Source organism: Larus michahellis, chromosome 10, assembly GCF_964199755.1.
Source record: "Larus michahellis chromosome 10, bLarMic1.1, whole genome shotgun sequence".
Taxonomy (NCBI): Eukaryota; Metazoa; Chordata; class Aves; order Charadriiformes; family Laridae; genus Larus; species Larus michahellis.
The window spans coordinates 6426977-7299085 of NC_133905.1; the positions used below are offsets into that span (position 1 = coordinate 6426977).

An 872109-nucleotide genomic window follows, 5' to 3' on the forward strand; every position below is an offset into this window, starting at 1 on the left:
TGGCTTCAAAATCCTCTGGGAAGAAGGTCACAGGGAAGCAATATGATCCTAGTTTTTATTATGAGATACTAATCAAAGAAGATCTTTCCTTGAAGTGACAGCTTTTTTGATCACAGCATTTCTTCATGAAACTTTGTAGCCCTTTCACAAGAAAATAATTGAATACTTCTTTCTTCCTCAAAGCGCGTCTTAATGTTTCTACAAAGGACAATTATTAAGAACCCTGTAACCCATCACAGCGTGATGGAATACATGAACTGAAAGTGCTGAGCCACTGGTGGGTCCTGCCCTGTCTCAGCCCACCACCGCCCTCTTCACCTTCCTTGCTTTTGCTCCTGAAAGGTACTGTCCTGGTTTTGCCAAGAAGGGAATGAGTTAAATCAATTGTAAGATTTATTTAGCTTTCTTATTTTACCTTGGGATTTTCAAAGAAATCACATCCAGTGCAGTTTTATCATACACTGGATTACACTGATTAGTGGTCTTGGGTACTGGAGATAAGGAAAACAATAAAACTGAGCTACAGGTTATTAAATAAAAACAGTTAATAGAACAAGGACAAAAGAGAGATGATGATGGCAAAAGAAAGGTTAAAAAGCCATTGAGGAGTTCTGTAGCCAACAGAAACTACGTAGTTCATTAAATATGGTTTAACCTGAAGTCATCTTGAAATTTGTTACACATGACTCTGTATCTAAAAAGCCCGAATCCTTTGTGACAAGGAGTTATGCTAAGGCCTGAGGAGTTAAGAAATTCCAGTTAAATACTGAGATTCAGGCTGAAGAGCCTAAAGTTATAAAGGTGTGTGAAGCATCCAGCTGTGTGTGTAAGGTGTGGAAGCAGCTACCTGTCTGCTCGGGGCAAAACTGGGCTGCACAACTCCCCTTTGCCAGCTGCCGGAGAAAACTGGTTTTAGACGTACCGTGAGGGGAAAATTTTTCCTCTGTTTCTTCCAGTTTTACAGAAAAAACCCATATCATTTATTGTAGATACTATGACTCAAAATTGGCAGGTAATGTAAAACTAGCAAGGAACTTTGCATTACTGAATTTGTCCCTTCTATGGCCAGAGCCCATCATAGTTCCAAGGTTTGTTTTGGAATTATGGTAATGTGTGAAACAATGTAAAAGTAATGATCAGACAATCATTTGTTTGTTATACTGACTTCTTTCAGGTTTTATCTGTAGATCAGCTGCTGTTGGTACCTGAGCTGCTGGGTTATGTAGTTTTCTTTGGCTAAACATTTTAGGCTGCTGTGCAGTGCACATTTAATAAAGCCCTGGAAAGATATGATGAGTGTTCAGCAAGTGTTTGGGTAATAGTTTGGGGAAAACAGTGAGAAGTCATATACATTTATCTTCTAATACAACCCTTCTATGTTCTGACCTTAACCTCTTACATGGTGCAGTGGGTTTCAGTGAAGAGATTTTTACTGCGTCTTGGAGTAGGAAATTGGAACAGACGGACATCCCTTCTTGTAAATGCCCTAAGCACAAGGTGTGGTTAGGTCTCCTGTCTTAAGTTAAAATACCAAGATGTTACTAGTGTCATGCTGGGAACTCGATTTAATTTAGGACAGTATTCAATGTGCACTAGATATTTGATGTGTCATATTAAACCCAGACATTTTTAAAGGACCCCCACTGCCATAGGTTGGGTTTATATCCATAGGAAGAGTACTGTACTTTTCTTCATCCATTCCTGACTTATTGCACACCATTGGTCACACTTGGAGCAGCCTGCCAGCTGATACATGGCAAGTGGCCTCCCTTCTCTCCTGTGTAAAGCTCCCTTTCAGGTCTAATGACCATTTGCCAGTCTGTTCTGTATTGTATTGTTCTGAACTGGTATGGTTTATGCTTTTTTAGACTGTCGGTTCATGTAGTCTGGAAATCTCTTGTCTTTCTAGTTCATACTGTATTTCATAAAATGCCATGTTTTGAGAGCGATATGAATTATAAATACTAGTTAAGCTAAGAAAGAAGATACACAGGCATCTTGTGAAATTTTCTGTAGAAACTTCTTGCCATTATTGACTTACAGGGAAGGGAGACATAGTGTGCCTTGCTGCCTGCTTAGCCTTCGCTTGGTAACAGCTGCCATGGAGCTGAGGCATATTTGGCCCGGTGCCAGGCCGATCTTCATTTCCTTTGAGCATTCCTTCTCAGCCAGTGACCTTCCTAGGAACGTGTTTGCCAAGATTTACGTCATGCAGGGTAATTTATCTGCATGGTCACCATTGTATCCACTACCATTTGTGGATCTCTGAAAATTTTCCAGTGGTATTCTTCCTCCTTCAGCCATGTACATGAACTCTGAATTTTGTCTCATTTTTATTTGTACCTTGGTCTGATACAAACACTGTTCAAATAAATAAAATAGTGGAATTCATTAGTTATCCTAACTATCTCTATTTGAACTTCTATAACAGAGGAATTTCTCTGAAACACGCATCTATATAATCTCTCCATAAGCTTAATGTTTTTCTTTCAGAAGAATGGAGTAACATGTTTGATTCAGAAAACACAGCATTTTCAAGAAGGTCGTTCTTCATAAATATTTTAAAATTGAGAATGAGTTCACAACCTATTTTCCTAAGCCCCACAAATACTTCATCAACAGAGGTTGTGTAGAATCCTTATTTGAGGACTGTGGATAGTTATGAAAAAATGTATTTGAGCCGATTTCTGTGGTGTGTACTTCCAAGATTCCTCTTGTGCATCAAGTTTCCTCTCACTGCTATGCAGTCTTGTTGCTCAAGCTTGGAAGGGGACTCCAGGGAGGGCCATGGTCAAGGGGACTGTTAAGGGGCTGGATGCAGCTGCAGCAGGGATGGGAAAGCTGCAGAGGCATTCCTTCCGCGTCTGTCTTTTCTTTACACCACATTGGACAGTGCTGAGATGAGAGCAAAGAGATTAGTATCCTGCTATCACCAGACTAATTCTGTTCATGAAGCGTACAAAAATATCATATTCTTTCTGTGAAATAAATGCACTGCACCACTCCAGGAAGCACCGAGTGCTCAGACAGTAATACTTGAAACTGGAAAATTGGCTACTTATGTCTTGTCAGGCTTTATAGGAATCCACCCATATGATCAGTTGGCCAAATTTCAGCCCTGAAAATTATAAGACATATTTATTGAGAATGCCTAAGTAGTTAGCCAGTATTCTTGGACGTAGAAAGAAAACCAGCACAGAGCTGAAAAGAATGTCAATTTGTTCTTCTTTTAAGCTTTGCTTGTTTTAAAACGGGGCCACTGGTATCTGTTAACAGATAAAATAAATGTGATAACATCTGAAAAAAGGCAATAAATTTCTTTAACTGAAAGACCCATCAACTTCATGCAGTGTGTCTGCTCATGACCTTCATTCCTTCAGAGTAGTTCATGAAAGTTACATAATAACAATGAAAGTGTACAGGAAAAGTGAAAACCTGCCATGGTTTGCTATAGTATTGAAGCAATTTGTGCTTTGGCATATTATATTAAAATGAAAAAGTTCTCTTTGCACCTGCTAGTGTGCTTTATAGTAGTTATAGTCTTCAAACACTCTGAATTATACTGTCTATTGGTTGTTTTGTTTCAGCTTTACAGTGTAGAAGGAGATTTTTGTCTAATGTTTCTTATAGTTTGTTCATGCATCTGATTCAGATAATTTTGAAAAGATTAAAGAAAAACAGCCTCTGGATGACCAGTGGGAACTTTAAATAGTGTAGCCACTCTTCTCTGTCCAGTAAAGCCATTAAATGATAAACTATTGATTTTTATAATACAATTAAGTTGCCAATGATTTCTTAAGAACTCATTTTACATTTTCTGTACTATGCACTCAGCACATTATCTATTGTAAATCGGATTATAGAGTTCTTAGTCTGGAATGAAAACATCTTCACGATATTCTCGGAATTAAAACATCTTCACACTAGTTGCAGTATTGCAGAGGATTTCACCTCTGAAATGAACCGGTGGCCTTTATCAGTTTAATCATGATGTGTATGTATACAATTAAATTTTTAACCACTGTAATTTGCTATTATTGGGACATTCTTAAGGTAGATCATTTATCATGCCTAAAAAGTTTTAGTCACTTGCATAGACAAGAATAAAAACTGGAATTTCACAAGGAGCCTCATGATTCAGGGTTAAAATGGATGACTATCTGGACTCACAGAAGATTTTCTTCATCTCTCCATCACACAGATTGTACAATGAAGGAGAATGACATAAAGTCTTTCCACTGAAGTAGCATGAAGTATTAGAAGGCAAGATATTGGTTGCGATGGGTAAAATTGTCTCTTCTATTCTGACATTTCCTGGGTTCTTTTGTGCTGAGGCAGGATAAAGAGAGCCTTTATTCGTTCTGATTACTGTGTTGGTTTTTTTCTTTTTTTCCACTTTTTATTTTATTTTTACAGATGAGGTAGAAAAAGAAGTCAATATATATTTTGACATTACTCATCCAACTTGTCAGATTTTTGTTCAGTGTTTTCATATTGTTTTTTTCATTTATTTATTGTTCTATATTGTCAGGCTTTAACGTTTCTCCCAGTGTGCACCGCATATAAATGCCTCTGTCGTGATATCTCTTAAATTAAGCTTTTTTTAAGTAATATTGGTTTTTTCAGAAATACAAGTACTTTCAAATAAACTTCTTTGCGCGTTTGGAATACAGATAAACCTACAACCCCAAATACAAATTTCAAGAAACGAAGAGCATCTGCAGTTTTCAATGATTTCCTTTGGGCTGAGGCACTGGATTCCATACGGTGTTCTCCATTTTGGCTTTATGAAATTGCTCTGTGGGCAAAAGTCTTCACAAAGACAGATTTCATGCAGATTTGTGCCTAAGTTCCCCTAGTCTAACAACCTCAACTTCCTCCGTCTCTTGTGACTCCCTTAAAGTAACAACCCCACTTGTCTTTCCTTTTCCTTCTATAATACTTTCACATTCTTACATCTCTTTTCACTAATCCTATATCTCAGCTGGTTTTTGTTTTCCTAAAACTCTTCTTCCCCCAGTGCAGGGCTTCCAGATGTCCTAAGTCCTCTATGTGCTTCTTCTGCTCAGCAGCCAGGAAAGAAAGTATGTGCTGTGGTTTGTCCAACGCAGTAGATGTGCCGAGTGGACAGCAGTTAAGTGTGTATTAGGCTGGCCACTGACAAAGAAAATTATTCAGCCTTAATTCTTCCTACCTTTCACTAACGGCAGCATTAGTAACACCTGTTCTCCGCCCTGCTGTTGATTTTCATAAAACTTGCAGGAACTAAATATCTTAGGATACTCCATATGAAATAAGGCTAAAAAATGTCACAAATTTGGAGAGGAAGATTTTGAGTACTTGCATGGAGTACTTGACCTAATGTCTTACATTTCTATGTTATACAGTGTATTCTGGAAGTTGACTGGCTATGGCCTTTTGTTCATATGTTTGACCTGAGATATAAATCAATATATACGGTGTTATGACTGAGTAGCTGGTTATCCAAATTCCCAACATGGGTAAGATTAAAGTTGTGTTCCTCTTTCAGACATAGTCAGCTCTATTTTCTGTTGTGAGCAGAGAGGACAGGGGCCATGTCTTAGATAATTTCTTACTAGACTGGTTTTAAACAAGTTAAAACAAATGTTTCTATATATTTCTAAGAGGGAGCTGACAAATTCTTTTGTCACAAGGAGAGCATGAACAAACCCAAACCTACTGGAATGAATGTGACACGCCTTTTATAAGTTCATATGTTCGCTTACAGAGACTTTGTAGTAGGCAATGTGTCATAAATACATTGCTCCCTTCCGAGGCGTGAATTCTGTATGACTTTAACTGATTGCCCTTAAAGAAAAAAAAAAGCAGCATAACCTGAATTACTCTAGCTTTCATTTTAAATTGATGAACTAAGTGCTGTGGGTTACCTGTGGGGGAGCAGCCACCCTCACAGAGGATAGTTTGTGGAGAGATAGATTTATTTACTTCTTACCATTATCATTACTAAGGTGAAAGCACACCATGCTTTTGTGTGCACTGATGATTTGAGCTTTCACAGAGTTTTAGGAGAACTCTGCTAATACAGTTTGTATGCTTTCATCATTAGGTGTTATGAATAAAGCCAAGTGCATGGTACCTGGAAAGAAACAGGCTTTAGGGAATTGCTAAAATAGGAAAAGTTTTTCAGTCTCTTCAACTCCTGTTGTGTTACCCCCAGCTTGTGTAGAATCTTGGGATACAGACCAGAGTGATTTCAGAGACAGCGCACCTTCTCAGCTCAGGGGCTGTGCCACAGGGTAGAAGAATTTGAGATACCAGTCACTGTATACAGTAATACTACATTACCTCCTCCTTCCTCCATATTTCCAAATTCTTCCCAAGAAGATATATCCTGAAGAAACAACTGTACTGAGGCATAGTTCAGGAGATAACTGTTCACAGGAGTCCTGCATATCAGGGACATCATGATGATGTGAAACTCCGTTTATTGGCTCAATTCTTCATGAATGTCGTTATGAACCTGGGAAAAGAGATGATGTTTTTACCTTGTCCTTTCCCTGACTGAACTTTTTGTTCGTTTTGGAGCTTACTGCTAAAGGTGTAATTTTCTGACTGCTACACAGTATGTTGCACCTTGATATAATGTGAATCTAAAACCCGGGAAGATGGGGAGGTTCTCTGCCCCTGGGTAGCTGCTGAGATAAATAGGCTTACTCAGGTCCAAGTGGTGATGGAATTTGGTTTAGCTCGGCAGTTGCAAGCATTGGCACTGATGTCGTATTTGCCACTAATAGAGGTTTGGATTATGAGCAATGAAAGTGAACTGGGCTGGATGAAAAATATAGCACCTGGCATTTTCACAAACAGTCTTTCAGCAACTTGTCTTTTTGGCCACTGCTCAGCACTGATTTGATGGAATACATTGAGGATAAATCCGTGGGGACATCTTTGATAAGATAACTCATTTTCTATATAACAAAATGCAATTGGACTCCTCTAGCTGGACTGCAGTTGTGTATGTGATTTGGCATCTCTTAGGGAGATTAGAGATAATGCTCATCAGAAAGAAAGTTGCAAAGTGAGTAAAGAATGATGTGAAGGTCTGAAAACTGCAGGAGACACTGGACAGTTTTAGTTGAAGGGTGCTGACTAATCTTTTTTGGTATTTTTGTTAATATCATTGTCCCAAAAGAGACGTGTACTCGTGAAATATACAGATGACTGAACTCTGAATAGGAGCAGCCTGTCAGATAGGAAGAACTGGATGAACTTAGGGCCTGGAGGAGTAGAAATCAAATGAAATTCACTACTATGTGGTGCAAGGTCATGGATTTGGAGACTAATAAGAAAGCTCATGTATGGGAAATGACTGAGGAAGCAAAAGAAGTGATGAAGCTAAAGAGCAATGTTGGCAAAAGGACAAATGAGTATAAAGCAATCATGAATACAATTAAATTTAGAAACTAGAAAGACATTTTTAGTTGTTGATGAAGTAAAATTCTGGAATAGCTTTCCTGTGAAAGATGTGGGGGCAAAGAAAATTCTAATGCCTTTTAAGACAAGACTATGTAAGAGTTATTATGACATGGTAGCTTGAATGAGGAGCCGACTAGACTCCAAGAGGTTCTGTCTTCTTTTTTCCTAAGAATAAAGTTGTATATCAATTTAATTTCTTGCATATTTTTCCCTTCATTTCTTGGGATTAAGACCCCAAGACCTGATAAACACCTCATCTTGGATAGATATAAAAAAAATGGGAAAGTATTAACCCATATATAAATCTTTCTGTTAAAGTTATTAAAGATGCCTGGTAAATTATTTTTACCTAAAGGTACCAAGTCCTCCTTATTCCTCAAACCTTACAAGTATTTTCTACTGCTAATTCTTCATTTAATATAAGTAAAAACAACTAAACAACTTTTTTTGCAAAGACATCCTGCCAAGTTTGTGGGACATCTGTTTGCTCTGAGGCAGAGTTGGATATTTGAGAGTAATTGATTAATACTTTCACAGTGTTTCTTGTAGTGTGTACCACCACTGCAAAATGAGAGTGAAGGAACAAAGAATGCTTTGCATCTGTCAAGGCCAGCATGCCAATGTGCAGGGATCACTGTGGGGAGAACAGCACAAGCCAGTACAAAATGCTTCTTTGCTCTTGTATCCTTTTAAAGCATTCTTTTTATGTTTCAGCCCTGTGCAAAGAGCCAGACCCTCATTTGTGGCTGTGTGTGAAGGTGGCATAAAGGCTGTCTTTTATGCCACAAGTACCCTGAAGCCATCTAACTTCTGCTGTGGTTCCTAGTGAAAGCTCACCTCCCATGATTTGTCTACCAGTGTCTGTAGAGGCTGTGCCGATGGCTAGGGACTGTAGCACATTCAGGATGCACTGGAAATGTCCAGTTTCCTGGGGTAATGTAAAACCTGCAAGGAAGGCTGCTCGCCAGTGCCCGGCAAACAGGCTTTAAGGCTGCCTGAAGCCACTAGAATAGTGAATGGCAGCTGGCGTGCAAAGCGAGATCAGGCTCAGTGGACGTGAGAAAGGGTTTTCTGGATATAGTCTTAGGTGACTGAGAGGAGAATGAGGCCTCTGTCTTCTATGGCTTCTGTGCAAGATGCCGCAAATCATGTCAGTATTTTCCCCTAAGGATGCGTAGGAATGCTTTGGGGGAATACTCTGAGGGTCAGTCAACAAAGTCAATTGCCTTTCAGGCCATATTTTGAATGGTTATTTGGGGCCATTGGCACTGAACTGAAATGTGAGAGAGATCTCTGTAAAGAGCTACAAAACTAAGAGACGTTTTGGACTGGCTTTTTGTGCTTCTCCTGCTGTGGTGCTATACACTGGCACTCCAGCCATGGCAGATGCAAGGCATTTTTGTTCCCTCATTTTCAGTCTGTGGCTGTGATATCAGACGCTGAGCACCTATTACACACTCTCTCTGAAGTCCACTCAGTTCCTTCTCTAAGTAAATATGTTGCACAGATTCTGGCTTGTTTGGCATTTATTTTTTTTTCTTATAAAATTTTATTCAGGATATCTAGCTTTCCATCATTTAAATTACTGACAATTAAGCTAATCCACAAATTTATATGCTACTTTATTTGCTTCTGTGGTGTATGTCATATGTTCCACGTCTTCAGTCATCCTCACATCAAGATTGTGTATCTGCCCAGAAGAAATCAGTCTTTCAGACTCCATTTTGAAATATAATGTTTCATATTGTATTTGTGCCACTGTGCGTCTGATTGTTTCTGGATACAGCTTTTCCACATTCAGCCCTGGTGATGTTGCCACTGAGGAGCTACTAGAGCCTACAGGACAAGACACGTTCTCCTTTGGGGCTGGTCCCAAAGCCCAGCTCCAATTCTACTTCCAGCTTCTCAGCTCCTAGGGTTGTGGATGCCAATCATTCAGTCTCACGGTCAGAGTGAAGCACTTGCTATGAATAATAAGGAGGAGACCTTGAGGAGGTCTTGAGGAGACCTTAACAGTACTCAGGATTAGGAGAGTTGTACAAATTGAAATAAATAAGAAAAACTTGGAGGGGCTGGGGCAAATGACTTAAATATATGAGATTTGAATATTCTACCAGAAGAAATATTTGAATATCTGGGATAAAGTTCTGTAAAACTTCTTTCCGAGAAGGAAAGGTTGTAATACTGAATAATTTTAACCAACAAGTGGAATTCAGCAAGGATCTTTTTTTTTTGACACTTTGTCTAGAACAGTAGCAATCTGACCATCAGCAGCCCTTAGGATATATAATCAAGGTTCTTTTGTGTTTAAAATTTCTTTTTTAAACTTATAATTCTTCACAATGCGTAATTAAGTATTCCTCGTACAGAACAATAATTAAAATCATAGATACTTGGATGAAAATTCTTACAATGATGTATTGTAAACGCATGGGGCTGATTCAAATAAATACATTTGGCGTGTGGTAGCAATGTTACTCAAATTTCTATCTAGCAGGTGCCCACAACACAGTAATCCTCATCCTACGAGACACTAAGGAAAGCATACGTCAGCAGTTTTAGAAAAGAAGCTAAGGATCTAAGCTGGCAGCAAACGTGAAGTGCCCCCCCAACTCTGCCCTTGAAATTGTCAATGTAGGTGAAGTCTGAAAAACTTGAGAAGAAAAGAGTGTAATGGCGATATTCCTGCTCCTGCTGCTGCTTTGTATCTGTCCAACAGATCACCCTTCTCCCACCCATTCAGTCTGCCCTTGATGACCCTATCTATGATCCATCACCTCTCTAACATGCAGGGGGAGGATCCTTCACCCTCTGTACTCTCGTCCACAACAAAGAAAGACTCAAAGTAAATGTGAATTTCTGAGGGTCTGCCTATATTGTGTCTCACTAGCTCCTGATTTGCTCACTGTAGATTTCCCAAATTCTGCTCTCAGCAACACTTACAAGCTATATCATTGTTTCAATATATGCCCCTACTATTCTCCAAGAGATAGTGCCATAATTATATTCATGGTATATAGCTGTTTGTTTTCTAGAGTTTGTAACAACTCATTTGTTTCCTATTTATACATGATAATGATTTTGTTGGCTGTTCTCAAAGAAATTTTATAGCTTATTTTCTAAGTATTACCTCAATTTTTAAATTTTACTTTGCAAAGGAAACAGGTAGATGCAGTGAAAAACTTTTACTTTTTTAAAAAACCAAACATATTCCACTTGTATGAGATTGTTGACTTGTTTTCCAGATGTATGCTGATGATTTGCAGATGCCTCAGTTTTCATGGCTGCTACATCTGACTGGGTATCAGTTCATGAATTATACATTTTAGGTAGTGGTGATGTATTAATTTCACACTAGAATCTGTAAAGATATTATATTTACAGATAAAGCATAATTTCTCACACTTCCAGAAATGAACATTAATTCTTTTTACCTCAGAAGGAATCTGAAAGGACTTGTTGCATTTTGTAAGAGGAAATATAAATCTGGCACCTATTTGGAAGATGAAGTCCATTAACATACCAGTAAAATTTTACAATTTTTTTCATGATTTTATATTAATATAGAACTCTGAAATGTGAGGTAATTCTCTACAGAAATATGGGATGTATTTACTTAAAGAAACCCTGTCCCAGAGCCCTCCACTACTCCGTATCATCCCTTTAGATTGGGTTCTTCCAGGTGAAAGTAATTGCATAACTATAAAATATTCTGATATTTTATCATTTGTCTCCAGTTGAGAATGAACCATAATTCATCTTCTTTGTTGAGAAGTTTGATGAGAAGGATGCATTTGCATAAATATACCATTACCATTTCACCACATCACACTAGGTTTTTTTTTCCTTTTTGTAAATAATGAGCTCTGAGGTAATAAAAGCGATATGTATATTAAATAGCGTACCATGATAACACATGACACATTTCTGACACTTGAATCATTCCATATATGGAATGAACACTAGTCATATAACCTGAGTTTATAAATGAGTGCCGGTCAAATGGCTTCCCCAATGTTCTGCATCTTTAAATCCGAGAGGTTTTGATTTCGGCTTTAGGCAGCTCTGCTCTCCAGTGTAATAAGCAGTACTGAGTTGCAACTGTTTAGCTGGTATGGCTAATCAACTGTTAAGGTTCAAGTTATTTTGGTAAGTAGAAACTTTGGATTTGATTTATATTAATTTTGGGGACATAAAATTCCCAATGTGTACACTCTGAATAGCTCCCAGAAGTCTGTGAATCCTCACTTTAATTGCAAATCTTAAAATATAATTTATTTCGTTACAAATTGAAAGCATCCGAATGTTGAGAATGGACATGCTTGTTTGCTATTTATCGCTTTCTAGTTTCAATAATCCAGTTAGGGATCAGAACAGTGGCAGTATCTTGTGATTTAAGTGATCAGTGATCCTCTGTGAATATCCAGTACACGATTCTTGAAGTGGGCAAGTTGCAATGATCAGGACAAAAGATGGGTTATTTTTTTTTACAACTGGTGAATATGGTAATTGGGATGGGTTTGTCAAAGAGAAGAGTTCATACTCATGACCAAAATTACTTGTAAAAATATCTCACTTGCAAACAGGTAAATTAATCTCTGTCCCTGCTAGTTGTGATACTCCGTTGTGATACTCCATTGTAGAAAGCATCCATCGTATCTTTGCTACAATGGGAAATGTGTGGTTTTTTGAATGGTAGACTAAGCCCATTAGACCTTCCTACTTTTCTTTGGGTAATTTAACCAGCAAATTTCATTATCCAATATGCATTGCGCTAATACCTGTTAGAAACCCTTGCCTCCTTGTCTTTTGTTGACACATTTATACGTACATAAAGACCTCAGTAAGTCTGAGTCTTTTCAGGGAAATGGAATTTACTTAATGTGACCATTACAGAAGCGTAAAAATAGAGAGCTCTATGTATTAATCAGTTCATTACTGCTGTTGCTTCAAAAATAATTAATCTGTCAGATGAATGTTTTCTACTTACGTTATCAAATGCTACCTTTTTTGCTGAGAGGTATCTGCCCCTAATATAAACACAGCTATTATTTTGTACAGTACTTGACAAGGAAACCCTCTTTCTTATCATGTACTTGGGGTGTATCACTTGCTAGATAGTTGCACTCACCTTCTCGGTTAGAGAAACCATATTTCTTAATCTTCCTTTCTCTTAGCAAAACCTTTAAGATAAAGGGCTGTTCTAGCTCCACCTCTTACAAAGATGCTGCAGTTTATGCATAAAGCTATTTCAAATATGTAACAATTTTGATTTTGGTGTAACAGTTTGTGATTTTCCACACCAGTAAATCTGTCCATAGATATTTCTGGAAGCATCAGTGGTGATTTTATAGTTAGGGTCTGCACTTGAGTTTAAATGAAGAATTCAGCCCTTACCTTATGCAGAAAATGCAGTAAATCTTTGAGTGTGATAAATTGTCTGAAAACCCATTAAAATCAATCCATTATTATTTTAGGAATTAACATGAAATGAAAATGGATTTTGAATAAAATTTAGTGCCCAGTTTGATACTTTTTGCCAGACAGAATGGAATAACACTTTGAGCTTCTCCAGCTGCATAACCAGTGATTTCTTACTTCTTGGATACATTTGAAATTTTATTTAGGGTAAACGGTCATTTTCCACATTGTTCCTTGTGCTTGCTGAAGTTGAAAGTGTCGGAGGATATTATTCTGTGCTATAAAGAAGCTTCATCTTTCCTCATGGCTACTGACTGTTACTGCCTGTGCTGGTATTGAAGTGGGAGGTGGCCCCCAGCTGGTCTTTTGGAGAAGGAAAGGTCTATATGATTGGGAATTGGAAGGACAGGTGGTGGAGGCATGATTGTCCCTTAAAAATGAGGAAAAAAATCTGGATAAAAATAATTTGTCTTTGTAGACATCTGATATAGAGGCACTGGAAAAGTGGGTACAACTCAACTGAAAAAGAACTCAACAGTCTGTGACTTGAGTAGGTATAAGCTACAGTAGAGAACAGATACTTCTTATCACACTGTGGTGTTTCTAATGACACAGAGGCAGAGTGATCTGCTGGCGGTCTCTGTCGCAGTAGTAAAAACGTACACTAGGCTCTATCAGAAAAGGTAGTGGCTGAGTGGAGACGTGCAGGTGTATAGATAGGTGAAGGAAGTGAAACTTACGTCTGTTGTTAAGGATTTTCATTTTCACTTGGGGGGGATTTAACAACATGATATTTTATAAACTGTTCTATATGTGTATTTAAGCATGTGGAAATAAAAACTTACTTATACGTAATGAAATAAAAAGAAACTAAATTTTTTTTACATCAACAAATTCTCTCTGGACATATACTTTTCAAACAACTGTGACCTATACCAGATTTAATATTCAAAGATATTTTGAACAGTTCTAGTGCTCTCTGGCTTTAATTATTCTATCACTATTCTGTGTAATATAAATGGTAGGGTTCTCATTTAATTTATATTAATAATATCAATTATACTAGCATAAATGTATGTATTAAAATGATACATGAGTCCATGTTGGGACGAGTAGGGTTTTGTTGGATTAAGTTAAAAAGGGCTATAGAATTAATTTCATTGGAGTCAGGTCATGGCAGCAGTCATCATAAAGCTGCTTAACAAAACTAATTCCTGGGTGATGCCAAGGTGAAGTACCGAACAGTTTTGAGGGAAATAGTGTCCTGGAAATCTTACTGAAGGTCCAAGATATTTACAGAAGATAAGCCCTGTGAGGGTATGTTGCTTCTGATGGAGGGCAAAGCACTGCTCACATTTTAGATTGATGAATTACACGTGTGTGAATCCAGTTCCCCTGGCTCAGAAATGCTATTACGTACACTGCACATGCAGTTGTCTGTGGACCTTTCATTCTTCAATGCTTAAAACACTGTCCTTTTGGGTGGTTCTTGCCTCAATACATCTTGACTTTGGTACATGACAGCTGTTTTATGTAGCTAAAAATCTGGTTCCAGAGATCTTTTATTCAAGTGGCTTGGCTTACCAGCCTGTTTTCCCTTCCTGAGTATTTAAGAAGATTTTTTCCTTTTGAGGAGAAGAGTAAGGAGTCTGAAGTAACTGGCAGTTTCCCTGGCTGTGTAGTATAGTAATGTCAATCTTGTATGATGTGCCAGTCTTCCCTGGCATCAGTTCTGTTTGGTCACCACATTCTCATGGCTGTTTGTCGGCACTTAGCCAAACAGATGAACTTTGCCCAATTACTAAAATGAAGAATGCAAATGTTCTGTATGATTCAGGATCCAGTCTTGCTTCCATGGCTATCAATGGGAAATTTCCTACTGAAAGGAGTCTGCATGATTGTACATGAAACATTTCCTGTACTCTGGAAATGTAGACCTTGAATGGAAAGCATTTTTATAAATCCTGTTTTTTTCTACTAATTTGGTTTTGTCCCAAATAGATATTTTTGTTACACATAGTCCAAAGAAGTGTGAGGATGTGGAGAAATATTCCAAAACATACTTTCCACCACTTGCATTTACCGCTATTAGGAATTCATAATGAGTTGTATTTTGGCATTTTTACTCAATGTATTTTTACCTATATTTTTAAAAATCTGGAAGTGAATACATGAATTAATTGGATCCTGTAACTCATTCATGTGCAGCTACTAAGTTCAGTGAAGGCTCTGTGGCAAAATGGAATCACATGCTGCAGCATTCACTCCTACCTTAGACATCAGCAATTCCAGAATGTTATACTGTCTTAAATTGTCCTCTTAGCAAGGTGTGTTTGCCATTGTCACACTTTCTTGCTGTCACCAAAGCATGCACATTGACGGTCCCCTGTTTGAGAACAGTAGCTGACATAAAATGTATAAAGGATTGTTTCTGTCAGTCAGTGTTTTTGCAGATTGAGTTGTCTGCAAAGGTTTGCAAAAGAACTTTATGATTTGTCTCCTAAAATTCTGCTCTTTGAGCAATCCAACACAGAATCTCCTTTTTTCTTAGATATGGGATGACTTGTAGATTGCTTTATGAGCCACCTTCCTGGCTGCTTCATTGGCTCCCAACTGATCCTCAAGTTGTCCAAACCTTTCCCCCCGAAAGATGGAACCGAGTTCCAGCGCGTCTAGCAGGAAATCCTATCACATCGTGCCAGGAGCAGGGCAGTTCTCATAGCAAAAATTTGGCATTTTGGCATGTTGGATAATTGACGCATAGTGCAGCTGCAGAGTTGTGGGGTCTGCCTGGCTGTCATGGAGAAGAAGAGTAGAGCAGCTGACATCTCTAGAACTTTATTCAAATTGTCTACATATGCTGACAGGTAACTGTGACATATGCTTTGTCACTGTCTAGATTTACGCTTAGCTCTACAATCATAATGCTAAAAAAATAGGTATTTTACATTCAGATTCTGGATGCCAATTGTATGATCCAGTGTGGTAAACATAAGGTGAAGACCAATAAAATCCTGTCTTTTGTTTAGTATCACTTCTACAAGAGAAAATTATTTATTTAGATGTCATATCTAAATTCTGCATCCACAGATAATTTACCCATGTCTTTACAGATGAAAAATGGAATGAATCTACATGTCCTCTTTGCTCTACTAGAAATTGATGAAATAAAATTACAAAATAGCCCTCATCACCAGCAGAGAAATTATTAATAACTGGTTAGGCCAAGAGCAGAGTTGTGATTGGATGGCAAAGAATTCAAATTTTGTTCTCAGGCTCCAGGGTTAATATTAATTCATTAAGTTTGCATATTTTTACTGAAATTTGGGAGTTCTGACACTGGTAAAGGTTTCAATAGTTTTTAACTCATCACTGCTATAATTTTAATATTCTTTTATTAATTGAATTGCTAAATGCAATCATATTAATTCCTCATGACACCTGTGCTGTAGAAACTGAAATTAAAGTTAACATCAGAGAAGTGTTAGTAGGTTTAATTCTTATTAAAGTGCCAGCCATAGAAATAGGGATGGATGAGGGTGTAATAAGAAGGTATGGAGCTGAAACTGAAGGACTGTAACACAAGATGACGTTCATAGCTGCTGTGGGGGAGCAGGAGGTTCGGGCTGAAGGTTTGCAAAAAGAGCATAAAGTTATTCCTTGCAGAGCCCACAGCAGCACGCAGGGAGCCCACCAGCCACCCAGAGACCCCAGGGCTGTTCCAACACGCAGCTGCTAGCACTCCCAAGCAGCCAAGGAAACTCTACCGCACTGGTGCTTTTCCTGTTTTCCTCTAGTCACGTGTTTTCTGGTTACAACGCAGAGATGAAAATCTTACTATATTTTCTCTAATTTAGTAACTGGGGTGGCCTTCTAGGGAACGTCCCGTGGCTTTTGGAGGTACTGGAGCAGGATAGGCTGCACCCAGTCCAAAGTTCTAGTACTGTTTTTTTCATAATAATAATTGTTATGATTATTAATCACAATAAATTTATAATAGTGCCACTGCTTGTTAATATCGCAGCACTTAGCACCTGGCATCCCTTAAACTCAAAGTGCTTTACAAAGGAGACGGAACATTTTCTTTCCCAGTGTACTAGGGGGCCAAGTGGGGCAAAGGAAGGTTAAAAAGGCTATGTTTGGTTTATAAAATGTTTTCAAACCAGTTTGCCCTGCTTGGTTATAAGCATTTAGGACAATTTAATATCTCCCATGAGTATGAGTTCTTAACACCCAAGTGCACACTTAAGTTGGTGTCACTGTGGTGCATTGGCAAACCCTGCTTGACTCACTGTGAGCTGCACCTGCGTACAGCAACAGAAGAAGGGTTTATCTAGTTGCAATAAAAGTAACAGCTTGTTTCATAGCATAAATAAGGATTGTACAGTTTCATTACCTGCACATCACGGTTCAGAGCTTGTAATGTCATACATATGGGCATTTGTTCAGTTATAAATTATAATCATGGCCTTCAGCTATGTTAGCAGAGGGATCATCCTGTATATCTTTGTTTAGAAGGCACTGCTTCGATTGCATTTAATTGCTTTCCCCTGCAGCTTTGCTTAAAGGTGTTTGTGATAAAGGAACAAATATTGTACTAAACAACAGCAGCTAATGAATGAAGGCAAAGTCTATTATAAACTGTGCGGTAAGTAGGCAGCTACTAAATTGAAATGGCTACTAATCAAGGCTGTTTCTGTGCATAGCATTGTAGTCTGTAAATCAGATATGCTTACCCCAAATCTGCCTGTGCCACTTTATTTATGAGTCAGTTCTAAATTCAAGTGGTCATGGATTGTAATAAATACTTCAGCAACATGGCCCTGTTTCTTTACGCCAGTGGGAGAATGAAGTCAGAAAGGAAATCAAGAGCGGAAAGGGAGAGGTGGCTCTAGGCCATATTTGCACTGGTTTTTATTGAGAAACCTCAATACTTATGAGACTTGCGATGAGTCAGAGAGATTTCAAGACTGCTCTGGCTTGCATTCAGGATTCCTGTAACTTCCATGAAATTTTCCAGGGGTAAAAAATACAGTAAGCAGTGTACCTCAGTCTTTTCCTAGTCTCTAGCAAGCCCTTAGCCATCATCCAGTGCCAGAACTTGAAAGGGAGCTAGGAAAAGGGCAGGCAATAAATCTGTTATTTCCTTTGCTAGCCAAAATAAGTTTCTTGCAATGAAAACATGTCTCAGAGGCCTGTGAGTCACCACAACAGTGTAAAAGATGCAGGTTACCTTCCAGAGCTAAAAGATGTATAACTTTTTTAGCACCGAGTTATACCTAAGCTAACTGGAGCAAGAAATGTGCTGTAAAGTTGCTATGGGGTAAGGATGCTGGGCAAAATAGTCTGGGAATGGCAATGACAAGTCAGTTCCTAAGAAGGTAGTCCTAGGATCCAAATTTCCAGTATCTTCAAGTACTCACTTTGCCCATAGCAGGAGTATTTTGTGACCTATTTGACACAAATCTGCAAAATTCAAGCATACTTACTTCTGTCTGTCATAGATGAACTTGTGCATATTCTCTCCCCCACCTGCTGTAAACCTATTTCAGCCTTCACAGCTCATAAGTGTAAGTGCTCTCTCATTGCCACAGAAAAAGCTTGCACTCCATTTATATCAATGTGTAGTTGGGACTAGTGAATATTGATTGGTGGGTCAAAGGTTTTGTGAACAGAAACTTGCCCTCTTAATGGGCATCTATTAATACAGTTTAATTCCCCAGTTCTTACAAAAGCAAAAGACGTACAAAGCATATACAAGTTAACTAAACAGGAGTTAACGTTTCTCTTCCCCAACCAATGTACCATTAATAAATCTCTCATTTTTCCGACAGAGCTACACAAACCTTGACTGTTTTCATTATTGACTTAATTGCTTTTCATTTACAGTTACATGGCCTTTTCCTGTTGAAGGCTAATGCACATTTCCTTGACAGGTAGAATAACCAGAAAGGTTTGAAAAATGATGGAATAGCCAATGCAAAGTGAAATGTGAAACCAAGGTAATACAGGAGAAGGACAAACCTTGAAAGATCCAGAATTCTGGTTCAATGTCCTTTGGGCCAGGGTGAGCTGCTTACAAATGTGTGTGGAGGCTAGCACAGCACGGCTCAGTTCGAATGTAGCCCGTAAATGTTACCAGGGCATCAGAATTTAATAGTGATAGGCAATAATAATAACAAAAAAATTAATAACAATGACAACATCTGCATATAAATACTACTACTACTACTACTACTACTACTACTACTACTACTACTACTACTACTAATGCACACTAGGAAACTTAACTAAAAATTTAGTAAGCTACCTAACTTGCCAAGCCTGACTGTCTGTTGCCTTGTACCTTTTGAATTCATTTATGAAATGTGCTGGAAACTGTGGGTATGCATGGATGTGACTGCACAAAATCAACCTGAGAGTCACCTGGAGCCTGTGAACTTGAAATTGTCTTGTAGGAATGGTATAAAATTAAGATTTGCCATAGGACTTCCTTCTTTGACTCCTCTTGAATATACCATGGCAATGGTTCTATGGTAACATTATAGCTACAGTGAGGACAATTAAAGAATTGGCAAGCAATGTTAAAAACTATATTTGCAGAAGGGTGCCAAATTCAAAACTGGCCAGTAAGAGGTATAGTTTGAATTTTGAATTGGTCCTTATCTTAAGGGCTGATTTCAATTATTTGTAGTTGAATCTCTCTTCTGCTACCTGTTTTTCATTTAGAATTGCTTTTCTAGATGTTCAGCATCATTGAATACCCTTTCTCACATTCCTGGTGTATACAGTCATACTATATTCATGACACTGATTAGGGCATGTGATACTAAATTAACAGATAACTTTCTATTTGACTTGGTAGCCTGATATGTGCAATCCATGTTGCTGGAATACTACATATAAATGTCAGAATCCTTGTTTCTCCCATTTGGTGAGTATAGTTCTAGGGAATAGGAACAGTTCAGCAAGAGGGAACTGTGGGCCCTGACAAAGTCATCACCATTGCCATGAAAAGCATCTATGGAAATAACAATTGCCAATTCATTTTAATAATGAAATTCCTACTCACACAGAACTCAAAAGTATTTGAGAAGATTCTCATTCTAGACCTGCTGTAGGTGCAGTGTTTAGCATTGGTAACATCATTATATATGATTACCTTATCCCAGCTGTGCTTCTTAATTTAGATTATAAACTGCTATCGTCTAAAATTTGAATGTACAAAGACTCTCACAAGTGCAGGCCCACAAGGACCAGATTCTAAGAGACATAATACTACTTACTAAGTAAACTGTGATTTTTGTTTTCTAAATTTTGGGGGAACAGCAACTGGCTCTGCAGCCCAATGTGGCAGTTGTGTAGAACTGAAAAGGAAGAAGCGTGTTCGCAGTTGCTGCTGGTTAACAGAACTGACAGCTGAGACAAAGGAATAGATTCCTAAACTGAGAATGCAGCCCTCCATCAATTCCTGTATCTTGGTTATGGTGTGTGGTAGCTAAACTGTAGGTTTCACAAATCAACTGTTTTTCTTCTCTAAATCAAGTTTACAATTAATAAAAAATTATATATAGGTACGCAGCAGTACATAGGGTATCTGGGAATATTTTTTTGTGTTCTGGGATGCCAGGTCAGTGTCTGTCTGGGAAAAATAAAAGCTTGATGATGAGGATGTACTTTAGAATTGTTGTGGGAGCTTGTCAGCCACAGACATGCTGAGAGAACATTTGGGGTTTTTTTTCATCAGTTTCGTGCACCATATCCACACATAGTACAATACTCTTAAAGTTCTAATCTAAATTGTATCTTTAACAACATAGGGGCTATCTGTAAGCTTCTTCAAAGCATTTCTTTGGTTAGCACGGCTCATTATTTAAGCCATTCTGGTTTTGATGCTGTGTGTCTTTTATTTTACATCTTTTTTTCTGTCCAAGGACATGTCCTTTCTGGTCAAACATCCTATGCCTTTCCTCATATTGCCACTCCATTGCTACCTATTTGTAGTTAAGATTTTGAGAGGGTTAGTCAGTAAGTGGCACTTGCACAAACATTCCTTTGGTATGTATTTGCTGCGCTTTCTTAGGAAAACATGCTTCCTCTTTCCATGCTAAATACGATCTATAGAAGAGGTAGTAAGGCATTCACAGCTGGAAAGTGTGCCTGACCCATCATTTATATCTTCATTATTACTGCTTTTGTGAGCATAGAATCAACATGTTGCAAGAAATCGTCACTTAGTCTTACCACTGTATTCAGAAAAGTATCTGAATATTCCTTTAGCTGGAGTAGAATTTCTCCAGCTGATAAATTTAGCTCTAAAACAACAACACATCTTACAACGTGGCAGGCAAAACAGCTTTGTACACCTCCATTCTAGTGTAAAACTTCATCTGGATGCAATAGACTTTCAGAATTGGCACAGTTGTTCAAAACTCTCACAAGAAAAGTGAACAGTTAAGCAGGCAGATGTTTAGATCTGCGTATGGGAATGATAGAAAAGAGGATTGCTGCATGACAAGTATTGAGCGTCAGTTCTCCATTGGTTGAGCATTGTGTTAACCCGATAGGTTAAACAAACTTACGGCAGTTCAAAAGCAAATCGTGAAATTCATGATTAGGTCACTTTGATCCAGCTCTGCCATGTAAAATAATACAAATAGGACAGGGCCCAAATGACACATCCTCATTAGACCTTGCTTGTCAGAGGGAGAAGGTGAGACACATTTTCTGCTGTGCAATATATTTGATTGCTAGATTTATCTTAAAACTGATTTAAATTTTCTTGCATAGTCATAGAAGTATAGCTTAGCTCCCCATTTTAGATTAATTAAAACTTGAACACTTATTCATTTGCTGATCGGCAAAATACATGTAAAATGTTTTGTGGTTTCCTTAGAGCTACCCTGCAGTCCATAACTTTCCTTGATGTCAGATGGAATGACAAATGATTAGGGAGAATCTGAGAAAGATAGTGCCTGGGGAAGGCCGCTATTGAGACTGATCTCTGTGAGGTTTCTCTTCTTGCGTCTCTAGATGATGTATCTATCTTTGAACTATTGTGGAGTGATACCTGCATCCCAAATCTGGCAAAAAAAAGATGGTACAATCATTTGGGCAGAGCCTAGCAGCTCACATTCTGTGTTTCAAGAAATTATGTAATTTGCCATCTTGCATTGATACTATTGTATTGCTAATTTGGCTAGAACTGGTAGCTCAACCAAGCCTCCTCCAACACATTCCTACTGGTGGTTTTGCTTTTGCTAAATAAATACTGAAAGTGTTGGGCCCTTATGCCTTGGCAATCTGTGATCGGTGCATTTTTTTTCCTGGTTATGATCAGCATTGTCATGTTCTGTCTTGGCCCATAAACTCCCTTGAGCCTATCATAAAACAAGTGTATATGGTGTTTGTCAGCATTCGTCTGCCATTCGTCAGCCTTGGCTTTCCACCACTGACCCTGTATCTGACATAACTGATCTGGACTTCATGGTGAATCTTCCTGGAAACCAGATTGTCCATAATTGAATCTGGGTGAGCCAGCACAATCTGACAAGTGCTCTGAGCAGAAGCTAAATTGCGGTATGATAGCCATTCATCCTGTTTTGGTGTTCCCCACATAGAAAGTCAACAGTTTGCTTGAAATGCAACACATGTCCTATGTGGTCTACCATACCTTCTGGAGAGGCTTTCCGCGGAAGAGAGAGCAGTAATCGGCTCATACACAGCATTTCACATTTGGCCTTTCCATTTTGTTTTTCCACATTAACCTGAATAGCTGCTTAGCTGCTATGGTACAACATCTAGGAGGCTCTTTGTGGAGTCGTTTTGTACTGTATGGTTGACCATCTGTCAGTCAGAAGCATATATTGATTCAAGCCCTTCCAGTGCTCGGTGATGTACCTGCCAGTCTGTCATAAACAAAATTGTAGATGCATGCAAGAGAACTTGAACTTAGTTCTTGAGACATGGGTCTGGTGATTTTTAATTTCATGCCTGATACACAGAGTAAAAAGCAAACTGTTTTGGCTGAAAATCACTTCTTCTATGTCTGCTCTCCATGCAAGGTCAAAAAGTGTTGTTCCATCTCATGTGTGCATTTACATCTCTCAGATTAAGAATGTCAGAATCGGGGAATATACAGGGCGTGCTGGTTGACATTGAGTCAGCTTGCTATACAATTCCAGCAATAAACTAGCCCTCGTGTTTGCTTCAGACATGTCCATCGTGCAATATAAAACTGTGGTAACTAGAAAGGAGGCGGACTTGAAATAAAACTCAAATGGAGAGCAGATAAAGGAGCGTTTGTAAGATGGAGAACACAAGCAATGATCTTTTGTGATGCGAAGTAAGTGCTGTGTTGGCTACAATTAAACTGGTATATACATACATGCATACTATATATATGTATGTACGTATATATGTGTATGTTTATATAGTAATAGAAGGAGAAAGATAATGTGGAGCTTCCAAGTGAGTAAATAGATGGATGCATGGATTTCAGGTTGTGTTTTAGGAAAGGACATGGTGTGCATGTAAACAGAGAACTGGGAAAATCTAGATGGTGAGATCCTAGAGGGTATAGACAAGATTCTGCTGACCTGATACAAATTTCCTTCTAGCCAGTAGTACCATGCCCCTGCACACTTAATCTGACTTATAAAAATGGTGACTATTTTTTTTTTCCTGGGTAGTTCTCTGTTCTCTTCCCTCTTTGGCATTTGGCAGAACTGGCGCACTAATATTTCACAGACTCACAGACTCACAGAATTGTAGGGGTTGGCTTCCTTCGGAGATCATCTAGTCCAACCCCCCTGCCAAAGCAGATTCTCTAGGTGAGAGCAGGCTGGATAGGAACGCATCCAGGTGGGTTTTGAATATCTCTAGAGAAGGAGATATTCCCATAGTTGCATTGTGTCCTCATGGATTCAGAAGGTGCATACGCATTAAACAGTCAACCATGTCCCTGAAGGCTGTCCATTTTGGTCAAACCCCCTTGTCCTGCAAAGCCAGCTTTAGCAAGATGGTGTTCCTCAGCCAAGACCTTTTGCCATTAGTAGGTTAACCCTACAAAAAGATCACGTAGCTGTTTTCCTCAGCCAACTGAGTTTCACTCGTTGCTGCTACGCTGAGTCCATAGGTAGTCGCTTCCCTGCTCCTAGCACTACTCTGCTCTGGGCAGCTGGTGTTGGTGATATAGTGGTGTCTGGGTATTTGCAGGTAATCCCTGCAATACAGGTAATACTCCCATTGGATGGGAGTTAAAAGTAGCAACAGTGATCAACTCTAAAACTTACTTTTGCTGTCGTTAAGGAGTAACTATGGTAACTTTTTGCTACAGTGATTTTGTCTGGATGATAAAGACAGACAATTTTTGTGCACCTCATCCCTTCCATTTTAGCGATGATTTGCAGAGTCCAACACAGGACCACTGAGTCATTAAAAAATCATTGAGAGGGTGTTGTAGTTTTGCATCAGCAGCTGCCTTTCAGGCTGTGCACATTCAAACTTGTCACTCCAGCTTCTAGTGCTATAACTGATTGCTCCCTGTATCGTTTCTCCCTGTAGTTTGTGATTCACTCTTTAGTTACAGAGGAGATTTTATTAAAGGCTGTTTTTCTTGCTGAGAAGTTTTTATTAAAGGTTGTTTTTATTGCCCCCTCTACAGGAAAGTCTTTCCAAAGACAGAATTGTCCCCTTCCCAATAAATGTTTTGGCACATATGAATTGGCTAATGCTGAACTGATAGATGAGCTGTCATCAGGGTACAAACCTGTGACTGTTAGAACAAAGGTTGGCAAATTCAAATGGGAAATAAAGTGCAAATTTTTTAAGAGCAAAGGAAATTAATAATTGAAACAACTCACCTATGGATCCAGTCAGGAACAGATGTCTTCCTAAAAGACATGCCCCAGTTCAACAAGAAGTTATTGAGCTCTGTGCAGGAATCAACTGGTGAAATTCTCTGGGCTACGTTTGGCAGAAGCCCAGAGCAGAGGATCCAACGGTATCTGCTGAATCACTAAAGCAAAACCAAACTGCCTCGGAAGGAACAGCAGCTTTCCTCTGTAGATCAGACATCAAAGCAGGGAAATGTAGCATTTGACAAGTGTGCTGTATATGGTAATTAAATTGCTTCTATGCTCATTTACAGCTTTCTCTTTCCTCCTCTCAACTGCATTTTTCATCCTATATTTCCCCAGTCTTTTTTCTCTGCTCTTTTATCACTTTCTACTCCAAAGCATTCAAATTGTAGCTGAACTTTTGAACCACACATGGAGTTTGTTTGTCTTTAATCACCAACATATACCGTAGTATTCCACCACATGGCATTTTTAGAGTAGGCACCCCAAAATTGCAATATAAGGAGGGAAGGGACAAGTTTTAGGATTAAAACTGTTTAAAAATGTCTCAGAAAAAGAAATCATTGCAACAAATCATAATGACATAATTCACTGGTGGCAGCCAAGGGCCTGTGCTAGCAATTGCGCATATGTGTCAAAGGTAGGTTGAATTCCCACCATGAGCTGTGGTAATGTTGCACACAAGTTTACATCACAGAATTGGACTTTTAGTACAAGTAAATGGCAAACAGTTGAGGGAAGATATGAAATTACAATGAATCCTCTGCATCTCGGCACACATACAGCATGGCTTTGGGCCCTAACCAAGACTTAGAGACAACGTTGGTAGGATTTTTTGGGAAGAAGGAACATTCAAAGGAAATTCAGCTTTTCTGGCTTAATTGTGAACAAATGACAGGCTGTAATAACACAGATATACTACGTAGGAGAAAAGCTGGCCAGGCTTGCCTGATTTGAGTTCCTCTTGGTCCCTATGATGTAGTCAAATTAGGTAGGTTTTCTATATTACTGCAGGCCTCCTCCATATCTTTCAGTCACTCAAGAGACTTCAGGTTGCCCAGTTATAAAGCTTGCTCTTTATTTTTCTGTATCTCATCATTACCTCTTTTTATTTTTTATGGCAATCACAGCACCATAGACGTCATCTCATTATACAGCCCTTTTTCCTATGGCTTGTTGTCCTGGTTTCAGCTAGGACAGAGTTAATTTTCATTCTAGTGGCTTCTATGTTTCAGATTTGGTATGAAAGGAATGTCAATAATGCATATTGTTTCAGTTGCTAGGTGATATTTATAGTATTCAAGGACTCTTTTCAGCTTCCCATAGAAGCTGGGAAGGAGCACAGACAGAGCAATGGAATGGCCAAAGGAATACTCTGTACCGTGAACATGATGTTCAGTGTATAAATGGGGGTTTGCCGAGGAGGGAATCTGCGGTCACTGCTTCGGTCGGGCTGGGCAACCAATTCACCAGGTGGTCAGAGTGGCTTGTGTCTTGTATATTCTTTTACTATTATTATTATTATTATTATTATTATTATTATTATTATTATTATTATTATTATTATTGTTATTATTTATATTCCTTTTCCATTATTGTTCTAGCAAAACGTCTTTGTGTCAACCCATGAGGGTTTTTTTTCCCCTTTCCTTCCTTTTCTCCCTCTTTTCCCTACCCTTCTAGGGTAGGGAGGAGAGAGTGAACAAGTGGCTGCATGGTTCTAGTTGCTGGTTGGGGTTAAAGCATAACAGTCCTGGGACAGGACTATGCCCCCTGCGCACACAGGATGTGCATGGTTCTGAGATTGAGACAGCCATTGCTGTCAGTTAGTCTGAGGCAATAAGAAGAGACTTCTGTCCTTGAGTCTGTCTATCTCCATATCCCTCCCATACTGTCCCACTTACTACATGTGCTTTCCCACATCAAGACAGCAGTCAAATATTCCTTAGCTGTCTTAACAAGGGTAGTGGTATCCTTGTGTGGTACCCATGACTTTGAGGTATACACTTTTATGATGCTCCATTGCAGGGACTGAGATGCCATTTCTGCAGAAGAGGCTGTGTTTCCATCTGGGTGCCCAGTAAGTTGTGACCTCCCCAGCCATAGAGCTGTTACTGACACCACTCCAGTACTGCCAGTGTCTGCCACCTCGTGGGTGCGTCCTGTTTATGTGGCAGCAATAAACTGAGTGGAATGGGAAGGAAAAATTCTTTTGGAAATATCATCAGTGACCACATAATAGTGATGTCCAAGAAATGCATTCATAATTTTTTCAGAGGCTGGATTTAAATGTATATTCAAAGGTACTGTTGTGTGGCACTTGGTCTCTTGGAATTTTAATTCCCATATCTTTATTTAAAGCTCTGAAAAAGAATAAACTCTGTTCTGTACTTCAGCAGAGAAGGCTGTTCGGCTATTGGAAAAAGGGCAGCAAGTTGGATTTCTGCATAGTATTCCCTCTGCTCCGTTAAATCTATTACAGTAACATCAAAGTCCTACTTTTAATCCTCTAAATCTGGTCATCATTCTGTTACTTTGACCAGACATGATAAATCAAAAGGAGTGCTATACTTGCATGTTGGAAGGACCTTGAAAAATCTTTAAGTTAAAAAGAAGTGGTATGGGATTTTTTGTGCAGTCTTCAGCTGCACAAAGAATCAGAATAGTTGTCTAGATCTTAGCTTACATGTGTCAGTGTTGACTATACTTCTTGCAGTTTTTATGTGCAAAAGACTGTCTTTCCTTCAAAAAGACTGAAGACTGGATAAGCAGAGATTTTTCTGGATGAAAAAAGGTTACAGGAGTATTTTGATTTTGCTGGGTAGCAATGGACAAAACTCAACGTGAGTTACTGTTCACCGGCCAAGAAGCCATTTTTCTGTTCTGATTTACTGACAATGTTCTCCTTACTTCATCACTTACCTTTCACCTGCATAATTCCATCTATACTGGTCTTCTGTAAAAAAAACCCTAGACCGTATTATAACACAACTGTGAGGAATAGTTTAACTAATAGTTTATTAAGTGTGGCTTTGTGGGGCAAGGCTTTTGTGAAAGTAAGACTGTCTGTCAGTAGAGCTCTGATTCTTGTAGGGTTTACCTGTGGTCAGCTGGCCCATTGTTAAACACAATTTTGTCTGCCTATGTTAAAGTCTAAGTTTTATTAAACATTGTTCTTCAGGGCTAAGTTCTTTTTCCACAGTATCTGAGCGTACTTAATAATTTTAGGAGGCTCTGACAGCATCGTCTCTCTTGCCTGCGTGCTAATAATGTGCACAATGGAAATGTCAGCACTTACCAACTGCTCCACGAGAGCTACTGCAGAGTTGGTCCTGGTCATGATTCAGCAAAGTCATGTAGGTACGTAACTCTGGCATGGGAATGGATCTGTTAAAGCCATTAGACTAGAGATGTAGCTTAGTGGGTGTAAGTGTTTGCTAAAGAAACTGTTCTTGGTGTGGATGAACAAAAGTCCTATGATTTGGCCAATGGCCAGCACCCAGAGACCAGGGAGCCACAAGAGTTTGCCCCCAGCATCTGTTTCCAGTGTGTCTATCCGACTCTGGTTTAATCAACCCTTCACAATGAGAAGTAAAAAAAGGCATCAAATAATTGGATTAAGACTTTTGAGAGAGTCACTTATTGACCTTCTTCTACTCCAGTGAACTTAGCTGTGAAAAATTGGGTAAGAAGCAGGGCCTTGCTGAAAGCGAGACATTACATCTGAGCAGTGCACTCTTGGATAAACAGAAATTACTGAGTAAATAACAAAATGTGAAGAAATAAGATCCAACTTGAAGTGTGGAAATTGTGGACTGTAGAAGTGATTGCTTTTATAAATACTTTTAAATGTCTATTTGCTCTCTGAGTTTCACTATAAATTGTAATGAAGTGCCTCTAGGTTCAGATGTGAATAGGGCCAAATCTTGCAGTTGTTATTTGGGCAAACAAAAAGCTCTGAAAAAACAATTTTCCAACTGAAAACAACTGTGTTTGGACTCACTAAAAATATCAGGATTGGGTCTGAATATCATAGTATTCTGCTGTCCATTTATTGTGCTAAGCATTTGCTATAACCTTTCAGACCTTCCTTGTCATTCATGCTTGATATAAACTAAAACTACACGAAAAATAGTGGATTTTAAAAATCTCATACATTCTGTCTGTAATTATTCTGGTGTTATGGTGTGACCTGCTGATTCAATTCTTATTGAGATAAATATAAGCTGTTAGTAGACCAAGGTTCAGTGAATACATTAATTCTTGAGGCCCCAATCAATTACCCTTCTCCTCATGGCTGTGTCTGGGACGTCTGGAAAATAAGAAGTATCAGAGGTGATTAGAAGAGGCCTTTTTGGATGCAAAAAGTCTCCAAAAAGTTGAATATCGATTTTGGATTCACTTTTCCTAGTGACTTGCTAAGTTTGGCTTTTGTTTTTTGCTATTACAGAGACACAAGAGAAAGCAGAGTGTTTTGCTCACTGTTTTCCATTGAGGCAGTGCGCTAAGCAGGGACTGGCTAAGATGTGACACTTTGGTACAGCCTGCCTTGGCTGCCGTACGGGGTTACCAGCACACAGCAGCCTTGTCCAAATAGGACCTGAGCACCTTTATTTCCTGCCAGAATCCACTTTGCAAGTGGGGCTCAGGATGAGGGTGAGGAAGCTGTCGCATCCCAGTAAGCAAAGGAAGAGCAGCAGTCACTTCGGACTAAATTTTAAAAGCAATGCTTTTACTCTTCCCAGGGAATTGGTCGAGCGGCTCTTGTGCTATTTTCTCTCTCAGGTGTCTTACCCACTGGTGGAAGGGGTTTTCTTAATATCTAAAGATATTGTTTCCAGTGTATACACTCCAGTGACCATCGTGATTGATGCTACTAGGGAGCAGAGGGACACACAGTAACATATGAATGATAGTGTAGTCCTTCTTGTCTTGTTTCAGTCATTTTACTCATTTTTTTTTCATGAACTTCTTCCCTTTTGTTTTTCTGTGTGTGTATAGTACATGCAGAATTTCTCACTCACAACCACTTTTCCTTCTGTCCTAGCGGGCAGCGCGCCGCTAATGATACAGTCAGGGAGTGCTGCAGAGACAAAGGGTGAAATTTGCCTTGTCTCTCTAAATGTCCCATTTCATTAAATCTGTATGGCTGCACTGAAAGACCAAAGGACTGTTCCCATCCCTAGGGTTATACTCACCTCCTGCTAAAGTCTACAGTAGGCATATATTGGGAAATTTCCATTGCTAATGGGGATGCCAGCCTACAGAGGCACACAGAGGTAGACAAATTTGGACTGAGAGCTGGGTTTTTTTTTTGTTTGTGAGAATTTGTGTGTTCTGTTAACTACGGTGGGTAATTATATGTAATTATTTTGGCAATTCACTAATGATTTGATGTTAGAACAAGTCCAAGGTCCCTTTTATTTTGTGATCTCACTAAACTCAGCAGATTTTTCACGTCTTATAGATTTTTAAAGTCATAGAAGTCTATTGTTACGGTGTGAAGACCATAGCATTTTAACAGGACAAATGTCTTGGCTGGGATCACTTGGCAAAATTGGGAACAGAACTTGTCTTCTGACTTTCATCATGGTGCTCCATCCATCACTGCCCACGAAAGACCAGTGAGCTGGATAGATGAGACCAGAATTCATGCTTCTCAGGCCCATACCTCAGTGCACCTTCCCCTACTCTAATGGGAATTTTGATAATCAGTCAAATAATAGTTTTCTGCTTTTATGGGAAAAATAATCAGTATCTACTTTATGCAATAAGGTAGGAGACGCTACTCTGATACCCAGTGCTTTCATTAGAAATATTTACATTTTGAAAGTGATTGCTTGTTCAGTTTTCAGAGTGTAATTTACAAAGATGCAACTAAACTGCCTTTCTTCTGGAAAACATTTTGTCTGGCTGTACTATGTTAAACTGATCAGTCATATGCTGTACATCTCTTCTCCATCTCTTCCTACCTATAAATTATTCAGAACTATTATAGCTAAAACTGTGAGTAGATGATTTTATTTCTGTCTTCTGAAATGCTAAAAAGGATTTGGTTTGGAATGAAGGGGATGACGTCCTTATGAGGCACTGGGAAATCAGGAATCAGCTGTGACTGGCAGGGTTGCTCCAGGAGAAAGGGAAACATAGTTAAAAATATCTCATTTAGTTAAAAATATTAGAAGACTTGATATAAAATATTTAGGCCTACGCAGCTCAGTCTGTAGAACTTCCTATCAAATAAAACAATAAGCACATCAAAGTTTATGAAGCCATTTGCTAAGATAACTCTATCTCAACTCCCTTACCTGAGGTGAGGTTAATTTGACTTTGAGAGAAATTTAACCTCTTGCAATAATCCAACGATTTAAGTTTTTTCACCTGAAAACACTCGATTTAATCTTGTATAACAGAAGCCATCGAGTGATTCATGACTTCTCTTGCATACAAATAAATAATCCTGTGAAATCGCATTCTGTAATTGACTCTGATTCACAGACCTTGTCACTTAACTACCTTGAACTACACTTCCCAGGGGTGCATGGGCTGAAGGTCAGAGGTTAAACTTGCTTTATCAACTTAATGCCTTCAGGTGTTTTGCAGCCTAGAGAGGGGTAGGGGGGGGTGGTTTGTGTTACAGGATGAAATTTGAAGTTATTGCTGTTGGGCTGTTTTGTGCAAACTTTCATCTTTGTTCTAGTGCAACACAAGGTTAAGGTAGGGTTATCTTTTTATTTCTATTTTCTTCCAAGCAAACTATAACAAGCTTTACCTTTTTTTTATGTGGAGAAACAGCCCTTTTTTTCTACACAAGTTGAAATGCGCACCTTGCAGCCCTCACATAGAGCTTGTTTTCTGGAGTTCTTTGCCCAGTGAAAGAGTACAGCTCTGCAGCGGTATGGGCCATTTTGTCTTGATTCACCTGCATGGTCTGGACTGCAAAACATGTAACTTTTTGTTCTAGTGATCCTGAGGAAGTATACTAACTGTAAAATGCTTGTGTGATTATTGTTTTGTCCCTGAGGTATAAGCTTCGTCCTCTGTGAGGAGTTACATGCTGTTCATGTGATCTGTGGTGATGTGGCCAGTGGTGTTATTCCCAATTCCTACTCTAAATACCACATACTTAATATTTTCTAGATAAATTTTAAAAATTTGTGGAAATTCATCTCTCAGTGTTAGCAATCCTGCCTGGAAGGCACCGAGTGCAATATAAATATGGTACAGTAGTAACATAGCTGGTATTAAAGTGATAATATAAACTTTGAATAATCCAAAACTGCATCGCTGCAGTCTTGGGATATGTGTTATATATTTAATTTGCGTCTAGGATCTCTTATTACTGGTTTGCCGTATTGTTTTGATTTAGTTAATGGTTTTTCAGATACATGGCCAATTCTGTAGCCTGTTCTTTCGCCAAAGCATAGAGAGTTTCCTCTACCTGCAACTAGCGTTAATGGCAGCAAGCCAGTCTGGCGCCTGGCTGATGAGCTTATAAAATAAGGTATGTGATAGCATGTCGTTACACTGTAGTAACACTCAAGTACCTCGATATTGGGCCAAAGTCCCGCTGTGGTAGATACTGAAATGCAAAGGAACTGGTTTGAAAGGTAATAGGAATGGAAGAGAGGAGGCAGCAGCCGGATGAGGGCGGATGGGGAGCCCCTGCGATTAACGACAAGAGTCCTGGTTAGTGTGATGGGCAGCTGTCAGACCGCGCCAGCAGCCTGCTTGTTGTTAAATGCTTTGTGTGCGTCACAGCAAAGGGAAGGTGGGTTGTTCACTGGCACTGTCTGAGCTTTATGGGACACTAGGATAGAAAATAAAAAAATACTCTGAGGTGATGGAATCCAGTAGTGTTGGCTGGACAGATATCCGTAGCATTATTAGAGACACTGTGGGCGTTGGCTGTGGCAAGCCCCGTGGGAGAGAGAAGGTTTTGTGCCTGATGTAAAGTGGATTACAGAAAGTGATGGTGATACAGTCAGAGAAAAATGAGACAGGGACATTGTTTTGCCATGCTGATTTGAATGACTGTGACTTGACATTTGTGAAGCCAGCAGAGTGGCCTATGAAGTATAGGAAGAGGATTCAATAAAATCTAATAGCTCAAGCCGATGATCTGTTATACAATGACAATCCTAACTAGCGATGGTCCCGGTCATAAAAATTTGTGTTTGGATCCAGTGCACCCTGAGCTTCAGAGGTGCTTCATTTTCATGTGAATCCATATCTTTGTGACAACGTGGGGCACTTGCAAAATCACGTGTAGGTGTGAATTTGCATTCCTTTGTATTCTTTCTCTTCAAAGTCTGGATGTGTTTGAATCCAAATCTTCTAGTGCTGAAAAGAGAAGTGCTGTTTCTAGCAAAAATCATGACAAGTTTTCACGAAGTTGTATCTGCAAGAAGTTTCTTCCTGTTATTTTGTTTAGTGCAAAGAAAGAAATTAATCCCGTGGTGACATATAATTTGTCCTCATTAGCAGGAAACAGAATTTATATAGGCTCAAAAGCTATTTGTTAGTCTAACATACCAGCCTAAAATTTTAGCCACCACTGATTGTGCATTGTTGACTTGACAGCAGAAGTAACCATAACATAGACTTAATGAATGCTTTCATGCAGTATGCACAGTCCTCCAAGAGTCCTTATTTCATACTATTTAATGCTGTGCTGAACAGTTGAGTTTGATAAAGGCTGAAACAGTCAGAATTATGCTTTCATTTGAATTTTAATTTTTAAAGGGGGAAGGCAGATGGTATTGTTTTACAGAGAGAATAGCCCAGCATGTCCTGCCATACTAAAAGCCTCTTTGAGCCCATCTGATACTGGTCTCTGAGTTTTCTCTGCTGGTTTCATACTGCCTTGAAATTGCATATTTTAGTTTCCTATCAGAATAACTCGCAGGCATGGAAATCAGCCATGTCCTGTGAAGGTCACTGGAATCTTGGTGATGGAGAATTCATTCCCAAATAGGCAGCTTCTGAATAGCATCAATGCTTTTCTTGGTGCCAAAGACTTAACTTTACAAATGGACATGAGTTCAGAAGGCAAATGCTAACTCAAAGCAATAGGCATGTTTTTGGAAGTACAGCCTCCTTATCTAATATCCAGGAAGAAATTATATTTAAATTGTTCCTGCTGGAGGTTGATAACTTGTCCCTACAGTTTATACATAGAAGCCTGAGTTCCTCTCGGTTCCATTTATTCTGGTATGAAAATTAATAAGCGTGCCCCCCCAATAAAACAGTACAATCCAATAATTCCTTTTTTCTTTGATAACTTTCCTCAAACTCTTCTCACAGGGAACCTGCCAAAGATGTCCTTTGCTTCAGTGTTTGCGATGGGTACCAGTCTGCCTTTTATAGATTTTTCTCTTCTGGTTTCCTTTACCCTTCGTAGGAGGATGTCATCTGACATCCTTTTTTTTAAAAGCTAATTTGTTTCATGTTTGGTGAATTTTATACAAGTAGATAGAAAAAACCCCAAACAGATCTGATTCAAAAGTGTTGGCTACAATCGCTGGCTCTGCAGCAAGACTGCATGGATTCAAAATCTCATTCCTTGCAATACTAGCAACAGCAATAAAGAATCAGTTCTTTGAAACTGAAGTCCCATTTAAAAAATTTTTGGAAAGAGTTGATGGACAGTCAATAGTAGACTCAGCTCTGCTGGGAAGAGAGCATACAAGTGGAAAGTGGATTGGGAGCAGGCCAGTAACTAATTCTGTCATGACCGACAGTAGGAGTGGGTGAGTGACAAAGATCTAGGAAAACAAGGCTGGAGCCTAGAGACCAGTTTTCCACCTGCAAGACTAATTCAAACACTGCTGTGCACATTGCTGGGAGGTGTTTGACCATCTTATAGAGTAGGCTTGAGAGTGATGGATATGCCAAAACAGTAGACACTTTGTTTTCCTTGCTGTTAGAAGGCTTTTCCTAATGCTTAACTCTTCCTTGGTGAGGAATTACAAATCACTGGATCTCCTCTTGGGGGATCTAGTGGTGGGAGTAGTTATGAGCAAGGACCAGCAATAATGAGAGGAAATCATTTCTGACATCTATGGGACCTGGACTGCACTTAACCCAGAAAAAATACAAGGGCAGGAGAAAAGGATAGAGTTCAACTAGTATCCCCAAATTTCTTATGGCATAAACCCCAATAGACCTGCTGGTGCTCACATGCCAATTTCAGTACAATAAAGTAACATTCAGCATAAGAAATAGCATTAAGTACTCAACAATTTTTTTTTTTTTTATAACTGCTATTGAATGTTGTGAGCATCAATGATGTGAAGGTTTTGTCACTCAGGAATTTTTGTGAGTTGACTCCCTGTTGGAAGCTGAGTAACTCAAATGTTGACTGTATTCAAAGTGATGTGAGTTTTACTTAAATGTACACCTTGTTCCTGAAACAGAAAGGGTCTTAAAGTTAAATGTGTCAGGTCTCCAATGTAAACCTCGACTTCTGCTTCAGCAGCTGACTCCTGTGAGAAAGATTAAAGTGGAGAGAGAACCTCCTACACTTTGGAAGAGCTGTCCTTCTTTCTTTCTTGCTTTCCAGAAAGAAACTTCACTGGAAAAGCTAACAAATGTATAACCCGTCTCCAAATCAAAAAGTATACCTATCCTGTAAAAAAGTGTTAAATTATGTGTAATAGTGCCACCTGCTGAATTCCATCCTAACACCTTTCTTCTCAAAGGGAACGTGTGTCTTAATGGAATGGAGTTGGTCTTGATTAAGGCATAGGCAGACACTGTGGCTATTTCTCGTGTAGAACACACGGTATAACAGGGTTTAAGATACTACGTTAAATAGTCATCTTTGGAGCATAAGATTGATTTGATTAAGAGCATCATTGTGCAAATGCAAAATAAAGCCCTTGGAAACCATACCAAAATGACTTTGTCTGCTGTTAAGTAGGCCTGGTGCATTTTCCGCTGTTATTAATACTGAGATGTACAAAAATAAATTTGAATTGCACTTCTAGTAGTAACTTGTCTAGAAGGTGCTGATGTTCTAAAGTTGCAAACAGAGCGAGATTCCCTGCTGAATTTCTGAATGTAGAAAAATTTGATTCTACCAAGAACACTGTCAGATAGGTCTAAAATGACTGAGACAGGCAGTTGTTTTGTGGAAGTGAGTGAGCGAATGCCTTTATTGCATTCAGCAGCTTGATAAAACAGCCCCTGTGCTGCCTAAAAATAATTGACCTTTTTTTGAAGCCATTATGGGCTGAATTCTGAATGCCTCATTAATATTTATTCCTGTCTTTAAATGATCCTGTTCATTTTAATGGAACACCGATGCAGGACAATGCTGTTGAGGGTCTGTGTAGCTGAACTGGGCTCCTACGCGGAAGGACCATCCTGTGTGATGGCAGATATTGATGAACCAGCAGATAGTGGTTTGCGTAACCTCAATGACACCACCGGGGTTAAGCTGATGCGGTCCTGCATCACTTACATGTTATCAAGACTGTTTTCTGCATCATATCATATATGGAAAAACCTTTCTGTTGTGTTTAAATCCTATATATGCCTTCGCCTTACCCATTTTCTACCTGATGCAATGTTACCCTGAAGTGGCTGGTTTGCTTGATTTCAGGTGACCATCCTCTGCTATATGCACAGTTTTGCACATACTGAGACCGGTGTCCACTCTGGTCACAGGTATAGCTCTGACATCCTTGGGAACTAAAACCAACCTGTAAAACTGTAACATACTGTGTGTTTCTGACATCAGTTGGTGGGAAATTTTATGCCAAAGGGGGCTCGCTGTGAAGCTGTCTTTCTTAATAAAGTAGAAGAGAACAGAATGAAGTGGATAGGACTCATGTAATAGATCCGTCAGTAAAATGCAGGATGCATACCTCCACTTTTCCATATCCCTGTATCCCTCTAAAGATCAAAAAAAAAAAAAAGCTCTCAGTGCATGGCAGAGACTGCTTTGTTTATTTAGAAAACTAAATCTACATATTTTTGGCACCAAATTGAGAAAAGCTGGTCCTTAAGTGTCTGTCATAACTAAAATGCACGGGTATTTTTCTTCTGGCTGCCCCCTGGCACTGACATTAGGGCTGTGAGCGTATAAAGAGAGAGAAGCATTCTTGTGTTTCCATTTCCAGTGTGAGCTCTGTGGTATCAGCCTCAGTGTTTCCAAGCAAGGGAAAAGGGATGTTGACAGGCATGTAAATGAAGCTGGACACATGCTTAACAAAAAGCGACAGCAAAGTAAAACCAGTGACTTTGTTCCATCAAAAGATACAAATTTCCCATCCTCCAGCATAACACTCAAAGCGCCAGCATTCTCTGAGCTGTTTTCACAGAGGATGTTCTCTAATGGTCAATTTGTTTAAAGGGAAAAAGGATGGCATTGCAAATGCAGCAAATAAAATCTAGCAATGCTGCAGCATGAAATTCTAGCAGATATCCTACTGCTGGAGTCAGACTTTTGAAAAACAGCCATTCGTACTGGCTCTGGATGGCAGCAGTGGCACAGAACAGAGGACCTGTTTTCTTCCATCAAGGAGTGCAGACGGAGATGGAAGCACTCTTGTATTTTGGCACCTGTGCTCAATAACTGTGTGCTGAAATATCTGATAAGAGCTTCAGAGGCATCCTAAGAACCCTGTACCGTGAAAAAGATACCATTGGCTTCAGCTTGGGCTCAGCTCAAAGCCCTAGATGAATGCAAAAAATTTTCATATCTTTATTATAACAAAGATTGTCCCTAGCATCTCTGGATTCACACCTGCATTAAAGTCATAAGCTTCTCTGAATTTAATAGTCACACTAGCATGTTAAACTATTTTTTAAACCCAGACTGATTCCAGTGGGTTCATCAAACAAACCTTTCACCTACACGTCTCTCAAGGAGCTCTGGAGTCTGTACTGAGCAGTAACCACGTTAATCAAACTGCTGACAGCAATACAGGGATCATTGCTTATCTAAAGAATAGAGCAACATGGTTTCTAGACCCCTTTTTTCCTTACAAAATAGTCAGCCTGAGTGAGAATTAGGGAGCAGGACTGAGCGGTAGATCAGCATAGCATCCTCTAGATTCAATTGCAAGACGAATTGTGTAAGGGTACATTGATGAATATGTGGGGGGCATTGTACTGCTGCGTGAGAGACCTGGTTGATTTCTTGCCTGGGATGATAAGACAGGCCAGGGTATGCTGTAAGAGAGAAGGAAGGGTCCTGTGTGTTCTGAACATGATGATTCCCAGCACCTGTTGAGCAGGAGAGTACCACTGTCCTGTTGTTAACCCTTGGCAGCTTCTGCCTATTTGCTGTGAGTGAGGTTGAGGGAGCAGTTCCCTTGGCAGGAGAAGCAAGTGCTGAGAAGACCTCAGGTGAAGCCCAGGGAACAGCCAACCAAAGGCTGAGGCCCAAAAGCTCTTGTTTTTGAGATACCAATAAACCACACTCTGGGAAAATGGTGAGCACTGATGTGTATTAAGAGGTCCATGACCTGAGGTAGAAGATCTAAACAAACTATTTAGAATGAGGAAGCCTGTCCTCATCCTATAAGCAAAAACATTTTGTGTATTGCTGTTGCTTGGCAATCTCCATTGGAACCAGGAGGAGCAAACCAGTCCTGTTTGAATTTGAAATGCGCGTGGTGAAGAATGGATGGTTGGAATCCACCGTAATCCTTCAGTAGTGCTGGCATGAGTCCAAAGGCACGGGGCTCGGCGGGAGTGTATAACCCTTTAAAAAATGACTTCAAATCTTTTCTATAGGCACGCTTTTCTCGGGAATACGTATTGAAGAAGCAAATGCTATACTTAGAATAAAAAGTTGAAGTTCTTCCCTTTCTGCTGCTGAACAGCTCCTTCTTCTGCCTCTGCTAAATCATTAGGTGTTGGGTCTTAAATCTACCCTGTCTCCTAAGGGGAAAAATTCCATGTTCTACAGAGCGAAGGACTTATTTCTTTGTCAGATTTACTAGGGATGAGGGAGAGACTTCCAACAGATTTGAGGTGTTAAAACTAGCTGTGGACAGGACGTAGGTGATGTCAGTTATGTGCCTTTTAATACTGGTACTGAGCAAAGATGGATGAGGTGGCGCAGGAGCAAGACGCTGTGGAGGGGATCTTGAGGTTAAGAGTGTGTTTTCAACCCTTGCCATTTATTGAGCTATTTGACCTCTGGCTTGACCTTGAGTACTTTGCAAAGCTGGTATCACGTTTGGAACTGGACAATATTTCATGCACTTGGTAGGTATATTTGGTGAGAATAGAACTTACCGTGACAAAGACTAATTGCAAATCCATCAGTTTTCATTGAAAATATTTTTTGAGAGGAAAATTAAATGAAATTTTGTGTGTTTGTGAATATTTCTCTTATATTTAGCAAAATCTAAGCAAACTGCCAAGAAAATTAGTGGAAAATTACTTTACTGCAGTGTAGAGAAAATTTCTTGATTTTGTTTGGATTAATTGCATGAGAATGGGGAACAGAGGTCCCAGCTGAGCCCATGACACCCTGGGATGGAGTACTGGGGATGTGTACTGGGAGACTGTTCCTTCCTGGAGGAACTCCTGATGAAGCCAGGAAGAGATGGGGAAGGGAATGGCACTGGCTGGGGAGATTGGCCCTGTGTCACAGAGCTGGTTGGTGTTAAGATTAGGAAGAAATGTATGTTGTTATTTTTAAAGGCTGTTAGCTCACCCCTCTGTGTATAAGGCCAAACTGCTTTACACTCTTGTGTTAATGCCCATCTCTATTTTCAGTTTTCCTCTCCCAGCTAGGTGAAAAGCCTTCTTTGTAGCTTTTGCTCTCTGGACCAGTCTGATCTACTTGCTCCCTGGGATTTCCCAGGTCTCCTTATATTTTGCTTCATCAGTCTCCGCTCTGCGTTTACAAGCTGTGCGCCCAGTTTGGTAAAGCACTTGAAGGGCCAGTGCCTTATGAACTAAGCCCGGATTCCAGCCAGACTCCCGTGGGAGCGCTGCTAAAGTTGGAGGCTGTTAAGATCACACAGAGTGCAGAGGTCTGGTGTGCAGGGCTGCATTTTGGGTTATCATCTAACTGGAAAAAGGATAGCTTTGTGTCTTGTGCTGGGACAGCTGGTTATCTCAAGTATTGGGGGCTACACCTTGGGCAGGCCCCTCTTGCCCATCAGTAACAAGGGAGGAATGAATTCTGCTTTCCTTCTGTTCTTGTCCTCAGCTATTAGCCATTGTGGTGCAGGGACTGGTCCTTTTCGGCTGTGCAGACCCAGAGTTAGGGGGGCAGAGTTATTGAACAGGCAAGACAAACACTTCAGAAGAACGGCTGGGCATGTTGTTGCTGCCTTGGGGTAGGGAATGGGTTTGATGACCCTGGAGCCTCTTCTTTATGTGATTTTTTTAGGTAGGAGTTTCCAGGGCTATCATAACACAGACTCTGATAACAGTCACGGTAGCTTGGGGCTGAAATTTACAGTTGGTTTGTTGTTCTCTTATGTTGTCTAGCAGTATCTAGGATTTTCATTATTGTGTGAAAAGCTTTCTAAAGGCACCAGCAGTGCTGTCCGTGAGTTATTCTTGACTTTTGCACGTAGACCGTGATTTGTATTTGTTCTCTTTATCAGCAATGAGGGTAACCCACAGTAGCCATGGGGATGTACTGGTCATTCACCTTTCTGATCTTTTGTCAAAATATATTTAGTGAGAACAGTGGGGTGAGAGGAGGACATTAGGGGCCTTCCAGCAGGTTAGTGTCAAAGGGGACAGAGACCATTGCTAAAGTCCTTTATCATAGTCAGTGTAAAAGGGAGGAAGAACAGCCTACCAAGAAACTGTTGTGTTAGACCTCAAGAGCTGAGCTCTGAGACTCTGCAAAATTCTCTTACTGAATTGATGAAATAGTAAATGAAAAGGGAAGCAAAATTTTATTGAAATTAACATAAAGTCCCTTTAATCATCAAGCTTAATCCTCAGTAGAAAAAGACTCCAAAATTGATTTAAAATCTTGGTACAGCCATCCTCTCTAATGTGAAGCAGGGATCCAAGTAAATGAATGATTTGCTTAAAAAATTCTGACTAATCTTGAGAACATTAAAATTAATATAAATGTGTGATCTCAAGTTCTATCCATTTTTGGATCCCATTTCAGTAAGTACATATAATTTGGAATGGGACCTAAGCCATTTTGTGTGTAAGTGTACAGGGAATGCATTCCAGTATCTTTAATCAGAATGTAAAAGAGAGATCAGCTTTGCTGTTTCACATAAGGTATGGAGATATAATCCTAGATGAACTGGAATAGAAACAAAACATACGGTACCGTGGAAAATGCAGCAATTTTATTTGAGGGTATGGAATCATTTAATCAGCCGTTTTCATGGGGAGAAAATGCTTATGGTTGTAAGAGCTTCTGGCCCCATGTGTTTGCGTTGCAACGCTTACAATTTGCCATGTCTGAAGTTTCATCAAGGAACTGTGCTATGAATTCCAGGATCTGGTGGGATAAGAGAGGTCACCTCCCTACATTCTTGGCTTTGTGGAGGTCTGTTTTCTGCCTTCCTCCTCCAGTGTGGGGCTTTTTGGACAATTCATCACTTTTGCTAAGAAATTTTGAGGGAAACGATCAGAGCCATAATCTTTGAGTGCTATATAGCATTCAAAGTTCAATTTATTTTATATTCCACAGGAAAAGGCGAGTTAACCGCTCAGTTTAGAGATGCAGTGGTATGTTTTTTCTGAACCTCAAGTTTAATCTGCTATGTATACTTATTAAGTCATCTAGGGTTAAAGGTGATATGAGGGCACTGTCTCTTCTTAAATATTAAGTAAATTCTGTATTAACAGAGATCATTACCTTTCACTGACACGTCTGTGCTTTCAGCGCAGTGATTTTGGTAAGACTGAAGTGGTTAGCCTTTGGAAAAAGCAGATGTGTTGCAGGCAGGGAGAGAGGGCTGTGCCTCCCACCGATGCCTGCAGCACCCAGGAACACATGGGTGCCTGAGGAAGACAATTCTCTTCACCACCTCCTACATATTACAGCTGATCTCTGGTGCTTCAGGGCTGGAGATAGAAGAATCTTAAGAACTCAAGTACATCTGCTCAATTGGGAAGGAAATAAATTCTTCGTTAGCTCCGGTAGGTGATCAGATCAGCCCCTGAAACAAAAGAACTGATTACAGCCATTTTTCAAATGCTGAGCTGCGTGCTGAGGAAAATAAAGGGCTGCTCTTGCTTCCTGTGCCTTCTGGATGAAGGACCTGCCCAGAACCATTCACAGATTTGCTCCTATTCCTCCCTCCCGTTTCCAGGCTGAGAAGTGGGTTCAAGCCATGTTCTTTGCTAAGACCTCTGGCGTTTTATGACACCCAGAAATGGTGACTTCATTGCTTCCCCAGATGCTGGAGCTATACTGGTCCTGCCAAAGCTTCTCCCCTCTGCATACAATTTGCTAGCCTTCTGAGGCCAGAACTGCTATATTACCTAGGAACTCATGTTATACTATGTATTTTTTCTGTAAATGACGTTCTCTTGTGTATTACTCTGCTTCTGGAGGTGGCTGGGAAGCACGGTAAATAAAGCAGGAAGTGCTGCTTTTTTTGTAATTAACTCTTTCACTTTGCATGTGTACTTTTTTTAAAACCATGTACATATTAACATAGACTGCTGTTGCTTGCTGAAGTTTGTAGGGAAGTTTGCATGGATTAAGTTGAGAGAGACGGCAATACTAGCTACTGGGGAATCTTGCAGCATTTGGGGAAAGCCTGGAAGATTATGCTGGGGGCCTTCGACTCCTGAGGTTGCTCAGAGTCAGAGGAGCAGAGAGGGTATTTAAAATTGTTGTTGTCCCTTTGTCTGTCCAGGCTGCAAGCTGTGGACAGGTTCGATCAAAGAATGTGAGTGATAGTGTTTGTCGCAAACTTTTCAGGGGAATCATGCAAGTTGTAGTAAGTGAATATGCCATACCCGGAAAAGATACTAGGCCAACTATCTGGGGGGATGGAGCATCCTTTCTTTGCAGCACAGATACAGCTGAGCTGTTGCGATGCCAGCTGCCCCATAATACCCAGTGACCAATTATATTGCTGCTAAACCAAGCTACAGTAAAATCAGTGTCACGCGTAAATTGCTGTAACAAAAATGTGCGGTCAACTGTATCAGAAACCTTTGGTAGATCAATAAATAAGGCTCCATAAATGTGGCTGATATCCAGAGAAATCATAGTATCATTCCCAATGCATACAGCTATACTGCAGTAGTTAGCCTGAGCGTGGTCCTGCATCCAGAACGAACCGCAGTTGCTGAACTGGTGTATAAATCTGCTGTGCACACGTGGCTGTGTGGGTGACTCTTAAAGGAAGAATGGCCAGGGTATACTTGAGCTTTTGTGCAATTTTGTGAACCTGGAAGATGTGTAGCTCGCTGTGTAGCTTCTACCTGGTGCAGACTGAGGACAGCATGTGTGCTTCTATGACTGATGAGATACCGAGTGCGAGTAACTGTCACGTAGGAAGGGCTCATACGCAGCAGCTCCCTCGGTGTTACAGCACCAACTCGCCTGTGCCAGACCAGCAGGGTTTTCTGAGTATTGTTTCTTTTCTGAAATGTTACTTCCTGCCCCATAAATTACTTAACGCTAATACTTAAGATGGTTTTGACTGACGCTAATGTAGAGATTGAAGTTAAGTAATGTGTTACGAACTCATAATCACTGGCAGTTAGGCTGAATTGTTTATCAGACACATTTATAATCCTGTTCTCATGACATTTTTTCATTACTGGATAACTTTTGAGGGGGGAGAGTTTAGTGATTCATCATTATTATGAAGAAATTAGGAGAGATGTGTACCAGTTGCAATTCTGACTTTGTAAAATCAGTTAGGAGTGCCAGACTATCTTAAGATAGACTCCTGCTGTAGTTAATGACAGTTGCAGATCTCCTGTTGATTTAGTGAAGCCGGGGCTCTGCTGAAGGGATTCCGTCCAGTATTTTCTGTATCTATGAGTTTGCAGCAGTATGTTCCCTCCCTGTCCTCGTGCCTGGTTCACATTGTGTAGGCATCGGTCACAACTGCAGTTATAGTATCAATTTTTTTTATCAGAGTCCATGGACATGTATACTCTGACCTAGTACTTTTATTGGCCTGAATGATACATGCCATTTATTGAACTGGGGGGTTCTGGACCTCCCTTATCCTGACTTTTGTATCCTTTTTAGGGTGTGCAAGGGTAAATTCTTGGTCCCTGCATACCCGGTGTAAGCTGCAGCTATCTGGGCATTGTGAAACCACAAGGGATGTAGGTAAGTTCCACAAAATATAAATTTGACATAATGTAAATTTTATGGCATCTATCTTTTTAATGCTGACACTTCCCACCTAATGTAATATAGGTTTAGATCTGGGCAGAACAGTGTCTCGCCTAGCATATTCTGGCTCCAGAACATGGGGCGAAGGACAGGCAGAGTCTGAGATCAGCAGCTGGAGCCAAGCTTGTACATGTGATATTTAACCTTCCAGCGAGTGGCAAGGACTGGGGCGTAAGGTGACAGAAAATGGGTAAGTGGTAAATCCAGTAAATGGATTTAGTATGTATGTGGAAAATGTTTGCATGGGTCATTTAACACTACAGTTACCCAAATTTGTCCTGGCCAGGGGCCTGCCACTGAAGCAATTAATTGAATGAGATAGGCATGGTAACGGGGATCCTTGCGGTTCTTAGCTAGGGCTGAGTATGTACATGTGACAAATAAATTGCTGGTGACTGGCAGGGATTGTAGTAAAAGGTGGCGTGCCCCCTAGCCAGAGGCATGCTTTGGAGGCAATTAATCAAATGAGTTGGGCAAAGATATGTGACAACACCTGTCGCAGATAGCACTGGAAGTACACATGCAATTAATGATCTTGATGTAAGGAAGAAGAGATAATTTAAAGGAAGGTATTCTCTAAAGAGCTAGTAACTCTGAGTAGAACGTTTCTGCCTTAGCTACAAAGGAGTCCCAGCATTTTCAAAGCTGTGGTGCCTGTGCGTTTCCAGGGAGTGTAGTATATGCAAGTATGAAGAAGGAAAAGGGAGAGAACTTTCAGTGTCCTAAAATCCCCTCGACTTGAAAGCCCTTTGCACAAACATTGTGCGTGCACATGCTCAAGTGTTGCACCTCATCAGCCTAATTTATTATAAAGATAGGAGAAGTACCCAAACATTGTAGATTGCTCTTATAAACATCTTTACTATAAGGTACTAATAACATAACCTAAGAGTCTGCAAATGGACATTCCTCTGTTGACAGCAGTTGTAATTTTAGAGCTTTCTAGGCCATGACACCTTTTTACAATCTAAATGAATATTGATCTGGGCATACTTTCACCAAATTTATGCTGGATTGCACCTTTGCATAGGAAGCATGCATTTCTAATGGTGGTCTTGAGATTAAAAAAAAATAATATTGTAGCAATAAATTTGTCTTCCACAGAGACATCTAGCTCATCAACTGTTTTTTCTCTTGTTCCCTCTCCCCTCTGCCCCTTTCCTGCAGAAAATCACACTTATTGTTCCACCCTGAAACTACTTCACCATCCTAAGCATTTCCTTGAGTCACTACTGGCTTAACCAAAGACTTCAAATGCCAACACTTAACTATTATGGCTGATGATGTGTTGAGTCTTGCCTGCATGCCCTAATGCAAGATCAGGACTCCATTATTTTAGGATTTTCTTCTAAAGATGACAACCCTCACACAGAACATGGACAGTCTTGATTTGTGTTATTTGTCTGCTGCTTTTTCATTCTGTCCCTCTCGTGTAACTTCTTTCTGCGGTGGATGCATCATAAGTTTGTTTTTGTCCTATCTGTGAAAATTAGTTATTTGTGAATGTTGTCCTTATGTTTGTCTTCTACTGCAGTAGCACTGCAGGTATTGCTCACTAATGAGAGTATCTCTGATACAAACTTCTGAAGGCTTTCTTAGCCAGATTTTGTCTGAGTTCTGCAGAGTTCTTTTCCCAAGTGTCCTTACCTTGCTGACTTGAGATGGACAGGAATTGGTACTTAGCCTTTATAGACACAAGTTTAACATGTCATCATTTATCTTTCTCCAGATGAAGTAGCATTTAAGATCTCTTTTTTTTTTTTTTTTTTTTCCAGACGTGTCATGGTAACTTGCAGACTTTTAGGATAAAGCAAAAAGATAATGTTAGCTTAAATGATTGGCAAACTGGTTGACAAGCACAATGGGAGATGATCTTTAGTATGTACATTAACAGCTTGCCATTTCAGAGAACTCCTTTTAGTTGAATTGAGTGGCACTTTTGTTCTCTTTGCAGAGTTTCATTCCCACAGCAGGGAGAGTGCAAGAAAAGGAAGAGCAGGACCCTGCAGATGACAGAGTCTGATCAGTTAATTTCAACAGCAACTTAAAAGGAATCTTTTCATCTCCTCATAATCCTCTGGCCATTGCTTACAGGGTCCCGAAGAAAGGAAGTGAGCACGAGAGTATGGTACCCTGAGGCCCCCATCACTCCCACAAGGTCAAACATATTATCTGCTCTGTTGCCACATCTGAACTATGCCTATAGAGAAACAGATGAAGAGAAATCTGTTAATTTTTTCTCCCCACCCTAAGTGAAACATAAAAGCATCAGCAGAAAAGTCTTAAGGAGAAACAGGATGATAATACAGAGATTCGTTTGCACAGAATGCAAACACCCTGTCTTTAATGTGTTCACAGGCATAGAAATGATTGTGGGCTGGTTATCAGTCCTTCCACTAGTCTGCTGGAACCTGGAGATACGAGGTAGCTGCTTGAGCTATGTCAGTGTTTTGAGTTTAAAAAGAATGAATGCATTGCTGTCAGATGAAACTTCTTTATTTTTTTTAACCCTGCTATATTATTAATCCGCAAACAAAAAAAGAAGACAACTGGATGTGAATGAGAAACTAATTCCAAAATAAAATAATCTGGCTGAACATAGAGAACATACCTGCGAAACTATGAACAAAGATGGAGAGATGACACCTTAAGTGTAGAACTGAAGCAGTGTCACATGAGCAAGGATGTGGGCTTGATGGCTTGAGATCTCTTCATCATGTTGTAACTTCTATTAGAACCTTTGTGTGGCTTGTCTTGGGGTCTGCAGCTCTTACAGCGTTCAGGCTGCTATAACGTTGGATGCAAGATAGGACTACAATAGAATTTAGTGATATCTACTTGTTTCTATTATGACCCCATAAAGAGGGGGAAGGATTTAAAATAAATAAATAATAATAAAAAATTCTTCAAACTTTGACTCTGTTCCACAGAGCCTGCGCAGTAGTCAGTAGACCAAACTGTACCAAAGTTGCATGGTGTCATGTGAGACTGATCCGACTGTCTGTGTTTCCGTGTTACTTCTCTGCCTCCTCTGACTGTCTGCTTGGAAATAGCAGAGCACAGCAAAGGGGTGCTTCTTCATGGTCTGGCATCTGCAAAGCCTCCCAGGCTGCCCCCATCAAGGGGAGTTGCAGATCAAAATAACGGGACAGAGACTGGAGTCAAGAGAGCAGGGCTGGTTTTTTCCAGAGAGCAGCTTGAGGAGAAGGTTCAGATTGGGATCGCATGTCTTGTAGATTCCTGGCCTGGCTTGTTCAGTGTGTCTTTCAATATGCAGGTGTTAAATCAGTTTAATTCCAATCATTACATCTCTATCAGAATTGGTCCAATATACTCTAATAACACTCAACCCACTAATTATTTTCCACTGAAAATAGATATGGGTCAGTCTGAACCTACAGGACTTTATTATTGATTACCTGGAAGCTAGATTGATGGTCTTTGCTTAGTTCTTAATGAATTAATCTGCATTGGTGATGAGGAAAACTAGAAATAGTTTTGATTTTAGTCTTGCTGAAGCTGGGCACGTGTCTTAAATACTGCAAACCAGCAACAGATAAATGAGAAGTCTCCATCTCAGTAGAGTTCACCACAGGCTTCAGAATACTAATTTTGTTGTTCTTCATTTTGCTTTTGCTTAGAATTGAGCCTGAGTCTACAAGCACATCTCTAACCCCAAAATGGCTCAATTTCAGTTTTACAGTGAAGGAGAAATCAAAGCTGGAATTTGGCCTTCCTACTTGTAAGCCATATTTGAGTTTGCTGTAAATCGACATGACTACTAGTTGGCAAAGAGGTAGGATTTTGTACCAACTTAATGTGCCCTGTTAGAAAATGACATAAATAAGCCAGAGTTCTTAGAGGAGTACTTCTAGAGCCACAAATAATCTCACTAACATTTGGAAAACCCCTAATTTAACAATGCTGCTATGTTCCGTTAAAAAGCGATAATTCTTCTCACTTTGTGCAGTTCTCTACCAGTAATTATAAGCACTCATCTTAAAAGACATTTCATAGAGTATACATGTATGTGTACATGCACACAGATGTATACCTTTGTGCACAAACAGCTAGATTTTGAATTTAGGTTTTAGAGGCTTATTGAAGTGATGTGTGGTGTTGCCTACTGCTTTATAGGAGCCCTTGGTAAAAAAGACATGAGGATACTGATTGTAAAACCATCATGTTACAAACATTAGTTAATGCTTCTGTCAGTTAGTTCTCTCTGGTGTGCAGTAGTCTCACATCAGAGGGCATTAATCTTACAGTGGCTGATATACAGAAATGCAGCATTGCTCTTCTGTTAAATCAAAGTGGTGCTCAGTCCTTTGCAGAAATGCATTCCAGCCATGGCAGTTAGCAGCTCTGCTTTTTTTTTTTTTTTTTTTTTTGGCAACATGCTGTGCTGTTGCCTTCCTGTGAAAGACTTTGACTTTTTACTAATGTACATAAGTCTTTGGCTTTCAACACTGGAAAATAGTGCAGGTGCCTAGCACCTACTGGTGACCAAAAATCTCCTGTAATAGTCCCCCAAACCAAAAGGACTTGAGGGACTCTAGCTGTATTAAATAGTAAAAAACAACAGTAAAAGCCACAACTCTGTGCTGAAAGTCCGGTTCTGTTCTTGCTCCCCTAGTTCACTGCATTGTAAAGCTGAACTAGTCAGAATATTAGTGAGACGTATTGGAGAAATGCCAGGTAATCATTAAGGTCTGGCAGATTCTGATCCACAGCTTTGCTGCAATGGTGGAAGTTCTCAGGACATCGGTCTTCTATTGCTTTAATCATCCCAGCTCGTGTATTTAGTGGAGATGACAATGTCTGTAGCAACCACCTCCACAATGTTCCTTTCTGAGAGGGACAATTTGGGTATCAAAATCCTGGTGCAGGTTCAAGGCCATGAGACCTAAGGTGTTGTAAATGCGTCTGGCAACCCAGAGTGAGGTGTCTAATCCCTCAGGAGGTACAGGATTAAGTCATGTCAGTTCTGTCAGTGCTGCTTGGTGGGCTGGTGCGTAGTTTCCTGCCTAACAGACTGGCAGCTCTGAATCCCATTCTTAAATGCTTCTCCCCACCCAGGGAAGAGGAAGATCTGGCTGTGGTTGCTTGTGTGGGAATTTAGGTCCCTTTCTCAATATAGTTCCAAGTCCTAGCAAATTGTAAGAAAGCTATTGTATGAGAGAAGGTTGAAGCGTATCAGGAGTAGATGGAAGATAATTTGAATGACTTATATGTTGCAGAAAGTGATCCTAGAAGAGCAATGTGATTCCTTATGGCTTTAACATGATAGTGGCATGTTTGTCACAGGTGCCATGACTTCAGTGGCCTTACAACAAGGTGTATTTTTGGGACTCTGAACATTCATCTAACATCACAATAGCAACAGTCACATGAAGACTTGTTTACTGCATCTCATTTATTTTCACCAGGGAGTCCTTCATACTCACTATGTGTCATTTCTTGTTGTAGCTATGAGGTGAACATGGGGCAAGGGATATAAAACTAACTTCTGCCATCAGCTCTGTGCCTTGTGCCATGAACCCAGCTGCAAACCTCAAGCCTATCTTGTTTCTCTGGATAGGTCACTGGGTCTTTCTAATGCCTCTCTAGGAAGAGGTGGTGGCTTTGTATGAAAGGTGAAGCTGCATAAGTATATAGGTGTCCAGCGCATTTAAGGCAAACCCTTCTTGCCAGAATTACAGCTGGTGCCATGCTCTGTGCCTTGCAATCTTAGTGAATACCATGCAAAGGTAAGCAGCGTTGCAGCATGCCACTAACGGGCAATTCAGAATAAAGACACAAGGGGTGTTACTGGATGTGCCGTTAAGTCCCTCTGCATCCACCCTCCTGGGAGCATTGCAACTGATTAAAAAATCAAAAAAGCAAAACCCAAGTAAACTTCCAATGAGTGAACAAAACTCCTTTAATTCCCTTTTTTGGGGGAGAACCCAGAACTGATCCTGCAGAGGGAAGATTTGTCACTTTGCTCTTCAGAGCTTCAGTTTCACTAAGATTGGCATATAAAACTACATATTCTGTGTAGTAGTGGATTTTTTTTATGGACCACTTTTTTAAGACCAAAAAATAGATTTTTTTTTTTTTTAAATTTTTTTTTTGTGAAAATGATCAGGTTTTGACCTGAGACATTTTGCATTTGTGTTTCCTACATGGTGCCTACTGGACAAGTTGTGTCTTTCCACTAGATCAGATGCATTTGACAGAAAAGACAAGTAGAGCGTATGTGGAGAAAGGGAGAGAGAGCTGGCAGAAGGGTGGGAGAGATGCCATCAGCTATGGAAGGCCATGGCTTTCAGCATGTGCTTGCACAGACCCCGGCTGAGGTGAGTGGTTCCATGCAGCAAACTGTGGGGCAGTTTGTGAGAGTTCAGCTTCTCAGGAGTCAGCTAAAGGATCACGTATAGAATTGCTCTTCCTTGTCCTGCCCCACGGCCTCTGCGAGCTCGCAGCTCTGCTTCAGTATCCAGGGCAGTCTAATCCTTTGTATCTATATGTGCCTGTGTACATATCCATATCTACCTGCATCTACGTTTCCTCTCGTGGTTCTAGCTCCTTTCTGCCAGAACCCCCTGAGGAGGTTTCCTTGGCTTGCTCATGTGCAGTTGCGTTTTGATCTCAAGCTTGGTTGCTTCCATAATTTCTAACTGCCAGACCCTTGTTGTTTGGTTTTCAGTTTTTGTTTGCCTTTGTTCTCTGGACCGTTTTCGCTGTGGTATCTTTAGCATGCTTGCTATTAGGCTTTTATCTTCTTGAAATGTCGATCCCACTGTGTCATGTATTTTCTGTTTTGTCTCACAGTTGTAAGGCCTTTGGAGCAGCTGATGATATTTATTCTGTTTACATGGTACCTTGCACAAAGGGTTATTAACTTGATTAGCCTCTAAGTAGTATTATGTTCTCTGTGATATTTAATGTTAATTTATCATTGTGTATAAGGCACTGGCTTGCCAGTTACTTCTTTTTTTTTGAAAATACGTAGCTGCTTTTTTGTCTGCTGTTCCAGGACTGATAAATGCTTCAGCCAACTATGAATGTATAGGCAGAAAGTAAACTCCGCTCGCTCCTCCAATGTGCTGTCGTGCCCTATTTATTAATTGGGCTCTACACAAAGCCGGGTTGCAACACAAGTCACTTCTTTCTCTCCTTTCCAAATTGAACCCATCTATTACTAATCACTGACCTTAGATGTAGTACTGAGCTCATTGTCGTGTCTATGAACTGTGCTATCCTTGCCATACTAATTCATCTTCATATACTAGTGTTATATAGTATCATATAAAAAGCGTTCCTGCAGTCAACTACCTTGCATTTCTAGCTGTGGTGCTGACAGCTTTTCATTGTTGTGCTCACAACAGCTTTGCTGAGCATGACCTCCCCTTCAGAAATCCTCTTGGACCATTCACTGTGCAGCCTGTCTGAATAGTCTTCTGTTCCTTGCCTTATCGACGGGTTTAGCTACAGCTAAACTACAGCTCTGTAGTTTTCTAGTTTGGCCCTTAATTCCTTTATAAGCGTGGATGCCATGTAAGCTTTCCTCAATTGCTTAGCCCCATTGAAAAATAATTGCAGTTTTCTAGGGTGGTATACAAACCGTTGTTGTTAACAATGGTGAATACTACAAAGGCTTTGAGCTATATAATGCTATGGATTTTTTTCAGAGAAGTTCTTTTCACTGAGGATCCCACCCCAAGCTGAGTTTTCTGCAATTCATTGTGAGAGAAGACCTAATGATTCTGTAAAATTCAGAGGGATTTGAGCTACTGCCAGTTTTGAAGGAGAAGGTACCAAAAAGGGGTGCAATAGAAACCCTAAAGGACATAAAGCTGTTTCCACAGTATTTTTCTTAATCTCTCCTTGCTGTGCAGTTCCGGATACAGAATGTCCTCTATTACTTCTCACTGAATTTGTCCTCTTTGGCTGCTGTGATACTGTTCTCAATTACAAAAAGCTGATATGTTGCCCCCCTAGTAGATACATATTTTGTTCCTGTGCAGTTTTCTCTTCCTCACTGCTGTTCTTGAGCATAAAGGAATACATTTTTTACTATAGAAGGACTAATTCTTTCTCCTGAACTTCTTTTTAAAACCTACAATCCTTCTCAAGGACAGTCCTACCCATTGGCAACCTCATATATTGATGCTTCTATGTTGGGACTTGGTTTTCATCTCCTGATGCTCTTCAGACTTACCTGAGCTTTCTCTTGATATCTTGGGGGGAAAAAACCACAAACCATTTGTATTGCCTTTGCACGTTTGGCACATCTCTTGTTGCTTTAGATCTCCTGGGTATCTAGTGTCCCACTAGCTGAAGGGCATGGAAAGCACTGCTTTGGGCTTTCTGTGGAAGGCTGGTATAGGAATGTGGGGCAGGACAATACTGAGAAAAATCCTTTGTTAAATTCCCACCAAGCGTTAACTGTCTCTCATCGATTTGGTGCTGGTGGTGCTCCCCTTTCCTGCTGTGTTCTCTTGCTGCTTGTCCTCTGTGAGGTGGAATTTATCACCTCATAGGCAGATGGGGCATTTGGCAGAAGCGGGATCCAGATGTAAAGCTTTGGAAAGTTCCCAATAGCAGCATCTGGGCTTAGCTCTGGCTTATTGCCTGAATTCTTTGTGAACTCCGAACAGCTGGTCGTGGAACTGCCTCTGGGGTTATCTCCAGGGTGGTTGTTACAGATCTGGCTGTGAAATCATATTCTCCTGACATACCTCTCCACTCGGAGGAAATGTACCCATACGTTTACATGCAGGAATCTTTTTGTAGCTCAAACTTCAAATGTACTGTATAAAATATGAGCATGTATCTTTTTGTACCCACACGACGACTAATCTGGAAACTGTGTGAGGAGTAATCTTGTGTGTGTGTGCATGCGTATTCATGGCAATGTATTTCTATGTGTTAATTGTTAGCAGATTCTGTAGTGCTACGACTCCTTTGACTTCAAGTCGGTGGACATATGCCAGCAGAATATTTGGCTAAATATCTCCCATCTCATGTAGCAGCAGAACACTGTAGGTTTTGGGCATGTTGCCTTCTGTCCATTTTACTTAAAACACAGCCTTGCGCAGTTGAATCGTGTTGCCTTCATTACGTGAAACTTACTCCTGTGCACAGGCCTGATTAAAAACTAATTTTTGAGGCTTAAATGGCTCCTAATCCAGTATGAGGCCCTCTTTCCGGTGGAGGTACTCGCTACTAGATAGATTTCAGTGCAGTCAAAAGAAAACAAATGTATATTGAGTCAGTATTTTATAATGTTCAGCACAGCTGTCTATATCATGAATGGAAAATAGTCTGTCTTCTATATATGATAAGTCATTGATTAGGGTACACTTGAAATACTGGGTAGGAAATACATATATTTTATATATGCACATATATATATTTCAAATATTTATTTATCCTTCTGTGTGTCTGTATTGTGGTATGTATTTCTCTATAATTAAATGGTTAGACTTCTGAATTCTGGTGCTTCAGGATATAAAAAAATAATCTTAATTGACATACATTGTCTTGTTTTTTAAATTGCTATAAACCCTGATTTGGACAGACTTCCATTGGAGTGAGTACTAATAAATATGTAACTAAAAAAGCATATCTTTTGACCATACTGACTTCAAGATAGTAGTTTCTTTTTTCTTTCCCGAAAATGCTATTGGAGTTTCTATAGTTGAGGATAACCCTTCATCTGTAGGTATTTTTGAATTTAATCCGGCATAAGGCTGGTCTGGGATGGCTGGTATAGGTGCATGTTGGAGCAGAGGTTGTGTTTACAGTGCCCAACATATACAAAAAAAACTTTCAGAAACAGTTTTTTTGGTGAAAACAGCAAATAAGACTTTGGGTGAATGTTTCTGCTGAAATATGGTAGCGTAGTTAGCACGTAGCTCACCAACTTCACCCTTATTCACATGATTTACACAAGACTCTGCCTCCATGTTGGGAATAGTCCAGCGTAGCTAAAATCATGTGTGGGATAAACACGACTTGGTGTGGTTAATATGTGTGGGAGTTTAAAACTGACTGACCACAGTGTTTCAGGCAAATAAAGCAAGAAGCCTTAGGATTTGTTCTGTGTTTTGTGTCTCCACTTTTCCCATGGGCACTGTGAAAGGACACTCTCTCTGTGGAAGAAAGGCTGAATGTTAAATTTGACTACTGCACTACGTATCTTGGGGTGCATCCATGCTCCTTTTATACATACATGGAAAACTAGAAGAATGGCGTAACTGGGGTGAAAAGCATTTGAAAACGATAGGATTTTTACCACTAATTTCTACTAAGTCATTGGTAAATGTTTTTCATTGGTATCTCTACTGAAAGTTTACTTGAATCAAGACTGGATGAGTCTTACAAGGGGAACTGATCCTTCCGACTTCACTCGGTACTCATAAGCCACCAGGAATTTTGTTGTTGTTTTTCTTTATTATAAATTGAAATATAGAAATGTTAAAGACAAGATAAGAAATGCTTTTTGGCATGTTTCTCTTATTTCCTTAGATCAAAGGTGATTTTGAATACAAGAATGGGAAGCAACTCAATTTCTTGAGGTCGTCTCTGCTGTTGTACATGTCTCAATGTTTTAGTACTGTGCATGCTGGATAAGTGCTGTCCCCTGAGATATTTTGTCTTCAACATCATAGGAGTAAGTAGTCTGTACAGTTGCTTGTAGTGCAGGTTCCCTGCCATCATCTCCTTTTGACAGCTCAGCTGTTATCAGAGACTTTTCTCAATCCAGGGGGAACACATCTGTTCTTCTCTCTCCTTTTAACATTGAAGATGCTGTTCTGACTAGCTCTCGGTTATCCGGGGGAGTTTGGTGCTTAAAGTCAGAGGCATCAGACAGCACTGGGAATCATACCTTCTGCCTGACCTCTGCCAGTCAGGTCAGGTTAGCGATTGCTGCATTACACACAGCAAGCACAGATTCTCCTGTTGTGGCTTCTCTCTCTTCGTAATTACTGAGATCCATCTCTTTCCATTACCTAGTACAGAAAGTGAAGTGCACAAGGAAAGGAAGGGTATTTATACCACGTGGAGCCGAGATAATGGGAAATCATAAAGGAGAATGGTATTTTCTCTATTTCAGAATACTTTTCTGCAACTTTTATATTCCTTTAGGTATAAAAAAAGCAATAGGATTTACTTTTTTTAATTTTAGAACTGTGGCAGGTGGTGGGGAATGACAGGATGATATAAAAGCATTTTCCTTCTCATGATGTAGTTTGGGGTTGTACTGTATTCACTGCTGTCAAGTCTGTACGACGTGATTTACGTGCACAGAACCAGCGTCCCTGAAAGGGTGATTCCTGCACTGATAGACCCAAATCTATCCATAACAGCTGGTTGGTATAGTTTAGGACAGCTGCTGAGTAGTAAGTCCTGCTGATGTGCTAATCACCAATAACTTCCTAAAATCACTCGGTAGTTGGGATAACATGTTAAAGAAAGTTTTAGGAGCGGTAACCTTACACGCGTATCTAAGTAGTGTTGTTTCATCAGATACAAAGTCTAAAAAGCACAGAGAAATCTCTTGTATACCTTTAAAACCCACAGCACTATCTGGACCTGCTTGGATTCTCACCCTCTATTGCGAGAAAGGCGGGTTTTCTGGCAGCCTCTTATGATGTTTTCCAGAGAAACTCTTAAAAGCTATAGCAAAACCCTCGGCTCCTTCAGCTCAAGCAGTAACTGTTAGTGAGTGTGGTGTCTATCAGATAGCAGCTCAGACCTGCAACCACAACTGAATATAAGCCCAAAACTATAATTTGCTTATTATAATGCCATTTAGTCTGTTACTTGCAATCTGCCTTTTAAGAGCAGTTCTAAGTCACTGACCTGTTCATAACTTAAAATTTCAGAACAACCATGGAATTTTGCACAAAATCCTCTTGAATAAGGAAAGATCTGCCTGTTCAGTTTCCTGGAGGCAGCAGGAACATCTGCTTATTTTTTTTTCCCCCCATCGTTTTCTTAATACCTTTTTAATAATGTCTGCTTTCTCTCATAGAGTGCAGCAGTGCATTTATAAAGAACTTTTTCCTTTAACAGCCATTGTGTTTTTGACAGTATTCTGAATAATAGAAATTCACTTTTCCAGTGTCCCAAATGACAGGGCAAACTGTTCCATCAGTGATATATCTTCAAAATTGGATTTAGCAAATTAAAGTGTGGTGAACTTTAAATATAAATAAGACCCATCCCTTGAATCTTCTTTTAACTGCAAACCTTCAAAGAAATTATATTTTTACTCCCAGCAAATTACCTAGGAGAAAAAAATGACAAGAGTAATCTATTTTTTTCACAGCTGGTCGGTTGGCCAGAGTTTCTCATCAAGGACTACATGCTGTTTGCTCCCCAGATGGACAGGCTGGATGAGTAACAAATCCACAGAGCCTGGGACACAAGGTAGAAATTATACTGCCTGTGCTTTTAATCTTGCACAGCTCTGCTCATTGGTAATTGCAGGTGGCCCATATCCAAATGAGGCTCTACTGGGACAATATCCTATATCTTGTCAGAATGAGTCCCATTAAAGCCTGCGCTGGAATTAGGCCAAAAACTTGAAATAATTATGGGAAACTTATTTTAAAAAAAGTTGAAGCTGTATAATGGTGACAATTAGACATTTAAGCAACATCAGCTGTTAAGTGCAATTTTAGCTGCTTCTGCTCGGTCCCTGTTTTGTCTGTCTGGCTCATCGACAATAAGAGGGACTGAGCAAAAAGTCCGTAAAGTTATAACCAAGATCATTATCTGTGTCTCTTGTTCTGAGGCCTCTGCATAGCGCTGGAGCAGCGGTGCATATTTGAACAGTGCCTGGCAAATTCCCTGAGGCTTGGACAAGAAATGCTGCCTGTACACTGCCACCCAGCTATTTGGGTCACATCTTGCTCAGCTTGCTTTCCCTTTAATTTAAAGCATGTTTGCTGTTGTCCTCATTCTGCCCAGGGATACTCCTACTTTATCAATCAAAAGGCATGGAGATTTAGGAGCCTTTATTGTAAGAGTCTTAGTAGAAAGTCTGAATTCAAGTGACCCCACGCACTAACCCCAGACCATTTTCTTGGGGACACCAACCTCCCCCTCTCCTCCTACAGTCTAGATGTTGAAAACCTGCATTTTCCTCCTCTTGTGCTATTGAGATGCCATACTGGAGCAGAGACATCTCAAAGGTACGCTAAAATACTAGTGGGCATATTTAGAAATGATATGTCTAATTTCTAAAGAAAGCCTGGAGGCAAAATGCTTCTCTTTTACTCTGGTGTAATGCTGTCGACTCCTAAATCATTATACTTTTAAAGTAAGCATATAAACATCAGACTCCAAAATCATTAGTGTAAGACTTGGAGGGCTGCAGTTGAGGATGCCATGGTAACTGGAGTGCTCTGCTTCCCTCCCTCATTTTCATGGGAGCTGTGGGGTTGGAGCAGCGCAGCGGTCCATCCAGCCTAGTGGCCATCTCCTCCAGGGATGGTGCTGGGAGGGCCCTGATCTTTCAGCACAGCTCAGCGTGCCTTTTGGAAGCAGAGCCGCTCTTTCTTTCTCCCTCTTATCGGGCTGGTGTGTGACTCAGTCCTGACTGCATGGATTAAAAGCGAGACGCTTGTGGATGTTTTCTCCCTGTGTGCTTCTCACCCTCTGTTGTGATGCAGTGTTGTGCTGGGCCCCCCTTCCATCAGTCCCTGTCTGTTTGGACTCATCATACTGCTGATGGCACCACTGAGGGCTTGTCGTGATATCTACTTTTTAAGGGTAGATGAAACCTCCTCACAGCTCTTTGCCTCTTCTCTTCCTCTTTGGCTGCTCTGGCCTTGATGTATATGTGAGACAAGGTGTACAGACATGGGTAGGAAAATGTAAGATTAGGAAAAAAGTAATCAAATTTATTTAGTTTTTAACTCTTCTACTGAATGGTGCTGTTGCGGTGTCTCCCTGTTTTATCTGGTGCCTGGCAATCCCCTGGTATGGATGCATGACCCAGCAGGTAATGTCCTTCCGTCAGATAAATAGGCCTGGCAGGAATCTCTGCTGCCTTTTATTTCTCCACATAAAGAGCAAAGCTGAATTTCTGCTGTGTGGTATTACTTCAGGATCCCATGTCCACTCCTGTCCTCTCTGCTCTTTCTAGCAGTCTTAGAGAACTGAGTGGAGTGAGGTGGATGCAGCCCTTTTTTTTTTTGGTGCAAATAACAGTACATTGGTAGTGTTCCTTGGTAATGTATCTCAACGTGTATTTCAATAGACCAGTTATGAAGTACATAAGTCCTGGGCCATAAGACTGCAATCTGTCTTGGAAGGGTTTTGCTGATAGCTCCGCAGCAGATGAGTGTGGGGGGGCTGATTTCATGCAAGTCCTATAGACAACTTTATCTTCAGCAACCTCCTCAAACCAGCTGATCAAAGGTAATTTAGATTAAGCATTTGAGCCCTTGCTCAACTTCATGTTCAATATTTGACTGCTTAGCTATAATAAAGATACCTTGATAATCAGCGCACACAATACGCAGTCATAGATTTGATGCTGTACCCTAACGGTAATTTTTCTCCTCCATAAGAAAGTAACATAAGACTGCATACAAACATACAAACTTTTTTCCCCTCTTACTGTAGAGCAGGAAACTTAATATTTCCTGGATTCCAAGTCTGGAAGGTTCTACTTGTTCTTCTGCATCACGTTGTCCAGGAAGTTCCTTCAAGCAATTTCCTGTGCATCTCTTTTAGATATTTTTGCTGTTTGTGTTTATGAAATTGAGTTGAAGGGACAAATCTAATACTTAGAGTATTTAAATGCAGTGTCTAAGAAAAGCATGCATCTATTCAAGAACCTGTCAATGCTGCTGTAGCTCGTGTTTTGATGTCTTTCACAGCACAAGGGACAAAGAAGTCCCTTTGCATGGCTGTTATTCACATGGTTATGTTCTGGGTCTACTCTGGTGGAAGAAAAGAAAAATCTCCCTAAACAAATGCCGTTCCCTGAAATAATATACTCCCTCCCCTTACCTGTGCTGCAGACTTCACAGCTGTATAATTAAACTTTTAGTCTGGAAAATAGTTGCTGAAGACTGACGTCTTCTTGTTTGTTTTGTGGCTGCTCTGTCCTGCCTTTGGTGGCAACAAGCGTAAACACTGCTAGTCCTACAGAGCCTAAGAAGGGCAAGGCCAGCTGAAGCTTTGTAATGCCAGGTAAGTCTCCCATATTGCTGGTTTGTCAGAAGGAAACTGAGTGTCAAGTGTTTGGGCAGTAACAATTCAAGCTCCGTTATGCTGTAAGCAGGAGGTGACAAGAAGCAAAATGTGGTTTCCTGAAGGGACAGGTTGGGTGCTGACCCCAGTGAGCTCAGAGTAAAGTATGTTCCAAAATAGGTCGACTGCTATTTTTACTGTCATTCTCCTGAGCATGGGCAAAGCTCAACTGAAGCGTGGAGAGCTCGGTTTAATGAGCACTGAGGCAGCTCAGTGTTCCCCAGGGCTGTGCATGAATGACTTTAGCGGTCTGATGTTCTGCCTGCCATTAAAAAAAAAAAATAAAAAAAAATCTGCATTTGGCCATATATATGTCCATTCTCTTCTTCCAGGACAACTTTCAGCAGCAGGTTCTTGTGGCTGTCCCAGCAGCCCTGAATGCTGGCCCACTCGCAGTGTACCCAGTAGTCAGTCAGCTCCTATAGAAAACTGTTCACAACGAACAGGTTTCAGAGCAGTTGTGCCTTGAAGAGGAGGTGCCTCATGGGTATGTGGCACCTACCACACAGATATCCCGATGAACCTACAGTGTATCAGCTTTTTCCCATTGTTCAGGACCACATGCCAACAAGTGCCTGGAGAGTGATTTCTTCTTCCACTGGGTCATTTCTTTTGTCATCCTGGGCTCCGGTAATCAGGTCAGACCAGCCTGAACTTTGTGCATTTGAATGAGAGAGAGACCATTACTGTGTTGTTTCAGTATCAAGAGTTGATTTAATTATCCCTTCTCATTTTCAGCTCATGCAGGAAGCATTCTTTTTTTCTTGCCCATTTAGCCAGAAACATCACAGGCATTTTTATGGGCTTGCTGCAAAAAATGTCTTAGCAGCGGCCTTGAATATTCCATGACAGCAGTGTCTGTGGCGCTTCTATCTCACTACACAGGCCAAGGCAGCCGGCTGCCTCCCAAGAGAATTAGGGTCAGACATTGCCCCTTCATAATGGTGAGCAAATAGGGTTTTTAATGTGAGCATATTTGGACTGAGATATGAAGCAAGGAAACAAGCCGTTCACGTATCAGTTGTAGAATATTCCGAAGGTGGGAGAAAAGTAAGTGCAGCTTAATTCATTGGGATATTAATACATCTGGTGGGGACAATGAATTTTCACTGATGTATTATCAGCCACACTAGAGGCCAAATGCTGGTAGGCTCAAGGAAAATGTGATGGAATCTATAGCTGCATCTTGTATCCCATGGCAAAAACATTGCCTGATCCAAAACTCAATGCCAAACTTCCTTTGGCTTCAAGGAAGCCAGAATTTGAAGGCCAGAACTTAACAGAACACTTAAAGGCTGGCCTTCAGTTTTCCAGCAAAAATGCAGCACAAGGGAATTATGAATCATCTTCTGAAGTGCAACATTTGGGTAGCACCTTGGTCATGGCAAAAGTATTTTAAATCTGTGCATGCATACACTTGGAAAAATATATTGCGCTTATCTCCAAAGGCAGGAGAGGACCAGTAATTGCAACATATTTATGTAAATGCCATTACTTGTTGGGCAGTGATGCATTTAATCATGAGCAAATCTTTGGTCTTTTAAGCCACTTTTAGCAAGGAAGGAATGTTGATTTGTCTGTCAAAAAGCTATAGGAAGAACCATTTCAGGACACATTAAGATTCCTTAAACACAAAGCTTTTCTTTTCAGCTCAGTTTCTCCTGAGCTTACATTATAGTTTTATTTCAAGAGCCTAGGCTTCCTTGAAGGCTTGTTCCACCTGAGGAGATATGTTCCTGTCTTACTTAGTGTCAGCTTTGATTCAGAAGGCATGGATCCAGGAAGCTGTGGCCTTTCCCACCAGTTGGTCATCTATCATTTCATTACAGTAAGGTTACCAAATTGATGTGTCCTGGCTAATTCTTCTAATGCAGCTATATAGCTATCTAGTGTCTCATCAGGCAACTGCGACTGCTGTCTCAATTGATAATGCTCTGTGATACTATTAGCAGATGGCAGAACATGACCTACCTGTGAAATCTGACCCACAGTGATCTTCTACCAGTGCCTGTTTTCTCAGGGAAGGTCTTGAGACATACATTTATCCTCCTGGTCCAGCATTGCAACTGTGTTTTCATTTTCCATAAACATAAAGGAAGGTATTACGCTGCTGGTATTTGGCCTTGTAACTGCTGGCGACGAGCTAAGAAATGAAGATTTGCTGCTAATATTAATTCTTACCATTTTTTCAAATGAGGCTGTAATGAAATTTGATATATAATTTTTTAAATAGTGGCACAGGAGCTATTTTAAATTTAACAACTGTGGTATCTTTTCTTCTTATATTTTTCATTAATCTTCATGTGCTTAATTAGTTGCTGTTCCTCAGTGGGAATGTTTGACGAGAGTAGAATGAGACTAATGAAATCTCTCTGGTTGCTACTGCTGAAAAGGAAAAGGACTAAGCGCTAGAAGGACATCAAGCCTGGCTAAATACAGTGTTTGTTCATAGGTTAGCCCCGTGCGGCAATGTTGCATAAGTTAAAAAAAATAAATAAAAAAAATGGTCAAAGATAAAAACATAGAATATCATGCTTTCAAAATTTTCCAGTGTCCCATTCCACAGGAAATGGTTCTTTAATTGTGACCCTTAGTTTGCAGGGCAGGTATAGTAAATGTACATCTGGACTGGAAGTCTGTGCATAAAAGGAGCTAATGGGACCAGTTCGTCTCCTTTTTGAAAGCCTGGCGTGCAGCTTCGCACATATCAGCAAATGAAGATAAAAAAGTGTTAAATCCCAACCCTAGAATAGGCAAAATAGGCTACAGTTCTGAAATTAGAAGCAAAAAAAGAAAAAGAATTATGTATGAGGCGTCATCACATACCTGGCCCGACTCTGAACTGTGGGGAAAAAAATCCATTGCTAGCAGTGAGATTGTGCACGTGTGCAGTGGGATTTGGACCTAGGTCCTGCGTTTCCTTACTTTTGCCTGATAACAGAATTTAAAATCTTTAATTTGCTTGTTCAGAAGACTGCATCCATGGCTTGCTTCATATTTAGCCAGAGTATGTCAGTTATCACAGTGTAGTATGAGGGTTTACATTGAATATTAGCTTATGTGAGACCAGATACAATCTCCCTGTTCGTTGTTTGGAAGCAAGAAATAGTGTTTTATCTTTTCCCCAGCATAGAGTGGTCACTATAACAGAGCTCCTTCCGTGCTGTGATAACAGTATAACAGATACTATCGTCTGTATGTCTTCGAAGAATAGGAAATAATGAGCCAGATTCACTTCTGTTCCGCTTCCATTGAAGTTGGAGAAATTATATCAGCAGGAAGTTTGGCCTCATGCATGTTAATTGAGCTCTTTTCAGTTCAGTGCTTTGTATTACTTTAATTTTAAAATTATAGCCATAAATTGTGCCTAGCAATGCTGTGTCGAGACCTGCACCTATTGCCAAGCACAGCCTCTCGGGCCCAGCTCTTGCTGCAGCAGACGGCTGCTTGTAAGGTACCCTTGGACTTGTTCTTGAAAACCCTGTTGTTAAAACGACACCATTTGCAACTGGCGCAGTTCCCTGCTAACGCTGATGTGTACCACATTTCAGTGCCTGACAAGACCCGTACCGCTTAATTTAAGAGTAATGTGGCAGGGGAACGGGAAGCATATGTCCGTCTAAGGAGACCCAGGCCTTGTCACAGCATGAAGGCTCCATGTCATCAGGCAGGTATTTTCAAGTGAGATTCGTTGCCCCAAGGGACCTGGTAAACAGATGCCAGGAGGCTTTGATTTGGATTGGTTTCTCCAGAGATGGCTGCCAACCTGGGCTGATCTGTCTGTCTTGCTCTGTTTTCTTTTTCTCCTACGCAAGTAAAACAGCGGGGAAGGAAAAAGGGGTGGTGGCATTGCTAGAAGCTGGAAGTTACCAAGCAGCTGGCTGTGAGACATCGGCGGTAACAGGGAAAAAGTGACTTGCTGAATTAAGTATGAGCTTCAGTGGCAGTTGTTCAACCCAATGCTTATGAAATACTCCACGGTTCCTAGACTATAAAAGGCCTCATTTTTGGGGGGTGGAAGTGTCTGTTTATTTAATTTATCTGACTTTAATTTTACCTAATTTTATCTAATCAATCTTACATTATCGTATTCTCTGTTTGTAAGTGATCTATTTTCTACTAGATTGCTCACTGTTTTTACTGTATGTACATTTACAGTAATGAACCTGAACCTGAAACAGATGATAACACAGTAATTGTTTTTTAGGTCTGTAATAATTCATGAGTATTGCCTACAAAAGCAGGTTTCGAAGGGTCTTCAGGGGTAAACACATTAAAGCCAGGTACTTGTAAGCTCTTTTACAGTCTATTAGCATAACAACATCCTGTAAAATAAGCATCTTCATGATCTAAGAACATCTGATGTTGGTCCATTAACTGCCTTCATCTTCAGTTGGAACTGCCAATGGTCTCCATATCGGGGCATCATTTAGTAATATATCTGAGGAATCTCTTGCTGTTTTATGAAAGTGACCAAGTTCAAATAAGATACTAGAGTTTTAGATTCTTTTCCTTTAAAATTATATTATGCCCCGTGTGAATGGGAAATCACCTTGACACATGTTGCTATGTGCCAAGTTACATTCTGATATGCTCCCAGCCTAATAAAATTACATCTTGAAACCCTTAATTTTGTCATTAGCAGTTGTTATTTCCTCTTCATACCAAGTAATTACGTAGCACATGAGGAAAATACAATTTTTCCTTCATTTATTTATTGAAGTACCAAGGGTTACATTTGACAACGGTATTATGATACACATCTGTTAGGAAGGTTTTAATGATACCTCAAGAATTAGAAAAACAATTGCTTAACTAAACTGAGGGAATTCCCTACAAATGAGTGCGTTATGTTTATACAAGATTTCTTTAATTTAGGAATTGTTGTATAATTAGCTCCATTATGTAGATGAAAATTAGATATCCTTGTTTCCAACTCTTTGTCATCATACTGTAAAGCTACAAAGAGCTCTGGGCTTCTTCACTGAACATCATAATTATTCTTTTGTAGGTAATGTCCAGCTCTGACAGTGTGCAAAGGGAGAGATACTGAAAATGTCTTGAGAGATACTGAAAGTTTAAAAGGTGCCTGTGTTAAAAAGAAGTTCAAAGAAAATATTCATTTGAAACAGAGAGGTATTAAGGCTTCACTTCCCTATTCTGCAATTTTAAGTAGTGATACATAAACTCTATTAATTAACGTGGAGGGAGCAGTCTGAAAGTTCCTGGCTGTGTCTCTCTTTTTTTTTTTTTTTTTTTTTTTTTCTTGGTACAATCTTAACCTCATTGGGTTTACTATATGCAAATATAATCATTACTTTATAGAGGCAATGGTTTTCCATGCTGGCCCACTTCTCTGTGTGTGGCAATTGGTATTACATTTTAAGGATATCATCTCATGTTTACTTAGAAAAGTGAAGTAAAGGTTTCAGAAGATGTCACTGTCTTCAGTGATGGTCTATCCCTATGTTTGCCAGTCTGGCTGAAGGAGAAAACCACCACATTTTACGATTGTATTTCATCTGCATGCCAGAACTACAGTTCAGAAAAATCTAAGGCAAAAATACATCTGTTTCCAAAGCTGTATGTTGGGAAATGTTTGGATATCAGCCATCAGAATAAATTCAGTCAAAACCATTGAAAAGTCAACAGCGTTTGCTTAGCCCATGGGAGCTTCCTGGTTTTAGATCAGCTGCTGCAATTGGGTCCTTGTCCAGGATTTTGACAACAAAACCAAAAATGGTGTACGAATGTGGATCCACATTTTGGCTTTTTAAACCCTCTTCCACCTCAAAGACAGCAGGGAGATGTTTGAAGGTTTGTTTTTTTTTTTGACACCTGTGTGCAATTTTAGGGAAAAATGTTCAATCTCAACTTTAAAGAGAGCAAAACTGCCCTGAGAATTAGTGATGAGAGAGTCCAGGAAATCTGATTGCTGGGCAGAGAGCTGACCTGTTGAAGATGGCTGCTCACAAGAGGCTGCTGCTTTTCAAGTATGTTGACATCAGTGAATGTCTGGGTTCTTGGCAATGTAGACTCTTTGCCTTTAAGTATATGTATTTGAGAATAGATTAGTTTGCAAGCACTTGAATTGATTTAATGTGTGTTTACTCTTCAGATATTCACTGTGGCTGTTTACCTCTGCAAGATAAATATTTAAAATTGCATTTGAACCTCACGTTAACATTTATGTTCTTGTCATTATCGTTTCCTTTTGTGAATGAGATTTACCTATCAGTCTTAAAGCTGTAATAAGAATGAGTCTATTTTTGTAACTCTCAGCTTCTCATGATAATCTGCCATAGGGTTGAATTAATTTTGTGGCATGTTTACCGCTCATTCATCATCAGAGTCACAGCAATGAAGCAGTCATCAGGATAGAAAAGCACTGATATCTTGCGAACAGTGCCAGGCTGACAGGTCTTGCAATGGAAATCCACATATAACACAGTGCAGCTCCCTGTTCCTGGGCAGGGAACACGTATCAGGGGAACTGAACTAAGGGTCTCCAGGGCCAAAAGCATGACAGCTAAACAAGAAACTGGATACAGGCATTTATTTCATTCTGGAGCTTGTCACTAGAAGGGAAAGGGCTCACATCATAGCTGTAGTTTTCGGATTCCAGCAGCTCATTTGCTAGGAGCAGAGTGCAGACTTCCTCTTTGTTTCACCCATGGCTGCCCAAGTAGTGACTTTGTCACGGCTCTTACATGTGCCAGGTTTGTGCCAGTGACTTAGGAGTGAGGGGGGCTCCCCCACCACCTCTCTGCTTGCTGATGTATGAAAATATGCCCAGTAACTAGAGTAGTAGAACAGGTTATCTTTCCAAGAAGGGATTATCCTCCAGTCGCTGCTTTTTCATCTTTGAATTGTGTTCGGAAGTGCATCTGACAGTAGCTGTGTCACTGCAGAGTCTAGTTTCTTCCAGGTTCTCCCTTACTCAAGAAATTGGAAATTTCCATCTGTCCAAACTGGATTTTCCTTTCCCCATTCTCTAAGGACTGATCTAAACTTGTATTTGGACATCAGAGCTTATGGTGAAATGCATAAGTATAAATCTCAGTTTCTGCACTTCATGGAGAGTTTTGGCAAATGTTTCAGAGCTTTTCTGCTGAATAGTCAGTTTATAGCATTGTGAAAATTTGAAATTTTGCAGTTCACGTGGTGCTAAATTGTATCAAGTGAAGTAGCATGGTTATGTAATGTTATATGTTTTATTAGTTGGAGCAATAATGCTTATATAGAAGTCAAACACCAAGGTAGGCAGTCAAGGTCCTTCTGGTTTTGTAAAGGGTAAAGGCTTTCATCTTTCTTCCTGAGTTGCCATTTACCTGTTCAATAATTTTCAATTGTTAACTGCAAATACTTTTTTTTTTTTCTCTAAGAGTTAAGAATGTAATTATGTAGCTGAAAAAATCTGAGCCTATAAGGAGGCAGATTCAGATGAAGTTATAAGAATGCCATGAGTATAGTCTTTTTTAAACCATTTTTTTGTGCGCTTTGAATAATTTAGTATTTGTGTGTTTTATTTTTGTGCAGAGGAATGTGTGCTCAATAAATCTGGAAATTATTTCCCAATACTTTACTTAAAAACAAACAAAAGAATTTAGATCCACTGAAATGTCTAATGTATTGGTTATATAGGAAAGAAACATCTGGTCCATGGGGGAAATGTTACAGGAAATGAAAAGAACTGAGAGTCCAGCCTTGCACAGGACTCTGCCAAGGGATGATTATTACTCCCTCCTCTTTTGGTAGGAGACTACAGTTGACCACATTATGTTTTAGAAAAGGCTATGGTTAAAAGTAATTTTGGGTAAACAGATCTGAACTACATGGCATTGAAGGGGACCTATCAAATTTGTTGTTCACTATTTAGGATGTTAAAGAAACAACACTTCTTTTTGTTGTGGAGTTCATGGAAACAGAGATGTCAAGATGTGCTGTGCTGTTACCTTCCTGCTCTATACGTGGTAGCAGCCAGCTGTGCATGAATCTTTGCATTTGGTTTGGCTTGACTCTAGCTAGAACGTGTTAAATGGTAGTCAGTGTCCTGGTGTGGCTGGAAACCAATGCAGGATGCGATCAACCTTCTTAATTTGACTCTTTACGCCTTGATACACAAACAAAATCGTAATCTATGTTCTCTACAGCACAGAGAATATCTCTGGTATCTCATAAAGGATAGCTAACGGTGACGGTAGAGACTTCTGTGGAAAGTACTTTTCATGTTAAGCTTTGTATCGTCTCTGTGATACAATCTAAATATGCTATTGTGCCTCTTTGCAACACAGATCAAAGGCCGTATCTTGAGTAGGGACAGATAATTGTTGCTTTTTCTTGAGAAGCAGATGGAGATGTTTTAAGGCTGGACTTTTGGCATCAGAGAGATCACTCGTGTAACCAGGTTTTATCTTTTATTACTCTTTTTCTGAAAGGCTATGGAAGCTAGACATCTCAATCAAAAAGCTGATTGCCACCCAGATCTTTTAGGTACAAGATAAGCCTTCATTTGCTGCATGCTTCTTATTTCATAAAAGGAATAAGATAATATATTCAGAACAATAGATAAAGATGCATTTAGAAGAATAGATACTGCTTGGAGTGAGTAATAAGAGCTTGTCTATTCTTTATCTTGGAGTGTGCAATGAAGCTGTTGGGTGCGTCTGCCTTTTCCAGCACTGATTGCAGGGCAGAACTGTTACTCTTCCCCACGCTGCTGCTTGTGTGGGATGGGACTGCTTGCACGAGAAGGAACTTGTTGTTGCAATTAGGGTTGGTAGAGTCAGGCTGTGTGGCTGTCAGAAGTATAGGAATGGTCCGTTAGCATGCAGATGTCTCGGGTGACCGTTTCCCTCCATTGACATTAGTGAGAAAGGAGTCTGGAGTTGGTCCATTAAATCTGTGTGTATAAATCTTAACGACTGACATAAAGACATTATCCTGGAAAGCATCTGCAGCCAGGCAGCAATTAAGTCCAGGATGGGAACAATGACATGATTAAAGTTAAGCACGTGCTTATGATATTACTGTGAACAAAGACAGAGCTGAATGCTACTACATTGCTTTCCCGGGTCTGAGCTAGAGTAAATAAATGGTAGATGAATTGTCAGCCACACATCCACTTCTGGGGTTTAAGTGGATCATTAAATCCTACTTGTCCATGCTGTACTGCTTTACAGATACAATTGTACTGGTAGGATGGTAATAAAGGAATAACCAAAGCTCTGAAGAGGGCTGTTACATCCTGTGACTAATTTGCCTCCCAGCTCAGGATGTTGTTTTGGTGTTTGATATTTTGGTGATATTTGGAAACTGATGGGCAGAGTTTTGCAGCCACGGAACTGGCCAAGAGCAGCCTTGTCTTCCATAGGTCAGTAATAAGCCTAGTCAGATCAAAATCCATAGCAGTGGATAGAAATGCAGCAAATATCACTATATCTATACCATTTGCACAGTAATGGATAATGTCGTTCACAAATTCTGCATTATTTTTCATCCTCGGTTTCTTGCAAAACTAAGGAAAAAATCAGTAAGAAACACTAATCTCTTGCAATGAATAAGCACTAGATTTCAATTCTCTGCAGAGAATATTTGTTAAAGCGTTCTGCAAGTCAAGTACTTTGTAAAACAATTTATTTATTTATTTATTTTTCCCTAGATGTAGAAAGTTTTGGCTGTCTCCAAAACATGTTCAGAAGAGGTTACTGTGTCTGAACTAAACTGTATTTATATTCTTTGCTCAACTGCCTTGCAGTAAAATGCACATAAAGGTTAATTTTAGAATAATACTATAATATTCTTGGGGTTGCTGTAGGAGCCATGAATAATAAAAACTATGTACGCTCTAGTTACGGAAGTATAGAAACTTCATGCAGAATATAAAAGTAACTTTGAATATTGATTTCAACAACAAAGACCAGTAATGTAATAATATGGTAGATCATTGTGAAAATTAATATAAAATCTAGCCCAATTATTCAGATATACAGCAACGAAGGAACTGGTTATAGGGCTAAGAGAACAAATGGTAAAATTTATCTTACAGTGTACCAATATAACATTAAAGAAGATATCTGTGTCAAATGGAGAAAGGCACTGACAAGTAAAATATTTCCATGGCAGTGTATATTTGAAAAGAATGCCAAATTAGATTGTGTTCTGACTCCACCGGTAACACATTTTTATACTTTGTAGACCTTTGATTCCCAGTTGGTATACCACGTCCAGCGAGATGCTCTCAGTACTGACCTTTCAGCAAATACAATTCTGCTGTAATTCACATTTTATGCAATACAAACATGCATTTATTGCTATTAATTCCTAAAACAGTGTATAGAGAATATGAAAAAGATGAACTGTATTCTGGGTAAGATGAGAGAAACCGCATAGATATGGTTGGGAGACGTTCTTGCTTTATATCACAAGATTTGTTGTACAGTTCTCCACACAGTGTATGTTAAACAAAATTAGTATTAGTGAATCAGTGGTGGCAGACAAATGTGGCATAATTATGAACTGCAAATGGTAGCACAGTCCTTTGTTACATATGCATTTAATTCATTAATAATAAAAGTCATACACTGAGATGTGGGCGCTGAAAGTACTTTAGGAAATTATAGTACATAATTACATCTTTTCTCCTTTTGGGTATTTTTTCCCCACCTGTTTCGAATGTTTTATTAGTTTTAGCTCTTTACAGATACTAAATATTAGTAGTGCTTTGATCTTTAGCCAACTCTCATTAAGTACAGTGTTCTAGGTCTTCCACTGGTGAAAACTGGTACAACTTCATGGATTTTCACCACCTTTCCCATCCTACAGGAGTGTGTTGCTTGGCACCCACTGAGAATCTGCCAGGGCAGAAGACTTGCCATTGAACTGGAGCTGGAGAAAAGACTGGACTTTGTGGGGTTTGTCGTTTTACGAAGTCTAGGGTAGAACTGATAGTCTGTGTGGGAAATGCTGACCCTCTGGGGAAGACACCACAGGGCAAAGGTTTGTCATTTTGCATTTTCATTCCTGAGCTGGAGTTAGCAGGCAGTAGCCTGGAGGGCTGCCTGGGGGAAAATGTCCCTTGATGTGAGTCAACGTGACAGACTGGGGTTACTCAGGCATGCTCTGCTGCCTGTCCGGGCTCTAATTTTCTGTTGGATTGTGCCCTTATAGGGCAGGTAACAACCTTCCACACTGGCACAGGCACCTCTGCTTTTCTTATCCGGGGGACCATCCAACGCAAGAGGGGTTTTGAACTCTCATTTAACTACAGATTGGGGAAGGGACACTCAGCTGTGTGGGAGAAGACAGAAAGCAGCAGAGAGCAGCCTGAGTGAATGGCAGGGTGTGTAAATACAGTGCCGGCCAGCTGTGAAAGGCAGTGACTTCTGAGAGCGACGCTGCAGTGCCACTCCGTGCGTTATTCAGGAGGCAGAACTGGTAACCAAATGCCCTCTTACTGTACATGACAGCTGAGCATAGAGGTAAAAGGGGAGTGAGGAGTTGAATATAGAAAACACGTTGTGCTAAACGTGTCAGAACGTTACAAGGGCCAAAAGTACTTGGATGAGATACAGATTGCATAAAATAATGACAACCGTTAGATGCATTTGTTGCTGAGTTGACGTGCAGCACTGCAGAGTAGTTACCGCAGGGCCAGTTCAGCATAAGCAATGTGTTAAGTGGGGGATGATCTTGATGATAGTCAGAGAAAAGAACTTTAGGCATCAGTTCTCTGCTGGAGCCACGAGTTAATTTCTGCTTGGCACTGATATTTTCTTCCTCCACCTGACGTGCCCTTAGAGTCCAGAGCTTGCTAAAGAGAAGCTGCTTGAGGTGCTGTGCGAAGTTCAGCTGATTTTGGGCTGGTGATGCTGAGCATTAAGAACACAAGATGCCTTGATTTTTGGTTGAGTATTCCTAGCACATCCATTCCATCCTGCACGTGCTCAGTTGCACAGCTGAAATGCGGCTTTAGGAGGAACACTGTGAGGGATAGTTGCTGTGTGAGAAAAGCAGTAACGCTGATACCCACATGGTTTTAATACATTTAAATTTTCAAATGAAGAAACGTCCACAAACAGCAATGACTTAAGACTCAATTTCTTGTAGCTCTTCTCCTTTGTTCCATGGACTTTTCAGTTGTCTTTCTCCGAAGAAAGGTTTATTTTGTACCAGTGAACATTTCCTTAGTAATTAGTTGACACAATTTTATTAACCTACTTTGACTGGGTTTTAAATGCAAATTGAACACCTTAGCAAAATTACCAAACAACCAAATTGCAGCAAAATTAGGCCAGATAAACGAGAACAGCAAATTGATGGGAAGATCATCACCTGCAAGATCATAAAGTAACAGAGCATCAAAAGCCAACTTGATTATTCTGTAACAATTAGATAGCAACAGTTTATCGTTTGGGTAAAAACAGCTCACTCCAAAGGGCTTCCGCATACTCTCCAGTACAGTAAGTGTGTTGCTAGCGCAAGTAGCGGAGGACAGCACATGAATCTGGCAGGATACACGCCTGTGACAGAAAGCTAATCTGCGCACAAACGGATTATTTGCTGAGTACTTTCTTGCTGTCAATTTTTAAAACAGGCTAATTTTCCATGAGCTCCCAACTAGAACGGTGTCCAGAATCTTCAAATGTTTGAGCTGACCTTGGAAACTGGTACAAAATCCTGCATGTCTAGACCTTGATCCTGCTTCCATGTCTCTTTTAATTTGGATTATTGTCCAAGTATAGAGGTCACTTGAAACTACAGGTCCCTTATGGCCATGAGGATTGAAACTAATATATCTCATCACAGGGCATAATTAGACATGAAAGGCTAATTTAACTATGTGGAGGTTAATCTAGGTTAACCATTGTGGTGTTAGGGGAATACTCTGTATAATGGGGAGATGCTTATGTCAAATAACACTTTTCAGATAACCTTAACACTGAAAAGTAATAATAAAGTATAACTCGTAGGTAATTTTAAGGAAGAACGCTGTAACTGTACTGTAAAATATGTACTGCGTGATGCGGTCCCTCTGTGCAAAGAGATAAAGCAATACAGGTATTGACTACAGGCTGTAGACAAAACCCGAGGTAGCGGTGCTCTTGCTGTAACAATGTCCATATGTAAATAAGACATCGAATATGTCCAAAATGACCTAAATCTGCACTGAAGAAAAAATCTCTTACCTTTGAGCCAGAGATAACAGAGCAGAGAGCTTTGAAGTAGCATTAAAAAAAATCCTAAAGCCCCAGCATAGATGGAAGTTCTTTTTTACTGATTGGGATGTCCACCTGATGGGACTGCATAGGCTGAGGATTAGCATAGTCATGTCCTGTTACAATAACTGGACATACTGTGTATGCGTACATGTATATAAATATATGTATATGCAGATTTTCCACATGTTGCTAGGAGGACATATCTTTAGAACTCTGGAATTACTCAGGAAAGCTGAAATATCCAAGAGTTTTAAAGGGACTTGGTCTGAGAACTTGTTGATGTGTGGTATCTGAGACACAAGACTGGAAAAAAAAAAAACAAACCTCAAAAACAAAGTCCACTCATTAAGCTTTGGACTTCTGAAAACTGGGGCAATACTGGTCTAGTTTCAGTCATAACAGGCCATATAGGGAGGATTGCTATGATGAAGTGTAATGACGAGATTAATATTTTGCTACATTTTACTTCATTTGAAGATACTGTATAATAAAAGTTGGTTCCTGTGAAAGAAGAATGCAAATGGGTTTGGAGTGCATTAGCACACTGTTTTGCATGTAAGGGGACTATATTATTTATATGGATTGAATTCACCCAAAGATTTTTTTGATGTACATAGTACTTGAACTACAGCACAGCCCAATTAAATTGAAGCCTAGGAGGGCAGTAACCCTGTTGGAAGATTACATTACCCTTCACTAAACCTCAAAGACTAAGACAAAGAAGCTCTTCCACAGATATGCCGGTCACAGGGATAAAGTGCTTAAGCAAGGCATCCAATGTGCAAGTTTATGAGATTAACAGGTCTTTATCTTTATCTGAAATTATTTCATAAAGGGAACCCCAGTCCAGGGTGAGCGTTGGAAGTGCCGTGTGCCAGCCTCAGGGCAGGATCGTCATTAGCTGTGGTCCTTATCTGCGTTCTGCCAGTACTGGCTGAGTCCTGAAGTCAGCCTGCCCCTTGGAACTGAAAGCTTCCATTTTAATTATGTTTAATCTTTTGCTACTGTAGATCCAGCTGTATAAATTATTTAAAAGGCAGAAATCTTTTCCTCGGTAATTACCGACAGGTTTGTTAGCTACTGTAACAGCCCAAGGCTTCACTTTCCTTGCATAGGTCTGTAACAGTCTCATGATTACCTAATATAACAACCAGCCTCTATGGCTTTATAAAATTATAATCGATGGTTTGTACCAGCAGCACTTGAAGGGCTGATGCAGCAGTAGAGTTGGATGTATCTACTATCACTGAGAAAATAGCCTGGGGAGGAGGGAGCAGCAGCCTGTCAACAGTTTTCAACTACTCAGGAAATGCTGCGAGTTACTACGATCACTGAGGCTAACCAATTTCATGTCCAGCATTAGCCAGTGTTTCACCACACCTAAGAGATCATAGAGATATTTTGAGTAGGCAGAACACCCAGGTGGCAGTGATAATAACAAAAAGTCTTATATAAAAGCCTTTCACCTTCTTTCTTCCATTGTCTGCTTGGGAAGGGAATGCACTTCTTCCATTAAGTGTCCTGTGGATGTTCCTGTGCAGTACTCATCTTCCTCCTATATCATTATAATACCAGAGGTCAGATTCTTAACTGCAGCCTTCTCCTCCATCGGGTGTTAGAGAGTCACTCTTGCAGGGTCTCATCGAAGGATCTCAGGTTTTCAGATGACAGGGAAACACAGTTCACCTGTCAAAGCTCAGCAGAGAAAGCAGTACTACAGTAGCCCGTGTGTCTTTGAATATCGTACCAGGTATTTGGTATTTTTACACCTTGGTCTTAGCTTTTTGATTGCAACCGAACTGGAGGCAGTTTCCTAGAGGTTGAAGCCTCTGCCCTCTGGACTCACTGGCCATACTAAAGTGATGTCCAGAGTTCCAGAAGCCTGAGCTATCTAAAATGATCTAAATAAATGATAACAAATTATTGCATTTGAATTTCTGACTTTGCATAGTATGTAGGAAAATATCACAACTCACGGCAAAGCCCTGTTGTGCTTTTGTTCAGGGATACCATGATAGAGATCATGGAAGGGCACTTTGTGATTATGTACCCTGGAGTTTCTTTGCAACCATTTGCATTGAAGGGCTAAAGATTAAGGTTGCCTTAGTGCTTTCTGGGAACCCTAAGGCAGGGTAGGAGCTGGCATCCATAGAGATTAGAGATGGAGTATCAGGAAAGGGAAGGAAGAAGAACGAAGCTACCATCTACAGAGGTTAATATAAAAAAAGCCCAGCCTGACATAATGTGATTGAATTGTCATGGTTTTTTTTTTTTTTTTTTTTTGCTGTGGTGTTGCTCCTCATCCCATGTTGCACCAGAAGCTTTGGGAGGAAGGTGGGGAGGACTTTACCAAGATACTATGTTGTGTGGTGACAAAATGACACCATTTCTGCTGGTCTTGTGGGGCCTTTGGTGATGACTTTTCTTCCTTTTTATTTATTTTTTTTTTTAAATAAAAAAGTCTGCCAAGACACCTCCTATAAATAGCTCTTTTAAGCCTGAAAATTCCTTTTTTTTTTTTTTTTAAATATTCTCACTAGCAGTAAAAAGTATCTGATCTTATGTTTGTAAATGTTTCATAAATGTGGAAAAGATGCATAAACAAGAGAAAGCTAAAAGTGAAAACAGTGTCAATACTGTGATTCTGCGGTGCACTGTGAATGTGTTTTAAGTGTCTATTCCCATAAAGTTGTAAAATTAGGCTTTTAAGGGTCTGGTCTTAGAGATCATCAAAGCTGTCATGTAATTTTCCACTGTACGTGAAGATCTGATGCATCTGCTCTACATTGAAAAGCCATTGGAGAGTTAAGAATGCGTGGAATCCATGATACGCTGTGGTCTGCTGGTAACAATGGCAGAAGTTACTGGTTTGGCAGGCCTGCTTCCTGACTCACGAAGCACTGAGGAAGTGGTATATCTGCATATGATTTCTTCATGGCATTAAATGAATTAGCAGATTTGAAAAGGTGAAAATCCTGAGCCTTGGGAGACTTTGCCATCTGCATTTTCTTCCCACTGGCAATGTGTGCTGGGACGCAGGTACATGGGCACAGCCGGTGGCCTGACCTCCCTTTTCTTATGCGCTCTGGAAATGAATGTCTGTGACTCTGTGAGAGAATGAATCCCGCTCACACGGTTTCAGCTGGAAGTTATGCTTTTAAAAACTTGATGGCCCTTAAAGAGCAACTCCTTTCACATTTAAATTTTGCCACCCCATGCGTCTTACTTTCAAGATGATTCAGGCTGCTTCAGGAATAAATGAGGGGTGTGTGAGAACAAGCCATAAGAATTATGTTATCCTGATCTTTTGCTCCTGACAACCTTGCTGATGTGCAGTGAAATATAAAGGTTTTAGAGCATGATTCACTATTAAACATTAAAGAGAAAAAGTTCAGCTATTCATAAATTAATGTTAAATCTGTTTTCTGCAGCCAGTGTAAGGCTGGTGATAGCTCACTTGTCTGTACTTAGTAAAGAGCAACGCTCTCTAAAGAATCACATCCCATCGTTTCTGCTGACAGCTATTAAGAAAAATATTTAAAATACCTCTTAAAATTGTATATGTAATTCTTGGTGAAGTGACATTGCATTCTTTTCATTCAGTCATCACCCTGTGCTAGGACTGGAGTTTGTGACACACTAATTAACTCTGATTTAGCGCAACCATTATTTTTGGAGTTAACGGTTAGTGAACATTGTCTAATATTATTACATAACCATTAATATGACTAAGGTAAAAAAAATGAGTTAAGTAAAAGGGGAGGAAAGTTAACGTGGCAGTTTGGAAATACAAATAGGGTTTTGAGTTTCCCAGCATTAAGTCAAATAAAACATCTGTTCCATCCATCTTTAGAAAAATAAGGTATGAGGAGGGACGCTTCCTGACACATTAAAAGATTCAGTTTAGGGGGAAATTAATTCCTTCGCAGAAGGACAGCTCCAGCTCCACGCATGATGGTAGCCTCATGCTGCCCTAGTCCTAGGTATTAATGTAGTGAGTAAAAGTGAATTTTTCCCAAAGAGTTTGAGCCCTGGAGTGGGTCTGACGTGGACCCTTCTGTCTTGGGCCAGTGTAAGCAGTACTGGGCATTGGATGAACAGTTTCTCCAGCCTTTAGATGGCCATGGAGACACGCTGTACCAAGTCATGCCGTGGCTCCTGGGGGAAACAAAAGCCTGTTTAAAGTCATGACTTTGCTTTGCTTTCCTTTTTCTTTTTACTGCTGTGCCAGCCCTGCGCTCCTGACAGCTGCTGTGGCAGTGTACTATCACTGCACCTTCTGCCTGCCTTCCCCCTGGGACTGGAGGAAGGGGAGGCAGAGGGTGACATATACTGGTTAGGAGATGGTCCATATACACTGGATCGCTATGGGCAGAACCGCCTACGGAGCCCAGGGGAAAGGTCCTTACAGTGGGGCAAGAGACTGGTGTTGAGCAATGAGGGAGTAGAGAAAATACTAAGAGCAATCTTGACGCATAAAAGCTGAGCCAAGATGCCCAAAATTATCTTTCTTATTTTGCTTTATATGCAGTGAATAGTCTGAGACCTGATACTGAGACATGGAAAGTTGTCTCTCTCCTATTTCCCTCACCTACACAAGCTGCAACTTAAAGAGCAGAAAAAAGCAGCCAGTCTGGGCCGTTAAACCAAACACCCCCCTGCCTCTCACAGATCAGCACAGCAAAGTAGGACAGCGTGGAATAAAGGTGATGCTCCCACCAGAAAGATCCAATAATGCTTTGGGGGGAAAAGACTTAAAATGTTCTTTTAATAATAAGTCTCGTTGATTGGTATTTTTCTCTATTTATAAGGGATATTCTGCCTGCAGGGAAGCTCTTTGCTTGTCTGAGTTCATCTAAGAAGATTAAGCTCCAAAAGTTCATGACTAAAAAGCTCATCTGCTTTCATCTTTATTCCTCACCTTGAACATGTAATCTGATGAGTGATTTCTGTATAAATATATAGATGGGTTTTGACTTTGGCTGAACTAAGCTCAGGACTTATCTCCAGCTAGCAGGAGGTGGAAACACTGCTGAGGTGTTTGTCGGCAGGAGCTATAAACTGTTTGTGTGCCAGCACACTGATGTTCTGGAGGGTTTGTCCCCGTAATCTATGCAAAGGGAGAAAAAAACGCTGCTAGGGTAACAGGATCTACTGCAGGAAGATCTTTGACCTATACACCAACAGTTCAGCTCAAGACGAACATTGCAAAGGGATTTCTGAGAGCAGTTGAATGAGTTACATGTGTGGTGTCAGTTCCCTGACCCACCGTTCGTGAGTTGTCCTGGCGTGGAAGGGGGGCATAAGGTGTCATTTGAGAGGAGACGTCTGCGTTTGATGGTTTGACAGTGCACGCTGGGGTGTGCCTCTGGAAGCGGCTGCATGATTGTCCTTGTAGCTTGTCGGTTCAGTTGTGTCCCCCAGAAACCAAAAGAAGCAGGCGGGAGGGTTAATCCAGGGCTGGCCACCTACCTCTGCCAGGGCCAGCCGCTTTACTTGAGGGGATCCCTGTGGAATCCCCTTATTCCTGATCACCGAGTGCTCTGTTGTTACCTTTTTCCTATTCCTGCCTTTTGATGACTAGCAAGAACTAGAAAAGGGGAGGAGGAGAGAGGAAGGAGTTCACTTCTAAAGTGTTACCATACCGCCATGCGGGTTCCTCAATATGCAACGGTACAAATTTGGAAACCTGGGAGGCACATTTAATTGCATTTAAAAAGGTACCCGGCATCAATTCCTAAAAGGTTTTATTATCTAAGAGGAATACGTGTTTATTGTGTTCCAACAGTGGTCTAATTTTCTGTGTAAATATTCAAACAGGCTTGTTACAAAAAATTATCTCTAAAAATACTGGTAAAATTTTGATTACCATGAAGCTTTACAAGGGATTTTGAGTTAACCACCCAAACTAATTAAGTGAAATTATCCTAATTTGTTTATTATGTTAATGATCTGAATTAATTTATAGTAATTTAGCATGTATTACTAAAGATTTATTATGTTTCCTACCAAATGACTTAAGAGCTATAAATCCCATGGTTAAATGTAATTAGCGGAGACATATTTATCGAAAGGGATAATTACATCTGATAAAAGTTCTTCAGTTAGGCTTAATTAAAACAGATTATTCCCCCATAAATGAAAAGTAAATATGGTAATTACTGGATAGATATTCATTGCAAAAATGAATATCTCAGCATTTTAATTTTCTAAAGGGGTGGGAAAAATCAACTATATAACTGATTGCTTCTCAATAAACTACGATTAATAATCCCTAGGAAACAGATATTTTTATCGGAGTAAACATTTTGCTAGCTAATGACTAAAAAGTAGATGCTAGTCAGAAAAATCAACCATTAACTCTTTTTTTTTTTTTTTTTTTTTTTTTTTTGGGTGGACTGTTGCTGCTTTGAACTAATGAAGAGCATGCTAGGAAAATTACATTTTCTTCCAGTAAGACTGTCCCTAGCTCATCTAAGTAGCAGAACTGAGGAAAAACCACACAACTTCTGCTGGTGATAATATGGACTGTAGTTTCCTAGGCATACACCAAATTTACAGTGGTTTCTGATGCTAACAGAATTTATTTAATACGTAGCACTGCACATGAAGAGATTAGATTGTAAATCTGTTTTTTCATAATTTATAAGTACATTGTGTTAAAAGCACTTTCTGTGGGGCTGTCACTTGTAAATCACGTTAAAAGAGGGGGCAGAGCTGAGAGTAACAAAAATATAAACATGCAAACCCAGATTCTTTTCTTGGCTGGAATTACTTAATAAAAATACTTGGAGACACGGGGGAATAAGTGGGCTCTAACTCCTTGATTCACAGCTGCCTGGGTAGAAATGAGTGGAAACACAGACATTTAAACTCAGATCTTTGCCACAGAACATGGCTTTCTACTGGAAGAATTAGGACAGAGTTGTTTTAGCTGGAGGAAGGGATGGTTTGTCCTGCAGTACTTACATTTTCTAACTTTACAAATGCGCTACATGAATTGGCTGCTCTTTGGTGTGTCAGTGGGAACTGCTGCCGTGTCTCCTGGGCTTTGTAACTGTGGTGGATAATCAATGGATAATCGAGGAAGGATATAAAATTTTGGGACTGCGTCTATGACGCGCTTCAGGTCGTTGCAGCTTGCAAAAGGTCTTGTGGATGGAAATACAGGTGTACACTCAGACAGCTGACATCTGACATCTGTGGTTGCCTGTGTCTTCTGGCGACATGCTCTGAGGTCTAGCAGGGAAGTGTCCCAGGGAAATGCCAATGAGCAGAGTGGCTGGGGAGCAGGGGTTCTTCATTGGGATGCAACACTGCAGAATTTGAGAGTCGTTTCAGGTGTGTCACTGCCTCTCTTGTTCTTGTGGCCAGAAGGTTTGGAAGGAACTGGGTGGTGTTTTGGTGAAGAGTGTCTCTAAAAAATGAGATTTTTGTGGTAGGATGCACACTATTTACAAATTTAGATTCAGTTCTGGCAGTAGTTCATACTAAAACATGGACCAACATTTAGAATATGTTGAAACCCTTTTCCATAGGTGGCCGAAGCCCTCTCTCCTCCTGTGGGCAGCAGCCTCACCCAGTGCAGTGTCCCCATCCGCTTTTCTTCCCCACATTATCCAAACGAAACACTTCACTTTGGGGTTTTTCCGGTGTTGCACAGCCACACAGCATCCAACCTTTTGTTTCAGTCCAGCCTTTTGTTTCAAAGTAGCATTTTTCATGGAAAGCTGTGACCTGAATTTGAAGGTTAAACAAACAAACAAAAAAAGGTAAATAATCCATACAGTGAAGCCAAGATTTCATTTTTTGGGGGGTCAAATGAAATGTTCTGGATCAATCCAAAATGAATTTTCCAGAAATCCTCCAACAAATATTTCAGTTGGAGCAAGACAAGTCCCTTCCATCTCCCTAACTGGTTTTTCATTGATCACTTCCATACAGACAGCGTAGGCTAAAAGTCAGGACTGGGATCAAGAGGTGCACCTGGGAAGGAAGACCACAGACAGGTTAGCCTCCTTACTGAGAGGAGCTGACTTCTGTAGCTGCTATTTAAGAGCAGATTTTGCTTTGTGCTAACTACTCTGGTTAAGGGCTGATAATGAGAGAGCTCAAGAGAGCAGTGGAGGTGAGGCAGCGATGGATTTACTGGAGGGGAGAATTCAGGGACTGCATCTGGGGCAAAGAACTATTAAAAATCTGTAGAAAGTAGCCTTTCAGGCTTTAAAAAGAAAGGGAATTGGGCGAGGATCTTGGGAACTGAGCTGTGCAGAGCTGGGAGACAGAAGAAGAGGAGAGGCTTTGAGGTGACGCGCAGACTTTCAGCACAGGGGGCTTCTAAGGGTGCCCAGTTGACTAATTCACCACAACCCTGTACACAGGAGGAAAGTGGAAATCCAAAATCTCAGAACAATAACAGGTTTCTTTCCATTCTGAAATGAAATTGACTGAGGCAAAATATTAAATTAGATAAATATGCCATACTCTTGGCAAACATAATTACCCAGACCTTGTGTTTATATGCTTTTCAGATAATTCGTGAGGTTCATACCTATAACAATTTTACATAGAGCTGAAAGTAAATGATAAACATTCTTTATTAGCAGTAAAAGATGCAGAGGCATTTAATCCAGAGTGAGTAAAAACTCCAGCATACACTCAGTACGTTTTGGTAATCAAGTTAGGAGCATTTCAGCAGGTTTGTGTAATATCGGTGATAGTACAACTTGCATAGCTTGAAAACCATGAAAATGCAAATGAGAAAGGTTTGTGCTTCTGCTCTTGCATCTAGAAGAGAGTAAAAGAAAACAGTTTGCGTAGACTGCCCCTCATCTTTCCTCACTTCTGGGGAATTACACAAAGGGATGTTTTTAAAGTAATATATGTTGGTTTTGCTATGGTCTACAGACCATTGCAAGGAACTCAGCCATGCATAGGACCTTTTTATATGCTGTTTCTGGTGTAGTTCCCTTTAGTGAATTGAGCTAGGGCACCCAAAATAACACTTAAACTCCAGTGCTGTTGGAAAGGCTGTGATATGAATCTCAGGACTGAGTTATGCTTGCGTATTTTGGGTTCGCTATGCAATTTGATCACTGTCCTTAAAAGCTTTTCCAGCAAGGATGCATTGTCCCCCTGCCCCTCCACTCACACCAGTCCTGGTTCTTAGGAGCACAGCAGACCTTGTTATGTATTATTTGACTCCCTGGTCGTGTGAGAGCGCGTTACTCTTGAAGTGCTTTGTACAAAGTGAAGGGAAAATCACAGGTGCAAGACACCAAACCTGACTGTGCTTCATAGACAAGACTGGTGATACAACACAGAACAGAGCCTGGGTTGAGACTGGAAGAGGCTGTTAAATGGCAGCTGTGACCTTCAGAGGAGACAGAGCGCTGGTGCGTATTGTACGAAGCAGCTAAAGAAGCTGGTTGTTGTGTTTCAGCGTTGGTGGATGCTTGAAGTTTAATTTGGACTAAACCACAGTGGGTTCTGGTTCACTTTAAACTGCAAGAAGAGTTTGTGTCTTCACCTTGATAGGCTGTTTTCCATGTTTTCTGCTGCTGTGTGACCTGAGTGATGAACACACATACCCATGAAAAACCCATGGAGTTGAAGAACCAGAGCAACAATGCCAAAGTGTATCTGGGGAAGGCGACCTATTTACTAGAGAGGGTGGATGGTATTTCTTTTTCCTTTTTTTTTTTTTTTTTTTTTAATTTGGAACAGATTTTTTTGCTGAAAAGGGCTGCTGTAATTACAACTCTTTCCCTACAAATAGGACTCCTGGAAAAAAATGTGTGGTTTTCGTTGGGTTTTTTTTTTGTTGTTGTTGTTAAAAATCTCAAATTAAAATTTATCATTCTGGCGTATTTCCCAAACTGAATGGCGAAGACATTTCAGAATGGTAACAGTTTCTGTAAAAGTGGAAACTGCATTTAACTTATTATCAAGGCCGCTTGCTGTGAAGATATCTAATTGAAGCATTCCTATTTAAATACCTATACAACAAAAACACATTGTACATTAAAGTTCCATTAACTTTAAAGATTTTACCAGAGTCTTAAAAAAAAATAATCACCAAAGATAGCTATTGTGTCCAGTTAATCACAGTTCCATATAATCATATCTTACAACCATAGATAACATTTGCTGTATTGATGGGAACACAGTAGCAGCCATAGTCAGTGTAATCCAAGTCTTTTCAGTCTCATATTCTGTTTTTGGCAGTTGTCAATAGCAGACATTCAAGGAAAGAGCAGAAAAAGGGAGCAATTAAAGTGTGAATTTTCTCCCTAGATATTTTCGTAGATTCTGGCAGTTGTGGCTTAGGGAATTTTGTAAGTTGGATGGTATGTTCACATAATCACATATAATATCTTTCTTTTGTGAACTCGTTTGAAGACTTGATGCACACAATATCTTGTGACAAGGAGATTTAACAAATAATTCTAGCATTTGTGAAAAGGACCTTCCTTTTGTGTGTTTTGTTTTTTTTTTTTTTCAGACTAGTTTCTGGCATTTTAATTTTGCCGCCTCCATCTTGTATTTTGAGAAATAAAGCAAAATTACATTTGGTAGAGTTTTTCATACATATTTGATCCTATTAGTTACCCTTTCCATTGTGTCCTCTAGTTCTGCTCCACCTCTTTTGAAAATGTAACTGGTGTTATCTACAGAGGTGGCAGATGTTGACTCATGTAGTGACAAAAGGTTGTTTCTCTCATACATTTTTAAATTGACTATTGTGTTCCTATTAGGCCCTAGCATTGTATTTACCTTTTTGACCACCACTTAAAGTAAGAGCATATTTCTAGAGTGCTGTTCACAGTGACTGAGGTCTTTCCTAAATGGTCATAGTTAATTTGGAGATAATCAATATGTGCGTATAGATATGCATGTGTTTCCTCTTCATGACTTTCATTTCTTGACATTGAGTTTCATCTGCCATTCTATCACCTCATTGTTTTATGTGCAAGATACCTCACAGCCAGTTTTGGTTTTGAGTGTCTGGAACGGTTTTGTATATTCAATAAAATTTGTCACCTGAGGATTCACATCAGATTTCCTGTTACCTATGAATGCAATGAACAGATCCCATGGGGCAGATTCTTCCTTCCTGTGCTGGGTTTGCTGCCTCTGACCCTGTTAGTGGGCTCAGCAATACCATCTTGTCTTATCCCAGGACACCTGAAGCTCTTTAAGAGCTTTTCATGAAGAACATGACCCAAAACTTTTCTGAAGTGGAAGTACAATATTTCACCTAGGTCATTCCTCCAGTACGTTTGTGAGGCAAGATTTCTTTCAACAATAGCCATGTTGGTGCGTTCTCATAGTATCATATTTATTTAAGTGTCTGCTAATTCTTTTCTTTATTGTACTTTCATCCAACCAGTCAGATTTAATGGACCTAGCTCTTCTCGTCTTCTGGAAAGCCTTCTAAAAATTGCTGTCATTTTTTCATTTTTTTCTGTCTTTAGTACTGAGCTGAACATAAGCGATAGGGTACATGCCACGGTAAGTACTTTGGCAATTTCATATCCAATACTATCTCGGTGCTGGTGACTTGTTACCAGTAATTTTATTCATTTATTCTGAAACTTCTCATACTGACATTTCAGTTTGACACAATTCCTCAGACATATTTCCTGTGTAGAAAAGGGAAAAAAAAAAACCCCCACAAAAAAACTCTCTGATATCTGAACATCCTTAATCTCTTCCATCAAGAAAGCTGATGTAAAGAATGCAGTTACTGCTGGATTTTTTTTTTTTGCCTTTTTTTTTGATTTTTGCAATGGTTTTATCTTCCTTCAATCTTTCTTTAATAGCTCAATTTCTTATCAGCCCTGCAGACTCTTTGGTAGGATTCCTTTTTGAGTTGTGGATTGAAAAAGTTTTTGCTATTTAGTTTTTGTGTCTTTGGCATGTTGATTGTTCAAAATCCTTTTCTTTTTTTTTTTTTTTTGGCCTACTTTCTTAAACTTCCTAACTAATGTGTCTGAGTTTCAACTCTTCTGTTCTTCTGTTTTACCTGTTTGGACTTGCTTTCTACTTTTAAAGAAGGACCTCTTATTAGACACCATTCCCCGCCCCCCCTTTTTTTTTTTACTGCTTGACTACATCAGCATTTATTTGATCCTTTTGAAAGGATAAGTGTCAAATGTTTCTTCTGAACATCTATGGTTTTCTAAATAGTCCCCATGCCACTCATAAATGTCTTGCCCTTTTATCTGCAATTTCTTAGTTTCCTAGTAACAATAATTTTTAGGTAGCTCTTCTTCTAGAGTTAAGTGTTACTGTAGATCTAATCTTCCTTATCACATCACTGTCTGAGTTATGTAGTCAAGAATATTGCTGCTGTTCCTCTTATGCGTGTTTGTCACTTCAGCTCATAGGAATCCTTTAGAGTAAATACTTTCATTGTAAGTAATTTCTCAACTAGATCTTAGCTGTTTGCTCTCTCCGATCTCACAAGCAGCTTTTCTAGCGTCTGTAGCATCCTGTCTGCCTGTAGGTTTAGTTTTGCCTCCTGGACTTTCTTCCTGCCTCTCTTGGTCTTGCTGATACCCCAGCTGGCCATCACTGGAAGCTCTTCTCCAAGAGCTCCCATGGCCAAGTTTAAGATGTATTTATTACAATTTATTATTTTTTTATATATTTATATATATATGTAATGTATAGCATGTGTACGCCATTAACCCTTTACAAAACAGTAGGGAATGTTTGAAATACAGTTTAGAGGAGAGCCAAAGGTGTACTGACCTCTTGCGTGGAGAAATCTGGGAGGTGTTAGGAATAGTGTTTTCTTTAGAATTCTATTTAAAAGCACACAAAGCTAGGGCTTTTATCTAAGAAAAGGAAAGAAAGCTCCTCTTTTCCTGAGCAACCCTACTTGTAAATGAAAAGAGCTTACCCTAATCCCTGCAGCAAGTGGTGATGAAAACCAAGAAATCCAACAAGAAAAGGCCTTTTTCTGCAGCAGCACAAGAATCCTTGGGCCAGTTAACTATTCCTTTCTTCACCAGCTTAAATTACAAAATCTCTTTAATATTCTTGACCTGTAGTAGAAGAATACTCATCCTCAGTATTACAGTTCCTTATGGGATGCCCCATCATCCAACAGCAAACGGGTCCTTGTAAGAGACTTAATAGTGCCTGAAGGTTTAATAACCTCTGAGGGGAAAAATAGCTTGAAGACAATGATCGTTAAAAGCTGGAGCATTTTCTTTGACATATTACACCAGACAAGACTGGACTATGGCCGTTATTGAATTACTACTATATAGGAAGTAGCAATGAATTGACCTTGTGAATTTATTTTTTAGGATTTTTTTTCATTTCAGTGTGTATTTTCATAGAATCATAGAATCATAGAATCATAGAATCATAGAATTGTTGAGGTTGGAAGGGACCTTTAAGATCATCGAGTCCAACCTTTAGCCTACCCTGACAAGAGCCACTTCTAAACCATGTCCCTCAGTGCCCCATCTACCCTTTTTTTAAACACCTCCAGAGATGGTGAATCCACCACCTCCCTGGGCAACCTATTCCAATGTTTAATAACCCTTTCAGTGAAAAAATGTCTCCTAATATCTAATCTAAACCTCCCCTGACGTAACTTGAACCCGTTTCCCCTCGTCCTATCACTTGTCACCAGGGAGAAGAGGTCAGCCCCCATCTCTCTACAACCTCCTTTCAGGTAGTTGTAGAGGGTGATAAGGTCTCCCCTCAGCCTCCTCTTCTCCAGGCTAAACAACCCCAGCTCCCTCAGTCGCTCCTCATAAGGTTTGTCCTCCAGGCCCCTCACCAGCTTTGTAGCCCTTCTCTGGACACGCTCCAACACCTCAATGTACCTCTTGTAGCGAGGGGCCCAAAACTGAACGCAGTACTCGAGGTGGGGCCTCACCAGTGCCGAGTACAGGGGGATGATCACTTCCCTAGTCCGGCTCACCACACTATTCCTGATACAGGCTAGGATGCTGTTGGCCTTCTTGGCCACCTGGGCACACTGCTGGCTCATATTCAGCCGGCTGTCCACCAACACCCCCAGGTCCTTTTCTGCCGGGCTGCTTTCAAGCCACTCTGCCCCAATCCTGTAGCGCTGCATGGGGTTGTTGTGTCCCAAGTGCAGGACCCGGCATTTGGCCTTGTTGAACCTCATACCATTGGTCTCAGCCCATCGGTCCAGCCTGTCCAGATCCCTCTGCAGAGCCAACCTACCCTCAAGCAGATCAACACGCCCGCCCAGTTTAGTGTCATCTGCGAACTTACTGAGGGTGCATTCAATCCCTTCATCCAGATCATTGATAAAGATATTAAAGAGAACCGGCCCCAGCACCGAACCCTGGGGGACACCACTTGTGACTGGACACCAACTGGATTTAACTCCATTTACCACCACTCTCTGGGCACGGCCATCCAGCCAGTTTTTTACCCAGCGAAGAGTACACCTGTCCAGGCCATGAGCAGCCAGTTTCTCCAGGAGAATGCTGTGGGAAACAGTGTCAAAAGCTTTGCAAAAATCCAAGTAGATAACATCCACAGCTTTTCCCTCATCCACTAAGTGGGTCACCTTATCATAGAAGGATATTAGGTTAGATAGGCATGACCTGCCCTTCACAAACCCATGTTGACTGGGCCTGATCACCCTGTTCTCCTGCATGTGCCGTGTAATGGCACTGAGGAGGATCTGTTCCATGACCTTCCCAGGCACCGAGGTCAGACTGACTGGCCTGTAGTTCCCCGGATCCTCCTTCCGGCCCTTCTTGTGGATGGGTGTCACATTTGCTAACCTCCAGTCGCTGGGACCTCCCCGGTTGTCCAGGACTGCTCATAAATGATACCAAGTGGCCTGGCGAGCACCTCCGCCAGCTCTTTCAATACCCTTGGGTGGATCCCATCCGGCCCCATAGATTTGTGCACCTCCAGGTGCTGAAGCAGGTCCCTCACCATTTCCCTTTGGATTAGAGGGGCTTCATTCTGCTCCCCATCCCTGTCTTCTAGTTCAGGGGTCTGGGTGCTCAGGGAACAACTGGTCCTACTGCTGAAGACTGAGGCAAAGACTTCATTAAGTACCTCAGCCTTTTCCTCATCCTTGGTCACTATGTTGCCAGCCCCATCTACTAGAGGACAGAGATAATCCTTAGTCCTCTTCCTATTGCTAATATATTTATAGAAGCTTTTTTTGTTGTCCTTGACAACAGAAGCCAGGTTTAGCTCCAGCTGGGCTTTAGCCCTCCTGATTTTTTCCCTACATAGCTTAACTACCTCTTTGTAGTCGTCTTGAGTGGCCTGCCCTTCCTTCCAGAGGCCATAGATCCTCTTTTTTTCCCTAAGTTGTAACACTAGCTCCCTGTTTAGCCAGGCCGGCCTTTTTCCCCGACGGCTTGTCTTCTGGCACATGGGGACAGCCTGCTCCTGCGCCTTTAAGACTTCCTTCTTGAAAATCATCCAGGCTTCCTGGGCTCCTTTGCCCTGGAGGACTGCCTCCCAGGGGACTTTGTCAACCAGGCTCCTGAAAAGCCCAAAGTCCGCCCTCCGGAAGTCCAAGGTAGCAGTTCTGCTGACCCCTCTCCTTGCTTCTCGCAGAATTGAAAACTCTATCATTTCATGGTCACTGTTCCCAAGACAGCCTCCAACCTTCACATCCCCCACAAGACCTTCCCTATTTACAAACAACAGATCCAGCAGGGCACCTTCCCTAGTTGGCTCTCTCACTAGCTGTGTCAGGAAGTTATCCCCAGCACATTCCAGGAACCTTCTAGACTGTTCCCTCCCTGCTGTATTGTATTCCCAGCAGATGTCCGGCAAGTTGAAGTCCCCCACGAGGACAAGAGCTCGCGATCTTGAGACTTCTCCCAGCCGTTTATAGAATATTTCATCTGCCTCCTCATCCTGATTGGGCGGTCTATAACAGACTCCTACTACGATATCCGCCTTGTTAGCCCTGCCCCTGATTCTTACCCATAAACACTCAACCCCATTATCACCATCATTAAGTTCAAAGCATTCGTAACACTCCTTAACATACAGGGCCACACCCCCGCCTCTCCTTGCTTGCCTATCCTTCCTGAAGAGCCTATAGGCATCCATGGCAGCACTATAGCTATGTGAGTCATCCCACCATGTTTCTGTGATGGCGACTACATCATAGTTTCCTCCCTGTTTGGTACGAAGAAAAGCTTTCTGAAACTTTCTAGGAAGTGTAATTTAAATATCATTTTAGAAACTGGGTAGGTGGTGTTAGAATTTTTGTTTCTTTTGTGATGTGTCAATAATACAGCATAATATGGCATGCATAATGTCATCTCATAAAATACCCTATTCATCTTAATTAGGAAGGTTTAATTCTTGAACTTCTCTGTGAGAGATCAGAACTGATGTCATTTCGGAAAAGCAAAACCCTAAGACTGTCCAGACCTGCCTGATCAGCATGACCGGTTCTCTCCTTTCAAGGAAAGGCTTTGTGTTTGCAAGGTGTAGATACGCGTTCCAGTGTTTGTGATGCTGTTCTTCCCACACTTCATAAACCGTGCTACCGACAAGTCTGAGTGATGGCTTTTGAACAGAGTGTTTTGGGTAGATCAGGCTTGGAATGCCAAAACTCTAGTATTTTTTATAGCTTATTTTTTGTAGTGGTTGTGAAAAGTAAAGCCTTTGGAATTGTCTCAGATCGTGTGCCCAACCTCATGAGGCACTGCTGGCAACCTTTGTCTCACGCAAGTACATTAACCTGGCCTCAGGACAGAAATCAATCTAAATGCAAAACTGACTTCTTTAAGCTGTGTTTCCCTCAGTAATTTCCTTCTTTCTCTTGCACACATACCTGCTCGTTTGCACACACGCGGACAACAGCCTAGTACATCGAGCTAAAGTATAAGCCAATCAATCTATGTGTCTGAAGGAAAATAGAGAGATTGTTTATTTCCATACCTAATTACTCCTTATTAAAGAGCAACAGAACTTCTGACAGGACAAATTATTTTCTTACATAAGTAATGACAGAAAGTGACAGGCACTCATAGGGAATGAATGGGGAGCATGGGACAATAATGAGCTCTTTAGTAAAAAGGATATGTAGTTTTTGTGGATTTGTTTTTCCTACAGAAATATAGGTGATGCTGCCAATGTTCAAAAGATAGAAAAGGGATACAACATAAGCCCTTATATGCAAGAAAACTGTTCTCTGTCATGGTGATAATACCATGGGGAAATCCTGCAGAACAAAATGAACAGAACAATCAGTTAATACCCACTCCAGGCTGCTAGATCCTGGGAAGAAAGGGACATTAAAATCCGTGGTTTATGGCACTGAGAGGCACCAAGTTGAACGAGATCAAAGACACAGTATATATATTCACAGTAGTAGAAAGTCCTACTGTAAAGAGCTAATACTCTCCCTGGATGGGCAGTGGCTGAAATACTGAGTGGCTGAACACAGAGAAATACCTTCTCTGCTCAATGGCTGTGGTCTGAGGGGAGGGAGAGAGAGTCTGTGCCTTTCCCAAAAAAACGAGCAGTAGAGCCAGGGGCTGTGCAATGCTTCTTGTATGTTAGGCACAGGGCCACTGAGCCGTTCCCCTCTTCTAACCCAGAGATCCAGTGATGCCCACCTGTTCTTAATGTAAGAAAATGACTAACCAAACTCCGAGAAATTGCAACCAGATGAATGAAGACTTGAAAGAATGAACCACTTTTCCTTCCCTTTTCTAAGAATCAAGAGGACTGAAAATGTCAGAGTTTTGCTAAGTTGATTTAGGAGAAATCTTGAATTCTTTGTCTGACAAATAAGAAGCAAACTGAAATAAAGCCAGATGGCAGGTGGGGAATGCATAACAACTTACAGAAACACGGGAACAGTGATTTACTGTGGGCTGTTATAAGAAAGTGACTTACCAATTCATAAATTCACAGTAAGCTTGCTTTTGTGTTATCATCTCTGCTATCTCCAGTCCTAAGGACTGATAACGCACAGCACAAGTAATCTCCAGTCCTTTCAGTCTCTGTCACCTGAGTCGCAGAGTTCCCTTCTTTATGCTTGTGCTTCACTTTTCCCCTTCTGCCGACGTTTGCTGACTGTTCCTGCGTTTCTTTCCATCAGCGGAGGAGCTGAGCGTAGGAGAAAGAGGAAAGACCCGTAAGCTGCTCTTGAGGCTCAGCACAGCCCTCAGCACCTTCCTGCCTCACCCTGTGGCCCTGGCTGAGGTCCAGACAGCACCCAGGCTGCCGGGGGGACGGGCACGTCTGCCCTCCAGGCCACTGTGGAAGAGAAGTGCTGCAAAGATCACACCTTCCCTCTGATTTTTACATCCCGGGCCTTGCCCGCACCCCTGAGCCACAAAGTGCAGTGTGGTACTTCCTTCGCTTTTTCACATGAAATCAATTCTTAAAGCAGACCAATTACAGGAAATGTTTACAGCGTTTCTCCGCTGCAGCTAACGTTAAACATTTAACAGCTCTCCTCACGAGCCATACTGGAATCCAGTCCTGTACTGCGCTGGAAGGGGTCACTCTGACACGTGCCAAAATGGTCCTTTAGGAATCAGCGTAGAGCAAGCAGGGGGGAACGCCACAGGGCTGGCAGCCCTGCCAGGAACTGCAGCCGGCCTGAGCAAGGGAACCTCGGCATCCCACAGACACGGCCCCTTGAGGCTGCACAAGAACTGGGGCAGCGTGGAGTGCACCTGGCTTGCCCCGCCGCTGCCAGGACTGGGACAATTCATCATCCCTGGCTGCAGACCCAAGAAACCGTGTTCTGGCTTTCCACATCCTCCCTGCCTGGCAGGAGCTGGGGAGAAAGGCGTGTTCAATTGCTCAGGCCTCCAGTCAGCCCGCCATCATGTGAACTGCGTTGCTTGTGCGTTCCTGTTGTGTAACTGGGGGAATTTGTGACGTGATGAGGACTTTTTAATGTGATGGAAATGCACCTGGTCATGGCAGAGAGCAGCTGCAACATGAGGCTTAAAAGCACTGCAAAACGTATGTGCTGTATTATTTCCTAGATATCTTATAGAAACAGGAGGCAATGCTGATTGTTGTGACCAGCAGAACCTGGAGAGAAGCTGTGCTTGCCCAGCACCCCCTGAAACCTAGACCTTTCTTCGGTATAGTACCTGAACGCTGAGTGACCTGAGAAGGGAATTAATTTTGGCCAAAGAAACAAAGGTCACATCTGCGTTGCTGTCCTTGGTGTGACCATGATCCTGCAGGCTAATTTATCTTTAAGCTTGTTAAGTGGCTTGGAAAATACTCACCGTGCAACGGTACTGACAAAGAGCTTGGTAGCCAAGGAGAAAAGGAGCTGGGTAAATACTGCGTGAGTGCGCCCCTGCTCAGCTCTGGAGTGCTGCGGCTCCGCAGGGCTACCTGGCGGAAAGCAGGCTGAGGGACTCGAGGTGGGCTGGTGCCAGTGGTGCTGGGACAAAGGTCTGAGTCGGAGCTCTACAAGGTATTTAGCTGATTCCACTTGAGCATCAACATCAATGAGTGAGGCTACATTTGGGAAGATAATTACTGAGGCACGGTTTGGCCTTTTCTTGGTAGCAAACCCAAATCTGAGAGGGATGAGCACAGGACAGCGTTCAGTCCCTGCCTATGTGCAAAGTGTTAAACCGCTTCAGCCTCACCCCAACACTGAAATAATTGCTACAATTATAAATTGTCCCTTTTATAACAGCATGCTGATTATTTACACTGTGCGGAGATGAGCCTTTCTCTTAAATTCACATGCTGGTTTAGAGTAAGCTGAATCTTTCCTGCTGTTTGCATGAGACAGCAAAAGCAAACACAACATCACCTTTAATTCACAACAGAGTCCTGATTCTTTAGTCATAGTTGAGTTTTACACCAATGCAATTTTATAAATTTCCATCAATTTATTCCAGAGTTGTACCAGCTGAAATGGAAAACGCCTGCTTGATGTGCAGATTAAGGCTTGGGAGCAAGGAGCACAGAAACGTGAAGCAGAAGCTGGTCTGTGGGAAAGGAATAGAAATGAGAAAGAAGAAGAATTATCCTGCTTTAACCTAATGTTGTTAATCTATATTGCCCATTATAATCTCGAGTGTCCTGCTTAGTGAAGTATGCAATCTGTAGTGCTGGTTCCTGCACAAGCAGTGTATCTAATACAGAGGACTGGCTCAACATCCATCATAATAATTACTGTGTCATAATTTTCTGCCCTTCCTACCTCTGCTGCAAAGAGATAGAAGAGGCCTTTCAAGTGTTTGGGAATTTTTGCTAAAAATTTCTCTGAGTTTTCTTTATGTGGAAACCTGTATTTCTGCCCTATTTATTTTGCAGGTTTGAACTGACATAATGAAATGTACTTTATTGGGGGGTGTAGAAATTTAATTTGAATATCTGAAAACGTGCCTATTTCATTTAATGTCTGAATTTGCTCGGCTGCACTGAAAGGGAGCAATAGGCATATTAGAACTTTCATTTGAAAAATGCTCCCCAAAATCCCCTTAATTCAATGACCCACAGATTCAGAGACTGCTCGACTCTGAAGTCAAATATGAAGCAGTTATATAGGGTCATTGCAGCTCAGAGTGGTTAAAATTTGGTCTCTGTTTAAGTCTTTTCTATTGAAGGAGATGTAAGCAATTTCAACACAAAGAAATGCGAGCTCTCACAGATCTGTGAGATGGCATCATTTTGGGCCCAAACTCATGCATATGTGCTTGCAGCACCTTCTTGGCTTTGTACTTTAGTTTACACTGTTAATTCTCATGGCTGTGGAGTCCAGGTTGAAAGTGTGATGTGCATGAAACCAGCCTAATCAACATCCCCAGGACCTCTGAGCTGCACATCTCGACGGCAGGCTGTCCCCAGCTGCACCCCAGCGGGCGACTTAGCCTCTGCGGGAAGGATTGTGCAGCAGCTCCTTCCGAGCATATCCACCCTTATTACATTGCACCCAGGCAAGACATGTCCGTTTAGGCAGCAGAATGGTAGTGCTGTCCCTGTTCCTGCAGGAGTAATTGATGCCTGGGGCTCCGTGACGCATTGGACCCTCAGTGCCTTGGTTCTTTGTTGTCTATGTGTTTTCCTGCAACAACAGCCCCAATCACGTTTTTAATGTCACTGATCAGTGATACTTCGGCTCTGGTTTCTCTGCTGTTGAAGGGCTGTCATCACAATTAATGAGCTTTGTTACAGGAAAGATGCTACAGACTGCAAAGCAGTGATTTATGTCCGCATTGGGGATGCGTTGGTGAAGCCTGGAAACCAGCTGATGGGACCTTCGCCACAGGACACAGGGCAATCCATTCAAAGACCCTAAACTGGAGCAAAATCGAGTGATAGCTTTTGGAGATTAAGGCGGCTTGCATTTTTACATTAATACTTCACTAAGGGAAGTCCACATAAAGGGTTTTATTACACAAAAATATAATTCAGTCACGGAAAAGCAATAAAGATTTCTTCCTAAATGTACCGTGGTAAGTGCTACTGAAGAAAATATGAAGTCTCAGTTCCACAAAGGGATCCACTTGACAGAAAATGTAATTGGGATCAAGACCTGAACTGACCTGATTCTGCACTCTAGTTGTGTGGTTGTTTTTGTTTATATATCTTGTTTTTACTTTTAATTATAGAAACATTTATTTTCTGTCTCTAGATGTTTTTAAAATTCCATCTTTTTGATGTATGAGTGCAGAAAGAAACAAAGAATAGCTTTGGACTCTGCTTAGGAAACACAGCTAATGTGCTCAGTTGTCAAAAGAAAAGAAAAAAATAGCAGAGAGTGATATAAGCGTGAGATCTTTCCATTAAGTCTGTGCAGTTTACTGATAATTTCTTTGGCTTTAAGAATTGGCATCTTTATCTTGTTGTGCCTCTTTTCTTCCCCCCCCCCCTCCCCCCCCCCCCGTATGCTGTTGTATGCAGGGGCTTCGGAAACATATGCCCGTGTGCCTACCTACACATACGTGAGTTGTCCTAATAAGAGGTGAGACCTGTCTGGGTAGAGCCATTGCACTTTTCTCTCAGCTCTATAAATGTTTGCAGGATGGCTGGGGGGGAGCCCTGTTCTTGCCTGGACAGCATTCTGTCACTGCTCAAACTGTACATTCTGCAAAATACAGAAAAATAACATTATCTGCCACCTCTTTCAGCTACAGTAACCTTACCACGTACAAAAAATAAAATAACGATCAAACAGGAATGTGATGTTTAAGTTGATGATGTCTCTCTTAAAGACATAAAAACTGATTAGATTGAATACGAGCCCCGAGGATCCCCGCTGTGGGATGAGCTTCCATCCCGCAATACAACCTGGGAGAGATTTTTCTACCGCAGAGGAAAATTCAGCAGCCTCAGTAGCAAACGTTGAGCTCAGCTGCAGCTGGCATTAAGACTAAATTTTTGAACATCTGAATATTGAAAGCCTTTTAAACTCACCTAATATTATTCTATTACTGGAACAAATCTAACAGTAAATTGAAAAAAAAAAATAGGAACCTTCTAAAAAATATGCCTTCCCCATCCATTTTCAGCTTCAGTATTATGTAAAGATGACAGTTATCAGCTATGTAGAAGAGCAGCTATATTAAATGTTAAATAACCTTTAACAGCACCAAATATTTAATCATAAAAAATTAAATTGACAGTGGTGTGGTTCACATAGTATCCCCTCGAAAGCCTGACAGCATCATTTCTCATATATATTGATAAGTACAAGACATCCATAAAATCGTAGGCTCTGTAGCCTTCTATTTATGAGAGGCTATCTAAAACTCATTCATTGCAGGTAATATCAGTAAGTCAATTCAGCTTAGTCTGATAGCTCATAACTTTTCAGACTGTTGTATTTACTGAGCCATAGACTATCCTTTCTTCAAGTGTACTTGAGAAAATGACTTGTACTGTAAGACTATTTCTTTTCAAAGTATAATCAAGTGCTTTAAAACGAACTCCATAACTGCAAATTCAAAACAGTATTAGACCTTGGTAATAATATAAAAAATATTGCTTTAATAATGCTTTGACAGTTGCACGGAGTATTGGCAGTATTTTTCTAACTGTAGTAACTCACCCAGAAACCCATCAGTGGGAGCTTGGTGCCAGGCTTAGGCACGTTTGACAGGGTGGCAGAAGCCCCTGTAACGCAGCTAATAAAGCTTCGTTTATAAACGGCAGAAATTCCTCGGTATGTGACGTGGGTGACTGTGGGCGGAGGATCAGCTCTGCGGGGAGCAGCGGGGAGGGCAGACCGCTCCGATTGGGGATGTGCTAACGCCTGGCCAAATTCAGGCCTCCTAAGCAGGGAGAGCAAGTCTGTTGGCTTTGATGGTGTTGACTCTCTGTATCTGTTGCTGACTTGTGGGGCTTACTGTAGAGTTTCGTCCTGCTCCTGCTAACGTAGTAGTAATTAACACAAGTTAATTGTGTTTCTAGAGTGATCCCTTACTGAGGGGGACTCTTCTTTCATGTTTGATGTTCTGGCAGCACAGCAGAGATGAAGGCAATAGAAATTCACAGGTAAAACTGTCCTGTAAATGTTCTAGTTGTGCTTTATTTAAATTGGCTTGGACAGATTGTTTCTATTTGCGATTAGGGAATGGAGTCAAAAACCCGTAGGAAAAACTCCTGTTGACTTTAACGGTCTTCTCACTGAGGATCAGAGCTATGTATAGAATTTCCTTGTAAATAAACTGAATTTACAGGAGACTTGTAAATATTAGCCATTACGAAAGTGAGTCAAATAAAGTCACAACTTGCCAGGACTGAAGCTTAATACTGAAACAGTTCGGGCAATGATGTTCCCAGCTAGGGGACTTTGCCTTCCTGAATTGCTTATTCCTCTCATTCACCCGCATTTTCTGGTACTGGCTGGGGCTGGAGCTAAAACCAGAGCGAGAAGCTGCATTTCCCTTTCTGTTAGCAACGGCCAGATTTGCTCAGCAATCACTTCTGTCCATAATTCAAGCCATGAATTGCCGTTTTTGAAGACTTCAGGGTGGAGAATTGTGTTACCAAGCTGTTTCATTATTTTTAAATTTCTGTTTCACTGCCTTCTGGCTTCTGATGTTTAGACAACATCAGCTTTCAGTGTTGAAAACATTTTCCCTGGAGCCTGAGCTGCGAAGGGGAAGCTGCGTGTCCCCGATCCATGGGCAGGGAGAGGGGGCGCCTCCAGCTACAGGGGGCCAGACTGTCTCTTTGGGGCTGTGTGAGCGAATGGCAGAGGCTTTGACATGGGTGTCTGTGACAACCGAAGGGCTGCTAAGTTCCCTGGCACCAAGGGATGGAGAGCTGGGGCTGAGGGCAAAGGTTGTTTACAAACATGGGAAGGATAGCAGGAGGTACGCTGGGGGAATAGAGAGAGAAACAGGGAGAAGAATGGCAGAGGGATACTTGTGGGGATTCTGGCCAGAGCAGGATGGGTGTGAAAGCTGGGAGAGGGGTACTAGTCTGTCCAGGAAACTTAAAATAACTTAATTCAGATGTGAGAGCAACACTGAGAAGATGAAGCAGTGCTTTGAGCCGTGAAACCACAGCCCAGCAGACTCCATCAGAGACGTCTCGGACTGCACAGGAATGACTCCTTCTCTTACATAAAGGAAAGGATTTGGGGTGCGGATGGGTTTTCAGTTTTTCCTGTTCATGGGCTAGAAGTGCTGGCGGTAGCAAACTTGTTACCTGAGAGCCAAGGTATTTACAGCAGCGCGTCAACCTCGGCTGGCCCAGCCGTGTCTGGAGCCGCAGCGCGCAGCCTCGCCCACCACGCGGAACCGGCATCTGACAGATGAGCGTGAGCAGTAGTTGACCTGTAAGAGCAGCAGGTCAGTGGTGGGTGCTCAGATATTAGGCCTTTGTCAGCCTGAATAAGTACCAGGACTGAAGGGTCGTCTGCCTGATGCCATAAAATTCCAGCAGGAGTAATTGCCACCCCAACAAGCAGGGGAAAAAAAGACATGTCCTGGACTCGAAGGTTAGAGAAAGGCAGAGGGTTAAAGTAAGACAAATACATGAGATTTGGATGCCCAGAAGTGCACAGGGGTTGTGACAGCCTGGATGGAAGCGGTCAGAGGGGAATATAGAATCAAAGAATATGAGGTTTTCTGCTGGGGAAGTTCAATTTGTTTCGGTTTCAAGTTGGGAAAATTTGACAAAGACATTCTGTTTTTTTCTGTTGGTCACACCAGGGGCCGTCACAGGGTCCCACAGATGCTGTAGCTGTAGATGTTGTAGTAGAGGCTCCGTGGGTGTCCCTTTGCCCGGCTAGGTTATCACTCCTGTGACTGCCTGAGGGACCTGCTGTTGTGTGTTACGGGAGTCCATAGGATGTGCCTGTGCTATGGAGTCCAAGAGGGGAAGGGAATTCCAACATTTTATACATTTTTTTGTGTGTCTTAATTTAGTACAAAAATGCAAATTTTGAATTTTTTCACGGCACCACTGCCTTAATTTGGAATTTGAGTGGTGGCATAACATAACTGCATGTGGTAACTGTATAATAAACCTGAGTTCTTGTATCATGCTCGTCATGATCCTAAAATATTTTGCCAAAGAGAAAGGCTGCTGACTCCATCCCCACTTTATAGATGTAGAAATGAAGGCAAAGAGAGATGAATCGATTTAACCTGCAGATAAATTGATTTACTGAGACTGAGCTAAAAATGGTCACAGTCCAATCATCTCTGCAAACTTGGTAGCGCAATACACCAGACAAGAAAGAACCAGGTCTTTGCCTCACAAGTCCACCGAACACATTGAGATGTTTGTCTTTCTCTGGGGCAGGGATGTCACTTGCTGACACTGCTGGTAACACATGCAGGTGTCTCTCACAGCTCTGCCCTGAGTCTGCGGCAGCTTGTACTGGATATTACCATGCAACAGCCTCCCCTCCTCCTAGTTTGATAGTTCTTATGCTTTGTACACAGGCTTTGTCTTTCAAAGCAAGCTGTCTTTTGGGTTGCAGGTGCCCTCTGTGCTGTGTGGCTGGTAAGCGGCCAGTTTTCTGACAGTAGTGTGGAGCTCAGCCAGGGCACGCTGCTAATGTTGCTGCCTAAGTGCAAAGCGTTTGGGGGTCTCTCCTGGCCACAGGGGTTGAAATCTTGTTTTATATCCTCTGAAAGGCTGTAGCTGTGGCAGCACCAACATCCTTGGTCAGAGGGATCCCAGGCAGACCTGTGTCATCCAAGTTGGCACGCTGAGATCGGGCTTCATCTCCACATACAGCACAACCTTTTTCTGTTAACAGGTCAGTGGAAGTGTGAGATGCTTGGATTAGAGATGACTGATTTTAGGAAACAACAACTGCAGATGTATTAGAATGAGAATGGGTAGCAGGAGCGTGATGGGTTCAGTGAGGGCTTCGCCAGGGGGAGCATGCACAGAGCTCCCACTCCCAGCCAGTGACCTGGCGGGTGAGTGCAACCCAAATCTGTCATGTTTCAGGTAAACACCAAACTTTGGGAAGTCAAGGTATCTGCAGCAGTTTTCTGATAAACTTAATAAACTGCAAAATGTCTCCAGATTTTATTGCTGGAAATCATCCTGACAATAGGAGTAGCTAGAGAATGTAGAGAAACGTCCTTTGTGCTGGGCATGAGCTCAAGTATTTCCACATCCTGGAACAAACCTTTCCATTTGACCTCAGTCCTTATGGGCAGTTAACCTTGGTGCCGTTCCTGCTTTTGCAGCATCCGTGTTCCAAGCAATAATAGGATTAATTGTTTTCTAAGCTGGTAGTACATCTTTTAACATATGCAGTATGCAGGAGGCAGGCAATAAATAACAGAGAAGCCTACGGAGCAGTGGCTCCCACTGAGGATTTTACTGAGCATATAGAGAAATTGATTCTGTTAAACTTTGCTTGCTGGAGTGGAAAGTTAAAGAGAGAAAAAATGCTAAGAAATAGAGTGGTGCACGGGACTGTCATCTTCATTTCAGGATTCTCTCTATAAAATGTGCACATCAGAGGCTTGGAAAGGCTTCCTAAGGAAAAGGAGCTTTGGTACAATGTCTCAGGGGCAGAGGGAATCACAGCACTCGACATGCTGTTTAAAAGGCTGAGAGAAATGCTTTAAAAAAGAATCTCTGTCTGTTACATATCCTGGTTCAGGGTCCACGTGCAGTCTTTTCTCAGTCAGCGTTTCTGATGGAATCAGCAGGATGCCAAACTGAGAATGAAATGTCTGCAGGCTGTGAAATTTGGCCCTCGCTAGACTGAGGCTCTGATCTGGAGACTGGCACCGTTTGGGCAGATGGTTGTCCCCACGGACACCTCATCATCTCCAGCAGAGCCCTGGCAGTCTCTGGGAAAATCCCCTGACTTCTCACACAGCGAGAGGACCAGAAAGGTCCTTAATGGCATGGAAATCAATTAATCAAAGAACCAATCTTTTAATTACTTCTTTTCAAGGGAGCTCCCTCCTTCTTCCTTAATGAGAGCTGCTGTAAACAGGCTTTTTCCAATATGTAGTTCATGCCAATGCTCTCCATGTGCCCCTTGCAGCCCTAAAGAGGGACCCCTGCAAGGTAGAAAGTTTGATGCACATTTGAGGACTAGGTGCCAAACTAGTGGCTGGCCGCTTGCAAGTATATGTTAAGGACATATACCCAACTAATTTCAACCTTAAGCCATTCTAAATAGAGAAAACTACTTTTTTGTTGTTTGTTTATTTTTATTGTGCTTTTAAAGTGGGCAATAATAGCAGTCACACACAGCTATGATATGCTCCTGGAGATGCCAGAAGGGCTTTTCTTCTAAAATAAAAAGCAGTGAAATGGAAGGTCCCCGGCTGCAAACATGTCCAAAATTCGCTGTGCTCACATGGCTGATCCCCGTCGTTTCCTGGGCCCTGTTCCCATCCCTGGGATGGAAGGTGCACCCTTTAAAAGTTCTCTCTTCCTCCTCATCTTCCCTGAGGTACTGGCTTATGGTCACTATGCTTAATTTGTAGCTTGTCAGACGAGGGATAGGAACAATGATCTAGTGAATTGGCTACTCAGGCTTTGGTCTAGTTCACCCCTCCGTTACTAACTTTCTGGATGCCCTGGATCAGGCCATGCAGGGGTTGTCCCTGCAAACCTGTCTCCACGGCTGCAGATGGGCCTGTGCCCCTCTGCACACCGACTAGCCACACATGACCTGTCTGGGAGCCATGAGCATGGTGCTGCACCGAGGAGAAGGGCTCTGCTGAGCGGCGGAGCATGGCCCAAGCACAGCAGCGTGTTCCCAGCTTCCAGACCCAAACAGATCCACATCCAGCCAGTACAGGCAGAGGAGCGTGCGTCTGCCTGCACCTATTGATGCAGACTATACCCTTAATCTCCCCGTGACTTGGTTCTGTCAAAGGGGTCTAATAGCCCACTGCATCACGGAGGTAGCATGGGATAAAAACCTATTAATCATTGCGCAGGGCTGAGGCAGATGGATTTCATTCCCAGAATAAGTATATACATAGACCATGATCATCTAAAGCTAACAATAGCACATCGGTATCTGTGATTTACATAAACTAGTCCCTGTAACCACAGTTGGATGGTGCTAAAGAAGAGTTTATGGGCTATTAAGTGTTTAATTTAGCAGATACAATTCAGTCATGAAATGATCTGCTCTCCTGAAGTGACAAATGCGAAGGGTTTTCATCGCTTGGTTTGTAATACAAGAATAAGAAAGGTTACTGTTAAAAATAAACAGGCTCCCTGAATGGACAGGGGTTAGGGAGATCTCCTCAAATACAGAAAGGTTTGGCTACTTTAATCTGCAATCTGGCTACTGTCTAGGAAGACCTTCCCCTAGCTACAGAACTTACTGGCAAATTGTGTCTCGCATTGTGGAGGAAGAGACTTATCTTGAAAAGGTATTAAAACTTCTGTTCCACCGTTGTCATCTGGGAAGATACAGCGTTGATTGATCCTGGAGTTTCGTTTGATCGGTTGCATTGGTGATTACAATATTGATTTGTTTCACATGCTGTTTGTTCCGTGCACTGCTCTGTTGCAGCAAGAATTAGTCCGACTTGCCGCTTGCTGCATGTTTTTCAGGAGAGGAATCGGGCAAAATTCATTTTTCACCAGACAGTCTTACAAAGTAATTAACTGAAAGGAGGCTGGCGAGAATTACTGAATTACCCAGGGAACACAGCGGAGTCAGTGTTTTTTTCAGGCATGTGTAAATAAAGGAATTTGCATTCTCCAAATATTTAAAGCAAATACTGTATTCAAAGGGAAGTGTGTAATTTGAAAGAGTGCAGAAATATAATAATAGCTGCAAGCAGTTTCAAAAACTTGCTGCCACAGCTAAGGCAGAAAGAAAATCTGCAGAGTAGCTGCTGAGGTGCTCCTTGGAACACTGCGGCGAGGGAGGAAGAGGAGGTCGACTGCAGCCTCCCGTGTCGATTCACGCCCTGGCCTATTAGCTAAACGGCTTGTTCTTGCCTTGTCTTCGTCTGCCTTTAGCAGCGCTATTGCCTTGGGCCTGAAGAGCTGATGTCCAGATGCGGGGATGTACAAAGGAGTTGGTCTGAAACCAGAAGTCATTCTGTTCAAATTGTGCAATGCCACACTGAATGCAGCATCCAAGTGAAGCTGCCACTGCTGGGAAGGTCTTGAGTGTTGCCGTGACATCACGTGAATTGTTTCACTAACGACCACTTATGTCCCCAAAAGGGAGGGTCTGCTGTCCCGTGATTGGAGAGGGGCACGTGTCATTAGAGACCGTCTTCTTCCTGCGGGAGAAAAGTTTTGAACATGAATTTTAAACACTCGCTCTTAGTCATCCCATCTGGTATGATACTCTAATTTAAAAAGTGAGACATTTCTAGGCCTACGTATGTAATTTGGGAAGAAATAAATGTACTTGGAATGTGAGACAATGTCGCGTGGTGCTGCTGTTGCACTGAACCAAATTTTCATCGGTACTGGGTACCGTAATTAATTGCTATGCTAATTTATATACTCCGGAGCACATCTAGAATCCTTGGGTTTTTTCCCCACTGGTAAAACTAAAGAAAGGTGAAAATGACTTATCCTCGTTTGCTTGACTTTTTCCCGACTGGAAAGAATTAAGAAAGAGTAAAACAATGAGAGCCTCAGAGGTGAAAGTCACACTTTGAATAAACCTATTTCCAGTAACGTAGAAAAAGGTAAACAAAGTAGTAAGAGAAAGTGCTGCTTTTCAGTGCTAAAAGTGTGTGTGTGTGTGTGCGCATGCGTATATGGGCGTATGCTGGGGAGCAGGAAGGTGTTAAAAAATGCCTAAAGTTTAGCAAAATGAAGAAAAAACCCTTCAATTTTAAAGCACTTTCTCCCCTTTAAGAGTTGATGAGATGAATGGGACAGGATAACAATTCAGTTGCTGGTTTTCTTCACAAATATTTTTGTGGGGAAAATCCCTACATTCTAACAATTGTGCCTTTTGCACAAGGATTAATCTTAAATATAACACGTAATTTATAATTATGAATCCCAAGGTAATTTTTTATGTCTTGAGTGTTCAAAATATAACGCTTTCTGTGAATTTTTGAAGTAGTCATAATATAAATTCATAATGAAGATTGTTAACATCAATAAAAGGCCGCTTACCTCTCTGTTTTACTAATTATGGTTAGGAGAGGACTGGGATTAAAAAGTCCCCGAATGTTGAAGGCACTGCCAGAGGGTCATGAGCAATTTGCCGCTGTGTGCCAGATGGATCTGTATATGCTGGGAAATGGAACTCATTAGTGGTGTCTAGTTTCTCCTTTTGAAATTTCTTTTTTCTTTTTTTTTTTTTCCAACAAATCTTTGGCATTTTACTGAAAAAGTAAAACTGAAAACTGACATCTGAAATCTGGAGGTTTGTTTAGTTGGTTTTTTTTCCTGAAAAGATTAAGCATCCTCAGATTAGTCGGGGGAAATAAAAAAAAGAAAAACTGGGTTGTGATTGGATCCCTGAGAAAAATAAAACAGAAAAGTTTAAAGAAGCAGGAACCATTAGTTGGAATTTTACTTGTCAAAAGCCCTACTTTTTTTCTGAAAAATATCCACCGAACTTGTTGTTGACCCTGTGCTGGAAACGCAGCGTGGCACTGAGTGGGGTCTGAGGTGGGCAACGTTGCCTCATCGCAGGGAGCTCAGCATTGGAGTGATGGCTGTGCTGGTGCTGGTGCCCCACGGGGACGTGCATGGAGGTCATGTCCACTCTTCTACAGAGATTGTCCGCTTTCCTGGGGCCATCAAAGCATCCTGCTCCTAAGATCCAAATGCTCACAATGCAGGAGGGGTCTTCCTATACAGACCTATACAGATTGTTTTCCTGTACAGAACTTGTGTAGAAGAAGGGAAATGGCTTGTGATCTTTACATAAACCTATTTGCCGCAGCAGGCCATTTGGGTACCTCAATGCATGTCTCCTTTGCTTGCAATATAATCGTCATCCACAGTTACATGTCCAGTTACCCAACTGCCAGGACAAATGCCCAATTTATGGACCGACAGAGGTATTGTATCTGGCTACCCATGAAAATATGCTTCGTAAGAGAGAGCTTTTATTGTTCTGAGAAAGCAATTGTATTTTAATGAAGGTCACCCCTATGCAAGGTGAAACGGCTGTGCGGCATCTCTCCAACCCAGAAATCAATTCATATTGCTGCTTTCCAGGGCAAGTGCAACTTTGGCTTGAAATTTGTTCTCCAAATCTTTCAATCAAGCTTTCCTGATGATTATAATACGTAGAGATCTGCCGTGCCATGGCTGTATGATCATTAAATTGGGGGAAAAACTGCTACTGTGCATATGTTGACAACCAATTTATTCATTGCAAAATAGTGAAGCATTGAGTATCCATTCCGTGTCAGTTGGAGGGCACTGTGCTATATTTGTTGCCATCATCATTATAAGGGTTACAAATGATCTACCTGGAGCTCAGCATATATCTTCCAGGATGAAGTGTCAACACAAAGATAATAGGGGTGAATTTAGAGTACAGCTTTAGGTACGCTTGCTGCTTTGCACTGTAAGTCAATAGATGCTGGCTGGAAACTGTGCAAAAAAGAAAGTATTGGAAGAAAAGTCTGATTCAGTAACCTCACTTTAGGCATTTTTCTTTGGAAGCTGATTGTTTACCCTGCCCAACACTGACAGCAGCTAAGTACAGTAAAAGTGATCTTCTTTTGAAGATAATTTTTTGTCCTAATCTTCTTTTGTGTCATTGTCATGAGGAAGCACATGGAAGGAATAATCAGGAGACCAGATGGCATTTTGAATAGTGGGTCTATTCAGACATTTTCAAATCTCTAATTGGTCATTGGTTTTAAATGTTAATATGCTTCACTAGTGAATCATTTCTATTCTTTCTTCTTGATGTTTGCAAAGAATTATGAACGAAATAGATGTATTACTAAGAGTGGTACCAGAAAATCAGCATTCAAGCAACGGTGCTAAGTAGTGACTATGGACTCCGGCAAATACGAATAGGATGACTGCCACTCAAACGGATTAACAAGTGACAGGCTGAAGAGGAAAGCAGGGACGTGTTTTTTGTTGTTATAAACTGGCAAAACTAGAATGAATTGGGTGGAACTATGCTGATTAACACCAGCAGAGAATGCAGTTTGAAGTCTGCCGTTATATCCTTGCTTCATACAGCATTTCTTGCCCGGAGGAGGATGCATCGGGAACGTCTCCTGCAGTACAGCAGGAGGGAGCTGGTACAAATGGGTTTAGGTCAAAACAAATAGATCTGAACTTTCAAAGGATGTGCGTGGTATTAGATTGTGGATGAAATGCTGTGATTTTTTTCTCACTTAACATGCTGACTTAGGTAGGAAGTCGTGGTGAGAAGCATGTCTAGAGAGGGCAAGTCAGGATATATTCCTAAAAAGCGCTCCCTCGGTACGTTATTTGATGCTATGATGATAGGTTATGTGATGGTAGCCATCTGGTTCATCCTCATTTAAAATGAGACGGGTGCTGGAGAAGGAGAGGGTATCTACAGAGCAGGGCACTGGCCTTGCTGAGATACAGCATTTCTGCTAGAGAGAAAGTTGCAGACATGAAGCTGTGCTCCACTGGAAAGATAAAATTGAGGAAGCAAAAGGAAGCCAATGAAAGGATGACAAGGGAACTCAGGCTGACATTACTGAAGGAAATTGCTCAAAGTTGCTGTTTCTTTCTAAGAATACATTCTTGGAGAACTTTCTGGTGAATGCTGTCTCTGTGCCCTGTTGTGACCCAGATTCTCTCTTACAATATCTTTTTCTTTCAACTGGAAGCCTTCTGTAAAGACGCATTTGGAAATGTTTCTGCCTACAGACGCAGAGGCGCAAAAGAAGGAATTAAAGAAAGTGAGAGAAGAAAGGGCTTGTAAAAGGAGCAGGCACAGGTACTATACCAAGATACGGAGTGGTGATGGTCTATAGAGTGGTTTTCTGACCATATGATGGCTTCTGAGTCAAATCAAATACCAAACATCAAAATTGGTAGGTGTACATTTAAAGTGGATACCCATGCCCACACTGCCGGCATTTGAGTATGGTGAGAGACACCTGCAGTACCTCTGGGAAGGATGGTGGGCGCTGACATTGCCTTGAATAGAGCAGGTTAATGGAACAGCATTAACATAGCTCTGAGGGGAGGCAACAGGTCCAGGGTTAAGTTACAGTTTACAGCAGAGGAAAAGTGAGGGAGGGGAAAACCAGGCAGGAGTCTGTCAAACTGACCTTGCCAGGTCTCTCTCTTTGAATTTGGTATCCAATCCATCACCGAGCCCTCTGACTGCTGGCTGTTCAAGACACCTTGGAACAGCAAGGTCCTCAGTGGACTTTAGAGAAGCTTTGACACTGGTGAGGGTACAGAGAGCAATACTTGGGGGCGGACTTTCTTGAAGGGGGTGTTAGTGATGGATATGTAGTAAAGGGGAGATGGCCAGCTGGGAGATGCTGCCCGCACAGCAAGGAAAATAAAGCTTTGGAAGCGCTTGCCTTTTTCAGATTCTTTTCTTCAGCAAGCAATCCTTGCTTTGTGCCGGCCACGGCAATCTCCAGTCAATCACTGCAAAGGTGTGTGGAACATTTCAGTGCCTGGGTTGAACATTTCTACAATTTAAAATGTTACTGTGTATGTGAGTCAACAATAGTGCCTTAAAGAAGCAGAAAGATGTCATATGCACTTGTTAAAGCATCTTGTTTTAGAGACGTTTGGATCCACAGGGGTTCTTTGCACTTTTCATGATGCGGTTGACAAAATAGGATCAAGCTATACCAAGAAACAGCATCAACTCTGAAAAAAACATCATCACTATAAGTGAAGCACAGATGGTGCTTTTGCTACTTGGTATTATAGCTGTTTTTAAGTTTATTGGAGAAAAATATGGATTTTTAAATCTTACACCTGCATGCTGAGAGGAAGCATATGTAGAGACTCAGTGACTCCCTTGGTGTATTCTGAGTGGATCGTTACACACTCGGAGCTGGAGTTTGCCTTTCTCACTCACCATGAGCAGTATTTTATTCAAGAATGGTTCTGCTGAAGTCACACACAGGCACAGCGGAAGATGAAAAGGACATATGGTTTCTGTCCTGTGTATTAATGGTCTGGTTGCAAAGATAAAAAGCATATACAATTTTTTCTTTCATGTACCCTGTGCATATGCTTGTGCACGCATGGACACACCTGCCCCCAAATGTGCATGACTGTATTTGATGCATTTTTGTACAGAGGTGTCAGCAGGGTAAACAGAGCAGCTTACAGGGATTAGATCAGAAAGGCTCCTACGAACAGCTTCTTTGCGAGAGTAACAGATCAAAGCTAGCTGGATGTTTAAATACAACTTCATGCAAATATCTGTGAGTTAGTGTCCCATCACTGCCGCTGTGCCTGCTGTCAGTACTTTCCACGCTGCTGAGCCTGACTGGTACCTTACCTCATTTTCTGCCATCATGGCATATATGTTTTCCTTTGATATTGCTAAGGAGGCTGTGCCCCCAATTTGTTGCCGGTCCTCTCAAGACACTTTTGGAATTGTAATGTTGCTTTTATGTCATCCTTTCAGTTACATTTCCTTGCCTGTTTCTATGTTTCTTCCCCAATCCTGCACTTTCTGGAAAGTCCTTATGTTTCATAGAAAGGAAGCTCAGAGTTACACTCAGCACCCCAAAAGTTAGAACTTCTCAGGCATGGCCTCACTTCCTGCATGCAGAGAGGTGTGTACTTTTGCACTGTAATTAATATGTGAAATTATCCCTTGGTCCAAGTGGATGGATAGGAGTGTATGCCTGTCTGTGTACTCTCTTCTCTCTTTCTACTCCCACCAGACTTGCTCTGGGATGCGCAGATAGCTCAGCTACCTTAGAGCCGGGTTCAGCTTTCTGATCCACCACAAGCTTCTTGGGAATCTCTCTCTGCCTTTGCTCCCAGCTGGAGAATAAGGTTACTTCTCTAACTTATTGGTGTGCTGTCAGAATAAACTCACTGAAGCTTGTGACCCTGTATTGGGGAGAGCCACGTGAGTAGAGAGTCATACACACAGATTGCTCACTGGAGTCCTGTCTGCGTGGAAGCTTCTTTCCCGTTCCTTGATATTCTTGCTGTGATCTTGCCACAGCCTGTGAAGAACATTGTTCTTTCTCACAGCTGGTCCTCCTCAGCCATGCTCGTAATGTGAAGGATGCGTTTTGGAAACTTGCTTTTTATCTGCAGTAAGGAAAAAAATTCTTATTCTGAGGTGCAGCAAATACACTGGCTTCACCCACCAATGAGATAATGCAAGAGAACTGAAGATCCTCCTTCTACCCTTAAGCGTCTGCTCCTTGTGAGAAATACAGTTTTAAGGTTTGCCCTTTCAAGAATGCAGCGTGAGGCCAAAGCAGATTTTTCTTGTTAAGTTTTTAACTGTTTTGTGAGCTTTTAGATGTCCTTTTGACACCAGGAGCTAAAGGGCAGAAATACCAAACAGTAGCTCTTCCCCCACGCTAGAATGTCACATTCTTTCCTCCTTGGGCTGTCCGATCTGCAGGCAGGGTGTTTGCATAGTAAGCGCCATGCCAAGTCAAGGTTAAAACAGGATTATTTATTCCTTTTTTCAACTCAGGATCAAAGTACAGTGCACATTGTATGGAAATCACATTTGAAACAGCTGAGTTCGATTACCTTCTCAAATAATTGTCAGGAACATGCAGTTGCTGTTGAGGTGGAGGGTATTACTTACAGGAAAACCTGACCTTGGACATACTCACACGGCCCTCTGATTTCGATGCATGGCTCTTCAGGCAGAATGTAAATCCTGCTGAGGGTCAAATCCAAGCTGCTGAATAGCAGCATCAGTCAGTCAGGGGCCAGATACTGCCAACTAATCAGACACCCTGCCATTGGGATCTCAGAAACAGGACTTGCGCCAAGCATGCCTGAGTGTAGTTTGCCGCTGTATTTTGGCTTGTATGTCCTGGCCGTCATGTATCCTGAGGGAGTTGCAGTCCACCTCTGCTTATCCCCAAACCCAAGCTCCTTGTCAGGGCAGTGAATGTTTTCAAGCATTGGGTGGCCATGCGAGAAACCTGCTGCAAGTGCCTGCCGGCTTCAGCCGCGCCACCTGCGTGGAGGGGAGCAGCCCTGCGGGACCGCCTGTTAGCACAACTGCAGGGGCATCGCTGTTGCCTGTGACTTTATATCCCGGTTCCAGAATTGCACTTCTGTATTTGTTCCTCCCAAGGACAACTTTTAAACTTCCCTGATGCCAGTTCCAAGTGGGTGGAGCGGTGGCAAAGAAGCTGCTTTGATTTAAGCGAGTGAGGGGGCAGTGCTACTCTGTCTGCCTGATTATTTATCTCCCTAGTTACATACAGCACTTGCTTTCTCTGGAGTGATTCAAGCATATCATAACCTCTTGCTTTAGCTCTTTTATCATGCTGCTTTGCTGCTACAGTTCAGTCAGAAATCTGTTCTGGCCTCTGCAGAGCAGAGGATATCATCTCATTTTATTGGGATGCGATGCGCCTCACCCATGTTTTTTCAAGTTTCCCATCTATCATGCAGAAGGCTCTGAGAACTGTATTGGATGCTTTTTGGCTGGGCAGAATAGGGTCTAACAGTATTAAAAGCCTCCCTCCAATGTCATCTAGAGATAAACGGGTGCGAGGACAGGTGCTCAGCAAGGCTTGCTGTGTCCTGAAACATGCCGTCTCCTGGAATGCAAGCACTATCTCACTGTGCTCAGGGATTCTCAGAGAGGTTTTAACCAAAACATCCATTGATTTCAGGATGAGCAAGCAGACGACTCTTGGTTTTTCTCGATCCCCATGCTCTGCTATGGATGCATTCACATATACAAACACTAGAAGTGATGTATGTGAGATCTGAGCTCAGATTTTGAGTCACTGGAAATCATGAAGTCAGTACGCAATCTGAATTTTGCATTATTACTGTGAAGCCCATTTACTTCTCCCCTTCTCAGGTGCAATTACATCTCCCGCACCTGGTACCACTCATTACTCCCCAACATTTTTTGCCATGGGTAGAATATTACCTCCTCATCACCTGCTCTGGGTAAATTTGGAATTGCCTGGAGAAATGCGGGATACGGTATCTCCTGGACAGTCCTTTCAGAGATGGTGCCTAATGAGACTGTGTGATGTGCAATGCAGAAGAAAGACCATATGGACTAGACTGTGGTTGAGTTTTTGGGAATAAGTGAATGATATAAAGAGGGGAGGATCATCTAATAGTGTAGTCCCTCATATGTGTCCCATGAATTCTTGTGTGTTGCACATGAAATCCATGCATATGAAGTCCATGGAGGTGGACAGAGTGTGTACTTTTCATATTGCTAGATGTCTCTGACAGACCTTCCTTCTCACATGCTTCCCCTCCTCCAGCGTGGTGTCCCTCCGACGGGATACAGTCCTTCACAAACTTCTCCAACATGGGTCCTTCCCACAGGCTGCAGTTCTTCAAGAACTGCTCCAGCATGGGAACTCTCCATGGGATGCAGTCCTTCAGGAACAGGCTGCTCCAGAGTGGGTCCCTCAAGGGCCACGGGTCCTGCCAGACAACCAGCTCATGTATGGCTTCCTTTCCATGGACCGCAGATCCTGCCAGCAGCCTGCTCCAGTGTGGGCTTTCCATGGGCTGCAGGGTGGATATGTGCTCCACCGTGGTCCTTTATGGCTGCAGGGGGACAACCTGCTTCACCGTGGTCTTCTCCACGGGCTGCAGGGAAATTTCTGCTCTGGTGCCTGGAGCACCTCCTCCCCTCCTTCTTCTGGCCTTGGTGTCTGCAGGGCTCTTTCGCTCACATATTCTCACTCCTCTCTCAGCTGCTGTTATGTAGGGTTTTTTACCCTTTTTTATATATGTTATTTCAGAGGCATTACCAACATTGCTGACAGGCTCAGCTTTGGGCAGCGGTGGGTCCATCTTGGAGCTGGCTGGAGCTGGCTCTGCCCTTTGCAGGGGCAGCTGTTGGTGTCTTCTCACCGAAGCCACCCCTGCAGCCCCCCCACTAACAAAACTTTGCCAGCTAAACCCGATATACCAGATTAGAGAATCTTGATTAGAGTGTCTTGTAGTTTTGGATTTGCCAAGAACATTTTGATTCTCTTGCTGGCACGTGTCCAGCCAGCAGGAGTTTTGGAAGCTTGGTTTGCATAAAAGAGCACGCGTGTGTGGAGGGGGACAGGCGACAGGGAGGTGGTAAGTTGCTGGTGCCTACTTGTTGGGGCAATTCCTTCCAGAGACAACGTACCCAGAGCTGGGGTTTCACTTTACAGCTCCTGAACTGAGGTTTGAGAAGAGTTGGTTTCTCCCTCTTTGTGCATCTCAAACTTTAAGGAGAAGAATTGATTTAATTTCATCTCGTCTGATCCTGATTAATGAAAAGTCATTTCTGCTAGTTCTGGGCAGAAAAAATAATCTTTGACTGTTTTGTAACTTTGCAAATATATGTAGGTGCATGGCAGGAAGTTCTATAATCCTAGAAATTATGACAAGGCATCCATAAAGATGAGGCTGAAACCCTATGCAGCAGCATTGTAGCTTAAAGGAGCATTATTTAATACCTATTAATGGAACTGCTGAAGCATAAACACTCTCAGCTCAAACAGATTTTGTTAACTCCTTTGTGCTGGCAGTTTCGGAGTGGGATGGCAGATCATTTACAGCTGTCTGTCAGGATGCTCTTCCCTCCGTTCAGTACAAGAGTTTGTGTCATGGGGGCGAGAGCTGGCCTGGAAGGCGGGAGGAGGAATTGCGGGAGAACGTGGGCGGGCAGCAGCCCTGCCAGAAGCAGGAACCCTTTTACAGGCTTAGTCCTGGCGTCCCCTGGGCCACAGGGAAACTGCACGTGCAGCTGTGATTGCAACACAGATGGCCCCGGAATAGATTTTGTTCATCACATTTATTAGGGAGGGACCTCGGCCTCCCCGTGAGGAATGCTGGATGTTCGGGCACTGCAGTCCCTGCCTTGGTAGCGCTGCCCGCTTTGGTAGAGGGGAGCAGTGCAGGGTCACCTCTGGGCATGTACAGAGGCTGAACGTCCCGCTTCAAGGCGAGCCTTTAGCACAGCGCTCCTGGGCTTTTCAAGTAGACACCGGAGAGAGAGGTACCACCAAGGGGTGATCCAGTACCGCCAAGATCAGGACCTTGGGGTTCCTGAATCTTTGCAGGGATTTAAAAGATCCTAGAGCTAACACTCCAATAACACAGCTGTCTCAGTTAAGTGTCTCTGAAGTCCCTTTCCTGTTCTGGTTTCATACTGTTTACTCATAGATTCAAAGATCCTGAGTACAGCTCCTGCACATCTTGGGACTGGTATACAAATAATTACTATTTAAAAGGAAGAACAATGCATGTTGGATAATTTGCATGCAAATTTTTGGGTCGTTATGGGACGCAGGCTATCTTTTCATGCCACTATTTGAAACACGGGATTAAAAGAAATATAGAAGTTGAATTTCCCAGGCAATAACGTGACTCCAGAAGTTAAAGCTTAAGAAAGAACAATTGTTAACATGAAATTGATAAAAAATGAGAGTGAGCAATTTTATAATCCATTTGCTTCTGGGGCATGCCTACACAAGAAATGTAGTCAAATTGTTCTGGAGACTGATTTAATTAAAATTGGTAAAAACTCCCTGTGTGGACTGTAAGGATAGGTTAGGTTTACATTGTGCTGCGAAGTGTGATTCTTGGCATGTGTAGACAGGCCACAGATTGCTAATTATAATAAGTGATGAAGCTGCACCAGGTCAGGTTTCCGCCGTGCAGTATTTAAGCACAAGCTTATACGGCGTGCACCAAAACCTGTGCTGTGTCCTCTGCCTGCCAAACCAGTCATTTGAATGTAAGAGTCACACTTCAGCGATCTTTAAGAAACACTGAAATAAAACAGTGACAAAGAGCAGCAAAAATATGTTGATCATGGAGTCGGGGCTTGTTGTAGGACCAGACCCTCAGCTCTGTCCGTGGCAGCTCAGGCTGAGTTTTCACATCATGCTGCAGCCGAAGAGGAACCTTGTTTTTCTTCAGGGTGCAACTTTTTAAAACTAAAAAGGTGCTTTGACTTCCTCCCATTTCAGCTTATGCCTGATGAGCTCCTCTGGAGCACTGCTCAGCAAAGCAGAGTGCTGGCTCCAGTAACACTCTATCCCCAAATTTTCCATTTGAAGGCTGGGAAAGGCTTTTTTGCATCCCTAGGGTGTCATCAGAGGAGTCACGAGCTTGTGGGCAAGACGAGGGACTGTATCTGAGTGTTGTGTGCTTGCCTTCCCCGGAGATGAACTGCCTCTGTCTAGTACTGGAGCACTCGGGATCAAAAGCTTCCCCTACGCAGCCTGCTGCCTGAGCCTGTTCAGCAAAGCGCGAGGATGGTTTCTGGCTCGTCTGTTCATTCAGGCTTTTAATTAGCTACCAGCTATTCTCATGGTGAGGAGTTGCTGCCTGATGTTATTGAGGTACTTATTCGAGCGTTCACGTTTATGTGAATGCATTCTTTTTATATTGGATTTCAGGCAGTCACAAGCCGTAGTAAGGAATTAAGTGTCATGTAAAGAAGAAATGTGACCCGTTGATCAAAATGCGCTGCCCCACCAGTCTATCCTGGCTGTGAATTGGCTATTGTCTCAGCTACGGAGCCTGGTTTTTAAGTTGAAGCTACAACAGCTCATGCTCTTGGGTCTGGAGGTCCCCAGAGCGGCCCATTCAAAGAGGACCCGATATTTGCCTTTTCAAGCATCCGTATTCAGAATTACAGAGGTTTATACAATGCACACACATAAGCTGCAGACACACATTAGTGCAGCCCTTGCACTGATCCTGTCATCGCGATGCTGCAAAACGTTTCCTGGGTGGGTTTATGCATTGCTTGACTACTTCCAAAGAACGGGGCTGTGGGCCTGGACCCCACACAGGTGGGGACATGTCCTGCTATACTGAAAACCAAATCCTCAGGAAAACCACAATATATAGAGGCGCTCAGCAGCTTCTTACCTGCTCCCACAGTGCAGCAGTGCCGCAGCTGGGTCTGCTATCACTCCACATCCATGTCAGAGGACAGGGCATGACCAAATAACCACAAACTCCAAAGTCATCTAGACATAATCAAGGAACGTACTTTTAACTGGAGAGTTGAAACAGAGATAAGGAGCAAGGAAGATGCAATCTATTTCCCCCTTTAAACTTGTCGCACACAAAGGAGCAGATCTTCCCATGATGTAAATCAGCATAGCTCCACTGACTGGAGAGAACAATTGTAATTTATCCTGCCTGAAGGGCTGCACAGAAGGTGCTTGAGGTTTCTTGCAATTCATTGGAAACTTGTGACATTGAGAGCCCGCGTTTGAGCTCCACTGTCCTCTGGAGCGATTTGCAGCACAGGCAACTTATAATTACAAACACTTGATAAATCTCCTTCAGAGAAACTGAGGAGTTTGGTAAGATGCTTGAGTCAGTGACGGCTGATTTCACTTCTTGTAAGAAAGCTGTATTTCTGCGATTTTGATCTCAGCACAAAGGCACTGTGCAGCAATACTGTGGAAGAGGTTCTGAGGGTTCAGCCAAGCTTTAAAGTATTTCAAGGATCTTCTTTGTCTTCTGGAAATCAGTGGGTTCCTTTCCAGCCGAGCTGAAAAGCCTGGGGCAAACAAAAGGAACCTATTTCAAGCCATTTTTGTGAGAACAATATCTCTCTGCAACACCTGACACCTTATGCAGCTGGTAAATACCATTCCCTATCAGCTACCTAATCTTTTTAGCCCTGTTGGGCCACCTGCACCTGACCACCAAATTTCCACTCTGTTTGCCTCTGCTGACATTTATATAACAAAGAGCCGCTAACTGCTCTTTTATCAGCACAAGAAAGTTGTGCACAGGAGGAGACAAATATGATGGGCACCATAGAGCAGCACTCAGAGGTCTGCTGCTACCTCTGTATCCAGCCTCTGTAATGGTTATATTGAGCTCAGGAAGGAAGGCTGCTGGGTATTTGGAATGATTTAACTCTCTTTTTCCTGGGACAAGGATGGGTGCTGTTATATACGAACTCCTTTCTCTGCTGGCTGTCTTAGTATTGTTAAAGATTTCAAAATACTGTGATATAAAGGAAAAACAGGGCTTTGGGCATGGCTGTTTTGCCAGGCATATCTAGATATCGTTTGTGTTGCCCTGCAATTAGCAACCAGTGAGCACAGGAATGGAGCTGATACTCTCTTCTTTCCTGTCTTGCTATCGCCAGTCATGGGTGAGGAATTCTGTGTCTGAACAAGAACAGGAGAGAGGACAAGGAGAAGGTCCTGCCTGCAGAGCTCAGCATGTGAGTGGAGCTTTCTGGACTTCCTCTGTTCTTCCCTTATGCTCTTCAGAGTCTGGATTTCCTGGGCAGCTCCACGTCTCGCTGGTTGGCGCACACCACTGGGAATGGCATCTGACTGTGGCCTTCAGTTGTTCTGCTGGTTGGCCTGGGCGAAGCCTGGCATTAACACAGAGCCTTGCCCTGCTGTGTACCTGAGAGTCACACTGTGGAAAAGAATCATGGCCATTTCTCACTTGATGTCTGGTAGCGCTGGAATGTGTCCTTAGAGTTCCTGTGATCTGCCAGCTTCAAGAAGCTGAAGAATTTAAAGCAGTTTAACAAAGACGGCGATTACCTGGGGACAGAGCCGCCCCGAGAGCCAGTTGACAGTGAAGGCTTTGACCTTGATCTCAATATCTACAGAAACATGGGGGTCTTCTGAGTTTATAAGTGTGGAATGGAAAGCGGTCAACAGGATTACCTTACCACGTCCATTTGTGATGGAGAGCAAGGCTTTATAAAGATACATCCGTGCCTAGTTAGAGCTGATGTTTATTAAAGACGAGTACAGTTTTGCTAAGAGGTTGGTAGAGTAAAATGCATAAGGAAAAACATTATACTGCAAACAATAGCAAGGTCCCAGAGTTGCCTTGAACTGTGCAATTGAGATTCTCAAGTACTGTCAGATCATCTCTGCATAAGACTGAACTGCTGACCTTTGTTTAATTACAATATATTTAGGAAACTGAGCGGCTTTACTAATTGCTGGTGTGTGCTTGCATTACGTCTTTTGTGCAATAACTTTATTCAATTTGAATACATTTTCATTAAAATTATGAGAAAATGATTTATTTTGCAACTGTTGGACACAGGGGTCACGCTGTCCTTACAGCTTATATAGGATTTTGGAGTACTCACTGCTCACCTTTTTGTAGTAAAAAAACATTGCTGAGCAAAAGCAGCCCTTCTGGGAAGGGGAGCCCTGCAGAAATACAATGAAATTGTGGGTCAGCTAAGATAATTCCATTTCAGTGAGCTCAAGACTTTCCTCACAGTAACAAGTAAACCTCTCCGGGCATCGATGTTTGAAGGTTGTGTTAGGATTTCCTGTATTGTTTTCAGAGTATTTTTCTGGATATCCATGATTAAAAATTTAGCAGGCTTGCCTAGCTGCAGGTTAGTGAAGTATGAACTTTTTCTGAAGCTTTTTAGAAGCTGAAGGATACTAAAAATTCCCTCTAGTTGCTCTGCACTCCTGAAGCAGGAGTACGGAACAGCAAAAAGCCGTGTTATATTTGGATTTTTTGGAGAATGCCATTTCGCTAAGGGTTTGGGCACTGTGTCTCTGGTATGGGAGGCAAAGTGAGACAGGTGTAAATGAAGTCGTTTCAGCATCATTGCAGTCATTGATTGCTCTGCAAACCCCGTGCTGTTGGAAACTGCAAGCACAGAGGAAAGATGGGGAATGCGATGTGGATTCTGCTGGTGAGTGAGTGGCAGAGTGTGGCGGAGCCGCTGTCGGAATCAAAGATCAGAACAAGCACTGAAAGCTAATCCATAAGATGATTCATGTGATAAGAGTTTATCAGGATGATGAAGTATGTGCAGTCTGTGTGGTCTGTTGCAATTAACGCACTATGAATAAGCAAGGCAGCTTAGGGGTGTTGGTATTCACAGCCATGCTGTGCGGTACGTGCCGGTCAGTGCTACGGACAGTGGGGAGAATTCAGCAATAATCAATAACTAACAATTGTTTTGGCTCTAATCATTGGCATTTAGTGACCCAGAGTAGCCTTCTTCTAAATAATGAAAAGATTTTGAAAACATGCATCGTGGAACTACAAGGTTTGCTCTTCGGGGCCACATTAAATTCCCTGTCTAGATTGTCAGGTTGTGGACACTGGTGTTTTATGTACCTGTACCATCCTTCACATTCCCTACTGGGAAGTCTTGCAGATTTTAACAAATTTGCAACCAGACTAGAAGGAACAAATGCAAAGCCATTCCAGGCAGATCTTTGAGACGCTATAATCCGAAAATGCAGCTCAGAGCTAGGAAAGGGCAGAGTTTTGCAGTAAAATACTGATTCTCCAGAGAATTCTAAAAGGAGGGTTTGGAAACTGCAGCAGCTAAGAGAGGGTTTTTTTCAAATGGCAATAAAGCACTTGGAGTATCCATGTAACTTCTGTGAAGAAAATTTGTCTCTGGAAGCTGCTGCACTTGTCTCTGAATGAGTTATTGTCTCTTAGAGAGCTTTAGGGTGTTGGAGAAACCCTGCCTTGCGAGGCTCGAGGGATGAAGACAACAGTTTTGAGGATCGCACTGCAATCATCCCCATGAGACCTGGCACCAGGGAACAGGAGAGCAATGACAGCCAGTGTTTCCTAGGTCCAGAACTGCTGTCCTTGTTCCCCATAATTTCCAACATAATGAGCGTCTTAGGTAAGTTTTAAAAAAAGATGCTCTCTTAAAAACAAATAGTCACTGCCAGCAGGGTTGCAAGCTGGGACTACTAAAAGATGATCTGATGAGGATAGTTAACTGCAAATGGGATGTGGATTTCACTCTAATAGTTTATCAACAGGAGCTTTCTGAAAAGCTCTTAAGTGTGCTGCCAAATCCAGTTTCCAAAGCAGGGAAAGTAATACAAGTCCAATATTGTTAATGTCAGTGGTTTCTAGTTAATTATCTATTACCTGAAAAAAATCACTGAAAAGCACAGAGCATTGTTTAAGCCTTGGCTTTGTGTCTCTTCATTCAGATCCTACACTCTTTTGTTATAAATATATTCTCCTCCTCAAAGTCCTCTAGCTCTTGAAGTGGACTCTATAGGATATATCGTTCTTTCGATATATCCAGAAGACACTTCTGCAGTTAAAAGGGAAATATAATTTTAAAAATGTATATATGTGTGCCCAGGTTAGTGCTTCCTGAAAGAAGAGAAAACCTATAAGGAAAACAATGATGACTTACGTTGCTCAAACAATTATTTTATCTGCCTTCTATTTTATTTTGAACTCCCATTTAAGCGACGCTATAAGTCTTCTAATGCTGATATCTACTCTTCAGTCATAATGTTTCCCTGCTGCCTAGTTAAAGTAAGGAGAAAAGAAGCCTCGTGTTCCATATGTTTATTGAGGGAATTTTTTGTGTGTGCAGTTCACATAAAATTGCATCCATTCGGCTCATGATCCATAGTGCAATTCCATTAACAAAGCAGCACTCTACCTTTTGTGTGTGCTGTTATGCTTAAAGCCCATTGCTATCATCGTTTCTCCCATAAAAATAGAAGTTTTGCAGGTGATTTAGTGTAGTTCATTTCCAGTTCGGTTCTATTTTCTTTGTTTGTAGCCCAAATAACTTTTTTAGAAAATATCTGATAGAATCATTTTCATTTTTCCATTCAAGATAAAACTTGTACTGAAAGTAGAATGCATTTATTTGGTCAAAATTTTAAGTTATATAAAAAGGGAAGTTGATTTTTTTTTCCCCCACTTTCTTTCACTCTGTTTTCCTCCCTGCACCTTGAGAGCGGAGATACTCTTTTCTGTAAAATATGGAGAGCACACATGGCATTATGTGCCATTTCTGTATAGCACCGAGGGCTACCTGTGCATACAGGGTTTATAAAGCTCTTGATTCAACCTGCAGCTGTGTATTCTTCCAAAACAAGGACAAACAATGGCCTAGCTCAAAACTTGCTAAGACAGGAGCACAGTTTTCATAGGTGCCTCAGAACCAACAGTTCCTCTAAAGCCAGTGGCCGCTGTTTCTGACTGAGCTTGTTGAGTTTAATGTGGTGCTGGTGTTGTTGCTTCACAAGGACATCCCTGAGGAAGCCCTCCATAATTTGTGATATCTAGAAATTATGCATTCCACGTAGCGCGTTCTGCCTTGGCAGACCTACCCCAGCAAGTGTCCAGCAAGGACACTCTACAGGATTGTTGAGGTTTAATAAATGGAACCAAGTTCTCCATTGTGATACAACGGCTGGACCAGAGACCAGAAACTCGTTTGCCATCTGGTTTACATAAAGTCTGTCAGTTGCTAGGCTGCTTATTGCCTGAGGTACTGACAAACATGGCCTCGTGGCCTCCACATACTCCCCAGCCATCCGCCTGCAACCCTCTGGCATTCTCTGATGGCAGGGGCCATCCTTTCTTCTTGTGCTTTCCACAGCACCTCGCGCGGTGAAGTCTTGAGGCGTGGAGAAGCAAGAGTTATATAAATGATAGAAATAAGGTATCTCGCTGAGCCTGCCTGTTTGTGCCTTTGTGTCATAAAGCCTGTGTTTTTTAAGGGGTAAAGGAGGAAACTGGAGGAAAACAAAGGCAGCAAAAAAACCCAGGAAGATTTTCCTGCCCTGAAGTGTGGGCTGAGAATCTACCTGAAATGTGAGAATATATGCATGGAAGCATGCAGCGGAAAGACATCTAAATGAGACTCCTCAGTGTGATGAGAGCAGCTTACCAGCCCTCACGTGTCACATGTACAGTTGTTTTGTCAAATGAAACTGGAAATCAGCGGCTGCTCTTTCCCCTCCCAGTTAGACAGAGTGACAGGCTTGTGCTTCGCTGCTGGCCTGGGAAGGTCGTCGGGGACTTTCTTCACCCTTTCCATACGTTTCTGTATTAGTCACTCTGGCATGCGGAGAGAGCGCCCCTTTTTAGAAACAACATCACTGGACATGCACTAAGGCAGGTTGCCGGATGTAATAACTGATGGGCGGGAGAAAATCCTGCGTCGCTGTCTTCTGACCTCAAGAAACATTGAAATATGGCTCATACAATGCACACATGACCCCTTAGAGGTGACTGTTCGGTACCGTTTTCCATTATCTCTCCCCCTCTTCCTCTTTTTCTAACCTTTCCCTTCCTATTTCTTCTGTTCAGCCTGTTTGTGTATCTCTTCACCTGGCGTTTTGAATATATTACCTGAGTTTTGGGATATATTGCTATTTCCAGGTACAAAATTAAGATATTACTAAGTGTTGTCATAGTTAATAATATAACAGTAGATCCCTTTGTCTGAAATGTGCTTTTAGGTATTACCTTGGTCAGTAATTTAATTGAATTGGATAGTGACAACACACTGACATTGTTAAGGTTAATGACCCAATGATTTACAAGACAAGGCACATTTACCGGCAAATGGATTTTAGTAATTGTTCTACTGAACAATGAGAATAACAATTTGTACATTGATCCACAAAGTCCTACGGCAAAGCCGCTGTTCTTACTTCACCAATGCCCCTGTCCATAAATTCAGTGTCACTCACAGAATGTTTTCGCGGCCCTGCTGTATTTTAACTGCATTGCACTGAATTTCAAATTATTTCCTTCAATGTGATGCACGGCTTTTGCTGCCTGTGTGGAGCGTGGCTGGGTACAGAGATGGCAAGAGAGACTGGGGGAAGACTGGACGATGTGACCTGTCCGGGTAGGGCAACGTTTGCCTTTTCTAGATTGGTCTAAGAGTTTCTCCAGTTGGTGGTTGCATCTCTTTGACACATTTAGTGTCTGTTTCAGTAGATTTGGATTGTTCTGTTTTCTTTGGCAAAATGCTGTGGGAGGCCATGCCGAATGGGGTGGGAGAATTCTTTTTTAGTTAGGGCTATTATCCTTATTAATTAACTTTGTAATCTTATACCACACAAAGCAAAAGTGTCTGTTTTTCTTGAATTAATGTTCATTGCCATTGCTTAGAGCTTGCTTGAAGTATGTTAATTCTTTATCAGTTAAATCCCAGATCATCTATTCTTTTTTTTTTTTTTTTGACAGTTTGGATTCTTGCTTTGAAGCCCCTAATCAATTAATTCATTTTGCTTAAATCTTTTAAATACTGTCAGAAAAGTAACTTTACTGGAGCCTGGAATATTATGACTGTTCACGACTGACTGAAAAAGAGCACAAGAAATCTTCAGCCAGAGCCTTTAAACTCCTGGATATAAATTGCTTGAATTGCTGGTTAAAGATTCTGATTGTAAGAGATGGTGTTTAACATCCTTATCAATTAATTATTACGGGAAAATGAAGTATTTAATCACCATTGATCTGTTGTAAGGCTACATTGCTGGCATTAGCTGAAACAGAGAACAGAAGCGTTTATTGAACATGGTTGTCTTTCTTGCAGTATTATTGACAATGTTATCATTTCCATAGTGGTAATGGACCAGTAGCTGTTGGTTAGATAGTCTTTGTTACAACACGCTTTATAAACTTCATTTTATTGTCCTTAGCTTTATTGACCATTGATTTCTTCAGTTGTCCTTTTGCTTCCCTTATTAATTTTGTGTCATTCGTGGCTTCTAGTGTGTTGCTGCCAACTTTCTCTCTTTTACGTTTGATATTTATTGGCATTTCTTCCCGTTTATAACTACTTTCACTCCCCCATCATGCCACGATGAGATTGCTTGCTCAAGGTTTTATTGCAATTATAAGCCATGTGTTCTTCATTACACGGCACGTGATATACCCAAGAAAGATTGCAAGACTTCCGACCTTCAGCACTGTATTCAATATAGCATTGTGCTTAGGCATCTGTTGGATCTTAGATAGCAATATTTTTTAATAAATAAATGCCTCTCTTTTTATTGTCAAAAGTAAAAAGTGAAAATGAAGAAGAAAATTACATTTAAAAATTATTCTTTGCTAAAATGACGTAAGTATGAACTAAATGGAAATATTTGGGTTCTTTCGGTTTAAAGAAGAATGTTCTAGCTGTAGTTATGCAGTACAACGATAGCGGTGGTACGTTGGTGAGTTTTTTGACAGGTACATAGGTTATTTATTTCTCTCCGTGGGCCAACAGCCTGCCATTCAGGAAGATACTGGGGTTGCAAAGGTTGGATAGGGATTAGTTCCCTGGTTTGCTAAACCGCTGTCTGTAATTTCAGCCAGATCTCAGGGACCCTTAGAGGTACCCAAAGGAGTGGGAAGAACACAACAGTGGAAAATACATCCTCTCCCTTGTCAAACTGATACTCTTGGGTTTAGTCCTTAGTAAAATAAAGAAGCAAATAGTAGGAAAGAACAAGCTGTAGACATTAAGAGAGTAACAGAGTGATGAATAAGGACTTTGGCATTTTAAAGAAACAGTCATAGCAGAGAGCTGAATGAAGATTTTGAAACAAATTAAAAACCTTGAAACTGTGTTTAAAAATTAGGAAAGGAAGAGAAATGATACAAAGATTAAGAAGAGAGAAAAACTGTGCAAAGAGATGCTGGAAGGATATCCTAACCAGTGTGTCAAGTGTTTGTCTTACTGTGCAATAAGAGGCTGTGCTTTATGTAAAAATCCTACATTTTTCCTCATTTTCTGTGGCACAGGCTTTTTCAGGAGAAATATTCAACAAACCCATCTATAACTTTTCTGATTGCTTTTTAAACATTTATGTTGCCAGCCTCTACATCTAATAAACCTGAGACTTTAAATGGACTGTGGCTTATTAAATCGTATCTTTTCTGTCAGTCTCATCAGTGGAGGGTACTAATAATGTTAACATTGAATGGGAACAAAACAGCATTTCATTGCCTTTTGTTCCTGAAAAGATCTGAACCCCAGTCCTTCTACCTTGTCGGGTGGTTATTTGTGATCTCCTGTCTCCAGTTATTTTTGTATGGCATTGTATGGCCATTAATTTTCACTCTTGTTTTTCCAATTCAACGGTCTTCCTGAAAAGCATGGGTTAAAGGCTTTATCCAGGGGTGCAAGCAATTAGCTGCCCATATGTTCATTGTTATAATTACTTGCCCAAGCTATTATAAAAGGATGGGTTGCCATCTGAATGTTAGGTTGAAGGGTACGGTTAGTGTAATGGAAACAAAACAATTGGGGAAAAAATTACAAATGCTATAAACTTAAGGAAATTATAACAGGTATATAATTTCATAAAAACATTAATATCTGATGGGCATTTAAAAACTTTAAGGAACACAATCAGGAGTAAGTTTACAGATGCTCATCAATTCAAAGTCTTCATATTAGTTATCAGATCACTATAAACAAACCTTTGTCTTCCTCACAGTCACAGGGAAATGAAAACTGGGCTAAGTTTTACAGCAAAAAGTGCTTATGGCAATTATACAAAAGAGGAATCCAATCAACGATGCCCGTTTATTTCCAGCTGGGATGTTTACATTTCCCAATTTCAGGATATCTTAATGTGGGATTAGGCACAGCATAACAAGGTACTGCAAAAATTCAGCTTGGTCCCAGGTCCAGATGGTGAGCAATCCTGCCATTTTGCCATGGTCCATCCTGGAGAGACAAACAAAGTCATCCCTTTGCTTCATATGATTTTTTTGCATAAAATTTTTAGCCAATATGGAGTGTCTTGTGAGGATTTGATACAAAGACATACATGACATCATGGTTTTGCTCAAACTATATTCATATTCCTTTTAGGTTCAGTAACAGTGTGTTGCTTTGTTCCTCCCCGGAGCATCATTGTCAAAGAGAACACCGCACATCCCTGGGGATTGTTCTGAGCAGGTGGGACGCGGCAGATATAGGGCATTTGGATCTACATTTCCTTGCGGACTTTTTACAAACTGTCAGGAAGGACAAAGTGACGAGGTCTCAACACAGTCTGAACAGAGCTGGATCAGGGGCTAATGCCTAAATAGGTAGGTAGAATATTTATGTATAAGCGACTGTAGGCAATAGCATCAAAGCAGCAGAATGCTTAAGGAAACTGAGGATGGAGGATAAATCCCCAGGCCTGGTCAGCAGAGAGTTCCGGGAGAGTGATTTCAGGGGAGTTCGTATGAGGTTTGAATAAGGAGAGGAAGGAGCCAGAGAAGAAAGATAAGGTCAAACCAAGAGAGAGCACGGAGGCGGTCCCTGAGGAAGAAAGCAGAAAGGTTAGAGAGCAGCACTGCCGTTCACTCTGCTTAGCAGGAAATGTTGTGCCCATGGGATAACCCAGACAGAGGTGCCGTAGGAAGGGTGGGATGCGGAGAAGGAAATGGCGTTGACATTTTTTGCCCTTTCTCCCCGAAGACATCGGTCAGCAAGAGCAGGTGAGCTGCATGCGGTGCGTGGGCTGGAGCCGAGCAAGGCGAGGTTGCTGTTAACACAGCTGTATGTGCCGGTAGGAAACAGGTTAGAGAAGGACGCAGAAGCAGCTATAGCAGGTTTTGTGGACTCAGAAATACCCAGTGACCAGATATTGTTCCCGAGCGTTCAGGAGCAGGCCTGGATTTTGTGCAAGTCTTGCAAAACCCAAGTGCAATGGGTGGGTTGCTGCTGTTGTTCCTGGAGTCTGGCGAGTTCTCCCCTCACAGGCGCAAGCCAGCTTGATCCTTCCTGCTTGATAATTTTCTCTCTTTGCCCAATAATCAGTTCACTGTTTCCATTGCTGCTTTCCCAGCCTTGGCGGCAAGCGGTGCAAATCAAGAGATCTGCACTAGGTCGATTTTGAATTAGCGAGTTTGACAAATGTTTTCATTTGAGAAGGCAAGTTGCCTCATTGTGCTTGGTTTAACACGAACACATCAGAGTGACAATGCCGGATTTAACTTTAGTTACCAACACTTTCAGCCTACATTGGTCTAAGTAATTGTCCTGTTTATACTCTGACAGGTTAAAATAATGTATTCTAGAATAAGAGCGCTTCTACGGAAGATGAAAAGCAGCCCAAGAGGGTTATCAGCTCTTACTAACTGTGACAAGCAGAGTGAACTAGATGTATGGATAAATTGCTGTTGCTCCAGAGGTTATTCCTATTAGCAGGAGACATATACGAACCCCTAACAAGGCATTAATACAGTACAGCTACTAAAAAAGCTCATCTGTCCTACCAATGCTCAGGACTAATGGCACATTCCAGCGTTTTCTTGATGCTGCACTGACAGGTGGTGATAGACCTTTAAATAAAACAAAAGCTCTACTAGACTGTTGGGAAAAGTCAGGCAACTGTGAGGATTTACAAGCTAATCTTTAAGAAAATAAATAAATAAACATATTTATCTGAGACCCGAACACTGTTAGGAATGGTGCTTCTGCATTCCTTTTTACACAGAATAAAATAAAGTTGTGCAGATGGGATCTCGGCAAAGTTGGTAATTTCTGATAAAATTTTCTGTCCACAGAAAAGGGATTTGTTTGTTTGTGGTTTTTTTTTTCCTTCAGTAAATGTTCTTGGGATCAAAATAAAATGATTGTTTAAACATGAAGCGCTCAGTTTCCTTTCCATCTGGAAAAGGGTACTGGAAATACTGACAAATGGACCTCAATGGCTGAACACTTTCAATGTTTTTAAATAACAGAATTGAGCTCCTGCCGTGGGCTCGGTGCGAGTGGGCTGCCATGGGCTTCGGGAGCGTGTTCCTCTTCATGCGGTTCAGTGGGTTACTTAACTCGTGCCAATGCAGTTTGCAGGGAAATATTTAGGAGCTGGCTCACACATAGGCTGGTTCATCTATAAAAGAAAGAGTAGAAATTTCTTTAGCAGCAGAAACATGCTTCTCTGGAGTCACACAGAGGAATTGTAATTGCTCGTGCAGAAAAGATGGGAAATTTTTGCGTTATTTTCCAGGAGAAGCTATGTAGAACTTTGTTTACCTTACTTAGGCTCCTGCTTGTTACCCGACATCATAGGAATCATTTCCAGAGGCGCTCAGTGGGAGCAAGCAAACAAGGGACGGGAGTGTGCATTTTCCACACCAGATGTAATGATCGAAGTTAAATATTGATGGGCTAATTTCAAATGGGAGTTGCGTGTGATAATAAGAGGGCTAAAGCTGAAGGAAAGATTGCTGCAGGCTGCTCGGTTCTTCCAGAGGGAACTGGGTTTTGAGGATTGAGAAGCCCTGCGAAGGAGGAGAGGGCAGTGCTGTACTAACGGCAGACACAGAAGCTGGGAACTTTACGGAGGCTCGTGATGGGCACACAGTAATTGGAGGTTTGAGAAGGAAAAGATAAAGAGGAGATGATGGAAATATGACAACAACTACAGCTGCCTAAGCAAAAGGGAAAATCATCCTAAATTGTGGAAAAATACTGAATAGCCATACGAGTAGAGAGTGTGGGACTGCTGCTTTTGGGAGCAGTGCTGTAGTTTTTAGCCAATTGTCTAACCAGTCCCTTAATGTGACAAAAAATCTCCACGTCAGCTCATACACTCACCTCCCAGAAGAGAAAATCTAGTTAGTTTGATTATTGCTTGAGTGCTACTTTGCAGTAATTAGAATACAAAGCTCTTCTGTTGTAAATTGGCTGCCTTTCTGATACTCTTTACAGCAACGGAACCTTATACATGTAATTGTATGATTATTTTGACATCTTTGTAAATGGCCTTGCTGTAGGTGGAGTACCGGGGAGACAGAGGGTTTGGACAGCAGCGGAGCTGATGCACCTGTTTCCCGGTGCATGAGGTAATCCTAAACTGCAGAAAAACTAAAATGGTAAATGGTGAAAATAACATCAGCAGCTATTACAATTTTGTTTTCTTCCTGTGTTCCTTCTTTTAATCTTGAAATAAAAATGTAGAAGAGAGTAAAAGCTTTGCTCTGGGGAGGAAGGCTCCCAGCTGGCCGGGGCTGCTCGGCAGCTTTGCCTCACGGGAAGCTGAGCAGCTCCCAGCCCAGCCCAGCTCTGGGGAAAAAACACCCGGAAAGCCGAGAGTTGCAGGGGTTTGAACACACGTTCCCCAAACACGAGGCCTTTCCATCGGCAGCCATGGGCTGTCTGCTGGATCGGGCCCTGGTGGTGAAGAGGGGAACCTTCCCCTTCAAATTAGAGCCTCGCTGCTAAAGAGGTCAACCCGCAAAGACCAGGGGAGTAAAGAGGAACGCCACGCCAATACTTGCGCACACAATGAAAGGGAAGCTGTCAGAAATGGGGTGTGTTTACCAAGGCTTACCAATGACACATTCTTTTTTTTTTCTGCATTTTTAATATGTGGCTTGAGTTGTAGCATTTTACAATGCAAGGCTTAGGCTTGTTTGTTACATACTGCCAAGATGGGCCTATTTAAGTATGTTTTCTGGCAAACACAAAAAACTCGGGTCAGGTATCAGGATCAGTGTTGATTTTAAATGGCTGTCATGGGGAACCTGGTATTTAAAATGGGGAAGGAGTGTGAATAGGTCAGCTGCACCCTGCGTCCTTCTTGGAAGCTGCTCGTTGTTAGCCTGGTGTTTATTCATGAGGAGACTAGCATTTCTAGGAGGCACAGGATATAAATATTTAGCACTGCCAGTGGAGAAGGAAAATATTGTTGGAACAATGTCTTCATTTGTCAGAGGAAAAATAGGGACTAATTTTTTTGAGAGAGATCACAATTAACTGCTCCCTATGAACTGTTTCTCTAAAGATTTCGGGCAGACGGATGCTCTTGCAGCAAGAGGAGTGAATGCCAATTGAGAGGAACACGGATCCATTTATAAAGCCAGAGAAATCATTCTGTCAGGCAGGATATAGGTACACAAATTAAGCAGGTATCAAAATTATATTGTCTCTTCAACAGCAGCTGCCTCTCAAGAATAGACTACGGACAGGAATAGCTAAAGATCTCAGCAGGCTGTAATTTAACTCTGACAGCACATGACTACAATAGTAGTCACCTGCTGATAATAATGACAGGCAGTTTTGCCCCACCGCCCTCAAAATTCCCCTCCCTCCTGCCACTGGAAAATTTCATCCTGCAATTCCCGCGCACAGAAACCGCCCCCGGAATCCCTGAACCATCTCCACGGTGGCACGGGAGCGGCTGTGGGGTTCTGCCACACGGAAGGGGCTTCTGGGCCCACAAAGAATTACCTTATTTCAAAGTAAACACTAAGATGGGCTCTTCCATGTGAAGTTTTAAATTGCCAAAAGAAATTCTGTCGTGTGGATGCCGGAGCCCTCAGTAGCTACTGTGTCCTGGGGACTAAATCTGGGTGCGTTCACTGTCTGCGTGGGACCCGGCAGTCCGCGGCGGCAGCTCTGCAAGCCACGGTCTCATGCCATGAAGAACATATGGCATAAGTATGTAAGATGGATGAACCAGGCAGGGGAAGGGAGGCAGTGATGAGCACAGGGTCACGCTTGCTCTGGAGCAAATGCGGGAGAAGGTGCTGTTTGGTCCTCAGCCTGGTGCCTTGCTCGCTGTGTCACACAGACTTCACCCAGGGGTGGCACAGTGCGGCCCCGGGCTACTGAGTCTCCTGCTTTGCTCTGCAAGATTTATGCCGCCCTCTATAATCGAAGAGGTTGTGTTATTTCCAAAGGAAATGGAATTGGACTTGAAGGCATAATTAATGGAAAATTACCCCTCAAAATATTTTTTAAGTCAAAAGCTTGATGTTGAGTATCAAAAATTGTGATTTCTTTCAAAATGCTCAGTTTCACACTGGAAGATGAAAAGTATGTGCTCAAAAAAACGTTCAGTATTTAGTATTCTTAGCCATGGATTTTGGCTTTTGACACTTGGAAGTAAAGTTGAAAGTTGCTGACGAAAATTTCAGTTATTGCCTTCTAACTTTTGACAGCATTTTCCACAGACCCTGCTATGCCCAAACTATTTTCTGCGTGGCCCATTCTTTGAAATTCAGTCACTTTTGCTTTTTCCTCATAAACATGTATGAGTCTATGCCTGGCCTTTGGTAAAATAAGAATAAGACCTATTCCCAGTTTAAATCTTCCTAACATCCAAATTTCTTTCTAAGCCTCTACTGCTGCTGAATTTAATCTACTGTGAATTATCAGAGTTCAGCCCCTAGTATAAAGTATGTCTGACCTCTGGCTGTGCAGTTTTCTTTATTATCATTTTTGTGTGTTTGTTCATGGACATGTTATTGTCCAAAAATTCTTGATGACTGGATCAGGATCTCTCACCTTGTAAGCAATGTTTGCTGGCAATTGAGAAGTCTGAATAGCTTGTTACTTTGACATTAAAAGAAATAAAATAAGTTTCATTTTAATCCTTGTTATTTTCCTCGTTATGAATTGTTCATCTTCCTGGAAAATACTGGAGCTGTAAGCAGTTTTGGAAATGGGTTGAAAGTTTGTGTTCTGGCGTTGTCCTTTCTCTAACCTCTGCTGAACTGCTGTTTGGTAACTTTTAACAAGTACAGCAAATGACAAATGATATCCCTCGAGGTTTATTCATTCCTATTCTCATATACCACCACTTAACTTGATTGATTTCAGCACAGTCTCCAGCTCCTGGAAATGCTCCCCAACCCATTCCTCGAGGGAAATAAAAAACCTGTGGGATTTTTTTAGGGCCACAGTGGACAAGATGGGCCCTATTGCCAGGGCTTCAGGCACAGGTCAAGCGGGCAGTTGCCTAAGGCTGGGACCTGCCCTGGAAGTAAAATGCAAACCAGGTGGTGGCTGTGGCCATGCATCTTTATGCTCAGCCTGGTTTCTGTGCCTGTCCCCGCCTTGTCCCTTGTACCTGCTTGGTGAGTGCAGATGTCCCCTCTCGCAGCCCCTTTCGCAGATGCCTCCTTACTCCTTCCCCTCTGTAGCAGAACCATCCCTTGGAGGGTGATTTCTAGTGGTGCAGCTTTGGTAACACAGAGAATAGGGAATAATGGAGCAGGAACTGGATTTTCCATGGGAAGGTGTAGAGCGGGGCAGTTTTCCATCAAGACCAGACCTATCAGGCTCCCAGACCCACAGTGTCTCCTGTGTTCCTGCAGGAGACCTGCCCTTCTTGCCATTCCCCCGGGTCCTGAGAAGCAGCGCAGGTGCTGCTGCAGCTCTCGGCTGCCCCCAGAGAGCTGGAACTGTCTCTGATTAAGATGATGGTGGTAAAATTGCCCATGGGATGCAAAAAAAAAAAAAGGGTTGAGTTTGATAGCATCTCTTTTGTAGCTGTGGTGTCCTGGACTGCAATAGGAGAATGTTTTACGGACACTGCTTATGCGGGTTGTATGACTGTAGGACAGGAATGGTGCTTTTGAAGAGGGGTGAGCCTTGGACTCCCGTCTGTTTATGGACTGATGTACTGGTTTGAAAAAAACAGTTAAATCTTCAATGGGATACAATAAGCAAATGTGAGCTTTTTAACTTAGGGCTATATATATATTGCACAATACACCTTCTATGACTTCTCATTCTGCCACTCTTCGATCCCACTGTTTGTAGTATTTCTGCAGTCACCCTGAGCATTTTATAGGGAGGATGTGGAGGGAGCTGCTGGAGGGGTAATGTTTGCTTTGGAAGAAACATACATTTTCAAAATAAGTTTCCCTCCCAGATTTTAAGCCATCTAAATAATTATTTTCTTAGAGATGGATTTTTCCCCCCCGTAGCATTCCTGCTTAAATTTATTTTCTGTGAAAGAGAGAGAGACTTTTCAGGTCTAAGAATATTGCCTTGGAAATTGGTTCATTTGCAGTTAGGGCTAAAGAGATTATTTTGACTTTTCAATCCCTCATTCTGGGGGGGATTTCTCTCCTCCACAGAGATGGAGCACTGCACCTTATACACCATTTCATTTATGTCTACACAAGCTGCTATGGCCGATTGTGCCACTGCCATGAATCTGCTACCCACCTTTATAGGGAAGCCTTTAGCTTTTGGGACCCATCCAGCCTAACCTTTGAAGCTTGGATGTGAGGTGAAGACCAGAGCACGAGGTTAACCCCTGTCTCCAGGCAGCTTTCAGCCCGTACTCTCTGCAGTAGTCGCAATTTTCCTGGTGCACTGTGGATCTGAGTGCAGGGAATCTGCTGACAGCAATGCCACAACCAGCTCTCCGTCTCCCTGCCTTTCTGAACATAAATTCTTCTCTTTTGGCACTAAGAAGGAAAGAATTTAAAAAAGGAGATAGGAAACCTGAAAACAGATTCGTGGGAGGTGTCTCATCGGATGATAACCAAACTGTAGTGAGGTGTTTTTAATGCAAGCTTGGAAACACTTCGAAAATGCTTTATTAAGCATCACCCTGTTTTCTCTGAATGCAGGGATTAGTGTGGAGACTGGTGGTGAGAATTTGCCAAGAAGTGACTATCCTTCACCACGGCCCACCATGTAGTCCTGACAGGACCCCTGGATAACCCAAGGACTTGAGGGAAATGTAAGACACTTGGGATGTTCCAGAAGCTTTGGAAAGCTGTGCAAATGAGCAATGCCCTTCCATACCTTCCTAAGAGTATGTGATGTAATATATATATGTATATATTTTCTCATCATGTATAGAACTGTATTGAATTAATGTAAACTGTGACCATTATTCTGATACTCATTCTTTAAAAAATGTTCAGAAAGCATTTTTAAAAAATAATTTGTGGCTTAAAGAATTAACCTACCCAGTTAGTAGACTGAGTCTCAATTCAAACCAGAAAATAGAAAAAGTCAGCAAAGTTTATACTGGAAATACAATTCAGTTTTTTAACTATGAGTGTAATAATTGAAACGCCTTAAAGGAAGAAGTGGCAGATTTGCCACCAGTGGGGTGTTTAAATCAATGGAGGATGTCTCCTAAAGACTCACAAAGTGACATTTCAGTTGTTCTATATGAGAGCAAATCAGAAAAAAAAATTAAGTATCTCTTTTGTCCTTGATCTTCTATAAGGTCTGTAAACATCTGCTTCCTCGATCTGCAGAAATTTGCAGGATTCTGAAAATTTTTTGTAAAACAAAATATTGCAAAATATTATAGTTCTGTGATAAACCCAAAGATTTTGGAGTTTTGAAAGCATTTTCTTTAGCTCTCTGCATCTTCCCTATTTATGTGTATTTTCCCCTTACACGAAATTCTTTTTATAACTCAGTCTTTTATATTGTTCTTTTGTGCCCTTTCTACACTGTAATCATTTCTTCATCATAATTCTCTCGTTGCTATGTGATGTTCTACTACTTGTGTTTTTCTTTGATTTAGCTGTTAGTATTGTTTTAACTCTTCATTGTCTGTGCTTGCCAGTACTTTTCAGTAAGTATATAAAAAAGAGAATAGACTGCATTTTCTCAAATAACAAGAAGGGTTCATTGTTAAATACTGACTGAATTGCAATTGCACTTAGAGCTGCAAAGAACTGAGCTCACCTGCACAGTCTAACTTGGCTTAACTTAGTCAATTCTTCCTGAAATAGCCCATTTCCTCTCAGCCGACAGAAGCGCCCTGCTTCAGCAGATACTTGCGCCAGTTTAGACAAGGCTGTTGACAGCACACTAGCAGCGGGGCTTTGACTTTGCATCTCAGAATTCACTCTGTGAAATGCATTCCGTAAAATATGACGACATCTGAAACTTATTTCTTCGACAGGCCAATGAAGCGGTAGATTTTCAGCCACATGACTTGATCTGTGAGTTGCAGCTGGGCTAAACCCCTTATCCCTGTGAAAGTTTCTGAGACACTCAATTTGACTGAATTTTCTGACCATGGCGGAGTTTGTGGTGGGAAGCAGCCTTCCGAGCAGGCCCTGCCAAGGGTCTGCAGCCCTGGGGTACTCTCTGCAGGTACCCTGCAGTTCTTACCATGGCTGGGATTGCTATTGCCCTACAGCTGATCACAGGCTTTCTTCACGTCTCTTGCTGATCACACTGGTGGTTAGCAGCAATCCAACTATTACTGACTTAACAGCCACAATGTACATGCAGTAGCCCGCATGGATGTTGGCATATTCCTTCCCTATTTGTCTCCCTGGAACAGTCTCACTGGTTTCTACACCAGTTGGGAGCATCAAGCAGGGCAAGAAGGAATCACTGGCCCCTCTAGACTTTCCTCCTCCCTTGTTTGGAAGAGAATGCCACCATAGAGCCCCACAGTTTTATTCCTCTGCTAAACACTCTTGCCGATGACTTCCAACAGTGTGTTCAATTTGCAAAGGTGTCCTGGTTTGGGATGGATCAGAGCCAACTTTCTGTTCGGTGAGAGAGGCTCTTGCTCAGACCTGTTGCTGTGACTTGGGTGTTTACCCCATGGAGGGGTCACACCTGTGGGGAGGAGGGGACAGGGCAGGTGACACAAACTGAAGAATAGTCCCCTCTGCCATGCTCAGTATAAAAGCTGAGGGACCAAAGGTTCTGGGCTGCTTCTTCAATGACTGACATCTGAGGAAGACCCCTAGAAGTTCATCTACCTTTCATCCAGATCTGTGGGTTCCTGAATCAAGATCTGGAATACAGTTCCCATTCATTCCTGAGTTGAGTCTGGAACTTCCCCAGTGCCTGCTGGTGACATCTTCCTGGGAGCTTGATACGGTTTTGTATATATTGTATCGTTTTCATTATTTCCATTTTATTTCATTAAAGTAGTTTAGTTTTTTTCTGTACTCATAACTCTCTTTATCTCTTTTTCCTCTCTTTGGAGCGAGAGGTAGGGGAGAGCATTTGTTGTCTTGTCATCGGCCAACTTGGCCCAAACTACACCAAGAGGCCAAGCAGAAGCTCTGATGCAGAATCAAACCTGCTTGCCCTGCAGTCAGAGAAGCCTGCAAAGGACTATCATACAAAATGCGGGGGCTACTCAAGATACAGTTGAATTCCTGGAGGAGAAATCAAAAAACACATCAGATATTAGCCTATGCAGTTCTGAAAGCCTGCTCACCACATGCCTTTTTTTGGTAGATTTGCCAGCTCAGAAAACTCCCCTGAATTTCCAGTTGAAATTGTGGCAGACAAACTCGTGTCCTCGAGAGCAGCCCCCAAACCACTGCTGTATCAGCTTCACGCTAATTGCTTTACTGGTGCTCGCTTAGGCTAATGAATGCTAAATATTGCAGAGCGTTCCTGTTGCACTCAGAAGATTGGTTTGAAACCTGTGCTTTGGAAACCGAGTGCGGCACCCACCGGCCTTGCCTACAGGAGCAGAGCCCTGGCTGCGCTCAGGAGGTACCTGAGGCTTCCCATGCCCCACCGAGGCACAGGAGGCAGTAGTAGGAGAATTTTAGAAACCCTGAAACATAGCCTGGCAACTAGTGGCACTGCACTCCATTGGAAACACAGGTTAGAAAAGGTAGTGCTGAGGACATAAAAAAATAGAGCACTCAAGGCTGTCCCCCCAAAGGGCTCTGCACTGAGCAGCAGCTTTGTGACCTGTGAGCCCATAAGGAAACAAATGGTCTCTAATACCGAGAGCCATTTTATCAGCTAATTAGCAGCTGCTTATTTAACAGCTGTGTTCAGGGAAGGGTAGATCACACCCAGCTCACCTGTATCCAATATTTTATTGTGATAAACAGCCCCGTGCTCAGCTCCTGCTGGGTCAGGGGGGCTCTTTTCAGGGTACTAGCCATTTCACTTAGCTGCTTAAAAGGGACCCTACGCTATTCTAACAGCATGGGTCACCCCTATTCAAACAGCACCTCTTTGAGTTGCTAGTCCTTTTTTAACTTTCCCACCGCAGGGCTCCCTTTTTCTTGGAGCCTTTTTTCCTCATTTGCTTTTCCAGGGCTTGCTCTTTATACGTGGGAGGGCCGCCTGGCAGACGCTGGTTTGTAACTGGCTGGGGTCTCTGTCTCTTCAGCTGGTGAGTACTGCTGAGCTTCATTCTTACTATTACAGAGGGTTAATGTAAGCTTTGAGCAGTTCCTTTTGCTTGGGAAACAGGGTACCGTGTTACTTCTGCTAGCAGTAAGCACACTTCAATTTTCCTCTGTAATCCCATCATCTTCTTGTACCTCGCTTCTGCGTCCAGAGACGGCTTGCTCCTTACCGGAGTAGGTGACCTCGGACCTGTGCGTCTGCTTCTGATAATGTACCTTCGGTTTGCTTGCTTAGTGTGAATTATCTTAGAATAATTGGGCTGACAGTTGCTTGGTGGGGAAAGTGCCTGTTGCTGCAGGACTTCTTCTTTTGTAAACCCTGGCAGCATCAGAGCTGCAGCGCGCACCCTGGAGCAGACAAATGATTCGACTGTTACTGAATGTCTTCCCATAAGTAAAATGTATGAATGCTCTGTGCATGGCGTTGCTCTGGCCAGTTAAAGTAGCTGCAGAAGTGTGCCCTGCCTTTGTCCGTCTCTCCCTAGCTTCGCTCTTTCCATGCGTTCATTCACAGAGAGGATTCTGAACATGCTGGGTGTTAGGCTGGCAATTTGGGCCATGGATCCCAGAAAATTGCTTCTTGCTCAGCATACAAAAGTCACGTTAGCTCTGAGTATTTCTAAACAACCAAATCAATGTATGCATGAGCTTGTATGGAAATCATTTTGCATTTAATTGATGAGCAGGTTCTGGCAAGTCACACTTGGCTCTAATTGTTATTTCTTTTGTAAGTTAATTTTCATTGTTTAAAAAATGGTTTTAAATTTCAAGTTCCTGGAAATGTTTGTTTGCAGCAATTTCCTTCAAATACATATTGTCCCAGCTGCGTTTGTGTTTCTTTTGTTTGGTCACAGAATCTAAAAGTGAGGACTTGGCGGCTGCAGTACAGCAGGGCAGCGTGGAGGGATGGCTCAGGCTAACGGAGGGTCCCCCTGCATAGTCACAGCTAATGTACCAGAACGGGTCAAATTAGGCCTTCTCTGCTGTGTTTAAATACAACTTGCAATATTTCCCCATCGTTTTCAGGCATTATTAGCACTTGCTGTATAAAGTATTAAACAGGCACTCTCCGTTTATCCACATTAATGATTCAGTGCAAATTCCTGCCTTCCCATTAATATCCGCTAACCTCATTCAGTGATAAAACTTGATTTAGTCTCCAAATTACCTCAGCAGAAAATTTCTTGGAGCAGCACTGCCTAATAGTTCAGGGCTACGTGAGCTGTTATGATAGCCAAATAACAACAGTGGCAGCATCTTTTTTTGAGACTCAGTGGAAAAAAGAATCAATCCAGCGCATAAAGAGAGACACAAATAAATTGCTAAACAGTATAATCCAATGATACCGTACATCTCAGAAACGAGTGCCTCAAAAATCAATAAAAATTGAAATTGGAAAGGGAAGAACCATAGTTGTCCAGATGCAGGTATGCCGAAGGAGTTTCAGGTGAAGGTGCCAGCCAGCCGAGTGCCAGGCTCTGGGAATGGGAAGGGAGACTGGCTCTGGATAAGGGGTACCGTGCTGCCAGGGCATAGTACAGTAAGGAAAAAGTGAAGCTATCTGCACTAGTAGGGGGAATAAGAGAGGGAATAATGCTCCCTGGGATTTCAGGGGCTGCTGCACCATTCCTTTTGTGTCTCGACAGCTTTCTTCCATTTGGAGGCAGAGCAGACTGCCCAGAGCCTGGGCTCTTACCAGGGCTTTGCTTGAGTGGGAGGCTGAGCTACTGGTTTGGGGGCATCTATGGCTGCAAAAATCCATATTGCTGTGCCCAGGCTGTGTTTGTGGCGTTGTGGATCCCTAGCCTCCAGAGATACTGTGTTTTACGCCCCTTCGTTGTGCCTGCGCTGGGGTTTGTGTGGGGCGCTGCGGCTCGGTGTGTGCTCTAGATGAAGTGTGTTGTGCTGGGGGCCGCCGCTCTGTGGGTTTGTTGTGAAAGAGCCCAACTTTCCTGCCTTGCACCGTGCACTGACCCATCTCCCCCAGGACAGGTTTGAAGCTCGTATAATGTGGATTTTGTTGCTTTGTTTTTCTGCCTTCATTGTTCTTCCCTTGACTTTCTTCTGGGCTGGTGGGTGCAGGTTTTGGTGCTAAGACTGCTGAGTGGTGGGTGCTCAGGAACCCACCGGGCTTCTTTATTTTTTGTTCTGATTTTGCATTTTAAAAAAATGCCATTAAAATCCCTGTCTTCCTACACAGCGTGAGCAGACCCAAGCCACACTGCTTGCTAGCTCAGATCTGTTTTCTACCCTGCCTGCTGTCCTTATTGCTCCCTTTGGAGTCTGCTGGCAGCAGATCAAGCACGGCTTGTCCTTCTTGGTTTGCAGCAGCCTGCTGTCTCCAAAGGTTTGCGAGAACAGTAGGGCCATTGCCGCACTCTGGGAGCAGTTCCTCTATGTATCCTGTTAGAGCTGCATGCGTTTTAAAACAAACGTGGGGAAAAAAAAAAAGAAGAAAGAGAAAAAAGAAGAAAAGAAAAAGGCAGAAATAAGTAGAGAAAGAAAGGGAAGGTAGGCACCTGCCAGTTACCTGGCAAGGGAAGGAAGAACCAAATAATCTAGAGAGCGACTTGGACACCCTGAGCCCAGTGATGCTGTTGAATTGAGTCTGCTGTCTCCCAAATGGTATAATTTAAAATCATTTGCTGCAGTTTTAGGCAAGAATTATTAAATGAATATTAATCAGTCATTAAATTCTGTAAAACTGCTTCTTCATTCTGGGCTGAATGAGGCCATTTAGCTGTGGTGCATTCAGCATGTTAATGTCTCCGAGTTGTTTCTTCCCTGCCAGAGCCACGCGACACGCTCAGCCCCAGTAGCGATGGCAGCCATTTGGACCAGGAGGATGCTTTTGGGGCTGGCCGTTTGCATTCTTTTCAATTCCTACAAGCAAAGACTGACTGCAGTTTGATGAAATATCAGCCCGACCTCAACTCCAAGTCCCTCTCTACCTGCACTGAAGCCAGGACGTTTCTTTCCAGTTAGGAAAGATTAGGTTGAAATGCTTTCCTTCTTCCCTTTCCATATGTCCCAGGCCAGTGTTTATCTTGCCTTGCTCCTGGTACATTCAGCTCCCAATCTTGATTCCTGTGGCAGGAAAAAACCTTGCCCAGCTCCTGAGTGATGCAGAAGCTGAAATATTGAGGGGGAAACTTCAGATGTCTTAATGGTGGGTGTAGTTTTGCTGCCAAGGCACCAAAGATGTTGCTCATGAAGGAACAGATGTTGACGGTTGTTTGGAAATCAATCCCTTTAGAAGAAGAACATCTCTCTGGCTTGACCTGTGCCCTGTGTGTTTGTGCTGTGTAGCACCATGTCTGCTCTCTCCAGCTGTAGGAGGCACCAGGTCGCTTGTGGGGGGTGCTGGGTGGGGGGTGCTGGCTGTGGCCCAACGCTTACCCAGGTCCCCGTGGGGACAGGCCGCCCACCCAAAGCCCTCTGAACTCTCCCCCTGCAACTTCTGGTGCTTTCTTGGCCATAGAGAAATGTGAGAGGCCTGAGCTGTTTACAGGAGAGTATTGGCTAGTGCTAACTTAGAACCAAATTCATTATCTTTCCAGAGTTGCTGCAGTCCTCTACTTCTTCATTATGTGAATACTTCCTTCTCTTCCCATATGTAACAGCAAAGATGGGGGAGAAGGGAAAAAAAGAAAATAATAAAAACAAAATTCATCTCTGGATGAATTCTTCCAGCCCTCTTTTCCTCTCCAGGCTCGGTCAGTTGCGGATAAGCAGTAAATACTAGTTAAATTCCGGTGTGTATATAGTGAAATCCTGGAACAGGTGCCTGGCCCTGTGTTAGGACTATGTGCCAGCGAAATCATCACTGAAAATTGTAAGAAGGAAGAAACCCTTTTTCTTCTCCCCCCCCCCCTTTTATTTGTGAGGATGATTTGTGGCAGGGGATCTGTAAACAATATTTGTCAGAGGGTATTCAGAAAGCAGCTCTTTCCTGCTCACGCTTGAAAAGATTAGCCCACGTGAAGCAGGCTCCCATGGCTGTGGCTGCTCTGTGCTCGCAGACCCGGGGGCACGATACCCCGGGAGCCCGGCTGGCCGCGGGGCAGCCCACGCTGCCTACAACGGAGATCCTGTTTCTGTGCGCTTTGTCCCCTGTGTGACACATCTGTCATGTCCTTGCGCTTATCAAACCTGGCATGTCTGATAAGCGAGGTGGCTCGGTGTTTGCTGCTCCTATGGAGTACATGGAAAGGAATGCACGAAGGTCCCTGATGCTCCACTGGTGACTTTGATGCCACAGAAAATGCCTCTGGGTGTAAAACAAACTCCAGTGAGATGTGCGGATCTTGAAGAAGCTGTGGAAGAGCTTTCTGGACATGTAGGACAGTTAGCATTCGTGACATTGCCTAGGCTGTGGCTAAAAGCATTCCGTAGGCAAATTATTTTATTACAGGGCTCACCCAGAGCAATACAGATTGCTGACTAATTATCTCAGAAGATGGTGTCCTGGTGGTTTGGTTTTGTGTGTGGTGGTTCTTTTTCATCCACACACCCCCCCTCCCCCCCACCCCCGCCCCCCGATTTTTCACCGGAAAGATGACTTTCTGGCATCTGTCAAATATGTATGTGTGCATGTGAATTTTATCGAATGGTAGAGTGGTGAGTTTTCACTTAGCCTAATATTCCTGGAAAGAACGTTTTGCGTGGAGAACCATTACCCTTCTAATAGTTCTGCAGGTTATAAAAGGTAGAGGGCTTAAAATAGTTTATTTTAAACTGAAGAAGTCTATTTTATGTGTGTTTCACTGAGATTATTTTTTTTTTCCTTATCAACCCTTCTTTTTAATGATACATAGAGGGAATAAACCAGAAGGAAACCGCTAAGCCCATGCAGGAAAAAAAATTAACACGTTCTCTTGCTCTCAGGTCTGAAAAATAATGAATCATTAAACCTTGAAGTCACATTGACATTACCAAATGGGTTTGAAATCAGCTTGGGCCTGAGAAGCCATAGAAAACCTGCCAAGTGAGTAAAACAGATACTGATGGTGATGTAAGAAATTGGAAACATCTATTAAACAGACGCAGCTTTCCATTTCCTAAAAGTTATTGGTTGGGGTAGTGCAGCACTTCCCCCGGTGCGCATGTGCTGCGGGGGGACGGCCACAGGCAAAACCTAGTTAACTGAAAACATCACAATCAATAAAAAGCACTATGTTTTCCATTTACTCCTGGTTTTTCGGGGTTTATTTTGTTGCAGCAGCAGAAGGCATCAGTTCAATATCAATTCACCTTCTGGGTGGGGAGAAGGATACAGATAGTGGCTTTTAATGCGTGATGAAGCTTGTGACAAGACTAAGCTTACGAAAATTCTGACCAAGTGCTGTTTGGCACAACGTGGGGCACCGGCTAATCCTGTGTTCAGTAAACAGGCAAAGCAGAGATCTGTTTTGATATTGTGCTTTGTAGCCAGGAACAAGGAAGGGGTTCTTTTCCATTTAATCCTTTCTCTTGTCAAATTGCCGAATACCAGCGTTTCTTACTTAGTGGCCGAATTCGAGCTCGGCCTCTGGTACAAGGGTGTCTCACTCATCGGTGCGTTGAGCAGAGAGAGGAATATTGTATCCGTGGGGGTTTTTGTGTAGATGAGGCGGAGCCGTTACCTATCTCGAGTATCCCCATACACCGCTGTGGTTCATGGCTGGTGTTTGGTGCCATCGAGTGCTGTTGTGTGCGGTTCTCTGCATCCCTTCGGCTTCGGGATTGTCCTGCAGCCGGGGTCAAGAGAAGCTGGCCTCGGCGCCCGCTGAACAGGCGTCTGTGTGTAGCTGTTCCGCACTGTGGTGTGCTTTTAAGAAAAACAACACCAGAAATTCTGTCGTTTGGCCTTCGTTCGCTTGAGATTCTGTGTGTCACTTAGCCAGCAATGCAGAACTGAGCTGGGGCCGGGTCTGCTGGGGGACGTCTTCATTGACGTGCTTTCCATGCTCAGAGCCCTGGGATGGGGCTGCCTAGGTGCAAGCTCCTCCAGCGAGCACGTTAAACGTACTGCTCTGCTGGCTGCAGCTGCCACGGCCTGCTCAGGACAGCCGACAGCTCTTCGTGTGAGACAGTCTGTTTCTGACCTTCTCTTTTCGGAAGCTGATTGCCAGTTTAGTTGTCCTTTTCTGCCCATTTGAGATGGTAATGCGAGGAATGAGAACTGACAATGCATTTTAAGCGCAAGCCCTGACAGAAATTGGGTATCTACACATCTTTGTGGAACAGTTCCAGCTCGGAGCAGGAAGAGGAGCGCTGCCGTAATACTGACCTGGCTCTCGGGCTCTGTTTTTCAGTGGAAAATATACTGCACCAGAAAGTTAAGTCAGCAAAGCTTCTGGTGACCCAAATTCTAAAGGGAAAACCTGAGGCAAATGATTGCTGGGAAAAGAGGTTCATCAAAGGCAGAGAAATACAATATTCTCTGTCTCTTTCTCCGTAAGAAAACGTATGTAAAATATAATGGAGGAAACATTTTGCTGATCCTGATCCCTGGGCGGCGGAGCGTTAGCTGTCTGACTGCAGCTCGCTTACCCCTGTTGTGTGTGAAGAATATTCCCCTGAGTAAAGCAGTAAATGATCCCTTTTCAGGAGAGTGCTGGCTGGCCACATCTTGCTGGATTCTGGTCTCCAGGTACTAAGCTGTGTTAAAAGGTATTAGAAATACATGAAATACTCTCCTTCATGCTATTTTGCTCCGCTTAAGTAACTACAATGGCTGTTGCAGCGAGGCTATGCGATAATGAATGTACTGAGAAGTGGGAGGGGGTACATCTGTGTATTTTCTTTTTTTATGTTGGAATTTAAAATTAACTCCATTGCAAAATGGATTGACTAGGAAAACATATGAGCAATAACCTCGTAATTCACGAGCACAAGGTGTAATCTTATTTTAGAAAACATCTCTTGCTGAAAGGCCTTTGCTGAAGGCTGCTGAAACTTCTTTCCACCGATCTAGATGAGATTCCGCTGATTTTCTTCCCTGATCTCTGCTGGCTGCCATTCCAATAATCAATCATTGTTTTCCTTTCTTTGTCACTAAGGCAATATCAGGCATGATATTGTCCTGCTGGTTGGTTGCATCCTGTTTAAGTAGCTTAAGTACCATGTGTTGTACTTGTCCTAATTGTTTTGTGCTCGTCACTGAACTCGGCTGATGGCGTTTTTCCCATCTGGTCCAAGCTGTGACTTCAGATTTCTCTTCCCGTCCCTTTTGTTGTGCTAGAGAAAAGAAACAGGTGAATTACGGACTAAATTTGAAGACATCCAAATTCTTTTCATGAAAAAACCCCACACTTCTAAAAAGAAAATCAGGTGCTCTCCTTTAGGAGAGCAGATAGCATTTTGGCACCTCTTAAGGTATTTTCCTTTTTTGATGAAACGATGCTGTCTACAGATATGGAACATGTCTTATGGAAAACTGTTTTTCTTAAAAAAGCCACCCTGTTGTATTTGTGGAGTACTTAGGACTGACCACTGTGTTTTGCGAGGGCATTTTGTTATGCCTGCACTGGAAACACAGGAGGGTGAAGGACGGAAGCATTTAGCATGTTTTTCCTTAAAACTTTGCAAGATTTATCGATTTCATACAGAACTAGGCTTTGATCATTATCTTTCTAAAGCAATTGGATTTCCTTTATTCCATCTTGGGAATATGGTTTAAATTTACTTGTCTTTCTCGTATCATACTCTGTATGTCTTCTGGTGCATGCTTTCAAGTTTTAAAGTTTGATTTATTGTAATTTATTACCTAGAAGGTGTTCTTAAATTACTTCTTCAATAATACAATCTACTAAAAACTCTGAGGTTTTATCACATCACACCTGTATTTGACAGCAAATTGATCTGACAGTATTATTACATGTTTTTGACAGGCTTATTTGAAATCCTTAAATCCCAGTCCCCTCTTTGTTTCATTACTGTAACATCACTGGCGTAGCCTTGTGATCAATTATCCACTTAGGAAGACCCAAACGTCTGCCAGTTAAGTTTCCAGAGAGGTATTCACTTCAGCATCTGTTAAATATGTTCATTTTATCACCGTTTTTAAAAAGTTGCCTTGCCCTGTCCTTGCTGGAGAGTTGCACACCGACGCTCAGACGTGCTTTTGCTAGGAGTCACCTTCTGGGCCAGTCTGGTGGCGGTGGGAACCCTGTGAGTGGCACAGACGTCTCTCATCCTGACAGAATATTACGTTTCTTCATGGAAACTGCAAAAAGGGCGAGCCGCCCGGCACTGCTATGGCTTCTGGGGAAAGCGGCGCAGGTTTGCTTGCGTTTGGTTCTGACTAGGTTCAGTTTGGGGGATGGAGTTAGCCCTCCCACCAAACTGGGTGTTGCGGTTGGGCCCATGTCCCTGGAAGAAGGGGCTGACCTTTGTGCCAGCCAGACATCTCTGTCCCAGGACTGAGGGGTGCCTCCAGCTATCTGTAGGGCGCCCCGGCTGTGTTATTGGGATTGGAGCTTGAATTAAAACCTGTCAGCTCTGGGGTGCCTGTTTCAGTAAAGCACTTGAAGCACACGTGTGGCTTCAGGTACGAGCGCTGCCGTGTTGCTGTCGGTGCTTACACCGGGCTGGAGCACCTTGCGGAGTTGCTTCTCCACATGGATTACACAGGCAGGACTTCGTTGGCAAAGATGTGCTTGTTGTTATTAATAATTCATTTTCAGGGAATGAAAAATGCAAATTTTTCACAAACAGGTATCCTACAAAAGGGATAATAAGCTATTTTATCGCTGCTAGGTAGTCTCAGGGGCTATATATAACTGTTCTTACAGTTGAACTTATCTCCTGGTGTTTCTGCCTATGCCAATAATTTGCACAGATAGCGTGTGTAAAGGGTTATGCTCTTGTTTGTGATGCTCATGTTACTGGATCATTATTATACACTTTTATTGTAATAAGGAAAAATCTCTCAGCCGTAAAAGAAAAAAAATCTTGCAAAATGAGTTTGCCTTCCAGAGAAAAACATGCTGTTGGCAACATGCATAACACCTAGAGAGTTCGATAGTCACTGTGTATCTGTGATATTAGCATTCATGTTGCTTATGGCATTTGCATCAACAACAGGGAAAAACTAGCTTTTCTCAGAACAAAAGTTAAAGCTAAAGTTTTACTTGAAAACAACCAAGTTGGGTTCCTCTTGTTATGTTGCAGCATCCTTTGAGTTGCGATTGTTGAGCTCCATCTTAGCATTTTAGCTTCTGAAGCAGCATGCCGTGTTATGTTTTGAGCTATACGGCACAGATAAGTTGGGCAAATGGCCATGTGGATTAAGAAATGGAGGAGCAAAGAGGAGGAGTGCAACCAGTGTATTATGTAAAGAGGAGACGGTATAATTTAACGAACATGGATGCTTCTCCGCCTGTGCAATTTTAGCGTCAAGATCTAGCTCTTGGCTGTGAAATCTGATACGGATCAACTGAATCCAGAGTAATTTTGCTGTTTTAAATAAAATGAGGATTTGACCCAAGAGACACGGTCATAATTTTTCACCCGCCTCTCTAATGCGGAAGGTGAAACAGGTTTTTATTTCAGTTTGAAACCAAAAACCAGCTTTGCATCCTAAGGATGCTCCCATCAGATTTCATTCTCCAGCAGAGTCTGGCTTAAAGGTTAGTGCGAAGATAGTTGTGAGCACCATATGCCTGACAACTTGGCATAATGACATGTGACTTCAGCTTGTGTTTCTCTTTAGAAGATGACTAATGAATCTTAGTCTCATAGAAGACATCAAAATACAATTACGTTATGTTAGATCAGCTCTCACAACTGCTAAATTACAGAGTGGTAGGCATAATATAGTTCTCGAGATGTGTGTTTTGGTGTTCTTTGGTTGCTTTTTTTTTTTTTCCCCCTGCAGTGTATTGCAGTCAAACTCCTCCTGATGCAAATGTATGTGATTATTCACCATGTGGACAGAAATGTATGCGCTCCTGTATTTTACAAGGCAGATTTTGTCTTATGTTTTTACAGGTTTTTCTAGCTCTGTTAAAATCTCTAATGAAATTCCAATCCTGTAGTTGACTCATTAAGCTTTCCCTGAATCCATCACTGTAAAACTGATTATCAAGATGTTGTCTTTTGGTGTTATCAATCTTGAGTGACTTTTTTGGAGATTGATGCACGTTCGTTCTTATGACCGGCTCAGATGATATCTGCTATTTATCTTGATCTCCTTTTATTTAAAGTTTTAACTTAGAAGGTTCTACTGCCTTTCTTGATTGAATTTTAATGATGAGGTCTTGACTACAAGACAGACCTTCCACAGCTTTCAGACACATTTTACAAAATAGTGTCCTCGGGCTTTCCTTGCTGACACATTTCCAGATTGTCTTTTTCACGCAGTCCCGGAGGGGGTTTGCTGTGCCCCGGTAGACGGGCTGCAGAAGTACAGCCAGCTCAAAAGCAGACTGGGGATAGGGAATTACTCCGTGGTATAAGACAATTATTTGCCAGTTCCCCAGCAGGTGCTAATGGGCCTGCAAGGGGCAAGCTCAGATGTAAAGGCAAGTAAAAGAAGCAATACGTGGTTCTGTCAGCAGTAAAATCACAGACAGACCAACATGTCAGTGAAATGCCAGGTCAGTTGTGACCAACAAAGTCGTACTCGGGCTAACCACAGACAAAACCAAGCAAAGCAAACTGGGTAAGAAGAGAAATAAAGCGGGAAAAAAAAAGCCTCAGAAGGGTGGTGTCAGCATCGTAGTCCAGTGATGGGATAGTTCAGGGCACAGCTGAAGCCAGACCAGGTTGGGAGTATTTTTGAGGGTGGTCTTTGAAAACTCTTTGAAAGGCTGGAGAGTGAAGCTTTGAACGATTGTGGCAGATTTGTGGCATCAAGGGATGCAAGTGGCTGCCACTTAGTGCTTCCTTTACCATGTATATCTGACACATGTATATCTGGTACATCTTTCAAGTCCATTTATTTTTAGGACCTACACTTTTCTTATTTGAGAGGGCTGTTACACAGTCTCTGGGTTACAGGACATCAGGACAGCTTTTTCATTGGAATAACTAAAATTTTACTTTCTTTTTTTTTCCCCCTCTTCCTCAGCATCCTCTGGTACCTGGCAAGAAAACTGCCAGCAGGTGCCTAGGATGTTAACAGCACCTTGCGGATAGCTTTTGCCAAGGATGCTGCTGTGAAGCCCAGTCCTGGGGTAAAGCTCCCAGTCTCTTTAAGGGGAAACATACTGACACAGTCCTGGACTTCACGCTGGTTGTCTTCCATGAGACACAGCTATTCCGGCCAGTATGGGGCAAGGTAACCATTTGCCCTCGATAACGGTGGAGCTGTGTCTAGCATATAGGAATCTCAGGATGTGATACCTTTGTCTCCATCATTTAGTCTCTTGCTGGGGGTTTCTGTTCGTCCCCAGGGAGTCAGGCTGCTGTATCGAGAGCTTGGGAACCGCTCGCTGGGAGTTTGTGCTGCAGGACACCATGAGGGTTACATCTTCAAAAAGTGACCCTTCTGTATTTATTCAGGCGCGTGTCAGAGCTCTTCTAATAGGCAGAAAACGAGGTGTGTTTAGGTCAGTATGTGACAAGCACTTAAAGTATGCACCCGTACCCCGCCACACCAGATGGACGCAGATACGCACGCAGTCATTTGTAACACGCTTTCATGGTGCTGTATTCTGGGCTCACAGCTTCTGCCTGCTCCCAGCTGTACTTTAGTATCCAACAGGGATTGTAAATCAGCTGATGCATTGTAATGTAGAATAACAGATTTCTGGTGAAGAGTTTTCTTCTCTGTGCCTCCTCTGTGGAGTTATTTGCATCTTCCCACTGTGTCTGCATGTGCGCCAGTAGTTCTGGAGATTAACCTTAATCTCTGATTGAAAGCAAAGCAAAGTGACATTGGCTTGTAAAATGGATTCTGAGAGAGAGAGGTTTAATGATTTTTATTTTTTTGTCTTCAGTTGTCAAAGGTAAATTGCTACTACCAATGTTGTGGTTTGTGCTTGTTTTTTTTTTTTTCCTTCCCTCTTAAAAGCTTTACCAACGAAAACCGTGAAGTTTCAGAGAGCTTTTGGATCAAATTCATAGATGGTACATAGTTCCCAAGTGCACCCTTCCTGATAAGGAATCAGTTGTTTCTTTGAAAGTATTTTCTCAATAAACAGGTTCAATTGATTCTCTGTGGCTGCTGCCTGAGCCGAACATCTATTTCTTCTTGGGGATGAAGAAGAAGAAAACGTGTAATAGAGAGGTGTGTACTTTGTGACATCGGTTTGTTCAGAGATAGTAAGTGGCTTGGAAAGCCTCATATCTTGGCAGGTCACGCAAGTGTGTAGCTGTTCTCGGTGATTCATATAGTTCTTAAATATGTCTTTAGCTCTCAAAACAAGAACCATAATGTTTCGCCGGCTTTTTTTCTTTCAATTAGTATGTGGGTGGACATACAGCATCTGTGCCCTCTGCTATTCTCTGTCCTTGGGGACGACTCCATCAGACCTCTAGGACAAACTCCAATTGTGCTGTAATATTTAATTACAGAACATCAAAACCGTCCTCTGTATCACACAAACTGCCTGTCCTTGGCACCTCTCTGGAGCCTGCCCTGTTCTCAGGGATGGTCATCCCTGAAGGGCAGCTGGAGCACTAGGTCTCTGCTTCTGGTTTGCAGTGCTGTGAGAACAGGAGCTGGTGGGTGGAGCGGCATCACTTGCCGAGCGCAGACACATTCCAAAGTGGAGCCTCGACAGGCAGGCAGTCACTCTGCAAGCTATCACGAAATGCAAATGCCAGTGGAAGTTATTTTTCATAACTCTGCTGAAGAACTAAAGCTCAAGGCAATGTTTAATCTGTCAAATACTTATCGCAGAGCTGCGGCTCCGCGTGTGCGGTATACTCCGGCAGTGCCCAGCTACTGGGAAAAGGCATCGACGTGAGCAGAGGTGGATCTGGACATGCTCGTTGTGGAAATGGGCAGGAGGGAAGTGTTTAAAGAAAAATTGGGATGTGAGAGCAGCCCTGGGAAGGGGCATGAGAAGCAGCTGTGCAGAAAGGAGGTAGAGCTGAACACTGAGGAAAGCCTGGACTTGGCGTTACCCTTCTGTGGCAGCACCAGTGGGATGGGGATGATGTCCCCAGGGGACTGTCCCCTGCTGTCTGTTGCATGTTACCAGAGCACTAAAGAGGAGCATTTGCTGGTTTTAGTGTACGTGAAAGGCCCTACCAAAATGTCTTGGCAGCAGGATTATCACTGCCTAGTGGGGAGCTCCTTCTCCTTGAAGGCTACTGGCAGTGCCTGGTCCCAAGAGGCACCTCAGCCATAAAGCCTCTGGAGCGATTTAATGAAATTTGTGTTTTTCAGTTGCCTCACGATACTGTCACCGTGGTTTGGGTGAATGCTTTCGGTGGCTGGAGTCAGTAGAGACTGTGCTGTGCCGTAGTGGTGCCCAGTGCTGGTCTCTCTGGGATGTTCCTGTTTGTTGTCAGCCGTGGCTCAGACTGCAGCACACGCCACGACGATGGCATTATCCTCTTACACTCGCTTTGCACTCTATATCTCATTTTTCCAGCTGTTTTTCAGAAGGCAGCTAAATTTTTCTCCATGGCTTGCAACGATATTCAGAACACGAGGAAATACCACCTTTAAGTTTTGCAGCCTGTCTGGCACCTGTGTTTTATAATTTCCTCTCTTTATTGCTGCCTACTTCCAAATGCCTTAAAGTCATTGGGAACAGCCTTTAGTGCCTCTTTCTATAGCCTGTCCACATAAAGATCTCCCATTAATTTTTGTGTCAATTCAGTGGGAGGAAGGAACATGGCCTTTCCTTAGCCATGTACTATAATTTGCCTTTTTATGTGCCTGCTGCAGTTCACCTCCTTGGCCAGCATGTGCTTTCTTTGGCTTTCTAGTTATTTAAAGGAGTGTGGTTTGTGGACCTCGCGCTGCCCTGTGTCAGTTAATGTCACGCTGAATTACACTGTCTACTTGTACGCTATCGATGACAGCCTCTGACAGCTATCCTGGAGGCACCATTTGTCAGATGTTACGGTGATGCATCTGAGGAACGGGCCTTGCACTTGACAAAACGGTTACCTCCGTCTCTTCCCCCAGCATGAACGCTTTGGAGCCGCAGAGCTGACTGCAGCACTGCCAGCTCCTGCCTGCTTTGGGGGATCTCTTCACTGCTGGAATAAACATTTCTAGTAGCATTCCTTGTAAGGATCTTCAGCTTTTTACAGCAAACCCACATCTCTTAAGTTCTTTGATGATGGTACTTTCGTTATATTAACATCACTCTTTTCTTCCTTCTATCCTGTCTTCCCCCCCCCCCCAGCATCACTATATCTAAAGAAATTCAAAGAGAAAATTGCGTCAACTCTTTAATATTGCTTACAAGCTGACGGCATTAGAAAGCCCTTTTCCCTCTGCTCACCCCGATGCCTTTCAGGAGCCCCTGCACCCATGGGGTGTCACCTCTGTGCACCCATGGGGTGTCACCTCTGCCACCCAGTGTCACCTCTGCTCCGCAGAGGAGATGTTCCAATGCTCCATGTGCACGGTCTGAGCTTCTTCCTGCTCAGTCTCCGAGCGCAGCGAGCATGAGGATTTGCTAGACTTGTGTGCAAACTACCTTCAAGTGCTCCAACTTGCCCTGGACGTGAAGTTTCGAGAGCAGTCTCGAAACTTCCCAATGCGGGTCTGTTTGATCTTGGAGGAGAGAGGCAAATGCTGCTCGTACAGGTTCACTTCCTCTAACGAATGGTTCATTGATCCATGCTGGAAACAGCCAGCCTTGTTGACTACAGGGAGCAGAGTACAGATGGGGAACTGTGTTTCCTTTTCTCTGCAAGCCGAATGGCATTGATTGCCTTAGAACCAATACATTTTCATTAGGCTCATTTTATTTTCCAGATTTTCATCGTTCACAGTGTTTATGAAAGGAAGAAATTAATGGCCCTTGCTAAATAGTGCAGAGAAGAACTGGGAAAGCTTCCCAGGGCTTTGGTTTGATCCTTACTTTCCTGTACTATATCCTTGGGCTTTTGCAGGGGTTGTTCTGGTAGCAAAGGCTGGGGACTGGTGTCACTTGCTGTCTGCCGGCCTCCCGCGCTCCCTCACTGTGTTGCCCCATCTGCTCCTGCATGTGCTGGAGGTGGGGAAGGTCTTCAGGGGACAAAAATACACAAATTGTCCCCTCTCTTTGCAGACACTAACGATAAGCATCCTGGAGGGTACAGGGATGTGCGCGGTGTTAACGCGAGTGGTCTCAGAGGGGATCACAAGGCAGTGCTGCCCTTTCCTCCTTGGATGCTGTGCTCTGCAAAGCGAGGAGCTGAGACGTTTGAGTTCAAGGGGTGCTGCTGCTTCTGGCTAGAGTGGAAAGGCTGCCCAGGTCCTGGCCTGTCCCACAGGGGGCTCGGTTCTGTCCCGAGGGGGCAGGAGACTTGAAAGATGCAGAGAGAGGGAAGGGGCTGGCCAGGGTCTGTCTGTGGGGTGTTTAATATCAAAGCCTGCAGATGTGCCAGGGCACTAGTGTTTGGGTATGTCCAGGTCCTGTCCGAGCGCTCAGCTGGTCTTGTGAGGATTAAAAACCGGGGAAACCAAAACAAAACCCAAACAAGGCAACTCCTGTGTCCGTGGGCTGGGGACGGGAGGCTGTCCTGGCTGCTGCCCGCTGTGCCCAGGTGTGACTGCCGCAGGCTGGGCAATGCCCTGGTCCTACGCCATGGTAATCCCCGCCTGCCTCAGTTTCTTTCCTATTGCATTTCACTCGCTGTTTGTCAGCAACGACCTCTCCTCAGCAGCCCTTTGCCATCCCACCTCTTGCACTCGGGAGCCCCAGAGGGAACCCAGCACCCAGCGTGTGGGGCTGCCCCCGCGGCGGGGTGCACTGTCAGTGGCTGCCGCCAGATCCAACCCTTCTGCCCTCTGGGTCTGCAGCTGAGCAGAGGCTTGAAAACAGAAAACAAAACAAAGCTGTCAGAAAATCTGGTATTTGTGTTGTTTCCCTGAAGGCAGAGTGGCAGAGCGGGCAGCTGGGCAGCAGCGGTCGCTTTGGAGCGCTGAAGAAAGGCTGTTTCTCTTGGAGGGGTCTGGATTTTATCACGTACTTCTTATTCTGCAGGTTTCCTAGTCTAGATATATTTACTACATGGTTTCTTGGCTAATTATTTCTAGCGTGGCACTGATTGAGCTGTTAATAAAGTGTGAAGGTGCCTCGCAGGCACTTTTTGAGTCTTAAAGAAATGATCTACATCTAAATTGCAAATAGTAAAACTTCCTTACCCACCAATATTAAGGTGATAGCATCTCCACTATTGTAAAATTAATCAAACTTCTCTTGGTGACAGAAACGTTAATTTAAATTTTTCGTCACAATTACAGAGAGAGTTATTGCAGCCTCTGACTTGTAATTAATTTCTCTTTCTTTTCATCACTGTGTTACAGCCCTTTGTAATAGTGATAAATGGAGTATCTACCTGACCTTTTTTCTTATATAATATAAATTACTTTTAGGTTTTAAAAAAAAAAAATTACTTCTGGTTAATCAGTGCTTTTCCATAAACAGGAGGATAGGAGAGAATAGCTTGGGGTGGTTGTTGTTTCAAATAAGCATTGCTGCAGTTAAGATGATAGGCAGCAGGGGACCAGAGTTGAGTAGCAGGGACCAAATACAACACTAGTCACTGTCCCTGTGCTTTGATTGTCCCCGTGGAACCGCGTGCGCTGGAAACAGACAGTGAGGAGAGACTTGCTGCTGCCGAGGAAGGCTTTAAAATAGGATTGGCAGAGGATGGTGGTGCATCAAACCACTGGCAGGAGCGAGAACTGGGAGAGGTTGAGGGATAACTGTCACAAGAGGAAAATTAAGGGGTCCATCGGTCAAATATTTTAGATATGTCAGCACAAGGAATAAAAAGGAGGAACTTCAGGTCTTGTGTATAATCAATGCTGTAATTTAAATGCCATAGCAGAGGCTTGGTGGGAACGGCCATGGCTAGGGTCCTGACAGAAGAGCACACAGCTTGTTCAGGGAGGACTTGGCTGTGGGGAAGATGCTCAGACTGAAGCCGCGGTGTGTCTGCTGCAGGGCTCCCGGTGCCGGTTGTTGGGAACAGGCGGTCTGTCAGAGACAGTCAGCTATGGACCACCAAAGAGATGGGGTGAATGAGCCTGCTGCTGAGATCAGCAGCAGATCAGATCACTGGTAGCGCAAGGCAGGATTTGGAAAGAGAAACACAGCCGGGCGCAATACCCAGCAGCTTCACAGCTGGCTGGGCAGGAACAGATCTGAAGAGACAGGCTCATGATGGTGGAGTGGGAAGAGGTGAAAAGCAATGCAGGTGAAGGCAGTGTGCTTTAGGATTGACATATAAGGTCTATGAGACAGCAAGAGAGATTGATAGGGCTGAACCCCTGAGCTTGACAGAGCCCTGGGGAGAAAACATCTCCGTTTTGCTCTCTGGAATTGAGTGAACCAGAAGACCCTATAGATTTCCAAATTTCTGCACCTTTTAGGATACTGGGGAAAAACTGAATGCTCCCAGCTCTTGGAGTGTTTTGAGAAGAGGCTGGACCAATTTTCAGGGCCAATTAGCTCTTCAAGAGCATGAGGAAGTCTGGGGAGGCTCCGGGGGAAGAGAAGAGATGTGGGCAGCACCTGCCTCAGAGAGAGGGACAAGAAGAACTGGGCAGGTCTAGACTGGTCTGTTTGAATTCACTGCTGGGGCAAATGATCCCGTGATCTGTCCATACACACTCAGAGCGTCACAGGTGATAAAGAACAGCCAGCACAACAGTGAGAGACACACCACATCAACCCCACCTAGTTCCCCTCTGTAACAGCATGACAGGGTGGAAGGAGGGGTGTCGGAGAGCTTGACTGCGGTGAGGCTTTTCATGCCACCTCTCACATCAGCCTCCAAAGCAATCGAAGAAAACTGAGTCTCTAGGACAGGTTGTGAATGATTGGCAAATTGTGTGCGGGGAGAAGTTATCAGTGGTTTGTTGTCAAACTGGGGAGAGCTTTAGGTGAGGTACCTCATGGTGCCTGTCAGGGGTCTGGGACTGTTTGATATTGCGCTTGTGAGTTGGGCAGTGGAGTTCAGAGTCTACCTGCAGGGCTTAGAGGTGGCACCAACCTGAGAAAGGTGGCATCCCTTTGGAGATCAGCATTAGAATTCAGCGCCACTGGAAACACCGAGAAATTATCAGAAAGCAGTTCAGTTTAAAAAAAAAAAAAAATTATGTAAAAATACATATGTACATGCACGCACTACATCTAGCTTTGAGTTTGCAGAAGCACAAGCTGACAGCGGCGGACTAAGCATGGCCAAAAAGGACATGAGGGCTTATCAGGGATCAGAAAGCGAATGGGCGAATAAGTGTGTTCTTGCAGAAAAAAGAAACCAGCCATCACTGGCAGATTGATAACCCGAGGTGGTGTATGGGAGAGGGGCAGTCGCCTTTCGCTCGCCCATGCCAGCGGGATGGGGGCTTGAGCAGAGCGTGCTCAAGGCGGGGGTGATGAGGAGCTGGAGGGGTCTGAAGGAGAACTGCCAGGGAGCCTCAAAGGGCTGTGTGGAAAGGCGGGGGGAGATGGGCTTGTTTGATTGAGGTTAGGGGAAACGGTGGGGTGAGGTAAGTAGCTTTTTAACTTGGCAAATGATTGTGGCAAGAGAGAAAAGGAACGAACTATTCCCAAAGCCCAGTGTGGCTTGGAAAAGGGGGGTTGGCCGTTCAAATGGATTTGTTTGAGGCTTATGCAGGGATGTGGTATACTGTTTTAGTAAAATCACTTGGGCGTCATATGTCAGAAGTAGCTGTGCGTCCAGCAGAGTTGATATCATTAGCCCCTAATTACAGACTATCTTATCTGAATTACTTTATGACATTCAGTGATCTGTGTTACAGGGGAGAATAGGATAAATTATGAGAATGCTGCCTCGGGCGGTACAATCTCATAAATCAGTAAATATCAAATTTTGTCTATATCTCTGATAAGTGTCCCCTTGTTTGGATGCTTGTTTGAAACGTGTTTTCTTTATGGTTAAGTTTCCAACCTGTAAAATTTGTGTCTCTGTGTTGCAGTCTTTGGTCTTAACCCAGAAGAGCCTCCTGTTGGAAGCATTTGGCCACCAACCAATTTGCTAGGCAAACTACATTTTTCACTCAAATGTAGTTAATGACCCAAACTAAATGAAATGCTTGTTAGGGGTTGATTTAAACAATGTGGTCTAATGACAATGTTCTCTCCTTTCTGCCCACTCTCACTAACAATTCCACTTTATTTCAACTAGGCAAAAAGGAAGCAAGCTTTTTAAGCAAGGCTCAGAAACGTGTCTATTGGCTGGAGGGAAGGGGGGAGGGGGCACATGTAGCTGGAGATTTTTACTTTGAAATTTCCAGACAAAAATTAATTAGAAGAATCATGTAATTGCAATAAATGTATCTCATTGGTCCCCAATGGCTTGTTTCTAAACACAGAAGGATTATTTAAGCATTCATGACAGCAACAAAAAGTACGAAATAAATGTAATGGGTTCTTTTTATATACACTAAAAATGACATACAGTAGCTGCATGTTTTACTAATTTGCCAATGGGATCTTAAAGAGGTGGGTATGGTTGTGCTTTTAACGGTTGTGCTTTTAATCTTTGCTGTGGGTGCAGAAGCTGGACTTGTACTTGCACGGGACAAGATGCTGACTGGTTTTTCTGCCTGTGTCCCACAGGATACTGGGGAAGAGGGTTGTCCCAGCTCCCAGAAATGTGTCTATCTCCACTTGCTGTGTCACCTGCATTGCATGTTCCTCCCGTGAGAAGGGAGATGTAAATGTTCCTGAAAGGCAGAGAAAGGCTGCTAAATAACCCGAGGGGCTGTATTGAGCAGCCAGTGCCAGCAGAGGCTAAAACCTGCGGTCAGGCCATCCTGAGCCCATGCTGGGAAGGGGCAGATGCTTCTTTCACTACCTGGTGTTCTGCACTGACATAACAGCTCTGTTCTGGTATCTTTAAAGTGGCTTTTTGAGCATGCTTTTGAGATGCCTTTGAGGCTGCCGTGGCACACAGGCTTCTGCATCCCTCAGCTCCAGATAATGCAAAGATCCCTGTTGAGTCCTCCAAGGGAGGAATTGTAATGTGGGTGTTACTGTACTGCTGTAGATGCTGCTGTGCATCCTTCCCCTTCCCACCAGTCGTGTGGCCAGGCCAGCGGTTTGGGCCACGGAAGGCAGCGGTGTCTGTGCAGCTGCCCTCTGCAGGGCTCCACCAGCACGGGGCCGTGAAGGCAGAGGCGCTTCACCGCACGATGAAGCGGAGCTCAGCGCCTGTCGCGGGACACAGTGGCTTGGGTTTCATCGTGCCTGTCATGAGCTCTGTGTTGCTGCGTGAAAATGGATAAACCCTTCCTGGGGCACTTCAGCCCTAAAGCTCGGTGGGGCAGGAACGGTACAAATGTGGTGTCGGGGAAGGATTGGGATTAATCTGCCTCCACTCCTCCTCTCTGTTTGGGTGATTTATCCCCACAAGTGCCTTGAGCTCAGGTCTTTTCACTTATTTTTGTTTCACTGGGTTTCCAGGATAAGTGAAGTTGCAAGGGGAGAAGGGGGTGGAGGGAAATCTCATTAATCTATGGTACAAATTGGACTAAACCAGTTATAAACATACACAAAGGTGGACACATGCCATCTTAATACACTGCCTTTCCCTCCGCCCCCTGTGTTGCTTACAGGGCAGAGAGGTCTTGCTGCTCTATAGCATGGGTAAGTCTGTCCTGTGGTACAGAACATACATAGGAACATCAAATAAGTATGCAACTTCATTTTGGCTTGGATTCATCAAGTAGATAGTTAAGCTAGATGGGAAGACTTGTGATCTGATACCTTTTCCTTTTTTGTTTTATATTGAAAAAGCTTGGATATAGCAAAGCAGACTGACTGCCTGACTTTGGATTGTTGGGTAGGTGAGGTGAATCCCACTCTCTGTATTCGGATCTTAAAGGTGCATCAGAACCAGTGGTGGAGACATATGAACACTGTAAATCTTTTTACTGCATGTACCAACCATAAAGAGAAGTGATCTTCAAATGACATCATCAACACAAAGGGCACTAGGAGAAGTTCCAACTTATGACACAATAAATCATCAAGTAGTCTAGTAATGGACATTGAGCCTACACAGTTTTGCAAAGTGAGTTCTTATATAAAATGGTATTCTGCATTGAAATGTGGGCTCCAAACCTGCTTAGCTAGTACCACTTAGGCTGCTTCAGTGAGATCATTTTGGATTTCCACAGTCGACCAATCTTCCCAAATTGCTCAGTGTCTAATGTAATCCCAGATGTATTTACCATACCTCATTGTATTTATAGAGGTGACTAGGCCATGAAGGCATGGCTTATTTCCAGGGACAAGAAGTCCAGGTTCTTCAGTGCATTTTCTTCTTCTAAAAGCAATGCTATGGCGCTCTCGGAGTTTGCGGTGAACACATTTGTCTTTGCTCAGTGACGATGGTTGATCGTTAGCAAAATGTATTTCAGTATTTATGGTTACAGGCATATTGACCTTAATGCTACATACAGCAGTGATCGGATCACAGCCAGCCGCCACTAGGAGAAGGTGCAAGAGTTACTATGCACAGCTTTTTCTGAGCAAAGAAAATGCCTCCAAGGCATGGCAGCTGTGAAGGGCAATGTATAAGAGGAGGAAGTCCTTGGTTCAAGTATGATAAACTGGTGGCTACAGACTTACTCCTTTTCCTCTCTGTTGTTTCTTGTCCGAACTTAGCACATAGGCACTGTTAAACCGCACGTTCATCTGGTGCTTTTATGTAGAGCTGCCCTGCAGTAAAGAGAATTACACTAATTGGTGTGAGTGTGAGGATGTGGCCCGTAGGCATGTCTACTGGTGAGGGTGCCAGAACTTGTGCTTGAGAGATGCTCTGCTCCAGTACACTGCTTTGTAGAGTCCAGCTGTAGTTCCGTCAGTTTACTGTCGGTGTATGTACGTTGGCATCGCACATTGCTTTATTCTCAGGAGTGTCTCAAGTCAAGCTACACTTGCAAGGCAAACGTGTGATATCCTGAAGCACAATTCATATTTTGCCATGGGTTTAGCGTGATTCCCAGCAACAAAAGGGCCTCATTTAAGCCAGGCAAAAGGCATGTTTTTCTGTTGAGCAACATGATGGTCTTGTGACATAATGAATTACGCACAGCTGGTTTTTCTCTGGCTTAGGAATTTTGTTTCATTATTACTGTATCTGTGCAATTTCTTAATATTCTTGAATCTGGGCTCTGCTTACAGGCATATTAGATTATTCATATGCTAGAGTGAAATATTATGTGGAGAGGAGCGCAGAATGTGCTGTATTTGTGGGCAACTGGGTATGTAATGGTGTATAAAGAGTCAGGAGCTGGTACTTAGCTCTGCAGTATCTCTTCTGCTTTCTCATTCAGCCCCGAGCCTAAGTGTATGAGAGACTTATCGTTTGTAAGCCTCTCCTCCATCTCGCCTTCCTAAAATTCTTTCTTAGCTAGCAGCCTTTTAGACGGTTGGCAGAGGTAATTAAATAAAATAGACTTCAAGGGGGTGGCTGACAGGCCTTGTGTTCAGCTACACGGTGTTAACAAGGCTGGGCCTTTGGGCTTGGAGCTATGGTCTCCTAGGGTGACTGTGGGATGTACTGGGTGTACTGTGCTCTCACTGGCTTCAGAAGAAATTCAGGAGGACGTTTAATGTAGGGAAGAGTTGGGGGGAGTGCTTCTCCTGGCCTGCACTGGGATGAAACGGAGGCTCTTGGGAAGGAAATCTCAGCGGACGGGAGCACTGGGTCTTACTCCCCAAACCAGCCAGGGGCACAGGAGTTAGGGGTCTGACTGGCAACACGGGGGACAGATCTAACGTCTTGCTCTGTGCCTCAAATGTCAGGTTTTTTTACACACGAGGCTGGGGTACTCATAACTAGAATATTAGGCTAATGGAAACACTGGAAAGTCTCGTTTATCTGTTGTGAAGTTGGTACGTATGATGTTATGAAATACTCTGTCAGAAAGTGTAAGTTTGTCTAGCAGACAGTTTTGCGAGTGTATTATTACTGATCGCTTCTGACTCCCCATCTTCTTGATGAGGAACATGAGAAGTGACTTTGCTCTTTGTGTGCTTCTATTGGTCAATGGCATTCCCTAATTGCATACCCAACTGTATTAAATGCCATTAATACCTGATCGCCTGTGCCTTTGAGTTGTCTATGTCATATTTTATTGAGGCAACTGCATCTTGCTTTACTTTAAGATTTCACTACATCTTCACCAAAAGTGATGAGAAACTTTCTTTTGCGTTTTGTTTGTGCTTCTGTCCACCTCCAATGAAATATATCTTAATATAATCAAGTACTGTGCGGTTTACTACGGAATCCACCGTGCTTACGGGTTTCCATTTAGGTAATAGGGTATGCCCGACTTGGCTGCTTATAGCTGGAGCACTTGACTGCTCTTGCTGTTACGGGCTCAGAGTCTGGGTTAGATTTCTCTGGAGAGCAGCGTTCTGATTTAATAGCTGGTCCCCAGTTCCATGAATTACATCCAGAGAATTGTTCAAGATGGATGATAACATAAATGGGTTACTTGGGCTAATTGAAGCACTTTCTTGAGCATACTAGGTCAATTTTCTAATAGATCAAAGTGGGTGTGTTTCAGAAAACTGCTGGCACACACGTATGTACACTCCCACGCTGCATCACGTAGATCAAGGCAATTCCAAATTCTGTTCTATTTCAGTCTATTCACATTTCATCACTACTCGAGTCTTTTGAAACTGAGTGGAGCCCTGGAGATTGTGCTATAGGGAGTGACCTGGCACTGGTGAGTGAGTGGTCTAAATGTTCCCTTTCCATCTCTTCGATTTTGTGAAATTATAATTGCAGGACAGGGAATATTGGTGAAGCAGAGAGCCCCTAAGCTGAATTTGCAACCTTTGCAACCCCTGAGCTTGATGATTATACCGAGCAATGGAAATGCATGCAGTCAGATGTGCGGATGTTTGCCCTAAGCCTTTCTACTTTGGGGTCCTTTTCCACTACTTGATGAATCAAAGTCGGGGAAAAAGCCACAGCATGAGCCCATAGTTTGCAATCAAATTAAGCTAAAGCAAAGCCTCTCCTTGTTGCATAGTTTGGCAAATTTTCCATCCCTCTCCTAAGAATCTGTACAAATGCATCTTGCCTGTGTAAGCTCAAACGTGCGGCTGAGGCCTGTGGACACCCTGACATCTAGGAGATGGAGTGTAGTAAAACCTATGGAGGGACATGGATTTCACAGACATGTGTTCACCCATTTAAGTGCACAAGAATCTGGTTGGTATTTCGTGCCCAAACCATTGCTGGTGAACGGAAAGGGAGGCGTTAACCTGGAAGGCATTAGCTAAGAGCTTGCCCCTTCCACGTTAAGGCAGTTGTTCCTAAGTAATTAACCGGCAGCCCTCATCATCCCTCTTCAGTAACTGAACGTGCTATGCCTAATCTTCTGCTGATACTCAGTAGAGCAGCAGACCTACACATTGATTTGTTTTCGTCTAGTTTTATATAAATGTGCAAGGGTTATACGGTTTCCATGAAAGATACCAAGAGAGATTTTATCAGGATGCAGACTGTTGATGTGTTGAAACTTTCCTGTGGCAAACACATAGCAATTGTCTTTCCTGTACAGTCTGTAGACGTAAATGGATTTTGTTGCCTGACGATGAAGTTGCTTTCCTATTTTGTATCCTGTAATAGGAAAGCTGGAAGGGACAGACTCTGCTTGGAACTCTATTTTCAATTAATAACAGCTTAAGAGGACAGAAGGAGATGTAAGAAGAAGTTTTTATGGCACCTCAGTTAAACATAAATTCTTTATTTTCATTCTGACTTTTGGTACTGAATTTTCTCCGGTTTTGGTGTTTTTGTGAATATGAATAGCTTCCTGAATTAATGTGAGGTGGTTTTTTTTTTGTTTCCAGTACTGGGATTTTTTGGTCAGGTGACATGGGTTTATTAATGAGTGCAATATAAATTTAAAGTTGCTTAAGGTGGCCAAAACCTGTAGTCTTATGTGTCAAGTGGTTTGTGAGAATGAGTGTGGGTCATAGCCAAGTACACTGCTCCTCTGTCCAGTTTCTGGTCGTCATGCAGACGAGAACCACTCTGACTCGGGGTGTGTGCTCTGGTTTTTGGTAGGACCCTCACTCACCACCTCACATCAAGGAGAGGGTAAGCCATAAAAAGGTAACCCGTCTCTGGTTATTTTGATGTCAAGGGAAGATACCTGTCAAAGTCTATTCCTCCTTGAGAAGCCAAGCATCAAAGGAAGCAGGAACTTTGATAAAATTTATCTTTGATAAAGATAAAGTTCTCGGTGAAGGCTTCCTAGTCTTTTGGTGCAATCATTGGAACGGAGGCGACACAAAGGAGGCAATGTATCGGGGGCACTCATGTTTCGGGTGAAGTCTGGGGATGCAAGAGTGTCCTGGGTTGACTTTTGTGCAACTTTAGGAGTGTTGAGTGAAGCTGCCTTACACATTTGATATGGCATGCTAATTTTTTTTTCTTCTTATTTTGCATAACTGGTTTAGTTGACAGCGTACTGGTTTTGCTCCTTTTGATCTCTGCTCAGTTTGACTGTATTTTCAATAACTACTTAGTATAAAAATAAAATGTGCAGGCCGCATCAAATAAACTAATTAAGGATTAGAATGAAAAAGTGTCAAAATCCGAGACCTCGCCGAGGCAGATTAGTCACTGCATACGAGACACGATCTAATAACTAATGGGTTGCTGTAGTAACGGGGGAATCAATACCCCTCGGCTGGTCAGGGAGCTGACAGTAATTTCTGCTGGGTCATAGATTCTGGAAAATGAAGTGCCACCTACTACAACACAAGTAATCCCTGTGGACTTTTTGACAACAGAGCATCCTACGAAGTTTATATTAAAGAAAATATTAATCTCCCAAGTCTGCTTGTTTATCTCTGCAGGGGTTATCTGATATTGTTACAGCCACAGACAATTAAGTTCAGGCTCCTGTGTGAACTCTCAATGGGTTAGCTTTGGAAATAAGCCTTTGGTTCTGCTTACTTAAGTGATGGGTTTGTAGGAGATACCAATACCAGGGTGTTGGAGTATAGGAACGGAAAGCTGGAAGAGTCCAGTCTGCTATCCCAAATCAGCTGGTCTTACTCGAGGAAAACTCCTACTGAAGTCAAAAGAAGTTCAGCTTGGGTGGAGGGGAGGAGATATGCCTGGGCACTTAAAAGAAAAAGGTGGTTTGCAACTGAGCTGTAAAGGCAGGCTTGCTGTAGGCTCTGTGTGTTTCTGCCTCAGAACCCAAAACTTCCTTGGGGATGGTCATCCTTCCTTGTCTTCTCTGTATGGATTGCAAGCCCTCTGGGATGGGGATGCTCTTAAGTGTATGAGCAGCGCCTAGAACAGTGTGAGCTGTGTACTTTGATGACAAAAAGGGACTTAACTCTAAGCTGGGACAGGCAGCACAGCTCTTCATCCGTGACTGGGAGCTAAAACCACCCAGTGTGGAAACTTCAGAATGAAACCCACAAGCGAAGGGGACTCTGGCAGGTGTTTCCCACCTGCAGGCAGGGAGAGGAGAGCCCTGTGAAGCACAAGGAGTTAATGTTAGTCAAACAGCTACAGGGGGATAATAAGGACTTTTTCAAAACATCTAAGGGGATGGTAGTGCTGGAGAGAAAGTAGGCCACACACTAATGAGGGGAGTGGTGGTGTTAATTACGTCTTGAAATTGCCTGAGATACTGAGCTCCTGAAATTCATCTTCAGCAGAAAACCATCAGGAAAATAAGTTCGGGCAATTAGGAGATGGGGGGAGAAAGAGTGTAAAAATAGCCTTGGATAATTAAGAGCGGATAAGGGAACATCTAAGAACAGGCAAGAAGTGCAAAGAGAGCCTCTTGCCTTTGCTGAGCTCCGCTGCGCTGATCGGGCAGGCGCAGGGCCAGGAGCACTCGCCAGCGCGGGCGATGAGGAGGGCAGGTCCGGGCCCCGCTGGTGTGTGTGCGGGTGGCTCAGCTGCGCGAGGGCTGCTGGGCGGCAGGGACACGTCTCCTTCCTCGTACCGCGCTGGTGGCGGTGCCGCTGACACCGCTGTGCCGCAAATCCCTGCAAAGTCCATGGGAAGGAGGTTAGGGCAGGTCTCAGCCGCGGGTGCAAGAGGGGGACTGACACAGAGCCACCGGCAATTACAGCCACAGACCCGTGCGAGTGGCAACCCGCTACAGGGTCAGCGGGGAGCAAATGTAGCTCCGAATCTTTCAGATGGGCTGTGCTGTGGAAAGGCATGGCTGCTTTCCGCAGCCTCCTGCTGTGATATCGGTTGTGAGAGCGCATGTCCCCTGCTCGGCACAGGGAGGGAATGGGGGGCTGCTTCCCCTTCGGCTGCTCCCCCATTTTAGGGGAGCAGTGTATGGCGGGGAAAAGCCTGGCACTAACTAACTCTGATGCTCAGTGACAGCTCTGCAGCTGCTGCTGGCGTCCGTGCTGGTTGGTACATAATGTTGGTGAATAATAATACCTGACCTAGTAGAACAAGAACTCTTTTATCAAACACATTTAAAGAAAAATGACAGTCCGTGTAGCATGTAATGGAATGGATGATAAATCGCAAAATGGGGAAAAACTATTGTGTTACTCCTGCTGGTATGAGTTCCTGTTCATAAGGTCCATATGTTATGTTTTTTGATGACATAAATTTAATGAAATTCTCTGGAAATGCTGACCAGAAGTCAATATACAGCTCAGTCCCAAGAAGTTTCCTAATATCTTTGTTTGTTTTAGGTAATAGATCTGTTGATGTGTATCTCTCCTATTAAGTGCTGTGATAGGATGCTATAATGAAATTACAATATGGAATGGTAGCTCGACTAAAGCGGCATTATCAGAAATGTCACCTCCTAACAAATTAGCAGTTGCAATGTTTGCCCTCTGGTTACAAAACCTTGTTCCTTTTGTCTTTTACTATAACTTATAATAACAAAGCCTGTGATGTAAATGTCTGCAGGGTATGTTTCCAGTAGCTAAGTGTGAAACATGTTTCAGTGGGATATGGGGGGGAAAAAAAGAGACATTTTTTCTAAAAATTCAAGGCAAAGGATTTTTGGCCTTGGGCATTCCAGCTACAGATGCTGTCAATACAGGGGAGGTGGGACCGTTTTTTCTATCCATTTATTTTTTCTTTTTACAGAAAATAAAGATACCCGCATATCTTGTTATGTAATCCCCAATCTTTAAAAGAGACAAACAAAACAAAAAATCCTTCCCGAGAAAAAGTAGTAGTTAATTTCTCTGTAGATTCATTTATGATGGAGAGGTTGCAGATTTCAAATGAGTGAAGTGCAGTTTATATTTACAACTTCAGAGCCTGGGCATCAAGCAAAGAAATAGAATCTGATTTATTTTTTTTTTATAATTTTTTTTTTTTTTAAGCTGAAACTAGAAATTCACAGGGCTCACTCCAAAGGCAGTGCAAAGACCTCTGTTGTGCCCTATGTTTTTCCTTCAACAGGGCATAGGAAGAATTTCAAAATTTAAAAGAAATTTAGAATAACCGCAACCCTCAAAGCCATGACGAACCCCAGTCCTGCATGTGTTGGAGCAGGTCGAGGGCGACCCCCCGTCTCCGGCCCAGCTTGGGAGGGCAGATTTCTGAAGTTGTGCCCAAAGCTCGGCCAGTGAGAGCAGGACACGCAGCACCTCGCTGGAAAGCCCACCTGGCTCTCGGCTCTCCTGCCCTTGTTGGGCTGCTCCGTGCAGGTGGGAGAAGATCTTGATGGGAACTTCTCCTCCCTGTCCCTTGCCAGTGGCAGTGGTCCCCAAAGTGGTCAGTAAAGTGTCACGAGCTGGCCCTGGGGGTGGGTGTGCAGGGCTTTGGGCAGCTCGGGGCTGCCTCCAGGGAGGCTGCAGTGCACGCAGGACACGAGAGGGAATGAGAACTGGATATCCAGGAGCAGAGGAAAAAGAGATGATGGATTTGGTCAGCATGATGAGCCATGATCAACACACGCATGGGTTAGCGTGTGCGGTTGTGCAAGCCAACTGCGTGCAAGGGTCCAGAGCTGCCAGTGGGTTTTTGTTTTAGCAAGACGGCATGTTCATGGTTAATGATCTTTGCCATCACCCTTCCTGGGAATCAAAGAATGGGCTACTTTGTGCTCCTCAGGAGCGGTACCTGTCTTCGTTTCAACAAAGGAGTTGGAGCCAGTCTTCAGTTAGATATAACTAAGCGTTGGTTTTTATTTTTAAGATGCAACAGAGAAAACTTAGAGTATAGAAGCTTAATCCATAACAGTGACATTTCACTTATCCAAGCAACTGGGAAGTGCTTAAATACTGAAGCCTGTGGCTTAATTATTTACCTGTGGCTTAATTGGGTGTAATTTTACTGAAGAGACTGTTTATTTTCCTATGGAGAGTCTCTAAGATGCCTCTAAATGAAAATGTTACTGGTCCCTGCCTGTGGCCCCTGACATGGGTAGCAAAGAGCTCATTTAGACCTGCAGAAACCTGGAAAAAACATGTTTTCTCTGGTGCCATCAGCCTGTGGTTTCCTACTGCTCCGCAGCTGGGAATGCGTATCAGGGGGGCGAGAACGACCCTCCCGTATTTCTGCACACATTGCAGTGCTCGCGTCTGGCCTGGGAGCGCTCAGCGGAGCAGGGCGAGACGTGAGCTATCGCGGATGCTGTGCCGGGAGCAGAGCCGTCTCTGGGGTGATCCCACAGCAGCCCCCTTCAGCGGCGCCCGGAGGGCGTAGGAGAAAAAGTCTAGATGGGCTTAGGGAGGCTCGTGCTCCTCTGTTGTTTGTTGGGACCTCGCTTGGTTTTCATCCTCCGCAAATGCAATGTTGGTGATTGTTTCTTTCCCAGAGCTGGGAAGGCTCATTTATGCAGGATCAGATATTTCAAGTTATGCTCATATCAGCGTGTCTGGGGGTATTTGCCGTTTATATTCCAGGCACAAATCCCTGGTGAATAGAGACAGAGCAGGGGCTGTACCCTGGCCAGTCATCCTTATTTAGATGACCCTTTTGACTTCAATGTGTTATTCTTGCATGCCTAAGAATAGTTTTCTTGCCTGAGAGGTTAGAGGATTGAATATCGGGGCTTTCCATTTGCATGCCCCGGTTAGAGGCTAAACCAGTGACTGTATCCAAGTGTGTGGAAAAGCTCTTTCTACTGTTTTGCCAGTGTAAAGTGCTATGAAAAGATTTTTATCTTGAATATCCATTTAATTCAAACCAAATGTGCTCAGACATTTGTGCTGGCTAGGTTTTCAATTCGGAAAGCTCTGATTTTTCTTCTCCCTGTTCCCCCTCCCACCCTCCCCAGCACAGAGGCTCAAACCAGGAACCGCCTTTTGAATCTCTGTAGGCAATTTCCTTATAGTACTTGGATCTCCAAGCTTCATTGGACTTCTACAACAACAGAACCTTTATATCATTGGTTTTTCACCCCAAAATGCTTAGTTTCTATTAACAACCTTACAAAAAGGGCAGTGTATTACTACTTGGTGATCCCGATGATAAATGAAGCACATTATATGTGAAGTAAAGGCTCTATTTATCCTTGCTCTTTTTTTTTTTTTAAAGTCCCAGCAGGTTTAATGTGAGTAGCTTTCGATGACCTTCATAACAAATCAAGAATAAACCTCAGTGCATTCTCACAAAGGTGGACAGCATTGCAGACTTTTTTTTTTAATTGAAACAACAATAATAGCAATGGGCAGTATTAGTAGTATTTGATAATGCAAAAAAATTAATGTTCACTGAAAGCCAGGTGCCAGCGCTATTTGATTGTTTACCAACATAGTCATAAAGAAACAGAGTTATTAAAGGATCTGAAATCACTCAGTAATTCAGCTGCTGACGTTGATGGATGGAACTTGGCTGTTCCTCTTTGCTAAAGCTGCTGACTGGATAAATGTTTTATTCATGAAGCCCAGGGCAGGAAGGGATGCCAAAGGTTTAAGAATATTTTAAGAAACTCTTTGAGATGTCAAGCAAGTTATCAGGCGTTGTTAAGCAAAGGAGCTGAAGTACTACATTTAAACATAACCGAGCTCTCAACATATACAACAACAATACATCAAAAGCCGGGATGCGATTCTCGTCTCCAGCAGTAAATGGAATGATGAGTTGGGAATACAAGTCCTTTTATTTCCTGCACCTTTGTACCTTCAGTCATCTCACAGCCTTGTCTCTTTGAGCATTGTTACACCAAAGGGAATTTTCATACATCATATTGTGAATTTAGGCTTGGAAACAAATAAATACTCAGATACCGAACCCTACAAGGTCACAGGTTTATATCAAAGACAAAGTAAATGATATGATGACAATGTTCAGGGAAATTGCAGCCGGGAATGAACAATTTGGATCAGAGCAAGTGGATTCTGCCTGACCGCTCAGTGGGAGAAGTTGTTCAAGCTGGTAATTATTGAAAGAGGTTATTATCAAAATACAGGATAATGACAAATTTCCCTCTGTCCTCTTCACCCTGCTCCTGAGTCCTCTTTGTCCGAGGGCAACGTCTGCCAAAAGCAAGCCTATAGCTCCTCGCCTATTTGGCAGTGCTGCTTTGCAGCAGTGACGGACCTGGTTGTAATTTCAGCGATTCTTTCAAATGCCTTGTTTCTGTTCTATGAGAATTCAGATCTGGACCCTTTGTTGAATTATTGTTATTAATTTTTCTTTTATGGAAAGGTGTGTTTTGTGTAAGAATTCTAATGAAGAGATCCTTAGCCCCACAAGCTCCTGCATGGACAAGTGTTTGAATATTTCATAATCTATATTAATAACTTCTTTTAAGTTTCTGCAGTCTTGCAAGAGCAGAACAGATGAGCTCTTGATGAAACTGAACTGTCAATCCAAACACAGTGACATTAGAAAATAGCTCTGTTTCCAAGTCGAGCTGTCTGAAATGTCCCTTCTTGCCAAGGGAGCAGCAAAGTATAGTTTAAGTGTGCCTTATTATGACATCTCAAGAGTATAAAAATTGGGAAAGGTATTAAAAATGAGTAATTAAAATTGAAGACTGATAGATAATGGCAAATAAAAAGCAGGTAAGTACTGCGCTCCTACTGCCCTTTTGGTTTGCAGAGATTCAGTGCGAAAGACCAAAAGCATATTTCTCAGGGGCCCCAGTTAAAATTCAAACCCAATAGAGTGACAGTGCAAACTACTGTCAAAAAAAGCTGTCAAGTTGTATCAAAATAAGTCACTATATTACCTCTCTTTATCTGTCAAAGGCATTGATTATTTTCAATAGAGGAGCCCTCTGACAGTTGCTGAAACTGAAGAATCTTGTGTTGAAACGATTTGGTTGACACATGTCACTATTTCCTAAACAGATAAGTCAAATGTGTTATTTTTGACTCTTTCTGTAGGAGAAAGCATGTTTATGTGGCATTTTATGAAAGATAAATAAGGCAGAAAGAAAGAAACATCTATTAGCGCTTCACTTTCTCAGCTATTTGTATCAGTGGGTTTTTTGTAGCATGTTTTTAAAATGTTCTTTGCATAAAATCACGTGTTCCTTTGGTGGCTGCGATACATTGCAGGGATTTGCTGAGATACCCTGGAGTAATTCAGATAATCAGTGAACCATATTGCTGCTATTCTTGATCACAGCTGACAGTTTACTGTTGACTACACTAAACTTCTGTTTCCTACCAGCCACACGTCCGTGGCAGCGATAGAGACATTAATGTTCTGCAAAATGCCCCTTTATGTTGCAGATGGACAAACTGAGAAGGGCGAAATGAGGACCGCATCTCGGGCTTGCTGCCAGTTTTTGGAGTGAAGCCGGGGCCAAGCCTCTGCCCAAACTCTTCGTGTAACGGCTGGATTGTCACGTGGCGGACGTGGGCGCCCCGGTTTTTATAGGCGCTGGCTTTGCAGTCCTGCAGAGGGGAAAGTCTAGCTGTCCTCCACCTCTGCTCTGTCATGTCTGGAAGGATGTGCCTCTTTCCAGCTGAAACCGCACAAAATGGAGGGTGTTTCCAATATGCTCCCTTGGGAGGAGGCTGCTGAGCGGCAGAGCCATCGTGAGTTACTAACGCTATTAAGAAGGTGAGAACTGGCTCAAGCAGCAGCAGTCACAGCCAGGCTAATACCCTTGTACACAGCCTTTATTATTCATTAGCACATATTGTGCTTCCTCCTAAATATAATTCAGGCTACACTTGTATCGCATTAAGATAGCACTAAATCTTTCTGTAATTTGAAGGAAATATTGCTCCCAGCTGTTGTTGCAGAAGTGAACTAAACAAAATCCAAAGAGGTGCTAAAAGAACAACCGTAAAACTCCAACTGCATTTGGCACAGATCCCCTTTGGTGCCGTTTGTCACAGAAGTGGTTGCGAGTGGGCTTCTGTGCTGGTGAACGTTACAGCTACGTGCTCGTAGCATCTCACGTTGGGAGGGCTCTGCCAAAACGGAACGAGCTCCCAAATCCCTCAAGTACTCGAGCACTTTGCTGCTTTAAGGGGAAGTTGGGTACCTCGGTGACTGATGAACTGGGCTACCAAGATCCTGGTGCAGGGTGTCGTGAGGGTGCCCTGAAACGAGGCACCGCTGTGCAGAGCGCTGCACTACCGCTGTCGAGGTGCTGCTGCTCCGGGAATTGTTCCTTGACCGTTACTGAAAATGAGGTGCACAGGGACCGCGAGGTGTTGCTTCAAGGACACCCAGGTGCCTACTTCTGGCTCACTGTGACAGAAGTGGTGCCCTAAATTCCTGTGATGACCTGGCCTACGCCGCACGCCTCTTTACACTGAATCAACCTGAATGAAGTCCAGCATTTAAACATCTGCTCTGTTACAAACCTCTCCCGAGGCTGGAAGCTCTTTGGAGAGATGTCACTTTGGTTTGTGTTTGTACAGTGTTTAGCGGACAGGGTCCTTGCCCATGTGGCTGCTCAGGAACTGCCAAGATGAGTTAATATTAATAATAATACTAAAAATAAACATGTGTAAATAGGGATAGCGACAGGCTCGGAGTTCTGACAGGTCTGGAAAGCTTTGATCTTGCATCACTAGAGATCAGGATGTGCCGCCTCCCCAGATGACAGGCTTGGATGGAGAAAAGAAAAGAGCTATAAACATAGTCTGTGAAGTATGCTTCAGTCGTCCTCCTCAGGCTCCCTTCCCCATTAGCTCCGATGATTTACTAAGAGAGTGTGTCTAAGTACCAGCAAAAAAGCAACTCGGAAATTAACCCCAGCAAACTTACAATCTCACACCTGACCCCAGAAGCGTGTAGCGTTGGTCATCCAAGTAGTAATGGCTCAGCATAAAGCAGAGGAGAAGTGTGCCATTAAAAGAGAAGCACGGAGTGAGCTGCTGAGTGGTGACAGCCGTTAAAAGATAGAAACCAACGCGTGGTTCTGACAGTGTATTATATTCAGAAGATAGGCAGAGAGAGGAAAAAGCAAAACAAATGGGGTTGCTCTGTACATACGGTCAAAGGGAATCGCAGCATAAACACCACCAGCCAGAAATTACGGCATGTGGATGGACTGCTTGTCGGGGAGAGAAGCACCAGCCCTTTGGGGCTGCCGCTGGCCAAAAGCCTCATGGCGAAAGGGAAAATGCTGGAGGAGATTTGGGGGAGCGTTGGTCCGGCAGCGGGACGGCGGGTGCTGAGGGTCGTCGGTGGTAATGAACTGAAGACAAGGAAGGAGCGTGATTTAGGGGGAAGTGGCAGACTGTGATTTTTGTCTAACTGCAGATTTGGTTTCTGAGCAAATCAGATTTATGCTTCTCTCAGACAATTCTGCTAATAAGCCGATGACTCAGAGCCCGCAGCAGATGGGATTCTTTAGCTGAGGTAGAAACTATTGTTTTTGTCCTAAAAGGAAAGTAACAATTTTTCTTTTCTAGAAAGCTGATCTCTGGAAAATGTGATGATTTTTCCTTCCAAGCAGAAACACAGCTTTTTCAAATAAACACCCAGCTATGCTTCTGGACTCTCTTATGTAATATGCTGAAATTCTCCTTAGAAATAAGTAACGTGTGACTATTTAGTATGTCGTATGCTGAGGCAGGCTATTTTTTCTTTATATCAACTCCTGTAATTAATAACATCCCAGAACCGTTACCAAAAGCCACAGCACTAAGTAGTGATTTGAGGTGAGCTCTTCAGCTACCTGAAGGGCAGAATGCCTCCTGTCCATAGCTGCAGGAAGCTGCTGCCAAGAACTTGGAAATATTTCTCTAGTAGGAACATATCTATCTAGATCCTTGGAAAGGGACTTTTATCTAGATGTGAAACTGCTTGAAGATTCCCTTCATCTCTCTTCTTCCTCCTGTGGATGTTCAGAAACTTGATTCCTACTAAAGCAATTCAACACTTTTTTTTTGAGGAGAAAAGCATCCACTCTATAGGAAGTCTCTGAAGATTGGCAGTGAGCATGAATATATCATTATAAAAAGACATTCTGCATTCAGACACCGCATGTGGCCTGAATTTCACTGAGAGGGGTGTTTCTCCTCACAGGCTATAGAAGTGTGTGGTACATAGGGTGACGAAGCCTTTCCTGACATTTGTTTTGTTTAAAATCCCTTTGAAGACTGTCATGTTCACCTTCCTTGAAAATTGTGTTACAGCAGGTAGAGAAGGTGGGTTTGTTTGGCTTGGCGCTGTGTGTGTGAACGTATCCTGGGAAGCGACAGAGGCTGCTTCCCTCCTTCCCTCTTTGTCGGCTTCTGGTCCAGGTGGAGAAAGATGAGGTTTGAGATTTGAAAATGCTTTAAAAGTAAATTAGGCTTTTATTTATGTTATAATACGTGCATTCTTTAAAAATCGTATCTCCGTGGAGAGCTTCAGTAATTACATATGCAGCCATTTGTATGGTAGGCACTCCTTGAGCCCATACCTGGTATTTCATGATAATCGGAAAAAGACAGTAAGTAACAAATTGGTGAAAGTCGATGCTCTAAAATTAAATCAAATCTAAACATGATTAAGAGTTTACTTTGAATCTACCAAAGCTGTGTTATTCATGCAAATACTGATTAAAAAATGCAATGGGACTAAAAGGAAATTGCTATTAATCGGATGGAACAGTTGATCTTATAATGGGGTAAGCTTCAAAACAGAAAAAGATCTTGAAGAGCTCCATGGAAAACACCTGCTCAGGTCTGAGCAGTGATCAGGAAAGCATAAATATGAAATGGCATGACATTAATTTGCTGAATAGAGGACAACACTGAAAATATGACAGTGTTGTTCTAGAGATGGTGATGTGGCCTCACCTTGAGAGGCATGTTTGGTTTGGTTACCCTAATTAAAAAATGATAGAGCAGGAAATAGAAGAAGTTCAGTGAAGGGCAACAAACCTAATCAGAGGCATGGAAAATACTTTAGTGGGAAGATTTGCATGCAAGCAGAGACCGCAAAGGTTAGGCCTGTTTATTTTATGGAGAACAATACATGGGATGTGCCACTGAGAGACAGGCTATGATGGATATAAATAAAACAACAATGCCATGAGGTTTTTTTTCCTCTCTTGGCGAAGAAAAAGAGACATCAAATTAAATTTGAAGACAATGCATTGAACAGCTTTAATAGGAAGCACTTTTAACCTACATTTTAATTAGCCTATGGGACCCATTGCCACAAGGTAGGATATTGAGACCGACAGATTGGCATCGTTTGTATGATTAGCAATATCATCTACAGTTAGGCGGGCTGGAATTTCATCCTTTGTACTTCTGGACATATGCTAAACGCAACTTCTCCCTCAGGCATACTGGTGCGTAATCCTTCATTATGGGATTTTACAATGCCTTTTGAAGCATCTGGCACAGGTTGGTCTCTAGGCCATTGCTTGACTCTAGCACTTTGAATCCTGTGCTGGTGACAAGGGCTGAGCTATAATTCCTGGATAAAGAAATAGGTGTAGAAGTTTGGATTGTTGGGCTTTTTTCCCCCTCCCCACTTTTGTTGGCTTCCCCGTGAGTCGACTCTGAATACCTCAGCTTGGAGGAGGAGAGATTTTTGCTTCCCATGGAAGGTGTCTATTTGCCCATTCTAGACTGGTTTGGTTTACTTTCTTTGTTCTTTTAACAGCTTGCATCCTTTACAGTCTTTAATTATTGCACATTTTGGACTTTTTCACTCCAAACCAGCTGCCATCAATAAACTGGTCTAGTAATTATTTCTCTGGCTTCAGAAAATGGCTATCGTGAAGTCAACGGCACTAGGAACAGGTGGACTGCAGAATGCCTGTTTGATTTGGTAAACAGCATTAAAAAATTGGCACTTTCACTTAGTCCCTGTAACAGACTAGTTCTACAGCTTTTGTTAATAAGATGCTGCATGTTTTCCAATGTCACAGCATACGTTATTTGTCATTGCAAGACATTTATTGCTTTTTTTTGTTTTCCCCTTTTGAAAATGTGGAAAGTTAAAAACACAAATGAAATATCCATAGGGTGGAAATCCTTCCAAAATGTGCAGTAGTGTCTGGTTGGGGAGAGCCCTTTGGGAAAAGGGCAGGGTACAGATGGACAGGCAAAGTCAGAGCAGGCTGAGCCTGGGGTACAGCACCGGCACAGATGCTCTGCTCTGTGCAGTTCCTGCTCCGTGCCCAAAAATTGTGCTCTGAGGCGCTTTATGCTTGTAGGACAGTTTAGCCTAATGGAGAGCTGGTAACTTGGCACGCAGGAAACCTGCGGTCTGTTCTTGGCTCTGCTCAGACCTCCAGGGTGAGCTTAGGGAAGTCACTGCAGCAACCTCAGCCCTCTGCAAAATGGGGATTGTGATCCTCCAGTCCCACAAACAGGCTTTGTCGAGCTACTGGGGAACAGCGTTACTAAACAGGGGGCGAGATGGTTACTGCCCCTCTGGAGGACGGGGCTGGGCACGGGGCCAGGTCGGGGCGCAGTCGCCGCGCAGCAGAGTGCCCCAGTGCTGTGAGCTGCCGGCTTTCCTGCCCCACATGGCATCATAACGCAGCTTCAATACCCAACAATACATCTGGGTTTCTCTGTTCGTCTCTTCTTGTAGTCTCGGGTTTTATTCCACGTTCCCCTCAACGGTCGCTGGCACTTGGAAGTGCTGTTTTCCGCTGAGACTCTCGGTAACTAGGTCCTGCAGGAAGGGCATGGTAAGGCAGACAGCCGTTACTGAGGGCCTTGGATGAGGCCATGGCTAACGAGAGAAGCAGTCCTGCCCCTTCCACCTCCCTGAGAATAAACAGTGCCGAAAAAGATCTATGGGACTTCAGTTCTCTTGCTGTCCTCTCCGTGTTGCCTGGCAGAGCAAGGCTGAAATCGAGGGAGAGCAAACTCCATCGCTTTGGGAGGGGAGTCAGCGGCTGCTCCTCCTGAGAGCACTGTGCAAAACTCATTCTTCAGTGCAGGTCACAAAGGAGCAAGTAAATAGATTCTTCTCTTATTCCCTGCACCCCAAGGAGTTGCTGCAAAATGGTGACAGGGGATTTGTTCCTTCTGCCGCTGCTCAGCATCAACGCACGTACGTGGGGACCCTGTACCACGGAGGATAAAGAAGGTAGAGACACAAACTGAGGGGTTTTTGGGGGGTTTCTACCACCCCACAAACTAGAGATTCACTTCTTTCATGTTAGTAGCTCTTCCCAACACACAATCTGGTGATTCTTCATCTTAAGGGCAAGCTGGGTGACAAAAGTGTGCTGATACCAGCTTTGTCTGAAGCCTAGTGGATTTTAAACTGGAGAGAGCGATGTCCCTGCACACAATGACATCTGAGAAGCCTGTTCTTCTGCTTCCCGTGCTAGCAGTGCAGCTGTTAAAGCTCTGGAACATTTTTGGACAAAGAGTGCTATGTTCCTGTGAGACTTTAAAAATGAATTAATAGAACATTGATTTAACTTACTGGCTTTCTGCAATGGCTTTGTTTCCAGGCAGTAAAAGTCTGCTTGCCAGTTGTCCAGACAGAAGCCAGTACCTATAAAAACCTGCCCCAGGCAGTTTGTGGAGGGCCTTAGTTAATTAAGATATGCATTATCATCCCTGCTTTGGGCTGCTTGTGAGAGAATGTAAAAAGCACAACTAGACAACTGTCTCTTCCTCCTGTTTTGAGACTCATTCTTGATCCCACTGTGATTGCCAGCAGTAGACAAGGAACAGAGCCAGAAGAGTGAAAATTAATAGTGGTGGCATCTGAAATCTCCATCCGTGAGCTTAAAAACATGCCTGCTTTAGACTGGGAGTTTATTTGCAGGGGCGAACAGCTCATTCCCCCAGGCTGAGTCCTGGAAAATTTAAAAATAGTGTGTAAAGACCCCTGCTGCCATTCTGCAGAAGGCTTCAGAGCCACGGACGACTTTGTGATCAAATGGAATATGCCTTGTTGTCTACGTAACTGTCTCTATTCAGGCATATACCTTTTATGAAGTGACTGTTTTCTTAATCGTCAAGGGTAAAATGGTTATCCTGAAGAGTTTCTCCTCAAGTATTAAGGGCTTTTGGTTCTTGACACACGGTCTTGGTGAATGAGAAAGCAGCAGTGCTTTGTTCTCAGGGTCTCCATCTCACCCTTTGCCACATTGCTTCTCACACGGGTTCTTGGATTCTCTCCCTCTAGTTGATTTACTCTGGGGCATGGACAGTCCTTGTTCTTCCCACATGGACCTTCCCTCCCTGCACACCTTTCCCGCAGCCTGCTCAAAAGCACAGAGTGCCTAGGAAAGCCCAAATGTGCAAATTTTACGTTCTTAAATGTTGTGTCTTGGCTTGAGGTTCTGGCAAGGGATGTGCTACAAATGGATAGCTGGTGAAAGAAGCAGGACTTTGCATTAGGGCAGGGTGCGTAATGGTGGTACATATCCTCCCCAGTGCCAAAGCAACTGGGTACCACCTGCCCTGGGAGCGCAGCAAGCTCCAGGCTTCAGCACTTCAAGTGTATCTTTTTCCTTGAGGATGGATGAATCGGGAAAGACCCCTTCTTGGATGTGGGCATATGGCTGCACTGAAATGCCCGCTACTTTCCTAGACCATCAAAAGCTTGTCTGGTGGCAGGTTCTTCAGGCTGCTGTGGTTGAGTTGGGTTTGACCTAAAAGGACGTGGCGGGGAGGGCTCTGGAGGCAGTCAGCAGCTTCCAGAGCCATCTATTCCCCCAAGGAATAAGGTAAGCTCCTAAGCCCTAGATAAAACGCTCGTCACTTAGACAAATGCGCCGAGATCCTCAAATCCTCCCTAGAAATAGGGGATTGCAATATTAAACATAATTATGAAATGTCTATAGAGCTGCAGCTACAGATGGAGCTTTACGACTGGTTTGAAGTAATGCTGCACCAGCATCAATTATCCCCAGCAACTGCAGGGAGATATTTTTGGGGTGATATTTTCATTTTACAGCAGCATTTGGTCACTCGCAGACACCAGCCAGGTGTCTCCCCGTTTGCACCCCCAGCATGCAGCGATGGCTCAGCAATGCATGGCCTGCCGTGTCCTGTTGCCTCAATAATCAACATCTCAGATGAACGTTTTACCCTGCCTTGGTACCTATGCTGTCAAAATTTCTGTGAACGAGGGAGCCTGCCTCTCTGGTACTGCAGCTGTGAATATTAGCCACAGAGTAGCACTAAATCTTGTTTAAGCTACAGTCATTCCACCCAGTGATGAATGTCACTACCTGAATAATTTGGGTAATTTCCTGCAGCTCTAGTGTACTAGCAGAGAAATGAATGTTAATTTACTGCTAATTTAGTATACTAACCCTTAATTAGCAACGAGCAAGCTCTGAAATATTGGATTCTGAAAGCTCATCAAACTTAACCAAAGAAAAGAAAAAAAAAATAAAAATCACCCCTCCCAGCTGAACTCTTCACTCTATTTGAGGTTATTAGCAAAATGCTCTGGGAGTGCTGTTCATTACCTCTCACTAGGATAGATGTAGCTGGGAACACCCCCGTTTACCGCTCTTGCTGCAGAAGTCCATTAAGAAGATTCTTGCTCTTATGCAGTATATTCAGCCGATGTACAGTATCGCAGCGTGCAGGTAGGCTGTAGTGTTAGTGACAGGCAGGATTAATGGCACAGATTATCAATGACTGGTGGCTAAAAAGGTGAAAGAAAGGCTGAGAGGGTCTAATGGCTGGGTCATTGCTACAGGAGGCAGTACATGGCTATGTAAAAAAGCTGGATGTGACACGACTACATCATCTCCCACTTTCTTCTCTGAGCTGTTTTGCCCTTTCCAGTCAGGTCTAGTGTATCCTACTCAATAGCCCTATTGATTTTTTTTTTTTCTATTTTTTGTATGCGTGATGACTTGCACAGTAAGGCACAATGCAGCCTGGACAGGGGTCTGTGTGACAGGAGTAGGGCATCACATGCAGCCCTGCCTGTGACTGGAGAGCGTGTGCAGTGGGCTGAGTGGTGATGGAAAGCGGTGGGGCAGGAGGAGAAGGGACACTGGGGAAATTGAAGACTGGGGAAAGGAAATCAAAGAAAGATGTGTGTGTCAGCTGAACTGCTGAAGCCAAGCCAAGCACTAAGCTGGGCAATGGGCCAGCACATGACTTATCCATGCCTCTGTGTTGGTACTAGAGTATTTTTGCAGAGAAAAGACCAAACTGTCAGGTAAAACTTCATATTGTTGGAGAAGAAGTTAGGCAAAGCCCCATAATGCTGGAGAGCTCTGCTAATTGTCCAGCGGCAATTTCCCCTGCTGTGCGGGGTTATTCAGGTATCATCTGGCCCAACAGCTCAGCAATGAGTAGAAGAGCTCTCAAGGGTGAAGAAAGACTTTGAACGTCTTTCCTGTCCCCATGAAAGATGGATCTGTCTCAGAGGGGAGAGAAGGTGGGAGCCGCTCATGGTGCATGGTCATGCCCTGACTATGGGGACAGGTTAGCCAGCACCCATCATTGCAACTTGATTTCCCACATCAAAAAAAAAAAAACCCAAACAACGCCAAACATTCCTGTTTCAATCTATGCAGACTTGTCCTTCCTAAGTGCACTCTGAGTGTGGGCTTCTTTGATGTTTCTGCCTAGTATTTACCTAATATCTGCCAGTCCCCCTTATCCTACTTTCTTTCTGCCTCTTAAAGTCCCCTCGTAGTGTACTGTCTGTCACCTGCTTGAGTGACAAGGACTCAATTGCTAGTGCTAGGGATTACCAGAATGTCCTCTGTAATACAGGATTCGCTGCACAGCTTCAGTCAAATCTTGCAAAAAGTTAATGCATTGGTCTTCTGGAAATAATCAATGGCTGGACATTCAGAGAAGTGGCTGTTGCAGATAAGCTACAGTGTGCCCAGGCTTGCTTGCTGTGGGTGTGGGTGGGTGCAAATCGAAGCCTGTCCAGCTGTGCCAGGATTGCTGCAGCTCCAGAGGGGCCAAAGACACCAAACTGAAGTGTTGCACAGCCTTGTCCTGCCACCAGTGCCTGGACGGTCCCTGGCAACAGGCAGCTCCCTGGCCCTGCATCCGTATTGGTTCCTGGTTCTCCCACTGCCCTGAAACCAGCTCCGGCTTAGAGGGTTTCCTTGAGAGGATTTCACAGTCAGACCAGTAGGAAAGAGCTGTGCTGAGAAAGGAGTCCTTTCTAAGGTGAGTGGAGCAGCAGGATGACAACCCATCTCAAATGCAGGTGATTCCTCTAGAGGTCATGTCGTTCTTCCCTTCTCTCCCTCTGTTCCCCACTCCCTCCACACTGCGTCTCTTGTCCCTCCTCGGGTCTCACCAAATTTTTCTGCGGTTGATGGAGGTTCTGTTGTGTTGTCCAAAACTTCCCTCCTTACCTAAATGCCCGTATTCAGCACCAGAGGACCCATTTCACACCAAACCTGGCACCAGTGCACAGAGGACTATCTTGCTCTCAATCCTGCGTGGAAGTGCATGTTCAGGGGCTGAGACGTGCAGGGATTTCTGCAAAACCTTCCTCTCTTCCACAACAGCTATTACCACTTTCCTTGTAGCTTCTCTAGTGCACCGGGCAGGGTAAGCAACCAGTTACCTGGCGTAAGGTGTGAGCATGGCAGGCAGGCTGCAGCAGCTTTGCCATTTAATTTTTCTGAGAAGTTGTCTGGTTTTGGAAGATCGGTACTCTTCTCCTGCCAGGAGGAGTGGGGAACTGTTGAATTTGTATATTAGAAAAGGCCAGTGAAAAATGCCTATGTGTACTTTCCGTTCAGCTTTCTTTTTGAGACTTCTTGAGGGTTTGCTAAGCCCTTCTTCCATGGAATATAGTTTTCTCAAGGAAAATTTTGCCATTGTCAAATGAGCTATTTCATGAAATAAAGAAAAAACCATTGCTATGCTGTGATCTTCTCTTGCCCCTCTAGGCAGAAAGGGACTGAGATGTTAATATACAGGTGAGATGGTTGTGTTCTCCACCCTCATTCTGTGGTGTTGACCATGTTGGAGAAGGGAACAACTATCTCTGTGTGCCCCTTTTTGGAAGGGGCTGATTCTACTCAGCTATTCTTTACAGGGACTGAGCTGGGAGAACCCCTTTCTCCCTCTTGTCTTGTTACACTCCTGTAAGAGCAGAACCTGACATCAAAATTAGCACTTTAAATCCATTATTTAAAGAAGTATGCACTTCCATATTTATGTGATGGATGTTTTACTACTGGAGCACTTTAATACGGTCATGCATGTTATGCTATATTTATCTGCAGTGTATTATTTAGACTCAATGATGATATTCATGGAACCTGATGTAGATGTGTTCATCTTAGTTTGGACACATGCAGCTTCTAGTAGTCAGTGGGAGGAAGCTGGTACTTTACAGGTGTCATTCATTGTCCAAAAATACATGTGAAATGAACCCTAAAAGCCCCTGTTTCTCCCCACTGGTGATAGAGGATATTTTGGGTGGCAGGCCTTGATGGGTCGAATCTGCAATAGGGCGAGTACCGTCCCACAGCTCAGCCTTCTGCAGAGCTCAAGGAAAGGAAGGGCCCTGGTGAATGCAGAAAGAGAAGAGTTACGTTCAGGATGTGAAAACTTTTCTGTGTGTGCTTTCATAGTCACCGCTTCATGTAACAGGTAACTTTAAGAGCTGTTTTACTACAGCCGAACAGAGATCAGTAATCAAGTTTAGAGTGGGAATTGCTGTCCCCGGAAATGGTGGTTAAAGGAAGACTCGGAGCACAGGTTGGATAATCTGTGGGATGGGAGGAAGTCTAATGTGATGTTGTGGTCAGACGTTACAGAGCAGATAACTGTGTATATTAACATGACTCTCAAGAAGATGCTGCTGCCCTAATATCTGGCACTGCGTGCGGCTATGCCCCGAGCTTGAGAAGTATGCTAAGAACTGGGGTAGCCTCAGAGGACCAGGAGAAAGCTCAGGGCCTGTTTCATGCACATTTAATTGAGAAAGTCTGGAAGATCGCAGCCCTGGTAACGAAGAATCAGTCACCATCTGTAAGTGCTTTTACAGGGAGCAAGGGCTTGCCAAACTGCCCTTCGTGCTAGCAGAAGGGAAGACCAGCGCTGGGTGGAGTACAGAACTGAACAAATCGGTGGTGGAAAGAAGCAGGGGTTTCAGTGGGAGCCAGCCCCTGGTACAGCACACCGCGGTGATGCTGGCTTCTGCTTCGCTGCTGTTTGGTTTTTTTTTTTTTGGGGGGGTGTTTTTCTAACAGAGCTGCTATAGTTCAAAGAGGGATTAATCCAGGGAAGTTGTGCTGTGCAGTAGGTCAATATAGCTGATCGTGACAGACTCTATGGGAAAAAAGACTGTGTTTCCATAAATCACGGCTGTGGTTTTGTCCAACTGGTTTGGAAGCAGGTTCTTGTTTACTAATCTGTAAAGTCTTTAAGCAGAAATTTAAATTTTCTTTCTGGAAGCTCTTTAAAATTGATTCCCACAGTAAACCCAGCTTCAGGAAATCCAGGACAATGCCAGTTAATTAATTAAGGCGATTAACAAATAAACTGGTGCTTCCTTTCACTGTGGGCGAGCAGTTGGCATTTTAGCAAACTTTGCCTCATAATAATAGTAATACTTCTTGGGGCTGTCACACTGTCCTCCCCCACCTCCGCCCTTTCCCAATTATAATTCTCTTCTTTTGATCTTGGAAATGTTTTTTTGGTTTTTTTTTTTTTCTAAAATATGCTGCTTGGAGATGACATTTTATGAAATGTTCGTTTTAATTATACAGGGATGGTTATCACTGCAGGGATGTTGGCACTGGCTTTCAATGCAAAATCCTTCTTTTCTGCTGATTATATCTAGGAAAGCTCTCTGAGCCTTAGGCACCTGAAAATTGTAATGCATCTTTTTTCACTGCTGCGAACGGCAGGGAACAGAAATTAAAGAAGAAGTGGGAGGGCAATGGTGGTGGCATCCAAATCAGCAGTCCATGAGGACAGCAGGGAGGCTGGCATGCAGGCGTGCTGCTCCTGGCCCCAAGCAGGGGACCGGGGTCATGGCTGTGCCTTGTGTGCATACCGAGGGGCCCAGGTGACGGCAGTGCCTACCCGGGCAGGCCAGAGCCGCGTGTCCTCCCTCCTTTGTTGGCTGCTAAAAGGGATTGAGGAGGGGAATCATGAAGGTTTTCCAGCTGGAGGAGCATGGACACCAACCAGTGGACTAACCAGCAGAGACCGTGGCTGTCAGTGTCTTGTTGGCTGGCCAAGCCTTCAACCTGGGGTCTACCAAAGCCTCAGGGGGTAGGACTGGCTCCCTGCGCAGCTGCCATGCACGTCCCTGCTCCCCCAGACCTGTGTGAGGATGGCAGGGCTCCGTCATCTCCTTGGTGCTGACACCAGTGACGCTGATACGCCCTGGTAGAGTTTTGCCTTGCCGGCACCAGATTAGTACAGGTCAGGAGTCAAGGGCTGGTGCCAGCTAATGGAGTTACTCTTTCAGGTCCAGCAATAGAGGTTCCTGGTTCAAAAGACCCACATACGACAGTGGCATTTACTTTGGGCTGAACTGCTCCCTCCTGCATATCTAATGTGTCTTTTATCTATCTCAGTGGGACTGCCTGAACAGTAAAGTGCTCCTTGATACAGGTAGGGATGGTGCAATCTAAGGACATGGTAATGACACTCCTCAGCTTCAGTGCTTTCATGAGGAGATACGAAAAACCTGTTACAAAAGAGGCTGGAGCTGTTTTTCATATGAGGAGAGGCTGAGGGAGCTGGGCATATTTAGTCTGGAGAAGAGGAGGCTGAGGGGAGACCTCCTTGCCCTCTACAACTACCTGAAAGGAGGGTGTAGAGAGGTGGTGTTGGCCTCTTCTCCCAGGTGAATAATGACAGGACCAGAGGAAATGGTCTGAAGTTGTGGCAGGGGAGGTTTAGATTTTATACCTACCTGTACGGGCTGTCTAAGGAATCCCCGGCCATAAGGCATTCTTGTTACACGTATTGCAATGTGGTCTTGCAGTGAACTAAGGTTTGAACTTTATGCTGAACAAACATGTGACTAATGGCAAGTTGTTCCCTAAGGACCTCATGTTAAATAGAGTCCTCTTCAGATTATTAAAACTTCTGGTTTGCCGCTTAGGTGAAGATAGAGCTGAGTAAATCGGGGATATTTTGAATCACTAGGAAAACTGAAAAATTGGCTAGGTGGAATGAGCAGTCATAGTTTAGTGGCCAAAAAGAAATACTCTACACTCTGAAAAATGACTTAGTTTAGTTCTCTGTTCTTTAATTTTTAAGAATGTCCTGTCTCTTAAAAACCTAGCTCAATATTTAATTTCAAAATGGCATTTTAAAAATTAATGGTGTTGACAGTTTGTTTCCTTTTTGGGGCTAGAGGAAAGGGAGGGGATTGACAGAAACAACTCATTACAAGTCATTTTGGTCCTTTCACTTCTGCTTTTCAAGAAATTTCATATTCAGAAAAATTAATAGATCTCCACTGAAATAATAACATAAAATGAGGCCTGTCTGTCTAATGCTACCCAGCTGTTTTGCCACCATGGAAAAGAAATAATGAATTTCATTCATAAATGCAAAAAGTGAATGTAAGAGCTGGGTATGAGCCACTGCTGTTGCATCAGGCAACACAGGCAAATTCAGCTATTAACTGAGCCAAATCTGCTCTAAAGAAAGTGATCATTAAAAGATTAGCTAAGATTTTATTATTAATGAAAACTAGTTCCAGGTGTTAAATGACTCCAAACATCTTTAAAAACCATGGTGTGTGTCGCTTGGAGAAGAAAGCTCAGAAGTGAAAAGATCAACTTTAAAACCTTTTTGTCTTAACACAAAAGCGCGCTTTAAAGAAACAAACAAAAAACCCTCAATTTTTTATGTGATAGCACGTTTTGCCTAATTTGATATATTCAAAGCGTGGGAGGGAGGCGGGTAGCGAGGAAATCGCATGCGGACCTGAAAGAGGTGGATGCGGAGAAGCAGGAGGCGAGGAGCTCGCAGCGCTGCTGCAGGCTGGCGGCCGCCCCTGGGCAGAGAGTGGCACCCGGCCACCCCCCGCTCCCCCCAGCTGTCCCCTGCCCCATGGCTTTGCCCTTCCCCACTGCACCAACCGGGCTGGCACAAGAAATCGGTTTGCCAAGAGGTTGGGCACGGCAGAGCGCAGCTCCCCAGGTCTGAGCGCGAAGGGCAGGGGAGGAGGATGCCTCCGGCCCGAGCAGGATCCTATAGGATCCTTTCATGGTGTCGGGGCAGCACAAGGGGCTCGCGTGGGAAGAAGGGCTGTTGCAGTTCAGGGCCTCGTCCCAAAGCCCCTTGGAGTCAGTGGGAAGCTGGGACAGAAGAGCACAGCTGCCCAACAGCCCTTTCCACGCGCAGCGCGCCCTTCCCTGCAGCTCCACGGCTCATACCCCTCTGGTTTGTTATAAAATTGAAAAGAGCTATTAGCTAACTACCTAGAAAACTAATTAACCCTATTGTAGCACAAATCCTGGCTTTACTGTTAATCTCATTCAAGGAGTCCTCCTGTCCTGGTTTGTCCCGGAGCTTAACGCGGGGAGCAGCGTGAGCTGGAAGTGTTCAGCACCGTTGAAAAAGAGACCACATGCAGGTAGCCTGCATTAAAGGATGCTGGAAAATAATCCCCTGGCACATTAGCTCATGGGTGTGTATGTTGGCAGAGATCAAGTCAGCAATTCATGCTGAGCATCTGAGGTCACAACAGAAACCCAAGTTCTGTAAAATAGTGCTGGCTTCTTTAATCCATATTTATTTCCTGCTTTCAGGCGCTTTCGTAGGTATTGATCTGATCAACCTGAGTAACTTTTTTGACAAACAGGCTTCTTAAAATGGCTTAAAAGCTTCATTATTAGGATAATGGAACCAAAGTTAAAAACAAATCAAACAATGCACGTGTAAAAGGTTTCCCCCAGACAGCTTGGAAATAAATTGAAAACAAATTCAATTAAAATAACAATCAACCTTTTTGTTCCTTCAGTGGTATGATTTCTCTGAGGCAGGTACACAATGATAAGAGATTTCTTTGAAATGCTCGGGATAGCACACCCATAGGCAGAGCTATGACAGATCAAAGCAGTATTTTTGCTAAAGAACAGCCTGCTACTATTAAGTTTCTACTTTAAGGTCTGAAATGTTTCTTTTTTTTTTTTTCCTTTTGGTGTTTTTTTGTTGTTGTTTTTGGTCCCAGATGCTTTTGCATCTGTTACTATTCTTTCCTTGTGCTTTTTACCTCACTAAGCCAGGCATTAGATATTGACCCAAAGGAAATGTCTCATTAAAATTTCTTTTTACATGTAGCATTGTTCTCTCCTTCCCCTATATAACCAGCAGTTTTCTATTTCTCTCCTTACTCCGATACCCATATGCCTGAAATTTCTTTATGCCCTTAATCTTTTACACCCCAGCTGTGATGGAAACAGGGCCGTGCTTGGAGCAGTGCAGGGAAGCGGCGCGGTCAGAGGTGGATCTGTACAACGGCGCTGGTCCTGCCTGGCCGAGGAGCGGTGTGCCAGCGGCACTGGGGCACTGAAACCAGCTGCCAGCTCCCGTCATGGTCCCCTTGAGGGTTTTTTGCCGTTACGAATAGAATTACAAATGGGTTGAGGATTTGCTTCTCCGTTATTTGGCGCGGTGCCGGCAGCCCCACGTCTGCAGCGTTGTGTGCCAAGGTAAAAGTAATGACGGCAACTGCTGATGAGCAGTTGTTTGCAAATGGTTGCGCTGTATTGGCTCATGGTGGTAAAGACGTCCAGTTACTTACGGAGCGTTTTGTATATGGTACAAAGCACCTCGGCTTTGCGGCCACTCTGAAAAAGACACATTTTCTGGCTTAACCAAGATCTGGCACTGCGAGGACCATCCTTGTATTTTCCATTGATCAGGTGCCTCTCAGGGTTGCCTGTGCAATGTGCCCTGGTGAAATAGGAGCCTCTCAGCCGGGCTAGTGATGCTTTGGGTAAATTGCAGTGCTATCTACCGAGAGCAGTGATGTTGTTTGCAGAAGAAACTTGCTGGTTTTTTCCCACCCCTTTTCTTGCAAACTTGCTTGATGGCCACTCTTCTCTGCCAAAGTACCTTTTAGTCTTGAAGTTGATGGGCTTTCTGTTTTGAAGATCCACTAAAATGAGGTATGAAATACTCCCCTGTGTGTCTGGACATCGTCTAGTGGCTGGGTTTGGAGCTACTTCTTGTTTGTTTTGAAAAGATGGTGTCGCGTAAGTGTGGTTGTGGTCAAAGGAGGAGTTGGTCTTGTTCTGAATGCAAAGTGTATTCCTTGTTATTCCAGGCACTGTCACTTCTGCAATCACAGATTGTCTTTTGAGTCATCAGAATTGATTTTCATGCCCCACTAATTACTGCCACGTCTGTTCCTTGGAAACCATGGGCAGTAAAGGCGTAGTTCATGGGCATTGAACTAGTACAGTTTATTCTGGGATGAGTTAATATCTGGAGGAATATTTGATGTTAAATAGCTGGAGTGGTCCTGCAAGGTTTCTTGCTGCTTTGGAAAATAATATGCTTACAGTTACCGTTCTGCAATTTTTTTGTTTGCTTTTTCTCTTCACTACATGATCCAGTCAAACTGCAGATCAGCTGGCATCGTTTGAATTTCATGCAAGCTCTGGGTTTAACTAGTTTTATTAAGGACTTCCAATAAAATGGTAATTTTAAGATAATTTTGGAAGACGTTTCCTTTCTGTCAGCTATTGTCAGCAGGCCTGCCAGAATGAAAATAAGAATTTGGGCTGGTTATGGATTTAGGGCTGTTCTTGGATACATTGAAGAGCCAGAATATGACACTGGCAGGGGTAAAAGAGGTCATCAGTGTGCTGCATTTTCTGTAAAAGCAGCCACCTCGGCAGAATATTCTAATCTGGGAGTATCTTGTTACCAGAGCAAGTTCTGATAATAAGATTTTGGGAATTAAAGTTGTTGTACCAGGTAAGAATCCAATGGGGATATCGTCTGGGTTAGATAGGTGGTGTTAACATCTGTTTCACAGCAGCAAGGCAAAGGGAAACAATACACTTCTTGGGTTTATTTCTCTTTCAAAAAAATGCGCTTTTTAGTAAGACTCTATTTACAAGTTTTTCTGGAACGTTGTGCTACTTCCAGCAATTATCAGGCCTTGCTTTGTGAACACGCAGAACAGAAGCTTATATGAAATTGATGGGAGCTACAATCTTGAGCAACTGTGATTAAGAAATAAACCAGAGCAAGCCAGCTCTTACCAAGCTCTTCTTGCTGGATAACCCAAATCTTTGGACAAGTCTGAAAGCTGAACCTGAATCTAAATTTTACAAATAACCTTACTTTTTCAAGTGGCTGAACCAATCTTCCAGGTCCTGCAAGCGCTGGCTCTGAATATTACCGCTTGACCCCATCTATGATGGTATAAAAGAATCAGTTTATCTGTCGAGAGAGGGTAGTCATTGCTGGCTGAAATGGCTGTAAGCTCTTTTTTTGGCAGCATAAAGCACAATTGTAGGTAGGAGAGTAAATGATTTTGCAGCCTACTCTGAAAGTAATTAACAGAAACAGGGTGTAAACACCGGCTTCTGTGCTCTCTGAAGTAAACAAAATAAGAATTTATGCTATTGACCTTGTTAAGTAACTAACATTTTTCCTCCTCTGCAATAGCTTTTGCTTTCTCCCACAGTTCAACCCCTCCTGAGCCTGAGGCCACACGCTACACTGAAATGTTCAATCCCGCATTTGAATAAGCTGAATAAATCCAGCCATACTGCTAAACATATGGTAAGTAATAGCATCATTAACAATAGCATAGTGCACGCTTGACAACTGAAGGGATTTGGCCGCTTTGTGCCAGGGGAGCGACAGCAGAGAAGCGGCCCTGGCTGCTCCTGCCAGGCTGTCCCGTCTTCCGCCCTCCCCCCGGCCCTGCCTCGACCTTCTTGAAAATCTGAAAGGCTGACCATCTTCCTACCTGTGACTTGGGCTCTTATCTTACGCTGCCAGCTCCAGGGCTAGGTAACACCGGCTCTGCGTGACTCCGTTTCACCTTTAAACGCTGCTGTTTATTCTGCTTGGGGATGAGAGCGTAGGGCAACGAGTGCCCTCCGCATCTGGTGAAGGCCATTGCCCTGGGGCACACCTGCACCCTGAGTGTGTCCTTCCATGGCTGAGCGCTTTTTGTGGCATTTAAAGCAGGCTGTGTGACACGTTGGGGACACGCACACTGTCCCAGCCTCTGCAGTCCGGTCAGGAGCATAGAAAACTGGCACATGGTGTGTTCACCACGCTGAAACTTAGAGGCCAGACGACTGGGGCACATGGAGGTAGTTGGTGGAGTGATGCATATTAATTTTGCTCTTGTCCAGAGGAAAGCACACTGCTCTTTTTCTGTACCCTGACCTATCCTGATGACACACGGGCTGTTGTTGCAGTCCAGCCCCAGAGGACGTGCGCAAGATCCTGCCCCTCCTCTGCCAGAAGTGCTCCTGGTGCCACGCTGCTGCAGGATGCAGCCATGCTCCAGGGTTCTTGGGGACCTTGGCCCCCAACACCTCATTCCTCAGACGCCAGTATGGGTTGGCAGCCACTGTTTGGTTGGCTTCTTGCTGCTCCTGCTGTAGTCGCTGGCAGCACCGCGTAACCCCTGTCCCCTGCCTTCCCTGCTGCCCTTCTTTCCTGCCCTGCTCCATTTTCCTTCCCCCCTCAAGCTGTCGTTGACTTGCTGTCTCTCCTTTCCCCCTCCCTCCTTACCAGATTTGAAATCCATAAATCCAGCAAGCCCAACCCCTGCCCCTCTCGGAGCTGGAAACACCAGGAGTTATCCCAGTTCTTCCAGAAAGACCAGACCTTTGCCTTCCGCACCTCAAAGGGTAGCTAACACGAGCAAGCGTCACCCGCCATCACTCTGGGGCCTTGGCAGCAGGATGCCTCGTGCACTCTGATTTGTTTTCAGAAACAGATTTATTTTGCATCTCGGTGTTGTTGCTGGTCTGGTGCCTCATGAAAACACCCACAGCCAAATGAAACTTTCCCCGTTTTGATCGCCAGCTTTGCAAATTCTTTTAGACTCTTACCCACGGAAACAGCAGATGGCTTCTGACCAAAAAGTCACTCCATCAATATAATGCTTAATGCTAGGGGATAAGTATTAAGACTGCTGCTTTCCTATGCATCCTGGATACGTAAAAACAGTTCACTTCATCATCTCTGAGCTCCCTTCACTTGCCACCTGTTATTCTCCTCCTGTGGATCATTGAGCTCCCAGATAATCTCTGTTTCCCCGGCGGTGTGATGGGCAGCGCTCGCCCGCAGCCCGAGCTGGCTGAACGTGAGCAGCAGAGGCTTCTGCAAATGCTCCCTGCTGCAAGAGGTTCTCCCCCAACAATTTGCCTGGCAATATTCATATCCCAAACTTTGGGGTTGAAAAACCATCCGTGAGTGTTACAGATAGGTCACGCTATCCATCAGTTTAGATATTGTTCTCAACCTCTGCTAGCTGCTGGGTTAATAAAAACACACCCATAAATGAATTTCTTTTGTTTCTTTATTTTCAGTAGGAACGTTTTTTACATAAATGAACGTTGCCCTGCAGCGTTTGCAATCCAGATATTACCACTTTATGCTAATGAAAAAGGACCCTGAAGTGAATTGACTATAAGGTGATGATATCTTAAAAAGTAAAAACAAAGCCAGGAAGTCAGTTCCTACATTTTGCATTGGCTGAGCTCTTAGAAATGCAGGAAGAGAATAAAGCATAATAAAAAGAGACATTAAATGCAAATGTTTAATTTTTTTTTTTTCTTGAATCATTGAATATGCTTTGAATAATAACCAACACAAGGACTTTTTCTTTTTCTTTTTCTTTTTTTTTTTTTAAATCGGGGATTTTAAACCGATTGTTTCAACGCAAAGCCATGTTACGTTGCTGGAGAAAGACACCATTTTATTCATCTAACTCGTACTTGTTTTTAAAGGAGTATGAGCGTGTAGGGGATGGGAAGACATGCTACCGGCCTGCACTGGAAAGACCAAGTGCTCAAAGACGTGTTTGGCTGTGCCTCAGGTCTGTTTTGACCATGCAATCCACCGTGTATAAATATGAGAAGCTAGAAAAGAGTGGAGGTAGTGGAAGAGAGTCACTAGTAATAGCTGAGACCTATCGGGGCTGTGGGCTGAAAATAAGAATAAGATTTATCTGCAAACGGGCAATAATGCTTTAACCCAAGGGGATGGCTGGAAAACGGGTTGTTGCAGAGGGGTTGTGATTTTCAGCAAGTGAGGGAACCGGTAATGCGTTATTGTACCTTGGAAGCGTCATTGTAGGTGTGTGCGCGCCTGCCCGGAGCATCGAGTAGGAGTTGCGAATGATAAATGTGTGTAAGGGCTGTTTAGGTGTGCAGTCGCTTCTATTTGCGAAGCCGTGGTTTGCATCCCAACGCTTGCCAGGAGGATGGTGCGTGTCTGTGGGACCGTGCACTCGCCGCGTTTGACTTTGGCTGACTTGACAGATTTAATGCCCTAGTGCCAGGCGTCAATATGCCTCGAATTTATCGCTGGCGCTGATGAATATCACTCCGGCCCTCACCCTTCCCCTGTCCCTTGTGCGGGAGCCCAGCAGATGGAGCAGTGTTCCTGTTGAAGAGGGCTGCTGGCGGAGGGGGAGGAATTTCATTGCCTTGGGAGCGGGGCCGGATCCAGAGCAGCGCTATGAAAGTCAATAGAGTTAAGCCGATCGGCCCCCTGTGCATCTATAAAATACAGAATAAAAGGTTCAGTATAAAAAATATATGTGAGATTCCCGGTTTCGGGGAAGGGGGTGTTCTGTAATATATATATATATATATGTAAGATTAACTGAACAGTTTATACAGAAATATATCAGCTTTTCAAAACCCTGTATGCTCTACAGTAGATTGTTTTTATCTGAGCTCTAATTTACAGTTAAAACTCAGACAAGGGCATAAGAGAATAATCCTTTTGATCACATCGCTATTTTATGATAACGATATACTTTATTATTTTTAATAAAAGACTAGTAGCTGCTGTTAGCAATATTCCCCCAGCAGCAGCCATGAGCAGTGGCACAAACAAGAACAGAGAACCCTTCTCCATCTCTATTGTTTTTTCTTAATAAATAATTGAAGGAGAAAACGAGAAAAATATGGTGTAGGATCCAAACAATAAACAAAAACCAGGGTCAGAAAGCAGGGCACACGCTTTCCTCTCCTTTAAACCGAGCTACTCATATTTTTTTATTTCTTGCTGTGACAGAGAAATGTACTCAACTCTTTTTGTAGTGAATTGTATCTTGGAAAAACATTTTTATATATGGCAGTGCTGAGCTGAGAACCATATTTAATGGCACATTTTTGTCTGCGTTACAGCGGCGGAGCTGAGACAGCTCTGCTGTGCACAGCACAGCCCCGCTCCAAGTTACGTACTCGTGGCTGTGCCTGCCCTTAACCACCTGCTGCCATCTGGAACAGTCACTGCGCCCAGGTAAGTCGGGAATAAAAGAGGTCAGCATTTAGCACCTTGCAAGCTAATGGCAATTTAGCTCCTCATAGGTTTTCTCATCTCTCTTCACTGGTGGGGCAATGGCATCATCTTCCAGCTGTCTGTGGACACTGTGCCTTGCCGGTGTCTGTGCATCTCTGCTTACGTCCCAAAATTCCTCGCTCCGGTATGTCCTTTTGCACATCTAATTCTACCTTCCGAGACTGCACTGCTGTGACCTCCCTCTACGGCATTCTGCTGTCCATTTGTCTGTCTCTGTGTCCAAGATACCCGGTGCTCGACGATAATGCTGCATTTCAACAGCTTTAGAAGTTTTTAATTGCAAAGCAGACCTAACAGGAATGTAAATAGCTTCCTCTGAATAGAGGTATTTGACATTAGTGAGGCATGTCTGTTTGGCAGGCTTCCCTCCATTTCAAGAGGGCTAAATTTGGCTTCAGTTCAACCAGTTCAGTCCCACCTGGTTGCAAAACATAAGCAGTAGGAGCGAGCTTTGGGTTGCTGTGTTAACCATCCTGTATGTGTTTCATTCAGCTGGTGTCTATATTTCTAGTTTTGTGCCTGTAGCAGGGGAAAAAAAAGTGGCCACTATCACATCGTTTTAGCTCTATTTAAAAACTAATGGAAACTACTACAAAGTCTTAGCTAACAAATAGATTTAAACTTCAGCTTGACCTCCTTAGCCAAGAAAAACAAAAGCCGAAGGGATTAGTTTGCTTCCTTTGAGCACATCAGGGGCAAAAGCCCAAGCGGGTGGGGAAGAGCTGTTTCAGCCGAGGATAATGCTAGCAGGAGAACAAAGGGGGCTAGATTTGTCACGAATTAATTTAGGATGCTGGAGGCTTCTTCGTGTCTGGTCAGGGCAATTCTGGGACAACCGCTTAGTAGGAGCAGTCAGGGAAAAAAAGAGCTGGCTTTTCAATGGAGCATCCTCGGGGCGTGGAAGGGATTATGGGGGTGAGTCCTGGGGCCCTTCTCGGTCCACTGCTACTTATTCCTGTGTTAAAACCATTTAATGCTCTAGTTGGAATTACTCCGAGGCATGGAAAGAAGCATTTCTTGTGGTTGCATTGCTCAGGAAGAGCTACTGCTCAGCTGGGAGGAGTAACCAGCACAGGCTCGCTGCCTGTCTGCTCTTTCAGAGCTGCTGTTTGGCAGCTAGGTTGAGCTTGTGCCTCTGTTGCTTCTGGTTCAACCCACTGCCTGCTCTGAACCCTTTTTGTCTTTCCATGGGGTCTGTGTCCTGACTTTGAAAGCCACTCCATAACCTGTCCTAGCCTCCCTCTCTGGAAACATTACCCCATGTCCTCCTCCTTCCCCAGCCCCTTCGCCTCATCCGTGCCCCCACCTGCCATTCACCTTCCCAGGGAGCAATGATCTCTATCTTTCATCTTCAGGTATCTCATTCGGACCCGGTGCTCCATTCTTTACCTGCTCTTCTTCGGAGTCTCACCTGAGTCTGACCACACGCCATGCACCGTGAGTGAATGGGTTTGCCTTGCTCCTCCTGTGCTCTGTGCCCAAGTCTCTGCATCTGCCTTCTCAGTGCTGGAACAGCTTACACCTGCTCTCAGTAGGATTTTGTGGAGGCTAGAGCCAAATTTCCAAACATGGCTGGTGTATTGTAACATTTTGACATGGTAGACGCTTGGGTCAGTGTTGATGACGCTTGCTCAGGACTGCTTTTGTGTCTTGCCGAGTAAGCTGCAGAACTCAGTTTTATTAGTAAGAGCTCTGGTTAAGGTTGGGTGCAGGGAAGAAACTTAAGTTAGTGGAATGCTGGGTGTGATTGATGCATTTTCCGGTAGAGATGATCCAATTATAGTATCAGTTGTTTCTATGAGGATCTGTCTTGGATGTTTTATCAACGTTGTCAACGGGTGGAAGCCACGAGAGTGGAAGAGGCTTTGTTCAGAGGCAGTTCTCTGCAGTCTGCTGTTGGGTTATAGTTTGGTGCTTAGATGAAAGTGACAGTTCTTACTGATTTCCCATGACTCCCGTGCTGTGCATGGCTCCCTGCAGAGCATGGCTGTCGTGCCCATCAGGATGAATACGTCTGTGAGAGCCTGTGGCTCTGCAGTACCCTGGGACAGATCCTCACCAGCCCATGGAGCAGTGGTGCCAGTAGCCAGGGCAAACAGGGGCTGTTATGCTGTAAATCAGGTACTACAGCCATTCGGCATGCACCATGGCAATGTATTCCAGCTTTGTACTGCTAGAATGGGGGTCCAATCTTTCTGATCCATCTGCTGTCAAATTAATGTCCAAAGCTGGCTTTTGGATTCAGGTCTTTCACAAGGAGCAGCCTGAGTGACAGCTAGGGGAAAGAATAGAGAGATGTGAATTTCCTGCACTGTAGCTCTTGAAGACTAAAATAGTTGGTATTCATAGTTCAGCTCGGCGTTGGCAGGGCGTTCTGAAATCGTAAGTTACACAAAGGAGAAACCATGTAACCATGTGTGCTCAGATACGTTAGATCTTTTTTTTATTGTTATTGTGCTAACTCTTCATTTCTAAGTAGCTACATGCCAGATGCATGCTATTTCCCATCCCGCCTTACAACAGAATTTTAAATTATGAAAACACCTTTTGTCTGAACTTTGGCAAAAAGACATCCAAAGCTCTGTGAGCATCGCAAGTGTCCCAGAGATGTAGCCCATAAACTTCTGGCACTTTGCAAGTACCACAAGATAATATTTTACTTGATTATGAAGTTTGTGCACTTTGCATTAGTAGTACTAATACCTCAGAGGAACAAAAGAACATTTTTAGCATTTCATTTACATAATGGCTGAAGTGAGAATTTGTTCCTTGTTGAATAGGTACCCTGGGGGTCCTTTGATTTGCTGTAGTGCTCTGTACGCATGGAAATAACACAGGAGTTAGTAGCACCAATGGAGCTTGGGTACTTTCTGGCTTGTCACTGTCTTGCTACTCAAACCCCATTAACTTGCCACCTGCAGATTAGGTAGCTTTGTGCATTTGCTTACAGTCATGCTGATTAGCCAACCACTAAGCACAGTGAGAAACCCCTGATTTCAAGGCAAGTGTGAAGGAAGGCTGTGGATAGAAGTGCATTTGGGAGAAGTGAGCCCCGATGCACCCCGCCTTTCCCCGGGGGCTGAGGGGCCGGGGGATGGCTGGCACGACTTTCCTGTGCAAGCCCAGTGTTCACGTGGGGACGCGCTGCATCACGGCCCATGTTCCTGCTGTTCTCCATGTTGTACGTGACCATGCTGTAGGGTCCAAATGACTTGGACAAGTGGTGAGCAGGAGGAAACAAGTTGTTCCTGGCCCCACCTTAGAGAAGAAGCTGAGGACCAGGGAACTGGAGGGTGTTTGTCCATCACGCAAGGCAACACAGCAAGGGAGTGAGCCCGGGAGCCAGAAGCCGTTTAGCACAGCAGCTGTCAGTGCAAGATCCATCGAGGTTGATGCTGATGGCCCGGGCACGTTCTTCAGCTGTCACATACCCACTGGTTTTGTCCAGTGTGGCAGAGAGAGCTTTTGTTGGAAATGCAAATCTCAAAACACCGTGTTCTGTTACTTGGTGCAATAAGCTCATCTCAAAACTCTAAAACGTGCATTGACAACTACTTCCAGCGCGGAAATAGCGGGCCCGATTTGTTAACCCTTATGCAAAAAACAATTCACATGAGCTTATTCAAGAACTTCTACTCCATCGAGGAATGCATTATCTGACTCATTATTTTTTAGTTTTTCACTTACGGTTTGGCACTTGCAAGCCCAAAGAAGGAGAAATGTGTTGTGGTAACATAAAGGCAAAGTAATGAAAGTTAAGTAGATACATCCATTTAAAGAGAATTAGTTAAACTGCATTTAACCTAAGTGTGAACAATCATTCAGAATTAGTGAAGTCTTCATTTGCTATAATTTACTTTGAAAGTGGATTAAGGTAAATTGAATTTAGGCCTCTCTAATTCTAAATAGAAGCATCTACATAGTGATGCAATTAAACTAATCTGTTCTGAGAGTTAATTTGAATAATGTATCCAGACCCATGAAAAGGGCTATGGGGCAGTGCCTCAGATTGAAGAATCACGTTTGCTCTTAAGACGGGCACTGGAAAGAATTAGCTCATTTCAGAGATCCATGACAATATCGTTGGAGCAGGTTCCCCCTGTCCTGAGCCGTGTGGGGGCTCTCTGGACATTGCCTGCAAAACTCTTCCGAGCAACTTGTCTTCAAGCTGTGGATCCTCTGCTGCAGCCTTCTGAGCTGCTTGGCTCAGGGCTTGGTGAGGAGTGTTATGGCAATGGCTGTTCACCTATGGGACTGTAACTTGAAAAGCGGATAGTAACTCGGAGAAGAAGGCTGGCAAGCATTATTTAAAAAATCCACCAGATTTTTAATGAACGAAAACGTAAACTGATTATTGTTAACCCTCTCTTGTTCCAGAGCATAGGGTAAATGTTTGCTGTTTTTAGCTAAAACTTTCTCCGTACTCCAGCCCAAGAAGGAACGTACAGGTGCAGTGTCTATACTGCTGTAGACTGATATATTCTTTTGTTCCCCCCCCGCCAAAGACTACACTTGTCTTAATTTCCTCTCAATTACACTCATGCATTAACTAATACTGACTAACTACAGCCCAAAATAATTATTGCTATCTGTTCCCTTTGTAAATATAACTCCAGCACTGAGCTAGAAGAATAATGGCATATTTACAGAAGGCAGCTAATTAAATTGAGCTTCAATTGCTTTCAGTTTGCCAGAAGGAGCCATTTTCACAGCAAAAAATGTGTGCAAGCCTGCATGCTTACCAGGAACAACTCGGTATAACATAATTCAGAGTTCCCAAGACAAAAATTCAGTTCAAGACAAATTTACACTAGCAATAAAAATCTCATTAAGGAAGATATGAAGATCTCTCTACTACACCACGACAGTTAAAAGAGGTTATCATTTTTTCAGTTTATTTAAGGAACAGTATATATTTCATTGTTCCAGAGCAGCTGTAATTGCAAGTGTCTTTCAAACACTGCTTGCAGTAATGCATTTGTCTTACGACTGTAACTTCAGAATCAGCCTGTTGATGCGTCTTCATTAGGACGGGAGAAGACGCTGGAGTTTTAAAGCTCTTCAATGTTTAGTTCGGCTTTTCCCTACTTTTCCAAGCCTGGCTCCTGCACTTTGGAAAGTCTCTTTCCCCCCCATTATTCAGCCACCTGCAAAGATTTCCTGTGGTCACAATTTGTCTCCAAATGTTTGCACCCTCTTTTGTTCCTTTGAGATGTTTAGCTAAAACCATTCATGATAATTACAGAGCAGCAGTCCTTTGACAAATCAAAGTTTGAAAGAACCATTCTTGTTGAAGCCTGTTGTTACCAGTCCCCAGGGCCTTTTCTGTTTTGCAAAAACAAAACAAGGGGATTGTTTCAGAGTTGGTTTTTTTCCTCCATAACAAAGAACGTGTCTGTCTTGTCCCAGTGTTCCGATAGAGAAGCCTGGCGCGCTGATTGTTATTTACAGTCTTCGTTGCAATAGTTCACTGAGTTGCTGGATGGAAAACTGATTTTCTTCTCCTGTCTGCATATCATTCCTGAATTTGTTTTTATCTGTTGGAAGTAACAATTTGGCAGACATCAGCACTTTTCCCATGTTTAATTAATTCCTTTAATTTTGTGGTAAATGAGAATAATGGGGCTTAATTTTGCTATTTATGTAAAATTGATTGGTAATTATGGAGATCGCAGGAGATTTGGCTTTACAAACCAAAATTAAGTGACCTCTCCATGAAGATGGCTTGGCACGTCTCCTTCACTTGTTGTATGAAAGTGGAGATGGCACAGAAGCAGATGTCGCTAAGCTACGTTTAGGTTACGGGACGACAAAATGTGGAAATTTGTCATTTAAAAATATATTACGTGAATGGAAACTAGTACCGAGAGTGAAACATGACACGCTGTACAAAGACTGTTCCTACCAGCCCCTCTTCTGATGCGCTGCCGCTTTCCTTTATTTCCTAGAAGACGTGTCACTGTTGTGCCTCTGAGGGCTGAGGAGCACGGGGGAAATCAGATAAATCGGATTGCAAGGATTGTCTGAGCTTGACACCCAGCTGAGGAAACCTGGCTTTTGTTTCTGTTTCTGCTACAGAAGACTTCTGTGCACTTTAACAAGTTCCTTATTGTTTTTTCCTGCTGTGTGATTGGGTTTATAACACTTTCGGTCTACTTTGGCTAGTTTGAGTGCCAGTGCTTCGTGGAAAGGTTTACCATGAAAAGGGCGTAAGAGAGGCAGGTGTGGCTCCTGTTGGAGACCTCTGTGTCCTACTGAAACAGAGATGGTGAATAACACCACAGGGTGGGCACCAGCATCCGGTGGCTCATGGCTGTTGCTAGTGATCCAGGACCTGGTGGGACTGAGATGCCGTAGGTGAGCTCTTCCCATCGTGGCTGTGCCGTTGAGTTTGCTTTGAAGAAACCTGGGCTTCAGTTCGCACATTGAGCGAACTGCTGGCACTGCTGTGAGTTTGCAGTGCTGGCTTGGCCTCCCCTGGCTGATGCTGGTGCAGGTCCAGTGCTGATGCCAACCACCATGCGGCCCGTCGGTTGGGTGCTTTTGGTTGGGCCAAGGCTCTGTGATGAGACGTGGTGGTCTGGACCCAGCAAGAGACAAGAGCTTTTGTTTAGCCTCTGTCAGAAGTGCCACATGTGTTTGCAGGGAGTGGGACAAGCTGCAGGGGTTTCTTTGAATTCAGCCTCAAAATCTAATTTCAAAGTCAACCACTTGCAAATTTCCAACTGTCTTTTAGTCTTAATGTTGAAAGCCCCTTGCATTCCCCCAGTGGCAATGTTCAGCAGCCCTTGAAATTATTTCCAGCATGTATTTTAAGTTTCAAAAAGAGGAAGGATGGGGGAAAAAAAAACCAATCTAGATTCTTCTCAGTGATGCTGCATCAATACTTGGCTGATCTGTATAATGCTAAGCACAGCGGAGCAGAGCTGAGCTACCAGTTGCTAGCTAATGAGAGGATTAGCTATGCCTGCAGATGGGCTGGCATAACTTAAGCAGGAGGGCAAATGTGTAGAAAAGTCACACTCGGACTCTGGGTGAAGGTGGTACAGTTTTTCCTCCAAAGAGCATCCACTGCACAAACGGTGGGCGGGCAAGCCAAAGGGAAAGCATTTGTTTGGCTGGGGCTTGAAGAGGGTGTTGCACTGACTCAGCGCAGCTTTGCTTAATGTTTGTTACTGCTAATAATTGTATTTATATTCCTGGCCAGCCCAAGTACTCTGAGGTTTGTATGCGATAATCAAATTTAATCAAAATATATTCACACTCAGGTAGGATCCATTTAACAAATAGCGTCCTCCAAGGTGGGCTGGAGAGCAGGGAAATCAAACAAATTGACGGCAAAGGGTTTTCAAAGCCAAGAAATAACGTAGCAGTGCCTTTTCCTGCTGATCTGGGGAGGACTGGGGATGAGAACCCAGCCTGTGGGTGCAGGGGGGAACGTGCTGCGGTCACCCTGTGAAACCTTCTCAGTATTGGGGTGATCCTGAATTTCTTGAGGTTCCTTTGAAGAGTCCTCATTGAAAAGGAATGTGGCCATTTCAGAGAATTCTTTATCAGTTGTCTTAATAGTCTTGGGGAGCAAATTATTTGACCTCCCACTTAAATGTTCACATTTTATGGCTGTTTAAAATCTGTTACTGTTGGAATAGAAGGTATTGCTATGTTGCTGTAAAAGATGCACAAATTTTCCATCATTTTAAATACAGAACAGAAACGTTAGCTGTTTATTTCTGCATTTTCTGCATGACGTTTGACAGCTTTTCCATCCTCATCTATTATGAAATCTTCAACCTTGCTAGGATTTAATGTCATGCTATTATATTAAATTTCCATATTTTTATTATTCTACAAGTCATAGAATTTCCATTGATACCTTTAGGTTCTTTTTTCAAGTTATCTGCTCTTCCTTGTTTCTGACTTATGCTTCTTGAGATCATAGCCATAATTTTTCCATTTGTGATTGAATTTTTAAATAATTTTTCCAGCTTATGTTTTAACTGGATATTCTTTCTTTTTAACTGAAGAAACCTTCTTTTGTGGTTGTAGGGTGTTTGTAGGGGTGTTTTTTGGGTGGTTTTTTTTGTTTTTTTTTTCTCCTTACCTCCTGGATATTACTCACTCACACTTTATTTGCCTTGAAAGTATTTTCAGAGTTTCTGGTTTGTGTTGTCATTTTTTTAGAGTACCGGCAGCCAGCATTATTGGTCAAGCTAGAATCTGCAGAGAGAAATGAAATGTGGTCCTGATTACTAGTAGTGAAGCCCTGATGAATATTTAGGTTGGTGATTTGTTCTCTTTATCTATTTTTTCATCGAGGGAAATTGACTGTTGAACCACCTCAATGTAACTGCTATATTTTTTTGTGTTAGAAAAATATCAGTTTCTAAAGTGTTTCCTGAAGTTGAGTCCCTGTGGTAATGTAACTTCTTCCACATATTATGGTAGATGTATTTCAGTAGGTCTGGAGGGGTCTCAGAGTGACAGCTCTTAATGCACTGTGGTAGCATCCTATACTAACTGGGTCTTAAATTTATAGACAAGCCTCTAATTCTGTTTTCTTTGTGTTTAGGAAGCGAATCCAGCAGTTTGAGTCAGGACAGAGCAGGAATTACAGTGATGGGTGACTCAATAAGGAGGTAGAAGGTGCAAATTCAGTGAAGGACCAAAGAAAGCTGCTGACTTTGGAAGGGGTCGGGTCTAAAGGCACGCTAAGGCACTTCACCTAATTTCTAATATGTGGGCAAATCACCCTCAGGGGTTGGCAGGTGGAAGATGGACCCCTCAGAGAGACAACCAGCCCTCCCGGAGGAACAAGCAGAGGGTGAAGCTTCAAGTAGTCAAACGCATTAAGCTGGGACTACGGACATGGCTACTTGGGGGAGTCAGATTTTGGCTGTGGGGAGCACGGCTGACGGGTCAGCGATGCTGTCTCGCAGCACGGGGAGCAGTGAGGAGGTCATGATTTAAGGACCTGCTTCATGGGGGCAGTGCAAGCTGGATAAAGCAGGGATGGACTGGTCAACTGTAACTCGTGGCGGCAGAAATGAAAGAGAAAATCATAATTGCAAATAGCAGGTGAAAGCAGCTGAAATTAATTAGGACTGCAGCATGAGGTGAAGTTGCGGAAAGCTGTGCACCGTGCTGTATGTAACTACCTGCTGATTATCACAATCTCTTTGTTCGTCCACAATTCCTTGAGGCAAATCTTAGCCCCTTAGCTTGAGGAGTCAGAGGAACAATTGGATTTTAGCCTCAGAGAGAAATCCTTGTTAGCTTGAACAAGTAAAACATTCGTGCTGCTTATTCTATGCTTTTCATATGCTTGTTGGCTGTTAGTTTAGCATTTTACAAGTGAGGCCAAAAAGAGATGATATTATTTTATCTTTTCACATTTTTTTTTAAATTTATTCTTCATGTCCCTGCAGAAACCAAGTTTCCCCCCTATTGTTCTTGTCATTGGCATTATACATAGATAAAACAATTTAAGAGAGTATTTTTCCTAGTTAGGCAGAGCTTAGACACAATATACCATAGGCACATCTGTCAACATGATGCCCCTGCCTGTCTTTATTTTCTCAGTTTGCTTGTGGTCCATTTAAAATTAGATTACGACTGATTGGTTCCTGCATTCAAACTACTTTGCACGATGCTCCATCCACTGGCGTATAAAACAAAACTGAGGCGACTGGAAAGCCTAAGGGATCAATTCCGAGTATCACTGTGTAATAAAAACTGTATTTCCTTAATTTTTTATTGATTCAGCACTCATCCTCCTGTAATGCTGCTGTGGTAATATTAAAACTCAGTGACTGACAGCGGCGTCCCATAGAAGTGATTTAAATAGCAGTACCGGGGAAGAAAGCAGGCTTTACTTCTGCAACAGTTTTGCTCGAACTGGCCCAGAGCATCTCCCTTGCAGGGAGGGAATAGAGACTGTCCCCCCCTTTCCCCTTTGAAATATATCATCCATGTTTCTTCCAGCCCTGCACTACGCCTGTGTATCCAACAGGATGCCCACCGCTGGGGGCAGCCTGCAGCCTTTAAAAACAAGTATGGATATTTGGGTTGTACACGGGTACCCGTTGTTGGTGTAGGGTAGGGAACTGATGTTTGTTCAAATGTAAACCCCAGACTATTTTTCATGTGATCCACTACAAAACAAATGAGCATTTCTGTGAAATGGAAGGAATTTGGCTAATTAATAGTCACGAGATGTGTGCCACTTACAGGTGGGAATTTCAAAGGACCTTATGAGGTTTGGATTCACAGAGCCAGTCAGTGAAGTGGGAGCTGGGCATCAGTGTCCCTCAAAGTGCCCAGGAGTCCCTGCCGGCCCATGGAAAGTGGGATGGAGATTTTGTTATGTGCTGTGAACCTCCAGAGTCTGCAACACTGTGCTGATGAGAGGTGTTTCTCAGCCTCTGCTGCTCATGAGGCATTTGCTTGGGGAAGCCGGGTATTCTCGGCACTCTGGCATGGGTTTCTGCGCCCTGAGGGCATGCACAAATAAAGGAGAATGCTAAAAATGAAATAAAACTTGAAAGTAGATATATGGGAGCTCCAGAGGCTGCTGGATGGTAACTGGTTTCTCTGTCAAGACAGGTTAATCTGTGTTCCAGAACCATAAAAAAAGCCATGGCCCAGAGTCCATTTCTGGACTGGGGAAACGTTAATGGAAATAGTCTCCCGCACGAGTCCCCCGGGGTCTGGCAGAGACAATATTTCATGTTGGGGGTAGGTACAAATCTCCAAGATGTTTGTGCTCCAAAACTTGAAACAAAAGCCAGGGAGAGTTTGATCAAAACTGTCCCAGTTGTGATGTGCTAACCAGAAAGTAAACTGTGATGAATGGGCACGTCTGAAGTAACCCAAAACTTTTCAGTGCCAATTTGTGGAAGAGAACTGTGGTGGAGCCTCTGTAGGGGCTGGGTGCTAGGAGCAAAGCTGAAGGCCTTCCCCCTTGGCTCAGTCTGATCAAAAAGCAAATCAAACCCACCCCTGAATAAAACAAGAAGCTGAGATCTGGTCCAAACCCAGCATCTCTGCACCCGAGACGGGAGCTGACACCCGCTTAGACACTAAGTGGCCATTTCATTTACTCTGCAAACCCTGTGCTTGTAGTTGGTATCAGATGGTAATTAAATGAGCGGGGAAAAAAGGTGGCTCTGACCTCGTCTGAGTGGCATGAACCGCCCCTTGAGCTCTGCAGGCACACGGGCATCTTTGCCTTGATGCAGGGTGGTGGGAGCTAACGGTGCTTCAAGCTCAGCCAGGAGGAGCAGATGGAGGGGAGCACAGCCCACACCACCCGCCGCCACGCCAGGGAGGTCTCTCGCCCTGGGTCCTGGTGAGGGATGAAGTGTTCTGTCCTATCATTTCTTCCCAAAGCAGAGGGCTGGTTTCCGAGCTGTAGCTCTGGACTTGTTTTCTGTTGACTGAAGTCAGGCAGTGGTATTGTTTGGGTGTGATACTGAATGAATATTGAGTGTGCCTCTAAGATAAAGTCATTATTTAGGAGCTCATTAAAGTACTGGCCTTGAAAAAATTTCCTGCTGCTAATATCCTCTTCCATCACTGTGTCAGGGATCGGAGCTGGTTTAGAGAAAGAGCTGCGTGCTCCGCAGCTGCCTCCCTCCTCATACCGGGGGGCTGCTGGGACCAGGCTGGGATAAAACTTTAGGCCTTGAGCTAAGAAAGCGCCAGGTGTTAACACGAGCTGTAAATGCTAAGTAACTCTGGCAAAGCCCCTCAGTACCTTGTTTCCAGAAAGGAGCCTGAGGCTATTTTCCCTCTTCTCCTTCCTTTATTGAGCTGGGGTGTTGCTCCCTGCCATGAAAGCTCGCTGCTCCCTCTCGGTTTCCCACCCTCTTTCCCCTTTCTCTCCTCATGCTCCTGAGATTCACCTCTTGCTGTGCCTGCAGGATTTGCAAAGGGAAGGGAGAGAGCAGCCACTGCCATTCCACCCTCCACTATTCCATGTGCCGGGAGGCAGATGGAGCCCCAGGAGACACTGTGGACCTCTAGCCCGTGGGGACACCTCTGAACCTGCAACTTGGGGAGCAGCACAGGGCTGCCTGCTTTCAGCTGCTTGAAGGTAACTTGAAAAAGGTCAAAAAAATGTCCAAAACGTTGGACTTCATTGGCATGAAGAGCTTCCTTGCAGTGCTGTTGCGTTTTTCGAGGTGAACACTGTCAGCATTATCGCTGTGCTGGCAGATAGCAAGGTTCTCAACTCATCACGGCAGGATCCAGGAGGACAGCAAGTGTCCGTGCTGGAGAGCCTGTCTGCAGCCCACCTTTCCTCCAGACGGTGTGCAAAGGCCTGCTGGAGCTTAAATAAATACTAATTTGCAGTAGTGGTATTTAATCGTCTTCAAACCATAATTTACAGTATCAGATTATTATCATAATATCTGATCTACAGTTCGTAATGCTTTATTGTTATCCCATTACAGGGAGTTCTGCTGGCACTGCATATTGTCTATTTCTCTTACAAATGTTCTACCGAAACCTTATTAATTATTAGTCTCATAAAACACCTGTTAATGTTACCATTTTAATAAATCTCCTCCTTAATTAAATTAGGTGGTTCTGATAGTAATCCTCTAATGTCCACTGCCTTTCTGTTCTCATCACAGTCTGATTGTAGAGTGGGAAGCAGTGTTCAATTATAATTGATGTAGGCCATAATTCAGAACCAAATTATAACGTATAAAGCCATATGATCGTTGAGGAATATAATAGATCTCTACAGTAAAGTGTCATTTGGATTGATTAGTGCTGTTTCTAGAGCCTTGTTAGAGGTGAGAAAAGGCTTAATTCAAAAAGAATCTTTTTTTGCCTTTTTTCCCCTCTCTCTTTTTGTCTTAAATTCATGTATTCTATTTCCTCCTTGATATGCAGTATCTAGTTCTGCTACTTTGGTGTCGTGTTCATAACACCTACTTTCCCACTTGTATTTCAGTTCTAAAGCTGACCTTTTTTTTAATTTTGTAAAGGCAGACTACATGATGATTTTATTTAATGATTTAATAAAACTTTTCCTCCTGAGATAGGTGCAAGAAATCTTGCTGATCTATTACTGCTGCTAACCAAGCATGAAAGTACAGTTATATATGATACAGCATTACAAAAGCTATAAGCAAAAAAATTAAAAGTATATCAGAATGAAGACCTTACCCTAGCTGTAAAGCTGATTAGGCTCCAGGAAGGCTTCCCACACTGGAGCAAACATGCTGCTCGCTTGGGTCCAGGTCAGTTCCTCTCTGCTAGGGAACTTCTCATGTCCTAGAGACCACGCTGGTGCTCACCCAGGTCCTGTTTCCGTGTGGGGTCTGAGCATCTCTCAGCCTTGACTGCTTCTTTTCAGCTTTATGAGTAGAGATGTGACATGTTTTATGGGATTAGTGATGATCTCTTATCTTGCAGGAAACCCTAGAGCAAAGAGCGGAGCTTTCCCGGGACCATGGTGAGAACCTGATTCTCAGCTCTTCAGACCTTTTCTGCTACTGGGGAAAGCCTCTGTTTTACATCACTTCACTGCCTGCCTCCCCTCTCATCATACTCATTTCCCTTCCCCATGACAGTTATGGTCATTTATTGCTCAGGGAAGCAATGTAGCAAAATGTTAGGTGTGGTTTTAATTGATTTTAATGTAACTTAGAAGCTCAAGTTGTAGCAGTTTCTCTTCAGGGTCTCCCCCTTCCCCTGTGCATGCCTGCTTTGTGCCCTCCCAGTCCTCCCTCTTGCCTGTGGGCTTTGGTATCCCGCCCCTGGGAACCTTGTTGAATGTTCTCTACGGTAGGCTGTAGACTTCCTCTGGCCCCCTTTCATTAGGGCACCCCATTTCTCCCCAGTAATCCTCATTTCTCAAAGGGGATCTCATCACTGCAATTTCTGAATCATTTGTGAATCAAGCGAAAGGATGCTGTGGATATTTTGTAGGTGATCTGACCCTTTTTAAAAAAAAAAAACCACAAAAAAAAACAAACCAAAAAAACAAACAAACAAAAACCAAACAAAAAAAACAAAAAAAACCCAACCCCCCAAAAAAACCCCCCAAAAAGCCAAAAAAATCCGCAAACCCCAAAATCTTTGCTTTCTTCCTTTTAAGACTGAATTACACACCAAAAATCTTCGGAAGAGAAAAAGCTGCAAGCTTCGTTTAGAAAACATTGAAATGAAATATTTTGACTTTTTAAAAATGAAGCATTTTGGTGTGTTTGGATTATTTGCCTCATGTTTTCCCGCAGTGGAAATATTTTATCAATTCTTTTTCCTACGTTCGCTCATAACTCACCGAAACTGTGTTGGTTTGATGCCTTCCGCAGTAGCAGCTTTGGTTGCTCGTTTGCACAGCCCCAGATCCATTGGTCTTGGGGTTCCCATTCCTGCCCCGTGCTTACCCAGACTGTATGCCCTTTCTGGGAGGGACTGGATAGGGACAGAAGATGAGGACTTTAATCGCAAGTCATTGGAAACAAGAAATAAGTGGAAATCCATGGAAAGCAGCTGTGGAATTAGGACTGCCAAGGGGGAAAGGTGTGGCATAGGTAACTTATTAGTGATGGAATAGCCCCGTGAAAAAAATGAGGGGCTGGTTCAATATGCCTAACCAAGTTCCAAGTCATCCTCTAGCGTTTTTCTACCACCTGAACTGTAGCTGTAGCTTGTTGTAGGCCTGCAGGAGTTTGTGAGGAGCAGATTCTACAGCTGAGGCTTGCAATGAGGCGTCAGCTCCTGCTGCACGCAGTGGATCTTCCTGTGGGAAAGAGACGATGCCTGTTTCTCTGTCCCCTCCCGGCACCGAGCGGAAGATCCCCCATTCACTGGCACACAATGTGACAATTGACAGTGAGTTTCCTGGAGCTGAATACTGCCTGCCCAAGGTCAGCGCCTGCTCTTCCATCTTACCTTCCTTTGACGTCCCATATGAACGCCCAGCATCAGGCAATCGAGGGAGTCCTTCAAGCTGATGAGCCTTTTTGTTGCTAAGAGACGACTTCTGGAGGAGCAACAGTCATTAACTTGTTGGGAGTGGGTAAGGAACCACGAATTAAAGTAATTTGAAAACACTTCTACCTTCATACGTTAATTGCAAACAGAGGGAAATTATCCTGAAATCTAGGGGTATTCTAGTTACTCTTGGAGCACGGTCGTTCTAATGGATTGTGTGTAAGTATTGCTGTTCTCTCTCTCTCTCTCTTTTGACATACATTTATCCCATGTAAAGTGTGGCAGTGCCCAGCGTCTGCTCAGTCGTGTCCCTGCTCTCCACTCATCACGCAGAGACACTATTAACTGGTTCAACGTGGCGATGCTCAGAAGCAGTGTGTGGCCCGGCTTTACCCAACTTTGGTAGATGAAGCGTGTCTGTTGAGCTATATTCCTACTAGGGAGAGATGATGTAGTGGGAGATAATGCATTAATTATCTTGGTTTCAGGGCATTTTTTGGGACGTCACACATCTCTGCTGGGAGAGGGGAGGCAGGGCATGGAGCCACTCTCATCCCGAGTGCACTGCACTTTGTGCCTCACCCTCCCCACATAATTCTTTGGACCATTTAACATCAACAAAATCACGCCTGTGGCCCTTCGCAAGAAGCAGCGTGTGGCTTCTGCCTCGGGAGGCCTGATCCTGCCCAGCAACACATTCCTGGCTAGGAGAGAGCCCCTTGGTCGGTACAGCTTGTTCCCTCTGCCTTCCTCCCCGCCGTGTTTTAGCGATCGACTTGGCTCCCCGTTGCTGGGGTGAAGGCCCTGGGGGGGCTGTCTCCAGCTTGCCGGCGTGGCTGTGTTAGCATCCTTTCTGCTCTGGCCCAGGGCAGCGCGGAGCACAGCTGTGCCGTACAGTGAAACGCCTTTCCCCCGCCCTGCACAGACAATCGCTTACTGCACGTTAGCGGGATGTCGCGGAAAATTTATGTATGATTTCTCTCCGTTCAGATTGAACAGAAATACCATTCTGCGAGAGAAGTGGGCCTCAACAGAGCTGAATGGCTCGAAGAATGGGTCCTATCAAGGCTGATAATCTTCCCTAGCGATAACGCAGTGGATTATACAGCGATTGGATGTTGAGAGTATGCTGACCTTAATCTCCCTTAACTTTGGTTTTCTCTCCCATCTGATAATAATGGAGAAAGTACAACATGTGCCATAGAAGATTACACACATCCTGCCACACTTCGCAGATGGCTGATACAAAAATCAGACACAATGCTAAAATAATTAAAAAGCCCACAAAAATAAACCAGTGTATTCAGCTCCTTTTGTGAGGCTGTGGCTAAGGAAACTGAGCCAGCCGGCCTCAAATGCACAATATAAATGTGAGCAGATCTTATTAAGATTCTGTGTGGCTGTTAAAGCATCCTCAGACGTCGCTTCCAGCTTAGCATCACTGCTAATGGGGAAGAGAGGGAGAGATTAGTTTAGGCTAGTTTGAGACACCACAGATATACGTGGGAGGCATCCTCTGTTGCTTGAACTTGTATTTCACTGACCTGCTCTGTGACGAATGGAGTGCCAAAAATACAGAAGAGTTGGCACATAAAATCCATGTCTACTCTATCTATTCTGTCAAGGCTAAAAAAAAAAGTCCTGAATGAGCCTTGGAGAGTCAACAAATCACTAAAACAGCGGCTAAAGGAGGAAGTTCAGCACGAGTTCAAGTCATTAAAATTCCCTCTAATGTATGCTCTCGCAGACCAGTGGGTTGAGCGTGATCCTGGCGAGCGGAAGGATGCGTGTGAGCTTGTATGCATGTAGAAAACGGACAAGGTTGATGTGACTGACCTTCAGCATTGAAGCCTGATCGTTCCTGTCATTTGAGATGACTATGCGGGAAGAAAAGGTCAGTGGTGCACTTCTGAGCTGGAGATGGTGAGAAATCAGCTTTCTGCGCAGATTTCTTGGGCAAATCCCCACCTGTGTGCAGAGGAGTGTGGCATATTTATGTCTTGGACTTTTGCTGGTACTAGTATGGGGTCCCAAAGGGGAAGGCAACTAGGTAAAGAAGTAGCCGTGGCAGGGTATGAACATAGATCATGCATTTAGAAAACACCCTTTCTTAATCATAATATTTGACTGAAAGGCAGACAAGGCCTATGTGAATATGTTCCTCTTGTGTCCTTCCACGTAGGCAACATGCAAAAAGGAAAACTTAAACCTGAATTGTGTGCCTTACCCACATTTCTCATCACTTCCAATGGGAGTTTTGCTCAGGAAGTGCAAAATAGAGCTGGTAACTGTATTTCCATTTATTCAATAGTTCTGAGATTGAAAATGATAGAGACTGGGCAAAAGAAATAACAGGGGCATCTCATATCCATGTGTCGCTTCATTAAACATCTGAAAATGGCAATGAAAAAGCAGAGATTGCAGAATGAGATTTCCAGACAGCAGGATGATAACATAAAAGACTCTGTCCTCTGCTTGTACAATACACATGTGGTCAGAAAAATAAAGGCACCAAACTATCTTACTGTATAATAGACGAGGATTTTCATAGCTGTTATTTTGGATGCACGGGAAGTAGAAAACTGCTTTACACAAGAGAGTCACTTGTTAACTTTGGACATATGATATGTGAATGTATAACTGAGATAAAAAAATCATTTGGTTTCACGCTTCTGCTTGTCAGGAAATGTTTGCATTCAGAAGCTCCACAAGTAACAGTGAGTAGCTAAGGAATATATGACAAAATATTGTAAAGCTAACTGACATTGCATGCAAGAAAATTAGTCTTTACTAAACAGGTTGTTTGCTTTTATTGCTGTTTTAAATAGAAAAGATTTGATCAATCTTTGCCCACTCAGTATGGGGGGGGAAAAAAAAAGTGACTACACCACGAATTCCTGCAAAGCTTCCTGAAGGTGCGATGGTTGCTGAAGGAAGGGTTGCTCTCTTCATACGTGCAGAGGTGTCAAGTGGGCAGCAGAACAGTCCTCCTGTTTTTCAGATCCATTTTTTGGAAGTTGTACAATCCAACATCTCATCCTCTCCTTTTGAAGCCCCATCAAAGAGATGAGGATAAAGCAGGCCCATGATTTAGTAAGCTTGAAATGCCCAGGTCTGAGGGCTTTCTCAGGTCCTTCTTGTTCTTTTTGTGAATGAAGGTCTTGATGCTAAAAGCGTCCCACAGCTGAAGTGGGTGGATGATCTTCATATCAAGGATGATCTTTGAATGACCGAGGTCAGCTTGAGTAGAGAAAACACCATTGGGTGACTCTGGCATGGGCCCAAAGTCTTTGAGGAGCCCAGCAGAAACTCCTGGGCCTGGAATTGTTCTTGCTGGACCTAAATATGCAGGCTTCTGCTCCCAAACTCTCTGTGTTTCTCCCTTGCTGTTTCTGAGGAGTGCTTCAGTTTGTATTCCCATCAGAAAGGAAAAAGGAGTGAAAATATTTTGCTCCGGACAAAATTCGGATGACTGATTCCAACCTGGCGTGGAGGGGACCAGCCCAAGCCCTGCCTACGTGGGGGTGACTTGTCTTTTGGCTTAGCTCAGCCTCCCAGCCCCTGGCACTGCCCCGATGGCTGCTAAACCAGCCCTGCTACAGTGGAGATGCTCCAAAGGCCTTTTCTGACAATAGGAAATTTGTAACGTAAATTCCTACTTGAGGACTTTTTTTTTTTTTTTTTTTTTTTTTTTTTTTTAAGGTTTGTCTCTCTTTTTAGGAAAAAAGGGATATAAGGTTTGGCTTGCGCTAGCTTGTGCCGTTAGGTCCTGAGGCAGGCAATGAAAGCTGTGATTCCAGCTGTGTCTGCACATCAGGCCAGCTGCTGTACGCCTGCCCCACAGCCCTCTGTGCCGCTGCCATCTGCCGCCCTCCGCCTTGTCACCCTGGCGCAAATCTCCCGAGGCAAATCACCTACTTAACCGAATTCAAACCCAGCTCCATCACTGGGGAAGGGCTGCCCCTGAGCTCCTGCCGTCCTTCTGCGTCCCCCGGAGTGGCTGAGCTCCCAAACCAAAGGTGTCAGATGGGCCAGGAGGAGCCCAGCCAGCGCCAGCAGGTCAGGGTTTTGTCACTCAAATCTCACCTGCTGTCCAGGTGGGCTGCTGCTAATGTTGGGGCTTGTCCTTGTTAGGTCCCTAGTGCTCTCCAGTTGTTGTCAAGGGCTTTGCCTCTACACTTTGACTGTTAAAAGGGACTTTTCATTCATGTTTTTGATGTGTCTGTGTCTCTACAGCATTTCACAAGTTATGTGGTTCCCTGCACACCTTTGGCTTGTGTTGGCTCTGTAATTAGAGTGATGGAGAGGGATTCCCCAGGGGCTCCCAGCCTTGCCAGTGGGTCTCTGCTGGGGCACCCAGGCTGTGGGCTCCGGGCACACGGTGGCACAGGAGGTGAGGCCATGGGGGTGAGAAAGAACGTCTCAATCCCTGCACCAGCATCCATCCTAACAGCCCAGCACTGTCTCTGGCAAGTAGCACGTGTCACAGTGACAGGAAAGCCTGCAGCCTCCGGAGTCCAGATGTATTCGAGCCTAAAGAGAGAGCTGTGCTCCCTAATGGACACATGCCGTGTTTTCGAGCATCTGTGCATCTTGTCCTGATTATCTGCTGTTGAGCCCTCCTTTCGAGGAGCGCTGGGCTCTCCGCTGTACGCCAGCAACAGCTCTTCCAAACTTCCTTCATTGTGTCTGTGCCTGTTGCTCGGTGCTTGCGTGGTGAAATGGAAGGCAGCAAGAGTGACGGAGATTAAATGAGCAGCGAGAGGAACCTGAGGTGAATTTTGGGAGGGTAATTAGTGATGCTGGTGGCTCCGAGCAGAGTACGGGGTTTTGCTTTCTTCTATTATCCGCGTGGCACTGGGGGAATGCCGGGCAACTCCCTCCTGATCCTTCTCTAATTAAAAGGTTTTTCTGGGTAAGGGCTGGAATGTATGAAGAGGTGATAAATTAAATGCTGTGAGTTCCCCGCTCTGCGCTCGCGCTGCAGCAGGAAAGAGATTCTGCACCTCGCAGCCAGGCCAGCGAAGAAACTGCTCCTTTCCCATCGCAAACAGGAGCTTGTGGCGCTTTCAGCAGCAGCCGGCTTCCCTCAGCAGGCGAGGAGGCCGGCGGCCGGGTTTTCTCTACCTGCACACCAGTGACAGTGCCCAGCGTTAGCGAGCTGGCCGCGGGATGTAGAAGCTCTCCCCTGAGCAAAGGCGAAATGAACACGCCGAGTGTGGTAGGGCTCCGCTGGCATTAGTCCAGGGTAGGAAAAGAAAGCAATTGCCTTCTTCCAGCAATCAAGAAGCAATAGTAGAGCTGCCTGAAGCAGTTGCCGCAGCCCCTGGGCTGCACTGGTCTCTTTCCCGGGAGGCAGGGTGGAAAATGCAGCTTTTCTTGCCTAACTGCAACAGCTCAGGCTTCCACCTGACATCTTCCCCGCGCATCCCTCACGGCGGGCTGGAGACAAGCCGGGTGGGTAGCAGGGAGGAGACTGGCAGCTCCAGCATCCAGAAGGATGGAGCAGAAAGAAATTGCAGCCCTCAGAGCCCCGAGGTACCGCGACCCCCCTGGGACAGCCTCGGGGGACCGTCCAGGGGGTGTAATCCAGAGACGTAACCCTCTGCTCCCAGCCGACCTCCTCAGCGCCGGGCAAATAACTAATGCACTATGGCAAATCATGCACAGACAAAAAAGGAAATGCTTCGGGTTGGTCCTAAGGGATTTTTTTTTAAGTTTTTGCTGAAATATTAATATTTTATTTTATTTTTTTTTTTAAAGGCTTGGTTAGAATGAAACGGAAAAGGGAGGCTGTTTTCCCGTGGCCTGGAGTCAGTGTTTAAAAAATGTAGTTGTAAGTGAAAAATAATTTCAAAAGAAAACTAAAAACTGCCCTCAATGCTGAAAGAATGTCATAATGGAATTTTTTAGATTTAAAGATCAGGTTTTTAGCCTGACTGAAACAACTCAACGGTTCAATAGCATTTCAAAATACTGAGTGAATCCAAATTTGTGTGCTCTAGAGGAAAAGCTTTCTTTCCAAATAAATTCAGTAAGCTCCCCGTAGGCATCACCTCCTGGCCTGTCCTTGCAGTAGGAGGGATGGTTTGTTCCTGTCCTCCTTCTGATAGACTTTTTTTTTTTATTTCATTATTTTTATTTTTTTTATTTTAATAAGTAAAACACATGCATAGTGTAAACACACCAAAAAGCACACGCCCTATTGAATTTTCAGAGATAAGTATTTTAAATCCAGCCTCTCCCAAAGCTCCAGACATGCATTATTTACAATGGAGAATAGTAATGTAACAAAGCTGTATTATATTAAAATTGTTCCATAAAAAATTATGATTATCATTTTTTGTAGCTTGACTTAAGGTGCACAATTTATATAGAACAATATGAATTATTTTCTGTTACAAAAAATTATTCAATATGGGCTCTGTGTATTACAGTTATTAATCTTTCTATTTAAATGCAAATTTTTCCTTTCAACTGAGAGCTAAAGATACTTTTTATACAACTAATAAACCACAACTTTGATCTTCTGATCCCTCATCAGGGAGATGGCTTTCTCAGTTGTGTTTGGGATATCTCTGCCAGAACATGGTGTTCCTTTACAGCAAGGATGCTTTCTTCATAAATACATTGAAAACTATTCCCTGTTAAAAATGAAATATTCATTTGTACAGCAAGGTGTGACTTGGGCGATCCTTAGTTGCTTTGGTTTTGTGATAAGAGAAAAGAGCTAAAGCGAGTAGTGTCCTTTGTGTGGGCATACGCTGTGCCTGCGGTGTAGGGGGGTAATTTATCCTCAGAAAAATCTTTCTTTGTTTTCTAGTGGGTTTGCTGCTATGAGAAACTTTAAATCAAGATTTCTTTGAGCAGGGTGGTGTCAGCTCAGGTGGGAGCTGGCAGGGTGGCTCTGTCGGGGGAGCAATGGTTGAAGAAATGTCAGGCTTCCCCATCACCAAAGTGTCTGAGCTGTTAAGAAACTTCAGAAAGCTTCATGTCAGCCCCAAAATACCGTATCACCAGAAACTCAAGGGATGTGGGAGCAGTTTGCTCTGCATAAGCCTCAGAGAGTCTGTCTAAACCCTCACGCTCTTCCCATCTGCAGAAGGGAGTGGAAGTGGTCCCGTTGGACTAGGAGGAGACTTCCAGTGTCTGGGAGCTGCCATCAGACGGTGTTTTTGCAGGTCTCGCCACACGTGGAAGAATGTGACAGCGCTCAAGGAGAGAGGTAACTCCTAGCTATCTGGCAGCTCGTATCCTGAAGCAGAAATCAAAGTTGCTTATGTGATTTCAGGCTAATTTCTGACAATTCTTGTTCTGACAAATACTGCTATTACCCTGAGCAACTCCCAGGACAGCTTCCTTAATAATGTTTACAACGTTGGACTTTTAGTAACCAGTATTAGCAAAGGAAGCTGAAAACCACACTGCACTTCCGTCTTTCATCCTTGCGTGAACACAGACTTTCCCCTTCCACCTTCTGAGAAATGCCATCTCCTGCTGGTGGAGAGCTTTCTGGTGGTTTTCCAGGTCCTGTGTTGGCCAGCAGAGCATGTTGTCCTCTGCTTGCTGGCCACCTCTTGGTCTCCCTTGTTAGTTTTGGTCTGACTAACCCTAGGTGGGAGCTTGGCTGCTTCAGCCAGTGGAAACGCGGGTAATTGAAAAGGCTAAAGCAGTGAGCGGTGTTATAATTAACTGGCCATATTAGGCATTTTACAATTCTGACACCTCGCAAGAGTGGAAGTTTAATGAGAACGGAGAGAGGCTCAAAAGCAATCCATTTTCCCGGTAAAGATTGTAATGAAGGTGTGAAATGATGCACAGCTAACTAAACCTGTCTGTAATAGCCTCTCTGTTATAATGTAATGATCTGACAGGCTTTAGAAAAAACAATACAGCGGTCATGTATGTGTGTATATATATAAGATATACACATATACCTGTATAATATAAGACACATAATATACCTTTCCTTACGGTGCTTATGTAATGTATAATAGAGCTTACCTGGAGGTGCCGCGTGTAGGTCAGGTGCCAAAATGCGTAAAGAACTGATCTTTGAAAGAAAACGCTCATTAGCAATGTAAAGATGAGTGCCATCCAGGGAATGCCCCATAGAAACGTGTCCCAGAAAGGACGTCCAAGTGGAGCGCAGGGGCTGTGACTGCCCACGCCGCGGCCAGCTTCGATACAGCTCGCTCCTGCGACCCGCGTGCACCGGCACGGCCTGCTCACTACAGTCCGAACAGAAAACTGCCATGAATTCCTTGCAGATCTGCCACAGAGGGGCAGAAAGTTAGCGTAAAGGTATTTTCTTACTGTTTTCTTCAGAAGAGGCCGCGTCTCTGATTATTAATTTAAAATTCAGCAGCAAGCAGCTGTAAACAGTGTGTACTTTGCACCGCGGAACCCTGTAGTCTGTCACTGCGATTGCCTCTCTTTGCCTTCGTTTGCAAGTAACGCACCGGACTGGGGGGGGTGCAGAGGGAACTGGAATGAAGACGGCACATGCCAGGCGGTGGCACTTGCCAGTGAGCAGCCCTCTGAGGGTGTTTTTGGAAACAGATGCCTTCCTGTGGGATTTTGTGCCCTCAGACTTCACCTTCACAGGGTCTTATCTTCCAGCCCTGCAGTGTTTTACCGTCAGCTGGCGAGGGGCTGGGTACCCGTTTAACCCCGTGCCCCGCAGGAGCAGATACGCTGTGCCTCTCTGCAGCAGCCAGCTGGTGCGGAGCGTGGTCGGGGGGGTCATTTCTGGCCTCAAAATGTCCCAGAGCCATCCACAGCACAGAGCACTGGGGGCTGCTCCAGGTGTACTGCGCTCAAAGGGGCAGGTTTCGTTTTGAGAGGGTGAATTTGTCTACCTAGGAGCCCTTTGCCACCCGACGTCACCTTTGCTGTGCAGCGTGAGCTCCTCCTCGCCTGTCAGCATCCTCACGTGGTGGGAACACAAGTCTGCTGCCAGCTCCGCGTTTCCAGGCGGGCCGAGCAGGGGCTGAGGGCCAGACCTCCGGGTGCTCAGGGGTCTAATGATTCCCGTGCTGGAGCCTAAATGCATCAGCGTGGTTTATGGCAGATGCACGTGGAGGACAGTTTCCATCCTGTGCAGCTCTTGTTCCAGTTTGATCCCAAAGAGAACTTTTCCTGGCTGACCTGAATTACCTTTTCCCTTTTTAAATGTGTAATTTGTGTGACTGATATAAATGTCAAGCGCATAGATGAAGAATAAAAATGGAGATAAACACATTGTTGATTGTAATCATTATGTAAATACCTGAGCCCATAAATTCCAACTCACGTAATTAATTTTACAGTTTCCTTTACTTGCCAGGACTTGCATGAATATGGCTGAGCTTTCGCATAGCTGCTTGCAGGATAGAGCTTTGATTTCTAAACTACATGTGTTTTGCGTGCGGCATATGGCGAGGGCTCATGAAGCATAATTGTGGAGCATTAACGCTCAGCTCTCCTGCGGGGAGTATCGCATCCTGAAGGGTGACTCCTTTCAGTAACATCAAGATCCCATAGGAAAGGAGCTTCTTTTAAAGATCTCAGCCATATGATTTATGGTAAATAACACTTGTATTTCCATACTATGTGTTTCCGTTCTAGAGGTTTGCCCTTGTTGGTGCTCAAATTTGTTTTTGTTTAGCGTGTCACAGGTCTTGGAGTAACACAGTTTTGGCAAAATGTGTGGGAAGACAGTGTAAACACTGTGCAAGCGTTGTATATACTCTGCGTGTCCTCTCCAGTATTTAAATGATCCAGCTATGCAGTTAAAGTGCACCCATTAATACAAGTTAATACAAAGACGTGGTTATTTTATGGCACCACTTAAGTTACATTTTTATAAGGAGAACAAGAGGATCCCCTGAGACACTGTTGCACAAATAACAAAGAACAGAAGCTCAATTAGTGAAAGCACGGAAGAGAAAAGTGAGACAAGAATCATGTACAGTATAATTCAATAGCTATATTAGCTTGTGTAATATATTGTTTCTTATACATGGAAAGGCTGCATTGAGGAATGAATTAGCTGCTTTTCCTATGGCAGACGTTTGTTCTGACTCGAGACAGGAAAAGTCGATTCCTTAATTCTAAATTGATGGAGGTGTCACTTTAATACTTGCATTTACTTTTTTCATTACAGGAAGAGCAGAAATTGTCCAGAATTATTTTTTTCATTTTGTACTCCCTTGAGACTCCAACAACAACCAGTGATATTTTTTTTTTTTCTGTATTATTTTAGATGAATCTTTTCCAAGCGGCAATGTAGAGAAGCATGAGCCTCAACAGTTGGCCAGAATGCAAAGAAAGAAAGAATTGAGTTTATGGAAATAAACCCAATCCCTATTCTTTTTCCTTAGAAGCCATCGGCGTGTTTCCAGCAAGGTGAGACTACATAACAAAATGCTGCACTCTGGCCCGTGCCTGCAGAGCTCTTTGGTAATGTGACTTCTGAAGCCCTTTATGACTTTCCTAGAACAAAGCCGTGGTTTCCTTTCTGATCTCCTGAGAGAGCCCAAGGGCTGGCAGGGCCGTGTGCGGGCTGTGCTATACGGGGTTTGCACTGAGTTCAGAGACTCGAGAGCTGGATTTCCTGCAGCTTCACATGCTTTAATCCTGCTCTGGCGGCAGTTCTCTCTCCGGGACTGCCAAGTGTCTGTGCCGGCCAGTGGTCTCACGGGGAAAGTGCATCCATACAGAATCCTGGGAATAATCCCAGGGAAAAGGGTTGCTGAGAAAAAATGACATTATCGGCGTGTATGTCATTTCCATCAAAAGCGCTTCCTAATTAATTGGTTGAAAGTGGTTGTTGTTGGTAACCTCCTTCTGTCAATCATTGTGCCCATGTATTTATATAGGGCTTAGTGATGAAACCGCTTTGAAACAAGTGCGAAAATATGTATTTTGCAAATTAAATTACTCTTCAGCAGCTAAAAAGGAAAACCAAGGAGAATAGTGACTCTGGCAGAAATAGGGTCTGTAAAGGAAGTTTTCCAGGGCGGAGCTGGAGCTGTCAGCCCCAGCTCTGGGGATGGGGGAACGCGGGGGGCCGTGAGATTCAATTCCATTCTGTGGAGTTTGGCTGCAGCCTCCGCCTCAGCGCGCTGCCACCCCGGCAAGAGAAAAGATCCTTTCAGAGCAGAGGTTGCCTTTACAAAGCATCTTGGAAGAATGCGTGGATGTGTCCTTTTCTGAAACAGCAGTTTGTTTCTCAATTACTTTTATGTTCTTCTCTGGAATTGGAAATTATGCAATTCCTTTGACCCCTTAAGCCGTTACTGCATTACTAAATGTTTCAGAACTTGAGTCGCTATTTTTTTCTGTCAACAAAAACTGACAGCACATTTCCCCCTCTACAAAGATGCGGGGTTTGGTACGGGCTTGTTTTGATTAGGGTTGGTACACAATTTTAGCGTTTTTATCAGTATTTTGCCAATGTTACCACTGGGTTTGCAGGCAGGAGAACACCCGCTACGATGGGTCCCTGTGCAGGCAAACCCAGAAAGCAGGCAAAGCCTGAAACTTCCTTTCAAAACGTTATATACCGCCTGTCTGACAACAGCACCCAGCAGTGAAGCAATACGTGCAGTGTTGCTTCATTTAATAGCGCAAGGCCCCCACAATGTGTTTCAGTTTATATTATTCTAGAGATAAGAATCTTTAAATACTGAGGGAGCATACAGTGTACAAGCATTGTATTGACATTTCTCTATGCTATCATAACCATGGATTCATCTGCTTGCCCTTATGTTAGCAATTTAATTTTAATCCAGGGCAATAATGAAAAAGTGCATTACCGGTGAAAAACAAACTCTTCATACCCCCTGTTCCTGATATTTTTAGGGAATTGAATTGCATTTTGTGTTGACAATAACAGACTATCTTTAGGTCTTCCGTGAACATCTATGAACAGCAAAAATAGGTTTGCTAATGTACTGTCAGCCAGAGGAAAATAAACTATTTGTAGCTCTTGTATTTGGAGGTGGATCTGGACCCCCCCCGTGGCACCTTTACTCTCTAATTTCCCGCTAGAAGTTGAGCAGCTGCTGGGGGGCAGAAAGGCACTTCTGCATGTGCTTACCTTCTGCTGGGAGCCCTGCTCCGCTCGTGGAATTGAAGCAGCCAGGCAGCTGGACTAAGTGATCGTTGTAGGTCCCTTCCAACGGAAAATATCCCATCCCATCCCATCCCATCCCATCCTAAATATTTTTGCCAGCTTATAGAGATTGGTGGGGGTGCAGGGCTGGGCTGAGCTGCCCTCCAGGCTCAGGGCACGGCTGAGCGAAGCCGTGGGTCGGTGATGGAGTGCCCTGCGGAGAGAGATCTTAACTAACAACAGCGAGAGCCCCTTCAGGTGCTGAAAACCCACCTTGATTTTTTTTTTTTTTATTTTTTTTTTGGGGAACAGGTTGGTGGTGCAGGCATTTGCTACGCTGTACAGGTGACTGTTGCTGATTGCAGCAGGTACCGGAGCGGTGGCTCCCAGCCAGAGCACTCCCGGTACGGCGGGGAGGCTGATTTCGATGCCGTGCAGGGAAGGCGCAGCCTGCGTGGCTGCAGAACATGGTGTAGCATGTATTCATCATGAAAGAGTATTCAGCAAAGGTGCCCTGGGAAATTCTCCTCAAACGGGGCTCCTCGCGCTTGCCCTCATGGGAGACCTGGCTTCTCACAGGGCTCTGGGTGCGAATGCTCTGGGATGATGGGTCCTGCCCGGCTTCGGTCCCCTCCAAGGAATGGAGGTACAGTCCACAGGCTGGTCACTTGCAGATGTTCATGGCCACAACACAACTGTAGCCACAGATTTGTTCAAAACTGGGAACAATCCAAAATCTAAAGATATTCGGATCAGCGAGCAGGCTTGAGTAAGTGCTCAAGAGTGTTCTAAAAGCAGAATAATTTGGATTCCATTTTTTAATAATTTAATCTCTCTCTCTCTATATATATATATACACACACAGAGTACTCAAAATCTTCCAAGATGGAGCACAGTATGAGATTTATTTCCCTCAGTTATTTTTTTCTAAATTCTTGCAAAGAGCCTTCTCTTACAATTTTGAGCTTTATTAAAAGAAAAATCCTAGGGGAAATGTGTACTATTCTTTATTAAACTGCATAGGACTTATTCCTAAGAGTTGATCGCACTCCTCCCACACGCACCTTCCCACATGTGAGGTAAATTAAGAATGTCACTATCTTTAATGCCAGAAGTATTCCCATCTTCCACTGCAAATATGCAGTGATGCATCTAGAATAGCACTGTCAGGGGAAGAAATCTTCACATGAACAGAATTTAGCTATTTGTGTTCCATTTCTACATGCACTTACTATTTTATCCACAGGGGATATTTACTTCAGTGGGATCATGTCGGCTGCAGGTAAATAGAGAAAGAAAACTCCTGTTTCTTTATGTCTGAATTTGTTCTGAGTCCTGCCCTTTGGCCAGTCTCTCCCTGCCAGCCAGCGCCCGGTTCGGAGCCTTGCAGAGCTGTAGGAGATGTGGACTGAAGGGCATTGCGCTTCCTAATGGCCTGGTGGGTGCTGGGTATGGGTGCCACGCGTGATGGTGGTGCTGAGCGTAGCCTCCGCCTCCTGGGTCTGAGCAAAACTGCTGGCGAAGTTTTGCTCAGGAATGTGGGGAAGCAGGCGAGAGCACAGACTTGAGAACTAATCTTGCGTCTGTGCTTCCGCCTCTGTGACTAATTGCTCTGAAATTTTGCGCATGTAATAGCTTTCGCTTTTCCTAATACCTCTTACTAGGTTAACGTTTAAAAAGGATGTATTTTCTTGTCGTTAAAGGCGCTAGATGCAAATGGGAAAGCAGATAGATATGCATGGCTTAATAATTAAAATAGAACTACAAATTTCAGGGAGTGCGGTCAGGCTCCAAAGAGTACCTGATCCCACATCCAATGCGCAGTACAGTAGCAAGAAATGCACCCGCTGCACCACTCCTCTATGGGAACATCCAAATTAGAAATTTCAAGGGCTGTTGAACACTCTGAATTTCCACCAAGGATCAGCACAAAGTTATTCGGCACAGGAGGTTCCGTAACTGTGATACATTGGGGAAGTTCATATTGTGCAATGGCCCTAAAACTCACCCTTCCTCCTCTGGTATGCAGAGATCCAGTACTAAGACATGTTTAATAGAAAGCAGGTAGGATACTAGCTGACTGGAGCAGGTTTTTTTGTCTCCTGCTGCCTTTTCATTATTCATCTTAGGATCATCTCCTTCGCTATTTATATTCAGCATAAATAATAATTAAACCAGGGGACAGAGGTGCGACGGTGTGAATGTGAAGAAAAACTCCCCGTCCCTGATGTGGTAAAGTTGCAAAGCCAGGCAGAGTCCTTAGTCTGAGGAAATGCGGTCCATTGCAAACGCTTGCTGGAGAGCAGGAAAGCATTAACATGCAAGCGCTACTCTTAAGTGGCTAAAATGTCATGATTAAAGTGCTCTTGCTGTGTGATCTTGGGCCTCTTGCCCTTTCTGTTCCTTAATTAATTTCCTCTATCATTTAAGTATTAATAAAAACAAATTACCTGCTTCATGGGAGGTGAGAGGTTTTATTCATTTATGTTTGCAAACAGCTTGGAGATCCGAGGATGGAAGGAAGAGGCTACGGAAGTGTGAAGCCTGTATGTAGTGCATGAATGATATATGACAAGGTTTTATTCCTTGGCAGTCTGATAATTTGGCATAGGAGTAAGTCTTTTTCCTTTTCTGCTGTCTAAGTTTCTTTTTCTGACATTGTCAAATGAGGCACAGCTTTTGCCTCTAGTGTAATATGTAAAAGAACGGGTGTACGATACTTTGATTTGGGACTGGTCAGTACCTTTGTTTCAGCCTTCTTTCTTTTGTGAGCATTTATGGAGAAGGGCATTGCTCGGTGGCTGTGGAGTCAGCTGCCAGCACGTCATCCATTTGAAACCGGTGCTGGGATTTAAAATTGGTACCGTGTCCCATCTTTATGGAATGAACATGGATTGATCTCCTGGACTGATGCTCTGCTTTCTGCTATTACCAATAGGGTGGCAGCTGCAGAGGTTATCGTCTGTGGACAGAGGTGTACAGAAAGGAAGTTTCCACGTAGGGATGTGAAGTTGTTTGTTCTCTGCTGTCACAACTTGCATCTTGCACTGGAATTCAGATTTTTAATGTCTTCCTCTGAAAACGAACTTGATCAAGGTCTTGCAGTCTAGCAAACCACCGTGCAGTTGCACTGGCCTGAGGCTGCCTATATGTTGTCGGTAGCTTTGTCGGTGGAGTCCAGCACAGGCTGATGCGTGCCTGTGGAAGGCAGAAATGTGCTACCAGTGGATGCTCTTGATGTCTTTTCTCCTGGTGAGTAACGCAAACAAACACGGCATTCCTTCCTACCTGTGCAATCCAGTCTCAGGGTGGCAGCAACATTAAAAGCCAGCATCTCTTCTCTTGTAATGTCTAATAGCAACGTCTAATTCTGGATTTTCAAAGCTGTTCGCCTTAAGGTTATCCTGTGATACGGAGGATGTTTGTGCACAGGCAGCGCCGCGAGAGCAGCTCAGTGTACTTCAGTATGCAGCGAGTTCCTTGGCTGGGGTTCCCCTTGGAGTTCCTCAGCAGGCACTAAGGATGTGTCATCCTTTGAGTCATCTCTGACTTTTAAAGCAGCTTTGCTCCATGAAAGCTGTTTTGGTTTTGACTCCAAAAACTTTACACAGAACACCGCGTTTCACAGTCCTTTGACGCAGATTTTTGCAGGGGGAGCAAGGAGGGGGTGAGAAGATGAGAGCTGCCTTTGGGACCACGCATGCCTTCACCCCTTATGTATGTCATGCCTTTTTCATCGGCAGCTTTCTTTGCGCCCCTTCCCAGTTTGCTTCTCCCAGGGATATTTAGAAAGGGTTGACGCCCTCTTGGGCTGAGCTGTGTGGGATGAGGAGCTTAAATGGGTGTTTGCAGTTTGTCTCTTTTAAATCCCTCCTCGAAGGATGTCTCCCGCCCCATCTCAAATCGAAGCTCAGGTGTCCTGTTCCCTTCTTTCTCTTGAATGCTCAGGGTTTGTGTTTCTCTTGTGCTTATGACCTAGATTCACACTGGGCCAGAAACCTTATGGGGCGGGAAGAAGGGGGAATTTCTGCCTTTGCAATGTGAGAGTGGCCCTGGCCCTCCCACAGCAGCCTCCCCTCATTTTGGGGGGCGATTTCCATGCTGCAAGGCGCCCTGTCAGCAGCTGGCATTGAAACCCTCCTGGAGGCTCCTGCTGACGTACAGCCCGACTCCCCACAGGCACTGGGACCTTGCCCTCCTCCCCTGAGCTCCTGGGGCCAGGTCCCCAGGCAGCCCAAAGTGGTGGGCTCCCGTCACCCAGCCCCTCAGAGCCGAGGTCTGGTTAATGGTGTGTGTAAAGCCCTCCCACTGACGAGGCCATCCGTGCTGTTCCAGAAATGTTGAGCTAATTGCACAAAAGGTGAAGCTCCGATTGATTCAGCAACGATTGATTCAGCCTCAGGCCCCACGCAGCAGAGCACAGCTCATGAAAACCAAAGATGAGGCGTGTGACTGCAGACCCTTAATCCAGCTAAAATACCGTGATGCCTGACCTCACTAGAAAAAAGCCACAAAACACATCTCCCTGGATTGTTCCCTGCTGTGTCCAGTGAAATACTGGGAGCTTGGCCAACCAGCCAGGTATTCCTCCCTCTCCTGCAGAGTGCCGTGGTTTCCCCTTGGCCTTGGAAACACTCATAGACCCAGAATGAACTCTTGTAAGCTCATGGGGAGGAAAACTTATGACTTACACTTTAATTAATACATAGATATAATGTGATCGTAGCCACAATAATAAAAGCTGATACAGGGCTTGTAGGGTGAGGGACTCAGGCAAACAAGCAAGGCACGTGTAGGGTCCTGCCAGGGGCCAGGAGAATTTGTAAGCTGATCGTCAAGTGTATCCCTTAGATACTAATTATATGGGGAAGTTAATGCACAGCCACTGCACAGCTGCAGGGCTGCCAGCCCATAGTCTGGGGTAGCCCTCAGCACGGCCCTCCCTCCCCCGGCCAGTCTGGACCATTTCAGAGCATAAGTTTAGGTTAAACCCAGAGTGGGATGGACTGTGCATGTGGCGGTGTCGTTGCCTTTGCTTTCAGCGCCTATCAGCTTCCCTAGTGCAGACACGTTTCCGCGTCTAACCACAGACAGCTCTTGCTCCAGGCCTGACTATGTGGATGCTGAGGTCGCTGCCCTGGTGTTTGAAATTCACGTATGGGGAAGGTGGAGGAGTACCGGCATTCCCATGCATGTGGCTTAGTTCTTTCCAGCGGAAGCCTGCAACGCATGGGTCATGGATGAAGAGGTCCTACAAGGTGGCTTGGTCTCTACAGAGGTACCTCTTCGGTGGAGGGAGCAGGGTGCTGTGTCCTGGCACCTTCTTCTTTCTGTCGCCCCTCTCAGTTCAGCACGGGTGGGTGGTCCAGGCAGCGCAGAACAAACTTCCCTTTCACGGCTGCACTGCAGGCAGGGCATCGCGGGGGGGGAACACGAGAGATTTGGTTGGCATTTGTGGACTGGGGATGACTAATGTTTCCCTGTCACTAACTCATCGGTGCCTGTATCAACCGGGAGCATCAGAGCAGCTTGGTGCGAACCGGCTGAGCGTCGTCAGCGATTTGTCGTGGTCATTAGCGCGGCGTGAGGCGCTGCGTCTGCAGGCTCCGGCTGGCGCGCGGCGCCGGGGGGTGCTGTCTGCAGGGCCTGCCGACCCCTCTGGGGCACCCGCGTGCGGCGGCTCCCATCTGTACCGTTCACTGTTAAATGTCAATATGAGCCTATTAAGAGAGAGGCCAGGGGAAGCGGGAATGGCAGCTCAGCGGGCAGTGACGGATCGTACGCTGGAGAATGATTGATTTAGTTATTTAGGGCTCCGTTCAGCAAAGATTCAGTTCCATGGGGCTTGGCCTTAGTACGAGTTGGGGAGATGAGGCTGTTTCGGCAGCAGAGGAAACCACCAGTACTTCAGGCCTTTCACAGCACGGCGCTTATGCTTTTGTTTAACCCATCGCACAGCGTTAGGGACAGCCCCACTGCCAGCAGGGAGACCTTTGCGCTGCCACCAGTCTCAGCCACCATGAGAGTTTCAGGTGCTGCGGGAGTTTTGGAAATGTAGATTTTGGGGGGGGTCTGGTCCCATCCCAAGCTTTGCGGCAGCAGCACTGGGCGCATGCAGCCCCTCGTTGCAGGGGATGCTCAGTTACTTTCCAGCTTTTGCTGAAACTGAAGGAAGGAGAGTCGCAGCGTTGGCTCTGTGAACAAGAAGGACCATCCTGGAGCAGCAAGGCCCTGGGTCAGGGTGGTTCTGGGGCCATTCTGCCAGTGACTGTAACCATCTTACTGATTTGGGAGACCTCTCTTGTGAAATGCCTGTTGGTGTGCCCCACCACTTACTGGAACAGACTCAAGCTGACGCTGCACCTTGCAAACCTCTGGTGTGATGTAGCCCAAACTCTATGCCCAGACTTTGCTATGCACCTTCCGGATCCAAAGCACGTGTCTTGCCGTGGTCCAACTTGGTAGGAATTGCCAGGCTTAATCAAACCAGTGATTCATCGGCTCTGGGAGCCCATCTCAGGGCGTGGGCAGCACCGGCTGCTTCCGAGGGAGGTGTGAAAGGGCCCTGACAAACAGCTATGCAATATCCCCCGGGAGGTGTCGCTTCCTGGCAGCAGTGTTTGGCCTGGAGCATCAGCCTCGTCTCAAGTGAAAATACAGCAAAGCACAGTCGTAGAACACAGAGACTGTAAGAAAAAGGTCTTCCTAATTAAAATGCTACCTGAGGAGGGCAGCCACTCTTCCTTACAGCTGCATGCGGCTTTCCTGCAAAAGAGCTGTCTCCCTCCGCCTCCGGACAGGTCGTTGGCTGACAGCAGCAGGTTTGATGGGGCTGCCTAGTTCTCCTGCATGTCTCCATTCTATCAGGACTCCCTTCAGGGGAGTCAGGAATTATTTCCTCTGTGCTCATTTACCACTAAACTTTCTGGGAGGGTTTCTTGGCTGCAGCCGCCAATCTGAATACCCTATCACTTGGCGGGGGTGGGGGAAATAAAAATCAAACATCTATTAAAAGTAGGCAAGTTGTTAATGGAGACAGATCAAGCGTGATGTGCATCACCTGAGGGCTGAGCACTCAGGAGAGAGACCAGGAGGAAGCACTCAGCTACTTGAGAGAAGGATGCAGAGACCTTCCCTGGAGGATGCTCTAGCTACCTGTGAGAGGTGTCTGCGGCTCTGCCTGGTGCCTGCTAACATCCATTCACTGGGCGGGTAGTACAGTAGAAAAATTAACGTGAATAAGTCAGAAAAGCTGGAAATTTAGGGTGTTATCTGCAAAACGCAGGTGGAAGAAATGCGTTCTCTCTTAAAGGCTTCCCACAGATTTAAGTCCCTGGTGTCTTCTCTCTTAATGCCAGTGCTTAAAAATAGGATGGGAGAAGGAATATAGCATTTTTGTTGGTGTTAGGCTGGCAGCTAGTTAGTGCTGGCTAGTTATTGTATAGGCCAAATAGCTCAGAAGAGATCTATTTTATGGATGTGCAAAATGTCTTGCTTCTCTCAGGAAGCAGGAAATTTGGGAATCTCTTGTCTTTTTTACTTCTTCGGAGGCACAGCCTTAGCTTAGGGTAATGAGTGTCTCGTACCTGTGCTTACCTGCCAGGTAACAGCAGGTCAACTGGGCTCCTGGCAGAGTTGGGGAGGCTTAAATAAGGACAAGCAAGTTCTCTAATGATCCCTGCTTCACTCCTGGAAGAGGCTCACCTAGGATAATGCTGTCTCCTGATGAGTGGCCACCATCATCCTTTATTTCCATATCCGCTTCTTGTACTTCTGTGATTAAGAGGGATTTAAGGCTGTTAGTGAAAGTCAGTGTGCTGTTTGGGAAAAGTTTGTTTCTGCGTTGTTCTTCGTTCCGGGTGCTGGTCTGAGCTCTGTGATGCTGAAACATCCAAACACCTTTTTTTTTTTTTTTTTTTTTTTAATGACGTTTATAAGTATGGCAGTTTGTAGTCCACATTACCGTTACCAAACCTGTATGCAGTTGTACTAGGATGCTCTCCCTTCTGCTCCCAATATCTAGGAGGTGAGGAGCAGAATGCAGGACCAGGCGGGGACCCGCCCTGCAATGTGTAAGGCAGTGCCGGAAGATGGACGTCAAGCTCTTCAGACCCACAGGCATCCCCTGTAACGGTGTGCCTCAAATACAAAGCTACGTATTTTAATCAAATGTTTGAGACCATCTGTGGGAAGGGTCTCTGCATTTGGTGGCTGCTTGGGTTTGCTGTCTCCTGGAGCCGAGTCTGCTCATCACCTATGAAGTGCCACGCTGTGGTGGCTGTTCTGAACGTGCTGCTGCTTTTGCCATGCATCTGATTTTATGTTGAAGAGTTACCGGTTTGGGGGAGTGGTGTGGCTGACTGGGTGGTTTTGTGACGGGCAGGGGAGCAGGAGGGCAGGCTGGGGTCTAGCAGTGGGAGTGCAGTGAGACAAGCCTGGGTTTGGACTCACTGGCTGAGCTGCGGGCTAGACCTTGCAGGGGTGAGTTAAAGGTAAGGGAAATGGTGACATGGGGACACTGCTGTCTCTTGCAGATTCCCGCCTCTTCCTCCACCAGCGTCTACTTGGTAAACTGTTTCTTCCAGTGTGGTACCTTCCTTAGTGTGATGAGGAACACTGTGGACTGAACTGCTCTTCTGTGCAAGCGTGCTCTCTGAAGCTCTCCGTGGAGCTCAGTGACCCAAGGAACTAGGTAACTGAAGAAGGCGGTGCTTCCCTGCAAAGCCATATGGTCCCCTCCCGTTGACACCTTTGGAGAGTTAGCTTGGTTTTCAGTTCAAATACATTTAGGAACGTCAGTCTGGTGAAACAGGGCTCCTCTTCTCAGCTATCTGCAAACCAGCTCTTTCTATCATGTCCTGCTGCTTTCACACCAAGTGCTGTGCTCATCAGCACAGGTTTGCTGCAGAGCACGAATCGCCATGGCTGTGGGAGAGGCCGGCAGAGCCCACTACTTGGTCCTTGCTTTCTCCACAGGCTCCTCAGGCCTGATCCAGACCAGCTGAGCTGCTCTTTTTACTGGTAGCATCAGTGGGTGCCCATTGTCTCCTGCTGGTGAGGCACTGGGGAGAGGTGGTGGGACCCCACTGGCACAAGCAACTGTTGGTGTTACCAACTCAGGGGTCCACAAAGTACATTTGCTGTGCCCCAAGAAAATATATCCCTCTTTCTGAAAACTATATGAGATGGAACAGCACTTTCTGTTTATGGTCCCTCTCACGAGGCTCTTTATTTATTTATCAGCTTGAGAGGAGCTCACCTGCTGGCAGCACCTTCCCTCTGAGCCATGGTCCATGCTGTCCCTCGCTGTGTGTGTTTTGCTTGCCGCTCAGCTGTTTTAAGGACCTGCTCACCAGTTAGGCTTTGGAGAGATTAGTAACGTCTCTTTTCCATACAATGTCCTTGACAAGCCAGAAATCCTCCCATTCAGTGTTTCGAGCAATTAAAATGATGACATGGCCATCAACCTCCACGCAACTAGCTGGCGAAAGTGCTCTGCGATGGAAACTCCGGTCCTCGGTGAGTGCATTTGTGTGTAGTTTGGCAGAGAACAGCCCTGCTGACTTCCCAGGCCAACACGGCTTTGTTACTCAAATACAAACATCTAAAACCGGCATTAAGCACTGCGAGCTGCGCCAAAGCCGACTGCTGCCATCGTATAATAAAACAGCATGTTCAGGTTTGCTATTCTAATTGGGCAGCCAGGAACCCCGGCGGACGGCAGAGCTTATTTATTGATTGCTCTTCAGATCAGAAACTGGACGGCACCACAGGGAGCTAGTAAAGGAGGAAAACCATTTTAAATACACTGTAAATGCTCCTTTGCAGGATTAATGAGCGGGAAACTGTAATGTGTGTTAACAGGATGCATAGAAAAGTAAAAGCTGGTAAACTTGCATGGCTTTTCCTTCCACAGGAGAATTCTGCTTCAGCAGAGATGGGGAAATACAGGCTATAATAAATGTTGCTTTATTGCTGGGGCCTTATAGTGGAAAATAATCTATTTTCTTACGCTGAAGTTCTGGCAAAATTGGAAATTGTAGAAATACGGGGGGAAAACACTAGGAAAAAAAAAAAGAATTCCCTCAGGGCTAGCTTGCAAAAAGGTGTGAAATGTGTGCTATGCTCTGTCTCCTGCAGAGATGGGGGGGATTCACCAAGCAAAAAAGCAAAATAGCTGAAGTTGTCCAGCAGGGACAGGTTCCCCAGCTCTGTAACGGCCACGGTGCCACGAAGCATCCCCCTGAGTCACCTCTCACCGTGTAACATGTTCCCATCCTTAGCAGCTGGTCTAGTTGGTGCGAAAGAGCAGAGCGGGTTGTGATCCCATTTATCGCTTTGCTGAGTGTTTGGATCTTCACCCAAAGGCTTTGCGTGGCCCTGGTGTACTTTCAAAATGCCTGGGAGGGGGGCTGAGACACTCATGCACAGATGTGCAATGAAAGTATAAAAGCCTGTGCTGTCGTTTTAGGAGCGTGTGCTGTTCCCATGGTTTGCCAAACTCTTGTAATTACCATAACACCTGCAGCTCTCCTGCAATTCAATCCTGGACGCTTTTTTCCTGCTTGATCAGCTCATTTCTAGCTGCCTGTCGTATGGGAGATGCCCTCTCCAGCACAGAGGTTATCGTTACTGAAGCAACTCCTGCGAGCAGGGTGGTCGGCAGGAGGGGAGGTGTGATTGATCCGTGCCTTCCTCAGGCATTTTGTGATCTTGGCCTGTCTTTTTTTTAATGTGATATCACCCCTTTGGCTTGGTTCCCCTTTGTGTTTGTCCACCTGACGCATCCAGTCTGAAATGTGAGCGGCTTGCGACAGGGGATGTTTTTCTTGTGTTTGCAAAGCCTGGAGATCTTGGGCTGTGATGTCCATAGGGGCCCGGGTAATCTCTGGTGGAGCTAGACCTGATCCGGAACTGTGGGACCATCACCAAGATCAGTGCATTAGATGCGTAGACTTCCGCAGCCTCAGCCACTTGCCACCCAGTGACTTTTAAGACTGGGTTGGCAGCGTGCTCTGGGAGACCTGTTGGTCCACCCACGCATGGGTGTCTCCTGGGCCCATCCGCCCGGGAAGCAGCTGCCCCAAAACCACGGTGTGCTCAGAGATGTTCTTTCAGAACACCTTGGCAGACTTGAGTGCAATGGGCCGGGCTGTCCCACAGGGCTCGAATGCTTTGGCTGTGACACGGCTGCTTCATTGCTGGAGGTTCAGCGCTGCTTGGGAGATCTCCACTCGTGCTTAGACTACCAAACGCTTTTGCAAGTGAGAGGGCTCTGTGTGTGTTATCCAGTCCTTCCTGGCGGAGGGTGAGTGACTTCTGGAGCACACAGAGGTTTGTGATGCAAGTACTCATTATCCACCCCAGTTTGTTACAAATGAATCATAAAAATAAACTTAATGAAACAAAGCACACAAAAGTAGATTGATATTTGACTTGGCTTGGCTTGATGTTTTCTTTTCTGATTTTTGAGGGGTTTTTTGTTTTGTGGTGGTTTTTTTTGGTTTTGGTTTGTGTTGGTTTTTTTTTTTTTGTCAGTTTGGCGAGTACTCTAGGTTTTTATCCAGCTTTGTTCCCTCCATGTCATCCCTTTAGAGGTTTTGACAGATCACACCAAATTAAGGAAGAACCATTCAAAATGAAGGACAAACAGCCAAACCAGAGGTAAAAGCAGAACAATCATATCAGGGTGTGTTCTTCATTTGACCAAGGTCTTTTGGATCCATTTGGGGCATCTTGACAAAGAAGTTTTAGTTTCTATAGTTGTGGATATTATTTTCAGGGGACCCCCTTCTGCAAAATGCTTTGCTGTAACTGAAGAAGTAAAGATTTGCATTCCTATGGGGTAACTTCATGTGATGGGTGGAAAAGGAAGCTAAAACTTGCAGAATAACTGTGGAAAAATGTCATGTCATGTCAAAGAGTATAGCCAAGTCCCAGGGCACATTTCGACTTGTTGGTTTTGGGAGGGACCTTTTTGTTAGCATCTGTCCTTGGCCTTCAGTGCCTCTGGCCGTGAAGAGCTATTCCCAGAAGGAATCACCTTAGCGGCAGTTTGTAATCTACGGAGCCTGACTTCTAGATTGTATTGTTTGTGGACTTCCATGGGCGCAGGTTGGGAGCAGGGAGGTGGCCTAAGGAGGATGTAAGAGAGACCTTATTTTTGATATTTTTTTTCTCCTCCCTTCTCACTAAAGAATTATAATGGTTTCTGTGTTGGAGGATGAACGGTGAAGATGGGACGTAACGGATGGTGGTGAGCAATGTCCCTGGCTGAGCTGAAGGCTGTCTCTGCCTTTGAGAGCAGCTGCCAGCATCTGTTTGCAGCAAATTTTAGGCCACCAGCTGTGGAAGACACTGACACAGAAGGGTCTCCTAGGGCACATTTAGAGCTTCCTCTGGTGCAGCCAAGCTTTTATTTTCCTTGTTGAGAAGCGTCCCGGGGGGCACAAGAGTGGTCTGTCTTACTGTGTGGAGAGAAGCACAAATAAAAGCACCCAGGAAAGGGAATGAAGGGTTATTTTCAGGTTGAGTCTGCACTAGCCAACAGTTTCATGTTCTCTTAAAAATCAAAACCTCACTGGAGTCAGTCCTCTGGCAGCAGAGAGCCTGCTTTGGGGAGGCTTTCATCTGGTTGCTTCAGCAAAACAAACATACTCAGGGCATATCTCCCTCTATGGGCAGGGTAACAAGCAAATAAAACCAATCAGCCCATCTCCAGGTGGCTTTTGATGCCTTTTAATGGCAACCTACCTGCCAGGAGCATCTCTGCCGCCCTGCAGAGAGCCGAAGTGCTGACCGACTGGTGCAGGCGCAGCCCTGCGCTAATGGTGGTGTGTGCCCGCCTGTCCTCCGGGCGGTACGATGGCGTGAAATAATGTAGTAATTCAGTTCGGCGGCGGTGCCGAGGGCTCTCAGCTTTCTTGAGGTTTCAGGAGGTCAGTACCATTCCGAAGCACTGACCGCCTTGGAAACCTGAGTGTTTGGAGGCCAAGCCCACCACCCTTGAAATGGGTGGCGAAGCCAGCATCAATGTCAGAGGACAAACGTGGTTATGTTTGCTGCTGACTTGGGTGCATTAGGGATCCAGGTGATAAAGGCTGGCTCAGCGTGTCCTACATGGCTATTTTGCAGGCAGAGCGTTGGTCTGGTGGAGCCAAACCTTGAGGGTCAAATCCTCCACAGACAGAAGCAGATGCAGTTGTTAGTGCTTTTGGAAAAGGCAGACCATTAATTATGAATGGAGCACGTGTACTTGCCTACTTCCAGGGGACAGGGAGCATAAGGCTGCCTGCCTTTATACAAGACGTGTACAGGCGCACAGTGAAATACAGCGATAGTTAAACGTTAATGTTCATGATGTGATTTTTGGCTGTCTTCCTGAATGACTGTTTGCAGATGCGAGATTTTTGTGGGGGTTTTTTGTGTTTGTTGTTTTTGTTTTTTAAAAAAAGACAAGTCTTGAAGAACAAAGAGCCTGAGAGCCCTCTGTGTGAGATCTTAACTCTCCTCATCGGAAAGGAGGAGGGAATCATTTAGAAACCAGCCAAATAAAACTCGGGTGCCAATGAAAACCAAAACAACCTTCCACTGACATTTGGAGCGGCCTCTCACTCCTGGAGAGGGAATGGCACCTGTGGAAGCCTTCCAATTCATGTATTTGAGAGTCATGTTTACTGGCATTGACCTAATGGCTCGGGTCATTGGGATTTCTTATAATTATAATGGGACTACGGTGATTCCTTCTCTGCGCACCATAGCAAAGCCGTGAGACTTCTGCACAGACTACAGTGTTCTTTGGCTGCAATACTGTGGTGATTTGATGGTTAATAGCAGCACCACCCATTTAGAGTTGCTCAAAGAAAAACAAAGCCTGGGCAATCAGTGAAATAAGGCTTTTACGTAGCCAGAGCAAGGCAATATTTTTTTTGCTATTTGATCACAAAAAATACACCAAAATATGTGGAAAGGTCAGATTGTTTTACTGCTCGGACAGTCGTTTGACCCCTTGTGAAGCAGCACTGGGGTCACATCATCCTGTTGTCTGAGGATGAGCAAGAAAAAATTTCGACAGGTGGCTGTGGCTGTAGGAGAGCAAGGCTGGGAAAATCCCGGCTCCTGGTGATGCTGCTGGAGCCCACGGAGGCTGTGCGTGCCCCGAGGAGGAGCCTGCGATGCTGTGCAGCATCCCGGCACGGAGACAGGGGGGGTCTCAGCATCCAGAGCTGGGGGTCAGATAGGGCTCAGAGTTGCTCAGCGCAGGATGTGGATGTACTGCCTGGACGAATTGGGGTTTTCTACTTGCTTTTGTGGAGATGGGAATCCTCCAGGCGGGATCATTAATTGTGGTTTAAGCAGAAAGTTAGTTTTCCAGAGCTTGGTTTTCTCAGTTCTTTTGCCCCCTGGTTTGGTGAGGCTGTGATTGATAGATCACTTAGGGAAAGACGTGGGGATGGTGTGCCTTTGCAGCCAGGTTTTCATCCTTCCTGTCTTTTTTGTATGTATGTGATATGTTTGTTTCTGATATTTTTTTTAATTATTTTACTTTGTATTGCTGCATTGATGTATTTATATCATTTTATAATCAGAAGTGCCTAGAGTACTAATTACTAGAAAACCACATAAGAAAATTGGGCTTTTCTGCCAACATTCCTATGCTAGTGTACCAAAAATAGTTGTATTTAAACATCACTAACTCTAAAATACATTTAAATTGGAACCATTGAAATTCACCTCTTATTTCTGTCAAAGGCTCCAAAACATGCTTTTTCTAAAATACAAAAAGTAACAGAAAAGGCTTCTAAAATGACATCTCTTAAAAAATAATCTGGATTTCAGCTGGAGGTTGGTAGAGATGCAGCAAACCTTTTAGTGACTGACCTAAGCAACCTTAAAAATCAGGTTTATAATGCTTGTATCAACAGATTGGCCATAGAAATTCAACTTCATTATCGTGGCAACTTGCTACGAATAAGTGGCGGCACAGTACTGAGAAGCTGAGGTTGTGCAATGGGCTGCCTTGAGAAGCTGTAGAAAGTGAGAACGTGGGCGCACGTAATCTGAAATGCATTACATTTCTGTGTGGAAAACCGGGGCGATTTATTAACATGCATTTCTAATCTGGACTCTTGCGTTCAGTCTGTCTTTTTAAGGATAAAGGACTTTTTGCTGAAGGTAGTCGCATGCTGCTGTGTGTTGCTTTGCTGCCAAATTGAACGGTTCCTCAGGAGAGCACTTGCCTCAGAGGCGAGACCAAAGCGATGCGCTGCAGTCCCCTGCCTGAGCTGGAAGTGGCTGGTGAGCACCCGGCGTGTGGAAACCACAGCCTGGCACGACAGGCTGTATGGTGGGTAGTTCATAGCCCTCCTTGGGAACGACAGGACTGGGACACGGAGGGGCCGTGCTCAGCCTCCATCCGTGAGCCGATGGCTTTTTTTCTGCTCTGCTCTTTTCTGAGCAGCAAAGCGGCAGAGAGGAGGGGCTGGGCACAGCCCTGGGCTGCCTGTAAGGCTGGGGGACATTTGATGAGATGCGTTATGTTTTCCAAATCATTCTTACTTCTCTGTGCATTTAATTCCCCTCTGTATTTGTATTTCAGACAGCAGCAGCTGACTACTGTCACTGTCTGACTCCCAAAGATCTCCAGTTCTGGACTGGCTATGCAGAAGAAGCCCCCAGTAGTGCACAGCAGTGATTTTTCCTGCGTGACCCCCCCTTCCCTCCCCAGACTTTAAACCCAGATGCTCTGGTGGAGTTCAGATGTCCCGCAGAGGTCCAACCTAAAAAGCTGAAGTGACAGAGAATCTGTCACATCCTCAGGTAAATTGTTCCAGTGGTTAATTAATTACTTTAACTGTTCTGCACCAAGAACAATTTTATTTCTCTGTAGAAATGCCTTTAGTTTCCAGCCACTGGATCTCAAGATGCTTTCCTCTGTCAGATTAAAAAGCCTCATCTTATTACTCCTCTCCCTGCGCAGGCACTTGCTGACCACTCTGAAGTCACCTCTTAACCTTCCCAGGGACAAACTAAATGGAATGAATGTCTCTAGTTCGCTGCTGTAAGGGAGGTTTATCAGCCTCCCATTCTTCTTGCTTCTGCCTGCTGAAACCCCTCCAATTTGTTCATGTCCGCTTTTCCATCCGGATGCAGCAGGGTTTTGTGCAGTCTTTCATGTCTTCTACCGTGGCTAAAGAGCTTCTGGCCACCTACTGATCCTTGCCCTGCTCTGGACATCCCAGGGCTTAATTTGTCCTCAGCTGCTGTCGTGTCCGGGTTCAGGCTGAGCCCTTAGTCCTGCTGCAGTGTCCTCATGAGAATGGGATGGGGAGCGTGGAAAGGCCAGCCCCAAGCTCAGGATCAGCCTGTCGTAGCCTGAGGGGCTTCTGTGCCTCTATTTTGGCATCTGTCCTGGCTACACAAGAAGAAATAGAAGGGCCTGAGACATGCTGCTGGGCTGGGAAGGGACGACAGGGGAGCTCGGCTGTGTTTGGAGTCTGCTCACACAAAAGTTCACCAGCTCCAAGTGAGTGTAATTGCGGAGACAAAGTGGGAGCAGCCTGGAAATCACCGGGACGGCATAACTTCCAGCCGAGGAGAAAGGGGCCTTTACGAGGTCTTGAACCAGTGTCCTTACACGCGTTGTGCTGCAGTGTGATGTGTGAGCGCTCAGCCACTCCACGGCCGGTTAGAAATGAGAAATTTCAAGGGCTATTGAGCACTCTGTGAATTTTCACAGTGGCTCAGCGCAAAGTTATTTAGCACAGGTGTTTTGGTAATTGTGATGCATTGGGAAAATTCACAGTGCTCAATGGCCCTCAAACTTCCACCTGCTTGGTGTGGTGGTTAAGTATTAGTGCAGTGGATTATAAGATAAAATATGCAGGAGCGACTTGCTGGCTGCAGGACTTTTTCTGGCACTGGTTATATTTCTTTGTTATTCTACGATCGGTTTGTTTATCTGTTGTATATTAGAAGGACGGAAAGTTGACTTCGGTGGCTTTAAAGCTGAGTGTTTTGCATCTAGTAAACCTCATGGGTCCACGTCCCCTCGCGGCCTGGGCCAGAGCACTGCGGAGAGGAACGGGGTCTCCAGACCACATCCCTGGCTGTGCTCAGTGGCATCTCCGGAGCTCCCCTTCTGAGGCTGTGTCGCGTCTGAAAATGCCCAGCTGTGAGGCCTGGGAAGGGGGAGAGGGAAGCAGAGGGACCTCTGCCCACTCTTCTCTGAATGTGTGCGACTGTAGAGGGCCCATGAGTCCTGGGTAGAGTTTTCTTCTAATTAGCACTTTCCAAGTCACCTCTGCTCCCACGCTGACTGCGCCAGGAGGGGCCCTTCGGGAAGGACGCTCTATCTGTCCTTTCATGCACAAATGAATTGATTAGGCGTCTTTGCAAGGATGCGATGTGGCCAAGTACAAAGAGTCAGAAGAAAGCTTTAATTTTACTTTTACTTCAGCCCTGACAGTGGAACGTCGTGGCAAACACAAACACTGAACTGATGACACGGGCCATTATTACAAAGTAATTAAATACAGAAAATACTGTTTTCTGCTATCTCCTAAGCTGAATTGTTGGACTGATCCTGCAAGCTTTACTGATTTTGCTGTGCTAAGGATGGGCAGCTAAAGAAAAAGGACCTGCGACAAAGTGGGATGGCTGAGCTTGTTGGCTGCTGCCATTTGTGGAGCAAGCTGATTTTTCATTTTTTACTTTTTGGTGCTGAATGGGTATTAGCAATGTGATTTCCCCCCTTCCCCAGATTTCCTCCCAGATAAACACATGTAGCTGAACGTGTAGCTGCCTGGCTTTGTTCCACCCAGTTCTCTCCATATATTCGCCCCAAGCCAGTTATCATGGGAATGAGCCCGCACACAACCACTGAATCGAAGTTTTCAAAGAAGGGAGAGTTCGGCATCTGAGAGCAAAAGGTGATAAACAAGAATGCACTGAAAATCCCAGATCCGCGCTGGGAAAGGGGAAGGGTGGTTGGATTGGCCGAGAGCCCATCGCTGTATTCACGCACAGAGGTGTAAGTGCAGGTGAGGAGGAGGAAAGCGGTGGTTGTGGTGGGGATGGGAATACTCAAATTGGGAGCTGCCAGTGTGTCCGTGTGCGGCTGCTGCACTGCGGGAGCTGTCTGTCACTGGGGGGTTGACAGGACCCCACCAGCCTAAAGGCAACCCAGCTTCATCCATGGGGGCTGGAAACCCCTCGGTGGGGCTGGGGAAGTTCAGACCAGAGTTTCTTTTCCATTTGTGGCCCCTGGTCCCCTGCCACAAGCTCCTCCACAGCCCTGCTGACCCGAGTGGGACAGCAGTGATGCTTTTTGGCCCTCAGCTCCCGCAGCTGGAGAACAGCATTTCTGCTTTTTCCTTTCTCCCCACTGCATTTAGACACCGACCTTCTAATAGCGACCAGCCGCCTCCTCCACGCTGGGACACAAGCGTGTCCCCTGCGAATCCTGGCGAGGCTGCGGGTTGCCTCGCTGCGTGTCGTGCTGCAGGTTTTTGGCAGGGCAAAGTGCTGACTCCACGGCGTGTTTGGCTCTTGCAGGCACAGGTGGGACGTCGGCGATGAAAAAACAAAACCAAAACAGTCAAGGTTTGTCATCAGCACAATGCACCCACCTGCAAGCATCTCCAGAAGATGAAAAGCCAGTGCATGACTAAAGGGTCCTGCCATGAAATGCAAGTAAAATTCATGGGTGGATTTTATTTTGAGCTTATTGAAACATTTCAGAATTCCCAATTCTGGCAAAATTTCAAATGGAAGTATCAGATGTCTCCTCCTCATTTCACTTTCTCCTCAGTCTCCTCTCTCCCTCTCACACCATGGTTTTTGGTGTTATTAGCATGTAAATTAGTCTCATTTATAGAAAGTAACATCTTGACACGTTGACAAGTGTTGTATATAACAAGAGTTTGGGCTGGGAGGCGTTTCTGTTTCCACAACTGCTATTGTTCCCTGGGATGGAAGCGTAGCCGTGCACAGCGGTGGTCCGGGTGCTCACGCTGCATTTAGCCCCAGTTCACTTGGAAATACACAGCTGGGACAACGTGCTGGGTGCAGTCATCAGGGTCTGTGCAGGGTCTCTCCAGGTCCTACCAAAGCCAGCAGACGATTTGCTTTGTTGCTGCTACTGGGATCAGGTTTGGACCTGTGTGTTGCATAGCAACCCTAAATTATTATAAGAACCCTCAAAAGGGTATTAATGCTACTCATGAATAAATACAGTTTGTCTCATGCCTGTTTATGAATTGTTTTTATGCCGTTCCCCAGCCGAGTGAAGGCTTTCATCTTCCCAAACAATGAAATCCAAGTTACTGCCAGAAGACTGGTAGCTCTCGCTCAGCGGCACAGCGGCTGCAATTAGTCTTTTCCAGTGCGTTCTTTTTGGATTTCATTTTAAGGGGGACTCTACTTCAACTTGCTGCTTGTTACTCACGGCTGACCAGGGTCAGGTCCCACTAGTGAAATGGGTTTCCTGGTGAGCGTTAGGAGAGGTCGAGTTTCAGGTGTGGGTGCTTCCTGCGTGGCACCTTGTTCCCAGGTAGAAAGCGCTTACAGCTCGTCTGTCTTCTCTTCTAGGAAAAATCACCCCTGAAAGCAAGGAATATATTTTGCCTTTTTCTCCTACTCTTTGAAAGCTGTCGGTACTAATTTAATTAGTTGGTGCATAATCACAGTTTATCATTTCCAAGTCTAATGTATTATAATGTTGTTTATACTGATTTGATGATTAAAGGCCTTGTCAGAGTCTTTGTTTCTTTTCAAAAAGAAAATGTATTTATCACCCTTAAAAAAAAAAAAAAGCCTTTGTTGTTATGCAAATGACAAACGCCAGATTAAGGAGGTTTATTTTACCTGAGCAGATATTTACAATAATTTTCTGTACTCTTGCTGTCATTTTTATTGTCTACGGTGCCCTTGTCTTGCTCTGCAAGATACCTCCTCACCACGACCAGCTCTGCCCAGCCTTGGCCCACGCTCACGTCCACCCGCACCCTCTTCTCCTTTACCTGTGAGCCCCATCCACCCTCAAAAGGCCCTCCCCGGCCCTGTGCCTGCCCACAGCGGGTCTTGCGGACCTTCTGCAGCATGAGCCTCTTGCACAGGGCGGTTTCTCAGAGATACTCCCAGTCCTGGGGTCCAGCTGCAGGTCCTCAGGATGGCCGGTGCAGGCACTGGAGTGGCTGTAGGACTCGCTGTCAGCTGGGGAGCCCATGCCTGGGGGGAAATTACAGTGTGTCCAGGGGCAAAAAGCCCGCTTGGGAGGTTGAGGGAGCTCCTTGCCTGTGCTTTGCTGATTCAGACAGTGTTGGTGGGTATGACCCGGCCCGGCAGAGAGGGGCCCCTGTCCTCGAGTGGATGGGTCTTCCCCCAGTGCCCTTCCCACGGAGCCGCCACCAGGATTTTACCAAATCCCACTCTGTTTCCCCATTCTCCCTGCATGAAGGAACGTCACTTTGCAGCAGCGTTGGACTGAAGATCCAGTCAGGTGAGTAAATGGGAGAAGGCTCCTCGTCTCGGAGCAGGATACTGTATAACCCCTTCTGCTTTGGGGATCACTGTGTTCTGCTTTATTTTGGATGCATAAATACGTGATGGCCATGGCTGCAGGCTGCGTTTCCAGTCCTTGAAGAAAGCAATATGTTTCTTTCTCCCTCCTGCTTGGAGCCTTAGCTGCAGTTTTCTGCAGCTGGGTGAATGACCGTGTTTGTGTCTGTCATCAATTCCACAGTCTGTTATTTAAATTACAAAGCTCATTCTTTGCATCAGTGTATGCACAGCAAGTTAGCAATCTATGCATAAAGTCCCAGCAGGCGATGATTGTCTCCTAAGGAAGGCAGAAGTAAAGACAGCCCACTGGATTGACAGAAATATCGCTGAATTCAGATGCGTTCCTGGAACAATTGGTTTTCTTTCGAAGAAAGTTGCCGTTAACACTGTTGCGACTGAGCATAGGTGAGCAGGGTGTTGAAATTAGGCTGCCAGCGTAATTACGTGGTGTAAACAACCCCCAGTGTCATCAGCTTGTTTATGACCTCAGTAAAAACAAACCCCAGACCTGAACAATTATGCTAATTCTGCTTTGATTTACAGCAATGATAACCGGCAAATGCGCTGCCGGCGCTGCCTGATGTGTGTGCCAGAGGAGCAGGCAGGGATCTCATGGGGCTTTCAGCAATGTTTTTCCTTAATGGTTCATTAAGGTTTGGGTTCTAGTTAGCATCATTCCCCCTTTGGGCATCTCCTCTGGCAGCGGGTATGGGCGATGTGAGCCCACCGACTCGTCTTCATTACTGGGGGGCGAATGTGGGTGTGGGGAGCTGCACCCCATGAAATGGGGTATCAGTGATCCGGGCGAGCTGGCAAAGGAGACAGGAAAAATAATGGGGTTTGTTTATTATTTTATTTTTTTCTTTAATTGCAGACCATAGTAGGGCTGCTCTCTCCTTGGCCTGGGCAGTCAGGGAGGCAGAAGAGACTGTTTCAGCCCTGGTTTGCCTCTGCGGTGTGGTCTCTCCAGGACACTGGCAGCAGGTACTGCAGTCTCTCAAATGTGCAAGACTGAGCTGTGCTGGCCCTTCCTCAAACCCTGGAGCCGCTCCGAGAGCGATGCCCTGCCGCACCAACGCCTGCTGGGGCCAGCGGAGCTGGTCCTCTTGGTCCTGTGGAGACAGCGAGAGCACCTTCTGTTCTCCAAAGGTACTGAGCCACTTGGATTTTTTTGAGTTTGTTGTGGATGAAAAGTCTATTTTCACACAGATCTCTGGTTAAACTTTCAGTGCATAAAAAAAAAGGAGCTAGAATTTAAAAGTAACCGAGCCTTCCCAGACCATTTCCAGATATCCTTGCAAGGGAAAATTTCAGGGTCTTGCTGTTTGGCTGGCAGGGACAGAGGAGGGTGTACGTACGTGTGTGTGTGTGTGTGTGTGTTTGTGTCTATTTTATATCTATACACACATGGGCAGGAGGGATGCCATGGAGGCTCAGAGCTCTTTCTGTGCGCCCCAGCCGGGCTGGCCGAGGCAGGCAGCACGGGGCTCCTACACGTGGCAGGCTGGGGACCCCGGCGGTGTCACCTCCTCGGGGCACTCCGGGTAAAGCCTCCGCGGCTGCAGGCACCCTTGAGCAGTGCTCGTTTGGCAGCGCTGCCCCAACCGGAGTTCATGGCCGCTGACCTCCACCAGGTTTGGATGTAATCGGTCTTGCTCAAATAAATGGGAGGAAGCGGCTCCCGCCCCGTGGAGCCCACAGATGATGGGGGGCATCATCCCCCGGCCACGCTGCTGCAGCAGCTGAGCCCGCTTGCCCGTCTCCCCATGCCGGGTAGTGCCGAGCATGTGGATGAGCCCCCGTAATATTCCGTGAGTAATTTTAACCCGTGGGTACAATTTCTGGGTCCCTGGTAATGGTCTTTCTTCTTGCAGCAAAGCAAGCAGGGAAAGGTACCCTTCACTCTCAGGCTTTAAAGTCACCTTTTTTTTTTCTTTTTTCTTTTTTCCTTTGACATAAGGATAAAAATCACAAAAATGAATGTGATAGCTTTTGTTGTTTGGGGTTTTATAATGCAATATATTTTGGCTAGTGTGAAAGTTAACATTTGCGGGATGTAGCGCCTGCATGATTCACCAATAGTGATAGGGTTACAATGGCACGTCTTAGTCTAATGAGTTTAAGCACAAACTGTTATTATTTCCAAATAAAAACGTGCTATTAAGTGCTATCAAACGTCTAAAGAAATTACAAAAACACTGGATGAAAAACATTATGAAAGGCTGAACTCTCACCTGGGAAGCGGCACACAACGCAAATCAATAGAACTGCATTTCTTTACTACTTTATTGACTCACAAACATGCAGCTTGTGAGAGCCCTTCAGGATCCTCCCCCCTTCACAACTCTGTTTTATTTCCAAATACCACTAAAGGAACGGTTTTTTTCCTCGAGATAATTGCCTAACTTCCTTCTGTTTCACACTCAAAAAGCACCCGTGCAAGTCCATAGACCGCAGAGCATGTTTAGCTATCTCTTACCCTTCGCTAATGATGTTCAGTAGATCAATCAGGGAGAGAGAGTAATTTCTTTTTTTTTTTTTTTCCCTCTTATAGAGGATCTTGATCTTTCTCTGAGGGGAATGACCTTGACTTGGAAATGCAGCTAAACTGGGAAAGCTGTTTTGCTATTCAAACTGAATTTAGACTAGCTAAATAAATAGAAAGCAAAAGAACAAGTCTTCTCCGTTAAATAAATGTAAGATATTAAGACCTGGCTTTGTAATGATTATGGTCTAATACGCAGCTTGCTGAGAGGCGGTATTTTTTTCTTTTTTGCCTGTGTCTCTAACCTTGAATGTTCCATTCATCTCTGTGGAAATGCTTCCTTTTTGCTATACATTTTGTGCACACAAAGAACAATTTAAAACGTACATGGCATGGTCAATCAGAGATACCTAACTGGCTCTTTAGAAAACATGAATTGTGCTTTTTTTTTTTCTTTTTTAATACAAACACAAAACAAGTCAGTGGCACCACATTAATCATTCAAGCCGATTGGAAAGCCTCCAAGCACCAGCTGAGTTTAAAATAAAAATAAAAAAACAAACAAACAAAAAACCAAATGAAAACCCCACACACTTTGATAAGAACCAACTGGGAATGAGATTTTCCACCCCCGCCCCCCAAGTTTCAAAAAGAACAACAACAAAAAAAACAATCCGAAGAACTGGCAAGAAAACAAATTGAACTATCATGGCCGGTTGTAAGGGCCATGCTTTGGCTCTGGAGAAACGATTCATAAATATTCATTAGCCTGGGGAAACATGAAAAACAGGATTAGACTTATTCATGGGAGTTCATCTTTAGGGTCAGTGCTAGGGTGAGAGAGCCAAGACAGGCAAATTGCAGTTTTATAACGTATTTCCTGGGATAGACAAGATCTGCAGTCCTCTCTCTTAAAAACAAAAGAAAAGAAAACCTCAAAAGACAACAAAAAAGCATTTTCATTTCTTTATACAGCAGCGATGCTGTCTCAGCTCAGGCCTGACCCACGGGTGATGTACCCCGCGTCCCCAGGCACCGTGCCATGGGGCAGCGATGGCTCTGGCTGTGTGTCCCCCGGGCTCTGTGTGGCATGTCCCCGCAGACCGTGGCACCGCTCCCATGCTGCGTTTGCCGCATCTGGAGTTGCCTTGGCCCGTTCACCCCCGGGATGCCTGAGGGTCCCCTGCGCTCCTCGGCACTCAGTGCTGAGAGCCACATCCAGGCAGCTCCGTGCTGGTGGGGGTTTAGCATCCGTAGCACGACGTAGCCCTGTGCAGCAACAGGGGTGTTACTGTAGGAAAATATCCTGTGGTTTTGCACCTGGCAGCGTTGCTCCTGAAGTCCTTCCATGCAAAGTCGGTGCACAGCGGAGAGCTAGTGAGCTCAAAAGGCAGATGGGATGGGAAGAGTCCACGATGCTTCCAGGAATCACCCCCAACTTACCAGGGGAAAAGAAAAGGACTGTGACCTCTGGCAAGATGGCCAGGAGCATGAAGACATCCATATGTCACCTATCCGCTACAGGCTGAGATGAAGAGAAGTGGGTCTCAGGGAAATGCAGCCGGGTCCAGATGATAACTCAGTATTGCAGGACTTGGAGTCCTTCCTCTGCTTCCAGGGGAATGGCTGTTCCTCTGTTTACTCCTGCATCCCTTGGTTGCCTGTTTAGAAGGTGACATTGGTATTGCCTGTTGCCAAATGTATGTGTAATTTCTTAGCGTGATTGCTCTCCACTGCTGGGATGGATGGCTGTGTGCTGCAATGAGACACAGAGCGGTGCTAGCAGCAGAACTGTGTGATCTCTGAGTGAGCCCCTGTGCTCATATTAAAGGAAAAATACGGCACGAGCATATGCAACATGCATTAGGAAATCCAGCAGCCTGATGACAACTAGAACCAACTGAAAAATCAGATTTCCACTTATCCACCCTCCGCAGCACACAAAAGTTAATCGTTCTCTATTGCCACTACAGTGTGTGGATAAGTGATTTTAGTGACTTTATCCATCATCAGTTCAGGACAGATGCACCATTTGTGATTCCTACGCTTGCGCAAAGGGATAGGATCCTCACAATCTGGTAACTGGGACAAGATGTTGGCGCCTCACTGCCCCTGCAGGTGCGCACTGGGACTGGGAAATGCAATATACTTTGCGAAGTGTGCATGGGGAAGCACTTCCAAAGAGTCTTGCCAGAAATTACAGAGGTTTTGTAGGCAAATCGGGCGAGGATTAAACTGAATTTAGGAAAACAATAGCTATAAATATGTTCTGCTTTGCTATAAGCAACAAAACCATAGAAGTAAATTGGTTAGGCTGCAGGATCCAGCTGTTAAATATCAGCTTTCCCAGCACCAGTGGGAAACGCTTTGCCTCGTGTAATCAGGATACTGCAATATTGCCTTGCATTTTCGTCTCCACTATGTCTGCAGAGTCATTCCCTCCATCTTTTCAGTTACTGCTGTCATCTCTGGTGCCTTTTGATATGCCAAAGTAACTCTTAGCAGAAGCACCAGCGGCTGAGGGGAAACTGGGCTTTCTCTGCGGTTTTCTGTTTGCTGATTATTATCTTGAACGAGCAGGATCCTGACAAACGATGCGGGAGGGAAGGGGCACTTGCGTTACTTGAGCTTTCGTCCCTTCCCCAGGTTGTTTTCCTCTGCTAGCTGGGTTACAGAGACACAACCACGGTGCTTTCATACGCTTGCTCTGGAGCGAGGGACTTCCAGCTCCCCAAGGTGGATGTCACTGAACGACTCGGAGCTCGAGGATGCGGGAAGGCCGAGGCTGCGGGACAGGCTGTGCTATGCTATGGCTTTTCTCTCTTTCGGTTAGAGCTCATCGTGTGCTGCGGATAACTTGCTGTAAGGGGTAACCAGCCCGCAGCGAGGCAGCACCAAACAACCCTTTGCCCTTTTGTTATAAGAGGACTTAAAATGCTCCTCCGCATTGGGTCACCAGGCTCTTATCCCAGCCCAGGTGTCCCACGGCTGTTTGGGTACAAGAGCTGTGGAAGCCGCATCCCGACTCAGCCTGACGGGGAGCTGCCGGCTTTTGAAGGGCACATCGCTGCCATTTTCTCCTCCGGCATGCTCAGGCGTTTCAGGCACTACCAGCTGCAAGCAGGGAGTCTGGGGTCCCATCCCTCCCCGCTCTGCCCTCGCTCCAGTCTCTTGCTATTTTCTTTTTCTTGCCCTGCATTGATACTTCCTTCGCACTTCTGCTAGTCCTCGATCACCGGCAGCCAGGGCATTGCAGCTGTCTATATTTTAACTTAAAGTGAGTGGCATCTTTTCTCCTGGCAACAGGCTGCCTCGCTTTCTTCCCCGCTCCTTCGATAAAAAGTGACAAGTGCTCCTTCACAGAGCGGCGCAATCAAAGGAGCCGCTCAAAGAGAGCTGACAGTAAGTTGTGCGCTGGCTGCAAGCTGTTTTACCACGGGACCGCTTAAATAGAGTTCACATCCTTCCCATCTCTCTCCCTCCTGTGACAGTGCCTACCACCCTTTCTGATCATATCAGAGCTTATCGCGTCGTGGTTTATCTGAATAATCAGCTCTGGCTTTCTAAACCGTCTCAGCGGGGTTTCTGAGGTTCTGCAAAGCTTTCCAAAATGTGGTAGGATGCAGCCGAGAGCCGTGCCAGAGGGCTTTGCCCCCTGCTCTGCCCCTCAGCACCCTGCTAATGGCTGGGTCAATTCATAAGGAGCTTTTCTAGCCATCTCGGGATGCACTGATGTGTGTCTTCAGCACCGGTTCAGGCAATCTCAGGCGCTCCTTGGAGGGAGGATCGCACCTTACTGAGTGCCAGCCCTGCCTAGCAGCAAGGGAGCCTGTCAGCGGTGCTGCGAAACGATAACGTCCGTAGTTCTCCAGATTCCCCGGAGCAGGGAGTTTACCTCTCTCCTGTTTTCATCTTCAGCAGTCTCCCTCAGCATCTCTTGCCCACTGCCTCGGTGCCAAGCATTTGCCAAGCCTACGTTGGAGGCACCTTGATTGAAACCACTGCCACTACTGGTAGCAAGCTGATGATGAGCATCTGTGTTACCCAGCATCGCTCCGCTCTCAAAGGTGGCATTTGTCAGGCTCCTTTTGGTCTGTAATGGCTGCTTTGACCGCACGGCAGCCGACTCAGCAGACATCCGTGTAAGTGCTGATGCTGGGTGTGGTGGCTCCCCTCTGCCCGCCACTGTGGATGTGGGGAGGGCAAAGTCAGGGTGATAAGAGCACAAGCTTTACATTAAAGGCATGCTTAAATCCCACCCAAGGCTGCTTTCTGTAACAGGACCTTGCAGTTAGGAAGGGGAATGACTGCCATGGCCACGTGTGCTGGGACAAACCCACCGCTGGTGTGGAGATGTCACCAGGAGGGTCGTCACTGTTGCTGCCAAAGGGATGGAAGGGTGGAGGGTTCAGAGAAAGCTCTTTGCCTCAAGCCTAAATCTGAGTATGCCAAAATTCACTAAATTTAGTTTTTGGACCAAGTGCATTTTAAGCAGAAGTTTTGAGTTCAAAAGAAGTCCCCAAGTCTTCCAGCCTGGCCTGCTTTATATCACCGGCCATCTCATTTTGGCCTGTTTTCCTAGAGAGGAGCCCAGTAACATGCACTGGACTACAGCATATTTCCAGGAGGGTATGGTTTTCAAAATCTTTCGTATTTTGCTTTTTTTTTCTCCTTAGTTGTATCTACAGGATGTTTCAGTCAGTTATCATTTTCGCTGTTAAATATATTTTTATCCCCTTCTAATTTAAATGATTGTGGCTTTAGCTAACAGATGTACGTTGGTAAGAGCATTAGGAAGTGGAGAAAACTACTTTGCAAGGATTCTCCTTCTGCTGCTGTGCTAATGAAACCGAAACACTCTTCCTTGCAGTGGTCTGTGTGAAATAGCTGGACTTTTTACATTTCATAATTAGTTTCTGGATGATTATCTATTAATAGTTTCGTGCTTGATTCCATGCCAATGGCTGCTCTTGGCCAAGGTCTCCTTTGGCCGTCTTATTTTGCATATTTGGACTAAGCTGCTGAAGAAAACACTGCCTGTGCTGAAATCAGGGAGACTGCATTTGCTAAGCAGACTGGGATAGCAATTTGGGAACTTCAATAATTAGTCATTCGTTTCCAGAATCTGCTTCATACGGCACATAAGTGTGAACTAACCTTTAGGAATCCTCTGCAGCTCTGACACCTCATATCAAACTTACACTTCGCAACAGGATGGAGAATGTATAATTTATGAGCTAGCGAAGTATCTTTAATTAAACCAGTATTTTCTAAATTTTGACTTAATTTAATTTTAATCTAACAGAAAGAAGCAATCTGAGTCCAGCCGAGGTTTTCCTTAAATACCATCCTTGTTATCTGGGAGGCTTTGAATCAAGTAAGATAGATGATTTTAATTTCCATGTTCTCAGTGTAACACTTGGGGTCAATGTTTGCATACTTATCATAGGCAGTTTACCATTGACAACCACTGTGATTGTTCAACTTTTCCTTGGTGAAGACCTGATTGACTATTATGCACTGTATTTATTATGTCTCACACTAAAATATAGGTGATTGATTATTCCATTATTCTGTTGACCAAGGCTGTAACAAGGTGTGACAAATATGTGCCGTTACAGCCCATAACCAACTGAGGAAGGTGGTGCAGTCAGGTAGGAGAATTCTAATGCGCGCGACTCTCTGGAAAGCTTTAGCAAACTTTCAGGACACTGTATTTAAAAGACTTTATCTGAATGAATGGTCTTCATTTCTGCCAGGTACTTTCTGAGGATGAAAAAAAAAAAAAAAAGGAAAAGATAACAGGCCCTGATCTGAAAAGCTTAGAATATGATTGAGAGCCCACTGGAGCCAAGGGAAATTCTTCCAGTGACTTGCTGGGCTTTGGCAGGGTCCTGAGGGTAATCTCTCTGTTTACTTCACTGAAGAGTTGTGTCAGCCCCTGAAAAAATCACCATTTGTTAACTGCATTAAAATGTGCAGGGAAAAAAGCGTCTTCTGTCACTGATGTGGCACATTAATGTGAATTATGTGCACATATCAAGGGGACTTACAGTTGGAAAGAGAAAAAATCCTGTATTTTAAAGCTCTTTATCTGCAGCTTGGTATTTGAAATGCATAATTTAATTATCTTTGAACTCCTTTGTTCCTCCTTAAAATAAATCATGTTTAATTTTCCTTTTAAATATCATGCATTGATGGACGCAGCACTGGGGATCATGGTAACAAAATGGTGTTGAACCAGCTACTGGAAATTAGTAGTAATAAACAATGTATTTGCTACCAGTCTGTCATATTAATTAGTCTTCACAATGTGTCAGTGCTTTTCATTTGTATTTAACGTTGCCTGAGCTTACTGCCAATTAAATACGATGTTGTTATCAAATCAGCTCGCACGTGATTACACTGGATTAATGCGGTTATTTTCTTTGATCCACTATAATTAAAAATCACAGTTGTGATTTTAAACAAGTGTAAAAATGTAATCAGCTTGCGTACGCAGCCGACTTTTTCTTCTAATTTACTTTATTAACATTCGCCTCTCGTTAACAATTGTGGAAGTCCTGGGCCCTGTTTAGCACCTCAGAGGAGACAGCAGCATTCTGCAAGTGCTGGAAGCCGCCCCTCGTGCCTGCACCCCGTCCTCGCCCTCTGCCCACCCACCATGGGCGATGTTTTCCAGTGAGATCTGTGGCAGTTCAGACCCCAAATCCTCGAGGAGAGCTCATCAGCTTCAAGCCAAAAGAAAATACCACCTTAAAACTCAATACTGTTTCCCTTGAAGCCTGACGGCTGAGTCTAACTAGCCGTCTGCACCGTGCTTCATTCCCAGGGAGGCTTTAATCGCTGCGAGCGCCGCGTCGGGCTGTGCCGTGCAGCCTCCTTGTCCCCACAGCACCGTCACCCCAGCAGTTGCGCAGCCAAGAGGCGTACGGAGGCACGGGCTCCTGCAAAATGGGCAACCGCAACACGCTGAGAAGATGCCAATGCCCGCACGCCAGCCCTGAAACATCCAGCCTACCCAGCCCCGGTTTTTCAGGCTTCGGCTTCTCAGTGAGTGGGAGCTCTTCCTTTTGGGACCTGCCACCCAGCAGGGGAACGGAACCGGCGAAATGCCACCGCCCAAGCCAGAAGGACGTTGTTTCCCATCACTACCCACTTCTCTGCGGCTGACAGACAGGACCCAGACAGCAGAAAGGCTGGAGGAGGCTGCTCTTCTGCTGGAGCAGATAGAAGTAATTAGTCAAATCACTGCGGCGCAGAGAGAGACTCTGGCCCATCTCCCGTCAGGCAGCCAATGACTCACTGCGTAACAACTTCAGTAAACGGGTATTTTTTTTTATTTTTTTTCTTTTTAGTTCTTCTTCCTCATCTACTTTCAGCTGGGAAACAAAGAGCTGAATTTTTCAAAAGGCCACCAAGGCTCTTGTTCGGGACCTTCACCTCCCAGGTCTCCTGAGGCCACTGAGAAAGTCACCCCCTGAATAAATGTCATTAGCTGTCACCCAGGTAGGGATGGAGACAAAAAGCATTGCTGCATCTTCAAGAGGCACAGACATGGTGAGCAGCTGGTGGGTAGCTGGTGGGCGAGTTGTTATTCACCAGCCTGATTGACCCATTTGTGGGTCCATGTGGACCACATGTGGGCCAAACGGCGCTGGATCCTGCAGGAATAAGGCAGCCCTGGATGCTCACCACCTCTGACCACCCAACCCCTTGTATCCCCCTTGTCCATGCCAGCTATGGCGGTAGCACGCAGCAAGGACATCACCGCTGTGCAGCCCCCCCAGAGCACGGCTGGCTGGAAGAGCATTTTCCTAACAAGAAGAAACAAACAGAAAAGTGCCCTCGCGCTTTCTGCGTCATTTCCAAGTGAGTGACGAGTCGTGAGCACCATGTTTGCAGAAGATTGGCCGCTCCTGCTGAGCTTCGCCCGCTGCCGTACTTCATCAGCTGCCGTTGCACGGGTCTTCTGGGCTACAAGAGGCAGAGTTTGCCTGTCCCACTGTGTGTCCTTCCTCACCAGTTCACAAAGTAGGTGAGAAATAACTAATCAAAGAATAAAGCTGGAATGAGTGGAAGTTAGTGAAACATGAGCCATGCCTTGCTGGCCCTCCGGTAAGTAATGCGCAGTGTTCTGCTGAGGTAGGGCTCTTTGTGCACATAATAAGTAATGTTCCAGTGAAATGAAACCTCAGGCTCCTGATTCAGCTGATATTTCTGGCAAATTGTTGACCTATTGCAGTTTATTCAGGATTTTTCTAGTCTTGGTAGAGCGGCTCCAACAGCGACAGATTTGTCATGCTGTTTCTAACAAATATGCAGCTTTTGTAACTCTGAAACTTATAATATCTCGAAGCACCCCAGATAATAATTGCCCCTGTGCTCCGCAGTAGCACTTCGTGTTTATAGGCAAGGAAAAGGATTAATTAAATATTAATTAATAGGATTTAATATAGCCGGTGCTAGCTTGTGTCGTAGAATAACTCATAGGGACAATTTTAATTTCCCCTGACATATGTATATTGATGATTTCCCTCCTGTGCGGGGAGAAGGGCCGCCCGGCTAATGACGGGTGGCTGTGGGGAGAGCGGAGCCACTGGCCACCTGGAAAAGATGTGAAGGGGAAAGCAGGAAAACGGCCCTTATTTCTGTTCATCTTGGGAAGGAACAAATGCGGAAACGGTCTCCTTGCCTGCCTTTGATGCAGGGGGCTTGATGGAGAAAATACTTCTCTTCTAAAGCTGTTTTCCCTGCTTTTTGGTAGCCCAAGCAAAATTTTAGTCCAATTTTGGATCTGTTTAAAATCTGAGGAATTTTGGGGGGGTCCCTGTGAAGCTAACAAAACATAAGGGCATTGTTTATGTCAGTTCAAAGAGGAGATGTGTCAAACGGAGTGACAAAACCAAATGCTAGCTCGTGCCTCGCCAGCTATTAAACCCAGCGAGAGGCTGTGATCAACCCCCTTCGCGGAGCGCTGCTAAAAGGCTTTTATCAGCAGAGCGCTGCAGCCTGTGGGGACCTGTCACACTGATGTTTCCCTGACAGGGGTCAGAGATCAGACAAACTACTACAACGCCGTGTGTGCAAGTTGTCTTTCAATATCCTTTGGCCTCGCATTTCACGTCACGTTAAGGCTTTTCTCCAAAAATACTTGTGTTTAAGGTGAATCTCGGGCCGGAGCTTGCACCCTTAATTGCTCTTTTGATGATCTTGCGGATTGCAGCCCGGACTTTGGGAAGTGCGTGGCTCACCCTTAACTGCCCTGGGGTGGATCTCCAGCGCAGCTCGTCCTGCGCGGGTGAGGATGCCTGCAGACGGCCGAGGTCTTGGGAATTGCTAATGAAACCAACTGCTCTGCCAGCAAACTCTCCTGGGTCCCCCACTGGCCGTGTAATTAAAACGGGGACTGTATGGGTGTGAAGTTAATGCTGTATACGTAATGTATCTGTCCCAAGGTAAGCCTTCACATCTGTTCTCTGTAAAACTGGAAGTGCAGGATATAATTAAGCGAGTGAGAAATAGTTTGGAGCAGAACGCAGCGTTGTCCACCAGCAGCTCAAGCCGCCTCTCGCTGCAGCAGCGCAGTGAGCCTAACTAGCCAGAGAGAGAGATGGCATAAAAGCAGGTCCGAGGTGCTGGTGGTTAAAAACATGCGTGGGTTTGGCTTTTTTTTTTTTCCTTTCTTTTTTCCCCTTTATTCTGTCATTGAGTACAAGGAGAAACTTCAGTCTGTAAATGCCACTGGTTCTTCATTTCACACTGACGTTCCCAGGGACAGCAGAACTGCCTGTAAAGTGTCTGTCACCCAATGAAAACTGGGGAGAAAAAAAAAAAAAAAAATTAAAAAAAATAAAAATCTTCCAGGCTTCTGCACACCCTTGTCACTTGTAAATAAGCTGTCGCTTAACCCTTGCCTGCCCTCCTCCTGCTGCTGCCTGAGCTGAAGAAGTGAAAGGTTTGCCTCAACACTGCCGGTCTTCTGGGTGTGGGCAGTTCTGGGAGAGCTGCTAAGGAGATGGAGAAGAGAGGGAAAATACTTTTCCTGGCATTTTAGGAATGTGCCTGGAAGCGCTTTTATGTTGGGAAGGCAGAAAGGCTCATCCTAAAGCTTTGCAACTGTAGCCTAACACACAGCTTCCCACCCAGGCTTTCCTTCCCACCTCACCTATTTTTGTTTTGGTTTGGGTTTTTTTTTTTTTTTTTGTGTTAAATGTCAGTTTGCTTGTCAGCCTCCGGCTGGGGTTTTGATGTTATTTCCTCACTTCTTTCAGCAGGATCTCTTTGCTGGAGAAGCTGAGAAATGCCACAGCGTGACAGATCTCCCTCCCGGCTGGGGCTGTGTGTGTGTGAGCGGGGCTCTGGCTGACGCAGGTGCACTGGGGCTGGACGGACGGACAGCACGGCTCTGGGTGGAAAGGAAAGGTGTCAGGGCACCTGTCGAGCCCCAAAACAGCGGTCAGGTGATTTAAAAGTAAAATGTGCCAAGGGGTGCCTGCACACGGCGGGGGGGGTTTCTCCTGGGGCAAGGGCTGCCCCATAGGGCAGAGCAGGAGGATGCCCCACGCAGCCCGGCCACGCTTCTCGCCCCCCAGCGCACCCCAGCGCTGGCTCCTCGGCTCCCGGCGAGATGGGGCTTCTCGTGAGTCAATGGCACGTGTCTTGGATACATAGTGCAGGAGTTTTAGCCCGTTCCACCTGACTTCGTTTACAAATACACATACCCACACGCTATTTCCACGTATAAAACGCTGCAGAGCTACAGGGAGCAACATCATTTCTCTTCTCCTACAGTTTAGGTAATCTTTGGTGACGGATTGCTGATTTTCTGCCCTAAGTATTTGTGCCAGCCCAGCCTCACACAGCCCCACCTGAGCAGCTTTTCCCGCTGATGGTCCCAGAGAGACGTGTCGAACGCACTCGTGTGTGTGTGTGTGTGTGTGTGTGTGTACACAAACACATGTCTATGTGTCTATATATACACACACATATATACCTGCATGTGGGCGCGTATATAGATAGATAGATATAGTGTCTAGGATCGTTACAGGATATTACCTACACCTTTTCACATTTATATCTGCCAGGCAATAAGCTGGTATTATTAAAACAGGTCTGCTTAAATGCAAGCAGTTGGAGAATAGTTTAGTTTTTCATTACAAGGCTGCCAAATTACTTGCGTGATCTCGTCACCGTACCTCAGGCCTACCCAGGGGCTGCAATTGAGACGCCGTAAACTTGTTTCTGTATTTTTACTTATTTATTTTTTCATTCATTCATTCATATGCACAAACAGATATACATAAAAATGTATGTGTATTTATATATGCATATATATATATATGCGCTGATTATACTTATATATAAAGACCTCTTAAAACACCTTTAAAACCATATATTCAAAATATAGAAAGAAAATTATAACAATATAAATTTATATAATGAATAGCATAAAAATATAATATATTATTATAGAATTATAGTTAGTATATTATAAAAATATGCATCATAATGCGTATATAATTTAATACATATGGTATATGTATATTTATTAACTATATTCATTTTATGTAGTATACACATACATATTCATATGAATATACATATATATGCGCGCACATCCATATATATAGTCTGAAAAGACCTTGAGATATGTAAATGTATATATGTGTACATGTATATCTAGGAAGGTCTTATATATGTATATATACATATATGTGTAAATATGCGTGTAAAGGTCTTTTAAAAGGTCTTTACTTATACATATACAATGAGCATATATGTATATATGTGCATGTAAATAGACATATATACACACATTTTAAACATTAAAAAAAAAATATTTTTTTTTAGATATATGAAGACCTTTACATATAAATATCTGAAAGCTTTCTCTATCTATATCACTATCTATAGCTACATATCTGTATCTATCCCTATGTGACCGCTGTGTTTCGCCGGGCGGGCTGTGGCGCGGGTGCCTGGCTGAGCTCTGCTCCGCAGTGGCCGCATCCCTGGCCCAGAAGGTCTGGGGGAAGCCCCCAGTCCGTGGGCTCTGCAGGTCCCCTGCCGCTGCTGGTGACCCTCCTGGCCAGCAAAGTGCGACCGAGTGCCTGTAGCAGCTTGGTTTGAGCTTGTGCCTCATCAGCTGTGCCTTTGGCCCTCCACGCCACTCTATAGGGAAAGGATGGGATTTCTATCCCCCCCCGCCCTCAGCATTCCCGGCATCTCTCTGTGTTTAGACCGGATAAACATGACGTGTGCTGCACACACCCAGGGCTCGCTGTCCTGCAACCGTCAATTTTCCTTTCATGTTTTACTTTTACAATCGTTGCCTCAACCTAATCAAAATGTCCCTGCAGCGAGCGGCTGGGTACGGCGGGGAGCCGGAGCCCCACTCTGCGGCCAGCCCTGACAGCGAGGTCTTTGGAGAGGCGACCGAGGGATGGAAAGGGCTTTTCTTCTCAGCTGCTGGATTTGACTAGAAACCCTCTGTTTAGTGTTTATAGCACAGATATGTACTGATGGTTTGCTCCTGATCTGCAGCCTGGTTTATGGCAGGAGAGGTTTGGGATTCAGCGTTCCCTTCCCTTCTGGTTACAGGGCTCGGGGGGGGCTCACAGGAGCTGCTGGAGGAGCCTGAGCCTGCGGGCAGTACCTGGAAAACTCAGTTTAGCTGGGGCACAAACATCTGTGCAGACTTAAGGCAGTGCAACATTTATCCCTGCATGCAGTTGGATAGTTGTTGTGTTGATTTTGTGCTCCCTGGAAAGACTTCTCTTTTTTTTTTTTTTTTTTTTGCCATTTTTTTCTTGTACATCTCTGGCTTGGAATTTATAAAGCGCTTGATCACCCAAGGAGCTGCACAACTCTGCCATCTGCACCATCGCACTGCGAGCAGGCAGGGACAGGCCACCTGCTTCAGATCTGGAAAATGCCTCTCAGTTTGAGGGGAAAAAACTTTTAGGAAGGAGCTGGAGGCAGAATTGGATGAAAAACGTCTTCTTAGAAAAGACACCAAGATTTAGCAGCGCCTAAAAGTGGCATGAGGAAGGAAGACCTGGCAACAAAGCTGTGTGTAACAGGTCAGGAAGGGAAAGGATGAAGAGAGACATGCCAAAAAGCATGCTTAGGTAGACTTAGGAGAGACTATTCAAATGCACAACTTCTACAACCACAGGGCAAGAGAAAGACCAAGGAGAGAAGCCCGGAGGGCTGCTGGCTGGCAGCACAGGGCAGGAGTATATGGGTAACTGTGCTGTTGTGCGTCCTCTTCCTCAAAGCGGGAGAAGTGCCTGGCTTTTGCATGAGGAGGAAGATTTGGAGCACGGGCTGAAGGCAGCACGGCAAAGGGCCTGAACGCAAAACTGGAGGTTAAGGAAGATGTGCAGAAATGAAGCCCCAAATCCAACAGCCCGGGTCGATTCAGGGTTTTATGGGTCCCGATTGCTTAGTGGGAACTTGCGACAGGATGTTTTTTAGGTATTTACGTACTCGTTGGGTTTGTTAGGCACCTAAGGAGCGGGCTTGGGTGCCCAACAGCAGCAAGTGGGCAGTCTCTGTCCCACGGCTTTGAAGGATCTGGCCCATGGACCCACAGGTGGGTGCTTAACAAGTGCATCAGCTCAGGGTGGCACTGTGTACGTGGAGTGTGGCAAATGTAGTGCAACTATTTAAGAAGGGCTTGCCAAGGGAACAGGGTCCAATACTCAGAGCCTGGTGACCTTTTTCTGAGAGAAAGACCATTTATAGAGACATGAAGGCAAATGAGATAAAATGCAACATGATTTACCAAGCAAGATTAACTTGAAATCCCTACCTGATCTTGCAGATAACGGAAAACCAACAGTTCTCCTCCTGTGGGATTTCAGTGAATCCCCGGCCTTAGTGCTCTATCTAACATTCTAAGCCATGCTGGAGAAGATGGAGATTAATTGAATGCCTCAGAAATGGGTGGGGAACTGGCTAATAGGGCCCCATAATGGTGAAGGGAGAGGTTTTTCAAGGACTGGGATGAAGCTTTCTTTGATCGCTATCTGTCTTCATTAAGGCTCTCAGCAGAGGAACGTGGGTGTTTGCTGATGGTACCTGGTGAGGAGGATGGCACAAACTCACAAGGAGCTTCAGGACAATTAAGCGAAAGGACCTGGAAGACTGTCAGCGCACAGGAGATGGAAACCAGCTGGCACAGCATGGTAGGGGGCACCGTACTGTCCCCCAAAAGCCCTATGGCAAGAGGGAGCACACTCAGCTCGTCACACATGGCCTGCTGTCCCGCGGCCGTGCCCCGAGGTGCTGGGCTTCCTTGTGCCCTGCTCCAGCCCTGTGTCTGGAGGCAGCCGGAGCTGCACGTTGGATGCCATCAGCTGCAAAGAGCTGTGATATAATCGAGCAATGCTGGGGTTATCCATTACTGCACCACCATTACCTGTGCAGGGAACCCCCCCTTTGTGGGGCACGTGCTGCCGGTGCTCCAGAGCCTCCTGGGGAAATGCTGCATTTTAGCATGCGGGAAGGTACACACAGGCGACTAAACTGGCTGATGGGTACATCGCTCCTGGGACAAGCACGTGCCGCTCAGCCCTGAAAGGTCTCTGGGGAAAAGCCGTGGAGCTGGTGGCATCACGCCTGGCTCAGCTCCCCGCTCCTCGCAGCTACCGGGGAAACCCCTCACGACTGCGCGCTGGGTTGTCTCCGCTACGCTTCTCCTTCCTGTCACCCATCTCTCTGCATGCCTGATTTCTGACTAATGTAAATACCCACCCCCTTCCTCAGCATAATGAATACTAATTCCTTAATATGTGTTATTTTCTACTGTATCTCCATTTCCCTGCTATCCATCTTAAGAGCACCAACAATTGCCATCACCGTTTGTCTGCTGTGTGTATATAATTAGAACAGTTGGCTCAGGTAATTACTTTTTGCTTCCTTCAGTTCCTTACTCTGCTTTGCACTACTCTGCCTTGTTGGGGTTTTTCTTCATTTCAGGCTCTTTAGAGGGAGTTTTCAAAGCAGGGTGCGTGGCTTTTAACTCTACCACCCATTGAATTGGAGGCCACCAGCTGCTAAACCCTCTAAAACCTCTGAGTTTTTGCTAAAAACTCCTGAGCTGCCGACTCTCTCTCATTCTCCATTTCTTATCCCTGAGGCTCTAAGTGGAGCTTGGTAAATGATATTTCTGTAAGTGAGTTGCCTGGTTGAGAAAATTGCCTGGCTGGTTTTGTTCCCCCAGCACTGCCAAGCATCCGGCACTGCTGGCGCTCGGCTCACCCTCCGCGTGCCCAGGGAAGGGCTGGGCAGGAGCTGGATCCGGCCAGTCCCTCGCCTTCTGATGACTTGTCCTACCTCCATGGAAATCAGTGGCTGTCAGTGGGACATGAAGACATCCTCGCTCCAGCTGCCGGGAAAGGAAAATGCCCCGCAGTTGAGGAATTCATGGGGAGACCCAAACCAAAGCCGTGTCAGAGACCTGGGAAGTTCCCGCTCTCCTCAGCCACGTCAGAGTTTGTCTTGAAAGATTTCCTTTCACAGGTAAGTATCTGTTTAATTACAACTATTGCAAAAACAGTTAACAGCTGATGAACACGCCAGTATGTTTTAATTGAATATATTGAGCACACTGAACAAACCCACAGCTCTTGACCTTTCCCTTAAGTGAAATATTAGGACAAGCTTTTCTGCATTCAGAGCCCAGGGGAAGCGTGGAGGGGACCACCCGCCGCTGTTAATGGGAGCCACCCATGTCAATCCCTTTCGTGCCAGCCCAATAATGGGCTGTTAGTGTCCAATTATTTTAATTTCGTACAGTCATTGTTCATGTTGGAGGGGAAAAAACGGGAGGAACAATCTGGCTAAAGCAGAGTGCTCCAGGTTGCACTGTCTCCTCCGGCCACTCCAACCTCAGTCATCCCGCAATAACACTTTTGTTACCGCCTTGAAGGTCTCGGGTGATTTAATGCCGGTGGCTACAGTTTGTCATTGCGATGGGACAGATCAGTGAACTAACCACCCTCTCCTGCCCTCCAGCATCATGACAGGACAAAGCCAGATTTATTCTGGATGCCGGGAACCGCTGGCCCTCCGCCCGCCCGGGCGCAGGCGCTGCAGGGATGCGGGACCCACAGCCCTAACCACCCCCTGGCCCCAGCCGGCTTCTGCCTTTATTGATTTCTAAGGAGCACGAGCCTGTGATTAAAGTTTGCTTGTGCTTAGGTACTTCCCTGAATTGGCGCTTGGGTCCTTACTCCAGCAAAAACTCTCATTGATTTGCGCTGGAGCACAGGCTGAGTAAGCCCTCGGGGACCGGCTGTATATTTGCAGCATGATGCTCTTCAGACACATGACAATATCAGGGCAATTTTGTAACATTAAAACAGCATTACCGGTGTGTCTTTAACTGGCCATAAATAGAAACCTTGACTTGTCTATAGTGGCTTGATATTCCAAGCTAGGCAGGAACATTCAGTCCTGTCTCCCAATCCGTTTTATCACCAAAAAGAAATTTTGTAGGTTAGATAAGTCAAGAGCTTACTCTTGCAAAACTTCAGCCTGTGTCTGGGAGCTGCGGTGAGGCTGCATCTAATATTCAAGTGTGGGAAGAAAAGGCAAGGCTCTTTTTAAGGCTCATTAGAGATGGCAAAAAGATACAAAAAGACCAACACCATTTTACACTTGTAAAAATACCCCTAGTAGATTCATATTTTTTAATCTTGAGTACAAAGGCTCCGTAACTACAGCAAGGCATTAGTTTCCGATGACTAGCTACCTTTTTTTCCATAGCCTCTGGCATTAAAGCTCTCAGTGAAAAGACACTTTAGAGCTAGTTCAGGCAGTTCATTTTCTGTCAATCAACTCTCAGGCTGGAAGTATAAAGGCAGTAACATGACAAGATTTCTATTTTAATATCTTTACTCTTGATAAGATAATCCTAGAGGAACGGTGGTGATCAAATATTTACAGGCAGCGCTCGCTGGCACAGCCTATTGTAAAATTAAATACACAAAATTATGTGGGGATAATGTTAATGTTGTGATATGAGGACAAAAGGCAGCGCGCTTGAAATGAAGGTTGACTCTTCTTAATATATCCTCCTCTGTGGCAGGGACCGGCGCTGCTGGAGCGGAGAACAGAAGAGCAGCTTTCATTTCGCATTTTGTGACCTTTCTCTGCTTTTCAATACCTTGTTTGTTATTTAAACGTATTTGCGTACTTAATGATCTTGATTTTTCAAGTATGCATTTGCGTTTCTGTGTCCTGTGTGTCTCTCTGAGATGCACTAAATGACTGATGAAGCCTTGGCAAGAGGAGCTGCCCCCTTACCCCAGTGTGAGCCCGGGTTTGGTCCCAGCCCTGGTTCGGGCTCCCTGGGGGCGGCAGGGGCTGCAGAGTCGGGGGGGCACAGGCTGGGGGTACATGTGGGGCCTTTGCCAACTCGCTGTATGGGGCGGCGTGGGTTTATGCACCCTGCAGACATGCCCGTGCCGCAAAACAGAAGTGCACAAATCCCTGGTTTTACAGAGCGTGAGACTTGCGGCAAATGCACCCAGGGAAAAACCTTTGTAAAGTGGATTTTTCTTCCCCTTTTCTCTGTGCATCCCCGGCGTGCAGAGGTGGGACACGCGGTGAACCTGAAGGCCCTGTCCCTGCCCAGGCTGTCCCGGAGGAGCGCTGGCAGCACCGCGACGCGCCGAGGCCCCTGTGCCATCACTTTCTACCGCCGCTCTGCTGAGGCTCAGCCCCAGCCCGGGGAAAACGAAGCGCTGATTTAGGCTGAAAGGCCAGCGCTAGCTAATATGGGAAATTACTCCAGCAATCATCACTCTTTTCCTGTCACTATGGTGACAAAAGGAACGACAAAAGCCTGAGCAGAAAGAGAGAGGGTGACACAAGTAAAGAGGGACAGAGCAAACGCTCGGCAGCCGCTGCCCGGTGGTGGGCAGAGCCCAGGAGGGGACAGGCAGCGCTCGAAAACTGCGCTGGAGCCACCCCGCACTGATGGACGCCAATGTGTCCCGCCTGCGCTTACAGGGGTTTGCAAAGCGATACAGGTACTAAGACCACGTTACACCAAGTGCCATACTCAATGCGACTGTCACAGGCCTAAAAAAATAGCAATCCTGGCCGTATAGGGCTTTCATGCCGCAGCTTTAATCCTAATGCACTCGCCATTGATTTTTGCACCCCCTGCCTCAGCAGCACTTGTCATTTGCCGCCTGCCTTAAGGAGAGGGTCTGCAACCAGCCTGGCCTGCCTCCCGTGCTTCAGCTCCGAGCATCGTTAGAGGACACAGCGAGGAAGTCTGCTCTTTCCAGCCAAAGCACCGATCACCTGTGACTGAGAAACGCGTGTCTAAAAGGCAGGGGAAAGCACAGGGAGACGTGCCGGGAGGCAACCCAGGACTGAGCAGCAGCTGAAGGCAGGCCAGTGACTCTTGCTGCTCGGCCCCTTGTCTCCGCAGCACCGCTAGTTGGGTTTACCTCAAGGCCTTTCCAGCACCCAACATCTCCCCATGAACAGAGACACAGACCCCAGCTCCCAGATGCCTAAAGAGCAGGTTTTTGAGCTGCTTGAGGAGGGGAACACCTTGAAGAAACTCCAAGGAAGAAACTGGGCAGTGGCAATAAAAAGTGCAGGTCCAAGGACGACTTGCCCAGGAGTCCCACCTGGAAAAAGTGCCAGCAGGTTGGTGCCCATCCTCAGAGAGGCTCCTAGCCCTGGGGGTGGGAAGGAGGTCACCAGCAGATTGAACAGAATCCAATGACTCTGCCACTTTAAGCGGGCTTTTTATTTTCTTGGAGTCAACTCCTTAAAAAAATGGGGTTGGGCGGAAAAAGAGTGGGGTGCAGGGGGGAGCAGAAGAGGGTGCTGGAGGGAGCAGTGGAGAAAACTTTCATCCTGAAATGCCAAGCCAAACAGCCCCCCTGCCCTACCAAATCTTTTTTTTTTTTTTCAGGAAGAAAAATTGTATTTTCCAGCCAGCTCTATTCATGAGTGATTGTGCAGAGCTCTGCTAATGGGCTATGCCAAGCTGTGGTCACCCTACAGAGCTATTGGCAGGAGAGGTGGCAAGTTGGAGAGGACTACAAGGGAACTCGGCATGATACTTTTTGATGAGCTGATTATTCAGAAATTTCACAAGAGCTGAAATACATCACTCTGTTCTGAAACTCACAGCCCTGCCAACGCACAGGACAGCTTACATGAGCAGCAGCGTTTTCTCCTTCACAGCGCTGCTGGCCTGTACGTTAGGAACCAGATGCAGGAATCAGACAAGGCTTTTCGGCAGCCATCGACCGCAGTGACGGCGAGAGGTGGGGAGTGGATAGGAGGACGCAGAAAGCTGAGATAGAAATGATTTAGGTACTTTCATGGCTGTCACTATGCATGTATTCGGGTTTGAAAGTTTTTCATTAGCTCTGTGGGTACTGGGGCATTATGATTTTTGTTGCTTTACAGCCCGCGTGTGAGATCACCCCCAGAATCCTGCATGTATTCAGGTATTTTTATTTCAGGAGGTGCTTAGTCCCCAGTCACGTTTCAGGGTTCTGTCACACGTCAGGAGGTGACCTTGACTCCCCCCATTGCAATCAAGAGCTTCCGTCTTAGATGTTGTCCTGAGCCTGCAGCCAAGTCAGGCTCCCACAGAGAGCAAACGGTCATTTTCCCCTCGCTGCAACATTAATTAAAACCAAAACACCGTGTTATTTGAGCACAGGATCAAATGAGGGCCTGATATCTGGCAGGTGGGGTGCATGTGTGCTGGGGGAGGTCAGAAGCAGCACGGAGCCAATTTCTGAAATACCAACTTCAAGGAGTCGATGTGGCACGTCCCCAGCCCATCGATCTGTCAACACACAAGCCCCTTTGAGCTACCTGAGGTTGCACAGGCTGTCCCACGGAGGATCAGGGGCTGGTGCATCTGCATCTGGAGCAAGAATGATGCTGAACTGCTGAAAGGCAATTAAAAAATATCCTCATGCTGTACTCACGGCCTTCGCACCGTAGAACACCTGCCTGCCTTAGCACAAGCAGAATTGCTGCAGGCCAATTAGCCATCTAAGCTGCCTTTCTGCACAAAGAAACCTAACTGTGGTCCAGATGAGCATTCACACACTGGAAAACCAAGCAGGGATGCGCAGAAGGCGGGTGCCTGGGGTCTCGCACAGCACAACATGGGCCCATGCTGCTGCCACGGCAAAGCCTTTGGAGCCCATCCCTAATGGTTTTGCCCAGCCGTGAAAATGTACATCCATGAGCATATGGCTGCCAGGTGACCTCCAAATGCAACCATACACCTGGGCTGCCTGGCACGGCAGGGACCAGGTGCATAGGCGGAGGGTGTCCCCATCAGTTATGTGCTCCCAATAACCTGGCTGTTCTCCTGTCCATGGGACTTAACATGCCCGAGAAAGCTCTTCTGCAATTTCTGTCTCAAGGTAGGCAGCGGGGGAAGAGGGGACATGGAGCCTCGTCCTACAGAAGTCAACGAAGAGCACAGCAGCTGAACCACAGCTGTTTTGCCAATGAAAATAGAGGCACACAGGCATGGCCACCACAGCCTCTTGGAGGGACTGCTCACTTCAGCAAAATAAACTTTTAGTGATCAAAAAAGCCTGGGAAACTTGCCTGTGTATAAAGACAGAGAGTGAAGGTCTGAGCCGTGTAACAGAGAGCGTAATTAGCTCTGTCCTGTTATGAAGCCACCCCATCGGGACCACTCCACTTGCACCATGTCCATTTGAGCCCCTACATGGCTGATTTTTCCCTGTGTTTTCTGCTTTTGGTGGAGGAGCTCAGCGCTCTGCAGCATCCCCCAGCCCGAAGGCAAGCCCTGGGCATGACCCCAGCGAGGGCAAGCAACTGAGGTTGGAAAGGACAAAGTAGGTTGCAAAGACCATCAATGCTTTCAGCACAGCAGATCCTCACATTTCCAGAAACTGCATCTTTGTATGCAGGGCCCTGCCTGCAGAAAATTAAGTCTATAGGAAGTGTATGAATGATCCAGACACCATCGTCAAGGCTCAGGTCTTAAAAAAGGGGGAGGGGGGTGTGTTACTCCACATACTGCTGCAGGATGTCATGTACTTCATGATCTGTCTTTTCTAATCTCTCCTTATCTCTCACTCCAATCCTTTCTCATGTCCCTCATCTATTGCAAATTCCCTTTTTAAACTGGAGCGAAGCACATAAATATTTTCATGCTGCATAAATAGGTTGTTTTGTGCATAATGCCACAGGAGGCTTTTTTTTAAAAAAAAACCAGGACCTTTAGTGCTGTGATAACGGCCGCCTCGTTTACACAAATGAAATCTTCCATACAGCTCGGCACTCATCTGCTCAGCAGCCCCCATGCAAAATGGTTGGCGCAGCTCCCGCTCATCACAGGCTACAGAATTAATACGGAATATTCCATACTTAATAGGAAGCCGCTGAGCATCAGGTTTGGAAGTACCTTGCAAATGTAACTGATGCTCAGGTTTTCCTTTCAGCGCTTCCCCAGCAGCACAACCATTGTCTTCTTTCTTGTGAAATCACAGCTGCTTTGAATATTAAAGCGCAAAAGGACAACCCTTTGTGTTGGCTCATTTTCCAGCATCTTTGACCACCCTGACTACTCACCTTTTCTTCTCTGTCACTTCTTGCACCCTGACCTTCATTTCCTGTTTATTCAGCCCTTGTTCAGGGTCTAAAAAGTGCAGACTCCATCAAAATGTACTTTTCATTTACTCTGCATGGAAAAAGAAATAGCGTTAAAATCTCTACAGTTTTTAAAAGGACTAATGGAAGATATTGGTAGTGACATTGGGTCACGGTAATTCTTTGAATTTAACCGGCTTTTCAGGAGCGATATTTTAACAGCAGCACAGTAAAACCCGGAATCAAACATCAGTAATTTTGCTCTAGTGTTTCTATTTATATTTGACCAGCACAAAGACTTGAAAACCAAGGGACTGAATTCCTCTGCAGTATGCAGCGGCGAGAGACTTGGGGAAAATTATATGAGTTCGCACATTGAGCATTTCCGTACTTCTCGGGCCAGGTTGCAACCATTTAGGACAGCCTATCTTGAAGCAGTTTTATTTGCTCAGGGCAGTGATGACACTGCGCCACCAGGCAGGTGAAGTACTGCCAGGCTCCGGTTTGGACCCGGCCCTGACCTCCTCAAGCCTTCAGGTAGACTCTGCACCCTGCAGCCCCCTCAGCGTGGCTCTTATTGAAAGACTTGGCCTATTTTGTTTTCCATCCTGAGGGCGGGGGACACAGAAAGCTTCAGTTGTCACTTCCCTGCAATTGAAGAGCAAGATAACGGGTGCTCTTTTTGTGCATATCTTGCAGACTCATTTCTTCTCTCTTCCATCTGTTGTTTGACTCTTTTCTCTTTATTATGTTAGCAATCAACAGCCAACCCATGGCGGGGCTCTGAACATGGCATTTCTGGCCAAGGGAGTGTTCCACACAGGTGGCTCCCACTCCGGTTGGTTGCTGCAAGCAGGACATTCGTGCCAGTCTAACCCTAACGGCGTTACTATCCCATTAGCAGCTTTACACGTTCATTGATTTGCAGAAGTGCTTTGTATCACCTTAAGTTCCAGAAGCATTCTGACAATGCATTAAAAGGAAGAGAAAAAGGAAAGGTCTTACAAAGTGTTGTATTTCCTGTTATACTACCTTACCTGACAAAACGGTCGCTCTCCAAGTTTATCTTGGCTAGTCTGTAACAAAGCCTTGGTTTTTATGAATTGTCATACTGCTCAAAGATCTAATTTTTCTATGATGTAACAGCCCACATACAATAACCGAATCTCAAAAAGCACAACATGGAGTAAACACTTTGTAATGTACTGAAACACAGTAGCTACCTGATTTCACTAGCACTTTATTTCAATTTAGGCCAAGGGACAATTCAAAAAGATTTGTTGCCAAGTACACGATTCAGAAAAATATGAGTTTCTACTCAGAGCAATATTTTGAATCAGTGCTGTTAGTTGTCTTAGCTGAAATTCAACCTTGATGATAATCCGAAGGTCCAATAAAATTTTTCATGAAAGAATCCCATATTTGTAGAACATAATAAAATTGTTCAGCTGCAGCTCCAGGGCCACTGAGAACCGGAGAATGAAGTCTTTCTTTCTGGGGAGTTTCTTGTGTCACAGGATGTTTTTCAAACACTTTGTTACCTGAGAAACATCAAACATAACAGATAGTTACATATAATAGCGTATTTGATCTTTGTTAGTAAGACAAAATGTAAGGCTCTTTATTGCTAACGAGTTAGGTGCTCATTAGTGTGTTCCAACAGGAAATGCTAAGACCGATAGGCAAAAGAAAACGTTCAGTCTTAAATCCACACACAGCACATTTCAGCTCCTATTATAGCTTGTGTGATAGAGAAAGGAGAAAATCCTTGCACACAACTATTTTAAAATTATGTATCAGAGGAAGAAAGAAGAGCATTTGTTTGATTTATTATATACTTTTTCAATAAAGTTCACTTCCAAATAGTACTAATGCCTGCCTTTCACATTGTGCTTTTCATTCCTAACTCACAAAGCACCCTCCAAAGGAGGTCAGGATCGTTTTACAAAAAACAAACATGAAGTGAAGCCACCTCTCTGATGTCCCTGAGTAAGACAGCACAGTCCCCAGCTCTGTTGACCGTTAGTCATAGGAACAAAGGATTAGAAAGGGCATCTTGTGTCATCAAATCCAGCTTCTTACTCTTCAAACCATTTTTGCTATAATAATCTCATGCAGGAGTCTTTGGGGTGCACGATCTCTTACGTAAGCTCCTGCAAATGCTCTTTCAAAATCATCATCTCTTGTATATCCTCATCCATCCTGACCCTGCGGTGAGAGTCCACCTAATGCCAAGGTATTACACAGCAGTGATTTGGGACCATCACCCTGAAAATGCCCCCAGCCTCAGACAATGGAGAATGAATGGGGTATTTCTTCCCACGTCTGCTCCAGTTTTATGTACCTCTTGGCGGTTCATCCTAGTAAAAGACCTGTAATAGGTGCTATGACAGACTTGGAAGGTGTTCTGGAGGCAGAGCAATATAAACGCTGAGAGTCTGACAACTGCATCTGTGAAAACGCTGTGCGAAATCCCTACACAAACTCATAGCGCAATCGTTATTGCAGCGTTAACTGGAGGCTTGCAGCAGCCCCAGGTGTTAACACAACCCAGGCATTTGGGTTTACCCCTGCACATGCCCGTCCTTTCGCGGGGAGACTGACACCCTGGCAAACAACTGAGCCTCAAGTACGCTCAGCCCAATACGTTTCCAATGTCCATCGCCCCCCTCCTTTTTCAAATAACTACTACTGGAGGAGTTATTAATGTCTTTCCACCTACACAGCCTAGATACTGAAACTCACACAAAGGCGTCTTTTAAGCTTTGAGGTCACGTTCGAGTTGCTGCTTAGAGTGTCTCCATGGGCAGTTCTATTATGCAGCAGCTACAGCAATAGGATAACACGATACAAACCTTTGCTAATAATTGAGCGTGAAGTGGGCTTTTTGCTTGGTATCTTCAGTTTTGTACCTTCACTTCAGAGCATGTTTAGAGCTGGCTTCAATACTCAGAAAATTATTTCAGCTTATTAAACACAAAGCTGTTAGACGAGGGCACAGCCCCCGAACTTGTTTCCCGGGGCTGGATCCTTGGATCCTTGCTGCTGTTGCGGCTGCAGCTCCCCAACCGCCCACTTCTTTGTTTGATTGTCTTTTCTCACTGAAACATATGTTTCCCCTTCTGATGGCATTTTGAGCAACGGTTTCCATTGTATGCCCGTCTTGACTGACAGTTTGATGGCAGCCTGTAAATGACTTGGCACGTGTTTTGTGAATCTGCCTGAAGGAGGGTCTGGCCACTCAGTAAGTGCATCCTTTCGCAGCTTTCGGGGCAAAAGATTAATGCCATTTTAGCATAGATTTGGGTATAAAAGTCCTCGACCACAGTTGCTATCATCCTTATTTGAAGCTCAGCATTATCCTGTACCTTGACTCTTTTATCCCAGGTCCTGGGACACAGTATCCGTCAGTTATGCTCGGCTTTCCCCATTTTCCTCTCATACAACGCGACACGCATAAATCTTAATGATGAATCAAGAATGGATCAGACTGAAAACACTTGGTATTTGACAGAGAGCCCAGGTAACCATTTGGGCTGCTGGATGTGCAAGTTAAGAGAACACCTGGCTCTCCGTCAGCTTTCTTTGCTAACAGTAACACTTTTGGTGCTTTGCCTTTATGAGGTACAATCTTGTCTGTGTCTCTGGCCATGACGTTTCTACTGCAGCTATAATTACAGGATCCAAGCAGTGCTGTATGGAATTCATGTACTCTTTACAGGTGAATTAAATGGCCACCTACAGGGAAATGGAAGTCCAGAGAATAAGGTGTATAACTTTCAGCACAGTACTACTTACAGCCTCAAAATAGAGCCCTGGAATAGTTGCGAGGGGGACATTATGTTTAGCCTGGCCTCCTACAAGAGGAAGACATTTCAGTTATAACTGTAGCTAACTCTATTGCAGCTTTGTTTTCATAAGAATAATGATATGCTTCAACCAGAAAAACAATCATCCTCGGTTCCGAGGCTGCTGTGCATTAGCACACCGCATTTATTTGGGGAAGTCTTTTGCCCTAAGCCTTCTAGGGTAGGTTTTACTGCTGTACACAGTCGCTGCACCACTTCTGGCTGTTTACATCTTCCCTTGAAGAGATAATTTAACTCCTGTGCATAAACCTTCTCCCTGCTGCAGAGGTGGTGCGTCTGGATGTTTTGCACTTCAAAAATACCAACAAGGGCCAGATTATGTTTGTCTATTGGATTTCTGTTGATATTAACTTTGCTTGCATCCCATTGAAATGTCAAAAAGATTACTTTATATATACTTACTGCAAAAAAACCAGAATTTTGGGTGAAAAAGCATAGACCCTATGATCTGATCCATCTTCTCTTTGCTATTTCCAACTACTTAAAGCATAATGTCACACTGAAACGCTCACTTGGAGTGCTGCATTCTCTTCTCCTGACAGATTGCTATGATGTTTTCCAAGGTGACCTTCATAAAACACGTTTCCTTTGAAGCTTATATTTCACTCTCAGGTCATAATAGTTTCACACAGTCAAGCAAACCGTCCGCTCCTGCTTTCTAATTAATGGTTCTTGGAGGCTTTTGAGTGGGGGATATAATTAATAGCACTTAAGTCTGGAGTGCAGAGAAATCTATAGCTGATTACTAGGATGTGTATTTACTTAGGGATTATATGCAAACAGCTCCTAAGTGCAGCCATGAACAGCTCTCCACAATGCTCTCTGGGAAGTCCCCAGGACCAGGCACCACCTTGAGTCTTATTATTCCAGCGTAAGCACTCAAAAACCCACCCTTCTTATAAAGCAAGGCTCCCGCCATTGGGTGGTCCCTGCCTGTTGTACCCCTCTCCCCCGCTCCCACTCCCTATACCAGCGTCCACAACACGTTGTGTTTTCTATGACTGCGTGGTGATTCTGCTTGCCAACGGGCTGCCTACAGCAGAGGGGCCTCTATTACAGAAAACATCTCTGGCCATATCTCCATCGTCAGTGTGGCACCCACCCAGGAGACAACCCGCTCTGTCGTCCATACTGCCCAGGTACAGCACCTTCAGGGGCAGAGTGGCCGCGCTCTCACTGCACAGCGTGTGTGCCAAATCCACTCCAAGGCATAATCGTTTTGTGTTTTACTTAAAGCACCAGAAATAATGGGAGGGCTTTTCTTACAGTAAAGCAACCAAAGGAGGGTGTTGCAAGCCATCTTGTCATACTTGCTTAAATTATAGGAAAGACATGGGATTGCTCTGGTGCTCACTCTCATGCTTGCAGCATGAATCGTCAGAGGTGCTGGAGGAAAACCAGATGCCAGCCAAATTGCCAGCTTAAATTCCCTCTGGTCAGCTGCTCCTAACAGTGGTAATTTCCCTTCTAAGGTCAATAGAACTGCATCTTTTCACACGTGCTGAGATCTTGGTGCAGAAGACGCAGCTGTGAGGCGTGATGAGTGCTCTTAAAGAATAAGATCGTCTCTCTTTCCCAGTGGGTTGAAAAAAAGGAGTAAAATTCATATTCTTTAACGAAGTTGAAAAGACTGTGTTCTCCAGAAACATTGCTAGACTGGGGATGAAGGGGTGAATTGACACCAGAAACCCTGCACCCCCGTGCAGACCACTTTATCTGCAGAGATTTTAAAATTAATTTTGCATGTTGAATGACATGAAATATTCAGATGGTTAAGCAATTAAAAGCTATTGAATATTTGTAACTCAGAAAGCACTAGGCAACAGAATATCACTGTCAACGCCTTTATGCAAAGGGACATTTTGAAATCGTACTTAAGACTGACTATTTTTCTAATGGCATAAAAGTATTACTTCAGTTATGCATAAACCAGGAAAACTTCTACTGAAACTTGTGCAGCCTGGTTCTTTCTTCAAAACAACAACACAGAGTGAAACTGCCTTTGAAGAGAAACATTTTTCATATACTATCTGAAGGTTAGTAACTCTTTTAATCTTTAGCCTTTTTGCTGGCATGTGTAATTTAAAATGCACAAAACAGACTAGCAAAACACTTACCCAGCTATAGATAGTTAGAAAATGTAAAAGGTGCATCTGAAAATAGGTTTGGAAATTAAGATGCTGCTTCAAATCTTGCTCTTTGAGTTCCCTGTGGATCCACCTCAAACAGGGACCAGTTATCTAACACAACTGACCATGTGACAGCCAACAGGAACGGCTCCTAAAGACATCAAACCTTGGTGCTACTAAGCAAGAGAGTGACTAACTGGGGCAGTTATATATTAAATATCCTTTCCACAGAAAGTTTTTGTTTTCCTTTTCTTGTCCTCCTCCAGAACCACATGAAGTTCTGCCAAACTTCAGCTCTGCAGCCACAGCACCGTGAGCTGCAGAGCCCGCACGAGCTCAGGGTGTTCAGGAAGTGATAAGATGGGACACAGTGGTGTGGGGACTTGAGGTAAAGACTAGAAACACGTGCAAAACACAAATTCACTCACCGATTTCCCTTTCGTCCACTCTAGGCAATTGTACACACAGATACATTATTTTAAGCCAAGTGTCTTCTTAAGGGTGTTAACTTAGCGAGGCTAAATGGGGTTCATTTCCTTAAGCAAGTGGCTGGATGTTTCTGGTCATCTGGGGACTGGTGTGGAAGCACTCACCTGTGGCCACCCAAGCAGCTAAGAGGGATCAGCACCTGCAAGTCCTTCTTGATCAGATAGCCTATAAGTACAGGCAAAAGGTGCTAGTGTACATAGGCAAGTCATATAGGAGTTGTCGCAGTTGGTGAAGGACTTGTGATAAATGTGAGCATAGCTGGGAAAGCTCTGAAACACAGCTCAGTCTGTCCAGGCTAATCTAGCTGAGCTGGGCTTCTTTGAACAAAACACTTAAGTAGAAAAATAATGCATGAGGCCTTAAAAATTGCCATTTATTGGCTCCAGAACACCTACTTTCAGCTCTTTCTGACTTTCCCTGTGCCGCATGAAAAAAATCAAGTCAAATAGCATCCAGGTAAACTTCTAAATGGCGACATAAATCCTTTGTAGGTGAAAAACAAAAATAGCTTTGAAGAAGGATGCATATAACCTTGTTAATTTGCCAAAAGTTTTCAATCTTCATCACTTTAGAAGCAAGGTTAAGAGAGCAGATAAAGGTTGAGAAATTCAGAAGGTGCTCAGATATACCTTTATCTCAGGTTCAGAGCATTAAACCTCAGAAACAAAACAATGTCAGGGAGAAGAGACTGACAGTGATGCCTTGTGTTGGGAATCATGGGTTGGAAGGACTGCCTGTACTAGGTAAAATACTCTCATGATAATGATGCCAGTAAGATTTAATTTACCAGTCTGTTCTAGGAAAGGTAATGACCTTAATATCACGGGGAACTTATCAAGAGGTCATCCCTGCAGACATACAGTGATTTATTTTCATAACAAATGGAAATAAAAGTCCATGAATTTGCTTGCAGGAATGAATTTATACCATCTATCTAGCTTTGTGCTTCCTACCAGAAGAGCCTAAGAACATTTAATTGATATGTGGGGACTTAATTCCAACCCCTTTGAGAACCTCCACAGGAAAGCATTTCAAATTCATTTCTAACCAGACCAAAAAAACCAAACAACCCTCCAAAACCCCACCAAATATATAATGGGGAACAACAACATCACATCGGAATAGGGATGCGACGTTTTATCCTAAGTACTGTTCATTTCCTGCCATGCCATAGATGAAGTACTACGTAATGCCTCTGTTAGTGGGGAAGAGTGCTTACATATGCATTACCCAAGGATACGATCTTTCTGGCTGAGTAATTCATTTTTGACATGCGTATCTCTGAGAAGGTGAAAAGTGAGTGTCTAAATACAAATCCAGCAGCCACTGTGGAAACTTGACTATGCATTCCAAACCCTGCTGCTCCAAGACCCGGAGGATCCCTGGGTTCCAGATGCTGAGGACAAGTTTCCTTCACAAATGGGAGCTACGTGCGTTACACAGCTTTCTCCGTGTCGCTCCACAGAAGCATTCATACAGGTCATTTGACTGGAGAGGACAAGAGCATGGTCATCATGCAGAAAAAAAGAAAAAAAAATGGAAAGGAAAGAGTTCGATGAACCAGCCCAAACGGGGATGACGGAATTGCATGGGACACAAGAGCTGCCACGTAAGCGTGCCACATGCACATGGGGTAGTTTCGCTCAAGATTTCTCAAGCTGGGCTGCAAGCAGTGAGTCACAGGCAGAGAGGAGGGATATTTAAGGGATTTTCGTTCTTCAGAGGAAAAAATATGAAACAGTCAGAAATGACAGAGAAACGAGAGCGCTAGGTGATGGCAAACAACATATGGGGAGCAGGGGAGAGGGAGCTTTTGGCATCATCGCAGCAGCGTACATCCCAGTGTAACTCATATTGATCTCTGGGGGACAGTTCATTTCTGCTGCAACAATCTGGCTTCTGGGACTCCAGGTACAAAATGAAAAACTCTCAATCTCTAGAGCACCAGTGTTAGTGTTTGCCAAGTGTTTTGTCTTTTCTGTTCCTCCCTGCAAATCTTTTTTTTAAGGGCCAGTGGAAAATTTAGCAGAACGGGCAGTTTTCCAGCAGGTTTAATTTTGAAAGTTGAACTGATCAGATGATTTAAGATTTTCCAAATGAAATTAGCATTTGCTTATCCACTCTATAGTCTGAATTCTGCCGTGATTTCGTACATCTAGGTGCATATACATACCCGTGTGCACACAGACACAGCGGTTTTTAACCCCTCATAGAGGTACCAAGGCTATTTTCTGTTCTAAAAACACAGGGAGGATACGTTAGGTTAGACATTCCTCTTAAGTAACTGCTGATGATTCTGATTTCCAGATATCTTCTTTTTTGCTGTCTGGAAACTAAGTGCTCTAGGATGGTGCCGATTTGTTCAAGAGGGAGCATGTTATTTCAGCCACTGTTGGAGTGCTATGTCCCTTTGGAAACAACACGAACGTAAGAGCTTTCATTTCTTTTGTTCCATTCTACATATTCTCCCCTCCGTCCTTAAGAATCTTATGGAAGACTGAACATTTTTGGGTGTTGTAGGAGTAAGTTAATGTGTAAATCATTACCTTTAATTTTCCTGAAAATACCTCTTCAGAATTGCTGCTTCAGCTGCCATTTCTTCTTCCGTCCTCCACTTGTCAGAGGAATCCTCTTTGTCATGTTGTTGCAACTTTTTTGAGGAAGGAAGAAGAAAAAAAAACAAACCAGTTTGTCAATATTGTTTTACAGTTTCATTGTCAAATTTAGGGCATGCCTGTATGCAACTAATCTAACTATTCCGTGTGTCTGCGGGACAGAGGGACCTGGTGATGAAGGGTGAAGGTTACTGGTTTGGAGTGGTAACAGTGGTTAACTGGCTCTGATGGATTTACGACGATAACGCAAGGTGCCAGGGTGATTGGTAGGCAGTGACAGAGTTCACCTTTGCAAGTTGATGGTCAGACACCTTGTCAGTCTTTGATGCAAAGCTGGTAGGTAATAGGATAACAAACACAGGTGTTTTGAAGTGTCCATTACATCCATGGAGTGAGCGGGGAAGAAGCTGCCTGGACACCTTGTCAGTAATTCATGTAAAACTCTCTCTCTGGCTTTTCCTCTGCCCATGGGGCCACCTTTCCCACCAAAGGCCTGTTGTGATAACAAGGCCCTGTTGCAGCTGTTTCCCACCGGCAGTTTGTACCAGTAGTTTTCAGAAGAGATACATTCCCCCCCTGCATGCAAGTTATTAGTCCTTCCTTGCCCTTGTTGAAAGTGAGACACGTCCCTGGTCTAGAAACAAAACCTGTTATTTTAAGCATAATTATATTTCATTGATGATTTACTGGCAAATAGAATGTGCCAGCACTTGAGTACATTTGTACGCATGTCCACTCAAAGAACGCCTGCCAGTCCTCAAGGGAAGATAACATTTACAACAGACTGCAGAAATATTTGAAATAACCGCTTAGATATTGAGATTTCCAGTGTATCTCTAGGTACTGAGCACAGCAGAGATTGTATTAACAGCATCAGTGCTTCTGAGGAATATTAAAATATCGACTTTCTGTTAATGTCACAAAGTTGGAAACGAACAAATTTACACCTTTTATTCCTGGACAAGTTTTAGAACAGAAGATGAGGCAGTGAAAAAACAAAGATGAAGCAATATTGAACCTGCCAAGCAAACTGCTTTACTGTATATGGCACGTTTAGCAATAAACTAGGATTGTTAGCATACGTCCAACTCACAAATACTTTTATATTTGTGTTGTGTTTCTTCTACTCTGAATTTTGCTGCCAGCTATAGTCCTATGTAGTTTTACATTCTGCAGCACAGATTTCTTCTTCCTCAGCAGATGAAGCTGTATTAGAAAGCTATTTCCTTTCATGCCAATACAATCCAGTAGCTGTAGGCAAATTAAAGTGTATTACTGTTCGACTAGTAGAGGACTAATCTTCATTGTTGCATTAGCTCTAGGTGTGTTATAAATCCATCTTGTAATAACGCTACAGAATTATAGAGAAAGATTTAAAAGCCAGGAACTGGTACAGTGTACAGACGCATTCTGTGTGTCCAAGCGCCTGCTCTCCCCCACTGTGCACACCTATACGGTGTACAGGTACCACAGCTGAGCTGGCAATGAGAGGGAGTTATAGGAAACAGCACACATCATCCTGTACTTTCCATGGACTGCGAGCACTTACACTTCACGAGAGGATGCACCAGGACAAGCCAAGTGGTGGTAAATCAATTGTCTGTCTGAGGTGTGAGCTGTTTTTCTAAAAAAGCAATGTCTTGCTCATTCGACCTGGCATCAGCAGGAGATACAGCAGGCAACAGCCAGAAGGCAAGGGAGGGCAGCCCCTGTTCCTCAAGGTCTCCTTGTTTAACCTGCAAGAAGTGCTTTTAGCAACGTGATCTGGCTGCTCTTCTCCCTTGCTATCCTGGTTCTGCGCAACCCCGGTGAGAGCTAACTCCAGGAGGAGACTAGGAGAGTGAGGATTTGACTTGTAGTTTTTATTTCTATTTTCCCTGCTCAAAGAAACTGAAGTGAACAGTAATAAGGAGGCATATACTGAAGTGGCTGTTGTTGTTGTCTAAATTAAAATTGTGTGAAATCGCAGCCCATGGTAACTTCTCAAAGCCAGCAAAGGAGAGGGTTTCTTTTGCTACATAACTGCTAACCTTTAAAAATAATCAATCTTTGACTTAAGGTTAAAACAGATATATGGGGAGCAGCGATGAATTCTGAAACTTGCCTGGAAACCCAACCGACTCCGGCAGCCCCGGCTCCCGGTACCACGCACCAGCCCCAGCCTGGCACAGAAGCGCTCACCGCAGCCGTACCGGGCTCTGCTGCGGCAGGCGGTCACGCAGCGCTCAGACTGAAAAGACGTACCCACGTTTTGTGCACACACTGGGTATGACGAACAACAGACTGTGGTGCTACATCACTGCCACAGCCAATGCATTCATTGTTCAACTGACTATACGTGATTTAAGTGTTAAATTGCTACGTCTACCCACACAGGATCCCAGGACTGTTCTGCATTCAAACCTCTTGCTGTGTCAGTAATTTCTGAAGGGCAATATGCAATTATCACCCCAATGCCACCTAGTTTCTGGTATTACCTAACCACCACTGTGGAGATTTGGGAAGCTGTCTCTGGCAGCTGCCTGCCCTTCTCTGCTGTGCCATTCTGCAGCTCCAGTACAAGCCAAACCGTATTGATAGTCACTTTGAAGCACAACACTTAAATTATGGATAACCTTGCTGGAGGATGTTCTGGGTGCAAAACACGCAGGTTCAAGATCAAGAGTACCAATAAGTGGAACACAAATAAGTTAAGGGCTGCTGATACCACCTCTGTTTCATGGATTCTGCGTGCCACAAATTAATGGAGCCTGGGGAGCACAATGGAGAGCACTCCGGGAGCACATGTGCACCTGTCCTGTTCTTTAAATCTTCTCGTAACATCCGTTAGTGGTCTCCAATGATGACAAGATATTGGGGTCATGGGTGGGTTTGGTCTCACCTGGTTATTTCACGTGTTCTTATGTGAGGCACTTTTCAACCAGATTCAGATATTCATGTGAGGGCCTCAGTAAGGAAGAGCTACTTTATTTTTTTAAAAAAAGAGGCTAAGACAGTCTCCATAGTATTTTGGCTGAGTTGGAAAGCTACTTTAAGGGAAGAAGTACATACATATTTCAGTATTAAATTGTATTGATTTAGAATTCAGGTGGGAAACAATCCTAACACTGGATACATGTTTCTAAGGGGCTTCTGTGTCTTGGAGCGTGTTCATATTCACACACACATGCAAGTCCCAACCGTGCATATGTTTACAAACATCTGACACGCTATTGAAAGTTTGGATTACACAGGGGAAGCAATGCTCTCCTGCACCTGGAGAACACTCCAAGATTCTGCTCACAGCAAAGGGAAAAAATACCTCTATTTGCCAGCTATCCATCTGTAGAAACTAGTGATTTCCCCTTGTTTTTTCCCCATTCAGACAGAAAAAGCCGGAGAACTTGAGCTGACATCCTTACTCAGATAGAGACATTCAAACACAGACAAGCTTGAAGTCCGTGATACTTTCTGTAGAACAATTCTACTTCTGTAAACTCTGAAAAATATATAAAAAAACCTTATCCAGAGGTTTGCCTGACATGATTTTCTGAGAGATATTTGCCCCAGATTTCCCTGGAGAATCTCAATAGAGGTGGAGACTGACTGATCCACATTCTTTCCAAAATACTTTTGCTACCTTCTCTCCGGTTTCTGGGACAGGGCTTCCATATCACCCAAAGGCCCCTAAACAATGACTGCTGCCCTTCTTGCAGTGAACACTTCTAGAAGACGCCGCTCACCTTCAGAATCCCTTCCCTAGCAATGTGTGTGGTTCCAGTTGTGATAAGCAGCTGCTATTTCAAGTGAGATTAAAATAGCACATGGCGAGGTTACAAGAGTCACTTCCGTACAAAACCCTGAAGTAAAGGGGATACGTTTTGCTCAGGGTCTTCCAGGGACACCCATGGTGTGACGAGGCCACTGCCGGAGGAAGCAGCAATGTTACGATAATGTTGGCAAAAGTTGCTCACATACAGACTAAAATATACAATACATTAAGTGAAAGAAAGAAGAATTAGGAAGCTAGCGCAGGTGGCAGTCTATAAAACCTTTTCCATAGAGCTCCAAGCTACTTATAATTTTAAAACCGCCGGTACTTCGCCTGTTTTCGTGAGAGAAAGGGGATGCGAAAGCACCACACCAGATACTGCAAAACTCAGAAAGCCCCAAGTTCTCTGAAGCCAAATGCAAACCTGTTGTTGTATTACAGGAGTGTCTCAGAAGTGCAAGCATTAACAAAAAGGTAAACAACCAGATTAGTGTAGCTCAGATAATCCCGAAAGGAGAGGATAGGATGGGAGAGCATGAACATTTCTTTTAGACAATCTCTATTATGCTAACTTTTTCTTTTAATATTCTGAACAAGCACCGAGACACACATTAGTCAATTCTCTAATCGCAGTTGCCCAGCAAATTACACACTGTATCTGCTCAACATTCTTCAAGCACTAAGACTCTGGTTTATAACTTAGTGCATCTTCTTGCCTTGCAGTACAAATAAAAGCACTATTTCTAAGATATGCCCTTCTTCAAGCAGATCATTACTGATGTCTGACTTCTTGGGCTTCCTGATAAATTATCCTCTTCTTTCACCTCAAGCAGAAAATGCTCTTCCACCAATAATCTATGACTGTCAGTCTTGATTACTTGTAAACAGTGGAGCTCTTTGAATATTTCTGCTTGTGAAAAGCGTTCATTTTCTCACTCATGTCTCCCAGCGCGAGATGCTGACAGACCTGACAGCTGTGCTTTATGTTATTTTATTGAAGTTGTTAGTGCTGCAGAATGGTCTACGTTTTTATCACTGCAATTCTTAAGGGAAACACAATATTGTTTTATGACACTTTCGCATTGGGGAACCTCTCCTTCTTGCCCTTTGTGGAGGAGCCCAGAATTCTCAATGCAGCAGACTAGAGGGGACCTAGGTTTAGGACTGGCTGTTGTTTGAAGTAACATCTATGTTATGGCCCGTTCTACTTATGCCATAACACCAACAGAAAAGCAACCCGTGTTAATACAGAGCACTAGCCAAAGTTACGGGAAAAAAAAGCTTTTACAGTAGTTAGCACTACTCTCACTCTCCATGAATATTTACTGTTGATAGTTAAGAGTTTATAACCTCCGATGCATTTAACTAAAAAAAAAAATCACAGTGATGGAGAGTAATTATGCCAAACTGCTGCAACACAACAAAACTCAACTGCTTAAGTGATTATAAGATATATTATCAAAATCAACAGCTAGCAAAAAAGCCCAAACCAAATTTTTGCCAGCAGTTTGGATCAGATATTAGGCATTACTCAGCTGGTGGTGCTTGTTATTACCAATACACCTTGGGATACCCAGGCATCTTTTCCATACTGAATTCCCACACTTGGGTGCAATCTGCGGAGTGGTATTTCAGCATCAGATTAACAGGTGAACCATGCAGAGGCTGAAAGTCTTGTCTCCTCTCTCCAGCAGCAACGCTTTTCCAGAGACTGGAGACAAAAATAATCCCAGTACTGCTACATGTACCTCCTCCCCCAACTCCCTTACGAACCCAGAGTGGCGTGATGAACACAAACTCACAGCACTTCCCTGCCCGCATTCTTGCACTGCAACAAGCAGATGTGGTGGGGCTTCATCCTGAGCATCCCACCATGACGGGGGGGGAATCTCAAGGACTGAGCTGGCTATGGCTCCTCAGCACTTTGGTGATACTGAAGACCTCCTCCTGGTCCTGGCGGTGACTTCCAGCCATCTGTGCCTCCTTTGCCCTCTTCTCCCTGGTCTTGTCCTCCTTGCTCTTTTCCCCCAGTGCTTTCTTTCCTTTCATTTCTCTTTATATTTAGCCTATATCCTCATAGTGAGACTTCATTTCCACCCCACCCCCCCTTAATGTAATTAAACGTGACATTTACTGCTATTATCTGTAGCTCCTGCTACACTCTATCTTTTCCTCACCCTCTGCTGTCTTGCTGAAGGGAGTGTGAGCTTTTTGGTGGGCAGCCTCCTCTGCCAGTCCTGTCTCCATCCCATTTGCCTTCAGTTGTGGTTTGAACCTCAACTTGACTAGCAATGTGAAACGAAAGGGTAATGGATGAAACACAGTGCAGCTTCTTGGGGATGCTGCGATTGCTTTGCATTGTTGCGTGGACACAACGTGGCCCTAAATCCTGTCTTACCTACCTGGAAGTAACCACCACAGGAGCTCCCAGCCCTGGGTGCGCCCCAGCTGGGTATCCCTCCCTGCAACTGGTCCAGGCAGGGCCTCAGGAAAGGCAAAAACCAGGCAAGGAACAAGCACGACATTCTCCCCCTTTGACCACCCACAAGATATTGTGTTAACACGGTGCAAGAGGCCTGGCTGCCCCCCATCAGCTGCGGCGGGATCAGGACCCATTTCTGAGCTGCCTTTACCATTGCTCCCGCACCAGGCGGTTCAGTGCTTTCCGCATCTCTGGGCCCATCTCCATATTTAATTATAGCTAGAAGACCGCTGTAATTTAATTGCTCTAACTTACAGTGAACACCGCAAAAACCCCCACACCTGCCGACTTTGCTTAAGATTCTATATCATACCAATATCTGCATCTGCAGGAATCAGAAATCCCCGATTTGGGGGTGTTTTTTACTTGCTGCATTAAATCTAGTTATTTAAGGGGATGAAGAAGCAGCCCAAGTTGCTCTCATTCTATATGCAACAGAATTTATTAACTATCTTCTGGAAAAAAAAAATTATTTTACCGCTTTCACATAAAATACACTGCTACCTCACAGCTGCTGCTATTATCCTACAAAGCATAAAATCCATTAGAAATCTCAGTTTATCAAAGCTGTGTTTTAGAGAGTGGTGGGGTTTTTTCTCCTGTTGACTCTGTCTTAGTGACTACAAATACGTTTTTCAGTTTTATTGTTGTGCTTTGGGGAAAGACTTGAACCTCACACTTCACATGGACATACGAGTAACCGCACCCTTTTTAGCAAAGCACTTAGACAAAGAGAATTTTGTGGAAACACACGTAAAGGTTAAGTAAAACCCTTAGGCATACACGTTTAAGTGCTTTGCTAAAATAAACTCTACAAACGCTACTTTCCAACGATTCTGCATACAAGAATAAGAAAAAGAATAAATATAAAAGGCATCCTAAGAAATTTGCTTTTGAAGGTATAAAGACAAGTAAGCCCACAAGCAGAACAACAGTTGTATAGAAATCACATTTGCTATTCGGTGAAATATGTAGATTGCACTCTGAAGAACTCAAATCTTGACAGACTTCCAGTTTGGCTCCAACTGAGATAAAATTCTTGGAAAGTGAGCACATTACAAAGGAGATACTTGAAGGGATATCCACCAGGGAAAGAAGTCCTGCCAAAGACTTGGAGAGCTGCTATTTACAATCTGATACCAGTCAAGGCAAGAATCTATAAAGGTGTTTGGATACATTTTCGTCATGCCCATTATCCTCCTAGTTAGCAGATAATGTTATAAACACCTCTGCAGTCTTCCTCACCTGGGAAGAAAAGGCAGATGATTGTGGGGAGCTTCCTAACGGCGTTTGCTAGAGAGGGCTGCCTACACGAGAGAAATGTGTGGCATCGAGACCTGGGTAAGAAATGGCAATGTCATCAACGTGATAATGTTGGAGGAAACGTTATCCTGTGTGCACAGCCTGCCATGCAACATTACTCATTTGGAAAAAGGCTATTTTTAATCAAGGAAAAGCACTTTAATCAAGGATAGAGTCAGTGATTCAAAAATTTCATGCAAGTGCATGTATTACTTGACTGAAAGCCTTTTCCCAAAAGGTCAGAGCTGCAGAGCGATGTGCATGTCCCGCTCCCAGCGCAGAGATAACCTCCAGGTGCCTGTATCAGGCTGATGTATTCTGGCTCCTGACGCGGGGAGTTTCAGAGTCAGAACTTTCCCTGCTAATCTCCTTAACTTTAAATATTTGCCGTACCCTGAGCACACTCAATAAGATTCATGACATGCCAAGGAAGACACACGTGTGTTAGGGAGGCTGATTTGGTTTATTTGTTTTCTTTGTATTTTTCTGCCAGCACAAAGGAAATCAGCTGCAGGTCCCACGGCATCGTCACAGAGCTGGTTCAGTGCGCAGGGGGACGTGAGTGCGTCCCCATTTCCTGGGGGGAGCTTCACCCTCCTCATCATGACTCTGGGAGCTGCAACAAGAGCCCAGAACGGCCAGAGCAGAAAGCAGATTTCTTCTCTGGGGAATTAGTTTATTCCTATTGAACAAATCCCGCCCCCCCCAACACTGAAATCAAGAAGAAAACATTCAGCCAATGCATCCTGGAGTAACTCATGCTCTGAGTCACTCTCTCCACTGACTGTAGGAGGATTTTAAGGAGACTTCAGATGTCTAGAATGACACATACCGTGTGCTTGAGGCAAACCACTGGGGCTTCAAGCCTGCTTTTGTGTGTGCTTCTCAGGGGACCCCTCACCTGCCAACAGACTTCCCTAGGATGGTCCTGTCTGCTTTCCCTGCGGCACTCAGGATCACGGGACTCCTGGATAAAGCTATATCCCCAGGACGGCCTTTTCCCCCAGGCATCCCTCAAATACTTCTTTAGGTTTCAGCCTTGCATGCTCAAGAGTACCTTGCCTCCGAGACTGCCTCCCCAGGATTTAAGCAGCCAATACCCTCTTGGTAAGTAGGTACTAAAATAGGTTGAGGAGTAAATTGCTCTCATTTAACATTCACTCCAAAAAATACAGCTGCATTTATTATGCAGCATATTGTTTTATATACTGTTTTGTTATAATAAGTCATGTTTAAAATGTCATGACATTTAAATCAACAGCAGTAAGAGGGAAATGCTGAAAAAGAGCAAGATGATCAAAAAGGATTTGAAAAATCCTGGTGAAACCTTATGGGCCAAACACTTTTATTACAGTAAATATAAAGTTCCAAGGGAGCCTAAAACTCATCTATGAGAAACCCACTGTAGAGAAACCTCCTCTAAGATGTTCTCCGTGTTGGGTCTCTGTGTTGTCCCCAGGTCCAGTGGCAGAGGAGTGGTGGGTGGTTGGGGCTGGCAGTGGCCCAGGGACCGGGGCACCTGCAGCAAAGCCCTCCTCCTGCTCTCCATCCCCTTGCAGGTTAAGCCTTTCTCTGTGCTGCCCTTTGCCACTGAGCCACCACAATACTCTGGAAAACTCTACTGAATACGTCCTTGGAACTTATTAATGCCGTTTGTCTCAGTGAGGAGCTTTATTTCAATGCCTGTGCTATGTTATATGAATGAACTTTACATATAATATAAAAGCTTACTTTAATGTGGCTTCATAGCCTTTGAGGAGACACAGAGACTATCTACCACTGATGATCTACATGCATAATGGCAGATTTTTCACCAGGAAGACTTTTAACTTTAAAAAGAAAATAGCTCAGATCAGAGGAGCTGCTCCATTCCTGCAGATGCAGTGCTTATCTTTTATATCAGGTCTGGACCCATATGCCAGCATCCCTCACCGCTGCCTCCGTGCTCCCTCACCCCCCACCAAGGGAAAAAACAACAACAACTGCAACAACAAAACAGATGGCGATGCAACGAAACATTAAACCTAATCCCAATACCTGAGCCATACCATGAATATTTCACTGAGGCATGGGGTAGAAAAGACAACAAAATGACCTTTTCTAGCATCTTAAGGGATATCTAACCTTGTAATTGCTATAGACACACTGAAGACACACAAGAGGGAGACCAAGGCTATTTAAAAGAAGCTGTGTATATTTTTAAAAATTAGTATCTCAATGTTCCCATTATAACCTGCCAATATGAATGACATTTACTCTTGCTCTGAGAAATGAAAGAAACTCTAAAAGACAGACTGCATTAAGGATCTATTGATATTCCACTGACCTAGTGGCATAAGAACCAGACAAGCTTTGTCAAGGGCAAATGCCCCAGAGTCTGCAAATTCATCTCTTAAAGTAGCAGTAAGGGGAAAAAAAAATATCTTCAATGTCTAGAATATTTATAAAACCCAGCAGAGGCTTGCACTTCTTGATGCTATAATGGCAGTGGATGGCTCTAGACCCAGATATGGGAGAAGAATTGGAAATCTCAGGCAGTCAATCACCTCTTCCAGTTTTTCCAGTCAATTAATATTGCCATAAAACTTATGCAGGAAGTTCCCTTAAGGGACATCACACGGGGGTTTGACGAATTTATTTTTTTCCTATTGTATAAACTTCACAAAGTTTTGTTACCCATAGCAGAATATGGGTAACATATAATAATATATATATATAAAAAACAACATGGGTCTAAGATTCTGGTTGGGAAGGATGGACCCAAGTGGTGTAAGCTGTGCAAGAGGTCCCTGCTGCATTGCCTTCCCAGCATTAGTGGAAATACCCAGACGAAGGAAGAGCAGGAAAAGTGAGGAACAGTTTGGTATCGTTCAAGCAGGCTCCTTCATCCCTCAGATGAGCCTCTTAGCTCATACACTAAACCAAACGAGAACACAAAGTCACAGACAAGGGGCCCAGTATAGGAGCCCTTATTTACTCGGTGAAACTCAGACTGGGATAACAGCGGCTTTTTCAGAGGGCAGAGGGGCACAGGCTGCCTTCATTCGGAGGAGGAAGAATCTATTTGCTCCTCTTCCAATGTGCAGCGTCGGCCTTCTGTTCAAATTCTTTTTTTCTAGGAAACAAGACCACAGTTGTACCCACATAATGCCCCGGCTGAAGAACAGGGATGGCATAATAGCCTGGGAATACAATATTCTGCAATTAATTTCACTGAAGGGAATGTGAATTTGGGGAGAATTAATTTTAGCTGGATAGATTTTGCAGTTAATTAAGGCTGATACCTTCTACTAGCAGGAAACTGTTTTTGATGAAAATACGTTGAAAACCTTATTAAACTGCCTAGGAAAAAAACAGTTGCCATTGCCTATGCTGCAGCCTCCCAGCCATCCCCATGTTTCTATACAGGAATCATGAGTTGATAGCATTTGCATAACAATTATTAATACGTAGACTTCAGTATCATTGCTTTTGGACAGAATTAATATTCAAACCTTTGAGCACAGACATTTTGGAAACATTCATCTGGTAAAGTCACAGGAACTTTTTTTGTTTGCAATATTTTTGCAAGTTCTGTTCCTGTGATGATGCCCCGGCAGCAGATCACCACCTTCCTCTCGCCATATCTCAGAGAACATGCTTCAGAGCTCCAGAAAATCCTACACTGGATGGATGGGGCGATCACATGAACATGGAGGGACGGAGGGTAGGAAGGGTACAAAGATGGGAAAAGCAACCCAAACGTTCCCAGTTTTCAGAGACAAAAAGTCATTTTGTTTGCAATTTTGTTTGCTTTCATTTCATTCAGTTTGTTCATGCCTTACGAAACAATGAGATCAACAGAAATGAAGGCAATTTTCAGCAGATATGAATAAAATACGTGGCTCGGCTGAGCGGAGGTTGCACATTACTCCAGAAGCTCAGTCAAATACTTGTGGATTAACTGCTGTGAGAATGGATCTAGCACGGACTTGCTTCATCTCGATTTGCCAGACTGGGAATTTGCAGGTTTCCCACTCATTCTTCAGGAGGGGACTAACTGGGGAATAAGTTGTACACACACACACTTTATGGAGGACTTGCAAAATAATTTTATTTATTTAGACACAATTCAAAATCAGAGCAGGATACCTCGCAACCAGAACTTCTTCCACAGGTCTGTTGCTAGATTTTTCTCTCCTCTCTTTAGCAGTTTTTTTTTGTTTTGGTTTTTTTTTTTAACTAGCCTTCAAGCAAAATCCACAAAAAATATCATGTTCTCGGTCTGTGTTTCCAGGGTTTAGCTGGTGCATGTACTGAAGTGCACAAGGGCGCACACACTCTTCTCATTCATTCTGACCCGTAAGCATTATTACATTACATTTAATTGCAGAAGACACTGTCTTCACAGCTTTCTTTCTCATATGACATCTTGTGAATTGCTTTCAAGAAAAGCCATTTACACAACTTCTCTATATATGTAAACTAGTACTCTAAAGTCACATTCTTGTTTGCACATATCCTTGTATTCATGTCAGCTAATCCTAATGCAAAAAGCAAGTGGCCCTTCATATATTTCAGTTAGGAAACAGTAGCATGGATTTTCATAAAACAAAAGTTTAACCGATACTATGTAAAATCTGTTTCACTGGAAAACTGGCATCTTGCCCATCATCTTCCACAAAGTTCAGTATCTTTGTCAGTGCTCAGCTACTTGACTTCTTAATTGTCTACGTTCACTGGCTGTATCAAATGGAGTTTTCTTTTTGCCTTTGCTCACTGTATATTACATCTTTTAATCGGTATATATAATTACTTACCACAATCTGCCATGCCAGATTTTCTAAGCATTAGTCTAATTAACTTAAGCTTGATAATTGTGTCTCAGATATCATAACAGTATGCACAGAACTTGCAGATTATGCTGTTGGCTTAGCTGTTTCTGATAACATTTTTCTCCTATTCTTACTTTTCACTTTTTCCTTTTGCTTTTTCTCTCTCTGTACAGGGTGGGAGCGCCAGAAGAAAGAGACGCTGCTGTTCTCTTTAAATCACTGGAAGTTTCTCTAAAAGCAAGACGGCTGTTTCTAATAACAAGTCATCAAGTAAGTCAATACAAATGAGAACAGATCCAAAATGCAAGGATTTCCTCTTTTTATAAGAATAAAAGATAAATACATCACTGAAGAAAGAAACTTGAGCTTCCGATAGTGGAAATCGTAGAGGATTCAAGACCAAACCTACAGCATTCACTGGCCAATTATCCAAGTACTCAAGACTTTCCACAGGTCTCCAGCCTGAGCTATTCTAATTATACGCCTGTTGGCGACAGCACGCCGCCAGGGAGGCAATAAATAAGTCATAACATGCATAGGACCTGGCACACATACCTTTTCAGCACAGAAAGATCATCCTTCACAAAGTGATGCAGGCCATCTGGACAAATGAAATATGCAAGCCTGAGACCCCAAGTAAGAGTAAATAGATGCAGAGGACTCTTATGTCACAGTAACAAATAAAGGAAAGCAAAAGAAATCCGTAACAGGCTACAGATTTTTATTTGGCTTTCTTATGCAAAACAACGTTTCTTTTCACTTCTGTCCAACTCACTTTGGTATTCTGCTTTTACGATGGAGAACGTGTGCTGTTTTGTTTGGTTTGCCTTTCTCCTGGATGAGGGCAGGGATATCGTGTCCAACCACACTAAACGACCTCCGCCCGGTGGGAGATGAGGCAGAGCCAGGAAGACCAGACCTCCTTTCCTTCCCACCCCCAAGAACCATGGATCAGTCTTGCTGACTGGAGTAAGCATCGTCAAGTCCACTCAGAGAACGACACCAAAGACTTTGCATTTACTCTAGAGTTACTGGTGAGGATTTAATCAGCTATGAAACTCTGAAAGACTATTCAACTGCTCCTATTTTTAACACAGACTTTACGGATAAGGAGACAAGGACAGGAACAGGCAGTTTCTCTTGCTGAAGTTCCCCTTATTCAAGCCCTTATTTTCAGGTGACTGAAGGGCTGTCACCCTTGGCAGAAAAGATTATCAGCCGTCAAGAAAGTAATCAGGGTGGCCAGTACATAAATAAGCATAACATAAATCTGAATATTAGTAATTAGCATTTGATTCAACCAAACTAAAAGTGTTAGACCACTGTAGCAGCAATTCCTTATAGGAAACTATTTAACATTGCAATTATCTTTAATGAATTAACCTCAAAGTATGGCTGAGGTGCAACATCCTAAGAATCCCTTTGCTCATCTACAGTCCACTTGCAACTAATTTCACTTCACAAGCCTACCTCAATTAACATTTTTCTGTATTTCACACATGAGTAACTGCATTACTGAAATATGCACTCCTTTCCCAATTTTAATAGCTGAGATACCTTAATTTTTTTTTTTATTCTACAAATGAAGGAAAATTATTTTCTGCTACTATCTCAAACCAATTAAAAATCTTTTTATATTGGTTTTGCATCTCTTCAATATATGTATGAACCAAAAAGGTCCTACATTTTTCACATAATAATTACTTGGAAATGATCTGCTATAAGGCGCTCCAAAGACAAAGGGGTTTACAATTAGCAATTTTTAAAATTTGCTTTACATTTTCCATCACTAGGGTTTTTAAAGAATGTTTTTTGGTTGAATGTTTTATATTAGGAAAGAAAAACTTCAATCGGTGTAACTCTAAACTATCTGAACTAAAACAAACAAACCTGGAAAACGTGCAAGTTTATTGATAGGGCTGGAAGGAAAGGAGAACGCACTGCCTTATTGGCCACTATACAATTACAGTTACACAAATAGCCATTGTAAAATAACAAACGCTTTTGTATAATACACCTTATGCATTACGTAGCATGTGTAGAATGACAGATTTCTAACTGCACAATCTCAATGAGTTATCAAACGCCTCCAAGATCAATTGAGACTCATCAATGGCTTCTCTATCCGCATAGCGGGGCAACGGCTGGACCTCACGACTCTTTCCTTTTGCTTTCCTTGGTTTTTCTTTATCAGGGAGTGTAGGGATAGGACGAGGGGGTTGAAAGAGGGGAGATTTAGATTAGATATTAGGAAGAAATTCTTTACTGTCAGGCTGGTGAGGCACTGGAACAGGTTGTCCACAAAATTGTGGCTGCCCCATCCCTGGAGGTGTTCAAGGCCAGGCTGGACGGGGCTTTGAGTAACCTGCTCTAGTGGAAAGTGTCCCTCCCACAGCAGGGGGGTTGGAACTAGGTGATCTTTTAAGGTTGCTTCCAACCCAAACCATTCTATGATTCTCTGTGAACTGACAAAGAGACATTATGCCATTTAACATCATTCTTGCTTTAATGGAGAAACATGGTGAGGAAGCTCCCGCTTTGCACCGTGATTGCGGTAAAAGGAGCAACATTCTTGAACAGACTATAAATCTGACGATATTTTCCTTTTCACTGCTTGTTTGCAGCATTATTTTAGCATTAAGAAAAACGAACACATACGTAGATAACAGCATCCACGCAGCAATATGGCATAGCTGTTTTTCTTCTTACAAGCATCCAATTTAATTTTATCATCAAATACCACAAAGTACAAATTCCTATGTTCTAGTCTTTACTGATTTTAACCTCAGTTTAAAGCTAAGCATTTTGTGCTGTACATATCACCTGCAGTTTACTGTGGAGGAAAGCATTACCAATGGAAAGATGTGTGGGGATACAGTACACGAGCCCTTCTCGTATCAGGACTGTTGGATTTTCTTCTCCATATGAAGCACCCACCACAGAGCTTCACTGTCATTTCTTCTCTGAGCTACTGAGTAACGTTATAATGAAGTTACATGGACAGGGACACAGACATAATATAACTTAGCCATACAGCTACATAAATAGAGTTTAGTTTGTATATTAATTTTTATAACAGATAGGGATATGCATGGCCTATTTGGTTACATGAGCAAATCCGTGCCCTGAAAGATGATGTTCTCATTAAGCAAAGCTGCAAGCCCAAATCTTATCTAAAGTGCTGTGTACTTTGCTGGCAGAACAGCCAGCATACTACAGAGCATAAACCTTTCACTGTTGCCACTCAAATTGAGGGCACCCCATAGCAAGTTCTGAAAGCTTAAAAAAATTAGATAAGCCAGTAAAGTGAGAACATATTAATAATAAATAACTGCTTAATTTAGCTAATATTATAAACTAACATTTCTAGATAGAATAAGTTTTTTCTTATCACACCATTTCTCTCTAGTATTTTATCTACTCTCAGAGAATACTGAGTATTGTAACATTTCACCCTTACCTGAATTTTTACCAGCCCTTGGTTTTTATAGTGTACTACACTTTAGAAAAATCTAAATAGTAGTTAAAAATAAACTCTTTGCTATCATCTATTTCCACTACTTCCATTTATAACCAATACCACACTGCATTTATGCATGGATCTGTTCTTATTTCAAAACCTGTTTCGGGTCTGATTTTACTCATTCTCTTTGTCAAATGCCACTTGGGGTCCTGGAATGGCTTTGGTCCATTCTGTCATAGAATCATAGAATCTTCATGGTTGGAAAGGACCTTTGAGATCATCAAGTCCAACCATACATGCACACACAAAAAACCCCTACAATCTCTGTCCTTAGAGCATGCCCTGAAGCGCCCCACCTAGACGTTTCTTAAACACCTCTAGGGATGGTGACTCGACCACCTCCCTGGGCAGGCTGTTCCAGTGCCTGACCACTCTTTCAGTAAAGTCATTCTTCCTAATATCTAATCTAAACCTCCCCTGCCGCAACTTCAGACCATTTCCTCTGGTCCTGTCATTATTCACCTGGGAGAAGAGGCCAACCCCCACCTCTCTCCACCCTCCTTTCAGGTAGTTGTAGAGGGCAATGAGGTCTCCCCTCAGCCTCCTCTTCTCCAAGCTAAACATGCCCAGCTCCCTCAGCCTCTCCTCATACGACCTGGTCTCCAGACCCCTCACCAGCCTGGTAGCTCTCCTCTGGACACGCTTCAGCGCCTCAATGTCCCTCTTGTACAGAGGGGCCCAGAACTGAACACAGCACTCGAGGTGGGGCCTCACCAGTGCCAAGTACAGAGGCACCATCACTTCCCTACTCCTGCTGGCCACGCTATTCCTGATACAAGCCAGAATGCTGTTGGCCTTCTTGGCCACCTGGGCACACTGCTGGCTTTTGTCAAGCTGGCCGTCCACCAGCACCCCCAGGTCCTTTTCTGCCGGGCAGCTTTCCAGCCGCTCCTCCCCAAGCCTGTAGCGTTGCTTGGGGTTGTTGTGACCAAAATGCAGGACCCGGCACTTGGCCTTATTAAACCTCATACTTATTAACCTCATACCTTATTAAACCTGACAAGTCAGAGAGAAAATCTTTACATCAAGTGGGCACTTTTATCCCTAGGCAAACATCCAGGGCCAAACCGTGGTGTGGTGCTCCACCTGAGTAATACACCCTTCGACCTTTCTCTACACCTTCTCATGACACAGGAGCCAAGCTGGGGCCAAACTACTTCCAGGAGAGCCGTGGTAGGACTCTATCAGCTGCCTTACAGGCAGACCGAGCTCGCAGGGTAGCAGTTCACTGCCTCCTATCACAGCTTACTGGCATTGCTATCTTCACTGGTGCCTTCCCCCCCCCCCCCCCCCCACTTTGTTTTAAAGTTTGCTTGAGATGACAGTGCCAAGCATATGGAGACGTTTCAGGAGATAGCCTTGAGAACATTAGGAAAGCTATAAATACTGTGTTAGGGATTATTTCTGTGACACAGGTCAAGTTGAGAGTTTCCATGCTTCCAATTCATCCCTGGGGTTTTAGGGCATCAGTGAAAATTTGGATAAATACTGCAAAATATGTTAAGAAAAAAAAAAATTGTCACAGTTCACAACTAAAAAGGCTCCTAAAAATTAACACTGTGAAGCATTTCATGTTCATTCATTATTAATGGGAGAAGGAAAGGCTAAGAATAACCTAAAGAAAGCAAAATAGTTTATACCAGCTTGCTGCATTAAGCCTTTGCTTACCACATGAAGACAGATCTTGTGCTGATTTTGGCACCAGTAGGAAAAGGCTATTATCTCCAACTCATCTAATAAGATTCTAGGAAGGAAGGACATTTTCTCTAGATAGCAATTTTGTCAGTAAATCAGAAGCTGATTCATGTCCCCATTCAGCAGGGCATTTAAGTTCTCTCTTAATACCGAGCATATGCTTAAGATCTGTTTGAACTCACTTAAGCTGATCACTTGCTTAAATGCTAAAACGAGGTTGCACTGAATACCAGTAGGCACATATATAATTAAAAAAACCTTCTGAGCCTAACAAGCATAGCTGACTGTGTGTTACTCATTGTCCGCATTTGAGGGTAAGGACTCCTGCTTTAATTAAAGTGATTGAGTGAAGACATCTGAATGCTCACATATTATGGCAGGGAGCGCAGTACAGAACAAGAAATTAAGTCATAGTGTGAGTCAGAAAACCGCATGCAGAGCAGGATTAAAACTAGAGAAAGATTATGACAAATTAGTTTAAATTCTTCAGGAAAATGTTATCTGCCAGTTAAAAATCAAACATTCTGGCAAATCTTAGGAAAACAACACTTCCTTCATTCTTAGCATCCCTTCTCTTGCATCTTCAGAAGCTTCTTCTGTTATTAAAATTTTCCACTGTCACGTTGCAATTATGGCTAATGAACACTTAATACTATTCTAGCATTCTTGTGCCTCAACATAGAAAATATGCATAGTACTTAAGGGGTAAAAGGAGGTCCAGCAAAGGAGGACCACATCTTGCAGTGTTTACTCATAAGTCTTGTTCTTATTCACAAGCATGTCCCTTGACCCACTGTGATAACTGGGATCTGCAGGTCTTCCATAATTGTGAGCTCAGCACAGGAAAATGTGAGGTTACACACAATAGCCTGGAAACCTGTAACAAACGCTGTTGATAAAAACAGGACAGAAAGGGAGGAGCCTGCATTCACCCAAACCAGACAGCTTTGTATGTAAACTCCAAATTGCGATTAACACAGAATAAATTAGGAGTCGATCATAACTGGCACATTCACAATTACACTGAATTTGTGAAAAAAATAGCGTGAATAATACTGACTCTAATATTTCCACCTCACTTTGGAGCTTCAAACAGAGGCAGTGTGAGAACAAAAGGGGTCAAACACGCTCCAGGGAAAGCGGGGAGAGTGCTCCTTTTTTGCTCGAGATACTGAGTTTCAGTCACAACCGTAGCGAGGCCAGTGAACTTATCAGGACTATGATCTGCTGCTCTTGAAGGAGATACATCACCATCCTGGCCATCCTTCCCCGCCTTTGTGTGTTTCTCCATTCTCCATTGTGTTGTCCTCTTTCTCTCACTTTCAACTCAATCTGATGCCCAACCAGATGCCGTGCAGCACCCGAAGGAGGTACCTCACCCGACAATGGTGAGAGGACAACAGAGAGGGGTGCGTGCAGGAGGCTTGAATGGAGAAGAACCAATTCACAATCAAGTGATGGTCTCCACAGTGCTGTTTCTTCTAACACAGCGTGTCAAAAGCATATTCAAATTAAAAACTCATACACCATTTAACACTGATGTCAGAAATGACACGTGGAGCTAATTAGATGCATTTGTCTGTGAGAAGAGGTGTACTGCTGCCATTTCTATCTGCCACTATAAAGCTGCCACGCAAACTGAGATGAAAAACTCCTGCTGCTTCTGCATGCCTACAAAGGAAGTATCCAATATCCATAGGTCTTTTCTTTAAGGACACATTTTTAGTACAGATTGAATGAAAAGAAAAATGATACATTTGCCTATTTCCCTCAGCAACCACTTGTGCATTACATCAGCCCTTGGCTGCCTCGGCAAAGAGCAAAATCATAACGGGGCTTGTTGCGGAGCTGCAGATAAAGCAAACAAACCCTGTCCTGCCAGGCAGCTGCCGCTGTTCACATCTGAGCCGCTGGTAACAGAGGACCAGGGCACATCTTGCTGTTGGTTATTCCGCATTATCTGGGATAAGCCCTGGAGTCAGCATGGTAACTCCGGATTTGCAGAGCTGTAATGGGGCTTTGATCTAATGTCACAACGGGCGCAGGCAGCGAGTCAGGCCCCATCAGCGGCAGAATTCAACCCAGCCGGGGTCTGCTAAAGTCAGTGGAAAAACACCCATTGGCTTCAGTGGAAGAGAGTTCAGCATCTCAGTGCCAGCAGGGAAAAAAGCTCAAAAGGTCACCCAGAGACAGCATAAAGGGGAAATTGTTCCAAGGCACAAGGAGCTGTTTCAAATTTTTCTCCAGGCTGGCCTATCAGTTTGATTTTCAGCAGAGCAATGCATCTTACCATGCAGCCTCCCCTAACTAATTAGGCAGGCGCATGATCAGTTCTAGAGAAAATCATGGGTTTGTCTGCAGACAACTCAATATTTCATTGCATCAGGCCCTGTTCTCTCATACTATTTTTTATTGATCAGAATACCTCAGGCTATTAAGTTTATTAATTAAATGATAATTTTTTTTTTCCTGGTGAGTATACAAGGAGATAAATGTCTTACAAATAAACTCAGAGCTTGCAGGCTGAGTCATGTGGTGATTTAGAAGTCATTTATCTTTTTCTCTCCCCCTCAGCAAAAAGTAATCATTGCCACAATGCTCTGCAAGTCTAATGTGGCTGTGAAATGTGCAACATAAAGAGATATTTTTCACTTCCAGCACAATTATACCAAGCTTTTATGTTATACTGATTTGTAATTGCAATGCTAACAAGAGGATACGGATAGCTGCTAATCCATTTAAGCGCAAACTGCCACCCTTCTGAAGTAGGGAGCGGTCTGACCCCATGGGCTGACGCCAACCTTTGTAGAGGCTGTATTTAGATTCAAAAGTCTGTATTCTTCAGAGACATACAAGTTTGCATATGCCTGAATTCTCCAGCACTTCATTGCTGTTCTGAGCCAGGCCTGGGGTTGACAGGTGATCCTTTAAAGCTGAGAGACAGTAGCTCTTTGAAGAGCTTTCCCCCAGTCCTGTTTTTCCTGGGCTGAGCCACTGGAGGCCATGCCACGGGGGAACAAGTGCCTTTTACCCCACCACCCACTCCAGAGCAAGCAGAGAAGGGGGTCAGGCGCCTGCTAAGCATGTAGCGAAGATATCATGGTTCTTTGATCAAAGCCCCAGTCAAACTGTGGGTGCCAGCTGACACCAGGTAGAAGGGCTGAGTAACAGCAGAAACTCAAAAAAATATCTAGGAGGACTCAAATGAAGAAAATGGTGTAGGTCCACCCTGGAAGGGAGAGAAGGGTTGCCAGGATCACGTAAGACCTGTTTGGATAGAGCAGTGGATGTAGTTCAACAACGAGGACAGTTCAATCTAAACAAAGCCTCTAGACTGCGAAGAGGCTGCATGAAGCTCCCACCTACATGTAGTTTTAACACATGGTGGCATGGCTATTGCTTTAAGTGTTTGTAACACTGAATGCACAGTGAAGCTGAACCCATTCCAGAATCCCTTATTTTCTCCTTGCTTCATCAACAGTACTTTGATTTAAATAGACCATCATCAGGACAAGCACACAGTGTGCAGGGTAACAGCCAAAAGCCTGGGCAATCAGAAAAACATCGTAAGAGGGGAAAATAGTATGAACTGAGAGCAGCATAAACAATCTGAAACTGGACTTGTGCTCTGCAACACAACAAATCAGCAGCAGTTGACATCACCTATAAGAATCTCTTCATTAACTCCAGCAGCCCACAGGGTTTGCAGCCCACAGGGTGGTAGAAGAGCTGGAGGGGTGATATGGGTTCCCTCCTGTGCTGAAGCCCCCAAAGGTGTGCTTTGTTATTCTCGGTGAAGTTAGGTGAAAATGCAAATAACAGACCTTAATTTGTGCTCTTTGTCCTGAAAATGGCAGCTTTTTGTTTCCTCAGGAAGAATATGTTACAATATTCTTAGAAAGCAAGGTGTATTGTACAGCACAGAAAGGGACACTGCAGCATATGGGAAAAGAACGGCAACCTCTTGTGTGAAAACCAACTCCAGCCTGGACCTCTTTTCCCAGGCCTTTTCCTCTGATAGGGTTTTGCCCAAGTCAAGACAGACTAAAAAGCCTTCAAGATTTGCCCACACATTTCTCATCCTTAGATCACACAGGAAGTTCCATCTCAACGTGAGGAAAAATTTGTTTACTTTGAGGGTGGCAGAGCACTGGCACAGGCTGCCCAGAGAGGTGGTGGAGTCTCTGGAGACATTCGAAACCTGCCTGGATGCGTTCCTGTCCAGCCTGCTCTGGGTGAGCCTGCTCTGGCAGGGAGGTTGAACTAGAAGATCTCCAAAAGTCCCTTCCAACCCCTACAATTCTGCCAAGACCTGAACTCTGAATACGAAATACCAAATATTAGTTTATTTTCTTTAGCATTTACTAATCTATTAAAAATCACAGCATTATTACCCATTGATGGTACCCACGGTTTCAGGCAGGCTGAGAAGTTTGGTCTAAGAGAGGCTGATTTGCAACGTCTCATTCGGAACTAACATAAGAGTCACATCCTCCTGTGTTTGCAGTGTTGCTCTGCCGGTTTGGAACCGGGAGAGGGGCTTAGCAGAAAGAATCACAAAGCCGCAATGACAGCAGTGTTCGCAGGAACATATTTTAAAATAAATGATGGCACAAGAATACAGACTAAGGCCTCTAATTTTTCATCCTCCTTTCTGCAAGCAAGCCGCTGCCACAGAACTGGCCAACAGGTGGTTAAGGGACATCTGCAAATCCTTGGGGGGGCACTGTTGATGTTGTTCCAATAACACATTTGACAGTAAGCTCAAGAGACCTCACTGACATCTTCCCGCTGGAAAGTAGGGCATGGTGTGTGTAGTGTACACGTGCATGCTAACAAGTCCTTTAGCCGTAAGCACAGACCCCATATTCTCCACAAACCCACAACCATCATGCCTCTGCCGGCAACAGGCAGGTCAGACAGCTCCACGCACTCTAAACCAGGCTGCTTCCATCGAAGCACCTCAGGGGTATTTCTGCAATATCCCATCCTGCTCTCCAGAGCTGTGTCCTTACCGTTCCAAATCAACATCTGATACAGATTAAAAGAACCATAAAGTGTTTAAAGAAACCAAGACCACGAATGTCCTGTGACAGCTACGCTAAGAAACAGCGATGCTGCACCGAGTGCTAGTTTGTCAACCTTTGCTACTTACGCAATTCACAGCCAATTTAATTAAAAATATAACAGATCTGAAAGCTGCTAAAATGCTTGCAATGACTATCAGTCATTTGATAATGGTATGAAAGAGCCATTAGAAGTGAACTGTAAGCAAACTTTTTCAAGATTGAATAACAGGGGCATTACAGTTCCAGCCATTAATGTCACGGTTTTTTAAAAAAATTAGCCGTCCATCTTGACCTAAAAACTAGGCATTTTTATCTCACACGCACATTTACCATCAAAATATGTTTATAAAAGGTACAGTAAATTTCATGGTTATGGGCTGCACATTCACATTCTGAATACTAAAACAGCCTCTGCTGACTCACTTCGTCATTTAGTTGATTTAATACAAAACTTTTTTCCTCCCCTTTTCCGCCTGTTGCTAAGATGAATACTCTGTATTCATTAGTAATCAAATACGATAGCAAATGTAATATTGTTGCATAGATGAACTCTTTTTATTACCAACACCCTCATTTTTAAATTATTTCCTTTAAATAGTTGCCTCTTGTTATTCTAGTTCAGCTCATGAAGGAAGTTCTGACAGCAACAGCCAGCTTGGACAAAGAATGCCAAATTAAATAACAAAAAAAACCCCCCAGAATCAACAGATACTGTTTTCACCACTAAAAGAGAGTCATGTTTAGCCATAGCCACAAGCCTTTGGGACTGCCATTGTGGGATAGTGCCGGGAGAGAATCCTACTGCTGGTCCTGAGCAGAAACCATGCTCAGCAGCTTTTGTCAGCTGAACGCTTAAATACTGATTGCCCCAGCTTTGGAGCTCGGCTTGGACCCACAAAGTCTGCAGAGCCCTGCAGGTCTCCCTGCTAGCAGAAGGTACCTGCTAGATCAGAGTCAAGCATTCACAAGTTGTGCAACCCTGTGGGTGTTGGAAGACCTCTGAGCCTTCAGGGCTTTGAAAAGGTGGAGACTTTCAGGCCCAGGGTACGTCTGGGAGATCAGAACAGCGTTAGCAGCGTTATTTGACTGATCAGAATTCCGCAAATCAAATTCTGAATTTAATTCTGACTTGAACAAACAAAGCCACAGGTATTTGTTTTATGAGACACATTTCTCAAATCCGTCTTCTAACTTGAGGACTTTGGATTACCTGCAAAGAGAGGCAAGCAGCTGGGGTTCAGGGCAGCCCCGGTGGTGTGCCCACGGCAAACTGCGGAGGTAAAAGGGAGCCTGTGCCCCTGTGAGCCGGGACAGCCTGGTGCAGAGCTCTCCTGCCGAGAGCTCACAGTTTCAAAATTGTCAGACACACGAACCAAAGGAAGACAAAAGAAAGCACTGACTTCCTTTGATCACGTAGCTCCAAGAACAGAGATTTTTAACAATACTGCATTACATACAAAGTATATACATACACACAGACACACGCACAAATATATATTTATATGAGGAACAAGAGTTAATAAACCTTGTGCTGGAGATTAACTCCCATTCATCTAGGTCCTAAGCTCTGATTTGAAATTAATTTTATACATCTTATCACAGAATATTATTTTTTGTTTAAAATTAGCCCTTTATTGAAGTGTTGCAAATTTATAATATTTATACATGTAGCAGCAGATGCTGCTGTATCTCTGTACAATATAATACAACTTTATATCATATACTGCCTTTCGTACCAACTGTATTCCCAAACACTGAACAGAATTAAACACAACGAAGCAGTGGATGCAGGCAGTACACAGTATAAATTATAGAAACCAGTGGTGTAAAGACACTGTATGATGAATAAATTAAGGCACTGAGCCATAAGGCCAATAAAGGAGTGAGAAAAAAATTAGGAGGCATATGCAGATGAGAAAATCTACTTAAAAAAAAAAAGACAAAAGTTGAAGAGATAGAGAGTTGATGAGGCAGAAAGATACACGGAGGCTGCTCCAGATGGTAGAAACAACAGCAAAGGTTCCTATACTGGAGTGGCAAGACTATGTACAAAGCAGCACGCGGTGGTTGCAGAGCCTGCAAAAAGACAGCAAGCAGAAAAAAGGGTCTGCACGCATTGCTGAGATGAGTCACTGTTTTTGGACATAAGGAGGGACCCTGAGAAGGCCAAAGAACTGTTCCGAGTTCGGTCATATTGCTCACAGTACATACGAAGGCACCTGAGAACTAGGGCTGTGAAATGGTCCTTCAGCTCTGGTGCTTGAGAAGCCTCTATTGCCCTGGCAGGGCCATTTACAGACACAAGGGTCAGAAGGGAACATATTACCATGTAGTCTGATAACTACTGATTTAACGACTGGGACAGACAGACATCTACATGAACCCATGCAATGAGTACACATGCGCACAAGGAATTTCTTACCTACATCACAAACATTGCATCAAAAGCATCTGCCCAAATGCATGCTTGACCTGACATCCCCATAGCACACACGAGAAAGATGCTACCACATATATGTTAGATATATAACATATATCTATGGGCTCCACATATTTTAGGTATAGTGTATAGAAGCTGATCCCTAAAAATATCCTGCTACCTGAGTAGTTTTTAGCACAGACTGAAGCGATACACAAGTATCACCACATTGTTTACTATTTTGAAAAGTCAAAGATGACTGCACTGTGCCATACTGTTTTTAAAAATATTAATAAACAAATAAACAAACATAAAACAACCTCAAATTTAGCTCACGGGCCTGAAGCTACAATGCATGAGTGGCAAACTGGCATAGATGTGTTGGCCAGAATTTACTCAGCTCTGAACTAAATGGCAAAAGTGATGATAGCGCTACTTGAAATCACCAAGCATACATATTTGTGGATCCATTTCACTCCGAAGTTGTCAGTGCGAGAGCAGTGCTGAAAATAAACATCCCTCTGTCGACCTCCACTAACAAGCCTGCACAACCTTTAGGCTTTCAGACTAGCAAGGTCTAGTGCTCACATAGAGCTTCCACAGTGACATTTTCAAGTCAAGAATGACAGCAATGACTCATTTAAATCTTGTTCATCTCCTTTCCATATCTAGCTTTATTTCCTTTCCCGTCATTTGTAGTCTCTGCCAGCTCACTCCCAAGATGATCCTGGTATATCAAACCAGGATTTAGCTACAATGCTTGTACGTGTGGTCTTGCTCACCTCAGAAGACCCAAACATATAAATGCTGTGCTTCGCATTCATCAGACAGATCCAATAAAGCTGTAAACGAAAAGAAACTGAAGGGACTATGTGCCTAGGAATAAAGCTAAATTAAGTAGCAAGTGTTTACAAGATCAAGACCTAAAGCACTAGCTCCTACGACGTGGAAACAGTCACTCCGGCACATCTGGGCATTCAGTAGCCAGAAATGAGCTCGATTCTTATGCAGAAAGCCAATAAATAACCTACAGGCAATTTAAAAGCCCTCAAGAGGGCACACAGAAAAAGCCCAAGTCACTTACTGAATTAGTGGTGGGACTGCGTATGGTGGGTAAACATCTGTCTCTCGGGTGTCAGCTATGGAAGGCAGTAAATGCACACTATCCCATGCGCCCAAACAAAACAGCATGCCAAAAATCGGTAGCAACGTAGAGTCACTTTCCTGGATACTCCCTTCTAGCTTTTGAACTTGGGCATTTCGTTTTAACAACTGATGCTTCAACATCTTGGCATTATCACCTATGGGTAGCCAACTCAGATAAACAAGTAAATAACTCTTAAACATTTTAGGTCAGATACTTATTTTATGCTCAGTTTTGAGGATGACGGGTCATCACAAAGAGCTTGCATTACACAAATGCTGTATGATGTGCTACTGGGTCACATTCCTATCAACATGACAGTCCAGAATATGAAACGCAATACGAATGGATGCACTAAACAACAAATCAAACATAAATAATTGCTCTTCAGGTTGAAAACAGGACAGCGCTGGTTTATATGAAATAGCCCTTGGAAAAAAGTTACATTATTCATCTATAATCCAACTTGGCATTTAAATATTAACACACATATCGTTAATTTGTTTTGCTTTTACTTTTCAAATAAAATTCTCGTTAGAGAAAAACAGATTGACTATTTAGCAGCAGAGTGCTTTAAAGAGCACGCGAGCATCATGCGTGTCCAATGCCTATGGAACATAAACACAGAACAACCCCATGACCAGAAGAATTGTATGTTTTCATAAAGAATTTAGGATACCGTCAGTCACAATCCTTCGCTTGGAACAGCACGCTGAGAAGCCAGCTGAGAGCCCCAGACTGAGCAGGAACTGGGGCTGTCAGAGCAGTGCAGATGTGAGCTCTTTGAAAAGGATAAGGACTTCCTCTGGGTCATGGGCAAGAACGCAATGCAGTTCTTTCTAAACCTCAGAGTAATCTCTGTCCAAAACTACAGAAAAAGCATAATATTTATCAAATCTAGAAGCAAGATACAAACAATCATGGCTAGGTGCGTGCATAATTTGGAAAAAATAAATCAACCACAAATAATCCACTGTAGGTAACCAAGCTGCATTTATTCAATCTGATTGAGCAGAAAAAGCATTATTAAAAGAATTAACACATCCCATCCTGAGATCTATTGGTATGGAACCAACTGGTGGGTGAGATCATGTAAGAATTGATTTTTCTGCCTTACTTAAAAAATAAGGTTATGTAGAGACTAAAAATCATTATCTGAGGTGTCCAGAAAGGCTTAAGCAAAACTAAATCATACCTACAATTCACTCAGTGCACATCCACATCTGATCAAGGGGTGCTAAAAGTTGCTGTAAGAGAGAAATTACTAACTACTTTTTTTAAATTTTAATTTCTAAGGTATATCACATATTTTGAAGACACTGGGTCTAACATTAATTCATTTACTAACTGGGTCAATAAAAATTGCTGTAGCCAAGAGCTCTATTAAAAGTCCATAATGGTACCTTAATGGAGGAAAACTAATAGAGTTCTTCTGGAAGTTCTCCATAAAATTAATATTGTAGAATTTCAGTGGATGTCTTAAATAGTTTAAATAGACGTTTCTATTAACAGACCTAATAATAGAATTAAAACAAATTAAAATAATTACTTTCTCCAAGAGGAAGTATTTACAGTCCAAATATCTTAATGGAGTTTATTCTTAAAAGAATTTAGAAACAATGCTCATTATTCAACATTGTGAAGTGGGAATTGGCTATCTGGCATCCACGCGCAGAAGATCTGCCAATTTCCAGCTACTGTAGCACTTACTCGGAGCCTCTCTGTCTAAACCACTTTGCATGGCAGCCATCCAGAAGCTCGACCTGCAATACAATCCACCTCCTTGTCAAGAGCCCTCCTTGTTGGAAAGCATTAAACTCACCCAGCAACCAAGTAACACAAAAAAAAAAAAAATATCTGGGTAATCCACAAGGCAGATAACTGGAAGAAAAGTATTGTATCAGGTATCAGGTCACACCGTGTTTCCCTGGGCATTTCACCACTTACAATTATGCCCCTTGGTTTATCCCAGGTTATGCCATATTCCTTATTTCTGTGGCTAATGTCTTAATGCTGGTCTACACACATTTGCAGCTGAATGAAATCTTTACATTTCAACTGGAGTGATTATTTGCTTGTAGGGTTAAAACATCCACGGGGCAATGCAGATGAGCTCAGTGTGAGCCTTAGAGGATTGTCAGGGTTTAAGACACAGACGGCGTTCAAGGTGCTGGAAGTGGCACATCCTGCAAAACCAAGCACAGCACTAGAGGCAAGTTTTTGGCAAACTCGTCTGGCTCACAGGAGAGTAAGGGATGGTGCACGAAGTGCTGCGCACCTTGCACAGCTGGACGAAACCCAGACTCAGAGGCAAACTTGATGGGGTCACAATCCCTTACCTCTGCTGGTGGGCAGAAAGCAAATGACGATACAGTTACTTTGACCAAAAGCAGCCATGGAGCCTATGCCTGGAACTAAACCCCACAGAACCACAGACAAATTTTCTTTGAGCTGACAGGGGCTTTTCTCATGGGATTTATGGAGAAAAGGGAAGCCCTGACCTGACCGAAGGGTACTGAAGCAAGTTTGCCTTCTTACTGAACTCCTTAGGCTTCCGATTCATAAATGAACAGGGTGATGAATTTCTGATAAAACCGCTGTATATTTAATAGCCAATTACTGTACATGGGCAATTGAAATTAATGCATTTGGAGTTTTATTGCCCTATGAACGTTATCACTGGTCTTAGGTGAGAAGAGTGCATTTTTTTGACAGGTGAGAAGGGATTACAAAAAGCGTTACCAACACTGGTTTTGTACACCAGGGTAATGCGTGAGCGTGCCTTCCGTAGTGATCGAAAATCCTTGTCACACCCACACCTTCCTTACCCCCACCGCAGAGGGGCGAGGGGAAGGCTGCTGAGAGCGCCCTGGCCGTGCGAGCGCAACCGGCCACGAGACCCAGCGCAGCTCCCAGGCTGGGCACCTTCATTAAAAGTTTGTACCAAGACGACGGCTCCTCTGTGCAAGTCAGGCCACCCAAACACCGACTTACTGCAGTGAAAACAGCGGATTATACAGAAGTTATTCGTCATTGTGCAATCAATAGTGATAACCAGATTTTGCTTCTTGTTATCGAAGTTAGGTTGGAATAGATATTGGCAGAGGTATAATATCACATAATAATTGCTGCCAACACTGGAAGGTGGTTCCCCCCCCGCCCAGAAATGGCTTGCCAGGGAGTTAAAGCCCTTCCACAAAAACTGGCAGTGTTGCAGCCTTCAGAGAGCAGACCGCAGCACTAGAAACTATTTCAGCCATTACCTTACCAGACACATTAAAAGACCGGATCCAAAGGCCATAAAAGCTCCAGGAAACTTTTTGTAGTCTATAATGAGGTTTGTACCAGGCTCCAGGTCCCAAACGACCATCCCTAGTTTTGGTATTCATGTTTGCTAAAATTACAAAATGTCCCTTCATTCCAGAGAATCTTATCAGAAAATTGATCTCTTTATATATAAAGTCTTCAGCCAAGGTAAAGTCCTTTCAGGAGTTTTATGGTTTCCTATCATTCTTTTCAAAACCCTCTGGAAACTGGAAAATATGCTGATACTGTTTCTACGTTAAAAAGAATGGTTAAATAAAAGAAAAATATAGTTCTCAAGTGTTTGTAAACATGCAGCCTTTTCTAGTTTCTTTGGCAAAAATGGCAAAGTTTAATAGCAAACAGGTAACAAAATAATTCAGCATGACACAATTATTTACAGAAGTACCTATCCGAACATTATCTCTCTCAGTTTCTTATTTATAAGACCTACAACTGTGCTCTCTCTATGTATTTAAATTAAATTATCTAATGCAAATGTTATATATGAGCAGCTCAGCAAGACACAAAAACACACCTTATTCCATGTAAAAGCAGATTGCTCGTCCTGGGATTGTAAATGTGTCAGACAATAATTTTATTGCTTTGCAGGTAGCAGAACACCCAATGTTTGTGTTCCCAAATGGTGATTGAGTGATAGCTTTTAATATTGTCTAATGATCACAAACATGTGGGGTCTTGCGTTAACATCTGCTTTATGGGTAAAGTCGCACACAGAAACCACTCACAAAACAAATAACCCCCTGCCCTCCAAGAGCTAGAATTAATAGAACACGCACATGCTCTTTTATTACTGAATAAAAAAGCAGGGCATGCCACAAACATTTCTAGGTATGCTTTATGTAGCATAACTAACTGAACAGATCATTTTGTTCAAAAAGTTCTTCAAAGTCACAAGGTCCAAAGAGGGGAAGACAGTTTGTCAGGAACATTGGAGGAAGCAAACAACCACAAAACTAAATCCTGTAACTCTGAGCATGGCAAAACTTTCACTGCAGACAAGGAGAGCTTTGCCTAAGGACAGCCTTAGCCAGTAATATGTGATGTCCAGGTAAAGTCAAGAACTACCTAAAAATAAAAATAAAAACCATTGTGTTCGTTATCCCATCCTTATGGCTCATTTTTCATCCAAGAGCACCACATAACAAATAAAGCCTCAAGGACTATTAGAAATTTCCTTACTTGGTCAGAGCTGCATTTTACTTATAGATCTGCTACAAAATCGTATTAAACAGGCTCCTCTGCGGGTTTTCCAGCCTTTTCACATTTATTCCAGTATCGCAGATATTGCGCTACCATACAATTTTCCTTTAAACTATTTTTCTTTGTTCCATCCCTGTTTTTTCTGTGGTGCTGGACTTTTTCCTAGATGTCTAGATCTTTCCAGATGTGCGTTCACAGCCGAGAGCCCCGTTACTGGTATGACTTAGACAGAAGTCACTTGCAAGGCAGAGCAGCAGCTCTGCTCAGGGCTGAGAGCGCAGGAAGACAAGTCCCCCAACAGACCTGGCGTATGCCATCGCATACCTTAGGCCAGCTTGCCCCTTTTGCGGGGCCACCCTGGAAGGGATGGGAAACATCAAAGCCCTGGGGCTGCAGGAACTGCTTCACTGCAGATACGCAGAGGATGGAGAGGAATTTTTCATCACTATTTAACAGAGCACCAGGGGCATTGTGGCCATTTTGCGGGCAGTTAGAGGGGAATCATCTTGTGCCCAAGAAGCTTGTGAAATCCAGACGAAGGAGGAGACTGCAAATCTACTATTCTATAGCACTGAGATACAGAAAAGGAAATTCTCCTCCAAGCGGCAGGTCTACACAAGGCCTGTGTACCTGTACCCCATATGCACTAAAGATCTCAACTCAGCAACACTCTTGCACCTGGGCCACAGGTGCCTTATAAAGACCTACCAAAGCAAGCAAGTTTAAGCACACCAGTAAGAGACTTGGCTTAGCACTGTAGAGAGCTACTGGCTCTGTGAGCCTCTCCCGGTTCTCGAAACAGATCTTTCAGACAAGTTTCAGAAGAGAAACAAAGTGCGATTAATGCTAGGAATAATACAGAGAACAACCTTCATCATCGTTAAAACTATCACAAGTCTACCTCTTTACCTGAAACTGTAGGGCACGACTGTTCAACAGCAAATAGCCCTTACTGCTTTCCATGGAGAGCAGATTTCTCAAAATCCCAAAATGCCATAGCTGAGATTTGGATGAGACTCAGCATCTCTGTCCTCTGGACCCTAACATATGCATATATTCCCTTTCACACTCTCACCCCTGCAATTAAATGAAGTTACATGTATTTTAACAAACTGGTTAATTGAACAGAGCTAAGTTGCAAAATTCGAGAAACTCACCACATTTATATACATAGTAATGAGATCAATTACTTCGAGCTCATGTAGACGTATTGAGAACTAATGAGGTACTTAAAACGTGCATGGAGAAAGTCTACTTTCTATTTCCATGCTGTAACTTAGAGCTTGTTAGAGATTTAGCTCTTTATCAGTTTGAGCTATGGCACTTACATTGATAGAAGGCCTGTTAGCTGTGGCTCCCGACTGCATTAAAAAGTCTTTTAATGCAGTTTTGTAGTGGCATACATCTCATTATAGCGCAGAAATGGGCAAACATTGAAGACCACATTGTTGGAAAATACTTTGTCTGAGAACACAGCAAGCAGAAAGCTTGTCCTTTGAAGGATAACATCCACCTCACTCATAATTTAGATAAGTAATCCAGAGACCCCTATGATAAGAAAACCTTTATCAATTTTTAAAGCTATTAAAAAAGACCTGCAAAGGTAAAGTGCCAAATTCTAGAACCGTTATCTTTATGGGTCACTTTTAACAACAAAACACTCTTTCTCCCAATACAAAACACAGTGGTAATTTATTTCTTCAAAGAAATTGCACTGAGAGAACATCTACAACACGCTACACTTCATACACTGAGCTCTGGGTTATTACCTGGGAAGCCAATTTTCAGGCAGCGATTTCAACATCTGAGCACAGCCTTGGATACAGCTCCAGGCACATCCCAAATTTCTCATTAAGTTAGACATGCAATGAAAATGTTGGAAGTTGTTTAAGGGTGAGGAAAAAAAGGGATACAGATATTGCAAAGGGACAAGAAAGGACAGGAAGAAGTGGAGAAACCTTTGGGTCCGGCATGGAGAGTTACAGGTGAAGTCAGCCCAAGACAGTCTCACCATATAGCAGGTCCCCATGCCTGCTTTCTGCACAAGCGTGCTGGCCAAGCCACAGCAAAGCTTTAAATCTTGCTATTTAGCAGATAAAACCAGTCTTTTTAAAACTATGGTTCTGACCATGCTTTCTGTCCATTGGACCCTCTGGACATTTTATTTTCCTGGCCCAGATGTTAAATGGCACCCTTATGTATGTGATAGCCCTCAGCCATGAGGCTGTCTTCCAGGTCAGTACAACACCTTTCTCCGAGGAACAGGGACTCCATATCCATGGGTGGAATACCACTACATGGATATCTCACCTTGGCTCCCTGGGACCATTCAGGTTATAAGGGACACCTCCACAGCATGACCAGGAGCTTCCGGTTTCCAAGATGCACAAAATATCCTTTTGCAGATCTATCAGTCTAAAGCCCCCACTTTCCCTCCTTCAGTTAAAATGACTCAACAACTTAATGTTACTCGTGCACTTACTGCTCTCTTTTGCAGTGTTCACTTACAACAAGACAACATCCCCCAGAACAGCACACCTTCCAAAGCCAAATCAATCCTAGATGTAAGGCTCAAGGCAGGAGCCACAAGAACCACCTCCACTTGGAGCAGAGACTTTCAGATCTGATCTTCAGCTACGAAGGGAAGGGAATGGAAGGAGAAAACCCACTTACCCAGCCATGGCTTCGTGAAGCAACACCCAGGCAGCTGGAGAGCAGCGTCAAAACTGAGGCTGCTAAAGGAGGATTTAAATAGCTGGCATGGGACCCAGCTGTGATCCTACTGGGTTCACCTGCCTCCAGCACAGCCTTTATTATCCAGCCTGGGTGAAAACACGACCCGATGGTGGGGTCTGTTGTCAGGAGGCAGTAAAGCAGCTTATCCCCTGATTCGCTCCAGCTGTGGGCACACCCCAACCTGTGCCAGAATTGCCCTCGGGTTTCGTCAGTCACCTGGAAGAGGAACAGACTTTGTCCCTAACCATCAGACAAAATCAGCTCTGTGGGGTTTTGTGGGCTTAGAGATGGGTATTGGGGCTCCCAGTTTACAGTGAGAACTGGGATCAGGTATGTGGGCCCACCGGCTCCTCCTCCCTGCAGATGACAGCCTGCAGAACCGGGGAGAAGGAGACAGCTATGGCCTATGCCTGGCTTTGGTCTTCCTTACACTCAGTATGCGTATGCTCGTATGCAATATGTTCAGCCTGAATATACTGCTTTCTGTAGCACTGGTCATACATTTGCTTGTCATTACAGTGCCTATAAGTAAATACAGAGAAATAAATAAGAATACTTAGCACTTTAAGCCCATTAAAGCATTGGCAAAGTTTCACATGAGATGGTCTTTAAAGCTTGATGTATGGCAATAAAATTAGTTCAGAAAGAGACAGCTGCATAAAAACAATGTATGCCTTCACATAAAACTGTGAAAAATATTTTGACTGGCACAGATTTTAAGGTAGGCTTATTTATTGGAGCTATGCTTCAGTAATTTACAAAATACAGAATCTGATAAACAGGAGCGTCAGATGCTCGCGAGGGGAAGACCAATGTGCACCGATTTCAGCTGATGAGTTCGAAATCACATTAGGCTCATATCAAAGATTTATACCCAATGTTGACGAATGATCACACTTTACAGAAACTGACAGCTAACAAAGTAAAATTAAAAATAAGTGGAGTAGTGGGCTGAAAAGATTATCTAAAAATATAATATGAAACTAATATCTAATAACTAAAGATTAATTCTTTTAAAAAATCTAGGAGCATGAAGTTTGAATTAAAACTAATATATATTTTTAAAATTGTGCTTCTGGACTACGTATGTCAGAAAAAAACATCCAATCTGTGTCTTTGATTCAGTTAGCAGTAATAGAAAACACTTTCCCAGAGAGCGATGCAAAAGAAAAACAGATTCATGAGAGCCTCCACTCCTTATTTATAGCTTTATGCAATTTTTATCTCGTATCCTTCTTCCTGTCCTTTAATTGAAAAGCAAAATTTATACCTAAGAGCAACAGTGCAATGAGAGATGGTGCCTGTAGATTGGATTTGAGTCTCTAAAGTGAACTGAGTCACATGAATGATGCGGTGTTCTAGTTTTGGTGTGCTCTTTGCTATCTGGTTAATGATCTCGTGAGACAAAGGCAGAGGACCAGCAGCGGTAGGCTTTAGCTAGCTCCTTCTTACCCTGTTTTAAAGTGGTGACTGGAGCGGACTCAATTCATACAGGCCAAAGAAAAATAGGGCAACTTACTCTCCGGAAATTTTAAAATGAGACAGAAAATTCATATTTTTAAACAAATATTAAAAATGCATATCTTTTTACAAGATCTTGGCCTTAAGAAAATAGATTGCTGTACCTTTTCGTATCAGATAAAAGGTTTCAAATGGTCAATAACAATTTGTACTGGTTCTCTACGTATGCCTGAGCTACCACGGAGCCTGTCTTGCACGAGGAAGGTGCTATTCACGCGTTCCCAAATCCTTCGATTTGAATTCTCATTACAAATCGAAGCCTGTGCAGTCACATTAAAGCCCATTTATGTTCTGATATGTACATACACTTTAATTCAGATTACATTCCTCTAATTGCACAAATTAATTGCTCTCTGATGAATTTTACAGCACCTCATTTCTAAGGGTCTCTCTTCAAAGTACACTGAAAAGGTCAACAACACGATCAAACGCCACCCCGTTCAACACGCTTTGAAGATTATAATACTATCTAATTAGAAGTTTTTTCAATTAGCACGTATTGTAATTTTTCCATTCTATGAATTAATAAGATCCCTTTGTATTTATTTACCCTGCCAAATATGCGTGCACGTACCACCCGACCGCTACTCTTAATTTTGTTATTATTAGTTATTTTTAATAGTTATTGGGACTAACTATTTCAGCTCACTGAGAACAACGGGATGTCACCATTATTTGGTATTTTTCTCAGGCGAAGATCTCCTGCCTGAAAGTTTACTCCCAGTGTCTGCAGCCTGATGAGGACTCTTGGGACAGGAAAAGAATACCAATGAGCTGATATTTAATGTCACAGATATTAGTAGTACTCTATGCCTTTGTGCGATTTTTTTCATTAAAAAATGCTAATATGTGGAGAAACTACCGAGGTATTGGGTACTCTGTGGTGACCGCTGTACATCGCCACTAAGCAAAGGAGAGGCACGAAACCAATGCATTCCTGAGTCTGCCAGAAGGCACATTTTTCTCATTCAGAAGGGTACAGATAACAAATTAGTATTCCAGGTGTTGGTTGATTTTCATCTCTTCTCTGAAAGCTACACATGCACTTGTACCCCAGAGAGCAATATAAGAGCAAGACTGTCAAGCTTCATCTTTGCTGTAGACTAATTACAAAACCTAGGAGCCTAGTTTGCAAAACTGGGCTTCCTTTGCTGCCTATCCATGCTATTTTATGTATCTTAACAACACGGGGGATATTTTGTTATGGTAGCAGATATGCTCAGTTTCTGCGTCTCTTTGAAACAGCAAAACAGGACAGTGACAGTATTTGCAGCACCGTCAGGAGGAATAGCTGGCAATGTGCTAAGTTTGCCTCAAATTAATTACCTGCTGAAATCACAACAACAACAATTAGCTTGTTGATTTGAATTTTACCTAGGATACAAACGTAAAAAGAAGGAAAGATTAAAAAAAGCGAAAAGCAGTAATGGTGAAATGAAGGTTTGGTTGTCATCTCCTGGGACAGGATCTCTCTCTAACACTCCAACACAAACATACACGGCTTTGATTGAAAGCCCATTGCTCTCAGGAAGATTTGATTACTTTCCAAACAGAAGGAGGAAGCATCATTCCTCAAAAACCTGTCTTCCAGAGTATACCTGGGGCTTTCACATCACCATTCATTTAGGGTAGCAACTCACAACATAGTCTCTCCCACGGCAACATCATATCAAACTTCATTTAGAGAATGGCTCATCTGTAAGTCTGTCTGTCTGAGCATGCCCAAAACTGCCCGGAGAGGTAATGACTAGTTTAATGATCAGATTTTAATATTCCTGAACTGCCACCACATCGACCCTTTCACTGGATTGGATTTGCACGTACCCTACAGAGCCATTTGTGTATCTACTTGTACATCCTCAGGCATGTTCTGTGCTGATTTGCTCCCTGTCTTGGATGTAGTATCTCTTTGGAACAGAAAGAGCTAATTACAAATATAAATAACAATAAAAAGCCTTCTATCCCTCAAGGCAAATTTTCTTTGAACATACATACATTTAGCATGTATGTGGCTTCTATATCTCAGCTTGAAAACTCACAAATGTATTACTGAGGAAAACTCTTTAGATTTGTTTATATTTCTTACCTTCACATCCAAATAAACAAATTTCCTTTTGTAGGATCTGTCTTCCTCCCTCAGTCATGCCAATATAACAATCCCTCACCATCAAGGGAAACAGGAGTCAGGTCTCTCATTAGAATTGTTTAATTAAATGTTTTTCTATTGTCCCAGAAAATTCAGGAAAAAGTGAAATTTCATTCATTGCTCAGCTACAACCAGCTGTGACACAACTTCTAATTGACCTTGACATTTGAGAACTTCACAAGATGGCAAATTACTAAGAGGACCTATAAGTCCGCCAGGTTAAGAGAAGTCAAATAGTAAATAGCAAGAAGGGCAACACAGCCAACAGTATGCAAATTAGGAATTGTATTTAAGCCAACACGTTGCATTATGCATGAAAAGGTGAGCAATAGCAAATAGTTTAAGAAATCAGTCTACAATTAATGAATCCTAAATAGCTTTATTAATGTAGGTCAAATTCCATCTTCTGTTGGGAATTTGACATTTACTAACATGCTCCTGTATGAATTATTCAAAGAAGACATATTTTATATATATACAAAATTGTATTGAGTATGCTCTTCGCAAAGGCTGCATTATACTTGTATTACAAAATCTGCAGGGGCTACTTAATTTCTAATCCAATAATCATTAATTAAATAATATTTAAATCATACTGTAATATATCTAAATCCAAATGTTATGCAGAAGTCTGCAAAACATTATTTATTTTTGCCTGTAGCACAATGTCATCACCCATCACAGAACAGGTATTCCAATTCCGTCTTTTGTTCTTGTAAAACAGAAACCTAGTATCAATTCCCCCTGTGAAGAAAAACTATGATTAGTAATTAAATTACAGTGCATTAAACTTACTTAACTTAAGTTCACCAGCTGGGAAAATTCTATGCCCTTGGGTTTAACAATAACTCCTAATCTTGCTGTTGCCTGTACCTATTTTTTTAAGTTGTATTAAAATTTTCTTTATTAGAATTTCATTAAAAATGGTAATGTCATTACTCCTGTTAACGCTTAAAACCAACACCATAATCCTGAATTTTAATTAGTAATTATAATTAATCATTATGTCATTAATGAAATGTTTAGTTGCTAATTGTCTTTGAGCACCCCAGTCCCTAGGCTTATAAGCATTCACAACATTTAATTTCTCAGTTTCTGATTAAGTGGAAACATCGAACTTACTCACACTTAACACTTTCATGTGGTGGAGTACTTTAGGCCTTTTATTGACTATTTACACCTGTTCAAATGGATGGCTTCAAGTCCTGATTAGTGTTTCACTAATGGAGAAACAAATGCCTCGGGTACGCAGCAGACAAGACAAAGACATCTGGGAGGTAAAATTAGTTCATCCAGGGTTCTTTCCACTCGCTCGGTTGTAACTGTAGATCTTAATTTTCCACTATCCAAACATCACACAGGTCTGGGTTCATCCACCTGACACTCGGCAAGACAAGGAACGGCTGCAACTAGCACCTGTGCTCCCTTCAGAGGGAGAGTGGGCACAGGAGGGTCCCATGGTCTTCATGCGCATGGACAACTGTGCCCTTGCCTATGACAGCTGGGGTGTTTGCAGTCAGGTAGGATGATCTTGGGCCGGTCTGGTTAGATGCAAAGCCACGTAGCCACGGTGAACATGTAATCTGCTTTTAGAAAACCTGCATCAACCCTAGGAATACTGCAAGGGGGAACGTGCCGGTGTGACATTTGGGATCTGCATACCATGAATTTTGAAAGACGGAATACAATGTGCAAAATTCTGCAACACGTAACTCATTGAAGTATTCTTATAAAAATATCTACCAGGTCTCTCTTGGGATTAATTAAAAACAGATGCTGGCTAGCCAACGGCTGGGATAACAAACTGCCTTTTGCTGTTGTCAGGGGGTTGGAGGGTACAACAACCAAAGGATTCAAATTAAATGGCTTAGTTTATGTGTGTGCTCTAAGAGAACTAACCTCTCGCTGGCTGCCCTGAACTTGGGCAAAACCGCAGAGGAATGAGTTGAACTACAAATCCCCCTAGCCCAGGACCCGTCCCCGTCAGTGACCAGCAGCGGGTCCCAAGGAAAGCACAGAAGAAAAGGTTGAGCATACGTTGACGCTTCCCCAGAGTCTCGTCCCACTCTGGATTTCCTGAACCTGGCTCCTTTTACAAGTTACGCATAAAAGTCTAAAAGTGATTAATAGTTATTATACATATACTACAGACAGGAGCATTATGCATTAGACTCGGTCCTAAATACAACAAAAGAAAGCTTTAGAGATGATCGCAAGTCACGGTGATAATTGTTTTTTTAAGTTGTGGGGCTATATAACAATTGGCTCACTGATGAACAAATACATTCACTGCTAACACAAATATATTAACCTTTAATTTATAAATGGAACTCAGTATGGAGCGTAGCCAGTTTGATCTGCAAAAGGGGCTGTGAATCTCACGAGGAATGACTGATATTCTGTGTCACCATTTCCTGAGTTGAGGTTCAGAGGTTACTGACAGCCTGTGCAGCCCTTGCTGGGAACCTTATCTAGTCCACAGAGACATAACGCCCTTTGGGTATTTTTAATTTAATGCTCCTTGATAAGGCTGCATGCTATCCGTAAGACATTATGAGGACTAACAAATGGATGCTGGCCCAAAAGGCTGGAAAGCTGGAGTTCTGGGTTTATGCTGGCATCACCGTTATGCCGAGCCAACATTCACTGTTTAAAATCTTGGAAATTCAAAATAAGAATTAACCTGAGGTTTTGGTGAAAATCTATTATTTTTGCTCCTGCACAGATCATCTTATACCAGGAGAAGTAAACCAACAGAAATGCATAGCATTTTTAAACACATGTAATTTTTGGTACAACAATAGCATACTGTTCCTTTAAGTTACACAACTTAAGTGTCTACTTATCTTGTGAATACACACACACAGAGCATTCTTGGGGCGAGGGGAAACACTTTCGTAAATTATTGTCTGCTAATTTTACACTGGCTATTCTTTAACGTGCCTAATCGTATGCAGTCCGCTACAACGAAGCACAAAAGACATATTTTCTCCCTTTCAGAACATGATGCTGGATATTTGATGGCTACCCAAGACAGTGTCAGCAAAAATGTCTAGAAATATGGTGGGATTTACATATAAAGAAGGGCTGGATTTTGAAAGAAGGTGCGTTGTGCTCAGGGAGGCTCCTCGCTCAGTCAGTGCTCGAGTCCGTTGGACAAGTTGAAGTTGGAGCATTTGTCTTATGGCTGAAGGTTCAGAATACAAATCTTGGCCCCAATGCACTCAGGGACAAGAACTGCATGAAATACAGTAATGGAAAACAGACTTCCTCAGGGTTCACCATCTGGATATTATCTAATTATTAATTAGAAGACAGAAGATACGAAGGAAGCTACCTTTCCGTAAGGTGTAGTCTACCCCTAGGAATATCTGACAACGCATACATCCAAAACTACGGTATTGGGAGACAAGGGCATTTAATTGAGATTTATACCATATTTTCTTGGCTGCACAGGAAATAAACATGCAGAAAGCCAAGGGCATTTTTCTGTGTTACGGTGGCTGAAGGATGAGAGAAGTACACTTCTACTTACTGCACCTCTAAGAGCAGCTGGGATGCTGTGCTCCGTATAATGTTATGTTACTAATGTAGTACTTGATTCAGTGAGAGAAATTCTTAAAAGATCATTTTGAAGCAGATGGGGGATCAATAGTTTCCTGTACAGTCTGTACTCTCTGTAGACCAAATAGTATTCATACATCTGAAGTTTAGCAGATGGTGTTTTTGCATTAATTTTCTAAACTACCAACTGTAGGATACTCTGTTTTCAGAAAACCAGTTGCCTTAAGGCTTGAATATTTAAAAGTATTTCAAATGTTTCATGTGTTGTAAGCACACCTCTTTCTCAGGTTTTCTCTCCCAAAGGTGCCGTTCTGATTTTGGATCTCCAAAAAATGAATTGGCAACAGGCTCAGATGTGCGGATTCATACTACATTTATAACAGAAGGGTGGAATACAGCAGCAGCATTTCACCAAAGGGCATTTGCTGCACTCTGGCCACGGAGCCATCCCCCCTGCCATCGCACTACTTCGCTGCTTAGAAGGAAACCAAACTGGTGGGTGGAAAGTACAATAAAACCGTTCCACCTGCTCACAAGATGCCATTTGCTTCTGTTTCACATCAGTCTCCAAAGCCCACTCCACACTTGGACCACCTGTCTTCTATCTATCTGCACTTCTCTTCTGAATTAAATTATTTATGTAAACAAAAGAAAACCTGAGGAATTATGAGAAGGCATAGCACCTTCAAATATTTTAAAGGTACTGGATTCTTCTTTTTTGGCCAGCTATTGCAAGCAACACTTTTGAAAATTTGACTATAACCAGGGAAGAAAAAGTTGAATGAAGGTCACTGTCTCAGATTTTATTCGAGTTCCTAAAGAATCCCCCCAAAACTGAGAAGGCTTTGATCCACACCAAAGGGGGAGAAAAAGAAAACTTCAAAGAAGAATAAAAATCCTCCTACTTTGCACCTGCCTTAACTGCAGTCAGCGTGTATTATTTATCATCCTCGCCTCACTTCTGCATTGCTCTAAGCACGCCGAAGTCATTCAATTTAGCTTTTCAGTTTGGTCAGCCTGCCAGGAAGGAGTAATCTTGCCTTCACCTTCCCTAGCCCTCTTCTGAGCGTAAATATAGTGTGACTGCTAATTTGTTGATTTATACAAGGTTTAATCCACTAGAGTCATAAAATATTAAAGGAATCTTTCTTCAGTAAATTTACAGCTAAATAAAATCGTAGCTCTCAAGACTTGCAAGAAACTAGAGTGACATTTTATTTGATTGAAATGCATTTTCTGATTCAGTGAGGTAGACGGACATTGGGCAGCTTGCTTATTTAAACCACAGCGTGGGCAGTCTGCTTGGGTGGTGTCTTCCTGAGAGAGAAAATTTGTTTCCTCATTTCACAGAATAATGCAGCTAATGCCTTCATCTCATCTTTTATTGTTACTGCTAAATAATTGTAATGAAAGAGCGGATAGTTTCTGTTATAATTAATCTGAAATAATTAAGAGGAAACCCTGAATTAGTGCAAGATGGAAGCTTAGCTGAGTTTGGTTGAAAATACATCCCCAAGCACTCCGGAAAATCTTGAAATAAGATCTCTCCTTCCTCCTCCCAGTTAAGAACTAATGGAGTTGGTATCCCTGTCTACTGCAAAGTGAAGACTACGGTGTAAGTACCCAAAAGACTACGTAACGGAGATTAAGTTTCCTACAGCACATCTCCAAACACTGTTTCTATCAGTGTATAATTTTGTAACCACCAACCACACATCATGAAGAAAAAAAAAATCCCCCTGTATATTTCAGATCGGAAGTCAGACAAGGCATAGGAAAAATAATTTGATTTTAAAACCATTAATTTCATCCCAAGTGTGATCCTGTCCATTTTTATTTCCATGCTTTATTTTATTTTTCATCAAGTGTCAGGCTATTCCATTTTGCTTTCCTGAGTACGTTACAGGGGTCAAACAGAACACTTTTAGCTGCGTACACCTAGCATTGTACAGGGTTATAAGAAACCACTGTTTGAAAAGAAAGAAAATAAACATGGGCTACATTTTTTTTGAGCAAGAGAGGATGGGAAACGGCGTATAGATTTAACTTCCCGCTAACAAGAATGGACCATAGGACATCATTTGTGAACACCAGAAATTCTCTTATATAAGTGCCGTGCATATTTTTGTCAATTTCTCTACTGGAAATGTTAGGTTTGATGCTTGGTGTGAGTTCTACAAGGCAACAGAACTTCTGGGTATGTGGCATTTTTTAAGATTCAGTCCCTTACTTAAATGCCTAAAAATAAGAATAAAGAACGAGTCAAGTACCTGTATCAGTTTTGTTGCAACAGATTATTCAAGTGTATTGGAAAAATACACTTGAGAGCGTGAGCTCAAGGAACATTAAAATATGCAGATTATCAATGGGAAAACTAACAGCTTCCATTTTTAAATATATTTATTAAAGTCCACTTTTAAAAATGGTTATTTTCAATAAAATATGCAATGTCTATCAGAAAAAAATCTTTTTATAGTAAGTATGTTTTAGCTTGAAATCAGAGTTTTTCCTTAGCATGGTTTGGAGTCCCTGACTGACAAAGTTAAAAATGATTAAAGATTTTAAATCTGCATGTATGGTTTTCTAGATATAATCATAGCATGGCTTTGCTGATTTTCAACCTACAAGGCAGAACACCCAGTCCTTGATGAAGACCAATTAACAACCAATTCTACAAATCCTATATTTCCTACGCAATTTTCAGAATCTGGCAGTTTCTGAATCGCCAAACTTTGCAGTATTGCAGAGAATCTATTCAAAGTACGTCTGTGTTGCTCAAGATAATCTCTTTGATGGAACAAAACTAAACCACAAAACAAAAGAAAGGTCTGCTCTCTCTGAGGTTTTTTTAAAAAGAGGATTAAAAAATTACCATCTTTAGCTGCTCTTCTAATAGCAAGCCTGCATCAAAAGGAATAATCTGCCCTGCCTCTTCAGCACAGAAACAAGAGCGTTTCCTTAAAGATACAGCTCTGTGGATATAATCTGATTTACAACTGAGATCACTCAAAACTTTACCATAAGCTTTAAAAACTTGCTGCAGATGAAGAACAAAGTGCATTGCCGCACTCCTGCAGGCACTGAAAGCCTCCTGCAACTCAGCTTCAGCCGCTCCCAGGAGTCCCCCAGCCATGAACCCCACAGCCCCGCTGACAACACTCTCAGCCGCACTGCCGTGGCACACTGGTATTTCCCAAAATGCTGGGCACCGGGAAATATTTAACCACTCTCTCATCTCTACATCAGGATTGGCATTGTCTAATTGTCATAGTTTCGGCTGGGATAGAGTTGGCTTTCTTACCGGTGGTTGGTATAGTGCTGTGTTTTGGATTTGGGATGAGAATGGTGTTGATAATGCACAAATATTTTCAGGTGTTGCTAAGCAGTCAAGGCCTTTTCTGCTCCTCATATCCCGCTCCTCATATCCCACCTTGCCGTGACGAGTTGCTGCAGCCTGCTGCAACTCCGAGTGACCTCAATTCCACCCTTACATGATCCCATACTCCCAAATTTAAGTTTTTCACTAGCCATAAACTCATCTTCATTTAACTAAACGCAGATTCCTACTGTGGGAGACTCCAGCCATAGGTCTACATACAGGGGATGCTAACTTGTTATATCAGACGCTGCAGCTATCTACAGGGGTCTGCTACGAGGCAATGAAATTGCCAATACACACTTTACAATCCAGTTCTCAGCTGTTGAGGATCCTGAAACTCTGAAAATTTCAGGAATTCAGTTGCAAAATGACATGTGCTCCAAGCACTAGCTTCTGCTATCAGTGCTTTCATTGTACTTTTCATTCAACCAGTGATTTATTTTTCCTCTCAAAGTCTTCCTTTCCTACTCCTACTGCCACCGAGCCACAGCTTGGTCTGACACTGTTTCCATCACTTTGCCCATCACCTATTTACATACAATATTGCAGCAGCAAAGATGGTTGGAATACCAGCTTTTGGGGGTTCTTGCAATGGGACTTATCCACCAAGAGACAAACTTGATTTATATGTTGCAGACTTTACACCTTCAGTTCTGTTTTGGCATGCCCCTTATACAGTCAATATTCATTCCCTTCACTCTTATCCTTGCAGTTGTTGAGTTTATAGATCCTAATCAGTCTCCCTGGGATGGTGAGGTTATATTGCGCGTTGCGTGCTTCTCTGGCTCTCTCGAGATTCACATCATTTATTAACTCTTTGCAAAAATATGAGATTGGAAAAAAGCCTTAATGCAGGGCCATGGATTAATCATAGTTATCAAAGCTCCTTTTTAAAATGGATAGCAACAAAGCATATACACACACTGCAGTTAAAATTTAAACCGCATTACTAAATTACTTTTTCCATTTATATATAAATTATGCATCTAAACAGAAGTGTTAATAATTTAAGTTATTAAGTTGCTCAGCTAACATCAGATCTTAATTAGTCTTTAGTATATCTGTAAAGTATAAATAGGTTGATTACAACATGTAAATTTATTATATGTCTTTTCAGCTCTTAGTACAAAGTGAAAATTTGTTTTTTGTTTATTTGGGGAGTTTAGGTATCCCAGTCACTGCGTATACTTGAAATTTTGTCGTTATTTTCTCTTATAGGCAACAAACAGGAAAGAAGGGAAAGAAATATTTAAATAAATTCAGAATTTTACCAGTTACAGGTTTTGGACATACTTGGGACTTTCAGTGTGAAACATGCTCTAAGTGAAAGAAGTGAAGGTTCACTGCCATGGAACTAGCTGCAAGGAAATATTCCGGGCAAACCAGCATATCACAGTTGAGTCAGAAGCAGGACCTCAGGTTCAACAACCGTGGGGAAATGATGACTATGGAAAAAAAGCCACTGATCTAAAAAGTGGGAAAGTGTTTTGAACGTTACCTCCTTTGCCTTCACAAACACAGTTAACCCAATAGTCACATGTTCCCTCTTTGCTTCCTGACGAGCAAGAGAGACCACCTGCTCGGCTGCTCGCAGTGGACCTTTTTTTACTTACATATCGCATATTTCTAATTGGTCCTTTATTCAGCTTTGAGTTTTATTTGGGGGTGGAGAGGACATTAATTTAAATACTAATGCACAAATACCATGCTTTGAAAAAAACCCAACAAGCATGGGTCGACAAGAAAAGTTGAGAGCAGGCATGCTCTTCTTACGGTTAGAAAGTTGAACTCGGGCCTAGTACACATGAGTATGTAGGGACATGTGCGCCTCGTCATTGCCATACCCCATCCTTGACACCTCCAGCCACGTGCTCTGCAGAACGGTGATTTGCCATTCAAAGGGACCAGTGAGGTCTGGAGACACTTGAAAATGATGAAGAACATCAACGGTGTCATGGATGGGCACTACTGGTGCTGCCATCTTCCAAAAAGACCACCAGCTCCTGGGAATGTACCCCCTAAGCTGTGATAAAGGTGACTCTGAACAGTCTCTAATGTAAATGGCTCAGCCAGATGAGGCACTTGAGCCTGGTCCTGTGTCCCTGCAGACAAGGCACAGTCCCAGAACTCAGTTTGGATTTTTGTATTTGCCAGGACCAGGTCCTTTTCCGCTCCCCCTCAAGGCAGGACTGTCGCTCTGGGAGTCTCGGGCCCATTTTCTGTTTTCCTCTCTGCAGTCAGTCCTGCAGGTTTTCCCCCCTTGGAAGCAGCTTTTCTCATAGCGTCCAGAAATATACATGGGGTTTTTTGTGTTCATACATCTAAGGCATTTCCTTGGACTTGTGAGTTGTATTCTTCAGTACAGAGTCCTCCTCGGTGAACTGTAAGAGCCTTTGTCTCCCAGCCCCGCTTCACTCGCTACTGGTACTGCAATTTCAGAGATTCATTTTTCATCCTCTGCTTTCAATACTTTTTTTCCCAGCAGTTTTGAAAAGACATGACTATGGAAGGTTTCTAGATACTGCTCTGCCAGTTTAAAAGTATATTTCATCTCTTTAGTGCTTGATTTTCTTTCCAAGATGTGAGAATTACAGAAAAAAACCCACCCCAATAACCAACTGTGTTCCTCTGTTGAAGAATATGTATGTGTACACACAGAAATACATCTGTAAGTGAGGAAATGAACTGCACTCACAGCGTGTGAGGATGATGTTGTCTAAACTAAATTCTCTTTGACAGAAGAAGTCCTGCTTCAAGGGAAAAAAAATAACAGTAACTTTTAACACAAGTCCCTCAGCATTTCCATGTGAATTGTGAAGAGGAAGAGCAACTAGTACCACCCAAATAAAGGTGTCTGCCTTCATCATATATAGATAAATGTTTTCATTTGAAAATTTTGCTAGGAAGCCTCCAAAACCCAAATATTTCCCTTTATCAATGTCCACCTTCATTCATAAAGTCCAGCTTCACAAATAAACTTTCTGAAGCCACGAGATACCAATCATCCAGTGAGCAGAGTCCTGCGACTTTGCTGAGCTCGCGCATTACAGTGAAATTCGGATGCAGTCTAATGCAAGAGGATCTCAGCCCTCAGATAAAAATGATGTACATATCTCCTGCTAAATTACAGGAAAGATGTGGTATCTGCCTCATCAAACAGTAAGGAGATCCTAGATGCTGAGCTATTGCAGTTAATGAGGCAGCTCCAGACCAAGCACCCTAACCTAAGAGGTCACAAACTGAAAACGTGCCCATCATTTGCAAATTTTTTAATTTAAGATTTCAATTAACGCCCCCCCCCCCCCCCAGATCTCTTGCAGATCAGGGCACTTTGATCCAATCGGGGAACGTAAGCGAGGCACCTCTGTCGTACACGAGCAGGTCCCTCACGCGACATTGCTGAGCAGAAGGCACAGCCCCCCGGCCTGGCTCGCGACGGCGGCGCTGTGGCAAAGAGCAGCGTGGAAACTCGGATCTGGGGAAAACCTCAACTACAGACATGTTCTTGAAAAAAGAGTGAAACCGTCCTTGCCAGTGTTGACAAACGTCTGACTCTAAAGTTCCTCTGGGAGACTGCTTTGCTTCCTCTCTGAGGCTTAATGGGGGTTATTAAGGAAAAGTGCTTTTTGTTGCTTTTGTTCCCACATCTAACCCTTTGCTTCCCAGACAGCACTCATTATCCAAAGGTCAGGGATTTCCCCTTCAGCCCAGTCACAAAGTCTCTGCTACGGAACAATCCTAAACCAGCAGACCCTAATTTGGGGGTCAGTCTGTGATTCAGGGGGGCCCATTTTCCCACCCCCCAGCGCAGAAGGACAGCGAGACGCTGTCACGGCTGCTCCCAGCGCTCTGCTGAAGCTGCTCAGCGCAGGGCAGCAGCTCCACGGGGCGAGAGACGTGAGCCCTCACCAACACGCGAGCCACAGCCCTCCACCACCACCATTTCCAAAGGCCAGGAGAGCCAACGCAGCTCCAAAACCGCTTCCAACCTCCACCGTTCAATTATGCACCACCTCATTCTATTGCTTATCTCAAATGTATTGCTTCAAAGTGTCACTACATGTCCCCTCCTGCCTTTTCTGTGGAGGAGCAGTGAATAACCACCTCCTAGTCATCGTCTCCGTGTTATCCTATGATTTGTAGAGATCTCCGTATTTCCTACCATCTTTGCCTCTTTCCCAACTGGAGAACCTGAACCTGTTCCGTCTGCCTTCCTGGGGAAGTGACGTGGATTTTCCTGAAGCTGTTTGGCCGAATGGATTTCACTGAAATTTCCTTACATTCCAAAAATCCCCTTCTGTACGGAACCCAAATAAAACAGACGCAATATGCCCAAGAGGAGGTTTTGTTTATAGAAAGCTGTGAGTTCTGGGAAGAAAAAGGAAGGTAGATTATAACGTGTGCCGCATTTCAACGTTAATTATACCCAAAAAGTTTCTGGTTTCTTCTGCAATTTCCCATCTTTGTTGTGTGTCCCAACCGCAACATAGTAATTTTCGTTTATTCTCCCGTTCAAATGCACATATCTCTCCACAGGCCTTTTTGAACTAGCAAGAATATTTTATAAAAAATTATTACATCTCACAAAGTTATAGGAAAATTTAACAATTGTGCAACTACCATCTCACCAAAAAAAATGCTCATAGAGAAGAAACTATGCTTTAGCTACAACACAATCTCATTTGCAATCCCGGTTTGGGACAGAGCAGTTGTATTTTAAACCACTTCAGATTAAAATTTCTTCCTAGTCTTGGATGACGAGAAAATCATGCATATTTAAAACTAATTTGGAGGGATGGAAACAGCTCAAAGATTCAAATTCAGGGTTACGCAGCAGACACCTACCTGTATGACTGATTGCAATTTACACCTCCAAATTGTTTTAATAAATATGTAATGCTAAAAGAGGGATATTTTTGATAGGCATTTAATATTTTATACATTGGATAAGTTATTTAAATTATTTACTCAAATTTCTAGGGATTGTGCTATGTCTTGTTCACACATGCTTTCAAAACCCAATCTTTTACAAGGGTGTGCTGGTTTTGGCTGGGATAGAGTTAATTTTCTTCATAGTCGCTAGCATGGGGCTAGGTTTTGGGTTTGTGCTGAAAACAGTGTTGATAACGCAGAGATGTTTTCGTTATTGCTAAGCGCCACTTACTCAGCGTCAAGGCCTTTTCTGTTTCTCACACCACCCTGCCTGCGAGTAGGCTGGGGGCGCACAAGAGGTTGGGAGGGGACGCAGCCGGGACAGCTGATCCCAACTGACCGAAGGGATACTCCATACCACATGACATCCTGCTCAGTATATAAAGCTGGGGGAAGAAGAAGGAAAGGGGCGGGGGGGGATGTTCAGAGTTATGGCATTTGTCTTCCCGAGTAACCATCACGCGTGATGGAGCCCTGCTTTCCTGGAGATGGCTGAGCACCTGCCTGCCGATGGGAAGTGGTGAATGAATTCCTTATTTTGCTTTCTTTCCATGCGCGGCTTTTGCTTTACTTATTAAATTGTCTTCATCTCAACCCACGAGTTTTCTCACTTTTACCTTTCCAATTCTCTCCCTCATCCCACCGGGGGGAGTGAGCGAGTGGCTATGTGGGCTTTGTTGCCGGCTGGGGTTAAATCACGACAAAGGGAAACTGGGTCTAAAGATCCTGGAGCCTTCCACATAAAAATTGGAGGCTAGGAGGGGAGGAGGTCTGAGGACAGCGAATGAGACGTCTGATTTTAGGCATCTAATTCAAGTGCCATGGCCCGGCACCCCTCCCCCTGCAATCAGCCCAGCCAAGGTCCCTGCCATCAAGGAGGGCACTTACCTGCCTTGAACAGATCTGCACGGATTAATATCAGTATAACACATCACTCAGCCCCACGAAACGCTCAGAGGCAAATAAATGAGAAAAAAGTCTTAGGATGAAACCGAGTCCCTTGCTTATTTGTCCCTCATTTTGTTAACTAAACTTTTTCTTTGCAGTCATGCTGGCTATTCCTTCCCACAGAAAGCGTGAGAGCTCGGCGTGATGGTGAGCACGTCCCATGCCGTGCTCCAGCGAAACCGCACGGAGCAAACCGCACAGCCGGATCCTCTGGGCAGGTTCCCTCCACCGCTTCCACAGGACTTACTGCAGCTTCAAAATGATTTCAGAAGTGCATTAATGGAGCTCATTTTACCTTGGAGCACTATTAGGAGGTTACCATGCCATTGACTTCGTTTGCTGGGGAGAGTGGATTAATTGCCTTTGTTAAGTTATCATTACTGAGGAAAAAAAATTACTTTCACTGGGAATATCTCCCCCAGGCAGACCAAGTTTTCTTACAATCTCCTAACTTGTTCATTTAGTGGTAGAAACTTCATCATTTTCTCCTAATATATATACACTCATATATATTATATATATATTCCAGACCAGTGACAGATATCTTGTCCAATATCTTGCAGCCCATCAGGGTTAGTAACAGGAGCTTTAAGTCACGGAAAACTACAAATCTCATTTTCCCAGTGGAATATGTCTTTATTTCTAGCCTTGAAAGGCCATGAAATGATAGGCTATAAATTGCAAGTTTTAATATCTATTTATAGGCACTTCTATGGTGCACATCTATGTATAAAAAAACTTTCTGATCTCTAAAGTTCCAAAATATATTACTGTCCTCTACTTCCAAGGTCTTTTTGGTGGAAGTCTCAGATCTAAAGGTTTGCAAATGGCAGGGATCCGTAAGACATGGAAAAATTCATGCCAAAGTACCAAACTGCTGCCTCCCTGGACACCGCGCTCTGTTAGAGACATTGTCCACACCAGCATAATTTTCAGACTATCCATCCCATTAGTATCTAACGAGCAGTGAAAAGGAAACACAAGGCAGGTGGCCAGGAGAGCTGATGCAATGAGCATCTGGAGCAGACATGGGTTCCTTCATGCCCCCTGTCTCCCATGACCCACTCTTTCGTATGTTCTGTCACTCGTAATTAATGCCATAAGAAACGGCAAAGTGTTTCCTGCCACCACTTTCTTCTACGCAAGAGCACACACATGTTAACATGTGAAGGACAGTTATTCTGAAAGCTATTTGCAGGAAGCATTTACTGGCAGGTTGTGCCTCTGCATCTCCAGCAAAACCCCATCTGCTCTGGCTTTGCTCACACACCAGTGACCCACGGTGGTGAACGCTCCAGGGATGGCAACAGCAAACTCCAGATGTCTACCAGAACACCGAAAGAACTTTCTTCCTGAAACCAACACTCGTGCTAAGCCTCAGGAGCTTTTCTTGGAGTGGGGACCATGCAAGCCAAAGTGAAACTGAAAAAGCAGAAATTGGGTAGGTACCGTCAGACATGTTAGGAGCTGGCAGCTCTTTCTGGCAGGAACTGCCTCCAAGCACCTTCTCGGCTGGCCTGGAGTCCTGCAGCCCACAAAGACGGCTTTTCCCAAGTCCCAAGGCTGATGTATCAGGGATGAGCGATGTGGAGCCATGGTGCAAGAGTCTGGAGCATCACTCCAGCTGATCTACTGCTCCATCCTGCACATTTCCACCTCCGTTCCCCTTGCGCAGCACCACCGAAAGGAACCCCATCACAGAAACCATGGCATTACCCAGAAGCAGGGGTTTCAACGGGCACTTCAGCCTTTGCAGGAAGGCCAAAACGCATCAGAAACGAGACCTGACTTTAATAGCAGCTAATGGGACCTGTGGACTGGGCTTATCCCTCTCTGCCTCATGGAAACCAAGGCAGTTGTTCCAGATTTGTGTCTGGGCACCAAAGCGAGGGGCCAGCCGGCAGCGCTCGTCGGCAGGACCTGCCGCAGCAGCGCACAGAAGACAACAACAGCTGCAGAGTTGATTTGAGAACTTCAAATTACTTTTTTTTCCCCCTTTTTTTTTTTAATGTTGACACAGGCCTGAGCAGAATGCTTAATGCTGGTGCACGCAGCTACCACAGCGTAAGATTTATGATTATTTTCATAACATAGGCCTTGCCAGGGATTTTTGATTTGATTTTGGTTGGATTATCTATTGCAATGCCAATAACATGTTCCACAGTTTTTTTAGGATGCAATGCAGTCAAGGCTGGCGGAAAGCAGGGAGAGACCCACTTAAACACGGTTTGTTGGCGTCCTCGGTTCTATGAGCTACTCCCTAGGGGCAGCAAAGTTTGCAACGCTCTACAAAAGAATTTCTTAATATCTTTTTCTTTTTTTTTTTTCCCCTAGAAAACTACTTCCATTAATTATTTGAATAAGATTTAACTGAGATGAAAGGCTCTGGTCGGCCTTTGATGTGAACGCATAACTATCATTAACATTTTATTATTAATGGGAGTTGGGCACATAAGAGGGAAGAATAAATCCCTTCTTATTTTAAACTAAAGCTTTGCCTCTTTTTTTCCCCCCTGTTCCTTTTACCTCTAATGACTAAAACAAGGGATGAACAGCTGGACACATGCCATAGTCGCGTTAACAGCCCGCGATACGTTCTCTCTGTGATGGGAAGCGTTTGCCTCCAATACAAAGGTGGCAGAGACACTTCCACTGAAGTTTCAGCTCTTGAGTAACGTTCTCATGTGCTCACTGCGGGGATGACATTTTGCGTGGCTGACTACCGCCCCCTCCCCCCCCCCCCCAGCTACCTTTTGCTGGGAAGTTTAAGCGTTGATTCGCTTGGGGTTTTTGCATTCCAGAACAACAAAAAAAACCCCAGAATTCTTCTCCCCTGGAAACCTCTTTGTTAGAGTTAGGTACAAGCTGCCACCTGAACCTTAGAAAGCATTTATGCCCTGAGAAGACCTTACCTACACAAGGAAACCGGACTATAACCGTGACAGTGAAATTCTCTGCATGAGAAAACTACTTCAGAAAAAATATTTAGTCCAGGAAGAGCTACATTTTAATGGTATGACTATAGAAATGAAGTATTTTACTACGCTATTGCCAACCTACCTACAGACGCGGGCAGACACCTTTGTATCTGAGACATTCATTGAAAAATTTAAAAGGTACTGGAAAAATTATACTGCAGCATAAGGAGGGTTGACACTTCTTAGGAGTTTGGTGAAGCCTGAAGCAAGATCCAGCTTCCTCCTAACAAAAATGCATATTTTCACTACACATCTATTTTCCTGGTTTAGATAAGGAGATTGTGCTTCTTTCACAGAAATACCATGTGAGCAAATTAATGAAGCTAACAGAAACTTAACTTTTTCATTTCCAGACTATATCATTTTAACTGCGCTGGTTTTATGGTGCATTAATGTTGCTGTTGGCATTTATATGGCATATTAATTACAATGCACTCAGTTATTTTCTCTGCTAAACTTAAAAGGTCATATCCTTTGTGTATACTTTTCTATATGGAAATCTGATTTCTTTAGCATACCAAATAGAAGCTAAATCAACGAAATAATGCATTTTCTATGAAATGAGTAAACAGTATTCAGCGAAAGGACAGTTAATCTACAGGCTCGTTGTGAATGTCTGAGCCACAGAATGAATGCTTTCTTCCATTTCCTGCAGCAGAGGAGCCGTGCTGCTCCCGTACAGCGCTGTGCACGTTCTGCCAGTGCCACGAATGCCTACACCTCAGAAAGAAAAAAAAATGAGGGAGCGTATATAGCTTTCTATGTGCATGGTTTTATACATGGTACAGAAATACTTTCCCCAAGAAGATGGCAGCACGGAAGACATCTGATATACTACAAGCTATTAAGTTGTCGCTAAGTCTACACTGTATATCTTCCCTCGAGTGCAATTCTTGGATGTTTACCTTTTTAAAAAAAACTGGTTATATTTTACCCCCAAAAAATTCCCTGCAAAAATGAAGATCAATGGGGTGAGTGGAGAAGTGTAAATATTGTCTAGTGGAAAAAGCAGTCAATGCATAAAAGTTATTGACAACAGCTGGGGCAATACGATGATTTTCCACAGAGCTGAGACCATTCCATCATGAAAAATTCGTATAACAGGAAAATATTCACTCTGCGAGGGACCTGCTGTACAATATTTTTCACAGATTTCCTTTGTACCACAAGCTGACATGCAGGACAGCAGTATGAATTGCAACGATAATGGGCTTTTTGATTCTTAAATTTCAGTAGTATGCACGATCAACAGCACCCTGCTCCTGCGCTCGGGTTTATGTAGGGAGCTCTCAGGAGCACAGAGGCCCCATGGTCTGGGTACTTGGTCCTTGGAGGAATGACCCCCTGAAATCTACAGAAATTGTGTCCAAGGGAAGCAGCGGGATGCTCAAAGCCAGCAGTTGCTGGCAGCTCCTATGAGATGTCAGACCCATGAGCACAGACGTTCTGTCCAGGGTCAGGGGATGTGTGTCCTCTCCCGCTTTCTTAGCGAGAGAAATGGCTCTGATCTAACGCAGGGAGACATTACGTCTGAGCCCTGAAATGGCAAAGAACATGAGAGAAATGCACAGGACAGCAGCAGCACAGACAGGGGACTGCGTGCAGAGACGCGATGGGACGCTGCCGACGCCTCCCGCGGAGCCAGGCTGCCTCTGCCTCCCTGCTCTTCAGATAGACACCAACACCCTCATCCCCTCCAGGATGCGCGGGCTGCCCTACTGCAAATAAACACTAACGCCATACGTAATGATTACGTTACAGTGTAATAACGCTATTGATGTTCTACTGGAAACCAGGCTTAATAGCTAAAGAAATGTACTTTTTTAAAGTACATTTAAATACATAAAGTATTAAAGAAAAGTAATCCACCAACCACAACAAGTCTTTGCACCATTTAGGTGTCTGACTTGAGACAACCACGTCTGAAAAACATTTACTTTGGCCTCTCAGCGGCTGAATTCCCACCAGCTATAAAATATTACACTACTGCCTGGTGTTTCGTAAAAGGCATTATACAGCTGCAGAATACAACTACCGTTCCAGTACGGTCGGTTGTGCACCGTCCAACCCAGCTGCTGGGTCTCACTGGGATGTGCTCAGCACAAAAGCCATGCAAAGAGGTGCACCAGGGCTGTCCGTCTGATGGCCATTCCCCACCATATGCTAACGTATTTTTCAGGCAGCTTCGACTAAGTGCCCCCAGTGCCGTTGCATCATGTGGGGCAGGCACCCACAGAGGGATGTCTAAGGTAGTTGGCACCTTAGCTCTTAACTACTTGAGTTTCCCTTAAGCAAAGGAAATTACGCCTAAGCGTTCTTGGGCTCACAAGACAAAGGACCGGCGAATTAAAGTATTTAAGTTTTAGCATTTTAACTTCTTTTTGGAGAGAAGGCAAATTATTTTCTGTCAAAATAGCACCCATCCTACAAGGCAGCAAATCGCATCTTTCACCCCAAAATGCAGAAAAGAATAGATGGACATAACAACCATGTGGTTTCCTCAGGCCATATCTGTTTTCCTTTTTATAACAGGATGAGTAGAGTGATTTTTTTCTATTTCTGCTAAAATGCAGAGGGAGTTAAGGCTGCAATTAAAACACAAATATGAATCAGAAAAACGAATAGAAAATAATGACATATATACAAAAACCCAGGCAAGCACACTGAGCTCCAGCATTCCTTCAGCAGCTTGGGCTTTTAAAATATATTTCCTTTGGAGAGGGTGGTTCCCCACTATCACAACAAATATCTTGAAGGGCAGGAAACTGCCAGCAGTGGCAACAGCAATATATGAAATTGCTTCTCAATTCTTCATATCTCCAGTATGCCAGCAACTGTAAATCTAGCAATGTAAAAGCAGTCTGAACCCGCTGGGCTCCAGTTGTGCTTATTGTAGTGTAGAATGGCCACAAACTAGAAATGAATATGTAACCTAGTGACCATGCTCGTGCCAGACTCCCCCACTCCAAGTAACTGGTGCACTCAAAAAATTTTACGAAAATATCATTACCTGTAATGGAGCTGTTTGCTCCTTTTCATTCATTTTGCACTAGGAATTTATGTTTTGCTGTGGGGCTGCCTGTTACTCCATGATGAAGTGAGGGGGGAGGAGAGCTCCAAGGCCTCCTGACCCTAAGGGTGGGGGTGCATAATGGGGCTCTTGAGGAGGCAGCACTCCCTCTCTGGCAATGCGCTACCTGTTACTGCGTTGATTTAGCTTTTACCCCAGGTTTTGGCCATGGGGCAGGGATGTGAGAGCTGTCTCACCCATCTGCTGCATGGAAACAGCCACCAGAAGCAACTCCCCTTCCCCTCCATCTCACCCAGTTCTCATACATCCCCTGAGGAGGCTCTGGGGGATTCTTCCTCCAGCTGAGGAAGAGGAGAAGCAGATGGCAGAAGAAGACAGGGCGAGAACTCTTTTTTCCCAGCTGCTAAAACGGGGCTGCGACATTTAGAGAAAAAGGAAGATGGGAAGGAGGGCAACTCTCCCAGCACGTAGCGCTCCCTACCTCCCTCCCTCCTCCCTGGCGCACAGCGGCGGTGCAGCCCGTGCTTCGGGGGCCGCAAGCTTCGCTGGGGATTAATATCCCAATCTGCCTGGAGCAAGCAAAGCCAGGCTCTAAACACACAGGGACTAGGTCAGCAAGGTGCATGCTCTTGCTCACACACATTTAGGAATGGGCTGAAACCCCGTTGGAAGCAATGAGACCAGCACAGAGCTAAAAGCTTTGCTGCATCAGCAAAGAAAGGCAGGCTTAGGATGGGGGGCTCACCCAGACCCCCACTCTGCCCCCAGGCAGCTCCGTCCAGAGCCATCAAGCACCACTCCCTGCTCTGAACCCAGCTGTTATCCTGTCACAGCTTCCCAGAATTTCAACTTTCCTAAAGAAATAAAGAAGAGGCCCTGAAATTAGAAAGGACGTTTCTCTTCAAGCGTCTGGTGGGTTATCGAGATTAGAAACTTAAAATAAATTAATAACACCAGATTGGTACTACAATGGAAAATTAATTCTCTCTTTATTTTTTTAAATAAAATTCCCTTTATGTTGTCAGTGTCACTGTGATATTAACAGTGTTGAAACGTAAATCCGTCCCCCCATGAAGCCAGCATAATTGTGCGCGGCATGCTAGCTATTTTATTCACATCGGAAATGCATCCTTAAAACATTTCGGCTTAAGCCTTGTCAGTACTAATCCTAATGCCTGATGCTGAGATGTGTATTTTATTACTGTGTATAAATGAAATCCGAAAACCTTCATGGAGGATTACAGGGTGTAGTAATGACCTCCACAGCATTATGGCATGAAGATGTTCCCAGGCACCAAATGGGATTCTGGGATAAAAGTGACATGTATCTATATAACCTTGGCACCCGCTCCCGCTACACATGTACCTACCAGCTGTGGGAGTGTAAACATATGTCCCTTCTAGTGAACTGAATTTTCATTTATGAGGAGGCTAAAAAACGAGGAGGAAGCAGGGGAGATGGATTTTGTCTGAGGCAGCTAATGGGCTCTCGCTTGCCCCTAGCTGGGAAAAAGACCGCAGTTGTTTCGTGCTGTCACAAGTGCATGGACTGAGGGATGGCAGTAAAAACAAGAAGAAATGGCAGGAGAATGAGAAAACAGAGGAGAACAGAGCTGGAGGGGGAGGACAGAGGAGGGGGAATGAAGGGAAGAGAAGGAAGAGGCAGGAGGAGGGGGATGTGTCTCCCTGTTTTCATGTCCCCTCCCTCCGAGAGGACTGTCCCTGCTGAGCATTTTTGGGGATGCTTCAGAGAGGAGCTGTGACTGATCCACGCTGCACGGGGTTGCTCCAGCCGGAGTGATGGCCGTGCTTGGGATTTCTCCAAAATAAGAGGGGGAAGCACGCGTGGGGAAGAGGGGGAAAGCAAAGTGGGGAAAGAGGCCAGGATTTATGTCATCTGTGCTCCCTAAAAACAGCCCTTGCTGCCTTTTCCAATAGCAACGAAAGGAAGTGAGATGCTTTGAAGCCTCATTTTATTTGGCCCAGGTTTACTCTAATCTACCCCGGGCCCAGAAACACAGCTTTTCAATCTGCCAGAAAGTTGTTCTGCTGACCCTGAAATGTCAAACTGTTATAGGGGGCTGAATCTAAAATTGATTACTTCAGAGGTCAGACAATAGCCAGTTTTATAGTGATTTTTCAAAAAGTCTTTCCTATGAACTTAAAAAAAAAAAAAAGAAAGAAAGAAAGAAACACTTTTGAAATAAGAGCAAGTAACCACGAGCACAGAGCTTTCTGAGACACCAGCAGTGGCTCTTTGCAGAGGAGAGGACTTGGCGTCTGCTGCCCCAGGGCAAGGGCGAGATCCCAGGGATAGAGCGCACAGGGCATGTTTGTAGCCCAGTACTAGTACACAAACAGAGATTTGGGTCCAGTTGGCTGCCTTGACTGACTCCCTGTTCATGAGCTCAAAACTCATCGTGAGCTTACCCCTTGCAGATTGCAAAGCACCGTGTGCCTTTTCCCTCCACCCCACAGCAATTCCCAGCGACTTTGGGATTCATCCTGCAAGATGCAAAGCTGCAGCAGCCGCTGCAGAGCTCACCGGGGAGAGCCCCCTCCTACCTGCATCCGACAAAACTCCCTCTGCCAAAGCCCCGTATTCAAGTTCCCCTCAAGCAATGAGAAATGCCCACAGGAAGCGTTTGGATTACTGTCTCCAGCCATTAGACCGTCGCAAATGCTGTAATCTGTATGTTCATTCTCTGTAGTAAATATGTGCTCTTGCTAAATTTCAGCAATTACAAGTGCTTCATCCTTTTCTTTAGCCAGCCAGCAATATAAATACATTTAATTAGTTAACACCCCCTGCCAATTACAACATCTGAGGAAAGTATTGCTGAGATTGTTGGTCCTAATTATTTTAATATTCAGGAGAACCACTTTAACATAACAAGATAATTACTCACGGATAAGGGTTTATGAGAGCTGCAATCCTTTTCTTTATTTTCTACAGTACAAGCCTGGGCCTAGTTAAATTTCTGGACACATTTTCAATTTAAGATTAAAAATTGTAATTTGTGAGAAATCATCAAAGCACCACGTGTTGGAAGAAAAGTAACGATATGCAATCTCTGTTAACACTATAGCAAAATAAATTCACTGTGTATTACATGTGATTAAGAGTGGAATCTAAGGGAATCAGTTTATTTCTTTTTAAAAATATCATTTTACATGTACTGAATTGATCAGTTATGAGAAAAACCCTGACTTTTCCTCATTTTAGATGGAATGCAAGTTGCCCTTTATTAATCTAGCCTGCATCCTTTTGTAACTATGTAAATACTCCCTCCCTGCTAACAGTCAAAGGAAAACCTGAGCTACCTTCTCTACTGCATAACTGAGAAATCTTTGACTCAAAGTTCTCTTGTTTGCAGCGTGACCATCTATGGAAGAGTTATTCAGCTGAGAAAAGGCTGGTCTCGGTATTTGTTATATGTTAATACCATAGCATACCCAAAGAGATATCCCACACGGGCTTTTCACATGCCAAATCTCAGAAATATATGCATGTATTCATTTAAAAAGAGTTTGGCCAGGGCTGTCGAACAATAAATTCTGTGCTGTTCCCTTCACGCACATTCAGAAGGAAGCCTTTCGTTCATGTCCCTAAAGACAGCTTTAATGTATACCCAGTGAAATATTTCAATGCTTCTGTTTCTCTTTCTGTATTTGTGCTTATGGAAGTACAGCCTGTTTACAGTGGAAGCCCGTTTTCAAAGGAAATTTTCCTTTAAGAAAGTAATTTGCCCATAACTCCCATGCTATGTATTTGCTTGGTCTCTGTACAATGCACTAGTGGGAAAACAGGAAGACGAGAGATCTCACCACCGTTAAATATCTCCATTTGCTGTGTGTAAAGAAGGCACCTGATGACGCAGCTCTTGCTCGGGAGGACAGACCGTACTGGCCTGTGGGTTGTCCCTACCCAACCATTTGACTTTAGACTTGGGAAACGAACAGGCCAGGCACCAACTAGAAATACGAGCTAATCATCAGTTCTACTCCTGTCGCTGCTGCCACCACCAAATATTAGAGCTAACCTCAGGTGACAGAGGTTGGCTGCTAATCAGGTGTTTTAACTATTGAGGAATAATTTAGAGTTCGGTAAAAAAATGAAAACGCCAACATTACCCATTACTTTTACTCCACAATCAAAATAATTTGAATTTATTTATCAGAATATTTGCCATTTTTACAGCAGGCTACCAGAGCACGCAGGAAAAAACCTGAGTAAATATATAGTAACAGAGAGGGAAAAGAAAGCTGCTTGATTTAGTGAAGCAAACTTTGCCTTTAGCCCAACAAGCGTGCTTTAGCTCAGTTGCAAGTTTTATAAAAACAATGCGTATCTAAACAGTGGTGATAAATTAGTGAAATTAATCCAAATAATAGGCAAATGTTAAGAGCAACATATGTAGAATGACTGCAAAGTTAGATTAATTTAAAATAAAACCCTGGAGTTATGTAACCAATTACAAAAATTGCATTTAGCAGTAAAAGGTCAATTAAAAACAAAAAAGAATGCCCTAACCCCAGACATTATGTGCTGGGGACAGGGACAGGGCTCATAGAGAACTCGGAGATGAGCTGGAAAAGCAGTTGAACAGAAAGTTTGTCTGGTTTTACTGCGTTATGGAATCAAAGTGCTCAGATATGGCCTCATAATACACAGATGAAAGGCTCGTTTCTCCCCAGATGGGGCTCAGTAATCAGATATAGAAACAGCTATTTTTAATGAAGACCTGCAAAATCATCAAGGCTTAGATGTTGCTGGCTGGGATAAAGCAACGGGAGGCAGACGAAGCAATTTGCTAATCTGCCTGGTGGCACAAAGTCAAGCCCGATCAACACATTTTTCATAGCAAATCACATTCCTTCAGTAGGGCTGGCCCAGAAAGGCAGCCATGCCAAGCACGGGGGGAGCCCCGTGCCAACTGGCACGCGTGCCCCTCAGGTGGGAGAGCCCAAGCTGCATTACACAGCCTTATATGTTAAAAGACAGTAAATAACTGCTGTATTTTTCAGCCCATCATCCTGATAAAATGTTCCCATCAGGTCATCTTTTTTTTTTTATGTCTCCAGTCCAGTCTATTTAAAATATTTTCAATTGGGGGTATTCATTTGGTATGCAGGCAGACATCCTGGTAACTACAGCACGAGTGAACACTTTCGCCTTAACCCCTTATTTTCCATTGTACACACAACATATCCTTTGAATTCAACATGCTCTGATATGCAAAGCCAACACCATTTTTGAAAATGAAGTACTATCTTCTAGAGGTAAATATTTTGGAAAGCGGTGGCAGAGAGATTTACTTATCTTTGTAGTACACTAGATTGCTAACCCTGAAGCGTAAAGACACCAAAGAAACAAGCACCAAATCCCTAATAAAAATCTTAGTGACATAAACACAGTCTCAAGCAAGTCAAAGAAATAATTTCTAACGGGACAAATTTGTGTATTTTCAAACTAAGCAAATGCACGCCTAAGTTGCTGTCCAAGCTAAGCTGAAGTTTTATATGAGAAGACCTGCAATGTGCAGGTTCTCTGTGGCACCCACAGACACAGTCTATGCACCGGGGCACCTGAGATTCACCATCATTCCCTACCTATCGTAAAAAACCCCAAACACTTAGATAACAACTCTGCAAGAAAGAAGTGCTGTCAGATTCCTGGCGGAAGCGACATATATTATTCTTGGCAAAACTAAGTCAGGCTGGTCCTGCCAGAACAGAAACGGAAGAATGAGATTCTGGCAAAGCAAAGATAGTAGTAGATCTCCTATTCTGGGAAAAAAAAAAAAAAAAAAAAAACAAAGCAAAAAGAACTTTACATAATTCTTGGCAATGAACCTATATCATGTGGGTTTGATTTCCTGACAAGGCAATCTGGCATTTGCAGACAAATAATGCCACACAGACACGGGCAACCACTCAGCTCATGCTACAGAGTTGTCAGCCTACCACAAAAGCAAAAAAGCAAACATAAAACCCACTGTAGTTTCACAAAACCATTTTCATTTCTTTGTGAATCCTGGCCAAGTTATATATCTCGTGCCCACAACAAAGTCAGTCCATCCTTCCCATGAGTAGATTTTCCTAGGAGTGGAAAATGGGGAGGGGGAGGGGGGTAATGCATTACATCCTCACTTCAGCAGTACCATGACTGTAATATTCCCATAATAAAGAAATTAGGAAACACAGTTAAGTTCCATAGAAATGTTAAGCATTATTAGCAAGAAGTCAATGTATGGACTTCTCAGCCACAGGAACCTCAAATCCATTAAAGAATAAAGTCATGGCTATTAGAGATATAGGACGTTACCAAATGTCCGTCAGCAAAGGCCACTGAACTGCTGTAAGTGGGCTGTCAAGCTCGCAATGAGCAAAACTCAGTATTTGTCTATAACCACGTTTGAGCTCAGTGTTCTTCTGACTCACCTGGGTAAAAGTCTGGCTTTCGGACACCCAGTTCAGGCTTTTTCTGCTTCAGATTAAAATCTCCCTACTGACATTGGATGCCAGAAATAAAAAATAAACAGCACATCACACAGGCTGATAATACACTCTTTTGCCAAGAAATAGCAAAACCCATGGTCTGATAAAACAGGATGCACAAGAGGGTCAAGAGTCAGACCCAGAAAATTCCTCAGTACCAATGACAGCAAAAGAGAGATGCCAACAGCCCAAGAGGAGGAGCTCCATCACTTAGATAAAGAGGAAAGAGTGGGTTCAGCTATGTCATGTGTACTCACCGGAGGGTTTTTAATTCCGAGAGCCTAGTTTAATGCCAATCAAGCTTAATATATCTTCTCACTGGCTTAAATAGGAACAGGACTGGACTCCAAGGAGCCCGTGTGAGCACAGATGTCCTCAGCTCCCAATGCACTGAACAGAAGCCGGTGGTCTGCATTCCCACGGTCGGGCACTAACCACCTCCATATGCTATCTCAGTCAAAAGTGTTAACCACCTTCAGAGTTTAACATTAACTCCTGATACAGCCATAAATGAGTTCCCAGCAATAATCTGCTCTGCTTTTTTTTTTTTTTTTTTTCAATCTTCCTCTAATTATTAAGGAGCAAAACACTGATGAACAACACTGATTGCATATTCTAAAAAAAGTACCACCCTCCAGCTGCTCTGCTGGTGAATCCCCTGCTTGCTGCTTGTTGGGATTTGCTCTTAGCCCGTTGCATCTGAAACTAATTACTGCAACACTATCCTCAACATTAATTCCCTTCTCCTCTCTGGAATCGGAAGCAATATGGTACATTCAGAAGATAATTTTTCATCTCTCTTCCTAAAGGGAAGATCTCAGCAGTTCAATGGAGATAATGGTAAATGAGTCACCAATTTCAGAAGGTGAAGCTTCCCGATGTCCCTTTATCAGAAACCATTGTCCGAAATTTCAGCTGGTGATTTAGGAAACTTTTTTTATATGAATGTCACCAAGACCTAGAGAAATCTGTCAGTTTTCTGTGTGATCTTAAAGACAAATTGCAGCAATATCTTGTCAACCAGCTCTCTTAAACTTACTTCACTCCCTATTCTCATTGCACCTGTTTCACTGTTAGTTTTTCTCCCAGAAAACATTTTGCCCAGCTTCCTTCAGCTACATACCTTCTGGAAATTAACTATTTTTCTTCCTTTTTAATTAAGTCCCTTTGTTTTCAGTGAGAAGAAGCACTTATTAAATGACCAGAATTATCAGGCAGTTGTATGTATGGTGCGGTCCTGTTAAAAAGAAAGATTGTGCCATCAGGCCCCGAAACATCAGCGAGGTGCCCTGTCGCAGTTGGCTTCAGGAAGGAAAGTCGCCTGCCTGAGCTCACTCCTGTCTCCTCTTACCTTGTCAGTCCTGTTCCTGCATCTTGTCTGGTCTCTGCACTCTGGTGCACCTAAATGTCCCTCCCATTAGAGATCTTTGGCTCACACTGCAGCAAGCAGCAAACGCGCTGCCACCAACCTGTCCCCTTGGACCAGGCACCTGAAGAGTGGCATTTTAAGAGGCAGAGCCTTTAATCCAAGTGACATTGCTATAGCAGATATGTACTCGTACATTTTCTGCTATTCAACAGGATGCTAAAAATAAAAGGAAATGAAAAATCAGTAATTCATTCATTTCAGCAAGCAGATGTAACCTGTGCCCTTCCACATAGACTTCCCTATGCTAAATATTAATTGCAACAATTAGACCTTCTAGTGGATGACATTGTGCTTTCTCAAATTGCTGCAGAGCATTAAGACTCACTGTTTGAGTTCTCTGGTGCCTGAACTATTGCATTGTTATTCATAACATTAGGAGAATTAAACAATTCAAAGCTGTACCGTTATGACCGTTATGACACAACTGAAGCAGTTTTCAGTTTCCATGTGCGTTCTCTGAATACAGTCTAGGCCTTTCGAATAATACATTCAAAACATTTACATCCTGACAATGCATTATAAAGAAAGCAATTCTATGTTTTCATGATTCTATGAAAGTTAGAAAAGCACCAATGAGATAAAACCGCACCCAGCTGAAGATCAGATCTCCCTGGTCACTTAGGTGAAGATGAGAATGAAAAGCTGTATCATTTCAATAAAACTCTAGCCCAAGCACTCTTAAGATCTACTTCTCCGCCTGTATATATAACCTGTATTTTTTTAAGCTATCAGGCTAAAATGAAGAACTGTTTGTTTGGCCCCTGGTTTTTCCATTCTGTTGACTGAGAGGTTACATTTGGCACTTGCCATTTGTGCCTCACTGATATTTGAAATGTGCAGCCAAGAAGTTTTCAATGGATGAAACTGAAAGAGAATAATTGAATGAAAGCAACTACCAGCCACTGAAATTATGCAAGTCCTGGAAGAAGGGCTATTTCTGTTGGGTTTAGTCTGGTTTGGTCCTGACCCGACACTCGAGTCATGCACGCATCCTCTGCCCAGGGTGGTTTTGTCTCAGTGTTGCCCTACACAACCCCTCATGTGGACAGGCCCTTATTAACGCCACGCACAGAGATGGCGAAGAGCTGTATTGCTCCAAGAAGCAACATCCCACTCTTTGTGTTGCCCCCTTCCCTAAGCCAGTGGGCTGTGCGGGTGAGTCACTGGCACCTTGAGACGACTCTGTTACATTAGGGGCTGCATTTCCCCCTTTGTAGCCCACTTGTGCTTTGAGCATAGTTTTCATGCCCACGCTTTGGAGCAGGCGAGCTGCAGAGCCGGCAGCTAGCTGAGAGCAAGCTTTGACTGTGAGGATTAGGAGAAATTTGCAACATCATATTTGCAGTATTTTGTAGTCCGTTGTTCCCAGAGATAATGCCTTCACGTTTACTTGCAAGATCTTTGTGTTCCCCACTACAATCAAGGAGAGGAAATCTGACTGTAAACCTTTTTGTTCTATATATTATCATTTCATGTTGGTTTGGTGTGTTAATCAAAGTGTCAGTAATGGCTGCAAAAAGAACTCCTTCAATCCTCAAATGAAGAGAAATCTGAGCTTTCTAACACTGGTGCATTTTCCAGTGGATAAGCTTTTTCACAAAGTAATTATTTCATTTTCCAGAAAGATTACTGATTACATCACACTGGGAAAAACTAAGAGAGGGGCCCTTTATCTTCCCCATGTTTCTGCAATTCTTGTACAAACTTATACTTGTTACCATGAAAAATGAAAAATTTGCCATCTGATCAAAATGTTAACAAGGTAAGTGTCAGTGAGATGGATCACTGACTGTCACTGCAAGCCAGAACATGAGGATACATTGATATTTCTCAATATATTCACTGCTTCCCCAATGTTCGCTAACAACATTTCTACTGCGAGTGTAATAAATCACACAGAAATAACAAGCTGCATAGGATCTCTAGGATATGATAGATTTGTCGTAATAGCAGTATCTGCAAGGTAGAAAACAATTGGTAATGATCTATAGAAAGACCTAATCAACTGTCATTTGCTATAATGTGGCAGATGAAGCAAAGATATGAAATCCCTAACGCTTCTTTAGCCACTGCCCTCCCCCTATACATACACATGCGTCAAGTGGGGAATAGTAAAAAGAATGAATGAGCTCTGGGGTCATGGAAGTAGAAAAGAAAGTTAATAGCATGCCCTGCATGCAATCATTAAATTATGCACTGCTGAACAAGGCAAGGGATAATCACAGAAGCCGCACAGTCCTGTAACGATGATAAAGGTTTTTACCAAGCCCGCTCCTCCCCCTTTGCTTTATTTCTTTTTCATTGATTTCAGTATTTTAAAAACTACTTATGTTGAAGTGGAACCAAATGCAAGTGGGAAGTTCACAGGGTATCTCAGAGGACTGAAGGCAAGATGTGACAAGGCTCTCTAGGTATTTTGTGCAGCGCTAGAGATCAAAACCAAACAGCTGTTTTGCATTGGCTTGTGCCAGGTCCCAAACTGGCTGCTGAGCTTTTAGTGCTCCTTTGCTTGCTCCCAGGTGGGAGAGAAAGAGCCACCTTCCAGCAAACACACACAAGATGTGCAGTTTCAGTTTATGGAAACACAAAAGTTTATCAGAACTACTTTCCAAAGAGCTCAAGCGCAGCATAGGTTTAAGGTTTAAAATCTAAAATCTTGCATTTTTATACACTGTAATACCCTCTCCCCATCACGCTCTCCATTGCCACCTGCCTGCAATAACTTCCAGGTCAAGAACTAACATTCACCTATTAACCCATAAGCTTCCCAGGTTACACAGACTGTTCTGCACACATTTTTCTTGCTAGCTGCACCAGGGAAGCCTCTCTGGAGAACACGGCGGTGTAGTGCAGGCAAGGGGAATCTTGGTTTCAAAAGTTCAAAAGGAAAATTCAACCTAGTTTTATAAGGTGCAAATGAAGCTTTTCTTTTTCTTCTCCCCTCCCCTCCCCTCCCCTCCCCTTCCCTTCCCTTCTTTTCCCCCGGGAAGGATGGTGGAAGAATAATGGCTGCTTTGTGCTACTTTGCTTGCAAATCACATTTTGCTAAGTGAATGCATTTTTGGGAACACAGGAATTGCCATGCTGCCTCAGCACAGCGGTGCTCTGCCCCAGCATCCTGCCTGGCAGCTGCTGCAGGGGAATGTGCAGGAAACCTCCTAGTGGGCAATTATGGGAAAACCTGTTCAGATTCAAAATTTTCTCCCAACCGCTTTATCAGTCAATAAAAATTGGCACGTCTTGAAACACAGAGGTTTGTCTTTTCTCAAACACTTGTTTCAAGTCCTTCCCGATGTTTGTAACTTAGTATTTTCCATATCAGAGAGTTTGCTGAAAGACATTCTTTTCAAAAGTCCTCATCTTCCAGCTCGGTGATAAGTAAAGCTGGACAGATTTTGGGACGGACTCAGGTCCTTGGTGAAAGGGGACTGCTGAGTTCTTTCACAAATCTGTCCTTAAAGGGTCACAACAGGAGCTGCTCTGTGTTGAGCAGTTTGGAAAATCTGTCCTCAGTGGGAGGCGCTAAGCCTTTGGAAAGCTGGTGCTCTACACTTTTGAGAATCTGGCCCCAAGTTAAGTAACAGGGGCCAAATTATGTGAGTTAGAGGCAGAAATTCCCTACTGACAGCAGTGGAGATTTCCACTCAGCAATGAATGGCTCAATAGGATTCTGAAATAATAGAGCCATGAAAAGTGGATAATGCAGCAAATAAACATCAAAGGGTAGGACTTTCCTTTTCAATCATGTCCCCTTGCACTCTACATAAAAGGACTGAAATATTCTGACATGAAAGAGGAAGAAGGAATGGCTAACTACATGGCCCTGCATTTCCTTCTAAGATGAAAACAGAGCATTTTTTAGGAACAGTGTATTCGTGTAACATATAATTGGTAGTTTACACGATATGTGAGACACTGGTGGTACCTGGACTAGCCTCCTCTTCACATGCACGGACACGCACCAAAGAGAGACGCAGCCTTACATTTCTCCAGTTCTTTTCCACACTGGGAGCAAAGTTTTCTCAGTTGAGCTCATCTCCCTTTTGCTTATGAACCAATGACCTCCCTCTCTCCCCCTTCAATATTTTCAACGTTCAGTCACTTCCATCCACAATTCTGATCAGAGCCAGGTTTGCACACCTCACTTGCTTGTGGCATTTTGACTGAGAATTTCAGGGCAACTTACTGGTACTCAGATGACCTTGGCCATCACAGAGCTTGAACCTCAGGCAATTTCCTCACATTCTGATGACGGTTTTGGCCCTACTTACCACCACAATTAAGACTTCCGTCCTTCACTTCTGCTGGAATATCCAGTTAATGGGTAGCCTGTGCATTTAGAGCGGTTGGCTTGAGCACGGAGCTAAGGAGGGTAAGCATGTTGTGGGCTGGATGGGAGTACATCATGTTTCATTCATGGCTTCTTCAGGGCTCTTCCAAAGCCCTCAACAGAAGACCGCTATTCACAGGTCCCTGTCAGACAGCCCGACACATGGGCACACAGGTTTGCTGGGGCCATGGGAACAGCTTGTTCCCAGGAGCTGAAGACACCATATTAGGAGGACAGCGGGAAGATACTAAGGTTGCGCACTCAGGAGAAGAGTTGGGCACTGGACTAGTTATTGGAACAAGGTTATTTAGCAAGTGTTAACACCATCTTTCTGTTGCGGAAGTTATTTGTCTTGGTGAAACCATGAGTAAGGCAGAAGAGACTGAGACATGGAAGACACTGCACACTCCCTTCATGCCCCAAAGGAGGGGAGCAAGGCAGAGGATGAACATTTTCATTTCGCCAGAGGAAAACTGATTATCAAGATGTAATTTGCTAATAAATGCTGTTCCATGTAATTAAAAGAAACCAACAACAAACAAAAATGACTGTGGACCAGCAGGAAACAAGAAACTCTCCATGGAGAGTGGCAATTCAGAGAACACCCACCATGCGGCCCACCTTCCCCATTCTCCCTCTAGAAATAGACCCATTTTATACATGGTGATTAAGGCACTAAAGAAAAAAGTATTAACATGATTCATATGTAGAAAACAAGGTTATTAGGAGTAGGGATCATTTCAGCACATTGTTCTCCCTAATAAGCATAGCAAGGAGTAATTGAGTTTCAGGCAATCTCCAAGGTGGCGCTTTGTAGAGAAAACGGAACTTGGCATGATGTCTACTTTTCCTTTAATTACATTGCCCTAATGAGCAACTTTCTTTACTCTCAGCAAATTTATTTTTTGAAAAGAAGCAACTGTAATAAATGCATAAAAAGGATCACCAGGTAGTACCAAAGAAGAAACATCAGCAGCTTAAAATGACAAGAGTTTGCTAAAGTGGTGGGAAAACACCAGATTGTTCTCAGCTTCATTATGTTTAGCACACTTAAAAGCAGAGTAATGGATGTTAATCAATGGAGCATACTATCTAACCTGGGAACTATCCTTATTCTACCATTATTTTCCTTCTGCACATGTTCACGAGGGCAACCCAGAAACACAGAGTGCTGATTCATCAATCCAGAGCTCCTCTGCTCAAATGCAGCAGAGGGCAATCCTCTCTCATGCCCTTGTGCAAGGTCAGAGGAGAAAATCACATGCCAATAACGTCCTACTGAGTGTCAATACTGCTCACCGCAACCTAATGCAGAAGGATAAAGGGCTGGCTTTTCAAAAGTCTTTAAGGCATTTAGACGTCCGACTCCTGTTGAAAGTCAACGTCAGGCAAGGCCCTGGATGTTTTGCTTGTCTTTTTTCAGAAAACTCCACCTGAGAATTCCCTTATGGCCAAGGACTCCCTGAATGTGCCTTTCTGGAGCAAACAAAGCTGGGACACTCCATACATGTGTTCATTCTTACAACGTTTTCCTGAGCATTTACTAGGAGACACCACAGCAGAGAAGGCAGACCCCCAGCCCTACCTAGTAAAACCACTGTTATCTACAGGTGGGTGAATACGTCACCTCTGAAACGTCTGAAGTGTCCACCTTCAGAGGACAGCAATTGCTACAGCTCAGAGGCCTTAGCTGAATGTAGCCAGCGTACTCCCGGGTGACAGTCTGACTTTGTAAATGCCAGCAGAATTATTCTCCAGAAAAAAACGGAAGCAAAGTTCTTTAGAGTCATCCAAGTTTTCAATGTTGCTCAAAGCTGGGGAGCACATCCCAGCATATCTATTGGCTGCCTTAGGGCCACAGTTTCCTACAAGGAAGCATGAACTTCACGTGTTGGATTACTCCACGTAGCTGCAGATGGGTGACCAAACTACCTCCCTCCTTTTGCTTATTCAGATCCACGGATGTATTCTGCACTCAGCAGCTGTATCCTGACTTGCTCCATAACCTCACAATGTCCCTTCACCTCTCTGCATCACACCTGCAAGTACTATTACTTAACGCAGTCACAGAGCTGGTAAGAAAATTAATATATTTTTCAAAAAATACTCTGAGGTCTCCAAAAACAGGGACTTCAGATGTAAAAGTGTGAAATGAAATTATCTTCAAATACAAAATTTGAAAGTGCCAGTGGAAGCAGACACCTAAGACCTGAAGTGTTTATGCAGCTTTATGTATTGTTATTTCTTCAGTAAGCCTGCCATGGAAATGGCAGGGGTATGGGAAGAAAGTATGTTAGCACTTAGAGTCTACTCGGAAATGCATTAAGTGCAACTATTTCACCAAGAAAAGAATCGGGAGGAGAGCAAAGTCCCTTCTCCCGGGGAGCTAATCTCAATTACTGCTCACAATCATGGTTCAGCTGAAGAAACCCTGCACAACTCCCGTGCTGTATGTGATCTGGCAGTTGTATGCATTTGCCACTTCAAAGACACTAATGTAATGAATTAGAACAGATTTCTTCCTTACAAAAAGGTAGAAAAAAGTGATTGTTCAAGAAAAAAAAATATTCTAAAAATACGCCTTCCATTAAAAACTCTATTTATTGCAATACCTTCCCACTTCCACAGAGGTTACAATCCCTAGAAGCAAATTGCCAGGACACAGAGGTAATTTACACAGGGAAAAGGGAGATACAAATGTTTAGTTGGATTTGCTTATACGTTTAGCACAAACCCATGACCATTAAATGCAGGAAGGGGTTCTTTGCCAGCCCCATGCACAATGCTGCAACTGTCCAGGCAATATGGGACAAAGGCCACTTTATTTCCCTGCTTTTCCTGGTTATTGGAATACCTGTGCCTGGATAGCTATAATTAGGTTGCAACTCAGTCAAGGGGGATTTTAAAGCTTGCTTTTTCTTGAAGCAGTAAATGCCACTGCTCAGTGTGGGCACCATTAAACACTTTCTCCATTTTGCAGAATGTAAAAGCTGAAATTTGGGAAAAATGCTGCACTGCGCTACTTCAAACCCTTTCAGTGGCTCCCTGCAACACGGGGAAGCATTTTCAGCCAAAAGAAGTTGTTAGCACACAAGTTGGTTGTCAGAAAGATAAAAGTTTCCTATACACAGAAAATGGCAATACGAGCTGTTTTTGAAAAAATGTTTCGAGTAACTAATTAAATTTGGAGACGTTTCATTTTTGTCCCCCCCCCCTCACCGGAAACACTGCTCCTCTCTTCTTTTGGACATCCTGCGTGTTTTAAAACACCCACTTTCAAGAGAATTAACAATTCTGAAGACTTTGCAGAGATATGGGCATTTTAAAGCTCCCTGCAACAAGATATTGCCCAGTGTGGGAATTAAAGCTCTTCACTCCCCCCACCCCAACGAGTGCCTTGTGGTCCAAAGCTGGGAAGTGCCGTCGCCGTGGTCTGCTCGTGGCACTGCTGAAGCCCACCTGCCCCTGCAGTACCACGTAAACCCCGTGCAGAGTTATAAACGCTATCTAATAAATTTGAGGGCTGGAGAACAGTAGGAGAAAAGGGGAGCAGATTCTCACATCATCAGGAGGAAAATAGACTTTTAAAAAGCCAGTTGTGTCTGTGCACAACAATGAAGCTTTATGTCTATATAAACTGACAAGTCAAATTGTACTCCTGGGCCCAATTCTCAACATCAGCGCCATTTGACGGTGATAGCTCGCCTCCTGCCTCTGCAGCCTAATGGCTGTGTCTGCCAGGAAGGGCAGGCAGGATGAGTAAAATAAGCATTAACAGAATGGTTTGGTGATTAGCTTCTCCATCTCTCTTTTTTCTCTCTTTGCTTGCCTTTTTTTTTTCTCTTTTTTTTTTTTTTTAATGTACAGTTTTGGTCTGCCAAAGATTGCTAAAGCCTTTTCTTCATTAGCAGTGTACTTAACAAGTGTAAATTTAAAGTATTCATTTTCTTAAGGCCAAGGATTAAAGCAATTAAGGAAAACTGCTGCAACCTAGCACTCAAGTCAATCCTTAACATGGAAAAGAAACAATGGTACTTAACATATTTAAACAAAACCAAATTGCGTATAATTATGCTGACACTCTGTCAAACTAAATTTTCACTCTGCTGCAATGATTTGTTAAAAATCTCCTTTCTGAAACTGAAATAAACATTTTCTCTCCCAGTACGGGAACAGGTCTGCGGTCTCTTTGGACTACCTTCACCACAAAAACATTACAATAAAAGCTAACGTCCACGCTCAATCTGTCCTCATTTTACCATGACCCTTCTTCCTGATACCCTATGGGCTTAATCCCTCGCCAGGTCTGCCCACAGGAGACCTGAGCCCTTCCCATCCCAGCGCCTGGCCTCTGTACTTGCACCATCGGGGCCTAAAAGAGAAGAAAATAATTTTGACCAAACGCCTCTAGAAAGGGAAGCCATGTTCCTGCAGTATTTAGCCAAAAATAATTTTGTACCTTTGCCTTTTATGCACATTAAATCCTTCTTAACATATGGCAATGATGGTATAGAACAGGGCCGGATCTATCTTTGGCAACGAATTTTTTAGCTACTGTTTTAAATGCATGAAACTGAGACTTGCCTACGATAAACTCGGTAGCATTTTTGCCAGACCACAAGCTGTAATGTAAAGTGTTGTCTTCTACAGAAAGAGGTGAGGCGTTAACTGTGAAACCACAGCGAGCTGGTAACAGAAAGGTGTTAGCTCCGGAGCCTCAAGGATGGCAATTCATATTTCAACGTTGTTAACTCTTTCAGTGGTGATGGTTGTGGCAGAAATACTGAGCAAAGGCATGACACGATCAGATCTTGCTCAGAGATGTAGATGCTCAAATCCCATTAATTTCCGGGGAAAACAGAAGGTCCACAAGTTCCCACAAACACTGAGTTTATGGACAAAATGCAAACACACAGCTATAGCATGCTATAATAGAAAATGTAAAAATGCAGCATTTTTCCTAATCTTAGAGGGGACCAAAACAAATACTCCATGCGCTTCTGAGCCCTCCGCTCTGTCCATACGGGTATGCCTGTAAGTGTATGTCCACAAAGTGTATGCCCATAAATATACATATGCAAATGTATAAATACCTATTTATTAAATAAGAAGTATTTTTCTTCAGACTTTATAATTTTCACTACTAGTTTAATAAAAAAAAATCATACTTCAGAGAGCCTAAGTAAGAGGTTTGGTGATTTTTGTTTCAACTTGATCTCTCAGCATGTCATTTTGGTTTCTGAAAACCACAAACATTCAGTTCTCCATCTTCCGTTTTAGCATTATTGGTAGTTTTTTCTAACTGTCTTTCTGTTCAGCTTCCTTCTACGCTTTTATTTCCCCAGAAGAAAAAAAAATTTTAAAAAAAAGAAGGAAAACAGTGGGCAAATATATAATGGAAAAAGAAAGCATGCTCTTTTTTTCCCCCACAAAACGAACAAAACCAGAATACAAGCACATATCTGGAAAGCTTATTTCTCATATCTATATATTTTTTTCACTCTTTGACTCAAAAAATAAATTAACTTGACCTTGCAGATACTGGCAAACCCATCCCATCAGACTTTTATTTACTTCCCAACCAGGAAGAACACTTGGCTCCATTAATTTACCTCCGCCTTCATTCACAAAAGTCATATTTAGAAAGTGACAGATAGCATCGCGTCTGAATCACTGAAGCTGCTGATTCAGTGCCAGGTGAGCAAACGAAACTGCCAGCAACAACCAGTTCAGATGGTGTCTTCTATGAGATGATCGCTTCCCAGGTACCCGGTACTTGAACCTCCACTGGACAAAGCTGATCCCCCAAAACAGTGTGATCCACATTTGCAAGACAGCAGCTAAAGGAACTGCCCCAAATTACAGGGTAAAAAGAGCTCTCTCCTTGTGGGATCACAAGCTAAAACCATAACATCTTTACAGAGCTGCACGTGGGTCACAGGGTTGGATCACTGTTGTGGTTTGTGCCGGACTGGCCACTGAAAACGAGCTACTGGTCATACCAGAACCAGTCCTGCGGATCGAGAAGGGAGTCTCCAAATTCTGGCTATTGGCAGAACAACTTGCTGAAGTCATCTGTTGCACAGTGCATTGGGATTCACTGTGATTTGCTTTGGGGGATACCAACTAACGGCTCCCATATCCTGAACCTTAAACAGAACGCAAGGGAGCATTTCATTTTAAATTTATGGCAACATTTCAGTTCAAAGAAGAAAAAAATCATTTTTGGAAAAGACCAACTCCCTGGTAGCTTTATTTACTTTCCATCTCGTCAATTCCAAAAAGCTGAGTATTTAGGATTCTAATGGGGCGTGTTCTCCCCACCAGCACGAATTCAGCTTACGCTGTGCATCAAAGGATAAGCAGAGGTCTGGAGACAGTTTTACCTCGGGGACTGGGAATACACAAGAAGCACCTGAGCAGCTAAGCAAGTCCAAGCACTGACAGAGTAAACAGGCCTGAGAGACCATGTTCACTCTAATCCCCTTACCAGCAACTTGTCATTGGTTGGAGGCTCTTTATCACTGAGTCACTCGCCAATGAGCGACCATCAAAGACATAAAAGAGCAAATACACCATGAGCCAAACACAGCAAGCATCCTCCAGAAGGCGCCGAGAGATTTTTTTTAATGGTCACAATAATTCGTCCCTGCTATATTATAGACTAAATGCAAGTGATTTCTTGAAGCCGATATTTTTTACCTATCAGGAAAATGATTTAGAAACCTTGAGGCAGGAAAGGGTAAGAAGCAGCAAGAGCAGTGATGGAATGCAGAGAGACAGCCAGGCTAGAGGGCAATGAGACTACATGACGATATGTAAAATGCCAAATGTACATTACCTTCCAGACAAAGTCTAGGTGTAAAGGGCATGGGTGTGATTATGAGGGATGACTGCCTTAATGGGAACCCTTCTAGCCACTTCTAATTCATCCCTATAGTTGAGCTGATTCCACCTCTCTAGATCCTATGGAAGATACCAGTGAATATGGCTCTTAATCAGATCTGGTTTTGATATCCTGCTATCTTAAAATATGTGCAGCAATGTATGCAGCTTCCAGAAAGGTCTCAGGGATTTCAGGTATCAAATTCACAGGGTTGGAAAGGGCAGAAAATACCACAAACTGTGGAGTCTCCATCTAGGGGAATACACACGACAATAGGATGTCTCTGAGTATTCCTGCTAGGCCCTACTGACAAATTTGTCAGTTTTGCCTCATGGAAGCTGGGTGCATGCAAGAAGCTTGCACAGGGTTCCAGCAGTCTCCACGGGGTTTCAAATCATAATCAGATAAAATATCAGGGTCCAGAAAACAAATCATCCTGTTTGACTCAAAAAGGAAATTTGTTTGATGGGAAAAAAAAATTTGGTTCAGGTCAACTCAAACTGACTTTTTGCCCATTCAGCTACCAAATCCAAAACATAATTATTTGCACAGTTTTAGCTTCTACTGCAATACTCTCAGTTGGAAATATTCCTGCACAGTTCATCTGTCTCGCCCTGCTGGAGTCGCTATAATATCACAAGACTCATGAAACAACAGGGAAAGGCTTACGCTCCTTGGCTAACAGAAACCTCCTCTGATGCTCTGTCAGTCAGAAAGAGCAACACTGGCAAGACCAGGATAAAATCCACAGCCTACTGGGAAGAATTTATTTGCTGCCGCATCAGAAGAAGATAGGGAAATAGACATGTACCTGGGGAAAACAGAGCTTCTTTAAAAAAATCTATACCAATTTAGATTCTGGGCAGCTTCCCTCCCTTTCCATGGGTTCACCCATGCAGGGTGCAAAGAAAGCAGAGTCTGGCCCCAAGGGAGTTCCGATGCAGCAGACTGATCTACCAGCAGGCTACAATATGTTCCCAGAAGGTGCAATATAATTCTGAGGCCAAGGAACAGCCTATTAGCTCTGCATGCCATTAATTTTCACGAATAGTTCGATCCAATACTCACAGAAGCTGTTGGGCATCTTTCCATTTTGTCTAGCAGGACCTGGCTTCGGGCTTATTTATCTTTTCATTATATACCTGATACCAGCCCAAACAGTTCGGTACAGCTGTGCACGTTTCAAGCCCTCCACCAGGCTCTGCGCCCAGCAGCAGGCACGAAGCTGTCTTCAGGTCGGAGCGAAGGCATGTCACAGTCAAAGCCACTCATGGAGAATTAAACTTCAGGCTCGTTTGACTAAACTTCTGAATTCACCGTGGTTCCCCTGTTTCGCCAGCCTGAAGAAGCAGCCCATCAGGTTCTTGAGTCACATGCCAAAATGCCTCCTTCATCCTCCCTGGGACTGGAAATGATTACTAATAGGTACTCTTGCTGAAATGATTTAACATAATGTGCTGAATGAGATCACTAAGTTAAAATATCTTTCCCTAAGTGACTCTCTCGCTGCATGCCTGAATGCCAGAGGGGAAGGAGGACAGCATGAACCAAATTCTTTTGCTGGCTTCTGCATTTTACAAAATCTCTACACTACTGAAGAATTCACATTAGGAAGTTTCACCCAGGCTCATTACAAGAGGTCTGTGACGCAGGTCTGGCAGGCAGCCGGGGGGCAGAGACACAGGGGTTGGCGTTAACTTCTCTCATTCACACTTTCCCCTTTTATAGGATTTTCAGTGCTGCCCAGCCTGGGTTAGGAACTGGAGACAGTCGAGAAAATGAGGCGGGCATGAAAGCAAGGCTGGCAAGTGGATGGACACTTTTTGCTCTGCATGCACAGCCCTGGACATGCGTCACCGCTGCAATTCCAGCCGTTACGGCAGGCTGCAACCACCACGTGAAAGAGGAGTTTGGGGAGGAAGAGGGGCTGCACCACAAAACACATCACTGCGTACCAGGGATGCTCTGGGGTTTGCTGAGAGGCCAGGCTGCCCTCGCCCATCCGAGTCTGTCAGCCTCAAAATTAACTTGTTGAGGTCAGTACTCATAACAGCGGTATTGCGGAGTTTTGATTCACTCTTCCTTTCTGAGAAAGCCCCACACTTTCTGGCCCAGAACGGCTATTACCTGCCAACCTAAAGGATGACGAATGTTATTTATATTGCAGTAATGGCTAACCACTCAGTGGAGACCAGGGACAGGCTGTGCTATGGGCTTTTCAAACACAAGCTGAATGAGGACTGCCCACAGATGGCCGAGTGTATGAAACTGCTGAGACATTTCAAGATAATGTTCTTGAACGCCTTGGACACGATGACCTCCAACAACTCTGCAGCACTTGCGCTGACTGCAACAACACAGGGTGCCACTCTACAGTAAAGACGTTCATCAATACCAAATTCTTATCAGTTACTGTGAACACGCCCTTATAACAGCAACAAAATCGTCTACTTCAAAGCAGGCAACTCCTTGGCAGGAAGGCCTTTAAATTCCTTGATTAATAAATGTAAAAATATTAATCTATTTCAAACCAAACAGAAAACATAGAGGAATAAAGAGGTATTCTGATTAAAAGTCCTCCTAATATTTAGCTGCTGCAGTTTTGCTGTCCAAGAAAAAAAAGCGAATCAATGAATAAGAACTACTCAAGATATAGATGAGAAAAAATAATCCAGCAACAGTAAAGTATGAAGGGCCTGGTCCTTTAAAAAAGCCTGTAAGACCAATTTAACTCTGACATGTGCACACTTGCAGGATTAGGTTTCAAATAATTGCAGAAAAATGCAAGACCTGAAAAATTATACCTTTAGCTTTTCACTGACGCGAGCCTAGAGGGTGGATAGCTAACACTCCCTGGGAAACACCCTCCCAAGAAATAGCCCCACAAACATGCAGAGAAAATACATCTGAAACACTCAATGCGGATTTTTTTTTTCATTATTAATCATTCTCTCTGTATCTTAGAAAAATCATGCAGTGACTTCTTTCATATGCACGTGAAACCTACAGAAACCTAAAATATTAAGTGACAAATTCCACCAAGAAATGCCTTAGAGAAGGTGCTGTGGAACGGGTGTCAGCCCCTCTTTTATCCCTTCTACAATTAATGTTCCAGTATTGCAGTTCTAAATATATATCCAGAAAGCAGCACACATCAGTGTCGGTCAGCAACCTTATTAAAAATCAAGTGCTAAAGATATACCTTACCTTTAAGTATACTCTTTTCACTTAAAAGCTGCTTTAGATGAAGCTACGTCAGATAGACAGGATAGATACCAGAGCCCAGTAAACACATTAGGCACAGATCAACTTGATATGCTTTTTTCTTTCTTTTCAATCAAATGAGTGGTCACTCCCAAACCAAATGGGAGAAATAAAGCACTCGGTAAGAGACTGAAAGTACTTTCTAGCTGTCTCAACTCCAGAAGTCTCCTAAGAGGACTGATGTCTCAACATCTGGGCATTCCTTTCACTGTCAAACACTCTCAGAGCAATGGGATTTGTCAGCAATCTGCTGAGCATATACAGATGACAACTGCAAAGTTTGGAGAGCTCAAAGGCATTTACAGATAGATAAGGGTTTGCAATAGATGTGTCGAACCAAAGCTGAGATCCACAATCTGTGAAAATGACGCCCAATAGCTGTAAAGCCTTTAGCTGTGGTAGTTAAACCAGGCACCACAATATGCAAAATTTAGCCTGGGTGTGCTTTACAATTGCACAAATTGTTTCAGGGAGGCTGGTCAGCCTCCACGTCACATACTACCAGCAAAAGGCTGTTGGGATGATTTTAGACGGTGGTCTTTTCTGCCTAAACTACAACTCCATCTATCACTCAAATATATGGAAATGAAGCATCATTTATAAACAGGTTTCGGATTGTCCTAAGTACAAATTTCATGGGCAATGGATTTAAAGCTCTCTCCGGCCCCCGCTTCTCACCTAATGGTACTCTGTCTCTCGTTGCTTTTCAGCCTGTTTCCCCACCACGATCTACATATCTTCCTATATCTTTTAAAAGATCTTCTGGACAAACGGATATGTCTTGCTGACACAACGCAGAGAGGCATTAAACAAAAGAATTTTGCCTTACTGACATAAGCTCCAAATGATTTCCCAAATCACCCGCATTTTCAATAATTTGTTCCTTTTGTATTTTTGAAAATAGATTTATTCATTTATGATAGCATAGTGCTTAAGACCCTCCATCCTTCAATCCGGACAGCAACAGAACTTTGCATCAAACTTTTTATAACATCAAATGTGTGTTTTTTCTCTGGCATGCTAAGAAACATGAAATCTTTGTTCAGCTACAGTCTGTACAAAAGCATATGTTAGCTCTGTGGTATTCAAGAATAGCTGATAAGACTCTGAGGCTATATATTCTTCCGCTAATCTGTGTCTAAATATTTTTGCTTCCTATGTCTGCGACAAGCAGCACCTACAATTACTATAACCGCAAACGACAAGACGAAAATACTTTTCATCAATTTGTTACCCTTTTGCATTTAACACCACTAAATGTATAGTTTAGTTCATTAACAGAGTTTTGCCTGTTTGTATTTACATATAACAAGGGAGAAATAAATGTGTTAAAAAAGAAAATGGCATTGTAAATACAACAAAAATAGAAACAGAGCTTGTGGGGTGGTGCAGCATCTAAAACCACTTAATACATTTGAAAAGGAAAAAAATGGTAACTTTCAGTTGCCTCACTAAACTGCTTTTAACTACAGCAGCATAAAAGATGGGCCGTCATATAGTTACATTTGATCTCCTTGCTCGGCAGTCTCATTACAAGGCATTACCCTCGTTAGCGGGGCGCTCAGTCTCTACGCTTTGCGTAAATGGTCAATAACAAACTTTTCTCACTACTTTCGCATAGTTAAATCATTAGAAAACTTTAAAACACACTATCACCTCTTTTGCAAGTGGGGAGTTGTCATCATGTATATATCACAAAGGAAAAAATACAAAAGTATAATATGTCATGAATTCTCCTTCAAGCAGATGGTATTGCGGTAGCCCTGAACGAGTTTATATTAGTCATTTTCCGAAAGAGAAGGAGATGTCATATTTGAGATAGAGAATCCTACCAAACCCACAAAGAACCATCCGGAAATTCAACAATAGTGAGATTTTTTTCATTGACTCATTGTGACAGCTGTCAAGCTGGGGAAAACTTTTTGTTAATGCCTGTACAACTGTTCATTTAGACGAAAGCCAGTAATCCAGTCACACTGGAACAGCTTACGTCCCCAGCTCTGCCGTGCAATCTGCGCACATGCATATATTACATCTATATGCACAGTTGCTCTTTAATTTTTATCTTTGGGGCTATACTGTGATTTGTCCAGAGCCTGAGCAGGGCCCAACAAAAAGCAGGCCAGGAGGCAATTTGTGACTGAGTTGTAACGAGCCACCTGTGTTTGGCACCCCAGGCTAGCAGCCAGGGTAGGACACGCTCCCTGCATGCCCGTCTAATGGTGTGGTCACCCTTTTCCCCATGCCCTCAAAATAAGAGAACACAGCTATTGGTAGAGATGTCACCATGCTCTGTGCGCAGTGACAGACTGAAGTACCAAAGATGTCAATGGCATCCTCCCTTGGGACCTTGTGTGACCACAGCTTGACCCAGAGCTCACAAGGAAATCCCAGTGGAGGGCTTGATGCTATCACAGGCTCTTTGCAACCAAGAAGGATGCAGAGATCCCGTTATCTACCTCCACTCCAGGCAGGGGATGTATCATTAACGTGATTTTTTAACAGCAAAATCAACTCTGAACAGGAAACAGAGTGCAGTGCTTACCTCCTTGTAGACATCGTCATTCCTGCTGAAGTCTCCAGCCCTCCTTGGAAGGACATGGACGTGAACATGCTGAAAACATGAAACAAAATAATAGTGATTATCAAGCTCATGACTTTCTTTTTTTGGATTGTCAGCACTATTCTCCACGCATACAAGTAACCGTGCATGGGCTCCCACAGCATTATTTTCAGAAGAAAATACATTAACCTGTTCCATAACTGTATCTCAACTCTTTGGAGAATATAAAAGACGAAAAACATGAGAAAGCAGCTCTGCTGTATTATATGAGCTTCAGAGCAAAACGCCTGGAAGTTTAGGGGCTCTGAGGAATTATTCATAGTTGTCAGTTAGAGACGTATTTAGCCACAGCTTTGAAATGACAATGTACCTGGGAGCTGCGTGCTGTGACTTCAAAACCGACAAGAATAAGAAGGTGCCGGCAATGGGACTGTAGCAGGCGTGGGCAGAGGGGTCCCATGGGCAGCCCCGGGCTCCGTGCTGTGCTGCCCAAGCCGGGGGATAGAGGAACTGCTGGTACGCAATGGAGACCACGCAGGCAGGAAGGCTGTCAGAAAAGGACATGCACCAGGCTCTTCAGCACGGCTAATACAATGTCTTTTGCCAGACTAGAAAGACTTGCATGTTTTGCTTTTCCTTCCAGGAGGCTGTAGCCCAAATATCACCACCTGAAGCCCCCAGAGGTATGAGGTGCGTGCTGGGGACACACGCCTGCAGGGACACTGGCTCCAGTGCACCAAGTGGCCCCAAACCTGCGAGGCATGAGAATGATGAGCCCAGTTCTGCAGGGCCATGGCTCAGGGGGTAGCAGAGCCAAGGACCATAAGCTGCAGAGGCAGCTTTGGGCTACCCAATACGGGAGGGAGGTGAGGGGCAATGTATTTTTGTCACAAATGCTGATGAGATATGGGGAAAAGGAACAAAAATATGGACAAGAAAGCAAATATATGACCTGCCAACTTGGTGTTGTATTATTACTATTACTGTATTTTTTTTCCTGTTAAGAGATTATGACAGTCTCATCATACCAAATAGGACAGGTAATTCAAGATTCTCAAGACTCAAATTCTACCAGGAAATCAAACAAACGCTCATCTATCTGCTTTTCTGCGGTAAATTCAGCTACAAAATTGCAAAGCATACTTTTATCTTTTCCCCTTTCTCTTTCACTCTCTTTTGAGGGAAAAAAAAACCCAGAATGACTGAGAATAATTCTTCAGGAAAAAAACCCAACAACACCTCACTGAGGAGAGGCGGCAAACGAGTGGAACGACAGATCACATTTCTGTATCTCCAGATCCTTTTAGATGGTGCCTAAATCCTTAAAAAAAAAAAAAAAGACTGCATCAGAAACAGCACCAAATAGAATTCAGATAGCTTGCACCTGACTCAATTTGATGAGGTGAAAGTCAGCTGAAATTCATGCACCTCGTTGAAACATTTTCAAAACACGGCTCAAGTCTATAATGAAATCCAAAATCAAAAAAGATTTTCTTAGGCTATTTGTAAGAAAATTCAAACACACCTGTATTGTGTTAGCTTCAATCCATATAAACATTTGCTCAGTCAATAAAATGAAATCACGAGGATGTTTCAGTTAATGAAATATTTCAAATTCCACTTTATTTTTTTTTCTCAGTTTACACTAGAGAAACTGAATATGCGATTGCTTGTTCTTATCATTATCCATGGCTTTCAGTGTATTCAGCCTAGAGATGAGGATGACTCTTGAGGGTTAAAAACTGTGGTTTTGAGTAATACATCAGTGATAGTGTTCTGATAGTGTATTATACTAATATATCATGAGAGCGATAGTGCTCTTGTGATGTATTAGTGCAATGTATCATCTGAACATCACTGCTCTCATGATGTATTGCTCAAAATCACACGGCAAGTTTAAAGATGGTCTTCAGTAGCCCTAGGCCTGAAATTTTGCTTTTGGACAAAGAGAGACTTTCAAGAAAAATAAAAGCAAAGATTAAAGTTTGCAGTGGTAATGTAAAATTTCACTAGTGGATCGCACCTGTAGTTCCCATTAGATTTTAACTTTTTTCATAAAAATAGAGAATTATTTGTCAGACAGTTTCTTTCTCTTCTGCTATAAGGAGTGATAGTTTTGCTACAAATGTAAATTTTCAGGAATTTCTCTTAGTAATATATATACAGCCTAGTATCAGCTATCAACAACCATATCCTCCAAAATTTCAGCCGCCTTTAAGAGCAATTTTTATCTCTGGGGCAGAATGTTCTGGGATGTGCACAGGAGAAGATCTGTTTACCCGCAACAGATAAGTTGGAATATCAGAAAGCACTCAGGGATGTAGTCCGAAGCTCAGTGCAGAGATGCTGCACTGCAGATGCACAGACCAGCACAGCAGGTAATGAATGAGCCTAACGCGATCTCCTCCCCAAAACGGGCTCTTCCAATCAAGGGTAAAAAAAAGAAGAAAAAGTGTTTATGACAGCATACGAGTGACTTGGCATCAGTGGGGACATTCTCAGGGGTTAGTCACCTTTACTACACACATTATGTTCTTACACAACGCCAGGCTGCATAGCAAAATCCCTCAACCATGCCAGAAAATAAATTAGTATTTCAAAGCTTTGAGGTAACTAAAATCAATTTAAAAGAGAGTAATTTTTTACAGACATCCCAGTATATATTTTTTTATAAATTCTGTGCATGGAACAAAAATAAAAATGTGGATTGTCCCTGCTGTTTGTACAATAGAAACAAACAGGAACAGCAATAGTGCCTCAAGTAGTTTCCTTCTCTTCAGCTTTACCAAAAAACCCACAGGGAAACACAAGCAGCACAGAGCAGTGGCTACCACATAGTGAGAAACACCGAACAAGGGGATTTCACACCTTCTCTCATCTGCCTTACGACTTCTGGTCTTCTTGATTCAGGGATGCTGGTATTTTGATATGTTAGAAGTTCTTTAATTGATCATTTTTGCTCCTTATTACTATTTATTACTGCTAAAGCCTCAATCCACCAAGGCACTTAAGCACCAGCTCAATTTCCAACCTGTGAATTGGTTCGGTGGGAGTATTCGCATCCCAGATATTATGTATATGCCTCAGTGTTTTGCCTCCGCCGATGGCTACAGGTCCAAACTGGAGGTAGCAGAAATAACTTCAAGCTGCCCGCAAATTAAAGTTATTCCTTCCATTTTGTTTTCCAGGCAAAACAAAAAACTACATGTCCAAAAAAAGACATTCGCAGTTGACTGAAATGTGTCAGCAGATACAAACAAAACATTTGGCTGCATTTTTTTTTTAACCAAACAAACAGATTCAGGCAAATCTTCCCTCAAAACACTGCTTGGAGACAAAAAGTGCAAACATTGTGTATACAAAATGTCAAAATAAAGCATTTAAACTTTTTCCCCAGTTATTGTGGGTATCCTCATGTCTGGTGGGTGGCAGACAGCCCCATCATATTCCAGCAGGCTCCATTCAATCACTGTTGATTGTCTTTCATTTTTTTCCTAAAAAATTGCTTTCCCCTCTTTTTGCATTATTTTGATTAATAAGCAAGAAAAGCAACATACAAGAGCCAAGACATTTACATTAATGGACCGATCAATATCACCCGCATCAGGGTAGAAAAAATGCAGACACACGCTTGCATTGCTTAGAGTGTTAGCTACTATTCCCGCTTCTTGTCAGGCACTGATGGAGAAAGCTGGGGGTGACTGCAGGAGATGGGCACACCGGGTAGGACGACATGGGGACACAGTAATATGCCCCCAGGTGGGGGACGCTGTGAGGGTCAAAAATGCCTGAGCCCCACCAGTTGCTTCTGATACTGGGGACAAAGTTTCCTGCCAGGGATGTCCAGGGCAGCAGCAGCTGGAAGGAGGCTGTAGGAGATGAATTTTATAGGAACTTCAAAATTAAAAAAATATTAAACTGACAGTTTTCTAGGGCTGGGACTGTAGCTTCCTCTGTTTTCACAGCGGCTACCACATTAAAAATGAAATGTTGGTCTGAGAAACTAATGGTGAGAATTATCAAGTGATGCGAAACTGTTCTTAAGAGATGTTTTTTCAAGACCTTTAAACCCCAGATGGCCAGAGAATTAGAAAACGTACTGCAAGGAACAAATCTGCAGGGCCAAGGGGAACTAGTGAGCCAGAGCCAGCGTGTGTCATCTCTGACCTCCCACCACAGCGAGGGGATCCTCCACCTGAGCCCTGCGGCGTTCCCAGCATGACTCTGGGGCTGCCAGTGGGCACTCTGGAGCACGCTCCTCCCACCACTGCTGAAATCTGGCAGCAGCACAGGCATTTGTGGGATTATACATCTGAAGTCGATTTCCAGTGAACCAGGACTGCAAAATGCTCACCGAGTCTCAGCCAAAAAACCTGGAGCCTGTTTTGTTGGAAAAACACCCATTCAGGTGAGGCGAGTTTTGCTTCAGCACTCAAGGCCATGCAGAAAGCAAATGTTCCTAGTTACGGCTGTTTTTATATACTGAATTATGGTCGAATAACCAATGTGTCACCACTGCACTGGACATAAAGCAAAAATACTAGTCAAAAATAGACACTGAAAGAGATTTCCCAGGTAGACAAGAATAGCGAAGAGTAGATGACCCTGCCACACACCACTGGGGAGGACATGGATGTTGCCTGCAATAATTCATGAACATTATGTTGTGTTCGCTCAGCTGCTGTGCTGGTTAGCAGAGCAACAAAGCTCAGCTTCCAACAGAAAGGAAGATAATAGCCTGTACGAGAGCTCCTCAGCACACACCCAGGGTCTATTAGCAATAAATGTTGCTGTAGGATGAATACATGAAAACCGGCAACAGGTCACGCACAGGCAGGCTGCCAAAAAGTTGGCAGAGGAAGGGGTTGTTGCCCCCACACCAGCAAAAGCAGCATGTGGTTGAGCTGTGCCTTCATGCGGCAAAACCAGATGCCTTTCAGCAGCATAATCCTTTCCCTCGTTACTTTTCATTCTTTCCACAGAGAGCAAGCTTTGCAGCCATGGGCTTCCAGGGTCTCATGGTGCAGCAAGATCAGGAAAGGCCGTGATGTGGGGCACAGAGGGATATCAGGGCCAGGAAGAGTAAACCCCAGTGTCCCTGCCACTCTCATGTTCAGGCAGGAGGAAGGGCAGGAAGGGCATTAGGGACTACAGGCAGCAAGACTTGCTGGCCAGGAGACCCCCATCAGCCGGTTCACTGGGAAAAAGGATGGTGGTTTGCAGATAACAACTTGTTTGCTGCAAAGTCCCCTGTCCATTACAGAGACATGGGCTTCTTACAGGAGGCTGTGATAATGCTTCTTCTAAACTACCAAATTAACTGTAGAAATTCCAAACTAATAACCATTCTCCAAGTAAGACTGTTAGCAGGTGATAAAGAAAATCAACCATAATACTGAGATAGCCACATGAAAAATAGGGCAATTTTGTCCTCTCTGTAAACTGGGCTTCCATGGAGCCCTTGTTTGCTATTCTTGATTAACTGCTCAATTATCCCTGTTACAAAATTATTCCGTGGAAAGCCCTGCCTGTATATCCATAGCTCATTAACAGAAAGCACTCCCTCTGCTGTTCCCGAAAATACATCGCGTTACCCAGACACTAGCAGACTCGGTACAGTCGCTCTTTCTAGGCATTGAAAGACAATTTCTAGGGCCCTTCACTTGCAGACCCCAGCAAAGACACGAAAGCACTTTCTGTTCAGTCAGTATTTATGAGTTCTTGACATTTTTCTTAGTTGCGAATTGGGTTGGGACGAAGAAAAAAATTAAAGAATAAAAAAAGTCATATCCAACATTAGGAAAAGAAAGAGTTTTGGTCAATTAAAATACTCAGTTTTCACAGCCTTCCAAATATTGCCAACATTAACTTTTTACATTTCCAGGAGTCATAAATTACGTAAAGTAAGACCACTTTAAAAGACCTAATTCTTATAAAATAATAAAGCATGACAGGAAACTATTTGAAACAATCCTTTCCTACAAAAATGCCCCAGTTCTAGGAATCAGCATTTTCCTTTCCAGCTTCACTAAAACCTCATGCATGAGGCTGGATAGATGCAGACACTCGGCGTCTCCTCCCCAGATGGCAGCTCCGGCATTCTGGTGGTAAGGGTTGCTCCAAACCTGGGAAGGATGCACAGACTAACACACTCTTCTAACACCTTTGCTTTGGCTCTGGTTTATTAAAACCAAAACCAAAGCTTGCTTTTCTACCATCATGAGAAACATGAGGATGCGACGCAGATGGAAAGGGGTGGCACAGACTGCCAGACTCAAGAGCGGTCTGTGCAGGTGGACAGTGCTTTGGAAGGGAAGTGATGCCGGGAAACGCCAAAGTTAAGACTCAATAGCCTTGGTGACTATTAAGCAGGTATTCTTTATCACAGTGCCGGGCACACAGGGGATTGCTCCACCTAATGTGCGCACCGACTGATTTAGATATACAGACAGGGAAATCCACATCTGTCTCAGAAAGCCCAGGGTGACAGCAGAGGAAACAGCAGAGATGCAGGTGGGAATGGACTGGAAGAGCCACCAGGAAGGGTGGGAGCTACTGACAGGCCGGAGATGGTGATGAAAATTTCGTGAATCAAAAAGATTGTGCGGAAAGGAGTTGCAAAGAGAGAAAACAGAAGAAACAGGGGAACAAGTCCTGGGAGAGGAGGCCACACAGGCTGTCCGGATACTACCAAGCTGCAACATGAAGACTCTTTCAGGGGCTACTCGTGTGCCCCTGCACAGCACTGCAATGTAGACATACCCTTAGGAGAGAAAAGAAGAAAGCTTTGCAATGATCCCTACCAATGTTTATGCCATGGAGTTGTCTCTGGAAGAGTGAGTATCAAGACACTTGCTCAGCACAGAGAACATGTACTTGATAAAGCAACAAAATGGAGACAATTTGCAAATATATCAGAAACCAAACCAAGTGGGGGATTTGCAGCAGAGTACATCTTCAAACACGTAGATTGAGAAATGTGCGGATTCAGCATCCTCAATAAATAATGTATCTGTCAACTGCTATAAAGTTTTAAAGAAATGAGCTGTGCATGAGCTAGAAAAGAAACCCAGACCTAATGAAAATATGCATAGAAAGATTTTAAACCCACTTGAGGTTTGCAGTTATAGCTTCCACAGCTGAAGGCAACTTTAGCATTTGCAAGAGAACTGCCAACTCCTCTCCCCCAGCCCCAAACCCAAGAAAACTGGCACAATAATGAGGGTAATTAGCCTGTTCACTGGAAGTGGTGATCCAAATGTAATTTGGCCTTCCCCTTTGAGATTCTCTGAAAGGTAGCAAATGAATAAACTAAATGTAAATAAGGGTGGGATGGTGCTTATGAACTGATATTTCCTGACCTTTAACCTGGTCCTCAACTCTAGGGATGGGGACACATGGTAGTAGGAAGGTCAGGATAAGGACCATCACCAGCTTCTCTCATCTGCCTTATTCAGTGCCTACCACCTCCCCAGCACCCCCAGTGGATAAGACGGGCAGACCTGCAGGAGCATCAGCCATTCCTCTGTGTCAACCAATAGGAAGAACAACACCTTGGTCCAACCAAGGACCCTGATGGGGAAACTGCTACACCATGTTTCCTGGATTATACATCAGCAACACCTCAATCGGAACACTGTGAGACCTGAACAGCATTTTCTACCCCTTGTATACCAAAGAACTGCAAAACCAGCCCTAAACCCTGGCAGCCCCTGCATAAAGTATAATTTCCATTTTACAGATGGCAAAGCTGATGCACAAACCAACGAAGGTGCTTCCGAAGCTGCTCGGGAAGGTGGTGCATGCTTAGGGACAGCTGGGGAGCACCTGCACTGAGGCCTTGGGCCTTTGTCTTCCCTCAGGGTCACTTTGCCCAGGTGTTTTTGTGCAAATTCGGTGTTGCTGAGATGCAAATGAAAGCGCAATTGCATTTCCCCTCACCTTTCATCTTTAGTTAAGTCTTGATAAATGCATATTGTTTTAACACTTGTGATACATGTAATTAGGGTTCTTTAATTTATGTTTCAATAAAATGTTCTATAATAAACACTTACTGCTCTGTGAATAAACATTTAAATGAAGCTCCTAATGGGGGTTACATGTTTCGAAGCAGTTCATGGCTTTGCCGAAGTCTCTCCCTATACTTAATGAGAGTCATTTCCATAATCTGTGCATTATTGCTTAAGCCTCCCTTTAGGAATATTTTACAAAGTAAAATTCTGTGAAATATTATCAGCCAAAAGAGAAAATACTAAGAGGATTATCAAATTGTCCCGTTAAAGGGACAGCACAAGCTTTCATTTCCCCCCTGAGATGCTAACATTGTAATTACGTAGAATGTGCTTACTAATTATCACACCAGTGCCTTATTACTGGGTTTTTCCCTCAGGGACCCAGTCTAAATGAAAAGGATGGGAGACCCCTAAAAGGTCTGACATGAAGGGCAATATCATGCCAATTTACTTTCTGATATTAATAAGAGTAAGGATCAACACACACCCCCCCCCCAGGCAAATCTTCTAGATCTTAAGAAAGGTCCAGCTCCCCCAGAGGGGGAAGAGTGCTGTTATGTATGAAGTTGTGTACAGCTTCTCCCACAACATCAGCCTTACAGCCCCATGATTAACACCCAGGGTCTTATCCCCATTTTGCTGAAACCTCCACCTATTTTCTCATTGACTCCCATAACGGCAGGACTCAGCACCTCGGCTGAGATATAAAGTACCCTGAGGTTGAGGGAAAGATTATTGTTGGAATACAGAGGGTTTTCTATTCCCTGGAGTACCTACAATGATACAAACACCTATAAGATATTTCTTCCATGTGTCTGAGTACATTTGAGTAGAGCATAAAACTGAAATATATCTTCTCTCCACTAACAGGGATTACAGCAGCAATGGCCCACTCCCCCTTTAATGCAAGAGGAAGGGAAGTTGGAGGAAAATGAGAGAAGATAAATCAGGAAGGGATGCGGCAAGGGGAAGACAAGCTTTACATACCAGTTACTCTTATTCTAAAAGGGAAATCATTGTCTCTAATTTTTGTGATTATTGCCTTCTTAGAAACTGTTGCAACTTCTTCTAGGATGATGACAAGGTTCCTGCAGAATTAAAACACTGTCCCTGTCTCCTCTTTCATTAGAGATGGAAGAGAGGCGCTACCGCAAGGAGAAAGGAAAGGTTTCCGATGACGGTAATGTGAACGAGCCTCATAACTTTCTGCGGAGGATGAAATGCATTCAAGCCACGGTGCTTTCCGTCGCAGTATCTATCAGTGCTAAGGGAGATTTCCAAGGCTCTGTGTCAGTACTGAAGCATTTTGTACCTTTAGGGATACATTTCCCAAGAACTAGCAAATATCTCTGTGCATACCTATAGCACTCACTAGACTGTATTTAGTTATTTATAATATCAAAATTATATATAGCAGCTATGGGTTCCAAAACATGGGCTGTTTTCCTGTTTTATTGCCGAATACGCACATTCATCTCTAAGGTTTAGCTGCTTCAGTTAGACCTTTTAAATGTAAATTATTTTCTGTTATAAAAAGCTGATTGTGGGAGTTTTAGTATTTCAAAGATGGTAATTTATGTGACTGGAACAAAATAAAACATTCAACAGAAACAGAATTTTACTTGATCAGAAACACTTTTATGTTTCAGTATAGTTTTCTTTTCATATTTTCCTCGTGCAGCAGTGGCCTCTGTCTTTCAATTAGCTTGAAACAGAAGATCTTAGATAAAACCATAATTTAATGCCATTTCCATATGTGTCATTCCATATTTCTTCACCCCACATTTAAAGTATTTTTAAGCTGTTGTGAACCGATGCCTGAAATCCCTTATGTAGCTGCTCATCTGTTCACTCCTCAACAGTCCACCAAAGTCTCTGGGACAACGGGGAAGCAGGAACAGTCTCCAAGCAGACCACAGGAGTAAGTCTTCTTCCCTTGTCACCTGAAACCATTTTAATGGCATATCCAGTGAGGAAGCTGAGAATCAAGAAAGCAGATTTTTGGCATGGACCATACGACCATTATCAATCCTATTTTTCTTTGACTGACTTCCCACACACACTGTTGAATTTGGGATACAAAACGGTTTTGTGGAAGTAAACAGCCTCCTTGAAAATCGAACTTCGTAGGTCACCTCCAACATCACCCAAGGGCGTCTGAAACCCCTGTAATGACTCCATGGTCTCAGCAGCCATCGGATCAGACCTGGCAGAATACCACAGTATCAGCACCAACACAACTCACCTTTGGAGATCTTGACAACAACCTACACAAGCTAATAACTTCTCCCAGGCTACCAGTGCAAAAAAGTACTTTCATTCTTGATTTTCCAAGTAACTAGGATTTTTCTTGCCAGCTTTCATAATACACAGCCCTGCTCTAGTTCCCTTTCTGCTCAAGCCAGTGGCAACACACTTACTAGCTTTGGGTTAAGTCCTTCATGACTTGCAGAAATCTGGCAGGCAGATAAGCTAATAATAGCTAAGGACAAACAATAGTATGTCCCAAACTTCAAAATAAAATAAAATGCATTCCATTGCTTTTATTCGCTGTGTAAAAGGAATCAGGTTAGAAAAGGTACTAATGTCCCTGTCTCAAACTTTTTTTTAACCTCTTAAAGTACTTCTTTTGTAAGCCCTTGCATGGCATGCAACATTTGCACATCTCCCACCTAAGTGTAGTGAATGACTACAAGGCCAACGCCGATAAACTCACAGAAATGCATCTTCCATTGACTGCTAAAACAAGAACTCCATCGTTTTAACTTACCAATTTAATTACAGGAATGTATTATTGATTCCATCTTTCTTCATATTCATGAGCTGGCTAAAGAGAAGAGTGAACTGTTCTAAGTACCCTTTCACCTTGATAAGCATGAATTACCCTAATTGGGAAAGGAGTTCTTTCAAAATTGTTTAAATCCACAAAACCCTTTCAACCAGGGAACTTTGGTGGATTTGTAATGCACACTGGCCTTTGCCAGGAGCCCAGCTGAAACCACCAGACTTGCTGTCCTGGAGACCTTTCAACAGACTGTTTGTCCAACCGGCCTTTGACTGTGACTACCAGGGCCATATGGGCAGAAGGGTAGCAGAGGTGAACAGTTTGTGATTACGTCCCTAAGTCATTTAACCTTCAGAATTATGATTCCACACGCTCTGCCACCCAACAGGAGGCTGTACAAGCAGGTGAAAAGATAGATGTCTATTCTTAATGACTGTTTAGGAGACTGCTGCGCTCTGGTCTGTGCCCATGTTGGTTCAGTTCATTAATGTAATTAACCAACAATCAATCTTTTTAAATTAGTTACACAAAACCAGCTACTGCCAGATCAACTGACATGAAAGTTAGGTCACGCTCCATTTCTGCACGATTTAACATCCACACTGGAACGGAATACAGGGCATGGAAGCATCAGAAACTGGAGCCAAATTCATTTGAAGCCCTACAACTTAATTAAAGTGTGCAAAATCTGTGCAGCTGGCTTGGTCTTATTTGCATGGCCTTCCGTGTTTGCAGCTAAACACCTTGGCAATATAAAAAGTGCTCAGAAAACAAAAGAAAGAAAGAGAAAAGTGCTTCCAGGAAATATTCAGTAGTGAAGGAATTTAAATAATTTTAAACAGTGTAACTTTATGCAGGGCTTGAAACTGGACCTTAACCACCATTTCATGGTTCACCAGTGGCTCTGTTCACAAAATGAAATGAAAACAAAAGGAGCTGAAGTCGCTATTTGTGACTGTTGCCTTTCTTTGGGCTAGAAAAAGACCAGCAAAGCAACCTCGGTTTTCACTGAACACAAAGGTTGCCTGTGAAGCGTTACAGCACAGTTTCATCGTCAGCCTCGACACGCCGATCCTCTGTCCCGGGATCACAGGTGAGAGCAGCTTATAACTCAGGCTCACAACCTGCCTCCCTCTTTCCCCATCGTCTGAGGGCTGGGGAAAAGATTTGGCCAAAACCCCGTGCAATGTGTTTTCCAGGAGTGCTGGCCGAGGGGTTGCTAAGGTGACCGAATCCTGCCCCTACTCACCTTCCAGCCCAGTGCTGGAAGGATGAGGAGCAAACAGCAGCCCTGCAGAGTCTGGTTTGGACTGAACAGACCTCACATCGTACAGACATGCCCCGTTTGCGCCAGAGGGAGAGAGCTGGGCTCAGGGGAAGCGGCTCAGTGACCCGTGAGTCGCTGCTTGTGCGGTGCCCCCGGCAGGTTGGTGTGTGGCTCTGCCTGGTGGGTGCGGAGCATCTGCGAGCTCGGTGTGGGTGCACTGTCAGCCTGGTTTGAGACTAATAGACAATTTCTTTCTCAGCCTTCTAAGCTTAACCTGAACTAAACTGCTTTCAATTTCCCCAAAAGGCCAAGTTTGCAACTTTGCCTTATGCTTGTCCATTAAGACAGCATCTGGCTGCTTTTAATCCCTTGCACTAACTGAGTTGATCCAATTACTTCCATTGGGCCTAATACAGATATCCCTGCTGAATGACTGCCACAAAACCAGGTTCCCCCTCCTAAATCCACCATGAAACGGACGGGCAAGAGCCTCCCCGCGATGCAGTGCTGCAGGAGAGTACGGCAGCGTCCAGGCTGCGAGTCTGCAAATGGCTGAGCCCATCCCATAAAGTGCCGAGCACCTTCCCCGCGGTTTGCCAGAACAGCCGTTGGAGGTTGCAGGATCAGGCCTGCAGATTCCCCTTAAGTGGAGTGCAAGTGAAACACTCACCTGGTTTTCACTGTTGTGAAATCAGGCGATTAGGCTGGTGCAGCAGAAAAGGAGGAGTGGGAATTTGGGCAGATGAGGAAGGAGAGGGAGGATGCCTGCTCAAGTTTTGGGTTGGAAGCTGCACGTAAATTAGCATGACTGGAGGAAGAAAAAGCCACTTCTAGAAGACTGAGGAGGAATGTGCAACCTGTCACTTAACGCTCCCCACCCTCTGCAGCATTGCTGCCGGAAAACCACCAGAGCAGGTGCCTCCGGAAACGAAACCGAAGCAGACATAAGTGAATTTAAAACTAATAACAGCAAGGAAGTTTAATGAAATTCCCTCTGACTAGCTAGAGCAGCTTTTCTCATATAGAATTTTCTGAGATTTCATAACTCTGCACTCAAAACCCACCCTAAAACATTGCAGGCGGCATATTATCACTGCGTGCCTCCGTGTGAACATACATGCATCTTCCCTGCAGCATACGTACAACAGCAAAATGCAAGGAGCCCACCTCGGCAAATTCCTTATTCATTACCACAGTGATCTCTTATTTTCTTGGTATATGCAGTTCTATCTCATTGCTCTATGATACACACGCTGCTAATTGCAAACGTGCTGCTTCTGTAGCAGGAGGACCAGGTTACGGGAGCTGGGGGAGCGGAGACCTTGCTCCGGGGGAAGCGTCCAGTTTGGTTTGGATCTGCCTCACTCCACAAGCTGAGCAGGGAGCCCGAGCTGCTCGTGATTTTAGTATCCAACATTGCTGCCAGAGCCAAAAGCAGGCTGCAATGCACAAGGAATACAAAACAGAGACCTAGAGGGCAGGCAAAACTTTCATAAATTCAGCTCATCTACCAACATCGAAAGAATTACTAATCAGAGAAAGAAAGCTACAGAAGTGTTAACATTAATTCTACTCTGCTACAAGCCACGTGGCTAACACCATGACACCTTGCCATTTACTGAGGGAGAGCTATTTATTTATGTAACCTATAGCTCACATTTATATAATTAGTCTGCATGAGAAATTTTAGAACTTGCAATCTGTGTCCCACTTTTGCGTAAGCACAGCATATTTAATGCAGGTACAATTGTTTAACACCTCCAGCAACATATTAAAGACTTTCATATAATTAGCAGAGTTAGCCACTCCAACTTTCAGGCCAGTTACACGTTTAAAAAAAAAAAAAAAAAAAAAAAGTGAAGCAGCTGCTCTAGAAATGTATCCTGTGCTCCTAACAAGGGATGTTCAGAGAGTGATATGTACTGCCTGGGTCAAATCAGGTCAGATAAGACAGGCTCGATCCAAAGTTCTCCCTAAACTTTCTGTTATCTCCAAGAGACTGAACGCTCCCCAGATCAGTCTGCCATCTTTGGTTTTCTTTCAGCCCACCAGGAGCAAAGGCCTGAATTTAAGAGGAGCTGACTACTTGTTACTCTCTTCAGTGTCAGAAGCTCAGCGCTTCTTTACAGCCAGATGCCAAAATACCACCTGCAAGGCTGTGGATAAGAGCTGAGTGGTTTTTACATCACAACATCTTTGCTTTAGGCCAGGTTTCTAGAAGGTGAAGAGTAACACTCCTGGGATGCTATTCTGGATGCAGAAGTTCTGACTCTTCAATAAGCAGCAAGAGTTGCATAGGGATACAACTAATGAGCTATATTCACTCCTCAGCAGAATGGTCCTCACGTCCAGGAGGCGCATCAGGGATGAGCTTGATCTTTGTTGCTATTATTTTGACATAGTCAAGCGAGCAGCACCCCGGTTGTGTGAATCACATCATGGCAGTCTCTTGGCATCTCAGCAGAATAAGAATGCAATAAATACAAAACCTTGTAGTTCAGATTGTGAACAGAAAAATAAACCTGAATTTCAGCTTAAAAATTGAATCAGTGGAGGAACCTGAGGTGAAAGCTATGCTCAGAGAGTGGATGCCGTTGACATTCCTACTAGATTAGAATTTGCTAAACAACATGAACTGAACTAGCCTGTATTTTAGAACCTTAGGGTGTGCAAAATGACAATTAGAGACCAAGTTGATGTTCCAAAAATCAAATACAAGTTTGGACATTAGAAATGTCCAAATGTCTTTGGGCATTTAAGAGCTTTGCTTTAGGCATCTCATCTGAAAAATAGGCCAAAATAAGTTTGTTTATTTTGCTTGTTTGGTAACTGTTGCTCTTAGGCGAGATCTTCAAACACCCAAATTTAAAGCCAAATTTCTAAAGTCATTCTGCAACGAGCAGCAACTGTGACATTGACACTTCTTGTCAGATTTTCAAAGGACTTCAACATTCAGTACACTTCAGAGAAATTAGCCACCTACATTATTGCCTATCAGTTCTGAAAACACTGTTTCATCTATGTTAAGCTCTCATGAAAACTTCTACCTATATGGCTTTTCCAAATGGTGTTTAGGCACTTCAGAAGCTATTTTAAGTATTATTATTTTGGAGACATGTCAAGGTTCTTTGCACAGGGAATTATTTTCTAGTTCAATCTATACAAAATTGTAAAGAAAGTGGGATCAGTCCCACCATGTCTGTTTATCACAGTGTCTTGTATCATCACAGGACATTCATCTTAGACAAGTCAAATGAAGCCAAACTTAAGCTTCAAAATAGCACTACGCAGACTCCTATTTTGGGAACCTAGCTGCTAGGAACATTTGCCTCTATATTGTACCAAACTCAGTCAAGCAAATAAACTCCCTCTTGCTACTGCTGAAGAGAAGGAGCAAAGAATGATATATATTAAACCAACCTTGATATCTCTGGGAAAATAAATTCTTACCAGGTGATAAGAATATATTCTCCAAGGAGAACTGTCATGAGCAATGATGACTCTTAGCAGGAGGTGTGGAGGGAAACACCACATGATACTATAAAGGACATAAAAGACTCATACTGGCATAAGGAGAGCATGAGCAGAAGAAGAAAGGGATGAAATACTCCATATTCTTAGGCATGAGAATGGAAGCAGTCCATATTCTTTGTTGAAGCAATGCCCAAAACATGGCCTGGAAAAAAAGGACTCTCTCTCTCCAAAAAGAGCCCAAGGCTGCACTGAATTCAGTCACACCAAAATCCTCATCTGAACAGGCATTTTAAGGGGAGAGTTTTTCCCAAATTTTCTCATCAACTTGAAAATAACTTAAAGAAATTCTTCCCCCCGGCCATTTCTATGAGGAAGCAAACTCTCCATTTCCTCCTTCTCCAAGCATAGAACCGGATGCCCCCCTCTCCACAACAGAGAAGAGGTGGGGAGATACAGGAGAGAGAAACCTCTTCTTTGCCTCTTTAGAGAGGTTTTTCACCCAGAGAAGCAGTTACTCTCCTGCCAAGGAAGGAGGACACTGGGAGTGGGTGGATGTTGGTACTGCAGCAGGATAATGAGCAAGGCTGAGACCAACCAACCAGCGGCAATACAGCTGTGTGAGGTCCATCCACATGATGCATTTCAATGTCACGAATCATTTCTCATGTTGAATCAAAGGCAGAATAAATATAATGGAGTAGGCTGGGAAATCATCCTTTGCAATCTGCAGCTCACAAAAAACCAACCACCCAAAGGGGTGTTCCAAAGAGCTTCTGAAGCTGTGTTCGACAAAACATGTGCATTTCTGAAATGCTAATCAGGGCAGAATTAGCGGATCAGGGAAACACCAAGTTAGATGAAGACAGGAGGCCAGCAGAAGATTATAGCCTGAAAAGGTTTAAATAGACTTGTTAACATCTGCTTAGGGTGCAACTATAATTAAGAGATCTCCTTTCCTTGTTTGGGTGTTTGAGAGTTTTGTTTGTTTGGGGTTTTGTCTTTGCTAGTTTTCTGCCTTTCCAGTTCTGACAATGAATTTTCTATCAGGACCCTGGGGAAGCAGAGCAGACTTTCAGCATTCACAATCAGCAGAACCAGAAGATCATGGCAATGGAAAGGCAGTTTAGTCCCAGAGTTGTTATATTCTTTCAGAAGCTTTTCATCTTATGAATACAAATACCTAAAAATTCTCTTTGCTTGTGGATTTACTTCTTTGGGCAGTTGTATCAGGAAACACTTAAATCTCCTCAAGTCACTGTTGCTCATTTGTCCATACTTGTTCTGTTATCTCAGTCAGAAAATTAAAGAAATCAATTCCTTCCATGTATAAAGGCAGTTAAAAGCAGGTGTCCAAATTACACAACCCTCACTTGATCCCTTATCTCCTTCAAAAACACGGAGTAAGTCAAAACTTATGAGAAGGGTAACAGTTTTCATAATCCCCAAATACATTTCAAGGGGCAAATTTTGAAAGGCAGGCTTTTTGGGACCATCCTGACCAGGAAATATGCATTGGTGATAACCAGAGAGCACAGCTTGGAGGGATAGTGACTAACGACAGCGAAAGAGGCTGCACCCAGGTTCATCCAGACAATGGAAGACTAACACTTGCTTTGTTAATGCAGATCTTTCTAAGCAATTTTTTAGGACCTACTTTTGCTTTAGACTGCTGAACCTAATAGGTGCTTTTAGCACAAGAAGTGGGAGGGATCCGTTTGTCCGGGAGCAACTTGCTGGGAGAGCCAAGAGGACATTATAACATGAACTTCTGAACACAAATTACAACCTTTTCCTGGAAGGAAAAGCAAAACACGTGAGCAGTGCAAAGGGCTAGGGAAAGACTGTATGATCCAGAGTAATACTACAGGACTGCGATTAAACTGGGCTGGCAAAAGCAAGATACCTGCATCTAAATTTAGCTACCTAAATGATTGGTTTGATTTTCAGAGGTGATGAATGCCTGCAGCTCCTGTCGACTTCAGGTGCCCACATTTGAAATGTTTGGCCTTTAGTCTTCAACTCAAACTAATTGAAGGATTTAACATTTCAAAGCAAAGAGGGTTTATCCAATCCAAAGTGCCATAAAGCTGCAGTTCCTAGGCACGAGAGATATGACACACGAGCAACTCAAAGGCAAAGCAGGAGAAGAAAGATGATTATTCCCCAAAGTGCATACACTTGAAAGACAGGCTAATGAGTTCTTAAATGACATAATTTAATCCCAAGGCTTCTCAAATACAACGCTGGAGTTTTCCCTTCCTCAGTCATTACAGAGTGCATAAGGAAATTTTAACTGTACCTCTGCCCTTTGAAATACAGAAAAAACGTGCCCCTCAGTTTAGTTCCCCCTGAGCTGCGTTATAGATCAAATTAGCCAACAACAGGAAAGCAAGCCAAAGGGATCCTGCCCTCCCAAAGAGCATGAGACACAACATTTTCACAGGTGTCCAAGGCCCATCAACCCTTGAAAGCAACCTACAAAAGAGCATTACCAGGGGTCACGACAGTCTTAGAGACACCTTACAGAGAAGGGGACACCTCTAGAGAGGGGATACTGGTGCAAACGATCCTACAGAGTATTAGGTCTTTAGGTGCTCACGCGAGGGATGAGCAGGTTTTCAAGACAGTCTTGTTGGCCTTTTAGCATCCAGTTCAGCAGTTGTAGTGCAGACTGGGGGGGTGTCGTAACGGGGCTATTCCCAGGAGCCTCTACCTACCAGGATCCCCACTGGCTTTGCACCAGCTTTGCTTTGGAAAATTAAACTTACATCAGTCTATGTGATTATAAGAAATACATTATAGATGCTTAGTTATCAGGTAAAACATTTAGTCAAAAGCAAGAACAGTGAAAATATTGTTTTAAGAAAGGGGTGATAACATACAAAGCTCAAGAGAGAGTTCTAGCAGCAGACTGAGGTTAAGTGAGGCTTTCTGCGATATGGTCCTTGCTCTATCTGGCAGGCACGTTTGAGAAAGCACAGTAAATTATGCAAAAACTGTTACAAGAAAAAGGTTAAGGATAAATCCATGGTAAGGCAATCAAAAACCACTTTACAGAACTGAGCCTATCCTCTTCTCTGCCACAATTTTGTGCTGCTAGGAAAGTCACCTCAGCCAGAACATCTCACAGTTGGTCACCTTCTGGGCATCCACATGAAACATGCTGGCCTGGTCTGCAGAAATCCTTAGCAATGACAAGTGTAACTGTAGTCTCTAAGAGCCATGAGCTGAATCTGTCATTTAAGTTGCTAAGTATGCAAAAGAAATCAAGCTCTAAAGCTAAGTTGTCACCCAAAGAGAATGAGCATTACTTAACATATAAAATATATGTATTAATGCTTCAGAGACCCTCAGATACTCTGATGAGAAGATCTGTATGAAAGCTCAGAGGACGTTAATAACCGTGTATTCAGGGCAGAGTTTGGATGGCATCTAAGCACTGGAACTTCACACTGAACGGTGCAGATAAAAATAAACACTTGATCTTGTCCACCCTGTGCACAGAATAAAGTAGCAGCTTGTGATCGAGTCTGTAAGACTGTATCACATTTATGTTCCAAATTGAAGCTACCCAGGCAGTCTTAATTCTGCTTTTTCCTAATCCTTCAGAGTTTAATTTTACAGTTGTAACTTTCTTTAAACACAGAACTTTTTGCACATCAGTAATAGTTTACCCATCTCTGGCAAGAACAATTTACATCCAGTATACTAGCACAGTAAACTCTAATGAAATGATCCCATGAATCATAACATAACATTACATTTAATTGCTATATTCATTAAATAAGAACATCGGATTTTTTTGTAAAATGAGAAATTTTGAGGTGCTATCAAGTAAGATTAAACTAATGAGATAAGATTTAACTGAATACGTAACTTGTATAAATAAGATTTTATGCTGTGCTCGATTCTAGCTCAATTTTAATTTGATTTAGCAGACCAACATGAAACCCCTTGCTTTCATGTTTGTTTCAGTTAATTTCATGCTAGCTTTAAGAAGTTGAGTCTAATAATGATTGCATTGATAGCATATTGATTTCTTTTCCTGTTACAGGTGATGTTTTCTGAGCAACACCACTACCACTTCACAGAAAACACAAAAGGAGGGAAGGATTTGTTTAGGTGCAAAGGGGGTCTGCTTATACAATGGAGAGCTTGTATGTAGAGAGCGTAAGACAACTTTGTAGAGGCCTGCACGACATCCTGGTCTCCAAGCTGATAAAATACGGGTTTGATGGACTGACAATTCAGTGGATAAAGAACTGGCTTGACGGCTGCACCCAAAGAGTGGCTGTCAATGGGTCCATGTCCAAGTGGAGGCCAGTGAGAAGTTGGAGTCCCTCAAGGATCAGTACTGGGACCGGTCTTAACATCTTCGTCAGTGACATGGCCAATGGCACAGAGTGCACCCTCAGCAAGTTTGCTGATGACACCAAGCTGTGTGGGGCAGCTGACACGCCGGAGGGAAGGGATGCCATCCAGAGGGACCTTCACAGGCTGGAGAGGTGGGCCCATGCCAACCTCATGAAGTTCAACAAGACCAAGTGCAAGGTCCTCCATCTGGGTTGGGGCAATCCCAAGCACCGATATAGGCTGGGCACTGACTGGCTTGAGAGCAGCCCTGAAGGAAAGGACTTGGGGGTGCTGGTAGACGAGAGGCTCAACATGAGCTGTCAGCGTGCGCTAGCAGCCCAGAAAGCCAATCGTATCCTGGGATGCATCAGGAGAAGCGTGGCCAGCAGGTTGAGGGAGGTGATTCTCCCCCTCTACTCCACTCTCGTGAGACCCCACCTGGAGTACTGCGTCCAGTTCTGCAGCCCCTGCTACAAGAGAGATATGGACGTGCTGGAACGTGTCCAGAGAAGGGCCACGAGGACGATCAGAGGGCTGGAGCACCTCTCCTATGAGGACAAACTGAGAGAGTTGTTGTTGTTGTTCAGTCTGGAGAAAAGAAGGCTCCAAGGAGACCTCATAGTGGCCTACCAGTGTCTTAAGGGGCCCTATAAGAAAGCTGGTGAGGGACTTTTTAGGATGTCGGGTAATGGTAGGACTAGAGGGAATGGATTAAAACTAGAGATGGGACGATTCAGACTGGACGTTAGGAAGAAGTTCTTCACCATGAGGGTGGTGAGCCCCTGGCCCAGGTTGCCCAGAGAAGCTGTGGCTGCCCCGTCCCTGGAAGTTTTTAAGGCCAGGCTGGACGGGGCTCTGAGCAACCTGATCTAGTGGGAGATGTCCCTGCCCACGGCAGGGGGGTTGGAACTAGATGAACTTTAAGGTCCCTTCCAACCCTAACAATTCTATGATTCTATGTTTCTGAGGGACATAATTGCAATTCTTACCTATGACCAAAGCTGCTATAGGATGGAAGGCCCTACGGTGACAGCAAGAGTACAGACAAGGTGGCTGCTGATGCACATTTCTACAAAACAACCTCTGTGTTTCTACCTCTGTTAAACAGTACTAATAAACATGTGCAATGTGTTGGTGAGGGCAATGCCTTTAACAAGCACCGGAGACCATCACAGGATACAGACAGCTGAACAGGGAACTACCGTCATATTCCTAGGCAGCCCCTCAGAGACAGGGCTAAACGTCACCACTGAGATATCCCAGGCAGGCTGCAGAATTAAATGTCTTGGAAACATTCATACGGGCATTGGAGAATAGGAAGGTTTTTTTCCTGGAAGTAATCTTTCTTTTGATGACTGGCTTGCAAAATTGTAGAGCAGAAAGACCTGGGCATCTGCTGAAGAGAAACATCTCTCCTTTGCACCAGATCCTGCCATCCACAAGTATAAAAAACAATCTAGAAGTCTAATATTAGTGCCAACTATGAAGATTTCACACGCTCTTCTGTGAGAAATGCTGTTGTACCTTTGAGCATCATCTAGTTAACAATTACCATAAATTATTAATGTATACAGCAACCCTCACAAGCACCACAGCTTCCACCACAGCAAACAGTTGCAAGCATCCATTTCAATGACTCTGACATCCTCTTACTTCTGTTTTGAGAGAGAAGGTTCTACAGATGTCCACCCTTTACTGGAAAGTTCCACTTCCCAACTGGAAAAAATAAAGATGCAGAGACTGACAACAAACTGTCACACAAATAGAAGAAATACCTGGAAATGCCCAGAAACAAGAACACAGAACTAGGGTGTTTCCATTATCTAGTGGGTATTCAAAACCAGCTGCAGACTGTTGAAATTAGACTTGAGTTAAATGGACAAACAGCGTAACTGAATAACATTGGACCACGTGAGCAGCATGAGAAGCAGCGGTGTAAGTTGAGCAGCCCATTTGGGCAAGATACGGAAAAGCAGGGGGTCTTTTGAAAAGGGAATTGTAATAAGCCAAGTGTGAAGCAATCTTTGACTGAATCACTTTTGTAGATGCAGGCAGAGCCACTTGACAGAGGACTTCAGAAGCATTAAGCAAATGTTATCTCCGAGTCTGAAGAACCAAGAAGGTGTCAAACAGCAGCAAAAAAGTCACTATGCTCTCAAGATCATCACCACCACTATGGGGACAGAACACCATCATAAAGAGAAACAAATAGACAGTTTGGAAATAAAAGCTGTATAGTTTGTTTTATGCCAACTTAGATTTTGTAATTCATGTCAGAAAAAGGACATGGCTTTTAGTAATGCCAAGCAATTGAAAACAAGCTCAAGGACATATTCCTACTAAACCTTTCTTACAGGCATAGACTGAACAGCAGCATACACAGTTGAGCCTACCAACTTCATAATTCATTGAATTTTCAAAAAGATACATTTCATTTCAGCACTTCCTGGGCTTTTCCATAGCGTTTGAATTGCATACTCACAGACTTTCGTAAGTTCAGTAGATCCATCTGCACTTCCTAAGGACCATTACCCTGTGCTCTGCACTTTTGATCCAACTATGCCATTCTTAAAAAGAAATAAAAAAAACCCCACCCTAATAATTCTCGATTTTCATGCCTTTGTTTACATATCTCCAAAATATAAATGTAACATCTGAACAAATCCAAAGACTCTAATACCGTTTTCTTCAATGTTATAATTCCCGCATTCTTGCCATATTACTGAGAGACAGGTGGAGGGTACTGGAGGAAATCTTGAGCACTGATTATGGTTTTCTCTCCAGCCTAATGTATGTAGCAACATAGCACCTCATTAACACATGCTTTAATTATCACACCCCATAGCTTATCAACCCACTTGAAAATGGTCCCAGTTCAAAAGGGGGAAAATACCTCCCGCCTACCACAAAAGCGACAGATCAGAGCCTCTCTTCCTGGAAAACCCCTCATCCTCCAGCCATGGTTCTGTTCACAGTCTTTTGAAGACAGAGGGGAACTCACTGTTTGCATGCCCAGAAGGTGGGATGCAGGCCGGCATGGATTCAAGCACTGTGACCATTCAAGCACACACTTAGAAGGTACATGGCCCAAGCTTGCTGGGTTCATTAGCTTGTGGTCAAGCTTTGCATTCCCCTGACCTGCGCCTCAGGCAGAGCTCATTTGCAACTGTCTTAAAGAAGAGGTAGCCAAAGGCCTTACATTACCTTCTGTGATTGGGACTTAGAGCTGTTTATTTGTCAGAATACCTTTCACAAATGGCTAAGGAAAAAAATCAGGCAAATCATTACACGCCCTTACTGTGGCTTCCTGCTTTAGAAGTGTTAAAGAGACCTTCTTTTGTCCTTAGCAGACTTTTATATCTGCTGTGCTTTGGAGTGCCAACGTTATTCAAGTGTGGATCCCGTTCAAAAGTTACAGGAAACCATTGGATATCGTACCAGAGCTTTAGATCAGACACCATAACACTAATATCTTTTGGTTTTGCCCAAAAAATCATATCCATATTAATATTCTGAAAAGAGGGAATAAAAAGGGCCTGTAAAAACACGATCCACCTAAAACCTAACAAGATACTATTTGTAAATAAGTTGTCCCACATCTTCTTTTCATTAACCCTGCATATTTTGTTGGAAGAAATAATTCCTAATGAAACGGAAACTCTTTTTGCATTTACGCATAACTCATCCTACTACGTGCAGCTCCTCTGGAGAATAGTATGCGGAGAACGCAGGCAGTAAAACTGTTTGTCAGTCTCTCTGACGTACAGGGGTATCTTGTCATAGAAGAGATGCATATGCTTCTGATAAGAATATACAGTAGGTCATATTGATATTAGAAGGTTTGATAACTCCCGCAGTACAGAGCTGTCACTTAGGCGCTCCATACAACAGCGACTTGTTTATGTCTGATATACAGTAATTTACTTCTGAGACGATTCAATAGACCTAATGGCCAGAGGATTCTTTTACCGTTGGTTACACGGATTTCACTGCTTGAGAAGAAACTATTAGCTAATGACAGGAATTTCCTTTGTAAGCTTCCCTTCATCTTTGGGGGAAGAAATTAATGACATTTCGAGTACTTCAGCATCGCCCAGTTCATTATTGCTGGTTGCAATTGTTCTGTGTTTTGCATAGGTTTCTAAGAAAGCCCAGTATACATGCTTTAGTTGGCATAAGAAATAAACCATTAAACAACAACAAAAAATGTTTATCTTAACTCTTGTGTGGAATTAACATTTATCTTCCTGCCTGAATTCTGGATAAGAATGTTATTTTGTTTGCTCTCTATTGCCATGGTTATTTCTGTGCAGGTCGTGAAGGGCTGTACTTGCATAATCTACACGCTTACTCTGGTTTATGTAATATGAAACATTACCAATATTTACAGCATTTCTGTGCATTTTTTATACTGCTAACCTCACTGGGGGCATTTCACATTCTTTCACGGATATCTTTATGGTGGTGGAGCTCTTTCTCATTGACATTCAGTTTAGTCTACTCTTTCAGTTTATGCAAAGGATTAAATTGAACAGAGTTGTTTACTTAAAGGAGACCAACCTGCTGTTCTTCCAGGCCACTCTAAAACCGAATAGTACCTAATTCTACAATAGGACAATTTGTAGAATAAAGCAGCACTCAGTGTTACTGTGGTAGGGTGGAATCCAGACCTTTACACTGCAGGTTTGTAATGTGACTATTTATGATCGATCCAAGCAAAATGAAAATGTAAGTGCTTCATTTTCCACAAAGTAAAAACAGCTTCACCACAATCACTACTCAAGTAATTTGCCACTTGGTATATTCCATTCAGGTGTAGGTAGAAAGAACAAAATTACTCAGTTAAAGGTGCCAGAATTCAGTGCAGATAAAAAAATTCTGTAAAAGTGAAGGAGGAAGATAATTACAATCTTTCCAGCACAGAACTATTCTAATGTGTACGGAACAGCTTTACCTAGTCTCAATCCACATATATTTTCATTTAAATACAGTCCTTTGCTAATTCTACCACTCTCTAAAGTTTACTGCAGGGAGCATGCAAAAGATGGTCTTTATGAACAGATGGTCTTTTCAAGGAAATGTAGTTACATTTAAATACAGACAAATGTACTGCAGACTAATGGTCCTGTTAGAATGCAAGTTCTGAAAAGGGAAAATATGGGACCACATAATATGCTAGCCCTTAATTATGGAGGGTTTTTTCCCCTTCTGAAGACAAACTAATCACTAATGGAGCTTAATTAGCAGTAAACAGGTACCAGCGCACAGTCATTCATGTACAAACAGATGTCTATTGATTGCATTTGACTGAATACAAATGTGAGTAACTGTTGTTCAGGTATTATTAGTACAGGATAGGAAATTGCAACACAACTGCTACCTCCTCTATGACAAGTGAACACATTCAGCCTGTTATGCACAGCTGCATTCATACTTTAAAGGAGGGGCCAGCTGTAATGCTGAGTGCAACAAAGGACCAACCGGGACACAAAAGTCTGGGGTTTGCTGGTTTTTGTTTGTTTGTTATGCAGCCTCTCTTCTCTCTTTCATGTTCAACAGGGTTCGTTTATCACATCCATCAGACCTAAATCTGCAAAAGGCCAACTCAACTCGAGGAGGACAGATGACTTTCACAGGAGTAAAATATTCGGGGAGTAAACACTGTCAGATGGGGAACACAATCATGCTAGGGCAAAGATACAAAGAAACCTTGAAATTGAGAAGAAATCCTAACCTTTAAACTATATTGCTTTGTGCGTGTGTGTTTATTTTCTTTGAAAGGCTCCTTGAGCTCACTATCTGAAATTTAGGGCAATGCCTTTCAATCCTCAGCAGCCAAAATCCACTTTAAAGTCTACAAATACAATGAAATTAAATTATGGAATATAAAGGCCCTCTGAATTCTTTTTTCTACTGACAGTTTCATGTTAGGTATAATGTTTTTTTGAACAACACTTGAACCAAAGTAGATAAAGTTGTACTCTCTTTCTTTTTTACTGTCTAATGAGAATGGTGGACCTTTCACCTTCCAGGGATAAACCCTGTGGTCCTTCCTTATGGGTCTGTGGAAAAGAGCAAAATGATGTAAGTACTAACAACAGCCAAGATCATTCTCCCACTGTGTTTGCAATAGGAGTGGCAGCACAAGCAAAATTCCACGCTCAGTGGTGCTGCCTGCTGCAGGACTCCGATGTCTAGAGATGAAAATGAGCACAGCTTAGAGCTGCACCACCTCCCCAGGAAACCCCACTCTCTGGCAGCAACGGCACAGGTGCACCAGGGTCCGACTGAGGGCAACAAGAGTCTTTCTGACATGATGAGGAGGGATAGGTATCAAGAGCTATTCCCACGCCTATGGTTATCCAGTGTCCTCAGTTAGGAGGCTCTCACAGTCGCCAGAAGACTCTTGAAGAGAAGTCAGTCCTGCAGAAGCCCACATGACAGATCTGAGCAACTTATTTTGGTCTTCTCTAATTGGTTTTTCAAAGTGAAAGGGGCAGTGAATCTGGAAACGATGACAAGATGCACAGTGTATAGCACCGGACCAGGACTTCGGGCTATCAATTTATTTCAGGTTCTGCTTCAGGCTCCGTCTTTAAATTTCAGCACATCACTTCTCTCCCAGTGTCCCTCCATAACGCAAGATAACAATGCCTCGTTGGTCTGTCTAAGCTCAATTCTAACACTGAGAATTACATGTTAACTAATTACATGTAACTAAGAGTTACATGTTTCATCAAAGTACTTCTCCATATAGGAGTGGAACATTCAAAAGAATTGAGGCTGTGTCAGTACAGCACATACAGTGATTTCAAATGCTGCTGCATTATTAATATAATAATATTAATAATTTATTTAATAATAAAGCAAGTTGTATTTGAAGATGCTAACAGAAATTTTAATACCGATCAGGTTTCCACTTATTACTTTTTCTAATATTATAACAGAGAGTGAAATACTCATTTTAAAGTCACTTAGTGATGAAGATTGAAGAAAAAAAAATCAATTATTAATATATTGCGTAAAGAAATGAACACTATAAGGCATATAGTGACAGATAACGTCACAGCTGAGAATAAGTTAAATATTCTGTCGTATCACAAAATCTTATTTGTGTTTCTCTCCTTTTTTGGAGTAAGGAGACTCAGCTAAAGAACAGCAATGCTACATTCTCTTCAAAATCAGATGAGTGAATATGCTCAAAATTGTCTTCTCTCCCCTAGGGCAACAAGGATGATGTGGCTAAGCTTAAACTGGGATTTGGAAAATTACAACATGAACTAAAGGAATGCCAAAACTATTAAGATAAAGACAAAATAACCGTAAGATGTATTATAAAATAGGGAGGCTTATTTGATGTCATTTGAAATATTCATTCTGTCCTTTTTGCCGTGGCCAGTATTTCAAATGAAGTCCTAAGTGACTGGCCCAAAATTTGGTCTTGCCTCTTGGGTAGAGCAGTGAAAATCCAGAATAAATCCACTAAAGCAACAGAACTATTCAGGGTTTTATTCTAGTCTTCTTCAGAGTACACTGAGGCCAGTTGTTCCTTTCTCTTTTAGCTTCAGGTTTTAGTTTTAAACAAGACAGAAAGGACTTCTGCTCACAGCAGAGGTCTATGCTCATGCTGTGGATGATCTGACTACCCAACAATCTTATTTCTCTCCCTCAAAAAACAACTTGATTCAGACGAACTGGCACAAGAACATGCAGATACCACGTTAGAGTTCCTGTCTTGAAAAGAAGTGGTGAACCAGTTTCTGTCTCATTTACAGCCATTTGGGACTCTGCTATTGATGTCACACCACCGTCACTCAGCTTCTCTACAGTATGGGTCAGGTGTGTTAGGCGGACACAAGTGTATCCAGTCACCTATTTTGGTTCTCCTCCCTTGTTCATTTGCTTCACCCGACTTGTGCATCAAAATGTCTACAGAAGAGTTAAATTTTAACATCTCTATCCATTTCAAGACATTTGACTAAAAACTTTGTGAAGGAATAAATAAACCTCTTTAAAATGGTAAACTGTATGCTTGTCTACCATCCAGAATGGTTTCTGGTCTATGCCTCAAGGAAACTCCAAAACACAAATAGCATTACCACATTGCTGAGCATGTCCTTCATGTCTTTTCACCTCGTTTCAACTATAGACATGAAAGTTCCTTCATGCAATAATGATATTTTTGTTTGCAACATAAATAAGCTCAGTAACAACAAATGCTTGAATTTTCTAAGGAAAAATTAATTTGAAAAGTCTGTTTTAAATATTTCTTCCTGCTGTAGTTCTAATTAATCCCCATGCTTACTATAACTAAGAAAAGTTTTGTGAAAATATGTATTTGTCCTGGCTTTATTTGTGTAGATAGCAATACCTTGAGCATCTAATCCTTCACTCTTTACTTCAGTGGTTGATCACGTATGAAAATTTCACTTGGCTCATCAGCCATAGTGGAGGAGGAAAACAGTAAAATACTGACTTCCCTGAAGTCATCTAATGGGTCTTTGGCAGTTATTTCTGTGGAGAGGAGAATGAACTCTATGGCAGTTTTTAAGGAAATAATCAGTACTGAACTAATTCTGTTTGTGCAGTTACTGCTGGAAGTTTGATTGCAGAAGCCATCCAAGTGGACATAGGCTGATGATAAACACTTGAAAAAATAATTCCTTATTTGTTAAAAAAAACTATATGCAACAATATCCACAATATATGCAACAGCTTTCCTCTGAGGAACTTCATTTTTCTCTCTTAATTTGGAAGTAAACATGTAGAAAGTTGACAGTTTCCTTAGAGTGTTCTTATTTCTACCTTAAGAAACAGTACAGAACAAACAGATTAGAGACTATTTAAGAGTCCCTAGTAACTTTCCATACATTTCCCCTCAGATTTGACTTTGATTCACAAATACCTTAATTTACACTGTTTCTGAAATAGGTGACACGTAGTAGTCCTGCACAATTTTAGGTTTACAGATTCGAGACACATATGTAACTGATTCTGTAGCACAGACACAGATCAAAGCAATGATTAAAATCTAAGTTCTGGTGGGAGTTCAATCACTTCAAAGCCTATACATAGCAACATTAACATCCAGCCATGCATAGTTTTAAAGAGCGTGTGCTTGGTAGCAGAAGTCCCAGAGGGAAATAAAGCTGTCTTTCTGTGCAAGCAGATAGCACTCACAACACTCAAAGGTTTAAATCTCGACTGCTGTCAAACCCTCCTGGATGGTGAGTTCTTTTGCATTTATCTCAAGAAGACCAGCATTTTTTTTTTTACTCTTCCTAAAATAGTAACAGCAGAATTTCCATATATGAAATTAAATGCACTGCTGTTACAACACAAATGCAGCGCAAAGAGCAATCTTCACATCAATTGCATACAGACATCTGCTTCATAAATCCAAAAAAAGTTATTTTGAAATCATCATTTTCTACTGCAATGCTCAGGAATGTTCCCACTGTATTCCTTTGTTGTCTCATTCAATAATACCTCCACGCATAAATGGTACTAACACAATCAGTTTACCTCTGCTATTTATTTATTATTCATGTTGTGGGAGCACATAGGAAGCCCAGCCATGGGGCCTTGATCTTATTTGTACTTGCTGAACAAATACATCCTAAGAGACAAGTTGCTGTCCTGAAGAAACATTTTATTTACAGCCTAAACAGACAAGACAGAAAAAGGGTGGGAGAGGAAATAACAAGGTGAAATGACTTGCCCACAGTCACACTGCTAACCACTGACTTATTGAGGACAAGTAGCGAGCCGCTGTCACGTCCAAGAATAGAAATGTGGTCAGTGGGGCTGCTGCAAAGAGCCAAATTCCTCAGCCTGGCCCCTGGAGCATGGAGTGCTTTGACTACACTCACCCTTTCATAGACCCTGCCCTGACTGATCTTATATGGCAGCCGTACAACCCATCACACCTCACGTGCTTTTGCACTGAAACCTCAAGGAGAAGCTACTAGGTTTAGGGGTTACGTGGGGTTTATGCTGCCGTAGTTGCAGATCAGCTGCACAAGTTTGCCCTGTGAGATGCCCAGTACCTGCAGCTTTCATACATGTCACTCGGTGCAGATCAAATTTCTTGGGATCCCTCACAGAATTACTTTGCTGCAAGTTTGCCTGGGCAGGGCCAAAAATACATTTATTTATTCCTGCCTGTCTCAGTGGCATAAGGAGCAATTACTGCTTATGAGGATGGAGTGTGGAAGTCTGCGGTGATTAAAGAACATAGCATGGAGAACAGCTCGATCACCTTCACCACTCCTGAAAGACTCAGGCTCATTAGGCTCATCTGTTCATGCAGAACAGTGTTAATTCACCCTAAAAAGGATGGCAGGAGAGGTGAAAGGTGCTACACATCTCCAGAGCTTACATATGGCACTGATAAACTACAAGAGATAAAAAAAAAAACAAAAAACAAAAAACAAAGCTGGAAATGAGTGGCAGAGACTCTTGGATCACAGTGTGGCTGGAGGTGAAACATGTGTCACATCCAGTTTTCTACAGAACCAAAAGGACTCACTTATGACCCAACTCTCCACTCAGAGACTTATATGCACAGTTACTTCTAATGGGTGAATGACGTAAAACTTAATAGTCACAGCTAAAATGGTAGAGACTTAGGTAACCCTTACCAAAGCCGTAAAACTGAAGTGCTGACTTCTGGTCACCTCAGATTAGATCCCAGGCTTCCGTTCAGTATAAACAGACAGGCTGGCACCAACGTCCTGGACAAATTGCAACTGAAGTACAAATGTCCCACCTAATTTACACTCTACTCCCCTGCCTTTTAACTAGCTAACTAATTTTTTTAAAGTTTTAAAGCTAAACATTTTAACTATTTTTTCTTACCGCATTCCCACATGCTGTTTTTAAATGATAGCACTGTATTTTTCTAAAGATGTGGCTCTGTTTTCTGACAGATGGAATAATTTTTATATATTGTTTTACCTGCCTCACTGGGGAGAGCTGCAGCATAATTAAAACACAGGAGAAATGAAGAAGTTTACAGCACAACTACATTACTGCAACATAATGTTCACCTGAGCATCACTTATTTCCTCCTGTTTCCCAAGGATGCGGCAGACAGTACAATGCTTGCTGGATGGAAGGCTCTTCGACGACTCCTGGTAAGTGACTGGAGGACAAAACAAATGCAGTAGTTTTGCCCCATAGTTTCTTGGCACTAGCTCAGCATCTAAACCTCTGTTGGTCATTCCTAACCTAAAATAGCACCTATATCGGAAAAATCTGTTCTATGAGAGGGCAGATGAATCAGGTAATGGGACCTCACAATGTCAGGGGTGGGATACAGAAGAAACAAATTCAGACGTGCCGCTAGCAGTCCATTAACACGTGCTACACTAGAGCTGATCATACTCTCTCCAGAGTGCTGGTGTCGGGGGAGGAGAGTTCTGAAGGTAAACAGAACACCACCACCACCCCTCAAACAAACAAAACAACCCATACAAAGCTCTTTGGCTGTCCTGGTGCAACTCTGACCCTACTATTGCTTATCCATTAGTGCTGGGATTTTCAATGATACCTCCCAGGGAGATTTGTGCATCTAAATCTCTCAATCTTCTTCAAAATCCCAACCTGAAGGTTGTCTAGAACCTTAGTATTAAGAGCTTTAATGGTAAATATAAAACAAAACCAAAAAATCCCAAGTCCCACAACCCCCAAACCAAAAACTGTTTGGAAAAAGTTACAGTGCTAATCTTCTTGCCCTGTAGAGATTAAACCAACATCAAAGACCACTAAGGAATGTATCCAGAGGGCTGGTTATTGCATTACTACCTAGGATAGGGCTTCGTCCTGATGCCCATGAGATTAGCCATTATTGGCGAGAAATAGCTAGCAAAAAAAAAAAAAAAATATCACTGGTGTGAGCCAAGCAGGCTGTACATACCACCACACTGCTCCTATCTTCCTTCTTAGCGATCTTTTCTCAGTTTCTGTCTCTTGTCAGGCATGCTGTGCATGGGATGAAGTAGCAGCAAGAAATGCCAGTAAGTTTCTGGATTAAGAGTGACCTTCTGAAGCTACTATGATAAACTCAGCCTTGCTATTGCTAATGATAGCTAAGTTCCCAAGGGTACCACCAGCTGTAAACGGCAGAGAAAGAAGACTCCGTCCCAGTATCTTAGGGTACAACCCATAAACATGACAGAGCTACCCACCTCTGATAGTTTTTATTCATATAGAATAAAGCCCAACATTTTCATGATGCCTTCAGTTTTACGATCCTATTCAGTTTTCTTCACTTTTGCACAAAGATAACATAAAATGTACACAATATTAAACTGATATATGAATCTATGGAGAAATGTCTAGAGAATTTTGGAGCGAAGACTTCAGCTCATTCCCACAGCACTGACAAAGCAGCTTCACAACACAGGAAAGATAGACATAGTCTGGCATTTTTTTTGCTCAAGAAAGGAAACAACAGAAAATTTTTAGCATTTTAATTTTTTACCTTAAAATGGAAATTAAGTATAAAGACTTCCATGAAGTCATCAAATCACCAGAAACCAGATACTTGTATAAAGCACATGTGAAATGAGTGGTTCAAATGGATGCAAGTAGATGACATTAACTGAAAAATCTATAAAGGAAAAAAACAACAGAACACAGATGAACCAGGAAGGCCTTGAAGACAGATGTTGTTATTGAGGTCAAAAACCACTTTATCTTGGCATGCATTAATAACCCATAGGGATTGTAGGTATCCGTTCAATAGTGTGAACTATCTGCAAGATCAGCAAAACCAGAAAAAAGTTATTGATTACTCTATCATTAAAAATCAGTTGATGTGAAGTCCTCTGTGAATAGGTAGCACTTAGGACCAGAGATGTACTCATTGCCAATCTTTTTAGTGACAAGATAAAACAGTAAATTGACTATTCAGACAAATATCGCTCCTGATATTTGCCTTGGCAATATCAGTGTTCTGGAAAAAATACGAAGGAATACCCTTTGTTAGACAAATTACAGCATACCATTAATTTTACTGGAATTTTAAATTTCAGCATTGGTAATCTGAAGATAAAAATACCTGTAGAGAAAAATTCGGACATGCTATTATAACAAAGGGGCAATGTTAAAAAAGAAAGAAAAAAAGATAAAATACACAAAACTCTTTGCAAGACAATATCCAGATGAAGCAGAGAGAAAGACTAGATTATTTCTGTATGTTAGCAAATTAAGTTACATCTGTTGTCAAACAAGTTTTTTGCTATGATTTTATTTTAAAACAATTCATGCTCTTTTTTGCTCCTTCTTTTATTAACAGGCTTATGTTTCCTGTTTTTTATGTTTAGCAAAACCAAAAGGTATTTTTTCTTATGTAAAGCTAAAAACATTCTGGTGCGGTTGGTTTTCTGACATGCATCATGACAGTTCCTCTACAAAAAGCCTTTGAGACACTATGGGAGCTATGCAGCATTCAGGGACATATTCCTGTTTAGCTATCTGCAAAAATCAGATCTCAGCAAAGCTACAGAGCAACAGGATTTCGAACGAGCCCTTCTGGCCATAAACAAAGTTTATTGTTACATAAATATGATAATGTGAAAAGTTCTTGGACGAGGACGGATGACCCTTGTATTTCTACCCATCTTTTCCTAATAAATCTTCCTAATTTACGTGGCTCTCCTTGAAATCTTACCCTTCTTTTGCTAGTATAAGTCAGCCTTCTCTTGTGCCACTTTCTACTTTTTGATTCTTTTAGTAGATCTTTAGAAAAACTTTCATTTTCCCTGCCATTTCTTCTTCATGGCTCTGTTGGAGTCATGGCTCCTTCCCGTTTCCTGGTGATCCTACACACACACACCCCGACTGTCACCTGCTCTCGCAGAGCACACACATTGATATACATTCCTGCACCAGACCATGACCGGTACCTGTCTTGTTGGGTCAGGGCATTGTTCAAGACCATGGCAAGTGTGATCTCCTCCCGCTTACATCTATCCCCAAAGCCCTGCAATGACCTTCCCTTACCCTGCTATTTTCACCATCTTACCCCTCTCTTTGCATTATCACACTGTCTCTTCTTGATTACGCCTAACGTTAAAGTTTTTCCTTTCAAGAGAGAGATCTATCTCCATCACCAATTGCACTTCCCTATTGCATTCTCTTCTACTCTCAAATACTTTATTTTAAGATAAGACAACATTTGTTTAATTGCAAGCATTATTATAAGACTTCTACTACAACAGAGGCAATGCCTGGTAATAATAATTTTGTTTTGCTGTTTAAGTAAAGCAAATGGATGTACTTATGCTTTTTAGTCAAAAATTAATTCCTGCCAACATTTTCAAACAGGCAAAATTACATGAGCTAGTCATACAGAAATCTCTGGTAGGCAGAAGATGAAATATCATCAATCTTCATCCACCGAATTCATTTTATGGAATATATTTATTCTGTATATAGAGGATAACTCTGCATTACTTCTTTTTACATATGACAGATGTTCATTCCTCATTCTTGTTATACAGTGTAACAGTGGGAAATACCCCGCATTTTCTGTAACAGCAGAATTTAACCCCATATTTTACCCTCTAAAACTAGTGTGGCTTTTATCCTAATTTATTCTAAAAATACAGTAATCCACTGCTATCTACAAGTTGAAGAGTGGAGTAACTGGCAATCTGTTCCAGTCAGTTCTCTGTTCCGCATGCTGGGTGGTAACAGAGCCATCACCTGGGAGCAGCCGCAACGTAAGCAAATCATCTCGTAAGAACTCATCTCTTTCCACTCAGCTGTTGGGGGGGGGTGGGGGGGGAAAGGTAGCACTGAACTGGCACCGCCTGATGCCATACTTATGAGGTATCATTTTAACATTTACCACTAAATTTGGGGCATAAAGCCTGATACTCCCCTGTCAACCAAGCCCTCTCACTACTACATTGTGCAGCAGAGTGCACAGCAGCCAAATCTCAGCAGATGAAACTTGTACGTAATTGTATGGAAAAAACTGAATGCCTTAAATGAAAAAGCTGCTAAGTGATCTTCAAGAGATATAAGACAAATAGAACAAGCAACGTGCCATGATAAGAATTCTCCTTTTGATCAAACAGCTTCCCCTTTTTATCTGAGATACAGCAAACAGGCAGCTCTGACTTCTGTCACCTTAAACACTTTTGGTCCCGCAGGAGAAAGATGAGGAGCATCAGTGAAGCATTGCAGCCCATACCATGCCTCACCTAAATCATTTTTACAGAGATGAGCACATGCAAAATCCAACAGAGATTTTGCCTTGCAGTATGTGTTGGGCTGGGGAATGTAGATAGTAGCCTAATTGAATTTTGCTGTATGTGCAAGCACTTTCAGCGTACCTCTTGCTTGGGGTGCTAAGCTTAAGCACCACAAAATTGACATAAATGCAGTAGACTTCACATAGCAAGCTCAAGCATCAGACCTAGAACAAAATTTTTAGACCATCTTGTCTAGACCTCTGCCCCTCCAGAACCACTCCCTGTGGTACACACTGAGACACTGTTTTACCGACTCCTCTTGTACATTTTTTCACTCTTGTATCACATCAGTGACTACCGCCTTATCAACATTCAAACAAAACAATATCCAAGGCCAATATTTAGTGTGTTAACAGCACCCTGTCCCAAGACACAAACCCCTTTTGAGGCATTTGTAAACCTAAGCCTTGGTATTCAGTTTTTAATTAACAAAGAAAGCTTAATGTGCAAATTTTTTTTCATCCATCTGGCACTAAAATTGCTGAGTTGCTTCTGTTACATTTTCAGGAGGAGTTTGGGGCTATTACAAGAAAATTACAGTATATTTCTCTCTCTGTGGTCCACTTCCCTATTTCAAAAGCAAAGGGTGTTTGGAATTGAAAAAAAATAAGTGTTAGAGAAGATATTAACTATACTCATATTTTTATGCATTCTTTCTGCTGGCAGTAGAAAGGCCTTTTATTTGCCTTTTCATTTGTTTCCACTGCTCCATATCAGGTCTCTGCATTTTTCCCCCATCAAATCTTAAAACACCAAGGGGAAAAAAAAAAAAAAAAAAAAAGGAACAGGAAAAGGAAAAATAAAAGAGCTGCAGTTAATGCATTGTCCATAGTTTGAAGAAGGCCCAACTTCACTGTTCCAATTTAAAGACCCTGTTGTGAGATGACTTAAAAGTGGAACATTTTTATATTGCAATCTAGCACTTGTTCTCCTTAGTGATTCCTTTATTCTCTTGGGAGTATCTTCAGGGACTGTATATTGAGTTTTTAAATGAAACTCTCTGTTTTTTCCTGCCGATACTTTCAAACTTCTCACTGAAGGAAATGTTTGTGAGCTCTGCAGCGTTTTCTGTAGTACCCCTCTATCCATATTCCACCTTGCCTGTTACGACTTTACTAAGTTCCACGTTAAAAAAAAGTTCAAAAGAAACTGGAAACAACTTTGTTTCTAACTGAAAACCAGCGAGGGGGGACCATGTAAGGAGCGCGTTAGTAACTGCTCTTTTTCTGACTTAGTTTCGTTAGATATCCCAGTGGAAATATAACACTGAACATATGTTCATAAATAAAGTGAACAGCTGATTAATTTTGTTTCTATGTTTTTAATTGATCCATTTCTCAATACATAATGCACAAATTGCCGTATCTAGGTTGCACTGGAAAGTCCACGTGAAACCCTAGAATATGCAGGGGGAGAGGCTTTGGAGAATTTTTAGCACAAGGTAAGCTTTAACTAAGTTAATTTTCCCTCACTTTCTGAAAGGCATCCAGCACACCCCATCTTAACGAGGGCTCCCTGAAAAGTATCACCCTGTAACGCCCTCCCCACCAGAATTACCACCAACCGTCCAAACCGGCCAAGGAATCCATCGGGGATTGATCATCTCTTGCTGTGGGACTGGCAACTTCCAGATGCCGCAGCAGAAGATGAATCTCTCTTAACAGTACATCTAATTACCCATATTATCCAGGGGAGGAAAAGAGATTTCTTTATATCTCCACGTGGCAATCAACAGGCTCCAAGGGTGTCAAGAAGATTCCAAGATTTCTAGGATGACCTTTACTATCAGGGAAATTTTCACAAAGATCAACATCTATAAAGAGATATTTTTTTTTTTGCCTCAGTGCACCGTGCTTACTTATATAACCCAGGATTAATTCTTTCATTCATTTACAAACCAAATCAGTAAGTTTTGACAAGATGGGAAAACAAGAATCCTTGTCTTTTAGCCTAAAAGGCAAAAGGTTACATATCTAGGCCTACTCCAGAATTTGCTGTAACCAGTGTGAAAAAAGGACACAAACTGATGCAGCTCATTCCCCTGGAAAGAGGAATTTGAATTTACATTCATTTAATCTAAACACATCAAAAGGAACATCTTAAAGCAGAATGATGTTCCACAGTTCATATGGCAATTACTACAGGGTCATGTTGTCCATTACTGTGACTCTTCTCCTGCACTGTATGTTTTCATTGCTTACTAATTACAGGAATGCAGAATCAATTAAGAGAAAATAATGAAAGGGAATATATAATTTCCATAAATAAAAAGAGACACTTTCTTTAGAAACATTATATAAGCAAATGAAGGAGATCAGCTTTAATTTAACAGATGGCAATCCATTTGAAGACACTGCTCACCACTAAGCCATACTTCCTAATTAGAGAATTTTGTCTCTGTGAACCTTTACTTATTACTGCATCATGATCTTGCCTGCCTAATCTGCTATGAAGGGCTAATTAATAATAACCCACACTAGCCAATGCAGATAGACTGAAGTGAAAAGAGAAGTAGATATACATTATCTGGAAATAATGCTCATTCTCTCAAAAACAACTAAAGGACTTTATTGACCCAACTCGTTTAACAAATGACACTTAAGTAATTCATTGACAAGCCAGAACAATGGCGGGACTGAAAGCCTATGAAGTCATTTTTCTAACAGACATCACACTGCATTGGCTGTAAATTTCTGGTGTAATTAATTAATTAAGACTTAAATATTTCAGTGATTAATTTGTATGAAAAATTCATAAAATATAATGGCTTAGGGAAAGAGATTAAGGTTACTAGCATTTATTGACTGGGCTATACAAAAAAAATCTATTTAGAAAAAACCCCTCTCTTAGTTCAGTCTTAGAACACTGAAAGCATTTATTGCAAACACTGTGAAAACAAAGTGCTGATACTGCTCTTACTTTTGGTGCATTTTCAACTTTTCATTTGAGGACTGCTTTTAGCAGATTTTATTTAGGGACAAATATTCAACTCAGACGGATACAGCGTTTCCAAGTCCCACAATCCCAGGCCAGGCTGCTTAAGGATTTGGCTTAAAATGGTGGTGCACCTTGCCCAAATATCACAGCTCCCTCTCCTCCATTCCCTGCTGAGCTCCTCCAACATTCAACCCAACTTGTAGACAGGAGCATGCCAGCCTTTCCCACCTAACCTCAGCCCTCTGCCCTTCTTCATTGTGTTTTGAGCCTTCTCCCTTCCCAGCCTCCTACTTCATGTGGTGTCTTCCACCCAGTATAAATTACTCTTCTGCTTGCAGCAAGTGGAGGAGTCCTCTGTTTTTTTGGGGGTTTTTTTTGGCTTTACCGCCTTAGAGCAAACCACTCAGTGCAAAGAAGCAGCAAAGCCATGAGGCGCACAGTGCCTACACAGATAAAATTTCCTTCCAAGCTGCAGGAGATACTCACAGTTTTTAAAAGCAGCGGGGGACACTAGATTACCCACGCTGACCTCCGTTTTACGGCACATTAGATTTCTCCCAATTAGCATTCCACTGAGATCTGCAGGTTTAGGCCAACCAGCTGACTTTGCAGGGTCACGGCTAACCTCCTCCATCCCACAGGAAGTAATAACAAGAAAAAGAAACTTAGAGAAAAATCAAAAGAAAATAATTTCCTGGCATTCTAGCCTTAGCTGTTATCAAGGCATATTGCATTTCACTTCATCTTCTATACGGCTCTTAGCATATTCAGCACCTCTGATGGAAATCAGCATGGTAGAATGACAACAAACATACCCAGGGCTCTTCAACCCTCTTGGCTGTATCATTTCTATTTATCTGTTGTCTGCGTAAGTCCCTTTATTATAAACTCTTTCTTGAGGCTAAACATTAATGAGAGATATTGCAAACTCAAAGCTCAAGATTTCTGCGAGCTCAATAGAATTTATAATCATTGCAAATGTTTTTTATATAAAAAGCTAATATTTTTAATCTCTTTTTCTTTTTTTGAATTAAAAGCCTCTTTCATATTTGATGTATTAACTGTATTAGCATTTGTTCTCTATGGATATCAAATCTTGATGATAATTATTTGTATGGTAATGCTTATTAGTACATCCAACTGGATGTGAACGATAAGTAGAAAAAAACTGTAAAGTGCAAAACGCTTCACATTATATATTTCTGGTAAAGGATGGGAAGCTGTAATTGCCAGTGATTGCAGCCAAGCCTATAATAACTGGAGTGAAATCTAAGGTGAAACTGATATGAAAACTGTAATGTAGTTTAAAATAAGTTAGAGGGTTAGATTAGTTTATTAAATTTGGCTTGAAAATAGAATAAATTTAGTTTCTTTACGTTTCCTCGGGTACAGCGTTTTGAGTAGTGTTAGCAGTTAAGTAACGTTGTCCCCATAGTCCTCCTGAATTCTCTCAATAAAATTTACCTGTTCTATGAAGCGCACAGAAACACCAAAAGCCCTGGAGCTGGAAAGCCGTGGGGTGAGCATGGCTCCAACATGAGCTGAAAGCTGTGCTGGTGAGCGTGATGTGTGTCCGCACAAGCTGGGTACCACCGGTCACACTTCAGCTCCTCATCTTTTTGGTGTATCACACCCGTTTTCCCACAACTGCTTTTATGACAGTATCATTTGTGGTGACACTGAGGGTTTGGCCTATTTGGGTCATTGGGGTGGTTTTTTTTTTTGGTTGGTTGGTTGGTTGGTTTTGTTTCTTTGTTTGTTTTAAAAGAAAAAAGATTATTTGGGGTCAACTTAAAGACCTAGCGAGTGCAGGAGAATCTTGCTCAGCTTGTTCTTTGAAATCATTGTCCATCCCTGTCCTTTTCTCTCAGTTTTGCTCCTCGGAGAAGTTATCTCCTTGCTCTCAGGGATCACTGCAGGGTTCCCTTCTCCTCTTTCAAGCCCAGAAGCTTGCCATCCTGCTGCCCACTGCCCTGGCAGGCTGCTGGCACAAGGAGGGAGAGATTCCCAGAATGAATCCCAGCAGTAGGAGGGGTAGGATCAAGCTGGGAGCTCTCACCACCCTGTCACCTCTCATTTGCAGTGAAATTATCAGTCCTTTCGGACAAAACTGGTGTCTTCATGCATAGCCTCAGGAAAGAGAGGCTGACTCTGTATCCCACAGCATTTTGGGGAGCTGTTGGTGTAGGGAAACAGATCATCCCACGTCCACTCCACAGTGACCCACTGCCAGGGCTTGTGTTTATTCTCCATGGGAAAAGGTAATCTCTGCTTAGGATAGTGTTATCCCCGGCTGATTGTTTAAATGAAACCTGCTATGAGACAGTGAACATACACTTGGACTGCCACCACTGTAATTCAGACTCCAGTTCCTGAGGGCACTTAAAAGTCTCTTAGCATAGTCCTAGTCAAATATAGCTCTTCAGTCTGATGTAGAACTTGACCCTCAGACAATCTTGGCCTGAAGGCAGGAGTACCAGCCAAGCAAGGCACACTAACACCTACGCTATGACAAGATAACCTCCTCTTTGTGAAAACTGAGTTTAATTGCAGTTTCATTCATGATAATGACCTACATAATTTTCAATAATTGGATACAATTTATCTTTTCTTAATGAAAAAAATGGAAATTAGCAAAGAGACAGGATACTGGAAAATGCTTCATTTGAAACCACTTCATTAATTATCAGGATGTCTAAACACCATTTTGAGAACTGCACTTATAGAGGAAGAATCCAACTAATAATTTTTTTCATTCTTCTGTAGAGTTTTACTGTAATACTCTACTTACATAACGGAACCTACTTCTAGGAGGTACCTGTTTTATTTAGGTAAATTAGCTCCACTTCCGAAGTGCGTAATAACTCCGCATCTACTTTCTTGAACAGGTAACAACCATCACCATAAACGTGAATGTACACTCTGAACTCATTAAATGAAGATGTTTAGGATTTACTGACTGTCTTACAAATTGCTCAGATCTTCCAAGAATTTTTAGTAGGCTTTGTATCAACCACAGAATTCTTTAAATCCTTATTTTAAAATTTATTAATTATTATAATTCACATCATGTTCCTCATAACAAACTCTGACATCAGCATTTCATAGATGAAAAAAACCAAGCCGGACTTTGAAATGACTGGTATATCTTTATATTCTTGCAGATGAAAATGATTAATAAAACTCAGTGTAAACCACTATATTTACCAAGTCTCATTTTACATTTGTCAACTTACTAAATTACTTTGACATATCTCCAGTTTATGTTCTATTACTGAAGAATAACTACACAACAGATGGCAGTGTGTGTGCATAACAATTTTTTTCATCAGGTCAATCTACAAGGTGGTTATAGGGATTGATATATATTGGTAAGCATGGGGATTTTTTTGGCAATATCAATCAGTCAGTCAGTCAACGCAGTAATTTCTATATTACAGAGGAGAGGTTTAGCAAACATATATCATTACGGACAGTTCTTTAAAGAGCAAAATTGTAGTACCAAGGACTAAGATTGGAGTAGAGCCAGTATACGGAAAACGACATTTCTAGATAGAATCGTTTTTCAAAGAGGGACTTCAAACCTTTAAATCTTCCAAAAATATTAACTAAGAATGGCTATGAAATCATATTAGAATTCATTTAGCATATAAACATCTATAGCTATATTTATTGCATTCTTCAGCAATAACCAATAGATAATTATGGACTATGTGAAAATAATATCTTGCAAATAATGAAATTATAAAGGAAAGCTATGCTTCTCTGAGAGTCATGTTACTTATTTATTAAAAAACAAAAAAGAAAGTCCAAAACAAAACCCCAAATCCTTGATTCCTGGAATACAGCCAAAGATGTTTGAATGAAAAGTTACATGTCCCCCTTACACTGCAGACTGAATCAAACTTCTCCATCTAATGGGAATGACTTTGGTTGTCTTACCTCAGCCACTACTCTGCAATGCTACATAACGTGACAGTACTGATTAATAAATCAGAACAGTTTGATCCTGTGTCAAGACAGAATGACTGTACAGAGGAGGCAGAAAATGAGTCGACCTGCAGCTCAGGATGCCTCGCTTCAATTCCCAGTGCCGCCCTTGTGCTGTGGCCTGTCCCTGGACAAGCGACTTCAACTATTTGCACTTCAGTAATTAGGACAGTGATTCATTCTCTGAGATCTAAGAAAAGAAAGCATTATATCAAAGTGAGGTACAGTTGTTATAGTTGATATACGTTGTAAGTGGTTCTTTCTGTTTTGTCTGGTTGTAAGAACTGGGAAGTGACATCCCAATTGATTTTAGCCAAAGAGACAGCTAATATTAACGACTTTCTGTCAAAGTCTTGAAATGAAATAATAATGAAAGAGTTAACAAAGCACTATTACTGTATGTTCTTCCAAGGAAATACAAAGACAAAGTTCTGATTAATTAGTGCATTTTTTGAAAAGAACATCTCTTTTGGCATCCTACACCAATGTATGACTGCCATTGGGGAGGGCAGGGAACAGCTGTTTTCCATGAGAAATTCTAGCTTGTCTCTGTGGGTGAGTATTTCTATTTGTGATGTACCCTGCTTAGTGCCAGACCACTAATTTTTAGTAATGCAGGCTCTGTCTTTGAGGCACAAAAAGGGTGAAGTGGTGTAATAATTTGGAGGTTGAAAATTCACTGCTTGATACCTCCTGTAGTAAATTTGACCCTGGAATATTAAGGGGTGTTAAATAAATTGGACGAAGAGGTGTTTGGGGAGTAAAAGTGCCAGACTCACTGCCATGAATGAGCAATTAGATGTTCACGAATCAGCTTATCACAAATTACATGCCTACAATATCTATTACTGTAATGACCTTGAGAGTTCACTCATATTCTCCCTTAACCTAATGAGCATGCTGAGTATAATCAATTACGTCTGCAATTAAAATTATAATTTGTCTAACAAACTCTTCTTTGCTTTCAGACATTTTTTAGCAAAGCCTGTTACACACTGGTAAAAGATAAATATTAATTTTCTGTTGTGTTCTCATTTTTTCACCTACTCTGTGGCTAATTTATTAAATCATATTACCTCTCCCCATTATTTTTTACGTTTTCAGCAAAATTTAGTTAAGTTTCAGTCCTGAATGTCACGGGATAATTATAACATTTAACAGCAATTTATCATTTCCCAATAGGGTTTGCAACCTGTCTTTGCCTGCCTATTGAAATTTGTTTGCATGTTCCACTCAGCGGTTACTGCAAATATTCTGCCTTTCATTTCTATACACACATATCCTGTTTTACTGGAGTGACCAGAAGACGTTCTGCTGAACAGAGCTGACCTCTGTTGCCAGCCCAGACCTGCCGAGGTCAAGTCAATCCAACGTAAGCAAAACACAGCCTAACCGTTAAGGAACAGGACATCATTCATTGCAATCTGCTGCTAATTATAGAGTCAGCCAGGCAGGCAACTACAGAACAACTTTTTTGCTTATGTATCCAGGTGTTCAACAAACACTTAAAAAGATTAATATGGAAAGTCAACAAGTTAATCATAAGAAAATGGAAAGAACTGGAAGAGGGGTCTAAAAACTGGGTCCATGCATTTTATGTAAGGAACCCTTCCAGTTCGCAAGAGAGGACAACCTTGGCTCTTCTAATATATGGCTGGTTCAAAGTCCCCAGAGTGCTGAATCCCTGCACTGAGCTCAGAGAGTTTGGAGCGAAGCCGTGTATCTCTAAATGGTCACTGCTTGCACACTCCTCTCTGTCAGGGCCGTTACTGCCCATGCTGACAGCAAACAAGCACCCACTGGCATGCAGTCATCACAGCGAGGGGAACGAGCACTTAGCTGGCTCTGCACCGCAAAAGCAGCAGCTTGGCTTCAGGCAAGTGAAGGCCAGGATTTGTACTGCGTGCATAAGTCTTCAGGGCATCGTGCAAAGATGCTCCATCAAGTAAAGCCAACCTGGAATAGTGCTCTGCCCCAGCCAATATGCTCTACTAAACCCTACCACTAGCTTAGCTGCAGTGAGCTAGCTCGGCGATAGACTGTTCCCCGGCACAACGGCAACTAAATGCATGCCCAGGTCCATGCAGATGGGCAGACTCCTGCGCAGGTAGGCTCAGCGCTTTCTACAACAGAACAAGTCTTGTCTCCCTGCTTCAATCTGCTGTCAGGCAAGCCAGCAAATGCAAGCAAAGCACAGTCCCAACCGCTAATGAACAAGACGCCACCGCTCGTCCTGCAATCTGCTGTTAATTATAGAGCCAACCAGGTAGGCAACACCTGAGCCACAGATGCCATCAGGGCATTGCTGTGGCACGGCGCTGTGCTGAGGAATTACACCCAAGGAGTTTTCTCGCCTGGGACAGCAGTGTTTTGGCTCGCTGCATTTTTCATGCAGAAACGAATTAGCTGAAAGACTCATTTCCTGCTTCCATGATCTGCTCTTAGAACTCCCAGTGAAGTAAAGTATGTCAAACTGAACAGCTTTTTTTGCTTACTTTCCTTTTCCAATGCACCTTCTTTCCCAGGACCTTCACATACTTAACGTTCTCCATGAAATATTGATGCCTACCTCAGAAACGAGGAACGATGAAGTTGTTATTTATACAAAATGAATTAAGTTTCCCACAGAACTGAGTTTTGTATCCTCCGGATTTTGGATCTTTGTGATGTACTACCCCTGGATGGGGCCTGGAGGATGATTGACTGCTGTGGAATGCAGCTAAAAGGACAGGAAATGGGGAAAAAAGGCCCCTTCAGGTACAGAAATACCCATGAGTCACTTCTCTCAATATGCTACAGATAATGAATAAACCATTCTATATTTTGTATTTATTTTTGTCAACAAAATCTAATCAAAGTTCATTTTTTTTAGAAACTCAATAGTTACACTAAATTAGATTACATAGAAAATTAAATCATAAATCCATGTAACTAGGCCCTGCCTCCGTCTCTGTTCCTCCAAAACACAACTTTGCTCTCTTGAGCACCTCATTTAATTCTAAGAGCCTGAGCTTCCAAACTAGTTATGGATTTGATCATTTAATAACATGAAACAAGTAATTGCATGGGGGAAAATTTATTATTTAATTAGGCCTTACTGGTAATCAATAGTAATCTATTAATTCATTAATTTGCATATCCCTTGTTTTTATGTGTGTCCACAAATTCTGTTAGATTTTTTTTTTTTTTAATTTATGAACTTTCTACTATGCAAAAGGAGGTGCTCAAACTGTATATATTAAGTAGAACAAATAATTGAGCAGCAGGAATGCATGTATGCCCTATAGAACTGACTGCAGGACAAGATTTAATAGTGAAAAGAAGGAAAAGAAATAAAACAACAGTGCCTATTCTCCCCAGGATGCATACATAATTCTCATTAATGTTAATGAAAGATACTAAATGTATGTGCACTGAGAGGAGTTTATTAGAACCTAATAAATTCTGGGATTTTTTCCACACTTTTTTTTTACTTGATAGTTACTATAACAGTGAACTTCTTCAGGTGAAGTGGAAGATATTTAAAGAAAAAAATAAAAACTGTATATCAAGTTATGCTTCATCATTTATTTTCTCAAAGGCTATTTTGCATTCAAAATTACTAGATTTAGATGTATGACTAATAATTGGGGGTTTAAATTATAGACTATATGAAATCAAAGAGTTGCTTACACAAGCAGGGTCAAAAATGTTTGTATAGCAACGGCAAAAGCTCCATTGATTTAATCTAATTCATACCATTCATACCAGAGAATAATCTAGCCTCAGACACCAAGGTTGTTCTACTTACGCGGGACTCAGAGAACTGAAGACAGGTTACACATTCATATTCTGCTAGCTCATAATTCTAGATGTACCTCAGGGTGGCCTCACCAAAAGGCCACAATTGAAAGAATGGCTTTTGTTGAGTTCAGAGATTACTTACTTGCAGAAAAAAAGCATTCATTAAATACAGTGTGAACTGATCCACTCCTCAGTCCGGGCAGACAGACCACCCCCTAATGACAACTCCGCTCCAGCTGAGGTGTGCTGGAAGGCCAGGTGAGAAAACATCACAGTATTATTGTCTTTTCTATACCTTCCCAATGCAGAACTAATCAAGCTCATTCACAGATCCGTTAAAAAAAAAAAAAAAAAAAAAAAAAGGAAAAAGGAAGGAAAATAAAGTGCTACCTCCGGGCATTATCTTTACTTCAAATACTTAAAAGTAGCCTTGAAATCAGAAAGAGAAATTCAACATTCATGAAATCAGATAAGAAGAATTCAGCATTTCAGATTTTAACATCTTTACAAGCAAGATCAAGACAATCATTCACATGAGCACTTTCCATATGGTCTAGTTTATTTTCTTCCAGATTCTCACAGAGAGAATTTGGATCAGTGATGTCAGGCAGACAACATGAAATGAAGATTTTCACGGTAGCAATGAAAGAGGGAACTCACAAAAAGTATAAGTGAAAGAGAAAAGAAAATGGCTTGATTTTTCAGAGATAATAAGCTACAGGATTACCAAAGGAGAAACCATTTTTCTCCTTCAAAAGACCTGAGCAATCTAGCAAAAACAGGATGTCTTTCCAATCTTCTGCCTTCACCACAAAGTATAGATTTCCCCTGCTCCTGGCTGCAGAGCCTTCCTCTGAAGTGCTACTGGGCAGGATCTATTTAGAGGAGATATGTGCATGGACACCCATACTTAGCACTGGGACACCCACCCTTGCAAACGGGTACAGCCAGAACCAAATTTGTTCAGACTTCAGAAGTCATTCCCAGTTCAGAAGTAGAGGCAGCCTCTCAGCCGAGACCTGAGCCCATGCTAACAAATCCAGACTGTTTGCATCTGTCCACATAGATGCAACCTTAATGGGTTTCCTCCATGATGAAAACCAAACTAGTTTCTTAGGGTTCTCCACTAGGGCCTGCTGACCCTTTCCCCTGGGACTGCCGTAGGGAGTGATCCCGTTCAAACCCTGCACAAAGCAAAGCCCCGGGTCATGGGAGAGGGATGGGGAAAGAGGAAAGCTCTGGAGAGAAGCAAGACATGGTACAGACGTAAAACTCGGGGAACAACAAAACGTCACGGATACAGGTGAGCTTTCCTGGCACAGCCAGTGCACACAGTGCCCTATGCCTCTGCGCTGCCTCCAAAGGACAGTATGGGTGGTCTTGCCAGAGGGCACCCGAGCAGCTTTCAGGAGGGATGGGGGAAAATGAGGCTTGAGAAAGGGATTCTACTTTGTTTTGCAGGAAGCTCTCAGCTTGTCCAGCCTGCCTTGCAATGAGCCTGATACAAAAAAACACTGCAGTATCCGAATGCTTGACTTTTTTCTTTTTTTTTTTTTTTAAACAGTAAAAATATTGCATACAATTCACCCTGTCATCCTGTCTGCAGCTTGCTGAGCAAGTTTTATTCTATTATTTTAACCTTAGTTTTCCATTTCTAAATCATTTCAAGCAGAGGCTTTTCTTTCTCTGAAAGAAAGAAAGTCCTACACGGGCTTACGCGGTGTTGCCAGAACAGACTAAAAAGCATGGACTAGATCAGATGTACCTGTATTTCAGATTGCTTAGAATTTCAATAGATTACAGGACAGTGTAACCACCTACTCTTTTCATGGGATAAAAGGAACATAGGGCTAGGAAAGGCCTCCATTCCCTTGCTATCACACAAAACCCCATTACACACACTCTTTCCCTATTGACATTTTTAAGCAACAAACTCATTCAAGCTGTGCCAGCTCTGGGGAGCTGGAGGGACAGCTTCACATAGACAGGCCTTCCATTTTCAGAAGGGGAGGTAAAGTCATAGGGAAAAATAATACAGAGCCAACTTAACATTTTCTTTATTATTGCATTGATAAGGCAGACAGGACTCTAATAAATGGGTTCCCTTTGTCTGGCTGAAACTGGGTCATTAACACGAGCAAAGCACTGTGATTCTGCCCTTCTCTGGAAGACTCGGGATGTGACAGCTGAGGCACCAAAGTTTAACACAAATCAGTCAACCGAAAATGCCTTTGGGCAGGAACACCCAATAAACTCAACCACAGAACAGTTTAAGTGTGGGTAAATGGCTGTTTACAGAAGGCACACTTTGGTATGAAGAAAAGAAGTCTGTTTTGCACATGACCCTTCGACATCCCTTCTAATCTGTGGTCAGCATAGGAATTATTTTATGGTGGATGTATGGAGGAAGCAAAAGCAGTACCTGGTAGGTAAGAATGCAAAGACAAATGTGCAAAATCACATGAGGTTAGAGCACTGGCACACAATATCCTGTTATAAAGCATTATATTAATTTTTAGAAAGAGTTAGTCAGAAAGCAATTAAATTGAAATCTAGCTTTGCAACACTTGCTTAATAAACAATTTTCACCTACTACAAAACACAGAATAGCATCAAGTTACACATCTGAATTAAATAAGGATGCTTTTGCACATTTCTTGGTAAGTTACGTTCCAGTTGAAAGCAATGTTTTGTAGTGAAAAAAAAGAAAGAAAAAAACAAAGCCAGTATTCCCTGTTAAATGAAGAGGTTTATAAGATACGAGCTTGACAAAGAGAAAAAGTATTATGGATGAGATGGAGCTTGGAAAGAAATTCATACAGTAACCACACAAAAATTAATCAGACAGCCTTAACTGTGCTATTAATGATTTCAGACCTCATGCATTTTTTGGGATTTCCAGAGGTTTTGCATTTACAGTACAATAGGGCATTTGTACGACCTGTACTCAAGAGTGGCATTTGATTGATTGTACATACTCAGAGACAGAGAATTATTTAAATACAAAACATATTGCTGCAACATGGGAACAAAGAAGTGAAAGATACTTTCTAATTACAACATAGGATTTTTGATCCTAATCTCACTCATTGTGGGGCAAATGAAGAGCAGGATGTAGAGCAATTCATTAATTTCTCAACCGCCCTCCCCGTATTGTGTTTTTTGGTTGTTTTTTTTTTGTCACAAAATGCCAATTCAGTAAAACAGAAAGCATTTAGAAAAGAGGTTTTGTTTTCATGAAGAAAAGTTTTTGTTGTCAAAATATGCTGTTACAATATTTGCAGAGGAAAATTTTTCCACCTTTCAGCTAGAAATACTTTCTTATTTGGAAATGTAACTCTGTTTATAGAGAAGAAAAAAAAAAAAGAAGAGCTTTCAACCTCCCAAATAACCTCTTCTGAATGACTGAATTGGTCAAGATTCTTCTGTCATGAAAATTGTAAATATCTGAACCAGATATCAGAAGAAAAAGAAAAAAAATATATTTAAAATGCTTTTGTGAAAGCAGGAGCAGGCTCTCCTGGAGCTGCAAAGACGGGCAGAGCATGGGGAGCCCTGGCAGTGTTAACCCTTCCCTGCAGTCATCCGTCAAGTCATCATGGGCAGTATGAAGCAATGTCCCAGCACGAGTGAGGTTCTGTGGGGCAACGGCTGCCTTTCCACTTGGACAACCTGCCGGCACAGCCACCCTCTCCCCAGCCTTGCAGGGCTCTGCTGACACGTGATGGGGACTGGAACAGGCATATCCGTGCTCCCACGGACGTTCCTGAAAGTGCACACACCCTTTCTGTTACGCACATGCAAGTACCTTTGCAGGTCCTGCAGGCATTTCCCACAGTTTAGCTCTCACCCATTGACCTTTGGGAGAACAAAAAAAGCCAGCGAGGGGCGCTCTGCAGGTCTGCTGCTGAAGGGGATCATGCCCAGCAAGGGAAGGGCTAGATGCTGGATGTGGCCAACAGAGCTGCATGATTTTTAATATCTGTACACTAAGGCAATTTAAACAAGCATTTGAGCCCACTTACTTGCTTATTATAGTTTAATTTAGACAGTGTCAATAACTCTGACTAGCTCTGGGGGTATTTTTGGAATTAAACTACCTAAAGAGAACATTCATCTGAGAAATCCATATGGCAGGAAAGAACAGTAGAATTGCTGGCATGAATAGTAAGATATTCCTTCTCATTACCATTCTTCAACTTATATCTTCTGAAATTTCTTTTACTTTCCACATTTATAGTTGCACCTTCTTAATCCTGTTTTGTTATGTTTGGGTTTTTTTTCTTTATGTTCTAGTCCATATAGACTATTCTGTGTTGGTCCAGGGACAGAGAATGATATTACTTTACAAGTCAGGGGTACAGCTTGTCATGACATTCTCTACTGGAAATTCAAAATTATCCAGATTCAGAACCATCATAATTCACTAAAAAAGAGAGTCTTTCAAAAATTTCTGTCCTCATCCCTTCAGGGAACTTGACAACCTGATATTTCTAGATCAGGCTTCATTATCCAGGTCATCATTTCAATTTATCAGTACCTTGGAGCCTTTGGTATTCTCAGCTAGGGTGGTGGCATGTCCATCAATCACTAGGCTGTTTCCACATTCTCAATTTTCTTTCATCTATTTCAGTCTTCAAAAAACCTCTGTAACTTTACATGGGGGTGTACTGGACAGAGACACCTCTTACTTTTGTTAACTGTTACCATGTTTTAAGTACAGAAACGGATCTGTACAAATTAAGGGGGCCTTAAGAACTCGTTTCTTTCTGGGTCCTGCATATTATTATTTGTGTTAAGGAAGGGTTTGCAGATCCACCAATGCCTCTTTGGACTAAAAGCATAGCAAATAAAAAGCAATGTGATGCTTTTGCTGGAAAGCTTATAGTTAAATCAAAACTTAAATGTTACATGTAATGAACAGGAGCAAGGACTTGACAAAAAACAGGGGAAATTTGGACTCTAGGGCTATATCCGTTAATTGCATCACAGAAAACATAGGTTTGGCCAAGGGACTGAAAGGAGAATTACATCAACACACGAATCATAGAATCATTTTGGTTGGAAGAGACCTTTAAGATCATCAAGTCCAACTGTTAACCTAGCACTGCCAAGTTATCACTAAACCATGTCCCTCAGCACTACATATCTCCAGGGATGGTGACTCAACCACTTCCCTGGGCAGCCTGTTCCAATGCTTGATAATTGAAGAAATTTTTCCTAATATCCAGTCTAAACCTTCCCTGGTGCAATTTGAGGCCATTTCCTCTTGTTCTATTGCCTGCTAGATGGGAGAAAAGACCAACCCCCACCTTGCTACAACCTTCTTTCAAGTAGTTGTAGAGAGCTATAAGGAGGCTCAGGGGAGACCTTTTCTCCAGGCTAAACAACCCCACTCATAAGACTTGCTCTCTAGACCCCCACCAGCTTTGTTGCCCTTCTCTGGACACGCTCCAGCACCTCAATGTCTTTCTTGTAGTAAGGGACCCAAAACTGAACATATTACTCAGGTGTGGCCACATCAGCGCAGAGTAGAGGGGGACGATCACCTCCCTAGTCCCGCTGCCCACAATATTCCTGATAGAGGCCAGGATGCTGTTGGCCTTCTTGGACACCTGGGCACACTGCTGGCTCATATTCAGATGGCTGTTGACCAACACCCCCAGGTCCTTTTCCAGCAGGCAGTTTTCCAGCCACACTTCCCCAAGCCTGCATACAAGGCAGATTTTGAAAAGGGCCTTGAAGGAAAGGGCAAGAATTATTATTTTGAGTAGAAAATGAAGAGCTAGCAAAAGGCTTTAAGGGAGTGGGGGCAAACTATCCGGATGCCCTAGCTACTTTCCCATCTCTCTAGATATAATCCTAGCTTTGAAAATGTACACCACTAACATCCCACCAAAACCCACCTCCATCTAAGTACAGTACCAAAATAGAAAGAAAATTATGAGCTCAAAACAGACATAGCAGCCCTGAGACTGCTGAATTTGCTGTACCAATTACCTATCTGAAATATTACATATTCTCCAACCAAATATTATTAGTGTGGTTCTCAAATCAATTCAAAGAGACTGCTGTACTTCATCAAATCATTTTCGGACAACCCACAAGCTTTCAAGAGAATCATGGTTCTTCAGAGTAAATCAAAAAGGACCATTTGTACACATGATTCAGAACAAACTGTTTTTCAAAAACTTGTTTCTTTCTTCCATGTTTTTCTACTTGAATTTTTATATTTGTTTAGAGGTACGAAAAGTCTTCGCGTTTCTCAAACACCAGCTTTTTTTGTTCTTTCAAGAGAGCAAAAGGTGGTTCCCAATACTCCATTAAACAAGGACTCACATCTGCTCGTCTGTAGGGAAAGCAGGCTGACGCATCAAAAGTATTGCAGTTAGTGAATTTAATCTTTCTGATGCAATCAGTCTGCAATGAGACCTGATTAAATTTAAATACTCAAACCTGAAGTCCAGTACTTCAGGTCCAGAGATAAGTAGACAAACAGTATGAAAAAGCAGTCTGCTGTGGGCTTAAATAAACCCTAGACCGCACAGTTCAGGTTAAGATTTCTGAAGAATGCAAGCCAGGTGGATTGATTTAACACAGCATTAAAAAACTATCTGGGAAAGAAAAACATTTACATCAAAAAATAACAGTGAGACAATCTTCTCAGTGTAAAATAATTAGTGAAATGTGTGACATATAAAATAAATTTCTGCACACATACCCACACTGCCACCATCAGCCTCGCTTTCTCATTTATTTAGGTGAACCTGTAATCGGCAAACAGGCACTTACTCATGGATAACATGGAGGTGCTGAGCTGCTGGAGACCTCGACACTGCTGCAAAATAGAGTATGCGTTCATATGTGTTTGTGCAATGGACACGTGCTGTGCAATATTATCTTGTCTCTACAGATAAATTAGTTGCATCATGCTCCTGCCAGCTTGATTTGTTTAGCATTTACGTAGTACAGAGTACATGGAGTTTCTTGTGATTGAATCTCACATAAAAGGTAAACATGAGAGTTTATTCTACACTATGCTATACATCCACCAAGGCAGCTAGAGCATTTGCTGACTTGATGTTGAAAAGCAGGCTATAAAATATACTGAGGAAATCTTGAAACGTCACTCACTTGACATAGCAATAAGAGCCCTGCATTAAGATGCAGAGCTGATTTCCCTGATCCATGAAATTGCCTGGATATTTAAGGCACTCTCAAACAGAACCAGCATGAAACTCACCCTCCATTCCTGGCACAAGGACACCGTGGGTTTTGTGTTCTCCAAGAAAAACAGAGCTCAAAATTGCAGAGATAAACATTCTTTCAGAGAGGACCTAAACACAATTTCCTTCCTTTCTCAAGTAAGAAGAAACAAGTATTCAAAATGCCTGCAATGCTGGAAGGCGGTTGTGTTTGCTGACACACTGCTCAGAGACCCTTGGGTTCTCTGCTGAGAGCTGGTGCAAGAACTTCTTACAATAAAACAAAGTGTGCAAGTCTGTGATCACCTTTGGAGAGGAACATTTGCCCCTTTCATAAATAGGTGACAGAGCTGGAATAGGCACAATCTGTACACAGCTATGAAAAAGATTTTGAAGCAATATATTATTTTATGGTCTGAGACCTGGGACATGGTTCAGAATTCCCTAGCAAATCTATATTTCCAGCTGCTAAACAGTAAGAAAAGACCCATCTACACTTCCAAAGTGTTAGCGAGCTGAGGGCAGGTATAATTTCTTCCAAAGACCCATTCAATGCAAACACACAGACTGCAATAATGGGGGAATTTGAAAGGACCATAAGCTTCCCTAGAATGCTGCCCTGCAGGCTCTGCTAGCTTAGATTCACAGGAGGACAGTCCCCACAAGGACCGGAGTACAGCAATAACGGAGCTACACATTAGATTATAAACACATTCCCATTAGGCAACTAGAAAAGTCTTAGTCTAAGAGGCACCGCTAAATATCCTGAGGTTGCAGTACCTGCACATGGCAACAGGTTTCACAGCAGCATAATGAACAGGTAACATTGGCAGACAATCTTGTCATCGATTTCTATCCAAAAATTACACTGAAAGGGTAATCTCCTTTAAACCTGGTGCATGCTTTGCACATACAATTTTCAGCATCTCCATAGCAAAGAAAGACCCGAGACACAAACTATGGCCCAAGTTTTTTCTTGGACATGGATTACCATTCCTTCTTGTTGACAAAGAAAGAGAATTTCCTAATCTTTTTCAGATAAAATTTCTCAGACAGTTTTTGTCTTCAGCTTGGCTATTAGCACTTCCCATTTTGTAACTGACCAACAGACAGTACTCTTCCCCTGCTTCCTGCAATTATTTTCCTGCATAGCACATACAGCAGCTTATATTTATACAGGTATACAGAATTATATAAAATACTAAAGGAAAGGACTCTTGAAACCATCTGGTATGTGACCCTGTTCAAAGCAATATGAGCCACACCTAATTAGCTCCTGATATACATTTGCCTATCCTATTGAAACAGAGTCTCCACAAACTCCCTTGGATATTTACTGTGATTCTTACTATTAGAATGTTTTTCTAATGTTTAGTCTGTTCCAGAAATTTTAATTAAAAGTTCCCTTAGAGGAATACTGGATTACTGTGCGTTCTTAAACATGAGGAAAAACACATATAGAAACACATGACACATTGAATTTAAGGTTCATAAATTATTTGTAGATCACATAGGTGGTTTTTCACACTTTCTGATTTAAAACAGTTTAAATGGAACCAGCTATTTATGTACCCACCCTATTGTTCACTTTAAAGAAGATCTTGATCATAGCAATTTCTTCCCCAATTCAAGTTTTGAAAGCTCTAAGTTCTCTGAAGAAAATAGTTGTTGGCATTTTTGGATGATAAACATCCCAAAGTGATGATGATAAATTACAGTGTTGCCCAATGATGCAGAAAAGTAGAGAAATGCAAACTGCTAACCTCTGATTTATGAATACACACTCTTCATTATGGAGTCTAGGGGTTCACAGCTGTAAGAGCAGGTCATTTTCATCTCATTGCTTATTAAAAGTACGAGAAGGAAGCACAAAGGGTGGCTACCATTTTGCAATGTATTGGATAGATTAACACTTAATGTTCTTTGTCTCCAGTACACATACAAAATTATACAAAATTCCTTGCCTTTTTAAGGCCTATATAAGCATTTGTGGCTGTTCTCAATCACGGAAATGGGAATTTTTACATCTAGTTTTGCTCATTAATACTAGGAAATTTTCTCATATTTTAATATAATGATTCCTATAAAGCCTTTCTTTACACAGAAAAAAAGATTTGTCCAAGATATTAAAAGAAATCCTGTGACCTGCTTGTTAAAAGATGTTGGTGTTAACGACAAAACTTACTTCGGAAAGTATTTAAACTGAGACTTTCACCTATAAACAGGCATTCCCAGTGAAACACAATGCACTCTAAGTCACGATCTGCAGAATCTGTTTTGTCGCAGTACTGAAGTAAATTGTTTTACATTCCTTCATCACTCCTCAGCTTCCAAAAGCTTGGGGATTTTCTCATTTCTTCTTCTCCCTCCCTATTACCTCTCTGCTAAACATTCAATGCAGGCAACAAAAGGGAGTTGGAAAAATAAGGTCAATACAGCAAATTGTAAAGAAGTAAAATGTTTCTATATGCCATCATTTGGTTGTTACAGTTATCTTAATCAACCCAAACAGCTTCTTTGAGGCATCTAATCTGATTTTACAAAGTGCTAACCTATAGCCATATTTGACTTTCCTTTGAGTCCAAATGTAAAAAATAGCCTTTATCTAATGTTCAGGCATATAATCTAACTACACATGCATTTGCATTTGCATTATGAGGCAGTGAAACATGGCTGGAGAGCCATCTTGGACGTTATCTATGTTATTACTCAAGTGGAGAGTATAATCATAAATCCTTCTCTTCTCCTCCACCCCCAGCCTTTTTTTCAGAAGTACACTTAAAATCTGTTTTTAAGCTTCACTGGCTCCATTACATTTGAACCTCAGTAACAAGAATGTGATATGAATATGTAGAGAGAAAGCAGACACAAAAGGTGTATTTTCATAATGTGGTTCAGTTTAGCTGTTCCTATAATTAGCTACAACTCATTAGGCAATAAAAAGACAAACAAAGAGATTATGAATGGAAGGGCAATATTTTCTCCATAAAACAAACAAAAAACTTAAACAGATGCCTCTTTTCTAAGGCTTTCCTTGCATAAATACACCCAGCAGCTTAGAAAAGATATTTTCATGATTGAAAATTTTTGTCTAGAAAGAAAACCTGTAAACATTATCCTGTGCAATTGCAATAAAAAGTATTTACAACTATTGTACACTTGGGATTTCTTGATCTCAAGGATAAAATAAAAATACAGCAATGGTCTGCAGATGACTAGCTTTGATCTTTTATTGGTTCTTATAATTGTCTCTTAATTTGTATTCTGCATAATAAGCACTCACCTTCACCGTTTGTCCGGCTTCGGGGCCATCCTGTAAACAAAGGGAGAAGTCTCAGGTTAGAGGAACTAAGAAGGATCACACGTGGATTCAGAAATCTTACTCAATGATAATCTGCATCCAATTGCACTGTATGTTAGTTTAGCATATTTTCCTGGGGACCATTCAAGACAAAGTTTTTGGACAAGGCATCTTTCCATATCAGGCCATGGCAAAGTGAGAAACTGTATCTTAGACCACAAAAGCAACAGTTGCTATTTTTCATTCTTTCAGATCAGATTTTTTTAATAGTTAGCAATAGATTACTGATCCCTGTGAATATAAAATCAGACCTGTAAGTGAGAATTTAATGAAAGCATGCTTGCTTAAATTCTTATTCCAATGAAATGGGCTTAGTCTCCTGATTTGCTTTAAACAGAGCTCTTTTTTGGTATAAAAACACCCAGCACAAATAACTGAAAGGTCAGAATTGATAACGTATTTACATGGTTGCCTCTCTCTGCCTGCATGTAAACAACTGTGAGCACGAATTACCTGTTTCTATCACAAGCAGTGGGTTACCTGCTGAACAGGGAGAGGTAGCAGCCTTCTCTAGGTCAATCCTGCAAACACTTCTTTGAAGGAAGAGTGCTTGCTGAAATACTCACAAGCGAGCACTGCTTTTGGGAGTGTTCACAGTCTTATTCCAAAGTTTTGCAGTTATTAATTATCCACACTTTTCTGCTGGTTTGCCTCGTGTTTTTTTCCAATGGCAAATCTAGCAGACTGCAATGCAGTTATGCTTCTTTTCTTTTATTATTATTTTGCATGTATTGCCCCTTGAAGTTTGAATGTCCTTTTGTCATTGGACCAGGGAAGAAGGTTGAAAGCTTGATAAAACAAACCATTAAACCCTTTTTTAGTTGACTGGTTTACAAACCTGAATTGAAATGGTGAGTGAGGTGCCGCAGAAGTGTTTCTCCACCACGTTGCCAACCCTTTGTGCTGTATGAAATAAATCGGCCACTTCCTCAGGACACAGGTCACGGAAACGCTCCACTGGCCGTAGAGGACAAACAAGGACATCTGAAGGTGGTATTGTCAAGGCATAAACGCAAGTCTGAGTGTCCCCTAAGTGGACTCAATCCCTACCCTGTAACCTGTTTCTGATTACTTTTGAATTGCCTAAATTCCTCCTCTCCAAAGTTTACAGCAAGAGCAATTAAAACATAAGGCTAAATACGTGGAATTATATGATGTTTTGTTCAGAAGAAGTTTCCTCAAACCCCTCAGATATGGGTAAAATGACTAAAATAAGGTCCATATGTTACTACTGAGACATCTAAAGGAAAGTAAAGTTTTCACATACTTGAAGTTACCATTTTGATGGAGAGATGCTCATATTTAACACCTCTGAAAGCCAGAGACATTTCCGTTTGTGATTAAAAATAAGGGAAAGCCAAAGCAATTAAAGATGGGTTTGAGCATGTGGTCTGTGACAGCAGTTTTACAATGCTTTTCCACATACACGGTATGTATTTTTTAAAATCTTGATCTTACACCTCTAATGATAGGTACCTAAATGTGAAAAAAGCTGACACTATGCTGGTAATAGCAGATCACCGATTTCTACATCACATTAATTACCATGCAAACAGAATGCTCACCTGTTATAAATATTATGTGTTTTTAGAAACACATTAGGATAATTAAGACTATTCCCTTTTAAGCGCAGTGTTCACAATGCTACAAATATACATTCATTTTATTCTACCTTGGTGACTGCGCTTCGTGAGTCAGTGAAACGAAGCCATAAAGTAAACAATGGAAGTACAGACGCTATTCACAGTCATCTGATCTGTTGTGTTCACAGAAATTAATAATTGCTATGATTCCTCACTTGAAAGTCAATTTTGTAGCATTATTAATAGGGTCCAGAATTCTTAGCAGATACTCGGTTGTGTAAATTCAACAAGCAGACACCTGTGACTTGGTTCTCATTTCAATTCCGTGCAGACAGGATTTTTTTCTGACTTACAGTATTGCGTTTGCAGAATAAAGACTTTAAAACCATCCTTAACATCACTTGAACTTTCATGACCAAAAGCCATGAAAATTAAAAACTTGTTATTTTTTTAGTATTAAAACGAGTGTTTAAAGGACTATTTGAAGAAAATTAAGTTCCATGCCATTGTATTGCAATCATTTTTATTTTTACTGCATCTTGAAGCCTGCAGGTATTCAGGAATATTCTCTGTACTCCAGGAAATGTAACTAGGAGATGTTCCGTAGTTAACAGGTTCACACAAAGGTTACATCAACCTGATTTTCAACAACTGCATGAGACGTTTGGAATAAAGAATGATTAATACATGTGAAAGATAATTTATTTCCATAAACGCAGAGACAACGTGTTTACATTCACCAAGTTTTTCATAGGAATTGCACTTACAATTCTTACTGGAAAGAAAACCAGACATATTCCGGAAGTCAAGAAGTAGGGGCAGGTTTTGATCATTTTTCAGAGTCCAGATGGGAACAGACAATATTGCAATGGATATTTGCTAAAGCAGGAGAAGATTTTTCGAGAGCGCTCCACAGCTAGCAGCTCCCAACAGAACAGGAGAAAACTGGCCCCAGCTGCAGGTGGTAATCTGCTTTGAAAATCTGTCCCTCCTTTTTTTTTTTCAGTGCAGCATCAGCTATGCCACTGCTATTCTCTCTTTCTCTTGTTATATTTTATGGTATTAAAATTTAAGAAAGGAGAAATACGTATTTAGAAAGCAGGTACTTGGAAATAAACCAATCCTGGATGGGGACAAAAAGCCTAGTTTTGTGGGGGTTTAGTTCTAAAATGTTGTGTCTCTTGGCAAGCTACTGGGCATAATAAAGCTCCTGTAATTTATTTGTGCCTTCCCAGAACATCATACAAAGCACCTCCAGAAAGGAAGCTATTGGCTGAATTTGGGGCCCAAGGGAAGAGCTGGAAACTTGCTTGGCAGAGCTTATTTCCATACCAGGAATAAAGGAATAGAAAAACTAATTAATTTTACTCATAAAAAGGAAATCCATGTCAACAGTAAAACAGGAAAAAGGACATTCGTTTAATCTGAGTTCATTTTTCAAAAGGAGAGAAGGGAAGCTTTTACCCTTAGGGCATCTGATACTTAAGTAGATAATTATCCTTCTTCTGCAGCACTGCTTTATTATCATGGGTCAACGAACCATTTATAAATGAAGAATTTCCCCTCACTTACCTCTAGCAAAACTGCTGCTTACATTAAGACAAGTTTCCTTTTCTCCTTTAGAATTTTTTCCCTAGCAGTTTCTTGCCCTCTCAGACTCACACACCCCTAACCAGCAATTGTTTGTTCTCTACCTAGCTCAGGGCCGCAGCCACAAGTATGAATTTTTGCATTAATCATGGTTTCTACAACCTTACATTAACACTGTACTACTTGTCACTGTGATGCATTGTGAAAAACTAATACGTTGCTTGTGAGAGCTTTTGTTTCCATAGCACATAGCGGGGGAAAAGAGTTTGCAATGCGAGTGCTGGTTGTACCAAGGCAGGACATCTGTTTTCTCTTCTTATATCTGTCACTAATCCACCCTGTCATTTGGGCAAGTTGTCTCTGTACCTCTCTCTCTCCTCTTCCACACATTATCTGTTTTACCTGCTTAGATAGCATTTGCCGGTTGGTGCAATGGATGTTTTCTTATCAAGCCGTGAGGCTCCCCACTCATGTGGGGCTGCGAAGTGCTCCCACAATATCAAACAATGAACCCATAAACCATGTCCTTCTGCAAAATGGATTTTCACTTCCTCCTTACGTTACCAAGACTCATTTACAACTCAAACTAGATTTTAACCATATTTCTGACTTTGAATGTGATAAATAATTCAAAGGCACAATCACACACTGGAGCATCTTTACTGAACTTTCCATCATTTCAAAATAATTCTACAAAGAATAATGATAGAAATTCTGAATCAGAGCTCAATTAACATGAGAATGTAATTAGGACAACATTCAAGTTATATTTAACTATGAATATATAAAAAGGCAAATGTTAGAATGAATTCATGGATTTGAGGTCATTAAGTAAACAACCATCCACCGCAACCTTAAATCATAATTTTAACTACAGTTTTTAACACTAGGATAGTTTTTAACTTTATATCCTGGTCAGATTGTAATCTGGATAAATGTTCTAGTCACCTCAAAAGTCTTCGTAAGTTTAAAATTAGATAAACTGTTCATTGCTTTCTGCAATTACCCACTGCAAACGCTGCTATGAACTACTGATGTGCTTCAGGTGACTGTGTATTAAAGATGCAAGTGAAAGTGAGTCTGTACTTATGTCTGTGTGCAATTACTCCTTAGACAGAAGAATCTACTGCCATCTGAGATGCCTCGAGGCACCCAGCTGCCACTCCAGAAGGGCAGGAGTCTCCCATATGTCCCATGTCATATCTGTCAGCCAGGTTGGAAGCCTGAGTCATCTTAGGGTACGTGAAGTGGCAGTAGGTGCCTACGCTTGGACAACAGCCCCCACCTTTACAGAGTGGTTCAGCAGAACAAGGGGCTGATACCCAGCAGATGTGCTGCATGATTGAAAACAGCGTTCTGCCTTCAGAAAGCCTGAACTTTATGTTTCCTTTCTCTAACCACCATAATTAATAATTTTGTGATTTCTTCATTCATTCTAAACTGCTACTGACTGATGAAGTTTCTATTTTTAAGCTTTGATGTGCACAGCTGTTATTTCCTTCAAATTCTCGCAGTCAGTCCACATCATTAGAATGCGTGCCATTTAATATGTCAACTTCTCCATTTTAAGGAGTGGAAAACCTTTACACCCTATTATAATCTGTGATCATGTATTCCTCTCTCCAGATCTTGCAGGAGTCTCTCAACAGCCTTACTTTTTTCCTAATACCTAAACATGCATACACAAATCAATATGCATACCCTCACACACACTAAAAGCTCCATTAAAGATTTATTAAACAATTAGGAATGTCAGTATTTTCCAAAGACTACCAGTAGATAGTACACTAAAACTCCAGGTATATTAGTGAAGTGCATAACCATAAACTAGCAGTAAAGCAAAGTAGATCAGACCCATTACCCTCAAAACTGAGCTAAAACCTAAGGATGACCTAACGATTTCAACAAAATCACTTGTCCTTATATATTGGACACAGCAGCCCACTCCCTGCACAACCTTGGGCAGGTTGTTTAAGGCACCAAAGCCCGTGAGCCTCCTCCATAATTCAAATTAACAGCCTTTGCCTGTTGGTCTATTAAGATTGTAACCTGTTTGGAAAAGCTCAGACTCATGGCGAAGCAAGCACAGTTCAGCAAGTTTCTACACACCAGCAGAGCAAGGACGCCGAAACACACGTGCCAGCTTCTCAACAGTCAAGGCTGCACACATTTCTGTAAATCTCTTTCACTCTTTCATTGACTTTTTAGACCATAATAACTGGAGCCATTTGAGACTGGCATTCAGAGGCATTTACTGCAACGTGACTCTGCAATGGGCAGACGGACACTGACAAGGCTATGTCCAATTGTGCCAAGCACAAGCACAAATTCTCCATGTACACCTAACTATTTAAGGATACTCTCACACTGGAGCTTATGGGTTACTACTCAAAAGTGAGCATTTTTTAACCACATAATGACTTTAAGTTGATCAGGCAGAGAGGGCCTGGATTCTACAAGAAAAGCAAAACACATGGCCAACATCTGTGTGCTGACCACTTCAAATCCAATTTTCCTTCCACTAATACACATAGCGTGGAAGCTGAAATTCAAAGGCACAGTAGCAATTTTTATTTGCTTTATCTGAATTTTGACTTTGAAGACTAAATTATTGTAATTCTATATTTAAGGTCTAAGTCAGGCTCCGTGTTCCCTTCAATGGGATTCTGATCAACCCCACAAAGTGCCCATTATAAATTTTCAGACACAACTATCAAGGTACACATGTTCTGTAGTTCTGAAATGTTGGAAAAAGGGCCTTTGGGGGGTCAAGAAAAGAGAGAAAACCAAAAAAAGAAACCCCAAAGAGGTTAAAACTCCTTTTATGTGACAAGCTTTAGAACTAAACACAGCTTTTTCCTGGTTAAGTCCATTAGTTTGCTATATAGAAAACATACTTTCCGTTTTGACTTTTGTTTTATTCCTGAATTTGAACTTCAAACAGAACAATTCAAAGCTTTATAAAGGAAAAAATTAAAGGCTCTCCAGGTACTGACATTCTAACAATAGGAATAACAATTCTTTTTTTTCTTTGTCTTTTTGAGGAACCAGTTAAAACCATTAAAATTGACAGGTTTTCTTAATATGTGAGGCTTTAAAAGAACAAAATACAAGGGGGAAAAGGCAAAATATCTAACAGTGAAAGGGTAAATTGCTTCTTTATGAAGCTCCTGGGTTTAACCAATATTGTTAGCTTTCTAAATCATTTGTTACAAAAGGTTTTAACTTAGGAAAATGATTTATTTTCAATGTGTAACATGGTCAGGAATCCATAGCTCACATTGGGATGGAAATACTGTTCGTGTTCAAGACACTTTTAAAAAAAGATTTTTAAAAGTCTTCCTTCTTGCAAGAGCAAGAGAGTCAAAAATCTCAAAAAAAAAAATAACATTAAAAATGTATTTTAAAGATGAAAAGTAGTAGTTAATACAATTTCCAAAACCTTTAAAGCTCTTGAAATTATCTATTTTAGCATTCTAACATTTTTACACAAAAGACAGTTTAGTTAATAATAAAAAATTTTCTTAATGATTTAGGTTTGGAGAACTCATCCAAACTGACCTTTTCATTAATATTTTGGTTTTAACTAACTGTTTTTCATCAAAAACAAATAAAGCATCCCAAACTGTGGTACCTACAGAGACTTAATATTGTTTCATGTATTTAATAAGCAGGTGAATAACTAAAAGCAGAGTAGCCTCTGCCTCTCCCTCCTGGCAGTCATTTAGAGAGCAACTTTTAAGCAAGAACTCCTGCCTTGGAGATCAGGGCTTTGCTCATTTTTGGATTAATACAGACTGTAGCACCATGGATGCTGCTACCATATCTTTCTAACAGCAGGAAGCAGTTGAGAGACATGTAGAGATGGTGTCCCTTGAGCGCGAGGCTGCTCAGTGGCCAGTTCAGCCATCACTGGGGTGGGAAGACCATTCTTTGGTATGGCTGCTGGGAGCTCAGAGGCCAGAAGAACTAGTTGCAGAAGACTGCAATAAATGATTATTTTTAACTGCCTCATATGTCTGTATGAAAGACCCCTTCTGCACATCTGTAAACTAGCTGATGGGAATGCAGAAATAATGCGCTGTGGGGAGCTGGGTGAGGGATTAGTCTTTTCTTACACTCTGTTTTACATGAATTTGCATCAGGTGCCCCAAGCAGAGAGAATCAGTCAGACGACGCTTCAGGTATTAAAACTCACCACAATGTTGTCCCCAGATTCAATTGAGGAGTGTAGGCAGGGGTATTGAATTCATCATTGCGTCTAAGCAGAACTTTTCTTTGTTCCAAAGCTCTAATTGCTAACAGAAAAAAGTCCCATAGCTCAGAAAAAAACACAAGAGAATGCATGACTAATAAAATTAATATAACTGAAAAACAACTGCCAGTCATTTATCTTTTTTCTGCCCTTGAACAATTATTCACATTTTGAAGGCTACGGGAGCAATTTCTCTGTGCAAAGAAAACAATAATGGTTCCACAGACACTGCCTATAGGAGGAGTTAAGAAGGAAGAGAAAACAACTGAAATAGTGCACGCACATACACATACAAGGCATCAAAAAGCCTTTAAAAATTAATCAAATGCATATTCTGCTTCATTACAACAACAATACGTCAAGGCATCTATTCAGTCCCTACTAAACCCACTGAATTAGGATGTACATAAAACTGCAGTAATGCAAGAACTGACATCTCCCCCCGGGACAAATCTTATTGAATAAGACGGAGTGACTCACTTTCAGAAGGAAATCTGTAGATTAAGAGCGAGCATCTCATAACAGGAAAAGGTGGAGGAGCACTCTTTAGTGGGTTTTACATGTAGAATTGGTTTTAAACATATTTTAGAAGATTGCTTTGATACAATACAGGAAACAGTACATCATAGAACTTGCTAGTTTGGGATAAAACTTAGCTATGAACTATAAAGATGATTTAGAACCAATGAAAACGCAATAAAATTACAATAAAAACTTAAAAATTACTTCAGACTATTAAAACCACACACAATGCATTTTTTGATCTTGCTGTGCCACATCTTAGCATTAATAAAAAAAGTCATTAAGATAAGACAAATTATCTAAACACAGTTGATCTTGATAAGGCAGCTCAGTACATGTTTACACTAATACGGAAGACCAGATTTATGCAATAAAAAGGAGAATTAGCAGTTCCAGTGGAACCAAGAGCAATCAGTGTAAATCTTTGACATGGATCTGTCTGCACTGTAAGTGCACTGTTTTAAGACCACACTGCAGCTTTTATACAGTGGGTTTTTTTACTCTACCTGATCTTCTCACTCCACTGAAGCTACTTAAAACAATTCTTCACATCAATGAAAGGTGCAATAGTTCCAAGAAATGAAAAATAAATATTATTTTACTTTTTTCTGTAGAAAAAAAAAGGTCAATACACCTAATTTAAATATAGATATGACTTATAGTCTAAATCATGCTAGATAGCACACCAAAGTACAAAGTACTGCTGCTCAAAGTACAGTGACTCCACAAGACAGAGGGCCACAGCAGGGAAATGTGAGATTCAGAACTGTTCACTTTTCGTTTTAAACAAGCCTTTCATATATTTGATATTCCCTTTAAATGCCTGTAGGGTATGTCAAGTAGGTCACTAAAAGCTCAGTTCCTCATAGCAAGTGGTATTTTACTGTAGGATTCGTCCTTTTCTGCCAGCCACTGACCTCAGGGGCAGCCTCGGGCAAGAGCAGGTGCCTGACTGGAACCACAGTGAGAACAGCCGTGGGAAAGTTTGTGGCTCAGGAACATACCTCTAATCCAGGTTTCATTTGGTAGAAATTTACTGCAGACCTAAATTTACATTTGTACTAGGAATCACGATCACATTCTAGAATCACATTAAGCTTTTGATCTTGGAAGGCCCAAAAGCCATAACCAGTGGCCAAATTGCAAATGTAGAAGTTTCAATATGAAAGGACTTAATTTACAACTGCTACGATGCTCTGAGAAGATCCTGTAAATAAACATTGTTGCACAACAACCCGTTTCAGCTAAGAACTACGTCTATATTGCTCTGGATGATATACCTGTCTTCTAAACATACAATGAAACTACGCAAAGTTACATGAAGCTATCTATGCACACATACCAATTATAAATGTAAAAAACTACTGAAATAAGTAGCCATGCCTGAGGCTGACAGCAGAAACCAAACAACACTTGGGGTGCAACACTCAAAGTGTGATTTTTTTGGTCTAAACATCACAGCAATGGCATTTGCCATAGAAAATAATATCTTCATGAAAAGCAGCTCAGCAGCTACAAGCCTTGTCCAAACCATCTGCACCACCAGAAAACTGCATCAAAATCAATTTACCAGAAACTTAACCCTGTTAGAATTGCAACGTGTCATTGCAAAGCCTCATTTCAAAGACAGAAAGTAAGCTCATATCCAGCTCCTCCACCTGAGAATAAGAACCAACTTGTGAGAAAATGCTTCAGCATTGAGTCTTAATTAAAGCTGTGGCACCACCATATTAAAAAAATTATGTGATCATTATGAAGTTACATACTAGCTCATGATTCAGGAACTATAACGAGGGAATAATTAATTACTAAATAGTAGTTATGAGAAATTTACTTTCTCGCAATTTATAGGATGCCATATTCCAGGCATTATGTTTTATTGGAAACAAGCTTTAACTTGGTAGAAAGACACCACAGAATCTGTTGGGAATTAAGGTTCTGTACAAACCACAACCATTCTTGACATTGTTGCCTACGTTACTTAAAAGTACAATCTCTTTCTCTGTTCTGGGCATCTATGGCAGGAAACAGCAATAAAATAAACTGATGAATATTTGGTGAATCTCCCTGGGATTTATCTTGCCTAATTTTGAAGGTAGATAAATTTGATCAACAGACCAAACCACTAGATTTGTAACTGTGAAAAGCCAGTGCTTTGTGGAAGTACTGAAATATCTTGCTGGTTTGGAAGCTTCGCTCCCCCCATCCTCTTCTGTTTTCTCCAGAATTAAGTTATCTCAAGGAAGGTTCTGTTGGACCTACTGCTGGAGAAGCTGGTAACATCCACTTTCTCCTACTACCTATCGATGGCAGATGATCAAGAGCTTTACACAACTCTATAACTCTGCTGAACAGCACAGAGAAAGACGAGCACATGCCAGACCAGCAGTGCCTTCATTTCATAACCAGTGAAGCATCAGCTGGAAGAATGCAGTACAAGATCAATTACCAGAGTATCACAGGGGACAATGAATACGTTTGATAATCAAGGTTTCAGGTAATGAAGGTAATTTTGAATGTAATTGATAGATAATGAGGAACATGAATAACAGGGAGTTTTGGAAAACTGAATCTGGATAATTTAGACTGTCTTACACTAAGTATATTCCTCAAAGAATATTAGCAGTGTATGGTGTGATTTTCAAAGTTTTTAAATGGAATAAACCATCTGATTCCCATTAATTTCTCAGAAGTGGTTTTCTACCTAGTTCTGTTAGGGCATTCAGAAAACCACTCCAATGGAAGTCAATGGAGAGCCGTGTTTGTCTTAAGCCGGAAGCTCTCACAGCATAACCTGCACGTTTAGTTACTGAAATTGCTTCAAAAGCAAGAGGATGGCTATGCTGTTCCAGGGAACTATTCCACGAGAGAAGAATGAGTCTAAATCACAAAGGAGAGAAAGAAACTTTTTTGTAAAAAAGAAATGCTCTCTACACGCCTTGCAGGAATGGCTTAGCCCTCCTTAAGAACACCTTTAGGAACAGTGTGAAAAACAAGACAACTTTTTATCTGCGTTATGAAAGAGCTGTTCAGCACACTTGCACGGCAGAAAGCCAAATCACAGTACCTTTGCCCTGCAAGATCACGTGTTCATCTTTGCTGCTGCACCTAAAAATAAAGCTGCCAGTGTATTCCCATCAGTTTCTTTGAATGCTTAAAATTGCAAGGTCTGTGATAAAGAATCTAGACGAGTATCTTTACTGTATCGGCTAATACACAGTTGAGGTGGATGTAGTAGAGAGATAACTTTGGAAGTAAAAGATTTTATTATTGTTTCTGCAAATGTTATTACTACTTTGCTGTTCAGCAGGACCTACCAAAACCAGTACTGTTGTCATCCCGAGGAGTTTTACATTATTCACCAGTGAAACCCAGAAGCGTGCACATACCCCTCCATGCACTCAGGAGACAGGTGGTGACCTTTAGAAACGTTAATAGTTGGAGGACAAAGACATTGAAATGGTAAACAAAGGAAACATAACTGGGCACTGATAGAGGTTTTTCAAAACGAAGAGGAATATAACAATAGCCTCTTCTGCAGTTTACTTATCTGGGGACTAAAACAACTAGTGCAGCAAAGCAGGGAATCAGCCTTCATTCAGCTGCAGTAGAGGGAAGGGTGAGGTGGAAACACGAAAGACCCTGTGTGCTATCTAAGCAGAGACTCAGAGGCAGTCCAACATAAAATTATTTTAAGCCATTATTCTGTAGCTACTTAATTTTGACAACTTATTTCATATCTGCTTTGACACAAAAAGCTTTACGTTGACAAGAATGTTCACAGAAAGCACATGTGTCAGGGGAAAATGCTCCCAAAGATGCATTTTCCCTCAACTGCCAGGGGAGTCAGTTTTGGATAAGTCATACTGAAGGGCTGAGAAAATGTAAAGCAGATGTAGAGTACATCTTCAACGTGAAATTATCTGTACGAAGCCCTCCTTTTAATACAAAATAAAACTCAAGCAGAGATGGTAAAACATAGCTTACAAAGCACCTGAGACAGTGAAAGCTATAGAGGAGGAAATCAGAAAGTAGGTCTCCCCCCTGTTTTTCACTTGCATAATGAGCCCTATTGGATAAGGACAACAGGGCCCTGTGTCATGATTGCCTCTGTAGATGCTGTTCTAATACTATTCTTATCATTAATGCTCATTGTTCCCAGATCTGTGCATCATAGCTAGGCATTTCAGCATGCACGGTACATAAATTCATACTCTCATCCAGGATTCCTGTAATATTCAACAACATGAGAATGAAGAAGACAAACTAGCAGTTTAACTCTGAATAACCTTATTTTGTGTGTATGTCATCTGAAACCATTACTTTAATGTGATTATCTGTTTTTATTATTTCCTTTCTGTGGATTTGGAATAAAGACACAACTGAGACTCTCTCAGACACGGTCACTGGCACCATTACAGTCTTTCTACTGTCATCAACAGAGATCTGATCTGTAAATCAAGTTAGACTGTAAGGGCTACTGAAGAGCAAGCACTCTTTATCATGTTATTACATACCCAAGCTACTACTTCCTCTGACTCACAGAGAAAAACAGACTGTTTTAGTACCTTTACATAACCAGAGGAGTTCTTAATGCACAGATTATTGACTTAGTGGGGTTTTATCATGTCCCAGTGTACCAGGGGATTCCTTAATCCAGGACTTCTTTACATGCTCTATTTTCATGGCTCTTTTTATTGTCACAGTCTGTCATTATAATGATGTGCAAATCCAGAACCAGCGTATGCTTAGCTCCTTAACAGGTGCTCAAGGAGGAGAGGGGGAGAAGGCATTTCCCCTCTCTCATTTGCCCTCTCGCATTCCATAAACGCCAAACCCCATCACACACAGCATGACAAAATCCCCGCAGGGCTGAGCACAGCAGGGAGTTGTGTGGCACAACGTTGGCTTTCTGCCCACAGGAGCATTTCCACATCAAACCACCACCTTCACAAAACCAGCAGGATGGAGATCTTTCTTTGCTGCTCTCCACAGAAGTCAGCCTTTGCTGAGAGGCACAGAACATGCACACATTCTCAAGGAGCCAAGCCATAGACCAGTGCTCTACAGAAACAGGAGTCTCCAAGAGCAAACATGGGTCTCAAAATGGTCTGCTGCACAACATCAGTTGCTAGTAAATCTGGGGATGTTTGAGACTTTGTTGATACTACTGAAAGTAGCCAAAGATGTTCATCTTGGTTCACCTTGGTTCAACTAGTACAGGGTCACTGCTGGGAAACGTTCCAAAGCAAATGAGTGGCCTCACATTACTGGCAAAGGGAGACACCCTGAACACCTTGTAGTTGTGAGATCAAGAAAAAGATCAACTGAACGAGGGGAATGAAAAGATATTTGCAGAGATGAAGCCTCCCGTGTTCTGCTCAGTAGAGATCTGAACCTGCTCTCCTCCCTTCCACTTCCTCCTCCAATTTATTGAGCTCCAGTTGCATAGGCCCAAATAGAAACACCCATATGAACCTCAATACCTGCACGAAGCTCCATATGAATGCTGTACAGTGCAAGGGCAGAGTTTAAGGTTGTCAGATGCTTTAGGCTGAGGTCCATCAAGGCAAGCATCTGATTTTATGGCCCTTTAACCCTTACATCCTACCTCACTCTCATTAATAGATACTTCCCTTGCCGCTGTTGGAACCAGTGTGGGAATCTGCAAGACTGCTGTGCCCTCCAAATTAATCACAAGCCAAAAAGTCTCACTGAAGCAAGGTGTGAGTAGCTGTTCGCACTTCACAGCATGTCTACATACCCCCAAAGATTTGGGCTGTGATCTCTGGTTTGGACCTCTCAGTATTAACATAATACAAGCTGAAAACAACAATATGTCACTGTGCTTGTTGCTAGCAGACAGTTCCCTAGAGTGAAGAAAAAAAATGGTTTAAATCTGACATGTTATCAAAGTTAAAAAAGAAAGTAAATTTATGCCAAAAAAAACCCAACCAGATGTTAGTACTCCAACCGTGTACTGAATGTGAGGGAGAAAATTGATGTTGAATTTGGTATCACAAACTTTGTTCCAGCAAATAAATTTCGAGATCTCTGTGTTTCTTCCTTAAATTACAAGCACAATGCGTTTCTTGGGGGTTTATGATCACCATCAAAGCCGTCTTGCTGAGAAACATGGATGTCTTTCTCTTTCTGAAGGTCACAAAGTAGATATCCTATATCTAGGGGCTGAAAGAGCAGGAACATTTGGTACTCCTCCAAATGAAAGCATTGCCACTGTCATTGCTTCAGCTTCCTCTTGTTAAGCTGCTGGATGTGAATCACCCAGCGACCCCCCGACACATCAGTGATGGCTGTGTATGCTGTTCTAAAACTCAGTCTTGCAAAAGTGATGTGCATGCTTGTTGCTCTGGAAATTAAACACATGTTCTCTACAGAGTCCCCCTGAATGTGCCTGTCTGCATTTCACATGCAACTCTGTGCTGATACTTACCGCTGGTGTGAAAAACGCTTGCAAATCATTTTTCCTGGGCTTTGCATTACTATCTTAGGTTTCTTATCAGGCCAGTCAGAAACTGGTGACACAGTCATTCCTGGCTGCATATCACTGATACAGAATGGAAGACACAAGAGATGCCTAAGCAGAAGCAAACAAACTAACAGCAGTATAACTAAAAGAGGCAGAAAACACCGCTTTTAGGTTTTTTATAGGAACTTCAAAGTTCTCCTCAGTTATAAATCATTCTGAGCTACTACCAGTCTGCCTAAGGATAGTTGTGCTTTTGAACGTGAAAGCTTGAAGATCAGACCTTGGTGATAAAAAGAATGTTGGTTCCACCACAAAGTCGATTGCAGAGGAGATAAAATGGTGTCCAAGAATAGTATATATCAGGCTGAGATGGTTTTGCCATGCAACTAGTCACCAAGAGATAAAAGTGCTTCTATAGGATAGATTTTCAGTAGTACAGAATTAAGTTCTGTTTGCCATTAGAAAGTGTAAATACAATTTCCATTTGACTACCACTTTCTTAGGGCATTTGATTAGAATGGAAAGTTACTGAATAAAAACCCCAAACTTTTAAACCAAACTTAAAAAAAAAAAATCTTAAACCAATAGTGAACAATTTAAAAAAAACCTTGCAGCCATGATGCCAGATCCAATTATATTTGTAGCACTAATTTATAAGTGCAAGATAAGCTAAGTTATCAATGGAGATGAGAAGCCAAAGAATTATAAGAGGGAAGGCAAATTGTTCTGTAGCTAAACGTGCTCAGGATGTCCTCAAAAGAGGAACCACAAGGCAATTTAACGTTGCTTCAGTCTTTTCTGTTCCAGAAGCAGCTCATCAGGCTGCATACGAAAGCAAAGAACTGGCTCATAAAACTTTCAGAGAAACTATGTTTAGAAAGCACTAAAAAAAAATTAAAAAACCCAGCTTTTTCCTGGAAGAAAGTGATTTGTATGCAAATATACCCCAACATTTGTCACCAAAACTAAAGGATTTTGAAGTGAGAGAAGTTTTTTTTTTAATATAAAGTTTATCACTGCTTTGATGAAATGAGATGCCAGCTGCGAGGTTGCTGCTGTCTCCTTTAATACCAATTAAAAGGATAGAAAATGGAGCTCTAGCTTGTGCTCACAGGCAGAGCTGACACCACACATGTAGCACAACTTTGACACCTAAACCTCCAGTGGCAGTAGCTAAGACATCAAGGGGCCTACATTTAAAAGTAAAACACTAGACTTACTGGCAACCTCTATGACCTGAAGTATTACAAAATGCATGAAACACTCACGTATTACTTATAATAATTTAATGTTTTCCAATGAGAGGAGGAATTGGGAGCAAATGTTTGAATAAAATACTCTCAAGCACACTCTGCTGTTGAGAAAGAATGGTCACATTTGTGTTGTTTTACATGTTTTTCACCTTCTTTCAGTTTGTTCAGAAGAGTATGTTTGCCCTTGGGCATCTTGGATGGTTACACCTGACCCTTCTAGCCAGCAAGGACCGAGCAGGAAAGAAGTACCATAAATTGCACCCAGTAGCCATGCCTCTCTCCCCAAGCCCCAGGGAAGGGACAAGCCTTCCAGCATACTTTAAAGGTCAACAGGAGCAGACAAAGCTCAAAGCCACGGGGCCCACTTAGAGAATGCCTTGTCAGCAACTCTGTCTTACAGATCTTACATTTGGAAACATTCAATAACCCCTCCGTTCTTTTTAATTACATACTCTGCATTTTTATCTGCACTTAAAGAAATCCTGAAATAATAAAATCCTGCAAGGAAGGATTTGTCTCCCAGAAATTTTGACCTCAACAAGAATTGGAAAAGTCAAGACTTGCTCAGACTTAGAAAACTATTCACACTTCCAGATGCTATCGCCATTGCTCTGCAATAGTCAATTGCTAATTGATTTCCTTTAAACTTGTGTAAGCTATAGGTATATAGATGTGTATGTGCATTGAAGCTCACAGTGTGTTTCCTTGTTCAGAACTCCGATATCAAAACATCTACAGCCTCCCCAAGTGTGCCCTAGGACAACCTACAGGACGAAAGTAAATCGGTTTTAACAAAGCAGGAGAGATTACTAGCATAGTGAACATCTCCTTAAAATAATATATTTTCTTGCCTTAGCTCACTCAGCCACACAATAATTGTGTTTTAGAGGATGGTATTTCTAAGACTGCCACTGATCTATCAAAAAAACCAACCCCAAAACTTACCAACAACCAGAGAACTCTCACTTGCAGGTTTAGCTTACGTGCCTGCACATACACACCTGCTTCCTCTGTTTGCATGCTTACGGCATATAGATTTTCCAGAAATAAGAGTCCCAATAGGTGAAGGCTAAAGTCATTAAACATCATTTTGAACACATCAGAGAACAAAACGTTCCCACAACGGCAAGCACAATGAAAAAGAATACATCTGCACATAATGGCAAATAAAACATTGTGGAAGCAGATGTCAAGAAAATCGTTTTACCTTGATTCAGTTTCCTCACGCAGAGGATTTCAAAATGTTTTTCTGAAACATGGCTTAATACTGATGGACAAGAGGCAGGGCTGAGCAGCTGGGACATTTGCAGCCCCCTTCTCCCACCAGTGTATCCATGTGTAGGTGATAGCGCATTTGGATCACTCACCCCACCTTGGGCACAGGCAAGGAAAATACCAAGCGCGGCTGGTTGTGCTGCTGACACATGGGAGGCCATGCCCAGGGAGCAGACACATGGGCGGCCAGCAGCACACACCAGCTCCACCGCAGGCAGGAGGATGCAGCAAGGCAGGGACGCAGCCCTCACCTTGTGTGTTAACACCTTACCAGTGCCCTTAGTGCATCCTCCCAGTGCTCAGGGGTCATCTCACAGCACACATCACGCTATCGGGAAAATGCAACTGAAAAATCGAACATACTACATTATGTATCTTTAACTACAGCAACAGATGCATGCACAGAACAAATCCTTCTACAGCTGTCAAACAAGATTTGAAACCCAGATTCTTTGTCATGGGGCACACAACTTCCACAACAGCTAAAGGAGCTCTTGACTGACAGCAGGGGCAGCACAGTGATATTGTTTGTTTTGCACACAAACCCGCACAAAGCAGAAACAGTTTGGGGACTTCAGCTTTACAAAATAGTTTTACTATTCAGAAATGCTAACCCTTGTGATAGAAAAAGCAAAAAAGTTTTCCAAGTAAGATAACAACTTTTTTAGCTAAAAGAATGCTTAACAAAAACCAATAAAAAAGTAGAGAGGAGCGACCCTGGATCTATCCATCCTGCTCTATATAATCCCCAAACAGACTGTGTGCAATAAGGAATTTATAATTATTTAATATTTTTGCCTTACATAATTTAGTACAGCACTGGATGTTGCAAAACCTTTTAACCCCTGCATTTTTTCACTCTCAATTTCCACAAAAACTGGTGACTTTTCTCTAAGAGAGTAAGGTATACACGTTAATAAGTTGAGTAGCATTTCATCCTCACATAATATAAATTCATAAAGAATTCTGTAAAAAAAAAACAAAAAACAAAAAAAAAAAAAAAAAACAAAAAACAAAACCACACACACAAAACCGGGAGAAATCCCAAACAGAAGAAAATCATTAGTGGCAGAGTTTCATTAGAGGACAACAGAGATGGCCTCACTTGGAGCACAGCCCCTCACCCAAAAGAAAAATCAAGGCTATCTATTGCATCTTTTACAAATACAGTTTGGAAGCCACAAAAAAGCAGTTGTAACACCATGTCAGGCAATGTAAATATACAGGTAGGTGTCCAATTACTTCAGCTTTTAAGATTGGTGCAGTCTATCTCTTTATGAGCAGACAGGGTGCACACACAGGTTTTGATACGTACGCTTGATGTATTTACCTTTGAAATCTGGCACTGCTGGTGACTGTTGTTGTTCAACCAAAGTGTAGGTATGCAAAAGCTGGATCATTTTCATCATGCTGTGCAGTGTATAGCTGCGCCTTTCAGACTAAATATCTATACTGCTGAAGAAAATGCCCTTTTTCTTTTGAAGTAGGAGAGTACACACCTCAAAGGTTCATTTCTTTGCAATGACTAGGGCCCTAATGAGCATAACTAACACACTATTACAGCGGCTCCAGAGTTACATGCAAATATATCCAAGGTAGATCTTTGTCAATACATCCCATAGCACAAATCCACACTGGAGAGAATAAAGTTGCTATAAACTATGCTTTCATATTACTTCATATTGAAAGAAATATTGGTGACCTTATCCAGCATGACTGTTATAATAGTAATAAAACTGAATCTTGGAAGATTACACTTCTGGTCAAAGTAGTAAAATGTGACCTTATGCTATTCAACATTGACATTTATTATATTAATTCAGACACAAAAACTGCATTAAAATGATGTTAAGTGTCTGGCTTTCAAGCACAACAGCTAAGAAATTGGATCTGCAAGTAAGATTTCTTCACCAACTCTCCATTTTGCATTTTACTACTGCAACACATATGGCACAAAATCCTTACAGCTGCCCAGAGGATCTCAAATTTGGGAGTTTGGGCTCCTAAAATAAAAGTCTGCTTGTATCTCAGCCACAGGGATCACGGCAGGGGTGACATCTACAGTGTTCATACATGGTGGCGTCAATATAAAAACAAAAATCAAAAAAACCCCACCCAGAATCAGGAGTTTGTCTTTGCTCTTCAAGTGGAAATACAAAGGTCTAAATGCAAAATGATGACCACCAGACTGCAACGAGAATGACTTTTTTCCCCAGTAATTTTTAATATTGCAGCAGCATGTCCATTTCAAACACCGGAAAAAAATATCTAATCTCAGGTCAGAAGGAAGATCGAGGATTCTGCAGTCCCACGCACTCTGAACTCCCACTGATTTCACTAAAAATACAGGACATACAGAGAGAGCAGCATATCAGAGCAGAAATGTGCACTGCAGATCTCAGAACAGAATAAGGTCTGGAGCAATTTTGGAATATAGCAAAAGTTGAAAAGTAGAGCTATCTGGCATTCTTTTTTATTTTTCTTCTGTAGTTTGTGTTTATTCACAGGCAAATATTGCTATATGGAAAAAAAATAAAACAAACAAAACACAAAAACAAACCAGAAACCCACAGATTTTTTCAGGGTTACAAGAAAATTCCTGGTTACAGGACAATTCCTGGTTTTAAAAAAATGAAAATAATAATAGTTTTAAATGACTCCAGTGTCTAAGTGATCTCAGATCAGGCAACAATATGGGGATTTGAGCATTCATTTGGAGCGTGGTAATCCTGCACAGAGATCTGTCTCCTGTTATGAGCATCCTGACTGTGCTGTGCTGTATTATGTGCTCACAGTGATTTTTAACGAGAAAGTCAACAGCCATTTCAGTAACAACAAATAGCAGGACGACATCAATTTTTTCCCCAGAACAAAACTCTTCTTTTTCTGGCCAGCCTAAATTTGCAAATACGCCTAATTTTAACAATTCTGAGAATTAAATGAGAACACTAATGCTTCCCACTATGTTGGCAAATTGCAAACTTCTGTTTTAAATTTCAGACGGAACAGAAAGAGAAAAAAATGTTGGATTTTTATAATCCAAGTTGCATAATCTGTCAAGAACAATGATTTGCATCTGGCAAATGCTGATACACATTTTTAGCAGAGCTAAGCAACATCAGCTCAGTGAAGAAAGCAAAATCCTCCCCCACTTGTGGGCCAGGCATTGCAGAATGAAGCTTAAAAAACAAAAAAAACCCTCACATGCACAAAAAAGGTTTGTCATCAGGGTGGCATCAGGGTGGCAGATAACCAGATCTATTTAATTTCAGTAACCTAGAATACAGACTTTGCTTTTTCAGCCTATGACTGACAGAGCTGCAGCTCTCTTGTAGTAAGGGTGACAACTCATTTCAACAGCAGCTTCACCCCAAGACATCTTTCGGGTATGCGCACCAGGCACACTCTCTTCCCAGGCCCTCCAGCTTTGCTGGAGCATCTCAACAGCACATTTGCACAGCAGATGTACTGCTTTTCTCTCTTAGAAGCTGTTGCCCCAGGGATGGGCTGACACCACAGCGTTCAGTGTCTACATAGATCCCTTGATTTGGTTCCTTTCCCTTCTCACGGGTGCAACTGGGTCAGGCTTTTTTTTTTTTTAAAAATCTCCTTTTTGACACATTGCAGCAGGTTTCTCCTAATCCACCCACATTCATGCCTCATCTCCATATAACATGGTCTTTTAACAATGCGTAGTGCACAGCAGGCCCCAACACCTGGATATAAAAGCCTTCTTTTGCTCTTTACCTCTTCTCCTACATTATTTGCACCGCACTATGATCCATCTCCTCTTATTTCAGAGCACAGAAATGTGACTAGTAAGGCATGTTATGAACTACAGTATTTCACAAAAAATCTGCCAAGCCCTCCATGGCCAAACTAATTATAACTGTACTCTCTCCGGCTTGATGAAGCTAAATGGAGACATACAAACTGCCTTTGAAAACAGAAAAGCATGCAAGTGAAAAATGCTCATATGGAGAAATATGCATAGAGCATCAAGGCTTCAGGAGCAGCAGTTTATAGACCCAGTTACTACTACATGCATTTTAAATTTGAATGCCTCCTCAGTATTCATGAAGTGTACCACAGTTCAATAGTTGTTTTCATGAGTTGTGCCTTCATTAGGTGAACAACATTAAACACCTGGGATACTGTTCAAACTAGTCCTAAGGGGCAAATTTTCATGACAAATGAGCTGAGATAAATTTTACAACTGAAAAAAAAAGTCTCAATTTTGCAATGGTAAATTTACTACTTGTTTCAAAGAAACAAAATAAAGCAAGAACAACACAAAGTTAATATTAATATTACTTCTACAAAATCCCTACAGAAAAGCTCTCAGTTGGCTGTGCAAATAAGAACTTTCAAATACCTGAAGAAGAGTAAATATTTATTGACACACGTGCTTCTTTTCCACCTTTCAGGTTAATGGGGTTAATTCCCCACTATCTTTAGAAATTTCTGTATGTTCATTATCAGGGTGACTTCTTATGCTTTTATAGGCATATATATGCCTATACATACATATATATAACCGTATCTTACAGATTTTGTTCAAATATATTTCTTTTTTCCTAAGTCTTGTAGCATGCTTGTTCCAATTCTTATTTGGATAATGTTCAATTGGAGATCTTACTAAATGTACATTTTTTTTTATCTGCCCTCTCCCTCATTGGCAGCCTTCCTTGTTCAGCGCTGAGCAAGAGGTGCCTTAGTGCATGCACAGCCCTCTGGCTCAGAGTCAGCCACAGGTGTTCTTCCACCCAAAAGCTTTGGGAAGGCACAGCGACAGCTAATTGCAAGGAAGTCTTCTAGGCCTGCCACGACTTCCCGCAGCTCTGGCCACCCCCACTGCACACGTGGAAAGGTTGATTCCCCTCCGGGTACTGATATCAGGACAGAGCAGCGCTCACAGCTGGCCCTGTCCAAATGGGTGTTAACCTTGACAGCTTACTGAACTGTAAAAAGACTTAAAATAATTCAGACTGGAGGTCTGACAGCTCAGGACTTGATATCAGTCTGATATCAATGACTGTCATACAGTCTGGCTGAGTCAGGGCCAGCCTTTTTCAGCTAGCTCCATGTAATCTAGGCAGCACGACAATCTGCAGAGAAATATCGACATCATCACCTACACTGTGAGCTGACACTTGTGCTGGAGGCAATAAGAACACAGAGACGGATTTACACCTCCATTTTGTGTAGACACCACCGCCATGGAGAAGACATGGTAGAGAGGAAGAAGGGGGTACTCCTAACACTGCCAGAATCATATGCAGGAAGATTCAAGTTTGTGGTCCTTGCACTTTGTATCTTCTCCTGAGCGCAGCTGCAAACAGGGAAAAGCAGCTGTATTTTGAGATAATTCTAATAACAATTACTATTTCCATAAAGCTTTATTCTAGCTTCTTAAGTCACAGTTGCCTTCTCCTTCAATAACACCATCAGAGTAAGATAATACTGTCTAGTTGAATAATACATGTACATGCACAAACAACCCTACTGCGGTAGAAGCTCTCAAGACATTTTCTTCTCTGCCTCTTTTTACTGTCTTTCTGGTTTATTATACCCTAAACAGCTCCTCCCTCAGGAGACCTTCCAGCTCTCTTCCAAGCAGCCACTGAGCCTTTCATACTTAATAAAACATAAAAATTAAAGCAATGAATATTAGAAATATCCATCTTACTCGATTAGCTACTCCATAGCGGACTGTAACCCTTTGAATGTGGTCAGCTAATCCCATTAGCTGGTCAAGCAATTTTCTCTACTGCTTCTAGGAGTACAGAGCTCACTAGAAAATACATTTAGAACCATGCTTACCCTTTAGATGAGATTAAGCCACCTATACAACTCCAAAGTATTTGCCTGAGGTTTAAGACCTATATAGTAATCCCTGTATTTTTCACAATCCAATGGGTATGCATTGCTCCTAAAAATTACTACAGGCTTGGTTTCACTTAAAGATTAGACCCTCCTCCACCAATTATTGTGGAATTACAGGCCAAGGGAACAAGGACTTTCTTTAAATGTTACTCAAATGATCTTCTTCCTAATAGTGAGAAAGAATTACCCCAAATTCAGTTTAGTAGCAAATTCGAGGAAGGCTTGAACAGGAGCAGGCTTGCTCCTCTGATTGCATTTCAATGACCACTGCCTTTGCTGTGCAGGAATTTGCAAACTCTGACTCAAGTCTCCCCTGCGCTGATCCCCATTCATAAGGACTCTCTGGTTTATTGCTGTAAGATCATGCCTCAAGCCCTACTTGGGAGAACAGGGGAAATGAGGCAGGCAGGACAAGTTGGAGCCCGCCTCCCTCAGGCAAACATCTCCATCCAGTTACCAGGGAACCTCCAAGAACAAAATATCCCCCTTCCCGTCTCACCACTTGAGACCACTTTCCTGTTAAAGCTGGTTAACAGGTTCAAAGCATGGGTAGGCTACAGGGGATGCTTGGATCTAAATCCAGTTTTTCCCTTGGTTTGAAGGTGGACAAGATGGTTCATTATCAACATCAGTTATATTTTTATCTGAACTATAAAGTACCAATCCCTTCAGGTTCCAAAGCAAAACTAGGGCCAAGGTGCTAGGTGCTGCACAGACAAAGAAAGAAACAGTCCCTGCTCAAAACCCCTGCAGGGCAAACAGGGAGCAGAAACACAGAAGCAGAAGAAATAAAACACGTGTTCAAAACAGAAATATACGGCAGAAGCATATAAATGTCATTTCCTAAGGAAACTGTGCTAAAACTCTGTCATAATCTAACTCGGCAAAAAAGGCTGCAGATGACTGAAAAAGCCAGTAGTGTTTGCAATGTAAACCCTATCCATGTGGACTAATTTAAGAATTCAAGAAAGCAAACCAGTACCAAAGTTTAGCTATTTACACCAGATAATAACGCCAGAAACATGTTATGTCACTCTGCATTATATGCCGAAAACAAAGGATGCTAGAAGAGCAGAAGGAGGATATTTCAAATCAGTAAGTAGGAAGGCAAATTATTTTAATTTTAAAACAGTGACATCTTGAAATGTGTTTTCATGAAAGGTTCATAAATTGGCTGGTATTAAAGCTGAGTTTAGCTCAGAATATTCTTCATAGGTGGAATTATTCAAACAACATGAGGCTACCGAGAAAATGTTCCCTGAGCTGAACCCTAATTATAACAGTGCAAAACATACCACTTTACTAATAGAGCACGTCTTTCAGTGACGGCTGTTGCAAAAAATGCTACTTTTTGTAATATGTGTGAATTCTCTACATTTTCCAAGAAGCAGCAGAGTAATAGTAAATATTTGGCTGGCACAGCTTCAGCACACAGATCACATACTCTGAGATTTGAGGGCTCTGAGTCAAGAAAATGCTTCAGTGAATGCTTAAGTTTGAATATTTACACATCAGCCACCTTCTTTCCCCACAGTTGCTCCCCAACAAGGCCCCTGTGTGACAGCACAAACCAGTAGATTCGATAGGCTCTGCTCCAGCTAAATCAAAAGCAGGTAGTGCTGCAAATCCGGGAATGTCTGCAGAACAATGTCTGCCCTAAACCAGGGATGTAAGGGCCTTATTTTCATAAATGAAACATTTTCGTAAGTGATACACAAGTGAGGACTTAAGCAGGAAAAGGGCAGACTGCAGAAAATATGTCACATCACAAGTATGCAGAAAAATCAACTGTAACATTTGCCCAAGAAAGGAGATAAACAGGGCTTTGATGGGTAGGTTCTTAAATAATCCCCACGGAGATCTTTAATATGAAATACATTTAGAAACATGTTTGTCTACTTTGAATAACAAGGCCCATGTTTTCATAGTCAGAGCACACACAACACAGAGGAAAACACACAGACATGGATCGCAGGCCCTCGCTCATGCCCAGCGTGATCTCTATGGGGAGCAAACAGACAACAGCGCAGCTCCCACAGCACACGGGGCCCTGTGTTGCCACACAAACCTCTGGCATGGGAGTAGAGAGGGGTGCTTGCCCCGAACACCTGCCCAAATGAGCCATGCAATGTCACACTGGTGTAGCTAAGCAGTCCCATGGCCATGCTGATTGGTGTCACACCTGCGGCTCTAACCCACCCTGGGCAGTGCCACAGGAAGCTCTGAGCATTACTGGGGCAGCAGAGGTCTATCCCTAAAGGCTGCTGCTGGGTACCTGCATCACTCTGCTGTTGCTCAGCCATCCCCATGTCCAGACTGGCTCACTGCAGCTACGCGTAACTTGGAGGAGTCTGGGGAGCCAAAGCACCACTGCCTGGAGTCATGTTGTTTTCAAACTTCAATCTTTTTCACCTCTGGCCCTCAAAGAGCCCAGCTGAGCTCTGGCACAACTGAGGATCTGCATCACAATGGATCACTTGGTATCAGAAATGCTGGACACTGAAAGAATTAAGTCCATAAGCAGGACAATAAGAGTAGATTCATCTCATTGCAGACACAACTTTTATCTACTTAGCGGCATTTGACATGTTAAGGGAGCCAACATGCGTGGAACAGAGAATGCTTTTCAGTCGATGACATTTTCACTACAATTCTCAGAGTTAAAAATGCATTAGCAGTAACTTTCCATCTATCAAAAGCATGAGGCAGGAAGCAACACTTGCCTGGCAAAATCTAAGAATGCTATTAAATGTGCCGGAGGCCAGACTCTGTCCTTTTTTTATTATCCATTTGCATAAGTAGGACATTTTCACATAAGTCTACATGACTCTAGGGCAGCATAACTTGCCACGTCTCTACCTGACTGCTACTTGGATTGCCTTACTACCAAGCATCAAGGGCTGACTAAAGAAGTTTTTTTAAAAAAAACGTTTATACCCTGACCCATACAATAATTGCTCATTATTTGAATTTCTATAATATACAAACAGCAAGTAATTACAATCTCATATGGCTAGAATGATTGCTGGGGGAAAGAAGCTGCCACACATCAGCTGATTCAGAGTAGCTGTACAAGCACACACTATCCGCCCTCAGTGAATATAAGGGACTTAACTTGTACTCAAGGAAAGCTGACTGCTGTTTAGCAATGAGGTCTGGACCACCACAGGCACACACACTGATGCGAACACCCCTCCCTACATGTGGGCTCACTGAGTCTCCATCTTGCCACAGACTTGCCTTTGATTTGCAAACCCCTGAACCACCCCCTCCTCCTCACTCTTTTCCTGTTGCACAGAAGTAGAGATCATTTGCTATCCCACAACAGCAGTTCATACCTGCAGCTCCCCACTGATGCAAGAAACAGTTCACGTGAGACTGGCAGAAAACCAAGGAGGAAAGGAATTAAAACACCAATCCACAGTACCATCTTGTAATACTCTGAACTGCCCCGTTCAGAGGGGCTGTGAAGTTTGTAACAAAAGGTTAGCAGTCAAAAGTTCCCCAAAGCCTGCCACGCCAGAGGCCATGCATCCATCCAGGATGGTCCAGTGCTGTCTGTAAGAGTGGCCAGGGTTTTACTGGTTTGGCTGCCAGTGGCTCCACCCTCATTAGCTGCTACTTCCCAGGGACTTCTGTGTTTATAGAATAAACACCGGAGTCCAGTATCCTGTGTTACACAGCACACTCAGTTAACTTTCATCTGCATATTTAGCTCTCTACAGAAAACTTGTGTAAGAGACTTTCAAAGAATCTTGTTTGAAGTGGCATAGAGTAGGAACCAGCCACAGGCACGCTTGCTCCTGCTCTCCGTGGGAGGAGAGGAGGAGGGCAGGCAAATACCCTCGGTTTCACTACTCTTCCTGCTATTCTAATGAATGCTCCTCACAGCCACCTTTCTGACAGAAAGCCTGCAGTTTCTTTACATAATGACTTCAAAATAAATTGCATGGGGATCAGAACAGATAGAAAATTATAACTTGCAAGTACAGTTTCCCATCAAAGGCTTCTTAGTTACTTCTTGATTTGGATCATACTCATCGTGTTTCTGATGATACAAACACATAAAAGTGTGCAGTGCTTTTACCACAACCAGCAGCTGCTCTGGAGTAAAGCCACATGTATGTGGGCAGGAGTTTGAAGTAGCCATGTCCCTAACCGTGATTAGAATAAAAACTGGTTTCCTTGCCATTTCTTCAGGGTCCCAATAGTTAATCCTAAAACCTGTTACATGTCAGTGAATTTTAGACACTACTTGAAAGCAACCCACAACTTCAGGAGTAGGCAAACTACCTTTTATGTCTTCTTTGGACAGCCCTGTTAGGTAATATTCTCTAGGAATTGTTATGGGCATCTAAGGATTTGGGCAATGTAGATTCTTCTCAGATAATATTGTTCTTGCAGTCAGTGAGATGGTCAAGAGCTACTGCAAGTCTTGCATAGCGGCACTTGGAAATGCAAACCTATTTCCATTAGTGAGAGCAGAGGAAGGAACTGAGAGCGGTGGTTTAAATTGTAGTAACCAGCCCAGGCAGCTTCCTGCAGACAAAAGTTCTCAAGACGCTAACAAAGAAAAATTTCTTCTGTTCTTGAATCCAAGAAATGCTGTGGGGTGAGCTAAGGGAAAAATCCTCCCTGGGCCTTAAATATTATAGCATGAAAGTCATAAACTCCCCCACTCATTTCTTGCTATACCCTGGGCTCACTTCACCTAACTTTAGCCATCTAAATATTAGGGTAGTTTAAATGTGTTTAAATCTAGTTTAAACCTTTCCTCGGGGAAAGAAAAAGACTTCTCTAGAATGCAATTTTCTTGTCCTATGGCAGCTGTCTCAGGTAACCAGGATAAATTGCTTCCTGGAATTATCTCCTTCTTTTCAGCCTAGATGACTGCCAGAGACCAGGGCTGACCCATGTGAAATACAGGGCTGGAAAACTACAGGGTGTGTGCATGTATGGGGATGATACAGTTAGGTTTCCAGCAAGCACAGAAGGAAGGTTTCAGCTTACTCCATGAAATGCACAGTTATGAGGGTACTCTGCCTGGTTTGTGGCTTTATCACTAGGACTGTTTTCTCATCAAGGAAGGAAAGGCTGCCTCCGGCTTTTAAAGACCCACAGATCTAGACCTGACAGACTCCTGGTGAATGGCAAAGCCATTAATTCCTGTCTTCTGCAAACTGTAGTGGAGTAACAGAGGAAAGCAGAAAGCAAAAAATGTGGCAATGATGTCAGAAACTTGTGCTGAATTATAATCTAGGTTATCAGGACAGCAGCCAGGTAGGCAGTAGGTCCTTATTTCTAATATTTATATTAGGTATTGTGTCCAGGATGCTCAGTGTTAGCAAGACATCCTCTCTTACTTGCCTCACCCTGGTCTGTATCATCTGCAAAGCTGAATAGTAACAGCACAGTGCTTTCATCATGACCACTGATAAAAAACTAAAAATGGCAAGTGATACGAAGTTGAAGGATACAAGGAAATCTTACACCGCTATTGTCAGCTTTACCAGCACAAGCTCAAATTGAATTTAAGTCCACCCAGCCAGTCTCATAAGAGCCATTTGCTGCAAACTTACGGTGATACACATTACCTTCTTTTAATTCCTTCAGCATCATTAATTACATCTTACATCATTTGCTCTGTTATTTTGTCATAAGTCAAATTTACAATTTTTAAATAGCACCACAACATTAGCTTTGCTCTAGTCTTCTGTAAATCACACAGCCTGCTGAGTCTTATTAACAGTCAACATCAATGGTCAACTCAAAGAGTTCAAGAATGTAAGCTACATGTTACATGTAATAATTGAAAAACAAACAAAAAAAATCATGGCTGGCTTTTGCTTGAGTACCAAATTATTTTGCAACATTTTAATTTCCTAACTTGTAATTCATGTTCAATCGTTTTCATGCACAAGTGGACTAATAACAGTACCAGACTTCCTTGCTGTCCCTATCCTTCCCACATTACATTTCTACAAGCCTTAGCTTCTGATTTACACCAAAGTATTGAGCACTTGGGGCATCATTTAAAGTTTCATGAAACTTTGAAACAGGTTGTGATTTTTTTCCCCCCAATTATTTTGTCACAGACTATAATTTTAATTTTAGAAAATAATTAAATTTAAAACTCCCAAAATGTTAAAGTTACAAAGTTGCCATAGATGCCTAGCTACGTTTTGAATCACTAGGATATAAAGCTTAGGAGAGAGAGAGCACGAGCAAGCAAGCAGAATGGCAGATAAATTTGTAGGAACCACATACATGTCTAGATTGATAAATATATCTGTCCGCATAGGTATTTATCTAACAAAAAGAAACAGAGATAAAATGTGCAAAGAGAAACAGTAATTGTAAATAACAGTCTCTGTTGCTCTCGTTTCTGTCTAAAATTAGTCAATTTGATTTCTGAGGTCTTGATCTACATTTTCTATTGCAGACTATTTATTCCAAACACAAGAAGTCAAAGCGTCTACGTAACTTCAGTCTATTATTAACCTTGGGACTGGCAGATTATTGAAAGTCATAGGTTGACTATTCCAATTATCAACCAAGGAGATGGAAAGAAACACATTAAACATTGTGGCAAACAACAAGGGTCTTGTTGCCCACCGCATGCAGTAACATCTTGTTTTGTCCAGTATCTATTATTTTGGAACGGAATTGTCAGAAGGCTGGAGATGAGGGGTATTGCGCTCTTATTCAGAGATTCTTGTATATTTGTCTGTTATGTAAATCCCTGCACTCATCAGGGATGAGAGCTATTAATAGAGATCACAAGGACTCAGAAAATTGCATATTTCTCTTCCTGTACTACTTTAGACTTTGATCCTGTAAACACTAATGCACATTAAAAAAACCCACAAACTTGCACTACTTAAAAGTGCAAGTGTCCATGCCAAAATGCATGCTGTATTTCCTACCTTACATCTGTTCACAAAATTACTTTTTCATTTCTAACATTAGGCTTTTGTACTATAGTATGGAAATTCTTGCTCTTGAAACCTGCCAGTTAGTTACAGAGGCTGTGCACTATACAAGCTTGATACCCATGTTTAAGAATATACCCCCTTTCCAGTAGCCTGATGAATGGTAAATATTGGCTATTTATGTCACATAGAGATCACAGTTGTTAGCTCATGTGACAAAATCTCTGGGTTTGGGACAGATAATCTATGTATTTGCATATGTAAGAGAGGACTTGCAGGAGCTCTCTGTTTTACAGCATCTTTTATTACAGCCTTTTTATTACTTCCTATCATCTACACAACTTTGTACCCACAATCATGCATTTATGCAGGATTTGCCCTGCTTGTATCCAAACAGCTTACTGGTGGGACCATAAATGAAGCTTTCTCTGCAGAAAAACTAAGTGGCATGAAGAAACTGAAGCTACTGTTTCCCCCCGTGCTGGTCTTTGCTCAATCGCACGCGTTGCAGCCTTTGACCCTTCACAGTGAATTTATTAAGTTGACGCAATGTGGACAGATTTGCATTTTCCTTTCCAGAGAAGGAAATCATGTTTAAGACTAATTATTTTTCATTCACCAGTGCTACTAACAGACTTGCAGCGTGGTCTTGTTTTCTACCTAGCATTAAATAGCAAGTTTGTTGGAAATAGTTAGCACTGCTACAAATGCTGATAAAGGCACTACAGAGAAAAATTTGAGGTATGTTTTTTCCTCTTAGGGACTATTAAATTAATCTAAATCAGTCATCTTCATAGATTATCTGTTTTTTGTACTGACTTGTACACCATAGCTCAGAAGTATTTATCCAAATTTCTAATCGAGTATACAGTGAGTAATCACAGTGTCAGATTGAGAAGAAACAAATACACTTAAGACAAAATGGAAAATGGAATTTTCTGCAGGAAAACTATCCTTACTAATTGGAAGCCACAGTTGCCATCATACAACTGTACAGAGGCAATTCTTGTGCCCCACTTGGAACACATGCCCCACTTGGAACACAAGCCCCACAAAGAGATACCAGTTAGGAAGAGATAGTAAGAATTATTACACTGCATACAAATGAGCTGTGGAAAACATTCATATTACTCCTGAAGCGTCACAATTAAAATGCAGAATGGGTATAACGTATGAAGAGTGCTATAAATGGATAGCACATCAGCATTTTGAAGGAAAATGTTTTTTTTCTTTATATATATTGTACTACCACTTTTGTATATCAATTCTGGTATTAATTTCTTATATCAAATCGCATTTAGTGACTCAGCAAGAAATAATTCATATTTTTTAAAAATAGCCAAAAATCCAAGAAAGCAGAAGTGTTATTCTCTTACCACACCCAAAAAATATAAATAAATACTAAAAAGGGATTGTTCTGCAAAGCAAATGGAGAAACCCCCTAACGCAGAACAGCTGCATACCACAACAATAACAAAAAGAGTAATAAGATCTGAATGTCATATCATAATATGATTCTCTACAGAAACAAAATACTTTATGAATAATAGAACACTCCCATTCAGAATTACAGTCTCATTCTTTTGTATTTTTAACCTCTCTTCCTGTGTGATAAGGAAGGTACCCTTGACTGCTTTGTACTTCTATCCTCTTGAAGCTGAAATGTACTGGCATATCATCTATGAGGCACAGAAGAGACTTCATTAGCAATTCCAGGTTCAGGATGCTATGAACTGACATCTCTAGTGTGCATCTCCTTGTCACTTTACCCTTCCTTAGCAAAAAAAAAAAAATAAAAAAAAAATTCCTGTCAAACACTCTTCTAGACTCATGAGTCTCTAGATGGAAAAGAGTATTTTAAAACCAAATCCTCTAACCAGAAAAGGCAATGAGAAACCTGGTTAGTAATGCACAGTGATAATATTCCACATTGATTATGAATCTTTAAGCCCAGTGGTATTACTCTGAAGGTTTCTTTTCTTCCATACAAATACTAAAACTAGCTGCTTAAGTATAAAAAAATCTACCCACAGAGTAACTGGAATATTTCTGAACAAATAAAACTTCGAGAACGTACTCAAAAGTAGAATTACTCTTGATGTCCATAAATCATAATAACCATGGAATAAGCTTCTAGTTCGCTAATTCTTAGTGTACAAAAAATAAGCAGTTATTTGTTTATTGAATATCCTTCACTCTGGTACAAAGAAGGCTTACTTTACCCAGTCAGTTCTTTTGGCTTTCTTATCATATCTCTCTCTCTCTCTCTATATATATATATATATATAAAAAATAAGAAGTATATATATATAAAAATAGAATATCTTTTTTATATATATATATATATATAAAAATAAGAAAAAAAATATATATAAAAATAGAATATCTTATGGCCAGGACATGAACCAGAATCTGCTTCCAGCACCAGCTGGTTTGATTCCAAACTGAGCAATGTTGAGAGCAGTCCACCTTGCCTCTTGGAAAGCAATCCTTATCGACCTGCTCTAACTATATGTACAGACACAACTGTCAGTCACAGGGAGACTGGAAAGTTCTGGCGTGACAATTATTTAAATGTTTTAAAGAACTGGAGAAGGTTGCAAAATGAAATTTTCCCTTAAGGGGAAATTCTAGAAGTTCACCACTTGTTTTCACCTTGAATAGACAAAAATTAAAGCTCCCCCAAAATAAAATGTCAAAATTTTGACATTGAAGGGATAGGTTCTACATCTAAAATAAAAATACAAACTCAATGGAAAGACTGAAAAATGTAATCAAGCCAGATGTTACATGATTGGAATCCCATTTTTAAACATAAACAATTTCCAGCATGACATGGTAAAAAGATCTGTGCTTTCTAAATACTATGATCAGAAGATGAAACTATATAGAGTCAAGTTAACTTTTGTTTGAATTAAAATGTTAAGATGAAGGCTAATACCAAATTTGTAACAGCATCTTTAGTCTTCAGGTTTATATATTGCTCCTAATCGTTTCATCTAGAAGATAGATGGCACTTTGCATTCACAAAATACCATGTGAAACATTAATCACATAGTCCTCACTGTCTACTCTGTAATATATACTAGTAAACCCATTTCACAAAGAAAGAAACTGAGAAGCTGGACAGGTCGATCACAGGCAAAGCTGCTATTTATGCTTAAGCCTTTGCAGTTCCACTCTTGACCCAGCTTTGTGCACCCTCCTGCGCTACCTGGACTCCACACAGCCTTCTCCAGTAAAACATCTGCAACTTCTCAACACTTACAGGCTACCTCATTTCCAGGTAATTTTCGTTATTCCAGAATAAGTAACCAAACACTTGAGAAGAGAAACTCAGCTAGTTGGAGATATTTTAACTACATGACAGAAGGGTGCTCTGCCCAGCACAGCGAACTACCCAGCTGTATCTTTCAGGCAAAGATGTAACCTAGGGCCAGGCTGAGCAAAAGTTGAAACTATTACATGGTCTAGGATTTTACACAGTGAAAGAATTAGTGGGATTAAAAATTCCAAAATGGTGCAATGTTAGCGCCTGCCAGGAACATTTGGGATTCAAACATTTTTAGAGTCTGCAATGAGTAGAGCAGAACAGATAGATAGCCTCCCATAACATCCACACTGACAGGCAGATGTCCCTAAACATGACTTGTTCCCCGTTCCTCTTCAAGCCAGCACAAAATTGCCTCTGGTGGCTGAGAAAATGCACTCTAGGCTCAATCATCTGTAACTTCATGAAGTGTTGAAGGATGTTTGGCTTCAGGTGTGAAAGCAAAGTGAGATATTCTAAGTAATGGATTTGAGTAGGTTCAAAGAATTTACAAAAAATTCTACTTGGTGAGACAGTGAGGCTGCCAGAGTATTAGAGGTCTGCACAACATCTAAAAACAGAGTGTGATCTCCACCCTCGTCAAATCCAGACATGATTTGAAAGGCAATTCATTTCATTACTGTTCTCCTTGGTACGATAGTGATTACGTTTTATGCCAAGACGTCGGATCCAGAACTAAAGTAAACAGGATGCTCTTCCAATCAAGAACATGTGACATCACATTTTCTCTCACAGACTCAGACGTGGGTTTCTCAAGATGAGACACCAATTATCTAAACATTTTTCTTTATTTCTTTTTCAAAAACCAATTTGGTGAAAATTCAACTGAACCAACAAAATGCAAACTGCTAACACACGACACAAATTTGAACTTATAGCCTAAGATGCTGAATTTCTAGAACCAATCTCATTGAAATTTAGTTTCACTCCACTTTTTGTGGCTCTGTCTCAGCAATAATAATCTATAGCTTACTATACTTCCCTAGTAAGAGTATTGGGTCTCAAGGCTGACTTCAAAGAGCCAGGGAACGAATACAAAAAAATGGGAAGTGGGCCAAAAAACAATTAACTTTTCTTCTACCATTTCATTATATTTACACATATGTGGAAATACATAGCCAAATATCATTCCAAGGTTTTCTTTAATCAGGCTAAACAAGCAAAGCTCAGCAGATGTCTAGTGGGCAATGGTCAATGAAAAGTTATGTCTTGGACTGCTGCGGCTATCCTGACTACCCCAGAGCATTTGATTTCTCTTACCACACTTTCATTCACAACAGTGGAATCCCTGCACACATACCTAAGTACAGGTCACTTAACTACTGCTGGATTCTGATATCCCAGACTGAGGTTTCCAGTTAGTGCTTGACTATGGGTTTGGTTTTTGGTTGCAGGGTTTTTTGGCTTTTCTGGCTTTGGGTTGGTTTGGGTTTTTCTATTTTTTCAAATTTTGGTATTTCCCACCATGCTTAGTACTTTCTGAGAGTTCTCAAAAGTCACGGGAAAGGATTTCAGTGAATTGCCCAAGTTTCAGGTCAGGTCCTATGGAGCTTTTCCAACTAAAGCTTAGCACAGCTCCAGGCCACAAGTAGCGGATAAAGAACGGACATTGATAGATTCACTCTAGGTAATCGTATCTACTGATTTTAGGGGCAGGGGAGAGAATATCTTAAATAGTTCTTGAAATCTTGTGACTTTATATGATCAAGCAGATAATGTGACACAAGATGGGAGTATAAATAATATGCATATAACAAACAACAGCTCAGCTGCTCATAATATCTCCCTGAAGCAAGACAGTCCAATCTGAGTAACAAAATTGTGGATATCATGTAAAATATAAATGAGACAAACTATTTTTAAATAGTACATTTCACATTTCAAAGGTGTATCTAAGGAAGCTATTTCCTCATGTGTACCTAACACTTCACTAACTGTAACAGCAGCAACATAAACTAGACTGGTAAATTCTGTAAATGCAGCGCTTCCAAGCAAAAATTCCAGCCATTTTGGGTGCAGGTGGCTGCCCCTTTCAATTGACTAAATAAGCAAAATAAAACTTCTGTCTGTATACTAAAGAGGCCAAATTTTAAATAGCTTCAAATTGGTAAGTTTCCGGAAGTAGGAAGTTTGTATCTCTTTACCAGGCAATTAGCCTTGAGGTACTCCTCAAAATTCCTATCACAGATACGGCTCATAAAGAAAAGTCCGATGATTTTAGGCATGCATGGGCAAGAATCCCTATGTGCTTTTAATTAAAATCCACTCAAATGGTGAGATAAACCACATCCACTTAATGCCAGTACTGGATCAGGACCACCTGCATATATAGTATGGCTGCAACTGTCACCTCCAACCTGTTACACCCGTAACTATGTTTGCTGCCGTTCTTGTTCCAACATTGTAATCAAGATGTAGACTCATTACAGATAGTAAGGATGAAGAAGTGAGTCTTCTTTATCTGCTCCATAAGGCACCTACTATGCCTCAGGGCAGTACAATCTAATGAAATCCAATTATATAATATCTTAAAGACATGTAAAGCAAAATCTTTTTTTTTTTTTTTGATTGCCTCTTGTAAAGACCTAAAGAGAACAGGTAATTCATTGACCGTTAATTTATGGTAACCAGTAACTCACTGTTAAGAATTAAAGCTATTGGCTTCAGAATACTTGACTATAGCAACATTGTGAGACAAAGCTATGCCCACGAAAGCTATTTTGAGAAACACTTGTACAACTTACAGGGCTCATTTCAAGTCATGTCAGACCTACATTTCATAAAGTGCAGTGCACAAGTTTTCTGGAAGTCAGTGTCCAACCTTTCTTGTTCAGGTTCCCCAAAACTTAATCAGTTTTGTTTTTTATCCGAGACAGTATTTTTCCCATTGTAAAAACCAGTTTGATTATTCCACATCTTGGGATCCTATACTTCATTTTTTCAACCATTTTCATACTTACTATATTGCTTTCAGACAGACTTTAGAAGGAACTCAGGATCTAACAAGTTCTCATATGGAAAACCTGCTCTGTTAAAAGGCCACAAAGAATTACAACCTTTTCATTTTGTACCTAACTGATCAATACATAGAAACTGTATTTAAGAAATTCACGTTCTTATGAACATCCTTTTTGAACGTAGCTTCCCACTGGCACCTCCTGAGTGATAATTCATAGCTCAAGACATAGTTCACAATACTGTCCTAAATAGTGTTAAATTGGTATTCTCTGCTCCGCTGGGCAACCTATCTAGATGTGTAAAGAAAAATCAAGACAGTCACAATTATTTATGGTTGACAGACACTGGCAATAAGAAATTGCAACATAACTCTTGGAAGCTCTATACCTTGTTTGAACCATAAAAAGATGAAGCTTCATAGCAAATTCATTATTATGATTAGAAGGAAATAATAAGCACCCGAAGCCAAACAACTACCTCAGCAATCAAACGCTTAAATTGCTTGATTCATTTGACATATCTTTAATGCGGAATACATATTAATATAACAAATGAGGAGTACAACCAAGATTTCAGAGGACAGCACTCCAGTACAGCCTGAGAAAAATCAACTTAAAATGAATTTAGATCACAGAATCAATATCTAGGGATTAACTAAGGATGACTGAATCCTTCATTATCGATCCACCAAAATACCGTCCTTTTACTATGCAGCACACAATTACTTGTTATTTTTACAAATTCACACAATAAGAATCAACAAAGTGTGTACTGATTAAAATTCAGTGCTGAATAAGTTACATGAGGAATTAAAGTTGTCTCAAAAATAAGAGCATGTTGTTACAAAATTCATAGGCTTCATGCTCTTAACTGAAGATATGAAATGCATGCTTGCTTCCTTGTCATCTCCTTTCAGTCTTTCTGGGGTTTTGGTGCTAACTGGTCCTCTACACCTTCTCCTAACAGAGAAGTATACTTTAAAATGACAATTAGTCAAAGAAACTCTATGAAAAGCTTTCACTATATATTTCTACTTTGTAAAGACAACTGGCTTGACTTTGTTTTCTGCATAAACCCTCGTAAACAGATTACATTGTATTTGTGCATTCCAATCTCTTATTTTACCAGTGACTAACTGCATTACATAAAAAAACCCCACTGCTACTCAATTCATATTGCCAATAAATTGTATCATGATAGAATTTTTTTTTTTTCCCTCTCAGTTTTCCACCCTACCCTCAAAAAATATTAAATGTGGTAAGACTGGTAAACAAGAGGCAGCTTTTCTGACAACATTAAACTTAAACAAACCCTGTTCTCCATAAACAAGCTGCATCTCCACAGAGCACGCAGCTTTTCATTGCCAAAGAAAGTTCTAGCCACGCATTCAAGTCTGAAATGCCCTGGCTGAAAAACCCAGGGCCCAGCTGAGTTAAATCCACCTAAAAGCTTTCAAATAATGGAGGCTTCACTAATTAACTACACTTTGAGAAAAATATGGTAAAACCTATTCATCTAAAAATCTACTACGCTTACTGTAATTACAAGTGCCTTATAAAGATATGTCCAACTGGTTTCGTACAGGACCATCTCAAAATGCCTAAACCATTTGTTATCTATGTTATTTTCCCTGAAATAACAATTAGTGCTATTTTATTCTGTATCAGAATCCCACGTGGATATTGTCAATGAGTGGGCATGTTTTAATCTTCCGTTTAGCGTCAGTCAGAACAGTGGAAGTCAAGACCACGCCACAGCTATCGTTATTACAATAGCCTCAACCAGAAATAGGGAAGATATTTTATGTCTATTTTATATTTGTCTGTTTTCACATACACAAACAGAAATGCATTGATACATGACAAATTTCAGACAAAATTGCACTGAGACCCATTAGCTATTAAGTTTGTCCAAACAAAAACATTTGCACCAGAAGAACTTAATGCAAAAACAAAATAAAACAACAAATAAATATTTAACTCATGAATATTCTTAGCACAGTCAGACATAGGTTTCAGGTTTCTAAGTAGATGCAGTCCCAGAGCATGCAGTTACACAATAGAATGTGCACAAGGGGGGGGGGGGGGGGGGGGGGGGGGGGGGAAGGAAACACAGAGACCAAAAAGTCCAAACAATTTGGGATAGCAGAATTTCGTAATGTTATTTGTTACAATAGAAAGAACTGAATTAGGAGCGTTCCAAGTGTGCAAAATAATGACATCTCACAACATAGAAATCATACAAAATATAAAATGAAAGTGCTTTATAGCTAACTTTAAAAAATGGTAAATTAAATTAGGCAGTTAGGAGAGGCAAATACTCCCACTATCCTGCTAAATTATCCTGCCTTATATCCAGAAATCAGCCTCCAAAGCTTCTCAAATCTCACCTTGTGAGGCACAGTTCCCAAAGGATGCCTATAAATACAGCCCTGCTTGACAAGCTTTCCACTCAAATAAAAAAGCTGTTGCATTGCAAGTAAATTTAATTTCTAAAATTTCATTCCCTAGCACAATCCCTCTATCTTTTCAACTTCAAAAGTAAGACAAAGAAAAAATAAATCATTACGTGGAGGCAGTAAAACAATACGGTTTATAATTTTCTTTTTTCTGACCTTTGAATGTGTGCAGTTCTCTCTGAACTTACTTCAGTGAGCTGTGCAGTGGCTGGCATTTTTCAATTTGAAGCAGTAACGAAGGAGTGTAACTATGACTAATGTGCCATAGTTGCATTGCTCTATTCTGTCATTTCCTTCCATCCTAAACGGTAATATCTACTGTGCATTTTAAAAGTACACAGCAAAGCTGTTCAGCACGCTCTCTGTACCATCGTGCCACTGATTTCAACCCTGTTGTAAACAAGATGCAATGATATTCACCAAGGAAAACAGGTTGCACGGCAGTCTAAAGAAAGCAACTGCCGCTGACAGAGGAGCAAACACAGACACATCTCAGGGACAGGAAACAAAAGCTTCTAAAACTTTACCTATTTTTTATTACTTTTCCATTTTTTGTATAATACATCTTTAACGTATCATAAAAGATATAACATTTTCTGAGTCAATTTTTGGGGAGATGAAGGGCTGGATCCTTAGCAAAGTAAAACTGCAGAAACCTGGAAACCAGTGTATTCTAATAGAAGTTCCTCTTCAGTATCTGAATTATCCCTGTAATCTGTGTTTCTTTACTACAGAAGGTGAGTTTAGCAAATCTTAACACATAAACTATTTCTGCTGGGTTCCTTCTGGAGGTTTCTCCTTACCTATGCCAGCAGGGTATACTGGCAAAAAGCTATAAATTTAAACATACATTATCATGCAAAATAGGCTCTCTTCATAATGAGTGGGCTAAAGGAAGTGAAAATACAGTAATATTTGGGTTTCTCTTAGAAAGAATATCCCGTTAACTAGCAACATTTTTTCCACACAGTTAGAAAGCAATCCCTAATTCGGAACTACTTTGTATGTTAGCTCCATATTTTCACTGAAATCAATTTAAATTATTTCTTACTAAATAAGCATTTCTTTGATTCAAAAGAGTATTAAATACGCTGCTTTCCAAGGCAGACCAAAAGCATTCTTATAATGATCTGGACATTGAAGTGTTTACTTTCCAAGCACTGACCTTAAATACTATTTAACTGCAGAACAACAGAATCCAGGATTCTTTTCTGTATGAAACAAAGCTGTATTTCCTTTAAATTATTCACAACATGTAGAAATATGATTATATAGTTAATATTGCCAACGTACTGCAAATACGTTTTCAGGAAGAATTGACTTCCAAAGGAAAAATCCTCACCCTCTGTTTCACCTTGGGCAGTGTGACATTTAACACTTTCAATAAACTAAACTGGGAAAACTTTAACAGATTTCTAGAAGTTATGCACTGCTCACTAATAATTGAAACTTTTCCTGAAAAAGTTCTGTGGAAGGTTTGAACGCTGCCTGTTAGTAGTACACATCTCACAAGAGAAACACGAATAAAAGCTTGCATCTCATTAGAACTGCATCTATTGCATCCATTTCTTTTGCCCAATAGAAAAGGAAAAGAAAAAGGTCTTTCACTTAGACTGTAAGTCTTATCTGAATTTTTTATGTGATCTAGCTGCTAAGTGCATGCTCCAGAGAAGCAGCAGTCTCCTAATCTCCTAAGGGGAGGAAGCCCAGGCAATAAACTTGCTGTCTGTCCCTTGCTCTGGGCATCAGCCTCTCTTCCCTGCTTTTCCCATCCCCAAATGTTTTGACCTTGAGCAGTGGGGTCCGATAAACCTTGGCGGGGAACAGTCTCAACATAAAAATTCATAGATATTTCAAGGAAATCGCCAGGTAGGAGAGGAGAGAGTTGAAGATAACACCACACTGAGAGAAAGGCTGGGGACATTCAGCAGCTGCAGACTCTGAGAGCTGTTGGGGCCACGTGGCTGCATGACTTGCAGGCACACTTTGGATGTCAGAAGACATATGACCATATATTATTCCATTCACGAACAGCTGCTCTGAGAAGCACGCAATTTAGTGTTCAGACTGGAGAGGCTGGGGGAGATACAAATGTGGATCAGAGAAGGACCTTCTCAAACTCCCTCCTTGCACAAGTTCTGGCTATAGGAGAAGCCAACACAAGTGCCTGGATGGCTGTGACTAACCTGGAAAGTCTGGTCACAGGAGCACTCATAGCTACATCAGCTGTTCAAACTGCATCAGCTGAAAACAGGAAAACTGTTTTATTTCAGCAGGGAGGATATTACAGTCTCTAATACTATTACCCAAAAGAGGTTTACTAGTGGGAATCAACATCTTGTATTTGCAGAGGCTTTTCTCATCCCCTATCTCATTTCCCTCTGGGCTCCCATAAGATTAATACATTAACCCAGCGCTGTGTCAGTGGTACTGAAAATAACCCAGGAGTACAACCTATTAATGTTAGGGCACATTGTGGGGAACCTTGCTGAGACTGATGACCATAATAGCTGCCCTTCATTTGGGATAGTTGGGGGGGGGATCACTGAGCTAACTTACAAACTTGGGAGGAAAAAAAAACGTAGCAGGTTCCACAGCTATGCCTCCACTCAAATAAAAACTAGTTTTCTGAATATCATTTGAGTTAAGTTTGTGGTCACATATCTGAGAGAGAGATTAAAAGGAAAGCACAACCCAACCCAGCTTCAGTGATCTTGAAACGAAAGCAAAAGTTTGGGGTCATGGTGGCATGAGCAGCAAAATTATTTCTGGCTGATTTCTGGCCAACCTGCAGGCTTGGCTTTTTTTTTTTTTTTTTTTTCTTCTCTCTGAGCAATCTGCAATGGATCAAAGGATCCACTGGATCAAGCACCAATCTTATCTTCTAACTGAAACAACCCCTGAAGATCCTAAATTTTGACATTTTTTTGGGCTCAAGAGACTACAAAATTGCTTTACTTACACACTCCGTTTATATAGAAACTCTGGAGCACTGCATTTACTGGCAGAATTGCCATGATGGCACCTAGAGAAGTAACTGGCAGTAAAACCTTTGGATTTTGCTTTGAGTGTTCAGATCCTGTATTTGGAAGTTCTGGAGTTTCAAGAATATTTTTAGTTGCTTGTTCCCTATAGAAAGTCCAGATGCTTTCTGGATTGGTTATTATCTTCTTAATTTTATAATCTTGTTTTGTCAACAAGTAGTAATCCAACTTTAGTAACAGAGTAGCACGGTAACGGCAGAGGGAAAAGGTCTCTTGGTTAAAGCGCTAAGCAGAGTCACTGGAGATGAGCACTAAACACCACATCACACTATCTACTTGTCCTACACACAGTCTTCCTTCAGCTCTATGGGTAGTTTCCAACCCCGCAGAGATGGTGTGACGAGACCTTCAGTAATAACTAGGGAGTATAAAGATACTACACTAGTTTAGACAACCGTTTTGCTGTCTATTTCAGCCAGGACTGTTGGTCATCCCTTAAGGTCCACACAACATCTTGCTTATCCATAATCTTAGGATACATCTCCTCTGCATTTCTGCCTGACAGGAAGAAGAATATAGTTCACCACTCTTTTTCAGCAGTGAAGTATGCTGTCTGCGCTCAGACTGAAATCCTTTATTATAATTTTTCCAACATTCTGAGTAGCCTGCCAGGAGATATTTAGAAGAATAATAAATCTTATTGGTGCCAGGGATGTGTGAGAAGGGCTCAGGACTAATGCAGAGATCTGCTTTATGAGCGTCATCTGTTCCTGTTCTGCCAAAGGAAGAATGGCATATTGAAATTGCTCTGCTGTAGGCAAGAACAGCAAGGACAGCACATTATCCTCTGTTGGCACCTGGGGAAAAAAAACAAAACCAAGCACCCAAAAAAACCCCAAAAACCCATCCCACATTGATGCTAGTACTAGTCAATACAGCAGATGATGTGGTATAAATTAAAATAGTAAGTTACTCAGTTATTGAAGCAGCAAAAATTCCAGGGAGTTGCATACAGTATGCTGCTGTTCCTGGTTTTTGTGGTAGGAAAGATTTTTCAGTGGCATTACAGCAAATGAGCATGATAGCCTGTTAAGCAGGACAGTAGAAGTCACACACACACTAGTGAAAGCGAAATGGCTCTCTTAATTCATGTATCTGCTAATGGACGCAAAGGAGCCTGGCACAGCTGAAGCAACCAATACATATCAACTGTCCACAAAAGAACATAACGAGCTTGGAAAGATTTTATTGCAAAATTAAAGAGATCTTGCACATCTTTAATCTCACTTGGCAAAGAAACTGCAATGAGGGCAGCTACTTCTTTCATGCTATATGAAAGAAGGTCTAGAAGATGTGAGCATTTAAATCTTTAATGGGGAGCATATAATAAATAAAATCGAGAATAAAGGGATTTTTCTTCTTTTTATCAGGTTTTGGTCTATATTGATGATGTACGCTTATAATGAGCAGTCACGTATCAGGGACCAATGAGCTCTTTAAAATGTTTTCTGCCTAAGGAGGGTGCTGGAGGTTTTAAATAAAAATCTTAAATGACGTCATTGATAATGGGCTACAGGAACCTAAAGAAGAAAATATGGGAACATAACAATCTTGAGATACATATGTATCTGTTGCAAAGCAAAGAGGAGACACTGTTCTCCCTGTATCTACTGCACAGAAAACATAACGAACTTAAACTGTAGCATGAAGAGGCCACTGGAAAAAGGAAAATCTTTCTGCTGGGGGATGCCCAGAAGGGCTCTGGGGTAGATGTGTCCGAAGAGTCTGTGGGACCTCGCACCGGTGACAAAGGCATTATGCTTCTCTGATTCTGCCCTGGGACAGGGAACAGATTAGACAACCCCTGGAAGTCTCTTTCAGATGTTTTTATGTAATTCTGACACAAGAACATGTTGCAGTCATCATGCTGGGGAAGCTGTAATATTTGATAAAGCCATAGTGAATGGGTCCTATAGGGACCGTACGAGTTCTATATAACAGCAGATGCTAAGGAAAAGTAGAATTCAAAGGAAAGATGTTCTATTTTCCATTGAACAATGACCAAAATTTGGAGTAACTGTCCCTGCCCATAGCAATGGGGTTGGAACTAGATGGTCTTTAAGGTCCCTTCCAACCCAAACCAATCTATGATTCTATAAAACAGACACCTGTGGCAACAAGGCCCAGCTGGGGGTCTCATCACTGGGCACGTTGAGCACACAGAGCTGCCAAGACAGACAATATTGTTTTGCCAAGTGCAGAGGATAAACTACAGACTGGCACTCCTGAGACTTCCCCATGATTTTATCTAAAATTTTGGTGTTCTAATTTTTTTTTTCCCCAGAGACTCAGAAAGGCTTAAAGTAGCAGTCTGTTTTCTTCCAACTGCAAAATTTAGTACACATATTGACATATTTTTCAAACTTCAAAAAGGTATAATTCCAGTCTGCAGAACAGGCTTGGCTGGTTCTTAGGGTAACCACATCAAGTGACCCATCAACAGCAGAAACTCATTTTCAAAGCCATAGCTTTCAAGCATGGCTTTCATCTCCTGAGAAGGAGAAGAAAGAGTTGTCTTTATTTAAAGATCCTAAACTCAGTACCAATTACTTATAAGAATCAGCCAGAAAGAATCTCTTCAAACAGAAGCATGGACACACAAGTGGCATTTCAAGTGAAAATGTCTCCTGTTTTTCTCAAAAAACCCTGGAAACTGAAGAGGGGAGCTCCATAGGTTAATATATTCCAGGAAGTGAAACCCACCAGATTCACAGCCCTCTTCCCTGCTACCAGCACTCCACACACCGCACCATCCAGCTGCTTTTTTGTGCACCACAGAACCAGCGCTGCAACTGCTCTTCATGCAAGCTCCCAGCCATGGAGCACTGTATTCAGAAAAAAAAAAATGAAATATCAAGGCTTACATGTAACAAAGTAAAAAAGAAAACAGCAAGGCATAGACAGGTGTCACAAAGTCGCACTCTTTTAAAACAAAAGAAGCCGATCTTTTAGTATGCCAAGTGAGTGATGTTTTCACAGACTGAAATGGGATCAAATCCTCAGACAATACACTGTAGAAAAGAAGGCATCCTCACTGAACTGTTCTCATTAAAACACTCTCCCTCTGACAATGCTAACATTACTTTTTTAAAAAAGTAAAAAAACAAATCAGCTTTCATTTTCAAGTGACCTTTTTAAAAAAAATCCTTTCTATGAAATATTAAAAGCATTGTTGAAAAAAAACCACGCGCCTATTTCTGTGCTGATAAAACCACAGGTTGATTATAAACCTCTGTGGTTTTTCATGTATTAAGGTAGCATTGTGCAATGGTTGCTGACCTGGGATGAAAAGAAACAAAACAAAAACAAACACGCATAAACCCAGAACTATCATTACCCATGTAGGCTCACCAGGCAGATGCTGGGATATTAGCTTGAATTGTGCAAGTATGAGAGAGGAAGAGACCGTGATAGATGAGGAGATAATATCTCACAATGTCACCTAGCAAATGGTGATCACTGTGCTCATAGGCAGCCGAACAGCCACGCTGATATCCAGCAGCAACATAATTATATTTCAAATTAGTTTTCTGCAATGCAAAAAGGAAAATAAGAAAGATCGTCTGATGCGATCAAGCTACAGAAGGAGACCTGAGTAATATATTTGGGTTTCTGGTCCATTATTATACACAGAAAATGAGGCTGTACAATACCAGCTCATTTCTGAAGGTTCAGGGTCATCTTATTAGGAACAACATATTTACTGCGAACCTGAAGAGCCAGTATTGATTTGGATATAAGTGTTTATGCTTGGTTTTAGGATCCCTCTTTTTCTGTGCTGTCCTAATGAGCCATGAAAATAACCTCAGCTAAATCAGAAACGCTCAACCATGTCTGAAATAGGCATTGTAACCATGCTATCGTTTTGACACTAGCAACATGGAAGGAACAAATTTCCAGCTCAGGGTTTTTTAGGAGACACAGGAAAACAACAAAAGGATATGGGAACACCAGGACTTATTTGCTGTAGCAAAATGCTTAACAGAGGCACAATCCAGGCCTGCCACATACAGGTAATTAGTTACAGGACCAGCCAGTTTTTTGTGCCTTGTCTTGTCTCTTTCTGCATTGTCTGAAAACATATAAAAGGTGGCTGCATAGGTGTTGCCTAAACTGAAGTTTTGGAGCAGTTCACGCATGCATCAAGGAACAGCAGACTATAGTTGAGCAATGCCTGAACCAACACAGGCTTGTATCCTAAACTCCATGCTAAGACAACATAAGGAGGCTCCTCAATGACAGAAACAACGTCCAACTTACCAGTGTATCATTCTGGTGGGGTTTTTTAACTGGATTCATTACAAAAGCAGAGCCATTTGAAGGATTCTTTTCAGGTAATACACTTTGGAATTAGTATTTTCATATTCCTTTTTACTTTAATGGATTTCCCACTTCTTATTTGATATTTTGCTAGAAAGAAAATGCCTGCCTTTACACAACAAACCAAGAAACTAAGTCAACGAGCTACTATTATGGCTGAAATCTGTTTGAAGCAGAGGCATTTGGCAGCTCCATTTCATTTGGACTACATGTAGGAAGCAGTTAGAAAGTAGAATAATCAAAACAATACTGATTCATCCACTCAAAACACAAACCTCAGGAAAGGTTATGTAGGAATCAGCCTAGGCGGGCAGGAAGTGTTTTGCTAGATATTACTGTCATGAGGGGTGTATGTATGTAGAAAGCAGAAAGGGAACAGAAACACCTTAAAGTGTTTAAGGGTTAGACAGAGACAAACATCTCAAAAGTTATACAATAACAACAGAACTGGAAAAGTTGCCCTGCGAGACCAGAAATGGAGCCTTTGAGCAAAGCACTAACCTAGAAAGAGGCTTGGCCGCATAGACAAAGAAAAGTAGTCTTGTTATTTGCTGCCTAATGTGTCTGGAGAAACAGGTCACAGGGTGCTTTCTTTGTGAATAAAACTTGATGGCAGCAAAGAAATACCAGACTGCATCATCAGCTTCTCCTCCCCGAGGAAACAGTCTGCTAGACTCCAAATGCTGGCTACCTTCTTGGCAGTGCCTTCTCAGCAGTACTACTGATTTATGCCTATAGCTAATTTTAAGCCTAGGCACTGTGTTTAAGTACCTCACTGCATAATGACAACTCCCGAGATAAAGGAGAAAACCATATTTTTGCAAGTAATTTCCTTCTGTTTTGGTAGCTAGGAGTGCAAAATCTAGTGTTTTAAAATCTAGTTTCTTATCTACCAGGACCAGGGAAGCATTGGTCCTCCTGAGCTCATTGGAAAATCTGCTGCCTCCTGTAGGACCAGGGTCAGACCTGTGCTTGTGAATCCTGTCACACAAATAAGCTCTGTAAAATAACAACACAAGGCTGGCAGCTCAGGGGCACCATGAGGCTGATGGGGGCAGAAGGCCTTATTTCATTTCGTTTTTGAAGACGTCATCCTGTCTCCTTCTTTCTGCTTCCATTCCTTTTCTTTCTTCCACTTCTATCTATCCAGAACCTTTCTGTCCATTCATTCTCCTTTACTCCATCTCTCATCTATTTCTCAGCTGTCATCTGTCAATTCTGTCTTGTCCCAGACCCCCACCCTCTCACTTCACTATTGCTTCTTTTAAATAAGCACTAATTCACTAGTGAAATGACAAGAAAGAAAAAAGGGAAAAACGTGGAGAAAAGCTGAATATTGCTGCTACTGCAGTTTGTAACTCATTTCTATGGCTCCACCTGAATCCTGCAACATTTTTTAGCCATCAAGGAGTCACAGTAAAATATAACCCCTGATTATGAGGGTGGGAAAAGCAAGTGGCACAGAAAAACTTGGTAATTCTCATCTAAGGGCTGCAACTATCTACCGGCAGCAGGACCGCAGTGACACAGTCTGTGATTTAGGGTCCTTACCAGAATGTACACTGGTGTTATACCAACTAATAAAGAGTTGCAGCAGAGATGTGCTAATTATATTTTTCCGCTTCAGTATGTACTGAACATTGTAAACTATCATTTAGTGTCATTATTTTAATGATATATTATGTTGATAATACAATCTGGGTTAATTCCCAAATGCAAAATCTAGGGAGAAAAAGCTACTCTGATATTTTTAAAATGTGATTTCTCATTAACCCTACACCAGAAACTACTATAGACGCAGCTCCAGAGAAAGCATTCATTTACCAGCAAAGGTAGCAACTATAATTATTCTGCAAAGAGTTGTCCCAAACCAATTGTAATCTCTGTTATTTTAGTAAGGGGGAAAAATAAAGAAGAGATAAAACCAGTATTTTGTATAGTAAGGCCCATGGTTAAGTGCCTTCTTTTAAGGCATCTCTCATCTTTTGCTGAGAGAGGGCAAACAGTCAGCAGTGTATTCAGTGCTGGCACAGAAGGAGAAAATGGATATACTTTTGTATGCCTTTCTCAAAGGTACAAGGACAAAGCGTAACAAAGTGGAAGCAAAACACATAAGTCTAATCACGCATGTTCCCCATCATTTTAAGCAGTGTTAGGCACTTGATACTTTAAATGGCATTTTTTCCCCTAGTCTATTAGTCTGCAATCAGCAAGTAATCGTTATCTCTGAAATTCCACCTGAATCAAGAGACAGGTATTTTCTTATCTATTTAGGCAATGACTCCAACACAACCCAGGATGTCACGACAGCTCACACAGGTATTTGCTTACTACTTTATACTTTGTCATCGGGTATCTCTGGACTGCTGCAAAAGCAAGGAGCCCTCTCTGGGCTCACTGCCCCCAAAGTGTTTAACTAATTGCTCAAGGGCAAGATGGAAGCATTAATTATCCTGGCTATCAGAACCACATTTTCTCAGGTAGGTAGTTTTACCTACTTCGGTGTAATATTTTCATAGTTAATATCCACATATCTCTCTAAAAGAAGCTTAAAGTTTGCATGTAAGATTTAAGCTTTAAACATGCTTGAAAGTCACTAACAAAAAATTCCTAAACGTATAGTTGTTTGAATGGTCCTCTAGACATATGCACCCTGCTAAGAGTCTGACTACTTCCCTAACACTCACACAACCAGGAACGACCACCTTGAGTAACAGAGGGGTCTGCTAATATGGGATATGCCAATGGGACAAATGAGCCAAGTCTAGGATGTTCAACATCTTCCTCTGCTTCCTGCAGAGGCAGCTGGGGGAGCGCTGATCTACTGCAGGCTGGCAGAATAGGCTCTCTGCTAAACCCCACACACCTCCAATGCCAACTACTTTTTAACAGAGCCCCAGATTCATTCAGGCTTTATCAAAACATGGAAAAATGATGTTTTTCCACAGACAGAGAAAGGCAGAAAAATTCAAAAGGACTTGCAAAGCATTTATATTAGCCACTGCTGGCAGCAGCTCACAGGGCAAAGAATGAGTCTTTTCTACTGCGGCTACTAATTACTCGGTGCAGGTTCTTGTCCCAAGCACCAAAGGAAGAACTGCTCGCAGCAATTACAGGCAGTCAAAACAGTTTGAAAAACAATGGATTTTAGATATTCAGAGGATACATTGGAGAGTGGTTAAGGCATTTCACCACTGCATCAAAGGCAAGAGATTGAGCCTCACTTCTGACTGTCAATTAGTCGACCAAAGCACAAATAGAAGTTTGTCAAGGAGAGAAGTGATCCAAATCCCTTCATTTTATTCTGTGCTGTCCTATTTTTACCCAAAATCTACCTCAGCATAGGAAGATGTGAGAACTTGCAGGTTACGCAACCCTGTACTTTCACAGTGTTGTTTAGCACTGCAATGGCTATAATTGTGATACACTGAGAACATTTGCAACCTTCTGCAGATCTCACGCTTACACTTCTGCCCAACTGGTGTGATGTGCTTGTGTTATAACAGTTCAACGTGTTGCGACCAAAAGCTGTCAAGAATGCCGGCTCAAATGATTTTTCTCCATACACTGTCCTTTGTTTAGGTCTTTACATCTAGCAATTAGAACAGGGGATGAAGACCCAGTGCTATTCACAGCCTTTCCAACTCCTTACTGTGATCTGGGAAAACCATCTAATGTCTGTCTCAGCATCCCTAGTTGTCAGTCTGGTATACTAATACCCTGCTCACAAAGGCGAGCAATCACAGAATTTGGAAATGAAGGACTAGGTGGGTGGCACCTCTTTATAGATAAATTAATTATGTAAATCAGACAGAGCTTTATGACAGATTAGGTATCCCAGGAAATCTAATGATCTTGGTGATCTTGGTCATATTGCAGAACAGTCAGCTGTATTTTCCATCAACTTACTAATGCCTTGAGGCAAGAATAAGAAGAAAATATTTCCCAGCAGCTGCACTCCGACAGAACAGCAAACGTTCTTAGTAAAAGATCCTGTAGTGTCCAAACCTTATAGAATCTAGAAAGTAACTAACAACAAATGAAATCTCTCAAAGCAAGTCGTTCCTTTTCCATCTCAGAACACTGCTGACTTGCATATTTTGCCCAGGGGATAGAAGCAGGGGGATTTGTTTGAAGCTCTCCGATTTGTCTGAGGGTTTTTTCACCCTCAGACTTCTTGACCCCTTGGGAAGCTTCTGTTCTGTCAGGTGCGTAATCAAGCCCAAGGGGAAATCAAGTTGGCACACTTACACCATCGTTATTGGTCTCTACAAAGCCCAGAGGGCCCCTTTGCTTGTGCTTTCCGAGATTTGTAAAATAAATTGGGAGAGGTTTGTAAAATAAAGGAAGTGAAGAGGGGAGAAAAGTTGGAACATATGATTGAGGACATCTACTGGAGGCAGCCCACTTTCTGCAGCAAACCCAGGAGCCTCTTCTGAGATTTGTTACAAGAAAAGAGCCATCAGATCTGAATAACTAGTCCTTTGAAAAGTTTTTTCAGTCTGCACCACATGCATCACCTGAATGTTCTAGCTGCAGACAACTCAGGTGTCTTTTTCTCAATAAAAAGATTGTCTGAAAAACATCAGGCGAACAGGCGTAAACTATTAGGAAGGGCTGACAATAAATCCCTTATTTTTATTAAGATTCAAATCTTGCTCCACCCCACGCTTATCAAATCTATTGATTTCAAAGTAAACAAAACTCTCTGTATAGATTGGCTGTACGGTGGATCTTGAATCTAATCTAAGTGTGCAGGTACCATGATTTAAGCAATAGAAAATCGTACTATCACAACAGGCTAGGAAATCATCTTGAAAAATTTGCATTCAATCAAAACGTATGCTATGTTATTTGCTATATTGTGTTCTTATATTATTTCTGCAAATTAATTTTAACCCCTCATGAGTCACACAACTAGACAACTGTGAAGCATTTGTACCTAAGAATCTAGGAAAAAAGACTGATGAGTTGATCTGCAATTTGTTTTGGAAAAAAATTGCTATCCACTTCATATCAACATTGGAGAAATTGCTTTTCAAATCTATTACACACCTCAGGCATACTAAGTACACTTTAATGAGTTCAAAAATATGTAATGACACTGTTAATTCTATGGCTAGCTTGGAATCAAGACTGTTTCTTTTCTTCAAAGGAAAATAGGATTATCAAGTGCACTAGGAGAATTTCCTTAACGTGATTGATAGGAAGAAAGAGTAATCACCTTTGAAGTGCCACTACATATAATACCTCTCCAGTGTTCTCTTTCTCCTCCTGACATCCATGAGTAATTGAAAGTAGAGAAGCTGCTTAGTGTGATCAATGAAGCCCAGATGACAGCCCCTTCTACAACACCTACCAGCACTGTTGGGTGACAACAACATCATCTTTGATACTTTAGAGTTGACACAGGGCAACATATTTTTGAAGTGCCAGACTTCAGTTTGGCAGGTATCACATTTCCAGGAACACTAGTGACTTGTATTAAGGTGCTCCTCTGTCAGCACAAAGGGCCTTGCATTTTGTGGGAAATAACACTGGAAGTTGGGTTGGAAATCTGTGCCAGACACTCGCTGGGTTTAGATTCAGTCTCATACCACCAGGCTTCTGCTACAGAAAAGCCTCAGGACCTCAGTTTTGTGGCTACTGAATGCATGGTCCCTGTCCTGATTCTGGCTGCAATATAGGCTGCTGAGCCCTCCTAAACGTCATCTCTCTGATGCTGCACAGGAGACCAACAGCTCTGCACAGTACCTTAAACCAAGGTAGACAAGGACAGGGGGCACTACCACGTTCCCCAGTGTGTGATAAACAGACCGAGGTGCATATACGTTGTTAGTCACAAACTCTGGTAATTGGACAAAATAAAACAAAATTGCAGGGCCCAAGTAGACCGGAGTTGATTCACTGCAGGTTTCTGAGGGATTACTTTGTCTAAAAAAATACCTGTTTGGATTGCTTCACATTTATCCCTGTAACATCCTCTAATATTGTTTTGGTATTAACAGCTTAGATATTTATAATGAATTAAATTACTGTTATATAAGGAAGTAGCAAAACAACTGTACCTCTTTTACTGAATTCTTTGCAAGATGACAGGCTGGTCTGAGCTGACTTTTTTGAGAATAATTCTCATAAAGGATAACCTACAAATCAAGGAAATGTGAACAAATCGGGCTTCTATCCGGAGCACTAGGAAAAAAATTCTCCTACACACAGAGCACCTCTTAAAAAAATAAATTAAATGCAACTTCATTGAAGTTTCAACAGCTCAGATCAGATCTATTGTTTCACAGACCTAGGCACTGAAATTGGAGGTGGCACACCAAGGTTAAATCACAGTATTGACAGTTTCTTGTGTCAGACACCTGTCAAAATGTAATAAGGAATCTGTGAAAAGAAATAAGATGCCAAAAGCACATCACAACAGGTTTTTTTCTTTTTCATACATCATGATTCATAAGTCACAGAAACTGTATACCTATGAAAACAAGGTGGCAGCTACATGCCAACACTTCTTGTTTGGCAGAAAATTAGAGTGGATCAAACCCTAAAGTCCTACCCAGGCACGCTCTATAAGGCTGTGTACTCCCACGCATGGGAATAACCTACATAGGGCAGTGGAAAGTGGCAAATTTCTGCTTCACCTGGTAGGGCTGAAGTCTGAAGTGCTGAAGTCTGGCCAAATCAATACCTTGACTCAGCACCCCATATCTGCTGCGGCTGCAGCTTCTCCATGGGGTCTCCTGCACACCTCTTTTCCATGAGCCCTAGTCACACTACAAACCCAAGCTCCTTTTTCTTTACAAAGAACCCAATGAGTATCAGACACACTGGCCCAAAACAACAAAATCGTTTAAGAAAAATCCAAGGCATCAACTGAGTCAAGCCAATATGCTCATATATGTATTTAGTTAATGTATTTATAGGAGTCCTATCAATACAGTAAGTGGACTAGGGCATCGGGGCTGAGGAAAATGGGACAAACACAACAAAATGGACAGTTTCAAATCTGCAGATGGGTCCATGAGCACAGGAAGGAAATAGGTCCAGGGCTGTAGCACTGACTCCTTTTTGCTGAACGGGTTTATTTTAATATCTGTTCTTCGTAATTAAAGTGAAGTGACTTTCACGCAGATGGGCTTTCAGAACGTTATTCAAGTTATCAAATGATGCACTCACAAAATAACTTAAATACCATGCACACCTCTCGGCTTGCAAGCCTGTTTTAACAAATTCTAGCTTTACAGCAATAAGCAACCTCCAGTAAATCCCCTTTTCTGTCCTACATTATCTATATTTATATAAGAAAAAGAATGAAAACGGTGGCCAAAAGTTGTACGCACATTATGTAGAGGCTATATTCATTTCCATGCAGACAAAGATGATTTTTCTTTCAGAGCCTGGTCAGCTTTTTCTGGTTTGTTTTTAAATAGCCCTATTCTGCAATATAGGACAGTGCAGTATTTGCTTGAAAGACTGCTTCTTGAAGTAGATTTCTTTAAAACTGTGAATGGTACTGTCTGTTCTGAACTACCTATGCAGGGCTTTGGCAATAACACTCCTACTGGCAAGGAAGGGGAGTTTATAGCTGCAGCTTGGGAAGAAACAAACAACATTTTCCTGTGATTATTGATTGCCATCTATTTTTATGACAAATCTGTGACTTTCAGTGACTTACACAATAAGTGTTCTGCATTAATAATATATCTGCTCCAGTTATTTATATATTTACTTGATAAATTAAAAAATACATACTAATAAAACAAGTCTAAGATTTTCCACAGAGAGGAAAATATTAAATGACTACTTTTATATGAAAGGCCAGAGAGCAATACCCAACAAGAGACCAATTTGTTATTTGTACATACACATCACACATCCACATATATCAATGTATATACAGCACGTTCCCTCTCTTTTTCTCCTTTCCCCTTTTGGTGGTTCAGTAACCTGCTACCTCCTCCCTTACTAGAAGGGCCAGCAGCTGGGCTCAGCACCACCCGCTCCTTCAGGGGGCCCAGAAGATAAGATTCTGGACCTTAGGCTTGACCCCTACCACTAGCAATTTGAAAGGGACAAAGTTATCAACAGTGGTCATTTCCCAGAGGCTCTTCATGCCTCTGCTACTGGCAGGACTTAGAGTCCAACCACAAAATAAAAACTATTATTTACTATTTTTTTCTGGCAATTTCTAAGCATCTAAAAAAATATAATTAAAAAAAAAGTCTCACTGTGTGCTGGGTGCACACACACACCCTCCCAACAAAAAAAACAACAGTCTTGGCTTGCAAACCTTTTGGCAAAGTGCCTTCTCCTCTACTTTGGTTAGTCTCACACTTACCTACAGTCCACTTAATGTCACATCCTCTGCTGCACACTGCAACAATCTGCATGAATTTACACTGTAAAAAGGCAATATTAAAAGAAAAAAAAAAAGGCCACTTAAGCTGAAATATTTTGTGGCATCTCCAAAAAGTTATTTCTATTTCTTTCTATAACACTGTTTTCCAGGCTGGTGTTTACTCCTTAAAGTAACTACACTTGATGCTATCCTCTGTGTGTCGTCCAGCCTTCCTGATCCTCAGCAGTTCATATTCCCAACATTGCTGTCTTTTGCCTTATTGGACTTGCTGTAGCCTGAAGCAGCACCACTGAGCTAACTGGTAGCTTGCCCACAAACTAATCTTTTACCAAAAAGTTCAGAACAAAGGCACTTGAGTGTTGCTTCTTGCATTTAGAATTGCAAGAGGTCGAACCTTACTTGACCTTTTATATCTACATTAGCGATCCGTTCAGATGCAACGTAAAAGGATATGACACTCCAAAACTGTGCCCTGCTGCTCATCTAATGGAGGCTACGACACACAGAAATATCCTTTAATCAGAGTTATCCTAAACCATCTTCCAGTGCTCTGCATTTTATAATTAAAACATGCTAGCCAGAAGGAAATGTTAGATTAACTAGCATTCACAACATGCCTTTGAGCAGAGATTTACACAGAACAAGTAATTTTAAATTGAAAAGATATTCCAATCCATTCTCAAAGTTCTGCAGAACACGAGCAGAAGTGTGAAGAGAATAACCAGAACTATTCATACAGACTGCTAATGTCAAAGATGATGAAAATACAAAGTTGAATACTCCTGTTACTGCAGGAAGAAAGGTTCTGCTGGGCACCAAGCTCTACTGTCAGCTCTGCCACCAGCCTGATGGCTAACCCGGGAAATCATTTTCTCCCACCTGCACCTCCCATTGCAGAAAAGTTCCTCATCTTCCCCACTTTGCTCACATGGTTGTCCTTTTAAAAAGTGCTTTAAAAATCTTCTGAGCATTTTGAGTCTATATTTGTGAGGCCGGGGATCCACATCATGGGTTGTAGTCTGCCAGGGAAGTTACCTGATCCAGGTAACTACACTGTGCCACTGTAGCACAACGGGTAGCATGGAGTTGAGAGCAGGAGCCAGGGGAACAACAAGGACAGAATCCATTAAGCTGCCACTAAATGTGAAACCACAGCCCAGCTAAAATGAACCGGACACATTTTCAATAAAACCATGAAGCAAAGGAGTTCAACAGCCAGGCCGTCATGGGGAAGGAGCAGGAGTCAAAGACACTGTATGTGTGTCTGAGTTGTTTTATACACTCATAAAACTGCCCACTCCTTTCCACGTCTAAAGTCAGGCACCGAAGAGAAACCTCCTCACACTGGGGTCCCTCAATAGTCTATTAAGAGATTCTTTCATCCTGTGGGAGTGCCTCTGTTTGCCCACTGCCTATGGAGAAAACATTCTGGACTGAGGTGCCTTAGCTGTGTGCCCACTGCTAAGCCGGATGAACCCTAAGCCTAGAGTTAAACGTCCTCTTCCACATTCAGAGACGCGTTTCTGGTGATGCTATGGAAACCATTGCTTTTCTTTAGAGAGACTCAAAGCTGCATTAAATACTTTCTTTTACAAGCTAAACTTTCCTTCCTTCAACGTTGGTACCATTATGAAAATGAATGCTTTGCTCTTGACCTCAGTTCAAGCTCCCTGTGTTTCTCTATTTAGTCTAAACAAAGAAGTAAATGCTAAAGGTGGCTTACAAACACTAATGTCTGGGGAAAGGGTGAGGAAAAACTGCTTACATGATCACACAGCTACTGCGTAAATAGTTAAAGCAAGGGACTAGGTTAGATGCTGCATTTAGCATGCTATAAATCTGGAGGTTTCAGTCTTAAATCCCAAGGCAAATGCTGTTCAGCCAACCCTTCTCTTTCTAGCGTTTAAATGCGCATCATCCTCAGTCCTTGATAACAAGCAGCTATGCAAAAGCAGAAGGTGCTAAAACTCAATCACTGAGCCCTTTCTTAAAAGGTAGGTTTTCTTTTATACAGCACACTTCAAAAATATGTAACATAATAGGGCCAACAAAAGGAGTAGAGGTCATTACTCCTTAGGTCCTTCAGTTTAAGCTTCTGGTTTTAAAATATATCTGCCTTTCTAATTGGATAATGGTTCTGTTGCTGTTTTCTGTATCATTTTACATATATCCACTTGCTCCAAACAGATTAAGATGAAAAAATGGGTCACACACCTACAACTGCTGAATAGATAATATCCGCCGAAGCGTTATTCGCATGCAGATCATGCTGTTACAAATATTGAAATAAAATGCATGTTCCGCAGCATGTAAACTAAATCAAAACAGGAGAAGAAAAAAGGAGCTAATTAAAATACAAAGGTAAAAGACACAACAAACAGAACAAGCAATGAGCAAGATGACAGTGTTCTTTAGGTCATTACAAGGAGACTAGTGCTCCATATGTGCTGGTAGAAGCACCCACCTCTGATAGAGCGATTTCTATTGTCCCCTGTAAAAGCTTTTTTTATTGGTACCAATATTACTTTTCAAACGTACATTACATGGGTCAAATTTAGATTGGATATTAGGAAAAATTTCTACACTGAAAGAGTTATCAAACTTTGGAACAGACTGCCCAGGGAAGTGGTGGAGTCGTCATCCCTGGAGGTATTTAAAAGACAGGTAGACAGGTGCTTAGCAACATGGTTTAGTGATCAGTTTTGTCAGTGTTGGGTTGATGGTTGGACTCAATGATCTGAAAGGTCCCTTTCCAACCTAGGTGATTCTACGATTCTATATAGCATGTCTCAAAGAATGTTTTGGTCAGAAGACAAACTAGAACGGTCTCATGCTTGTTTTGGTCACAAGACAAACTAGAACGGTCTCATGCTTGACCTTCCGGGAGCGCTACTTACTGTTGGAGTAACAGCTGGAGTTTTCCCTTGGTTGCTGGGATCAATGGCTTTCAGGAACATTCCTGCTTTTACTAAAAACACAAAGCAATTTTTTAATCTTCCTGATGGATGAGAAAAGCCTGAGAATGTATCTCAATGCAACCAAAATGTTCAGAAACCAAAAGACAAACAATAAGTCCAAGGTTAGTCCTTCTCTTTCCTCTCAATCTCCTATTTTATTAAGCCAAATTTATAATTTTCAGATGCCAACTCGTGCTTCTGAAAACCTGAAGACAGTCATAGCCATTACTTGGGCAGTTTAATAATAGCTTAAGGGAGCGCCTCTTTCGCAAAGAAATTATTATGCCCTGAGCTGAGGATTTTCTCTGACCAAGGAAGGGCAGTTACCAGTTAACTAGAGGCCCAAGCAATTTTATTATACTGAATATGCTCTCTGTTATTTCTAGGGCTCTGCTTAAGAATTATGAATTGACTGCGCAGGTAGGTGCCTTGAGAGATCAATTACCTGCCTATTTTCACTCTTTTACACAGGATCACTGCAGCAGTGGGAAACCTAGCCCCAGCCCCTTCCCAGCCCATAGCTGTGTGTATGACACTGGGAACAGTGGATTCCAGACCCCACCTTGGGGTCTGGACGGTGGACTCTGCAGCTCCATCAGTCACCCAGCCAACTCCCTTCTACACTGACTTAAGGCAGCTCTGGCTTATTGCCCATGTAGATGAGTCACAGGAAACCTTGCACTATAAAACCCTCAGAGATAAAACCACTGGAGTTCATCTTCCCTTGTATTACCCATATGCCTACAGCCAAGAAGAGAGACTACAGATACAGTTTGTCTTGTAACTCTTAAATATTTAATCCATACCTTCTACACAATATTGTACCTTCTAGATACACTCCCGTAAATCACTGAATGTCTGTAAATAGTTGCCCTGTTCTAGAGTTTTTATGTTCCATTCAGTGGCATATACACATATGATGTGAAGGCTGATTGAGTTATGCCTTTACATATTCTGACAAGGTCTTCCCACAGTGCTCAGGAATATTTCAGGCAAGAGAAGAAAACGGTAATGAAACACAGAAACATGCCCATTCTCACCCTTGTAAATAGTTTGCCTCGAGTCCATCCTAAATGCTAAATCCTGCAGAAAAACAGATGTAGTATATGCAAGAAATAGTGCAAGAACGACATAGCCAAGGAGGAAAAAAAAAAAACCAAAAAACCACAACAAAACCTTCATGCCAAGTAATAATTTGTGCTTCTCTACAAATACACAACTGAAATTAAATGACTTCTTTCCCAAAAGACAGACGCAGTACACTGATAAATTAAGTAAACTGTTAAAAGACCTTACCCTGAGAAACCTGAGTCATCATTGCTGACTGCTCCTAAGAGGACATAGCTGTAAATGACACTTTGTTGTCACTGCATTTCACCACAGCTGAATAATAAGGGATTTATGAATTGTGGGCATTGTGGGAAAGTCAGCAGGATTTTAAGTATCACAGGTGCAATTTGCATCTAGGCACCCAGTGAATTAAGGACAAACATCCATTTTTTACTTCAAAGTATTTAAAGTAGAATGCTGGGTTTTTTTGATAATGCAGAAACAGGACTGTGTCCTGAGCAGTGCTCTTGCCTTTACAAGATGTGAAGGGACAGAATTGTGCTCTGTTAGTAAGATAAGCTATGGCTGAGTGCTTGATTGCTCAGGAATTTACAGTGATTTCTAGAATAGTCCTTTCAAGAAAGGAGTTACCTATATAATTTTCTCTTCTATTATGAAACAAATAATCAGGTGCATTTTCCACTATTGTTCACTAGAAATTAAGTTGCCTTGTTCCCCAGGATGAAACACTACCGGAGCAGATTTGTATTTTTTTTTCTTTCGGTTTAACACGAAATGGCCAGATTGCTAAATGAATACGTAACTAAGCTCTATGAGCTGGGGTTTTTTTTCACCTTTATAGTATCCTTTAATAGGTCTTCAGGATAAGTTTGTTTATTAATTAAATCTGTCACACCGGGGTCACAAATAGCATTCCGATTATTTTACAAGAGGACAAAAAAGCCAATGTTACCTGCTGGCTATTGAAAGAAGCAGAGAACAGAGCCCAGAAATCCCCATTTCCTCATTCTCTGTCTCCATTACACCACTGCAGCTCACACAAGTTTGCTGCCACACATTAAAATACCATGAGCTGCTCAGAAGTAACAAAGTACTAGAGAGCCAGTGAGTAACAGGATGGGTTCTAAGACAGGAAATGGATGATGAATTCCAAGCATAGGTTAGATTTTACTTATTTCAGCTTTCCTAGAGGGGATCTACTGTCTCCTAGTCCTCAAATTAAAAAGTCAGCAAAAGGATGTGCTGAATCCCAGATGTTAATTGCATGGACTCACTGGATTAGAACTGCAGATAATTAATTGCCAAATTTTAATGCATGCTGAACTAAGTGGAAGATAAGATTTCCAGTAGGTAGTTCTGAGGTCCAGAAGGGGAAGATTATTTCTTAAAATGTGAGAGCCCTAGAGGCCAAAGTAATCTAAAATGTCTAATTTCAGGAAGTTAGAGAAGCTTGAGAGACTACTGGAAGGGCCAAGTGAAGAGCTTTAATGCTTGGGTATACAGTGCAGCAGCTCAAGGGAACTTATATGCTGGTAAATTCTTTTTGGTAAGAAGGAAGAAGCTTTTCAGCTTTTAGAAATGGGCAGTCATTGTTTGCTATGTTTCCTGTAAGGTCAGCTGTACACAAAATGCTCCATTAGATTTTGCTTTAAAAAAAAAAAAAAAAAAATCAAAAAAAATCACAGCATTGACTGCTATGATACCATAATCTTATTGTTCCAGTTCTTAGGAATTCAGTTTGTCAGTTAAAGCTCAGAGTAAAATAATGCAATGACAGTAGAACTAAGATATAAACCTTTCTAAGGGAAAATGCCTATCTTTATGAAGACAGTTATATCTGGAAAGTACATAAAGCTAAACCAACAAGACTAACACAGAGAGGAGTTATTTTTATCATTTATACAATAGTAGATCTGGAAGATCTCAGGCACAATAAAAGCCACACTGTACTTGTGTTTCCCGCTCATTAAAAAGCAAAAGCAAATAGTGGCATAGGCTTTCAGACATACATAGCCTATAACAGATCAGGGAACTGAACCTTGGTTTAGAGTGCCCTGCTCAGTTTCTTACCTTCACCAGTGCTTTCTAACTCCATGAACTGGAGCACTTCCCTATTGCACCCTGCCTTCCTGGTGTTTTCACTGACATAGGCAGAATAAGACTGTATTTTTTATTTATTTTTTTTCCTCCAGAAATGTGCTATGGAGACTTTCAAACCTATATTCACAGGTGTCTGCTGTGTGCTCCTAGGGTTTTATTAGGAGCTATGACTGAGAGGTATAATTTGAAACTATTGTTATACTGATAAGGCCACAGCTTATTTTCCTATAACAGGTGACCCAAGGGAAGTAATTTCCTGTTTGATGAGACACCTAAATGACATTTAGCTGTGGGTATCAGAAAAACATGCCCTGCAATTAGATTTAAAGAATGCTGAGCTTATTTTGGCTGGTACCTGATACCTTTCGAATTACACTTCATCCTTTGCAGCTCCTTCTAAAGGAAGTTTTAGAGTATCTGGTTTGAAGGTTCATGACCTGAAGGTCATCTTTGATATCAGCCTATCTTTTGATTATCAGTTTAGCTACATGACAAAAATTTCTACATCTGCAGAGGATAGTAAGTAAGGCTACAACCACGGCCGTCTCAGGAGGGTGCTAGGCTGTTATTCATGCTTTCATTACATCTCAGCTGGATTATCGAAACACATTGTTCACAGGCCTTCCAGACCAGACACTTCAGAAACTGCAACACAGCAAAAATATCGAAGCTGGAGGGATATGTAGCTGTCAGTGAGCACAGCCCACTGCACCCATGCTGAGAGCTTAACAAGAACTTGAGGCAAGGCAGCAAACTGCACTTCTGGTCTCCCAACACCACCTCCAGTAACAATTCTCTACACCACCAACCAGTCCAAGAAATGGATTTGGCCCCTCTGGGTCTTATATGGTTATTAATGACAGGGCAGACCAAGGTTCATGACTTGCCGAGCGCTATGTGGTGCTCTGCACATCAGGCACCTGTGGGGAAAGCAGATTTGTCTTTACACTGTCCCACAGCCCAGGGACTCTCCGGTCAAATTTAACCAACAGACTCTACTCTTCATTTACTCAGACCTATTTATTTTGTCAAAAGGAAAATGCCTCAGACCACCTGGGCGTTCTCAATTCTCCTGGATGTCACCCAATTCAGCTGGGTGAAACCCAACTCTCTAATTTGGAACCTGAACTTTTTATTTAAAAAAAATTACAATTTTGACATTAAACCCAAGTTATTTACATAAAAGTGAGAAACTGCACTAAACACAAGAGCTTAAAACACTACTCAGCTGTGAGGTTAAAATACAGAGCACATCATTCGCTTTGTTAGCAGAGAGCTGCAGCGATTCCTCCCTACTGAACTGAGCCACAGAGCTTCACAAGAGAGCTTCGGGTCACATAGGCTTGAGCTACAGGTGTTGTGCAAACCAGCTCCAGCTGCATTCATCTCCTGGCATTGTGGTTATAAAGTGATTGTACAGTTACTTTCAGTCTGCATGGAATATTGGAATGTTAAGGGATATGGTGTAAGGGAGAACTTTGTAGAGTGGAGTTGATGGTTGGACTCAATGATCCCAAGGGTCTTTTCCAACCTAAATGATTCTATGATTCTATAACAAAGTTACACCAAATGCTCTTGGAGAACAAAAATTACAACAGGCTAAATATGACCCCAATATAACCAGGACTTCTGTGTTAAGAGAATCACAAGAGCTGAAATATCCAGCACGTATCTTTAACATAGAGGTTTTACATTAAAGTGAGTTGAGCAATAACCCACTGAGCATCACACTAAATATATTTATTCAGATGCACATATAAACAATGTTATCTCAATATCTCTTCCTTTTAAGTACTACCTCAGCTTTCATTCTGTAGTTTGTTACTTCTGTGATTTTCCTAGATATGAAGGGCATTCAGAAATTTACTGTATTTTGTAATGTATTGGTATAATTACAAAATCTCATTAAGGAGGACTTTATTATTGATTTACTGGTTTTCTATTCATTAAATTTCACTATAAAAAGGATTATTACTTTTAAAGTCAGCATGCTTAAACACAAATGGAATTATCGTAAGAGAAACAACATAAAATGGAACTATTAATATTAAACCAGCTATAGTTTGAAGATTATTCATTTAATAAATCTTTGTGATATTAGCAAGATTGATGAATAGTAGTACAAATGAGGGGAACATGGGAGAGATGATCATTTATTATCATTACAGAGATATAAAGTATGATTCAGTGTTTCATAATGGATGTTAAATTTGATTTAACATATGGCTGACTCATTCTCTGAAAACTATTCTTAAAGACATAAACTCATTGAAAAGTCAAATCCATTGTCTTAATAATACACATGAATTATCTTTTGATAAGAAAATAACTACTATGTCCTAAGACAAATCAGGCAGATTGTGGCAGAGCTGCCATGCTATATGCCAGCAGTACAGAAAATGCACACCTATAGGTAGAAACAACGTCTCAAGCACGCCATGGTAAGCAAGAATTGAAAACGAGCAGAAAACGTCTTCTTTTGCAGCAAACGCACATGCCCACAGACTATCTGCCATTTGCACTGTGCATGTACGCCAGATACTGCTTTTACCCATGCAAAAGACCATGGCAACAGCATATCTGATTGCGAACAGTGGCAAGACTTCCTAATTCACATGGTACGTGACCTGCTTGCACCTCTTTGATGTGCAAACAGGGATCGCTTCTCCATACACATACAGCTCATGCCGTACTTGGGTGGAATAACTTTTTACTTACACCAATGGGCTTTGAACCAAGTCTCTGCATAAGAAAAACTACACTCAAGTGTTGCAGCAAACCCACAAAGGTTCACTGAAAACATGCTTTAACCCCATTCAAGAGGTACATTTCAGTACTCGGTACATAAAGAGCAGTACCTCTGAGACAGAAACATGCAGTCCTAAGTTAGAACATCTGCACAATTCAAATATTACAAACTCCATATGAATGCTGAGCAGCAGAAACTGAATTTTGTTGCCCCATTAACACTATTTATTCATATAAAATCAAACATACTGTAAGAAAGGACCATAAATTGCCTGATCATTTAGGAAATACTACTGCTTTAAGTATCCTAGCAGATTAAAATACACATTTAACAAACAAGTCATCTTACATGAGTGACTGCTATTTTGGCGAATGTCCTGGCTGATGTTTTCTAAGCATATATCTGAAAGAACTGCTATCCAAATTAACTATGTGTTCACAATGAGTTCTGTATCACGGTGGCGTTCCTGCTTAGCAATCCTGGCCACAAAGACTTCTGAAAAATACTTCTGCGGATCCATAAAATGGCTTCTCCCCTACCCTGTCCCCAAGATTTTCATCCCCACATGTGCAGGACACAGATGAGACTGAATGAATGCCATGGAGCAACCTTGGTACATTCAACACCTGCATCATGTGCAAAGTGTCACCATTTTCCATAGAGGGCACTTCTGCTGCTTCTTTCCTTGCCTGTACTTATTTGTGACAATTTTTGTTTAATTAGGAAAATAATTGAATCAATACCTCATCACCTCACTGTTCCTCTCCGCTGAGATGCAGCACTAACTTAAGGATATTTATTTATTTATGTATTTATTTGCCCTATTGTGATAGTCTAGTCCTTGTTAAAATATTGGCAGCACAAATCTCAACAGTATGGTTTACTGGAAGGTTTACTGTTCTGGCCTACTAGGTTCCTGCTTAGAAATCATCCTCATAAATAGACTCCAGTAAATGTCTGATGTTTTAATTTCCCACCTCTACAGAGTTTTACTTGTTTCTACACTCTGTCATATGCTATAACTAATCCAGACTTGTACTTAATGGAAAAGGATTGCTGAGCTGCTCTGTTACCCCGTCTTATGAAAGAATTTACATTTCTAAAGGAGAGGCTTTGTCTTGTTCTAACAAATTACAGGCCTAATCCTGGAGCACGTTGCAGGATCTAGCCTTTAATAACTGATATATTTCTATATATACATCTTCCCAAATACCATCTTGTTTCAGTGAAATGTGACAGACTAGAACGTGCAGAAGAGTCACAGAGTCTTAGAGTCTTTATTCTTTGGATATTATAATAGTGTAATCATCTGCTAAAATGTCCTATTCACTACCTCTAGTCAGCCATTTGTTTATTTCCGTAGGAATTGAATCTGCACATCAACATCACATACATCTCTGAGATGTTGTCATACGTTGCCTGCTTCATCTTTTCTCCATCTCTACTGTGAGAATTTACTTTCTCTTATGTAGCAGTATTCAGGCAAACTTCCCGGTTGTTAAATGCACTAGAGAAGTATGAGAAGAAAACTGCGACAGGATGAAAAGGTTTCAGAACATTTGGCAATGGAGGGATATGCAGATAATCTACTGAGGCAGAGATAATTTGTAATAGGAAAATTCTAGCGTCTACATAGGTTTTAACTCACTCTTCTTTCTAATTTTACAGACTGACAACAGATTCAAAAGCTCCCAGGAGAAAGTGAGCATGGCTGAAACGTAGGAGGTCTGGTACAAAGATGAACAAGCCTTGTTAAGTGAAACTTTTTGAATATTTATTCCCTTTTTTGTTTGCTGCAGTGAGTTTCTCTACTGCTAGTAATTCACTTCTGCTTGTTTACAATTAAAGGATAACATTCATGTTAGAATACACAAGTGAAAAAGTGCCTTCTGCAGGTGATTAAATGTCACAGAAAGATAAGGATGTAAGTTAGCTGTGAAAGCTGTTAATTGCAAATATACTCCAACATTAGCAACGCTGTCCCTGTTACGCTCTCCTTCCTAGCAAATCACACCAGAAAAAGGACATTTGCAAGTCACATGGAGGCATGGACATGTTTTGCTAATGCTTTGCTGGACTATCCATTGATTCTCATTTTGTGCAGTTTCTCACAGGTAAACAAACTGCCCAAAGGTAAATCCCTGAATATTCAGTGAAGTGCTGAGGAGACAGAATTAAGAAAAAACAATAATCTTTAATTGCTTTTGCTTAGTTTGTAATTAAACAAAATTATGTCTCTTCTCATGATACATCACAGGTATTTGCAAAAAATCCTACATTTTAATCAGATACATATACATCTTGGGCCAAATTAATCAATGGTGAAATAGCAGATCAACCAGATTTAACCAGCAATGAGATTTTCCTAAGCGTATAGAAGTAGTAAACATAACCACGAGATTTCCGCTAAATGGCCATTTGTTGCTTATGTAAAGATCAAAAAGATACTAATCATCCAAACTGTGGCTTCAAGCACACTTTATTCCAGCATCATTCATTGGAGCCATCCCAGGTCATTATCCCTGGACCAGCATCTCTTTGTTAAAGTAAGCATGTTTTGCAAGACTTGCAGTGTTTCATTGGACAAATCCACTCTGCCAGATATGGGCTCACCTTCTACTGATTTTACTTCACTTTCTTCAGTTTTATTATTACCTTTAGTACAATTGATTTAATCTCTTTTTGTCTTTTTTTTTTTCTTCTTTCTTCCTTTTCTTCATATAGTATGGGGATATTTAATTCCAGAACTTTATCCTTTTGACTTCAGTCTTATTCTGTCTCCCTGAGCATTTCTAAATAAAACATGCATCATGTGAATGTTTGAAGTAAAAGAGACTGGTTCATTATAACATTTGGAAATTCAAATAATGTTGATCTATCATGATACTCGTCTTCTTTGGCCAAGTTGTCATAGACTTCTCAATTAGCATTCAGTTCTTTTACATCCACTGTAGTTTTTTCCTACTTCCTGGTGTGGCATGTATATATATAAAACTTTATATGAATTTCTGAACTGCGAGATTCATAATTTACTTTACATTATCTTATTATATCTCCATTACTTTTATGAGGTTTTGAGAATGAAGACAACCAAGACCAGTTAGTGGCTGAAACTTATCAAATACCAGTGATACTAAGTTTATAATCTTGACAACTGCTTTCTCCTTGTGTGTCTTCAGTGGGACTACCTTAACCTCTTTACACACCCAGCCATCACCAGATGTGAGCACCCTTGATTTGTAGCAGCAGGACCTATAATTTCTAAGGATACTCAGAGCTACCATCTTGGGTGAAGAGTTGACCACACACCACTGATAGAGTACTACCAGCCTATGAAAATGACCACAGCCCCAAGAACATGAAGTACTGATGTCTGAAAATGCTAGGCATAGATATTGTTAATTATGTCTCTTCCTTCTCATGGTCCTAGTTTCTGAAAAGTCTCTCCGTACAGGAGGTGAGGATGTAAATGAGATAAAACATGGTGCTGCACAAAAAAGACTTTATCTGGATCTTTTCATTCTCTCTTAGCCAAGCTTAAATGCCATGATAATTTTCAGAATATATGGCTTCTCTGTTCTTTTTCTTCTTGGGCTTCCAACACAGATGCTATTGTTGAGCACTCAAAGGCTCTTTGTAGCCCAAAATAGCTGTACCAAAGACTTTGCTGCATTCAGTCATTTTACCCAGAACCTGATTCTTATTCTGTGGAGTAGTGATGAGTCTTTTAAACCCTGTATGCTTCTACAGGCATTTAAGGTTCAAAAGTCCCTGATGCCTAGTTAATCAATACTTTAGGAAGATCTTGTGTAATGCTCATTAAAGTCTAATGCATTGTATTTCTTCAGCTCCTCTGTGCTCCATGCTCAGAAAACCCTGCAGCTTCTCTCTAGCTAAATGGCCTTCGAGTTCCTCACACAGCTTGTTGAGGTGTTTTCCTGCCCATTTTTCAGTGATACAGCTTAACGCCTCAGATAAATCCTTTGTCCTAAACCCTCCCTCTCCTATAGACAATCCGTCAAGAAAATAAGAGGGGGTGGGGAGAACCAACTTCTCAAGTGTTAATTCCTGGAGCTGCTGCTGTGCTTTTTTCTCCAAAAATGGAAAAACCTGCAGGCTATCAGAAGCAGCTGAGCACACAGCAAGCACATCCTGCACTGCCCCAGTCCATGCGGATGAATGGCTGGATGTCTTTGAATGACAGTTATTTTCTCCATCTCACTCTTTGAACTCAACTGTGGGCAAAGCTGACAAAGGCTATATTGCCTCCTCTTCTGTCTGCTGCCTCCAACACCAGACAAAGAGATTCTAGGTGATGCCAGTCCAGACAACACTAAGTGTCATTTAGGCTTTAACCAGACCTCATCTTTGTAGGGAGGGGTAGAACGAAGCTTATACACTGTTTATTTGCTATTTCTGGCCTATTTAAAATGTTTAAATTGTCCACACATACAGCTGCAAGCTATCTGCTAAGTATCTACTCAGGACTACATTTCACCCCAGACTAGTCCCCCCTACTCTGAACCAGCAGCCTGAGCTGCCCCACAGCTGGACCTCCAACAAGGCTACTTCATAAAATTTTACTTCAGCAGTAACGATCCAGACAAACCTACCAGCAGTAGCCATGCTGGGGAGGAGGAGAAGGCTGCTATGGAGAAGGATTAAACTACATAAGGCATTATTTGGCATATCACTGGTTTCTGACCAGAGGCACGTAACAACCCTTGACATTACCTGAGAGAAATACGAAATAGTACAGCAAGGCTGTAAACCCAAGCCATCTTCCATTCCACTATGCTGGGGTGACATTCAAATGAACATGCAGTTTGCATTTTCTCCTTCCTTACTTTCTCCATAGTTACGTTACTATGGTTCAAATGAGATCATCTTAGTCAAAGTAAACAACACCTGATAGGAAACTTACAAACAAAAGGCCAAATAATTTCTGAAAATAAATTTATATTATCCTAATGGAGAAGAAAGGATTATAAAATGATCAAACCAAAGGCTACAAGGTAAGATAGGATCTTCTAATTTTTAAACATGAAGATAGGCTGCTCTCTTCCAGTCAGAAAGGCAGGCCAGTTTTTAACCTTAGCCTGTGCTTGTTTTACCATGTATATGCTAGGATGTATTAAGAGACCTAAACTGCAGCTACTGTCACTCTCATTTGTAGCTGTGATGCTTAAAATAGCAGCTCAGAAGATATACTTATCTTTTGCCACCTTAACTGGCAAGGACTGTAAAATGACCACCAGTCAATCTCAAATCAAAGCTCATGACAAGTGAGAATTGTATGTCTGTATTACCAGCATAATTTTACATTCAATTGATTTTTTAAAAGTAGATTTTACAGAAATCAAGCAGCAGTATAATCATGCAGGTAACAGCTTCACAACGTAAGCCAGGATGCTTCTTGGTGTGTAAAGACACTTAATTAAAAGACTAGATGAAAACTACAGTACAGAACCAGATGCATCTATTTTCAGATATAGAGTTCACATGCCTGCCCCACGAGCCTGGCAAAATCTTAGTTTGATAAGGCAGTCATGAATTTGGGAACATGAAACACATAAGTGCAATCTATACTCCCACACACATCCAAAGCATTTCCCCAAAGACAGCAGAGTGATCTCCATTCTGCATAATATGTATTTGCATTCCTTTCTTCTGAATGATATTAATAACCTGATGTGACAAATTATCAGAGGGGAGAAACACAAAATAAAACTTGTTTCCCTAAAGATGCCTTACTACCCATACCTCATCCCACCTCATCCTCACTGTAATTAAGCAAGGCCCATACCAACGTTGAAAGGAAGCGTCCCCATAAAAAGGTCACTTAGGTTCACACGGTAATATTGCTGGCCTTGGCACAGGACACAGCTTCCTAAAGGCAACAGCTACTGCAAGGAGATGCTGGCTTTAGACACTGTCTGACCTGAGCTAGTCAATACTGTCAGAACTAGCCATTTCACCAAATTAAATCACAGTTCTCCTCTGGAGGGTGACTGGCATTTCCAGAGCAAGTTTGCGCAGCTTTCTGCAAACTCAACCTCAGGCGTATGAAAGTCAAGCTGTGCTCTCTCTGGTTCATGCCGCAGAAGCGGCAGCAGCAACAAGATTCTCCTGACCAAATCTTGCCCTCAATTACGCTTGTGCAATCCTGGCTCCGTGAGGCTAGCTGGAATACAAAGCAAGTACAAATGTGACAAAGGCAGTGCACGTGGCTCAGGATGTACACGAGACTGGTTTGTTGGAAAAGAAGGTGACATTCTTAGATGATTTTTCTGATCTACCTTAGCTTTAAAGCAATGTCTGTAGCAAGCTATTTATAGCAAGCAGAGGAAAAAATTGCTGCAATTTGAAAAGAGAATCTAACTAAGGATTTTTAGATGAAGTCCATTCTAAGCTCCAAGAAACTCCTCTGGGAACACACTGAAACATGTGAACATGCCTGTGGACACTGAAAGAAGGGTCTATTTGTTTATCCAGTACCCAGCACTGGGGAGCTGACTATGCCCTAAAGAGTGCACACCACTGATTTACTTGTTCAGTGACACAGGGAGGAACGGGGTGCTTTAATTCCCTTTCTGTCTTTATTTCCACTTCAGAAGATCTTAGTCATAGACTCCTAGTGTTCATGGACGCAGCAGACACCAACTGTTCAATTCCTTTCCTCCTAAATGAGGTTCCCAACCATTTTTGATTTCAGCATTGGAGAGTCATAATGATTTCCTAAGGTAATGCTTCGGAAAGAAATGCTTAGAGCTGATTTTGTTTTCTTATAGAGAATGAAACGCGATAAACCTAGTAATTTCCGAGTGCTTTGGAAATAATTGCTCTTTTATTTAGATGATGCTTCTTGCTCTCAGTCACATGGAGGTAAATCCAAAGCAACTACTTGAAATGAGTGGAATAAGCTCTTCAATTTGACCCTTTGTTTTCATAAGCTTATATAAAAATACTTGACTAGCAAAAGCTACAAATTATAAATACTAATAAACTACAATTTTAGTTTGACTGAGAGGAAAAAATTACCCTAATTTTACCTTGAAGAATAAAAATTAAAGCTTTTCCAAATATTGCCAGAAGTTAAAGGAACTGTGCTACAATAATTACAGTAGGAGCAGCAAAACAAGAGTGGCCTCAGTCCTGACCACAGACATGAGCCTTTTAGAAAAGTCAAATCACTGGCTTCCCACACAGCTCTGCAGGATGCTCACTGCCCTCTGAGCAACAAAGAGCTTTCTAGCACCTTATAAAGCAAAGAACTCTATTTTACCCTGACAGAAGCAGCATCTTGTCACCAGCCAGGTGGAATAATCCCAGGCTCTCTGTTCAATAGGATCATACCCATATCCATTTGTTTATTATAATACTGAGATTTTTTCCTTGCCTATTTCCGTGACCTTCACATTTCCATGAGACAAGACTAAGTACTATCACCCTACCCACTTTCAATTATTGCTTTGATATTTTGTTGCTCAAAGCTGTCAAAATCAGTGTGATTCCAGTCTTGCAGAAGGAAGAAATAGGAATGCGATTATTATTAAGAGTTTTGAACCGTCGGCAAAAAATAGCAATAATAATGAAACACACTTTCCCAAAGATGCCGTATATCACCTTTGTTTAATATTTTTGTCAGTTCCGCTTAGAAAAATTAATGCCTTGGGAAAAAATAATTGAAAGTGTCTTTCTGGAGTACTGTAAGCATCCCCTTGGGGTCTTTATTATTCTAACGATTTCCTGGTTTAAAATACACAGGTACTAACAACCAACAAATTATTACATTTCCTTTAAATGAACTGAAACAACAAAGATAATTAACTAAGAACATAAGCCTGCTTCCATATGGTAATACACATCCCAAGGGCAAAGCACTTCTCTTTTAAGGAATTCCCCACAGAGTTCTTATCCACCTTGTAAGGGTAATTAACAACTGCAAAACACAAGTGAACTTGCTTAATGTCACAATATTCTGCAATGCACTTTTTCATGGAAAATGAATATGATCTGTAAAAAAGAATGAATGTAGGACCTTGGAAGAACGAGGCATTTTTTTCTGTGATGGAGCATGCTGATGTAACTAGCAGTATGATTTCAACTCTGAAAAGGTGTTTAGAACAATGTTTACATTGAGAGTTATGTCAAAAAGAAAGCTAAAATGGGAAGCATGGTTTCCCACTTAACTAAGTAGTAGTTTATGGTCTCTCCTGTGAACAACAATTTTTGGGGAAAAGAGAAAGGAACACATTAGTTAATAGATATCTAATGTGTTAAAATTTAGTTTAGATAAGGCAAACTATGGCTTTATTATAATTTCATTAGTTGAAGCCAACAGCACACAGAATACTAATGGTTTCTTAGAGCACACAGTGCATATTAAAATGCAAAAGCATCTTGTCTACACTACAATTTTAAGCTTAGAAGGTGTACTAGGCAACAAGCCTATTGTTACTAGGAATAATATAAGGAAGAATGTGCAAAGTGGAATGAAATTAAAACTCAAGAGCTAAAACCAGGGTAAGCACAGGGGAGCAGGGAAGGTAAAGAGATGTCTTTGGATTGGCTGTGGATTTACCTGGGAATACAGCTACGGAGATAAAACCTCACTCCAAGGAATCCCAGAGAGGAAAGATATGCCCAAAGTAGATCAAACTGCAATAGGAGAGATTATCGCAACTTCTGTCTTACTACAGTAATGGTTCGTTCAGTTTTCCAAGAGAACATTTCCATGGCTGTACAAATCCCTTCACAGCACTGATGTCTCTTTCACTATACAGCAGACCAAACTAGAAGTTCAGAGCTACCCTTCCTGCGCAAAAGTCTTCAGGCAAAATTCTGGACAGGTTAAATCAAAGTAAACTTTGCCATCAACTTCCATGGCACAACTACTTTGCTTTATGTATCTTTAAAACAAACCAACCAACCAACCCCCACAACTCCACAAACAAAACCTACTTTATTTCCCTAAGGAAGATACAAAGTAATATCTCATCGAAATTAGTCTTAATGTCTGCCAATAATTGCAGGAAGACAGACAGGCCACGCAGCAATGAGTAACCCAAGTCTGGTTAGTGTTCAAGTTTTCATATTCTATGATATTACTTCAGTGAGGGATTTGACAACTTACTATTGGTGCAGCGTGGACCAGTTTTAAATACAAGAACATTTTACATGGGATAAATCACTGAGCTGGAAGAAAGTGAATGATTGGCACAGGGCAGAAGTACTTTTTTGCTTCAAGGCTCTGGCCTGTCATTTGCCGGAAAATCTGTTTTATTAAATGCCATTCACACTTCCCAGATAAGTCACTGAGGGATACGCCAGATTCTTTCCCAAATACTACTTGAAACTCAGTGGTGATCACTGATGCGAACACAACATCTCTTTTGATGTTCCTAAGCACTGAAGTGTACACATTCCCCAACACACCAAGTGTTTATAAGGCTAAAAAAAGAGAAAGATATCAACCCTTTGGACAGAGAAAGGGCAGAGGAAACTGTGGGTTTATTTAAATAAACAGATACTTAAAAGAGTTCAGGAAAACCCAAAACAGGTGCCAACTGTCTATGAGATTTTTATTTATTTTTTTTTTACTGGTTACAGCAAGTTTTGCTAAATATAATTTAAGTCAATCAAGTACGCATTTATTACCAGGAGACAGGATGTGAAAGGGTAATAAGGTCTACTACATAACAGTGATATACCTATGACTGTGAAGGCTAAAGGAGTAAACAGAAGCTGACTTATACACACATTTGACTACAGATGCATTTCATCGAACTAAGGCCCCTCATTTGCCTCAGCTGGTCTATGTCAGGTGTGACAGCTAAACACACTGATATCGTCCACATCAATGGCTGCTTTTCACTTCTGCTGTATATGTCAAAAGAAAATAAACATATTCCAGTGACAACCAGCAATCAGGCAGATTATCAGCATGAAAATAATACTGTTATTCAGAACCATAAAGAATGCTTTTCTGCTTAGTCCCCTTCAATCATACAAAGCATCTTAAAGGATTTTTTTTCCAAAAAAAAAAAAACAAACCCAAACTTATAGACTCAGATCACCTTTAAAAAATTGCAAAGTACTCTGACATTGGAAGCCTCCTAACACTGATCATTTAACATACGTAGTATTTACAGCAATAAGTGAAGTAGATTTACCATTAAAGCTGTGAAAATCAAGGATGTTACTACAGCAAGTCTATCCGTCACCAGCATTTTCTTCAAATAGCCTTTTCTGCCTCTTAGGCTTGTATGAAAATTTCTCAAATCAGGGAGTGCACAGATTTCAGAATGATATGTAATAGCACAGCTCTAACACCTAGCATGCTTTACAGCAGTGTTTTAAAGAAATAATGTGAAGATTCAACCGGCTAAGCGTTGTTGAGTATTTTTGCCTATATCATCTGTATTACTGTTTTAACCTCCATTTTTCCTTTGTATCAAAACCAATGACAAACTGCACGCCCACATACACAACTAACCCTAATGCATTACTCTAATTATTTTCTACAAAGGAGCACATTATACTTGATAATAACCAGCATCAGATCATTATAAATTAAATTTACAAACAGTAGAGGCAGGAAATAAACATTTATAATGCAAGCAGAGAACACTTTACCTCAAATGTAGCTCGGATTATGAAGTGAAAGACCACTGGTGTTTCTAAGGACTCTCTGTAAACGGAGTACATCCTATGTTGCAGACATGGTCACACAGAATGCTAATTAACAGCTAACATCCAAGTGAAAATAACATAACACCTTTATTCAGCTAAAGGCTCCGATTCCTGGCACTGCTATATGGGATTTGCCCAGCCTGCAAATACAGCCCACAGAGCGCCATTTCCAGGAGAGCCCCATGCTCCCATTTGAAAAGGCCCCTCACAACTCAGACGCTGGGGTGGCACTGCCAGACACGTCTCTCAACCTGGAATTTCCCATCCTGTACAACAAAATCACCTGCCCCAGGTACCAATGTCTGCTACAAAAAAGCACAATATCTACACAAGAGGTTTTTTTTCCTACCACCTCAGGCACACACCACCATTGCAGCTAGGCTCACATAGGAAACCTGGCACTGTCCAGGACCACAGGCTGTAATCCACCCTCCGGCCGCAGCTTCCCCTACCCTGGGATGGCCCTGAGCTCACTTTACTAAGCATTTTTAACCACTATTTAGGTCAGGTTTTGTTGTCCCTGCTCTTAGCTCAACCTGCTGATCGGAGCTCTTTGTGGGAGACAGTACCACTCACTACAAGGAAGGGCCAGCACAGGCCACTGGCAGAGTTTCTGTATTAACAGGCAGGCACCAGTGGCAAAACTGACAGGAAAATTATTGATCTCGTGCTTCATGCCCCTTCTGACATTTTCACTATTCTTAGTCCTCCATGTTTGTACCTCTCGCACCCACCGGAGCTTTGAGCAGGGCCGGTGTCCCCCTAGAGCAGCCTCCTTCCCCCACAGCCGAGCCCCAGGCAGGGCCGCAGCGAGAGCGGCAGGGGGTCGGTGCCAACCTCCAGCACAGAGATTTTACAGTTGCTCTGGAGAAAGCTTTGTATCCACTTCCAAACAGGTGATTAAAGACAAAACAACTTGGTCTTGGGGCAAGATTTATTACAAGAACTGACAAATTCTAGCGCTCCAAAATTCTAACAGAAGCTTCCCATGCTTTTCTCTGTTCTTCTTTCCTTCATAAGCCTAGGCCTTATCAAACATCTTAGCAGCATGCTATCTCAGTACATCATAAAATATGTAAGAGTATACAGGATAGCAAAGTGAACAACTCCAGAAGAAGTAAGGCCCTTGGTATTTTCTGACTTTGGGGTACTTTTCATTCTTAGTGCTGCATTAGTGTTATTTTCAAGTGTTTGATGCAGTATTAACTCGTGTCATGTTTTGAGGAATAGAGCTGTACAACGCTGCCCAAAGGAAAGAGAAAATACCTTGAAATGAAATGTGTGATCGTTTTCAATGCCGAAAGCTTTTTAGCTATGGGCATTATTTCATAGCCAAGGTAAGCACGCTCTCCTTTGGGTACAACTACACAGCTGCTGTTTAAAAAGGAAATGGGGTTTCTGCTTCCAGCCTACTTTTCCTTCTTAAATTCACATTGATGAGAATTGATCTCCTGGCACTGGAGGTGACAGAGCTGCTCCCAAACCAGGCCATGGGCAGCCACAAAGGGGCTTTCCTCCAGGCAGCCCTTCCAGCCTTCTGCAGCACGCTCCTGGTGCAGGGAAGTGAGCGCACCTGTAGGGAAACCTGCAGAGCTGATGGACGTACCTGACCCAGGAAGCAGAGAGGGATACAAAATCCAGAGCTGGCATGACATTTCTTGAAGGCAGTAAGGTTCCACAGGCAAGTCACTGGTGTTGAGCCACTATAACCAGTGAGAAGCATCTGCTCCACAGGGAAGATGAATCCAGAGACCTCACACTCACACAGCCCCACAGCATCTGGGCACAGCAGCAAAAACAGATGCTCCTTCCAGCATCCACCATCACAGCAAGCAACAGACCAGAACCCATCCAGGGCTAGAGACAGGCACAACCATGGTACGGCCCAGGGCTGAGCTTAAATGGAGCCCCCAGCAACAAGCTGAGGGGTGTGGGTAGAGGTTCCAGGTGAGGCTGGTCAGGGCAATTAAGCACAATCAGAGCCCTGGAGATGGCTGCACATAGATGCAAGAGCCTTGACAGGGGTGTCTGTATCTCCAACTCAGAAAGAAGCAGGAGGTGGCAATTTTCAGACCTCCCTGTTTAAATACATTCTGAATTGCAGAGCTAAAACAAAAGGCTTCTGTAAGCCCTTCCTTTGCCTTCAGACTCTCCAAACCCACCCTGGTTTGTAGAAAGCAGAGCATGAGCGAGCACATGCAAACATCAGCATGAGCACACAGGGAAAAAATGAGTTAACATTTGAATTAAAGTAAATAAATGCATATAGCATTCCCAGACAGACATTTCATTTAATTTCTCAGGTTCCTTATCCTTGAAAAAGAAATTAAGTTTCATCTCATGAAGACCTGAAAGCTGGACAATCTCTGGAGAAAATCTGCCTTTCAAGAACGCTAGAAATTGGAAAAATATATTCTATGCAGCATAAATAAATCTTAGCCTACGAAGAGGCTGCCTTCAGCTATACATATATGAATGTGCAAACATATAATTGATGCATAAATTTATTAATGCAAGCTCAGAAGCTTTACACCTTGTAGTCAAGTTGACATATGATCTTTTTATTTTATTTTCCAATAGGAGAAAAAAGTAGTGCAGAACTGATAAAACTGCTTGAGATTAAATTGGATTTTCCACTACAGAAAGCTGTTTGGAGACAGGTATTCCAACAGCGAGACATGGTACAAAAAAGTCTCTCAGAACCTTAATGAGAGTGACAAGGGGAAAAAAAAGTGTCTGTGCTCTTCTAGAATGTTACTCCAAATGCTGCTTTTGTCATAAAATACTTGTGCTTCTTTGCAGAAACTATTTTCTTGTTGTCACTATTTTGCAGTACTTATCTGAAAGGTTGGAATAAGAAAGCTGCATTATGTAAAAATGTCTTACGTGCTATTCAAGCAAAATATGACACCAGTTTTGGGTGTAATGAGTAATGTGTTCATTATGCACACAAAGATCTAAATTCAATATAATGACTATGGTATATTAGGGTTCACTCGACAGTACCAAGGGGCTGACGTTATTAGTAAAGGTATCATAAGAAATACAAGATTGCAGTGGGTCTTGACTCCATAGAATGAGCTCAATGCAGAAGTCCAGAGCTTCCTCCATGTTTCCATCCCTTGCTCCATGCTGACCTCCTAACCAGTCACCTCCTCATTCCCCACACCATCAGGGCTGCCTGAAGTCCACAACCCCTCTTCTGTGGCTGGGGAACAGCTTGTCGCTCCGCCTCTCCTCCTTCCCAGGGCAGATGCAGTCCACCATGTCTCTAACATCCTCACGCTCCTTCTGCCTTTTCAGTTGTCTTCCTCTTCTCCTTCCAAAGACTCTGTTTCACCTTTTTATTCTCTCCCCTATGCCAACGATAACATTCCTCAACACACACCACCTTCCAGCCCACCCCAGGATCTCTCAGTCCTTGACTCCACCTCATCTCTGGGTACACATGTACTTCCTCCTTCTTCAGGATCCCTCTTATTTTCTGTTCCTGGGTGGTGTCACATGTCTTTTATTCCCTTCATCGTTTATACTCAGTTCTTGGACAAAAACAAAATAAAAGCCACAAATCCCCAATTCATGTCATGAACAGCAGGACAAATTAAAACATCCTTTCCTTGAACTCCCAGATCTCCGCAACCTAGTAAGAGATGAGCTCTCATTGAAGCTTAGATAAATTGAAGATCCCATAGAAGATGTGAAGTCCCTTACAACCTGAATTATTCTGAGATTATATGTGAATTTGATCTGTGCTGGAGCTGGCAAAAAGGTAAAGTTGTGACTCATGGGCACCCGCAGTTAGGAAAGTGATTTTAATATTTTTTTTTGTGGCCAGATCAGACAGTTCCAGTGGCACTCCATAGGCAGAAAAGTTCATTGATCCAGGAAGGTTTCAATTGAAACAGGCTCAGCTAAAGGAACCGGTATTTTCTTGTTCAACTTTGTCATTTCACAAAATAACTCTAAATTCACACAGATCAAGGAAAACTTCAGCTCAAAAAAATTGTATGCAATTTATTAGACTTTCCTGAAGTACAGAAGGATAGCAGGTTGTTGCTTGTACTGCTAACTGAGCAGTGAAAGGGAATCTGTCTTTTCAGCGAAGAGCATTTGCAGGCTGAGTTATCAGTTAAATCTACCAAAATACTTTGAATCAAATACTGAGGATTCAGTCAGTAAATACAGACTGGCTATGCAAGCTGCTAAAGAAGCTATTTGTTGTGTCATTTACCAAATACCCACATTAGCAAGTTCTGATATACCCAAGGTTGTAAACACAGAGTTGAAAGGATTGAGATTAATTTGGCCTACTGCGTAGGAAATGATGATACGGCATGTCCATGTAGCAGCACTGTGCTTCGAATGTCTGGGAGGTTCCAGCTGTAATATAATAAAGTTTGTCTTAGGCGACTAGTAAAATCTCATGTTAGCACTGCCATTTTCTCTGCAGTAATGCAAATATTCATACTCATTCAGAAAATTAATTTCTTTTTGACCTTTTTTCTTTCCAAACAGCACTCGTTACATGTTTTGCCCTACCATCTTCAACACAGGCATTCGTCTTCCCCTGTACTCCTCAGCATAGCACTAAGTCCAACAGTTGCTGAGACAAAGAGAACATCACAACAATGTCATGACAAATGCACGACAGCATCCGGTATAGTTCATGTTATCGCAATCCAGAATTCAGTTTGCCTCACTCATAACAGTTTCTATCTCGACTTTACCAAGTGAAAATGTTTGTCATCGCTAACAGAGACCTTTGCAATAGAAACTCTTTGAGAAGGATGGATTGAACAACTTCTTAAAAGCAGTAACTGAAATGGCTATGAATGTTTGAAAAAATCTGTATCTTGAAATACAACATATATATATATTCTTTGGAAACAGCCCTGGCATACTTGCACATGTGTCCTTGGGAAACAGGGCTTCTCAAGTCTTCCAAAGAAGGGATCCCCAAGAGCATTTCAAGTCCACAAGCCTGGAGGCACAACAGAGACCATCACAACCCTAGAACTTTTCCTGCCAGGGAAACTGTATGAAGAAAGACCAAATCGGCACGTCTAATTCTCTGTTAGACCACACAATCTGCACAAGGAACATGCAGTCCCACCATTTTCTTTCCTTCCTTCCTATGTTCTGTATGAACCACCACCTGGTGCCGACATAGGAGCTATGGACTTTCCTAAATTTGCTGTCTATTTTCTCCATACAGCCATTGCCTGCACACACAGTTTCATGGTATGAAGATTCTGGCTACAACAGCAGCTGACACCTCCACACCATCCCTTTGCACCATGCCTCCCTCTACAGTTGTGAAAATCTGCATTTTTTGAGGGCTGCAGTACAAAACAGGCCTTAGAACTGATGTCATAAAAATCTTTATACCACTATTTCCATCACACATATATTGACATGGACTGGGTACCCTCTTGTCAGCTCAGAAAGTAGACTGAAATTTTAAGGGGCCTTCAGTTTGGAACATCCCCTCTTCTTAATGTCACTGTCCACATTGTTTACAATTACTTAGTAATGTCAACTAATTTGATTAATTTGGACCGATATCTTCTAAGTTGCATGTCTCAAGATTTTTGTTTGTTAGCTGTTTTTTAAAGTCTTTTGGCCATAATGGTGAAGATCTTTCTGAGGAATAAGCTAAGGAAAATTACCTTTTTTTTCTTCTCTTTTTTCCACAAACATAAAGATTCCAACAAGTCTTTGTTAAGAAGCTCAATTTACACCATATCTTCAGTAAGTAAATTGCCCAGGACATTTCTTTTGCCATCCATACAAATGTCTGCTCAAATTCAGCTAACTTAAACTTCTTTAAAATAATAGCTGTGGTCATTTATGTCATCCTATGCCATTTCTATATAGTGCTTAATCCTCTAACAGACCAGTTTCTCCCAGCAGCACATTAAGCAACAAGATTAACAACAATAATGTTGTCTGGTTTGTTCCTTGATGCTCTTTACAGTAGGCACTTCCTGGAGTTTTGCAGTTTAATCCATTTAAAACTGCCAGGGCAACCTGCAGGAGTTTGTGTGGGACATCCCTTTCAGCAGCAACACCACCACTACGATGGGCCATGCAAGGTTTGCGTCCAAATGGAAGGAAAATGCTTCTACTCTGTGTTTGGATCCAAGTAGTGAAGAAATGGAAGTCTTTTCCAGTCAATCGCACAGGATAACTTAAGTATTTTCTAACTCTGCTTTGCTACTTTGATATGTGTTTTTAAAATTATTTTATGCACCATGTAAATTACATATCTTTTAATAAAAAAAACCCAAGTGCATGCTTTTGATGTTTGACACGTTTTAATGGTTCAACAATTCCACTATACTCAGGCACAGGTAATCACCTGGAAGGATGGTGGTTACTGACAACTACGAACACTGCATGTACATTATCATTTACAGAAACCTATTGCTTTTTTTTCTAGGTACTTAACAGTTATTTACTCAAATTGTCCTCAAGTAACTACTTTCAAAAAGGTGATTATCATTCAAAAGTCAGTGAAACAACTTCAATTAATTTTGACCTCCAAGAGGAAGATACACTTTCTGAAAACAAAAGAAGCAGTTGGCAATCATTTATGGCAAATTTCACCTTGACTCATCAGCTTGCATTCGATAACCACCCTGAACAGAACTAACACATTATTCAAGGTTGTCTTGAACCTACTAATCTTCAGTATTTTATGACTTCTGAGTTACAATTATTACTGAAAGATGGATGATACCAATAACTGACTCCTTTGGAGGATGTATTTTAGGGATTTCATTTCCCACTTTCAAAAATCATTTACTTGTAGATCTTAAGAAAAATATTGATATTGAAATTAAAACCCATCAGTAAACTCAATCGGATTATTCTATAGCATATAGATAGTGATCAGGAATTGAACTGACACAAGCTGAAGTCAATGGAAAGATAGTTATTAACCTTTAGTTTATGCTCTCTGGAGAGTGAAAGGGATTCTTTAACAAAAGGATAGTGAAATAACTACAGTGTGTCAACATCCATATCCAGGTATCTCTGTATAGGTCTATGGTACACATTTTGCATATTTTAAGTGTGTGGAACAACTAAACCCGTTCTGTTTAGGGGAATATCATTCTGTGTAAAAGAGAAAAGTACGTAAGGAACACATGACTTATGATCTTCACTGAGCGGAAAAAAACTAGTCAGGATTCAGGACTATTATTTGGGCTAAAAAAGGAAGAGTTGAAGAAATGAGCCATAATGGTTTGGACAAGGGTAGCATAAACTGTAGCCAGTAGGGAAGAGAAATATTGAGGAGAAACTTTCCAGAGGAATGTGAAAATAAGGGGCCAAAGACACCCCCCAGAAGGACGATCCTTCGATAAACTCAGAATGAGGTCATATAAAATCTGGCAACTCCTGTTCAAATTTCACCTGCTCTGCCGTACTGTATACCCACAGAAACAAGCTACCAGCTGTAATTTATTAGATGAAGAGTTATTTCACTTAAGGGCTATTCACATATACATCAAGAAATATAACGTGCAGAAAACAGAGTATTTTTATAGCACTTTATAAAACACATTTAAAGTAAGAGAGAGTAGCGTACCAAAACACTACCAGAACAAAATCTGAACCCAATTCTTACTTTCATGTAGGCAATTTTCAAATAAAGTAAGAGATGAGCAAATTGCTGAAGGTCTCAAAAATATGTGGAATTTACAGCAACTTTCTAAACCCTTTCTCCTTGCAGACTGTGGTATATTATTTTCCTAAATAGCTAAAGAGGTACTAAACATTTAGTCCTTGGTGAACACAAACTGATTTTACCTGCAATTGGAATTTTGTTGACGTATTTTCTACGTCATGAAAATCCACAAAGATAATAATATACACACAAAGAATACAGCCAAAAACATTTTACCTTTCATTTGTCTAGGTGGGTGGGAATTTTCCTTTTTATGATGTTATTAAATCAAGCACTTATCGTTTAATTTTTTAGTTCTAGCTGGTCAGTGAGACAGCTTCAAAAGGTAAAAAAGGTATAAATTTCCACAGAATTAGAGCGTAAGAGAGTAGACGGTTTGGATGCAATTCATAGCAAGTGTTCGGAACCTGAAATTTGGTCTCAGTTTATTGCAACCGGTCACTCAACTGGAGACCACCTGAAAATTTCCTTTCTTTAACTGCAACATACATATTGTAATCCAGCACAAAGATTAAAAGGTCACCACTAGGAATATAAATTTCCCTCTCCATAAGTATTGTGCCTTGGCTGGTAAATATTCGCTGTTCCTACAGCTAGCCTGCCTTACGCATGCATTTGTTAAAATAACCAGAGAGAAATTTAACATGCAAATAGGTATGTAACTTGGCTACAAATGGAAGAACGCAGCAGCAGAAATTTTGGAGCACAATACAACCAGACTAGTAGAAGGACAGTATTGTTGAATCTATAAGATTATCAAAAGAAAGACAAATAAGAAAAAGGCTTTCAGCATTCAAGTAAAGCTCTGGTAATTTTACTATTCTATGTCAATAGCAGTTTGTTACAAAGTTTAACAAATCTGTATTATCATGGTTTGTTACAGATGTAGAGATTTTTTTTAAAAGGTAGATTTCAGAATATGAACTACATGGTTCTTGGTCATAAGGTATATGTGTCTTTTGCTCTCACCACACATACAAACAGAACCCAATGATTTCTTTTTTATAGCAAGCATACGTAAGCTTAACATATTCTATGTAATAAACAGAATTTAAAAGCTATAGAGATAGGATTTTTAATTGTTGCCTAGTAACAGTTGCAGTACTGGAACTGACCGTCAGCTAAAAATAAAGAAAATATTTAAAAACAGAAAAAGAGAGGATGACAGTATTGCTATATTAAAAACAAAAAAATATTTTTAAATTACTGTACTACCATTTCTAAAAGTTCATTTTAACTTCTTCCCATTAAAATGTCTGAAAGGGTTAAATAATTCCCCCATTAAGCCATTTTCCATTTCACCATCCAAGCTAGGATTTTATGAAGTGTTGCTAAAACATGACACAGAGGATGAGTCTGTCACCTTGACAGCAGAAGCCAAATTGAAATCTAATGTAAGTGAACTTCAGACGTCTGAGAAACTTCAAAGAATAACATAAAAAATGGACCACGTGCGCTGTGTTTGCTAAATGCATATTACCTTTTGTTTTCACCATAAGAAATTTGCACTCACCAAAAGAAATTATCAGATTCTGGAGAAGTTCTTACTTCTTAGCATGCACTTAGATGCAGCTCTGGTTAGAAATCCTCTTCTATGTGACCAGAAAAAATGCAGATGCATTTTCGTAAGCACAAATTTTTTTACATATGTTACAATCTGAGGTATATAACAACCCAGATTACAGTCCCTCTTAGCTGTTGAACTATTCAGTTTAAAATATTACATTTATACTAATAAACAGGCCACAATAATGCTAAAATGTACAGTTCTGTATACCTACTGTTGTTTAAGTCCTTTCCATGGCTGCTAAGTATTTCAGCATTGAAACAGATCTTTCAAAATTCAGACGTAACACACTTGGGGTCCCTTCACAGCAGCTGTATGTATTGGAGAACATATTTCTCCAAAAAAGAAATTTCATAGGTGTAGAGGTGGTCTTTAGGTTAACCGGCTATATATACCTATAGGGCATTCCTAAAACTGTTGGCTGTTTCCAGGTCAGTTCCCTTGTTTAGAAGGCTCAGCTTTAATTGAAGCAGTAAGTTAGCTGATTTTACACATTTGGATGGAAGAGGAAAATGGCTTTTCTGATGAGCATCTGCTGTTTTGTTAAAAATGTGGTTAAAGACATTAACAAAAGTGACATTACCAGCTGTTCTAATGTCAAACAGCTTAGTAAAACTGTTTTTTGTCAAATGACAACATATGACACCAAAATCAATTCCAAACCAATAACACTCTCTTAGTTGCAAAACAGGCTGCAATCTAGGAAAAAAAAAAAAGTTAATTAAAGTACAAATTATACTTTTTCGCCCCTGAAAGAATAGAACGCCAGATTTACTGAAAAACTCAACCTCTTTTCTAAATTCATAAAAGGCAAAATATAATCGACAATAAGTTCTCTGATGTATAAATAACACCTTATTCCCATAATATACTCGTAATAGCAATAGAACATGACAGGCTGTGCCTCTCAGGGTAATTAAAGCATGCCTCAGGTGGTTCAAGTACGGTGGCCTTTGGACTTGCAGCTTACAACCCCCCCGCCCTTTTGTGCTGTAATCATCAGGCAGGCAATGCCTGGTGCCTGCTGCTGTTCAACTATCCCACGCTCGTGTTCGCATCATTTATAATTATCAGATTATTAGAAGGTGACACATTAGCAGCCTTGTCAGCCAGCGTTCTTCTAAGGGGAAGATTATAATCACAGCTAAGCTATGTATTTGGGCCAATGCCCTTAACGTTCTCTAAAAAATTACTTGGAAAGAAAGAAGCAGGAAAATAAATTACCAAAATAAAAATGGCATCATTTGTACCTTCAAGTCAGGCTCTAAGTCAAAAGTGTACAAATTTGCCTTCAACATCTTAATCAACCTGGTAAGATCACATAAAATGAAATCATAAACTCTTGTTGGTGCAGACCTTATTTAAGGGGTATACCCTCTGTTTTTTCCTTAATTAGGAGAAAAACGCATGTCAGAAATGTTTGGGAAAATGCCTTCCCGAAACATACGGTGAATTACACGAGTAGGGAGACTCAAGGTAAGTTTAGTCCTCTGAGACAGCTACTCTGCAAAAGAGATTGGTGGGAGAAGCAAGCAAACAGCTGTGCCTTCTTGTTAACTAAATAAAGGACAAATGCTTTAAATCATGATCGATGTATGCAAACTCGCAAACTTTGAAAAACACAGAAGCTGGAATAATGGCTTCCAGATGGAATTGCCAGTAGTGCTTAAGTGACCAAGGTGCAGAAGCCTGGTGGCATCCACTGGATTCAATGCTTTTGAACTGAAATACAGCTCGTACAGTATGCATCACGGCAATATTCTTTTCTATATTAAACTCAGCCCACTAAAATGCTGATTTTTATTAAAATATTTTTAAATGGATGTTATTTTCCATTTTAAAAACCCAAACACATTTCAATACACATTTTTAGCCAGCTCCAGCAAAGAAACAGGATATGTAACATAAGTGTTTGTTGCTGTCCCCTCACACCATAGCATATGGTAGGTGAGTTACAGACACTTGTGTTGCTGCTGCAGCTCTTCAAAACTAAATTGTTACATTAAAACCTTAGGCATATGCTATTTTCAAGCTGTAAAATACCTGCTTGCTTAAACACACAGATGCCAATAATTCCCATATGTCTTGAGAAAATTTTGAGCCACTTTTAATAATGGATTAGCTCTGCGGAATGCAAATTTGAAAACGTAATGAGAAGAAGAGAAAACAATTTCTCACATTTGTCACAAATAACTGCAGTTCAGAATCCAGCCCCCATTGCAGGCTGAATGCATGTCCAGCACGCTGGACTCGGACATTTCAGCCTTCGTCGTATACTCAGAGTTGCACCTTCCGTGCTAAAGGCACCATTGCCCTTTCCCATGGCTGATTAAATCCTAACTTGGAAATGATGCATGCTGCAGAGGATGGGGAGGACCTGGTCCTCTCTCCTCAGTGCCTGTGAGAGGAGACAGCCTCTCCTCTCCTGAGAGGAGACAGCAAGGTGATCCCTCCTGGGGAGACAACAAAAGAGGAAAGCCATAAGTGGCAAGAGTGGGGGGAAAAACAAGCCACAGAAGAACAGAGGTTGTGCTCATAGAAAGAGAGAGACAGACTAAAACAAGAAAGAAAAAAAGAAGTACCCAGTGACAGTGATTCCTGATGAGGGATGGCAAAAAAGGATGTGGGATGTAGACAGATGTCCTGAGCAACAGCGTATTGACTGAACTGGGAACTTTCCGGCTTTCTGGTCTACTCAGCTGCTAGCCTGGACTCACAGCACTCTCTTATTTACATTACTGTTGATTGTGCATTAGACAGCATAGCAAATATTTTGTGTTCCTTTTTCAGTGGGGAAAACCGCATGCAATGGCTGATTGCTTTTTTCATTTAGGAGAATTATTCTTCTCCAGTCATTCAATCTGACAATATCGTGCACATACCACCACATTTACAGTAGAAAAAACAGGTCAAGTGCTTATAGCAGTTGTTTGAAGATGGTTGGGACTTGGTAGCTTCAGGGTGAATCTGTTGCATGGTCCCTGTCCAGAACAGCTGACTTTACCCTTACTAGCATTTTCTGTTATGAAGCATCCCAGCACCCTGCTGACAGCCCAAGACTGCACTGTGCTACCTGCTGTCCAAAGCAAAAAGATGGCTTCTGCTTGTATGAAGTAGTTTTGAGGGGTCTCCAAGGGAGATAAATCAATCCAACAAGGGCTCTCAGCAAGGTTTTGCTACCACGGGCTCAGGCCAGAGGGAACCTTGAAGACGGGACTGACAAGCACCCAAAAGAGGCCAGGTCTTCTCAGCGCACAGCAGCCCATGACCGAGGAGGAAGGCTGCTGTGGTTTGGCCATGTTGTCTTCTCAGCTCAAAGAGCCAAGCAATCCTGAGAATAGTTTTTCCCCTTTGAAGATGCTTCTAAAACACAAACTTGAGGAATGCAACCATTGCACCAGTACAGGAAGCCTGAAAAACAGTTGCCTAGGATTCCCCTTTTAACAGTCCTCGCTGATCTCCTGGAAATTTCAGTAAAAGGGAGAGTTGCCTGGTAGAAACCACAATTATTGGAATGCACTGTCTCCACAGACCTCTTTGCAAGGCCTCACTTACATATAAGCAAATCATTATGTACCGTAAATATAAGGGACTGAACTCACACAGTGCAACCATTAATCTAATGCTCCCACTGCATCCAGCTAACTAATGAGATGCTTTTCTTTCCAGCCATCTGCAGAGCTATGGATTCTCCTCCCACAACTTGCTTTACCTTGCTCTAAAACATCACACACACACAGAGAAATCAAGGAAACAAACTAGATACACATATTCCATAGTAATTCATTAGGATTTACTGGCTGCTCTTATTATTGATTACTAATTGTTTGCACCCTGCTGCAAGTGGAATTTATATTCTGCATGTTAAAATGAGGCACCGCCAAGGAAAATAAGAAAAAAGATGCAAAAGACTGCCAATACAGATCAAACAGTCAAAACCAAGCACACAAAAAGACAGCAGCAGACTGATGTTTAATGTGTAAAATTAATCTGTAAATTTAGAGCTTAACCATTTTGTATGGTTTGATCAGGACACAATCTTACAATAAAATACACACAACAGCGGGCTGCCTTCTCATGAGTCTGCCATTTCTCCCCAGCTGTGCAGCGGCATGTTACACTGGTGAGAATTAGAAAGCAACGTACCCTCAGCTGACAGGTTTATTAAGACACAGAAGACATTACACAAGCCCCTTTGACATTATAATCACTAACTCAGTCAGGAGTAGAAACCTACTTGCTATCGTTATTGGAAGTAATTGGTAAAAAAAAAAAAAAAAAAAACAAAACAAGAAAAAAGAAGAAAAGAGTAAGCAAACAGTCTTGTAAATGTCACGTTAATTATTTAGGATACAGGTGCTTTCAGCCACATAGATTGTATCCCATCTGTACTTCGGTAGTTTCCAGTGATCAAAAATAAAGACCCAGTTAAAGGAGTCTACTTCGACCTTGCTCCATTAGTTCAACTGCTCTTATTTACACTAATGAAACTGTTCGTGCTCCCGTTGCACAGCTATGGCTGTATCATTGCTACTAGCATAAGTCCCAGTTTGCAGGAATTTATAATTAAACTGTAGAAAATTGTTCTAAGCTGGGACTTGGTACACGGTCACAATGGAAGTCCTTTTCTTTTTTTTTTTTTCTTTTTTCTTAACTAAGTTTGATTTTAATGTAGTTGTCTGATTTTATTATATGTGTTAGGGAAGGAGGAAGATTTAGTAATTAGTATAACTTTTTGTGCTCTCCTACATGGACTTCAATCCTTAAATATGTCAGAAAACATGAATGCAAGTGAGTTAATGTTTCTGGGAAACATGTAGGTGGTTGTATCCCACCAGCTGGAGAACTGACAATCCAGTGCAGGTCAGAAGCAAGGAAAACCTGTTGCCATTTCACATTTAAAGCCCTGCTCAATTCAGTTCTACCCCTGCCATCCCTGTGCTGCTCCTACTGTGGCAGAAAGCATCGTGTCAGGCACCAAATGACAGAAAAACACAATTCCTGCTTTTAGAGTCTGCAGTCTACGTACAGAGATAAGAATGAAACAGGTCAATGGGAAGTACAAACTAAAATGGAGATGATATCATCCCTCTAAGAAGAAGAAATCTAATCGTCATCTTTGTTGACAAAGGACAGAAGTCGTGCAGCCCTCTTAGAGCTTGGGCTGGTTCCTTATGCCACATGCTGTCTGAAGAGCGGGGTGGAAGACTGACTAGCTAATAACTTTTCTTTCTCTACTCCATGATTTAAGAGACTCAAATGCTCTTCATCCAACTGCTTCCACAGCTCTAGAAAACACTTGAAAACAAGACTAAGAGCCAGGTTTTCAGGAGTGCTCAGACAGTCGGCTTCTCTCCCTGTGATATGTGTGTGAGTACACGTGGAAACGCTGCCCATAACACACAGCTCCATCCACTCCAAATAAAAGTTCTGTAATTTTTTTTTTTTTTTCTAGACAAACTGAGTAACATTTCAAAGCTGACCCCTTTTTGGAGGGAACCAAGCAACGAATGTAAACAATTTTAGTCTCAACACATGTTTGAACTTCTGCTTTTGCTAAATTTTGTTCTGCTTCTCTGGGCAGGACCTCTTTTGCTCCCTGTGTCCTAGGAGAGCCCAGAGCTACAGGCATGTCTTGTGTAGACCTACTGAAACTGCCTCTGGCTCAACTGATGGTTTCTTTGCCTTCAGGCACAACTCAGGTATCTCGCATGAACTCCAAAGGACAGTAGTCTCCCTATAAAGGGGCACAAAGTGAAGATGTTCATATTTGCAGTGTCCTCCATGGAATTTTATAGGGCCCAAAACAAGTTCACTTTGGACCCTGATCCAGTCCCATAATCCACGAAGATCAGACATTAGCAAGTACGGATAACAGCTCATGAGTTTATGAACACAGAGCTCCTCTATTAACCCCAAAACGGGGACCACCTTCAGAGAAACACCACGCGAGTGTTACTGCAAGTATGTGCGTGGATGAAAGAAGATATGAAAGTTCAGAGCAATGCACTCTGTTTATTTTATCTTCAAACTTTTCTGAGATAATAAATGCAAAGCTAACAAACATTTACTGTACTGGATTTCCTGATTCCTACTAGACTGTGCCACAAGGGTCCGTTTACAAAGGAATTGCAAAAAGACTTGAATATGCAGCCTTTTGATGCTAAGCAGCCATTGCAAACATTAAGTGTTCAATATACCTGCAAATAGGCTTAACAGATATTTATAAACACATGTGGTGACATGACTCAGCTAGCTTTAATTTCAGAAGAAACCATACAAAGGCCTTAGATACTCCTGTTTGACAGACATGATAATGTACACCAACACCTGTGTCCTGGAGGGACTTAGTGGATGATTTAGCAGGTATAGAAATGCTTATGTTAGGGGATTCCTTTAATTTATTTATCTTGCCTTTAGAGGCTTATACTGAAGAGCACTCTGAAGATGTCTCAGAGAAGGTCATATTGCTTGGATTTTTACACCTTGTACAGAAAGTCCTCCAGAGAGCTACCTGCAAGCCAGCAGTGAATAAACATTCTTTAGTGATGTTTGCTCCCAACTTACCTCGGCAGCCTGTGAGGCAATAGCAAAGCTCTACTTTCCCTTGCAGGATGCGTGCCTTTCATTTTAATGTCTGTGAGCTTAGACAAGATCTGCTTTTTGTTTCCTCTCATTTCCAGCTGCCTTCTTCCTTTGTCAGGACTGACAACTTAGAGGACAATCAAAACACTGAGTAAGAAACCTTGTTTGACCTTACTGCCAAGAGTCTTAAAAAATTAATGTTTACAGCTATTTATATGCACTGGGAAATCAGTCTTTTGCCTTTGAGTTTAGATGTTTCAAAATGTCTTTTTCAAGCTCTCTCGACATCACCAAACTTTATGAACTTTTAACAAGCCATGATCTTTACTTTACAGAACATACAAGGACTGATGAGAAACCAATGTTTCTCAAATATCCCGAGAGAGACCTTCCAGCCACTGTCCAATGGGTAGATTCACTCTAACACAATTCCAAGCATAAATTTTTTTCCAAGCATACAGCTTCCAAAACCACCTGTATTACACAAAGTATTTTCTACTACAGATCTGTTCCAATGCCAGTCATTAATTCAGCAATGCTTTCTCCAAATCCAAGACAAAGGGGCATCCTCTTGTCTGTCTTTTTAGGAGTTACAGATGATTGCTGTGGTAATCATATCACCTGGAATGTTTTACAGCCCCAGCTTATTTTCCCAATAAAATATATTCCTTTAGTAGTAGTTGTAACTACTGACTGTTAAGTTAAAAAAGCAAGAATAACAAGAGAAAATAAAACAAAATGATTGCACATATTATTCTGTACCCCACTGAAAGAAGTGTTTGTTTTCAGCTTCTGTACATCTGTACTCTAGCTTGTCAGTAGAATTGGACACAAAGTCATTTGAAGCTTAAAGGTCAGAGGGTGCTTCTTTAACAATTGATACTGTTCTCTAAGAAAACACTTGAGTTTGAACAGTAAGGTTCTCATATTCCTCTAAAAAAAAGAAAAAGTGAATGCTGTTTTAAAGCTCCTAAGGAAGAGCACCAAAAGCCCTGCAGAAATCAAACTAGAAAGACCATCTTGACACATTGGGATTCATCGAGCAAACTTTATCAGACGTCAAGCCCTTGGGTAGTGCTTGGAACTATGTACCAGGATGTTCTGCAACATCGGGTGAAAGCGTGCGTGCAGCCTAAACAGTGAAACGGTCCTAGTGACCCTACAGGAAAAACGGCTTAATCCATTGCCCACGCTGATGTTAAACATTACCTTTTCACAGAAAGGGGAAAGAGATAAGGAAGGGAATGCACAGACTTAATAAGGAACCGATGTCATTTTCTCTCTAGTAGGATGCTCGCATCAGGGAAATGTTTGAAAAATTGTTAAATCAACTGTTGTGGCAGCTGAACATCCTTGAGGTTAGCCAATGTGATCTAAGCCTTCACAATGTGATTTGAAGATCCCACAAAGAAACCTGGATTGGAAATTGCAGTCAGGATGAAAACATAGCTTCTAGGTCTTTAAGTGCCAGGTAGAGATTGTTCTTTACAATTGCTTCCTGCGGAGGAGGAGTTGGAAACACAGGGATTGTGAAAGGAAGCTCTGTCAATCAAATTTTACAATTTATTTTTTCAATGGTTTATTTTCACCCCAAAGCAATGCAATTCACCTGAGTGGGAAATGTGGTTGAAAACCTTTCGAAATGTCAAAGACCCCTTCTGTACAAGAAAGGTAGGGAACATGCCTAGTGTGTGCCATTAGGCTGGTAGTCAAGACAGTGTCAATATGAGGTGGATGATGGCATGGATGTTGCTTTTTTATGCTGGATTATTTTTTTTTACGCAGCAGTAGAGCCCCAAAAGAGCCATTAGTGAGAAATACACGTGGAGTAAAGATAGCCAGAATCAATGAATTGAAAAATAAAACTGTATTAATTTTATAGATATGCTTGGATTTCCAACTAGCATATTACAAGGGGTAACAAAGTGAAAGAGTTTAGACTTAGAGCAGATATCAGGAAGAAATTCTTCACTATGAGGGTGGTGAGCCCCTGGCCCAGGTTGCCCAGAGAAGCTGTGGCTGCCCCATCCCTGGAGGGGTTCAAGGCCAGGCTGGACGGGGCTTGGAGCAGCCTGGGCTGGTGGGAGGTGTCCCTGCCCAGGGCAGGGGCGTGGAACTGGATGATCTTTAAGGTCCCTTCCAACCCAAACCATTCTATGATTTGTTTACTCTATTAGACTGAAAGCCTTGGACAAGCTTTGAGTCCTCAGCATTCTGCAACATTCACCACACATGTGAAAGACCGGAAAGGCACTTTCTGAGAAAAAAAAAGGTTAAGAAACCTTTATATATAGAGGTGAAAGTGAAACCCCAGACACACTTATTCCTTTTGACATCCTGCTGTCTTTAATGATACCCATGCATCCCTCCCATAGACTGGACTCCACTAGGCTGCTGCCGAAAAAGAGGAAGATTTACAACGTCACTCTGAAGAGGAATATCACAGGATAATTGTTGTTCCATTGGATTTGGGTTAAATATTTACCAGCACTTTCGAGCCACAGCCTGAACAAGAGCCTTGGCAGGTGCACCCACTCTTAGTAATTCTTTTAAATAGCAAAACGAATGCCAGTGTGTGACACGAGGATTAAGATTTCTCTCGCCGACCTCCCCTAACGGTCGGGAGAAATCTTGCCGGTTGTCTCCTCGGCTTTTTTGCTGCACTCTCTCCAAGCAGCATTTACACTTGTCAGAAAGCTGTGCTATTACTACACTCTCAAATTTTATCTTGCATAGCCAAAATGCTATATTATGCCTATCTGCAAATTTCAGCACAGTGCATTGCAGCATGTTCATAAAACAAAAGTTCATACACACAAAGCCAACATTAATACGCAGCAGTTGAAAATGGATAATCTTAGTACACTGAATGCCAATGTTGTAAAACTGTGAGATACACTAAACTTAGATATACTATCATATTAAATACAAAACTAATGTTACTTTAGTGGTGAAAGGGAGCATTGGAATTACCAAAAGTGTGTTCTTACTGTTACAGCGGGAATAATTACAGGGTATTGAATACGTTATAGAGGGAATTTGAAGACGTGAAGCAATGATGTAACAAGGGAAGTTTTCCATAGACAGTTTCTGCTCTGAATTCCTTCGGGTAACAGTGATAGAAAAAATAAAGAGAGTAAGAGACAGAGAAAGAACACTAAACCATTTCTAATCACTTTAAGTGTACATTAGAGAATCTGACTGCAACATTAGTGAAATTACACAGTATAGCTCAGATCAGGGGGGCTGGATTTAATATACAGAAACCCTTTCATAGGCTGTACTGAGGATAATATGGTAAGGAACATTGGGCTGGAAATTTGCAGGGTGAAAAAATGCAAACTGCACAGTCTCATTAAAAGTTTGAGAGCAGTTGATATTCTTGCTAACAAATCTTTCAAGAAGCCGGAGCAGCAAGACAGAAACTAACATAGTCTTAAGCTGCTGCTGGCAATTACACAACAGTTTAAGTACCACCATACATTCCTGGCCAGGACAGCGATTACTGTATTCATAGGCAGTCTGGGCAGCCTATCTTGAAGACACAAGGAGTAGTTTGTGACATAAATTATTGGAGAACCCAAAGATGATCTTTGACAAAACCAACCTAGAAGGAACAAAGCACTAGAAATTGCCCAAAGCACGATAGCTGAACAGAAAATAATGCTGACTTACTCTGAAGTCCCAAGGCTCAGACAGCCACTTGACAATCATCAGCGTGTACATGCTTTCAGTGCATCTCAGAAAAGAAGAAACATCTGGGAAGGCAAAGGGAGCTCCCTAAGGCCATATAGGAAAATGTGCATTTGTGGGGAAGAGATGGAGAATGTGCAATGGGGAGAATGTGTGTATGTATAACACAGACCCGTGCTGTAACTTATATTCAAAGGTCTTCATTAGTCAGAAATTTACCTATCCAGAAGAGGTGCACATGACATAGCTCAAACTAGGGAAACAGAACGTTTACTATGGGAATTGGATTTAACCAGGTCAGTGCCAAGACCACCAACCCAGGAAATGTCCACGTGACCAGCAAAAAGTCAACAGATCACATCCGGTGAGGAGGATCCCCAAACTTGTCATCCCATCACTCCACAGCTTTCACCTCTTTCCACAATTATCAATAGGAAGAGAAGCACTGTATTTTTCACTGCACAGATTAGAGGAGACACATAAAAGGGTAAAGCACAAAAATAAATAGGTGGAGAGAGGTACAGAATGATGGGCAACGGATAGGAGCAGAACATCAATGGAAGGAGAATTTTGCAGGGAAAAGGAGGATTTACAAAGAAAGTTGTTCAAAGGACCTAGAAGCTGTCATGCAAGTAGAAAGAGGAGAAACACACAAAGAGCTGAGGAGGTGGCATTCATCTGGAATAAAAGAGCAGGCAATGAGACATATAGCAGAGACATGGTGGGAGAAGAGGGACTGGAAGAGGAAGAAGTGTTTGCACACTTTTTCTGGAGGGGGAAGAAAGTTCACAGGTATACACGGAGGTCTGCAGTAAAGGACCGAAAGCTGAAACCCACTCCTCCCTCCAATCCCTTGGTCCACATCAATTGACTTTTAAGACATGCTATATGGCTGATCTGTTGCTGCAGTTTTAGGTGAAGGCTGTGAAACGAGGAGGAGAGTTGTTCATTAAGATGGAGCAGTATTTTATACTGTGTAGGAGGGTGTTGATCTGGTATGATGCACTATGTGGTGTTTACATTTACAGGAGTGCCAATAGCATAGACAGATGCTTTATAAAACAAACTACAAACATCTTAAAAGTCAAAGGTACACTGATATGTCAACACAAGGCAAATACTACCCTTGTCTTTTCTAGGAGCAATAAACAGCCCATTCACACAGATCAAATATGGTTAAGGCAAATAAAGCTAAACTAGGCCAAGATTAAGATTGGCACACTGTCTATTTAAGCACTTGCAGAAGAAATGCTGAGCTTCATTCTCAAAGGGCAGTACTCACAACCTGGTCACTTCTCAGAACAGGAAGGCTGTATTTTTTCTTGAAAGAAGCCATTTATACAATCCATGTCTGTAACTCTCAGCTGTCTGCCTATATCTTACCCTTGGCTGGGGCCACAGCCCATCTAGCATACAAGCAGTGAAGCTAATTTCTCTTTTTTTCTGGCAATAAAATCAGTGGAAAGCTTCGATTTCCTAGGGTTCTCACAGAGCTAATATGGATATCCTCAGTCCTCCAAAGCAGGTTATGGGTGACTACCATAACCAAACAGCCAAACATAAAGCTGGCTAAAGGACAGCTGCTGAATAGTAAGGAAAATGTAGGCATATAGGCTTAGTATCTGAATATTTGAAAAAGATCAAGAAAGCACCCTTATCAGAAAGGGTTAAAGATGCAGGAAGAATCCAGAGGGAGTTGTACATCCATCCTCTTGCCTATGCAGTGGGAGGGATCTCCACTGGGAGCACAAGGACAGCAGCCAGATCTACGTGGCTTTTCTCAGCCCTCTCTGTCTTAAGCTCTAGAACAGTTCATACAAAATAAAACAGGCTTTAAAATAGGTGGCACTACTAATTGAGAAAGGAAATGATTTCTGCCTACGATCAGCCAGAATCCCTTTCTACATAGCTTGGGGAGGGGTCATGGGCCTGAACAGTCACCCACTATCTCCCACAGAAAGAAATGCCCCGAGCAACTGAGCACAGACAGGTAGGGGAGATCACAGTGCGTCATCTCAAAAAAGTAACAGCTGGGACAGATAACGCATCAATTTAACCAGGTGTTGTCAGCTCAAATCAGAAATGCTGCTGCTACCCAGCTTCGAGTTAATGTAGGTCAAGGCACTCCATTCCTCTCTTCTATATAATCTCCCACACTTGTTATGTAGAAAAATGCAAAACAAACAGCACGCCAAAAATAGGCTGAAAAGCCAAAAAGATTACTCAGATTATGCTGTGAGCATGTAAAACAGCAGTAGAGAAACTGCTCCCAGATTTGGGAGACTGACGTACATTCATGTTCTTTATTTGTCCTGTTTGCAAGGTACCATTTAATTGCTCTTAGCTGACTGGTTAGAGAGCAATGCCACAGTGTGTAATGTATTCACAATAAATATAGGTATATGACCAATGCAAAGCCTTTCAGTGGAATTTACAGAGGTGATAAAATGGGTCATACCAAAAATGCAGTGACCAAATCAAATTACCAGGCCTTTCTTGACAGACCATGCACTCAGATGCATATAAATTAAGTCACTCTGTAACAAACCCTTTTTAAAAAAGGCACAAAGCTAAACGCAGCAGGAGAAGCTTAGCTACAGCTGTGTTACACTGTTATCAATTAAAAGGCTTAATTCAAAAAGATTAATTCTAATTTTTAATTAAAGATACAGAATATTGTTACACTAGTTAGGGCACAGTGAAGGGAAACAGAGCAGGCAAGAAAGTTGGATGGGGGGCTGTTTTTAATAAATTAAATAATGGGAAAAATACAACCTTCTGCCTCACACCTGCAGTGGCATCACCATGAAATGACACTGGTGCTTTTGGTTTGCCAGAGTTAAGGACACATTTGCTCCATTCCTCATCTCCTCTCTATTGTGTGACTTGAGAAAACGTAGGAGAAAGAATCGCAAGTGCTGTAAATTAGAACAGTGACTGATCGGGCTTATAAGAATTTCTGCTACTTCGTAAATTGTCATTGCAAGCACCAGGTTACACTGCTTAAAAGTATATTTATATAGGAACTTTAAAAATACTGGTATTTGCTAAGTCACGTTTTGCTAAACCTTTTTGCTCTACAGACTTCTCTCTCCGCGAGTGGCTGCCGCAGCCACTTCGTTGGGGTACTAACCCTGTTGAGGCAGAGTTTGGGAAGTTACTGGCCAGCTGTGAGATACCTTCCTACACCTGAGACACACTGACTGGGCATGTGAAGGAACCAGTTTTATCTCAGTGCAAATTAAAACACTTCTACCTAAATCATCTGCCCTTATTTAAAGCCACCTTGCTGTGATTTGCACTGGAAGAGCCCAGACGTGCTTATGATTTCCCGTATGAGAAGAGCAGTAATTCCCAGCGGAGGCTGCTATCTGCCCCGATGGGCGTTTCACAGGATATTACTTTTGGGGAAGAGGATGCTAATCCTTCCTCAGCTGTCACGCAGGACAATTAGGACAACTGGCTTGTCTACAGGCAAGTTCAAGGGCAGTTTCTCAGGTGAAATAACTCCGCCTGGATGTCCTCATGATACCATTTGTTGTGTGATATTAAGATCAGCATGGCTAATGATGGAGGGCAGGGATGTTTTAGTATTGTTAAATGTACTAAAATCTGTCAATTTTTATTTCTGGTCCGTAATTTCAGCAATATCTCATGAATTGCAGTGGAAAACAAACAGGTTTTCTTGGAAAATGAGTCGATGAAAGGAAAATCAGCTCAGGTGAGCTTCAAAGTGGTCAGATTGGTGGCAGAAGCATTTAAGTGGTGGAAAAGACAAGGAAAATATTCTAAGACTACACAGGCAAAGAAACTGTAAAAGATGAAAATAACTAGCCTTATAGCTGTCTTCTGCAAAACACAAAATATTAGTGTTAGCTTACAGAGCACTAAATGGAATTTAAATGCTCTTAATGCACGTAGCATAAAAAGAAAAAATAAGTTCAGAAACCGGAGTCAGGTAGGTGGTTTTGAAGTACTCTGTAAATAGCAGGAATAACCCAAAGCGATATAACTGAGGTATTACCGTGCAAAGCCACAACTTACATCTCCATCTTAGCATATTATTTTTCAGTTAAACCAATTACACACAAATCCTCTTTTGATGGTTATCAGGAGCTGGCAAAAATATTCCATAAAGGGATATAAAAGCTACATTCTAAAGTAAAAAAAACCCACCCACACTACATAATTTTGTCATTTATTTTCAAGTAAACATCCCATGAATTTGAAATGCATAGCCTGGGCTGGAAGTTGACAGGTACCATCAAATTATGAGGTACTAAAATTTTTAATTCCTGATTTTTAATCAAATTTTCTACCCTAAACATCAAACAGATTTTATGTCTAAAATACCATGTAAAAATGACACTCTTCCCTAGGAGATTTATTGCTTCAGAGCACAAACACAAAATCTGATCCTGCAAACGCTCCCACACGAGCTACTGCTCTGATACAGGTTTGGTCTCCAATAACTTACTGGCATGAAACTAGTGACCAATGAGTCAAAGGTGGCAAACACCGGCACTACCACAGGTTACACCACCTGAGCATTCATCTCAAGTTATCTGCAGAATCCAACCCATGAACACGGGTCCTTAACACAGCTATAATTCACTGTTGATAACAACAGCAGCAGCCAGCTCTCAGTCACAGTCAGAGCCCTACTGAAAAGCCTTTTAGCACACTTAGAGTCTCTAATCCCATATATTAGTATGGCATTTTTTTTAGTATAAAATGCGGAAAAGGCTCCCAGTATGATATGACAGATACGACTAAGGGAGACACATGGAACTACCCTGCAGCAGGAAACAAGGGGAAAGATCAAATCTTGCCCATGTTAAATGCACAACCGATTCATATTCCTTCAGCAATCATGATTTCAGACTCGCCCCGGTCTACCTCATGAAAACAAACCATCACATTTAAACTGGAAACAACGAATCAGAATGAGCAAAAATGGAATAAACCCTTTGAAGTCCAAGATAACACCTTTTAAACTATTTCAAACAGCACCATGAGAACAGGTTGTTGTTTGGGGGTATGGAGTGGGAGGCAGAGGATAAAACCAGCCTTGGCTTCACCAGCACCACCACAGGAACCCATCCCAAAATGAGCAGATCTGGAACATGTACCTCCTCGTACGGCACACTATGCTGACCACCAACAACCATGACCAATGGCCACACCGCAAGACACTGGTCCACTTGGTCTCTACTCTCACATGTAGAAACTTCTCAATATTTCAGGGTATCTCACCACTACAAGTGCCACTTAAAAGAAGTGAAGGCTGATTTAGTGGAAGAAAGTCTTTAAAGTACAAGGCAGGGTGCCTTGAAGTCCCGTTCCCTGCTGTTCACTACCCTGCTCAGGACACGGGGCTCTGTTCCTGCTTTCCTCAGCACATTGCTCTGTTCATCTAACCTTCCTTCTGTTCATCTAACTTTCCTGTGACCACTATTTTTTTCCCCATTCTCCTCACATATGTAGAAAACAATTTTATAATGACTGTATTCACAAAATCTAAAGACCGATGATTCAGCTGTAAAAGAGATGGTGGTTAAGATTTGTTTCCTGGTGTTTATCAGCGCATCAGAGAGATCAGCAACAGCCACACTGATGAAATCCTTCACAACGAATCTCAACAGGAGGAGACGACGTAACTACCACTGCCTTTGCCTCGCTCACAATGGCATTGTAAAGGAGCAGATTTCAACGCAATGTGTCTTTTTCAACACATTTCTCAGCAACAGCATTTATAAGCACAACGGCGAGAAGACAGTAACATTTCCGATGACAATCCAATTCCAATTTCAAGCCTCACAGGGTGCTATTACAAACAGCAGGGAAAAATTACAGAAGGTACTTTGGCACCTTTAACTTTTAATAGCCATTTTAATGCAGATGATCTTGACATAATTTTACTGCCTATTTGGTAATCTTATTTGGAAAACGGAATGAACACGAGATCATTTTGCAATATACAGTAACATTTATATTTTTCAGTATCTGTTTTCCTGAGCATCCTTCTAAGGGATCTTATCATAAATCAGCATACCCTGAATTGCTGTAATTTATTTGACTGTGTTGGCAGCTGGCGCTGATAGCTACAAATGTGAGTCACAGAACTGTAAATTAGAATATAGCGCATCAATGGATTTCTTTAGGCGGAGACTTTTTAATAGCATCGCAGGAGTGACTGCGTTTATGGCTCAAGTGCTATCTTGAGTTCTTTTCCAGCTTAACTTGTGAAGTCAGTTGAGCGGCAATGGGACTTCAGCAAATTTTCCCCTAAAATTTATGTCTATAAAAACCCACAAAAGGAGAAAAAAAAAAAAAAAAAAAGAAAAAAAAATTGCTTTTCAGAATACTCGCTGGAACCCCTTTAGGATATAACCACCTAGGAAAGGAAGCTGTCATTTCTTACTAATGCCTCTTTTTTGGGGAAGGGAAAACAGAATAATCAAACCTCACTCCTCCACCAAGCACAGATCAGTGGTATGTCCACACCGGCTGAGATCTTCATGAAGATTAACATACATTCTTTCTGGCTGTGTCCCTTAGCGCTTCAGCAGAAGGATGATGAAACTATAAATAAAACTTCTGTATACAGCTTTACCAATAAAAATACATAGAACACGTAATAGAGCTTTAGCTGAAGTTGCAATGCAAAATCCCAAGGATGATTTGACATCCCACACATTTGTCTCTCTGCCTTCTGGAGATACTGATGGGCCAAATGCTATGTTTTATATTTACCAATGTTTTTCCCATGACAGCGGGACCTCAGAACCAGGCTTCCCCAGGGTCTGTGTTTACATGTGCACTAGAAGCAAATTTTCTCTCATAAAGCTATTGAGAGAAACTTAATTAGAATGAATATCCTTCACATGTATACTAAAATAAACTCTCACACATTAGAAATCAGAGGGAAAAAGAAGCCAGATATTTAGATCATACAAAATTTAAATTAAAAAAAAAATTGACAAATCATAAATAGGAAAAAAAGGTTTCTCTGACAAAACTCAAATCTTACTTGATTTTTTTTAAGTTCCAGGATGAAATGTAACTTCTAAGGAAATGGTTTGAAATAAATCTTATTCTGAAAAAGGAAAATATTTCATTTTAGAAAATGACAAAACTAGTTGTTTCAAATTTTTTTTGTTTTTAAATGACAAAATTGAAAAATTTATTAATTGGCATTTGTGCCAAATGAAGCTCTGCTCCATTTCTTCCGCTATATATTTCAGGTAGCTCAATCGTTTCTATGTTTACATTGATTAAAATACGTGCTAACGGTCTGCGTTACCAGCAGAACTCTCTTCTATGAATGCACAGAGAATTAGCTGGGACACGCCATTACAGAGCACAGTAATTCTGCCTAATCCTTTCCAAAAACCTTGAAAAAAAAAAACAGCAAGAAAAAAAGAAAAAAAGTGAATCAGTTACTTTCTCAGTGAAAGGAAAAATCATGTCGTTACATTCACTGTCATTAATCAGGTTTTTTAAAATTGTATATTTTGAAGCTTGAAATATAGTTTGAATGTAAGAACAGCAAAGTGACTATTCCTAAACAGATAAACCTGCTAGAAGCATGAGTTAATGTTATATTATATCCTCTACATGCGTCTTAATGTAGTCACAATGCCAAGGCGTAGAACACTAACTTGGGTAACTCAGGTACTTCCTTGGGGGCTCCATCCTCCTTGGCTGTCCTATTCCTATGGGATGGATGACCAAAATTGCCCTGCGGAAAAGCACATATGCCATGGAGTCCAATCTGCTAGCCAGGGCTGACAGAGCTGAAGTCAGAGAGTGTAAATACTTGTTAGATGCCTCTGCCGCAGTGACCGGACCAGTTCGTATTACATCTCTGAATTCCAGAAAAAAAGATGTGAATTCGGAATGCAGGAACCAGTATCATTTTTTTTCACAATATCACAGACATCTAAAGAAGCTGGAATAAGTGTACCCTTGCTGGTTTTCAAGTCATTACTCCATCTGGAGGAAGGATGGCATACCTAGCCGTACTGAAGATGGGGAAGAAATTTGTTATAAATAAATATTGGGCAATTTGGAGATAACAAAGATAAAAAATGGTATATTATATTCAGAACACTAAGATTTAAGGAAAATAGAATTTTATCACACATCAGTAAGATGTCTTTAAACTAACAAAATGCTAAGATAAATAAAGGGGGCCTGAAACTGAATACTTCAGAGCTGGTAGATATTGAAATTGCAATTTCATCTAATTTCTCAAATTCTAAGAGTAAAACTTCTCCTCTTATTAAGCTATGTGATCATTTTGGTCTATATCTGCCCAAGAGCTCTGGCTCTTTCTTTTTTTTTTTTTATTATTCAATAAAAAAATGAAAGTGATCATTATTAGAGTCTGATGGAAGCAAGTAAATCCAAGACAAGGTCAAAGAAATGTTTTTCTGTCCCAAGGGCACCGCTGGGAATGAAGTGGTGAGAATTCTGAATCATTTCCCAGTCCTCTCAGTGCCTGTTTACAAATGATAAAAAAAGATTTCTCAGTCACTCACACACTCACAGAAATCACATCAGTCAATCCATCAATGATAAAGCCCTTAATACCTTCACACCAGACTCAAGTTATTATACAATTAGCCTCTGTTTCTTATGTTTTGTAAAAGAAAGAAAGATGGATAAAATTATAGATACAATGCAAAAAGAGAACCCAAAGATGCTGAAGTTCTGCTAAAAGGCTGTCCTTTGAGAACCAAAGTATATAACTTTGTAATTAGACTTTGGATGAGAAGACTACCATGTCTTAGTCTATTGTTGTTCTTATCGGTGGTCTCTAGAGACTGTGGACAACATCCAGTAATGATTGCGGAATTTGATCATGTTTCTAAATTAATTGCGCTTTGGCCTGTTGGGAGTATGCAGTCATATCCAGGGGAGAGGAAGGGAATACTTCTGTATCGTGCCAAATAACCCCAAATAGTCATTGTACTCAGCCTAGGCTGTGATCTAAATCAACTCAATTTACATAATCCAGTTGAACGTATTAATTTACATAATCAAGTCTAAGTACAGTAAAGGTATGTAACTGCAGCACAAACCTATTTCTTATTCAGAATTTGGAATTCAAATGACCTGAAGTTTTTTAAATTCCTCCATAGTGTTAACATGGCAAAGAAAGGGATTTATTTTGCTGAATAAAGTGGTGTTGGGAAGAAGATTAAAGAGAATCAAACATTCCAAGTTTTATTTTCTATTTCTTTAATATTCATTTGTGTTTGATCAGACAGTGCCTAATGAATACGCACCGCAGCGTCTATGACTGGACTCTCACAAGGCAGTAAGCTGCTGTGGAAACCCCAGACAGAAAAAAACACCCACCAATTAAAATATTAAAGCACTTTGAGTAAAAAATAAGGAAGGACTTTAGAGATGTTGCAGTGTTGAGCAACTTGAATGTTCATACCCTTCAAAGTTTTATACATTTCTAACTAAAGGACAAACTGTTTTTTCAGAAAGCGAGAAAGCCACAGATGGGTGTTTAGCAGAACGTGACCATTAGAACTCTTAAAGATACTGTAACCTCACGATCTAAAAAGCCACCCAAAAATCACATGAATATTCAAACGAGCCACTACAGCTGGGTGTCCTCAGTTGAAGACGATGGCTGTGGGACGCAGGGGTGGCTCAGACACAGGATGTGCCTGGCCAAGGGCTGCTCTGCCCAAGGGGATGGAGGTCAGCGCAGCGCAGAGAAGCCTGAGCGAGCAGAAACCTGGGCCTCTTATCCGTCCCTACGGAGCTCTGGCACGCTGTGTTTGGACTTTGCACCCAACACTGATCTGTGTATTTCACTTGCAATTCTTACAATGCTTGGGTTTGGGCACTTCCACAAAGCCTCACAGTTCCCTTCAGCCATCTCTGCTGCAGTGCCTATGGCATCTTTACGCTTGAGAAGCACCAGGACTACCTTTACCTGGGCTCCCTACTACAACTTCTTACCAAAGGCACCCAGTGCTGAACAGATAAACTCATTTATTCCAAATACTACTTCAGAGAAGCCCTAAAATTCTTCCTTTGGCAGCCGTGCCTCCTCTTGCTAAGCACGAGCCTACAGTAGAGCAGCTGCTTGGGCATTTGCACATCAGCTGCCTGTGCCACACGTCCAGCCCAGGGCATCTGAGCCCTCACCATCAGCGCCTCGTCACTCAGAGCAAATACCGCATTTCTGGGCTCCTTCTCATGTTAGCCGCAGGGCGCCCCAGGAGATGGTAAAAATTGATTACACTTCAAGTCATTTCTGGAAGAAACACTGCTGTTTAAAATCTGAGCCCTTCCATTCTGCAGTTGTTTCATTAGGGATAAAACAACAGAAAAAAAACCCAAAAAAGAAATCTGCAGCCCTACAAATAGAAAACGATTCACTTATAGAGTTTCTACCATTTCCATTACAGCGCTTGCCTTTGAAAGCCAGTTTGAAACAACCCCTGCCTACCAAATTGCAGAGGAATTATTCTCAATTACAGCCCTCCGTCTGTTAAAAAGTATAGTCACTGATCAGTGCTGACCTCTCCTCTGACAGGTCAAACAGATGAAAAATTCTGACAGCCACTCAGTTTTGAAGCTCCAGGGAGAGGGAGACAGAAAGAAGGAAGGAAATAAGGTTCCTTTGCACAATTTTATTTCAGTCTTTTTTTGTGCTATTAGTAAAACCGCATTTGCTTTCTCTCTGCTGAATAAATTGCAGATGGCAATGCAATTTTCTTTAAAGTCATTAGCTTAATGTTTTAATTTTGGTATCATTTGCGGAAATCTTCACACAATCAATCACTTCAGCTTTTGTTTCCTAGTTCTGGACAGTTTTGCTGAGCAGCACAACTTTGCTCCTCTCTCTGTTCCAGTGCCTATGTAACTAGGTTGCATATAAATCTGGTAGGATTCAGCAATGTCACACTGCTGGGAGAGACCTATTGCTGGGGACACCTTGCCAAGCTATGGAGTAATCACCGAAAACACTCTTTCGAAGCAAATTTGGGTTAATTAAATTTAACTGCATGAAGAGAGTTTTTCTTAAAAAACTATCTGACATTTACCTGCGACTGTTCCCTCCAAGAAAAGAGTTTCTGTGAAGGCAAGAGACACCGACGTAATGAAAGGTAAACACAAAACCGTCTCAACTTAAGGCTTACTTAGCAAAGTCTATACACTCCTGCATCCGCAAGGTAGAGCTGTTAATTAGGAGTGGGAACTATTTATATAGTGGGGCTACAACTTCTAAGGATTTAAAATAGATCAAAAGGACCAAAGAAAGAAGTGCCCCCTCAGGAGCACTTCTAACCCACATTTAGGTCAGCTCATGACTGATCCTTCAGCTACACCAGATGTGTTTTATTAGAGAATGCTGTGTTCTGCCCCTAAAAGAAATGCAGTTACTTAGTCTCCCTGGAAAGAGTACGATCCGGCTAGTGCAGCCTAGGCAGGCCAAAGGAAACAGGAAAGCAACATTTTGGCATTTTGCTTATGAATGACAGCGAAAGTCTTAGAGAAAATGCTGATTTTCGTATTCATCTGCTACTCTGCTATTTTTTCCACAAATAAGCAGGAAAGGGAGGTCTAGAGCTGTCAAATAGTTGCTCCTTGAGATCACTGGCTAAACAGGAAAAAAAAAAAAAAGAAAAACAAACAGAAAATGTATAACTTCAAAACAAGCCAAAATTTAAAAGAAGTTTTGGGGGTTTTTTAAACTAAAACAAAACCAAAAAAACCAGCCAAACCATCTGACAGGACACCACATTTTTATTCCAGGTTAACCAGAACCATTCCTTCAATCTCTAATACATGATTTCCAGGTTGGGATGCTGCATGTGTGATGATAGAACTTGCTTAATTAAATCAGACTGATTTCAGAAGAAAATGTTATTCTGGAACAAAAATCCAAACGATTTATTTTTAACATGTCAAATCTAAGGAACATTTTCTTGCAGCTGTGCACGGCAACCACAGAAAAATTTTTTTTCATTGACTATTTCAAGCAGCAGATAAGTTATTTGGGGGGGGCGGGGGGGGGGGAAGAAAACACAAATTCAGTTGCCTGCGTATCTTTGCTTAAGGTGACAAGAAACTGTTTTGTTGTAGCTTTTGTCTCCTAACTAATTATGGAACAAACTTTTGGGGTTTGTTACCCTCGGCTTTAAACACGAGCAACCCCAACAGCCTGGTGGGACGATTCCAACCCACCCAGTGAAGCCGGTCCTCTAGTTTCCATTCCTCTAGGTTTTCTGCCTTATTCTGTAAGCCTAAGAAGCCCCTTAGCACGCACCCAGCTTCTCCTCATGACAACACTTACACTCAGTGGCCACAGCATCTCTCAGCCTTCTTTTTGATTAAATGACCAGGTTGAGCAACGGCTTCTCCACTCTTTGGCATTTTCTCCATTTCTTGAATCATTGTTATTGTTCTTTTCTGCAGTCTCACTATTTTTCATCATCCTGTGAGCACCAGAGCTGAGCATGGTGCCGTAGCACTGGCCCCATTGATGCGATTTGTGAGAAAGTGAAAGGCTTTGGAGAGGATCATTTCATCAGCTCCGCTGTTAGCAAAGACTGCTTCAAATTCATCACAACGAAAATGCTACAGTCATGCAAACTGCTGTTAATTCCCCTGCAATTAATAGCGTCTTAGTACTTTCAAACTCTTCAATTCTAGATATCTATTTCCCAGCAAACTGATTCAAAAAAAAAAAACCAAACAAAACAAAACCGCCCATTTCACTTTGCAGTGAAATGAGTATGTAGGAATAGGAGAAATCCCACAGCAGGTTTCCAGCACAGTAGTACCCGGCTGACAGAGAGCTGGTGATGTGATTCAGCCCTGGTGATTCAGTAGGTGACTGCCCCCCCACGCCCCCTGCGATGTTACAGATGTAGGATCTCACTGCAAAGAAAGGTGGGTATTGCACAGTCATTCTGAGCACCAAGATTTGGCACAAAAAACTGGGACCTGAAGACTTCTTGTTCTTAATTCCTATGGTAATTCATGTAATCTCAGGGATGGGGATCTTGGAACTGTAGGTGATTTCCAATTACATTTTGACCACAACTCCTAACAGACAGGTATTTGATATAAAAGGTGGGTTTTTTTCCAGCTCTTACATATTACTGGGCACCGCTAAAAGATTTCCATCTCTTTCCCTAGAAAGGATGAGCAAAGCGAAAATTATAAAACCTCTGGCCTGCCCTACACCCCACCTTCATCTGCTGAGAGGCTGTCCTGACTAAGACTAGCAGAAAACAACCCATGTTTCACCCAGTCCTTGAGAAAAAAGGCCCCACAATAATTATCTTAATTATAATTGCAATTTTAATAATCTGACAAGAGACATAGCTCTGAAGATACTCTGGAGAGCTTTATCAATTAAGCTCACCTCCTCAGTTACTATTGCTACTCTTACAAGTTCTACAGCATTTTTTAGCTTTGCTATCTTGGGTAGCGATAAATATACTTTTATGACTTTCCAGATGTTAGTGTACAAAGTCTCTTTCATTATTCATGCTCCATAAACCCATACAAAGAGCTGGGCACAGATCAAGCACATGGGAAACCTAATTCCAACTATCTCACCATATTTTAGAAGTAATTTAGCAACAGCATGCTAGGTGCCCTTATTTATGAAGGTTATCTGCTTTAGAAACATATAAAGCCTCTACTTGTCCTTTTACAGAAGTTTTTCAGTACTGAAGCTTGTAACACATCATGATAGCATAAGTCATGCAAACAGCCAGCAAGGGATAATGCCTGCAGACAGCAAAGGGTCTGATTTAACTGACAATCTCTGTTTTGAAAGTAAAACTTCCCAAGGATGTTAGGCCTAGAAGTTGACCTGAAGGCTCATCTATCATGACTTTGTGTTGTTAAACATAAAAGAGTCGAAGACTTTGAGTCCAAGAAGAGTCATGCAACCATGGCTGCAGTTCTCTTTGTTACACAGGACTTGTAAAAGTTTAATTTGCATTTTAGCAGACTGGAGATCTTCGTTTAAACCACTTCTTAGCTACCTAGTTGACCGCATTACATCATGAGCCTTCAAAATGGAAAATTAGGCTTTTGTTAGTCAACTAAAAAATACTGCCAAAAGATCTATTTTATATTGATGTTGACAAAAACTAAAAAACTTCACAAGACAAAAATCTGTGTTTACATTTTACAAGTTAGCAGCATGGTCTCCTTTCTGCAGGTGTGTCCCAGCCTCTGGGATCAGAAATCCCCAAACCACTAGTAAGCAGCAAGCAGAACAGCAGAGAGGTCTTCAGATTCAAACTAGCCTCCTCCCATTGAAAGGTCTAAGTGAAAAGCAATAACCCTAATTACTCCGATACCTCACTTAGGAGTAGCACATGTGGAGGGATATAAGTTATAGTCATAAGTGATACAGGGTGTGCAAACTGCCCAGTGAAGCGAGTGATGCTCTGAGAGAGCCAGCAACTTCTGAAGACAAGGACTAGGACTACACCAAACCTGTCGGGATTCACAGGATGAGGTTTACCTGTTAGTTTTCTCACTCTGGAAGATGCTACTGACAAACCAAAGGGCACAAGACCTTTGGTAGACTCAGAAATTTGTGAGCTCCAGTGGAAAAGTACCCTTTCTTGCTTCATGAAGGGTGAGGGCAACATGTGTTTCAGAAATTCCTCCAGCTTAATTCATAATCCGCCTTTCCCTCTGTGCAGAAATAAAGAGTACAGGGAGTATACTGCCATAAGTGGCAGAAAATGAACCAAAATCCTATACCACGTGTATTTGTAAGTAGGTGGATGCTACCTTTTTTAATGCATAGTGTTTCATTGCCAAGAGATCAGTTAGAACATATGTATCAAATCATCACTTTCACAGCGCCAACTGTAAAGAGAAAAAAAAAAGAAATTTTGTTTTTTGTTCTCATTCCGTTAGGGGACACAAGCAGAACAAAATAATTGTAACCCTTTTCCTGTACTAAGCACTCTTCCAACCCACTCCTCGCCCACAGCTTGGATAGTCCCAGCTCACAGGAGTGGGGCCCTCAACTTTCTGGACCCACACGCTCAAAGGAGCAATTCCACAGCCACTGCCAGTGTCAGCTCTGGCTCTGGGTCCTCAGCTTAGTGAGCTTATAGAGGTGAATTCACGGTTTCTGTCCTCTCACTATTACTGACATAACCCCTACCCCACGCAGAGGAAATGAGAAGATCAGGCTCTCGGGGACACTCCACCCCGTCCTGCACGCTCTGCGAAAGCATAACAAGGTCACTCACACACCGCAGGCAGGGCTGCCTGGGGAAGAGGGCTAGATTTGCACCAACAAAACAAAAATCCTAATGTTACATGAAATAACTCACTTTGCTTTTTAAACTAAACCGAGGTAAATTGGCTTTGATTTACCGCAGGCATCCTTCCAGCTTGCAATACTCAGAATGCAGCAGCACTGAACGTCCTGCTATCTTCTGACTGCTTCGTGTTAAATTACAATTCCGTAGAAATGAAAATGATAAGCGTAGAGCTAAGAAAGACTAAAAAGTTCAGATAATTTCAAGGGAGTTTATTATTCTGAAAAGCTCCCAACTCCGTTTATGACATACAGGAATTTCTTAACTGATTCACCGAAATCAGGATCAAAACAAAAGCTTAAGGAACTCTTGAGGAACCATGAAGTGACTGTACATCCACATTTCTCATCTATAAACCCAGTTCTGTTATTAGGAAATCTCGCCTGCCTTTCCTGATGATGGATATAACAAACGTATAATTTGCCTCAGAGGCAAAGCAGAAATTAAAAATGCATTAATTCGTGCAAACTGAGATCTGGGATACAGCCATTTTGTTTTGTTCTATGATTAAAAAAAGAAAGTTTAAACAAGATGAAAATTTAGTATGAAACACAATCCTGAAACTTCTAGGGTCCACTACAATGCTTGGACAAAAATCAAATACATTTTATCCAAAGTATGGCACCAGCTTCTATCAAAAAATTATATGTTCAGTCACAAATGGTTATTGTAAAATCTTTATTAACCTAAGTGCATATAAAAATTGTGAATTCTTAATACAAAGCAGTATTTGACTTTTAAATTTCATTTTAAGCTTGCCCTGTTCACTTGGAATGTGATTACAGAGTAAATTAAAAAGTAATCACATGTGAATTACATTTCCTCATGAATGTAATGACTTCAGGAGACTGATTAATGTTAAGCAGTGCCTGTCCTACCTCATGCATACCTTCCCAGGTGAGATGTGCAAGATAGCTGTCGTGAGTTGATTTAATTTCCTTTCTCTGGTAGTCCAGTGAGAAATGCTGAACAGAAACCAATTCAGTGCGTTCATTAGATCTGTATATGTTCGCTTCTTTTGTCCATCCAAGCACCATCTGCAAAATGCTATCAGTGTCAGCTTATGATTGTGAGCAAGACCCAAGAGACTTAGCTCATCCTGTACGCTGTATTCTAGCCAGGAAAACTCTTTACATTTAGATAGAACAACTCAGCTGGTGCGTAGAGCAAGAGATACATATGTGTCAGCATATTAAAGGCTGATGAAAAAAGAATACCTTGTCAATAAACTAGGAAATAGGCCTGTCTGGGAATAAACACACACACACAAATATACATGCACTGCACATAACTCAAAATATGCCGACTTTTTTTGGGGGGGGGAGGGGGGAATATTTTTTTAATTGTGTGTAAATATTAAAACTCACAATATTACAGGAATAACATGTAATCTATGAGTAAAATAGATGCCACACAATTCTGTCCCTAACGCAGTCGTCACATACAGGCCCAGTTCAAACTTTGTTTCACAAGTATTATCTTTAATTTCAGTAAGAACCAGAAGGAACATCAGCCTTATCCTCCGTTTGTTCTGACCCTTTCTCCTTACACCTCCTCCTCTTTCCCAGGGAAAGACTCATATCCCTCTTTTATTCTTGACTTTAATAATAAATAGGAATCCACTTTACGTCATGGCCCCAGTGAGTCAGAAGAAATCAATCTGCCTTTCTGCACAAGTTTGTTTCTATATATGCTTTCTATTCAGATAACCGTATTTCTGGACCCTTTGTAAGCAAAACATTCCACAAGATACGGAGAATCAGAAGGGTATTTAACGCTTACGAGAATAAGAGGTAAATGTAGAAAGCTCTTTGACAACAGGAAAGGAAGATGCCTCCAAAGGAACCAACCCTACATGACCCATCACTGGTCTCAGTGATTCTGGGGTCTTTCCAGTCCTAGACATCTTGATGGGCAATAGAATGGAAGAGTTTATGAGATGAATATGTGGAGACCAGCATTTATAAAGCGAACTCACTTCATTTTTACCCAGCCAGAAAAAAAAGATTTAAAAAGCATAGACCCAGCAATGATTTCAGACCAACCTACCAGCAGGCAAAAGGCTAAAGTATTAATTTTGCAGCTCAATTCAGCCTTGTAACTACTAAACACAAAAGCACGGTCTAATTGTTCCAGAGCACAGTTCATTTCTGCTGGCAAGAGAACCCGTTTGAATTCTAAGTGTGCTTTTCACTGGCACCAATGACAATAAATTCCAGCATCTTAACGAGGCTTTCTACAATTATATATACATACGTATATATAGTCTTTTTCATTATTTTGTATTGTCACTTTCCATTATTTGTGCATCCTCAGCAATAAGGCTTTGCTTCTTACCGATTTTCCTCCCCATGCTGAGCCCTCTCCATCTCCTCCTAGCAGTGCTCCTAACACACCGCAGCCCAGTACTTCTGCTTTTACTGTCCTGGTCGGGTCCCAGGTGGAGCCATCCTCTCACAGCCTCATTTTTTGGCTGGCTCTGCAGCAGTGTGTTCGTTTCCAGCATCCAGCTGTGTCCAAACAGGTCTCATTTCGGACTTATTAGACAGCAACTGCCCCATGTAAAACTCTATCTCTATTTTGAAGCAGTAATAAATGAAAACTCTGTAAACTGGTCTAAAAATCCCTGCGAGTAATCAATTTATAATCTATTTCTATATGTGAAAGTTCAAAATATCTAAAACATCTGCCTAAAGAGAATAGGTCACCTGTAGCAAGAGACAACATTCATTATGTGACTATCAATACACCGATTTTCTCCAAGGGGAGCCTTTATGTGTTGTATAACGTCATGCTCATTTTCCAGCCCATGAGATTATTGCTTTAAACTTTCCTCTGGACACCCTGTACCACGGTTTCCCTCTCTGAAAAAGGTGCACAATCACAAGACACCATTTTTCAGACAGCATACGACGGTGCTCTCCTCCAACTTGCTTCTTTTTTATTTCCTTGGACATTAAGAATCTCAAGAGACCATTCATAGACAGCAAGAGATACTACTGCCCCGACTATCATTCTGTCTCTTAAATAATATAACTGGAAATTAATTGGCATTAATTCACTTGTTCAGAGTTGTACAGGAGATGTTGTTTACAAACAGCAGCCATGGTTGACTGATTACAGATTGGTAATTAATTTAGAAAAAGGATATTGTAAAATAAGAATCCAATATAATCTCAGCAGGTGTCACTGCAGTCAGAAGAAGATATCAGAGCAAGAATGCTGAATATTTAGACTGCACTGGCATCACCTGTCCTGCACAAAGGAAATCTTATTTTTATTTACTTGGCCTCTTCCAGTTGTAAACATATTTGAAATCACAAATATTCAATTCAGAGCTTGACTTAAGTTAGTTGTTTACTGGAATAAGGATTCAGAGTGCAAGCACAGTATTTCCCTGCCCGGATTGAGAATCCTACAGCACACGCTGCTTGTAATGACTATTACCATTGAGACATTTTTCTGCGAAACGTGTTTCCTGAATTATAAATGAAAATAAAATGAAACATCTAGCTTGGCACAGGTTACTTCAGTACGCACCTACTGACGTTTTTCAGGGCAGGATATTTTTCGAAGCAATGCAGTGAAGGGGACAGGATGCCAGTGTGGATGCCAGGATGCCTGAGTCTATTTGAGCTCTGCCATTCATGTGCCATACCTCTTTTCCAAATGACAGCTTACCTCCGTGCCCCATTCTCCTGCCATATTTGCTTCTTATACTTAGTTTCCAGTCTCTTTTTAAGTCACTCAACTTGTGCAGCATGTAAATCAGCCGAGTTCCAGCTTTCATTTGGACTGAAGAGAGCGCAGTCGTGGCTCAGACGGAGGGGTGATGCTCATGTGCTGCCCCGAATTGTACCCATGCTGGCACTGCACTTCCGTGCAACGCCCTGTCTTCCCCTTTGCAGCCAGTAAGCTTGGCGCTGCCTCGTTCAGACACTCTGGTTTGGTTTAACCCTATTTCTTACTGACCTATTGTTTCTCCTTCCTCACACATTATACGATGTTCATAAGGCACAAAAAAAAATCCAACCCCAAACATGATAAGCTTAGCATTTCTCTGCTATCATCATTTTATACACAAAATATAAAGCTACTAGGAGTTTAATATTACCCGCTGTGGCATAGCTGTGAGATAGACATGCCAGCTAAGGGCTGTGCCCCTATGAATTTTTTCAGCCATATAATATATTTTCTCCATTAGAAGTTATGTACTGCGAAACTGCCAGTATAATCAGACACCGAACTATGCCACTTAAGAAATCATAAGGCAGCCTGGGGAAAGCTTTAAGAATAGAAAGCCAAAATTTGATCACGTGTTCTACTGACTTGTTTTCTATCTGTTTTTGAAATGGACCAAACAAGAGATAAGATTTTAAAATACATATTTACAAGGGACATATTTCTGGAGCCATCTCCTCTCACGTAAGGCAGTAGCACAAAGAAAGGGGAAAAAACCAAAACGGCTTACGTAAGGGTGCCCCCACCTTTCGGAGTTACAGCACGGCATGAACATTTCTAACACGTAGCTAGTCTCCAGCTCAGTTGGTATCACTGTCTTCGCATTGAAGACCTGCCCAGTTCCCAGCACTCTCCAGTGCAGAAGGCTACTCACGCCCTAGAAAAAACACAGTTCAGCTACAGAGTGAATTTGGTTCCCGATGGACGTTTTGCTTCCTGACAGCTTCCAAAAAAAAAATCACATCCCTGGTGCTCTTTTCCTTGACAGCTTGGAGACTCAGGTTCAGGGCCAAAAGGGTGAAGAGACAGTGCCCCAGCTACTTCCATGGATTTACAGCTTGGCATACCAGAAGAAAATTTCGCCCAGAGAGATTTTCTGAGGAAACTGAAGGAGCTAAAGGGAATAAGCATCTCCTCAACAAAGCCACTGTATTGTTATGGAGTTCCACAATACTGTACACGTGGCTATAACATGCCAGTGTGGCAATTACAGTCTTCTAAACAAAGCAAATTTGAAAAGCCCTCAACAGATGGGTAAAACTGTTCATCTAAACGTACTTCACTTTGGAAAACTTATTTGACTGTTACCAAAGGACAAGAAACCACTACATCTTTAACTGCCTATGCTCAGCATGTAGGAGAACAAATTTATTAAGCAAACATATAGAAAGAAAAAAAAAAAAAGAAGAAGAAAAAACAAAAGACCAGTATTACTTTTTAAAACTATGAACACTCATTTGGGATGCAGAAATCCCAACTTCAAATCCCTACACTGTTTCTTTCAGTGGCCTGAATCTGGTTCATGCCAAATGAACGCCCGAAGCGCTTAGTGACTTTGAAGTGCAGCAGGTTACTTGTTCCTCTATTTTGTAAAACCTTTCAAAAGATCTTTTCATTCCAGTGAAAATGAAGCTGATTTCACACTATCATGTTTTTGTGCACCTTGGAATGGGTGTCTTCCAGCCAGCCATATTAGCATTCTTCAAGATTTCGTTCAAAAATAAGTGAAATTGCCTTCAATCTTCACAAAAACCTTGAAGGTAATTTAGGATTAATCTTCTCAAAAGCCTTGAACTAAAATATTCAAATATGGACTGATTCATTAAGGTGTTAAGTAAAAATTGCTTTAACAACTGATTTTATCTCAGCATTCTGCCTTTACCACCTATTGTAAGAAGTCGAGCTAATACAGAAAACCAAGGATTTTCAACAAGGACATGAAAGCCTGTTGTTATTCCGACTGGCCTTGGAGTCCCATTGTCTCATAAAGACAACAGTTAAATCCCCAGTAGTTACAACTGAAGAAATAGTCTGTTTAATGTGTTGATATTTTTTTCTGACTTTTGCAATTAGGCCTCTTGCCACATTAATGCTAAAGGGCAGCAGTGAAAGACACAATAGTAATTGCTTCAAGTGGCACCACAACCTTTAGGCATCATTAAGAAGTCCAGCGAGGTTTTTGAAGGTAACAATTATACCCTTACACTATGTAATTTTAAGACAATTGGCTGAAATGCCAATTCACATCTTCTGTTCTTTGTCTTACTAATAAAATAAATAAAATATACGCCTCTACTAAGGGTATTAGGAGGTACATTTTCTTTTTGACAGAGACATAAAACTGTCATTAATATGTTATAAGAGAAGATTATACTCCTAAATGTAGCTATCCTTTCCACTTCTGACATGTCAAATTAGTCTTTGCTTACACCATTACATGAACTAGACACAGGATGAAAATTCATGCCTCTAAAAAGGCACTGCGAGACCTCCGCAATGCTCAATTTCCATTGTAAGTGCTAAGTGAGAACATGGACCTCATTGCTGCTATGAATCTTATGTGAAAGACTCAGATATTTCTATGACAATTGACAATTTATCCTCCTAAAACTACTAGCAAGATGGACAAAGCAGTACAAACGTTGCCTGCGTTGACTGAATTTTATCTACCAGGGACAAATTACATATATAGCATATATTATGTATATTAATGTTCAGAGCTGTTCACTCATGATTCAGATGAAAAACCCACATGGTTAATAACCACGCAGAACTTGAACTGCCTTACAAGCCACACAGCAGATTATAAACCAATTTGACTACTCGTGACATAGACCTAATCTTCACTTCTCCATGAGAATTTCTTCAAAGTGGGACTGTGTAATTTTAAGATTAAAAATGAAATAAAGACCAAGATTAATAACATTCACACTGTTTAAACAAAGGTTGCCAGCTGACATCTTTTAGAGAAAAGACCCAAATTAGTTCTGTCAGCTTCCTTTTATACAACTATGTGTTTGAGTGATAAGATGGGCAACACTCGTGTTTTAAAAGTCGACTGCAGAGGTGTTCAGAGGATTTGAGAAGAACAGTGTATTAGTGGCTCCAAAGGAAAACAAATACAGAGACTGCTCATCACAATTAATTCCCAGAGCTTCCAACCATGGCCATGTAACCTCAGTTCTTTTGTAAATACATTGTAAATTACAGGCATTCAGGAAGCAAGTAAAGGAAGATGAAGCGAGAATGTTTTATCACCGAAAGTTTGAGACAACTGCATTGCTCCATTAGGCCTTGTTTAGCAGAAGAAATTCAGGCTGTTCTGACTGTGCGTTGATTGGTAGCTAGAAAAGAGTAAGTGAGAATGCACTTACAGAAAAGCATAGGTGTGCGCTATCCATAAATACCTGTATGTCTGTCAACACGCACCCACGTGCACATGCTGCTGAACTACAGCTGCTAAAATTATACATTCAAAGAGTATAGATTCCATCTGATCAATCATTCGCGATGTATTTACCTTCAGTCTGTATAAACAACGTGATAAGAAAGCCAAATATGTCACTGTGGAGATGTGCTAAGCCAAAGACATTCAGAGTGCTTTCGGCAAAACCCCAGCCTTATTAAGTATCTTAATCACATTTTTATAGGGGCAGTCATACAAATGTATGCCATTTCTGGAAGCCTGACAATTTTTTTTTGATGGCTTGCCAAGCGTGAAGTGAACCAAGGGTGCCCTGGAATCACCCAAATTTATTTGCAAACTCACTTTTAAAAATTAGATATTAGCCTGGAATGAAAGTCAAAATCTGAAAGGGTAGCACAGAAACCTATTAAGACCAACTAAGTCTATTTAAATAAGAAGTTATCTAAAGTAGTAAGAGCACAGCAACTACAACCTTCGCTTAGATAGCATCTTTCAACTTGAACCACTACAGACCTTTCTCAGTTGGTCCTCTCCAGGCATTTCAAAGTATCTTGAAAACTGAAATAGGGCCGCAAAATTCTCTAGCCAAAAAAAATATAAAAAGATGGCTTTCATAGAAACAGTGCAGCAAAAGCCAGCCATAAAACTACCTGCTGTTCTAGCGTAACCTCCACGTTACATTAGAACTGGGTAAAGGCCAACATAGTAAGTAACCTGTAGAACAGCACGGGAAGTTACTACCAACTTGTTTAAGTCCCTCTCCTCTCCCACCCATCCAGTTCAGTTATTCTGTCTCTTCCATCACTAGATTTGCAGGGTCAAGATGTTAAAAAGAAGCCAGCATGCCCTCCTTCTGCCTGGGCTGGCAATGAGAGCCTCTACACAGAATCACACTAATTTCCATTCACAGCAATTTCTTGCAATAGGCAGGTTGGTAAGATATCCGAGGAACAAAATTAGAGGTAATTAGACCATCAGAAAATCCATTCACACCTTCCTACCTGCAAGAAGTGAGAGGCCTGGGAATGGGGAGCAAGACAGCTACAGAACGTGTGTGTGTGACTGTGAGAGTGTCTGTGTGGCCGCGCACACAAATGAGAGAGAGAATGCGTATATATACACCAAGTCATAGAAATTACCAATATCAATCCATGCCCTGGATCATAAATACAAAAGTAAGAAAGTAACAAGGTGCAATCGACTTTCACTCAGCAGAATCCAGCGCTGCTGAGGGGAGTAAGAAGTTCTCCAAACTCTTTGCAAAGTTTTGGAGAATTGTTTTGAATGGAGGCTGACATACAATTCCTGACGGGCAGAAAAGCAGAGTTATTTCGTTTGCATGTTTCTAATATCTAAACAAGTTCTGTCCCAACTACGTGTATGGGTATTCAGCCATCTCTCATTGAGGATGTAAAAGAACTGCCTGAGTGCTTTTAGTTCTGCCCTTTCAAAAATATGGACTGTTTTGTGTTTAATGACCTAAAAGTCAATACCTAAAAATGTTAATGCAACATGTTCTACGTTACAGCCCAAAAGAAAAGAGATAATGCCGTGATTAAGATATTTGACAGGAAATGAAGCAATCTTACTTTAACTTCTTCCTCTGTGACTTTAGCAAATAACTTCACTTCTCTATGCCTTCATTAACCTTTCCTGTTCCAAGCATTTCATGCTGTTTGGGGCTATACATAGCCTCGTAACCACTGTTAAACATGAATACCCACTCATTCATGAGGCTATACGTACTTTTCCTGAAATCAGTGCTGGAAACCAGGAAGGGTGAAAAGAAAAAAAGAAAAAAAAAAAAAAAAAGAAAGAAAAATTCTGAAGGTAAGTAGATGCAGAATGTACCGTACACAGGATGATGTTTTCCATATTCTAATAGCACTCCTTGTTCTCCGACTAATGAGAACAGCGCTTCCTCTAGCATTTTGTAATTGCTATATGAATACTTGCCAGGTGAACACTGGCACCAACTTGTTTGTTGTGATTGAGAGGGTAGAAAAAACAGATATAATTGTTCTATTAAAACGTGAAATTAAAGTTGGGTGATTTTACTAAAAAATATAGCGGCTTCCTCTTTTTCTCCCTTTTTTTAAACCTACCATAACTTGTTTTAAAGATCTTCGTCTTCATGGGATGAAGTCATCCCTGATACTTGACAACTAAACACAGTTTATTACTATACATGAAAATACATTAAAAACAAATAAGTTTGTGGCATATAAAGAATTGTTCATAGAGAGTTTCAGTAAACCTTGTGCAACATGGCAGAAAAGCCGTCTACTGATGGATAGTAATCTATCTAGGAAAAATATGATTTCATCCACATGACTGCGTAGATTACCAAAAGACCGTAGGTAATTTCATAGCATTACCTGCAAGAAAATAAGAGTAATCTTAGCATATTGCTACAGGGAGGGGTCCTGATATTAAGGGGATTATGATGACCTTGAAATATAAATGGGGAAGAAGAGATGAAAGGAAAATTATCTGTAATTTTTGTTCTCAAGCACTGGTAATTCTAAAGAATCCCTAGGTGAGCTCCATGCACCACGACTCTGACAAGCAAAGCATTCTGGGCTACTTAAATATCATACTACTGATGGATGCCTGCTTATCCCATTGCCATGTCTTTTATAGGAAATTTCAACTGGTAAATTTTTCTGTTCTGCTCACTGATATGCAGAAACCTTGTTAGAGCAACAGGTACATTTCAGCTGGTTCGTTGAGAACCTTCTCCTTTTTATTTTCCTTGAGCAACACCAGTCACCATTTTAAGAAAACAGCTTTTGCCAAGAGCTATCAAACACTAGGTTCCTGCAATTATTTCTTCCTTGAAATAAAAAGGAATAGTTATAGTGCTGTTCATTTTTAAATAGAAACAACAGTACATTTTGTCTTTCTATCTGCATCAGTGCAGATATTAAGATGACTCATGCGGAAATACCATATTCGAGTTTCCTTTGAGCAGTGTTAAGCTCACTTTCCTTGTGGTACTGTTGTTATGCAATTTTCTGCCTTTTTTTAGAACGGTGCCATCTTTAAGGATATTAGGTGAAAGATGCACCCTAGCCAATAGAAGACACAGCATTCCTAGCGCAACAGAAAAGGTATTTTATAGTCCCTTTTATAGTCCCTAAGAGACTTGGTCCTCTTGTTCAGAGACCAGTGTCAAAATTAAGTTCCAGCAGTAATTCATTGCACTCACTACCACAGAAGAAATCGGGAAGTAGTCGTAAATGAAGAATCTGTTCCAGGAGACAACTTCAGGAGGTAAGACGAAGAAGTAAACAACACAGGCAACTGGTGAGTTCTTGCTACTCCAGTATTATTTGAGCTAAAACAAAAAGTTCATTAATGAGCACTAAGGGATGGAGCCAAACAGCCCATTGTTTTGCAGTTTGGCGTGGGCTTTAGCAGTCTGGAAGTATGGACAGAAGGAGATCAGTCACTTTCCTATGGATTTGGTAACACACATCCTCCGGGTTGCACAGTCGCTTCAGTCTAAAGTCTGAGCCAACAAAACGCTCAAGAGTAACTAAGAAAGAGCAGCGTTAACAGACACGCGCACACGCAGCAGAGTCTTCCTGAAATACGCAATGAGACACAGAGAAGGGGGCAGAGTGTGAGTAACGTTCAGGCAACGTACACAGAATAGGCCAGAATGTACAGTGAAGCATGTTGCATCTAAATGGCCGAATTACATATACTTGTATTTTAGCAAAATTAATGATGAACTGAACTCAGAGGCACCTCATCTAAATTTGAAATGGAAATATGCATCTGCCATGTTTATTTCGTTATTATTTCATGAGGAGTCTATGCTTGTTTATGAATTCTTAAAGTATATTTAAGCAATCAAGCATAATAGTGGTGTAATTATCTCAAACCTATTGCAGTTCCAGGATTTTATGAGAAATCTAAGTGCATTTCATGCAGCTAGCTCCTAAGGTGTCTCACTCATGAGCTCATTCCCTGCTGTGTCTCGCTGGAAAAAAGAGGCACTGACAATCACGAGTCAAAAACCCACCCCATGTTACCTGAGTGGGGAAGGCAACCCAGCAGTCATGTAAACCGATACCAGTCCCGTAAACCGTACCCACCTCCTTCAACGCAGCAGCCTGGAGCTGAGATCTTACAAGATCGTATTTTTATTGGGTTCAAAGCTAACTCTGTAATGCATTTCTGAACCTGGCATCTGTGCCTTGCAGCCAGCTTGCAATACAGTCGCCACCTTTAGGGGAGAACACCACTGTTGGGGAGTTGGTATATAATGAAAATGACTGAAAAGAGGCTTTGCACTTAATAACACTGCTGCCATGGTGATCCCTTTTCCATTCTGCTGCTCGCTGGGTAGAAAGCACTTGCCTGTTCCCCTTCACATGCGATATCAGCTCTTTTTTAGAGACAGAGGTGGTAATGCTTGGCAGCTTGCATATCAGCAGGGCAGCACAAAGCAGAAAAACTCTGTTGGACCATAAGAGAAGGGACAAAGGAAATAGCTAGAGCTTGCAAATAGCTACAACTTGCAAAGAGGTTTGTGGTTTGTTTTTTGGGTTGTTTGGTTTTTTTTTATATCTGAGCAAGAAGACCCATTTTGTGAATCGTCCTCAGTGCACAAACAAAAAGGCAACACAAAGGATTGTTCGGTGTTCGACATTTGTGGAAGACACATTTTCTGACAATATCATGAATATGCTCCTATTAAAAGTTAAGAAGAATTTGTAGGAGGAAAGACAGGACACACAAGACAGCAGAGGACAGGTGTCTTTAGAGACCAGCAAAGAGTTTTCCCTTTCCAAACCGAAGCAGTATTGTAGCTTGGAAATTAGCTTGTTCAAGCTAGGCAAAGTTCATACCCACGCTTGCTACTGCCAGGGCATGTTTCCAGCAGATGTGGGACACTTTTCCTATGAAATCAAATATGGAGACAGGGTTTGTAGTTGCAGAGTAGGACTCTGAAAACGTCACCTTGGATTGGGCTCTGGCTCCAGCACATATTATCTTTTGTCTTCTTAAAATTGATCCAGCTAACTGAACTCTTTCCACTCAGTAAAAGCAAAATGGGGTCAAATGCAGGAAAGATCATCTGCTGCATAAATTATTCTCAAGCTAAGCTTTTCACAGACAACATATCTAATTATTAGTGATTTGAAGAGTGTGAAAAGCGAGCTCCAGGAAATCTTGCCTGGAGGTCTACCTTAAACTCACCTCAAAGAATTGCCACTGCTCTAAATTCTGATACACACCTTTGAACTTTCAGTCTTGCTGTGGTACAATCAAGACAAATGAGAGGTGGCAGCTAAGTAGCAACGGTTCTTTAGTATAAAATGAAATTCATCAGATGAACTTTCAAAGGTTCTATAGAGTGTTTCGTACTGAAAGAGCGGCTTTTCTGTGGCCAGTTTCAAGACATCCAAGACCATCTTGTTCCCGGAGAAGTCTGGCTGCAGGGGAGTTTGTCGAAAAATTCTGAACTGATACAATAACTGGATACACAGTCATTGACAAGGATTAGGAGGTTTCCTTTCTGGTGCTACTGTAAAAGGATTAGTTCTTTGGTTTTACAGTGTAAATCCCTAAGGGGAGATTTTAATTTATTTTTTAATATATGAACTACAAAAATATCACAGTATTTCTTTGTGAGATATGAACTTACTGCAACTTTTAAAATACACTTCATCCTTATCTTTATTGCTGTATTCCAATCGACAAACAACATTTCCCATGCAATCCTTCCTTTTATCTCACCCTTTGTTTTATTAGCTCTGTCCTTTTTAGCCCTAGTTCTACTTTTAAGGTGATATTTGATTAATTTGTGATCACTGCTTCTGGGCATCACATTCTTTTAAGACACACTACAGTGCAGAGGATTATACAAGGGAAATAACATCCTTTGTATTTACCTTTGTTTATTAACCTTTCTCATTGTTCCGTACCCATTTTTCCTTTTGTGCCACAGATACTGTATCTGACTTTACACCAGCCACCAAGTTTTGGTCTCTGGTAATTGAAAAATTCTTTATCCAGTGTTCCTGCATTTACTGAGGTCAAAAGCTCTGGACATCTCACATCCTTGAAATGCATTGAATCATACGGGCAAGTAGGTATTCAGTTGTTTAAAAGAATCATACACAACTGCTTTTTAATCAGCAAAGACTCGTCAAAGTAGTTAACAGCACTGTACTATCAGAAATAGTTGTTTAGATGCACGTATTAAAAGCACAAAGATTATTCAACCCGCTTTAACCTAAAATAAACTCATATTAACTGACACCAAAGCAAAAGGTATACAGGTAGTATAGTCCATACACTAGCAGTACTTGGGCTCATAATTTCTTTTCTACCAATACTGCAGGAATAAAAACATACAACGTGTCCCTTTGAGATAGGAAAATCATAGAGATACTCTTGGATCCAATACTGCTGTAGGTTAAAGGACTTATTAGAATTTAAATTACTATTGTGTATTGTTTTAATATGCCTTCACAGCATGCACCATAACAGTTCCTTTGCAGCTATTATACCGTACATTGGCTACATCAATTAACAGAAACGCACATTATATATTATGGACCTATATAATACCTAATACATTTTTCCACAGTCTATTTATTCTTCCTAATGTGCATTCAGAAAACATACTATGACTTCTCCTAAGAAAGGCATGTATCTGTGTACTTATTCCAAGAAAAGTATGCATATATACATATATCTGAATCTAGTGACTCCTTTTTAAAATTGAATTTTACTGTTTTGTTTCCTTTTGCAAATGGAGTCAGAATCCCACTGTGTTTCTTTTAAAATACATTTTTTTAAGACTATAGCCTTAAATCGATGCTTTGTCCCTAACACCAAATTAGGGACAAACCCTTATTAACTGCCACCAAGCAGCACAGAGAAAAAAATTGTACAAGTTCAAATAACTTTAGAAATGTGAAAAATGTCAAATCTAAGTCAACGTGATCAGATGATTACATTTGGTATGTAATATCACACAATAAAGACTGCAAAATATGTAAATGCAATTCACTAAATCAAGACAAAATGTTGAAATTGGCTTTCTTGCAGATCACCATTTCTAGAATCAATATTTTAACATTAAACTTGATCTTTTTGACTCTGCCTCAGAAAGAAGAAATTAAAATCTTTAAAGCAGTGCTGAGAATTTAAATATTCAACTTTGACAGTTTGAAAAAAATACTCAAGCACTTATAAGAATTTCAATTATGTAAATGAGAAGACAGTTTATACATAACTGACAAAACAAACTGTTTCTTTGGTGGCCTATTAGTATTGTATCGCTAAACCAAAGTCACTGTTAAGCTGATCATAGTGACTTATAATCATACAATGACTTAATGGTAAAACATCATATATATATAATGCCAGTGAATGCAAAAGCCTTTACGCATTTCCAGGTTTGAAACGAAGCATACGTACGCAAAGAAAAAGAAGAAAAAAAAAAAGGGGGGGTAAAGAAAAAAAACGTTTTTCTAAACTTTTTGCAGAGGGCTAAGCAGCTCTGGCTGTTCACAATAAAATAAAATACTTCCTATTTCACAACTGCTGATTTAAATTCAGCCTGTGTTGGAAGTGAGCAAAAGCAGCTTAAACGTGACATTGTCTGCGTGGAAAATATTGGTGGCTTTTCAGTAGTAGACAAGGACTCCCACCTCGGAAAGGTTCCTCGCCAGGGCTGAACGTCAGGGCCAGCTCCCAGGGAGACGCTCAGCTCCTTTCTCCGGGCTGTAACACAACCTTGGCACCGGCTGGGTGCTTGACGCTAATGTTTTAGTGAACAGTTGTTTTAGTGAAATGCTTGGGCTCCAAATGCACGGCTCACGGTGGCTCTAAACTCTAACGGCAGCTCGTAAACCCCTTCATGTGAGGGTGAAAGACCATCCAAAGGTTCAGTATCAAGGCAAATTTTTCAGAAGTCTCCAGTAGTGATTTCAACACAGAGGAGCTACACACAATCCTCTTTTGCCCTGTCTAGAGGACATCCTAGAGGCCTGGTATATGGATTTAGTGTGGGTTGAGGAGAATACAAAGAAAAAAGGAGTGGGTTCATAACGCTTTCACAAATCCTTCTTTTTTCCCTGTCTCATCCCCCTCCTTTAATCTCTCCTTTCATGTTTCTTTTCTTCTTTCTTTCTTCATGCCCAAGCACTGGCGCTGAATGCTAAAGAGCCCTGACCCATAGTCACTTTGGATAATTTCTTAGGGTTCATTCTTTGTGTACTCCACCTAGATACCACAAGGTTAGACCCTTCAGTGAAAGTAATGTTTCTGGTATCCAATTTTCAAAACCTGCCTACCTGATAGCAATCTCCTGACTCCATGTCTATTGTAGCTTTGGTTCTCTTTCATGGAGCCTTTTTCATTTTCTCTTCACGGAAGTGCTTCAATCTATCTTACGTTTTAATTGAATCAAATTTAATTTAAACCAAATCAAAGGTCCTTTCAATACATCTACATAAGAAAGCACTTAATCTTAATAAACTACCATTTAAGATGGAGAGGGAATCTACAGTAGCAGTGAAATATATAGCAAATCAAAATTCTCGCTGTTCATATAAAGGAATGAAGCCAAAATAAGCTCACTCTACTGTTTAAACTGTGCTGCATGTAATGTGTAAGGAAGAGAAATGTGCTGCTAAAGTAATGCACTGTGACTGCGAACTATTCGCTGAAATCTGAAAAGAATCCCATTTCCCAAAGCAGCTTAGAAAATGACATTTGCTGGGACCCTGTATTAATGAGATGAAGATCCTTACCCCCTTCAGATTTTATTACATTTCAGAAGACATTTCAAAAAGTCAAATAATTTACTTTGCTTAGGTGAGGAGGAGTTAACCCTCTGGGATTCTCTGTCTCTTCAGCTCTACAGTTGTCTAGCATATGAATTTTACTAGAGCTGTAACTTTTATTTCCTGCAATGCATGGATATGAAATACTAAATTCTCCTCCCTCCTCCTTTATGCCTTTGCTTTGGGAAGTGTGCACAATTCTTCAAACCCAAACACTGTATAGTCCTACATTAGCTGGCCTATACATTCGTATATTATTCACTAGAATTTACATAAGAACTGGCTCACACCAAATAAAGATTTGTGATCTTTCAACGGGAATGAATAAGAGACATTAGTTTACGGTAGACAACTCAATTATCTTTCAAAGTCCTGCAATAAGATCATTAGATTTCTCCTTTACAAAAGATTTCTACAGATGCTTAGTGAAGAAGAAAGCAGGATTAGGTACAACTCCCTAAGTCAATGCGTTATCAAAACCTTAAAATAGACAATTTGTTCTGGCAAAATCTGTTTTAAGTTTGAGGAGTCCAGAGAGGCAGCTCTGGTGTACACCGCAGCTGGGTTTTGCAGCAGAGAACAGAGCACAAGCAGGCTCTTAGGTAGCCTCCGCACTGGATTCAGGGTGACTTCGTGATAATACCACACAACTGAAATGGCGTCACATACGCTCTGGGTGAAACCTTGGGCGCAGCAATAATAGTATTTTTACTTTCAGTGGTAAAAACACAAGATTGAGAAACTGTGGAAGAGACCAGCTAGGTAAACGCAGAAACGCAACATCTGCACCACAGCCTCTCCTGTTCTGCTCCTGTACGCACTTCCGCTTCCATGCTCACAGGGAAATCGGTAGTGAGAAATTTGGGGATTCTAAGTGCAAGGATACGAAAATAGTGCAAGTCCGACTGATACTGAGTGAGTTTCCTCCACCCTCTGCTTGCGGGCACTGTCGTTGGAACGGAATGTGGCAAGAAAGAGCACTGATGGTTAGTATGGTTTTGGCTGTTAGAAAAATATCAGGGTGCCAATAGTACCTTGTTTGGGCAGCAATACCTGGAAGACTAAGGCAGGACTTTGCAGGAGTAAAGGCCAAGAAACGACAGCTAAGCAAGAAAGAGCAAGATGACACCTCAGAGGCAGAGAAAAGAAAAAATAAAACAAAAATAGGCACATGGTTGGTTGGTTGTTTGTGTTTTGCTTGGGTTTTTTTGTTGTTGATTTTTTTTTTGTTTTGTTTGTTTGTTTTTGGGGTTTTTTTTAGGAAAAAGCTACATATTAAGATGGTGCTTCCTTTCTGGCAGCCCTGAAACCCAAAGAACTGACTAAACGGGGAAAAACTGAAAAGAACAAAGAGCACAAAAATACCTGCAAAACATATATTGGTTGCTGTTCCACAATTCCTCTGCCAGGTGCTTTCCACCCGCTGTGCCTGGAGGCAATGTATCTAGCCCTTGTACACTCTTACAAAGATGCAGTAAACTCTGCTGGTTCTAAAAGAGTTTTAGTCTCTGGGCAAGTCATTAGGATTTTAAGAATATTACACCTTCACTTCTTTTCAAAACTCCATCTGGCTGGCTGGATGTTTTCAAATGGCTCTGTTCAGAGTACCTAAGTACACTAGATTGCATTATACTTACATGGTTTGAGGCAAATGACTGTACTCAAAAAATTAGATAACTAAATATCTCAAGTAAATCTGGGGAGTAAATACTCACCCTACACATGTATTATTAAATGCATGCTGTATACCATACCAGTGTGATACATTTTGGTAGCACGAGGTCAAGCTCTTCAAGAAAATACCTTGGCAACAGCCCACTGTTTACTGTTGAGACTCTTGCCAACACTTTTCGATGCATAGGAGGCATCAAGCTGGCTAAACAAAGGGGACAAAAATACGTACCTCAAAAATCTCTCATTAATGAAGAGTACAAGAAGATAGAAAATAGGATGATAGGCTGAACCATGCAAGAGGACTGGCAACACACCGTGGCAGAGGGAAGGGAAAGCAAAGCAATCAGGGGAATGAAGAGCAACACGAATGAGCACAGGAGTTTTCAATACATTAACGGAAGGGGGAAGTCAGTACCCACTCCTGAACTTCCCCCATGTTAAATACATGCTCAAACCACTATGATACCTCAAAAGAAACAGAACTGTACTCCGTGCACCCTTAATGTTTTCTAGCTAAGCTGCTCACACCACTTCTGTTTCTGAAAGCACGCACATGTGCCCAGGCTCTTTCCTGGAGGTAAGCTCAGGCTGGCACAGAGTTACCCTGATGTTATGCTGTTACTCAGCCTGACTTTTTTTCTCTCGTTCTTTTCATTATCATTCAGTCTCTGAAGCAAACGTGTTTATAGCCACTTCATCAGGCATTTTCATCCCTTTTATGATTCAAAGTGCCTAATACCACAACAACAGGCTACTGGCAGTGCTGGACTCAAGTGAGTCCTGATTCTTGGTAAGTCCTCCGCGTTAACTAGACAAACATAGTTGTATATGAAGACCGTGATACTTTAAAAACATAAGAAAAACTAAAATTCAGGTTCCTAAATACACAGTCTGGTACCTGACTGATTGTCAGAAGCACTGAGCAAGCAGTAGCACACACCGAGATCCAAGGAAGAGTTAGGCACCTCCTCCTGAAAATCTTGGCTTTGGCACATATGCCTTTTGTGATCTAACTGGTTTTAAAATCCAGCATGTACAATATATTGCACGTTACTCATACATCAACCATTCTTTCTCTCTTCCTTGCCCTTTTTATTGTTGTCTTAAAGATTAGTCTTTTTCTGGGAAGCTAATGCTATATTTGTTGAAGATATTTTTATGTGGCGACTAGAGATGAATTATTGTCTGGCATTCTCTGATAGGGCTACAGCTGAGTGTAAAAGCATAACTTTTCCCTCTTTGTTACATGTGCTAATGGACCAGTGTTTTATTTTGCTTTTTTTAAATTTCTTTCCATATGTCACTTCTTTGAGGACTTGGTATAAGAAACATCAAAGACTCAATCAATCATTTTAATATTAACTGTTTCCTGACATACATGGTGTTTCTGAGGTTATGAATTTTCTGGCAACCTCCATTGCTCCCATGCGTTTGACCCCACCGGACAGTCTTTAATGCATCGGCAGATAAAAAAAGGATTTTCCTCGTCCACTCTACAGGTATCATTCACTTGAAGCATGTTTTAGCGGAAGAGAGGAGGACAACATGCATCAGTACAGTCACTATTGTTTCTAAACTTCTCGTTCCTAAAGGTGCTGCTGACACTGCATTTCATCAACCACTCAATAGCTTTGACGCTCGGGCAAACAAAAAGTAACACACTCTCCCAGGAGCAAACTCCCCGTTTATGCACAGCATCAAGTTAGCCCGTTTAGCAAAAACGAAGCTTCCTACCTAGACATCTCTCTTCTCCAACACATATACTAGAAGGAAACAATGCCCATGGCACAACATCAACTAATCTGTTTCTCCAGGGACCTGTGTCCCTCATCGCAGGGCAGGAGACTCAACACAGCTTCACAGCTCTGCCACCAGCGCAGTGAAACTCCACTGGCTCTGCTGTCCCACTGTGAAAAGCCAGGCTATGTTTCCAGCAGGCATATTTCAAAAGGTAATTTAACCACAGTCAGAGGCAGCATGGACTGGCTATACGGTTAACAGGGATAGCCAAAACAGTTAATGGTAACCAAAAAATACAGAATAATTTAAAATCTCATGGATTATGAATGGAGACCCTTCGTAATTACATCAAGACAACGACTTACTGCACTGGGGATGCCCAGGAGTTGATACAAGATACTGTATTGACTGGACCTGAAGCTATTTGTTCTGACAGTTCTGGAAAAAAAAGGAGTGTCTTATCTAACGTGCTGAGAGAGTTAACTCAAACAAAACAGGGGGGAGCAAGTTCTGAAAAGTAAGTTGGAAAATCATGAGGACAACGTCTGATTCTATCTGTTCCCCTTTGCATTTCCACCTGCAATTAAAGTATAAGGATAAGGTAACTCATAAATCTTTTTAGTTTTAAAAGTGTTTATATTTGGGGCCAAACCAGAGGTTTTAAACAAGACAGCTTCTACTGCCCTAGGAAAAGCAGAGAAAGCAAAATATTGCTTATGTTAATACTTTTTTAATGACTGGCCCGCTTCTACCTGGAAATTACCTATATTCCACCAGTTTGAATTGATGAACTGAGGCTTAAAAATGCCTAGAGATGCTAAGAGAAAGATGCTTCTTCCTTTCAGTGGTTCTCTACGATCTGTATTAAAGTTTCTTGCTATACCCAGTATTTGTTATTGTACTGTTAACTACCTACATTATTCACAGGAACAAAAGTTCCAATATCTCCCCTAAAGATAATAACTTTTATGCTCCTTTTGTGAGTTCTGATCAAAGTATAGCATCTACGACAAAATTCTTCGTTATACGGCAGATAACAAATAAGGCGAAATCCCTCAGAGATAAGTAACATTCTATAAACTAGGTCAAGCTCTTCCTCTTTAAGCAGAAAGGTTCCCCAGTACTTGTGAGCCATCACAGAAAAAAAAAAGAAATATCCTTATTCTGCCTGACCAAGATATGGATAAAGATTAAAATAAGCCAGAGAAGATTTGAGCCAGAGAAAGAGCAGATATATTTAAAAGCATTCATTTGCAGACAGTTATAATGACTATGTCTGGTTTCACTGTAATCAGAAAGATGAAGAAGAATTCATAGGCCCCCTTCAGCAGTACTGAGGACATTATGTGGCAGCTGTTTGTTCATACGGTAAATGTACAACATCATGTCTTGATTATTAAATATGTATTTGCAAGTTTACAGGAATTTTCCTCTGTCAGACTTCAGCATACTTTATATTCAGGTGCAACAGCCTTATCCAGTGTTAAGCAACCTCAGCATTTTAAATACACTTTGATTTTCTTTCAGTAATTCTATGACACTCAGAAAATTGATTTTTAAGATTTTTATCAATGACCTTTAAGGTTCTTTTGGGGATGATTCTCTGCTATCACGATGATGCATTCATGATGGACTGACAAGCCTGGTTGTTGTCCACCACTCCTTTGCAGTGCTCACTTCTTTATGTACATTATCTTCTGAGAAATATTTAATTCTTTGTGCTAGACTAGTTAGGCAGGTACTTTTAAGCTCTCTTTGAGATCACTCTTTCTGCGCAACTTCTGGAATTATGATTTCTCCTTCTTAAATGTTAAAATTAATGACCAGGAGCTTGCAGTACCTGATTACACTGCATGATAATGAATTTCCTCCCTTAATGTGGCCAGCAGGTTGAGAGAGATGACTCTGCCCCTCTACTCCGCTCTCGTGAGACCCCACTTGGAGTACTGCATCCAGCTCATGGACCTGTAGGAGCAAGTCCAGAGGAGGACCAAAAAGATGATCGGAGGGCTGGAGCACCTCTGCTATGAGGACAGCATGGGAGAGTTGGGGGTGTTCGGCCTGGAGAAGAGAAGGCTCCAGGGAGACCTTATTGCAGCCTTTCAGCACCTAAAGGGGGCTACAGGAAAGATAGGGATAAACTTCTTAGCAGGGCTCGTTGTGATAGGACAAGGGGTAATGGTTTTAAACTAAAAGAGGGTAGATTTAGACTAGATAAGGAAGAAATTTTTTACAGTGAGGGTGGTGAAACACTGTAACAGGTTGCCCAGAGAGGCAGTAGATGCCCCATCCCTGGAAATGTCCTAGGTCAGGTTGGACGGGGCTCTGAGCAACCTGATTTCGTCGAAGATGTCCCTGCTCACTGCAGGTCAGTTGGACTAGATGGCCTTTAAAGGTCCCTTCCAACCCAAACTATTCTATGATTCTAGGAACGTCATTTCATGTTACTGTTCCAATTACATGGGCATAGTGTATAGACTTCTACTAGCATGCACAATTTCTTTCACAAAAGTGTAAATATAAATTGCCCAAAGTCATGCTTTTGGGCAATTTATCTTTACAAGAGATGCTTTGTACCATGCTCCAGCCTAGAAAACAAACTCAGATCAAGCAATTTCTGTCTGAAGGGGCTGCCGCTGATAACACATTGATCCGTCCACTCCCTGTGTTACACAAAAGAGCAGACTACCTTATCTTAAAGGTCCTTTCTAGTCTGAAAATCTAAGAATCATCTATGATCTTAGAAAAACCATCTACTCTCGCCATTAAGAAAGGATGCTCATTGCTAACAGCTCAGAAGTTCTTGCCTTAGCTGGTCAAAATCATTCCAGCAAATTATCCTGATCCGTGGATTCAACAGAAAGCTCACTGGAGCAGAATCATTTTCACAGCCCTATGTACACTCTGAGAAAAGAAAGAGTATTAACTCTCATTTTCCTTACAGTTAACATCTATCTATTTCTCTAAAAATTAGATGTGAGTGCATCCAAATTAAATATGTAAGCAAAACTAGAATCTACCTTTCCCACATGATAATGCCCAAGTGTAATAGCATTCTCAGTGTACTTGTCATCTCAGCCGCGAGTGAGCTGCATCTGGCACCCGAACTCCTTTTTCACTCAAGCAAACACCTATATAGGTCAAAGGAAAATTGCTTTTGTAAAGACTGTGAAAATTGAGCAAGGAACATAGGACCTGGTATACAAGTAGCAGGATGCAGTACGCTACAGGGAGATCACTCGGTTTAGCTATCCATCTCCACCGTGCCTGGATTTCTCTTAGCAAAAAGCGCTGCAGCAGAAGCATAAAATACAGCCTACACACATTGTACATTTGAAATATAGGAGAAAGTGTCAAAAGCAACTAAGGGAAAACAGTGTCTAATACAGAGACAAGTGGAAACATCATGTCTCCCATCAAGACAGGGCAGTTAAATTAAAAGTGCAATCAGTGACTTTGGTTAGGCATCTCCTCCTACTGTGAACATGTATGTGTAATTTTCCCTTTTTTCCAGAGGTGTGGTAAATGGCCCTTATTGTTCTCTCCTTCAACAACATAAATAACTCAGCTACTACAGTAAAGAAAGACCCATGCCGGAAGCCGGAAAGCAGTGCGGGGAAACCGGAGTATTTACTTGCCCTGTTCTGCTGTCCCCGTTCAGGAACATGGCCCAATGGACCTGTGATTGCTGGACCAGGTCATTTAGGCTCTGTCATTAGGCAGAAGAAAGTCTAAAATGAGCTTCTCTGGGTCCTGCTGCCAAAATAAGGGAGCACAACCCAAACTTAATATTAAATTGCCTTTGAAATATCTGTACAGCTTGTACTTTATACAATTGCTAAAAATTTTGATTGAATGTATTTACAGGGCCGTAATGGTACCTTAAAAGTAATTGTAAAAGGGCTTTCACTTCTAAGATCTGGTAATAAAGGAGTGAGGAAAAAACATAAAGACCTTTTTAGATTTACTTTTCTCAGACATTAAAAACACCAAAAGGGAAACATTTCAGAATGACTCATTTGTAACCTCACAATTGAAAAAATTATTTAAAAATCCCCCAAACTTGACAGCCTACAATCAAATGAATCAACAAGGAACAGAACCCAGCCAGAAGCTCCTACCACATATTGACGTCTGGAAAATGTGACGCTGGGAAGCCATCATTCTCCAACTACAATGGCCTGAAATTATTTGGTAAACAACATGACTGCAATGTAAAGGTACAATAAACAGAGCAATATTAAAAATTCAAGAATGACTGCAGGGACTGAGGAAATTATTACTCTCTGTTTTTTGTTTTATTCAAGTGCCAACAATATTTAGTCATCTTTCTTTCTTGTTTTTCTTTCTCGCATTCCTTTCAAAATACGCTTGCCGTGGTAATGCACTAGGTTAACCCTAGCAGCACTACTGAATAGCTAGCTTGAGCATCAGCCACTACAGCCTTTACAGCTCTGAGGAAGGCCTCAGCACTTACTGTTTTAAAGAAAAATACACAAATGTTAAAAAAATATATAAAATTTCCATACAATGTCCATTGATTGTACTCTATGAGGATTTTTAGCTGAAAGTGCAGACAGAAACACCCATGCCAAGTTCTTTTGGTATTCAGGAAAAAAAAACATTACGCTCAGATAAACTGTAGCCTAAAGGCTAAAAAACCTGCTTATCCGAAACACACGCCGAGATCATATGCAGAGCCCGAACTCTGAAGGTCACCGCTGCCCCAAACACCCTTTGTATTGCATGACAGCAGATTCCCAAGTTGGTTTCCAACAATGTAACTGAGGCACATATTCTCAGGCAAAAACTGAGTAAACAAACTTCAGATGTTCGTTTAATGAAGTCCTCTCTCTGATAGAGCTACCAAGCTGACGGACAGGAGATGCAGCTGGTTCGCCCCCACGCAGCTCTTCCCACCCGCACAGCTTCACTGGCACCAGTGAAACCACACTGCAATGAAAATCAGGGGAGTTCAGTCAAAACCTGCAGCCAACAAATGTAAACATGACACGTTCATACCCAGATGGAAAAATTTGAGACCCAAACACTGCCCCGCTGTCCAAGCTACAGGTAACACAATTTCAAGATTATTCCGCCCTCCACAACAACCATAGCGACATTCACATTTTTGCCGTGGGAATGCTCAGAGTTTAGGCAATTAAAATCCGCGAGGATTAGGCCAGCGAACAGGACGAATCTACGTCAAGGACACAAGCACCTCAGTGCAGCGCGTCCTGGACAAAAGCAGGGTGAAATAGCAGCCTGTGACCTCCTGAGGACGTAAACTGCTGATTTGTCCATGCTGCAAAGAGCTTCTCATACAAATGCACAAACATGGTATTAGGCTCAATTAAAAGAAATGCAGGAAATCTTGCAAGGGGAAGATCACAGAAATTAGTTTAATTTTGCTTGGTCACAGCTGATGTGTCTCTTCCGTGCAACCTCTATGTCAGAGGGTCAGAGGAGACCGCGCTTGCAAAAAGACACAGAGAGTCTGGTTGAATTCATAGGTACACTCTCACCAATGCACTTTTTTTCTTTTTTAATTCATGTATTTTTATCCTTCCATAATGACCCTTCTGAGTTACGGAGGAAGATGTGTTTCAAGTGGAAAGCCAATTCCTTCCCTTTAGTTCCATGGAAGTGGAAACCCTTTTGGTAGATAAAAGGAAGCGAGAGTGACTATCCTACTCTATGCGTTCCCAGTTGTGTTCGTTTTTCAGCGTGAGAAAAAAACTAAAATCCAAGCACTGAATTTCACCTTTCTATAATAGGTCATCCACATGTCCGGGTTCCTCAGCTTGGAAGTTAGAAACTTCCAAGTGTGCAGACTCACCCCACGCTAGGGCAATGCGAATTGATACAGACTTAGGATCCTGCGTTTCATTTGCCTCCAGTTACAAGTTAACAAGGAACTTCCAGGAAATTCTATAAATTGTACAACCCTCAAACTCTTAACTCAAACTCCAGGCTCTCTCATCCCAACCATAAAGTAATCTCAAGTGAAAATTACGATAATTTTTATTTTAATACACCAAGTATTTATTGATTTTTATCGTTCTTGACAGGCATTAATTTAAATTAATTTTAACCAAATTATTTTCTATGTTGATTTAAGAAAGCTCTGCATTTACTTTCTGATCTATCAAGCAGGCTGACACGGAAAAATGTCTGGACCATTTGAGAATATCAAATAAGAGGTTATCTCTTCAGGAAATCACTTTCTAGTTCAAAAAACTGCACATGCTTTCCACATCTGTCCATATATGTTTCTGACTTCTTTTTAGACACATCATACATTGAACAGTCAAGAACCCAGATAACTGAGCTCGGAGCAATCACTTTTCCTCTCCTGATGCATAAAGTCATTGCCCTCGGGCAGAAGCCCAAAAGAGCTTCCCTTTTTGTCCTGAAGCATCCTCTAATTTGCCGCCTTATAACTTCTACGACAAGAGCAAGGAAAACTAAAGATAACAGAATCCCTGACTGATAAAATAATTAAACTTTACTGGGACCTCAGAGAACATTCAAGTTCAGCACACTCAAAGTAAAATAAGGTCAGAATGGGGGGTGTCAGCAAAGGTGCATCACTAACGTTTGAAGTGGCTGGAAAAATACGGCTTCATAATCCTTCGAAGTTAAGGAAACAGAACGCATACTATTTGTGACAGAGTAAGTCCACGGTGACACAGACTGCAGGCTGGAGCCTCCCAGACCTTCACGATGCACCCACTTCCAGAGCTCTCCATGCAGAACACTGTTTTGTACAAGATGGCAACATTTCAGGAAAAAAAAAAAAAACAGTAAAAAAAAAACAAAACAAAAAAAAACCACCAGAAATAAGGATTTTTAGTTGCTATTTTGAGCTCTTCTGGGAGATTTATGTGTTAAAAATAAACTTGTAAGAATGTAGTTCATAATACCAAGCATATCTGCTACTTTGTTTTCTTTTTAATGCTAGAGGAAAAAAAGTGAAAGCTGTCTGCCAGGCTGCCGAAGGAATTTTTAAAAATTGTAAATTAAATTATATTAAAGTAATAATGGCAAACATCTCAGTAATTACTTCATATCTTATTAGAACATAGACGTGTTTGCATTAACTAGGTAATCACAACCAGTAAAAGGGCAAAGCCTGCTCATTAAACAATAAAAAGTACATTAAAAAAACGTAACGGAGGCAAATGTTGCTTATTTTCATTATCTTCGCACTTTGCATTGACAAAAAAGTCCTTTTCAGCAAGAATAACTGATAGAGGCTCTGCTTGCCTAAGCTGTAGACCTTGGTTAAATATTTGCCCATCCAGTGACATTAATAAGGCTTTCGGTTACTACAGGGACTGGCCCCTGTCCAGTCAAAGCGCGATCAGACTCCCCGTCACAAAGGTCAGGGACTGTCCTTGTTATGCACAGTTTTCCTCCTTCTCTCTCAAACCATCACCTGGTTCTGATGAGAATCCACTTTGTCTTTGAACAAGCTCAGAGACAATCATCCGTTGTTTGCTGCTGCTTGTCTGTTAGTCTGTCTTCATTTCCAAGACACCTTTCCAAGGACTATTTCTAGGCACTTCTGATTAAAATTTCATCACCTGAGTTTTCAGATTTTTCCACTAACTCATGCATGCCCCGAAATCACATGGATTTCCCCTATATCCGCCTCTGATCATTTTCTCTATCCAGATGCAGTCCAGCGTTGTTAACTTCACAGCCCAAAAAACAGCAGTCCAGCTTACAAATCCTCTTATTAGATACAGCAAACACAAGGTTCTCTTAGATGTCTGAGTTTTAAATCTTTACAGATCACACGTACATTTTTCAGGTTTACTGTAAGACTTAAGAATTCAGCGTCATGTATAATCTCCAAAAATCCAATACATACAAGATATACACACCTTCACCTGCTTTGTTTTCTCGTAATGGAATTCATGTATTAGCCATTAAGAAAAGCTCTGTTACAGCTATTCTTCATTGTAAGACGACTAACCAGCTATCTCATTCCTATCTGATTAATAAAAAGAACTATCTTGTGACTTTTTCAGATTTACCCAACACAACCTTTCTCCTATCCTTTTCTGGTTATTCCTGTTCCCACCCAAATCCTGCCCCTGGCTTTAAGTACGGTGCTTAACACATGTTGAGGATTTCTTCCTTGAATGCAGACTCCGTTCTCTTAAACCTGGTAGAAGTGAGGCACTATAACCAGAGAATACCCAAGTTTAACTATTATTTTCCTCAGCATTCTTAAAAGCTCACTGAGCTTAATAACATGTACCGTAGCTTATAAATTCCTTCATGGGCACTTCCATTCAGTCTTGCCTGAGGAACACATCCCAGATGTTAATGATAATGTACATAACGAAGGCATGTTCCGTTTGCCTTTAATGGTGTTAACCACATTTTGTCAATAGTATTTTCACGTGGCTCACTATATTTTCCTCACATTGATCACAGAGGTCCCCTTATGTTCTTGGCACCACTGATACCTAAAGGATAGACATTTTCACCTTTAATGGAAAAGTCTTCCTAGACACTTACAACCAGCCTTCTATCGGCATACATCTCCTCCTATTCATTGTGCTGGTCACCACTTCTGGGGATCACAAATATGAAATGCTAATATATGTGCACAAACAGGAATTTCTACACCAACTTTTTAACTGGTGAATTACTGTTCATACCGTGTATTTTTAGCCCAATAAATTTAACCATGAACCTCTTTTACATCAATTAGTGTCTTAACAAATTAAAGACAGATATACAGTCTGTAGCAAAAGCTTACACAATGGAAGGCAAAACAAGTGAGTGTTTTTGTAATTGCTTTAAGAGTCTTTTTAGGATATATAGTGTTCACACATACTCTGGGCTATATAGCCACTCATTCCAAGAAAGGAAAAAGTAAGCAATGGCTGAGATATAAACCTTAACCATGTGTAAGGAATTTTTTCAGCTGTACAAATTAATTCTTGCTGATAACAGATACTTGACTGAGTGATTTGCTTTAATTATGTCATAGAGAAATATTCTGTGCATTCACTGCAGTTATTCATACAAAGAGAAACTCCTAAATGTAGATTCATTTTGACACTTAAATTCCCAGTATCATACTGTTTTGATCTGAGCATGATGCTCATTAATCTAGCACAATTATCACCTTTTAAAAATTACTGCAGTGTTTACACTTGGATATAATGAGACAGACATTGTAGATTGGACAACACACTAGGGCAACAGAATACTTTTAAAAACAACAAAACCACACCAAACATTTTGTCAAAAAGCCACAGAGCAAGTTTAGGTGACACAGACATTTTCTTAGATAGCCTTGGTTTTTAATTTACTTTAAATATTTTCATGCTCTGGGAAAACACTTTAGCCTTCTAGAAAGGCTACGTTATTAGTGGCTGTCGATTGATCTGACTAAAGCCTTCACCATAAAAAATGTATAGCTTCATATAATTAAAAAATCCAAGCACTCCAAGCACTGCGAGTTGACTAAAATACTGTGGACTCTTAAATAATTCAAATTTGTGTTTAGTTACAGCAGCTGTTTAATTAAAAGGTAGAAACTGCAACTAATCCACTATGGTTGAATGAAATATAATCTATAACAGAGTTTAATCCCCCTAAGACAGAGAACAGTGATATGGATTCTAGAAGTCAGGGGCTCCATTTAATGAATCTCACAAAAGGGATCATAACGCACCCAAGCCAGCACATCTTTGTTTCTCTGATTATCCAAATAATGAATCATTTCCCAGCTTGATGCTGAAATTATAATTTTGTATTTTAATATTAAAAAGAAAGGTCTTTCACATGCATTATGTAAACTCTTCTCCTGGAATTTGTACTCAAAGCTTTACCAGAGTGAGAAATTAGACGCACAAGAATAGAAAAAAAATGCATTTTTTGACTCTTAGCTAACTACTTGATTGTTCATAATTAAAACATTTTGTAACAAAGTTCTTGTATGAATGGCCTAGAAGTATCTTTTGCAACTTAAAAATCAGCTAAGGAAATTGCTGCACGCAGGAGTTCTGCAGTCGCTTGCTCTAGCTCAGCTGCAATGATCCAGACAGGATTTCAACGTTAGATCAATTCCCAGACGCATACTCTAAGGCACGAGCGGAACAAAACATTTTTTCTTCACTTTTATATTTTTAATTACAAAACAGAATGAATAAAGCTAAAAATCACCGTGTTTGCCTTCTCAGATCCAGAAAGCATTCATTGTTTTGGGATGTTTGTAATCATACTGAATTTTGTTTATACCAAGGCAGAGGGGCTATCAAAGCAGAAAATGGTAGTCCTTAATTAGAGAGGCCAGGTGGCACGCAGAGTCACAGCACAAGTGCCTCTCCACATCCCTGCCAATGATTGAAGACTTGACCTCAGCAACCATTCTTCAGGGGTGAAAAATAATACAGTCACCAGGTGGCCATCTCTTCGACATAGACAGCCATCTGCACCAAAATGTGCTAAATTATGTTTAGTTCTTTTTAATGTGAACCATTATCCATTAGAGTCACAGCAGGAAACCATGAGGTCCTGTTAATTGAAACTTCAACTGTGCCTTAAACCCCTGTCCCAGACTGGAGACAGGCACTTCACCTGCTGAGTCCTCCAGTCTAACACACTTCATGTTTTTTCCTGCGTCTGAGCAGATACAGAACAGTAAATGCCTGATCTGTGAAACAGTTGAGGTTCTGTGGAAGAGTTTTCACAGGTTTCTCAGTGCTGTCTGTCAGCCCAAAACTCAGTTTGATTTTGCACACCACTGTTTATTTTACTAATGAGCTGAAACACAGTTGTACTTGTGACTTGTTAACGAGCAGCTGTTTAACCACTTCCGAGGAATGCCCTGAGAAGATGCAATGCAACACAAGCTGCCTGCTAGAGCTGAGACACGTACAAAAAGAGGGCTCTATTTCTGCCAAGAGAACCCAAAACTTCTGTCCTGTTCTGTCACCACTCCCGGTAAACGGAAGGGAGTCACACAGTTTGCTCACTCATCCATTCCTCGAGGGACTGAAAATGTAAACCGAAACACAAAGAGAGGGTGACCATACTGGAAAAAAGCAGAGACAGGACAAACAAGAGAAGAGTTTGCACCCATCATAAAGGCGCTCCCTCCAATGCTCAAATTTCCCTAAGCACCTTGACTGCTGTAACCAGGAGAAGCTACATGGGAACCTCCATCTTTATCAAGACCAGGGTAAGGACATGCCCTGACACTCAGCAATATTTCCCCTTTGTTAGTTCAGCTGCACTTGAAAGAGATCCAGCGCGGAACAGGAACTGCCATGAGGAACAACCACCTGAGAAAGACCACTTCAAGGACCCTGACAGAAGGCGCACGAGCAAGGCAAGGAAACATCTGATGGAACTGGCAACTTTGGACACATTGACCCACTGCATTCTGCATCTGGAGGAAGGGGGACTGTGAGAAGTAAAAGACACCCGTCTTTTCTGAAAAGACTGGATTCAAAGTTCATGGGCACACCTCACTGGTTTGGAAAGTACTGGCGACATCATCAAGTCATCTGTGGTTCATGCATTAGAAGAACCGTGCTAAGAGTTAACTTTCTGCGCTGTCATCTACACCCCTGGGTGCCCAGGCGCTCCCTGTAACACGGGCAGGCAGAGAGGGTCACAGATAATCGTGGATCTTCACTCAAAGATGTTTTTATTCAAATGAATAAAATAGTAAAGACACAGAGTGTTATGACTCCGAGCCCGCACATTAACAGAATCATGGTTCATCAATTTTTAAATCCACTTTTTAGCTTCCTCCTAAAAGCCAAAAAGTAGCTACAATAGATAGTCTTGCGAAACACAGCATCTGTTCTCTTTCATTCCATGGTTATAGATAACCTTCATAAGCTGATTTGCTCATGACAATAAATTTATTTTCAGAAATTATACTCCTGATCTAATATGAAACAATAAATAATTCAGAAGTTTCACATTATTACAGGGAATTATATTTAGGAGATCAACTAGGGATCTCTGTAATGAGAAACATTCACCTTGCTAGAGGAATGCTACTCTGCATTTAATCTTATAATATTCCCTTCAGGGTGTACAAGACAGCTTGCTGGAAAATATAATGACTCCTTGACTGTTTTCTGAAGAAAAAAAAAAAGAGTAAAGAAAACAGTGATATGGAAATGAGATCTACATTTCATTTGAAATTCCATATGCACTATTTTAAAGCCACCTTGCTTCAATATGGACAAAATAAAAATATTTTGATGGGCCTGATGATGTTATTTAGAAAAAGAGAGATTAAAAACACAAAAAACCCCAAAAAGATGCAGCACGTGGTCATACTAATAGAAAGTCACTTCTATTTCACAAGCAGAAAAGACCTGCTTCAGCTGTTTTTACTTTATTATTTGTAACCAGAAAGAGAAAAGCTGGTTCCCAAAGTTCCCATCGTCCAAAAAGGAAAAGCATCTCTTGAAGTCACGAGTGGCTCGTAAATCACGTGCAGCAGCAATGATGCTTACAGCCGTGCAGCCCCGTTCTCACCAGCAGGCTTCCAGGCAATCAGCACCAGTTACAGACGAGAAATGGGGAAACTGAGGAATGCACTTCAGGGAACTGCCCTGCCTGGGCACCCATCTCAAACTAACTACACTGGAGCTCGGTATTGTTCCCTCTTGGCCGCCATCTCCAACCGTTGTGTTATAATTTGCGTTGGCCAAAAGGAAACTATCTACTTTAGGTGCAGCTATGAGGTTGGGTGTCTGCTGCATGCAGGCTAATGAATATTGATGCATGCAGCCATCTTCCAACTAAGCAATACATACCTAGTTTCCACCAGTCTGCAGTCTCCAAGAAAAATCATTAAATTGTCAGTATGTATGATCAAGTCTGAAGGAAAAATAAATATTACTGACGGTGACAGCACGCTATTGTATCTCTGCATCATTATGCCAGAGGTGTACTTTTTCAAAGCATCCCATGAGAAGCAGGAAGACAACACCATTAATTGCCTGTGGGATTTAGGCATGCCATTTTAGATGCAACAGCCTGAAAAAACATGTCTAAATCTTCTAAATGTTTTATTATTTTTTTAAGCACGGTACGCTCTGCCTCGGAGTACTTTGAATTACATCCTTCAGTGTAATTAAAGATCTACTCACTATTAACGTTGTGGCAAAAAAGAAAATTTATCTTAATGATTAAAACTAGATAATCTAAAAGACCAACTTTGATACTTTATAGAAAGTAGTGTGACACACGGTCTACAATGCGAAACAGTTCCAGGAACAGGGATCTCCAAAGTTTCCAGCCACGTTATTATTACACATCCAGCCATGTTACCATTACACAGACAACTGCCATCACAAAAATTATTAGGCTAAAAATTTCTACTGAGGCACTAATTTCAGGGTTTCCCTTTGAAACAAGGGTTCTGACATAAATAAAGTCTTACTGTGATTTTTTTTCTCTAATAAATCTCAAAAACCAATGCCGTATGTTATATTTAGGAAATAAACTACAGTGAGTTGACTATCTTTCAAATAAGTTTCCAGTCCCTGTACCATAAGATTCCACAACAGTAATGTGGAGACGTTGACCCCTGCCAGCTATCTTTATTTACATTTTCCTTCAGTTTTGACAGTTTACCTCCAGAATGGACTTTATCAAAGATATTCACAAATTATTATCTTGCTGCTATTATTCTAGTTAATTGGGGAGCAGGCTTACTACATACAAATATTATTTTGTAAACATAATGGATATGCTGCACAATCCATGCAAAAACAGACACTGTGAATATGTAGAATCCAGACGTAATTCCATCCGTAGGTAGTCATAAAACTCGTACTCATAGCAAATCCTGAGCCAAATAAGAAAGAGTGTTCTTTACCATTATCAAAACAACCTCATTTCTATTATCCTGGGAAATGCAGCTAAACTATTTGTTACCGGTTGGTTAACAGCATTCACTACAAATATGTTAAAATGGCATATATTTCAATTAATTAGATTTCAGAGGAGTAATGTGGTATTTGGACTTTGACATTAAATCAATTCAAGCTTTACAGATACTCTTGACAACCCCACCCGTAAAATCAATAGTAAAACCTTGTATCCCTCAGAAAGGACAATGATATCTATGTGAAAATAGGAATTTAAATAAAATTGAAATTGTCTGTAGCAGGTAGCTTTGGGATTATTCTAGCACTTGTACGGCATTTAATACAATCTTATATTCCCCGTCACAATACAGAGGTTCTTTAAAGACGGAATTGACTATTGTGAATATTTCCTGTATGACATCAAGCATGTGGCATTATTTTTTTTTTTCCATTATCAAAGGAAAGTTAAACTGTTGTGGGATTAGTTTAAGGTCGAACATGTATGCTCTGTTAGCACTTACTCCACCAAGGTGACTTCACAAACAGTACACTGATGGCAAGATCCTCAGTTATCCTTATGGTAGGGAGCAGCTGTGAAAATCATGATGGGAACAGTGGTAGGAGGAGGCAATATCTTTTGCACAGAACAAAACTTTTTATTTTTGTGCTACGTAATAGAAATTGTTACTTTTTAAGATGGCTTCTGTTGTTGTCACCACTCATCTTCCAGTTTCTCATTATGTTAAATAACAATATCAAAGAAAAAGTGGTTTTCTTCCAGAAAGATACCATAAGCATCAGTTCTAGGAACCAAGACCTGACAGTGACAGAAGGAATTGGTGAGACACGTTTTCACAATCACTGAAAATATTAAGACTTGAAATGGGAAACAAAATGAAAAAGTCCTGAAGGATGCAGCTACCACAAAACAATTCTAAATCTCCCAGAGAAGGAGTGGGAAAATATAAATATTCATTGTGTTCAACAGAGAATAGCACATTGCATGCTCACTGCAAAATAGAGACACTTTAGTATATGTTGAGGCCTCATAACAATGGGATTTGCCAATTAAATCTGAGGGGTGTGATCATTTCTGTTGTGATATGGTGAATAACATGCTGAGAGACATTCAGATGAAAGGGGTTTGAATCACTGCAATATTCTGTTTCAGGCTTTTTTTTTTTTTCCATCCTGTGTAAATATGAGAATGAAATGTGGTAGACAAGCCTGGGGAGACTTAAAGGAAGGTTATTTTGAGGTTGTTTTTCTTTACTTAAGTCAGCTAAATGCTAAACTAATACCAGCTATATTTACTTATCTTTTAAAGACTTTAAATTGCACCTGATTAATAGACCCTGATGAAGTAAGATACCTGTATTCCCTCAGATTTGGATCTAGTGGAATTTCTCCCTGTTACGTCTCTTGATTAAATCTTAGGATTGTACTGTGCATATCTGGTTTCTTCCACAAATTAATGACAGAGGATGACTACTCTGCTACTACTGTAATTTTTAATCCCTTCATCGTAAGCAGCAAAAAGAAAAAAACCCTCACTGTGACTCTCTGAGGCTGAGGGGGAAAGGGAGCTCCTAATACAACCTGACAGCATTCACAGAGAGCAGCGCTGAAGAGCTCACCACATCCCTGCAGGATTCATCGCTGATAATCCTCACAAGGAGGGCAGTGGGTTCCCTACCCCATCCTTTTCAAAGGCTGAGACTTAGGTGAGGCACTGAAGTGACAGACCCAAGATGATCATCACCATCATCGGTTACATTAACCTAGCACCTGGGAGCCAAGTCATGGACCACAAACCCTAGACTAAGCGCAGCTCAAGCAGAACATAAAGCCATCTTGCTTGAAAAATCTTATAATCCATCAAAAGACAAGGAACCCAAATAGATGGAAACACAGAATACAAAAATGCTGTCCGGCGTCTCTACGGTAGTCTCTAGTTATTAACAACCTCTCTCAATAACCTTCGACTATTACATTTCTGGCATATATACCATGGAAAAGGAGATATTTAAGGACAGTTTTGAAAGAGCACCAACATCACCTGATGGAAGTACACTGGGAGCTCTTCTGCCTGAAGGCATGGAACGAGGTGCTGGAAGCACCGCTGACGATGTGGCCCATTGCGCTTTGCATTCACTTCTTTTCTGAACTGATCTGAGGGTCGTACACTTCCAGTACAGTCATTATTACTGTTTAACTGGCAGGCACAGATATTTAAAGAAATCTAAAGAGAAAACTCCTTCATGTATACCTATATTAAAGTAATGTTCCAGATGTCTTGTATAAACCCCATCCCTGCTAGCAACTACCAGAGTAATTCAACCCTCGGCAGATTCTGTAAGACATTGCCTGACATTTTAATATGACCTACACTTACTTATTTAGAAAATGGAGCCAAAACCTATAACTACCAAAAGGCTACCAAAAATTATCTATGGTAATAGGTGTCTGTTTAGAGGATCATTTAGCAGAACTGAACTAAATATGCCCAGCTAATATATTTAATTAACAATTTTTTTGTCTGTTAACATGGTGTCTTGTATTAAATGACAACTAGCAAAGAGTATTCACTTAGCATGAACTATCTTATTTCAGGTCATATGCTACAGTTCATATTTTGATTGTCAGTCACCATTATGTCTATATGGCAGGTATCGTATAATCTTCATGGAGCAACATAAAAAAGATTTATGTTCATTTTTCTTGGTAATCTTACCCTCTGCCAGTAGCCATCAGCTCACAGTGCATGTACAGCTATATGCTAAACCCTATTTTGGTCTCTAAAAATCTTTGTCACAATTTCCTTTGACTTCAGCAAGACCTGGATTTGGCCTAGGGAATTTATCCCATTTATTTGCAAAGCTTTTGCTAAGTTTGTAAATCCCTGGAGTAATGTTCATATCGCAGGAAGAGAAATTTCTTGACAGAGTTGATAAATTTTGCAGGCACAGAAAAGTTTGGAGGATGCTATTGCTAGAGTCTGAGCAGTCGCCTGGCACGCTGGGTGACAGCAAACTGGTTAATCCAAAGGCCTTCATGAGAATTTTTTACAACGATTTCTTCTCCATGCTTTTGAATGGCCGCACAACTACTGTCAGATTCTGTATTAATATGAATTGTAGGGACAAAGATGTGAATAAGTTAAGCTGTAGTCTCCTTCCAAGCACTTACTGCTGATCCATAAGCCTTATGATGTGTACTATCATCATTTTGGAGATCATACACTCAAGAAATTTAATTTTGCTTAGTTATCATAAGAACTTCATCACTGCAAAATAATTCAAATTTGGCTGGAAAAATAAGCTCACCCATCGGTTAAGACTTAGCGCTGGACTCTCCTTGTCAAGAGTAATCCAGAAAGAAGCAGAAGAATAAAAACAACTAAAGAGTAATGACAATTTTCATAAGCAAACTAGGAACAGCTGCTCCAAGGTCAGTAACTGGAAAAATGATGTTAATGATCCTGCATTAGCTGGGTAAAGTGTCACTGCTAAAACAAATCAGTCTGGATTTGAACCATTGTGTGGCTCTACATCAGTACCAATTAAGGTGGCAGATGATGTATAAAGAGCCTGGACAAAGGATATTATTATGTTACGAGCTGTATTGATTTTTTTTACAAGGCTTGTTTGATTGACTGACTGATACTATCAGGTAATTAGCTTTAATCTTGGGTTACAATGACCAGAAGAAATCCTGAATCAGGTTATATTTGATCTTTGATAGTACTTTACTGATAGGAAAGTGCTTAAATAAGGCAGAAGCCTAGTTTCCTTTGTAAAGCCAGTGTTACACAGATAGTCTGTGCAGAACTTGGCACACCCAGGAGGTGCCCAGGCTGCATACGAATTCTGGTCACACAGACCGCGGTCAGCAAGGAACAGCCTGGTAAGTGATTCTGGCACAGGAGTTCTTCATAATTGGTTTAATGCTTTGGCATATCCAATTTTAAAAATCATATACATAAAATAGTATGCAAATCCAGAGCTTTCCCAGGACAACGAACAGTAAGTTGTCTTGGGTTTGTCTTTATCTGCCCCAGGTCTTTTATCTCCATTTCCCGTATCTGCCTAATTTTAGACCAAGTCTGTAAGAAACATTGCATGTTTTGATCTCTGAGCTCCCCCAAACCCCTGTTGATCTCCACATATATACTTGCCTTCCCTCCATTCAAAACAGTCACCAAGCATTTGCTCAGCGTGCTGCGACGCTCTGCTTCCTCGGATATCACCTCCCTCCCTTCACACATTTCCTCTCACGCCCCTGTCGTCCTGATCCCATATAATCCAGCTCTATACTCATGAAGGTGTCTACTTTCTCCCACTCATGCCTCATTTTTTTTCTATATACAGACACTCCACATTTTTCCATCGGTTTCTCCCCTCTTCCTGAGCAAAGCTCCTCTACTTAAAGGCATCTAGCTAGACCCCTTTCCTCTTTCAGCTAATAAACCCAACAATCTGGGACTAAGAAACCACTGGATCTGCTTGTTCTGGCTTCTCCATCTCCCTTCAGCATGTCAGCTTTCTGTGATAAGCTACACGTGGCTGCAACCATGTCAACATACTTGTTTGTAAAGCATCTGTCAAATCTTCAACTGCATGCAAATTATAAATAATACCATTGGAGATCACGACAGCAGATGTGCCGTGATTTTAACAACGGGCAGCCCCACTGTATTAAAACCTAGTACAGTGCTGAAGATCTCTATCTGTAAGAGAAACAGAACATTATTTCTGCCACCGTGCTAGTTACTGATTTGCAGTATATCCAGGATGAAACATAATTTTCTCTCATTAGGATAATTTTATATTCGCAGCATTAAAACGGTTTGAAAAATAGAGGCAGTGTGACCAAGTTACAGCTCAACTTATCTCTGCAGTGTTTTAAATTTAAAACCCAGTTATTGGTCACTGGGGCGGCGGGGGGGGTGGGGGGTGGGGTGGTGTTGAAACACAGTAAGTTTTCATGTTCAATCTCTCGTTTCTTCCTTTTTTATTGATTTGCAGATCTCTGCTCCTAGAGTGAATTCTCAGTTCCTTTTCTGGTGACACATTTTGGGCATTGATATTTATTGTGGGTTTGGCTATATATACGTATGCCCCAGGGCTTCAGCTCTTATCAAGAGAGAGATTCAGTTGCTCAAAGCTGCGGGTCCTGTTTTTTCTGGTTCAACACATCCTTGCTCTGGAAGTTTCTGGGTTTGCTCGTCTCCTGAGAATTTACAAACTAAGCCAAAGTTCCCGAGTACAGATAAATGTCTGTATATGTGACAGGAAAAAAGAAAAAAGAAAACTCACAGCTGTCCTGATCAAATAACGCTGCCAGCTTATTTGAAAACTGTACTAATTTAGATTGAAACAGCATAAGCTGATGTGTGCAGGCAGATATTTACAACCACCCTGGACCCCAGAACAAAGTTCCATCCCAAGGACCTGCCGAGGAGCCAGGTGGCCTTCAGAGCCAGAGACAAAACTTTGTTCAGCCTTACCACGGCCCAGCTCATGCCCTCATCAGAGCCAATGGGAGATTTGCCATTCTTTTCAAAAAGAACATATTTGAGTAAAAAGTTTGCTAGCCACCACTGATTTCATGGTAAGTGGGCAACCGATGTATTTTCATACACAACAGCCTCTGTGAGGGCAAATTATACACAAAAAGCTCAGTAACCAGGTTTGGAAAACTTGACTCCATATAAAAGGAACGGATTTTTTCTTTTTAAACAGAATCTGTATAACTTGCCATTGTTTTTACAGCCTCTCTTAAGATGATAGGGCTTATTAAAAAGAAAGTTTAAGAAAACAATAAAGTAGGCTGTTTCTTACTGTAACTCGTAAATGTCAAACTAATGCTGCCTGGGAAAACACCGCTGGTGTTGGAGATCAGGGAATGGGGAGGAAAAGACAGAAGGCACCAGTTACGAAAATAAGCACATAGAACTGAGGTTTTTACATCTCTCGTGAAATCTGTCTTCACTTTGAAAATTGTGAAGGTAAATATGGCCTCCAGGAGAGAGTTAAAATGGACTTGAATCGGATAAAGGCTTCCGCCCATGGGGACAGCACGCAGTCAGAAATGGCTGCTATGTATTCTCAGGGATTTCCTTCCCATTCTCACTCAATGCTGGTTTTTTGGTAAAGCGAGATAAAGCATCCACATAGCTTCTTACAATTACTGTCCTTTTTCTTCCAATGGGATAACGGTTAAGCTAATGAGATAACCTTAGGAAGCAGAAATTCGACACAAACCAGACAGCAGGTACTTACCAAGCAGATTGCTCTGAAATAAAACAATGCCACACGTTTCCCAGAACAGCATAAGCCTCCACCCAAAGCACTAAAAAAACCCTAACCAAAGTCCTTGTCCCTAAAACAGTTTTTAGCCTGAAAATAGCAGTTGCAGAGACTCCATGAAGTCTAAGGACATGCTGCTTTGGATTTTCTATGGAAAATGTTCAGATAATAATATAACATACAGCATTATAAAAACTTGAGATAAATGAATTTAAAATAAAGCCAGGAAAGACAAGGTTAAATTTGTACAAAATTACACATTACATACTCAGCAGCAGGAGAATATCACATGTTCATCCCATTTTGAGAATGATAGCCAAATTATTCTTTCTTGGAGTGAAATCCTAGCCCCACTGAAATCAATAGCTGCATTATCAGAGCTTCCCTATCATCTCAGTCTTTATGACTGCCAGCTCTTTGGCCAATGAAACAAAATTTCAAAGAAAGAATACTATCTTCAAAGGGTCTTTATTTACTCTAATAGACAGGCACGTATACCAAGTACATTTTTTACTATTATGACAGACCTGACGTTCATTTTTCAGTCATATAATAAACAGCAGATGCCTTACTAGGCAAAATGGGAAAGAGAGGAAGGATAACGATAGCATAACAATGCTGTTTAGGAAGGGAAAATGTGTTCCAGTGGGTTTGGGGAGTTTTCTTTTATCTGCTTTGCTGGAAAGAACTGTATCTTTGTGAAACAGCCAATATTCAATAGCTGTGGTTGTTCTTTTTCATTCTAAAATAACTGTAGATAAAATTGAAGATTTTAGATTTGCTCTTAAATTCCAGCTGTTGGACTGGCACTGAATTCAGAAGCAGCTGTGATTCAACACCACTGCAAGAGTCCCCCCACTGCCTCTGTCTGTCCCCCGTAAATGATTTATACGCAGGAGCAGAGACTGGAATGAGAAACAGCAGATGCCAGATAAAACCATACAAGCCACATGCTAAGGAGCTGGGAAAGTACAATTGTAAAGGGAGATGCTGTGAATCGCCAGCAGGAGTTGCAGCTCATTTAGCCCTGCCTGGGCTGGGTGCTCCAGTGGGATGGCTGCAGTGCTCTGATGCCCCGGTGTGGGTTGCTCACCACTGCTCCTAGGATTTATTACAGTCTTGTCTGAGCCATGCCAATGACAGGTCTCTAACTAGTCTAAAGCTAATATAGGTTTTAAGCAAGCTACAGAAGTGACTACAATACAGATGTATCCAGAGAGACTGTGTTTCTCTTAGGCCAGAAAACCATGAACTGCTTTTGTGTTTTTCCTTTTTCAGCCTCTATTGTCTCATTCCTACAGTCAAGACTCAGTTACAAAGCTGTTCCTTTGAAGCTGAATGTTGTTCCGCGATATCTGTTTTAACAGTAGATACCAAAAAAGTCAGCAAGATTTCATATTATCTTACACTGTCTTGGAAAAGCACAAAACCCTCTGAACACAAGGGCAAACTGAAAGCAATTCAAATTCTTACAGCCTGAGCAACTACCTAAAGGGCTTCCCCACATACCACGAAGAACATAGCTATATGCTTCCAGCTTTAGCTGGATCTGATATGGATATTTTTATCACAGAAAATCTAACAGTAAAGTAATTTTCTTCTTATCATTATATTCTTTATAAAGAAACCTTAGCATTAAAAAACATTTTAGCAAATTAGAACTGAAGTGCCTTTGTTTAAGCAACAAAACCTGCTCTCTGATGATTCACGTATCACTAAGAATCCAGTCAATGTTCATAATAATGACAGTCAGCATCCATTCAAGACAGCAATTAAAATAATGTTATCTCCTGAGTTTTAAGAGCCACTTACTTAACAGGAAGGGACTTTATATATACACTGACACACAGATGGCACTTTAGTTCTTATGAAAGAAACAGACTCAAATACCTTTCAGAAACATTCAGAACCCAACCGACAATTTTAATATCTCCATTCCCAAGGCAACTGTCTGTATCTGAAGATCAATTATCAAAACACATCACTATTGGACCACGATTACATCTAGAACTTACAGTAAAAAAATCAAACTATTTCTTTAACAAGGTCACTACAGGCCAGAGGAGGGTTTTGAATCACAGCACTCTGTCCTCTGGCCCGGCACCTCCACCAGGGGCAAAGAGAGCATGAAATGGGACACAGAGGCGCTGCCACAAGTATGGAGAGGGGGGTGATGACCCTCCTGGGGACGCCTCAAGGCCAGTCTCACGTACTTTTGTTAGTCAGAAGCACAGGGTGCCTCAGCAACATGCAAAGAGGAGGCGAATGAGACAGGCAGGGCAGTCCATGGCAGCGTGGGAGGAAGAGGAGGATGCCTCTGGAGCAGCCATGGAAGAAGGGCTGAGAAACGATGCAGTCTGTGAGAGTTAGCAGCGTAAGAACAGTCTAAGAGCTGATGCAGCAGGTTAGTTCACATTTAGTTATATCCCTAAAGGCTTAGATTTGAAGTCATTTACTACCCTCACCAAAATCAGAGTGGAGAGAGAAGATGCAAGACTGACTTCAGGGACTTAAACTTGAAAGGTAATACTAAAGTTTCAATTTCAATTTTAAAAGGCAACCCGTTCTCCGCATGAAACCTGAATGGAGTATTTACATTTACTGTACACACCTGTGCACTGGCAGAAAGCATTTACGTTTGTAATGTAAGTGCTTCCACTCTTGTCTTTGGTACAAATCCAGGAGTGACTGAAGGTTGTGACCATCTGGGGACATATGAATGGTCCCTGTTAAATTAAGTCCCGGCTTCACCCGCTGTTCTCATAGACAACTGTCGACAGCACAGTTGCAATTGCTAGCCATTCTGGCAGTTTCACGGCTAAGCAAGATTCATGGAAACTGGCTCTGGAAACAAAATGAAGTGAGCTTCTAGAGAGTCGGCACTTGTGCTGGCCGGTTCTGTGACTGCGTTGAGAGTTCCTCCTCTGAAACGGTTCATTCTCACCCTTTAAAAGTGCTAAATCTACACCTGCACAGGCACAGCACAGATAGGTATAGAGTGAGTGGGAAATAGCATTCTTTATGGCACAAAAAAGAGGTTATGTACTTTAAGAACTTAAAGTATCACTTTTCTAAGAAAAAAAAAAAATTAGCTCATTCATTGCTGGCAGATGCAGTGAGCTTCCAGACAGAATAAAATAATTCCGTGAATAAATACTTATTTACTCTGAACTCAGGGTTTCTCTGCCAGCACATCTGCAAAGCTCCAATTAACTCAGCAAAACGTAACTTTACCTCCTCCACTGTCCAGCCTCTCCGCAGTGTCAGACGTTACCGAATCAGCACAGGTGCACTGATTTGGTTTAATTTTCAGTTTAAGTTAGTAATTCTCAGTTCTGGAAAAAAAAGCAGGCAATAAAATAATAGCGAGTAGCCACTCTTGACTCGAACTTTTAGAATTTCATCACATCACTCTGCCGATTTACTGCTCATCCTGAGCCGCAAGGTATTAGGACTGAAACGTGCAGATTTTCAACTAAATAATGGAAACGTGATTGAGCCGTGGTATACTAAGAGAGTAAAAGAGAATCTGGGAATAGGCATATGCAATAAGGAATATTAAAAAGTTTCTTGGGCACTGCAGTATGACAATGCACTCTGATGATTATCTTTATTAGATAGCACTGGATAAAGAGCCAATTCATTAAACATTAATGGGACAGTACTGCCATCCATACATTATACATAGCCATAAAGTGGATGTGGACAGCTAAATGTTAAATCTGTTGGAAATAACTGCAAAGGGAAGTAGGAGAGTGTATCATAAAATAATAGGAACCATGTAAGAAGGCCATACAATAAAATGGGGAGACAAGAAAGACGACCTCGCTGTATGACTCTGTAAAATCAAATGAGGAGATTAGAAAAACCACAATAAACCAAAACTTTTCCCTGAAATGGAAAAATTATTCCCGGAAAGTGTACAACAGCAAACAAAAGAACCTTATTAAAGAGCGACACTGGAGAGTAGTGAATACAATGACAAATGGCAGAGAGATGTTTGATTGCAAAACAGCAGAGCTATTCATGAAAAGAAAACAATTTTATTGTGTCTTTTGATGAAAGCTCAACAATGTGGGGCACTAATATCACTGAGGCAGAATCAGTAATAGGTATCAAAATAGGCAGATAAACCTTTTTTATTCAATCACAAAATGAAAATTTCATTTATACCATGTTTTATAATTAAGCAAGCTTCCTTTTAGAGCAATTTAAAAATACATGTTTCATTATTGTAAAATTTCTAAAAGTTTTTGATTACAAAATGAATGCCTGTGGCAAATTCCATTATTTTGGATTTAAAGCACTATTCATAATACTCATAATATGCTAGAATGATTATTTCTAAGGTTTGTAGAAAGCTTTAGTGTGGACTTCAGCTATCAGAAATAAACATACATATGGTTTGCTATGTACAGCCCTTAAAAAATATGCCTTTAAGAACATTTACTATTCCACATATTTATATAGCAAGACACTTTCTGAAACTATTTTGCTACCAAACGATTCCTTCACAGTGCACTGAGAATTAATGTTGCTTCATGCTGGCGATGAAGAGGAAGAAACGTAACTTCAAAGAAAAACTGTTCAGCTCAAATACAGATGTATTTTCATAAACACTCTCTTAAATCCTAATATTCCCAAGACTTATTCACAAGGCACAAAGTTAAGCATCTTCAAACAACTTTGTCTTTGCAAATCAAATTTCAAGAGGAAAATTATATAGAGAACCTCTCTGCGTACCTGTGAAGGCTAACGACCTGGCTTAAGAACACAACAAATACATATCAGTGCAATTTAACAGCATGCAGAAAAATCGAAGGAATTACAACAGTTAGGATGAGGCCAACTTAAAATTTGACCAGGCTGGGACGCAGGAACGATGTTACTCATATTAAGAAGGCCATTACAAAATGCATCTAAACCAGGCAAAACTCCACTCATTTCTACTCAACTGAAATGAAATTCTGAACCTGCAGCTCTAAGAACTACCAACCTGACAGCGACAGGAACGACATCCCATGTCATCTGCGGATGACAGTCACGGGCATTTCTGAGCCTCTGTGACAGTCTGCACTTTGTGTTTCCAGGACGTACTTGGCTTTTAATTATCATGTTGCATTGCAATACAAGTCACCCTAAAAATGTATTGGTGCACTTCAGTGGAGCTCGACTCCCTGGAGTGGGCCTGAGCCACGAATCCCCCCATTTTGCTGTTTGTAGACTTCTCCCTAATAAAGCCGTGTGTTGCACATCTGGTTTTACGATGCATTTATCTTCACGGTTAGACAGATACTTTGATATTTCAAATATAGTTCCCTCAGACAACTGACAACCTTTTAATTTTATCATGTTCTAATGACAGTCCTTTAGAAGAACATAGAAATAGACAAAGACTAATACACAGAGAACTTGAAAAGCGAGTTTTGAGTTTGGGGTAGGAAAGACCCCTAACACTTAAAGCTCTGGAAAACATCCATTCCATGCCTCAAAGATCCTTGTGGATTTTAAATGTGGAAGCTACGAACAGAAAAGGAATTATTCACCACATTATTAAACATGACAAAAAGCTTCTGAATTGAAGCTTAAAACAGGCTATTTAAGATTCCAGCAATCCCTGGGACTTTGGCAACAAAAATGTTCAAAAGCCTTTTATAGTTGCTGTCAGATTTATGTAAAGCATTTGAGATTCCTGTGAACTTATTTATATAACAACCTAAAACTTGAAGCCAACTTGAAAGTCTTTCTATTCTAATTATTCAGAATTGGAGGCGCTGTACAAAATGTTCTTTCTTGAACATCTTCTAAAATGGTGGGTATCAAAACATAGACTTTAGGTGAGCATTTTATGGAATGGCTGGTATTGTTGATGAGCTTTATCACTCAATGTAAAAACTATTTGGTGAGATGTTTTCCTGTTTTCTGTTCAGAGACAACAGGAAGATATCACTGTATGCTACATTCAACTCTAATTGACTGCTCACGTCCTGCCCCACTCATCTTGCATAATTATTTTTAGGAAAATGCTGCCATATGTAAAAATAAAATAAATGTTTCCATCTCTTTTCAGAAATATAGCGCTGAAATACTCCCTGGAGCAAGGCTCAGGGTGGACACCAAGCTATTATTGGGAGCTGAGGCCCAGCTGATCTGGATACAAGGCACTGTCATTCAAAACCATTTGGTTTATATCCCACACAAACACTCTGCCATCTCTCTGGGTCATTCCTTCAAGCTCCAAAATGGAAAGGAGAATCAGCTGTAAAAGCATGTAGCATCTTTCCAATAGCATCCACGCTGCAATCTGGGGTCACAGCAAGACATGGGAGCAGCAGCAGGACACGACCTCACTGGGTCCGCACGATGCAGTAAGAGCTACTACACAGTAAAAGAGCTCCCACCCCGAGAAGCGTTTCAAGCTTTATCTTTCAAGATGATTTGAACATGTTTTCCCTTTCATCTTCCTCTGCCCAAAAGCTCTCAATGCCATTTCCTCTCTTCCCAACTCCCAATTTTCCTGTCCCCACCATTTTGCTATCTCAATGAGGTCACCCAACTCTCTTGTGTTTCAGCTACCAGCTTCACTCCTCTTTCATCCTTCACGTCAGCACTTCTCAACTCTCCAGGCTGTGCATACTTTCAGACACAGACTTGTCAAACAGACTTCTAATTAGCTCAAATGTCTTTCTATAGATACTGCATCAGGGTGTCTGCAGCTTCTGAAAACCGTGGGTCTAAGAAGAAATAAATACAAACTCTAGAGTACTGATGCTTCATACAAACATCGTTGTGAATTACAGGCACAACAGAAGATCATGTGCCTGTATTATCTGGGATGTGAATTATCTTTTATAACTATTGTGAAACTGATCAAACTGTTTTATCCTTACATCTCTGCAACTACTCAGTGCCCAAATGACGGAACTTTCACAGAAATGAAGACTCTCTTCATAAAAAACATATAGCTCCTCATAATTGTTATTTCTTTCATTACTATACTACTCATTTAATACTAACTTCTGTTAATTATTCAAAACGGAAGAAAATTTATAACCCAAATGTGACCGGAAGCAATAGTACACAAGTTCACAATTCTTTTCATTTATCAAAATTTTGCCATGTCAATCGACAACCAGAAATGCAGTTGCAGTACACCTAAAAAGAAATCCACACATACGGTACTGCATAACAGGTATGCTAATCTGGTTTGGTTGGGCGGTTTGGTTGCTTGGTTTTGTGGTGTTTTGGGTTTGTTTTTTTTATTGTGCTGATGAGCATATTTTAACAACCCTGGATTGTTATAAGCCAATGTGGCTTTTCTCTCTTGCTGTTTCATATCCCTCTTTCATATAGGATTATTCCATATACATTCTGGCTGTGGGATTTTTACGGATTAAGACAGAAGCCAGCAGCATTCTTTATTCACTGCTTTTGGCATTAAAACACCACTTTGATGGCTTTCTTTTTTTTCTACTTAATCATGTTTTAGACAGACAGAATCCAGATTTAACTCATCCAGGCTCTGCTTTGCCATTTTCCCTTTAGCCATGAGAGCCAGAGACAGAGGTTACAAAGAGCAAAGAAAAGGTAATTTCATATTTAGTTCAATGACGCCTGTGGAAGAATCCAGTGAACCTGTGCTGAGGTGTCAATGACTCACCAGTGACTTATGATGCAAAACCAGTGACATAAAGGGGTAAAATATTCATAAAGTCTTTAAGAGTCCATTAGCTATCAGAAATATTATACTAATATCTCTATTACAAGCACCCTTAAGACATGCACAGTGCATTGCAGGCCCTGGGTAAATCTCATCCAACATATGCCAGTACAGATCCTGCTGAACACGAGGGTGGAAAATCTGTCTACAGAGGGAACATAATAAAAATGAGCATCTATAATTTCCCTTGCCTTGCTTTGATCTCTTGAGTAAAGCAAAGTGAAGCCTCAACAACTTGTTTGTGATGTATATTAATCTCTGGGCAGGTGTAAGTACAATCCTAGCTGAAACCTCTTTGGAGACAAAAGCAAAATCCAGTACCTTTTACCTCCCATTGCCCAGGGATCAATGAGCATTCAAAGTGAACCGGAACATCTTCCATCTGCCATACAACTTTTCTGTGAAAAATAAAGCTTTGAGAAAACAACTGAAGACAAACCAAAAGGACAGGGTATATGCATCTCATTCTTCCTTGCAAAAGACATATTTTTCATTCTGGCAGAGAAAACACCCAGCAACACACTCACTACCCAAGACAGACAGGCATGACCTTCCTAAGCATGCTGATCCACACAAGAAGTCTCCACTTGCTTCTAAGAAGGACTGCTTTCATGCTTTTTGATCAGGAATGATTTACTTTGGGGGATTGTATGATACTAAGGTTGCTAATAGGATATAGAGCCTTTCACCTGTAGGTCAGTGTCTTCAATTTCACCCCAGCTTATGAAACTTGATCTTGCAACACGCTGAGTGCTCCACAGCAACTGCCCTCAGCTCCTGCAGACACCAGGAGCTGCTCAGGGCGCTCGGCAGGGGACAAGAGCGCTCATCTCCTGGGATAAGCAAGCTCCTGCTGACTAAAAGTCAGTGTGTGCTGTACAGAGACCTAGGTGAAACACAGTGCTGTTCTCAGGTTTATTCCTATTACACCAAAAAAAGAAAACATCGGGGCTGCCCCACTTGTTGCATGAAATTGTGGTGATAGACGCAACTTCACCAGGTCCGCGCGGGGCCCGAATCACTTCTGCAGCCCAGAAGAATCTGTTCCCAGCACAGCAGCACGTGGCACACTCCAGCTGAAGGCTGACGATGCCTGTGATTAGCCAGCGAGTAACTAGAGTGGTTCTCCAGTAACACGAATTCAGGGCTTTTTACAAACACCAAGTTTCTTTTTTTCTTATTAAAAAAAATAAAATAAAAAAAAGGTTAATAATGTCTTCTGAATAAACTAATGGCATCCAGTAGTTAAGAAAGAGTTACTCATATGTATATATTATTTACACTAATCTTTTCCCCAGGAAATAATGAGCTGAGTAAGACCTTAACAATTCCAACCTCAGGTACAGTGGTGGAAAAAGTCACCCCCTCAATTGCATTTAACTGTGTAACGTATTTGTAAGTGTCCACGTCACCAATTTGCAACTGTACTGCAAGTCCCCAGGATCAAAATTAACAAAGTGACATAACACCACTGAACTGTTCCATTCCAGGTAACGCCTCTTGGACCAGAAATCATTAGAATCAGCTAGAAAAATGTTTCTTTTCCCTAGAAGAACCTTTAATGTTTGTCAAGGAAAACAAATAAGAGAGACTTATCCATGGGAACTGTTTAACTCATCTGAAAAGCTAATGCGTTTACTTTTGACCGAGGTCAAAGTCGCATGGCATTGGAAGTCAAAATTGTAATTCTGACTGTAAAATAGGATCTCATTTTGTCTTTTAATCTCAAAAACTGGAATTAAAGTACTTTGTAAGTCAAAATGAAATTAGTTCATAACATTATCTTCTATTTATTATAGGAAGAAGTCTTTTGACCAAATAAATATTTTCTATTGAACAGAAAATTTGTTTGACAAAATCATATTCTTGCTTAGAAAGTATCTTGCACAAGTAATTCATCCTGCTCTAAAAATCTAGGGGGTTTTGCACACGCCTGTTTCTGCGTGGAAGAGGTGGCTGCTTTTCAGTCTTTCCATTTTCCTGCCCTCTCTTCTGTCACATGAACGCACCGTTAGAGATGCCAGCACTGAACCATCAAAGGGCAGCAGGCATTCACCAGCCCAGTGTTCCTCTGCAACAGACGTATGCCTGTGCATGTCTAAATTTTGGCAGATTTTGACCAAAAAGAAGACTCTCAGCATCCAGAAACAAAAATGATGAAGAAAACCTGATTTCATAATTGCATTTTTAAATAGATAAGTGTTCAATAGTTTCATTATGAAACTAGCCATCAGAAAACAAAAAAATAAATATAAAATCTCTACCAGTTTATCAATTCTAGGCCCATGACTGCGATATTTAAGAGCTTTCTGCTTGCTGATATATATTCCGCCAGCTGTCACATTGTATTTCTAAATTGTTAAAAAAACCCTTACCTATCGGCCCCCGAGGCATTCATTTTTCCCTGGACTTTATAAAAACTAGAACATGTTTCCGTGATATTTCTTTTACAATAGGAGGCCTGTTAAAAACAGCATCATGAATATTCTAGTTATGACAGATATGAAAGGACATAATATCCAGGAAACGGTTCTTTCTTAACATATTCATGAAGAGGTCCTTGTCAATCACAGCCAGTGAATTGAATAAAAAAATAATACTTGGAGTCTTAGGAGGATACAACTGAGTTTTACATGCTGGAGATATAAAGACTGAAGTGAGACCGGGTTCCACTAACAAGATTCCTGGCCTGAAGTGCCTTTGTGAAATTATTCAGCAACCTGCCAATAACGATATTTCAGGCTGCAGCTATCTCCTCCCCGGTTTTGCTCCGCGTGGGTCCATGTGTTATTGCCACACAGCTAATGGGGTCCCTCAGCTGGTGCTTTAAAGGAACGATATCTTGAGTTGTCCATTCATCTTGCAGTTTCAAAACAATGTGTTTTACACCCCTGCTTCTTTTTGAACATTAAAAAATTTACATCTTGAAATATTCTGGAAATAAGAAATAAACTGCCAAATGCCTTAAGCAGGAGAAGCACTTACAAGCCTACTTATATATATTTTAAAGCGTAAAAGCAACATGTTATACTATTTGTGCTGCGTTGACAACTTGTTCAGTGGTATCTGCATAGATAATTAAACAATTAAAATATTTTTTTGTACCTTTGGTACTTTTGAAGCAGGTACAAAGTATAACCTTTATAAGATAGTACTCAAAAATATACAATATATAGTCAAACTTTATTTGAATTTTTTACATATATTGAAGGCTAATTCCAGATGTTTTAATATATGCAAACAACAGCAGTCTGAATACTAAGATTATCAAACAAGTGCACCTCTTAAACCACATGGCATCATCCCAAGTAAAGCCTACAGGACAGCACTTGCTACAATAACATTAGAAACCAATCTAAAAGACCGTGTCCATTTTTACAGGTGCCATATTTACCTCTAGTATAATTACATGTCATGGAAAGTTATTTTGCGTCAAAATAGTAAAAACCCAAACCCCAAATATAAGAGATACATCTATTATTTAAAATTAGTGAAATAAAACCAAAACCATAATTAGAATGAGTTGACAGAACACCCCACCCTGGGTTTCATTGCTGGCTGCTATCTCCACGGCGAGCAAACACCATTAGTGTAATTCCTGCGGTATTCCTTTATACCACCCTAAGTTTCCAGGATGCTGAAAATATCAAAATTATTTGCCTAGGAAATGCACGTGGTTTCCTCTCATATAGCTTCCTACTCGCACTTCAAGAGCTGCCCCAGGATATATTTTATTTACTTGTCTGGCTGAAGATATAGCACTTTATTTCTCTTACATTTAAAAGCAACCCATTTGAGATGCATTCTGAATTTAAAAGTGTATCACCCAGTCAGATGACACCACAGTAAGAAAGGAAACACAGGTAAACGTGCAGGCTAACGCCGGTAGTGAAGTAAACATGCAGGAAAAGGCAGCAGCGCTACCGGCATTTCGGTATGGAGATCTCTTCTGCAAGTTTGTTGTGGATAAAATTAACCTTTAAGCCCACTAGTCTGACGCCAGAAAGGTTTGCTAATGCACCCAAAGGCATAACTGTATATATGTTTTAAAAAAAAAAAAAAAAAATTGAAACAAAAAGAAAATTCCTCTTTAAAGATACAAATAACCTACATTTGAAACACTGGTGTAAATTTACAACAGCTTTCAAATTGAAACTAATTGAAAATTGAATGTCATAGAATTATTAAGGTTGGAAAAGACCTTTAAGATCATCAAGTCCAACCGTTACCCTAGCACTGCAAAGTCCATCACTAAACCATGTGTCCAGTCTGGGACTTCCCCGGGGCCTGCCGGTGACATCTTCCTGGGAACTTGAGATGGTTTCTCCATATATTGTACCTATTTCATTATTTCCTTTTAATTTTATTATTAATATTTTATTAAAGTCGTTTAGTTCCTCCTAAACTCATCTCTCTCCTTCCTCTCCTTGGAGCAAGAAGGGGGGGAGAGCATCTCTTGTCTTGTCATTGGCCAATCTGGCCCAAAGCACAACACCACATCCCTAAGCACGACACCTACACGTCTTAAGTATCTCCAGGGATGGTGGCTCAACCACTTCCCTGGGCAGCCTGTTCCAATGCTTGACAACCCTTTCAGTGAAGAAAATTTTCATAATATCCAATCTAAACCTCCTCGCCGGCGCAATTTGAGGCATCAGCACATACTAAGATGAAAACTGCAAGAATAATGAGGAACCACTGTTAGAAAATAAAACAAAACCTATCTGAAATTCAAAAGGATGAATTTTCTGTGCACAGAAGCTGTGTGTTTAATACTTTTCCACTGGGAGTCTAAGTTGTTTCACCTTTGGTGAACTTGATTCATTAGTGTATTAATTGACAGTTGTTTCCTGTTCTAAGTGATTGTTTTCCAGTTCTATCATGCATTGTCAAACAACAGCACATGATTAATTACAAATAAACCAAGAATTAACTTTGCTAACAACGGGATGTTTCAAAGCCTCCTACATTCAGGAAAGGAAGTCTGCTACTCCCATCGCCAGGATGTTTTCAGGATCTTCCCTTGAAGTGTTTCAAACACATTCAGCTGCACCGATCTCTCAGGAGATTTTGGCTGACATTCGAGGCTGATTTAAATGGGTTATTTTTTATTTTGTGGCTTACAAACTGCCCTCTTAAATGCACAGAGTCATACACCAGCACTGGTCAGAATACAAAGCATCTATCAAATGAGAAATTAGAACACGTATGGATGACAACAAAAGGCTATATATTAGCCACTTTACAGACCTTCAGCATGAAGTCCAGGTCCAATAGAAATCTATCTCAGCCCTGTAGCCTTCCAAAGAATCCCCTGATCGATAGTGCAAAATTAAGATAATTCATTTTGCTGTCAATATAATTAATATGAACTCCACTTAAGTGAACAGATTATCTGTGGTCTCACAGCTCACCAGAAAGAATTGGAAACTTAACACGTTGCAATACCAAAGATATAAAGGAAGACAGCCGGATAGAGACCTCTGACAGGCTATTTATCACTTACCTCAGCACTAATGGCAGGAGTTCATAATGATTAAGAAGATACATTCTGTCTGAGGTTGAAGTTGAGGTGGTTTAACTTTCCCTTTCAAATCTGTTTGCGATGGATTTCCAGGGCTCTTATATGAACAGTTCCTTGAATTGCAGGCCAAACGCAAGTCCCTTAATCAAAATCTGAACTTAAATTCCTTCTTAAATGTTCTCACTAGCTGGCTGCCTAGTTTCCTATTACTGGGATGAACTACAAACTCTTCCTCTTTTAATAAGTCAGAAAGTTTCCCTCTGTCTATATTTCTTTTGGGTTTATCTGAAAATTAATTTCAGTAACTGACATTCCTGAAATTACAACAATAACTCCACAAAGTGTAGCCTGTTGCTTTCTTTTAGAACCTGTCAACACACTGGAATCACCTAGAGTGGAATAGCTTGCTATTTCTACTATACAATTTTAAGATGTTATATTTCCAAAGGAATAGAGTTACCATTGCTTAGGAAAAGCATACTCCCATGAGTAAAATATTTTTCATCCATTTCAATAACATTAACAGGGAATAATTATTACCTCACGGAAAACAATTATGATCTTCATATCACGTAGCCAAGATCAACAAAACATCCAAGACAGCTACACGCTGCAGAAATGGAGACCACCAAAAGTTTATTTTAAAACATAGAGGAATAACATTGACTCCTCTGAAAGAGATGGTGAATAGTTCTGGTATGTCCATGGTTTGCACTTTTGGACAGGTTTATGACCACTCCTAGGAACCAATGGAATTTTAAGTAGATTCCCCCCAGCGCCCCCCCCCCAAAAAAAAGTAGACTATACATACAAGAAAAATATGATTTACCTTGGCCTGTCATATAATAAAAAACAGAGGCAGTTAACTGGACCCTTCAGCTAAAGCTGTTAAAATACATACATCAATCATCATTTGGGGGCAGTCAGGAAAACAAGAGTAATGAAAATTGGTACTTTGATCTTTTGCACTGAATTTTCATTGTGAAAAAACAGCCACACACACAAGCGAAAACCTATTGGAAAGTCAAAACAAGTCATTTGCCAAGATCCTCAGATTCTCAAATTCTAAATGGCCATGATTTACATAGCTTCTTTTACTTCCTGGATAATTTTTTATTTTTTTTTAAAGCTGTTTTATTCAAAAGCAAGCCATGTCTACAGCTGCCAAAGACTGCAAAACCAGAAGAGCCTCAATCTTTGTAACACCCAAACAAGGCTTATTTATTTCAGCTAACATTAAGACGTAGATGAGGCATTTTGGTGTCTGTATTTTTCATTAATACATATATATCTCATTAAATATTATTTACTAAACTAGTAAGAAAAAACAATGCATAATAAATGGCATGTGCATAGTCCTGTACTCATGTCTGTAACCCTCACTCAAATTTTTACTAAAAAGACAATGTCAGACAACAGCATCCCTGGGACCAGTTTCATAATCATACAAGTAGAAGTTAAAAAGGTGAATGAATCACTTATAAAAGCTTTCCTTCTATCATAATATCCTTCTTTTTTCCGACAGGATTTTCTCAACTAAGTAATGATTTATTGCCACAAAGCATTAAATACTCAGCCGAAAAAAATCTATTCACTTTTGAGAACATTGCCTGTTTTATCAGAAACGTTAATCTAAAAAGTTTTATTATTAATAGTCTGAAAAACATTCTACACCCCATGTTAATCCGTTCCTCCATACACTTTTTGTAATTCAGAGATTATCCTGCTTTTGGGATAATTCTCTGCAATCTCATCACACTTCCATACGGTATCTCACTGCTGACCTACTTTGGGTCAGATGCTAAGCCCAATAAAGTTAATTTAGCACCTTTCTCCTATATAAAGTATATTTGGGTCTTAATAAACCTTACGTTTTTTTATCTTTTTCCCCCCTCTAACAGTTGTGATCTTTAGTTACATTTCTTGGTTGTTCCTTGCTTCCCTGCCTTCATGCTCAACTTCTCTCTGTAAAATCTCCAAGACTGAGAGGAGAGGGAGAGAGAGAGTGAGCTCTTCTGCGGAGGGAAAGAAGACGTGAGGCTCGTGGGGTAAGATGAATTGAATTCCACGTATCTTTGTGACATACTGCAGAAGCAACAGGTAGATTGTCCCATTACGCTTCAGAAGGAATTTACTCCGTGTAAGAAACCCCAACCGAGGAGCCTGCACGCCTGACAGTGACCCAGAAACATAGGTCTCTCAGGCTACAAGTCACACAAAACTACTTTTTTCAACAATAACTTTAAGAGACAAGCAATAAAATTAAGTTTTCAAAAATTCAGCTTTTGAAAAAACGAAACAGCCATGTATATATTCTGTTTGGCTTAAATCTTTTATGCCTAATGTTTAGGCACGCAGTGGAAGGCCATAGAATCCTTTCAATATATTTCACTGAATTTTATAATTATTTCATATTTCTGGGTATAAGCAAATTAAAAATAACTTGCAAGTAGAATTTGAAGAAATATCAGCTTTTTTTAAAAATAACTTGGAGAAATGAAGTGGCAGATGCATTAAAAGATCAAATCATATCATATAACTGACAGAACTTCTCATAATTCCATTTCCCAAATCAGCTACAAAACTTCACTTTGTGCTTTCTCAGGAACCGCCAAGGACCAGAGAGTGAAAACATAAAGGACAAAGTATTGAATAAATGGAATGAAACAAAACAGCGCATTGCGCGCGATGCAGAATCGCTCCTTATCTTTACAGCTGACATTCAGCGCTGGCAGGGAGCGAGTATCTTGAACAGAAATGAGCCAAACAAAACACCGCTGAATTCCTGTGAGCTTTAAATCCAGCTTTGGAAACAAACCCACTAGGTCAAGCCCCCTCTTGGGGTATTTTGCAGTGTCTGTGAAAGACTTACAGGAGCTGAGTTGGGAGACAGAGTTAAAGCTCGTGCTTATAGGAGCACCTGTGCCTTTCTACGTGCATTCAGTTTGAGTTTCATGCAAGTTAACATACATAAGAAAATACACATACGGAATCCAGGAAGCGGCTACATAACCCATGGTGTAATTTTGGTGCTGTTAGTATACGTTTGATCGGTTTTCACAAATATCACAGAGTTTTTTTGGCCCCCTCTCCCTCTTTTTTTTTTTTTTTTAGAACTAAACAAAGCAAAGAGCAAATTTGAAGCAATCCCATCCCTTTGGAATCATGCACAGAAACATGACATTTTCCACAAAGGATTTTATTACGCCAAGACTCGAAAAGCAACTGCAAGCAACGTGACAGGAGAAGGATCAAGAAAAAGCAAGTATGCTAGAGAAAATCGGCAGTGCTGCTCAAGTGCTCCATTTGAAGCACAAGAAGTTCCCTCCATCAGTAAAACACAGGCATCTGGAAATTCCTCACTTTACAAACGTCAGCGTCTGAATATGGAAATTTACAGATATATTGGAACCCGCATATAGTTGCACGGTCACTAAATCGTCATGAGAAAAAGCAGCACACTTGCCGCTGCTGCTCCTGCGACTCCTCAGGGAGCCCACGCAGTCTACCAAATCAGCACAAAACAGGTTTTTTAAACTAAAGTTTGAACTATCTCGTCTCAGGATAGCTGCGTTCGGCTGCAATAGCACAACGCTCAGCCCAGGGAACTAAGTGAATGTGTTTGCCTAGAGCACAGTGAGCTCCACGCTACCACAGCTACTGGGATAAAACAAAGGCCGGGTCTGTAGGACTGGCAGTCAAAGCCGTGTCAGGTACGGCTGTCCAGTGCCTCGTGCTGGTGACATACTTGAGTCACCTTCGAACACTTCCAGTGTGCTGACTGTATTTATAACAATAATTCACTATGGCTGTCAGCTGCAGCACTGCAGTTCAGCTGAGTACGCGCTCCCCACCTCCGCTCCCTGCCGTGCAGGTAGGTCAATGCCAGCACCCACCCAGCCACTTGCAACAAGACATCAGTCTCCGTTCAGCGCGACACCCACCCTGCAGGAGTCCCTGCACATCGTGGTCTTGCTCAGAGCACACCGCTTCCAGAAGAGCACCACCTCTTCCAGAGCACGCCGCTTCCAGAAGAGCCCCACCTTCATCAGACTTTGTTCTGCTTTGATCACAGGAACAAAAGAACGAGACCAAGCCTTGTTTATAATTCTGGCGTCCCTCTCAGTAAAAGCAAAAGGCCTAACTAGTAACTAGCCTCTAAGACTTCCCAGCAGCTCCGCAGGATCAGCAGTTAAAAGAAACATTTTCTAAGATCACGTGTTTAAAGCCATATGAAGTCTTAAGGGAACAAAACTAATCCTCACCACACTGAAAATACATCCTAAGATCTAACCTTTTCTAAGGCCATAATGTAATTTTCCTTTATTTCCATTTCAACCATTAATGACTACTTAGATATTTACCAGAGCACCTCATATTCCTCCATTAACGTAGACACTTGCCTCTTTAAGGCAAGGACTGTGTTATTTATCTGTCTGATAAGTAGCATGAGCAGTCAGGGCACTGCAGGAATAACAGAATATATACAAAAACACGAGGGACACTGGGCCCAAACACCAAGGTGTCTTCCCCCAAAATCTATTACGATTGTCAAAACCTGTACAGTCAAGTTTATAGGGCAGAGAATTTAAGGAACAGATCTGTCTCTAGCATAACCTACATTTTTCCTAAGATAAGAAATATTCAGCAGTGCTCAGAGACACATTAGCTATTAATGGCCTGGGGTCAAGAAAATTGGTACAGAAAGGATGTGCCCTGGAACCACCTGCTTTGTGACTGCTCCTGACTGAGAGGAAAGGCAGGGAGAAGTCTCTGTGCTATTTTCTGAGCAAAGTCTCTAACTACGAGTATAAGGCTCCTTCATTTTGCCAAGTTCCCCCTCCCAACAAGTCCTGCATCTTGGGTATTATCAATGCAACAGCGCGACTCCTTTACCACTCTGTTACCCGACGGGTCACGTGCATTTTGGGGTTGGTATAATTTGGTGGGGTTGGTATAATCTTCTGCACCTCGCACATAGCACAACAGAGGACGCCTCCCAGCAGGAGCCTGCGCTCACGTGGGCTCAGGTGTAAGGAACATTTCCCAGGAAAAGCCCAATATCCCATCCTCTCCATACTGCCGTGTGACTTTCACACCTACAGAAGCACCCACTATACGACTACACCTGCAAGAGATGATTAATCGTGTAAGCAAGACACTTCTGTTATGCGGTGCAAAGCAGAACTCTCACCCATTAGGATGCTAGAAACTTGTGATGTCTGTGTTTTAAATGGGGGAGACCATTTACTAGATTAAAAAAAAAAAAAAAAAAAAACAAAACAAAAAAACCAAAACCAACACAACAAAACAAAAACAAAATGAACAAACCCACCACAAACTAACACAAATAAAGGGTTTCAGCTGGTCCTGCATCTGACCTGCACAGTGTGTTCTTCAACATGTCATCTGCAGTTTACCTTTGGGCCAAACAACACGAAGACCTCAATATTGAAGAGCTGCAAAGTCCATGGAGATAAAACTAGACAGGAAGAATTGATAATACAAAAATCACCGCCAATAAAAGCAGTTCCGTATTATTCTACCCAAAGCCAGATATCATCCTTGACAATGTTACAGTGCCAGAAGACTGCAAGCAATCAGAGACCATGCACCAAATCATATGCCTTGTCAGTACAAGTACATCAGAGTATCCACCAGCTTCAAACCCACCCCAAATCAATGTTTTCTATAGCAACGCATCCTCACTATTACACTGACAAACGTTTAGGTAAAATGTGCTTTAGGGAAATACTTTGTTGACTGTTCATTATAGAACAAAAGGTTGGTTTAGATTAATTTTCTTAATGCTAAATACTAGAGTAAGCTTCAGCTTAAAGTTGTTTAGCAAATTTGTGGTTTAGCTGCTGCACTGCACATTTTCTCAGGGTACATGAGGACTACAAAGCATGCATAGCAAAATCTGATATTACAGTTTTCTCTCTTATTAAAAAAAAAAAAACAAAACAAAAAAAACACATACTCCCACCCCAAAGAAAATAAAAAATAAAAACAACCAACAAAACTCCAAACAACCCCAAACAGGTAGCTTCCGGAAATTTGACAAGACAGTCGGGTTGGACACCAAAAAAAAAAAAAAAAAAAACACTCCCCCCAACATGTACCCAGATGAATAGCATTACACTGAAACTGATTGTCCTGGAGATGCTGTGGAGCCCCCATGACCAAAGATCTGGGGGGAAAAAAAGTTTAAACAAACATCTGGGAGGCAGAGCATCAGCATAACCCACCACAGGCTGATACGGCCCTGGGACAGTGGGGCACACTGAGCTATCTCAAGAGACCTTCAAGCCTATTTTTCTGTGATTCTAAATTGTGTTTATATGTGTTTTTCCCCACAACAGGCAAACCCACATAGCCCAAGAGAAAGACAGTGTTTAGTTACAAGATATTAAAGAAAGTGCATCTCTGGCTGGGTAGAAGTGGGAGAGGTTAAGCACTTCAAACATAGCCAAGAGGATAGTCACACGTTCAACATTGGTTTGAGTATGCTTCATATTGCTGCAAAAATCTCAGATATAGAAATAATTTGTGAAAAAGCAGCTTGCTTATGGTTCATCCCATAGACAAGATCCTCTATCTTACAGGATGATTTTTATGTAAAGTTGCGTCTGTCAAAAGAATGCAGCTGAGCAAATAAGCGTGGGTTCTACCAAGCGGTCACATTTCTACCTCCCAGTGCATCGCATCCGTGCATCCAGTTATGAGCAAACCGTGTGCACGCAAAGGATTTCACCTCATATTGTTTCCTGAGAGCCTCCATACCATGGCAGCTGATGCACAAAATACAGCTGCACGTACTGCCAATGGCCTTTCCTCGCCACCTATTAATATGTATGGACTGAAGTTTGGCAGAATAGTTTTAAAAGTTTCTCCAAGCGGAGAAGTAAGGAAGGAGATATGACAGGAATTCTCTAAGAGGTAGGAGGGTACGCAGGAGGTCTCTGCATCTCTGCCTTTAAGGTGTCCGTCAAACCTTCCTACAGACCGGAGGGGACTTTTCTCTCTGCAGTGCAGTTAGTGAGGCACGCGGAGTAACGACCCCAGCTTCGACAGACCAGCGTTCGCTCTGGGTGAGCAATTCCAGTGTTGAAGTCTTTCAGGCTAGTAACAGTTTAAGTATAAGATATTATTCCTGCATGATTTCTAGAGCCAGAGACTTGTATAAATTAGACATGTCATGAAAAATCTGAATTATGCGTCGCACGGTGCAGCAGAGGGTAATATACAGACCTTTATTATGTAATAAAACAATTGTGTGCTGGGGAGATATTTATGGCATAATCCTGTATGTCCTCATAGTACTCTTCGGAAACATATAATTTAATACACACTGTATATTTTGTCTGTGTGTGTTTACATTTAAAGTAATGCAAACTTTATTCTCTAAAATCCCAGTAATATATCTGGATAGGTTATTGCATGGTACACTGGTAGACACTACCAGAAGCCATACACTCTTGACAAAGGCCACTCACTGCTAGTGACTCATTCTGCATATTTCTTTAATATTTTTCTTTTTAAGTCAGAGCAAGCTTCCCAAATGCTTAATGAGTGGGCTCTAAGGCTTTAATTTTCAGCCAATCCTAACTTTATTACAAAAGTTTATCAAGCTATAAACACACTGCTTCACTATGCTGTCATGTTTTTATAAAGCAGTTTATAAAAGGTGACATCTGGCAAAGAGGCAGATCTATAAAAATCATGCTGGTGGATGTAGTGTCATTTTTTCTGCCATCCTCCCAGAAAGAGTAATATTATTTTGACACACACATTCATCCCCACTGTCAAGCTTCTATTTTTATAGTTAGCTTACTGCACATATCCTTAAGCTATACAAAACCTTTGGGCTAATGTAAAGAATGACATTTCTGCATATTTATTATAACACTTATTTTAGGGGTTGACTTTGCCTGATAGGATTTTTCCAAGTACAATGTCATTTTCATGACAATACACTTCGTTCAGAAACAATAAATAAAGATGCACAATAAGTCATGAAAGGCCAAATATGCATGGACAAGTTTACAGCAGCTCAGCTTGGCAAGCCCTACATTTGTCCTTCTTTAATATTTTATCAGATGCGTGAACTGTACATTGGAGTTCAGTACAAACTTCAGCGTACGAAACGTAACGAAATCTCTCCAGGACATTATAGACTCCAGCAGAGTATAATTTTAATACTGTGGAGTTTTTAGCTCTGACATGTTGGGAGGTATTTTCTTTCAAAGAGTTCAGCTTTTTTTATGTTTGTGTTGGCTCAAGCACAGCCAGGATATAAGCAAGTGAAAGACCACTGAAATCAGGAGGCTGACAAAGCATTTTTTGTGATTTAATTACAGCAAATAACTGATTAATCTCTGCTATGTCTTAGGTTATCTACTAAAGTAGATTATATGAATCCAAACATACCACAGAAAAGTGTTTCATTTGATTGTGCATAATGACTTGCTCTTTCTAGTCTTCCTTCAACACAATGGATTCTTTATTTTTAAAATGTGAAGTCTATCATCATTCATTTCTGTTGAAAGCTAGAACTCTAAAATATTTAGCTTTAAAGCACATTCACTAGTCATGAAAAGACTTTTTAATGCCCTTTCTCAGTATTTAAATAAGGAACGGAAGTGTGCATTCACATCAACAAGCCCAGAAATTAGAATTATTTAACTGCTTTTGAACACGACACTGATGCAGACAAAACCAAAAATAGGAGTAGGAGTCTATTAACAGCAGCATTATTCTGCCATCAAAAGGGTTCAATACTAGAACATTCCTGAGCAGAGATCATTATTGGCAGTTCACTAAATGATAATTTGCGTTAGAAGCAGCATTCTGATCCTGAAACAGAGCACTATCCTTGAAGTTGATGAAAAACATTTCACAGTGTATTTTTTAGTGCTCAGTTCAAACCAAAGCATCTCCCAGATCTGCTAAGAACCCAACATCACCCTCTGGACTGTTTCACTATAATTGTGCTACAGACCAAGACTTGTTGAACTTGATTGGTTTAGGTCAGAAATAAGGATTCAATACAGCTTTTATTATTGTTGCCATTTCCTTTTGGCAGATGCTATTTTGAGAGGCAATTAACCATAACATCCCACTTTCTAAGATCCCAATTCCACAGCTGCACATGAATAGTCAGATCTTTGCATCTGTGTGATGCCCCTATAAGCTTCAATTACAGAATCGGTGACTATTTTGCTCTCTAATTAAAATAACTTCAGTTCAAGTGATACAAGAGAAGGTCCTCGAGTGCGCTAAACCTGGAGTTTCATTGGATTTCTGCCCCTTGGGCACAGGTAAGGGCAAGAGACAGTAAAGCAATAGGAACCCGCCAAGGAGGTGGAAGTAATGAAACTCTCCCATGAACCTGTCCTTACATCTGCTGCTGTAATGTCTTTTCATCTTGATGTACAACCAGTGATTAAAAATAAGTCTTCAGAAATACCAGAATATATGCTTAATTGTACTGATACACGTATATTCACATACTGCTGTCTTTTCCAGACTGCCAGGCTACCTTCACACAGTACAGTCATAGCTAATTTGCGTCTACGAGCTCCCTTTGACCACTGCATTATATTTAATACAGAAATCGTATCTCTAAAATGCTAATTTACTGTCTACATTGCATGTGCACTTACTGGGCACTTGGAACCATCCACCACTTGCAATTATTCTGGCATGACTGGGGGAAAGCATCTCCTTCGAGCAAAAATCTTGGGCAGTGTCTCTATCTTTCAATATCACCAAATGCAAATCAGCATGTTATGTTTGGACGGTGAGTAAGGGAAAAGAGGCGTACTCACATAAATGTGTGAAACATTACAGGAACATTACCGAGGGAATTCTGAAAAGACTAGATTGAAAAATACTTTGCTGAAGAGTCATGTAAATATAATGCACTGGGAATGCTCTTTATACATCTGATCTATTTTTGATTAGTTTTGCGGTATTTTGTGAGGCAGTACATCGTAGAGTCATGGTAATCAAGGACTGAAAGTATTATTACCTAGAGTCAGCAATAATGAGAACAGAACCTTTAATTTCAAACTATAAGATAACACATTGATTAATAACCATGGGATGATTAGTCAATCCAAGACCTTAATGCACAATGGAGAAATTCATCCATTATCTGTTCAACGTAATTCTTCTTTCATCTTGGTGACTTTAAAAACAACCAAGGAAAATTACTGTCCCTCAGTACAGGCTTTTGAATTTCATATGCATTTAATTAGATAACTGCCAGCCCAAGGACAGGAACCATGACAAATAGTTGTTCTTTTCAAATTAGAAGAATAGACTGTTCAATGAGCAATATTGATGTTCTCTTGTACTGAGTTATACAAGAGCTCTGCTACTACTTCCCTTAATTTATCTAACCTGTTTTAACATTTAATGAGTTTTTTAACACGGTTTTAGTTACATATGCTAGTTGGTCATTTTAAAAAATGTTGCTAACAGCAACAGCACCTGCACAGACATAAACACATACTCCACCACAATTTTCTTGGAATTAAGTATGAAAGTACAATTTCCATTGGAAAAAGAGCATTAGAAATTAGGAGGCCATCTTTATGTTAGTAGAAAAACAACAGTTAATCCTCTTTAATCTGTTTAATTGCTTCAATAGCCATAATAATAAAGATTAGCTGTCTGTGAAATACTAACTATAAAACAAAGGTGGGTTCTTTTTTTCCATTTCTGGTCCTGAGATGTTGTTTTCTGCTTTTGCAAAATGAGAGTAGAACAGAGGAAATGTTCTTTTTCAGGTTTTGTCGTTGGCTGGCTTTTGGTTATACTTGGGTTTTGTTTGGTTTTTGGGGTTTTTTTTCCCTCTAAAAACCTTGCAGTAGCAATCCTACTATCTCCTTCTTCCACGCAACATATACACATAATCTAAAGACTGCCTAGCAGATGAGGGACAGTTTATTCATTAATAGGAGAACCCCCTTCCTATTGCACAGGGGGTTAAGACTTGACCATCCTGAGTTTGGTACGACAAGAGCCTTTTCAATGTAAAGGACCAATGACAAAAATAAGGGCAAAAGACAACTCCTGAAGGGCTTCCCCTGCTTTTCAAAGGCAAGTTACGATGAAGTTACGGTGCTAGGCTTGTCCTACCCAGGCACAGCAGAGGCGCAGGTTAAAGAGAGGCAGCAAGGAAAGTAATTCAGAATTAAAATGAAAAACAACAACAACAAAACAACTCTTCAGTGTTCCACTAAATACAAACTGTCTCAAAAAAAAACCTACCTGTGAAAGTCCGAAACTTTGAGCAATCATCCGGCCTGGTGTTTTTAGTTTCCTGTCTAGCAGGCACTGCTAATGCTACTAACGAGAAAATCATTTACACCTGTCATTTGCCTGTGCTCTGTACTAAGAACACGGGAGCTCCCAGCTTAAGCACCTAAGGGGCTACAGCATCTACACTCAGGGCACTGCAGAGCTGGCATATGCCATTCTTGGCGTCTGCTTGCAATGATCACTCAAAAGGAGACTACAACAGGGATCTCAGCCGGCAACAACCTCCGGAACTGCCTCTTCCTAAGATTCCCCACTGCAGAGACAGGGCTCCAGCTCCAGTCTTGCAGCGGAGTAACAAAACCCTCTTTACGATTAGAAAGCCCAAAGGCCATGACCGTGCCAACTGCTGCCATCCCCATCAGCCTGGCTTTAACTGAAGTTGTTCAACCGGCCAAACCTTGCAACCAGCCTGGGCCCAAACACTGCTGTGGGCTCCCATGGAGGGGTACTGACCCCCAGAAGTGAATTTGGCCCCAGGCTTCCCTAGGGCTCTGGACACAGATTTTCTGCCCACAAGGTGATTAATTGCATTCAGTAATCACCTATCACAGATGTTTGCCACAAAGGAAGCCTTTCATACATTAAATGTCAGATCTGAAATAATTTATTCCTGAAAGGGTTAAGCTCACAGTACATTTCACTTGACAAGTGAAACGGCGCGCTCTCTAAACATGACATACCCATACCCAGTGATAAAATATTTCCCAATCTTTATACCATTTTGATAATTCACTGCGTGTATTACACACAATCAAGCTGTACAGGTTTCAGAGGGATTCTGAGCACATCGCTCAGACTGACAGAGCAAGTATTCCAGACAATTGGCTCCCCGAGGGTCAAGACAGTGATGCTCAATCAGGATTCAAACGGGTCATAAACCCTTCATGGATCTCGCTCAAGTGGGTGGTGATGTCTCCCTGGGGCAGCTCATCATTTTCTGCTACAGTCAAGCACTTGTCATTACAGACAAACTCCCCGTCAGTCTTAGGCACTCATTTAATCGAGTCTTAGTGAGAACAGCAAATATTACCAGTGCCACAAAAACCCTAAAGAGACAAATATATTCGTCATAACTGCTGTGATGGTAATTTAAGACACTCTCATAACTCTGCTGGTGGTCCTTATACTATGACTGCTTTTTAACGTAGACTCAGATTTTCAAACCTGGGTGCTGAAGTCAGGCACTACCCTTTGGGTTTAAGCTTCTCAAGACAAGTGAACTACTACTGAGAAGAAAGGGGTGCCAGACTACCCAGTTGCTGAGCACGGGAACTGGGAGTGTGGCAGAGCACACCTGAATGTTGGAATCTTTCATTAAAAAAACAGGTCAGGATTCAAGGCCCTAATTTCAAGCACGCAAAAAGAAAACTAGTCTTTAAATACCCAGAAACGCTCAGAATAACTCAAAACATTTGCTTTTGCAAGAGTTCAGACAACCTGGCATATAACCAAGGCAGCTATAATGCACTACAAGGTTGAAATAAAAAACCTAACACAATCCTGGCAGCCTGGGACACACTGTTTTTACTGTGCTGTTTTCATATCTAATTATGCTCCTTTGCACAAAAAAAACCCAAAAACAACAAAAAAAAAAACAAAAAAAAAAAAACAAGGGAAACACTGGTATGCACAAGAAAAGCATTGTGATAATCTAGCATTAGACTTAACTGGCTTTATAAAACCTTCCACACAAGGTTTGCTCCTTTTCCCTACACCGTCCTACAACCACACAATTCCACACTCATACAGTCCCAAATTTAATCTAGCTCAGAATCTCCAAACTGCTGTAAACAGCTAGGGTTTTTATGTTCAGATCATGTTTTAGAGTAAAGCTGAACACATGATAATTTATTTCTTGGGTTGCTGTAGCATGCAGAATGAGCTCCTCGCTCATTTAGCTGCAAACACACAGGCGTAAACTTGAGAGCTCGTGGTTTTTTTCCCCAGCAAAGGAGCCAGCCAATATAAGAGTGATGTCGTGTTATCACGAGGACAAAAAACCCCAGTGATATAAATCAGGTGCTATTCTGCTACAACATAAATAACTTACTGAAAAAAAAAAAAGTAATAGAGTTTCCAACTTCGCCTTTTGAGCTGGTTCGGGTCCTTACAGGATCCATATCTCTATTTTCGCTCTTGGCCACACTTCTCTCACTACCTGCTAGTTTTCCCTTGGCTTCCTGGGGAATTTCAGTGCCGACGTATCCAGGGATACGCCAGTGCGAGCCAACAAGCAAGCCAGGCTCTGCCTTTGCACCTAGTCTCCAGGAAGCCCAGTTAATCTACACAGCCCCAAACCTCTTGCAATTACCAGAGGTCGAGCAGCTCAACCGATCCATCTGTTTTCTCCAGGTACGTTCCCCACAGAAAAGCTTAAACATCATTTCTGCCTGGCCTCCCTGAGGGACGGCTGGCACTCCCATGAGCCTAAAACTGCTTACACGTCAGAGCCCCGTGTTTAGCACCCATCAGTTCCTTTCACACACTGACAGTCACACACACGCGTATCTTAGAGGCCTCAATCTTTTGTCTATCTGGAAAAAGGCAAGTTATTCTTATCACTTCAATTCTAAAGCAAATTTCCTTCACGCTGCACATTTATCAGAAAATTCAGAAATATATAAAATAAATTTCTACATAGCAGGTGGATAAAATATATTAATGTAAAACTGGTTTAAGTTGAAAATCTTGTGACTATATTTCAAAATATTAAAGCGTAAATCAAAGCAGCATTTAGCAGGATAAACCAAATCAGAAGCTGTATTTCAATAGTGGGGTTTTACAAGCTACTTGTGCTCAGTTTTCAACAGTAATATCAGCAGCGCAATGAAGAGAAAAGAGGTTCACGGGGCCACTGCTGTTATTACAAATGCTTCTCGATCCTAAACTTTTCTTAAAAGACCTCAGATCTGATCAATACCCATAACTAAATAGGTCTGAAAAATCGATCCATTTGTGTTTTCAACCCCCCATGTTTTACAAAAAAGAAATAAACCATTGCATGCAAAACAAAAAACAGATAACCCCAAAGCAATCTGAAACCTTTTTACAATACTCAAGACAGATTAGTGTAAACAGATTCAGTGACCTTATTTAATAATAGATAATAATGTTACATACATTGTGACCACACCAGAAAGCTCTGAAAATAATATACAGCTAATCATATACAATTAAAATTTAATAAGCATTAAAAAGACTGGCAATATTGGAAATTAAAGCCCTGTCTGGCACAGTACACAAGTTTTGGATTGACTTAACTGTTCACAAGTTCTGGATTGACTTACACAGTATTTGTGTAACCTGACTTACTGAAAAAGAACTACTTATAAGAATAAATCTGAGCATGTAGTTCCCTTCCAGTCTGATCTGGAACTTCATTTCCTAAACCAGTGCAGGTAGGAGGAGAAAGATTATCCTTAAAATAAAGATCAGAAAAAATTAAAAGGAAACAAACAAACAAACGAAAAACCCCAACCAACTAAAAACCTCAGATATGAAAAAAACTGTAATTATCCGGTGATAAGAAGCCTAGAAATGTTGCAGAAATTTAAGTTGGACAAACATCAATAAGGTACAATTTAGGCTCAGCTGAGCATCCCTTTGGCAGAGATAAACTCTTAAGGTCACTTGCAGCCTATGAATTTTGTGAAGTGATTTGGGATCTATAAAGACAAAATCCATCATATAAACACAAAAGGGCAAAATTCTGCTCTTTCTTTAACATGTGCAAGGCCCTAAACACAGCGGGAGAAATGAGCTTTCAATTCAAACGCATGAAAAGCTTCAGCGCAAAGCCCAGTGCTACCATCAAAATAAGGCCTGAGGTCTTGGATCGCATGGGAGAGAAGGGAGCCTACCACTGCTGCTGCAAAGCGGGCAACCAGGAGGGACAAGGGGACAATATCTACCCTTGCAAAGTAAATAGACATCATGTCATGGGGAGCGTCTTCTCTAGAATTCTTGCAGATATCAGCAAAAAAAGCTGGCTACCTGGATCCACGCTAGCTGAACACATCTGTGAACATCTGGGAAGCAGGAAAGCAAGGACTCATCCTTAATAATCTGCAAAAATTCCAGAAGAGTTTTGAAACCACAGCGAGAACATACTGTACTGGGGATTACAGTCATTTTAAAATGAGAAAATATTTTTCTACCCAGAGGTCTTTTCCTGATGCCTATTGTTTATGTTATGAAATTATAACACTGGGTCTTTATTTTCCATGCATTTGAATTCCCAGTGTCCTGAAAATAAAGGAACAAAATATGCTTGCTTGAGATTTTACTGAAATACTAAGAATGAACATGCATTTCATTGCGTCACCAGGGAGTATTTAGTAAACTTATAATTGAATAGAAAAATAGCGCATTAAGTTTACAAGTTTCTTTTCATAAACAATTTACATTTCTCTTGGCTAATAACAGTATTTCAGATTGATCCATGCATAGCTGGATATTGCTGTGTTGCAAAAAAAAAAAACAACAACCAAACACAAGAAAAATAAAAAGATTTAAAAACATGAACCCTAAAATAAATACAGGAACAAAGCAGCTGTTCAAAACCATCCGTTTATTTAAACATAAGTCTGTTAGCTTGGTGTCTCTGGTACAACTCGACACTGCTTTCACACACTTGCATTTTGCTTGGCACCAGCTCCTTCTGGCTCCTTTTTGGAGTTCACAGCAATAATCCTGTGCTATGGAAGGGTTTACCGCAGTGGAGAGCATTCAACTGGTGATGCCAATTCATCCCCATTTCCAATGAGTGGAGATGAAAATTAGCGATAAGCACAACCACAGTATCCACCTTGTTGGACTAGAGCAGTTCTTTCTGTCGGAGGGGGCGCACAGGTTCATCCTGACTTGGTGTCTAGCAATTAAGACTATGCTCTTATAAAAACGGGAGTGAAGGGCACTGAAAAATGTCATGGAAAGGCAAATGAACGAATAAAATCAGCACAAGAGGGAAGCATTGCTGACAAGTATTGCTTGAACAGCTCAGAATTCATTCTGATGAACTATCCTTCTCTTTCAAACCATTTCTGTTTGTGTCCATAGGGTGAACTAGTCACAGTGAAAAAAAAAATTAAAGCAAAATCAGCAATTAGCTCAAGAGTCAGATTCACTTTGAAAATTGCCAAGTAGTGGATCAAGGGCAGAGGGAGAGGAGACACAATTACATTTGCCAACAGCCAGCCTTTTACTACCCAGCATCAAAATTAAAGCCACCGTGGCAACCGAAGGCCAAACATATTTTTAGTAGTGCAGAATGCTATTTATCTTCACAAAGAAACACTCACTCACTAAAATATAAGAGCAATCTCTGTGAACCTGACTTCTTGAATGCACTGTTTGAATGAGTGCATTTGTGTTCTGTATTAAGGACATATTCAAGAGTTGCTCCACAAACACTTTGTCTTTTCTGGCTGCACTGTGGGAAACTAAGGACAGCTGACAGCCTTGTGACTTGCAAGTTCTATTTTCTGCCATTATCCTTATTTCTTGCTGCCTGTATGAAAACTAAGAGTGGGTAGTCATTGCCACGTTATTGAATGAACCCTAGCTAGGAATGCACGGAAAGTTCTACTAACGTCAGGAAAGGTGATTTTTCTATAGGATTTTTACTGAAGCAGCTAACTAAACTAAAACAATAACATATGCTGGAGCACGTCCATGTAAATCCTGAATTTTTCTATTTGAATTGAGCTTACTGTACTCTTCTTTGATATGAAATATTCATGGCAAAAATGCAACCTCTTTAGTATGAGGTTAAGCTTTTAAACACTGGGAAGAGATTTAAAATGTCATGGCAATGCAAAAGCAAGCAATATAAATATTATGAGTTTTCATAAGTCAAATCTTTGGATTTTCTGGTAGTAACAGATTACATTCAATATCATTTACACATTAAGGGTTATGCTTCAGGTAAATTCTACAGGTCTTTCTGAGTACAGAATTAGTGTGCTACTTCCTGCATTATGGGACCTCTCCTTCCACAAAGTCTTCAGTTTCCTGTAGGAACTGCAAGTGGGATATGGCCAAGGAGAAGGCATCAGCCCCAGCAAATGGAACTAGCTTGACAGGTTCCTTTCTGGACATAGAATTACATAGCAGTGAGGAGTTTAAACTCAGCATGGAGCCACTCACATTCCAGTTCAGGAGATTAAGAGAAGATAGTTCAAATTCGGAAACAGAAACATTTCCTCCCGGATCTCAGAAAATCCCCTTATTTGGGAGATTAAACCTCTGCCATTTGACAAAGCAACAAGAAAAGAAGGAGCTACCAATAACTTTATCAGTCACTGCTCTGATCATTTTGCATTCACACTCTGCCCCCTCCTTATCTTTCCTTCTGTTGCTGGAAGTACACAGGGTCCAAAACTATGTGTTAGTGGGTTGTCCACTGACATATAATAAAGAGAGAAGACAGAGAAAATAAACTTCTCTTTCCCAGGCTGACCCCTGCCTCTAGCAGCAAGAAGATAAAAAGATCAACTGTCCAGTTACTGCAGATAGAAATAACGGACATCCAACAAGTATCCAAATCCTCAGAAGCGAGATTGTGTGTTCATTTAAAGAATGCATCGATCTGTCTCTCCTCGCTTGCTTAGAAGGCTCGAAAAGGTACAGAGGAGCAAAGAGAAATCCAGCTTTTGTAATCAAGCTGTTCTGCGCTTCAAATTAATATTTTCATATTCTCTGTAATTTAGAGATGTTTAAATCAGCACATATTACCACACTGACTTCATTATGCATAATTTTAATTCTTGCAATTAGTCACTTGCTTTCCAGACAATAATGTCATGTTGTTTCTAAACACGGATCATAGTGACTTTCTCACTTTCTGCGTCCCACAAATTGCTTTGTTTTACACAGCCGTGCTCTGTTATATTTTCAATTACAGTCACATTTTATAACTTTGACATTCTTAAAAGTATTATATGTTAATATATTAATTTAAGGAATGGCAGACGAAGTGTGTAGACTTAGTACACAACATATTCTGACAGACCTGACAGAAAACATGAAAAATGTGTGCTTTCTATCATAATGATTATTTTTCAGATAACACCAGCTGTGCAACTATTAAAGCAAGTGACTGCTTTTCCACATAACACCAAGTACCAGCACTCAATCATGAAAGAAATATAAATCTCCATGGGCTTTTTCCACATGCTTTAAATCAGCAGCAATCTGTGCATTTGTATCCGTGCTAAAAACATGGTAAAAACTGGGAATGTCTTCCAGCTGGAAACTCTTTGGCATCTGTATCGATAGAGACTATGTAGTGCGATGTTTATAGGGATGTAGTTCAGTTTTAATCTAAGTTCCAAGTTCAGTATGACACACACACACAAAAAAAGATTTCACTAACCAAATGACTTGAGCAGCTCCAGGAATTATTGAATCTTTCATTTCACCTTCCCCATTATTTTATTCTGCAAGCCTTCGATTCCCCATCAACTTTATGTTAAAATTGTTCAAATCAAATACATGGCAAAAGGTATCATTCCCCTTATGAAATTCAGAGTTTTTTAAAGGGGTCTTCAGCAATTCTTGTGTATTACAAGATTCTGTCTACAAGCTGCGTGTTCAAGAATAGCCTTTCCTGAAAGGTAACTAATTGGATAATGCCATCCTACACCAGATGTTGGAAAGCAAAAACAGTCGTCTGCTTTTTTTCCATCCTACCCAGTAGAGTTCAGATGTGCTTATTAAACACCTTTAATTCTCTTTTATGTTCATTTCAGCCTCAGAATCACACATCATCACTATATCTCAGATCCTAAAGAGATGAAAAGGCAAACCAGTCATTTTTCTGGGTGCACTATTTGTATCTGTGGTAAGCTATGAATTCTCCAGGCCAACAGACTTTTGAAGTGACGACGTTTTGAAATGATCTGTGACCTCAGAATATCAGAAATGGAACTTCTTAAAAATCTAATTATGTTAAAATATTCTCTTCAGACTATGACACCAATTCTGCACTCAAAACATGCACAAAATGCTCTATGAAGAAAGGGGTTTGGGTTATAATGTGGAAAAAACAGCATACCTCATGTTTGGCTTGGTACTGCGTGTACATGTAGGGCATATAACTCTGGCTTGTGAGTAATATAGCTCATAAAAGATCCGATCACACTGAGTGATAAACAGTTGCTTAGGGCCAGCATGAATTAACCAAAAAAGCAAACTAATGTCAAGGCAAAGCAAGAGCAACCTTGTACAGTGCAATGAAAGATGAGCAAAACCCTTCCCTGGAGCTTCTGCTGGCTCTCTCCCAGACCTGACAGATTCTGTTGCATTTCTCTCATTTGTGACTATGGAAGAGAAAAGCAAGATCTTTTGCAGAAGTTTTTTAAACCTAGCTGGGCTGAGCTGGCACCTTGCCACATACATTGCTTCCTCTTAGCATTTCACACAAATGCTGTATTAGAACAAAGCAGAACAGAAGAAACAATAAAGGAAAAAAAATCACAGGTCTCTTAAATCCTCTTTTCCCCACTCCCAGCTCAGGGAGCTGCAGGGGAAAAATGTCCCAGAAGAGTAAACAGTCCACATACAGGTAAGACACCTCACTGGAAAATCACAGCATCTAAGCCAGTATAAAATTAGCAAAAAATTTTAAAGCGAATGTTCCACTGGGTTATTCTATTTAGATAGAAAATTGAGTCAAGGTCTGGGTACCAATATCGCTATACTTTAGTGGGAGAGAACAGAATACTCGTGACCTGCCTATCAGTCACTCAAAACACTGAATTACAAACCCTGCTAGGTCCTCTGCTCTATCTGCATTCCCTAACTTCCCAAACTCCTTCAGCACACAAGTTACAGTTATGCCCCTTCTCTCCAAGTGCAGCATTTCTTGCAGGCAGTTGGTTTCTAACCATTTTGTGGCTCCTTTACGTTCAACTCTACTCACGAACCACAGCACACCGAACTCCCTTAACAGCCCACACTGTATCTCCACAGTTCCGCAGAACGTTCTTGTCTGTCTTTATGGCTCACAGTAAGAGGAATGTAAGAAGGAACATCCCATCAAAACGAAATAAAGAAATTATAAAAAAACAAAAACAAAAACAACTGTCTGAGCCCAACACAGCAACAGATGATTCTCTGTTTCTGAACACCTGCAATTCACATGAATAGCTGAAATTATCTGCACTGGGCAGCCAAACAGATGTGCCCAGAAAGGCCCCTAGATATTTGCTTCCATCCACTGATAACCTCCCCAAGAAGGTCAGGATGTTCTACTTTCCCGTCTCTATATTATTCATTATTGCTCTTACCTTTAGCCAATTGTTACTCTGTTTGGAATGTCTAAGAATGGAGATTTCACTGTGGCTAGTGGACTTTTTCCTCATTAAAAAAAAAGGCAGAGAAGTGCACTGCCAATCAGTTGCAGCAAGCGTAATCTAAAACAGATGGGTTATGCTCCTTAGGGTGATTTTTCATGCAAATATTTTAATTCCAGTTAAAGCACGGTTTCTCCTCTTTCAAAATCTTTTTGGTTTTGGCTTACTGGACTTAGAAACATCACTCTTAAACAGTTATGGTTCCATATACACAACGTAATGCTGAATTATTTACTGTTCATCAGCGAATCTATTACGGAATGTATTGGTATACAAAGCTACAAAATGGAGTGAGTCCACTTGGAATTGTCAACGGGAGAAATGCTGGGAATCCTTAGCCATTTCTGTTTGTCCAAGAAAAGAAACTGAGAGAAGTCCTTAATAGACTAAGCTGACCTGCTAAATGTTATCTTTCCAACCTGACAATCCTACCTACCTGTCAGGTCTTGTCCAAAGTAGAGCTAGAGGGAATTGTTTTTCGTGAGTTTGCTGAGGAATGTTGCTTTGCGCGTACAGGTAAAACATATCTAACAGTATCACCTGCACAGTGTATTTTCAAGGCTAAAATCATGAAACTGCCAAAGGACTAACTCGTGGTTTCTTTCACTGAACAGCCCAGTAGTCAGTAGTTTCCTGACAGAGTGAAGCTCCGAGGACTGCCCATGGAGGTTGTTCACTCTGTAGAAGCAGCTTGAAAATTCAGGGGGAATAGCAACCAGGAACCAAGCGCACCTTAAGCCAAATGAGTCAAGTTCAACCAAACGTTCCTGCTACTTCATTTGACTTGCATGGAAACCAAAGACATTCACTATATTTGGGAGAAGAACTTTCCTTTCCCTTAAGTCATGAAGGACTTGAAGCTGCTCTTTAACCTTGACCAAATCTGTTCACCCTTTAGATCTGCCTCTTCCTCTCACAGTCCTTCATGGATTTTGCCTTTTTAGATGGTATGATTTTCAGAGCAGGAGATAGTCTCCTTTCAGGTACTTAAATATGATGAAATTCAAATATACTTGATTTAAACTACTAAACGTCATCTTGATACAAATAATGACGTGCATTTCTGCAGCTAGCTCCTTCATTTTGTAACTGGGCTAAAGAGGGATGTAGAGAAACTACAGGCCAAGTTGGAAAAAATAAATGCAGAGTGTTATACAGTTCCGTAGTCCATGGTGCAGAATGACAAACATGACAGTGCATGGTGTATGTGGGGGGTGCACACACAGGCTCGTCTGGTTCATATACACACATTTCCATTGCCCTTTAGCAGTAATAATAGCCTTTTTGAGGCACAGATTTACCATGGACATATTACAGAAAAAGAAAGCTGCAGCCTTTAGTGGCAAGTGGCGTGCTAAAGTAGAGCAAAATGTCTGTTGTTGCCAAGTAAGTAGAGCAGCCATTATGCACTCAGCAACCTGACCTACAACCGTGAAAGTCAGTGTTGCTGGTTTATCGAAGTATTAAGTGACAGGGAGGCTGTTCGCCAGAACTTCTTTATCTGCTCTTATTCTGAATCCTGTCACGTTATCTTTCAAATTTATCTAAACTACCATGACAAACAAACAGACAGGCTCTCAGTTTTCAGCTGCACTTCAAGCAGCTTAATCCAGAGTATCGTACTCTTTATTGCCAGACACGAGATGAAGGGTATGTGTGGCTGGGTCATCTGCCATCACTCAAGGCAGGCCAGGAGCAGTGAAGCACAATCATTCACTCATTAAATTTTTTATGACATCTGGTGTTACACACTCCAGATTTTGATTATACTGAGAGCCCCGGTAATCAGGCTGACCACTACTCTCCCATTGGCCTAGGCACTTCTTTGCATGCTTGTGTTGAGTTGTCACCACTTGCATTGTGTATCTCCTGATCAGCTTGTGGTGGCAGGAAATACCTGTGATTGTATCGCGCATAGCACAATGTACGGTTGATAACAAAGAATCCCAGCTAATACAGCAAGCACTACCATTATATCTGACTGAATTTCTGTATCCAGCACAAGACCAACATCAGGATAGCGTGCCTCAAGTACAGTATGCCATTTGGTCCTTTCTCCAGATATGGATTTCACACTTCAATTCATATCCAGGTTAGCGGAGAAGCAACAATATTTTTGAAAACCAGCTGTATAATATACAAGAGTCTTCTGTATAAAACCTAGTCAAAACAGATAATGAACATCAATCCATTTTTCTCATGAAAGCTTAAGGGAAGATGGAACAGGACAGATTTTTTAAGAAAATATTTTACTATAAACTCCTTTGTCCAGGCTTGACACACTGAATGACTTTTCCTGGAACAGAACCGGCGGACGTGGAAGTGCAATATTATGGGTTTCTCCTGACAGCATGCCTAGCAGATTGGTCTAACAGACTGGTAATACAATACTTCATTTTTCGTAATGGGTGGAGTTCTCCTTCACGATCTTCTGCTTATAAGCAAGAAAAAAGCCTACCTTTTCTTCACCTTTTTGAAAGAAATTCAATCATTTCTGTAATTCAGTAAACCGGTAAAACCACTGCAATATTTCCGGGGTTTCAAACTGTGTTATGCTTAACTTCGCCGCGCAGAAATTATTTTATGAAGTGATTCAGTGCTCTGTGCAGACCTCAACCCTCTTTAGAAAACTGGTGCTGTCGACTGCAATAGGTTTTTCAACAGAACAGTCAAACAACACAAATGATTTGCAACATTGCAGGACCCAGTAATTCCCACTATTCATCTTTTCAGAAGAGCTATGAAGCCAATGAAGATTTATAAGTAGAAAGTCACTTTCATTCTCAAATAATGTACAACTGGCAATACAACGCACACGCTTCTAGCAGACTCTGTTTATAACATGCTGCATCACTTTCTGTTATGACACGCTGTAAAGTCTGACCTAATTTGACAAGACAGCTAAAATTTAAAGGACGATATTTCCCACTTCACTTCCAAAGGGGATAACTGCAATGTTCCAACAAAAGCTGGCCATTGGAAGAAGGGCAGACAGGAAAGTGTCCGTAGTCTGCCAACTTCAAATTACTGTTGAGTTGTTCAGAATATCGCTAGGAAAAAAAAAACCTTGAAGGAGTAATTAATCATCATTTAGGAAAGGTCTTCAGTGAAGTGCATTTATTGTCTTTTATTCATGCATTTCAGTTTATCAGAAAACACTGAAGTTTCCTGCACTTGTGTCCCTGTACTTACAGCAACTCTAAGCCAGTAGCTTAGAACCAAAACAGAAAAATATGTTCATTCTAAAATCCAAAGCAAAAAGTGCTCATCAAAGTATCTTAATATTCTCCTAATTGTTTGGGGTTTTTTCTAGAGATGTTTGAATCCAGTGCCCAGCGACTAGGACACTTCTCTGCTGCCAACGCACCTCCTGGGATAGTGACTGTTCTTTCCAAATGAATCATTAAAGTCTCTCTGAAACTGTATGATATACTCTATTTAGAAATAAACATATAAAAATCTCAGTTTTATGGATTGCAACAGAAGAACTTGGTGATTGAGAAGTTCAGAAGAGTAAATTCAAATAGCGACAAGTATCTCCGAACCAGTCCAAAACTTCTGCATTGTCAGCGCAACCTGTATCTCTGTACCATGGGTAAGGTCCTGAATGATTTCTTCTCCCTATCAGGATATGCCCAGGACCTAACATCTCCATAGGGTACAACAAAATTTTATCAAATCTGTTTTAATTTCTCTCTTCACCAAAACACTGAAGTTTTAGAAAAACATATCAATTTGATTTGCATCAGCCTGAAGAAAATAAATCAAAATGCCACTTCAAATTTGTATTTAGCTTTATCAAGCCAATATATACACACCTGCATTGTAGAAGCTAAAGGATGTTAAAAAAAAATAATAAAAATCTCCATAAGCCAAAAACTTCAACCCAGTAACTGCAGCCTGCGCTGTACTTCAATCCCCTGTCAAGCAGACTAATATTAGAGTTCAGAACACAGTCAAAGCCTAAGAAAAATGCCATTCAATCAAAGGAAATCCTAATCTTTTGTGCATTTCATGATGGTGGGACATTTAGAAAATGGGATAATTTTCCCAAATCATCTTAATGTGTGGAAGTCATATGAAAATCTCCATTTTCCGTCACCTCTGTACATCTTTCCCTGAATGCCTGCAGCAATCATTTTAAAGTGTTACTAAAAAAAAAAAAGCTGGGCCAGTAGAAGCATGCTTGCTGGCAATGCTTGCCTTTATCTGCTTCAAAATTAGTAGTGATTGTAGAAGACCTTATAAAACACCAGTAAATTCATTTTTCCTCTTTAGTGGCAGGTGGCTTCAAAACCTTGGGAGAAGTGAACTCTCGCTTGTGCTATCGGGCTTAAGTCTTAATGAACCACTTAGAGCAGTGCAAAGGCACGACTTTCTCCGAGAGAGATAAAATAATAACTTTCATGGTAACTCTCATTTCTTCAGTGAATTAATAACATTTCAAAGAAGACTTCTGACCTATCCTTTCAACCTAAATTACCCTGTTATAATTACCTGGTAAAATATTATGGCATTTCCATATGCGTGGCTAAACCTGGCCTTCTCATGACTAAGTCTGATTATATTCCAGAGCTGTAAATTACAGATTTCTGATATCCTTAGAGAATTAAAATATATTAATAAATAAATCAAGACGTGAATCTCATTAGGGAATCATCTCTAGTAGTTCAAGCAAATGTCTCATTTATAACTTATAACCAGCTTGACTTTTTTTTATGCCATTGGCACATCCCTAGAAGTTTTGCACAGTGACGTTTGCTATTGATCTCTCAAAACTTCAAAGAAAACGTCTCTCTTCATTAAGAAAATTCCCCATTTAGGATGGCAAGGGCTATGGCTCTATTCTAAATATCTCTACTATCCACCTTGAGTTATTCCTATGAGTGCTCATCTTAGAAATATTAAAATAAAGCAATGGAAAGCTAGAATAATTTTAATCTTTTTGTGACCTGCATACTACTACTATTTTTTTTTTTTACCTTTTTTTTTTTTTTTTTTTTAAATAGAGGTACCTAGCTGTAATTCTAACTCTTGCAGGTCAACAGAAATGTTGTTATTTATAGCCATTTATAAGGTGTGTGATGAGAATGTGCCAGGCTGGCTCTCCTCCACAATCTTATCTATCCAGTGGGTTATTTGTAATAATGACCCCACCAGATGTTTCATAGGGATGAGCAAGACTCAGTGCAGCATGTTGAAATAAGGCAGTTTCCATCCCCCACTGAAGGTCTCAGACTAATTCTCAGCAGTTCAAGACTGAGTTGAAACATTCAAACCGGAGCCTTTTTCTACCTTCAGTCCTCCTTGGGTTATAACTAACTCTGAGTATACTTGTTACTTTTTTAAATACACAATCTTCCTAAGTAAATTGCCTTAACATTATTTGGTGTAAATTCCATAGTCACCCCATGCCAGCGTTAACGAGATAAACTCCAACACCCTTGTGAGACCAAAAAGAAAAGCACCCTCACTATTTCCTATTGGAAAACACGGGTGGAGACTTGCCCAGCTGCAGCCTGTGGCAAACATAACAGTTTCTCACTGCACGTGTCACATCTCCCAGCCACAAGACCCTTCTTCATCTCAAGGAAATGCTCCCCATATTTCAGAGCCTTTAGATTCAGCAGCTGAAATACCACTTTCAGTGATGGCTTCAAACAGTGACATATAAGGGATTCAATTCTTGTATTTCCAGCAACAACTAGGCAAAGTGGGGCCTAAAGCAACCACGATGCTTCCCAATACAGTGCTGAAGTCAAACGTATACCTTACAGTGCAACCAGATTTGAAATTTTAAACTCCAGTATATATAAATTATAGTTTGCGATGTTCTTTGAAGCTCTTTGACTGAATCTAAATACAAAGATTCCCAGTCCGCCTACAAACTGAACTATTCTGGTCATGAAACATTACCTTCCCAGCATGTGGCATGCCTATCAGCAGAAAAGTGGTAAAAAAGAACAGACTAACTTTATTTATTACGTTTGTATTGCTTACAAAACCATTTACTTAATGGATGAGTATCATTAGCAGTCCAACCACAAAAAAAGAATAGAATGATGTGTTTCATAGGTTCATTAAAATAATATTTCAAAGCAATCATTAGAACAAGAAGCTAAAGATCCAAGAGACAGTAAGTTATCTGCAAATAAATGAGGCAGAACAAACATGTTTTGAAGTAAGTTAAGAAACATGTTTACAAATATATTACACCATAAAGAAAGCAGGGCATGAAACTTAGAGACTGCTGTTCATGCAACTTATTAAACCAAACAAAAAAAAAAATGTGGTAACTAGTTTTGAATCAAGGGTCTCAGACTTGTGGTCAGCGTGCTGTGCTAAAGACTATGTGCTTGAACACATGGCACATAGAAGTTTATAAAGCACAGTAAAGGTAAGATTATGCATAAAAGTCTAACGCCATAAAACTATAGACATTGCCATTCCCTGCTGTGTTAAAAAAAAAAAAAGAAAAAGAAAACAACAAAACAACTGAAAAAGAACCCACACGTTACTGCAGGAGCAAAGAGCATCCTTCTGCTCACAGGCTTCCACGGTGAAATAGAAGTGTTTCCAGTAGACCAGGCAAAGGTTGTAGGAACATGCTGGTGTAACGACTGGAGAGTCGTCGGTTTGCCCCTATGGTAAATTCAGTCATGGAAACGTGGGTAAGCGTTCTGGAGCATCACACTTACTTACTGCAATAGCTATTAACAGAAAAGAGGAAATGAAAATAGAGGTCCTTTCTGCTCCCTTGTGCCCGCTTCCCTTCGCAGAAGCAGGATCGGATTTGCAAAATATAGTGCTAATTGTTCCACTCCATTTTAATATATTCCTGTTCTCTCTAAAAAAGGACTGTGAATATTGCTTTAGGTAATGATTTTTAAATAAAATTTAGCCTAACGAGAGGGAAAAGAAATAAAGAATACTGTTAGCATAAAAGGTTTCCTCATTTCATTACACATTAAATGTTCTACCTGATTTTCATTGTTTTTCTGAATCTTTAATTTTTTTTAAAAAAAGTAAACAATTGTTGCTGTCATGAAACTACAAGGACTAATAACTCTAGTCTATAATCAGCTGCTTCGAATTGTCAGCACCTTTAATTTTCTGGACCACCTCCTATCTAATGAAATTAAGAAAGCTGTCTTCCAGACATCAAAACATAGAGCAGCTGGCTGTCTGAGAGGAACTCCTGTGCTCCCAAAACCACCTGTGCCACAAATGTTTTGTTATGGGCCAGCAGTTACACAACTGTGCCTGCATCAAACAAGGAGCATGATAGAATGATTTAATAAAGGGTATTCTGAAGGAGGGAACAAGGAACATCGGGGAAAGGAAGTAACAGCTCCTGAGTTAAAGCTGCAATCAATTCCTATTACAAAGCTCTCTTTCAGTAGTCTTATAATCAGAACTTGATTGGAAAAGATGCTCAGCTCAAAAATTGTCAGATTTACTCTAAAAGCAAAAGGGAAAGTTTAAACAGGCTTCAGTTCTATCCTGGTAAAATATTGTCATGTTTCAAAAATGCCTATCCCAATTCTTAGTCCCATTATCTCTTAAAAAAAAAAAATTATCCTTCCTCCAACACCTCTACATCTTGCAGCCTTACACTGTACTTAGCACTCCTTGAGCAGATGAGCACTCATTATACAATGTGATAAGCAACAGCAATCAATAGGAAGTCTCTGTATTCTTGCTGTGGGAGATATTTGGGAGTCTTGCCATTTACTTTGGTAAGATTTTCTGCATGCATGGTATGCACTAACAACTGCAAAGAAAAAAAAAGAACAAAAACAAGAAAAAAAAAGAAAAAAGAAGGGGGGGGCAACCAACAACCTAAACCAGAAAAACACTTTTACAAGTGACAGAGACCTTCCTACAGAGTGAGCACAGAAATCCGTTTGGAGAGTAGCATAAGTGTTCCTGAAACTCACAGCTGTGTACTGTCAAAGGGGGTTAGGTGACAGGTTTTCAAGAAGCAGAACGATTTGGAGTCACTTAAAATTCCAGACCAAGAAATATTACAAAAGTTCACAGACTGATGTTTTTGAGTCTAAACAAGAGATCTCTGAAGTGGAAAAGTCTCCCAGTTGAGTTCAAGCAATGAGAATGTGTTCTGAACAGGGACGAACCCTGAGTTTAAGACATAGGAACTTACCCCTTTCTGAAATTTTCATGACATGCATAATAGGTCCTTATGAATCTGTACCAGCCCAGCAAATCAAACACTGACATTGACACCAGTCATGGAACAGGCAGTTTTGGGGGCCAGAAACAACATATTGCATTGATTTGAAATCAATGAATGTTTTCAGGGCAGATGCAGGCACACCATCAGATCGTACGGCATGCGCTGCAGCGGACAATGCTGATGCACATGCAAAAAGCTAGATCTGATGTTCCATCAGCGAATCATGGAAAGGTTCAGGTTGGAATGGACCTCTAGAAGTCATCCTATCCGCTCCTGCTGAACCCCTCCCTGTTCAAACAGGGTCATCTACAGCAAGTTGCCCAGGACCGCGTCCAGGAGGTTTTTTAGTATCTCCAAGGATGGAGACTCCACAGCCTCTCTGGCAGCCTGCTCCAGTGCTCAGTCACCCTGAAAGAAAAGTCTTTTTCCAAGATGAATTCTCTAATCAATTCTCTTTCTTCTAAGACATGATTTTTCATCTAAGAAATGAAAGACTTCTAAGAACTCAACCAAAACCAAGGAAAAAACAAAGTAGGTTGACCCCAAGTTATCTTCTATCACCAGCTATTCCATAATAGTGTAGAATCTTACTCAAAGAAACTTCCACAGCCTGGGAAGCTGTGTTTCCATTTTTATTTTACACCAAAACAGCTGCTTAATCAAATAAGAAATATCTCTTTTTTTAAGGGGAGGGGGGAGTGAAGGAAGAGTTTACAGTGTTCTACATTGTGTTTGAGCAAGTTTAAGTGACTTACCAACATATACACAAGATAACGTTAACTGCAGACTACAGAAAAGCAATGCTGATTTTTTAAATTATTGTTACATACTTAAGTTTTTATTCAATATATATTATTATTGGAAAACTCAGATTCATTTAGTGTACCAGAATAGAAGCTGACAAGAGATCTCAGTTGTTTCTATAACATAAGTGATTGGGATGGGATAGAAAAAGACAAAAGGGTGCAAGAGCTGTTAAGATAAAGGACAATGTAGGCAAAAAGATAAATGAGTATATATTAGTAAATTTTTATTTGTTTGTTTGTTTACTATTAAAGTATAAGAAAAAAATCAGCCATGAATCATAATCAATATGATAATTTCATAATTTCAAGGCCAGGCTGGACGGGGCTTTGAGCAGCCTGGTCTGGTGGGAGGTGTCCCTGCCCAGGGGAGGGGGGTTGGAACTGCATGATCTTTAAGGTCCCTTCCAGCCTAAACCATTCTGTGATATGTCTTAGGAAAACAGCAATCACACCCAAGCAAAAAATTGCTACTACGTGATGCAACTATTTGGCTAGGCAACGCTGTAGGTGAGGGCAGTCTCTGCCTGGGGCGAGGAAAGCCCTGCTCAGCACAGCCAGGTTTGCGTGCAGATGCCCGAGGCAACTGCCTTCAGGCTTCAGACCTGATGTTCTTTGTCTCAGGAGAATTCACGGGTGCAACTGGGGCCTCAGCCGGTGCAAGGAGGCTCAAATGCCCAAGGGTCTTTGTATAAATAAAACTAGAAAAATACAAAACAAGCGAGTGACCCAGTTTGATCACGCCTTTTTCACTGAGTCTGCCCTCAGGCTAATGCAGATTAATCTTCTTCTTTGAATAACAACAGAATTAAAGAAAATGAATAACGTTCTCAAGAACGTATGGAGTGTCAGCACCTGCATATTTGCACAAATGGCAGCTTCTAGAGTAAGCAAATCCAGGCCAGTATGCGGCACAGGGCACGGTGACCTCTGTGCACATCTCTGACGGAGCAAGGACTGCACACATTCGAAAAAGGGAACTCTCAGACTGCAGAGCTCCATGACAATTTGTAGAAAAACAGATGAAGAGAGTCATAAATTGATTGATTAGAGCTTGTTGCAGGAGAACAAATACATATTTTTACATTCATTTACCCGTTACCAAAGCAATAAATTATAATTTAATAAGTTTCATGTTGCAAATATACTACAGAGACACTTAACCTATAACTTTTACCCGTGATGAGAAATGCTAGAGGATTACTCATCAGACAAGAATCAGCCAATTTTTGCTCTTGCACTTTCAAGATCGGCCATATCAAAAGTACCTACAATTCTGTTAACTAGCAAGCATTGAAGAGAAGCTGGTGGAAATCATACATCACACACAGTATTAGAAACTTCTGAGTATGACCTGAGATTACAGGCCGAGCACTGTCTGCAGGTACCAGCAAGTCCTATCTCTGTTTTCAGTTCCATGAGTACCTAGGGCAGGATTTTATTGTGTGTCATTAAAAAAAAAGTGGGGGAACCCATCAGTATACATAAACTCATTTATGGATCATGTGAATTTAGAATTCAGACCAGTTTATCAAGCAAGTTGTATATCACTTTGATAGGATGCAGACTCTCAAGAAATCAAATGCACTATTTTTTTACATGCAGTTGTCGTCTTGAAAAATGTATTAAACACACAAATATACATTAGATACTAGGTGGACCCAGCCTAAAAACATTATAAAACAAATTTAGACGTCGCTCCTATCAAAACCACTACTGAAACTTAGGCATGAATAATAATAATAAAAAAACAAAATTTGCTGGACACCCAAAACGAGGACTTGTTTATATTTAAGGGGACATTTACATCCTGAATTAACAGCAGTTCCAGTAGATTTTATAACTTCGCAAATTCTTTTACTTTTCTAAGGAATAGCTGGTGCTGTCATCCTGCCCTCTTTGACCAACACCCTAAATAATTCAGCTCATCTAAGGAAAAGAGGGAAACAAGAAAGAAAGAGAATCCACCTTAGTTGCTCTAAACTCCTTTCTGAAAAATCACCTCCAGTGAACCCTCCACAAAGCCAGTGCCGAAGAACTGCACTAAACAGCTCTTAATTTATTGCTTCACTCATCCAGTGAGTGCTTAGAAGAATCCAATACTGAATTCATTAATAATATTAAAGCACTGAATTCTATGCTAAAGTTTACAGTTTCAATCAACCACATTAAATTAGCGCAGCCATAGCAGGTGAGAATTCAAAATTACTAAACAAAAAAAAAACCAAAACAACTCTTTTTTTTTTGTGTGGCACATCTCTAATATACTCCACAGCTGATCATTAATATCGACAAAATTTTTAAAATTACTCAGTTATAATTTTAATATATGTTAGTCTAATACATACATCTAATGGCTACCTGAGCAAAAGAGTATTTTCAAATGTACTGACCAGCAAGAACTCTCACACTGAGGTCCATAAAAATTTGGAGGCACTCAACACCGTCAAAACAATTTTCATGTGTAACTAAATACGGCTGTACGGCAGTAGAATACAATTTCAAGTTTTAAAAAATTATATCTTCAGTATTTATTTTGATGCTTAGTTTTCGGGGATGAGGACAGGTTTAACTGCTTTGATGAACAAAGTTAAGAGTGAACGATTAAAGGGAATGCAGATTAAAGTCTCTGTGATTTTCTGGCCAAAAATTGCTCTCTCCTTGGAAGGTGTGGAAACCAAAAGCACAGAAATACTAAGTTTCAAAAACTTAATTTTGTATCAAGCTTATGTAACAGCCACAGGAAATCTCAATCCTCACAGGCAGAAGAATCACCATCTTAAGAAAATTATTATAATTGAAAAAAATAAAACCAGACAACAGCAGCAAACCTTTCTACCTTCAGGGTAAGGACCGTTCCAGGCAGCATGATTTTAACAGCTTTGGCAGCTCCTGAAACTCAGAAACTCCTGCTGAAGAGATGCTAGAAGGTAGAGAAATAGCCCGATTGCTGTGTGAAGTACAAAATTTCAGCAGCACAAAATCTTTCCACACAAGCTGGCAGGTAAGTGTTCAGCTCATTTTCTGTCACCCCGCTGAATATCTTCTAAAGACATCGATATAATTCTGACAACACGGAAGAATGGGGATTCTCCTCCCATGCTGGAAAAAAATAAAAAAAATTCAAAGAATTCCAAAATTGAATAACAGATTCAGTGTATGCTTGAAATGATGCAAAGCCCGCAGCTATTCGTCAATACATAAAACTAATCAAACTATTTTATCTTGGAAAACAACTGAACAAATTAGTTGAAAATTGACACAAAGAATTCTGGAAACAAATCCTAAACAATTTAGTCCTCTGTCTTCAATAGAACGGCAATTATTTTGCTGTTAGTATGAAATAATATTGTTTATGGGCTTGGTTTTTGTCACTGGAGTTTTGGAGAGAAACTCCAGTGGACTGGGGAGTGGAGAAAAGGGAAATATCAAAATGGTGGAAGCGACAGTTGCATGCTGTGTACAGCTGCATGTTGACTTATCCAAAAGTGACAGTAATTACAAATACGACTATACACAATTGTTTAAAATTGAGGAAATTAGATATATCTTCAAAGAACAGAATATCAGAGGAACATACTAAACTATTTCAACTCAGACAAAAACAAGTGAGACGACATTCTCACATATCACAAGTCAGGCACCTGGAAGTGCTATAAGAGCAACAAATTTTATCACCTCTGCCAAGGGAAGTAACTGGAATTCGGTTGTCCTTATACGTACAACAGTTTGTCTTATATGCTCTTAAAAGTCTGATATATAACAGTGGAACTATTTAAAATCACAGTGTCACTCCAGTAGTGCCAGTAAGACAGGAGGAATGAAACATTAAATTTCCAGTTCCAGACTGTTTTGCTTGGCTGTGCATTGCACAGAAAACATGAAAAGCACGAATGAAGTATTGTCCTTGAAGAGACTCTGATCCCCAGAATGAATCAAGGTTTGCTTGCTGTATCTTCTAAGGTTAAAACCATTTGATCTGAGATAATTTTATTTCATTAAACTTACATCACATAAACAAGGGTATTGCTTAGTCAATTCAAATGGACTTCTGACCTGCGTAAATTAAAGCTCTGTGTTTTGGTAGCAATGCAGTCTTTGAGAAATACCAAAGAGCTTTATTTCAGAAGTAAAGAGTACACTCAGTAGCAAGAATAGACAAGGTGAAGTACTTTTTCACGTGCAAACACATACATACATAGGTATACACACACTCCAAGTTTCACCTCTGCTTTACAGTTGAGAATGAAGAAGAAATACAACTTCATAGGCACAAAGTACTCAATACAAACATACGGTGCCTCTCCATTAATATGAATGCAAAAACCTCCCTCCCATAAGAGAAAGATAAACCTTCAAAGAGTCTGTCCATGCTTACTTTTCTACACGCTTTTTGGTGGCTTTAGGCTTTCTTTGCCTGAAAAGCAGGGATGCGATCTGTCCCAAGACAGACAAGTAGTATCTGCTTGGTTATACCAGTCAGTTGTGACACCAGTTCATTCTTTCAGCAGGCAGGCAAGGCTCTTGGCCAGTTTTACTTGTGTACAATACATGCCATTCATAAAACGCAGTGCTGCTTGGCACAGCCCTGCGGTTCCATAGCCCCAAAGCCCTTCAACAAGGAGAAAAAGCTCGAGGGGGGAAAGTGTGGGGGGGGGAGGGGTAGGAAAGAGAGACGCTTTCAAGGAGCAGTTTTAGCATTGCCGATTCCCAGAGACCTGACTCAAGGCATACAGAGAATTAATTACTCCATAAGGTACACAACTGCAACATCACTTGAAACTACGTGACATTTTTGGATAGTTCCCAGGCATTTGTAGCCAACAGGTGCCTAGTAGTCGCACAATTTTCTAATTAGTTCATGTGCTATACTTCAAAACTAATTACTAAAATGGCTGGATTATAATGTTGCAGGGAGTCATTCATGTGCCACCTACCATTAAGGGGAGGGAAGTTTTGTGAAGGTTAATTAGCATTTTTAAAGTACTTTGGAGATGAAAAGCTTTAACTATATGCCTAATAAAAGAAGCAAAGGTAATACTTTCTATTCAGTGAATTCCTTTTTGCGTTGAAAGTGAATTACAAGGGTTGCTTTAAGTCTAAGAACATAAATTTTCATGTACAAGGAATTAAATCAACTCCCAACAGGATCGACCTGTTAGGGAGCAGAGAACTCCAGCAAGACGCGAATCAACAGAGGTGACCCTGGCATCCTGGTGCAAGAGGAGCTGGTTCCCAGACAGAGGTTCTGTGCAACTAAAAGTAGACACCTCCCGATGACATGCCCTTGAAGAGGTCAAATCATCAAACCATTATGATCAGGTACCCTTTTAATTAAAATAAGGCAGAGAGATTCTCCTCTCGGGTCATATGCTGGCCATTCTCTTCTCAGACAATTCCCACTGGCCTCTCCAGGAGGGGAACTTGGTGAATCCGAATCTTTAACTGAAATTGCATCCTCAGCGTTTTGCACTCTCCTTGCCTACTGTTAAGGTTCTTAGGGTAACAAAGGACATTGGACACATTTTCTACAAACACAGAATTATTTTCCCCAGACGTAGAGTTACAAGAATATTTTTAATGAACTTATAATTGGTTTTTTTGAGCTTGGGAGATAATATACGAGTCATTGTTAAGCATACACACATATATTTTGTAAAAAATCTGTTTCTTCACAAGGGTAATAGGGAAAAAGAGAGTATTCTTTAATTACAAAAAATACACTCCAATTATTTGGTTCATATGTTTACTATTTATGCTGTAAATCCAAAATTCTCTCTGACTTAGAAAGTTATTACTGTCATCAATAGAAAGATTATTTCAGTGCTACAGATGGTTGTCCTTTTATAGGCCATTTTAATGACTTGTTCTCATCTAATCTGTCATGCATTATTTTGTTGTCATTATGAACTTTTTAAGTTTCATATCAATCCATTTTGATGTTTACTAAACAGATGGTGTTATACAAAAAAAAAATAAGAGAAAAGCATAATAATGACATTTAGTTCTCAAAAATACTCCAACAGCTACACATTTATTTTGTCAAAGATGAAATCTATGTCATTTGTTTTTAAAAAACTTACATCAGAAACAAAATTATTCATAAGTTGTAAACTCAGCTTACAAAGCAGAACATGAAATCAACTGAAAGAAGGTTTTTCTGAAAGGGGGTTATTGAACTTCAAAAATGTTTGTCAATTAAGATACATTAGGAACCTGTTTGCTGTGGTTCTCAGCATTCCTTTTCTTTATACAAAGCACTATTGGCAAATAGTGGCAGTAATTGCTAAGTGATGTAGATAATTATTCAATACACAGGTCTGCAGAATCTACTTGTGAGTTGTGGTAATTGTGTAAGCACCTCAATTTACAGAAAGTTTTGCTTTATCTTTGTAATCTTTATGATTCTTTTGTTTAATCAGTGCACTGTCATCAAACAGACACAAAGATTTGGAGAGCTGAACACTACAGCAAACACAATTACTGACGTCTAAATGAACTAGGAGTCCAGAGGAGTGTAAATAACATTGTACATCAGAACAATGACACAGTTCAATCTCACTTCACCAGTATGAGCTGAAAAGCCTTTCCTCGCACCCCTAACTTCTAAGATTTGTCAGAAAAGTACCTCAAAACACAGGTATGACAAAGTGAAGCATTCTTAGATGAAGAAATTTCAGATTTCGGGATCTCTTAACTCTAAGCCTTCTATAACTGCATTACGATACAGCCTTCAATTATAGGATTACCTTCCCCAACACACAGAATACCTACATTCCTCCTAATTTCAAACAGCCAACAAAAACTGTTCATGGAGTTGTCCTGGTTTGGGATGGATCAGAGACAACTTTCTGTTCGGTGAGAGAGGCTCTTGCTCACACTTGTTGCTGTGACTTGGGTGTTTACCCCATGGAGGGGTCACACCTGTGGGGAGGAGGGGACAGGGCAGGTGACCCAAACTGAACACTAGGGTGTTCCATCCCCTCTGCCATGCTCAGTATAAAAGCTGAGAGACCAAAGGTGTCAGGTGGGCTCTACTCCAATGGCTCTCTTTCTTCATTGAGTGTTGTCTGAGGTCCTCCATGAAGGGTCCTCCCTTCAGCTCATCTGCCTTTTGATCACTCAGTGTGTTCCAGTTCCCATTTGTCACTGAGTCCAGTCTGGAACTTTCCTAGTGCCTGCCGGTGACATCTTCCTAGGAACTTGATCCATTTTTTTAATACATTTATATATATTGAATCTATTTCATTATTTCCTTTTTTATTTTATTAATAATATTTCAGTAAAGTAATTTAGGTTTTTTCTAAACTCATAACCTTCTTTGTATCTCCAAGGATGGGTATCCCACAGTCTGTCTAAGCCTCAGTTCTGGTTTGAAAGCACTTCTACTGAGAAAGATATTTCCCTGACACCAAATCAAAATTTCTCTTGCTGCAAATTTGTGCCTGTTGTCCCCTGTCCTTTCAAGCTGCTCCTCTGAGAGTCTGGCTCCACCTTCTCTCCAGCCCCAGGCAGGTGGTAGAGAACAGCACCTGGATCCCTCTCTTACCCTGCTCTCCTGCAGGCTGAACAAACCCCATCTCTGCCTCTCCTTCATTCAATACATTCCCTCTAAAGAGTTCAGAGTAATGTATCAGACTCCCAATGCACATATCCAGTCCCCCCTGTTCCCCACCAGCAATCAATCAGCTTCAGATGACAATAATTGATGAAACTAGAGCAATAACACGATAATAAGCAATTCCAGATGATAATCTAACCATGCTTTTGGATGGCCATGGAAGTATTTTCTCCCTGCTTTGTAGAACAGGAAAAGGAGGAAAAGAAATCAGGGAAATGGATGGTCTTTGTTCTAGATGTTCTCTCTTAGTAAGCTTGTTACTGAGCTTTCCATAATTTTAGGGGATTTTATGTTTGTGATAAAATATCATGACTAAAATGCAACTAATTAGCCTTTGTTAATTGTGTTACCTGTTTACAGAATGCTGCAGTAGAATAGGTATCATTGTATATCTGCTTTCTTATTTAGCCAACAGATGTGTCCCCAGCAGGAAGTTCCTTCTACAATATATACTTAGCACGGTGATGATTCTCGCAAAATGTGGATTTCTCTTGGCATAGGCAAAACATTGAAAAGGATGTAAAAAAGGCATGTTATAGATGTACTACTTTTGCCCAAGGAAATTACTAAAGCCTGTCAATTTGTACAATTGTTTCTAAGAGGGAAGGACCGAGTTACTAAATTCCCATTACCCTAAAAATAAACATCTGTGAGTGCAGTACATGGCTCACTGGACGTGACATGGGTCTCACTGCTTGTATTCCTGGTATCTAAAGTGGGCAGAATTTATCCCTGGTACAGCTCTGTTTAAGTCATTGGAATTCCACCAAGTCTGCATTCGATTTGGTGGTGATCGTTAACAATAGTCTAAAGGAAGGGCTATTAGCAAGGCTGATATCATTGCCTTTCATCGGTCTTCTACAGGGAGAAATTAGAGTTGACTTGAATTCAGGATGACTTCAGGTGTTTTTTTTTAAAATATATTTTGACTAGTACAATATCAGTTTCTCATTAAACCGAACTCATTCAGGCAGTGATTGCAGAGAACAAAAGTTGAAAACTTTCCACCTTTTCTAAATAATCTATCTATTTTTAAGGCACTGAAGACTATCTCATTTATTACAGAAGTGCGACTCCAAGCCATCTCTAAGCATACGTGTATAGAAGTGAATGACAGTACCTGTGGCTACATGCATATATTTAATGAATAGCATTTAGTTTCTTAAACAGACAAATTCAAGTTCTTTTAACAGAACAATTACCTGTTTTCTCTCCATAGCCTTGCTCCATTTGCATGTTTGGTGTGCTGTTATTCTTTAAATTAAAGCAATCATCTGTTCACCAGAAAAAAAAAAGAAAACACTGAACTATATTTAACAAGATGAAAGGGCGGGATAAAAGACATTTCAGAGGCAAGCTTTATGTTATGTCAATGATTAAGTTTTGCCTCAAATAATACTGGTTGTAAGCATCTTTGTTTCAAAACACATTCACTGCTCCTGTATTTTATCTGGGCTACACTGAGTGGCATGGATACAGTGCACTCTACGTTGAGCCATAGTGGGAGGCTAAAACAAGACTCATATCCTCTTGTCTATGGGCTGGCAGAGGCTGAATATGTCACAGATATAAAGAAATACAAATGTTGTTTATCGGAATAGACACGTCTTTAGGCTGCCACATGCAACAGCATCTCCTGAAAGCTAGCCAAGCAGCAGTCAAAAATCACATCCCTAGCATTAGGCTGGAGGTTTATGAGAAGCAAAGGCTTACTGTGTACTAAAACCTCATCGCTTTCCCAAGAGTCTTAGTTCCCCAGAGGCTCAAGAAATGCCTCAATCAGAGATACAGTCACTGTTTAATGATCAGAGGGCTGGAACACGTCTCCTGTGAAGAAAGGCTGAGAGACTTGGGGGGTTTTAGCCTGGAGACTAGAAAGGGAGACCTCATTGCAGCCTTTCAATAATTATAGGGTGTTTATAAGACAGACAGAAAGAGGCTTTTTACCAAGAGCTGTAGCGATACGACGAAAGGTAATGGTTTTGAACTAAAATAGGCAGATTTAGATTAGATATAAGGAAGACATTCTTTACGTTGAGGGTGATGAGACCCTGGAACAGGTTTCCTGGAGAAGCTGTGGATGCCCCATCCCTGGAAGTGTTCAAGGTCAGGCTGGTTGGGGCTTTAAGCAACCTGGTCTAGTGGAAGATGTCCCTGACCACAGCAGCAAGGGTGGCACTAGATGACCTTTAAACGTTGCCTTCCAATCCAAGCCATTTTAGGATTCCTACCCTTTGATTCTGCTTTTAGTTTGGGGCTTTTACCTTTATGCTGTATATTTTACCTGTGGTGGAGCTCTCCACTCAGATTCTGGGCTTCAACACTGATCTGGACATCTTGGGACCCACTGCTGCCAAGCACCAGAAGATGATCGTTAGAGGTAGGCATGCGTTACCAGGAAGAGGAGGAGTAATGCACAGACTTGCAGAGACAGACCTCAAGCACTGATGCTCTTACCAAACAGTTGTTTCAAAGTGGGCCTTCTGACAAAGTGCAGAGCACAAGATCGAAAGAAAGAATGACACAAACCTGAGAACTCCCAAGAGGTTCCCAGGTCTTCCCAGAGGGCCTGCAGTACTCCCAGCCTCAGTTTAAAGGCAACAGAAGTCCAGGGAATTCAGCACATGGCGCTTGTCCCAAAGAAGAGACAGAATGGCTTTCTGCTAAGGGTTGCTCCTAATTTAAGGTCTGCATCTCCCCTTCTCTTTCCAGGGAGGCAGCAAAGCTGGGCTCCAACCAAACTCCCCCAGCATGTGGAAACTAATAGACAATGATTCCATCATGAACTGAGAATTGTCTTGTAAAAGTTTTGCTGCACCAAAAAGAAATCAGTCACTAACCTGTAGGGCTTTCTTCCTTCCCCTTTCCCCACTTATTCCAAATGAAAAGATCCCTCTCTCCTCACTTTCTTCTGCAAAAGGAATTCCTGCTCATTTGTAGTACTAAGGACATACGCTCTATATCAGTTGGGCTCATGCAATTAAAAAAGGGGGAGAAAATTTATAGCAGTTTTTTAAACATAATATTTTAAGCGTAATTTTAAAGAATAATATTTCCAGTATTTGTCTGCATGAAACTTCACCATTAACTTTTAGAACTATGTTAATAAAAAAATCCAAGGTCTGAAGAGTTGTCGGTGCTGTCTGGAGCAATTCAGTACAATTTCATGGAAAGGTTAAACAAATTCTGCCGGATGCTTGATTTAATTCTGTACCAAAGATAATGAGACCACCTTGCTGTCTGTAATTTTCCATTACTATTTAACAAACTCTTTGGCAGGCCTGTCTATAAATATTCCTGTTTTCCATAATTCTGTGACTTTCACAGCCAAATCCATTAACCAGCTTTTCTTTTTTTCTTCCAAATACTGTACATAGAAGCATCACTTGGGGTCTGGAAGTTATTTTATTAGGAGAGGTTGAAAACACATAGAAATGGCAGAGAAATATAAGAGAAAAAAACTAGGCCTGCAGGAAAATTAAAACAGCTTTCTGATGTGCTTTTGGCTACTGTACCTCTTCCATCAGTGAGAAAAGCTCTTCTCACCTATCAGGACAAAGGCACAGAATGAAGTATGGATTGGGTTTTCAACTCCTCTTGAACTTAATTTCAGTGCTCTCTCTTTCTCTCCCTCCTTTTGCATCTTTAGTTTCATGGAATCATAGAATAGTTTGGGTTGGAAGGGACCTTTTAAGGTCATCTAGTCCAACCTACCTGCAATAAGCAGGGACATCTTCAACTAGATCAGGTTGCTCAGAGCCCCGTCCAACCTAACCTAGGACATCTCCAGGGATGGGGCATCTACCACCTCTCTGGGCAAGCTGTTACAGCGTTTCACCACCCTCACTGTAAAGAATTTCTTCCTTATATCTAGTCTAAAACTACCCTCTTTTAGTTTAAAACCATTACCACTTCCTTGTCCTACCACAACAGGCCCTGCTAAAAGTTTGTCCACATCTTTCCTGTAGGCCCCCTTTAATTACTGGGAGGCTGCTATAAGGTCTCACCGGCCAAGCTGAACAACCCCAACTCTCTCAGCCTGTCCTCATAGCAGAGGTGTTCCATCCCTCTCATCATTTTTGTGGCCCTCCTCTGGACCTGCTCCAAGAGGCCTTTACTGTGCTGAGGGCTCCAGAGCTGGAAGCAGTACTCCAGGTGGGTTCTCACCAGAGCAGAGTAGAGGGGCAGAATCACCTCCCTCGACCTGCAGCCCACGCTTCTGTTGATGGCTGCTCTCAATCCCTTCATCCCTCAGCCTGTATTGATAGCAGGGGTTGCCACAACCCAGGTGCAGGACCTTGCACTTGGCCTTGTTGAACCTCCTGAGGGTATGTTTTCTTTGACCTTCCTTTTCTGGCTGACATACCTGTAAAAGCTCTTATTATTTTTCTTTGTGTCCCTTGCCAAATCCAGCTCCAGCTGCCTGTTGGCCTTCCTGACCCCATCCCTACACAACCGGGCAGCGTCTCTATACGCTTCCCAGGATATCTGTCCCTGCTTCCACTACCTGTGCATTTCCTTCTTGCCATTTAGTTTGACCATCAGTTCTCGACTCAGCCATGACAGTCTCTTGCCTTCATTTCCTGATTTCTTACACCTGGGCATCAAGAGCTCTTGATCTATGTGGCAAGCATCCTTAAAGATCTGCCAGCTCCGTTCTGCTCCCTTGACCCTGACAGCAGCTTCCCAGGGGGTCCCTACTGACCAACTCCTTGAAGTTTGCTTTCCCAGAATTCAGGGTCCTGACTTTAGTTTTTGCCTGACCCATATCCCTCAGGACTGCGAACTCCACCAGTGCATGATCATTGCAGCCCAGGCTGCTTCCAATCTTGATGTCACCAATGAGCTTGCTTGTGTTGGTGACCAACAGGGCTGTCTATTACCCAGCTTAAGAAGTTATCCTCCATGCACTCCAGGGGTCTTTGCGTACAGCTCATTGTGATTGCGTACAGCTCACTGTGCTACTTTCCCAGCAGATGCTGGGGTGGTTGAAGAATTCAAACAGAATGAGGGGTGTGAGTGTTTGAAATAAAGACTGTTCTCAAACACTCTGTCCCTTAGGAAATGCTGACACAGCTGAGTGTCAGAACTCCACAAAGCCTAGAAAAATTTTTGAAAGAAAAGGCCACTAGAACATTTAAAAAAAACATTTTCCTTAGTATTCTTTTTGGAAATAAGTTAATAACTTCACCTAAATTTTGCAATATAAGCAACAAAAAAAGAAAAAGGCAAACATGCAATGAAACCATTCAGCTTAAGATCTAAAATGTGTCTGTATCATGCATGAAAGAGTTTAGCCCTGAAGACAGTACCTGGAAGAGCTACGAGCAAATGAAAACAAGATGTTTGAATGGGATGGTTTGGATATCTCTACATCAGTGCCATGTGTAAAAATGGAAATTTGTAATTTTAGAACAGTTGTGAATGATATTTACAGAGCTAGGAGTCCATCGTGTGAAGCTGGCCATGAGTTTCTGTTTAATAAATATTGAGCTCCTGCTCCATGTGGATTTTGCTATCTCAAAGCAATTTTAAAACACATCAATCAAATCCCTGTGAATCAGCAAAAGCAGATGCTGCTAAGTGTTACAGGCAATATCACTTGGAGTTTCATTTTCTGCAGTGGTCATTTAACGTAAAATGCACAGGCAGTCCTTGGAGTGGAGACTAGCTTCCCAATCTCTAGACTACGGCATCAGGCTCCCCCTTCTCTCTCCCTGTTTGACTGAAGTTTGAAAATATTCATAAGCATATAAATACAACCTCACTTTTTTCCTTTGCAAAAGGCACAGTCTCACCTGAAGTGGTGAAGCATGCCTTTGCAGCAGGACAGAGGCTGTCCTGGTAGACAAAGAACTTTTCTGAGAGCTGAGGATGGACCAGCTTGACAAAGCCTGTCATCCCAAAGGAGCCCTTCCTTACCCACTGTGTGGAGGAGGCACCACTGCTATCCCCCTTCAAGTCTGTTTTCTAAGAAACGGACATTCCCTGTTCAGCTTTTGATGATATGGGTGTCCAACTTCATGAGGTTTTGGTCATTCTTGTCATAAGTACATTACCCCACACCTGAGATAATGTTTAAGTTCCCAGAGCAGGACTTCAACAACACTTTTTCTTCAGTATTCAGTATGAATAAGCTCAGGTCACAAAGATAGTGGCTGTTATAACCCACTCTCCCACACATTACGCTGTAGGAGCCCGAACATTAACTTAGCATCAAATCCAAAGGCCAATTATGCACCGTGACAACTCAGCATCAGAAGGTCCAAGTCACTCTGTAGATTTGGTCAATAGGGCACTATAACAGCAGCTGTTCTCCTTTCCTGCATGTTTTGAGGAAATATTATGGGAAAGAATTGGATAACCCTATGTACTATGAATATGTAAATTAAATGTTAAGTGGCAGAAGTGTATTGTGCCTTTAAGGCACAGAATAACTGCAGGCCATAAACCACTGTTGGCTCACACACAGATCTCCCACCGCTGTCAGTGGGAATCTCAGACACAGACTGAGATCTGTATATGCCCCTGAGAGTCTTTATTCAAATAAGAAATATAAATGACTGGTAGAGCTATAGGAAAAAAAGTCAAAACCAAATCCTACTGCCTTTAAAACTGGTAAATGGATTTTGCCAATTTTATCTCAAATTTCCTTTTTGATTTCATGAAAACATAGGCTTAATGCTTCCATCTTTCCTTTCTCTCTCCCAGAAGCCATGCTCCGGCTGTGAAAATGGTGAAGAATCCCTCTGAAAACAGCAAAATTTTACTTTGTGCCAAATGTCTGATTTTGCCTTCAGTGGATTTTTGCTCATTTAACGCTAAGAAAAACGTTCAATGACAGATTTGGCTCTTTTTCATATCAGATCAAGTCCACTAAATTTTACCAATTCTTGGAATGGACACAAAGAATTGTTTTATTCCCCAGTGGGGGTTGGGAAAGAACCCAAAAAAACCCGACCCAAACCACGACAAGTTAAACCAAACCAAAAAGAATCACAGAACCATAACAGACAAATCTATCTCCTATTAAAGTCAGTTTTACATGTCACACAATAATTTTACTTTCCTCGAGGACAGTTTTGCCTTTCATGCAATGGGAATTAAGCAATTTGCGAGCTAGTACTGCCATCTAGAAAAGTGAACGATTTCTAATAGGATAAAACTTTCTACAATGTAGTCTTGGGGACTACAAGCCAATCAATTAGACCTTAGTGGGGAATTACTTAGATAGTAATAAGTATTTGCTTTCTGTAAGGATGTCTTTATAAGTAGATGTGATCCAGAAAATGTAAGCCAACAGCGAACTAATTACTCCATGTGTGTATGTGTGTCTAAGTAAAACAAGGATAAACCTAAAGCTAATGGGTATTTAAGGAACTCCAACTCTGTGTTGCCAAGACAAATCCACGCTATTCTTCAATAGCAGGTCAAGGAGTAGTCCTGGGAATTCAAAATCTCTGAACTAAATGACTTGAATCAATAGGAGTGAACATAGAAACAGGGTAAGTACTGACCGCAGTATGCTCACTCTTAGCTAAGGCTTAGCTCTGCTAAATATTAGCTTTAAATTATACAACTTATTAGAAAATTCACTGTGAGCTTGATCAATGTGATCTATACCAGCAATAAACTGCTCAGAAAAGTCTGTCATTATATTAAGATCAAAATATCGTTCCTTTGTCTATATTAGTATAGTGAGCTCTGTCTATACTAAATGTGACACTTTGAGGTAGAAAGTATACAATTCTATCAAAGAAATAATCATTTAATAAGAAAACTGTTTTCCAAAACATAGAACACAATACAAAAACTTAACCTATTCTATTAACCGCTGAAACCATTTCCAGAATAGGAATGATATATATGCTATCTTTTGTTAATCCTTAAAATACACATACAGAAAGAATGATCTAGCGTTAGAAATACTAGTAAGCAGTCAAATAATCTGACAGTGGTGGGAAAGCTTATATCGAAGCTTATATCAAAGATTTACAAAACACTGAAATTCATGATCAATACTGTGGAACTAAAAATGTGACTTCCGTTTCCAAGTTTTGTTTTGCCCCTGTCCTTACCTCACAGAGCGAGGTTTGTGCACCTCACAGAGGAGACAAAAGGTGACAATATTCTTCCACCTCCATTTCTACAGCTAACTTCAGAGACCTGGAAACCTAGGGTGTTATCTTTTATCCTAGGATCAATTTTTGTCTTTCAATTTAGGAGTTAGAGGCTGCTTCAGATGGCACAGAGTTTGAAGGAAAAGCCTGTTCCTCCCCACAATTGAAAAGTAGAGCAGGAAACTGGAAAACAAAAGGCTGAACAGAACAAGTCAGAACTTAAAATCTGTATTAATGGAAGTCATGCTATGGAGGCAATTACACCTGTTTATCAAGTTACATTATTCTCATGTTAGAAAAACTCTTGTACAAATGTACAACTAACATGCTCTGTCTCTGAAAGATGGATACTAGCATGAAGGAACATGGTTTGAAATAATTATTTGAAAATACATTTTTTTCTTCAAAGTCCCATACAAAAGCCTATTAAGGAAAATACAGACTGATGGATGAGAAATAAAGTATGATCTTCGGTCAAAATTTGTCTAAAATAGGACAGACATTAATTAAGATGACACTAATTAAGACAAAAGTGAGAGGTCATAAAATGTAGCACAGATATTCCTAATGCATTCTTTTTTAATAAAGAAGAACAATTTATTTCAAACTGTTAAAAGAGAACTTCCCCAGACCCTCTTTCCCTCTCCCTCCATCCATGGCATAAAAAGCCCACAGAAGACACGGTCTCGAAATTTTGGTACAGAAACTTGAGAGAAACTAAAAAAAAAAAAAGGATTAGATATTTCTAAAGCACACATACAAAGACAGCAAGAAGAGGAACTGTACATGCACGCATTTTAAGGGCTATAAGCCAGCCACAATGTTAGAATTTTTCTTCCCAACCTCTACCAAGGACCGTGCTATTCCATTATGCTATGGAAAGTGCAGTGTTTCACTTTCCTTTCAGTATTTGATTTTTAGCACTGTTAGAGAAGAGGATAATGGACAAGATAGACCGCCAGCGTGATACTGTAAAGCAATTGTTACATTCCCAGGATACATTAAAAGGATCTGTTAGTTCTTCACTAAATCAGTGAAAGCACAATTTGTTTATCAGACTTCACACTACCATGACTGATTAACACTTAATACAGACGAGGGAAGTGAGACAACACTACACACTAAACAGGAGAGGTGATTCTGATCCCAGTTTGGCATCTCAGTGTCTTTCATTTCTAAGGAGTAGTGAGAAATTAGATATTAATAATTTGGAATGGAGGACATACTACTTTAGCACCAGATACTCTTTTTAAAAACTTGCCTGAACGAAGTCATTATATTACTATGTGACATCAATCGTATTAAATGTTTGCAGAATCCTCAAAATTTTAAACATATGAGGAAGATACAATTACTGTACTATGTTGTGTTGTACTTTTTAATGTATATTATCATGATTGTACTGTATTGTATTATACACAGTGTATTTTAAATGTGATAAAAAATAAAAATCCTTTAGGGATACTTAATAAGGTTTTGCATATTGCCAACTTCTTATAGTCAAGAAGAGTTCAACTCCAGCAGAAAATTATTACATTGGATGGCAGGTAAGGAAAGGGAAAAGGGGTTAAACGAAGTGGCCATATGTCTTTCCTGTGCTTTTTAAGCATGGAAATAATAAGGGAATAATAAGGGAAAATAAAACAAAATTATATTAAAAATGTGAGTGTATAAAATAGTTCAAAATCTTCATCTCTTCTTCTGAGGTTCTTCACAAATATAAATCTATATCACCTCCACAGACAAGGCTCTGAAAATGTTAAAGCCTGATAGCCACCTCAGCAACATCCGATGTTGAACTCTTAAAAAAATTAATCATGCTTAGAACTTTGTGAAATGTTACAAGCCCAGTGATTCCATGAGACCTGGACAAACCTCAAAGTACTTAGACTTCGTAGAAACTCCTCTCTGAGTGCAAGCACAATCCGGTCTATCAAGGGAAGAGAAAATGTATCAACTGCTTTTCTTGGATGTTTTTTACATGTCTCAAACCCTTGCTCTCCTGAAACTCCTTGTAATAGTTCAATTAGAATTCTTAGTTCCCCACTGCCAAAATAAAACCTGAAATATAAAAGATGCAAATAGGCTGCAACAACTATTTCAGCTATAGGAAGTCTAATTTATGCAAGAGAACATGTTGTTTGAAAGTCCATAAAATTTTCAAGACTTGACCGTGTTTTCAACTGGAATGTATAAAGACACTTTCATTTAAAAACAGAAATAAAACTGTCCTGTTGAACCTTAAAGCGTTGAAGAGTTCAAAGTACAATACCATCTGCACTACTAGAACCATCAAATGTAAACAAGGTGAGACAGAACCACAAGTGACCTCTCACTCACCTACAAGAGCAAATTAATTACCCCTTGACATAAGTATCATTTTTACGTACAGAGTCTGGATCATAATGAGGTCTTTACTGTGCAACCATATTTCAAGTAATTGTCATCTTAAGTAAACATGTTTTAATTACTGTCACTTTTTTCATTATTCATTCTCAAGCCTACAATACCTGTCAGGGTTTAACGGATTGTCATCTCCTGCTACTTCCCTGTGGCAACATATGTCCCCATTTATTTCACCAGCAAACTAATTAAAATACCCAGATTATGCAATGAATTTAGGGTAATTTTGATGGTGATGGTGTCGCAGTTGTCCATCCTAACAAGTCTTCAGAGTTTTTATCTGCTTCTCTGAATACTTTCATGGTGCTTTATAACTGGAAATAAGGTGCTGTGTGACTGTTGTTGATAAAGTGACGTTTGCCACAAGCACTTCACTTTGAAGAACATCCAAGGAACAAAAAGGAAATCAATGGAATTGCCAGTTATCGACTTTAAATTTTCATTCAATTACATGATACAGAATAGCATATTCAGAATAATTTCAGTTCATCTGGCACAGGGAAATAGGTATACATTCTAAAAAAAAATACTGCCCTCTCTCATATCCAATTCTTAATACCCTTAAAAAGTAAACAAATAACTCAATGGAGTTATATGCAAGCTGCTTATGTCTTGAGACATTTTGTTTATATTGGTTTTCACCGCTAGCAGTGGTCCACTGAGAACTTGAAGGCCAGTTCGTTCTGCCATTTGAGGATGCTCCTAAAATGTTTACTACTTGCATTACAAATGAGGTATCTGAAATGTTAAACTGGCTGCCATATTCACACCAAACAATTGTTGAATCTACTTGGTCCAGCAGTCCTTCATTAACTCCTGATAGATGTTTTCCTGGAGCCTTAAAGGGAAAACAACAACTGGAGATTGGTGTTCAGTCCTGTGCCAAACCTCTACCCTTTATATAAAAAGCAAGCAATAATTCTGAAAAAAGCAGCTTCAGAACACATCTAAAAATGCAAGTTTAAAATAAAATGTAAGAGGGAGAATAGCAGGAGCAAGAGAAGGAAAACAGAGGAAAAGACATAGTAGCCTTGATTATGTCTACTTTAACCCCACTCACTATAGGGTCTTTACATCAGAGATGACACCAGATACATCCCGGTCTTGGAGCTATTAGTGCTTTTTCATAGTCATCATATGCACAGTGAATCACATTTGACTCATTTCCAACACTTCTGTTCTGAAGGGAGACAGTAAAACTGCAGTGCCTGCAGAAAATAAATGCACATGCCTTAGTGGTAGAAATTCCGATCAGCACTATGAAGTGAAAGATTAATTTAATACTTTTAATCACATAAAAACTCAATGACTTGTTTCTGTAAGCCACGTATACCTCTCATTTCCTTAACCTGACATATAGAGAAGTGTCTACTTGAAAGTCAAGGTTTGAAATTAGCATCTGTCTGTTTTTACCTATGAAACACAATCACACTGGGTATGGCTGAAACTTTTATTGCTCTCCTGACAGACACCTGGAGCCACTGCTGTCATTGCTCCTTTTTGTAAGCAGCGAGGAAGTGAATGAGACGGACAGTTCTTCAAAGAAATGTTTAACAAAAAGCAGACTGAAGCCTTTTACAGGGACGTCACCTTTTGCAATTCAAAAAGGTTTCTTTTTGTTTGACTTTCTAGCACTGTCACATTTAGCGCTTCACCTTCTCTCTTCTCAGGCAATTTTTCCCTATGATGAACCTACATTGTGAAGGAGACGAAGATAATCGCCAAAAAGCAGACAGAGGAATTTGGGTCGGGTTGTGAAGGAGAGGTTAGGGGAAGACTGTGATTCAAGCAGAGGCCTGTATGGACATTAACAGGTCCTGGAGCACCATGGGCAGGAGCTGAAACCCTGCTGTACTTCTGAGGAGCACACACGAGATTCTTCTTCAGTTCCAGGGTCACTGGGGCAGTGGTCAAGACTCTCACTTCACCTCTTCCTTGCTCTTTCTGGGACAAGGACTAGCCACGAATTACTCCAAGCAAGTCCTGCATTAGTACAGGAAGCTCTTAAAATATTCTTCTTTGTTCATCTGACACTGCAGAAACTGGACTCTATTCATTCATGATAAAAGCACACTGACACCACTTCTAGGCTAGTGGGCAGCTACATGAGCTGGGGAGTTAACAGTGACTCTGGTGCTGTTTGGATGCCCTTACTCTGGGTCAAACGGACTGCGCTGACTGCTGTGATGACATCCCAAACATGCCTGTAGCATCCCAGAAACTTTGAAAGGGGTTCAGTCAAGCCTCTATTAGTTTATGTGCCAGAAATGTCCCAGCACAGCGAGGATCACGATAGTTTAGTCCAATAACAGCACACCACTGAATAAAATAGCAAAATAGCTGACAATATTTTGAAACTGCCCAGTGAAAGACAAATTGATTCCTAACTATAGCCTATTTCTAATCATTGCAGCCTCTCCAAGTGATAAGAAATAGTTGCTTTTCTTCATCAGAAAGCAACAGTAGCTGCTGGAGCCACGGTGAATTATTTCTTTCATATCCCTGGAAACATATTATACAGCCTTAATTAAAAGAGATTTCCAAAAGAATAGCAAAACACTCTTAATGGAAAAGGGACATTCTGGCTTTCAATAGCAAGGAAAATAGAATGCATTTGTTTACTTCCCTTGATATTTTATAAGCAAGGAAAGGTCTTCTCTCCATATCTCACCTCCCAAAGCTTTGATTTAGTCTGTTCTGCAGTATTTAACTTCCAGCAAAGACCAGGGGCTGTAACAGGCCAGTTTCCTCTTACAACAATTTTATCTCTCCTCTGTACCTACATTTAATACAAGCCATTATTTAGGCAGAAGAAGAAACAATATCAGGGAAAATGGGTTCTCTGAGGACTCAGGATCCAGAAGTGTGGACAGCAAACCTCCTTCAATAAAGAAGGGACAAAGAACAGACTGGTGATTGCACACCATACACTAATTTCACGATATTGGAAAATTCTAACAAGTCCCTTGGGAAGCCTCTGAGCAGAGGAGGCAGAAACAAGGTACAGAGCGGTGCAAGTTACACATCGCTGAATAAGTCACAATAGTTTCATATGAACCACATTCATAATCTGGGTGAGAAGGGAGGTAAGAAATTATTACTATGATGTCAATAAACCAAAGAAACTGAAAGAGGAAAAGCTGACAATTAGGAGTAATTACTCAAACAAGACTCATCGACCAACCTTGTATCAAGAGAAAGAAGAATATTTCTATTTTTAGATTAACTACAAAATTCATACAGATTTTCATTTTATTTGGGCACAGGCTGAAACTCAGTGCCAAATATAGTCCAAAAACTGTTATTTATAAACCAGCAAAGAAAGTCCATATACAGAAAACCAAATTTAAATGGATTTAATACAATAAGTAAACAAGATAGTAAATAAGACTTGTAACAAACATGTAGGAAAACTAAGACTTAATTTTCTTGTACTATTCCTATGTTACAGCACAGGAGTGGAGCACGATTACATTTCTATCTGTTGTTTAATCGATATCTAGGCATTCCAACAGCAAAGATTATGTATCTCTTCACTTAGTACATGGACAAAAAGCACCTATGAGAAAAGCCACGTACATTTAGAAACAGGATAAGACAGGTTGTGTGCTGCTCTGAAGCTGTACTGTCTCAATGATTGTCAGCATCTAGTTATTCTAAACATGTTTGTGATCACACGTGCCAGCTTCGAGATTAATACTTAGCAGGTTCCATTTAAAACCAATAACGAATAATAATAAACCTCCCTTCTCTGATCTTTCCCGGTTCCTCAGGATCATAAATCAGGTCCTGTGCGGGCTTTCAGTCATTACATTTAAGCACCAATGCTTTCCCTAATCAGAGATACATAGCGATCACCCCTCTATATATTGCCGTCTCCTCAGTCCTTCCATTTCAGACGATCTAAAAATGTACTCATCTCAGAAAAATTAGTGAGCAAACTCTTCAAGATAGCTGCTACTAGGAAAGCAATGCTATCAAATCTTGTATCTCATTTTTCTAACATGTTTAGAGACTTAGCATCCAGTAGCTATTCTTCTCCAAAGCAAATCCAAACATACCTTCCAATATCTTATTAAATATCCATAAAGTCTCCTTAGCAACTTCTGGCTTCATTTTTCTGGCTACATTTGACTAAGTTTCTACTGAAAATTGAATAAAGGACAAGTAAAATGAGCCACTTTGGGAGAAATGCACAGTGCAGGAAAAATACAGCTGATCCTCTTAAAGTCAAGATCCAACTCCCAGGATTTTTCTTTTTTAACAAACAAGAAAATGTATCCCACTTGACGCTGGGAATATGGTTTCCTGAAATCCATTCCAATTGCTGCAATTAAATGTGGCACATAAGCCAAGAACACAGAATTATTTAGATTATACCTGACACACATGAACAAGCTTAACTTTAAAAAACATTTATAATAAATTATCCCCTTGCAAAGTCAAGATTGGTGAGGTTAGATAATTTCTGCTGTGAATGTTCTTTCTTTAAAAATTGATCACAGGTGGAATCCCTTGCAGTTTTTTTTTTTTTCCCCATTCAAAGTGCTTCAAAGCATCTTGCCAGGAAGAAAAGCACACACATGCCATGCTGCCCAAACTTCTCAACATGGAAATTATGCGGCTTGAATTTTCTCAACAGGCCACATCCTCCCCATAATCCACAGCGAGTCAGCAGTAATGCAGCTCCAGCTGAAACCAATATTTTAGCTCAGATGGAACTGTCCCTTTGTTACCATTCACCCGACTGTGAGTTTTTAACTATTTACCTACAACTGTTACATCCCCCCTGTTACACCTCCGAGTCATTCACTCTGTCTCATAATACACGTAGAATAGTAAAGCATAGAAATGCAGCCTAATGACATCAAAATTTATTTACTCAAAATCTGAAGTATTGACAATCTGGGAAGGAAAGGTTAATTCTCTGTTCTCCAAATCTGCACACAAGTAGGAACACTGGCTCAAACATCTTTCCCAAAGCTCTGCATGTACAGAAAGTGACAATGTTATATGAAAAAACTGTTATGTCAGTATTGGTGGGAAATTTTTCAAGCAACATGTAACTAAGTTGTGGAACACATCCCTACAGAACAGCATGTAGGATAAGAGCGCAAATGGATTCAAAGGGAAATTAAATAGATTCACGGAGAATAAGTAATCTGTGATTACTAACAATGATGTAATAGTTTACAGAATCATGAAGTCAGTAAATCACTGGTGGTTCAAGCTGGAACATATACCAAGGGGAAAGCATCCCTCTGTATTGACCCATGTCTTGTAGTCTATCCAAGAGCAACCACCACTGGGTACTGGATTCTCACACTCTGCTTCAAGCATGCACTGCGTAGTTTGAACGGCACCACTGACCCCTGTAGTTGGCAAAGAAAGTCCTGAAAAGGCTACTCAGTGGTTCCAGCAAAGCATTACACAAACTGAAATGAAAACACAATATGGCAGCACCTTAACTTTTGGCCTTAAGCGTTTTCTGCTATTAGTAAATATTCAAGGATAATTCCAAGAAAGACCGGTGCAGTTTTCCAAGTTCACAGGAATGCCTGCATTCATAGACATGGCCAAGCCCACCAAGTAAGTATTTCATGCTCAAAATATTTACTCTGCTTGAGCAAAACATCACAGTTCTTACGTATGTTTGGGACAGATAGCTCTTCAAACCACAGACTTCAGAATAGCTTATTGCTTTCTGCTGTATTGCCCCAGCATTTGCAGTAAAAAGATACAACGAAAGGGATGTTAATTAGCATGTGCTGCAGAAAAACAACGCCGCTTGTGCTTACTACAAATTTGCTGAAACAACTGCAAACAGAGAGATTCGTTAATCCTGGTTCAGAAATGCCCTCCTTCCTCGTGAGGTTGTTCTCAGGAGCTAAGTATTATTGTAACAAAGAAAAGCTTGTTCCGTTTTTTTTTCCCCAGACAAATGCAATCAAACAGGGACTTTCTGAAACATATTATAGCTTGTCTCTCAGACATCTGGAGCCAAGGCTGCCACAGACTTTCTGCTACTCAGAAGAAAAGTGAAAAAGACAGACAGCACTTCAAAATAAATCAATTGCATTTATAGCTCCTTTTGCTGATGTTTTTGGGAAGGAAGGAAGGGAAGGGAGAAGGGAGGAAGAGGTTTTCAGCATTAAAGGTCTTATTTTCTTTGCTATTTAAAACTCCTATTAGTTCTAGTCAGATCAATGCCGTTGTGCATTTTCCAATAATTTGTCTGAGATAAAACTAGAGCTATAAAAGCCTTAGGATTTACTAAGGACATCTATTTCCATTCCAAGAGCTAAATAAAGCCGGAAAGAGAAATAGATCTATTTGAGCCCAACATAGTTGGGTATATACTTCCATTTCCACAAACTGAAAACAAGTATGACTCTCAAATTTGCCTTAAAGAAGTTCAAAAGTCAAAAAATTTACTTGCACAGATTTCAGGATATCATTTGTAAGAGTTCACGCAACGCTCCATACTGTTACCTTAGAAGCACAACTGATATTCATGCATTTTAGGAAAAATACAGCAGTAGCTGCCAACATGCTGGAAAGTGGATTTTTTCCACCTAAGATAAAAACCCGAATGTTTCATAAAGTCCATAAGGAATTCACCATCAGACAGAAAAAATACAAAATCTTATAATAATTTTTTAAAAATCCTTTTGGATTGGAAGAATGTGTCAACATGCTCAAGGCTTCACACAGAAGGCTGGAATTTCACATACTGTCTGTCAACCCAAAATGAAGTCTTCTAGTCACTCTTTCAGAGAGCAAAATAAAACCCAATAAGCTGTCAGAATACTGGAGCTTTCTGAGCTATATGCAATTGCATTGTCTCTTTTCTTTTAAAATAATGCTTGTCAACACAATTAAACACAGAAATAGAACAGTCAATTCATTAGATTCAGTTTTCCTTTACACTAACATAAATTGGGAAAGACGAAGTGAAATAAACTGAGTTATTTCCTGATTTGTACTGATGACAATCAGAATCTGGCTTAAATATGATCATCTGCTAAAATACCCGAAGTAAGAATTTCAAAACAAAACAAAGCCTCTTCCTACAGAAGGCAACTGTGAAAAACAGATGTCTCTGCTGTAAGAATGTTCAGTCTGATGCTATTATAAGAATTATAAAAACCAAGATCCATGGAAACTTCCTTCCTGTTGGAAAATATAATATGGTTCACTTCACTACAACAAACAAAATCTGCCATGTAAAAAAGCCAAACAAACCTACACTACTGTTGCAGTCGTTAACAGTAGTTCCTACATTCCAAATTTCACTCTGTCTTCTCATAACCTGAACAAGTCTCAAAATACTAAAACATTGTTTTAAAATATTTATGATTCTGCTTGGCTTCAAAGTAAAAGTGATTTGGCAGATGAGTGGGAGTGGAATGGGAAGACAAGAAATAAGAATCCTGTAAACTCATTTTTTAGTACAAATAAGCTTAACATGGTGTGCGGAGAACGTCGCTGTGGGCATCATACTAACAGCCAAAAAACGCTATACTCAGTTCCATAAAACTATGTAGAAAAAAGGCAGACAGCTTCTGAGGCAGCCGACGTTGAGTTCAAGGCAGTCCAGAAAACCAGTCTGAAACAAATTCTGCAGTATCGAAGATCATTAATAACATAAATATACTAAATAGCAAATAGTAGAAGAATGGAGGCATCTTCTTGATACCTACAATAGTAGTCAGCACTCCTGTGACTTTTACCAACTACAGGTACCTCAAAGCAGGCTCATTAAAGCAGCCTGAGCTACCTCAAATTCTCCTCCATCAAGCTCTATGGGTTCTCAAGTCTGGGTGAAGCACTGCAACTGTTATTTTCCCTAACCAATGTTTATTTCAAGAATTCCTCTCCCAAAAGAATTTCCAAAATAAGCTTTTACGTCTTTATCTTGGCTTTGAAGCTGACGCCTGTCAGATGTGCATCAACTTACAGACAGAATAAAAGAGCCTTTTGCTCAGCTCCAGTTTAATTGAAAAGGATTCTTTTCCAGAGTCTCAGAAGCAACGCTCCAACCAAGCTACAGCCATTGCACTTTCCTCCTCTATACAAGAAGCAACTGCCAGAACACTTGTTAAATAAGCCTGGGGTTTTCACTGCTTCCAGTTGTCGTCTGTCAGACATGTGACATAATCAAGACAATGCAGATGTTTTAGATTGAACCATACAAATCAGCACACACTCCTACCATAAATGGTGGAGTGACTGGCACTCGGTTTACAAAATGTGTAATGCAGAAAGAGTTACCTTTAGGAAAAAAAAAAAAATTGGATCTTTCACTTACAGGCAGATGACTCACATAGACCAACTTTAGAAACTAAAATTCATTATTTGCAGACACAGATACCAGTTGAAAAGAAGAAAATGATGTTTTGGCTGGTTGATCTCCAGCCTCCTATCTATATATAGAGAGAGATCAGCTCAGCAGTTCATACAGACAAATTTATACGTGCTTATACTGAAACAACACAGTTAATTTAACATACTTTGTTGCTCCTTTGAGTCATTTAATGGAAATGAGCAGCTCTGCACCTCCAAAAGAGAGTGGGAATAGTGAAACGTTCCTATTATTCAAATAGCACTTGAAAAGTTTATATGGAAGCACTTTTGGTATGGAGTTTCTTGTGGTTGTTCTGACTCTCCCTGATAGAACAAAAATACATGTTACAGAAATCCAGGGAAACACAAAAGAACTTCAATTTGTGTTCATAGTTGTGATAGACCATTATCCTTATGTGCACTGCAGTGTGTGTTTTGGGATCAGAGAACGACAGCCTGCCACCACTCATTTATATCATTTGTACTGTGTCCATTACATACTTCTCAGAAAGATATCAAAGTCAAATTAATAAAAGCCATATGAGAAGTTAAAGTTCTTCTGGAAAAACTTGCAGAAGTTTGCAAAGCTCTGTCTTTGCCAGTAAAACCACAGAATTTGAAGGAAAAACAACACAGCTTTAGCTGCCTCCTGCTTTACAAATAAAAAATACAGCATGAAGTATACTATTCCGCAAGTTAATTAGCAGCAATGACAGCCAATTAGGCAATCCCAAACACAAATACAGACTGGACAGAGAATGGATTGAGGACAGCCCTGAGGAGAAGGACTTGGGGGTGCTGGTGGATGAGAAGCTCAACGTGAGCTGGCAAAGGTGCTCACAGCCCAGAAAGCCAACCGCATCCTGGGCTGCATCAAAAGCACAGTGGCCGGCAGGGCGAGGGAGGGGATTCTGCCCCTCTACTCTGCTCTGGTGAATACCGGGGGTACTGCGTCCAGCGCTCGGGCCCCCAGCATAAGACCTGTTGGAGCAGGTCCAGAGGAGGGCCACAGAGATGATCAGATGGATGGAGCCCCTCTGCTGTGAGGACAGGCTGAGAGAACTGGGGTTGTTCAGCCTGGAGAACAGAAGGCTCTGGGGAGGCCTTACGGTGGCCTTTCAATACTTAAAGGGTCTACAGGAACGACGGGGAGAGACTCTCTATCAGGGAGTGTAGGGACAGGACAAGGGGTAACAGTTTTAAACTGAAAAAGCGGAGATTTAGATTAGTATCAGGAAGAAATTCTTTGTTGTGAGGGTGGTGAGCCCCTGGCCCAGGTTGCCCAGAGAAGCTGTGGCTGCCCCATCCCTGGAGGTGTTCAAGGCCAGGCTGGACGGGGCTTTGAGCAACCTGGTCTGGTGGGAGATGTCCCTGCCCAGGGCAGGGGGGTGGAACTAGATGGTCTCTAACAACCCTTCCAACTCTAACCATTTATGACCGAACAACAAAAACTACTTTCTGGAGCCTACGTGGCTTCCAGTGATATGACATACAGTACCACCTGGCTTTACAGAAACCATATGTTTTCTTGTATGAAGATGGAAAATATACACTGTCTTTACTTAAAAAACCAATTTCACTACGCATTCACAAAAGACAAAAATCACATAACACTGTGTTATTAAAGCAACTTTGAGAACAAGTGCAAAAAAAAAAACTGGAAAGGAAAAAAAAAAACTGGCATTGGTGGCTGATCACTTAAGACTTGGTAAAGAATCACGGCCCTCTGAATTACTAAAACCTACTTTACTTAACAAAAGCGTTTGTACAAAAGACATTGCTGAGGACGGAAAAATACCATTCAAACACTTTTCAGACATTTTCAGGAAGTGATTTATCTATTGCAGCAAAGGTTAAGGGCTCAGAGGGGTAGACAGGTTAATTTTGAATGCAGGAAAGGAGTCTACAGAGCCTGTACTCTATATGCAGGTAAAAATAACATCAAGGAAGACAGATCCCAAGTTTTGACATCTATTCCCAATTTTTTTTTAATCCAGAGGAGAGACAAAATGCAAAAATTTGTTTTTGTGTGTTCTGAAAGTTAAAGGTGTCTTACTATCAAAATTAAAGGAATGCACAGTTATCCAGATGGCTTAAAATGGCAGTTATGCAGAATCATAATCCTCCCAAAGGATAAACAGGGCAAGGAGAAGAGATGAACAAGGTCTCGAGATGAACTAGAGAAAGGAGCAAACACATCCAGCAGCCCTAGAAACTGTTACTTGCAATAATGGCACAGGTTAATATCACACCTGTCATGAGACTACATACAATTTCCCAGAGGATTTTTAAAATGAAATTTGGCAAGCGATAAGTCCATAATAAGCTCTAATCACTTTTCTTACTTTTAAGGGCAGGGGAAAAGAAATGAAAAAAAAATAAAAAAAATCAAATACCCATGTTTGATTTATGGCTACTTTGGATTATGGCTCCTCTGCATGTGTATTAAGAGCTTTCCCAAGGAATTTTACTGTACCTTTTAACGCACATAACAGACAGGAATTGCTCCCATTAGGAAAAATTATACATCCTTAATAAAAACATATAGAGAGGTATCTCTCTAATAAAACAGCCAAGCACCACTCAATAACGGCAACCTTTTAGAAGACAAAATTACACATCAGATACTATACAAGCCTGTTACCGAAAAGAAAGCAGCAATCCGCAGATTCCCTTGCCTCTTGGCTCCGATGCTGGTCCTCCACTAGCCACACTAGGGATGCTTTCTTCCCACCACCAGCTTTCCAGCCGGTCCATATTGCTCTCCAGATTTTCTCCAGACTCCACTCGCCTAAAGTTTGCCATCTATGTGATCCTCCTCCTCTTCCTCGCACAGTTTCTGATTGTACTACTGTCTCTGTAGCTGTGAGATATCTTCATTTCCCTCCTTCTGAATCCTGGCCTTGTCTCTAGCCTCACTCGTTGCTTTATATTATATCAATTCTACTGAGTTTCTCCTGACTTCCTGGGCAATACCCTAAAACTCCTGAGGTCAGTGGGAATTGGCTGCTGAGCCCATTGGATCAGGCTTTTACTTCTCATGTAAGGAAACATTGCAGACAGTTTTCTAATCCCCATGATCACTTCAGAGATCTGTGATCAAAACCACAGGTTTAAGTCCTGTGTCAGTAAGAGCACCACAATCTCTCACACCAACCAAAAGACATGTCCCAAACACTGCCAACAGCAGAAAGTGTTGCTGTTTCTTCTTCCAGGAACATTGGCTATGTAGTTTGAATCATCGAGTTGCAATATTATTTTTTACAAAATGCTAATTCTTATTGAATACAGAAGTCCAAATAGCTAGAAACATAGCTATGAATTTGATCAGCGAGATGCATAATGCCCAGTACAAGCAAAGTATCTTATGCAAGACCCCTGGAGCAAAATAGCCACAGGTACAATCACATTTAATGACAAAACCGATCTAAAAGCCTTAGACTTTGTCAGAATCACAGAATTGCAATATTCACAAAAATACAAGCCAGATTTAACTCCTGCTTGAAGTATCTTTGATTTATCTAGTAAGAGAAATAAAATGAAAGTTGGGGTTACTTTTTTCTTTTGGGCAAAGGTTGGAAAGATATGTGAAGGCTACATCAACTAAATCCAAGCAAAGTGATATCAAAAACATGAAAATATGGGAACTCATTCCCTATTCAGACAGCATCCGCATCTCATTCACCCATACGACAGCCCTTGTCAGTGCTCCTCCTGGAAGGACACTGGGGCTTCTTGTCTGACACATCAACCATGAGACACTTGCAAGGGCAGAGACAGAGTACCTGTCATATATATATCCGTACACATATATACACACAGACAGGCACCTTGGTCAGACACGGCATGTTAGGACCTATCCATACTGTATGTTTCTCCCACAGCACACTCAGCAGTGCTGGATTTCCCTCCCGTGCAAACCACTTGACCAACCCAAAGTGAGCCCAAAGGGTGCTCTGACAAGCAATCCTGTTAGTCAGCTCCAAACTTGGCATCACGCTCAGAGCTGAAAATGTCTTTAAGAATTCACACCACCCACTTTGCAGACAGATTGTTGGGAAAACCATGCAGATTAATGATCAAGGTAGCAATTTACAATACAATGGTGAAAGTGTTGATGTTGCTACTCGGTGACAATGAAGTGTAAAGCCTGGATCTCTTAAGTAAAATAATTTCACATAGAACATAAGAAGTTGCAAAGTTCTGATTGCAAAGAGGTCTTGGAAATTACATACTACAACTATCTTTACCTACTACTTTGACAACAGTGCTCTATAAGATCCTAGTTAGGCGGTATTCTAAAACCTATTTCATCACATTTTTGAAGACAAATAGACACAAACATGGACAATAGTTCAACTGCACGTTCAACTTAGGCAAAGAAATGCTTTCAAATCTAAGAAGAAAATGAAGAACGTGTATTCGTTAATAGCTTCCACCTTGGGAATTTTGGACTGATTCCTTATGTATTCCTTTTGCAAATGTCACTACTCTTCAGTGATCACAAGACTGATGGAAGCATCAGGAAAATGCAATGTTGGATCTCACTTTAACGCATTCTGGGCTCCAACTGGCATTAGGTTCCCTAACCAGATTAGAGTGAGAGGCTGGTCACAGCAGATGCCCTGTCTCGGTTCATTACTCAACACCTGTTAAACTTGATTAACAGCCCCAGCTAATTATCTGTTAAGAGTAACTCATGCTGTAACAGATCCCAGAGGTCTGAGAAGTTGACTTCATTTACATGTTTGTCTCCTCTCACAAGGTCTCAGTTAAGCATCACCAAAAAATGCCTTCCAGAAAACAACAATAAAATCCCTTTAACTAGAATAGCATTGGCACCCATATGATCTACTTTATAGTTTCAGATGTGTACCTGCAGGGAAAACTTTACAATGTGATGTGAAATGCTCAAAATACAAACCTGTCCTGCAATTTAAAACTGTCTCCAAACAACGTGCAATAAACTATAGCCACGTGCATCATAGCAGCGCTGAAACAGATGTCATGGCAGCCAAACAAAAAAATGTTCTAATTTCAAATTCAAAATTCTGTGCTTGGGCAAACACAATTTCCCTAACATAATCCAAAAGAAGTGATATTTCCAAGTGCTGAATGCAATAGAGATACACGTTACAAATTCTTTTGCGTAGCAAGGTAGGGTGATAGTGTCAACTCTGTTTAGACTAACAGTTTTCGCACCTATTTTAGTACTTTTGTAGATCTAAAAATAATCTTCTGTTAGGCTCTGCTACCACTGACTCCTAGAGTCCTTGAATGAAGAGATTACGGTTTTGGTGTTTACAACGTTTTGTAGGACACCGATTCCTAACAAACACTATTTCCACTCTCTCTGTAGGGTGTGTATCTGATCACGTGATATCACACACCACAGATTGTTTTCCAACGTTTGTTAGTCTGTTTTGGTGAAACAAATCATGCTGTGGCAGTCATTTTACTCCATTCTACAGATGTGTAACAACATGTATTACATTAAATTATATCCTCCTCTTTTTCACTAAATAGGTATCGTTTCCACAAAACAGTACAAAATTGTAGAGGCCATGTCAGTGGTTTCCTTTCTTTTCCAAGCAAGCTTCATTGACATCACTGGAGCTCCTGCTGTCCAGAGACCCATTCCCTTTGCCCTGGGAACAGTGCCAGCATGTTCCTCTGGGCTCCTATCATGTCCTCCTTGAAAATTTACATCTCTAAAGCACCAAAGGTGACTGGCCTTTAGTGCCAAGTCTTTTATCTGGTATTGGTGTCCTCGGAGCACAGATTTGTGTGTATCAGCAACACACATGGCTCTTCTTCACCTCTCTCTATCCCAGGGCACCTCCTCAGCCAGGCAGGTGCAGTTGTACACTGAGACCCACTGATGTTATTTGTTAGAGCTCCACATCCAAAACTTTCTTACGCTGTATGATGTAAATGCTTAATGACAGTGCCACAAACGCATACATCTCCTTGCATTCTGCACAAAGGCTTGTGTCTGGATTCTTCCAAACCACAAGGTGATCTTGCTTAAAACCAAAATTCAAAGGAAGTATCTAGCTACTAGGCTTATAGATGTAGGTGCCTAATTTTACATGCAAGTCTACTGTAGTTGTATTTTTTAAAAACAGCGGGTCACTATGCACTAGAAATCACTGAAAACACAGCCTAAATATAAGAACTGACTAAAAGCAGCGTGCATGCTTTTCCTTTGGGCAATTTGAGAACACTCTTCAGATAAAATCCCTCCTACAGATTAGGTTATCCTGACTTGCTGCATCTCTTGCAGCTCTTACCTTATAATGGTACTAAACCTTACAGTAACTTGGAGGAGGAGTGTAAGCATTAGTGCAATTTCTTTATTCAGTCCAATGAGCAGAGAAAACATTATTTTATACACATTTTACCATTTGTACAAATCACTATATGAAAGCAAACGTGACAGTTGCAGATCATACTAACAAAAGTGAAAAAGACAGTATTTTTCAGAAGTCCCAGTACTCCTCTGCTAATTGCCTTTTGGAGAAACCAACACATGACAATATTGATGTTACAATGCTATACATGCTATACAACTGTACCTCGAATGGAAACAAGAGGCTGAAAACTACATTATTAGTATCATCTAGGGCTAATAGGCCATGAAGTCTCCAAAGACAAAACATCTTAACTCATCCTAATGATAGAAGAAATTTCTGCTTGCACCTTCTCAATCTGTCCACGGGAATTTTAAGACAAAATGTGCAAAATCTATGAAAAAAAAAACAAATAAAATGTACGAGACTTGGTATTAAGCAGCCAATTGAATTCGTAATTAGATATTTATTCCAATCAGCCACCATATTTCCTAAGACTGAACTTGAAGAAGAGTTCCCAACAAAACTAAACGATGAATGATATTGTGCAAAAATTAAGGGAGAAGAGCACACAAAGTAGACAAGGACACATACACAGTAAGTGGACCACAACTAAAGAGATGAAAACTTGATTTTGTCTCAAAATATATGGTGGGTTTTTTTCCCAGCAATTCCAGTTGACCTAATCAAAGACATTAGTTCTTGCAACCACTATATTGCTTATGATTATTCCAGCATTTTTTTAGTATGCTAAACGTCATATCCAATCACTTTTATCTACTCTTACTCCTTTTATGTATTCCATCCCCTTGATACTATTGGAATCGACCCAGATACAATCCGGACTCTTCTGTTCTTCCTTTCTTTGTGCCTTATGTGCATCTTTCAGGGCATGAAATATCTGGTTAAAATGGGCTGTAAGGAAGGGCAAAAAAATAAAGTAGCTGTATTTATAGTTATTTTTGCTTGTATTAAAGAAAACAAATGTCTATGTTTCTGAAACTGTATAGTTTTTTTATACCAGCTAAACAGAGAGAGAACAGTTAAAGAATCTGGATTTCTTCTATAAATTCAAAACCATTGCTTCTTTAGCATTAGAATTTTTTTTTCCTTTTATTTTTTTTCCCCCTGGAAGAACTGCATATGAAAGGATATAATATAGGAAGGAAAATAAATCCCAGTACTATCAGAAGCCGCATGCTTTTGTATTTTTTCTGGACATCGTAACAGCAGCCAATGTTGGGGTCATTAAAATCTTTTTCTCTTTTTTTCAGACTATCATTTTCAGCTTAACATTTCTTTTTTTTTTTTTTCCCTTTCCTTAGTACCTTATATATAAATATATTTACTAAGAAACTCTCAAATCAATTCATTCTCTCAGGTAGATCAGTACTGTACTACTTATTATTCTCTTCCTTTATAAGCAACGTTGTTACTCCATTTCTAATTTTCCCTTTCCTATAACACACCAAGACGTAGAATTGTGATTTAACATTTCAGATCCTGATATTATCAAATATTAGCTATCTCAATTATGGAACATTTGCTGTCCCTTCAAAAACTATGCATTTTTTCGCATGCGTTCAGCTTGTAGTTGGAAAAGGGAAGAATTATTTTATGGATTGTCTGTAAATACAGATATTACACACATCCATTTCACACCTACGGCAAGATTTTCATGACAGTGCATGATACTCCAAGACACGCATTTCCTTTAGAAATAACGGATCATAGACACATAAAAAAGATGCAATTTCAAGCTCTAGGGGCAGGAGTCACCAGTCTAAATGTCACCTTTTATTTTACCTCCTACTACCAGGTTCACATTTAAAATGCACGCATTAGCTAGCCTGACAAAGACATCACGTTCATTGCCTTCTTTGTTTCTTTTAAAAAATAGTTGCCAACAATTCAGTCATTATCCTTGATTTTGAATCATGATAAACTCTTCTTTTTATCCTCACGTTTATGAAAATTTAATTGTTGCACAGCATATAAATCTCTATATAAAGAGAGGCATAACATAGACTACCGTGGTAATAGTGAAATAAGAGAAAGCTCTTTTGCGTGTTATTATGCCTCTGTGAAAGAAACAGGAGGCAGCGATTTTATGGGCAATATTCAACTTGAATCCCTAGCAGAAACAAGCAAGAATTGCTCATGCCAGAAAGATTGTCTTGTAATTCCCCAGTTTACCTTTCGTCATTACATGAGATGGATATATTTTGAATTTTTAAAAAAGGAATAAAAAAGAATTTTATCTTTCCCACTGAATGAAATGGCTTTAAAATTTGCTTTTGATTAGGGAGCACGACAAGTTTCTGCACTTGTAGATGTGACACAACAAAGGGAAAATGGCAAACAGTAGAATAAAGATGTTGCTTTCAAAGTAAAGACTAATAAGGACCATGCTGGTTTAGTTGGAGGACAGAACTAGTAGAAAGAAAAAACAGTCCATTACTAAATAAATATATTCATAAAGCAGGAAAAACTGTCAAGTATGGCCTGAAAAATAGTTCAATGCTGCCAGTTTTTTTAATTTTCAGAAAAAGAGCCCTCATTTCCTGTCACAATTTTGAAAGTCATCACTTACAGAGCATCAGACCTGCCTAACTCATTTTGGCAGCGAAAGGAACGCTGATAGCCATTTGGAGTACAGTTCATCTAACGTCTCAGCTTTGCAATGCGATGGGAACCTTCAAGCACTACGATAACACATTGGAAAGACTGATTTAGCCATGAAGGAAAGAGAACACAGAAAAAGTGGTAGAAAAAATAAGAATAAAATGCCCTGCAAACAGCACTGAGGGAGGAGGATGGGGGGTGGAAAGGAAGTTTCTTTGACAAAAAATGAAGAGTGGGGAAGATGACCTACTGCTCCCTGGCATCAGTCCCAATCTTTAAAAAGACTTGGACTCCACTAAAACTACATGTACTGCACATCATTCTTTCAAAGTGCGGATTTCAGAGCGGCCAACAGGAAAGGAATTGCATGCTAAGGAAAATCAAGTAAGTTTATTTTACCTGCGTGAAAATAATGTAAATTCCAGGCACAGAAATTAGACTTTCAATATGCAAGGTGTAAAGCTGGTTATGAACAGGAAGTGGCAAACAAATAAGTTATCAAAGCAAACCCCCCGAATGGTCTCAGTACTGAAAATAGCTAATGAAATAAAACTGTTCCATGAGGCAGAAGCAGCAGTTCGAAATAATCCAGTGCAGAGGAGGCACAGCATGCCTCTAACACCTGAAGAGCACCTAAATGCTACAGGACAACATAAAATAAACATATAATTTAGTATGTTATATGCCCACATATTATAGAAAACAAAGGCTATTTTTCTTTCTGGAGAAGCTAGATAAACTCCAAATGCCATTAAAAACTCTTGAAGAAAATAGAAACTTCACTGAATGGACCATAAAGTTAGAAAAGTCACAGACTGAGAGCAAAGGTGACAAAGCTGTCTGTGAAGATAAAAGAAAATGGAAAATAGTAGCAAAGGCATGAAAAAACCCCCACCAGAATATGGTTACCCCATTTTAGTTATCTACAAAAGACTCCCAAAATAATCAGCTAATTCATATAACCCAGCCTGCTCACTTTACACTTTTAGCACTTTTTTGAAGATGTACCTGATATCACACAAGCAGCAAAACAGTACACAAGCTGAAAACCAGACAATATTCTTTTTTTTCCCCACAAGCATCCGCGGGACATGAAAACAAGAAATCTACTCTATTCCTATCCTAACTTCTGTGTCTGGTTTTAATCAATGGTACTTCTGCAACAACTGAATGATCAGTAATACCACCACTTGGCACTTGCCTTCTGTATGAAGCAGCTGCTTGTGCAGACAGAGGCAGTTTTGGGTTTTTTGGATTGTTTATCACTTCTGTTGAAGTTCAGGATGCATCAGCTTGCACGTGGCTTCTTGCCAGGCCCACACGAGATTGACATGCAAACCACAAACACCTTCTGCTACTTAACACCAAACTTAACATACAGGATATAAAAATGTGTCCAAAAGAATTGAAAACCCTTTCCTTATACTTTGATGAATGTTAGGGTAAAACTGGTAGGTTAAACAATTCCAGGAAAACTGCAGTCATACAAAAGAGGCTGCATAGCTCTGGAGATTATCTCCAGTACATCCAGCCTTGCCCTGAAAAACTTTCTGTTTGAGACCAGCTCTTTTCTTCCATAACCAAAGTGTCAGACGATGTAAATACTTCGAGGTTAATGGAAGCATAATTATTAATACCTGCTGAGACTCTGGATACTGATTTTACTAAAAATACCTTCTTAAACTGTGCAAGTTATTTAAATGCTATATATGCATCATTTTCTACTGCTGAACTCTAATGCATAGAGCAAACTGTTATTCTGTATTTAATGTACCACGTCCAACATTTGATTTTTTTCCCTTTGCCCTACTCTTTCCATACAAAACTTTCATTTATTCCTGAAGTGTTTTATTTTTACTTTAAAAACCTGGACCCATATTTTGTCACTTAAACTTTTATGAAGAATAATGCACACGTGCAACTCAAAACATCAAAGTAACCAAACATTTTAATTTACGTGGGTAAGGATGCATGAAGGGAAATACCTTTCACAACTTGATAAAGGTAAATTCACTCTTTTGGAAACGCTTTATAATGATGATAAATGAAGACACAGAGAACGTTTTTGAAGTACACCGAGTGACTGTACATCCCCATACATTCAGGTAATTATGTTTTCCTTTCTTTTTCCCCAATAGCAACAGATTTTATTATGGTCAACATACAAGTTTCACCTTTCTTTTAAATGTCTTTGATATTGTCTGGCATACAGCGTTGAAATAAAGTAGTTGGGCACTGCTTCTGATACCATCTTGGATTTCGTTACTGGAACTTACAGGTTTAAATAAGCATGCAACGTATTTAAATAAACAAGCAACCATAAAGGTATGGTTACTGTTTTGCCCGCTTTGGGGGGGGAATAAATGCAAGATTCCATGTTTCTCATCACGAAGTATACCACGACCACATTAAATATAACAAGGATATGCAGTCTGCTTTGTCCTGTACTCCTAGCTATGGCATAAGCAATCCCTGGGAGACTGCTGTGCAGTGTACCACCATGAACAGGTTCTTTAAAGTAACTTGGGTCATAAATCAGTTCATGATTTGATAATAAGAGGAATAGTGTTAATAACTGATTTTCTGACTGAACATTGAAACTGGGAAAAAAAAAAAAAAGACCCCAAAAGCCCAAACACCACATTAAGAACCCCAAATGGTTTTGATTAAGGTATTCCATTATTTATCTTGTTTTTCCCCATCAGACTGCAATGAAACAGCACAAGATTTTCTCAATTCAGCACAAGGTGGTTAATTCAATCTGACATAAAATATTTATTGTGAGTATCTATAAGAAAAGCAAAGGGAAAACAAGAGCGTGCTTCAAAAAAGTTCAAGGTAGAGCCAGTTCCCTTTTAATGGTACAGTTCAGAACTTAAAATCCCCTTTCACAAGCCTAGAGATCTGTGTTCATTTTCCTCCTCTTTGCGTTTGCTACAATACACATATCCCGCGTTACCCCCCTGGAGATGTATTACGGACTACTCCGCTCGTGGGGTATTCTCAGTCTCACAGTTAGTGCTGTTCTACTGCGTTCACTGAAGCAAGTCTGGTACTCCAGGAATCCTCCACAGAGTAAGAAGTTATTCTTTCTCTCTCCTTAAATGATTACTTCGGTATTTCAAGACAAAGAAAATACCTCCAGAAGGAACTAAGGGTGCACAAATATAGTTACAATATTTAACTAAGCAAAATTTCAGCTTAATCTTTGTACTCAGTCCAAGGAAGGGACCTTGGGTTCTTCTTGCAGAGGGCTTACAGAACAACTCCCTGAAATGGTCTGAAGTGCTTGAAGATACACAATGCTCCCAATTTACCCTATAGGGATTTCCAAAAAGAGTGTACACAGTCTTATTAAAGCAAAAGAAGTAAAGCATCACTTTCTATAGGTTTATTTAGTAACGTTTTTTCTGTCATTATTGAAGAACTTGAGAAGCTACAAGAGCTTATAAATATGTATATGCATACGCATAAAAACAAGTAATGAAAAAATATACATATTTACATACACTGAGAAGCTCTAACTCAGAAAACACATGGAAAGGAAATGTTACAACAGGTATCTTCTAAAGATATTGACACCATTCAATGACTTTGTTAATTTTATGTTAAATCAAGTTCTAGAACTAGGAGACTATTTTCTGACTTGCATCTATTCATTTGTTCAAATGAAGGTAAATTTAATAACTGACCAATTTTATGGTCATTAAGTAATATTTTATGTGTGGCAGCTCAGAGTTTTGGGCACTTAAAAGATCAGAACTTTAAAACACTTCTGAAACATTTCTGCAAATACAGTTAAGACTTTCTCTTAAAATTCCTCGTGACAAAGTCATTTTATTTAGCTTGTCCTGTTTGAACCTCACAAAGAAATATAACAATACAGCTTGACAAGTAGCATCATATGTTATTGTATTTTTATAGAAAAAAAAAAACCCAAAGTTGTTTCTATGCAAAACTATAGCAGCAGATAAAATCTGTGACTAGCAATTTGTAAGAAATAAATGCGGATGCTCTTCTCTAAGACAATCACATCTACAGAAACAGTAAAACCAATCCTACCTCATTTAAAGATAAAAAAAGCACACAAACTCCCTAAGAACAATGGGCTAGGGGACACAATATGAGCGTTCAACTAATTTATCATCTCAATTTGCTCCCAAACCCCACTATTTCTTCAGTATTCCCACCATGGAGAACAGTCAATTGCAAAAAAAATATTTGATTAATGTTCCATTACTTGTACCAAATAAATACAACACAGACAACACTATCCTAGTTACCATCTAATGAAATGGTCTCTAGATGTGCCCTCTGGTCAGTCGCTTTAAAAATAGGCAACAACACTGGAAAAAAGGACAGAGGGAAATGCAGAACTGCCGTTTTGACTGTAAATTACTTTCCATTGTTACCGAAACTATAAATTTTACATCTTGCCTACACAGTATCATCTTGTAACTTGAACAGGTATTTTTATGACACTCAAGATCAGTCATTTTATTTTAAACGTTTTTAAATGCCCAATGTAATTTGTTTCCTGCAGTAATTAGGCAATCAGAAAATAAAATCAAAGTTTTAGATATATCTCAATGAGTTGAATGACTAAGATACAAAGCAACAAGGGGCAAGGAACCATTATGAACACACCGAGCAAACCTTATATAAGGAAAAGCACTGTGTTTTTTTTAAGCAAACAAATCTGGGGCAAGTGTATTAGAATTATTCCTGTTTTACAAATGGAAAAACATAAGCACCGAAAACCTAAGTGAAATAATCCAAGGTCGCAGAAGTGCACAGTAGAAACCAAGTACCATACTGGTATGTTTCCAGAGACTTTTTCCCTATCAAAATAATAATGCCAGTTCGCTGCATGGTGTTTTGAAACTTTACCGTGCACATACACACACACACTCGCACTCTTCTCCCCAGCTTTCCACACGCACACACAGACACCTCTGAACACGTAAGCTTGCACTCAAGCTCACAAAGGGCTAGAGAGAAAGTCTGCGGAAGCCCAAACCGGGTTATTCTGGCTGTCTGCTCTCCCCCAGTGGGTGTTAAATATCACAGGGACTGCAGGAACTTGCTAGGGAAAAAAAAAATCCGAAGCAGATCTTTGCTGAAGATTGATTTACTGTCCAATATGCACAGACAAACTAGAATGCGCTTTCTGCAACAAATAGATTAAATCCAAGTTTCATTGTTGTACATACTCTATTTTGCAAAATGGACTATTTGTATACATTCACTAATCGAATTATTTTATTCTACTGGTAAATATGATTCACATACCAATCCTGAAGAAGCATGTACAATTATGGTTTTACACAACACATTCAGTAGAACTGTGCTTACAAAAAAATACATCACTTTTTAACAAATTAATGCTTATAATACTAAGCCTACACAAAAACGGTCAACACTCCATCATGTCCCTTAAACTACCAATTTCTAGATTTTACACTATAATAGAATATTTAACTTTACAGTTCTAATACCTCACTGGAAGTGCAGGCATCTCTATACAGTAAGTCCCTGAATTAACGGATCCAGACCTTTCCAGTCTCAAGCCCAAAGGAACTGGCCCTCTCCCCCAACCCCATCGTAAAAAAAAGCCTTTAAAAGCTTTTGAACATTTGCTGTCCGATGAAGCACCATTACAAACATGCTGCACTTCTGCATGCGGATCGTTATCCGGCTAAATTCTCATTTAATGCCTAACACCACTGTTTCCAAGCAGCTGGCATTTAACCAACCTTTTCAACTATTTTGGTGAACAGGCTTTGTGGTGAATAAGTTTCTTTTACCTATTATAAAAGTTTGGTGACCTTTTCGTTGATTATCCTCCTGCACTTTAGACATAAGTAGTGGGAAGGAGCAGCTCACTGGGCATCTTTGTCAAAAACCCCTCTACATTTGGATGTGCAATAAAGCCAGCTGAAGAAGTGCCATATCAACATTCTCAGTCAAATAACTAACATACAGCCTCCGCATCTTGAGGCGGGATGCTTCCACAGCTCTTACTGCTAACATGAAAGGGCCCGCTGTTCTTACAAACCACCCACGGGTTTCCCTTCTTCACACATCTCTCATGAGATACGGCCGCTTGTACGCTACCCTCACCACACATCCTCACAGGTGGAGGAGCTCTCAAGTATTACTTCTACTGCTACTAAAAACCGGCCCAAGGCACGGGGACAGAATTCAATCAATTGGTAAAAGTGCACCTTGAGTTAAGGACTGCAGTACGAAAAATAAAAACATTTAAGCTTCTTTGTCTTGTTAAGATCTCAAAGACCAAGAGAATTAGTGGTGGAGAAAGGGAAACAGAGGATAGGCGTGAAGACTTTGAAAAGGATCAAGTGAGGAGAAATCTGGTCAGGTAGCCAACCGGCTATGAGAGAAAAGGATAGAGACTATCTGAAGTGAATGGGACAGGAGGATCGTGCATTATCTAAGAAAAGAGCAAGAGAAACTGGACCTGCAGAGTGTGATGCAAAATAAATTACTTCAGCTTTTTGCTTATTGAATATTCCTTTGTTTGGTGTAGTCCTGATTTGCAAAGTTATTCCTTTTTTTCCTCATAGCTGCAAATAAAAAAAGAGATTAACTTTGTATGTTACAAGGCTACATAAAACAGCTCTGAAAAATCACGGCTCAGACTGGGCTCCCCACATCAGCTGATGTTTATGCTCACCCTTCCTCAGCTCCACCTGCATGAATGAGGATAAACACCACCCCATCATTTCCCAGCAGAGACAGCGCGAGCAGAAGTTCATTATGTTTGTGAAGTTCATAGATATAGTTGTGAGAAGTGTCACAGGCAAGTCCATAAAGAAAATAATACTGCAGATAGTTCTAGTACAGTGTATAAAAACTGGGGCCATATAGTGAATCACGCAGGGAAGCAAAACTCTCAACAGCTGCTCCTGAAGCGAGCACCACGCCTTCTGCATACTGAAAGATGCAGGGATCTTGAAAAAACAGTGCAATCACATAATTAGAGATGGCATGTATACACAGGAACGGAAAAACACCTGTACACGATATCTTCATTCTGGTATTTCATAACTCCTGACTGGCTTTGTAATGGCAGTTATATTCTAGGTTTTCTGTATTTACAGATAGATGAGATTGAGTTATCTTGGAAGGATAACACTTCTCTCCCTTGCAGACTTCATTAGTTGTGGTTGGAGTTCGCACAGTATGACAAGCTGTGTCCAGCAAATAAGACCCATGTTATTTTTCTGGTAATAGTAATAGCTTCACTTACTTCAAACAAAAAAGCCGCTGTTATTAAAATGATTTACAGGACAACAGATATGCTTGCATTGACGGTATAGGAACAAGATTATTGCTGCTGACATTATAATTAAAGCTTTCAAAGCTGACATGGGAGAAAGAGGGATTCTAAGCAGTTGTCATTTTGGGAAAATAGCGATAGGATTGTCAGATTTAAATAAAACACTCTTAAATACAGGAGTGATTTCCAAGAACGGTGCATTTGTGTGTTAGGTTTTAAACTATTGCCTGTAAAGATATCATGCGAAGTGGAAATAATCATGGCAAGAAAGGAAAACAAGTTGAAAACAAGCTCAGACATGCTCAAGTGGATTGCAGCTGGCCCAGAGGGAAGGCATTTTGGTGACGTGGCACATGCTTTGCCAACATGTGCTCTCTATGGCTGGAAAACTAACAAAGCAAGGGAACACTGATACCTGACAGCAAGCTTGTTGCTCTTGACATGCTTTGCAGTTTTTGGAGAAAAGGAAAAAAAAAAAAAGAAAGAGAGAGAAAATATACCACTGGAACAATTTTAGTTTGGACCTTTTGTAAAAAAGTGTTGTCATTGGTGTCACTTGGAAGAAAAGAAACAAAGGGATAAGGGGGAGGGTGGCGGAAACAAGGAAAAACATATTCTGTGGATTTATTAATGATATGAAATGCTGTGTGAGGACAAATTGCAGGAACACCATATAACAGCATTCAGGTTAAAGTGTAGAGGAAAGGCTGTGGATATGGATTTTCAGCAAGAGGTGAACAGAGGAAAAGATGTGTTTGTTTTTTTTAAAAAATCTGACATGCTCTTATGCCTTTTAAACTAAACAAGTGCTCTTACGACCTTTGTAAATCTTGTTCTCTTCAGACGACTCCTCTCCATAATGCAATGTCCCATCACTTCCAGTTCACCACTGCTAGGCAGCTCCTTTACCATCTTGATCGTTTCTGACACCCTTCTATATTCTAAATTAATGTTTATGTTTTAAGAACTGAAATAATAACAAGCTGGGAAAAGCGGTGGAAACACTAGGACTATCAGACCAGTATGTTAGCCTGCATTATCGGTAACACACAACTGAAACCACGTGCTTGTAACTCTTCACATCTTCCACACAACCACACAAGAAGGTTCTTGACAATATGAACAGCAATGTACATCTTGCTTTAAGGTCAAAAGCCAAATATATTTGGAAGCATCACTCCAGAAGCTGTCTCTGGAAGCAGCAGAAGGGGAACAGAGGTGCTTTCATGTTCTTGAACCTGTTCAAGTGAATAATGAGCTTCTACATGAGAGTACTAAAAGTACGTATTTCATTAAGTACAGTTTGAAAACGTGTAAAGTTACTGTCAGCTTCCCCCGGCGTCCCACCAAATACTCTATAGCTACCAGGTAATACTGCTGAAAACAAGATCTCCTCTTACGCAGCATTTCCACATGTTTACAAAGTGCATTCTTGAAGTAGCTACGTAAGATTATGGTGTTTGTCTAACCCCAAAATTCTCCCTCTCTCCCCCCCGCAACAATACATACAGTATCAGCATCCTGAAGAGCTTTTCTGTTGAAATACATAATTCTTGACGAGTGGCACCTTCACGTATGAATTTATCTTTGATTCTTCTGCCAGTGAGATACGGTTTCTGTTTGCTCCGAACAGAACACCACGCACTGCCTGGATACAAGCTGCTGCTTAAGATAAGCTGACTGTAATTTCAGTATACAGTGGTATATTTCTTGCCCTAGAATAACCTGACTTTATAGCAGTTGGATGTATGCCAGTTTCTAATTGTTTGTCTTTAGACTGCTGGCTCTCTTCTAATTATTCTCATCCTGGGATACTTGGCTCATCTACTCTTCATTTTGTGCGAAATATTCCTTATAAAGTCTTTATAAGCTTTCTTGCCTTGTATGACTAGTATTTTCACTATGAAATAAAGTCTTTGATTGTTCCTAGCCTGGCAGTCAAAACCTTTCCAAGTTTTAAAAGCCCACGCTATCCCATTTCTCTTCCTTTAAGCCAATAGGAGTTTCAGTGACTTCTTGGCATTTGAAACCTGCAGTCCTCTCTCATCGAACAAGTTACTAGGACATTTTACAATATGTTTACAAGGAATCTGGAAAGCCTTGTTTTTCCTGCAGTATCTCTTGTCCACTTTGATGCTGCATTCTAGTAAATGAAGACATCTTCCTGGCACTTAGATTATAAATTGTCTTTCCATAAGCACTGGTTTGTCTCTGCCTTTCAGGTCTGGTAGGGTAAAGTCATTTTCTTTCCATTCCTTTCTTTACATGTGCAAACTCCGTATTTAGAAAGGTCAGGGGACAACGGGCATTTACTGTTCACATACACCACTATTAAAGGAACTATATACTATTTGCATCTAATTTGCACTCTCATCTTTTTGGGGCAGGAACACCTTTTGTTCTGTGTCTATGTTGTAATTACTATAATAGCACTCCTGATTTCCAGGCTGGATCCTTAGGAGCTAACATACAATGAACATATACTATTATTAAGGCTGCGAAAAGGATCAAGTTTGTTGTTTTTTTTTTAAAGTGCTATTAGCCTGTTGGCTTGTTGTGCTAGCTAATAATTTGTCATCACATTCACCCTGTCCATTACACAAACAACAAAATAGACATCCCAAGAGGTCAATTATAGACAGAGCTATGGCTAGCTATAGTGAAGGCTAGTATTCTTGAAGGAATCAAAGCTACCTGGTCTTCTAACTTATTAGATAACTTTTCTTCTTGATGAGGACTGCAACAGGTAATTTATGCACTTTGAAATATAAAAACTTTGTATACAAATTTTAAACCATCTCTCTGGCTTCCAGAGTAAGCATGTGTCTGCTAAAGAAATTAACAGTTTTTATTCATATTTTAAACCCAAACTATTTATTAATTTATATATTAATTTATGCTAAAAATAGCTCCTTATTATGCTTCATGCATAATAAGGGAGAGTCTGTCTCAAAAAGGTTACAATTTAATGAGAAGATTTTTAAAAAACATGGGAGGGAAGTGAAACAATTATTCTGTGTCCTGGTATGTGGAGAAACTGAGACTCAGAGGCTTAGATTCTGCCTAATTAGCAATCCTGCTGCTTTAGGCTCACTCTATCATCCATGGAGAAATTGGCACTTCTTCCACTGCCTCATTTCAGAACCTGAGTGAAATCTGAGCTCTTGGAACTTCTACTGACTGCGATTATAGTTTCACTATTGCCAAAGCAGAGAAAACGAAGCAGGAAGGGGCAAAAATCTTTTCAATGTCAAAGACGGTCACTGGAAGACCTGAGACTTGACCTCATGTCTGGTAAGATTCAGGGCAGCTTTTAATCCTAGTTTACATCTTGATTCAAAGCCTACCGAATTGAATGGTCAGACTCTTGTGAGCAACAAAGATGAAATCTTCTATTAAAAAAACACAAAACCATGCAGTTATTCATTTCATAAGATGAACCCAAACAGAAGAAAGAGTGCCTTTAAATATCTTAAGATTTAATGATAATACAGCAGTAATTAATAACAAGCCTTCAGAATTATCATTCTAGGAATACAGTTACTTTTTAAAACATTTCTGCAAAGTGAAAAAGTCTTAAATGAGGAGTAAAAACACACATGCATATTTATAGCTCTCAAGGTACATATTTTTTAAAATACACCCCGCTTTTTTTTTTTTTTTTAAACTGAAGAAATGAGAGCACAGCATGGACAATAAAAGCCACGTTAGGTTGTTGTACAGACTTAAATAAAGAGTCAAATGGCACTTCTTATACCGTATTTCAAAGCACAAACTAACACCAACACATAAAATTTCTGTATAGTGACTACAAACGGAAATAGTGAAAGCATGTATTCATGTGAAAAATGCAGTAACTTCATCCCATATTTAGGCTCCTAAAAGTACTGAGAAAATCTAAAAGAACTAGGTCACTATAACTCCTTCATGTTTGTTAGAATCAAAGAGGTAGATCAGAAGATCAGGCAAACTAATGATTGTATTATCAAACCAATTTAGAAAAGTAGTTGCAACTTACATAGTTCACACAAACTTCAAGGGGTTTTCTAAGTTTTGTGGTTTGAAAATAAACTCAAAGCAATTCCTGTAGGAAATGTTAAAATGGAATTAAACATCATTACAGAGATTTTGACACTTTGCCCTCCAATGATCCAAATTACAGAAACAGGACTGTTTACATAATGATGTAATTATATGCAGTCATGAACAGTTTAATTACTGTATGCCTGAGCGAGCTTTTTTTTTAAATTTGAGGGCACAGTTGGAATTTTCTTACCTCTATACCTGACTGATTTTAAGTATATCAATACTGTAGTCCTAGATTACAATGTCAGCAGACAGAAATTAATTCCCTTCTGAAACAGCATAACACAAACAAAAAGCACATCCGCATTAAATGATACTTAGCACTTCTTCTCAGAAAACATTGCCTGTGGTCAGAAAGTACTAGGAAAGGTCTTCATTAGAAATTAATATGAAGTAATTCTGAAGTTATTGTTGGATAATGAGCTGTATCCTTAGTGCCTAAACACTTCTTAAAGTCAGTCCTTCGTTCTTACATTGTTTTATAGAAAAAGTATGACACATCTGACGCACAGAGCACGTTCCCCTGAGGACTGCACCGTACTGCAAAGAAACCCCATTTTGGGACACACTGATGCAATGCTGCTTGTTGAATAACTAAACTGTAAATTCACTGGCAGTAAAGAAAACGTGCATGATTCAACGGAGGGCTCCACACAGCACTCTGCGGAGGTTCTGCTGGCAAGCGAGGGGTTGTTTCAAGTGTACGTTTGTGAAAGATTGCAATTTGGACCACACTGTTAGAGTCAGGCAATAAGTTTTCCCTAGAATTTTCCTGCATTTCAGTAGTCACATTTGATCCATAAATGAACTTGACAATTTTTATGGTTTTTTAAACCTTCTCAATTAGTGCTTCCACTGGATTAGCCAAGCCCACTGAGAAAAACATTTCATAGAATAGCCTAAGGTACATGAGACAGAAAGGAAAGAACTGTATGACATCGCGAGGCTGACAGGGAACACTACACTGGTTGTCCTTCATTATGAGGAAAAGCCAGTGGGGTTTGTGGATGAGAAAGGGAAACCAAAAGCAGGTCCTTCAATTTTCCGTTAAAAAGAAAGCAGACATGTATGCATTAATACATTTGTACTCTCACACTCTGCACTAAAAAGTTATCTATCAAAAAGTCTCATTTCTCCTAAATATTTTGTATCACTGCAAGCTACAATTAAGTCTCCAGTATGCATAACTCGTTAATTAATTAAAATTCACAACCATGATTCCTACACAAAACCCAAATCCTTCCTCATTCAACCATGCGAAAATCTCACACAAACATGTTAAGTACAACTGTACAGGGAGCCCACATTTCCACCTACAAACGATTTTAAAACCTACTCCTTTTGGTGGTGAACAGTCCCACCAAACAGATGAACATTTGCATCCACACACGACCCTCCTCTGCCACACGAACTCTACAGACTTGACAGTAGCTATCCCAAGTCCTACGCCTGCCAGCAGGAGGACAACAAAACAAGGAGACGTGTTAGAGCAGAGATGGAGAGCAGGTAGAGGGCAATTTAAACTCTAACGCAATAAGAATCTTTTTTGTTTTATTCTGAGCTTGGCTTTGCCTCAAGCCAATTCTCATTACTAAATGAAATCGATTCATCATTCCATAAGTGGGAATGTGCATTGCCAAAAGGGAAAGCACCCAACTTTGCTGACCAGTAAAATGCACGCAAACTTTTACAGAGGAACATTTTTTTCTTGAAAACAACATTAATCTTCTGTTCTTGATTAAAACAAAAACACACCTTATACAACCGTTGCTAAAGCCATGCTTCTATTACTATTAATACCAAAACTAAAATATCTTTGAGACGGAAAAGAAGGCAACTCTGATTGCTTTGAGAAGCACCACAAAAAATTAAAATGCAGAAACATTCCTCAAGCTGGAATCACTTCAGACCTGCACAGTTAAGAGCACTTTCTGTTCAACAAGTCCTTTTTCCTCCATATCATCAGTTCTTTACAGTCCTCTAATAATTCAACCATTGCCCTTGTCTAGTAATTAGCTTTAAATGTAACTAAAAGTTCAGCAGCACCTTGAAAATACATCCTTGAGGGGAAAAGCATCCCAAAATTCAAACTATAATTTTAAGAGGAGGAGGATGGCAGCAGCAAGGCAGATGATGGAATGAGCATTACCACCCCCACGTGCACTGGTGGCACAAGTTATGTCTCAGCGTTCCACTTGGTAGTTTCAGCCCATTCACTGGAGTTACTGCAGGACATGTTGGAATAACTAGTGGTACATCACATGGAAATGCAGATGATAACTCCTGTCAGCTCCACTGGGGCTTGCTTTTAAAACATACTTTAAGACAACACTAATTGCAGAGAAAACCCTATTTGCTTTAGATTTTTTTTTTCCAAGGGTTCAGCTGTTTATCTCCCTGCAGATCCAAACATTTACTGTACTCTGAGAGTTCACTGTACTCTAGCAATTAAATTAATGGCTGCAGCAACAGCAAGAAATCCTTTAAACCCCTGTGGGCTTGTTCCTTTGATTAGACTAGATCAGTGAAGCTACAGCTATTTGCAGGCAGATTAGATAGGCTAGGTTTTTATTGCCATTTGCACTAGAGATTGAAAGGTCATGTTTGTTGACATCTTACCAAAACCCATCTGTGAAAGTTTACTTTAAAAGTTATTCTTCAGGAATATTTTTAATATTTAAAGAGTACCATATGGATCTAAGAATAAGAATGACCTAACCACAGCAATACAAATCAGAGTACTCCACTTTTCCAGCAAGTAGCAGAACAAATCTAACACCCGCATATATATGTTCTCTTCTCTAAAAGCAAAGTTTGAGCAAATTACAAAACATAGGGCACTGTTAACATTAGGCTTTGGGGATGAATCATAAGGTAGTTCACGATCTGCATCTCTCTCTGATTTTGTTTTGGTTGAAAGAATGAATTCAAGGAATGTTCTTATTTCCTGTTCAACTGTGCCATGCTATATTTAACTGTATCATCTTTTTTTCTAGTAATTAAGAATGCTTATGATGACAATGTCGTAGGTAGTAATAAGCATCTCAGAACATCTTACAAGCCTTAATGTTCCTATGCTATTTGAGGTGTCAAACAACAAACATCCTGGTATCACAAAATATCTGCGCAGTCTTGTGAGAACAGCACTGCAATTTCTGATTTCCTGAGACAAAGACAAAAGAAGATGAAAGTTGGTGGCAGAGCCTCTGCTGTTAAGGCAGAGCCCTAACAATGAGTCGATCACTTTCTCAGATGATTTGCTTCATTGCAGTAATACAACAGTTGTGCTTTGCATGGTAATAATGCTTTGAGAACTTCCCCAACAAACAGCAAAGATGACACCAGAAGCTAAACAAAACCCCATACAAACTCAGTTACTCATATTTCTACTCCAGGGAAAGAGCAGTAAAGCAATTAATCAAAGTAAGTATTGTAAAGTATGAAATTTCCATCCCCCAAAAGAGATATCCATAACTTGGTTTTAAGAAACACGTTACATTTTGAGATCTTCCAAGTTCTCAATACTTGTACATTATTAAAGTCAAATTTGTTTGAAGAGATAAACACATCAAATTATACTTTTTTAAAATGTAAAATATTTTGCGCTAACGTGCAAGTTTCACACCAACTTATTCTGCTCCTACTGTACTCCCAGTACTGTCTCAAGAAAACAAAACCTTTAATTAAACTCCTATGAGAGGATTAAAAGAAATTACAATTTACTTTTTTCTTAGTGATATTAAAATAGGTCTCTCAGGCTATTGTGTTATAACCCTGTAATCCCACTCACTGCTTGTGCTGCTAGAGTGAAGCTGATGTCTTCAATTCAGCTCAAAAAGGCATTGCTCTCTGTATGGAATTATGTCTCCTGAGAAGATGAACGGTTTCCTATTTTGAAGCACGTGAATTCACCTGAAATTTGGGATTTCAACCTATTTGCAAATAGTAGAAGTATTTGTGCCTCCATCCCAGTTGCAGCCCTGAAAATTCTAGTAATTTCCCTCTCTTTTAATTGATAGCACATGGAATTATGCTAGAATCATAATTTAAAAAAAAAAAACAAAAAAACAAAAAAAACAAAAAAACACCAAAACCCAACCAACAAACAAAAAAAAAAACAAACTCAAAAAGGAGGTGTGTGGCCATTTTCCGGTAGTTTGAAAATCCTCTTCCTTAGGATATATCTTATTGTCTTAAAAAACATACCAAAATGTATCCAGAAAAACATCTCTTCTTTGGACAGTCAAGTCTTCAAAAATTCCAGTTTTACTGATACAAATGTATTCTATTGTTTCAAAAAATTCAGGATGTGGGGGTATGGAGGGTTAGAGAACTCCATTAAGGCTGGAGACCAATGCCACACATCTTCGTAACAGTCACACAGATCAAAAAACTCTCTTGAAATATCTTTCGAAGCCTCCAAAGGCAGGATTTCCAGGCTGTTCCTTACATAGAGCCATAACAGCCTGCTTTGTGAATGTGTGTCCCAAGTGTAATCTGTGAAAGCTACGGGAAAGACTACAGGAAATTAAAATGAGAAGATATTAATGGCAATTCAATAATTCTTCTTTGTATTTTTCATTTTAAAGAAAACAGAGTAGAGTGCTTGAGGAAATGGCCTGGAAAGAAGCTGGACATGGGATGCACCAGCTTCCTGCAATGAGGAATCAATCTAAGACCAGGAATCAATCTGAGACCACAAGCTGTTTCTTATTATCTTGGCTCCCCAAATGAATGCTGTAAATAGCCAGTGCTGAGCTTCAGGGACTAACTATTAGACTGAGTCACAGCCACAACTCACACACCCTTACTTCCACATGGATATTAGGGAGCATAAGATTTTGGGGGAATATAATTCATTTCGTAACACAGATGGGTTGTTTTCAACTTCTAGAAAATACACGTCTCAAAACCAAGTGCCACTAGTTCATCATCTCTGCTTGATATTTTTCAAATATTTATATGGCACTACAGAAATACGTTCTAAAGTAAAGAGCAGAACATAATAAAACTGATCTTAAATGTTTTCCAATTTCAAAAACGACAAAGTATTTTACAGGTTATATACCTGCAGTTTTTCAGTTCAATATCTGTGCAGGAATCCACCGAGAACGAGCATGTAAGAAAACCGCAAGACAGCAAGAAATCTGGGTTGTGACTTACCTCCTGATATCGTCATTCCTTCATTTCTTCACACCCTGCAACACGGCCTCTACTTGATCATATATTTGTTAAAGAGTCCTAGGAAAGGTGTTATTATTTTATATATAAGGCAGTACCTCCTAGACTTAATTTTTGTACTTCTCTGCATTCTAAAAGGGGAGGGAAAGCAAGAAACCGACTGGGTAAAGTTTTGGGGTTGGTTTTCTAAACAACAGCTGCCTCCTACCAGAAAATAAAAATCTTTGCAGTAGAACTCTCTAGCTTTTCCCAAAAATCTCCACTACAGCTGCCATTGAAAAAGTACTTGATTCTCTACCTAAACAACAGAGTTCATAAAAGAGAAAAAAGAGAAAATAGGACTCCATAGCATCTTAGGGTTTTTGTATTTGTATACTGTCTTTATGCCGTGCACTGGTAATAAAATAGAGCAGTTAATCATTCAGTGAACTGATATAACTTGAATGCTCATCTTGGGTAATAGCAGTTTACTAGTTGCATGATCTGTGCAGTTCTTTGGGGAGAATCCAATTATCAAAACCAGATTTTCTCGGCCCTTCTAGGTTCTATTCTCTCCCATTGTTGATTTTATAGTAAAAATCAACACCAGCTACAGAACAACATGGTGATTCACTTTTTCTCATGCTTCACTGTCTCTAGAAGACAGCCATATGTAACCCTCTTAACTCAGACTGACTAAGAAAACGTGGACCAATAACTTTAGTTTATAAAACATAAATACGATAGATGCATGGAATAAAGATGACATACAGAAGAGGGACAAAAATATATTCTTGAAATCACTGCATGTACTCCAGAAAAATGGTGTTACATACCAGCCACAACTCCTGGATGCATTCTGCAGGAAGTTAACCCATTCCTTCCTCTGTGTTTCTATGTTAACCGAGTTTTAAACCTTGCCAGCTCTTCTTTCTTTCCTCAGTTTGGAGTGTAAGGCTTTATCTCAGGCTGGAGAGGAAGCTCTTCGACCTAGGAAACCCATTTGCCATTGCTTTGCAGAGGCACAGCTTCCCAGAAAATTTATCAAAAGTATGACACCTACCAGATGTTGCTTCTCTGTAGGAAGCCTCTCCAATGGCCTAGCAGATATGTTTCCCTTCCTCCCAGGGCTTTTTTCCTAGGGCTTTTTCCCCTGATTTTATGGCATCAAAAGATGCCTCAGTTATCTGTTATAGGTAAAACCATGCATATTAAAATATTTTGGTACCCAGTTCATAAAACTATTGGGGTCATGCGCTATCATTAGACCGGGAGGCAAATTTGTGTTATGTTTTCCGTCCCAGATCAGCCCCGATTCATTTGTCTAATACTCTTCAGCTGGAAGACCTTTTCAAGTTTTATTATCACCAATTAAGAGCTTTCTTTTCAGAGAAAACATGAATGGCATTTGAGTTCTGTAGTCTTCCTGCTTAAGGACATAGGAAAATTATAGTAAAGTTTCACACAATTGATATTTTAATATACTGGCAAATAGGCAGATGGGAATGAGGTAATACTCTGGAAAATTTGTAGTTAACTGCAATCAACAAATGGGTTATAAATTTAGGTTGCTAATTTGTCATGTTTGAACTTGCTCCGTTTGTGAACTATTGCAGTACCATATAGAGAAACATCCCTGTACAAGGACTTGGATGCACATGCTTTCACTCTTATCTGATTATAGTTTATTGTTTTAATCCGTAATCTGGTTGTGCTGAGTGGGGCTCATTTTCTAGATATTTCATCGTGATCAAACATTAACAGACATAGGATCTAGGATAACAGTCTATGGACCTAGTCCACAGTGAAAGCGCTTCCTCGGGGAAATGTTACCAACTGTATCAAATACTCCATTGCTTTACCCCAATGATTTCTGTTAGATCGTAAAAAAGACTGTATAAAAATAAATATATAAAACTGCATACAAAAAAGCCCCATCATGTGACTATGTTGATGACAAAGTAGAGTATATATGGTCCACAAACATGGACCCCAGTCCTGACCACATCAGCTTGGCAAGTCTGTCACTGGCCAGGGCACAAATTTCCATTTCACCTTTACAAATCCTTTGGAAGGTGCCAGGAAGTCATACAATATCGATCGCAATGTGCACCCTAAAGAGTCTGTTTGCCTTGTGCTAACAGCAAGACTGGGCATCAGATCTCACAGCAAACTACTACCAAAGAGAAGGCTGGATCAATCACAGCATAAAAACAGTTTTTCAGGAAGGATGTGAAGTAGGATGCACTGAGCAGCCGGCAATAAGGAAGCTGTCCTGAGCACAAGTCACAGCTTGATAAAACTTCAGAACCAGCTAGAAGAGAAAGCATTTTTCACAGCTATTGTCACCAAACCAGACAGTGTAGGTGTGATCCGTATGTCCTCATCCTGTCCCCCAACATGGCCCCATGGGGCACAGCAGCTTACCCGGGAAAAGGCTGCAGACACTTCTCCAGTGCTGCCGAGAAACTATCAGGCCTTCTCTGCTTTACAGGATATAGCAACGGGATGTCTGTATGACAGCCACGATGAAGAGACATTTTATAAACAAGATTCTTGAAAATGCAAAGATTAAAGTACAGCGCTACTGCTGACGACATTTATTTCTAGTCCATGGATACCACTTCGGGAATATTCTTTTCATATAATCTTCTATTTTCCATTTCAATGAAGCAGCATTACTAGCATGTTAAACAGTTCATTTGTTAGAATTAGAAACTTTCTTATAATAGTATAGTAGGTTTTTCTCAATAATAGCTTTTTTTAATCTCTAACTGCATATTTGTATACCTGTACATACATCTTCTCCATTTCAGATGCATTATATTGAAGTTCAGATATTTTTATTCCAATATTGAAAATTCATGGCTTTCCAGTGTGCTTAGTTCTCCCCTACTGACAAGACTATCCATGATATTAATTTCACATAGAGAACCGTCATACTTCATGCACTCCTTCAAACATAGTACAAAAATTTGGGACTTTTTAAAGCCTTTGTACATTTTGGATTAATAGAAAGTCCCAAAACCCCAAAGACATTAGTGTTCGCATGAATAGGAATGGCTTTTTGATCTTAAAATTGCAGCAATTATCATATCTAATAAATTGCAGGAAAATCAAATGGCTTAAATAAACATTATTTACTTCCCCCCAAAAAGTGGCATCTAGCATCTGCCTCATTGAATGCTAAAATATATAAAAGGTTGCTTTCTTTTTTTCTTAATGTTATCTTAAGTAGATCAAGTGCCATTAATAATAGTATCTGCATATTATGAAAAAACTCAGTCAACTCTTGCTTTTTTAAGAAAGGTAGATAAATCGGGATTATTAAGTCTAATTTGTTACCATCAATAAGCCAAGCAAAAAAATTCTGTGTAAAAGCAGAACGCTTTTTAGAATTGAAGAGCTCAGGGATGAGGTCCCTCAGGCCTTAATTTCCCAGACGTCAAAGACTCTCAGGAATTTTAAAAATACTTATTAAATCATCTAATAGAACTCCTCCACAAGCACAGAACTCTTCTATTATGTTGCGGTGGTGTTTTTAACCGTTAAATTCTTAACATACAAAGCATAACAGACTATGACGACATTTACAGCACGTCTTACTCTGAGAAACTTTTCTGACAGTCAAGATTTCTGCTGACCCTTTTTCTTCCTCCCCGTTGTATCTTATTAGTAACCATCACATTGCTTCTTATGACTTCATAAAATTTTCTTTTGTATTTGAACATTCCATAGCAATCCATCACTGCCTTAAGCAGGATGGTTGTGAGGTATGCCTCTCCTCAAAGAACAGTTTCATTGCCTTCTTTGATAGATAGAGGTATTCACTTTGATGTCATCCCTGGAGGCGTTCAAGGCCAGGCTGGATGGGGCTTTGAGCTGCCTGGTCTGGTGGGAGATGTCCCTGCCCACAACGGGGGGTTGGAACTAGATGATCTTTAAGGTCCTTTCCAACCTAAACCATTCTATGATTCTATGGAAGTATTTATGACAATAAAGTGTCTGAAACAGAAGAGCATTCGACTCCATCATGACTGCTGAGGTGGAAGAAGTTACATACTAGAGATTAAGTTGAGTCAATAGGCCAGGTACTTTCAAATCAGTATCATATATAGATTGCTTTTGGCTTGATATCACTGCACTATGCAGTCCAAAACCATAATTAGTTGATCAAATCACATGACAAGTTTGCTTATTCACCATCTGTCATTACCTCTAGGTGGTCACCTTCTTCCAGAAGAATATCTATGCTTGTATTCTGACTTTCCCAGATGTTATGGTGATTTTTCCTACCTGTATCCTATCCATCAAAGCCATGTAACAACCTGCTGGAAGCACACACAGCAATGTTGGACAAATTTACCGCAAAGCCTTTTGCTATCTGCCGGGAGGCAACAACAGATTTAGCACAATTCAGCTTAATGATTCTCAAACATGCTTCTCCAGCTGGAATGCTGAAAGACACACTCTGAGCATTATGAATTGTTTGGGAAGGCTGAAAACAACTTTCAGATTCTCATTCCCCTTTCCAGTGTTCTGGAGACACACTGCCCTTACAGAGTCTAGAAAAACCATCTCTCTCTCATTAATGGACTTGAAGAAAGATAAGGGGAAATAAGGCTACTGCGTGGGGAAAAAAATCTCTTATTTTCCTCCCACTCCAAAAGGAGTAATGTATAAGTTTTCTCTCCCCTCCTGCCCCAGTATTTACAGGAGTACATGGGGCAATGTGCTTATAGCCCCTCCAGAACAGATGCAACAGTAATAAGAGAGGTGTTTATAGATAGGAATGCTAAAAAGGAAGAATATAGGAATAGAAATTCAACGCAGATTACTAGCTTGAGAAGTCTGTCAGCAAAGAAGGGAGGTGAACGCTTTCCCTTGAAAAAGGTGAAGTTCAAGGAAAATTGGTTTGAAGCATCCCTTAAAAAGATATACTAAAATAGTGTTTAATAACAAAATATTTCTGAATTTTCAGAAATGTTTTAATAACCATTTTTTAAATTTCAAATTATGTTTGTGTTAACACTTCAAATATTCTTGTATATTCAAGAACAGAACAAACCTTTTTGACTGAATTGAAACAGAAGTGTTTGAAAAATGTTCATTCTGTTCTCAACAAGGAAAAACATAAGAAGGAAAATGCTGTTTCTAGTCAACTGTTTTAAGCAGAATACGTGGTTACTGCTGTTAAGACCACCATCCAACACTACTTCCTAAGGTTTCACCAGGATTTTTGATAGTATTGTCTTAGTTCCTGAATTTTTCAGTCAGCAGGCTTCTCTGTCTAGGAATTTTACTAGGTCTCTTTTCCTGTCCAACATCTCCTGGCTTTTTAGTCCCAGCTTTGCAAATGGCCACACAGAGCATTGAAGGGCTCAGTGAACCAGCAAACAAGCAAGAGAAGACACCACCCTAGGTGACAGGCTCCCAAACATTTTTATGCTTATGTTTCCAAAATTGCCATTAAACATATTGAACAAAAGAGGTTATCAAACAATCGCATATTTTCACTTTCTGACACCGATATGGTTTGTTGACGAGAAAGAATTTTTTGAAGGCAAGCATCAATTTGACTGCCAAAAACATGATTTCTGTTCAGCTAGTTAGCTGTGATCTTTTTCTTTAAGATGGTATAAAGAGTTAATCTAAATGAAAATTCAGTGTTTCTACTTGCAAAGCTCAACTTAACCAAAATGATTAAACATAAGACTTTCTAATATCAGTTCAATATATCAAAGATAACTTGTATGGTAGGAAGCATTCTGGCACATCTAAGAGGAAGGAAAAGTTACAGTCGTCTTTTTTTAATATTTATCATCTTCTCAATCTAATGTACTTGATACACGTGTATCTCCTGCACTATTTGGAAACCTTCATAATTCATCCATCCCTTGATTAACATTCAGAAATGCAAAGAGGAGACTACATGGGATCCAGCATCCCAGTCACACCGGCTCTGGATTAGTGACCCTGCACTATTCATGCACTGCTCCAAGACACACCTTCAGTGTTGCTGCACTTAGTTCTCTTAGCATTAAAAAAAAAAAAATGAAGAGAGCAAACCAAAACAGCTCTGAGAGTTGCATTTGTGACCAATTATGAAGTAGCATAATCTAAACCTTTTTACTGGAGCCACTACACAACAGACATCCACCTCAGCCCTAGGAAAAATATATATACAGTGCTTTTCTCAAGCCTTGACTAACCTTGTTGGGTTCAGTGGGACTTATTTGTGCACTGTTTGTCAAGTGTGTGAATGTTTCTTTACATGAAAGAGAAGCAAGAGGAAAGGCACTGTAACAAAGAATACAGCTGAGGGAAAAGGCCTGTAACACCAAACCAAGGATTATTAGGCCAAGGCAGCTTTTTCTACATTCAGATATATCCAAAATTTTGTGATGAGTTCCTTATATTTTCCTGGTTTTATTTGCATCACTGACTACAGTACATTCTCTAGATGTTTTAGTTTGATACAAAATCACAATTCTTGGTTGCTTAGCCCACTTTTTTTTTCTTTTCTTTTTAGAACCATACAAGTAGCAAACCTTCACCAAAAAGCAAGAAATATTCCTAGGACGATTTTTTAAAGTCCCTGCCTGTTGTAGAACACTATATTAAACTCTCCCATGCCCCCCCACGTAAGCCTGGCAATACTGCCAGTGTTCCAACACCTGCGTTTTCAAAGCACATTCACTTTCCTACAAGGACTATGTGAGAAACACAAACCAGATCCTCTGGAAAATACAGATTTCTTGTATGCTACTCAGACGACAGTATGAAACAGCCTCCAGCCTTATACTTTTTCCATCAATACACAATCAGCACATGCTTTAGTAACGCACCTATAATCAACAATAAATACCTTAACCTTAGCAAGGTCGGTCAGTACCTGTCAGAGAGATGAAAAATGTACGGAAGCATGCGTAGGGTAGCATAGGTTCCCAGTCATTTGTGATTCACTTGCTTTTATGAATTAGAATAAGAGTGTGGTTTATGTTTTCATTTTTAATTTGAGCATGTTTAATTGACTTCCAACTACATTTTTGTTTGCTGGAATATAAATTCAAAGTTTTCTATTAGTTTCTCTTAGTTTAGTCTCATTAACAACTGCACTTTAATGCACTTATAATTAAGGATCAGAAGTTAAACAATTCAGAGTCCAGGAGATTCTTATAGCATCACTATGCAACACACAAATTAGCTATCAAACATATGCTTTGAGAGAAACTGTCTTTTAATTCTCAATTTATTTAGTGGTGATACTACTGTGAAAGAGCTGGACAGAAAAGCAGCATAAAGTCAGTTGAGAGGTGACTTCGGGGTTGCCATGGCAATTTGTCTGTGCACGTTCTCTGTGTGTATTTGGGTGTCAGGAAATTCTGTATTGAGCAAAGTGAGCAGATAAGAAGGTTTAGTCTATTTTAGGCTAAAGAAGCTTGGAGAAAAAGCCTGCATCCCACAGCCAAATTATGCAAGGAAGTTGGCAGCAGTAATGTTTTTTAATTTGTGTAAGCATCTTACAACTATGAATAATTGATGTATAAAACCAAAAGCACCATATCACCCTCATTCAACCAGAGCACCCAATGATGACTTCAGCCTCTAGCTGGGTTGCCTTCTAAGCACCCACCGACGCATTCAGAGACATTATACAGCGACGAGATCAGTGACCAGTAACACAGCCATCAGTCTCTAGAGCTGATATAAGAAATCTAAAACGGAAAAATAATTAAAAATGACTACTTTTCAAAAAGCATGGCAAAAGTTTCTGACTGCGGTACTATTTTACTGTAGTTTTTGTTCCTGCTCTCTAAAAAGGCCCTGTTATGTGTGATAGTTATGATAAGAAATGTGCATTTAACTATTACCTGTGAGTCTAGATAAGTAAGCACTGCCTTGCACCTTACACATTGTTCCTATAACAAGTCTCTGCTTCTAAATAACTCAGAATATTTCTTTTAGAAGAACGTGCAAGTAGAAAATTTGCATACAGACACACTGAAAGAAGGGCCTCTTGAGAATGACTAGAGCTTCTCCACCACCTTTCTGACAATTTGCTATTTCTAAGCAAACCTGAATAATTTTATTTTGTTGACAAACTTGTTTTCATTTGAAAAATGGAGTCATATTAAAATGGAAGCATTTTGCAAGAAGAGGTTGCTTTGAGTAACATTTCCTACAGGTGGAATGTTCAAATGAATTCTCACCTTACGATAAGCTTCAAACATTTCAGCTTTATCATTTTGATTCATTTAATTTTAGTCCTTCTAAAAACTAAAACATATTTCAGTTGAATAACAGTCATACTTCGTATGAAAGATGAAATTCATCAGCAGGAGATATTTTCATACTAGAAAAATTATGGTTTTATGCCACAGAAATTATATTTTCCTTATGATCCAAATGTCATATTTTTGTGACTCCAATTGAAATTGACGTAAGTTTGTGATGTGGAAATTTCAGATTCCAACTTTTCATTCTGATTTATTTCCAACTACTTCTTTTTTTTTTAAATAAAAATAAAAAAGAGGACTTTTTACTGGATAGTATTGCTATTTCCTACCAATATCTCGCCATAAACTGTGTTAGAAGCATTCTACATTGATATTATCATACTCTAAAGATATTCCTTATTTTATAATTCAGGATATTTGCTCTTAATTCATGCGTAAGCAAGAAATGTGACCGAAGGCCTGACTACCCTGGGTAGGTATTACAAGTTCTCTGAATATCAAGGGTGCGTTCACTTGTGTGTGCGCACACACATCCGCAGATACTTTTTTCAAATAATGAATCGTTTGAGATATTAGTCTTTTCTTTTTGTTTGATAATATATCTGACAATTTGAAAAAACAGAGTGAAGAAGAGGTTCAGAAACAGTTTGCAGAGAAACCCATGCCAGAGTGAAGATGCTGTTATCAACAGCATTACTGAAAAACCTATCTTGTGTACTACATAACTTTGAAAATACTCAATAAAGCCAGGGAGAACAGAAGGTGCATCAAAAATGAAATTTCTGCATCTCTGCCAGAAGGAGGTAAAACACGCAATCACGACCAAGAAATGGGTACCATTTTCTTTTGTGCTTTTCATTCCTCTGTTCACGTAGCAAAGGTTCCAGCTCCTTTCTTGGTGCTCCTGCTTGAGATAGTATTTTAACAAATGCCCTTTTGATCCCACTAAGTGGTATAACATGTCCTTTTCAGATCTATGCTTTCTGGAACATAATGTTTCCAGTGTAATTACAAAATTCATAGGAAATCCTGGTACTACCTAGGGCAATAAAGTCCTGGCTAATAGAAATAGCTTCTCTATTTATTTTCAGAGAGTAAGAGTCAATAATTAAAGCCTGGAGCTTACCCACTTCTCTGAGCAGCTGTAATAACCAAAAGGAAAGCTCATTTTGTTGGAAGTAGCCTGGTGAGATAGGCGTTTTAACAATAGCAGAAAAAAAGAAGTAGGTATGGTAGTCCTATTTTCAGCTTTTATTTCATATTTCTCCTGTGAAAAGGTCAAGCATGGGCAGCAGCATGCAACTCTTTAATGAACAAAGTCCTTAGTGTTTTCTCAGCTTCCTTTTTGCTCTAATGCGTGAAACATCCTTACTTTTAACTACATCGAGTCTAAACCATATTGAATGCTGTGTTCCAAAAGTCTCAATTTCTTCATCAGACCTACTGATCCTATTATCTGAGAACCACTGATACAAATTATATCATGGTTAAAGTTTTCATAATGACTTATGCCACAAAGCTGCTTTCTACATATTATTAAAGAAAAACTAAATTTCACCTTTAGAATAAACACAGATAAATCACTGTACATTATATTACATTCAATAGCGTACTTCTGGTTAGTAATCTAAGTAATTCACTTTGAAAAAACAGAGAGGTTTTCGTGTTAATGGATAGTGAATGTTTTGTAATTTTCAGTTTATATTACATCAAAACACAAGATCTCCCACCAAAAGCAAAATACAGCTGATGATAATGTTAGTAATAAGCTGGCATAGAATATGCCTTTTCAGACGCTTTATTATCCAGTCTTTGTTACAATCCAGCTTCTCAAAGAAGCAGATTTTTGCAAGAAATATACGAATCATTAGCTTGTTGAAAATGCATTTACTATTATCACAGAAGGACCTGTTTGGACACACATTGAGTCACAGTTAAGCTCACAAGCCTATCTTTTTATGTAAACAATTCTGCTGCAGATATGAAGCAGAGAAGTGCCAGAAAATACATTTTTGCTGGTAAAAATCAAACAGCTACAACTGCAGATATCCTTATTACAATTCCTTTTTTAAGGCACACTTTTAGGAGAATTAAGCCTTAATTCTTTAGAAAGTGAACCTCTTGCACTCTTATTTGCAAAAGCATCATCTGCATTTCTATTATATAAATGGTAGCCTGAAAAAAAAGTTAGCATGATAATTACTTCATTTAAATAATTACTATTTAATTTATGTTTTTTGTATGTAAGGAATCATCAAATAAAGACATCAGGATTAGACTCATAAAAGACTCCAGTACCTAAGACATTCTCTAGATTAAAAATGAATACAGGAGATTAGAAAGCTTTTTTCATGGGAAATACTGAATTATGTTTAGTCTAGCAAGATTTTGAAAAGTCGCATGTCTCTAAAACTTGCAAGTCTTTTCCAAACAAGTAATAAACAAAAGATGCAGATCCTTAAGAGAAGGTAATCTCAATGTTTTTCTCATACACTACATAACACAATATTAAGCAGTTCTCAAAAATAACTCATTAGGGACCTGAAAACTGAGCTACATACCACCTAAGTATATACATAACTGCATCCAAGACTGGTGACTTACTTTCGTACTTCCATTTTCTTTGAACCAAAGATCCCTAAAACTGTGGATTGCCAACTAATACCTCTCCTACCTCTTGTCCCTCAAGCTACATTGGCTTTCCAGCATTTACCATTAAAAATTGTATGATATGGATACTTGGCAACAGTAAGAAGCACAGAACGTTTGTATAAAAAGTCATGGAGCCTCCACTATGTCCACGTGTTTTATTCCCCTTGATATCTCCCTTAAGTCAAATTACACCAGCGACAATCAGGAAAGTCAAGATTTCTCAAGTTCTGTATCCACAGGCATACTCCATTGTTGTTAGTGTGTTCAAATAGTTTCCCTAAGTAATGAAGCCCTGTAAAATTTTACTTGTTTTCTCATGCTCTTCCCTAAAACATATCAACTAAGTAGTAACACACAGGAGAAAACTCTAAAATGCTAGGGGTTTATTGATAAATTTTCCTAATAAAGGGCCTGATGGGTTAACGTTTTAATTAATAAATACTATGTACAGAATGGAATCCCATATTTCAATGAGAAAAGGAAAGAACAGAGGGAAGAAAGATTAATTAGCAGGTTAAAAACATTGTACCTGTAATTGTCAGGTCTAAGCATGTTCTTATGTCCAAGTTATAAGCCTTGGAAAAAAGGAGTTTGTGACACAAACGCTGACATAACGCTACGGCCATTCCAAACACAACACCATAATTATTGCCAACTGGTTTTTTGATTGCCAACTGGTCGAAAGAATTGCCATCCAGAACAAAATTGTAATTTCCAGCTAGAAACAGTCAATCAGAATTCCTGGATTACAGAAAACTCATACGAGATACTACTATCTATACAGCCACAGCCAGAAGATGTCAGGGAATCAATTCATATAACATGCCAGCTTAATAAAATCTGCATACAAAATTTATGAACACAGTAATATTCCTTTATATCTCAAGTTATTAATGGTCAATTTAATGAATATCTACAGCTGAAGTGCTTTGGTTCTGTATGATATTTTAATCATCTTTAGCCATGTATTTAAATGCATTGCATTTTATAGCCATCAGCTCCTTACAGATAAGACAGCCTTTACACTCGCATGGAGACATCTGAGGTAACTACTAATTCTGTCTTTATGCTATTATTGATTTCCTTAAAATTTACTACATCAGGAACAGAACTACACGTGCCATTACAACAGTACTTGTTTTAAAGCCCAAACTAGACTAAAAAGGTGTTTACGAGAAGTACTACATGCATAATCATTCTATGATGTCAATCATTCTAATATGTCTTTATATTTACAACACACAGCCCTACATTGCTGGAATTCCCTTAAGACAAAGAAAAAAGGCTGAATTCAAATACCAGTATCCTGAAGATGAAGCAGTGTTCTCCTTATTCCATATTTACAACAAAACAATGGACTTGTTAAAAGCTTATTTTTATTTTATTTTAATGGTTCTATTCAAAAGTTCATTTTGCTATTTCTGTATAGAAACAAACAGTCATGGATATAAATTGCCTTGTAATAAGTATCTGAAACTTCTTCTTGGCTACATGGTAGGGCAGGAAGGCAAACAAGCCCTAACCACAAGCATATGTAACATTAAAAGCGTATTCGTTTCCATAGTTGTTAACGTCTGAAGTAAAAAGTACATTCTGAACACATGGCCTTACTCTAACAATATATCCACAAAAAACTGATGAGATGCAATTTTCATCCTACTATTTTTTGAGGCAAGCAAGTAATCATGACATTAGGGCTACACTTTGTTTGCTGTTTGTTTAGCATGTATAGCCAGAAGAAAAGAAGTTAAGAGACTTGGCAAAAAGAGAGAATAGACAACACATCGGACACTTGGGCACGATTAGTCTTCTTTTAAGCAAAGTCTACAGCAAATGTATACTCCCATGGAAAACCCGAGTCACTTGCACTTGAAAGGATAAAAGACTAAACCTAAATCTCATGCTTATTTTCCAAATCATCATTCACTTTCTCTTATCATTCAGTCTGAGCTAAATATAAATCTTTGCACCCTTATAGAATTTAGATCTGCTCCTATAACTCTAATGGCTCACAAAGCTATTTCTACTTCAATATGTTATGAATACAGGCAATTATAATTCATTAAAATTCTTTCTAATCCATTTCAATTTTCTCCATCTCATCAAGCAAGATAACATATGCACAAACTATTGGACTAAAGCAACAAACTAACCTGAGAATGGCATCAGCTATATTAAATTATATTGTAGTGGTGCTGCAGATTCTCAAAAATATGTACCTGATAAACAATACCAGGAGTATATGAATATATGAATTACATTCTCATACAGGTTTATTTTAAGCTATAGTGTGATTACTATATTTTATATATATATTTTCATATATATTAGTAAATTATTTCAAAGTCTTCAAGAGATATTATTCTTAAATAGGAAAACGCTTTCTTCATTTCTGTATCACAAATGATACTGTAAACAAAGAGTTTTAAAAACCCACTCTAACTCAAAATGTTTTCCTATGGATTTATGCCTTGGGGAATCAGTTTAGTGTGATTTCTCTACTGCCTAATAAAAGGCAAGACCCTATAAAATCTTCACTTTGGGTCACCATTAGTACCTCTCCTCCACTCTGCTGCCTACTTACATTTGACATATACTCTGCCCCTCTGCCAGATCTGGTTAAAATTGGGCAGGGAACTCTTCCAGTCTGAAGATAAATTATAACATTTAAATGTTTTCATGATACATACACGATAAATGCTTACTATTGTTCACATACAAAACCCTTTCTACTTCACTTGCAAATTTAGTCTGAGCTAATAACCTCACTTAGGAAAGACAGCTGAATCTCTGAAACAGTAACGTATTCACCCTGCACATACATCATTCCTTTTATTTAGAATAAGTTATAACCGTGTAACCAAAGATGATAATATGTAATAAGGTCTTTTGGTTTTTATTATGATTTCATAAGACTTTAAAATGTTATTCTTGTTATATAAATACATCTGCTCAAAGACAGTTTTATTAAATGATCTCATTTGAATGAGTAGGAAGAGCTTAAATTAATAAGGACTATTCACAGTAGTACACAAAGGTCAAATTAGCACCACCTTTACTGCTCTTTCGTGTTTATTTTATTCTGTTCTGTAAGATAAGTGCAAGAAGATAACAGAACATGATTCTGAAAATCGCACAGGAATTTGTTTACACTGTATACATGACCAGGGTCGCAGCCCTAGGCTCTGACCTGCAGTTTGCTGGCACAGGAATTTTTCTTCTGGAGCTGCTTTGCAAGCCAGGCTCCTCTGTATTCAGAGGCGCAACACACTGTGTGTATTCACAGTATAACTTGCATGCATCTGATAAACACCGTTAACATTCTGCTACAAAGCCATACCATTGCTGTAGGTGCAGCTCCCTGGGTTTTTAAAGGATTGTCCACCCAGCTGCTGGAGGGATAAACACGCGGCAAATTCCACCAAAGTTCTGGAACTGTATTCCAGTGTTTTAAAAAGAAAATAAAAATAAAAACAATGGCAACAATAACATTCTCTCTTCCCCATTGCCAGACTTGCATAATCAGTAAAGGTTATGTCTCACCATCTTTTGCATATTCAAGAACAGGCTACTTTTCAGCTCCCTGGTAAGAAGATATACTTCAAATCACACACACCATGTTTAAGGTTTCCATTTACTGCTTGAGCAGTCATTCGACAACTTGTGAAGTGGGAATTCTGGTGAGATTGAAAACTTGTTGACTGAGGTAGAAGCCCAGAGCGGCAGGGAGCAGAAGAAGATTCAGAAGTTTTTAACACCCTGAAAATACCTGCTGGAAATCACCTAGCCTTCTGTTGGCCCATTCAAGCACATTTACATTGTACAGGGACTTAAGAGAAAATATGCTTCCACATAAATTCCCAAGCTGCCAATTTCAGCCTGGTTTTAGGACTTACACATCATGAACAAAAGGTAAATTAGATCATTAGGACTGTGACTTAGGTTTAATATACAAATTAAGAAGCACTCCAAATTACTGTGAGTATATCTATAGTGAAGGAAGAAAGGAGGAATAAAAGAGATCCTTAGTTGAGTCTGTATAGAACAGAAATTGCAAAATTCAACAGTGAGTTAAGCCAAAAGCCAATCTTACTAAACTCCATGCTGTATGTGGTTAAACTGTAAGAGTACTTCACCAAGGCAATAGTTTTGGTATCTTCAGATGGCATGCATTTACCTAAGTGTCCATAGGAATTAGGAGGGTTGTTAGTCTTAGCCATCTCCTAGGGTCCATCGTAGCTTTTTTAAAGCTTCAAAGCACAGAAGTAATTGTGCTAGGAAACGAGCAGGGAAACCTGCCCCTGACTAAAGCTACAAACACCTATCATATAATCCAAAGCCAAGGCACAACCCCATCTCAACTTAAAAGTGTCATAAAGGTGCGTGATCCTACAGCATGGCACGCAACTGCCGCTGCACAGCTTTCCTGTCCACTGTTGGTTTGCTCTGCCCTTGGCCATACCATGCTGCAGCCACCATCTTATCTATAGACCACCTCCTATTAATAAAAGCCAATTTGTACACCAAATACATATTATTGACCTCCCCAAATCCTACAGAAACTCCAGGAATTCTGAGAAAATTGGCTGTTCTATGCAGTCACTTAAATAATTTGCAGCTTCATCCTGTTTTCACTGTGAACATCAAAGCTGATCCTTCAACAACTTCTTAAGAATGTCATCTCCCATTGAAGAGAACAATGTGACGGTATCTGCAGGTCAGAGCCTCAAAACTGTCTTTGGCATGACTCAGATCCAGTGGAAAGCAAGTCATAAAACATTACTACAGTTTTTGTCCTCATGGGCAAAATTCATTTTTTGCAGCTCATTCATGTCTCAGGGGGAAGATCTTAATTATCCAAATCAACACAGGTTACTCATCATTTATTTCTATAGGCCGTAATTCAGCAAACTGCATAAGCGTGTGCTCAGCTTTAGGCATCTGGATGGTTTGTTTGAAAGTACGTGGTAGTTTCTGACCCAGGCCATCAACTTGCCGCATGTTTAAGTAAGGGAAAAATACCTAGTTGTGATTTCAGTTTAAATTCTAAACAATGACATCTTAGAACGTAAGTCTGGACTCTGCATTTAGGCTTATAAGAATAGAGGGTGAAATTGCAGTTTTGCTGCAAACAGTCTGTATTGTATTTTTTTCTATCTATTGATCAAAAATATCACCTGGACAGCAGCGATTATTGATACATTCTTATGCTGCAAAACCTTGAAATCTAAAGATGTTTTCAATATTTAGCAGAAATAAAAGCAGAAGTTAAAACATTATCAGTAGTAGTTACTCTTAGACACTTAATACATGACCTGACCTACTGAAAAGAATTTTCTGATATTATTGACATTTGTTTAACCTATAACATTAATTCTTTGTAGCTCAATAAATCTGAGTATCTTCCCCCTGTATCATCAAGAGACTGGCACTGACAAAGAAAGTCAATCTGCGGCCCACACACAAATAATAGCTTTCCATTACATTTGCCATTTCACCTGAATAATTCCTGATAATCATGAATAATGATGTTATTTGACATTCTAATGATATCATGCTGTGCAACTTCAATCCATCAGTCACTGTCAGGAAGGTCAAATATTTGTATTCCATTACATTATGCAGAGTTCATTAAACAGTTAAATGACATTATACACCTTAATTATACTTCCAAATGAAACTAGCACATATCATTTAGATTTTAGAGTCTATGTGATGCATCTCCATTTAAAAGAAGGACCACGATTTTGAATATTCATTCATGACAATGAAATACATTGAAACTTCAAACAATAGTTTTTCAGCTCTATCAAATCCTTATGTAAAGATGAGTTTACTCGATACACCTGAACATACTGTTCTTAACAGCGTAAGAAAGTTTATCGTATTTTCTACTGTGTTACAATGGGTTACTTCTGCTTTTTAGTGATCCTAACAAGGGCTCAAATACAGCCATAACTGATATAGGAGACCGATTATTGATTAGTGCAAGATGAGAATACAATATTTATGGAAGGAAGCAGGCAAGAGAAAAGAGGAGAAATTCTGTTGTCAGCGATATTTTCTTCTTCTTGAAAGCAATGATTTAAAATATATCTCAACAAAACTCAAAACCTGCTGTGGTGGATAAAGCATCATAAGAAAAAAGAAAGAAGCATATTCAACTGTAGCATTAGAAAAGTAATATGTTATTAATACCTCATATTCAAAAACATTAATCTCACCCCAGCTTACCCGTGTAAATATTTACTAACAAACTACAATAGCAAGTAATGTACTTATTTTGCATCAATACAGCTTTTTTTTTCCCCTCCCATCAAAATCATTTTCCTTGACAAGAAAAAGAAAAACAATAAGGAGTTCGCAGCCAGTCATTACGTAGCCATCAGAAACTATGCATTGATTTAAGTAGAATTTTTAAGAACTCATAGCCTTTGTTATTGTGCTGAGCATCTCAACTCAACCACAATCTTCTAAATGAGACACAATATGCAGAGAAATTGAAAGATTAATACAAGGAAAAATATGTTTAAAATCCACAAACATATGGACAAGTAAGGACAAGACCTCTGTTAGATTAATGGAGTTTACCAGCTTAAAAAAGGCTTATTAAAATGCAGCTTTCCTCTTAGCTGCAAATTGGCTGCTTCCTAAACAAGTCTTTGAGTCTAATATTAATAGACCAAACCAAGCTTTTTATCATATCCTCTTTAATTCATTACAGTATTTTATATGTGGGAATATAAGTAAAATCATTAGATTATAGCAGACGCTAGGTACGTTCCTCAGTTCTTTATCTAGCTTGAACCACTGATGGGCAATATGATTTTAAGCAATCAAAATCAACTCAGTCGTGTATGAAACAGGACAAAAACCAACCAAACACTACAGGAGAAAAAGGATATTCCCTCTTCCCCCCAGAACTTGCCACAATGCATTCACAAGAGAAGTCTGATGACATCATAGGTTGAAATTAGATTTGAAAGGTGAGTTCAAAAAAAACAATTAATGCTTGCTTACACTTAAAAAGTTATTTTGTTTGAACCATTAGTTTAGCAAAATTTCAAGAACTCTCTTGAACATAACCTGAGTAAATAATAGGGTTTCCTTCTCCATATTAGCTTAGCCTCATTTATAGGGCAACGTATGTACGTTGGCACCTTTAATTTACAGAAATACAGTTGAAACAACCAAACCAATACCGTTTTGGAGAACAAATTCAGACATGTTAATTGAGTTAACTGCCATCATATAGACCTAGATAATCTAAAGAGTTTATTTAAGTTTAATTATCTTTCTTTCACTAAGCTATCTATCTTTGCTTTCTGTAGAACTGGGAAAAAAAAAATATTGCTTTCCTTCAGATTACCTTTTCTTTCATTGTTCTAAATCTCTCATAGCTGCCAAAAGGTATTGGAGGGAACTGGGAAATAAGCAATAACAGCCTTCCAGGTCTGGAGTTATTCCTCACTGTTTCTACAGCTTCACTAAAAGACATTTTTAAGTTATTGGAAACTATTTCCAAAAGTCCATCATTTGAGGTATTTTTATATTCTAAAGCGAGCTGAGCTACGCTGTTATCTGCAGACTCAAACCCAATTAATTACTTTTCTACTTCCTTTTGTCAGTGCCAAATGCACCATCACATCCTTATTACCAAATACTGCACAGCGGTGAAGGCCAGGCCTTGGGCATCAGTTTCTAACAGAGTAGATTGAAGACACTACAGTCGACAAATATCTCTAAAGAATATCACACACGGTGTTACATCCACAGTATTCAGTGTGCCTCACACCACTAATTTCAAGGAGCACGATGGAAAGATGATGACTGCTTTTTTTTTTCCCCCCTACGTGATGGACATTTTAAATTTAATTTTCAACTGAATCTGCATAGAAAGTTTTAGAGTTAAATTAGGCTTCAAAAGCACAAAAAGGAAAAACACTTTAAGGCTAACATTTTTGCATCAAGAGGCGCAAAACAACGAATATCATAAGATGAAACATGCCTCTGAAACCAATCTTAAACTTTGCTAATTGGGCAAATTGAATTGCTTTCAGTATATGCGGCACACTTATGCTTCCCTTTACTTAACAAACAAAATACAGACAATCCAGTAGTAACTAAAGGTAATGATATTTAATTACTCAGTGTGAACAGCAGTTTTTCAAGGTTTATCACTGTCTTGCATATATTATATGTTTATATTAAAACTAATTTTGAACATTTTCCGTTTCATTATTATACTGAACAAAGCAGGACTGTCATGAAATGTAATTAGGAAGTCACAAAGGACCTTCTTAAACAGATACTCAGAATTCTATGGCTCTGACAGCAGAGGCTTTGCAGAGTGCAGCAGCTCAACTGACAACAGACAAAGATTAGATTCAAGATTTGGAATAACGTTAGGTTTATATGAGTCTGTTGGCTTTCACTGCACTCCAGTACTATGGGAGAAGGAACCCATGGGGAACCTCCTCAGCCCGCAGCAGCAGGACAGTCAAACGCCCACTGTCCCTCATGAGAAAAACACAAAACGTTATTAAACCTCCAGATCGTTTCACTTCCTTTTCTGTCCAGTATTTGTACTGGCATTTTTAGTTTTTAAGTGAAGCACTTAAGTACATGGTTTTAAAGGTCACATGTTCCCACACATCTGGACTGCAACTGGAAAATACTCTCAAATTCCTTAGTTTTAAGAGTATCTTACTCTAAAGCTATCTTCTACCCTTCTTTGTGGATAGAAACGCACAACAATCTGTGAGTACTGGCCAAGTGGTACTGTGTGAAGAACTAGAATACACATCTTGCTTAAAGAAGGACAAATAATGATCTTTTGTAAGTCAATGGCACTGTCCTCCCCTGCCCACAAGTGGAAACAATTATCAGAGGAGTCACTCATCATAATCTCAGCAATGGCTCTGAAAATCTAAACCACCAAACATATATGGCTTAAAAAACTTTAACCACCATTTTAAACAACCACATGGATTAAAAACATAATTAGATTATGTAAGTCATTATTTTTCGCCTGAAACCCGCAGGGCTACGGAACACAGGAAGTCTCTATGACAACTGAAAACAATATCATCTCCTCCTTTTGAATCACCAATTCAAAAGTACATATGTATCCTGAAACTGTGCAGTAAATGGCCTCAACAAACACTTGAGATCTACAACGGCTGACAATTTTTCCTGCAAAGATTAGAAAGTTTCAAAAGGGAAGGGGAAGTAATGAGATGGAAGATAGTTATTGCTGCTGAATCCTCTGACAGATCAGATGACAATCCTGATTCAACTTTCATTATTTAAAAAGACAAATAGAGCATCTCTCTGTGCCTTTTCAGTCGTGACAAAACACAATCATCAAATCACATTATCTTCTTTACTCTGATACCTTGCAGGCAATCTAAAGTGATCCCCTATGGACAGCACTTTAGCTGAGGTACAAAGTTAAATTCATTCAGGTACCATCAATGTGGCAACTAAAGATCAAGGAGGATCTGAGAAAAATACTCAAAGCTGGACTTCACATCATTGCCTTCCCCCTGACACCCCCCCTCCACACACACATACATTGAGAATAACGGAGGAACATCTCAAAAGCAGCAGTTTTTTGGAATATAAAGGCATAACAGCAATCCAACCTTTAGACAGAAGGGGCCCTTGCATTTTTACCGCTTGGTTAAAATACTTCCCCCCCCGCTCTTTCATTTAGCACTGCCAGACTCTTTGTATCCATTTCATATCAAAATACTCGTTATCATGCATCCTGTTATTTAATTTAGGAGGATCAAACTCCATTACATTTCCAAATCCATCCCACATATAATTCTCCGAATTCTGAACTAAGGCAGCTACATAAGTATCATCCATTTCATTTGCACACAAAACACCCCTACTTTTAGCAGCCAGTTTTACGGACTATTCTCTACTCTGCAAGCACTGTAACATATATGAATGAGCAGATAAATCCATGGGCTTTTAAGAAACCAATAAATATTGAAAAAAATACAGTCATCAACTGGAATAAAGAATCCACACTACATATCAGGGTTAGACTAAACCAAACAATGCTGCTGTGAATGCCATATAAATGGATCAGATTTTTCTTGTTTAAGGATGAATAAAGCCTGACCTGGACTCTCAGTAGAGGTTTGGATTAAGTATATCATTCACATATACAGAATAAAAATAAAATCTCATCTTGACATCTTGTGTCCCTATAGTTTAAAAAATGGGTCAAACAAGTTTAAGATTTGTATATAGAGATGTAATAAATGTTATAAAAACATTCATCACAAGAGAGAACTTCACATGCAGGGGAAGGAGCACAGCATAGAAATATGTATCTGCACACTGTGCTACAGACCCTCGCTCCCTACATAAAACTCATTATTTCCATCAAGGCACCTTCAGAGGTTCCCCCGAGCCTGGTATGGTTTCTAACCAACACAGTCTAATTTGTTCTCTCAATGGTGCTCCAGCTTGGGTAAGATCTGCATCAGCTCCATTATTGTTAATTACTATAACTGAAGTAAAACATTTCCTCCAACTTTTAACTGTGTTAAAATCAAGAAAATTAAGCAGTAGATGACTAGTTGATCTAAATTATAAAAGCCAGGCTAGATATTATAAACATTAAGGAAAGCAGTTCAGTTTAGTTCAAAACTCTCTCCCATTTTTCTCTTTCAACTGAATACATAAGTGCCATTGTAAGCTGTTTCCTGGCTTTCGTTTTCTGCAAATATCTGTTTACATCGGATCCTTTCAGTTAATACCTAACCTTCATGTAAGAAGGATGTTTCTCCACATTTAAAGTAGATGATTCAATACCATGTGGTACTTATAAGCAAGTCATACTCAATATTAAATGCATTGCATTTTATTTTCTTAAGGAACTGGAGAGGAAAAGGTGATACTTTCACTGTTTGCTAAGCTAAAATAAACTCAGCAAAATATTATGCTATCTCAGCAGTGTTCCATTAACATCGCTGTTTTCAGATTAAGATAAAAATAGAATTATACAACTCCACAATATTTTGGGGGTGAACTTTCTCCAGGTCAAATTCAGAAATTCTTTTTCTTTTATTAGTATTGATAGGGTCATAGTAGGGAAACATTAATTGAGCAGAGATGTGATTAGCATCCTTCCACATGACTGGATACTAATTAGGTGGCTTTGTTTTGAAGTCTTCCTACTACCTATTAAGGGTGGCCATTCCATGTTTTACATTCATTCAAAGTGGCTGCAGCAAAAAAAAGCCAGCCAAAAAAAGCCCTCTTGCCATACTCCACTAGTTCCTCTGCAACTCAGTGTAAACAGTCACATCTGAAGTCTCTCACTACCATTTTTTAAGGAGTCATTTGAAAAATACATTGATCCTATTTCAAAGTGCTTATAAAGTTTTCACTCCCAACAATTTCCCTCCATCACAACAGAGCTATGCAAAAAGGAATATATGAAAAAGTTTGCTTTCATATTGTCTTTCATTTGCACTACCCTGGAGCTAAAGTTAAGGGGTGGGGGAGAATGGGAAAGGAGGAACGTGTAATTTCATTTTGCAAATATGATAGGTGGACCTTCTGCCAAAAATTTCAACAGAACATTGAGACACAAGGCATTCGTCTCTAAGAAGAAAACAGAAAGACTGTTTTCAACATTACTGGTGGTCCTTGCACCCAAGCATTCAACAGGCAGGTAACGCTTGGCAGAGGTACCCTGTTACGTCCTCATGAATAGGCAAAATTAAAATCTCAAAACATCAGCCTTTTTTTCAGATGCAGTTCAAATTAATTCAATTTTGCTATACATTAAACGCAATTCACAGATGTTAAGTGTTTAGACTTAGAGAAATACAATCAATAATACATAAGCGTAATTTTAACAAATTCTAGAATATCTATTAATAGACAGTTAGCAATAGAATAACTTTATTTTCTCTTTCAAGCTCCTGGCAGGAATAACAAACTGCAGGTCAATAAAGCTGCTTTATTTGTAATTCTCCATCACTATTTTCAAAGATAAATGATACCTCTTCAAAAATAAGACCCACCTCCACCTCTTCTTTGAAAGGTTATCCAGTTATCTTGACTTTACTTCCTAATGCACATCTTTTCCTTCCTTCTTATATCAATCTTTCTTCTAAAGAAGATGTGATTCCATTTTGAAGACTTCAGAATGGCAAAAAAAGTCACAGCTCATTGTTGCCTCACCAGTTCACATCATTCAGCCAGTGAGAGAAAAAGAGATCAACTTTTATGATTTCCTCAATGATAATGATTCCATCATTATCATTCCCCCATGAAGATAATAGCTTCTTATTAACCTTAAAGAGAAGGCCAATCTTGATTTTCAAGTACCAAAAATTAACAAAAACTCATCAAGTCCAGCAATTTGTTTCAGTCCCTAAGTTATTCTCAGTATTTAAAAAATAAAATAAAAATCACTGCTTATAGTTCATGTATCTCCAGCTTCAAATTAATGGCTACAGACCTTATTAATGCCTTTGTTAATCTAAAACTTTTATTCCTGGAAATTTTGTTCCCATATAGGCAGGTACGATCAAGTAATTTTTCAACCTTCTCTGGCAAAATCTTATGTTCTGGCAACTTCTTTCCTATTCCTGTAATGTTATTGCAACACATTCTGAGCTCTTAAAGCTTCTAAAATGAAGACACTGCATGAACTTATTTCTCCTCGCCCCGAAAAATAAGAGAAAAATAAGTGTGCTGTAAAATAAGCTGTATAACTGTATAAACACCACTTCGATGCACCTGAAAGGTCAAAAGTAAGAAGGCAAATACAAATCTATCTCCCTCTCACCTTTCTCTACTTCTCCCTTCTTCGTCTTGCTCCCCAGTTTTGAATTCAATAGTATCAACACAAATGTAATGTTTTCAAAATTGGCTGTCGGTTTCTTCTCAGTCAGGAATGCCATTTATTTACTGAACTATATCCTTACAATATTTTTTCTCAACTTTATCCTTGGAGTATAAATGCAGTAAAGTGAACTACGTACCAAATGAACTAGGTTCTATTCCAACTGAATCATCGTTAACAAACCCAAGCTTGAGAAAGCATTCCTGAAACATGTGCTTATAGTGACTCAACTGCAATGCCTGAATTGTGGCAACGTTAATTTCTATGGTATAATATAAATATATATAACCTGTTTTATATATTCTTTCCCTCTAGCTGGGAAAATTCTACCTGGGAATGACAGAAAATACAGAACCACACAACGACACATTTGTAAAATACATTCATAAATAGTTACATTTTCACATACGTATCAGGGCAAAACCTTGTATTCAGCTACATGAAGTCCATCAAACCAGACTTCATAAAAAGCAGAGTTTCCAAATTCATCTATTTAAACTCATACTCATTGGACACAATTTTGAATTTTATGAAACAAATAGCAATGAGGTCATCTCAATGCATTCCCATTCGTTAACTGATAAAGATAAATCCTGCACAAAACCTAACCGCTCTTTGGCTGCTTCTGTAGGGAGGTCATTCGTCTGAATGCAGTGTGATGTTAAACTGATGAGTATCAGTAGGGGAATTTTCAGCTTTTATTGTACAACATGAACATCTGCTCAAGAGAGTTCACTCTGAGAGGTGCTAAGGTTTATATGTTTTGATCAGAAACAGTAGAAGTCAGCAAGTTACAAGGAACAGCAAAAAGTAAAATACATTAGCAAATGAATAGCAGACTACACACTCGTGCAACCTTAGAAACCTAGGTACGGCACGAGTGATGAAGTGAAATACATCTGTATCAATGAATTATGCACTCCTTTTCCTACTGTAGCCTCATTTTACAACAAAGCCTTCTTTGTCTGCTATGTTCATATCTAACTTTACACAAGACAACTTATTAAAACATAATTTACCCAATTACTTTGCTCAGAGAAGGTGCTTGACCCTCAGCTGAAGCTCTGCAAAGCAATTATAGGGCCATTTGGAATCACCATCTTTGATAGTCTCACCTGCCAGTTCAAATCCACAGAAGAAAGCATTTCCTAAACAAAGGAGCACAATTGAGCAGCTTTGAGCACACAGCAAAGTGGGAGAGACTGGATGTGATACCTTCCTGAGCAGGCAGCAGAGGAAAGCGCACCACAGGGCACAAGGGAAGGACTTTGTACTACCTAAAAACCAACAGCTGCAAGAAGGGGGGAAGCCCAACAGAGCTGGGGCCTTGCATCTCAAAACTCAGTGATCTTGTACAGGTATCCAGAAGTCTACTACTGCTTCAGAGTAAAGCAATTGTGTTCAAAATATTCTGTTTGTGAACAGTTTTCCTTAAGTTGCCTCTGAAGAAATCCGTATCAGCGACTGGACTTTATTCAAGACCTCTGTGTCTGCACTCACTGAGGGAATACAGTAAATTGGATTTACCCTCAAAGGATTGATATCTATACCAGGCAGTCCAAAGAGATTAGACAATGCCATTATTTATTGCTCTCTCTGCCCTGGAGAAGGTCCTAGGATGACACACCACAGTGCACTATTTCTTCACTTCCGTACGTTTAGAGAGCAGGCCTGCTTATTTTTCATGTACATGGCATGCCCTTTTTTCTCTTCTTCACAGTAGCTTATAAAGGGCTATGTTTTGGATTTGTGCTGACAATAGTGTTGATAACACACTGATGGTTTAGTTACTGCTGAGCAGTGCTTACCCAGCATCAAGGCCTTTTCTGCTTCTCACCCCACCCCACCAAGCGAGTAGGTTGGGGGGAGGACCAGAAGTTGGAAGGGGACACAGGCAGGACCCCAACTGACCAAAGGGATATCCCATACCATATGATGTCATGTTCAGCAATAAAAGCTGGGGGGGGGAAGAAAGGGGGGAAAGTTTGGAGTTGCGGCATTTGTCTTCCCAAGTAACCATTGCACACGACGGAGCCCTGCTCTCCTGGAGATGGCTGAACACCTGCCTCCTGGTGGGAAGTGGTGAATGAATTCCTTGTTTTGCTTTGCTTGTGCATGCAGCTTTTCCTTTATCCACTGACCTGTCTTTGCCTCAACCAACAAGTTTTCCTGACTTTTACCCTTCTGATTCTCTCCCCCATCCCACTGTGGGGAGTGAGCACGTGGCTGTGTGGGGCTCAGTTGCTGACCGGGGTTAAACCACAACAGAGGTCTTTTAAATATAAGGAGTACGAGATGATTACTTGTGAAATTATGAAATATCTTCTTTCGATTATAATTATGGTACACCAAGGAATATTTATGTATGTTTTAACAGAAACATATGAGGCTCTTCCCAGCAAACATTCTAGATTCAAAAAACAGAAGATACAACAGTTTAACATTATATCACTAGATCTCCTCTTAGGAGCTGCAAAGGAAATTCATGTCAGATACCTCTCAAAAATATGTACTTGAAAAAAACATATAGTTTTATTACACTGAATAGCAAAAAATATTCCAATATGCCAGAAACAATAAGCAATAAATGAAGTTTCCCATTGACTTTCCAGCAAATCTATTTTCATTACAAGTGGAGATTTTGCATGTATTGCATTACTTATGGTAATTGTGTGACATCTATTATGAATAACCATGTATTCCAATCATCTCTTTTAATTACATTCTGCCGTAAGAGCAAGCCATGCAACACCTTGCCCAGACTCAGTTAACTGTGTGTGTGCTGCGCACCACATTCTGATGGCTCTGTTGGGGACAAAAGGTCCCAGACATGCACAAACTGTAACGGCAATGGCTTGTAACTGTCATCTCCTTCATTAGTCAGAAACTGCTTAAAATAAAAGAATAAAAAAAAGTTGAATATAATCATGTTATATGCTGAGGGGGAAAAAAACCCCCACAAACATTTCTTTTTAATACTTTCTTTTATAAATTTCATAGTAACTGGTACCTGAATGCAAAGCACATGGATACCTGCTATTGATGCAGGTACTTAAATTTTCTGTAGTGGCAAAATTGCAACGGCAACAAACACCCTCTTTGTATTTGTTATCTATTGTCCATTTATGGCTGTTGAGTTTGTTTGGGTTTACTCATATGATTAAAAAGGATAAAATTACAGGTTTGTTCAATAAACACACCAATTACTAATTTGCTCTCTACTAGACTAGAAAGTAACTGCTGGACTAAAAGCATTCATTATTTATGACCAGGACTTCACAGTTTTTTAAACAAGACTGCCAATTATTGTGTTAAAACGCAAAGGAAACACTCATTTCACCTTTTCTGAATCCCACCTCAGTTTCCCCGCCACTTTTCACACAAAAGTTTGCAACCTCTTAATTTTACTACCTTCTACATAGCTATGTTCCTATATATTTTAAACTTCACTTTGGGATTAGCCCAAAATGGAATTGGAATTTTTTAGCTGGATTTCAGCATATGTTAGCAATGTAGCCAAGAAATTTAATTGCACAGATCCAACCTGTTATGACACAGAATTTACGAGCCCATTCTTCAGAGATCTCATTACTCTCCATACAGCAAGGTTTGAAGCTCGGCTGGACGCATCATCAATAAGAGACTCTCATCCCTCCATGGCATTTGGTAAGATGCACCAGGGTCCAACACAGGAGCTACTGCCTCTCCTAGATGTGACCTTAAAACAGCTTTTTTAATATCTCTTCCAGGTTGCACTACAACCTAAGAAATTCTTATCACTAATACGCTGAATGCAGGTAAATGAGTAATTTAGTTGGTAACTTAATCCATTTGCAAATCAGAAAAAAATACTCTTTATTTCATTACTTCAATTTTTTCTTTCTATTTAAAATACCGGCACAAAGCATTTAGAATGAGATTTTCCTCAACACTGTTATATTAACGCAACTCTAACAATGCAAACAGAACAGCTAAATCCTTATGGTGAAGTACATTCTCCTTCAACAGTGAGCACCTTTCAAGCAAGACAGGATTTCAAGGGAGAAAAGGTATTTTTATCAGACCAAATGATACAGTTGAACTCCAGCTCCCCAAATAAGACAGACGGACTAGCTTTTGTGCACAGAGCCCTGAATCTATTATCTTCAGAAGCAGCATTTCCTAATGTGAGTCAAACACCATCCCTCTGTTTGTAGACTGCAAACAAAAGGACTCCAGCCCTGAGATAATTAACTGGCCTCTCTATCACCACTAAATTCAAGTGGTTTGCATACACAAGCGGAGCACTCAGTCTTTGGGCTGTTTGAGGAGAACCTTTTCCCAGAATGGAGCTTGAGGACACAGTGAAGCTGATCTACTGGCTGCCAAGGGTGCAGTCCCACTCCTTATCTTTTGCACAACGTAGTTTAATTTAGCTACAAATTATTAAGCATAGGAACTGTTTTTCTTACATTCATTTGTGCAAGTAAACATTACGGCATTAATAAGCCCTACTTGAGGGATCAGAACTGCTAGTATGAGGAACAGCTTTCTTTCAGATCTGAGGGGAAAAAAAACATAAAAATTGGGACTTTACATTGATGCTCAACGGCTTCAGTATGGTATCTGAAAAAAAATTTATCTAATGCTTATCTAAGCAAGTCTGAATCTCTTCTGCATTCCTGCTGAAGAAATATTCTCTATACTTCCCACACATTTCCACACAAGATCCATCATTTGTATCTGTTCTTCCTATTCAAGAGGTCTTTTCTACACCAGCAAAGATACTTCATCCTCTTCCTAGTACTCTCTTCCAGAATTACTAGACATTTTGAGAAATTTATATAAGTGGAGTTCACTCATTGTGCCAAACAACATTTTCTGTCTCTGTGTGATTCCCTTGCTATCTCCAGGATTGTATTTAGGTTACAAAGTCTTTGCAGAAACCCCATATTTTTTTCTCTTCGCTAAAGAGCTAAAAGGAGCATGACAGCTCCTTAGCATTGTGCTAAAGTAAAATAATAGTAATGCATACGAAACATCTGTAACAAGCACTATAGAATACTTTCCCACAGGGTTCAATATGTATAATGTGTAGTTGTAACAGTGCAGTGTACATTATTGCAATATGTAAATGCAAGTTTATGTATTCTGCAATATAACTGAGTTTTATTTTCAAAATCTTAGTTTTATGGCAAATATTAACACTTGTTTAGGCTAAAACCCATAAAATTCATAGTTATGTAGCATAAATACAGATGTGATAAATGTGCAATGTACAAACTAACTAAATCACAATAAACAACAGCTCTGTAACTTTACGAAGAACTAAAATTTCATATAGATGCTAAACACCATGGTTTTCAACCAAACTTGTGAGAGAATACTACTGTTCTGTCCAGAGCCAGGGTGCTATCATCGATGGAAATTGTTGGGACTGTAACTAAATTAAAAATACTTAAAAATACTTAAAAAGATATTATCAAATAAAGCTAATCAAAAGGATTAGCTCTTCCTAGCTGCAAATCTTTTAAGAAAAGTAGCAATCATTTGTCAAATGCAGAATATGTCAGTCCCAAGTAATACGGCAATTCTGACAGCATATGACAGGGAAGCTCCCAAACAGACAAATCGTACCGCAAAGCAGATGCTGTTCTTACATTGCATGACCCTGGATCCCATCCTACCCATGCAACAGACCCAGAACAATTACACTGCAGCTTAGGGCCTTATCAAGTCTTTGAAGGAGCATCTGGTTCAACTAACGTTTTCTCTACTCATTAATAAAAGGAACTAGCTGCAGTAACTCACGGTATTGCACACTGTCTCAGCAACAAATAATGACCATTAGCTTCACAGAGTGATGAAGTTGCCAGGAAATATCACATGCTTTGGGTTTTTATACATGGTCTATTCCCCACAATCGGAATACTTTCTGGTGGGAGACACTGGATCTCTATAGAAAGAGCAATACCAGATAGTCCAGCAAAATTCAATATATAACAGTTAAATAATATCTTTTTTTTAATGTAAAAAACTTTTCATAATCAAACCCAGATGAAAAGTTATTGTAGAGTGTTTATTCTAACTTATTACATACATGTGCACTTACTGAAGAAAACACACTATCCACCACAAATTTCTGTAACATTCCTTGGTGCTGATAACCCTCAGCTCCTTGTTCCCAGCTGGAAAGACTTTTCTTTTTAATAACCAATTCAATAAACTGTTGAAAAATGCTTTGTGGAATATAGTATTGCCATAGATCTGATGTTTGTCACTGTCATTACATATTGCATTCAATCAATTTACAAATGTTGCTGTGTTCCTTTTGTGCTAGTTCTTCTTATGGCATCCTGAACACACATCCAAAGATCAATACCTTGTCTGACGAAAAAAATTGGACATAACAAATGAATAATTTTATTTATAATAAAAGTCCTAGTCCCCAAATGGATTCTACTAATGTTCAAATTCATTTCTCATGTTAAACACGTTGCACAATGCAATGAGGAAGGCAGTGATAAAAAAACAGTTCATATTTATTGAAAATGTGAGCAAAACCATGTAAAGCTATGGCGTATGGCTAGGAAAACATCAATAAGATGGTAGGTCATTCACAGAGTATTTGTTACCATATTAAAGAGCAAAAAGTCCCTGTCAAAGAGCAGATGGATTTTCTTTAAAAAGACACTACGTTTTGTTCTGAACTATGGAGGCACCAAGGTCTGAATGAAATAATTTAAGTAAGACAAGTAGAAGCTTAGCTCATGCTGATTGCATAAGCCGATTCAGTTAGTCTTCTGCCTTTTGTGTGACAGAAACAACACATTTGCTGACTAGAGACACATCCCTGCACTGCTCCTGCTATTGAATAGCTACTTCCTCTAGAACAGCTAAGTAGTTTTTCAAGGGAGCCACAAAGATCTTCTTTCCCAATCACTCTTTGCAGAGCAGCAAGCTAGCAGAGGAACCGTAAGACTCTATTTTTCATAGAAAAAGGTATTGGTACCTGCATAAACGTGTAAATCCCAGCAGCTTACACAATAGCCAGCTCACCACCTCCCCATTTCCAAGCTAACTGCTAAGATGAGCAATGCGTACAGTATTCCCACCTAGACTCTTGGCTCCATAACAATTCATAGGTATTAGCAAAACAAAATCATACCATTTCTGTACAGAACAGAAAACCAACATAGAAACACACCCCAAAACCCAATATCTCATTAATCAAGACTGTCCCCAAGACCATGTGCTTGTCTGCTGTGAAATAAGACAGACAAGTAGAAGCGGCAGGGAAGCCCCACCTTCCCCTCTGAAGAACAGAGCTGGTACGTACTCATCATTTTGTCATGGGAGTTGAATGACTTGATGACTTCAGACAGGCTGCAGACAGACACCTCTCAGCCTTAACTATTTTTCTATTAAGTGACAGCAAAGGGACTGGCTGCCCTGAGGGCAACATGTGCTAATCCTGCACATAATCCATGTGTAGCTTTCCCTCTCCGTTTAGTTTTGCCAAAAGAGGTGAATGAGTTTGCTACTATTGTCAAACACACACGAATGTTTTACGTTACACAGCAGAGATTCCAGTTGAATGCCAGATACCCCTTACTCAATATAAGATCCCAATTACTTCCTATTCAAGAATCTGCAATAATCACATCTTCACTCAAAGGGATCCTATTACGAAGGTGTTTGAGTCCATGAACTCACGCGCACCCATTAGACAGAAGTCTAATGCTGGGGCAATTGAGGCAGCTTTCTCCAGGATCAGGGGAACTCTTTCCTTACCATGAATACCAGGTTCTTCCTATTCCTACTCTCGGTTACTATAAGCACAGTTTGACTTTCACACGTCAAACTGAATTCACAGAATTGGCAGCTGGAAATAAACAAAACAAAACTTTGTAATGTGTTAACTGAAAAAGCATGCTTTGGCATTGCTCAAATTGTGAACACTGGCTCCAGGAGACCATTTTGACTGAATTTTTTCCAGAGTATAGCTTTATTTTAAGAGTATTACAGTATATTCACAACTCCAATCCTATGTTCTCTTTCAAGATGGAATTTCAACCTTAGTAGTTAATTAAAGCCACCACCTGGAGTGAGCTGGCTTTCAAACTGATTTCCTTTGTCTCTCTAATTCACACACATTAATATTTTATTTTCTACTGAAAAAAAAAAATGAAAAGGAATGTCACAAGTGTGCCAAAGACAAGGCAGATAAAATTATTGCAATAAAACAAAGAAAATACACTTGTTACTGCCAGGTCTCGAGATGAATGCTGTATTATACAGACATTTTAAAGGCTTACAACTGCAAATCGCTGCATTTTACACACTGTATTCTAGTCTTTGCATAAAGATCTTTTCTAATTTTTTCTTATTGTAATGAGAAAAGGAAAGGTTTGGATTTTTTTACCCGAACATTTATTCAATGGAGAAACAAAGACTATATTATATATTACAACACATGAGCTATTAAAACAACGTGACACTATGAAATATGCTGCAATACTCATTATGGGATAACAAAGCTAAACCTGAGCAAATAAATGTACCTGCCAAACAGTCCACAATAACTATACAACTAGTTTCTGTTCTTTAATTATTTAAGAAGGAAAGAAGCTTGTAATAATTAAGTTTTATAGGCTGCTTGAATTGTCATTACTAGGTGCTCACCAAACTTTAAGACATGTATCTTTCATCTGATATAACTCCATTTTTAACATCAGATCCGATTGTTCACTTAATTGATTAACTGAAATAAATCATTAACTATTGTGTTTAAAACTTCCTCACACAGTACAAATAACATTTTATTTACTATCCGATCCGAACAATGCATATACCAACATACTGCTCAGGCATTTACAGGCTCTGCATCTCACAGTGACTGACGTGATACTGTAGATAGCTTTGAAAATGTTTGTTTGGGTTTTTTTATGCCAAATCTGTAAATAACATCAATTGACATCAGATACTTCAGAAACTTGAAGCTGAGAAGAACTGTTCATTTAATTCATTAAAATATATAGCTGCGATAGTAACACCTTTAAAGTTTCTATGAAGTCTGTGCATCTTTGCCATGCATTTATAACCAAACGATCTGACTTCGGGTACAGACAGACACTATTCAAAGCAGGTTTAGAGAGAAGTTCTGTATTGAACAATTACAATCTACGGAAGTGACGGGAGAAGAGGAAGGTTCCTTATTTCAGAAGAAACACATTTATGGGTTTAAAAAAAAATTTTTTAATTATACATTAAATTATGAAAGAAACAATATAAAACTACAGAAAAAGAAACACCGGGCAAGAAATTAACTCCTTTCAATAGACGCCAGACAACTTTCTTCTTTTCCCAAAACACACTCAGCCATTGCCTAACTGAATTCCTACTGAAATTGTATCATGAACCTCTATGGAAATGATTAGTCTTGAGTATTTCCAAAAAGTTACACCTCCAGCCACTGAAATCAGCACAACTTACACAGTGGCAGTTCCCAGTTTTGACTGGAAAATAAAATCCCACACTACAAAAATACACTAAATAGGTATACATTTACCATCTTGCAGAATCAACATAACAGTTTCTAAACTGAGAATTTTACTTACAACATGGAGCTTCCTTTTTTCCTCAGGAAATGCGTGTGCTCTACAGATGGTTTATTTAATCCATTCCTACCTAAACTAATCAAAGCAATCTGTCCCCCCCCAAAAAATAAGAGTCTTCACAGAGAATTCTGCTGCCATTTGACAAATTGTGTACATTTAGCTAGGGGAAGCTGAAAATACTTCATAAAGAAGTTACCACATCTAAAAATAAGTGACATTATTAGAAGGGATGCAGGATGTGTTATTTAGCATAATATGAAATTTAAACACTACCACCTCAGATACACTTTAAAATGCTTTTAGTAGCACCTGGTTGTTTATACATCTTCTGTGGTGAAAAGGTCAATGGAAATTCACCTCTAAGGTCACAGTTGCTAAGCAACTGTTTTCGGCAGTTCTGCAACACCGATCAAGCGCATTACGTTCCATTGCCTGGTTTCAGAATAAACCCGCGTAGCATCCTACCTGGCCTTTGAAGCACACCTGCTTTTCCCAAGAGCACAAGCGCCCATTGTCGAGGCGATGCCTAAAAGGATACGCCCTGGGACCACCGGCTTCCTGTTCACGAGAGCAAAGGAGAGCTCTGTCTTCAGAAAGACCACAGAGGGCTTGATGAGGTGCTGCCCGAATCTCAGCATGATAAATGTTAATCTTCAGGGTCTGAAAGAGAATAGTTAAGATAATTAAGGGATCAACTTTGCCTTTCCAAGCAACAGGAATAAGACAACCAAATTGCCCAGGCAGTTTTTGAAAGAAAGCCCCTCCCGGGCTCACCAAGGCATTGGGTGTTTTGGAAAGGTTGGTAAGACTTTCCTAAAGCCTTATTCCTTTCTCAGAAGGGGTGGTGGAAAGGGCTTCTTTCCAAAGCAAAAGTTTTACATATAATTTCTTAAACCCTTCTCTCATCATCTTGATGGGGCTACAAAATTCTAGACAGACAATGTCATTTCTCCCTCCCATTTTCATTTGTTCTGCATTATACACATTTGAGTCATATGCGCTTGGAGAAGCACAAATAGTATTTCGCATGCCCTTTGCACAACGCATATCAACGCACACAGGACTTATGAAACAAAGAAACCACATTTTATAAATAAATCTCTCCACTAAATACCTCAATTGTAAAAAAATTGACAAATTAAGGAAAGCATTGTTTAGTCATTTTCCATCCATGCTTTCTAGTTTGAGCAACTGAAATGTGAAGACGATCAATAGGCTTGTGCAATTTTCTCTTACGCAAAGGAAGTCAAAGATTTCCACTTCCATTCACTAAAGTTTTCTCTCCTCCTGGTGATGATGAAAACCCTTCTTAAATAACTAAGGTACAATCCTAACAGTATCTATTTTAGGTCTTTAAGCCCTAGAGCATTTAAAGTATTTAATTCAATCAGAAATATCCAAGGTGCTGCAGGGTAAACTATGAAGTAATAAAGAATTTCACATGACACAATACTTCAGACACATTGAAAGCATTACACTAACACTACCTTGCTTGAACCAAGTGACTCATCAAACAATTCAGTTTTATAAGTTGCTTCAGATGGGGAAAGATACTGTTAGAATCATGTAAGGGCTTTCGCGGCAGTTCTTTTCTTGCAAACCTACTTTGTTGAGTAAGACCCAAACTTGGTTCTTACTCTAAAAGATTTATTCTAATTTAAGGTCCCACTCCTTGAATCTGCTCCAACAAAAAGTACATATAACAACTCCCTCTAAGTGCACACACTTTGAAATGTCTTTGAGAAGTGTTTGTTCTTTGGAAGAAGTTCTGGCTTTTTCAACAATCCCATTCCACAAATTAACTTAACTAAATTAAATTAAGGATAGCAGATGCATCAAATCAGGCTTTACACCAGAAAAAACATGTATCAAACTTAGTATTAGATACAATAATCAAACAGATGACTACACATTGAAGTAATAAACATTCTCTAAGCAGGCACCATGTCTTGCTTTATTTTTGAAAATTAGAAATTAAAGGAAATGCTTGAGCAGACCATGGAAGAGTGGAGGTTTTAACCATCCCTGTTTCAAAAATCTGAAAAGGTTCTATAATTATTTTTTTTCCCCATAAAGTCAACAGAAGATGAAGTGTCTGAGAAGATGTGTCCCTTACTATGTATTAAACCTGAAACTTGGCAGCATACAAAAAGCAAGTGTTTTTAGCTACTACAAGAATTGCTTACCAGAGGAAACACCCGATAACATGTGCTGATGTCTGAAAAAAGTAGTTATTAGGAACTTCAACCAGTCTTCCTCATTTATCTTAAGCAGTCCATCAGCAACCTCCCTGTGGGGGTTTCTCATTCTGATTAAAACATGCAAGAATGTTTTTATATGATATAATAAAGAGAGATGGTTCTCTTTGCAATGAAGGAAATGTTTCCAATAAAGGAGCAAAACCCATTAAATAGCCAGTACTACCATCCAGTGATGAAACTGTAAGATAGTATCTCCAGAATCTGGAAAAATCAAATGTACCACCACAGCTGCCATTGCATCTAGCAATACTACGGACAGAAATAAAAGTACTACCGATCATTACTTACTCTGTCTTCCAGACTACTGATAACTAAAAGCACTGTCCAGAGACATGGAATAGACTTACGCACAGAATCAAGGCTTAAAATAACAGATGCTGATTTTAAAATCTGATGCTTCAAAATTCAATTTAAGGAGGCAGAGAACCTGAGATTTTTGTAATCCCCAGGAGAAGCCTGACTATTTGTTGCCATAAGGAAAAAGAAACTCAACAAAAAAACAATAGCAGGATAAGGTTGAGGAGATTGGAAATAAGGCGTTGATCCCATGCTTCAACAACTGAGACCCCAGGAAAGCTGGAAATGGTTTTCTATTCTAGTTACCTATTTAAAATTACTAGAGGGGGTCCCGTGGGGCTTTCCAGTCCAATGGTGACTCAAACTTACTGTTAAAAATAACCAAATCCAACTGTGAAGTGTACCTTGTGAAATTCTTCAAGTTGCAGAATGGAACAAATATTGATAATTACAAAAACCAAGGTGAAATCTGTGTTAAGGACTTCATGTTAAGGGTAGGGGCATCCCCCAAGGTAAAAGTTTTGCTAAATCAAAACATCACTGCAAGTAATGGTTTTAGGACAGACAAGGACCATATTGTAGAGTTGATAAGCACTAAAAAACATTTTTATGTGAACAAGAAATCCAATATGAAGATCTTTTCTTCTAGCTAAAATAGTTAAAATATCCTAAATATGGCCCTATCAGAACAATGCCATACATCCTTCTTCATACTTCAAGAGACATTTGCAGAAAAGACTTTGTCAGGGGAGTTGACATCCTGTAGAAATACACCCAATATTTGCCAAAATAAACATACACAACTTTATCAGCCACAGAGTTTGGGTCACCATTGCTCTCTAATATTGTTGAGTATTTTCAATGCTTTAAAAAACAATTAAAAGTGCTAAATGGATCCATGCATAGTTTTTGTGGAGCACAGAATTTTGGTTGACTATACCATGTATTCATAATACACTTACCACATGCATCTTTACTTATTTCACTGCCAACTTGTTAAAAAAAAAAAAAAGTCCAGAAAGGATCAGTATAGCAAAAGCACTGGCCTCACACACTCACACACCCCTAAGCAATAGTTTGTAGGCTCAGATTATACTCCAACTGGGTTGACCCAGAATTATTAGAACATTTTTAAAACTCATGCATAGAATTAATGCATGTATTAAAACCTTTTCTATTTGCTTACTATGCAATAATATAGCTGAATAATGTATTTCCATCCCTTGATTCAGACTAAATAAATATAGCATGTGTTTCAAACAAGTGTGCCAGTTATATTAGTTGCGCTATGTAATACTGCGGACTTCCCACTGCTGTTCTCTCCAAAACCAAAAGAGGATTATGGGAAATTTTTTCTAAACAATTATTCATGATTTATTATATATTACTTAAGCTGTTTTCTGCCCTAGTGATCCTCTGTGTTTTTCTGTAAAGCATGATCGTCTGTGCTCAGAACCAATACAAATGCTAAAAAATACATTAGGGAAATGACCAATGGGTACAACCGAAAAATTGGTGGCTGCGCAGCAACGCACTGCAGCAAGGCTGGAATATTCCGGAGTGCAGCGAGGCAGGAAACTGCTACCAGCAGAGCAAGTTTTCAGTCATCTGAATTCTACCTGCTTATTGCTTGAACGGCCTGTAAACAAGCAGAAATCAATACAGTACAGGTGCATGCATGCAGGTCATGAAATCCAAATAGTGTGGGCACAAGGTTTCCCAGCTGATTGGAATCACCTCACTAAGCTTGTTCCTCCAGGGATTGCCATTTTTCACGTAATGAGGAGGTCATTGCCAGCTAAAACGGAAACTAAATATAATTGGTGAAAGATGTTTCTTCTTTAATGATAGTAGTCTTTCTAATCTCAGTAATAAGGAGGACAATTACATTGTAATGTTAGAAAATGCAAGAAATCCATTTCTGATAAAAGAAAATTTCAGCCCAGTTGAACACAGATTCTATTCTGACTATTCAGATGAAAAGTGTATTTACTCTTCTTCATATTGCACGTATACATTACATTGCCTATTTCATCTGCCTCATTTTCCTAATTAAATTTCCTTCAAGCTGCGTTCCTGCAGTTGTAGGTGAGAATATAGTATTAAAGGCTAACATAGCAAGTAGACTAATTTTACAGCCACAACAAATCTCAAATCTGTATAACCTGTATTAGGGAAAAAAAAAAAATTACACTGGCATTCTACATTACACCCTGAAAAATAAGAGTGCTAAAATTACGAAAAATGTTGGTATATACTGAAATATTTTCAAATATTATCACAGTTTTGCAAAATTTCAAGAATAGGCACACTGCATTTGCCCAGCCTACATAAATATTACTCATATGTTTAATGTATTTTTGAGAGGAAATCTTAACACAGGTCTTAATTCTTCAAGTTTATTTGGTTTTGGGGGCCAGGCGGTTTGTTTTGTGCTTCATTTAAGTAGCAGAAGCTGTAGAATAGTTGGTGTCAAATACACAGGGAGAACTCTGAACAGAAGATAAGGTTCACCTAAAGACAGGTCGCTAGGACATCAAGATAGGTGTCTGCTTGTTATATGTCATCTCTACAGGCAGAGACCAATTCCAGACCAATTCCAGGCCTGGAATACCGTTGGAAATTACTTTCTCTGTACTGACTAGAAGGAGTGATGGCACCAATCCTTTAAGGTGCTCTTCCTGCCTCCATGGACCTCCCCATTGGATGCCTGAGATGGTGCTGGTACGCCAAAATGCCCCTTTATTTTATCATACAATTATTTGTACTTAACGACACGGCGTCGAGATCACCACCCACTGGGACCCGAGCTCAAGGCTTTTGCTGAGCCATCACAGGAGCACTGTTCTAGGAAAGCTACGAATCTGGTTTTAACGGGAGCCCACAAAACAGGCAGCTAACTTAAAAAGGTGTACACTGAAGAAAACCAATTACAATACCATTATGTCTCTGTGCCAATATAGGTGAATATTTTAGGAACAATCCCAGAAGCATTCTTGAGTTTTAAAAAGTTTGTCCTTTTTACCATATTAATATCGCCCTGTTCATTAATTTTGACACTCCTGATTCTACTACTCAATTTCACCTTAAAAACACTGTAAATTTATATGGCAAAATTAAAAAAACTTAGTTGACTGTTTTTTTTTTTTAAGATCTTACAAAATAATCATATATTTTTTAATTCAGCAAGATAAGACAACTTGTGTCACATACTATAGTTAAGGGAACAAAGTAACTCTCCAGTAAAATATGTTTATGGCTAATTTCAGATTTTTCCATCACATTTCCTGAGCTGTCCTTTATCCCACAAAACTATACCCTTAAATGCATATTTGGCATTTTTTCCCTCTAAAAGGTTTCATTATGGTAAAGTGATATTCTTACTTAGACACATGAACTTTGCATCCAAGAAGTGATGCACAATCAAGAACTGCCCTGCATGCTATCTCCCCTCTCTTCATGCTTTATTATTTTTTACTCATTCCCTCCCCTTGCTGCCACTTTGTGAGTATGAAATCCACGCAATTCAGAATATTCCTTATTTAAACCAAGCACATAGCAACAAATATCCTTGTTCCCAGAAGCCAGGATTTCCCATTTTGATAAAAGAATACTTAAAAACACTAATGAAAAGAAACTGTCTTTTTCTGAAATCACTCAGGTTTTTTACTATCCCTTTGTCCTTCGAGCAGCTTTATCTCTCAGCATCCTCCATTTCCACCCTTGTACAAGGTTTAACTACATATTTTGAGTTCTTTCAGTTTCAGAAAAACAGCCTCATTAAAAAAAAAAAAAAAAAAAACAACCAACAGCTCTCCTTCTCAGTGCACCAAACTAAAGCACGCTTCTGCTATTTCTGTTCTGAAAAAGCCAAGAAGAATTACAAAACTAGAAAAGGTGCTCAAGTATCTTTGACAGGCAGAGCCTCGATTCTCTCCACGGGGATAGTATTTAATGCTCTACACGGGGTTGAAAGGAAAACCTTGTGTGGATTATTTTCCGTTTTCACCACCCACAGAAGCTACGCTGAAGAGAAAGCCCATTAAACGTGATGCATGCAACCAATCCTGGCGGTGTTGACAAGGTCTGATTTCTCACGTCATGTGCAGATTATGATGGACTTGAATCCACTACATGTGGCTTCCCCTGCTTAATCTAGCACCGAAGAAAACATCAACATTATTCCTGCTAAAATATATTGCCCTTTTCTTAGCATGGTCAATCAAGCTAAATTATCTACACTTCAAATAGACTGTGGTATGTTGCATAGTACCTAAGCACCTTAATGTGTATGATGCAAAGAGCCATCCATTTGCCATCCCTTAGCTTTCCCCTTGCAGGTTCCCTTTCACCCAAGCTGCAGCATCATTTCCCAGCCCCTCTGGGACAATATTTTTCCATTCTGCTCTCACAGTGCTGATCTCACAGCCTTGCATCTGGAAGCTCTGGTATTGCTGTTACAGCAGACTCTCCTAGGGCATGACTACGACCCCCATTAGAATCATCCCTTCCTCCACCCCCTTCCTTCTCCTACTGCCTGTTTGTAGCTTTTGGGTTACAACAGTGGACCAAAGAACATGCCTACACAAAGCTTACCAACCAAGCCCAACTACCCCAACCCTGAGCACAGCATGCCCCAGTTAACATCAATAGCATCACGAGCAGGAACCTGAGGGTGGCCTGATAAGCAGATCCTCATGAAAACTAGATAGTTCCCAATTGTACTGGGTCTGACTTCCACAACTCCCCAAAAAACAATTCAAATCTCCAGACACCCAAGTCTTTGTTGACCAAGAAGGATGCAGACACCTAAAAGGAAGTGAACAGCTCTGCAGCAACACCGTAAAGCAATTACAAAATTGACAAGTTAATCAACAAATGCAGAATCAAGCTAGATATCAAAAGCGGTATACCATCCATAATACATGTAGAGGGCATAAATATTTTTAAATGATGTAGAAGTTGTCAAATTCATTTCTATAGCAAACATTTTGGAATACAAATTAGGCCAACTTGTTTGTTTCTTATAATTCAGGTAAAGAGTGCAAAGTTATACACATTAAATGAAAAGCTTTCTAGAGGGAAAAGAACTGCAAAATCCATAAAACTTAAAGAAAAATGAAGGCTTAGAAGAGTCATGAAAGCACTAAATACGCACTACACTCTTCAACTGTCCATATATATACTGTGTTCACTAGAAGGTGACTCATACAGCATTTAACCACACTGAGAAAATAATTCTAGCACTAGAAGCTCATTGTTTGCCTCTGTGCTCAGGTAATGGCTCAACATTTCCATATATTAGGACTTGTTTCCAAATACCACGTTAATTTTTTTTTTTTTTTTTTTTTTTTGCTATTTTGACATCCTACCTATACTTGCAACTTTACTTTTTTCAAAAAACTTTTATGACTAACATGAAATAAAATTCCTGCCTTGCATTATACTGGAGTTGGTTTATGTCCATTTTATGCCAGAATACATAAGCATGAACTTAACACACTGCAATATTGCAGATTATCTTTCAAACAGAATCCCAGTTCCAAGATTTGATCTAATCTTCACAATTTCCTCTGTTAGACATGAGTTTTCCTCATATTAGCAGAGATGATCCAAGTTTATGATTCCTCCCTTCCATCATCATCCAAGAAGATGACATGAATCCAAAGAAAAGTCTGATAAGTAAGAACTTTTCAAAATCCGTGTACTATATGCGTGATTTTAAGGAAGATGTTTTATGAAAATGGATAGAATTAACAGGCTCACCTCCTCATTGACTTCTACCCAAAGCGCAAAATATGTAGAAGCATACATACGCAATAAAATAAATCATGTTCACAAATCTTTCCTTAGCGTTCATCTAGAAAATAAAATAAATAAAAAAAACCACACACACATTATACTTTAAGCATTGTTTAATAATTTGCATCTGCCATAGCTATTATCCTGATTCACGGAGAAATGAGGATTTGCGTTTTGCCTCTGCAAGTGATTCTGATGAACGAGACCTTTAGTGTTGCAATAACTATTGTGAGTAATGGAACAACCAATGGCTTTTATTAAGAAGAAACACTGAATAATGTATTACCAACGTAAGATCAAGGGAAAATACATTTTTATAAGGGAAAAAATATTAATATCAACATGCCATTTTTTAAAGCAGAAAGGTGAAAGGCAAAAAAGGAAAAATATAAGAAAATGCTTCACAGTATGCAGTAAATGGCAGAAATTATACTGAGAAAATCCTTTTTTCTAGGGTGGCTACCTAGGGCTACATTACATGCTAGAGGAACAATAAAAAAGATTGTGACATTTCTTGAGATATATAAGTGTAAGGAAAACTCTACCCTGATGAAGGTAGAGATGGGGGAGGAAGGTCGCTATAGAGACTGGCACACTGCACATTGAAACACTTGAGCTTAAGCTCATTTCTTTTGAGGCTACAAACTAAGAGAGCTGACAAGTAGGAATGTTCTTTTGCTATACCTTTCAGTGGAAAAAGGTAGCTTTAAAAATGCAGAGAAAAGAAAAAGCTGTTGTGTTTTAACGTTCTTATTTATTAGTTATACAGCACTACATAAAGTCACTTTATAGGTTTTAGAAATACATACCAAGACTAAGCCTTCCCCTGAAGTGGCTTACTATTTCCTTTGAGTGAATGCAATTTGGACATCTATAGTATTGGACAGAAGAGATGGGGCAAATAGAGTTGCAGAAGAAAAGCTGCAGGGAGCTAAGTGAAACAAATCAAGGAGTATAAATCCATGAGGAGAAGAGAGAAATGGCTCTTCCCAAAACTCTATGATGGTATAAACCAAAGCACAATCGGAGAGCGAACACAGGGTGCGCTACAGCAAAAGGATGGTCCACTAACTCAGGGCCAGCACAGGATTACAGAAGTCCAGACAAAAATAAATGTGCGATGAGCAAGAGATGTTGCATGGTGAGTTTCCAGACACGATCCAGAATGTTTTAACTTGTGTCACTGAGAAATCAGTTACATCACTCCAAAAACCTCTACTGATTCAGTATACGCTTTTAAAGATTTTCTGTATTTTGTTCTTTTGTCCTTCAAAATTTCTGGTACTTAACCTTCTTCAGATGAAACTACTTCAGTTAAAGGACTGCAGAGTTAAAGTAAATCCAGCCCTCCTGAAAAGAAAGTTATCAACAGAAAGATTGAGGCAGTTGAGAAAATTTCTGAAAACTCACAAAGAAAAAAAAAAGCTACACATACACAGTGACTCCTGACCACACTTTTTGCCCATGTAAAGAAAAATAAGATGCAAACAGCAAGAACAAGTCTGGGATTAGTGTTATACTTAATTTCATTCTGACTGCAATGTATTAATATGAGACCATGGTTTTGCCTCTGTAATACTACAAATTTATTATATTTGGAGCAATTCCTGCGATACCCAAGTGTCTCCACAAGTATTTTATCTTGCTGAATTAATAAATGTAACACAAACGTTTAGAGGAAAATGCAGACACTGTACTTTACCTAACCATTCCTCAGGCACAGAGATTAAAAGAGTCATTTAATGAAAATTTATTGTGAGATTTACATTTATATACACCTAATAATACTAGATAGTGTGTTCTTTACATTTATGTACAGTGCATTTATGTCTAATGCTAGATGCTGGAATCTTTAAGACATCCTGTTAGCTTTCATTTCACCACCTTCTATATGTATGTGCTCTCCAAAATATAGCCATTTAAACCAGTTTGTTCCATGGGCATTGGAACTAACGAAGCCTCGTTTCAAAGGATTTGTGTCCCCATCTTTCCCACACCTCTTTTTGTTCCCCCACAAGAATGAGAGCCCTTCCCCATGGCCCTTGGAGCATCCCAGCCAGGTGAGTTACAGCAGTGCTGTGCTTAATTAAGGCTTCTGCGTGTGATGAGTAGCCAGCCCAGAGGCACACGCTGCCTGCTGCCAAGCAACATGTGTAACAGCTGGGAAGAAAAAGACTCTCCCATCACGATGAGCAGGTCAAGGCCATTGCCCAAAGAGGGACTGTTAAAACTGCACAGTCTAATTATATGACCACCACCGTACATGTAGATATCTAATTATATACTGCACAATTAAAAAATGAAGTGCTGTTATAATGCTGAAATTTGTTAAGACTTTTTTTTTTTTTTTAAATATTTGTACAATTGCCTCTGGCAAAATACGAGCGTGCATGACTTTTTCTTACTATTTCTGGTTCATTTAAACCAGCAGGACTACAAACTGCATGCAAACAATAGTGGAAAGAAAATTGAGAAAATAGCTTTAAACGCACAAAATGGTTTGCAAATCTTTCAAAAGCTACAGACTTAGTGAACTATTTGAAGAAAGGTGGCCATGAGTAAACTAATCTGTCTGAGAAAAATAGGTTGTAAGCTTTTTAGGGTTTAACTTCCCCTCTCTGCACATACTTTCTCTCTGATTTTCCACAAATGCTCTCTGTATACTTGACCTTATGTTCAGAAAACGGCAAATATCATTCCTGCTTTCTGGCCACTTCCCTGTCCTTGTCAAAGATATCTTGGCAGGGATCATAATTTGCTGCAGTTCTGAATAGTGCACTAAGAGGTCAACAAGGTGATGTTGAACAATAACCGGGTTGCAAGTCAACTGAAAGAATATGCAAATTTTGGAAAAGGAAACAACCTTTTTCTCACTGTCAAGCCAGCATTAAAGCATGACGGGAACCTACTTACAGTTTACTGTGATTGGTTAGATAATTCTGAACACAATGAGATTATATTTCAGGAGATCTTGCATATCTGGCAGCCAAAAATGGACCCTACTAGGGTTATATCAAAATACTTCTATTTGTGAATATGGCCCCTTTTCCTAAGATATTTGCTGCTGAGAAAAAGTGGCTTGCAGTTCCTGTTAACTAATACACACATGCATTAGATTTAGTCCAGGAAGACACTTACCCTGGCAGGTTTGGGTTTAGATTTTAGCAATAAGACCTGACTGCTTACTCTCCTTCACCACCAAAAGAGCCAAATTTCCTTGTCTAAAGCCAAGTGAGAGCCTTACTGGACACAGACCTCAAAACATAAGTGACAGATGCTTATTTAAAAAAACGTCAGTGAAGTGTTCATCCATTTCAGCCTAAATTTTTTTTGGAACGTGGCCACGGACGCAATCATGCTAGGGAGAATTTGGTTTTCATATTTTTTAGAAAACAATGCTACAGCAAGACACCTCTCCAAGTGAATCCATCTCGCTGTATTCAACTGTCTGGACTTTGGGGAACAGGCTGTAGTGCAGTGTCCTGACATAACAGTAGTGAAACTTGGGCTCTCAAATGGGAATAACAGAGGATAATAATTTCAGTGCAATGCCTTAATGCTACAGCAAGTCTCATCTAGAGTAGGGCAATGACTACTATTCTACCTGCTGAAATAGCCATCATTGCTGCATGCATCTCCCAAGCACATTTTATATTTAAAGACATTAATCTTAAATTGCTTTCTTTATGAGTCTTTTTCCACTGCAGACATGAGCTCTTAGCAAGTTAACCACTAAATTGTTATCACATGGTTTTCTAGCTTCAATAGGTTACTGTCAGAATCAGGACTTAACACAACTCCAGCATTTTATCCTTTGATTAATCTACAGAAGCAACAGAAGTCAAAGACAATCTTGCCAATATTCTTAAAGTCAAATTTTAAAAATATAGACGTAATAAGGTATTTTCTCCACTGTAATATTTGCAGCAGAAATTCAGAGAAGTCAGAACCAGAGAGGATGATATTGTGGTAAAGAGCCTAAACCTGTATTTTCAATATGCTGGCCTGCATCTTCGTTGGTAAAGGATTAAGGACTGCTTAAAATAGTTCTACAAAGGAATATTTTTAAGTGCACATAATTTCTACATGTGTATTATATTAATGGTCCTACATCATAAGCATGGTGTAGCAAGTACTAGTTATAACATTTAACTGTATAGGCACACTGCTATCCAGCTTGCTTTTTACTTTATGGTTGCCAAATATGCTGAACAATATACATTTTAATCTATCTGTAACTACCATAAGGTTCCTGATTTTTTTTCCCTTTTAGGGAACAGTCTATATGATTATTTTTTTACCTAGTCTCAGCATACAGAATTGCATGAGTCACATAATCAAGCCATAAACCAAGCAAACAATTTTGCATGTTTTTACTGTATTTCTGGCTTCCTTTCCAACTTTGCATCACTTCAGGCATCAACAAAAAAGTGGTTTAGTGTTATTCCTTTTAACTTTCAAGACTAAAAAAAAACATTTATGGTCACACGGTGAATTGGAATAACCGAGACAGTATTATGTTCTCATTTGTCAGTAAACCTGATAACGTTTTAAACAAGCATTGGGTGCCAGATGACTGTTCTGCAACTAATTCTGGAACAAATTTCTGTATAATCTACTGAAAGTGCTTTGGAGTTCCTTGCCAGCAAGGCTTTCTAATAAGATATTCATGAATAATTAGAAATCTATAGACATGATTAAATCTTAATCTACAATCTGCAGGATGAATGTTTAGGGTGAAGCACAGCAAACTGGCAGAGAAGCCAACTGGAGATCCCTCTGTACATTCAAGACTTTGGCTGCTGTTTCTCAAAGCTGAAGCTCTGATTTATTTGTGAATTCCTGACTGCAGTGGACAGATAAACTTAACACAGACTGCTAGCTCAGTTCCACAACCCTCCACTAGAAGCCCTGACTACTTGAGTACCAGTTTCAAATATTTTACAGAAGGTGGGCATACATAGGTTATTTCTAATAAAAACTTCAGACTATCATTGCACCTCTTAAATAATGGACGTAATTTGCCCAGTCTTTATTATTTAAAAGGTCATTTACTTGATATGTGTGTACTACACAAGCTACGCAGTAGGTAATTATACTTAGTCAAGGAAAGTTCTCACGAACTTCCATTTTTTCCTCAATAGCAAGAAGTTGTGTTGTAAGCAGTGTCACAACAATACCATAAAGCTCTGGGGATAGCTGGTTCGTAGCAGCCCGGCAACAGTTACAACTGTAAACATAAGAGACCTTGACTGAAACTACTGAAAAATTCATTTCCACTTGATGTTATATGAGATTTATTGGCTTATGCAAGCACACTTCATAGCCAGGACAAAACCTCCCAACCGTCTACACACAGAGTAGCCTTCCAGTTTCATACAAGCCATGCGCTTGGCACAATATGAGGAACGCAGCCTAACAACAATCTCACCAAAGGCTAACACTAAGAAGGTGTTTAAAGAAACTGCTTCTTTAACTAGCTAAGCAATTACAACATACAGAGCCACTGTTCTGATAGGCAGAGCCACGCTGAACAGAAGAAATGTTTCACTTCTCTGATCACTGTCAGCTAAAGTTTTCAGAGAACTTTGGAAAAAATACATAGAAATATCCATCTAATGGGTAAGAAAACAAAGCACATATACACTTAGGAGAGCACAAATTGCTAGAAAAGGATACCATAAAAATCTTTTTTCTTTGGTCAATCTAATAAAATTCACCAAAATTAACAGGAAAAACTCACACATATTTAGCCCTGGTTCAAATTCATACTGCTGCTTTTAAAGGACTACGAAGAACTAAAGTGGTATCTTGAATCATCTATGCTACTCTTTTAGCAGCCAGCAAGCCTAAGAGGAGAACTGGCCTAAAGTAAACTGCCAATAGAGAAAACAGAAGTAAAATCTGGTCCGTGTAAGTGTACCTGATATACAAATGTGGACATGACACATACAAATCGCCAATTAAAGTTATCCCAAACAGAGGAATAGTATTTTGCTAGACTCAGTCATGAATCTTCTGGTATTTAGGGTGTCTTCATAGAAGAAAGAAATCTGAATATACTACGAAAATAAATGAAAGTACATTTGGAAAGATCCTCTTAATATTTATAATAGAAAAGATAGTACTACCTTTTAGGCAATATGGTTTCTCAATTATTATTCATTCCCCAAATTAGCTGGATCACAAATTTCAATATTCCCAATTAATCTTTCTCCGTTGAAAAAAATCAAACAATCAAATTGACAAGGATGAGAATTCAGATGGCTCACGTAACTCCAATTTATGTGCAAGCATTAAGAAACAGTCTTTAGTAATAAAATCGTGTATTAGAGATTTCAACAGGACCCACTGCCTCTTTTCTGCAGGTGATTCACTGAAGCTTTTCCTCTTTCAGAGAAAGCTCCGAGTTCCTGTGTGATGCTACCCAAGGTATCAAATACAAACTTTTCCATACCGATCTATAGTGCCACGCAAACGTTCAGTTTACACACTTCAGATGCCGAGGAAGATATCTAGACACAAGAAAAACACATCTGAAGCTCTAGTAGCGAGTGCTGTTTTCTGAACACACAGTACGTATTATATGATCTGAAGGGGTCTAAAAATCCAATCTTATGTCTTAAAATGTGCATCCAAATTTGGTGAATTTTCTGACCTTAATCTCTGTCAGCTCCCCATCTGTAAAACAGAGATAATACCGCATCCCTCACTGGGGTTTTGTGAAGATAAATTTAATTTAAAACCTGTGAAGCACTTGGATACAGTAGTGATGAGCAGCACAGGAAAGCCTATGAGGAAATTAATAATTCTGACTTCTGAGCAGTGTCAGAACGATGAGCTGTAAATAAGGCTTAGGGCCACACATCATACACTGAAGATAAAACAGTATCTTGAATAGCTGTTCATTAATTGAGTACTGTCCATCTTGTGTACTAAGGCAGAAGTCTTTCGGAAAAGTATTATCTGCTCTTATAGTTAAAGACTTCATCATAATGCATATGCATAAGAGAAGCTGAATTTAGGTTGCAATGGCAGCCTTAATGTTAGCACCCTCTTCTCTTCACTGCTTGCTTTTGCGTTTTTAATAACGTTCTCTCCATGCAGTTTGTACGTGTAATGTTTATATACAAAGAATGAATTATGATCTCACTGCGAATCTCAGATTTCCATGCACAAGTGGTAATGAACAAAGCTTGGTTAAAAAACATCCATTAGGAAAATAAAATACTAAGCTTGCCTAGGCTTGGTGAATTCAGCAGGGCTCCTACTGAATTTTCTCTTCAATTGCTTGAAATGGTCCAAGTGCTACTTCTGTTAATACTATGCATTACCATAAGAGACTTGGGAAGGGAAAATATATGAGGGGACTGTCCTTTCAATTTTTATCAAAGGCATTCAATTTTCATTCTCAACAATAACAGCAGCTGACATGTTCCCTTTGCTAGTTCCTGTGAAAATAGCTCAGGCAGAAATTAAGCTAGAAGCCCACATGGGAATCAAGGAGTAATAGCATCTCCCCAACATGCCTTCTTCCAGTGCCTTCTTCCTCTTCTGAAAAAAAGCCCCTCTCCACCTTATTGGAACAGGGTGATGGCTGATCTTGTGAGGGTTTATATGCAAGTCCTTTTCCAGTGACAACCATCTCCCTCCCCAGACTGCATATATGCTCTCGAGGCAACGGATACCATTGCGACAGCCCTCTGTCAGCACAGCTCTTGCAGAAAGAGCCCTAAGCAAACGGTCCTGCCATCTGACCCGAGACAGTAGACCCTAGGAAGTGTGACAATTTCCAGTCCTGACTTCATTTAGATGACACGTAAGCTGCTCATTAACAGCAAGAAGAGTTACACCCAGTAACAGAAGATCAGAACCAGATCCTGCAAGTTTCAGCTCAAATTGTTTCCTAGAACTCAAGTACTAAAATAGCATAATGTATTCAAGTTAAAATGAATTTTTTTTAATATTAAATCATTTGAAAGAGATCACAAACTTACTGTCATTTGAAAAAATAGAGATTTCCCAGACACTAATAGTACAAAAAATTAAGAAAATAATATTCTCTTTTAACTAATTTTATGTGTAAAATTATCAATAGTCTTAAGTATCATCAAAAAAGTGGCCTATTATATTCCAGCTAAACTATGTCTTCAGAGAGTACTTAGAAGACATTCTTTGTTCAAATTGACAGTATTCACTATACTTTGTCAACAGATCTTCCATACATATAACAATTTTTATCGTAATATGAAGCCAGAAGATGTTGTACATAGAATATTCCATCTTCTCAAAAGGGCAACAGAAAGCCAACATCTTTTAAATATTTAATTAGGACTAAAATCAAATTTACATAGTGATATGCCACATTTTCAGCTAGTGATGAAGACAAACATCTCTGCATATTATCAGTACTTGAAAGGGTAGTCATTTCTATTTCATTTTCCTTACAGGATGTCTCCAGAGATTTTCACGCTACTGTGCATCGTTTCAGATGCTTTTTTTACTTTTTTATTTAACTAGTTCATTGTTGATATAAGTCAGGACACTACATTTTCAGTAGTAAAATATTTGGTACTTAATCCAAGTTTTGAGATATGCCCTAAAATAGTTATATTTGCCTTTAGCAAACATTTTATTTGAGTTTTGAACAAAACTGCTGATGGAAGCTGATGAAAATTACTCCAGCTTGGAATGCACTGACAGATGTGCTATGTAGCAAGGGATTTCCCTGGAAATTTTCTAATTTTCTTTCACTAATTTAGAAAAGGTTTATTTAAAATCTGTTACAATGTACTGAAGTACAGGGTCACATAATATCTGGTCACGTGAAGAAAGGGAAAATGTAGCCGAGAAACCTAAGCTCTGGCATCTTGAAATGGAAAAAAAGTTATCCAGAAACCAGAAGTCTTTTAAATGATCTTACATTTTTCTACCAAAAAAAGAAAAAAGAAACAAAAAATTAAAACCTAAATCACCCTTACCCTATAATTAAATTAAATTAAAGATTGATAAAATTAACGTGTATTTCTCATTTTATGAGCTTTTGGAAAAAAAGGAAAGGGGAAAAAAATCCATAGAAAGCTTTTTCATTTTTCCTCTCTCTTGAAGAAGTACTTAATTGCCAAGAAACCAAATTTCAGTAATCAGCAACAAGTACACAAGCACACAAACACTGCATAAAAAGCACTATGGAGATCTTAATATATTTCAAGGTTATGACTTGTAGAATCTTTAAAATTTCCCACACAGATGTTATAACCTGCCAGGAAATCTGCCTTTTGCAAAGTCAGACTTGTATGAAATCAAATAATTTAATCATTAATCATAAAACCAGAAATGACAACCTGGCCAAAACAAACAAACAAAAAAACCCCTTTATCTTCAACCTTCTATTAGCTAATTATTTTATTTTTCTGACAGCAATACAACCAGATAAACTGTGCATTTCCCTCTCCCCCTCAGCATTCGAAGATCAGCAAGTCAAAGGTGCAGAGAGAAGTAGTAGCTATTTTTATTAGAACTCCTGCGTAATCTGGAAATGTTGTCTGGAAGGGATCTCTGTAAGTGTGGCCTGCAACCTTAGAACAAAAGTATAACTAGCACAAACACTAAATCATTTCAACCATGACTTTGGCCAGCTGAACCTCCAAGGATGGACATTCCACAACGAATACCAGAAGCTTTTTCTTCCATGTGGAAAAAAAGGTAGATTATGAATGAACACTGAAGAAAGAAAATCATTAGATTTCCACTAAAAACATCACAAGCCTTAGAGGGCAGCAGGCTCTTATGTTAGATAAGCATTACTCCCTCAACTTGTTAGCTGGCATCTTGCCACACATTGGCTTCCTAATAATCATTAGAAACATGGAAGGCTGTATTTTCCAATCCTCTTCCAATCTCTTTCCACTACTTCTTTGCATGAGCAAAATATCCACATCCCCTTCACTGAAAGTACTTACAAGTGCACTGAAAAATCATAGAATGGTTTAGTTTGGAAAAGACCTTGAAGATCACATAGTTCCAACCCCCCTGCCCTGGGCAGGGACATCTCCCACTAGACCGGGTTGCTCAAAGCCCCGTCCAGTCTGTCCTTGAACACCTCCAGGGATGGGGCAGCCACAGCTTCGCTGGGCAACCTGGGCCAGGGGCTCACCACCCTCATAGTGAAAAATGTCTTCCTAATATCTAGTCTAAATCTACCCTCTTTCAGTTTGAAGCCAGAAGCTCTTGGAGAAGATAGAGCTTCCTGAGGAAGAAAGCTTCTTTCATATTGTAATCAAGTTCTCCCAACACGTCTCTTGCAATGATACTGGAAAAACCTTTCTCTGCAGCAGAAATAGGTAAACTAGCTCATATTTTGCTATTTGATTAAACAAGATGTTTGTAAAAAATGTATGTATATCAACATGTGTGAATTTCTGGACATATATCATTCTGTCTCCTGTATCAGTTAAATCTTCAAAAACTTAAAACTTCACAAATTAATCCATTTTAATAGGTGATCACTTCCAAGGGAAGATTTTTCTTTGGCAGTAAGATTTAACAACTAATTCTTATTCTTGTGCTCTCGGATGTAATTGCACTAACGATCTAACCTGAGTTAATCCAGGTTATTTAGTATTAATCTTGATAATTGGTTCTTATTTTAATATATGCTCATTAACTTTGCATGGCACAAGTTGAGTGAAGCTTCTACCCTCAAGCAATCCAACGGGCTCTCTATACGCCCCCCTTTGACCTGTTCAAGAGCCCTCATAGGAGTTCACTTTCCAGCATCGCACTGCTATAAAGTTAAACCACAGATACCCACATCTGCAAAAACTGAACACTTCCAAATACAACGTTTCAAGTGATTAAAACACTTGGAGATTTTCTTTTGTTGTTTTGTTTGCATGTAACACACTCTTAATGCACTTGGCTAAACGGAAAGCAAAATGCAACTGCTGCATGCAAACATGCAGCAAAATATTCCAGTTCTATACGCAGCACGTGTATTCTGAGCTGTGACTAACCTGTGTGTTGACCTTAAAGAACAGAATTTGGGGCCTTGCTCTTTAAGACGTAGGACTGATATTTAATAATTCATTGTTTTAACTGAAGAATGTACACAAGTTGTCATAGCAATAGCTAATCTGTATTCCTTCAGCTGAATACTTTACTCAAAATTATTACTTTCACTAAGTACTTTGATACACATCTCTTCAGATCGTACAGCACAGGATTCGCTCAGATGCAGCTTCTCAGTTTGCGCCTGTGCCCTGGACATTTGCACTTGTAAAGCAGGCAAGTACCTTTTGGGGAGTCCTTGCATTACTGAAAAGAAGCCACTATGCAGAATTAGCAATTTGGGATGAGTAATCTTGGATGAAAGAGTTGCATAATCCCACAAGTCGTCCCTGAGGCATCTGCATCTCTTGAAACGTGATTTCAAACTCAAGAGCGGTGTGCGGAGCAGCCACGCTGCCCCACAGGAGTTCTGTGCATGGGGGCAGACAGAGCGCAATGACCCCACTTTGCAGGGCATTTACCTTCTGGAAGGCACAACTGAGGGAACCATGCTTACGCCTACCCTACTGAGATGGACAGTGAGGTTATTTACCAGGCAGGGTAGATTTTTTTTCTCCCATTTCTACTTGTCCATAGAGAAAAGCTGGCTAAATTTGTAAAACAGCTTTTTATTTAAAGAGGAAATATGTGTATGATGAATTATTTGGAGCGTTGTGCTTCATGGGAGAATTCTGAAAACATATCAGAGCACCTGATTACTATGTCATTTGTTTTACTGACATTTGGTGCGCACGTACATATGCCTTTACGCACTCAACAATACAAGGGAAAAAAAGGCAGTTCTATTGCACACATTTTGTCATTATTTCTATGTTGGAAAAAAACCTCAGCAAAGCATGTTCCTCCAGCTAGTTACAATCCCCTTTATCTTTCCCATACACCGGTATTCCCTATCCCTACTGAACACAAACATACGCAGTCAAACATTTATTGGGTACACAGGAAACAAGCCAAGGCACCGGGAGCCAGAGCTATTACTTTCTCAAGTTCAGAATGTAGAATTTACCCACCCTGGTGCAGGGTGTTCAGGGAAAAGACAGAAGGGAGCAGGATGATAGATGGATCTGGACCGAGCAATCCTTTATTTGGCAAATAGATCTTGCTAATACAGTAGCATATGAACGATCAGCTCTTCCCCAGAGCCAACCCTGTCCCCCAACAAACGAAGGCATGGAATCTGACATGACAAATATTGATTTCCCCAGAGGAATTTGTTTTCCAAACACAAGTGAAGTATTACCTCAAATCAGCAATCAAACCTCAGCAGCAGTTTGCGTTTAAAGGCATTTAAAACTATTATACTGTAGTGCATATAATATGTAAACAGCCAGGCAAGCCTAAGTGCAATATGTATTTACATACAATTCTAGAATGCACTGGATGTAAGTGTTGCCATACTTAATTATTTCTGAATGAACAGTGTTTTAAATTAATTTCTTGGTTTGTTTTGATTTAATTTACTAAATGCATGATCCAAAGCCTTTTTAGAAGAAGGAAGAATTCCCATCACACTAACTGACAAGATATGTTCTCAGAAATCCTACTTACTGCATCAATACTGTGGATCTAGTCCTCTCTGCTATCGTTCAGTGCCACTTCACTTAAAGTTAAACTAGGTAAATTTTCCATAATTTATTTTACTATTTGAAGGAATTTATAGCCTATTTCATGAGTCAATGGTATAGATCTCCCAGATGTGAGACTACTATTTGATCCAGATTTAACTGATTTTAATAATGTGAAGTTCCCCAAACTTGAAGAGGAATAAAAAGCGGATGATAAATGGATATACCTATTCCATTCAAGAACACATACTCGAGATTCATCCTATTCTTTCAACATGAGTATATCAAAATAAATTATGAAATAATATGGAAACTGGAAAATTTAATTCTTAAGTGGTATATACAGCTCTCTGACATTCCTCTGATGAATAACGGACATCCACTACTAATCCCTTTCTAATTTATTCCATTAACTCATTGTCTATTTGCACGATTTATTTGAACTGCCTGTTCAGGGCAAAGAGCTATTTCTGCAATCAAAAGTAACCCTAAGATGATACTAGTTAGTCTTTTGTGTCATCTGATTAACTTTCAGCAGTATGTATACTATTTCACTGTTACAGCTATAGCACATTTTACATTAGTTCTATAGCACAAAAATGTTCATATACAAGAAGAGCAAGACCAAACCAAAGTAGAATTTTTGCATTTGTATCAGTTGGAAAAAGTTAAAATGCTTTAAAATAAAAACTTGTTATCCTCAAATGTCCTCTTGTACCAAGATGACCCAAGAACAGGTTTTCCTCAGGCAATTATTCAAGTAGGAAGAAGAATTGTACTATGATTGTGCTTATCAAGCTTACACTCAAACTCACAATCTGTGGATAGTATTGTTCACTATTCAATCTGTCTGTCAACTTCTACCTCAAAATCTCTATTCCAAATCAGAGCACTTGAATACTTTATCTAGCAGACATGCTTTCTCACAAATTACAAATAAATTTCTAGATAGTGTCAAAAATACTTAGGACAAATTATTAATATTTTCCTTCACCTGTACACCTCCAAACCACGCTCCATTCATCTATCAAAATCAAACTCATACTTTACAGCAGAAACAAGCTAGATTATACCAGACTAATTTCCTTGCTCAATAAAATCTGATTTTTTCTATGGAGTATGCACAAATATTTTCTCTAAGCACCAGAAGGTCTGTGCCCAAGGACAAGTGCTATAGAAATTTTCTTATGATTGTTTCTAAACTATGAACAGGAACCGGGCCCTTCAGCATCCACACCAGCTCCACTGAACGTATACTGTTTCCACTCTATGAGATGATCCAGGGGATTCTATGATTTTCTAGCACTTGGCAATACCAACATCTCAAATGCAGACAATGTTTAACAGTACTTTTAATTTGCATATATTTGCTCACATTTCTGGTCAAGAAGTTACTAACAAATGGAAGCGAACATGACAAGCTATAGTCAAAGAAATGGACTGATCTACCAATACTAGACTGAAAAAAACCCTGAAAGGAATACGATGGCACAGTTCTTGCAAGACCGTCTAGAAAACATCACCATCTTGCCTTTGTTTACTCTTTCCCCAAAATTGTAAGTAAAGTTAACATTCAGGTGTACAAAACAAAACTACCCACAATGCAAGAGAACAAAAAAAATTATTTAGTGACAATAAACTAAGTAAACATTCAATAAACCAAGCAATTATGGAAACCTGAATAATAAAACAGTGTGAATTGTTCATGATAAAAATCAGTTGAAAACAAGCGATTTAGGGTGTATAAATTCAAGCACGGTTTAATAGCATGTTGCAAGCTCACAGAAAGTCGTAACTCCAACAGAAACTAACTTGGTTTAGATGAGTAGTGAAAGATATATAATGAATAGAAGAATGTAAAGCCATTCCCAGCAATACATACGAGTCAGGACTACGGAACTGCATAATTGACCAGGGAAAAAAGAAAAACGTACAAAAATTACTGGCCAGCATAGTTTAAGACACTAAGAAATATTTCATTAATAACACAGAATTTATGTGTTATTAATATGTGTCACTATATACAGTGAGCTGTATACCTGCATGGTTTGAGACAGATGTATTAAGAGAAATAATAATCCAGAAAAAACCAGAATTATTCACTAAGTATTGGTCTTTAGGAAAAAGCTAGATGATGCAGTTGCAGGGTGAGGTGCTTTCTCCAATGATTAGGGACAGAAAATTAATCAACAGTTGCTGAAATTAAACAGATCTGGATAACTTGCATCCCATCCATAGGCAGCATCAAGAGCATCAGAAGACGATTACATTGCTAAACTTTAAAAATCAAGCAAACAAAAACAAAAACCCACAAACTGGGCAAGTCGGGCAATTATATTGTTGTTAGTCTGAAGTCAGCTAATAGAAAAATACTGGAATGGTTGATATACGACTTTACTAATAAACAATTAAAATAAAGTAGAACTAATGCCATTCAAGATGGATTTATGTGAAATAAAGTTAGCTATCTGCTATCAAGCTTTTTTTTTTTTAGATGTGCTTGAAAGCTTGACTGATAAAAATGTCTGCATCTTCAAAGTGATACATGTTTCCACAAAACAACTTAGCAGCCCACTACATTTTCATTAAAAAAACTGTAATTATTTAAAGTCAACATGAAATATACAAAATGTAAAAAAAAAAAACAAAACATTAATAGACATCGATAAATAACTGTAAATAAGGATCATCTGCTTTTAGCTGAACACTGCAGAATTTGTCATTTAACCCCATATTAACATCTTTACTGGTATTTGAAAGGAAACAAATCATTACAGATAAGGCTTGTGCATAATAGACTGAAGAATGCTCTAAAATACAGTAGGACACCAATGCTGAGCAAGAAAATGGGCTGACAGGGAAAGCTTAGCAAGGAGGAGCAGAGGCTGTGCTAAACATCGAGTTTAACAAGAAGCATGTTGTCATATTTGTGTACCAAGAAACTACACTGAGAATCAGCAGTTTAGAAGAGCCCTAGAGTTGTCGGAATTAATCTCACATACCTTGCAGCAAAGGTTTAGCATCATCGCTGGACGTGCACACAGTAAATCCCAAGCACACAAATGGATGTTAAACTCTGTATTTGGCACTGGTATAGCCACAGCTGGAAAAGGGTCTCGTTCAAGGATTTATATTTTTTTTTTAATCAGGTGGATATATTGAAGAATATTTGAGCGAGACAAACACAACAAATCAGTTAGAAAGCATACTTCGCAAAAGGGCCCAGGACTCCATCTATCTTGCTTACTGAAGGGAAGTTTGAGGAGTGTCTTGAGTGCAAAAGCAGCTACAAGCCACACAGATCTTCACAATCTAGAAACACAAAGGTATAAAAGCTTCTGTTCATGGAAAATGGTAACTATTAAAAAAGATCAGACAAGCAATTAAGTACATGTTTTGTTTGGCATATTTTTCTTAAAGATAATTTATTATTTGAATAAATTACCAAGAGCAGTGATTTTCTATCACGAGTACTTTTTAACAGATCAAGATAAGATGTTCTTCTGAAAGATCTAACTCAACTATGAATTAATATCATAGAATCATATGAAGTCATATGTCTTTCTGCAGCGACTCTGGAAGCCCGACTAAAGTGACCACGCTGGGCCCTGCCTCTCTAAACTGGGAAATAGCTCCTTTAAGCAATCTTTCTGCCATACATAGCAGTACCGTCACAATAATGAGCAGACAGGTGTGATAGGGGACTCAGTAAATGAGGTAATTTGTAATTAAAATTAAATGCAAGTTTAATTTCTGTTACACCTTTGATTCTGTTATGAATGCTAGTCCGGTACTTACATAATAACCCACATTAATCAACATTATCTTTGTACCTTTTTAAAAACTTGGTATGCAGCCTCCTCTCTCAGTGCCAAAAAAGTCTGCCAGCACAAGCAGAAAAACAGTGATTTATTTTTACTTTCAAAATATAACTTAGAGTTTAGGATGGCTGTTAGAAGGCTGGTCATCACGAATCATACATAGGTCTTTATTTGCAATCAGGTATAAAACTAAACTTAAAAAGCTGATAACAGTGTAAACAATACTTAAAACTAAGTACAATATTTTGTTTTGTAAATAAGTAAACATATATTTGGCTTTTTCTCTCTTCAGTCTCTTCCAAAATTATTAGTTTGAACTGGGCAAAGCTTATTCAAGTGAAAACAAACAAGGCAGATGGTTAAATGTCTGTATTGTCTGGAATTCCATCAACTTACCAGCTACCAAACCACCACTAGGTACAATTGCTCATCACCAGTACCAGAAAAATTAATTAATCCTTAGAGAATTGTAGAAACCAGCACATGGAGCAGTGGCCTTTCATCTCCAGTGGTTTTTTTAAGATTAGAGTCCCCACAACATTTATACAACATATTTTTAAATTTTCAGAAAGATTCAGCTGCCACTGCCACCATCATATGTCACAGTGTCTAAGACAGAAGAAAGTGATGTTTCTGGAGTTGGGAGATTCATTCAGAAATGCACATATGCACTTTTTTCTTTTTTTAAAAAAAAAGGCCATTCCTATTCCAGGCAACGCTCAAACGTGTTGAATGTTGAAGCTTCTGATGAGTTTCAAGGCCATCTAAAATATAAGCACTATTCTAAACAGAAAACTTTTGAAAATGTTAGGGAAGGACATGCCAACTCAGAATCAACAGAGAAGTGCAGCATTTTTTGGATCTTTAATGTAGATCAAAGCATGTTCACTCGTATTCCGTTACAGTAATGGCTGTATGATTCTGGGGAATAAAGAAAAACAGTAAAAGTGTGTTTCTGCCAGCTTCTAAAACGTGTAAGCACATCCTACAGGGCTGGTGCAAGGCCTGTCAAAAGTCTAATACAAGTCTGCAGGAATCTCAAGAGAGCGCTACTCCAGAAAAAGCCTTACTACGAGGGTATGCTAGCACGTACTAACCACGTCCTACCTTTGCTTAGGATGAAAGACAGATGCAATTCTTACAGACCTGTGTAACCCAACACATTCCAAGATAAGTCTAAAAAGTATAAAAAAAAAATATCAACTTTCATGTAAGAAAACCAGCCTACATACAGATCCCAGTTACGTTTCACCTGATAGGAACTCTTGCAACAAGAAAGGCATATTTAAACAGACTATTACCTCCAAATAACCCAACTTTCTTGACAAACTATAAACCAAATTTACAGGTTATTTACAGGGCAATAATTTCTTTGATTCTAGAAATGTAACCATCTTTGGGATAAAACACAGCAGTTATGCCACCAACCCAGAAAACTGTCGGTATCTTCAGCTAGCAGTGACTGGCAATAACATATAAGCTTATGTGCTCCAAACACCTGAAAGGGGAACCAGAATTACGATTACTAAATGCCTTGCAAGAAACCAGCACTTTGCAGACTAGTTTTTGTTACTATCTACATGTCTCTATTGTCACCTACCCACTCACATCCAGCCTGAAGTTTTTGTGGGAAAATTAAAACATTCCTCTGGTGCAGAGAGCCATTTCCAGCAGAAAACTACGTGGATCCTGCTTTCTTTATGCTCCTTTCATTAGGATGTGGAGACAAAAAAAGTCATTTCTCAGTGTTACAGCAAAACTAAGATCCTAGCCAAATCGGGAATGCTAGGCAGCGGCTTCAGCATAAACACTGGAAAGAAAAAGAATTTGCCATCTAATTCAATAAGCTGAAGAGATGGATTCATAAGCAAAGGCCCAAGAGTGAGAGATGATTTGGCCAACGCCAAATACCACTTCAGTGAATAGTGGGAGTGAGGCAGGTCTCCCAAGAGCCAAAGAAATGGATTGCCCACATTTAGCGGGCAAAATAGCAAAGACTAGTGACTCCTAATACACACACAAACCTCAAACTCCTTTAGAATTTAAAATAGAACTTTATTAGCTTCCCACTCTAATGATTCCAGAGTTTTGAATAGGAAAAGACCTTATTTAAAATGTCTCACTTTGCCTGAAGAGAACCATTATAATGATTACGCTGTTGTATAAATACCTCTGCTCAGGGCACATCTTCATTTGTTTAAAAACAGAATTCTTGTTAAAATGCAGCTTACTTTTTACTACAGAATAGAGTATAAGAAGAACTGTCTTAGCAGGAGGCCCTGTACTCTTTAGGGACTGAAAAGCAAAGAAAAGAACCCAGAAACCTATCAGCCTTACAGTCAGTGTTCTGGCCTCTTGGAAACAGGTAGAGAGATCAAGAGCAAACAGAGTAGCAGTTCTTTAGGCAAGGCTTAAATCTTGATCTTATCTATCACAAAGCAAGAACAAAAAACAGTAAGAGAAGCTAAAGAGTGAGCTCTGTTTAATTTATATTCCCACATTACTAAAAATTAGAAGGTACAACATTCACTAAGGGAGAGGATAAATTTCTAATTATTCCAATTTTTAAATGTAAGCATATCAGATCTGAGCTCTGGATCCAGAACTGTATTTGAGGCTAATCTTCAAATATATCCATTCCATTTTCATGATATCATTTATACAGATCTTTACCTTTCAGCGCACGCTTATGTTCTAAGTCATCTGTGAATTAGTTTTCTATAATAAAGGAAATAGTTACAAAAATATACATAATTCATATTGATTTTTCTGTATTTCAAGATTTTTTCTGGAGAACTATCAGGGAAATTATATCCCAATATGCAGGGAACACAGACCAACTACAGCAGCACTCAAAATACAAAGACTTTTAAATTTTTCTAGTTTTGAATATAATTCTGTGGGTAGGGGAATAATGTGCACTCACCACAACTCACAGCAAACACTCTCTGGACACTGGCAACAGCTGATACCTAAAGATTTAGACTTAGTGGTTTTCATGCAAATGCCAGTTCAGCGACACTCAAACACAACCTCCACACAAACCATCCCTCTGCATCTAATGGACCAAGAAGGTTTGCTTCCCCTGCATGGAGGAGCCTGACACAAGTTTTTTACTGGTTTACTTGTTTCCCTTAAATTATGAAATAACAATAATGAATGCAGAACAAAAAGTTACCAGCATACATGAGATTAACACGCGAAACTAAAAAAAAAACCACCACCACCAAAACGAACAAATAGAGAGAAAAGCTTAGGGAAACTCAATAAGCCCAGTGAAGGAGGGAATTTACCCTGACACATATTGGTTAAGGGCAAAGAGACAAACTGTGCTGGTGGGGCTACTCAGTTCCCACAATTTATTCTTTAATACCTTCTGCTGTAATATTTTTGGGGCACATCAAAGAACAATACAGGCTGATGTTGGTAATCCCTCTCACATATAAAAACTTTCATTACAGAGTGTTAAAGGCATCATTCTGTCTGAGAAATGGGAATTGATAGGGGTTGGCTTTTTTCTATCCTGGGGAAATATCTAAGGCTCTTTCTCATGGTGACGCTGAGTACTCTTGCCAGAATTTGTTCTGAAGGCTGCAGATGTGCAATATGATGAAAAATCTCTTTGATAAATGGGAAAAGGAGAAAAAAAAAAGTTCAGCAGACCACTTTTCTGTGTCAGACCTAGAAACTGCTTTCCATTCTAATTAGTTTTAAAATGTTTCTTGTAAACACTTTTCTATTTGTTCCTGCAAAGTTGTCAGCACTAATTTTTACAGAGATGCCTGTACTCAACATCTTCTCTTATAGAAGCACAGTGAAACAAGTTTTATTTTTCATCTCTGAGAACTGCAGAGTTCCTCTCCCTATTACAGTTAGAGTAGTCAGATAGCTTGAGTTGGCTAAGGTAAACCCTCATAATTGTCATTTCAATTCTGCATAAAATTCTTGCTTGTTTCCCAAGATAACTAAGGCACTCTGTGGCTGTCTTAATTATGCAGTTGCCAAAGTCTACATCAGGTAGGATCAAATCTTGGAAATGCAGCAGAACTACTTATGCATTTAGTACACAACATAAGCTTCAGAGGTTGGAAACGATGGCACTGCATTTCCTAGCCTCATGCAAAAATCAAGCAATCTCACTTATTTGTAATACATTCATACAGAATCACAAAATGAGAATATGTAATAAAACCAAGAGACTAAATTATCCTCTCACTCCTCAAACAAGCAAATTGAATTAGAGCCTTATCTGATTTACAGAAATAAATTTACATAGAATTTGACCCAAAATTCATACTGAAGATAACCAGTGCCCTAGAGCTAGCCAGGAAAAGCTGCCACTGGTGCATCAAGAGTTTTAAGCAGAGGTCATTACCTGCTGCTGGTTTCTTTTTCAGCCTAGGAAAAGAAGCTGCTTACCAGATGCTGAAACCTTAAGAAGAGAATCTATCATTCATTACTGTGGCGTACATGAAAAGCACCTTCCTTGACTTCAGTGCAGTTAGATGACTACAGACTAGGAAGAGGAGAAACAGGCTCTATGTTTTATTAAACACTTTAAAAATTGATACAAAGAGCGCTCCAGTAACAAGAGCTGACAGCTTTGATTAACGTAGCCACATTTCCTTCCTATGCCTATATCATATCCATTGTAACTTAAAAAAATAAATAAAACGTCATTTTACTTCATGAAGTTGATGAAAATTCTAAAAATTCTATTTGTAAATTCAAAGCAAACAGAAAATAAACCTAAACCTTTGCTCCCCACAAGTCATGCTACGTAAAATGAAAGGGTCTATACCTAGGAAGAAGCCCCTGCCTGCATCACACGATTAAACGTTATTACATTACGTACTCAAACAGGTTCCTAGAGCCACAAAATTTCATCCTGACAGAAAAAGCAGCATGATCTCTGCCCCAGAACGTGTCCCATCCGAACAGATACAGCAGGCAGAGGAGGGGAATACACACAGCCAAGTGGAAGGAAACACAAAACGTTAGTCAACACGATTGTTTATTTTCCTTAAGAGGCTACAGACAGAGAGAACATTCCCAATAGTCCCATGTGACATGAAACAAGGTTTCTCATGTGGTAACAGTATCATCTTGTCTTAAGATCATTTCAGACTATTTTAGTCATATTATCTGTTGCTATTTTTCTTTTTTTATTAAAGTAGGCAAGAGCAAACAGCTTTAAAAATCATATTACATTGTCTCAGCCAATTGTTTGCCAATGTAACAATATTGTATTGCAGCGTATATTAAAGTTCAAAAGTTAGACTTCAAAGCGTTGAGAAGAATTATTTATAACCTATAAATTAAGCTGCAAGAAAAGCAGTGGTAAGGGTTTCTGGCTGACTGTTGGGGCAGAAAAGGAGAAGGGATCATTTAAAGGACTTAAAGTTTATATTTTAACTTATAAAATGCTTGTGTTTAAGACACAAATAAAATTACTAATTTCATGTATGTACAAAAACTGGTTGTGACAGCACTAGCTGTTGAGTCCAACTGCCAGGGCATGTGCATGTGTACATGCTTCCAGCACTGGAAATGTTCTGCTTTTAAGGACAGATATTTCCTCTATCACTTAGTGACAATTATTAGTAGTCAAATTCGTTTCAGTAGGATTACTTCCAGGCTGACCAATATACTGGCTGTGTGCACAAAACCAGACCTTTGTTTACTGGCTAGAGCATCTCAGCATTACCAGAACACAACCAAGATTTGATTTTCCTGGGCTCTTCAGGAAGCAATTTGGGAGAGAATTATTAACAATGAAAACTACCACAGAAAAGACTACAAAGCCTTACGCAAAAACTGAAAAGGCTAAGGGAGACCCTACAAACTGCATTTTTTTTGTTTTCTGCCCAAACTGACTTGGAGTTATGGTATTCTTTTAATTTATGCTTCTGTCTTTGATGTAGCTATTAACTGAATGTGCCACTGACCTTGGCTGGATGACAGAGGTAATCGTTTCCCAAGGATGAATTGCTCTTGAACAGTTATTTATTATCAGGGAGGCCTGTGATTTCTTTTAAACACTAGCCATGCCTCTATCTATTCTTCTGCTTTGTTTATTTTGATAAAGCAAGTGTATCTCACTACTACAGAACATGCGAAAACTCCATCTTATTTCCAGCTTGCTGTATTCCAGAGTACAGGTTATCTTCCGTGTTCTCTTGAGAGATGTGTATGAACTTTAGTGAGAATTATTGGATACTGAACACTTCTGAAAATTACATTTGTCTCACAGAAGCGTATAGGAGGTTTAATCTTCATTTTTACTATTTTTTTTACATCTGGCCCAAAAGTCTAAGTGTTAAGCTATCATAACCAGCTTATTCCAGTGCGTAGAATACTGATGACCTTATCAACCCTGCAATCTTTTATAATCAGGCAAAACTTATTTTTGTTGCCAATTAGCCCTCTAGATGCCTCAAAATGGGAAAAATCTCCCTGCAGAAGTGGTGTCCTTTGCCCACAGAGGAAGAGAGGACTTCCCAGTGTTACTGCTGCACATTTGCCACTTTCTCTTCCTTATAGGACCACTGATCTTAGAACAAAAAACATGGACAAAGAATACCAGCACCACCACTTTTTCTCCTTCTCATCTTCTACACTAACTAGAGAAATATACATGTAGCTCCTTGGTCTCTTTTAGCAACTTATGTCTCAGGATTTGAAACATCTAGACTCTTACTCTGATATAATAATCATTTGTTCTTTCCTGACCATGAACCAGTGTGCTATTTTTCAATATAGAATCATAGAACTGTTAGGGTTGGGAGGGACCTTAAAGATCACCTAGTTCCAACCCCCCTGCCGTGGGCAGGGACATCTCCCACTAGATCAGGTTGCTCAGAGCCCCGTCCAGCCTGGCCTTGAACACCTCCAGGGATAGGGCTTCCAGCACCTCTCTGGGCAACCTGGGCCAGGGGCTCACCACCCTCATGGTGAAGAACTTCTTCCTAACGTCCAGTCTGAATCGTCCCATCTCTAGTTTTAATCCATTCCCTCTAGTCCTACCATTACCCGACATCCTAAAAAGTCCCTCACCAGCTTTCTTGTAGGGCCCCTTAAGACACTGGTAGGCCACTATAAGGTCTCCTTGGAGCCTTCTTTTCTCCAGACTGAACAACAACAACAACTCTCTCAGTTTGTCCTCATAGGAGAGGTGCTCCAGCCCTCTGATCATCCTCGTGGCCCTTCTCTGGACACGTTCCAGCACGTCCATATCTCTCTTGTAGCGGGGGCTGCAGAACTGGACGCAGTACTCCAGGTGGGGTCTCACGAGAGTGGAGTAGAGGGGGAGAATCACCTCCCTCAACCTGGTGGCCACGCTTCTCCTGATGCAGCCTTACGATTGGCTTTCTGGGCTGCTAGCGCATGCTGACAGCTCATGTTGAGCCTCTCGTCTACCAGCACCCCCAACTCCTTTCCTTCAGGGCTGCTCTCAAGCCAGTCAGTGCCCAGCCTATATCGGTGCTTGGGATTGCCCCAACCCAGATGGAGGACCTTGCGCTTGGTCTTGTTGAACTTCATGAGGTTGGCATGGGCCCACCTCTCCAGCCTGTCAAGGTCCCTCTGGATGGCATCCCTTCCCTCCGGCGTGTCAGCCGCCCCACACAGCTTGGTGTCATCAGCAAACTTGCTGAGGGTGCACTCTGTGCCACTGTCCATGTCGCTGACAAAGATGTTAAACAAGACCAGTCCCAGTACTGATCCTTGAGGGACTCCACTTGGACATGGACCCATTGACAGCCACTCTTTGGGTGCGGCTGTCAAGCATCAATATCAGAAATCCAGACCTGTTACTGCATTGCACGCATTTTCCCACCCATTCTCTCCATATATTGAAAAATACTGTGATGTTGGTTGACAATCTGCATTTTACAAATCTATGCGTCTGCAACGTAGAAAACCCCTTTCCTGCCTATTAGCACAAATTAATTCTGCTACTCTATGCAGTGGGACCTCACAAACATTAAATATCCTTTCTACCAAAGGACAGAATGACACTAGTTCTTTTATGTACCTGAGGTTAAAAACATCAGCCAAAATTTAGAAAAAAAAAAAACCAAAAACCCAAAACATTTAGCTATTATTTCTGAGGTGCCATCCACCAGGCTTCTGAGAAGCATATTAGTCCTATAGGACAGCTTTCTAATCTGGGCAAACACATCTCGCATACAAGCCCCCAATGCATCCCCCCTCCAGTCAAGATAACAAGATTCCAAGAGGAATCTGGACTTCTATGAAATTATTTATTCATTCACTCCTCTTCAGATTTTCACTCCACAGCCTTACTTGCCTCCTTTAACATACAATGAAAAATATTTTTAAGGAGCATAAATGTTCTAATTTATCTATTGTCACCTCTCCTTATAAATGAATCATCTTTTCCCCATCTCTATGATTTTACTCTTTTTTCCCCCCCTTGTCATTCAGTAATATCAAGGCATGGGAAGGAATACCTTACACCAGTCTTCTAAATTCTAGTAGGCAGACAGTCTAGTATGCTCAATATTATATGCAAATACTTCATAATATATTGATATACTCCCTTTACAGCTCCCTGGTCTCAAAGGGGCTGCGACAAAAGGTTCTTTAAAAGCAATTACTGATGCCAAGTTTTTCCAGGTCTTAGTATTCAAATTAAAACACTATAAAGCTGAAAGATTTTTACTGATGATCATTCTTCTGAATGATCTTTGCCCAAGAAGCTTTCAACTCATCATCTATTTCAAAGCAGAGCTCCAGGCATTCAGACCACTCCTCTCCATAGGATGCACTCCCCCCACCCTGTTCATCCTGGATCTATACATACCAGCACTCCAGCCAGGAGACCACTCCACCACATCTCTGGTCTACCAACAAGACCAAACTCCTGCAATTCTGCACAAACTTCCAGTTTTTCCATTTTGATTCCTTTGCTGTGTGTTTTCATGTATCACTAATTAGAAAGAAGGAAGTCAAATCAGAATTCTTTAGTCGTGCACAGCTGCTTTAAAACACGTAGCTGCTCAGGCATTCACATCAAACTTACTGAGCTGAGAAAGTTACTTATTTTAAAACTGGAAGATTCTTATTCTATAACCTTTTGGGGTCACGGTCAATTGATGACTATTGTAGAACATTCCCTGGAAGTATGTATTTTATAAGACAACACCTGAGACACAAATAGATTGACGCTACCTAATGCAAGAAGCCATAATCAAGAACACGAATAGTCAATTTATTTTAAAATTGCCATTACTTCAACAGTAAACACAGCTCTCTCGCACATAATAACTTGCAAGCACAACTGCTTATACTGGACAGTAATTTTAGCAAGCTACTCGATATAATTTGCCTGCCTTTTAATGAAATTTAACTGCTGGAAATAAGGAGGTACAAGTTGACTCAAGATTGCAACAAAGCACAAGCCCATGCTCTTATGACTGTGGACCGAAGTTCAAAATCAGCTGCTCAGAGATGTATGGTTTCCAGTGAGACATCTCAACGAGGTTCCAAGGAAAGGGAGAGGAATTGACTCCTTAGCAGCAATTCATTCTCAGACTTCAGATTCTCTAAAAGATTCAGAATTTACCTACATGAGAAAGACTTTCTGTTATTTTAAACTCCTGAACCAGAAAGCTATCTATCTTGATTGTAAGCTTACTGTTTTGGGAAGAAAAACAAAATAAATACTACCACCCCATCTTTAGAAACAGGTGAAAGGGACACAAGATATACACTGCTTGTTCAAAATTGTATCAAGTACCAAATCAAAGACAAGCAGGAAGTCCATGCCATACACCAGAAATATTCTGATCACATTTCATTTTTTTTTTAAACAAATCAAATTGCTCAGGTTGAAGATCCTGTATTAAAAAGATTACCAGTATTTTGTAATTTGGGCTACAAATTTTGCCCTAAATAAAGTGAATTTCTTTGAATTCCCTTGTTTTTCTGAGATCATGAATTAAGAATACAGTCATTACTTAAAGTACATTATGAACTAAATTTTGTAGACGTTATACTTAAGAGAGAGCAGATGCTTAGCACTTCAGAAAATGCTTTATTCCAATGGATTAAATGCTTTTGTTTCTAACATATTTTAGGGTTATGACTCTGCTCAGCCAAGTAACAGAACTGGATCACCTACTGCATCATCCAATTTCTTGTTTTCAGAAATATAATAGCCCTACCAATGTGAGTAGGCTTCAGCATGACCAAAATCTTGGCCATTGCACACACAGTGAAATGCAAAAGTGACATTAATGCAAAGATAAATTATCAGCTAAGCATAGGGAGCGAGGGCACAAACACCAACAATATCAGCAAATGAGAATGTTAGAACAAGAATATTAACCTGCCTGTATTTCACAAATCCTGCATCCTTTTCAGATTTAGAAAACAACAGCAATAGCATTCTCTATTGGCATTTTCAGAGGACCTTATGGATGTTAGATTTCAACCCATAGGGTAAGCTTAGGAAAATTAAGAGCAAGTTAAAAGGTTAAAAAGAATTCTGTAACGTTTCATTTTAGTGGTTACTTCCATCCACATTATAACATCAAATCCATTCTCTGGAACTGAAGTTAAATCTCACAGATTTACTGAGCAGCCCGAGTAGAAATATCAGATTATTTCTATATTGCAATACTTTAGTTAATATATGTTTAATATTAATAATTTCTGGTATGTCCATTTTAAACTTCTATTTGAGAAACCTAGTTCTTAAGGATGTCCTAATGTGGGACAGCACTGATGAAACTCAAAAAGCTCTTACTTTCCAAGTGGTCATCTCTATTTCCCAGCCAAATCCTCAAAAAATAAATTAGGTAAAACTGCCTTTGATGTCTGCAGAAGGAAAAGCAAGTTTTGTCTGAGTAATTAGCACAGGACTAACAACGCGCACCCTGAAAGGAGTAAGTCCCCAGAAAAAGCAGTTTCTAAACTCTCCAGAGAATAAAACTGCTGGACTAGGAGTCTTTGAACATTAAGCTTCATATTCCCTAGGAAACCAAGTGCAAAAAAAACCTTACGATGTTAATGAAATGCTAAGATATAATATCAGTAGTCAGATGTAGCTAATATGACTAATTCTAATATTAGCTAATATGAGCTAATAATAATTCTATGTCAATGGTGGTCCTGTTCTTCCAAGACAGTACTTCCCAAGTCCTTTTTCTTACATACAAACACTAGTATCTTTTTTGAAAAGTAAGAAAAGCAATATTGCACAAACACCCCAGGCCTAAGCAGTTAAAACATTTGTTGCAACCTTGGCCTAAAAATATACAAACCTCCCATCTCACCCCAAACCCTATTCACGAAGTGAGACTATGTAGATATTTTATCACTCATTCATGGAAGCCACCACAAAGTGCAGCTGAAATTTTTGCCCTCCACTACAATCTGTTTGGAAATTAGGAAAACAATGCAACATAAGGAGACATGCACTTCTGGAAACAGGAAAAAACAAACACACACCACCAACAAAAAAAACCCAATAAATTTACAGCAAAGTCTGATACAACCTTCTGTCCAGCCTTCCCAGCAGCAGTGATGTCCCAGCTGGGAAGGAAAGTCAAGACCAAGTGAACACAATACTAGAAGGGAACAAGTATGATAAGCAAGGAGGGTAAAAGCTCTTGCCTTGTTTGTTCTTAAATAAATCTCAATATCCAGATCTACTAGAGGTTGATTACTCTGCCTTGCTCATGACAGGAACTTCTCCTTCAAGAGAAACCCTTTGCCACAAAATGATAACATTACCAGTATTTTTAAAACAAAAATACAGGCACATCAGGAGAAAAGCCAGAGTAAATAAGGTAAAGGAATTATATGATACAATCAAACCTTACCTGAAGGGAACAAAAGGAAATTATGACTCTTGGCAAACCTATTAGGATTCCCCCCTACCAGGTTCCTTCTTTAAACAGTCAGAGCAATATACTATTATTTTATAGATGTATTTGCAAGCATATGTATACTCTTGCACATATATATGTGTATTTGGATCATACAAAAAGGACAACTGAAGGCAAGAAGCTAGTTCTGCTAGAAGATATGAAGACACATGAAGTAACATTAAAAAAAAAAAAAGGATTAAACTAGTAAACTGAAGACGGACTATTTTCTTGGTTAGTGTATGTACTTTATGAGTCTACAGCCACAGCTGATAAAAAGAAATTGCAGTGTCTGTTTCCAAATAAGCTGACATGAAGCCTAATAAGCCTAACCATGAGACGGAATTGGATAAACTTTCCGTTGACCGGCCAGTACCCTTTCTCTGATTCTCCTTAATGTCTGACTTTTCAAATCTTAGCAAGAAGATTTGCGAGTTCATGTGGCTTAACAGAAAGTGCACATATTTCAACAGCAACAATCTTCATTCTGCTTATTAGACTAGAAAAAGCAGGGCGGAAAAACAAAGCAATTTCAGTCAAGTGAACTAAATTCTGAGTCAAGTGAAGTACAACTGCAGCACAATTACATGTTGGGTTCGATAAGAACCAAGAGCAAAGCAGGGGCAGGGTTTTCAGCATCTTGCTCACCTCCCCCTCAAATACATACTTCTCATGTGAAGAAATCGAAACGCCCAGGCTACTACAGCTCTTCTCTAAGGTCACAAACAAGGAGAAAAATGATTAGTAAATGACCAAGGAGCAAGACGACAGAAAAAGAATTAAAATATCTGATGTTGTTGCTTGCTAAACTCCATCGAAAGGGAGCTAATGTCAGAAGCAAGCTGAGGACTGTTGCTAGGGAAAGGACTATTAAGACTATGGGTCCTTACCTATGCTGCTGCATATTCTTCTTGATAGAAGATGTAAGGCATTATGGACATGGACAGCACGCGTATTATGACTCTAAGCAAAACACGAATGTAAGCATGCAACTAATAGTTGCAGCAATTTAAGGCGTAACGTTTCAGATAATTGTTTGATTATCTCTGAAATCTCCAACCAAAAACATATTTCGGTGCACAACAAAGAAAAGGAGAAGCCCTAGATCAGAAAAGATGGTATTTTAGAATAGTTAAAGCACAGGGAATAGTACCCAAGGTAAGCTGGACTTGTCCCTTGCGTTGTAGTTGATACACACTGACTTGTTATCTACAGTTTCATTCTCTTCTTGTTTCCACTAACAGGTTATGTTGGGCTTTTTATACTCTCTCTTTCTAGCTATCAAGAAGAGAACTGCAGTGAGCAATACCCCATCAGACCTGCTAAGCAATCATGTTTTATACTAAAATTCCTGTGTCCCTAGGAGCAGCCATAACACAAGAATCAAATGATACCTCCTTAATGCCAGGACAAGTGGAGACTGAAAGTTTAACAGGCTGCTACTGTTCAATCCAGAGACAACGGGAGCCAAAGAAAGGCAGGTAGCCCAGACATACAGCATTTAACTTCAGGTATCTAATATTCAGTTATCAACGAAGAGACAGACATGCAAGCAGCTAGGTAATTTAGATGCTCAGCTTCTTCTAAGCAAATGGTTATTTGGGTTAGCAGGTTATTGTCAACACAACGTAATTTTAAAATAGTAAGATACTGAACCACTTAAAGGTAAAAGATGAAAAGGAAATTTCCTTGTTGCGCTCTCAGCCTTACTGGAGTTTACCGAAGATGATGATCAACAGGGAATGCCAGCAAGTTTAATAAAAACAAGGCAACAACGGGAATTTTGAGGTTACAGTTAAAACAATGTCTGCTCAAAGGCAGACATAAACACATTCAAAGAGATGATTTACCATTTATTTTCAACAGACACTTAACACTTCTGAACTTCAGACTTAAAACTTGAATATTTTTTCCTATAGTTAGCCATAAGTTTTTCCTTGTCCACAAAGGAGACCTAATCAGTTGTACTTTTCCCTAACAAGATAACATCTGGCAATAACAATTATATTGATTATCTGATTCCAGCTACCTTTGCAGAACAAAGCCTTGTCCACAAACGAATAATTCTCACCTCTCTATCATGGTTTATTATGTACTAAGACAATGACTGAAGTAGGGGAGGGCACGTTTTGCTGCGTATTTCAGGTATATTTAACTACCACCTAGCCTCTTTTCCTAATAAACACACAGTGACTCGAAAATTAAGCCTCATGCTGTGTTTTCAGGGCCTCATGCTTGGGTTTTCAGGGCCCGTTGCCATTTTGCTCCTCCCGCAAAAGGCAGCATAAAAACCAGCCTACATCAGTAAACTGATGAATTCCTGCATTGTCAGAAACACTGTGCCTCTGTGACAGCAAAATTCTTCCCAAAAGAAGCACAACTGAGCTCTGATAAATCACCATTTTCAGACCTAATCTGTTTTATAGCTAGAAAGTGGATGAAGCAATGCTTCTAGATGCATGAGAAAAGGTAACCTCCCATTGAGTCTCTTCCACCTTCTTTTCTCTACTTACCCATTAAAAAAAAACAAAACCCAGAACTACTCAAAAACCCAGAACACCTTCACCACCAGCTTTGTGCAGGATTCTGGAGAGAGAGAGATATCCGGGCCAAAATCTAGACTGTTTGATAGTAGCCTCCTGGCACGTCCCACGATAAGAAGTTCTCCACAAAAGAATTATAACCAATGTCAACAAATAAATACAGCAGCGGCATAGGGTAATACACAAATGATGTTTGTAATTAACCACTTGTTCTGAAAATACTAATATCATTCCATTTTGTAGTCATTAATAACAAATTAAACAGATGATTTTTACTGCTGTACCACAGTTTTGGCTGTGTGCATTATGCAGCTAAATAGCGTTGATAAAACTACTACACTGTTAGATAGGAACGCAGAATGTAATTAGTATTCCACTTTGCATATGCAATTGCTGCTATACTATAATAACGAATGAACTGATAAACAAGATTTGGGATACGACCATTTGCCCTCTTTCCAACCATTATATTTCATAATTAAATGGCATTGCTCAATTTAGCTTCTAAATATCTTAACAGAGAAATAATGAACTTGAGATGTTCTGGAAAGAAGGCCAGGGAATGCTGCGTTGATAACAGCATTGTGTTCCCATGACAAGAATAAACTGGTAAAGCCTAGGACACCAAAAAAAGTTCATTGTGTGATGAAGACAACATTGTGCTAATGCTATATTAAGTTTGTTCATCCTCCTTTCTGTGCATGTGCCTTTTACTTCCAGTGCATCATGGTTGAGTATTTGGGTTTACTTAGTTATGCCAAAGTCATGAAGTGGGGAAAAACAAGCCCTAACTGTACCGAAAAACAACTCATTCCTGAGTTCCTGCTTTCTCCTCTTTTAATTGATTCTAATAAAGTTTGCCTGCGGGCACTGAACACAGGGACAACCAACCTGAAACACTCAAGCTTGCAGAAGCTTGGTAGTTCACCACAATTTCATTTTCACAACATAAGAGTACAAATTAGGAGGGACAGCTCTGGAGATATCCATGGCCGCATACACCCAGCATTTGAGTATGCCTTGTTTGAGTTTGTTTGTAGTTGAGGTCAAGTTTGTAACTTGAAAAACAAGTTACAGTACTGAGACTGGCAGCATGTAGTATAAAATAGAAAAGTTTACTCAAAGGATACCCTACACAAAACAGCACCACGTGAATTCTGCTGTCTTAAAAAATAATTTCTTTTAAAAGAAAAATCACTACATCAATACACTTACTTGCATTCTACTTCTACCACTTCAGGAATCACTGAAGAACTACGTCAAACTCCCTTCCTGCTGCAACCAAAGATGTCATTTTACAGTGGCTATGTGTTTTCTTTTTTTTCTGTTTTCTCTTAATGTTTGAGATAATATTTTGCAGAAGTATGCTACTTCTTGAGGTCTATTCACCTTACCAAGTCACACACTCTAAATGTTTTTATATTTTATGCTTCTATTTCACTCTCCTCTAGAAGTTACCTAAACAATACATATGGGGGAAAAGACAAATCACTGAAGAAGGTACTTGAATGGCTCCAAGACTTCAAATTCACATAGAATTTTGCTACCTTACATCAAATCACAGTCCTCAGCTGTCACAGCCTTGATCTATATCAGGATCTACAAAAGCATTGAACAGGCATTTCAATATTTTCTTCATGGTATGTAACCATATTTATTCAGACGTTGCTGTTAAATTGGAACTAACAGCTGTGGATAAGTGCCATCCACCCGTTCTCTTAACTTCATAGTAAAGCATTTCTCTAAACTATCAACACATCCCTGAAATGAAAGGACACTCTCATTTCCAGAATATACCGCTTGGCATTAAAAGCAAAAGCTTGTATCACTGTTTAAAGACAGAAACAGAGCGGCAGAAACAAAAGCAAGCTGGGGCTACCTTCAGCTACATTTGAAATTCCTTTATTTTTTCCTTAAACTAAAACCCAGCATGATTAATTAATCCAAGATTTTCCAACTTGAAGAACTCCACATACAGACTAGGTTCTCAAAATCTTTAACCTATTGCTAAAAATTAAAGAGCGTTACACACAAAAAGTGGAGCAGTCACTAATTCATTGTGATATGGTGAGAGATCAGCCTTTGCTCTTGCGGTAGCAGCACTTTTTAAATAGGGCTCTCGCTAAATCTCCCAAAGTACGGACATTCCACAAGTCTTGCATGCAGGACACAGATTTGAGATCCTTCCCTCCCAAAAAATCAAATTTGTTTTCAGACTAAAGTTTACCAGTAACGCATTTAGAAAAGCAATGCCACCACACTATAAGTTTTTGGCATCTTGAAAACACATTACAATATTAAGCTGGCATCATTATCCCTTTTTTACTGAACAAGGCACAAAAGGATAAGTAACATGGCAAAAGTCTTAACAGCAACAAAGCTGGAGACAGAATTTAGATATGACACCCTCTTCCTTATCCTACTTCCAAGGCTACACAGCTTCACATTTATCCTATTATTTACATGAAAATACAAAGCCTACTAGCATTAGTGTATCTTTGTGCCAAAGGAACATCAAAATGTATTAAAAATACTGTGACAGCAGCCTGCAAAACCTTCACTGAACAGGTTCTAGTACATCCAAGTGGAAAAGTCTCAAGCTAGCCTGTAAAATTAATTCCTTGTTCCTTGTAGATGAACTTATCTGGAACCAGAACTAGTGTTAATATATTTGAAAAAAAGATTTGTAACGTCCTATTTTATACTTCATCTGACATCATGTCTGTGCTGGATATAAACCTCAAATATTGACTAGCTCCCAGCATAGAAGTTTGTAACATCTAAATTCTAACTGCTTCTAAAACATTTCAGAAGGAAAACAGCTGTATCTTCCAAGGGAAGTGGAATAGCAATTGTTTTTCCTAGCACTTTCATTTTACATCAAGACAGATTAATCTCTAGAGTAATTTCACTCATTAAAATGGGGTTGGCTGATTACATTTCACATAAGCTCTACTACTACCACACTAGTGCTTGTTGACTTCCTAATTAAAAATGCAGGTCCATCAAGCTAGTCAGAAAATGAAAAACCTCCTCAGAAATGGTAGTCTCCATAGCTGCTAATTTTTGCATGCCTAAAGCCAATTTAGTACACAGGAGAGCAAACTATAAAAGATAATATTTTTCTTTATGCAAGAGCAATGAACAATGAGTAATAAAAGGTATCAATTATTCTCATTGCTTCCCAGCAGTTTAGAATTCCAAGAGGGGGGAGAAAAAAAAAAAAAGAAAATATAAGAAGCTATACTGCTTTTGAGTAAAGAGTAAAAATTATTTGGTGAAATGCAGATATCTCTGAACAGAGATATTTGGATAAATATATTACTATTAATTTGGAATCAAGAAAAACATACCCAAATTGTGTGGGGGTTTTTTTTCCCCACTTTCTTAATAATAGGAATTCTTCACCAAAGTATAATTTCCAGAATTGAAAACTCATGTCAGAGAAGCTACTGAATAGCTCATACTTGCTGCTACTATGGCCTTGCACGAGCTGATGCATCTGGGAATGTTCAGAAACCACAGTTGGCCCTTTGCCTTCTTGGGTTGAATCCGATGTAGTTACACACCAACAGCTGAGTATTTAAAGAAAAGTTGCTTCCACAGACATGGGGCTTGTCTGACGTTGGAAGTGTGGCGAATATTGGACAAGGTCAGCTCCCCTTGGGTTTTAGGGGGTTTTGTTGGGTTTTTTTGGTTGGTTGGTTGGTTTGGTTTTTTGGTTGGTTTTTTTTTTTTTTTCAGAGAGGTAAGGAACAGAAATGAAAGGAACATGAAAACTGGAAGTGCCAAAAACGTTTCACAATGTTTATTAATACTCATGAGCTAGTAAATATCATCTACCAATGAATAAACCTTTCCACAGGAATGCAGATTATGCATTCAATGCTTACCAAGTTTTTATCTTGGCATCCCCAAAGGGAATAATTAAATTGAACATTTCTTCCTGCCATGTTTTCCTATTTCAGTATTCACCCATTCCCTCTCACTTATCCCCATCAAAAAAAGCATTCATTTAGACTTAGTGGCCATACCTTAACTCCAGTGCACTATTTATTATCAGAAAGAGTAGGAACCACCCTGGAAGTAAGCAGATCAGACCAATAAAACCAAATTCACAGAGGAATAATCAGCAGGAAAGCTGTACGTTGCCATCGAGAAGACACCTCATCAAAAGAAGAACTGGAAAGAGTGAAGGTGTGTTAGGACTTGTAAGGATAATTTTTTAAATATTAGGAATTGCTTTAATTACTTAAAGGACCAGAACTAGATCTGCTAAGCAAAGATGAAAGATGACTACTGCAGATGCTAGGAGGACAAGAAGGACAGATAGGGACCAGGTTCTTTCCCTGAACAGCATCTCAAATCACTGCTATTAGACAGAATGCTGTCCTAGACATGCCACTGCTCTCGTGAAGGAGGATATTTCATAATCTAAGACAAATTCATTGAAACAGAATTGCTGAATACTACAACAAAGTAAGGACTAACAAAAGTGAGGGCACACAGAGGGAAACCAAGTGAGCAGAATTCTGTGTGAATACAGTGAGACAGAATCACTCCTACAAATCTCAAGACAACAGCTGATGGCAGGAAACATGGACAGACCTAGCTGTGTCCAGCTGAAAATACAGTTTGCATAGAACACATTTCAGAATCGGAACATTAGAACATTAAAGAAGATAGTGAAAGAAGTCCAAGAATAAAAACAATGGTTGCTCTGTATTGTATTCAAGCAGCTGCCGCACCCACGGTAACATTACTACATGGTTTGCCAGAGCTACAAAGGCAAGGCATGTTAGCTTTCTAAGCCTTAAAAAGATAACCACCCTATCCATCAGGCATTTGATGAAGTTGTCCATTTTAGCTCTTCTTAATGGAAGGGACTCAAGAAAAGACTGACTTCTGTTTTCTTCCCTCCCCAAAGTCTTTAAATTATTACATTACAGTTACAGTAGTTTAGAATACTGATATAACCATGTATTTTTCGAAATAATAAAACATGAAGAAAAGAAAGGGCTAGCTTTCCTTTATGGTATCTTCTTAATGAATTCAAGAGGGGAAAAAAGGATATCAAGAGTTTATGAGCTGTTTAAACATAAAGCCAAAGAATTATAGATAAAGTTCCAAACCATTAATCCATTATATACTGTGAATTGGACAACCCCAGTGAGATATCATTTCCAGAAATGAATCGAGCAAAGCCATCAGCAAATAGTTAACACTCTGAACCTCTGAAACACTTTTTGATTCAATTCAAGCTGCAAACCTCTATGTTTAGAAGCTAATTTACACTGGAATCTGGAATTTAATCATCTCTTCTCATGCATTTGAAAAAGGATGACTTTACTTCACTTAGTCTAAATTAACTTTGAAATTTTGCTACACATAGTAATATAATATCTAGTCAGATATGCTGATCTTACATTGAAAGAAATTAATTGCTTGATTCCTCCTCTTAATATTATCCTGATACTGATAAAATTTCCCTAGGCAGCACTATGAGATGCTCTGGACATTGCTCAAATAGAGTAGGATGTACATAAAAGCACATAAAGATTGTCAGCGATGGGGAAAGAAACACTTTTTAGACAGGAGGAAAGAAGAGATGGAAGGGAAATAATTTTTTGTTTAATCCAAAGTTCATTGATTTCAAAATAAATCAACCAAAGACCATTGAAATAAATAAGAAAAAAAGTTGTATTTGCAAAGTGAGTATAATGTTGAATTTTCTTTTTCTTTTTTGTTGTTGTTGGTACTTTTAACTCAATAAAACTTGTACCTGTGGCATTATTTACATCACGCTTACTGCAAGAACACTAGCAAAGTGATTAGCTACGGATTTCCAAAAGTGCTCTGAAGACTCCTCTGGAAGGGGAAATTCTGAGAAGTCTAGATGTTCAGGCAGTAAAGGGGAAAGATTTTCTCTTCCTCAAGAAGCAAATTCTGCAATCAGTAACAAGGAAGAAAAGAACCATAATCAATATGAAGAGAGTCTTCCTATGATTCAGACTGTATGAAGGCAGATGTGTTTTCTGATAAGAGTCCTCTAGCTCAGGAAGACAAATGTCAAGTATTAGCATTATCTAGTAAGTTTATTCTTGTTCAACATTTGAAGAGAACAGCAAGTTCTTTGATCCTTCTAAGCCAAAGTCCTGACCTTCACAGAATCACAATGCATTCAGGCCCTCTCCTAATAAAGTAAAATATTAGGATATTAGAATAAGTGATTATTAGTTAATATACTAAACATTTAAACTGTCTTATTATCACCATGCTGGGCTCTACCAATCCACAGGAGTTCATACCCATGATCTTTCCACAGAAGAGGATCTGAAAGCAGCTATTTTTAAGGAGACTGACAAATTCTTGAAGAGGAAACTCTATAGATGGATATTTAAATAAGAAATTGCTGTAAGGGGATGGGAATTGTAAATTTAACTGTTTGTGACTCTAAAGGTAGAAATTTTCTATGCAGTAGAATTACACAAAAGGGAAAAGCATCTTTCCATATTTTTTGACAAACTGGAATAAGCAAGTTGCAGCATCTCCATAAAGCGTATTGGTCCACAGATTGAAGCAAGGTTTTGCTATTTCTACAGGATATTGGCTTCTCCATTAAAGAGTAGGCAAATGCAATGAACTCATTTGTTTACAGCACATTCATATTATCCCCTTCTCACCTATTCTCCCCAAATTAGTAATTAAAGTGTTGAGATCTGATAGTGGATTCTTAAATATACATTCCACAAATCACAGCTATAGCTCTGTATAACTTTAACCAATTTTAAACAAAATAACATCTGCACTTTTCACCTTTCACATAAAGTGTATGTTTTTATTTTTAGTTCATACTATTTCTTATTGCTCATAAAGCAAAGTGCATTAGGCATAACATGCCTTTTTTTACAATGGGATACAAAATGATAGCTAAGTGTATCCAGTCCTGTGTTATGTATTTACGTACCCAATAAGCAAAACAGTAACATCATCTGTAGATAAAGAAAAATGCCTAATATTATAATCTTACAACGCAAATTAATGATTGTCCACTACACAAAGGTGCTAATCCACTGCACAGTGAAGCACTGCAGGGTACTATATACATTTCTTTTTTTCTTTACTTTGCAAAAATAAAGTGTCATTGCTTACATATAAAATGACTTCTGCCTCTTGTGTTTAGTAAACTTGTAGTCAGCACTTAATTGTAATATAGCTTGAAAAGTCTGTATTGGGATTTTTCAAGAAAAATTAAGGTCAACTAATGCTCAAAGCATTACTTTCCATTTGATAGCTTAACACTACAATAGATATTTAACTCATAAGCACTAATTAAATTTCCTGCTTACTACTCTAGGCTGAAGACTGCCTGTTGGAAATACTTATTCTGTATTAACTTCTCTACTTGGAGAAGAGTCGATGGCTCTGCAGACAGCCTCAGTACGCACCCAACCTCAGTTTCCACACAAAGATTAATAGCAAGGTTCAACCCATGGCAGGAGTGATGCTTCAAGGTGATGACCACATGTTGTGCTGAAACTTTACTCCTCACTCAGAACATCACGTGGCATCAGCAGTATTCAGCTAACACGGAAATGGCGATCCATTCGCTTATGAGCCACGGCCAGCAGTTAACCAGGCAGATAAATAACTGAACAATAAGTCAGGTTAACCTTTAACAGCAGCATGTAGGAGGAATCCAGAACATTTGTTTCCAGCCAACAACGAATGCATTTAAGATCACCCTGCACCTTTATTAAGAACAGCAAAGTTGAGAGTTTAATTAGTTTTAACATTACTCAAAACATCAGAATCTATAACCATTCATGCCATTGACAAACTGACCTCTGGGGCTTTGTTGTTATTATTAATAATACAGTAATGATAGTAAATTATAAGTTTTCATGCATGCAGCTCCTTTTAGTGATTAACTAAGTAATGCCTAATTTCACTTGAGAACGAATACTTTTCACCCTTCGGGAAAAAGAAAAGGAGAACTAATTCAAGTAAGTAGATATATGTCTATTTGCTTTACAATTTAAGAAAACAAAGAAAAGCTTTTAAAGCAATTTTCCAGGAAAAGCGTGCAAACAGCAAACTAAGAAAAGTTTAAAGGAAAACAAGATCGTAGAAATAGAAGGAATGTAAATTGTGGGAATTGTTTATGACAACATGAGTTCTCAAAACAAATGCTACTGATAACACATGCAGAAAATTCAAATATATGTGAACTATTTTGACTTGGTATTCTTTTTAATTTGCATTTGGCAACTCATAGAAAGTGAAAGGCTAAACTGAAGGAGTTATTTCTAAAATGGATTCCTAGCCCACAGTCTTCCTGTAGAAATTAAGCTTTATAGATATAACAACAAAAATGATTAATGACCCTTGACATTAGGATTTAAAACGCCCTTCATATAAATACACTGGTTCCTTGATTCTTTTGTCATACAATAGCAAGCAGGTATTAGACCTGGTGGTGGGAAAAAAAGGCAAAAGGAGGTGCATAAAAAAGTTACACAATGAAGTAGTTTCATTGTGATATTGAGAGTACAAAATGAATGCAAGATAACACTGACAGAGGAGTCTAGCCAGCCTTTTCCTCTCAAACTCTCTGTTCACTTAGATTGCCCTCATTGCAAAAAAAGACTTAAAAAAAGAAAATCAAATTACATTATTTAATCTGCTCATCAACAACTTAAATAGCAGGAAACAATGATTAATTTTAGCAAGAAAAGGAGAAGTTCCTTCCAGGATAGTATTAAATGAAATTGACCCACAACATACACACATCAGCTTTTTGATAAATTGAGCGACAGAATTTCCATATTTTAAACTACCAGAAATTAACATTCAATCTAAGGAGTCCTTTGCCTTTTAGCACAAACATGGCTGCATTCTGTTGCTACATGAACATCAAAGAGTGAAGTTACAAAGGATGGCTGCATCAGCTCGGAGTTTGCCTCTAAAAGGGGAACCCTTCTCTCCCCCTGGAATTGCTCTTCCATGTCGTCTCTCCTTCCAGACATGCTCCCTCTGCTCAGCTCTGGCAGCCAGCGTGCCCTTCGAAAAGCACACTCACGCCCAGCATAACGCTCACTTTGCGTTACATTACAAGTTGAATTAGCTCAGGGCTGAGTTCAATGCACGCCAGAGCGGGGAGGGCAGAGTAACAGGGCCCCTGCCACTGGCAGGGAGTCGTTAGTAGTTGTTAGGGGGGAGCTCAGCTGTCCCAGGTAACTTCCCTTAAATGCAAGTCAATGACAATGATTTCAGTTTCCAAACTTCAAGAAACGGAATAGGAAACAAAATTAAACATCTGTTATTCTAAAAGTATTTTTACAAATAATGTTATTTCATTAGCAATGTGGTTTTAAAAAAATTAAAATTATGATGTACAGACAAGGTTATGCCTATCATTGTACCAAAAAATAACAAGACAGACTATCCAAAGCAAAATAAAACTTGTGTTCTCAAATGAATATTCATTATTTGAGTTGGCCATGAACAAATACAGATCCAAACTTAAGACGTTTTCCTTTTAACCAGCCTGCCTTTTACAGATTTTTCAAACATCTCCAGAAAAAATTCTTTTCAAAAATAAATAAATAAAAAAAATTTAAAAAATTCTTTCTTTATAAACGTATGGGCAAAATCCGCTCCCTTACTGTTAGTCTCTTAACATACCAAGGCATAGAAACACATAATGAATATTTCTTATGAGGAAAAACAAAAAGAGCTCAAACAAAAAGGACACTCAACTCCATTTTTGTAGTTCCTATGCATTTGCTTTACCACACTCACAATGTTCTCAAATATTTCTGTGCAAAATGTCTTTTTCTACCAATCTGTCCTTGTCCATTGATCAGACATTGATTATTTTTTTACCTCCCTTACTCCCAACAGAAAATTAGAGCAATGCTGGCTTGTGTAATTATTGATTTGCATGCCCTCTATCATAGGCAAACATTAGAATAACTCTGTAAACAGTTTTATAAACACGTATTCCCTCTTATTGCCCATTTGCCATAGCAAATCCAAATACCACCTGAGAAGATGCAACGAAGGGAAGTGATTTTAAGTTGCAAGACAGTTGCCTGACCTGGGGGAAGCAGTACAGACACTGGAATGTTTCCTTTTCATCATATCAAGAGGAGGAGAAAATATTAGAGTAGTGGAGGCATTAGGCATTTACTGTTAAAAGAAACTGATACCGAAGATGTCACCAAAAAAAAAAAAAAATCAACAAGAGCAAAACACAAAAATCAGAACAGAAATCCATTCTCAGACCTTGAGGGACAGATTTCTGTTCACCCCAAAAGAAAGAGGCCGAAACACAGGTGTTTGCCTTGATCCCAAGCTGCTTTACTGCACTTAGTGATAGCAACAGCTACCTTACCTGTAATCCAAATCCAAGACTAAACTGCTGCTCAGCCAGAGCTGATTACCAAGTCTTTAAGATTTGGAACGTACTCCAAATATCCTAACTACATGTTATGCAGAATGGTATAGCCCAGTAGCATTAAACATTTTGGGGTAAGACTGAAATAGTATCAAGTTATTTGTATTAGACCAGTCTGACGGGTTTTCTTCCACAGCAAAGTCAGCGTACCCTACAAGAATGATTAAGAGATGCTACAGCACAAATTAAAGAAAGATAAAAATAATTAACTAGAGATATAAACAAGTAAATAATCCATTTTGCTTCATTTTCACAAAGAAAAAATAAACTGAGCTTAAGAATCAGAGAAGGATATGTCTCATGGTTAAAGCTCTACACGTATTGAGAATTAGCCCAAAACTAGCTACTATATCTAAACCATAAAACTGGCTGCAGATGGGAAGAAGTGACCCTTAAACTTTAGTTTAACTACATATTACAGAAGACAAATTGGGCAAGCAAAACAATTTGCTTTGCAGAATTCACACAAGGAAATGCTATTTGCAGAAGGCTAAAAACATTCTCCCAATATTGCGTGGTATTTGGATTATCTATTATATCAAGAAGCAAAAAAATTAAACATCTCAAAAATCAGATCCACTTGTTGTGAAAAGAAAGTTTCTGAAGAACAATAAAAGAGGCTCCAAATTTAACTTCTTCAAGAAACAATGCAATTGCTTTAGTACCAAACACTAAATGGGAAAAGAAATGCAAGATATAAAAGTTCTGAGACTGTTTCTTGTAAATTAGAAAGATAACCTTCCATGGGTTCTTTGCTGAATATTTGTATACAGCAAGGACCAGAGGTACCAGAACTTCAGACATCATCTAACAGAGCCTGTAAAGGATTGTTAAAATTCCTAGTTTTGATCTATGATTCCTTTTGAATATAAAGACGAATGTGTTGAAGACATTAAGAACTGGATAAAACAAAGTCAGGGATATTTTCAACTTAAATACTCTAAAAGGAAACAAAAAGGGGCAGGGGGAAGCCAAAGCATGAAACAGTTCTCAGCAAAATTTTCATAGTCAAAGCTTGTTGTCCTGTGCTTGGACTATGTTGAGAGAAAGCCTTAAGATCTGACTCTCTGACCAACTCTTACCTCAAAAATATATTTCTTTATATAGGACTGGAAAAGGTACTTTCACAGAAGCAACCCCTCAAGAAGCTATGGTTCAACTGCGCTCCACGTTCCCATCTCTTACTGCCATTTGCCTGATACACAAACAAAACTGATACCGAAGATGTGAATATCACAAGAGACTTCCTCCTTGTTAGAGGAGATCTCTTCAGTCAATACTGACATTCACTTATTGCTATTGAAACCGATGTAGAAAATGGGGGGTTGCCATGTCTAGAGCCCACCAAATTCTTGCGGGGTTGGTTTCTTTTCTTCTTTGAAAATTCCAGCTAAAAAATCTAAACTGGTCTTTGTACCAGCCAGAGTATCCTAAAAACCTACTAAGAAGGACAGAAATTCCAGTGCAATAGAAGCTTAGAGACAGATCTCACTTTGCATGGATTTGCCAATTTATATATCCTGAGGACCACTTCAGAGTATCCTTTAAGCCAGATATGTCTACTTCAAACACATTTGTCCACCTTCTCCTCACATTGATGTGCTCCTCCCTGCCACAGTGCAGGCTTGGTTACCCAATAGCACCAAAAAGGTTCTTCATCTACAGCTCACCTGCATGAATTTAGCTAAATCTTATCTTTGATACACTTAGTATACTGCTCTTGCTCCTCTGAGACATAGCAGAAGTCAGAAGTCTGACAGAAGTCAGACTCTGCTTTACAGAGTCTTAAGCCCTTCACTTCAGAAGCTCACAGGGAGCACAGAGTACTACTACGTTTACAAGTTGACCAGGGAGACCAGTGAACCCGCCACTCAACAGCTGACACATATGCCAAGGCACCATACCACGAAACGCCTAGGTGATGTAAGAGGATGTGATCGCCCCTTTCCTCTGATGTGAAAAACATAATTTGTGCTTTATTGCAGTATCGGTATTGTAATAAGGTATCACTTTTGTAATAAGGTGCTACTCCAGCCATAGAAATTACAGTAGGGATAACGGTCATCTCTCTGCCTTTACAGAAAGGGCCACAATTCTCCTTGTAACATGTGTAACTCTCATAAAACATAAGCACACTAACACAGCACGTTAAACCTGGTGAACTGGAACATCTTTTACGAAGGCAAGTCCAGCTACCTGTCTGGTGAGCAGTAAGTCATGCCATCCCACACGCACACGGCACAGTCACAGAAGAAAGCTGTCTCCACAGCACTCAGAAGTTAATGCAGCCCTTCCACAACTTGTGACATTGGGGATAACATCACAATAGTCTAAAAAACTAGAAAGGAACTCAGTACATAATCTCATATGCCCCTTTACATACCCTTTTCTTCTTCTATCCGGTTGAAGAATACTTCAGCACAAATACCGCCATCAAACCCTCTCCTTGACACAGGAATTCACAGGTTTTCCAAGGTGTGTCCACTGAATCATGTCAAAATTTAGCCACTGAATGCCAGTTGCATCACTTTTTGTTAATCCCTTTGTTCCTTTAGCCCAAGGCTAGTATTTTTTTTGATCAACGTAAATCTTTTCTGTCATCTTATTTTTGCTGTCACTCTGTGAAGTATTATGCTGCTGAGCCAAGATCTTCATTTATCCCTGGTATTGCAGTCCTGTCCCTCCTGACAGTTACCCTGTTAATATATCATTATCAATCTCCTTGATCCTCCCAGGTTTGTACATAAATTCATCTCTCAGGAATTGACTTCCATAAAGTCGTAAGTCCCACCCCATTAAGTGTTACCTGCTGCAACAAAGGCTTTACTTGAAAGTAGCACCGGTGAGAGACATGTTTGTTGTTTACTGTGGTGAAAAGTCAGTCAGCAACAGTCAAGTGAGTTCAAACCATGGATACTGGAAGCTCCAGCTAATTTTTCACATCTATTCAAAGTGGTATTTAACTTAATACGTAGTGCAGCACCACTTCCCACTTTATACTGGAACACCCCTTCATACTTAAATAGAAATATCAATTAAATAGTTACAGGAAAAAATGAAGTTCTTAACTTTATATAGTAGCACATAGTAAATACAAGAGAAGTATTTGTATGCGCTACTGTTAGACCTTACACATCTTGGCACGCACACAAATGTGAAGCTGAAGCTTTTCCATTTAGAACAGCTGAAATTTCAAGTCTTTTTCTCTGCACTGCTACCCAATATCAAAATGCAACATTTTTCATATCAGCTAAACAGAAACCCAGTCCAGAGCTGGAAGGAGGATAATGGACATAGCTTTCAGAAACACTGTCATCACTGGGACGGATTTGTAGCTGTAATAATATGTAGTAACGCTATGATGGTGTTATCACTCATCACTTTTCATAGTGCAACACATCCTTCACTAATTCAGAAAACGCTCAAAAGTCGGTGTCTTTCTGTGCTTTTCCTTCTCCATGCTTCTCATGTACACTACAGAAGATGATGAAAAATAGCTCTTATTAGCCATACAGTTATCCATCCAGAAGAAATAGATAATGAGAATATTTAAATACTAGCACTAATCAAAACTCGCCCCCCATCTTACTCTTATTCACTTGTTAATACTACTATTCTTGCATTTTGTTCTCTGGGTAACAAGCCTATATACATAAAAAATACATACGCATATTTATGTCTGTATGTACACTACTGTAAGACAAATTGAAATATTTATTTCCTTTCCCAAAAACTGACAAATTCTGTAAAAGTAAACAATGTCCTACTCTTTATCGTACCACACTACGATAACAGCAAAACGAAGTAACCTCTACATGGACACTACCTTCTGGGTTTGGTAATTAAATCCAATACTGCCATTTCAAGCTTTTCATGAGTATCTTCAAACACAGAGGAATTTCAGAATTGCCAAATCTCACATTAGACAGCTTAGTTCTTGGTCTTGGCTCAGCCACAAGCTCCACCACATTTGTTGGCATGTGCAGTTAATTTTCAGTAGCCTTTCCTATATTTATTCCTTTAATTACCTAATTATCTCTATTTTATGAGCAGAAAACTGTATTACCATAGCAAGTAATAAGGGTAATCAACATCCATAAGCAAACCAGAGTAGGATACTAATGTATATCCCTGTCCAATTCCCTTGTGCACGTGATTTTCATGGCTACAGCCATTCAAGCCTTCAATACAATGCCAGATGATTAGGATGTCCTCCCATCATCTACAAGGTTTTGGGGTAGGGGTTTTTTTGGTTTAGTTTTTTTAAAACCATTTTCAACATCTGTTCAATTCTACCAAACTGTCCAAGTTCCATCAAAACGCCAATTTCTTTTTTAAGGAAGTACGTTCTGCCAGTGTTCCTGCCTGTTTACTCATATCAAATAAACCCCCTTTTTATGCTCAGGTAACACTATTTACTCATGGTAACTAAATGCTTGATCACTATTTCATCAGGAAAAGAAACTATATGCAGTAGCGATGTATAGTTTATTAATGGCCGGAAGTCTCCACAAGCCACGTTAGGATATAATTAACAACTTATGGCTAAAACAGCAGGTAAGTAGATACTTTAATTATTAAGAACGCCTGCCAGGAAATGTTCTTGTTTCCAGCACCCATTTCTGTTGTGTGGTTTTATCGTATCTTCTTCTTGAAGCAACTGACGTTATCCTGCAAACAATGGCGGGTAGGTGGAAGTTGGGGGGGTTTTGTGTGTTTTTTAACAATGAAAGATAAAACACTACTTCTGATGCCATCTTGTTCTCATTCTTCCGAAAAAAATCTCCTTAGTCAACAGAGACCAGACAGACCTGTCCTCCCGCAGAGACCATTAATACTGATTTGTCCTGATATGACTGGAAAAGTATGTGATAATTATAGACACAGGCCAATTTGGAGCTCATCTCCACGCTTTTTCCATGACTGTATGTAACTTGGCAAATCATTATTCCTTCATTATAACTCAGTGTACAGTATTTTATGCCTTCTCATATGAAGCATGCAACACAAAAATAATTTTCACTTATTCTATAATAATAATACAAAAATGCACTGTCTGGTATACTTTGTTGCCTAAATGGATTTAAAATGGAAGATTTTGTTTTTTCTTAGTCCAAAAAATTCATCATAACTGAACTAAAATACATTTTGAGAATATCAGATCATTTGTTCTTTTGTTGATGACTATGCAAGTAGGCAACAATCTTTAATGTTAGATCTTTGTACCATTTTCTTCTGAAGCTTTAATTGATTGAAAAAAAATAATGGTTATTTGAAGAGAGAAACAAAAATAGCATTTATTTTCTTCAACATTATATATTAGCAATAAACAATTGCAGTAATTCAGTAGAATTATTTTGGAGCCTCCCAGTAATAACCTGCCACAGTGAGAAAACAGTAAATAATAGACTGCTCATCAAGCCAGGGGAGCCTTCGTTCTCTGCAGTGCGTGCAGATCAAGAGTTGCTTTCTGGAGCATGAATGGATGAAAACGCAAATTTATAATCCCTAATACATAACAATCCCAGTTTTGTATACTTTCTTCTATAAAGGGAAGTGTTTCACCTTTACTATAGGAAACAGTAGAAGTCAGCTTTAGCGTATTTCTTCTAGCAGCTCTTGTGGTGACAGGAAATTCTGGCAAATAATAAATATTGAATACTTTTGGAAATTTACAATCTGTGGAGACTGTCATTTAAGAACTAGATTATACTATTTATTATTCAAGGGACATAATCAGTGAATACCTTCACTGTGTTTAACATCTAAAATAAGTAAGAATGCCAACAGAAAATAATCATTGGTTTAAATAGGACTTATTTTAACTGTAACCAAGACAGTTATAGTGTTAATAATTCAATGTTGGTTGAAAACCACTCTCTTATGACTGATTTATACAGACTAAAGTAGGCATATGTTATGCTACAGGTGGATGTGAGGTCGTAAGAAACCACTTTACAGTCTTCCCAGAAGTACAGTGTCAAAAAGGTCACCTGTGGTAAAGGATCTTTTGGATTAGTCTTTCAAATCAATGCATGAATTAAAGGCAATTTACATATAAATGGGCTAATACTCTGGCTTTGAAATTAGATGAATTTTTAAGAGATTTAAGAAACAGCAGAAAAGGTCAGTTAGGCATTAAGTATACATAATGCAAGTTTTAAAAACTGCTTGTCTCGGAACTACATGTTTCTCGTTTATTAATATTTTGTATTCACAGCCTGTTCTGCTCAGAAAGGTGCTGCCAGCCGTTTGTGAGCAAATGCAGAAAAATATCCATGCTAGTAGGGATATCAGAGTTGAGGTAAGTATGGTCTAAGAGTTCTAAAGTGAAATTTTCTTAATACTAACGTAGTTTGAAAACGTATTTGTTTCCTTAAGACAAAACTAAGGAGTTTTAGTTGCAGTCGGTTAAGATTATCATATACAGGAAAACAAAACCCAGAATCTTAGGGAGACTTTTCATATGACTTTTTATTTTCTCCCTCATACAAATCAAGGTTCCAGTATGCCTTGATTTCTCCCTCTTTAGACCCTTATGACAAGAATGTCTCATCCATCCCGATACAGCAGAACCTGCAGTGGATTTTACTGTGCCTAACAGCCCAAATGCCTGCCACAGACAAAGGCAAGATCTGAGAATTAACATTCCGTTTTGTGTGCGTGCATACCTGTGTATGTGTAAATAAGTCAGTAATTTTTTCCTACTTTTCAGAAAGAATCTTTAAATGTACTGTATCATTCAACATGGACATTCTTTCCTTAGACATTTGTTTATTATGCTGTCTCTTTCCGTAAAGAGGTCATTACTAACTTCTCCATGCTGCTGCTTTTTCACTACAGTGGACCTTGGTGGACACTTTTCTTTGCAGAATTAGGAAGTGACAGTGATCTGGAATCCAGTATTGCATTTAAAAAAAACAAACAAACAAAAAAACCCCACATGATCATGATTACCTCCCTTTTGGATATACCTGTATAATTAGATAGTATGTTCAACTTCCCGTTCATGGATGGCATAGAACTCAAATATGTAGTCAAACAATGGGCACTGAAATAAAGTACCTTCAAGGCCAAGGTTAGACTGACAGTGCTTGCTCCAACTATCTACATAAAATCCAGCACCATGTAAATACAAACAGTGTGGTTCAATGCTGAAACCATTTTACTAACGTTACTTCTGCATTCTCAGTATCCATGCCACTGACTTGATGTTTTGCCAATACTGAGATGGATCATATTCAGTGGATTTATGTTTTTCATTACTGGGCTTGGGATAAAAAGAGGGAAGGTTTATTACCAGGATTAAATTATAATTAAAAAAATCTCAAAAAAAAGTAGTGACAAATAAGATAGCGAGCTATGCTGATGCGCAGGACTGGCTATTGATGGGGCATGAGAAACAGCCAAAATACTTCTCTATAACCAAAAAGAAGAAATAATATTTTAAAACAGAAGGATTGATAGCTAAAAAGCACTGAAGAATTGCAACTTATGTCGCACCACAAGAATAATCCTTCTGATAATATCCTACAGTATTTAATAAATACAGAACCAGCATGTATCACAGACATTAACAATACTGTTCTATGAAAAGCTTCAAAACCATTTATAATAAAGTTCATAATCCCTCCATACAGTTAATTTTTAAAATTACAGAATTTTAAAGAAAACGTGATTATCTAATCAACCTTTAGGATAGTTTCCTTATAAAGCCTGTTTTCTACCATACTGTGCAGTGCAAAACTGAGTTTTATGTAGTAATTAAATTGGTCCCTTCCCTTCAGGAAGGCAAAAGAAATCAACAGACGCTTGCAATGAGTCCTGCAGCAAGGCACAATCAAAAACAAGAATTTTTTACAGTTTGAGTTGATTTCAGAAGAAAAACAATGAAATCGTACAGATGCAGAGAATTCTGAGGTACATAAAAGGAGGAAGGCACGGAAGAGGGCACAGAAGACACCCACAGCTTGTTAGCTGTAGCGTAAGTGGGAACAGCACTATTAAGACAATTACTTAGTTAAGTGCTCAAGTAACCAGTGTCAGATGACTACTTACGTCCTACAGAAAATATATACTTTACCAGAATTAAATCAGGTTTAGCTTATACTACAGAACACAACCTTCTCAAGACTCCAGGTGGCTTAGCTTTGGAAAAAAATTAGGAAAAAAAAATAATATTTTTATTAAAAGATATCCAAGAGACTCAAAAGGCAAAAGTGCTTCCAAATGATTTGATAAACAATTCTGATGTTACAGAAAGCATTAACCATAAAGGAACAAGGGACACCATACATCTAGTTCCTACAAATGTATTATTATAGGAGAAATTCCTTTTCACATCAGCTATTAGGGCTCTCAAACATAAAAGACAATTTAAATATAGTTTAAAATATGTTTAGCAATAGCTCTAACAAAGAATTTGATGAATTCTGTGTTCTCTTCCTGTGGTAAATTCATTCCTACAGAACCAAAAATAGCTTAACCCAGTTACTGCAAAGTTGAGAGAAAACTCAGATTTACCTTGGCTGATTACCATTCTGTGCAGACACTTTTAAAGCAGGTAGATGAACTTGTACAGTAATTCAGTTGATAAAAAGATAGGTTGCTTCTGGTATGTAACTGACTTTTTCCTAGTGGAGATTATCCCCATAAATGGGATCATTTCTTTAGTTGCCAATTATACAGAATCATCTTTTGAGCAAAAGCTACCATGAAAAAAAAAAAACTGAAAATGTAATCCCATAGTACTGTGGGTTCAAATGCAACAAAATACTACTTACTTGCACATTTTCAATAGTTTCATGTATGAACATGTTCTAAGTCAGAGGAACAATATCTATTGCATATATGAGATTCAGAGCACATGAGGAACTATGCTCACATTTCCAATCACTGCTTTATGAGAAGTACGCAAAAATAAAGATATAAAAATATCACGTGATCACGCAGGTGCCAGAAGATCTGGGATGATAACAATAATAATAACAACTAAAAAAAAATTAGAGGAATGAGGTCTAGCCTTTGAGAAGGGAAATTAACAGCAGATCTTGACAAGTTACACAAGAATTTTGTAAAAGAACAAAAGGTATGGATTTTATGGCTATAGGAGTTTGCATCAAATATAACAACAAAGGGCATGAACTTAAGCTAAGGAAAGGTCATCTTCAAAGAGAGTGTTAGAAAAAAAATGCTTTACACAGAGAATAGTTACGATGGAAAATAAACCACTATGACAACCTTTGCAACAAGTGATATAAACTTTAAAAGGTGACAAGCATTTGAAAGACAGTTATTGTGCAAATAGAGAAAGAGGGAGAGAGAGATGTCTGGCCTTTTCAAAAATAGGGTTTGCATCCATCCGTCTTTAAATCGCCAGCTTTACAACCCTATCTACTGCCTCATAAGTCCACTGAAAGAGAAAATTGACACCAAACTAAACTGAAGGATCTAACAAGAAGATCCTGACAGTTGAAATGGGTCTTAGAGATTCTATCTCCAAATGTTATTGTCTGAACTTCCTCATTTCAATGAGGGAATAAATCTTGTTCCATCTATTTCAGAGCCTTCATTTCTCTTTGAACAATTCTTCCACTTTAACAAGTTTTGATTCAATAATTTGAGGGTTTTTAAAACCAAACGTATAATCTTAAGTGGCTACCCATAACAAATATGCTGAGGTTGCATACTAAGAAACTTAACGTTTTTATCTTGAGTCATCTAGATATCACCCTGATTCCCACATCATTAAAGTCAGAAATAAAATATTATTTTTACCGAGTCTATGAAATATCAAGAAGCATTGAATACTACTTTTTAAGTTCTAACCAATTGTAGACTATGTAAGGGAAACTGTCATAATGCAGACATGCCTCTGAGGAATTTCAAGCTACAGTTGTAATTATATGTTCAGGAAGGTTCAAAAAGAGCTTGACGTCATCTTTGTTACACATTCACATATACCAATTCAAAAGAGAAAATAACTCTCACCATAAGAAGTCTCACTGAAACAAATATAATCAAGTCAAGATGGCTCCAGATGCTCAGTTCTTCAGTGAAGGGATCAATAAAATAGTTTAAATTACAGGATTCCATTAAAAAACAAAAACACAAAACAAAACAACACTCCACTGTATCCTAGCATGTGCAATACAGAAAACAAACTCTACTAACCACAGCCACCTGCTTGCTTAAGATGGAAACTACTTCTGGAATTAACATTCTTATTGTCTGTGCTAACAGATTCTACCATGAGATTGGTCTCCGGTTACCATCATTCAATAATATTGCTAATAAGAACGATTTTTACCATAATTAATGTATTTTAGAAAGAATAAAGAAATCGAATGGTTCTTAAAATCTTTAATGATTTGTGGTGATTTTCACCATAAAGATGACAATATATTAGTTTACCAGATGCCAGATCATGCAATGGATCATTAACAAGGGGTTGTTTTCTGAATACTTCCAAAATAAATACCAGCTGGTTTATTCTCAGCAAGCAGAGTCACAAGCATCTCATCTGATTCACTAAACTGATGTCAAGATACATCATGTAATAAAATCACTAATGTTCATGTACAGCTTCTTTGTCTCAAAAGCAGTACACTATCCTGCAAAGATCCAAGGTGATATAATCACAATTTGCATACTTTAAAAACATTAGGAGTTTAGTAAAAACTTTGAAAATTTATTTAAATGGAAAAAATTATTATATTACACAGCTTTTCCAGATGTACCCTAGAGGTGATCTGATTATAAGATAAGGAATAGCACATTTCTTATCTGCCAAGAGTATTTTGAGGATCAAGACAGTTGAAGAGAATCATTTCAATGGATTAATAACTTTAGGCCACTGCATTTGAACAATCATATCCACGCATTCGAAATAGAGACTAAAACCAATATACTGCCTATCTGGAATTTGCTGTATATTTTTGGCAAGACAATATTAATGATCCCTGACAATCAGCTGCTGCTCATCTTGCAGAAAGGCACCCGACCCTTGCACATCTCCAATGCAAGTATAGAACTAACAGTTCCCAGCTACTTTCCATGGGAAGGGGAGGGTGGGGGAAAAAAAGCCACCAAACCCAAACCAAAAACAACTACAAAAAAAAAAAAAAACCAACAAAAAAACCAAGACACATTGGAAGGGAGAAAATACCACACTACTCTCAGCAAGCAACCATCTCTTTTTACCTCCTTTGGGGAGCAAGTTGGCTCTAACAGACTCTGTCTCTGGTGTCTGCCTCTTTCTCACAGTAATTGTAAAGCTGGGATCAAGGAAGACACATCTATTTGTTCCTCTCTCTCACTAAAATGAAAATGTCTCCTGCTATTTGGTCAGCTTTGAGTATCCCTCTGCTGGACAAGACCTCATTTCTGTAGAGTAAAGCATATCTTACCAGGGGAAAACCAGAAGAAAAAAAGATTTATGGCAAAATTTTATTTTGTAAGTGACCTGTTCAAAAAAGAAAAAATCTTGTATCACGGTTAAGGAAATAGAAATTCCTTGAACAAAGCACAAAATGAAAAAGCAACTTCTCCCCATCACAAAAAGCAATAGTTACTTCCAAGAAAATTTGATAACGACCATCCAGAGTTTGTACAAGGGAAAATGGATGAATATGAACATATGTGATAGCTGCTGGTTATCAGAGTGAATAATTTAGAGCTCATTTACTAGGTATGTGTCTGCCAATACATCAATTGCTTGAGTTGTTCATTCCACAGCTAAACTACTGCACAAGTCGCAATTTCAAAACAATTTTTTACATAATGCTTAACAATTAATCAAAATGTATCCATTGCTTTTCAAATGAACCATTTTTCCTTTCACATGATGATAATTCTTGGTCTTCATAAAAATACAAATGCAAGAGGGAGAAGTTCAGTATCCTACTGTCCTGCAGCACGTTCATTTTTTGCCGCTCAGTGAATCAAAGGGCAAGCAAGTATCTCTGGATAGTATCTAGTTCGTGTTTTCACCCCACAGCAGGGTAAATCCAGGTCATTTCTGAATTAGCCATTTTACTCACCCAAGATGATCAAGGAACCCAAAAGCTGTGAGGTAGCCTGAGAGTAGTTTTGTCCTAACCTATTCATATTCATAGTGGGAAGATTATCTTGTTTCTGATACATTTGCATGCTTAGCTAGCTTTGCTGTATTTCTCATCTAACCTGAAACTTTGTTTAAATTTCAGTTTGTTCTGCTTTAGCTGCTCTATTTAGGCAAAAAAAAAAAAGAAAAAAAGGAGAAAGGAGAGTATTTCCCCTCTGCGATGGTCATTTCTGTTCTTGAGAACAGAAGGCGTTTCTTGTTTGTTTGGGTTCTTTGCGAAACCACCTCAATTCTTAGGAATTTGGAGCCTGAGAAGTACTCGAGAAATAACAAATCAAGTGAGACTCCGCTTTAACTAGATCAGTTCTATATTAGCCAGGAAATTTATTTACAGAGTGGGAACATAGCATACCTCCCCTCTCCATGAGGAGGGGACCATAGATGAATAATTGATGATATACCCAAGGCTTTGATACCTCAATACATCGTACCGCCAGCCACATACTCTTATGCTTTTTTCTTGGATCATTTCCACTGTACTCCACTGCAATTTACCAAAACAAATCCACAATCCTATCAAAGAGCGGCACCATAACAAGACCAATGAAACCCAAGTGTAAGAACCTTCTTTGCTTCCCAAACAGTAGCTCCTTATAAGAAGACAAGATAGCTTTATATTAAGATTTTTCTTTTAGCTTTAAAACCAGTGAGATTTTGCCTCCCTGCAAAACTAACAGTTCACTATTGAAAGGTCTTGATTTCACTACATAACTTCTTCAGGGACTTACTATTAAATTACCAGCTCGCTAGCATGACCACTTGGGGTCCCATTATGGCCACATGTATTTGAATGGAAAAGTCTGAAGGCTTCAATGTCTGGTGATACTGTGGCTTGACTAAACTTTAATTTTAGAATTCACACAGGCACATCAGCTGCACAATTCAGCTTTCCGTTAACTAACATTACACTGATGAGGAATTAGAAGATGCAGAAGGCTACAGGTAGGAAAGCAGAAGAAGGTTTAAATTGGAACATATCTCACCACAGATTTCAGCAGAAAGTGAATCTCTCTTCAGATGTTAGGGTGTAAAGCTCAGTGCTCTGTTTACCAATGCCAAGCCTCTTGGCTTTATAAAATCTGCTGTTGTGATCGGATTAGAACATTTTTGCAAGAGATACAGAGGAATAAACTCTACCACAGATCACAAAATAACCCTCACCCCAGCTCTGTCTACTGGGTGTCTACAGCCTAATCTCTTATTCAAACAAAGAGCCTCACGTGCAGCCTGGGTCCCAAGTACCTAAAGCTGTTTTGCATTACTGGATCTACTGTAATCCTCCTGTTTCTTTCCAACACATTCTGATGCGTAAGATCGTGCTCCCAGTTCAAAACAAGGCATGATTTACCTGTTTTGGGTGGATTTTTTCCCCCCAGTGTGTTTCCAAACACTATTTAAATACGTACTGAAATAGATATGTGTCACAAATTCCCCCCCTCACCGCAATGACAATACGTTATCGACTTGGATTTTGTTACTCATTTCTCTGTTCGTTGCTGTCAGGACCATGTGAAGAAATCACTGATGGGTCTCATGTCCCAGTGAACAGAGCAGTATGTTCATATGAAAAACACACACTTACATTAGGAGGTTGCAGGAGGCCTCTTCTATGTATTACTCAATCTTTACCTGAAAGAAGAAAACACAACTTAGAGACCTTTAATAGAGAGCATCACAAAACTATTCAATGGAGAAATTCAGCCATAAGTGCTCATTGTGTGGGAAGAGCTGTATTCTCCATAGGAATCTTACTGAACTCTTCAGAATAGGACAGTTCAGTTTGGGGGGACTCAATTTCTATTTTACTTTTGGGGTTTTGGCATATAGTTACAAAAGCGTACGTTGCTTTACAGTATATACTTCTGCCACAAAACCATCAAAACAAAAAATGTCAATAATCATTAACATTTAGATCAACAATTATCAGCTACCTTTTAAAGTACTGGTTACCAAAATGCCTATTTAGTAAATAGTATCGTAATTGGAAAGCACCATCATCACAATACCATGTATTTTAGGATAACCACTAAACACAAATTTTGGCATAAAGCAAAACCTTGACAAACCTAACGTTTCTTTGGTGAGAAGCTTCAGCATTAGGTCTTTTCATTCAGGTTTTCCTTTAAGCCTCAGACTAAAGATTATGAATTCTGAGTTTTAATTAGATCTGCTCTTCAGAACAAGTCACAACTCTATCCTTACAGATAGCACACCTAGGGCTAATCAATCTTCTAAAGGGTTGCATGACATGATGTTAACTTCCCGCTATGATACAGTAAACCAGCGCATTGTCTGAAGAGAACAGAAAAGGTATTTGACATTTTTGTACGCTGTTAGGAGCTGCTTGTTAGGACCTATTTTAGCTCCAAGGATAAGAAAAAAAAATCCACACCATATAGCTCAGTGCAGAGGATGATTACAGTGATTTTGTAGTGTGCAAGGAAGGGACAGTATGACCCTATGCATTTCACTCTCAATTACACTAGTGTATTATAGGAGAATGGAGATTAAACATTCCTGTCATACACAAGATGTATGCAGCTGCCTCTTATTATTTGGTGAAGGTCATGAGTAAGGCCAAACCTATGACTACATTCTAGCTAAGTAATTCAGCAGTCCCTTCTCCAAATGTGATTTGATAATGAGTTATTAGGAAATATGAGCCCGGGGTAAGAAATATGCCAATGTTTAGCAGACAAGTACATGCAATCCACACTGTTACTGTAAATTAGTGACAAGAAGATTTCTCTAAGCATAAGTACAAAGCCACTAGGAACAGAATTAACCTAATGTGGTGTTTTGTCAGTCTACAAAGTGTTTAACAACACTGGAAAGTGCTTTAAGTAGTAGTTCATTGATTCTATTAAATCCCTCTATCCAGGTGCACATTTTGTGGGACAGTTCCTCATCATTTCCTCATCAGTAACTTGCCTATTGCTTTTTGCTAGTAATATGATTTACTGTCATCCAATAAAACCCTTTTCATTTCATAGAAGTAACGTGAGTATCTATAAAGAAGAAATAACATTCCAGAAATGTAATTCCACTGTTTGGGATCAACTGTCATTGAATGAGAAGAACAGAGAAATTCATACTTTGTTTTGTATTCTTCAAAGCACCTTTCTCAAATGTAAACAAAAAGTGCACATCATTAGGTATTATGTATTATGAAAGGTTAACAATATGAAAAAGAAAGGCTTAAACAAAGCACAAATTCTGGTCGGTAGGGACACAGTATTTTAAAATACAAGGACTTCGTAAAAGATACACTTGACCACCCTAGGATGTTCAGTACTTGGATTAGAATTGGCAGATATCAGAGCTGACACACAGAGTTTGGGTTTGGAGACCTAACCAAAAAATTCCCTGAAAAAACACACTTGGGACTCAACTGCAAAGTTTCAAAAGTTTCTGAGCACCACATCTAAACCAGGACCTGCACTTGGGGGGGGGGGGGGGGGAAGAAAAAGGAGCCTTCCTGAGAATGAGAAGGTAATAAAAATCAAGGAAAAATAAGAATAAACTAATTCATGGATAATTGAATGTTAATAACTAATAACTCTGGAGAGAAGCAGCAATAACCAATCATTCCAGTAGCAATCCTCAAAGGAAGGTCAAAACACTGAGACAGACTCCTTGAGACTGAGAAGCTTCTTCAGGAGCCCATCTTTAAGATTACCTCTGACAGCATTAACAGAGCAACTGTTGCCTTGTTTTTGACTCCTACTTTTACTTTTTGGTAATTTAAGCAGTTTACTGTATTCATGTCCAAGGATCAAGCAAGAAAGGATTATCCTCTCCTAAATATTCTAGATACACAGAATAGTCAACATGCCCTGCCCTGAAGAGTCTCCGTGGCCCAACACGAGGGACCAACATTGAGTCACGCGTAGCTTTTAGGGTTCACCATTGCCAAGAACAAGGGAAGGAAGATAAACGCCGATTCTCTTTTTCTCAAGGGGACATTTATTAAAGCCATTCAAACCAAAGGGGATCATTCTGCAAGGTGCCAGATCTCTGGAGAGATTACTGTGCACATTCTTTACTGTTTCAAGTCACAGCAAAGCCTACCTTTGTTACAAAACTTAGAACCTTCAGCTGATAGAACGCGGAAGGATAAAATGCACTGCCAAAAGCATTCAGACCGACTTCACTTGAGCATCTACAGCCGCTTTCACTAGTGTTCCAGGAATGAATAGTTTGCCTTTTTTTTTTCCCCCCCACCTCTTTTCTGTTCATGGCTAGCTGATTTAATCCTACTCTTTCAAAAGCCATTATAAGTATAGAATGCAAGCTGTTACAAGAAATCTTAATAAAAAGACAAATCCTCCTCACCACATAAAAGGGAACACCAAAATATTTTGTCTTCCTTATTAATCCCATTAAAAGCCTTCATTCTTTATCCTGAAAAAAACCATCCCTATATTTTTCCAGCTAAGCAACTTGACAGCTTAAAGGCAACTTTAGAGGCCAATTTAGATTTGATAAATATATATATCTCATGTATAAACACTAGTTTTCAAGACAACGCTTTGAAGACACTGACAGAGACAAACATTAACAAAAAGCCTAGTCATCTACTAATTAAGAAGCTTTATACTTGAACATATTTCAGGTATGTTTTAGAAGTATACTAATATTTCAGTTATTTGACCTTCCTTGACATCACACACATCCGTTCTTCAGCTTATGCCTCAGAATCATTATTTAAGACTAAAGCAGATAGACACATGAAAGATACTTAAAAATAACTGGCAGAATTTCAACTCATTATATTAAAACTCCATCAGTTCTCAGTTTCATAAATTTTTATTCGGTGGCATGGCTTCAAGGCCCACTATTTTGATTCTTTGGAATAAAGAACACAGGATTTAAAACCCAAAGGTACAGGCTCAGGTTTACAGGGTAGAACCCAGCACAGCCTTTTAAACAAGGAACAGCAAGAAACTTGGTTATTTTGGTGGGGTTTTCAGTATAACTTAAAGCAGTATATTAGTAATTAAAAGTAATTACCATGTCTCTTCAAGAATGAGGCCAGCTCAAAGAAAAACTACCAAAAAATCAAGGCAGAAAGTACAAATTTTATATATTTATTAGGAAGTTTTTAGATGGAGTTGGCACTTGAAGTGTTGGAGAGAAAGAGACGGTCATTTACCAGGGTGTATGGGTTTTTTTCCTAAATTTGTCATCTCGGCAAGTTACTAAGACCACTGGAATAAAGACTGTATCTTCTCTAGGAAGGGTTTCATATATATTTATAAGCTGTTGCATAAGCATGTCCACATAATGGGACAAACACATTCCATCATTTAAAACAGATGCAGAAACAAGAAGGATTTGTTTGTTCAAAGTACTGAATATTTTTTAAAATTAATGTCTATATTTTCATCTTTGGACACATCCATAACATTAAGATTTATACTCATGCCAGTGATTTATAGTAAAATATATCCCATATCTGGGATATCTGAATTTCAAAGTGGATGGATTTTCATTAATACTGACACTGGTGCATCCTATTTTTTTAAGTCCAAGCAAGAACGAATCCAGCTCCACAACACGGAGAAACGTGTACAGAAGTATGAGACAAGAGTCTAAAGGCTAAAAGCTATCTGGAAATCCTGTCACAGATTAATTTTTTTACTGATTTATGAAGTATTTCATAATGAATTCCATTCTCTTGAACTTGTCACTAATTTAATACTACACCTTGCATCAAAAATCTCAACTAAAATACTGCCAGTACCTACAACATAACCTTCTCCCCGCCCCAGTCAGACATTCCTAACTGTGAGAAGGGAGCAAATATAACTTATTAAACCCATCTGGACTTTTATTCAGTCTATCACCTACTATGCGCACAGCAAATATGTCAGCTAGAAGGTTTAAATTTAGCCACAGAGATCTTTCAGTGTTTCATTCCTGAGAAAAGGCTGACAATTGTAGCTTCTTCTGAGAAAATCGAAATCCAAAGACTACTTAGGAAAGGCAGTTTTACTGTACCCTTTACTCATTCTGTTAGTCACAGAGTTTGCTTTTTTATGAAGATATGCAAAACTAGATTCTTCTAATGAAGCTCTAGCAAGCAGACGATACTTGAAATTGCTTTTATACTGTGAAGTCAAATGGGAGTATTTAACATTTTTCCGTAATTGCTAAACCAAAGGCTAATCATAGACACCTGTGACAGCTAATGGATCTGTATTACTTAAGCCAGTCAGACAAAATTTAACCTTCATTTCTGTTCAGGTGATGTCCACAAGTCATTGAAGGAGAGAATTAGCTGCAGAGTATCCAAGCGATACAGTGCAATTCAGGGATGAGAACTGCTTAATAGCTCTAAAAAAAAAATTAAAAATAAAAAAATTCTCTTCAGTTTCTTGTAAGTTCACTTTGTCTGTATGTCATACCTACAAAAACCTTAGGAGCAGATAAGGGTCTGGGCATTTAAGACAACTGCCCAGCATGCGACCAACACCTTACTTCTGTGCTTCCATACTCCCACCTATTTGTCTGTACTGATGGTTTCCAGTCTTCCACTTGGTGGCCTTAAGCTGTCTGGATCAGAGAACTTTGTCCCTGTATAGGTCTGTAAGGCAGCTCTCAAAGCGAGTCCTGGTTCGCAGCTTGATTACTCAGTGCTACAGTAATTCAATTTATGAGAATGTGGCTTGTTAAACCTATGATACCTAACACGTGAAAAAATGAAAATACATTGAGAAATTCAAATATTTGTAAGGTTCTACCATTGTGTGGGAGTAAAATGAGCTTAGACCAAGCTGCAAACAGAGAATAGTTGTTTGAAAACTGAAATTCTTAATTTTAAAAAAATCATTATGCACAAGCCTTAAAGAGGCAGCTGCTAATAAAGTCATTTAAGAGCAGCTTCCAGTAGAGCAGACTTCATGATGGACACTTTAACAGCTACTGCCACAGTTTGGCGACATTAAAAAAAACAAGTATAATACACAACCAAGTGAGAAAATCAAAGAAATGAAGTAGCAAGTAATTTTTGTAACATCAAAAGTTTGTAGTGAGCTGCTTGAGATTTTTTAAACAGTATTCTCACGCAGTTGAATTCCAGCCTGCTAGTAAATGGGACTCACTGGGGTAACAAACTGTGCCGAGTCTACAGAAGGAGAAAAACACCAAGAGGATATATAAACACGTTAAATGTCATTTACATTCTGTTGAATTTAGTGTCCGCCAAGTCTAGTATACTGCTTGAAATGTTGTGTTTATCAGACATCTGGGTAAAATTTAGGAAAGATGGGAGATACAGAAATTTCAAAACCATTTGGAAGAACCTCATAATAGTTTATTGTCATGCTTCAAGATAGGTCTTTTTATAACACGACGACTACATGGTCACTATGAAACCATCCTTAAATTCTGATTCTTAAAGATTATACAAAAATGTTTGGAACCGAGTGTTTAGGGAATGTCAAAAGGATGGGAGTATCAAAGCACAAGTTTTGGAAGACCATTTGTATGCAGAACATTTACACCTAAGATTTAGAGAGGTCGTCAGAACAAAAGCAAAAAATATGTTTTCTGATGTAATGGTTTTTCCACTATTACCTTTTCCCCCCCAGCATTTTTAAAAAAATCTTCCATGTGGAAATAAAGATCTCTTGAAAATTGAAGACAAATTTGGGAGTTGTTGCAATATTCAATAGTGCATTGTTTACGGTACTCAGCTTGTGCTGAACAGTGCATAAACACTGAATAGGAATGCAGCAAATTTGCAAAAACTGTAATTACAAATTAGAAGGACAGTGAACTGGTCTGATCCTTGCCTTGGTCACAGCACAGCTATTGTACATTTTCATCAGAAATTCTTGCATTTCAGAAGTTTCAAAAGCCAACAACACAAAAAAAAGCCTACAAAATCGATAGTATTCATTTGTGAGAATGATGTAAAGATTGCCCTGTAAAAACAGCTTTCCTCTTGCTTATAGTAAGGCAGGACTCAGCTTGCACTTCCCAGACGGTTATTTTCCTAATAGGAAGGATATCAAACGGCAGCATTAACAAGGAGACTGTACTTGAGGAAGAACATATTCTCCAAAAAGTACACCGATAACTAAAGGAGACATACATACTTGTACCCCCGGATTTGCTGCAAGCCCAATAGCCAGGGAACATGGTAAACCAAAGAAAAAAGCCATGAAAGATTCATCACCTTGAGACATATCCATGTCCCATTTTGTCATCTTCCCCCAGTTTTGGGGGCATGTCTTGCTTCTCACACGAAAAGCCTGGAATTCCATTCACCCTCTTTAAAATAGCGCTTCCACCTATTCTCTCACCATCTTTAAACACCTTTTTTTAGAAAAAGACAAAAAGCACCACCACCAAACAAAACAAAACCAAAAACAAAAGAAAAAAAACCACACAAAACCCCACACAATATATCCCTGAGCATACACAATCAATACAGGAAACAGCTTCCACCCACAACTTTGTAGGCTGAACTTTGAACGTCCAGCTCCCAGGAATCCTGTTGAGTGTAGCTCAGTAGGACAAATAAGTACCTGCTCTACCTCAGCTAGCAGAAAGAAATGTGAATTTTAGAACAAGACTAATCCTCAGAATTTTGGTCAAATAAGGCAAAGACTTCAATGAGTCACTTTCTCTTGTATTTAGGATGGTTTCCAGTAAGTCCAGAGCCACGTATTAAAAACACCTGAAAGTGCTGAAGGCTTGCATTCACCGGTAAAGAAACTGAGATTAGAATCAGCTAAAGGGAACCAGGCTAAACCCAACAAAACCTTTATGTTTCAACAAATATTTGCCCAAAGGCTACAACTGAAGTGTCCAGTTAACGACTTGAGTTAACCTCACAGAGATAACAGCTTATGTCAGCGTGTAGTCTCACATCCACTACTCTAACCCCGTTCCTGGAACTACCTAATGGATTTTGAATTGCATGCTTTTTTTTTTTCCCCCTGAATAAACCTTTCTTTAGCTAAGAGCATGTCTTGGCTACATCAGAGATTTCAGACTGTATTTTGCTACACACTATAAAGAAGCAAACACACTTCTGGCCTGTATGTAAAATTTAAGGCTGTACAGAAATCCCAAGGTTCCAAATATACTGATCAGCCAGTTCCCTCCTAGAGCAGGCTGCTGCTGCCCTGACGGTTTTCAATTTCATTTGGGAATAAGCCATAAAACGCTCAGGAAAGAAGCATCTAGAAATGTCCATTGTATTTTTCATGCTTATCTGGGGAGGTGTCCTCTCTGATTAAAGCAAATAATTTCAAGCAAAGGTTAATTATGCACTAGCTTTCTTAGAGCCTATAAAGGACTGACAATGGGTTGTTGGCAGCATGAGGTAGCGCTGATCACCTCCCTGCACATCTGCAAAAAACTACAGATTGAGCTGCCTTATGCAAAGTTAGTTTAACTATTTTTTTCCTTATTCCCCTTATAATTGGGGGAAAAAAAAAAGGTAAACAAAAATAAAAGCAGAAAACTTAGTATTCTGCAATCTAAATTCATTAACTAAACCATACACAGCAATAAACTGCAGATCTCCCAGAATCAGTGGCAAAGCTTCTGTTAACTTGCAAAGCACCCAGATTTGTCCAAAAGGAAAGCAATAGAAGAATGACATCTGAGGTTCTCAAGGTCAGGTTGAAAATATGAAGGGTAAAGTTCTTTTACCAGCAGCTCTCTGCAGCTTCCCAGCAGAGCGTTTGTTACAACCTACGTTCACCCACCCATGGAGCCCGAGGCAGCGACCTGCTGGCAGCCATTCACACAATTTGCTTCAATCTTAGGAGCAACTTTACCCAACTCCACTAGTCAATACCAGTTATTGATAGGTGAATATCCAGCACAAATACCATTTTCTTCTGAAATTTGTGAATTTTCAGTATTTCAGACTAAATACTTGTAAAGGTTATCAAAGGCCTGCTTTGTTAATGGAAACAGAGTAAAACTTTTCTCTAGAACACAGGTATCTTCCAGGTACAATATATTTTTAATTGCCAGACAGACGTAATTATGTTACAAACCATAATGGCACTACAGAGGCAGGTAGGGACAAATCACAAATCACATCATGGTTCAAAACTGCATCAATACAAGAGTTGCTCCAGCAGAGCTCACAGTAACCTGTGTGCAAAGGAGAAGTTCAGAACAGAGCAGATGAACAATAAAGCAAAACCCATGCAACCTAAACACTACCAAAAAAAAAAGCAGCCAATGTAAAATTCATGTTTTGTCTTTTTGCCAGATGATAAAAATGATTCCCCACGTGGAAATTAGATTCTTCAAAGGTACCATACTGATTCATTTAATTTGTCTAAGTACTTCTGATGCAGTTGCACACTGCAATGAGAATTTGAATTTTAGATTAAGCAAATGAAGGGCAAGGTATTTCTTCATACACACAGTGAGAAAGACTACTTAATGCCACACAGCTAACAGAGACAGACAGCAACCCAGTGCAAATTCATCCAGCCATCAGAAGGACTGATGTGTCTTTTACCAATATTGTTTTTAAATATTTAAATTGCATCCCTTTTACATCCCTCCTATATGTAACAATTTCCCATAGCCAGTGCACTCAACTAACCTTGTATATAATCTTAAAGTCTCGTAATAGTCTAAATAGATCTTAATAGTCTTCAACTATTTCTTGTGTATTTGCTAAGCCTAAGCAGCTCAGGCATGGCCGAAATAATTCTACCTGTACCTTGTGTTCCATTTAAAAAATAACAACAACAGAAGAGCAGAAGTCTAGGGGAAAGGTTTCTAAATTATATCATAAAGCATTTATTAATAGTCTGAGTTCTTGTTACCCTTTGTTGCCAACAATTAAAAGTAAAATAGCCCATTAATGCTACTAATCATAGATCATGCAGGCACTCATCTCTGACCTGGAGACATAATAATACTACAACAAAAAGCAGTGTCACCTTCAGTACTTCACCTAATTAAGAGTGAATGCAGAGATCAGTTTAGTGAGAACTGAGTATTCCATCTCTTTCTGGAGAAAGAGAGATCACCAATTAGATTTAAGTGTCCAGAAATATTTTGTCAGCAAAAGGAAATAAATTGAAAACATCAGAGAGATGAAAGGGTGGTATGCAGGGGAGAGAAATTTCTAATATGAGGAGTTGAGTAGAATATACTTAAAATCCGTTTGACATCATCTTTCCCCAATCCCATCCCCACTATCAGTTGCTCTCTTTCATGTGGTTTTAACGTATATTGGTCATTCTCATGTTGCCATAAACATGATCTTACTAATTTTAAGCAAAGAACTCAGTCCTGGGTTAATTACCTACAGCCTGGCAGGTCTGTAGACACTTTTTGATCCTCGCATGGTAGCGTACACTCACGTGTTCAGTAATGCCAACCCAATCATGCGGTAGATGGGGGGCCACTGACAGTTTTCCATAGGCATCAGAAGCATGCATGTGGTTATTACAGAGATTCAACTCTACAGTCCTGCAGAGCAGACTAAAATGGCTCTAATCCATGAAAGGATGAGAAACAGCTAAAGCGAGATTAAACAACTGCACACTATCCAAGTGCGCTTTGTTCCAGGTGCAGTTACATACTAAATTTTTCAGAAGTGGTCGGATTGTTTGAATGAATGACTGTTTCTTGTCCTACTGCACTATTTAAGAACTGCATAGGATAAGTTAGCAAGTCCCCCAATTTCCCCAACAACTAAACACAGAACAGTTTACTGGCACTACCAGTACTAGACGGGAAAAGGTTTTTAAGAATTTTGCAGTGTACCTGAAGAGCTCAAACCCTCTAATACAGGATTTCAAGTCTACCACCAGTAAGCTTCAGTCAGAGAAAACTGAAGTTATATCTGCTAGCACCATAAGACAAGCTGTCACTTTGTCAAATGATTTCTTACTAAATCTGACTGCAAGCATAAAGCACTAACATCATTTATTAGAACAATTAGAATGCATCCTTGTTTTCTTCTAATTAGATTATTCCTTGTACTGGTAATTACATCAGACAAGAAAAGACTAATAGCTTCAGATCTCTAAAATCATCCGTAGAGTACGTGAGGAGAGAATGATCAATAATACTAATCTACTGGAACACAAATTCCCAGAAAGAGATATTTTATCATGAGTGATTCTTTAAATAATCAACATTATTTCTCAAAGTCCATGTTACTTTCACTCAGACTTTTAAAAAAGCACAAACGTAAGGGAATAGACACTAAAATAATCATCAGAAAAACACTGAATGATAACTGTACTTTGAGGCCTTCTAGGTGAAGGGCACATTACCATCTTCTCCCACTGGCCATAAACCGAGAATTAAGAGCTGTCATGACATTATCTTCGTACAGACAAAGGGAAGAAACTGGTGCAGAACACCTCTCCTTCCCCATACTTCCAACACCAGAGATGTTCCAAAACACCTGATTACTTCTAATATCTAAAAAGATATAATAGCGTATCTTTTAAATTATTTTCTCAGTGGGAATACCATCAACTATAACTGAAAACTGCTCACCCACACAGTCTTTTCTTTACCATTCCCAAACTCCTCTGAACTTTGTTAGCACCGTGCATTGACTATGTCAATCAAAGTTGCCCTGAACTTTAAGAATCATTAAATATTTTACAGCTAGGAAAAAAACAGCAGGAAGAAAAGTAGGAGAGGATGCAAAAACAAAGAATGAAAACCAGCAAAAATATGAGAACAAACATGAGTAAAAGGTCCAACAGCAGAGCACAAAAAGATACTGTCAGATTTCTCTATGTTACACAATGGAAATAACCCTACAGTTAAAGGACATCTCAGAGCAAAAAGGCAGAATAGCATCAACTTTTATTATATCTCTGGTTCTTCCTTTTCCTGCCAACATGATCCATGTATGCAAATTGTAATGTCAGTGTTGGTTGGTTAATTTAGTATTACAAACTTCAAAGCAGGTTAAGCACACCATTGTCAGGATTGTTCTTGAGAAACAGGCGACGCGTGAAATATTACATCTGCTACATTCCATCCTTCAAGCTATCCCATTCGCTCCAAGAGATTCCCATTAGGGCAATACTCCAAATCTTCAATAGTTTTCCACTATAAAGATCCCACTTTTCTTCTGAAATTCTGCTAAATCCTTGGGGAGTTTTTGTTGCATACAGTCCTACTTTCACATTTTACCCACTTCATTATTAGCTTTGTATGAGAGGAAAGGAAAAGCAGAATAGTTTGTAGCACCTCTACCACAAAGAAGTCTCTGGCCATTACTGAAATCTAAAGCCTTTAAAAAGCCATCAGCCTAGAAAATACCATAATAGCCAAAGAGAAATCACTCATGAGAAGAGCCTAGGGTCTAATGTGGGCACAATAATCTTCTAATAAGATTCACATCATGTAAAATAAAATAAGGAATGGGAAATAACATTGGCCCAGGGAAAAGCAAACAAGCAGCCAAAAAGCTAATGAAGCAAACTAGAGGAATACCAGAATTAAAACTGGAATTTAGAAGAAGAGGAAAAAGCTTACTGAACTTAGGTAAGTCACGTAATTTTAGAAGTAAAAATAAAGCTAGGGCAGAGACTGGAGAAAGAAGTGAGAACATGAAAGTAATTACTAAGCATTTTACTGAACTTCAACCGGGGTTGATTTCATTACACCTCTGTGTAGGATTCTGGAATTTATGGTAGCAGATAGCACGATAAAACAGAAAGTTCTGCAACCCCTCTTGAAACTTCTACTTCATCTAAACTGAAGATAAAGCCTGTAGACAATTTGAACACTAGACAGTATTTATTTTTTAGGGCTTTTTGTTTGGTTGGTTGGTTTTTTTTTTGTTTTTTGTTTTTAATTGTCCATTTTAGGAAGAGCTTTTTGTTCCAGAAAATTAAAGACTTCCAGTTTATTTCCTCTAAGCAGTGTTTTGTACCCTGATTAACGGGAATTAAATCTACATTAAGTGACAATATCTAGACAGACACCTTTCCCAGCAGAACCTGGGGTAAATATACTTCATTCCCATTCTTTGTTCTTCTATATCTATTCTAGGATCTTCTCCAGAGTTTTGAAAATCTCAGACCTGTCACCACAGAGGTGCACTTTCCCAGTTAAGATAATCAAGTGGTCCAAAGGCAAGAGCTCTTTGAGCAGCGTGAAGCAAATTTAGCCCTTGTCAAACCTAAAAAAACCCACTTTATCAAAATACATAATTCATACCATACACTCCCTGCTTGGCCCTCCTTCTAGAGAGATCATATCTCAAGTTAAACTCAAATAGAATATTTTTTTATTTTTTTTTTGAGATAAACCCAGAGAATTAAAACAAGTAATTTCCACACCACAACCTCTACACAAATCACACTCATCTTTTACCCAGAAAAGCATCTGGACAACTGCTTGAAATAAGAAAACAGCACCCAGATGAAACTGCCTTCATCATGCTCTGCTAAAACTGAAGCCTGGGCCAAAGCTTTAGTCTTCTATGGTTTCCCAACAGAGCACTAAGCTTAATCCATTGAGCTTAAAAGATGGACACACAGTCTATCTGGGATACGTCTGAATTAATCCGAAATCTTCACCTGACACTCAGCTGTTCATTTATGCCTTTCAGACTTAGAAATGCGACAATGTATGCAAGTGATAAACGCAGCACAAAAATCTGAAGCTTCCCTTTCTCACAACACAAGGCTCTCAAGTTTGGATAATGAACCTTCTAGTGGGAAGGAGGCACAATAGATAAGAAATAGGCCTACACGAACACACACTTATACGCACAGTTTCTTCACCACCGTGGGGTTAACCACTGGATCCACACAACTTGTAAGCCCAGAGTTGAAGATGCTCCCTTCCTTCCAGGGCCACATGAATATAGGACCTAATTACTAATCATAAAAGTAGAAAGGCAAGATCTAATCTATCCTTAAAGTCCCAACAGCTGAAACTATTGTTATTTTTGTGGCAAAGGAAAGGAAAGCTCAGATTAGAAAGATCAGAAAATTATCATTTTATATTATTAAAAATAAATGCCCTCAGCAGCCCTCATCATCATTTCAGCAAAGAAGATCTGAAGAAAAGTATGCAGTATTTTTTTCAGTGCTCACTCTGGAACAACTGCAGATGCAGATGTTAAATTCAAGCAGAAAATTCAGCCTTTTGCATTCTTTACTTTCAAGGATAGCTCAGACAAGCAAAGACCTGACTTATCTACTGATAGTTCAGCCAGCTTCCCTAAATTGACTGCAAATAATTTTCTGAAAGCTTTGTAAAAGTCTAAGTATTTTTCAATGCAGTAAAGAGACAACAATCTTGAATTTCTTTTCCAGCAGACATTTTCACATCAGTGAAACTGTGCAGCAGTAGGCAAATAGGTGATGATACAGTACAGGTGATTGCACATATCTTCAGTAAAGAAGATATTGAGAATGAGATTTTCTAAGGTTTGGCCGAAGTCTAAAGTCCTTTTATCTTCTTGGGAGTTCAGAGTTTGTTTGGAGTGGTTTTATGTTTTTTTGAGGGGGCTAGGGGGACAGAGCTAAAAATAGAAAAGGGACTGACGTGCCTTTCATAATGCAACTAAAAAAAAAAAAAGTCTCACAATTAATTGCATCCTATGCATTTAACAGAAACATGGAATTAAAGATATAAATGAGCTGCAAAGAGTTACTTACGATTTAGAAAACAGATCTAAATCTAATTCTAATAGACTCTTCCCAGCCAACTAACAGCAAGGCACCCTACAGTGAGCCAACATGGTTAATTGCCGATGAAGAGTTCGCATTTTATGAATACAATGTATTTGTAACTGAAGCAAACAACATTATTATACCCAGGAATTCAGGTCTGCAAAAAAGGGTTCACAATGGTTCACTCAACTGCAGAAAAGATCTAAGTCTTATACCAGTCAACGGCAGTACAAGAACAAAACCACAAAGAACATGAATGAACTGAATTCACAAGTATTACACAAATAAATGAGACTACAAAGACACAAACACACACAAAGGAAGGAAAGAAATACGGAGCCAAACAGAAAATTAACTTAATAGTCCATATACAAAGACAGCATTGCTGCCAGAGCCAAGTAGCACCATGATTCGTTTGAGGCGTTGTTCTTGTCTCCACCATCTTACCAAGAAGTACAGGCATTCCCAGTTCGTGTAAAATAAAATTCACTTGACAAAAACTTATTTTTAAAAAATTACCCAAGGAATTTGGAGATTCTTGCCACATCACCTATTTCCCATTGTTTTCATGCAAAGCTTCTCATTGAAAACTTACCCATAGGAGTATAAAGATGTAATTTGGACACAAAAGTACGGAAGAAATTTGTTGCACGGATTTTCAGTAAGGATTGGCTTTAAGTATTACAATTTTAGAAAGTCAGTGTATTCCCGGAAGCCTGTGTGTTAACAAAACACAGATACGGATATGCTACCTTTTGGTTTGGTCATTCATTATTTATAAATAGCTTTAAAACTCTTACAATAAAAGCTACAACCAATAATCTCAGCGAAGCAGCTGTCATCAGCAGTCAGCAGGGAGTTTGAGAAAACAGGCAGGAGCATCGAATCTTTTAAAACTCTCTTCTACCACCTTCCACAACGAATGCATACTTGAGAACTTACAGGGCTTTGGACATGAAAAAGCCTAAAATAACCTCCTCCCTCCACAAGTACCAATTTAAAAATAAACAATCTAAGAAATATGTATCTGTACTATTATTTGTAATATCAAAGACAAGCAAAAACACATACAAATATTAAAATAATTTTTCAGCTACTGAAGTGGCAATGGTTTTATTCCAATGCATCAAAAGCTGAATTTTAATATTTCACTACATAATCTAAAATAAGTTTTATAGAAGAAAAAGAAAGTAATCCCTCAGTTGCACAGATTATCCACAAAAAGTTGCTGGTGTTTGTTGTGTGGGTCGAAATAGGACAAATTAGACAAAATAGAAGCACAAATTTAAACTGAATCCAACTTCCACATGCATGTTTAAGTTAGTCATTGCTAAGAATTGATGTCATAGAGATTGTAAAGTTATTGTATTTGTAAAAGTACAGTAAATGAACAAGTAACAACACTGAAAAATAACCTCATACTATGAACATCATATCATGCATTTTTTTAAAAAAGAGTATCCATTGCAAGTACAAGGTGTTAAGGACTCATGTGAAGGCCACTATGTTTTTTTTAATCATTATTTTCCCCCTTCAGCCCAGAAGTACCGTAGTTTCCCACTGGTTACCACATCCTTCCTCTGTATAGACCAGAGGTTTCTGGCTTGTTTCTCAATGAATGGAAGGGGTTGCAACTCCTCACACCCTTTCACTCCACATCAGCTAAAGCCACCACTCTTCCTCACAACAGGCTGCAGCAGTGGCAGTCACCCTTCCAAGCTACACTATCTTCATACGGTTATTTCCACAGCACGTATCCCCCCAGCAATACCACTCCAAGGAGCGGATACATCTCACCAGCTTTGCACACCAGCAGCACAGAACCAGCCCCACCTGTTCATTAGGACCTTACTCTGGGTCTCACTTGTAACACGCTTGTTCCTTTGTAGCATGGCCTGTCTCTCCAGCTGAGAAACAAGATGTTTCCTGCATTACAAACCAAAGATCCACACATGACAAACTACCAAAATTTTTCAGAAGTCTATGTTGCCTGTAAGCAAGAGAATGAAAACAAGAACACTGAAAGCCTGTTCCTAAGGCAGACATCCTGTAAGGGACTGAGCTTCACCAATAGCACAGTGTATAAAAAGGGGTCATTTAAAAACAACAAGAAACCTGGTTGCTGGCAAAGCCATGGTGAGACGCATTAAACATGGCTCATACTAATTAAAATACAGAAGAAAATTTTGTAATTTACTCAAGACTCCTAGCTAGTTTTAGATGAAAATGACATCCTGTGGGTAGCAAGTCAGCATGATCTGGTATTACACATTTTCAAACTTTTTAATGAACCTTTTTATTGCTGTTATTTGTAGTTTGAAAAATAATTTACAAAGAAAGAAGTGTTTGAAAGCATGGTGTTTAGCAAAAAAAAAAAAAGTTAAGCCAGGCAATAACTCTGAACTCCTTGCACATCCATCACACCTGACATCCCAAAGATGAGTAAAAGTAGAGTTCATGTGATAAACAGATGAGATGGGAAAGTAGAGATCATATGATAAGCAAAGATGAGATGGGAGAAGATGCCCATCCTGGGGGAGAGGACGAAGGGAGAACTAGATTAAACTATTTCATTTTCATTTTATTCATAGAAATCAATAATGACATTCTACAGATTAAATTAACAGTTGTTCTTTAGTAACTGGATACTACACAAGATACTGCCTTCCTTAGGGAGGAGCTCCAACCCATCCCAAAACTCAACAAAACCAAAACCACTCTCTGAACAGCTGAAGCTCTTCAGACACAAATGCAGAAGTAGAAAGTCTAAAACTGGAACCTCATGATTTTGCTCTCTGTAAAAGTCACACAGTAATTTAATTTGGTTTACATGTTTATGTATTTTTTTTTTTTAAACTGCTTGTTCAACATGCATAATGTATCTTCTGTGGGAATACCACAGCAGGTAAAAGCGCTTGTAACATAACGCTAGACACTTCTAATTCTTGCCAGTCTGGTTCTTCATTAATCTTCACCTACATCCTATGCATCAGCAACTGTAAACAAACTGGTATTTCACAGAAATCTGATAATTACATCTTTGAAGCGTTTTCATGTGACGCAAGCTTAAACTGATGTCTAATTAGCTTTTCTGAGAAGGAAAAATAATCTGTGAACCTGTGAAAGACTTACAGTGGTGTGGCTGGAAAGAAGAATATTGATTTTTTCTTAGTTATTTTGTTGACCTCTACTAAGTAGTTGGCATTTTGCACACAGATCTGCAAAAATAAAGATATGACAATTAAAAGAAATAATACATGAGATCTTTAGGTGAGATGAATCATATCTGAATCATAGAACATTTCATGCATGAATTCACAGCAAGAATTTTGGAAGCCTATACGTGCCAGTTTCCCTAGATCACTATGACACCTAGAACACTATATGGTATACAACATCTTTAAATAAACAAACGTCTAAGCCATATATCTGAATTTCTACACTCTAAAGAGCATTGTGCTCTAGTAATTTGAAAAAAGTATATGCCCGATAATTCTCTAAAGCTAACACATTTGCCATGCATTCCTAAAAAAAACACAAAATCTTCAATAAAGCCAGCTTTCAAAATTTCTCATTCAAGTTCATGAGAAGGAAACATGCTATTGTTAATTAAAATGAGACAAAAAGGGTTTACCCATTTGATATGGAAGTATCCACTCCCTTAAAACACTGACAGATGTTCAGTGAAATGTTACGCCATCTATGCCGTTTACTGTAGTCTGCTGTCAAGATCTTCAGCAAACCTCATTACCTCTTCCGGCAGTTCCGCTGCTCTACTGAAAGCTTATCGGAATGGCACATAACATCTTCTTCTGCAGTACGGCCAGGTAATGTAAGGCCAACACCGCAGCCTTCATTTTCTGTTTCCCTCCTTTTATTAGTATCATGGTTTTCATGCAGATATTTAAGCACCTATGCAAATAGGATTTGCACAAATAATTTTACGGGTCTATGGTTGGTATGTTTAAGCCAGCCTGATAATCACAGTTCAAGTGTCCCTGGAGATTACGTAGTTGCTCTCCCTTTTTCTTGGAGCACAACAGCAGATGGTCTTAGTACTCCTCCAGCTCTTGAAGATCTTGTCAAAGACAGGACATTGGAGCAAAAGCAAAATTATCCTATGATATTTTCATAACTTCCCATAAATTCCAATAACTTTTCACATAATGCACAACCTACATTATTCATAATTTATTGTTATAGGAATACAACATACAGGCTTGGCAGAGTCAGACTGAGTAAGAATGAAATAGCAGGTATTTCACACAAGCTAGAATAATTTCAAAAATCTTTTTCCACCTATTCAAAACCCACTGTATATGGAAGGAGAAAGCTTTTAGATACCTTCTCAAAATTAATCGAAGTAGACCAGGGCTCACCTTTGTGGCCAAAGTCTTTTCTCTCAGCTACCCTCTTTTACTACCCTCTTTTACCTTAACTGTTTTTCTTTATTTGTTAAAGCCATGATACAAGCCTTACTAGGCTAGAAGTCTAGCTTAAAAAAAAACAAAAAACAAAACAAAAAAAACCCCCACAGATAATGTATTTAAACCTCAGTTTCGGACAGAATTCAAAGCTAATGTGCAGGCAAGCCACATAATCTGTATATACATAAGACAAGGTCTGCACTGACCCAAGTACCTCAGTCATGTGAGAAATGAGGTGCAACCACGGATCAGAGTTCTGAGACCAGATGAAAACTGTCTCTTCACAAACGGCAAACACTATAGGTAATGGATAGAATAAACTGTACCAGCAACAGTACAGTTCTTAGTCGCACCTAAGGGTGCTACTACAGCAAACATTCCCTTATCCAGGCCCACCAACACAAAGGTAAACAATATAAGAGTTTAAGTTGAAATATGTTAACTAATGGTGTGATATTGCCCCTATCAATAAAAGCCACAGGATAGATAGAGACTTTTTACCAATATAAATCAGTATTACATGATAGTAATTCCTAAGGAGGAATAATTATGCTAACATGAGAACTTTCAGTTGTGTAGCTGCATTCAAAAAAAGTAAAGAAAATATTTTCGTAATATAAATATGCTGTCATAAGAAAAGCAGAAGTAGTAAAAACGTGCATTTCAAATACAGCGGAAGTAATACCCCCATTTATTAAGGTTCTTCAGGTTTCTCAAGGGAGTTGTTTATTTGTAACACAAAACACTACCGCTTCGTGTTTCCATTATGTCATGTGTCATTTGTCTTTATGAAAGAAATTTGTGCTGTCAATATCTATTTTATTGCACAGTAAATTTTCATTACGCATGCCGTTATGCCCACATTCTGTTATTTCCCTGGTAGACTTGCCACTTTTTATATTTTTCTAATGGTGATATGTACTTAAATTCACAAACAAAAGAATCCCATAAGTAGCCATCTTTACCTAGGCAGACTTTTCACCAACAATTAGCATTTCTCTTATTCAAGGATAAATAAGTTATTTGCAAAACAAATTATGTCTACATTGGACTTACTATTTAGTTTCTTTGGAAAAGGACTCATAGGTTTGTTTGTTTTATTTTAAAGGATGATAAAAGTTCTTAGCCCAGGGCCTGGCAATGAAAGTCAGCCAAAAACTCTTAACCTAGAATCACTAACATGCCTTCTCCCAAAGCACTGACATCAATTTATCAAATAGGATTTTAGCATATCTGCAGCCATAGGCAATCTGAAGTTACTTCCATCCATTGTAAAAAAAAAAAAAAAAAAAAAAAAAAAAAAAAGAGAAAAAACCAAACCTCCAAGCCAGCAATCTTATTTGATACATAAAACACTGCATTGAAATTCAAAGGTGCATCTCTCTTAGGCCTTTAGAATACCACTGATCTCTAAGCTTCGGATAGCTTTTCTCCCACCCACATTTCACATTGTTTCAGATGGCAGAAACAGTTAGAATTTCTTTAAATATTGCTCTGCTTTTCAAATCCCTATGATGACCTTGGTTCATGCTGATGCTGCAAACTTAGAACTGAAAACCAGTTCTGAACCCATCACACCAGTGCCTCATGTCCCATTCTTCAGTCTAGGGGAATCTCGCTTTGCAGGAAAAGCAGCAGTGTCTTAGATCCATCTCTCACGCACGGGAATCATACCTTTACCATTGGAAACACTGAAAAATGAGAGTTTCACAGAAATATTAGCCTAAAACCATTTTTCATGTTCCTTCAAGAATGCCAAAAAAAAAAGCTTCTAATTGTTTCTGCTCATTCTATTGTAGAACAAGACAAAACAGCATAAAAGTGTTGTACAGACTAAAATATTCTTTAATGCTATTCTAAAGTTACCTGTCTCAAAAAAGCCTGAAGAGAACCATGCTAGAATGCTTTGTTTTACAAAATCTAAAGTTCATTACTAATATTTTTAATGTCTTTAGTTCTTTTGAAGCACCAATTTGCCATTCCTTTTTCAAACACCACCACCTCCGCCCCCCAAATGGTAAAATTCATCAAATCCTTACTGATGGCCTCCTGACGGGAGCCTGTTTTTAAAGTAAATATATATGGAAGTCAATCTTTACATAATATAAACAACACTAGTCTAAGTAACATTGCCGCCTGATTTGTCTTCAGAACACCATAGGTCTATCACTCCTGCCACTGACATCCCTGTTTCCCATGTTATTATTATGTCAAAGGGAAGAAAATCTCTTTCAGAGAGATTCTGATGAAGGTGTTCTATGGGGGCACTGCATAAGTCAAGAATAAGTAATTTCTACAGTTCTGAAGAACGTTTCAGATCAGTACACGCATGTGAGCAATCCGATTTCAGAACGTTATTTGTATTTATATGTTAAAGTTTGTCAAGGCTTCTGTCTTCCTTGATAAATACTTACTGTCTGTAAACCGGATGCCTGTAAGAGCTGTGTTTACTTACCTTCTCTGCTCCTGCCTTCAAGCCTGCTTAAGTACAGGAGTCTTGAAAAACCACATATTTTTTTTCCTGTTGGAAAAAGTAGCAGTATCGACCCTCCCTATCTCTGTAATTCTATACAAAACAAGCCAAGTAGAAAGACTCACAAAGAGAACAGGAACTATTCCTCCAAGAAAGTGCTTTAATGAAGTAAAAAAAAACCAAACAAACACACACAAACATCTCTGGATGCCTTGTGTAGAGCACGGGAACTCACATGAAGAAAAAAATACAAGAACTGGAAAGCTTAGTAAAGTATTCTGTGTCCTGTCAGAAAATGGCTGCTACATAAAAGCAAAAGCTATTGCCCTAAGGGAAACCTGCATTCTCTTTGCTATTTTTTGTTTTCCATCATGCTTTTCTGCTAGAGTGACACCTTCCAGCAAAACAGAGTGTCAACAGGCTTCAGTGTACAGAGAACAGGCATGCAACAACAACAAATGTATCCAGGCTGTCAGATAGAGTGTGTACATCGGTTAAAATTAGTTGTCAGAACGTAGTTGTCCGCATATTGTAAGTGTCTACTTAGAGGGTAATAAACCCTTATCACCAATTAAAAACATCTATTTGATTGTAACTACTACCAGACCCTTCAGGCGCTCACTTCAGACCTAGAAAGATACCAAGAGTCCCAGAAATCACACTCTTACAGTAAATCAAGACTCCTTATGCGTTAGACAACAGGCCACTCAAAATATTCCTAACTCACTATCACAGCAGGAAGGTGGGGGAAGTGGGAAGGGAGGCCACGTGAACAACAGATTTAGTCCTGAGGATATACACCAAAGAACACAGAAACAGGTACCACAGCAAACATTAATACCGATAGCGGTTTGAGTAACAACCCATTGAAATCAATAGAATGACAAATCCAGCCTAAATGTCAGATATTGAGAAATTGCTCAAAAGTTAAACGGTATCATTTCAGGTACCTCTGCAAGATTAAGAAGAAACAAGAACAAGAGCATGCCTTCTACTTCTTCCTGAGCCGGGTTAACTAAAGAGATCTTACCAAACCAGCACATTGACCAGAATGCTCATTCCAAGTGCTCCAACAAGCAACTCTAACCAGCAAGTCTGAAAACACAGTAACCACCAGTAGCACAAGAGAGATAAGAAGCTTCTCCCACCAGTCCAGACAGCTCTAGAAAAGGCCATCAGTTCACAGCCCCAAATCACCTAAACTTTCCCATAACATTTTAGTGCAAACCACTGCAGCAACGAAAGCCATTCTCTTTTTAGTTAAGAAACTTGAAGGTCTCCCTTTCTCCCATCTGCTGAAGCCCACCACATTCTTTCTGAACAGCAAAGAGATAATTTACATTCTATATTTGAGGATGACATATAGCATTTGGCAAGTTCTTCTAAACAGTCTATTTTTTCTCCAAAATTTTTCAAGAAAAAAGCTCAGCCAAGCTTTTTAGTTGCTGGATCAACAGGTAACACAGAGGTGAAATTTCTAGTTAAGGTAAGAAGCTGAAGGAGAGAAAGTTATGAGAGGGGTTTTAATTGGAAGTAATTTTCATTATGTCACATTGATAACAAATTTAATGATATTGCTACTTGTAGGGAACAACGCGATTATTTTATTATTTTTTTTTTTTAAACAAAAAAAAAAGGTAAGTTCTTTATTCACAGTGTATTTGATACTGAATGGATACGGCTAGGAGAACAGACCATGACGCTCGCTTAGGAAAAACAAAGGTTAAGTTTCTTCTGACAACATTGGGCAGGCATGTGCTGCACCTCTGAGCTGTCTACAGCCAGTAAGTGTTTACTTTAGTAGAAAAGAAACCAGAGGCGTAATTGTTTTAAATTATTTGCAAGCACGTGCTGTGCAACAGTGCTACCTTCCCTGCTAGATATCACTAGAAATTATTTTTAGCAGTTTTTTCATGAAATGAGAATTAATTCATAGCAATGGTTTCTATTTTGCAAGTTTCTTGTTTCTCTGGTTGTCAGACAAGCCTGCAAATGCCATAAGAAAACTCCCTGCAACCTGTTAGTCTCTGCAATCTATTAGTATTAGATCTGCTAATATTCCTATTTCAGTGAAAGTAGGCAAAACTAATAATTCAATTAGCAAACTAGGTTGCACTCAATCACTTTGCTGCTGTTTGGGTCAGACTGTGAAACCTATGGGAACAGATTTATCTGTGCAAATTGACAGGTATCCTTTGTTATACATTCCTTTATGTATTTATAGTATTGACAATAAGCAACTCTCCAAATTCCATCTCAAGAAGCAAGGACAAAAGGCAACAAAGCCACAGCATGAAAAATTCCAATCATGTAAGGAAAAAGTCTTCACAAAGAGAATAATTAGGTACTGCAATAGGTAGTCCAGAGGGGCTGTAGAATTTCCAGTCCCTAGAGATTTTCAGAGTTAAACTGGAAAAGGTCCTGAGCAACCTGCTTTAGTTTTAGCTTTGAGCACACAATTCGTCTAGAAACTTCCACTATCCTGTGATTCCGTTAAATAACCGCAGGTGACAAAAGCAGAGTAGTAACATAAAAGACCTAGTTAGAAAGGACTATCTGGAGAGAAAATCATTCAAAAATGCAAGGAGAGAACTTGAGCAACAGCAGAAAGCTCAAAATACTTAGGATGCAGAAGAGCAAGAACTAACAAAGCTGTAAATACAGCAAACTGAAAATTAATATAAAGAATTGAAAAGTTTGAGTTTGACACAAGGAGAAAAGGCAAATCAGCAAGGGAACAAAGAGTAATGATAGAATGAAACCAGTGGGTGAGGTAGCTGCACTGGCATCACAGCAAGAGCAAAGGAGGTTAAAGCTTTTATCACACAGTCCAAGATTAGGAATGTCTCAAGCGCTTTGGCACAGTCACAAGAGAGACGCAGAAGAATTACCATCAGTCTGTCTTTCCCTGAATAGCACTAGTGCAACTGCACTAACTATGCGTTAAAGAAAAGTCAGTCAGTCAATGAAAAGAACATGCTTGAAACTATTTGACTATAACGATCAAAGTATGATAGAAACACCTGAACGGCAGTTTTAAAAAGAAAGAAATAATCTATACTTGATCTAGTTCAGGCTTCCTTGTGTTAGCACTTTAAATAAGACAGCAAAGGTGCCGAAAATAGTTCTGTTAACATTACTGTGAAAGCTACTAAACCTAAATGAGGTTTTAAAGAATGCTTATATTTAACTGATTTGCAAACCTAAAACCAAGGCTCCCCCCACCATATCCCACTTCTCAGTGTATTTGGCCTGTGTAGAAACAAAGCAAACTAAATGGAAAAGCGCAGTCATTCCTCGTGTGAGCAAAGGAAAAACCCGCCAGTGATTCCCAATCTTGCCAAGTTTCTAATTCAAAATTCTTTTCAGAATATTCCCCATTTACTATCAACACAATTAAACTGAGGCTATTAAGACCTCAAGCACTTTATCCTCTTCATAAATACTGAATTTCCTTTAGTATGTTATGATGCAATCTATGTTACCACAACTGTTAGAAAAGCAGGTAACTGCTGAAAATATCATTCAAGATTAATTATTGTTAAAGCATTTACAAAACAGTCAGCCTAAGAATTTATTCTCATAATCAGAGGGAAAACAGTAATAGTAAATAGAACACCCAGCAGACTAAAAATACTGAGTTGTGTCAATAACAACTGTGTTTGATTAACTCTTGCAGCCTTCTGGACAGAATTTGTTTCTTTTCCACTTAGCTTTACTTGTGCTCACAGCAGTAGAAATCAGGGCTCCCAGTACTCCTGCTGAACGATGGCCACAGTCCAGAGGGCCAGAGAACAATCTCACAAGTCTAGATCTCAGCTCAAAGCATGAGAAACAACTGGTACAAGCAGTGGAATGTATAGCATTCCTCAGCATGACATTTCTGTGCATGCATCAACAGCCAGAGTCCCCCCTCCTGAGAATAAACCCCAGCAATGCCACCCATTTCCACAGCTTCTCCTGCGACTTCTCCCACGGGGTGCATTTGTAGTACATTCTCTGCATCACAGTCAGCAATGTTGGACTGTACTCACAATAAAAGCCTTTTCCGAACCGTACATGCTTTACTACCCCTTAAAGAACGAACAGTGCCATGGCCATCGTTAAACAGCCACTTGCAAATTTCACAATTCACTAAGAAGAAACTGGCATTTTAAATGGTATTAGGCTGCAACTTATAAATTTTGCTTTTCCTTACGAAACAAAAAGTGCAGAGAAGCACTATTTAGCAGTAACACATAAATTTCATCCTCTGCTGTAAGAAAATCATCTCTGATTGCACTACATAGTTCATACAACGTGTCAAGTACCTGCTTTATTATACCTGAAGGTATACTGGAGTTGCTTCTTAGACACAGACAAATTTACAAGTTGTTGCTTAATGTTACCTTTTGGTATTCCCTTGTAAAGGGCTGCGAAATTTACACAGTGTTTCTGCACACCAACACTTTCATTCTGTAATGGAAGGCAAAACAACTTCAGAGTTTACCCGGATAGTGCATGATTTTGTCCAATTCAGTAAGGTCATTATTTTCCCTTCTAGAACACTTCAGTATGTTTTTCTTTCTTCCGAACGTTTAATCTGACATTTTATGCTTTCTGTTGATATTATAAAGAGCTTAAGTACTAGAAACACTGATTTTTCCATTCAGTTCAATTAATCAAAATTGAGATGGGGGACATATAAAAATAAAAGAAAAGCAGCGTTACAAAATGCAGTAAAGTTACCGATGCTAAAGACCCTGAAGAACAATAATTGGGTAAAATGGGCACAGCAACCAGATGGAGATACTTTCTTTAAACAAAAGACAGACATGTAATTTTTAAAATGCTAAATAAGACGTTGTAGTATCTCAATAAGACTCAGGCACCTAAATGTTATAAAATAAGAAGTATAAAACTGCACTGTCTCTGAATACCAAAGAAAGGAAGTCAGAGTAACAGCCAAACCCCAGTGACAGGTGAACTTTTAACCAAGAAATGAGGCACATTTTTAGCTGCTTTTCCTCTTTGAAGAAATTCTTAAGCAATACATGCTTATTATCTTAAAGTCTGTAAGTTAAGAAAACCCCACCTAGCAGTCACGCGAATGGTATACTAAAGCCACCAAAATATTTTCTCTTAACCACAAGCAGATTGTAATTGACAGTGCAAGAGATTAAAGGCCATTTTATTACTTCTCAGTGCCACTCTGTCCTTACAATGCTGTAATTATGACTGGTCAAGTAGATATTTAATTTGCACACCTCTTCCAAATACTGATTATTTGTGTTCTGCAGACATCTGCAAATACATACATCAAAGCTGACGACTTTCCCAGAATATTAACCAGGGTCCATTGTTCTTACATTCTTTTTAGATTTGAAACCCAATGCTTTAGGTCTATAAACAAGTCCACTTAGTCATTTTCTTACAAGTTATTCATGTAGAAACTATAATGTTCTGTTCTCCCTGGAAGCTTATAATACATCAAATGGATAATAGCATTTGAAAAGATTAAGCATGAAACACAGGAAACACTGACAAAATTCAAAGTATACCTGAGTCATCACTGGACAAATTCCATTATTTCTTAAAGAGTAGGTAGGAATGCACAGGGGGAAGGGGAGGAAAACACTAAATAACAAAACAAAACCAAAAAAACCCAAACAACCAACAATGCAAGTTTCAAAGAATAGATGCATGTAAGCACTGTGCAAGCATATAGCCCTCTCCACTGAGCACTGGCACTTGCAAGGTACTTTTTATTTAAAAAAAAAAAAAAAAGAAAAATCATTCCATAAAAATGCCTTTGTGTGATAGAAAAACATTTACATTCAGAAATATAGTCAGTTTACTACTTGTAAACAGTAATACTTAGAATAAATACAGACTAAGATAAATGGAAGAACACGTCTATTGCCTGACAGAAGAACTGAGTATGAAGAAACAATAATGAGCATCAAACTAGGTGTTTAAACCTTTAAATTATACAAACTGACCTCCGACATGAACAGTATGCCAAAGTATTAAACACAAACTACAGTAAAATTAGCCTCATGTACACACCCGATAGAGCATAAATCTCCACTTAAGTGTCCTAAAACATGCAAAACACTTACGCAAATGAAGCACTGAGTGAAAACTTCCCCCAGCTGGTGAGACAGAGTACAATATTCGGAGCTTCTGCACCAGCTTGTCCTCTCCTCAAGCTACAAAGTCTTTTCTAAAAATTAGAATATTCAAGAGCCAGAACATATTTTTTTAGAGGTTGGAAGATTACTCAAGCAGCATGGAAATTTCACCACTGGAGGTTTTTGAGAATAAGTGCAATAATAGAGGCAATGGCCACAAATTCTATCTTGGGAGATTCATCTGGGCATTAAGCATGGCAGTAGATCAGCATCCTTAGAAATTTAACTAAACAAACACATGGCTGACTTCATCTATTGTTGTCAGTAAGCATGCTTTAAGCAGATGTTTGGACCAGATGACATACAGAAGCCCCTTCCAAGTAACAGGCTGCCCAGCCAAGCTGTGCAATCTCCTACTGGAGATTTTTAACATCCAACGGATAAGGCTCTAAGGAATCTGATTTAAAGTCAAAGTCAGCTCTTCCTTGAGCTGGAGGTTGGACTAAGATCCATGAATAACACGAAGCTCATTGTTTATAATCTTCAATATGCCACCGGTTTGTCCCTGGCTATGCTTACAGATATGCCAATTCAATACCTTTCACTACACAAGGTCTACAATGCCCAAGTTTGACAGCAGAGATGAGATTTAGCATACAGAGTGTCACCTTTCTGCCTGAAGTTACACAGCTCCTCAGTGTCAGAGCTCATAAAGAAAAGATCTTCCAATGCCCTAAAGACTCTTTATCATACAGCATACTAATATAAGAGTAGTAAACATAATATTTAACTATTTATTTGCTATTTCATTAGCTAATAAACAACGTAGAAAAAGGCCACAGGAACTTTTAAAATTGCAGTGATTGCTTTGTAAACCCAGTTAGAAATTAGAAAAATAAAATTTAACGTTATTTATATCAAAGGAGACCCAGATTTCAGTACAGTTTTGAACTTCTTTACTTCAGAAATCATTCTTGAAGCAAGCAGGGATTAGTAGCAATACAACAATTACTCATACTTACAATAAACTCCACTACCTTGCCAATTATCTCAACAGAGTTGCATTGGTGCCAGCGTCTGAAGAGAAAATGTTCTCAGTGATCAACACCTCTGACACAGCATCTCATCATGCCAGGATACAGAACAATAATTGTAATTTAATAATGCTGTCTGCAGTGCCCAGCCAGCAGCTGCAAGCACAGGGAATAAGCAAGAGTTTCAATACAAGCAAATGACAATGCTGCAATAACTAACAAAATGTCCTTTCTTTTCTGTTTCTGATACAGTAGGCAGGGTTAATACTGAGGCCCAGAGATGAGATAGATCATTCAAAACAGTGAATTAGTTCAACAATCTGGTTGTAAGATTTTGAAAGACAGCAAGACAATTAAAAATGCCAAGCACAAAGGAAGCCTACCTGGCTTCTTTAGATAAATCAGTTTAATACTCATGACTAAATACATACATGTCACTTCACCAAGTAAACAAGAAACTGAATTAACTTATTTTAGTACAGAAACAAAATTAAAAGTACACAGAAATCTTCAATAACCAAATGAATATTACTCAAACAACTGAGTTTAGAGCTCACTTCATTCGAACTGTGAAAGACTGGGAAAAAGATTGGTCTGAGAGAAAATTTGTGCCTTACTTTTCACTTTTCAATTGCCTGCACTGCAACTGCAGCATACAATCTTTGTCTTTTAACCAATTTTGTGTCCTTTTAAAATATGAAAAAAGGTTAAAGGTCCCATTAAAATGAATCTCATTGTCTTCACTACAGAACATCAACATCACACTAATTCACCAAGCTCTGTAATTTCTGAACTTTCTGTATCTCTAAATAATGACAAACATTAAATCTGTTCAATTAAATGCAGCATAACAGGAGATGGTTTTCTAAAATCATTACTGACTTTTTTGTATATGTAATTGTTTTATATGAACCACTGTATTTTGAAGAAATTACCTCTTTTCCAATCATGTTAACCATTATCTGTTCTGACAGACATTTAACTGGATAGGATTCAGCCACTCACTCCAAATAATCCCATTTGCTATGTATTAATCATTTAAATAGTTTTTGCTGTCTTGTATCTGAGCATCTTCAGGATAACTTCAGCTGTTTTTCCCATTTATACCTGATTTAGAAAAAATCATGACAGAACACAATGCCATTTTTGAAACTGGTAACAAAATGCCATTGGAAACGGTTCATTAAAATTGCAACATATGCATTTCATCCTCCATGTTGTGTCGGTATCTACATTATTAAACACACTTAAAAACAGTAAATCCAATTTAAATCACAACTTTTAGAAAAAATAGAAGTGTTGAAGTTCTTCATATGGTACCTGACAATATTCACAAAATACAGAGGGTAAGGTGTACCTTATTTGATTGTCAAAAAGACTAATTAATTAGATTTAAAATTAATTTTAGTATAGCAACATGTAATTTTTCCAAATATTATAACTCAGTTATTGTATGGAAATGGAAATGTATGGAAATATGGAAAATACTGTATGCAAGTATTTTGTGAATCCAGTTCAGCGGTATTTTTATAGACACTCATGGACGTAGTGGGCACATGAGCACATAGTACATGAACCCGGACTTAATATTGAAAGGTCTTCACCAAAACATTCCATAATGCTAAAGGACCAAACTAGACGGTGTAAGACAAAAAGGGTGGTGGGAGGTGGAGAGAAATATCCCTTTGCTCTATTATTTATATTCCTGTAGATCAAAGTCCTTCTATCCCAGCTTCTTATAATTACTTATATACAGACTTATTTTCATCCATGAGATTAAGTCCTAACAGCTTTACACAGAAGGAGCAGGGGAAACTCCAGTATAGATGATCAGATGGCTCAAGCAAAGCAAACAAGTACTGTTGAGAAAAGAATGATCAGGTTGAAGAAATGTTATTAAAATTTTTGAAATACAAGATTTGAATATATTCATTAGTATTGGTTATGCACTGATGACATTTCCTAACATTAGAGTTGGTCAACACTAATGTTAGGAGAGATAACAATAGACAAGCTGGTCAGTATACTTATAGACAGAAAATCAGTTACATTTGAGGTACGGTAAAAGCAAATAGGCTAAAAATATACAGTAAAACATGTGAAGCTAGACACTTAGGAGCCCATAACAAAATAACTTAAGAGCTTATCAAGTGCAAACAGCAGAAGAGATGCAAGAACAGGATTTATTACGGGACAACGCTGAGCTATTGTGATACACTCATAAGAAATTATTTTCGAACCTTAGAATGCATGAAAATCCCTAACACCAGAGTAAGTATTACACTAGGCCCACTGGTGACATGATATCAGGACTTTTCCATTCAGACCTGGACAAACAAATTGAAGAAAAGTGAGTAAGGTCAGAGAAAGGCTGTTAAAATGATTAGATAAACAGAGGAATTCACAGCTTACAGCTTTAAAGCACAACGTAAAAGCAACTGGTTAATACACAGATGGTTTGTAAAAAGTATATTCATGTTTGCAGAGATAATCTCAGAGTTCCACAACACCTAGTACAGGTTATCCTTCTCAGTTTAAGATGACCTATGGGCAAAATGTAACTAACACACATTTCTGCCTGTTTTCGTCTTTCCCCCTACTCCCAGTTTTTTTAATTTTCCCCTAAAGAGGACTGTGGGGAATGGCAAACAGAGCTCCTCGCAAGAAAACCGACAGAAGTGGGTTAACCTAACTCATAACCCAGAACTAACATGTTATCGTGACATGTTATTTCCTCTATTAAAATCAATCTGCATTATGTTTCATTACCTTGGTTTTGCTAATGCAAAATACTTAGGTAGTTAAGAGTACTGCTGATGGTGGGGATAATCATTTTGCACAAAATTAATCTCAAGGGGCCTCAGAGTACTGCAAATTTACCAGAGTGAACACCTATCCCATTACACCTAGCAGTCTTAATTTAAGCTCTTAGACACACTGACAAATTTTATTTGTGACAGGCATTTGAAGTCTGGCATCATTTCAGAAATTACAAGAAATCACACTCAAGCACTGTTTTCAAGTAAATGTAAGAGCACAAATTTTACATAGGTATTTGACAGTTTGGTAAATTGTCATGGTTTAACCCCAGCCAGCAACTAGGACCACACAGCTGCTCTCTCACTCCCCCTTTCCGCTTGAGAAGTGTAGGGAGAAGAGGGAGAAAAAGAGGGGAAAGGGAAAAAAAAAACTTGTAGGTTGAGATAAAGAAAGCTTAATAGAACAGTAATGTTCTATAAAGTAAAATTACAGAAAAGTAATGTTCAGTAATGTTCTATTAAGTAAAATTACAGAAAAGAAGAATAACTATAAAAGTAAAAGAATATGCAAGACAAGTCATTCTCACTGTCCAGTGAATTGGTTGCCCAGCCCAGCCCACACAGTGATCACAGATTACGCCCCCCAGCCAACCCCCATTTCTATACCGAGCATAACGTTGTTGGCCATTCTACTGTTCTGTGTATGCTCCTTCCCAGCGTCTATGGGAAGCTGAAAAAAGTCCTTGACTAGTATGAACATCACTTAGCAACAACTAAAACAACATGCATTATCGACACGCCTTTCATACCAAATCTGAAGACACAGTAACCACTAGAAAGAAAATTAACTCTCTCTGTTGAAACCATGATATAAATATTCAGAAAATCACACGGGTATGAATTGGACAGTACAACAGCAAAACAGCATTTATAAGTGTTTCTTTTCCTACAGAAAGTAGCTTTGAGTTTTTCTTTTTTGTTCCTTCCATCTTTTTTTCAGCACTCAGAATCAATCTCAGCTTCTTTGGAGGGATCTATCAGTCTAATGTGTCTGTGTTATAATCCCTGACTTCCAACCATTACAGTAGATAGAACCAACTTTATTGATATACGAAAGACTACAGATATACCTGTTTGAGAAGAGACAAGAAGCCACTTGTTTAAAGCGTAGTATACTCAACTTGCCAAAAACAGAGGTGCTTGCATTCTGTCTTACCTATGGGTGGCGTTTTCTGCAAACTCCTGGGTAGACACAACTTTGTCTTAATCCCGTATGTTCTACCAGTACCAAGCTGTAACTATCTTGCTCCAGAATATAGATACTGCTAAATATAGTTTGTGATAACTGGCTATACCCCATAACTTCCCTCCGTTTTTTTCAGTGTCACACATTGTAATCAGCTCAGATTTCTCAGTTTTGGCAAAGCTGACAGGTCAGGACTTGGGCATGATGAGATGACATTGCCAACTCAAGTAATAGTGCTTTTTCAAGGCTCGTTTCCCCATTCCCTATTTAAGCCTTTCTTGTAAAGCTAATCTCCCAGGAAACCCAAATGCATGAGTACTCTTCATTAAAATAGAAGTGCAACAATTCTTAGTTTATGGCATTCATTTCCCCATTATTCACCACAGAAAGACATCGAACAAAAAGAACGCACAGACTAAATTCAGCAATAAGATGAAGTTAAGGACTTCAAACTCCTTCAAAAAGCTCAAAAATTTATGGTTATTTTTGAGAAATCTCAATTCCTGTTCCAAAAGAAATAGAATGCTCCTTCCTTAGCATGCAGCACAGTTCAATTCTTTCCAGCTCTGAGTTATTCCCGTTTTCCTTTGTTATTCTCCAAATTACTAGAAAGATATCACTTCAGGAGCTAGCTATTGGCACTATGGTTTTAGCTGTTGTAGCTAAGCATCTTCCATATTCAAATCAACAGTAGCAGTCAAGCGACTAATATGAAAACGCAACTTCTGTTTTTCCCATTAAAAACATGAACCCCTACTTCCATAACACTTACAGATTCTGCACTAGTCATTTTCATCACTTCTATAAAGCTTTTAAACATTGACTGCATTAACTAATTAATTTGACATTAACTAATTAATCTACTGACCAGAGAGAGAGAAACTGGCACTGGGAAATTATTAGTTTGGAGGTTAAATTAATTAAAAATAGTACAGTAGTGACAGAATTTAATCTCATACTTCTCATGAGAGCATGGAATCACTCACAGCTGCTGCAATTTGTGATAAATCCATAGAGAGATTTCATGGTGGGAATGGAATTAATTTGTGTCACCCCTAAGAGTATATGTGTTCACTCAACAGCACCTATGTTAAACAATATTAAAAATACACAAATTGAACAAACCAGAAGAATCTATCATTTGAGCTAGCACACAATACATGCCCTTCAATACCAAGGTACAATTATTTGCATCGCTAAAATTCAGAGGATCACAACAGTGGCCAGGAGGACCAGAACATTCTTTACAGTCTGTCTTTATCTGTGCAAATACACAGTGTGAAGCGTGAATACACCTTCTTGACGAGTTTTACGTTCATTCTTTATAATCTACTTGTATCGTGACAGCTTTTAATCCAACAAGTTGAAAACTGGGGAATGACTTTAAAACACAGCCAAGAGAAAAATCTACATGTGCTTGAAGGAGAAAGGAAGAGAGAGGAAGATAAACAGAGATGGGGACAGACAGACAGAGGCTATCACAGGACTCAATCTCACAAATATCACTGCTAAGCAACAGAGCTGTAGGTAGTTACCCAACTCAAATAGGAAGATGGACACCTGAAAGTCATCCTTATTAAGTACACTGAACAACATACAGTGAAGCATACAAACCAGACACACATTGTACTCATTCAGAACTATTATGGACACTTTTCATGATGAAGAATAAAAAGCCAGTCATGACTTTCTTTCTGATTAATAGAGGAGCTTTTAGATTAACAAAGAAACTACTTCGTTCGATAGGAACTCAGTTACATTAACAAACTCTTATCTATGACCTAAAAGAGGGTCATAGCTCAAGCTATAACCCCCTGCTGAATGAGTATAAGAAAGATTAATATCTCATAGCCACTCTTCAAAAAAATCTTAAAGACTCAGCTGCGATCACCACTCAGACAAGAGCAGAAGCAGAGCACACTGAGCTGCAACGAACCTGCCAAGCACCTGCCAATAAAGAAAAGCTGCCTGTCCTGAGAAGGCTTTGCAGGAACACAGCCAGCCCTGAGCAAAGGAAGAGGCAACATCACCAGTTCCGGTTCCTGTTGGTAAGGATCAGGAGCAGAGGAATAAAACACTCCAGACCTGGATTTACAGAGATAAAGCACCCATCATCCTCCACATTTTGGTTCGTTTGCCTGTTGCTAAGAGTTTTTGCACAGCAGAGTACTCAAAGGTAAAAGAAACAATTCCACAAGAGTCCAAATACGTTTGAACCTGCAAAACTCCTTTTCCCATCTTTAGATTTGTGTTCAAGCATGTTGGTGCACAATTCCAAAAAATAAATTAGATGCTATGGCAGAAAAACTTTAAATCTGCTGTTCATATACTGAATAAAGAGACAACAAAGGCTGTGTTAGCACTCGTGCAAAGAACCCAGCAACATACAAGGACAGCAAAGGGCCACAGACAACACGTTGCCAAAATTCAATAACCCCCACCCAAACCCAATTACTACATCACTTTTAGGAAACTACTACCAACTCACAAGTCTACAAGAACAGGTACCTCCGGGCCTGAATAAAGGGAGCAGCAACTGGATTCACGAACAACTTCAGTGGCAAAGAAACATCAAGAGAGAAGCATGAGAAGATGGAAGTATGAGCTACTCCAACCACAGGAGCGAGGCTTCTTCAGTAACTATTGATTTCTCCACTCAACTCTCTTCTGGAACTTAATACAAGGCATCCTGAATACATGAGCCTTCTTCTAAAATAAAGCTCTAACTGTCCAAGTACTGGGCTGTTTTGAATGGAGGATGAAAAAATAAAAAAACAAACCAAAACAAAAAACCCCACACGCAGCTTGGAAAATTGCTTTTTCCCTACCTCTTAATAACACAAGGCTGATGACAGAACCTGTTACACCTTTGAGGTGCGCTGCAGTAGAGTATGCCTACAAGGGAAAGCAAGAGATATTTTTACAGTTTACAGATATATAATCCAAATGGCTTCAAATTTACTATTGCAAGTACTAGTGACAGTGTAGTTGTGGCAGCAGAGTTTCCCGCATGAACAGTAGAATTCTGCCCGGCAGCTAAGGTACGAACTCACTCACGTTAAGCACGCCATCCCTAAGAGGGTGACAGTATTTAGTCCTGCTTTTTGGTGTTCCTGGCAAGGTACCTAATACATGTGAGCAGAAACTTACACTAGAGTTTATGACAATAACCGCATTCACTAGTTGGTACTGTCAAACAAATTACAGTAATGCTAATAACTAGAAGGAACTATTCAGATGAATCAATACAAAAAGAAATGACAATGCATATGTAAAACATTATTGTCTATTCATCGAAAAATTACAAAGCACAGAGTACAACCGACCTGGCAACACAGCTAAATTGTTATTGATTTGCATTGAGATTTTTTTCCCTTCTTCTTGACATTTCTAGAGTTTTTATATAACTATATATTATGTCTCATAGTGAAGATGAAATCTTTTATAAATTCCACACATCTGCTGAGATATGCCATTCTGAAATTAACTGTCTTGAAACCTACGTTTGGAGCACGTGAAAGACATTCAGTTTCCCAATATTAACTCCTCTTACATCAATACCTGAATTTAAGATAGTTTGCATGCTTGTTCACATTGTAGAACAAAAACTAGTGCCTCTTTCCTGTGGGGGTCACAAGAAACAAGCAAAACTAGTATTTTTTTTTGAACAGTTTCTCAGAGGAACACATTCAGCTGAGAACGCTAACTTTTAAGTGGCTGAATAAATCAGTGACTTAAATTCGAAATAAATGTATGATGTAACCAAAGCTTTTGAGGCTCAAGTAATGAAGATCTGATGATTAAATCTAAGTTTTTATTACCATTAGCATCATGCCCTTTTCTTATGTAAGCCATTTAAGTCTGTTTTAACAAGGATTTGTGCATACAATATAGACTTCTAACATCTAGTATAGACTAATGAGCTTACGCATAGCTACGCAGGACCCACAAGTACAGCCATGATCAATTAGAGATGCGGGCCAGAATCTATACAAATAATACCTCTAACATGGATTGTGAGTGTGTAAATGTAAATACGGACTGATAGAAAGTTACACCAGAGGGGACTCTGATGAATGTTACGTATAGTCAGTTCTGATGCAGGTACCAACAACTAAAACGTTTGTTTCAAACAAAATTAAGTGCGACTTAAAAATTTCTTACATTTATTCTTCTCCTATACTGCTTCAATTTCCTGTTGAAATAAAAATTATGGTGTGATACCTGAATATTTGAGATAAACATTATACTTCTATTTTTATCCCAGATACCGTCTTCAGCTTTACATTAGCTATCCTCAAAACTCAACAGGGATCTAGTGATACTGGATAGAAACACCACAAATATTTTTTGTGAGGGAGGTAACGTGTAAGCTTCACAAACCAGCAAGCTACTTCCTGATTACTCTCCCTCAATCTTTATCACTAAACTAATTTATCATGTCTTTTGTCCTCCATTATTAATCTCATGCTCCCACACAAGGAATTAATCAGAGAGCAACAAAACAATACCTATGTTATCTGATATCATTAATGACATATTTCTTTATTAACAAGAAAAAAAAAAAATCTATCAGAGTTCCAGCTTCAGGTTTTACATGCAGCTGATAGACAGGACAGTTGTGGGTCCAGCTTCAAACACACAACCACACTGAAAGGGCTCAGAAAAAATTTCCTTTGTTTATTATCTGATAATATTCCCGCTCATCTGGTCAATTTTAGACTTGGACTACCATCCAGTCTTGCCATCTCTTTGCTCTGTAATACTCTACCACCTGTAAAATGGTTATTCAGTAGTTGAAGCTGGAGATACCTGACCAGGAAAACACGCAATGCAATGAGAAGAGGAACTAATACACGCTACGCCAGCACAGAGGCCAAGGTCTAGTGCAGACAGGCCACAACTTTGCAAAACAGAAGAATTAAACAATACAGAACAGAGCACAAATTGGGTCAAAGCAAACAATGAGCCATTCAGGGGATAGTAAAGTACAGAATTTTCTAAGGAAAACATGGCAGGTGGGCTTTGCTGAGAACGTTAGCTTGTTTTGGTTTTTTTGTTGTTGTGGTAGGTTTTTTTAAATAATCAGTATTTTTGGTTAAAGTTAGATAGATTTTTTTCCTCAAAATTGTTTTTTATATAAAAGGCAAGTCATAAAAGACTACAAAATTATTATTTCCGATACCCACCTCCACAAACTACCTATCTAAAGCTGAAACACAGAAATAATTGAATATAATATGCTGCAAAGGTCTTTTATTTTTATCTGATACTTCACTTGATACTCAAGGAGAAAATTGTGTATTACTTTGAAGATGCTTCTAAATTAAGTTCCCCTGTACAAATTAAAAACTTTGACATTTAAAATGAATTTTAATAGGGTAATAAACTCAGGAAATTTCATAACTCCATCCAAGATACGAGGCATCTCTGACCTACTGACAGCTTACACTGAATGAAAGTCATCATTAAACTCTCGTGAGGCAGCACACCAAGAGATATTTTAGAGTGACTTATTTGAGTGATAAAGACCAATATGAAGGAAACACAATTCAGCCTTTTCTTAGCACTATCTTTACAAGGAACAAGAAGTTCAAAAACACTTCACGACATTGCAGGATTTGCATTGTACTCATAACTGTACTGCAGGATGCAATATTTGGTATTTTTCTTAAATACTGAATAGCAAAAGTTTTTAAAATATTTCCCTTCTTTAAAAAAAGCTACTTTTCATCTCCTTTCTTCCAAAGTGAAAACTTAGCCAACAGGCTAAGTGCTTAGAAACCAAGTAAATAACAAAACCATCAAAATTTATATATTTCCAGTTACTGGTTCCTTGGAGCTTGACTCTTAAGAGACCTTTTTTCTATAATTAATCTGTAAAGCTTGGAACACCATATTCAGTACTTCTTGGCAAGCCATAAAATATAAACATAAAGCTTTGACATTATTAAAAAAAACGCCAAAGTAATCAAAAACTATAATCTGATACTTTTCCTAATTATGTTCCTCTTGTTGAACACTAATGCTCTCAAAACCAAGCATTTGCACTGTATATTTCTTCACCTCCAAACCTGAACCATCACATGATAAATCACTTCTATTCCCACAGGCTTCAGTGAGACCTATTGTCCAGCACCTCCGTACTGAGCTCTCTTCCTCCGAATCCTACCTGGCAGAGGGCTACAAAGTTTCCCTGGATATCCCTCCCACAAATATAACCTCTAGTACTGATGAGAGACTGACATAACAGCAGTATAAAATGCAGCTTATGTGATTTTCTAGATTGTAAATATTCCTAGAATTAATCGTCCACGTTTTTATCTTTAATTTACTACAATTTTACTCAGGATTCAACATGGGAATTTTTAATTAGTATTTTTATGTAATTTTTCACAATAAAGAATGTGAAAAATATAAAGCAGTACCACAGAGCTGAAATAATACAACAAATTGCAGTAGTAACACTATTTTAAATGGAAGATACTCCACAGATATGATGCTCAAAAACATTTGGGGGAATTCTTTTAGTTCATCTTTTCTCAGTTACTGGACTGTCTACCAAATAAAAGCAATCACTCTGCTGCTTTTACTGCAGTAACAATCAGTTACACGAACAGCCACAATTTAGGTTTGTATTTTTTGGAGTTTTTTTTTTTTGTTCTGGTCATAATCATAAGTACTTATTCTCTACAGATACAATATTTCTAAATAAATACTTGCTATTGACGTTTCCTAGTTTTTCTTAATATTCCAGCAGAATAATATATATGCCATATATCTCTTTCCTACTATGAATAACTACTACCAAATGTAACAAAGAACATTTTCTATCCCTCTGCTAGATAGAAAAGGAACATTCCTCCACTACTGAATTGTGATTCCTAAACTCAGTACAGTTACATGAGACGTGGTGCAAAACAACCACTAATTCTGGTTTCTGTGTGCCAACTGGCTACAAGGAACATTTACAATCTCTTCTTAGAAATCAGGCAACTGTATAAAAGAACCAGACTTGTTACAACAGGTAAGTACAGAAAAAGGTAAACGAAAATGCTGAAAATTCCTGTTATAAGAAATTAAAAAGTGTTCCTCCTAAAAATTACTGAAGTGCTTTAAGTCAAGTAGGAGAGAGGTCTCTATGCATCCTACACACCACTACAGCTTGGTTTTACCAGTATTAGAATGAAAGAACAGTCTTATAAGCAACTATTCCATAGCCAGCCCCCATCCCTGTTGCCTGGCATAGGAAGGACCCCACCTACGTCCCCATTCAGCAAAAACATCACAGTGCTTCAACTCCACTGATCTGTACCAGTAACACAGGAAGATTCCTGGAACTACGGTATTTCTCAAGCGCTCAGGTTGAGAGGGTGGTAGAGGTGTACTTCGTTTAGTAACGCAATTAATTTTCTGCTTTTCCAAAACCGTCACAATAGCTAGTTTTAATGGAACACTATAGCTTTACAGCAAAATTGGAACTTATTGCACTGTAAAATGGAAAAGATTAATTACAAAACACAATAACAGAATGTTGTTGTTTAAAACTATTATAACTGAAATAGCAACAGTAGCCTTGGAGGGCATAGGGAAGACCACCAGCTGCACTGCTATCCATACCCTGCTGGCAAATTCATGACATTTGCAAATGGCTTCATAAAGGACACTTTGGGACCTTTCCAGGAATAATAGCTTCCCAAAACAAAAAAACAAAACAAAAAAAAAAAACACACCACAAAAAAAGGATTAAGGGAGTGAAAATTGTTCGAAGACTAAAATGCTCTCTACATGACGAGAGCAGACCTTCATTAGTAACAAAAGTTTCCTTTGCAAAAAAGCTCAAAGCAACTGTATGCTAATTATAGAAGTCTGACTCTGTACCTTGTCCGGAATATCTATTAATCTTAATTACAGTCAGAAAAAGTCTGCAATAAGACAAGAAATAGGATAAGTATTTCTGCAGATATCAATATAGCAGTTACCACAACAATTGTGTTATAACATTAGTTCTTAAAATCTAAGATTCAAAACATGACTTAAAAAAGGACTAAGGCAAATGAATTGTCTCCAAAACATCCTAGATGTTCTCTCTGTGGGTGACCATAAGAGGGAATGAGTTCTATATATGGAGGCTTTTGACTGAAGTTGAAGCTGTGCACACTTTCCAGCAAATCTCATCTCATAGAGATCTGAACTAAAGTCACACTCAAAAAACTAAATTCCGTACAAAGAATCAAGACCACATCAAGAAGCGAACTGAAAGCCCTCACTGCTGAGGTTTGAGAACCAGGTGTTCCTGGTGGGCCGTGACAATATTTATGCTTTGACTGTCTCTTACCAGGAAGTTTCCTCCCTTCCACCTAAAACAGAGGAGAGGATAGCCTAAAACAAATTCGAAACAGTCAAACCTACAAACAACCAGGTCATAGATAAATTACAGAAGCTTATAAAACCAGCATTAGAAAGTGAATGAGTGCAATCCCCTGGCCAGCTGCAGATAATCAATGACCCTACAAATTGCCAGTTCTTACCGTCAATATACAAACAACAATGCATCCACCAGGCTTGTCAAGACAGGAATCATTTGGACAAAAGCCGTACTGGTAACACCAGCATTAGCATCAATCCCACATCAGAATGCTTCATTCTCTCAATTAATACTCCTTCCAACTCACCTAATTAAATCTACTCTATTAATTTCACTACAGATCAACAGATTCTGACAAAGCAGCAGTAGTCTGGACTCTTGAATTAATAAAAACTGTCATCTACATATTGATAACTGCATGTCCCCAGATTACCTTCCAAAAAAGATGTGAAAGAGTCAGAGACAGATGGAAACATTCACAAGTACAAAAATACAAATACGCGCATGCACACGCATGTGTGTGCTCCTGTGAACAATCAATAAGCCATACCAGTAACGGCGAGGAATTCAGATTGCAATACACAAATAATTTAAAAGACAACACTGAAAGGCAAATGTAAAGTATCTAAACAATTTAGAATTACTAAAATAGGCATATTATGGTCTATATAAGTAAAAATGTCACAAAAGATTAGCTCCCAAAATCAGAATAACCTTTGTGAGTTTGAATCAAATTCAATACTTGGTACTTTCCTTCCTTTTGCTGTTTAGGAACATAGAGGGAAGAGGAGTTTGGAGGAGGGAAGCGGGGAGGGAAATAAATCACTTGACGTATAGCAACTATTCGCCTCATTCATTTTGGTTTCTCCAGCAAGCCAAAGCATTCACTGCACATTCAGCTGTAGTGGAAGCTTACTTGCATGGAAGATTTTCAGGGAAGAAGTACTGTTACTACCTTTTATCTCAGAGCAGTATAAACTATTGCCAGGCTAGACAGTGTACTTGTGCAAGACTTTCCAAATTAATTAGTAGCATTACTCACATGACCAGTCGTATGAAGAGCACTTAAGAAACAGAGGAGAAATTCTGGTACCGTTGCCACTGTATATTAGTTACTCCACAGCAACTCCACACACACCTTTGGTCCCAGATTTATTTTTACCGTATAACCCTGCGCAAGATTGCTAAAATCCTTTGGGTCGTAAAACTCTGCTGAAAAAAGGGCTGCCTAAAAGCCAATCAAGTGAGTTGCACAAAACTATCTCAAATAGAGCCTGAAAAGGCAGGGGAATGGGGAACCCCCACACTTATTCTCCATCAAGTAATTTCCATTATTCCTTGAGGACTCAATGGCAGGGTTCCCATCCTCCTCTCCACTAACACCAATTACCACAGGTTGTGGGTTTTTAAATCATTATCCCCCATCCTCCCTGAGGCTAATTTCAGCACTTCCCCCTTTGGCTTCTCTTCCAACTTCTTCAAAATCACTTAGATGAGCTCAGAAGAGAAATATGGGATTTCTCCTTATTTTTAAGTATATATGTCATCTGACCATCCACATTTTGTAAGAGATTCATGAACAAATCCTCTCATGTATTTATTCTGCGTAAAATGCCAGCCCTTGCCCTCCCTCCTCGTTGTATATATTTAATAAAAATAAAAGTGGGTTTAAAAATTGGTCATCATCCTCACACTTCATCATTTCACCTCTCACTCATCTTATTAAAAGACTGCTTTATAGATGTCTTATAATCACAGTTGTTTGGGGGGGGGGGGTTACATTATCAAAGGGTAAGAGTTAATAAAAAAAATAATATAAATCTACTTTATTGCACGCCAAATAGGCTTAGTTTGCAATTAAACACGTTCTGGTAAGCCAGCAAATATCCAGTAGGAAGCAGAGAAATATAAGGAGACATGCTACTCACTTTGAAGGCAAAATCAGAAAGAAATTTGGAACACAACACATATACTGGTGCAGAATCAAAGCCTTTCTCAAGTTTTACATTGCCTAAATGAAATATGTTTTTAATGAAGTTATTTCTCAGTTTTGCATCTTTTAACTGATTGTAAATACTCCTAAGGTATCAATACTGATGACACTGCAGTATAGCTGTTTTCTCATCATTTGACCAAAAAGTAGAACAATATGAAAAGAAACACATATTCAAATAAAGGATATCTAAAAATAGCCTTAAGAAGTTTTAGGAGAGACGCCCTCATTTCTTGTGCATCATGAAAGTTGATTTTTAAACAAATGGCATGAATTTTAAGAGACAAAGAGCAGCAGTAATGCCACCCCATTCCCACCGCACTGAACAATGATAATGACACAAGGGGCAGAACATTGTAACTACACTTGGTGTTTCAAAAGAAACAGGATGATTTGATTTATAAATTAGAATTACAATATGCTTATAAAAAAACCCAACAAAACAAACATGGATATATATTCTTAAAATGAAGAAACAGAGAAACCTAATTTTTTTTTTGCTAGCACTGCTTTTTGTGTTCCTTGAAAACAGGTTTCTAATAAGAAGTTATGTCAATTTAGGAAGTCCTCGTTTTCGCTAAAATTTGCCTTTGGGGTCCCACATTATTATTTTTAGTATCGTAAGCCTAACCAGGGAATACATCTGCTGTTAGATTCTCTGTAAACATGGATCAAAGCAGGATAACTCAGTCAAGAGACTGCAAAAGGCAGATGAGATGTTTAATGGAAAATTACAAAAGAACATCATTGCTGCAGACATGCAGCGGGTGTTAGCAAACCTGAAACCTACCTAACATTAAGATTTTTGAGACATCCCAGTTAAAGAAATACAGACGTGTTTTAATACAGATAATTCAGTAGCCATAAATGCATTTAAGGGGATTCACTCCCAAGCATAAAGGGCAGCATGACAGAAATCACAAGATTTCTGCTTTCTGCTTTCTGCTTACCAGCAAATTTAACTCCATATAGTAACTTAAGTTTCACTAAAACTACTGGATATAAGAGTTAAGCTGACATGCAGGACCAAAGAAGGAGTAACGATATATCTGTTTGTATAAAGCAATGTAGGCCACCACCCATAATTCACACTTGCACCTTAGGAGCTTAAAGAAGCTATGCCACCAACACACAGGCAATTTCTTGGGGATGTCACTAGATCCAAGTAGACTTACCGCTTATGGAGCCATGTCCAACTTTATATTTCAAAGAAACAAAAGCATATGCTGATGAAGCAGGGCAAAAATCCAAGAACATCATGAAAATAACAGCAGGAAGCAGCATCCTGAGAGCAGTTAATTGATAGGGTTTTCAGGTTAGGAGGTGACTGGAGAGGGCTGCTTGGAGCTGAGTGCAAATCAAAGTCGTCTCTTCAATTCCTAGTGCATTAAGGGAAACATTTCTGTAGCCTTGCAAATAAATAGATTTACTCGTAATAATCCTAACATCTTTTTCTTCTGATAACTTCTGAACTGGATAATTGGTCAAGCTAAAGGAATAGCACTAGGCAAGTGCAGGACAAAAGCTGGCATCAGAGACAGCATCATCAACATCGCAACAGGAAATGAGAAGTAGGAAGTAATGTTAGGGCAGATAAGGAATCCTAAAATCTGATGCATTTTTCAGGACGTAAGAGAGCAAGGATAAAGCTGCAGAACAGAAACTCAAAGGGTGTTTGAAGAAAGACAAGCTTTACTGAAAAGGCAAACTTTGGTACCATTTTGAGTATCTATGACTGTCACTGATCTCATCAAATGCAGGAATTTTATCATTAATAAATCCATTACCGAGAGTTGTACAGAGGAAGTACACTTATAGAAACCATTTCCTCCTATACTTGTTGTATCTTATCCTTTTCCCCTGACCCCCAGTGCATTCTCCTGTCATATACTCTCTTCTCAAAAAAAAGTACTTAAAACATCTGCACTTAGTCTATGAGAAGAGAGCTGTGCAACAGCAGCAATTCTACTTGATGGGACACAGGATACTAACTGCTATCAATGTGCCTATAAAAGTTGTTAGGACAGTACTATCTTTTTCTACTCCTAAAAAAACAGGCATTGCTTTTCTTGTTCTGGATCAAGAACTTGTTAATGCACAGAACACGATTCAGCCACAAGAAACAACACCTGTCACAAAAGTCCAAAAACTTATAATTTCCTTCCTGCTTCCTCTGACTTAATGGATTAAAAGAATTTGCTAAAAACCCAGTGCTGAAGATCTCAGCATACGATCTGAATCTTTCTTCTTCCTTTCCACGCAGTATTAATTAAACCTTTCAATCACATTTCAGTTCCACTGTAGAGATATTCAGGAATACCTTTTTTGGTCAGTTTGCTCTCTTCTTCCATGTCTTTTGAGACTGGAAGCACTAATATCCTCATTGTAGTAATGGTCCTTTAGGTGTAGTTTCAGTGCTACAGCTCTTTATTTTTACTTGGTTCATTCCTCTTTTCAAAATAGCATGCCACTTTCTCACAGATTCTTTCCACCATTCAAAGTAGAACCTTTCTTCCTGACTTCTTGTCCTTTTAGAGCAACAATGAATTAACAACAGGCTGTCAGAAGGGCCTGATGGTCAGAGACCAACAAAGACACACAGACAAAAAATAAAGGAAAAACTGGAGGCAAGGATGACGTGGGAATCACAGCAGACAACTAAGCAAATTTAGGGCATGGGGATGTGAAGAAGGGGTGGAAGCAGAGGAATGAAGTCAAGAAACTTGAGCGAAATGCAAGGATGAAGATCACAGAGAAAAAAAGCACAGTAGGAACATGACTATAAATTTAGAGATAAGCCTCCATGGAAGCAGGTACTGTTTATTTTGTGATTATGTGGGCTTGCTGTATTGCTGTGCTACTGTGCAGCTTTTTAAATTAAAAAGTGTCATTAGAAGAAAGCATCCCACCACAGATTTTACAGAAAACTTCTCTTTTTAAAGTAAAACATACAGTCAGACATTTAATGTGGTTGACATAGATGAAATCATTCATTGACAAACATGGTTCTACTTACCTACCTACTGTAGAACCATTACCACTTATCAGAATTCTATAAGGAACGCTTCCCCCCCCCCTTCATCACAGTACTATGAAATAGAAAGAGCAGCATCATACAGTGGGGATCATAATCATCTCCATTTAACTGATCAGTCCTTGGTTGTTGTAAGGTAGCCTGGTTTTCTAACAAGAAAGGAGAAAAAAAGCATTAATTATCCTGAACAAGTACCAGCACAGTTTTATAGCGCTTTGGGAATTCTAAGGCTTTTAGAGATGCTATAATTATTTAGAAGTTTTACAGTAAGCACTAAATATCAAAAATAGCACCTGTACTCAGCAAGGTTGAATTACCTGTTTACCACTCATAAGAGCAAAATCATTTAATAAAGCTTAGGCAAAGTTCACTGAAAAAGACAACACAAGAGACTAAAGATCTAGAGAACTCTTATACTTTCATGAAGTATTAATTTGACACACAGAAGGTTGAGAAAATTGGTTAGAAAAAGACCCACATAGTTTTATAAATTAGGAAAATAAGTTTGTTTTAAATTTTTATTGAAGGAATTAGACTTTAATGGCCAACCTATGTAATATTCTGTAAGTCAGCAGTAGAACCCGGCAACAAGAGCATAATACCATGGGATTCAACACCATCATCTTGCTAATTGAAAGGACTCGACCTCCTCAGGGTCATGCACTGCAAGTCAGAATGATAACACTGCAAATTATCACTGCTTTGCAGATGCCAGTATCTCATACCTGTAAAGAGGATGTAACTAAGGCACATTACATTCTGTTGATTAAAAATTAATTTTTTCCCAGTCTACATGGTTTGTAGAAGCTTAGAAATAGAAAATCCTAAGGTAAGACAGAATTTTGGGGTGCAAATTCATTCCTCCCCCCCCCCCAATTCAAAGGTTTCAGTCATTTTGAAAATTCGTGTGCTGTTCCACCATTCATATTGATATTTAAGTTAGTCCTGGAGCTTTCTGGGAGATGACAAATGAGAACTTTGTAAACAGTGATGTATATACACGGTATCGACCCAAAGTTACAAACTTTACTCATGCAGTTTGCCTTTACTTGCACAAATAGTACCACCGAAGTCAATAAGACAACTTAAGCTGAAAACTTGACTCACACAAGAAAAGGGAAGAAGAGAATCACATTACATATATACTTCAATATGTAGTTTTAGGACACACGATCCCCAAGATTTCTTTGCCCATTTTTGAAAACCAGCATTCCAAATACATAAGCAAGAGGACATGACTTTGGGGAGTAAAGTTTCGTTCCCCTCTAGGTATTTTTCCTCTGATAAAGGTATATTCAGCATATGTATATACTGAAAATTCTACGTTGCTGTTCTTGGCATTTAATTAGGGGTAAAGGAAAATGTGCAGGACTAGAATTTTAAGTGTTGGTTTAATAACCTTTATCCAGCTCATTTCTGAATGATTTTCTTCCTCTCTGGAGAGGCTTCTAATGTCAAACACTGGTATTAAGGTGAGTCACGGTTACTGAAGAGGCACAGAGAAGGCACACGACAAAATTATTAATTATAGGGAGGGAAGGAGTCAGAGTATTCTTTTCACTCCATAAATGTCCTTCTAAAACAGAATATTTAATATTGAATTCAAATATACTTTCAGTAGTCAATAGCCATTAAAGTCTTACTGGTGTCAATAAGAGTTGGGGATTTAAGAATGTAATTCAAAAATGAGGTAAATGAGATTTTTAGAAGACATTGGAGATTTTGAGAAGGCAGATTTATTTATTTTTTAAATTTTCAGTAAAATAAAAGAAATCAGGCAAATATTGTATATATAAAGAAATATAGTAAGTTAAACCACTTCAATACAGCAATTTGAAATTTACTCATTCATACTGCTGTTTGTTACTGTTCATTTTTCAGATTCCTTCCTTTCACATCAAATGTTAAGAATTGTACCTATGAGAGGACCAACAGGAAGGGTTGGTCAGTGCTATTTTCTGCTATTTCTGCTAAACTGAAATCCGACACCTTATATCCTAACAGCAAAAGGTATATTTGGATATTTAAAATGCTTTTTTAATTTGTATCTTTCTCACAACCAGCTTCTCATGTGATAAAATAAGCACAAAACAACTCCTCTATAAATTAATTCTGCAGGTGACATTAAATTATTATGCAGTACCTTATGATGATGACAATATACAAAGTAGTCAAAAGCTAAAATGAATAGTGACAGCTAAAGAACATTAAATTCATGAGCACTAGGTGCATCCATTGCAGCCATTTTCTTTCTCTGAGAGCTATTTAACATTGGGCAGACTATGTTTGTGCTTACAATGCCAACGGAACATCAGTAGAAAAAAGTATTTAAAAATAAAGAACTTTGCAAAGACTCTGATACTTTTTATTTTCCACAACAATTGCTACAATCACGTTCATATGCTTTAAGCCAATTCAAAGAAAACAATTTCTAAGTTGAAAGATTCCTAACAAAGTGTTGAAAACTCCTCCTCCACTTCCCTCTCCCAAAGATTAGGAAACTACGACATATTGCAGTGCTATCTCATCTATATACCACTATATATAACTGTAACCTATAAGAAGTAAAATTCTGTGGAATTTCACTATTTCACAGGAAAAGCAGGACTTCAAAAGGAAATAAAAAAGTGCAGATTCTAGTTCTCTGGAATTCTTTTTTTTTTTTTTCCTCTGGAGTTCTTAGGAGGTTTTCTACATTTAGAGCTATAAAATTAGGTATGATTTAATGAAGACCAACTAGCAAGCACTATAAATTACTATAAGTGCAAGAATGCTTTGTTTATAAATGCAAGTGTGAACTGCACACAACGGCTGAGAGGAAAAGCCTTTAACAGAACACCAATATAGCCACATCTTTTCATTACATATTTGCTTCATTACAGCAAAATTTACTTCCCCAAATTTGGGGATCATTTTTTTCTCACATTATATCACCTGTAAAGAAGAAAACATATAATATTAGAAAATTTGATTACCAAATAAACTAGACAATGCAATAACATTTTTGCTAGAATAAAGAAGCATTTTATGATTTGCTGTTCTTGACTCATTGTAAGGGTAGAGGAGCATGACGCTTAAGTCTCCACATGAATTTCAGAGGATAACAGGCATAACTGAAATTAAACTAGTTTTTAGCAGCTGAGAACCTGACTTTTACATTGTATTGCAATATATATGCCACAAAAAACATGTATTTGGAAAACAGCATGCCTTTTTATAAAACAGCTCTCTGCTGCTGAAACTCCATCCCAGAGTTTGCCTCCCATTTTTTCCTCATAAGCAGTTATGGATCTTTATATAAAGACTGGCACAGCGTGGCTAGCAACAGACACTTTAATTGCCTCGAGGCAACAAGAAAGTATCTTTTGCATGCTCTTCTTCGGCACAACCTCAGTAACCTAATACTCATTTCTGTTCTCTTGCTGGCAAATTTGGTCTCAGCACTCACCCAACTTCACCAGCTCTTCCAGTTGCTGCAGAATCCTCCGCAGAGGAAATCATGCAATGAGAAAGACCTATCTGTTCTGAGTACGTGAAGGTTAGACAAATGTGATTTGCTTCACCTCCCTCGTTTAATCAAAAGACAAAAGGAACAACGCCAACATTAACAACCTAAGCCCAAATGCATATCATGCCAATACTTCTGATTGATTCTCAAGATGTCTCAAGTTGAAGAAATAATTTCTGCATCACAAATGAAATGCAGCAGAAGATTTTGGTTTGGGTTTGGTGTTTTTTTTCCTAAAGCTGTAATGCCCATGATTTTAGTAATTGGAGAAAACCAAATCACTTGTTCCTACAAAGCTTTAAGAAAATGAAAACAGACAGAAAACTGTAAGGTTTCAATCTCCATTGCAAAACCATAGCAAGTCCATCTTTTAAGCAAATTTAGACTTTGAATCAAATCCTGTTAACCAAATGTAAAGCCAAATAAATTCTGAAACAGCTGAGATATTAATCACACTCCACACACCCCAAAATCACAGCTTTTAAGAGAAGTTCCAGATTCAATTAAAATAGTGCTATCATCAGGAACATACTTTCATTCAATGAAAACTCTGACACTGCTATAATTAACAAAATGAGAACTGGAATAAAGAGACAGCAAGATCACTAGAACATAAAGCAACAAACAAGCACAAACTTTAGCCAAGGGCTTGCAGGTCAATACTGATCATCACCAAAACTTTAATTTCCGTTCGGTAAAATGGATAAGTTACAGTCCTACAGCAAGATCTAAAACAGTATTCAAAAAAATAATTAATTAATATTACAGATTATCATCTAAATAAATCCAATTATATGCCCTCTCACAATATTTAGTCATAGTGTTTGCTTTTTGTACTTCATAACAAGGCAACAAATACTAAAAATCAAAAAGTGTATCTTAGTTCCTCCGTTATTTCACATTGCAGAGAGTGATATACATTGCTACTGTTAGACTATGATTCTATATTAGTATGAAAGTTATTTGATGAAAAAACTGTGAAGCCATTCTGACTACAGAATTCTACTGCTGCAATACTGACGTTTCAAAGAGGAGTTTGCCTTTAGTTTATAAAACATATGAGTAAGCTCTGCTACCAGTTACACAACTGCTAATCATTATAACCAAAGCAAGCATCTCCTGTCCTATAGCAGTCCTGTTCACCTCTACCAGTCCACAACTCTAATTCCCTCTTGCCCAATCTCTTGCTTCATACTTCCTCCATTCTTTCCTCTTCCCTGTCCTATGCATCTTCCCTAGTGTCCAACTGGTTTTGATCACCCATTTGCTTTTTCATTGTTTTGCAATTCTGTTCCTCAGCATAGACCTGACTGTGCCTTCTCTTCCATAATTCTCAGAGGTATCAAATAGAAAGTCTTTAGCATCATCACTCCTGTCACAGTTAATAAATGAAGTGTTTGAGTCTTCTCACCTGGTAAAACATATGCACAGAACATCAAGTATTTATTATTATTAATCTTTAGACAAAAACAATATTCTCTATAATACTGGACCTCCCCCAAAAAAGACTTAAGAGTCCCCTATTTTATTCAGTCAGCTCCTCAGGGACAACAATCTCCCCCTAGACTACAGAACAATTATTTGCAAGGTAACATTTTATAGCTCACCTAGAATATTTAACAGGATTCGAAAAACCACACTGAATCAAGTAGAACACATATCCATTTTTAAATAAAAATAAACTCCCTGAAATATCCCCATGGATATCTCCTGCTTCCGTCACCTATCATGACAGAAGAGAATAAAACCCTCTACAAACAGAATGCATTGTAAGGAACTCCCCATTTCCCACTGCCCTTTTTGCATTACTCCAAAAATGTAAAATTTTAACATTTCATAAGAAAGCTTATTTTGCCAATATTCACTTTAAAGATAGAATTGTCTTGCAGACACCCCAAAATACAGATTCTTAAGTATCACAAATATACCCTTGATTTGAAGTCATACAGACCTGAAATGTAACCTGCTGGTAGCAGTGAATAAAGTCACAACGATAGTTGCTACCGCTTTGATATCATTACAGAATAAAGTACAGACTTATAATATATTTCTCTGATGTAATCCATGACAATATCATAAATTTTCAGAAAGCTATAATAATCTATTTATAATTAATGTGCCATAGTCTGTAAGCACCTACATCTGTGTAATAATTTGATACAAACACCAGTTACTGCAGCTTAAAAGCAAACAAACTCTGGTTTGCTCAACTGGAGCCAAGGAGCTGCATTTTAGCCTCCCATCTATTATGCTACAAGGCTTTATTATGAATTGTATCTTTGAACTGATGCTCTAATCACAATTTAAGCAGGAAGATCACGTAGAAGAAAGCACAAAGTAATGTTAACATATCAAATAGAATTTAGGCTTCCAAAAGTGAGTATTTACATTAAAAGTAAAAAAAATCTGATGAGGTTTTTGTCTAGGAAATACTTTATTTGCATTACAGAAAGTCCATAGTATCCTGTGTTCAAATAATTGTTCAAGTTAGTTTGCCTGATACAATCCTACTTCTTACAAACTTCACAACATTTAACTCTGGCAATGAGTTGCATTTATGAAAAGTGCAAGTTGTGAATGCCAAAGGCCATGTTTGTCAATGAGAAAACAATACGTGCTTTAAAAGATGACAAACAGTTTTTATAAAAGCCATTCCTGCTCTTTCCATTATGGAAAAAGAAACCACAGTGGGAATACTAAGCTCAGATGTATTTGGCAGCTCCGTGACTAGACATGCTATTAACTACAGAAAAGGCTATTTCTAAACTTTTTTCCTTAAAGAAAGTTTTGATTTTTCAATGATTACAGGTCCAATGATGAACGCAAGTGCAAGGTACTTATTAGAAATAGTATACCATCATCCCTGCACTCTATGTTTTACTATACCTTCTACATCAAATGCATTTCTTCTGTAGCTTCCAATATATACCTTTAGCCTAGAAATTCCTCCATGTTTCTTAACATCTCTTGTTATCAGTTATCCCTCTCATTTTCTACAGCTTCCCTTCACCTGGCTGTCTATTCTTCCACCACGTCTATCTTTAAACACCTTTTCTTTGATCCAAAAAAACTTAGCAAGTCTCCTTCACTGCCCCTTTAAAGGCATGATCTGTTCTCTCATTATGCAAGCTCTTTTTCTGGCTCCCATCAACAGTATTCAAGCTCTTTGTCTGATAGCAATCATTTCTGACCTTATCACCAGGAGACAGAGTTTGTTGTTGTGTTTGTTTGGTTTGGGGTTTCTTTTAATACAAATATAAAATATGAGAATGAGAAAGGTTTTTTAAAAATAACAGAGGAAAAAAAAGGCTTGGTATTTATGATGAACCTTCTGCTATCAGTTGACAGCCAGCAGAAAAAAGCATCGATAAAGATGACAATTTTGAATATATACAAAATCTTTTGGATATTAAGGGCCATATTCATGTATGAAACCTAAAAAATAGGACACGGGCATTAAAATACTCAAACAGGAAGCAGAGGAAGTGCTGATGGAGGTTCATGTTCCTAATAACCTCTGCTTTTCAGACAGCTGGTTGCTGTGTTCAGCACTGTGCAGGACTCCACACCTAAATGCAGAACTTTACCAAAGCAAGGGCTTTTCTAACAAGGGTTAGGGACTGTCACAACCAGATCTGAGCGCACGGTATCTGCAGATAACGTTGCAGTTACACACAACTGAAAGTGAATATTTCTCTCTAATTTGAATTTCCATGCAAGCATAGAATTTAAGAATACTACATGCTTGCAGACCATTTTAGCAATCCAGTAATAGATTTTAAGATGTATGGGGCTGTTCTCTGGAATCGTGTAAGAAGAATACACTGTAGTATTCTGTAGTTTAGTTGAATTTGTCCAACCCATAGGTTCAGAGACAAATACTTCCTTCTTCTTTATACATATCTTAAACACTGAAATAACACGTCACAAGTCAAGTACCAGCATTTAACTTCAGTTAATTATCCAAAAAGTCAGAAAATAGGTAGGCCGATATAGCCATCGGATAAATTCTACCATCTCCCTAGTCCCTGTCTCAGTATTAATCTTCACGTATTTATTATGTAGTCCCTGGTCAATATAAACTGGAAGCGAAGCGCTGCTTTCCTGCAAAGGAGAGAATGGTGAGTGTTTATCCAGTCAAGGAAGAACTAGAGGTCACTGCTACTTGTAAATAGGGGAGCAGGGGTGGTTTGGTGGCCTCAGCCTTCCTCTTCCCTATTACCTTTTTTCTGTAGGCCCTGTTCATCTGGAATAAAGAAAGGGAAAAAAAAAAAACACACCAAAACCAAAAGCCCATAGTCTATTTCTGTTACAAGATTATTTTTGCCACGCTCAGAACTTGTATTTCTCAAAGCTATTATTTCTGATCATTTTTCTCACATTTGTATTTGACTTAACTTCAGAACTGTTTCCCAGCTTCTATAAGAAAAGGAGGCTTTGGAGGACATGAGAAAAACCTGGAACAGAGACTAACTATGAACATATACAGTTCAGTCTTAAAAGAAAGAATAAGAAATTTCACCTTGTTGCAATGCAAAACTGATTGAAACAAAAATAAGCAGTCCAGGTAAAGCAAGGTGGAAAAGTAAAGGAGGGAGAAGAGAGGAAAAAAGGATGACTTCACCAGCAGCATTCGGATGACCTGGACTTAAAGTACCTCTTTGATTACGTTTATCATAAGAGAAGCAATCCAAAACAACAGTTCTGTATATAAGAAGGATACTTCCTATCAATAAATGAAACTTGAACATAAACTCAACCACCTCAAATTTAATATTTTCATAGTATTTCCCAGTACTGAGTCATGTTTGATAACACTAGGAGGGGCTCACTGAACTGAAGAGACAAACACAAATTCAAAGTGACAGAACAAAGTACCGTGCACGACTCAGTTATAAAAGTTTAACATTTTAAAAAAGTCATCCTAGTTTGTCAGCAGTACACAACATAACCAATGTAAAAACGCACCTAAGACTTGAATTTTTAAGATTTTGTTGTTATTTAGCTTTGATTAATTTGGTTTTGGTTTTGCAGGAGCGCAGAGGGAAGGAGGCAGGGAGTTTTTCTGTATTTCACTAGATGAAATCCCATATACAAATTCCTTTCCTTGCACTATCTCTTCTTGCTTTCTGCATCTGTGTTCAGGGAGCCAAGGGACCTAACTAGGACTTTCACTGAAAAAGAGAAAGAACTGATAAAATAGTAGATTCTTTATATTCTCTTCAGCCATCTCCATCTCTCCACAGATGCACATAGTGAAAGCTTAAACTGACTCCGCTCTGATCAACACTGTGTCACAAAAAGACAATCTGCAGTTACACTATTTTTAACCTCTTAAAAGAAAAAAAAAAATTCATTGGCTCAAAGTTTTTTTTAGTTTCCCTCCCATCCCACCATAAAACTATCACTGAATGGAAGTCTTAAAACCAACTTCTTTAAAAATAACAAAAATGCTTCATGTAAAAATTGGCACCCTAAAGTATTTTTTGCTTATTATTTAAACAGTTATTTCATTTGCTACAGAATAGACAAATTAACGCAGCATTTTCATTTGCTTTAATGATAACGTAACTTCATAAAGGACAGGGGGTATTGTATGGGCTAAGATCGGAAAAACTTACTGGAACTTCTCAACATTTTACAAATGGGTAGTAAACATTGCCTGTTTCTCACATAACCATATTCAGAACAAATCCGTTCTATTTTGAGCTCTCAGTTTGAGTTCTACTAGAGATCTACGTTCTCTTTTTGAGTGAAAATGCCACTGATTAACCAAGGAGAGACACTGACACCAATAACAGGACAAGTGCCTCCTGCTAAAGCAGCGTCTAATGGGGGACTGAAGGTTTCCCCAGAACACCCAACATTACAGAACACATCCAGAGGAGCCTGTGCTCATCTCTAAACGCCCACTCTAGCAAACAGTTCTGCAAAGCCTTCTCTTCAAGGCTTCAGGAAAGAGTCATTGATTAGACAGGGTACCTGCAAACAAGACTGACTCAACGCTTCCTTCTATTGCATGAACCTTAAGTAGTGCGCCTTGTATGCCTCAACCCTACTAACCACTAATTGAGATTTGCTAGTAAAGTTATAATTTAGATGAATGAGATCAAAGATTTGCAATTTATTTTCAACTACAAAGGAACTCAGAGGGTTTTACTAACTCAGGTACATAGTGAACTACTATTTTAAAAAGATAAAGCCTTCTCCTTTCTAAAAATACAATTATATTACAGAGTATTGAAACAGTACTTTAACACGTCCTAAATAGAATACAGAAACAATCCTGAAGAAACAACCAATGTTCATAAATACAAGCTTCTTTATTGGTGACCAACAGAAAGCAGCCTCCTTTGGTTTGCTTGATTTGCAAAAGCAAAAAGGATACAACCAGATGATCCCTTTAAGAAATTGTTTCCCCTAAGTATGATTACTGTTGAAATCAATTCTGTTCAGAAGCGGATCTTTTAATTACTAATGAAAGTTATTCATTAATTAGAGCCTCAAACTCCACCCACAGAAAAAGAAGAGTTTAACTAATTCAAAGTTTCTTCCATTTCAAATTGCTTTAATATTGGGTTTTAGAAACAAAATATATGCCAGCATCCATATTAAGTCTTTAAGATACTAAAAGGAAAAGCAAACCTTGTTACCATTACTTCCTTTTAGAGAATCACCTGTCATACTGAATGGGATTCTCTGTATGAAATGATACTACAGAAGTGATAACATATTTGAATTATAACAAAACCAATGCAAGATTGTTGTTCTACATTTTATTGCTTTTGATATTTCTTTAGTAATCATCATTGCAGTCTGTCTAAACAATTCTCTGTGCACTGACATTCCCAATAATGTGTTTTCATCATGAAGTTAGACACTGTCATTAGGTTTCGCAAAAGGCTATACTTTACAGTTCCTAGCCATTTTTTTACACCTCACTGCATCATTGGGATGTGAATGCAACAGTTTTTACATCTGTCAGCTTTAGTTATATTTACTTGAATACAAGCATTAATAACAGATTACTGGAAATCTGTAGAGAGATGATGAATTAGTTATGTTCTTATTATCTAACACTGGAATGGGACCAAGAGAGGAGGATTTATCACATTCGCTGCTAAGAGAGAACCTATCCATCAGCCATAACAATGTTCTACAAACCATGAGAAATGCAGCTTTTGAAATGCATAGTTATTCTTAAAACACCTTCTGATTTCCTAGAACTGTTCAGTAAAAAACTTATTTGATTGTCAATAGCTGCAATAACTTGATATACAAGTAGAAAACATACTTAACCTACTCTAAAACATACTGCTTTTCATATTCATCTAGTAGTGTACAGAGGCTCGACATTTTTCCCCCCTTTTACGCTCTCTTACACTTAGAAGCAGTTGTTCATTATGGAACTTTACCAATACAGCAAAGTGTTGGGGAATTTTTCTTGTACGCCTTGAGGTGAATTAACACACATTTCTGCATGCAGACCAACCAAATTGTCCCTTCCCTAATGAGGGTCTTTGCCTCATAAGGCTCTGTAGAGAGGAAACAGAATTACCTGCAACCAAAAAACAATAACAAAAAATAGTCTCCAGCAAGGGGTGCAAAAAGAGGCATGGTCTGGCACAATGACATCATCCTAGCTATAAAAAAATAATAATAAAAAAATAAATATACACATACTGAAGGGGGAGGGGAGAAATATCTATTTTTAAAAGACTGGCAGTTATGACTATAACAAAAAATAGCCTCTGCATTCTAGAGTTCAGTTAGATTCAAGCCCCAAACTGCCCACTTCCAAAACCTCAAATGATACAGATTTTTTTTAAACAAACCTTGTTCTCTCTTTTTATATACAGACACACACACCTACAAATATATAATATATACACAATGCTCTTCATTAAGAAGAGCAGTTTTCTTATATATCTCTATTTCAAAACATCAGTATATTAATGTTAGAAAGCTCTCAGGCAAAAAAAAATATCAAAGACTGGAGGGGAAAAAAAAGCCATGAATAAATGTTGTCTTAAGGTTCTTTAAATTTCAACCAATTAAGTACCAATTGTCAGAGAGTGCAGGCTGCTTTGTAAGTTTCTCACAGATATGAAAAGCCTCCTCATTTATTCATGTCACTGGAGCGCTCTACTCCAGGGACGGCTGCAGTTAGGTACCCCCACATTCAGGAGCAAGTGTCATTTCTATGTAGCCTAATTCCTGAAGTGTTCAAAAGAACAAAGGAAGATTTTGACCCAATGAGAAAAAAGGCATGACAAGTTGAACATCAAACAAGAATCATTTCTTTAATGTCTACCCAATAGCTGTGGCTTTTTCCTCTGCAGTTGCACTGCTGATTCTAACAGCAAAAGTAATGGTCATCGTTTAGTCTACACAGACAGTAATGAGGCAAATCAAAACCAAGCATGAATATACCTGACTGACAAAAGGTTTTAAAAGCAGAAAACTAAATCATCTGAAAGATCAAAACAGTGATAATTGCATTCTACACAAAGCTGAACAGTATCACGAGAACAGTGAATTTCCTTCTTTAAAGTTTATCTTTCAGTTCAGCCCTACAGTAAGGCCGCCACCCACACTGCTGCTGAGCTGTGCAGGACCACGTTCCTTCCCACAAAACCCCTGCTGGGATTGCAGCACAGGCTTCTCTGAGAGGTTCACTGCCTACCCAGTAGCAGAGCACAGCAATCTATGAGAAAGAAGAGCAAAGTCAGATTAAAGACCCGCCATCGTACCATCCCTCCTTACATCAGAAATGAGCTTTGCACACAACATCAGCCAACCTTCAGAAACCCACCCTGTTCCAGTGTTCTGTCTCTCTTGCCCAAGGAGAAATGAACACCAGAAAAGTATCACCAAAGAAAAATATCTGTGAGGCAATCTGCTCCTCATTCACATTTCAGCTGTCCATTTGTGAATTGGGCAGTACTTAAGAGGAATGAGATCTTACTCAAACCTGGTTAAGATGAGTCTGAAGGAGTCACTCAGACACCCCAAGCAATTAGCTTAGGTTCTCTGTAATTGAGATCCTAATCCAAATACAGTAAATTTATTCAAAGCCTTTAATCTGAAAGCTTCTCTTCATACAAAGATGGACTCAAAAAAGTAGACATTATATCTGCTTTGGTACTGATAACATCTGATGCTCTCTGCAAGTCTGTACGCAGCAACAGCCCCCACAAGGAAGGTCTAAACTCAGACCAAGACTCAACTCCGTTGCTCACCTTCTTACTGCTGAAGACATCTTAAAGCAAGATTAATTCTGCATAAAAAGTATGTTGGATGTATTTATCTTTCAGGGACAAGGAATTTGGGAGGAAACTCAGGACATAGATCAGATATATAAATAGAATCTTTATACTTATGAAGGAAGACACTATCAGGACAAGTTTATTGGCTAATTAAATTCAGTGCCCTATACAATTAAATTCGTAGTCACGTTCACCAAACATATCACTATCAGTGCAACAGAAACCACATCTGCTCGTTTCAACACAGCAGTGATATATGATGTCTAACGAGCTGAATTAATCCTGCAATAATAGCTAAGAATTATTTTTATTAGCAGTTTCTCGAAGGGCTTAAGAAATACTTTTCCGAGTGCTCACGTTTCCTCATCAGCATTACACACAAATCACCTAACATGGAACTTTCCATACCTACAGCGTGCAAACTAAATACTACTGCATATTTTTAAACAAGCAGACACATTCTACTTGCAAGTGTTTTCATATATACCTATTTGCTTAACACTTGGCATTCCTACAGTCAAGCGCATAAAGTGAGAACTAGAACTTGAAGCATCTTTCACAAACTAAAGACAGTTAAAAAAGACCATGCACACTCTCTTCATTATTTTACTTGATTAATGTTCTTCTGAATGCAAAAAGTGCAGATACTGAGGTTTGTTTCCCAATTTAAAGCCAAACAGCATGGTTTTGAATCAGTGGAGTTTGTTCTGCGTTTAGAATGGCTTTAAAAGATAAGGTCTACAGACAACAATTCAGAATCAAGAGTGCGTAAACAGAGACTTAACTGTTGCTCCACTAGATCAAGTTTCTGTAACTACATCACATTGTCTTCACAGATCTGGTATGCCTTATATCTGTAAAATTAGAATACCTCATAGTCAGTAAATACATTATTTTTTACTCAACTCTTTAGCATCAGTACATCTCAGCTTTTCTTCATGCTTCAAGAAACTTCTCTTATGACAATGCACTATACAGACAAGAGTCATCCTACTTCCCTGATATATGTGTATTTTAAACAATTTTTTTTTCTTCTAATAACAAGGAAATAGTCTGTTAAGAAGGGGGGAGGGGCAGGATGACATACAGATGATACATAGAAACTATTTTTAAATCTAGGGATAAGACTAGTTCTCCTTGCTATTATCTCTTTTCCCTGGGAAGTATATATCTGTTTACTCCTCTCTATATTGGAGGGAGAAAAAAAAACAGAAAAGAAAAAAGAAAAGAATCTTTAGGGACATGCTGCCAAGAAGCTGAGAATCTCAAAGGCTACATTAATCAAGGAAAATTTATGCTTTCAACACTTTACAACTTTCGCACTGAAAAAAAAATGTCCAGAGAACGAAAAGAGCACTTTTTTCTAAGAATCTTGAAGCCTGTTAAAGCATATTTGTAAGAAAAAAAAAATCTACAAGCAATAATATTCACAGATAAACCATTTTCCTTATGTCACATTCACTCTAAGAACAAAACAGTCCCTGGAAGAGTGGCTTGGTGGTCAGCTGTCAAAATGAAATTTAATTTAGCAGTAACAATAAGCAAGGCATGTCAGTCTAAGTGCTCAATAAAAACCACGAAGACCTCCTTGAATTAAATGCTTTTAACATAAGCATTAACATAATAAAATTTTAGATCTTCATATCTGCAAAGAAAAAAGTATTACGGAATACTTTCTTCTTATTATAAATTTTAAAATACATAAATTATGAAAATTACCATTTGGATTTTCTTCTGAAAATTACCATTTTTCCTCTATTTCTCCATATATCTTTGTAAAAGCTACTTATGCTTTTTCCAAAAATAGAGCAATTGCCTAGACAGTCCTGAGCACATTAACTTCTCTGAAGACAGCATCTGCTTTGTTTCTATTCTGCAGAAGTACAGCATAAAGTTACTAGATAGGCTCTGAAAGTAGCTCATTTACTTGATTATTTTTATATTAATTTATTAAACCACCTTTCTTTGGCTAAATGGTATAAGCACTTATGCTTCTTAATACACTCATATAGCTGAAACAGCAGAAGCTGCTAACCAAGTCACTGGATCGTTTGTAAAGACCTATGCTAGAAGTCACTCTCTGAAAATAATCAAGCTTTAAATGGTAGAATTGTATTTGCAAAGCCTGAGGCATTGCACTGAAAAGAAAATAAAAACTTCAAAAGGCCAAAAGGCAAATATGAGTTTAATCCCAAGAGAGCAGAGAACAATACTGTGACCTATGGAAATAGCGAGCAAGGATCTCCCTACTGAAGCTGTTACGCTCGCAGCTGGAGGAGAAAGTATGCGTATTTTACTAGGAAGAGGCTAGAACCAAAGACCTAGCTGAGTTGTATCATCATTTTCTTCTGGCAGAATACTTGCAGGGCAGCTTGTCAGCTAACCACTGAGCCAGCGGAGAGTGCTCCAGCTTCACAACACCTCGATTCCTAAGCCAGCTGAGTGCTTCTGAAGCCGAACAGCAACATTCCCCTGAGGAAAAGTCTGAGATTGTTCTTATTCTGGTCCTTATTGCTCAAACAGTCCAAAAATTAGTTTTTAACAAAATACAAACGTCCATTAGTAAGTAGCACTAATCAGATCTAGGAAAAAAACAACTCTACAGGTAGTTATCAAGAGGCGTTAGTTGCCATGTTATTTAAGATGTTATCATAGCCTACAAGACTTTCAGATTTAAGGGGAATGGTGAGACAGGGATAACAGCTTATCCAACATGCTGCTTTTTCAATTAAACTGGACAGGAAGACTAACCTCTTTTGAGAAAGATTCAGCGCTCATGCCTGCTTTTTGCCATGTTTCCACAGGCTTGTTTTCAGATAAATGCAATTCAACCTTACTGAAGCATTTAAGAAGCTCTAAAAGCAGTCATTTGAAAATGCGTAACACAAACTGTGACTACGCTTTACGACGTAACATAGGAACACAAGGACTGAATAATTGTATCAGCTTCTCTGAAACATTTGGAGGGAGAAAGAAGGAATTCAGGGAATTTAGACAAGAGGAAGGAAACAGGCAGGAGGAAGAGGAGGAGCTGACTGAAGATGGCATGAGTTACTCTCCTGCAAATACTGACACTGTGCACATGAACGTTCATAATACCACTACCTTTAATATGAAAATTTGAAGATAATAGTTGTAGGATATTATAGTACTTTCCACTTAAGACAAAATATTTCTCAGGATATTTGATGTTCGGGATTGATACAGCAAAAACTTTCTAAAGTTTTTAAGGGTTTCTGTAATATAGTAGTATAAACTCTACAAAAAAAAAAAAGACAAAAAAAACCCAAAAGACACCCCCACACACACACACCAAAGCAAAACAAACCCAAGCAGACGGTTTCAACATATTCTCCTAAATCACTAGAAAAAAAAAAATATCAGGAAATACTCTGAAACATTTCTATGACCCTATCCAAAAAAATATAACATAAATAAATAAAAAAGAAATAACAACCAAACCTTTAATTTCAAATACATCTTAAGTCAATGCATCTGTACTCTACTCACTGATGGACAAGAAGTGTCTACATTAGTAAGCATGCAGTTATTCATATGATTTTCATCTCGGGTAGAAAGAGACCATAAGAATTTCTCAGTCCATGAAAATAATTCAGTGACACGTGTTTTAAATAAATATTCTGAGAACACTGGCCTGAAGTACTTCACAAGTAATCATGATGCGCACCTGGTATTGTATGAAAAGTACAGATATTCTTAAAGCAAGCCTCAGCTTTGCAATCGTACAATAGCAGTTGTTCAGGAAAAAGAAGGGAACTGAACACAAATGCAAAAGGGGGGGAAGCAAGATAGTTACACACAACTAAAAATTTTAGTACTAATAACGCAAGATTACAGAGGACTACATCCTCCTGCGCATAAAACTACAAAAATGAGTGACATGTTTTAAAAAAAAAAATCAAATGAAATTGTATTTCTATGCGTCTGTCTACATACCTAGTAAGAAATGTTTGCTCGCAGTGCTTCAGGGCTGCCATTTTATATTTCCGATTTTGAAGCTCACAAATACAGTTAGTTCAAACCTTCCAGTAGTGATCAAGCTGTCTCTCTGCCATTTCAACAAAACATTTTAATTCCTCATGTTCAAGTTCAGCATATAGTTAAGAAAAAACATACACATATTTCAGAATTGTTCGTGATACTTTGTTGGGAGGAGAATGGTGAAGGATGTTCTAATTAAATAGTTCCCACTAGAAATTATTTTTTATTATAAATTTGATATAAATCGATAATGGAGAAGGCAAATGGCAAGAAGCATTTTAATAGTAACAAAGTTTGGGTTTGATATTAACAGTGGTTTAGCCATCTAATAAATCTATTCTGAAAGAGTCAATTTGAGGTCTCTATTTTTGAAATTAAGACCAAAATATAAATTTCAGTTTCCGTAATGCAATGCTTCAATTCTTCCTCAAACCATTTTTCTTTGACTTTATTTTTTCACTCTAATTAAAAGTCACCTTTAGCAGAAGAGACACTAAACCACAATGACCATATTTTGTTCCAGACACATTTAAATTTTACATACATGCCATCATATAAAATATCAATGCAATTACAGTTTTTACTTAAAAAGAAAACAACTAAAACCAGAAAATATCAGTTTGTTTTCTTGCCATTCCATCTTGTGTTATTTGACAGACCTAGGTCATTTGGGTTTTTTAAGCCTTAGAGAATTTTCAAAATGTCACAACAGTAAGCGCAATAAGAATTTAAGAGAACTTGTATTCCATAAATTACACATAAAATGGTATTCTTCAAACAACATTTTCTTTAGATTAGTAATTAACATCAGCACTTTCCTCAAAAAAAATTTCAGTAAGATCTTGTAGCAATGTAAAATGTACCAAAAACATGTTTCAACCATCATTTTTTCATGCTATCTACTGTAATTTTCAGCATCAACGTGAAAAGCCTCAAAACACTGCACAACAAGTCTCTTTCATTGACTTCTACCAAAAGAAAACATCTTTAAGTTAGAACATCCTTTCCTCCATCCAAGCCACCAGACATAAATTTCACTTTATGGTACAGCAGATGCTTCTGTGCAAATTACCAAAAAATCGAGTTTATTTCCTTATTTCAAGACTAATGCTGTTTTACAGTAGATATTTGAAGAACCAGACAAGCTATAGATTTACATAACTAACTATTGACTACTTTCATAAAATCACCTACAGAAAAAAAACCTGTCAAATGATTTAACTGATGAAATCAACAAATGCAAGAGGCAATGCTTCATTGACTACAGTCAAGCATAACTGCTAAGGTAGTATTTAAAGATTTCATATATCATTCATTTGAATAATAACAAACTCTGTATGATTTCTTGTTTCATGTAAGCAAGCGTATAGTTTCAGTGTCACATTTTAAAAACAAAAAAGTAGTATTTGAAAATCATAGAATCCCAGGAAAGTTTGGGTTGGAAGGGACATTTAAAGGCCATCTAGTCCAATCCCCTGCAACGAGCAGGGACATCTTCGGCTAGATCGGGTTGCTCAGAGCCCCATCCGACCTGACCTGGAATGTTTCCAGCAATGGGGCATCTACGACCTCTCTGGGCAAACTATGCCTGTGTTTCAGCACCCTCACTGTAAAAAATTTCTTCCTTATATCTAATCTAAATCTACCCTCTTTTAGCCTAAAACCATCAGGCCTTGTCCTATTGCAACAGGCCCTGATAAAAAGTCTGTCCGCATCTTTCTTATAAGCCCCCTTTAACCATAAGGTCTCCTCGGAGCCTCCTCTTCTCCAGGCTGAACAACCCCAACTCTCTCAGCCTGTCCTCATAGGAGAGGTGCTCCAGCCCTCAGATCGTCTTTGTGGCCCTCTTCTGGACCTGCTCCAACAGGTCTGTGTCTTAATTTTGGCATACTGTTTACTTGGTATCCTTCTAATATATAAGAGTAAGATGGGGGACGGCAAAATGCAACAAGAGTTTTTTGGGTTTGGGGTGGGTTTTTTTGAATTATACAGGACTCACTATTTTTAAAGTTATTATTATTACAACTTTACCCACAGAGTTCTTTATTTCCAGAACATAACATCCCCTGAGACAGCCACACATATTCCCAGCTTTGTCAATTGATGCAAGATCCTCTTCCAATCCACAGCTGTCTTTATATTGTGCTTGCAAACACACAGATAAGATAGAAGAGATTTAGCTAAGATACAACAGACTACAGGTAATAGAGAAAAAGAAAAAACAACAAACCCCCCTCGCCCACACACACCCCCCAAACCACACCACACCCACAAACCACTCGTCTTTGAACAGTCAACTTGCTTGCTGTCCTAAACAACCCTCTGGCATTTTTTTGTCTGGCAGAGTAGAAAATCCAGTGACTGGAAAATCACTTTGCTTGAGGAATTTCCATAATATTGAAGTGAAGACACTGCTGCTGTGAAAAACTGTAACCATTGTTTGAAAGGGGGGGGAAAAATCAGTTATACGCTATAGACTGAGGATCAGGCACACATGAATAGTCTTCTAAATTAGACGATGTTTCCTATTCACTACTACTTTAAATACTAACATATATTTTTAAAATTAAATAGCAGTACAAACCAGACTAACACAGGTGACAGAGCTCACCTAAAGAGGGTCTGTATGATGAAGAACTAATTCCATAAATCTGCAGCACATAGAAGTGTGAAAAAAAATTTAAACTCAAGTGAGTAATTGCTCTTTTTTCCACAGGTAGATTGCATGGGTGCAAACATGCAACTTTCCAAAATTTTATCTATGCCATTTTCCAGAAAAGCCTTTATGCAGTTAACCATTATGCTTCTTGGGTATTTTTTTGCAGGACACACTTAAGTATAACAGCTATAAAAACACACAGAGCTCTCCACAAGTCAGAAGAAAGCAGCTTTTATACTGCACCTTTTCACTTGGAAATGTCTATTTGCAACAAACCAAAAAAAACCCTACATTACCTCTACACTGTGTAAGTAAAAGCAGCTTCTCCAATTTTATGTAATAGCAGAATCTAATAATGCAGGGGGCTTAATATTTACCACATATACACAAATTTGTTTTTATTTAAAGGTAAATAAGACAGCTGAGGTCATTATGAGCAGAAAAGGACAGTCTTCTCTCCAGCAAGTTCATTTTGTCTATGAGGTTTGATAACACCAGATGTTTTCTAATGCTGTACAAACAGAAGTCGTTAAAATTTATTGCTGTGAAAAATCAGATACCTTTCTGGAATACTTATTAATATGCAAATACCCAAGATTCAACCTGTGTCTAAACATCAAATTAGAGTCAGACTTCTATTGGAAAATTGAAATATGTCAATTAGATTGAATTCTAACACTAAATTAGAGCTGAACACAGAAGAAAATTACTGCTACTCTATGACATCTTATTTAGAAACAAAAAAAAGAGGCAGAGTAAAAAAATCAGCATTTCACAGTAACTGCCTAGATTTACTTTCGGAATTTAGTAGTGAGGAAAGGCAACTCAGGGTTTTACTGATTAAACTTTCCAATAATGCTGACTTAAGACTCATGAGTTCCACGAAAGGATGAAGAAAATCTAGAGCTAGACAGGAGATGATCTGTCCAGGTGAAACACTTGTCAGTCATTCTTTTTTTTTTTTTTTTCTTACATCCTTAAGTATGAGATGGGCAAAAGACAAAAAGAGAGAAACCCTGTCCTCTTTGTCTAAGCAATTACTTAATTTCCATCCTTTGGGAACACTTTTGGAGGGATTAGTTCCCAGGTCTTCCAAAAGACATCTGACTGGCAAAAAACAACTACTAACACCATCAACCTCCCACTCCAAAAAAAAAAAAGCAAACGGCACAGATACAGCCTTACCCTCCCCACTCCCCTGTTCAAAGGACTAACTCGCAGCACTGTGGGAACTATCCAGTGCCAGTTCATTCTGAAACTTACCCACAGAATGGACTCAAAGAAACTGCCTCTTGCAAGTCATCTACTTCTCCTGAGAGAATAGGTTTCACATTATATATTCAAAGCTACATATATATATATCACAAAGTAATTCCTCTGTACATCAGAGACCAAAGAAACAGCAGTAGCACAACACTGACTCACCACCCTGTGCTCTCACCAATTAACAGTCCAAAAGGTTTTTGCACTGTGCTGAAGCAGCTGTTACGCAAGGTAGCTTGTGGATAGTAGATAAGGACATAGTTGAGAAAAGTTTTTAGTCAAGCTCCTAAAAGTGAGCAACTCTGAGGAAATTAAAATAGTGCCAAGTTAGGTAAATAAATGCTCAAAAGCCAGGTCATATAATGGCATACGGGTACAACTATCATGTGCTTTTTACCACGGGAAGTTCCAACATAAGCCTGGGTAATCAGTCAGCAAAGTTTGTGTCTCTGTGGTGAAACACAAAAGAGTCACCTTTAGTGAATTAAATTAAATGCGCGATAAATCAGGCAGCAAAGCTGCATAGCCACTGCAACTTGTTTAACTGTCCGTTGTATATGACAGTTAATGGATGAGGGAGGGAGGGTATCTACACACTCAGTATTTCAACAGAATTTTGTGCTATTCCTCCCCACAAAAGAAAACCTTTCTAACGTTCAGGTTTTTGGTGACATCTATAGTAATTTAGAATTTCAAACCAGATTAACTGAATGTATGTTTTCTAATAATTCTACCAATATACAATTCCTGATGTTGCTACAATAATTTTATTACCTGGCCCCATGAGATAGTTTTCCATGTTTTTAAAGTCCTCTAAGAGATTTTCAGACTTTTTACCAAAAGCAGCATTTATAATTTTTACAGATGCATAATCTAGATTGTAGCCACATCCTAAATGACAGCTCTCCTAAAAAATAGCTAACGTTAAGATGAACATAAATAAAGCTGTTGTGCATCATCATAAATAAAACCCTCCTTGTTCTGTTGCTAAAAGCCCTGATGTTTTAAATCTATTTACCCATTATTAAAAACCTTACATCTCTTAGCTAATTTGAATGGCTCTTACATTGAAAAATAAATTAAAGTGACTCCATAGCTGTCAACAAGCAAAGCGCATATCTATTTTGCCTTAAAAATAAAGCAGGCTGATGGTTAGGCATATGGCTGAAAGTTGTACTGTTGCAGTTGGCACAACCAACTAGCTATTTCAGTCTCCAGTTTTTTATGCGTCATATAAGATCATTTTAATTTGAACCTATTAGTCTTCTGAAGACACCAAATACATTTCCATACAACTGCAGGAGTCACTATGTCTCAAGGAAACACAATACTTCCTGGAATTCTTGACATGCCAAGGCATCAGTGTTATTACGATTGCTCCTTGCTGGGAGCTCCTATTATCAGTTCTGCCATTAACTTAGACTGAAATCCAATTCTGGCTAACTCCTTGACAAGACATTTAAGACATCCAAATACCTACAAAAACTCTTCTCGTACTTTTTGCATCCAGGCAAGTTGAGTTCTTGTTGCTTGTTTGTACTTTGTAGTTTTAATTTTCTTCTGAAGAGCTAAACCAAAATCTTCCTACTTGAAATTTCCACGCAGAGTACAGTTGCCAGGACATTTTGCATAAATAGTTCATATCCATCAAACTTGTATTACGTTGTTTTGCTTTTTTTCAGCTAAGCTATTGTTTAGCATACCTCTAAGAAATCTGCTGACACAATAATACCTTTTACTATGCATATCCACAAATTCACTTCTAAAAAAAAAACCAAACCACAAATGTCTTTCATTTGCAGTTTTCAAGATCTTAAAGAATTTTTGACATTGCATCGTGCATTTCCATGAATGAATCGGGATGCCATCCACAGGGACATGGACAAGCTTGAGAAGTGGGCCCATGTGAACCTTATGGGGTTCAACAAGGCCAAATGCAAGGTCCTGCACACGGGCCAGGGCAACCCCCAGTATCAATATAGGCTGGGGAATGAAGAGATGGAGAACAGCCCTGCTGAGAAGGACTTGAGGGTACTGGTGAATGAAAAGCTGAATGTCAGCCGAAATGTGCGCTCAAAGCCCAAAAAGGCAACTCTATCCTGGGCTGCAACAAAAGCAACTCTGGTGAGATACCACCTGGAGTGCTGCATCCACCTCTGGAACCCCCAACATAAGAAGGACATGGACCTGTTGGAGCAAGTCCAGAGGAGGGACATGAAGATGATCAGAGGGTTGGAACACCTCTCTTATAAGAGCAAGCAGAGGGAGGTGCACTGGATGACCTTTGAAGGTCCCTTCCAACCCAAACCATTCTATGATTCTATCAGAGCCTTCTACAAGCTCTGGAATTCTCAAACTGTCCCAGTCCTACTGGGATGGTCATTGTTCATGTGCAGGAGCACAGTTCCCCTGTCCAGGAGCACAGTTCCCCTGACCAGTGAAAATAACGTAAATTTAAAAAAAGAAGGTAAATGAATGGAATTATCATCATGTGTCTCTCAGCTGGGAGAAATGAATGAAAGGTAAGATTTTTCAAAGCAATCGACTTCCACATCTAAATTCCTTTGACTTTCAAAGTCAGTGGAATTTATGAACATAAAATCCTCCAGATACTGGACAAACCAAAATGATTTTACCAGTGCCAAGGAGGAGGTCATTAAGGAGCAAGAGCTAGGAACTGCGCTCATGTTTGCTGAATTTAAAACTACTATTTTCCCCCAACCTTTCCTTCATTCTTCAGCACTACTGTGATATTTGCAGCTCCAGGGCTACTTAAAGACTAGAAGTAATCTTAACTCTCAAACAGCTGTCTGTCACATTTGATTAGAAAAATGTATTCTAGAATCCAGGTTAGATTTAACCAAGGAAGAAATTTCTCTGCAGCTGAGTTAAAACCTCTTTGGAAAGGTTTTTATCAGAATTATAATGGAGGATGGAAAAAAACAAACAAACCAACCACACACAAAACCACACAAAACACTCACCCCTTCAATTATCAGTAGTGCTAATGGACAAGCCATTCTACGTAAGAAGTTTTTGTTTAACTTTTAGTGGTAGTTTTAGTCTCCTTGAGCAACTTTCACTCATCCCCCTCTCATGCAGAATACAATGTTTACCAATTTAAACTTGGAAAGTAAGTTAGTTTCAAGTCTTACCTGTGGCAGTAAACAGAGAGGAAAGCACAACTTAACAGCGGCTAGCACCAACATGCCCAAATGTTCCACTTCAGAGTTATGTCTCTATTCCCACGGCAAGGGATGAAAAATCTGGCTGAACAAGGACATTCCTGACCCACTAAACAAGAGAACCATAAAGTCAAAAACTATTTGACCAAGACACCTAATAACAATGCCAGAACTAATTGGGGGGGGGGGGGGGGGGGGGCGACCAGAGAGAGTGGGGGGCAGCATCAGGGAGGAACTCACAGCCAAAACTGTGCACATAAAAAAAACAGAATTCTACAAGTTATCTAAAACTCTTCTTCTAACAAAATAGCATATATGTATATATATAAATGAAATAAGAATACTTTCTTCTCCTCCATAAGTGATACGCATCTAAATTAACTATTCCCAAATAATGGAATGAAAGAAGAATGAAAATACAAAAGTCTGAGCTGCAATGAAAGAAAACTGAGGGACTGGGGGAAAAGCAGTTTGTTTAGTTTTGCGGGCAGGGGGCTGGGTGATGAGAAAATTAGTAATCAGCAAAATATATAACTGAAAGTTCCCCCAGGGAAAAGAGCTGCATAAATCTGTCCAAAAGAGTTGAGGGACTGATAGACTGCAGAAAGAAAACAGTATGCAAGAGGATTCAGATGTAAACTGACATACAGAATGCTTCCATCTGGCATAGACATTGAAGAGTTTTAAGACACATAAGTCACATCTACAATATAGCTACACAGACTGAGATGTAAAAAAAATAAAACGCCTGCTAGCAACAGAAAAGTAGTTTCAAAATGCTTTATGTATGAAAGAGAATTCGGTAGGAGAAAGACTAGGACTGATCGAGTACACAGCCCTTCGAACTGCTCAGGGAGACTGGCAGAATATTGCGAAGGAGAGTAGTCTGAAGGGTAAGAATTACTAGAATGGAGTCAGCACTCCGAACAAATCCTATTTGAAAGAAATATTAGGGACTGGCATATGTCCCAAATCAATAAACAGAGGTAACTCTAGGACAGAGTATAATGCTCATGTAAGAGAATCTAAAATGCAAATAATTTACCACTGAACACCACAGTTTTTTAGATGTGATACAACTTTAGAAATTCTACCCACCAAATACCCTGGCATACATTTTAATCTATTATCACTCCTTTAGTAAACTGCACACACAAAGGTGCTCTTCAACTTTTGAGGAAAAAACCCCAACATTTCATGTTGTCAGATAAACAGGTTCTATAGGAAACTGATTAAAGTCAGCAGAAGTCCATGGAAATCCATTGTTGACTCTGAGATGACTTGGACTGGGACCTACAGAAATAATTCTCTATATACGAAATTAAATTAAGCCCGAATGCTCAATTTCGAGAGATACGAGTTAGTCCCCTTTCTTTGGGACTGCTGACATTAAGTTGAAAGGCTTCAGAAATGCAAAAAAACTTAACAGTAAATCAGTGACATGGTAAGAATTGAACATACAATTCTCATTAAAAGGGTGTTACGACCATATTTTTAATATACCATCAGAAAGCTGAACGACAATTAATGTCACATCTAAACGCACAGCAGATCTGAATTAAATAACCCTATAGATATCACAAACAATATCTACAGCACCTTGAATTCTAACTACTCTGAACCTCAGCATCTGATTGATCCTCGCCTATAACCCCACCATCTTCTAGAACAGCTCTTTCTAGGGATCTTTTCTCCCCTAGGTTCTCTTTCAACTGCTGTGAAATTGTTGAGTTTGCTGGACTGCCTTTACTAAGGCTACCTGCAAATCTTAAATTTAGTTGCATTAGGATTTCAGTTGGAGAAAAGCTTCGTCCAACAAGACAGACTTGGATGCTTTGGTATTAAGAAACAAAAACCTTATTTTCAACCCTCATTTTAAACAGCTTAACCTAAATCATACTATAAAAAAGTCAGCATTTACGTACAAGTTTATTGAAGGCTAAGAACTTTCCTGGGGGGAAAAAAGCTCTATAATAAACTGTATTAAAAGTATAGTGTTCCCCGACGCAAAGTACAACATCCATCTCCTTTTAAGTGGTACGTAAAACGTCCGTTAATCAGGCAAGCACTTTTAAAATCCACAGAAAAAACTCTAAACCAAAATATCTGTGAAGTTTAACTCTATGTAGTATTTCCTGCCCCCCCAATATTCTTGGAAGCCCCAGGAGATAATACCCTACTCCTTTTATACCTAATTACATGAAGACACACCCCTAAGGCAGTGAGCATAACCACAAAGGAGGAAATAACACATCACCTTGTTCCAGGGTGAGCAGAGCCCTACAGTGAGGTATCACATTGGGTAAGCACTTTACAGAGAAAAGTTTTCAGGTAACTTTGGATAACTCATTAATTCATTCAACTTACTTTTTTCACACCAATGCTTTTAAGTTATCCAAGGGCTACTTGGAGGTTTAATGATTTCTTTTTTAATATAAAACACTTGAGCAACAATAGCTGCTAAGGCAGCATTGATTTATCAATATGCTACCTCAATATATTAACACTCAACTCTTTTTGCCCAATTTTGTGCGATTACAGACAAGTCCCCTTGAAGAGAGCTAGAAGGAATCAAACACCCAGAAGCAATCAAGACCTAGAGTGACAGGCACAAAATGGAACTAAAGGTTGTTCTCTCAAGCTGGTTACCCTGCCCAAATGGGAAGGGCTGCAAGACTCACTGCTGTGGAGCTCCCAACAAAGAAGTGCACATAAGGATGGTTCAGACTCATCACTGCCAACAGCTGCAGACATCAGCTGGTGGCACAGACAACTGCGCTGTTGACAGGATAAAAACCTGGTTAGGATCTTAAGTAGATGATGTTTGGTCAGCGCATGGGCCTCAGAAATTCACAGGACCTCAGTTATCTGAGGTCCTCTTCTAAATTTGTTTGACATTGACCTGTGAGTTTGAAGACAGGGCTGACAGACAGAAACACAGCATGGTTACATAAGGTATGTGATTTAGGAAAGGATGACAAAGATACATTAACACAATAAAGGGCAGGGGGAACCAATTTACACAACTCAGGAACATAAGGGACCTCCTAGAGTGCTTAGCTGAGTCCAGTCTCATTAACATCCATTTATATAATCTCGTTCATTTATGTACAAAGTCCCACTTAAATTAAGACTTTTTAGGTTCCACAGTTCTTGGTGAAAGATTCCCCTAGAATTTCACAAACTATAGTTTAACAAAAATTTCAAAATAACAGTATTAAGAAAATTGCAATAGTGTATCCTGGAAGCGCAGTTACTAAATTTAACTAACCTTCTAGGTCTTTTCCAAGAGAAACTGTCAGACATGCCATTTAGGTGAAATCTCCTGGTATACTAAAACAATATAAAGACAAGCTTATAGATGACTACAAGGAGTCATATGTTTGACTACACGGAGTCATGCCCTGGAAAGAACGCTGAGCAGAAAAAGGGGAGAGGAAGGAACAGACGAGTTTCACACTTGTGTTTTGCTTACTCCTGAACTAAACCAAATGAAAAAAGATGAGTTTTCACTACTGTGAGAAGTCCAGGCAAGATAGAATATTGAATCGTGTATTAATCAAATAACAAATGCTACATTTTTACATATGAGAAGTCTCAATTCAGAAAAGCAGCAAGTGTCTTCTTGAAGATAAAAGGCAGAGAATTGGTATAATGGCTATGGGGCTTCCACACACTAATTAAGGCAGTAAAATGCTATAACCCAGAATGGAATTCATCTCTCAACTCTGTCTCCATATAGCCCAACTGCATAGAAAATCTAGTAGAATTCCGAATTCATCTACTTTTTTTATTAAAGTTTCTAAGCTGTATGCAGTAATTCTAATAAGTACACACACTTTAAAAAAAATATTAAAGGGTGCTATATCCCCATCAGTATCTTGATAAGTGTTTTCAATCATTTCTAGTTTTAGTTATAAGGCTGATGTCACTATATTGTATTTTGCAGGTAATACTTACTCCCAGGTAAACTACACAATATAACCGATTTTATCAACACACAATAGTATAATTTTTATTTCTACAGAAAATATGAAAATAAAAAGGCTTAAGCCAAAGGGAAAGATTCAAACATTTATGTAAATATTTCATCCTATAAAGCATCTCCTTTTACAGCACTTCGCTAGAGCTTTACTTTAAAAAAAAATTAAAAAAATCCTTCTGCACTATTCATTTAATTAATACTTTAGTGAATTAATAATCTAAAAGATCTATTACCACATATTAAAAGACACTGAAACAGCTGAACTTGGCCTCCGTGTCAAGGTCACAAGCAACATGAACCACAATCAGGAACTTAATTCAGTGTTCAGTTTCCCAGTTTTGATTCCAATGGTTTTTTAATTAAATTGGCTTTAAAGGGTCAACTGTATTTCACAGAATTAAGTAAAAGTAGTAGTAAGGTCAGGATGACAGAGCTAGTTCCATGAACTAGCTCTTTCTGTTCATCCTGTTCTTAAGAGATTTTGAACATGGGATCACATCCCATTTGCAATACCACAAAATACTGTGTACTGTGAAGAAAGCTTAATTAGATTTTTTTCCCAGAAAGAAGGGGCAATTCAAGCCATTTCACATTATATTCACTTCCCAAAAATCATACAGGATGTTTGGCACAAAGGTTTCTTCATTTCCTTTATAAATATGAGCCTATATACCCTAGAAAAGAGACTAAGTATCCAGACTGGCCTTCTTTCTTTGTGTCCTACTTGATGTGCCCCTAGTTTATAACTTTAACATGCAATTTAAATAAGGAAGACTTAAGTAAAAGTTTTAAGGACAGAAGGAAAAAATTCGTACAGTTTATGAATATCATTGGCAACTTGTTCTTCATAATTTCTTTAAGCAGGGTTAAAGTAGTTAAATTGATTGTACAAATATGAACTAAAACAAAACAGCTGCTTATTCTTGATTTGGCACAGGATATTTGGAACAAAGAGATACACTTGCTATCCATGGGTCATTAGACACATGAAAATAATTGATATTAACCAAGTTGCACACTTCAAAGAACACTTTTAATAACTGCCAATATAATTCCTTAAACCATATATATATATATAATGCATTTAATTTTCACTTCTTCTGCTCAGTAAAGATCTTGCAGATTATAGCACAAACTTCAACTTGCTTCCAAATAAATAGTTAATCATTGGTTTGGAGTGGGGTTTATTTTGGTTTGGCTGTGGGTGGTTTTAGGTTTTGTTTTTTGCGGATTTCTTGGGTTTGGTGCAGGGGTGGGAGGGGAGGGTTCTGTTTGGTTTTTATGAAGCAAGTCCAAGACTTCCAACTCATTCAGTATGTGCATTCAAATGGCAAGACAGATTAAAGTCAGTATCTCAGATGACGCCCATCCTTCAATGCTGCCAGGTAAGAGGTTGGACTATACGCCACTATATATCTTAACATAGCTATTCAGATGCATAACTGAAATTACTTCAATTCACGTCTTGAATTTGTCCCTCCTATGACTTCCAAAAATAAAAGTCATACTGGGGAAAAAAAAAAAAAGCTGAATCATTCCTAAGGAAAAAAAACAAACACACACACACAAAAACACACAGCAACAAAAAAAAACCCCATCACATTCAGAACAAGTCCAAGCATCACTGAGGAGTGACTTTTTTTAACCTTTTGTATATCGCACTGAACATCACTGTGAACTTCACCTCCTTTTATATGCCTCATAACTTAATACCAGAATAGCAAATCCTCTCTGACCTGTCATAACTTAAGTCCAAGTCACAAGTTTCTGACCTTCTCAGGTATGCAAAATTTGATACGATGTCTACTATGTGAATACACACATTGAGACACGCTGCAAATTTGGGCACAAGTGAACTCACACACCAAAGTTTATGAGTGGCTTCTCTAACTAGAAGAAACTATCTTACAAAGCAAGTATCGACTTGTTATAAAAACTTCTAAGAGTTTGAGCCTCGTCTTAGAGATTTCATGTTCTTTGCTTTCTAACAAAAATCAATTTGAGACATTAAAGTATGTCAGCAGCCTATGTAGCTTTAGTCATGGATACCTACCTTTTACACCCTCTTAAGTGCCATGTGAAGGCAGCAGAGACTGGCTAGCTCTTCTGGAGAGGCTCTAAGTCACACACTGCATCAGCTCGTCCCCCACTTCTCAATATGAAGGAGCCAAGGCAATTAGTGAATTTACTGGGCTAAACTATGTGCCTAGAATGAGGAGAAAGTGTTAGAGCCTTGATCAAAAGACGTGACACGATAGATAAGAGTACCAAAACAGCCATATGGCAAAGTAAGAACAATGATAGGATAAATGTAGTCACTCTCCTTTATGAAGACTCTGTTAGTAAACAAGCTTTTTTCTCTGTACTGATGCCTTTCTCCTTTTCTTAAAGGAGAAACTACACGGAGAGAAAAGCAGCAACACAAGATCCTCATTAAACAAACATTCTCAAATTACAGGGTGTGCAGGGATACACCCAGCTCTGTTAAAAAAAAAAAAAAGGCAAAACAGATTTACTTCAGCACTAGCAAAAGCCCAATTTATTTTATCTCCTTCTCTTCAAAAAGACTTAGAAAATGTCATTGTTTAGACAGCTTATCATAAAACTCAGACAATTTCCCCTGCCATAATGAAATTATAGATTGGTTTACAAAAAACATTAAGAGTAGAACTATAAAATTTTACCATTTTGCAGTTAATGAAATGCTACAGCTCCAGTCTTGCAAAGATTTATGCATATACTCAATTTGATACAGGTGAGGCATTCCACTGTGAAGGCTGTTACGCAGAGGCAGTAACAGCTGGTACAAGCCAACCTTAATTTGAAGCACATAGTTGTTAGAACAGTTAGAAGGGGTTTTCATTTGTGTTTAACATCACTTCTTATTAACACAAAATAACTCCTATGTTAAGTTAGATGTGTTGCCAAATCACAGGAACAGCACCTTTTTTGTTCATTTTTACTTTCAGGTTTTCTACCACTGATACATTTGATTCTTACATTCCAACTATAAACATAAATAGGAGTCAGGTGTTTCTCAGGCCTGATTGTCATTATTTATCTCTAAATCCACACTTTTTTGCCTTCAGATCTCAGAGCACTTCACCAAAGTACTTGATGGAATGTGTAAGAGCAAAGTAGAAAGCAAGGAACATGGGGGGGGGCAGGAAAACCCAACCAAACCTTTTGCTACAACCATTTTTTTCCATGTTTAAGTCAGGTAGTAACACGTTCTGCCTCCTATATTATAGACTTATGAAATACACTATGCTCAAAGCAAGTCAGCAAAAAAATCTTCTAAGCATTTTTGCTGTTCATACATTACTCTCTTCAGCAGCCATTTGAGCGGTCATACCTTCAGAAGCTTCACGTTCTGCCCTTTAGCCTAATTCATACTAGAACTTTTTTCCCTAGTTACTTTTGCAAAGAAAAAAGGAAGTCTGTTTTCCTCCAAAAATTTTTGATTGTCAAGACCTCTTTTTTGTATATTTTTATGCTTTGTAATTCCTGTCACAAAATAATTTCTGAGTCACTAGACAGCACCACAGCAAATTTGAATATTAATAAAACAAATCCCTTTATTATATGCAAGAATTTTGAAGGAAAGAATTCTTATGCTATTGACTCCACAGGCACGTGCTAAAAACAAGATTAACTGGAGAAAAGATAAAAACTTTCAGAGTCAGCATTAATCCATAGTCTCTTTTGATGCTCAGTCCCTTTGTACTAGATATTGGTTTTCCCAAGCACTCAGATGAACTACATTACAACTTTTAGTAAGACTTGTTTATCAATGGAAAGGCATTAACATGAATAAAAAAAATATGGCACACCCCAAGAGCTGTAGCAAACACAGGGGAAGAAGGAAACTCCTTCCCCTCTGCCCCAAAACAGTCATTCCATAAATCCTAGGAAACTGGGAATGCTGGTATTTCAGCAAACACAAAGAAACAGTGAAATAACTTACCAAGATCTACCTATCAAAAAAAAAAAAGAATCAGTTAAAGCCTCAGTTATTTTTTGCATGATGGTATCAAGTTAGATAATAGTAATCTAATGACAGATTCTACAAAAGCTATTCAGATGCTACATGAAAAAAAAGTTGTGTAGCACTGCGACATTACTTGGCTACCAGATGTATTGCAGCACCTATAGCCAACACACTACAAAGAAATTATGATGTTGTAATTGCCCCTTAGCCATCATGATTTTCCAGCTTGCCAAATAGGTACCCACACCTAAGCCACCTGAAGCCTGTCATGCATACTTGAGTCTGCTCTGAAACACTTTGGAAGGAATACCAAGATAATACTATCCATCACACAAAAGTGAGATCACCAAAAAAACAAAAACCAAGAAACACCATCAAACAAAACCTAAAAGCCTTCATTTCCAAACTTTAAGAGACCTGTAAACATATCTACACAAAGCTCAAGTAAATTTTCAACAGCATCTAAATGACCTAGGATATGAAGTCATATGTTTCTGGCATAGATAATAACACCTCAACATTCAAAAGACTTGAAGACAGTATTAAGAGAACAAATTGACTATAACAATCCTGCCCCTACTAATAGATAAGGCAGAACTAATAAACATTGTCGTAACCACAGAAGCATAGTGTTATCTTGATACATACTCCCTGGACAGTTTCATCTAATTTTTCTGAGAATACCACATAAAATTTCTAATGAGAAATAAATCAACTGAAGAGACTGAACTTCCATACTACAGAAAAGCTGGGTGCTACTCCCAGCTAGTATTGTTCTCAGCATGCCCGTGGGATCAAGAAATACTGAGAACAATTTTCTAACCAGAACAGTGAAGAGCATTAGCTGTATCCAATCTTGCAAGTCCAGTTGAAGTCATTAAATCCCTTTGCTAAAGTAGCCATACATACACACAAAAGTGACTCAAATTTGTCTTTTCAAGAATACGGTATATGACCAAGACTACCAATACTACAAGGTTAAATATTCTGGTCAAACGTATAACTTATTTTTTCTATTTAGTACAGTACATAGAATCATAGGGTTGGAAGGGACCTCTGGAGATCATCTAGTCCAACCCCCTACCAGAGCAGGGTCACCCAGAGCAGGTGGCACAGGAAGGCGTCCAGGCAGGTTTGGAATGTCTCCAGAGATGGAGACTCCACCACCTCTCTGGGCAGCCTGTGCCAGGGCTCTGCCACCCTCAGGGTAAAGAAGCTCCTCCTCATGTTTAGGTGGAACTTCCTATGCTCCAGTTTGTGCCCATTACCTCTTGTCCTGTCGCTGGGCACCACTGAAAAGAGCCTGGCCCCATCCTCCTGGCACCCACCCTTTACGTATTCATAAGTGTTGATAAGGTCCCCCCTCAGTCGTCTTTTTTCCAGACTGAAGAGACCCAAATCCCTCAGCCTTTCTTCATAAGAGAGGTGTTCGAGTCCCCTCATCATCTTGGTAGCTCTCTGCTGCACCCTCTCCAGTAGTTACCTGTCCTTCTTGAACCCGGGAGCCCAGAACTGGACACAGTACTCCAGGTGTGGCCTCACCAAGGCAGAGTAGATGGGGAGGATGACCTCCCTCAACCTGCTGGCCACACTCTTCTTGATGCACCCCAGGATGCCATTCGCTTTTTTGGCCACAAGGGCACATTGCTGGCTGATGGTCATCCTGTTGTCCACCAGGACTCCCAGGTCTCTTTCCACAGAGCTGTTCTCCAGCAGGTCAGCCCCCAACTTGTACTGATGCATGGGGTTATTCCTCCCCAGGTGCAGCACCCTACACTTGCCCTTATTGAATTTCATAAGGTTCCTCTTTGCCCAGATCTCCAACCTGTCCAGGTCTCTCTGTACGGCGGCACAGCCTTCCAGTGCCAGCTCCTTCAGCACTCTTGGGTGCATCCCATTGGGGCCCATGGACTTGTGAATATCTAATTGATCCCTCACTCGATCCTCCGCAACCCAAGGGAAGTCGTCTTCTTTCCCCATTACTTCCCCCAATGCCTGGGACTCCTAAGGGCTGGGCCGAGCAGTAAAGACCGAAGCAAAGAAGGCATTCGTTAACTCCTCCTTCTCCGCATCCTCCATCACCATGGCTCCTGTTTCATTCAACAGTGGGCCCACAAATTCTCTGGTCTTCCTTTTGCTTCCAATATACTTGTAGAAGCCCTTCCTGTTGAGCTTGACATCCCTAGCCAGGTTTAATTCCAAGGCAGCCTTGGCTTTCCTTGTTTCATCCCTGCACGCTCTGGCAGCATTCTTGCAATCCTCCCAAGGGGTCAGTCCCTTCTTCCACTTACTGTAAACTTCCTTCTTCCACTTGAGCTTTTTCAGAAGCTCCCTGCTCAACCATGCAGGTCTCCTGCGTCCCTTGGCCGATTTCTTTCTCTTAGGGAGGCACCGATCCTGAGCTTGGAGGAAGTGGTCTTTGAATACCAACCAGCTTTCTTGAGCCCCTTTGCCTTCCAGAGCCCTAGCCCACGGGATCTCTAAAGGCAGTTTCTTGAAGAGGTCAAAGTTAGCCCTCCTGAAATCCAAGGTTGTAATTTTACTTCTTGATGTTTTGTGCGTAGCACCCATGATCCTGAACTCTATCATTTCACGATCACTACAACCTAGGGTGCCCCCAACCTTAATGTCCTCCACCAGTCCCTCTGTGTTTATCAGTACCAGGTCCAGGAGTGCTCCTCTCCTTGTTGGCTCCTGTACCGCCTGTGTCAAAAAGTTATCATCAATGCACTGGAGGAGCCTCCTGGACTGTGCATGCCTGGCTGTGTGGTCTTCCCAGCAGATATCGGGGTGATTGAAGTCCCCCATGAGAACCAGGGCCTGCGATTGCGAGGCTACCTTCAGCTGTCTGTAGAAAGCCTCAGACAAATCTTGGAGTATACCTTTGGCTGGCACTCTTTTTGTTTGGCTGGCACTCTTTTTGTTTGCAACATGTTCTTGAAATTTCTGAATTGTTTCACTAGGATCAACTAGAAACTAGGAAGTTAGTTTGTATTTATGTACAGCCACTTCTCATTGTGGTTCTATGCCTCAAGCAGCAACCACATTGTGTTCAAAAAAGCATAGTCTGACAAACACAGGAAGCTTTTACTTGCTATTAATTTTACATCTGGGTAACTGAACAATCCAGTCTACTCTCTCAGAAGCCTGAGTGGCAGCAAGACTAAACATTTCCTGGTCAATCCACTTCTGATTGAAGTCATTTTCTGCACAATACAAAGAGAAGGGAACTTGAAGGAACCCTGAAAAAGTAACTTACAAAATACATTGTTTAAAAATCTCAACTTTAACATCACCCATATTACAGCTGTATTTATTCTGAGTCTCCAAGTAATTACATGCAAGGAATGACTAATGTGTTGGCGGAACACTTAAACTGTTTTTCCTGGTTAGCATGTTGTATTATTTATATTATGTTGCACTTACAGGCCACAGTGCCATTATGGAAATTAGATACAAGTGAAGAGACAGATTTTAAAGTTGTTACGGTCAGCAGTAAGTAGACTACTACCTTCAGAACAGTCTTAGAAGCTTTCTCATTGCATGGACAAAAATAAAGAAAGAAAACTAGGAAAATCAGTATAGAGTTGCTGAACTACAAATATATGCTTGCCTTCAATCAAAAACAAGGTATGAGAAAGCAGGGACAGGGAGGAGGAAGCATTGAAAGGCTCATCTGTCATCTTTTTTCTGAAAAAGACAAATCTGAATGTGTAAACCTGCATGTTAAAAATTTACTGCATTTGAAGCTGTAAATATCAGTTTAAATTAGATGAATGCCACATCACATGATTTTCCTGTTTAAAACTTCAGCACTCACTTATGTGCTTATTGCATTACCTTAGTAGTACCCAAGCTCAAAGAAAAGATCACGTTGCACCACAATTATATACTCTACATAGCTGTTGCATTACTGGTAATCAGCAATCACGATTGTAAATTTATATGGCATTTCAAAAAAAACTTTATGCCCTAAAATTTTATTTTTTTGTTAAACTGCAACGAAGTAACAGCTTTTGAATCAGGTATTTTGGTGCATAAAGTCAAGTGCTGCTAATTAAGAGAATGAGCCATGAATTCCAACCTCATTCATTAAACAAAATTGCATTTAACCAGGATTTATTAGATTGAATCTAAAGTTTGAAATAAAGGTTATTCTATTCTGAAAAGCTTCTAACACTTTTCTAATAAAAATAATGCTTTCCTGATTATAACACGTTTCAAACTTTCAAAGCATTTTACAATGCTAATTTTGTAAATCCAGAAACTATATTAAAACCTTTTAAATGACTTGTCAATGGACACATAAAGAACCAACCACAGGAGTCTGAAGAAGCTGCAGGTTTCTTAAGACCCAAGTATCATCACTTTTATACCCAGGTATGCAGATCTGGTAGTAAGAGCAGGGGAAACACGACCACAAATCAAAAAAAAAATAAAGCGCTCTCTCCCAAATTACTTTATTTTCTATGAAGCCAGAAAAACTACAGAGATGGATTCTCCCAGAAATAAAATTTTACTAACAAGTTTCTTCAGCTGAAGTTCTATCTTTCATTAATGAGAGTGGACAGGAAACAATTTTTTATATTTTTTAAAATTAGAAGTGGTGGTTATACAACTTAAATAATTGGAACCAACAGAACATATGACTGAATGACTTTTAAAATTATTTGACAAATGCCTTTTCCCCTCACTTTTCAATGTATGTATTGTCTGTGTTAAATTAGATTACAGAAAGTGAAATTAGAATGTTTCTATTAAAAAAACTCAGACCAAACAGGAACACTAGTTTTAATTTATACTTTGACATAAACTAGCACAAACTTACACATAGACATACACTTTGCATTAATACCGTTTTCTATACCTCTAGTTTAAGTTTCTTTTAGATTAAACCCAGCTCAAATGCAACTCCATTCAGTTGTCTATACTCAAAACCTGCAAAGTACCTAGATAAACTTAAAACTTACGTGGTCACCTCAACACTATTTTGTCCATAGACAAAGCTTATTATTACTTGATAATAAGCCAAACATTATTTTCAACCACAAAAATGATTTTGGAAGCACAGTCTAACGGTTAAAGCACGAGACTGCAAATCCAGACATTTTTAAATAGAAACCAATTTCATCACAGATCACCGAGTGACTCTGGGCAAGTTAATTAACCTCCCTGCAATCTGTGAAATTGGGATAATACCTACCTTGCAGTGAGGCTTAATTCATTAATGCTTATATCCATCTAAGGATCTCACAGCATTTCATACTACAGAAATACCAACAAGCTTAGTATTTCAAACAGTACTTTGGAACATAATTCCTATTTGAAAACACACTTCACTGTCAAGTAAAATGTCAATTCCTAAGTAGTATTTGAATGACTAATTTGTATTTGATTAGGTGCACTGAAAATACATTCAACACCATATAAAAAAAATCACAAGCAAAATAAGAAAAAGGCTACATATTACACATCTTTTCCTTCAACTACGCGCATTTATAGAACTCATCAGATACTCCTCAGTTGCAACTACAAACATTGCAATTAGCTTTGAAGAGTCCCTCAGAGTCTGACAGTGCACCAGAATTCTTCTCAGTTCAGAATCTAGTTCTGACTGCAAAGCTGTAAAGCTCATTTCCACCACAGTACCACTGCAAATATTAAAACATGTCACTGTACCTTATTTTTATATATTATGTAGCCCCCTGACTCTTATCTGCCTTCAAGAAAAAGAGTGTAATAGGAATTAGTTCATTCCAAGAAGTATGCAGTTAGAGATGAAATCTGAATGGATACGGTAACTGGCAGTCATCACAAGAGGTTACCAAAGCTATTCAGGAAGAATAACTTCCTATTTTGGCCTCTGTTAAAAGTTTTAATCTTCTGATAACAATTCCACCTATTAAAAGTTTCAACAGCAAACAACATTAATATTGCTCATGGCAATACTTTGTCACTTGTATATAGACACATCTATTAATCAAATTAAAAGCAACAATACTACAATACCATGCTTACAACTACTGTGGTATGCTTTGAATAAAGCTCCTGAATGTATTCAATCTTGTAGAAAATAGGTACCAAAAACCCCCAAACCAGATGCAACACCTCTAGTACAAATAGGAATATTCACATTGTCAACAATCATTAAAATAAACATTGTTAACACCACATCTTTAAGGCCCTAGCTCATATGTTTCATATAGTTATCCTTTATCCTATAGTGGGCACTTTTTCTTAATGCTTTTCAGAAAGTTTTCTTTAATATATTTTAATCAGCTATGGAATGCAAGTATCCTAATTCACAGAACGCTTTTAAGCATTTTTGTGATGTCTTCTAGCAACCACTTTTGTGCTTGTACTTCCATTACTATAACAGAAGGCCTGAGGACACCAAACCATTAGCAAACTCTTCTAATAACACAGTGATGCCGAACTGCAGGATTTTTATCCAGAAATGGCAGATATACAAATAATTGTTTAACCAGCGCCAACACCTTCAATCCCAATCATTAAGACCACAATAGAAAATTAATAAATAAATTACTAAAGAAGCAGCTACTAATTTACTCCAAAGTTAAGGAGTATATTTTCAAAGAAGAAATACTAAGAAGCTTGGCTTAACAGGTAGACCCAGTTGGGTTTTGGTCTACTATTTAGTAGCGATTATATTTTCTATTTTAAATACACTTTAGTGTTACAGGAAACGGCAGCCAAAAGTGCAGAAAAACTGAATGGCTGCAAAAAATGCTGTTACTTAAATTTCTCTCTTTGACAGTACATACTTAGAACGTTAACAAGATAGAAAAACAATGCTTTTCTATGTATTTGGAAAATTTTACATGAAATAGCATTATAAAATAACATAGAGATCATCATATACTACCCTGTTCTGCGGTCCCTTCAAAATGCCACAAGCATTTGTGACTGAACATATCTTCATAATGTCTAAGAGGTTAGAACATTTAGGTAAAAGCATCAGTCTTGAAGAGAAGTGCAACCTTTTTGTTTATGAAATTCTTGTATGTGGTCTTCTTCCTAAAGAACATTATGCTTCAGAGTTAATATTTTTTTTATAGTGTTCATATAATGTATATTAACTACACTGATGACAAACTTTTTCCCCAAGCTTGGAAGCCAACAAAAAAGTCCTATAACTCATATACTCAATAAAAATTATCTTTGCTGTTTCCATTCCTGAAGTACCAATTCACAGCCTTTAAGACTTCCCACACACACACACACTGAAAATGACAATACAATACTGTGACATTAGAAATACAAGCAAAGCAACTGCCATTCTTTAGGGCTTGACGACTCCTTTCTCAGTGTACTGAAACACAGCTTACAGAGAATTAATTTTGTTAGTGATTAAAGAACACTAATAAGGAACTTATTCCTCCATAGGTCAAGAGTTACCGAAAACCTAAATATAATAGTGATCAATTATAAATGCATAATAATAACAATCTGTCTGCTAAAGACAACTGAACTGCAAAAATACATCATTAAGACTCTCAAGAAAAGGCAGTAAGACTACCTCTAGTCCTGTACTAGTATTAAGGCAATTTTTCTTGGCAGAATGAGTTAGTTTTCTGAAAATTTTAGACATAAATCACTGATTTCTTAATCATAAGATAAAGTAAATAGATTTGTCCTTTCATTTGAAGGTTAGTGTACTGGCTTCAAAGCAACTCATAGCCAGGTTTAAAAGAGGTATGAGTGGCAACAGAGGATGATAGAGTATGTATAAATTCTGAAGCAAAGCAAAAAAAAAAGAAAAAGAAAAAACCCCTAATATTTATCTGCTTGTCAGTATTTTGAATGCTCCTGCTTGTTAGCTTCATAGCATCCTAGTGCTTATGTTTCCAAGCAGAGTTTTCAGCATACTTTTATATGCACTCAGTTCTCCAAACACTCTGAATGCATGATTTCTAGATACCACTTCCAATGTTCAGCCACTACATCTCCACCGAATAACGGTTGGTTTTAGACTTCAACATCTGGAACTTTTTGTGTTTAAGCATTTGCACAAGTTTTATTTGAAATGCTAGTAGGGGGGTAAAGTAGGAGTAGAAGGCCCACTCAATACAGAAAATGCAATTTATAGTCTTAGAACTTGCAATTACAATAGAATCCTAATAACGACTTCATTTTTACAGAGTAAAAGCTATCACTGTCATCCAGTGAGACCTTTCCAAAATGGTTCTCTCAACTTCTTGCAATATAGTCCAACTTACTCCCTGCTTGCCAGTCTCAGTCTTACTTTTCCACAAAATAGCCAAATATACCTGTATTCTCCTCTGCTCCACTGGACTACTTTTTCCTATCCTAAGTATAAAGCAACTGAACACCCAACAACACAATTCCAGCAATTGCATAAAACTAATTTCTATGAAGAATTGCTGTTCTTTAAGAGTGATCCTAAAACTAATCTCATTTTCCTTAAAATTGAGTAATATACATATTAAAAAACTTTAGACTCATAATTGTAATAACTTCTTTCATTTTCACTGTACTCTACAATTTTCTTGTACTCTAGATCAACATGTAAACATCTCTCAATATAAAGAGTAATATTTAAAACTCCAAAACCTGTTAACACTAGTAAACGAAGCATATGTTTAGCCATGAAAAAAAAATTACTCTGCTAGAATTACCTTGCTGAAATAAGCCAAGTAAAAACATCACAAAAAAGTGGATTTTGACATTTCATATTTTGTTGAATACCACTACTGCACAGGCAATCACTGTCTCTTACATATAAATTAACATCCTACCATCTGTCAAGTGTTCAGATAATCACAGGGTTTAATGCACAATATGGTTATTAGAATGTGACCTGACAAAAAGAAAAAGAACACAACCTAATTTGGACTATGAAATCTATGATCTCACTTGCAAATGACAGTTTGACAAGTTATTATTCTGCATTTTGGCTTCTACAGTAAAAGCAATTTTACGCATACATAATTCTATTAGTCATACAGCCAACTGCCTGTGGAAGATTACTTCAAACTACAAAATTTGCTTGGTCATTCAGGATTTTGAACTTACACAAATATTTGCACCATGAATAGGAATTTAATGATCTGTATATACGCATCTAGGAATAAAACACAAGTCACTACGCAAAATAATCCTCTGTGATGCTACCATTAACTATAACTACAGACTTCCCATATTGGTTTTCAAGAAAGCATCCAAAAAGTCATTAAGCCCATTAATTACCTATATATCAACTGACATCAGCCATTTCAAAAGTATAGCGTACGGGACAGTTCTGTATGTAATCTCTGTCACGTGCAACTGTGTCATCTGCTAACGAGCACCATTAATGATTACTTTTATTCATAATATTGCTTACTATCTTTACGGCTTATTCCACTTGCAATACTTTGTTTTTGCCAAGGTAAACATTACTGACAGTTGTCTCTACTCAAGACCACTAAATAAATCCTATTACTCTCACTAACAAAAAGCTACACCTGGCAAGCTTCATGTGCCTACAGCTCCCACAGTTTTCAATGACTCAACTGCATTGTTAATGCTCCAATAAAATGTATTTCCAAAGGACATACTCTAACAATCACACTTCAAAGTGTAAAATACATGCTTGGGAAAGGTGAAATTGTATCTTCAGGAAAAAAAACAAACAAACATTCTAAGAAGGTGACACAATAAAAACAAACCACCACAACAAAAAAAGACATTCAACACAAACAGCTTTATTACCTGCAGAACTTCAGCAGGATAATCACTAGTAATAAGTAAAACAAACATGTGAGGTAAATTATATTTCTTTATTTTTGCCTTCACTCAGCCTCTGTAGTTTTAACTTACATATTTTCTTTTGTCAGGAAAAATTATGTGTTTTCCTGTCATGTTGGCTCAATACACTTGTGAGTCAGTGAAGGCTCTGCAGTAAAGAATCATGGGACCGGGTTGGGACCAGCACTATCAAACCCATAGAAATGGAATTTAAGAAAAATGTGATAGATTTTTCAAGCTTTAGTTACACTATACAAGAACCTGCCTCAATAATAAAGCATCGTGATCTTGCCTTCTTGCCAGAAGGCAAGAAAAATCAGATCATGGTTTACGCAAGGCCTGTCAGCGTTTCAAAGTGTAGTACTACTTCCAGCTATAGAAAACAGCTCCTACCAGCCTCAGGTCTGCTATTCTGATTACCAGTTTCTACCAAAAGGAAAATAAGAAAAAACAAGAACAAACCACAAGAAAGGAACATTTAGACTACCTTGTTCACATTCAGTTTTACATGTAGTGAAAGATTTTCCCTTTTAAATGCCAGAAAATATCAGTTGTACAAGATAATCATCACAAAGTACCATTTTCCAAAGCACCTGAGTGACCCAGAAGCCTTATCCTTGTTTTGAAAGGTCACACAATCTAATTACCACAGGTCAGCAAACTCAAATGTCTAATAATGCAGACAGTGGGATTTATAAGACATGCTTAGCTGCATCATCCAAACCTGCAATTGCTTTGTGAAGCTGGTTCCTACGTACTGATGAGCCTCTAAGATTTTCTTCATGGGAAAGTTACTATGGTAAACAAAGGTAAGAATAATCACAACACAATCTACTAATTTTCTGGATGTCTCTTAGTGTGTAGTAAGTGTGAGGTAGTGCAAACAAAAGCATCTGATGATAGCGTGCTCTACAAACCTGGGGAATGACCACAGAGTAACCACCAAGCAGTAAATTCAGTCTCTCTTATTGTTCATTGGATTAATGAGGTAAAAAAGTGTTAACCTTATTGAAAGTCAAGCCTCTCCCAAAACCAGAATTTAGGCACTTCAGTTCAGTTGGGTATATCTGAAAATTTACCTGTAAATTTAACTGTTTGGAACATTATTCCTCCCTAACAATAATTGACAACGCTAACGAACTTCAGGCTTTAACTAGAAAACACTGCACATCAAATCCCAGATTATGAAAGAGAATTAGAATCATAGAATGGTTTGGGTTGGAAGGGACCTTAAAGACCATCTAGTTCCAACCCCCCTGCCCTGGGCAGGGACACCTCCCACCAGACCAGGCTGCTCAAAGCCCCATCCAGCCTGGCCTTGAACACCTCCAGGGATGGGGCAGCCACAGCTTCTCTGGGCAACCTGTTTCAGTGCCTCGCCACCCTCACAGTAAAGAATTTCTTATAATTTTTATCCAATATCCAATCCAATTATCAAATATCCAATCTAAATCTACCCTCCTTCAGTTTGAAACCATTACCCCTTGTCCTATCATTACATTCCCTGATAAAGAGTCCCTCCCCATCCTTCCTCTAAGCCCCCTTTAGGTACTGGAAGGCTGCTATAAGGCCTCCCCGGAGCCTTCTCTTCTCCAGGCTGAACAACCCCAACACTCTCAGCCTGTCCTCACAGCAGAGGTGCTCCAGCCCTCTGATCATCTTCATGGCCCTCTGCGGGACCTGTTCCAACAGGTCCATGTCCTTCTTGTGCTGAGGACTCTAGAGCTGGATGCAGTACTCCAGGTAGGGTCTCACCAGAGTAGAGTAGAGGGGCAGAATCACCTCCCTCAACCTGCTGGCCACGCTTCTTTTGATGCGGCCCAGGATGCAGTTGGCTTTCTGGGCTGCAAGTGCACATTGCCAGGTCATGTCAAGCTTCTCATCTACCAGCACCCCCAAGTCCTTCTCCTCAGGGCTGCTCTCAAGCCATTCTCTGCCCAACCTGTGTTTGTGTCTGGGATTGCCATGACCCAGGTGCAGGACCTTGCACTTGGCCTGGTTGAACTTCATGAGGTTAATTACATGGAACCATATTTGCCTAGTTACAGTTATTAGTGTTTGACTCTTCAGGGCAGACTTGCATTGAGACTAACACTGAAGTTAACCTTCTATGATGGCTGCTAATTGGTAGCTGCTCAAGTGACTGAAAGCACATTTACATGACCACAGCTGCTAAATCACACCTGATTAGCTTTACCGCTGTACATGACACTTCGAACAGAATGTAGTTGGTCAGCCTTAAATAACCAGGCAGATGATGATTTTAAGTTGCAGTCTTTGGTAGGAAGCTATGAAAATAGCCACAGTCCCCACAGAGTGTTATAGAGACTCCACATCTCACTTCAGACAAAATGCTTCTGGAATACAGCCTCTGCTGCACTTTTATAATTTACAGCTTGTGCTGGCAGCAGTAGGGCTGGGGAGCAGAGTAAAAACTTCTGGGTCAAAGCCGGCCTGACTGGTGAAAGGAAAAGCTTCCCACTGGTGGTGTACCTCTCAGGTGAAGGACTAGGAGCAGCAGGGCTCGCCAGAGATTGTTTACAGCAGACGGGTAGTTTTGGCTGGGGATGGGACAGTCTCTTCTACTGCCCTGCAAGGAACCTCCTCCAGCACCATTCCCAGACCAGCTACTTAAAGAAATCAGCATCCTGGGACAGGCTGCACACTCCAAGAGGCACTGGCATGATACCAGAATGTATAGTGCAGGTACAGAAAGAGTAGTACTTTCCAGCATTTTCTGCTTGGACCTGGCAAGAATCTCTCTTTATGTACACTAAACGAATCATCTACTCTTTTGTGTGCTGCCTCCAAACAGAAACTCTTTCTTCATTTTGGGGCTTGGGTTATTTTATCACTACTGGAGTTCTGTAGATAGAGTTTTAAGGATGAAGTTTAGGTATCCAAAATCATTTTCTTGTATTCGTACATCCCAGTGAAGATACAGTAAAAATGAAAAGGAAGGAAAAAAGAATGTATCAAAACACATCAAAAGCTACCATTTTCACAATTCTTACTCTTTGAATCCTGCAAACAAGGCTAAGAAAGGGTTATAGGCTTCTAGGATACTCTAACTTTACAGACTTTGGTTTCCAAAACAAAATACATTTAGAAGATACTGGCTCTCACTTTTTTTTTCCCCCTAAGCAGCTGGCACTAAGCAATTCATCAGGTTTCATTTTAAAAATTCAGTACATCACTTTTATTTTTGTTTTGTTCAGAGAAAAACGTGTTCACAGGAAGCTGATCGAGCTTTTGTGTATTAAGGTCAATTTGCAAGTTCTTTGGCCTATACTATTCAACAGGGCATTTATGTTGTTATGATTCACCCATCTCACCTGTCCCATATTCTCTTATGGGAGCATGAAATTGAATACATTAGTATCAGAATAATTAAATAATCATAAAGACAATGTAAGTTTTCTTACTGAAACATTTAAAGTCATTTCTCATTAGGCCAAGGTCAGGAGAAGATGAAGATTAATGTCTGATTATCCAAATCAGCCAAAATACAAGAGTAGCAGCTGACCTAAAGTAGTATATTAAAACTACACACGCAAGTGGCAAGGAGAACACCTTTGTATACTGATTAAGAAAAAAAACTATAGGTGAGAAGAAAAAAACACTTTCAAAAGAGTACCATTGGTAATCAAAGGAGCTTTATACTTCTCTTCCTCCCAGAATATTCAGCAAATTACATTTGCTTCTCTATAATAATTTCATCCCTAACAAGATCAGAGAAAATGATTTATTCCACCCCCATTCTTCCTACATTTGTACGTCATCCTATGGGACACTGACTTTCTGAATTGCTTTTGGCCATCTGATATTACATTACTGCAGCCTTCTGCAGAAGGAGCCAGAAAAGAGAAAAAGAAAAAAAATCAAAATAATTACATTAATGCTGAGAATCAAAGTTTATTGACTTTCCCTTGAGCTATAATACCAAAAAGCTGGTTACAGAAGTTGTCAACTTATTTAATGATACCACCAACTCCTCCCTGAACCTGTCAAAATATCTTCTGAAAACATTCTCCAAAAAGTTTTTGATATGCAGCAAAACATGACTAACTCTATTCATCTCAGTGCTGAAGATAAAGTTATCTGCCTTTGCTCCTTCTACCTGTTTGTGCCTACCAAAACACTAAAAAACATCATCATTGTAACGAAAAAAAAAAAAAAAACAAACAGTCTTCGAGGGTGCTCTGAATTGTCACATTCGCAAGCAAACCAACATCTCATTTTCACATCCCAAGTACATCCTACTTACTCTACAAAACCTAGGAAAAGCTTTTATTAGAATACAGTTCTAGTAAAAGTAAACACCTCATACCCACATGCTAGCTTGTTCTGAGAACTTAAGTTCATAACACCGTATTCTGCAGTATGAATGCTCCGGTGGACAGAGTTTCCACAGATCATTATCCTTTTTTCAGTTTTCACTCGCACTGACCCCTCCCAAGCAAAGAGGGCTACGTATACATGTATTTGTTCCAAAAATTCGCTTTGAAATTGCTAACGCTTCTTGCCCAGGTGTCCTTCTCTGGAGAGCTGATTTCCTCTCCTGACACGTTTTTTTCCTAGACCAATAGTGTCAAAATTTTTCCTTCCCTCCCTTTTTAAATATGACTTTAAGGTACAACGTGTATTTGTGGGAAGAGGGTAACAGTTAATTAGACAGCTGATAATGAGAAAAAATGGCCAGAACTACTTTTTCCATAAGGGTGAGCCGTGCAACAGAAGATATCACCTCTAACAAAAGATTTTTCCTTTTATCATTTACAATACAGCTTATTTAAAACATTCTGAAAAAGTACAATAAACAGATTCACAAGACAACACTGTTGTCAAATTTTATGAATACTAACAAATCCAAAAAGTAATTAATTGAGAGAAGAAGCTATAGCTAATCACTTTCTCTTTCAATTTAACTATGAGCATGCTATGGAGTGTTTGCAGTAAACCTCTCCCTCCTAAAAAGGCTTGGGCTAAGAATTCATTATTTTTAAATCTAAATAACATTAACTCTTCTGAACAACATGCAGTTAGAAAACCCATAAAATATAATGCATAAAATAATCACAGTTTTGGATAAAGGAAAGATGGAACTTCTAAAGAAGGGAATGAGTGAAATACTTCAGCAAGATCTCCATTAATAAAACTGTTTCTTTAATTCACTTACATGGGATAAGTCAAGTTTGTTACTTTCGTTATTTGGTAATTGAACAAAGGGATTTATGCCAGAACATATGATACCTGCACGTCTGTAACTTAATCTAACATGGTTTAGTAGCAATAGAAAGACCCTTTGATGTTACAGTGAATAGGCCCTTTGATACTCATCCACAGTCAATCACTGCATATAAGATCACTCCGCAACAGAAAGCTGCTTTGAAAATTTGCCTTGAACGTAAGATTATTCAAGAAAACTGTTCAAACAAGTTACCATGACATGACAGATCAGAAGAAACAGCTTTCAATAAAAGCAGATGGGGCACGCTTCTTACTTTTTGCAAGGTGATTTGTTCTGTAACATTAGAAGGGACAACATCAGACAGAACCAACAACCCGGTCAACTGAGTTGGTGTCAGTGCCTCCCACTACAAGTAGAATCCCTTCCACTTAAGCACCTATCAGTCCTACAAGAGAAAGTTGAGATATACCCAGGGAGCAATACTCCTATTAAATAGGAGCGAACTTCTGTACATTTCGAAAGTATAATCTGGTTTGCTTAATTAAATTATCTTTTGCCAGATACCAGAAAATGAAAAAACTAAAAGTTTCTAAGTTGGGATAGGCAAAAAATGCATTTTAATACTCTCCAATCAATTCAGAACAGCATAATCACCACTAAACTTTTATTCTTCCAATTCGTCTTTACATACATAAGAAAAGGGAAAGTCATTTTTAGGAACTTTCAGTGTTGTCCAGGCTTGGAAGCGAGCAAAGATTTTCCTGGAAGAAGTCTAGTTTGTAAAATTATTTAAACATGAGCAGCAGCAGCAGAGATTTGCATCACTACAGCATGACCTACAGGAAAATACTAAAATAAATGTTTGTAAAATACTGACTTAAATAGCATAAAGCATATTAATAGGTTCAGATTACCACCCTCTTACTCAATATCTCATTTTTATGATAATAAAAATAAGCAGGTTTACCTACCTGCAGGTTAACAGGTTTACCTATATTTTAAATACTACACATGAATTACAGTAAGAATTTATGCTCCCTCACGCAGACTACAGAACACCGAATTTGGGAAAAAGAAGAATCAATTAGCTACCACATCTTCTTAGTTCTAACCATTAGTAACATTTGAGAGGAAAAAAGATTACGACATTTCATAACAGGCACATGGCAAAAAGCCATCCTCGCCTTGTAGCGCTGAACCCAAGTTTGAGTTTCTCTACAAAACAGCCACTCCTGAACACCCAGCCTCACCAAAACCACTCCACTCAGCTTACCCGAGGTAGGTTCTCTGGGCAGGGAGGGACAGATACCAGACACCGTCTTCCAGGAGAGCACCTGGAACAAACGGTTTAGTTTCTACCTTCACTGCTCATCTCATTCCATTGAGAAGATTAGCAGATATTCCAAGAAACTCTCTTTTCATTTGAAAATGAAGATGGAGTACAATAGTTTGAGCCACAAAAATGTGGTGTGGGTTTAAAGATGATGATCAGAAGCTTCTTGAAAATTGTTTAATGAAGAGTAATTTATTAGAGTTGGACTACTGTGGAATTATTTAGCAGTCACCAAGATATTTAGTGATAACTAATTTTTAATTTAAATTGCTATAAATTTCTATTCTTAAATCTGAAATACTCTAACATACAATACTGCATTTTCAGTAGTATGATTATTTAGATAGTAAACATTTATCATCATACAAAACTGGCATTATACACATCTAGTATGGATAAGCAGGAATAATGCCTAAGCTACGTAGCAATAACGAAATTTACAATTTCTAGATATAAATGGGAACTCATATCGAATTATGCCAGCTTTTTACATTGACAGTATACAGCATGAAAGACAAAATTAGACTCTTTATTTAATTTCTACTACGACTTCAAAACTGCAATTTCAGAAGTGCTTGATAAAGAATGTCTTTTTTTGAAAATTGATTTGCACTAACCTTCTGACAGTCTTTCTAATTGAATTAGTTTAAAGGGTGCCTAACACATGCAGTGGCATGTACTATCCCTGCTTCTATTCCTAATAAAATCCCCTTGCCGGGGTGCTGATGTATTTCAGTGGCTTTTCCTTCAGAAGTATTTTCAATAAAACAATAAATATATGCCAGAGATTATACAGCCAAGGGTGGGGGGTTTTGTTTATTTTGTTTTTTTATTTTTTATTCTTTTTTTAAAAGCCTAGTTGAAGGAAGACCCTCCAAAAAAAAAAAAAAAAAAAAAAAAGAGAAGTCTATTTTCTCGTACTTAATGACAAACGATGGCCCTGCCATGCGTAGGCTTTTGAGTCCAGCTTTGGATCTGCTTCTGCTCAAAAGACAGCTGAATGGCTTCAAACATTACCTTTGTCTTTAACCTGACGGTACACGAAATGGAGAGGCTTGAATGTGTCAAGTCTTCCTGCTAAGTATTCAAAGCTCTTTGCTAAATCTTCCTGGTGACTTCAATTCTCTTCAACTGAGTTCAAATACCTTTAAATAAGCGATTTCCTAATAACAACTTTCAGACTTGCTGCTCTCACAGAAGGGCAAGTTACCTTTTTTTATAGTAAAAAGCATACAGCAATTTCCATAAGATGAAGCCTTGACAACGTAGGTTTCATTAATAGACTATTGTAATGCATATTAAAACCAAATAAACTACTAATATGCGATTTCTTCAACTACCTTATTAAATACAAACCATTCCTTTACAAAATATTCAACATGCTAGTGCAAAGGGCATGCTGTTTTGCAGTGCCAAGCAACGCATACTTACTCAGATCAAGTTTATTTATTACTGATCTTCTAGTATAAAAAAAAGTTAGGCCCAAAGCTTTAATTGAATGATTAAAGTTTAATCTCTTACCAGCTATGATTAAGTGGAATCCCTTTAACTGTAATCTGAACATCTTTTTGCCATTTCTGCCCAGAAGCTACAGCTTCAAGAGACACAGTATAGAGAGAATTCTGTTGCGCATTATAATTTTACCAAGAACATCAAGCATAACATCAAGCATAATACATTTTTCATGTTTAGCCCAGTGAACAAGCTTTTCTCCCAAGACTGAAAAGTTCGCCTTTAACAAAAGCAACCCAGGGCAAAAAGATTATGAGAAATATTTCGGCATTACCAATGGACTTCAAAGCAATCTAATTAGGTAGCCCCATGCAATGTTTTGTGAGAAAACTAGCAAACTAATAAACAGATTGTCATTGGAATGAAGGTGAAAAATACGTGTTAGCAGAGAAGTACTAGATTTTTTCTCTGCCATCTCCACATCCTATAAATCCCTGTCGATATCTCATTGGGCTGACAGACTGTCTACTAAAATGCTTTTGGTTTTCTTTTTTTAAGAATTTATAACATTTGGAATACTATTTTAACTTAAGAATAACCTGCCCTATTTCAGGCTTGGAGCTACAATGAGGGGCATTCAAGTTTAAGCACCACCTTCCAAAAGTGAAGGATTCAACACCCATTAGATGCAGAGTATCAACTTTACAACAAAGTTACTTTTTATTACATTTATGACGAAATAAAGAAAGATTCATTGATAAAACACAAGATATTAGTTATCCTCACTTAAAACTTGAGGAACATATTATTACTTAAATTCTGTTTGTAGATTAACTAATTTGATGACAGGTAGTAGTTTACAACACCACCAAAACACCTTCAGGAAAGTAAACCTAATACGTTTCCCACAATTACAGCTTATATTAACTGCTTTGTTTCACTTAGAAAAAAAACATCCATAACTTCAGTATTTCCATCTTACCCAAGCAATACTGGTATAACAATGGAACACTAATCCTAAAACGGCTAAGCGCATGCAGTAAATACACTGGAAAAGATGATCAGTTGAGAAACCAGAAAATCCTTCCAAGCACTGTTTCTGTACCAACATCCAGAAATAACAAAGAACTCTTCCATATAAGGGGACAAAAACCACTGGCTCTTGTGGAAAGACCTTTCTTTTTTTCTTTTTTGGATTCATACTACATGTTTAAAACCCCCATAGTATATGCAAAATATAAAGGAAATAGTTGTGAAATCATTACATACAGCTATATTCCAGTCTTGTTAAACATCCTTCTCCTCTTCAGTAAAGGAACAAGGTGCATAACATTACTATTGTCCTTGACCAAAGCATGGCACATCTTGACCGACATGTCAATAATATTTTTCCATACTATCTAAAACTGAGGAAGCAACTCCAAACTCACCAGTCCTCATCTGTGAACAAGGAATTAAAAATTACCATTTGATTGCAATATCACACTGGCTGTATGTAAAGTATTTAAGACAACATGATAGAAGAAAAGCATTATAGAAACTAACAAAAGGAAAAATTACTCCATTCAGCTATTCAACTTACACATACAAAAAGATGCGGTATCAACACATGCGCTGAACTTTACCCACTACTGCTTCATTTTGACTTCCTTTCTCAACAATTCATTTTACTGATGTCCAAAAAAAAACACCCACTGCAAATGGACATGTTTTTAAAATGATGTAATGATTTGACTTCCTGTACTGTAGTGCTCTGACAAAGTGGCTGTTGCAAATATAGTTTGTTTTGAGCCACACAGTTTTAACAAAAATTTGATGATGGAAACACAGCATTAATTCCTTCCCCCTCTCCTCCACCCTTTTTTTTTTTCCTCCTTCCCCCAGCTTTCAAAGGAACCTGTCCAAGTTATTTAAAACTATGTACTTGTTATCAATTCATAGCAACCCTTTCTAATACTGCTGTGGGCTAGTTACTGTATAAAGCCCTTACACAGCATTGTGTCGTTTCATTTACTAAATGGTATGCTACCATTTGAAAACTTTATCCTTAAACCAAGAGCTTCAGAAAAACAGCTGTGGAATAGCAATTATATAAACAAGTACAAAAAATTAAAAATAATTTAAAAGTAGAATAGTATGCTGCATTTAATACAGTAAAGAAAGTTCCTTTACTATCTCATTTCTAAGACAATATACCAGAAAGACAACAGAAAATGTTGGGTTTATATCCACTGAAAATATGAAAGATAATTCTTGATTTTAAGCATAACATCCAGTCCTCATTTTATTCCCCAAGTCTCAGTAAAAGAATAAAAAGATTTTCCCAGGAAATAGATTAGGTAGGCATGACATTTTTCCACTTCACTGTTGTATGCGTTTATAAGCTTTCCTTTTGTAGCATTTATGAATTCAAACAGCGCTAGGGTTAAGCTGGAGCAAAGCAATTTGGCATGCTTGCATCTGCTTTTATCAGGGAAAGTAAAAGCAACCCATGAGGTCTGGAGTGACCTTAAAGCACAAGTATTTATTTGGAGATTCTAAGGGCTTACCAATTGTGTTTGGTAAGAGGGAACCTAAATTCGATCGCACTCACACACAATGTCACCTTAACTCAAGCAATCACCTTTCAGTTCTTCTGGTGTGTCAATAATATAATTGGTATGCTATTACTATAAATATTTGTTCTTTAAAGAAGAGGATGTATTAATCATACATTCCAATTCTACCATGCTGCTTTCTACAGGACAGAGTCAGGTTTCTAAAGTCAACTACTTCCAAATTCAGATAATTTATTTAAAAAAAAAAATTAGGTCTAGCTGTTAAATGCAATCATATTTTCAAAGTATATATATAACCCAGTGATGCTTTCCATAAACAATTGTCCCATAAAAACATTAAAATCAATCATCTCGCATGCAAACAACTACTACAAAAGTCTCAGATATATCAAAGGAGGTAGTTTGGAAAGCAGTCTTTGCTGCTTTCACCAAGTAAGCTATTTCTAAATTAATCTGCTGAAATACAAATGCACTCAGAGAACACACTTCTTCCTCTAGGAACTGGACACTAACTACTGTGTCCAGTTGGCTGTCTCAGGATGCCAGTTCTTTTACAGAATTCAGAAGGATGACTGCTTGATGCCTACATGCTGTCAAGTCTACTCTTTCCATTCTGTCTACATGATCAATTCCTTTCTTGGGTCAGATATACAGATTTTTCATAGTTCTGGTTGTTGAAAAATATTTCTGATTTTGCTCTGTCTCTAATCTGTTATTTGAGACTACCGATTCACACATACAAACATACACTTCATAAAAAGAAAATGACCACTGGCGCCCAACAGGCAGAAGAACTGATGTAACAACTCCTCCACTACCAAACTGAACACAGAATTGCAGAAAGACAGACACTTGCATTCCTTTCTTCTCAAGGTTGCCTTCAGAGCTCCTGGTTTCTCCTCAGAGAATCAAGAATTCAAGCCACACGTTCTCACAAAAAGACAAATTGATCCAGTTCACCAGGTCTGCTCAGGGCTCAAAAGGAAAGCAATCGGGCTCTCACAGAGACAGAGATCAACACATACAATTCCATTACAGCCAAGTGTAAGATTCTACAATCAAGATTCTTCATTGCTGTTTTTTGCTCACCCAGCCTGTTTGCTTAACATCCTGCTAACATACTAAAGGCATATCTACACCGCCTTTTCAATCCAAAGAAAAGACACATGATTCTTTTAATTTGACATCAAACCCAGATCAGTAGCTTATGCTAAGGGGCACATCAAAGTCGCTTGAGATCAGCGCTGAAGGGGCAAGAGTGGCTTCAGGATATTTGGATCACAGGTCACCTATGGCATTCAAAACCACAGATACCATGACAACTATAGTTAAACAGAAAATTAAGCAGGTACAAACAGCTGTAAACCTACAAATTGCTGCTGCCACTTATAAAAGTACACTTTCTTGCTTCTCTTAAAAGTTTTCCTTTGAAAATACTTTTATTCACTGCAAATATTTGCTCCACTCTTTTTCCAATTCATCTACCTATACCCAGCTTAACTGTGCATATAAATATATAAAATCAATTTACCATGTCATAAAATGAGAACATGGTCAAGAAAAAGAAAATCAAGCTCATACCACAGCACAGCATACATTTGTTTCTTCTATACTATACAAATCTGTTGTTTAACAAGTGTTTAAACAGTTGATCCTAGTGATTTACAGTTTATGACAACAAATTCATAACAATTTAAATTTCACCGCATAATGTGACTATCTTGAATTTCTAAATCTTCCTTTTATGTTGCAGGCTGCTTTCAGTATCACAGTTCCACTTTCTGAAACTGACACCAGAAAATCTCAAAATGAAAAAAAGTTGTGAAAAAAAAAAATATGAGATTACAGGATATTTGAATCTGACCAAAAAAGCTTATTGATGAAAATGGGTCTCTGTCAAAGCGTACTGATGTATTATCCAATCTCTTTTTAGTAAAAAATTATTTCTACTTTAACTATTAATTGATGAACAGTTAAGTTACACATTTGTGAGTAAATACAGAATGCTGAATTATCTTCAAAGGAAGGACTAAAGTTACTGAGATACTTCATACACAGACAATTATTATGCTCTCTACCTAAATTTTAGGTATTTATCCACCTAAAACACAGTGAAAAATCCACATCTATGAAGTATTATGTATGTTAATTTCCTTCTTTCTGTAGAAATGCTTGATGCATACTACTGCATAAGCAAGCCTCATGGAAATTCAGAAGAACCATTAAAAAAAAAAACACCACTTTTTTTTTTTCCTCCACCTGACATTATTCAGCTGGGGACCAGCAGCAGTACCAGTGCATTTATTTTTAAATACACTAGCATTAAACTTTGCAAACGTAACTACACCATAATAACTTAACCACTGTGAACAAAGCATAAGTCAGCAGTCGTTCTCTAAGATTTGGTGACCCTCAGCACATCAACTTTCTTTACATTTTCCCTCTAACTATCACTCAGCATTTTTGTATGATAGGGAAGCCAGGTGGCTGAAGAAATTGTCCTGTCAGCTTTATCTTTAATCTATGCACTTAGATCTGTGAATATAACGGCAAAGTGTGTAAGGTAATGTTTGTCAACGCAATGCAATAAGCACACTTTCTTTTAGAGTATATTCTTTCTGTACTTCAAGGCTACGAAGGGATTATACATAAATATATAAAAGTAATGACCTGCTGCCTACCAGCAAAAAGAGAACGTTTGGCCTATATACTAATAATCATGTTTACATTGTTCAGCTACTACTATATAAAAAAGTTTGTACTAATAAGATGCTGCTTTTCTCTACTGCTTTAATGACACCACAGTTTAGTCATTAATGCTGAAGTCATCCATCAGTCACGTAGATAGAAAGGGGAGCCAAGGCTAAAGTGATATTGGCCAGATTTCCTCTGAAGTTGCAGGGGAACTGCCCTGCATGTCTGTCAGCAAGGTAACTCAACACAGCCAAAAGACACATTGTAAAAACCAAAGTTTGATCTGGATGATAACTAACAAACAAGTCGAACTAATTACCAAAGCAAGTGGACACTCATCCCACTGAGTTTCGTCAAATGAAGACAAGCTTTCCAGCAGATACAGTTTAGCCTAACACAAGTTATTTGCCTCCATCAAGAGAAATGAGTGACATTTACATTCCTGACACAAGAGATCAAACTAAACACTTCAACGATATCTTCTGGTCCTTACTACTATGAATCTATACATCTCTCTAGTACCACTACGTACAATTTTAATCTTATTTTAGCTCAATAAGAAACACAAATTTGTCCAAAACCAAATTCTTATGAGTCTTTCCTTCAGTTTTCCTGGAAGAAAAGTATCAAATGAGGGAGGAATTACCTCTTGTCTTCACCTCATTACTGCTCCACTGAGGAAAAAAAAAAATATTTCTACCCTCTCATCCACAGAAAAACTGATGCATGTTTCAGAGTCTTTTACTGAAAAAACCCCACCCATACAAAATACATATTAGCCTTTATATGTTGTAGAGTTCATTACAGAAGCAGCAGCCTTCTGCTGACTTTTTAAAAAAATTACTGTTCACTTACACTTTACTTCAGAGCTTGTTTGGGATATTCTTGTTACTCCTGTGACATTGCCATTGACTCATTCTGGTCAGAAGTCATAGCTTTTATTTCCTTTGAGCAAACCAATGATTTTGCCAACAAACTGCACTCTGGGAAGTTCATTATACTCTCTGTCTTTGAGATCACCACAACTCATTCTGATTCTTTGTTAGCTCTCGACTACGATATTGAGCACAGGTGCTGTCTATAAAGACCAGGTGAACAGAACTCAGCTGAACATCTTTATCTAATTTTTCAAATGTAGAACATTATGTCCCATTTCATTTTTATGAGACTTATTTCAAACTTCCCACACAGGTGTTGGGTACAAGATGATATTTTTCTTCAGTTTTTATTTTATAGCTCTCTAAGCGATCCACAGAACTCATCAGCTGAATTGTCATCAGTCGTTGTTGAGCTTTACAACAGTCATATTGATTGGTATCTCCCAAATGCATATTGTAATCATTTTACCACTGATAGGGTTATAGGCAGACACACACTTCAACATTCCCCTTAGATATGATAAATGCAATCCGCGTTTTCTCAGATCTCATGCAATTCACCACATATCCATCTATCACCAGAGAATGACCCTTTCTGTTCCACTGAAGCTGTAAAGCCCAAAGATACAAATATCTTCCTAATTCATACATATGCCCCACATTACACAGTCCTGGTTTTGATTATTTTATGGTGGTTCAGCTCATCATTTCCTTGATAGAAATATCAGCTGGTGTATTCCTTTTGAATAATTTTGTACAACATCACTTTGAATAAAACATTATTAACAGGCTTCTCCCCCAGCGTAATCCATCTCATTCTTAAATACCAGAGGTATTTTTGACACGTGCCACATATGGATCATTTCGCTTGTGGATGCCACAATCATTCTTATAAAAAAACAGAAAACAGCTTCTGGTTGTTACAAGCTAAAGTAAAGACTTGATCTGTCTACTTTTAACAGCATGTTCTCTCCAATGTCTCACTATCACCCGCAAATAACCATCAGTTAACACTTGTCTAGTTTCTAAATACCCCTGTAAACCCACCACCAAACAGACTGTTACTGCCATGACAGAGAAAGCCTGTGTTTTAGCCACATACGGACATTTTAAGACACGCAGACATGGTTAAGTTGCTGTGTGTTTATGGAAGCAATAGTAAAACCTATCATCAGCATAATGTTTTAAAGAAAACGGTCACAAGACAATTCCACAAGTACTATAACTAAATACAAATCACATCCAGTGTCTGTAAACATTACATCCAGTAGCCACAGTACTTCCTACAGCTGGCTTTCAGAGATGGCTGATTCAAACAAAATTAATTCTCTTTAAACAGCAAAAGAAAAAATCCATAATCTTGCCAATATAGCAAGATTACTTTTCACTATTCAGTTTTGCAGTTAACTTATTTTTAAATATCAGCCAAGTGCACATCTACTTGGATGCAAGTTGATGTGAATTAGAACAGGTAATTCACTGCAGCATTTAAAAAAATATCAAATCTATAAGGATATACACCTTTTCTTTAAGAAGTCACAATCTTGCTAGCTTACTATCTAATGTGCACATTCTTGTTGCAGTTACCAAAATTAGGGGTACTGTGGAACTACACATTTTTGTATGCATTAGGGAGAACGATGCCTTAGTCCAGAAGACTAGAACAAAGCAGAAAGTTTTATTATGAAAAAAAAACCAAATACTGTGACTATGTGTGAATTGCCTCAATACTATAATACCTGTAATGATTTTTTAAAAAAGTCTTAAGTATTTCAAATCATAACTATTACACCTCAGTTCAACACATTTTAAAATTTAACCCATAATCATTATCCCCAAAGATTCAACTTCATCAATTGTTACTACTACTATTTTTGTATTTGAGAGCTGTAAAGTAGTTCTAAAATATACAAGTTTATTAACAATGCAAAGTTTTATATATTTTACCTTCAGTGTTCATACAGGAAAAAAGGACAGTCAAAAACATCAGTCAGTACTTTAAAGAAAAGACTAAAAATCTTCTAATTTAGGACCAACAAACATTTTTAGAAATATATTAAGTGGCTACAACAGATAAAAGCAAGGATCAATGAAACAATTATTTCTCAAATTTTACTCAGATAAGAGTTAAATGTTGTATTATTTTAAATCGAAATATTTGGTTAAATGGAATTTCCATCAAAGCTTAATAACCAAATTCAAGCGAACACAAATCGAAGTGTTATGTACTTTCTGTAGTTCCTATAATGGCTAATTCAATAACTCTAAATGGAATGTTACTGCTGATTATTCTAAGGTAGATAAGACAATTTGACAGTTACTATACTTTGAAATTTTATTCTAGTAAAGCCATTTTAAAAACTAAGACATATCATGAAAGGAAGAAGGTTTTCTAGCCCATGTTTGACATGGGAAAAACCTCTAATCAACATTTATTAAGCATTATGTTTTGTGCTTCTTTTGCTAGTACCCTCAAAACGACAAGGAAAAAAAAAAAATCGGTCATTGCAAGAATAAAGCAGTTAAGTCAGCCACATACAAACTTCAAAGAGCAACCTGCACAAACTCAGTGCCCTAACACTGCTCTCGTCACAACTTCAAAGAGCTCTGTGTTGAGATTATGGCAAGACTTGGCCTAATGTACAAAAAAATCTAGCTGCCCTATTTGGGGAAAATATAATAAAATCTTCATAAAAGTTTGAGCATTTTAAATGCTAAGAAAGTGCTCAGAATGAGAACAGAAGAGACCATCATTGCCCCACTGAACTACTAAACTGTTATTAGCATTGTATCTTAAATATACAATTGAAAGCTTTTAATCTTTTCGGATAAGGTAATTGCAAGCCATCTTTGGAAATTAACTTTCCACGCAATCTAAAGGCTTACATCTAGTGCCTGGGCATTATTTCTTTTATTTTCTTTTAACCCCCAGCCTTTCAATTATTAAGTGTGGTATACATTTGTATCTCTGGAAATACATTTTTTTATTCTCCATTTTACTAGCATTTCATTTCACTCTGTTACTGGGGGTGTGAGCAGGTTGCTGACTATGCTGATAGAGAGCAGGGAGAGCATTTCATTCAGATAATAGAAATCTGCAAGCAGCTCAGTGTGACAGATGAGCTATGTGAGCTAAAGCAACTTGTTCCGCTTGTCAGCCTCCAAGAGTCTACAGCAGCAAGATACAATTGCGATGACACAATGATCAACAGAACTGGGTCAAACATACGGTCACTTTAAAACAGAACGTCAACCATTCTTTCTACTTGAGGAATTTGATTCGGTGACACTAAAAGCTGTTAGATACCATTAGCTTTATACCTAGGTTCAAAATGAAACTGTTACTTTGACAGTATTTGAAGAATCCTCTTGTGAGCCCTACATTGCCATTAAAGTTTATAGGAATCACAAATTGTCAAATAATGTCACTGTTGCCCATTGGGATTGGGTACTTTATGACCAGAACACTTTATTGTGTTGCACCAGGGGATCTGTGCCTTTGGAGTAATATTTCCATTATGACCTTTGTGGATTAAATGGATTAAAATCTTCACGGAATTTTGAAGAAGAAAGATTATACAGATATATAAATTTTTTTAATTGCAGAAATAAAAATAAGAGATACCTTAACTCATGGCTAGACCTATTATTTTGTTTAAATCATCATCTCATACAGAAATTAAGTTTTTATTTTACTTTAGTGGAATAAAAGAATTACTAATTGAATGATAGTAGACATTTAGAGAGAACTAAAAAGTAGTATTTAATAATCTATTCCAATTATTTCCCTGTATTTTGGAAGATTCACTTCCATTATATTGTGTTGATGAACTACCTTATGCAATACTACTAATGTGCGCAGTTCAAAGTTTAAATAACTGTGGTATACAGATCACGTATCGTGGTTTTGGCTGGAATGGAGTTGACTTCCTTACTAGCAACTGGTATAGTGCTGGTTTAGTTTTGGGATGGGAATACTGTTGCTAACACACTAATGGTTTTGGTTGTTACTAAGCAGTCAAGGACAGTTCTGCTCCTCATACCACTCCGCCAGTGAGTAGGCCAGTAACGCACAAATTGTTGGGAAGAGACACAGGTGGGACAGGTGACCCCAACTGACCAAAGGGATATTCCATACCATGTGTCATGCTTAGCACATAAAGCTGGAGGATGGAGGAGGTAGGGGGAGACATCCAGAATTATGGTGTTTTGTCTTCCCAAGTACCCATAACGCATGATGGAGCCCTGTTTTCCTGGCTCAACACCTGCCTGCTGATGGGAAGTGGTGAACAGATTCCTTGGTTTGCTTTGCTTGCGTTCAGGGTTTTTGCTTTACTTACTAAACTGTCTTTATTTCAACCCATGAGTTTTCTCACTTTTACTCTTCCGATCATCTTCCCCATCCCACTGTGGGGGGAGTGAGAGAGTGGCTGCGTGGTCTAGATTGCTGGCTGGGGTTAAACCACGACATCATGCTACATGGTGGATCTATTTGAAAAAGCAGATATTGAGATGAAGATAGTTCTGATCTTATTCTGACATTCCATCATCAGAATCTTTATTAAATGACATACAAAACTATTTTCTTTAACAGAATTACACTATGTATATGTTTCAGCACAGGTAACTTTTGTCCAAAAGCACTATAAATACAGAAGGAAAGAGCAGAAGTCCAAGACGTCCAGAAGTAATTTCCTTCTCAATATTTCACCAATTTGCATTGGCAGTCTGAATCAAGCTCAAATCATGTACTCTGGCCAAGCTCAAATTCACAGCCTATTAGATTCCACAGTTGAATTTAGAGGTATTTCAATACACCATATTCAGAACATTTTATATATTTCAGGTTTTGATGTATATATTTTTCTGGTTTGTTTACATTACATAACGCCCTTTCTCATTCAACATAAACTTTTCAGGAAAAATATTTGCAAGAAAAACTTCTCATAGAGCTGTTCAGCTAAGATGATTCATATATTTGTGCAGTTAAAAACATATAATTCTTAAAAATAATTGCTGTTTACTTGCTTTGATTTTTAAATTTCTTTGATCTCATTCATTAATATTCATTAGTCTTCTGATGTTGGACTAATGAGAATCTTACGCGTTTATGAGAAGCTATTTAAACAATGATCAAGTTTTTTTCCGATTTATGTTTTTCATCAACACTGACAATACTTTATTCTTTGTATTCTCCAGCTTTTTATTCAAACTTCCTGAAGACACAGCCAACATACTCCAAAACAAAGTTGAACTCAACAAATGCATGACTAAAATCAGTCAATTACAAACACAGAACCCTAAATGGGTAACAGCATAAACACATAATATATATGGACAGAATGAATACTGCTCATACTCAGCATCATTTACTTCCATGTTTTACATACATTATTTATGTTTATGATGGAACACCTCTAAAGCAAAAAAGAAAATATACAGCCACACCTTCTCAGCTTCAAGAATTTACAGGCACAAAAGCAGCAGTGTTGTTGCCAGAAAACAATACCAGCCACCGATATTTCACATCATAGTTACACACACAACAACATGCACTAACACCTAGTCAGTTGTATTCTTTGCATTTAAGAAAACAATAGTTGTTTTCATATCTAGTTTCCACTGTTTGCAGTACTTATTCACAAGATGTTGAAAGTAAGTGTCCCAGCACATGCTGCACCACATACCTGCAGTACATACACTGCATAAATCAGAAGCACCCAGGGGAATCAATGTAAGCTTGCAAGCTGAGACAATCCACCAGAACATGCCAACAAACAGTTTCAGGTTAAACATCCACCTGCTCGTTAAACATTATTCTACACTGTTAAGAGATTTGCTAGTTCCCCGTTCAAAATACTGATTAACACTGTAAGTAACTTCGGCAAAGCAGTCCTATCCTACTAACATCTAGTGCGTAAGCAAAGATAATTAAAATATGCAATAACTCTCAAAGAAATATTGTGACTTCAGAAGTAAGCATTTACAAAGTCAGCTCCAGTAACTCTTACTTCTCCAAGCAACTGCAAAAGTCTTTTCCTGAAACATTGTATTGATTAAACTTGGCATAAACCCCCATGCTAATCAAGTCAATGCCACACGTCCACATTTGCTTCACTGGCATCTGGATTTATTCTCAACTGATCTAGACAAGTTGACTACTGTGTCTATTATAGTTCTTACATTCTGGTCTTTCACTGGCATTTCCAACATAAAGATCAAATACAATATACCAACTTTAAAAAAAAAAAAGTTATTTTGAGGTAAAGCCACACCAATTTGAAACCATCCATTACAGCATTCTATCTAGGAATTAACTCTTATACCACAAGAGGAATATCCATTATAAGCTTCCTAATGACAATACAATAAATGTTCAAAAGCAGGAAAGTATGTAATTATACAGTGCCCACTACAGCATATAGCTACCAGAACATTTGACTACACACCCATATAGCAATTTCCACACACAGAGAAAGACATCGCTGTAGTCTCAGTATTAAATAATAATTAAGAAGTTCAAAGGAAAAGTTAAAAGTTCAAAGTATCCCTATTTTTAGGACTCCCAGTGTATCTCACAGGACACTTGGTACCTAATAGCACTGGAATCCACCAACAAACCCAAACATTTCAATAGAGTTATTTTACATATATGAAAAGTTTAAAGATCGTCACTGGTACCAAATGTTTGATTATCTGTAAAGCTATGCATATTAATATGAATTTGGTTCTACATTACAGTACAATTCTGGAAAAAAAAAATAAGGAAATCATTTTAGAAGCTTTAAGTAGTGTCCAAGCTATTTATATAAGCCAGATGCTGTGGATAATCATCCATATTTTTTTATTCTGATTCTGTGCAACATCAGGCCTTAAAGGTCACTCTAAAAGGTAAGTATTATTAACCTTCCTCTCAAGAACAACATTTTCTCATTCTACCTTTTCTCCCTTTCTATTCCTCTCTTTTCACCTGAACCAACATAAGTCTACATTTAGATACTGATACTTGGTCTTTAATTCTGATACTCAAACTCACTGCTTGGAGATGTACCATTATAGCATACCTCATATTGAGATTTTATCCCAGCTAATCAAGTCTTTTAAAAAGAAGTCACACATCAGAATTAACATGATATGGAGAATGTTAATGTCACAATACTAGAAGGTAATTTTTTTCCTGATACCTCTGAAAGTTAAAAACAGGATAAATCTTTATTTAATAGAAATTGTTCCAAGTAAATAAAATACATACAATAGTTTTCTATGGTTTATGTTATAAAACACTTATATTCTAAGTGGTACTTCAAATATACTGAAGTTCCCACATTTTTTTTTTTTTTTTTTAAAAATCATACTGTCAAGGCCTAACAGCTACTGCTTTGGTTGTAGCACTGGGAAGGGTACAAAACACTAGAGCTATTTAATGGACTAGAATTCAAATGGCAAAACTGAAGAAAAGCTGACAGAAAAATCTCTTTCATTGAAGACACTTAGGTAAAGAGAAAAGACAGTACCTGCTGCTAAAAATAATGAATCGGTGGAGGGAAGCTTACAAATTATACTAATTAGTAAGAAGCAGGCAAGAAAAATAAGAGCCTCAAAGCAGCAGCAGCATCTTGGCAAGACTCCCACAGCAAATGCACTACCAGTCTAGGCCTCACCATCCTTCTGTGTCTTTCTAATTACATGTACCCAGTGGTCAACTGTTTGCCATATGAAATTAAGAGTCCACCAGCCTGGCCAAATACCCAATTTATTAAAGCAATTTTTTAAACTAAGAAGAAATCCAGGTGACCAATCTGTTGCTACCAGTACCCAAGGCTTGGTTACATCCACACAAACTGAAGCAACTGCAGATTAAATATATACTAAATTAATCTTTGGCAAGGAAGATTAGTGCTCTACTTGGAAAGACATCTATTACTTACTATTGAAAGAGCCGCAACTTCCTAGATGAGATTCATATTCTTTTACCCATAAAAAGAGACTCAGAACAATTTTCTAACATTTCGTATAACTGCAAACTACATCCATCCTTTCCATAAAATGTGCACTAAAACATACAGAGTTTTGTTAAGTTGTGCTATTATATTCATTCAATAAGCATGTTCTGCCTCATTCAGATTTCACTTCCTAAAGTCAGAAGAGAAAGAACATCAGAATACTTTCGACAGAAAAAATCTGATTTGGTTAAACAGCTCAGGACTTTCCAAGTGAATGTAAACTTTGCAAAAAGTACTCATGTTTAAGTGAAAAATCATCATTATTACTGTTTTTAAAATCTCTTTATCACTAGGAGTTATCATTTTAAAAGTCAACAAAAATATTTCTACCATTCTACAGACAGAACTATAATGTAAGGGGATTTATGTAACACCCTTTGAAGGACAAAAGTTAGGCACCTCACAGATGCAGTTTCTTTTGTATTTAATAGAAGCCCACTTCTTTACTAATCGTCATTGGTTCTGTGACTGAAAACTGCAATTAGTTATGTTTCGCTGACACACACATGAATCCTTTTGTGGTTATACTATTCAACCTGAACATTAATAAGCAGGACCGTTAAAAATTCTAAGAGATTGCACCACCACCCCTATTTTATTAAACTATTTGTGGCAAAAGACTGTTAAATACTGTGTATCCTTTAAATACATTATTCTAGCTAGGAAAGTCTTAGTCTGCCACATGAATTAAGCAGGCCAAGAAACCAAAAACCAAATAAGACTACTTTAATTTTGTTTTATGTTTAATTTGTGCAAACAGTACTTAATTTTTAAGATCACATAAAACATGAAAAAATAAAATGCATTACTAATACTGTTTTATTTTCAAATGGACCTCATAGTTACAAATGAGCTTCACTAGAGAAATAAAACTGACAGCAAAAAGACAACACAGGAAAACAATTTTCATTAGTTCAAATGAAACCAACAAGGGCTACCAGCAGTAAAAACCTAACTTCTTTAAATTCCAAAATGAATCTCCTCTCCTGACCTTTATAGAGCTCAAGATGCATACGTACACAGAACAAACAAAATAATTTGAAAGCAAATTCACTGAGTGCGCCTGACCTTTGAAACAGCACAGATAATTTTAATCAGATTTGCACAATGTTAGTCTCTCTCAGTTTCCATGCAGCAACACAAAGATGACAAAACTACTTCAGGAAAAGAAAAAGACAACATTTTACCAAAATAAAAGCATCTTTAAATATTTTTTTGAAATAGCCAACATCCTTAAGGTTCAGGAATGATTCCTCTGAAATTCTACTCCCTGAGTGTCCCACTAAAGCTGCACAATTCAGCTCTAGAGAGAAATGCCTTTTCTGCCAGTTATGCAAGTTTCTGTCAGTTAAGTTGAACAGATGACACCTAAAAGAAAAAAATCTAAGTTACACAAACATTTTAAAAATTCAGTTTTGTAGGAGTGGCCAGTAGTTGCCTCCTTGATCACCTAGCATACAGTAGGCTACTTAAAGCTTCTCAGTTACATTGATTATCTTAGATTTTCAGAGATTAACGAGTTAAAAAAAATAAATCAAGATTTGCAGCATAAATAATCTGACAAGCAGTGATGACTAGTAAAGTTCTCTAGTTACAAAGATCAGAAGTTCTCAGAACTAGACATGAATTAGCCTTAGTTGAAACTAGCTGACAAGACTTCCTTTCTGGAAGGACAGTTGTTACAACAAAAGTTATAAACCATTTATTACTCACCAAAACTGACCATTGCTTGTAACACTTGGAAAAACAGAGAAACTTTATACTTTATGGAAGCTCCAAAACAGCTTACTACAAGTAGTTGTATTACTTATGCCTGATGAAGTGAGGTGAGTTAACATTGAGAGCTGAAAGCCCTGTTTAGATTCAGAATGTGCAACCTTCATCAGACTAGACCTTCCACACTGAGAGTGACAACAGCGTTCTGCCCAAGCTGAAAAACATAGCAAGAGAGTAAAACACAATAACTAAACAAAGACACTTCTAAAATGCTGAAGTTTGGCTTTGGTACTTTTGAGAAAGGAACAACAGCGAGTAGAACAGAGATCCTAATTAATACAGTATTTACCCAAAACTAAACTCCATTTGAGGGATGCAATAGGACAATATAGCTTTGTGAAATACGCTTTGATCTAACAGCACTAGTTCAAATTACTTCTTGTCTAGTTGGTTTTAAAGCTTAACTTCTTCGCATTTACAGGGAGACGTTCAGTTGAACGAACGACTTAAGATATAAGAATGGCCAGAAAGGAAGTACGAAGCAAATACTGTAAACTACATGAATTTGTAAATATACATGGCTCAAAGGAATTTTACAGATTGGCTGTTTCCTTGTAGAACGACCACTACCCTTCCAGTATCTATGAGCACCAAGGTGAGCCAAATGTGTTTCTAAAGACAGAATCTGGTCACCTTATCCACACTCAGATCATTAAGAGCAATCATCATAATATTTGACATAGCCTCTGAGACAATAACCAACAGAATAGAGTTTATGAATTTGAAAACAAGCATTGCTGAGAGCTAACACATGTTAAGGTGGGATCATGAACAAGACAACTTTCCAGAACAGCAATTCACCATTTGTGTATCACTGATTCACTATCTGATTTTGTTCTAGGCCAACCAACCCTTTTTGATTATGACAACAATCACATTCCTCTTCCGCCAGACCATTTTGGTCTTTTCCTCTCTCCTTTGCTCACAGTGGATTTTATCCTAGAGCTTGTGTTTTACCACAGCTATCTGATATCCTCATCTTTTCCTAATAAGGAGTTTAACTTATTCAGCTTATCAGGAAGGTTGAGGAGGGAGCTGATCACTGCGTACAGACACTTACACAGTCTGACAATGTAAAGCGTTCTGACCTTGCAAACAGAGCCATACAGGACCTAGCATTTGGAAATGAACATTAGAGAAACTGAAATTTGAGTAAGGCCCAATTTCCAGACAATGAAAGTAATTAAATTGAGCTGAAAAAGTTATTTATAACTATTGAAGTAACTTATGACTATGTTATTGCATTATGATTTATTAACATGAAATGCAAGTTATCACACTGCTGTAAGGTAAATTCCAGTTTTGTTTTGTTTGGGGTAGAAGAAAGAAGCCTGCATGTACCACTAATTACAACAGTTTCCACTTAGGAAAGCTCCAATCTATGAAATGCTCATCAGAGTATACTAGAAAAGTAGTATTTGTTCAATCACTCACATCATTAAAGGAAAACGAATGTTTCTCTAAAAAGATGTAAAGAGATACAATGCTCTGCTGAACTGCACTTTCAGGAAGAGCTCATTCAGTCAAAATCCGCTCTTTTTTCTTCAATAATTTTTTTTTTTTTTAATAAATTTAGATTAAATTTAGACTGAGGAAACCCCGGCCTTGATCTGATTATTAGTTAAAATTGCTTTTCTCTTTTTTCAACTACAGCTTTCGAGATTTTTTTTTTTTCTAACATCCTTAAAAATCCAAATGCACAATTACATGTTTCATTGTTTTCAATAAGAACTGTTGAACATCTATCTTAACCAGGGATGGGGGATGAGATTTCACTGTTGGCCTTCACTCTAATTTGACTTCATAATAAGTTCTCCTAAACTGTCAGAGAAAGTTTAAAGTAAGAATTTTCTGCTAGGAACACTAGATATTTATAGTCACATAGCAATAGGCTTCAAGCAATAGGCTTCAAGGTAGTGTTTATTTCAATTTTTTAAAAAACTTTTAATTCAATATATACACTGTGCTGGCTGCTAAAGGTATATAAGGAAAAATTATTCACAAAGCACATCCTAGAAAAACTCTGTTGATCCACTAACGGTGTAGGCCAACAATCTATCCATGCTCTATTTGACTAAATTTAAAATGCAGAACTTGTATGACCTGATGGTAATACACACTAATAAAATATATTTTTATGCTGAACTTGTGTGCAATATTTTTATGCCAATACAAAATTTTAATGTATATTTTTGTGCCAATACTTCTGTACACAGTAATGCAACTCAGCTGCTGATCCATTACAACATGGCCACATCCCGGTTTGATTCTAATATTGAATAAATCCAGTTTTGATGCAGTGCCTGTATGGCTGGATGTCTGTAAATAGTATCCACAAAGAAATGACAGCATTCAGCTTATTTCTAAGCACCCCATTGTCATTAAGAGCTAAGAAGCAGCAGCCACCTTTCAACAGAGAAATCCAATAATAGATTAATTATTACCTGGTCCACTTTGGATCACAAGCAAACCGGTTTAAATTAACCTGTTGAATTTATGGAAGCATTTGCACAGATATGGCTAGCATGAAAAGGCTGTTTAGAACTTGTTCCTTTTCACCTCAACTGGGAAAATGCACAAATAAAGCAGCACTTAAGCTATACTACTGCAGTGTAAATCTGGTTCAGAGGATGAGGCACTCTCTGTTACCCCATATTTTCAAGCACAATTTTCTGGGTCATAAGGCTAGCAATTCTTCCACCTAAAGCAACTGTCCCCAGATTTTGCATAAACTCATGAAAGCAACTGTTCCAATTCATTGTACAGCCTACAGACAATGAACTTTTCAAGTTTGTCAAGGTTGAAAACAACCCGGTTTTGTACAGTCAATTTGCTCAGATGTCTCCACTGGTCTGACTCACCACACAATCCAAGAAACAGCTGTACCAGAATAACACACACATTACACATGGGAAAGGAGACCAGCAGCTGAGATGGAGTTGCTTGATCTCAAATTCCTTGAGCTGGTTATATGTATTAAAAATAGAAAAAAAAATAAAAACAAGGAATTAAAGCTTCTGTTAATAAGTCCTACTTTTCATAGTGGTTGAATTTCTTAAGGCTGACTCTGTCCTGAAAAAGCAGTAGTGCTTATGCTGTTAGCAGGCAGTTTAGAAACTGGGGTTTTTTTTAATCACTTCTCACTAAAATGATTACACAAGTATCTCTAGACATACCCCTGTATCCGGACTCAAGCACTAGCTCAGTATTTCTTTCATCTACATAGCAAGAAGTTAGTCTTACAGGCATAGTTCACTCCCATTTTCAAGCTCTTTCTCACCTTTGACTTCAAACATTTCTGCAATGGTTTCTGCATGGACTCAATCCATGCTAGCACAGCTTCCAAACTAACAGTCACTTTGATTGCCTGTGTGCCTGTCCTTCTCAATGCTAGTACCACAGCAGCAACGCATTTTGTCTGGCAGCAGCAGTCTCAGAAACGTATTCTTATCATTTGAATGATTAAAATGTGATTTCAGCCTCTGACGCTTAGAGGAAAAGGATATCGTATCATCTCATCACCATCAGCCCCAAAGTTTCAATCATATGTTTTCTTCAGGTAATATAGTACAAAAATATTTGTGAATTAGCAGCTCTACAATAAGTGGCTTCTTGCAACACTGGAAAATATTAGCGGTAGTTGCATAATACACAATACACAAACTGAAAACTAGTTAAGATGTGGGTCTTGTAATAAACAGAAAACATTCAAGGAATAACGTAGTGTGAATTTATCTTTTCTAATTCTGCCTTCATATTCATATTTTCAATGTACAAAGAACACTTACATACATGCTAAGCGTACCTCAAAAACTAACATTACTCTAGAAAAGATATAGGAAAAAACAGCAGCCAAACACAGAATAAAACCTCAATCTACATTGATATTTTCTTTTCAAATTTTAAAGCCCTTGTGTACATCTTTAGGCCCACAAATCCTTTAAAAATACTTGTCTTCTAAGAGAGCCCTTTTCATTTATTTGACTACTCCCATAAAAATGTCTATTCTAAAATGCACTACTTTGAATTCAGGATACAATTTGAAGTACTCTAATGTTAGACAAAGTAAAAACCACAGTAACATTCTTTGCACTATTGCATAAACGTCCAACCAGCTCTAAATCTTTCCTGCTTCAAAAGCCGTACCTAGTATCCTCTTATCCAACAACTGCAAAAACTAAGCCTGATTTTTGTTAGAGTTACAGACCAGTAACTACTTACAGTCCCACACTGAACAGTTTAATTGCTACGGTCCAACTGCCAAGAACACTCCTTTTCCAATTCAGCACTTAGAAGGACAACTTATGATAAAGAAATTTATAACAGTTTATTTATATAAATAACAAATATTTAATAATACCTATTGCGTATATAATAATAGAGTTTTTAAATAGGCAAATCACTACTCTTACACAAGTCTGTAATAACTGAACCAAAAATTTTAGTTGATAATTTGCATGCAGCAACACACAAACAGGCACAATAGTTTGACAATCAACATTTCACAAAACATTAACATCACTGTAGTTTCATGATAATTTAAATACAACTTCTATGAAAGCTTGCATAGCAATGGAGGCTGAAGTCCAGGGTTGTAACATTTTCTATTGAAACATTGTGTAGACTATTAGCTCTTCATTCCAGATGTGCTGGTCTAATTTTTTTTTCCATAAATACATGAACCTAATCATGTTTTAAACAAGATTATGCATTTTCCTCAGTAAAACATCGCCTGATCAAAAATATGACTGAAGAGTTTTATAAACCTTAGATATAGGCAAGCTCCCTTCTGTCCTTCCCCCATCTCCTTGTAAAATTTAATGTTTTAAAGCCAAATCTGACCTGAAAACTTCTCTGCAATGAATACTATTCTGAAATAGTATTCATCACAACCATATAATTCTTAAATATTTAATAACACAACGTGCACTAAAAAGACTGAAAGCCTGAAATCATTAGGAGATGTCCCAGCACAAGAAAGAAAAAGGAGACATAGATTTCTCTGCAAGTGTAATTTCAAAGTCCTTTCACATAGGGATCTAAAGACTGTCAGCTTGGTTGCTCTGCTACTGTATATTAAATAAGCATGTAATGAAGCTACTGGTTTTGATTCATTGAGATGCCAAAGATCATGGGTAAAGTACATCAAGTTAATGATTATTTTTTTTTTTGTTGAAAGTGGAATATCAAGAAGGTGGTAAGAATCAGGCAAAGCATCAAAAAAGAACAAAATACTGACAACAGAAAACAAGATAAAATTCAGCACCACTTCATCTTTGTGACCATTAAAAAAAAATAAGAACACATTAACGCTATTTAAAAGTTATTTCCAAATCCAAAGAGACGATGAAATACTTTACTTCCTACCCGTTCAGGGAATCATTTTATTGTTTCCATTAACAGAACACCGATTCCCAGTCTTAATACCAGCTAAATGCAAATTTGAGTCTGGTATGTTACCTAGCGCTTTCTAACATGCCTTCGTTATCTCCTAGTTCTCAGTTAAGACTCGTACACAAATCCAGCAAAACAGTTCAGAAGGTACTTAATTTTCAGTATTTGCATAATACCATTGAACGGGACAAATAATATGCATACTTATTGCCAAATGTCAGCACTATGCCAATTTAAAGCCTTTGACATCTCAGAAACAATTCTGAAATCAAATTAAATGACATATGTAAACCATTTCAACAAGTCAGCGTGCAACAACTTCTAAACAACATAATACCTTCCAAGGCCAATACCTACTAGACACATTAGATTTTTAGCAACTTAAGATCTTGCTAAATCTGTGCAAGCCACAGCATTATTTTAATAAAGTAACAGGCAGCACTGCAGTGCCAATACAGAAAACCTGTATTTTGGAGTACCTAGAAATGTGAAGTTGATAGAAGTAGTTCCTGAGTTGGTTGCGTTACTGTGCAAATCTGATGAGCTATACTGGGAATACTCAGTAATGCAGTGAAAATTGATGAGAGGAAAAGCACGCATTCTGATTAAAATCAAAAGGTTTATTTGCATCTCACAATTAGAACATTTTCTTTAGTGTTTTCCACAAGGTTAAAACCAGCTTTTTTACTAAGGCCTATTTATCATATTTTAAGTTTACTACTAGAATGACCACACCACTTCCAAAAACGTAGGCCTTTAGAAACACTATATTGTTTTGAAAATTTCTACTGTAATTTTAAGTGTTTGAGACCGAGGGTTCGTTTTTGAAGAATTAGATTTGGCATTACCCAAACCTCTCTATCATCCAAGGATACTTCTATTTCTCATGGCACAAAGGAATATAAACCTTTATCCCCAAAGGAAATGCAGCATACCTGTTTTTAACATACAAAAACTAGCTATTAGCCATCAATGACCTACCTTGAATTCATTAAATCACCACCTCGGCTAGGCACAATCTGCCCAAAGTCTACATTTTGCCCATCAAAATATGCCTGACTTTTCCAAGTTCCTTCTAAGAAGAAACAGAAAGCAAATATTACCAGGGGCTTCTGGCCATGACAATTTCTTTGATTTTCACCAAATACCAATGCTTGAGTCTGCTGCAGGGTTGCATGTTGATAATTATTTTAAGTTTTAAGTGATTCCTACACATTTCCTTTTTTTTTTTTTGTTAATGTGACAGGACTGTGTTTTTCTGGGTAGTTCTTCCTACGATCCAAGGAATCTGTGGCTCTCCCAGAGAAAATAGTACTACCAAAAGCATTAGTGTTCAAAAGCTTTCACTTACATGAAGACAAATCAGTATTCTGAATCTTACAACAAAATCAGCATTTCTGTGCTCTGTACATATAAAGCAAGAATAAACTGTAATCTAGGGATCTCTGCCAAGACTGGCACCAGGGCCAATAGACGTATACCATTACACCACTATTTATACAGCTACTCCCAAGATTTTTTTTTTTTTTTTTTTTTTTTTTTTTTTACAGGAGTCAGTGCTCTAATTTACTTTTACCTTAAGTATTTTAAAATACACATCCTCTACTCCTTGGGCTTCATTACAAGTATTTGCAAGGAGAACGTTTCACTTGAAATGTACATCAGAACACTATCCTGCCTGTCTTCTGCTCCAAGGAAGCTGAAACCTGGTAACTCAAACAGAACAACTGGCAGGAGCAAGCTGAAGTAATCTTGTGAAATCTGGAAAAGCAGAGTCTGGAAAGGTCCAGTATCAGCAGCTGACTTTATTTTTGAACTTAATTTTTCTTTACTCACACTTTATCCTCATTAGTGTTAGCTGTTTTGTCTATTCATTATGAACACTTGCTTTTTTTGAACTCTACTTGGTCTGTGACACCATTTCTTCTACATAAGAAATAAGACAGGAGGAAAAAGAAATTTCTAATTACTGCAGTAAAATGGAGTCTGGTCAACAAAGCACTTCCTTAGAAATGTCAGTAACATACTGTCTGCAATTACAATAATCTGATTACTGCAAAATGTGCCTCCAGAATGCTAGTTTTCCTATATCTGAATAATTGCTATGCTGATCAAGCTCCTCTTCAATACCACCTCAAGCTAAAGTTTAACCAGACTAAGAATCAAGGATGACTCCTTAATGTTCCATTTGCCTATCAAAGCAAATTCTCTGGCTGACTATAGATAATAATTCTATTAAAATGCAGCTAATGAATCATCTGATTACTGTCCCAATCCTTGAAATTCAGCACAATGATATCTTCTGGTGGAATACCACAATAACAGCAAAAGATCAACTAAAACTTAATATCCATGAAAACATTCGTGAAGTTTGCAACATTTATCTCCTGAACTTCACCTGAAGACAGGGGAAACAAGTAAAATAGAAAATAGACCTTCAATACATTGTGCTGTCTGGCTATAGGATTCCTTGTGTTAATGATTTCCACTTTTGGGGACTGAAGGAATATTTTTCAAAATAACCAAGTCCAATGCACTCAAAACCAGTGTTTTCCTCCACCCTGTTACCAGAACCATCTGCAGGAACCTATCTATATACTTTCTCCTCTCTGAAGGTAACCTCATCCCTCCCGCCCTTATACACCTCCCTGAGGGATTACATATTGTTGAACCTCCATTTAGGGTCCTTTTATAGTACAGGATGCCTTCTCACAATCTAAGCACTTGTAGAGGAGCACTCTTTTTAACAATAACTCTCCCATCTGTTCCTTGTTGGAATATAATGAGCAGATCTACTGTCTTGAACTTTAAGGGGGGGAGGGGAATTAGTCTTAATTAAGAACTTCTTAAGAAGCTGAGTCACTGGCTTTTGAGAGAACAAGCAAATTCTAATAGCATACTCACCAATAAGACTGCATCAACATAGAAAGCGATGGGTTAGCCATAAACAGGACTAGACACAGCTTACAAATACAATCAAAAAAAAAGCATGCGAATCAAGTTCAACTAACACAAGTTTCATTTTTACTAGTAAAGTTTTCCAATTGCTGAACATTATGAATCTGCTTCTCGTACAACCCAATTTTATCCTTACTTTGTGTGCACCCTATTATGCAAAGGGGTAACTACTATAAAAACTTACAAATACTCAGAAGCGAAAGGCTTCAAATTCTGACATTGAGTATTTATGATGGATATTCAGAATTACCCTGTAGCTTTAGGAACAATCATATTTTCCTCATGTAGACTCAACCACTCGAACTCAGAAGGTATTTTATCACGAAATAAACCAAACCTAGATTTGGTTAGGCTTTTAAAATAAAATAAGATTCATTAGATACATATTTTGATGTTGCACTGAGAAAACACGAGTTATAGGCTACAAGGATGCACAAAGAACATATTGCTGCCAAACATATCTGAGAGTTTCGTTTGATAAATTACTGGTGTAGTAGAGAAAGACAAGAATGAACGAACATAATTTATTAAGACCTTCTTTAAAGTGCCCACCTCCCCCTAGAGGTTATGGAAATAAAAAAAAAAAGCAACAAAAACATGTAGCCCTGTAAGTACGAAGAATCTATAGTAAGGCAAACAAGCCATTTAATAATAGCTTATTATTAAAAAATGGAAAAAACATGGAGGATACCAGTCAACGTAAGTTCCACTTAAAAAACAATTAATCTTAATGGGCAAAATAAAACATTGCCTACATAGCACCAAATTATTTGGAAATAATTAACTGGCATTTTGGAGTCATTCTAGTATTAGAATTTGAGCTACAGAAGTCAACAGTTTTCTTGCAGTCTTAATACACCAACATTTGGGCCTCTGTGTAGTAAACATCACCAATTTGTCTGAAGCTGTTTATATATACACTAATGACATCCCATACACAAATCAGCTGACAAGGTTGAAAAGTGGCAATATTTTTCACTTTTGCAAAAGTAGACGAAATCATAAATACATAAAATTTATATAAACACAATTGACATAAATGAAGCTGCAGACACTGAAAAAGAATAACTTTGACACATATAAAACTGAATAATTCTATTTACTAAGAATTCACAAAAGGATTCACGTGACAGATGACAAAATGAACATGAGAGGATTACACACTGGAACTACAAAAAGGCAAATCCTATAAAGTACATACACAGTTGTAATATGCAAGACAAGTGGATAATCCTGTGCTCAACATTAAGTTACATGAGTTGACCAAAGACACTGTTTCCAATACCATCTCTATATCCTCCAGTTTTCCTAACATGTAAAAACATTAATTTGGTCACTAGTAAAGTCAATGGAAACTGACAAACATACAACTCAAAGACTTTTAAACTAAAATATTCAACTATTAACTACAGCCTTAGTTAAACACACTCTTCTCAGACTGAGACATAAACCATAACAAAGGTAAAACAAAATTATAAAAAGCTGAACATGAACATCTGAAAAACAGACTCAACTGTAAAACCTCATTTAATAAATAAGTAAATGAAAACAGGTAGGCTCCACAGTTTTCACATATTGCCACCTTAATTCTTCTGTTTTCTGAAGACTACAATACCAATTAAATAAACAACACGTTTTGAAGAGATTTAATTAGAACTTACATCAGAACTGCTATACTTGGAAACATAACAGCTCACACTGAGTGAAACTAGCAACATTTCTACCTAAACATATTACAAGGGAAAAAAGTAAACAAACTGAAAGAAATACAACTAAAGGTTTCATAGTAAGTGGCAGAATTGACAAGTGAACTAAATTCAGCTTTTACCAGCACTCTATGCCTAACACTCACAGGAAAAAAACCAGTGTGTGCATGCAGAATTTCTTTTCAGCACCCGGAATGTAACTTTTAAAGATAGGAATGGTACTCTGCTGTCATTCAAAGATGTAAAACTACTCAGAATATCTAAAAATGCATTTGAGGGAAAATATGAAAGAAGGGTATGAAATCAGAGGCCCTACTATTTATTCGAGATAAGAGACATCTTGCCCTGAGGAAAAAGGCACAGTAGTTAATGTCATTTTTCCATTAGATATTTCAGTGATTCAATTTAAAATTAGGTAGCCAAGATCTTACTACATGCTCTGGAATGTCTTATTTGACTCACCAACATCCAACATTTGAAAATTAATTACTCAGAAAACTGCTTACAGATGTCATATTGCATGCAATTATTCTTTGAACTGAACTTAGTATTTTCCTCCTTTTAAAAATGTTATCATTTAAGATTTTTAATTACATTAAGCCCCACAAAAAATAATTTAAGCCTAAGCTGCTTTTTGTTTCAAAAGCTACTTTCACCTGAACATCCCTGAGCGCACTTTTTTTTTTCAGTTCTAGCTTAGAACCAAGAAAAAGTGACTATTTTTTTTATTTTTCCTTAGTTCTCCATCTTGATTTTACTCATTTCCTAAGTGACTTTATAAGAATATGCGGAAGTGATCAGTTTCTTGGACACATAGCATCGTTAGAAAAACACAACTCCCTTTGGCTCTGTGTATCGTGTTGTCACCCAGTCTACCCAGGTTGAGCTAAAATCCTTCATGAACTGTTGAAAGAGCACCAGATCGATCACTTGCACAAAGCGTGTGAATTATTTTAAGTGTTGCTACCTTATACATTCAGATTCAAGCGACTGGCTAGACTCTCTGCGATCCTAACACAGGGACGTTGCTGCAATGACTGCTTTGGTTTTGCTGGGGCGTGAAGATTAACCGATTTGCTCCAACCCCTGCGTTTCTGCCCGGACAGCGGGTTCCCCCGCCGCTCTCGCCGACCACCGCAGCCGAGCTGCCCGCGCCCCGCAAGCCCCAGGCGAGGGCAGATGGCCAAGCGGTCTCAACGAATAAACCACTTAAACTGGTGCGAAATGCTCCCATAAGGGGTTTTTTCAATATTCAACCGGGAGGAAGAGGAGGAAGAAAGGGCCGGCGGCAGCCGCCTCAGGGAGCGCGCGGCCGCCTGGTCGCTGCGGCCGGCCCTGCGGTAAGGCGGCAGGGCCGGCACTGCGCTCCCTGACTGCCCTCCTCAGCAGCCGCCACCGCCTCCTCCTCCCCGGTGGGAAGCTCAGCAGCACACGGAGGGAGAGGGAGGGGGGAACGAACACAAAATGGAAACTTACTCGCCCTCTCCTAACACGCATGCGTTAGGCCGCCGAAAAGGGGTGCGCCGCCGCTCGCTGACACCGACCTGTAGCAGCCAAGGGGCGGGCGCAGAGGAGGGTTCGCCGCCGAGGTAATGGCCGCCCGGGCGAGCCGTGCGCACGCGCGGGGGCGGTGAGGGCCGGCGTTCCCGCTCTGCCGCGCTCCTCACCCGCGGCCGTTAGCGTGGGAAGGAGGGTGGCTCTCCCGTCGCGAGGAGAGCGGCTCCTCAGGCAGCCACCCCTCAGGTTACAGCCCTCCAGAGACAAGTTTCAGCTGGTGAGTTGAGGAGCAACACCTGGGGCTCTGCTGTGGGCGGTGACAGCTGTTCCTGGATTCAGCTGTGCCCAAAGCGAGTTGCTGGGGAAAAGTCTCACAAGTCGTGTGGATCCCCCCCTTGAATCAGCATGACAAGGAGGTCACTCTATGACAAGTAGGAAAAATAGTGCCACAATGTGTGTCCCATGGTTATGCTGTTGCCTATGCGTCTGCTTTTGGCCCACACTGGTGACAGAGTTGCAGCACTACCATTGATTTTCCTTTCCTCTCATGTGGCTTTAAATTTAAGTTTCTATGTAGTGGTAGCGAGACTTTATCCCTCCCCGCCGCTGCCCGTGCAGGCAGTGGTAATGTCCGTGTCCAGTTCCCTGTCACAGACATGGACGTTGGTGCTCCTCAGTTGGGTATTGCAGCCACTCGAGGCCCTCGGCAGCAGTGGGCACCTTCCAGAGCAGTGCACCCAGCAGCGTGATCAGCTTCTGCCTTTAAGTGCTTCACCATTTTCCTGTAGGGCAAAAGCATGGTTAGTACCTTGCTTTAGTTCAGTTGGACCAAGCTTTTTTAGTGAAGATGAGGTCTTATAGTAGAAAGCCAGGTTTTCTAGTGGGCCTCCAGTTTGTAGGAGAGTTCATTCTCAGCCTGGTATCTCAGAAGGCTCACTTACATAGCTACTTTTATGTATATCCACTGTAGAGGAATGAAGTTGCTGAACGTTACGGTTATTTCAGTGCTTCAGGAAATCAGATATGCTGGGCTCAAGCCCAAACCATGAACTTTATTTTATATTCTAAAGGAAATGAGTATAACAAACGTAAGAGTGGTGTGATGCATTTGCTGGAGCCAGTACCACTGAGAATTAATGTAAGGCATGCTTCTTACTGCTGTATTAATGAACACTGCCATAAATAATGGCCGATACTGCAAGTATCATAGCTTATCCTGTACACTCATATTGAAGACATTGTTGTCACCAACCAATGAATGTGGTATCAAGTGTCATTATTACTTATTGCCAACAGAGAGCCAAGATTGCCTTTTGATGCCACTGCCGTGGATAATGCCTCATTATCTGTACTTCCATACAGCAAAGTCCCCTGCCTAATCCCAAAAATCACTCCATGCTGAAGTGACAGCATTAATTTCCCCTGCCGTCACACATTTTGCCTGCCCTTTGTGACAGTGCAGTGACAGCTCCCCTGTGTCAGCTGTCTGCAAAGCTGCCCCAGATATGTCCCTTTTATGGTGCATACACCTGTCTTCTAGGATTATGAGATTGATAATCCAATACTGGCTGCTCTTCCTATATCCACTTAATCCTGAGAAACATACTAAACACTCATTTTGTTTACAAAAGCAAATATAGTGTCTACAATTCC

General features: G+C 40.4%; 1 protein-coding gene and 1 long non-coding RNA gene across 9 annotated transcripts; one reads left to right on the top strand and one right to left on the bottom strand.

Moving 5' to 3' along the window:
- Nucleotides 1–217799: 217799 nt before the first annotated feature.
- On the top strand, nucleotides 217800–240883 carry LOC141749497 (uncharacterized). Its single transcript, XR_012589370.1, has 3 exons — nucleotides 217800–217941; nucleotides 225194–225351; nucleotides 238096–240883. It is a non-coding gene; the product is annotated as an uncharacterized LOC141749497 (long non-coding RNA).
- A 21658-nt stretch (nucleotides 240884–262541) lies between these two features.
- Nucleotides 262542–870762, bottom strand: FHIT (fragile histidine triad diadenosine triphosphatase). 8 transcript variants are annotated; one of them, XM_074603070.1, is made up of 9 exons: nucleotides 870436–870653; nucleotides 765069–765154; nucleotides 747863–747909; nucleotides 684977–685098; nucleotides 408653–408798; nucleotides 407737–407766; nucleotides 351361–351429; nucleotides 270376–270479; nucleotides 262564–262883 (listed from the first exon to the last, which is right to left on the bottom strand). In XM_074603070.1, exons 4-8 carry the CDS (start codon nucleotides 685074–685076, stop codon nucleotides 270378–270380), a joined length of 447 nt encoding a protein of 148 aa, XP_074459171.1. In that variant the 5' UTR covers nucleotides 685077–685098; nucleotides 747863–747909; nucleotides 765069–765154; nucleotides 870436–870653; the 3' UTR covers nucleotides 262564–262883; nucleotides 270376–270377. The 8 variants fall into 8 exon arrangements, with proteins under 8 accessions (XP_074459170.1, XP_074459171.1, XP_074459172.1 ...); XM_074603069.1 differs by lacking the exon at nucleotides 765069–765154 and having other exon boundaries at nucleotides 262542–262883; nucleotides 870436–870762; XM_074603071.1 differs by lacking the exon at nucleotides 765069–765154 and having other exon boundaries at nucleotides 870504–870653.
- Nucleotides 870763–872109: the final 1347 nt, after the last annotated feature.

Bases quoted from the DNA above. Each gene is read 5' to 3' on its own strand.
- FHIT (XM_074603069.1), bottom strand. From the start codon at position 685,076: ATGCTGAGATTCGGGCAGCACCTCATCAAGCCCTCTGTGGTCTTTCTG. The intron at 408,799-684,976 runs GTATCCTTTTAG...TACCACCTTCAG, and splicing joins GAAGCCGGTGGTCCCAGGGC to ATGTCCTTGTTTGTCCTCTA. The intron at 270,480-351,360 runs GTAAGCACTGCA...TCCTCAAAAAAG, and splicing joins ATGACGATGTCTACAAGGAG to TTGCAACAACATGACAAAGA.